The 1059028-nt window shown below is 39.4% G+C and overlaps 41 protein-coding genes, 10 long non-coding RNA genes, 1 other non-coding gene and 1 pseudogene across 83 annotated transcripts in view; 24 read left to right on the top strand and 29 right to left on the bottom strand.

The window, feature by feature from the left end:
• Nucleotides 1–21348, bottom strand: part of NetA (Netrin-A) — a 215628-nt gene extending 194280 nt beyond the window's left edge. For 2 of the 4 annotated variants that reach the window (XM_089730812.1, XM_089730810.1), the window contains exon 1: nt 20120–21344. In XM_089730812.1, coding sequence (XP_089586938.1) covers nt 20120–21143 — 1024 coding nt within the window. In that variant the 5' untranslated portion in view covers nt 21144–21344. Of the gene's footprint in view, nt 1–20119 lie in introns of all 4 variants that reach the window. The other 2 variants (XM_089730811.1, XM_089730813.1) reach the window with 2 other exon arrangements.
• LOC149501960 (uncharacterized) overlaps nt 1–156184 on the top strand; it is a 396223-nt gene extending 240039 nt beyond the window's left edge. The window contains exon 2 of the long non-coding RNA XR_016323750.1: nt 154417–156184. This is a non-coding gene — a long non-coding RNA (uncharacterized LOC149501960). The remainder of the gene's footprint in view (nt 1–154416) is intronic.
• On the top strand, nt 37341–40393 carry LOC149501975 (uncharacterized). Its single transcript, XM_089730800.1, has 2 exons — nt 37341–38251; nt 39317–40393. The coding sequence occupies exons 1-2, from the start codon at nt 38033–38035 to the stop codon at nt 39500–39502; spliced, it is 405 nt and encodes a 134-aa protein (XP_089586926.1). The 5' UTR covers nt 37341–38032; the 3' UTR covers nt 39503–40393.
• LOC149501974 (uncharacterized) lies at nt 80831–85583 on the bottom strand (annotated as a pseudogene). The gene is made up of 8 exons (XR_016323743.1): nt 85281–85583; nt 85018–85160; nt 84326–84484; nt 83603–83765; nt 82626–82831; nt 82146–82223; nt 81575–81742; nt 80831–81253 (listed from the first exon to the last, which is right to left on the bottom strand). The product of XR_016323743.1 is annotated as an uncharacterized LOC149501974 (transcript).
• mars (guanylate kinase-associated family member mars) lies at nt 85790–92675 on the bottom strand. Of its 2 annotated transcripts, none has more exons than XM_089730798.1 (10): nt 92545–92675; nt 92314–92399; nt 90910–91894; nt 90647–90789; nt 89954–90112; nt 89232–89394; nt 88255–88460; nt 87775–87852; nt 87204–87371; nt 85790–86882 (listed from the first exon to the last, which is right to left on the bottom strand). In XM_089730798.1, exons 1-10 carry the CDS (start codon nt 92546–92548, stop codon nt 86637–86639), a joined length of 2238 nt encoding a protein of 745 aa, XP_089586924.1. In that variant the 5' UTR covers nt 92549–92675; the 3' UTR covers nt 85790–86636. The 2 variants fall into 2 exon arrangements, with proteins under 2 accessions (XP_089586924.1, XP_089586925.1); XM_089730799.1 differs by having other exon boundaries at nt 87204–87368.
• Aps (diphosphoinositol polyphosphate phosphohydrolase 1 Aps) lies at nt 93045–96022 on the top strand. Its single transcript, XM_089730825.1, has 3 exons — nt 93045–93798; nt 93878–94033; nt 95228–96022. The coding sequence occupies exons 1-3, from the start codon at nt 93700–93702 to the stop codon at nt 95456–95458; spliced, it is 486 nt and encodes a 161-aa protein (XP_089586951.1). The 5' UTR covers nt 93045–93699; the 3' UTR covers nt 95459–96022.
• Nucleotides 95093–106507, bottom strand: Cc2d2a (Coiled-coil and C2 domain containing 2A). Of its 3 annotated transcripts, none has more exons than XM_089730823.1 (11): nt 105895–106507; nt 103527–105353; nt 103254–103441; nt 102081–102201; nt 101553–101721; nt 100496–101095; nt 99523–99837; nt 99186–99263; nt 98487–98647; nt 96966–97083; nt 95093–96269 (listed from the first exon to the last, which is right to left on the bottom strand). In XM_089730823.1, exons 1-11 carry the CDS (start codon nt 106284–106286, stop codon nt 96084–96086), a joined length of 4155 nt encoding a protein of 1384 aa, XP_089586949.1. In that variant the 5' UTR covers nt 106287–106507; the 3' UTR covers nt 95093–96083. The 3 variants fall into 3 exon arrangements, 1 of the variants encoding a protein (XP_089586949.1); XR_016323746.1 differs by lacking the exon at nt 95093–96269 and adding an exon at nt 97791–97893; XR_016323747.1 differs by lacking the exons at nt 95093–96269; nt 96966–97083; nt 98487–98647; nt 99186–99263 and having other exon boundaries at nt 99701–99837; nt 100312–101095.
• Nucleotides 106502–107272, top strand: LOC149501970 (uncharacterized). Its single transcript, XR_016323748.1, has 2 exons — nt 106502–106793; nt 107123–107272. It is a non-coding gene; the product is annotated as an uncharacterized LOC149501970 (long non-coding RNA).
• On the bottom strand, nt 107271–108214 carry LOC149501969 (uncharacterized). Its single transcript, XR_016323749.1, has 2 exons — nt 107960–108214; nt 107271–107778 (listed from the first exon to the last, which is right to left on the bottom strand). It is a non-coding gene; the product is annotated as an uncharacterized LOC149501969 (long non-coding RNA).
• Bulli (regulator of MON1-CCZ1 complex protein bulli) lies at nt 108956–123662 on the top strand. The gene is made up of 12 exons (XM_089730797.1): nt 108956–109177; nt 109360–109730; nt 110637–110758; nt 111334–111455; nt 112271–112390; nt 112965–113097; nt 114909–115009; nt 117800–117957; nt 118527–118677; nt 119963–120205; nt 122414–122618; nt 123370–123662. Exons 1-12 carry the CDS (start codon nt 109058–109060, stop codon nt 123423–123425), a joined length of 1902 nt encoding a protein of 633 aa, XP_089586923.1. The 5' UTR covers nt 108956–109057; the 3' UTR covers nt 123426–123662.
• LOC149501968 (uncharacterized) lies at nt 116322–116823 on the bottom strand. The gene is made up of 3 exons (XR_016323910.1): nt 116816–116823; nt 116599–116738; nt 116322–116519 (listed from the first exon to the last, which is right to left on the bottom strand). It is a non-coding gene; the product is annotated as an uncharacterized LOC149501968 (long non-coding RNA).
• Nucleotides 125673–127151, bottom strand: Fdh (alcohol dehydrogenase class-3 Fdh). Its single transcript, XM_089730796.1, has one exon. The coding sequence runs from the start codon at nt 126935–126937 to the stop codon at nt 125807–125809; it is 1131 nt and encodes a 376-aa protein (XP_089586922.1). The 5' UTR covers nt 126938–127151; the 3' UTR covers nt 125673–125806.
• LOC149501965 (nucleolar protein 11) lies at nt 130652–134291 on the top strand. The gene is made up of 4 exons (XM_089730794.1): nt 130652–131353; nt 131458–131622; nt 132100–132460; nt 132820–134291. The coding sequence occupies exons 1-4, from the start codon at nt 131222–131224 to the stop codon at nt 133893–133895; spliced, it is 1734 nt and encodes a 577-aa protein (XP_089586920.1). The 5' UTR covers nt 130652–131221; the 3' UTR covers nt 133896–134291.
• Nucleotides 134616–136223, bottom strand: LOC149501964 (RNA-binding region-containing protein 3). Its single transcript, XM_089730795.1, has one exon. It carries the CDS (start codon nt 136202–136204, stop codon nt 134858–134860), a length of 1347 nt encoding a protein of 448 aa, XP_089586921.1. The 5' UTR covers nt 136205–136223; the 3' UTR covers nt 134616–134857.
• On the top strand, nt 138344–140031 carry LOC149501963 (uncharacterized). The gene is made up of 2 exons (XR_016323742.1): nt 138344–138891; nt 139449–140031. It is a non-coding gene; the product is annotated as an uncharacterized LOC149501963 (long non-coding RNA).
• LOC149501962 (uncharacterized) lies at nt 140043–141722 on the bottom strand. The gene has a single exon (XM_089731533.1). The coding sequence runs from the start codon at nt 141546–141548 to the stop codon at nt 140043–140045; it is 1506 nt and encodes a 501-aa protein (XP_089587659.1). The 5' UTR covers nt 141549–141722.
• On the bottom strand, nt 143297–144373 carry LOC149501961 (uncharacterized). The gene is made up of 2 exons (XR_016323751.1): nt 143995–144373; nt 143297–143813 (listed from the first exon to the last, which is right to left on the bottom strand). It is a non-coding gene; the product is annotated as an uncharacterized LOC149501961 (long non-coding RNA).
• Nucleotides 144506–156184, top strand: Alg1 (ALG1, chitobiosyldiphosphodolichol beta-mannosyltransferase). Its single transcript, XM_089730824.1, has 6 exons — nt 144506–145437; nt 147272–147431; nt 150634–150742; nt 151796–151970; nt 152610–152720; nt 153769–156184. Exons 1-6 carry the CDS (start codon nt 144887–144889, stop codon nt 153980–153982), a joined length of 1320 nt encoding a protein of 439 aa, XP_089586950.1. The 5' UTR covers nt 144506–144886; the 3' UTR covers nt 153983–156184.
• A 501-nt stretch (nt 156185–156685) lies between these two features.
• On the bottom strand, nt 156686–157700 carry hoip (NHP2-like protein 1 hoip). Its single transcript, XM_028185821.2, has 2 exons — nt 157345–157700; nt 156686–157134 (listed from the first exon to the last, which is right to left on the bottom strand). Exons 1-2 carry the CDS (start codon nt 157345–157347, stop codon nt 156745–156747), a joined length of 393 nt encoding a protein of 130 aa, XP_028041622.1. The 5' UTR covers nt 157348–157700; the 3' UTR covers nt 156686–156744.
• Nucleotides 157701–160571: 2871 nt separating this feature from the next.
• Nucleotides 160572–163215, bottom strand: Clp (Cleavage and polyadenylation specificity factor subunit 4). Its single transcript, XM_028185141.2, has 4 exons — nt 163004–163215; nt 162645–162921; nt 161750–161990; nt 160572–160958 (listed from the first exon to the last, which is right to left on the bottom strand). The coding sequence occupies exons 1-4, from the start codon at nt 163104–163106 to the stop codon at nt 160713–160715; spliced, it is 867 nt and encodes a 288-aa protein (XP_028040942.1). The 5' UTR covers nt 163107–163215; the 3' UTR covers nt 160572–160712.
• A 6059-nt stretch (nt 163216–169274) lies between these two features.
• Nucleotides 169275–172918, top strand: LOC114251818 (integrator complex subunit 15). Its single transcript, XM_028186219.2, has 7 exons — nt 169275–169463; nt 169556–169857; nt 170404–170655; nt 170917–171067; nt 171591–171735; nt 171882–172023; nt 172303–172918. Exons 1-7 carry the CDS (start codon nt 169385–169387, stop codon nt 172453–172455), a joined length of 1224 nt encoding a protein of 407 aa, XP_028042020.2. The 5' UTR covers nt 169275–169384; the 3' UTR covers nt 172456–172918.
• LOC114251829 (ribosomal RNA-processing protein 7 homolog A) lies at nt 171718–173920 on the bottom strand. The gene is made up of 2 exons (XM_028186228.2): nt 173760–173920; nt 171718–173675 (listed from the first exon to the last, which is right to left on the bottom strand). The coding sequence occupies exons 1-2, from the start codon at nt 173791–173793 to the stop codon at nt 172921–172923; spliced, it is 789 nt and encodes a 262-aa protein (XP_028042029.2). The 5' UTR covers nt 173794–173920; the 3' UTR covers nt 171718–172920.
• Nucleotides 173921–174564: 644 nt separating this feature from the next.
• nonC (serine/threonine-protein kinase Smg1) lies at nt 174565–315686 on the top strand. 2 transcript variants are annotated; one of them, XM_089730818.1, is made up of 16 exons: nt 174565–181431; nt 301040–301257; nt 305168–306497; nt 307180–307419; nt 308438–308610; nt 308857–308984; nt 309069–309271; nt 309758–309885; nt 310041–310248; nt 310518–310616; nt 310717–310785; nt 311379–311507; nt 311816–311994; nt 312074–312153; nt 313443–313522; nt 314155–315686. In XM_089730818.1, exons 1-16 carry the CDS (start codon nt 174580–174582, stop codon nt 314230–314232), a joined length of 10194 nt encoding a protein of 3397 aa, XP_089586944.1. In that variant the 5' UTR covers nt 174565–174579; the 3' UTR covers nt 314233–315686. The 2 variants fall into 2 exon arrangements, with proteins under 2 accessions (XP_089586944.1, XP_089586943.1); XM_089730817.1 differs by having other exon boundaries at nt 307165–307419.
• mAChR-C (muscarinic Acetylcholine Receptor, C-type) lies at nt 185701–208564 on the bottom strand. Of its 2 annotated transcripts, none has more exons than XM_028185098.2 (5): nt 205818–208564; nt 188523–189103; nt 188192–188351; nt 186850–187020; nt 185701–186496 (listed from the first exon to the last, which is right to left on the bottom strand). In XM_028185098.2, the coding sequence occupies exons 2-5, from the start codon at nt 188894–188896 to the stop codon at nt 185984–185986; spliced, it is 1218 nt and encodes a 405-aa protein (XP_028040899.2). In that variant the 5' UTR covers nt 188897–189103; nt 205818–208564; the 3' UTR covers nt 185701–185983. The 2 variants fall into 2 exon arrangements, with proteins under 2 accessions (XP_028040899.2, XP_089586945.1); XM_089730819.1 differs by having other exon boundaries at nt 188719–189103.
• LOC149501959 (uncharacterized) lies at nt 195722–200036 on the top strand. Its single transcript, XM_089730793.1, has 2 exons — nt 195722–196850; nt 199926–200036. The coding sequence occupies exons 1-2, from the start codon at nt 195924–195926 to the stop codon at nt 200016–200018; spliced, it is 1020 nt and encodes a 339-aa protein (XP_089586919.1). The 5' UTR covers nt 195722–195923; the 3' UTR covers nt 200019–200036.
• Nucleotides 315687–316568: 882 nt separating the features above from the next.
• Tmf (TATA element modulatory factor) lies at nt 316569–324869 on the bottom strand. Its single transcript, XM_028178633.2, is given in 11 exon segments — nt 316569–317214; nt 317880–318062; nt 318355–318447; nt 318739–318883; nt 318992–319121; nt 319205–319414; nt 319908–320127; nt 320910–321051; nt 322370–322452; nt 322455–322589; nt 322842–324869. Coding segments are annotated over 11 exon segments (3366 nt in total). The 5' UTR covers nt 324711–324869; the 3' UTR covers nt 316569–317058.
• Nucleotides 324870–326323: 1454 nt separating this feature from the next.
• On the top strand, nt 326324–326417 carry TRNAI-UAU (transfer RNA isoleucine (anticodon UAU)). The gene is made up of 2 exons: nt 326324–326361; nt 326382–326417. It is a non-coding gene; the product is annotated as a tRNA-Ile (tRNA).
• Nucleotides 326418–327924: 1507 nt separating this feature from the next.
• LOC114253294 (putative Golgi apparatus membrane protein-like protein CG5021) lies at nt 327925–333098 on the bottom strand. 3 transcript variants are annotated; one of them, XM_028188127.2, is made up of 7 exons: nt 333014–333032; nt 332757–332911; nt 332004–332083; nt 331335–331489; nt 330661–330740; nt 330011–330124; nt 327925–328561 (listed from the first exon to the last, which is right to left on the bottom strand). In XM_028188127.2, exons 2-7 carry the CDS (start codon nt 332784–332786, stop codon nt 328370–328372), a joined length of 651 nt encoding a protein of 216 aa, XP_028043928.2. In that variant the 5' UTR covers nt 332787–332911; nt 333014–333032; the 3' UTR covers nt 327925–328369. The 3 variants fall into 3 exon arrangements, with proteins under 3 accessions (XP_028043928.2, XP_028043936.2, XP_028043918.2); XM_028188135.2 differs by having other exon boundaries at nt 332004–332068; nt 332757–333098; XM_028188117.2 differs by having other exon boundaries at nt 332757–333092.
• A 1700-nt stretch (nt 333099–334798) lies between these two features.
• LOC114247391 (E3 ubiquitin-protein ligase znrf2) lies at nt 334799–430972 on the top strand. 3 transcript variants are annotated; one of them, XM_028180347.2, is made up of 5 exons: nt 413747–413845; nt 418494–418728; nt 428025–428120; nt 429072–429177; nt 430475–430972. In XM_028180347.2, exons 2-5 carry the CDS (start codon nt 418620–418622, stop codon nt 430530–430532), a joined length of 369 nt encoding a protein of 122 aa, XP_028036148.1. In that variant the 5' UTR covers nt 413747–413845; nt 418494–418619; the 3' UTR covers nt 430533–430972. The 3 variants fall into 3 exon arrangements, with proteins under 3 accessions (XP_089586947.1, XP_089586948.1, XP_028036148.1); XM_089730821.1 differs by lacking the exons at nt 413747–413845; nt 418494–418728 and adding an exon at nt 334799–335399; XM_089730822.1 differs by lacking the exons at nt 413747–413845; nt 418494–418728 and adding an exon at nt 369129–369344.
• On the bottom strand, nt 420845–422727 carry LOC114247389 (uncharacterized). The gene is made up of 2 exons (XM_028180346.2): nt 422496–422727; nt 420845–421251 (listed from the first exon to the last, which is right to left on the bottom strand). The coding sequence occupies exons 1-2, from the start codon at nt 422725–422727 to the stop codon at nt 420845–420847; spliced, it is 639 nt and encodes a 212-aa protein (XP_028036147.2).
• Nucleotides 430973–432209: 1237 nt separating the features above from the next.
• Nucleotides 432210–434586, top strand: LOC149501958 (uncharacterized). Its single transcript, XM_089731551.1, has 3 exons — nt 432210–432365; nt 433698–433841; nt 434491–434586. The coding sequence occupies exons 1-3, from the start codon at nt 432210–432212 to the stop codon at nt 434584–434586; spliced, it is 396 nt and encodes a 131-aa protein (XP_089587677.1).
• Nucleotides 434587–435110: 524 nt separating this feature from the next.
• Nucleotides 435111–445945, bottom strand: vir (VIR_N domain-containing protein). Of its 2 annotated transcripts, none has more exons than XM_028180304.2 (9): nt 445764–445945; nt 445393–445684; nt 438953–443622; nt 438251–438502; nt 437503–437656; nt 436750–436891; nt 436402–436476; nt 435274–435347; nt 435111–435202 (listed from the first exon to the last, which is right to left on the bottom strand). In XM_028180304.2, the coding sequence occupies exons 1-9, from the start codon at nt 445824–445826 to the stop codon at nt 435150–435152; spliced, it is 5775 nt and encodes a 1924-aa protein (XP_028036105.2). In that variant the 5' UTR covers nt 445827–445945; the 3' UTR covers nt 435111–435149. The 2 variants fall into 2 exon arrangements, with proteins under 2 accessions (XP_028036105.2, XP_028036106.2); XM_028180305.2 differs by having other exon boundaries at nt 436402–436473.
• A 4550-nt stretch (nt 445946–450495) lies between these two features.
• On the top strand, nt 450496–652777 carry mgl (low-density lipoprotein receptor-related protein megalin). 2 transcript variants are annotated; one of them, XM_089730814.1, is made up of 29 exons: nt 450539–450757; nt 583813–583875; nt 607867–607986; nt 617675–617806; nt 623831–623933; nt 624691–624857; nt 625958–626212; nt 627232–627408; nt 628356–628582; nt 630396–630665; nt 631121–632726; nt 633428–633687; nt 634524–634676; nt 636323–636473; nt 636765–636951; nt 637036–637139; nt 637212–638402; nt 639174–639278; nt 640357–640702; nt 640781–644281; nt 644386–646821; nt 646894–647052; nt 647594–647820; nt 648308–648509; nt 648748–649589; nt 649794–649952; nt 650297–650543; nt 650799–651022; nt 651214–652777. In XM_089730814.1, the coding sequence occupies exons 1-29, from the start codon at nt 450676–450678 to the stop codon at nt 651393–651395; spliced, it is 13878 nt and encodes a 4625-aa protein (XP_089586940.1). In that variant the 5' UTR covers nt 450539–450675; the 3' UTR covers nt 651396–652777. The 2 variants fall into 2 exon arrangements, with proteins under 2 accessions (XP_089586941.1, XP_089586940.1); XM_089730815.1 differs by lacking the exon at nt 583813–583875 and having other exon boundaries at nt 450496–450757.
• LOC149501957 (uncharacterized) lies at nt 465155–467717 on the bottom strand. The gene is made up of 3 exons (XR_016323744.1): nt 467583–467717; nt 466706–466802; nt 465155–465305 (listed from the first exon to the last, which is right to left on the bottom strand). It is a non-coding gene; the product is annotated as an uncharacterized LOC149501957 (long non-coding RNA).
• Nucleotides 652778–654923: 2146 nt separating the features above from the next.
• On the top strand, nt 654924–674571 carry LOC114239581 (alanine aminotransferase 1). Its single transcript, XM_028169860.2, has 10 exons — nt 654924–655717; nt 661891–661980; nt 665764–665858; nt 667081–667271; nt 668058–668260; nt 669184–669312; nt 669390–669596; nt 670992–671135; nt 671882–671996; nt 672971–674571. The coding sequence occupies exons 1-10, from the start codon at nt 655493–655495 to the stop codon at nt 673120–673122; spliced, it is 1551 nt and encodes a 516-aa protein (XP_028025661.2). The 5' UTR covers nt 654924–655492; the 3' UTR covers nt 673123–674571.
• An 8987-nt stretch (nt 674572–683558) lies between these two features.
• On the top strand, nt 683559–699159 carry LOC114239582 (alanine aminotransferase 1). The gene is made up of 10 exons (XM_028169861.2): nt 683559–683803; nt 690099–690188; nt 692701–692798; nt 693750–693940; nt 694301–694503; nt 695329–695451; nt 696130–696336; nt 696795–696938; nt 697041–697155; nt 698024–699159. The coding sequence occupies exons 1-10, from the start codon at nt 683684–683686 to the stop codon at nt 698170–698172; spliced, it is 1440 nt and encodes a 479-aa protein (XP_028025662.2). The 5' UTR covers nt 683559–683683; the 3' UTR covers nt 698173–699159.
• An 11901-nt stretch (nt 699160–711060) lies between these two features.
• Nucleotides 711061–713585, bottom strand: LOC149501956 (uncharacterized). Its single transcript, XR_016323741.1, has 4 exons — nt 713483–713585; nt 713235–713306; nt 712658–712778; nt 711061–712566 (listed from the first exon to the last, which is right to left on the bottom strand). It is a non-coding gene; the product is annotated as an uncharacterized LOC149501956 (long non-coding RNA).
• Nucleotides 713586–855081: 141496 nt separating this feature from the next.
• On the bottom strand, nt 855082–869954 carry LOC114239595 (uncharacterized). 2 transcript variants are annotated; one of them, XM_089730792.1, is made up of 9 exons: nt 869803–869954; nt 862680–863464; nt 862464–862586; nt 862096–862383; nt 861532–861695; nt 858107–858891; nt 857431–857663; nt 856200–856370; nt 855082–856124 (listed from the first exon to the last, which is right to left on the bottom strand). In XM_089730792.1, exons 2-9 carry the CDS (start codon nt 863390–863392, stop codon nt 855623–855625), a joined length of 2979 nt encoding a protein of 992 aa, XP_089586918.1. In that variant the 5' UTR covers nt 863393–863464; nt 869803–869954; the 3' UTR covers nt 855082–855622. The 2 variants fall into 2 exon arrangements, with proteins under 2 accessions (XP_089586918.1, XP_028025677.2); XM_028169876.2 differs by having other exon boundaries at nt 857431–857654.
• Nucleotides 869955–894526: 24572 nt separating this feature from the next.
• On the bottom strand, nt 894527–897243 carry LOC149501955 (uncharacterized). Its single transcript, XM_089731529.1, has 3 exons — nt 897053–897243; nt 895971–896102; nt 894527–895585 (listed from the first exon to the last, which is right to left on the bottom strand). Exons 1-3 carry the CDS (start codon nt 897062–897064, stop codon nt 895424–895426), a joined length of 306 nt encoding a protein of 101 aa, XP_089587655.1. The 5' UTR covers nt 897065–897243; the 3' UTR covers nt 894527–895423.
• Nucleotides 897244–901441: 4198 nt separating this feature from the next.
• On the bottom strand, nt 901442–934298 carry LOC114239602 (Kv channel-interacting protein 4). 3 transcript variants are annotated; one of them, XM_089730783.1, is made up of 10 exons: nt 934130–934232; nt 930678–930708; nt 909100–909224; nt 908945–909014; nt 908071–908141; nt 905462–905546; nt 903847–903974; nt 903634–903764; nt 903061–903142; nt 901451–902303 (listed from the first exon to the last, which is right to left on the bottom strand). In XM_089730783.1, exons 2-8 carry the CDS (start codon nt 930679–930681, stop codon nt 903654–903656), a joined length of 594 nt encoding a protein of 197 aa, XP_089586909.1. In that variant the 5' UTR covers nt 930682–930708; nt 934130–934232; the 3' UTR covers nt 901451–902303; nt 903061–903142; nt 903634–903653. The 3 variants fall into 3 exon arrangements, with proteins under 3 accessions (XP_089586908.1, XP_089586909.1, XP_028025690.1); XM_028169889.2 differs by having other exon boundaries at nt 901452–902303; nt 930678–930716; nt 934130–934249; XM_089730782.1 differs by lacking the exon at nt 930678–930708 and having other exon boundaries at nt 901442–902303; nt 934130–934298.
• Nucleotides 915336–917173, top strand: LOC149501954 (uncharacterized). Its single transcript, XM_089730781.1, has 2 exons — nt 915336–916213; nt 916817–917173. Exons 1-2 carry the CDS (start codon nt 915595–915597, stop codon nt 916822–916824), a joined length of 627 nt encoding a protein of 208 aa, XP_089586907.1. The 5' UTR covers nt 915336–915594; the 3' UTR covers nt 916825–917173.
• Nucleotides 934299–955984: 21686 nt separating the features above from the next.
• LOC114248965 (uncharacterized) lies at nt 955985–958252 on the bottom strand. Its single transcript, XM_028182413.2, has 2 exons — nt 958054–958252; nt 955985–957938 (listed from the first exon to the last, which is right to left on the bottom strand). Exons 1-2 carry the CDS (start codon nt 958170–958172, stop codon nt 957755–957757), a joined length of 303 nt encoding a protein of 100 aa, XP_028038214.2. The 5' UTR covers nt 958173–958252; the 3' UTR covers nt 955985–957754.
• Nucleotides 958253–960086: 1834 nt separating this feature from the next.
• Aduk (unc-51 like kinase 3 homolog Aduk) lies at nt 960087–967148 on the top strand. Of its 2 annotated transcripts, none has more exons than XM_089730791.1 (13): nt 960087–960275; nt 961363–961520; nt 962420–962504; nt 962752–962806; nt 963560–963647; nt 964580–964695; nt 964797–964894; nt 964953–965123; nt 965580–965737; nt 965936–966054; nt 966299–966411; nt 966750–966866; nt 967062–967148. In XM_089730791.1, the coding sequence occupies exons 1-13, from the start codon at nt 960189–960191 to the stop codon at nt 967128–967130; spliced, it is 1434 nt and encodes a 477-aa protein (XP_089586917.1). In that variant the 5' UTR covers nt 960087–960188; the 3' UTR covers nt 967131–967148. The 2 variants fall into 2 exon arrangements, with proteins under 2 accessions (XP_089586917.1, XP_028025633.2); XM_028169832.2 differs by having other exon boundaries at nt 960088–960275; nt 964971–965123.
• Nucleotides 967149–969568: 2420 nt separating this feature from the next.
• LOC114239606 (uncharacterized) lies at nt 969569–978478 on the bottom strand. Of its 4 annotated transcripts, none has more exons than XR_016323737.1 (6): nt 978019–978444; nt 977530–977700; nt 976961–977144; nt 976264–976401; nt 972992–975199; nt 969569–971051 (listed from the first exon to the last, which is right to left on the bottom strand). XR_016323737.1 is itself a non-coding variant. In XM_028169896.2 (5 exons), exons 1-5 carry the CDS (start codon nt 978238–978240, stop codon nt 973860–973862), a joined length of 2055 nt encoding a protein of 684 aa, XP_028025697.2. In that variant the 5' UTR covers nt 978241–978478; the 3' UTR covers nt 972963–973859. The 4 variants fall into 4 exon arrangements, 1 of the variants encoding a protein (XP_028025697.2); XR_016323739.1 differs by having other exon boundaries at nt 973409–975199; XR_016323738.1 differs by lacking the exon at nt 969569–971051 and adding an exon at nt 972020–972270.
• Nucleotides 969717–971957, top strand: LOC149501953 (uncharacterized). The gene is made up of 3 exons (XR_016323740.1): nt 969717–969776; nt 970903–971075; nt 971610–971957. It is a non-coding gene; the product is annotated as an uncharacterized LOC149501953 (long non-coding RNA).
• A 255-nt stretch (nt 978479–978733) lies between the features above and the next one.
• LOC114243942 (pseudouridylate synthase RPUSD1) lies at nt 978734–982957 on the top strand. Its single transcript, XM_028175599.2, has 5 exons — nt 978734–979140; nt 979568–979805; nt 981095–981256; nt 981778–981895; nt 982739–982957. The coding sequence occupies exons 1-5, from the start codon at nt 978997–978999 to the stop codon at nt 982941–982943; spliced, it is 867 nt and encodes a 288-aa protein (XP_028031400.2). The 5' UTR covers nt 978734–978996; the 3' UTR covers nt 982944–982957.
• A 1914-nt stretch (nt 982958–984871) lies between these two features.
• On the top strand, nt 984872–994016 carry snRNP-U1-70K (small ribonucleoprotein particle U1 subunit 70K). Its single transcript, XM_028175547.2, has 9 exons — nt 984872–985223; nt 988344–988526; nt 988741–988803; nt 989155–989236; nt 991810–991911; nt 992448–992612; nt 992915–993008; nt 993094–993230; nt 993865–994016. The coding sequence occupies exons 1-9, from the start codon at nt 985080–985082 to the stop codon at nt 993951–993953; spliced, it is 1059 nt and encodes a 352-aa protein (XP_028031348.1). The 5' UTR covers nt 984872–985079; the 3' UTR covers nt 993954–994016.
• Nucleotides 994017–995091: 1075 nt separating this feature from the next.
• Nucleotides 995092–1002146, top strand: LOC114243945 (uncharacterized). 8 transcript variants are annotated; one of them, XM_028175605.2, is made up of 11 exons: nt 995092–995366; nt 995576–995704; nt 996872–997045; nt 997759–997998; nt 998682–998758; nt 999731–999827; nt 1000002–1000117; nt 1000379–1000490; nt 1001293–1001397; nt 1001780–1001911; nt 1001991–1002146. In XM_028175605.2, the coding sequence occupies exons 1-11, from the start codon at nt 995262–995264 to the stop codon at nt 1002075–1002077; spliced, it is 1374 nt and encodes a 457-aa protein (XP_028031406.2). In that variant the 5' UTR covers nt 995092–995261; the 3' UTR covers nt 1002078–1002146. The 8 variants fall into 8 exon arrangements, with proteins under 8 accessions (XP_028031406.2, XP_089586910.1, XP_028031405.2 ...); XM_089730784.1 differs by having other exon boundaries at nt 997759–998034; XM_028175604.2 differs by having other exon boundaries at nt 997759–998064.
• A 930-nt stretch (nt 1002147–1003076) lies between these two features.
• Nucleotides 1003077–1008283, bottom strand: LOC114243913 (mitochondrial ribosome-associated GTPase 2). Its single transcript, XM_028175562.2, has 6 exons — nt 1007079–1008283; nt 1006479–1006605; nt 1005892–1006019; nt 1004858–1005044; nt 1003931–1004017; nt 1003077–1003461 (listed from the first exon to the last, which is right to left on the bottom strand). Exons 1-6 carry the CDS (start codon nt 1007355–1007357, stop codon nt 1003154–1003156), a joined length of 1116 nt encoding a protein of 371 aa, XP_028031363.2. The 5' UTR covers nt 1007358–1008283; the 3' UTR covers nt 1003077–1003153.
• A 2197-nt stretch (nt 1008284–1010480) lies between these two features.
• On the bottom strand, nt 1010481–1022896 carry LOC114243929 (uncharacterized). The gene is made up of 14 exons (XM_028175583.2): nt 1022669–1022896; nt 1021436–1021549; nt 1019929–1020315; nt 1019407–1019524; nt 1019048–1019196; nt 1017838–1017966; nt 1017108–1017196; nt 1015467–1015589; nt 1015233–1015340; nt 1014210–1014330; nt 1013520–1013602; nt 1012381–1012498; nt 1011565–1011669; nt 1010481–1010797 (listed from the first exon to the last, which is right to left on the bottom strand). The coding sequence occupies exons 1-14, from the start codon at nt 1022792–1022794 to the stop codon at nt 1010654–1010656; spliced, it is 1914 nt and encodes a 637-aa protein (XP_028031384.2). The 5' UTR covers nt 1022795–1022896; the 3' UTR covers nt 1010481–1010653.
• Nucleotides 1017113–1017866, top strand: LOC149501952 (uncharacterized). The gene is made up of 3 exons (XR_016323736.1): nt 1017113–1017223; nt 1017626–1017652; nt 1017731–1017866. It is a non-coding gene; the product is annotated as an uncharacterized LOC149501952 (long non-coding RNA).
• Nucleotides 1022897–1026940: 4044 nt separating the features above from the next.
• On the bottom strand, nt 1026941–1032000 carry LOC114252393 (uncharacterized). The gene is made up of 2 exons (XM_089730780.1): nt 1029745–1032000; nt 1026941–1029381 (listed from the first exon to the last, which is right to left on the bottom strand). The coding sequence occupies exons 1-2, from the start codon at nt 1031663–1031665 to the stop codon at nt 1027241–1027243; spliced, it is 4062 nt and encodes a 1353-aa protein (XP_089586906.1). The 5' UTR covers nt 1031666–1032000; the 3' UTR covers nt 1026941–1027240.
• Nucleotides 1032001–1033060: 1060 nt separating this feature from the next.
• LOC114243902 (uncharacterized) lies at nt 1033061–1056358 on the bottom strand. Of its 3 annotated transcripts, none has more exons than XM_089730776.1 (5): nt 1056179–1056358; nt 1044529–1044546; nt 1038881–1038989; nt 1037652–1037750; nt 1033061–1036611 (listed from the first exon to the last, which is right to left on the bottom strand). In XM_089730776.1, exons 1-5 carry the CDS (start codon nt 1056179–1056181, stop codon nt 1033793–1033795), a joined length of 3048 nt encoding a protein of 1015 aa, XP_089586902.1. In that variant the 5' UTR covers nt 1056182–1056358; the 3' UTR covers nt 1033061–1033792. The 3 variants fall into 3 exon arrangements, with proteins under 3 accessions (XP_089586902.1, XP_089586903.1, XP_089586904.1); XM_089730777.1 differs by having other exon boundaries at nt 1033061–1036605; XM_089730778.1 differs by lacking the exon at nt 1056179–1056358 and adding an exon at nt 1049273–1049413.
• Nucleotides 1056359–1059028: the final 2670 nt, after the last annotated feature.

The raw sequence follows: 1059028 nt of genomic DNA, 5'->3' as shown, positions 1-1059028 counted from the left end.
ATTACGAAAACTAGAGTTCTGTTTACACTAGCCGTTCATAATCGAAGTATCGCGTGAGCAAACATATTATGAAGAGTGAAACATGTTTCCGTTCAAATCTTTAGACAAATACTTTGAGAAATAATGCAATTAAATTAATGCAAGATGCTTCGCAATCGTTCTCTATGCAGAAAAGGAGTTGATGTAACATCTGTAACCGGGTTCTGATCCCGGGCGGAGATCGGACGTCGAGTGAGAGAGTGCAAGGTGGAGTGATTTGGTGCGGTAGGGCCCTAAAAATATCCTTGGGCCCGCGGTCTGCTCCCAACATCTGCAGACCGTCAAGTCTTACATACCCTGCGTGTCCCCTTGGCGGATACCTTGTAGGGGGTTCGGACATGAATTGTCAGTAGAAACGAAAATTAAATTGCAAATAGAGCTCACAGCTCTTTAAGTTGTATGTGGCTACCGAATCCCGTACATAACACAGTATAACTTCAATCTGAATCGATTAACTGCTTCACACACACATACAACAACACAAGTAGAGGCGATGAATATACATATGTATATAATGTTTTCCTCTGTCATAACCATAATCAAGTCATAAACATAATTACAACTACTTTAATCGTTTCTTTTTTTTCTATTGCCCCTGTAGGCAGACGAGCGCACGGCCCACCTGATGGTGAGTGTTAACCATCGCCCATGGACTTCGGCAATGCCAAGGGCAGAGCCAAGCCGCTGCGTACCGCAATTCCATCTACAGTATTTGTTTTCGTCCGTGACCACGAAAACTGTTAAGTATTTGAAATGTGAAAAATATACTAAATGTAAAGACAATAAAAAACGTTAAATAGAACCGTAAAACTATTTTTCATTCGAAAGAATTTAATCATTAGATTTTTTTTATTGCCCTTGTAGGCAGACGAGCATACGGCCCACCTGATGGTGAGTGGTTACCGTCGCCCATGGACATCATCAATACCAGGGGCAGAGCCAAGCCGCTGCCTACCGCTTAATACTCTCCACAAGCCTCGTTTGAAGAAGGACATGTCATAGCGCTCGGGAAACACCGTGGAGGGGAGCTCATTCCATAGCCGGATGGTACGTGGCAAAAAAGACCTCTGGAAACGCACTGTGGATGACCGCAGTGGCTCTAGGTAGTATGGATGAACTCTACTCCGATGGCGGGCGGTGCGATGGTAAAAACGAGACTTAATAAAATCTGCACTTTTAATTATAATACACGATTCTATTACCTACCCGTGCGAGCCAACATTAGTAATGTTCAGATTAAATGATTCGTGACAACTTCATACGGCTATCTCAAAGTACGACACGAATTTATTATATTTTCTAATGGAAAATTTGACATTTCGTCGGATTAGACCAATTACATTTCGACACCGGGCCTATTATTTCTTGGGCAACAAACCCTTCAACAAAACTGTTCGTGAAAACTGAAGAAGCGAGAAGGATCCACCAAATGTCATCTAACTACAGTATCAACTGTATGAATTTGCTCTAAATTCTATTCCCCTAGGGGAATACTTACTCTACGTACATAATATAATTAATATTCTTCAGTTTTCAAAGACACATTAGCTTCGTTCTGAATTTATTAAAACCAAGCAATGGGAATTACAATGAAGCACAGCACTATAGATCAGCGTCTAACTATTTACTTAAAAATTGTTTTTAGAAACAAATATCTTGTTCGTTTCCAGTAACTGTCGCACATTGAACTAAGTTCAAGTAAAAGAAAATATTTGAGGAAATGGCAGATGAGATAATGTCTATGTGAGATGGGAATTGGGTAGTCAACTTTTCCTCTCTCAAGGGACGATCGATCATGAACCCAAATATAATCGATTTTTGTTTCACCCGAAATAAAATATTTACATTTTATGTCAATTTCGATGTACATATTTAGATTTTAAATCAAACTTTGACGCAGACTGTACTGGTCGAGTTTTCTTTATGATTTGACATGTTTACGTAACGAGGCAATAAAAAACATGGTTAGATTTAAGTCTGTGGTTAAATAAAGCCATTGAATGACAAATACATACATTAGTCTACTTTAAACTAGTTTGTCGGAAGATACTCTTCCATAACATATGCGAAAAAAACACAAAGGTAGATTGATTCCAATTGCAATTCTACAATTCAATTCTACCTTCCACCCAAGTGGTTTTTCATATCATATCTTATCTGAAAGGATTTAATTTCGAGACAAGCTCACGGACCAACTAGTGTTAAGCGTAAATTAAGACATTAGGTCAGTGCTTTGCAGGAGGCGGCGGAACGGGAGAGGGAGCGCTCTTCTTTCCTCTTCCCACCGTGTCGTCGACACCGAGTCGGGGATCGGAGGACGGAGTTCGTCCAACTACGGCCTCTGTGGGAACACTGCTCCAACCTGAGGAGGTCGTGGCTGCGCGGCATGCTACTGGCACTGAAGCGCGGCACCAAGAGGATGGAAGACGCGGCAGCAGCTGCGGTTCGCATTGCTGGCGGTGTATCGCATTCTGGCCCTGCAGGCTGGCTCTGATCCAGCGAGGTATCCAGAAACACCAGCGGCATTGCCAAGGCGCCGACGATCGCCTTGCCGACCCGTCGGTCAGACGTCCTAGGGATGACGCCGCGAGTTTAGTTGTAGTGCTCACCATGGGATCTCCCCTACTCTACCCGAGTACTGATCCGGCTGGAGATCCGACGTCGCGTGAGAGAGAGGGAAGTCGGTAAGCAGAACCCTAAGACATTCTTGGGTTCGCGCGCCCCTTAAACGCAGAAACTTCCATAAATGCGACCCTGCCCGAAACAAATGAGGTCAAATATTCATGTATTGTGTTGGCCCTGACTACCTGTTATTCCAATTGTCTTATACTATGTTGGACGGCCAGTGTGGTGTGTGGGAATAACCACTTCTATCAAGTGCGCCATAAGTGTGCTTATTGCGAGTTTTTTAACGTTCTCGATAGCGTAAAAGTTAGCTCAGATTTGTATGGAGTTCGAGCGTTTGCCTACGTTTGCCGCTAGGGGCGCTGCTCAAATTGCATACAAATCGAATAATTTTTACGTTATCGAGAACGTTAAAAAACTCGCACTAAGCACACTGCTCAGCAAAATATATCACAAAAGATGTGTCAAAATGTGACTTGATATATATATTACATACATACAACTTATACGTCAGTCTTGACAATCACAATAGTCTTTTGACGGCGAAGTGGGCGGTCTTTAGCATTCAAAACTATTGCCAAGAAACTTTCAGCTATATTGCACTGTAATAAGGCCGATATGTGTCAATATAGATACAGAAGGACAACCGATGGCTCTTTGTAACAAAATTTGGACAAATAAATTTATTTCCTCCGTGGGCCGTTTATTGTGTTAGCTAATTATTCTTTTGTTAAATAAGTAACGAGATTATTTATGTTTTGTTTATTGTTTGGTAAGGCGTGATTTATTTTGTAATAAGTGGAATAACAATATGAACGTTGTATTAATAAGTTGAAGTTACAGAAAAGATTAAGTCCATACATGTAACTACATATTTACTTTCTGATCAAAGACTTGATGACAATGAAGGAAGAAATTACGGTATTTACTTATATGTCTAGGTGGATAAAAACCTGTCCCCTTTTCCCAAACACTTGCAATCGAAATTATGGACACTTTAGGACATTAGGATAAATATTAGTTTATTTAAAACCGACAAATATCTGTAAAATTATACCACGTACGATTATTTTAGCAATAGTAGTAGTTTTAGTGAATATTAGTCCAAATTAGCCTTTATCTATATATATCACAGCCTATATCACAAATGTCTTCATGTTGACGGCTTATTAGGTTATCCCAATAAGCCTTTAACATGAAGACATTTGTGAATCAGCTGTGTATATTTTTAAATAGAAAAATTGGTACCGGTAAATTGTCACTATATCATTGAGATGATTGCAGAGGATAATTACTTTTTTAAGTTCAAATATGACCTCAAACACAACTGAACGTCTCTATGTCACATTTTTACTGGTGGTAGGACCTCTTGTGAGTCCGCACCGGTGGGTACCACCACCCTGCCTATTTCTGCCGTAAAGCAGTAATGCGTATCGGTTTGAAGGGCGTAGCAGCCGTTGTAACTATACTGAAACCTTAGAACTTATATCTCAAGGTGGGCGGCGCATTTACGTTGTAGATTTCTATGAGCTCCAGTAACCACTTAACACCAGGGGGGCTGTGAGCTCGTCCTCTAAGCAATAAAATAAAAATAAAAAATGTCAAAATGGGTGAATGAGTTTTTGTCAACTCCGATATACGTTTAATACCAGAAGAATCTCATAATGATCAATTCAACTGTCATCATCATGGGGGCAGTGGACAGGCTGAAATGAGCCTGTCCACTGCCCACTGCTGAACATAGGTTTCACCAACTGTTGTCCAATGCTCCAGTCCGTTTCCACTTGCATCCAACATGACCCAGCGATTCTCACTAGGTCGTCGGTCTATCTGTTAAATGGTCGTCCCACACTGCGCCTGCCAGTACGTGGTCTCCATTCGAGGATAATTCTCCTTTTCGCATTAAAAGTGTACAATTTCCAAAAATGTTCGAAATTCAGTTAATATGCGTAAAAATTTGGTATCACCGGTATTTTTCTCATTAATACTGTCAAAAGAACGTAATTTAGTTTTAATTTCCTTTTTTTTTAGTTTACCTATGTTTTGACTACTAATCGTACTTTAAAAGACAGATAATGTAACAGGTAAAAAATAAAAAATATATGTTGCAATTAAGATTAATATTAAAAATATTACATATTAAACCTTTAAAACACTCTTCTGTAAAATTAGTAAGTTTTGAGATTATACAGTTTTAATGCGAGAAGACGAATTGTGATAATTCAACTGTATCTACACAGTTTTAAAGCACAACACTCCCCATTTGTATAAGACTCCAACCCAATTAGTTTAGTAAACAAAAAACCAGCTCGGAACCAAAAAAAATATCAACCGCAAAATGTTCGAGTAAAAAATCTAAAAAAACTACCATTAAAGTCCCGACGTTACTAATGCAGTAGGACTGAGATAGGCGACGGTCGGTTGACATTGTGCCAACTGAACGCGATAACTACTAGACAACAGGGCTGTCAACTTCACGATCTTTATATTTGTCAAAGCCGATTTTAGATGACTTGACGATTGTTACAGCCCTGCTAGAACAGTGAAGTTTTCAAGGAGGCGCTAAATATCGAATTTAAAACGAGACCGGGAATAAAGTTTTATTTAAAAATATATACAGGTTTGGTTAGGGCTTTTGTGCATTTTTGAAACAAAATTCTGACAGTATCAACAGTTTTTTTGTTCCACATATTATTATTACGTATACTACATCATGTTACAGTACAATTGCTCTGTTTTTGGCTCACAAATGCATCGCTAATAAAATATTAAGTATCTTAATACTATTTGTCACTTTATATTTTAATTAGGGCTACCAACACGTTTAACTTTAAGAATATTCATAACAAGAATACAAAGAGCTTGAGGTATGTGTTAAAATGCTAGAGAATTTTCAGATATCCATTGGCATTGCTAGTGTTAATAAGTGACAGCAACCACGTACCATCCTATTGTAGTAATAAAAAAGATACTGATTGTACTTTTTACTCTTCAGAGGTTTTATCGTCCCAGTGGCAGCCCTGGGCCGCCATAAATACGAGCTTATCGTCCGTGTTTTGTTTTGTTTGCTTCCATTTCCAAATTAGTTGCATTATGTAAGTATTTGATCGGCGACTCAACTATACGTCAAGGAAACATGAACTTATTAATGGGATTCGTTTTAATAAGAGTAGTAGCGACGTATGACACTACACTATTATTTTGAACTAGTGGTCTCACAGTAGTCGAAATTCGACTATAATTAATTGAAATTATAAGTTTGAACATTATTATAGGTCTATTGTCAAAGACTATTTATTATACTTCTATAATCACAGATTTCACCAAGACTACACTTTAGACAAATATTAACAAAGACAAACAATATTTAATCTATCCTCAATTTGACTTTATGCAATAAGAAAAGTTTGACAATAAACAAATAGTATGCATGCGTGTGTTTGTCAATACATGGTAGTGTGTGTAATGTTTTCTTTATTGATTTAATGTATCTTTTATGTATTATTTTAAAAAAATATAAGCATTGTGCACTCCTTCTCTATATTCTCTATAAGTGTGGGAAATTTCATACTCCTCCGTAAGCGCAATTTTCGTAAAAAGGGGTACAATGTTTTTGCTTCACGTATTAATATATAGATAGTAACATTGTATTTAATAATAATAATAAAAACATTTATTTCCTTTCGCACAGATTTATATTATTACAGGTAGTAAAATAAATAATGATGCCGATTGATTTTCGTAATGAATTCAATGAATCTTCTTGACGTTTATATAGAATACAGGCTGATGTGCCTCGGGAAAAAGCGGACATTTTTAATGTTGGTAACGTTTAAAGGGTGACACAGTTGCTACCGATACGATTGAGACTTCGATCTAATGGCTATGGATTCTGGTAATTCACTTAATAAGATAATAGAGATAATTCTAAACTAATTTATGCAATAATAACATTTATTTTTTCTCGGTATATCGGGAATGCAGTCTTAATACTTGTGATAATTTTTCTTCATATAATAAGTTACTCATCATTCTCCTGTCCGTCTTCCGGTCACCTGGGGTCGGTGCAACATGTTTTCTACTTCCATACTTCCTAGATCATGTACCATTTCTTCGCTCACTCCCCTCTATATTAAGTCCTCCCACTACACATACAATTATAAGTTACTAGCAAAATGAATTATCCACTGAAATACTAATAATAACCCAGTCTTTTCCAGTTCGATTGAACACTGATGCGTTGTTAATGTAACTAGAGGTCCCGCAGTAGTCGAAATTCGACTATAATTAATTGGAATTGTAAGTTTGTACACTATTATGATTGTATTTTATACTTCTGTAATAACAAATTTCGCCAAAAGTACACTATAAAAAATATTAACAAAGACAAACAATATTCAAATTATTCTCAATTTGACAACAGACGTCAAGAACAAAAGTTTGACAATTATTTCTTTATTTATTTATTTAATGTAAGATACATTTATGCATTATTTTAAAAAAATATTAGCATTGTGCACTTCTTCTCTATATTCTCTATAAGTGTGGAAAATTTCATACTCCTCCGTCCGCGCAATTTTCATAAAAAGGGATTTTTTTTTTTTTGGTCAGGAGGAAATCGCCGGACTTCCGCCCTCCCCTGGGGATGAAGGGCGGGGCATGTCGGAGTCGAACTGACTAAAACCTCCTGTCGCTCAACAACCCGCGTCCGAACCTCGCATGAGACAGAACCCATGAAAAGGCAAAGGGGGGAAAGTGAAGCGTTTAGTGCGGAGCACATCTCTCCCATCACCCTCCCCCTCGGGACGCCGGACCGGTGGTCGTCGGCGCCACGACCACCAGCCCTCTCGGTCGGCAGGCTATCCGGAGCCCGCCTAGATGGCGCCGGTTAGAATGGGTTATCCTACGGAATACCCCGCTGGATCAAAACCAGCGTGGGTCGAGGATAGCCGGCCTTCCATCACCCGGATGCTCTTGCGTAAAACGCGTGCAGAGCAGCTTGCACGTCGTCTTCTTAGGCCCCCTTTGCCGGTCCCCAGACCGACGTGTAAAGGGGACCCGAAACACTTAGAGGGCCAGGGCTTGGGCGATATCCGCCTCCCTGGCCCCCGCTCGACGGCGGCGGGCTTGCGCGTCTCTCACGCGCCCCGCCGCCTCCTTCTGCGAGATGGTGCACTCGCAGAAGTCGAGCATCGCCTTCCACGACTCGTCGTCGCCGAGCATCGATGCCACAACACTCGGCAACGACAAGTCGTTTCCTATTTTTGCGACGAGGACACGGCGCCACCCCTCCCATGCGGGGCAGGCAACGAGCGTGTGCTCTGCCGTGTCCAAGTCGCAACCACAATGGTGGCACTCTGCCGTCGGCTCGGCTCTGATCCGGTGCAGGAACTCACCGAAGCAACCATGCCCAGTGAGCACCTGCGTGAGCCGGAAAGTGAGGCGTCCTCTGTCACGATTCGCCCAGTCCACAAGGACTGGGCGAATCGCCTCGACGGTCCTACGACCAGCCGAAGGATCGGCCAGCCGCCTGGACCATGATTCCAGCACGGACCGCCGAGATTGGGCCCTCCGCGCTCTGACCACACTGGGGCTGGGGCGCGCCACGCCCCGGGCACGAAAGTCAGCCCGCCACTGATAGTCAGCGGCGAGCGCCTCCGCTTCCAGAACCCAAGGCGGCGTCCCAGCCAGTACACACGCCGCCTCGAAGGAGATGGTGCGATAGCCGCGGATGACCCTGACCGCGATGGTGCGTTGCGGCCGTTGCAGCAACTTTGCTACCCCCACGGCCAGGGACTGGCCCCACACGGGCGCCCCGTATAGGGCCATTGACCGCACCACCCCTGTATAGAGACGGCGCGTCACCTGGTCAGGCCCCCCGACGTTGGGCAGAAGCCGGCTTAACGCGCCGGCCACCCCCAACAAACGAGGGACCAGATTCTGAAAGTGAGCACGGAAGGTCCAACGACTGTCTAGAATGAGGCCGAGGTACTTCAACTGCACCCCGACCCCAATACGGACGCCTCCAACCACGATTTGAGCATCGATAGGTGGCACTCTCCGGGGCCTGTGGAACCACATGGCCTCGGATTTACTGAGTGCCACGTCGAGGCCCAATCTCCTGATTTTGCCGACGACATGCGCCACCCCAACGGTAGCAAGACGGGCAGACTCAGCAAAACTCCCCCCCCGGGCCACGACCAACGTGTCGTCTGCGTAGCAGATTACACTCAGGCCCGGGAGGAGGGCACCTCTTAGCACCCAGTCATACCCGATATTCCACAGAAGAGGGCCGAGCACCGACCCCTGTGGAACACCGCGCACGACCGGGAATCGGTGCACGATCCCATCATGTCCGGTACACGTGACCGATCTGTCCTCTAAGTAGGAACCCACCAGCCGGCGAAGGTAGGGGGGCACTCCGTGTCTTTCCAGCGCCCCCCCTATCACGGACCAGGGGATACAAAGTTTTTGCTTCACGTAATATATAGATTACGTAAAATTAAACTTATCTCCTAAATTGCGATAATGAATCCGTTGCAAGCCGCCAAGTAGCATGACATCCGGATTCTTCGAACACAATATTTGTTGTACAAGAAATTTAGTTCTCACAAACACAATGACACATCATTTTCAATTTTCAAGATATTACGGACTCGTTGCTGTAAAGAATAAACAAAGATCGTATTCACTTAACGGATCGTCATTTTAAAATGAATTAATAAAGTCATTTAGTTTTACAGTCTTATTATTTCGAAGGCTTGATAATATTTATTAAAGAATAAACGTAATAAAAAAAAGCATACAATAGAAATGAGATGCCGTACGTCGCCTTTATCGTTTCCTTAACTCGTAAAATACTTCACCCCTTATTCGAAAATAAAGGTACTGTCTGTACACTAGCCAGTTGCTACTCGAAGCTATTGCCGGCAAGAATAAAAAAAAACTTTAATATTTTTTCTAATCAATATGTCACAATGAACAGCTATGATTTTGTTTGTGCTGTATGCGTTGCCGCGTCTAGAACCCTGTTAGATCTTGTATAATTTAAGATAGTCCTGATTTTTCTCTACCAATTCGCCGGTCTGATCTAGTAAAGACGCTCACTGGCCCTCAAAAAATCGAGGCTATAAAGACCACATAAGACAGGAAGACGTGGGGAAGCATTGGGCATCGAGTAGTAAACATTTCAAATTATACACGACCTTCCGCTATGAAGATTCAGGAGAGAGAGAGAGAGAGAGAGCCCTATCAACTACAAAAGCACTGAGAAGATCCGGCGAGAAACTCAGTGGGCTGAGTCTATGAGTTAGGATAGTTCTGTCAACATAAGGTAGGCAGTAAGGCAACAAACTGGTGTGAATTTACAACACTAAATACTTGCATATATTTTACTGTGTATTTGGTTACATATACTACATTTTAGAAAAATAAATACTAGTTTTCAATATTCTTAGTTCATTCTTTGTTCAAAGCCAAATTAAAATGGATATCTATAAATAAATAATCGGGAACAAATCAGATGCGATCATCTAACCCCGAACTATTCCCCAAACGATTCCCTCTTCTTTGGAAACCAGAGACATACATACCTACATACGGCTTTAATAGATATTAAACGTCCAACCAAAGAGCAAACAAACGTGTATATCATATGAGTGTGACTTGACGAACTTGGAATCCGCAACTCTTGAACTGTTAATATGATTTGGTAGATAATAACGCACTTCGTTTCGTATAAATTTTAGTCTTCTTTTAGTATTCAGGAAACAAAACATGAAGCTGTAGCTCTATCTTTTCTGTACAGCAGTACCTTTAGACAGTCGACGTTATCAATCGGAGATACAATGAGATAATAAAAATAAAGACCCGATATATCTTCACAATAGAAAATAGTTTAACACGGAGAATACGGTTACTAGGAAAAATGTCATAGCATTAGCGCATAAGAATTAAGGCGATTTTTACATACAATAACACTTCTTCTTGGGTACGTTCCGTCGTGTGGGATATTTTATTTTCAAATTTATGCCGTGAAGGAGTACTGTATTCCGTATACGAGATTCTTTCACGGCAAAATTAGCTGGTCTAGAGCACGCTCTAATTCTAAATAAAGTCCATTTCAGCTTCGGATTGAAATACCGACTGTAAGCATATTTTGTTAAGAAAACACAAACCGAATATGTAACTACGAACGACCTTCAAAATGACGGATTGATTCTATATTTTTTTTGTACCTAAACTAATAGTCTATAGAGACCATATCAGCGTAACCTTAAGTAGTAGGTGAGCTCGCGGGGCTCAACCCTGACGATGTTGCTAACACAAACCCTAGCAAGAGCCGTGCTTCGCTGAATCTACCAGTGGGTCACATGAAATACGGCTCGTTTTGCTGCCTATTATTTGGTTTGACTTAGATCCGATCATTTAAAATCACCCCTTAGGCAAATCTCTGAAGATTTTCTGAAACATTCATGGAAATCGATCCAGCCGTTTTGGAGTCTACAGAGCGTACATAGAGAACATACGCGTGTAATTACTTGCGGCCTGTATTGTAAGCATTGAAAGATCACTGTACTCTCTATATCTGCCACCTAATAGCGCATTTAAAAGATTTGTCATTATAACATACTTCTTGATTTTCAAATACTTTTGATTACTTCAGCGATTTTTTATCGTATATATAAAATTCTCGTGTCACAATGTTAGTTACCATACTCCTCTGAAACGGTTTGACCGATTTTTATGAAATTTTATATGCATGTTCAGTAGGTCTGAGAATCGGCTACTATCTATTTTAGCTTTTTTTTTTTTATTTTTTTTATAATGTGAGGCATTATGTGGTTGAATGAGGTTTTGTTATTTTTATATTCCCTCATCGCTCACAGCGCTACATACATACCTCTTTCACTCATTTACCACATCCTTACACACTTACAATAAGTTAGTTTTTTTTTTCTACACTAGGGATTCCCTAGAAATCTTATATATAGCAAAATAACGTTTGCCGGGTCAGCTAGTATTACATAATATAATAATTAATTTTACTTTGACCGAATGGTTACTAGTATTACATAATATAATAATTAATTTTACTTTGACCGAATGGTTAGTCGAGCAATTGCAGATATTGTACCAAGGGAACACGATTTAAATCTCGATCGGAATAATATTTGTTATATCTAATATTAGGAGTCGGAGTATAGTTGCTCATGTAATTCATAGGAAGAGAATAGCTTCATTTAGTGGGACGCTTAACTTTAACAGCTGGTTCATAAACCTCTTTTGGCTCGCGCGGCTACACAAAAATGAGGTTATGATAAATAAACTTTACAGTAACGAGGAAGTTGTTGAGAACTTCACACAACAAACTACTAGATAACATTATTTACGTTGTTTATCATCTTATTTATAAACTGATAATGGCAAGACGTAAGTATTTTATTAAAGAACACCGAAATTCAGTGTATTAAATTCATGTAGTATCTCTTTGGTATAATAGAGAACTTGCACAGCATGCTCAAACTCTTCCGATCACGTGTCTTTTATTGATCCGTAATTCGACAATAGATTACAAAAGTACTTTTTCTTCGTTTTCCGGTTTTAATCCAATGCGTAAACTTTTTTCCCGTCGCTTTTTTATATTCTCAGCAACAAACACATACACACACACATTCAAAAAGGATGAAAAGCAAAAAAAATGTTCTTTTTAGATATCTGAGGGGTGGGGTAGCCGCCCGCATCGTCCGGCACCTGACCGAGACGGGTCCCGATCTTTCGGCGGAGCAATACGGCTTCAGAGAGGGCCGCTCGACTATCGACGCAATTCTGCGCGTGCGGGCCCTCTCCGACGAAGCCGTATCCCGGGGCGGGGTGGCGATGGCGTTATCCTTAGATGTAAGGAACGCCTTCAACACCCTGCCCTGGTCGGTGATCGCGGGGGCGCTGGAGTATCACGGCGTCCCCGCATACCTCCGCCGACTGATCGGCTCCTATCTCGAGGGCAGGTCGATCCAATGCATCGGACACGGTGGGGCGATGTACCGCTTCCCCGTCGAGCGCGGTGTTCCGCAGGGGTCTGTCCTGGGCCCCCTGCTGTGGAACATCGGCTACGACTGGGTCCTGCGGGGCGTCATACGGGGTCCCCTCCCCGGGCTCAGCGTAATTTGTTACGCTGACGACACGTCGGTCGTAGCTCCGGGGAGGGACTACCGGGAGTCTGCCCGTCTGGCGTGCGCAGGCGTGGCACACGTCGTCACCAGGATCCGACGGTTGGGGCTCGAGGTGGCGCTCGACAAAACCCAGGCCCTGTTATTTCACGGGCCGGGACGAGCGCCGCCTCTGGGTGCCCACCTCGTGATCGGAGGCGTCCGCGTCGGGGTCGGGGTGACCGGTCTTCGGTACCTCGGCCTCGAACTGGACGGTCGGTGGAACTTCCGCGCTCACTTTGAGAAGTTGGGCCCTCGACTGATGGCGACGGCCGGCTCTTTGAGCCGGCTGCTTCCAAACGTCGGGGGTCCCGATCAGGTGGCGCGCCGCCTCTACATGGGGGTGGTGCGGTCGATGGCACTATACGGGGCTCCCGTATGGTGCCACGCCCTGACCCGCAAGAACGTCGCGGCGCTGCGACGTCCGCAGCGCGCGATTGCGGTCAGGGCGATCCGAGGATACCGCACCGTCTCATTCGAGGCGGCGTGCTTGCTCGCCGGGACGCCACCCTGGGACCTGGAGGCGGAGGCGCTCGCTGCCGATTACCGGTGGCGTAGCGACCTTCGCTCTAGGGGGGAAGGGCGCCCCGGCGAAGGAGTAGTTCGAGCGCGGAGGCTCCAATCTCGGCGGTCCGTGCTGGAGGCGTGGTCTCGCCGCTTGGCAGACCCGTCGGCCGGCCTCCGAACCGTCGAGGCGGTCCGCCCGGTTCTCGCGGACTGGGTGGGCCGCGACCGCGGATGCCTCACCTTCCGGCTAACGCAGATGCTTACCGGCCATGGTTGTTTCGGCCGGTACTTGCACAAGATAGCCGGAAGGGAACCGACGGCGCAGTGCCACCACTGCGCGGACCGCGACGAGGAAGACACAGCGGAACACACGCTGGCGCGTTGCTCTGGATTCGACGAGCAACACGCTGCCCTCGTCGCGGTCATTGGAGAGGACCTTTCGCTGCCGCGCGTCGTGGCTACGATGCTCGGCAGCGACGCGTCCTGGAAGGCGATGCTCGACTTCTGCGAGTCCACCATCTCGCAGAAGGAGGCGGCGGAGCGAGAGAGGGAGAGCTCTTCCCTTTCCGCACCGATCCGTCGCCGTCGAGCCGGGGGCCGGAGGCGGGAATACGCCCGTACGTCCCGGCCCCTGTAGGTGGCGGCCTCCCCCCGGTGAAGGTCAAGGGGCGACCTGAGGGGGTGAGGCCGCGCGGCGCGCTACCAGCACTCTAGCGCGCTGCCGTGGAGTGATTAGAGCGACCGGTCGACGGTGTATCGCGTCCCGACCTGGCAGGCTGGTTCTGGTCCAGCGGGGTATTCCGGGACACCAGCGGCACCGTCTGGGCGGCCCGACGGGCTGCCGTACCGAGACGGCCGACGTTTCAGAGCCTTCGATTCGCCTCGAAGGCTCCGTCGGCTGGGCGTCCTTGGGGTGAGCCGCGCCGTCTGGTTGTAGTGTTGACCGCGGTAGCCCCCCTACCTCATCCGGGTTCTGACCTCGGAGGGGATCGGACGTCGGGTGTAAGAGTGCAGGGGAGTCGTTTAGTGGGTGGGCTCTAAAATCCTTGGGCCCGCGGTCTGCTCACAACACCATGCAGATCGTTGAGTCTCACATACCCCGCGCGCCCCTTTTGCGCGGGGACCTCGTAGGAGGTTCGGCCTTCTACCCGAAAAAAAAAAAAAAAAAAAAAAAAAAAGGGGTGGGGTAGCCATTTTGCACTACACTTCGTCTATAACACACTTTGAAATGATAGCTGTTGTACATTACAATAGCAATTTGAACCTCGAACGTCTCAAAGCATTCGCGTCGTGATATCTGTGATCTACAGCAATCAACTCAACTCCGGCTAGCAAATGAGTTCTTACTCTTTTAACAGCAATAAACTCCTCAGACCTTAATCTTGCAATTCAGAATGTCTATGATCTCCAGCAATCACTCAACTCCGTCTAGCAAATAAGCTCCTTCCCTCTTTCACAGCAATAAACTCCTCAGACCTTAATCTTGTGAAATGCCGAAAAACAAACAAGAAGCCTTCGAGAGACATTAAAAATATATTAGTTCGGAAATTTATGACAGTACACGATGAGCGCGGTCACAAATCATAGCGGCGACGCGCGTGGGCGACCGCTTATTATCGTACGAGAGGGTTTGTTAGTCGTACATTGTGGTTCCGAGATGATACAGAATGTCAGTAGGAATTTCTAATATAACGTTGTGATTTTTTATGCCTTTGATGGCAAGTGAACGATCGCCAGTCTGTTAGTGAATCGTAATTGCGGCTCACGGGAATCAGCAATGCTTCAGATACAACCAAACTGTTGCCACTATCAGACAGTCGATACAGCGTGCAATTTGACCCCACAAAATTGTTTTTATTTTTTTATTGCTCAGATATATGAACGAGCTCAAGCCCGCCTAGTATTAAATGGTTACTGGAGCCTATAGATATTTACAACGTAAATGGCGCCACGCACCTTGATATATAAGTTCTAAGGTCTCCGATTTTACAGTACAACAGCTGCCCCACTCTTGAAACCGAAACGCATTACTGCTTCACGGCAGAAATAGACAAGGTGCCTACCCGTGCGGACTCACAAGACGCCCTCCCACTGGTATAGAATATATATACACTAGGTACACTATGAACATGTCGTCCATAGAATAGTAACCATAGTTTACTATGATATTTTTTACAAATATGAACTCTTGTATTTTCTTCGCGCGTCTCTATTCGATTCGCGTTTCTATATGGTAGACAGCGGCTTGGCTCTGCCCCTGGCATTGCTGAAGTCCATGGGCGACGGTAACCACTCACCATCAGGTGGGCCGTATGCCCGTCTGCCTACAAGGCCAATAAAAAAACAATAAAAATAATAATATTCGTAGACATATTGAACATTTATTTCTCGATTTAATCTCGCACTTAATATTGTAATTTTATTGTTTTGCGATCGTCACGACCGCGACAACTGTGAACTATACGAAACGTTGGAAACAATAACATAACAATAATAAAGAAGGAATTAAATCGTAGCACTGGTTGTAATAATAAATACGTTCTATTCATGACCAAGTAAGACAGCCACAACTTAACTAAAGGACTGTTGTTCAGATTCTGAACGTTTAAATGTCAGGCTGAAATAGCCTCTCAAGGCTATCAGCATAGGCAGGAAAAAAGACAGATCTCTATAGGATGATGTTGGTCGTAACCTGTCGTAACAAAATAACAACAAAAGAGCGACGTCCGCCATTACACTCTTTCTCTTTCAACGCATCAATTTTATATTTCTCTGATATTCAGTCTTTAAATTTGTTTGTTGTTTTTAAGGGTAAAATAAATATCTAAAAACAATAAATACAGTCCACGCTCAATCGCGACAACGCCACAATTGTACCTGTATATCCTTTTTGAATCCTTACATATTCAATACTTACATATTTTCTAGAATCACCCCTCATTATTCACTGTCTTTCCAAACCCATCTGCAGTTAAATGGAGTCCATAGACATCGACAACCTAAATCCTGCCACCCACCTTGAGGCTTGCGTTCGAAATGTCAATTTTACAGTACAACGGCTGCCTCACCCTTCAAACCGAAATGCATTACTCCATTACGGCAAAATTAGTTGCATTGAGATACCTTTATCGTAAGACGCCCTACCGTTAGCAAAAAAATCTAACACGTATTACTAAAGTCTAGAATGAAGCTTGAAAACTTTTGACTAGCACTTAGCAATACCGATGTCCATAAACAGCATTGATCACTCACAATCAGTTGATCATAAAAAAGATGTACAATCAAAAAGCTTTCGGAAGTTCTGCTCACGTCTTTGTGCGTCGCAAGCTGCACAAACATAATATTCGTACTGGAATTACTTCAGATTATTGAATACGGAACCGCTTGGTGCTTTCGAGCGACCATTGTTCTAGAGTTCCGGATTGTAATTCTAATCTATGTTTTGTTTAACATACTGTTCCTTCATTCATTTAAACAATACTTATCGTTATACTTATCGCACATAGTATATTTATTAATGTTACTGTAATAGAATAATGGGCAATAAAATTAACGCCTCTTGTGGCCTAACCTGCCCAAAGTGGTTACTTGAATTACACGCGTCAAAATAAATGCAATCACCCACATCGAAAGATGCGTTCAGAATCTATTGCTTCGCGTTAGAAATAGGCAAAACGGAGCGACCAGCGTCAATGCAAACTCACAGGCCGTAGGCAAAACACCATCCAAACCCAATAAATTGAGATAAAATTGAGAGGTAACACAAATAAGATTCGCACAGTGGTCGACGATTATTCCCAACATCTCAAGATGTATTTTGTTGAGTCTTAAATGTAGTTATGTGGTATGTTAGTAATGAGTTATGTATTACATTTTCTCTTTGTTTGATTATTGACTTATTTGCAGTTAAGACGAAAAAAAAACTGTTTCCATTTTTTTTACATAACAATAAACCACGTTGATGGCTTTAAAAAAAGCGGTCTACAATTATTTTTCTTTCGTTTTTGTAGCTAAATTAAGGCGTAATCATTATTACGTATCAATGAGCGAGGAAAAACATCAGAAGATAATCTTTTTTTTGCGATTCAAGTAAGAATTTAGACTGATTCGCGTGTCAAAGTCTACGTCAACATTCACTACATATTAGACTCAACTAACTAACCGCTTAACATCGGGCAAGACAAGTCTTGTCCACGCAACATTTTCAATAGATCTTTTGTGTCATAAATGAATCAGGCGGGAAAAGACTAAACATTTCGAGTCACTTTGTTTTTGACAATTGTAAATGACAAACTTATTGCCGTTAAATAACTTTAGAACAAAACGTTTTTTTTTTTTTTTTTATTGCTTAGGTGGGTGGTCGAGCTCACAGCCCACCGGATGTTAAGTGGTTACTGGAGCCCATGGACATCTACAACGTAAATGCGCCACCCACCTTGAGATATAAGTTCTAAGATCTCAGTATAGTTACAACGGCTGCCCCACCCTTCATACCGAAACGCATTACTGCTTCACGGCAGAAATAGGCAGGGTGCAGGCAACGTCCTCGCCCATCTTAACCTGTGTCTTCGCATTAAAGTTAGTGCAAAAATTTTTAAGGCCTTATTAAAACTATAATTGTTAACTTAGAACAGTTTCGGTTACACTAAACGTATAAGTCTTTCAATTTTAGATCGCAATAAATACAAAGCATATTAATAAATATTATTATTAACTGGGAACAAATCACGCGCGATTACCGGACCGCAAATTAGGATTCCTTGTGTTCCTTGTACCTGAGACTGACATATTTATATACGTTTAAAAAATAAATGTATAGATAACTAATAAACACCCAGACAAAGAGCAAACAAACATGTTCATCAAACGAACTTTTGCCCGATGTGGGAATCGAACCCACGACCCTGCCGTAACAGTCAGAAGCGATAACTACAGCTCCAGCGAGTCAGTTTATGGTCAGATTAAGGTACTACGACACATGTAGATAATAATTATTAATAAATCAGAATGCTGACTGACTGACTGATGACTAGTGGTAGGAGGTCTTGTGAGTCCGCGTGGGCAGGTACCACCACCTCGCCTATTTTTGCCGTGAAGCAGTAATGCGTTTAATGCGTTTCGGTTCGAAGGGCGGGGCAGCCGTTGTAACTATACTTGAGACCTCAGAGCTTATATCTCAAGGTGGGTGGCGCATTTACGTTGTAGATGTCTATGGGCTCCAGTAACCACTTAACACCAGGTGGGCTGTGAGCTCGTCCACCCATATAAGCAATATTTTTTTTTTAAATGCTATGCAAAACCACGACCAGAGAGCTCAGCCAGGAAAACGAATTAAAAATTCCCTTCCCAGATGTTAATGTTCATTAAACAAGAATGGCTCGATTGCAACACGAAACACAACTAAACGTATAAATAACTCTTTTATAGAACTATAAATCGTGAAAACGAGACACGTAAAATAACTGGTCAACGTAACTCATAAATATTGCAACGAAACTGCGAACAATACAACGGGCAAAAATCTCGCCAGTTGCGGTCGGAGGAGACGATACGTTTGATCTATTGTTGGAGTCCATAAATAATGTGTACCTAGAATCTAGTAGCGTGACTGACAAGCTACTCGTCAACCTAGAGATTCAATTCGGAGGAAACCTTCACAACCATAGAAGCTAATCACGGTGAAGGAATAACATCGTGTAATAAAAATCAAACCCGCAAAATTATAATTTGCGTAATTACTGGTGGTAGGACCTCTTGTGAGTCCGCACAGGTAGGTACCACCGCCCCTCCTGTTTCTGCCATGAAGCAGTAATGCGTTTCGGTTTGAAGGGTGGGGCAGCCGTTGTAACTATACTGAGACCTTAGAACTTATATCTCAAGGTGTGTGGCGCGTTTACGTTATAGATGTCTATGGGCTTCAGTAACCACTTAACACCAGGTGGGCTGTGAGCTCGTCCACACATCTAAGCAATAAAAATATATATATATATATATATATATATACGAGTAATATTATGATGAAACTTAAATATTACTTTTTAACTATTTACTTCGTTCATACGACGGTAAGGCAAGTTGTTAGCCCCCGCGGATAGCTAGGTTCTATAAGGTAATCCTATTTCTACTGCAAGGCATCCCTTCCGTTGATGCTTAAGCTGCGATCCAGTTTGAAGGGTGGTACAGTCGTTATTTAATTAAGATAGTTTTTTTTTATTGCTTAGAAGGGTGGACGAGCTCACAGCCCACCTGGTGTTAAGTGGTTACTGGAGCCCATAGACATCTACAACGTAAATGCGCCACCCACCTTGAGATATAAGTTCTAAGGTCTCAGTATAGTTACAACAGCTGCCCCACCCTTCAAACCGAAACGCATTACTGCTTCACGGCAGAAATAGCCGGGGTGGTGGTACCTAACCGCGCGGACTCACAAGAGGTCCTACCACCAGTAATTACGCAAATTGTAATTTTGCGGGTTTGATTTTTATTACACGATGTTATTATTCCTTCAACGTGGAAGTCAATCGTAAACATTTGTTGAGTGCGTATTTCATTAGAAAAATTGGTACCCGCCTGAGATTCGAACACCGGTGTAACGCTCAACACAAATGCACCGGACGTCTTTATCTTTTAAGCCACGACGACTAAGTTGTATTTGTCGCAGTATTTGTATTGTCATATCTTTGGTCTTCGATATCAAAATAACTACATTTTTGCGATTTCGTGATAAACATTAGACTGACCTTTACATTCGTTGGCATCTCGTGCGGTCGCGCGGCCCCAGGGTCTGTCGAAGTGGAACGGCTTGCATCTCTCGCAATCTCGACCGGCGGTGTTGTGCTTGCAGTCGCAGGCCAGTTGCACCACTCCACCAGCACTGGAGCCCTCTCCTTCCTTCATCGGGATGCAGCGCGACGCGTGCCCGTTGCACTTGCACCGACCTCCGACGGCGAAATCAGATACCGCGTAGTGCTGTGTGCCAGGAGCCGCCTGCTTCTTCAAATCTATCTCGTCGCCTTCGTTGACCATGTGCAAGCGATTAAACACGACTCTCACGTCTGTTGCGGTCACCCAGTCCTGAAGCACAGGGGAGAGGTCGAAGTTGGAAGCGCTGGGTCGACCCTCTAGGGTACTAAATGCAAGTCGCGCGCCTCCTGCACTGTCGCCGGCCAGACGGTGGGTATCGGAGCACCTCGCCTCCTGCTCGTTCGCGGCGGTCACCGTGGCCTTGTTGGGCCGGCCGTACACCCGCCGACACTGACTCGAGTAGAACTGGAAAGGTTGCCAGTTGAGCCCGTAATCTGCACTCTTGTAGATCGCCACTGAGTCTGGTCGGGCAGACTTCGGACAGAACTGTAGGCTGATGTACGTCAACTCATATTTCTTCCCGAGGGAGAGGGTCAGCGACACATTGTCGGGAGGTGAGTCGTATGAGGCTGGCATGAGCGCGGCCGAGCGCCAACACGTTATGTTATTGGGATTGTTGAGGTCTGTGAGATAAAGCGACGGGTGGCGGCGGTCAGGCCGAGCCGCGTCGCACACCCTGCAAGCCAGCTCCGGAGACTGGTCGAGTGGAGGGTCGCACAGGTTCTCGGGCCCGCGGCGGCCGCACGCTGAAGACGCGATCACGGGGGCACCGAAAGCAGCATTCACGAAATCGGGGATGCACCTCCGAGGGCGCGACTCCTCGTAGCAGGGGTCCGGTGGGGTGGCCACCGCGGCAGCCAGCATCACCGCCAGCAGCAGCGCCGACACCAGAGCTGCCATCGCTCACTTACACTTACACTCGCGACAAGTTCGCGGCACTCGCTACAGAGGGCGGCACGTGCGATCCGATCCACGTTCGCCGCACAACTGGCGGGGAGCGGAGCTTTCCGACCGGAGCTTTTGTACTCGCACTCCGGTGTGCGCTCCGACTTTTTTTACACGTTATTAGTGAAAGTTCCTCGTTTTAATAATAGCCCGCGATCGTATTAATATGTCCGTTGATTGTTCTATTTTATTAGTGTGAATTGACGTATGTGTATCAGTCGCGGCCCGTTGTCTCTCCCGACCGATCGACTACAAATTGTTGTGATTAGTTGCTTGTTTTTATCAAGACTCACATAAAACGTTACGACGGTTTAAATGTTGACGTTATGATAAAGATAATTAACATTCTTCAAACAAGACTGACGGGTTTGTGTTTTCAACTATAATTTGTGTTACATCAACACAGATTACACTTAACAAGCAACATCGATATGTTAAATTTACCTATATTTTTAACGTTATTTATTGATTCACCACAATGTGCTTCCCGGAAAATTCTCGCTTAATTTAAACACATAAGTCTAACAAAACGAAATTAATTTAATTACCGCAAACACAAACACAAAATTCCACAGCAACGATCCCCTTCGAACGAGAGCTCTACATAGAGTTGATTGTATAGATCGCCATACTTTACCTGCGTCTAATTCATGTTCTCTACCCATTGTACACGAGGGCATTTATCAAGATGTTTTATTAACAAAAACTCTATATTCACGACAGATTTTAAATTTTAGAGCTGGTAGAGCGCGATTTGTATGCGCAATATAATATATATATATTATGGCATAAGTTTATCGTTCCTTCATATAAAAAAAAACACTAAACACTCCAAAATATAACCTATTGTTACTTAACTTAACTAAGCGAGTCGTAGGTTAAAAGCTTTCAGAGTCAATATATTTATATACAATAGAGACTTAGACTTCAATGTTAGAGGAAGTCTGAAAGCGGCACCTGTAACAGAGAAGCTGAGGAGTGCACGTTTGAGATGGTATGGACATGTGATGAGACGAAATGAAAATGAGGTTGTTAAGAGAGTGTTAACTATGAATGTGGAAGGATTTAGAGGAAGAGGTAGACCTAAGAAGAAATGGATGGATTGTGTGAAAGACGATATGGGTAGGAGGGGAGTGAGCGAAGAAATGGTATATGATAGAAGAGTATGGAAGGAGAAAACATGTTGCGCCGACCCCAGGTGACTGGGAGAAGGGCAGGATAATGATGAATAATGATGATGAGAGACTTAGACTTCAAGATTTGTGACGGCATTCAAGTTATGATATCTTTGGTCTACGCTTATTTAACACAAGGAGGATAGTGAGCTGCCTATCTAAAAAAATGGGTTTGTAACAAACGAAGACACTGACGTCAAATTATAACGATCATTTTATTGACGGAACACTAAAATTGCCTATGCGAGTGTACGATAAAATAAAACTACAAACACAATAATTGGTCACCATAAATCACGAACGCTAATAAAATCAAGGGCACTTTACTAACCCTTCTCCCCGATGGCAAGCTTGGTCCAAGTCATGCTACACTAGAAGCGGCTCTCGATTTCACTTGTGTTATTTATTTTTTATTTTAAAACAATGACACACGTAGTCATACGATTTTTCAACAATATATATATATATATTATATACATAATACTAAATAGAAATTTGCGATGTTGATATACTTACTGATGTATTATTTGTAATATTTTTTTAAATTAAGGTAATGTACACTCATATAAAGGTAACCCACCTATAACACGGTATTTTAAAACACGGTTTCACTCTACCACGAAAAGAAAAATACCTGAAAACCCTCTTAAGACACGGTACTTTTACAAAACGATAACGAGATTTTTATTTAAAATTATTTAGAAAATTACATTATGCACTATGAACACACGATACATGAAAACCGAAATTTTACTGCTTATTTTTATACCTAAAATACATACAGGAAATTTTTTTTTATTGCTTAGATGGGTAGACGAACTCACAGCTCAACTAGTGTTAAGTGGTTACTGCAGCCCATAGACATTTACAACGTGAATGCGCCACCCACCTCGAGATATAAGTTCTAAGGTCTCACTATAATTACAACGGCTGCCCCACCCTTCAAACCGAAACGCATTACTGCTTCACGGCAGAAATAGGCGGGGTGGTGGTACCTACCCGTGCGGACAAGAGGTCCTATCACCAGTAATAAGGAAGATTACCTGTATTTGAAAGAGAACGAGCCATCAGTTTCACATCGTTCCATCTCATCAGTGACGGAACTAAATCTCGGCTCTTCATAAAATTATGACGTTTTAAAAGCACCCGTATAGTCCTACCTGGATAAAAAAATATTTTGATTTAGGGTCTTCGGTGACCATTTTGCTTCAGATGGAATGCACGGCAGTTTTCTCCATCATTAAATATAAGATTTTTCGAGCCACATATCCTGTTGATCGATTAATCCGCTGTGGCGGAACGATCAAATAAACAAACCTAATATTTAGATAATAATATCATATATTAATTTCTGAAGTCTTTGCATGTGATTTAAAACATTCTTAAAATGTTGACAAATTTATTTAAAAATTTTAATTCACTATATACATATACATATTGTTACGATTCCATTATTTATTAAGCACAGTGTGATAAATGAAGTGAATATGAAATGAAATTATAAAAGTGTTTTTTTAATAAATAATAATAGAGCCTCTATTGACAGACCCTGTGATCACATATGAGAACCGATGTCATGTGTCAACGTCATATACGAGCCATTTCGATATCAAACAAAGTAAAGATAAGTTTTGAATCAAAATTACATCGGGTCGAATTCGGATCTTGTCAATTTTCTGTAACGAAGGGTTACTGGGTACAGACAGCAATGGAAGTCTTAAATAATATTATTTGCAATTTATTTTCCTATTGCACGTAGAGCAAACGTCTTGTTCGTCAGACGGCTGAACAAGCTCCAGGCCAAATTGGTGTTAAGTGGTGAACGGCGATACATAATGCCGGTACCAACGCCCTGCCTACCTCCGGCATGAAATGCTTACCGTTTCAAAGAGTGAAGCAGTCGTTGTAAACCACTATTGAGATATCCACGACATGTCCAAACTCTTTAGTCTCAAGTCTTAAGCAGAACAGAACCTGTGAAATCTCACCCAACCTTAGTATAACCCTTCGCTAAATACGATAGACGAATATTTAATTTTAAAATAACAAGTTTCCCTTCGACTGTACAACGCGGAAGATGTAATTATACCCTTATCTGAACATCGGACATGGACGGTAATTAGTGTTCCGGGCCCTCAACCACACCGGTAGTAGCTGAAAGTAGGCAAATGACGAGAGAGGAATTTGTAAACAGGTGAGTATATCTAGTATTTTCTTGGACTAGTCGATATCGATATTGTATTAGATAGTATTTAAGATTTAAAAATAATTTTAATATATTTATGGGCGAGCTTTTACGGGTATAAAAAATACACAAATTAATACATTCCGAGCAGCTTACACGTGCCTATCATTTAAGAAATAAGTTGGTAACTGCACATATATTATAACAGTTTGATTGTCTGTACCTGTGGAATACACGCTAGTTTTACCGCGGGCCTTAAAATGGCAGATCGAAGTCTCATTGCACTAGAATAGGGGCTATCCTACTAATTCAGAACACGTAATTGCTTTGCTGCATAATTATGGAGTGCGGCTCTACCGACACTTATCACCTGTAATTACGCAAATTTATGTGTCTATGAATTTCGTAAGCACCTAACGTTAAATATTCTGGAAGCATTGCTTATTTAAAGCAAAACGGATGTTATAGGCCATTATTAAAATTCATTAGTTTTAACATATAGAATGACTCATTCAATAAAACATTTAAATCTAACCTCAAATTCAAATATTTCAAATTAAATTTATTCGCAACAGGTACGTTCCTAATATACCGAGTATAACAATTTTCGCGTAACAGTATCAAAGCAACCTGCTTGATAAGAGCACCCGAAATGGCCTGTGAAATTGTGTCAAATTTTATTAGGGTTTCCATTGTTCCTGGTAATTTAGGAACAACGAAATGTTGGCAGATGCATATCTTAGAATATGGTTGTTTCGTGGAGGAAATAGAACGGAATTATATAAACATAGCATTAGAATCACAAGATTGTTTAACGAAAACAATATTAAATACAGTTTTTCTAATGAAATACGTGTTGATACATGCTTACATATGACTGTCACGTTGAAGGGAAAACATCGTGTAATAAAAATTAAACCCGCAAGAAATATAACTAAAGGCAGGGCGTTTGGTGAGCTCGTATGGTTCGATACTACCACTCTCTACGTTTTTGCTGCTAAGCAGTTATGTATTTGGATTTTAAGAGTTGAGCAGCCGTTACACTAAGCAATTGAGACTTGGGTGGCTCCATTCACGTTGTGATTACTGTGAGCTTAGATAATCACTTAAATAAATGAGCCATAATCACAGGATTAAGAATATTTTTAATTAATACTACAAGAAAAAAGGGCATGAAACCAGAGACACCGAGCATTGTATAAACATATGACATTATCCTAATGTGTTACGTATTCTTGTACTCAAACGACATGTTCTCCAACTCACACGTAAACAGGTTAGCAGTCGTGAGCTTACTTCGCAACGTATCATCAGTGGGATTCCTTTACGATTGTTTCAATACACTCTACATTTACATAATCACATGTCTCGTGTATTGCGTTAGCACATTGCGATTGAAATCACTGCACAGAATAATGTCAAAAAGACTTTTTTTTTTATTGCTTAGAATGATGGACGAGCTCACAGCCCACCTGGTGTTAAGTGGTTACTGGAGCCCATAGACATTTACAACGTAAATGCGCCACCCACCTCGAGATATAAGTTCTAAGATCTCAGTACAGTTACAACGGCAACCCCACCCTTCGAACCGAAACGCATTACTGCTTCACGGCAGAAATAGGCGGGGTGGTGGTACCTACCCGTGCGGACTCACAAGAGGTCCTACCACCAGTGATTACGCAAATTATAATTTTGCGGGTTTGGTTTTTATTACACGATGTGGAACTTCCACGGTGGATTCACCGTGGAAGTCAATCGTGAACATTTGTTGAGTACGTATTTCATTAGAAAAATTGGTACCCGCCTGCGGGATTCGAACACCGGTGCATCGCTACATACGAATACACCGGACGTCTTATCCTTTAGGCCACGACGACTTCAAAAGACTGTCACTTGAAACTAAAACTAAAAATACTAGTGGCCCCGCAGTAGTCGAGATTCGACTGTAATTAATTGAAATTATAAGTTTAAACATTATTATGGTTCTATTGTCAAACACTATTATATTTCGATAATATAATCACAGTATTCACCAAAACTGCACTATAGATCAATAAATTTAAAGACAAACATTATTAATCTACATATTTTCAATTCGACCACAGACTTTAAACAATAACAAAAGTTTCCCAATTGACAGTAAACAAAGAGTATATTTTTATGTATGTGTTGTGTCAAATACATGGTAGTGTGTGTAATGTTTTCATTATTGATTTAAAGTACCCTTTATGCATTATTTAAAAAAAATATTAGCATTGTGCACACCTCTGTATTTTCTATAAGTGTGAGAAATTTCATACTCCTCCATCCGCGCAATTTTCGTAAAAAGGGGTACAAAGTTTTTGCTTCACGTATTAATATATAGATATTTAAGTTAATAAATAAAGTTAATAAATATTTATATATGTATATACTCGTATATATCGAGTGGTGAAAAGCTATTTGGTTTAAGCGACATTTGGCTTAATACGCCACATTTATCTTTGTAATTAAAAATCCGTTTTATTTGGTATTTAGCATTAATATTTCGATGTATATAATTGAACTTCAATTATGTTTACCCCATTCAAATAGCTGAAGAAGTTTTTTTTAACAGGATGTTTTTTTCCAAATTTTAAACTTTAAATGGCTCTCCTATAAATTCTTAAACAGAATGGGCAAATATATGTATATAGTATGTATATTATATGCTTACAATATTTTCTTCGGTTTTCGCGGGGCGAGATAAATAAAACTTAATTTAATGTCGTGTTTATTTTGGCGTATGCGACCTCGAAGACTGTGCAGTGTTCCGAAACTTTTAAAATGAAAATGATGAGGCATTGAGCCTTCCGATATGTGCTGCCTTATTCTATTCAATAAATAGGATATTTCATCTATATATGTGTTCACGCATCTGCAATGCTAACACTAGTTCAGTGCTTCGTAGAATCTACCACAGATTACGGATCTGTAAGTTAATGTAAAAATTTTCACCTCAATCTTAAATTTACAATCTCAGTCGGTGGCAAAGTCGTAATTTACTGTGCTGGATCTTTTTTCTTTCATTTTCAAAATAAACCTCATTTCTCATGGTCGCTACCCACTCCGTTAATGCTATATTATGTGTACGGTTTCCAATAATAAATTAACACGTAGATTGTGAGCTCATCTAATACAATATTTTTTTATTGCTTAGATGCGTGGACGAGGTCACAGCCCACCTGGTGTTAAGCGGTTACTGGAGCCCATAGACATCTACAACGTAAATGCGTCACCCACCTTGAGATATAAGTTCTAAGGTCTCAGTATAGTTACAATGGCTGCCCCGCCCTTCAATCCAAAATGCTTCACGGCAGAAATAGGCAGGGTGGTTATACCTACCCGTGCGGACTCACAAGAGGTCCTACCACCAGTAATAATAACATTTAATAATAATAAAATAATAACAATATCTCCATTTATACCGATAATTACGGACTCCGTTGTTGACAAGCAGCCATAAATCATTCGCCTCACAAAAACACCGCCATATCATAACATGACAAATATGAAGCGATCAATCCATAACATTGGAAAAACTGACGATTAACCAGTAATTATACATTCTCGGAATACACATATCTCGATATGGCGAGGACTTGGAGACCGCCGCCTTTTGTAGGCTTAGAAACATTGAAGTACTGGGAGTCAACTCGAGACAGGTTAAGCAAAACGCCCGGTCCATGTAGCTGTTGATCTCACTACGGTACGGTCTTGCTTTTTGTAAAGAACTAGAGAGATGCGGCTTCGCTGCACTGTGATTATTGCTAAAATTTGTTTTTGAAGTGAAACTTCTAATGCGACTTCCAACAAGGTTGCGTTAAACGTTTAACGCTCCTGGGGAGGGGGAATAGAAAGAGACAGAGCGAAAGTGAATGCGTGGCACTCGAACGTATGCGCGTAGTATACCTGTTACAGACCAGCGCGAGTGTTAGCAACGTGTAGCGTCCAATATTTTAATGAACCTATGAGTATTTAAAAAAATATATATATTTATTTTTCTAACTATAATTCGAAATATATATAATATAAATATTGAAGATGTCGCATCTCTTATGCACAGCATTCCCTATTACAAGAGCAATCTGATTTAAGGATGGAAAATGAAGAAAACCACAATACTACACATCGAAAAAGAAGTTTCACTTCATTCACGCGCACACTGTATTGTAGGATGGATTCACGAGCCAACCATTATTAAAGAGGTTACTGAATTCCATAGACAATAAATATTCCACACATCTTTTAAGATGAGGTCGTGTGAGACAATTTGTAATAACCTCAGCTATGGCACCAGTTGAAGGCACTCGCGCGCTATCGGTCGTGCGTGCGACAAACATTTTACGAAATAATAATGAAATCGTATTAATAAATACAAAATATTTCACTGCTGAGACTAAATTATAATTTAGACAATTATAGAACTCAGACTAGGTAAGCATTATTGATTGCGTCTGTATGTACCTATACAGAACCCAAAGAAGTTAATTTAACACGCTGTATTCGAGATGCCCAAATTACGATTGTCTACGATGAAATAAGTTTCCCAAAAATATTTACCAGGCGGGAAGCGGATCTGGAGTCCTTCTTATATTGGTCACTTACGGCTTCTCAAAAATTAATAACAGAATCACGGAACCAATCTAGGATACTTCTAAGTTGCATATTACGGTCTGTTTATTACCTGTAGTTCGCTCGGGCAGCTGTTAGCAAATCCCATCCCTTCTGGCTGAGCCTTTGCTCGCCCACCTGTCCTGGTGAGATTGAAAAGGCCTTCGAACCACGAGTATCTACCACCAGTAAACAAAAAATTTCTCCTACCTACGCCGAAAGTTCGGTTTTCGTCGCGCTGTACAGGGAAGAAAGTGTAACTTTTCCTCCCGTTGTACAGGGAAGAAAGTGTAACTTTTTCTCCCTGGGTACAAGTGCGCATGCGCGTTAGTGTCTACGTCAGCTCTCACGCACCTACCGCCCCCCCCTAGCCCCGGCCAAAGCTTCACCCCTGGACCCCGGCTCGGTACTCCATGAACTTTCGGCCTGGTAGGAGAAAAAATAGTATGTGCAGCGCGGGAGAAAAGTTGGACATTTCCTCCAGCGTGTTTGCCAACCTCGCCTTCGGCTCGGGTGGCAATTTTACACGTGGGAGAAAATGTCCAACTTTTTTCCCTTGGTGCACAATGAACTATATTGTATTTCACCCCAAAGCAACTGAAAAAAACTAAGTCTTAAAAAAAATGATAATTTAGCAAGTGTAATCGCATACCAGTACGCCGTCACATGCAAGATACAATCCGGAGAGATCGGGTCACAAAAACCCGGCTACTAATCGCAGCCATTACCCGCGTATGGACATCGGACAAACGACACAGCGTACTGCGGGTGTAGAGAACGCATATTCTTTACTGATCAATGGTATTATGGTTAAACGAGAACGTAGAATTCACCTCTTTCTTACAAGGCTGATATTTCGCAAACACACAGCTCCTAAACATCAAGCCCATAATCCGAAAAAAATACAGTCCAATTGGTTCAACAGCTTCTGAGATAAGCCAAGACAAAAATCAGACGAGTCCAAAAAGCCTTATTCGAGTTTTAGCGACTTGCAAACAACGTAATAAGCTGATATTTTTCTACATTTTAAAAAGATATTGAATATTTTTCGCGTAGATCTTCTGCGTTTCGTTTAATCTGTGTAAACGACAGTGCATTTATGGTCCCCAAGCCGAACTCATACAAAAACTGAGAACGCAGCCAGTTTAGTGGACAATTACTTATCGACGCCGACTCGACATGTCCATCTAGTCAGTCACAATTCTGAGGGTTTCGATATCGTTTGAACATATTGCGAAATTTAAATCTCACGGCAAACTTGGTATCAGGCGATCTGATTCATATAGACATTACAACGTGAATGTCATTTCCCATCTTAACACATGAGGTCAAAGTCTAAATTTTGTTGTACGACGACTTTACCATCCTATTTTCTACAGAATGCATTTTTTTTCTTCGGTGGGTGGACAAGCTCACGGCCCACCTGGTGTTAAGTGGTTACGAGGGTAAATATTTGTTAAGTATGTATTTCATTGGAAAAATTAATACTTGCCGGCAGGATTCTAACACCGATGCTTACGAATGCACTGTGCGTCTTATCCTTTAGGCCACAACGACATAATCGCTTTGTTACAGAAAGAGACAGCATAGTGGAGCCTATCCATGCGAACTTACAATACCACTTACCAAACCAGTAGATGATCGTAACTGTATTCTTTCAACAAAGTAGTTAACTTAGTAAGTACTGCTATTTTGCAATGTACGATGTCGTACGATGTCAATGTCGATAGGTAAAATCATCGAGGATAAGCCCCTAAGAGCATTTACCAAAAGTGACACACACGCACCGCGCGTATCTCCGGGACTTCGGGGAATGTGAGCAAAAACGTGATCCGGAAGACAGTGACGTCACAGCGTTTGGGCTGAAGCACTAAAAACGCAAGGCAAAAACAACATCCTTTGGATAAATCATTAAGATAGAGCATGTTTTCTTTGCATCAAAAGTTTAAATGATGTGTAAAAGAATTTATGGGATAATCATGATACAGATCAAACTGCTTACCTAAAGATTTACATCATTTCTGTGGCTTAATGACTAAGTCGTCGTGGCCTAAAGGATAAGAAAGTCATTCGTGCATTCGTGTTGAGAGATGCACCGGTGTTCGTTTCTAATGAAATACGTACTCAACAAATGTTCACGATTGACTTCCACGGTAAAGGAATAACATCGTGTAATAAAAATCAAACCCGCAAAATTATTTATTATCGCCGCGGTTAAATCAGAGCGAGTGTCCATTTTTTTTAAATAAACGTGATCAACTAGAAACTTGCAATTATAAATTTGGGTAATCAACCGCGAAAATGTACCAGCCTAAATAGATGCCACCATCATTGTTACTTCCTCAAAAGCGCTACTTTACAATCATAGAGCTACTATCGTCCTGCACAATCCTACGACGACGCAGTTACCCATTTCGGTTTAACGTAGTAGTATCTACTTAATACCAGATCAGAAATAAACCCATCTATCATTACGATAAAAAATCCCATTCACGACCCTGCAACCTATAGCAAGAACCGTCAAAAAGCACATGACGCCGCTAAGCCATTAGTGCGAAATGCTATTCTCAGTTTCCAAGTTGCGCATCACCTAAATGAATGCGGCATCAACTTCAGTAAAGACTCTTTGATGATTACGAAAGGTAAACGTCACTTGGAGTACTTCACTCAAAAGTCCTCAGCATGATACCTCTTCGACTTGCGCGTTAGATTAAACAGCTACACAAACTCCACACAGCCGATGCTGTAATACGTTTTGGCCAAACTCGGGGCAAACATTCCTGTTACAAACTATTCATTTGCGGTACCTAACTGTTTAGTTTAGTAAGCTATTGCATAGCTTTTATCGCGGGCTTTGAGCGTGGCGACCGAAACAAGAAATTCCGTAACGAAAATAAAACTTAACACCCCACTCCACCTACCATGTAGCTCGCGTTCAACACATTCACACGTTGCGCTTGTGTAGATTTTGTGATAAGCACGCGGCGTGACGCCGCACTGCATGCGCATCATGAAAAGTCTGCCCATCTCTCTCTCGCGCGGTCTAGCTTATGAGCGTGAAGGGGACAGTTAATGTTTTGCTTTTATTAATGTTTATAAATATACAGTGGTCTTATTTTATTATTGTTTTAATATTAAATTATTATTGTTTAATTATAATTGCATACGTGGATAAAAAATGCTATGCAATAGCTTTACCGTGGCAGTCCCCGAGTGCCACACGTGTTTTTTTAACGTATTTAATTATGTATGTCATATTTCTGTTTCCTATGTAATGCAGGACGTCTAGTTCAGAACCAGGTGACTGTGTGTGATTTTACTTCGATTATTTATTTATTTCAATTTAAAACTCACTCTGAGACTATGGTCTGCTAATCCCAAGTTTAATACTGTGTCTGGCCATTCCTAGTACCTGCTTTTAGACGAGAAGTAACAAAAAAATGGCAGTTTGTTAATGACAGTTAAAACACCTCATCTGAGTCGATTTTGATCAACGCTGGCCGATCCCATCCGCTTAGTGTGCGCGTAAGCTAGAAACCTCAATATCGTATAACAATGATTGATAATTGGATACCACTGTCTAAGATATGAAAGCACCGTTAAGTCTCGAACAAGTACGAGAGCTTTAAGGGCATGTGGGATTTAAACTTTTCTGACGAATTGTCGGCCCACGCTAATTTGTATTATTTGTTTACTCCATAAAATATTACATGAAAATACTTTGGAAAAAACGCATTGTTACTGTTTCCTAACACAATAAGGATCTTCTATGTAGCGATCAGTTCAATACTTATTTTATTATTATTATAGCAGCTTAATAAGCTGATGCGTCAGTACCTTAATTAATAGAAGAGTACAGTACAGTACAGTACTAATACTATATTCGAATGCGTTTCGGAGTATTTACGACCTTTCGAAATAATTTAAAATATGGGAAATAATAAAATGAATTAATAAACACGAGATCAAACAGTAGGAGTGTTTTTAAATATAAAATATGTAAAGTGCTTTTCGTAAACACATCGCATCAAAACGGCTGGACCACTGGCTCTGTTTTTCAATATAACTACTCTGAATGTAGGGATTAAGGGAAACAAATACTGGTAAAATTATTTGTAGAATCCCCAAATACACAAAACCACCGCAAACTTTGATGAAATTCATTAATCTGTTGGATGAGCTGGTGATTAATATTCATAACGACTGCTAATCCTAACTGCGCTCCGATGTAATAATTGGTAAATGGATAATTCATCCAACAAGTTTATTGAATTAATGAATAAGATTTTTTTAATACGTGGTGGTCGCTCGTTTATTATTATACCGTGTAATATTAGTACAAATTTTTAAGGCGTCACAAGACTTTCCACCACTTGCCTACGTATGATTTTCGAGTTTTTCGTGAGGGGCGACAATCTCGAAAAAGTACTCATCACCGGCAAAATCGAAGGAAGGAGACCAAATGGGCGTAGCCCCATGCGGTGATCCGATCAAATTAAGACGACATTAGACTCCGGCATCAATGTCGCTACCCACTGCTTAGAGGACGGTAAAGAATGGAGGAACATAGTTCCAACTAAAATGGTCCATAAAGCTCACGATCCTCAGCACTGAGGAACACGATGCAAGGCGGAGAACACAAACAAACAGGAGTATCAATTTTTTAGGCATTATACAAGAATAACAGTAATATGTCACGAGCAGTTATCAAATTATCGTCTATTAGTCGGCGTTGGCACCGCTCCAAGAACTAGGCACGATACGCAGAAATGCATTTATACTTTGAGACACTAATACTTGTACACTTTGTTTAGTAGTAGTCTACTGGTGAAACGTGTTGTAAGCACATGTACAGGTACCACCACGCTGCCTTTTTCTATTGCCTTCCGGTCTGTAGAGTGAAGCTTCGAAGTCAACCAGTCTCATTGGCAACCACTTAACAGTAGGCCGACTATGAGTTAGATCACCCTTCCTTACAAAATAAAACGAACGAGCATACTGGTCATCTGTTATTAAAGATGAAGTCTCAATTGATTCAGAATGACTCCTATTGCTAATCCCTGCCCTTCACACTGAACTTCATAATTTTATTTATTTATTTATAACTTTATATACTAGACAGTATAAAGGCGGACTTAATGCAATAGCATTCTCTGACAGTCTAACTTAGGGGAATGCAGAGATGAACCTTAGTAGGTGTAGTGTGATAGTGATATTACTTAAACATATGTGTATATATAACATACATAATATTTATAGATACAAATACTCGTACTTAAATAAATACATATACATATATAATTGCATCGCAGATAATAAGACAATACACATACGCGGATACGCTCGTGGTCCTTATGAGCTTATAACACTAACGGGCCTTAAACCAAACTGATCATCTCATACAAATTCAATATCTCGTAAAAGGAACAAGCGCATTTCGCCACATATCCATAGGCACCACTGACATGCCCTTTGAGCTCGTCAAAAAAAAAAGTGTCTTTAATTAAAACTTCAAAAATCGTGTTTACAATCATAAAGCTTCACAAATTGGATGTTATCTGATGTCGGGTCGTTAGCGCATCGTTTCATAAGAGAGGGGTAGACAGACTTGTGACGTCATTCATATCTATTTACAGACGAGACTGCGGTGAAAGCTGAATAGATTCTTTTGGCAGATGAATTATAGTGACGGGAATCATCTGTGAATGAGCGCGTTTAGTGGTTTATTTAATGTGGCAATGTGTCTTGAAATATCTGCTCGAAGTCTTTATGGAAACACTAATCATCCCATCTACTAATAGTATTGCTGATTACAGAATCAACGTTAAGCAGAGACCTAGTACCTTAAGAGGACCGTCTTTACTTCCTTTTTCAAAGGTTATCAAAGGAAGGCATACAAATCCAAATAGCACAGTCTTATAAGGAAGGCTGGGATAAGGAAGCGTTATAAAGAAGATAGTGCAAGGACTTGTCGTGGGCCAATTAACTATTCTACCTATTGCTACACCGCCCGTTGCAACCGTAGTTGGTGTACAAGCAAAAATGAGAACAAAGTGCAAAAGAATGAATGCCAAAATGATTAAAATTCCAGTTTTTAGAAGCAATATCCGTGACAGACATGCACAAAGGATTTCAAGGGGAGACACGCTCTGAAAATCACGTCTGAATATGTGTCCTCCGGTATGAGAAATTACCATTTGAGAACTTTAGGCGCTGTTTTAGATCGAATCCCGACTCGATCGAGCTATGGGCTTCAAAAAGAATTCTACAATTATTAAGAACTCGAATAAGACATTAATGTATATGTCGTGGATAACGACTTTAGTTGTCGTGGATAACGACTTTTAGTAATATTAAGACGGTGGTTTTGATTATTATTTTAAATGATGAAATGTTGTTTTGGTACATATCACAAAATGAAGGGTAGACTACGTAACGCCACAGTATAAAATGGCGGTACGTGGACAGAGTCGTGGCATTCCGTGTCAGACAGTCGTTCCGTCCGTCTCAATCAGTGAGTTTCTGTCTGTCAGTCAGTCAGTCAGTCGGTCTGTCGGTATGTGCAACGAAACTGTCGGTTTATCCTGTCATTGTGAAAGTTGTGTGTGTTGAGTTTCAATAATTATTATTCAAAAGGTTTTATTGACGTTTTATAAACTGAGTTCAATCGAATACGAGTGATGGCGGAAACTACCGCTCAGCCATCCCTGACGCGTGCCGACATCAGAAGTGAGATCAGGACTCTACTCTCACTGGCGTGACGTGTTTGAACATGTCCGAAGTACAGCAAAAAAAACATGATGCAGATCAGAATACTAGTAGTGGTACGCCACAAGAGCGTGAATGCAGCATACGTAAGTCGTGTAATAACGTATCTCAAATTCAAATTCAAATTCAAAATCATTTATTTCAACTTGGATGTCATCAAAAACACACTTGTTGAATGTCAAAATGTAAAAGAAAATGTTAACTCTACCACCGGTTCCAAAAAAAGCCACAGTCCTGAGAAGAACCGGCGAAACAAACTCAGCGGGCTTTTTTTTTTTTTTGTATTTTCTCAACTATTTTCTTTTTTTTTAAACAAGAAAACATATTTACAGTATACAAAAAAACAAGTCAAAAAAATACAATTCAAATAAATAATAATAATAATGAAAAATGAAAAGGCCAGGAGCGAACGCCTCATTCCCACGTAGTGCCATCTAGTAAAAAATCCTTAACTTTATAATATGCCTTGTTGCACAAACGTTCCTTGACAGTTTTCTTAAATCTATGAACAGGTAGTAGTTGAACGTTTTGTGGGATCTTGTTGAAAAGCTGTACACCCAGCCCCCTGAAAGAGTTGCTTATTTTCTTAATTCGAGCCGCCGGCAACGCAAGCCTATGTTTGTTCCTAGTGTTCACATTATGCAAATCGCAGACTCTGGGGAATTCTACAATGTTTTTACGCACGTACAATAAATTTTCAAAAATGTATTGGGACGCTAAAGTTAGAATTTTGATTTCCTTAAACTTGTCCCTCAAGGATTCCCTCGGGTGCATATTATAAATAGCACGAATAGCCCTCTTCTGCAGGATGAAAATCGTTTCGACATCGGCAGCATTGCCCCATAGCAAAATGCCATAGGACATAACACTATGAAAATAACTGAAATAAACTAGACGTGCCGTATCTTCATCAGTATACGTTCGTATTTTTTTTACCGCAAACGCTGCAGAACTAAGTCTATTCGCTAACTTGCATATGTGAGGACCCCACTGCAGCCTGGAATCAACTGTTATACCAAGAAAAACTGTCGAATCAACAAGCTCCAGTGTCTCTCCACTTACAATGATATTAGTGTCTACTTGTCTAACATTAGGTGTGGTAAATTTTATACATTTTGTTTTTTTGTTATTTAATAACAGATTATTATTAACACTAAACCAATGTACCACGCGCGAGATAGCATCATTCACATCGTCATAATCTTCCAATTGTCGTTTAATTTTAAACAATAAGGATGTATCATCAGCGAATAATACGACCTCGTGACGGGTTTCAATAAACTTTGGTAAATCATTGACATACACAAGAAATAAGAAGGGACCCAATATGGAACCCTGAGGAACACCCATATTAAGTAAGACACCGGAAGATCTCTTTCCTTTAACGTCTACCTTTTGGATTCTTCCGGATCTGTTACCTCGATGGAAGATCTGAGCCACGAAGAAATCGTCACATCTTACGTTCTGGCTCATGTTGCCCAGTTTGACTGTCGACTTCATCACATGGCATTTACTAGCGGAAATACAACACGTAACAAGCTATTGCAAGAAATTAAGGCAAGTGCAAATCTCAAGTGAAACTTCGATCGCAATAATGGATCTGTCATGACGAGTGGGTAGTTCCGACAAGAATTATTTTAAGCGGCTGACTTCTGCTAGAGTTACATGGCACTAGTGCAGTAAACCAGGACATGAGACTGTGAATTGTCGCTGAAATTTTAGAATCTACTAGATTCAATACCAATAACATTACACGTTCGATGACTTCGGGCTCCAGCAAGCAAGCAAACAAGAAAGCAAGCAAGTTTCCGTGGGGAAGAAAAATTGACACATCTGAAGTCGTCGTGACTTGTAAGATAAGACGTCCGGTGCGTTCGTGTCTGGCGATGCGGCGGTGTTCGGGTTCCGCTGGCGGATGCGGGTTTTTCCGGTGAAGTGCGTGCTTGTGCGTGCTTGACAAGTGTTCGCGGTTGGCTTCCTCAGTGTGGGAGTAACATCGTGTAGGAGAGGTGGAACCCGTAAAATTTTAGTTTGCGTGGTGGCTGGTAAGATTTGTTGCGGTAAGAAGTTTGCATGGTGGTAAAATGTCTTGTGAGTCTGCACAGGTAGCCGGAGGTGAGACTTCCGCGGTCGCGGCCCACCCAGTCCGCGAGAACCGGGCAGATCGCCTCGACGGTACGGAGGCCGGCCGACGGGTCCGCCAAACGACGAGACCACGCCTCCAGCACGGACTGCCGAGATTGGAGCCCCCGCGCTCCGGCTGCACTTGCGCTAAGGCGCGCCGCCTCGTAGGAGACTGTGAGGTATCCTTGAATGACTCTGACTGCGATCGCGCGCTGCCGGCGTCGCAGCGCGGCGACGTTCTCGTGGGTAAGGACGTGGCACCAGACGGGTGCTCCGTATAGTGCCGTCGACCGCACGGGTACCATCACCCTGCCTATTTCTGCCGTGAAGCAGTGGTGTATTTCGGTTTGAAGGGTGGGACAGCGGTTGTAACTGTACTGAGACCTTAGAACTTCTATCTCAGGGTGTGTGGTGCGTTTGCGCTGTGGATGTCTATGGGTTCCAGTAACCACTTAACACAAGGTGGGCTGTGAGCTCGTCCATACATTAAAACGAAGAGCATAATCAAACGAAATTAGATACAAAGTTTAAAGGGCCGTTTAAAGTAGTTGAAATATTGGATGGTGACCGTTACACATTGAAAGCTTTAAATTCAAAACGTACTTACAAATACCCACATGATAGGCTAAGAAAAATGCCAGCATGACACATACCAGTCGAGGTTGATGTAAATGATGATGATGATGAAGAGCAAGCTTAAATTGTGGTGAAAACTCGAGTAAGGATAGTCTATCGGCCGTATTGTGTTCGACCGTACCAGTAGCTATTACGTAGTCGTAGCCCGGTAGAAATCGGTGTCTCTTGAGGCAACTCAAGTAGTCCGTGGGTGCGCGGTGCGCGTTTGGCTCTGGCGGAGGTCGGGGTCTGTAAAGACCATCGTGTGTAGTCAGCGGGTGATGCACACGGGCGATCCACGCTGTGGATGCGCATCATGAGGGCAATTGCGATTGCTGGTCGGCTGGAGAGCCGTGGCGTTAGATATTTTTACTCGGAAGTTTTCTTTGATCTGAGTTCCTGTAAGCTATGCCTGATTTGTACAGAGTAAATTTGAAGTTTGATGAACGACTGTGGTACGTGCTCTGGCTGCTGAATAGTGAACTTTGTATACCCTATTGTTTGATTGGGTTAAAATGGTATTAAAACAGTTTAAAGCTTTGATGACTTTAAAGTTTCCGATAAGTCGTAAAGTGTAGTCAGGAGTGATCGAGCGGAACAAGTGTTCTCGTGGATGTTTTTGATTGTAGGTTAACCATCACACGAGGACATGTACAATCAGGAAGACCATGTCGCAATCAACACGTGATTGCTGCAGCCAATACGAGATATGGGACGCAAGCACAGTCTGTCGGCGCTCGATGGGTCAACTATTCACCGGCCGAGCGGAGCGACGTGCCGGTAGCTGCGTAATATCGGGCAATTTTGGTAAATAAGAACAATCTGGTGAGTCGTATTATTTTTATTTGGAATCGGGTGCCGAATGCTCTCTTGTCAAGAAATCTATTAGTAGTAGCTTCATAATTCAGCAATTTTATACGATGGTTCTCATAAAAGGTTTCTGTTGTTTTGACCCAAAACTGTACGGAACAAATCCTATGCGATGGTTTATTGCTTACCTATTGTATGTAATGTACTACCAGATAGTTGTTTTAATCGGTTCAGTGAGATTGAGCATTCAGCGAAATAGAACTCTTAAATCTAGTGTCCTTATTCGAAGCCCAGACTTGCGTTATTGATGACCAAGCTCGCGATGAGCTCATGGAATTGTTCTTGACAAGAAGTGCTAGAAGCCGTACACCTTTGAAGTGAAAACTTCTTTAGAATCGTTGTGATTTCAAACCGGATGCAACGAAAAAAAAAAAAAAACGACAGGTAACAGACACAAATACAAAAATGTGTAGGATGAAGCCAGCAAAGAATGAAACAGAAATATACAACATACTATTTAATACAGCGCCATCTGTGAGATTTTTAATACTAACGTGTGTATGAAAGCTCTTGTAGTGAATTTTAATTTAGGATTATACGTGAAATTAAAATATCAATTCACAGAGGGCGCTACCTTACAATTATTTACTAATGACAAAATTTTACATTTACTTAAGACGTTTAAGATAATTGTATTTTAATTTTGGAAGGTTTCACTTCTACCACGTGTGAATTGCACACATTTTGTTTTTTTTTTAATTGTTCTACCCAAAGAATAACAGAGGCGAGCCCCTTCGAATTCTTCATAGTTCGCGTGCCATATCCCTATAGGTTTTTACTTAAAATGATACTAAAAGTAAGAGATTAACTTTGACGAGACCAGAACATTGGAAAGTTAGTAAAATTTGATGTTGAATTTTGTTGAAATGAAGATAGATGGCTCTAACTGGTAATAGAACCCATGATTACATAAGGTTGCCTCTAAGTAGTGCTACTGACGAGACTGATCAGTGAGGTGAGAGTATCTCCATCGATTGGTACAGCGGAGACCTGGGTCTCAATGGAGACTATTGTTGTGTTGGTCTACTAATGACCTTGACTCTATATTGTGAAGTGATGTGTATTGGTTTTATCATTTGTTTTAATGATAATGTGGGTGGCAATGTCACTAGCTGCGCCGGCAGCCAGGCCAGGAGCGTTCTATACGATTTTGTTGACACTAGTGATGTAGAAGATGTAGGATCAAATGACCACGATACAACTGACTGATTAAAGTAAGGATTTTGTTGTCCTATTTTGTGTGATTAGTAAAGAACAGTATTCAGTGTTATTTATGACTGGTAATTGAACACCTCGCTCGATTTAGGTGATGTGTTCGTTTTATTGCCGGATGGAGGCATTGCGATGTGTTTTATGGTTGAAGTGGGTACTGGATGGAAGTTCCACTTGCGTGCCGGATGGAGGCATTAGTATTTTGTGTTGAAGTTGGGTACCGGATGGAGGTCCCACTTATTTGCCGGATGGAGGCAATAAGTAGTCAAGAGCTACTCGATGTAGGTGGCACTTGAATTGGGTTATCGTCACTCGATATAGGTGGCATGAGTTACTCTCACTAGATGGAAGTAATTGTAACGATAGTTTGTGGTTGATACATAATACTGATGAAATACTGCTCAGATTGAGTTGTTTTGTAATAACTCGGGTTTCTAATGCTTATTGAGCATTAATGAAATTTTTCAGTTGTATAGTGTATCACTAATAGTTGGGTAATTAAGTTATCTACTCACACAGGTTAACATAGATCTGTTAAAGATCTTGTTGAAAGCTAACGTTAAGGTTTGTAATGAAACGAATCCCAATCCTCAATCGTGAATGAATCAGGAGTGGCCGAGACGAAACCTGTTAGATATTGCAGAAGGTTGTTTTCCTTGCAGGAGCGTCACACAGGGACGTGTGACATGTCAGAATGGCCGTGTCGTGGATAACGACTTTAGTTGTCGTGGATAACGACTTTTAGTAATATTAAGACGGTGGTTTTGATTATTATTTTAAATGATGAAATGTTGTTTTGGTAAATATCACAAAATGAAGGGTAGACTACGTAACGCCACAGTATAAAATGGCGGTACGTGGACAGAGTCGTGGCATTCCGTGTCAGACAGTCGTTCCGTCCGTCTCAATCAGTGAGTCTCTGTCTGTCAGTCAGTCAGTCAGTCGGTCTGTCGGTATGTGCAACGAAACTGTCGGTTTATCCTGTCATTGTGAAAGTTGTGTGTGTTGAGTTTCAATAATTATTATTCAAAAGGTTTTATTGACTTTTTATAAACTGAGTTCAATCGAATACGAGTGATGGCGGAAACTACCGCTCAGCCATCCCTGACGCGTGCCGACATATACATTTTATCACGATAACGCACTCAGAATTGTAAAATGTTCAAATAAACATTAGAAATAAAAGTAAAAGTGACTTATGATAGATCCAAGATTGATTGTAGCGCAAAACCAAAGCTTATGAAGAAAAACAAACAAAATTGTTTCATCAAAGATCTTTAGTTTTCACTCAGTTAAGAATTTACTTGATAGATAACTATTATTTGATCATTGAAAAGTCTTTTTATGTTATTATTATGTTTTTTTAGGCTATGTGTTTTTTTTATTGCTTAAATGGTTTGACAAGCTCACGGCCACCTGGTGTTGAATGGTTACCGGAGCTCATAGACATCCACAGCGTAAATGCCGCCACCCACCTCGAGACATGAGGTCCAAGGTCTAAGATCTCAGCTTTTACAGTTTTATAGAAGGCTGCTTCACCCTTCACACCGGAACACATTACGTTGTTTATCGCTTAGAAATTATAGACTAACATGAGGTCGTTGTCTCAATAGCATCGTTAAGTCTTGAAGCCGGAACACAGGTCTGCGTTGAGCGATGACATTAGTTACCTGTGCGGGATAACTATACGCCCAATTAAAAATAATTACACGATATAATCCCTCATCGTGGTCGTTAGTAAGCACGTGCTGAGTAAGTATTCGAACGGGATCGAAACTGCCGCATGCTGGCATTGCTGATACGAGTATGCCGCGCGCCTTATCTTTTAAGCACAGTGACGTCATAACTTAGTAAAAAAAAAATAACTGTACCTCTTCAACCGAATTCAGTTTTGACTTGATAATTTCAAGGAATATCCCATTTAGTTTATGATGAATTTTATGAGGTAGCACAAACTACTTTAAACGAAAATTTAAAAAATGTGTACGTGTAACAAACACCTCAATGTCTACTTTAAACTATGTCAAACTTGAAGAACGTAAAATGTTTTTTTGTTTGTGTAGCCCAAAAAAATGTTTTATTTCTCGAAACTATTTTTTCCAAAGTCTTTATCTATACTAATATGTATATAAATTGTTCTGTTATAACTACTGAACCATGCATCCGATTGACTTGAAACTTGGTATCCATGTAGAAAATACATGTACTAGCGGGCGAGTACGGCTAGTATATTCTAACCTTTCAATTTTATTAATATAAATAAAGACGATAATTAAAATATTGCATAATATTTTTTCAGTTTACAACGTTGCTAAAGTGTAATAAAGATTTTAATATTAGATACAATACGTTTTACAACATAATAAATTTAGTATTTTACCGCTGTTTACTACGCATCAATTTACAGAGTCCGCGTGCGATGGTGATCGCTGACTACTGGACGGCCGTCGACTCTTTGACGTAGTATCCAGTAAGACTTCTTCGTCTTCTTTTTTTTCCTACCTAAGCTGATTGCCTTGAGAGGCTATTTCAGCGTAACCTTAACTAGTAGGTAAGCTCACGGGGCTCAAACCGGAGTGATGCTAAAACTGGCCCTACAAAAGCGGTGCTTCGCTGAATCTAACACCGGATCGGAAACGCGACCCACTGAGAAGATCCGGCTAAAAACTCAGGGGGCTGTGTCTGTGGGTTAATTCGCTCGTCGAGCCCTTTGTTGCAAGCGACGGGTTCGACGAGGACGGTGACCAGACGCCTTCTTCTTGCCCTTATCCCACTATGCGGGGTCGGCGCAGTATATGAGGACACTTTCCGTTCAGGACTATCATATCATTTCACCATTCACATCCTTCTCTCGCATATACTCTTTCACACGGTTCATCCAAGGACGCCCCCTCTTCACTTCTCTTTCTTCTTCACAGCCTGCAGTAAGACTAGGTTAATGTATAAAATGCTCATTTGTCTATGGGCGAATGAAAACTATTTGTCGATAAAATTGGCTTTTGTCGTCACTGGAAAAGTCTCATTGGATTTATAAGAGGCGATGTTTAATTTTATGGCATTAATTATGTAGTCAAGTGCACTTACTTGATAGATACTAGATACTAGATAGAAATATATTGGTAGAAAGTGAAATATAAGCTATTTAAAAAGAAAGTATGAAAATGAATGAGTTTTAAAATTAAGAACAGATTAAAATTAATTTGTAAAACGGTTTGTATGAGCGAACTCCGATCTTTCTTTATGGTAGCGATATCATATAGAAAACCTATAGTTGTTGTTGACACTTGAAGAGTTCAGGCTAACGTGCTATTACCGGCGGGGCTCATTAGTCAGTAATAAAGTTTCATTGACATCGCATCAAAATTTGTTTGTTAGTAACCGTGAACGTATTTATTCTCCTGGAAATCATCCGTGTCGGTGGCGAACAAGTTCAACAGGAAAGCAGGGATCAGCCGGGAATGCGTATCGTTTTGTCATGCCGTCTGTATACAGAAATAGCCCTCTAAATGGGACAATCAGACACCCGACATTATAGTAGTTTAATGTCCATAAGCTTCGGGCATTTGCCATCGAAAAACGCTCCAATATTTTTGGTATTTATACGGCCGTGAGTTCGTTTGTCTATATTCAGTGAATGTGTGGCGGGTAGCCATCATACAACACAAGATATTTGACTGATGCCTGAATGACGCTTACGACATTTTGAAGATAGGCTTGCATATATACAAGTTCTGAACAACAACATTCGAACCGTCGGTCTACCGAGCAATATCACTCGCTCGGTGGAAGATATTCCCTTCGTCATTTAAGCCTTCCACAAATGATTAGGATACAAAATCTCTTCAACGATCGACGTGGACAAATTATTATGAGCAAGCTGGTAGGAACAATGGACACCGGACTACACCCGACTGAACCACTTGACACATATGTGGATAGCACACGCTCCTGACCACGTGAAGAAACGCGGAATATCAAAACGGGGTCTATCTTCCACATCTTGATGCTTATATCAGTTCCCTAGCCATAGACGGAGTTTATTTATTTATTTTAATGCATAGATTGGTGGACGATCACACAGCACACCTAGTATTAAGTGGTTACCGGAGCCCATAGACATCTACAACGTAAATGCTGCCACTCACCTCGAGATATGAGTTCTAAGGTCTCAGTATAGTTACAACGGCTGCCCCACCCTTCAAACCGAAACGCATTACTACTTCACGGCAGAAATAGGCAGGGTGGTGGTACCTACCCGTACGGATTTATAAAAGGTCCTATTTAATTACAACTAATCATTTATTCTGAAGTCAGCAATGTAATTTTATACCTCTTGTTTGTTAATTCTAGCACAGCTGAGGTTACGTGGTCATCTTAGTTTGTAAACAATGGTGCTATTAGAAAAACGGTGAGTGGTCTACCCATTACTAGTTTTCTTCAGCGTTTTCAATAACTACCTTTTCTTGATCCAGTAAAACTTTAGCTAAGACTCAGGTCGTTCCTCCTCAAAGTGGCTGGGCAGTCTCTATACTCCATTAACTACCACCCACTGCCACTAGTACCAACTAGTTCGAGAAATTTAACTTTGGACTGAATTCACTTTAAATTCACTTAGAGTGATTCCTAATTGTAACTATAAGTATACTGAGACCTTAGAACTTATATCTCAAGGTTGGTGGCGCATTTACGGTGTAGATGTATATGGGCTCCAGTGACCATTTAACACCAGGTGCGCTGTAAGCTCGTCCACACACCAAAGCAATAAAAAAAAAAATTGTTTCATACAGTCGATTATCGAAAAAAAAAATGTAATTTATAGAACCAAACAAAGCGAAATTAGCTTCGGAACAATAAAATTAAAATACTACGTGTTGCTTATATTTATGTTACGATAAATTTTTAAACGTCGCGTACAAACGACCTGTATTCCTCTGTTTGTGATCGTGTAGTCGTCGTACCTTATCTGAAACTTGTAAATTTTATAGCCCTTAAAACAAACTCGTAATAAAGTGGTCGAATAAAACACATAACGGTGTGTGAAGCGGTTTTAGTCCACACGATAAATCGTGTTCATGCTAATCTACCTCAACTGCTGTTCACTATTTCGTGTTTGTCGTCCGTTCATGAGTTCTTTTTTTTCTGTTCGTGCCATTGGTACTAGTATTAAATAAAATAAAAAGGTGCGTGTATATTTACAAATCACTTTTACTCTTTGATTTGTCTTCTTTTCAAACAAAAAAGGAGTAATGAAGTAGCAATTTCTCACGATCCATTTGCAGATTGATGTTAAGAACTACGAATAATAATTAATTAAATTAATAATATTACTAAATGAATTAAAAGGGATTTAATAAACTAAAAAAATATTTTAAAATTTTACGAAAAAATAAGTTTACAAAAATCTTCAACGATAAAAGGTCTTAATTCGCGGCGTGTGATCTTTATCGCGTATTCGAGTATTTTCTTTAATTTTCAACAGTACTTTTTTGTCGTTTGTACTTTTTCATTAAAATATGATAAGATTTAAATATATATACATGGTTTTGCAGTCACAACATATCAAAACGACATCAAACATCCAATACCAAAACAAAATTTATTCAAAAAAATAGTTAAGAAAAGTCGTATCGTTGACAATAAAAGTCAGTCGTCCTACGACTTTCTAACCGATTCCCTGATTGAGTTTTTAGTGCATTCCGACATCATTCTTCTGTGATTATTTGTATGCGTTATCATAACCAATTACAAACAACACCCGGGACGATATCCCAAAGTAAACGGATCTTCTAAAACTAAACAGATTATGTACTACAGCCGCATCTTATGTTTTAAATTTAATTAAAGCTTTAAATGGATATCGACAGAAGAATTCAGGCTTCCTTATGAGACATTTGTATACTCTTCAGAGTGGAATACGTCAATTTTCTGTTCGACATTTTGTTTTTACATGAATTAAATAACAGTTATGATATTTGCGCGCTGCTTGGCTCACCCTCCTGCCCGGATTGGTTAGTTCGCGCAATGCGTACAAGGAGGTGGAAACATACGGCAAAAGAACATGGTGGAAAAAGAAGAAAGGGGTCGTCGTGCCCCCTTACAGGGGGACATAACGGGCCTCGGAGCGGACGCCGCTACCCGGACATGGGCTCCCTACCGTGAAAGGCATAGATTATACACTTAATATAGTGAAAGGCATACGCGAAGTGCATTCAAGTCAAAATAATACTGTTACACCAGTAAGAGTAACGCCATCTATCGCCGAATGGTGGAAACAAATATCAAAGGAACTACAACGCCATTTATTGTCAGATAGCGGAAACACACATCGATGCTACTTGACTTGCCCAGAATGTTCTCGATAAATCTAGGGATGTCGTATCGACTGTAAAAGCGTTGCAGAGATAGCACAAAGTCAGTTAGTAATCGGAACTACTCGAAGCGAAACAGCGAACGGATCACGTGAAGCGTATTGAGAATTTTAAAGTGTTCATTAAGTTTTTTAAGTGTTCTAAGTGTTAATACAGTGTTAATTTGTACTTCGGTAGATTTTTTATTTATCCCGAACTCCAGCTCGTAACAATACGTTTTAAACACGTATTAGATTAGAAAAATTAATACTTATTTGCGGAATTCGAACACAGGCTATGTTGCATCTCTCGAAGCAAATCCGAGCGTCTTATCTTATAGGCCATAGCGACTTTGTTTACCTGATCGATCAGTTCCTGCTTCTAGAAGTGTCTTAACTAGATACCGCAAAATGGTAGTCCAACACTTGTCGTATTAAAAGTTACCTTGCGGTAAATCGACGGTGTAGCATTGCTAAACACATATTAACAACAATGGTACAATTTACTGATGGTAGGACCTCTTCTGAGTCCGCACGGGCAGGTACCACCACCCTGCCTATTTCTGCCGTGAAGCAGTAATGCGTTTCGGTTTGAAAGGTGGGGCAGCCGTTGTAACTATACTTGAGACCTTAGAACTTATATCTCAAGGTGGGCTCCAGTAACCACTTAGCAGCAGGTGGGCTGTGAGCTCGTCCACCCATCTAAACAATAAAAACAAAAAAAGGCTTCAGTTTCCCCATTCAAAATACTACATTTTCGTAGATTTGTATTTAGATACGATAAGAGATAACAGTTTCAGTTTACTTTCCAGCCCAAAGATCAAACTGAGCAATAAAACTAAAGGGAAAGTTCATAATGTAAAAGCTCCGGAATTTACGATTCAATATCAAAATGAATCTTTATATCTTTAACGACACAAAGCTTAGTGGCGCTTCCGACTTAAAAAGCTATGGCGCAACGATTGTAAAATAATAAAAATCAACAATCTAACAAAATAACTAAATATAAATTTTTAATGATTATGAAAACTTGCTTTTACAATGTCCGATGTTTTAAATAATTACCTACTGATTTTGTATTAATATTGAAAATTTCATAAAATCGCATTGACTTATATAGTGATGTTCCGCTTACAGAAACAGAATTAGGATACCATTGAAGTGTGGTGTACAGAGGATTCGTGTAAACATTCTAGATGAGAGGAATTTCAAATAAATGTCTTGCAGATGGTAAGTAATAAAATGAAGGCTTTAACTATAAACTATACAAACTACAGAGTCCATATTAAGCGAAATACGTACTGCTCTGGCTGATAATGCAGGGGAAAGCCCAGAAGAAACGAACAACAGGAAGACTTGCATCGTTCCGCCTATCGTATCCAAAAGAAGGATAGTCAAGCTCCGACAGAAGATGACCTTTCAAGAAGATGGCTTACAGATATAACAGCCTTTCCCAAATGAGCGATAACACCCCCTTGTGGGCGCTGCAGGCCTAAAGGGGGGCGGTAAGAGACACAGAAAAAATATGGGGGCAATCTGTAGAAGCTTGGGAGGCGATTTGTAATTTTATCTAGGAGGACTCTTAGATACCGACTGACCTCTCGCTATAGTGGTCTTTAAGTAGGTGATGAAATGGAGGCGCTAAAAAATAATTTATTCTCAAAGGGTGCAGTAGACAAAATAAGTTTGGGAACCCCTGAAATATAACGACAAAGTCTGAAAAAAAAAACAGATTGGTGCACGTGAGACCTCTATAAACAGACGCACGTGATACAGCCATAATCTCTAAACTCGAATCCACGCTCATCAACTCCCGTCACGTGACCCTCCCCTACAGTTAATAAAGGTATTCAAAACATTTAATTAACAGAGAGCTGTGTGACCCTTCACGCCCTGCGCACCGCGCTCTCTCCCGTTACGAGTTATTCGATACTCTAGGACTATCCGATCCGATTAATAGTATGAGATACGACAATCACGCTCTTAAGCCCTGAAGAATTTGGCAAAAGAATGTGATCAAAATCAACGTAATTCAAATATTTAAATATTTAAATAGTGCTGTTTATTAGTGTTTATGACTACAGAGTATTAAACAATGTATGGATAGCAACCAGGAAATGTCACGTCTTAAAGTATCGGGCATAAATTTACTGGGTATTTAATATTGATATTTTTGCATTCCCTTATCTATTAAGAAGATTTCTTCCACAAATTGTGCATTATTGTTCACTAGAGAGAGATATCTTAACTTATTTATATATCAAAATCAACAGATGATTTTAAAGATTTTCAATATACACACGAAATCTATCCATATTTACACATCTTTTTCATCACAATGGGAAGGCCCTAAGCCGAATTCCAATCATTTTAGAGTAAGGCTTTTTAGTTTCGCGGTAGAAATAGGCATGTGACCTACAGCTACGAACTTGCAAAGTTCGTTAGAAACTAGGAGCTTACGACGTAAAGCTAAACTGCCACTATGCAAAGCTAGCAGGTAAGTAGAAGGTAAAGTAGGCGACAGTTATAATATTTCAAAAGCATAGAGAATAAACAAGGACAATTTTGAATCAGTACCGGTAAATACACGACATCTTAGTTTATTACCAGGTTCTTGATTAAGGTTTTGTATACGTTCACTAAAGACAAATGTTGTGAGTCATATGAATAATGCAAGCGGCTTTGAACAAAAGGCGGTAGCTATCAATGATCGATTGACACACAGACCGCCCACTTCACTAATAAAGGTATAGTAATGTATCTTTAATGTGCACTTTTAGTTGCTTTTTCCTTTTACATTAAAAGTTATTTTATCATCTTTTTTTATTGCTTAGATAGGTGGACGAGCTCACAGACCATCTGGTGTTAAGTGGTTACCGGAGCCTATAGACATCTACAAGGTAAAACAGCCTTCAACATAAAGTCAAGAATTCTACCGTCTCTTTAAGTTAATAGTACAAAAGCTGCCTCGCCCCTCAAACCGAAACGCATTACTGCTTCACGGCAGAAATAGGCAGGGTGGTGGTACCTACCCCGTGCGGACTTAAATGCAAATTTAAACGTTCATTTACTGTATTTAGTTTATTAATATGAAATCAAAAAATCAATTTATCAGTGGCAAAGTAATTGATGTACTCCTAGCGATAAATTAACTTGTAGCGAGTGTTACAGGATGGTTTATAGTTTTTGTAATTTTCTAAGGATTTTGAACTCAATAGTACTTCACTGCAACTAAAAATCAATTATATTTAGGAAATTTTATCGAAGTTAGTATTATGTACACGCACCAGTTATAATTTGAAATGCACAATTAGGAACTTTTAGGCTCTACATGTACATACATCTTTATACGACGAATGTGATAATAATTTTGTCATTTTATTTTCTTTGCTGTTCAAGATTCTTCTTCTTCTTCCTAGAGTTTTTCCGGTCTAATGTCGCTCGCTCGAGAAGTACAACACCATCTATTGTCAGATAGCGGAAACACAATACTCGAAATGTGTGGAATATTCTCGATAATTCTCGGGTTGTGGTATCGGCTATAAAAGCGTTGCAGAGATGGCACGCAGTCAGTTAGTAATCGAAACTACTCGAAGCGAAACAGCGAACGGATCACCTGAAGCGAAGCGGAAGAAGCGAATTGAGAATTTTAAAGTGTTTGTGAAGTGTTTTAACTGTTCTAGGTGTTGAATACAGTTTGTAGTTGTACTTCGGTAGAATTTTATTTATCCCGACCCCAGCACGTAACAATACGAAAACATTTCAATAAACCAAACTATGGATAAGTTTTGATTTAACGTAACAACATTCGTGAGGTGAAGATAATGAACGACTTCATTCGACATCGACTGTGGATGTTTACCGCAAACATCGCCGCATCGTTATTGCGAAAGACGTTTTGCGTTAACGTTTGCCTTTCGCTATTTTGCGATTGCGTTGTTATCCTTATCTAAACTGTCACCCTAAGATGGTGATATCGTGCGTCCAACGACACATCACATCACTAGTAATATTATGTAACTTTATAAAGTATACAGCTTTCATTTTACACGTAACCCTCCTATACATACATACAAAGTCCCGTCCTGTGCGAAACCTTGTTATAAATGAAACCGTGTTATATATTACTAGCCGTACTCGCCCGTTTCGCTGGGCATTTAAAATTAACATTTTTATTTATTGTCATTATTATTAGGGAGTCCAACACTCATATACATATTAACCTATCCATGAAGTACCTACATGTATTTTCTACATGGATACCATGTTTCAAGTCAATCAGATGCATGGTTCAGTAGTTATAACGGAACATCCGTAAAAACCACTGTTGATTTATATATTAGTACAGATTAGACAGTACAAAAAGGAGAGTATTTTTTCTGAATGAAACATCTCAACGATGCCTGTATGTATGTATTTGTTTACCTATTATACATAAAAAATAAGCAGTAAATTTTCGGTTATTCCTATATATTGTGTATCCATAGTGCATAATGGAATTTTCTAAATAATTTTAAACAAAAGTGGGGCTCACAAAAACTGGTGACTATCTTAATATTCAACAACAGGATCGTTATGTGATTTCAAGATTTCCGGTCGTCTTATTTATACTATCGACGGTGAAAAAAGCTTTGTCCTTTTTTCCAAATCACTAAGCTACCACACTGAGTAGACTAGTAAGTAAAGGTCTTATAAACCACCCCCTTATTCTTCCTGTGAACCATAACGGCGACTAACAAACTCACCAAAGAATGGGCAGCGTTTTCTGAGTATCACACCGGCGTACTAGGATCACAAACCGGCATTTATCGGAAGCATCGTCTGGCATAGGCAGATACTACAATGCTCTTGTTATTGTCGACGATCGTGGCTACGATGCTCTTCGATACGACTTCTGCGAGTCCACAATCATCCCTCTCCGCACCGACTGTTGCTACCGGGGGCCGAAAAAGTGGTTTTGCTGGGCTCCGGGCCTTGTAGGAGGCGGCCTACCCACCGATGGAGATTACGGAACAACTTGAAGGGGCTAGTTATGTCTATGCTCTTCTAGGATAAGTCGCACAAAATTAAGAAAAATGCTATTAATCAAGAGGAGACTCGAATATTTCTCGTTAACTGCACCGCCACACCTTTCTACTGGCGTAAAGCTAACATAAATAAATACTTGGGCAAAACTCGTAATATAAATAACGTTAGTAAAATAATAAAATACATTTCTAAGCACTGAATTCTCGAAACAATAACTTAAACTAAAATAGAATGTTAAACGAATTGCTTCGTACCTAATCTCCAATAACAAATTTAATGTATTGGCAATTATTTCGTGTTCATATATGGCTAACGTAGTACAATGTGCTTAAAATGAAATATTATAAATTTCTGTTTAGTTTTTCTATACTTCAAATTCAAATTCTGAATAAATATTCTTTTCTACCTTACAGTTTCTGTGATCATCGGCGTCTCTAGGCGAATTAAGCATGAGATTACAACCCTAAATCGTATTCACCCGCTTGTCTTAATTAAAACCTACAATTTTGTTGTTTTCATTGCTTAGATGGGTGGATGAGCTCAGAGCCCACCTGGTGTGAAGTGTTTACTGGAGCCCATAGGCATCTACAACGTCAATGCTGCCACACAACTTGAGACATGAGTTCTAAAGTCTCAGTACAGTACCACGGCTGCCCCGCTCTTCAAAGCGAAACGCATTACTGCTTCACGGCAGAAATAGGCAGGGCGGTGATACCTACCCGCGCGGAGTCACAAGGCGATGGTGAGTGGTTACCGTCGCTCATGGACGTCAGCATTGCCAGGGGCGGAGCCAAGCCGCTACCTACCGTAGCGTGAGTCCTTTCCTAATCTACATAAGGAGATATTCATAGGCAAAGAAGGTGGTGGTACCTACCCGTGCGGAGTCACAAGACGATGTTGAGTGGTTAGCGTCAGTCATGGACGTCAGCATTGCCAGGGGCAGAGCCAAGCCGCTACCTACGGTTACGTGGGTCCTTTCCTAATCTACACAAGGCGGTATTCATAGACAGGGTGGTGGTACCTACCCGCGCGGACTTACAAGACGATGGTGAGTGGTTACCGTTGCTCATGGACGTCAGCATTGCCAGGGGCAGAGCCAAGCCGCTGGCTTCCATCACGTGGGTCCTTTCCTGATCTACATAAGCACGTAAATTCACGTTGAGGTTCAACACCGATTGGCAGTGAGCTCGTCTCTCGAATAACAATTTTCTCCGTGCCTATTTACAACGTAGCATTCGTAACGCGGCTTGTCTCGCAGTCACAATATCAATAAATACGGTCTCCCTCCGAGTATTGGCGGAGTGCATTAGCTGAACGTGACCGGGATCGAGTCGTGTTCCAGCCTCATGAAACGCGTCTAGACATTCAGTTTTCAATACGATTTTGTATAAATCGCATTACGAACGTGACGTGAATCAGCGCGTTCGGAAGTGCTATTGAACATAGAGTATATTTTATTTATTTATTGCATAGATGGGTGGACGAGCTCACAGCCCACCTGGTGTGATTACCGGAGCCCATAGACTTCCACAACGTAAATGCCACCCACCTTGAGATATGAGTTCTAAGGTCTCAATATGGTTACAACGGCTGCTCCACCCTTCAAATCGAAACGCATTACTGCTTCACGGCAAAAATAGGCCAGGTGGTGGTACCTACCCGTACGGACTCACAAGTAATTGCGCAAACTATAATTTTGCGCGTCTTTTCAAGTAAGACTGTATTATGCTTCAATATTTTACATAAGAATCAGAGAATCCTACGCATAGCACGCGACGATCCAACTCTACCTACTATTACTAAATTCTCTTAATTCATCCGCAGTAGCTACATCCTTTCCTCGTTTAACGACTCCCTTTGAAATTGGTTTTGGCCCCTTGCTCCTAATTTCGCCCTCATTTTCGTGTCGCTGGGGGCAGAAAAATTCCGTACCGATGCACGCCACAATCTTACATATTTTTGCAAAGAATTTTTCATGTGTTCAATGTGCTTAGTGCGAGTTTTTTTAACGTTCTCGATAGCGTAAAAGTAAACCCAAATTGTATGGAGTTAGACCAGCGCCCCTAGCGGCAAATGTAGGTAAACCCTCGAACCCCATACAAATTTGAGTTAACTTTTACGCTATCGAGAACGATAAAAAACTCGCACTATGCACTCAAATATAGAGCAGTCGTATTACCATATCAATAAGACTCACTTCGTGAGGATAATGTCTCGATATTCACGTCACAGTTGAATAGTTCTGCTTAAGTTAAAATATATTATTATATACGAGTATACTATCGTGCTATTTTATAAATAGTTAATAATAATAATAATAATAATAATAAACCTTTATTGCTGTTTTACTAGCTTAATACATTACTTAATAATAAATTAAATTTAAGTGCAACTTATAATCAATATCAATTATTCCGTTCGGCGTTCGGTGTGGTTTTAAAAAACAGCTTGTCTCTCGACAAAGGCCTCCTCTAAAGATTGCCAATATTCTCGATTTTTGGCCATTCGACTCCAATGCGGGCCGGCGACACTCCTTATTTCATCTTCCCAACGTTTTGGCTGTCTTCCTTTTTTTCTACAGCCATCCCGTGGGTACCACTCTGTAATTATTTTGGTCCATTTCTCGTATTTCTCTCTTAAGATATGTCCTGTCCATCTCCACTTCAGCGTTCTACTTATTTGGATAGCGTTTTTAAATTTAGTAAGTCTTTTTATTTCCGATAATCTTACTTTGTCTCTTCTCTTGACACCAATGACACTTCTTTCTATGCTGTTCTGACATACCTGTATTTTATTTGTTAATTTTTCGGTTAACGCCCATGTCTGGCAACCGTACGTCAAACAGGGTAGGATGCACGAGTTAAAGATTTTTCTTTTATCTTTTATGGACATCTCTTTGTCCTTCATAACTTCACTAAGGGACCAATACCTCTTCCATGTGTTGGCAATTCTTCTATCAATTTCCTTTTGCATGTTGTCAGTGGTAGAGATCAACTGTCCTAAGTAGACATACTCGTCAACGTATTCTATGTGTTTAGAGTTTAATTTTACGTTGTATGCCTTTGAAGAATTTGTCATAAGCTTCGTTTTTGTGGGATTTATTGAGAGCCCGGCTTTGGCACTTTGATCTGATAATTGCTGTAGCATTTCCTCTAATCTTTTCGGGCACTCTGAAAATAGAATCAGGTCGTCAGCAAAGCGAAGGTGGTTTAAATTTTCCCCATTTATATTGAGTCCATTATTTGCATTCCATTCGAGATCCCTGAATATCATCTCCAGAACTGCTGAAAATAGCTTAGGTGATATGGGATCTCCTTGTCTAACGCCTCGTTCAATTGGGAATTCCTCACCAGTTCTTTCGAATCTAATTTGTGCGGTACTCCGGGAGTATACCTTTTTGAGAATACTTATATATTTTTCTTCTATTCCCTGACTGTGTAAAGCTCTCCATATATATTCATGTTCTAAATATGTTATAAATAGTTACAACATATTCAAAAGTTTTCTAACTATAATTTCCGCGCTAATAACGATTTAATGCACAGAGGGCGCTGTGAGCGACGGCCGGATATTGCGATCGGTTGCACTTCCGGCCGCCGGAGGCTTAACTTTGTAACGGTATTGTAGCTTTATTATTCACAAGCGGAAAGACTTAAAGGATTAATTGTAATGTCACATTTAGAAGCTGAAGAGCTGAAGTTTGGCCTTTCCACTATAAAATAGTCAACGCCGAATGTAGGGCGGCGGTTAATTTGCCAAACCCAAGGCATCAGCGACCTCGAAGAACTAAATCTCTTCCAAAAGCACCGCCGTGGAAGGACGCGGGACCCCACCCCACCTCAGCATTGAGGATTATTCACCTTCTCCTCCTCCTTGCGAGGATCCTCTGGTTCCATAATTATGTCCTGTGCGTCTACGAACAAACCTGATCATTTCAAGCTACCCCACACTTTCAGCTCGAGCAAGAAAAAATGTGCAAAAGCTGAAATCTTTAGACACCAACGTTGCATTCCCCATATTGCAATTACTCTAAGTACACATTAGCACTATTAGAGGCTCTTGAGATTGTTAATTATCCCTGCGACATGCTGCGAACAGGTAAAGTGCGGGTCGTATACAAAGCGACAATATAGTTTGTCACCGTGTTGTCTAATGTCAAATCTTTTCAGTTGCCGCCATAAGATATAATTGAGATTTCGTGTACGATTCACCTTAAAGACCCACTTTCAATTGTATTGTATAATGTACCATCTTTCAAATCAGACCGCATTCTACGCATTACAGTATTGTGAGTCCGCACGTGTAGTTACCAATAAATAAAAGTTGATGATCGTAATATGGCGGCATCATATTCAGAGAGCCTCTTACAACACCCACGAGATGAGATGGTATCTTTTAGGCTGACACTAGACAACCGAAAGCTCATCACCAATAACCAAAAAAAAAAAGTGGCCGGTAACCATCATACAACGCAAGATATTTGACAGATGCCTGAATCTCGCTTACGACATTTAAAAGATAAGTTGCATATATACAAGTTCCGAACAACAACAGTCATTTCGGATCTCGTCGAACCCGTCGCTTACGACGAAGGGCTGAAGGTCTCCACGAGTAAATTAACCCACAGACACAGCCCACTGAGTTTCTCGCCGGGTCTTCTCAGTGGGTTGCGTTTCCGATCCCGGTGGTAGATTCTGCGAAGCATGGCTCTTACTAGGGTTCGTGTTACTAGAATAGGTAGGAAAAAAAAAGAAAACATTCGGACAGTCTCTACCCAGCAATATCACCCGCTCGGTGGAAGATATTCCCTTTGTCGTATATCTACAACTATTTAAATATTTGTTAGTTGAGTGTTTAGCAGGAGCCTAACCCATCCGTAGCGGTTTGATTGTGTGGAGCCCCGGGGAGCGGTGTCGACAGTAACCGCTGGTAATGCGCGGCTCTACAGAACTTAGCCAGACTGCACGTCTCTCCGATACTAATGCCATTGCCCAGTGAATAAATACATATTTATTATATACATTTAAAAGGAATCTTTGCTCCCGAAAACAATTTAATTGAGATATTTTTCGACATTGTATGCAAACGGGCATACGGCCCATCTGATGGTGAGTGGGAACTGTCGCTAATAGACATCAGCAATGCCAGCCAAGACACTGCCTGCCAAAACTCGGTTGAAACAGGACTTCATGTTAGCTTGAGTTGCGTATCTCAAGAGTGGCATTTACGTGGTGATTTTATGACCCCTTAGTGCCAGATAAGCCACGAGCATAAAGGTTATCTGCGAACATAAAACCAGCCAACAACTCAATCGTCCAATTCACCCTCCGACATACATCATTTCTATAAAGGTTATTCAATAACAGATAAATCAGTCGGCAAACAGGTCGGCTTCGCAGTCAAATTGAAAACGTAAAAAGCTATAAACGTCTTCAAGTCGAGCTTACGTCGTAAATAGAAAGCTCTGGGCTTACTTGTTATTCGTTTTTTGGAATTGAGTGTCATTGGCGGTGTCTGCATTGTAGGCATTTTCGTATTTTCATGTCATAAATTTTGGTGAAACAAACTGTTCACAGAAAATGTTTTTCTGAATCGAGAGATAAATTCGAATCGAATTATTGAGGATAAGTTGCGACTTTCTTTCTTGAAGTTTTTGTTTATTAAAACGTGTGGGAATTTTAAAGAAATAGTTTTTGAAATTATACTTCTTTATAACTTCAAAAACTATTTCCTTAACTCATTACAATACGACCGACGTAATTTGGCGAGTCTGAATATAGCCACAGGTGAACTTTCCGAACCATACCGAGAATTACCAAATTTATACGATGTCAAGAAAAGGGATGTCCAATATACGTGTTTAAGGATGTTGTTTAATCGATATTTTTTCAAATTGATAATTTTTTAATTTAAAAAAAAGAAATAAATTTAATAAAAATAAAGTATAACTTCTTACGCGCGTACATAAGTAACGTGCATGTAAGTAACGGTGCGGTAACTTTACGAACAGTAATCATCAACTCCCTAGTCCAAGCATCGACTTAAAAGTTCTACCTGTTTTAAGAAAAATCTTTGGCCTTAATAAAAAATCAGTAATCATTTCTCGGCAACATTAAAATGTTACGTTTCGTGCCCAAACAGGAAACAACATCGAAACCTACACTTAAAGACGCTTACCCATTAGCTTACTTGTTACCAACATAAAACTTTTAAAAATAAAAACATTACGTTTATGTCCCGATCGCGTTACCTCACATGTAAATAAAAGCGGCAGTGTACTAATTCTGCCTACCCCTCGACGTATTTATGTTAGGATAATGTTACCTGAGAAGCCGCTGTGTGTCGTGGACGCTAACATTTATATGTTCGTGATGAGCTGAGCGAGCGAGGAAGCGTCTCCAAGCTTACATTTATAAACAACTAGTTGTACCCGTCCGCTTCGCTGGGCATTTCAAATTAACATTATTATATCTCACCCCCACAAAGATTCTCATCATTAACGTCCTTGCAATTGGTGTCCAACGCTCATATTAATATTAGCCTATCCATTAAGTACTTAGAACTTCGCACCAATATCTCCATTCTTCGAGAACTCAGCATTAAGCAGCGTCTTTCGACGCTCGTGCATGGACGCATACTATCATTTTTTGGACATGTCTCCCGACGAGGAAATGACTCCATAGAGCGCCTTGTCGTTCAGGGCAAAGTAGAAGGCACCAGACCGCGTGGAAGGGTGCCCATGCGATGGACCGACCAGATCAAGTCGGCAATTGGCGGCTGTTTGCATGAGTGCACCAGGCTCACCACAAACCGGGAGGAGTGGCGATTGCTCGTGAGGCGCATAACATCTGCCCACAACAATGATGCTGGATGATGACCACGACCACTCTGACAAGAGTTATACGACATAGGATCCATTAATACATGTATTTTCTACATGTATACCAAGTTTCAAGTCATTCAGATGCATGGTTCAGTAGTTATAACGGAACATCCGTAAAAATCACTGTAGATTTATATATTAGTATAGGTTACAAAATACTGGTGGTAGGGCCTCTTGTGAGTCCGCACGGGTAGGTACCACCATCCTACCTATTTCTGCCGTGAAGCAGTAATGCGTTTCGGTTTGAGGGTGGGGCAGCCGTTGCACTGTTAAAAGTGAGATCTTATAACTCATGTCTAAAGATGGGTGGCGGCATTTACGTTGTAGATGTCTATGGGCTCCGGTAACGGTAGGCAGAGGCTTGGCTCTGCCCCTGGCATTGCTGAAGTCCATTGTCGACGGTAATCACTCTCACCATCAGGTGGATCGTATGCTCGTCTGCCTATACGGGCAATAAAAAAAATACAACAATATTTATGTACGAATTTTACTAGTAATTTACATTTTTTCGAAGACTCAGTTCCATTGGCACTCACGGAAAGCGCAATGCTTCGCTTAACCAGACCGGTGGTAGCAATTTGCAATTTGCAACTTGAGGAGCCCGTGGACCTGATACTCGTGTCTTACGCAGGCACGTACATAAATATTATAACTTTTCTGTCTAGTTTTCGAAATTAATGTAAAAAGGCCATAACTAATTAATATTTGATAGATCCAGACAGGGCGATTTACAAGATGTATTTAATGTATGATCTTTCGTGTTTATTAACTTAACTATGTAATTTTCTCTCTCTCCGCTGTAATGAAACCCCAGCTTTATATTATTGTGTTAGCGGAGAATCGAGAGGGTTACTCTTATAATTTCTTTTGTTAAGGAATATCACGAACTAACATTGTATGTGTGAGTGAGTTACTTTAGCTTACTGTATTATACTTATCCAGGCTGTATTGCACTATCTCTGGTCGGTATAAAGTGATAACTCCATATTAGTAAATTAATATAATTTTTTTTTATTGCTTAGATGGGTGGACCAGCTCACAGCCCACTTGGTGTTAAGTGGTTACTGGAGCCCATAGACATCCACAACGTAAATGCGCCACCCACCTTGAAATAAGTTCTAAGGTTTCAGTATATGCATTACTGCTTCACGGTAGAAATAGGCAGGATGGTGATGCCTACCCTACCACCAACCCGTGCGGACTCACAAGAGGACTTACCACCCTTATTTAGATACTCCTCAGAGGGGTAGGACATACTTAATATCTCAAAAGTAGTCTCATCAAATCCCGTTAAATGCGTATATATATTTCTTACATTTAAAATTGAGTACTTTCTGCGGTTTACACGAGTCTTAATTAAGACTACTTTAAGGTTAAATATCGCGTCTTTTACTAACTTTGACTCTTTAACTAAAGAGATTTGTCCTAAAGAGATTGGTCCGGAGGCTGTTTTAGGATTCATAATTTTATTAAATCATCTTAGCAAATTCCTCGCAAAGTTTAATGGTAAGGGAAATCTTTAATAACTATTTTATGTTTGCCCTTTTCTGAGAAGGCGTGAAGTCGTAACGATTCCTCCGGTCATACGAAAAAGCGCAATTAACTTCTCATTGTTTCATTTTAATTGCGATCTGAATGCGTCAAATCATTGGCTGCGGTGCAAATAATAAGCGTAGACATTTTTTCATAAAAACTAGAATAATAATAATAATTATTATTATTAAATTTATTTATTTTAGATATAATTATCAATCCATATTATGTTTTTTTTTTTTCCTACCTAAGCTGATAGCCCTAGCGGCTATGTCAGCGTAACCCTAACTTTAGTAGGTGAGCTCACGGGGCTCAAACCTGGTGACGTTGCTAACACGAACCCTAGCAAGAGCCGTGCTTCGCAGAATCTACCACTGGATCGGAAACGCGACCCACTGAGAAGATCCGGCGAGAAACTCAGTGGGCTGTGTCTGAGAGTTATATTATGTAATGTTAGTAACAGTGACTTCTTAAAAATATGTTGGTATAACACAGTTAGAATAGTTTACCATTTCGAACAATTAATGGACCTTTCTACAATGATTGAGAAAAGCTCCCTCTAATTTCGAGAACACCATGGCCACGATGCTGTTGGAGCTAGACCCTACCCTGCGATTACGAAGAAAGCTCAAACGATAATTTTGATAATTTTCATAAGGACGATGATGATAAAGTGAAAGTTTGTTTGTTTGGGTGTTTGTTGCTGGTTCGAGCAGAAATGGCTTAAAGGATTTGCATTAATTTTAACGGATTAATACATTATTATAGTTTTATCATGGTAAATGACATGATCGAGCCAACATCGGATGTACATACATACCTACTATAACAAATACTACAATGCATTGGCTAGTTCGTGATTTTACATATCATCTTGAGTATGTTTTATTATAACATTAAATAAACGTAATACTCAAGTATGTTTACGAAGTTCAGTTATAATTTGCATTAAAGACACATATTTGAATATGGCACCTCGTCTCCTTCCTATCGCAAACATGTATTTTTTTTTCCAGTTCTTTGACAATAATAATTCCAAAGGCCGTACTAGACTATCAACTGTTGCCTACAGATCGCCTGTGAAACAACTATTAGCTAAAGTACCAACTAGTGGACCTAAAATAAGAATCCTTTTTGATAAATATCTATAAGGGGAATTCTTTTGAGGAAGTAAGAAATAAGAACATAATTCAAAAATGCTACAATGCTATAATGATATCTTAATTGTTGCATTCAATTTATTCGATGTAAGTCTATTGATTATAATCGATAAAATTGTATTTTCTTAGGTCGATCGTCATCCTTTCATCAATACAAGGATCTACAAATCGCGCGGTAGTTTATCGAAAAAAATGCAACGTTTTCCATTCTATGTTGCGTTACAAATCTTTTTGTAGTGATAACGCAGGGCGCGTCTAATGTATAAAATAAAACGTTAGAACATATTCGAAGACTTGGCATATGTCTTCTGTGTGATGTGCCAGAAACCCATACGAGACAAGACAATAAACACCCAGACTCCGAAGACCCAAATATTTTACACAATAGGTAATAGAGTTTCCTACCGAGAATCGAATCCGGATCCCAAGACACAGTACTAATTTAGTGGAGATCATTAACCACTTGGAAAACGAGGTAGCGATTGATATGATGCATGAGTATTCTACTTCTTCGCACGATTGTACAACGGCACAACAATAAACAGTGATCACTTAAGCTTCTAAATTAGACCACACAGAAATTACATTCAATGAACGGTCAAACGCATGTTCCGATAGAAATGAATTATACACAATGACATCCACACTCAGTGTTTTCTAATATTCTTGCAATTTATAAAAACATGATTAAAATTTAATCAAACCTTTGTAGTCACAATATTGTATGCGATACTATGACATGCAAACCCTAACTTGAAAGTGGATACAAATTAAATTATCCCGGAGGACTTTCACGTGAAGCAGTAGCATATTGTAATAAAAATTAAACCAGAATTTTTTTAAGCCCATTATGCTCTATGATAACGCGTGACCTCATACCGCACTGTAACCAAGAAACCGTTTTAACTCTACAGGAACTGCAATTAGAAATCATTCGTCACCTTCCCTATTCGCTAGACCTTGCTCCAACCGACCGACTACCATTTTTTTCGTGATTTAGACAATTTTCTACGTGATAAAAAGATTTTTCCCGTTAGTACAAAATACTTTTACAGTGTCTAGAATCTAGATCACAGGCATAAATGACCTTCCTATTTGATGGCGGCAATGTATAGATAATAATGGTAGATGTTTTGAATAAATAAATATATTAATTTAATTAAAAAATCGAATTTCAATTTTTCAGTACAAATCGGCAATTTTATACTTTAACCCCTAATATATTAGAAAAAACGTACATATATACATATAAACATGGTGATGACGATCTAGAATACAGTCCGTTGTCTGGCCGGGTGGCCAAAAATCGCCAAGTCACGCTGTTATTCGCTGGGCGCCTTCATTAAAATATGATTTCAAAACAAATTACTTTGTATTGTCCAAAGGAATCAGAAGCCCGCACTTCGTTTACGGAGTAAAAATAAAAATAGTTTCATCGCAACGGTTTTATTTGTGAAATAATAATTGTTCATAATGTGGCGATGTATGTCCCAAATACTACAATTTGAACAAAAAAGTATTGGGTCGTAATTTTTTTTGCAATAAGCTTTCACGGATTATTGAAGCCAAGTACCATGCATCTCTAGATGACACGTTATTACCTCAACGTCATGATAAGTCCTTCGTCAAACGAAAACCAAAACAACACAACAAAAGTTAAAATTGCAACTAAATCATCACAACCTACACACACAAAAGAAACATCATCTTTCTGCGCCTAATAAAACAGTGAAATACTTAACTCTAAATGGTTTAATTCCCACTGAAACCAAGATGATTCCGACTAACCCTCCAAACGCGAAGGGAGAATAATCCTTGAAAAGTATCTATCATATTTTATGTTGACGTTCGGTTGGTTGGTAGGGCGGAAAGAGTATTATGTTTATACGGGCTACACAGACTCACGAAAAAGCGTATTTAATATAATCAAATCCATGTCGAAAGATAAATTTCTTAGCTTTTGTAAAACGAAAGAGCGTGTTGAGTCCTTCATATGAGAACAACACGAAACAGCGATAGGCATTTCTTCCCTAGGTACAATTCTTCTGTTGCATGTCTACACTCATCTCCTTCCTTTTTAGATCAAATCTTAGATTAGATCGATTAGTAGTGTTACTTTGGATATTGGTTCTGGAAGGTTCTAGTACAGGAATACTTCAAAACTGAAACTGGTTCTAGTAAGAAGTTCAAAATAGCTCATGGTTCTTTTATATATTGTAGTGAGACTATTGATACATACTTTAAACTCATATATGAATTGATAATTATTTTTTTTATGCTTAGATGAGTGGACGAGCTCACAGCCCACCTGGTGTTAAGTGGTAACTGGAGCCCATAGACATCTACAACGTAAATGCGCCACGCACCTTAAGATATAAGTTCTAAGGTCTCAGTACAGTTACATCGGGCTGCCCCGCCCTTCAAACCGAAACGCATTACTGCTTCACGGCTGAAATAGGCAGTAAGATGGTACCTACCCGTGCGAACTCACAAGAGGTCCTACCACCAGTATAAATAGAAAGATGTGCTTATAAAGATACAGACGAGAATAAAGTACATCGATTTATAAGTGATTGTCGAAGCTTATAAATATTTCAACGTGAATTTCAAACTAATTATGAGATATGAACATATGAATTATGAGATGAAAATAAATGCTTTAGGACTGTCACTCCTTCAAAGCCTTAACGCAAAGCTTTGCCTCAGAAATAAGCAGGGCAGTAGTAATTGTCCGAGCGTGCTTACAATGCATAATACAAAATTACTTAAACATACTTGTATATATTTTTTACTGCACTAATTTATTCCTTCATCTTGGAAATTTTTCGTAAACACAACGCGACCTCTTGTCACAAGTTCGGTAGCACTTATCGTGATATGTGTACTGTCTCTGGTAATATTATACAACTAAGCCCACAGACAAAATCTACTGAGTTTCTCACCGGATCTACTAAGTGTCGCGATTCTATTTCGGTAGATTCAACGACGCACTGCTCTTCATGGAGTAGATATCAACAAGGTCTCTCGTGAGCTGTAAGCTGACCTACCAGTTAGTTTGAAGCCGGAATAACCCATTGAGGCTACGGGGCATTAGGTAAGGAAAAAGGCACTGGTAACGACATAAAACCATATGGACAGCGAATTTATTGTTTTGAATTTAGATATGTTTGGGACTGAGAAAAGGATAAGGTTTAGGACTCACTCTGTATTTCGTTGATGCACTATTCAATTTTCTCACTGACGAGAGTTCTATGTGCTGATTGATCACAATTTTATTGTTTTTGCACCGGCACCATGTTTTAGTTTTTTTTACACACTTCGCGCCATTTTCATACGCGCGTAGTTTTTCTTGTAGTGTCAACAGATGGCGTGGATAGGGGATTAAGGAAGGAATAAGGAAAAGGAAGTCCCAACATTTCCCCCCACTTGAAATCATTGGAGGATTTCAAAAGATTTTAATAAGATAATAAGCTGTGGTAACTAAGGTACCTAGTGAATTAGAGATAATAATATGCTAAGAATAAAGTAATAATTAAGATAAAAATAATAATTATGTGAATAAATAAACTATTATAAGTACTATTAAATTGGATAATAGTATAAAGTAAGTTATAAAGGTTACAAGTTTTCGTGAATTGGCAAAGGACATAACTTTGTAACTGGTCGGCGCAGCAGACCGTTAGCTGTTTGAACAGTGACAACCCGTACGACGCCATCAGACCCGGGATGAATTATGCTAATTCTGCCGATACGCCATTCCAACGGTGGAAGGTTTTGATCCACGATCATAACTATATCTCCCAGCTTAACGTTACCGTGTTGTTTAAACCATTTAGCGCGTTGCTGTAATGTATGAAGATAATCCAAATGCCAGACACGCCAAAAACTTTGAGTTAGCTTTTGTAGCATCTGCCATCTAGAACGAACTGACATTTGTATATCAGCAAGGAGAGGCTCGGGTAAGCTCACTAGAGGACTCCCTATCAAGAAATGCCCAGGTGTCAATACGTCTACCTCGTTGGGGTCAGAAGATACCGAAATTAATGGTCGTGAATTGAGAATAGCTTCGATTTTGGTAAGAATTGTTGTTAGCTCTTCAAAGGTCAATATTTGACTTCCGATTACCCGTTTCAGGTGATACTTCATCGATTTTACCTCACTTTCAAATATACCTCCAAAATGATTTCCGGTTGGCGGGTTTAGTTTCCATTGGATTCCCCGGTTTATCAAAATAGACTCAACTTCAAGATTCTTACTTAGCATTAATTGATGCATCTCGCTAAGATAGCGTTTAGCACCCAAGAAATTCGAACCACAGTCTGAAATAATAGTACTACATAAACCACGACGGGACACAAACCTATCTAGAGCAGCAATAGGCCGAGGTGGAGAGCTCAGTTACCAATTCAATGTGAATTGCCTTAACCGCTAGACAGACAAATATACAGGCATAAGTTTTATATGTTTTGGCATTTCGTCTGCGACTTTCTTTCACGATAAAAGGTCCAGCAAAGTCGACACCTATATTTTGAAAGCAACGAGCTGCTTGAACTCGGATAGAGGGAAAATCACCCATTACAGGTTGAAGGGGTATAGGATTTACTTTGAAACAGGTGACGCATTTTGAAAGCCGCGATCTAATAAGATTACGAATACCTAGGATCCAAAATTTTCTTTGAATTAAAGATTGTAACGCACGAGGTCCACAGTGTAGAAATAAACGATGGTAATAGTCAATAATGATCACAGAAAGATGGGAGGTTTTTGGCAACAATAACGAATTTATAGCTGATTGTGGCAAGTTTGCATTTTTTAATCGTCCCCCCACTCGTAACAAACCCCGTTGATCGAGAATTGGCGCTAACTTTATTATAGTGCGAGAACAAGATTTTCCACATTTAATTGCACTAATTTCGCTAGCGAATGTAAGAGATTGAACATGTTTTACAATGGTTAAGAGAGAGTCTTCTAGTTCTGTAAAAGTTAAAAAAGATTTGATACGTTTTTCTGGCGGACGAGTTGCGTTTGCAATAAAACGTCGACACCAGGCAAAGATGCGTTGTAGCCTCAACAATGAAGAGTACTTCTCAATTAACTGAGTTAGAATACTATTGTTAGAAGATTCCAAAAGAACATGGCACAAGAAGCTGGATTTTACTTCGGCTAATTCCTTTAGATAAGGTAATTTTTCAGACACCGGCCATGTAGAAGAATTCGAGACTATCCATTTGGGTCCTGTCCACCAAATGGAACAAGCCACAAGCTGAGAGCAGGTAAGACCACGACTGCAGTAATCTGCTGGATTATCATACGTTGGCACATGATACCAATTTTCGACAGACAAATTATCTAACAGCTTCACGACACGGTGTGCAACGAAAGTTTTAAGACGATGAGGTGCTGTTTGCAGCCATGATAGTACAGTCGAGCTATCAGTAAATGCCCATATCTTTGTTATGTTTGAGGTTTGAGTTTCATTTAGTAAATTACTAATATGCTTCAATATTTTTGCTAGCAATACAGCACTACATAGCTCCAATCGGTTGACAGTAAGAACTTTTAATGGAGCTACTTTAGGTTTTGCAATAAGCAAGTGAGATGTAATTTCAGTGTCGGTAGTGATACGTAAGTACACAGAACAATCACAGCCTTGGTAGATCCATCACAAAAACCGTATTTTGATTCGGCTTTCGTTCGTATGATTTTGAATGAAGAGGTACAATTAGTCGAGGAATTTTAATATCCTTCATATAGTTAAACTCGGATGTAAATAGATGCCACTGAGATAACATATCTGACGGTGCAGGTTCATCCCAGTCAAACTGAAGACGCCATAGTTCTTGTAAGGTAAGCTTCGCTATTAGAACCATTGGAGCCAACCATCCAAGTGGATCATAAATTCTGGCGACGTTTGATAGAATAGCACGTTTTGTATTCCCTGGAGCGAGTTCTGATAAAGCATAAGTGAAGTTATCATCAGCTGGATCCCATTGGACTCCAAGAATCTTGATACTTTGTTTTTGTTTTTCATCACAAAATGTTTTTGGAACTTGACAATGTTCCGTTGGTATCTGAGTGAGAAATTCGGGTGAGTTGCTACTCCATTTACGTAATTCGAACTTAGCACGCGCTAACATTTGTATTAACTCTTCTTTATGTCTCAGTGCTGTTTCAATAGATGTAGCACTAACGGTGATGTCATGCATGAAAGTATCATGACGAAGACTAGCAGCAGCTAAGAGCCACTCTTTTTCGTAGTCAGAAGCTAATTGATGCAGAGTACGTATTGCCAGATAAGGGGAACTCGTAACCCCGTAGGTTACCGTTTTCAGCTCATACTCAGTTACAGGATCAGAAGGAGAATCGCGCCAAAGTATATGCTGCCATTTTCGGTCTTCTGGCCTGAGTTCGATGTTTCGATACATCTTACTGACGTCGGCAGTAAAAACAAAAGCATGCAACCGAAATTTTGTAAGTATATCTCCTATATCGTTTTGAAGTTTTGGACCAGTATATACAAGACCGTTAAGATATTTGCCATTGGTAGTTTTGGCGCTAGCATCGAATACAACCCTAAGTTTAGTCATTGTACTTTCTGGGCGAATGACACAATGATGACGAATTATATACTGCCCGATTTTATTCGAGTCAGCGCTAGGCTCCATATGCCCTAACAACTTGTATTCGCGCATAAAGGCGGTGTACTCTTTTTTCAACTCTAAGTTTCGAACAAGGCGTCGTTCTAGGTCAACGAGCCGAGAGAATGATTGGTTGAAAGAATGGCCTAGTTGACTGATAAGTTCTTTGAGAAGCATAGGTACAACATACCTGCCGTCGGGATTACGATACGTCAGATTTGAGTACATTTGTTCACATTTAATATCTTCAGGGTTTAAGATAACCTGACTTGGAGATTCTTCGATCTCCCAGAATCGCTTGAGTCCCTCGTCTAGAGAACGTGTGGATGCTAAGAGAGAAGATATTGTTGGCGGACGTAAATGGTTTGTATCAAGTTTGCCGGTGATGACCCAACCAAATACGCTGTGTAAAGCTACCGGTAGATCATGACTGGGCTGAACGCGTTGACCGTCATAAATACTATGGAACAGTTCTGCGCCGAGTAGTAAATCTACATTAGATGGTTTATCAACATTTTCATCTGCGAGGACCAGATGTTTAAAAGATTCACGAAGATTAGTAGGTAAGTTTGTAGCAGGCATTTTACTCGTTATAGTATTTACTACGATAGGATTAATGTTGAAATGAGGATTTTCTGAAGTACGAGAAAGTACAGTGCAAGAAGTAACTCCAGTCACGTGATGTACAGCATTTTGACCTAGACCAACTACGGCTAATGGACAGCGACGTAATGGTAAGCCCAAACGTTGACAACATGACTTGGTAATGAAACAATCTTGAGCACCACTATCAATCAAAGCACGTACAAGAAATGATTTATTAGTACTGCGAGGATGACGAACGCGAACTACACAAGTAACCAAAAGAACCACCGAGCGACTGTAGCCCACATACGCATTAGTGGAGGCTGCAGTGCTAGACTCGAAGGTAGAATTACGTGTGATCTCGTCCGGGCGTACGTCAACTGTGACCATGCCACTCACAGCTGTATTGACCTCATGGAGAAGCGTATGATGTCGTTGTCCGCAAGTAGAACAATTTAATTTTGAATAACATTTGTTAATGTTATGATTTTGGCGTAAACAGTTTTTACATAAAGATTTTGATGTCACTAAATTAAGCCGGTCTTGTATGCCTAAAGCTTGAAATTTAGGACACTTATATAGATTATGTTGTTGTTCACAACAGCTACACGGTGCGCCGGTGTTGACACTTGAAGATATATTTGAATTAACGGGCAATGATGTTGATTTCAAATAAGGTTTTTTAGAAAAACATTCATTGCGAGGTGCACTCTTATAATTTGTGAGTTGTTTATTAGTTTGTTGTGAACAGATGACGAGCTTGGTTCACTAACCTCTAGTATCTTGACATAGTTTTGTAAATAAGTTAGTAAGTCGTTTATAGTAGGTAGGTTATTTGAATTTTCCTGTAACTGTGATTCAAATCTTTTACGAGTGTCACTGTCTAAAGTACGGGACGCCAAATAGAATAATATAAATTCACCAAGATTGGGAATGTTTATTGCCTTGAGGGCATTGACACTTTCGTATAATAAATTATTTAATATCAATAAATCATTAATGTTAGAACTTTTCAATTGCTGAAATTGTATAATTTTGTCTAAATAAGATGTAGCTAATAATCTTTTATTTTCAAATCGACCCACTAGTGCGTCGAAAACTATTTTATAATTATCAGATTTAACAGGTACCCCTTTGGCAATCGATAAAGCAGCACCCGATAGACACGATATTAAATACTGAAATTTCTCAATTGCTGTAATATTCTCATTCTCGTGTACAAGCGACGTAAATGTATCATAAAAAGTCCGCCATTGCTCAATTCTACCATCAAACTTGATTAAATTAATTTTTGGTAACCGCACTTGCTGACCAAACGGCTTGGGTGAGTTGTTGTAATGCGACGCGAGTGCGCCGGCGTCGCCGGGGTCGGCGTTGGACGCTTCCGATATCGCGTAATACAGTCGTCAAATGCCTTAACAACTTGCATATCGATTTTGTCTTTAGGATTAATTTCAAGTTTTATCGCATTTATTTGATTAGTTAGATGTAAATATTCTTGCCGTAAAACATCTAGACGTTTGTATCGAACATTGAATTGAGATAATTTTGACGAATCTGATGCAATTTGTTGTTAAATTATAAAGTATTTGTATGTCCTTAAAAACATATTCACGTTGACTTGTTAGGAAAAGTTTTAATTTGAGTTCTGACATTATAGAATACGTAAATTATAGTAACAATACAAATATAATTAGAATTTGAATACAAAAATTATGTCGCAAATGAATGCTATTTTTACAACTGAGAAATTTCTTGAACTATCTACGTCACTTGAGATTTATAAAAGTATATTGTTATTTTATGCTTTAAATAGTAAAATAATATTATAAAATAATAGTTATATTGTTATTAGGATAAGATTAAAGCGAAATGAAATGTATAACTAGAGTTTTCTAACGAATATGCCCCTAGTCACCATAGGTTATTCGCGCTCGAAACGGACCACTAAATATGTTTTGAATTTAGATATGTTTGGGACTGAGAAAAGGATAAGGTTTAGGACTCACTCTGTATTTCGCTGATGCACTATTCAATTTTCTCACTGACGAGAGTTCTATGTGCTGATTGATCAACAAATCACAATTTTATTGTTTTTGCACCGGCACCATGTTTTAGTTTTTTTTACACACTTCGCGCCATTTTCATACGCGTGTAGTTTTTCTTGTAGTGTCAACAGATGGCGTGGATAGGGGATTGAGGAAGGAATAAGGAAAAGGAAGTCCCAACATTTCTCTACATACCTATTTAGAGCAACAAAACAATGGTGGGCTTTAATACAAAATCTGAACCGAACTAAAAAGATTATGGTGTGAATGACCCCTCCCTTGGCGTAAGACAATAAAACATGTTGTACCTCGGAGTCGCGTGCCGTTTGCTGTACTTTTTAATAAAGTCTCAACCTCAGGCGGGTTAGGGATACCATCATATTGAAATGTGAAACGGATATTTCTTTTACAATCAATAAAATTCAACAGCGTCATTAGCATTATAAAAGTATAACTTTATTATTAGTTAGTATTTAACTATATATTTTTAAATGCTAGGGTATTTAAACTATTGTAATAAAATAAAGTTTTTTTTAAGTTACATTCTGTTTCAGTGTCCCGTGATCTAGTAGACGGCTAATTCTCGCATATGTCCTCTATCGTATTAGAAAATTATTATAACAGATTATTTTTTGTATTTGTTGCCAAATTGTTTCCTAAGCATTGTATTTATTATTAATACGGCTAAGTATTCAAAATTAATTACCATTTTTCTAGTATCTTTCATTTGTCTTGTGCTAATCAAAAGTGAAATATAAATAATAATAAGATAAGACAGTTTTTAACTAAATTTAACTAAATTAATAGGTACATTCTAAACATTAACACACATCGACCGTGCTGCTTGATTTGGTGGCCAAAGAATTATTGGTTTGCCGTCACGCGAAGTTATTTCCGTAAACGGAAATTATAATGAAGTGTTTACAGAATTTGACATATCTATATTTTGAAGTGTGTTTTTTGCAAGGTACAATCACACTGTTAATGCTATCAACAGAAACAAAATGATATTGTTTATTAAACATCAAGAAATGTCATTAAAAGGAGACGAGAGAGTATCCCGCTGAGATTTAAGATTCTCCAGACATCAAACAGCTTTATTCCGTATTCTCTGTTCGTCCATTGTACTCACATCACCTCATTATCGAACTTAAATCTTTCATATATACATATGTATATGTATTATACCGATTTTCCAAACTAAGGGCTAACTTCACCCAGGAGGACAGACCTTAGATTCGTGGCCGGCTCTCAAACTGGAGTCAAATCAAGTTACAACATACAGAGTAGGTACTTTATTATGGGAAACTGTTTGTAGTGCCTTTACCCTGTGATATTTTTTGGCTCCAGATACCAATTATCATCCAGTAAACCCTAAGCTCTCGGCTACCCATATAAAAACGAATGCATCTGTCTTTCTATCGGATTGTCCGTGGTTTCCAGCAATCATGGTGTCCGAAAAAATTCCCCCATCAAAATGAAAAGATGCTGTTTGCATTACTAGTGGATTACTCGCTCCCTTCTCGTGGGCGGAAAACTAACATTATTTTTTGTATATATACAGAATATTCGTTCTATTGGAACCGCATTGTAATTGAATGAACTGCATGTTTATTTAGCGATACGACATACGATCCCCATTTACTTTTAGATACAGTATGAGCAAAAGCAATTAGCGGGAGGAACAAAGGAAGTAAGGAGATAAGGAACGAATACTACCGACCGATTGGCACTAACCTCCGCTCCTATTTAGTAAATAAACTTAACGATATTTCCCGGTCGCCGCCAACCCAGCTAGCCTCATTCGCCGACGATACGACCGTTTACTACTCGAGTAGAAACAAGTCCCTAATCGCGAGGGAACTCCAGGGCGCAGCCCTTACCTTAGGACAGTTGTTCCAAAAAAGGAGCATAGACATCAACCCAGCGAAAAGCACAGCAGTGCTATTTCAAAGGGGAAACTCCACACGGATTTCTTCCCTGATTAGGTGAAGGAATCTCACACCCCATTACCCTCTTTGGGCAACCCATACCTTGGACCAGGAAAGTCCAGAACCTGGGAGTCACCCTGCATCGATGATATTCCGCCCGTATATAAAATCAGTCCGCGACCGCGCCGCGTTTATCCTCGGCAGACTCTAACCCCATAATCTGTAAGCGGAGTAAAATGTCACTTCGGGACAAGGAGACACTTTACAAAACTTGCATAAGGCCCGTCATGACTTACGCGAATGTGGTGTTCGCTCACGCTGCCCGCACACACATAGACACCCTCCAATCTCTACAATCTCGCTTTTGCAGGTTAGCTGTCGGGGCTCCGTGGTTCGTGACGAACGTTGACCTACACGACGACCTGGACCTCGAATCAATTCGGAAATACATGAAGTCAGCGTCGGAACGGTACTTCGATAAGGTTATGCGTCATGATAATCACCTTATCGTTGCCGCCGCCAGTCACCGTCGACGCCCTAGACACGTCCTTACGGATCCATCAGATCCAATAACCTTTGCATTAGACGCCTTCGGCTCTAATACTAGAAGCAGGCTTAGGGACCCCGGTAACCGTACTCGTCGAACTCGACAAAGAGGTCGACGTGCAACCTAACCTAAACGTCAGCCCGCTGAGTTTCTCACCAGATCTTCTCAGCGGGTCGCGATTCCGATCCGGTAGTAGACTTAATCGCGAAGCAGTTACTCTTGAATTGTAAGGTCTCCTTTCGAGGCGCTCGGATAGCTGTTAGCAAATCCCACCCCTCCTGGCTGAGCCTTTGCTCGCCCACCTGTCCTGGTGAAACTGGTAAGGTCTCCGAGCCACCGGTAATCCCTCAAACATAAAAAACAAAATGATGATATAAGACCCGCTGATCTAAAAATTACAGATTGCCTTAAATAGGTTTACCCTATTACTCAAACGCATGCGTGTTTCGAGGCAGTAATAGGGAGAATGGTGATAACTAGGCCAATACGCCTTACTACCAGTAACTACGCAATAGTGTGAGCTTGAATTTTATTACATAAGGGAAATTCCTTCTCACCTTTATCACCCTTCCGACCGCAGTCTCACCCTTCAAGCCGGAGCTTCTCAGTGGGTGTCGATTCCAATCCGGTGGTAGATTCAGCGAAGCACTGCTCGTGCTAGAGCTAGTATTAATTAATTCTCTCAAGTTGAGGCCGTTTGCTGAACTACCCATCAGCGCGTAGCCGAAATAGCCCCTTAGACTACCAGCGAATAAGTAGAGAACATTTTGTTGGTTCGTGGAAGAAATAAACACCTGTCCTGTGAAGGTAGAAAGGTCTCTGGGTCACCAGCAATCCCTCAAAAAATACTTCGGCATTGGCGGGGGTGTTAGAAGGTGATACAAGTATCCCGTGCGTCTTATCCTTTAGGCCACCAGAACCTTGACTTATTACCTTATACCATCATATTACATACCTATATTTTACCTTTAAAGATAAATTAGAAAAAAATTAAAGCTATAAACTTATATGTAATTGCAAATATAAAAAAAATATGTTCATATTAGTAACACGTGAAGCGGGCTGCGGCGATGTGATTCCGCGCATATAAAATGTACATTTCTCACGTTCTTAGATTAACGTCGATATATCTCCGAGTTTAGTGATGTTCATGAATTTAATCGATAGTACAGAAAAATTAATTTCGAAAAAATGTGTGGATGGGCAACTCACTTCTCTCGGGTCTCAAACGGTTAATGAACCTTTTAAATGACACAACATGATACACAACAGCATATAGACTGCTAACTTAAAATGCAAATCTCAGTTATGTTAGAACTACATTAAAATCTATACTAACATATAAATCTACAGTGGTTTTTACGGATGTTCCGTTATAACTACTGAACTATGCATCCGATTGACTTGAAACTTGGCATCCATGCAGAAAATACATGTACAACTTGATAGATAGGCTAATATTTATATGAGTGTTGGACTCCCTAATAATAATAACAATAAATAATAATGTTAATTTTAAATGCCCAACGAAGTGGGCGAGTACGGCTAGTAATGTATAAAAAGCTAAGTGTATGACAGTTTGTTATGGTTTTGAATCATTAAAGAATAGCATCGACTGCCTGTTTTTTCAACAGAATAAAAGTGAGCTTCCATCTGTTGCCGCTCTTACATCACCATCTAAATCAACTGTCTCCAGAAGTGGAACTCCCACTTTGTATCCTCATCCATCCTTAATTATTGAATATTAAAATACTTAGTAGAACTTGTTGGAGCTCTTGAGGTTAAATAATAATTAAATATAATAATAAATAAATAATAAATAAATATTTACTAACAATCACGCCACGTTAACTGGTCCCGTGATAAGTTCGTAAAGAACTTGTGTTACAGGTACCAGATAACGGAAATAAATGTAAGATTTTTATTATACACATACATATATTTAATATACATCCATAACCCTGGAAAAGACATTTATATTTATCATACAAATATCTCCCCTTGGCGGGATTCGAACCCGCGACCCCCTTGTGTAGTGACCATGTCACTTACCACTACACCAGACGGCCGTTAAAAAGGTTATAGCCACAGTATTACCCATTTTGCCGGAAAACAACTATTCGCTCCTTGGAAGATGGGATAACATCCCACATTGTCTTATGAAGACAAGTAGGTACATTAATGTTCTCATGTCATTGCCATCTGAAAATATTATAGGTAAGGTTAACAAATCGAACGATACTTTTAAGGCATTAAAACTTTATCGACAAATTGTAGTCGCATCCTTACAAATGAATTTATGTGGTAGCGCGCGGCTTCGTCCGTCGTCTACGTTTTATTTTATTCCGGTCTCTTCGCTGTCAATTTGCATTTACCGATACATGATCGTGCAATAAAATTACTCCTTCCTTCTTTACAAATCTTACCTTATTTACAAATTAAATACATAGAAGGTTCTTCATTTATTACAGCATATAAGAAAATAAATAGTGGAATATTTTCGTTTTTATTTTGCTTCAGTTTTACGGTTTTACTTTTTATCCGTACACACGTAGTTCTGTAAATTAGGTATCAGTGGTGTAAATTAGAAGTAACCTATTTTCTATGAAATTATTCTGACCGTTGCCAGATAAATGAAATGTGTATAAAATGGCAGAACACTTCGATGCTGGGTTTTCGTACTTTTAAGATTCTTAAAGCATTTCCTCTAGGTTCCTTAGGAACCTCTAGAATTAAAATAGTGCTGTATGCAGCGGCTTCACTATTATGTTCAAGCTTATATCCGAGAGCAATATCATCTTTCCAACTAATGGTGATGACTTTTTTCCACATTATACAAAGCCTGGCCGTAAATAATGCTGTCATTATCGTTTGAGTATTCATTGTTTTCTGATTTTCGCGACAAACCTTGTTAATTGAAATGGGGTTGGGTGATAAATAGATCCGGATTACTGTGTAAGAAATTAAAAAATTACGTATAAAGGCAATTGCAATCTTTATAACCCTTTATGCACTTTATCCCTTTATATGACTCGTATGTTTCTGTACTGGACTATTAATAAGTATAATCAAAAGTTATCTGTATGTGACAGAAAAAGTGTCATACATTGTTTTTTGTACTAAAAGACGATCAAAGCTATGAAGGAAATAATCCTAAGAAATCCTGTATGGAAGAGTAATTTTTTATCTAGGTAAATAAATATAGCATCCAGAACCATGTCGCGTATTTTGAAGGTAACTGAAAGCTTTCAGATTGTACGAGACGTATTGATCTGGTTTATTTTAATCTTAATCCGCACATATTTTACTGTTTCTTTAATTGCAAAAAAAAAGATTGACGTGATTGGTCGATTTCTTTATCCGGTCGAGAAAATGCGTGTTTTAATCGGGAACTAGCCACGTTTAAATATTTTATTTAGGTTAATTCGATCATTGTCAATGCTTGTCATTTTGAATGAGCTTCATAATAATAAGGTTCATAATTTATATAATAGAAACATAGCGGTATGTAGCTATTATAGAATAGAAGAAATATATCCAAAATAGCAATCACAATAATGAAATTTTCAAGATAAGCTTGAATATAAAAGATTATACCTACATATAAAAGTTCTAAACAACAATATTCCATCTACCGAACAATAAACCTCGGCTAGTGAACGATTCCTTTGTCCGATCACACTGGATCACATCGGGGTCAAGGAATCACGTTTTTCCAGTATTTATTCTATTCCATGATTTATGGCAAGCATTTTTAATACGGATGTACCGTGATGGCCTTCTACTTTCGTGATCAATGATAAAATCATCAGCCTCGGTCAATATCAGTCTTAGTACTTGCTCGGTTACCGCTTCTTCGCATCGACTTATTTCGGTAGCAATAGAAACATAATAGCTATATTATTTATACAAATTAAAATTTAATGTCTACTCTTAGCATTTCGAGGGTTGCCAACTCCGAAACGCGAAATTACCCGGTATCAGTGACTCGGGCGCCATTCCCCGGATACATTTGCATAGATTCACGTAATCTGACCGTGTTTTATCTCAATTCGAGTCAGAGACGAAAGCAGAGGTTTCAGAAATCGAAAGATATTGTGAAGTATAAATATGCAGTACGATATTATTATTTTTAAACAGTCATAATATACCTAGACATGTATAAAAAAGGCATTTCAAAACCCTTTTATTTGTCAGGCAAGTGACCTACGATGAAATCTAAGGAATTTATTACCCATTTCGAATTGTTATATCGTCGGCAAATATGGCAAATATATTAAATAATCGAAGTGAAAACTTTTTGTAGTCATTTGAAGCTTGATCTGAAGTGATACTTGAAAAGCGATACTAAAAAGGAAAAACATATGCATGTAGAGGATTTATTTAGCCTGCAATAGATTACATTGAAAAAACTCTGTCACTTCTACCGCGGGTACCTAAATTGCACACATTATAGAATATCTTTGATAGTTCACGGCCCATCTGAGCACCTTTACTGGAGCCTACGAACATTGCGATCGTTTTCCGTTATTCCTATGTTTTTTTCATTCTTACTGAAAATTTGTCCGACGACGATAAATAAAATCGTGACCCCTAATATCATTCTTAATTCCGTTCCCATCTCCATTCACTTAATTGTTATTATTATAGCAGTCCTGACTGCCATTTTTAATTGCCCTTTTAATTACGGACCTCTTGAACCGTCAGAAGTGGCGGGAAATCACGATGAATAAATTTCGTTACGCTTATAAAGTGTTTTTGTTTGCGGCGTGCGTTTTCTAAGCTTCAAATAATTACAGACATAATTTAGCTAACATGCGTCGTAAATTTAGTGAATTTAAATTTCAAGCATCGGGTTCGGTATATGTTATAGGGCAATGCATGTTGTTTTGACTGTTTTCATATTTAGTGATTTGTAGTGACACCACTGCGAATGTGACACAACAAGAGATATGGCTGAAGACGTTCCACCAAGCGGGTGTTTTTACTCGGCAGATCAACGATCCGAACGCCGTCATTCGGAAGTTCTCTATACTAATCTATACTTATACTTATACTTATAATATTATATAATATATAATATAATATTATAAAGAGGAAAGATTTGTTTGTTTGTTTGTATTGAATAGGCTCTGAAACTACTGAACCGATTTGAAAAATTCTTTCACTGTTTGCAAGCTACACTATTCCCGAGTGACATAGGCCATTATAATCTTTTTTGAAAAAAAATTGGGGATCCTTACTAAAACTCCAATAATTTAACCCAGGGTGTAAAAAAATTTGCTAAAATATTCTTTACATCGCGTGCCCTGCGAAAACTATTGAGGATAGAATAAAATAATGTACTACGACTTTGTAAAACACAATACATTATTATTTACAAAAAGTTTCGCGACAGCAAATGTCTAATTATTATAGTTATGCCACAATAAATGTTCTATTTTAAAAAATAAAACAATGTCAAATATCGTTGAAATTTTTGTTAAAGACCCGAGCGGAGCCGGAGCGGGCCGCTAGTGTTTAATAAGAAGCAAACTGAATCTGTGAAAATCGTTAGCGCGATTCAATTGTTTGCGGAATTTCTTCCATTCTAAGACAGAGTCATTCATGGAAATAATTATGTTATTTTGAATCATCAAATACCTAACCGATATGCTCGCAAAACAACCTTGGTTGCCCGTGTAAAGCATAACAATCAACATTTAAAGTGTAACTGAGTTTCTCATGAGGTTTCGTTTAACAATAAGTCGATAAGTCCTGTACGTTTCCTGCCTCTTGCCCACTGTTGCTAGTTGGACCATTGCGAAGTGCCCACCTCTGCCAAAAACGTATACACCAAGCCGGCAGTGACTGCATTAGGTAAGTGTTGCGACGCTCACAGCTGTAATTGGTAGACAATTTGGCATTGCGCTAAATGGGTCAGCCAAAGGATTATCTCAGAGTTAGTTGAGCCCGCGAGTTGGCTCCGCGCTCCACTCGTAACTCTCGTAACGCTCCTACGATTCAGATAAGATAGAAATTCATTCATGTAATAGGAGAATTAAATTATAAACATACAAGCGTGGAAATGCGTAAAGCATCTAAGGACGTATTGTCAATTAATAGGCCCCATGAACCCTGAGAAACGAATATATTCTTACGCGCTGGGGGTCGGGATAAATAAAAATTCTACCGAAGTACAAATTACAATAGTATTTAACGCTTAGAACACTTATAACACTTCACAAACACTTTAAAATTCTCAATTCACTTCTTCCGCTTCGCTTCAGGTGATCCGTTCGCTGTTTCGCTTCGAATAGTTCGATAGTAGGTAGTTCTTTTATACTCGATACGACATCCCTAGATTTATCGAGAACATTCTGGGCAATTTAAGTATCTGCGATGTGTGTTTCCGCTATCCGACAATAGATGGCGTTGTACTTCTCGAGCGTTCTCAACGCGACTAGTTTGTTTGATATTCGTTTCGGCTATTCAGCGATAGATGGAGTTACTCTTAACGGCGTAACAATATATATTGTATAGTAATCTGTACCGTTCGACTGGTTTGCCAGTCTAGGGAGAGGTTCCCCCTCCATTGTGCCCATACGCACTATGAGCAGTGGGCCATGGCTATCCAACATCCAATTGGACCCAAATGTATGTTCCCGACCGACATGTTCGATTGGACCCAGAAGTTAAAAAGGAAACCAAAGATGTAAATTATCATTTTATTTAAAATTAAAATAAGTCTCATACACACGATTTACCACACATTTCGAGGATTAACATTTTCAAAATACAACTAGTTATTACCAATATGCCATTATTCGAAAATAAAAAGGTATATTTGTGTAAACAACACAAGCCCGAACCAACGTTCACTTTTATTTATACAGTAAAAGCTCTTTATTCGCGCGTCCCTCATTAGTTTTCATTATTCGCGAATTACAAAAATGTGACCGAATTCCTGTTTTCGCGGCTAAATATTTTTTTATTCCCGGATCTAATCGGTACATCGGTACACATTGATAAAGAGGATTCGGTAGGTATCCAACCGAATGTCCTTTGTAGGCGTCATGAAAACGACTAAAAGTAAATTAGACCTTATTACAAGCTAACCTAAAGTATGTATGTTTTGTAAACCGCCTTCGCGTTTTTGAGAGTAAACAAACCAAATAAATCAAGCTTATTGCTCAGTGCATAAAGTATATTTTTAAATGGGGCCACATGTGACGTTCCATCCTTTGTTAAGAGCCGTATTACCATTCCATATTAACGGTTTCTGTATTCGCGGCATATTTACGAAACATAATAATATACCGCGAATAAAGAGCTTTTACTGTAACTTTTACTGTACTTTTTAAATAAAAGTAAACACAAAAGTATTCAATAGTCTTGGCGAGGACGTTCTCTTCCGATCGCATCTGTTTTACTAAAACATAAATATTTTCTAAACATTACAATATAAGGTATTATAATAAGACACATAATTTCAATAGTCTACATAGCTCAGTACACAATTGTTACGATTAGGAAATGTAAGCACAAGGTTGTTGTTGCATCACGCGGCGACGGTGACTCCGCTCTTCCTCCTTCTAGAAGACCGCACGGGAGTCTCTTTTGCGCTCGTGTTCTGTTCTACTTCTGTCAGCGCCTTCTTCTTGGACGAGTTCGTGGCGGCGTCGGAGCCCCGGCCCCCTGCAGGCTCTTCCGGCGGCTGCGCGTCATGACGGGGCTTCGCTCTTCTGTAGCGTCTTGTCGGATCAATTTTGATTTTCTTCTAGAATTTTCTTTGTTCTCATTTTCCTTTTGGAATGTAATAATTAATGTAGCATTACAAAGCCAACACTATTGCTACTTAGGAAACTATTGATTTAAATATAAGATAGTCAGTCATGCAACGTTCGGAAACTACAGAAGGCGTACAGCAGATTAGAGAAACCTCCACGATTTATCCCGAGCGCCTAGTGTCCTTCTTCAAACGAGGCTTATAGAGAGTACTTAACGGTAGGCAGCGGCTCGGCTCTCTCCTGGCATTGCTGAAGTCTACGGGCAACGGTAACCACTCACCATCAGATGGGCCATATGCTCGTCTGCCTACCAGGGCAATAAGTAAAAAAAAAGTACCTGGTGCAAATCGGGACTGTCTGTGTCCGAGGGGCAGTCCGGCTCTAGATCGGAGCGGTCGAACAGTACAACTTTGATGGATTTCTTGCTCGATCTTTCAGCTTGAGCCGACTTGAGGATGCTGCGGGCCGGCGTCGCGGATACGTTCACTGGGTTCAGCGGCGTCTGCTGTCATTACATACGTAATATTATTGCATAAATCAGTAACAGAGCGTCCCTAATGATAGATAGAGCGTCTTCTCGCATTAGAACTGTATAATTTCAAAACTTACTAATTTCACAGGAGAGTGTTTTAAAGGTTTAACATGTGATATTTTTATTATTAATCCATCTTTGCAACTTTAATTTTTTTACCAGTTACATTATCTGTATTATAAAATAAGATAAAATTATGTATTAATTTGCTTAATAGTAGTCAAAACTTTTGACAGTATTTATGAGAAAAATACTGGTAATACCACTGAAGTATATAGATGATACCAAATGTATAACACGCATATTAACTCAATTTCGAATATTTTTGGAAATTGTACACTTTTAATGCGAAAAGGCGATATATATATAGATATACCGGTAAGGGCGCGACTCCATCGCACTCGATGTTCTTGGCGAGTCCCGCGGCACGCAGCATGGCGAACGACGCGGCATTCTGACGACATTAGATCAACAGTTACTGTACGGAATCGCCACCTCCCCTGGCTACTCTCAGAGCCTCAGGTTTTAAATGCATCCATTTATTTTATATATAATGATTATGTAGAGTATTATTGCCAGTACATACACAAACTTGAATATAATACGTATTTTCTAGACTATTTTTTTGTTTTGTTTTGCTTTTTTCGGACAACATTTACACTTATTGCCAATTTCTGACACGTGCAGGGCGTTGTGAGCGGCCCAACAGTGGACCGTCACACAAGCGGCAGAAATTTCTCAAAAAATCTGACACATGTAAGTTTCAAGAAAACATTTTAAGCATGACAAGCGTGATCGACATCTCGCTGCAGCGGCGTGCGCTGGCCTCGTGCCATGTCTGAACTACACCACATACTTTAGCGGCAGAAACGGAAGCCTTCTTGGCTTCGCTGGACAGCACGGCCTTCAGCAAGGTGCAGCTGGTGGACGGCGTGGAGACCCGCGGGGAGCGGACCGGTGACTGCACGCAGAAGAAACCCGCTTCGAATGTCTTGCTGACCCCCAGCTCCGGCGGCTTCGGAGCCTCATAGCACTCTTGTTCCTTTTTAGCTTTTCTTGCCGCTGTAAATAACAAATGATTGCATGTTGTTTAAAGCAATATGTGATTCAGTGTGGCGGTAGCCATCATACAGCGCAAGACGTTTGACAGATGCCTGAATCTCACTTACGACATTCTTAACATAAGCTTGCATATATACAAGTTCCGAACAACAACATTCGGACCGTCGGTCTACCGAGCAATATCACTCGCTTGGTCGAAGATCTTCCCTTTGTCGTATACCTACCTACAATCAGTGCTATTTAACTGCTATAATACACTCCAATTGAAATGATATTTCTATTTGTTGGTTTGTAAAATAATTTAATAATAATTTCGAATGTAAAATTTAGCAGCACTCAAGTGTCAAGGCACATTAGTTGAGGAGCACTAGACACTTAGACAGTCTGATATGTAACTTGAACTTGTTACTGAGGAATGTCAGAAGAAAGTGAGAGGGAAATAGACTGCATTACTATGAACAAGCGAGAGAAAAATCAGTAGTACCACTGCTGTGTCGTAATATCCAAGTTATCAAGTAAGATACTTACTTATATACCTGCTAATTGTTTTATGCCGCCTCATGAGGCATATAGTATGTGACTCTAAATACTGTGCCTGTTCTGGGTTTGGGACCCTGTCAGATTCAATACTTTTGTGTAAACATTGTTGTAATTATTGGAGGTTTGGTCGTTATTATCACATAGCTTTCCAGCATCCATAAGACAGGAGAAAATTCTAACAGCAGGATGTATTTCGCCTTAAATACCACTAGTAAATTATGACTTCCATACCGGCAATCATATCCCTCAATCTACTGGTTCCACCCATAAGCTTTGAAGTCTTCTTTACATTATTCTTAGTAATTTTCTTCTTAACTTCAACAGGTTTGTCGTCAATCCACCCTCTTAGTCGAAGTTCTTCAAGCTTCTTGAAACGCATATCGACATTTTCAACCTGAAAATATAAGAGGACGACTAAACATTAGAGCAGTCAATCTAGAAGTAGTGCACAATGACAATGTAAGAATCTAAAATATCAAAGAAATTATACTGGATGTCCAATGTATATATATGTGGCAGCAAAAGCAGAAGAAGCAAAGAATGAAAAACCAAGGCAGCCTTCTTTGGTACAATTAGTAATAAAATATTTTTTTTAATATTGGTGGTCAGCATAATGCAACATCCTTTGTAAATAACATTTTACTCTTATTACTGTGCCTATCTGTACCTCACTTCTATAAGACACAAATGTGTGACTGTGTTATGTGCTAGTTATAGCCACCAATTTTTTTTAAGCAGTCTACATATATTTTAGTACTATACAATAGTGGTAGTATTGTAATGCTGTAAAATTTTATAATTAAAAATGTAAAGTATTGGAAAATAATTTAATGACAATAATGAATGTGAATTTAAACTGTAAAATGAGTTTTATTTTACTACATGTTTAATGGCATTTAACGAATAACTCTCCCCGGTGCGGCATGTCTCCTGCTAGGGTCTGTCAGTATGTACCTGCATGAACACCATGTCCCAGAAACCGTGCAGGTCGGCGGGCGTGACGAGCGCGGCGCCGGGCTCCGGACGGCCGCAGCGCTCCACCAGGGTTGAGAACTGCATCAGCTTCTGGGACATCAGCAGCCGAGCCTGGCCCACAGCAGATAAGACTCCCTCCTACAATTTCACATGATGGTTTTGTATTCAATTTTTGAAATTTCTTGTTTGAAAGGTCCTTGCCATCCAAACGCAAAACAGTTAGAGGTCTCTCTGCAGAAATAAGTATAGCAGTGATAGTAGTCCCTATGAGCCTACTAGACAACAACTACAAATTTAAGTAAGTAAGAAGTAGTGGTAACAACTACTGTAAAAGTAAAATTAGACCAAAACTTATTTATTTATTACTTAAATAAGTGGACATGTTCATGGCCCACCTGGTGTCAAGTGGTTACCAGAGCCTATAGACATCAACAATGCAAATACCACCACCACTTTGAGACATGATGATGATGATGATGATGATGATGATGATGATGAAATTCAACTTTACTGCAGCAACTTTAGTGCAATAGTGATGGAGAAGGTCCACGCTCGTGTGGGCTCACAAGATGCTCTACCAACAATAATGTCTTCTTTTTTTCTTCACATGCAGGAAGAGGTTCAAGGAGGCCCGAGATATATTTAATTATATTATGTGTAAATCACAACACCTGTATAGCATCAGGCAGAGGCGTCTGCTCAGAGATCTTCTCCCAGGTATCACATAATTCTGTCATGCGCTTCACTTCTGAAGCCAATTGCTTTCTAAAATGGTCCACGTTTTCAATGTCACATGTATCCTCATCAAGGAGACCTACGATATAGTAATAATATAGTATGTTATTTTTTTCCTGCTATTTATGCACTAGGTATGTTTTAAATAAATATTAGGAAGATAATTAAGCACTTTAAGACTGTAAGAGTGAAAACTCACCTTCTTCTAATTTCTTTTTCATTTCTTTCCGAGCATTAGCCTTCCCCCTCGACATTGTCACACATGGACTAATCTTTTTAGCCTCATCAGCTATCTGTTCAGGGGTCATCAACAAGTCACTAGTAGGGGACTTAGGAGATCGCAACTTTTCTTCTGACCTTGACTCACTCTTAGGTATATTATTCTTTGGTGTCCAATTTTGGACAACACCAATTGACTTGCGAGGAGTTTTATGGTATAATTGAGGAGAGTTCTGTGCTGGTAAAGATTTCCTTGATGAGTTCAATATTGGAGAGTGATTGATGTTTTGTATAGTAATCTGAATATATATTGTATAGTAATCTGTACCGTTCGACTGGTTTGCCAGTCTAGGGAGAGGTTCCCCCTCCATTGTGCCCATACGCACTATGAGCAGTGGGCCATGGCTATCCAACATCCAATTGGACCCAAATGTATGTTCCCGACCGACATGTTCGATTGGACCCAGAAGTTAAAAAGGAAACCAAAGATGTAAATTATCATTTTATTTAAAATTAAAATAAGTCTCATACACACGATTTACCACACATTTCGAGGATTAACATTTTCAAAATACAACTAGTTATTACCAATATGCCATTATTCGAAAATAAAAAGGTATATTTGTGTAAACAACACAAGCCCGAACCAACGTTCACTTTTATTTATACAGTAAAAGCTCTTTATTCGCGCGTCCCTCATTAGTTTTCATTATTCGCGAATTACAAAAATGTGACCGAATTCCTGTTTTCGCGGCTAAATATTTTTTTATTCCCGGATCTAATCGGTACATCGGTACACATTGATAAAGAGGATTCGGTAGGTATCCAACCGAATGTCCTTTGTAGGCGTCATGAAAACGACTAAAAGTAAATTAGACCTTATTACAAGCTAACCTAAAGTATGTATGTTTTGTAAACCGCCTTCGCGTTTTTGAGAGTAAACAAACCAAATAAATCAAGCTTATTGCTCAGTGCATAAAGTATATTTTTAAATGGGGCCACATGTGACGTTCCATCCTTTGTTAAGAGCCGTATTACCATTCCATATTAACGGTTTCTGTATTCGCGGCATATTTACGAAACATAATAATATACCGCGAATAAAGAGCTTTTACTGTAACTTTTACTGTACTTTTTAAATAAAAGTAAACACAAAAGTATTCAATAGTCTTGGCGAGGACGTTCTCTTCCGATCGCATCTGTTTTACTAAAACATAAATATTTTCTAAACATTACAATATAAGGTATTATAATAAGACACATAATTTCAATAGTCTACATAGCTCAGTACACAATTGTTACGATTAGGAAATGTAAGCACAAGGTTGTTGTTGCATCACGCGGCGACGGTGACTCCGCTCTTCCTCCTTCTAGAAGACCGCACGGGAGTCTCTTTTGCGCTCGTGTTCTGTTCTACTTCTGTCAGCGCCTTCTTCTTGGACGAGTTCGTGGCGGCGTCGGAGCCCCGGCCCCCCTGCAGGCTCTTCCGGCGGCTGCGCGTCATGACGGGGCTTCGCTCTTCTGTAGCGTCTTGTCGGATCAATTTTGATTTTCTTCTAGAATTTTCTTTGTTCTCATTTTCCTTTTGGAATGTAATAATTAATGTAGCATTACAAAGCCAACACTATTGCTACTTAGGAAACTATTGATTTAAATATAAGATAGTCAGTCATGCAACGTTCGGAAACTACAGAAGGCGTACAGCAGATTAGAGAAACCTCCACGATTTATCCCGAGCGCCTAGTGTCCTTCTTCAAACGAGGCTTATAGAGAGTACTTAACGGTAGGCAGCGGCTCGGCTCTCTCCTGGCATTGCTGAAGTCTACGGGCAACGGTAACCACTCACCATCAGATGGGCCATATGCTCGTCTGCCTACCAGGGCAATAAGTAAAAAAAAAGTACCTGGTGCAAATCGGGACTGTCTGTGTCCGAGGGGCAGTCCGGCTCTAGATCGGAGCGGTCGAACAGTACAACTTTGATGGATTTCTTGCTCGATCTTTCAGCTTGAGCCGACTTGAGGATGCTGCGGGCCGGCGTCGCGGATACGTTCACTGGGTTCAGCGGCGTCTGCTGTCATTACATACGTAATATTATTGCATAAATCAGTAACAGAGCGTCCCTAATGATAGATAGAGCGTCTTCTCGCATTAGAACTGTATAATTTCAAAACTTACTAATTTCACAGGAGAGTGTTTTAAAGGTTTAACATGTGATATTTTTATTATTAATCCATCTTTGCAACTTTAATTTTTTTACCAGTTACATTATCTGTATTATAAAATAAGATAAAATTATGTATTAATTTGCTTAATAGTAGTCAAAACTTTTGACAGTATTTATGAGAAAAATACTGGTAATACCACTGAAGTATATAGATGATACCAAATGTATAACACGCATATTAACTCAATTTCGAATATTTTTGGAAATTGTACACTTTTAATGCGAAAAGGCGATATATATATAGATATACCGGTAAGGGCGCGACTCCATCGCACTCGATGTTCTTGGCGAGTCCCGCGGCACGCAGCATGGCGAACGACGCGGCATTCTGACGACATTAGATCAACAGTTACTGTACGGAATCGCCACCTCCCCTGGCTACTCTCAGAGCCTCAGGTTTTAAATGCATCCATTTATTTTATATATAATGATTATGTAGAGTATTATTGCCAGTACATACACAAACTTGAATATAATACGTATTTTCTAGACTATTTTTTTGTTTTGTTTTGCTTTTTTCGGACAACATTTACACTTATTGCCAATTTCTGACACGTGCAGGGCGTTGTGAGCGGCCCAACAGTGGACCGTCACACAAGCGGCAGAAATTTCTCAAAAAATCTGACACATGTAAGTTTCAAGAAAACATTTTAAGCATGACAAGCGTGATCGACATCTCGCTGCAGCGGCGTGCGCTGGCCTCGTGCCATGTCTGAACTACACCACATACTTTAGCGGCAGAAACGGAAGCCTTCTTGGCTTCGCTGGACAGCACGGCCTTCAGCAAGGTGCAGCTGGTGGACGGCGTGGAGACCCGCGGGGAGCGGACCGGTGACTGCACGCAGAAGAAACCCGCTTCGAATGTCTTGCTGACCCCCAGCTCCGGCGGCTTCGGAGCCTCATAGCACTCTTGTTCCTTTTTAGCTTTTCTTGCCGCTGTAAATAACAAATGATTGCATGTTGTTTAAAGCAATATGTGATTCAGTGTGGCGGTAGCCATCATACAGCGCAAGACGTTTGACAGATGCCTGAATCTCACTTACGACATTCTTAACATAAGCTTGCATATATACAAGTTCCGAACAACAACATTCGGACCGTCGGTCTACCGAGCAATATCACTCGCTTGGTCGAAGATCTTCCCTTTGTCGTATACCTACCTACAATCAGTGCTATTTAACTGCTATAATACACTCCAATTGAAATGATATTTCTATTTGTTGGTTTGTAAAATAATTTAATAATAATTTCGAATGTAAAATTTAGCAGCACTCAAGTGTCAAGGCACATTAGTTGAGGAGCACTAGACACTTAGACAGTCTGATATGTAACTTGAACTTGTTACTGAGGAATGTCAGAAGAAAGTGAGAGGGAAATAGACTGCATTACTATGAACAAGCGAGAGAAAAATCAGTAGTACCACTGCTGTGTCGTAATATCCAAGTTATCAAGTAAGATACTTACTTATATACCTGCTAATTGTTTTATGCCGCCTCATGAGGCATATAGTATGTGACTCTAAATACTGTGCCTGTTCTGGGTTTGGGACCCTGTCAGATTCAATACTTTTGTGTAAACATTGTTGTAATTATTGGAGGTTTGGTCGTTATTATCACATAGCTTTCCAGCATCCATAAGACAGGAGAAAATTCTAACAGCAGGATGTATTTCGCCTTAAATACCACTAGTAAATTATGACTTCCATACCGGCAATCATATCCCTCAATCTACTGGTTCCACCCATAAGCTTTGAAGTCTTCTTTACATTATTCTTAGTAATTTTCTTCTTAACTTCAACAGGTTTGTCGTCAATCCACCCTCTTAGTCGAAGTTCTTCAAGCTTCTTGAAACGCATATCGACATTTTCAACCTGAAAATATAAGAGGACGACTAAACATTAGAGCAGTCAATCTAGAAGTAGTGCACAATGACAATGTAAGAATCTAAAATATCAAAGAAATTATACTGGATGTCCAATGTATATATATGTGGCAGCAAAAGCAGAAGAAGCAAAGAATGAAAAACCAAGGCAGCCTTCTTTGGTACAATTAGTAATAAAATATTTTTTTAATATTGGTGGTCAGCATAATGCAACATCCTTTGTAAATAACATTTTACTCTTATTACTGTGCCTATCTGTACCTCACTTCTATAAGACACAAATGTGTGACTGTGTTATGTGCTAGTTATAGCCACCAATTTTTTTTAAGCAGTCTACATATATTTTAGTACTATACAATAGTGGTAGTATTGTAATGCTGTAAAATTTTATAATTAAAAATGTAAAGTATTGGAAAATAATTTAATGACAATAATGAATGTGAATTTAAACTGTAAAATGAGTTTTATTTTACTACATGTTTAATGGCATTTAACGAATAACTCTCCCCGGTGCGGCATGTCTCCTGCTAGGGTCTGTCAGTATGTACCTGCATGAACACCATGTCCCAGAAACCGTGCAGGTCGGCGGGCGTGACGAGCGCGGCGCCGGGCTCCGGACGGCCGCAGCGCTCCACCAGGGTTGAGAACTGCATCAGCTTCTGGGACATCAGCAGCCGAGCCTGGCCCACAGCAGATAAGACTCCCTCCTACAATTTCACATGATGGTTTTGTATTCAATTTTTGAAATTTCTTGTTTGAAAGGTCCTTGCCATCCAAACGCAAAACAGTTAGAGGTCTCTCTGCAGAAATAAGTATAGCAGTGATAGTAGTCCCTATGAGCCTACTAGACAACAACTACAAATTTAAGTAAGTAAGAAGTAGTGGTAACAACTACTGTAAAAGTAAAATTAGACCAAAACTTATTTATTTATTACTTAAATAAGTGGACATGTTCATGGCCCACCTGGTGTCAAGTGGTTACCAGAGCCTATAGACATCAACAATGCAAATACCACCACCACTTTGAGACATGATGATGATGATGATGATGATGATGATGATGATGAAATTCAACTTTACTGCAGCAACTTTAGTGCAATAGTGATGGAGAAGGTCCACGCTCGTGTGGGCTCACAAGATGCTCTACCAACAATAATGTCTTCTTTTTTTTCTTCACATGCAGGAAGAGGTTCAAGGAGGCCCGAGATATATTTAATTATATTATGTGTAAATCACAACACCTGTATAGCATCAGGCAGAGGCGTCTGCTCAGAGATCTTCTCCCAGGTATCACATAATTCTGTCATGCGCTTCACTTCTGAAGCCAATTGCTTTCTAAAATGGTCCACGTTTTCAATGTCACATGTATCCTCATCAAGGAGACCTACGATATAGTAATAATATAGTATGTTATTTTTTTCCTGCTATTTATGCACTAGGTATGTTTTAAATAAATATTAGGAAGATAATTAAGCACTTTAAGACTGTAAGAGTGAAAACTCACCTTCTTCTAATTTCTTTTTCATTTCTTTCCGAGCATTAGCCTTCCCCCTCGACATTGTCACACATGGACTAATCTTTTTAGCCTCATCAGCTATCTGTTCAGGGGTCATCAACAAGTCACTAGTAGGGGACTTAGGAGATCGCAACTTTTCTTCTGACCTTGACTCACTCTTAGGTATATTATTCTTTGGTGTCCAATTTTGGACAACACCAATTGACTTGCGAGGAGTTTTATGGTATAATTGAGGAGAGTTCTGTGCTGGTAAAGATTTCCTTGATGAGTTCAATATTGGAGAGTGATTGATGTTTTCCTCTACTTCACTACTAGAAGATGTATAGATTATTTTCTTTGGAGAATTCTGCCTTTGGGTTGGCTTGGTAGCCTTTCCTTTAGTCATTTTAGCCTCTGTATTCTTGCTACATATCAAATTTGTCTCAACTTGTTTTTTAAGCTTACTAACTTTTACATTATCATTTACTTTGGTCATCAAGTTTTTAGGTATTACTGGATCAAATACAAAAATGGAATTGATATTTTTGGTGACTTTAGGTTTATTTTGAGTCAAATTTGGAAGTTTAACCAAATTCTGTGGAGGTTTGAATACAGCATTTTTTGGTGCAAATGACTGTGAAGCACACTTTCCACTATCAATCTTCTGACTTGCTCTGTTCTTGGCTGACTGTGATCGTGTGACCCTGCCGGATGTACTTGGCATTGGTTTTGGGGGTGGTGGTACTAATTTGGATGGCGCATGTGGAACTCCAGTTAAGAATGGTTTCTTCTTCAACGCTGCAGCCTCCTTCTTTCGCTTCTCCTTCTCTTCCTTCCATTTCTCTAATTGTTGCCTTCTCTTTTCTACTTTGAGTTGAGCTTTTGTGAGCTGTACAACAGGACTTTCACATTTTTCCAACTTTCTAATGCTATCGAAAATGCTAAGACGATTGCTTTTACGTTCTCTGATATTGTTTTGCAATCGCCTCTGAACCTGCAAGTAAATATTTTTTATTAATCATTTCAATACTTAGCAGAAACTCTAAAATCTAATCAATGCTCTGAAATCTAATAAAAGAGAAAAAAAATTATAATTTTTTATTACATAGATGGTACACATGCTGTTGAGTGATTTCCAGAACCCATAGACATCAACAACATAAATGCCACCACCCATCTTGAGACATGAGTTCTAGGTATCAATTACACTGTTCAATAGCTGGGTGTGGGTCAAAACATATTACTGCTTCATAAAATAAATAGGTGGAGTGGTAATATTTACATGTGAGCGGTCACAAGACACCCTACCACCAGTATAAAGCTTAATCTAATTTAAAATTTGACTTGACCGAAGCACACATTAAAATTAATAGAATCAATAAAATTAATAAAAAATTAAATATTATTTAGTACCCCAGCAGCAACACTAACGAACTGCATCGGTTTTCGTTTGTGCTTCTTCTCGTGTTTCTTTAATAGTGCCAGGAAGTCGAAACTCTCTGAAACATTTTTATCTAAATTCACTTCGCGTCTATGTTAAAAGTTAAAATTTTGCGTAATTACAGTTTTTAACATGAAAATTTACAATATGTTTATTCGTAATATTAATTCACCTTACTATTCAGTTATAATCAATTTTCTTACCCATTTAAACCTGAAAAAACCCAAAGAAGAACGTAAATGTTTTAAAACAACAGAACTGAATTTTAAATAAATAACTGTCCTGTTGTGTCTTTTTTTTATGTCATCTGTGTCCATAGATTTTATGATGGTTTGGTCATTTAGAAACGCAAAAGGAATCAATGCTAAAAAAATAAAAATGATAATGTAAATTCTTAAAATTTTATCTAATCCATATAAAATTCATATATCTAACGACGAGTGGTTGATGTGATAACCATTTGGAAATATATTTAATTTTAAATCAATTTTTTCTTTGTTACATTTTTGATTCGTTCATTTTAATTTTTTTTGGCTATTTTAGGCAATTTAAAGATATTTTGTCGGTACTTTTGGATTTGCAGGATCAAATAGAACGCAAATTATAAACTCGTCATCCGAACCCGATCCGGCAAATTTGCGACGTATGCCATAAGGTGTGAAATACCCTTTTTAAATTATAAATAAATAATTGCCCCCTCACAAAACTACACGAGAAATTCAAGGACCTCTTAATTTTTAACGTTTGAGTAATTTCAAAAACTTGCAATGTGCACTCGGACAACGTTAAAATAAGTAATAAGTATATAGATGCATAATTTTTTTAAATTTTCATCATCACGAGAATCTACAGAGCAATTTACAATTATTTCATACACAAATATTGAAAATTAGTAGATTGAACTAAAACGAAGTAAATAATGTGTTAATTTTGTTTATCGTAAATATTATATTTTTAAGGGCTTTACAGGCAACAAAACTACAACATGAAATCCAATTTCCGGCTGTCAGCTGATGAGTTCACTTCACACCGCTTTCCAATAGTTACCTTATTTTCGATTTTCGCGAAGAAAGAAAACGTCAGGCCATTCAACATGGGCTTGAAATATGCGATCAAAAGCTAGTTATAGCTAAAACATTGCTCTAATTGTAGTTTTATTGTTATTATAGTTTGATTTCTTATGTACGTTGTGTAACTTTATAGTCGAAAATGGATACGTTCTACAGAGGATACATCGGATATGGCGTTTGTTGATCATTAAAAAATTTTGTTCGTTTCATAGTTTTTCTTTTTAATTAATGTCTGTATTAATTTTGTGATCGTTCGTTTCGTTCGTGTTTACGTGTTTGCAAACAAAAATGGTAAAGGAGAAGCCTAATTCGATAAGGATATATGACGACGAGGGTTTTAGGCGACGGGCGGCATGTATTTGCGTGCGTTCAGATGCCGAAACAGAGGTTAGTCACGATTCTGTTCATTCTAAAAAGAGTTTCACTCCTCTGTAAGTGGTAATATTTAGCGCTGTGTTGTGTGTAGGTCCTGCTGGTGACGTCTTCGAGACGGCCCGACAACTGGATTGTGCCGGGTGGGGGAGTAGAGCCGGAAGAGGAGCCTTCTGTCACTGCGATGCGGGAGGTACTTGAGGAAGCCGGAGTGATCGGGAAACTAGGACGATGTCTTGGAGTATTCGAGGTTAGTTTGACTCGTAAATAAAACAATATGAATTAGTTTAGGAAACCTAAAAATTCGGTTCAATGAATCATCTGGTCGTAAAGATTCAACTTATTACTTGATTAACTTAGATCATAATACTAAAAATGATATCATTGAAACTTTTTAACAAAATTTACCTTCCTTTACAATTTAAATATCCAATTTATTTATTTTTCTGTTTAATTTCTTGACAAAGTGGCCTCATCGATGATCGTAAACAGTCAATATTTTACTAAAATTATGTTATTGGTAACTTTGTAGAATAATGATGTGCTTACCATGTAATAACTAAAGCAAGCGGGAAATTTTTGAAATAGTAAATAGGAACAACATTTAAATTTATAAAAGATTTTTTCTTTTTTTTTTGTGCAATTATGAGTGAATGAACTTATGGCCTAACACCTGGTAGGTACAGAAAATCCTTACGAAGTCTAATAAGACTTTACCAAGTAAATGCCGTCAACCACTTTGAGACGTGAGGTAGATTACTCAAGTTCTATATCTATATAGCTTTTCTACTGATTTTTCATACATTATAACTTTAATCCACAATTAATTTCAATAATTGAACTAGTTGTACTTGGTCAAGTGATATTTTACTGGCCAGATTGCAAATAGCCTTTATATGTTTGGTAATAAACCAATGTAAAGGAATTATCTGTAGAAAAAAATGAAAGTCCCAAAAACAGAGATAGGTGTCGATGATAATGAAATAGTGATGTAAGATTGATATCATATGCTAAGACTATGTAGTGATATCCCAAATATCCCCTTAGCAAAAGAATTGTTACCTGTTTTTTTTTTCAGTCACACCACAAGCTTTGTGCTTAAAATAGAAATAAAATTTAAATGTTCGCGGATTATTCTCATACCTCTTGTAGATTTTTAATTAATTTACCTGTTGCTGGTTTACCATGGAAACAGTTCAATCGTTCTAGATCTATTTTTATTCCCTATTACAAAATACGTTTATTTGCAGTAGGCAATGAAACTGATACGTCTTAAGATTTAATTTTTTTTTAATAAAAAACCTAATTCGAACAGTATGTTTATTATACAGAGATACAAAATTAATAAAATTTGATATAATACTGAAATAACAAAATTATCTTGAATTATATGAATATTTTTTTTTGTTCTTGTTTTGCTGATGTAAAATAATTGATTTTCCAGAACCGAGAACACAAACACCGAACAGAGGTTTATGTTATGACTGTGACCCAAGAACTACCCGAGTGGGAGGATTCAAGACTCATGGGACGTAAGAGGCAATGGTTCTCCATTGATGATGCCCTGGCTCAGCTCGCCCTTCACAAGCCAATCCAGCGTCACTACCTTCAACAACTGCGTCGTTCCAAACAGAACAAGCAAGATGACCAGACTACGTACAACCTTCCCAGTTAGTGATTTCAAAAGGTTGGAGGAGATTCACCTCCCCGTCTGCTAACATGGACATATTGCACTCTCGACTCCCGCGCTTAGGATAAGATAGCCCGGACTGAATCGCTAAGCGCTTGATGCGCTAGCAATTTGCGCTTAAAACTCTCGAAAAGCGTTATTGGGCTTCACGAACATAACGGCGATCGCTAAACACGTAACTCTAACAACTACCCTCCTTATTTTTATTTTATTTTTACGTATATTTTTATACTATGATGGAATAAATAATTAATTTAATTTTTGTTAGCATTAAAACGAAAAGACATACGCTCTATTATTTTTTCAATTGATTCGTTTCGGTGTTGTTCACGATTTGAAAATTATTGATCGATTTTGTAAAAAATATATTTGATAATGCTCATTTTTTACTTTGAACGATAATGGTCAACCCTCATGTTATGCTTGGACTTCAAGCAAAGAGTTTATACTTAAAAATAATTCTCTCCAATTAAATTCATATAAAGACTATTTTTGTATTAGCTTTGCAATTATTTAAACAATAAATTAAAATAAATAGGAAGATTCGAATTTCGATTTTTTATTTTTCTATTAATTGAAAGACATAGACACAGAGAAACATTCAATTTCCTTAAATTTTTGTAATGCTAACGAAATATACCCAAACACTTAGAATGTTATTGGGATAGCCGTATACTTCAACTGCTAAAGCAAATTCCACATGAGGGTCGTCATTGGCGTGCAGTTCTGTGGCTTTGATTCTCGATGTCACAGATTTGACACTCAGGAATGGCATGTTCAGAGGAAAACCAAAAACCTGAGAATAAACGGATCATCAATAGAAAAAATGTAGTATACGTGAAATTTTAACTGAGAAACTAATATACCATATGCTGCAGATTTTGTGATGCTCTTTAAATTATCAAAACCGTCAATGAATTTTGAAGATATTTATATATTTCTTTTCTAGTATGTACACTAAGCTGGTCCACTGGCCTCTGAAGCCCCAAATGCATTAGAATACCTACTGTCTTGTTTACAAACCGTATATACAATCACTTCGCCACGTTAACATGTATTTCAGTATATTATATATGATTTTGTGTATATAATATTACTGGTGGTAGGACCTATTGCGAGTCCGCGCGGGTAGGTACCACCGCTCTGCCTATTTCTGCCGTGAAGCAGTAATGCGTTTCGGTTTGAAGGGTGGGGCAGCCGTTGTAACTATACTTGAGACCTTAGAACTTATATCTCAAGGTGGGTGGCGCATTTACGTCGTAGATGTCTATGGGCTCCAGTAACCACTTAACACCAGGTGGACTGTGAGCTCGTCCACCCATGTAGCAATAAAAAAAAATACATCAGTTGGTGATTCCTATAGTGTGGGGCTAGTTGGTTGGGTGTGGTTATTCATTTGTATAAGGAAACCAACCCGTGAGAGTTCATAACGAAATAAACTCTAAAATTTACCGGATTACCCTAAATTTGAAGTAAAATAAACCAAACCAACCTTGTAAGTGAGCATGAATTGTCTGAGCTTTTGACTCGGGCCCGGCTTGTCGTCAGTGGGATTGAGCGCCCAATACTCCATATGAGGCAACACGTCGCGGAGAATACTGCTACAGTACCTTTCGAATTGACATTGAGTCTCAGGTGGACCAATATAATAATATATTGCAAGTCACGTGGTCCAAGAGCTGGCGACGCATGTCAAGATATGTTTTAAGAAAATAAAAAACGAAGTGTGTTATATGAAGAAAAAAAATTGGTAGCTCGGACTCAGAATATGTACCTTTCAGTCGCGTAGTTATGAAAACAACCGAACCCCGCGGTAGGGTTTTATCGAAAAAAAAGTTAAGCTCGTTGATTTTTCTCGAGTTAAGGTGTGATTCCGAACTCAGAAACAAGCAGCAGTGCTGTTACCGCAGTGCTGCTACTAAGGTGCTGCCCAGCAGTGCCGCGTCTGCCGCCGCAGCAAGAGTACCTACATGAATGTGTTGGTCTGTCGCGGCGGTAGGGCGACACTGACGCGCAGCAGTGATGCCGCTACATTGCTGAACAGATCGGAATGTAATCTCATTTATGCTTATAGAGATTGTATGGGGACCAGTAGTGCCGCGACAACACTGCTGCGTGCAGCGTAGTTCGGAATCATACCTTTAAAGAGTTGCTCGTGTGTCAGCCATATTGCGTTAGTTAATTTACGACAGTACATATATCAATATTCCAGACCGCGTGGAAGGTTGCATATAACAACTGCTCTGACAAGAGTGATACGACAAAGAAGATCAATATTCTATTACACATTGAACGCGCGACACGTAGAACTACATACTGTCAGTTGTCATGACTCATGTGTGTGCAGCGGCTCCCAACCGGTGTGTCGCTAATTTACAAATACGATATTTTTATTTAAGGTGACCCGGAGGAATTTGCCACTGGAATAAATAATATTGGTAAATATATAACTATTTACTAGATGTTTACTGTACAATTACATTTCATCCATTAATGACGTATAGTTTAATAAAAATAACTTCAATTTAATTAACAAAAAAATGTACATGTAATTTAGTAAAGGTGTAGCGAATTTTTAGAGTATGTTAGTGCGTAGTGGAAAAAAGTTGAGTCGCTGGACTAGTGCGTCTTATGTTTTTTATGATTCGGCGAACAAGAGCTCAGTCAGGAGGGGTGGGATTAGCTAACAGCTGCCCAAGCGCTTCTGAAGGTGATTTAACAACTCAAGAGCAGCTGCTTCGCGAATGAATATTCTACCGGATCGGAATCGCGACCCGCTGAGAATATCCGACGAGAAACTCGGCGGGCTGATGCATGGATTAGCTTGCACGTTGAGTTCTTTCCACTTGCTACGATCATCGGTCTGATGAAGGGCCTTAGGCGTTTTGAGGGCCGGACGCCTGGTCCGACCAACGTCTACATCTGTCATCATATAAGGTGCGCAACTTGTTCACTAGCCAGTACACCTTGACATTGCCAGTACAGACAGTCGAGCCTGGCGGGCCGCACTTACCGGTTCCAGATGGTCTTGGAATGCGATCTCCACTTTTGCACCTTTGCTTTGATTTTCGTTTCCAAAATATTAGTGATGTTGTCGACGTCGGGCGGCACTGTGTACAAGCACGAGTCGTTCCCTCTGGGTGAGGTTATTGGAAATGTGTTTTTGTCAAAAACCTACAAATTTTATAATAAATGCAAAGTATAAACAAAAGTTTTCCCTTCATACGGGATTAATTTATTAAGTTCGGTGATTTGATGCATCGTTTCTTTTTCTTTTTTTCCCTTCCTATTTGGTGTTAGGCTATTCCAGCTACGCCCCGACGGGTAGATGAGCTCACGGGCTCAACCTGAGTGAATTAGTTAACACTAGTTCTAGCAAGAGCAGTGCCTCGCAGAATCTATCACCGGATCGAAATCGCGACCTATTGAGAAGATCCGGTGATAAATTCAGTGAGCGGTATCTATGGGCTATATCTATACCGAATGTTTTTATCAATTATCCAAAAGTTTCTGTAGGTAACTCTGTAGTGAGTGAGCCAACAGAGCGCCCCGTCCCCCGGAGAACGGAAGGGTTAGTACAAATTGACGCCCTCTAATCAAACTTTGTGAAGCAACGACGTGGAACAAAAAATATTTGGTTTAAAATAATTGTTTCGGTCCCATATCTTCACTGTATCATTCCTAGATAGTTAATAAAAAAGACAAAGCTCACCGGTCGCCAGTCGGACGATTTAAAAAAATCAAAGGACACGTTCTCACAGTCCTGAGACGACTGAACGTTGACCCATATCTGTCAACACAAAAAGGTTTGAAATATGATTACCAAAGAAACTGAATGAAATCGATTAAAAATATAAATAAGATTGGCTAAGAACACGGTACATTATGTGTCGAGCTTGAGATTCACCCAAGTTAAGAGAGGCCCTTGAGTATTTCGTTTTGAAAATCTCGAGGGCCAAAAAGCGCCCTTTTTCTTTTTTTTACGTCTAGTACATCCGGAGGTGGTCCGTGTTCACCCCCACTCTGACCCTCGCCCTGACGTAACTTACGTTGCAATCGTCAAAGACGTATTGGACGGTCTTCATGGGACAGGCGTCGTCTCTGACGTCCCAGGCGTGTCCACAGGCGGCGTCACACGCGTACAGAACGTATTCGTTCTTAACAAAAAATCCACTTTTCAAAACGTCGTCCCTCTGAACTATTCTGTTGGTCTTTGCGTCATATTGAATTAAAACGTAGCTGCTCGAGCCTCTCGGGAGTCCAAAGCCGATCGCGACCCAATATTTTATGTTTAAGTGAAGAAAATAACTGGCCAACAGGATGGAGTGGTCAAGTTGGGTGCCGTATAGCATCTTTAGCAGTTCCTGAAAATGCAATAACTAAACTAAAACCATAAATAAATAGAGTAACTAAATCCAGTAATGCAACATTTCTGTTAGTCAATAATACTGCAATATTTTAAAACAGTGTGTTAGTGGCGCACCCGTGAACGTGCTGGTATGTCCTGGTACTCGTTACGAGACCCCCAACGTGTCAATCTGGGTTGTTGAGCTCAAGACCACTTATTTCTTTATCTTTCAGCCCACAAACGTCCACCGCTGGATATAGGCCTCCCCCAAGCCTCGCCGTAACGTCCGGTCCTCCGCAGCCTGCATCCAGGGGCCTTTCAACAGGTCGACTGTCCGCCTTATGAGAGGTTTACCCACGTTACGTCTACCGGTGCACAGTCACCACTTAATTATGAACTTTTCGACCACAGCGCACATTTACTCTACGAGCAGTGTGCCCTGCCTACTGCCACTTTAACGTCGTAATCCTTTAAGCTATGACCCGGTTACCATAGTCTTCCTGCGAATATCTTCATTTCTGATTTGATCTTACAGGGAAACTCGGAGCATAGTCCTCTCCATTGTAGTTTAGGTGACCTTAAGCCTTCTGATGAAGCCCACTGTGAGCGACCACGTCTCAGTGCCATGTATCCAACATCACGTTTACCACTTCATAATAAGTAACATTATTTACCGGTCCCGTCAGTGTGATAGCATGCGCTTCTGTGACGTCATAACATGGAATGAGCGACACAAATCTCATACAAACACAGACTAATTTTGTGACATCATTCACATTTCTCCAACTGGCTGCCCCGCTATACATAGAACCCTCTTCAACTTCTACTTCCTTCTTTCTCCCGCTACTCCTAGAAGAGCTTTGGGATAGGCCTGAAGACTTAGAAACGGCTGATTCGCAATTCTTTGGATTTTTAGGGAAACAATCTAGATCTGGCAGAGGGATGCTTCGTAAAAACTGCGTGCTGCAAATGTTGACACCCATACTGTTAATTAGTGTCAGTGACAAGTGACGTGAAGGGAAATCGTTACTGTAGTCTGTAACGAATTGGTTCAAATATTTGATCAAACGATCGGTGTCTGTGTTGGGCGTTGGTTGATTGTAGACATGTGAACCGCCCAAATGAAACAGACTGCTCGTAATGTTCAAAGTGATGAACGAAACTTCCTTTTTCAATAGTTGACTCAATGTTGACATTAACGACACCTCTTTTGTTTCCAAAGGTTCGTATCCGAATACCACGGGTGGCGTTGTTATTCTGAATGTACCTCGCAGCTGCAAAACGGACATACAGCTTATTACTGAAGCTCAAGTACGTGCGCGCTTTCTAGGGCAAACGTTGTCACGACGGGAAAACACAAGAGATGTGTGACTCTTCGCTGTAACAATTGCTTTACATTGTTTTATTTAATTACTCTTGTGACCAAGTTTCAACCTGGAATTACACATTTATTTTTACATAGGTCCATCCACAACGCAAAGATATCCATAAACAAAATGGACCTCATCGCATCAGTGGTAACGGTGACATTTTCAATATAACGGACCATCGCCGGCATTCAACACCAGCCAATATGATCCATAAAGGCAAAATATTTACTGCTAAATATAGGCATAATTAGATTTTTAAAGTAAGGTATTTTGGTGGTATTGTGTAAGTAAATTAAAGAGAAAAATCACATGAAAATAATATAGCATTTTGTGTAGTAACTACCACCAATCAAGTACTCACCGAGCCCATGGCCAACACGGCGTATAGGGGCACTTCCAAAGTTCCAAGCCACCTGTCGTGTATTCTGTAACGAACCGTTTTACCCACGTCCCCGGCTGATAGAGTGTCCGGCACATACGTTTTGTACTGGTCATAAATGTTGACATGCACACACGAGAGCGGAGACAGTCTGGAACGTGATGAAGTCGTTACTGTTGCAGACCTCGGAAAAAATATTAATATGTAGTGTCATGCACACACTTTTGTATACCCACATTTTTATTGCTCTAGTAGGATGCATTTTAGGGCTCATCCGGTGTCAACTGGTTACCGGGGTATTTACATTACATCACAACGTAAATGTCACCAGTCACCGCGAGACGTGAGGTCGCGATGTCAGTTACATACCACGGAGTGCAGGGACTCAGACCGTGACGAGAGTTCACTAAGATGGTAGGACGTACGCGGACGAGTTCAAACTAGGTCCAACCTCACTACCAAGCAATGATTCACTTCTCGGTAAGCCCGTGAGCCAAGTAATGTGCTTACTTAGTGTTGATCTTCAGAGTCTGGTTCCATGTGGGGTGACAGCCGATGGCGGTCGCGGTTTGAGCACAGGCACCGTGGTACTCTACCCGCACAAAAGGCCTTAGTGGTCTGACTTTTAACCCTGAAAAGAAATATTCGCTGACAAAAGCAATTGGAAATAAGACCACTATTTCCTTTTAGGTTCAACAGAAATTGGAGTTAAAATTTTTAAATCTTGTAGAGAAATTTGTTGCTTCCAAATTGATGATCTCGTGAATTATTTTAATTAAGAGTACATTCGTATACTTTTTTTAAGAGGAAGGGATTGCTGGTAGTGCTGAGGTCGTTCTAGCTTCACCAAGATAGGCAGGCGACCACGGGCTCAGCCAAGAGGGGTGGGGTTTGCTAACAGCTGCTCGAACGCCTCCGAAAGAGACCTAACAACTCAAGAGCAGCTGCTTCGCGACTGTATCTACTATCGTATCGGAATCGCGACCCACTGATAAGATCCGGCGAGAAACTCAAACTGGTGTATGTGTTAAGCTTCACGGATACTAGGGTGATTTATATGCTCTAGGCTGTACTCTGATCGAATTAGCTATCTCATGTAATCGGGGAAGCAAACGAGTGATTCTCTGTGTTGGATATCGAAAATAAATTCCTAAAATTGAATTGTCAGCAATTCCCTTCACAATTTTTGCAGTATGTGATCGATAACTAAAAATATAGTAAAATAATTTCACAAATGTTGACGATTGACTTCCACGGTGAAGTAACACATCGAGTAATAAAAAAAAACTCGCAAAATTTTAATTTGCGTAATTAGGTACTTACTGCATGTATGTATGCATACCTAATGCATGCATCTCCCTCGCTCGATTGAATCCTAGAATACTAACTATAACTGCAATTTGATTTATGATAATATCGAGAAATAAATACTAATGTTTGACTAAGACGGTCTCTGTTCTCTTGGTGTAAAGTTGCTATCATTTATTACATTTGGAAGCAGGAGAATATACGGCCCACCTAATAGTGAGTGGTGGTGGTCGCTCATGAATGCCAGGGACAAACTCTAATGCTATGTACCGGAGGATCGAAGGTAAAAAAGAAAACGGAATCATCTCAAACGATAACTGAGACATTCTTGCTGCAAATTTACTCTCAACATCAAATTGTAAATTTCTGCCTTACCAGCAATCCTATCCTCGCACTCGTTTTCCTCCAACATTTCGGGGCACCTGTCCAACAAGTTGTGAGCCTTCACGACGGTCACCAATATGTCCTGCTCTCGGCCTATAGACTCTCTGAGGAGCTGTTGCGTTGACGCAGTCCCAGAAGGAGGCAAAGAAGTCCATTGAGAATTGATTGAGAAGAAACTTCTGCCAAAATGAAAGCAGCATATGGTAAACTAGTATAAAGCAGATGAATATCAATAAGTAAAAGCTCAAAGAGTGTGGTGTTCACCTCCAGCCTCCGTAGCTGTAATCCCTAACCACATCCCTGTAAGTCTTCTTGAGCAAGCGCTCGTTCAATTCGCGGAGCATATCACTGTTAAGTCGTTCGATATACTTGACTCCCGTGTACCGTTTTAGTTCTATAGGATCCATATCAGGCCGCTTGCTTCTAAAATACTCTACGCCTAAATCATTAGTGTCGGAATTATTTAGGCATTCCAACTGTTCTGTGGTTATCTGACTGGCGTGCAAGGGGACCGCCATATCGCGCAGGGAGCCAGCGCCCCTTCCGTTACGCAAACGCAATAGCTTAAGTCTTGTATATTCTGCAGCGTCGAGGTCTACTCCAAAGTTATTATTTAAAGGCACCCTCTCTTTGCACAATTGCTTTAGTGTCATTATCATAGCTTCGTCTTGACCAATATCCTGTTCGTATACTTTATTTATCAAATCAAGTAACAAACTTAAATTCGGTTCGTCTATTCCGTGTAGCAATCTTTGTATTGGCCTTCCTGTGGCCATTGAAGATTTTATCACATCAGCTTCATTGTCAACGTTTGGATCTTTCGACGTTATTCTCAAGCCGACCGTGCATGTACTAACAACTTCTCTGTCGAATAAATGACCGCTTTTCAACCTCACATCATGAACTTTGGTTATTTCTTTGATGCTGTTTCCGTTCCCTATGTATCTGCTATTAGGTTTGATATCACCATCATATTTAAATTTAATTCTTGTTGATTCAGTAGCATAAGCTTTTATTTCATTCAAATTTAGTTTAAAAACTGAAAATCGTTCGTCGTTCTCTAGCAATATTATTTTTAAAGCCTGATTATGTTTTAAAATTTGTATGGTGAAAGATTCCTTAAAATCTACTGAAAAACTTTTCGTGTGATATTGTTCCGACTCACAAACGTATATATCGTCAATGTAAATTTCGAAAATATAAACGAGTTCAGTCCCCACCTCAGGTTTTTTATCTACTGATTTCATTCCTTTGCCCACAATGCCATTATCTATCACTAGAGTACAATCAAACCTTTTCCCTTCAATTGCATCATTGACAAAACCCTCTACCTCTGCCTTAATTAAATCTTCATCAATTTCCAATTTTGGCTTCCGAATTTCCACGCCATCCCCTGTACTCTTTGCTGTTTTATACTGAAGATATTTACCTACGTAATCAAATTCAATCTTATCTAAATAATCTGAGTATTCCTGATTGAAAACTTCCATCCATTTTTCTTTTAATTCATTTTCATTTTTCTCATTCAATACTAAAATTACAGGTGTTTTAATACGTTTCAATTTCGCCCGTATTGATTCAATATCGATCCACAAAGTTATTAGTTTATCAAACATCTCTTTTTCTAATAATAAAGTCTCTTTGTATTGTTTTTTAAACTGAAAAAACTTTTCTGTATATTTTCTAAGTGTCGGCTCAAATCTTACATTCATCTGATTGTTAGAGCTAGCTGATAATAAGTCTTTTTTGAGATTATCTTTCGTGTCCCTACTAATTTTTATCTCTCTATCCAAATTATACAATTTCTTTTTAATTATTTCGTAGCTCTCAAAAAGTTCAGTTATTTTCGTACTTAAAAGATTTTCAAGTGAGAAAAGATAATGATTTTCAAATTTAAGGTTTTCTAAAGTTATGTTTAGAAAAGTTTCAGTTACAATATCTTCGTGACCAGTATAACTTGATAGTAGATCATTAAACACAACAGGATTAACATAATGAGCGAGTGGTTCAGTTTTCGGTGGTGTAACGGCGTTCTCCAAGATTTTCGGAAACATCGGAGTAAATTTTAGTACTTCCGCTTTCTGGCCCCGTCTGTAGGGATTTTCAAAAGCTATATAAATGTAAAGACAAAAGGAAACAACTTGTGGTACAGCCCTTAGATAATTTTATTAAGCTGTCCTTTTGTAATGCAGTTGAAGACAGTGTGTTTAGTGCTAGTTTTTTAAATACTCGACGGCGTAAAAGTGAACTTAAGTTTGGATGGAGTTGGAACGGCTACCTACGTTTGACGCTAGGGGCGCTGTTCCAACTGCATACAAATTTGATTTAACTTTTACGCTATCGAGAACGTTAAGAAACTTGCACTAAGCACACAGGTGAGTGAACTATCTAAGTAAGTTTAAATAAGTCTAAGTAAGTGTAAGTTTAAGAAAATAGTTACTGATGCCAAACTAATGCCCAGAATACAGCCAGCGTCCTCACAGCTCACACAATATTCCTTAAGGCTCATTTGAACTTGATAAATCACTCATCGAATTTCTCGGATAAGAATTTATTAGAAAAAATTATTAGAATAACAATTCTTAAATCACAAGACTGACAGTACTCCTAATGCTCAATGTGAAGTACTCACACGTGCTCTGCATCAACAGTAAATCGTCTTAAAAATCTCCTAAAAAGAGGAGAACTTTTCTTAATTACTCTATTTAGCTGCATTTCATCAAAACTCACTATCTTTATAGTATTTTCAGTAACAGGAACAGTTAAGGATGCCATCTCCGCATTCACAACATCTAATATTTGAGGCTTATCATTTTTCTTTTTAGATTTTTTCTTTTTTACACCTTTGATGCTAATTTTCACAGTTTCGGTAAAAAAATCATATTCGTTTATAGTTAATTCTTTTTTAGAACTTTGCACTATGTTTTGAGTATCAACGACTGCATTGACCTCATGGTACTCTTCAATCTCATCCTGGCTCTCATAACAGGTTCGAAATGACTGCAGTTCAACATTTTCAGTCATTTCCAGTAAATCAGTTTAATAATATTTTAAAAATTTAAACCTCGATTGCTTTGAGTATATTAAGTGTATAATCTATGGCTTTGAGTAAAAATTGTCTCAAAGACTTTAAAAACAACTCACTTATTTGTTTCGCCGCCTACTGTTACTCATGGTTGCCATGGTAACTAAAGTTTGATCCGTTTTTTTTGTACTAATGTAGTAATGACTTAGAACAAAATCGCTTCAATGGGGTTGGCAACTGTCAAAGTGGCGCTGGTGTGCATTGTTCCCATAACATTCAATATTTGTATTGGAATTTTTGATTAAAAATTATTTTAAGCACAATGACGCGTTGTTTTGTACCAATATGCTCAGAAATTGGAGTACATCAATTCCCGAAGGACAAGAAAATTAGAAGACTGTGGTTAAAGGCCATTTGACGCGAAAAAAGTACTCCCACAAAAAGTTCGAGGTTATGTCGTAAACACTTTGTGGAATCTGACTATGAAAACATTAGTAAATACACAGGTATGCTTCTTTCTATCAAATATTTATAATGCATGACTAGGTGTAGCACACATCTTTGTTCTCTTATTAAAAAAATCCAATAATAATTAGTTAGGCATACTATTAGTTGCTAACAAATTTTGCAAGTAGATTTATGCTGTAAGGAACCTTTTAACAAACACAAAATCAGACTGGAGGAAACACATTCCTCATGAGCTATTGTTCATTATCAGCTGTTACTATTGAAAGTTCTATCTAAATCGCTGCATCCATTGCAATAACAAATATTTTGAAACTATGGTCAGGTTTCCTTGTGATAGTATATTTAAATGTTATTCTTTGTGTTGTAGGTGTCAAACATTAACATAAATATCTGAAGAAAGGTGCTGTACCATCTATATTTTCATGGAATATGAAACCAGTTTCTGAAGAAACAAAAAGTAGAGAAGTTACTTATGTAATATTAGAGAAGGAATTGTCAATAAAAATAATTAAAAATATTCCTGATTTTTTATTTCGACAAGTGTGTATAGTTATAATACAGATGTTTTTCATACAATGCTTCTTTGAAAATATTTTCATAAAAGATATCTAATTTATTTAACATATTATTTATAAAATTATTGTCTTTTTCAACATAAATCACTGATGTCCTTGTAGGTGTAAATGACCAAGTTGCACTATGTTTTGCCTGAGCAGTATAACTGTCCTTGGATTTGATAATAATATGGGTAGTTTTTTTTTTGAGACAATATCCCGTTACATTGTTCTAAGTAAGGCACCGTTGTTATATTTATTTCATGTTTTCTGCTAGCGTATGGACATTTCACTTCAATTATAGCTTCTTCGCCCAACACGCCATCAGGAGATGCAGCAAGATATGGGCGCTCTTGGCTATTGAAAATGCCACATGGTTCCACTAGCAAATCATATATATTAGCATATTTTGCTAGAGCATTTTTTTCATTTTGTTTCAAAATTAAAATTTTGGTCATGTAGCTCTAATCTGAAAAAAGCAAAATAATACATTAGTTGGTAGGTAATGTGTGTAATATGAGCAATTCTTTTTGCACATGCTACAAGGAATAAAGTTCCTAAGGTACACAATTTAATATTATTATTATAATAGCTACCGGAAACAGTTTGAGAGAAGTTTTCTAAGTTAAAATAAAACATCAACATTGTACCTTTCGACAAAATCCACTTTTTTTCTTCGTAAAGATGCAACACGTTTTCTCAACTCCTCCTTTAATTCTTTAACTATCCAGTTGGAATACATGTTGTAAAACTGTTTAGCACTACTTAGAAAGTAATAAGAACCGTATCAAAGTCACAAAATGCCGAAATATCACGAACGCAAAACACACAAAATGGCGGCTCTCTGTGACAAGGGAACAAGCTACGCTGGCGACATCTGAGAAAAGCTTTAACCGGCCAACCCCATTGCTGTCTATCGTTTGTCTAGTAAATATTTGTAAGCTTGTTTTTAGTTTTTTTCTACCAATTTTACCGGGCTGGGGGCCGGACAAAACGCAGCTCACCCGCCCGGAAGGATGCCCGGCGATGCGAGGCTCTAAAAAAACGTTAGCCGTCACGGTACGGCAGCCCGTCGGGCCACCAGGACGGCGCAGCGGCGCCGCACCGGTGTCCCTGAATAGCCCGCTGATTTTTTTAAACCAATATAAATATAAAAATTAAATTTTATTTTGTGTAATCTACAGTTTGCATTGAAATGTCACCTTGAGGGACTTTTTGCGGGAAGGCGAGGAGTAGAGTTGTGTGATTTGTTTTATTTTGTCTATTTAGTGTTTCCTCGGGTTTAAATGTGTTATAACGGTGGCTTATTAACTGTTTAATATCTGTGAAAGTACACAAATGTGGGAAAATGAAACAAAGCCACTGGACATAACTTCTCGGGATTTTCCAAAAAGTCCACTGAACAAATCTCAGTAAATGACCACCATTTTACTGAAATTATATTTCATCCCATATCGTCTCATCTGATCTCATTTCATTATATGCTGTGTTCCATATTAATCAACTTCATTTCATTTCACAATATCATTTTTCATTTAAATAATATAATTATACATCAAAGATTAGGCTGTATGATATGACACGTTTGCCTTTCCAGTTGAAAAAATAAAACTACTACTGTTACTACTGTCGTCTGTCATCTTGATAGGAGAATAATAGTGTCAACTGTCGAGGTCAAATTTCCAAAACAATGACAAATAGTTTATCATTTTATTTTAACTAATATTCTTAAATAAAAATATAAAAACATGGCCAGATTTAATTTGAAAGATAGTGATGAATATTACTTGGCTCTCACCGAACAGCCCAAACGTTTTGACCCGGACTGCCCTGTGACAAATGTATTTTTTGACGACACTAATGGACAGGTAAATAAATCATGTTTTCTTAATATAATGTAACAAATTTAAGCCAGAATTTTCGTGGAAAATTAAAAGATTAACCCCCGATTCGCTTATGTTAAGCTTGGTACAATATAAGGTACATTTAAGGACAGTATTATATATCATTTGAGTTCTACTGTATAATACAATATCTCAATTTTATTTAGGTATTCACAGTACGTTCGGGTGGAATCGGAGGCGTAACCGTAAACAGTATGGATGATAGAAAGTGTACATCTTTCCAAATGGAAGACAAAGGGCCCATAATATCAATTAAATTATCACCTGACCAGAAAATATTGGCGATACAACGTAATCATGAGAGTCAGAGTGCTGCAGTAGAATTCGTGAACTTCAAGGACATGTCACCTACTAATGTAGAGTACTCTCACAGCTGTAAATGGAAGAACGCAAAAATATTAGGCTTTGTTTGGCCTAAAGCAAATGAAATTGCGTTCATAACTGATCACGGTATTGAGCTGTTTCAAGTTTTACCTGAGAAAAAACAATTGAAAAGTTTGAAAAATACCACATTTAGGTAAAGCATTTTTCCTACTAAGGTGCCACTAATTATCTTCATTTGTAGGTTGAAAATTAAATTGTATAATAATATAAAGCTATTATATTCTTCATCACTACATTTCTAAAGATCCTTTTGCCTCAGCAGCTGACTTTAGAACGAACCTACAGTGTTTTCTGAGTGCCATGCTCTTCTGTAAAGCTTGAGGAGGGTCCCTAGCAGTAAGCAGAGGCTTGGTTCTGCCTAGACATCATTAACATCTACGGGAAATGATCACCATTTATCATCAGTTGGATCGTAATATACTTTGTATGTCTATAATGGTAATAAAAAAATCATAATGTCTCTAGGTAGAGAGCAGTAGACATGCATTTTTTTTTTTTTATTGCCCTTGTAGGCAGACGAGCATACGGCCCACCTGATGGTGAGTGGTTACCGTCGCCCATGGACTTCAGCAATCCCAGGGGCAGAGCCAAGCCACTGCCTACCAGATAAAGAGCTATATGAAATTTAATTGGCTCTTTAAACCAAAACAACATAACATCCGACTACAGTCACATATTCATGTTAAAGTATGCATTGTAACATGGGGGCAAACTGAAATGCATTAGCAGACTGTGACACAAATAATTGCATCCAGGAAACTACTTGTGTGGATTCACAATACACTATCTACAGTTGTATGTGCAACCCACAAAAACTACTGGGTAGATTTAAAATAAGATTTATTGAATTGCACCATAGTGCAACACAAAGTAGCAGGATAAACAATGAGCCGCGTTGTCCGCGCGAAAAAGAGTATCGTTTATATGTATTAACATTTTTTATTACAACACTTTCTAATAAAGATTCATTTGATTTTACAAAAATACAGAATCAGCATTGTACCCTGAAATTACAAAATTTCTCTCCGTTAAATTTCAGTGGTGCATGGTTTTCGTGGTGTCCACAAAGCAATATAGTATTGTTAGCTGGAAACAACGGAATCCTCTTGCAGCCATTTTACCTCAACAATTCTACTATAACAAAACTACAGAAGTTAGAGTGTAAGTCATGCCAACAATTAATTATTCTTTTATACCATAGATATGTGTGTGCGAAGGTGATACAAAAGGGTGGTCACGACCCTCAGCAATGAGGAATGCGACGCAAGGAGGAGGACCATAGATACAAACTTATAGTCTACCAATCACCCAAACCACAATGTTCAAGGTGTCACCCTCCTTGAGACATGAGGTCTAAGTCTCAATTGTATAGCTTAAAGGCTGATTTGAACATGTTGTAAGATTTTGACACACATATGACTCAAATAAGTGTAATATACCAAAGTCGTTGAGCCAAAAGAACAAGAGTACTCCCAGTGATCGAGTTGGGGGCGATGCTGTTCTTGAAGATCTGGAGGTAGTCGCCAATTTTCCTTACAATACACACACTTGTGTGATTTGTGTTAGGAAGACTTGTAATAGACGCATGTGGAGTTATTGCTGAGGCTGGTCGAAGTGAAGGTCGCGTCCCACCCCCCCTTGACCGACTGTCTCAACCAATTTAACGTTACAATTATCTCCAGATTTACTAATTATGAACACAAACGAAACTAATTGGAATACTAATAAAATTACAGTAGATTCAATGAGACCAGTGGTAGAAAGGGACGTCTTCCTGCTCTGCTTGTGCGACACGACATGGTGCGCTGTGTTCAGGCACGGCGTATCCGCTTCTGTTGCTGCCCCCGGGCCTACCGAGGTCAGCCTCGAAAATTTATATATTTATTTAAGCTGCATATACGGTCACTGAACACAACAATATGGAGGACTCAGGAGGAGTTACATTGGACCCGGTTACAGTCTCCGGCGTTGGCTACAAGTTCCGACATCAATTAATGCAAAAAGTCTGGGAAAACCACCAGAATGAATATACCAAAACTTATTTGGACAAATATGGCAACATTGTGTTTAGGCAAACGGGGTAAAGTAAAGCTGCTCATGTAATCTTGACCCTCCAGGTTTAGGATTACACATTGTCACCTCTGTGCCATGCTAACGACGCAAGCTGCGAACCGCATGCCCAACTCGTACATTACCAGAAAGGCAGGTCGGTTGTGCCTCCCGGCTATTTCTTGAAACGGGTGACGATGTCCGCATTGTGTAGTCTGTGGACTCCAGTAAACTATGCCTACTACTAACTAGCTATGACTGGTCCTTCTTCAAACGAAGCTTGTGGAGAGTATTAAGCGGTAGGCAGCCGCTTGGCTCTGCCCCTGGCATTGCTGAAGTCTATGGGCGACGGTAACCATTCACCACCAGGTGGGCCGTATGCTCGTCTACCTACAAGGGCAATAAAAAAAATCGCTTCACAACAGATAGACCGTGAGATCGTTCCATCTAACTAATAAAAAAAACGTCAGATCTCCTTGTGGATAGGATCGCTCGAATGCGGGATTTGTCAATGCAAACGAGGATACGGATGAGTTGGAGATCCGAAAGTGCAACGCGCCTGTAGTAGCTCCAGGAAGCTGCGTTGGCTTGCCGTAGACGAATAGTCCTGACCCTGTGTTGCAGGTCTGGTTGATGCCCATTACGGGCCCCAGCGGCTTCCACTACACCCACATCCTCAAGACTGGACTGGTCGGGAGATTCGCTGTCAATGTGGTCGATGACTTGGTCGTAGTGCACCACCAGGTACATTTCCAGAGTTTTCGTTCAGTTATTCTCAAGTTATGTTAAGAAATATGATTTGTCTAATTTCGCTCTATCAAAGCTGTGATAATCGTTCGATAATATATTATATATAACTTTGTTTTCTGTTAGCACAGATTGCAATTTTTATAAAAGCAGTAAACATATTAAAACATTTTTACTAATGGTAGCGTGACTTATGAGCCCGCACTGATAGGTAACACCACCCTGGTTATTTCTGCCGTGAAGCAGTTGTGTTTCAGTTTGAAGGGTGGGGCAACCGTTGTGCTATAAAACGATGACCTTAGAACTCATGTCTCAATATGGCAGCATTTAGGTTGTTGATGTCTATGGGCTCTGGTAACCACTTAACACCAGATTGGCTGTGCGCTCTAAGTAATAAAAAAACGCTACTATATTACGCCAAATGAATAATTTCAATAGAATATCCTATTTTATCTATTAACGTCAGCTACAGCTTGCCTAGGTCACCAAAATCTCTCTTCCTCCGTCGTACTGAACTTCTGAACTGAACTGTTTGTTAACATTTACCAAGTGGCCTCACGCTTCCTTGCAGTCGACACAAACCTCACAAGTGTTCGACATAATGGAAGAGTCGAAGGTGGAGAACAGTATCGCCGTCCACATCCCGCTGGTGGCAGGAGCCAGCATGCGACCGGCCCTCGTGGAGGGGCAGCCGTGTTCCATGTGTATCCTTTTACCAAATAATAAAACATAAAAAGCATAAAACAAACTCATATGGCAACAAGAAAACCTGACATAAAAATTAGCCCTCGGGCACGAAATTTAAATATACCTAACCGTCCCCTAATTTCCACTTCGTGTTAAATTTAATTTTATATGAAAACGACAAGAGAAAGATTCCACCGAGTGGGTGTCGCTTTCTATTGACCGACGGTCCTTATGTAGTTGTTCGGTACCTGCAAACTTGTAATAAATAACGTTAATGCCATTCAGTTTCTTCTCAGTTTTCTTCTGTTTTGTTATATTTACCGTTACGCGATCAAGATCATCGTTTAAATCTATAATACCTAGTCAGGTCATAAATTCTGTCACATGTTTAATGTAAAATAATTGAAACAAGTTTATTCATCATGTAACCATTCATATACCAAAATGAACTTAACAAAACATAGATTCTTATGACACTAAAGTTTATTCAAAATGACCTCCGTGATTTTGAATACAGGCCTTCAATCTGCGCGGCCAGTCGTCTATCGCAGCACGAACGAGGTCCATGTCAATATCGGCGGCTGCCTTAATCAAGGACGTCTTGAGTGACTCCAAATTGGGATGAGGCTTTGAGCACGCCTTTTCCTCCAAGTGTTGCCATATCTTGTAATCTAACGGATTCAAATCTGGACTGGAGGAGGGCCAGTCTTCGTGCCGGATGAAGTCGATTTCACGCGCTGCCAGCCAGTCTTGTGTGCTCTTCGCTCTATGAGCTCACGCCGAATCTTATTGGAATACCCAGTGCCTGTTATTGAACATGGTATGAGAAACAGGTTCCACAAGGTTCGTCAGGACTGTATTTTGATACACAACTGCATTCGTTTTTACACCTTTCTCACAAAAATGTACCTCTGCTAAGCCCCAATAAGAAACTCCCAACCATACCATGAGCGAGGATGGAAAATGACCTCGTTGGACACGCGGAATACGGTTGCTCGCTTCTTCACTACTGTGTGCGTACACCTTATCATTTTGTTTGTTGTAGCTCTCTTCTACGGTAAAAATTTTTTCATCCGAAAAAATAATTTCCCGATATTTTTTTCCCGCGTACCGCTTCAACAAAGCGCGGCATCTCTTCAGTCTCAGATCCATTAGACGAGCATTCCAACGATGTCCTGTTTTTCTTCGATATGCCCGAAGCCCTAAGTCTTCATTTAACACCCTTTTCACCGTGGTTCTGCTTAACCCCATCTGAAGGGCCAACAGTTTCTGCTTACGTTTGGGATTTCTTTGAATTCGCGCCTTCACAGCTTTTATCACTGCTGGAGTCCTAACAGACCGAGGGCGACCACTTCTTGACCTGTCATCTACACTAGAGTCTTCATTGTATCGTTTGATGGTACGATAAACGAATCTTTTGGTTATATTCAAATTTTTCAGTATGTTAAAAATTTGAATTGGCGCGTACCCGCAACGATGCAACGCAATAACTGCAACACGGTCTTCTTTAAGCGTCCACTCCATATTTAAAAATTAGTAAAAATTCTAAAAGTATACATTTTTATTTTCATGAACAATTCGAAATTCGAATTCAATAAACTTTTTTGTGGCCTTATGACCTGACTAGGTATATTCCTTATCTGTCAACTCTTGGCCCATCAGGTGCAAAGATAATAATTAATAGGCTATTTGAAATAAGTAGGGTATTTGGAAATTGTTCCCTCGTAGCTTCCAAATTAAAACGCTCTTTTTGGACACTGGTCCCTCAACTGGTATTGGGAGAGCCTCGGTACCGTCAGCACGTAAACTCCTTACACAGAGTGTTCAGATTCGGGCACGTGGGTGGTGTTCCAACCCGACTACATCATAGACGCCAGGCTCGGCTGTCTGTGGCAGGTCCAGCTGCTGCCAGCGGGGCTAGCGCACTCGGTGAGTCGCCAAACTCTTTATTACTTATACTCTTACTAGTGGTAGGACCTTTTGTGAGTCCGCACGGGTAGGTACCACCACCCCTCCTAGTTCTGCCGTGAAGCAGTAATGCGTTTCGATTTGAAGGGTGGCAACCGTTATAACTAGAGACCTTAGAACTTATATCTCAAGGTGGGTGGTGACGGCATTTACGCTGTAGATGTCTATGGGCTCCGTAACAGCTTAACACCAGGTGGGCCGTGAGCTCGTCCACCCACATAAGCAATAAAAAAATTAAATATTTCACTTGAACTTCACAAAATAAAAAGAACCATCGAAAATGTTCGAGAACTCTGTAAAATGCCTTGAAGATTTTTATATTGTACTAGCTGACCCGGCAGACTTCTTAGTGCCTCAATCGAATAAATAAAAGACCTAAACTTTTATATAAAATAAACTTAAAACAAACAAATGGAATCCATCCGACGGAGGACACATCAAAGGAAAAACCAAATTGTTATTTTTATTTAATTCCGAGAATGTTCATATTTATCTACCTTTTAAACCTTCTCTGGATTTCCACAAATAATTTAAGACCAAAATTAGCCAAATCGGTCCAGCCGTTCTCGAGTTTTAGCGAGACTAATGAACAGCAATTCATTTTTATATATATAGACTAAATATATTTCGAAAGTAATAGCCCAAGAGCCCGTGGGCTCTACCTGTATGTATTTGACCAGACCTGAATTTTCGTACATTGAGACCCCTATACCTACCATGCATGAGGTGGGGACTCACTAAGCTCAAAGTGGTCGACGCGCCGAGCGCTCAGGTAGGACAGGTACCGATTTTGACGGATTTTAAATCCATTTGACCACGTCTGCCGTTTTGAAATTTTGAAAATATATGATTATTATTATCGGAAAATAAAAATGGCAGACCATTATCGCGCATTTTACTTTGTGGCAGACCACTTTGAAAATGCTAAAAAAATAAAATTTTGAAAGTAATTGACCAGATCTGCCATTGATATAATAATATGTTGTTTATTATAGTCTTAAAAACTTATATTGATCACGGCAGACCTCTACATTGCGTACACACATCAACATATAATAAAATTATAGCTACTAGCCGGCCAGATGTATATTATGTTTTCCGTTCACTGTTTTAGAGGAATATAATTTACTTGCGATTTACTTTAGCAATGTATTTACCGAAATTAATATTTTTTTATATACTATATACTAAACTTCATTAGTTAGACAATAAAGAAGTGAATTTTTTATTGAATAATTATAAATAATACGGTATAATGCTGATCAAAAAATAATTCAATTCCTCATTTTTATTTCGTCAAGACAAAATTTAAAAGTGTTAAATCAGTTAAAAAAATATATCATGCATGCATTACATATTATATATATATATATATATATATATATATATATCAATCTTCATTCATCATCATCATCATCGGAGTCATCTTTATCGTTAGGTGACTCGTCTTCATCATCCATTGAATCGAATACTGCAAAAATAAAACATAAATTGTAAAATGAACATAAATTCATCTGAACATGTTCGAGAAAGAATTGTTATCAACTTACCAGGAACATTGGTGATTAAGTCACTCACAAAATATGGAAGTTGGTCACCTTCGAACCCTTTGAAGGCATATATGTTATCCTGCTCAATCCAACCATACTCCAATGGGTCTAAAGTTGTGGGTTGCTTTTTGTAAGCATTTCTCCAAATAGAAGAAATATAGTGGGCCCTCAAAAGTTGTTGATAAAGCTCACTCTTACGCGGTGGTATTGAGCTTGCCTCAACATTTTGAATTTTTTTTCTATAATTTTCATTGATGTCTGAATCTTTATAGTTGCTAACGAATACCTGGAACCTTCCATCATCTACATCTCTAGATTTTTTGGCATTGTATAGCTGGCAAGTTAAATGTTGAATGATAAAAATGAGGAATTGAATTATTTTTTGATCAGCATTATACCGTATTATTTATAATTATCCCATAAAAAATTCACTTCTTTATTGTCTAACTAATGAAGTTTAGTATATAGTATATAAAAAAATATTAATTTCGGTAAATACATTGCTAAAGTAAATCGCAAGTAAATTATATTCCTCTAAAACAGTGAACGGAAAACATAATATACATCTGGCCGGCTAGTAGCTATAATTTTATTATATGTTGATGTGTGTACGCAATGTAGAGGTCTGCCGTGATCAATATAAGTTTTTAAGACTATAATAAACAACATATTATTATATCAATGGCAGATCTGGTCAATTACTTTCAAAATTTTATTTTTTTAGCATTTTCAAAGTGGTCTGCCACAAAGTAAAATGCGCGATAATGGTCTGCCATTTTTATTTTCCGATAATAATAATCATATATTTTCAAAATTTCAAAACGGCAGACGTGGTCAAATGGATTTAAAATCCGTCAAAATCGGTACCTGTCCTACCTGAGCGCTCGGCGCGTCGACCACTTTGAGCTTAGTGAGTCCCCACCTCATGCATGGTAGGTATAGGGGTCTCAATGTACGAAAATTCAGGTCTGGTCAAATACATACAGGTAGAGCCCACGGGCTCTTGGGCTATAAGTTAAATCTTACGCCATGAGCGGGAAGCAGAGCTCGGGACATCTTATTTGGTCTTACATGACGGTGGGAGGAAAAAACCCCAAAACCTTCCTAACACAATTATTAAACGGCGTATTCTATCCTGTACGCCGGATGCTCAAGGTCTGCTGCTGCTCCTTCAAAAATCATTTGGAAAATAAAAAAACAGGTGCCAAAAGACGAGATATCGAAGATAGTGGCCGCGCTGCTCCGTCGAACAGACGGCAGGGACACCATCTACAGGATCCTCCACCAGCTGATCAGCGACGCGGGAGTCTACCTGGTGGAGCTGTCTAAGGTCTTTGACGAAATCAATTCCGTTTACAGGTGGGTAGTTTGAAATACTTCGATAAAACACAAGATTAAATTATCTAATGTTGTTTATTGAAATTTTTTTGGTACTTGAGGGCCGTAGCATCGTCTTGGCTAGTTATGCCGCCGAGCAATTACGCGTTCCCACCTGAAGGATGGGCCGGCTGACTCACAGGCCTCGGGATCTAGAACTGGGGGGGCACTCGTGTCGTGATGCTCATAGGCTCCGATAACCACTTAATATCTGCTGGGATGTGGGCTCGTCTGACTATCTAGAGCAGCCTTTCCCAAAGTGGGCGATAGCGCCTCCTTGTGGGCGCTGCAGGTCTAAAGGGGGGCGGTAAGAGACCCAGAAAAAAAAGAGTTTTCATCTAGCAGGACTCTTAGACACCAACTGAGCTCTCACTATAGTGGTTATATGTAGGTGAAAAAATGGCGGCGCAAAAAAATTATTTAACCCCCAAGTGGGCAGTAGACAAAATAAGTTTGGGAACCCCTGATATAGAGTAATCAAAAATCTAAGTTTAAATGCAAAATGAGTTACAGATCCAAAGAGACGTAAATGTGTCTGTCGCCCGGGACAGGAAGTGGGCGGACCTGGAGGCGGCGCGGCACACGGCGGGGCAGGTGGCGCCGCGCCCCCGCGCCCCCGCCCCCGCCCGCGTGCTCGTGTCGCAGGCTGACGTGTGCGAGCAGCTGCTGCCCGCGCACTCCGACGACCGCCATCTGGTGCAGGTCAATACCGGCCCTCACGGCACCTCACCTTTTTTTCCTACCTAAGCTGAGAGCCTTGAGAGGCTATTTCAGCGTAACCTTAACTAGTAGTTGAGCTCATGGGGCTCAAACCTGACGACGTTGCTAACACGAACCCTAGCAAGAGCCGTGCTTCGCAGAATCTACCATCGGATCGGAAACGCAACCCACTGAGAAGATCCGGCGAGAAACTCAGTGGACTGTGTCTGAGGGTTAATTTACTCGTCGAGCCCTTCCTCGCAAGCGACGGGTTCGACGAGAACGATGACCGGTGCTTGAGGTACCTAAAGGCACCGTTAGTGAAGCATCTCACCGCTGTTAACAACTAGATTATAAGCGCAATCATTCTTAATTTAAATTTAAAAATAATCTAAAATAATTTGTACTTAACGAAATTATAACGAAAATAACAATCATCTTGAATCGCACGTAAGCACTCGTCTCCTTAAACTATAATTAAATAATGTTTTAAATACATAGATTTTGGAAAATGACTACATTTTGTTGGGACAACTCGATAATATATGAATTTTTGAAAACAATTTGAATAATTTGTAAACATCGTTTTCTCCAATTAAAAAACGAATAAAAAAAAATGTAAATGAAAAACATGACAATTTGGGAGTATGGTGGGACATATATATAGAATACTAGTTGTACCCGTCCGTCTCACTTGGCATTTAAAATTAACATTATTATTTCTCACCCCCACAAAAATTCTCATCATTAACGCCCCCGCAACTGGTGTAGGGAGTCCAACACTCATATAAACATATAAACAGCCTATCCATTAAGTACATGTATTTTCTACATGGATAACAAGTTTCAAGTCAATCGGATGCATGGTTCAGTAGTTATAACGGAACATCCGTAAAAACCACTGTAGATTTATATATTAGTATAGATTATGGATTGTCATTAAATGTTAGTGTTAAGTTTTGAACCATTTGTGCAGTGGTGGTAGGATCTCTTGTGAGTCTGCACGGGTGGGTACCATCACCCTGCCTATTTCTACCGTGAAGCAGTAATGCGTTTCGGTTTGAAGGGTCGGGCAGCCGTTGCAACTATACTTGAGACCTTAGAACTTGTCTCGGGGTGGGTGACGCGTTTACGTTGTGGATGTCTATGGGCTTCAGTAACCACTTACCACCAGGTAGGCTGTGAGATCGTCCACCCATCTAAGCAAAAAAAATTTAAAAAAAAGTAGTGGTACATTTGAAGCACGAGGTGCGAGGTGCGATGTGCTAGGTGCGAGCTTGTCGCGCAGGTGGTGACGGCGTACCTGGCGTCGCTGAGCCGGCAGGAGCTGGTGGTGCAGGCGGGCACGAGCGCGGCGGGCGTGCGCGCGCTGGTGGCGCGGCGCGCGGGCGGGCGGCTGCGGGCGCTGGTGCGGCGCGCGGCGCTGGCCGACTCGCGCCCGCTCGCGTGCCAGCTGCTGTCCCTGCACCGCCTGCACGCCGCCGCCGCGCAGCTCGCGCTCGACATGCTGTGGAGGCTCAAGGGACACGAGGTCAGACACGACACTAATTCAATCTAGAACAATCTAGAAAAGATTCACCTTTGACGATTTCTCATCTGTTGCACTAAAAACCAACACCACAATTTATTTTTGAAGTGAAACTTCTTTAGAATCGTTGTGATTTCAAACTCGATGAAACGAAAAAATTAGTCCATAGAGACACAAACACATAAATGTTTAGGATTGAGCCGGCGAGAGAATAAGATAGAACACATTAGACGTTCGCGGTCTCCTCTTTGTGCGATTCTTCGTAGCATCCCCACTATCGTCTACTAAACATTGTCCATATGTATGCTCCTGTGTAGCAGGATAGTCAGTATATCTATATCTTATTTATAAGTTTCATTTCTACCGTATGTGACTTGCACACACACACACTTTTTTTCTAGATTTTATTTAAATCGAACGAGCTCATGACCCATCAAGTGTTCAGTTGATATCGAACTTCAGACACATCATCATGATGCCGTTGTCCATCTCGAGACATGAAGTCGAAGCCTCGATTATATCGTATAGCGGCCTTCAACCGGATCGCTGCTTCGTGGCAGAAATAGACAGTATGGTGGAACCTGCCTGGCGAGGTCACGATGCCTTTTAGTGACCACCGACTGGCTATCGCATATCTGTAGTATAACACTCTGAGACGTTGCTACTCATTCCCCGGTGGGTCACTCAATCGCCTCACGACTGTGTGGTCGGTGCTTGCTACCTAGGCCGATCCCATCGTCCGTAGCTAAATAACTATCGATCAGTCAACATAATAAATCTACAATCATTAATACTTATGACGTAATACGATAATTAAGAGCAATTACTAACCCAATTATAACGAAACTTTAACCTTAATTAAGAGTTGTTACAAAAAACTTTACAGATAAGTGTGTATTTTTTTGATCTTTGACGTTTGGTAAACTGATAACTTTTGTTTACCAAATGTTCAGACGGAACCGGTTTCGGATGTCGGTGCGACCGCACGACCACTGGCAAGGTTCTCGATTATGTTTCAGCGACAATGTTCATATTTATTTGAAAAATTAGCAAAATATTTCAATCTAATCTAGAAGAACCCTTTGCGTGTAATTAACAAACATACAACCATACAGCCATAGTTGCTTACAGACTTGGCCATCCTGCCAAAATGTCTAGAGAGAATACCCGCAGAGTAATAATTAAAATTTATATTTATAAGCAATACGAAGTCCTTTTTGAAGGATTAAATACTATTTACTTTTTTGTTTTACGTAATTAGTTTTGATAACATAAAATGGTTTCCCGCCATTTTTATATATATTTTCTGTAGGTACGCCAAAATGAATAAATCCCAAAGAAGAAAATCGTAATTTACAATGTTATTACGAAATTGCGATAAGATGCGAAAAACAATTTGTGACTTTTGTAGATTTAATAGCGCTGTTAGTAGAAGTAGGATTAAATTATTTCAAACATTTACAGTACGGGAATTTTGATATCAGGCATAAATCTTTGTCCGACCTGTTAAGTTTATATTTGTTAAGTATACCCATGAAGTTGATACCGTTTCCCAATAAGTTTGAGATCCGACAAATATTTTGTTAAAATCAGCATCAAATCTGTGTAACATCACCAATAGACGAATCCGACAGTGCTATCGACAGTTAATTGGAAAAATTAACAGTAAGGGTCGCCGCACACGGGCCACTGGCCACAACCACAAACCGCTGCCACCGGCATATTTTCTGTAATTTTCATACATTTTATATGGACTCGCAGCACACGGTTGACGCCGATGGCCGCCACACAAATCGTTGTTGCTACAAATACAAAACGCCGCCATACGCCACTCGCGCGATTCCCCATCCCTCTCTCTCTCTTACCTCAGTTAACCTGTTCAATTCGAAGAAAGGAGAAGGAACGCATTTAAACCTTCTTCGTCAGAGTCCATTATGATACTGCGTGCATGGGTCACAAAAAACAGCAGCCACCGACCGCAAGTGTCGACCACCGGCCATAAGTGGGTGTCGCGCGCTTCAGCTATTTTTGTAGCCACCTCTAGCTTCTCGTGGCGGCGTTTTGTGGTTGTAGCCGGTGGCCCGTGTGCGGCGACCCTAATATTAATGATGGGAGACGCATGTGCGGTCAGTATTCAAAGATGTCAGGAGCAGTCGTAACGCTGCGCATCTGTCGCATCAATGGATACCATAATTTCAAATCTTGTACCAGGAAGTGGTAGAAGTACTACTGAGTTGGGAGGAGCCTATCAGCGCTGTGGGGGCAGCTAAGCAGGCAGGCGGTAACGTTTGGAACAATCTACCAGCTAGGAAGCTCTTGGCAGGAGCCAAGAATGACCCTTCTGCCTTCGTGGCGGTTTACCACGCCTTGCTCAACAGAAACGACAGGCTGAGGGGATCGCCGCATTTCTTGAAAGGTATCGGAACGTTTGTTATATACAAACTCGAGCCGGGTGAATTGAACACAATACAATTGATATTTCGGCCTAGTGTCGGTTAGGTCTAGGTTAGATTATGTTCTCCGGTAGCCAAAATATTTTTTTACTTTTAAAAAGTATTCTTAAACACTATTTAAACTAAAGGTCTGATCACATGGACATAGTTCGCGATTAAGTAATAGGCAAGTCCCGACATTGTGCCCGGCACGATGTGTCCCCCCAGCCCTGTCCAGACCAGATCGCAGAGCGGGTCCACAAGGGGCTGGTACAATCGGCGACAGAATATATTCGTTTATTCGCGGACAGAAAATGTTTTCGTTCAGATGAGGCGTAACACATTGCGACACCGAGGTAAGTATGGCCTCAAAGGTCCGACGTTCTTATCGCGTCGTATGTACGTCGGCTTTATAATATTCGATTAATAAATACTAGTGTACAGATTTTACATTATTATTTTTTGTAATCATTTTGATTTTATTTATGTAAAGCAAACGATTGTTAGCTTTTTTTCTATTTTTATAATGATTTTTATAATGATCATACAATATAATCATAAAATATGGAGGTCATATCTCAAGGTGGATGACGACTGGGAACATTAACACTGTCATGTTCTTGGGCTGCGCTAGCTCCTTGATACCAGGCCGCGAGCAGTTTTGGTCAGATTGCTGCTTTAGTAAAGTCTATCCAGAAGATGGCAGTTACGAGGGTTCTGCTTGATTTGTTTCAGCTGAACAATGCGACATCTACGTTGAACACTATAAGAAATTGACTTCGGAACAATGATTTCGATTATTAATTTTAATAAATGGATAATGTATGTATTTAAAAATAACTTTTAATGGATCTGTGATGTTTGACGATTTTTTCTATAGTGTATGAGTTTACATAACTGTATTTAAAATGATGTGTAGTTAAAATTATATTTTGTTATGAATGTAATCTTGTAATAAATTGTTATTATCGGTTGTTTGTTCCGTAAAAATTATTCCAGATGATGAAATTAAATCAATATACAATCAATGCATTTTTGCTCGGTATCTCAATGTTATAGAATCAGAAACGATTAATTCCGTAGACAACTCCATGTCACACATAAAGCCAGTGGTGGATTCACACTAGGGGCAGTCGGGGCAAGTGCCTAGGGCGGCAAAATTTTGAAAGTGAAATTTTTTTTTACGCTTATCAAGATTGCTCAATATAATTAATTAATTCTATTAATTAATAATTTTGTCTAATTGATAATTCAATAAATTCAATTCACCCATTATTTGTGAATTATAATTTGGGTACTTTTGGTAAAAATTTATAATCAAAATGATTTAATCATTTTATTTCCTTGGACATTTAAAATAATAATCGATTTTTGTATTTTCTGGAATTAAAGAAATTTAATTAGTTTTTTTTTATGTAATATAATTATGAGTCACCCTTAGTGCAAAATTTATAATTATTAGAATAAAAACAAATATTTATTTATGTTTTTGGAATATATAACATATGATAACGTTTCTGCAATCAATTATAATACATAGTTTTTTTTTTTTTGAAATATAAAATATATAAACTATAAATTTATGTAAAATTCCAGTATTGGGGCGGATATTTTTTCGGTGCCCAGGAGCGGCATTAAGTTTAAATCCGGCCCTGCATATTGTAGCCTAAAAGGTTAGATTAGTTGAAGGGGCAATAAATGTTGACGATCAAGGCATAAAATAATGAAGACCATTCTACGCAAGTGCAGCAGGAGACAACACCTTCACAAGGCCCCTAATGATTTCATTATCTATTTACTGGTCAGGCCATAACTTACAAACCGACACGGATAAGTACCTACCTCACCAACATGCTCACTTTTCCCGCGAAGAAATGACACGTTAAGATTATTCTTGACCATTGTACCATGTTATTTCTTGCACGAAAGCGAGGAGTCCCAATTAAAGACGTTCGCAAAAAAAACAATTCAGTGTGCTTAGTGCGAGTTTTTTAACGTTCTTGATAGAGTAAAAGTTTGCTAATATTTGTATGGAATGGGATCGTTTGCGTACGTTTGCCGCTAGGGGCGCTGTTCCAACTGCATACAAAATTGGCTTAACTTTTACGCCATCGCCAACGTTAAGAAACTCGCACTTAACACACTGAGCTCCGTGTATCTGAGTCGCAGCGTGGCAGCTAAAAACCCTTAATGTAAACGCAAAGTAGTTAATGTGACGGTAAGCGACTGGTGGTAGGACCTCTTGTGAGTCCACACGGGTAGGTACCACCGCCCCGCCTATTTCTGCCGTGAAGCAGTAATGCGTTTCGAGCTGTTGTAACTATACTGAGACCTTAGAACTTATATCTCAAGGTGGGTGGCGCATTTACATTGTAGATGTCTATGGGCTCCAGTAACCACTTAACACCAGGTGGGCTGTGAGCTCGTCTACCCATCTAAGCAATAAAAAAAAAAAAGCGAAAAATCATTCCCGATCCTGCGTACCGAATGGTAAAAAGTCGACGTTGCCCAAAACACGTAATTTCGGCTTCTCCCGATCCATTAACGATGCTTTTAGGTACTTCAAGCACCGTTCGTCTTTCTCGGTTTTTCGTCTTTTTCGGTACGCAGGGGCTTGGCTCTGCCCCTGGCATTGCTGAAGTCCATGGGCGACGGCAACTACTCACCATCAGGTGGGCCGTATGCTCGTCTGCCTACAACGGCAATAAAAAAAAATCTTCAAACCCATTACGCAATTTAAAAAGTAGTTAATGGAGTGTGTTCTATGATGGACATTGTCTGAAACTACCTTTATAATATTAGAGATAATAAAATCATCATTACTATGCACACAATTAAATTGAAACATTACCCTTAAATATAATTTTACCAGACTGATCAATATTGGTGATTAATTTACTAATTCACAAAAGGTAAGATCTTATGTGGACTGCACTTGGAAAATAATCTCTGGCACTTATGGGGATCTTCATTGCAATGGTCTCAGTCTAACTCGTTACAGTATTAACTCGATTTTACAAAATAAATAAGAATAATTATTTTTCAGTTCTGCTATTGTTTTTATTGTGTAAACAAAATGCATGTGGTGTATCTTAATCATACTTGTAGTAAATGCTGAAGAAAAAAGGTTTAACAAGTGTACAAAAATAGTATAAATATTTTTCCTTAGAAATTACATGTCAACTACTGCACGGATAGATTTTCCAGCATGCATCAAATGGAATGCCTCATTGATCTCCTTCAGCGGCACATTGTGAGTGACAAATTCGTCTAAAGGCAGCTTCTTCTCCAAGTACTCATCAACAAGCTTTGGTACACTTTCTCTACTTTTGTAACCTCCAAAAGCTGTTCCCTTCCATGTGCGACCCGTAACAAGTTGGAATGGACGAGTGCTGATCTCTTCTCCAGCAGCAGCTACACCAATGATCACTGACACACCCCATCCCTTATGGCAAGCTTCTAGTGCAGCTCTCATGGTGCCTACATTTCCAATACATTCAAAAGTGTATTCTAGACCACCATCAGTCAAATCCACCAGTACTTGTTGAATTGGTTTATCATAATCCTTAGGGTTGACAAATTCATTGACTCCAAATTTCTTTGCTACCTCGAACTTGTCAGGGTTGATGTCAACACCAATAATGCGATTGGCACCTGCCGCTTTGCATCCAAGAGCAACAGCTAAACCAACAGCACCAAGACCAAAAATAGCGCAATTTGATCCTGGTTCAACTTTGGCAGTATTCAAGGCGGCTCCATAACCTGTAGGTACACCGCATCCCAGCAAACAAACTTTATCTAATGGAGCAGCCTCTGCAACTTTACAGAGAGAAATTTCTAGAACAACTGTGTACTGACTGAATGTTGAACAACCCATGAAATGGTAGAGTTCCTGTCCTTTACAGCGGAATCGCCTAGTGCCATCTGGCATCACACCTTGACCTTGAGTAGAACGAACCTTCTGGCACAAATTAGTTTTCGGATTCAAACAGAATTTACATGTGTTGCACTGTGGGACGTACAGAGGTACTACGTGGTCCCCGGGCTTGACTGAAGTGACTCCCTCACCGACACTCTCCACGATTCCGCCGCCTTCATGTCCCAGTACTACAGGAAACACTCCCTCAGGATCTTTTCCGGAGAGTGTATACGCGTCAGTATGGCAGACTCCGGTGGCCGTGATCTTAACGCGCACTTCGCCGGCTTTTGGCGGGTCCACCTCAATCTCCTCGATGGACAGCGGCTTGCCGGCTTCCCACGCGACTGCGGCCAAGCACTTAATCACTTTACCGACTGTTGACATGACTGCACTGGACAAATGCCAATCACAAAATGTTGGAATTATAGTCTAGCTATGAAGCGCTTACTCGATGATGTAACAAAATATCAGAATCCGATAAGACAAATTTAGTAAGTAGGTAATAATAACCTTGACCCTTGAGCTCATAGATTATAAACTTCATAATTGAGCTGTATTTCAAAACACAACCCACATCATAGATATGGCATAGATATTTTTTTTGGTACAGTTTTTCCCATAGAGCTAATTAAGAAAGGCAAGGGGATCTAAGCTCATACAGCCGTATCTGTTCTACTATGGCATAGATAACACATTTATTATTAGTAACGGAACCATAACCATTTCATTTTTATTTTGGTGGTAGATTCCAACGGGAATTGAGCCTATACAGCAAATATTTTGTTATAAAGGTCAAGGGCATTTTTATATGAATAGCAAAATGAAATCAAAGGATATGAGATGAGATATAGGACTTTTAAGCTCTTTCACTCATAATAGTAAAGACACTATTATTGCATGCTTAATCCCGAATAAATACTAAAATAACAAAATAAAGCTATAATAAACAAACCACAATTCATTAATAATAAACTAAACTGAATATTGGTTTTAACAGTCAGTCTAAAACGAGCAAGAATCAATAAGAAACAATAGAAAACTAAGATTTGAATTGATCACAAATAATAGATTAAAAATAAAACACAATATATGTGTGGTTTTGATATTAACAATGGTCAACTTTAACGTTATGGAAAATCGGCAACGTTGTTCATCTATATTCCACACGATGGCTAAAGAACAAGAAATCAATTATAAAAAATAGACACTCAATTAATTACTTCGTATAGTGTTACTAAATTAATAACATATATAAATATGTTCTTTTTACTTTTCAGGCATAAAAAATGGTTTTGGATCAAGTAGATAAACTTATGTAGGTACGTCGTTCTAAGCTATTCGTTATATAAAGTATTAACATATGCTGTATTGTTATCATCTATTACCATTTAGCATCAGATTCTGCTTAATTTCCTACCTAAAACCTACTTTTAAGCGTCTTTGTCGCATTCAAAGCTCTCCCACCAAACTACGCGTAGTTGAAAAAGCTCCATAGGCTACCAACGATTAGATAGGGAAAAAAGTCAAAGAGACCAATTCATGGGTAGAGTTTGTGATACATGATAATCTGTCATATTTCTCAGATATCTGCTGTACACTCTTGACAGAGTGGTCGTGGTCATCAGTTGGATCCTGCGACGACCTGCTCATGAATCTCGCGGGAAATCAGCCCACTGGTTCCCCATTGCTTTCTGCACCAGGATTTTTAGGGGGTATTTGAGCCCCAAGGTTTCTGACGCCTTTTCCGTGAAGGTTGCCCTGACGGGTGTGTATGGTTATATCGTCATTGCCCCGTTAGTTTTCTAGCAGGGAGCACCATGGCAACCTGTTGGTCACCGCCACCATCCGGCGCGTGCAGGTGGGGTTGACAATAGGGCCGGTGAAGGTAGCATTCTGATCTCCCCTTACTCCCCAATATATAGATACGATATATAGATACACTAATATATGTGGACTTTTTGGCGGGAACGCGAGGAGTGAAGTTGTGTGATTTGTTTTATTTTGTCTATTTAGTGTTTTTTCAGGTTTAAATGTGCAATGACGGTGGTTTATTAACTGTTCAGCATCTATGAAGGTGCACAAATGTGAACAAATAAAACAAAGCTGTTGGACATAACTTCTCAGTATTCTTCAAAAAGTCCACTGAAAGAGTCTCAGTAAATGACCACCATTTCACTGAGATTATATTTTATCCCATATCATCTCATCTCATTTCATTAAAACTTCACTTCATATTATCATTTTTCATATTAAAAAAATATATATAAAAGATTAGGCTGTATGATATGCCACTTGCCTTTCCAGTTGGAAAAATAAATATAATCTATGAAGCACACATGTCACTTACATCTATAAACCGGTAAAATGGGGCGATTAGGGATTGAGAGGCGAATCGGAAAAAAACCGGGAAAATCTTTCGACGCTCAATATAAGTTTTATATTCGTTGCAAAATCTTCCATTTTTTGTAGTTTAATAGTAGAATGTTGAAAGTTCACAAAACAACTCTGAATATGCATGATAATAGCTGCTAACTTATAAAAAATCGCGTTTCAAATTAACTTCCTGTGGTGGTAATTATTTTAGTGCTAGAAACTTTGCTCTCTTTTATTTATTTGATAATAATAGAAGACGACTATGATTTATATATAGTGTTTGAACCAGCATATATATTAAAGGTAAGTCTCAGTTGTTTTTGTTTTTAATGTATTTGATTAAATAAGAATACATGTAAAAATCTGTTGTTTTTGGGGATATTGGGGACGTCTTAGGTACAAATAACAACGAAAAAGGGGTCAATTGGGATGAGAATACGTGAAATGGAAACGACCTAAGTATAAATAGGTACAGGTTTGTAATGTTGTCTATGTAGTTATAACAATATTTTTTAAATTTGTTGGTAAAAATCTGGTTTATTCGAAGCGAAATTGGGAATAAGTCTTTAGTTGAAATAGATAAGCAATTTAATATAAGTAAGTCATATAGTAGTATAAGTAATATAAGTAAGACATGTAACAAGATCAATGAAATCTCAAGGTGGACAAAAATGTCTAAGTAATACATAATAAAATATTTAATATTTGTTCAGAGTGGGGGTATTCATCTGATTAATCCATAGAATAACGGACACACCTAATCTCTTAACCCAGATAGAAATATCAGCCCCTAAGTACTTACCAAGAACGGAGAAATATAAACCGTTTCTAAGAAATTCCACTATATATGTATAAATATATATATATGAGGGAGTAGGGACGTCCGTAATGTTTGTAGAAAGTGTGACGTCAGCCTTGCGACGTCACGGTCATTAATTTGTTGACGAATGACTCATGTTTGGGTTTCCGAAACATAACTTCACGAGAACTTCACGAGAACTTCGTATATTGCACGAGAAGCATAACAACGTTACAGAGATATCCGTACAGTACAACGGCTCGGACACGAATCAATCAGTGCTAGACAGCACGGCCGTATTTATGGGGCTTCGTACCCGTGAGCGTGTTGACACGTTTTAAACACGTGAGCGTGTTTACACGTTTTTCAAACACGTGAGCGGGTTTACACGTTTTTCAAACACGTTTTAAAGTATTGAAATTACAATAATAGGAACTGTTTAACATCAATTTCTTATCACAGAGTAATTAGTTGATGATCAGTAGGTAAATAGTCATATTTGCGCCGACATATATATATATATATTTATATTTTTTGTTGTTAATGCACTGTCGATTGCACCTATAATTGAGGTGATGTCTGCCATGTACTTTTGTCAGTTTTTCAATTTTTTTTATTGATGATCACTTTGTTGGTGCAACTAAATAAATAAATTAATTAAAACTATATATAAAAATAAAAGTAGTGCCAACCCTAGCAAATTTCTCATTTCGTCCCAATTAACCGCAATTTTCGGGTAAATAGGGATTACACCTATTTTTGCATTTTTTGCTTAAACTGGAATGCTAGTTGCATAATTTTAAATTAGACAACAAAGATGCCCCCAAGACTCAATCATTTTGATCCTGATATAGCATTATATACATCAACAACTACCTTAAAATTGCTCATAAAGTTGGAATTTGTCCCTAATCGCCCCATTTTACGGTACTTTTTGGCGGGAACGCGAGGAGTGAAGTTGTGTGATTTGTTTTATTTTGTCTATTTAGTGTTTCTTCAGGTTTAATGTGTAATAACGGTGGTTTATTAACTGTTTAATATCTGTGAAAGTGCACAAATATGGGAAAATGAAACAAAGCTGCTGGACGTAACTTCTCGGGATTTTCCAAAAAGTCCACTGAAAAAATCTTAGTAAATGACCACCATTTTACTAAGATTATATTTCATTCCATATCATCTCATTTCATTTAATTTCATCCCAGTTGATTAACGTCTCAAATTAATCATTTTCATTTAATTTCACTTCATATTATCATTTTTCATAAAAATAAGAATATAAATTAAAATAAGACATAACTTAAAGGTCTTAGTCACCAGGTCATAAAATCACAAAAAAAATATATATTTGAGAGATGCATGCGTTGTTGTCTACATTATTTTATTATTTTCCTTCAACATCGAAATAAGTACATACATAATTATGCATTTTAATAATTAAACAACATTTATGTGCATTATCTATGGTTGAACATTTTGATATTGAAACGTAAAGAACCATGGCAAAATTTCATAATTACTATGTTTTGTGTCCACTGATAGATCAAAAAAGTTTTCTTGGAGTTTCGAAAGATAAAGAGGATGCTAACGTTTTAGTAACTTTAGGTAGAAATGTTGTTAACAAATACAGAGTAAGTAATAGTTACAGCTATAAGGCTCTTTTACTTTCCTTTTAATATTCATTAAAAATAAATGTTTTTAGGTTATACTATTGTAAAATTAAAAAATAATTTAGCTTTCAGACCAGAAACAAGTCGGAGGTTGGACATCGAAGGATCATATAACTTCAGCTGTGATCTATGATGACACAAATGGTAATTACATAGGGGTCTTCAATAACAACATAATCAAAACATGGCAAGAAGATTCAGCTAATTTAGACAAATCAAAGAAGTTCAAGGTTAGATTAAACAATTTCACTATATTTTCGTTTTTCGAATAATTCGGATTAAGATCACCTTTCTCTTTTTTTTCTTTTCTTTGGACTTGATGTTGAAAATGTTACGATGCTTAAAATGTTATATGTATTACGTTAAAACCCCTGTTTTCGACAATTGTCTAATAAGTAACCCCTCAGAGCGTTCACTTGTCCCATGCAATGTTACAACTGTCTTCCACTGTCATAATGATGTTTAAATGTTTTAATTCAGTTCAAATTAAGAGCAGAATTAATCAATATTGGTATATAATGGTTACATACTTTGTTGTTAAATAAACAATGCAGTATGAATAATATGTACAGTTACAATATTATTCCTGAAATATAAACATTTAGAAATTAACGTAGTACTAAAATAATAAAATAATGCTATATTGTAAGATTTAAGTTTTTAACCTTATCAAAAATTCTAATTGTAAAATATGTTTTCTACTACAGTTTTCACTAAACATTCTGAAACTGCTGCCAAGGAAAAAGAGATCACCATTAATAATATTCTCTGATGGAAATTGTTCCTCACTGTCTTATGCAATTGAGAACCGTAAAAGTTTTGAAAACAAACCTGTTTTCAAAGAAACCGAAACCATTGTTGATATATCTTACTATGGAAAATATAGTGATTGCATATGCTACATAACGAAAAGTAATAAAGATACATTTGATATTGTAACCTGCCCACTCAGGGAAGAGCTCTGTGATCTAGAGAGAACAAAACTGAATCGGACAAAAATATTACGAGATGATGTAAACGTCGTAGGAAAAATAATTTGCATGGAAACCAATTGTGTCTATGTTATATGTAAGTTTTATAAAATAATTTATGTTCATAAAGTTTTTTTTCTCTTTAATATCTACAATCAGTATCATGTACTTTTTTATTAGATAAGTCGAAATTCATTACATAGTAAGAGCATCACTCCAGCACGCCATCTACTCGAAATTTAAAGATTTGTAAGTTATATTGATATTTGAATTACAGGCGCTACCCCATAGGGTTGTGTAATTCCATTCTGTGCAGCCAAACCGTTGTAAGGATAACTTTGTAGATTAAATGATTGTTGTCACTACTACACTACAAGTACTAAAGTTCATAAAGTGGTCTGAATAACTTTAAAAATAAAAAAGCAACATTCACATTAAAACTTCTATTGTTTACAGGGAGCGATTCAAAAATGTCAGAATATAACTTAGTACAGAAAAGCTGGAGAATAATAGGAACTGTTTCGTGGATATCAACTGCTTCAAGTATTTCTCTTGCTTGGATGGGCAAAAACCATCTCATCCTATTTGGCAGCAACATGGATCAAGATGGAGCCATAATAGTCGCTTACAATACTACTTTAGGAGTAGGATCCTGCAAGTACCCTATGAAAATGTACACAGAAAATGCTAGAATTTATTGTTTTGATAACAGGATTTGCCTAGAAGCTTCTAATCATATTGGTATGTTACCTTACATTTTGGAAACAAAAAGGAATCTGTCTAGCCTTCTTGGATCCCATGAAGTTATACTGGATGAGGAAACTGAAATAGCTAATTGGGGAACACCCACAATACCTTTGTTTCCAGTGGATGATCAAATAAAAGGTCTACTAAAACTAGGTCTAACAGAAAGGAGTATATGTGCTCAAATTATACCTAATTTACTGGAAAAAGGTGATTTTGTGAACATAATGTGTACTATTCGAAAATTCAGTGACATACCTGAATCTGTTTTAGTGTCAATACTAAAATATGCAGTCAAACTAGTACAAAGTGAAAATGTAGATATCACTAAGCCCGAGGAATTCCATGCCTACTGTAGCGAACACAGTGTGACAGAAAAAGAGAAGTTTAGATTCTTAAATGATGCCTTCACTATAACATTCAGTGATGCTCTTGTTATTCCACATCTGCGTAATGGTCTTACTTTAGAGGATACTTTGTTTCTGATTGCCTATATAACGTATTTGTTGGTTGATCCTGGAATTGACTTAAATCTTGAATATGAAAGCAAGCTGTATGATTGGTGTATGTTATTGTTGGATTCCTTTTATCAGCAATATTTACTGACAAGAGATGACACAGTAACCCACGTCTTGCAGAACATGTTGAATGTAATTATAGATTTGATCAAGCCATTAGAGAACATGAGTTTATTATTAGCTAAAATGCAAAACTTAGTTATGGGAAAGAATTTTGTTTTTAAAACCGAAAAACAATTGTCATACACAATTGAATCTATTATAATATAGAGCTCGAAACAATGCTTAATTTCTTTTTATCCCTGAAATTAACTAACATATCAATGCATCTATTTTGACCAGAGTTTGAACCAGGATTTTGTTTATTTTTGTACTTGAAATTAATTAACATATTGACACTTGAAAGGCAGTCCTTACCAATAAAAATACGAAAGTTAAATATATCATTCCTATCTGCAGATTGTCTGCATCCAGGGCTGATAATTCTACTATTTTTACTGTTGCGGATTCAGGACAGGAATTACTATTCCAGTATTAACTTGAATCTTGTGTTTACCAAGTGATAATAATAGGATTTAAAAAAACCTTATGAATATGAACTGAGTTGATTTATTATGTACCCTCATGTTTAATATCATCAAGCGTCAATATATTATAATTGCTTAATAGTGTTTTTTTCTATTCACATACTATGTAGATTGTATGCTATCTATTTTTTTACTAGTATACAATTTTATGAAAAATAGTCTAGGGTTTACATATGATTTCCAAACTAAAATTTATATTCAATACCATCAACATCATACTAATTTCATACAATGAATGAATGAAACAACAGCTTGCATAGATTTTTGAAGACATTATGTAAGATATTATTATTGGCCAATATCATCCATTATTTATAGTTAATATTATATATACATATATAATATACCTATTATACTTATACATTTTACATGGTTAATTTAAATATATAATATAAATAAAAAATATTAACATTATTTCATCTAATTTCTCCACTTTTCAATTAATTTGTGCAGTGAATAGGACATTTATGAAAGACAGGAACAAGAATATCCAAACCACAAAGTACAATAGGTAAGTACGCTAACCAATGAAAAAAAAAATGGCACAGTTATTAGATGCATTTTTGTTAATATACTTTCCAAGAAATCCTGTATGATAGTACACTTGGTGTGTTGTTAGACTAAATTTAAATATTCGTACCAAATTTATTCTATAGTTCGTTTATTGGCTGCTCTAGCAAACTGTACAATCATAGGTCTGTCTTTCAACATGAAACCATTTGTTTCTGTGAGTGCTTTTTGTGCAATCCTCTCCGATGGAAACGTGACAAATGCTTGACCTTTCATCCTTCCCTCTTGCATGACTCTCACATCAAAGCCTTGGCGCTCTTCCTCAGTGAGATCTACAACATATAGCCGATAAATCCTCTCCACATCTTCACTGGTCACATTTTTGGCTAAATTTTTAATGTACAGCCTCAACGATGGTTGACCCGGGTGGTAATTTTTAAATACTGGCAGAATCTTCATGTCATAATGAGATAGACGATTCTTTAACAATTCTTTTCTGGTTATTACGGGTTGTTCAGGTTCAGAAATACTCTCTTCAATGTTTTGAGGCTGTTCTTCTTTGTCATATTTTCCAATTTCACCGATGACTTCAGGTTCTTCTACTGGTTTCTGTAAACTGTCTTGAGACACCATAACGCATATTTTCTTAGGCTCCTGTACAGCTGTAATATCAAATACTTCTTCTTGATTTATAGGAATTCTTTTCATTTTTGCTTCTGGTGGCAAAGTAGCTGGAATTTTTCTTGAAGGTTTAGGCAATTTGTGTTTTCTTCTCACCATAACAGGGATCACAGGATGTTGATCAACAGCCATTATTTCATCACTAGACAGCTCTGATTCAGAGTCATTTTTATATGAATTTGCCATATCAAAAAGATATTCTCGGAAAATTTCTTTGAAAGTGTTTATTGCTATAATATTTGAATTAAATGGTGTATCAAGGCTCATTTTGTTCATGAGATGCAATACTTGAATGTAAAAAGGCTTATGTTTGAGAAGCATATGGACAATGTTAATAATTACTTCTGGATTTATGTCCGGATATTGATATTTCAAGTGAGGTGATGGGGGCTGATAAAAGTCTACGGATGGATTCCAAGCGTTAAGAGTACACAGGAATCGCTTAATCATGAGGGTAGCAGCAGAATCAAGTTTTTGTTTGTTTACTGTTGTAACAGGCACCTTTTCAGTAGAATATTCGACAACTAATCTTCTTCCAGCTAATTCGAGTTGATGTAGCCGCAGTAGAGAGTGTTTGGCACGCTCCATCGTTCCAAAAGATGCGAAAACATAATTACTTTTCTTGGAGCTCTCCCATACAGATTCAGCCCCGAAATGTTTCAAAAGTTGTTCCTTGTCACCTAATGAAAGGCCAGTTGGCAAATGCCTAATCATTAGTACTTTCGACATATTTACAGTATTCGAAACAAATTTTGAATTTCTACATTGAATTATGCAGGGTATTAAGTTTAAACGGTACATAGACTTCTTCTTCTTCTTCTTCTTAATTTTGGCTCGGCACCATTCGTGCATTTGGCCAGTGTCAAGTATTTTACATTTTGTCAACAAAGCGAGGGAAACGTATAACGCGAATTAAAATAATTAAATCGTACCGGGAATTATACAAAAACAAATCAGAATAATTTCATATCTAAAAAATATATATAAGAAAAGAAAACAAATAATATTAAACTACAATTTAATCTTGTTATTTATAATAAATTTATTTAATGCACTATATACACAGGGTCTATTATCTCTAAGAAGTAAGTAAATATTAGAAGGAAGAGGAATAGAGAGAGATATTAGAGATTCATATAGGAAAGAGTGGTCATATAAAGGACAGGAAAAGAAAACATGATTCATATCGCAGTAACTCTCACCATATTCACAGGCAGCACTAGATACTATGCCAAGTTTATGCAGATGTACCGGAAGGCAAATATGTCCAAGACGCATGCGGATTAAAGACGAAGTGGCAGTTTTATTAAAACATAGTTTGGCAAACCATGGTTTTCTTGGGATTAAAGGTTGTATAGCGTAGAGGAAGCGACCCTTGACCTGACTGCTCTCTCTCCAGCTCAAATCCCATGTATCACGGAGATATATGCTAGGTAAAGCATTCAGGTCGTGTCCGAAAATCGTGTATGGGTATAAATCGCCACTCACAGTTGCCTCGTTTGCCAAACTGTCAGCTCTCACATTTCCTATGATGCCACAGTGGCTAGGTATCCAGCAGAAAGTGACTGTGTAGTTGTTTAATTGGCAATGCAACAACTTTCTCTTACATTCAAATGTTATGTGGAAGAAAGGATTCAGTTTTAAGGAAAATTTTTCTAAGCTTTGTAAAGAACTAAGTGAATCTGTAAATATAACACTTTTATTGAGTTTAAAAATTATAACATATTCTATTGCTTTCAGAAGACCGAAGCATTCTCCCGTAAATATAGATGTTTCTGGTGGTAATTTTATTTTTTGGACTATATTATATTGGTTATGAAATACACCTACTCCAACACACCCTGTGGGATGTTTGGATGCATCAGTATATATGTAATGCCAATTTGGCCATTTATTATTTACAATATGGTTAAAAGTAGTGTTTACATTACAATCGGACCTATCTATGTTGAGAGAAAAACAAATAGTAGGAGAGAAAAGAAGAGAATCATATGAAGTTTTAAATAAAGGAAGGACTTTAAAGGAATGTGTAGGAGCTTGTAACGATTTATATTTCTGAAAACTTTTTACTAGGCATGGAAAGGGCTTATTAGTAGAAGACAATTTCTCTGACAATAATTCAAGTTTGGAAGGTAAAGGATGATTATAAAATTGAACAATTCGGAAAATAAATCTGTCAGAGAGATACTGGCGTCTAAATCTTAAAGGGGGATCGCAACATTCTATTTGAAGTGCATTAACGGGAGTGGATTTCATTGCACCTGTAATGAGTCTTAATGCCTTAGAATGAATCAGGGCCAATTTCTTAAAACCTGTCACATTCCCAGGATCTAAAAAGAAAGTACCAAAATCTAAAATACTTCTAATAGCGGCGTTATAAACCAACTTCATAGTAGCTGGATGAGCACCCCACCAGACACCACGTAGGCATCTGAGCATATTCAAATTCCGTTCACATTTTGAAACTACAAGCTCACAATGGGCTAGACCTGTTAGTTTTGCATCAAGTACAACCCCTAAAAACTTTACTTGATTTTTGCTTGGTAAAGGTGTATTATCATAAGTAATAATAGGTGTGGGAGGATTTCGAGATTTGGTAAAAATAACGCAGCTACTCTTTGACGGAGATAAATCTAGGCCATTAGTATCCATCCAAGTTTTTAAAGAAGATAAAGATGAAGAAATATGCTCACAAGCATTTGTCACAGATTCATCAGAGGCGTATATGACCAAGTCGTCCGCATACTGTAGGATACTAACATTGTCACCAACAGACCTTTCTAAGTCGTGTGTATATATGTTGTACAATAAAGGGCTTAGTACAGAACCTTGCGGCAACCCCTTCCAGACCAATCTACTTGGTGTATACGGTACTCCAACGTCCAGAATAATTTGTCTCTCGGAAAGAAGATTAAAAATAAAGTTAGTTAAAAGGTGTGGGACATTTAAATTATTCAGCTTTTGTTTAAGAATGGGGAGTAAAATGTTATCGTATGCAGAATTAATATCCAAGAAAGCAGCGACTGTGGATTTTTTGTCTAAAAATGCATTACGTATATCAGTAGTAAAAATCCCCAAGCTATCTGCCACACTTTTCCCCTTTCTAAAACCAAACTGTGTCTGAGAGAGATGCTCACTATTCTCAATGAACCATTCAAGACGATTTTTAATAACATGTTCAACTACTTTAGTAATTACCGATGATAAAACTATTGGGCGAAAAGACTCAACATTAGACTGTGTTTTATTTGGTTTCAAAAAGGGCAGCACTATTTGCCTTCGCCAAGATAAAGGAATGTCACCTGACAAAACTACTTTGTTTATTATATTTAAAAAGTGACCTAAGCCATTTTCACCAATGTGTGATAAAAAGGAATATGGTATCCCGTCTTCCCCAGGAGCACTGTCCTTTACGTGGTTTAACACTCCTTTCAGCTCGATCATAGTAATAGGAAGATTTAAAGAAGAAAAGCTATTGGTTTTAACGGGTAGGGAACGGATAATTAAATCTTGGTGTGGTACAGAAGCAGGAGCCAAACGGTCGAGGAATTGATCGGCTAATATAATAGGAAGGAGAAGCGCACTCGAAGGATTTATAGCGGTTCTAAATCTCTTGATGTTTCGCCAAAGAACTGACGAATGTGTTTCAGGAGACAAGGAACTGCAAAAATTCCTCCAACCCTCAAACTTCTTTTTCTTAAACAACTTCCTTGTCTCTTTCATTATCTCCAACAGTGCATCATAATTCTCCAATGACATGTTAATGCGATAGTTCCTCTCAGCAAGTCTCCGCCTAGATATAGCATTAGTGCATTCTTCATCCCACCATGGTGGTGATGACAATTTATTATGGCGCGGCTTTCGCTTAGGAAAAACAGTATCAGCAGCTTGTAATAAAACAGATTTAAAATAGTCCGTATCACAAGTATTTGTATCTTGAAGAAATGTTTCTTCTACTAATGTAGTATATTTGTCCCAATGAGAATCAATGATTTTATGTTTTAATCGCGGCTTTGATGTTAATGCTTCATTTTGTTTATTATAGGGAAAGGAAATAACAATGGGATAGTGATCACTATTGAATGTGGATGACAAAGTAGACCAAGTTAATAAAGACGCTAAATTAGAAGTACAAATAGACAGGTCTATAGCACTGATTGCTTCATCAGGCCTAGTGAGCCGGGTAGGGGATCCGGTATTTAAGATACACAGATCATATGAGTCTAAAATATCCAACAATTCATGTCCATAACAATTAGAAAAGGAACTACCCCAAGATGTGTGATGAGAGTTAAAATCACCCAAAATCATGAAAGGATGAGGAAGAAGTGAAATTATATTTCTAATTTCACTAAAGACTCTTAAAGAAGGATGTGGAATATAAACGGAAACATAACAAATATTATTAACAATAGCAGCAATGATAGAAAAATCATCACTGTGTGAAGGAAGAGGAAGAGGAGATATAAGATGAGAGTTTCTGACAAGAAGGCACACACCGCCATACCCATCAGCCCTGTCATTCCTTAAACAGGAATAGCCAGGGATTTTAAATGTATAATTCGGCTTAAGCCAGGTTTCAGATAAAGAAAGAATAAAAGGTTTAAAAGTATTTACAATATGTACAAGTTCATGTTTTTTACTTATGATACTTCTGCAGTTCCATTGAACTATCCTGTCCATTATGACTATTATTATTATTGTTAGGGTTGAATAAAGTAGCAGCGTTGGTCGGTATGGTTAAATTTGATTGAGATAACAATTTAATTAAAGTTGTAATTAAGTCTATTAAGTTCTGTTCACTCTGTTTGTCAGCATTGGGTGAGGTTTGTAATACACAACCATTAGAGGGTGTGGGCATGTTGTAATCCTTTACAATTGAATTGTGAGCTTCACTGTCATAACCTTTATTAGGTTTAGGTGGGGTTCGTGGTTTAGTAACAACAGTTTTTTTATACGATAATATGCGTGATGGGGGTGAGCCGGGTACAATAGTATTGTTTGTTTGTAAAGTTTTCTTTGGAATGGATGTTAAGACATCAGCATATGTTTTATTTATTATTGGGTGAAGTTTTGATGCTTCCATGTATGATAGGTTGTTTTCAGCCATGGTAGTTTTTATTTCTTTTTGCCTAAAATATTCTGGGCATTTTTTGCTTGACGCAAAATGTAGCCCAGAACATAAGCAGCAAGAGCCCTGATCTTCCTCAATATTACAGCTATCACCGGTGTGACCTTGTCCACATTTATAGCATCTTGGTTTGGACCTGCATTTTGTTTTTGTGTGGCCAAAATGACAACAGTTATAGCACTGTATAGTTGGGTAAGTATATAGTTGTACAGGTAAAGAGTTAAAACACATAAAAACACGTTTAGGTAATACTTGGCCGTCAAATGTCAATACAACTGTTTGAGAGGGTTTCCAAGTTGGTTCATTATTTACAATTACCTTATAATTTAAACGTCTGACTTTAATTATATCACCACATCCCATAGGCATATTAGTATTTTCCTTTATATCTTCGGGAGTCCACTCAGTTGGAACTCCCCTTACTAATCCCATTCTAGTAATATTAAAGGTGGGTATATATGCTTTCAACTTATTTTCAGATAAACAATTTGACTGGAGAAAGCTGTTGGCGTCTAAATAATTATGAAAAGAAAGAGACATTTTGTTTCTTCCTATCCTTTTCAAACTGCCATTTATAATTTTATTAAAAGAATTTTTTTTTAAAAACCTGCCGAACACAATAGGGTGAAGATTGGTGCCGTCGTCTTCCGCAGACTGTATTTTATGAACATGCACAATGTAAGGGCCACGATCATTGCAATCATAATTAGTCCTGCCTATTTGTGTGGGAGCGTGGGAAGGAGAATTTACGTTATCGGGAGTAGAAGATGGTAAATTATTCATGGGGACCTTTATAAACTCATCATTACAATGACAATCAGTGTTTTTTAATGCATCATTATTATGTTTCCTTTTCCTCTTATTACATTGCTTGCATATCCTATGAAGATAATTTCGTTTTAATTTTCGTTTGGATACCGACGAACAGTCGGAATCCATTCCAGATTCGTTTGAAATTGTAACAAATGCTCCCACAGGGGGCACTGTGCCCCCTGGGTCTGGCGGCTCGTTCATAAAAGTATTCAGAAAAAACTTACCCTACGTAGAAAAGATAAATAATAAATATAGGAATAACACTAATCTAAAATTCACAACTTAGAATTATTCTGATTACTAATTACAATAAATCTACAATTTAATTTGAAAAAAAATTTAAAAACCGCGCCCGCCAAGTTCGAACGTTTCCCGCGCTTTCTACATAGACTTATTTAATTTTTACATACTTATATTTTATTTCTAAGGGATTTTATTACCTGGTAACTAAGACCTTTAGGTCAAGTCTTATTTTAATTCTAATAAAAACTTTTTTATATTAAAAATGATATTATTAAATGAAATAATATGAGATGAGATGGATGTCTCAGTAAAATGGTGGTTATTTACTGAGACTTTTTCAGTGGACTTTTTGGATGATCCCGAGAAGTTACGTACATCAGCTTTGTTTCATTTTCCCACATTTGTGCACTTTCACGGATACTAAACAGTTCATAAATCACCGTTATTACACAATTAAACCTGAAGAAACACTAAATAGACAAAATAAAACAAATCACACAACTTCATTCCTCGGTTTCCCGCGAAAAAGTCATTTTTTAAGGGATTTTATGACCTGGTAACTAAAACTTTTAAGTCATGTCTTATTTTAATGGGGTTGGCAACTGTCAAAGTGGCGCTTGTGTGCATTGTTCCCATAACATTCAATATTTGTATTGGAATTTTTGATTAAAAATTATTTTAAGCACAATGACGCGTTGTTTTGTGCCAATATGCTCAGAAATTGGAGTACATCAATTCCGAAGGTCAAGAAAATTGGAAGACTGTGGTTAAAGGCCATTTGACGCGAAAAAAGTACTCCCACAAAAAGTTCGAGGTTATGTCGTAAACACTTTGTAGAATCTGACTATGAAAACATTAGTAAATACACAGGTATGTTTCTTTCTGTCAAATATTTATAATGCATGACTAGGTGTAGCACACATCTTTGTTCTCTTATTAAAAAAATCCAATAATAATTAGTTAGGCACACTATTCGTTGCTAACATATTTTGCAAGTAGATTTATGTTCTAAGGAACCTTTTAACAAACACAAAATCAGACTGGAGGAAACGCATTCCTCATGAGCTGTTGTTCATTATCAGCTGTTACTATTGAAAGTTCTATCTAAATCGCTGCATCCATTGTAATAACAAATATTTTGAACCATGGTCAGGTGTCCTTGTGATAGTATATTTAAATGTTTTTCTTTGTGTTGTAGGTGTCAAACATTAACATAAATATCTGAAGAAAGGTGCTGTACCATCTATATTTTCATGGAATATGAAACCAGTTTCTGAAGAAACAAAAAATAGAGAACAAAGGTTACAAACTCGTACCCTTTGAAGAACACAGCAATGTGCATTTTGATTCAAATGTCTCTCAAGAAATTCTAATAGAAAATAATAACTCTAGTATAGATGAAACAATTACAAGGCATCATATTACTATTGGAACTCAAACATCCAATATATTAAGATTGTTCTCTACAGAGCTATTACTTGCAGACGATGAGACAGTGCAATACTACACCGGGTTGGAAACAGCATCTAAGTTTTCATTAGTTTTAATCACACTTATGCCAATGTCATTGATATAAGGTATCGCTGGAGTAGAGTGGTCGGCATATCAATAGAAGATCAATTTTGAATGTTACTAATTAAGCTTATTATATATTTCATATGTGTAATGTTATGTAATTTTAGAGAAGGAATTGTCAATAAAAATAATTTAAAATATTCCTGATTATTTATTTCGACAAGTGTGTATAGTTATAATACAGATATTTTTCATACAATGCTTCTTTGAAAATATTTTCATAAAAGATATCTCATTTATTTATCATATTATTTATAAAATTATTGTCTTTTTCAACATAAATCACTTTGATGTCCTTGTAGGTGTAAATAACCAAGTTGCAGTATGTTTTGCCTGAGCAGTATAACTGCCCTTGGATTTGATAATAATATGTGCAGGTTTTTTTTAGAGACAATATCCCGTTACATTGTTCTAAGTAAGGCACCGTTGTTATATTTATTTCATGTTTTCTGCTAGCGTATGGACATTTCACTTCAATTATAGTTTCTTCGCCCGACACACCATCAGGAGATGCAGCAAGATATGGGCGCTCTTGGCTAATGAAAATGCCACATGGCTCCACTAGCAAATCATATATATTAGCATATTTTGCTAGAGCTATTTTTTAATTTTGTTTCAAAATTAAAATTTTGGTCATATGGCTCTAATCTGAAAAAAATAAAATAATACATTAGTTGGTAGGTAATGTGTGTAATGTGAGCAATTCTTTTTGCACATGCTACAAGGAATAAAGTTCTTAAGGTACACAATTTAATATTATTATAATAATATCTACCGGAAACAGTTTGAGAGAAGTTTTCTAAGTTAAAATAAAACATCAACATTGTACCTTTCGACAAAATCCACTTTTTTTCCTCGTAAAGATGCACCACGTTTTCTCAACTCCTCCTTTAATTCTTTAACTATCCAGTTGGAATACATGTTGTAAAACTGTTTAGCACTACTTAGAAAGTAAGAAGAACCGTATCAAAGTCACAAAATGCCGAAATATCACGAACGCAAAACACACAAAATGGCGGCTCTCTGTGACAAGGGAACAAGCTACGCTGGCGACATCTGAGAAAAGCTTTAACCGGCCAACCCCATTGAAATGTTCTTAATTTTATGAAAAATCGGATAGTTTAAGGTTGCGGTTTTTTGGTGGGAGTGTGAAGTGTCATTTTTGTACATTATTTTATTTTTTTCAATTAGTATGTGTCTAATAATGATGGATAATTAACCGTTTAGTAAGCGTGAAAGTGTGGGATAATGAAAGGAAATTTAGCGTGATTTCTAGAGTTCTGCCAAAAATTAATCAAATCTTCACTTTACCGACAGGTTGTTTGATATCATTCCACCCAACGTCTACGGTATTGTTATAATTTACTATATTTCATTGTATTTGCATTTATAATTAATAAAATATGAATTATTTTGAGATTCATTTCACTTTTAAAAAAAAGGTTTAATGTGGATGTTCCCTTTGCCTATCCACAATAACAATCGGTTAAGAAAATTGGTGAGCTATTGATCGTGTATGTTGTGAATTTGTTATTTATTTGTAGGTATCTATCTACCTACCTATCTATCGCGACGCTTAGTAGCTTCGGCCACTAAATAATATTCAGATTAAAATTTAAATAAAGCAAAATATATGGAATAATAAAAACGTTAAACAAACTACGAATGTGATCCTATACCATAAATCATTTCTTAGAAGTTCGGGCTTTAAAGAAGCTCTCATGATGTTGGGTAATGTGAGAAAAGTAGCTAAAGTTGTAGTACTGGGGGACATAGGGAGGAGCCCCCGTATGCAGTATCATGCATTATCTCTTGCTAACAACGGCTTAGATGTGAAAATTATTTCATACGTCGAGACCGACCCACTCCCTGAAGTCCTAAACAACCCGCATATTACCGTCATAAAACTTCATCCTTTCGAACTGAAATGGGGCCCTGTAGTACTCAAATACATTGCCAAAACTTTATGGCAGAGTGTAAGCTTAATGTTTACCCTATTCCTTACTGGGAGGTGCGACTATTTGTTGGGCCAGAACCCACCCGCCATACCATCCTTGCCAGTCTTTCGTCTGTATTGCATGGTTTCAAAGGCCCAGTTTGTGATCGATTGGCACAACTATGCATACTCAATAATGGCCATGACTCTTGAACCGGACCACATGCTTGTGAGAATGGCTAGAAGCACTGAAAGATTTTTCGGTCAATCTTCTCACTTCAATCTCTGTGTTACCTATGCCATGAAGGAAGATTTGCTGCAGAATTGGAACATCAAGTAAGTGTTGTTCATTTGTTTTGTGGAAGGGATATCAGTCACCCATTATATTTGCTCAAGCTACCACTACCCTATCTACTATTTAGAAATAAAATTGGTATTTTAATAATTAGATGACACAAATACAGTAGGTTAATAATACAAGTTTCAGGTGTCTTGTCAAAACCTTAAATATATGAATGTAAGTAAATACATTAATGAATGTAATGTTATTAATTTTATTAATTAATATCGATGCTTGAAAGGCAAAAGTGACTAAGTGTCAATAATTGCTTTGTACATAAATGATAAGCAATAACCATATTCGATGTGCAAAAAATATATATTTCTAGGTCTATTAAAATCATTTCAATCCTACAGCTAGATTCGTTAAAATAGAATTTTTTTCAGGTATTTCAACTTTAAATTACTCTACTGTAATGTTCACGCATTGTCGCTTAGTCACATTTGCCTTTCAAGCGTCGATATAATTTCTTAATAAAAAGTGTGGAGTGCATCTTAAGTGCTGACATGAAAATGTACTGATGTATCATTTTATTTCCAAAACAAAATATTGAACTTGTTAATAATTAATTAGCTATGTCTTAAATGCTAGATTGCTTAATGATTGAAAGCTGATTAAATTAATTGGTAACTCTAGATATATATTATATTGTATATTGTAAATAATAATATAATAACAAATAAAAATTACATACATACTCTCACAAATATATAATGAAATATTTCATTACCATTGTAAACAGCCAATACCTGACACCTGAAGGTAAGTATCCATATCACCCATGGCTATTAGTAATGACAGGGTTTCCATAGCGTTGTAGCTTAGCTTCTGTCTACTGCAAATATTGCAATGTAATTTATACTGAAAATAAATAAATTTTCAATGTTTTTAATGCCTAAGTGTTGTTACTAATTAAGCAAAAAAGAGCATCTGATAAACAGAGGAAATAGTTTTTAACTGATTTATGTTTGTATAATCATAATAACTGGGTTGCCAGTCGCAACCGCCATTCGAGCAGCTGAGGACCGGACGAGATGGAAACAGCTCACGAGACAGGCAACGGTCAAGTTTCAGGGACACGACCTTCAGCAATGAAGAAAGCGACGAAGAAGAAGAAGAAGAAGAATCATAATAATATAAAGACCAGCAAAACTTGATCAGGCACCATTGTCATTATGGTTAATTTAATCAAAAACGGTGATGTTTGGTGATTGTTTTCAAATAATGGAAGTACACAGGACTAGACCATTTTCTAATTTTAATTTTCTGCCCCGCTTTTGATACAGCTGTTGTATCAACAGTACTACTTATTGTTAAAGGAAAGAAGAGAACAGAAGAGAGACAAAGAACATGGGAATCCCCTGTTTTACATAAATTAAACAAGTTTATGGGCCAACTAGTATTAAGTGATTAAGCCCTTTGAGACGAATAAAGTGAATATCGGCCCACCATGAGACATGTGGCTGACTTGAGTCGAAGTGTCCATTGTCTTGTATTATTGCTGCCTGCCCCACTCTTGAAATCGGATCCCATTACTTCACGGTGTAAATAAGACTAGGACTAGACTGTATGTGCTCACACAACGTGGAGTACTCATCCCACTTCTGGGCCAGGGCTCCCAAATACGAACGATTTCCATTTGACTTCATATAGAAGAGGAATGTATGGACTGTCGATTATCCCATTCTCCCGGTTCTGAGGAGTGCTCTGAGGATTTTTTTGAGATGATCTGATCCATCTTGTTTTTACCTTTAGGGAGACATTGGTTCTCATAGCTGTCCATCTTACTACAATATTACTGTTTGAATTATAAGTGTCGTAAATTTTCAGTGCTGCTGTCCTTTACGACAGGCCACCCAAGATATTCAAGCCGCTGACGTTGTTGGAGAAGCACGACTGGTACGTCAAGATGGCTCAGAACTACCCCATGTTTGGAGCATCCAAACACGAGAAACCGAATGAAGCTTTCGAGAAAACTGCCTTTACTGAGGTAAGTAAGTTTAACTATTATTAATTTTACTATAATTAATATATTTATATACCCAGTCCAGCCATAAGTTCTGTTACAAATGAAAATCAATTTTTGTAATAAAGTAATGTAATATTATTAAAATTTATTAAAGTCTCAGCAAAAAATAAAAATAAATCCTATTCGGAATGGTCACCTTTGGCTTTTCTACAGGCCTTTAATCTGTTTGGCCACGAATCTATGGATTTACGCACTGTTTCTAAGGGAAATTTCGTCACTGCTTGCTCCAAAGATTTTTTGAGACTCAATGTCGCCGTGTCCTCTAAAACTGACCATAATTTGAAGTCTAAAGGGTTAAGGTCTGGGCTAGATGAGTGCCAGTCTTCAGCTCTTATAAAATCCGGAATGTTGGTTTCAAGCCAGGGTTGGTTAGTTCGTGCCTTGCAACCAGGTGCAGAGTCCTGCTGGAAAGTCCACGGAATATTTTTAAAAAGTATATTGCGGAAAGGTTTCACGACATGATCCAAGACTGTATCTTGATACACTTTGGCTGAAGTTTTCACTCCTTTTTCACAAAAATGTAGTTTTCTGATAAGAAAACCCCACCAAACCACGACTTGTCAGGATGATGACCACGTTGTACCTATCCGACCACTTGAGCAGTTTCTTTAGAACTGTAAGCGTACACTTTATCATTTTGCTTATTATAGTGTTCATCAATCGTGAAAAAATTTTCGTCGGTAAAATGATATTTCTATGCCTTTCACCTGCGTATCGCGACAGAAGACATGTTGATCGATCCACTCTGTTTAATTGTAAAGATTGATTTAGGGCATGTCCTGTATATCGACGATAAGCACCGCTTTAAGCTTCAGGTCTTGTGTTGGAATGTTCATTTCTCGCGATAAGATTTTTTGCTTCCTGATGGGGTTTCGACGAATTCTGGCTTTAACGGTGTTAACAGTATTAACAGCCCTTAAAGTTCTAGTAGCTATATAGCTGTATAGTTCTAAAAGTACGCTGCCGGCCCGATCTTTTCTGGTCTTCGACAGACGAAGTGTTGTTGTATCTGATACGAACGAACTACATACGAACATACGACTGATACCAACCTTTTGAAGTGTCTGAAATATGACCGACGGCTCCATACCCACTTTGTGCAAGGCGATCACTGCAATCCTATTTACTTTAACACCCCTTTCCATATTGTAATTTGATAATGAACAAAAAAAAATGTGAATGGCGCAAAATCGAAAGAAGTTTTTAAAATAATATACGTGTTCCAAGTTCAAAATAATTAAAAAGTTAAAAAAAAAAGAAAAGTTTTTATGTTGGTATACTATATAGGTATGTTGGTATACTAACTATATAGTTAAATTTTGTTATTGTATATTTATTAGGGTACGTTTTGAAGTAGTTTTGCAGTGGATTACTATTAAGGTAAAGGAAATGGTTTATTCTTTAAAACTTACGAATGATAAGTTTTACGGTCCTATTTGCGAAGATAGATCCCACACCTGGAGCCTAATTGGAGGAATGAAAATACTTATTTGTTGGTTTTTTGCGATATGATACATGATGCGCAAATATATATTTTATTGTTTAGACGAGTGAAGGCGTTCAAGAACCACCTGGTGTTAAGTTGTTTTCGGAGTTCATAGACAGCAACAACGTCCATTTCGCCACACATCCTGAGTCATGAGTTTTGAGTGTCAGTACTACAGTACAATGTCTGCCCCGCCCTTCACATCTAGAACGCATTACTGCTTCGCGTCAGAGATAGGCCGAGCGGTGGTACCTACCCGTACGGGCACACAATACGCCCTAATACCAGTAATAAAATGCTTTTTTCCCCAACTATTCGCTGGTAACCTAAGAGGCTATTCCCGCTGCATCTATACGGGGAGGTGAGCTCACGGGCTCAACCTGAGACAATTTGCTAACACTAGCCCTAGCAAAAGCAGTGCTTTGCAGAATCTACCACCGGATCGGAATTGCGACCCACTGAGAAGACGAGAATTTTCGGTGTTCTAATTTAGGGTTTTCGCCGCATTTCATTTTTAGTCAGAAATCAAAACCTAGTCTAGAATGTGCTTTAGTTTCTCAGTAGGCTAACCCTGCGATCCATAATACAGATGACGCGATGCGCGCGCAATTCCTTGCTTAACGATCAATCCGCAAGTTTACTGTCACTGCCCTTTAGAACTATAGTTTAGAGAGCAAACTATTTATTGTATTTATTTTATTACTTAACAGTAGGCAGCGTCTTGACTCTGCCCCTGACATTGCTGACTTCCATGAGCGACGGAAACCACTCACCACCAGGTGGGCTGTATGCTCGTCTGCCTATAAGGGCAATAAAAATATCGAACCGTTGATTTGGGCAACGAAGAGCGTATTATCTTTTATTTCCGAGAAAACAGATGACATCCTATTACCAGTACTGTTGCTAATTAGGTTCGGCATAAATAAATGAATCTGCCACATTGAACGCCCCTAAGCCAGACTGGGTATCGAACACAAGACCCGTTGCACGCTAATCCTGGACAGTAATGACTACAAACGAGGCGATGAATATTGATAATTTATTATTTACTATTATAGCCATTACATCATTTAATTGGGCATTAAGTTCGCCAATGTAGACAAATATATATTAAGTGTAATCATCATTCTCCCGACCTTCTCACAGTCACCTGGGGTCGGCGCAACATGTTTTCTCTTGCCATACTCCTCTATCATATACCATTCCTTCGCTCACTCCCTTCTTACACATATCGTCTTTCACGCAACCATCGATTTTTTCTTAGGTCTACCTCTTCCTCTAAATACATACATTTTAATAAATGAATAAAATATACGAGCCCTTTTAGGATCACTATGTTTTCAGTCTTTCTGTCTATTTTATCGAGTAGATGCGCGCTGCTGACATTTCGAGTGTTTGTATGTGTAACTATTGGTTGACAAGTTGGTCCAACATGCTGAGTGCAAAAAAATAGCATTGCTCCAAAGTGAAACGCATTGTCACAAGTGATCCTCCGTAACGGTGAATTCCGTGTGCTTAGTGCGAGCTTTTTAACGTTCTTCATAGCGTAAAAGTTAACGCAAATTTGTATGGAGTTGAAACGTTTGTCTACGTTTGCCGCACAAATTTGAGTTAGCTTTTACGCTATCGAGAACGTTAAATACTCGCACTAAGTACACTGTTCTCTTTCAACTGTAGTATGTGGACGGCGTTCTGAAACCACGTCCCGATAGACCCGGCATCATCTTCAGCAGCACCAGCTGGACTCCTGATGAAGATTTTACTCTCTTGATGGAAGCCTTACAAGGTATGAAGCTCACCATTTTACTGTATAACCTTTTTTTTACATTCTGACATGTTCGTCGTGGCCTAAAGGATAAGACGTCCGGTGCATTCGTATGTAGCGATGCACCGGTGTTCGAACCCCGCAGGCAGGTACCAAGTTTTCTAATGAAATACGTACTTAACAAATGTTCACCATTGACTTCCACGGTGAAGGAATAACATCGTGTAATAAAAAGTGGTAAAATCTCAAAGTAGGTGGCGGCATTTACGTTGTAGATGTCAATGGGCTCCGCTCCGGTAACCTCACATCAGGTGGGCCGTGAGATAGTCCACCCACCCAAGCAAAAAAAAACCGCTGTCTTTATATTACTATGCCATATTTTATGTCCAACTGTTGTTATTTGACAGACAGTTATTTAAAATAACGTTTTATATCTAAGTACATAATGTATAACAAAGCAATCTGTGTGGTTAAACCTGTCACAGGATTTATAAGGTCTTTTGCTCTCGTTAATAGAGAAGCAAGATGCTTAAAAGTATTTGGAATTTCATTGCAACGTAAAATAAATTTACACTAATAAAAAAGTATTCGGAATGGATATGTTAGAAGTCTGAAAGTGGCACCTGTGACAGAGAAGTTGAGAAGTGCGCGATTGAGATGGTATGGACATGTGATGAGACGAAATGAAAATGAGGTTGGTATGAGAGTGTTAATTATGAATGTAGAAGGGTATAGAGGAAGAGGTAGACCTAAGAAGACATTTGGATGGATTGCGTGAAAGATAACATCTGTAAGAGGGGAGTGAGCGAAGAAATTGTATATGATAGAGGAGTATGGAAGGTGAAAACATCCTGTTCCGATCTCATATGACTGGCAGAAGAACAGGAGAATCACGATGATGAAAAAAGTACATACGCTCGGAATTCGAAATATATCTATCAAAGATATGCAGTTCGTGTGGGAATCGAATCCCGAACTGTCTACCACCCACTAGAGCAACGTGCCGTTAAAAACCGTACCTGAGCAAGTAAAAAGTATAGAATAATTTAAATGAACAGCAGTAATAACTTTCAGTTTACGAAACAACGTACTCGTTAACCAAAGTTCTTCCGCGTCTGATCTGCGTGATCACCGGCAAGGGCCCCATGAGGGAGTACTACCGCCAGCTGGTGGACTCCAAGAAGTGGAAGAACGTGGATGTCGTCACACCCTGGCTCGACGCGGCCGACTACCCAAGAATGGTGGCTAGGTGAGATTGTCAGTGATGCCCCGGGGCCTTAGTGGGTAGGAATCTGTTTGCGAAAAGGTTTTCTTTCAAGAGTAATATTAAAGAGTTGGATATTTTTTTTTAATTTTTGTTTCTTCGCATATTTTAAACTTCGTAGTCCAAGGTTGAGCCACGTCCGGTTGGCCGTGAGCTGGTCTCTCCATCTCTGCTACATTATATCTTGATGTATCATGTCCTGGCTGTTTCTGTCGAATAGTAGAATAATCATTATTATTATTTTCTTCTACCTGTACTTGACATGAGCATTGTCAAGTACACAGTTAATCCGCTAAGATCTCTTCAAAACATTACAAAATGACAGAGTTGAATCACCGACCGCACTGGACTCGAGACCAGTGACAAACCGGTGTAACTTGGTAGGCAGCGGCTTGGCTCTGCCCCTGGGGTTGCTGACGTTCATGAGCGACGGTAACCACTTACTCTCAGGTGGGCCGTATGCAAGTCTGCCTGCATGGGCAATAAAAAAATTAAACATGAAATAAGTAGTGCCCTTGTACTCTATATCCTTATTGTCGTGTTTTTTCTGACAGCTGTGTGTACAAAATATATTAAATAAATAAATAAAATATCAGAAATTAAAAAAAAACTTAATTTGTCCAGTGCTGACCTCGGAGTGTGCCTGCACACCAGCTCCTCCGGGCTCGACCTCCCGATGAAAGTCGTGGACATGTTTGGAGCTGGTCTTCCTGTTTGCGCCTTCAACTTCCTGTGGTAAGAAAGCGTCCTTGGCCTAAGACTTGTATCGCTAACACGCCCGCACGTTATTTAAATTACAGCTACGTATACAAACTCTTCGGGAGGTCCAACATTTTCGGCTAAAATTGGATGTAATGTAACATTCTTGTCGAATGTATACCAATGCGACGAGGCAACGCAAAGCCGCTGTCGCCCGAAACATGTCTTATCGGATCCCCGGATTCACTCTAGGTGCTTTTAGGCCTCATGCACCGGTCACCGCTCTCCTCGACTACGACGAAGAGTTTGACGAGCGAACTAACCCACAGACACAGCCCACTGAGTTTCTCGCCGGATCTTCTCAGTGGGTCGCGTTTCCGATCCGGTGGTAGATTCCGCGAAGCACTGCTCTTGTTAGGGCCTGTATTAGAAAATTCTCACAAGTTGAGCCCTCCTACCAGTCCGGGCGTAGATGATATAGCCTCTTAGGCTACCAGCGGATAGGTAGGGGAAAAAATCAAATATCAATGTAAAGTGTACTATCACTTTGGCTTGAGAAAATATCGCCAAATTGACTTTGTGAAATGCATTTTTTATATTGCTGTTGATATATCATTTTATACGCAACAAGGAATGTAATACGAGCGCCTTCTCCGACAGCACGACCGCCACCGGCACGTGTCGAATACATTTATAAACTAACTAGTTGTACCCGTCCGCTTCGCTGGGCATTTAAAATTTACATTATTATTTCTCACCCTCACAAAAATTCTCATCATTAACGCCCCCGCAACTGGTGTAGAGAGTCCAATACTCATAATAAATATAAGCCTATCCATTAAGTACATGTATTTTCTACATGGATACCAAGTTTCAAGTCAATCGGATGCATGGTTCAGTAGTTATAACGGAACATCCGTCAAAACCACTAGATTTATATATTAGTATAGATACTTCATTTTTATAACACAACTTTTTGTACACTCGCGTCGTATAATCGCCTTAATTTCGCGGTGCGTTCAAGTGCAACACCTAGCTTGGTTCATCGGTCATATGTAGTGTTTCCGTCGTTGTGATGTTGCAGCCTGGACGAGCTGGTGGAGGACGGCGTCAACGGCTTCACGTTCAAGACCGGCGACGAGCTCGCCAAATTGGTCGTGAACTGGTTCACCGGCTTCCCCGACAACCCCGAGCAGATCGCGCTCGCCGACAGGATGCGCCGCGAGCTCGCCAAGTTCCGGGACTCGCGCTGGGAGGACAACTGGGACACGCGCGCCAAGAAGATCTTTGAAAACTGAAGCGGGGCCACGCCCTCGTGCGACTTCGATCTCTAGACTCATTCCGCAAATAAATTAAATCGCCTCAAATTGTTTATCTTAATATCCGCTACTAAGGTAGAAGAATGTTTTCTTGTTTCAGTCACTGAAGGTGGCCTAGAAATATCTTCAATAAAAAAATACAAAAAAAAAAGTTATTTAATCATATTTATAGTAGTCTGATGGTTCGGCGCTCACGTGGCGCGGAGACGTGCTCGGGGGCAGCGGGGCGGGGTTGGGGGGCGGACTGAGCACGTGCAGTGGACGAGGCCTCATAGTCTCGCAATATATAAATGTAATCAACAATTAGCTCGTTTACAATAGTAATTGTATTCTCAGTAATTAATCTTGGATATCTTGTAGGACAAGTAGTAGTCTGTTGTACTCTGTGTTTATGGAAATAGTTGACGTGCGAGCTTCGATCAATAATACTACTAGATTCGCGATTAGCGCTTCAAAAACGGCCCGAAAAATAAGACCACAAATAAATTTGTGGTCTTATTTCAAATTAGTATGGTCCAATCATAGCCAACACTAAGACGTCAAAACGCTGCAATGCGCGTTCAAAAACTGAGTAAAAAACCACCGTAACACCAAGGTTTTGAAAGGAATATCTTTTTTTGGTAAATTTATATTATTAAGTGTTTTTCATAAAATAATAAACACAATTATATTGTAAATAAAACACAATTTACGAATATTGTAATTGTTTGGCCAATGTTTGCAACAAGGCACCAACTATTGTAACAAACATCACCAATTCTTGAACAGGGAATGCATAGAGTAGTTTTGTTATTTTATAATGTTATTTTTGTTTGTAGATTTCCTAGTAGCCCCTTGTCGCTGTGCACAATGGATATATATTGTCGCGAAAGAAAGAGGAGAAGAAATATAGAACCCTTATAAAAATTCTAGAATTGTTCAATGGTGGTGGCAAATCAATGCAAAAAAGTATTAAAAAAACTTTATATGTATGTGTAAATATTTTAAGCGTATATGCTGAAAAGGATTTGTTTTCTGGGGGAAACGAACACAGCCATAAAATAAGCCTAAATTAAACTGATTATAGAAAAATTCATTGATATAAGATTACATTATATTTGTAAAAAAGAAACCGCTCATATAAAAATGACTTCTAAAAGACAGCTTTATAACAAACTGAATCTGTTTAAAGGTAATTAAACCTACATTATTGTTTTAATTACTTCTGTATAAAGAATACGTGGAAAACATGTATCGTGTTTCCTTTCATATTTTTTTTACATTATTCAATTTTATTTTTTATCACCTATTTGTTGTAATAGCGGCAATGTAAAATATTATCTACTACTTTTTTGAATCGGTCAAAAATAGTTGCGACCATACAAAACAAACCTAAAACAAATATGTATATTCTGCAACTCTATGTCTTTCAATACTTACTGTGTTCTGAGCATTGAAATGTAATACCAAGAACTACATCTAGTTCCACAATACAATAAGCACGAAATTTTAAACAAATATTTTTAACCTTATAAATTAGGCTTTAAGTATCATTTTAGAATAAATATTTTTGTACTGATGTCTTTTTATGTTCAAGTGACATTTTAAATTTATTCCATAATATTGTTTTTCTGACGAAAGGACCTAAATACATATATTTTGCAATGGTAATTAAACTTTATGTTTAAGTATTAAGGTTTAGAATAAACTGAAGTCGTTAACATTATTAAACTTTTTTCTAAGAAATGAAGATGTTTTCGTGTCTGCAAACGTGGCCACTGGAGCGTCTTATTTTTGTTCCTGATCTTTAATCTAGTACTATTATTGATCGAAGCGTGCGAGTTTAAATTTCAAGTTGGTGATGATATAAATTCCATTTCAATGTGTATAGACCGTCGCAGCCATGTTCAATTATACTGCAATGAAGTATCACTTTTTTGTTTTTCGTTTTTGTAATTGTTAACTTTCTTTTTTTTCCTGTAGTTTACAACGTGTATGTAAATGATGTGATGTGACGAATTTAATTAATGTTGATTAGGATTGTTTGAAATTATTTTAGGTTAAGTTTAAAGACATTTTTAGTAAATTTGTTTTTGCGAAATATAAAAATACAGTAATATATTCAGTGTTTAGATCTCGTAGAGCAGTTGTAGACGGAGCTCGCGCCTAGCATCTGCGGGTTAAATAAATATCATGGATTCATTGTTGGTTTTATTTAAGGCTTTATGTGATTTGCCATTAAGAATTTAACTTCAATAGAAAGCGGAAAAATCTATATCTTTGCTTGTTGACAAAGGCATGTGAACAAAAAAATTGCTACTGCTAAAGAATATTTGTATTTATATAGCGGAAACAAAGCAGACCTCCATTTTTTTATAAACAAATGTAGCTTCTTTTTAGATGACTTGTGCCTTATTTGTTCAGTTAACAGTGTATTTACACCACATAGTGATTGTCATCACCTATATCACGTGAAATTCTCAGTAGATAACATTGTAATTCGGCTGTCCTATACTTCAAATCGAACTGAAAAACCACTTCACTGTACTGTTTGAATAGACACAAGCACTTGTTGATGAAAAGATTATCAGGGAGGATGCCACAATTGTAAAAGTTCATAATTGTAAAGTTCTACTTTTTATGTTTAAATAGCAAAAGATCCTGGTCCTTTTTGTTCCTAAAAGCATCAATAAATAAAATACGTTATTTTATTAAAATATTGTATTCGACACAAAATAATTTCCTTACATTTCTATTTATACTTAAACTAATAGTCTTTCGATTTCTTGCTGAATAGTTTGGATCTGAGGCTTTAGTTGTGAGCCCTCGTTGATGGTTATCGAGCAAGATATGATGGGTCTGGAAACACCGCAAGCACGACCGAGTGCTTGCTTAGACCTAACAAACACATATGGCACATTCTTATCTTCGCACAGAATTGGAATGTGAAGAACAATTTCGAGAGGTTCGGCATCTGCTGCCATTATGATGAGCTCAGATAGACCACGGTTAAGGGTCTTTGTGGCCTCGTTCGCGCCTTTACGAAGTTGCTTGTAATTGGTAGCTTGTTGCACCAAGTTCAGGATTTTAGCGGTTAAGGCGGCATCCGCCAATGGGTACGCCTTGGGGTTCACTGCAGCTTCGGTTTCAGCCTGTGAAAGTAGATTATTAAAGTTATGAACAGTTTAGAGGTTCAAGGTAGTTAGAATGTAATCAATCTCAAGATAACCTCAAATATTCACATGAGTTCAAATTGCAACCGTATTTTGGATATCACATGATTGAAACTGATTAATGAAAAAACTGACTTATTATTTATAGGTAAATTAATACCAAGAAGATCGCTAACACGTGCAACTTACCATGTTTACAATGCCGCGGTGTTGAATTAATAAAACTCAACCTCTCGGCGATCTCTCGCTTCACTGAGGAAATAATCTTCACGTAAGGGAGAGAAAATTTAGGTATTTGCCACAATTCTACACTTAAATCACAAATATTTTGTGTATATATATTAACGATTCTGATAATGTTGTTTCAAAGACACGCGGGTTGTGGCTTCTTTGACATTTGTTTTTTGGTAATTTTTTTTTTTTCATTTTAATAATCAGAGGCAACATGAATTATACAGCTTTACATTTTAATTGGCGATATGGTAGTCATTTTTTATGTTAAATTAAATGTATGGTGCAGAACAATTTACCCAACGTTTGAAAAAAAAACAATATATTTATAACGACTTACTAAATAGTTCAATTTCGAGTTTTTTTTCAAATTTCAATTTTATGACTTTTCGTATAGGTACAGTAATGTAGTACTTAGTTTTGTTTCTCCCACTAAAAAGGCGAAGGTATCACATCCTACAGACTAATCTTTTGTAAATGCTGTATTTAAATGAAATTAGTTTAAAGAACAATAATATGGAGCGAAATAAAATGAAGTTGATTAATTTGACATTAATCACTTGGGAAGTAATTAAACGAAACGAGACTATATCGGATGAAATTTAGTCCTAGTAAAATAGTGGTTATTTACTGAGACTATTTCAGGGAACTTTCTGGAAGATCACGAGAAGCTACGTCCAACGGCTTTATTTCATTTTCTCACATTTTGTCTACTTTTACAGATATTAAACTGCTAATAAAGTACTGTTAATACACAATGAAACCTAAAGAAACACTAAATTAACAAAATAAAACAACTCACACAACTACACTCCTCGCGTTCCAAAAAGTTTGTTCGTATTTAACGAACTTTTTACTGCTAAGGGTTTGACTGGGTTTTTTTTAAGGCTTATATGGGTGGACGAGCTCACAGCCCACCTGGTATTAAATGGTTACCGGAGCCCATAGACATCTACAACGTAAATGCGCCTCCCACCTTGAGATATAAGTTTTAAGGTCTCAGAATAGTTACAACGGCTGCCCCACCCTTCAAACCGAAACGCATTACTGCTTCACAGCAAAAATAGGCAGGGTGATTGTACCTACCCTTGCGGACTCACAAGAGGTCCTACTACCAGTAGTGTTGATAAGCTGATACTCTTTGGGTTCACAATACGCGTTATCACCAAAACTGAAGTGTACACTGAAGAGATGACTAAAATGACTCAGAACTCACCTGTCTTTAGGTGGGCACCGAAGCCATAGAAGCTACCAGCGAATAGATAAAATACAATAGATAGAAATCACAATTTTAATGCCAACTTTAAACACGAAATAAAAGTCTATCATCAGTAGAGAGTTGGTGTCTAATCATCCATTTTTTCCAGAAGATTTTGAACAAGTCATCCATCACAAGAGATTCACCAAAAAACAGCACTTTAATGTATCTGATTTTTGAAATAACAAGAGTAATTGACCGAACTTGTTCGTGTTATAATTCTATAGCTATAATCTTAACAAAGTATTAAAAAGCCTTAATATTTTTTGCTGAGTAACTTATTATTTTATTTTATATATTTTATTACAAAGCCAGACTGTCCACTATATGCCTTCGTAGAGTGCTGGAATTCTTCGGACATATTGCTCGTAAAGAGGGTCACAATCTTGAACAGCTGATGGTGACAGGAAAGGTGGATGGCAAACGTCCCAGAGGACGCAGTCCCACGAGATGGTCGGACCAAGTACGATCTTCTCTGAGCATCAATTTCCATAATGCCCTTCATGAAGCAAAGGATCGCGGCAGATGGAGGGAAGTCGTATGGGAGAAACTGATGCAGCGGGGGAGTCTCGACCCTCAGTAATGAGGAAAACGACGCGAGGAGGAACTTATTATGACTTCTTTAAGGAAATGGCTAGAGAATCCTAGTCGAGGTTAGTCAAAGTAACTATTATCCCTTTGAGTGCGAACCGTCGATAGATCGACTCTATTAATGCGTTTAAACGCATAACGTCAGAATACCGACGTTACCGAATGTGTATCAACCAACGGACATATGCTTGTCTACCTAAAAGGGTTTTTAGCTTTTAGCCCTTTTAGGTAGACAAGCATATGTTCCACCGGATGATGAGTAGTTACAGTCATTATGGACGTCAGCAATGCTACAGCCAAGTCGTTCCCTACCGCTAAGTAATCTCAGCAAGCCCCGTTTTAAGCAGTTACCATAACACTCGGGAGACACCGTGGAGGAGTGTTCATTCCAGAGCCGGATGGTGTGTTGCAGAAAAGATCTCTGGAACAGCACTGTGTGCTTAGTGCGAGTTTTGTAACGTTCTCGATAGCGTAAAAGTTTACCCAATTTTGTATTCGGTTGGAACAGCGCCCCTAGCGGCAAACGTAGGCAAACGATCCCAATCCATACAAATATGAGCTAACTTTTACGCTATCGAGAAGGTTAAAGAACTCGCACTAAGCACACTGGATATGTACGTAACGGTTCTAGGCAGTATAGATTGACTGCTCCGGTGGCGGGCGGGGCTATGGTACGTCTATATTTACCACCAAATTAACCTGTGTACGTGTAAAAACTGCATCGTTAAAAAAACCGTTTAGTTATTCTGGAGATGTGCGCGAGTAGACCCACAAACAGACGAACGGTCTTTTGTTAGGTACCCTTCCTTTCCATTTTTACTACTTTACTTTACTGTAAGGATACACTCGAATCTACTGTTTAATTTAATGTATTGGTTTGAAATAAATGAACCTGAAAATACTTTGCTAGACAATAAAGTACTTTTTAAGTACTTTCAGTGGTAAGCCCGAGACCGATGACTTCTCTTAAATCTAGATTTTGGTTTACCTGAGTCTAGGTCAAGATTAGAAGCACTTGAAATGGAAACAAATGATCGGGATATGGTGGAATTATTTTCAAGCAGCTAAAATAGCTGCGTGCATAGCGTGCGTGTGCACCGGGCGTCTTAACCTTTAGGCCACGATGACTCTCTGATCTGCGGCCTGATCGATTTGGACTGTTGTCAGCACGCAAGCATCAGACGTGCACTGAGAAGAGAGGAGTGGCGCTGGGTTGCAAATCTCGTTACTCGTAATTCGTTTTCTCGCTTGCATTTTGTAGTTAAACAATTACCATTATCAAAGAAACGCAAGCAACTTGCCGGTGCTTGAAATTGGACAAAATCATAACAAAATATAGCAGTTACTCTTATTTATTTAACTTTAACACAATTTTATTTGTAAATAAATCTCATTCACAACAAAAGTAGGTACTAATATGTTTCCTTGTAAAGTCAGATCACAGGAAGCCTAATCAAACATAGGCTTCACACTAATACTAGTTTTGTTTTCTAAAGTTTGTTCCTCCCTGGTTTTGGCTGGAGAGAAAGGCAAGATGACCTTTGGGACATTTATTTGCATAGTGACCTTTTGCGCCACACTTAAAACAGGTTACTTCTTCTATGGGTTTGTGGACTATTTTTTGTAATCTTGGACCACTGTTGTCTTCTTGCTCGATTGCGGGTTTAACATAGCCCAGGGAACGGTATCTAGCTTCCTCTTGCTTCTGGGCTGCTTCTCTTTGCTATAATAAACATAGATGAATGTAATAACTGTATATTTGTTTTTTATTATTGTAAAATACCAACTGTACAACTTAAATATGGATATAAATGGATTTTAATCAGTTACTGGACTCCAAAACGGTACAATTCAAATACTGATGCCTATCTTATGATTATGTTGAAGAAGCTGCCAATAAACGATCCTTCAGTGAACTAGAATGTCTCATGGTCACATATTAACTAACTGCTAGATAGCACCATAGGTTCGAGTTCCAAATTTTTACTTTGAATCTTTACGGTAGGACTTGCCCTAGTCCAGTTTGATTCAATATCGTGCTTATTTCTGCCATGCCATTATTACTGCTTTTGCCATGCCTTTATTACTGGTGGTAGGACCTCTCTCCCCCTCTTGTGAGTCCGCGCGGGTTGGTACCACCGCCCTGCCTATTTCTGCCGTGAAGCAGTAATGCATTTCGGTTTGAAGGGTGGGGCAGCTATTGTACCTATACTTGAGACCTTAAATACACGATGACATTTAAGCAATTACTTTCTAATCAGTGCTTTTTTAGTTTCACATTGAGAAATGGCATTAATAAAAAAAAAAATTCAATCTCAATCAATATGTCAATGTGATTTGTGTGTGGCCTTTATGTGGAGGTAAAGTAAAAATCTGCAAGTCAGAGTCCTCATATCTGCTCTCGGGATCTGCAGAGAACCATTAATGGACAGTATGCTGGTCTGGGGAAGACTACTATATCTTGTGGAAATGGACCATGCAAATCCAACAACAACTTTATTAAGTTCGACTTACATCAGGTGGTATTTTTGGACATGACGAAGCTTTGTGTCCAACTTCCGAACAGCTGTGACAAACAGGAAGGCGTTTTGCATCTTTGGGTTGATCTGGTGGTGCTGGTAATTCAAAGCGTGGATGCATAAATTTGCACGAGGCTCCATCTGGGCAGAAACCGGCTAGGTAGTTTATGCAGAGCACACGTCGTACGTGCCTGTGACGACAGTGTGGTCCATGGCGGCAGAAGCCTCTGTCATACCTGTAATAAGGACAGTTTTTTTCATTGCTTGGATGGATTTATAAGCATCTCATGATCCTCTTGGTGCTAAGTGATTACCGGATTCCGTAAACATCACTTAAACGTAAATATCGCCACCAAATTTTCAAATAAAAGTCTATCTTGAGACATAGACTTTAATTGTAACCCACAAAAGTATGTTTAAGTTTAAGTAAAAGTACGTTAAGTACGTTTTTCAGCATAAAAAATTATATTTGCAGCATACAACAACATTATGGTGAGCACATTTCACGAATTAACTCAAAATATTAATCCCAAGTCTTGTATCAATATTCTATGGATATTCTTTTAATGAACAAAGAAACCTTTTTAGATTTGAATTGAACTAAATTCTAATTTATTTCAAACTCATGTTCAATTTACAGACTTCTCAACTTCAAATATTAGTTTTTTCATATCCCTTAAGGGATATACTTAGGCTATGTTTTCAGACAACAAACAAACACAATTAGCAAACAACATTTGTCACAAAGAATCTAAACTTTTAATAAGAAAAAATATATTACATTTACTCAATTCACTGTTAAAACTGCTTTTTCGCCCTTTTTATACTGGAACATTAGAATTCAAGTTCTATGATTTGTTCACAATATTCTAATCAACTTTAATACTCACCATGGGCAATCTTTTATTTTACTCTCAGGATCAATGTGTAGAAATGGGCATTCCTTGTTATGACATGCATTGAATCTGGCGTAGAAATAGCACTCTGGCATTTTAGACATGTCGTACTCGTGCAAGAACTCACATTGATCGCCTTTCTTGCAGAGTCCTCGAAGCCAGTGCTTGCAAACCACAGTACGATCGCCTCGAACATGTCTATAGGGGCATTGGGCTCCGTTACCACAGCCGCCAGGCTGAGAATAAAATTCACATACCGCTGCTGTAGATTCTGAAAAACGAGTTTTCGGATCGGTACTTCAAACAACATTTTTTTATTTCAATTTGTGTTATAGAAGAAATTCTATACTAACTGTCCATTCCTGGGAATGGTAGCGGTAGCGCCCCATATTGCTCTTCTAGAGCATAGTCAATAGCGAATTTTATATGCTCAACGTTAGCAACGATTACTTCCATTATTTAGGTTTTTTTAAACACGTTATTCATAAAATATGTATCTTTTAGATGTGTGCTTGTTTGTCAGGCATTTACATATTTTGTAAATTCGTTTCCGAGGTGACAGTGACAGTCAATCTGTACAGTAGTAGTTCAATTTTTCCAACTGGAAAGGCAAAAGTATGATAACTACGATCTTCCATAGGCTTAAGAAGTTAAATGACTTAAAGGATTTTACGGCGGGAACGCGAGGAGCGAAGTTGTGTGAATTGTTTTATTTTGTTTAATTAGTGTGTATTCAGGGCTGAATGTGTAATAAAAGTGGTTTATTAACCGTTTAGTACAGTCTTTCTCAAAGTGGGCGATAACGCCCCCTTGGGGGCGTTTGAAACCTAGAGGGGGGCGTTAAGGGGCCCAGGAAAAAATGGGGGGCGTTGATGTGGGTTAGGGGGCGCTGTAAAATTTTTAATTTCATTAACTTTATAGTATTTTAAATTTCACTAAAATTAAAACTCACCTACTACACAATAACGAATAATTAGTTTATATTTCTACCCTGTATGATGTTATAAAAACTTAAAATAATTAACATAGATTTCGTAGGATAGCCCACACACCGTACGCAATCAAGTTTCTGCGGAACATGATCGATGATAGTTAAAAAATTAGAGCAATTTTACCTTAATTACATTGCACCAGAAATTATTTTAAACATTAGAAAAAAAATTACCATGCAGAGTTTTAAAATATTACACATACGTAAATAAACACAAATTGAGGTTTTCTTTCCTTTCTTTCTTGTTTTTAACATAAGGGCATTTTACAGCATTTTCCTAGCATTTTATAAGAAATTACTGATGTAAGAATCATAATTTTTATATAAAATGGAAATGCGTATATAATTATTGTTCAAAAACTTGTCTTAGATTATTATTTTTTCCAATTTACCCATTACCGTCCAATGTCAAATAGTATAGTAAGCTTAAACAGCTCACTTATTGTAAACATTGTTTACTATTTTATTTCTATATAATAATAGGTTGGGGAAAAAGTTTCTTTGCATTTTTTAAGAAAATTCACATTTTTAATATAGTTTATTCACATATAACTAAAGTATGTCGGTACCATTTTTTTTGATAACTTTTTGCCATCTTGTAGGTAGGGACATGATCCCATTGCTATAAACATTTTTAGGCTTCTGATCAAAATACTGCGACAATTGATTTTGGCAGTCCTCTCGTGATGTTAACCTGACACTGCCTAAAGAATTCTGAAGAGACCGAAACAGGTAGAAATCTGAAGATGCAAGGTCAGGACTATACGGCGGATGCATTAACACCTTCCAGCCAAGCTCTCTTAATTTTTGCTGAGTGGCTAAAGATGTGTGAGGTCTAGCGATATCGTGATGAAAAACCACACCCCTTCTGTCGATCAATTCCGGCCGCTTTCTCTCAACTTCTTGCTTTAATCTCATCAGTTGTTCGCAGTAGAGTTCAGAATCGATGGTTCTGCCTGGTGGTAACAGCTCATAATGTATAATGCCCTTCCAATCCCACCACACACACAGCATCACCTTGTTGCGAGTTAACCCGGGTTTCGCCAGAGTCTGTGAAGCCTGACCGGCCTTTGACCACAACCTTTCTCGTACGTTCTTGTCTTACGTGATCCACTTTTTATCACCAGTTATCAGCTTCTTCAAAAATGGTTCGGTTTCATTACGTCGTAATAAAGAATCACAAATGAGTACACGGTTCATTAAATTTCTTTCAGTGAGCTTTTTTGTGTACCCAGTTTTTTCAAATGCGCCATAACTATTTTGTGGTCAATTCCTAGTTCTTCAGTTACGTCGTAACTACTGATATGCCGATCTTGCCCCACTTTTTCAAAAATGGTATCGGTTTTATCCGTAATAGGGCGAACAGAGCGACGTGCATTTTTGACATCAAAATTTCCGGATTGAAAACGCTTAAACCAAATTTGTGCTACTCTCACAGACACTGCACTAGGTCCGTAAACATCGGAATTTTTTTTCACGGCTTGCGTTGCTTTTTTACCTTTTTTGTAGTAAAATTTTAAAAATGTATCGAATATCTTCATTAGATTCAGTCATCTTGACAGTACGAAAAATAAATAAAAATCACACATCTTCCTAATTTTAATTTGGAATTATCTTCTTTCGAATTTAAACTTTTAATGATACCAAAACCAGCCAAATTCAAATAGTATAGCCAAAGAGATTTTATTACAAGTTCATACATTTTTAAGCTATTGCATAGCTTTTATCGCGGCCCTAGAGCGCGGCGACCGAATCATGAAATTCTGTAACGAAAAAAACCTAACATCCCTCACTCCGCCTACCTTGTAGCTCGCGTTCAACACATTCACACGGTGCGCTTGTGTAGTGTTTGTGAATAAGCGCGTGGCATGACGTCACACTGCATGCGCATCATGAAAAGTCTGCCCATCTCTCTCTCGCGCGGTTTAGCTTATGAGTGTGAAGGGGACAGTTAAGGTTTTGCCTTTATTAAGGTTTCATATAGCGTGGTTTTGTTTTATTATTGTCATTGTCTAATTATAATGTCATAAGTTGACAAAAAATGCTATGCAATAGCTTTACCGCCGCAGTTCCCGAGTGCCACACCTTTTTTTTTGTCTGGAGGAATCCGCAGACTTCCGCCCTTCACTGGGGATGGAGGGCGGGCATGTCGGAGTCGAACCGACCAAAACCTCCTGTCGCTCAACAACCAGCATCCAAACCTCGCATGAGACAGAGCTCATGAAAAGGCAAAGGGGGGAAAGTGAAGCGCTTAGTGCGGAGCACATCTCTCCCGTCACCCTCCCCATCGGGACGCTGGACTGACGGTCGTCGGCGCCACGACCACCAGCCCTCTCGGTCGGCAGACTGTCCGAAGCCCGCCTAGATGGCGCCGGTTAGAATGGTCTACCCTACGGAATACTCCGCTAGGTCAGAACCGGTGTGGGTCGAGGATAGCCAGCCTTCCATCACCCGGATGCTCATGCGTAAAACGTGTGCAGAGCAGCTTGCACGTCGTCTTCTTAGGCCCCCTTCTCCGGTCCCCAGGCCGACATGTGAGGGAGACAGTACAGGAACTCACCGAAGCAATCATGCCCAGTGAGTACCTGCGTGAGTCGGAAAGTGAGGCGTCCTCTGTCACGATTCACCCAATTCACAATAACCGGGCGAATCGCCTCGACGGTCCTACGACCAGCCGAAGGATCGGCCAGCCGCCTGGACCATGACTCCAGCACTGACTGTCGAGATTGGGCCCTCCGCGCTCTGACCACACTGGGGCTGGGACGCGCCACGCCCCAGGCACGAAGGTTAGCCCGCCACTGATAGCCAGCGGCGAGCGCCTCCGCCTCCAGGACCCAAGGCGGCGTCCCAGCCAGTACACACGCCGCCTCGAAAGAGATGGTGCGATAACCACGGATGATCCTGACCGCGATGGTGCGTTGCGGCCGTTGCAGCAACTTCGCTACCCCCACGGCCAGTGACTGGCCCCACACGGGTGCCTCGTATAAGGCCATTGACCGCACCACCCTCGTATAGAGATGGCGCGTCACCTGGTTAGGCCCCCCGATGTTAGGAAGCTTCTGAAAGTGAACACGGAAGGCCCAACGACTGTCCAGAATGAGGCCGAGGTACTTCAACTGCACCCCGACCCGATACGGACGCCTCCAACCACGATATGGGCATCGACAGGTGGCACTCTCCGGGGCCTGTGGGCACACAAAAGAGGGCCGAGCACCGACCCCTGTGGAACACCGCGCACGACCGGGAACCTGTGCACGATCCCACCGTGTCCAGTACACGTTACCGATCTGTCCTCCAAGTAGGAAGCCACCAGTCGGCGAAGGTGGGGGGGCACTCCGTGTCTTAGCAGGGGCATTTTTTAAAATAAAAGAACACTTATTGCGGCATAACTATAATAGTTAGACATATTATTATGCTGTCGCGACACTTTCTGCAAATAATAATGTTTTTTACAAAGTCGTAGTACATTATTTTATTCTATCATCAATAGTCTTCGTTGGGCACGCGACGTAAAGAATATTTTAAGTAATTTTTTTTACACCTGGGTTAAATTATTGGAGTTTTAGTAAGGATACCTATTTTTTTTTTTTTCAAAAAAGATATGTCACTCGGGAATAGTGAAGCTTCCAAACAGTGAAAGATTTTTTCAAATCGGTTTAGTAGTTTCGGAGCCTATTGAATACAAACAAACAAACAAATCTTTCCTCTTTATAATATAAGTATAGATATTAATTATTACAAATAATAAAAATGCTGACTTAGGCGGCGGTTTTTATTTGAACCAGTTCTAAATTATAAACTAAAATTCTATGAAAAATTACCCATATTTATCTATAATACGAAATGATATTAATTTATTTTTCGTAGTTTCCTTCCTTCTTGCGTCGATAATCCTCAGTGCTGAGGGCTGTGGCCTCCTCTAATAACTTTCTCCTGCATCATCTTGCGCCATTCCTACCTGTCCTCGGCTGTGTGGATAGCAACGTGGACTGAGGTATTGAGAGTGGAGCGTATATGGTCCGACCGTCATTTCCGACCGATCCCGAGCATTTTCCTCCAGCACCACATCTCAAACGCGTCGATGCATTGACGGTCGGCTTTCTTGAGGGTTCGAGTCTCTGGGCCGTAGATAAAATGGAAAATACGAGGAAGGTGACGAGCTGCTTTTTGGTATTTCTCGAGATGTTTCTGTCCGCCCAAAGACGGTCCATTTGGGACTCTTTGCCATACTGATTCGCCTTCTGAGGTCCTTTTCGGAGGATCCATTACTAGCTATGACGGAGCCCAGATAAATGAAATCCTCTACGACTTCCGGTTTAGCTTATTGGTAGTTTAATAAGTTATTATTGTTAGTAGTATTATTTACTAGTCGAAATATAAACTTTTAATTATCTTATGATGAGAATCTTTTATTAATGAGAAAGACATTCAACAAAAATAGTTTCGTTCTAATAAATTAGCATAGTAATAGTACAGTGAACTAGCAATTTATTTTGGTAAATCTGAATTTAAATTTTGAAGTCGTCGTGGCCTAAAAGATAAGACGTCCGGTGCATTCGTGTTGAAGCGATGCACCGGTGTTCGAATCCCGCAGGCGGGTACCAATTTTTTTTCTGATGAAATACGTACTCAACAAATGTTCACGATTGACTTCCACGGTGAAGGAATAACATCGTGTAATAAAAGTAAAACCCGCAAAATTACAATTTGCGTAATTACTGGTGGTAGGACCTGTTGTGAGTCCGCGCGGGTAGGTACCACCGCCCTGCCTATTTCTGCCGTGAAGCAGTAAAGCGTTTCGGTTTGAAGGGTGGGGCAGCCGTTGTAACTATACTGAGACCTTACAACTTATATCTCAAGGTGGGTGGCGCATTTACGTTGTAGATGTCTATGGGCTCCAGTAACCACTTAACACCAGGTGGGCTGTGAGCTCGTCCACACATCTAAGCAATAAAAAAAAAACAAACATATTGATGAGAAGAATTCATTTTTACTTTGCAAATTTGTAAATACACGCTCTGTAGCAATGTACGGACATATAATAATATGAAGAAACAATAATAGCATCTACAAATATATAAGTACTATGTGGTACTACATTTACTAAAATTAATACAACTTTTATTAATTAAATTAATGAAATAGCGGTTTTAAAGTTTTAGGGGTGTATATAAAATGGGGGGCACTGAAAAATAATTGATTTTCAAAGGGGGCGGTAAAAGAAATAAGTTTGATAATCACTGGTTTAGTATCTGTGAAAGTGCACAAATGTGGGAAAATGAAACAAAGCCGTTGGACGTAACTACTCGGGATCCTTCAAAAAGTCCCCTGAAAAAATCTCAGTAAATGACCACCATTTTACTGAGATTATATTTCATCTCATATCATCTCATCTCATTTTATTTAATTTCATCCCAGTTGATTAATGTCTCAAATATTTCATTTCACTCCATATTATCGTTTTTCATAAAAATATCCCATATCATCATCTCATCTCATCTCATTTCAATTTATTTCATTTCATGCCATGCTATGTTTTATATTAATCTGCTTTCATTTTCTCATTTCATTTCATAATATCATATTTCATAAAAATATATATAACAGATTAAGCTGTATGGTGTAATACTTTTGCCTTTCTATTTGGAAAAATAAAACTACTATTACTAAAACAATATTTTCAATGTGATGAAAATTTCATTTAATTATTTCCAATTCTGAAATTTCTCCAAAAAGCACTAAAATGTCCCTCTCAGATTTGAAACACTCCCTAAGGAAATATGAATTTCCAGTATGCGCTCAGGAAGCTCTCGTTAGAATAGGTAATTAACGTACTTACGTTACCCTTACAAAATACTATATGAAATTATTGATATAAAATCCAATACAATAAGTACTAATTTATTTATCACAGAACAATTATTAGCGGGTCGAACGGCACCTACGAGCAAGCAATTGGTTGTAGCGATGGAGATAATATCAGAGTTCATTTTCTGTGAGAGTGATCGTCGCGGAGACAGAGGACGGGGGGCAGGCCTTAGTTCATTGCAAGAACTACAACTCATAGATATTTTATGTGAATATTTGTCCTCTTGCAATAATGAGACTACAAAAAATACAATATTCTTGTCGCTGTTTGGTGGTATGGAAAGTCAGAGAAGATTGAAGGTACTGAGTATCCTGGCTAGCATGGCAGTGTCAGCCTCTAGCACTCCGGTAAGTAAAGATTCTAGAACTCTCATAGTTAACAACTTTATAGAGTTATCCACCCCACCTATTTCTGCCGTGAAGCAGTAATGCGTTTCGGTTTGAAGGGTGGGGCAGCCGTCGTAACTTTACTGAGACCTTAGAACTTATATCTCAAGGTGTGTGGCGCATTTACGTTGTAGATGTCTATGGGTTCCAGTAACCACTTAACAGCAGGTGGGCTGTGAGCTTGTCTACATACCTAGGCAATAAAAAAAAAAAAAAATATAAATATCATTTATTAAAAGCATCACAGTGAGCGTAATTGCTAATACTGAAAGTAATTTATTAAGGATCATTATGATGAAATTATATTGTTTGTAATGTATATAAGTGTGATTAACCTAAAAAGAATATAAGTTTCTTCTTTCATAGAGTCTACTAGATATTCCCATGCCTTAGTAAGAAGATTGAAAAGAGAAATTGACATAATTACTTCAGTACGCCATGTAGGACACCAGTAACCTACATGACAGTCCACACATTAATTACTCAATTGCTCAAATTACTTTTCAGGTGTTGCTTGCTGTAGGAGTTTGGCTCCAGCAGACAGGCTGCTCATCACCACAGTCTCTGCAACTAGCAGAGAATCTTATCCGTGATCACTTCTACCTTAATACAAAAAACCAGAAAGAACTCAGAATGCTGGCAAATACTGCTCCTCAATTTATTTCTAATTTCATTACTGCAGTAACAGAACTATATGTTCATGATTTATCAACAAAAAAAATGCCACCAAAGAATCTTCTAGAAGTCATCACTTCATGGGTTTGTTTAGTTTTTTCATTAGTAACTTATTTATTTCCTTAAATTTATCATTTGCTTTAATTGTGAACATCCATCCTGGATACAGAACTCTTGTTATAATTAAATGCTTCAATTATCCATTTAGAGGTGAAAGACTCCTACATAAGCTCTCATAGTTTCTCCTAATTCATTAACTGTTGTTGTGACTCCCATTAGTCAGATGTGCAATGTGACCAACTGAATTCCTTGACAAAGCAGAATTCAAATTAAATTATATTACAGGTGTATTCCAACCCATCACTGTGTATGTCCGCTCAGCTGAAGCCGGCGTCTTTACCGAGTGGCTCCATACCCATGGCGGCTGCCACTCCACTAGCTGGGCTCATACGGTGGTGTGCTCTTGCTCCTCTGTGTCTTCCTAGTAATGTAGAAGGTATCATATTAATTTATATACTGAATTAAGTTAATTTTTTTAGTAGCACATAGTAGTAAAAAGTAAAAAAAAAGATTCTTGTCTACTGTCTGTGTAAAATATTCTCTAGAAGAGATCACTCTTAACAATAAGTTTGATCATAGTACTATTACATTTTAATGTTTATAATGTTTTAATAATTTATTTGTTTGTTGGTCATCAATGGTAATTGATCAATGATTTTGGTGTACAATAAAGAATACTCTAATCCACTCTACTCTTCCCAAAACTAATCAAAATTAATAAAATTTCTGTATAATAATTGTATGACAACTTTTCAAAATTACTAATGTATGTATGTATGTACGAGTATGATTCAGGTTTGTGATACAAAACAATATATCTGCAGCACTATTGTCCTGACTATTTTTGCTACAGTGGAATTCTGCATTTCGATTTGAAGCTTAGGAATGAAGAAATTATCATGTCTACTTGTCCACCATATACAAGTATGTATATTATTTAATATATTGCTCTTTTTCAGATGTTGAGATGATGGAAATATCAATACCAATGAAAAAAATTAAACTAGAACGTGAAATTGATCGCTCCATAGTGACAACAGTGCAGCAGAAACAACTTTCAGAGGCTGAATTGTATATCAAACTGCATTTAGGAGTTTTACATAGGTAAAATTTATTGTGATATTTTTTGTGATTTTGATTGTGTATTTTTTCTGAGACTACTTTTTCTGGTCTCATATGTGTTCCAGTTCATCTGATCCAACACAGTAGCTATTAAATTTGTTGTGATTATTTATTTAATATGTTTTCAGTTTAAGATCCGGCAAACGAACCCAAGGCCCTCCGACTGCAGTTAACGCTCAACACCTCGCCGCGTTGGCGCCGATCGTGCAAACGTACGCGCATGACGTCCTCACACGAGGTCTTAAGCTGAGCAATGATGAGAAACTTCAGGTAAACGACACATGAATGGACACATAAATGTAATATTATACAAATAGTGATGGCACCGATGGAACTGTATTATGTTATTAGCCGTTTGGTGAGCTTTCAAGGATAGGTACCTACCAATTTTGGCCAATCATTGTTTTAGTGTAGGCATAAGTAAGTTGTCTATAGTTTGCCTTCCCTTATTTTGGATTTGGGTGAAAAAGTAAGACGAATTATTATAATTTCCATTAATGATTATTGTTAATTCAACTTAAAACTTCAATGTTCCATGTGTCACCTCAGGAATGTCTGAACCGACTTGGGCAAGCGGTTCAGGTATCCCTAGCCAACGGCTGCGTGTACGGCAACGTCAACAACCTCCTGGCCTCCCTGGATACACTGCCTGAGAATCGTCTCCTCCGCATAGTCATACGAACCCATCAGCAGAACATTTGACGAATGTTATGAGATTTTGTGACTGAATACAGGTCTTAGTCTTGGACTCATTGAGCCGTGTACAGAGGTGTGGTGTAATTATGTTTTGGTCTGTGATCAAATCCACTGTAAATAAATGTAAATTGAATACATTATAAGGTAAAAATTAGTTTTGTAATAAATAAATATTACTTAAACTTAACATGATTTCATTTTATGAATAGACTTTGAAACTAGATCTTATTTCAAGAAACATTTCTTGTCAACTCACTAATAAATAACATAATGATCAAAATCATGGATACAATTAAGAATATTTATATTTTTTACTTTTGATTCAATTTTTAATATGTTGTAAAATGTTATCATGAAACACAGATGGTTTTGTAAACTTAGATTACACTTTTATTTAAAAGTCTTACTTAATATAAATTAGGTTTTTAAATCTATGTAAACGAAATAAAGTTAAATTTTTTCTTTTATATTTTAAAATGGTTTAAATCGGCGGCTTTGTTTTATCTGTGCTATCTTTTTCTTGTCTTCTTCAAATTTTTGCCTGAGCATTACAATATGTTTCATTTTCGACTCTCGAATTTGAAAAGTATAGAAATTCTTCAGTTCTTTACGCTTTTTATTTTTTTCTTCTTTCTCTAAGATTTTGTTTTCTACTTTTTCTGTGCGAGCAAAACTTTGAATTTTGCCTCCCTTTGTGACTGTGACCCAACCTTCGTCATCTTCCTGTTCTAATTTTTTTTCTTTCTTTTTCTCTTTAGCAGTTTCGGAATCATATTTCTTCATAAATGTTTCAATATTTTCTTTCAATGTTTTTGGTTGTAAGATCTCTTTATTGAACTCTTCAATCCATTTTTGTATGCCAGTTTTTATTCTATAACTTTCACTGTTTAAGGGTTTTAATTCACTCAGCTGTAATGCTCTATCCAATGCTGACACCTTTTCAAAAACTAAATATGCAACCTGAAAGGACTTTTTCTGTTTTTCAGAAATAAATTTAGGAATATCATCTTCCATTGTGTTAGGCTTTATGCAAAGTTTTACTGAAGAAATGGGTCCCGCTTCGCTGAACGCGTTTGTAAGGCCTTTTTCGTCAGCATAAGGTGGAACGTTGACAATAAAAATTGTTCTACCAGCTGGTTTATCTTTCGTATGTTCTCTAACTGAGTGCTCTTTGAAATAAATGTAATGGGGACACGATGAATCATCATTCAATTTCAATGCAAGTGCTGTAAAAAAAATATAATTTTTATCATTATTTAATTTTGAGAAACACGGTACTCTAAGAGGTTATTTTTAATGTTTAGATTTACCCTTGAAATCGTGAGTACGTTTTGTGGCTTTCATTATGTTAATCTTGTTGGTTTATATAGATAAATCAAGCGTGGGGTTTATTTTTCTTAATTGTATTCCCGTCGATAGAATTTTTCAATTTCAGTATAAAAACACTACCCATAGATTTTTTTTTTTAATTAATTTTACTGGCTTGGAAACAAAGCCCATAGATAATATGCCTAAGTCGTCATACATAATACACTTTAATATTATGAGGTTTATTCATTTCTTTTATCTTTAAACCCATGATCATAGGGTAGTTTTTTATTTGATTATTACCGTAGGTACTGGAAAAAAATCTGTAAAAAAAGACGAAGCCACGTTATGTAAATATTTATGTATATGTAATATATTAATTCATAAAAAGTTACACTTTCATTTAAACCATGCCCATGCAAAAAACTGCTTACGCAGTTTGACTGCAGGTAACTCGCTTCATATAAACATAGCTTATAAATAATTATTAAATTAGGTTATATTAATACAATTTGTTTTTCGCAAAGTCAAACGAATAGATTGAAAAAGCTTGTGAATGGAACCCGCCGCGCCATGTCCCATCCAAGTACAACAATTCAGATAACTGATAACCTGCTATGAGCCCATTTTTGGATACGATTTTCACAAAATTATTTACTGAGCTATAACGAGAATTTCTCAGCAATAAAGAGAACTCGCAATTTTTTTTTAAATATTTTAACCAAAATATTCTTGCAAAGATTCCTTGGTGCTGCAGGGTTTGAGTTGTTTTGTTTTTGGTTTGACTTAATGTCAGTAATTGACACTTTGTTATTTTTGTCTATGACAAATCTGACAATAAGTTTTGTTGGCGAAGATCATCTGTTTTGGTCGAATTTTGTCGTAATTTTACGGCCATGTGTGGTTTTAAATACGTGTTTTATAAAAAATTTAGTGATGCTATCCGCAACAACAAGTAACAAAGTCAAAAACCTAAAAGGAACGGAAACTTCGATAACTTTAGAACGGGATGATAGTGCGCACGAAAACTCAACGGATGATAAGATCAGAGGTTATGTTAATGCCTACGATTCCCTGCCTGGTTTCGAGGGATCCTCCAGGGATGGACGTTTTCGACCCCGGGGCCGGGTTACTGAATTTCGGCCGTCACGTGGCGGTCGAGGCGGCAGTCGCGGTCGAGGCGGTTTCCCGCCCCGCGGCGAACGGGATCCCTTCGATAATTCCTATAAATATCACGAACCGTTAAATCAGCCAGTGGGTGACTCCTGGTCTCAAGGAAATAACGACAGCACGTTTTATGAGCGATCAGATTTAGTTTTGAATTTGCCAGAAGATCCACGCATCTCAAAACTGCTACGGCGTCTTTGTGCTGAAAGTGACGTCGAAAAGTCGCTCGCCATATGTAGAAAACTTCAAGACGCTGTGATGATGCCAGAAAACACTCGATACATACGAAGGTCTTACGAAATTTTGGTGGAATCACTGTTGGATGTGCTTTATGATGGCCCCGGTCCTGAAACAAAGGAAGGCGCTGCTGCAGTGCTCGGAAGAATAGGATATGTAATGGGTCCGGACTTTAGAAAACACCTTGATTGGATAGTAGCTACTTACTCTGTCCATAACAACTCAATCAAACACTTGTTGACATTGTCTTTAACCGAAACATACCAACTGGATTATCAAAATCATGACTTGTCTGAATTTGCAGAACAAACTCTTGACAGACTACAAGTAATAATCGAGGGAACAGACTCAGCTGATGTGTTCATGGCTGCCATTAATGCTATGTTAGTCATGTCTAATTCATATCCAGTGCAATTTGCCAATCACTTTGTAGACACTGTAGACATATTGGTTGGTTGGCATGTAGACAATGCCCAACCAAATAAAATTAAACAATTTGCTTTGCAGTCATTGTTTAAATTGAGTAGGCATTGGCAAGCTGATGTGGGATTCTCGGTCAATTTATTGAATCATTTTGTTGAAGATTTGACTGTTCACTCTCTTGATCTGGAGTCTGGAAAAAGTGAAGGAGATGACATACAAAAAATTACATCTTTTTTGAATGTTTTCAACACAGTCGTCAAGAGCTTAGGAAATCTTTTAAGCCCTACGGTCTCACATATGGTCACATGGGTGTTTTTAACAGAAACATTTACAAAAATACTAGAGGTTTTAAAGAAATCACTCAAGGATGATGTAGAATCTGATTTAATATTAGCTGGTAATGAATGCATTTCGTTGCTCCTGAAATATCTGCAGTCTAAATCAACATCTTGTGCTTTAGGTTTGTACCCCTTGATTTATATGGAGATGGAAAAATACCTGCAATTTGATGAGAATGTATGCCTCAGTGTAATTAATTTAGTGTCAACAACAATTAAGGAAATCGCATCTAACCTCCCCATAGAATTTATTGGACAAACAATAGGCCCAGGGTCACTACTGAGACCACTTCGTTACTCTGAGAGTATACTGATATTGAACAGCATTTTGTCAGTTTACAGTAATTTGTTAAACTTGAAGAATATTCCTCTACTGCAAGAGACCTACAAATTTGTGTTGACTGACATTCAGAATGCATATTCGGTCATTTTACCTGAAATATCAATTATAAAAGCAGAATATTTTGAAGAAATTAAAGAAGAACATGCAGAGAAAAATGTAATATTTTACCTTCAATGTTTGTCTGAGCTTGCAAATGCGAGTAATTCTATAATTGGTATGTGGGCACTCCAACCAAGCATCCTGGAACTGCTAGCCATAAAAATGTGCCCACATAGTGAAATATTAGGTGGCTACAAACCAGCTCTACAATATTCAATACTGTACCTTTTGTACTCACATTGCAAGAAAAATAATCACTTCATAGCTTCAAGCGATTTAATGAGCAATACCCAACAGAGAGCTAGTGATATATTTGGTTTAGCCAATCTGAGTTTAGGAGATGTTTCAAGCTCAAGCCCAACATCTGGTCACCTTGCTGTGATTTTGAATACAATCAGTACGATTCTGGTTGAAGATGTACCAAAAGAAACTTTGGTACTTGTATTGAGTTGGATATCTGATATTTTTTGCCAGCTGGACAAATATTTGCCAATTGTGAGCTTGTGTAATGGCTTTCTAGTTTTGGTAACAAACATGTTGACTTTAGTTCACTGCTTTGATGATGATGTTGTATTGCTAATCATGAATAATTGCCACCATTTACTGAAGAATAAAAGTTTGACTTGGAATCTCATTTTGTTAAAAAAAATAGCAGTATTATGTTTGCTGCATATTGACAATTTTAATAAGAACCTGGCTGATGTTTGCAAGCAAGTACTGTTTGATCTACCTTGGGATATCGTGCAATTGGAATTAGACAAGCAAGTAGTAAAAGTGTTCACAAGTCGTAAAATGAGTTTGAATATTTTGAATTGTGATACGAAATTCAACTCCTTCAAAGAGTACCTAATGAGAGGAACGTATTGTACATTGTCACAACAACACTTTCAACCGATCATGAACTCACTATTAGTATCTGTACCAGTGGAAAAAACCTTTATACTTGACTCATTTCTATCCACTTGGCCTTTACAAAATGGAGATACAGATGACAAAAACCAGCTCTTCTTCAGACAGTGTGCAATGACTTTTGATTCTGTTTGTGTTAGCTGGGCACTCTCTGAAGTCGCACAAACATGTGTCTCAGTAAAATTAAGAACAGTCCTGGGAAAGCCACAAGAGACCTTCATGAAAATAGAAGGTGCCTTAAAAACAATGGCAAGAGAAGTTTCATTAACGGACACAAAATACACAAGTAAAAATAGTCATGATTTAATATCCACCATAAAAATGGAGCAAATGAGGTCTTCATGGATTACTGAGTTTATGATATTCTTGGAGAAATATATTTACAATGCAGCTGAAGGTACAGCTACAGTATTGCCAGCAGTTAGCAAACCAGTGAAAACATTTTTTCACACCAATTGGTCTACTTGTAGAGAATGGTTAACAAGAGTGCGCCCTGCCGCACTGGCTGTAAGTCTGCATGCAGGACATTTTGGAGCTGCGATATATCACGCCTCTTTGATGTTACAAGCTGCAGCGAATTCTAAAACTAATATTGACATTGAAGCCATAACAATGACTGTTGCACGTGCCCTTATTAAAATTGAAGAACCGGAAGTTTTACATGGCTTTTATGTTTGGATTAAAAAGACGTTTGACAAGAAACTTGTGTGGCTAAAAGGTGCTGCAGAACAAGCCAACTCGAGACATGAATTAGCATTAGGTTTCTTCAAGAAATTAAAGAATATCAAGCCGAATGATGCTCAACAAGAGACTATGATCACCCCACTATACAATGACTCTAGATGTCTTAAATTCATAGATGAACAGATTATAGAAAGCTACAAGCATATTCAAAGCTGGGAAGAAATAGAAGAATGGAAGGATGTTGACCAACAAAATCCAAATTCACAATGGTACTGTTTATCTGCTCTAAAAATGTTCGAAGAGGAAGCGCAAATTCCTGAAAAACTCTGTAATTGGAATTTATTGGAACTCGAAAGCAATGAAATATCTAAAAACAGCTGTTCATACCAAGCATTGTTGAATAAAATAGAATCAACTCTCATTTGCACAGCAGCGAATGTTTATTACAATGATTACAATGAAAAATATGAAACTTTACTGAAAAATTGCCAAGAACTGTTAAATTCAGCCACAGAAGAGTTCACCAGAAGTAATTCCATACATTTTTTGAAGGAAATAGCTGTTCTACAACTAGCAAACCACGGATTGATGAATGTCGTTAAAAATGGGAAAGTTTTAACAAACCCTTTCAAACCATCTAGCGTGAAAGAACATAAATATGTGACTGAATTGAAAAACCTCAGCAGAGTGGTGTGGTGGAATCAATACTTTACAGATTTGAATGTGACGGAAGAAAATGTTTTCTTCACTGAAAGTCTTCGACTAGACCTTATTAAGAGTGCGAGAAAAAATGCTAACATTATGATGGCTAAAAGGGAACTTCTAAAACATTTTAAAAATAACTCTGCATTCCAGTTGTATCTGGGTGAAGTCGAGAATTTGGAAGAATTGAGTGAAGTTTTGCTTATGTCTACAAATTCATACAATTTAGATATTTGGACTCCTAATAATGCTTGTGCTTTGACCGAACTATGTAAATTGACGTATGCAAAAGAAGATACGAAAATGCCAGCAATTAATTTGTGTGCTAGTATTTCGTTTGGATTTTCTCAAAGACTAGCGATGGGTGAACAGAGTTACGAGCTTCGTGAGAGAGGCACTAGGATGCTCTTGACTCTTTCTAAATGGGTTCAGAGTGAAACAGAAAATGTTTTAGACGTTGATTCGCCATTATCAAAACTAGTATCAGCTTTGCCTGAAATTGGCCTAGTGGATAATAATGTTTCCGAGAATGTAATTCCACTAACGGACTCTGCTGTTGGTAAATTATTGCAATTTGGAGTCAATCAGTGCCCAGGATTGGCCAAAGCGTGGGCAAATTTTGCAGCTTGGTGCTTTAGATGGGGTAGGAAAATGGTCGAATTCAGTTCCAAAACGAGGGAACAATTGACTGAAAATGACAAACTGCAAATCGAAAGCGTTATGATTGGATGTTCTCCTGAAGATTTTGAAGCTGTTTGCGAGATTCTTTCTAAGACTAAAGCTACATGTGATGACGAAGACATTGATTGGAATGAGATTAACACATCGGAAATGATTGAAAGTCAGTTAAGGACCGTGCCGTCGCTCAGTAATGCTTTCCCCGAACATTTGGCGCTCCTAGTCGACATATGGCGACAAGCCCAGAAACGAGTGTTTTCGTACTTCGAATTATCGGCAGATGCATATTTCAAGTTCCTTCAATTGATATGCGCTTCTGACTACATAAACCACAGTGGGGAAAACGCTGTGGTCACTGCTACTTTGAGACTGCTACGTTTGATTGTGAAACATGCCATGGAATTGCAGACTGTTTTAGAATCTGGATTGGCCAATACACCTACACAACCGTGGAAAGTAATAATTCCACAACTATTTTCAAGACTAAATCACCCCGAGACATACGTAAGGAAGTGTGTTTCAGATTTGCTTTGTAGACTTGCGGAAGACACTCCTCATTTGATCACTTTTCCAGCCGTCGTTGGTGCAGTGGAAAACGAGCAATCTGAATTGCCTGAGTTGAATTTTGCTAGATCTTTACTCTCGAACGATGCCGAAAGCTGTGAAGATAATCTTGACCTGCATGATGCTGCTAGCGATAAAATGGTCAACAACGAGTTGAATTCATGCTTTCTAGACATGGTTGAGACTTTGGCGAATCAGGCTCCCACAACTATTCTCCAAGTAAAACTGCTTGTTAAAGAGTTGCAAAGAATCAACTTACTATGGGATGAACTCTGCTTAGGAACTCTGGTTCAACATCACTCCGATTTTACTAAGAGGCTAGCCCAGTTGGAAACTGAAGTAACAATAGTGAAGAATAACGAAAATCTATCTGCAGAAGACAAAGAAAAATTAATAAAAGAAAAACATCGCATTATATTCGAACCTATAGTTTTTGTTCTTGAACAACTTCAGCACGTGACGTCAGCGAAGCCTGAGACACCACACGAGGTTGCGTTCCAGGCAAAATTTCAGTCTCTAATTATTGATGTGATCGACAAGTTAAAGAATCCTACGAATCCTGAAAAACCACAAGAATCGTGGGCTCCGTTTAAGCAGTTACAAATCAAACTCCAACAGAAAGTTAATAAGAGAACTTCTTATATACTGAAGATGTCCGATATTAGTCCAGTCCTCGCTGAAATGAAAAACACGGTTATCACCATGCCCGGTGTACACACAAATCAAAGAACGGTCAGGGTGACTATACGATCTGTAGAAAATAACGTTGCTATTCTGCCAACCAAGACAAGGCCTAAAAAGTTAGTGTTTTACGGTTCCGATGGAAAATCTTACACGTACTTGTTCAAAGGTTTGGAAGATTTACATTTAGATGAGAGAATTATGCAACTGCTATCGATAACCAATACAATGTTGGCGCGCGATTCCGAAAACAACAACAATCAAACATACCGAGCGAGGCATTATTCCGTAATTCCTCTGGGACCAAGGTCTGGTCTCATTAGTTGGGTAGATAATGTAACACCACTTTTTGCCCTGTACAAACGTTGGCAGAATCGTGAAGCCGCCGTTATATCAACGAAAACGAACAAGACTGTCAACGTTTTGCGTCCATCAGAACTATTTTACAACAAACTGAATCCGTTGTTAAAAGAAGCGGGTATTTCTACCGACAACAGAAAGGAGTGGCCCGTGACGATACTGAAGCAAGTACTGCAGGAGTTAACCGCAGAAACTCCCCGTGATCTACTGTGGAGAGAGTTGTGGTGTGGTAGCGTGACGCCGGAACAGTGGTGGCAGATGACTCGCCGGTACAGTTACTCTGTTGCCGTGATGAGCACTATCGGATACATAATAGGGTTAGGTGATAGACATTTGGACAATGTGTTGGTGGACTTAACGTCCGGTGAAGTGGTGCATATAGACTATAACGTGTGCTTCGAGAAAGGCAAGACTCTCCGTGTCCCGGAGAAGGTACCCTTCCGGCTGACGCCCAACTTGGTCGCCGCTCTCGGAGTGACTGGAGTCGAGGTGAGTGTTTTGATTATATCGCATTTAAAAAAATTGCTTAGACCCGCTCAATTTTCATGTTTAAGTAATTGTTCTGTACTGTCTAAGGTACGAGAAATGTATCTAGGTACATGTCGAAGTGAGAAAGACTATTTGGTTTAAGCGACATTTTGCTTACTACGCGACTTTTATCTTTGTAATTAAAGGTCCGTTTTATTCAGTACTAGCTGTACCTGTCCGCTTCGCTGGGCATTTAAAATTAACGTTATTATTTCTCACCCTCACAAAGATTCTCATCATTAACACCCCCGCAAGTAGGGTGTAGGGAGTCCAACACTCATATAAGTATTAGCCTATCCATTAAGTACATGTATTTTCTACATGGATACCAAGTTTCAAGTCAATCGGATGCATGGTTCAGTAGTTATAACGGAACATCCGTAAAAACCACTGTAGATTTATATCTTATATATAAAATTCTCATGTCACAATGTTAGTTACCATACTCCTCTGAAACGGTTCGACCGATTTTTATGAAATTTTATATGCATGTTCAGTAGGTCTGAGAATCGGCTACTATCTATTTTTCATACCCCTAAGTGATAAGGGTTGGCCAAACTTAACATTTTTTTTTTTTTTGAATTTTTTTTTGTTGTAATGAGGCATTACCTAGTTATGTGGTTGAATGAGGTTTTGTTGTTTTTATACTCCCTAATCGTTCACAGCGCTACATGCCTCTTTCACTCATTTACCACATCCTTACACACTTACAATAAGTTACTTTTTTTGCTACACTAGAAATTCCCTAGAAATCTTATATATGGCAAAACAACGTTGGCCGGGTCAGCTTGTATTAGTATAGATATAGATTGGCATTAACAGTTCGATATTTTTAATCGATCTTCATTATGTTTACACCCTTGAAATAGCTGCGAGAAAGTTCTTTTGTTATGATATTTTTTCCAAATTTTAAACTTTGAATGGCTCTTCTGTAAAGTTTCAAAAATGTCGCTTAAACCAAATAGCCTTTAATTTCACTTTCCTCTGATATGTGTACAGTCAGCTGGCTTAAATATTTAAATTGAAAAAATATGTGCAAGTCGTCAAATAGTCATATTTAATGACAATCAATATATAAAAAAGGCGGTTATTGACATCGCTGCCGTTAGAACCGGTTTCCTTAACACGTTGAACGCCAAACTAGAAGCCATGCTTAGCCTAGTGGGCCGCGACGGACGCCGTGAGTTCAATATGACAATTCTCAGAAGATAATGAGTAGTCACTGCTTTGCACAATATTTGCGAAAAAAACACCTCAACGATTTTTGGACGATCTTGATATATTGGTATTGGTGCGGCCCTATCGGAAAGTATGCCGTGGACACATCTTTATTTATTGCATTTGTGGGCAGACGAGTATACGACCTACTTGATGGTAAGCGGCTACTGTCGCTCATGGACGTCAGCAATGCATTATGGCGTTCAAAGTGTTAAGAATTTTGAAATATGAGGCAGATACATGGCCACCAATACATGGCCTCCATGTATTGGTGAGGTGTTTGCTATCAATAGTCATAAAATAAGTATTAGTTGGAAACAAAACTGGGCCACTGCCGATATTCCATAACTAATAGCCAATCTCCTTAGTTCAATTTCATAATAATCACAAATCAAACAATAAAAATAAACAAGGCAAACGATAAGAAATCACAAAACAATCTAAAAGTCGTCAGGCATATCATTTAACATATTGTCCGAGCACTATTTTTATGAAACACTAGCTGACCCGGCAGACTTCGTAGTGCCTCAATCGATAAATAAAAGACAAAAGGAATCCGTCCGATGGGGGACACATCAAAGGACAAACAAAATTGTTATTTTTATTTAATTCCGAGAATTTTCATATATTTCATACCTTTTAAACCTTCTCTGGACTTCCACAAATAATTTAAGACCAAAATTAGCCAAATCGGTCCAGTCATATAGATATAGATTAAAGATTAATGATTGAAGCCCAATTGAAATCACTGAATAAAATATAATCATTTTAACATTATTTTATGACAACCTAAACTGCTTAAAAACATAACGTCATATTGTTATGTGACTAATTATTGAATGTTCGTTTAAGGTTAATGGTTCATCTATTTTGACCCTAAATGATGTCACACGTAAAGTTACCTCTCTATTACTTATACTTACGAAATTTAATGTACTTTGTGAGGCGAAATGTGTTCCTTTGAAGGATTCTCTTTGAGAAGGTTATCAATTATTTAACTTTATCAGCGCCTTTCAAATAGATAAAGAGATGTAGCGGCGGACACATCTATTGTCGAACAAAATAAGTGTCCCGGACACGATATACTACCAGTAAATTCACATATTTTGTGAGTTTGATATTCTTAAACAATTTATTCCTTCAATGTGGAAGAAGTTCGTTTGTCTACTAGATAGGTTATAACATAATTATTAATTTACCTACGAGAACTTACCTGTAAGGTCAGGGATGGCAGATAAACGATCTTACCTGATATTAAGCTCTTACCAGAAGTACATCTCGACAGCGCGTGCTACCTCTCGATTGAATATGAGAAACAATATCGGTACTACGGTAATACGGCGAACTAACGATTACCTGTTCGCCACAGAAATGTCTATGTAGGGCGCTGATATCACCGCGTACAGGCTTGACTCGGGTTACATTTTGTCACACGATGCTACTCCTTCGTTGTGATAGTTGTACGAACACACGCCTATGTAAAATTACTCAGACTATTTAGAATTTGCCTCAGGATACATCTACATCATTAGGACATGAGTGATTCATTTTCGTTTGTAAGAAACTGTGTTGTTGGCCTTAAAGACACCTGTTGATTCTTCCTGATCCACTAACGGTGCTTTTAGGTACCTCAAGCACCAGTCATCGTTCTCGTCGAACCCGTCGCTTGCGACGAAGGGCTCGACGAGTAAATTAACCCACAGACACAGCCCACTGAGTTTCTCGCCGGATCTTTTCAGTGGGTCACGTTTCCGATCTGGTGGTAGATTCTGCGAAGCACGGCTCTCGCTAGGGTTCGTGTTAGCAACGTCGTCAGGTTTGAGCCCCGTGAGCTCACTTACTAGTTAAGGTTACGCTAAAATAGCCTCTCAAGTCTATCAGCTTACGTAGGAAGAAAAAAAACCTGTTGATCTCCTCTCGTGCTGAATGGACAGCAGCGTTCTCTGAAAAGCGATCGCCAGTTGGCGTACTGGCTGTAAGCACTCACAGGTTGATCCCACAAGCATGCCTATTTCGGACAAAGAAGTCATGCACTCCGGTTAAATTATACTTATAACAGCAGTACCAGTCGGGCTGTTTTTACACAAATGGGACTTCGACCTCATGTGGCTAGCAGGGCGTCCGTATTTATATTGTGACCCATATTTGCAAATAGTTTAGGGAACTATAAAACGGGCTACGCTACTATACGGTTTTAAATGTTTCTTTTTTTCTACTCTATTCTATGAGCCCACAGACGTCCATTGTTGAACATAGGCCTCCCCAAATTTCCTTTATATGCGTAAATTTCAAAATATACACTTTCGCCTTGTACGTTTGCATTTTTTTTACTGTAATTCATGTAACACATATGGTACGAAAATGAACACGGTAACTAACGCAGTGGTGTAGTTAAAATAGAAAACACTGTACGCCCCTTTAGATTAAAAATTAATGATCTAAAAATTTCTCTGAACCTTGCACTCTAAGAATCAAATTCAACATGTTTTAAATTATAAACAACGAAATAATCGTTATTGATATTGAGATTGGCAATTTTGGCGATGACTCTGTAAGTAAGCTAGGTACTGAATACTTATTTAGTTGAATTTAATAAAATGTTATAACACTCATACATTTTAAATGACAGAAGTCAAATAGCAGAAATGCATGCATGAAATAACAGAAGGTGCCGGTAGTAAATCCATAAGAGTAATGTTTTAGTTTGATACTTAAAGGCTAGATGGCGCTACTGTTATCTTAAAATTAGGTTTGGATTTAATTTATTTCTAATTATTTTGATGTTGTTAAAATATATTAGATAGTTTAACTTTCATTGGATACATCATATTCGACCGATCATTTGTTTGACTTCTGAGACCCGGTTTTGCAATAGTTTATGTTTTGTCCAGTGCTGCAAGTGCAGTCAATAGAAGTATATTACACCGGACGTTCATGGCCTTCCACAGCCTGTAATAGTTTATTTTCTACACATTACATATATTTAATTAAGGATTAAATGACAGAGACCTATTTACATTTAACCATAATAATATATTTAATTTTTAATATTACATAGAACATCTTTTTAATTACATAATCTAAACACCATTTACAGAGAACCATTTAATTCAGGTAGGTAGGGGAACTAATCGTAATCTCTGAATAAAATTTCAACAATAAAGCTTTTGAAAAACTTGAGCGAGAGTAGATTTAAACAGGCACCTAAATGCGAAAACTGTACCCTAATGTCACTAATGATTTAACTAGAAGCGTTTTATTTTTCCCACTAAACGTCTTTTGTCATTTTATTGCACTACACTGCGTCCGGGGAGCAGTCCGCGGTCTTAATGTGGACGGGTGTCGGACCGTCGGGAGCGTAAGACGGGTTGGCATCACCCCTCTCCGAGTCAACGTACCCAGCGTTTTCAATGATGCGGCATCTAGATGTATCGGAATCCCGTTCGACATACAGCAGTCTTGCAGGACGTCCACCCATGCTGGATAGAGCGGCAGGAGCGCTAGATCGAGTGATAGAGCCTTCACGTAAAGCGACGGATCCCCTCTTCCTTTCCGGTGCCGGTGATCCTCTGTATTCTGATGTGTCAGGTCGCTTGCAACGTAGCAGTTTAGCGAAAGCCGCACGGAATCCGGCATTTTTCCAAGCGTAAATAAGAGGATTGATTCCTGAATTGGACATGGCCAGTGAAGAGGTTAGTCTGTAAGCGATGTGATTGTGTAACGGCATAATTGGTAAGGTCTGTGCGCAAGCCACTACCACGAACGGCATCCAGCATATGGAAAACGATCCAAGAACCAGCAGTACGACCTGAAAATTAAAAGACAAGAGTTATATTATGCTCAATGATATAATATGGTATAGGTTTGTATAATTCGAAGGTCAACATTGTAAATTTTCAGTTTTAACACCACATGTATTTATACATAAATAATATTTAAGGGAACGTTGAGGGTGATTTTACCAACCAACTTGTTTAAAGACAAGATATGACGTCCCAGCCTGAACCTGGGTTTTGCTCGGAAAAACCGTCCGAATTTTTTATTAACGAACCTAATATTTTTTAGCTCGATTTAGAAGTTTCTAGTCGTGACCAATAGATGTCGGTACATCGACTTAATTATTATTGTTCAATTAATTAGGAATTAGTAACTTCAGTCTACCTGTATACTCTTCCAGTCATTGGCTCCAGTAGGGCAACAAGTGTTGGCTCGCATCCGTCTTGCGTGGCAAGTTGCCTCGCGCCATATCCGCCAGTAAAGAATGAACATGACCATCCATATCAAAGAGAACATTGGCGCTAAGATGCTCGTCGTGTATGACTTCGGTACCACCTAGAATATTTTGTCAAAATCGGTCAATAAATCATGGAAAATATGAGGCAATCTTGACCTTTTTGTTGTCTCAGAAACATGAGCATACGATCCACCTGCTAAGTAGCGGTTACTACTTCTTATCGATGTTGACAAAGCAGAACTTGCTTCTGCTTTACCGTTAACTGGCATAATTATCTTTTTTAAATTTGTAGATACTTCATAAAAAGTTCTTAGTAAAAAACTTAATAATAGTGGTTCGCGCTCGGCCTCAAACAGGCAATGTTTTATTCTAAAGGACAATGATAATGCCGCTGTGTTGTAAGTTACACTCGTCTGTTTAGTATAGTAATCAATTGACTACAATTATTTTTAATTAGTAATTATCTTGAGATGAGTTTATCGTTTGACACTCGACTAGGTCAATTAATCTTGATAATCTTTAATATTACCACAATAGTAGTAGGGTATTTGTTAAAATATTAAAAGATTTAAAAATTTATACAAAGCATGGGTCATCAGCGTTCGTGTCGAAATAGCAATTCCTTGCGACGGTTTTGGAGATAATTCCGTATGCCAGTGTTATCAAGATTTTAAGGTATATTTGATGACGTATGGTTCTTCCGTTGTTGAATCATATGGGTTGCTTAAGAGCAGAATGGCCGTGAGCTTGTCCGCCCATCTATGCCAACAAAAAGCGAACCTTTACAACGATCAAAGGTTATAAAAACAACTAAGTAGAAGTGCAAATAAAGACGAGTTTAGAGCAACTGTTTACTTTATGATGTAATAAAACGAGTGATTAACGTTTTATTGAATCGTTACGTAGAACGCTTAGGTTCATTCCATAATTAAACGTGGATCGGTAAACCGTTCTAAAGACGTAATATTGAAAACATAGCAATCCAGCCCGATAGATATCTTGTAATAAAGTGGAAGGTACAGATACAGATAGACTTGTCTACTTGATGTAGGTACATATAGGGGATTTTCCTACTACGTCATTAGCGTTGTCAACGATGTGCCAATCACGAGAATTTGTGATACTGCTTGAACTTCGGTAGATGTAATTCAGGCGCATTCTCGTCCCAATGGACATATAGTTCAGTTGTAAAAAACATATTGTATAACATGTTAAGGACCTTGATCTTGCACAAATAAATGAACCGTTGTGTTTTCAAATCACACTCACCATGTTCATTTCGCATGCAATTCCGTCATGCCACTCGTTCCAGAATATCGGTATGCAGCTGATGCACACGGCCACAGACCACGTGGCGCTCATCAGCACTCTAGTCACCAGCTTTGTCATGTACCGGCTGTAGTGGAGCGGGTGCACTATCGCTATGTACCTGTAACACACGAACAACGAATTTAAATTTGTAATTCGTGATCGGATAGCGTGACAGTACGGCAGAAGGTAAAATTCTATTTTTATCAGACAATTCTCTGAATTACGACTGTCGAAGGGCAAAGAAATTCGTATGCTGACGTGAGCTTTATACTCACGGCACGCCACTCACCTGTCTACGGCTATAGCTATGATGTTGTAAATGGACGCCAAACATGCTAATATTATGAGAATGAATCTCATTAAGCACGTCCATTTGACCGTTCCGAATTCATCGTCCAGGTAGAAAACGAGGTGGTACGGCAGGGTGAGGCCGACCATTAGATCTGATATCGCCAGGTTTAGTACGAACTGGTTGGATACTAAACATGATAATTTTCTGCTCAGCGTGACGGCGAGGATGGTGAGAGTGTTCCCGCTCACGATCAACACCATGAGGGAACCGTCGACGATGCTCCAAGCCCAGTAGTTGTACAAGTTCGCATCCGTCCCCTCTTCGGTCGAATTCCATCCCCGGTCGCTTTCGTTCTCGAATGCACCGTCCATACCATCGCTGGGCGCGGTCGCCAGCGTCCCCCACTCGGAACCGTTCGACGTCGTGGTCGAACTTCACGCGGTCATCGCCTCAACCAGTCCTCACGACGTATCACTCATGTGTCACTCGCACTCTTATGGCGCACGAACTTGTCTTTGCACTATGGCACTGTTCGCACATTTTTCACAACTCGGGAATGTCGCGTTTTGTTTCGTACCCTGAAACAGAATGTTCGGATTAGTCGTCGCTAATGATAGATCGAGTGCCTTAGTTTAGGATTGGTAAATACGCCACAGAGCGTTTGGTACGGAGTGTTTTAGATTAATACTGATATAAGTCAGTTTTGTATATACCTAAATAAAAAGTTTCGTGAATTCGAAAGAAATAGAATATTGACGAAAAGTTTTATCAATACTAATAAATCGTGAGCGTGTTCACTCTTCTCGTTTACCGCTACATTGATGCGGGAGTATGCATTGTATGACAAGTATCGTACTTATTGCTTTCGCACAGCACCTTATGTTGCTGACACTAAGATCATGAATTCGTTCTTATCAGTCGAGATGATCTCTCGATGTAAATCACTCCTCATTATCTCACTCGACCTCGCTTGCTAAATCATAACTTTTTGAAGGAATAGGAAAAGGCTTTCGCTTCAATATTACTTACATTTACACATTACGCATGAAACATAAATAATTGATTTATGCTTCGAGATATAAGACGAACTGTCTCGTCTAAGTAATCGATTGCTTTACCGCTATAAATGAATTAAGTATTTCAGACGTCGAAGGTCACGGGTAGTTCATAAAAGTAGAAACGGCTGTGTTGTGTGAGGAATCGTGAACAACTCAAGGCGATGCCCTTGTCGGGTTTGCTTTTATTCCATTGCCTAACATTGAAACTAATGTTGTGGAAATTGAAAAAAAACCACAAAAATCAATACAAAAGCCTGCTAACTAACAAATAGAAGCAATTTCTATAACAAATATCAAACTATATTTATAAATATATAATTAACATAATTGCACATAGGTATAACTGTAAATTGACTATCAATTTGAAAGCGTTGTTTAAAATGCACTTTACTAAAATGATATTCGCAGAAATATGACTATTACCTTTTTTATGTTAAATAAACATCATAACTATTGGTCACATTACTGAATCTGGGTTAATTCCCGCTACATTTTGAAACGTTTTGAATGTTGATAAGTTATGCTGTTCATCAAGTCGAATGCACTATTTCTTTGCAGCAGAACTGAGTAACAAAGGTAGCAATAGAACATACATACGATTATTCACATAATATAATTCATTCTATGTAGATTCGTCATTCGTAAACGCGTTCTGATCTCGATCTATTTTCGGTGCTTTTGGACGCTATTGTTTCTTACGCTAGGAGCAACCCAAGTACATGTCACCGTACTCGTCGAAGAGTTCAACGTGACAGCCCTATAGCATCAATCCGCTAAGTTCCGCGACGTATCTTCTTAGCGGGTCGCGATTCCTATATTGTGGTAGATGCATTTTGGAAGCATCCTTCGGAGGCCGGGCGGTTGTTAGAAACCTTCTCTTTCTCTTTGCTGAACCCTCGAGCTCTCCCACTCCTTATTGGGAATCAAAAAACTTTCCGAGCTCCCGTAACTTATCCACAATGCCTTCGTGTCATAATAGAATCGCGAACGCATTGTAGAAAGCGATTATAATCAGGACAACGACCCGGCGAATTCAAATACACAATCTAAAATCGATTGTTTGCAAATAAAACGTCAGTAATCAATAGATGTAACGTTTCCTCGTACGATAACATTTACAATTTATCGTTTTCCAACTTTAATATTGTCTAAGCAAGCAGTTATATGTGTCAAAACTGTCATCGCCAATAGACTGCCGGCTTGAGTACGTACTTGTGATCATTTTTTACATTGCCTATACTTTCAGAAAAAATATGCGTACGTATTACATGTTACCTCTGCAGAATAGTAATAATACAGAATAATCGAAATGAGTATGTTCGATCTTCATAACGATATTAACTTCTTGGGTATAGGCCCACGACCTGCTACTCTGATACGGAATTTTGGAAGTACATAATTATGTAAACGAAACCTGAATGAGACGCGAATGAGGCACGAAGATGAAGTCTCAATCGACCACTATGGTACACCACAAACTTGTATGCGTAATTCCTTTGAAAGCCTGACGAATCTTCAATAATAAACGGAATGTGAACACAGCTTACGTACATATAACTCAGAAAAAAAGGCCAACGCTCTCATACCTACTCATCATGTACATAGTCTCGAGAAACAAAAACATAGAACGTGTCTTGTTACTGTTGACCGTTACATTAATAATGTCAACAAATTGCCAAAGTTCCCGGGTATGTTATATGCAGAAAATAATCTGGCATGCATTAATGGACTATCTGGTGCTTCGCAGCCATCGTAGCTCATAGATATCATAAAATGAAAATGGTGTAGTATTTGTTGGAATAAAATTATTTGCTTGTCGTTGCGAGTCGTAGAACAAAGTCACCGGCTGCTGAATTTTATAATTTTATGAACACTACGAATACACTGTATTAAATTTACTAAACGAATGATACGTCCTGTTTTATTATAAGTCAACCCAAACAACCAGTACTGATGTTTGGACCACTATTCGATTCCACAATTATAGTTGTTATTCCTTTGTGTGTTAACCGATGACGTTCGGAAAGTACATACATATGTAACTATAACGCTATGATGTTGAAGCTGGCTTATTGGATACGGTCATTCATTTTTGGGTACGTGCCATGATGATCTTGGTGCTCGGATTTTAGTATTCCGTAATAATATTGATATATCAGATATTTTCTTCTGTGCATTGTGATTTGAATTCTATTCGACGTGATTTTTTAATATGTCCCGTGCTCTGAGGGATTGTTTGAGATGATACCTTTATCTCCTTTTTACCATCGCACCGCCCGCCACCGGAGGAGAGTTCATCCATACTACCTGGAGCCACTGCGTGTTCATCCACAGTGCGTTTCCAGAGATCTTTTTTGCCACGTACCATCCGGCTTTGGAATGAGCTTCCCTCCACGGTGTTTCTCGATCGCTATGACATATCCTTCTTCCAACAAGGCTTGTGAAGAGTACTTAACGGTAGGCAGCGGCTTGGCTCTGCCCCTGGCATTGCTGAAGTCCATGGGCGACGGTAACCACTCACCATCAGGTGGGCCGTATGCTCGTCTGCCTACAAGGGCAATAAAAAAATAATTAAATGAAGCTTATATGACAGTGCATTGGTTAAATGATGACCAGTTCAGTCATTTAACTTTAAAATGACTTCGGCATGACTAAATGTGTGTAATAAGTAGTTTTTATAGTCCCACTATGAAGTCACTAGAAATTCTGATTAGGAGGGTAGCGTCATACGTTTAAATGTTCCTGAAATTCCATTTCCGACAGTGTGCGGACCAGGTAGGAATGTTTTGGTATCTTTACCATTAGTAAATATTTTTACAACTTAACTGAAGTAAAAACGGCGCATCCGTTCACATTCGTGAAAATGCAATTGATTCAGAATTCAAATATAATACATTATCAACGAAATGGTATTTAAATGAATTGAATTAAATCGGACTGTTATAAATGCGGAGCTGCAATCTGCAACCACAATGGTAACCTATTATTCAGATCACGATTTTGTCTGTTGAACGAGTATAAACACTAAATGCCCTTTAGCGTCCAATGACAGGGGCATTAGCATGCAGCCCGGTGGCCGATGTCAATACTGTTTGACATCTGATATGAGCCCACGCAAATAATGATTTGTGTAAACTTAATTATAATTATCAATTAAGCATCGGGAGTCTAATTGAACACTTCAGTTGCACTTGTACTAGTAAGTGGCTAATTAAAGCAGGCAAGCCTTTAACAAAGTCAACAATTTGACTCTATAGACGCATGTCCTATTATATACAAATGAAAACCGTATAAAATCGTTGCCATATTAAAAAATAATGGTTTAAAACTCAGTTTTGAAACAACTCAAAACTCAGTTGTTTTCAGGACTATTCACGATGAGCAGCTATTTATTTATGTTTTTAACTCCATGGGTGGCCGGGTCTAGACCGCTTGTCACCTATTTGCTACCATTAAATGAACTGATTCAAAGTTTGGCTTTCTCTCACCAACGTAACATTCAGTAAAATTTCCAAACAGGATTTATAGTTGCAATATCCTTAACGTCTCGTTTGATACAAAGTAGAGATAAATATAAATCTTCTAACAAAGCTCTATTGCCAGCATTGACATACTACTAAGGTCTTTCACTGAACTTAGCGATTCGCGTCGAACCTAGTTTATTGTTAATGCTAAATGGTTCTCAAAGTAGTCTGCAATTCGAACAAGACAGATGTCTTATTTTATTGCAAACTAACTGCAATTAAAATTTGTATAAGAATTTTTTACTAGTCTACGGAAACACTAAGCAAATTTTCAACTGCTTACGAACCATTAGGCAACAGACATAGATGCAATATACCACTATATGAATATTGATTTGATTGATATAGTAATCGTTTTGAATTAAGATACTCTTCGTATTCTTGTAAATAAAGTGTCATTTATTGCATCATAGCTGCGTATTGATACTGCTGCGTATATAGGGTAGTAAATCTACTTAGCAGTTAATAGTTGCGGATCATAAGAAATTATCGAAAACATCAACATGTTTTTAGTACATTCTTGAACTTCGGCCGTTTTAAGGATGTTTTTGTATTGCCAAACATTAACTTTGATTTATACGTATCTTGTATTCGATGATATCATACGGAAGTTTATTTGGGAAATTCGTTCAAGCTCGTGGCTTAGCAGTAATTAAGTGGAATTTGTGTCACTGGTTCGATTGTGAATGCCGCCATCCACTTCGAGCCAAGTTTGAGGCCTAGGAGTATAATAATTATACAAATTACAATTATCGAGAGTTTAATGCTTGTCACACGCTGTTATTCCTTCATTGTGTGTGTAAGCACGTTCTATTTATTAATTCTTGTAAATAATTTCTCAAAGTGCTAATAAAATTTGTCTCGCAAGAACTCTCAGCTGAAGTAGCATTGAACCTTAGGTATTTAACCCTGTTATTTGCTGTAGACCTTGCAGACGGTAATCGCTTTAGGGGGTGGAACACTGAAGAGGGTGGCTGCCGAAGGTCAACGTCCATGAAAACGTAACTTTCTATTTTTATCCTATTTTTTTCTCATCGTGTAACATCGATATACATCTGTCGTACATAATATGCCGCTGGTATTGAATTAAAAATATTTATAACGATTCTCTAAATGAGTATACATGAAGTAAATTTATTTATAAGTTACAAAAATGCCTGTATTAATTTATAGAGCTGATTTGGTATTTTTATTTTTTTTATTGCATTTATGGTTGGACTCGCTCACAGCCCACTTGGTTTTAAGTGTTACCAGAGCCCATAAACATGTACAACGCAAATGCTACCACACACCAAAGTAGAAGTTTGGAGATTTAAATTGTTACATAATTCCAAGTTGAATTTTGATTATATTAATTCACAATTCAAAAATCCCCCAGTTCCGGATAGATCGTGAACAATAGAGGAATTTTCATTTCAAGAGTTAGAGGAGAGAATGCTTTTGTTTTATTCCATTTTATAAAAGTTTGACATTTGAATTGTGAAATTTCTACAGTAAGTAGCATGTGATCCATCATTCTTTGAATGAAACTTTCAGGGTAACGAAAGAATGAATTTTAAATTGGCTACTGGGTTAATTGTCTTTTGTCCTGTCAGTCTTCAGTTAAGATAACAAATTGAGGCGTTCTTTTCAAACCAAACACTATAAAATAAACTGAGAATTATATAATATGTAATACTATTCTTCTGAAGTTCGTTAAGTCAAGTTACGAATCAAAAAAATCTACGGTTTCTGTTGTTTTTTTTTTTTTTTTTTTTTTTTCAATAATAGTCTGCGTTCCGAAAACTTCATAGCTATCAAGGGAACTCACCGAAAAACGGCAAGTCCTAAAAAAATAACTTTAAAAAATTAATCGCACAATGTGATCGGTCTCGGAATTGTTATCGTTACGAAGAAGATCTTTGTTACCGGTTCGGCCACATGATATTTCGAAGAGCCCTCTAAAACTATTATTCCTATTCAATTCTGGGTCTACACATACGCTGTTTCTCATACACTGAGCGCGCACGGACAGTTACGCTAAAGCTCCAGGCTTTCGTCGGATTACTATGCCACGTTTCAACTCTTGATCGCTTTGTGTTATATTCCAAAACGTTTGTCCGGAAAATACACAATACGAAATTCCAAAAGTGGTTCGGCAAGAGCAAAACACGTTAGATTTAACTATTGTGTAAGATTGGAAGCCCATCCGAATAACCTTGCTAACCATTTAATGGACAACCAAATGACTACAAGAAGACTCAGAAGAAGAGTGCCTCAAGATCTACTAGATCTACTGTAGATTAATTGATATGGACATGTCAATGGACATTGTGCATGTACAGCCGAAATTGTTTTTCTCAAAACTACGGTTGAATGTCTTACAACAGCTTACTGTATAGAAATATTAAAAAAAAAAAAAAGTTTAACTCCCGCCACAGAAATATTGGTGCAATACGCTCGAAGCTCTTGTCTGTTTCTCGAGTTTTGCCTCGTACATGAATTAGGTTATTGTCTGATAGTTTATTTTTAATCGAAATGACAGATTAATAGCCGCCAAAATAATTATGTAATGTTTCTTTTAATATAATCAGCAACGTCCAAACGTCCAATGTCATGTGAAGATACTTATTGGTATAAGCTGTGGTTGACATGTACGGGGGACGGCACTACAGAATAAACATGGCGCGTGTGAATACTTATGTGTTTCATTACAGTTGTCTTAATAACCTATTACTAACTAATTAAATACAGTTATTACATGGCGCTGAGGACTTAAAGAACTTATTGAGATAAATATAAAAACCTAAGTGGAAGTAAACCGTTGTAAACGGAAGATGGATTCGTTAAAACCACCGCCACCATTATGCCTCATGGGCGACTTGAAACAAAATTTTCAAAAATGGACACAGCAATATGATATTTATATGATTGCTAGCGGGACGGAAGGTGATGAAAAAATTAAAGATAAGCAGAAAAAGGCAATCTATTTGCACTGTCTAGGTGCAGAAGCACTAACCATATACAATGGTTTTAAGAACAAAGAAAAGTTATCTTATGTGGAAGTAAAACAGAAGTTTAATGAATATTGTTCGCCACCCGGAAATGAAACTTTTAGTAGACATGTCTTCTTCAGCAGAAAAAAGAGAGATGGAGAAAGTTTTGATGAATTTTTCTGTACGTTGAGAAAATTGGCGGGAGACTGTGGGTTTGCAGACCTAGAAGAAAGCTTAATAAGAGACCAAATCATATTAGGCTTAAATGATGCCAAATTAACAGAAAGATTGCTTAAGGAATCGACCTTAACATTGGATAGCTGCATGAAAATATGTAAAGTGGCTGAGAGTGCTGCAAAACAGGTTCAAGTCATGACAGAAAAGACAGTTGAAGCTGTTACAAGAAAACAAGAATCTCGAAGCAGAATGCCTAATCAGAATAAAACCAGTTTTAATAATAAACAACATCTAGGTAAGAGTGGAGAAGGATCAGTAAGGTTGAAGAATAATAATTGTGAAAGATGCGGAGGAGTGCATTCTCATCGATCCTGCCCAGCCTTTGGAAGGAGATGTGCTAAGTGTAATCGATATGGACATTACATGCAGATGTGCAGAACAGTTGGTGCTGTGTATGTCAGCGATGATGATAGTGATGACTCATTAGTAGTGGGGTCAGTAACTGTGGGCCAGGTTGATACAGAGGACTGGATCGTTGAGGCAAAAGTGAGAGGACAGAAGATGAAGTTCAAAGTGGATACAGGATCGCAGGTTAATATTTTGACTAGTGCTATAGTGAAAAAACTAGACTTAAAAATGACAGAAACTTGTACAAAATTAAAAAACTTTGATGGCTCAACTATAGAAACAGTAGGTATGACTAAAACTATAGTGAAATTCAATAAAAAAAAGTATGTACTTGACTTTTATGTGGTAAAATTTAAAACTACTAATGTGCTGAGCTATAAAGCTGCTGTGCAGTTGGGTTTAATAAACAAAGTTGAAAATATTTCAAAGGAATATGTAGTTCAGGACATTGGTGAATACAAAGATTTGTTTCATGGCTTAGGAAAATTGAACTATGTATACAAAATTAAATTAACAGACAATTGTGCACCTGTAGTGGAGCCACCAAGGAAAATTCCTTTTAAATTAGTAGATAAAGTAAAAAATGAGCTTGATCGATTGGAGCAACTTGATGTAATAAAGAAAGTGCAAGAACCAACTGAGTGGGTTAACTCTATGGTGATTGTAAAAAAAAGTCAAGATAAAATTAGATTGTGTTTAGATCCACAAAATATAAACAAATGTATCATTAGAGAACGTCATAAAATACCTACCTTTGAGGAACTTACTTCAGCCATGCCTGATGCCAAATATTACTCAGTGTTAGATGCAAACAAAGGATTTTATCAGATTTTGTTAGCAGAAGAAAGTCAACTGCTAACAACGTTCAATGCAGGTCAATTTGGAAGATATTGTTTTAAGCGGTTACCATTTGGCCTGAATTCTGCCCCTGAGGTATTTACTAAGTGTTATTCAGAAATTTTCAATGATATACAGGGTGTAGTAACTTATGTTGATGAAATATTAGTATGGGGAGATACGAGAAAAACACATGATGAAAGATTACTCCAAGTTTTAGAAAAGGCTCGGCAGGCTGGGGTCAAGTTTAATAAAGAGAAATGTGTCATAGGTGTAAAAGAGGTTAAATATGTGGGTCATATCCTATCTAGTGAGGGCCTTAAGCCAGACCCAGAAAAAGTGCGAGCTATTGTGGACATGAAAGAGCCAACAACAAAAAAGGAATTACAAACTGTCTTGGGTATTATAACATACATTTCTAAATTTATACCAAATACATCAGAATTGACAGAATCACTAAGACAATTGCTAAAAAAAAACGTAGAGTACATTTGGGGTGACAAACAAAAAGAAGATTTTAAAAAAATAAAACAATTTCTCACTAGTGCAACAGTGCTCAGATACTTTGATGTCAACAAACCAGTGACTCTTTCAGTCGACAGTAGCTCCACAGGGTTGGGAGCGGTACTCCTACAGGATAATTTACCAGTTGCTTATGGGTCAAAGACCTTGACAGAGTGCCAAAAGTCATGGGCACAAATTGAAAAAGAAATGTTGGCAATAGTATATGGATGTGAAAAGTTTCATCAATATATTTATGATAAACATGTAATAGTTGAATCTGATCATAGGCCTTTAGAATACATATTTAAAAAAACAATCAATGAAACTCCACTAAGACTACAAAGGCTTAGATTGAGAATTCAAGGGTATGACCTGGAAATAAGATATAAACCAGGAAAAGAATTATTTGTAGCTGACGCCTTGTCTAGGAATAGCTTACCAGACAAAATATGTAATAAAGATTTGGATCAGCATGTAGAATTGCATGTTTGCTTGATAACGGAAGGATTAAAATTCACAGAACAAAAATTAGAAGATTTTAAAAAAAAAACTGCAAATGATGAAGAATGTCAAAAAATTATAAAAAATATTGAAATGGGATGGCCAGATAAAGTAAAATTACCAACAGATTTAAAATATTATCATTCTATAAAAGAGGATTTGTATTATGCAAATGGGTTAATATTTAAAAATAATGCAGTTTTTGTACCAAAGTCACTGAGGAAAGAAATATTAAACTTAATTCACTACAACCACCTAGGATTAGAAAAATGCAAAAATAAGATAAGAGGATTGTTATATTGGCCATTTATGAATAAAGAGCTGGAAGACCACATCAGAAACTGTGAAGCATGTTTGAAATATCAAAAATCTCATTCATTTGAAACCCTAATTCTAAGGGACATACCGAAACAACCTTGGGATATAATAGGAGCTGATATGTTCTTCTATAAAAATAATATATACTTAATGGTTGTAGATTATTTAACTAAATATGTGGAAATTATAAATATGGTGGATCAATCCACGCAAAGTCACATATTAGCATTAAAGCAGATGTTCGCGAGATGGGGTATTCCAACAAAGCTATGTACAGATGATGCATCACAGTTTAATAGTTACGAATTTCAAGAATTTGTGAAAGAATGGGGATTTCAGTTAGTTAAATCTAGTCCATATTATGCGAGGTCCAACGGTATGGTTGAACGGCACATTCAGATTGTTAAAAAAATGTTTAAAAAATGTGATTTTGATCAGAAAGATATTTATATGGCCTTGATGGAATATCGCAACACACCTATAGATTCAGAAATTAACATGTCTCCTAATGAGTTACTCTTAGGAAGACAAACAGTAACTTTGTTACCTACCAGATCTTCTTTGCCAGGTAAAAATAAATTAAAGAAAGTTAGGAATAGTTTGCAGAAAAAGCAAATTAAATACAAATATTATCATGATAGAAGAAATAATCAAAAAGGAATTGAGTTTACAGAGGGTCAAAATGTGTTTATAAGGGATAGTAAAAATAAAAATCTTAGGGGGAAAATAATACAAAAAAACAAACATAGAGCATACAATATTCTAACAGAGCAAGGACAAGTGATTAAAAGAAATAGATACAATATTTACAAAGGCTCTTCTAATAGACAAAGAGACTATAACAGTAGTGATATAGAAGATTCAATTGGTAGTAGTGGCATTGGCAGTGACAATGACAATATTGAGAGTGACAATGACAATATACAGTCTAAGGACGCTACTAGCAATAGGAAGTCAGTAACTTTGGAAAATGTAAATACAGACATAAGGCAAACAAGGTCTGGAAGGCAGGTAAAACAACCAAGTTGGCTAAAGGGTCATGTCTTATATTAAGTTAGAATCTAAGTTAAATAAAACTTCAAATTGGTTACTTTGTAGGTTTATTTGAGTAAAGAAAGGGAGATGTCATGTGAAGATACTTATTGGTATAAGCTGTGGTTGACATGTACGGGGGACGGCACTACAGAATAAACATGGCGCGTGTGAATACTTATGTGTTTCATTACAGTTGTCTTAATAACCTATTACTAACTAATTAAATACAGTTATTACATCCAACGACCTAAACTTTTGTATATAATAAACTTAAAACAAACAAAAGGAATTCGTCCGACGGGGGACACATCAAAGGAAAAACGAAATTGTTATTTTTATTTAATTTATATCCGAGGATTTTCCTATTTATCTACCTTTTAAACCTTCTCTGGACTTTCACAATTAATTCAAGACCAAAATTAGCCAAATCGAAATCCAGCCGTTCTCGAGTTTTAGCGAGACTAACGAACAGCAATTTATTTTTAGAAATATATTGTGAGTCCGCAGAATACCATCTCGCTTCCATATAGATGGAACAATGGTATAGTGTTCAAGACGTGTGTTGGGGGACCCCAAACCCGCGAACCCACAACAAGCAGCGGTTATTTTACGAGTTACCGTCAATATCTGAGGGATGGATGTGTGAGAACCAATTTATTAACATTCAATCGTCGATCCGTGCGCTGAGCGCGGTGCGGTGTTTAATCTTAATTGCCTTCATTTGTTTCCACGAAATTAAACTCGTCGTAATTGTGAATACTATTTTATTAGGTCAATACTTAAGGTAATGTAGTCCATATGATCGATACGAAATTTAATTAAATTGTTTACACGCCGAGGAAACGAAATAGGAGTTTAGTGTAACGTGAGATTTGTTTTCATTATTTACTTAAATAGAGGGAGAAAGTAATTTAGACGTAAGAGCTTTCTATAAAGTAAGCAATGCTTTTGTACAGACATAGCCTGTTATGTAATATATACTTTTTATATTTTATTTATGTACATATATTATGTTATAATAATGATGTAAAATTTAATAGTTTAGGTAAATTGGTCTGAAAGGTTTCATTACAATTCACACACTTCATGGATACTTCGTTAAGTCCATAAAAGCTACATACAAACATTCGAAATGTTGCCACTAAAACAAACGTTGCAGTGTCTACAATGCTTGAAGCTCTCTGAAAATACTAAAACAACACTCTATATGTTATAAAAGTGTTTTATTCTGTCTGAATGGAAAACTTGATTGCATTTCGACATACAGCCCGTCCGGGAGCGATTTATATCGATTCGATACGAAGTCGCGTTACAATTACGAAAATTGAAAATTATACAATACTAGCTGACCTGACAGACTTCGTAGTGCCTCAATCGATAATTAAAATACCTAAACTTTTGTATAAAATAAACCTAAAACAAACAAAAGGAATCCGTCCGACGGGGGACACATCAAAGGAAAAACTAAATTATTATTTTTATTTAATTCCCAGCATTTTCATATTTTTCTACCTTTTAAACCTTCTCTGGACTTCCACAAATAATTCAAGACCAAAATTAGCCAAATCGGTCCAGCCATTCTCGAGTTTTAGCGAGACTAACGAACAGCAATTCATTTTTATGTATATAGATTACTAGGTAAAGTATAGTATACTATAGTATATAGTGTTAGTATATATAAAGTCGTCTATATCTAGAAAATTTTATAGCTAGTCGTAGGTATAAAATTATTTTTTAACTACTACATAAAAAAAAATGTACCATAAATTGAATTAGACCAGGCAAAAGGAGGCGCCCCGCCCCAGCTAACTGTCTGATTCGGCTAATATAATTCTTACTTAACTCATATTTCAACATTTCACTTAACTTAAAGTGGGCATTGCTGCTATTAACAAATAAGAAACGCGCTCCAATTGATTTGTTTATAAAATTTATGTATTTCTTTAATGAAATTTGTGGAATAAACTATTTTAGAACACCAATGGGTTTCTAGTAAAGCAGAGTTAAGCCACTATAGTGTCATATTTTCCCAACTTTATAAATAGGATATTGTTAGCGAGAAAGAAAAAAAACTCGCAACTACATTACAGTCCCTTCATCCAAGGGTTGTTTGTCGCGCGCGCACACATTCACATAATGAACCTTTTACAATAACATCAAACTATTTACTTTCATACCCATCGAAAAGGGCTTCGAACAGAGGTTTGTTCAGTCTTCCGAAATTTTTTTACTAGATTAGTGTAAAGATCACATACTTCGTAACGACCACTTTTGTAGATAGATCATTCATTGTTCGTTTACTAGACAAGTATTTCATTACAAAAATTGGTACCCGCCAGCGGGATTCGAACACCGGTGCATCGCTAAACACGAATGTACCGGACGTCTTATCCGTTAGGCCACGACGACTTCAAAAAAAAAAAAACAAATGTTCACGATTGATTTCCGCGGTGAAGGAATAACATCGTGTAATAAAAATGAAACCCGCAAAATTATAATTTGCGTAATTACTGGTGGTAGGACCTCTTGTGAGTCCGCACGGGTAGGTACCACCACCCTGCCTATTTCTGCCGTGAAGCAGTAATGCGTTTCGGTTTGAAGGGTGGGGCAGCCGTTGTAACTATAATTGAGACCTTAGAACTTATATCTCAAGGTGGGTGGCGCATTTACGTTGTAGATGTCTATGGGCTCCAGTAACCACTTAACACCAGGTGGGCTGTGAGCTCGTCCACTCATCTAAGCAATAAAAAAAAAAAAAAAAAATAGACAAGGAGTGGTAAAACCTTTTTTTCATCTTGGCAAATTGATTCCTAGATAACCTCAATATCTATGTGCGCGATGATTATTACGATAAATGTTTTTGATCGAATTTATTTAAATATTATCGATCACTAAACGATTTTTCAATACATATTTAATGGCCATCAAAGGTAGATAAGCGTGTCGCTCTTTCTTGTGGTAAGTGGACACCGGCAATGTCAATAGCTTGGTTAAACAGTTAATTTTGAAGACTTATTTCAGAATCTTAAAAATATAAGCTTTTAATGTATATTTGTAAGTAGTACATACTACGCAACACGATGGCACATTGCTTAACATTTTTAAAACTTTTACATTAAGATAGTGAACCTAATCCATAAGTGTGACCTCAATCGATCGAATGGTATTCTAGTTTAAAGGTGAAGCAGAGAATAGCTTTGATTTCACATTAAAGATTAGGTTTTTTTTATTTCTGTACACCAGCTTTTAGGTAGCGGCTTGGCTCTGCCCCTGGCATTGCTGATTTCAATGGGCGACGGTAACCACTCACCATCAGGTGGGCCGTATGCTCGTCTGCCTCCAAGGGCAATAAAAAAAAAAAGCTAACCAGAGCACGGTCTATTTCATTTTCACTGGTTGCTCATTACAACGGGTTCACTTTGAGACCTGCTCAGATTAAAGCTCCAATTGCAACGGAGTGATCAAATAACCAGTACCTTGGTACCGTCCCGCGCGTATTCACAGACCACCAGTTAAGTTTGTTTAATCACATCGTTCTAAGGTTTTGTTTATTTATCTCAGTCGATGTTATTGTTATTCTGTTTTCGCCAATTCGTAAATAGGTTCTAGGTTGTTTACGTTTACATATTATTATATGGTAATGAGTTGCTTAGAGCCCCTTCAGGCGCCGTTCGTTTCTTGTCTCGTGAACGACTCATTATCATAGAAAAAACAAATAGGTTTGCTATTCGCGTGAATGTTTTCGGCAAGTATTCTTTTGTTGTTTCGTTATAATTGCGAGTCCTCGTTGCGCGCAGATCAGTAATGTCTCACGTATTAAATAACAATTTCCCTACGATTCGACAGCTCTATATGTCTTCGGAGATACGAAAGGGCGGGGGATGGTTGGCAAGGGCGAAGTTGATATAGGATATCACGTCTAATGGAATCGATAATAATACGTTTTCTTATCGTGCCTAGACAAGTGACTGCTCAGAACCGAATTACTAGTTACTACAATGAAATCTTGGACTGTGGTGACATATCGTCTTCTCGCATTAAAACTGTATAATCTCAAAACAAAACTAATTTTACAGGAGAGTTTTTTTAAAGTTCAACATGTTATATTTTTAATATTAATCATATTTGCAACAATTTTTTTTATCAGTTACATTATCTGTCTTTTAAAGTAAGATACAATTATTTATTAATTTTGTTAATAGTAGTCAAAACATAAAAATATAAAGTAGCTAAAAAAAACTAAAACTAAACTACGCTCTTTTGACAGTATTTATGAGAAAAATTCTGGTGATACCAAATGTTTACTCATATTAACTCAATTTTGAATATTTTTTGGAAATTGTACACTTTTAATATGAAAAAGCGATATGGTGAAAAAAGAAATACGTATATCTGATCACCATCCTTCATATTATTTATTATAAAAGTTTTGGTTTGTTCATCGTGCGTGTAAAGTTCGTTGATTGTAGCGCCCATTGTGCCACCGATCTGTTTACATCTGGCACGAAGCAATCGTCAATTCCGTTTTCAGGGTACGATAGTCTTTATTCCAGTGCACGTACGTGTTCTGACTACGTTCGGATTTGATCTCCTCAAGTTGTTCACGTGAGCCCCTTTTTCGCTTGGCACTAGGTGGGCTCTGACCTTCGCCTACCCATATTTTAGATTTAAGAAAAAACCTTAAGCAGATTTAAAAGTTAATTAACGTTTAACAATAGCATGGTGTAGACATAAAACCTTCGTTCCCATCATAAATCCCTTAGTCTTTATATAAAAAATAAAAAACGACAGTGACGTACCGTGACAGTTTCAGTACCGAAATGTATCCAAATTAAATTCGTCTCACAGAAGTCATTCGCGGTGGGTGGGTGGTCGTAAAACTTGTAATGGTGACCAATGATAAGCGTGACCCATTTAAATTTACAGCTTCGGAGTCTATAAAATGTTTAGCAACGTAGCGCGTAGTGTACGATGTTCGAAATCGAGTATTGAATGTTAATTTCATAATGCCGTGTATCCATTAGGGGCTAATTCGAGCTTAGAGCGCCGGTATCTACATTGATAATTCTGTAGGAGTGCAATCAAGGGCACTGCATTAGGTTCCATTAGCTGATGTGCATAGACGCGCATTAATACATATCATTGATACTGAGTAATGCATCTACATTTTTAATGAAAAAATTCTAGAACCGTCTGTCTGTTTTCCAGAATCGAACTGATTCGCATGAAATTTTCAGAACCGTAATTGAATTTGAATTCAATAATTAATTCCGCGCTGTCTGACTGTGACATTTCGTTATTGAATCAGATATAATTGCGGGCTGTATTCACGTAGAGAAAGCAATAGGCCGCCACACTGAAACAAATCACTTTGGGAAACAAAAAATATAGATTGCCGCCTTAAAAACTGATCGAGTCATTTGATAATAATTGAAACGATGCTATCAAATAACTTCACACTCAAGATAGAAAAGGAGGCAGAGAGAGTGAGATAGGTCTTCTGCGATAACAATATCAGTGATCCCTAAATATTCTATAGGAAAGATAAAATTCAGTCCAATTCAGCCAGTTACATAAGCGAGGTTGGGGGAGAGCTTACGTAAGTTGGTCTGGAGCTTTGGCGACTAAGTTAGAATGTATACTTTAATACGTGAGCAGCAAAAGCTCCGTAGTCTGAGGCGGAACCCGAAAAGACTATTACAATATTTAAACGACCGCAAAACTTTTCAATCGTTGTTATTAGTCATTTTAACTTTTGCAATAATAATAATAAAGTATTCAAATTTTTAATGATGAACAATGAATGAAGGAACTATATAAATGTGTTTACTATCTCGTTGCTCTTGTTGTGTAAATATGCAAATCGCAACGAACGGTCGCGTTTGTACGTTGGGCAAATAGCGAACCGGCGGACGAGCCAACAGCATCGCAACCCCGACACTCGTAAATATTTACCTCCAATCCAATGTTGTCAACTCCGAAACACTGTATTTTTCGTTTTATTTCACTTTAATCAAACACAAATCCTGCATGGTACAACGACACTGCACATAAACTTTACGATATTATATTTGTGGAACGCTTGAATTAGTGGGTAAGACACGTACGTACACGGCGGTGTTCGACACGTTACTGACGACCGGCAGCCGGCACCGACTCCCAAACTCCCGTATTCGAGGTCTTCACGAGCATTAGTGACTGAAAACCAGTGGCAAAGGTCATGGTTATGCGACAAATATTTCGATTTCAATTGGATTCATAATACAATAGGTTGCTCAGTTTTTTTTTAATTGACACTGAGGCTTCGAGTTTTGACAGTCGAATTTTGTTTGTGGTAATCGCCCCCAGCTAGTACAGTCTAGGGAGAGTTTCACGATAAGTAGTTTCTATGCGGTATGCAAGGCTCGGATTATCATTGAATATTAATTAGGTTGGCCTTGTGCTCTTGAAGTAAAACACTGGCCGCAAAGTTTGGTTTCGCTACACCTTGTTGAGGGCGTGTTACCGTTTTCACATAAATTCCGCATCCAGCATGTTTTTAGCCTAATGTAAGCTTTTAAAAGCCCTAATGTTATTTTGAGATCCGGATTTAAGGCAAGCCGGTTGCGGGCACGTTTAAGCTTTCGGGTAATAAGCTTTTATTGGCAATATCTGGATCGGTTTTGTGTGCTTTTATCTTAATAATGTATTACGGTTAATGGTTACTTTGGCATATCTTTAGATGGCTCTGCGCGGTGTTATTCTTGAATTGACATTTTGGTTCACCTACTTACCATATTATAATGAACAGTTATAATGCATTTTCCACTGGTAGAACATTCAACGCACACAATTCAATGCGTTCTCGATGTAGCAATGCAACCTGGTTTTAGGTTTTTTAAAGACTTTTGGTTAGGACAACGTCTGCCTGACCCGCTGGGATACTATAGATATTTCTGCGACAGTTTCTAAGTAATTTCTTACAATATTTTTTCTAAAATGAATATTAGTCGAAACGTCAAGAAACATAAGACAGATACCGCCACGAATCTGGACAAATTCGATGCTTTTTCAAAAAGTACATTAGACCTTTTGCTTCTTGCGTTCTGTTATTTTTGTCACTATCGCGCATCAATCGTCTATTATCTACATAGTTATCGGCTTCCGTGTCTGCAAACATCTGGTACGACAAAACATTGTTCATCAGAACTGCATGTACTAGCGTTAGGCTTAGTGATGTCGCTTTTCTCATGCGAAACGTCGCGGGCTTGAGACTGGGAACCTATTTTCAATCTTTACAGAAGCTAAAAGCACTTCGATAACATGAGATGTGCTTACAATGGACATTATGTGATGTCCATTGTAAGCACATCACCACCTTAGATTAGACCTTAACAGGAAGAAGAAGAAGAAATTAATCTGGCTTATGTAAATACTGGCTACTCATAAATTTTTGTAGTGCAATATAAATTATTTTTTTCATACTCATTTAGAGGAAAATCCAGACCAGACATTTTCCCTTTTGCCTAAAATTCGACCTCACATCTGCCTCGCTCTGTTATTTATTTAGGACCTGACAGTTGAATTCGTTTTTAGGATTCTCTAAACGAACGTTGAAAAAATCCAAAGCATTTTCGTCTAGTCGTAGAATCTATATGGTTACACCTGTTTCATCTACAGCAACTGTTAGCACTATAGTATAGACAAAATTTGGAATGTAGTTGTATTCCATTAATCATTATAAAATGTTGTATCGACAATCATGTGGAAAATCACGTATAAATATTACGGCCAACATTCTATGAAGTTGACCGGTAAAAAAAATCGTTTGCACACGACATATCAGAAAAAATGATTTTTATTAATCTATACTAATACTATAAAGAGGAAAGATTTGTTTGTTTGTTTGTTTCGAATAGGCTCCGAAACTACTGGACCGATTTGAAAAATTCTTTTTCCATTAGAAGCCGACATTGTCCCTGATGAACATAGGCTACTTTTTTTATTATTTTTTTTATTTATTTTTTTTGGTTTTATGTGTGTTTTAATGTTTCCGAAGCGAAGCGAGGGCGGGTCGCTATTAAATATAAATACATATTTCATTTTAAGTTGATAGTTTAAGAAACCTTTCAAAACTGTTAATATTGTATTCTCCTACAAAACAAGACATGTGGTTCTGAGTAGAACCTTTCCGGTAACTCTGTTTAAGAGTTAATCCGTATTAAATTTAATACCTATCTACTTGAATTTCAAACGTGAACGTTCACATGATCTGCGGAACCCTCGTTGTGCGCGACCAATGTCCATTCGTACGGATTTTGTTTTTGTTACACGTCCCAACTTCATATTTAGTCCTTCCTTTGTTTGAGTGATTTGTTGTTACGAATGAAAAACTCATGGGCAGTATGGTGGTGATATGTTGTCAGCCCGATCGGATCAGTATCTCTGCTCCGTGTGTGTAGTTCTACCGCGAATCTTTAGCCTGTTTTTATTGTTTTAAATGAGTTACGTCGTGTTAAGTGCTAACAAGACCGATTACTTCAACAACGATATCAATACCTCCCACTGCGTAAACGAATCGAACTTAATTAAATTACTAGCGGCATGGCGTGTGTGTGTGCGTTACGTGTAGTTAATCACACGTGCAAGAGCACATGTCGGATTTTTTCATCCTGCCCACTTCTGCCGCGATAGTACAGTAGTCATGCCTGGTACCCACCCGTGCGGACATCGACCGCTACTGGTGACATCGAAAGTTTTACAAGTTTTAAGCTATTGCATAGATTTTATCGCGGGCCTTGAGCGCGGCTTGAGAGCGGAATCATGAAATTCCGTAACGAAAAAAACCTTCCACCCCTCACTACGCCTACTATGTAGCTCGCGTTCAACACATTCTCACGTTGCGCTTGTGTAGTGTTTAAAGTAAGAAATCTAAACACCGATTTATGTACTATCAAAATATGTGATATAATTTCGTGGGTAACACAACGATAGCGTGATTCAGCTTTTGCGTCATCTATAGCCGACAAACGGAATTGTAAAATAGAAAATTATATCACATTACAATGCGTTGGGCGTGCCATTTTCTATTGCTTAGTCGAAGAATTTTAATACTACTCCTACTACTCATTCAGTGATTGGAGTGGCATTGAAAATAAACTAGCTAAACCGTTGATTCTGGGCGAATGAGAGTTAGAAATAGCATCCAAAGGCGTGTCTCTATCCCATGTAGCGCCCTCTAGTGAGTGCGCGGTCAAAATGGGATACTCACAACGTAGCAGATTCATTGAAAGTTAGCCCACTGAGTTTCTCGCCGGATCTTATTTTATTGTTTTAATATTAAATTATTATTGTCGATTTATAATTGCATAAGTTGATAAAAAATGCTATGCAATAGCTTTACCGCGGCAGTCTCCGAGTGCCACACGTCTTTTTTTTATTATTGACGTATTACGGGTGGCCCGGAGGCCTTTCCAGTTTCACCAGGACAGGCGGGCGAGCAAGGGCTCAGCCAGGAAGGGGCAAACAAATTTTACTGGTTTCTTTTTGTTACGTGTTGCTATTTCTTCATTGTGGAAGGTATTCTTGTACTCAAGTTAGGTACATACTTGAAGCATTTTCCTTGTGCCGTTATACGCGACAATCTAAAATTTGAATGTGGCTGCTTTTGATGTTACACAAAGTATTTAAATGTTAACATAAAAGGTTTATTTACGTAAGCACTTTAGGGATTTCGTCTCTTTTTCGTTATTATGAAAACATGACGTCATTTTTATTGTTCAACGCCGGCAGTGACTTGTATATCTTGATGTTAGAATGATAATAACACAATAAAAGTCAGTACAAAAGCTAATTACGCAAAACGTAGATCCGGTGTATATTTCAAGTTTAGGTTAGTGCCTGTGGTCTTTTAGTTTCGAACACGGTATTGGAACTATTCCTGGCTGAGTCCTTAAGCCCACCCACGCATTCTGGCAAAGTTAATCGCCTGAAGTCAGGGAAATGCTATTACTGAAAAAAAAAAACATTCCGTATTTATAGTCATGCTAGGGTGTAAGTACCTTTCCATGTACTTTGTTTCGTAGGTGGGTAGTTCGATGATAGTTCCAAACAAATGACGGAACTTTTATTTTTTTTTATGCTTAGATGGGTGGACGAGCTCACAGCCCACCTGGTGTTAAGTGGTTACAGGAGCCCATAAACATTTACAAAGTAAATGCGCCACTCACCTTGAGATATAATTTCTAAGGTCTCAAGTATAGTTCCCCACCCTTCAAACCGAAACGCGTTACTGCTTCACGGCAGAAATGAGAAAAACACTCTAGCTTCATAGATACAAATCAAACTTCGACCTCATGTCTTGAGGCAGGTGATGAAGTTGATGTCGTGATATCTGGGTTCTGATTACCACTCAGGAGCGGGTAGGTCGAATAAAAAAGTAAATACGTTGGTCGAGTTTTCTCTGGACACTTTTAATCAGAACGTTGCGGTGACCGGTTTCGGCGAACTCCGGGTCCGGGACCATTAATCTCGTACATTCATTATTCAAGCTACTGTTTAGATTGGACGTACCGACCTCCCGTGAGACGGCATCCATCTTGAGGCGTTTGTTTCCGTCGCTACATAAATCGTTGTTCGTGAAAAAAACTTGTCTCGGAATTAAACCTGAATCCTCGGAATGAATCCTGTCACTAATCGTTGTTGCTCGATTCTTTGTTTTTTTAGTATTCTCTTTGGTCTTGAACTCAAATAAGACTTTTGAATCGTATATCTTTTTTTTTCACTTCGATTTATTCATTCGAGACAGGACATGTTATTTATTTTGGCATTGTCTACGTCTTAGCGATTTTCTGAATATCAAGAATATATGGCATTGCTGAAGTCCATGGGCGACGGTAACCACTAACCATCAGGTGGGCCGTATGCTCGTCTGCCTACAAGGGCAATAAAAAAAAGAGTAACATTTGCTAAAGGAGAAAAAATTATTATCTTTATATAAGCGGAAAATACCATTAATTTGTTAAAAGCCTTTTTTGACTTTGGCAAGTCCGAGACATAATTAGATGGAAATGGTTTTACAATATTTGATAAGTAGTTTTAATTATAAACACATATTTCTAATAAATTGATGTTTTGGGGAATACGCAATCGAAATTTAAGTTATTTTGTGCTTGTACTTTCTGTTACATTGCGCACGGGATAAAACATATTTAAAACTGTTTTCTCAAGGATCACCATTATGAACCACTTTTTTTGTTTTTGAGAATTCCCTTGCCCCGGTATCAAATTTTTTTAGAAGTGTAAATGAATGTGTATAAATGTGTATAAAAAACCACAATTAGTTTTCATAATTATTTGCAGTTTGTACATAGAGTATTCCCTGCATGGATGGCACTGAATGGCGTGAACTGCCGCCGTAAGCTAAAAATACTAGAAATATTGTTGATAGAAATATCTGTACGTTTTGCTTTCCTTAAATATGTAAATGTAGTGTAATCACAAGACTATGACGTAAGGCAAGATTGGGAGCAGTTGCCATGTCATTTCTGGGCATCCTGCCAACAGGCTCCGGCAATGTCAAGAGCATGGCCTTTAGTCCTCGTATGATAAATACCCTACGGCTTTAACGAACCTGATAGTCTGAGTTTTAGTTACATAGCTATATATTAATACGTGAAGCAAAAACTTTGTATCCCTTTTTACGAAAATTGCGCGGACGGAGGAGTATGAAATTTTCTACACTTATAGAGAATATAGAGAAGAAGTGCACAATACTTTTTTTTTTAAATATAAAAGATACCTTAAATCAATAAAGAAAACATTACACACACTACATACCATGTATTTGACGCACACACGCATGCATACTATTTATTGTCAAACTTTTGTTCTTGACGTCTGTGGTCAAATTGAGAATAGATTAAATATTGTTTGTCTTTGTTAATATTTTTATAGAGTAGTCTTGGCGAAATTTGTGATTATAGAAGTATAAAATACAATCATAATAGTGTACAAGCTTACAAATCCCAATTAATTATAGTCGAATTTCAACTACTGCGGGACCTCTAGTATATATTAAGTGACTAGTCAAGGAGAAGATAATCAAGGTTATGAATTTACTAGTTACAAAAACACTTCGATAAAATAACATTATCGTGCTTGAAAGGAGAGTTCTTTTTGTATTGGAGGAATTCGGTTGTAGAAAAATAATTCGACTCTCAAGATAAAATAAGCATCAATTTTAAGTCTTAGCATAGAAATTGTTTTAAATAGTGTCAAAAACATTTTATGTGATTCTCTACTGAACAAATAGACGAACCCAACAGATATAAAAACGGTAAATCAGGCAAATTTACGTTGGCATAATGTGACTGGTGACTGGTGAACACCAACTACTGGTGGTAGGACGTCTTGTGAATCCGCCCAGGTAGGTACCATCATCCTGCCTATTTGTGCGTGAAGCAGTAATGCGTTTCAGCTTGTAGGGCGGAACAGCCGTTGTACTGTAAAATGAGATTTAGAACTCATGTCTCAAGGTAGATGGCGGCATTTACGTTGTAGATGTCTATCATAGACCTATATAATAGGGACACGAAATATTGTTCTATACGTACAATTTCTTATATAAATAGCACTCATTTTGAAGGCACACACATAAACATATATCTATCACTTTCTTACTCAGCACTGTAACTCGCAGGAAAACAATATACCTAACAGTATTCAGTGCGTACATAAAATGAAACATGAATATACGTAAATGTCTAATGAGGCCGAAAATCCGTCATGTTTAGCGCACCAAATGTCATTGTCACGTCAGTTCAGCCGTCTGTTTTGGGTTGTACATTATTTATTGACTTTGATATCGATTTAATATGATTGCTTATATAAAATTTCTTATTTTATCATGCTACCCCGCTTAAAACATAAAAAAAAATTTAAAACATATTTTATAGGGTTTCAAGAAAGTCGATGCCCCAAAACCATTATCTATATATATTTAAATTCATTATGGAGCATCTTAATAAAATGTGTCGTCGAAACATATTTAGACATTCTGTTTAGATATTCCGGGAAAAAGGTTACCGACAAAATCTCTCTGCGGAACTATTTAAATAAAATAGTTTTATTCCGTAGCGAGTAAAACATTATTGTAAATTCGTTAAATTTTTAATAATTAAGTGATTTTAGAGATGAAGTCACAAAGAATGACGTTAAAGAATGACGTTTGTAATAAAATAAATGTTCTGTAGGTGTTTTTTTTATCACGCGATCCCTTGATGAGTTTAAAATTTGAATCACTCTCAAGTGAGAGTAATTCAAATGATGCGGCGCACCTACCTTGAGGTGCGTTGCGGTAGTGTGTTACGGACTTTAGAGTCAGCAACACAATTAAAATAGATTGTAATAGAGAGGTTATAAATTTATCAATCGAGAACTTTATAAAAAATCAACAAGAAAACTTTACATAAAAAGTGTGTGTGTCCGCTCCGACGCACGACTGGAGTTTACTGGATATAAAAAATTAAACGAAACAATACGAGAAATAGTTCTATATTACGACAACACGATACACTACAGATTATTAACAAATTAACGAGACACAAAACAAACGACTAACAAATATATGAAAATACAATAATGAGAGAAACGCGCGATCAGTACGAGGCTTTGTGGCGGACTGCCGGCGCAGCAGCCCGGCGTCACCTGCGATAACGCGGCCGCGCGTTGGCTCCTGATTGGCGCGCGCACGCATCACGCAATCAGGAGCCAATCAGGCGCATAACGCATTTCGTGTGACATGCTAGTACGATTTTGATTGGCGCGCGCACGCATCACGCAATCAGGAGCCAATCAGGCGCATAACGCATTTCGTGTGACATGCTAGTACGATTTTGATTGGCGCGCGCACGCATCACGCAATCAGGAGCCAATCAGGCGCATAACGCATTTCGTGTGACATGCTAGTACGATTTTGGTCCCCATAATTTTCATACCCCGGGCCTATATATGTAAATCGATTCTAAAGGAGTAAACTCCAAAAACTGAGTAAAATGAGTGAGGAAAACAAAGCGGTTTCAGTCCACTTGTGTGCGACTGCTTTCTTCATTAACTCGGAATGGCTTAACTTTGAAATACAAGCTACGAAATTTGCTGATATTTTATAAAATTAGATATATCAACTGTTTTTTGGAGTTTACTCCTTTAGAATCGATTTACATATATAGGCCCGGGGTATGAAAATTATGGGGACCAAAATCGTACTAGCATGTCACACGAAATGCGTTATGCGCCTAGCATGTCACACGAAATGCGTTATGCGCCTGATTGGCTCCTGATTGCGTGATGCGTGCGCGCGCCAATCAGGAGCCAACGCGCGGCCGCGTTATCGCAGGTGACGCCGGGCTGCTGCGCCGGCAGTCCGCCACAAAGCCTCGTACTGATCGCGCGTTTCTCTCATTATTGTATTTTCATATATTTGTTAGTCGTTTGTTTTGTGTCTCGTTAATTTGTTAATAATCTGTTGTGTATCGTGTTGTCGTAATATAGAACTATTTCTCGTATTGTTTCGTTTAATTTTTTATATCCAGTAAACTCCAGTCGTGCGTCGGAGCGGACACACACACTTTTTTTTTTGGAGTTTACTCCTTTAGAATCGATTTACATATATAGGCCCGGGGTATGAAAATTATGGGGACCAAAATCGTACTAGCATGTCACACGAAATGCGTTATGCGCCTGATTGGCTCCTGATTGCGTGATGCGTGCGCGCGCCAATCAAAATCTTACTAGCATGTCACACGAAATGCGTTATGCGCCTGATTGGCTCCTGATTGCGTGATGCGTGCGCGCGCCAATCAAAATCGTACTAGCATGTCACACGAAATGCGTTATGCGCCTGATTGGCTCCTGATTGCGTGATGCGTGCGCGCGCCAATCAGGAGCCAACGCGCGGCCGCGTTATCGCAGGTGACGCCGGGCTGCTGCGCCGGCAGTCCGCCACAAAGCCTCGTACTGATCGCGCGTTTCTCTCATTATTGTATTTTCATATATTTGTTAGTCGTTTGTTTTGTGTCTCGTTAATTTGTTAATAATCTGTAGTGTATCGTGTTGTCGTAATATAGAACTATTTCTCGTATTGTTTCGTTTAATTTTTTATATCCAGTAAACTCCAGTCGTGCGTCGGAGCGGACACACACACTTTTTTTTTACTAAGACTGGTGGATGAGCTAACGGCCCACCTGGTGTTAAGTGCTTTGCGGAACACATAGACAAATGTGATATATTACTGCAGAATATTTTAGATCGAATCATAAATGCGAGAGTGTGTTTGTTGATTTTACTTCTTTTCCTCAATAGCGGTGCGAACAACATGACTTTTGCTAAAAAGATTACTTACGAGCCGGAGATTAATATAGTTTATATCCAGAGAAAATAGCCGTGTTTTATTGCTTTATACACTGAAATTTAATGAGGGTGAATCTACGCCGTTCATTTAGTCTTCTATTATAATATTTAACGAATAAATCCTAATCTTTACTGAACCTGATATGACCGCGAATTCACGGCTGCTGCTTGCCTGGCCGATGGAAAAATGTCATTGAAATTTAATATATAAAAAAAAAGCGTTTGTGCCCAGTCCCGAACCCACGATTCATCAATATTAGCCGATCGATCGATCTAGCACCAGTGCCTCAAACTTAGTTCATAAAATACACAGGACCAAAAATAAAAAGCTTTCCGAATTCACTTTTCTGTTTATTATGCGGTATCGTAGCTTTTACTAGACGGGGTGTGAGGGGTAACGTTGGTCGGGGTGGTAGCTCGAGGCGGTGACCTCGCTATGGTGCTCCCTCGCCCTTGGCGCGATGCCAAATGTTACAACCAATGTCAATGGCATGGGCCGAATGTCATGTTCGTTTTCCATTTCGCGGGCTCCGATTCACCGGCTGCGGTCATTTGGCATTGGTTATATAAACAATATTATTGTTTCACGTACAAAATGGATTGCTTAATCTTTTGTACTGAAGTTAGGTCAGTAGATGGTAACGGAAGAAAACGGCTTGCTTACGTGTTGTTCCAGAAATTTTAATATTACATTATTTTGGAATTTCATAGTTGCTAACAATACTAAACTAAATGTTAAATACTTTTTTATTATATTGTAACAAAAAATTATGTACAAGATATTTGCTATATGATTTTATCTTTTTCAATGCAGATAGACTAGTTCATCTGACGGTAAAAGGTCATTGTATGTCATGTCACTGTCATGGACAGCAAAAACAGCAACTCCACTGGCTACGCGATGGCTAACCCCGTATTGTCTTACCAATGCTGTAGTATCTGGCAATACTAAGTTTTACGTTTTTCTGAAATTGTCACGTATTTTGTATAAATGAATTGTTTGTCAAGGGCTTCTGATTTTATTGGTTTGTGTGGAGCGTATGTTAAGAAACACAGAAAGAAAGGAAATTAATTTGAGCAGTTTTATTTTCGAAGTACTTTATAAAATAGCCACCGAGAAGAGCAAAACTTCATAGCTGTTACGTACAATCAAGAAAAACCATTTAATACCGACCGCCACGCTTGTCCAGTGTTTATAGATTCGGTCTATTGTTCGATTTCCCCAGGGTTCGATTCCCGGTTTCTGTATTCACCAAGGATGATGATGTAATGCTATTATAGGAGCAGCCGAGGTAGACAAACTTATTCGCGGGGTTCTCACGTACATGCATACATATTATGTATGTCGTCAACTTCAGGAAGGAACGCGAGTTGTTGCTACTTCATTGATATGACTATTATTTATTACGACAAATTTAAATATTCCTGTTAAAATTATAGAAAGTCTACTGTCATCTAAAATATATTCGGATTTGACATTTTGCGCATTTCCACGTCGCAGCCACAAAATATCTGAAGCGAGTCAAGAAATTTTCATTGCAAATTGACCAATCGCCAACGGAGCGATACTTCTGGAAAAATTCACCATATTTTCCTTGTATTTCTCGGATCTCAAAAGACCCTTTCAGGGGTTTTCGATTCTATAGCAAATATTGTTCAACTGCCAATCAATATAATACTTATGAAGCGATGGTAAAATAACCGTGACTAATGTGTAAAAACTGATATCCACCATGAGAAATGGTCGAATGTACGAAATAAACCAGAGATTAAACACTAGTTGACTGGTGGGAGGACCTCTTGTGTGTCCGCACGGGTAGGTACCACCACCCCGCCTATTTCTGCCGTGAAGCAGTAATGCGTTTCGGTTTGAAGGGCGGGGCAGCCGTTGTAACTATACTGAGATCTTAAAACTTATATCTCAAGGTGGGTGGCACATATACGTTGTAGATGTCTATGGACTCCAGTAACCACTTAACACCAGGTGGGATGTGAGCTCGTCCACCCATCTAAGCAATAAAAAAAAAGTTTATGGTCTTGAAAGCATTAAAACAATTTTTATTAAACGTATTTTCTTGCCATATTAAATTGTGGTACCCTTTAGTTGTTCTAATGTGAATCAAAACGAATAATGAAACCAATGTCTTAAAGTCAAAAGTCAATGCACATGACAGATAGTCGGTGAACGCACGAATAAAACGAATAAAATAATACATAAAGTTTGTACATCTCGAATGACTCATTTTACAACCACAGAGGATATGTACCACTTCAAAAACGTGCTATTATCGACTTTAAGTGCTAAGAAATTAAGATCAATTTCGTAATACCTGGTCTTAAATCGTTATGGTCTGCGTATTGGTTAAAATAAAAGGTATGGAAAGCGCTGAGTGCACTTTCCTTTAGTTGTTCTAATGTGAATCAAAACGAATAATGAAACCAATGTCTTAAAGTCAAAAGTCAATGCACATGACAGATAGTCGGTGAACGCACGAATAAAACGAATAAAATAATACATAAAGTTTGTACATCTCGAATGACTCATTTTACAACCACAGAGGATATGTACCACTTCAAAAACGTGCTATTATCGACTTTAAGTGTTAAGAAATTAAGATCAATTTCGTAATACCTGGTCTTAAATCGTTATGGTCTGCGTATTGGTTAAAATAAAAGGTATGGAAAGCGCTGAGTGCACTTTTCACAGCGATTGAATTTCCATTGCATTGAAAATGAACGTTCCATTTTCACGTTTAATTTTTTATTCACATTTTCATTCCAAATTTTGTTTGGATGTTCGATGTTGACAACCGGGATGTTCCGTATTTTTGACGGGTTCAATTATTCAAATATAGTAACAAATACAATTAAAGAAGGAAGAACGGTTCAGAATACAACCTACCAACAGCAACAAAATGTTTTAATTAAATAGTAAGTATAGAATTATAAGCGCCTTTCTCAAGGCGTAGTCTCCCGGTAGGAATTGGAAGAAGAGGAGGACTTTGGTCTTCCTCTTCTCTTTCCTCTTCTCCCCTGAGGTGCCGGAGTCTGATATAACCCGGTATGTTACCCCTGTCGACCGGGAATCCGTAAACCGATTTCCCAGCGTTAAAAAAAAAAAGGTATAGAATTATTATCAATGGGTGTTTGATATTAGTGACCACGATAAATTTTATGTGAAATATTCACAAATGAACATTTCAAATTTTTCCACTACTACAAAAGTCGCAAAATTTCGTTACTATCGATACAATTTATGAAAGCACATTGAAAACTGTTAAAAGCTCAAAGTTATAAAACAATACCAGAAACTTTCGTCTTTGATTCCAGGAATAATGTAACAGCATTATTTTAGAATTTCCATAAATTCTGTGTGTTTTAGGGTTGGCAAAGATCATTCGCGTGCAAAGTAATTTTGTACAATCATGCAAATAGTTTTGTTTATGCTATATTAACCGTCGCCTGCCCTAGTAACAATAAAAATAGACACATTACCTACAGGTTGCTAACCCAAAGCATTTGTGGACACTGGGCACACTTCATGTAGCGTACTTTTGACTTTTAGAAAACCTGTGCAAAATTCTGTCGCTTCGAACCGAGTAAAGAATTAATAAAGTCACGTTGGTAGGGCGTACGGTGTCTCCGTGGGGGTAGATTTTACACCGATTATACTAGATTATACTATACTAGATACTGGATTATATAGATATACTAGATTAGGTCATACTAGATTTGTTTTGGTAATTTTAAATATATTTCAATAATTCTATAAACACATATGGCCTTGTTTAATATTAAATTAATGAAATCAATAATTTTCATTTTCTACCATCAAACCTATTGCACATACAATTGATTGTCCTCAAGTCTTGCGAGCGGCAAATTTTGTTGAAACGTTAAGGAAATCGTAAATAATCTGCATCTACTTGCTTCCTACGAAAACATCCACTAGGTCACATATACATACGATCAAAAGTCGTGGACAACGGTTTACCTAAACTTTCTCTAAATATTTTCTACCTATTTTCCATACAAGGATTCCTACCAGTTAAAAGTTACATAGAAACTAAATTCATAGACAATAATAAAGGTTTAAACAAATCAACTATAATTTAATTCCATTACACAGTAAGTGCTCGTTCGCTTTAGTACAACTTGGGATGTTGAATATATTCCAGGATAATGGAGTAATAATATTCCAATTCAGTTAAATTAAAATTGTTCTTCTTGTAGCGACACTCCGTAAACGGAGATTGGTCGTTAATTTGAAATACTCTGTTCCATTTTGTGTCGCACGGGATAGTTGCTCTGCCACGATAACTCCAGTCTTATTTCGAATGTTCTTCAATGAATCCATTAAGGTTAAGTCGTAGACAGGGTCGAATATCCCGTAATTAATAGAAATAAATTAAAGAGTGGTAGGGAAATAGTTGAAGATTTTGCGGGCGGATAGTAGGGCGGTACTAACTATAAGTCGCAGCTACCGATATTTTCTGACCAATAGCAAGCCACACTCTTCTCATCGAGAGTGGGACCGTTCTGTGAGTGGGTATGTCTGATATACAAACAAACATCGTATCTATTAATGTTACAATAAAAACATTTCTCTATGGTTTCTCGATAACTTGTTATTGAGAATAAATAAGAAAATTATCAATTTTATTTTTGAAATAGATATTCGAGGAACATCTATTTAATTTGTAATGTGATGTAATGTTGAGACTGATTGCTACAAGAAAATATAAAAGATCACATTTTAGTACTATTTATATTTATATTTTTATTTAGTAACAGGTAAGTTGTGATAGATATACTCGTAGAAGATAATACAACCCACAGACACAACCCACTGAGTTTCTATCCGGATCTTGACTGTGGGTAGCGATTACGATCTCTTGGTAGATTCAGAGAAGAACTGCTCTGGTTAGGGCTGATATTAGCAAAGTCTCTCAGGCTGAACAACGTGAGCACGTCTACACAACCAGTGAAGACAGAATAGTTTATTGAGGCTACTGGTAGGTATAGGTAGACAAAAAAAACAAAAGAGAACGTATAAAGATGATTATTAACTTACAACAAGATTCGACGTCACATATGGAACTGAAGTTGGAAATGTGCCAAATAATATTTAGTTATTGCTTTCACGAGTGAATTTGTCGTAATTTTTTTTACCAAAAGGTTATGTGTCTAAATTAGCCGTGGACATGTTACAAAAAATCTGAAACCTGTGGACGAGTCGTGCAGGTCATTTGGTGGTCACTCCGGGTGGTGATTTGTCATTTGTGTTATAGATCGGGATTCTATTGTCTTTATTTGTGTCGTGTCGTGAAGTTGCATTTAGTTTGGAATAACGAACTCACAAGCTTAGATATGAGCACGTGAACTAATGACCTGGCCAATTTTTTCAGAGATCAGATTTGTATCAGATAGGTTGCAGCAATCCGTCCGGACTCACAACATGCCCTATAGCACACACACAACGGACATCAAAAGTTATATTATAACAAATTTAATAATCTGATAAGAAGATTGCATAAAAAGTCCCCAGTCTTTATTGTTCGGAGAGCTTAAGTATCACTAAAATGTAACCACAAAAAGCTTAAATGATTCTTTTACACAGACCATCGTTCCCTTAACGAATACTTTTGCTGTTAATTTAACCGTTTTTGTTGTTCAGTCCTCGGTTATTTGTATCTGACAATGTTGACCTTAAAGATATCACTGTAAATAATATAATGACAGATTCCTTTATTTGCTTTGATCGGGCTCTAGTTGTTCGAACTTTCCCTAAAGGTCATTCGTAGAGATCTTTTTCAATTTGATTTGATTTGATTTGATTTTTTTGTATTTTTTTAACAACTAAGTCTATGAAATTTGTAGAATTTTAATCTCTTAAACGTTTGAACCGGCAAAGATGAAGCCGGCTTCGGCCGGTTGTGTTCAGTGAAGACCGCGCGTCCGCTGCCTGACGAGAAAATTAAACGAATGCCAAATTCAATTTGCAGTACAAAAGGTATTTTCCGTTGCGTTTTCATATTTAATTTAAATTCATTCATTTTGAATATCCGTCACTAGAACGATTCATTTTGATGTATTTTGTCGTAAAATTTATTAAACTTGAAGAGAATTCTTAGCGGTAGGCATCGGTTTAGCTGTGCCCTGATACCTGCAGCTAAACTGAAAGCTAAAACAGTGCAGTGATTATAATCAATGTTTTTTTTTTACTCTCCCGAACTGTTTAACTAATATAATACAAATGACTTATAGAAAATTACTTACTCAAAATACTGTGTTGTGTGAACATGAAACTCGAAACGCAAATCCGGGGAATGTTTCTTAATAGTAAAATCAACATAAATCCTACAGTTCGCTTCGTACAGTCTCGTTGTCAACCACTTGGCCCCAGGGCCACAAGGGTGCTTGCAACGATTGCAAATGGTCATCGCGGCGTTTGTGGTAACCGCTCTATGAGGAATACAATCATGAAGTTTTAAAAGAACGTAATAAAAACCATTCGCCCAGATATTTTATACACATTTTTACTATCAAACCCGCATCTATAACCGTGGGTTGGTATAGACGCGAACTGGTAACATAAACGGGGTGTTATCAACTGTTTTATGGCATTCCTTTATCCCGTAATAAAGATATCGTGTCGTATAATAAAATAAAATAAAAAAATGTTTGTACAGCGGTGCGCCTCGCTGTCGTTCATTTGTGATGATTCGTTGTGAGCTCTTGTAGGCTGTGGTGAGGCTTCAAGGATTACAATAGCAAACAGAGCATGTACGTTTGTTTTATTTTGGACACCTCTATAAAATTCGCGTGTCCGTATAAGCATCTGTAGCGTCCGTGTTTTGGCATGGTGTCAATGTATTCGTATCCAAAGATGTGAATATGCCTGACTTGAAATACCAAGGTAAGTACCGACCGGTAATCGAACCTAAACCCTGAGGTACAGCAGCTGGGATCGCTAAACCCTTCGACCGCCGATCAAATATGATTACGGTGTCCGTATTTAAATAGTCTTTTAGTTTATTTCTCCATTAAAGCAATTTTTTTCATTTACAAATCTTCCTGATTGTATCATAGGTGTAATACGTGAAGAAAAACTTTTGTGCCCTTTGAAGCCCATTGTGCGCATCGACAGCTGTCAATTATGGCATAATTAAATATGAATGGTCTAGGTGGTGTAGGTACTTAATCTATTCTTTATCATAAAATATAAATCTTGAGAAACGTTCAAGTATGAAAAAAAAACAATGAAAAACCATCGAACTTCGGTAACTGGGTCATCACCTTTTATTATGAAGGAAGGTTTACTGGTGGCCCGAAGGCCCTTTTCAGTTTCACCAGGACAGGTGGGCGAGCAAAGGCTCAGTCAAGACGGATGGGATTTGCTGACATGACCACTTCTAGAGATTGGTTTATATTAAGAAAAGCCATTTATACTCCAAAGAATACAGTGAATAAATCACGGCCTTTAACCATTATCTTCTCGCATTTCAGCGCACTAGGTGCAGAATTTCGTTTACGCCGCCGTACTCGTTATTTCCGTTCGCCGGTTGGTTTTTTTTCTCGAATTTTCGGTCCGGATAATCGGTTGGCCATCGCGCACGGTCCGGTGTAGCGAGCTCAGTGCTTTTGTTTTTAGCTTGTTAGAATAGCGTTCGTCAGCGGCCGTTTTTTTACCTTGAATAATGTGCAGTGCCTAACTTTGTTTGTCGGTGAATGTAAAAACACTGGATGGATGTTTTAAATTCTGCGGCGAAGACCACATCATTTATGACCACATCAGTTATATACTCTTGTTTCAAATTATACAATGATAAGAGTAGGCACAACTGGTGGTAGGACCTCTCGTGAGTCCGCACGGGTAGGTAACACCACCTCGCCTATTTCTGCCGTGAAGTAGTTAATGCGTTTCGGTTTGAAGGGTGGGGTAGCCGTTGTAATTAACTATATTGAGACCTTAGCACTTAAATCTCAAGGTGGGTGGCGCATTTACGTCGTAGATGTCTATGGGTTCCAGTAACCACTTAACACCAGGTGGGCTGTGAGCTCGTCCACCCATTTAAGAAATAAATAAAAAAAATCAACCGATAAATGAATATGAAAAAAAGATGTAATTTGGGCACAATATAATACCGAGATATAGAGAACTTGATCTCAAGTTCATGAAACTCCAAATGAAGAGAGAACTCATTACATACCAAGGTTTGATCGTGAACTTGTTCTGAATGGTATAACAAAATATCCTCTCGCTTTCGGCAAGTTCAAGTTCAGTGTTCACGAGCGAGGGCCGAAACCGTCTGCCTTTCCCGAGTTCCAATGTAGCCCCTAATAAACGATAACGAGTTTCCGTGAAAACAAGCGCGCTCCCAGAGATGTTTTTCTTCCAAAATCGGAAATAAGCGGACCTGCTCTACGTTATGTAATATTCATTGAAACAAAAATAAGATACTATATGTATGAGATTCTGGCGTTGTCGACAGAAATAGTAACATATACGAAATTGGCTGCTAAATTACATAATAATAATAATTAAAATTAAAGATTTGGCCTGGATATGAAGCAGATACATTATGAGCTTAAGATTCAGCAATACCATGTATTTGCTTTGAGGGTGAGCGGTCAACGTCGATCATGGACCGTGGACGTGGCACGGCTCGGTGGTTTTCAAATTTCGGACCAAAAGCGAGCGTTATTTGATTTGATTCTTTAAATTGTCGTCCGTGTTGGCGTTATTAAATGTGTAAAATGAAAAATAAAAATGAATATTATATAATATTATCAATAAATGAGTGAATGACATGATTGTGATAAAGCATTTTTTATTCTGAACATGCCTAAATAGAAAAAAAAATGGAAAATTGGAGAAAGTTTTAATTCATGAAATCGTTACTTTTTAAAGCCCGCTGAGTTTGTTTCGACGGTTCTTCTCAGGACTGTGGCTTTTTTTGGAACCGGTGGTAGAGTTAACATTTTCTTTTACATTTTGACATTCAACAAGTGTGTTTTTGATGACATCCAAGTTGAAATAAATGATTTTGAATTTGAATTTGAATTTGTGGCCGCAAAATTAGAAACGACCCAGCTAAGCCGCTGCCTAACACTATTTTAGAGACTTTATGAAATGTTTGTAGTCAGTTTAGATTCCACCTATTGATATTGTCATTGTGTACATGCACATTAAGGTTGCTTATCGGCGGAACTTATGCGTGGCAAATCGACGATAACATTGCAGACATCACAACTGTCAAGAATAGTATCATCGCACTGAGGACGGCTAAGAGTGTCAGCCACAACATTGGCCTTACCAGGCGTGTATTCGTAGTGAATATCCAGGGCTTGCAATTTCATAGCCCATCTGATGAGACTTCCATTGGGCGTCTTGAGAGTTAAGAGCCACTTGATAGGCTGATTGTCACTTTTTACATAAACCGGATGTCCATCCAAATAACCACGGAACTTATCAGTTGCCCAAACAACTGCTAAAGCCTCCTTCTCGATTGTTGATTCCAGCTGAGAAAAATTATAATTAGTCTTTTGTTTCAGCTCCGTCATGTAGTATTTTATTTTATTTTATTTATTTATTGCCCCTGTAGGCAGATGAGCACACGGCCCACCTGATGGTGAGTTGTTACCGTCGCCCATGGACTTCAGCAATGCCTGGGGCAGAGCAGAGTCGCTGCCTACCGTTAATGAAATGAAATAAAAAATGAAAGCGTTACCCAATATTGGTGGCCGCGACATTTATACAATGACAGATTATTTCACTTATTTAAGACGCCGTTGTCGCTTATCTGATATCCTGCAAGCTATGTACATACACATTAGTCAGTTGTTAATAAACAACAAATTTATATCTAAACTAGCTGTACCCGTCCGCTTCGCTGGGCATTAAAATTATTATTATTAGTTCTGTAGGTACCCCCACAAAGATTCTCATCATTAACGTCACCACCGCAACTGGTGTAGGGAGTCCAACACTCATATAAATATTACCCTATCCATTAAGTACATGTATTTTCTACGTGGATACCAAGTATCAAGTCAGTCGGATGCATGGTTCAGTAGTTATAACGGAACATTCGTAAAAACTACTGTAGATTTATATATTAGTATATGTACATGTATCTATATTGAGACCTTAAAACTTATATCTAAAGGTGGGTGGCGCATTTACGTTGTAGATGTCTATGGGCTCCAGTAACCACTTAACACCAGGCGGGCTGTGATCTCGTCCACCCATCTAAGCAATAAAAAAAAAACAATTGCATTTATGAAAGAAATGCATATTACGAACCGACCACAAAGCGAATCGTTTTCATTAATATTCATGGCTGAAGCGAAGTTGTTTGCGATAGAAACGTGTATTATTTTAATCTCTGAAACTGACATAATAATGAAGTCGAGCTAACAATGGATGCTCGGTTCAACTCGAATTCGTCTGTAACGGATATATCCACTGTTCGCCTATTGTTACTCAGCAACAAAGCCGTCTGTGAGGTGTTAGTGGACATGCTTCTTGTTAATTTAATAATAAATTTTATAATAATTACCAAATTGAGTCCACAAATTACCCAATACGAATTAATCGTTAATAGTCCAACGGGATGTGCCTAACATCAGCGATAAGCAGCACCGTGTCCTGGTCGCAAAGATAGGACCTGACTTGTCGCTGCCTGGCGTTGTGGCATCGATGCTTGGCGGCGATGAGTCCTGTAAGGCTATGCTCGACTTCTGCGAGTGCACCATCTCGCAGAAGGAGGCGGCGGGGCGAGTGAGGCAAAGCTCTCCTCACTACGCAGAAACCCGCCGCCGCCGAGCAGGGGGTCGGGACCGGGGTCGTATCCGTGACCTGGCCCCCTAAGAGCTAGGGGTCCCACCCGTTTTGTGCGGGGAGAGACCCAGACGTGGGGTGGCGTGCTTTGCACGCTCACCCGCAGTAGGAAGCCGGGTGATGGTAGACCGCGTTCCCCCGACCGCTCTGGGGGAAGGTGTAACGCGGCGCCATCAAAGCGGGCTCTCGGCCCGCTGAACGAGGGAACCGGTGGTCGTGTCGCTGGCGGCCGCCGGTCCGGCGTCCGTGGGACGGTGGGATGGATGTAATGTGCTCTGCGTCAACCCTGTCCCGCCGTTTCAATAGCCCCGACTGGGCTCCGGCCCGGTCCGAGGTAGGGCGCCGGTTGTGAGCGGCAGGAGTTTTTAGTGAGGTTCAACTCCCACATACCCCACCTGGCGTGCGGGTGGGGATCCGGCGATTTTCTCCTGTGGAAAAAAAACAGTGATAAAATCTGGTCCAAACTGAGCGGTACGAGGTATAATATGTCGCCCGAGGGCTCATGTCTCAAGGTAGGCACTTATGTTGTTGACGTCTATCCGGAAACCACTTAACACCAGGTGGTCTGTGAGCTCTTTCACCCGTTTTCTGAGTAATAACTGAAAAGAGCAAATTTAAAGTCATCATTTTAAACACGTGTGTTTGGGCTTATAGTAAGCCAAAGTAAAAATAATTTGTAGCCTTTATGTATACGTAGTATTTATATTACGAATCCTAATATTGCCATTCAGTTTTATCGAAGTTTGACACGTGTAACGATATATTTAATATATTATACACGAAGAGAACTGAAGAGGAAATATATTTTTTCGTCTAACAAAACATGGCGGCGGCGACTTCAAATAAAAAGAAGAAACTTGAGATTCTCATTTCGGGGCGTATTTTTTTTCTTCACATTTATTAAACTTTAACGTATTTTTAGTTCTTATTAATATTTACCAAATTAAAAAAAATGTGCTTTGTGTTTGTCTTCAAGCTAATTTCCGCTATAATGATCAGCCAATGTCAGCAACAACGTGAAAAATATGAAAATAATTTAATCACCGACAACTTCCTTCACTCGTGCACGAGATATTTCGTGTGGTGAAATGGCTATACCAGCATTAATAAACATCATTAACTTTAATGTCACCAACCTTGAGACAGGAGGTCCTATTACAGTACAACGGTTGCCCCACCCTCCAAACTGGAATACATGGACTAAGCGGTAGTGGTACCTAACTATGCGGACTTCTAATTTAACCTACCTCCATTAAATGCTGGTTGGCGACTGCAGTACGGTATGATAATATTCCGAGAACGCTTCAGCCCATTCGTTGTTAAATCCGACACTATGTGAACAATATGACCTACCACCAGTAAATGCTAGTCACAATATCACCCAAGGAAAGAGATGGGTTGTGCTATTCTTGGTCACAGGGGTAGATATCACTGTCTGGCCTGTTCGAGACGCGTGCCAATCTTGCGTTTCGTTGAATGATGGTGCAGTCCTTGGATAATACTATTGAGACTTCGACGAGTGTGTCAATCAGGTTGTAATGTTTGCAACCTCGTAAAACCATTTAATAGTGAGCTCTTTCGGTTAAAAATTGAAAGCGAAGCAAGAATTTCGGACCGATATAACTTGTCACAAAACAGTTAAGAGCTATTAAACACAAGGATCTCGCTTGAAGTGTTTTTCTTGTATTAATTGCTAACCGCCATCGATAAGCGGCCGATAAACGGTTTATCTTATCGCCGCGTTTACTGTTTCGTTTCATGTATTATATTAGCAAATTCATATGTTTCTTCTATCATAATCACTACGTTTAATGGAAGGCTCAATTGTCTAGGAGGTCGCAATTCCTGTGCATTCCGTAATGTTGGAAATTGAAGGAATTCTAATAAATAACGTCCTGTTTGTTTATACCCAGTAGCAGCGGAGCTGTCTAGCGTTACGGTTTGAAGGGTCCTAGCCGTTATGGAATAAATCCAACATAATCTAAACCCTTCATCGTCAAAATACATTATTTCACATCATTTAATTACTGGTGGTTGGACGTCTTGTGAGTCCGCACGGTTAGGTATCACCACCCTACCTATTTCCGCCGTGAAGCAGTAATGCGTTTCGGTTTGAAGGGTGGGGCAGCCGTTGTATTGTAAAAACGGAGATCTTAGAACTCATATCTCAAGCTGGGTGGCGGCATTTACGTTGTAGATGTCTATGGGCTCCGGCGACCACTTAACATCAGGTGGGCTGTGAGCTCGTCCACCCATTTAAGAAATAAATAAAAAAAATCAACCGATAAATGAATATGAAAAAAAGATGTAATTTGGGCACAATATAATACCGAGATATAGAGAACTTGATCTCAAGTTCATGAAACTCCAAATGAAGAGAGAACTCATTACATACCAAGGTTTGATCGTGAACTTGTTCTGAAAGGTATAACAAAATATCCTCTCGCGTTCGGCAAGTTCAAGTTCAGTGTTCACGAGCGAGGGCCGAAACCGTCTGCCTTTCCCGAGTTCCAATGTAGCCCCTAATAAACGATAACGAGTTTCCGTGAAAACAAGCGCGCTCCCAGAGATGTTTTTCTTCCAAAATCGGAAATAAGCGGACCTGCTCTACGTTATGTAATATTCATTGAAACAAAAATAAGATACTATATGTATGAGATTCTGGCGTTGTCGACAGAAATAGTAACATATACGAAATTGGCTGCTAAATTACATAATAATAATAATTAAAATTAAAGATTTGGCCTGGATATGAAGCAGATACATTATGAGCTTAAGATTCAGCAATACCATGTATTTGCTTTGAGGGTGAGCGGTCAACGTCGATCATGGACCGTGGACGTGGCACGGCTCGGTGGTTTTCAAATTTCGGACCAAAAGCGAGCGTTATTTGATTTGATTCTTTAAATTGTCGTCCGTGTTGGCGTTATTAAATGTGTAAAATGAAAAATAAAAATGAATATTATATAATATTATCAATAAATGAGTGATTGACATGATTGTGATAAAGCATTTTTTATTCTGAACATGCCTAAATAGAAAAAAAAATGGAAAATTGGAGAAAGTTTTAATTCATGAAATCGTTACTTTTTAAAGCCCGCTGAGTTTGTTTCGACGGTTCTTCTCAGGACTGTGGCTTTTTTTGGAACCGGTGGTAGAGTTAACATTTTCTTTTACATTTTGACATTCAACAAGTGTGTTTTTGATGACATCCAAGTTGAAATAAATGATTTTGAATTTGAATTTGAATTTGTGGCCGCAAAATTAGAAACGACCCAGCTAAGCCGCTGCCTAACACTATTTTAGAGACTTTATGAAATGTTTGTAGTCAGTTTAGATTCCACCTATTGATATTGTCATTGTGTACATGCACATTAAGGTTGCTTATCGGCGGAACTTATGCGTGGCAAATCGACGATAACATTGCAGACATCACAACTGTCAAGAATAGTATCATCGCACTGAGGACGGCTAAGAGTGTCAGCCACAACATTGGCCTTACCAGGCGTGTATTCGTAGTGAATATCCAGGGCTTGCAATTTCATAGCCCATCTGATGAGACTTCCATTGGGCGTCTTGAGAGTTAAGAGCCACTTGATAGGCTGATTGTCACTTTTTACATAAACCGGATGTCCATCCAAATAACCACGGAACTTATCAGTTGCCCAAACAACTGCTAAAGCCTCCTTCTCGATTGTTGATTCCAGCTGAGAAAAATTATAATTAGTCTTTTGTTTCAGCTCCGTCATGTAGTATTTTATTTTATTTTATTTATTTATTGCCCCTGTAGGCAGATGAGCACACGGCCCATCTGATGGTGAGTTGTTACCGTCGCCCATGGACTTCAGCAATGCCTGGGGCAGAGCAGAGTCGCTGCCTACCGTTAATGAAATGAAATAAAAAATGAAAGCGTTACCCAATATTGGTGGCCGCGACATTTATACAATGACAGATTATTTCACTTATTTAAGACGCCGTTGTCGCTTATCTGATATCCTGCAAGCTATGTACATACACATTAGTCAGTTGTTAATAAACAACAAATTTATATCTAAACTAGCTGTACCCGTCCGCTTCGCTGGGCATTAAAATTATTATTATTAGTTCTGTAGGTACCCCCACAAAGATTCTCATCATTAACGTCACCACCGCAACTGGTGTAGGGAGTCCAACACTCATATAAATATTAGCCTATCCATTAAGTACATGTATTTTCTACGTGGATACCAAGTATCAAGTCAGTCGGATGCATGGTTCAGTAGTTATAACGGAACATTCGTAAAAACTACTGTAGATTTATATATTAGTATATGTACATGTATCTATATTGAGACCTTAAAACTTATATCTAAAGGTGGGTGGCGCATTTACGTTGTAGATGTCTATGGGCTCCAGTAACCACTTAACACCAGGCGGGCTGTGATCTCGTCCACCCATCTAAGCAATAAAAAAAAAACAATTGCATTTATGAAAGAAATGCATATTACGAACCGACCACAAAGCGAATCGTTTTCATTAATATTCATGGCTGAAGCGAAGTTGTTTGCGATAGAAACGTGTATTATTTTAATCTCTGAAACTGACATAATAATGAAGTCGAGCTAACAATGGATGCTCGGTTCAACTCGAATTCGTCTGTAACGGATATATCCACTGTTCGCCTATTGTTACTCAGCAACAAAGCCGTCTGTGAGGTGTTAGTGGACATGCTTCTTGTTAATTTAATAATAAATTTTATAATAATTACCAAATTGAGTCCACAAACTACCCAATACGAATTAATCGTTAATAGTCCAACGGGATGTGCCTAACATCAGCGATAAGCAGCACCGTGTCCTGGTCGCAAAGATAGGACCTGACTTGTCGCTGCCTGGCGTTGTGGCATCGATGCTTGGCGGCGATGAGTCCTGTAAGGCTATGCTCGACTTCTGCGAGTGCACCATCTCGCAGAAGGAGGCGGCGGGGCGAGTGAGGCAAAGCTCTCCTCACTACGCAGAAACCCGCCGCCGCCGAGCAGGGGGTCGGGACCGGGGTCGTATCCGTGACCTGGCCCCCTAAGAGCTAGGGGTCCCACCCGTTTTGTGCGGGGAGAGACCCAGACGTGGGGTGGCGTGCTTTGCACGCTCACCCGCAGTAGGAAGCCGGGTGATGGTAGACCGCGTTCCCCCGACCGCTCTGGGGGAAGGTGTAACGCGGCGCCATCAAAGCGGGCTCTCGGCCCGCTGAACGAGGGAACCGGTGGTCGTGTCGCTGGCGGCCGCCGGTCCGGCGTCCGTGGGACGGTGGGATGGATGTAATGTGCTCTGCGTCAACCCTGTCCCGCCGTTTCAATAGCCCCGACTGGGCTCCGGCCCGGTCCGAGGTAGGGCGCCGGTTGTGAGCGGCAGGAGTTTTTAGTGAGGTTCAACTCCCACATACCCCACCTGGCGTGCGGGTGGGGATCCGGCGATTTTCTCCTGTGGAAAAAAAAACAGTGATAAAATCTGGTCCAAACTGAGCGGTACGAGGTATAATATGTCGCCCGAGGGCTCATGTCTCAAGGTAGGCACTTATGTTGTTGACGTCTATCCGGAAACCACTTAACACCAGGTGGTCTGTGAGCTCTTTCACCCGTTTTCTGAGTAATAACTGAAAAGAGCAAATTTAAAGTCATCATTTTAAACACGTGTGTTTGGGCTTATAGTAAGCCAAAGTAAAAATAATTTGTAGCCTTTATGTATACGTAGTATTTATATTACGAATCCTAATATTGCCATTCAGTTTTATCGAAGTTTGACACGTGTAACGATATATTTAATATATTATACACGAAGAGAACTGAAGAGGAAATATATTTTTTCGTCTAACAAAACATGGCGGCGGCGACTTCAAATAAAAAGAAGAAACTTGAGATTCTCATTTCGGGGCGTATTTTTTTTCTTCACATTTATTAAACTTTAACGTATTTTTAGTTCTTATTAATATTTACCAAATTAAAAAAAATGTGCTTTGTGTTTGTCTTCAAGCTAATTTCCGCTATAATGATCAGCCAATGTCAGCAACAACGTGAAAAATATGAAAATAATTTAATCACCGACAACTTCCTTCACTCGTGCACGAGATATTTCGTGTGGTGAAATGGCTATACCAGCATTAATAAACATCATTAACTTTAATGTCACCAACCTTGAGACAGGAGGTCCTATTACAGTACAACGGTTGCCCCACCCTCCAAACTGGAATACATGGACTAAGCGGTAGTGGTACCTAACTATGCGGACTTCTAATTTAACCTACCTCCATTAAATGCTGGTTGGCGACTGCAGTACGGTATGATAATATTCCGAGAACGCTTCAGCCCATTCGTTGTTAAATCCGACACTATGTGAACAATATGACCTACCACCAGTAAATGCTAGTCACAATATCACCCAAGGAAAGAGATGGGTTGTGCTATTCTTGGTCACAGGGGTAGATATCACTGTCTGGCCTGTTCGAGACGCGTGCCAATCTTGCGTTTCGTTGAATGATGGTGCAGTCCTTGGATAATACTATTGAGACTTCGACGAGTGTGTCAATCAGGTTGTAATGTTTGCAACCTCGTAAAACCATTTAATAGTGAGCTCTTTCGGTTAAAAATTGAAAGCGAAGCAAGAATTTCGGACCGATATAACTTGTCACAAAACAGTTAAGAGCTATTAAACACAAGGATCTCGCTTGAAGTGTTTTTCTTGTATTAATTGCTAACCGCCATCGATAAGCGGCCGATAAACGGTTTATCTTATCGCCGCGTTTACTGTTTCGTTTCATGTATTATATTAGCAAATTCATATGTTTCTTCTATCATAATCACTACGTTTAATGGAAGGCTCAATTGTCTAGGAGGTCGCAATTCCTGTGCATTCCGTAATGTTGGAAATTGAAGGAATTCTAATAAATAACGTCCTGTTTGTTTATACCCAGTAGCAGCGGAGCTGTCTAGCGTTACGGTTTGAAGGGTCCTAGCCGTTATGGAATAAATCCAACATAATCTAAACCCTTCATCGTCAAAATACATTATTTCACATCATTTAATTACTGGTGGTTGGACGTCTTGTGAGTCCGCACGGTTAGGTATCACCACCCTACCTATTTCCGCCGTGAAGCAGTAATGCGTTTCGGTTTGAAGGGTGGGGCAGCCGTTGTATTGTAAAAACGGAGATCTTAGAACTCATATCTCAAGCTGGGTGGCGGCATTTACGTTGTAGATGTCTATGGGCTCCGGCGACCACTTAACATCAGGTGGGCCGTGAGCTCGTCCACTGAAATAACCAATGAAAAGAAAGAAAAAATCGCTTAAACCAATAGCCAAAAATCTTTCAATATGTATGTAACTAATGTAATTATTAAAAAATTAATACCAATACTGTCGATTCGCCATAGCTACCGATTGTTGTACGAACGCTGTGTGAGTTCTATTTGATTGATGACGATATCATAGTATTGTTAACGCTATCTATCGCCGAATAGTCGAACGAATATCGAAGGATCCAGAATGCTCGAGAATTACAACGCCATATATTGTCAGATAGCGGGAACTACGACTAGAGATGTGTGGAATATTCTCGATGGTTCTAGGGATGAGGTATCGGCTATAAAAGCGTTGTAGGGATGGCGCGCAGTTAGTCAGTAATCGGAACTCGAAGCGAAACAGCGAACGGATCACCTGAAGCGAAGCGGAACAGACGAATTGAGAGTTTTAAAGTGTTTGTTGAGTGTTTAATTGTTTTAAGTGTTGAATACAGTTTTTAAGTTGTACTTTTTTTTATTTAACCCGAACCCCAGCGCGTAACAGTATTTAAAGCAAATTCAAATGCTACCAAACGCGCCACCAAACGATAATCATATCCCGAGGAGAGCAAATCATCCTTCCACAGCGCCCTCCGCGACGAAATAAACAAACAGAGCCGGCACAAGAATTGCAAATAAACGGAGAAACGTTATTTACTGATCGCAAATACATCCGAGGGACTATTGTGAGGGGCGATCGCTCTCGTTGTAAAATGTAGGGGGGATCTATTCCACTGCTCGCGTGCGATTGTCAATCGAGACTTCGTTTGGTCTAGAGCCCTGAGGATGAGTCGGATGTGCTCTATGTGTTCCTGCAATAGCGGAGTTAAACAGAACCCGTAATTGTTTGTCGCCGAGCTTCAGAGATGAGGTTCCAGTTTCGATATAATTGGAAAATCGACTGTCCAACTTGAAAAACTAGTAATCAGGTTATTTCGGTGCATATATAGGATGTTGTCATTTTTATTGGAACGAAGTTCCTTACGGTAGGCTTGGAGGGGATAGGGATTTTGCTGCGCGACCGAACTGAATAAATGTGATAGTAAAACCGTAAGAAAAAATCCGTGGAAAAAAGTGCGTGGAATAAAACCGTTAAATGAGACGTGCGCAGGCGCGACAGTCGCATGCACAAGCGAGTAGTGTATAATACCTTTCTCTTTCTCCCTCTTTCTTTTCGTTCTCTCATCCATTCTCTTTCTTTATTTCTATTTTTCTATTTCTATGTAATTTTATGTTGTCAAACAAAAATAAAGAGACATATTTTGTTATTTTAGTTGATAATTTGAATTACGATGTTTTTTTATTTTAAGTAATTTATTATTTCCTAAAATACTGAATTTCCTAAATACTTTCTTGTACTTAAATAAAAACTAATCAGCAAAATTTTAGAGAAAAATCAAGAAAACCTACATAAAATTGAGCACGATTTTTTTTGCAATTTGTGTCGATTCTATATTAGCCGAAGGAACTTCGTTCCTACCTGGTGTCCCACGACACCACATAATTTTTATATAATTATCGTTCCGAATGCTCCGTGTTTACAGAGGACTCGAAATTGTAAACTTTTCGGAGTTATATTGTGTAAACAACGAGAATCACATAGAATTTATTTATTGCGTAGATGGGTGGACGAGCTCACAGCCCACCTGATGTCAAGTGGTTACTGGAGCCCTTAGACATCTACAACGTAAATGCGCCACCACCCACCTTGAGATATAAGTTCTAAGGTCTCTAGTTATAACGGCTGCCGCCCTTCAAATCGAAACGCATTATTGCTACACGGCAGAAATAGGCGGGGTTGTGGTACCTACCCTATTACCACCAGTAATAATAAGTGTTCACATATGCCTCTAACTGCTGTGTAAATGTTTAAGTATGTGTTGCTCATACACAGTCACACACACAAACGTGGTATATTAAAATATATTTATACGACTCTAATTTACGGCAGTAAATGTAATTAACAAAATTAGTTAACGAAACCTCTGGATGTTTCTCGAAGGAAACTTTAACTCCTCTCTCCTCTTTTATCATTCCGCCTGCGAACCCTGTCAGTAATACATTTCGGTTCGTTTATAAAGTATTTAAACTGTCCACAGTAATTATGGAGCTTTAAACAACGCGTAACTTTGCTTTTCCGATCCGGTATCGAGGTGCGTCTGGTTTTCGATTTTCGTTGGAACGATGCCTGGGAAAACGTTTTTAGCAGTTAACGTAAAAGATTGCCTTGTCTGGTTATTTTTTTTCTTGGCACCTGGCTGTCTTACTGGAACTTAATCATTTATTCAGTTAATTTTTTATTGCTCGAATGGTTTGACCAGCCAACCTGATACAACAACGTAATTAACGCCACCAACCTTGAGACAGTTCCATGTTTCGATTTTGCGAAGCACTGCTCTTGCTAAGGCCAGTGTTAACAACGTCCTCAGGTTAAAGCCCCGTGAGCTCACCTACTCGTCAGGTTACGCTGACATAACCCTCTAGGTTACCAACTTAGGTAGGATTTTTTTAATCTAAGTCTCAGTTTTATAGTATACTGGCTGCCCCCACCCTTCAAACCGAAACGCATTAATGCTTCACGGCAGAAATAGGCAGGGCGGTGTTACCCATCCGTGCACCGGCGTAGTAGACTTTCGATCAGTGTATATACACTGTACGTGGCTAATTAGCCTTTTTATTGCTGTAGTCGATTAATGGAGATCATGGCTCACCTGGTACTAAGTGATGCCCAGTGCATATAGACCTCGCAGCGCGGTATGTCCCCTCGCGGGGTCACAATGCGTGTCGGTTTTCGTTCACAGTACGCTGCTGCCTATGCTCTGGTAACTAACCCACTTACTTGCCTTTTTCGCACACACACACACACGCACACACACACACACACACACACACACACACGCACACACACACGCACACACACACACACACACACACACACACACACACACATACACACACATACACACACACTCACACACGCACGCACACACACACACACACACACACACACACACACACACACACATACACACACACTCACACACGCACACACACACACAACTTGTAGCCATACTTTCAGAAGAACTGTAAAAATATCACATATGAGTTTATTGTATTGCGTATATTTCGCCGAGTTGTAACGAGTACGTCGCGCTGTAAACACAATTTTATAGTCGCGACTTAGAAATTCTCTACGTTATTACGAAATTGCTTATTTTTCTTCAGACAATTCATCTTGATATGTCTTTGTCTCGTGAATAGTCTGTTTACTTTTACTTTAGTATACATTATATTTGCAAACGATCTGAATTTCAGATTATGTATTTCTCTTAAAAATGTGTCATTTATTTATTGCTTGACTAGATAATATTATAGGTATTTATATATAAATATATACTTCGCGTCCTCCCACATATATGTAGTAATAATAAAAGGACAGATTTTTAATCTCAGTATTAATTCTCCTAACTAAATTTTAATAAAAAATATCAAACAATCCAATGTTGTTAGCTTAAAACAAAGAATTCTCATTAAATTCCCTTTTATTTTTAACATTACTGAAACAAAGACTCGAGTTCCCAGCGTCGCGTAATGCAAATAACTAAAATACGGGCGTCGTAGCGGCCTCTACGCCGTAGCCCGCTCTTCCAGTAATGACGTGCTCACGAAATTTTCGTGCACAAGAAAATATGTAAACTGCGAATTGCAGCGTAGCTTTTCTTCTACGTGTTTTTCAACATTCTAAATGCCAACTACGATTCGTAGTCGACTACAACAGAATCATTGTAGGCTTATAATTTTATTTAACATAGTAGTTGTCTACGCAAGACGAAGCTCACAGTTGAAGTTGATGTTAAGGGATAACACACTGCAACGTGAGTGGCATAGCCTAACCTTCAAATATATGATTGGAGTATTTGTTTTTAAGGTAAGATTACTCAAACGCATGACTGCTACATGACAGAAATGGGCAAAGGTAGTAACTATCCGTGTGGGCTTAAAATGTGTTCTACCACCGGTCTATTCAGAATACGCTGCTGCGCATTCTCCCGTGAATTTCTTAGTCGCCTTTTAGGAAACTCACGGAAAGTGATAGGTGATGCTATTCCATAGTGGTGTAGCTATAGTGGTGTTTTAAACGAATAAGTACATAGGTAAGATTTTTTGTAAACAATCTTTGAGTGAATTCCATCGATTTATAACGCTATACGACTTATATGACATAAAAACATGTCGCGAGGTTTACTCGTTTAAAATTATTTATGAAATACATACTCATGTCAAGATCAAGTTAAATATTGTATTCTAGTTTATTTTACAATTTCATCTTTAATACGACGGGGGCTTCAATAGTTTACAGAGCCCAATATTGGGTGCTCGCCTAACTCAATTTTGTTTACAAGCACTCGAAACACAAACAGATCTTTCTCAACTTACGTATGTATTTTCAAATAAAGCAGTTTTCGAATTAAATATTTATGATTTGTCATCATAAATTCTAAAAGGATTGCCAGTTCGGAGCTAGTGTTTGGTTTCTGATGCTTACGAATATTCTAATCTAGATTTAGTATTCGAACTAGTCTGTTATTTGTTTTTTTATATTATTTTTTTAAACGCACAGGCGAGCTCTCAGTTACGTTAAGGGCGCCCATAGATATCACCACGTAAATAGCCAATTCCTCGAGATATTTTTAAATTGATAAATTTATTTTATTTAATTAAGGCTACATTGTAAATGTGTGTCCCTCTGTGCTCTACCATTATTAAAACTCTTATAAGATCCTATGACCTTACACGGTGGGGTCGTACATCGGTTCCCGGTCGTGCGCGGTGTTCCACAGGGGTCGGTACTCGGCCCTCTTTTGTGGAATATCGGGTATGACTGGGTGCTGAGGGGTGTCCTCCTCCCGGGCCTAAGCGTAATATGTTACGCAGACGACACGCTGGTCGTGGCCCGGGGAGGGAGCTTTGCTGAGTCTGCTCGTCTTGCCACCGCTGGGGTAGCGCATGTCGTCGGCAACAATCAACAACAGCAGATTGGGCCTCGACGTGGCGCTCAGTAAATCCGAGGCCATGTGGTTCCACAGGCCCCGGAGAGTGCCACCTGTCGATGCCCATATCGTGGTTGGAGGCGTCCGGATCGGGGTCGGGGTGCAGTTAAAGTACCTCGGCCTCATACTGGCTGGGACGCCGCCTTGGGTCCTGGAGGCGGAGGCGCTCGCCGCTGACTATCAGTGGCGGGCTAACCTTCGTGCCCGGGGCGTGGCGCGTCCCAGCCCCAGTGTGGTCAGAGCGCGGAGGGCCCAATCTCGGCGGTCCGTGCTGGAGTCATGGTCCAGGCGGCTGGCCGATCCTTCGGCTGGTCGTAGGACCGTCGAGGCGATTCGCCCGATTCTTGTGGATTGGGTGAATTGTGACAGAGGACGCCTCACTTTCCGGCTCACGCAGGTGCTCACTGGGCATGGTAGCTTCGGTGAGTTCCTGCACCGGATCGGAGCCGAGCCGACGGCAGAGTGTTACCATTGTGGTTGCGACTTGGACACGGCGGAGCACACGCTCGTTGCCTGCCCCGCATGGGAGGGGTGGCGCCGTGTCCTCGTCGCAAAAATAGGAAACGACTTGTCGTTGCCGAGTGTTGTGGCATCGATGCTCGGCAACGACGAGTCGTGGAAGGCGATGCTCGACTTCTGCGAGTGCACCATCTCGCAGAAGGAGGCGGCGGGGCGCGTGAGAGACGCACAAGCCCGCCGCCGTCGAGCGGGGGCCAGGGAGGCGGATCTCGCCCTAGCCCTGGCCCTCTAAGTGTTTCGGGTCCCCCTCATATGTCGGTCTGGGGCCCGGCGAAGGGGGCCTAAGAAGACGACGTGCAAGCTGCTCTGCACGCGTTTTACGCAAGAGCATCCGGGTTATGGAAGGCCGGCTATCCTCGACCCACGCTGGTTCTGACCCAGCGGGGTATTTCGTAGGATAACCTATTCAAACCGGCGCCATCTAGGCGGGCTTCGGACAGCCTGCCGACCGAGAGGGCTGGTGGTCGTGGCGCCGACGATCGCTGGCCCGGCGTCCCGAGGGGGAGGGTGATGGGAGAGATGTGCTCCGGACTAAACGCTTCACTCTCCTCCCCTTGCCTTTTCATGAGTTCTGTCTCATGCGAGGGTTGGACGTTGGTTGTTGAGCGACAGGAGGTTTTAGTCGGTTCGACTCCGACATGCCCCACCCTCCATCCCCAGCGGAGGGTGGGAGTCCGGCGATTTCCTCCTGACAAAAAAAATTATAAATTACCTTACTTTCGTCTCTTTTGTACTACTAATCGTTTATTGTTTGATAAACCATTTTCTAAATTTATAGACTTCAATGTTTTGTTTATTTTAATAATCGAGTAATATATAGAAGTTAATTCCAGCAATTAAAGCAGTTAAACTAAAATATTCAGCTTTCATTGGCTTCTTCGGTACTTTGTTAATAGTCATTAGCTGTCTGATTTTATGTTTTAACTCGAACGTTGGTAATAAAACGCATGCACGCCGCGTTATAAACGAGGAATATAAACTGCTTTTTGGGCAAACATTAAGTCTGTTAATGAACACATTGTTAAGAATGCTACCCGTTCATTTTTCGTTTGTGCATCTTGTCATCATTTTTTTAGTGATGTTTCGGAGTTATGTTTGTGCCACCAGTTTTTTTTTTTTTTTTTTTTTTATTGCCTTTGTAGGCAGACGAGCATACGGCCCACCTGATGGTAAGTGGTCACCATCGCTCATGGACGTCAGCAAGGCCAGGGGCAGAGCCAAGCCGCTGCCTACCAAGATGAGATGTTATCGCGGTGCGACTGTATGTTGAACAATTTTTGCTGTTGGAATGATATCAAATTAATTTAAATAAATTTGAATTAAAAATAGTGTAAGAAAAAATGATTTTGTTGTAAAAAAGCGTGGAGTGCTTTTCAGGATATTATCAAAATAATCCTTCTACTCATATCTGTTCATAATATATTTGATAACTACTGATACCATGCACCGCGCGCTTTTTTTTACAATAAAATAATGTTTTCTTACACTATTTTTAATTCAGATTGGATTTTCTATAAAAGCGTATTTTGTTAGTTTTTTTTAAACTATTATTTATTTTTCATTATTTAGTTGAATTTCAATTTTTTAAATATTTTTTTTGAATATTGAATTGTCATCGGTCCTTAATAAGTATACCAAATTTCGAGTTAATCCGACGTTTTCATGGGGGTCAAAATCATGTACAAAGATTCCGTTACATACTAACATACATACGTCTGAAGCTAATAAAAGCGTATTAAAAATTACGACCACCAAGACAAATCGCACACCATCATCTAGCCGCGAATAGGAGATTTTGTACTATGGAAAACGAATATACATAGCTGAATGTAACATGGATATTAAACACCAATACACAGTGCAAAAACCTTTATTACTTATGTATTTTTTTATTGCCCTTGCAAGCAGACGTGCATACAGCCCACCCGTGTGGTGCGGATTTGGTCGAACCACCTTGTCGGACTGCGCCCGCGCGGTCTCTTTCCCTCGATTTTCCCTGTCACGAATAGTCTCTCTAAGCTATCCGCTGTTTTCCGAGCAATATGACCGAAGTACTCGAGTGCGCGGCGAAGACCGAGCATGGTGTGTGGTAAGCAGCTGCCTACTGACCTGTTTCTACATTATGGAAATCACAGAACCCACGCTTCTTTGTCAAGGGTTCAGTAATGCTAAGTACTGTAAGACTGGGTCAGTAACAAAACTTGTTAAATAATTGCAAGTCTCAATAGTCTTGTTCAACCACTCGAGGGAGAAATAGGTGGGATATGGTAACAACGTAGGAGAATAAAGAATGGGGGTAGAAAGTATTTAGGAGGAATAAGAGAGATATCACTACTGTAGATGAGCTACAAGACTACAGTAGGCGCAGTTGAGCTGGTCCTGATGATGAACAGACTATGGTCAGTGTCAGATCGTCACACACGTGTGGATTTAGAGAGCAAGTGCATCTCACCATAATGGTCTTTATTAAAGAGTATGCGTCTTAGGAAAGCATTTTCAAATTAATTCCTCATTGTTGACGAAGGCGGCCTCCATCATATCCCACCACCGATACCTGGTATCGCAGAAGGTCGCCGATGTTATCGTTCGGGTGCAACTGTGTGCGTGTATCGATCCCTGATATCGTGTTTGTAGATGTTTATAATGCTATCGAATTATCGATAGGCCGGACGGTAACAGGTAATTAATTCGTCGTTTGTATGTATGTACAAGCTGTGTGTGTCTTTTTTTTTGTTGAACTTGAGTAATTTATGTTTATTTACGTTAGCACGCAACCAATATTTTAGTATTACGTTCAATTTTTAAAAAAAAATTTTTTTGCCTAGCTGTGTGGACGAGCTCACAGCCCACCTGGTGTTAAGTGGTTACCGGAACTGATAGACATCTATAAAGCAAATGCCGCCACCCACCTTGAGACAGGAGTTCTTAGATCTCAGTAAAGTTACAACGTCTGCCCCACCTTTCAAACCGAAACGCTTTACTGTTTCACGGCTGAAATAGGCAGGGTGGTGATACCTACCCGTGCGGACTCATAAGAGGTTCTACCACCAGGAATAATAGCACCAGTTTTTTTTTCTACCTGTGCTGATAGCATTGAGCGGCTATTTCAGCTTCTCCTTGGCGTGTAGGTGAGCTCACGGGGCTCAAACCGGGAGTGTTGCTAATACTGGACTTAGCAGGAGCAGTGCTTCGCAGAATCTACCACCGGATCGGAAACGCGACCCACTGAGAAGATCCGGCGAGAAACTCAGTGGGCTGTGTCTGTGGTTACATATATAACATATATGTATCATTACATGTATCATTGAACGTAAAATATACCGGAATTCCCCATCCTTATTGTTCAAACAATACACATCGCTGCTCTTACTAAGTATCTGTTTGTAAGAGTAACTTCTGATTACTTTCAATCTTGAGATTGGCACGCACATTGTTCGCGTGTTCTTTCGCTCCGAAATTCAAGCATTTCGAAGCCGATACAACAATGTGAAGCCGTTCCTCATTGCCGCTCGAAGCGCACCGTTTTAATATAGCCATGTCCGCATCGTTTTCCTATCGTTCCATTTACTTTCTATTTAGGATTCAACTTTTCTTTTCCAAAGCGAACCTTTATCGGGCTACGACGGCCTGTCAGTGTCGTCGATGTACTTTTTTATTTGTTTTTATTGCTTAGAAGGGTGGACGAGCTCACAGCCCACCTGGTGTTAAGTGGTTACTGGAGCCCATAGACATTTACAACGTAAACGCGCCACCCACCTTGAAATATAAGTTCTAAGGTCCCAGTATAGTTACAACGGCTGCCCCACCCTTCAAATCGAAATAGGTAGGGTCGTGGTAGCCACTAGCGCGGACTCACAAAAGGTCCTACCACCAGTAAAAAGAGTTCGTTTCGTACTTCGTTCGAAAATATGTTTTAAGCACTTAATTACTTTAAAAAGTCTAGTTATGTAACAGAGAAAGGAATCAGGCATGGTTGGAATACACCGGACATTATAAATATAAAAGCATTTATCTTCCTTGTGAGCTGTTATAATACCCTCTGGTTCCTAACTTTGCTTCCATCATCACCTTTCCCGAATAGCATCAGCACTTATGATTCGTTATTAGAGAACAATCACCTCTCTATCCAATCAGTCTTATTCCTAATTCCACACGGCACGGTTGCCGTCATTGTGGTCGTATTTTTATTTCATCAATAAAATCTTTATTAAAAAGATCATTCCGTATAACAGAGCGAAGATATGCCATCTCCACTGGTTTAGTGGTAAGTCGTTGTTACCATTGAGACACTTCGTAAAAGAAAGTAAAATGCCTAAATTTACCTACGACCAGAGTCGTCAAAATACATAATTGTGTTTATGTTTTATGAACGTAACTCGACAACAGCAATTATACCGTGATATTAGTGCAGGCCGCAGGCGGAGCGCGCTGCAATTAGTGAGGCTCTCGCAAATGAGTGCTCGTCGCGGCTAATTGGCAATCTGTACACGGCTGACCGGGTTTGATCCCTGACTGACCTGTTATGAACACCCTCCGTTTTTACTCAACAATTTTGAACGGTATCAGGCGTGCCAATAAATGTTGGGAAAGTCGCCACGTGAAAACGAACGAAATGAATGTCACGGACAGTAAACCGTATTTTATCCAGGTTTTAGATCATATATCAGAGTGGCGTTGAAAAACTTTAGAAAATAAACATTCTAGTATCATGGGCACATGTTTGAAAATGTCGTGGTGCATTTTATTCAGCATCGCGTCCCGCGCTTAGAGATTCAGAAACAGCTGTTTCTGGAGTACGCTTTTCCCACGTTCCATTTAAGATAGGAAGAGAGCACAGCTTAAACTGTGTAATTCTGCCGCTGAAACCTTTTGTCATGATTCTATTAAAGTACGTAACGTGTAAAGCCTCAACTTCTTCAAACCCAATTTAAAAAATTATCCGTATTATTTGGTAAATAACATCGTATCGTAAAAATACATTTGCCTTCATAATATAAATTTATTTCTTCATGATCATTTTACAACTAGGTAATTGCGTAAGAGTCTTGTAACATTTCTTCATCAAATATTTCCTGCACGTTATTGAAGCTTCATAGCTATAAAACGGGCTTGCGGAAACAGGTCGTTGTGGCCACGTGCTGGAGGACTCACGTCCTCTCGGCGCTGCAAGTACTGATCAACCTGTCGCCATTGAGCATGGTCGGTGGGGATACGTTTTCCAGTAGCTCAACAACAAGGACTACAGACAACCTATTTAAAATTACATGAAAACCTTTGTCTAATTCTAACCGTATATCAAGATCTTTTCTCATACAAGCTACAACACTACGAAAATTGTGTGAATATAAATTTCTTGAACACAAATAATTTGGGAAGCCTGCGAGGCCTAGGTCGTGATCCTGATTTATGTCTCGTAACTTTTGAGATATAGCCGACTAGTGTTATAGTCAAGCTCGTTCATAAATTTGTTATATGTTGGGATTTCTTGTTTATTTAGAATACCATACCATAATTAAAGAATTTTAACAGTTAATTTCGATTTTTTTAATAACACGCTTTCCTCAAAGGGAAGGCGATTAGTGTTTGTCCGGGCTTATATTATGGTCCTTATGTTTTCATCCACTTTAACAAGTCGCAGACTCTATTCTATTCTATAATCTAAAATGGTAAATGCGAGATTAAACCGTAGAAGTTAATTTAATTATATTAGTCTCTTTGATAAATTAATTTCTGTTCAGTTTTTCGTTACCGTGTAACATGATATTATTATATTTTATACAGATATAACACAAAACTATTAATTATACCCAATAGTGGTTTTTGTCATGATTCAAACTCCTTCAAAACTAATAACTATTACTATCTATACAAGTGGTTACTTGATTCCAAATCATCGTTTTTTTGGTTGCGTCATGTAAGCGGAGTTTCCGTTTCATTACATTCATGTTCGATTTTGCCACTTAAAATTATATCCACCTCCTCCACTCATGCTCCTCGTCCTCATCCTGTTATATCTGGGCTTCAGTACCGTAGATATGCAGACCCTACCGTATTCCTGCTGCATCAGCTTTGCCATATCCTTATTCCATACCATACCTCATTACCATTCCCACGCCACTCAATTAGTTCGTCTCCATCCTTCGCCACGTTCGCGCCTATCACTGTATCCATACAATACTAAATATTTTGTATTTCATTATTATTGAATAAGTTTTAATTCAATCCAGTGTAAATTAAAATTTTGTTTAAAAAAAAAAGGATTTATAGAATCCCGTATAACAGTTCGCACAATATTGTGCCATCCCATGATGCTGTATCCGGCTACTCGGAGAGCATCGTAGAAGATGGAGTCAAGGGTGGTGCGGATCTAGACGAAACAACGTATTGGCCTGTGTTCCCTTTTCCCATCCACTTTGACAGTAATTACCAGCTTTCCATTATATAAAATCACGTAAATTCCTTTTCAGAATCGTGTTGACAAGTGCACGCAGTTACCAGCTCGGAATTAATATCTTAAAACCGTTAAAGCTGCTTACAGACTACGCTATACTATAGTGCCATATAGTATAGCAGCGTTTACTTAGCCAATTATATATAGTACAGTACAGTGTGAACGTGTTCATAACAATGTATGAGGCGCGATTTTTTTTATTGCATTTGGAGGCAGACAAGCGTACGGCCCACCTGACGGTAAGTGGTCAACTTCTCTCATGGACGTCAGCAATGCCAGGGGCAGAGCCAAGCTGCTGCCTACCATTAAGTACTCTCCGCAAGCCTCGTTTGAAGAAGGACATGTCATAGCGCTCGGAAAACACCGTGGAGGGTAGTTCATTCCAAAGCCGGATGGTACGTGGCAAAAAATATCTTTGGAAACGCACTGTCGATGAACGCAGCGGTTCCAGATAATATGGATGAACTCTGCTCCGATGGCGGGAGGTGCGATGATAAAAAGTATTATAAAATGCTATATTTATTTATTTATTTATTATATTACAGCGTAGTCTGAAAGCAGCTTAAGCCGTCGACGTAAATCGATTAAAATCAGCTTGACACCGTATCACCATCTCAGAGAAACTTTTCCCAGTGTCTTTACGATTAAAATGCAAATGGTTCGTATTAAACGTGGTCCAAGAATTTTCGTGCCCCGGAATCAGCGGGCCGGCTAAGATCTTAGCTCGGCGGCACGAGCGCGATAATAACCGGCCTTCGGGTATTTCGATTATGTTTTTCATTTCTGTGAAATATCTCTTTCTCGAGCTACTTCACGTTTTACAAGAATGAAAATGCTGTTTGTGTTCATTGTTTTATACTCACTTATATAAAATACTCTTTATAATTTTATTAGTTCTTATTCGATAAAAGCAATTTGGTTTTTTATTATTTTTGTTTCTATTACTACCTTTCCAAATTTTGCTTAGGATTCAGAAAGGTATTGTTACTGAACACTTAAAAGAAAACACAATTAGTTATCAACAGTCATAGTTCGGTGTACTTATTCGTGTTTCGTCTATGCTTGTTTGTGTATTACCGGTACTCATAACACAAGAAAAAAAAGATGTATGGTGTCGCGGGACACCGGATAGGAACGAAGTTCCTTATTATAAAAATATTAATTTTAAGTTCTATTCGAAGTATAAAGAAAGTAAAACTGGAGGTTTCGCAATAACCCACGGTCATTCGGTAACGTGCGAACTTATTGTGGTACACTTCATTCACGGTTGTTTGCATAAGAGTTAGCGTATTGCGCAAACGAACGCTCTGAGATCGTGGTCAATGAATGATAAAAAGTATGTAATTTTTTGTACGTTATCACAAAGTTAAGTCGTACACTGTGTGCATTACTAATTTGTACGTTATTACAAAGTTAAGTCGTACACTGTGTGCATTACTAATAAAAATCTTACGTTACGGACGTTTTTTCCCGGTTAGGGTACCCCTCCGCAACGTCCCTTGAGGAACTTCGTTCCAAAAATCCTTACTTTGGGCTGTATAATTAATAATACGTAAATAAATCAGTATATAAAGTAAAATTCGACTAGAGGAAAAGTCACATAATTTTATCAAATGGCCATTTTTGCTGGACGCTTCCGCAGTAGAAACCTGCACTCGAGTTAGTGTCGCGATAAATTTACTGAACGACTCCCGAGGCGTGCGGCGGTACTTTACCAGCTGTCTACCCACTTACGATATTACTTGTACAAATCTTTTGAAATCGAAATACTTATTAAGCTGTATGCCTTTTTTTGTTGCTTAGATGGGTGAACTAGCTCCTGGTGTTAAATGGTTACTGGACCCCATAGACATCTTAATAGCGTCGATGAGTGAAAGAGCTCATAACTCAGTTGGTGTTCAATTTTACGGGACTCCATAGACACTGTAACGTAAATGCCGCCACTTACCTTGAGATATGAGCTGTCTCATGAGGTTTCAGTATCGTTACAACGGCTACCCAACCCTTCAAACCGAAAGGCATTACTGCCCGTCCGGACTCACAAGACCACCAGTAAGTAGTAGGTATGTAAATAGGTTGCGACAATTAGTCCAGTAGATCCCTATCTATCATATCTGTTATGAACTATAACAAATGGTGCGAGTTATTAGTATCATGGGTGGACACTTGGTCAGCAACCATCGCGATACGGTTTTGTATTGTCAGCAGCAAACAAGATTGTAATCCACTCGATGGGAAGTAATCAACGGCGCTCACGAAAATCGGCAAAACTTAAGTATCACTTCAATTCAGAAATAAAAGAGATAGCAACGTTTTGATTTTTTTAATCTTCATATGAAAACGCTTGAACGTAATATTAAACGTCAGCTGGGAGTTTTGGATTGGTGATGTCCATGAGTAGTAGAGAGCCGTAGTTACTCGTGTACGTAACAACAGGCTCAAACGCCATTCCATGACTAAACCACTCTTGTAGTGATATCTAAAACATTTCCTTATTTCTTCTTTGTCCCATTGTAGCGTCGACCTTCGTGTGGCGTTAGTTTGTCCCGTTGTTACAGGACCCCTGAAGGGCCAGACTAGAGTTATGAGGCTACGGCGCCAGGAAAGCCTTGAAACAGTCATCTCTGGTAACTAAAGTCTGCATAAAGTCTCTGATAAACTTAATATGATTGGTTTTCATAACCCAAATTCCTAAACCTTTATCTCGTAGAACTGTTTGCTTTCATTGGTGACAGTAAACAAATGTATAAATTATTATAATATTCGAATAAAAAAACTCTTTCTTATTACTGTTACTCCGTTTGCTAACTAAAATCGGATATGCTCTAAATAACCTGAATGAAAATCGTATTTATTAACTAAGTTTTATTAACATATGTTTTATTGTAAGTGTGAAAGTAGCCCCGATAATCAACAAATGAAAGAGCGGACGGTTAGCGTGGTTTGGACATGTGATGTGCAGAGAGAAGATGCACGTGACTAGGACATGTATGGAAATGGTAGTGCAAGGTAGAGAAGGAAGAAGTGGTCGACCGAAGAAGACATGGATGGAGTGCGTGAATGACGATATGAGATAAAGAGGAGTAAGTGTTGTGATGACGGCTGATAGAAGAGAATGGAAGAGAAAAATTAGCTGTGCCGACCCCACCTAGTGGGATAAGGTGGAGAAAAAGAACAAGATTTTATTTACGAGGTATGTATTTTAATGTATTCATACTACTTCCTTCGATTAGAAGAATCCTGTTCCAATTGCTGCGTTATTTGAATTGAAATTTTTAATCGTTATTATTTTAGTTTCTAAATTTCGGTGGCCATTTTATTAAACTTCTCAACCTATTCTTTAGATACCAGTGCGTTATTTCGTCCTGTACCAAGAGAACAGGAACAGTTTGCCGATGTTTCAAATTATTGTTACATATTGCTAAATAATAGCCCTGAGGAATCTAGGCGTGGGGCGGCGTGGTAGGTCGCGTTCCTCCGACCGCTCCGGGGGAAGGTGTAGCGCAGCGCTATCAATCGGGCTCTTGGCCCGTCGACCGAGGGAACCGGCGGTCGTGTTGCTGGCGGCCGCCGATCCGGCGTCTGGGGGACGGCGGGATGGATGTAATGTGCACTGCGTAAACCCTGTCCCGCCGTCTCAATAGCTCCGACTGGGTTCCCACCCGGTCCGGGGTAGGGCGCCGGCTGTGAGCGGCAGGAGTTTTTAGTGAGGTTCGGCTCCCACATACCCCACCTGCCGTGCGGGTGGGGATCCGGCGATTTTCTCCTGTGGAAAAAAAAAAAAAAATAGCCCTGTGTCAGCCGTACTTATTACTTACTCGCGAAATGTTCTGTTCAATCTACATAGTTGCACGTTTAAAATTGAAACCGTACTAAGTAGATATTTTAAGCAGTGCAAATGTACGTATGTATGTGTGTGTGCTAAAATGTTAATGCGCATATACGTAATGATCCTCCGCATGTACATTTATGAATAAATCAAAATTTTAGACGTAGCAGGGTTTTGGTTTTAGATTTTGTATCTGCATTAATTATGATTAGTATTTTAGTGTCTACTAATTGTCCCCCAGTAGTCGAAATTCGAATATAATTAATTGAAATTATAAGTTTGAAGATTATTATGGTTCTATTGTCAAATACTTCTACCTAGTCAGGTCATAAGTATTGTCACACAGTAAAAACTTTTCTTTTAGAATGCTGGCCACAAAAAAGTTTATTGAATTCGAATTTCGAATTGTTCATGAAAATAAAAATGTACACTTTTAGAATTTTACTCATTTTAAATATGGAGTGGACGCTTAAAGAAGACCGTGTTGCAGTTATTGCGTTGCATCGTTGCGGTTACGCGCCAATTCAAATTTTTAACATACTGAAAATTTTTAATATAACCAAAAGATTCGTTTATCGTACCATCAAACGATACAATGAAGACTCTAGTGTAGATGACAGGTCAAGAAGTGGTCGCCCTCGGTCTGTTAGGACTCCAGCAGTGATAAAAGCTGTGAAGGCGCGAATTCAAAGAAATCCCAAACGTAAGCAGAAACTATTGGGCCTTCAGATGGGGTTAAGCAGAACCACGATGAAAATGGTGTTAAATGAAGACTTAGGGCTTCGGGCATATCGAAGAAAAACAGGACATCGTTTGAATGCTCGTCTAATGGACCTGAGACTGAAGAGATGCCGCGCTTTGTTGAAGCGGTACGCGGGAAAAAAATATCGGGAAATTCTTTTTTCGGATGAAAAAATTTTTACCGTAGAAGAGAGCTACAACAAACAAAATGATAAGGTGTACGCACACAGTAGTGGAGAAGCGAGCAACCGTATTCCGCGTGTCCACCGAGGTCATTTTCCATCCTCGCCCATGGTATGGTTGGGAGTTTCTTATTGGGGCTTAACAGAGGTACATTTTTGTGAGAAAGGTGTAAAAACGAATGCAGTTGTGTATCAAAATACAGTCCTGACGAACCTTGTGGAACCTGTTTCTCATACCATGTTCAATAACAGGCACTGGGTATTCCAAAAAGATTCGGCGCCAGCTCATAGAGCAAAGAGCACACAAGACTGGCTGGCGGCGCGTGAAATCGACTTCATCCGGCACGAAGACTGGCCCTCCTCCAGTCCAGATTTGAATCCGTTAGATTACAAGATATGGCAACACTTGGAGGAAAAGGCGTGCTCAAAGCCTCATCCCAATTTGGAGTCACTCAAGACATCCTTGATTAAGGCAGCCACCGATATTGACATGGACCTCGTTCGTGCTGCGATAGACGACTGGCCGCGCAGATTGAAGGCCTGTATTCAAAATCACGGAGGTCATTTTGAATAAACTTTAGTGTCATAAGAATCTATGTTTTGTTAAGTTCATTTTGGTATATGAATGGTTACATAATGAATAAACCTGTGTCAATTATTTTACATTAAACATGTGACAGAATTTATGACCTGACTAGGTATAATCACAGATTTCGCCAAAAATACACTATAGACAAATAATATTAAATAATAATCTATTCTTAATTTGAACACAGACTTTACAATAAACAAAAGAGTATATATGCGTGTGTGTCAAATACATGGTAGTGTGTGTAATGTTTTATTTATTGATTTAATGCATATTAATGCACAATTAAAACAAAATCAATTTCTGCACTCCTATATATTCTCTATAACTGTGGGAAATTTCATACTCCTCCGTCAGCGTAATTTTCGCAAAAAGGGGTACAAAGTTTTTGCTTCACATATTAATATATAGAAAATTGGCAATTAAGCTCTGATTTGTACCAGCGACAAAAAAATCGGTTACCCTATCCAACTCAACCGGCTGATATCTTCAAAATCAATAGGCGAAAGTTTATCCAAGGACGACCTTTGGCCGGACGCCAAGCAGCCGCGGCCAAGGTCCGCCCAATATAGTGAGCAGCATAGTCAGCATTGTAGGTCAACTCCGAAATATCGTGAAGGACATAATAATATAATATGATGTTTTACTTTTATTTATAGTGTTCTTTGTTGTCAGTGACGTCACATCAGACTGAATAATTATAATTTATGACAGTAAAGCTGCACGTACATTTCCGCACGTGGACCTATATATGTATTTGTAACTCTTGGTTTGAATAGCTAAATCTTTTTCAGAATGTAGCCTACATAATGAGTCTGTTTGGATTGCATATCGTTTATCACCAAAAGGGCTTTTCTTCATGGAGGACCCCTCAGGTCCAACCTATCCCTAAGAATGGTGACCGACCGGACCCACAAGCAACAGGCCTATCGTAATAGCTTGATTGATTTTGAATGATGATGGATCAGGTTATAAACACGCAGCTCCTGAGATATCTTGAAAATGGCTAACTGATTACTGGTTGTCAATGTGGTGTCCGTTATCTTCGCTCAGCTGAATGCTACCTGTTGTACGTCACTTACTTGTGGGTTGAAATCTGTGAAAGCAAGGTCCATACCAACTATCAGCTTCTCTCGGAACATGTTGAATGAGAGGCAATTCAAACTTGTGATCTTAGATGAATCCGTCGTCCCGGTTTTACCATCTCACCCTACTTAGAACTTATAAAATGTCCTTCTTCAAATGTGGTTTGAAGAGAGTCCTCACCGGTAGGTAGTGCCACGACTTTGCCCCTGACGTATCTGTCATGACCAACGGTGACCACTTACTATCAAGAGTGTCGTATGCTCGTCTCGCCTCGGGTCGAACCCACAAGTAAATACCAAGGTCCTGCATTTTCTTCCGCGATACTGCAATGCATTTTGGTTGAAAGTTGTCCTCTAGTACTTAGAATTATTTATAAACATCATAATTCTTCCAACATAAAGGTAACCGACAGAAAATTGTAAAATAAACTATAGAAACGCGGGCTTCAAACCGTGCAGCTGTTTTATTCATGCTTACGACTCTACTATTAGGTTTAGTGGTCCTAAGCAAATATAAAAATGGATATTGTAAATGGAGATAGATGTGTTAGCCTTTGTTGAAGTAGGTACACTTGTACGTTGTCCCGCGTGAACCGAACAAAACTAGGCAACGCTTCTAATTGAATGTATAAAAGGCTATCGGTGAAACCGTTTTATCGCGTTATCGAAACTGGTTATGAAACGAATTTTTAAATTGGAACTCGGTGACCCGGTGCGCCGTGGGGAGGTCGCCGGGGGCGCACAGTGGGTCGATACTATGATTTTAGTGACTTAGGGACCAACTTTGTTTTTTAAGATTTTTCTTCACGTAGATAGATAGAGCTCGTTAATCTCAATAATAATTGTTTTGGGCAAAAATTACAAAAACTTTATAGTTTGGTCAGAAAAATGTGTTTTATGATTTTTTTGTATGGAGCGGGTCACATTAAATTAAATTCCTGCTAAGTACCGTGAGGTCCCGCTTTGAAACTTTATTTTTCTTACACCTTGTCTAGTCTACTATCATTTGGTGCTATGAACATGTGCATAAAGTTGCAACTCTGCCAAATAAATGGATCGAAAAAAATGAATAAATACATAGAATAAAAACCTTTATTTTTATTTTCGTAAGTGCTTTTAAGTTAAATTTGATATGGATTAGTAAGTACAAGCACGCAACAATACCCATAATTACATAATACCTAACAAAAATACATTTAGTAGGTCTCTAATTAATAAATCTCTGTAATTATTAGGATAGTTAACATTAGTTACTGAGGATAATTAGATAAGCAGCCATTACTGGGTAGTAGAAAATATAGTACACATTTGTGTCTCTCTGGAAGTATAAAGTGACCATATTTATTATATACTAACTAGTGTTCGTTTATTCGTACTACTACTAACATCTTGTGATTGTCGTCGTGATCTTCCTTTTTCCGTTATAATGGATAATTTTATTAACAATTTAGGATTATTTATGATTTTAAGAGAGCAACTACAGTCGCTGTCTGATAATAAAAAACTTTCAATTCCTACAAAATCAAATGAACGTGACCGAAGAGAAAAGTGTTGAGCCCCAAAAATTCTGTACGCACTTTTGTTCAAATATAAGTGCAATATGGAAACGAAGTAGTCGCATGTTAGCACAGTTTATAAGAAAAAAATGTGATTAGTTCGAATGTGCAATAAACTGGCCCGAAGGCATGATACCTGAAGATATCAACACTGTACACGAAAGGCTCGAGATTTCTAATACTGAAGATGTTGAAAATGTACCACGCTCTAATGTACTACAGAAGCCTCGACATCTACTTTTACACCTCGAAAACCTTTTGAAGAATTGGGATCCAGGCACATTGAACAAATTTACCAATCGCTTTCGTTAACCCCGGATTAAATGAAAGCTACTACAGTTGCTAGTTTGAGAAACACTGGAAATGAAGATGTAGGAGAAATAATGAACCATTTGTCAAATCACCCCGAAGATCTAGAAAAAGTTAAGGAGTGTTTAAGTACAAGTAAAGTGAAAAGTAGTACATATTCTCCCGATAAGGCACTATTAGTTTCACTTAAATTAAGTAAGTGGCAGTATATAAATCTAAGAGAAGCAGCAAATGAAAATGGGTCCGATTTATACCCTTCTTAATATAAAATTAAGCAAGAAAAGACCAAATGTTATCCAGGGAAAGACGAGGTAGTTATTAATGAAGAAAGAGCTGCTATTAAAATGCAAGCATTACTAAGCTTGGCGGTATATAGGCTTTTAGATGTGATTACTTCGGATTTCGACTCGGCAAGAGAGCTACTGCTTATAAGCAAATAGGCTTTGATAGAGCCCCAGGTCAAAGTAATTATAAACAAAAGACTGAAACAGAGTTTGATGATTCATCTATTTTCTTGACCAGTCTAGTTCCTATAAGGCTTCAGAAATTTGATGGAACAATTGTTTGGGAAAACGACCTACCCTCATCAACTTTTTGTTGCCGTCCAATAATGTTTAAATTTATAAAAGAAACGCAGTCAACAGTGGCAATTATAAAAGCTAGCATAACAGAAGAAATAGAAAGACTTCAGCCATCAAAAATCAAACAAGTTGAAGTTAAGCATCAATTGCACATGACGATGATAGACGGCAAAATAACCTCATATTTGTCAGAAACATTTTCTGCTGTCTGTGATATTTGCAAAGCAAAACCGTCAGACTTTTTTGGAGTCACTTGCTTATCCAAGAGAAAATAATGAAGGAATATTCCAGTATGGAATGCCATCTTTACATGCCTGGATAAGACGCATGGAGTGCTTACTTCAAATCGGTAAATATAATTTTATTACTTCACAATTTTTTCATCCTATGTAGTTTCCTGTGAGATTATTTTTTAAATGACATTTTTTTGTTTGCGTCTTTTCGTTTGGACTTCAAGAAATGGAGTTGCAAGGGGAGATGACTAAGAAAAAATATCAATCAGAAAGAGCGCTATACCTTAAGCGTTTAAAAAGGAATACGGTTTACTTATAGATGTTGTCAAGCAAGAAGCAGGAACATCCAATGATGGCAATACTGCCAGAAGATTTTTCAGGAATGCAGAAGGAACAGCCCGCATAACAGGAATACGTAAAGATTTAATAGAGAGGTTTCACGTGATTCTTCAGACTGTTGCATCTGGAGAGCGCGTGGACCTTTCCAATTTTTCCGAGTTTTGTAGATATACTGCAGAATTGTATATTAATTTATATCCCTAGTATTATATGCCTTCCAGTATCCATAAATTGTTGGCACATGGTAGTGATATACAATAATAAAAAGCTTTGCCTTTCGTGCCATTCCTATAGGTAAACTGTCGGAAGAGGCAGCGGAAGCTCGCAATAATGATTTTCGGAAATATACAGAGAGTTGTTATTTTAGAAAGATAAGTAGACTGCCGACTAATGAGGATATTTTACACAATCTTCTTTTGTCTTCTGATCTAAAGATCGAATGGTGAAACAAAATATATAATACTTAGAGAGATTGATTAATTAAGACCTACTAAATGTATTTTTGTTAGGTATTATGTAATTATGGGTATTGTTGCGTGCTTGTACTTACTAATCCATATCAAATTTAACTTAAAAGGACTTACGAAAATAAAAATAAAGGTTTTTACTCTATGTATTTTTTCATTTTTTTCGATCCATTTATTTGGCAGAGTTGCAACTTTATGCACATGTTCATAGCATCAAATGATAGTAGACTAGACAAGGTGTAAGAAAAATAAAGTTTCAAAGCGGGACCTCACGGTACTTAGCAGGAATTTAATTTAATGTGACCCGCTCCATACAAAAAAAACACCAAAACACATTTTTCTGACCAAACTATAAAGTTTTTGTAATTTTTGCCCAAAACAATTATTATTGAGATTAACGAGCTCTATCTATCTACGTAAAAATTTTTGTTAAAAAACAAAGTTGGTCCCTAAGTCACTCAAATCATAGTATCGACCCACTGTGGGGCGCGGGAAGCGAAAGTCAATAGTCGAGCTCGATCAGGCAATCGGGCCATTATCGAGAATGTTTGATGCGACGATGTCGAGTGCAAAATGCATTCCGAGATTTTCAACTAAAATTGTTTATTTTGTTATGCTGCAAATGTTGAGCTTTTGAATTCGATACTTTCATCTTCTCTATTATATAAATACATACATATATGTCGCAGAATGGGCCGACATCTTCATTATTTCTTGACATAGTGTCCGTATGGTGGGTAATCGTGCAAAAAGATTACGCAGCACGAAATGATGACAGCTCTGAGACACCTTCACTCTTCCTAAGTCAGGTAACGAATGTGTTTCGATTCCACTCGAGCGACGACACCTCAAATCTGTCGATACGCGCAACTCGAAGTGAGCCGATGTTTGATGAGTAGTTGCGGCTCACATCCACTAAGTGGCGCCCTCTAGCTTCGTTTGTCCAGATCCAGCTCTAGCTTCGTTTGTCCGTCCAGATGCGACATATCTATATATTAATACGTGAAGCAAAAACTTTGTACCCCTTTTTACGAAAATTGCGCGGACGGAGGAGTATGAAATTTCCCACACTTATAGAGAATATAGAGAAGGAGTGCACAATGCTAATATTTTTTTTAAATAATGCATAAAAGATACATTAAATCAATAAAGAAAATATTACACATATATTAAACACTACCATGTATTTGACACACACACACGCATGCATATTATTTGTTTATTGTCAAACTTTACTTATTGCATAAAGTCTATGGTCGAATTGAGAATAGATAAATACCTATTGTTTGTCTTTGTTAATATTTGTCTATAGTGTAGTTTTGGCGAAATCTATGATTATAGAAGTATAAGAAATAGTCTTTGATAACAGAACCATAATAATGTTCAAACTTATAATTTCAATTAATTATAGTCGAATTTCGACTACTGTGGGACCACTAGTATATATAATTAGATTAATTAGGGTAAAACAAAACATTTACCACATTCACTTCTGTTTTTCAATCGATTTCCATTTTTTTGTTTTATTTAGTAGCTTTTGACGAGCTTACTATGCTATCATTAAAAAAATAGCAAATCTCATTTTGTTTTTCGATTTGTTAACGAGAAATCAAAAGGGAAAACTTTTTTCATAAAATGTGCCTAAATTTTGAGGTGTCCAGTTATTACGGTCGATTTTTGATCATTAGGTGCACCTTAGTACTGATAGTTGTTGAAATCTTGAAATTGTGCGTTCTTATAAATAACCATGAACATTGTAAACCGAACCCCTGATTAGTTTCGTGGAAGGCTCTCTAGCTTTAAATTATACGCGAGAGTAACTTTATTGTGGCCTCAGACGGCTGGCAATTTTGTATATTTGTATTCATTAGAGCTGCGAACGGCTGCATATTAAAATGCAAATTGAGAACGCTTCTAGTAGCGGACACGCTGCAATGACGGATTTAATGGCTAGTAGCAGATATTTTGGTAGCTCATTCAGATATTGCTAGGGAATACGGTTAGGGAGAATAAGTAGGACGGTTGAAGGTCCCTTGTGTTAGATACGGAACCTTTCTTTTTTTATTGGATTGGATGCGTAGTCGTTTACCTTTTTACGTACCACCTGATGCTAAGCGGCTACCGAAGTAAGATAAAGTTGCTTTGTGTAGAAAAGGTCACAACGGGTTGTTTTTCAATTGTACAATACAATTACTGGTGGTGGTGGGTAGGTACCACCAATCTGTATATTTCTGAGATGAAGTAGCAATGCGCTTCGCTTTGACGGGTGGGACAGTCTTTACATTACAAACCCACTGAGTTTCTCGCCGGATCTTCTCAGTGGGTTGCGATTCCGATCCGATAGTAGATTCAACGAAGCACTGCTCTTGCTAAGGCTAGTGTTAGCAATTCTCTCAGGTTGAGCCCGTCAGCTGACCTACCGGTTCGCGCGAAGTTGGAATTGCCCTTTAGGCTACCAAAGATTAGGTAGGAAAAATACATTGTTGAATCCTGCCAATGACGTCGAGACCTCAAATTTCAAAGTGAAAGGTGGCTTCACCCCAAGGAGTCTTTTATGAATCTGTGGCGGTAGCCATCACAGAACACAAGATATTTGACAGATGCCTGAATCTCGCTTACGACATTTTCAAGATAAACTTGCATATATACAAGTTCCAAACAACATTCGGACCATCGGTCTACCGAGCAATTACACCTGCTCAATGGAAGGGAAGACCCTTTGTAGTATACCTACAAATCTTTAAATTTAAATTAACGACTCTTCCCCATTACTACGCCATGTCCGCCGCAAAGCTTGTTCAATGCTTATAATTCTCCTCAAGTTTGTAGTGAAATTAAATGAAAAGATTAGTTAATTTCCTTCGTGGAATTAGACGGGGCTTAGAATAGGGGCATCCAGCGTTTGAAGACTGGAGCCGAGATCGTTCACATTGTACGAAAGTGATAAGATAATATAATGAAAATTTACGGTACTCTGATTGTTCCCTTGAAATTAAAGTTTAGTTCGAAACGTTCAGTAAAGTTTTATTGTATCTACTAGATCTGTACCACAGGGCTTGCCGAAAATAAATCCCGGTTATTATAGTTATGTTTCAAATGAGAGCCGTTTTGACTTCGAACACACCATTGCTAGGTGATCTAAATATTTTTCACTAAACTTAAATAGATATTGTTTTAACATGTTCAAGTTTTGTGAACCCGCAATGTAGCGCAAACGCGGGAGCTTTTGAGGAACTTGATTAATGACGCAATAAATACTAATAAAGATTTCCAAGCATCACCACTTGAGAACGGCTCGACCGATATTCGTTTTGTCATGCTCATGATTTTCAAGATAATGTATGAAAGAAAGCCTTCGAAAAGTCGCTTGGAGATTTTTAAACAAATAGCTACAGCTGAGTGTAATTGTGGTATAATAGTAGTTAAATATAAATACCTAAATTTTCCCCATTTATTTTTAATCATAATGTAATTGTAGTGCGAATGCAAAGGAAAAAAATAGGCCCTCTGGAGACGTGGTTCCAGAGAAGAATATTCGAGTTTCGTATAGACATCTCGGTATCACAAGAACTCGGCATCAAACTGCATAGTACAGTTTCTGATGTTGGCTTTCCTCAGAAACGTTTCACGACGGATTAATCTCTCCATAAAACGTCTCATCGTGCGAGGTAGGAGTGGGCGGTACAAGTCCGCGCGGAAGGTCGCCGATCGAATCAGGTCTACAGTGGAAACTCCCCTAAATGAGCGCTGCAGGATGGCCTCCAGCATTCAGAGCAGGCGGGACATAAAACGCCTCAAGTCTGCCCACTCCAAAACTACAAGACCAACACGACCATTGCTCTGTCAAGAGCGAAACGATCGAGAAGAAATACTTCAACTTTGGAAAGCGGAAAATAATACTGAATACCGGATTAATTAAACGTATGTAAACGTGTCTACTCGGCACGTTTTCGATAACAATCCTGAAATCAGCTTTAAAGGATTGTCACGGATTTTTGTTCTATTTCTGGAATTCTCGTTTTCTCGATTTTTAGCTCCCGAGATATGTTTGACGTTGTAATCGAGTTGTATCATACGTTCGTTTCGATTTTGTCATTTTGTTAAAGAGGTCTTACGTATTACGATTGGGAACCAAAAATTATTAGTTGGGATGAAGAATCCTTCGCAATGTTTTCACTTCGCTTAAGACTCGGTTGATAATTATACCGCTCCTAATGAAGGTTAGGTAAACATTCTCAGCAGTAGATACTGACTTGGCTGTGCATCTTACATCGCTATGTCTATGAGCTACCGATGGGCGGCATGAAATAGTTTGCCTCTACTGCCGAATGTAGAGAGAATACACACATGTAAGGTTTTAATTAGTGAAAACAACACCGTCACAGTCTGCAAGTACGTATAACACAATATTAGATTGTTTAGCGAGTGTAATTCCACGTGAGAAGTAATTAGCGCGAGAGGCGGATGTCCGTTGCAATCGTGTTTCAGCTCTAATGGAAACAAACTGTTGGTAGAGTGCACTATTATTGCTACATGTGAGTTTTGAGAATATTTATCTCGTCTTTTATCATGAATATGAACAGGAATACGTGGTTTAATAGACCCCCGGTGTGCTTGTACCGAATGATGCGACTATTCGGGAGTTAAGGTCCTCTGACAGGCTTATTACTGGTGGTAGGACGTCCTGTGATCCGCACGGGTAGGCACCACCACTCTGCCTATTTCTGCCGTGAAGCAGTAATGCGTTTCGGTTTGAAGGGCATGGCAGCCGTTGTACTTGAAAATCTGAAACCTTAGAACTTATATCTCAAAGTTGGTGGCGCATTTACGTTGTAGATGTCTATGGGCACCTGTAACCACTTAACACCAGGTGGGCTGTGAGCTCGTCGACCCATCTAAGTAATAAAAAATCAAAATATTTTTTTTTATACGAATCGACATTAGATCCGAATGCGGTTTCACAGGAACAATCAACGAGGAGCACCAAGATTGCCCTCTTCCAAATATATGTACATGGTAATACACTAAATTCACAAAATATTTAAATCAATCCATATACAAATTAGATAGGGTCAACATTCCTGAGCATTGAAGGGACGCTATGAATTAATGTCAATCTATAATTTATACGACACGCTTCGATCGCAAGTCATAGAGCGGCAATCATCTTTGTGATTACTATGGGTTCCGGTAATCATTTACCACCAGAAGGCCTGCGAACTCGTCTCGATATCTAGTGCAAATAAAAAAGCCGTAAATTTAAATAAGATTAATAAATTTAATGAAATGGTCATCGATCATTATGTAACATCGATGTACGTAGAGTTGTGTGTCGCCGTAGCTCTGAACTACGCTCACTAATTGCACGATGTCGTGTTTAATTTATTCCTGTCATGGAATACCACTGGTGATACTGTTGTGGTTGGTTTATTTATGAATTCGGATGTTCAGCGATCGAAAGCTATTTTTGAGTGACATTATTTTTAGCTAATTGCTTTAAATAAGCAGAAGGACTTACGTCTCACTTGACGTTTAGTGGCTGTCCTACCTTTCAAAATGAAAGTCATTACAGCTGCGCGGCAGAAATAGGCGAGATGGTACCAACTGTCCGTAGGCACTTACACCACGTCCTAGAACCGATAAAAAGGTAACAAAAGAGGTAACTACCATCAGAAGACAAAAAGCCTAGCTTTTTTTTTCTACCTAAGTTGATGGTCTAGAGAGACCATATCAGCATCACCGAGCCAGTAGGTGAGCTCACGGGGCTCAAACCTGATGACATTGCTAACCCGAACCCTAGCAAGAGCCGTGCTTCGCAGAATCTATCACCGGATCGGAAACGCGACCCTCTGAGAAGATCCGGCGAGAAACTCAGTGGGCTGTGTCTGTGGGTTAATTTACTCGCGCAGCCCTTCGTCGCAAGTGACGGGTTCGACGAGAACGATGACGGATGCTTGGGGTACCTAAAAGCACCGTTAGTGGATCTGGAGGATCCGAAATGACGTGTTTTGGGCGTCGTCGACTGCTTAGCTGTTAATTAGTTATGTCTTCGCTATCAGTCCGAATGAGAGTCGGTCACGATGTCTTTCGCATATGTAACGGATGAAGATATTAATAAACGGTTTGATTGTATCGAAGACGACAGCAGGTAATCTCCGAGCAGGATTTTGGGGGAAGGATCCTCCAATTCTGCAGTTAGATCACTGATCCGCAGCAACATGTAAGCAAACATTTATATTTTCATTACAAGCCTCTACAACACGACAGATCCACTTCGCAATAAAATAATAATAATAATGAAACGCTTAATTACTAACGTCTTGTAGGATTATAGATCCGTCTTTATTTACACACATGCTTCGGTTGTAATACGCGAATTAAATGTAAATTACGAATTGTAGGCTATATTCAACCAAGCCTGATATTGGATTTGGTTTGAGTATAGTAAATTGTACCGAGAATTATTAGAGAAGGGAAATGGGTTTGGTTTTCGTAGAGTTTGATGTTTCTTGTTTAGTGACTGTAAAATTATGACCGACATCCACGAACCCTCTACAAAGCAGCGATTTTCCATTTTTTTCATCTTTCACAAACACCAAGACGTTCCTTGCTGAAAACAAGCATATTTTTAAGCTTTATTTTAATTTGTCTCCTAATCTTCGTTGCGCCGTCTGTTTTTAATTTTGTGGGCACACTACACTTATTGCGCCGTTTCAGGATATTTTTGGTTAAGATTGATTTTGTCAATTTCTTTGCAAGTCCGTTCCATTATCAGTGTGATCAACGATGTATGAGAACGCATGCGATGGACGGTTCTATTGAAGCACATGTGGAGTATTAAGACGTCGAATGATGGTTTATCGAAACATAATGTGCTGTAAGGGACGGTGTATATATTATATACTAGCTGACCCGGCAGACTTCGTAGTGCCCCAATCGATAAATAAAAGACCTAAACTTTTAAACGAAATCCGTCCGATGGGGGACACATCAAAGGGAAAACAAAATTGTTCTTTTTATTTAATTCCGAGCATTTTCATATTTATCTACCTTTTAAACTTTCTCTGGACTTCCACAAGTAATTCAAGACCAAAATTAGCCAAATCGGTCCAGCCGTTCTCGAGTTTTAGCGAGACTAACGAACAGCAATTCATTTTTATATATATAGATACTGTACACGTTATGTGGTATAATAAAATCAGTTTTGTTTTTACTTTGGTTCTTTATGTTTTTTCATCATCTCTTAAGATAGTGAAACCTGTGCCTTGCCACAAATCTCTCACGACTCAGTGAGTTCCGCTGTTCATATTCTAGATGCCTTGCTCCCTTAGGGAATAAGTTCTGCAGAATTTTCTATTCGTTTCCACTGTGCCACTTCAGTTGATTTGAGTTATTGGTCCCCGAATACTGCAAAGGTCGTTGGAGTATCGGACGCGTTTCGAATATCCAAGACGTTAATGTGAACGACATTTGAAATATTAAGTAGGTTGGGAATATGTGCTTGTTTTGTGAGAAATATATGTTTGTTCAGATGTAAACTGTCCCTGTGGGTGGCTGCCTCCCCCGGTGAAGGTCATGGGCTGACCTGAAGGGGTTGAGGCTGCGTGGCGCGCTATCAGCACTCTAGCGCGCTGCCATGAAGTAAAATCAACATTATGATAAAAGAGCAACCGATCGGCGGTGTATCGTGTCCCGACCCGGCAGGATGGTTCTGGTCTGGGCTGCCGTACCGAGCCTTCGATTCGTCTCGAAGGCTCCGTCGGCTGGGCGTCCTTGGTGTGAGCTGCGCCGTCTGGTTGTAGTGTTGACCGCGGTAAATCCCTTATCTCATCCGGCTTCTGACCTCGGAGGGCATCGGACGCTTGAGTGAATATTGCAGCGGAGTCGTTTAGTAGGTAGGGTCCTAAAATCATCCTTGGGCCCGCGGCTTGCAGTCACGGACCAGTCCCACATACCCCGCGCGCCCCCTAGGCGTGGGATCCTCGTAGGAGGCTCGGCGCCTGGCCCGGAGAAAAAAAGTATACATACTGTGACTTAGGGATGAACTGGTAATCGGTAGACGTAGCTCAAATATACCTCCAACACCGCCGGATACCACAATCACGCCGCCCGCTTTGTATCGAATTCTCATTGAATGATAATTATAATCATATATCAGCTAAATCAGTCAACTAATTATAAATTATTGCAAAGAGCTGCGACGTGTACTTATGTTCTATACTATTCTGGATTTTCGTTACAATTTTTCTTCCATTTCTTGCCATCATCCCATTACGTGAGGTGCACGGCAAGTCCCAACTGTTTCATTTAAGTCTATCAAACGTCATGTCTGCACTCACACCCTTCTCTTGCATATCCTCTTTCATACAGGTTTTCGTTACAATAATAAAATAAATAAATAAAAAGCCTTTTATTTCTTGCATTTTAAAAAAAGTGACATTACGAAAATTATATAAATTGTTGATAATACATTAATAATAATAGATACTAATTATGATAGAATTCTTAATAAATTGTGTATAATATTAGTCGGATCAATATAAAAGATATAAAAAGGTTATATGAATTTAGCATGCAGGCATGCAAGAACCCCTCTTATGTGAGGGTGAAGGCCTCCTCCAGACTTTTCCATTTGTCTTTATTTTTGGCAATTGTCTTCCAGTCTTTACCAGCGATTTTTATTATATCGTTGTCCCAACGCGTTACCGGTCTTCCTTTCCTTCTAATACCTGCAGGCCCCCGCCATAGCGTGAGTCTACAGGTCCAGCGGTCATCGCTCATCCTGGCTACATGGCCTGCCCAGCGCCACTTTAACTTTTGTGAGAAATCTAGTGCATCTATAACTTTAGTCTTTTCCCGTATGACATTATGTGGGATTTTTTGTATTTTTCTCACATTCGTAATGCTTCTCTCCATACTTCGTTGACAAGACCTGATTTTGTTCTTTACGCGTAGCGTGTATTTCCACGTTTGGCAGCCGTAGGTAATAGAGGGGAGCAGGCATGTGTCCATTAGTTTCTTTTTTAAGTTAATAGGCATCGTTCCCTTTAGTATGTCTTTTAGACTCCAGAATTTTTTCCATGCGCCTGAAATCCTTCGTTCAACTTCTAATTCATTGTTTTGTTTTCCAAAGGAAATTTGTTTGCCTAAGTATATGTAGCTATCTACGTATTCTAATGGTTTTTCGTCGAGATATATGGGATGTTTTATACTGTTCGACATAATTTTTGTTTTATCTAAATTCATTTCCAAACCCACTTCATAGCTCATAGTTTTTAGCGAGTGTATCATTGATTCCATCTCTTTAGCACTTTCAGATAATAGAATAATATCGTCCGCAAATCTTAGATGGTTGATGAAATTGCCGTTAATATTCAGCCCTTTTCTTTCCCAATTTAGTTTGCTGAATCTCCAGTACCGCTATGAAATTTTTCGGAGATAGTGGGTCGCCTTGCCTCACACCTCGCCTTATGGGTATCGGTGGTCCTGTCGTCTCAAGTTTGACTCTACTTGTGCAGTTGTTATACAAATACTTTATTATTTCTATATATTTGTGTTCAACGCGTTGTGAGATTAGGGCGGTCCATATAGAAGAGTGTCGGATTGTGTCGAAGGCTTTCCGATACTCGATAAACACAACATAGAGTGGTTTCTGATGTTCATTATATTTTTCGACAATTTGTTCGATTGCGTGGATATGGTCTATTGTAGAATATCCACGTCTGAAACCAGCTTGCTCTATTGGTTGGTGTTCCTCTATTCTCTTACTAATCCTCTTTTCGATTATTGATGAAAAAAGTTTGTAGAGTGTGGGTAGCAGACTGATAGGACGATAATTGCCTATATCAGTGGGATCGCCCTTTTTGTAGAGTAGAATCATGTTCGACTCTGACCATTGAAAAGGTGTGGTGCCTGAATCTAATATAGAGTTAAAGAGCTGTGTCAGAGGATGTGCAAGATATTTAGAACCTATTTTTATTGCCTCGTTAGTGATTTCATCGGGCCCTGGACATTTTTCAACTTTAAGTTTTTTTATTCCTTCTATAACTTCTAAATCATCTCTTTTTTATCTGTGAGACTTCTTCCGCTGGTGATTGTATGCTGGTGATGACAAATATATTTGTAAAGTTTTGGACTTGACAATCATACAGTTTTTTGTAGAAATTGGTTGCGGTTTTCATAATATCAGTCCTATTATGTGATAGTTTATCTGACTCTTTTAGTTGTTTAATCCAAGGCTTGTAGGTAATTAGCTCCTTGTACGCCTTTTTAATGCTCCCAGTAGTACTTATATGTTTTTCAAATGTTTTTGATCGATGGAGCATGTAGTCTCTCCTTATGTTCTTACTTATGAGTTTATATAAAGCTTTTAGTTCATTTTTCAATGCTCTTGTTTTTGATTTGGTTACATGTAGTTGCTGTCTCCGATCCATGAGTTTCCTAGTATAGGCTGAGATTACACTAGGTTTAGTAGTGTGTTGTTGGGTGTTTTGTGCGCTACGTAGACTTTTTTCTATGCCTCGAATTATATTATCGTAGTTTTCTTGTATAGTAGCATCCTCTTTATTTTGCAGTTGCTCTTCTTGCTTTTCTAAACATAGTTTGTATGATGATATTTCCATCTCGGTTTTCAATGTTTTTCCTAAACAGTTTGTGTATTTTGCACGGCTTTTCGTAATTTTTTGTAGTATAAAAGTTGCCCTTACAAGTCTATGGTCGGTGGGAAAGTTCACATTTAAGACTTGCACATTTAGAACATTTTTATCCAGATTTGTTAATATGTAATCGATTTCATTCTTCGTATTTCCATCTGGAGATCTCCAGGTCCATCTTAGATTTTTTGGTTTTTTGAAGAAGGTGTTTGTAATGCTCAGTTTATTTTCGTATGCAAAATCAATCAGGCGCTCACCTCTATTATTTCTCACCCCATATCCATGGTTTTTCATTATCAGGCTCTCTTCTGGTCTAGGATTCCCAATTTTAGAGTTAAAGTCGCCCATAACTATTATGTTCGTACCTGTCTTTCTTAAAGTTTCATTGATAGTATCATAGAACCGTTCCACCTCGTCTTCATTCGAAGCTTCTGTGGGTGCATAGACTTGTAGTATATTTAGTTGATATCCATTTATGTTTAGTTTTAGAAGAGCTACTCGCTCTGATATTCCATTAAAACTGACGATGTTTCTTTTGAGATATTTCTTTACAATAAAGCCAACACCATAATAATATAATCCTCGTGTTTCCCCCTTATAACAAAATATGAAATCGTCGTACTCCCTGACCGATGTTCCGACACGTCGGACCTCAGAGAGGCCGACTACGTCATATGTTGTGTTTTTCAAAGAGTCAATCAGTTCTATTAATCGGTGATTTGTTGATAAGGTTCTCACATTATATGTTGCCACTTGGAATAAATCGTTTTTAGTGTGTTTTGTCCTGGTAGGGTTTTCTGGAGGGTTTTGGTCGATCTCTCCCGCGGTGACCGGCCGTGGTGGGAGATGAGGTGTCGGAGGGGCCTTTTTTAATTGTTATTCTTTGTTGTTGTTAATTTGTGTTCCATTTTTTTGTTTGTTTTCAGGCTGATCGTGAGAGGTTTCAGTGGGAATATAGTTGAACTTTGGTTTTTGTATGAAAAATCCTTCATGTTTGATGTCTTTTTCGTTACAATGCAGCAGCTAAATTCATTATTCAGTGAAAATGTTTAAAGTACCCATTTGAACTTTAATGGAGCTTTAAGAGTAGTTAATAAACTATTTTCGTCTAGTTATATCAATATAGTTTTCACCCGACTATAACAAAGCAACAGGGCTTAAATCTAAGAAGTCTGAAGAAGTCCATAGGTATGTTTTTTTGTGTCAGTGTCAATATACACAAGGTGGCTGCCCGCTCTGGGATGACTTTGACGCAAGCTCGAACTCTAAATTGCATTGTAGAAAAGGCTTAAAGTGGAATGTGTCGAATCATCTAGGCTCCCATAAATAAGCCTTTTTTACCGCCAGTAAACGAAGTTTGTGATAAAGTTTATGACGTCTCTCATTGATTCCCCAATAAAATTACTTTTCTTTGACATACCACTCTTGTCAAAGCGGTCGTAGTCGTCATTCAGTATCATTGCTGTGGGCAGATGTTATGCACCTCATGAGCAATCGCCAATTCTCCCGGTTTGTGGTGAGCTTGGTACACTCATGCAAACAACCGCCAACTGACGACTTTACTTGGTCGGTCCATCGCATAGGAAATCTTCCACGCGGTCTAGGAATATTTTATTATTGCTCTAGACGGGAAGAGCGAGCTCACGGGCCAGCTGGTTTTTATAGTTTAAATGCCGTGAATGCCGCCAGCCACCTTGAGATATGAGGTCGAAAGCCCAATGTATTTGCATAACGGGTGGAATAGGAACGCATGACTTCTTTGCAGTAGTGTGCCCTAGGTTGGCCATGAGCTCGTTCACCCGTCTATGTAATGGAAAAAAAATGACCTATACTGTTTTTATAATACACTAGCGGCCCGCTCAGGTTCCGCTCGGGTCTTTAACAAAAAAAATCAACGATATTTGACGTTATAAAAGAATACATAACGACACATTGTGACATAATTATAATAGTTAGACATATACTGTCACAATTTTTTTTATAAATAATAATGTGTTCTACAAAGTCGTAGTACATTATTTTATTTAATCATCAATAATTTTCGCAGGGCACGCGATGTAAAGAATATTTTAAGTTATTTTTTTACACCTTGGATTACATTATTGGAGTTTTAGTAAGGATCCCTAATTTTTTCCAAAAAAGATTTTACCCTATGTCACTCGGGAATAGCTAGTGTAGTGTAGCTAGTGTAGCTTCCAAACAGTGAAAGAATTTTTCAAATCGCTTCGATAGTTTCGGAGCCTATTCAATACAAACAAACCGACAAATCTTTCCTCTTTATAATATTAGTATATGTAGATATTTTCCGCAACATGTTTGCACGAACATAAATACGAATTGATTGGACGTTCGTTTGAACAAGAACTTAGCTGTTGATCGACCTCAAACTTTTGACCGCGATCGACTGACTCGAGTGCCGGCGCGAAAGTGTTTATGTAAGTAGCAAGCACGAGTCTCAGTCGGAATACGGGTATGTGTAAATAAATGTATCGCTCAAAGATCATGAAGCATAATAACTCAACAAATCTGTATAAATATTTGTCGTGGCAAATTAATACTAACATTGTTTTGATTGTTTTTTATATGATAAGATGTTGTTTTGATAAATATCAGAAAATGACGTGACGTCGTAACGTCAGAGCATAAAAAAGGGTAGGTACGTGACAGAGTCGGGCGAGTCAAAACGAAACTGTCGGATTACCCTGCATTGTGAGAATTATTTGTTGAGATTTTCAATAATTATTATTCAAAAGGTTTAGACTTTTATTGCAATAAATTGAGTTCCATCGAATACGAATGATGACGGAACTGCCGCTCAGCCATTCCTGGCCCCGTCATCAATGGGCCTTACCATTTTACTGATTGTGTTGAAACTCGATACAGTTGATGTTACCACTCGAATAGTAGTATCAACGTACGATAGATAGCGCGCGGGTAGTTTCAAGAAAGTAATTATTTTCATACAATGAGCGGTAGTAGCACCTAAGCGTGACAGGGATTCATTAATTCTGATATAATTGTACAAAGAACAAAGATTAAAAATAACCCCAAATAATACACGCATCTGTATAGTTGATAAAATTCGATTAATTCGAAATGTGATAAAACAAGATCTAGGAGACCAAATCTTTGAGTGTGAGGTAGAGTACTTCTGAAGGCCTCAGGACCCTAATTCGACTTCGAGTTTGGATTTGTCGCGAACGCCTTCGCACATCCGCAGAACTCTTAATTGTATTAGGATTACGTCTATCTTGCTTTTAAATCGTAATGTGTGGTAGCAGAAATAACTATAAACATTACGTCACTACAGCAACTCAAAGAAGCGATTCCAAATGCATTTCGTGTGATCAATAGTAGCACAGACAATTCAATAACCTACGATATAATAATTAGGGTAATTATAACGACTAGTAAAGGCACTACAATGTGTACATATATTGTTTTATTTTATATTGTAGGTGATAGTAAAATTCGGCTTAGAGGTTCTCGATATGTAACATCTGTGGCGCATAAAGTGATTTTTAAACTGTCGTGACTCACCCAAAAAACTCGGGAAAAAGAAACCCGAATGTTTGTTTTTGTCACTAAAATACGTAATTTAGTATTGATGGTTCAGTTGTTAATCGGGTCGTAGTATCAAGATGGCGCGGTATTTTTTAAAACTACGTTATCATTACTGGTTATTACTGGTGATAGGACCTCTTGTGAGTCCGCACGGGTAGGTACCACCGCCTTCTCTATTTCTGCCGTGAAGCAGTAATGCGTTTCGGTTTGAAGGGTGGGTCAGCCGTTGTAACTATACTGAGACCTTAGAACTTATATTTCAAGGTGGGTGGCGCATTTACATCATAGATGTCTATGGGCTCCAGTAACCACTTAACATCAGATGAGCTGTGAGCTCGTCCTCCCACCTAAGCAAAAAAAAAACATTAATTGTGACATCGACAATACCAGAGGCACAACTAGCCAGCGGCCTAGCGAAAAGTGTGTTAAATGTTGTCGGTAGATGAACAATGGATTTTGATATGCTTTTGATAACTAAATGAAACACTACAGCAATGCTGTTTTGTGTTAAGGAAAATAGACGGTTATTCTTATTAATAAGGTGTCAATTCGCACCATATATTTTTTATTATTATTAATATATGTATAGGTGGCAAAGTGGGAGTACATTTTTGATGTAGGAGGAGGATATAAGTGGGCTATAGTTCGTCTGACGTAAATATATTATCAAGCGAGATTGTGTTTCTAATTGAGTTTCGTTTGTCCACAGGTAAGTCACTCACAGCAACTGGTCAACTATTATAATATTGGTAAGCCATTAGAACACAGACTAGCTTCGACGTTTTAAAGATATTTGGTCTGGTCGTAACAGTTTTCTTCCCGTATGTATTTTTTGAGCTCGTTAAATAACAGGAGGCAGTCGAAATTCAGGGTTGACGAACAACTATAATTACTGATTCCTATTTCAAGAGAATTCGATCATGCAGACCAGCGGTCGGGGAACTTTTTTAATTATAACCCCAAAATATTTTTGTGTAAGTTGATATTACCCCATAGCGAAGAACAAAAAAAAACGAAATTTAGCATCTTTCATATTATAGCCCCCAATAAAATACCTGGGTCAATCACGTGAACTTTGTGTTTCCAAATAATGTGTTCTATTTTATTCTCTCGCCGGCTGAATCCTATACATTTATGTTTTTGTGTCTCTATGGACTTATTTTTTCGTTTCGTTTCATCGAGTTTGAAATCACAAAGATTCTAAGGAAGTTTCACTTCAATATATACTTTTTACTCACAAAAGTTTCATTTTTACCCCCCAAAATTTTATTTTACCCCATTTGGGGTAATTTACCCCGGTTCCCCGACCGCTGATGTAGACTAAACGATAAATACATAGTTTGCATAGGACGCTGGTTCGTAACACAATTCAAGCTACACGACACAGCTATTGTATTCATGTGTTCGTCGTTCACATCAAATGTTATGTGTAAAGGGTGTGTGTGTAGGCAATTGAACATCGGAACATTAGACTAGACTCAATCCAGGGTTCTGTCTAGTGCTGTCGCGTGGCGCGTAATGGTGCGTCCCTGTTTGAATGGTAGCCATTATTTTATCATTGGCGATTACGACTTCCCGTCTCTGTAACTGTTCTAACACCGGTGTTAAGTGGACCGTTAAATATTCTACTCGTATACAAGTACATCGTAGGCATAAAGTCGGATATGACCTAACCGGATATATACATAACTGGTAGCGGATATGTAGTTGAATTATTCAATTGAACATTTGGTTTTGGACTTTTTGTACACGATTCGTTAGATTTTTGAAGTGAAGCTTCTTTTGGATAGCTTGAGTCAACAGATGAGAGTAAATTTAGAGCGCCGATGTAGCAGATAAATTCATATATTTATAAGGACTAGTGGTCCCGCAGTAGTCGAAATTCGACTATAATTAATTGGAATTGTAAGTTTCTACACTATTATGATTGTATTTCATACTTCTATAATCACAAATTTCGCCAAGACTACACTATAAAAAATATTAGTAAAGACAAACAATATTTAATCTATTCCCAATTTGACAACAGACGTCAAGAACAAAAGTATGCATGCGTGTGTGCGTCAATATGATATGTAGTGTGTGTAATGTTTTCTTTATTGATTTAATGTATCTTTTATGCATTATTTAAAAAGATATTAGCATTGTGCAATTCTCTATATTCTCTATAAGTGTGAAAAATTTCATACTCTTCCGACCGCGCAATTTTCGTAAAAAGGGATACAAAGTTTTTGCTTCACGTATTAATATATAGATTATATTTATTATACTATTAGGAATTAAGGCTATCTTTATGGAAGAATTATTAATGACTAAAATTTATTATAAATATTTTAATTTTGTAAATGTTGAAGTTCCAAATAATTCAATCACGCCAATGAAATATAATTTTTCAACGTGCGCACGTTAATGCAAACACCACAAATCGTAAACTGATAACGTGGAGGTCGAGAACCTAAGAGGAGTGTGACTTGACACGAAGAGATGATCGCTACAAAATGTTTTTTTTGCGATAACTTAATCGCACCTTGAAAACCTGTTCCGAAACACTTAATTAAATCAATCGAGTACACGTGTATGTACTGAAATAAAAACGTCGTGCGTGAAGAATTTAAACACGTCAGCGCAACGCAACAATTAAAAAATATACATACGTTTTGTATCGACTTACATACGTTTATAAATAATTCATAGAGCTTAGGGAAGCTCCGCGCTTACCTCGTGCCTCTGTGCCGCGAGTGGGCTTGTTGTATACTTGTTGTTGTAATTGGAATTAAAAAGTGACGAGTTCAACGACCTCCCTAATACCGTAAACGTCGCCATCAACGGTGAAACATGAATTTAAGTCGTATAGTAATGTGCTGCTTAGCGGCAGAGATAGACAGGTGGCGGTACTTACAAATGCCAGCTCATATTACGTTCTGTCACCAGTATTAACGATAGATATAAACTTTACGGGTTTATATTTGTATTGCTCAACGTTATTCTTTCATCGTGAAAGTTACTGGTGGTAGGAACTCTTGTGAGTCCGCGCGGGTGGGTACCACCACCCTCTGTCTATTTCTGCCGTGAAGCAGTAATGCGTTTCGGTTTGAAGGGTGGGGCAGCCGTTGTAACTATACTTATTAACTTAGAACTTATATCTCAAGGTGGGTGGTGCATTTACGTTGTGGATGTCTATGGGCTCCAGTAACCACTTAACACCAGGTGGGCTTTGAGCTCCTATTTAAGTAATAAAAAATAAAAAAAAGTTAAGGTGTAGTGAGACCGTTACCGATTTTTTACACGTTCAAAATTTACTAATGATTTGTTGCAGTCAATGTAATACAATTAAATCATCTGACGGGCGGGGTCAATGACCTCGAAGGAGCGCGGTTTGCGTTTGCCTTTTCGTTTCATTTCCGCTTCACGAAAAATTAATGTCGCTTTGGTGACAAGTATTTATTATTAGTAAATTAATATTCTTTCATATTCGCGTTAGGGCACGAATTCATTCTCGTTTTGGCACAGGGAACGATCTCTTTTATGTATTCATGAGTTTGTATAAAGCGAAGCACCGAGATTCGGAATTATGTTAATTCATTATTAATATCATAATGTTTAATAATGGAAGAGTGTTTTTGTTTTATAAATAATATATTCGTTTTTATATTAGCTAATTATGTTTACTCTGATACAGATTACTCTTGGGGAATAGCTTAAAAAATGTAAGCCATATTCTTAGTATGAAACGTTAATCAGGAGTTGTTTATTTATGATTAAAAGTTATGCTGTGTCTACCAGTGGGGCCGTAAGCTCATTAATCTAATGCAAAACAAAAATCTTTGATCACGCACGTGTATGTGCATTGATAGCATCCACGGAAAACGGGCGACTATATCATGTGGCCAGTGGATATCATGGTAGTAAGTACCCGGTAGAATCCTCCTTGCTCTGTTGGCTACCATCCCAAAGCTTTTGCAGCGAGCTGTGAGATCAGCTGATGTTTTATGCCGTCCACCCACATGTTTGTAAGTTGACTTCTGCTAACACTCATTCTATTCCATCATGCTTGCTTGACAACGTCGTTATTCAATTTTGACTAACCACTGTCGATCGCGCTGAGATAACAATGCAACAAAATTTGACAGGGAACAATGGAAGGTATTGAACATGTTGTAAAAATTCCAATGTTTCGCCATGTAATGATTCCGCTGAAGATCCGCGTGGGAATTTTATCGTTTAAAAATTTCTCTCACGAATTCGGAACGCGGTTGTTCATCTCCAAACAACTCTCAAGTTTTATATGCTATGCTAGGCGCAGTCAAGACGTACATATTATGATTATTTCGCGGAATCAATAAGCCGTATTGTGTTACAAATCACGCGATCTCGCTCCATTCCTTATCACTAATGACTAATTACGTTTTCAAAGTCAAACATTTTTCGACTTTACTGCCTAACAGTTGATTTCATTTTAAGGTCCCGCTTCGAGAATTTAAACGGCACTAAAGCCGAACGTTATCAACAAGGCTTTTCATTGAAACAGGATAATATACTTTATCACATAACACTTAAACATCAAAGTATATTGTATTTTACTGTCACGCCTCATTTAGGATCTAGTTGGGTGAATTCTGTTATGAAGCTGTCTACTAATTGAAATGAATTAAAAAATAAATAATATCATGGAAACAAATCATAAATGTCATTGATATTCACTGAAACGGAAACTCGATAAAAATCACATGGAGTCACACGTACGTTGGTGTGGTGGCAGTTTAATTTAGCCGCTTGTACGACCCGAGACCTTGGACGCCTCAACCACTATTACTGGCGTTCCCCAGGCGCCTCGGCTCGACCTATTTCTGTAGGCTTAACTTTAGTAGTTGGCTGGATATCTTTTAGGAACTCCGAAAATAATAAAAAGAAGAAGAGCGCAACGTTATATTTTTCACTATTTGCCTTTTCATGAGTTCTGTCTCATGCGAGGTTCGAATGTGGGTTGTTAAGTGACAAGAGGCTTTAGTCGGTTCGACTCCGACACACCCCGCCCGCCATCCCCCGTTGAGGGTGGGAGTCCGGCGATTTCCTCCTGACCAAAAAAAGGTAGTTTAATACATGTCCTTCTTTAAAAGAGGCTTGTGGAGAGTATTAAGCGGTAGGCAGCGGCTTAGCTCTGCCCCTGGCATTGCTGAAGTCCATGGGCGACGGTAACCATTCACCATCAAGTGGGCCGTATGCTCGTCTGCCTACAAGGGCAATAAAAAAAAAATTAAAACCCACAGACACCGCCCACTGAATTTCTCGCCGGATCTTCTCAGCGGGTCGCGTTTCCGATCCGGTGATAGATTCTGTGAAGTACTGCTCTTGCTAGGGTAACGCTGATATTGCCTCTCAAGGCTACCAGCATAGGTAGGAGATTTAAAACGTTTGAACAATTTAAGCTTGTACCGCTTCACAGTAAAACTACGCAGGAATGATATGGTCCCATGTACGCTCACAACTTGGCCCACTATCGGACCACGTATAATGTTGTGATAACGCAGAGCGCTCGCCGAACGAAATGAACACATCAATATTTCATGATCACATTTGCATCGCTTATTGGCGCCCAACGTGATACTTTGTTTCATAATTCTCTCAGTCGGCGAAGGGCCGGGATTTTTGTATTGCTCGTTATATCAAATTGGATGTTTCAGCTGTATGCTGTGTCGATGACGAGAACTTCCGAAGAACTGATAGCTGGTATTTGTTTATTAAAATAGTTACGTATATTGTTGATATATTTCATTGGTGCAGCTGTAATATATATTTATATAAGTAAAACTTCAAAAATTGGCTACAGCTACACAGTACTATAAAGTTTAATAGAAATTTGGACTATTATATTTAAACATCTTCTTGGTTTTCCTATATGTTAGTATTTCTAGGGCCATTGATTACTGAGATCTTAGACCTATATTATAATTACATCAAAATCTTCCCTAACTTTTTGCATGTTGGCTTGTCTATGGGCAAATGCGAAACAATGGCCACAGCCAGGGTACTACATGTCGTTCTTTTATGTACACTCTGAAATGACTGAATCATTTTGAATTTTGGTTTTCAGTGACGATGATGATAAGCGTAACGTTTAGTGTTTTTGGTAAAAAAAAATTAACATAACAATAAACATGAAAAGGATTTATTATTATTTTTACTTTTACTACCCATTTTTATTCCTTTACCGTGGAAGCTAATCATGAACAACTGTTAAGTACGTATTTCATTAGAAAAATTGGTACCCGCCTGCGGGATTCGAACACCGTTACATCGCTATATACGATTGCACCGGACGTCTTATCCCACGACGACAATATATAAATATTTCAAGCCAAATGTTCCAAATGATAATTTAGTTTGAAATTACATAAAATTCCACTCGAACAGACATACACAAAATAATCAGAAAAGGCGTAGGAATCAAAATGAAAGCATGTGTAATTTTGACAGTCTACTAGCGCCTGAAGACAATTATTGACATGTCAATAGTATTGTTATATTTCGACTTAACATCCGTCGAACGGCACGTGTGACCTCGACCTCTCTGTAATCAGGTCAACAGTTGTTTCTGGATTCAACCTAACTATCCTCGTCATGTTGAATTTAAATATGCAATTAAACTACTGATTAAAGCTTATTTACAAAGACCGTTTGCCTCCACATTAGAGGCGTATCATCGGATCTTAAGCAGACGGGCCACTACGCAAACCTTTTGAAATTTGATGTAAAAACAAAAAGTTAAAATTCCAAATTACATAATAAAGTGGACGAGCGTAAATAAATCATAGTCTTAACTCTATTAAGATCCATTTTATATTTACAGTATGGAAATACCACCCCTATACAGATGCTGGGGACTTGACGGCCGGCCCCCTCTGTGGCTCGGAGGGGTTGTAGATTTGAATAATATCGCTGATTTGGCTCCGACACTCTGGAATGCAGTTAATTTCGCCTCCGGCTTGCCTTCGAAGCTTGAGAAATGTCGGTTTACTGTCTGACTTCAAAATAAAGGGTGGCACTCGCCCCGTTTGTATCTCTAAAAGCATGAATTCATATGATCTTGTTAAACTATATAGGCGTCAGTTGAAGCTGCAATTTTGAAGCGTCACGCTACGAATCTATATATTAATACGTGAAGCAAAAACTTTGTATCCCTTTTTACGAAAATTGCGCGGACGGAGGAGTATGAAATTTTCCACACTTATAGAGAATGTAGAGAAGAAGTGCACAATGCTAATATTTTTTTTAAATAAAGCATAAAAGATACATTAAATCAATAAAGAAAACATTACACACACTACATACCATGTATTTGACGCACACACGCATGCATACTATTTATTGTCAATCTTTTGTTCTTGACGTCTGTTGTCAAATTGAGAATAGATTACATATTGTTTGTCTTTGTTAATATTTTTTATAGTGTAGTCTTGGCAATATTTGTGATTAAAGAAGTATAAAATGCAATCATAATAGTGTACAAATTTACAATTCCAATTAATTATAGTCGAATTTCGACTACTGCAGGACCTCTAGTTGGACGTTATAACTCTAGTTTAGTAGTTTGAGTTCACGATCCTACTTAAGACTTTTTATTCATTTAATCCCCTTTCAATTTAGACGCGGAAACTTTATTCGTGCTCAGAAAAAAGAGCGGTCAGAATAATCCAAGAAATCGATGATTCTACGATTTCCTCCCGTTTTGTTTTGCGGGATTTGTTTCTACTTCCCTATAATTCGGAGATACCACCGTCCTTCCTATTAACCAGAGTATTCCGTTTTGATGTAGCACAGTTACAAGTGTGATGAATTGGCTTCGGTGACTCCGGCATTTGAGCCGGCTAGACAACTCGTCCGCATATTTACCACTGTGAAAAAATTAAAGTTCATCTATTTCCTCTTGGTAATACTTTGTTCCGATTAGGATAGGACAACAAATTTAATTGAAATCCAATCCAATGCAATTGAAACTCGTTGTGCGACACTTGATTCGTTGTTGTGATGAATATTGACTCTGAAGACCACGTAGCATATATAGCGCCGTGAGTACTATATATACATATGTCGCAAAATGGCCGGTATCTTCCTTATCTTTCGACATACATAGGTGGGAGTATAGTAAGGTAGTTCGCAATGGAACTCTGTTTCAATCACAAACGTAAATTTGTGTAGCTGAAAAGAAAAAAAAAATATATAATTTTATATGGAACATTCGTAAACGAACTATATTTATCAGGATAAAATGGACACGTCAGGGTCCAGCAATCCCTCGGGAAATTTAGATCACACTCCTTATAATAAGTTTTCTCATATTACCATCTAAACATACGTCTAAAATAACAGTTTTATAGAAATACAAGTAATTTCTGAAGTGTTCATAGTTTTTTTTAACGCTGGGGAATCCATTTACGGATACCCGGTTGAGGGAGGTAACGGAGCGGCCTATGTCGGACTCCTCCAGAAAGGAAGAGGGAGACGAAGAGGGCAAAGGTCTTCCACCTCCCCCAATTCCTCGCAGGAGACTACGCCTTGAAAAAGGTGCGCGATACCCGTCCTGATGATACGACGGGAATATATCGAAGGAGGTCATCTCTGGAGACACACATGGGCGCCGCACAGGAGCCACCTTGCACTGCCTCACCACCGGACCGACAGTCGAGTCCCGGGGGCCCCGGGACTCGACACCAACAGCCCCTACGGGGGCTGAGCAGTAGCGTCACGCCGGCGCCGCCCACTCCGCCTTCTGCGCTGAGGAGCCGAAGAGGGATTGAGCCCGATGTACAAAAGGTCCGGCCTACTCGTATCGGAGGATGCGACCGTGTCCCGGTCCTTCTTCTTTCAGTTACACTCTTCTTAAAATAAATACATATTCACAAGCGACTTCCACGATGAAATAATAAAAACGGTGTGAAAATTACAAACGGAATATGCCGGTACCGCGGAATTCCAATGAAGTTTAACTCATATTCACGAATATCTTCGATAGTACCAGCAGAGTTATATTTTACGTAAGTACTGGTGGTAAGGCGTCTTGTGAGTGCGCACTGGTCGGTACCACCACACTGTCTATTCTGTCGCAAAAGCTATCGGTTCAAAAAATGAGACAGCCTTATTACAATTGAGGCTTCGAGCTCGTGTGGGTGGTCAAGTTGGATGCCGACACACACGTTGGGCAGTTAACATCAGGTGGGTCGTGAAATCGTCTGTCAAATTGAGAGAAATAAAAAATGCTACAATTGCTAGCAAGAGTGCATGCTGTTTGTTTACGGACCTTATCGCAATTGTCAATGGATTATGCTTAGTAGTAAATAAATAAAATAACTAATAAGCCTTCACGAATGAACCTTATATCGGGTCGAAATGGTTCTCTAGTGCGGATTAATGTTTGCAATTAATAATAGAATTAAACAATAACATTGAAGTTAATCAAATTGGTCTCACTTACCAACGTGAAAGAGGAGTTTTGTATCATTGTACTTAAAGAAACTGAAAAAAATGTAATGTCTAAAAAGCTTCCCATATTATACAGCGGAACGTGACCGAAAGAACTCCGTTGGGTGTCGGTGTAACGCCAATCTTTTCAGTTAAGTCTCTTGGGACCTCTAACACGAAAAGATTTCGTGAGTTCATTTAAAATGCAACAGGTCAAAAGGTAAATGGCAGACATGTTCAATCTCTAATATTCTTTTAAACTTTTCAATTTTCACAGTATCTTTCTCCGATACCGAAACTGCTTATGAAGTTCATAACCCACCCAATACGCCCAACAAGAATTCTTAAACAGAATTCACTGGAATTTCTTAACGCCGCTTCAAATGTTACAGCATGCTCATGCAAAGCAGCATGCAAAAAATGTCTTGATATTTAACCGACCCAACGCAATGTGACACGCGCGGCAACAGAAGCCTTGTAGTTTAAATTCCTGACTTAATCGTGAAGAAAGAACCGCCGTGCCTTTGAAACTTTTAAATTCCTCATGAAAAAATCTTTTGCGACATTTTTCATCCATTCAAGATGGCCGACGGCATATCAATTTGCATGATTACGTCTTATTGGATGATGGAGATTATGGAATATTCCGTGAGGATTTGTTACCTCTCGTTCCTTTTTTAACTGTGTGATACGTTTTTGTCTACCTACTGAAAATTGGAGATGTGTTGTCGAAGCGGTGTCTTTTTGGTAATCATTAGTCTTACATGTATTCTTGGGAATTTTTTCAAGTTATACGAAAATATATGGGACATTGCAGTAATATTTTAACCCTAGTTACCAAACTCGATTATGTATATCGATAAATAAAGAATGGTATGCACACAAACGCTCAAGTTACATAGATAGTAAAATGTCAACATGTCAGTTTCCATAAAACAAAGCATTAGGATTTGATGTATCGTACGCATAGATGATGCATTGCTTACTTTATGTTCTGTACATACAATAACCTTTTCTAATGTTTAAGAAATACTGGCTCATGCCTAGTCTTAAAACTGCTCTTTCGTGAAGCGTACCCTGATTACAGGTGTGATGCTGTGTCCGTTGTGTATGTACCTATGTGTGCGTCTTGTTTCGTAATTAATAGTATTCTAGGAGAATTTTGATAAATGCTATATTATTTTCGAATCGCGCACAAATTGAATCATGATAAAATAATATTATTTTACTACCCTATATTGTTGCAATTTCCGGTTTCCACCTCGTCGGTTACGTTAAATATTAATTAAATGGTCACAAAGGGTTTGTTCTTTGAAGGAACGAGATTATCCGGAAGAGAACCAAAATTTATATAGTTCAATTAAAAGCGAGAAGGAGAAGCCCTGTGAACTCGTACTGACTATGTGAGAGCAAATCACAAAACGATAGTCTTTGTGCACGAGTTTGAGCCTGCATACCCCACAACTTCGTTTCTCCGATCACTACATTACGGATTGGCTGTGTTACCACATACCTTACCTTGTGGTAGGCAGCGGCTTGGCTCTGCCCCTGGCATTGCTGAAGTCCATGGGCGACGGTAACCACTCACCATCAGGTGGACCGTATGCTCGTCTGCCTACAAAGGCAATAAAAAAAATAAAAAAAAACCCTAGACAACCTTAAACAGCATCGTGTTATTTCTTACTGTGCTTGTAGTCAAAATTGAATAAGAGAATCGCCGAAGAGTGGACAAGGCCGTTATTTATCTTAAGTACAGTATATAGGTATGTGCGTAATAAAGTACGTATTTGTAGTATATTATTTATATAAATACATATATAAGTATCTAGTACTATCTAGGGTGTATGTCGTCGTGACCTAAAAGATAAGACGTCCGGTGAATTCGTGTTCGAATTCCGTAGGCGGGTACCAATTTTTCTAATGAAATACGTAATTGTCAAATGTTCATGATTGACTTCCACGGTGAAGTAATAACGTCATATGACATATGATATAACATCGTGTAGTAAAAATCAAACCCACAAAATTATAATTTGCGTAATAACTGGTGGTAGGACCTCTTGTGAGTACGCACGGGTAGGTAGCACCACCCTGCCTATTTCTGCCGTGAAGCAGTAATGCGTTTCGGTTTGAAGGGTGGGGCAGCCGTTTTAACTATACTGAGACCTTAGAACTCATGTCTCAAAGTGGCGGAATTTACGTTGTAGATGTCTATGGGCTCCAGTAACCACTTAACACCAGGGCCGTGAGCTCGTCCACCAACTTAATCAATAAAATAAAAAATAAAACTCTATTATAAGCGGCTTCTATTTTTATATTTTTTTTTTCATTACCAGAAAAAACGAATGAATTTAATTCTCTTCGTCCTGAGCTAATTTTATAAAAGTCAAGTTCAAAGCGCTCCTCCACTCGAAGTTTCAGACCAAGTATAAAGTTTGTATCTGACCTTGAATCCGACTGTACGAATCCAATAACGTTGGAACTCGTGCGAGCAACATGTTTGATGGCTGGCGATGTGCCAACTTGCAAGATCAAAACTTGTATAAACGCCATTTTCGATGTTCCTAAAAAAAACTTTTACTAAATACCGAAGGAAAAAAAATGTTAAGATGAAAATGTGATTTTATTTTAATCTTATTTTAAATGGGACACGAGCCTACGGCCGGCTGGTGCTAAGTTACAGCATTAATTGAACTGTGCAACTTGTCTTATGACATTTTATTCATTTACTCCCGTCGAAGTATTTTTTTTATTGCCCTTGTAGACAGACGAGCATACGGCCCACCTGATGGTAAGTGGTTACCGTCGCCCATGGACTTCGGCAATGCCAGGGGCAGAGCCAAGCCGCTGCCTACCGTTAAGTACCAACCACCAGCCTCGTTTGAAGAAGGACATATCATAGCGCTCGGGAAACACAGTGGAGGGGAGCTCATTCCAAAGCCGGATGGTACGTGGCAAAAAAGATCTCTGGAAACGCAATATCTCCAGGTAGTATGGATGAACTCTACTCCGGTGGCGGGGGTGCGATGGCAAAAACGAGAGTATGGAATAATCTCAAAAGAGTATAAGGAATTGAAATATTTTAAGAAATTAAAATATTTTTATCAAATAATGGTTTGAATTTTTATTAAATAACGTTATTGCTCTATTCTGGAAGACGTGGATACCTTGGGATTTAAACGCCGACACAGTAAAACACTAGAAACACGCGCACCCAGCCTCAAACTTCAAGTTCATGACACCTTCGCATGACGCTTGTAGCTGAAATAGACGGAGTGATGCTATCAGCGGTGCGAGCGTACAGCCTCATGGTGTGATCATCGAGCCTAGCTACTGTGGATCGGTCGAAATATTTCGAAAGCATAGACTGAAAAACAATGATAAAAATAAATCTATTATTTTTATTTACGGCTTTACAAAATATTGACAAAACGCATATGTAGAATAGGGATCGCAGCGCATAAATTAAAACTTCCACTATTCGAAAATCTTCTTTTATAATATTTATTAATAATTAACACTTTTATTACGTCTTGCTCATTTTTCAACCGTCTTCGCCATCTTCCTATTCTCTGTCATTCTGTCTGTCATTCTCTTCTCTCTTTGTTTCCTTTTTCTCTCACTCACATCTTAACGCTCCGTTCCACACTCTTTTCATACGTTCCGTTCTTACCAATCCTACACATATATACATGCCTGATCAACAATATTTTGTACCAAATGAATGTCGTTTTTTTATTGCACTACACGGCTACACGAGGTCACGACCTACTTGCTTAAGTTGCCATCTCGGACAAATCAAAACGGGAATGCCGCTTCAATTACATTTATATAACGGCCGTCCAATCCTTTCAAACGAGATTCAAGATTGCTTCGTTGTCGAAATAGCTAGAGTAGTGATTTGTGATTGTGACCCGCAGAGGTACGTACTTATGCGAGTCACAATATGTCCAACCCTCAGTAACTAAGCAACGCAAAAAATATATATTATAAAGCTGATTTGATTTTTATCACAAGATAATTATTCCCTGGTTATAGCCTTGGCGGAGCGACCCAAACTAAATCTTGGCCTCCGATTATAAATTATTAGGGGCAACCAAGGCATCCCGTCGTTGGGAAGTCCAGGTGGAGGAGAACTTCCTGAAATTCTGATACCTAATGACAGGAAACAGTACAAGGCCGCAAGGAATGGTGCTCATGGTATCTAAAATTACCCTACTTTTAATAAATAAGATTATTCATATAAATATTGGCCTATCCATTAAGTACATGTATTTTCTACATGGATATCAAGTTTCAAGTCAATCGGATGCATGGTTCAGTAGTTATAACGGAACATCCGTAAAAACCACTGTAGATTTATATATTAGTATAGATGATGTGAAAACGAATCCATTATTATTTTTTGTTTCTTCATACAAAATCCGTATCTAATAATATTCCAAGACTAATTTATGGTATGTTGTACGTAATCTCAATTCTGTATTAATTGGTTCGATGCCGATAACTCCGACGTTCTTCCAGAAACACTCGATTGTTTCCGTTAATTAACCGCTTGTCCGTAATACACCCGCGGGCCGTGCTCGTCGTCAAATAGAATAAATATTGAAATACGGAACATTACGCGCTAGCACTATTCCATTCTGAGACTTTACTCGTCATAATTACAAAAACTTTGTCCTAAACTCGACGGCTCTAAACGAGGGTGTTTCTGTTTCTTCGTGGACGTTATCAACTCTGATACGTGTAATATACTAGCAAATCTAACGCGCTTTGCTGGCCGATCTTTGATTCCAGGCCTCTCAGGAAAAGGCCTAATCCAAAGACCTTGTCTATTTGTTGCTGATCCTACCCACTTTTGACGTGACAACGTCTTATAATTCGATGGTGCCGACTGCACGCACGAAAAAACATGATTCATGCGGCGTTACCTCGCTCTGAGGTGTTCCATTTAAGGCTTGAACTGCAAGCGAGAGCGCGCAACAAGCGACAAAGAGGCACAATCGGCCTCCGAGTTCAGCAGCGTTCGACATCTGTCTCTCTCCTACTTGAGTGCGCGATGCATCCGCGTGGACAGCTGCTATACAGTAATACATTTACATGTTTTCGTCAAGTATGAAGTTCAGTGAAAAGTGAATGTGGTGTCAATTGTTTATAGCAACGTTAATTGCGATAATTGAAAAACGAAACCATTCCATCAGTATTTTCTTATGACGTTGTCACGTTCAACTATCGTCAGTAAACCGACTTTACAGACAACCGATTTTTTGTTATAATCTACGATGATTTTTCACTTATATGTTTAGTGGTCAGAACCACTAAGTCTTTAATCTGTTGTAACATATTCAAAGAAGCACCTCTAGTAACAAGATTATGTCCGCTGAAGACATTTTAGTCGTTCGTTAGTAGTTCGTGATACGTTTTCTTTTCTATCCTCGCGCTTACATCGTTATGTCCGAAACGTCTGCGAGAGGTACGAACGCTGTCTTTTATTTTATAAATAAAACTTTACAACGCGTATCCGCTGCACTTAAGTACCGCTTTAACGTTTGTCTGGTCGAGTCTAGTCGGTTTACAAATTATTTGTTAGCTGCTGTGCTTGACAGGAGCCGAGGACAAGGGATTAGATCTTTTAAGTGATAAAAGAATACTTTCCTTTTTAATTTTGACGTAATTGCCTTAATAAATCGTAAACGTCATCCACGCTTCGCTATAACTGGGCAAATAACTGGTAGCGCTCTGTCAGAAGCAGTCCTGCGTTCCGGTTCGCATAGTGGGACAGCCTTTATAGAATACAATTAAGATCTTGTGTCGTGACATGGGTGCCTGTGGGATTTGAATGCCGGTACAGATGCGCTAGAGGCTCTGTTTGAGACCAGTACACCAGGCGTCTTATTATTTAGGCCACGCCGACTCAAACGTAACGATATTGTCAGAGCAGCGACGTAGATGTATTTTTTTCTAATCATGACACCATTAATATCGAGCCCTACACCTTGACTTGATTCTGGGATAGATAATATTTTTATTAATATTAACAATAAGATTACATACATATATACTTAATAACAAGTTCACGATAGATTTCCACGATGAAGAATAACGATAGTAAAACAAAAACAAATCAAACTTTATTATAAAATTTAATTAGTAGCTGCAGCTTATCGCTCCGAGTGGCGCTTAACAAGGGGCTGTTGACCTTGTCGCCTTCGCATTCAGTACAGCTGTATAGCTTATACTACATAAATATTCACTGTCACCAATTAATTATTTTAATTAGACTATTATTCGAATACATGGATTCTAAATGAAGTGAATCGTGTACCAGCGGATTCCGCGTGACCACGTTCAATGTAATTCGGTTAATGCGTCGAGATAAGTATTCAACAAAGTTTGAATACTTTGGATATATAGCATATATTTTCAAAATATCATCTTAAATCAATTCCGGGCGTTTTTGGAACGAAGTCCCTTATGGGACGATGCGGAGGGGTACCCTAACCGGGAAAAACGTCCGTAACGTAATATTTTTATTAGTAATGCACACAGTGTACGACTTATCTTTGTAATAAAGTACAAAGGCGAAACCTCCAGTTTTATTTTATTTATACCTCGAATAGAACTTTAAATTAATATTTTTATAATAAGGAACTTCGTTCCTATCCGGTGTCCCACGACACCACACACCTTTTTTACCAAATAAACTCTTTACGTGTACTCGGCAATCTCAACAACACGACCATGTTTATGAAACATTCATCAAGGCCCTGTTGCGACCGTGTTACCGTGTCTACTAACATGACAACCATTTTAATTTGCTTTGACCACGTAGGAAGTAATAAAAAATATACTTACTTCACTTCACTACTCGTTGAACATGTTTATTAAATTATTTTAAAGATTATGCATTAGTTGAAGTGCAATCATTTCAAGGATCATAGTATTAATCAAAAGTATTCTAAATACGAACTGTGAACTTGTGTTAATAATGTATGAAGAAGACACGCTTCATGAAATCCACTTGGCCAGGATCCGCAGTAATCAAAGATACATCGAAAAACACTTTATCTGTAACAAATTGACTGCTAAAAGTTCGTCCGACAAACACAGTTTGAAGGAATTAACGAAACACCTAAAAGTTTTAATTACAAGCGCCGCTTTCATCAATAATAAAAGACTATCTCCTTCGCAGGTCGAATGACCGAAGACGTACCGTCCAATCAACAAACGGGGGCAGTACAGGGCTATTTTTAGAAAACGTGTCTTTATTTTCACTTCGCTTAAGTAGATTTTATAAAGCCCGTTGTCGACTAGTATTCGTATCTAAGCAAAAACTGTAAACTCTACAGTAAGATTATTAATTGACCGGGCGTACTGTAAGCCTGCACGTGTAGGTATTGGTGTTGTCCTGCTTATTTGTGCCCCAAAGCTATCCCACGCTCCGTTATGGTGGGTGGGATAACCGTTATTTTAATGCAACTGAGTCTTCGTCTTCGCTCATTTGGGTTAAAATATCACCCGTTAGATTGTTTCCTCTAAAAATAATTCTGGCTGCAACAGCTTACGCTTCTATCTGATAGTCTTTTCTTAGTCTTATATCTCAATATTCTCCTCTAGTTTGGAAATGTTTTATAATGAAAAATATTCATGGGAGGCGAAATCATTTGCCATTTAAACATTACTTAATATATAATTTTGCAATTTTAATGAATTCGTATATTGCCATTTAATAAACCACAAAAGGAGCGATCTCATTTCTTTCCGTGACCCTTTTTTCATCTTCACAAAGGCCATTACATTTTATAATTGAATCCTTTGATCAAATAGCTGTATCTGTGGTGAGATATATATATTATTATTATACATAATATTATTATTATACATAATTATTATACATAATTATTATACATAATATTATTATTAATGTAATTTTTTTTCACATAAAAAAGATCAAATTGTTTTTTTTGCTTAATTTTATTTTAGTTCAGTGAATAGTAAATTTCTGATATTATTTTGAAAGATTCTGTGACTAAAGACATTATTGCCGAGGGGCAAATGTATAATACAAAAATTACGAATAGAAACATCTCCAAATCTCACAAAAACCACGAATATTCTTGTGAGCTGTGTGGTAAATTATTATTAGGTTATATTTTTCGTTGTGCTTCTATTTTTCGATTCTATTCGTGAGCACTGACTTAGTGAGATATTATCATGGAGCCTTCCAACTGGCAGCTTGAATACAGCCTTTGTGGAGACACAAAGAACCCGTTCAACTTGCCTTCGCGACCTTGATGGATATCTTAATAAGAACCTTTGACGGATTAGTTTTACACCGACGAATGAACAAGAGGTCTTGAGCATAATATAGCAAAACACATGTGCATTACACCCTGTACGTGAAATGGGGGGGGGGGTGATTCTCAATTGTTTTCTCAATTGCATTAACTGGTTATCGACGTGCCGTTTTACAACATTTGCTCATCCCATCATCATCATAATCGGTTACTCTTGCCAGAGCACTCGTGGTCGTCTAGAATTCTTGTTTGTTAAAGTCTTGACAGAAAATAATAATACTAATAATAACTACAGAAAATTAATTGTTCGAACCCCAATTTATACCATGACTTTCCTCCTCCTACTCTTCGATTATAAATACTGGCAATGCCGGGGGCCTATGTCAGTCTCTGCCTATCGATAGGGACTTTTTTCAATTGTTTGAAGGACATGTTATAGCGCTCGTGGAACGGTGGAGAGGAGTTTATTCGAGACCCGGATACCCGGGACGTGCCAAGAATTTATCTTGAAACATCTACCTATCAGACCATGGACTGACTCGTTTATGCTGTTTTATTAAATAGCAAACTGCTAATTTTGTATATGACGTCATAACATGTAGAAACATGTGGAATAGTACATTTCATAACAAATTTGCTACAATATTTTATAAGGTAAGCAAATATACATGGTTTAAAAATTGATAATGACCCCTCTTTAACCGAACTAAAGATTTACATACATAATTATAATGCTCATTGTTATCCCGTTGATCGTAGTCAAAATAATAAGGTTTTGTAGTGACCTTCATACTTTTTTTACAAACTTTAAAGTTAAACAGACTTTTTGAATTTGATGAAAATTAACTTGAAAGATTCCATACAGAGTTACATAGAAACAAATCGAGCTAATAAAATGTACAATGACAAAATATGTAGCTCGCTGTAGTCGTCGTAGTCAGTTTGTGGGCCTCGTAGAGCGCTACGAATTTCGTAGCACTGTCGACTCGTTCGCTAAAAATCAATCGAACTAAAAGTAAAGAAGTTTTTAACTTTGACTGTCTCATCTGCGTGCTTCTTTGGACAAACATCACACGTTTCTTACACATTAATGTGTTTTTAAAACCAATTTATAAACGCACATTTACGATGAGGCATTGATGTATAAAAATAATAAATGAATGTATCGTGAACCCGGACTGTAAGACTGTTTATACTGAAATAGGCCGGGTGATAATAGCATACTTCGGACCAGTCTAGGGTTCTCGTTCGAAGGATGGAACGGAAAATACTTATCGCAATATAATTAAATCTAAAGTCGATTATGTCTCGAGGAAGGCGGCGGCGTCACGTTGTGATGTCCATGAGCTCGAGCAACCTAACAACAGGTCGTGAGCTCATGCACCCTTCTAGTGTAGGGAATAAACACACACACACACACACACAGACACCCGCGCACACACACACACACACACACACGCGCGCGCGCGCACCCACACACACGCGCATACACACACACACACACGCACGCACGCACGCACGCAGGCACGCACACAGAGACGAAATGATCGGAGACATTCTTACAATTTATCGGTTTATTTTTTTCGTGGAAAATTTATTGACTGTTTCCCTATTCTATTATTCAAATATTTTCGTACACGTTGTGAATACATAATGCGGTACAAGCGCTAGATCGGTACGCGCTTTAACTTTGCGCTTTATGCGAGAACGGCGGCTCGATACAGAACACACGACCGATTCTAGACTGAGAATGTATGTACATAAATTAGGTTTTTCTGAGAACGTTATCTACGCGATTTGGTCTTTGCTTACATGCGTTGTTTCCAGCCTGTTAAGCTCAGATTTTCTATAAAGAAACAAGCATTAGATAGTGTCGAGTTACGTCACTAAACATTTCTAGAACTGAAGATGCCATGCTGTTGGGCGCTTAATTTTTCGTCGCGATGCGGACAACCTTACGTTTATACGTATGTATGTATTGTTACGCCGGTAAGGGTAAAGCCATCTATCGCCGAATAGACGAACTAATATCGAAGTATCCAGTAGCATCTAGAACGCTCGAGAACTACAACGCCATCTATTTTCAGATAGCGGAAACACAATACTCGGAATGTGTGGAATATTCTCGATAATTCTAGGATGTGATATCGGCTGTAAAAGCGTTGCAGAGGTGGCACGCAGTCAGTTAATAATCGGAACTACTCGAAGCGAAACAGCGAACGAACCACCTGAAGCGAAGCGGAAGAAGCGAATTGAGAGTTTTAAAGTGTTTGTTGAGTGTTTTAAGTGTTCTAAGTGTTGAATACAGATTTTAGTTGTACTTTGGTGGAACATTTATTTATCCCGAACCTCAGCGCGTAACAGTATAAAAGTCATGTAACGTTATTTTTCATATAATCGGTTAATCGGCTCCGCACGAGTTGTTGCCGGTGACAGCTGACAAATCACAGTGGATCCAAGATACGCGACGCGGCGGCGCCAATATCTAGTATTTATTTATTTTTTCTGATGCTGCTGACTTCTTCGCGCTTAGGAGTTTTTGTTATATATTTTTATGTTGCGTCACTATTAAGTAAGCTTGTAACAGCTAACGAGGCCTGAACATGAGGCGCTTTGATCGAGGTAACGACTTAGGAATTAATGCTGACATTGACGTGTCAATGAGAAAATTTACTTTAGACTATAGTCTAAGATCCCGATATAAAACGACCTTCACCGAGATGTTTATTTGATGAAACGTATTTTATATTCTTATATCTTATATTTCTTTCAATAAAAAAAAGTTTATGTTTAAGTTGATTATCGATAAAGTTGATTATTGAAAACACGAATAAAACAACATTTTCTGAAATAAATCGTAGCTAGATCGATTTATCGCCCCCGAAATCCCCTGTATACTAAATTTTATGAAAATCGTTGGAGCCGTTTCCGAGATTCTGATTATAACTAGTCAGGTCATAAGTATTGTCACACAGTAAAAACTTTTCTTTTGGAATGCTGGCCACAAAAAAGTTTATTGAATTCGAATTTCGAATTGTTCATGAGAATAAAAACGTATACTTTTAGAATTTTACTCATTTTTAAATATGGAGTCGACGCTTAAAGAAGACCGTGTTGCAGTTATTGCGTTGCATCGTTGCGGTTACGCGCCAATTCAAATTTTTAACATACTGAAAAATTTGAATATAACCAAAAGATTCGTTTATCGTACCATCAAACGATACAATGAAGACTCTAGTGTAGATGACAGGTCAAGAAGTGGTCGCCCGCGGTCTGTTAGGACTCCAGCAGTGATAAAAGCTGTGAAGGCGCGAATTCAAAGAAATCCCAAACGTAAGCAGAAACTGTTGGCCCTTCAGATGGGGTTAAGCAGAACCACGGTGAAAAGGGTGTTAAATGAAGACTTAGGGCTTCGGGCATATCGAATAAAAACAGGACATCGTTTGAATGCTCGTCTAATGGACCTGAGACTGAAAAGATGCCGCGCTTTGTTGAAGCGGTACGCGGGAAAAAACTATCGGGAAATTCTTTTTTCGGATGAAAAATTTTTTACCGTAGAAGAGAGCTACAACAAACAAAATGATAAGGTGTACGCACACAGTAGTGAAGAAGCGAGCAACCGTATTCCGCGTGTCCAACGAGGTCATTTTCCATCCTCGCTCATGGTATGGTTGGGAGTTTCTTATTGGGGCTTAACAGAGGTACATTTTTGTGAGAAAGGTGTAAAAACGAATGCAGTTGTGTATCAAAATACAATCCTGACGAACCTTGTGGAACCTTTTTCTCATACCATGTTCAATAACAGGCACTGGGTATTGCAACAAGATTCGGCGCCAGCTCATAGAGCGAAGAGCACACAAGACTGGCTGGCGGCGAGTGAAATCGACTTCATCTGGCACGAAGACTGGCCCTCCTCCAGTCCAGATTTGAATCCGTTAGATTACAAGATATGGCAACACTTGGAGGAAAAGGCGTGCTCAAAGCCTCATCCCAATTTGGAGTCACTCAAGACATCCTCGATTAAGGCAGCCGCCGATATTGACATGGATCTCGTTCGTGCTGCGTTAGACGACTGGCCGCGCAGATTGAAGGCCTGTATTCAAAATCACGGAGGTCATTTTGAATAAACTTTAGTGTCATAAGAATCTATGTTTTGTTAAGTTCATTTTGGTATATGAATGGTTACATAATGAATAAAATTGTTTCAATTATTTTACATTAAACATGTGACAGAATTTATGACCTGACTAGGTATATATATTTATATACAAGAATTGCTCGTTTAAAGATATAAGATTAAAGAAACTGCATGCTGTTCTATCTTCGAATATAAAGAAAATATACGGAAGTTATTAGCGTGTATAATCGAGTTTTCCAGTTGCAATACGTATGGATGTATTTCGTATAATGTTCCAGTAAACTTTCTCATGTTGAATGTTCTACGTTATTTTTCAATTCGATTATCTAACTTCATCTACCCGCTGTGATCTCGAGTGCTATTCCCGTTAATCTTGTTTGCTGACCTGTGCTGGATGCTCTATTGGTGACACTACATATTATGTATTGGCCGTATGTTTCTGTGAGGGATGGGGGGATTGGTTTTTTTTTTAATTGCTTAAATGGGTGGACGATCTCCCAACTCACCTGGTGTTAAGTGGTTACTGGAGCCCATAGACATCAACAACGTAAATGCGCCACCTACCTTGAGATCTAAGTTCTATCACCCATCCACCCACATATGCGAAATATATATATATCTCTCTTTTGGCAAGCCGTCATGAGTTCCGTAACAAATACAATTGTAGCTTCGACCTCGTGTCTAATAAGGCTGATGTAATGTCTACATGCTCCGATGAGGTTCTGCAGCCGGTTCTCCTCTGTCTAACCGTAGCAATAAATTCAAAACATAGCTATTATTGACTTACCACTAAAGATGTCCGTCCTAAGCCGATTAGAAATCTGCATGATATATTCATTGATAAACCTATAGGTGCGTACATATACGTATGCGTATTTTAACAAGAAACCTTTTTAAGCTATTGCATAGATTTTATCGCGGGCCTTGAGCGCGGCTTGAGGGCGGAATCGTGAAATTCCGTAACGAAAAAAACCTTCCACCCCTCACTACGCCCACTATGTAGCTCGCGTTCAACACATTCACTCGTTGCGCTTGTGTAGTGCTTGAAGTAAGAAGTCTAAACACCGATTTACAATACGATGTACTATCAAAATATGTGATATAATTTCGTGGGTAACATAACGATAGCGCGATTCAGCTTTTGCGTCAAGCGCCATCTATCGGCGACGAACGGAATTGTAAAATAGAAAATTATATCACATTACAATGCGTTGGGCGTGCCATTTTCTATCGCTTAGTCGAAGAATTTTATTACTACTCCTACTACTCATTCAGTGATTGGAGTGGCATTAAAAATAAACTAGCTAAACCGTTGATTCGAGGGGAATGAGAGTTAGAACTAGCATCGAAAGGCGTGTCTCTATCCCATGTAGCGCCCTCTAGTGAGTGCGCGGTCAAAATGGAATACTCACAATGTAGGAAGCAGATTCATTGAAAGTTAGCCCACTAAGTTTCTCGCCGGATCTTATTTTATTGTTGTTTTAATATTAAATTATTATTGTCGATTTATAATTGCATAAGTTGATAAAAAATGCTATGCAATAGCTTTACCGCGGCAGTCTCCGAGTGCCACACGTCTTTTTTTTATATTACGATGACATACCCATCAATTATTGTACAGAATGATACAATACGATTCATATTTTTTAACTTAATACACACACCTCTATAATATGTTATTACTAAAACACGAATTACTTTTATTATACATTAATATAGCTAACAAATATAATAATAAAAAACCAAAGCATATATCGACAGGTAAAAGGCTAGGAAAGCTATTTAATGTTTAAAATTTGGAAAAAATATCAAAACAAAAAAAAAACAGCAGCTATCGTATAGAGTAAACTTAATTGAAGTTCAATTCAAAAAAATCGGACTGTTGACGCTAATACTAAGTAAAACGTATCTTTAATTACACAGATAAATGTCGCGTATTAAGCAAAATCAATTACTGGTGGTAGGACGTCTTGTTAGTCCGCACGGATAGGTACCACCGCCCTGCCTATTTCTGCCGTGAAGCAGTAATGTGTTTCGGTTTGAAGGGTAGGGCAGCCGTTGTAACTATATTGAGACCTTAGAACTTATATCTCTAGGTGGGTGGCAGATTTACGTTGTAGATGTCTATGGGCTCCAGTAACCACTTAACACCAGGTGGGCTGTGAGCTCGTCCATTCATTTACGCAATAATAATAAAAAATATAGCGAGAAAGGCTGTTTGGTATAAGTGACTTTTTGACATTTGTGTATGCGCCACCGATCTTGAGATACCAGTTCCAAGGTCTCAGTATAGTTACAACGGCTACCCCACCCTTCAAACCGAAACGCATTATTGCTTCACGGCAGAAATAGGCAGGGTGGTGGTACCTACCCGTGCGGACTCACAAGAGGTCCTACCACCATTCATTACGCAATTTATAATTTTGCGGGTTTGATTTTTATTACACGATGTTATTCCGTTCACCGTGGAAGTCAATCATGAACATTTGTTATCATATGTTTACGATGCGTACTTAAGCAAGAGTACCGAAGCAAACAACATCAGTTTTGTTGTTGAAGCATCTCATGTAGACCTCCCAGCTGCCGAGCGAGCCCCGGGCTCCTTGCTCGGGCTTGAACTGAAGTTAGAAGCAGGCGACAGTTCATTAAAACTTTCCGTCGCTGACGACAAATCACGTAGTACATTTCTTCTCGGTACCGAACTGGGATTTTAATTCTCTTTCCTAGAATGTTGGGTCGAATATACTTAATATTATTTTGAATTTGAAAACGACTTTTTTCAAATTCAACTGAACTGAAGCTTACTGTATGAATTCCGACACGTATTTTAATATACTAGTGTCAATTTCATTGAAATAACGGCCCGCGGAATCTTCAAACCCGAACTCATGAATATATTGCTGCAGAAATATGTTAAAGGCTGATACCAATCCGTACGGGTTCACAGCCTGTCATCCACCACTACTGAGATGTTGAAATGCATAGTAATATGTCAAAGTTGCCGTTCTGTGAAGCCATCGTAACAAAATATGATAGTGCCGAATGTTTATTTCGTAAAGTAGACGACGAGCGTCCGGATTCGCATGAATAAAACATGTATCTCGCCGGAGCTAAGCCTTTGAGCGGTAATTAGACCTTCGTAATTATACAAAACAGAGCTCCCTCTGAGAACAGAGAAATATACTTACGTAACGCTTACGTGAACGCCTTGCTCGTAGTGTTTCGTAATTTTCGGCGATGTGGTTTGAATTTAAACCAAAACCACTAAAGTATTTTCTTTGGCTTTCCAAAGTCATACAAAATACTTTTGAATATTTTAATATTATGTAAAAAAATTTGGAACGAAGTTCCTTATGGGACGATGCGGAGGGGTATCTTAACCGGGAAAAAACGTCCGTAACGTAAGATTTTTATTATTTATGTATATTCTTAGTATGATGGCTATACAGTGTCTAATGTATAGTCTACGTGATGACGGTTATTATTATTATTCATATAAATAGCTGTTTCGTTGTATATTATTATTAATATTTGTAAAGTAGTTTTTTATTATTTTTATCAATAAAAAAATCATAATAAAAAAAGTATACCTGAATAATTATTTTCTTTATACCTCGAATAGAACTTAAAATTAATATTTTTATAATAAGGAACTTCGTTCCTATCCGGTGTCCCACGACACCACATGCCGAAGAATAAGCCGTCCTCTACGACGTGAAACGAAATTTGAAGTCATCTAGATGAACAAACAGACATACATAGAGATGAACATCTGTAGCGGTATGATATACGTGTTATTGTACTGTTTTTGTAGTCACAGAATGCCCCTCCACGTCACACGCAGAACTCGTTCGTTCCTACCTGACTGAGTTTTGTCTAGTGTTTAATGTTCTAACTTCATGTTTATCCTTTCATCATACGAACCGTTGTAGCTAAACTTTGTATGTGTTTATTCGTCTGTTAATTGTTGGTAATTAATGTTTGGTTTCATTGCGTATAATAATGTTAGTCATTAGTTGAAATATGAATGGTGTAACTATTAGTAGATAGTAGTAATTGAAACAGTAAATTGGCTCAAAAGTTACATTCTTTGTCTTTCGTAGGGCATGTTTAGTTCAGCCGAATTACTATCACCACTCTGCGTGCTTATGCCGCGAAGTAGTTATGCCCTTCGTCAGCCCAACATATGGGCCGAAGACCACTTCTGGTTCACAGTGAACAAACCGCGGCTACTTTAGTTAGGTTTTCTTTTGTTTGTGTATTAGAAACAAATGAAGACACATCCAGACTCCATCAATACTGACTTCGGTCGGGATTTGTGCCGAGACCCGGGTATAGGCGGCAAGGTCCCCAAAAGCCGGTCAAAGATGGCGGTAGATAATGTAAATGCCGCCCACGTGACTTCGATGTCTCCATTGCAGTACATCAACTAGATATCCTCTCTATCAAACGAGGACAGAACACCGTCAAATTGAAAATATATATTTAGCTAAAGTAATATGCCTTTTGTTTCGCAATGGATTTTTACATGAACCGTACTCTTCGCTGTTTCAAAAAAAAAAAAAAACAGACACATTAACACACACCGCATTATCCCTTCAGGGTATAAAGTTACACACAACTCGTTACCTCGGACAGGTCTCGTTAAATGAAAACAAAAGCTCGCGTATAATAGAAAAGCTCCACAATGAACGAGGAGACTTCGCGCTACTGATAATTCTTTGAACTTTACGTATTGTATGAATCTCAATTAATTAATAAACTTTTAAAGATTGAAACTTCGATCGTGTTATTTAAAGCCTTGCACAAAGGTTATTCTTGTTTAAGTCTTTTTCCCCGATCGGCCAAGAACTATCGGTACTATTATCGTTAGGACAATGAACCAAAGGATCCCAGTACGATACTAGGCTGGAGTTCTTGTCTCGTATGTGTTTACGATACCACGACTTAAAATCAAATCTTCTAACACGAGGTCGCTGAACCTTGAACCCTACATAAGCTCCTGACCACGAAAATTATGAATGACCCCTAAAATTTTAATATGTCTTAATTGTAGAATAAACACGATATTAAGTCTTGAAAGTCTTTTTTCAAATCGTGATTAATGTTCATGTAATAATGATGAATATTTGTAGTTTGTCGAATTGCAATGTAGTCTAGTGAATACTAAGGGCATATTATTACACAATCCTTGATTGGTTCCTTACCGTTTAAAATTCTTCATTTAAACATTATATTTAATGAACATTATGTTACCTCCCTTTTGATGTGCCTTTTTAATTTTCGTAATAATGATTCTTAAAATAAAATACAGTGAGACTTTAATTTCATTGTTCTATTCTACGTTTTATGTAATGAACAAAAATGAAGATGTGTCGTCGACTAACTTAGTAGCAGAGTTAGCCGATCGATCCGAAAATATAAGCCCGCTCATCTTCTGCATTCCATCTCAATTATCTGGTAATAACGTAACGTAATATAACGTTATTCCCAACAATTTTATTTTCTTTTCGAGTCATATGACGTTGCACAATCACTACATGGTATAAAACAAAGTCGCTTTCTCTGTCCCTATATCCCTACGTATGTTTAAATCTTTAAAACTACGCAACGGATTTTGATGCGGTTTTTTTAATAGATAGAGTGATTGAAGAGGAAGGTTTATATGTATAATAACATCCATTAAATAGTGGAGAAATCAATAATAAATTACAGTTTCCGAAGCGAAACGAGGGCGGGTAGCTAGTATGACATAAATTCAATTCGTTTACGTAACTACGACGTAGCTTCTCTCGTAGCTCTCGGCTACGATGCTACGGTACTAGGAATATCCACGTAGCATGAAATTGTTGATTTAATGTATTTTGTTTATTAACTTTCTTAAGATTGGGCGAATTTTTTTTTCTATTAAACTAAATTGAAAAGGAAATTTTTAACGATATTTGTTTTACATTACTCCCTTTGAAGGCTTTCGAGTTTACTTACTACATTGTCAGTATCAGAAACGGTTTTTCTCATATAACTGACAAGGTAACCATGAAAAGTTAATCATGCTCTCGTAGCCTAAAGCTCAGTTCGATATTCACTAGCTCGGTCGCTCGTTCACAATGGTCTCTACTGTTAACAATTCATAAACGAACACCGACTGCCTCTGTTTGCCTCCCTCGAGAACTAACGCTGCGGAAAATGCATCGCCTTTGTGAAATACAAACCGGGAACTAGATGGCGACATTCCAGTGCAGATCCGATTCACTGGAAGACTTTAATGACCCTTTGTTTTATGGTGGGGTATTGTAGAATAACATTTTAAAACAAATGCCGCCATCCACCTTGAGATATAAGTTCTAAGGTCTCAATAAAGTGACAACGGCTGCCCCACTCTACAAACCGAAACGTATTACTGCTTCACAGCTGAAATAGGCAGGGTGGTGGTACCTACCCGCGCGGACTCACAAGACGTCCGTTCACCAGTAATTACGCAAATTATAATTTTGCAGGTTTGATTTTTATTACACGATGTTATTCCTTCACCGTGGAAGTCAATCGTGAACATTTGTTAAGTACGTATTTTATTGGAAAAATTAATACCTGCCGGCGAGATTCGAACACCGGTGCTATCACTAAAGTACGAATGCAGTGGACGTCTTTTAGGCCACGACGATTTCATAATTAAGGCTCGAAGGCTCTGTTTGATCACTGTGTGCTCATAGTCTCACGACTGTGCAATACCAGGAACCTGTGTTGTTATATGTCTGCGTTCATATCACACGCTCCCACACAACTTGCACCCGTCATAGTTAGAGCTGCCGCAATCAAATCTTGCTTAGATGAGTTCTTTGCCTATACTAGGCTGGACTAAAAGTATCGGGAATGGAATATTTCCACTGTTCCTGTCATATTAAAATATTTTAATTGAAAACTCCTTGGTTTTAAAAATCGAATACCATTTATTTATTTAAAAAAAGATTCTCGGTCTTGTCACGAGGTTTTGTCAAACTTGTTTAGTCGTTGAGAAAATGGAATTAACTCGAGAAAATTCAAGAGCGATGATTTATTACGACTTTCGAAGTGGTTTAACACAAAAACAGTGTGTTGACCGGATGATTTCTGCATTTGGTGATGAAGCCCCATCCAAAACCACAATTTATCGCTGGTTTGCTGAGTTTCAACGTGGACGTGTCAAGCTCAGTGATGATCCCCGTCAAGGTCGTCCAAAAACTGCAGTCACCCAAGAAAACGTTGATGCTGTGCGTAAGCTGATTGAGGAAGATCGACATGTGACATACCGCGAAATTCAGGCAACTTTAGACATTGGCATGAGTCAAATACAAATAATCTTGCATGAACAATTAGGCGTAAAAAAGTTGTTTTCCCGATGAATACCGCATTCGCTCTGTGAAGAGCAAAAAGCGGCTCGCGTTACTTGGTGCGTCAGAACTCTCGAAAGATTCCACGCAGGATCCTCAAATGCTGTATACAACATTGTATCAGGTGACGAATCCTGGATATACGCGTACGAACCCGAAACAAAAAACCAGTCACGAGTTTGGGTGTTCGAAAATGAGTTAAAGCCAACAAAAATTGTTCGTTCACGGAGTGTTGCAAAAAAAAATGGTGGCCACGTTTGTCTCCAAAACCGGCCATGTTATGACTATTCCTCTTGAGGGACAAAGAACGGTTAATGCAGAATGGTATGCTAGTATTTGTTTGCCACAGGTCGTTTCTGAACTCCGTAAAAAGAACTGTAACCGCCGCATCATCCTCCATCACGACAATGCGAGTTCTCACACCGCGCACAGAACAAAAGAGTTTTTAGAGCAAGAAAACATAGAATTATTAGACCATCCGCCGTACAGCCCCGACCTAAGCCCTAATGATTTCTATACTTTCCCTAAAATAAAGAATAAATTGCGTGGACAGAGATTTTCATCACCTGAAGAAGCTGTGGACGCCTACAAAACGGGCATTTTGGAGACCGCAACTTCCGAATGGAATGGTTGCTGCAATGATTGGTTCCATCGTATGGAAAAATGTGTCAAATTTCGCGGAGAATACTTCGAAAAGCAATAAATACATTTTTAAATAGTAATGTTGTGTCACTTCGTTAATTCCCGAAATTTTCAGTGCCCCCTCGTATGGGACTAACGGATTACAGAAGTCCATTGACATGACAAAACTACAATTAAGACTCAAGTTGTATGTTGCTAAATATCAAGTAGCCGTGAGCGCTTCCTCCCGTACTCGTGAAAAACAAACAACTACGTTGGATTTTTTGGCAGCTTTGTAATTACTTTATGTAGATTTTATTCATTCGTTTCTCGTTGTACACGTATGTATAATGCCTTGTATACAATATCGAAGGAAGTCGCTCGTGATCAAACATTTACAGCACGGATATAGCTTGTAAAGCGACACGCGCATTCCTACTTGGGAGTAAATTGGGACTTTTTGAAATGTTCGAACTTAAATTTTGTTGTTTTCGTTTTGTTGTTTTGAATTGAAGTTTGATATTGAAACTTTTATCGTTGATAAAAAGTTATATAATTGCTTTACAACTATGTAGTAGACAGCGGCTTGGCTCTGTCCCTGGCATTGCTAAAGTCCGTGGGCGACGGTAACCACTCACCATCAGGTGTTCGCAGTATGCTCGTCTGCCTACAAGGGCAATAAAAAAATTTAAAAAATGCGCTGAAGATATCGGTTGTATTTTATTTGTAGGTAATTTAAAATGAAAACTATAATTATTTTGTTCCAATTATCCGGTAATGTATCTCGCCGTCTCGAAATACTTTTAAAAACCTTTCAAGCATATTGTTAAATTATCGATCAAGTGCCTTTTAAGTTGATAAGTCAATGAACAATGTAGTTTTTTCAGTAGATTCATTTGCAATTTGAATAAACTTGGGCTCAATGAGCTTTCTTTAACAGCCAAGCTACGCAGCTTTTGTGACACAAATAGGAAATTTGGTGGTTCTGATCAAGGTGGATTTGCGACGTGATTTACTGCTAGTCCAGTAGTCATTTGGATTCTTCCAATTAGTCCAACTAGAAGTCATGTAAACTGTACCCTAGCAGCTTGATTTTTAACTTCGGAATTCAAATTCCTATGTCTCCTATTGCCCTTTAAATCGCTCTGAATCTCTGAATCTGATCTTGCTATATCACATTTTGATTAAGTTCGTAGCGGGCTCCAGAACAAATTACCTCAGGAACCACATCGTTCCAGAGCTTCTTCCTATGGTCCACACTGTGAATTCTATGAACATACATTTTTACTGGTGGTAGGACCTCTTGTGAGTCCGCACGGGTAGGTACCACCACCCTGCCTATTTCTGCCGTGAAGCAGTAATGCGTTTCGGTTTGAAGGGTGGGGCAGCCGTTATAACTATACTTGAGACCTTACAACTTATATCTCAAGGTGGGTGGCGCATTTAGTTTAGGTGGCGTTGTAGATGTCTATGGGCTCCAGTAACCACTTAACATCAGGTGGGCTGTGAGCTCTTCCACTCACCTTAGCAATAAAAAAAAAAATACGCGGTGGTCTATCGTCTAACCGGTGTTGATCACTTGACATAATCAAATCTATTTCTGTTTCAGGGCATATTCCGTCTGGCCTGCGAGCACGTGTTGCGCACGATGCGTCGTGGCCGCGAAACCCTATTGACGTTGTTGGAAGCGTTCGTGTACGACCCGCTGGTCGAATGGGGCGGCAGCAGCGGAGGGAAGCGACGCCGCACGCAGAGAGACGTTAAATCGGCTTTGGACATGATGGCGGTGAGAGCACAAGAATTGCAACATAGTCTGGCCCAAGTCACGTGAGTATTGTTTAAAAGTATCTTGCTTGCCAGTTGAGACACGTCTGGGCGCCTGATACGATATCCAGTCATTCGAAGTAGACTATATCTTGGTTCGTTCGTAGGTTCGTTCGTTCGTTATTACTGGTGGTAGGACCGCTTGTGAGTCCGCACGGGTAGGTACCACCACCTCGCCTATTTCTGCCGTGAAGCAGTAATGCGTTTCGGTTTGAAGGGTGGGACAGCCGTTGTAACTATACTTGAGACCTTAGAACTTATATCTCAAGGTGGGTGGCGCATTTACGTTGTAGATGTCTATGGGCTCCAGTAACCACTTAACACCGGGTTGGCTGTGAGATCGTCCACCAATCTAAGCAATTAAAAAAAAAGGTGACATTTCTTTCCGTAATAATTTTGTATTCATCGATGTTCATGAATGACTTTAAGGATCCATAATATAGTGTATAGTGTAAATAAAACCCGCATAACTTATTTACATATTTGCATAATTGACTTGAGAACGCGTTGCGAGCTCGCACGATACGTTCGGTACCATAATTCTGTTCTTTTTTGGCGCGTGTAGTTCATTTTTACACGCTTTATATTAGCTTCACTTGTATGTATGTTTATAATTGACTCCTTTAAACGCGATTTTGACCCACTTTAAACGGCCAGATTTTATTCAAACTTTGTAGATTTATCGAGGACCGATGACAATATACTAATTTGATAAGATTATTCCATTATTAAATTTGCAAAAAAAAAGCTAAAAAATGAAAAATAAATAATAGTTTAAAAAAACTAAAAAACACGCTTTATATAAAATTCAACTAAAAAATAGAAAATAAATTTTAATAAATTTAAATTGAAAATAGTGTAAAAATACATATTTTATTTTAAAACAAGCGTGGGGTGCATGGTGTTATTAGTTATGAATATTTTTCTGACAGATATGAGTAGAAGAATTATTATTTCAATAATATCTTAAAAAGCTATTATTTATTTTTCTTTTATTTTTAAGTAGATGAGCTGTCGGTACAATCCACTCAATGGTGAGTGGTTACCGTTACTCATAGACGTAAAATATGCCAGGGGTAAAGTTAAGACGCACCCTGTAATATTATTTGACCTCACATTGGAGGTGTGTGGCTGCACTCCCAATATGTTATATTATATTTATGGGGTTTGGTAATCATCACTTAGTACTAGTTAGACAATGAGTTTCCAGGCATAAAAAGTATGAAAATATGCGATAATCTATATATATAAAAATGAATTGCTATTCGTTAGTCTCGCTAAAACTCGAGAACGGCTGAACCGATTTGGCTAATTTTGGTCTTGAATTATTTGTGGAGGTCCAGAGAAGGTTTAAAACTAGATAAATATGAAAATTCTCCCCCACTGCTGGGGTGCTCTCCCCCACGCATTTCATACTGCATATCAATGACATGCTATCTATTGATGGCATGCATTGCTATGCGGATGATGGCACGGGGGATGCGCGATATATCGGCCATCAGAGTCTCTCTCGAAGCGTTGTACACGAGAGGCGATTAAAACTTGTGTCTGAAGTGGAGAACTCTCTGGGGCGGGTCTCCAAGTGGGGTGAACTGAATTCAGTTCAGTTCAACCCATTGAAGACACAGGTTTGCGCGTTCACTGCGAAGAAGGACCCTTTTGTCATGGCGCCGGAATTTCAAGGAGTATCCCTGCAGCTTTCCGCGAGTATAGGGATTCTGGGGGTCGATATTTCGAGGGATGTCCAGTTTCGAAGTCATTTGGAAGGTAAAGCCAAATTGGCCTCTAAAATGTTGGGAGTTCTCAACAGAGCGAAGCGGTTTTTCACGCCTGGACGGAGACTTGCGCTTTATAAAGCGCAGGTCCGACCTCGCGTGGAGTACTGCTCTCACCTCTGGGCCGGGGCTCCCAAATACCAGCTACTTCCATTTGACTCCATACAGAAACGGGCTGTTCGGATGGTCGATAATCCTGCTCTCGCGGATCGCTTGGAACCTCTGGGTCTACGGAGGGACTTCGGTTCTCTCTGTGTTTTATACCGTATCGTCCATGGGGAATGCTCTGAGGAATTATTCGAGATGATTCCCTCATCTCCTTTTTATCATCGCAACTCCCGCCATCGGAGTAGAGTTCATCAATATTATCTGGAACCGCTGCGTTCATCGACAGTGCGTTTCCAAAGATCTTTTTTGCCACGTACCATCCGGCTTTGGAATGAACTCCCCTCCACGGTGTTTTCCGAGCGCTATGACATGTCCTTCTTCAAACGAGGCTTGCGGAGAGTACTTTATGGTAGGCAGCGGCTTGGCTCTGCCCCTGGCATTGCTGACGTCCATGAGCGACGGTGACCACTTACCATCAGGTGGGCCGTATGCTCGTCTGCCTACAAAGGCAATAAAAAAAAAACCTTTTGTATGTTTTAAATTTATATAATACAACATTTTGGGTCTTTTATTTATCGATTTAGGCACTACGAAGTCTGCAGGGTCAGCTAGTTTGTTAATAAATATTCCCCGAACAATTTTCTAGATATATGTGTATTTACACGCTTGGTTACAACGAACTCGTAAAGATAACGTACACGGATTTATTGGCACCGTGTTAAACTATACGACACTGAAAAGTGTGTTCGTTTAATTTTATTATCTAGTCTACGATTCGTGCAGTATATTAGACAAAGGAAATCCCCGTTCTTTTTTTTTTTGAGAATTATTTTGAGCATTTTTCTAATGCTAAAGCATGTTAAGTTTAGGAACTCGTGGGTTGGCACTGAATCAATGGTCGAATAGGCGCTATCAATACATATAATCAGCATCAATATACGGTATATTCGTGTCTCTACATTGAAGAAAATAATAATAATTATAAAAGGTAACTAAATAAATATACATAATAGAACGTCAATCGCGTATTTTTTTATCTATTTGTCTGTTTGTTTTCCTGAACAAATCTCCGGAACTATAATAGGGATTACAGGTATATTAGAGATGAATTCGGACCAGAACATACGCTACGTTTCACTAAAATCGGATGACACAAAAAAGCTATCATCATTTAAGATTGTTAGAATTTACTTTCAAAGTGTTTGACGTTAGAAGTAGAAAAATATGATTATGTACGAGAGTAACTCGGTTTGTCTGTTATGTTTTCACTTCCAAGTCACCAGCTTTGACGAAATTCGTTCTAAAAATAATTTGAATCCTTGGGAAGAACATAAGCTACCTAGCGTTCCACTTCTGAGCACGTATTTCCACTCGTTAGCTATAAAGTGCAGTCTGTGCAAGCAAAACTGTGGGCATCCACATCGAAGTGCTTCATTAGTTTTAATAAACATTTAACAATATGCTTCACTGGTCTACCTGTTTGACAAAAAAATGAACTGGTCATCTTTTGTTGAGTGCCTGCCAAACTCGTTAAGAACACTTTGAACATTGTTTGCAGAGTTCTATGTTTGAAGATCCTAAATTTAAGATTACATTGTGATATTAAAATTTGTACTTAATTATAAAAATATATATTTAAATATTGCTATCACTTTTCTAATTGCTATTGATTGGCAAAATAATCTATAGTCCAGATGCCCGAGCTTATAGACAGCTTAACTGAACATATGAAGTCCAAGTCTAAGTCAGTTGCATTGACGGCTGTCCTACCCTTCAAACGACTCACTATTTTTCATTCGAAATAATACACCAGCCATGCTTCGCATTCGTGTAATTGTAAATAATTAATGACACATGACACTAACAAATAATTGTCAGACACGAAATCGATTCTATCGCTCCATTCATTCAATAGAATATACAATTTAATGATTATGATCATGAAAATAAATAATTGACTAAGGGAATTATGGATTTTAGTAAATCTAAGTACATATAATTTCTATAGTTCTAAAATTGTATTGTTGCAGAGAACAATTTCTGGCCATCCTGCCTGGTATCATTGAAAGCGCTGACAAGTGGCAAAAAGAACATGAAGAACTGGTTGAAGTCGAGGCGAGACTCCAAGATTGCCACCAACAAATGGCACTAATCAAAGAAATAGAAGCATATGGACCTAATCTGAACAACCATCCATTGCACGCAATCTCGCAAAAGTACTCTTCATACAAACAAGCTAAGAATGCTGTTGAAGATTCCAAAAAAGCGTTAGTCAAAATACTGAATGATTTTGACACACAGATCGAAAGTTTCTCAGCGACTTCCGAACTTCTTAATGGTCCACAATTGATGGCTTGGGTGCAAGAGTTTTCTGCTCCGAACGAAGAAGAAGACACGCCGATCTTTGAACACATTAAAGATTTTCTAACAAATGCAGGTCAAAGCTCCATGATCACTCAATGCGAACAAGCCGAAAAAGAATTTTATCAATCTTTAAAACAGACCCAGTGCATCATTAGAGCTTGTCTGGAACTTTTGTCACAATACGTAGCTGTCTCTCAATATTTTCCACAGAGCCAAACGGAATACCATCGCATAGTTATGTTCCGGAAGTTCCTTGCTGCTGCTCTAGACAGCAAATCGCCCGAGGTTTGCCGAGAGGTTGCCAGTCAAGTCAACGCCATCATCAATGCGGAGAACAACAAAGGCGATCCGCAACAAATTATTGCCTATAATTATCGCTTGGAAACCATCAGTGCTAAAGCGAACGCAAACTTGGCTAAGTGTGTTGAGAAGTTGCAACTAGAAGGTGGACCAGAAGCCATGGCTGTTGCCCAAGAAGCTTACAGAGAGGCAAAGGCGAGCATCGGCAACTGGGTCAGGTCTGAAGAAGGAGCCGCAACCGCTTTAGAATGTGCTGTTATCAGCATGCTGTGTCATTTAAATCGAAGATATCTGATGCTTGAGAGCGGTGCCCAAAGTGCTGGTGATTGTCTCGTGGACTTAACGTCGAGAGAAGGAGAGTGGTTCCTAGATGATATGAGCGCTTTGTCGACCCAAGCTGTGGAGCTTTTATCGCTGCTGCCGTTGCAGTCTGCTTCAGTAGAAGACGCTGCTTTACCAGTGGCAGTGGAGTGTGTACGGAATGTGAATTACCTGCTAGCTGATTTGGTCCAACTAAATTACAATTTCAGCACGATCATACTTCCTGAAGCGTTAAAGAAGATACATTCTGAAGAACCGTCTGTCCTACTAATGATAAATGAACTGAATGTGGTCATAATGAATTCTACTGTGCCTTTGAACGAGTTATTGGCCCAGCTTGAAGTGCATCTTAGATACTTGGTCATGGATATGGAGGTAATAATACAATACAAACGGTTTTATCGGTTCACGAATTAATTCCACTATGTAGGAATAATGTTGTGTCATAATAATCAAAAAATAAAACATATCATTGGGTTAATTACTGATAGTAGGGGTCTTATTTTTTTTTTCCATGGATGTGTGGACGAGCTCACAGCTCACCTGGTATTAAGTGGTTACCGGAGCTCATAGACATGTACAACGTAAATGCCGCCCACCACCTAGAGATATGAGTTCTAAGGTCTCAGTATAGTTACAACGGCTGTCCCACCCTTCAAACCGAAACGCATTACGGCTTCACGGCAGAAATAGGTAGGGTGGTGGTACCTACCCGTGCGCACTCACAAGAGGTCCTACCACCAGTATTACTATGAGCTCGCAAGGGTTGGTTCTACTGCCTATTTCTTCCGCGAATCAGTCCTATATTCCAGTTTGACGGATATGACAGCCGTTGTAATATAAAGACCTCGAATTCACTACGTAAAGTGAAAAATTTGCACACATACTAGGGTCTTTGTAGACTCCGAAATCCGTTCAATATAAAGTGAGTTAAAAATGTAAAACATTCACATGTCTCCAACGTCAGTTGCAGGTTTTTCATTGCTGCACATAGGCGTGACCCCCAGTGTCACCATAACACAGCATTAGAGGTAATTCTTAGTACATTGTTTTGCAGTCTCCAGCAAGCAGCGCTCAAGTTGTAGCGGCAGAACTGCGTGCTCGTTATGAAGCACTGCTTTCTGCCCCGACTTCTGATGTGGAGGGACAGTCTTCAGGACGAATGCTGCTTATGGGTTTCAACGGTCTATTCGCTGCTGTAGAATTGAGAGGAAGGGAACTGGCCGACCACTTGGCAATACCTATACCTCCAGCTTGGAGGAAGATTGATCATATCAGCGAATCTATGCACATGTCTGTAAGTGTAGTTTGTTTGTTTGTTTATTTATATTTCTGGGCCATCAATGTTAAATAAAGGGTTTTTCATTAAAAAATTATTAAGATTTAGTTCTCGAACTTTACACCATACAAACGCCACATTTATTTATTTTAAAGGGTATTCGATGACATTATGTATGAAATATATAAATTTTTCCAAATGGCTGCCGCGAGTCCGCTGTAGGTAATGTAATTTTGTATGATATCTTCGCGTAAATGAAGCTAAATTTCACGAAGAGCACGAGCTATGTTGGCTTTCAGGGTGCTTTGTGGTGCTGTATAGACTAGAGCTTTAACGTAGCCCAGACGTAAAACGTTCCCGTACAGAAAGTAGTTAAGCGGTGTTGAGTCACCCGACCTCAGTGGCCAGTTGATGTCGCCACCATCCGAGATGACGAAGCCTTCGAATTCCAATAAATTTTATGTTTCCCGTGCTGTATGGCAAGGGGCACCATATTAGGAACCAACCATCCTGTTGGAACCACATGCTTGTGAGATCCATACCATCTATCCTAGGCCACAAAAAGTATCTTATCATCGTCCGATATCGGTCGCCATTGACAGTGAGCGCGGCCCCTTGCGCGTCTTCGAAGAAATAAGGGCCGATCATACCGCTGGACAAGCGTGTAGCGTTCCATGCTGAAATTTCACGATTAAATATGTGTTCATGCCAAATTTGACAGCTATTGCTTTACCAAGATGGGCGCTATGAGCTGTCAACGTTCGAGCATCCCTAATGAAAAACCCTATATATTAAGAATTAGGAATTGTTTTATAGTTTCGCTGCTATTTACCCAGTAAAAGTAAAAATCGTGGAAAGAACCCGTCTAATATTATTGTTTATAGGAAATTATGATTACAGCACGTTTATGTGATCTACATAGCTCCTAAATTGCCAAATTGTTTTTTCATAAATAATATTTCATCCGATGCATGTACTCTATACATGTTCTGTATCTCACAACAAAGACCTCAAATACATTTATTTGTCCCTGTAGGCGACCCTCCAAAGCCCCGTGATGCGGTCGGTCTTGGAGGACATATTCCTGGTGCGCCGCATCCAGACCATCGCGGAAGTGTTCGCCATGTGCACGCAGATGGCGTGCGCCTTCAAGGGCACCGGACCCTTGAGTGTTTATGATGACGCAGCGCTGTGCAAGCCCGTCAGACGGTGAGACTCAACTATTTGGAATTGATTAATTCGTGTAATTACCGGTGGAAGGGCGTTGATCTGCGCAACTCGATATACCCTGAAAAAAGAGCAGAAACAGTCGCTGTAAATAAATTATATTTTAAATACGCCTTGTATCTAAAGCGAAATATATTTGTTCGTATTGTAGTGTCTATGTGCTCTGCAACCATGTGTCGTGGCTCCTGTGCCAACTCGCACCCACAAAGTAACCCTCGAACTTTCCAGCTTCACAGCGGAGTACGTATCGCGCTGTACGCTGGGCGTGGGCTCACGAGCTCTGGCGGCCGCGCTCTGTCTCCTGCTGCATCGGCACGGAGTCGACATTGCTGCCGAAGTGGAACAGAAGGAAATTGGTAAGTTTTCTTCGTTCTGAAACGGGGTCTGCTATACAAATGCTCTAGACAACAGAAGCAGTAAGCGCGGGTGTGTCGCCGCAGGTGCGTCGTGGAGCGTGTCGCTGGAGTCGTTGTGCGAGAAGGCGACGGGCGGGGAGCGCGGGGCGGCGCTCGTGCGCGACGTGCAGGCCGCTCGTGCCGCGCTCTGTGCCGCCGCCGCCGTGCTGCGCGCGCACGCACGGGCGCTCACCACCTCGCACCACGCGGCCCGCGCGCACCTTGCGCACCTGCATTTACACCACGAGGTGACCACAGCATTCATCTTATATACTTTAACGTAACAGAAAATAAACTTAATCTGCTAATTCGTAACATAATTTCAAGAATCTAACACTTTTTAATCGGCATTGTAAAGCGTACAAAAGTTGCTGAAGCAGTTTAATTCGAAATGTGCTAAGTATGCTGTTCTATGCCCGCAAGTTTATTCCCTTTACTCGTTCACACCACCTTTCTATTCATGGCGGCTGCAATATTTTACATTACAGATTACTAAGAAATATCAAATTACCAAAACTATATAATTAAAACAACTTTTACGGATTAATCCCGTTTTTTATGAATCATATTCAGTTGGCACAATGACAGTCTAATATAACACTGCTCACGAACATCAGAGAAAAATACCACAACGATATTTGGATCAGTCAATGAAGATTACTTTCCGGTGATGTCGATTCCATCGTCGGTGACTACTGTCATAAGATTGTAATGATGAGACGACGCTCGCGCAGACCGTCGGCGGGCACCGCGACCTGTGCGCGCTGCTGGCGCGGCGCTCGCGGGAGCTGTCCGCGGGCCTCGAGCGGCTCACCGCCGCCGCCGCCAAGATGAAGTCTCTGCTAAACTCGGCACACCAGAGGTACGCTACATCACCCATACTCCTATTATATGTTAAATTATTGATTAGTAATAAACGAAAACAAATAAAATATGTAGTATCAAAACAATTGCCAAATATAACAATATGTTCATCGCCTGAAAAAAGTTTAAAGTTTTAATAAATAACCGGATTAGAGTAAAATGGGGCGCCGGCGCCAACCCGTCGCTGTCGAGCATCGTGTCGCGGCTGGAGCAGGCCGGCGCCGCCGCAGACACACGGGCCGCGCGAGCCCTATCCGCCGCCGCCGCGCTCACCGCGCCCGCCCGCTGCGCCGCTCGCGCCCGCCTGCGACCGCCGCGACACGCGCGCACCCTCGCCGCCGCCCTGCACCACTGGGAGAAGGTACACCCCCCGCCCCGCCCCCGCCTGTACCAGACAATAAACAAGACTGAGTAAAATATAATAATATTCAAGTCAATTGCATACGTGGTTATTTCAAATCCAGCTCGAAGGATCAAAAATTAGAGCACTATCACTAAGCGTCGATAAATTAACAATGCGTTTAACTCTAGTAACTGAATTATTTGGTAGACGTATTGAATGAACGACCACTAAGCATGACGTCAACACGATAACTCACCGTTATAACCGTGTCCGTTTGCCTTCACCAGGCGTGCACCCTAGCGCAGAAGTACGCCCTGGATGTGTCGCCGGTGGAAGAGGCCCTCATGGAGATGTTGCACCCTGAAGGGAATATAGATACACAATGGGTACGGTAGTTAATTCGTTTTGTACATTATTTGAGTGCATTTGTCAAAAAATTGGTCTCATAAACAAACGATCTAAATACTTTAAAAATACAATCCTCAGGTCGAGAACGTGTCGGCGCTGCTCCGCGAGATGATAGCGCAGCTGGTGGCAGATGTCGCCGCCCGCCAGGTGAGGAGGGAGAGGTGTTCTAAAAGTATTTCAACTAGGTCCGGGACTCGCGAAAACTTAAGCAGTACTACGCACCGGGCTCACTACATTATGCCACGGCCGTTTCGTAAATACGGTTACAGATCGATTTGCCATTAATTGCTTGTACGGGCTTAGTACGTTTTTGTTTCATTATTCCACTAAATAGCGTTTTAGGAAATTAATTTAACTTAAAAATCGTGAACTAAGATTAGTCACGAACTCATCATCATCAATTTTTCATTCCTTTCATTTTCATCTCTCAATTTTTGATACTTAAAACTAAGATATTTACAGCAATAAAAAAATTATGCGAGTATTTTTATATCCTTTAAATTTTGAGGTTTGTCTACATACGGAATAAGTTATCGTATAGGTTATATTATGTTCTATAATAGATTTTATTGGCTATGCATTGTTGTCTAAAAGTTACCGTCAGGCTTTGTAGCTAGAGTGTTACGTGTTTCCGAAGTCGAAATAATAATTAGTTATTAACAATTCGCAAATGGAAAACAATATCCATTGGTTAAGTTAAGAATGAATATTGATTAATAATTACAACATGCGCGTCGCAGGAGCGCGCGGCGAGCGCGGGTACCAGCGTGCGGGAGAGCGTGCGGGGTGCGGGCTCGGCGGGCGCGGCCTGGCGTGACGTCACGGCCGCCGCGGCGCCGCATCTGCTGGTGCTGCAGCCGGCGCTGCAGGTGCGCTATTTCTTCTAATGTTATTCCAAAATAAATTATTTCATTTTTATATTCTTAAATATTTAACTATAATTTTAATGTTAACATTCTTGTGGATGACAGGTCGTTTCCGCTGGTATTATAATATAAGTGGTTACTTTCGCTCTCTGACACGATGTCAGAATCAAAACCGATCGCTGCAAGCCACCAAGAAATATTTCCAATCTTTAATTTTTTCTTTTTAATTTGTTATATTCTAATATATGATACTTTGACAAGCCAGAGAAGGTACAGGCATGGTTTAGATAGTGACGTCACCCCGTCCCCAGGGCAACAACCCCGCGCAGGAGTACCTGAGCATGGAGCGCGAGTTGGCGCGCGAACTGACGGCGCTGACGGCGGGTGCGGCGGGGAGCGGTGCGGCGGGGGGCGCGGCGGCGGGTGACGTGTCCCGCGGCGCGCGGCGCGTGCGCGAGCTGCTGCCGGCGCTGGCGCACACGCTACTGCAGTAGGCGCCGCTCGTTAGCTCGGTGACGTAGCATCGCGGCCCGAGCCGGTCCACACTAAGCCCGTGTCGTTGTCCGCAGTGTCCACGAGAACTGGCCGACGGAGCAGGGCGGCCGCAAGCTGACGAGACAGGCCGCCATCACCTCCAACAACAAGCACGGTCAGTTCATATACTATACACACCCCCTGTCTTGCTCTCTAATATTACGATCGGTTATTTAAAGCAGAACTATAGTAGAATTATTTTGTCCGTGCAGTTTGGGTCATAAAACATAGCCCGGGTAGGCTAGGCGGTGAGCATGTTGCGCGGGCGCAACGCCATTATCGATAAAAACAAATGAGTCATCGAAGGCAGGTACACGGCGCGGCGGGGTGGTATACGAAGGGCGGTGAGACATTGTTATGTTATGAGTCATTTGTACTTACCTGCAAATTATAGTACATTATGTCGAAGAGAAATGTGATTTTATGCATTCGTTCTCTGAATTTCTTTAGTGACACAATGGCTACTCCTTTGTTTTGTATCAAAACGGCAGAATTTATTCAAAATAATATTTGCACGTGTTATTATCAACAATGTGTTAAAAAATGTCACTGAAATAAGAATAGATCCCGAAAAGTTACAAAGTGTTAATTTCTGCCGTTCTCGTTGACTTGCTGCGGCGATATGTGGTGTAAGTGTTCGATTAGTGATTTTTTCTTTCATTTTTATCACTAACCCACAAAATAACAAAACTAAATACACTATCGATAACGCTTATCGACAACAATAATGCGCATTACTGCCCGTCCATAAGGCTCGTGAGTGGAAGAGAGCGGAATTCTCGCTTCACCGCTCCGATTTTTTATGACCCAAACTGCCCGGACAAAATAATTCTACTATAGTGATTGCTCTCCCGTGATACTTTTATTAGAACTTAAAGCTACAAACATTCGGATATAGTTACGTCAGGCGAGCGCATCACTGGGAAGTTTTCAATTGTTCGAAAGTTCGGTCTTAGTCACTCCGGGTCGCCATATCAAACAGCATCTTTTGTCGTTACAACAAAAGCGAAATTTAATAACATTCGCCGTAATAAAGTTGATAATTAGTAGAACTTTTTCAGCCTTATGTAGTAAGTACCTGGTAAGATTGTTGCATTTTTGTCGTATTCATAATTTGAAATGAATTAATTGAACGAATTCACTATTGTCTATCTCGTCCTGTCACGTTGAATTCAATGAACGACCTAACGGTACTTTTGTTGTGTAAACTCAGGGTTGTCATTGAACAATTAAAACACTTTTATTGCCTTAGCAGGCAGACGAGCATACGGCCCACCTGATGTTGAATGGTTACCGTCGCCCACGGACTTCAGCAATGCCACGGGCATAGCCGAGCCGCTGCCTACCGTTAATAAATTAGTTTTTGAATGTAACTCCGTGTTGCAACCCTGCGTGTGCCCGCAGCGTGCGAGAGCGCGGTGGGCGCCAGCGTGTGGCGCCGGGTGCGTCTCAAGCTGGAGGGGAGGCCGCAGCCGCACGAGCTGGTGAGGACACACGCCAACGGACGTTCTACTCTACTCTTTATTATCACTGATTTTGGCAATCTTAATCTAAATATCTTTTTACATTATGTAGATTCCCATTAATTCAATACAAACCTAAAAACTAATATTCTCTCAAGGTTCCATCAAATATCATAAAGACCATTCAAGTGAGCATGGCAGCCGGTCAAGATGTGTTTAACTCATCATCATTATCCTGCCCTTCTCTCAGTCACCTGGGGTCGGCGCAACATGTTTTCTCCTTCCATACTCTTCTATCATATGCCATTTCTTCGCTCACTCCCCTCTTACCCATATCGTCTTTCACGCAATCCATCCATTTCTTCTTAGGTCTACTTCTTCCTCTATATCCTTCCACATTCATAGTTAACATTTTCTTACTAACCTCATTTTCATTTCGTCTCATCACATGTCCATACCATCCCAAATGCGCACTTCTCAGCTTCTCTGTCACAGGTGCCACTTTCAGACTTCCTCTAACATATTCATTCCGTATTCTATCCATTCTCGTTACTCCACACATCCATCGCAACATTCGCATCTCTGCTGCATGCAATCGCCTTTCATCCTTTCATCAAGATGTGTTTAACTAAGACTATATATTTAAACCGCAGGTGGACCACCTGATATCTGAGGCCACCAGCGCGGAAAACCTGTGCCTGATGTACGAAGGCTGGATGGCCTGGGTGTGATCCGCAGACGACTGGCTCTCGCACTGAGCACACTCCTGGTCCCGCTTCTGGGCGCGCCCCCCCGCCCGCAGTGGGGGGCGCAGGGGGGCGCTTGGCGACCTAGCCTTCAATCATTACTTGTACTCGGACGGCTCCGGACGGCCGCGAGCCGACTCGCGACTAATGGAAATAAACAAAACGTTCGACGTCGGGTCGATGATACGGCCGATGTCGTCACTCGGAGAATGACAAGCGCCGGACGCGCTGCGGACCCCGGGCCCTCGTGCCGCACGGGACTCGGGCCCGGCACGGTCTTGGGATATCGACTTCACATATGCGAACTTTCTTCAGTAATATTAAATATACACGCAAACGTAACCTGGCGCATGACGTCATATGTGGGTGCACAAAGCGACGAAATACTTACGTCGACGTCACTCGCCGACCCCGCCAGACGCCGCCGAGTTTCTTGCTGGTTCTTCTCGGCGAGCCTCGTTCCGAACCAGCGGTAGTGTCCTCGCGTCTGCGGCCTGTTCGATCGTCGAGCTCAATTAAATAAAAAGCTTGAAGTTCGTAAAGTAGGAGCAGGCCGCATCGTCTACCATTACTCGTGTAGGTATCATTAGTGTAGTCCAGCTCAGTCCTGGTCCCCCGAGCGCGTCGCTACAGTAGTTGTTCAATACAATCGGTATCGGGGAACGGGTCTAAGTGTAGTATATGTTATAATACGTTATCACAATATGTATGGCTTGCTGTCCTCCCTCCAGCGGGGGCGCGTAATGTTTGTGATGACGAATGCATTTCTAACGTCCAGCCCCTAATGCTGTGCCCGTAATATTCCTTTGTTAACATTTCTCGTTCCTAGTGAGCTACGTTACGACCACATCCCACAAACTTTACCACTTCACACATAAAGTACAATGCTGATCTTAAAATGTAACGGAAAACAAATTCTGTGATAAAATGTTTAATGTTAATTTTCCGAAAATGGAATTAACGCGCAACCTGTAATTTCGATCGAATAGTCACGTAATCCTTATTGCTGTTTTTTTTTAATAAAGTTATTTTTATTTTGTTAATTTATTACTCTCGCAATAAAATCTGTCTGTGTACAATATGTCCGCTAACAACGTACGCTGTAGAGTGTTCTCTCTCATACATGCTGTACAACCTCCGTTTCTTATTGTATTTGTAATTTATATGGGAACTGATAAGATTATTGGTAACTATGTGATATCTACAATCAGAATGTAATTTCAGAAACCCTTCTACTAAAACATCACAATTTTTTTATTTTCAGAAACAATCTTTAATGCTACTATAACTGTCAATGTTTTAATATTTCCAAATGATTCAAGATTTATATTTTTTAAACAAATTATTTTTATGAAAAGTTAGTCTAAATGCATTCGTCTGCTATGTGAATGAATGTGTCGCTTAATTATATAATATTATTAAACGGTGTACGCTATGTATTTATGGTTGTTTTATTTAAACAAATATGGGGATTTCCTTCCTTCCTTAACCCTTTGCAGTTCTAAGACTAATGTAGGACTAAAGTATAATTATGTCCAATACATGTACGTGTAAAGTATCCAATACATGTAAAGTACATGTTGTGGACACTGTACCTCAAATATTTCATCTTTTATCTCATCTGTTGAGGCTCCAAGTGCGAGTACGTGTGCCTCAACAAAAAAAAACCGAATTCAAAAATGGCGGTAAAAACCTAAAACATGGTGCCGCTGCTAATAACGAAAATTTGTGATTATTGTTGATAAAGCTGCGTAGATAAGTAAATTTTGAATGTGAAAAATCAAAAGTGCATCAATGAGCTTCGGAGTGAGTCAAAACAACAAGTACCTAAATGATATAATATTTTCAACTTCGGAATTAGGTTACCTAAACTTGGTATCGGAAAAGGTTTTTTTTGAAATCGGGACAGTATTTTCAATGAGTACCAAAGATAATAAAGTAAATTGTGAATCTCCGGTTTAATTCTGCTGAGCAATATGAATGTGGTGCAACTGTGCCACTACAGATCTAAGCACGTCTGACCATTCAGGATGAACAATATACAAGAACACGGACTGCCTTGTGGGTAAAACTAATACATATTATCAAGTTATTTGTAATGAAAATTAATGAAGAATCGTTGTAGTTTGGATCATTGGTCTGAATGCTAAGTACTTGTCAATTGCTTATGTATGCTCAAAGGAACCAAGTATAGATATAGCGAGAAAAGATTTTTCTTCGTAATTTTTCGAAAAAGTTCGTTTTTATCGTACTCTCTCAAATAGCTTCAGTACCCATCCTAGAGCTGTAGGGTTAAGTCAAATTGAATAAAAACCACAATAATCTTTTAAAATGTTTATTTACAAAGCCGCCCGATAAAATATCAAGTATTTTAACAGATTCATAAATAATAAGTGATCCTGTAAAATTTACACAATTCAATAATAATGATGCCGAATTAAGATTACATCTAAAAGGCATAACACTTGAATTCAATTTTTATGTACATGATAAATTTACAATCGAATGGCAAAGCTACAGAACGGCACCGATCGAGGATCATTTAGAGATTTAAGTCAATATAATGTAACTTATTCTACGACACGCGCCGTCACTGGGACACTAACTGAATTAGAAATGAGAAAGTGAATCGTCTGACAATATTACGAATGTGACTTTGAAACCGTGCAAGGAAAATGTTTTTGTATCATTGCGAAAACAGTAAAAATAATATATTATAGGAAAAAGTTTTTTTTTTTTTCGTTTTCTTTTATGTCAGATTAAAAGAAGTTAAGAAGTAGTCAGCAAATCACGGGCCGCGGACTGTGCGCGCTATCGCTTGGCGAGCGCCTGCTTCAGCGCCACAAGCTCGTCCAGCTGCTGCTTGTACAGCGCCGTGACGTCCTGCAGGTCTAGCCTCAGCTCCGCCAGCTCCTCTTCCTTCTCGCCGTACATCTGCAGCAGGGCGTCGTACTGCTCCTGCAGGCTCTGCCGACAACACATACTGTAGGCGCGTCCGTGAGGGGGCGAGGCACGTATAGTACTCGTCAAACTTTATGGCCGCTCCGAACCTAGCCGCATTGCGCTGCGTAGGACACAAAATCAGGTATCTGCGGGGGACGTACGCGGGGCGTGGAGGCAGGGCACCCCCGCGCGCGTTTTCTTCCACCCGCTAATGTCCTTGCCTTCCGCGCGTTAGTGTGAGTGCTACGTTCGTACACCAATGACATACTCGCTGAGGTCTGACGGTATCATTGCGTTCAGAATAGTTTCATATTGTTACTTCTTTGTTATTTGTTTCTCGATTCTATCGTTATTACTGGTGGTAGGACCTCTTGTGAATCCGCGCGGGTATGTACCACCGCCCTGCCTATTTCTGCCGTGAAGCAGTAATGCATTTCGGTTTGAAGGGTGGGGCAGCCGTTGTAACTATACTGAGATCTTAAACTTATATCTCAAGGTGGGTGGCGCATTTACGTTGTAGATGTCCATGGGCTCTAGTAACCACTTAACACCAGGTGGGCTGTGAGCACGTCTACCCATCTAAGCAATAAAAAAAAATGAATTGCAACAAAAAAATCTTGATTATGAAATGTCCAGCCGACTGTACCGGCTACATTTAGAGCGGCCATAAAGATTGGCGAGTAGTATACCTGCAGGTCGTCGAGCGCGTGCTGCAGCACGGCCACGCGCTGCTGCAGGGCGGCGCGCTGGGCTAGCAGGCCGCGCTGCTGCTCGCGCCGGGACTGCAGCTCCGCGTCGCGCCGGGATAGCTCCGACAGCACCTGCTGCAGACACAGCGCGGCGCCGCCCGGCGGCGTGGAGCGGCCCTCCTCCTGCGGACACACGCCATCGCTCGACATACAAATTGTTAAATCTTTAAGAAGTTGTAAGCTGACTGTTGGTTCTCCGTGTAATAAATAGATAGGCAGCGGCTTGGCTCTGCCCCTGGCATTGCTGACGTCCATGAGCGACGGTGACCACTTACCGTCAGGTGGGCCGCATGCTCGTCTGCCTACAACGGCAATAAAAAAAAATGAATAAATTTGTATCACGAAACCCTTGTCTGACCTCGGCAACAGTTCAACGTATATATTTCCTCGTGGGAATGAGCACGCGGACACTCACGGCTTGCCACAGCGAGCTGGATAAGGAGTCCGAGGCGGAGGCGGGGGAGACGTCGCCGCGGCTCGGCGGCTCCGGCTCCGGCTGCTGCTGCCCCTGGACACATTAGGATGCAATGTCATCAATGCTGTTATAAATTGAGCACTGCTTTTTTTTACTGATAAACTAAATTACAGCTCATTCGACGTTAGCTGTTACCGGTGCCCAGAGTCATCTATTCAATATCGTTGTTTTGAGTAATGAGGTGAAAATCTAGTTGTGTCTAAATAACAACTTCACTCTACAGACCGAAGCGCGTGCTGGCGACGAGCTCTACACGTGTACGACGAAATTTCTCTAACGCAGTTTCTGAACAAGAATAAGAAAAGAACAAAGCCTCGTCCGTACCTGCAGCGCCTCGTACTGCGCCTGCTGGTGTTGGAGCGCCTCGCGGGCCTGCTGCAGGGCGCTCTCGACGGAGGCGAGGTGACTCTTCAGTTCAGATACCTGCGCCTCGTGTTCCGTTTTCAGAGTCTCCACTTCGCCGCTCTTACTGAAACAGGGCGTCTTGTTGGTCACAGGTCGCCGTTGTGGGGACGACTGAGGGAGAATGGGTCAGCCACGTCCCCGTCGCGCGCCACCGCCGCCTCACCTCGCTCACCTGTCCAGTAATCCCTGCAGATACGCGCACCTGCTGTCGAGGTCTCGCAGCCTGCTGTCCCGAACTGCGCACTCGTCGCGAGAGAGTCGCTCGCGTTCCTCGGCCTTCGCCACCCGGCGCTCTAATTCCGCTGTATACAATATATTTACATCAAATTTACTCATATGTTCAGCTTACCCTTTTTATAAATATAAATACAAATATACGTAATACCGATTTGTTTGTCCTTGGCTCGGATGGCATTAAGGTGCGTGTTGTCCCTCTCCAGTGCTGCCCTCTGCAGCTGCGCGAGTTGCTCCAGCACGGCCCCCGCGGCGCCCTGCCCCCCCACCGGCCCCTGTCCCCCCGCCTCCAGCGCGGCCTCACGCGCCTCCCGCACTTCTACACGGAGGGACTCTTCTCGTGACACCCAGCGCTTCTCCTCTGAAATGACAAAAATATTTTATCTTATGTACCCAAAGCAAAGCTAAAATATGCTCAATCGCACATGTCTGGAAGAGTTCATTTTGTGCTGGACAACATTAACTATTGTATTTCCTGCACTGTTGAATTTACAGTATTATAGAGTTAAAATAAATTTAGTAGTAAGGTTCTTTAATTTTTTTAAGATTTTTAAATTTATTAATGTAGTGAGCCCAGGCCCGCTGCGGAGACTTCCTGTATATTCCCCACGGAACCAGTCGCCATGTGGTCGTTAATATATACCTTCCCGACGCGGACCATTCATCGATTCTCATTGAACCAAGATATGACTTCCCACGGAAATAAAATTGTGAGCATTCGGAGACGTGTTCTTAGCTCAAATTCAAACTGAAATTGTTAATTATTACTTTCACCAAAGAAGGCATAGCGTTATAAGCACAGCAGTATCCAGTCTCCTATCGCAACCGTTCTGAGCACCGCTGTATTTGCCTACCATTGACCATGTCAATCCTCAGCCTCTGCACCTCATCCCTGAGCCGCTCGCACTCCCCCTGCAGCATGTTCCTCTCATCTTCCAGCTTGGTCTGCAAGGCGCGCCTCCGCTGCAACTCTGCGCTGTTCCGCTGCAAGTCGTTGAGCTCCCTCCTGGCCGCGTCCAGCGACGTCCTGGTGCTTTCGAGCCGCTGGGTCGTGTCGTCCAGAGCGCTCTTCGTCTGCGAAGCAAACATCGGTCACACCGTAATCCCCGCCACAAAGGGAGATTCACGACTGTATGAGTATGTGCGGAAATGTTGGCTTATACCTCAATTATATTGGAATAAAGGCAATCTTAGTCTTCATATGGGACGCATAATTGTTCATGGCACGCTCTGCCTAGAGTAAAACTATACTCAAATTGATAATAGCCTAAGAGACAAGTCCCAATTCTCGCTATCGACTATCTGACAAAATTCAGTTATTTAATTAGCACAGATACTTCTGTCTTCACGATCCGGAGTAGATCTCAGACGGTACAACAACAACAATAATTTACGGTGAAGTAAATTATAATTGAAATGCGCAGTAATAGCCATTTAAACAGTTTCACAACAGTATGTTTGTTTTAAATTAACATTGATAACAATCTCTATGTTGATAACGAGAGTACAATCTTTGCTTTACTACATATTTTTTCAGGAGCTATAGAAAGTAATTACAATGTCAAGCCATTTCGAGCCATTACAGCGTCTACTTTAACCTTTCCCAAAAACAGAGACATAATTAATAATGACGAACTGAAATTTGAACTTTTTGGCAGACAATGGAACATAATTAAATGAACCAAAATATGGGGTCAAAACCCTTCAGAGATTTCGGAGCTACATTTTGGGCTAATATGTACTTACTAAAATCAGGAGTATTCATAATTAAAGAAAGGGGGCGAAATCTTTATAACAAATCTTAGAAAGTTCTTGATAACGTTATTACGATTTATTTAAGATTGATATCTCCTTACCTCATCTAATTCGATCTCAAGTTTCTTATTGTTCGTTGTGAGCCTATAAACAGCTTCTATTTGGCTCACTTCAAGTTCCTCTTTGGAGGCCATTGCTCGTTTTATCCTATCAATTTCTGCTGTTTGCTCTGCGATTTTATCTCTGAAAAAGTGGAATGGTACAAAATCATTATTGTATCATCTTTAAAACTTCTACAACTGGTAATAGAATTAGCCAGGTTCAAATTGTGACCCAAAAAAATGGCAGGCTTTTAACAATTGCAGTGCTTCTAACTTTATGAAAACATTAAATTTATTATGATCAAAAAATTGTGTTTACTAATGTTGTTATTTTGAACTGCAAGAAATATAAGACTGTTAAAAGTCAGCCAATGCAGAGATAATTCAAATAAATGTGTGGATGTGTGTCTCCCAACTATATAAACTTTTCTTTGCTGCTTTGATAAAAATTTACAAAAAAACAATGATATGTGTTTATTTAAGTAATAAACAACCTAACACCACTTAAAAACTAAAAATAATAGTAAGTTGCAATTAAATTAAAACAACCATTAAGTAATACACTATTTAAAAAAACCTATTTTAAATTATAGAATTTTAACAATCCTTTTGTCATGCTATAGAAGTATAGACCAATCATATTGCAATATCTATGTTTTTGAAGTTATACTTCTTTAGGCGCGTTATGAAAAATTTATGAAATTTTACGATGCGCGCGCACCGTGACACAAAATTAACAGAGTGAAGTTGCCCACTAAATCGCTCATTACAATACGACCGACGTAACTTGGCGAGTCTGAATATAGCCGCAGGTGAACTTTCCGAACCGTACCGAGAATTACCGAATTTATACGTTGTCAAGAAAAGGGATTGCCAATATGCGTGTTTTGAGGACGTTGTTTAATCGTTTTTTTTTTCAAATTGATTAAAATTTAAATAAAAAATAAAAATAAAGTATAACTTCTTACTCGCGTACATAAGTACACGCACCCTTTTTTTTAATTGCTTAGTTGGGTGGCTGAGCAGGTTTGATTTATATTATATGATGTTATTCCTGCACTGTGGAAATTATACGTGAACATTTGATAAGTACATATTTCATTAGAAATATTGATACCTGCCTGTGCTATTTAAACACCAGCAGAGTCGATACAAATGCACCAGGAGTCTTGTCCTTTAGGCCACGATGATTTCTTGGATTGATGTATATTATTGTAGAGCTAACTGCTAAATTGTTTTGTTGGTTAGCTTGTTGTATATAATACCCACTCATAGTACGAGATTATTGAAATTTCAAATGAAATGATAAGATAAAGGATTTAATTAACTAGTTTATAATCTATTGAATAAATAATATGCAATCAGTATTAGTTTAAAGATAAACCATTGATTACATAGCAAGTTGGGACCTACCTATGCCAATGGGATTTTTAAGAAGCTTTTCAACTTTAAGAACTCACCGAAGAGCCTTAATAACTTGTTCATTGTCTTTTTCTTTAACCCTCAGCTTTTTAATGATATTGGAATGCTGTAATTTTTTTTTTTGCATAGCTTTTCGCCTTCCTCCTGCAGCTGGGCTATCACATCATCTTTCTCTTTTATTATGTTTTCAAATTCTGATGAGTTCTTCCTAGATATACATTCAGACTTGAGGTTGTCTAATTGCTTTCTTAATTGGTCCTGAGAGAAAAGTGACTACTTGTAGATTAGTTGTACAAAGGCTATGATTTAAATTTTCATAATATTCAGAAAATGTAAGTTTTTGACATTTCAGACCTGGGTTTGTAATGAAAATTTAATGGTAACCAGAATATGCGAAGCACAGGTATATTCCAACCCATTTTTTTCTTATATCCATGGGAAAATCTATCACAGACATATAGCTATTTTTTTATTATGTTTCTCAATAAGACAATTATTTAAATAGAGTACCTTCTCTCTAATGGCCTGTTGGAATTTCTTCTCTAAAGCAGACATTCGTTGTGTATATTCTTCTGTTATACTATTAATATCTCCACCCTCATGCTTAGCTATTAAAGACTCAACTTGTGTCTTTAAATCTGCATTAGACTCTGCCAGTTCCGCATTATTTCTGCTCACTTCCATCAGTCTGTTTTCTCTGGCTTCCAATATCTCAGTCATTTCACACAGCCTCCTCATCAACCTTTCATTTTCAGAATTTTGACTGTCATCACTATTGTTACTTTGCACAGATGCCTCAGACAGTTCCCTGTTGTGGCCCCTTATTTTTGTGGCTAAAGACTTGCCTAGCACCAAGTCAACCAAATTAGGAGAAATACTTCCATCAAATTTGAATGGTTTGAGTCCATACTTAGCAGGGCTATTTCTAAAGCTATTTCCATCACCATTTGGACTTGGTATAATTTCTATGTCTGAAGAAGTAGTTGTTTCTAAGTCGTCTCCTGAAGTGTGACCTGAAGTTCTGTCTGAACCAACTTTGACTAGATCACTTTTGCTGTCAGAACTGACTGGAGATGTTCTTTCTTTCATGGAGACATCTTTCTGTGAACTACTGCTCTGGGATGCACTACAATTTTGTTGCTCAATATTAATGAAACTACCAGATCTTGTCATGTCACTGGTGACATTGACATTGTAGAATGAGGAGGAATCACTAAGTTTCTCAATCAAAACATCATCATGATCATCTTTCTTTGACTCTTCAATATTTTCTAGGTTGATACTGTCATTGTCTGCATTCAAGGTTCTGTCAGAACATGAGCCATCATTAGAAGAGTTTTCACAAACTTGAATCTTCTGCTGCAGAGTTACATGATCAACATTTAGAAATTCTTTTTCTACTAGCTTCCTTGTGTCTTTCTTTTGAAACGGACTGATTGGTTTATCATCCGTGTCAAGTACAGTGGGCGCTGTGCATTCAGAGATGGAATTATAGGATATTGTGTCTTCGTCGTCATCAGCAACTAGACTTACACTATCTGCTGTCTCTGGCTTTTCTGTTACATCTCCTAGCGCTGACTTTTTGTCATTGACATCAGGTGATGGATTTGATGATAAACTGCTATTTTTATCACTTGAATAACTATCAAATCCAAGACATTCTATGGAACTTGGGCTCATCAAACTATCTGGTAGAATCTCCACTGATTCAGAATTCTGTTTTTGACCTGTACTACTACTTGACATCGACTGTTCAGATGCTTCTGAATCTGGTGTAGTTTTTAGGCTATGTGATAGTACTTCGACAGAATCAGAACTTTCATTTCGACTAGACATAAATGACAATGCATTAGATCGTGAAGAGCCCCTTCTGTCTTCAACTTTAGGCTCCTCAGGCTTAGGTTTAGTCTCCACACCATCAGTGTCAGACATAACAAGTTGACTTTTTGAAAACAAGTCATCCTGACTTCCAAATTTGGTATCAGGTATAATGTTCAAAGATTTAGCTTTGGGAGGTTTAATTATGGTGACTGCACTATCACCTTTAGTCTGAGTTTCGAAAAAAGAACCGGCGAAGGAACCCCACAAACTCTGCGAGTTCAATTTCGAAGGACTTTCAGTAACGACGGGCTGGATATTTATTGTTTCTTCGTTACTAGCGCTCATCCCTAGTCCCCAAGACGTGAAAAAATCACCTTCATTTTGCAGACTTTGTGTCTTACCTGATGATCGTTCGCTCTCGTTGTTAGTTGGTGATGGCTGATCTTCCTCATTTTCACTATCATCCTGTATGTCCAAAGCCTTATCAATAGTCTTCTGAGCACCTTTGAGCGCAGTCTTAGCGAGGCTCGTAATACCTGACGTATCAAACCAGTTCATGTTCAGGCGTCATCAGACACAACATTAAGATTTTAGGAATAATCAGAACGACATTTTATTTTGAATGAGGTCATTCGAAGAAATTTGTTGTTAGAAAACTTCGTCAACATTGATCAACAATTCAACATAGTCCAGTGACGTTTCCATTTTGTTATTATTTATGTATTGACCTGGATTATAGCCTTTTAAGCCAAATGTTATTTTTTATAAAGTCTTGGATTCTTTATCGAAAAAGTAAAATAGAACGAATTAAATGAAGTAAATTCTAAAATTAATTGTGGAAATAAGCTCTCAATATTAAATAAAAAGAGCACGAACTTTCTGTGAATTCAATGAACTGTTTGAAAATATCCGAAAAACCAAAGAGTATATAATTCGAGAAACCACCTGAACGGGCCCATCCGGTCACCGTGCTCGTCGAACCCGTCGCTTGCGACGAAGGGCTCGACGAGTAAATTAACTCTCAGACACAGCCCACTGAGTTTCTCGCCGGATCTTCTCAGTGGGTCGCGTTTCCGATCCGGTGGTAGATTCTGCGAAGCACGAATCTTGCTAGGGTTCGTGTTAACATCGTCGTCAGGTTTGAGCCCCGTGAGCTCACCTACTAGTTAAGGTTCCGCTGGAATAGCCTCTCTAGGCTACCAGCTTAGGTAGGAAAAGAAAAAAAAAAGAACGGGCCCTTTCTTTAGGTTGTTTGGTGGCTTACATTTAGGAAAGAGGTCCGGAACGAGCGGAAGAGTATTTTTATATTTTTTCTTTCCATAAAGCTTTTCAAAATCTATTTCCAAGATATTATTGTCTGTAATTGCAATCTTTGAGTTGATGAAATAATCGGTTTGAATGATTGAATAAATTATAATTATAATAGACTATAATCTAATAGTACGGTACATAACTTTTATTGAAAATAAATTTTAAACTATTTGTCGTCGATTTTTGTCTGTATCTATGAGAGTACCTCCCATTATATTTGAAAGATCAATTAATGAAGATATCTCTGATTTTTTACTAAATTTTTCTCATTAAATGACTAAATTATGATAATGATAATGACATAAACCTTTTTTAATTTATGCAAACAAAACAACGGCGAACTGAATTCTGTAAAACTTTATTTAGCTTTTAACCTAATGATTCATCATGGTACCAATTTGAGTATTCCATACTTAAATTAGCATGTCCATTTAATACAAATAAAATTCCACACCTGTTAAGGGGAGCATGGTTTAAGAATGGATCAGCTGATATTGCTGATACACCGGAGTGTGACTTTGTTAGTAATTGATTAAAATTATTATTTGCATTTTAAAATATATACTTTTTTATTTCAATGTTACGAATATGTTTATGCATCTCTAATAAACCCCCACAATTTATAAAATTAAATCAGTACCTAAGTGACTTACTACTTGTCGATTAAATATTACACGTTTAAATCACATTAAATAAAGATTTAACAAATATTAATATTTGTTTATATTAATTTCGAGGAATCTTTCAGCTTAAATATGTTAATTATGTATTTAGTTTTTGTTTGTACGTAATAAAAAGTATTGAATTTGTTTGACATAGTCTATTATTAAGTAATATATATTTTCGACCATGTTCTCATCGCTCCAGTGGCGCAATTGGTTAGCGCACGGTACTTATAAGACAGTGTACGTGTGAGTAATGCCGGGGTTGTGAGTTCGAGCCTCACCTGGAGCATATTTTTTATTCATTGTTGTCCATTTTTGATTATTTTATACTTCTAAAATAAAATATTTTGGACTACATTGTTTAGTATTATTAGTTAATTATGATACTATTACTTTTATTATTTTAAATTTTAATGAACTATACCTCAGAAATAATGACATCTCCCATCAGATTAGGCAAATATACAATTACTGACCTGCCCTCGCTTCGCTTAGGGAACTGTAATTTATTATTGATAACAGTATTTCTCCACTATTTAATGGATGTTATTATATATAAACCTTCCGCTTCAATAAAAATCCATTACGTGGTTTTAGAGATTTAAGCATACATAGGGATATAGGGACAGAGAAAGCGACTTTGTTTTATACTATGTACTGATAAATACGTTATTACTTTTAATTTATACTTCTAATGTAAAACAGGAGATAAAGCTGAAAAGGATCTGTCTGTGGTTTTGTTGCTAAATATGATTGTTTTCATTTGTGTTTCTATGGCGAATTACTCTATTAAGTTCGTTCAATATTACAATCATTTACTGTAATCTACTGAAAACGACGATTGAGAACGACAACGTAGCCGTGATTATTTTAGTGCAGTCAAGCGGCTCACCTGCTGAGAAGTGGTTACCGCATCCCATGGACATAGACAATAGCAGGTCAAGTGAGCTGCCCCCCCGAAACGTATGCCTGCTTCGCGGCCGATAAAGGTAATATGGTAGAATTACCAGTGCGGGCTTACATTAGACCCTATCACAGATCATTACCGAATTTTATAAATTTTGCTATTTTGATTTTTGTTAGACGTTGTTACTCGTTCATCTAGGCCAGTGGTTGGCTTTCGGCGCGCACTATGCGGTACCGTGGGTTTCGTGGAGTCGGAATGGTGGAGCGCGTAGCGCCTTTCTCAAGACTTAGTCTCCCGTTAGGAATTGGAAGAAGAGGAGGACCGCGGTCTTCCTCACCTCTGGAGGCGCCGGAGTCCAACATAACCCGTCCTATTACTCCCTCGACCGGGCATTCGTAAGCGGATTCCCCAGCGTGAAAAAAAACGGCCAGAGGTCGGCAACCTTGTCAACCAAGTGCCAAATAAAGATAACACAGAATTGAATGTTATTCAAAGAGTAATTTTTTTAACATATATTATTACATATTTTTATAGCCTTGCGTTACAAAAATCTTTCCTTTTCTGTTAAAAGACAAGGAAGTAAGTAATATTCCGTGCCTGAAGTAATCATTTCGCGGAAAAAGCCGTAATGGAGGAGATACAGAGTCGCAGGTTGCCAAGCACTGATCTAGGACTACATTTGAGAGCACGTGTGAAGTACATAAGTACCTACATATTTCTTTAGAGTACCTAATGGTATTTTGCCGCCGGCTTTAGGTTATGATTATCGCACGAAGGTGCTCATGGGACGTTGAAGTCATTTTAGTATGTAATAAATGTTATATTTTATATTTTCATATTTTCAATAAATATTAATTCTAGTCAACTATTTATTAAGTCAAACACTGTATCGACACTTTCTTGTATATTTTATTTCACTAAGCCAAGCCAAGCTCAAATCAGAACTTGATAGGTACTTACTGCATTTTATAATCTATATTTTTAGTTTTTATAGTAAATAAATACTTACAAAATATAAACTAAATACCAGTTAAGAAGGATAATTTAGAAAATGAATACAATTGTTTGCTTTTTATTTGACATTTGAAGTTGTATTTGTAAATGTTTTTTTTATTTTTTTTATTAATATCTTAATTGAAATCTTGAATATATTTGAAACTACAATATTCTAAGTATACATACAATAGTATTCTAAGTCACACTAACTTTATACATAAATAGTAATAACGAAATGAAGGACTGAAATAAAACATAGGGAATGTGAAAATTGAGAAAACAATACAATTTTTATTATTTAAATATCATTCCTAAATATGCATCCTCGTTAATCTTGTTCAAACGACACCAGTGTTGCCAGCGTTGGGCGGCGTGGGTTGCGAGAACATAAAGGCAGGTGCGTTTTGGAATATCTGCTGCTTCATGAACTCTGTGGTCGCTGACTTGAGGCTCTCTTTCGCTCCGAACTTACACTTTATGTAACCGTAGAGATTAGCGCCTGTTAGAGTCAAGGCGATCAATACTAGGAGCTGGAAATAATGTATGAGGTATTAACTTCTATAACTCGCGGAGTAGCTTTTGTGCTATGTGGGATTCTGATATGAATTATGTTTCATTGGCAGCCGGTGGGCAATGTTGCTACTACCTGCTTGATGACATGAACGGTTGTGACCACTTCCCATCGCCCACGTGGCTACTTTATGCTGCTCTGTCTATTGAGGTGCGTTCTTTATTCCCATTAAAGCAATATTAGACCTATATATGGAATTCTAATGTATTATAATAAAGCTTTTATATCGTGACATAAAAACTTGCAATTAAACTACGTTATCATCTAAAAATCAATCTTATCTTATCTAATCAGATTAATCTGTTTTGTTGATTTTTCAAATCGATAATTACCTACGTGTATTATTTAAGTTTGTAGACTATTTGCAAGTTAAGATTACATTACATTTATCGACAAAATCAATAACTATAGCATTATAATGACTTTATGTATTTCATTTCCTCTGTGCTGTGTACTTCATTTAACATAGGGCCTGTATTCGCTAGATCCAAATGTGGCTCGTGAAGCTAGCCTTAGATACAAAACCCGTAGTCCACAACAAATATTTAATATGTCGTAATGGTAGTTCCAGCATATCAATATATGTACTTCTTTCTCGCTTAGCTGGTCTCAATTATTGTCTGGAGGAGATCGTTTTTGATGATAATACCTTTGTATGTTTGTGGTGTAACTTTGGTCGGAATTTATGATTTACTTGGCGTGGAAGAATATATTAATTCCCAATTTAGAGTTGTTTTATGTGTTATGGTTTTTTTTTTATACTTAAGCTGATAGCCTTAAGAGGCTATGCCAGCGTAACCCTAAGATGTAGGTGAGCTCTCGGGGCTCAAACCGGAGGTATTGCTAACACTGGCCCTAGTAAGAGCAGAATCTACCACCGGATCGGAAACGCGACCCAATGACAAGATCCGGCGAGAAACTCAGTGGGCTGTGTCTGTGGGTTAATTTACTCGCCGAGTCCTTCATCGCTAGCGACGGGTTCGACGATCGGGTATTGTTATAGGTACCAGAGACTGACGAACTTATCTACGTTTAAATATATACAGATATAGATAAAAGACATCTAGACAAAGAGCAAAATAAACCTGTTCTTCAAAAGAATGTTTACCGGACTCGGGAATCAAACCCCTGATCCTCGACCCATTCACGGTCGCTAACCGTGCTAGAGTCAGTCGACTTGAGGTATCTTATACTCTAAGCTCACGATTTCAAGAAAACAACATTCGTTTGATAACAACTGACCAATATTGGATGATTTCGTGAGTCTGTTGTCCATGGCGTCTCTAATAGCCACGTGACTCCAACAAGGCGAGCAAATTTTTATTATTAATTGACAAACGCCCATTATTCTACTTCGGTTCTGTCTGTGAGAACTGCGCCCGGCACGGACGGGGTGGGGGCAACTTACCATCCACTTGAACTTGAGTCCGAAAAGGCAGAATATAAAGAAAGTGGACCAGATCAAGGGGCACAGCGTCAGGCCCATCCAGAACAGGCGGCTCTCGTTCCTGTTGACCCGACTCTGGAAGCGCCAACATGTCAAGGTTATGGTCAAAACCACTTTTACAATTTTAACCGACGTTTATTTCTGCGGACGTATCGAATACTTTTCAATCTTCGTAACGGACGACCGGGGCGAGGGATTCCCGGGGACAGTTGGCAGCATACAACTTGCGAAGATACTATCTCATCTGGATGGTTTGGGATCACTCTCTTTTACATTCCTTTGAGAGCTATATTCTAGCAATTTTTTGAGTATTCCACTACATACTGCCGGAATCTCCTTGACCTTTCGACTGTCATGTAGGTCACTAATGCCCTGCGTGGCGCACTGAAGTAATTATGTCGTCTTCTGTAACTAAGCGCCTGGATTGCCTAACATCGCTTCTCTCACTATCTTCGAATTCGTTTTTGCCCACAGTCTACCAGACATTCCGGCGCCTTAGTAACAGAAATCGACATAATTACTTCAGTGCGCCGCGTAGGGTACCGGTGACCTACACGGCAGTTAAACTAGGCACGTGCGGTGAGGATTAATAATTACAATAAAATAAAGACCTGACGGGCCTCGAACACCCAGTGCGACTTGCCGTTGTCGTCTACATAGTTCCACCACCTCAGTCCAACTAGTAACCGACCTGAAATTGAGTTTGATGTTTTTAAAATTGAATTTGAAGTAAAAAAACCAAAACCTATATTTGTACTTATTCGACCATGTTATAAGCGTTAAGGTATAGTATCATCGTCATACTACAGATGACGCGGGACTGATTTTAATAAATGCGCATAGTTCTTGTACTTATTATTAATAACAGTTAAGTGGATTTGAATTTGTAATTCGTTTAATGAAAATTGTCATTAGCCTAAGATTCAGATTCGATACCTAGTCATTAATTGTGTATATTATGTATGTCATACACATACAAAATAGGACATAAAAAGAAAGGTATTAGCTAAAACAGCATCAGAATTGTAAAATGTAGAGAAGTAACATATGGTTTCACAAGTAGGAAAGTACCATTATCAGATGTATTTCTCTTGCAATGCAGTCGTGCATTCCAATTTGCCAGGTGTGATGGCAGTTATAAAATTAGATGTCATGTACCAAGTGGGTCACACACTCACAGCACTCATGTATATGAGATACTAAATTTATACCAGATATGCTGTGAGCATGATTGCCCATGTATATTAAAATCTAAAATATATAAAATAGAACAATTTTTGTTTACCACTAATATTCTTGACAGTCCAGAAGTCTGCAGACAGCAGTAGAATGACTAATACGAAGCTTGCAATGAATGAGTCGGAGAACCACCCACACAGGATGTACACAATTATCGCAGAGCATCGGAACACCAGGTGGAAGAACACTATGTAGGGATGGCTAAACATTCAATTTATAAGTTAGACAGCAACATTGGGTTGCCAAAATGATTACGTCAAATGATTCTCAAATTTGGTTTACATTTAGGATGATCTTAATCGGTCTCAGAATGAGCAAGCTTTGTTCATAATTCATACAGAGATATGAAATGAAGTTGTTTGGCAAAATATATGTTATTGTAATTAGGTGGTAAGTCTGACTAGATACCACTTTATTTGTAATTTTACTTTATTATTAATTTATTGAATTAGTGTCTCTCAACAAACACTTAGACTGAAGTGTAAATATAGATGACTATGGTGTCTATAAGAAACTGTAGCAACCAACACCAGGCCGAACACTAGACACATTTGTTTTTTTTGTTAAAAATCAATAGACAAATGAAACTGATGGTATTTGGGTTCATAATATTTAAATTTACAAGTATTTAGCTTTAGCTTAGTTACTTTTTTTACTCCACAGACAAGAATTGAATATGTTTGCTTATAAGATTACAACTTTATAAAATACTCACACAAACTGTTTATTAGCATTATCCTCTTCACCAAATGCGATGGTATCATCATCAAGCAGCGGGACCTGTGGCACAGCTGGCTGTAAGTAGTGTAGTAACACAACTAAATCAGCTCAAGCCGTGCAAAGCTATTTTCATTGAATTCTATGCACATGGATCATTCATGCAATATTTTTTTTTTATAAAAACGTTTTCTTTGCAAGCTTTATAAATTATTTAGCAGAAGACTCTTACGGATACAAAAAATCATTAAAAGATTAAATATGATACAAGGAAAAACTCATCTGGTGCTTACGCAGAATAAACTAGCGCAATTAGGGGCTATTATGAATTTATATCAGTTAACAACAGGTCATGGAGAACAGTTAATAAGGTTCCAAGCATTGAAAGGGATAATGGTTCAAATCTTAATTAGGCTGTATGAAGACACAAATGCCTGATTACTTTAAAAGCCATTATATCTATTTAAAATACTAAGTAAGCAATTGCATACATATAACAGGTTCACTTAAAGCACTAGCCAAAATTTATTATTATTCTCTATTTTAGTGAAATATTACTTGTTTAAGCATTGGCTAATGATAAAATGTCAACATTTTCTATCTTAAGTAATATGTAGGAATAAATTACAAAAATAAATTAAAAACTCAGATCTAATATTTTAGAAAAGATGTAAAAAATTAGATATGATGCTTTTGTTACTTATATTCTTTATCTATTCATATAACATAATAACCTTTATTTTCAACTTACCGTTGCCGAATTCATAGCTGGATGGTTCATTAATAATCGATACTATTTATTTCACAAATTTATTTTAAATGAGTGTCAGGATAGGTAGATAGGTACTGATGAATAATTTCAACAGCAGTTAAACATATTGAAATAAATAGGAATAGTAGGTAATCCTGAAAATTTGAAAGGTCACACACAATCCAAATCACTCTCAAATATTAAGTGTATTATCTATGTAAATCACTGAATTAAACTTATTATAGCTTTAATATTACTATTCGTTTAGTTAAGCAGTAATTTATTAAAACTTTATTTGTCAACAGTTAATCTTTCATCCATGCATACGCAATGACAGTGACAATTATTGACATATTATTATTTGTTGACTGTTCCATTGAACAGGCATAAGAAACATAGCTCATAGAGTCAAATCCCTGCTAAGAAATCTAAAGCCATATGTTTTTATAAGGCCTTTGTAGTAGACGAGCAGACGCCCACCTGATGATGAATGGTTACCGTCGCTCTTAGGAGTCGCTAACTACCGCTAAGTACTCTCCGTAGCCTCGTTTAATGTTATGGCGTTCGAGAAACTTCCTGGAGGGGAGTTCATTCCAAATCCGCATGGTATGTGCCAAGAAAGATTTCCGGAAACGCAATGTCGATGAACACAAATCACGTAAGTTCTCACCTCACGTTTTCCTTTAAAAGACTAATTAATTAATTATACCTCAATTAATTACTGAAATTATCCAAATTGTAAGTGCTGTTCTGTCATTGTAATGATTATTATTTTTTTATTGGACGGTAGATGTCGATCTTCTTAAATTCATGGTAATAGTAGCTAGTCATCGTTCTCGTCGGGTCTTCTCAGTGAGTCGCGTTTCCGATCCGGTGGTAGATTTTGCGAAGTACGGCTCTCGCTAGGGTTCGTGTTAGCAACATCATCAGGTTTGAGCCCCGTAAGCTTACCTACTGACGCTGATATGGTCTCTCTAAGCCATCAGCTTTGGTAGGAAAAAAATCAAATCAATCAAATCTACTTTTTAATAGTGAATTTAACATAGGTGTACATTATAATATTAAACTAAGGTAAATGTGATTAGTTCAGTGATTATATATTAAGGCCGGTAATTATACATAATCATCATAAAATTTAGTAAATACGACTTTTTTATTTTTTATTTATTAAATTAACCTGTTAGTTTGGATAATTGCCAACTCATAATGGTAAATGTGATATAAGTTCCAAAAATAAAAAGAAATCATTTAGTTTGCGCAATTACTTGGTTTATTTCAACACATGTTGGTCACCAAATCACAAAGAAAGGTATCGTTCATGAACCGTAGTTAAAATATTCCATTTAATCTAACCCGTTCATTCGATTGATAGAATTCGCGCAAATAGAAACGAATATTTTTTTACCCAAATTGCATTTTACCCCCAAAATGAGATCACTATGGTTGTGGTTTCAAATGCTTGTAGATCAGTCTGCATCAGCTCAAGCGTTACGCTATTTTAGCGCCCCGATCGTTTTCCAATCCGTGAACGTAGCCGAGCGAGTGCGATATCGTGCTCTTAATAAAAATCAGTTTTAAACATTATTATGTGTCTAATTTTGTGTGGCCTTTTCACTATATATCTGTATATGAGGTCTAGTTCGCAGTTATATAGTAAAATGGCTATGCCACACCCTTCCAACTACACTAGCAATTTACTAGATTTTCAGAATTCTACTTTTGTTTTATTGCCTTCATAGATGAACGAATTCATATAGTGTTACGGGAATATCGTAATTCGTAGATACTGCAGAGTGAAAACGCGCCGTCGAAGTTTTATTTTTGTAATATTTCACCTGGACTACCGTTCAAATTGAAATACATGATTTGCAGCAGATATGAGAACTAGTGGTACACGTATGGGTGCCAAATTATCATTGTTATTTAAATATTCTGGATATCTAATTAATTGTAACCTGGGAACTTTTAATTAATTTTGTCTAAAAAGACTGTATTCCAGAGTGTTGTTTAGGCGCAAGCTCGTCTCATATGTCTTAAGACAATCTGTCAAAATTTTGCAGAAGTGTAGAGCCTGTTTACAATCCTGCGACGTTTCTGCAAAGAGTAAAGTGATATCGTTTTGTCGTAGGTATTTCAAGTGCTAATTTAATTAATCGCGCAATTGTTTCCGTGCTTCGTACGATGCGTTCGGCCGGTGCGTCGGCCGAATCGCGCGAGTTCTCGTGATCTTCAGTTTCAGTGCATGACATATTCGAGATTTGCGTAACGGAGTCGTTATGGGTGCAAAGGCGAGCACTGCGAACGGGGGGCAGAGTCCTCGCGCAAGGACATTCTCGACTAGCTCCGGGTCGGACGTGGTGTCGGGCGCGGCAGGGTTTAGCTTGCTGCGAGCCATCCCAGGGATTCAGGTGTCGAATGACCGGCAGCGCGCTCGGTCTCTGTCTTCAGTGCCGGACCTGCACGCTTCTCACGAAGCAATAGCCATACCCCCGAACTCGCAGAGCTATGAGGCTTCTGCAGCTGCGAGCCCCGACACAGATTCTAGTTCAAATGAGGAAACTGGTGCCGGACCGGCGGCGTCGCTGGCTCTGGGCCGTGTTTACGCAGCGCACTCCTTGCCTTCACATATTTGGTCAATAAATGGTGAGTTTTTATTTTTATTTGTGCCAAAACATGCTTGATGAATGTATGTAAACAAAGACAGGGTGAGTTGTTTGTTTTGTTTTGAAACTTGATGTTGGTTTTATAATTAACTGTGATAGTTACATAATTATCTTTTCATCATAGTGGCAAGGTTTGTTGATTTGTTAATTAAATTTCCTTCAAAGTATTTGACTGAGATTTGATAACAATAATAGCTATGATAATAACAAAAATTTAGAAATTGTACAGAATGTAGTACTTAAGTTAGTAATTTAGTAATGGTATCAAATCCTGTTAATCATTGCTGATATAATACATCTATGTTACAAATTCCAAATTATTACAAGTGCACCAAGAGTTTAGATATTGTTAAACAAGTCATTGTGGCCTTAAGAATAACGAAAAAGATAATTTATAGTTACATATGGATAGAATACAGGTTAATGGCAATGCTGGTGTTCAAATCCCAGTGACTGATTTTTAATTCACGAAACAAACATGCAAATCAAATTGACTAATGTTCACAAATGACTGTCACAATAGAGATATAACACAGTATAACAAAACCACACTGTGAATTTTTTGAATTTGATTCATTTCTGACAGTAGGATATATCGTAAGATATCCTGACTATTTCAGATTATGAGTTCTGGTTTGGAAGGTGGGACGGTCATTTTACAATTGAAACTTCAACATGTTTGAAGATAGTTAGTCGTATTCAAATGATATTACAGTGGGACTCTAACAACCACTTACTACCAGGGGGACCGCGAGTTCGTCTATCCATTAACACATTATGGGAATATAATTTGCTATACTACTTCTACTTTTTGTCACCTACTATCAGTAAAATGAATCTGACTCTTATTACTTGTGTTACCAATATTCTTTCATCAATACAGGTTTTAAAAGCTTAGCAGCAGCTGCACATGTCTGTGACCATAGCAATAATAACATGTGTGTTTAAATATTAAACAGCTGCTAGAAATAAGCTAATAACTTATAATTAGTTTGACGAATCTGTGTTTTACATATTTATTGTTTCCACTCTTTCAAACCACTAACATTTAATGGAATCAATTAAACAAAATGTAAAATAAATGAAATTGATCAGCGCTAAATTAAAACTTTAATTAAATAAATCAGACACATCTGTTTAGGGGAAGTTTGGTTTGAAATTTATTCTCAGATTGTAGACTGTCATACTGTTTATAAATCTCAAGTGTTACACTCATTGCTGGAATTGTAAGCTTACACTAACTGTTGCTGGTGCAATGTAAAATACTAAATTATCTGTAAAGTTTGTTCTCATTTTAGTAGAGGATCTAAGCATCGTAATTATCGTGATATCGTACTTATTTCTGCTGTGTAGTAGTCATACGCTTTAGTATTAAGGGTAGGCCATTATTTCAATAAAATGCAGATCAATTGGAAATTTACTGTATCAAAGTAAACCTGTTGCTCACCTGCTATTCGAGAGTCACACAACCAAGCATTGCAGTGAAAATACAAAAGAAAAATAGGTATTTCATATCGCTCACATATCTCTGGCGATTGCTACAATTTTCTAGTTATAATATTACATTGAAATTTTATTTTGTTCATTACCATTTAATGCTTTTCATATTTGCAATTTTCAACTTTGACAACTGAACAATAAAGACGAGATTAAACCCTTAAAGTGTTTTAAATTGATTTAATAACGGACGCTTACGACTACGTTTATCAGTTTCCTCAAAACGTTACATACAAGCATGCTAAAGATAACGAGTGCTCACGGTTGGCAGGTGAACAATGTCAATCGCACGGGCGACGGTATCGTGTTGTGGCTCGCTTTGTATCTTCGCCATCGCTTCGTAAGATAGAATGTTGATCGGCCCACGTCACCCGATCCGACCGTTGTCCCAACATCGCGTCTCCCGTCTACGATCGGCTCTATAATAAATCTCGAAAGATTTTTTCCGGGTTGTCCGCGTCGCCTACGCAGACCCAGATTTCAGTTGCGCCTCGATCGTTCGGTTACACAAACGCGTCTCGCTATGTATCGTCGCCGCTATCGCACCACCCTGGGCCTGGGACTCGGCTCCTCATTGTCTTCCACGTTTTCCACCACTTTGTCGATTAGGACGACCACGACGACGAGGTCAGTGGACAGTGTAAGATCTGACGCTCGTGCTACGGCAGCCAAACTGAAATCTAAGTATGAAAATGCCGGTACAGCTCAAGGTAGGATGTTCTTCAATTTATTTGTTTATTGAAACTTAACAAATGAGTACGGTATACAAAGGATCTATTTCAGGTATAGTTTTAATACAGATATTGTGCGCTAAAAATATTCCAGAGTAAAAATCAAAATATTTTGAAAAGTGTTTCTTAGTGATCTTTCATGAAACCGTGTACTAAGTTTTAATTCTGTACTTCTGAGGGACTATTTTGTTTGTAAACACATTTTTAAATTTAAGAAATATCGATTTACTAACGTTATTAATAATCTTTCGAACATTACGCTCCAGCCACATGATAGTGTTCCAGTTTATTAATGACACACAGACTTACTTATTTTTGTATGCGATTTGAACTTGCACGCAATATTATTATTACACTACCATAAATATTAATTTCTTAGCTTTCAATGATGAGAACGGTGCTTAGTTATATTTTTAGTTGTAATTATTCATTTACCTAATTTTCTTTAAACTTGTTTAATGTTGTGTATGTATTATTATTACAAATTATTTATATTTTTGTGTGGTTTTAGTTTTTTGAATCTAATGTGTGTGGTATGAGGCGTTATAGATTCCTATTGAATTGTTATAGATATGAATTTCTATAGTATTGTCGTCAACGGAACTTTATAGGTTCGTTGAGGTAAGCAAATAATATTGTTTCATTAATTTTCTTAAATTGAACCATACGTCTAATAATTGACACTAGAGGTCCCGCAGTAGTCGAAATTCGACTATAATTAATTAGAATTGTAAGTTTGTACACTATTATGATTGTACTTTCTACTTCTATAATCACAAATTTCGCCAAGACTACACTATAAAAAATATTAACAAAGACAAACCATATTTAATCTATTCTCAATTTGACAACAGACGTCAAGAACAAAAGTTTGACAATAAATAGTATGCATGCGTGCATACAAATACATGGTATGTAGTGTGTGTAATGTTTTCTTTATTGATTTAATGTATCTCTTATGCATTCTCTTAAAAAAATATTAGCACTGTGCACTTCTTCTCTATATTCTCTATAAGTATGGAAAATTTCATACTCCTCCGTCCGCGCAATTTTCGTAAAAAGGGGTACAAAGTTTTTGCTTCACCGGATCTAGTGACATCTAAAGTTTTAGATTCAGAATTTTTGTCTATTATATTACACTAGCGACGCGCCCTCCCTTCGCTTCGAGGTCTAAAATTAATTATTGATTTTATTGAATTTTCTTTTATACAAATCTGATATTTGCAGCACACATTCCGTCTATATTATTGTCAAACGCCATAAGGTTACATTACAAAATTAAATATGGTGGTTAAGTTTTCTTAAATTGTACAAATTTTTCGCACAATTTTCTTTTTTTTTCATTAGAACCATTTCCTGACTATAACAGACGCAACAAGAAATGCATTATCCAATTTGTTGCCGGCGTACATACATTACGCAGATTCATTTTTATATGTATAGATTATCGCCTTTGTTTTGTTATTGACAGAGCTGATAAAATGATCGTTTCCAAATAGTTTTATTGATAAAAAACATTAAATACAAAACAAAAAAGACGATCGGTTAATAAGCACGGAGGAAAAGGTAGGTACTAAACAATTTCATATTTTTCCAAAAATAGATCTATATCCAAGTTTTTTAATAATTACGCTAAAGGTCGTCAATAGCTACTAAAGAAAACAAAAAGGATATTTGTTGGCAAACAACAGATTTCTCTTTGTCTCCGAATATATTATTATAATACCTTTATGTCTCTATATACATGTCGCGTATTCACGTTCTTGTCTATGGGATTCTATGGGCGTCTATGGGATTCACTGACCAGTTAAGATGAAGTGAAACAGCTATCGAGATAAATTTTCCATGAACTTACACTTTGGTACGCAGCTGCTGGCTCTGCCCTTGCTGAAGTCCATAGGCAACGGTAGCAACTCACTACCAGGTGGGCCGTATGCTCGTAAGCCAAGAAGGGCAATGAAAAAAACAAAAACAAACCGCTGACTTTAAAGATACTATTTTCTGCCTGTCATGCTTCGTATTAATGATCCACTCGATTAATTTCGATTTATATTGTTCGCTTGTTTATTTCACACCTACTCAGCTAATTTCAAATCACACAGCTGTGTAGTTTCAGTTATCGTAAGCTCTAACAATGTTTAGAGTTGAACACTTTCGCCTCGATATGCGAAAACAGGAAAATAATTCGGTGTATCCGTTTTATTTAACATTTAAAGTAGGTCTTTTCGAGACGATTGAGTCTTTAACTTGAAATACGTATAGCTAGCTAGCGTTAACATATAATAGTATATTGTCATTACGGAATATGCATCTTGGTAATCGCTTAAAAATATAAACGACTAGCCATACTTGCCCGCTTCGCTGGGGTTTTAAAATTAATATTATTATTTATTGTCATTATTATTAGGGAGTCCAACACTCATATAAATATTAGCCTATCCATTAAGTACATGTATTTTCTATATGGATACCAAGTTTCAAGTCAATCGGATGCATGGTTCAGTAATGGTCATGGTTCATGACGGAACATCCGTAAAAACCACTGTAGATTTATATATTAGTATAGATAAAACACCACTATTACATCGAAATAGAAACGTTTCTATACTCTAGATTTTTTAGCGTGTTTTGCATAGATCGATAATGACCCACGTGATGATAATGGTTACTAGAGCCCATAGACCACAACACGATTGTCGCCGAAATTGTATTGTAATAACAGCATCAAAGCTACGTGATCCACAAGCGAGATGTTAGTACCTAACAGCGCACCCACCCACCGCATGCCTTGCCATCAAACGAAATGAATATTTTAAATGCCAGATTGCTACTTCGTGGAATCTGTTCGTAAATGGGAATTTGGCGTTTGTTTTTATAAAACATGGTAGCAGATTCAGTATTTATCTCGGGTATAATCGTTCAAGTAGGTACGCGTCTGCCAAATACGATGTCTGTTAATGTATACGGAGCTTTATTTTTCATACGACTCTTCCATTATAGAGGCTGACATTTCGCATTTAGTTCATTCACACGCAGAGAAAATGAAAAACTAAAATCGTATCTCGATTCGTCTATACAAGTATGTGTTTTATTGAGGAGGTCAAAAGGTTTGCTCGTGTTTTTGGCTGCTGATTGCGTTCTGAATAATAATTAATCTGAAGTATATTTTATTCATGTACATGAATATACATTCGAGCCTAAATGAAATCCTGAGGAGGATTTTCGGAGTCATGCAGCCGAAATAACTAAAAGGGATTTCAATAGCGCTCATTTTTACTAGCTAAACTGGGTGTGTGAGCTCACAGACCAGTGTTAAGTGGTTATCGGAGCTCATAGACCCCAGAAATGTCGGTGCTGCTGTCCAGCTTAAAACAAAATATTGATGCACATAACCGCATCTGCACAAAAGCTGCTCTACCGTTCATGCCAAATGGGTCCAATAAACGCGGTGACATCATTAAAAGCGCAATTTGCTCAGTACTGCGGGTGGCCTATCACACAATTCTCTTCGTTCCTCGTGGTATTCATTTATGAGCACATGCTTAGTTATCTGTAGGTATTTACTTAGAGAAATTTGAACCCTGCCATAGTCGCATCACTTGATACGTATCTACGGACTTTACTTAGACTAAGGTGATTTTAGGGTTAATTTAGCCTAAAGTGAAGCGCTTTGGCCAAAATAGATCATACTGGCGAAGCGCGTGGGCGCCCTCTGTTCAAGCCAGAAGATTTAGGACTCAAAGCTTTACTAATAACCTATATTTACATTGTGAAAACCACTTCGTTTCTAGTTCAAGCATTATAGACTCTTACAACAACCATCTAGATACAATTTCTCAATAAAATACAAAGTTACTTTACGGGAACCTATAAAGCTTTTAAAAGAGCTTTTAAAAGCTTATGTACTACGAAACCATGAATTGCACATAAAGTGTACAGTTTTAAGACTTTGATCTCATTAATTTTGCAATTTGCGGATATTGTTAATAGTGTATTGTGCGTGTTTAAGTTTTGACAGGGCAGATCTGGACACAAACCGTGCTAGTCGTTTTCCTGTGTGCTTAGTGTGAGATTTTTAACTGCTCGATCGCGTAAAAGTTAACTCAAATTTGTATGGAGTTGGAACAGCTTTCCTTGGTTTGCCGCCAGGGACGCTGTGCTAACTCCATACAAATTTGAGTTTACTTTTACGCGGTCGAGGAGTTCAAAAACTCACATTAAGCCCACTGAAGGTCACGTCATTACGCTCGTAGCGGTTTCCGGTGTCGTGCAGGTTGTTACCGGTGATTCTACCTGCCGCATGCCCTCGTGCTAGCATCACTTAATAAATACTCAACAGTTTGTGTTTTGTTTATAAAAATTGTTGCTAGTCAAAGGTAAAATTAATGGTGGTAAGTCCTGTCGTTAGTCCCCTAAGGTAGGTATCACTTTTCTGTCTGTTTCTGTCGCGGAGCAGTTATACGAATGGATACGGTTCCCAAATGACCCGAACCTCGTCTGATCAGTGAAAATCACGTTAGGTACACTATTGGACTGCCTGTGATCCTATAATCCTCTTCCGAGTTGTGCTCAAAGAGCTTTGAAGGGTTCTATCTGATGCTCACAAGATGGTCATTTAACTGGTTCAGGGCTGTGACTGTTTTGTTATCACTAATTAAGAAGATTAAGTTGAAAATAAGAACAAAATCATTATGATGTAACGTCATTTGTGGCGATCTTGTAACTCCAAATGTAAGCAGACATTAAAAATAGTGAAGTAGTACATACACATATATCAACTGTAGCGTATAAATTTTGAACGGTTACCAACGTTTTGATCTGCGATCGTAAACTTTAATGTTTGATATTGCGTCATTCTGCTGACGAAGTGAAATTAATTTTGATATATTTATTATTTTGTGTAATTAATATACACGCAGAAACACCCTACGCATTCTAGAAGTTTCTTAAGAATAAATAACGACGTTCGAACAGGAGCATTCATACGAATTCGAGCAGGGCCGATCCCGCATTGTCTATACGCAAGAGTTTTCAGTTGAAATATTATGTAGTGGCCGGTGATAGGACGTCTTGTGGTTGACTTCTACGATGAAGGAATAACATCGTGTGTAGTAAAAATAAAACCCGCAAAACTATAATTTGCGTAATTAGTGGTGGTAGGACGTCTTGTGAGTCCGCACGGGTAGGTACTACGACCCTGTCTATTTCTGCTGCGAAGCAGTAATGCGTTTCGTTTTTAAGGGCAGGGCAGCCGTTGTAACTATAAAACTGAGACTTAGAATTCACTGCTCAAGGTGGGTGACTTATGTTGTTGATCTGTATGGCTCCGGTAGCCACTTAATACCAGGTGGTCTCTGTGCTCGTCGAACGTTTCGTCTGTTGCTTAGGGTCACCGGGGCATTATTTGAGTTTACCCTTTCATCTTCCATTTCAGCTTCTATGCTTTGTTACGGAATTTTTGAACGTGATTGTTACTTCCTTCTAAACGCCGTGAATCAATCAAAACTTGGTACATTTCTCAAGGGTCGATGACGATACGTGAATTTAAAATTGTTTGATTATCCTGATCAGGATATTCAGGATTAACGCTGAAAACGCTGTAGTGTCTTGTGGCATGTTCTATGATGTGTAAGACGCCTGCTCCCTTCTTTAATATGATAGCCGATACGTAAGAGATAATCGATAAATTTCTTTTCTTAGGGATTTTAATTCCGAATTGTTAAGTTTACGATAAACTATTTTATGTAACAACAAAAAAAAAATAGCTTCACGCCACGCAAATAAACCACGAATATTAGCTGAACTACTCTTGGGCAATATTCCTATTCGAAGACCGTTCGTGAAGCTTGCCGCCACAAACCCACGCGAGTCTGAAATCGTTACAGAACGCGCATCTAACTGCAGATGATGTCGCTGCAGGAATATTTACCTAGCGATTGACATATCTCCGTTCGTACGGGGTATGGGGGTTGAGAATTCCTATTCGTACGACAACGATACGAGCCGTTCGCTGTTTTCGGCAGAGCCAAGCTGCTGTCTACCGTCAAAATCAATTAGAAACTTCTGCGTCCGTGCCTCATTTCCCACATCCAAATGTATTAGAAATCATTAACAAGTTAACCAACTCGATACACACGAACGTAAATTGGCATTCAAATGAAAAGGAAACAAGTCATCAATTCAATGATTAATTATCACTTTTCGCAATAACAGCCTGTTGTAATTAGTGAGTCGTTTATCAAATCATTTAATATAAAGCTAATTAAGCTTCCGAAACTTGTGAGAGAGTAATTAACTATTGATTGGTGCATGAATCACAGAAGTAGCTTCTGTGATTACCAGCTATCCCCTAGGGAGTCTGGTTGTAGATCGTAACTCTTAGGATGATAGGAGCACTAAAGTCATTGCCGACGGCTGGTGCCTTAATTCAGTGACCATTAACGCTGGTTTTCATCTAGGCTTTGTATTCTCCTACACGCTTTTCAATCTACATACCCGTGATATGTATCACCATCGATAACATGCATAACTATACGGTTGATAGCGTAGGAGATATGCGATATACTAGTCATCAGATTACTTTTTTTTCGGGCGATGTTTGAAAAAATATGGTGAAGTTGCTTTAATGCATATATTCTGTTTAGATATGGCTAATCTAATTATCTTAAATACTTAAGTTCTTAGTAACCTATATTCATGCTACGTAATTTTTTAAGTTGATGACAACTGGACGTAATGCACTATGGTCATAAGTGATATCTGATAAAGTATATTGTTGTATTTGAATGAAAAACATAATGCTTAATTTTTTAGAGTTTTCCGGAATGTTCGATTTTAGTAACCATTTAAGTACCGGGGGCTTAAATAAAATCGATTATTCCGGGCAAATTGTAAAAAATTCAAAGCGAAACAAGACGCTATTTTTTTCATTACAATATTCATTTACCACGTTATAAAGTTTAAAAAGCTGATTTTGATCCCAGAATACGTGTTAATAATAGGCAAATCGGCAAACGTTCCTGCTCGTATTTAGTGATACAATGACATATGTATGTTCTGGTACCGCGTACCAAATTTTCCAAGTATAAGCCACAAGATTTAACTAGAGTCGAGCTAAATTCTGACGAAACGGCAAGCCTATAATTCAAAGAGACGATAGAAGCGAGTGTGTTTTGCAATTAATTAGTAATCGGTTACGGTGTCGCTAATTACCTCTGTAATGTGACTGATGTGAAGTTTGCGTTACGTTACTAAAATAGACGCCGGTTGCCGGCTGACACCTGGCTAGTATTACGCGCCGATAAGGGGCAGTTTCACACTGACAATTGTTATTAAATATTTGTCGGAGAAACCGCATTATTAAGACCATCATCAGACATCATCGAGTTAAGAGAAATATTGAGTACACAAAACCCTTTTGATGCCTTCGAACAATTTTTTTCTTTATTGCTTAGATGGGTGGACGAGCTCACAGCCCACTTGATGTTAAGTGGTTACTGGAGCCCATAGACATCTGCAACGTAAATGCGCCATCCACCTTGAGATATAAGTTCTAAGGTCTCAGTATAGTTACAACAGCTGCCCCGCCCTTCAAACCGAAACGCATTACTGCTTCACGGCAGAATTAGGCGGGGTGGTGGTACCTACCAATGCGGACTCACGAGAGGTCCTACCATCAGTAAAAATCTTCTCTTTAAGTTAGCAAACGAAATAGAATGACAGTTCTTAGGACGGAGGCACCACTCTTCAAGAAGGCTGGTTGGGTAGTTAGTGCTCCTCCATCGGCTAGGCTCTGTCGTAGCACGAAGTTAACCGAGCTCTGACGACATCGCGGTCGTGTTGTCACCTCTCGTGAATCGTGCTGCGCTTCGTTTTGCTACCAAACTAAACGACCGTCTCCGACGTATATATGTTTTGAACTGATAACTTCGCCATTTATTTTCTACATTGTATACTGATCAACAGCAAATAGACGATAATCAAATTAGGAATCAGATTTATGAATCTATGTGGGCTGTTTTATCAAACGACGATACGATCATAATCAGTGGCTGCCTGGTTGTGTTTGGTTTAATTCACACTTTAATTACGTTTTCAGGTTTTGATTAAATATTAATTATTATCACCACTCTTATCAGTTACTGAGCGCTTACTGTTTATACCCGACCCGCATAGATGCGAAAGACGTTGCAAGTATCTTGTCAGTCACTATATCTATTTGTATAATATAATAGTAAAATACGGCCTTACTTTTCTATTGCTAATAATAAATATGCCGTGAAATTAAAAAATATTTCTTTTACCAAACTTATCCTGATGATCACGAACGAAAAGAACATAGAGAATCAGCTATGGAGACGCCCTGAAGTGACGCACCGTCATAGACAGTTATTTATTTTGTCCTCCGCGCTATTAGACATATCCGAACTTAATTAAACAGATTTGCAATGTGCAATACGAACTTAATGATGGGATGATCAAGTGGTCCCAGGTCAGCAGGGGTCGACTGCTCGTTTCGAACTCAAAATCTTGGTTCCGAATGAAACGCACGAGCGCTTCCCATTAACAGTGTACATGCGTCCCGCTGTAACGACCCACTGACTTGCCCCACATTCGGTTTTAAATAGTGGCCGCGTGCTAGCTCGCCTCATTGGCAAGATCTCGATAGGATCGTTCCGTCAAACGGATTGTTCGGAAATTAGGGAAATGGTTTCTGGCTTATGTAATGAAAGTATCGTGTTTAAAAAATATGTATTTACGTTTTATGACTCCATTTGAAGCTTCTGATTCGTTCTAACCGTGTAGCTCATGATCCAGCAGTGTTATGAGTGTCTTATGGTCAAGAAATGCTTATTTGAAATTGTGCTACTGGTCAGTTTTCAAAACTGCAGCATATTTAGACCTGGCTCCTGTAGAAATGGCTTGCTCTGTCAGTATTAAATTGTTTTCAAGTACATGAAACCCGTAAATTATAATAGCCGCAAATTCAAGCAATTAACAGCGACTGATTCACATAATTCACTCATTTAGTTAACAACCAGGTGAAAACTCTGTATTTGAAGATTCTTTTTGCCATTAGAAGCCTCATTATCTCTTTTAGCTTTGTTTGTGTTCAGGGTCTTTGTAAACTTTATGCGAAACTTCATTTTACCCCTGAAACAAATTGAGATTGAGACAAAGCTTCAAGTTCGCAGTTTTTAACCTGATTATTAAAATGTTATTATTATAATCCACGGCAAACTTTTGTGTTATTTCTTTCGAAGTAGGTATGCGTCTTTGCGTATTTCTAGAATTTCCAATAATCGCCTAACATCCGGGAGACCATGTATTTATCTGTCTATTAAAGCCAGTAAAAAGTACAACATAATCCAGCAAAGGTAGGACCAGAGAGCGTAGGTTGCTCAAACCAGTCACTCTGGTAAGCTATAGGTGAGGCTTATATACATTCGTTTGCGGCTGATTGCCGATTTAAAATGTATTGAAAAACTTGTTTTTCTTGAAAACAAATGCAGTAATCAATTCACGTTTGGAGTCCCGCCAGTGTTCTTGTTTACCGAGACCCGATTAAAATCCTATTGTCGGTCTCTGAACCCCCGTCGGTAAATGCACTCGAATCTTGGCAGGGGCAATGAAAGTTTTCATTTAGAAAGTCACGTGGCTTTGCGAAGATCGACGTCCAGTTCATCGGTCGCTGAACTCCTTGAGGTTGAATTAAAATATTAATCTTGCCTATTTCATAGGTACTTAATTTGGTAATGAAATATTTATTGTCATCAACCACTTTTTTTCCCTACCTAAGCTGATAGCCTTGAGACGCTATTTCAGCGTAACCTTAACTAGTAGGTGAGCTCACGGGGCTCAAACCGGAGTGATGCTAACACTGACCCTAGCAAGAGCAGTGCTTCGCAGAATCTACCACCGGATTGGAAACGCGACCCACTGAAAAGATCCGGCGAGAAACTCAGTGGGCTGTGCCTATGGGTTAATTCGCTCGTCGAGCTCTTCGTCGTGAGCGACGGGTTCGACGAAGACAGTAACTGGTGCTTGTGGTACCGTTAATGAATCGGGAGGATCCGTAATGACGTGTTTTGGGTGACGTCGACTCTTTACCATTCGGTCTACAGGATCGGGTATGTAATTTCCAGCGGCCACGACAAGAGGGTTCTCATGTCGTGCCGCCTTTTCAAAGTGGACATCAACCACGATGTTCATGATGTGGAGGCAATATAAACAGACCATCGAACCAAGGTGTGTTTTTACTGTTATTGCACATCGCGACTTCATCAGGGCTATTCCTTCGATTTGCTGATCGTCTGGTGCGGACCGTTGCGGTGTCATACTATAAAATTCAGAGAACACGTTGCGTGCAAACGTACTAGGATTTCGGTTACTAACTTTTTTTAGGGCTCGAGCGGTCTTAACAAAGATTACAGTAAAATTATTCTTTTTGTCCTATTGCAGATTGTTTTCGTTGCACATTCAATTTCACGCATCGTCAGATTGTAAGAGAAACATTTTGCTTAGGATTTAATGCAACAACAAAAACGTTTTGAAATTCGGGAGTCGTGAAGTGTTCTGTAGTCTATTTACTCTATTTACTCTATCTACTCTATGTAGTCTATTCTATTAGCCGTCATCCTCAACGCTCACTCCTATCTCTCTCTCATATCGTCATTCACACACTCCATCCATATCTTCTTTGGTCGACCTCTTTTCCCCCTCTTCCTTGCACTACCATTTCCATACATCTCCTAGTCACATGCATCTTCTCTCTGCGCATCACATGTCCATACCACGCTAACCGTCCGCTCTTTAATTTGTTGATTACCGAGGCTACTTTCATACTTCCTCTGATATACTCATTCTTTATCTTGTCCATTCTTGTCACTCCACACATCTATCTCAACATTCGCATCTTTGCGCATGCACTCCTCTTTCATGCTTTACTTTCGTCGCCCAACATTCAGATCCATATTTTTAGCTACTTCTAATTTATGAAATTAAAATATAGTAGGTATATATTGTTTTCTTGACAGACTTTTTACAGTTAATATCACCTAACATTAAATTTAACAATGAATTTGAAATTCAAATAAATAAGAATTCGACAAACATTAAACTGTTATTGGTATTTACAAGACGTCCCATTTCTTGGTATTCGTTTATCTCATTCTCATTATTGTTGTTATTTCATTCTTCTATCTAAAGTATTGCCTCGGATACCAATGCGCAACCTTTATCGTTATTGGCAATTCCGTATCAACCTATGTATAACCAATTTGAAAATTCACTGCTAATTATTATGTGCGACTCTTGTTCTACGACCAATGTTGTCACTTCTTACTCCATCGTTTTTCCTAAGCCCTAGCATATTTCACACAATTCAATATTCATCCAGCTAACTTTTCTTAGTAATTTAGTGAAAAACCACATACATAACTGTGTGCTATACTTGGGAAAATGAACGTATGATTAACCTTGCACCTAATAGGTAATGGGAATTTTTTATTCTTCATAATATACTTGAGTGCTTAGTATTTCTTCTATACGTGCGTCATCCTTTGCTTTATTCCTCAATAGGTATTTGGTCACAGTTGTATTGGAGTGTTGTAGGTGAAATAAAAGAGAACTGTTCAAGTCGACAATTCGTGTAATACTCTTATAATTTAGTGTGTGCAGTTACAAATATAAGGTTAGGCGAGCTGCACACTACACAGTAATGAAATTATGACTTGCCCTTTATCTGCCATAATCCGCCACAACTACATCAGTGACATTAACTTCTTTTTCTCACTTTCTTCACTAATTGACAACATTTAAAAAAGAGCTTTTTAAGACTTAACGTAAAATATAAGGATTTCTATATAATCTCTTTTGTACCCTATTGTTTTCATTGCAGTTGGTATAAAGCAGTGAATGTTATTTTAGATCCACACATATTATTTTAATATAAACAAATACAAATCTGTTAAGTATGGTGTGTGAGAGCGATTGATATATATTTGGGCGGAATAAAGTTTTTCCTTGGCAATGACCCGGCTACGTTGTTAGTGTCGTAAATGTCACAGGCGATTTAGTTCTTAATCATTTATTGTACACGGAAATAAACTACATGAAAACATGTCATCACAGTCTATTTACGTAGTATATAAAGCTTTTACGAGTTCAATTCGAAAAGCTTTTTTCTAATCTGTTCGGTAATGGCCTAGATTTTGAGGGCCTCATATAACGTTATCTAAGCCTTGACGTTGTTAAAGATTTATTTCCTGAATGAGAGACAGGGTTGGGGTACAAGGGAAGCAAAATGAATGAAGCAATACAAATGGAACATAAAACAACGTAAATAGACAACAGCTAAATAATGTTGCTGGATGTCTGGTGGATTGGGAGTCTTTACGTGCTCTAGAAGAATATAACCAAAATTTCCTGTAGCCCTCCTAATCAGTTGGTAGGCCAGAGAGAGAACCCAGGCTTTTGAAATTAACGGAGCTGGCTCAAAAATGTCGATCCTATTTTCCAATCATTCCATAATAAGGTTCTGGGAATTGTATTTTGTCACTTCCTCACTCAAAGGCTATTTATTATATAAAATTTGATTAAAACATACATTGTTTTTAAAAAAATAATTGAAACATATTTTTTTCTCCATGAAATTTCCACATACTTTTAGATTATTATTATATTTATATTTTTTTAAAACAAATCTTATCTAAAATATGTGACCAAGTGCGATAAAGCAATTCTTAGTAACACTAAAGTAGTCTTATTTCGTCTCGACTTTAGATCATTTATTCAGAGGTCGACACTAAGCTTTGAGTGTAGATGAAAATCTAAAGATCTCTGAAGAAATAAATATACTGGGTACATCTATTAGAACTACATATTATGAAATACAAATATGTTGAATGCAGCATGTGTTGTATTTTCGAGAATATCGGGACACGTGAACACCACGAGTGTTGTACTCAGAATAAACTTTTACGGCTAAACTTCAAGGTAATTAACATAATATGTTTTTGTCAGCGCGTAACTGAAAAAATAGCTGATCTCAATATTAACGGCTTTTGGAAATCCCCGGCTCGGTCCAGCGGCAGACTAAAATATCATTAATCAACCGTGAAAGCGTATTTTTTATCCAATTCAAAACTAAAGTAGCGTTTTACGTCATTGAATAAATTGCAAATTGGCTTCGGACCAGAACATAGTGTAAGTGATCTATCCTCATGCACTGTTATTGGTTTTATATGATGCTTTTATAGAGAAATATGATGTCATAAATCCGTTAATGTCGTTCGTATTACGGATATCCTGACTACGCGACTTTTAGTTCGGTTTTATGTTGTTTGTTTTTCGTTGAAGATTTTTGTGTGTGCGTGTGTTTATTTCAGTGTTGATGGCTCTTTGGAAACGCCGTGATTGCGATTTATATTCAGATACATTTATGATAGAGTTAAGGAGCACAGTGCGGACGTCAACAATAACCGGGTACCCAAGTCTATACGATGTGAACATGTTTTGAACAGTGGTCCTAATCGATCTATAAGATTTTGCAAAATTTAGATACTCGCTAAATAAACTAAACCTTAACCTATGGCACTGCAGGTCATTGAAATAAAAAGTACTCAAACTTTAATAGAAAACATGGTTGGGAGGTTATCTATCACCTGAGATCATCTTATCGTCAAGATCAAAACTCAACTCAAACAAACTACCTACCAGTCCCCATGAGTATCGGCTGATTTTAACTATGTGTATGGCATCGTAAACGTAAAAATTTTTAAAGAAAATTAGACGGTAGTTACCATAATAGAAAATGTCAATGTGTAGCAAACGCTGTTAAAATGTTATTTAGTCGTCTGTGACCACGAAAACTGTAAAACATTCCAAATTTCGGAAGTAATAAACACGAGATTAAATCTTAAAAGTAGTCTACTCGTAATTCGTGAAAACCGAAGGAAATGCAACACACATCTTTATTTCTTGTTGAATGCGGTTCGATTGACGAAGTATCGAAATTTTCTTTGATGTATCTCAACTTTATCGGTAGAGCGGGTCGAACTTAATATAGTGATTAATGAACCGATAGCAGTGAAATATTCAACCAATCCGGGCAAGAAGATATTATCAATTTTTAGTGAATTTATAGAATTAGTGTATGATGTTACATTTATGTTCGATTCATTTGCGTCAGTCATTCGAGATACCGAAGTCATTGTGACAAGGCCATTCTCGACATTGTTTGTGGCTTTGCTCGGAAGTTAATTGAAAACACATATTGTAACGTACAAAAATCCCAGAATCAAGTCAATGAATCTTTATCTATACTCGTAAGACCACGAATGCTTATTACCGTTCCACTAAAGGCAGACTTTTTTTCATAATTCTTGACTATTGACACTTTTTATTACCAATTATTTCCGTAGCTAGACTTGTTAATAGTTCCGCTGAAAACTAATAATCTGGTTTGTAAATAATAAACGTGTTGTAACAATTCCCAAATTTAGCCGTTTTGTCTTTTTTGTTCATCTTTGAACGTAATTACGTGGGGAAGTCTAGTGCATCAACATTTCAAACTAGACACGACCTTCAGCAATGAAGAGACCGACTCAGAACACCAAGAACGCGTAATTTGACTAGATTATATTTATAGTAAAACAATTTTGACCTAATGACAATAGGCACAATAATATACAAGGTGTAGGTGTAGGTGGTATGACAATAACAACTGGTGGTAGGATGTCTTGTGACTTCGCACGGGTAGATACCACCGCCTCGCCTATTTCTGCCGTGAAGCAGTAATCCGTTTCGGTTTGAAGGGTGAGGCAGCTGTTGTACCGTTGAAACTGAGACCTTACAACTCATCTCGATGTGAGTGGCAGCATTTACGTTGTAGATGTCTAAGGGTTCCGGTAACCACTTAACGCCAGGTGCGTCGTGAGCTCGTCCACCCATCTAAGCTATAAAAATGTTTATGTAGTGACATTGAGGTCCAAAAAAGAAACCATATTGCATATGAACTGGTAGTAAGTTTTTTGAATCTAAACTTGACATTTATTTGTCAGTGTATCATGACCTACCCTACAAGCTTCTTTGCTTCTCACTGATACACAATTGTAATTAGGTGTTAACAGTAGAAGTAGAATAGAGATTGCGTAGAACATTATTTGCGCCGAGCTATTAATAGCTGGCTGTAACAGGTGCAGAGGGAGGGCAAAGCCCTTTCAACTTTATTAATAGAAATTTGAGTGACAATCAAGGCGAATGGAATTGTGTACGATTTCTATATTGGCAAGTTTATGGTTTTGTGTAAGTTTATTGTCTGCAGTCCTTTCGAACGGGGCGTTAAGCTGTTTATTAGTATTCTTTAGTTTTATAAACAAACACAGTTAGTTTACGTATCAAAATTTATCTAGAGTGGCCTTTTCGTTAGTAAATAAAGTGCCAGAGTAACCGTATAACTCTGGAGGGTGTGATATATGGCTGTCGATAAAGAGCAGGCCTGTAAACTATGCGGTAAGTAGTAAATTTAAAACGGAAATGTGGCGATATTCGTGAATAGAAAATTAGATTATTATTTTGAATCTTCTAAACCAATAAAATTCGCATTAATCACAAGCAAGATATTATATTTTCGTTGAATTGCCATCTCAGACTAGGTTCCATATAGTAGAAGGTGGCTTAGTCGTGTTGTCATCTAGCACTAGGTGCTCTTGTCAAGCGCCGTTTTAATCTAGAGTCCTGGCAATTAGATTCATACTTGTAGGCTCCCAAACTTATGTGGCAACAATTCTGGCCCAGTACTAAAATAAATCAAGGATCAGTTCTTTAGTGCACTCAGGAACAATATGGTGCATCAAAAATAGTCGGTTAGCCCAATTCTCGCAAGGCCGCATGTTGCACGATTTATTTTCGTTGCTAACCCGACGTTGCTGTTCAAAATCCGTGAAAATATTCCGCGGAAAGTCAAACCGAGACGTATCAAAGGAACTTAATTATTACGTATTTAACGGAATGTACTCGACTGAACCTGTTTCTCCAATGATGTGATAAAGTTGGCGTTTTATATGAAAGAGACAGACGTTGATGTGTGCAATTTTTGTAATGGTTGTCACTGGCAGATGATCAAATTATGCTGTCAGACATACATCTAATTATGTCAATACCTACACTACACACACACACTACTCGTAGATGGGTGGATGAGATCACGGCCCATCTGGTGTTAGTGGTTACCAGAACCCACAGATACTTACGACGAAAATGCCGCCACCCACCTTGAGACATACGTTATATAAATATAAGTTCTAAAGTCTCAAGTATAGTTACAACGGCTGCTCCGCCCTTCAAACGGGAACGCATTACTGTTTTACGGTAGAAATAGGCATGGCGGTACCTACTCGTGCGAACTCACACGACATGTACCACCAGTAATTAGGCTAATTTTAATTATGTGGATTTGATTGTATTACATGATATTATTCCTTCACCGTAGAATTTAATAGTGAACATTTGGCAAATACGTATTTCATTAGGAAAATTGGTACCCACCTGCGGGATTCGAACACCGGCGCCGTCGCATCGCTTGAGATGAATGCACCGGGCGTCTCATCCTTCAGGCCACGTCGACTAAAGGTACCATCGTCCTGCCTATGTCTGCCAGAAAGCACTCATGCGTCCTGATGTAAAGTTGGGCCGCTATTTATAATATAATTTAGAATTCGACCTCTTTAAGGTGGGTGGTAGCATTCACGTTGATTTTTAAAGGCTCTCAGAACTTCTGAGCGCTGCGTCGGGCCGACAGTGACAGAAACAGACTCGTTTACTCATTTTTTGCAAAATTTTATCAATGAAATTATTGACCGTTGTGTTGTCTGCCTATGTATGTAAGTATTATCTAATTATCGCCCACGTAGTCTAGTAATTACTGAGGCTGACAATTGCACCAAGATTGTACTGATTCAATGGTTCGATTTCAGGTCGGAGCCTTTGTATTTGCAAAAAAACATTTAGTTGTCGATATAGTTGTTCTTTTCCCTTACATGCGAGGTTTCAAATCCATAACGTATAAGAAAATCACAAATACTGGCCTCGTTATGTCAAGATTAATATTGAATTTGAAACAAGTATTTTCAGCGTAACCACCCTCCGCTCAAATAATATCCATTTTCGCAGTTTTAATCCACAGGCCGACCCCATTAAATAGTTTGGACAGCGCAGAACAGCTAGGTCGTTAAAGAGAGTGTTTGTTGGCTTATGAATATTTCGGCCCAAACCATAATTTTGACCTGTTTAACGGCGTGAACATTCTTCTCAAATTATTCATTTCAATTTGATTTAGCGATCTAAATTTTGAGAAAGCGACAGTGAAGGTTTATCCGCTGGTAGGCGGCTTAAAGAGAGGATCTCTAAGCTGTAGCAATGCTTAACATATAGCATAGTAGCTGCCGATCCTACTCTTAAAAAAAATCGTATAAAGGGTGTAATGTTTTTGTAGAAATTGTAATTAAGTAGCCAATATCGAAACTGCGCTCTATTGAGAGTCGTGCATGCTCCGAGTTCAGAGGTATTTTCCCTGTGATTAAAGTAGTTGATAGATCTTCATTTGAAGTTCGTGTTGTATGAAGACTCATTTTTAGTGACTTGTACGGATCAAGTTAAAAGAAATCGACACATGATTCTTATGATTAATCGTAAAGTGTATAAAAATATTATTATAGCAAATACACACTTATATACTCGGGATTGTCGTAATAAGTTTTTGAACGCCTGCACTGGTGATGGGATTCATTGCGCCTATGGGTTTCTATGGGACACTAGAGATCCTATTCCACGACGCCCTTTATGCGGCCAATGATTGGAGGCGCTGGCGGGACATTACAAGGTGTAAAATCCTGTCGAAATATAATGGTCACGACCCTCAGCAGTGAGGAAACGACGCGAGGAGGGGACGGGTTTCTTTCTTATGGAACTGCGAAAAGTGTTTTAGGTAATTCTCTGCTTCTGTTTGTGTTTGATTTGTGTGTTTTTTTTTTTTTTTTTTTTTTTTTTTTATTGCCTTTGTAGGCAGACGGGCATACGGCCCACCTGATGGTGTGTGTCTGTGCATATCTGCTATTGGACGAGCCCAAACGTGGAGACCAATTGGCGTATTGATTCGTGAAATTGTAGAATTACATAATATGTATATTCAAAACTCAGCCGCGAAGACGCTAGTGTTACGCTAATTCCGAATTTAAAAGGAATAGCGTATTATCAAATTTAGCTAGTTTCCCTCGAAAGTAATGTAAATCTACGAACAGCTTTTTTAATTAATTACTTATTTTAAAAAATTCAAGTTTTATATAAACAGTGATTCGTCTTAGTTATGGTTAAAAAGAATGATTCTGTATAACTAATGAAAACGATGATAAGTCGGATCGCGATAGTCTCACAAGCATAGTTACTTTTTATTTCAACCTATTCCTGGTGACCCCGAGTGACCTCGAGGGGTCATGTCTTGAAGTCGTCGTGGCCCAAAGGATAAGACGTCCGGTGCATTCGTATCTAGCGGTGCACCGGTGTTCGAATCCCGCAGGCGGGTACCAATTTTTCTAATGAAGTACGTACTTAACAAATGTTCACGATTGACTTCCACGGTGATGGAATAACATCGTGTAATAAAAATCAAACCCGCAAAATTATAATTTGCGTAATTACTGGTGGTAGGACCTCTTGTGAGTCCGCACGGGTAGGTACCACCGCCCTGCCTGTTTCTGCCGTGAAGAAGTAATGCGTTTCGGTTTGAAGGGTGGGGCAGCCGTTGTAACTATACTGAGACCTTAGAATTTATATCTCAAGGTGGGTGGCGCATTTACGTTGTAGATGTCTATGGGCTCCAGTAACCACTTAACACCAGGTGGGCTGTGAGCTCGTCCACCCATCTAAGCAATAAAAAAATAAAATAAAAGAATCACCGATCAAGTAGGTGAGCTCACGGGGCTCTAACCTGGGACGTTGCTAACACTAGCCCTAGCCAGAGCAGTGCTTCGCATAATCTACTACCGGAGCACCACAGTTACGTTAACGTTTCTATAATCCACAATACTCACACGTGCTTCCATACGAAAAGCTATTGCTCTAACGTTCCAAAACGGCACGTACCAAAAATTTACATCGTAAAAACGTTAAAGTTGGGTTTTACTTACAATAGCGCTGTTGTTGGCTTCTTAAGGCTACGTAGATGTATTGTAATGATAAATGTTTTGTGACCTTGTCGTGGCGCTACGCAAATATTACAATTGCTATGAGTCGATGCTGTTTGTATGTATATTTGTTTGATAAGTATATATTCAAGATAAAAAGGACAAAGAATTGAAACTGAACTGAAGCTATTGTCGTATTGTCTATACAGGATCTTTTAAGGAAACAGTTTCTTCAGATTATTTTTTTTATTGCTTAGGTGGGTGGACAAGCTCACAGCATACTTAGTGTTAAGTGGTTACCAGAACCCATAGATATCTACAACGTAAATACACCTGAAGATATTAGTTCTTAGGTCGTTATAGTTACAACGGCTGCCCCACCCTTCAAATCGAAACTTATTACTGTTCCACGGCAGAAATAGGCAGGGTGGTGGTACTTACCCGTGCGGACTCACAAGAGATCCTACCGCCAGTACTCACAAGAGGTCCTACCACCAATAGGTGGTGCTAAAACATAATTGCTTTTAATTGCTTTTATTGGACCGAATCCTCGGTTGTAAGTTTCGTGACCTGGACTACTGTTCTAGGGGACCCGGATTCAATACCTCATCGATTTTCTTTGTTAGATGCCATTCGCGGTCTACCACCATATTCGATGAGAGTATGCAAACCTGATGCTCTGAAGCCACTGCTCTCATATTCATCTTTATCAGTCGTCCGCAATATCCGTCCTCGACCTAACTTCAACTAATCCAAACTAAGAATTAAAAATTTTAAATGGCTGTGGTATTTTTCTTAATACAGTTCATTTATCATACTTAATAGAAATAAAAATGTATTTGGCAAACGCGAAACAGTTTTTGATCTCCATTAAGAATAACGTGGAAGCGTATAATTAATTATGTTCCATCTCTTTCTGGCGGGTATTTTCGTTTCGTTTAGTTTTCTGTTTCAACGACCTTGAGTATTGATATAAAAGAAATACGTAGGTATATCGTATATTATAGTTATATAGGAATTGAGATTAATGGTATCAGTGTAGCACTGTACCTATTTTTATAGAGTTTGAATATAATCCAATATATATTCTAATTCAGCTTTTTCCAACGTGACGTGTTGACGTGCTTCAGTGGTGGGTGTCAATACAAAATAAATTGGGAAAATTAGGGAGATTTTCTAGTTGCGATTATATGGGTATTTGGTTGGCAACACTGCCTCTGTCTTTATTTTATGGATCGCTGCATTATATGCACACTTGTGACGTCATTAGTGGGAAGAGCAACGAATTCATGTTTCTTTACTTAACAGGATAGTCTTGTATTATTTTTTCATAACATACATACAATTGATTGTAAGCACTCTACAGTTCCTAATACGCTTTTTGGTCAGTAACACTTTGACAGTTGATTTTTACTCTAACTGTAATATGACATACGATAATTAAAAAAGGGAGTAATAAAAAAGTAGTAATAATAATAAAAGGAGTAATAATAATAAAAGGAGTAATAATATCATCTCAGGTCATCTACTTTAGCATAAAATTATAAGCAAGTGAAAAAGTCAGACCCGTCGAACTTAAATATTTAATGAGAGTAGTCCGTAAATAGTTAAACATCTGTAGCCGGATCCGTGGCATCCCTAATTGCGAGACACAACCAGCTACGATGAATAGTGACGAGCCTAGAAATCGAAGCAAAATGTCGATGAAAATTTCACCGTTGCGCAAGTACATATTATTTTGGACCTTCAATATTTTGTCTCTGATGTTTAAAGCGATCTGGAAATGCAACGTTTCCATGATTCAGCCCTTTCAAGGTCTGATGTCAATGTCCCCGACGACGGCAATGACACAGTTTGCAGCTCCCAAGCTATTTTCGGAGATCCACTCCTGAAAGCCGATAAGACTCGTAAGTCGTTTGTTCAAAAACGTACGCATTCAATTGTTTGTATATTATAAATTGTTAAACAAGTTTTCGGTTCTTGATAGACTTAGATGATGTCAGCGTAGCAGCGGGTATTCCGGGTGTAGCGTGCTTGTCAGGCACCAACGAAAGTCGAGTCACGGAATTACCTTGTACAATGAAATGCTATCTTGTAGAATTCATAAATTTTTATGATTGTGAGTGGTTAAAGTGTGTGTTCCTAGTTCCTGTTATACATACATACCTATATAAAAAAGATGTGTGGTGTCGTAGGACTCCGGATAGGAACGAAGTTCCTTATTATAAAATAATAATTACACTTCATATATTTGGTGATTTACATAACAGATATGTAAAAATGTGGTGTCGTGGGACACTAGGTAGGAACGAAGTTCCTTCGGCTAATGTAGAATCGACACAATTAGCAAAAAAAAAATCGTGCTCAATTTTATGTTGGTTTTCTTGATTTTTCTCTTAAATTTTGCTGATTAGTTTTTATTTAAGTACAGGAAAGTATTTAGGAAATTCAGTATTTTAGGAAATAATAAATTACGTAAAATAAAAATAAAATCGTTTAATCAAATTATCAATTAAAATAACAAAATATGTCTTTATTTTTGTTTGACAACATAAAATTACATAGAAATAGAAATAATTACAAAATAGAGAGAGAAGGGATGAGAGAACGAAAAGAAAGAGGAAGAAAGAGAAAGGTATTATACACTACTCGCTTGTGCATGCGACTGTCGCGCCTGCGCACGTCTCATTTAACGGTTTTATTCCACGCACTTTTTTCCACGGATTTTTTCTTACGGTTTTACTATCACATTTTTTCAGTTCGGTCGCGCAGCAAAATCCCTATCCCCTCCAAGCCTGCCGTAAGGAACTTCGTTCCAAAAATATTAATTTAAAGTTCTATTCGAGGTATAAAAAAATAATATTCGGGTATATATTTATTATTATAATTTTTTTATTGATAAAAAAAAACTAATTACAAAGTTATCAACTTTATTTTATTCACAATGATTTATAAAAAATATATATAATAATAATATACAAAGAAACAGCTATTTATATGAATAATAATAATAACCATCATCACGTAGACTATACATTAGACACTGTATAGCCATCATACTAAGACTATACAAAAATAATAAAAATCTTACGTTACGGACGTTTACGTTTTTTCCCAGCTAGGGTACCCCTCCGCATCGTCCCATAAGGAACTTGATCCCAAAAACTATCACAGATTATGAAACAAAAGGTCGTCCGTAAAGTGTGACACACAGCAATCATATGATTTCGTTGTTATTGAACAAAGAACTTGGAGCGCAAACGTCTGCCTTCCAGAATTCCACCGGCGGCGGCGACAATAACACAGCCCTGTCTATTTTGGGACGCTCTTTGTCTTTCCAAACAATTAATCAAGTCGAGCATCTTTGTTTGTCTTCTAGTCGGTCAGAAGTGTTTGTAATACCAAATTCTACTGTTCTGAGGTGTTATGTGTGTCATAACATAAATGAATCATAAAATATCGAGTATATAAATATATCAAGATTTTCTCATACTACTTAAAAATAGGCAGCGGTTTGGCTGAAGGCTTGGTATTGCCGATGTCCGTGAGTTACAGCAACCACTCACCATCAGTTGGGCCTTTTGCTCGTCTGCCTACAATGGCAATTAATTATAAAAAACCTCGATATAAGTAGAACATTTCACAGCGTATCTAACACACAGGGGTTATTCTTTTTATCTTGTAAATGAAACTTGAATGTGAATAAAATTAACATGTTAGTGCTTTAATTAGGTCTTAGTAGTTGAGTGAAATAAAAAAATAAAAAAGTGTGTGTGTCCGCTCCGACGCACGACTGGAGTTTACTGGATATAAAAAATTAAACGAAACAATACGAGAAATAGTTCTATATTACGACAACACGATACACTACAGATTATTAACAAATTAACGAGACACAAAACAAACGACTAACAAATATATGAAAATACAAAATGAGAGAAACGCGCGATCAGTACGAGGCTTTGTGGCGGACTGCCGGCGCAGCAGCCCGGCGCGCATTTCGTGTGACATGCGCATAACGCATTTCGTGTGACATGCTAGTACGATTTTGGTCCCCATAATTTTCATACCCCGGGCCTATATATGTAAATCGATTCTAAAGGAGTAAACTCCAAAAACTAAATAAACATTTCAAACGTCCTTGACTTTAGATTATCAATTCAATTTATTCTTTTTTTTTAAAACACAAATGCCTAAACGACTCGGGTCTACGCGTCCTGATGAATTTCAATCACGTAACCAGTTTTCGTTGTCGTGTCGTTCAAATTTTACGAAGCTATTAACGGACAATTCGGTACTAGTGTTTGTTTTGAGGTCTACAGATAAGAGCCCAGTCTACGCAAAATGACGATCCGTCATATTGTATCGTGGAGTCTTCGCTTGAAAATAAGTTTAGTTGAAATAAATAAATAATAATAAATAAATAAAAAAAAGTGTGTGTGTCCGCTCCGACGCACGACTGGAGTTTACTGGATATAAAAAATTAAACGAAACAATACGAGAAATAGTTCTATATTACGACAACACGATACACTACAGATTATTAACAAATTAACGAGACACAAAACAAACGACTAACAAATATATGAAAATAAAATAATGAGAGAAACGCGCGATCAGTACGAGGCTTTGTGGCGGACTGCCGGCGCATGTACTAGCATGTCACACGAAATGCGCATAACGCATTTCGTGTGACATGCTAGTACGATTTTGGTCCCCATAATTTTCATACCCCGGGCCTATATATGTAAATCGATTCTAAAGGAGTAAACTCCAAAAACAGCAAATCAATAAAAGAATTTGGTTATATTTTAAAACATGTTTTTAATGGACCATTAGCTGTGAAATAAACTACTAAACAGGTTAATACAAAAAATATATTAGTACGTCGACATCGTAGTAATTAAGCTTGTAATTACCTTTTTTTTCCTACCTAAGCTGGTTTGAGTTTGAGCTCACGGGGCTCAAACCGGAGTGATTCTAACACTGGCCCTAGCAAGAGCAGTGCTTCGCAGAACCTACCACCGAATCGGAAACGCGACCCCCACTAAGAAGATCCGGCGAGAAATTCAGTGGGCTGTGTCTGTGGGGGTGTGTTTACCTATACACTAAACATATTATTGGAGTTTACTCCTTTAGAATCGATTTACATATATAGGCCCGGGGTATGAAAATTATGGGGACCAAAATCGTACTAGCATGTCACACGAAATGCGTTATGCGCATTTCGTGTGACATGCTAGTACATGCGCCGGCAGTCCGCCACAAAGCCTCGTACTGATCGCGCGTTTCTCTCATTATTGTATTTTCATATATTTGTTAGTCGTTTGTTTTGTGTCTCGTTAATTTGTTAATAATCTGTAGTGTATCGTGTTGTCGTAATATAGAACTATTTCTCGTATTGTTTCGTTTAATTTTTTATATCCAGTAAACTCCAGTCGTGCGTCGGAGCGGACACACACACTTTTTGGAGTTTACTCCTTTAGAATCGATTTACATATATAGGCCCGGGGTATGAAAATTATGGGGACCAAAATCGTACTAGCATGTCACACGAAATGCGTTATGCGCATTTCGTGTGACATGCTAGTACATGCGCCGGCAGTCCGCCACAAAGCCTCGTACTGATCGCGCGTTTCTCTCATTATTGTATTTTCATATATTTGTTAGTCGTTTGTTTTGTGTCTCGTTAATTTGTTAATAATCTGTAGTGTATCGTGTTGTCGTAATATAGAACTATTTCTCGTATTGTTTCGTTTAATTTTTTATATCCAGTAAACTCCAGTCGTGCGTCGGAGCGGACACACACACTTTTTTTATTTGTTTTCTCGGACTATCTTCCATGTTTTTCGACAAATATTTTGTGACGTTGATCTAAGAAATCTAAAATACTATATAGTATATATACTATATAAAATACTATATAGTATATATACTATATAAAATACTATATAGTCTATATACTATATAAAATACTATATACTATTAGAAGTCGTCGTGGCCTAAAGGTTAAGACGTCCGGTGCATTCGTATGTAGCGATGCATTGGTGTTCGGATCCCGCCGGCGGGTACCAATTTTTCTAATGAAATATTTACATAACAAATGTTCACGATTGACGTGAGTGAAGGAATAACAATAAAAATCAAACCTGCAGCATTATAATTTGCGTAATTACTTAATTTAATAAATAATTTGTACAATTTATTGCCATACTTTGAGCTCAGAGGGCTTTATATAAGGTCAACGTACAGACGGTTCTTTGTCCTCGTGTGTTAATAAAATAATTTGTGATACTGTCTTATTGATTGATGAAACAAGATTAATGCATCCTTTTAAATCTGTGACTCGTCGACGGCAAAGGAAATATTGATAAACAAAGAATAATTGTTACTATGATGGACAGATAATATACGTCATAGAACTATCAAATCGGGCGTAAAATATTCGGTCGTTTTTGTCAATAATAATGACATCGGTGACGTAGTCTCCTGTTATAACTAAATACTATTGGTACCGCAGTAGTGGAATTCGACTATAATTGGAGTTTACTCCTTTAGAATCGATTTACATATATAGGCCCGGGGTATGAAAATTATGGGGACCAAAATCGTACTAGCATGTCACACGAAATGCGTTATGCGCCTGATTGGCTCCTGATTGCGTGATGCGTGCGCGCGCCAATCAAAATCGTACTAGCATGTCACACGAAATGCGTTATGCGCCTGATTGGCTCCTGATTGCGTGATGCGTGCGCGCGCCAATCAAAATCGTACTAGCATGTCACACGAAATGCGTTATGCGCCTGATTGGCTCCTGATTGCGTGATGCGTGCGCGCGCCAATCAGGAGCCAACGCGCGGCCGCGTTATCGCAGGTGACGCCGGGCTGCTGCGCCGGCAGTCCGCCACAAAGCCTCGTACTGATCGCGCGTTTCTCTCATTATTGTATTTTCATATATTTGTTAGTCGTTTGTTTTGTGTCTCGTTAATTTGTTAATAATCTGTAGTGTATCGTGTTGTCGTAATATAGAACTATTTCTCGTATTGTTTCGTTTAATTTTTTATATCCAGTAAACTCCAGTCGTGCGTCGGAGCGGACACACACACTTTTTTTTATTGAAATTATAAGTTTGAGCATTATTATAAGACTATATATACTTTTATAATCACAGATTTCGCCAAGACTACACTATAGACAAATATCAATTAAGATAAACAATATTAACATATTCTCAATTTGACCACAGACTTTAAACAATAAGAAAAGTATGACAATAAACACATAGATGTATGCGTGTGTATGTCAAAAACATGGTAGTGTGTGTAGTATTTTTTTTATTGATTTAATGCATAATTAAAAAAAATTACATTATGCATTCCTTCTCTATATTCTCAATAAGTGTGGGAAATTTCATACTCCTGCGTCCGCGCAATTTTCGTAATAAGGTACAAGGGGTACAAAGTTTTTGCTTCACGTATTAATATATAGATTATTAAAGTCCGATTTTGTCATAGCGAAATAATTGATCTGTATATAAAAGTCGCTTGTCCTTGGAACCGCGGCGTTTAACGGTGAGTGTCAACAGATCTTCCCATCCACGGTGATTCCGAGGCGCTATAACATGTTCGTCTTGTAAGGTTTGGAACGGAAATATAACAAAAACTTATTCAAACGCAATTCACAATTGATGAAGAGTGATTTCTTAACATCACAAACTAACATTTAAAATGCTTTGTCAAGAAATTTCTTTATTTGCAATATATTTAAATGAATGCGATAGACATCCTTATCCATGTCGGTATACAATACATTACAATCTGCCAGCCCACTGAGTTTCTCGTCGCGTGACGTGGGTCGCGTTTCCGATCCGGTGGTAGATTCTGCGAAGCACTGCTCTTGTTAGGGTTCGCGTTAGCAACACCGGTTTGAGCCCCGTGAGCTCATCTACACGTTAGGGCGAAGCTGATATAGCCTCTCAAGACTATCAGCGTAGAGAGGGGGAAAAAACAATCTGTTCTGTGATGTCCTTCGCAGGACTGGCTCCGGATTCAATCGGCCACTTTTAATCGGGACAGCAAAAAAGTCACTATAATTTATACTTTACATATTATTTGCAAACGATTTGTAATATTAATAAACATACAAAAAACGTATTAAATAAAATAATTTACATGAGAATTTCACAGAAAACCAAACCATCGAATTTTATGAGTTCATTGAACCGTTCGGGTCGGCGTCTTGTGTATGATACGCCTACAACAAACTTCTTAGCAGACTCATGTGTATTTAAATATTGCTTTTCCATTTCAATAGGAGCTTCGTTAAAATTTCGTAAAATGAATAATTTGAGGAAACTCATTCAGTCTCTAACCTCATGTGACGATTGTTTACTAAATTAGTTTATAACGGTCTTTATTTTTATCCTTAACTTTGTAACTCAATACGAAATACTTAGTTGTAATTGTGGAAGATTCCTCCTCTTCAGTTCTGAGTATTGTGGCGAACTTGTCTTAATCAGTATGAGTAAATATTTAAACAATTAATAATTACGAGTATGTATGTAAAGTGAAAATTATTTTACATTAAATGTACCTACCCAGTTTTGTTCTATCAGTACTACTAGCTTTTTTTTATGACGAGCCATTAAACTAATTGTCTAATATATGAAATTTTTGTTTCAGGTAAGTTGGAAGCTATTGGATGTTTGTGGGTTGTATACAAGGTAAAGTAATACCGATTAATTTGTGTATTCAATTTTGAGAAGTCGATTCTGAGTATAACGCCCTGTTTTTCCTGAATACTGATAAAACTTGACTGACAGACAAACGTACTGCCTAATCCGGGATACTTTAAAGGGAGTATTATAGCACTATAGAGTACTATAGAGATACTATAGAGTATATAGTATATAGTAGGCTTGGTCGTATCTTGGGGTCGACGCAGAGACTTTGTCTTCTTCTGTGCTTTGAACCATGTGTCATGAGAAATGCTCTAAGGAATTATTGGACCCCGACCGGGCTGCGGCTTCCGAGGTAGGACGCCGGCTGTGAGTAGCAGTAGCTTTTGGTAAGGTTCAACCCCCACATACGGGATCCGGTGATTTACTGGTGGTAGGACCTCTTGTGAGTCCGCACTGGTAGGTACCACCGCACCGCCTATTTCTGCCGTGAAGCGGTAATGCGTTTCGGTTTGAAAGGTAGGGCAGCCGTTCTAACTATACTGAGACCCTAGAATTTATATCTCAAGATGGGTGGCACATTTACGTTGTAGATGTCTATGGCCTCCTGTAACCACTTAACACCAGGTGGGCTGTGAGCTCGTCTACCCAATTAAGCAATAAAAAAAATATATCTAAAAACAAAAGGAATTATCAGAAAGGATTTCGTAATCTCCTACCATCGCACGTCCCGCCACCGGAGCAGAGTCCAGAGCTCTTATCAACTTATCTATAGTGCATCTCCAGCGATAAAGTATACCTCGTTTTTTTTTATTGCCTTTGTAGGCTGACGTGCATACGGTCCACCTGATGGTAAGTGGTCACCGTCACTCATGAACGTCAGCAATGCCAGGGGCAGAGCCAAGCCGCTGCAGTGTCTACCATCCTACTCGAGAGTGTACTCTTCGCTTTTTCATGAGCGTGTGACTTTCTGCATACGAAGTTTGAGAAGTGCGATCCGCGGGAGGCAGCAGCCTGCTATAGATAATGCGCCAGTAGCTGAAGTGTGTATTGAATTATCGAAGTATGACCGAGTTTCACAGGTAGATAATGCGTTTCATAATATTTTACACGACGCAAAATGAATTAGACAACAAAGAATACAGCGATGTAAGCTTTTCGCGCGTTATCTGATATGAGCCGGGGCTTGATAAGGGCGACCGCAAACCAGCCCTTCACCGACCAGACGGGCGTCCAACCGCAACTCTTTGAACCCGTCGGTCAACATGTAGGTTATCGATCACTTTGTTGATAAATTAGAACAGAAATAGAATAAGACTACAAATAGATTCTGAAATAAAATCATAATAAGTAGTGTTATCGCTAAAAGCAATCTCCTCTAGACGTGCTGACGTGCAGACCGACACGAATTGTAGAAAAATAATAGCTGTTAGTTTTTTGCTGAAATGTAGTTGTATGTATTACATACAAAAACTTTGCCCATGCGAAGTGTTGAAACGCTTCGGGTTCAACCTTTTGGACCACCGAATCTAACCTTACATCTTGGTGCATTGCATTGCATTGATTGTGTAATAGATATTTTTTGTTTATCGCCAGCAAAACCAAATAAAATACGGCCAACCCGATGAAAAGTGGTTATCGTCGATAAATCAGGATATCAGCAATGCCTGCCAAATGCATAATCCAACCACCGATGTTTCAAATTCTGTTTGAAGAAAGAAATCTGGTAGCGCTCAAGAAATACTCAATATAGTTTGGTTCTGAGTTCAGCACGTGGCACGACTGCCTGCTGGAGACGCACCCTGGATGATCAGGTCCATAGTAGCAGTTCTCTGCTCTTGGCGGGGGTTGATAGATATCATCACTTCTGCTTGTATGAACAAGCCCGTCCGATTTGTTATATCATTTAGGTGCGTTTACGTATTGAAACTAATTAAAAAACCGGTCTCGCCTTTTGGTCGATTTGTTTGGTTTTTTATTTTGTATTTTATACGGCGAATAAACTTAACCTTTGGGTTGATTTGAATCTTGTTTGTTGTTTTTTTTCTTTGAATATAAATTAGAGAACGGCTTATTTATTTAGTTTTTTAATTTAGCTCTTAGATTAGGCATTATACCGTATGGAAATCCATTTGGCTTAGGTTGGCAAATTGTTGAGTTGTTTGACCTCCGTAATCCAGGCGAGCCACACCCCGGCCTTAGCGACAATAAGACGCAGATGACTTAGGCTCGGCGGATCATACTGAAATCGTTACAGGCCGTAGATGCCATTGATCCCTCTGGATAGAAGGGCCAGTGCTGTGGCGTCGTCGCACAAATAGGCTTCGAGCTGTCAAGTACAGTAGCTACTGATTATGGAAGGCGATGCTCGATTTTTGCGAGTCCATATTTCGAATAAAAGGCGGTGGAGCATGAAACAGAGTTCACTCACATCGGTCTGCTAGCCAGGGGCCAGAATTTGTATTGTTGTGGCGTTAAGTCGCCCAAGGCAGCGATACGCGATCCGGATGGAGGGTGATAGAGCGACTGGGTTCTTTAGCTTGGTCCAATGGCAAGTTCTCACCTCCAACCTCCAGCATCTAGGCAGTTTTGTTATTATTTTACTTCCTACCTATGCTGATAAGTGGCTATATCAGCGTTACCCTAGCGTGTAGATGAGCTCTCGGGGCTCAAACTAAGAGGTGTTGCTAATACTGGCCCTAGCAAGGGCAGTGCTTCACAGAATCTTTCACCGGATCGGAAACGCGACCCACTGAGAAGATCCGGCGAGAAACTCAATCGGCTAGCTAGGCAGTGAGCGATTAGGCACTTGCACTCAAAAAAGGCTCAGTAAATTTAATAGGTTTTTTTCAAATTTAAATATAATATATACGAGTAGATAGAATTCAAAGAAAACTCTGTTACTTCTATCTATTTATTTAAAAATGTATGTTTATCCCAGTGTGTATTGTGCTTATCTTCCATGCGAGATTTTCGAGGTACGAGAGTGACCATGAACAGCTCTGTATCTAGTAGGTAGTACGTGTCCAATTTTCTAAAGGTAGTTTTTACGATTGGCAGCCAGCAACAGTTGGTTGGTAAAAAGTGTAGTCTTTTAAAAATCATTGTAAGGTTTTCATTTATTATTATTTATTTTTTTATTGTATATATGGGTGGACGAGCTCACAGGCCGCCTGGTGCTAAGTGGTTACTGAAGCCCATAGAAATCTACTACGTAAATGCCGCTACCCACCATGAGATATGAGTTCTAAGGTCTCAGTATAGTTACAACCGCTGCCCATCGTTCAAAACGGAAACTCATTACTGCTTCACGGCTGAAATAGGCGGGATGGTGATACCTACCCGTGCGGACTCACAACAGGTCCTACCACCAGTGAAGAATATTAGAAAATATTGCTTAGGATCAGTCTATCACTTGCCGAGTTTATTATAATACAGAAGTTGAACTATTATTACATTAATCCTTAGCATCCATTAGCACCAGTCATAGCTAGTGGTTTCCTGGTGCATCCACTGCATCCGACGAAACAGAGCGCGACATACGATTATCTCTTTCCGACACCAGCGTTATGTAGGTCATCGAGGTTGTTATCGGTCACAGTACTCGCGGCTCCTCTAGAAGCCGGCGGACCTCGCTCAGTCGGCGTTCGACCTCCGCGCGGAGTGAACGTGTGAAATGAACGCATAAAGAGTTTTGTTTTTGAAGTGTGATCAATTTTGTTTTTGTAACACTTATTATTTCGTGATCTCAGTGCTGTGATATTGTTTTGAGATGGGTCAAGCGTTCGGTACGACGAATTCGCATAACGGCGAAAGGAATTATGCTAGGAAGGAAATCGGTGAGTCGTACATAATATAAACAGTTTTTTTTTAATTGCCAGTTAATGTTTTTGTTTTGAGCACTGTTAGTTAGGGTTGTATTGCCATAGTAAAATGGTTTTGTTAGGGCTGCGATTTTAGTAATACAAGTATATATTTCGTGTTTCATCCATGTCTATAGTTCTCGAGCTGTTTATTGTATCGGCAAATAGGTTATTTTTAGAACTCAATACAAAGCTGTGCCTATCGACCGATGACTGACAAACTTAAAAATTAACGTTCTTTAAAGGAATATTTTATTGTGTATAAATGTATTTTATATTGTCTATTTAATAAGCGGTTTTTTAAATTCCGTTAAAGACACGGTTATTTCAATGTTGAACAATCATTAAATTAATCATAAATAATTAAAAATACGGTGGGAAACTAAGGGATGGTTTTAAAATAAACGATAGAAATAAACTTGAGTAACGTCTGGTGATTGAGCGTATTGTCAATCAGAACAGATAGCTGACACCATTCTGATGATATGATAGGTGACATAATATCACAAGGTACGCATGTGCATTTGTGTTGTAGCGCTCACTTAACACCAGGAGGACCGGGTACTCATCGGCTTATAATTAACTGCAAAAGAAAACGTCAGCATATTATTATCATGCCACTTACAACTAGGATTTTATATTTAAATGCCATACTGCCGGCTGTCCGTCAATATAATAACGTTCGTGTGTTTACGTGTACTATTAATTTATATAATATAATAAATATATTATTTATTTATTAAATAAAATATTAGCGGTGAGGCCGTCCGTTGTTAATGTTAGAAAATTTATGTAGTTTTTATTTATATATTTGCGAACAATAAAACATAATACTTGTTGGAGTTTACTCCTTTAGAATCGATTTACATATATAGGCCCGGGGTATGAAAATTATGGGGACCAAAATCGTACTAGCATGTCACACGAAATGCGTTATGCGCATTTCGTGTGACATGCTAGTACATGCGCCGGCAGTCCGCCACAAAGCCTCGTACTGATCGCGCGTTTCTCTCATTATTGTATTTTCATATATTTGTTAGTCGTTTGTTTTGTGTCTCGTTAATTTGTTAATAATCTGTAGTGTATCGTGTTGTCGTAATATAGAACTATTTCTCGTATTGTTTCGTTTAATTTTTTATATCCAGTAAACTCCAGTCGTGCGTCGGAGCGGACACACACACTTTTTTTGTTGTAGTAAATTTGTTTCGATCTAAACGAAAGTCAGTCATGTTTAACCGCGGTTTTTTGCGTTCGGCGCGTCTCCTGCCTTCTCTCGAATACTCTGTCGAAGATCGTGGCTGAAATGCCGACTTTACGCTTTATTCGTGATCTCCATGAGCACGCGACTTATTGTCTTCAATACCGTACTCCAATATCGATGTGCGCTCGTGCACAATTCACTGTACTGAGGCGGTAATTTATTTATTTATAACTTTATATACTTTACAGTATAAAGGCGGACTTAATGCCATAGGCATTCTCTGACAGTCTACCTTAGGGGAGTGCAGAGATGAGCCTTAGTACGTGTGGTGTTATAGTGATATTAGGTACTTAAACATATCGTGTTATAAAAGTGAAACCCGCAAAATTATAATTTGCGTAATTACTGGTGGTAGGACCTCTTGTGAGTCCGCGCGGGTAGGTAGTGTAGGTACCACCACCCTGCCCATTTCTGCCGTGAAGCAGTAATGCGTTTCGCTTTGAAGGGTAGGGCAGCAGTTGTAACTATACTTGATACCTTAGAACTTATATCTCAAGATGGGTGGTGCATTTACGTTATGGATGTTTATGGGCTCCAGTAACCACTTAACACCAGGTGGGCTGTGAGCTCGTCCACCCATCTAAGCATAAAAAAAAGTATATAATAAATAACATTTATAATATTTAGAAATACAAATACTCATCCTTAAATAAATACATAAATATATACATAAATGTATATATAAAAAATAGATATATAAATAAATATCAATTAGGTGACTCTGCTAACTCTCTGTGGAAAGAGTTGTCGAACCCTCGTCTTAAACGCTTCACGTGTAGGTAGGTAGTGGCCGAATCATTTTGTAAAAACGATATTTAACACGCCGGTGTCTTGATTATTAATTACTATTTTATATTGTTATTTTTTACACACGTCGTGCTAGTTTCACACGTTTATGTATCTATTAAAATTTTTCAACCTTGTTTAATTGTTCTTACCAACGCAACGCCTCACCATTCATCTCTATTGAGAGCAACCATTGTGCTGAGTGAGTTTCCAGATGTATATTTTTTTATTTTGTATCTCTCTATCAAGCTCCCATCTACGGTTTTTCCCGAGGGCTAAGTAAGTTTGAGTAAAGAGAGAGATAAAGGAACAGTGAAGTTTATTTGTCAATTTATTTTCTTTTGGTGATAAAGCTTAGTGTTTTTTTTTATTGCTTAGATGGGTTAACGAGCTCACAGCCCACCTGGTTGTTAAGTGGCTACTGGAGCCCTGAAGGATTACTGCTTCACGGCAGAAATAAGCGGGGTGGTGGTACTTACCCGTGCGGACTCACAAGAGGTCCTACCACCATGTCGAATGTGTATGTTAGAGGATATCCAATTTGAAAGAAGCGATTTTGTATTTCTGAGGCACGCGCGAAACCGTTATTCCTTCAGCGCATCCCTGGGCCCAATTGTCACCGTAAACCGTTTTCGTAACAACATGAATAGTCGAGAACAATCAACGACTAATGCTATCAACGGTGCGACAGCGGCTATCGTAATCTTTATAGAGGATATACATAGCGCTAGCAGCTCAAATTTATTGTTTTACTTGTGTTACGTTTGTGTGAGGCGAGGGTTCTCATGGAAATCCATTGTGTATGTGTGAAGTGGCTTTTAGCGATAGCACCGAACATAGTCTTTTCGTTAGCTTAAACTTATACAAGCTTCAACTCGGCCTTTGATATTATCAGCGTCAAAACATTGCCATGAATTTAGGTGGTGAAACTGTGATATTTCGTCAGAGAAGAAACCAGGAGGGAGGGGACGGACAACTTGTAATCTTTCAAGGTTTTATAAAATGAACTGTAAATAGATTATCAGTATCCGATTAATGAATCTGTGTCTGTATGCTATTATGTTATTTTTAAACTGAATCCGTGTCTTCTTTTAATTGCTTACGAAGAAGAAGACGAGTAGACCTTTATGTGATAATTAATGGTTAATGTTGCCCATGGACATGGACACTGTCAGGGGCACAGCCAAGCCGTTGTCTACTCTTTACGATAATTTTGATGGTTTCATAGCGTCACGAAAGTTTATTCAGACGTCTTAGGAACATCAGCCTTTTCTCTATTTACGCTAGGATTCTCATACGCAACATTTTTAATGGTAAATGTTTCTTAATAATAATATGTCACTTGAGTGTTTAATTATAAAATGTATGTATGTACATGCATGATATGCGCGCCATGTTAACTTGACCTGTGTCAAATAAATCAACGTAATGAAATATTCATTTTGAATAATAAAGTCCTTCCCACTATGTACACTACTTGCGATAATTATCATACACGAATGTGACTTCGAATGCGCATCAGTACCATCGCAGCCCGTGCGATATATATATTTATCTATATATTAATACGTGAAGCAAAAACTTTGTACCCCTTTTTACGAAAATTGCGCGGACGGAGGAGTATGAAATTTCCCACACTTATAGAGAACTAGCTGACCCGGCAAACATTGTTTTGCCATATATAAGATTTCTAGGGAATTTCTAGTGTAGAAAAAAAAACTAACTTATTGTAAGTGTGTAAGGATGTGGTAAATGAGTGAAAGAGGTATGTAGTGCTGTGAACGACGAGGGAATATATAATAAAAATAACAAAACCTCATTTAACCACATAATACCTCATTATAACAAAAAAAAAATGTCCAAATAAAAAAAATATGTTAGGGGTGGACAACCCTAATCACTTAGGGGTATGAAAAATAGATAGTAGCCGATTCTCAGGCTTAAGTACTGAATATGCATAAAAAATTTCATGAGAATCGGTCAAGCGGTTGCGGAGGAGTATGGGAACGAACATTGTGACACGAGAATTTTATATATTAGATATAGCGTTAAAAAAAACGTTACACACCCTACCATGTATTTGACACACACGCATATGAATACTCTGTGTTTATTGTCAAACTTTTGTTACTCTGTTAGTCTGTGATCAAATTGAGAATAGGTTAATATTGTTTATTTGTCTATAGTGTAGTCTTGGCGAAATCTGTGATTATATTATAGAAGTATCTTTGACAATAGAACCATAATAACGTTCAAACTTATAATTTCAACAAGCGACCCGCCCTCGCTTCGCTTCGGAAACATTAAAACAAACATGAAACCAAAAAAATAAATAAAAATAAATAAAAAAAAAGTAGCCTATGTTCATCAGGGACAATGTCGGCTTCTAATGGAAAAAGAATTTTTCAAATCGGTCCAGTAGTTTCGGAGCCTATTCGAAACAAACAAACAAACAAATCTTTCCTCTTTATAATATTAGTATAGATAATATTAGTATAGATGAATTATAGTCGTATTTCGACTACTGCGGGATCACTAGTACCAGTAAATTATCAAAAACGTTAAGCTTTTATTAAAGCGTAAAGCTATTATTTTTGTATTACTCAAACGATTTCGTAAGTAACGGCTGATAACCTTATGACATGCAGGCAATCGCCTATATTCAGATAATAATGTGTTTATTATGGCCTATTTCATTATGATCAGTTTAAAATACATAGTATTGAGAGTACATATAGGGAATCTCAAGTTTTTTTATTTTTTATTGCTTAGATGAGTGGACGAGCTCACAGCCCACCTGATGTTAGGTGGTTACTGGAGCCCATAGACATCTACAACGTAAATGCGCCACCCACCTTGAGACATAAGTTCTAAGATCTCAGTTACAACGGCTGCCCCACCCTTCAAACCGAAACGCATTACTGCTTCACGGCAGAAAGGGGCAGGGCGGTGGTACCTACCCGCGCGGACTCTAAAGAGGTTCTACCACCAGTAAATAAACTGGCAGTAGTCTTGTGGATTTCTTAGGTCGACCGTGGGACTTGGGTTCTCTAGATCCTCTCAGTGTTTCGTACCGCAAGTTCAACGGTGAGTGCTCTGAGGAATCGTTTTGAGATGTTTTGATCACTTCCATTTTACCACAACACTACTCGTCTTCGGATTACTTTTGCCACGCACTATCTGGTTCCTCAATGTATTTCTCTCTGTGGTATTTCTCAAGCGCTATGACATATCGTTCTTCCAACGAGGCGCTGATGCTTGTGAGCATTAGTTACCACTCACCATCAGGTGGGCCTTATTCTCGTCTCTATATAAAGGCAACAAAAAAGGCCAACTTTTGGTCAAAATATAGGTTTTAGGTATGCATTTGGGATGTAGAAATAATGTACTCCCTCATTAAAACAATGTTTAGATGATAATAATATTATGTTACCTTAAGAAATTATATTTTATTGTCATTTCATTTCTGCTGCAGGTACGACATGTTTCTGTCATCTCCTTTAAATGTATGAATTTGCCAAAGCGATGGCGGGTTATAAATTTGAGATAAAAATATTAGAACACACAGTGCCTTTGTGCCACCTGGATCACGATCCATTTAATCAGCAGACCGCCGTGGTATTCACATTTTTATTTACTTAATTGTAAGGCATTGTAATTTGCAGTCGCTGTTTCTAGTTGCTCTTTAGGTGATAACTCATTACTAGATGAGAGCTCTCTTGTTGAAATAATCTTAACAATGTGATTATAACATGCATAGCCAAACAATGTTCGATCGTTTGTTGTATTTTGCTAGGTTATATATTTCTTATGTGTTTGTACTGTAAATATAGTAGATAATATGTGGGGTGCAAGTGTACTTGATAACAATGTAGTGTCGAAGATATTATCGTAATGCAGTAAATTTATAGAAAGAAGAAAATATTATAATTGACGGTATAAGTTTACGGAATATTGGACGTAAATAGTTCTAAATAGTAGTAATCAAATTATATTATAGGTCGCAGAAATAGGACGGCGATCAAACCTAAATGAACTTAAAACTGATTATTTGATCGAAAAAAAAAGACAAAAACACAAAAAAACAACAAAAAACACAATTTACCAGTGATCGAAGTGCATCCCGAGGGCACTATCGACAAACAAATGTGCTTCAAATGTTTGTACATACATCTGTTTGTGATCTCACACGCAGCGTCATTGCTGACACCGAATTTATTATACTTTAATTTTAGAGACCCAGAAGAAGATTAGATTCGTTTATGGAATTGTGTATTTATGTTACCTCACGCTGACAGTTGATTTTTTTTACTTCATTAAAGTTTAGCGACCCCAGCTTTTTATGTATACTAAATATGTATGTATGGAGAATTATACGGACAAACTCATTAAGCCAAGGCTTTTTTGTTTATCTATATATTAATACGTGAAGCAAAAACTTTGTATCCCTTTTTACGAAAATTGCGCGGACGGAGGAGTATGAAATTTTCCACACTTATAGAGAATATAGAGAGAAGTGCACAATGCTAATATTTTTTTTAAATAATGCATAAAAGATGCATTAAATCCATAAAGAAAACATTACACACACTACATACCATATATTTGACGCACACACGCATGCATACTATTTATTGTCAAACTTTTGTTCTTGACGTCTGTTGTCAAATTGAGAATAGATTAAATGTTGTCTTTGTTAATATTTTTTATAGCATAGTCTTCGCGAACTTTGTGATTATGGAAGTATAAAATACAATCATAATAGTGTACAAACTTACAATTCCAATTAATTATAGTCGAATTTCGACTACTGCGGGACCTCTAGTTAGTTGAAATGCGTAAATGATCTCAGCTGATATTAAGTAAGTCACAGGGCCTCTAATACGTGAAGAACTAATTGGCTCGTATACCACGTCCAAAACGCCTTGGACTCAAACATATCTTTCTGCAGAGTATTTGTATTGGTCAATCTCTTCATGTAGGTGTCATAACTGTCTGTTTGTGTATTCATTGCGTTAAGCGAGTGGTAATTGACAAAAATGTTTCTCATTTAAGACGACAACTATTTCAACATTCTAAATTATAGACAAATTAAGCAATTTGACATTTCAAATTTAAGTATCAATCACAGTATTCTCGATATATGAAATTCTCAATTCGAATTCCGGATGATTTTAACATTTTTAATAGGTTTAGCGCCACATATCTTTAATAATATTAATACGTGAAGCAAAAACTTTGTATCCCTTTCTACGAAAATTGCGCGGACGGAGGAGTATGAAATTTTCCACACTAATAGAGAATATAATTTCTACACTAATATTTTTTTTAAATAATGCATAAAAGATACATTAAATCAATAAAGAAAACATTACACACACTACATACCATGTATTTGACGCACACACGCATGCATACTATTTATTGTCAAACTTTTGTTCTTGACGTCTGTTGTCAAATTGAGAATAGATTAAATATTGTTTGTCTTTGTTAATATTTTTATAGTGTAGTCTTGGCGAAATTTGTGATTATAGAAGTATAAAATACAATCATAATAGTGTACAAACTTACAATTCCAATTAATTATAGTCGAATTTCGACTACTGCGGGACCTCTAGTCTTTAATAATATGGAAGCAGTAGCTTAATATGCCGTTAGAAAAGCGTACCAACATAACTGACTGCCATTAAGCCGTAAGTGCAAAGTACAATAATAACAATAATCTAAATGTCCATTATTTACATGACGATTCATTATATCTAATGATAGTTATGCATACAATATTGTGTTTACTGTGTAGTTTGGACGAAATTTTTGTTAATGATAAGAAATGTCATTGTTGAATATAAACCCACTTAGTTTCTCGCCGGATCATCTTCGTGGGTCGCGTTTCCAATCCGGTGATAGATTCTGCGAAGCACTGCTCTTGTTAGGGCTAGTGCTAGCAACACTTAGGGTTTGAGCCTCGCGAGCTCATCTACACGCGCGAAGCTGAAATAGTCTCTCAAGGCTATCAGCATAGGTAGGAAGAAAAAAAGTTGAATATAAAATAATATAGTTGATGTTTGATGTTAAATAACATTGTAGTTTGATGATAAATAACATTATGTCAAAGGAAGTAAGCAAATATTTATCGGAACATCCTTTCATTTTGATTGAAATGAGACATTGGCTTCGCAAAGTTTGCACCTTTTGCCGAAAACTGACACGTCTTTGGTCCTTTTTGTCATTTCCACGGGCTCCGATGAACGCTTATACCAAGGTGAACCGTAAATACGTTTGTCTTTCAACGTTCATAAACGTTAAAAGACAAATAAATAATCTCGACATTTGTAGTTAGTTGTATACACGGATAAAATGTATATGAGTGTTAACGAATTATTTTAAAAATAACAAGACCCGGAATTTCATCGTCAAAAGAGAAAAAAAACATAAGAGCACGTATGTATACGATACGTGCTTGTGAGTCAAAGGCACAGGTAAAACGCCTTAAATAAAATCAATACATTTGTGTGTACAATTTTCAATAAATAACTTATTTCGACCGAAAGGCTTTGTTTATTTAGCAGCTGAGTTCAAACGAGAATGCAACTCGAAAACAAAGAACCGGTTATCCGAGTCAGTTTCTTAAGGTGAGTCCAGTCCGAGTGTCTGTAACGCTGGTACTCTTTTGAGACACTTTAGGGCCGTGTCCTGACTGGTTTTTGAAGGTCTCATGCTTAAGACAAAAACTGCTTATAACTGTGCAAGATATCTGTAATACGTTGTATGGAATATCGACCTTTTCAGTGAAAGTTGTATTTCTGTAAAAGACAATATATCAGAAGAATGTCTTCCGGCTTGCAATGCTAACCACAATTACTAACACATTGGCAAGTAAATATATTTGCCTTGAACCTTGGCTCTAAGGCAAAAGCAGATAACAGCTGGATACGGTCCGCGAATTAGATACAATAATGAAGATAGGTATACATTACAAGATCTAAAAGTTTTTGAAGTGTATCGGACTGATGTCTATGAATATGTCTCTACTGGTGGTAGGACGTCTTGTGAGTCCGCACGGGTAGGCACCACCACCCTTCTGCTTCACGGCAGAAATAGGCAGAATGCGTGTCGGTTTGAAGGTTGGGGCAGCCGTTGTACTGTAAAAACGGAGACCTTAGAACTTCTAATATCAGGGTAGGTGGCGGCATTTACGTTGTAGATGTCTATGCACTCCGGTTACCACTTAAAATCAGGTGGGCCGTGAGCTCGTCCACCCACCTAAGCAATAATAAAAAAAATGTTTTTACCATTAGATCTGGTGTTTTTTTGGTACGGAAGTGAGTTATTTACGGCACATGAACGTATTTTCAGTTCTTCTGAAATTTATTTGTATGTACCGTGTTTTTGAATTCTCTAATTGATATTGTTTAAGTCACGTATATCGCCGCTTGCCGCTTGTTACGGCTAGTGTAATAAGCGAACAAAAGGCAAAATATGCCATGAACAGATCAACATATCAAATTTTTCTGGTTTGATATTCGTATTCCGTCGGAAGATTCGTACAAGAAAAACCCAAGTAATCACCAGATCTTTGGTCGTAATAATTTCTTTAACTCGTAAACGCATGAATCACGCGTCGTTCTGTTGATAAAAAGCTTTAATTTTTACAGCTTCTTCGTTGTTTCATTCCTGGAATCGGATCTTGGCAAACAATTCGGTTTATTTTTGCTTCATATGTGAAATTCAATTTAGATTTATGTAGAAATGAGTGTTCGAGTGAGGCCTGCATCCAGTGTAGGTATATTTCTTTTTTATTGGTGCAGATGATCAGAAGAGCTTATCGTTCTTCTAATGGCAACTTGTTGTCGGAGTCCCGCAGACAACAAAAAGTGACAACACAATATGAATGAATTAGTTCACTCTGAGACGAAAAGAGTCAAGTGGTATTTCTATTTATTTATTTACTAGCGACCCGCCCTCGCTTCGCTTCGGAAACATTAAAACACACATGAAACCAAAAAAAATTAAAAAAAAGTAGCCTATGTTCATCAGGGACAATGTCGGCTTCTAATGGAAAAAGAATTTTTCAAATCGGTCCAGTAGTTTCGGAGCCTATTCGAAACAAACAAACAAACAAATCTTTCCTCTTTATAATATTAGTATAGATTTTATTTATTTATTTATGTACACACAGAAAAAAAAGACATAGTACAGAGTAATAGGAAAATTATGTACAAAGACACTGCTTATTTCTTTAAGAAATCTCTTCCAGCAGACCTGCGAGAGGATAATGAGAATAATAATTAAAAGTGATGAGTGTGTGTAGAACAAATAACACATAACTAAAATTACAAATACAACATGAGAATTATAGTAATGCACATAAACATACCAAATATTTATATAATAAAATTTTATATTATAAAATTTCTCTCAGTGATAGGCTTAATTGAGCACTTTTTTCTTGAGCCAATATGATTTCAGTACGTAATATACAACGTGAAAGTGTATCATTACCAACGAATATACTTGACAATGTACACGGACGCAGAGTAAAATAGCAGAAGCAATATTTACAAATAAAGACTAGTTTTAGACGTGCACAAATCAAGGTCAAGATATTTTGTCGTAGAAAAGCATGGGAATAAACAAAATTGGAATCTAACATAGCCTAATACTAATTGTTCTATTTTTAAATGAGAATATGAAATTTTTATTCTTCTAGTTTTTTAACTTTAATTTTAAACCATATATTTTGTTTTCATTTTGTACGAGTCGCGTATACTTAATTAGATTCAAGAAGTAAGAAAGAAATATATGTATAAAACCGATTTATAACAACATTAAATTGAAGCCAATGGTGAACAAGACAAGTGACTGTTTTCTTTTTATGTTAATAATGCAAAATATTAACACATTCCTAACACCCATTTTGTTTTCATAATGTACAATTTTTATCTATTATTTTTATTTTTAATGACAATTTGTTAATTTTAGATGTAGGTAGTTCGTCACTTCGCCTGTAAAAGACATTACAAACAGATGCTCTTTCTCATTACACTTTGTAACATATTCAGGTGCAGAGGCTCTGTCGGTATAACTCAGTACGATTCGTATGCTTTAATTTATACTTCATTTGTTCCCTATGTTTGGTGCTTTTGAGTTATTTGAAAGGGTGATTAGAAAGTGAAATCTTTGTGAGCCAATTGCTGGATATGCCGGGTGCTAGGAGACCGCTTTCGAAAACGAAGAGAGACGATAGTACTAATGACACCTTTGATGATGGGACGGAAAAAAAGTTGATCCTGATTAAAAAAAAGCATATGTTTAAAACGTTTTATTAGCATTATTTACGCTCGTTCGTTTGTTCGTTTGTCACGGACAATTGAGGCGACAAGATGGATAAGGCCTAATGGGAAAAGAAGGAAAGGACGACCTATGAAACGGTGATGATATCATAGTCACCGCTGGAAAAGAATGGATGAAACAAGCTAAGAACAAAGAAAATTGGATTAAGCTAGAGGAGGCCTATACACAAATAGGGGTTCCTATCGAAGAAAAATAAACAACAATAAAAATTAAATCAAAATGTAAAAATCATATATATTTAAGAATATTTAATACATGTAATACTTAGGTGATGGGAAATAAAAGGCTTTATTAGTATTATTATTTACGCTCCATCATGTAAGTACAGTATTTGATGATTTTTAGGTTAATATTGTACTTGTGATTCTAACATAATATAAAAACGATATACAAATATAGATTAGGCTTAGATCTTAGTACCTTTTATGAAAGTAAAGCTACCACAAACCTTAAATACTCTCAACACAGCTGCACTGTTCGAGCTATCGTCAAACCAGTCCGACCGGTGCACTTTATGAATGTAATTGTATATGTTGCGAATTCACTGTGATTTCACTTTCTTCTTTATAGCCTCTCGTCGTTGTGGCAATTTGTATTAATATTTGAGGATTGCTTTGGAGGAATTTGCTACTAGCGTGTTCCTTGAAATCTATTTGTTGACAGGGAGATGTTCTTAAAACATCGTCTTTACTACTTTATTATACTAGTGGCAACTATTGTCAGTCACTCTGATGTTTACGAGGACAGCAACTGAACAATAACTTTTTTCAAAGATGCAATCTTTTAAAACAAAATGTTTTGTTACACTTTACTGTTTTTTTTTTTTCATGTTTGAAGTTATTTGTTATAGTTTTAAAATTTCGAATTTGATTGATGTGGTGCTTAAGATGTTTCATCTTTGGGTGATTGATTTGTGGAACATTGACAGTGCTGATCAAAGCCTTACTATAGTTTCTAAATTTGTCCGTACTCCAATAAATAGAAGTAAACGCCCGTAGCTACAAGTTGAAACATGGCGTTAAAAGTTATTATTTACTTTACATAATATTGTATTTTGAAATACGCTTTCACAGGTTAGACTTAAAATTCAAGATTCCCTGTATGCATTGGCATGCATATAATATAGCTTCCCTATCCGAAACAATGGTGAGGGGAGAACTATGAAATTATTCCAGTAATATACATAAGCTAATTAACGTATGAATGACAGAAGGAGGTGCAACTGTCACTTGGAGGAGGAACTGTCACTTGTTACCGTTACAGTCTCGCGTGTGATATCATAATTCAGGCGTTTCGATTTGATTTCATTACACTAGAATGATCGTGTAATTCCTTTGTCTGTCATTGCTGTTATCGTATTGATTGACACTAGTCTGGTCCCACTCGACAGCGATAAGTGGCTCCGTAAATCAACAGTAAATATTGATTTGTTTAATGGACTTTACCGTTATGATCATACGTTTTTGATTGGCTGAGGACTTTTTAGTGTAGATAGTGGCCAAGGTAAAATCTGTTCAAAATGAGTTAATAGATTATGAAAACGAATCGCATCGGTATAACGTCACAATCACTGAAAGTATAATACTTAATCCCAAGGGTAACGTGAAGCGAATAATTCGAGTTTTCCCAGTAACCAACAGACATGCTAAATATGTTTTACTAAAAAGCATTTCCAAAATCAATTAAATGTTACCGTGAAGGTCGTGCATATTTGTGTACAGAGCAATTGTTATTGTTCTAACTGTACTAGAGGTCCCGCAGTAGTGGAAACTCGACTATAATTAATTGGAATTGTAAGCTTGTACACTATTATGATTGTATTTTATACTTCTATAATCACAAATTTCGCCAAGGCTACTCTATAAAAAATATTAATAAAGACAAACAATATTTAATCTATTCTCAATTTGACAACAGACGTCAAGAACAAAAGTTTGACAATAAATAGTATGCATGCGTGTGTGCGTCAAATACATGGTGTGTAATGTTTTCTTTATTGATTTAATGTATCTTTTGTGCATTATTTTAAATAAATATTAGCATTGTGCACTTCTTCTCTATATTCTCTATAAGTGTGGAAAATTTTATACTCCTCCGTCCGCGCAATTTTCGTAAAAAGGGATACAAAGTTTTTGCTTCACGTATTAATATATAGATTGCCGGCGCTTGTGGTACTTATATATTTTTTTCTAAGTTTAAACCTTTCTTCCTATATAGTTGTATAGTTCGCAAAGAGACAGGTACTCTTGACTCGTGTTGAACAATTCAAAACATGCGCTATTTAAATTTGTTATTGAGGAAACTATTGTTTTGTTCTATACACGACGTCGGAATGCGGTAGTGTGCATTTGATAAAATTCATTTGGACCAACATTAGTTAAGCGCGTCTGTAATTAAATGAGACGTTAGGATTGGATGAAAGTGGAAATTTTTATAGGAAAGGATTTTTTTTAGTTAGATTAGGTTTTAGAAGGTAATTGATTCTTATGCTCACGGAATTCTTCGCTCATCTTGATGCCTGTGAGAACACTCGCAATTGTATTGGAATGTTTATTCTACCGTTCGATCTAAAATTGTTGTTTCACGGCTGTTACTATTTTTGGTTAGTTTGATTTAAAATATAAAATATTAAACGTTGAAGTCGTAAAGCAAGTTTAATTGAAGAAATGGTTACACGCCCGGATTCCCTCGTCATCGAACTCTTCGATTACCACGAGCGACTTAACCTAATGCATAGGCGCAACCCACTGAGCTTATCGCCGGATTTTCTCAGTGGGCCGCTATACCAGTCTTGTGGTGGATTTTGCGAAGCACTGCTATTGTCAAGGCCAGTGTTACTCTCTCAGGTTGAGCCCGTGAGCTCATTTACCCGTCCGCGCGTAACTGCAATAGTCTCTTTGGCTACCATGGAATATGTAGGGGAAAAAATGTTACACATATCTAGATTATCACAGATCTTAATTGTAGAAATTCTTTGTACGTAATTAATTCATCACGAAATAGACAAACGAATACGACCGTATGCTTCGTGTATACATGTGTATGGATGTGTTTGCGCAGTTGTCGTCGGCGCATCATGATCCTCAAGGTCGTCTCATAACAAACAATGTTAGTCCGGACTTGATAGAAAGGTTTTGTTTTATTATGTTTACAAGAGTTTTTTGTTTTTCCGGAAACCTAGCTTATTGTTTTTCCGAATTGTCATAATTTTCTTATCACACATTAAGATCTTTCATCTCGTTGTATTTAAATTAAACAAATATAATAGTGTTGTCTGAAATATTAGATTTTCGTTAAAATAATACTCGATTTGTATGAGGGTTTTTATACATGGTTCATTCATATTCAATCGCTAGTTCGAGACTGGACATAGCGTATTGACCGATTGATTTATTAACTTCGAACGATTTTTTTTGAAACTCAGTGGGCTGTGTCTGTCGGTTAATTTGCTCGTCGAGCCCTTCGTAGAAATACGTTAGGTTTTTAAGTTACTAACATAGGTTATAAGTAGCACTTACTAACAAAATGTATGGTTTCTTTACTGAAATAAAGATTTAATAATAATAACAATACAATAATTACGTATTTCGTCATTTGTAATCTGTTTTCTTTACAGTTTTGAGGTGCGCTAGTGACACGACAGACATACATCCAAATAACTAGTTTTATAGTTTCCATGAACTTTCAGTCAGTTCAATTGAATCTGCGTTGCAATGACTACAGCTGGTAGCGTTTTGTCGGCACAGTGTGAGAGGCTCGCCTTGAGACGGTCGACTACGGTATGACCTCACCGCGTTCACGCTCGACTACCCAAGACCCTTCCATAATGTTCCTTATTGAACTACAATTTGGCTGAATTGTCTCAAATTTAAAGTAGATTGAGGCGTTTAATATCCCCGACAACCATTTTTTTGTCTGCTTTAAACCATTGAAATTAGGAATTGAAGACATAATCACGAAAGCGTTTTTTTATTGGTTTTGAAGACAGATGAACTGGAACATCAGGATAATTAATGACACAGCTGAGCCGCTGCTTTACCCCTTACGACTATTTTCAGTCCTTGTTTTTGCAGGTCATGTCATAGCACTCAAGAAAGGCAGAAGTTCATCTAAGGGCTAACGACACCTAACAGGGTTAACGTAAAAATGAGTTTTACGTCTTTAATTTTCCTGAATGTAGGTATATGCAATTGTTCTTGTATGTATAATACTAATATTACATGTTGATTACTCAACATGTGATCACGAATAACACTCACGATGACGGAATAATATCGTGTAGTCAATTCAGTCGCAATATGTTCGGTCAGAAATAAGTTAATTGCCGATGAGACCTGGTTGTCTAGTTGCTTGCCTGTGACCGTGATACGGCTTCAGAAGTCAAGGTGAAGGTGACTGAATATCGATAATGCGACGTATGTATGAAGAGAATTGGAATTATATTTTAAACTTCCCGATTTCTTGTGAAGTACTAGTGAATTCGTTATTTTATATCTTTTTTTTGCTTAGTTTGGTGGACGAGGTCACATTCCACCTGGTGTTAAGTGGTTACCGGAGCTCATAGACATCTACAATGTAAATGCAGCCACCTACCTTGAGATATGAGTTCTAAGGTCTCAGTTTTTACATTATAACGACTGCTCCACCCTTGAAGCCGAAATGCATTACTGCTTCACGCAGAAATAGGCAGGGTTTTGGTACCTACCCGTGCGGACTACTTACAAGACGTCCTACCACGAATAAACCTTTAGCTTTCCCGAAGTAAGTTTTTATGAGGTGGGTGGCGCTATTCAATTTGATATGTCTATGGGCTCCGGTAATCCCGGGTAAGCCGGTATCTTTACCCGGTGATCTGTGTGCTAGTTCATTATACTGGTTGATTCTCTAAACTGACTGTCAGGTCAACACTTTTGTAGATAATATTAAATAAACAAATGAAACACTAGTACAAATTTCCGTGGTTGCGTATAATAATGAAACTTTTAATTAATGCCGTTAATGGTTACTTATGTAAAACGGTAAAAGGCTTCGTGAGTAGGCCTACTGCGAGATAAGCGACCTGAGGAGTAGGATAGCCATCGATCTATTGTTATCTCACGACTCACGTCCGCAACTGCAGGGCGGGTGACTGTGTTTACACTGACTTTGGGCTCTTTCTTGTAATCACTAGGCACTATGTGAACCAAAAAAAATTAATAAAAAGTATTCAAGATCATATCGCTTCCATTTCATATTATTTTCATCTCTCTTTTCCCCAACTTAACAGCTAATAATAGTCTCCTTAAACTTATCTTCTTTTTCGACGCCGTATCGATGATGTGATCAATCATAGTCAATCAGATGTAAGTAGTGTTTTCATTGACTATTCCGAAAGATAAAAGGTCCTCAATTGATTTATGACTGTCGACGTCACCAGTTTGACACACTACTCGTAGTCTCGTTCTAAGCATGTTTTACGGATACGTTAAAATTTTCTAACGATACCTGTACCAAGTTCACGTGTCTTCATCTATCTGTCACCATGATGTTTTTGCACCAGTCCGGACCAAGCGAAAAGTTTATTGGTCAGAGCCATTTTATACAGCAGTGTCAAGGGCCATGAAATGTCAAGTTTTTGTGCAGAATGCTCGAGTGGCCTTCAAGTGACCGTACAGACCGAACTTGATCGTTTTGGTGTGAGGGAAATCCATATTTGGCCTCCTTTGAAGGCGATGATTGGGTGTCAATGAGAAAATCCTTTTGATAAGGTTATGTGAGGACCGACCGGCAAATGAACTTTTAACATTTTGTTTCAAGGAATTATCGAAAATCTTGACATTCCATGTACGCATTGAATATTTGCAAATGCGATTGATCAGGTGAAAATTTGAAGAAATGATACAGCTCATATTTCGTTGTATCAATCATTGCACATCTGCCCACAGCAATGGTACTGAGTGACGACCACGACCGCTCTGACAAGAGTGACATCACAAAGGAATAGAAAACAAATTGTAAAGGTCTTTGATTCGTATAGAATACCCGATGTTGTTGTGTAGATTTCTCCGATAAAGATAAATTACAGTGTAATTTCTTGAATATTTCATGTACATATTTGTTGCAATACCAATATTTATTTTGAAAAATTGAAATTGCTCAACATTTGTCTGAAAGTCATATTTCATTACATATCGTCAAAGGTGACAATGACCTATCTCAATCATCGAGAGTCCTTAATCTTTAAAAACGTATTCGCTAAAGTATCTACCTAAAGTTCAATAGCATTTATACGGCACAATAACATTATTATTTTTATAGAAAATTATCAAGACCGCGATAGTTTATCTCTTGTGAATGTTTTTTTATGATTCGTCATCAGATCGCGTCATACCTACGTCGTAACTCCGTTTCCTTATTGTGACGAAACGAGAGATTTCTTGGTGATTTAAATAGTGTTTTAATTGGCTAAAGGACTGTGTCGCGTCGTAATGGAAATAATTTAGATAAACGTGCTTTTTATTCCTGGACTTATATGATATATGCATACTTTATTATGAGCGTACTAGTGCCCTCAAAATAAAGTGCGTCTTGGACCAAGCATCTATATATTATCTATACGCGAAGTAAAAACGTTGTATCCCTTTTTACGAAAATGGCGCGGACGGAGGGGTATGAAATTTTTCACACTTATAGAGAATATAGAGAAGAAGTGCACAATGCTAATATATTTTTTAAATAATGCATTACAGATATATTAAATCAATAAAGAAAACATTACACACACTACCATGTATTTGACGCTCACACGCATGCATACTATTTATTTATTGTCAAACTTTTGTTTTTGACGTCTGTTGTCAAATTGAGGATAGATTAAATATTGTTTGTTTTTAATAATATTTGTCTATAGTGTAGTCATATTATATTTATATATATCATATTTATATTGACGAAATTTGTGATTTATGAAATAGTCTTTGAAAATAGAATCATAATAGTGTACAACCTTACAATTTCAATTAAATATAGTCGAATTTCGACTACTGCGGGACCACTAGTATTGAAGAGTTACGTCACTGAGTCAATTCAAACAATTAAGAATAGTTCTTTAATGTCGCTATACTCTAAATATTTTCTAAACGTTTGTCAAAAACTACTCATCGTGTTGTTCGAATAATTATTTGTTGAAGATTTATCAACTGCTATAATTATGAGATAAGGAAATATTTAACTTTACGATTAGAGCAATTATTGTCAAACAAATTATGACAGGACGTAATTATAATAAGCGTTTTTGCATTTTGGCTACGGAATTCTAAAAGGTGGTAGTGTTTAAATGTTTGTTCTAGTCTGGGTACCGACGTACTTAGTCTAAGGCGAACGCGTGTGCAATGACATTGTTACCACGTGATTTATGATCATACGTTTTGTGTTGATAACGCGCGGCTTCAATAACTCAATAAGTCATTTTTATTGTTGGTCTTAGATATTTAGGACTGAGCATGCGACCATGAGTATTATATGGACAATCTAGAACATTACTGTACTCAGTGCAAAATACTTGCCAATTACTCAAAGCTAAATTTCATATTTTTCATTCAAAACTGTGCGTGCAACATATTTACGATGTGATGTGAAAAACTCCTAGTGGTGATATATTCAGATATATATTTTATAAATCTTTTGTTTTATTGCTTAGATGGGTGGACGAGCTCACAGTCCACCTGGTGTTCAGTGGTTACTAGGGCCCATAGACATCTACAACGTAAATGCGCCACCTTCCTAGAGATATAAGTTCTAAGGTCTCAAGTATGGCTATACAACGGCTGCCTCACCCTTCAAACCGAAACGCGTTACTGCTTCACGGCAGAAATAGGCAGGGTCGTGGTACCTACACGTGCAAACTCATAAGAGGTCCTACCATCAGTTTTTCGAAATAGTAATAAAAATTCTATAAACGATAGATTAAACGTATAGAGCGCGGCAAGATAAAGATTGTAGACTTATAAACTTTCATAGTCTTATATTAGGGGTTTCCTCTGGCTGATATGTACGGGGAAGAAGTAACATGAGACTAAAGTCCAGAACCCGTATCTTGAATAGCCGAACGGATTATTACTACATAAGATCCTCTGGATGTCTGCCTGTCTCTACTTTAATAATTAAATCAACATTAATTACGATAAACTCTATTACCGGTTGTCGAGTGAAGAGCATACAAGGTGAAATAAAACAAACAGACGTTTTGCTTTTTATAAATATACTTCAAAATGTTCTATGGGAATGATCATTTATTTTCTAGAAAGGCATTCTCTCCTAGTTTCGACTCATCCAAAACCATTGTTTGTTCAAATTAAGTGTGACTGTTACAATTTTACAACGTTCACTGTTATTGTCCAAAATCCGGGGCGGTCAACGATCTTCCGTGCTGTTTCTATTTTGGAAGAATGCGACGTCATAACCGGAAGCTACATCTACTGATGTAAATTTCAGCGCGATTGTTTGTTTTAAGTTTTCTTGGCGCCGTTATTTTTCTTTCGTGTCAATGGCATAGCCTAAATTTTCGCAACTATCATCTATCTGTATATGGGAGGTAGGAATGTCAGTGAGGTACAGAGCTTTGGTGAAGACTTGGGTTGTTTTGATGGAATTTGTAAAAATAGATTTTCTATCTTCAAGTGCATTTTTCTTTTGTTCTGAAATGTTTCATCGTGACTCTGTATAATTTTCATTAACCAAGTACCGGCTAGGTGGTGCGATGATTTCCGGCCGGGGCCAGCAAGAGGTGGACGAGGGGATCCGAAGACCGGGCTCAGTGGTGAGGATTGGAAGAGTTCTATGGCCAGCAGTGGTTGTCTGTGGGCTGATGATGATGATGAAATACCGGGATTTAATTGCTTAATTCATTGTATTCCAATATTTCCTTTTTGGCGCTGATATAAATTTTCCGTAATGGCATATTCTACAGCGCTTGTGACGTTGGTGACTTAGGAAACAATTAGCCCTGATACGAGAAAGTTCTAAAAAAAAACAATTTTTTTTTACTAACAATCACGCCACGTTAACTGGTCCCGTGCTAAGTTCGTAAAGAACTTGTGTTTCAGGTACCAGATAACGGAAATAAATGTAAGATTTTTATTATACACATACATACATTTAATATACATCCATAACCCTGGAAAAGACATTTTTATATTTATCATACAAATATCTTCCCTTGGCGGGATTCGAACCCGCGACCCCCTTGTGTAGTGACTATGTCACTTACCACTACACCAGACGGCCGTTTGTTCTGATTTCAGAAATGAATGTACGTAATGTGTATTTATATACCTGTCTTCTCATATCTCCTAGTAATGATTTATAGTATTTTGAAATTAAGTGTCATTAACATTATGAGTCAACACTGTGTGACAAACGGTGTTCAGTTTACACTAAAGATACTGTCTACGACTTTTAAATAAAATCTAATTAGTAATAGAATAAATACACATTAGCCCGCTCAAATAAGGTCCGTCAGAGGAACTAGTAACGATTAGAATTTTCTATTTAATATCTTCTATGAACTATTATTTTCCATTGGTTCAACGTCCTTTGAATTTGAATATCCGGCAATCATATTATCGTTTTAGTGTGATAGTAAAAAATAGTGTATTTTAAAAGTCATCGATCGATAAAGTAGGACGAGATGTTAACAATGTCACCAATAACTGGTGACCCCGATGTCACTTGAACGTGAAGATTTTCGCAACAATTCTAGTATACTTTGTGGGATCATATCCTAGAGAAGAATAATTTGATTTACTCTTACAAGCTGAAATACTTCTTTACCTGATCGTTTTTAAAGTTTAAAAATATAAACAGCGAAAGTAACTATACTATTTCAAATTATTGGAAAGTACCCTCTCTAGATCTGATTTTCGCTAAATCAGATTCGTTTTACGGACCCCTTTCTGTTTTATGTGTTAAGAAGCTAAACCTTCCGTTTTTGACCGATCGTTTGACAGTTAAATCAAGCAAGCCCTTGCAAATCGGTAGGCTCTGCATAAACAGATGCGGTTCCCGGAAAAAAAAAGATATTTACGACCCAATACTACTAGGCCTCACTAGACGTGGTTCACTTTTGCATCCTCTAATTTTATTTCGTGCCATCCGTTTTTTAATTACTTTGACATGTCAGTCTTTTAATGACCTCCATTGCGACGATCGATCATTTGAATGATTGAAATAAACTTTCTTTTCTTTAAAGTAAAAAAAACCTTTATTAAATTAATTGATTCAACAATTAGTTCACTCTCACGTAACGCTATCAGAAACACGTCATCATGTTGTGCAACGCATGATACATATGTCGTGCACGCTGCAATTCTAAATACAATGCAAGTGCGTTATATTATAAATCTAGTCTTCTCAAAACTATGTACGCTTAATACGTATACATGACTAAATCTATATATATAAAAATGAATTGCTGTTCGTTAGTGTCGCTAAAACTCGAGAACGGCTGGACTGATTTGGCTAATTTTAGTCTTAAATTGTTTGTGGAAGTCCAGAGAAGGTTTAAAAGGTAGATAAATATGAAAATGCTCAGAATTAAATAAAAATAACAATTTTGTTTTTCCTTTAATGTGTCCCCCGTCAGACGGATTCCTTTTGTTTGTTTTAAGTTTATTTTATACAAAAGCTTAGGTCTTTTATTTGTCGATTGAGGTACTACGAAGTCTGCCAAGTCAGCTAGTAATTAAATAAACACAATTTTTTTATGTGACCCACGCGAACTGTTCGTAGTTCAAATATAAGTCCATAATCCACTGAACAATATTTTGAAGCCTCTACGGACTTCATCGTGTCTGCGCTAATGAAATAAGCCTTAAACGGATTAGTCAGCGCGTGTTTCTGACTAATGAAGGACTTTCAGTCTAGATTCTGGACTTGGAGCGGGGGCTCTTTGTCATTGTAAGTCTATAGACTAGTGTATGGTGACTCATTATTAGGTTTATTATTACGATGTAGATTAATTTAGATCGTATATATAAAAAAGTTAGATAAAGTATACGCCAATGGACACGGTTAATGCCCATCTATGCCAAAACTTAATCATATATAAATCTTGCATAACTGTTATTATAACCCCATCGGGGGCTATTCTGAATGCTTAGGGAGGGTGTGCTGTGACGGATGAGTCATAATGAATCGCGGTTTTACCCATTTACGTTTATTAATAACTTATCTTTATAATTCATCATTAAAACCTTTTGAAGTCGCGAACATTCTAATCAATTAAATCAATAATATCAGTATAAAAGAACGCTAAGCTGACGAGCAGGATGTTTTAGTCCTAATTATAATAGTTTCCGTTTATTAATTAATATAGCTAATGCATTGAGTTTTGTGCCTTTAATATTCATGAGAGTTTTTAATAGCTACATAAATACAATAGCCATCGGCATGGACGCGGTGACCGGTGCTTGAGGTACCTAAAAGCAGCGTTAATGGATCGGGAGGAACCGTAATGACGTGTTTAGGGCGTCCGAATGCTGTTGTTCGGAACTTGTATATATGTAAGCTTATCTTGAAAATGTCGTAATCGAGATTCAGGCATCTGTCAAATATCTTGCGTTGTATGATGGCTACCGGCTACATATATATGGCCGTTTTCCAATTACAGCACAAGAGCGCAAAACTCCAATTACAGAGCATAATGCGACTCGTGACGCACAATGCCGAATTATGCTTAAGCTTAGTTGAGCATTATGCCGCATAATGCACTCTTGTGCTGTAATTGGAAAACGGCCTATGTAAACATTCGTCACCCCTGAACTAAGTTGCCGACATGGCGATAGGTTGAACGTTTCGAGTGTTCCTAGTTCATAATTATCTTCTAACTCTATAAGTGGAGGATTGTTTATGTGGAGAGAGGTGTTGAACGTTTAAGTGATTTAGAGATAGAGAGATACTTCAATTAGCAGTTATTCTAGCTATGGATTTAGTTATTACTACATAATAATATCTTGTTTTGTCTGATTCTAAGATGGTGTTCTGGTTTGAATATTTAATCATAAAAATCTATAGAGTAGCTATTCGTTAACTGACTAATCTTATTTCCTTCACGTATGTTTTTATTGAGAACAACTCCACGTTCCAATTATTGAAATAATTTATTTAAATAAACCTTTCCCGAAAAGTCCACAATTGTATCGAATTTCACCAAAGTCGGATGAATGGTTATTGGTAAATAAAATAATTTATTTAAATAATTGGAACGTAAAGTGGAGTTATTTTCAAGTGTCCTAGAAAAACATTGCCTGTCAAATAGCGCTAAATGCTCAATGACGTCACTGAATCGCTCTCTGTATGTAATGTCCACGAAAACTCGGCTTCCTAACGACTGCTTTTAACTCAGTTTGTTGACACCGTGGCGTCGCTACTCCCTGTAAAAGGTTGTTATGCGCTTTTATACAGCTTCAGCCCTAGAAATTGTCCTTTGGCAGCAAAGGCGAATTAATTTTAATAACTTTTGCGGTCAACAGTGGCCGAATAAATTATATTTTCAGTAGAAATCGGTTATTGTACCGATTTTTTGTTATTAGTGTCTCTCGGTCATGAGAAATCGTAACGGTCATATATAGATAGTATCCCATTATATTATTACAGACTGACTCGGTAGCGCAGTGGTTAATGTTTTAGACAGTTTTGATAGTTCGTGATATCCGATGTTCATAAAAATATTAATCCCAGGATCAAAGCGAAGTTGTTGCTTAGTGCTTAGGACTTGTTTAGGCACAATCAGCTGGAGGAAGGTCTGTCTGCCGCGAAGAGTTACGTGTAGGGTTGTAGCAAGAAATCAGTGTTTTTAGAATATGACGATACAACATGTAAATTCATTACTGTTTTTTTTTTTTCGGAAAGCAATCCGCGTTTAGAGGTGGTGTTAAAATAATACTATAGAGACGTCCACATCTACTACCATCAGGTGGGCCGGGAAATTATTCAGACAAAATAAAATAGACATTTGAGTTTAAAAAATTTTTTTTTCGTTTTATACAATACAATTACCTACAGTACAGTTTGTACAATGTCAATTGTATTTCGGTAATGAGCTACTATTGGAATTTGTACATCGAATTTAGGACACGAGGTTACAACCCATTTTAATGTCTTAATTCGACACAATAAAAAACGATTATTGTGTTTGGTTTAAAAGTGATTAAGTAAATTGTCGTCCGTGGACGAATTTTTTTGATTGCACCAGATAAGCGGGTGAGTTGTCGCGTTAAGAGCGTAAGTTTATTGGGTCCTATTGGAGCTCATGGGCACCACCGCTAACATGAATAGCACCACCCCCCTTGTGACATGCGGTCCAAATCTTAATAGTCATCTATTACTGACTACCCACCCCATCCATCCAATCATTGGAACTGGGACGCATGATACTTTTAGGTACTTTTTGTTTATCACACAGTTTTTTTTCTGTCGCGATGCAAATTAGTAGCAACTGAGACGATACCTGATCGCCAGCATTCGCTTGGTCGCGGTATCCGCTTCACATCAGACGGATCTTCACTTTATTTGACTATCCATCTCTTGGAAATAGTTTAGGTATAGATGGTCTCTATCTCTTATTTTTAAGTTTGTCCTTGACGAGCGTACGGCCCGCTTGATGGTGAATGATTACAGTCGCCCATACACTTCAGCAATTCCAGCGGCAGAGCCAAGCCGCCGCCTACCGTTAAGTACTCTCCACAAGTCACAAGCCTCTACTCCGATTGCGGGCGGTGCGATGGTAAAAACGTGATGATAGAATTATCTTAAACAATTCCTCAGAGCACTCTGTCTTCTGCGCGTTCTAACCTTAAACCATTTATCCGAATTTGATGAAATTCGATACAGTTGTTGTGGCCACTCCGGGAAAGGTTTACATCATAATAACATTATCGCTTGAATTGTTTCAAGAAATCAATGTTTTCGATAATAATAAATATGGTTACACAAACACTTTTAATACTTTAAATGGCAAGGTCGTCAACTGAGTTGGATATTTTTACTTGTAGGTTAGTGACGTTTATAAAAACTAGAGGTCTCGCAGTAGTCGAAAATCGACTATAATTGATTGGAATTGTAAGTTTGTACACTATTATGATTGTATTTTATACAAATTTCGCCAAGACTACACTATAAAAAATATGAATAAAGACAAACAATATTTAATCTATTCTCAATTTGACCACAGACTCCAAGAACAAAAGTTAGACAATAAATAGTATGCGTATGCGCGCAATTTTCGTAAAAAGGGATACAAAGTTTTTGCTTCACGTATTAATATATAGATGATCAAGGGCATCCTCCACGTTAGTAATAGGTTAGTAATGTAATTGTTTAATTAGCCTAATAAATAAATAAATCGGGTTTAAATATCTGCAATCTTCAGTATAATCGTTGTAAATAATGTAGTACATGGCGCGTTACATTCGCGCAGCGCTGATGTTGGCATGGAGCAACGGGACCTGCTCGCGAGCCGCTTCATTTATAACTGTTTATGGTTTCGCCCCGGCGTCGTAAAGCTCGGTGATATTATGAAATATCATAACGAGCTCGGTGTGCTTAGTGCGAGTTTTTTAACGTTCTCGATAGCGTAAAAGTTAGCTCGTATTTGTATGGAATGGGATCGTTTGCGTACGTACGGTAGGCAGCGGCTTGGCTCTGCCACTGGCATTGCTGAAGTCCATGGGCGACGGTAACCACTCACCATCAGGTGGGCCGTATGCTCGTCTGCCTACAAGGGCAATAAAAAAAAAAGTTTGCCGGTAGGGGCGCTGTTCAACTGCATACGAAATTGTGTTAACTTTTACGCTGTCGAGAACGTTAAAAATCTCTCACTAAGCACACTGAAACGGCTTGATACAGGCGTTCGTCACTCTTTATTTGAGTGCTAAAGTAAGAGGGTAATACTTTTGAACCGCTAGTAATCCTGACTGATTAAGTAGACGGGCGTGAATTTGATTCCCCTTCGAAATCAATGTCTCTACCTTTATACACCGGGTTTCAATTATGAGAGAGCTGTTTTTTTTTGCTTAAATGGGTGGACGAGCTCACAGCCCACCTGGTGTTAAGTGGTTACTGGAGCCCATAGACATCTACAACGTAAATGCGCCACCCACCTTGAGATATAAGTTCTAATATCTCAGTATGGCTACAACGGCTACCCCACCCTTCAAACCGAAACGCATTACTACTTCACGGTAGAAATAAGCGGAGTGGTGGTACCTACCCGTGCGGACTCACAAGAGGTCCTACCACCAGTAAAGAATTACAAGAATACACATGAAACTTGAACCTCATATGTCAAGGTGAGTGGTGACTGACATTCACGTTGTGGTATCCAGCTTCCTATTCTTGTCTTATATGAGGCTCTTGACTGCACTCAACACCGACGGAAATCTCAACTCAGGACCTTTCAACGTGGATGTATTTGTACAATATATTATATTCGTCTCGATATATGCGGCGTGTTGTAACATACATACAATTAAAGTGATTCTCGCGACGTAGACATAATAAAACAAATTTACGACTATAACTTTATCGCTCACTTCGAGAGCGAAGCAGTTGTTCCGGAATCATTAAATAATATTTAATCAATCAATTAATGCAACGTGTCGTTGAGTACTAATTAAATTACTATTTTTACATAAGCATTTCAAAATATTTGAACGTAAGATTATTTTGTGTTAATTAAATTATTATTTGTTTCCAGGTACGTACACTTTCGTATATTTATGGTAAGTTTGTATGAGAATAGAAAAGAGGCTTCAAATACTAAAGGAAACCTGGGTGTAAAACCGTCTCCCCGAAGAGGCGGTGGTGGTGACAAGATAATCGAAACGAAAACCGTGAACTGCACGCAATGTAAGCTCGCAGGCGATGCTCGAGGTCAACGAACTACCGGTACACAGGAATCCATGTATAAATAAGCAATAACAAAACAGTCGCATACTTCTTTTTCCTCCCTTCGTCAATTTTCTTCTTTTTAGGGTTCCCGGATTTGAAGGAAAAAATCGCAAATCATTTAAGATCTCTCTCTCTGCCTCATTTAAGACCGTTTCTGTTGGGAACGGGATTTACATGAGAGTACGAGAGTATGAGAGTCTTTGTTGCACCTCGCCCACTGAGTTTCTCGCCGGATCTTCTCAATGGATCGCGTTTCCGATCCGTTGGTAGATTCTGCGAAGCACGGCTCTTGCTAGGACCGGTGTTAGCCATACTGAACTGAAATAGCCTCTCAAGGCTATCAGCATAGGTAGGGAAAAAAAATTGCACCAGTTCACGATGGTGGACTGCAAAGATACCTGAAGTGGGGCGGCAACAAAGATACACCAGACTAGATATGTTCACTAGATAGATATAGCTGTGTCACGAAATTATATGTTTATAATTCACATCGACTTCGATAAAATTGTTTCTAGGTAAATGGAAGTAAATCAACGTAAAGCTTATACAGGGCTCTTCAGGTCGGCGGAATTTGTCTAGTTTCCTTTTGCTTTCTGTCGATTGACGCATTCTAGTACCATTCGGAAACAGTTATATTCCTTTCGGATCTTTACAAGAACGCTTGTCTATACAAGTTGAATAATGGCAGTTCTATCAATAATGAACTTCTTAGAGCGATAAAGCGTTTCAGCTAAGTTTATCTTATTGACATTGTTTTCTTTTTAATGTTATTTCAAATATATTATTACCACGTGTCTTATCACTAGACTATTAGAGCGAGTAGATATTAATTAATTTATTTGTTTCTACTTCAAGTTATCAAATGTATTTTGTAATACTAATTCCTTCTCCTCATTCTTTAGTGCCATTATTCATGCGCAGTATTTTTACGTAAATTCGAATGTAGGTATGAGCAAGCCCTAAGTTTCTTGTCAATTCTATTCAGTGGTGAAACTGTATTCAGTATCGGCCGTTAAGTCATGAGATTTAAAAGTGCCTGAATAGAGCTACATACTTACACACATGTTGATCTTGATACTGGCAAAATAGGTACATTTACAACACAAAATAAGAATCTAGTATTAAGAATTTTTTTTAGTATGGCTTTAGATTTATTCCTTCCAAACCAAAGTTTTACTTTAAGTGATTGATAGTTAGTAGTAGCAATTGTTGGTGCTCATTTAATTACAGTAAACAAAACATTATCTTTAAACGAAAATGTCGTAATTATTAAATCAAATCATAGATACGAAGATGCCCATCGCGTCGTGCAACGTTTGACAGATCGTCTGCTGAAAATAATGTGAAATCAATATGAAGTCTAAAGTAATAGTGTCTTTATTTGGCTCACGCTTAGCTAAAAATGCATTAAGTCCGCTAATGTAGCCACGTGCACAAAATATAATATATCCTATATCTTTGAACGAGAAATTCTTGTATATAAATATGTATATGCATAATGTGAATCTCGGAAACGGCTCCAACGATTTTCCTAAAATTTAGCATTATACATATATAATAGTAGGGGATTTCGGGGGCGATAAATCGATCTAGCTACGATTTATTTTTAGGAAATGTTGTTTAATTCGTGTTTTCAATAATCAACTTTATCGATAATTATAATCAAATTAAACATAAATACTTTTTTTTATTGGAAGAAAATCACAAATAATATAATATCAATATGTAATTCGCATTTCAATATAATTTCTGATAATAAACCACAATTTATCAAAAAAAAAAAACTAGTCATCCTCTATCTAGTAAGTATAATGTATAATATAACAAAATGTTTCTTCATTATCACAATAGGCTTAAGATCTTTTCATTAGATTAGTCATACGTAATCCTCTCTTCGAAGATCAGACGTTCGAATTCAGATCGTAGCTAATTAAATATGCATTATTAAAGATAACGCAAAAACAGTCAGATCTTGATAACATTTAAACAGAATCACACTAGAACAGCTTCCAAATAAATAAAAATAAAATCATCAAAGTCGATTCATCTAGAATGCAGTTCTTAGATAAAACACATTAAGAAAATGCAGTCGAATAGATACTCTTTTTTTGAAGTATGTTAAAAATTCTTTTTTTTTTACTGCTTAGATGAGTGGACGAGCTCACAGCCCACCTGATGTTAAGTGGTTACTGGAGCCCATAGACATCCACAACGTAAATGCGTCACCCACCTTGAGATATAAGTTCTAAGGTCTCAGGTTTAGTTACAACGGCTGCCCCACCCTTCAAACCGAAACGCATTACTGCTTCACGGCAGAAATAGGCAGGGTGGTGGTACCCACCCGCGCGGACTCACAAGAGGTCCTACCACCAGTAAAAAAATTCAAAGTGAACGTGGCCAATTACAGCGACGAATTAAATTTCATATGTGTTTGATAAGTTTAAATGTAAATGGGCTGACTGGTTCTAATTATCAAAACCTTGACCTTGTAGTTAACATTGATGTGTAAATAAATAAAATTTACTTAAAACTACGCGTGCGAATCGCTCCATCATTATTATAATTGTTTTCTAGAATAAATTCACAACCTACCTTACTTACAACAATTTGCTCTTTTAAATGCAAAGCATATGAAACGGCTTAGTAAATTATTTAGAGCTAGATTTTCTTCTGTTTTACAGAAGCCATACTCTCAATAGCAGTAGTCCGGAAGCTTTCTTCATTATATTGTAAGGGCTTATGTTGATACACATCCATATAATAAACTAGCGGCCCGCTCCGGCTCCGCTCTGGTCTTTAACAAAAATTTCAACGATATTTGCCTTTTTTTTTAATAAAGGAACACTTACTGCATAGTTAGACATGTACTGTCACGACACTTTTTGTAAATAATAATGTGTTCTACAAAGTCGTAGTATTTTTTTTACACCTTGGGTTACATTATTGGAGTTTTAGTATGGATACCAAAGATTATAATAGCCTAAGTCACTCGGGAATAGTGTAGCTTCCAAACAGTGAAATATTTTTTCAAATGGATTCAGTAGTTTCGGAGCCTATTCAATACAAACAAACAAACAAATCTTTCCTCTTTATAATAATAGTATACATGTGTGTGTTTCCCCACAGTCACAATGCCGAGACGGCGTCACTTACTGTATCGATGCGCGTAACTAGGTACCTACAAGAATTTTTGTAAGTAAGGTGTCAATAAACGGTATTGTAGTCTTGTGACCTGTGATTTGTCATGATGTTCTCTAAATGAACTGTAAGATATAACTGTTATCGAAATCACGCTTTCAATTCCAGATGCCCATAACTGTCTATAGGTATGTGTGTGTGTTGTTCTAAAATTCGATAAGGTTTGTGATTCCTTTCATAGTCTAGTAGGACAAATGGTTTGAAACTAAATATTCCGGGACAAAGGACATCTTAGTTTGATTACATCTTAGATTGTTTCTTGACAAACGAACTATCCTCTAATGCTAATGAAATATCCATTAAAATCGAGTGACCCGTTTCATTAGTAACCGCATAAAAAATACACGTTAATGCAAACTTTTATTTCAAAATCACAAACACAAGAGTTTCCTCTTTAGACTTGTTTGCGAATTGAAACGCTAAATTGCGTCCATCATCCTGTTTTCTTAAATTACAAGCGCGCTCTGGTGTCCGATCTCCGAGAGTTTGCCAACGCGTTCCAGTTCGAACTGCATTGTGAATCACGCAAGTATTTATTCAATAAAAGATGGATGTCGCGACGTGAGGGTGTCAGTCATTGTGCAACGCGAATATTGGTACTTATTTGATTTAGTTAAATTGGTTCTTTAATAACGTCCGTTGATGGCTTGGAATCGTCCGAGAGACGTTAGATCTCTGGGTTTACGCGGGGACTTTGTTTTACTCTGTGATAAACGGAGAGTGTTATGAGAAATTGTTTGAGATGAACTGTCATCACCCGTCATCGGATTAGAGTTTAACCCTAATGCCTCCTGCAAAAATATTTATAAGATCTGCATCAATGAGTTGATAGAATTCAAATGCTTGCTGGTATCAACACTATACGTGTATTATAATATTTTATACGATGCTGCAGTAAACTTTTATCCCTACATAACCAAAATTAATAAGTTCCACCAAAACTGAATAAGCAGTATACCGACCCTCATCAAATATAAGTTATTATATTTACTTTTATGTGTTCCTCCTGCAGTTTTAGATTCAATTTGTCCTTTTTAAAGAATATATTTTTACGGAGATCCCTAAAATAATTTTTTTTTTTTTTTTTTTTTTTTTTTTTTTTTTTTTTTTTTTTTTTTTTTTTTTTTTTTTTTTTTCCTACCTAAGCTGATAGCCCTAGCGGCTATGTCAGCGTAACCCTAACTTTAGTAGGTGAGCTCACGGGGCTCAAACCTGATGACGTTGCTAACACGAACCCTAGCAAGAGTCGTGCTTCGCAGAATCTACCACCGGATCGGAAACGCGACCCACTGAGAAGATCCGGCGAGAAACTTAGTGGGCTGTGTCTGAGAGTTAATTTACTCGTCGAGCCCTTCGTCGCAAGCGACGGGTTCGACGAGAACGGTGACCGGTGCTTGAATTACCTAAAAGCACCGTTAGTGGATCGGGCGGATTAAAATATAAAGGGAAATTATGCCTTTATATACTTTACCGACCGCCTAAATCCTGCTTGCGCAATTGCTTCAGCCGTTTCAAATTTTTCCCATTGATCATCTTATGCCTTCATTTCGAAAACACTGACAATCATTTCGTTTTTTTTTCCTTTTCTTTTCATAAACATCTAAAGTTATAAATTATGAGTTTAGTTGTTAAGGGGCAGGGCCCGCCGGCGGCCACTTCCGGCGTCGCGACGTATCGATCGGCGTCGACGCCAGGTGGGACGGTGAGTGGCTCGCTGCAACCGCAATTATAATAAACAAGCGGCCCGCTTCGGCTCCGCTCGGGTCTTTAACAAAAATTTCAACGATACTTGACGTTGTTTTATTATTTTTAAATAAAAAAACACTTATTGCGGCATCACTATAATAGTAACTATATGTCGTAGTACATTATTTTATTCTATCATCAATAGTTTTCGCAGGGCACGCGAGTTAAAGAATATTTTAGGTAATTTTTTTACACCTTGGGTTACATTATTGGAGTTTTAGTAAGGATCCCTAATTTTTTCAAAAAAGATTATAGCCTATGTCACTCGGGAATAGTGTAGTTCCAAACAGTGAAATAATTTTTCAAATCGGTTCAGTAGTTTCGGAGCCTATTCAATACAAATAAACAAACAAATCTTTCCTCTTGATAATATTAGTATAGACAATAAACGCTTCATTGTCGAACGTTCATTGAACGTCTACAGGCTGGATGTTGTGTTGCTTAGTGCCGGTAATGAGAACAAGCGTAGTTAAGTACAATTAGACCGCAAATGGCAGACATCAAAGACAATCGATGAGATATTAAATCCGGGTCCTCTAGAACGCTAATCCAAGTCACGAAACCTACAACCAAGGCTTCGGTCCAATATAAGCAATTTGGTTTAGCACCACCTACTGGTGGTAGCACCTCTTGTGCGCCCACACGGGTAGGTACCACCACCCGGCCTATTTCTGCCGTGAAGCAGTAATGCGTTTCGGATTGAAGGGTGGGGCAGCCGTTGTAACTATACTGAGACCTTAGAACTCATATCTCAAGGTGGGTGGCGCATTTACGTTGTAGATGTCTATGGACTCCGGTAACCACTTAACACCAGGTGGGCTGTGAGCTCGTCCACCCATCTATGCAATAAATTAAAAAAAAAACAAATCGGTACGCCAATACAAAAGAGAAATCCTTATGGTTTCTCTAATGATCCAATAATTACATCATGGTTGCCATCGGTGATTAAGGTTTATGATGGCACAAAAGCACCAACCGTAATCCTGCATATTATACTATGAAGCAACCTAGTGCTTAGTCTTCAAGATTTTAAGAGTTATCGAAGCCTATAGACAGCTCATTGTAAACGCTCATCCGCTCATCTAGAGACACCAGATATAACTCCTCCTTGCATCAACAACTGCAACACAGTTGCTGTTATACCCGTCAAAAGGAAACGCGTTTTATTTACAAGTAAATTGGATAGTTAATACCACCCGGCCGGTCTTAAGACACATTCGGGTTTCGCACATCTGCATGTCTCTAAAGAAAGGAAAGAATTCAATGAACAAACAAGAAACCAGGTTTTCAGTTCAGCTGAGTTTATATTTCATTTGAAAGGATTAATGACATGTTTATTCAAAGATATGAGAACGAGTTTAATGATTGGAATGGGTATGGCTCGTGCATGTACCACGATGCGTGCTGCATACAAGAAGCTATAAAGTATTGGAGCGTCGATGGTTAATTATGAAAATCATTAGTAATATAGTTTTGTTGCGTGTGTGAGTTGTCGGAAGCTTGTAAATAAATATATTTCGGAAACCAAGACTAGTTTGCGACTTGATATGTTTGATGTATTGCACGCAATGGAGGCGCCTGCTATGTTTGTTATACATTGCGGGCTCATTAAATATGAACTTAGCATAGGATAGAATTAGCATAGGAAAGGTATTGTTTTGTGTGTGTATTGCCTTGTGTGGGGTCAGTAGGTCAGTACCGGCGTGGGAATGCTTCACCAGCATTCAATCTTAAAATCTCGATCGATCTCATTTACGTTTTAAATACTTCTCGTCGCTAGCGTCATAGAATCAATGTAGTAGGCACGAAATGATCTACATTTATAATATGTACTAACTGACCCGGCAGACTTCGTAGTGCCTCAATCGATAAATAAAATACCTAAACTTTTGTATAGAATAAACTTAAAATAAACAAAAGGAATCCGTCCGACGCGACGGGGGGGACATCAAAGGAAAAACAAAATTGTTATTTTTATTTCATTCCGAGCATTTTCATATTTATCTACTTTTAAACTTTTAAACGTTTTAAACCTTCTCTGGACTTCACAAATAATTCAAAACCAAAATTAGCCAAATCGGTCCAGCCGTTCTCGAGTTTTAGCGAGACTAACGAACAGCAATTCATTTTTATATGTGTAAGATATACTTATTTATTGTTTTCGTTTGCGGGTAATTAATGTAAGAAAATACAATGATCTGTCTCGAGGTTACGAACACTTAATTAATAATTTCTCGGTTAAATTTACCTGTTTTTCATTAAACGACTCCGTCCATTACGTACACTTCAAGGTCTCGTGTTGCAAAAATAACATTGTACCGTTCTAAAGTTTAGCCTCATTGTAGTAAATTAGAATATCTATATATTAATACGTGAAGCAAAAACTTTGTATCCCTTTTTACGAAAATTGCGCGGACGGAGCAGTATGAAATTTTCCACACTTATAGAGAGAGAATATAGAGAAGAAGTGCACAATGCTAATATTTTTTTAAAATAATGCATAAAAGATACATTAAATCAATAAAAAAAACATTACACACACTACATACCCACGCATGCATACTATTTATTGTCAAACTTTTGTTCTTGACGTCTGTTGTCAAATTGAGAATAGATTAAATATTGTTTGCCTTTGTTAATATTTTTTAAAGTGTAGTCTTGGCGAAATTTGTGATTATAGAAGTATAAAATACAATCATAATACATAGTGTACAAACTTACAATTCCAATTAATTATAGTCGAATTTCGACTACTGCAGGACCTCTAGTTATGTTTTTAAAAGGTATTTTTAGAGAGACGTGAGTACGGCTTGTTGATGGTGAGGGGTCGCTGTCGCTCATTAGACACGTCCAAGCTGCTGCTTACGGTTGAGGACGTGATGGCATCTGAATGGCTCTCTTCCGTATGGAGTCAAATGAAAGTAGCTGGTGTTTGAGAGTCCCGATCCAGAGAGGGAAGCAGTCTTCACTTGAGGCCGAACCTGTACTTTTTAAAGCACGATCCCGATCACGGGTCGCGATTCCGATCCGGCGGTAGACTCTGCGAAGCACTGCTCTTGCTAGGGCTAGTGTTAAAAAAAAGGTCTAGTGTTAGCATATTCTCTCAGGTTGAGCCCGTAAACTCACCTACCTGTCCAGGCGTAGCTTTTCGTGATTTAAATGTATATGTTAAGATTAGTGGACACTGTCTAGTTTTATGTGCCTCTGTTTTATGCGGGACTAAATTGTTGGACAATTTCTTTTTTCATCCGAGCTCAGCTCCGACGTAATTACTTTAAAAGGCTCGGGATCTCCGAAGCGTGTAATAATGAGCCTAGTTACAAAAATGTGGCTGAGATATTATTTTTCGTTTCGCTCATAAACTACTTAGTTCTTAATGTGAACTATTTGAATTTATAATATCTGTTAAATTTTTCATTACCGCTTCAGGGAAAGTTGTAAAAGCGTATAATTTTGCAAGTTTTAAATAACATTTTCGTTTCCTGCAAAACGCAAGCCACCAACGATCGTGTACTGCAATTCTGTCTATATTTATAATTGACGTCATCGTTCACAAATGTACGGCGTTCGCACACAGACCCGGTAATGGCTGGGAGAGAAACGCACTAAACTGCACTAAACCGTCACATCGTCTTTTCGCATTAAAAGTGTATAATATACGAAATCGAGTTAATATGCAGAATCATTTGGTATCGCCAGTATTTTTCTCATAAATACTGTCAAAAGAGCGTAGTTTAGTTTTTTTTTTTTTTTTAGTTTACCTATGTTTTGTATACTATTAACAAAATTAATACATAATTTGATATTACTTTAAAAGACAGATAATGTAACTAGTAAAATATAAAAAATAAATGTTGCAAATTTGATTAATATTAAAAATATCACATGTCGAACCTTTAAAACACTCTCCTGTAAAATTAGTAAGTTTTGAAATTGTACAGTTTTATTGCGAGAAGACGACACATGTATGAATGTGTTGACGACATCAGATTCACTTGTAAATGTATTACAGTTTTTAATTCATTATCCCGTTCCCAATATATCAGTGTTCCATTAGAAATTATCCAAATTCAAGATTAACGATTGATTTTAATTTTATTTCAAAGTCTCGTGTTATCTATGTTTCTGTATCTTCGTGGATGTTATGTCGGCAACAGCATACTTGTTTAATGACACTGTTTTGATTAATGGAGATCTTTTGAATTAGTTTAATAATGAAATGGAAATAGAAATAACTAGCTGTACCCGTCCGCTTCGCTGGGCATTTAAAATTAACATTATTATTTCTCACCCCCACAAAGATTCTCATCATTAACGCCCCCGCAACTGGTGTAGGGAGTCTAACACTCATATAAATATTAGCCTATCCATTATGTACATGTATTTTCTACATGGATACCAAGTTTCAAGTCGATCGGATGCATGGTTCAGTAGTTATCGTATCCGTAACATCCATAAAAAATAAACATCCGTAAAAGCCAGTGTAGATTTATTTATTAGTATAGACCGGTCTTTGTGGCGAGGCTTGGGGGAGGCCTATGTCCAGCAGTGGACATGGGCTGATAAGAAGGTAGATGAAATAATGAAATGGACCTAATCACCAATATAGGACGCATTGTCTTTGTATTAAGTATTACTGAAAATAACTCTTGAATCTTGGCACATTTCGCTGTGACTATCGCGCAATGTATGACAAATAAAACTGTTCAAGCGATACCTGTCGTGCATTGATGGTATTACGTCTATTAATTCATCTGTTGTTTTCACGTACATATGTCTCGAGGCGGATCAGGGCTTGCAAACCGCTAATGTTAATAAGTTTAGTCTGGGTGTTCGTTTTAAACTAGAATTCCCCAAACATTACCGAACAAAAATAGACTTGCGTAATAGCAGTATAATATCTGTAACTATACAGGTGACGTATTGTGCAATATTAGTGCTGTGTATATATATCTTTACAAGTAAAATTGAATGCAAATAGTATAAAATGATTGTATATTAATTATTATTTCCATTTAATTGTATTTATATTTTGTTATGATCAAGTATAGCCCTTAATTTATTTAAATAATAAATAATCCATATAAACATGTACATATATAATTGTTACTCGAAGTGTCAATAGATGTTAAAACCAAAATGATATTGTTATTTTTAATTTCAACATGAAATTTCAAATTTTAATACTAATATTCTAAGTTATAAGTTTTCACTTCTATTGGTAGTTCCTATGACTGCCAATTTTTTTTACTCATTGATGTATGGTGTGGACATGTGATGAGACGAAATGAAAATGAGGTTGGTAAGAGAGTGTTAACTATGAATGTGGAAGGATATAGAGGAAGAGGTAGACCTAAGAAGAAATGGATGGATTGTGTGAAAGACGATATGGGTAAGAGGGGAGTGAGCGAAGAAATGGTATATGATAGAAGAGTATGGAAGAAGAAAACATGTTGCGCCGACCCCAGGTGAGTGGGAGAAGGGCAGGATAATGATGATGATGAAATGATGATTGAATTTGATATTATTATGTTTTCATAGTCAGTGCGTGCACACACATACTCGGCTATCTCTGTCTTCTCTGCTCGTATAGCGACCGCGGACGTGACAGAATACATTAAATTTGAATCAAAATTATCTCACGTCATTAAAACCAATAAAACCAAATCGGTTCAGTCGTTTAAATGTTTAGAGCGCACATACGTACAAGCAAAACGTCTGTTTTAGCTATAATCAGATAAATACTATAAGTATAGGCATGAGATCGTTTTGTCCTTCTGTTGAGCGAGTGTAATTTTCTGCAAGCGACCGCGACCAGTTGCAGTCGTATTGTTAGTGCGTCGCGCGAGTCCGTCACATGCAATCGTGTGCAGGCCGCGACGCCGGTGCACAATAAGGCTAGCTATTTTTTTTTTCCTACCTATGCTGATAGCCTTGAGAGGCTATTTCAGCTTCGCCCTAACGTGTGTAGGTGAACTCACGGGGCTTAAACCGGAGTGTTGCTAACACTGACCCTAGCAAGAGCAGTGCTTCGCAGAATCTACCACCGGATCGGAATCGCGACCCGCTGAGAAGATCCGGCGAGAAAATCAGTGGGCTGTGTCTATGGGCCTAAGCTGTGGATGTAGTCAACCGGCCTATTAGACCAGCTCGCTTTATATTTAACTCCTTTTGATCTTTCTTACTCATTTTAGAAGTATTTGGGCAGAAGCGGGCTATTTAATCTGGCATTGATAGCAGTAAACATTGAAATAATGAACTATAACGTAGATACAATCACACTATTATGTAGGTACCTATAATTAATGTAATTATTTTATAAGTGTGAAAAACCTATAGATTATTGCAAAAAAATGCCAACTACACATTACACAGATAAAACAAACCACATAGTTAACCCAGCTCATAATATAGTAAATACAATACTCAATAATAAGTGAATAAAACACAAAATTTATTTTATTTGGTTTTAACAGACAAACCTGGTTTCTACTTATTATTAGAACACAAATACAAATACGGTAGAGAGGCCATTTCAGCGTAGTCTTAACTAGTAGGTGAGCTCACGGGGCTCAAACCTGACGTCTTAGCTAATAGCCTCTCAACTATATTTTATAACACGCCGTCGTGGTTGTGCTGGTATAAAACTGTCTCTTTGGCCGCAAAAGGAAGGGATAAGACGGTCAGCTTGATAAAGGCATTGACGTCATTCCATGTCTAATATTACAACAATCAATATTTTCCATTTAAAGTTCATTTTACAGAGCACCGTCGATATTAGACTTCGTTGTGGCCACTAAGTTTTGTCCCCTAATATCTGAATCCAATAAAGTGTTTTTTTAAAACGAGTCTCCCTAACATGGCCTGTGGTAGCATTTCAATGATACGTCACGTAAGTACGTAACGTCCGACAGACGGCGCACGAGTGATTTAAAGAAAAATAAAAGATGTGTGGTTTCGTGGGACACCGGATAGGAACGGAGCTCCTTATTATAAAAATATTAATTTTAAGTTCTATTCGATGTATAAAGAAAATAAAACTGGAGGTTTCCCAACAACCCACGGTCATTCGGTAACGTGCGAACTTATTGTGGTACACTTCATTCACGGTTGTTTGCATAAGAGTTAATGTATAGCGCAAACGAACGCTCTGAGATCGTGGTAAATGAATGATAAAAAAATATGTTATTTTTTGTACGTTATTACAAAGTTAACTCGTACACTGTGTGCATTACTAATAAAAATCTTACGTTATGGACGTTTTTTCCCGGTTAGAGTACCCCTCCGCATCGTCCCATAAGGAACTTCGTTCCAAAAACAATGTCTTTCATAAGACCAGCGATAGTGACATTAACGCGAATTTCATTTTATAAATCACAATTTTGAAATCTAATTAATTGTATTCAATCTTCTTTGTCCATTAAAATACGCAAGAACAGTAAGTATTAACCCGTGTGGGATCACAGCTAGCCCCGGTAATAATATAAGCACAATGCTTCGTGCACTTTAAAGATTATGTCATAACCTGAACATTTGTTTTTAAAGAGTGCATTGTCGAAAATCGTGAGGTTATCGAACTTGGCAGAGGACGTCGGCTTGGCGTGATGCCTAACCGCCCTGCCAGACTCCTCGACAGCCTAGCCGAGAGCCGGACCCACTTTAGCATAATAAAAGCTACATTCAGTTTGCAGTTCACTCGAACGGTAATGATGTTTACATGGGGATACTTACTATTATATAAATATGTCGGGGCGTCGCGAAGGGCCGGATTGTCGCATGTGATTATTGACTCGTGAGCTCGACAATAAGCAGTCCATGGCGGCCGACGAACTTCGGGAAACTTCAAATATGTACTCTGTACCGTTGAGTCTTTACTATTTTTAACATACAAACGATTGAATTACTAAAACGATCAAGTATTATAAGAGTATAATGAGTTTTTTATTTATTTATTTATTCATTGCTTAGATGGGTGGACGAGCTCACAGCCCTATATTTGAGACCTTAGAACTTATATCTCAAGGTGGGTGGCGCATTTACATTGTGGATTTCTATGGTCTCCAGTAACCACTTAACACCAGGTGGGCTGTGAGATCGACCACCCATCTAAGCAATAAAAAAAAATATTGACATTCGCCGGTCATTACAAGCGCAATATTATTCGCTGCTACCCGCTCTTAATTAAAATTACCATTTACCATTAATAGTGTGAACTCTATTGGATGGGTAGGTAACACTAGTCTGGAAGCACGTATTCTGGCTTAAGGGTTCGACTTCAACCTCATGGTTCAAGATGGGTGGCGACACTCGCGTTGTGGTATCTCAACCAGTGGGCCGTGACTTTCTACAATCATCTATAGCAGAAAGAAAACATAAACGATAAGTCAATCAGCCATCAACATCAATAGGCAACATTTACTTATTACTGGTGGTAGGACCTCTTGTGAGCCCGCACGGGTAGGTACCACCTCCCTGCCTATTTTTGCCGTAAAGCAGTAATGCGTTTTGGTTTGAAGGGCGGGGCCGCCGTTGTAACTATTCTGAGACCTTGGAACTTGTATCTCAAAGTGGGTGGCGGCATTTACGTTGTAGATGTTTATGGGCTCCAGTAACCACTTAACACCAGGTGGGCTGTGAGTTCGTCCACACGTCAAAGCAATAAAAAAAAACGATTTTATCCTTCACCAAAACATTTAGATTCGCATCCCCTGTACCTCACAGATGATACCCCATTATTCTTTCAAGTTTCCGTTCTTTGTCTTTTGTCCAGAAAGATTAATGTACGAAGTCAGTCATTCGGAAAACGGTAAATACGAAGTTCTGTCAGTTCACGGGACGAAACTCGATTCGTATTATTAAAAAAGTTTTTTTTTTTTTTTGAAACTACCTACGAGTCTTGTCAGTATGGTTCGTTCTTATTATTATATCAGCTAATAAATAATACATTTACTATATTATAATCATTGGTCTGGGACTTTCTGTAGAACATGAACCTGATTTTGATTCCTGTTGCATTACTTGGAATAGGAGTCGAGATCATCCATACACCATTGTCATAATCAGCGCAGTTCATTTAAAATGATGATATTGTCATTTGGCAGTGGGCTGAATTCTCTTCTAGTGTGAAATAAGGTTTGTACCGTCTGTATACTTTATTTTATGTATTTATTTATTACACTTCATGTAAAATTTACATTGACGGAATTAATGCCTAAGGTATTCTCTACCAGTCAACCAAAAGTAGAGCAAATAGTGGTAGGTGTAATGAAACGTAGCGTTAGCGTGAACTCCCGATTGCCGATGTCCATCAACAGTAGTTCCCACAAACGATTACGTGTGTCGCAAGCTCCTCTGCTTTCGATAGCAATAAAGTAACATGGTCAAACTTTACATACCTACTGCAGTAAACATCCTTATAAGATTATACACACTAAGCATCTACAGAACCCGCAAATATAAAACTGTGTCTATGCTTCCAACGTATTTGCTGGTTCGTGTCTTTAAAAAGTTTACGGAGTCACTCGATACTCAGCGAAACAGTTTGGTTGTTTAGTAATCGGGACCTTCAGAAAGTGAAAACTGTTTATTTGTGTTTTGAGATTACATCATGTAATTCCCTGTTGATCTAAGTAGATCTCAGCTGGTCATAGAGCGTATACGAAGGGGTACTTCTGTACCGAAGCAACAATTCGTTATGGTTTCAAGCATAGTACAGGTGCTACGCAATAATAATGTATAAGCATTATTTTATAGTCACATATATGTAAATACTACCCGCATCTAGAATAAGTCCAATCAGCAATGAGGGTCGGAATCTGAGCGTCGTTTGTTAACGAATTGTTCGGTGTTTTTTTCTGTATAGGGACGATCTCATGCCATAAGGTGACAAAATGTGCTTACCCCTTTTTTACATTGTATTTTACACCTTTTGTTGTTGTTACTAAGACATATTATGTAGACATAAGTATGGTAAGCTGTGGTATACGGTCGATGTCAACAAAGCGCTGAATTAATTTCTGTAATTACTATCTTGACCGGTGGGTGGTAAGGCGTAATACATAATATAAGACCGCATTTGCAGTTACCGTTATCTTTCCTATTTCTGCCGCAAAGCAGTCTAGCGTACCGATTTAAGGGTGACACAGCCGTTATGTAGGGTTATATAGGTACAATGAAGGGTTCAACTTGACGTCTCAAAGTGAGTGACGGTATTCACATTTTGAGCGACATCACAGTAATCAGAAAATTGAATCTAGCTATTAACTATGTACAGTTTTTGAACATAAATCGATAATGCTCTTTGTCCAATGATACTCACTGACTCGAAACTCTGGGGAAAATAATTTTTCTACGCATGACTAAGAACAAGATTTCCATGTTATTTGTTTTACAATAATTCGGCATAGATCCGTCCAAAGATATGACGTCACACGCAGATGTCTGCCTCTGGTCTAGGAATAGAAGCCGCTACTCGCACCGCATCAACATCGTCATTAATTCAATAAGGGTAAACAAATAACGTTTTTAGGCGTTTATAAATAAAGCTGTTTTTCCCGTGAAGTACGTTTTTAATTTTTGTTGAACGCGAACTATGATAATGAGGTGAAAATACGGTCTCGCTGGGAAGTGGCAACGATAACCAGCTAGGGCTACGTCAAAGACAGTATCAACTTTAAAGACTTTCTAATTGTCTCACAGCTTATAGGAAAAATTTGTCGCGTATCATTTTCCAATCTATCTATATATATAAAAATGAAACCCGTTTTCCGTTGTCACGACATAACATGAAAACGGCTTGACCGATTTGGCTAATTTTGGTTTTGAATTATTTGTGGAAGTCCAGAGAAGGTTTAAAAGGTAAATAAATATGAAAATAATCGGAATTAAATAAAAATAACAATTTTGTTTTTCCTTTGATGTGTCCCCCGTCGGATGAATTCCTTTTGTTTGTCTTTTATTTATCGACTAGCGACCCGCCCTCGCTTCACTTCGGAAACATTAAAACACACAGGAAACAAAAAAAAAAAAAATTAAAAAAGTAGCCTATGTTCATCAGGTACAATGTCGGCTTCTAATGGAAGAATTTTTCAAATCGGTCCAGTAGTTTCGGAGCCTATTCGAAACAAACAAACAAACAAATCTTTCCTCTTTATAATATTAGTATAGATTGAGGCACTACGAAGTCTGCCGGGTCAGCTAGTATATTATATAAAAGAAAGTCGTGTTAGTTACACTATTTATAACTCAAGAACGGCTGAACTGATTTGGCTGAAAATTGGTGAGGAGGTAGCTTAGAACCAGGAGAATGACATAGGATACTTTTTATCACGTTCCCATTGGGACGTCTCATAAAACGTGATATAACAACACGCAACTGATATGTACCTAATAACAAAACGCAACTGACAGCTAAACGTAATATATTTTATGGTTATTTATAGTAGAATTTTGAAGTTGACCAGTTGATGTGTTTGAAACAAACCGTGTTTTGATGACTTTGTTTATTTATTCACGCGTGTAGTTTCCCTACCTTTTACTTGAAACTGGCATAAAGCTAAAACTATTGCCATAAAGAAGAAAAAAAAAACAAACCGTGTGGCGGAACAAAGTTCGCCGGGTCCACTAGTTAAATATAAATTTATCTTAAGCAATTAATCAAATGTAAACTTATAATTGTGGTGACATCTGCCATGAACTTTTGTCAGTTTGTCAATGATTTGTATTGATGATCACTTTATTGGTGCAACTTAATAAATAAATACAGACAAGATACAAGACGTGAGTGGCACGGCTCATTTTGAGTCGTGGAGTGAGATTTCATTTGCATCGGTACAATGGCGTACGTGCGTATTTTCGTTTGGAACCAGAAAACAAGTTTACTTCGAGTCTGATACAAGTAAGCTTGCAATATGACCTAGCAAAATAGGACCTGTATAACTCCATAATTTATAACCTTAATTAAGTAGGAGAATAGGTGCTGTTACTGCTGATGAGGAAGTAACAGTAGTAGCAGCGCGAGGGAGCTTTTTATTAAGAGCTTTGTAATGTTTTCCGTGTCTGAAGCTTTGCGTCGCGTCAGTCGATGTCGGTCGTCCGAATCGAGCGGCCGTGTGCTCGACTCCGACTACTACGCGGAAGTTAATTTACTTTAGTTGTTCTAAACATTCAAAATCGGAAGACATTTTCAAGAGCCAATAGATTTCTGGTCTCAATCTAAATGAATATTAATTACTACGTACCCTGAAAGAATAGTGATAAAGTTTAAATTAATTGTATATTTTTTGCATTAGAGCTATTTTGTTGTTCCTTACAATATTGTATTTGTTATGAGCATAATTTTAATCGGTGATGAGCACGAACTGATACCACAAGTGTGTAGCCTCTTGTTGACAAGCCACGACTTACGTTGTTATCTGACATTTTTAAAAAATACCACCTTTTTGTAATATTTTGTGGTGACAGTATCGTTTATATTAAATATCGATCGTCCTGCTCATTCCTAATTTGAAAGGTGGGATAGCCGTTATCACATAGTTGTTATACCGGCCGTATAGCCGTTATACAATTGAGACTTGAATCCCAATATGTCCAAAAGATTTTTGGCTTGTCCCAGCGAAACTTAAAAAAAACAAATACACTCTACCGCACACACACATGCACACAAAATAGTCACTTATATATGACACTCACACACACAATCTCACAAAGAATACGTGCAATTTTCAGAGGGGGTCGTCGCCCGAAGGTGTCCTACGGGCGTCCCTTTATTTCCGTTTCCGTTATAGTTAGGCGGGCGGGCCACTTCCGCTGGCGTATCGCTTCCTGTGCTATTCTGTATTATTGCGAATTCACAAACGTGATTGGTACAGTTTTTTTGTGACTAAACGGTAGAATAAAGTCGATTCTGGCACAAACATTGGCATTAAATCCTGTAAGCAGTAGCCGTTGACAGTAATGGACTCGGTAATATCTTTGTAATCACAATTAAACAAAGATACTTAATCTGACCTAGAATCGAATCGATATTACATCAACGAGGGGCTTTGTTTGCTCCCTTAAGATTAAACTGACCTGGACATTAAATCTTTTCTTTGGTCCAGTAGTGTAGTTATCCTTTCCGACTACTGTGAAACCCATTTGGGTATAACTAACCGGTTGGGATCATTTAAATAGAATCTTTAAGATGTTCGGTATAGAAGCGATATCCGCGTGCTACCTGTGCTCGTCTCGTATGTGATGTTCCCGGCGCATATAACAAACACAGTCTGCTTAGGTTTTAATAAAGCTCACATGACCTAACTAGGCCCGTATTGTAATTAATGTCACCAAAAGGCTGTACAAATAAAGCGCGCACGGTATCGATATTAAAAATCGTTATCGGACCGATAGCAGTGGTACTCCATCGATCACTCGACCTGCTAGCTAGTCGATATGTCTGTAATCATATGATTCTCGTTCAACTATGATGTTTTTGGCTAATCACTCGCATGAGTAGATCAGTTCAGTCAACGGCTTTTCTTTCGCCCTCACGATTCACTTCAAGTAGCTATATGTGACAATGTTGTGATTTCTTGGTCCTCGGTAACCACATACCACCGGTGGGTACCGTAAACGTCTTTCCATGTGGAACAAAAAAATACCCTTTTTCATTGTGCTAGATGAATGAACGAGCTCACGATTAACCTACTTTTAAATGGTTATTGGAGCCTATAGACCTGACAATATGAATGCCGCTACGCATTTTGAGATATGTGGTCAAAGTCTTAATAAGGCTGAAAATTATCTAGTGAATATTATGTCCAGTCTAGAACCTGCGAGTTTTTGATTTAGAGGCACTCGCGTATGCGTTCAGATTAACGTGTAGCCTACGTTTATATGGAAATTGGGGCAAAGCTTTTGTTTGGTGCCCCGCCAGACATGGTCGGACGACGGCTCCCTTTGTCTGGTTCAGTGCATCCGAATGGAATCGATTTTATTAAGCCTTCGTAACGTTGATTGGATCTCGTTAAAAATTGAATAAATTGCACATTTAAGATACATTTGGACAAAAGTGTGTCTAACCAAAGCGATGTCAAAAGATTACCGTCTTTATTCCTACCTAAGCTGATAGCCTTGAGAGGCTATTTCAGCGTAACCTTAACTAGTAGGTGAGGTCACAGGTCTCCAACCTGACGACGTTGCTAACACGAACCCTAGGAAGAGCCGTGCTTCGCAGAATCTACCACCGGATCGGAAACGCGACCCACTGAGAAGATCCGGCGAGAAACTTAGTGGGCTGTGTCTGTGGGTTAATTTACTCGTCGAGCCCTTCGTCACAAGCGCGACGGGTTCGACGAGAACGATGACCGGAAATATTACCGATTAACATTGGCTGCAACAATCCAGAGAACAGTCACACTGATATTTACAGAATAAATGTCTTTAAATTTAAGTTGAAAAAAAATATACCAAATCGTGGTTGGCAGTCTGATCACTTATTTTTACCTAACTCTAAGTACTGGTTGTGAGGAGCTATGCAAGCCCGGACGGGCACCGCCCACTTAACTTGTTGTTTCTGCTGCGAAGCAACCATGCATTACGGTTTTGAAGGCTGGACTAGTTGTATGTAATTACTTCGATCTTCTGTAAGTGGACAGCAGCATTTATTTTATTAAAAAGACAAACCTGCTTAGATAATAAAAATCTATGTTTTGCTTCTACTTTGACCATTACAGTCACAATCTTAGTACAACTAATGATGGTCCCAAGAGATGTAATCACGAGCACTCGTTTATATTACATTCATTGCTCTACGTTTGATGTTGCTACGCGAGGATTTTCCTTATCTTTATGGTAGATAATTATTTTGGACTAGTTTATGTTTTCCAAAGATGACGATTGCATACTTATTGTATATTTGGTGTTATTAAAACTAATTGATGCACATTAAACTGTCGCAAGCTCCAATTTTCGTGTCGTGTGGTGTATGCTGAAATAAACGTATATGAGACGCGAACCCACGTCCTGTCTCTACCTACGTCCGGTCTCTGAATACTGTATAATAACTCGGGACACTTTGTTGTGGTTCCTAATGACTAGACCAATGAAACTAGATAAACTACAACTTTTATATAGCTCACTCAAAGTGTACAAGTTAAAACTCTGTTCTTGCTTTTGATCTGACCAAATTCGGCAAATCTTGTCCTATATTTTAGTTTGGTTTGGCTTGAATGTTGTACGAGAGGCCAGTCTCCTTCGCAAGATTGACGTGGTTTCTAATAGGTAGTCAGGACAGAAACCAGTAGTGATTAAGTTACAAAGTGATTTGGCGATATTACTATGGACGGACGATGAGGTGTCTGTATGTAGTCCGAGCCGCTCACCCGTATCTCTGGGTAAATAGTTGGTCAGACAATGACCATGTAAAATTTCCTGACCTAATCCAGATGTCACCGACCACGGAAATAAAGCCAACCAATAATAACTTGAAGAATTTGGTGATTACGGAATATTCCAGTCTTCAATTCAGTGACGTCTAATTCTACGTAAAGCCTTAAATTATTCGGAGTGGAAACACTGATTACAAACACGCAACAATTCTCGGCTTTCAGTGGCTCGCCGTCAGTTCATTTGATTTGCCTTCACACTCCGGCTGCCGGTACAGAGCAGCGCAATCTGGTTAGACCGTAGATTCGTTTCTAGAAGCTTGTATTTTTTTTTATTTCGCTATATTCGCAAAAGTGATTTTGATTATCGAATTTTTGGCTCTTGATGGGTAGAATGAGTAAATAATGATATTCACGGCATCGCATCTATGGGTTCTGGTAACCGTTTACTGTCAGACATTGCAGCGCATTCGTGGACACACGTGCTCCGCATCTCAAGAATCTTGGTTCATATTCATATTTTTTTGTTTAAGTCACGTTCACTTTCATGTCGCGTCGCGACTGATGATAGAACGTGTCAAAGACAAGCTAATCATATTCATAAACCGAAAAATGATGTATGAAGCTAAAACATATACGGATTTCTGGAAATAATTAAATTTGGTTACGTGCCGCGTGAACTAAGCCGCTTGAGGGATGAGACGCACGTGCTAGTTAGCACTATAGTTATATGTTTTTTGACAGGATTTAAAATAGGTACAATAGGATACGACTAGTAGGGAATATCGTGAGGCAGCTCGGGTTGATACCGCCCTACTGTCTGTGCTAATCGCAAAGCAATCATGCGTGGCGCTTTTACGGGTTGAGTTACTCTAATGTGGGTACATCGAAATTTCAAGCTCCTGTTTCCAAAATGAGAGATTTCGTTTTCGTCTTAACGGAGGCCTGGGAATATTCAGTGTGTATTCTACACCAGTTAACCTCGAGTGTTGGTTCCGCAAGGACGGAAGTCCTCGTGAACAGAGGCTCGACTCGATGACGTCACCAGGCGACTGCCATTGACGTCGATAGTCATTAGCCTAATAAACACTAATGGCATTAGTAGAACGATGTATCAAATTCGATTAGTTTAAGCGCCACGGCCGCAGTATTTGTAGAACTAGAAAAATGTTCACAAATAAACGGTTTTCGCACGTATAATAAAGCCGTTGCCCTTCCAATGGGCCACTTGACGCGATCGTACACCGTCTGTGACGTCAGACGTAACGTGCCCATTGTCGTAAGAATACACCATCACGGCTGCCGAGTGCCGACCGTCTGCGGCTGACCAGTCATAATCCGACTATTCTAACGAAGCCACGTGTAAGAAAACACTGGAAACTTAAATAGTTTATAAATTGAAAAAAAAAAAAATTCAATTTCAATTTCGAATCGATAGTAATTTGTTTATGAGCGACAGTAATTTAAATCCGTTATAATTCTCCGTAGGCTTTCCAACAATACAAATAAATATTTAAAATTTTGAAGTGAGCGTTTCTAAGTGAACAACGCAATGTCGGTTAGTTTAACGACACGGTGATATTGTTATGGTGTATCTGTGCTCAGTGGAGTGTAATGGTGGTGACTATGGGTATCATAATAGGAACGTGTGTGCCTGACGCTGAACAGGACGCGGTGGCTTACGGCGCGCAGACGAGGAGACCACCCAGAAGGATATTGTATGGTAAAACATATTATATATACATATTTATTTATACATAGACCACGTACCGGTAAGCGCAGCGTTGGGTGTCCCCCAGCCCGTTGGACCGATGTCTTGCGGCGATATGCTGGGAAAGATTGGTTCGAAAGGCGGAGGATCGTTCATTGTGGCGGATCATGGGAGAGGCCTACATCCAGCAGTGGAGAGATACAGGCTGATGATGATACATATTTATTGCTTAAGTGGGGGGACGAGCTCACGACTCGAGCTAGAAATCTACAACGTAAATGCCGTCTCCTACCTTAAGACATGAGTCGTAAGGTCTCACTTTTAACAGCTGCCTCGTCCTTCAAAACGAAACGCGACTTTACGACAGAAATAGGCTGGGTGGTGGTACTTTCCCGTGCGGACTCACAAGACGTTCTACCACCAGTAAAAGTATATTACCCAAAACAAAGGGCTGGTAATCTATTTAAATTAATTAAATTATTAGACTAAATAAAATAAGAGTTGTTTTCGATCGTACTAATTGATTACTGATTAATTTGATTGCCTGGAAGAGGTCGCTTCAGGCGATATGATCGTCAAGTATGTTGGTAATATTATTTTTTATTGGTGTGATTACATTTGACTTAACTTTTAATTATATAAACCGGGGGAACAGGCATTGAGATTGAGATATAAACAGGCATTGCAAACCCTTTTAGGGCAATATAGCTAAACATCAGATGAGTTGAAAACTCTCCCAATCGATAGTATTAAAACGGTCTCCACAAACAGGAAGTAATTCATATAGACTTACCATTTGAGAATCCGTTCTGTTTTCGAGCTTAAAAATGCAACAATAAATAAACAATAAACTCGGAACAAAAGGTATAACGTTTATAAATTCAGTTCTCGTTCTTCAGTTTGCTATTCGAATACCGATAACGACTTCGTGTAGATGTAGTACCGGCCCGCGGAGACATTCATAATTCTGTATTGTGTTTTTGTATTAAAAATTCGTATACCGGCTGTGACGATTTCAATAACACTAGTGGTCCCGCAGTAGTCGAAATTCGACTATAATTAATTGAAATTATAAGTTTAAACATTATTATGGTTCTATTGTCAAACACTATTTTAATTCGATAATATAATCACAGTATTCGCCAAAACTGCACTATAGATCAACAATATTAATCTGTTTTCAATTCGACCACAGACTTTGAACAATAACAAAAGTTTCCCAATTGACAGTAAACAAAGAGTATGTTTTTATGATGTGTTGTGTCAAATACATGGTAGTGTGTGTAATGTTTTCTTTATTGATTTAAAGTATCTTTTATGCATTATTTTAAAAAAATATTAGAATTGTGCACTCCTTCTCTATATTCTCTATAAGTGTGGAAAATTTCATACTCCTCCGTCCGCGCAATTTTCGTAAAAAGGGATACAAAGTTTTTCCTTCACGTATTAATATATAGATGCCAATTAGATTTGTTGAGACATCGGATTCGAGTTGGTGTAGTTACCAAGTTATATTCGTTTCTTGTCACTAGTATGTATGTGTATGTTTGCTAGCTTGAGAGCGTTGAATGTAAAACATTTGATGTGTTTTAATTTAACGTTGAAGTTAATGTTTTGGTAAGATACAAGTATCACTATACGAAGCAGAAAATTAACATATTATGATAAATAATTCGTAAATGATTTGCTCTGTTTGTTCCGTTATTTGTTTGGTTTTTACGCCAAAACTAATCATAGCGTAGCGGTCTTATGATGGGGTTATTTAACGCGATATTCATGTCTCTAAGTATACGAGGACACAAGCTTCGAGTTAAATGGTCGCCGCTGACGGACCTAAGGAAATTCCAAAGGTTTCATTATCTGTCACCTGACTACGGAGCTCTAGAAACAGTTTTATCGCAATATTTATTTGAATTGTTGAATTTGAACCGCTCTTACTTCAGATAATAATGAAAATTTAGTCTTGTAGTCTAATGTGTCTCTGTTAATTGTCTTAAAATGTTAGATCGATGATAAATACCGGGGAATCCTTACTACTTGCGTGTATATTAGCGCTGCGAATGGCGGCAATGCTTTATTACAAATAGTTATACTCGTAGTAGTACCACATAACATAAGTTAAATGTGTTCATCCTCTCCAAACATCTTTTGGTACGCCGACGAATACGTCAATGAACTTTTTTGAAGTCGTAGGAATAGTCCAAGTATGTTCCCTCGTAAACGTAGCTGGCGATGAAGGTGCCTGCTGGAGTCCAGGACAAGGGCACCCCGGATACATCGCAGGGTACGGCATACACATGCAAGGCTGGACCACGGGCATCATGGGGGCATAGTACGGCATTATCGATTTTAGTTTCTTTTTCTTGCAGGGAGCGAAGGTGGGGCATGGTGCTTTGGTGGTTGTCGTTGTCGTAGTGGTCGTGGTTGTGGTTGTGGTGGTCATGGTCACAGTGAGGGCTACCGGAATGTCTTCTTCGGAATCAGAGCACGGCGGGGGGGTGGGACACGCGGTGGTGGTATACTCAGATGCGCTATCTGGGAAATTACAATATGAAATATTATTAAATCATTATTAACAGGTTGACCGGTTCTGGAACCAAATTTTAGTGTGAGCTTGCAACGTCTTAGGGTTTTAGGTTTTTTTTTCTTTTACTACCTATGCTAGTATCCATGAGAGGCTATTTCAGCTTCTGCCTTACGTGTAGGGGAGCTCACGGGGTTCGAACCGGGAGTGTTGCTAACACTGGCCCTATTAAGAGCAGTGCTTCGCAGAATCTACCACCGGACCGGAAACTCAGTGGGCTTGTGTTTGGTTGGTGAACAGTATGCTTTATATAGTTTTTCATGGTTGAACCTAGCTAGGGGCGATATTTAAATGTCATCCTATCTTGAGCTCCTCAATAAACTGGCTATGTTATTTTAATCAAATCTAATGTTAAAAATTATATTTACATAAGACTTTCAATGGTTTTTTTTCAAATCAAACGAACCCATTACTTAAATAATAATAATCATAGCAGCACGTTACGTGTCATGATCGTTAAAAAGACCAATCGAGTGAATAGCGTCATTCCGAGTCACTTAAGTATGAACTAGAAGTACGAAGGTCATTTTGTTGAGTCATTGTATAATATTTGAGCATTTGAGAATGCAAGAGACTAATGTTTATAGACAGACGGTCATCCAGGTGGTGGTAGACGTAAACCGTGAATAGCTTAGCCCAGTACGAACCGATAGCGAGAAGTTGTGATGTCATTATCTGACAACAAAACTGCTGTTACAACCACGTCTGCGTGCGGTGTTGCATTGGACAAAAAAACACCTTTTTTTTCGGGTTTTGCTCTCGAAAACCTTCTACTTTTACTGTCTGCGTGATGATTATTATTATTATTGATGATGTCGTTGGCCTATTGAAATATCGGTCATAATATCTGGCTTTGACTAGTGATGTTGAAAGTGCTATAAGATCTGAAAACCAAAAAAGTTTTCCATTGTTTTTCTTTTTTTGTTTTTCCTTCATGCTACCTAAACTGATAGCCTTGAGAGGCTATGTCAGTGTAACCCGACAAGTAGATGAGCTCACGGGGCTCAAACCTGACAACTTTGATAACACTAACCCTAGCAAGAGCAATGCTTCGCAGATACTCTTTGTCATAAACATTCAAAGTGTTCAAAGTTCGGTAGGTAGGGGCTTGGCTCTGCTTTGCTGAAGTCCATGAGCGACGGTAACCACTCATCATCAGGTGGGGACAGTAAAAAAAAGTTCCAAAATTACTCACAAGGCATCAGAGTAATGATTGGCGCATCGTGAGACCTCGGAACGGCGGGGCTTTGGTTTTTCTGTTCAAGTCGCTCCCGTCTCCTATCCTTGCACTCCTGGCACATGGCGCAGTGAACTTCTAACAGGTTTTGATGCTCTTTGGCCTCCCGACAAGTCCTGCACGCGGTCCTGCAGTCTACTAACGCAGAGATTGACGGCAACATTATTATTGTCAAGAATATTGGTTTCATTACCTGAAAATAACTAAAACGATTTCATACTCATAAACGCAAACCTACACTTTCACTTGAATCTTTTCATTAACAGAAATGACATTTTTAAGCTATTGCATAGATTTTATCGCGGGCTTTGAGCGCGGCGACTGAATCCGCCGAATTCCGTAACGAAAATAATCTGACACCCCCACTACGCCTATTATGTAGCTCGCGTTCAGCACATTCGCACGTTGCACTTGTGTAGTGTTTGTGAATAAGCGCGCGGCGTGATGTCGCACTGCATGCGCATCATGAAAAATCTGCCCATCTCTACCTCTCGCGGTCTAGCTTATGAGTGTGAAGGGGACAGTTAATGTTTTGCTTTTATTAATGTTTAATATAGCGTGGTCTTGTTTTATTATTGTTTTAATATTAAATTATCATTGTCTAATTATAATTGCATAAGTTGATAAAAATGCTATGCAATACCTTACCGCGGCAGTTCCCGAGTGCCACTCGTTTTTTTTTTATTGTTTAGATGGGTGGACTAAGTGGTTACTAAAATAAACAAGTTTTACCTTCTTTTTTTCTTTACAACTCCTGTGTGCTGTATTTTAATATATTTGTGTTTTTTTTTCAAAGAAACGTCTTTATGGGCAGCGAATTAAACATAAAACTAGTTTTTATTGCTCAAGTCATAAAAATACATGTTGTGTATTTATGAAGTGTGTTCACGTTTTGGAAATTATCCATATTGTAATACATTTCATACAAACACTGCAAAAACAAATAAATTTGACAATAAAATTGCAATGAGTTGTTTTATCGCTAATTCAGATTTTTTTTATTAATGTTAGTGGATCGGAGTAGCTCAGGGCGCATCGTCGTCCAGCGGTAATTGAACACGGTAGACAGGTAGATCACGTAAATCACACACCAGCCCACTGAATTCCTCGCCGGATCTTCTCAGTGGGTCGCGTTTCCGATCCGGTGGTTAGATTCTGCAAAGTACGGCTCTTGCTAGGGTTCGTGTTAGCAACGTCTTCAGGTTTGAGCTCCGTGAGCTCACCTACTAGTCAAGGTTACGTTGAAATAGCCTCTCAACGCTCTCATCTAGGTAGTAAAAAAAAAGTAAATCTGACTAGAAATGTCCATATTGAGATTAAAGTTCCTATTGCGACTGTCCCACCCGTAAACACAAATACATGACTACAGCATGAAAGAAAGGGCTTCCCTACCACTCATGATAGGAATTATGAGAAAAGTTTTTTTTTAATTTATTTTATTTTTATTGCTTAGATGGGTGGACGAGCTCACAGCCCACCTGGTGTTAAGTGGTTACTGGAGCCCATAGACATCTACAACGTAAATGCGCCGCCCACCTTGAGATATAAGTTCTAAGGTCTCAGTATAGTTACAACGGCTGCTCTGTCCTTCAAACCGAAACGCATTACTGCTTCACGGCAGAAAAGTAGGTACGGAAGGAAAATAAAGTACGGCCTACCGTATCCATTATGTACTAGCAGCTAAAGTCAACTGTTTTCGTCTACGTACCATAAATCAAATCCATCAACTGAGATGTAAGCAGCATCGAAATAAATTGAATATGCAATTTCGCAAAGGGCACATCTCTGAAAGTGTAAAATGTTCAGGAAATGAAAAAAAACTGATTATTTTCTAAAGCAGTGTAAAATTTAGAATATGAACTTTTGAGACATATTTTAGTGTTTATAAGCAATCGAAAATTACTGGAATTATTATAAAATGGGTGTAGGTAAGCCTCAAAACGACATGTATATATGAAAAAACGTATTTGACAAAATATGCGACATGTGCCCTTTTCGAAATTGCATATTCAATTAGACTTTGAAGTTATGTTTTTCATAGGCTCCTATTACCGCTTATCAAACAGTTAAACACCATCGAAACGAATACCATCACACCACATCGATCGACGCCCGACTTTATGTTATTGATTACTTCAACGCGTACGTCAAAGGTAATTGCATGTCAACAGTAGATCAACCTTTGGTCATGTATATATTTGTTAGGTTCACTCGTTTGTGAATAGTTTGGATGTAGTTATTGGTGGTAGAACCTCTTGTGAGTCCGCACGGGTAGGTACCACCTCCCTGCCTGTTTTCAGCCGTGAGGCAGTATTGCGTTTCGGTTGGGGGGGGGGGGGTGGGGCAGCCGTTGTAACTGTACTGAGACCTTAGAACTTATATCTCAAGGTGCGTGGCACATTTACGTTGTAGATGTCTATGGGCTCCAGTAACTACTTAACACCAGGTGGGCTGTGAGCTCGTCCAATCATCTAAGCAATAAAAAAAAAAATACATTTTATTCGTCAAAATCCCGATAAACCGATCGGAGTTATGTAGGAAAGTTGAGTAAATATACTCAAATACGTAAGTAAACTGATAAATTGAACCCTTCTTTGATTTTGGCGTAGTCTAATGATCATTTGCTATCCTTATAAAACGTAGAGGTCTTTATAAAGCCCATGCTTGGTACGCTTATTCGAATGTAAATTAAGTTGTTTTAAAGAAATTTGGGTGTGCGATTGCTAGCGCAGATTTGTTGATACAGAACTCATTGTGTAGTGCAACACTTTCACAGAGTAAGGAATATTCGGTTTTATAACAGACACATACACATTTCATCTTATAACTACGAGTATTATGTTCCCCTTGCCTTCTTTTGTTTCAATTTTGAGTCGGTTGGGCCTAAACATAATATTTTAATCCTTATATAAGTAACAGTTATCCATTAAATAAAGTATAATTATATAACCCGACTGAAATAAAAGAAAACTAGTTCCCTTTGTAGAGTGTGAACTGGATGCATTAAGTTTTTTAATTGTTAATGTTTAGTTATTAAACAATAAAAAACTTTGATTTGATATTTGGAAAATCAGCTCACGAAGAATCCGTGGTCGGTACACTAGGCTGGGTTAGTCATGTGACCGTGCTGTGGATTAATTCTGGGATTGGTAGAGATTCGACTCTGCATCTATAGTTTAGTGATGTTTCTTCCATTTAAATCTACGAGATAGAACGTTTTAAAAACATAATGAAACTGGTCTAAACAAGTATAATAATGTCAATAAAACAACAAGAATGCTTAATTATTGTTAAAGCTGCAGTCTGAGGATTGATCTTTTAAAACAGGATTTTCTCGACTGAAAATAATGAATTGTGGACGAGCGTAGCTGTGGCGGTAATAGATTGGACGGCAGTGAGGATTGCAGGCATAGATCTGACTACCCACTTGCTAGATTGTACGATCGCTTCGAAGAAAATACTGCGCTAATTTTCATGTAATTTTGGTGTTGATCTTTCTGGATCAGACTTAGAAAGTAGGATTGTGTTTGTTTGATCTTGTTGCACTGATGCCGGGGCGGGAGCCAGAGATATGGATAACAATAAAAAACTTTCACAAGCAAGGCCGAGTAACCAATGTAAGATGAGCTTCCATTTCAAGCACATTCACGTAATTTATTCGAAAAACTCGCGTGGAATCGCGAATCGTAATTTATAAAAGTGATTTATTGGTGTTTACGTTGATCTGTATGCATGAGAATGTATGTTTCTTAAGGTCTGCCGCTTCGTTCGTTCTATAAGAAGTCCTAGTAGAATTGCGTTGTTTATTCGTCTTTCTATTTATATAAAAACTAGCGACCCGCCCTTGCTTCGCTTCGGAAACTGTAATTTATTATTGATTTCTCCAATATTTAATGGATGACATATAAACCTTCCTCTTCAATCACTCTATCTATTAAAAAAAACCGGATCAAAATCCGTTGCGTAGTTTTAAAGATTTAAGCATACATAGGGACAGACAGATATAGGGACAGAGAAAGCGACTTTGTTTTATACTATGTAGTGATGAATTGCTGTTCGTTAGTCTCGCTAAAACTCTAGAACGACTGGACCTATTTGGCTAATTTTGGTCTTGAATTATTTGTGGAAGTCCAGAGAAGGTTTAAAAGGTAGATAAATATGAAAATGCTCGGAATGAAATAAAAATAACAATTTTCTTTTTCTTTTGATGTTTCCTCCGTCGGGCGGATTCCTTTTGTTTGTTTTAAGTTTATTTTATACAAAAGCTTAGGTATTTTATTTATCGATTGAGGCACTACGAAGTCTGCCTGGTCAGCTAGTTGGTAATACAAACGTTAACGAGAAAACCTCATATTTCTTTTCATGATATGCACTAAGAAGTTATGTTTTAATGCACTATTGAATATTAACTGAAGCGACGCGGGCGCGACCTTGACTAGCACACGTATTCGTTTTTTACATCGGACACTCAAAGTAACGCTAAATTACTGACTTCAGCGCAGGTGATGTGGAAGCGTCAGTTGTTGACGTTTACGTGTCGATGTTACAGAAAAATATACTGCGCATCTTTCTTGGGATAATGTGGGAAGAAAAAATAAATTCGAGCGAATATTATAACATCGAGATGTGGCGCATCTGTTCGCGGGATGTTCACGCCACGAGACCCGGAAACTTTGTTGTATAAATTTACATACACAAGACCGACATGGAACGGTTCCTTGTCTCGCAACTGATGTGTGCTTTTGTTTGTTAAACTCCCTCAGGATCTACTGGTATTATTGTGATCCTGTAGTATCGATCTTGTTCTGGTGATAGGACCTCTTGTGAGTCTGCGCGGGTAGGTACCACTCGTCGAGCTCGTCCACCCATCTAAGCAATAAAAAAAAAGATTACCAGTAGAAATATGTAACAAGCGTGACCTAATGTAAACTTCATCTTCCGAACAGCTCAACTGTCGCCAGTTCTTGTTTATTATCGTGATTATACGTATCTGTGCACATGACAATACAGTCCCTGCATTCGAAAAACTAAACAGCCAGCAGTATAAGGAGCATTAAGCAAAGCCCATAGCGTAAATGCCATCGCCTTTGTCAAGACATGAGGTCATAGTTGTATGTACTACAAGCACCGTCCTCGTCGAACCCGTCGCTTGCGATGAAGGGCTCGACGAGCGAATTAACCCACAGACACAACTCAGTGAGTTTCTCGCCGGATCTTCTCAGTGGGTCGCGTTTCCGATCCGGTAGTAGATTCTGCGAAGCACTGCTCTTGCTGAGACCAGTGTTAGCGACACTCCGGTTTGAGCCCCGTGAGCTCACCTACACGTTAGGGCGAAGCTGAAATAGCCTCTCAAGACTATCAGCATAGGTAGGAAAAAAGTCTAAATAAAGACTAACCTTCGTACCTGAAAGTATGATGGTTCAGTTACAGAAACAGTCAGGACGGCGGTCTCATGCCAGTACTAAGCTTGTTTTGTCTTTATTCCAGGTATAAAATGTCCGGTGTGCAGCAAGTTCGTTTTACCGGACGACATCGAGTGCCATCTCGTAATGTGCCTGACGAGGCCACGTCTATCTTATAATGGTGAGTTTTATTTACATACGATATACGACAGCTTTAACGCAGTAAGCCCCTAAATGTATATTCCAGCATTGGATCTGGTGTCGTTTATTATTCAGGTCTTGTGGAGACTGACGTTGACTTCGTGTATTTCAGACGTTTGGGCCACAATTATTACTGGTGCCATAAGTTTTTTTTTATTGCCCGTGTAGGCAGACGAGCATTCGGCCCACTTGGTGATGAGTAGTTACCGTCGCCCATGGATTTCAGCAATGCCAGGGGCAGAGGGGAACTAATATATATTTCTGAATGATCCGCGGTGCACGGGAGTCCAGCTTCTCTCGGCTGGAACTTTTCCTAGTTTCTGGTTACGTGGCAGTTCAGATTTTATGGTCTCCATTTTCGCTTATTAAAGTTTGGGATCGAAGACAAATCAGCTTTTCTTAGACTTGCCCGAACGCTATGATTCAGTCTTGCAGTGTGGTCGCCGCCTTGACTCTTGGATTTGTACATATGTGTTAGTGGTGGGAGTGAGTGGGAGACCCGGAAACCTCTGTCAAAATGGCGAATGAAGACTATTTATTTATAATCTATTATTTGCGTTTATTTCTCTGGCGTCTATTTATTTAGGTTACAATTTCCGACGTTTGGAATATTATGACTGTGGTAGTAATCATTGGTGGATTGAAAATTTAAATTGAATAATAGCATTATTTACTACAAATATTTTATTATAGTTTTTTTAATTACCTAATACTCTTGCGTATATAAAAATGCGAATTGTTCAAACATTCTTATAAATTGTTTTTTTGTTAGACAATAATTTTGATTGTGCCGCTCTGCTAAAAAAATTGATTCGGTAATTAGCACATTCGTTTTTTGACTACCCACGTTCGCTATGCCTCATGGAAATTGCAGAAAACAAAAAAATACAACAAGTCATATTATTATAAGTAATGTGTTTTATGTTTTCAGAGGATGTTCTGAGCGACTCAAAAGGCGAATGTGTAATATGCCTCGAGGAGCTGTCCGCGGGCGACACTATCGCCCGCCTGCCGTGCCTCTGCATCTATCATAAAGGGTACGTTTCCTATTGTTCAAACTCAATTTAAATTTGAATTTATGAAAGGAATTGATGTAGAAGTAACTTCGTGGTAGCTCAGATAATGCTGATGCATTTGAACCACGGTGATTAACACTAATCATACCAACGCTTACTGGTACCTATTTCTACTATAGATTACAGTATACGACAAGTATAACTCAAAATAAACAAAACAAAACAACAACAAAAAGTTTAATAACGTAAGAAAAATGGTCATGATGTCAAGTGTGCAAAAGCAATAAGATGATACGTGCAAACAAAAGTTCCAAATGGGTCATTTGACTCGTTATGGTATGTTTAGTGTGAATTCGCTGGTAATCAAACATTCTGTGTGCTAGCGGCAAACGTAGCGGTGCTGTTCCCATTCCATACAAATTTGAGTTAACTTTTACGCTATCGAGAACGTTAAAAAACTCGCACCAAGCACACTGTTCAAAAGCAGCTCTACAGGTGGCAGTCTCAATTGTGTAGCAGTTTCGCCGCTAAGATCGGAACGTGGGATTACTTCGGGGCAGAAGTAGACAAGACGGTGGTACTACTAACCCGTGCATCTAAAAACTATTAAATTTATTGTGCTTATTTGATCCAGTCCCCTGTACCCATACAAAATTATCAATAATTGAAAATGTAAAATGAAAAAAGGACAAGATCCTTTTTATTGCTTATACAGTTGGATCAGCTTATCGTCCACCTGATGTTAGTGCTTAAACTCATAGACATTAGCAAGGTAAATTCCGCCACCCACTTTAAGACATGAGTTCTTAGAATCTCAGTTTTAACAGTACAACGGCTGCCCCAGCCTTCAAACCGAAACGCATAACTGCTTCGCGGCACCAATATTAAAATTTGAGGTGTTATTTTGATTAAATAACTTAGAGGTATGATAGTTTTTTTTACTAGCCGTGTATATAGTTCTTGACACTGCACAGTGTGTGCAGACCGTCGTCCTCACGCTGAGTCAGGCTAATGGCGTTAAGGAAGCAACTCGTTTCGATTAGTATTTTTTTTTTTATTGCTTAAATGGGTGGACGAGCTCACAACTCACTTGGTGTTAAGTGGTTACTGGAGCCCATAGACATCCACAACGTAAATGCGCCACCCACCTTGAGATATAAGTTCTAAGGTCTCAAGTATAGTTACAACGGCTGCCCCACCCTTCAAACCGAAACGCATTACTGCTTCACGGCAGAAATAGGCAGGGTGGTGGTACCCACCCGCGCGGACTCACAAGAGGTCCTACCACCAGTAATGTTTCGTTCTCTCTTGATTCCAGGTGCATAGATCAATGGTTCGAAGTGAACAGGTCGTGTCCGGAGCACCCCGGCGACTAGTGCGCCGTCTAGTGCGCTCAAACAGACTGTGACGCCAGAGGGCATTGTAAATATTAATAAAAAAAACAAAAGAAAACTTATGCTAGTGAGACGTTTACCATTTAATGAATTTAAACAATAACAAAATAATAATAATGATAATGATAATAATAAAAATTATTAACAAAGACAATTATAGGAAACAAAAATTAATATTAAAAAAAATGAAAAAAAAAGTTGGGAAATTCTCGGTGGATTATTTATAATTTAGTAATATTGTCGTTTTAGTTGAGTAACTCGTGCACTCCGAGCCGTGCGTGTGGTAGTGACGTCACCGGGTCGCGCGAAACGACCCGCTTCGGTTTACATATCTCTGCCTGTAAGCTTATCGTTTATATATTGTATGATTTCATCTTTTTCATCTTCATAAATAAAACTTTATTTGTTTCTAAATTTTACAACGATTGTTTTATTTCGTACCCTTACAAACGTGGCTCGGAGAATATGCAACCGTATTACAATTGAATTCGTTCCCGAATGTTCTCCGTGCGGTGAGCAGACGACAATACGTCGATCGCGGCCGCTCGTGTGTTGTACCTCTGTTGTTACTCTGATTATAGTGCTGTTCACGTTTATTTACCTTGGACTATGTAAAATATGGACGTGTACATTCTAGAATATCAAGTAAAATGTAATTAAGTAAAATCTGTCCCTTAAGGCCCTTGAAAATTTGTTTAATTCCGTCATACTCGATGAGAATGTGCCCCTGACATGGGCCAGAAGTGTGGTGGTACTGTTTGTTCTTCTCAGACCTGCCTCATTCCTGAATAATGTGTAGGGTAAGTCCGGGGTAGATGGCCATATGGGAGAGATGGCCTATCGAAATATTTCAAGGTACCGTTCATTAAATGCCACTGGTTAACGTTTAGTTTTCTGCGCGTCGTGCGTGAGGGCAACAGTGCGATAAAATGTTTGACGAAAAAGCATAAAAAGTAAGTAAATCCTTTGTTTTTTGTTTCCACTTTTGTAAATATTTATTTGATGTTTTATGTTTTACACAATTGTGGTATCAGTTTATTTAAATTATGGTGATATTTGTATTTGATGCAAAGTATACAAACAGTGCTACTTTAAAATCTCAAAATGGTTTGTTTCGTGTCATGGCTTGTTTTAGTTTTTGTTGTGGTCATCTCTCCCGGAAAAAAAGGAGAGATGGCCAAGTGCAGTCGGTATATGATGGCCATGGTGCAATGTTACAGACTTGATGTTTTTTGCAAAGTATTAATGTATTTTCTTATTTGTTTTAGATGCCTAATAATCATGTTTACAAAATCCTGCGTTAAAACTGCCTCGATGTCTAATGTTTCACACTCGAGTGCTTCGAAAGAGGCTTCGTTCAGAAAGGATCCAAATTACACTGCCATCTCGAATTCTACAGGATATATCACCTAGTCCACAAAAACTGATTCAAGTGCGTAAATGAGCAAAGCAAGTTGAAACACCTTCGACTTCGAAAGAACACATCTAAACTAGAAAAATGCTGCAGAAAAAAAGTATAAAAAAGAAAGTAATAAAATGTGTCAAAACAAAGAAGGAAAAAAGACAAGAAAAGGACTGTTCAATGTATAGAAAGAAAAGCCATTCGAAGACTATCTTAGAATAGTGACGATATTCCATTAAAAATACTGTCAGATAAGAATGAGAAAAGAAAGAGACTCGAAAAGGATAATTGTCTTGGGCGTGGTGGTGAAAATTACTACGAAACACTTCTCATCGAAGAGTGGCTTCAATGTACAGTGTGTCAGTATTGAGTTCACGAACACTACACTGAATTTAAAACGACGTGCTCCAGATGTAACGAAGAGGAGAAAACAAGACTTAAAAGTAGAAAATAAGACCAAAAAGTAATTATAAGTCTAGAATTAAGCTATGGCCATTTTACCTCTAATACTATGGCCATCACACCCGGATACCTCGGGAGAGATGGCCAATTGTGATTTATGAAAAACTTCAATTAATAAGGTGATCTCCTTAGAAATTGTTACTTTTTTGTTTAAAATATCAAAGTCGATTCTTCAAAGTTTAATGAAAAATAAATATAATTAAAAAAACATAAGTTTTTGATTTTTGACAGAGCTTAGAAAAAACTATGGCCAACTACCCCGGACTTACCCTATATGTTGCTCTCGACTGTTAGAGGACGACCATTAATTACGTGACAAGTTCTAGGGTTTTTTATGCTATTTTTATTGCATTAATGAATAGACGAGCTCACGGCTTACCTGGTGTTAAGTGGTTACCGGAGCCGATAAACATTTTAAAAGTAAATGCCGCCACTAACCTTTAGATTTGAATATGAGTTCTAAGGTCTCAGTATAATTATAACGGTTGCCCCACTCTTCTCCCCAAAACGCATTAGTGTTTCACGGCAGAAATAGGTAGGGTGGTGGTGCTTGCCTGTGCGGACTCACAAGAGGTCCTACCACTATTAATGAATGAGTAATGGTGGGGAGGGGGGAGGGATCAAGTTAAATCTTTCCAAAACTTACTTAGGAGGGAAGGGGCGGTTCTTAAATAATAAATAATTACGTGAGTAATTCGCAAAAAGTCGCAGACATTCGACATGCCGCACATCATGCACGTACTGGGCAAACGCGCAAATTGTGACCCTCGCGGTTTGTCACACGACGATCTACTGAGCTTCTGTGCGCAAGCGATAACGGCTGGAAGCGGCTAATTTCAGAGCGAATTTTAAGGAACAGATGATTTTATTGAAAATCACTTGGATGGACTCCATGGGCTGAATAAGAATAAATCTTTTCAAAACTTTTGTTTAATATTATTTGATTTTATAATTGTGATTTTAAATTACGGTAATATTCACAAATACTGGTCTTTGCTATTCTTCAATAAAAGTAATAGAATAAATTAGGTTTTGGTCTTTTTTTCTTAATAATCTAACGTTTACAGCTAAAACCATAAATTTTGGAGAATTGTGTGAGATTAGGGGAAGGAGGACGTAGTTGAGAAAAATCTTACGAAATCTCACGAAGGGAGAGGGGCGAATTTTTTTCGAAAATGTCTCACATTATTTAATGGATGTCCCCTTATTACGAACCGTCTTGCGCGCAGGTTTGATGATTTCCAGCCACTGGTATCATAGACAGCGTTCATACGCTGCGGCAGGTTTTACAAAAATCCGAGGAATATAACCTGCCGCTATGCTTAGCATTTGTGAACTACGAGAAAGCCTTTGATTCGATTGAGATCTGGACCATGATGCAGTCTCTCCAACGATGTCAAACTGATTGCCGGTACATCAAAGTGTTTGTATGATAACAATCCATACTATCTAGAATCACTGCGTTCATTCACAGTGCATTTCCAGAGATCTTTTTGCAACGCATCATCCGGTTTTAGAATGAGCTCCCCTCTACGGTATTTCCCGAGCGCCATGACATGTCCTTCTTCAAACGAGGCTTATGGAGAGTACTTAATGGTGGCTTGGCTTTTCCCCTGGCATTGCTGAAGTCCATGGGCGACGGTAACCACTCACCAGCAGGTAGGCCGTATGTTCGCCTGTCTACAAGGCCAATAAAAAAATCCAACTCAGATGGCTAGCGTTTGGAAAGCTACGCAGAATCTTCTCATCACAAATGTCACAGTGTCTCAAGACGAGTCTTCGATCAGTGTGTGTCGCCAGTGATAACAAATGCCACTGAGACGCGGTCGCTCACAATGGGCTTTATCAGAGGGCTCAAGATCACTCAAACAGCAATTTTACTGGTGGTAGGACCTCTTGCGAGTCCGCACGCGTAGGTAGCACCACCCCACCTATTTCTGCCGTGAAGCAGTAATGCATTTCAGTTTGAAGGGTGGGGCAGCCGTTGTAACTATACTGAGACCTTAGAACTTATATCTCAAGTTGGATGGTGGGTCCCGAAATCTGCCCGTGTAAAATTGTTAATTCCACTCTTAGGATAAGCTCCATGAGCTGGTTCCACCAGGCCGGTGCAACCAGAATAGCTCCTCGAGGGTACTGGCAGGACGTACACCGAAAAGGAAAGCCAAATGAATTATTGTTTTATCCTGGACTACAAGGTATAGGCGACACAAGTTTGTTGGATCGCCGCGCGCGCCCGCAGCCGTACAATGATAACTTAAGCTTGTGATGTACTTAATGCTTGGCTTTTAATTTTATCTAATTCTTTGTACTAGATATCCCTATTGTCTCAATAAAGGCAACATTATACATAGTCGGTGAGCACTCATGGTCATTACGTGTTAATCGTGACGTCACAACGATGAGTGCACGTCACCATGTTCAGTGTGCTTAGTGCGAGTTTTTTAACGTTTTTGATAGCGTAAAAGTTAGCTCATATTTGTATGGAATGGTATCGTTTGCATACGTTTGCCGCTAGGGGTGCTGTTCTAACTGCATACAAAATTGGGTTAACTTTTACGCTATCCAGAACGTTAACAAACTCGTACTAAGCACACTGACAATGTTAGGTCGTAGTAGGACGGAGGGAGGAAGGACGCGGAGCTGCGAGTCTCCGGTCCGCGGGGAGGGTTACGCAAATAAATAAAACACAAAACGAGTTTCTACAAGTGTATATCGCGTCCAGTGCGGTCCCCTCAGCGTATGAAGGAGCGGTGCCTCGGGCCGCGCGGTCCCCGGCACGCGCCACCTGCGAACAGTCGGCGGGTGAGTGTGGTGCGGCCCTCGGGCCCTGGGCGGGCGGCGTGTCGGCGCACTCACCCAGCATGTACTGCGGCGCCGGCGGGTAGTGCCCAAAGTGCGGCGCGCCCGCCTCCCACGCGCCGCGCCCGCGCCTGCCGACACATGCACACAGTCAACGCGCACGTCAGCGGCGCCGCCACGACAACGCGTACGTGCAGTGTACAAAAAACAATGCACGTGCATTTTCATTATTAAATCAGATTGATCTTATAATAGAGAATGTTGTGTGTAAGAGATGCGACATCTTCAATATTTATATTATACTAGCTGATCCGGCAAACGTTGTTTTGCTCTATATAAGATTTCTAGGGAATTTCTAGTGTAGAAAAAAAAAAAGTAACTTATTGTAAGTGTGTAAGGATGTGGTAAATGAGTGAAAGAGGCATGTAGCGCTGTGAACGATGAGGGAATATAAAAATAACAAAACCTCATTCAACCACATACCTAATGCCTCGATACAAGAAAAATAGATAGTAGCCGATTCTCAGACCTACTGAGCATGCATATAAAATTTCATAAAAATCGGTCAAACCGTTTCAGAGGAGTATGGTAACTAACACTGTGACACGAGAATTTTATATATAAGATATTTAAATACTTCATTAAAATATAGGACGCTACTCGTTGCTAACGCTCGCGCTGGCCTGTAACAGGTATACCAAGCGCATGCGTTCGAGTGCCACGCATTCACTCTCGCTCTGTCTCTTTCTATTCCCCCTCCCCAGGAGCGTTAAACGTTTAACGCAACCTTGATGGAAGTCGCATTAGAAGTTTCACTTCAACAACAGCAATATAGACGCTCGGTCCCGCCCTAGCGACGGTGTCCCTGCTGTACTAACGTGTACTTTATAAACACCTGTGTGCTTAGTGCGAGTTTTTTAACGTTCTCGATAGCGTAAAAGTTAGCTCATATTTGTAAGGAATGGGATTGTTTGCCTACGTTTGCCGCTAGGGGCGCTGTTCCAACTGCATACAAAATTGGGCTAACTTTTACGCTATCGAGAACGTTAAAAAACTCGCACTAAGCAAACTGAACATTAATTAGAAATATGTATATTGCGAGCTCACGAATGTGTGGAACTTAAAATGATAGTTCTATTAGCAAATCTGTTGTCGTTGGCTCCTGCGGCTGGGGCCGGCACTCACGTGTGTCGGTAATGCGCGTGCACCGGCGCCGCCGACGCGAAGCGCCCGCGGTCCGCACCACGCCGCGCGCCCCTGCTGCAACAGCCGAAGTTACACTACGCACGCACACTGCGTTGTAGTAGCATTTCTATCTATTTGTTCTTTACGTTCTGTCCGTGAGACAACTAGGAATTTACATTTCTTCGAAGCGTCAATGTAGCACGCGCGATGCTGCGTGGGGTCAACGCACTCAGTGGTGCACAACTAGCAGTATATGAGGCTTTTAAAACAATAAGCTTTTATTTTCTACCCAGCAAACTAAAATTGATCCTCGTTTAGTAAATATTCGTTCTAGAAGTCTGAGCGTACCTGCTGAGGTTGGTGTAGGTGTGGTGCAGCGCGGTGAAGTCGTCCACGTGCAGGCTGGGGGGGCGGGAGGTGTTGGGGGGGCGGCAGCGGAATGCGTCCGGCGCCTCCCCCCGCCCCCGCGACACCCGCACTCCCCGTTCCACTGTCACACGACGCACAACTCAACGAGACTGTACTTAACTTCTCGTGGGGACAACACACAGTTTGTTCACACGAGGACTACATATATTCGATTTATCTTTAGCACAACACTGTCTTGTAAAGAGATACACAACTATTTATCCCTATATGTGTATGTATATGTAAGTGGGAAGATCGGTGCTTTTTGGTCATTTCACACTGGCATACTAATTTTATATTAAAATAAGAAAATATAAACGACAGTCATCAATAAAATTTATATGACGATGTTATGAATAGCATTTTTTTTAAAAAAATAAAAGGTTTTGATGTTAAACTAAATCCCCACTAGATTTCGCCATACCATCCCACATATATGTCAATACAATAAAGTACCTCAGTAAGGTAACCTCTTTGAATGACTTGACGAGCATGTAACCGGATGAGGTGGGACGTAGGTCTTCTGTTTACTCGATCCTTTGAGACTAATTCCAAATGCTCTGGCTGGCTGGCTGGTAGCGTTAAGGATTTGAATACTTGACCAGCATGTGTGACCGGATGAGGTGGGTCTTGTAAGGACTAATTCCCAGTCCTGAGGGTGGGCTCGCGGCCCCCAGAGGGCGTGAAGGTTACCTGCGGGCCTCTTGTCGTCGCAGGAGCGGGGCTCGGTCCTGGTGTCGAGGCAGCCGGCCAGCCTCCGCACGGCGCTGGCGACTGCCTCCCCCCCGCACGACGCGCCGCCCACGGACAGGTAGCTGTTCGCCACTTCCATGATGTCGCACGGTACCTGCCGCCCCCACCGACACTTACATCAACGACCCTATTTGATATGTTCGTTTCCGCAGAAAAATAAAGAACATTACATGAAAAATACTGCTGAAATTCCAAAACTCAGTTACATTTTTGAAGTGAAACTTCTTTATCGACGTAGGGAGGAAAAAACTTATGTAACGTTTTTCGGTTACGCGCCATCTTAATTTCTTCCGTTACATGCCATATTTATTTTATTTCTATTTAGTTTGTTATCAACAGATGTCGCTGCACGTAAATTCAACAATTCCTGAATCGGGGTGATGAGATGTTACACAGTTGATCGACGATACCGTGATCATGCAGGCGGTTCCCCCGGGGTGCGGCTACTTCATTGCACTGCGGGGTGGTTGACCCTTGCGATTATTTTTATATTTTATAAGTTCCACTTCTACCGTGTGTGACTTACACACACACACATTTTTTTTTGTTGCTTAGATGGGTGGACGATCTCACAGCCCACCTGGTGGTACCTACCTTACAAGAGATCCTAACACCAGTAAAAGGATTGTGGGCCTGCACATACCAGTGCATTCGGTAGGCACCGGGTACTGCGCCCCCCCACACTTACTAATTCATGATCGTGAACATAGTCCTCTCCGCTGGCCGAGGGGATGTTCAACCAGTAGCCGGTGGTGAGTCTCTCGTCGGCGGGCTCCCCCGGGCTGTGCACGGTGCGCGTGGCGAACTGGGCCACCAGGCTGTCGGGCGCCGCGGGCACGGCCTCCGGACCCTCGGGGGGTGGGGAGCCGCGCTCGGTTAACTTCTGAAGGTGGCCAACAAGGAATTTGACTGCTGTGGCATCTTCCTCTGCGTTGCGATCCTGAACAATAAAATTTCACTATTTGTTGGCATTGATAAAAAAAATACTGTGATTTAATTTTGTACTATTTAAACATAAGTTTTCTGTAATCAGCTAGCTTACTTTTTGATACAAAAGATCAATGCCCATGAAATCATCAGAGATTGGCATGTTTGAATATTATTATTGATTAATTAATATTATTGAATATAATTGTGAAAAAGTGACTGAATATATTTTGTCAATTTTTTATCTCAGATGATTAAACTATATATTCCCAGGGTGAATAATATTTAAGTTATTTACTATGGTGTATTTCTTGAATTGAGTTATGATTTATTTCTTCACATTTGCAATAAACAACCAGAACTAAACATTCTATAATGTGCTTACCGAGTGGGAAGCACATTATAGACGTCATTTGAAGTTTAAACATGATCATGAGTTATGAGCGTTAAAACCATAACGTACCTTCAAAATCTTCTCCAAGCTCATAACCGGATGATCGTCAGCTCCCACAGAGTACCCCAGCATGTCCGCCATTTCGGCTACAGTCAACACGGACTTCCTGACCACCGGGCCACCCTCGCCTTCTTCTCCTTTCAATATCCTGATGAGATCTAAGTATAGGCTCAAGCATTCCGCCCTATCCTCACCGGGTCCGTCCACGGCCCATTTGAAAAATGTCCCCAGAGCTTCACGTTTTTTTGTCACAAATTTCCTGAACTGTTGAAAACCGTATTCGTGGTCAGTCAGTACGAAATACGCTCGCAGTATCGACTGCGCCACGGAGCAAGTTTTTGTGCTAGACTCCAGACAATCTGCCGAGGCATCGAGGAAAGCTGCCAGCGCTTCCTTGTTTGGTAACGAATTTGCGAGTAAATTATCCGGGAGGGAGGAGACCGGGGTGAGCGTGATGTCCACGTCGCAGAGCGCGGCGAGGATGTGCGCGGCGAACTCTTGCGCGGTGGAATGGTCGCCCGCAGCGTTCGGCAGACTGAGCACTCCGCACAGAGCTGACTGAATCTCTGTCGCTTTGGGTCCGCCGGTGTTTAGGGCGTGGAGGACGGCACACTTCAGAGGCGCGTGTGACACAAGACATGTCAAAAATCCTAGAACCCTGGCCGAGCTCGCGGTGGCGGGTTCTCCCGGCTTGACTTCCCTGGCGACGGCGCCCACTGCGGCGTGCGCGACCGTGGCGGCAGTGTTCGGAGCTAGGTCGGCTATCTGCACGCACACTCGCCTCAGCATGTGGACGACCGGCCGATACGTGGACATGCATATGATCTGGATCATGTCGGTGAGATCGTTCGACAGCGCGTGCAAATGTGCCGACCACAGCCTTCTCTCGTTGCAAGCGTCCTCCAGCTCCCGCGGAGTCGGTGGCGTCTTCGCCTGCATCGGTAACGGTAGCGGCAGCAACTCGGAAAACACCAACAATCCTGGCACGAATGTGTAGGGGGCGGTCATGGTGTACTGGATGACTTCGGAGCACAGGGACGTCCACGGCCCTCGTCGGATCGAGTCCCCGTCGTTCGCATCATCCGCTATCGGCTGGGCGTAGGTCAGCAACGCTTTGACGGCGGCTTCTGCAGCCTTGGCCGCCGTCCTGTAGCCGACGCAGCCGACCGGGAAGGACTTGGCGATGCCGTACGTCTTCAGCAGCACAGGAGCCGCCGTCAGGTCTCTGAATCGCGGTCCCCGGCAACGAACGACTCTCGCCAACATCTCGTCCAACAACCTCAAGCATGGAACCAATATTTGGGCGAGCTGTAATCCTTTGACTGAGGCGAAGAATGCGGTGTGCATGCTCGGTTGCTCGAAGCGCGTGGACAGCCTGCTCAGCACGCCGCCCAGGTGCGCCACGCCGTCCAGGGAGTACAGCTGCAGCACGTTATACTTGTATTTGAGCTCGACGTACTCCTGCGCGGCCGCCTCGTTGGCAATGGCGACGTTGGTATCGCGGTCGGAGACACAGAAGTGCCTCAGGACTCGAAGACAAGTTGTGAGTTCACCGGGCAAGTCGGCCGAATGCTCCGAGTTGGCCTTTAGGATCTCCACGCATTCTGCCAGGTCGTCCCCGTTCAAGAGGCTCATATTTTCAACCGGTTTCAGATATGGTATCACTTCTTGAAGAACGCTGGAGACGCTCGGCTCAAATCTGTCGTGATCTTTTGAGACGTTAATGAGTCTTTGTCCATATTTCTTTAAAAACGTCACATTGGCTGAAAACCGCACTGCCGATACGATCAATTCTATGGCATATCCTTTTGCTGGGGACTTTTGTTTAGAAGGTGAATCACTTTTATTTTTTCTCGAGTCATTTTCGAAGACTTCCATCAGGCAATCCGCATGGTCGCCCATCACGACGACGTCGGACACCGCAGTCCTGCCGATGCAGCCGAAGCTGAGGCAGTATAAGGACTGCAAGCGATCGATCAGTTCATTTTCGTCGCCTTGACCAGCTTGCAAGTCGCAAATCGATTGCAAATAATATAAAGCTCTTAATTTATAAGCCATCTCCAGCCCAAGAATTTGCAAATCGGAATAATTGCTCAAGTCGTGAGGATACAGAAACTCTTCCACAGTCTGTTGGCTGTAAGGTTGCATTAGGGTCTTGAAGAGAAGCTCGCTCAGCTCCATGTTCCTGTACAAGAAGTTCAAGCCGCTCACTGAATTGACCAACTCGTAAATCAAGTCGTGCACGGGGCTGGCGACCACCAGGTTGTTGCAAGTTTTAGGGCCAGTCAAGAGACACAGACAGACTTCCAGAACGCTGTGGATCCTAAAGAACTCGAGCAAAGTGTCGTTGCTACACTCCTTGTTGATCTCGAACTGAGCAGACACGGGCAGGAACCGCTTCGGCTGCGACAGATGGAAGCACTGAGATCGGTACATGTCAATGACTATTTCAAAACAGTTTACTATAAACTCAGTGTCAGCTTCGTTGGTTTCTGCATCCGGCTTCTTGTTGAGATCTGCTACCAAATCGTGAAGTTTTCCCAGCACTTCATATATATTCAGCTTTTTAATGAGGGCGCTTATTGAAAACTTTAGTCTGGCTAGTGGATCGGCTTGCATCATGGATATGAGAGCTCGGTACCCATTTTTGGGTTTTCTCTCCATTTCATTCTTGTCGAATTTGGGGAATAGCTTTTCTTTCATGAAATTATCTATTGAGATTTTTGATGACAAGCACGCGTCTAGCGCCTTGAGGACCATGAGTCGTATACTCAGTGCCATGTACTCCTCAGCGTACAACTGCAGCAGCAACATGGGCAGGTCTATGTCCGCTGCCAGCAGCTCTCTCGTTACGAGCTCGTTATGTCTGTGAGCCACCAGGGCCTCGGCCAGGCGGATGCCGCATTTCATGTGCCTTATCTTGTAAGTGGGCTGCTGTTGAGACAGGGCGTAACCGAAATTCAGACCAATCTTACAAAAAGCAATCAGTGTTTTGTTAATTTCACCGAATTCGTCGGAAGGAGTTGGATCTTGGAAGATTCTAACTACAATATCGGTACTTCTGCAGAGGTTCGTCATTGCGACGTACATCTGTTCGCACTGGTGCACCCACTCCTCTCTCATCGTATTATCAATGTCTTTGAACGAATCCGTAAAATATTTCTGGTCAGTTTTCTTTGATATTTCTAAAACTTTGAAGAGGTCAGGACTGACATCACACAAGTCATCGAATTTGGCTGATAGCACGTCTTTTACATCTTCACGTTTGGGCCCTAGATATTGTATTTTGTTAATATATTCATATTTGCACCACTCCGCTTTGAACGGATTGAAATATTTTATTATGTCATCGACACCGACATATTCGTTTACGTCATAATCCACCTCCATGTACGAGGTACTTTCAAGGTCGTCACAAATATCCTCGTCAGACAGAATCGGTTCAAATTGTTCAGCATCGATAGACTTGACTTCGTCAGTGTTGCCGCTCGGGGTTTCTGGTTTTGGAGGATTATCGACTATCGGGACAGTGACAAGGCTTGAATGAGTCTCCACGAAAGGAGCAGCGTGTTCTTGAGAAGGGCTCCTTATAGGAGGCTTGTGACGGTAGCTCTGATGGTAGAAGTCTACTCTGGGTATTTGCTTTCCACTTCTCTCATAATCGTCTTCAGATCTGACGGAATGTATGGGACTAGTTGTTTCTCCATCTCGTGGTGAGAGTGGTCGACGACTTTCTCCCGGTGGAGTCCTAGGCCGTTTCCTTGGGTCATCGCGACTCGGCGATCTACTTCCGTAGCTAGAACTTCTAATTCGACCATAAGGAGACAATCGCTTACGTTCGTAAGGTGGCTGCTTTTCGTAAGACGGTGCTCGTCTTTCATAGGAAGCGCCACGCTTGTACGGCGATGATCTTTTATCATAACCTATCTTTCTCTCGTATGACGGTGCTCGTTTGTCGTATGGAGATCGACGTTCATAAGACCCGGCTTCTTTATCATAAGAAGTCCTCTCGTACGACGGTTCGCGGTGGCGCCTGTATTCATCCTTCTTATACGAGGCCCTGTCCCAGTCGCGCTCAGTGGAGTGAGGCCGCACCCTGTCTGCGCTGCGTGATCTGGAGCGACTGCGAGTGCGATACTCGCCCTGCACGATATACTCTCGTTCCCGACTTCTGGTTCTCGACCGATGTCGTTCCATTCTATCATCTCTGTGCCTTGACGAGTCTCGACTGCGCCGGTCCATTGACCTTCTTCGACCGTGCCCTTGCCTATCCCTATCGCGCTCCATGGACCTTGAACTACGTCGCAATCTATCGCCTTCACCATCACAGTTGATATCTCTATTCTTTTCCCAATCACCTTCCACATGATAAGTCCTAGGATCTTTCGGAGGCTCGTTTTCATAATATTCATTTCGATAAATTGGATTTTCATAATTTTCTGGATAGGTATTAGGAGTATAGACATCGGGGTTGGTGCTGGCGACATTACCAGTGTATGATGGTATTGGATTGGTTGGCTCTGGATTCCAGTCAGGTGGTTGTGTCACATTTGCTGGTGGCGCATCTCGGTTGACTGCGGGTCTTTGAATAGTGGGAGGGGGATTGATACCAACTGGTGTTTCTGGTAATATCTGGGTGAGCGTCCCGTAAACAGCAAGAGTGATGGTAGTGTAACATCCTGAAATGATGTATTTTTTGTTAATGAGTGTAAAAGGTAGAAATTGACAATGTTATAAATAATATAAAATATAAAAATAGGTAAGGGTATTACTTCAATTGTAGGTTAGTTCATCACCAGCTTATGAAATTTAAAAGAATAACAAAAGTAGTTTGAATGCCATTATTTTAGAATTGATATTATTGAAACAGCAAATGGATCACCCGAAATGAAGCGGAAGAAGTATATCACGAATTGTAAAGTGTTCTAAGTGTTAAATAGAGTTTTAATTTGTACTTCGGTGGAAGTTTTATTTATCTTGAACCAGCCTGTAACGATATTAAGAGTCAAGGATCACTTGTAAGGATTACATTAAGTGGCACACACAAAGTGCACAGCCATGTCTAGATATGTAATTGTAAGGTGTTTTTTCACATTCCCATTTTAATTACAATAATAATATTTATAGGGCAGTCTAGTTTTTACTTTAATTTACACTTCCATTTAATTTTTTTACACTTTTAAATTATTTAGATCTGTCAAAGATGTTAAAATGAATTTTTTTTTATATTTCCTTCTGAATATGTATTTTACTTTATTAAAATACTATTGAATGTATTGAAATTATGAATTTAAGCATATTTTTGTATTGTTGTTGAGTAAAATCACGATTAGGCATTGATGGTGTAATAAAAAATTACTGTTCTGGACAGTCTACATCAAACTTCATGAAGATTTTTGATTGCACATTACACAGTGCCTGAAAATAAGGGTTCAACCAGAGAGTTTAACTGGATATGACTCACGGACTCAAACTGTGAATACCCACAGTGCTGTAATCCATCAGTTCAAGGTTGCACAGCAAGCTATGGAAAGAGCTATGCTTGGAATTTCTCTAAAGGATAAAATCAGTTGAATTACCTCATTATTTAACAGAGAATAAAGTCAATGACACAACTTTAAGCTGCAGTAGCAGTGAACTGGAGAAGAAGGGCTTTTGAGTGGATGGTATGCAATAGCAAATGTAATGTGGGGTACCACACAGCTAGGTGGTGAGATTAACTTCAAAGGATGGCCAATTAAAGGTAGATGGGAAAAAAAAACAAAGACTGGGCTCGGTGATGTAGATTAGGAGAGGTGTTTGTCCATCAGTGGGCAGCTGTGGGCTGTTGATGATAACAGTGTGCCTTTTAAGTAGTTAAAAGTAGTTAAAGAAGTACCTTTGATTTTTCAAGAAATGTGTAGTATTTCTCTGATGTAATTAATTTTGCAAACTAGGTCTATTATTAAGATAATGGGTAGCTATAGCACAGACCATTTCTTTATACAACAAATGGTTTATCATGACTTCATTAAAAACCAATATGAAAATAGGCTTAAATTAAACATAAAAAATAATTCTTCTTACAGCTCCACATCAGCTATCTCTGAATAATAGGCTATCCTTTATTTAAGATAGACCCTGTATATATTGTTTTGGAAATTTTAATTATTGTGCAACTGGACATGAAACCAAAAATGCATATTGCTCCACAATTGAGACTTTAAATCCATGTGTACAAAAACCCTTTCAACCAAATAAGCTCACTTTGTTCATCTATGGTAATATAATGAAAATCACTAATCATATATTTTTACATTTCTGGTGCCAGGTATCAAACCATAAGGAAAATAAAACTGCCTGTTTTCTTACCTTTATGTTTACTTACTTTTATCTACATAATTAAATGAACACATTGTTTCGTCAGTCAAGAAGAATTCAGTCCAAATGAACAGGTTATAATTACTGACCTCTTAATACAAGGCCATCAGTAGGGATCCTAGGATGGTCACCATCAGCTCCACACTCCATATGAATCTGTCCATTTTGACAGTAGTCCAAACTACCCAAAGCTTCGAAAGTGGAAGCTCCAGGCTTACTCAGGTCATTCACGAAAAAGTCGATATGAAACTTCGTAGGGTTTGTGGCGCCTAAGCGAACTCGACCGGGGAAGTCTCCTTCAACTCGGGCACCCAATGGAATAACACGTATTTCTCTTACATAGACAGACTTTGGAAACTGTACTAAATCCAGATTCAATTCCTGTAATAACAAAGCGAAGAATGGTTTTGAAAAACAAGCAAAACATTAAGTCGATTTGATTGATAAATATACTATTTACCTCGCTTGTGTCGTGTGAGAACGTATCAAAGAATAATAGATCGGGTTTCTCCGAGTTCGACATTGTATTGTTTAATTTATATTAGTAATTTCTATTCACATGAATTTACTAATATTTTAGAATTAGAAGCATAGATTCTATAATCTACAGTATCAGTACAGTAGTTTTATTTTTCCAAATGGAAAGGCAAAGGTACCATACCATACAGCCTAATCTTTTATAATATATATAATATATTTTTATGAAATATTATATTATGAAATAAAATGAAGTTGATTAATAATAATTAAAATAAATAAATAAATTTGAAAATGGCATGAAATGAAATGAAATGAAATGAGATGACATGGTATGTTAAGGGATATTTTTATGAAAAATGATAATATGGAGTGAAATGATGATGATTAATTTGAGATATTAATCAACTGGGATGAAATTAAAAGAAATAAGATGAGATGATTTGGGACGAAATATTATCTCAGTAAAATGGTGGTCATTTTCGGTCATTTTCGGTTTTCATTGGTCGAATTGTAAGTATCTATCCAAATAAATTAAAATCGGTTATTTTCTCTCATGATATAGATGTATAAGGTGGTTCGGTCATAGACCTTTATTACTTCAATGGGTTATTATTAGTTAACACCGTCAAATTCTGTCAAAGGTTCTTTTTTATTAAAATTATGTATTATCTGAAAAGATATAAAGATATATAGACAAATAAAATCGTGTTACGATTATTTTTGTAACTAATGCTCGTTGAAAAATAAAAGTTTCATTTCTTATCATGACATCAATCTTATATATTTATGACAAATTAAAAAAGAAAAAGCGGGTAATTTTTGACAAATAACTTTTTAACCTTTATATGGATTTCATCCATAGACCTATATAGATTTCATCAGGTTTCATGAGTATGTATTTTGTATTCTTTAGCGATGTTTAAATATCTTTACATGTGTGCATACTTACCTCAAATCAAAACCTAAATGTTTCTATGTTCTAGGTACTTTTCATTAATAGAGGATCTCAGAAAGGCCTTTGTCTTCGCCACTTTGTCTGTTGAAGTTTGGGTATTTTTATTTCAGTGGCTCACGTGCCACTATGTGGAATGATTTTTTTTTGTTTTAGCGAGTAGTTTTTTGGATTTGTTCAAAGCTTATCCTCAATATACATACCTGTTATGTATGAGATTGGCATAGTTAGAGCAGAGTTGTGCACACGAACGACCGAAATATTATCCATAACCCCTTTAACCAATACTACAAGCTGTAGTCCAATTTGAAGGCACCTAGATGTAACATAGATCTGTAACATTCGATATTAGATATCCACTAGATAGATGCACGCTTACATAATGTGTAGCCAATCTTGTATGTCGGGACACACCCTTGGCATACGACATAAACACAAGATTAAATGTCTACGGAACCGCTGTACCACTTCACTGTACTTGTCTGCCACAAGTTTGCTCTATTATTAATATAGTTGTCATTACGGATCCTCCCGATCCATTGTGCTTTTAGGTACCACAAGCACTCGTCACCGTCCTCATCGAACCCGTCGCTTGCAACGAAGGGCTCGACGAGCGAATTAACCCATAGACACAGCCCACTGAGTTTCTCGCCGGATCTTCTCGGTGGGTCGCGTTTCCGATCTGGTGGTAGATTCTGTGAAGCACTGCTCTTGCTAGGGTCAGTGTTAGCATCACTCCGGCTTGAGCCCCGTGAGCTCACCTACTAGTTAAGGTTACGCTGAAATAGCCTCTCAAGGCTATCAGCTTAGGTAGGAAAAAATAATAGAATCATTGCTGCATTGCAGATAAGTTTTTATTAAAACCGTACCGAAGTAATTTGGTCTTTGTGTTTGTAAGAGATTGGGTATTTTAACAACTTTCAATAACGCAGTATGCTTGAAGCACAAGTGACTATTAATAGTTATTATTATCTTTCAAAAAAATTAAAGATGAATTTGATTGCGATCTATAGATTGATGATAATTAAACATTTTGGAAATACCAGATTAACAAAGTTTCAGAATTAGCAATACGATACAAGGAAATAACAGCCTTATAAGGAAACTCGGTTTTAGCATAAAAACGAGATGTTTTCCTTCATATCTGCAGTGATCACGCTCGCAAATGTCTATAAATTTTCGACTTCAATGTCGTGTACGACTGCACTACCGGCATAAGCCAAAGTCCAATAGTGGTCAAGGTTTTATAATTGACAGCTCAGCGATAGCGTGGGGCCACCATCTTGACTGTATCTATCGTAATGTGATCTTGCCTTCCGGGGTAAAGAATACGACCAGATGATAACAATCAGTCAGTTCTCACTCGGTGACAACTGGCTCCCCTCAATAGGACCATCATTATCGCTTTATTGTCCTGCCTATCTGTTTCTTAAGTATTGGTGATAGTTATTAAGAGCCCGAAGCGCGAAGTTGTAATGCCTGGCGTGATAGCCGTTGTTCCAATACACTTCTATGGTTCGTCGAGTATTTGACCGTAATTTCAAGGTATGTGGTGACATTAACGTTGTGGTATTTTATGGTACCAATAACCACTTCATATCAGGTGAACCTTGGTCTCCTTTGTCTCTTTATGAAGCTAATAAAACAACTTTCAGTGTTCGCCAATGCAGCGGCTAAATTTTTTTTCCTGGTCGAGAAATCTGTGTCGTGGTGCAGAAGATGGCTAGTGTGCTTACATCAACGGGAATATGTCAGCTTTCAAATGCAGCGACAGTGCTACCGTCGATCATTGACCGTATGTATTTTTCAAAACAGATATGGTTTAATCGAATTGAATGAATAATTCTTTCTAGAAATATTCTTCGCAATATCTATTCCTGCCATCAACGACAATGCGAATGAATACCGCATATCGCTTAAGTATCGTAACGGTAGGCGGAGGTTTAGCTCAGCCCCTGTGATTGCTGATGTCCATGGGCGACGGTAACCACTCGCCAACAAGTGGGTAGTATGCTTGTTCGCCTAGAAAGCGTAATAAAAAAAATATTACAAGTAATACCGTATTCGTATGATGAGGTTTAAATTCAAGATCACCTTTTCTATAAGTCAAGTTTTCGATCGATTTATACAACAAACCCCCCTCCTGGCTGAGCCTTTGCTCGCCCACCTGCCCTGGTAAAACTGGAAAGGCCTTCGGGCCAAGTAAATTCTCAAACATAAAAAAAAAACAACAAACAATAAAGCCCACAAAACTTACAAGTTGTATATCTGTTGAGGGCAGGTCATATTCAGAGCCCGTAACGGTAGATACTAGCACTTTTTTTAATGCAGCCAAGGTGTAGATTTACAATTTAACCGCATGCATAAAGGTCCCAGCATCACCGATGGCATGGTGCCTATGGGCTCTGGTAATCACTTAACATCGCCATGAGATCGACTGCTGGTTTAAATTATTAAAACAAAAGTTCGTTTCTCATCCACTTAAGTAATAACTAGATAATAACCGAGCTTTGCTAGGAATTTTTTTTGGATAAAAAACAATTGTTTTTGAGAAAATATATTTTTTAAATACGAATTACATATTGATAAAATAATGAAATATGAATATTTTTCGATCTTACCGACAGAATAATAAAACAATATGAACTGGTTATTTAAAGAAAAAATCAAAATTATCGATAAAGTTGATTATTGAAATCACGAATATAACAACATTTTCTGAAAATAAATCGTAGCTAGATCGATTTATCGCCCCCCGAATTCCCTGTATGCCAAATTTTATGAAAATCGTTGAGCCGTTTCCGAGATTCAGATTATATACATTATACTTATTTGTATACACGAATTATTGCTCATATAAAGATATAAGATATGAATAGACAGGAATGGGAGTCAGTAACAATAATGTTAAATTCATACCAATCCATCCATAATCACATTTAGTTAAACAGATGATTAACGAAGTTAAGATGATGTCAGTTTTTTAAATTTTGTTCGTTTGTTACCTGCGCATTTGCTTTTGCCGCCATGCGGGACCACCTGTGTGAGTCGCGGGGTTGCCGGAGCAAAGCAAACTCCTAGTAATATGCTCTTTGAAAAGCCGGATTATATTTGTAGGCTTGCGAACACAAAAGCAAAAACACAGAACCCAACGCCTTTAAGTTTATTTGCGAATTCTTGATTCAGTGACTAGAAAATAGTTAAATCCTGATTAACCATTTCTTAATATTAACGCTTTTTTTAAAATTCTCGATGTCAAAATTTACGTAGACAATGACTGATTAAATGAAATATGATGCTAATGTCAAATATTATATACGAGTATGTGTGTTTCATGGTTATGATAACGCGAAATGGCTGGTTAAACTTAACCGAGTTCGGCTCGAGAGAAGATCAAGGACGAGAACAGCCTTATCAGGCTATATTGTGAATGCTCTCAATCTTTTTGTGTGGGTATCCTAAGGTATCCTTAGCCGGTGCCGTACTAATTCTATCTGTCTCGAGTCTGATTCGAAACTCTGTACTGAGGTTTTCACATACAATTTAATATTGTCTATGGTATTTTAAAACTATAACTGCTTGGCGGGAATAGTTGATAGAATTGTTGAAGAAACTGATAGGGACCTAAAACAGACTTTAACCTTTTACTTTCCGATGTCGAGATAAATTGAAATCTTTCTGGAATTTTCCGGCGAATTGTTATTAGACGAGTCCGCAACCCAAGTCACCGGCCGGCCGCGTCGAGCGCGCGCGACCCGCCAGTCTCTCGCTCGACTGAATGTAAGCTGTTTGTCTCGCGCTACTGCAGTGCTCGCGACACGTCACCAAAACTTTCTCATTACAACTTTCGAACTTCGTGTGCTGGAAGACAATATAGAAATATTAATCGATCACTTCTTGTGTATGTGTTGTGTTGATGTGGATTGAAGTGTTATAAAACATGCGGAGCGCCAGGGAGGCGTTCTGCCTCCTCTTGCTGGCTGCGGCGGCGGCAGCACAGGCCGACACGAGACACCTATCAGGTAAACTGCACACGACATCACAAAAAAAAAAAAACGAATTGGATATTTTTTGGCCGTATTATTTGAAAACATACGCCTTAAAAGTTGTAAATATCAAAATATAGATACCCGGTTTTTTTATTTGTTTTTCGCTACTTTTACGAGGGTTTTATTGGCGTTGGAGTTTGAAAGTTCACAAAGAAATAAGTAATAACTACTTTTATTGTTGTTAGTAGTTGAGGATTGTGTTTCATTTACTTTGACTTAGAAGGTTCTATTCGTTTAACCGTTTTAAAATAAGTAGATACCTTCAAAAATAACTTATTTTTCTGCGACAGTGGTCTAACGATCTATAATATGTGCTTACGAAGTATCTACATAAAATTTTTTTAATACGATTAGTTAACTACATTTTCTTTTAGGATTGAGAAAAAGTAAAATATCTGTAAATGACTGAATTAAAAACGAATTATATGAGCACTTCGCCCCGTCGACATCCCGTTCACACCATTCATTATAAAACAATAAAAGTGTTTCGTTGTATGTACGTTGCAATAAAGAAAAGCCAGTACGTACTGACATGTCCATTGTTGGTTCTAAATTCTAAACTCTATAGATAATAGAAAATCATTTGTCATTCTACAGACATGTATCGACAGTCCGCATGTCTCCGGGTTATTTGCACAGTTATTTAACCTACGTCTGAGTCTGACTTAAAACACGTAGGAGAAATCATTTTATAATAATATTTTCGTGAAAATATTTTCATACTTTTTCCTAATAAGTATGTAATCGATTTGTTTGACTGAACGAATGCTTGCGCTCGTTGAAATCTTTTTAAAAGCGTACATTTGTACTGGTGGTAGGACCACTTGTGAGTCTGCGCGGGTAGGTACCACCGCCCTGCCTATTTCTGCCGTGAAGCATTAATGCGTTTCGGTTTGAAGGGTGGGGCAGCCGTTGTAACTATACTGAGACTTTAGAACTTGTATCTCAAGGTGGGTGGCGCGTCTACGTTGTAGATGTCTATGGGCTCCAGTAACCACTTAACACCAGGTGGGCTGTGAGCTCGTCCACCCATCTAAGCAATATTACATAAAATACGTGGGTATGTGATAAAAACTCGTACACATTACATTCTACAGAAAGAATACATGTAACATATATTATGATGGATAAACACAAAATTTGCATAGGTATGTGTGAAATGTTAATTAGTACATATTGTTTATAATTGTTTACACATAAAAAATCAAAAAATCAAAATTAAATTAATTATAACATATAATAAAATATGCTCAATGTAGTCTTAGTTTCGATTTTTGATGATTAAGTTCAAAGTCGTCAATTGCTGAACTTAGTTCCTTCCCCGTAACTATTGATGAGCTTGAGATTGACAGATTGATTGAGATATGATGTTGGCTGGATGGGAGCCGCCATTAGTATATTTTACTGAAAGCTCATAAAAGCGTATTTGTATAAGGTAAAGCTTATTAATGTTGTACTCGAGTTCACGGCGCGCTGTGTCAATAAATCTACATGATATTTCCCGTTATCGAATTCTTGAAAACTTATGTTCAATCACTGACGGTTAAAAGTTAAAGTTTCAAAATTCAATTCCTATTATTATTTTGGGCCTTCGACAAAGGAGAATTCTTCCATCGAAAAGGTGGAGAAACTGAGTAGACCAACGGACCAAATGCTATTAATCGGAACATGTATAATATGCAAACTTATCCTGAAAACGTCGTTAGCGATTTCAGGCATTTGTCAAGTAGCTTCTGTTTGCTTAGTGCGAGCTTTTTAACGTTCTCGATGGCGTAAAAGTTAACTCAAATTTGTATGGAGTTGGAACGTTTGCATACGTTTGCTGCTAGGAGCGCTGAGATCGAGGAGTCCTTTCCACGTTCACATGAAGGAGGACTTTCACGGTAAAGTCGTAGATTGTGAGTTCCTCCAGAGTACGCTGTTGAAGGTTCCGATGGTGGTCCACATACCTTATATACGGTTATACTTCCGAAGACGCGCTCAGTGCTTCATAGACTCTGCTTGGTGCATTCCCCCTGTCGTGCGTCGTAAATCTAGATAGGCACGAGGACTTACGAACGGGTAGGTGATCTGGATATAGTAGTAGTTGTTAATAGTAAGTACATTTAGCATTAAATATTCCAACAGTCAATACAAGATGAAAACGACACTGGCCTCCGGAAGTTGTGTCGTCTCGACGTGTTTGACCGTTCAATAAGTTGCTTCCGTTTTGGTCTTTTGCAACTTTGCTATAAGAAAGTGAACATTAAACCAACGGTATAAGAATAAAAATAGCTTAGAGCTCTTTTTCGAAATTCACTCTACTGAAATTTGAAATGTATTTTTGCGATAAGCAATCGTAACGTTTTAGAAATAAGGTGCTATTTTCATTGTGTGTGTGAGTGACCGCAATGTTTCCTTTCTGGGTTAGTTGACTGTATATGGTTGTAATTGATTTTATGGTTGAACTGTTCAGTTGGTGATCGATTTTATTCGTAATTAATTTGTTGTGAACTAAGTGCCTACAGTATTTTGTTATCCGAGCACAAACGAAGCCATGGGTAGGTTTCTTACTGACTTCGATGGACAAACAGGTTTAGGCTTTTCTGTCATCTACCAATTCCCATAGAATTACAATATGAAGTTACCGCCTACGTTGAGTCATGTTCCTTTGAGACAGAAACAACCAATGTGCTTGGTGCGAGTTTTTTAACGTTCTCGATAGCGTAAAAGTTAACTCAAATTTGTATGGAGTTTGAACGTTTGCCTACGTTTGCCGCTAGGGGCGCTGTTCCAATAGTGATCCACATACAAATTTCAGGTAAAAATTAACTGAAATTTGTATGCAGTGTACACTATCGAGAACGTTAAAAAACTCGTACTAGTCACACAGAACAACAGCGGTACCGATTCGCTGGGCTCATAATGTACTTTACCATCAGGTGAAATGGGGAATATTGCTTTAAATTTGAGTAGTAAAATTTCTATAGTCAAAATGTACTATTTGACAGATTAGGTGATATTCACGCGTCACAACACTACGCCTGTCATGCCATCTTAATTTTTTATTTATTCTTTCTTTCTTTTTCTCATTTATTATTTATTTGCAGCATCATCATTTTTGAGGCAAATTCTCATTATTGAACGGAACCTTAACTGCTTCGAAGTTAGATTGAATCGACAAGTACTTAACCTGTTCTCAAAATAATTAACATAGATGTTAATACGCGTGAATTTTAATGAAAGGGTTGTAAGTTCAAAACAACAAATTCTACGGATGACAGTTTAACGCGGAAAGTAAGTTGTTCGTTTGGGGAAGGGGATTCGTGAGTACTCTTGTACTAAGACAGGTCGTATTGTGAGCTCTCTGGGATTGCTACCACCATCTTGCTTATCCCTGCCGCAAAGCAATCGCGCGTTGTTTTAAAGGACAGGGTGTAATTGAAAACTGACTGATCGATTGATTGAGGCTAGTAACGTGTAAGGAAATTCAAATATCTGCTGTCGGTATTTTGTCACTGAATGGTTCTTACGCTACCAGATCATATTTTGGTTTCCTCAGTAATATCTAGATTAGTTCCTTTCCAATTGTCAGATCACTCAGGGCACTCGTCAGGACTGGACATCGAGTTAACTGTCCACGTTTTTGGTTGCAACTCTTTCAATTTTTTTAATGCTTAGAAGAGTGAACGATTTCAAGGTCTACCTGGTGTGGATATCGAGGCCCAAAAAAAGATAAAAACTCGAATGTCTCCGTCCAACTTGAGACTTGAGATCTATGTCCCAATTGTATAATAACCACGAAAACTAAAATTCAACCCCTTGACTCCCCCGTGAGACATGAAGTCGAAAATCCGACATTATTGTTTAACTGCAATTTCTTACAATGGGATACTATGACTGCTTCGCGACAGAAAAAGGCAGTATGGTGGTTCCTATCCACCCCCACTTACAATATACACCTTTCTACCAGTAATGACCCGAATTTAAGTACGTTGAGATTTTGGTTTTTATTACATTCAGTTATTAAATTGTGTCAAGTGTGCCAAGTTTTTCAGTAAGCAGAGTTACAAACTTTCGCATTGCACATAATGTACATCTTACAAACTTTATATAGGTTAAAAGCTCGAAGTAAATGAAAATCACAACATTGAAATACCTTTAATATAAATCTAATTAATTCGGTGCCAAAAAGAAAAACAAAAAAAATATATAGCCTGACAGCCCTGTTTATATCGAAGTTACTGGTAATACAAGTTCAAGGCGACAAGTTGCGACTCGCGAAACGGGTTTAACGACCCTCTTTATCACTCTTTAAGAGTGGGAGGAAGATAGATACACAGTTAGATTCTATAAAGTGACAGGCTGTTTAAAACGATGACTATTCGATTCAAAATGGCGACGTCGCTTTGTATCGTCACATGTAACGTGAAGCGCGTTCACGAGTGCTCACGGCTGGCTGCTTGTCTACAATGTTAATGGCAGTTAGTGTCTCTGCTGGAGCAATCTGGTGATTAGATTTAGTTTAAGTAGGCGCCCGAGAAATGATTGCTGCTATAGTTTCCTTAGTTATAGTAAGGTTGTAGGGATGTATCTTTTTCAGGGTTCATGCGGGTTATATTTGTTATTCCACTATTACTTTCAAAAGCCTGAACAGATTTCAATGTATGGAGTGTCGTTGGAATTCTAACATCTTCTCGAGTGACAGTAACTATAAATACTTTTTTTTTTATAGAGCAGTCGTGTTTTTCTTACAGTATTTAAATTATAATATTTTTACCAAATCTCGTTTCGTGGTACACACCGATAATTATTTTAAGAATCTCTGATTTTGTCCACATTAGTAAATGGAACTGTTACTGAAAAAATATGTCTTTGAAATTAGCTGTTTGAGCTACAACTTCAAATATCACAATGTACACGCCTCCTTGCGATGTAAGATTGAAGTTTCAATCACATTGGAATGACGCTCATTGCTGAGACGGGAATGCATTGTCACAGACACGGGCGAAATTAAACCAACCACCGTCTTGTATACATATTGGACGATTACTTCATCAAATTCTTAGAGGAGGTTTGTAACTGCACAAATTGTGTCGTTGGAGGCGTACGCTAAGGCATAACCCACATACATTTGATAACAAAACACAAGTAAAAAAGCCTTTAAAATGCTGCCATGTAACGCTAAATGTATTATAGTTACTATGGAGCGGTGGCAGTTACAAAAATAGGAATAACCGTAAACGGCAAATGTAATCAAATAAAACAATCCGTCTGTACAGTGGACGGTGAAAGTCTCGATCCCACCATTATGAATGCTTATCGTTTCGAGCTGCGCAATTTTCATAAAAAACACTAAAACTCGAGTAAAACTTTCACCTACTTTGTTTTTATCGACATCAAAAAGACTCGATTGAATTTCTTTGTGGATATTTCTCCGTATGTCCGTTACGTGAACTTATTTTCTATCTATTCTTTGAAGTTATCTATCGACCAGCTATTCGGAACAGAACCATCTATTGTTCTATCTTCTTTTTCGTCTTGTCTTTGTACCACATTGTGTGTGGTCGGCTTAGCAAGTCCTCTTACCATGCTGCAGAGGGATTTGTCATGAGTTTTCCGACTGGCCGCCTGCCTGACGTCAACCCTCCTTGGGTTATATCTCCAGTAATCAATCGATCCACGTGCCATAAGGAAGAAGGAACTTTTCTATTTCTTCTTTTGGTGTTTCTTTTACTTTATTCATTGGTTATTCTATAATTTACATTTTATTTATAATATAAACATGTTCATTAAAATTTAGATTTTCCAATACCAATACTAAATATGACGTTTTATTCGTTTTTCTGTATTTTCATAATATCTTCTATTCGATCTTTGGGATTTACTCTGGTATTACGGCCGGACGATTCACTTGCTGTTCAATCACTTATCGCGGAGTAATTGAGATTTTGTTATTGTATTCAATGTGAATGTTTAATGAATCCATTGATGTTGAATTTGTATGTGAACTAAGCTTTGACACGCATGCACCAAAGATTAGGTTAGGTCCCGCCATGGGTTTCGGGCGGAGATCGGACGTCGGGTGAGAAAGTGCAAGAATCTTTTGGTACGGAGGGGCCTAAAAATATTCTTGGGCCCGCGGTTTGCTCAAAACGTCTGCAGACCGTTAAGTCCCACATACTCCGCGTACCCGCTAGGAGTGGATACCGCGTAAAAGGTTCGGCCCCTGCCCGAAAATAAGGTCCCGCCATCGGTAAGTTCCTGTTCCATTGTTTTCAGTTTTTATGAAATATGAATGTACGTACTGGTATGTTCAGACGTGGTCGATTTATTTGAAAACTGCCAGAGTACTTGGTATTTAACGCTCATGATTAGGCATTGCGAAGTTTAAGACTGATCACTCACACCCATTGATGGCGACAATAGCTCAGTAGCGCCACAGCTGGCGGAAAGCACTACAAAAAAAAAGGGGGCGCGTACTTATGTACACGCGTAAGAAGTTATACTTTATTTCTATTAAATTTATTTCTTTTTTTTTAATATTAAATAATTAATAATAAACATTTAACGTTAATAACTTAATAATATTTAGTATGAATTATATTAAGTAATAATTTTGTCATTTATATTACTAAAAAATTAATGTTAATAACACTTTTTTTTACGAGTGTACTTGCGCGAAATTTCACCTGCGGCTATATTCAGACAAGCCAAGTTACGTCGGTCGTATTGTAATGAGCGATTTAGTGGGCAACTTCATTCTGTTAATTTTGTGTCACGGTGCGCGCGCATCGTAAAATTTCACTCTCATAAATTTTTCGTAACGCGCCTAAAGAAGTATAACTTCAAGAATTTTAGGAAACAGCACGGAATCAATTTAGTATCATTTTAATTTGTTATTCTTACGTGAATTTACATAACGCCGGAAGTTTGATATAGGTTGCTAAACGAAAAAGTGCAATCGTCTGAATCGCGCACGGATCGCGTGCTCAGTTCGATTCCTAATCTCGGTGTAACGTTTTTGGTTGTCGCTTCCGGATGTATCGAAGTGAAAACTTTTTCAATCAGATAATTGTTACCCCGCTTTCTTAAGAGATAATTGACGGTGCCTCATCAATAATAGTTCTGCCTTAATTACTTACACAAATAAGTTTCATGACACGACGAAGGTCCTTCATGGCGGAAGTCGTTTGTGTTCACATGTTAAGTAGATTGGTATCGATGGCCACGGCCGCTTCACGCTGTGGAAAACCGGTTATTCTTCTATAAAATTCCAGATAAGTCTATTAAATACAATTACCAAATTTTTCTAATGGTCAATACCTATAATTTTCCGAATATGTTTGCCACAGCCCACCTGGTGTTAAGTGGTTACCGGAGCCCAGAGACATCTACAACGTAAATGCCACCACCCACTTTGAGATATGAGCTCTAAGGTCTCAAGTATAGTTACAATGGCTGCCCCGCCCTTCAAACCGAAACGCATTACTGCTTGACGACAGAAATAGGCCGGGCGGTGGTACCTACCCGTACCGTGCGGACTTCCAAGAGGTCCTACCACCAGTATAAATAGTCAGTCAGTCTCGAGTCTCTCAAAAATAAATCCAGCGATTGATCGGACCCCTGGCGTGTCAGTAGGAAAGTAGTCAAAGAAATGTTGTTACATTTAAAACGAAAGTGTTGCCAATCTGCGAGAGGTCAACGACTCCATAATATCGTGGCTGTGCGAGATCGTAGCCATGGAAACGGGACCTACATAACGCGTACATGTTGGTCACCGATTCAGATAAGAAAGGAAATGGATTTTATTAAGAACACATTAGATCGATCGCAAAGATTTACTTTGAGAATAAGCAGTTTCACTAGAGATTTCTTTGCCTTTCTCTAATAAATTAAATTTGTTGTTTATTTGTATGACGTGAATTTAAAGAAACTAGTGGTTCCGCAGTAGTCGAAATTCGGCTATAATTAAATGAAATTTTATTTATAAGCATTATTATGGTTCTATTGTCAAACACTATTATTTGTAGACTTCTTTAATATAATCACAGATTTCGCCAAAACCACACTATAGATAAATTATATTTAAGACAAACAATATTTAATCTATTCTCAATTTGACAACAAAAAGAACAAAAGTTTGACAATAAATAGTATGCATGCGTGTGTGCGTCAAATACATGGTATGTAGTGTGTGTAATATTTTCTTTATCGATTTATTGTATCTTTTATGCATTATTTTAAAAAAATATTAGCATTGTGCACTTCTTCTGTATATTCTCTATAAGTGTGGAAAATTTCATACTCCTCCGTCCGCGCAATTTTCGTAAAAAGGGATACAAAGTTTTTGCTTTACGTATTAATATATAGATTATATCAGCTAATAAATAATACATTTACTACATTATAACCATTGGTCTGGGACTTTCTGTGGAACATGAACCTGATTTTGATTCCTATTGCATTACTTGAAATAGGAGTCGAGATCATCCATGCACCTTTGTCATCATCAGTGCGGTTCATTTAAAATGATAATTTTGCACTTCTCTATATTCTTTATAAGTGTGGAAATTTTCATACTCCTCCGTCCGCGCAATTTTCGTAAAAAGGTGTACAAAGCTTTTGCTTCACGTATTAACATATAGATATTTAAAGAAATATCCACATTCTGTTTCTGTTAACGTCCGATTTTTTACTGGGACCACTTGACTTTAATTTTGATGGTTAACTCGATCAGCTAGGGATATTGCCCTATTGTCTCAATGGTGATGTGCTACTTCCAAACTTACGTCTATTTCGCTGCCGATGGCTACTGTTGCTTGAATATCATTGACCTTTGGATCTTTCACCTTTCATCAGAGACATCTTTGGAACCGTAGGCTTATGCAGGGACACGCACAGAGAACAGCTAGCGTAATGGGTACTTACTACGGGCCGGGTGCGATACAGAGTGGCTTGTTTGACTAGCCGATGCCTACGCGCGCATTGCTGTTAGCGTGGACCTATATTATTTATGACGACGCTTGCAGCTGAAAGTAAGTATTGTACTTTTTGACGAAGCATGTTGCTGATAACTCCATTTCTGTAATCTGACGAAGCATGTTGCGGATAAAAACATGTACTTTTAGGTTAGGAATATTATGTTCTTTTTTTTTTATAATAGAGAACATTGTACTTAAGTTTTACAATGTCAATAACATGACACCGTCCGAGCCCTTCTCGATCGAAGTGGGTCGCGGCGACTTGCGACTTTCTCCAAGCAGCCGGCCGCAACTACTAATTCAATTACGGACGGTCATTTAAAAAAAAGAAAAAAGAAATTCGAATGAAAGTTGTAAATAATAAGAGACAGATATGTCTGTACCGAGCTGGTCGCGGCGGCGCGTCTCTTTCGTCAAGTAGGTAATTAGTAATTCTAGATACAGTTTTAAAGGTTTTGTTATTAAGTACGTACGACAATATTTTTTTTTTAAACTCGTCGTGCTGATGCATGGGCTAGGTTGCACTTTTTTTTTTTTTTTTATTGCTTAGGTGGGTGGACGAGCTCACAGCCCACCTGGTGTTAAGTGGTTACTGGAGCCCATAGACATCTACAACGTAAATCCGCTACCCATCTTGAGATATAAGTTCTAAGGTCTCAGTATAGTTACAGCGGCTACCCCACCCTTCAAACCGAAACGCATTACTGCTTCACGGCAGAAATAGGCAGGGCGGTGGTACCTACCCGTGCGGACTCAAGAGGTCCTACCACCAGTAAAAATTAGTACCTGGCAAGTGTAACAGACAGTCCAGCTCACGGGTCACTCAGGATTAAGCAGTTGCTGAGGCTCACGTCTCATAATGTGGAAGTCTCGAACGACTTGTGATTGCAATTATCGTACTCTTCAAAACACATATGTAATTAATTCGCTCATACAAAAACACTCTAGTAATTACGCATTTTTGCTTGTTTCATTTTCTTTACGAAATAATTTATTTCTCTTAGCGTGAAAATAGTTCGTGAACACGCGTAGACAGGACAAAATAAAAACAGTTAAAACTTTTATCGATGTAGGGAGCGAGTTAATTAAACTTTTCCCGCCTCGACTGACATGTGGCGGTGTTGCCCCATCACTCAATGTCTTATCCTCTCCACGTTATTGAGGAAAATTTGTTTTATGGTAGTTTTCTCTGGGAAATTCGGAGGCTATGAAATAAGTGGTTACATGTGTTTTATGAAATTTAATCGAAATCAAAAGTAAAACGACTCCCATCCAGTATTGCGGTAATTGCAGGGTAGTCATTTTGTTATATTTCACTTGATTTGCATTGTGTCGTTCAGAAAAATGTTCATTAAGGAGAGCGCAATGGAATCTTTGGACGTCATTTCCACAAACAACACGTTCGACTAATTTGAGTATTTCACTGCATGTGCATCAAGAATATGGATGGCATGGCATGATGGCAATACGATAATTTTCCGAGAAGGTTATCAGCATACTTTACCTCTAGTAATTATAATAGATATATAGAAGAAAGATACAGTAGTAACAGAATGCGAGATAGATTGATACCTTAAATACTTTATTCTATTGAAATAAAATCTCCCTTGACCTTTCTCGTCATAAGAAACTCAAATAAGTACAGCAAAAAACGTTTTATCCTCACGATTTCGATAAAACAAGAAACTTTCCAATTGTTTCCTATTCTTATTGCGGTCGGTCATTTATCCAAAACTGTCATTATTCTAACTGCCCATTGAATCGTAGTGCGGTTGTTCTCAACACGAAATGGCGGGTTCCGCACGCGACTCCTCTTTTACTGGTGGTAGGACCTCGCGTGAGTCCGCACGGGTAGGTACCACCACCCCGCCTATTTCTGCCGTGAAGCAGTAGGTAATGGGTTTCGGTTTTAAGGGTGGGGCAGCCGTTGTAACTATACTGAGACCTTAGAACTCATGTGTCAAGGCGGGTAGTGGCATTTACGTTGTAGATGTCTATGGGCTCCAGTAACCACTAAACACCAGGTGGCTGTGAGCTCGTCAAGCCATCTAAGTAATAAAAAAAATGAAAAAAAAAACCCTTGTAGCCCTTTAAATTAAATTAACGATAAAAGCTTATGTCTTAGTAAATTTGGACATGTTACATATTTTTCCTGAGGAAGACATCCAGCTTATATTCTGGTTAACGGCTTATACTTCAAGATAACAAGACTTCAGCAGCCGTGGAACTACAAAGAACCGAAAATGAAATATTAGAGTTTGAATAAATTACAAAAGAAATAGATGTGAACTTCTAATGAATAACTTAACGCTAAAAACGTATCGTCTATGTATCTATAAATGTTAAAGTTACCGTTAAAGCGACATACACTAACAGCTCGTGTGACTACGTAGTTCGTGCATTAGGTCATTTCGCATCGAGACTTGAATAACGATTGGAACAAAACGAGCCGTTAATCAGACGCGAACTATTTTATTGTCTTTTGTGTCTCAGTCCTTCTTTCTTTTGTTTTATTCCACTTTGTAGTCAGACGAATATATGGCTCACCTGACGGTGAGTGGTTACCGTCACTCATGGACGCCAACAATGCCAGGAGTAGAGCTAAGTCGGTGCCTAATGTTCAGTATTCTCCACAAGCCTCGTTTGAAAAGCCGCGCTCTGGAAACACCGTAGGGGGGAGCTCATTCCAAAGCCGGATGGTACGTGGCAAAAAAGATCTCTGGAAACGCACTGTGGATGACCGGAGTGGTTCTAGGTAGTATGGATGAACTTTACTCCAGTGGTGGGCTTTCCGATGGTAAAAACAAGATAATGGAATCCTCTCAAACAATTCTACCAAGCTTTGCCAATTGGACAATACCGTCGAGAAGTTGTCCAAAGTTTGTAAAAAGTAGAAGTCTGTCGGTGCAAGCTTTGGTGAGTATGGTGAATGACGCAATACTTTCAACCTAGCCATTGGAGCTTAGAAACCTTGCGTTTTGCCGTGTGAGGTCCAGCGTTATCATGTAGGACCAGTTAGGACGAGCTATTAACCATGGCTGGCCGCAGCTTCGCGATTTCCTCTATTGTTAAAGATCTACATATTATGTAATACATAGCGTGAAACGAAACGCAAAATGATGTTTGATATTTGATGTTTATGAACAATTTCACAATATCGGTGCATTCCATCACTCACCAAACACTTTGGCGCCTTTTATAACTTTCTATAATTTCTACAAAATTATTTTTTGTCGGACTAAAAATAAATAAAACATTAATTCCTCAAACCGACTTATTATACGTGCTGAGCGTGTACATCCATCATGTTTCCAGTTCCAGTACGTAGTAATGCTGTTGCCATTTGGTAAAGGGCTGTAATCAATTATACCGGCATTAGACCACCAACAGTGACCATTAATTTTTAGGGGTAAGTAAGGGGTAGTAATTGTAATATAAATGTAAAATACAATTAAACCCTTTTTTTAAGTGTGTTTAGGTTTGTAAGGGTGAGACGGGGCTCCCTTCGTATTTTACGAATACTTCAGGAAAACAGAGCGACCGAAAATCAACGCCTTATCATTTTCTTGAATTTCTTGGTCCTTCGGTTGAGTAGTTACAATAAAACGTGAAAGCGTGACAAACAAACAAACTCGCTTTCGTATTTGTGTTAGTATGGATTTCTTTATAAATCATTACGGGCTACTACTCTATTACGACTCATTGGAAGCAGCGCAATCCATCAAAGTCATTTCGAATAGTTCGTACAATCATCTGAGCGCTGACAGTAATCTTGTGATAATCCAGTCACGGCATAAAATCATTATGACGATACAAAACTTACATACGCGGCTTTGACGTTACACATTGTGCTCAGTAGGTTGTCATGGCGGTATAAAAAAAAGATGTGCGGTGTCGTGGGACACTGGATAGAAATGAAGTTCCTTTTTATAAAGATACTAGCTTTTGCCCACGACTTCGTCCGCGTGGAATAGTTCACAAATAAATATGCAAAATTAAATGTATATTTTTCAATATTTCTGAGAGATTTTCTTAATATTTGTTTCCGTAAGAACCTTGTACAGAGTATTAGAAAACTACAAAAAAAAATAAGCCAAATCGGTCAAGCCGTTTTCATGTTATGTCGTGACAACGGAAAACGGGTTTCATTTTTATATATATAGATTAATTTTAAGTTCTATTCGAGGTATAAAGAAAATAATTGTTCGGGTATACATTTTTTATTATGATTTTTTTATTGATTAAAAAAAACTACTTTACAAAGTTATCAACTTTATTTTATTCACAATGATTATAAAAAAATATATAATGTACAAAGAAAGAGCTATTTATATGAGTAATAATAACAACCGTCATCAGGTAGACTATACGATAAACACTGTATAGCTATCGTACCAAGACTGTATATAAATAATAAAAATCTTACGTTACGGACGTTTTTTCCCGGTTAAGGTACCCCTCCGCATCGTCCCATAAGGAACTTCGTTCCAAAAACAGTAAGCAATCATTACGCTGTTATCACGGGCTGAAGGCTTCGCTGGTAGGCAGCAGCTTAACTCTTCGCCCTGGCACTTCATGTGCAACAGTGACTATTTCCCACCTGGTGGCTAGTCTGCCCTTGATAACAAGCTTGGCATTAGTACTGAATGTATTAAGGCGAGTGAGAATGTACTAGAAGGTCGTCTCAGGTAGCCTGAATAAGTTAAGTAGAGAAACAAAACCGAAACCTTTTTACATTTGTAACAAGAACGAACAAGAAGATAAACGCTTCGATTAAACGTCCTGCGAATTGATTCGGTGGGAAATAATAATGTTTTTGCAGTTTTCCAAGAATGCATCGGGGTTTAAACGTAAAATGAACCGACAGGGTTGGCAATTATACCAAAAATATCAAATTATATCAAAAATCTTAAATATTTAAAACGTGCACTTGAAAATTTAATAATCATTAATGAAATAAGTAAGCGAAATATATTTATTTCGGTCGAACAGTCAGTACAGAAATACGGAAGACCAGAAAAAATCTATAAATTTAATTTAATTTTTACATTAAATTTTTTTGTACTCGTACTACCGGTTGATAGAATTGAGATTTCCAGATCATCTTCAGGAAGGCGACGCCATTCGTAATCTCTATAATATAACGTTCGTTATTAAACGTGAGCTTCTCAACTCACTCATTTCTGTACAAAAGAATAAAAAAAAGGATTACTATCATGTCTACAACCTCGGTTAGCTGCAAGTAACTCCAAGGAAGGATTCTGTTCTTCCTAGCAGGGTCGCCATGAAGGGAGTTTCTAGTTCGAATGAAAAGAACTGTCTTGTCAGAGTGTTGGTTTAATACTACTTTATTATTACAAATTACATGACTTATATGTACTACACTACAATGCGTATTCATGACCAAGATAATATGCTATAAAATAATTATAAGAAATTCGTTTGGGTAGCCCTGCGCGCGCGCCTGGCACGGCTTGACACAGTAACCGGTTGCAGTGTGACGTCACTAGTCCTTCAATACGCCGAGGTAGTCGTGTGTTATTTGACTGGTAATTGACCTTGAACCACAATAAAAAAAAAACGTTTTTGACATTGAATTCCGAAAATCGGACAATGTATTTGGGAAGTTTTTGGTTAAAATTTCTTATTTAAAAGTTTTTGACAAAGGCATGATCGGATCTGGCCTAGCCCTCCTGGCTGAGCTGCATACCTTCCCCTTGTGACCCTTGAGACTTTGAGTCACCCAGCCGTCCTGGAGAAACTTCCAACCCAAAAAATCTCGTCTAAGATTTGTCTAATTCGCGTGTTCCAGTGTCTGCTTTTCATGGTCATGCAACTTTGGAAATTGTTAATTTACTGGTGGTAGGTACCAACCACCCTGCCTATTTTTGCCGTGAAGCAGTAGTGCGTTTCGGTTCAAAGGATTGAGCAGCCGTTGTACTGTAGAAACTGAGACCTTAGAACTCATATCCCGAGGTGGGTGGCGGCATTTACGTTGTAGATGTCTGGGCTCCGGTGACCACTTAACATCAACTGGGTCGTGAGCTCGTCCACCCATCTAAGCAATAAAAAAATGCTTAAACTAAAACTATCTACATACCTATATAAAAATGAAGTTTTAGCGAGACTAACGAACAGCTCGTTAGTCTTGCTAAAACTCGAGAACGGCTGAACCGATTTGGCTAATTTTGGTCTTGAATTATTTGTGAAAGTCCAGAGGAGGTTTAAAAGGTAGATCAATATGAAAATGCTCGAAATTAAATAAAATTAACATTTTGTTTTTCCTTTGATGTGTCCCTCGTCGGACGGATTCCTTTTGTTTGTTTTAAGTTTATTTTATACCAAGTTTAGTACTTTTATTTATCGATTGAGGCACTATGAAGTCTGCCGTGTCAGCTAGTTGCTTATAAAAGTCAACTACTGTTTAAAATCCGTTCTCTTTGTTATTTAATCCACGAAACATGCAAAAACTGCATTCTCGCGTGTTCTCGACCTACTAAATGTACACATATTTAATTCAATATATAAAATTGTCAGCTGTTCTAATATTATTAAAATAATTGTGCAAAATCAGGGACTTTTTTATGATTAAAAAAAAACTTATCGATACTGCACAGCTTTGAAGGAAGCTCAGTGTCTGTGGTGGCTACTAGCAGTAGGTAGACAAAATAAAAAGCTATAAGATATCTCGTCTCGCTTGATGCTTGCTATATGATGATATCTGGAGATACGAGATTAAATTTTCAGTTTTGTCGCATACACTGTTTCACTTTACAAATCCAAATACAGGAAAATTTTTGGGACAGGAAATTTTTCGCGACAGGAATATCCAGGATGGTGACACCCAGCCGCGCGGGGGATCAAAATTACGCCCCATACCAAAAAGGCTGGGTTTAAATCTATTACAAAAGCCGACCGAAGCTAATCTACAAATTTGTCACATAAAGCGTTGATTTACCAAAAATAAGTAGCAGTGTTGTGTCAAATTGACTTCTGGAAACTCTAAAGTATGTCTCTGACGCCTGAGCCTCTAATCCGTGAAGTTTCTGCTGATTCTGAAAACAATCAGGTCTATTTAGAATGTAAGGTTGTGTTTACATTGAGATTTATTCAGAATTATTGTAATATTAACATCATATTTAGATGCTGAATTAAGCGAAAAAACGATATATGTAAAAAATATATCAAAACAGTTTATGTGTTGAGCAGCTATGGGTTAAGCTAATCTTAATGATCTTAACTGATCATGTTTGTATTTGATCACACCTAACGTATATTCCACCTGCCATCACCCTCCATTTAATGTGTTACGATTTTATAATTCTTTTTGGAACGAGGTTCCTTATGGGACGAGCTGAGGGGTACCCTAACCGGGATAAAACGTCCGTAACGTAAGATTTTTATTATTTATGTATGGTCTTAGTATGATGGCTATACAGTGTCTAATGTATAGTCTACGTGATGACGGTTATTATTATTATTCATATAAATAGCTGTTTCTTTGTATATTATTATTATATATTTTTTATAAATCACTGTGAATAAAATAAAGTTGATAACTTTGTAAAGTAGTTTTTTTTTTATCAATAAAAAAATCATATTAGAAAATGTATATCCGAATAATTATTTTCTTTATACCTCGAATAGAACTTAAAATTAATATTTTAATAATAAGGAACTTCGTTCCTATCCGGTGTCCCACGACACGACACATTTTTTTATTATTATTTTGAAATCTTCATTTTAAAAGCCTCTTCTTGAGGTCTATTAATAAGATAATATAGAACTGTGGAATACTAATATAATGCAAAACTGAAACATTATTGCGATAGTACTTTCAGTAAATTGGAAACGGCGAGGGAAAAAGTCATTTTCATCTTGATGCCTTCTATGCTTGTGAACTGCGTCCTTTCCGCCGAATAATGTCCCATTGAGAGCCGGTGTGCCCTCAGCTTTACGGGCCAGCTGCCGAAAATGTATCCGTTATCTTCAAGCGACAGTCTCCCATTGTCTCCATGTTTATATAATTAACGTTCTGACCGTTTGTTGTTCATTCATTTGAATGTGAAACAATATGCTGCGTTATGCGGTGTGCGTGACAGACGCTTTTGATTTATTTATTTTTTACTAGCTGACCCGGCAGACTTCGTAGTGCCTCAATCGATAAATAAAATACCTAAACTTTTGTATAAAATCTATATATTAATACGTGAAGCAAAAGCTTTGTATCCCTTTTTACGAAAATTACGCAGACGGAGGAGTATGAAATTTTCCACACTTATAGAGAATATAGAGAAGAAGTGCACAATGCTAATATTTTTTTAAAATAATGCGTAAAAGATACATTAAATCGATAAAGAAAACATTACACACACTACACACCATGTATTTGACGCACAAACGCATGCATACTATTTATTGTCAAACTTTTGTTCTTGACGTCTGTTGTCAAATTGAGAATAGATTAAATATTTTTTGTCTTTGTTAATATTTTTTGTAGTGTAATCTTGGCGAAATTTGTGATTATAGAACTATAAAATACAATCATAATAGTGTACAAACTTACAATTCCAATTAATTATAGTCGAATTTCGATTACTGCGGGACCTCTAGTAAACCTAAAACAGACAAAAGGATTCCATCCGACGGGGGAGAGATCAATGGGAAAACAAAATTGTTATGTTTATTTAATTCCGAGCATTTTCATATTTATCTACCTTTTAAACCTTCTTTGGACTTCCATAAATAATTTAAGACCAAAATTAGCCAAATCGGTCCAGCCGTTCTCGAGTTTTAGCGAGACTAACGAACAGCAATTCATTTTTATATATTTTTTATTTATATACAAAGCTGAGGTCCTCGGACCGTTGAAACTGAGCCTCGTATCGAAGTAGATCTGTAGGAGGAGATTGGATAAAGAGTTCGCCCGATTTCACTACGGTACACGATACCACCAATATTATTGGAATAACAGATATCTTACTCTTTTTAACTGTACCATATGATTAAATAAGGGCGAGGAATCAGGTTGGACCTCGTATCTCTAGGTATTTGGTGGTTTTTACGTTATGATGTCCGTAAGCTCTCGTAATCAATTAATATTACATTACGTGATAAAAAGTTATACAAGACCAAGGAACTAATGAGTGTGAGGTGCCCGTGTTCTCCCACCAACGACGATGGTTAGCCTTATCATATCAACTGTACTTACTATTTAAAGCAAGTTAAGTTGGCTGTTAACTCTAGCAATACAATATCGGATGCTAATCGTGAACACGTAAATACAAAAGATTTATTTTTACGTACTTATCACTCACAGAAATGAATGAGTCAGCTCTTACAATGTTATTCGACCTTCTGCGACATTTTAAATAGATCCTCTTACATATTGAAACAGGTGCAAACGTTTATATATTAACAATAACACCACACTAAATAACAATGAAATTGTATATTAATGCAGGAATATTAATTGCTAGTGTTTTTTTCTGTCTTTATCAGTTTCTTTTTTGTATTGAAATGTTTTCTTGTAATTCAACGGTGAACAACGGTGAAAATTGAACTTGAATTATTCAATTTATAAAGTTAAGTTATCATAGATTTAAATTATAAATGAAATGGCGCATTTCACTGCCCATATTAAGATATATTCGTGATTTTAATAATATTTATTACTTGTTGTTACGTGAAATTAAAAATCCACGCGGAAGGCTAAGTGTAGCTTAAGAGTTGTAGGCATTAGTAAGTTACTCCCACATTATGTAGTTTAATGCTCAAATCCATAGGAACAAGAATACTAACTTTTATAGCCTACCTTCACTATCAGAATAATAATATATTTTTTTATTGCTTAGATAGGTGGACGGGCTCACGGTCTACCTGGTCTTAAGTGGTTACCGAAAGGTATATGTCGCCACCCACCTTGAGACATGAGCTCTAAGGTCTCACTTTTAAAACTACAACGGCTGCCCCGCCTTTTAAACCGAAACGCAAACAGGCAGGGTGGTGGTACCTCCCGCGGTCTGCTCCCAACACCTTGCAGATCGTCAAGTCCCACATATCCCGCGCGCCCCCTAGGCGCGGCGACCTCGTAGGGGTTCGGCTCCCGGCCCGAAAAAAAAGGGTGGTTGGTACCTACGCGTGCGGACTCGCAAGACGTCCTACCGCCAGTAAATAATTTTGCAATCTTAAAACTGGACCGCATCACTGTTGCGCGGGGCAAAGAAGCAGGAAGCAGGTATCTACTGTTGCGAACTACCCTACCTGCCCGGCACACGCTACCTGCAATATTACCACAAGTTTATAATCCAAGTTACTTTTACAGTTTTATCTCGCGTGGTGGTCATTTATATTTTTTCTGACGTTTCCCTAAACACCCTATTTTAATCGAGCATATGGTTGGTGCTTATCTAACACATGGGATCCTCTTAGCGTGAAAATGAAAACCCAAATCCAACTAATTGCCAGGCCTCAAGTTTTTGTTAGTTCGTTCAACGTGAAATGAGACGTAAAATTCTAGAAATAGTTTTCATAGAAAAATAGAGGGTAGATATAATAGCACAAAATTAAAAAATTGAATGACGAATAATCCTTAATCTCTCTCCAAGTACTACAAGCTCATTAAATTTGCGTATTTACTTCGTTATCAAATGTTACGTTTTTATCGTTAAAATTAATTAAGAATTCGCACATATTTACAAAGATGGAATTCCATCTTAGTCTTGCTATTGTGGATGATTAATTTTTAAACTTATTTTATCACAAAGTTGGAACGATGTAAACACCGCTATCAGTAGTATGTAGTATTAGGTAGTTCATGCATACGTGCCGCCGAGGTAGTCGGCGAACGCTATTTACAAAACAATAGCTTTGTTTAGATAATAAATACGCGAAACCTTGAGCTGACAAAGAAAGGCTTGATGTTTTTGTCGATAAAACCAGAATCACAGATTTACAAGGCTACTTACTGCCTATTTCTCGTGAATGATAATACAGCTATTGATGCAACATAAAAAATGTTTTGATCTCATATTTCAAAAGGGGTGATTTACATTATGATCTATAGAGTTTCGACGTCTAAGGCATCACTTAGCACTAGTCGAACCGTCGCCAGTCTATCCAAAAAAATTTTTATCATTGAAGGACTACCGGTGGCTCGGAGGCCTTTCCAGTTTCACCAGGACAGGTGGGCGAGCAAAGGCTCAGCCAGGAGGGGTGGGATTTGCCAACAGTTGCCCGAATGCCTCCGAAGGAGACTTAACACCTCAGAGTAGTTGCTTCGCGAATGAATCTACTACCGGATCCGAATCGCGACCCGCAGAGAAGATCCGGCGAGAAACTCAACGGGCTGATGCATGGGTTAGGTTGCACGTTGACCTCTTTGACGAGTTCGACGAGTACGGTTACCGGGATCCTTAAGCCTGCTCCTAGTGTTAGAGCTGAAAGCGTCTAATGCAAAGGTTATTGGATCTGATGGATCCGTAAGGACGTGTCTAGGGCGACGACGGTGACTGGCTCCTCCGTAATCTATTTTCGTCTATAACAATGAGAACGTGTACAGTTATTTGATGACTGCGAAATACAATGGTTTTAAAAACATCATTTGTATGCGTATCATGGGTGCATGTACGCGGAGGAAGTTAATACTTCCGTGACGTACTTCCGGTGGCGCCGATCATCCACAACTGTTCTGTTCACCGGAAATAAATCTTCCTCTTCAAGTGCCATTATTAAGACACATAATAAATGGTATTTGATATTTATTGAGACAAAATACTTCGGTAATAAATAAAATAATAGTTTAAGAGCTACGAGGAAATTGAACGGTGAGCTATTCGACCTCACGTTTCAAGGTGGCTGGCGGTATTAACGTCCCGATATCTACGGACTACGGACATCAGTTAGGTCTAAACTCTCTCCGTTTCGATCAACTATTTCAATAAAAGCTATGCATGTCACATACTTTACATAACTTTAGCTTTGTCGTACTCAAATACATTCAAGGTACATAAGTAGATAATGTCACAGTACTACTTGCCAAAACGTATATATCACCGCAAACTATTTATAAATACGTGCTCCCTGTTTAACGGACTGTGAGTAAATCTCCGAATATCTCCAAAAATCACTTTGAAATCTAACAAAGGAATTTTTCATACCATCCCCTGCGGGACTGACCCTTCTATATTAAAGAAAGGTAATCCCAAATTAATATGAAAACCTTCCACCGTTGAGTTTGGTCTTTGAACTTTCAATTACGCTTCCAGACAAGCTCAGATACGGCTAGAGCCCGCGCTGTGACCACAATGCTCACTTTCAATATCCCCCAGTAAGTATTTAGATCTGATACCGTTCTATTCACTATAGAATACGGATTTATTCAATGTTATGGTGAAAAATTGATGCAGACATTATTCACAAAAAACTAAATTTGCCACCAATGTAATTTCAAGATACTGTTCTAATGAAGGGTGCTTCTAGGTACCTCAAGCACCGGTCATCGTCCTCGTCGAACCCGTCGCTTGCGACGAAGGGCTCGAGGAGTAAATTAACCCTCAGACACAGCCCACTGAGTTTCTCGCCGGATCTTCTCAGTGGGTCGCGTTTCCGATCCGGTGGTAGATTCTGCGAAGGACGACTCTTGCTAGGGTTCGTGTTAGCAACGTCATCAGGTTTGAGCCCCGTGAGCTCACCTACTAGTTAAGGCGACGCTGATATAGCCTCTCAAGGCTATCAGCTTAGGTAGGAAAAAAAAATCTAATGAATTGTAAAAAGCTTGTAAACTATTTTATTTAAATTTCTATCAAATCGAATTGCTAAAATCTCCTTTGATTTGACCGACTCACCTTATAAGTACGAGTCTTAGAAATATATAACTAATTGATATTGATATCATAAAGTTTTATGTTTGAATCGTTAAAGTTTTTGCTCAGTTGTTAGTAGTCGGGGCTAAATGTATGTATCTACCTGACTATGATATTATACTACGTGAACACGCATCACGTTATGCACATGCGACCTTGAAAATGTCTTTAATATATCAATAAAGAATAATAAAAGGAAAGAATACAGAAAATCCGTATATTTGTGCAGCGCTATATACTGACTAAGCCAGACGTTTAAAAATAAGTACAAAAGTTTTTGTTTTTTTTTTTTTTTTTTATTGTTTAGATGTGTGGACGAGCTCACGGCTCACCTGGTGTTAAGTGGTTACTGGAGCCCATAGACGTCTACAACATAAATGCGCCACCCACTTTGAGATATAAGTTCTAAGGTCTCAGTATAGTTACAACGGCTGCCCCACCCTTCAAACCGAAACGCATTACTGCTTTACGGCAGTAATAGGCAGGGCGGTGGTACTCGTTTAGTATTTATATGTTACTGAACAAATTACTAATATCTATGTACTTCTTCTAAGGGCATTTTAAGGGCACAAGGTTTGATTTAATTTTGTTCTTCTTTGCTTCTTGTTCTTGCTTGCTTGCCTTGCTATACCTTCATTAAAATATTTTGTCTGTTTGCAGTGAATACTTATAATGCTAGAATCAAAGTACTTTATAAGCGTCCTGAAGAACGACCTTTAACGCTACCAAGTTCATGACATCCATACTGATTTATATACCAATATACATGAGATATTGGTATATAAATCAGTGAGCTATATATTTCATATTATATGTAAACTGTATATATTTTCTGTAATAATGTATTACTTGTAGTGCACCGCAACATACCTGCTATATTTTTATATTTTCCAGAATTTCTGTAAATTAAACGGTTGTCTGGAAGATATCGCTTTTAGCGATAAGATCGCCTATTGTACAAATGTATCTGCTTTTTTGATTGTTTTTTTGAATGTAAATTGTGTTTTGGTGTGCAAGAAAGTGTATTCTCTCTCTTTCTCTCTCTTTCTCACTACGAACTTAGCGTGTGTCATTAGACTAAGTTGTCGTTCATGATCTTACACGTATATCTGTAATAAGAATCGGTACAGGCACGAGCATGGCCGTGGTCGTTTAGAAACCCACAGGATGACATTGTAGATATGGTTACGGACGTCAGTATAAGCCAATCAAATGCACCACGAACTCATCTACTAAACGTATTCCCGGGGATTTTTTGTGTTGTCCACTCGTGTGAAATCGAAGACGTAAGTAAATTACTTTTCAACGTAAATGCCTATGGTTAAATATTCTTAATATGGAAAGTTTTATTGTAAAGCGGACAGAACAAAAATTACATTGACCAAGGTTTTTTCGAACGAAGTTCCTTATGGGACAATGCGGAGGGGTACCTTAACAGGGAAAAAACGTCCGTAGTGTAAGATTTTTTCTATTTAGTTTGTTATCAACAGATGTCTCTGCGCGTAAATTCAACAATGCCTGAATCGCGGTGACGAGATGTTACACAGTAGATAGACGTTCTCGTATTTCTCTTGCTAAATCGTACTTATCTGGCGTAGGGGATACCGTGATCATGCAGGCGGTTCCGTCAGGGCGAGGCTGCTCCATTGACCCCTGCGATTATTTTTATCAATAAAAAAAATCATAATAATAAATGTATACCCGAATAATCATTTTCTTTATACCTCGAATAGAACTTAAAATTAATAATTTTATAATAAGGAACTTCGTTCCTATCCGGTGTCCCACGACACCAACATATCTTTTTTTTTATGTGAATGAAGAATAAACTGACTTCAGGTGAAGGTTATGTTGGCTGGCCACTGAAACCTGCCGGCGCTGTCAGGTTTGACGTCTTAATATTCATTAGGTGAAGTGTTAGCCCAATAGTTTTCATATTCCTCCGTGGATCCAGTATCAGCCCAGCGTGATAATACATCTCACATTAAGATTACAATTCACGACTCGTCTCGAGTGACCGCCCTGAAACAATGACTCTGGTATTAGCATACGAATGTCAATGACCTGTGGTATTTAGTCTGATGATTTACAGTCTGCCCGTTCTACTGAATGTGTGGGCGTGTAACGCAAGAGATTTTAAGACAAGAGATGTTAAGAGGTCTTATTTTAGGTTATTAAAATATTTTAATTACGCTAAATAGAATGTTCGAGAGAAGGATTGTTTTCAGTTGTGTTGTGTGTGTGTGTGTGTGTGTGTCAGTTCAGTTCGTCAAGTAAACTAATGTTTACCAGTGTTCACGATTGATATGTTAGTATTATCTATGAAATACAAATTACTGATACGTGAAAATTTGTAAAAAATAAATGTATGTGGAACATTAATTCCATATTTAATATTAAAATTTAAAAATAATTAGATGAGTAAATAAATCTTATAAATTTAACACATTGATAACCAAATTCGTTTTACTGTTTCTGTTTTGTAATTGCCACATTAAAGATGAAATAGTAATTATATAAATAAGTATTAAAGTACACCGCGCGTGGTTCGTTTCCAAATGATTCTTGTCCACCTGATGGTTGTCTGGAAGAGATCGCTCTTAGCGACAAGACCGCCAATTGTACTTTTTTTGTTTTTAATGTATCGCACTGTTTATTTGTTTTTTGATGTACAATAAAGAATACTCTCTCTCTCTCTCTTTCAAATTTTAAACGTTTTAAAAATCATATTAGAAGACTGTGCGAGTATTTTTAAAATTATCCGATCTGTCACTCTTGTAGTATAAGAACTTCATTTGTTTTATATGTAGCCGAAGATAACTAAAGCGGTGTCTCATAGGTTTCTTTTTGCGGGTCGGTGGCCGAAGTTTCATTAATGTACTGTACTACAAATCATACAAATACGTATCTAGCACGTGTCTACCTTTATGCTCTTCTATAACTAACTATAGTCCGTTAATTATACAGACTTGAGTATTAGGAGCGGATATATCAAAGGCTAGATTATTACTGTTTTGACTGGTGGTAGGACATCTTGTGAGTCCGCGCGGGTAGGTACCACCGCCCTGCCTATTTCTGACGTGAAGCAGCAATGCGTTTCGGTTTGAGGGGCGGGATGGCGTTGTGCTGTTAAAAAACGGAGACCTCATGTCTCGAGGTGGATGCATTTACGTTGTAGATGTCTTTGGGCTCTGGATACCACTTAACACCAGGTGCTATAAAAGCTATAAAAATATGATTACAAATTAAAGCAAAAATTTACTTTATATTATACCTAAGAACAATTCTACGTCAAAACATTTTCCAATAAGATGCTGCAGCTCATTACGTGATTAACACGTACGGACGTCTTACTTATTGGTCCAAGGATGTGTACATGAACAATAAATAAACTTTGCTTTTAGATTATAGAACGGGATTTACATACATGCGTGGAAAACTCTAATAGGTAGATGGTTATACCGTCACTCACAAAGTTCGTATCATTGTGATGATTAGCACATACGTGTTGATTTTCCGACCGTCGTAAACACAGTTCAATGTTCTATAAGGCTTGTGTACAGAGCGACAGTCGCCCGGCTGAGTACAAAGAACTTGGATTAAATTGAGCTAATAAACTTGTTTGTTCATTTTACTATTTATTATGTATGTATGTATGTATGTGTTTATTTCAATATATTTTGATATTAGGGCATAGACATGGTAATTTAAGTCTGTGATAAATAATATTTATTGCGTGAAGTTAATAAATATATGTGTTTTTTTTAATACGCTTTTATTAGCTTCAGACGTATGTAACGGAATCTTTGAACATGATTTTGAACCCCTTCAAAACGTCAGATTAACTCGACATTTGGTATATTTATTAAGGACCGATGACAAATCAACATTTAAAAAAAATTAAAGAAAAAAAAATTTAAAAAATTTTAGTTCAACTAAAAAATGAAAAATAAATAATAGTTAAAAAAAATTAACAAACTCACTTTTCAGGATATTATCAAAATAACCCTTCTACTCATATCTGTTCATAAAATATTTATAACTACTTATGCCATGCACCGAACGCTTTTTTACAATAAAATCATTTTTTCTTACACTATTTTTAATTCAAATATATTAAAATTCATTGCGAATTCAGTCTTTATTCACTGCGAAGAAGGACCCTTTGTCATGGCGCCGCAATTCCAAGGATTATCCCTGCAATCTTCCGAGAGTGTCGGGATACTTGGGGTCGACATTTCGAGCGATGTCCAGTTTTGGAGTCATTTGGAAGGCAAAGCCAAGTTGGCGTCCAAAATGCTGGGAGTCCTCAACAGAGCGTAGCGGTACTTCACGCCTGGACAAAGGCTTTTGCTTTACAAAGCACCAGTCCAGCCTCGCTTGGAGTACTGCTCCCATCTCTGGGCCGGGGCTCCCAAATACCAGCTTCTTCCATTTGACTCCATACAGAGAAGGGCCGTTCGGATTGTCGATAATCCCATTCTCACGGATCGGTTGGAACCTCTGGGTCTGCAGAGGGACTTTGGTTCCCTCTGTATTTTGTACCGTATGTTCCATGGGGAGTGCTCTGAGGAATTGTTCGAGATGATACCGGCATCTCGTTTTTACCATCGCGCCGCCCGCCACCGGAGTAGAGTTCGTCCATACTACCTGGAGCCACGGCGGTCATCCACAGTGCGTTTCCAGAGGTCTTTTTTGCCACATACCATCCAGCTATGGAATGAGCTCCCCTCCACAGTGTTTCCCGAGCGCTATGACATGTCCTTATTCAAACGAGGTTTGTGGAGAGTGTTAAGCGCTAGGCAGCGGCTTGGCTCTGCCCCTGGCATTGCTGAAGTCCATGGGCGACGGTAACCACTTACCATCAGTATGCCGTATGCTCGTCTGCATACAAGGGCAATAAAAAAAAATCTGTATTTTAGTTGGATTTTCCATAAAAGCGTATTTTGTTAGTTTTTTTAAACTATTATTTATTTTCGGTTCGGTTTACCGATCTACTTTTGAAATTTAACCTTTTATTCATGTAGAAGAATCATTTAGAATTATTTTGAGATTAAATGCGAAGCTTGACGCACATATTTTATATAAAATGAAAATTTGTGAAAATATATTGAGGTTCGCGGCACACGTTTTTGTTATACATATTATTATGTATATTCTATTTGTTACGCAAGTACTACTTATCTTAAAAGGATTTGTTATTAGGATGAACCGGGAAAATTAGAAATGGCAATATTTGTATAATATTATAACTATGCTACGTATCACATTACGATGTTTGTAATGGACACGAGCATCTTATGGAGGGCGTCTTCCGGACAAAACAGACAAAAATAGTCTCTAATATATAAAGATGGATGATTTGCAAACAATAATCAACAAAACTAAAAGAATTAGAGGAGACATATAAATTTAATTATTTTTATTGGCAGGGCGTGTTCTGAGCCCACGCGGGTGGGTACCATAACCCTGTCCATTTCTGAAGTTTGAGGAGTGGGCCAACTGTTATGCTTTACAAATTGAAACTTAGTCCTCATGTCTCAAAGTGGGTGGCGTATACGCATTGCGTTGTCCACGGGCTTTCGTAACCACTCAAAGTCAGTTACGGGTTTATTGTATTCATTGGCTATTTAACACTTTGAACGCTATATGAAAAATCGAGTAATTTTCATTCAAAGTTCACTGGTGAGCCTTATCGTATTGAACCGTTATGGCTATGAGAGTCACCCGTGAGCAGCGTAAAGCTTCCAACGTAAACGCTTCCTACAAGCCATAGATTTCAGCTATTAAACAAAATGCGAATGGAAGTGAGACGTGTGGCCCTTTAGGCGGCCCAAACGGCGTGGTTTTCAAATCCAATAGAAACTCGTAGTTCTTATCAAGATTTGTAGACTTTTAAAATATCTTAAAAATTAGACGGTAAAAGTCGCTAATTTTAATCTACAGTGCAAATTATCGCATTTTATAAATTTTAGAATGATAATTTCTAGTTGATCAAAATTACTGATTCCCTGATTTTGGCCTGGTCCAAATACTATATATAGTACGCTAGTCCACCGATGCTTCGAAAAGCGTTCAGCGTGTTAAACTCCAAAGCATTTGCGAGATCAGCACCAATTAAACCATTCAGTATTGTGTACGATGTATTGTTAGGGTCACAACTAGATTATCTGGTCTTTCAACCAGCTTAGCACATCTTGCATCACATGCAGAACTTTTCCACAGTCTATCGTTACCTCCATTCCATAAAATGTACCACTTGACTGTCTGTTGACCACTTACCGGAGGTAAACACTTACGTAAGCACCACACTCAAACGAACCTGGTCCTAGTGAAGACTGTGGTCTGAGTATACGTTAAGCCACACCTCTCGAATGCCTACAAATATGTTCCGTCTTCCAAACACGTGGTGAACGACTATTGTATGCGTGCGGTCGACAGGGGTGTACTTAGTAATTTTATGCTGGGGGGTCGATCTAATTGGGGAATAACTGATAGGCTTGTCATTCTACCGGTACTATGAATTTTTAGGAAAATTAACATGGCAATAATGTACAGGTACTTGTCAATGGCTATTGAAAGATTTGGTTATCAACCTCAAGCTATTACTAGTACTACTCTTTGTAAGCCATAGCTTTGATATTCTCACCCTATTTGTGCTATTTATATCTGATTTCTTATCTTGAACAACGTAGGTATGTTGGGAACTGTCGTGGGCTAATCGTTAGTTTTACTAATTATACACTGCTGAAACTTCGCTCTAGTGGCCATGATTTCAACTCCCGCAGACCATCCCGTAAACTCGATGCGCGGGGTAATGATCTCTCGATTTCAACTACTAGCCCAAAAGTGTTTTTAGCACCTCGATAAATATATTTCTTTGATTTTTCTGTATGTGCTGTCTATATTAATATATAAATCTACAGTGGTTTTTACGGATGTTCCGTTATAACTACTGAACCTTGCACCCGATTTACTTGAAACTTGGTATCCATGTAGAAAATACATGTACTTAATGGATAGGCCAATATTTATATGAGTGTTGGTCTTCCTACACCAGTTGCGGGTGCGTTAGTGATGAGAATCTTTGTGGGGGTGAGAAATAATAATGTAAATTTTAAATTCTCAGCGAAGCGGACGGGTACAGCTAGTATTTAATAATGCTGTTCAATACTCCCCTGGTAAAATAGCTGGCCAGTAGCCAATACAAGGTGGCGAGCGCCGCTTGCATTATACTGGTTTATTGCTATTAGGGTACTGCTGCATGTTACGGTAAACTTCTAGGCTCCTAAACGAGCAGTATTCTCGCACATTGATAATAATTTTAGACATGATGAATTTTCTATGATTTTAACACTATCATGGCGACTTCAGTTAAGTAAGATCGCTATTCCCATTTCTCGATATCTTTTTTATTTTTTTTATCGCCGATAGCATCGAGGAGCTTTTCCAGCTTTATATTGGCTTGTCATCGCTTTTTAGCGATTACTTCATCCATTGAAATTTTTCCCTTTGTAATAGGAAAATCTCAATGTTTCCCCCATAACATGATTTCTCGTCAAAGTGGCAGTACTATGATATAAACCAAACCCATCCATGCGAGATATAAACATTATATTTCTCTCTGAAAGAATCCCGAATAACTTTTACTTACGAAATTTAATATAATTTCGAATCCTGAGTACCATCAGTCTAATTGCTTTGCAAATAATAATAAAATGTTTTTGTATTACTTTAGCTGACATTTTTAGAGCAGAATTCATAGTCAGTATTTAACGTTAAAAATGAATTTTTTTTTTATGTTTGTTTTTATTGTTTTTGGTCCAGCGGCGTCTTGGGTGTCTCTTTGGTCGCAGATTTGAGACGGAAAACATAACATTCTATGTTTATTCTTTATTTTGAAATACATGACGTAGATACAAACCACGTAAAGTAATTGCGAGCGCGTAGGTTGTGTTAATGTTGTTCCTCCACCTAACAGGTAAAAAATTAAATATCATGCTAACAGAAAAAAGTAAATTGTAATCATACTGAATCTAGAAATGAAACAATAAGATGTTTAGTTTTGTGTATGTAGTTTTTTTTTTTTTTTTTATTGCTTAGATTGGTGGACGAGCTCACAGGCCACCTTGTGTTAAGTGGTTACTGGATCTCATAGACATCTACAGCGTAAAAGTGCCACCCACCTTGAGATATAAGTTCTAAGGTCTCAAGTATAGTTACAACGGCTGCCCTCCCCTTCAAACCGGATCGCATTACTGCTTCACGGCAGAAATAGGCAGGCAGAAACAGGCATCTACTGTATATGCAAAGTTTTGCCTTCAAGTTAAAAGATTCCGAATGCAAGACTATACATTAAGTCTTTCGTACGATATCACTTTAGTTCTCAACAGCTATTGTGTCAGCTATTGTGCTCATTCTCAATTTATTACTGTCATTTTCCTTTGGACTTTGGATTTCTCTCGTCAGCCAGGAGCTACTGTTTTAATCCTTGATGTCCTACTTGCATTGTCCCCACGTTAGCAATCAGATTGAAGTGGCGTGATATCCTGGTTCTGTTCAAGCGAAAAAAGGACGTTTAGTTTCCTGGTGACGAGACACATGTAGGAGTATTTGACGTGGCCATTGTCATCCTGCAGTTCGCAAAAAAGAGCCTCCGGTGACTTTCTCTGGACGATTAAGAAAATCAATTTTTAATATGTAACATATTTTTATGTAAAATTATAATTTGCGTAATCACTGGTGGTAGGACCTCTTGTGAGTCCGCACGGGTAGGTACCACCACCCCGCCTATTTCCGCCGTGAAGCAGTAATGCGTTTCGGTTCGAAGGGTGGGGATAGCCGTTGTAACTATACTGAGACCTTTAGAACTTATATCTCAAGGTGGGTGGCGTATTTACGTTGTAGATGTCTATGGGCTCCAGTAACCACTTAAGACCAGGTGAGCGCTCGTCCACCCATCTAAGCAATAAAAAAGAAACTCGTGTTGAATACATATGGTTGGTCTATGCTGTTAACAGTCGGTAGCCAACCGTGAACGACTTTGAGCAAAATACGTGGCTTAATTTAGTATTTTGATTTTAACAAATAGTTAAAAACTGCTTATTTCGAACGTACGTCCTCTTGCATAAACGGCAAGTACAACAAACTGAATCTGCTTTTAAAGGTTTTCATTGATTCACATGAATTAACATAGAATTTAACTTTAAATTTTTTAATTTCCCAAACCAACTAAAATAATATACTTTACCGACTGGCTCTCCGCCAACTGCTCTAAAATGCATCAAACAAATTATAATAATATTATTGTAGCAGACTGTTTGAATTGAGTCGCGAATTGAAAATGTTGAGATAAAACTAATGTTTTATTTCATTAGCTTCGTCGACGGAGTCTTTATTTACATTAATAAGGTAAAAAATATATTAGTTCAAGAGAAATATGAAAGAAGTAGATAGACTCAACTGAATGGAACATCCCTCATCTGGATACAATGTTAATTACCTACTTGATAATATTCACTATCTGCTGGTGTGTTTTGTAAGTTGTTAGTTAGTTATTTATTGTTTGTACTTATGCTTAACAAATTATGGAAATACTGATTGTTTCTTAAATAAGGAACATATATCACCGTACGAGTTCATAAATATTATTTTTGAAACTCCTACACAGATCTGTTCCATCCTGCCTATTTCTCTACTCCAGGACTGTTTAAGATTCAGATTGATTTCCGGTAGCCAGTCAACAGTTAGTCCAAGTCCGGCTCGACTGACAACCTAATAAAGTTAAAATGTCGATAAAAAAAGATGCGTGGTGTCGTGGGACACTGGATAGGAACGAAGTTCCTTATTATAAAAATATTAATTTTAAGTTCTATTCAAGGTATAAAGAAAATAATTGTTCGGGTATACATTTTTTATTATGATTTTTTTATTGATAAAAAAAAAAACTACAAAGTTATCAACTTTATTTTATAAAAAAATTATATTAATAATATACAAAGAAACAGCTATTTATATGAATAATAATAATAATAGCCATCATCACGTAGACTATATATTAGACACTGTATAGCCATCATACTAAGACTATACATAAATAGTAAAAATCTTACTTAATAAAGTCCCATAAGGAACTTTGTTCCAAAAAATTTAAATAGATTCAAAAATTTGAGTCTGATTCCGTGCCACGGTGACACACTCAAAATGTCATCAACCAAATCTAACCCAAATGCATGTCGACCCACGAAGCACGATTTAATTCAATAACTCACGCTGTGCTTACAGACCGGCCGCCGTCTCCCATTGTCACTGTACAACTTTTGTCTCCTTTCAATTAGTTTTGTGATAGCGAGAGTGAAAAGGATAGTGGATAGAGGTGCAGTGAATCACGGAGATGCTCGCACGCCGTGGACCGTTACTTGTGACTGACTTTGGTTTAAATCAAAAGTGATCACGAGAATTTTATTTGAGAACTAACTTTTATACGGAACTAAACTGAAAATTATGAAAAGTGCAAATACTGAAAATAGTAAGTCGTAAATTTGTTTTTAGTACGTTCAATTATAAAATACTAGCTGACCCGGCAAACATTGTTTTGCTTTAAATAAGATTTCTAGGGAATTTCTAGTGTAGAAAAAAAAACTAACTTATTATAAGTGTGTAAGGATGTGGTAAATGAGTGAAAAAGGCATGTAGTGCTGTGAACAATGAGGGAATATATAATAAAAATAACAAAACCTCATTCAACCACATAATACCTCATTATAACAAAAAAAAAGTCCAAATAAAAAAAAAAATGTTAGAGGTGGACAACCCTAATCACTTAGGGGTATGAAAAATAGATAGTAGCCGATTCTCAGGCTTACTGAATATGCATAAAAAATTTAATGAGAATCGGTCAAGCGGTTTCGGAGGAGTATGGGAACGAACATTGTGACACGAGAATTTTATATATTAGATAAAATCGTCATTTTCAATATTTGGCAGCAATGAGCGGTTTCTTGGGATATTAACTAAGTATCAAGTGTGTGCGCGAGCGTGCGCATTATTGAATCTTATTACTGATTATAAAATAAAGTCGTGTTTAAAATCGTACATATTCGGCTATCAGGTGTGTGAATCAGAATCCAAAACAATAAATAAAGAAATCGCTATCCGCTCTTAAATTGGACACCCTGTTTGATACCGTTACAACGTGTTTCGTTGGTGTCGCTTTTCTTTATTTGTTCGACAAGCAGGTCAATTCCGTGGCCTCGATCTCGGCTCCACGAAATGTCACCGAAGAATCGTTTAGATTTACCTACTGTCCACGATTATTGGGAGTCTGAGGTGCATGAATAGAGGTTGAAGTTGAATCTGAGGTTGCATGAATAGATCAGCGCGTGCTACACAGCCGCCTGATGTGTGCTGTTTTATAAAACCGTAGGGCTGTTACTGTGGGAATAATTAATATATTTGTTGACCTCAAAGTTTAACGTCACCTTATATGTATAAGTCAAATTATACAAGTAAGCGGCCTAGATCATTTCGAGCCACCGTATTAGTGTATCTTATTATACTACAAAAAAATAAAACAGCACAAATATTTGTGCAAAAAAATACTTGAGTACTAGGTTTAATTAGTAGACCATCGAATTCAAGAAAAAATTATTACGTTAAAACTCCCGGTACTATTATAGATTATGCGGATCTGTTTCTCCCATATCTTGTCATAGTTCATCTTGATTTTAAAAGAGGAGAGCCAGCCCTGAGTTCTCTGACATATATAAAAGTGCTTTTTGATCTAAAATGTCGAAATACTTATTCCGCTATCGACGGCAGGAGTCTAATATATTCTTATCAAGAATAAAATAATGGTCATAAGCTTTATAGACGAGACCGTCGTCTTTCCATTAGCTCTGGTGGCGTGATACAGGTCGTCTGTCATTCTGTCCTCGGAGGCCACCAATCTTCATACGAGTTCTATGTCTCAATAATGTCACCACGATATTGTAATGGATTCCTTCGTGAACGCGGCGAAGTTTCCAAGAACCGAATAGACAGTATTTTACAACGTTATCGTGAATGGAAAACGATATTTGTCGTTTTGGTGAGGTTATATGTCGTGATAGCTTTGGTCGGCAATAAAAAAAATAGTATTGGATGTGGTCAATGAACCCGCAAGATTAAAGTCACCAGAAAAACTAAACTATAGATGATGTGATCAGGTCAGATTGGGAAGAGCTACACTGTTTCTTTTATTATAATTACGAGTATTTTTAAGGTCTAAACTCGCGGTTATTATATTCCGAAGTATCGATTACTTTTACGCGGTTTTACTCATAGATATTTGATTTTTGCACTAACTACCGTCTAATTTTTTATAAGAAAATTTTGATTGATATCAGCGTTTTTATTATGTTTATGACTCGTGTGAACTCGCAATACTTCAGTAAAAATATATCCTTTACGCCCTTGTCCTAACTACTTACAAAATTGAAATACTATCTCGGATAACTACGAAATACCAATCGGTATTATACTTAATTCAATCATCATTAGCAATATTGATAGCAGACCACTAGTGAACCCTCGACGGTAACCATTTTCTAATCATGAAATTATTTGAAATAAATCGATAACTTCCAAATTAACCTGTTTAATAGCACAATTGGTACTCAATGCAAATGTCCCCGAGCGCATTACCGGTAAACCGGGTCGTATCCGGTCGTTACCGGTTAACGATAATCGCCGGCTATTGACGCCCACTTCGCCCGGATAATCGGATTACCGACGACTCGAAGTTAATGAAAAAATGTTTGACTCTTGTATATCTGTTGCTTTATTGATTTATTGTGTTTGTATTTTTATTAGTATAGATGCGACGATATAGCTTACGGCTCACCTGGGGATAATGCGTTATCTAATCACAAATGTAGTAAATATACTGAGTGATTGAAGTTGCTCAGATCTACGTTACGCTGTGAGTGCTCCCGTTCAATCAGCTCAAAGATATTTTATCTTAAAATCTCTAGAGTAGTTTAAAAAAAAATAAACTTGCATTTTTCTAACGAATTGTATTCTGCTTTCAGGTAATTACACATTTGCATACGGAAAGGGACGTGAGTAAACTTCATGTTGCTTATAGTTCTTGCTTTGTTGTTGTCCAGAGACCAAGTGGCAATTTGATTGCTTCTAAATCCAATAGATTTCGCCCAAATATTGGTTCTATAATGTGTGTGAATTTTAACATTAACACACTAAATAAAGCATACTACCCGACGACTAACGTTTTAAAAATTTTACTGAGTGTTGTTACATCGAGCTCACGACTGCGCAAGCCGAGAGTCTATTCGTTATGTCAGTCATGCGGCTGATACCAGTATACCAGTGATACTGACAACTCGCCCGCGTGCTGTGTTGCCAGTGCCAAATTAATTTCAAATTAAAAATAACATTTTTTCTCATAAAATTTTACGAATCCAATTATTTAGTATTAAATATTTTTGGTTGACACTTGGTTGCGGGACTCAAATCGGTCGATATGAATGTACCGGGCGTCTTATTCATTAGGCCACGACGACATCAAATTTATGTTTGCTGATCGTGAGGTGGTGATAATAACAATTTGACCAGCTTCTGAAATCCTGAATATGGCTTCAGGAGTTATTTTGGTAGTGGTCAATAATGGTTCAGGGCGTTATCGGAAGTGAGATAATTAAATAGCACAACTGGTTAATCGGAGCGTTTATTCGCGGCTGAACTTAAAAAGTAAAAAGCAACGGAGCTTTCGGGCGCAGCCGCATGTTATGACTACGAACAATTTGGTTTACATAACAAACTGTGTCCCTACATGTTTCTTGAAATGACAGTGCACAATGACATAAATATAATTGGTAACGCGTGTCTGATCTTAAAGTGTTTTAATGGAATTTATGACTGATCCCGCACCGTCATACAATGTAAAACACATGTCGAAAGTAGAATTTCTCCAACGTACATTAATTATGTAGGTGACTTACAGTCGGTTATTAGATATGATCTAGATTCTAAATGAATAGCTACTGCGTTAATAATTTCAGAATTCAGACTTTATTTTTTGTAATTGACCATTTAAATCTGTAAATGATCTCGTCAAAAACATTACAAAATTTGTATTTACGAATGTATTTAATTTAAGACGCCTTTACGACTTGGATTTTTTTTGTTTCTTTCATTGATATTGTAAGCCTTTAACGGTGGTAGGACCTCTTTACTGGTGGTAGGACCTCTTGTGAGTCAGCACGGGTAGGTACCACCGCCCCGCCTATTTCTGCCGTGAAGCAGTAATGTGTTTCGGTTTGAAGGGTGGGGCAGCCGTTGTAACTATACTGAGACCTTAGAACTTATATCTCAAGGTTTGTGGCGCATTTACGCTGTAGATGTCTATGGGCTCCAGTAACCACTTAACACCAGGTGGGCTGTGAGCTCGTCCATACATCTAAGCAATAAAAAAAAAAAAAGGCAGCGATATAGGTACCGTACTGCCTTGTTCTACCGCGATAACAATCTTTCTTGCGCGCCAGAAGGTTGCACCCCTGTCATACAAAACGATTAAGACCTCACCGGATTTCGGTGATCACTTAACACCGCGTAGCCCTTGATCGCGTCTGTTCATCTAATCGCAAGTAAATCGAGCGATACTAGTACTCGTAAAATATTCATCTATACTAATATTATAAAGCTGAAGAGTTTGTTTGTTTGAACGCGCTAATCTCAGGAACTACTGGTCGGATTTGAAAAATTCTTTCAGTGATAGTTAGTCCATTTATCTATATAACATCTTGCTAAGATCAATACAAGTCGGTTAAAAAGCGTGATTTTGGTACCTTAAATAACTCCTTAACATTCTGCGTTATTCAAAAATATTTTCACTTTCTACGTAAATGAAGAGGTGGGTAAAATTTAGCGTTATAAATAATCAAATTGTTATATAAACAGCTTAATACTGGTATTTCTTAATTTAATTAACCTTGAGTTTGTTTAGAAAATTCATTAATTTAATAGAAATGAATGAAGTAATTAAGGGGAAGCTTTATAAAATAATATCATTTTGTTAACGAGTAAAGCTCGGGGATTAGCTTTTGTCTTCGTAGTTGGTTAACTGGAGATTTAAGATGAAAGACGGTGTCGCGCATCGATACATCTATCTAGTCCAAACATACAAGTGATGTCTTATATCATTTTCTGACTTCAACTTAGACATTTAGAGCCGGATATATTTAAAAACATAAGCTGGTATCGCGCCCGGTTCTCCCACGGAACAATAGGGTGTTGTGCTGAGAGCATCTTTTTTTTTTACCTGACTTAGACTTTACCTGAACAAATTAAGCTTGAACAATGTGTTCGGACATTTATTGTAATTTATTAATTAGACACGTGGACCGGCTCACCGCTAATTTGCTGCTAAGTGGTTACTGAAACCCATAGACATCACCAGTATGAGTAGAATTCCGTAATAATCGAATCTCAATTGTATTTTAGAGAACGCAAATGTAGAGATTTTATTTTGCGATCCCAAGAAACGCAACGGCATTTAATTTTATACTGTTGTTGTCCACGGACTCGAACAACTCAACACCGGGCGGGACCTGAGCTACTCCGACTGTATAAAAATTCTACATGGAATAATATACAATATCACATTTTATGTATATTTCGAGAACAATATTTTGTGGGTCGGCCGCCATATGTCATGTAGTAAGCTGATTTGACGTGCTCCTGATATTAGGCAGGGTGTACACCTGCGACTGTCACAGACCATGTTTACATGCAAGTTTAGTTCGATTATAATTTGACTGCCAAGTCCGTCGCTAATTTATCTAATCTGCAGACTTGTTTGGACGGGCTTTAGAACGCGATGTGATAGGTGGTTTGTGGATTGCATACACGGTAACCATACTCATCGAACTCGGCAAAGAGGTCGAATAAACTAACCTAACCTAAACATTAGCCCGCTGAGTTTCTCGTCGGATCTTCTCAGCGGGTCGCGATTCCGATCCTGTAGTAGATTCATTGGTGAAGCACCTACTCTTGAGTTGTTAGGTCTTCTTTGGAGGCGATCGGGTAGCTGTTAGCAAATCCCACCCCTACTGGCTGAGCTTTGGCTCGCGCACCTGTCCTGGTGAAACTGGAAAGGCTTCCGGGTCACCTTTTTTTTTTTATTGCTTAGATGGGTGGACGAGCTCACAGCCCACCTAGTGTTAAGTGGTTGTTGAAGCCCATAGACATCTACAACGTAAATGCGCCACCTACCTTGAGATACAAGCTCTAAGGTCTCAAGTATAGCTACAACGGCTGCCCCACCCTTCAAACCGAAACGCATTACTGCTTCACGGAAGAAATAGGCAATCTTTCAACCATTAAAAAAGATTGAATACAGGGACGCGTCTTAGCTGCATTTTTTATTACTGACAGTGACAGATCGGTCACCGCTTGATGGTAAGTAATTACCGTAGCTCATAGACATTAGCACTGCTATCTACCACCGAGGTCTCCCTTTCAAATTTCCTTTGAATAAGGACAAGCTACAGTAGTCAGGGAATACTTAAGAGGGGTGTTTATTCCAGAGTAGGACGGTACCAGGAAAAATAACGCACTCTCAGTGAATTCTATCGCAGTGGTGGGTGATGCAATGGTATAGAGTAAATGGTCGGATTATCTTAAACGATTCCTCACTGCACTTTTCATGTTGATTTAAATTATCAATTTTGTTGGTCTATAAGCGCAGGTCTACAGATAGCCTTTACAACAGTGAAGCGCTGAGTCTGCACTCCGCGTTTTATTACGAAAACTAGACGTTTCAGTTTTGCAGACTATCCGATACACACAAAGTGCTTGCTCCTTATTTATTTACAGTTTTGTTTCGTTAGACATTCCACATTCAACGCTTCCAAGTGTTCCTACTGATTTGCAAGCATCGAGAATCGACACGCGAGACAAGGGTAATTACATCCATAAGGTGGTTTTAACTCCGGTTGGAAGTCTTGTTTAGAGGAAGCATTATAAACTCGTACGGTTTGGTATTATTTGGTATCATTGTACCTATTTCTGCAGTTATATGTTCCAGTTTGAAGGATGGCTGTTATACAGTTGGGGTTTGAGGTCAAAAGGCTTTGTTTCAAGGCGGGTGGGGGTGCCCACGTGAACTCAATGGGTCGTGAGTTTGTACGCCATATCTGAGCAATAAATTAAATTTATTTTATAATCGCGGCTATGAGTAAAATAAAGGCATAAGAAAATACTATGCTTCTCATAAACAATGTTTTACTAAAATAGTTATGCTCGTAAAAAAATGGTGCGCTTGCGACTTGGTGCATGTGAAAGAAGTGAAACTTCTTTTGCGGTGTGTAATATTGTGGTTTTCTTGATTTTTCATCCTTAAATCAAATTTCGCTTTTTTATTTTTTTATTGCATAGCTGTGTGGACGAGCTCACAGCCCACCTGATGTTAAGTGGTTACTGGAGCCCATAGACATCTACAACGTAAATGCGCCACACACCTTGAGATATAGTTCTAAGGTCTCAGTATAGTCACAACGGCTGCCCCACCCTTCAAACCGAAACGCATTACTGCTTCACGGCAGAAATAGGCGGGGCGGTGGTACCTACCCACGCGGACTCACAAGAGGTCCTACCACCAGTAATTACGCAAATTATAATTTTGCGGGTTTCATTTTTATTACACGATGTTATTCCTTCACCGTGGAAGTCAATCGTGAACATTTGTTGAGTACGTATTTCATTAGAAAAATTGGTACCCGCCTGCGGGATTCGAACACCGGTGCATCGCTTCAACACGAATGCACCGGACGTCTTATCCGTTAGGCCACGACGATCACAATAATATAAGCTTGTAATAAGGAGTACTGTGTATAAAAGAAACGAACTAGCCCGCTTTGTCCTTTCCCTCTCTCCACGGTCGAATGGTTGGCGAGACGCTCTGTCTATTTTCTCACTCTCGCTCTTCCTAAATTGTATCTTTTCTCTCTAGCCGTAACGAATTCACCGTGAGTTAAATTTTACTCTCAACGCTCCTAAAGAAGACTCACTTCAACAAAAAAATTACGTACTAAAATTTATTCCCCAAAATGAGAGATCCGCTTCTACATTACACCTCGTCGCACACTGAAAAACACACCTTCAAAAAAGTTAGAAGTTTTTCTCCGGTATCTGAAGTTTAGTTATAAACTCGGCATCTTACGTGGCTTTGATGTGAGGGATCACAGAGCTCGAGATTGGGTTGGACAATCTATACATATAAATAAAATTGGTGTGTCTGTTTGTAATATTGAAATAGCCGCATTTTACTACATGCATATGAATATATATACGGTACATACACCAAAATAACATTTTTTACAATTTTTGTCTGTCCGTCTGTCTGTTTGTTCCGGCTAATCTCTGGAATGATATAAGGAGTAACTTAGGCTTAGGCTTTTTTTAGACTAGCTTCGCCTCGCGGCGTCACCCGCGATACGATAATAACCACGACTTACATCGCGGGACTCAGCTATCAATAATAAAATTGCATGTTTCCGAAGCGAAGCGAGGGCGGCTCGCTAGTCAATCATAAAATTTAATGTTTCCAAAGCGAAGCTAGGGCGGGTCGCTAGTCAATAATAAAATTTAATGTTTCCGAAGTGAAGCGAGGGCAGGTCGCTAGTTTATAATATAATTTACTAACAAGTACTCACACAGTAACAGGTTTGTATAGCTGTATCAGTGACGGCAGAGAGAACACTCACTAATTAATGGCGTTGATAATTCTTGTGTACAAGAATTATTACCAGCCACATTCAAGGTTCTTTTATTGAATTGAAGAAAAAACATTAACGATTCAAATTAGAAAAGGAACCCTACTTAATCAATAGAATAATTAATTGGCAACACAACAGTTTGCTGTTCACTTTGCCCACTCAATTACAACGCAGCCCTACCGCTTATTTATTAACGTTTTACTGAAATTTCAATTTGCACCCACAATCAGAGAATCCGGCCGGTTTTGAGCCTGTTACGTTACGGACGGCGCTTATGTTATATTTATTATATTAGCTCTGTTCTATGCCGGGTACATAGTGCATTTTCTTTGAGTACTTCAGTTCAAAACACCCCAGCTCCTTCACTACTACAATTATTATTTTTTATTGCCACTGTAGGCAGATGTGCTTACGATCAACCTGATGAACGACAAAGTCGAGATACGTTTTTAGAATTCATTTTCATTTATGTACACAATAATTATCGCTATTAAATAGGTATAAAGATATATTTTCCACATTAAAATTTCTCATTTCGAAATTCGTGTATTACGAATAGAAGAATACGAACGAAAGACATCTCGTGTCAAAATTGGTGCAGTGTGAGTGATGTGTGAGTGAACCTAGCCCTGCTGGTGATGCCAAATATGATTCACTAGCAGCTGTGAAGCTAAGAACGGATTTGATATCGTCCTCAATGTTTCCCATTAAATCCACTAATGCTTTTATTTCTTTCGTTTCCTACCGTTGTAAAATGGCACGATTAAATAACAGACCTTAAACTGTTATCAATAAGGTAATAGGACACTTACATCAATACCGTTTCAATGTACATCGCGATATATGTGAGTAATTCGGTTATAATTCGGAATTGACTATGTTTATACTGAACGCCACAGTCGGTGGTGGCCTTTCCTAGCGACTGTATGCTTTTGATAATATTGTAGCCTATAAAAATATTTTTGTTTAATTAAATTTGGCACTACTTATACATATAATGATAGGAGCAGTGTTCCCAGTTTTGTTTAGTAGTTCCCACGGACTCAACACCACAATTTGAGGTCGAAAATCGCAGTTTGAGGCCGGAGTAACGTATGACACAAAGTGGAAGTCACAGTCTGGACATTAGTCATTAAGTACTTTACTGTCTTTACGCGACTGGTTGAATCAACGAAGCTAAATTAGACATCATGTTTAATTTTGACTGATTAAAGTATTTAATGTAATTTGTAAGTATGGTTTAACTCAAGATGAGATCGCACCCACTAGTGTGCTCAGTGCGGGTTTTTTAACGTTCTCGATAGCGAAAAAGTTAACTCAAACTTGTATGCAGTTGGAAAAGTGCCCCTAGCGTTAACTATAACGCTAGCGCTAACTTTTGCCTACGATTGCTGTTTTTATGACGTTCCCCAGCTTGGATCGTGGGGCGAAAGTTTCAACTACAATATTGCGCTTGTTATTAGAATATTTTTCAAAAAAAAGCGCATCATTGCTTCGAAGAAGAAATAGATATTCTTGCTCATGCTTTTTGATTGCGTGGCGTACCCTAGCGCTGTACCAAAAGAGCGTGGTAAAACAGTGGCCATCACAGCTCCCAGCAACCGCAGTAACGACTACTGTTTAAACACGCAGCCCACATATACAAAGGAAAATGTACTTTATTTCTAAAATACAATAAGGCACGTATTGTGTCATCGAATCGCGATTGTTTGCGCACGCTATCTGAAAGTTATAAACTTAAGTTTGTAAACATGAAGTTGTGTACTGATTTAGTGTTAGGTACAGCGAATATTTTAAGCGAAAAATTAAATGCTTGTTGACTATTTTCTGCGGAGCTGGTCCTTACAAATATTTGTCGAAGCTTACGAGGGTAGTTCGCAAACCGCTGACTTAAACCGTAGGGCATTGTCCCACACATTTTTCCACAGAAATCTTGAAACGCTCAGTGAAATAGCTTGTAGGGTATATTGTACGGCCGTCTGGTGTAGTGGTAGTGACATGGTCACTACACAAGGGGGTCGCGGGTTCGAATCCCGCCAAGGGAAGATATTTGTATGATAAATATAAATGTCTTTTCCAGGGTTATGAATGTATATTAAATATATGTATGTGTATAATAAAAATCTTACATTTATATCCGTTATCTGGTACCTGTAACACAAGTTCTTTACGAACTTATCACGGGACCAGTTAACGTGGCGTGATTGTTAGTAAATATTTATTTATTTCTTATTGTGAGCATTACCAAAGAAATAGAACAGCATGTGGCTCCGGATAGGCTGGATTTCCAGATAGCAAATAAGTGGTTTTTTTCTGTAGAGTAATGCTTGTATAATTTTAATTAGATTAGAATTTCATGATTGAATTTAAACAAAAAGCAATACAATTAAAACTTCGAACCTGTGTCTCAAGGAGGGTGTGAACATTCTGTGGTTTCGTCCTTGGGCTCTTATAATAGTTTCAGTTAAAAAACTTAGTAATACAAGCTTCAATGTTAAATGTAGTCTTTAGCCCATGTGCATAAAAAAATAACGGATTATTTTAGATTTGGTGGTATTAGTAGCAGTAGTTTTTAAGCAACTTTTTGAATTTGAGGGTATTTAAAAATCTTAAGATCGTGTTATAACTAAGAATTTAGAAATTCTCTCGATGTTGTCATAAACTTAACTTCGATTGAGTGATGCCCGGGTAGATTCTAGGTAGCGTATCGTAATATAAGTGCATTTTTTTTTAATAAACCACATATAACCGACTCTGCAAAGCAAAATAAGTGATTTGTTTGTTTGTGATACCAGTCCTTGGGGGCGTGGCTTGCGTGTGTGTACTATCCACTGGATCCCATGAACTGTGGCCTCAAAGGCTTTACAGGCGCTAAACATATCCAGAATATCCTATGTTAGCTGCATTCTGTGTATTAACAGTTTCTGAAAACCTATTTATATTGAACGAATAGGTTTAGCGGAGAGAAACACGAGAGAAACACACACAGAGCCTCCCAAAATATAGAATTATTCTGTAAATACGCACAAGTGTGTAGGAAATTGGAACATTAGTCATTTTTTGGGGAAGAACAATAATTATTTTTGCTGTTGTTGTAATTTTAATGTTTTTAAAGTTATTTCTTAGATTCACATTGTTAATAGTACTTACGAATAGCCAGCACTCACAGAAATAAATATTTTGGGCTTTTTCATGCCGAAAGTTACATGATACGACATCTTATATTTTATGATATCTTCCAATAAATACTTACAATAGCATACCCTATACCTATTTATGGAAGCATCACTGATCGATAAAAATGTTAAAATACATAATATAAATATTAAATTTTGTGTCTCCGATGCAGGCGAAGCAATTTCGACTTGCACGGTTTTGTTAGCTGAGTGAATAAATTTGAATGAATTTAAAGAATACGCTTCAACCCTACAGTTTTTCACCAACCTAATTGGTAGCAGCATTTAGCTGGAGCGTCTCAAGCCTTGTCTGCTATTTCAGTCTGCGGTCGAGTGCTTCTGGATTAATGCAGTTTTGCTCTAAAGCGTTGCCTGCAAAAAGAAACTGAAATATGCAGTAAAAAATTTTTTGTGGACTCATTAAGGCATATTAGATTTTTATTACACTTTAACTGCGGAAGGATAATAAGGAAGGAGGCCATTTTTCGAGGAACCTGTGCCTAGAAAACGTTATAATAAATTGTTTTAATAAGCTATTGCATAAATTTTATCGCGGGCTTTAAGCGCGGTGACTGAATCAAGAAATTCCGTAACGAAAATAACCTGACGCCCCCAATACGCCTACTATGTAGCTCGTGTTCAACACATTTACACGTTGCCAGGCCAGGTTGCTTGTGTAGTGTTTGTGAATAAGCGCGTGGCGTGATGTCACACTGCATGCGCATCATGAAAAGTCTGCCCATCTCTCTCTCGCGCGTTCTAGCTTATGAGTGTGAAGGGGACAGTTAATCTTTTGCTTTTATTAATGCTTAATATAGCGTGGTCTTGTTTTATTATTGTTTTAATATTAAATTATCATTGTCTAATTATAATTGCATAAGTTGATAAAAAATGCTATGCAATAGTTTTACCGCGGCAGTTCCCGAGTGCCACACGTTTTTTTTCTTAAAATTGTTATTCTTTACAAATTTTTTTATAGGAGTAATATATTTAATGAGGGCTTTTGCAAGTTAAACAAATACAATTACAAACCTACGTCAACGATAAAATATCACACAGTATAATAGAGTCAGTTTGTAGTCATTTTAATTGTACGGAACCTGTTTCAGGTAATAGAAACAAACATTGACCTTACGACTAATGGTCTTAAAGTACGTTTTACTTTGTCACTGTAACAATAAGTCGACGACCGAAAACTTCATTTAGAGCTGGGTTATAATTAAACCCTTTTCGAATAAAGGACACGGCCTAATGGAAGATGGAAGCTATGATGAAATTTTACTCGATGGGTAGCTCAGGGATGACATCAAAAAAGTATCGAATTGGTTCGCCATTGACGCGACAATATTTTTTCCTTTTTTAATTCATAAAGTCCTCAAGTCATCTTGTGCCCTGTGTGCTGTATTGCATAATAATATTTTGTTAGTGGCAGTAATATTCGTGGCAGGGTGTAGTGCGAGCGAAACAGTGATACGTTCTACTTTGGTACTCTATGATACGACTTGTGATTTCTGTGAGTTCCGTAACCACATAACAACAACTTTAACGCGAGTTCCTTCACGGAAGAATGCTTTAAATAAATAATTTAAAACAAAAAAAGGAAATAGAACCTTGATCTTCATAAAAAATACAGATGCTCATTTTAGAAAAAATCGAAAAATTTAATTCATCAAACATAAATAAATGCTTACAGGATTATATTTGAAACGAAATATTAACTAAAAACTGAATGATTGTTTATTCAGTTCATTCAGTATGCTATCATCGCAAAAGCCATCAACGCAAAAGTGGCCCTAACTTACCATAGTTAGTATGCAGATAATGAAGTTTGAATTTACTTTTACACTGCTTTATAGGCAAAAACAATACGCGTAAAAACAATGATTATAAAGCCATAATAAAATGTAATCTATGGGTGAAATTAGGGATTAGTATAGGGTTTTGTTTCAAAATTTATTATGTTTTAAATAAATTGCAATATATAAGTACGGATATGAATAATTGTGGGTTAAACCACTTTTGCGCTCACGGCCTTATATCTTCGTCTGCGACATCACCCTGGCAACTTTCATACTTAAGATAACTTTTTGTCGGCTTCCCGTCCACTCGACATCGGCTCTCCAACTCTTGGCTGGTCTTCCGACGATCGAGTGTTTTTGTCTAAACCCCAAACTTACGAGTTCACTCGAAAAGGTAAGTAGTTTTTCTTTGTATCGGTTTTGTACAAAGTTTATCTTAGTACAAGATCAAAGCGCTTGTAGCTCCCCGTCAAGTCAGTGTCTATGTAGTTAAGTATTCGGTGAAGTCTATAGAGGCAGCGCTGTAAAAAACCACTTTGCACTTTCATTTATTACTTTAATTATTACGTTAACTCCTAAATCTATAATATTATATAACAAAAAAAAACGCAGTAAAACAAAAACTTTCCTTTGATTCATTTGGTTTTTTGCATATTGCCGAAAACCAAACACGTTTTTAAATTATCCGATTTAATCTCTGAAGTGATTATTCTACTCTATCTACTCTAATTTACCTCTACTTTATTGAATTTTCCTATTTTATCCTACTTTATTGAATTATATTTATCCTACGTTATTGAATTTTCAGAGACAAGCTATTATTTATTTTATTACATTAATAACTAGTGTTTTGTACAATTTAAGGCAGAAATTGCACAACTGAGCTTTTACTGCTGGTTAAACAGACGAGTAAGCTAATATTCCATACCTGTCATTGCCAATCATTGTAATCTGAACCAAATACTTTTAAAGTTTTCCACCGTCGTCACATATACCAGTCATTTCGCCATAGAATTGTTTCTTTAGTCAATACTTAGCGTTGCTAAATAAGCGGATATATTAGTTTGATTTATAAGCGCTGATTCGAGTTGACGAAGCATCATCATCATATTGAATATGCACGAATCAGTCAGGTAATCATGTGTTACAGATAAGGGTAAGGGAAATCTCACTAATACACGCAAAACGTTGCGTTTATCTCTCGTGATAGGCCCGGTCTATGTCACATCGTTGTCTATCTTTGCTATTCCTATAGTTAAGATAGGAATGCATTTCTTTACAAAATTAAATCACAAAAATCTTCGTCGAAAATCTATAAAAGTCGTACATCATATTTAATTGGGAACTGAAACCAAACACTTTTCGCTGGAAGCTTTTGAAGTTACGGTGTCAATAATTGCCGTTTTACTAAAGAAAATGTTATTATATGTAACATTTTGTTAGACCCGTTGTATTATGCCAGTTGTTTACTTTGCCTTTTACTGGTTGGATATTTTTGTTAGCTTTTACGTATATGAAGTTAAGAACTTCTAAATCCATACCACCAAAACATTAGATTAGACCAATGGTAAAAGTCCCTAATACAGACCCCTCAACTAATTCCACCCCGAACCCTAATGGCCCAACTAGCATTAATTTCGGCCAAACTTCGCATCAACTCAACGAGCCGACCCAGGGAAAGGCCGAAACTTAATTACTCCGCAGTCAGCTGGCCAAGAAAGTGGTCATTCTACCGTAATCAAAGAGTTGCGATGTGGCCAGTTTCGGAAGCGCCAGGTGTCTATAACTCAGTGGGAACTTGGTCGAGGGACGACCCCTTTCTGCCCGTTTTAGGTTGGACGTTGACCAGGAAATTTAGGATCGTTCCATTTACTTTTGAATTTAAATTGGTTGAACATGACCATTAAGGTTGCAGCGATTGTTTACAATTACTGTTTAATTGAGAGTTCCCGGAGTTTATGAACCATGACGTGAATACGGCTGTCTATAATGAGAAACAAACCTGAAATTCCAATTGCATTGATACAACGGTTGTGTGGCCCTGGAAATCAGAGTACATGATTGCTTTATGTCATTGAGACAACACGGTGGGATCTGTGATAGTGTCGATTTGCAACATGCCTTACCCCATATTATTATTTATAGCATAGAAGTCATCAGACAACCGGTTATCAAAGTGTTTTAGTTGATGTTGGCTTTAAACTTTGTAAAATTAGCAAATAAAAGAAAATCAGTCGTGACATTAATTGTCGAATGTATTTCTCAGCACTATCTGACCTCAGATCTGTAATCGGACGAGTGATTGCGAAGTTGTTTTGTATCGGTTAATGGCTGCCCATAGTTTTGAAACTTTTCTCCGACTAATCACTTATTTATGGGATTCGAACGGGTGCTTTATACTCTGGAGAAACTCTGCGGATTTTATTATTGATATTTTAGCTTTGTTCGATTAAATGAAGCGGTTGTTGTCAAATAGATTAGGTATATCCAGCCAGGTCTTGAGAAAGTTACCGATTTTGCTTCATAATTCTGCACCTAACATCTCACGATTATGGAATTATAGCTTGTATTGAAATCACATCATCATAATTATGAAATGGAATTTCGCAAGCCCACACAGGTGAATCACGTCATTCTGCCTGTCTCCACCGCAAAGCAACCGTGAGCTGCCATTTAAAGGATAGGACATCCGCCGTAATTAAACATTCCACATTGAAGCCGGGATAATCTCCTGTGTTGGGTGTCTATTACACAGAGGAGACAAGACGCCTAATATTTTAATTAAAATAAAATCTGTATGTCCTCTGTACATTTCTAACGATAAGCTAAGTAGACGAGAAATCTCTGGTTTAAAATACAATTAACGTAAGTAATAGCGAAGTGTGACTGGGTTTGACTATTAATAAACATATTTATCGAAGAGAATGACTTCGACAGGGATGGAAGTCTGGATCCCATGGTACAGCTGGTCAAAGTTACTAGCCACCTGATTGATATGACGTTCCGATCGAAGTGACCGGCTAGTTGGATCAGGATAGATTGAAGTCACTAGGAATGTGTTACCTAATAGCTGCCATGGGCACAGCCTTCTCATTGAGATATTCTGACTTAAAAATCAACACTAAACAAAGTTTATGTTTTTATTTAGATCTAGATCTAAACAGAAACTTAAGATTTTCTAGATTTTCAATAAACTCAACGATGATTGATTTTACCTAGCACATAACACGTCACAGAGTTGGAGGAATGGAGGAAGGAGGGAGGAAGATAGGTTTCTCAAACAAACATTTTTGTTTTTTATGATTGCTTAGGTTTGTGAACGAGCTCACGGCCTACCTGGTGTTGAGGTCTTACCGGAGCCCATAGACATCTAAAACGTTTATGCGCCACCCACCTTGAGATATAAGTTCTAAGGTCTCAGTATAGTTACAACGGCTGCCCCACCCTTCAAACTAAAACCCATTACTGCTTGACGGCAGAAATAGAAATAGGCACATATACGATAAAAATAAACTTGGTTTTAATTTAAGACGTATTGGAGAGTAGATGCAACGCAAGCTCAAATGAATCATTCGAATTAAACTTAGTCATGGAGCTTGTCTGAAAAGTTTTCTCTAACTCGAAACATAAAAGCTCCATACGTAATCCGCTCCGGATTCACTTTAACATCTTGTAAAACGAATCGATTGAACCTCAGTGCGGCCGGCGCTATTAAATTTACTCGCCTGAATACTGCACAAGCGAACGAAGTACTTATGCTAGGCGATATGAAGTTTATATTATTTTAGTTCCATTTTTGGAACGAATTTCCTTATGGGACGATGCGGAGGGATACCCTAAGCGGGAAAAAAACGTCCGTAACGTAAGATTTTTATAAGTAATGCACACAGTGTACGACCATAACTTTGTAATAACGTACAAAAAATCAGATATCTTTATTATATATTTTTTATAAATCATTGTGAATAAAATAAAGTTGATAACTTTGTAAAGTAGTTTTTTTTTTATCAATAATTAAATCATAATAAAAAATGTATACCCGAATAATTATTTTCTTTATACCTCGAATAGAACTTAACATTAATATTTTTATAATAAGGAACTTCGTTCCTATCCGATGTCCCACGACACCACACATCTTTTTTAAATATACGGTTACGTATAAGGGTAGATACTTTTGCTACACTTTTTAAACTGATGTATATATGTGGTTTGTAGTACTTTGTAGTGTCTAGTCACGGGGTGGTGAAATGGCACTTAAGGTGAAAATGTCCCATTGCCTGAAAGAAATTAACACGACTACTTATTCAGGTGCTGCTCCTAGGTCCGTAAAAGAATAGAAAAACTAAGCCCTGGTTGGTTATTCTCAGGATTAACTCGGGTCTTGTGACATGATGACGCACTATCGTATTAACTTTTTTATTTATTTATTGCTTAGATGGGTGGATGAGCTCACAGCTCACCTGGTGTTAAGTGGTTATTGGAGCCCATAGACATCTACAAAGTAAATGCGCCACCCACCTTGAGATATAAGTTGTAAGGTCTCAAGTATAGTTACAACGGCTGCCCCACCCTTCAAACCGAAACGCATGACTGCTTCACGGCAGAAATAGGCAAATAACTAACTTAAAATATTCCTTTTCAATAATTGGTGGTAATTCCTTTTAATACAATTTTGCATCAAATTTATATTCGGAAAGCTAGCGTCAGAATGCGGTTTGCGCCGTTGGCTCGGATCCGACATGAGACAGGCTCACGTCAAGCACCGCTCCCACGAATTAGGGTTGCTTTATTTTAAAATTTATGAATTTCGGGTTTTATTAAATTTATACTTTGGTAACACTTACTTTACTGGTGGTAGGACCTGTTGTGAGTCCGCGCGGATGGGTACCACCGCCCTGCCTATTTCTGCCGTGAAGCAGTAATGCGTTTCGGTTTGAAGGGTGGGGCAGCCGTTGTAACTATACTGAGACCTTACAACTTATATCTCAAGGTGGGTGGCGCATTTACGTTGTAGATGTCTATGGGCTCCAGTAACCACTTAACACCAGGTGGGCTGTGAGCTCGTCCACCAATCTAAGCAATAAAAAAAAAAAACACTGACAGACGAGTAAGCGATTGAAACTTAATTATTTACACCATTACCATCACGATTTGGTTATTTGTCTGCCAAAGCACTCGTGGACAAATTTCAAGCGATAATTAATTACCTGTAATCACGAGTTGAGTGTGTCCCTAGCATTGCTGATAGTTTTGAGCGACAGTGATTACTTACCATGAGATAGGCATACTCATCTGCCTGCAATATCATGAAAAAAACTCACATACAATAGATACAAATGCCTATCTCTAGATGTCCAGTCTCAACTTGAAATTTTTTGCAAGGCGTAAACGCGATAGTTACGTTTTAATTTAATTTTTTTCATTTACTTCGGATCTTGCAACCATATTACATTCATTAACAATAACATTACACATAGAACACAAAAATAAAATATAAAACAATAATAACAATATTGGAATAAAAATATATATTAATAAAACAAAAAATAACAAAAATAATGACAAAACTACCTTAATCTAAACTCTGGTTTGGTTTATTAATGGTTTTTTATGGTTTATTAATTAGGTTTCATTAAGTGGTTGAGCAGAATTACTAATTGTGTATTTTTGTTTTGTCAAAACTTGACAACTACTGCCCGTCGGAAATTAGATGACGCTATACGTAATTTCAGAGACGGGCAATCGAATGATGCATTTTTATATTTTCACATAGGTATGTGAGTAGTATTTGGGTAGACGATGACTTGAGATACATACATACCCGACCCTGTAGACGAATGGAAACAGTCGACGTCGCCCAAAGCACGTCATTACGGATCCTCCCGATCCATTAACGGTGCTTTTAGGCACCACAAGCACCGGTCAGCGTCCTCGTCGAACCCGTCGCTTACGACGAAGGGCTCGACGAGTGAATTAGCCCACAGACACAGCCCACTGAGTTTCTCACCGGATCTTCTCAGTGGGTCGCGTTTCCGATCCGGTGGTAGATTATGCGAAGCATTGTTCTTGTTAGGGTCAGTGTTAGCAACACTCCAGTTTGAGCCCCGTGAGCTCACCTGCACACGTTAGGGCGAAGCTGAAATAGCCTCTCAAGGCTATCAGCATAGGTAGGAAAAAAAAAGAGATACATACATAAAATATATACGTGGTAAAATATTTTGTTGTCTTGAAATGTCATACGGCAATAGACGTGACATCTCTATTCCCTAAAAGTTATTTAAGAGATGCTGTCTTCTTCTCAATCGTGTCATTGATGGTCGTGTATCGTCATGTAGTATTTATTGGAGGGGCAGTCCTGACGAGGGTCCCGATGTTCCTCCATTTCTCCTTGCTCGAGGTAATCTTACTGCACTGCACTAAGACGTATTCTAACCGGCCGTAATTATTTTTAAAAGTTTTGTTACACTTGTGATTAAATTTAACTCTTAAAAATTTGTAAACATTGTAACTTTGGAAATTCCAAGAATTTCTCAAATGGGGACAACCTCGCGAATATCAGAATACAGGATTAACCGTTCGCTGGAAATTCAATTAGCCGCTAAACATAATTCGGTACAAGTTAATATGCATTAACATCAATTAAGCGCTCACGTTGACTCTCGTGATCAGTTTACGAATATTAAATTACCAGGAGGGGTGTTTGGCAGACATAGGCTGTAAGGGAGTCCATTTTAAGAACTAAATGAAGCATGTACTTTTTTTAACTAGCATAGCTGCCGTCTAAAAGTGATTTAGCAAAAAGGCGGTCACCCTGTTAAGTATATGACCACTATAATTATCCTCTGTAATGCAAGAAATCACTAGCTGCTAAGACTTTGATATCGTTCCTGCGGATGCGGTATGCATTTAATGGTGTTCAGTGGTCACTGGACCAGAGATATCACAATGAGAATGCCTGAGACCCTTTAAACCGGAACGCATGACTGTTTTGTGGCAGGAATAGGTTAGGTGTTGTGACCTACCCGTGCGGGATTAAAAATTTTCAATTAAATCACGGGTTCATCTACCCTAGGGGCTGGCGTTTGAGTGTAAGAAAGTTGTAAATATACTGACGGTTCTTGATAAATTGAAGCAGTCTTTAAATTTTCAATAAAATTCATCCATGAATCAGTTGAATCTAAAAAAATTCTCATAGTAAACGAAAGCCGAAAACAAAAACTCCAGCATTCTCTGAAAAAGCAAAGTGACAAAAAAGAGTACCTCTTAAAAACGTTGTCATCAACGTGCGACGTAGTTTTCAATTAGCCGGCTTATACCTCTACTTTTCAATTCTATTTACCAGTTCGTTAGGAGTTCGAGAAAAGGTTTTTTAGAACAGTTCTAGCCTCCAAACGATCGCAAATGAAGTATTTAAATTCTGCAATTTGTGTTGATTGATGATGGGTTTATTGAAGATTTTGACTTTCGGAAACTTTCCTACAAACATTTTTGTCCCATTGTGGTTGTGGAGTACGTAGTTTTGTTCCCGGATGAGATCGCCTCATATTGGAAATATAAAGATTTCAGGCTTAATGTTCATACAAGCCACAAATTTAGATAATAAAATGACCACTGGTTAGACCCCCATGAGGGAGAGTCTCTGATGCATTGACTATTCACTATACACAACGGATCATCATACCAGAGATGAGGGGCCCGTTTGTTTGCTGCCTATCATATAATTATTTTATGTAAATCTCTTGACTTATATATGTACGTGTAGATGTGATTGATTAAATATACTTTTTTTGTGGTATCTCACGTATCTTTACCAACGTCCTGTCTATGAATTCGGGCAAAACATTATTTTTTGCTGTACAAATAGTCAGATTGGTGGAATCTATCAGTGCGGGCTTTACCCTTCGTTACACTTTTCAATTAACTTCACAAACCGCGTTCCAAAGACAATTAAAAGCGCAAAAAAAACAATTACTCAAACTCGAAACCGGCACCACCCGGTTTTATCCGGTTAGAACCGATCGGATCTAGAACGTGATCGACAGGAATCCCATTACGGGACGATTTAATTTATTGCTCAATTCAATCTGGTGTTAGCGCCCGGGTTTTTCGTCGGAAACCGGTCGAGGAAGGTTCTAGTAACCAGTTCTGTACAATCAATCTGGTCGAATTTAGATAGACGTATACTTTTATATATGGGTTCATTAAAGTTGTCATAAGTTACGATAGATCAAATTGTTTCCGCAGAGTACCTTTGGGCATTAACTATATTTAAATGTTACTAATGTACAGACCGCAGACATGACATTAAGCTCACGAGCGAAGCTGGAGGATGATTTGTAGTGAACTTGTTTATGAGGAGATCAGCAAATGTACAATGTTTGTTACAAGTTTAGTGTAAGAAACGCCGTTTAAAAAATAAATTTAGTTTTTAATTCTTTCATTACAATTTTATTATTACACATATTTTCTAATCTCAGAAGTTTCAAATTCTTTAAATATCGTTAGCCATGAAAGACGAAGGTGTCATTTGTCAAGTTGCTTAGATTTCTTGATGTCTACAATATACAGAGACAAAAATGCGAAACAACCTGCATTTCAAATAATAGAAAACTATAAATTATTTACTTTTTCTAGAACATAGCATGCTTTTTGTTGACACAGCTGAAGCCTGAGAGTAAGCGGTGGAAGAGAAATAAAACCTTGTCGTAGAACGCTTCAGCTTCACCGAGGACATCAAACTCGCATTAGACACGAAACTAGAAATGCATTCTTCATGTTACACCCCCTGGCTACCTTGTGTCTGACATTCGGGAATAGATGAAAAATGTTTTTGTTTCGTAACAAGAAGAGTTTTAAATTTAAATTCGACTGACTGTATGGAGAATATTGTTGCATTACAGTTTCTTATATAAATTTTTACTTTCATATTGTAGTTTCCGTATATTTCGGCGCTGTTGCAACCAACATAATTTCGGGTGAGCTGTGTGTTGTGGGATGTTAGAAACAGACAATTCTGTTTACCTTCTTTCTATTCCATTTTTGAGTGTTACCACTGGAACTAGTGGACTCACCTCGACAGTATATCTGACAACGGCTTAAAAATCCTCTATTGAAATAAAAACGGCGAAAATTTAAAGTAATTCACAATTCTGTGAATATTTACCCCATTTTATTTACTGTTGGTTTAGTAATTTTGTTTGTTTCAGGTACGTGAGAACTAATGGAGTGATACTATTACTGGTATGGAATACGGGTAGCACTATATTGTTGCATCACAGAGCAGGCTTCCGTGGAAAAGATTAGTAAGGATTGCGTTCAAGATTGTTTGTTGCTTTGGCCGTAATCTGTAGAAAACCAGGATTTTAGTGTACGGGGCTTGAGTGAGTATCCTTGGCTTTCCTTTTTTCACGAAATTAACATGACTTCTCACAAATATAGGATCTGCCTCCAAGCGGATATCATCCTGACAATGTCTTATCTGAGAAATATTCGCATCGTTACGAATTTGGTTTTTGAGAATTACTGCCTAAATATGAAGTTTTATTGAAACTATTGTTAGACGTAATTTTCAGTTATGGCGGACACATGTCAGTCAGCATACACTCTTTAAATAGCGGTCTACTAAACGTATTTAAGACGTGGAAAATCTTAATAAAACCCAACTTGAGAACGAAGCTAACATAAAACGGATATTATTCTGAAATGAACAATAAAATATTTTACGAGCGACTGAGTGTTGTAAAAATGTAATACTGAAAATGTGTCAATGTAAAACGTTCTTGAATGTAAAAAAAAACACGTGTGGCACTCGGGGACTGCTGCATAGAATTTTTTATCAACTTACGCAATTATAATTAGACAATAATAATTTGATATTAAATCAATAATAAAATAAGACCACGCTATATTTATAAACATTAACAAAAGCAAAACATTAACTGTCCCCTTCACATTCATAAGCTAGACCGCGAGAGATAGAGATGGGCAGATTTTTCATGATGCGCATGCAGTGCGACATCACGCCGCGCCCTTATTCACAAACACTACACAAGTGCAACATGCGAATGTGCTGAACGCGAGCTACATGGTAGGTGGAGTGGGGGGTGTTAGATTTTATTTTCGTTACGGAATTTCTTGATTCAGTCGCCGCGCTCAAAGCCCGCGATAAAAGCTATGCAATAGCTTAAAAGGTTTATGGTTGAGATTCAACAGAGAGGGTGCATCAATGGCGTTGTCTCTCAAGCTTATATCTAGATGTAGATTGATAGCGAATCCACCAATGGTGGAAAGCTAACAGGATACAATTTATAAGCTAATAGAGAAGAATATGGTGTACGTATTCCAAGCTGTAGAGATAACGAAAAGGTATGCCATATTTGCAGTGACTTTGCAGAATTTTACAGGTTTTTTGTTATGATAGATGTGTTTCTACCGTCACTTAATTATCAACTAGTAACCTCGAAGGGCTATTCTAGATTCGCCGAACTATTAGATGAGCTCACGGGGCTCAAACCAGGAGTGTGACTAAGACTGGTCCTAGCAAGAGCAGTGCTTCGCAGAATCTACCAACGGATCGGAAACGCGACCCACTGAGAAGATCCGGCGAGAAACTCAGTAGGCTGTGTCTATGGATTAATTTACTCGTTGAGCTCTTCGTCACAAGCGACGGGTTCGGTGAGGACGGTAATCAGTGCTTGAGGTACCTAAAAGCACCGTTAATGGATCGGGAGGATCCGTAATGACGTGTTTATGGCGACGTCAACTGTTTACCATTCGGTCCACCGGATCGGGTAAGTAGTTTTCAGTGAGGATGGATCGCTCACTATCTTAAGGATGAATCTGACTATAAGCGTCAATGAATTTTACAACAGTGTTGCTTTTCTTAACATCAAAACTCGGACACACGGTTCCCCAATAGGTGCATGAATGCCGGCTATGCATGATATTCCATAATACAAATGAACATTCCGACAACAATGTACCAATTAAAACGACACACGTCTGTGGGAGCTATTCGGGCGCGCTGTTCAATGAAGCGGTTAGCGCTGCTCTGACTTCAGAAGAGTTCAATCCAGCATATGAACGTTGAATTCAATCAAAGATATTTGTGTTGTGAGTATGTGTGTCGTTTGCCTGGTATTTATTTGAAGCCATACATTTTCGTGAAATTCATTATGAAAATTAAGTCGCAATATTTTTAATCTTCACCCAAATTCACTCTTTGTCCTCGTGCTTCCTACTGTGTATGTCACTAAATATACTTTCACTAATTTACTTTATTCCTTACCTAGTACTTCTTATCCGAAGTACTAAACAGGTGCTCAACAATACCTTACCTATTTCTGACATGCAACAACAATGCGGTTTGGCTTAAAGGCCATAACCGCCGCTGTAGTGATTTAATGAATACTACAATCCTACATCCGAAGACGGCTAGCGGAGCTCACATGGTGTCCATGGACTTCGGTAACCGCTTAGCAGCAGATCAGTCGTATTCCCTTCAACTGATGTTGTAGTACACAAAAGTTGTGACTCTGGCCTCCAAAAGTTTTATTCCTGAAAACCTTTTCTTGGCCAAGATTCCAGGGTCATGAAGCACGACTAATTAACACTAATTAATAATAAAATAAAAAGTGGAAACGAATGATAATTACGTTAAGTGCCAATTCCAGCACGTTCCGCCATTCAATATTTAATTTCCGAGTGCAGGCGAGAGCTTTTCAAAAGCATCACTGTTCTGGGGATTTTCCATTCGGCGATTCCTATCGGCCAATTATTGGGATCGCGTTATGCCGAATATGAAATCATTTTGCATTTGATTGCACTGTGCAATCGGAGGCTGGATTCGTCACATTGTAGGCCTTTGAGTTCGCAATAACAGTTTTGCAGCCTAGATTGGAGTATATTGTTATACTTTTTTGCGTACTGGAATTGACTAGGGTTTTGTCTTAAAATCTAGGTGAGCTCTGAGTTAAATATAAAACAGAGTCTAGGGAAAGCTCACTGTTTCATCCGAATTTCTTCAGAGACTTCACGTGAATAAATAGATATGACTTACTTCAATTCATTTGTAATAATCTGGATTATTTAGATCGTAGTGCTTCATATCATAAAAGTAGAACTATGGCAAAATCAAAACACTTCCAATCTACATCAGATATATTACAGGTTTGATTCTTGAAGATGTGTAATTTGAGCAACCGTTTCTTAATGATTATGTGAAAACCCGCTATTGTTCTGCACACACAATATCTTATTATGAAATGGATGCGCACGAATTAAGGTGTACACGACAAAATGCACATTATTTATTTGAGATGGGTTATTAAACCAGCAGGTCAAGAGGCTCACTCCTGAACATATTTGGCGTTACACATGATTTGCATGCACACTTTTACTGATGTAAGGATTTCTGTGCCGGTACACGGATAAGGACTGTTGTCACTTAGTTTTGAAAAAGATAAATTATGAATTTGATGACCTCCACTGATACTGGTCACAACATGTCGGCCGTGAGGTATTAACCTACGGTCTGCGGTAGTCGTTTGACAATAGATAGCTTGTGAGCTCTTCTGCTCATCATTCACCTCCGTGGTTTTGTGAAGAGCCAATGCTCTTAATTCAGTAGCACTGAATCCATACACGACTTGTGTTAATATATTAGATACACTGTACAGTCATCTTTGTTACAGATACTTCTCTAAATGCGTTTCTAGTATATGTAAAATGAGAAAACCCTAGCTGGGCGCAGCTAAGTGTTTAAAGTTATTTTATGGTTAATGCCAGTAAATATAATCGACAGGTAGACGCCGCTGATACAATGGTAGATGTTCTAATGTCGCTCTCCGCTGTTCCTGTACAATCGGGCGCACCGCGTAACGCCTTCGAACCGGCGAGGGCCGTGGGAACACTTTCACTCTTCCACAATCGAGAACATGGTGCTTACGAACGCGCCACCACAAAAACGAAGCTCGCATCGATCGCGCATTAATGCCATAATATTTTGTGGTTTTTGTTATTGGCATATGAGCTACCCGAGTTCATAGACACGCACATTGAGATGAGATGTCGAAATATCAATTGTATGCCATGTAGCCCATTCATCAAACCGGAAGGCGTTGCTTTAGATATTGTTATTAAGGTTGCTTACTTTAAAACATGCGGACCGATTCTTAACAAATCTGTTTAAGATGATGCTATTTCGCTTTACTCCTTTCGCGGACACGCTTTACGCAGAACTGAATATAATCTCTTTATTTAACACCCTAGGAACCAATTATGATGGTTATCTTATTGGTCCGCCTCTAATATATCAATAAGAATTTTTACATAATTATTTTTACTTCGATAAACTGGCAGGTATCTTATTGATATTGACTCTGGGTGTTCTCCCTCAGATTCATAATTTATTTGATGATCATGAACACTAATTCTCAGTTGTAGAGTATTAATAATATTTTTTTGTTGCTGTACGTAGTGGAGCCTGTAGACATTACGTGAATATAGCCATCCACATTATTGAGATATATGGTCAAACTCTGAATAGCATTATATACTGATTTTATTTTTATTTTGGAGCGTTTAAAAAAAAAATGTAATTGGTGGGACTAACTCACGGTCCACCTACAATATGCATACCTCCCTCTACCTTGAGATATGATGCAACGGCTTCCCCACCCTTCAAACCGAGACGCATTACAGCTTCACGGCAAAAATAGGCAGAGTGGTGCTACCTACCCGTGCGGACTCACAAGACGTCCTACCACCAGTAATCATCATGATATTGTTTCGTAGTGGGAGTTATTCCAGAAGACACATAGATCCTCGAATAAACAGGTCAGTTTACAATTTGCTAGAACCTTGTTTGAACTAACCTAGAAATTTGTTTGAACTAGGCACAAGGAATAGACACCGGGTGACTTATCTGATACACTTTTCAAAGCTATCTACTTCAATAAGATTGTATCTGTCCCGTTAAATGTTGGATTATATTCTACGATTCTTTTTTTATAGGTAATTTCAATAAAATGTCTAAAAACTGTAAAAATAAAGCCAAAGTAACGGTGAGGCTAAACAAGTAGTATGGTCTTAGTTGCGAACGGCGACCGGTTGCCGAAGCGACCGACAGATGTGCCGGCTCCGGACATTGACCCTCGCTAAATGCCATGAGAACTGTATTGCCAAACACTTGATTCACGAATTCTACTAGTCAATACGTAACAGCATAAAGAACTGATGTAGAAATACTCTCGGCTGAAGAGGTACAATGCATTGTTAACGTGACCATACGTCCCGCTTTGAGCGGGATTGTCCCGCTTTTAGGCTGTCCGTCCCGCTGTCCCCAACGAGAACAAAAATGTCCCGCTTTCATTTATCTTTTCTTTTCTTTTTTTGTTTTTATTGCCTAGTTATGTGGACGAGCTGGTGTTAAGTGGTTACTGGAACCCATAGAATCTACAACGTAAATGCGCCACACACCTTGAGATATAAGTTCTAAGGTCTCAGTATAGTTACGACGGCTGCCCCACCCACTGTGCGGACTCACAAGAGGTCCTCCCACCAGTGAATCTGTCGTACATGTGTTTATTAGAAACTTACCGAATACTTACTCATCCCAAATCTTTATTGTATTACAAAATACATACTAAGGTAACTCTAATTTTGCTGTAGAAAAGTAGTTTTTTGTTAAGAAATTATTTATAAATATTATTTTAAGGACAAGTTGGTGTAAGAATTAAGATGTCAGTGAGGGTAAGATACCATAATAAATTATTTCAAGTCATTTTTTTAACCATATTTTTTGTTTTGCACTTAAATATTACATCTTACCCCGACGTACTCTATATATGTATTTATTTATATACAAAATTCCGTAGGCGTAAATATGGTCACGTTATGCATTGTTGGTCCTGCGCTCAGTATTCCCATGTGAGACATTGTGTAGTTTTGACTAGCCAAATGATCTTAAACGTTTTACTGATGGTAGGCCACTATGTATCAACCGGTCTATCTATTTCTGCCCTGAGGCAAATCTGCAAGTATCGTGTGTGCTAATGAGAAAGATAAAATAGCAGATGTTGCAATTGTAAATTCGAGTTAATGTCGGACGTTAGCAGAGATCTTCAAGATGTAGTAACTTCAGAAATTGTTTTTTCATATAGTAATATAGTAATGAGCATTAGTAGTGTGAGTAAATAAAGATACAAGTTTGACAATCCAGCTATCGGGCAGGGCTCAGAACGAAAAGGACAGATTTTGAAACGTTTATGCGGTAATTTTGGTCTAGTAGCTGTGGCGTGGGAGTAAAGTCACATCACAAATGGCTCATTACTATGTACTTACTGGAGGCTGTAGGTCGAAATCGCGATGCAATTATATTGTAAAATGATTGCACACTACCGGTTCATTATATTACACAATGTGACCGGTCAGCACTAGCAGAGTTTGCTCATTACTTAAACAACTCCGTAGAATTTAAACAACAAATTGAGCTGAGGTTTCCTTCAAATTATTTTTGAGGTCTTTCATTTTCGGCGCATCGTAATAAGGGTCTGTTTAAAAATACTATATTACGAGACGGTACACAGTCGGCACATTTTTTATTAGACTCTGGTAGCTAATTAAGGATACTAGAGGTCCCGCAGTAGTCGAAATTCGACTATAATTGGAATTGTAAGTTTGTACACTTTTATGATTGTATTTTATACTTCTATAATCACAAACTTCGCCAAGACTACACTATAAAAAATATTAACATATTCTATTCTCAATTTGACAACAGACGTCAAGAACAAAAGTTTGACAATAAATAGTATGCATGCATGGTGTGCGTCAAATACATGGTATGTAGTGTGTGTAATGTTTTCTTTATTGATTTAATGTATCTTTTATACATTATTTTAAAAAACTATTAGCATTGTGCACTTCTTCTCTATATTCTCTATAAGTGTGGAAAATTTCATCCTCCTCCGTCCGCGCAATTTTCTTAAAAAGGGATACAAAGTTTTTGCTTCACGTATTAATATAAAGATAAAAAGTAAATTGAACACATAATGTCCGATTGGATTTAAGTTGGTCATCTTGTGTTAGAGGGGTGACATCTCGATATGCCGTATTTATTTTGCAAAGGTACTGCCAGCTTTGCAATTACAACACAAATATAGGACGTGCAACATAAATATCGTTCATAAACACGGCTAAGCTGGCTGCCCTCAGTTGTGCTCCTTACATAAATCAAAGTTTTAGCAAACTCGTAATTTCTGAACGAATCCTCCTCTCGCGTCTTATCGGCACGTTGTAAATATTGACGCGTGTTAACTTATTGCGTGCTTATTTAATGTTATTCCCGAAGTTGGCTCCATATTTGTGCAATGCTTCACCGACGCCCGTGGCTGCCGTCTCCAGTCGAGCGATAGGTCGTCAGGGCTGACAGCGCTGGGAGAATTTTAGTTGCTACCGTCCCCCGCCCTGGTTTTTTTTTCCTACCCAAGCTGATGGTCTAGAGAGACACATCAGCGTATCCTTAACTAGTAGGTGAGCTCACGGGGCTCATATTTGATGATGTTGCTAACACTATCGGATCAAATCGGACCGGATCGGAAACGCGACCCACTGAGAAGATCCGGCGAGAAACTCAGTGGGCTGTGTCTGTGGGTTAATCCGGCGAGTAAGAACTCGTCGGTCTCTGGTAAGAACTCGTTAAATAATAGTAATATATAAAAAAGTGCACAGCCGCGATAGTTTAAAAAATTCACTACTTCTGGTCGAAGTTCGACCGTAATTACTCGTATCTCAAGATTGAGGTTCATTTTTTGTATAGCATTTTTTTCTTTTGACCTTTTTTATTGTGAAAGCGAGAAAAAGGAACGAATACCAATGAACAAACAAAAAAAAAGTTGATTTAAACAGTGTTGATAAAAGGTACCTACTGAACTTTGGTTCTCTGCTTGTTTATTTTTAGATTTCCAGTTTTTCCACGGTAGCCGCCCGTCTATTTGTGGATATTAATACGGACTGTAGCTTCATACATGCAAATATTGGATAGCTCTTATTGGTTGCACTCGACTGTGATGAAACCCAGTTCGGCAATCGCAGGTAAAGTTGATACCAGTTTCAGTCTGGTTATTGGCACTCATCGTAAGAGTTTCATCCTGTTTTTCTTAAATGTTCAATGTTTCGTGATAGTTAATGTAAAAATGCTCAATTATTCTTTAGCCGTTTATTCATTACTAGCGGCCCGCTCCGGCTCCACTCGGTTCTATAATAAAAATTTCAACGATATTTGACATTGTTTTATTTTTTAAAATAAAAGAACACTTATTGTGACATAATTATAATAGTTAGACATATGCCATCGCGACACTTTTTGTAATTAATAATGTGTTCTACAAAGTCGTAGTATATTATTTTATTCTATCATCAATAGTTTTCGCAGGGCACGCGATGTAAAGAATATTTTAGGTAATTTTTTTACACCTTGGGTTATATTATTGGAGTTTTAGTAAAGATCCCTAATTTTTTTAAAAAAAATATGAAATATGAATATAGCCTATGTCAATCGGGAATAGTGAAGCTTCCAAACAGTGAAAGAATTTTTCAAATCATTTCAGTAGTTTCGGAGCCTATTCAATACAAACAAACAAATATTTCCTCTTTATAATATTAGTAAAGATATCATGACTAAACAAATACAACTTGCAAGTACAAAGAAATAATAATCGTTAAAAGTTTTAATATGAATTATAATCCTCCTATCATTGTAAAAGTTAATGTATTCAAAAAGCCATTTAAATTATATTTATTTTTGTTAATACTACAGTTTTTTTTTAATTACCATCCGATGGTGAGTGGTTACCGTCGCTCAGGGCCATTACTATATACCAGGAGCACGGTAAAGTCACTGTCTAGAATTCTATGACTGAAATACCATTTAAAACCAACATAAAAAGCTTATTAAAAAAAAAAACAGACGATCTTTATAAGTATTGATCGCATGATAATTATTATTTCTTGTTAATTTACCGCCACTTGTGTTTGGACTTCTGCTTACCTGACATAATGACGAAGATAATGTATGAAACAGTAGGGCACCTTTAAATCATAAAAAAATGATCAAATTAAAACTATGTAATTAAAAGAAAAGGTTTAAAATTAAAATTGAATGCAATATTTTTACTATAATAAACATTTAACTTTGATTTAACATAATTTTTAAGTATGTAAAAGTTATGTTTATAAAAAAAACTTGTTTATTTAACATAAGTTTTAATAATGTAAAACTCATGTTCATTCAAACGTAGTCGACAAATTGAGGTCTAACGAATATTAGAGATTCAAAACGTGTTTCTATATCACAGCCAAATATCACAAACACAAAATTCATCACAAAATCATCATCCTAGATTTTTAAGTTCCTTCGTTAACTATTTTTAAGTTTCACTTCTAAGTGTATTAGCATACTGTTCACTGCTTGTATCGCACGACAACACTGCGGTGCCAGCTGGTGCCTAGTACCACAGTGAGCCGCGTCGCCAAACACAACGGCCTTCGTGCATACGTTTTTTTCCTTTTAACTATTATAAACAACATAACACTTATTAGAAACAAGTTATTCTAAGATAACTTCAGATTAATCAGTAATTAATAAACCCAAGAGATGGATAACGAAAGTCGAGGAATATCGTGAAGTATGAAATCAAGTTGACGTTTGTTTGTTGTTTGTTCGAGGAGTTTGCGAAGTGACTTCAACGAGTTCACTTGTTTAACAGTTTGATTTCAGAAACAAAGGGTTTTCGGGTTTTGATTGATAAAACAAGAAATTAAATGTTATTGGGAGTTTCATTAGCGCTATGACGTCATGTTTTTCTTTAAGTTAGGTTGAGGAAAGCAGATTGCAGGTAACACTAACACTGGTGGGACTCTATATCAAACTCTAAGGGAATCTAGCAAGGTTTCCATTGCCAACAAATCTTCACTGTTATACCTCGCAGTGGATCATACTTGGGTCGTGCTTTAAATTAAGTTAGAGTGGAGTTCTTAGCGGTAGGCAAAGACTTGCCGTGTCCTCATTAGTGACGTCAGCATTCTCCGGCCGGCAGACCATAACCGCGGTACGATCTTAATTCATTACTAACTAAATAATTAAATTTGTTTACCTGAAAAAGTCCCGCAGGTATCTACCGTGCCTACGGGCTGATCATATAAAGGTTTGTTTTTTCCTGTAAAACGAGGGAGTGCAAATAAAAGGACAGCGGTCATGGATACGCAACTTCAAAGGGTTTCGTCGCACCGCAATTAGCATGTTAGTGCCGGGGACAAACTGTAAGAGGTAGCGGGCGGTATAACCATAAAGAATCCATTTTTCACATGTCACAATTCTATCCAACATTCTTTCATTTCTGTATCGATCCAACAAGGCAACACGAGTTTCAACACGCGTTTCTTTACGCAGATCATTCAAGTCACGAGGCACCCATTTTTCATATATTTTATTTTATTTATTTGACGCAAATGAGTCAATATTGTTCGTAAGGTAACGTTTAACTATGCCGCTAATTCTTGGGTAGTTTGGCTCGGATCGGCTTCCACTATCCCTTTCAATTCATTGTTATTTACATGTCTTCCACGTGGTTCTTTCGTTAAATCAAAATTTACACCACGAAAGCGTTTATACCAAAATCGCACGGTGCATTTATTAGCATTCCTCTCTCCAAGCGCAACAATGATATTGCGAGCTGTTTCTGCAGCGTTAGTTCCGCGTCGGAACTCTTATTCAAAAATCACTCGAATTTACGAAGTATCCATCTTTCTTGTCTAAGCTGAATAAAAAACAATTGAAAGTCGATAATCGAATGTTAGGTACCACTACTACTCATAGGTACCATTTGAAAAAAGTTTCACTCAAAGATCTCTATCTCTCTGACCATGAAGGTTCTATGTCAATTCGAAGTACCTATTTATTACAATAAAACGACAAATTCATACTTTAACCCCTATTATTAAAGAGTGAGAGAGATACTAAGAACAGTTTTTTATTAGGAGGACTTTACAGGAAAAGCCGACGCGTGTTTTTAGACTTTTTGAAAGTTGTAACACGAAATTTAGTCCCCAGTATCGAGTGCAACTGCAATGCATTGTTGACAGTTGACATTTAAATATTAATCTCTGGTTACCGAATCGCGATCAGAGTTCTCATAGGCTGTACAAAATCTTTCTCACGCTACCCGTATTTGCACGGTCTACACTGACACCCCGCCCCACCGAGCTGACTCGCTGTAAGAAGCACCACACTCACAACGAACACGAGACAAATATTTGATTTGTGTTCAGTGAATATTTTGAACATTCTAATTCGTTTGTGCTTCACGGTTAACTAGGATTGTAAAAGGCTTCTGTAATCTATATAGGTATATAAAAATGAATTGCTGTTCGTTAATCTCGCCAAAACTTGAGAACGGCTGGACCGATTTGGCTAATTTTTATCTTAAATTATTTGTGGAAGTCCAGAGAAGATTTAAAAGGTAGATAACTATGAAAATGCTCGGAATGAAATAAAAATTACAATTTTGTTTTTCCTTTGATGTGTCCTCCGTCGGGCGGATTCCTTTTGTTTGTTTTAAGTTTATTTTATACAAAAGCTTAGGTCTTTTATTTATCGATTGAGGCACTACGAAGTCTGCCGGGTCAGCTAGTTCGTAATAAATAATACTTTAATTTGATTTGTATTTTTAATCAACGCAGTCGAGAGTTCACCGCTTAGAATACACGACCTTTTCGTATGTGTCGTAACGTAAATCAAAAGGTGACAATAACAGCGTTAATGTACGCAGATGTGCAGGGGACACTTCCTGCTTTTCACAAAAGTCATGCTGGTTATTAATTATTCATAGACATGTTGGATTTCTCCGGAGAAAAATGACTATGTAATTTATAAAGGAGTTTGAAAAAAAGAAATATTATTTAAGGATGAACGGCGCAGAGGAGACTCTGGTCAGATATGGGAAATCCTCAAACCGCCAATTCGAACAGAAACAAAATGTATTTTCGCCACGTCATTTCACAACTCTCAAAACGAAGGTCAACAAATGCGGTTGAGGAATGGCTTACAGCGTCCTATTCATCGGTTAATGGAACTATTTTATTAGAAAAATATCTTAAGAGGATACGTCATTGATGTGTCGTTAAAAACGAGGTATGAATAGCGTACCTTACTGGGGCAGCGATGTACATATACTAGTGACCATAAACATTTGGCACTTTTGTACTCTTCTATGTATACATATGCGACTTCGAATAAGTTACGCTCTTGATATTAATGATGTATAGAATACCAACTTTCCGAAAATACTTTTTAGAGGAATCTCGCGAAACCTTTTTCTGTTTTAGCAAACAAAACGATTTTGATTACACAGAAACAATTCTTTTGTTAAATTACTTGCTAGTGATTTGATATCGCCATCCTACTAATTACTCCCGCGAGGCAGAGAGTAATTGAAATTTCGACCTTATGGCGCGACGTTGATGACTAAATATGCTGTTGTATGTCCGCTTACGATCGATTGAGACCAGAGTTCGTCTGTCTAACTCAGTCATAAAATGCCTTCAACAAAAGCCGATTACTAAAGCAACAAAACGATTCTTCTTTGAAGCTTATTTTTAGACGTATTGTAGATACGAGGTCTTAACTTATTATCATTTTCGTTTTGATGACATTTAAGATATTCTTATTTGAAATATACGATTTATATTTGCCGACGTAGGATACACAAGGATCCAGATTTTGCATAAATCGCTTCGAGAGCGTGTTTACGTTGCTAAAGTAAGTTGTTCGAGCTACTAAGTTATAAAAACTCAAAATTAAATTCAGGTTTAGGTGCATTGACACCACAATACAATTAGGCGTGAACATCAGAGATACTATTTAACCGAAGCGACGTATCTTTGATAAAACAAATAAATAAAAATAAACTTCATATTCATTGGTTTAAATATGTAGCGAAAACAGAAAATGAATAGCTGTTTCATTGACCATGATATCGTTTATGACAAAAATGCTTTGAATCTTTGAAAGTTTTAAAAGAAAGTTATCTTAATAGCGAAGGATTTTAATACAACCAGCGACTGAGTGAATAATGGAACCGCGAGGGCTCCAAATTATGCTCCCCACAGTCACATCAGGATTTGGTGAGCGGATCTTTTATCAGTTTTCGGTGACGTAGACCTAGTTCTCCCAGATTTGTTCATATTAAAAGGCAGCTATCCAAAGAAAATAAATCAATTCAAGGTGAATGACCAAGAATGTATGCGACTTGATTCAAATATCCGCCACTAACTTGATTGAGGTGCTCGTGAAAACAAATTCTAACTTCTAAATACTTATTAATATATACATAAGTAAGGCTGGAAGCTGATTGGCCGAAGATTGAACGCTTAGTTCGATTAGTACGAATGTACCGAGATTTGGCCCGTGTGATAAAAATCCCAAAATTGTTGTTTTTCAATGAGTGTTTTGCACGATGAAGTCCTCATATGTATCTATCATTAACATCGCGGCTGAGGTCACGGAAACAAAACGTCAACTAATGAATCATTATATTAATTGTGTTCATAATAAAAATAAAATTACATAAGCCGTATAATCAAATCAATCTTCAAACACTCAGAAGTTGAGAAAGTACTCCAAAAATAATGACGCACTCCGAGCTTAGGGACCGAATATTTTTTTCGCCAACTGAAAAGCGAAATAATTAAGCAAGTTAAAAACGATTTCCTTGAATCTGAACTTAAAAATATAATTATGTTTATAAAGATTTGGGAAGCGATTTGATTCCTTTTAATGTTTTCGTCATCAAAGGTAGATTACGGATGATGAATATAAAATATAAATTTTAGTACTAATGCAATAATAACACATAATACTCGTACATCAGATAAACGTCATCGTTTTCTCCATCTGTGTATTTTTCATAGCTGTTTTTTTTGTCTGGAAGAGAGAGACGTTCTGACCGTATCGTGGCCTAGAATAACACGACCTTATCTCTTCCAGTGGGTGTCATATAAGGTGACTAATGGCATTTTTATTTATTTTTAATTTTTTATTGCTTGGATGGGTGGACGAACTCACACCCCACCTGATGTTAAGTGGTTACTGGAGCCCATAGACATCTATAACGTAAATGCGCCACCCACCTTGAGATATAAGTTCTAAGGTCTCAGTATAGTTACAACGGCTACTCTACCCTTCAAACCGAACCGCATTACTGCTTCACGGCAGAAATAGGCAGGGTGGTGGTACCTACCCGTCCGGACTCACAAGCGGTCCTACCGCCTGTAATTGTGCGCTATTATGTGTACCATTGTGTGAAACTGAAAACTTAATATAGCGGCATGCGTGCGCTTTCAAAGCTGGGGCAGCGCCTCCTCGCATGAGAACCATGCGCGACTCTTAACTACAACTAACATTCAACAATTGTCATTGAACCAATCGGTAGTTCCCGACACAGGAAACGAAGTGTGGACCAATTGAATTGATTAGACATCCGGCAGGCCGTGGGGACTGCTCTTCACACCGTCTACTTACAAAATTGATATGTAATTTATGTAAAATAATACATCCTTCAGTATGGAATTTATAAGATCATAATATCTATATAGGCCGGTAGACGTTATATGAAGGTATATTAGTGTAAAGAAATTAAACAAACTATTATATTTTTAATGGCAGAAACTAGAGTGCAGTGCAAAGGCAAAAACGCTCACATTACTAATATATAATATATGGCTGAAAACACTTTGTTCAATCCGAATACAGCCCCCTCGTGGTAGCCTAGAGCTCCAGAAACCAGCATGAGGGGCCTGTCGAACAGATGCTGCGATCGCGCGGCGCCATGACGTATTTTCATAATAGATTATTAGCTTATCACTCACCACGAACCGATGACCTCGTCGTAGGATAGGAGGTTTCAGAGTGAGGAAGTGGTAGGGAAAGTAGGTGATGATGAAATATACCGTGGTAGCGCGGCCGACTCGCGAATCTATCTTTGCCGACCGAGAATTGACAGATGTCAAGTCACGAATTCCCCGTCCGTCAATTCGCGTCCAGTGTTGCCGTGGTAAAAAACTCAAACCCACAGATTGGTTTCGAACAACACGCTTTATGATAGATGAACGAATTTACAACTGACTTTTGAACGCATAATTGACAATCCGTACTAATGTTAAAAAGGTATTTGTTTGTTTGTTGTGCGTTTAGTTTGTCCTTCTTTCACGTCGAAACGAAGAAGTGAATTGACCTATTTTTTAAAGAGACAGTTTTAGGTTAGAAGTGTGACATAGGCTACTTACTATTTATCCCGAAAATATCTCTAAAAAATCTCATTCCCTACATGAAATGTTTAATTTTCTTTGAAGACGCGGTCGAAGCTACGGGTAACAGCTAATTATCTATCCACTCTAATACGTATATGTTCATATTACCCGTGTCACGCGGAGTGTGTCCACATCGGTATTGATCCTCAGATAGGTTGCGAGCCCGCAATTCCACTGAACAGTTACGAATGTAATTGCAAGTCCGACCTCAAGCCTCAAGGTGGCGGCAGCATATTCACGTTGCGTTAAGCGTGACCACCGGAATCCACTGGTTGGTAGAGGCTTTTCTCAATTTTCGCCGGGAAAAAGAACTTCGAAAATGGAAAACGAGCGTGAAAAATGACACCTAATATCATGACGACATAATTTAATTTACGAAATTACCCGTCAAAGATTACTCTCACAGAAGCTTGATGATACATTACACATACTAGGAAACCTTATACCGTATGTAAGGAGTTTTAAAGCTCATATTTCTTGAGCATTTCCACAAAATAATATCGTAATGCTGTACCTACTTAAAAAAAACGACAAAATGTGATTTACTGGATTCAATTATATAGTTATGTATGCTCTAGGTCTTGCAATTTAATATCGTTAGATACCTCTATTTAAATCAAATATCATGTACTCCGATACCAACCCTATTTCTTTGTTATAGCATACAAACACTAAACCAATTGAATACAATACGAGTACATAGGTAAGAATAGGTTATAGAGAAGAATAGTCGCAGCGGTCTAGAGGCATATGTCATCGTAATTGCGTTTATTTTGTGAGTTCTGGGTTTTTATACAGCGTGGAGCACAGCGGAGCGATTTTGCGAGCGTCTTCGATAGTCGGTGTTTTTTTGATATTATAGTAAAAGAGACCAAAGCCATATCGGCGTGCTTAGTGCGAGTTTTTGCAGTTGAAAAAGCGCACCTACCGGCAAACGTAGGCAAACGTTTTAAGTCGATACAAATTTGAGTTAACTTTTACGCTTTCGAGAGCGTCAAGAAATTCGCACTAAGCACACTGATACCGACACACATACTAAGTAAAAAAGATCACATATCACGGTGTCCTGCTATTAAGTTGTTCTCGATGCCTTTAAATGACACAACGTAAATACAAGTGGAATTGAAAATGTGGGTTAGAAAAGAAAAGAAAAAGGGTGTCGACAAATCATATTATTTCCTATTGTTCGTGTACCACAAACATATGCATATGTAGATATGTAACAATTACGGTTATAACTGCAATAGGATACTTTTCAGCTATTTCAAATTGTAATTGGTCAGCGTAAATGAATTAGGCGTTTTCTTTCGAGCTTAAGCAAGTACGTTCAAAATTGAGATAATATTTCAAGTTATTAAACAGATTTTAGTGTTGGTGAGGCACTAGCATGTATTAGACTAAGCCGTTTACAAGTTCCAACTGAAAACCGGATTCAGTTCTGTTAAGCCGTGTCGAAGATTAGCCCCGATAAACAAATTGAGGAACATAGAAAGTATTTTTTTTACTATCGTTGGTGAAATTTGTTACTGTATTGTTTTTTCGTATTTTATACTTTAGTTGTAAATCGATAAAGTAAAGAAAAATTTTACACTAATAACTACCACAAGGTAGAGGCCTGACACGTTGGACTAACCAGATCCGCACTACTCTCGAAACCACAGCTCATGATGCTCTACACTCGGCGGCAGATAGCAGCAAGTGACGTGGAATGATCCGGAATTAACTCTTGTTGCGAGGAGATGGTCACGACATTCAGTATTGAGTAAACCGAAGCGAAAAAAAGAGGAAGAAGAACTCCCGATCCACGCTGTTGTGAAGCCCAGTACTTACAGAGACTAACATTGTACCGCCGTAACAATTATGTATATCACAGCTGTATGATAAATTAGAGTAAGATACCAAATGTTCGTAATTATGTTTAGTCTTTATTACACATCTTGAGAGGTACAAATGTAGCTTGCTGATTTTGACTGTATAATTAACGTGATTAATTAGAGACTCTGAACATAATTACAGCGAGTTTACATTCGCTACTCAGCGGCAACATGCATGTCGTGCGGGGCAGATTTGAAACTGGCCACTTATATTTATTTAAGTGGTTACTGGAGCCCATAGACATCTACAACGTAAATGCGCCACCCTTCAAACTGAAACGCATTACTGCTTCACGGCAGAAATAGGCGGGGTGGTGGTACTTACCTGTGCGAACTCACAAGAGGTCCTACCACCAGTAATTACGCAAATTATAATTTTGCGGGTTTGATTTTTATTACACGATGTTATCCCTTCACCGTGGAAGTCAATCGTGAACATTTCTTGAGTACGTATTTCATTAAAAAAATTGGTACCCGCCAGAGATTCGAACACCGGTGCATTTATATTGTAACATGAACTCGAGAACTGTGATATGTAGCCTAATAATAAGTTTTAAGCAAGGGCGACAATTGTTTTTCAGCCAATTGCTATTCTCACAACAGATAAAAAATCAGACCATCCCTATTCCTATATATTAATAAACATCCATAACTTTCCAATCTTGCCTAGGTATTGCACGAAATGTAATTTGATTAGGCCAACAGTATTGATTATTATTGACCAATTTCTATTATCTCTCCCGCCTAACAGTGTTTCCAAGAAATAATACTAGATTGCGGAATTAAAACAAGAATGAATAGAATGGTTAACTTAAGTTAGAAACATGGTAAAGCCACTGTGACTAGCAGCTCGAGTCGACCAGTCGTTACAACTACCACGAAAATTCATTTTGTAACCAGCAGATTTGGTTTAACAAAGCAACCAATCAAAACCATACGAATACATCAATTAACTAAGTTTACGTCATTTACAATTAATTAGGGGGGTAATTGATTAGGTACGGTACTGATTGATGGCGTTTTCAAATTATAACAATAGCTCATGGCTGTCGTAGTCCATTGGTGGTAAACGTGACTGCGGATGATGGCAAATTAGAAAATAAGAATATAATTATCCGGTTTTTAGGTTGTATAAAGATTGTACGCAATAGATTTTATCCATACGTAACTAATCATAATTATTCATCTTTTAGAACTAGAATGGAATTAGGGACTTCAGTTATTATGTCTGTCGCACCGCGTCCCAATCTTATCTAAGAAAAACGTTCTTTATAATTGTCGATGTCATGTGATATGACCGGCCTAGCATTAAGCGCTTATTGATCTCTGTAGATAGATTGAGACATTGGCTTAATTCCATTCAAATAACGGTTGTACTAAACACATGATTATTTGGTGTTATAGTGGTTGGTCCTGATAGCTACTTAAGCGGTGCAGGGAGAAAATATTCTCTTGATAGGCATTATTGTTGAGCTCTACGTATTCAAGTAGCAGGTATGATCTCTGGTAATAAGCAATTCACTGAATCTTCTCAAACGATACCCCAGGGTATTCCCAATGGAAGATTTGCTGTATGGAATCTTTCTACGTATATGCGTGAAGACCTGTTTTACCATAAACAGAATGTGCAGTCAATGTTCAGAAATACTGCCTTTCCACTGTAGACTAGCCGTCACAAGGCTATAGTTACCATTAATCGTCTGATTGAACACGTAGTGTGATGTAAACAAGTTCACGGCCCACCGGGTGTTGAAGAGTTACTGAAGCACGTAGACATCATAACGTAGTGCCTGCATAGCTCACAATTGTTTTTATAACGGTAGACAGTGGTTTGGTTGTGACCCTAGCACTACCGACGTCTATAAGCGACGGTAACCAAATATAAAGACAATTAAAAATAATGAAAGTCTTATCCTCCAAATCGGAATGCTTGACTGCTTCACTAGTCAAATGTAATATAGAGCTTAAAGCATTTTTTTCAATTGAAAATTTAGACAGTCCGAGAATTGCGATGATGTAAGGAATAAGTAATTTCACAAACATACAAAGTTCAAACATTGACTGACAGCAATACTAACTAATTACATCCTAGTAGTTTCAAAACAAAAACAAAAACTCTGCCAGTAGTACGGTCTGCACAAAAACTTAATGGCGCGCCGAACTGTCGTTTCCCACAGTTTGGACCTTGTCTTTTTGCTGACCGTACTCTGTTCAACCCGATGTTTAATTCGCTACCGAATTTAAGAGGTGTGGTTTTTGCATTTGTTGTGGTTCGACTGAAATAATTACCAGATTTCGATTCCGCGGGCTAATCTATTTTTTCGCAACGCAATCGAGCATTAATCGCAAGGTTCAACTTCGAAACTTCAAACTACCTTCCTTAATCCACATATTGATGCGGTTTCTCCAGATTTTTGATCTTCTCTACTTATTTCTATACTTTTTGTCACTTCTTCATGACAGAAGTTTCTTACTACTCCATTGTCCTGGCCGACCCAATTCAGATGACATTGCTCGCCTGATAGTATCTACTTATCCTGGCTATATTCATCCTGTTAGAAGCCCTTTCTAATCGTATCAGATTGCCATCGGAAAAAAATTTTTACTACCACTTCCCCCGGGGTAAGACTTTCCTTCTCCAAACACGGTTTGAAAACGGCCCTTTGCGACAGTCATGCTGTTGACTAAATCCCGGGCTTTACCAATCCGATTAACGAGAACCCTTTACCATCAGAAAGGCTATATGCTCATGGCATCGTAAATGCTAATAAAAACGTATGTCAAACATTTTCAGTCCGCAAAATGCAAATAGTCTTTTCGATTACATTTTATCAACCCTATCTCCGCCTTACTCCGGTCACTCGCGAATAGTTTTAAATTGCAAATGTAATTATTCCTTCAAGCTCCGAGTTAATTAATGGCTGAAGGAATTGACAGTGGATCCCTGATTACAAAAGGTGACATGTGGAATTATCAAGCAGAACAGTATGGTTTAAGCAATAGATATAAAGTGATTATTCCCTAACGAATATTACGCATTCGATTTCTTGTAAAGGTAGGTAAGTAGTGGAACCATTTTGTTCAAAGGAATACTGATTTGCTAATAAGGAGACATATTCAAGACTAGACCGATACCACTTAACATATTTGTAAATATGCAAAAACCAGACGAGGATTTTTAGATGGCGGAGGTGAACTCGTTGCTAACTAGTGGTAGGACCTATCACTGGTGGTAGGACCTCTTGTGAGTCCGCACGGGTAGGTACCATCGCCCTGCTAATTTCTGCCGTGAAGCAGTAATGCGTTTCGGTTTGAACGGTGGGGTAGCCGTTGTAACTATACTGAGACCTTAGAACTTATATCTCAAGGTAGGTGGCGCATTTACGTTGTAGATGTCTATGGGCTCCAGTTACCACTTAACACCAGGTGGGCTGTGAGCTCGTCCAGCCATCTATGCAAGAAAAAAAAAAAAAAAACTAAGATTAAATAATCTAATCTGATATTATGATGGATAGTTAGTTAGTTGTTGATGTGGTCAGTGTACCCCATAGAAATCTTTATGTTTTTGAATCCCTCGAAAATCCAGTAGATTTAAAAAGTAAAAATAATTTTCGTATACAAACGTGTGAAGCTAGATTCGCATAAATTTCTCTTAATGTTTTATAGTGTGCCGCAGCTTTCTAGAAAATCATTATTACCGTCAGTAATTACCGGCCATTACCACCGCGGCAGGCATAAAGACAACATGACGCTTGCAGCTGCTCCCGTTGCATTACCCCTCGATGACGATAGAGTATTCCGTAACGAGGTAATATTATCTTGTATGTAATATTTTTCGAGGATATCATGAAAGATAATACTTTGTTTCAAATATCTAAGGCGCTTTCCAACTAATCTACATACCATAAGGCGGTAATATACGAACCATCATATTATTAAGATTTATTTAACTTTATTGATTATAATTTCTATGTGTTTAGCAGCCCACGGTCATAAAGAGTTCGAAGATAATACATGTACCTTATCTAAAAGTCCTAAACACATTGGTGTTCAGCAAATATAAACGCCTCTAAAATCAGAGACTTTAAAAAAAAAAACGTTTGTTTTTAATAGTGTTATTATTCCCTTATCGCGGAATTTATTTTGTAAGCAGTGTAAATTAGCACACCTACGTATAACAACATAGTAAAGTAAAGGCTATGGTATAATCGTATCATAACGAATTGTACGAGAATTTATTGTTTAACACAATACTCCACAGTTTGTGACGAATGGCTACAATTTTTTTTTTTTTTTTTTTTTATTGCTTAGATGAGTGGACGAGCTCACAGCCCACCTGGTGTTAAGTGGTTACTGGGGCCCATCTATCTATCTATCAGCCCATGGACGTCCACTGCTGGACATAGGCCTCCCCCAAGCCTCGCCACAAAGACCGGTCCTGCGCAGCCTGCATCCAGCGGATCCCCGCGAACCTTAATAGGTCGTCGGTCCACCTTGTGGGAGGCCTACCCACGCTACGTCTCCCAGTACGCGGTCGCCACTCAAGAACCTTCTGGCCCCAACGGCCATCTGTTAAATGGGCCTTATGAGAAGGCTCAAGGTCACCCAAAGAGCAATGGAGAGGGCTATGCTCGGAGTTTCCCTGCGAGACCAAATCAGAAATGAGGAGATTCGCAGGAAAACCATGGTAACCGACATAGCCCAAAGGATTGCGACACTGAAGTGGCAGTGGGCAGGACACATTGCTCGCGGAACAGATGGCCGTTGGGGCCAGAAGGTTCTTGGGGCCCATAGACATCTACAACGTAAATGCGCCACCCACCTTGAGATTATAAGTTCTAAGGTCTCAATTATAGTTACAACGGCTGCCCCACCCTTCAAACCGAAACGCATTACTGCTTCACGGCAGAAATAGGCAGGGTGGTGGTACCTACCCGTGCGGACTCACAAGAGGTCCTACCACCAGTAAAAAGTACAGTACAGTAAAGTATTAAACTCAAGAATATAAGTGTTTTAATCAGAACAATTTCCTTGAATAAATTTTTATCTTTTGACAGTCCGCTTTGTCGAAGTGTGCTTATAGATAACGCTGTATATAGACTGTAAGCTTGAAGCTGACGAGAAAAGCACGGACATCGAAAATCCTGGTTTACTTTGGGCTGAACTCGGTTGCAAGCCGTTATAATATTTACGTCATCGACTCTCATGAAATAAGAATAAATTAAAACAATACAAAATCGGAAGTTAATTTTAAAGACTTATTAGAGCTAGAGTAGATCCCACCATTTCGCTTATTTCAATTTGCGAGCGATCATGTGTCATAAAGTTTAATGGAAACTTCGATTTCATACTCCACGATAGGTCTGGGTACATTCACGTTGTGCTCATGTATTGCATCATCAGGAGACTGGTTGTGTTCCTGGCACTGCTGATATCCATCAGCTCCGGCGTACCATCAAGTAGGTTGTCAGTTTGTCTGTTTTCAACAACAACAATCTACGCTATTTTACGGTAGGCAGCGGCTTGGCTCTGCCCCTGGCATTGCTGAAGTCCATGGGCGACGGTAACCACTCACCATCAGGTGAGCCGTATGCTCGGCTGCCTACAAGGGCAATAAATATATATAATATATATATATATACATATATACTTAGTATTTTTATTATATATATATACAAAAGAGTAATAGTCTTTAAAGTCTGAACGAGAGGGGAAAACGAAACAGTGCGGTGCGCCCTGAGCTTTAGCAGTTGCCTGAGCTGTTTACAGGAACTTTCTTATAGTGGGATATATTAACAACCCATTTCATATAAATACAGGTCCATGCTTACCCTTAACTGAACCTCGTTAATTATTAACATCCAAACACAATTTATCACTATCGACAATAGTTTTATCTTTAACACCGCATTACGTATTATACAAAATAACATTAAGAAGGCAACACCAGAACTGTTTTTGCGAGCCATTACCTACATTTTCTTGAAGGCTTCCCTTTTGAAAGGTTGAGGTCCTTTTCAAATTCAAACGAGATTATTACGAGTGTCAATGGAGCCGAAACATAATTTATTTTCCTCTGCTGTGCTGCGACGTCGCAACCAAAGGGGCTGGAAAGGGAACGCCAAGATGTGGTACAAGCCCTAAGATATATCGTCGTTGTCAAACCAAAATCTGCTATGGGCACTTTTTGAGATTTTGACTTTTTGACCTTTTCGTATAGTTCACAGCCCTATCTACCGTATAAAAAAAAACTGTTATGTCGTCTATAGCTTTAATATTTATCTTTAGCTTTCATTTGATATAGTTCATAAAAATTCACTTTTATTAGCTCAAAATAGAGTTTTTGCACATAGCAGATTTTGGTTTGACAGCGACGCTATTCTTTTTAGCTCATTTGTCTATTAGCTCATTTAGCTATTGTCATAACTATACTATATGAGACCTTAGAACATATCTCAAGGTGGGTGGCGCTTTTACGTTGTAGATGTCTATGGGCTCCAGCAACCACTTAACACCAGGTGGGCTGTGAGCTCGGTCACCCATCTAAGCAATAAATAAAAAATATTTTGAGATAATACGTGTGCGTCTTCAGAGCCAACTCGTTTTGGACATTATGAAACATATTGCAAGGTATTTGGTACGTTCGAGGCTAGGCTCGTGTATGAATAATTGTTAATATTTTAATTATTTAGTTGTGTGTTCAAAATCTGTGAATAATTATTAGCTTGCCTCTAGCTTAAGTATTCAAAGATGTTTGAATGCTCGGCTAAGCGGTTGATGAGAGACAATTTCGATCTGATAAGTTAAGGCAGACATCAGATGCAGTGGACTGTTGTGCTAGTACCAAAGCATCTCAACATTAAGTCGCAATGGCACTATATTATGGCCAAAAAATGTTTGCATATCTATGCACACAGATTCAGTCATAGAACCTCTCAAGTTTTACTATATTTTGATAAATATTACACAAGTTGCTCTAGCTTGTAGGATGTGCCACAACTTCAAGTGCTCCCAGAATAAAAGTCCCATTGAGTGAAGGCTTTCTGTCATTCAATGAGACGGTGCATATAAATATAGTTTGAATAATATTCATAAATACTTATTTTTTGGTGATTTTCTTCTTGAAAGGTTTTGCCTTATGTTCATGTGATATGTTAGTCTCACGATCAAACTAATTCCTAGGTGGGATGGCTGGATTATGTTCATTCGCGGTGCCACTGATGAAAGTAACCTTATGTGAATCGTCACTGGCCTAATGCGAAGGTCGATGAACTCGTATCGGGTGTTGCGACCCTGATTCAAATATGAAGGTGAGAATGTTTCAAACAGTACGTCGTGTCACAAGTACGTAACTAGCCATTATTACTCTTACATATCATAGTTGCTTTTTTGGCATATTGCATAATATTTATTAGTTTCGGTTTAATTGTAGTCGTCAGACCAGTATAGCTGAGACTTCACAATCGAGAGGAGCAACACTATTCGGCGGCGGAGTCTTTGTCTCCGTAACTAAGGCCACGCATTCACATTTCATTCTCTCATACTAACCGTAATTCGTCATAATGATCGCCTTATCGTTGCCGCCGCTGACTACTCCCCGAATCCTGATCAAGCAGGAGCCAGTCACCGTCGACGCCCTAGACACGTCCTTACGGATCCATCAGATCCAATAATATTTGCATTAGACGCCTTCAGCTCTAACACTAGGAGCAGGGTTAGAGATCCCGGTAACCGTACTCGTCGAACTCGACAAACAGTTCGACGGTCAAACTAACCCATGTATCAGCCCGCTGAGTTTCTCGCCGGATCTTCTCAGCGGGTCGCCATTCAGTTTCGGTAATAGATTCATTCGTGAAGCAACTGCTTTTGAGTTGTTAGGTCTCCTTCGGAGGCGCACGGGCAGCTGTTAGCAAATCCCACCCCTCCTGCCTAAGCCCTTGCTTGCCCATCTGTCCTGGTGAAACTGGAAAGACCTTAGGGCCACCAGTAATCCTTCAATCATAAAAAAAAAAAACTAACCATGATATAATTAATTATAAAACGAATTAAAACACCAGATTCAAAAACATTGACAAATAAAACTTAAGTTCCTTCACTCCTGACATTTTGAACAATAAGTGACTGACAAACTACATACAGTCTACAAACACCTTTAAACCGAATAGATGAAGTACAAAATTCTATAACAAGGGAATGTACCGTTGGCAGGTAGTGGCGGGGTCAATGACACGCGCGTATACGCACGGGACAAGCTTTGCATATTGTAGGAAAGTATTTTCGACGCGACTCTGTTTGATTAGTCGTAGTGATTGCGTCGGTCGCGCAGTAGCGAGCACCCCCGGCTGCTATATCGAGAGCCACGGCTTCAATCCTCACTCCGGACAAACATACGCGTAGCAAACTGATCTTTTGCTCTAAATCTGGGTGGTTATATGTTTCTTGAAATGTAGTACACGTATATACATCTAAGAGCTCCGCATTAAGAGTCGTCTATTTGCTATATTACAATCTCGGATTGTAGCTTCCATTGGATATGTCTCCCAACGAGATAACAAGTCTATGCCTCGTCGTGGCCTCGTCGTGTAGAGACGGGTGAACGGCTCAAGAACGTGAAGGAGGTGTCTCTCTGAAAACAGCGTTAGAACATTTCTTAAAAAAAAGCGGTGCGACACGATAAGCCTCTTATCGTGGACGCCTCTAATTACATACTCGATCCAGATGACGGGACAAACGCACAGCCGCCGGCACCCTAAGGGTGACTTATTGAATCCTCCCGATCAACTCTCGGTTCTTTTAGGCGTTGCCAATATCGGTCACCGCTCTTACTCTTGTCAAATATAGCGAAGAGTTCGACGCGCAGCTTGACTTACAGATACAACCCACTGAGGTTCGCAGTGGATCGCTATTCCGATCCAGTGGTAGATACAACGAAGCACTGCTTTTGCTAGAGTAAGTATCAATTTTCTCAGGCTGAGCCCCGTGAACTCGCCCCGAACCAACGAGGCCGGAATAGCCCCTTGAGGCTACAATCGATTAGATTTTTTTTTGTCACTTACATGGGTGGGCGAGCTCACAGCCCACCTAGTGTTAAGTGATTACTGGAGCCCATAGACATCTATAACGTAAATGCGCCACACACCTTGAGATATGAGTTTTAAGGTCTCAAGTATAGCTACGACGGCTGCCCCGCCCTTCAAACCGAAACGCATTACCGCTTCACGGCAGAAATAGGCAGGGTGGTGGTAACTACTCGCGCGGACTCACAAGAGGTCCTACCACTAGTAATAGGAATAGATAGGAAACAATTCATGCGATTAACCGACTAAATCAAGTCTGTCGCGGCAGTTCCTTTGAACGAGTGCCTGTATGGCTTTTAGCAGGGAGAGATATCGGGACATCGTGAGGCGTATCACATCTACCCTCTCCAACGATCTTAATCAACCTCTTGACGATCACGACAACTCTATCAGGAGCGTGACGTCAAAAAGAAATTTCTTTAAGAAACAATCGGGAATAAGTCGTCACTTTTTTTTTTTTTTGTGATTGAAAGTTTACTGGTGGCCCGAAGGCCTTTCCAGTTTCACCAGGACAGGTGGGCGAGCAAAGGCTCAGCCAAGAGGGGTGGGATTTGCTAACAACTGCCCGAGCGCCTCCGAAGGAGACCTAACAACTCAAGAGCAATTGTTTCGCGAATGAATCTACTACCGGATCGGAATCGCGACCCGCTGAGAAGATCCGGCGAGAAACTCAGCGGGCTGATGCATGGGTTAGGTTGCACGTCGACCTCTTTGTCGAGTTCGACGAGTACGGTTACCGGGGTCCCTAAGCCTGCCCCTAGTATTAGAGCTGAAGGCATCTAATGCAAAGGTTATTGGATCTGATGGATCCGTAAGGACGTGTCTAGGGCGTCGACGGTGACTGGCTCCTGCATGATCAGGATTCGGGGAGTAGTCAGCGGCGGCAACGATAAGGCGATTATCATGACGCATAGCCTTATCGAAGTATCGTTCCGACGCTGACTTCATGTATTTCCGAATTGATTCGAGGCCCAGGTCGTCGTGTAGGTCAAGGTTCCTCACGAACCACGGAGCCCCGACAGCTAACCTGCAAAAGCGGGATTGTAGGGATTGGAGGGTGTCTATGTGTGTGCGGGCCGCGTGAGCGAACACCACACTCGCGTAAGTCATGACGGGCCTTATGCAAGTTTTGTAAAGTGTCACCTTGTTCCGAAGGGACATTTTACTCCGCTTACAGATCATGGGGTAGAGTCTACCGAGAATAAACGCGGCACGGTCACGGACTGATTTTATATGCGGGCGGAATGTCATCGATGCATCCAGGGTAACGCCCAGGTACTTAACCTTCCTGGCCCAGGGTATGGGTTGTCTAAAGAGAGTAATCGGGGGTGTGAGATTCCTCCTCCTAATCCGGGAGGAAATCCGTGTGGAGCTTCCCCTCTGAAATAGCACCGCAGTACTTTTCGCTGGGTTGATGTCTATAAGTCGTCACTGTCACCTGGCCTCAAACTAGGATTACTTAGATACACACTTAAGCACGTATAGTATTGAAATCAAAAAGATTTCAGCCAACCGAGTGTTTGTTTATGTTCCGTACAGGTCAGAGCACGGATAATCCTGTGTCAGGCTCATCGGACGACACCCGGTCCAATTGAATTCTACACGAGTCCGCTCACTGCCAGAAACATTTCTCCTGTTGTAGTGTACCTCGGTAACACAATGAAAGAGGCACCTAATATTGTGTGAACGTGTTCCAACAATGCGTACAGCGGATTTGCATATGAATTAATATTATATGATACTGTCGTATTTATTAGTCTCGCTTTGTTTTATTAATACCACGTGAATGTATGAAAATAATTTGTTACATTTTTTTAAATTTCACCTTGAACAATAATTATTTATTTACTGCTTATTATTAACTTATTATTATATTAACTTATTATTTATTTATTTTTTACAAAAAATCATTTTTTCTTACACTATTTTTAATTCAAATTTATTAAAATTTATTTTCTATTTTTTAGTTGGATTTTCTATAAAAGCGTATTTTGTTAGTTTTTTTAAAGTATTATTTATTTTTCATTTTTTAGTTGAATTTCAATTGTTTTTACTTTTTTTCCATTTTTTTGTTTTTGTTATTGAATTGTCATCGGTCATAAGTATACCAAATTTCGAGTTAATCCAACGTTTTGAAGGGGGTCAAAATCATGTTCAAAGATTCTGTTACATACTAACATACATACGTCTGAAGCTAATAAATGCGTGTTAATATTCTATGATGCTTCGATATGATATCGCACGTGGCTTAGTAGCAGTGTTCGTGTTTCACGCTCAGTCCGCTGGTACTGGACACATTTTTTTAAACTGTAGGTCATTATGACCCAGTGTGATCCCAAGTATCGGCAATATCATTGTGTTAGTTACAGGTACTAGTTATCATAGTACCAGAATCATCTGTCACTTTCAAACTGTAAAAAACTTTGCAGGGTAGACATTGTCAAATGCTTAGATGGATGGAGGATCTAACAGTCGACCTGTTGTTAAGTGGTTACCAGAGCGTACGGATTTAGTACGTATTTTAGGACCAGCTGTTGGGTACACAGCACGTCACACGTGTCGATGAAGCGAGTGACGTCTACCCGGGTTGGACGGGTTTATTAAACTTACAAGATTTCTTGACAATCTTACAAGACGCCGGATATCCGTCTCGTGGCGATTACTCGTGCCGATCCGAAGCAGTCAATGTAGGGTCTTAAGACGTACAATATCGTACAAGCTCACTCGAAATTAAAATCAAAACTTCGCTACTGAACGTGTATATAATCAAAGCGTATTATATTAGAAAAATTAGAATCTGTCTGCGGGATTTGAACATCGGCATAGTTATATCGCTTCCTACGAACGCATCGGGCGTCTTATTCTCAAGATGACTTCAAACTTGTCCATACGGACATTACAATTGGCCCTGTTTTAATTATACCTCGTGAAAATCCTTCATTCCTTCTTTTATTAATAATAAGTTTGTGAGCTTAACTTTATCAAACCTAGAAACTTATGTGTGAATGAAAATCAGAGTAAGGACCTTTAGAACACAAAATCTGTCATCAAACATAGGTATGTCCATTACAACGTAAATAATTATAATTGTCGGCGCACAGGTATGAACGAAACACATCCTTTACGAATTAGCTAATCGAAAGCCAGCCTTATGCGCACCGAGTAAAGCTCTACAATTTTTAACCAGATAAGTAAGTCTGCGTGTATCGCATTTTAAAATCCGAACGACCTTATATCGTTTTCATAGAATTCAAATTGGAAGTTACAGTTGTACCTTACCTGTTGTGGTTGGTTACAGATTATCAACAAGGGATTTTCAGCATTATTTCTTTTGAGATTAGTGCTATAATCGTGTATGATAGATCGCATTCAGCCGTACCATTCCGTACCAGTCTTGGCAAGAATGCGCCCGAGTACAGTTAGCTAATGTTTGTTGAATGGCCGATTCTTTGAAAAGCGTTGGATTTGCCTAAGACATTATTTAGTTACAATATTGTGTACAAGGTGATATAATTATTATTAATTATCAATAACACTGCCACGTATTTTACTTGTTATTAGTAGGTATACCGAGATTCTGCCTAGTTCTAATGCACATTTATTTTGCTTTAATAGGTATAGAACGACTATTTTTCATAAAGCCTTGAAAGTCCTACCTCAAGCTCCAATATGGGCCCGGCAGAAAATAACGCATTCTAGGTTTAAAAAATATATTGTTCGCTAGGTACATGTTATTGTGAAAATTGGCTATAAGTAGGTAAAGGTATCTGGCTTCTGTTTTAATCATTAGGTCTATATATTATAATCCTAATCACTTAGGGGTATGAAAAATAGATAGTAGCCGATTCTCAGGCTTACTGAATATGCATAAAAAATTTCATGAGAATCGGTCAAGCGGTTTCGGAGGAGTATGGGAACGAACATTGTGACACGAGAATTTTATATATTAGATAATCACAAATTTCGCCAAGGCTACACTATAAAAAATATTAATAAAGACATACAATATTTAATCTATTCACAATTTGACCACAGACGTCAAGAACAAAAGTTTGACAATAAATAGTATGCATGCGTGTGTGCGTAAAATACATGGTATGTAGTGTGTGAATGTTTTCTTTATTGATTTAATGCATACAAGTATCTTTTATGCATTATTTAAAAAAAATATTAGCATTGTGCGCTTCTTCTTTATATTCTCTATAAGTGTGCAAAATTTCATACTCCTCCGTCAGCGCAATTTTCACAAAAAGGGATACAAAGTTTTTGCTTCACGTATTAATATATAGATATCTTGGTTCGAATTTTCAAACTCGATACTGTTTTAGAAAATACGCTCTAAATATAAATTGTCATATGATTTTGTTTTCATATCCATTTAATGAGCTACGTGGAATGAAGCAAAAACAAATTATAATTGATTTCGCGCGGAAATTTAAAATTCGAATGTTGTTCATTTGTAAAAAAACCGATACAATTGTTTGATTCAATATTTTATACTTAATACACTGAATAATTTAGATTTTCACTAATAATATTTTTGCTACTTGTCGAAACATTCATATTCAGAATCTTAATGCCGAATTTATTCATTACAAACAGCCGAAATCATCTTTATTCTTCAGTGTCAGAAGGGCGGTTTTTCTTTACATATCCGACACGTATTTTTTGTTTAATATTGTTTTACGTGTTCCTATAGAAGATTCATGTTAATTTCAACTGGTTTTATTTATTTACGTCATTCAGTATCTATTACATTTTTTAATCAAAAACAAGTTTTTTTACACATGTGAATTAACTAAAATCTTATTACATATAAATTGGTCTTCATGGTAGAATGTAATCGACTATTAAACTCGGCCTTGGAGTCAATGGGCTTAATCTTTGACCGGACATTATTTCTTCTGGAAAAGAATAGTTTTGATCAGGATATCGAGGTTCATTACCATCTCTATCAAACTTAGTACGTATAAAGTACTTGCAGTCTAGTAAAGATACCTTGATCCAATCTTGTTCCAGGTAGCAAATTTTCTAATTTAAATGTATGTTGCCTTATTGACTTTTATGTTATATCGTGTTTTGAAAATAAATAATATATGTAACGCAGCGTGTTTGTTAGGTATTATAGTCCTCCTGTTTTATGTTTTACTTGTCGTCGTCGTGGCCTAAAGGATAAGACGTCCGGTGCATACGTATTGAGCGATGCTACGGTGTTCGAATCTCAGTCGGGTACCAATTTTTCTAATGAAATACGTACCCAACAAATGTTCACGATTGACTTCCACTGTAAAGGAATAACATCGTGTAAAAAAATCAAACCCGCAAAATTATAATTTGCGTAATTAATGGTGGTAGAACCTCTTGTGAGTCCGCGCGGGTAGGTACCACCACCCTGCCTATTTCTGCCGTGAAGCAGTAATGCGTTTGGGTTTGAAGGGCGGGGCAGCCGTTGTAACTATACTTGAGACCTTAGAATTGATATCTCAAGGTGGGTGGCGCATTTACGTTGTAGATGTCTATGGGCTCCAGGAACCACTTAACACCAGGTGGGCTGTGAGCTCGTCCACCCACCTATGTAATAAAAATATTAAAAAAAAACCGAAGCTTACTCAAATCAACAATACAAAAATATACACTTAAGGTTGTCGTAAAACTAAAAAAAGAGCTACTTGATTTCAGAATCTGCAAACTACGCGAATGAGAGGCACGTTTATGCGGCTAGCTCTACTAGAACGTAATCTTCTAATGTATTTTTAATCAAATTCTACTTTTAAGTTAACTATACCGGCAAATTGAGAAGTGAAAGTGAACGGACGTGGTGCCTGGTGTCTCGGATAACTTACGTACGACAACGCTTATTGTAGGTATATACTTTAATCCTCACTTCAGGTTTCATTATGATTATTTTATTTTCGTTTACTTCATTTATTGAAGTGAAAACTTCTTTCGAATCGTTGTGATTTCAAACCGTATGCAACGGAAAAAACGACAGGTAAGAGACACAAATACAAAAATGTGTAGGATGAAGCCAGCAAAGAATGAGACAGAAATATACATACTATTTAATACAGCGCCATCTGTGAGATTTTTTAATACTAAGTGTATGAAAGCTCTTGTAGTGAATTTTAATTTAGGATTATACGTGAAATTAAAATATCAATTCACAGAGGGCGCTACCTTACAATTATTTACTAATGACAAAATTTTACATATACTTAAGACGTTTAGGATAATTGTATTTTAATTTTGGAAGGTTTCACTTCTACCACGTGTGAATTGCACACATGTATTTTTTTTATTAATTGGGGAACGTCTTAGTTTTTATGGAAACGTATTGATGAAGCTTCTCCATTCTAATCGAAGAGCCTTTGCCGGATTGATATTTTACCGAAGGCAATATCAGGCCAAATGTGTTGTCTGAATTTTCATCTATTCGTGGTTGGGGCATTAGGTTAAACTTTCAATATATAAGATCACAACCTTCCAATCGTAGCACACAGGATTAGACAGAACGGTGGCAGCAAACTGTCTGGCGTAAAACGTACCTTTACAAATATCATAGGTTTAATTTTAGACTTCCACAGTGTCCCTTAATCAAGTAGCTAAGTTCATGAAAATAGCTATATACTAATATTATAAAGCCGAAGAGTTTGTTTGAACGCGCTAGTCTCAGGACCTACTGGTCCGATTTGAAAAATTCTTTCAGTGTTAGATAGACCATTTATTGAGGAAGACTATAGCTTAAATAACATCATGTTAAGACGAATGCAAGCGGAGCACCAATAAAGAATGTTTCAGAATCGGGTTTTTCCCCTTTTGAGAGCATCCGCTGCGTGCGCTGCAGAAACGTTGAAGTTTCGCTAAAATAATGTATGACAGAATTGTTCCTCTTTAAAGGATTTAAAAAAAGTCCGCGACAGCATACGTCTATATGTTAAGGTTGGCTCACTATAACGTTTTTTATGCTAACCAAAATGTTCTAAAATAAAGCATTATTTTTGAACTATTGCACGCGGACGGAGGCGCGGGCAAAAGCTAGTTTTGCAGCTTAGAGGCAGTAGCTATTATTTAGAAAAATACCTCTGCCAGGATCGAACCTTGGCAAACTGGCACGAATACGACACCACACTTCTTGAGTCTATTGTAGTTCAAACATCTGAATGGATGAAGTTGCACTGATCAAAAGATTTGGCTATCAAATGTACTATCACTTATTGTCTGAACCGAGAGTGATAGTGCCCGCTCTGTTTGTTACGATCTCACAAATTTCCGGGCATAATGAAGTAACATTATAAGGTTTTCTCCACAATAGAACAGATCCCAGCACCCGTAGGAGCATTGTATTATCTTACAAAGAACCACTAATTTGAGGGATCTCCACTAATCGTGGGTTATTAAATTTTGGTTTAAGGAAATATTTAACCGCTTACTCAAATATCATGAAAATATTAGAAATCCAATTATCGGTTTGTTGTTATTACTGTTTTGTGTGTGTGTGTGTGTGCGCGCATTGTTATATTAATTGATGTTAGCTTTCTATGGACTTTTTTTATATTGATGAGCGTCATAAAGTATAGGGTCTAATGACCTTTATCAACACAAACAAACCTACGACCCGTCTATTCCTTTTCGATGAAATAAGAGTAGCGGCTATCATAATCTCGGCTCAGCTTCGGAAGCTGCAATTGCTTGATGGCAATAGTTTGATGCCTATTCGTAGGATTTACGATATTATCATATTTTTTTTGCTTAGATGGTTGGACGAGCTCACAGTCCACCCGGTGTTAAGTGGTTACTGGAGTCCATATACATCTACAACGTAAATGTCACCATCCACCTTGAGATATGAGCTTTAGACCTTAGTCTTAGTAGAGTTACGACGGCTGCCCCACTGTACAAACCAAAACGCATTACTGTTTCACGGCAGGCATAATCGGGATGGTGGTACCTACCCGCGCGAAGTCACAAGAGGTCCTACCACCAGTAAAACAGTATCACCTTTACCAGGAACATAGTGTGGATTGATTTAAGTTCTGTCAGTAATATTACACGTCAATAAGTTCCAATTTTATTTCTCAAACCGTTTTTCTTCAATAATCTGTAACATTGTACCGTAATTATTCTAAGCCGCGACAGTTTTCCATTAACCTAATTCGACAATACTTCAACTTTACACCGAAGTATTAACGTAAAGATAATCCGATCAGAATTCAAATTGCCCCAACCAAAAGTCCTGTTTGACGTATCGGCGTCCCTCCGGATTCAGAGGGGTGCGAATAAATTATCTTTGCCGGGTGTTAATCAATTTCACTGTATAACTGATTGCTGTGTTCATAATAAGTAATATTGGCGCCTCTAGATTAGCACAATGCTATGGACACTTAGATGGCATACTAAGCGCGTGTTCTGGTACATCTATATATTAATACGTGAAGCAAAAACTTTGTATCCCTTTTTAAGAAAATTGCGCGGACGGAGGAGTATGAAATTTTCCACACTTAGAGAATATAGAGAAGAAGTGCACAAAGCTACAGTACAAAAAAAAATTTTTTTTTTTAATAATGCTTAAAAGATGCATTATATCAATAAAGAAAACATTACACACACTACATACCATGTATTTGACGCACACACGCGTGCATACTATTTATTGTGAAACTTTTGTTCTTGACGTCTGTTGTCAAATTGAGAATAGATTAAATATTCTTTCTTAATATTTATTTATAGTGTAGTCTTGGCGAAATTTGTGATTATAGAAGTATAAAATACAATCATAATAGTGTACAAACTTACAATTCCAATTAATTATAGTCGAATTTCGACAACTGCGGGATCTCTAGTTTATATTACTTGGTATAAGTTTAAGTACGGAATATCTTCGTTTGCGAAAAGGATGTTTCAGTAGATTATTAGTAATATAACATATATACGAATATATTAGTAGTAATATAACGATATAATTTATCATTTTGATAGAACCAGCGAATAAATCATTGGCGGAAACTTTTTATTTTATCACTTAGGTGCGTGGACGAGCTCACAGCCCACCTGGTGTTAAGTGGTTACTGGAGCCTAAGAGATATAAGTTCTAAGGTCTCAGTATAGTTACCACCCTTTAAACCGCATTAGTGCTTCACGACAGAAATAGGCTGGGCGGTGGTACCTACCCGTGCGGACTCACAAGAGACCCTGCTGCCACCAGTAATTACGCAAATTATAATTTTGCGGGTTTGAATTTTATTCCTTACTCGTAGAAGTCAATCGTGAACTTCTGTTAAGTACGTATTTCATTAGAAAAATTGGTACCCGCTTGAGGAATTCGAACACCGTTGTATCGCTCGATACGAATGCACCGGACGTCTTATCCTTTAGGCCACGACTTCATCTTCCATTCCATCCCTTCTAAACTCCAACATTAACGTGAACGTATATCACGCTGGTGTAATCGTACAAGCAAAAGTCTATCACATTGAAATTCTTCATCACATTATTAATTCAGTTCCAAAAATAATAAGTTCCGTAAAAATAATAATTCACCGAAAATACATTAAAATTCCGAACTTTTAGCCGGGGAATTTAATTAAGGCAACGCCGTAAGGTATTCTCTAATTACGTCTCCGGAGGTGACAAGAAGGTCGATCTGACATAGTTCTAACGTTAAGTGCTCATAAGAGTGTGTAGTAGGAGGACCCTGTTTTAATTTTCGAGAAGAATTCTTAAGCTTCAAATAAAAAATTAATGAATAGCGTTACGACGCGACGTTTCTGATTTTTTTTGCAAAAACATAAATCAACTTTAGTTATTACTATCGTTACGAACATTTGAAGCAACATTTCCTGAGCGAACACATTCATACATACAACATACATATTCTAATAAGAATTACTCTTAACAACCTATTCTAATGGAATCAAGTTAGATTGTTTTTTTTTACATTAGGGACGTTTTCACCGGATTTGGTACGAAGCAGGCAGAAACCTCACTATTTTATGATGAAAACCTTATTATTTCAATGACTAATACACGATTCAAATATCGACGAATAATACTCTGGCCGTCCGACACCACGTGAACTATAAGATATAAGAAAAGTCGGAAGGAATGTAGTGACAACAACAAATGCGAGATTAAGCCGTGAAAGTAATATAGTTTAAATTTTGTCTACGTATCAGAATAATCGAACGAAATGTGAATTTATAAATTACGTTAAGGAGAATCACAACAAGTTTCCAATGAGAACAATAGTCTTGATGGCCTTTAGAATAATACAGAATCGAGAAAAAACTTTCCACTGTTTCTAATTACCTATTTTATTGCCTCTGTCCGTAAAGTGTCATAAAATGTAATCTATACACATAAAAATGAATTGCTGTTCGATAGTCTCGCTAAAACTCGAGAACGGCTGGACCGATTTGGCTAATTTTGGTCCTGAATTATTTGTGGAAGTCCAGAGAAGGTTTAAAAGGTAGATAAATATGAAAATGCTTGAAATAAAAAATTACAACTTTGTTTTCCCTTTGATGTGTCCCTCGTCGGACGGATTCCTTTTGTTTGTTTTAAGTTTATTTTACACAAAAGTTTAGGTCTTTTATTTATCGATTGAGGCACTAGGCACTACGAAGTCTGCCGGGTCATTTAGTTTATTAATAAAAATGAATTTCAGGGAATTTTGTTGCTGTAACCATCGCTAAGAGTATAATTTTTAATAATGAAATGAAGAAAATGACGTCAGCGTATGAAATCAATGTATAAAGTCGTTGTGACCTAAAAAATAAGACAATGTTCGACAGTGACGTGTTTTGGGAGGCGATGCTCAATTTCTGCAAGTCCACCATCACGCAGTAGGAGATTGAGAGAGAGAGAGAAAGAGCTCCTCTCTCTCTCTCCGCAAACATATGTCACAGTCACGTCGTTCTGGGGATTCCACCCGACTCCGGTCACTGTAGGAGGAGAACCTCCCCGTTGAAGGTGCAACCAGCAGCACCGCCTGGCTGGTCTGATGCACCGCTGACCGGGGCTATGGACATAGAATTTTTTTATTAAAACATGAATTAACTAACATAATATGTAAATTAAATTGTTAGATATAAATAATTTCAATTCCTTCTGCAATAAATTAACCGGTATTATTAATTTGTTACAGGTATACTACAATATACTAAGTATTGTATCACCTAGGAGAGCTTATTGTAGGCTGAGAGACTGGGAAATGATTTGTAAGTTATACGCATAATACAGATTTGTTTTAACGGTTTTTTTATTTGCTTTATTTATAGTCTATGAGTCTACTATACCATTCAAGAGGCCGCAGCCACTAGCATTCGTCACAATATTTCTAAATATTTTGTGAACCTATTAGTAGTAAGCTGTGTGATTTAAATTAGCAGTAACATTCCTTTCTGCCGTAAATCGGTAGGAGAGCTCAGAGCCCATCTAGTGTATGACCTTTAGACATATAGAATACCGCCGTTATCTTGATAAATATGGTTGAAGTTACGGTTGTTTATTAAAATTATCACGTTTTAGAACTTAGAACTTATCTCAAGGTATGTGGCGGCATTTACCTTGTAGATGTCTATAGGCTCCGGTAACCGCCTAACACCAAGTGGGCCGTGAGCTCGTCTACACACTTAAGCAATAAAAAACATTATAAAAAATATAAAGAAAAAAAATCAATAGAGAAATTATTGGCATTTATTCAATCAATTCCCAGAACTTTTTGCTCTGAGATCGAATAAAAAAAATCTAGTAGATTGGGCTTTAATTAAATCTAAGCACGTTGTTGGCTGGTGAATTCCTTTAGGGACTGTGGTTGCTTAATTTCACGGTCAGCTGTGCGTCAAGGTTGATCAATTTTTCAAGCTCAAGGGCATTCCAGAAACGGTACTCATTGTTATTGTTTTTTTTTAAAAGCTTGTATTTTCTTTGGAACATGTTCATATCTCAGTTTCACTTTTCGTCAACCATTATTATGTAAAAAAATCGATCTTATTTCTCTATGTATGCAGTGGAGCGGTCCATCTCCTATTAAGTAGTTACCAGAGCCCAAAGTAACCGCACTGTCGACAAATCAAGTCGAAATATTAATTGAATTAAAATCCTGTCCTTATTTACAATATGCTATGTACTATGCGGCCAATTCCCAGGGAGGTGTTGCCAACACGTGCATGTTTACAGAATGCCTGTACATCAGCAATAAGTTGCACTATTAATGGGTCACACAAAATTCTGGATCCTTCTAGAAACGTTATTCTATTCGATATGTCAATTTGAATGGCAAACGTACAGTACAACAGTGGCCTTGCACTTGACAATGGCTGCTGGAAATAATAGGTTTGAATGCGCATAATAACTCTTGTCTCGTGATAATACTGACTCATTACACATTTGAAACTTTTACATTATTTTTGCCATTCAGGAAAAATACATTAGTATCATTGCCTCCAAACCTCTGCTTTTTGTGTGGTCTGGAAGTGGAAATATTTCATTAATAGTAAGTTTTTGAAGTTTTACCAAAGCGGTGGGGCTGTAATGTGATGATTAATTTTATATTTCGTAAATTATTTTACTGAATAAAATTGAAAAGATTGAAGATATGTTTTGTTCTTGCGTGTTATTTGGGACTTCTCATAGTATTTTTTACTTAAGGTCAAATTTATAAACTAAATAGGTGTTTATTTCAATCCTATGCACATTTCGTGAGACTAAGAGACATCATTAAAGCGCTCTACAATATCCAGATATGGTTTACTGTTAATCACCAGGTACTAGGTAGGGCTTCTGCTTTAACATGAGTCCACAGATGATGCTACAATATTAGTCTTGTCATCGCCATAGTTTATCAACACAAAAAATTGTTATATTACATGACGAAGATAGCTGATTCCATGGTGTTTTTAAAATCATAACGTTAGTGTTGCTGACGCCATTCTCTTAAACATTATCATTGCCTTCCATAGTGAATGCAATTAAAACTCACTTTTCCAATGAATTCCATTTATTCCATTTTAAGTGTACAACGATACCAACAGAGAGCTCCGCCTGGGTCGGCTGCTCGAGTCTGAATGTTTTGTGCGACAATAATCACTCGTATTTAAATTAGAAAGTCGGGGTAGCTTAATCATGAATTCTCCTGAATACAGTCTTAAACAGTTGTTGACATGCGTAACATTATGGAAACAGATAAATAACTTTAACTATTTTTAGTTAACTAAATAGTGAAGTTGCGCTGACATAATATAATAAGTGACTTACAGAAATCGGTATTGACCCCACAATTCATTGGCACACAACAACACCGCACTTATTCTTACGACTCTATTTTATGTCTCAATATCGGCAATGCTATTCGTTTGGCCAATGTCCCATCTGAAATCTAAATTTTCCCCAAATATCCGACCTTCGAATAATAAAAGTTTCATTTATCCTCGACAATCTGAGTTACTGGTTCTAATTTGTGATCGTGACCTGACCGACCGTGTTTCCACAAGCCTCATCCTGGGTAATGATAGTGATAAGTCACAAGCGGTATGAACCATTTCATTCAAGGAATACGAGGATTTTATTTAGGCTAAGACGATATTATTTGTTTATTTTATCCTTAGGGTTGTCAATAAGATTACGGCAATGTTGTAATTATTTATAAAAATGATTATCAAATTTTGGCGAGAGAAAATACTGTTATAGTCTTATCTTGTTTGATTGCTTGGAGGACTGGTCATTTTGGGAATTTTTGTCTCGTCTTCCAGAGATTGGAATCCACTCTACATTTTCGAATATCAATTTCATGAGTTTCAAATTGGCGTTATAGAAGTCTACATAGTTTTTAGTTACACCCACAGATTATTTGATGTATAATATTATTTTTACCACAAAAGATTTAACTAAACTGTTTATCTCTCTCAAACGTTCTAAGATCGGTTTATAAAAATTTAATCATATTGTTTGTAAGCCAAACATTGATTTCATTACTTATTGGTTTAATTGAGGTTACAGCTAGCGCGTCTTGTGTCAAACTTATTGGGGCACATAGATAACATAACAGTCCTATCCTTTACACTCAACTGATATACTTTACGGAGAAAATGGATGGGACTGAGGCATAAGGGCTTAAAATAAATCCTGTCACCGCGATGCGTGGGTTGGTTTTAGTAGTAAGCAGCTTTGGATTACTCGGAGTACATTACAATCGAAACAAAAGATGTACGCTGTATCAATGATATTACTGACAAAGGTTTTATTGCAGCTGAACGGAAGTGACAGTGACCGTCCGGTTCGCTCTATTGACACTCGCGGTCTATAGGAGTAATAGATCTGAGAGTACCATGCAACTTATGAATCCAAGACTCGATATTTGTTCGTTGAAATTTTTATCTACGGTTAGACTCCTTCTACACAACGTAGTCGCTGTAGTTAATATACTTTTATTAGCTTCAGACGTATGTATGTTAGTATGTAACGGAATCTTTGAACATGATTTTGACCCCCTTCAAAACGTCGGATTACCTCGAAATTTGGTATACTTATTAACGACCGATTCAGTATTAAAAAAAATATTGAAAAAATTGAAATTCAACTAAAAATGAAAAATCAATAATAGTTTAAAAAAACTAAAAAAATACGCTTTTATAGAAAATCCAACTAAAAATATAAAATAAATTTTAATAAATTTGAATTAAAAATAGGGTAAAAAAAAATGATTTTATTGTAATAAAAGCGTGGGTGCATGGTACAGTAGCTTTAAATATTTTATGAACAGATATCAGTGGAAGGGTTATTTTCATAATATCCTGAAAAGCACCCAATGTTTTATTGTTTTTTTTTTAAACTATTATTTATTTTTGACTCGAGCAACAAAGATTACTGATCCACCGATCTTATTAAGCTGTGTTTCAAAATAAATACATGTAATACAAATTTCTCGTGATTTTGAGGCAGTAAAAACGTTGCATTAGTTAGTTGCGTCACGAATAAAACATTAACAGAGGAAAGGATTTTTACAAAACATTCAAACAGAATATATAATTAAATCTCGTCTCTTTGAATAAGAATAAGACAAAGGAAGTTTTTTGGTTCGAAGACCTAATCAAGTTGGAGAGCGTTTGAAGAAAACTTCCAAATTTTTGATTGTTTATATAAGGTTATTGATATAAGATGTTTATAAGATTCCCTAAGATATACGTACCAGTTTGAATAAAAATTATCGTTCAAATGTTTCGACGGCTAGAGATCATCACCGTTACTACAGCCAAGGATACACATAATAAGTAGATAGATAGTTCATATTAAAAGTAGACGCACCCTATTCCATAAGCCCTTTAATTATATTTTATTGCTCTTGTAGGCAGGCGAGCATACGGCCCACCTTATGGTTAGTGGTTACCGTCGCCCACGGACTTTAGCAATGCCAGGGTAGAGCCAAGCCGCTGCCTACCGTGAGCACTTGGTTATTTCGTGGAAGAAATGAGCGTGGAGTGGTTTTTAAATCCTGCAAGCTTCAGATAATAATATTACTAACCAATGTTTTCAAAATAGAAATTCGAGAGGGATGTATTCAATAAATAAGGGCAATTAGATGACGATACTATTAATTGATGAGAAAACATATGTATTACTTAGATAGGTGGACGAGCTCACAGCCCACCTGGTGTTAAGTGGTTACTGGAGCCTATAGACATCTACAACGTAAAAGCGCCACCCACCTTGGGATATAAGTTCTAAGGTCTCAGTATAGTTACAACGGCTGCCACACCCTTCAAACCGAAACGCATTACTGCTTCACGGCAGAAATAGGCATAGTGGTGGTACCTACCCGCGCGGGCACACAAGAGGTCCTACCACCAGTAATTACGCAAATTATAATTTGATTTTGCTGGTTTGATTTTGACGTGACGTGTGTGCTGATCAGTTTTATTCCCGTAGTATGATGTACGATCATCTGGCCGTGTTTCTTTATTGGAACAAGAAAGAAACGACAAAAGCTTAGTGCAGCGCAGATGCGACACAGTCGACTGCTGCAGCGCATACTGATAACCTGCAACCTAGATTTTACGTAACCTGCCTATACCAGCCATTTGAAGTACAATATTTTTAGATCTATGAGAAGACGAGTCACGGTCAGCTGAGATTGGCTGAACGGTGAGTGCTAACGAAAAGTTCCTTTTAGAATTATCTAAACGTGAGAATGAACAATAAAATGATGGTATTGTTACATAGATTGCGAAGTCGTAGTGGTAGCGTGCCCTGAGGAGAGACCAACTCGGTGATATAATATAAATCTTTTTTTTGGCTTATATTTATTTGTAGTCACTGGAGCCCGTAAGTTTCACAACATAAATACTGGACAATAGGATTGATTGTTATTGTTAGGGGCGTATTGTAAGCCTGCATGGGTAGGGTACTGCCACCCTGACCATTCGCGCTGCGATCTCGCGTTCCGGTTTGAACGGCAGGTCAGTTATAGCATGTATAATTGAGGTAGTGACATTCACTTTGTGATGGCTAATTGCTCCAATAAACACCTAACATTGGCCAGTGAATTCGTTCACCCAATTAAATGAATAGGAGGCGGAACACTCAATGATTTCCATCAGAGTAACGGGTGTCCTACTCTTGAGACACCATGCGTAGAAGAGAAGAGAAGTGAGAGAGAAGAGAGAGAGAAGAACTCCGTGATATCCAAATGCAGAAAGCCCCATGTCTGCGATCCGTACTGTAGGCATTGGTGGTGTAAAATATAGTAAATATTCCTCCCAAACACCAATGCCCAATAGCACGGGAAATAGTTGGTAAAACTAATCTCATTACCCAAAATACATCGGTCAATAAACTTGAACTTAGCAATTCGTATTCAAGCTTCGGCGTCTATATTATATAATAACAAAGACTACATCGATTGCATGTGCGCTCGATTTATAGATTATATTAACTCGTAAACATTGCACGTGGTGCATTTTGTTTACGGAGAATATTGTAATACGTACCTGTTCAAGATATCGGATAATCTCAGGTATACGTTCTGTAATAACAGCAGTGTGTTTGTATATATCTACATAATATATATAGGTAGATATACTTATATCATAGAGTATTTCGGTGTGTTTGATCCAAAAAATCTCCGATGTTCTCTATAAATCTATTTTTAATTTGTCTATTTATTCACTCACATTACACATTAGTAAAGTATTGAACTCAAAAAATTTGAAGTACTCGTTTTCAATATTAAGAATAATAATTGATTTCCAAGGGATGTTAATTACCTGAAAAACGAATCCCCTGAATTTAGTTTGTTTTGGGAGATTTGCCATGTCGTCAGGATGTCTTAGCTAGCTCTTCAGTTTCAATCGCTGCAATACAATCATTTGAGAGCTCCACATGTGAGATAATTCATCTCATCAATATATAGTGCACTCTCATTAATCACTTAATCTCTAAACCAATTCTCGACAACTCTTTACAACTTCAATAACCATTAGCGGAGTATGAATTTGATGTCACAAGATATTCGGTTAAGCGGCAATTTTCGAAATTGCTCGTCGCGAAAGCTTCTTGGCGTATAGCTTTTAATATTCGTTCCTTGTTATCAGACAGGGGACGCGGTGGGGAGAAACGAGCGGAAAATTAAATCGCTGTCAGTTGACGGGTGACTTATGACGCGAACGAGAACTTGAGACGTTTTCGGAGTTTTAAAATCATCGGAACAGTTCAAGGGGCGTTTGCTTAGAAAAACCAGAAGATGAGTAAGAATTTTGGTGGATTTCGGAAGCGGTTACACCATAAACCACCGGGTTCTGAAATTCAAGCGATAATCGTGTACAAAATCAACATTTGCACAGATAAATAGACAAATTCACTAACGATTCACCTGATTAAGTCGTCGTGGCCAAAATAATAAGACGCCAGGTGTACTTGTATCCAGCGATGCGACTCTGCCGGTTTTATAATTTCGTAGGCAGGTGTTATGTTTTTTCTAATGAAATACATACTTGTCATATATTCACGCTGGCAATTATAAATTGAACTTAAAGTTTCAAGATGGTTGACGGTTTGTAGGTAGCGGCTTGGCTCTGCCCCTGGCATTGCTGAAGTCCATGGGCGACGGTAACCACTTACCATCAGGTGGGCCGTATGCCCGTCTTCCTACAAAGGCAATAAATAAAAAAAAAACAAGTGGCTGTCTGCAGCGTCTGTATGTCGTGTTATCTGTAACAAAAAGCAGCCGTGTTTAAATAAATAGAAAACTTCTTGAATACCTTAAAGCTATAAACTGCAAAATTTGATAAGAGGTCCTCATTTCCTTTAAAATAGGATGACGAATTCAGAAACACATTTTTTTTTAATACGCTTTTATTAGCTTCAGACGAATGTATGTTAGTATGTAACGGAATCTTTGAACATGATTTTGACCCCCTTCACAACGTCGGATTAACTCGAAATTTGGCACCTTAAATTAAGGACCTATGACAATTCAATATTTAAAAAAATATATGGAAGAAATTTAAATTCAACTAAAAAATGAAAAATAAATAATAGTTTGAAAAAACTAAAAAAATACGTTTTTATCGATAATTCAACTATATATATATATATATATAACTATATAATTTTAACAACTATATAATTTTAACAACTATATAATTTTAATAATTTTGAATTAATTATAGTCTAAGAAGAAATGATTTTATTGTAAAAAAAGCGTGGGGTGCATGGTATTATAAAAAAATTATGAACAGATATGAGTAGAATGGTTATTTTGATAAATCCTTAAAGTTTAGTTTTATATTTTTTAGTTGGATTTTCTATAAAACCACATGTTTTTTTAAACTATTATTTATTTTAGATTGGCCACGAAAGATCAGCCGCTGCGCTCGTCAATATTTCAACGTCCATTTCCATTCGCATTACTATGCAAAGCTATAGATATTGTGACGGTGCAGACATCAGCGTATACTGGATTCTTTTGTGTTGTCACATTAGAACGGCGCATCACTGAATATGTAATGAGCATTCTTTTCATACGTGTGTCATGTTCCTTTATAATTATGCTTTAATTAGCGCTAATTACTGAGGTTTTGTCGTGTCGATAGACAAAAGATATAACGACTGTCTGGTGGTAAGCGGGTAGTTTGGTTGAATTCTTGTGATTTGGGTACCTACTGATAACGAACTTTTGCACAAGGCTCGGATTTCACCGATTTCCCGTATTATTTAAATCTCGCTTGTAATTAAATAAATACATTTTTAAGGAATACAAACGAAACACGTGTTCACTAACATCGTGAAATACAGGAAAGCCGACAAAGTGAAATAGTTTGCGCAATTACTAGTGGTAGAACGTATTGTGAATTAGCGCGGGTAGGCATTACCATATTGCGTATTGTTGGTTGTTGTACAACCTATACACGCTGGGATTGACACTAAACTTGTGACTTAATGTGGATAGTGGTATGTGTATGGGCGGCAGTTACCCGTTAATATCGGCGGAGGAGGGTGAAATTGTCTACATAATAATAATATGTTCAGGGATGCTCACAGTCGATAATCTATTAAAATGCGTCGTTTAATTATATTTGTACTCGCAGTATTTATATCAGAAACACTATTACGGCTATTGAGAAGGAAACGTGTCCGGTGTTATGAAAAATTATCAATATTAATAACATCCGGCACGCGATTCTCATTTCCTGTTTTCATAATAATTTTCACGGAAACAGAAGCATAAGGTTGGTTGTCTCGGACGACAAAGAGTGGTCTATCGCCCGTGGCTCGTTGGCGTCGACAGCGGTAAGCCATTACTTACATTCGTTTGAAACTAGGTACGCGTCATTTTGTCATTTATTATCTTCTGTCCACGTTGCTATCCCCACAGGCGAGGATAGGCAGGAGTGGCGCAGGATAATCCAGGAGAAATTTATTAGAGGAGCCCATGACCCTCTGTGTTGAGGATTATCGTCGCAAGGCGGAGCATGTTCTAAGTGTTCCAGTATCCTCTAGAATTCTGGGCAATATTGCACAACGCAAACATTCATGAGCACTGGTCAACAAGTCTCATATAGAGCACGACTCCTTGAAAACTGCACACAATGTGAGCAGATGACCTTATATCCTGACTTATAGCTTTGCTACTTTTAAAGAAAACTGTAAAATATGTTATGTTAAAGTTGTTAGCAAAAAGCTACTTTTGTTATCCTGTCGAGAATCACCTCTTCTATAACCTATCTTTGTTTTCACAATTGATTCCAATAAACCGTGTATCTAGAATACAGAATATGACTCAGTCTAGAGTTACTTCTGCCACTTCTTGATCATCTGTCCGTTGTAGCAAAATGCGCAGCTGTTGGACTTGTCGTGGTCTGTGCGATACGTGGCCCGGTGCACCCGCACGAATTACCGCTAAGCCAAGAGATTAATTCCAAAATGGATAATTATTTCCGGCTCCTATTTAAGCTGATCCATCCCTAATTAAAACTCAAGTCAGTCGTCGTGAAGGTTAAACTGTGACGGTCGGCGTGACTCGCGCGGCTGTTGTCTCAACGTGACAACGTGACGCAAGATTATTGTTGGTTAATCGCCGTTTAATTACTAATATTTGCGTTCATTTTCTTAAACATAGCTTAAGACTTACTTCCGATATCATTGCGCTTGATACAGAAGAAGGTTTTTTGATTTATTTCTTGCTTTATACAGTCAAGTGGTTTAATGACCACTCTATGTAGTAGCAACTGAGTCTACACACAGATCACATGTCAGTTACTGGTGATAGAACGTGTTGTGCCAAGACGGGTCAGCGCTATCTATCCGTCTTCGCTGATGCTGCCGAAAAATATTATCTCGTAGTCCAAATTGAATTTAAGTATCTATACAATATCCAACGCAATTGAGAATTGAGAGATGAATATCTTTGAAAGTGAGTTCTATTTTACGTCGATATGGGTTTATGCTAATGTTTTTTTTGGTATTATCACAGAGCCCTCACCTAACAATGAGCCTTAGTTGTATGGAGAGGCTCTTTTTGAGTTAAGGCCCAATTCGCTTATCCTACTGACCTTATTTATATGTAGACGTGCTGTAAGTATGAACTCCCCTAAGCACATTCAGCTTTCATAGCAGACGAGAAATTATCCGTGAAACGACATGCTAATACGTTCATTTGGAATCGAGTTTACCGCATTGCTTGCGCGGAACGTTCAATCAATCATCCGAGGAATCTTATTTCGCGAATTATTTACGCGTCTCGGGGGAGCGTTAACATTCACATTTGCACGTCCGTTTTTTTTTGGGATGTGCTAATGTTTTGAGCAGGGTACCCGGCGAACATCTATCAATATTTAATATCTGCTCCAGAGGCTAAGTTTTTGGAACGAAGTTCCTTATGGGACGATGCGGAGGGGTACCCTAACTGGGAAAAAACGTCCGTGACGTAAGATTTTTATTATTTATGCATAGTCTTAGTATGATGGCTATACAGTGTCTAATGTATAGTCAACGTGATGACGGTTATTTCTTGCCACTTGGATGGCTGTTGAGTATTTCGGCCAGTCTAAGTTCTAGTCTAAGTGCCATGTTTACTTGTGAACCCATTAAAACGTAATTATCGCTTATCGGTGCCAGATAATCGTGCGTCGCTGGACCGGAAATGACGTCCGCGCGGTCCTGGCTCATTTCCGGTGGCGCTTCATCCCCTCACATCGTAGGGTTAACACTCGATACAACTAATGTGATCATAAGAAACGTCCAATCAAAAAGAAAAAAACATTCTATTGTCGTTATTGGGAGTTTGGATAGTTTGGTCATTGGCTTTCATACTATGATATTGTTTTTTGAATTTATCATGATAGGTAAGTAGAATTGCTTAGCTGATATTTCATTCCTCAAACCAGTTCGAAAGTAGATACGTTTTATTATGTAATGGGAATAATAAAACCCGTTTACAAACTACTTAGCTGGATGAATAGATGACCTGCGAAATCCTATTCTATATTGTCTATAATTATTTGACAAGAGTGAGATTTGTGGAGGCTTGAGGGACATGCGATCGTTGAATGTAATACATATACGTCTTCGACCTTATGATTAAAGACGAAGCGCAGTAATCGAGCAGAGCTATACCTATCTGAGACTAGCTGTACCCGTTCGCTTCGCTGGGCATTTAAAATTAACAATATTATTTCTCACCCCCACAAAGATTCTCATCATTAACGCCCTCGAAACTGGTGTAGGGTGTCCAACACTTATATAAATATTAGCTTATTCATTAAGTACATGTATTTTCTATATGGATACCAAGTTTCAAGTTAATTGGATACATGGTTCAGTAGTTATAACGGAACAGCCGTAAAAACCACTGTAGATTTATATATTAGTATAAATTCAATAATCTGATATAAAGTAGGTCGTTACTTTGCTTGACCATCTGCATCAAACAGTAGAGGCATCTTTTTTTAGCCCTACCTATTCTCTGGTAGCCTAAGAGGCTATTCCAGCTACGCCTGTATGGGTACGTGAGCTCACGGGCTCAACCTGAGATAATTTTGAATAATGGCCCTAGCAAGAGCAGCGCTTCGCAGAGTCTACCATCGCATCGGAATCGCGAGCTACTGAGAAAATCCGGCGAGAAACTCAGTAGGCTCAAGAGACATCCCTAAAACGGAGTCATTACACTCACTTGATTTACACAATGCAGCTACTCGAGCCTTCCCCTCTACCCCAACTGGCGTTAATTTACAGGGAGAGAGAATTTAACTGATAAACTATACCATTGTTAATTAAATTCAACGTTATAATCCACTGAAATACTTGTAGAAATGGCATTATATTGTTGTAAGTGGCATTACGTTGCTAAGTGGCAGTAGGTTGTGCTACAAAACAAATACATTCTGACAATGTGACCTTAAGGTCGTTTAGTATTAGCTAGGAGGCTTATTTTCTTGTCAAAACTCCGAGGTGATTGTCTGCCGTCTACTATACCTGAATTTTTAAATAAGTTTAGTGCAAGAAATTTAAAAAAAAACTTTTATTTCTGCTCCGTTACACGAACGGTATTTAGGTGAGACGTGGTCCTCTTACTATTTGTTAAGCATTCCCGATCCTGCGGACAGAATGGAAAGCAGTCGACGTCGCCCAAAACACGTCATCTCGGATCCTCCCGATCCACTAACGGTGCTTCTAGGTACTTCAAGCACCGGTCACCGTTCTCGTCGAACCCGTCGCTTGCGACGAAGGGCTCGACGAGTAAATTAACTCTCAGACACAGCCCACTGAGTTTCTCGCCGGATCTTCTCAGTGGGTCGCGTTTCCGATCCGGTGGTAGATTCTGCGAAACACGGCTCTTGCTAGGGTTCGTGTTAGCATTGTCGTCAGGTTTGAGCCTCGTGAGGTCACCTACTAGTTACGGTTACGCTGGAATAGCCGCTCCAGGCTACCAGCCTAGGTAGGAAAAAAAAGAAAAAACTTAACGGCCCTAAAGACGAATGGAATTGATTTAATCATACGACCTTTTTTTTTAGACACCGTTCTTAGACACCGGGTTTCCGCATCCAGACTAATAAATAACTCGCTATTTTAGGCTTACTAGTCTGTTCAGGAACATTCTATAACTGAAGTGATAATGTTTTTATAAGTGAACATCCACCTTGCAACCTAAGTCCTTTGAACAAACCCTAAACATATAAAACTATAACTCCAGGTCACTACAGAAACTTAAATAATGAAACTAGATGAAAAAATAAATAGAAGACCTAACACAAATACACAGTAACAGTTTTGTATGAAGTTACAATTTCACGTCGTCGGGTAGTGGGTGTATTATTACACTGCTGAATTGGAAACAGGGCCAGACCTGGCAAGTCTCATGGGGGTCATTCCATTTAATAACGAGGGATTGTGGTCGTGCCCTTATTATTGAAACGGCGCGAGATCGAGATAGTACATGAGCTGCTTACTTAAAGTCTATTTCAAACAGAATGCATTACTGTTTCGTGAGAGAAATAAGCAGGAAGGAGTAGTAGAGTTAGGAGTAGGGACCACCTTCCTGCTTCTACAATACGGATGTTTTCAGTAGTTACAAATATTTATGAATTTCAGCGGTGTTCGGTGAAGTAGTTGCATGACCCTCATAATTAATATTTGAGTCCGTCCACCCGTGCCGCCGCCCCCCGCACCAAAACGGACGACAGTTATAAACTTTGCCGACAACAACACCTTACTCTCCACTGACAAATGTATTTCACTTGTTGCTTACTGTTTATTTTGCTATATACTTTTCTCGCAAACTGTACAATATTTTTAAAAGACAGACATGTATTCAGTTATTAAAAACATAATAATTTGTGTTACAATTTTGTACTGCTCATTTTAAGCCTAAATAAAACTACTTACGAACACTTAAAAATAGTAATAGGAAATTTAATAGGGAATATTTTCAGTCTACAGACACACTTTTCTTAGAGTTTACAGTTGTAGATAAGCTTTAGCAAAGCTTTCTCGGTACGAAAGTTAAGTTAAAACAAGGATGAGGTTAGAATCGTTTTCCCGGAGACCCGTAAAACAATTAGATTTAATTCGCGTCAATGACCTCTCGGAGGTTGAATCGAGGTTTCGCTTCTAGGGGTGTAACCATTTATATTGGTTTTATGTTTTTGTTAGAGCTTTAAATTTCTGATATCATATTCTGTTTACAATTAATTATGATTTAAGGCTTTAAGAACCTTCCCCGACCGGAGGACTTTCGTCCTTTGGGTCACGGATAGTGTTATTTCACCCATCGAACCCATGTTGGCTTTACAAGAGACACGATCTACTAACATTACTGACATCCTTGAACGATGCTGACTTCTCATCATAAGGTATGTTTTAAATATTTATGATGTATAAAAAAACATCATTCTTGTAAATTACTTTTAATAACTGATTCAGATGTTTTTAAAGTTGCTATTTTCTGTTATCACCACAATTCGTTATAACACATTTCTGATGTCCACTAACGTCAGCTTTAATTAAAGAGCGGACAGTTAACGTGATATGGACATGTGATAAAAATATAAAAATGGTAGTGCAAGGTAGAGGGGAAGAGGTAGACCGAAGAAAACATGGATGGAGTGTGTGAATGACGATATGAGAGAGAGAGAGGAGTGAGTGTTGCAGTGACGGCTAAAGAAGAGAATGGAATAGAAAAATTCACTGTGCCCACCTAGTGGGATAAGGTGGAGACAAAGAATTAGACTAACGTCGGCTTAGCATAGGTCGTTGGGCGTCCTGTGCTGGTGAAAGCCTGCCTATACTAACTACCTCTACTAATCCGGTCGTGATTTTTACCATTTTAAATTTTCGTCGCAAAACCAATGTGATTTGATTTAAATACGAAGATAGCATATTCAGGTCGTTTGTCTCCATCGCCAAAAACAAAAATGCGGTTATATGTGTGATGTCGACATGAGAAATATTTTCAAATTGTTTTGCTAGCCCTAGCGCTCCGAGTGCCTTGAAAAGGCAGTGGAGTTTCAGTTTACGATCCGTTATATTGCAATCTCGATTACGGCGCTGACAACTGCAGGCCTATCACACAAAATAATACTTCTGTCAACCCACATTGTGCAATATACGTCGACGTGACTGAAGCGAAATATTATTTTAGCTGAGCAAGCTGTTTTATCTAAAACACCTAGATAATTGAATAGAAATTGTTTTAATTTGCCTTAGTTCCGTAGACTCCATCGTCTACGTCAGATCTGTCGGGAAGTAACCGCCTCCAGGTTAAAATTACGACTATTATTGCAACATAATTAAGATTTAAACCTCATGACATCATTACAGCGAGGTTCTTAACATTAATTGCTATGTTTATTGGGGGTCAATAACCTTTTGATAATGCGTTGTTAGTGACTTCTTAAACTCATGTGACCATTACTAAAGGCCCAGAGATTATTCAAATTAACGGCTAGCACTGAATCCGTCATTGTTACGATCAATCAAAGACTAGTAAGCTACCTTCATTTGGAACTATATCTTTTTTTTTATTGCTTAGATGGATGGACGAGCTCACAGCCCACCTGGTGTTAAGTGGTTACTGGAGCCCATAGACATCTTTAACTCAAATGCGCCACCCACCTTGAGATATAAGTTGCAAGGTATAGTTACAACGGCTGCTCCACCCTCCAAACCAAAACGCATTACTGCTTTACGGCAGAAATAGGCAGGGTAGTGGTACCTAGCCGTGCGGACTCACAAGAGGTCCTACCACCGGTAAAATATATATTGTGCCTGATGTTACCACCGTGCTCTGTTGCTCAGTGTTTTAATTCAGGCGCTAGTAAAACAACAATCTTAATACGTTCACAGTACCTGCGTTGAAACGGATTTCAAATAGCAGCCTCATAAATTCATATTCAAACAAGACAGCGGTTTCGCACAGATGACGAAAAATTTCTAGCACTCTTTTCTTTACACGAGATGGCTCTCCGCTCGCTAAATCTACGTACCTAACAAATTGCCTCTTCGTGTGCCGTAGGTACTTTTTGTCTAATTCGCACACACATGCGTCATGTCCGTAGTCTAACTAATCACTAGATTTACAAGACGATTAATCCAATTTGAACAGTAAAATATAGTATTATACTGTTTCAGACTAGAAAATATTTTGTTAACTAAATGCATTCTACAAAAACTATTATTAAATCATTGCGTTTTAATAATCAATTTATTAACATTAGAATAACATACCGGATATATGTTATTCTTTAAGTTCTTCTAGAGACTTTAGTTTGTTTTTAAGAAACTTTATTGAACTACCAACTCTTATGATTTGACTTTTTTCAACCTAGATGACCGTTTAGTTTCCAGCATACACGGATCGTACCCAAGACCATCAATAAGCTATTTAAATTAGTTGTTCTCGGATTCTGTCTTTCAAAAGGCTCGTTTCTTTCCTACAAATTTACCCTCGTCACCATACAATATTCCGGATTCGATTCTGAGTTTAGTGATTATTGATTTATTTATTTGATTAAAGATTTCATGAAATTCGGATTTTAATGTATTTTGTTTTATTCTTCTCGTATCGTAATTTAAGTCATTGAGTATGGATTGGTTTCATATTATTCATCCTGCAATGAACAGTAAGATCTAACTCTGTCTTCCCAAGTTGCGGGAGTGCAAGTCGAGAAAGCGAGCAGCACAAACAGAGCGGTGCCAAAACTCAATATTGACTGAAGCCGACTTAATGAATATGAATTGCATTTAGAGAATATTGCGTCTACATTGGTCGTTCGACGGCGACGAGACTCTCTCTAATGAATTCATAGTAGTGGTATAGTAGCAGCAACGGAAATTAATAGCTCTTCGGTTTGGAGCAGTCCGAGGAAAGCTGGTCCCAGAAAACTTTTTACGAAAACATGTTAAGCTATTGCATAGCTTTTATCGCGGGCTTTGAGCGCAGCGACCGAATTAAGAAATTCCGTAACGAAAATAAAACCTAACACTCCCACTCCGCCTACCATGTAGCTCGCGTTCAACACATTCACACGTTGCGCTTGTTTAGTGTTTGTGAATAAGCGCGCGGCGCGACGTCGCACTGTATGCGCATCATGAAAAGTCTGCCCATCTCTCTCTCTCGCGCGGATAATGTTTTTTAAAATACGTTACCTAATACTATAAAGACTTCAATCCGAGAAACCTATATCTTTCTGAGTGCGAACAATTAACAGGAGACGTGTGGGAGGAGCAGTCTTACTTCACGAACGTTCGTGAATTCTGTATGTGTCAAATTGAAATTTTACACTAAATCAACTAATTAGAAGAAAATAAAAAAAAAACAAAATGTGTGCAATTCACACATGGTAGAAGTGAAACCTTCCAAAATTAAAATACAATTATCCTAAACGTCTTAAGTATATGTAAAATTTTGTCATTAGTAAATAATTGTAAGGTAGCGCCCTCTGCGAATTGATATTTTAATTTCACGTATAATCCTAAATTAAAATTCACTATAAGTGCTTTTATACACACGTTAGTATTAAAAAAAACTCACAGATGGCGCTGTATTAAATAGTATGTATATTTCTGTCTCATTCTTTGCTGGCTTCATCCTACACATTTTTGTATTTGTGTCTCTTACCTGTCGTTTTTTCCGTTGCATCCGGTTTGAAATCACAACGATTCTAAAGAAGTTTTCACTTCAAAAAATCTCACAGATGGCGCTGTATTAAATAGTATGTATATTTCTGTCTCATTCTTTGCTGGCTTCATCCTACACATTTTTGTATTTGTGTCTCTTACCTGTCGTTTTTTCCGTTGCATCCGGTTTCAAATCACAACGATTCTAAAGAAGTTTTCACTTCAAAAATTAAAAAACTAATTAGTATTCAACTTCATGTTTTAAGGTGAGCGGCGGCATTCATCACTGATGATCCGTGAGAACTCCTGATCGTCTAAAGCAAAAGCTGTTATTTCAACAGACAGCCGTAACAATTTCTCAAACAAGTAGCTCTGACGTACATGTGTGTGCGTTGCATGAATCTGCCTCGTCCCTTGAAACCTTCTCTTTTCTATGATCCCTACTTTTATACCATAAAAATCGCTTCGATTTAACTTCAAATCTTATTAAATCGGAGAGATCGATGTCCTTGTGTTGCGAAATAAACGAGTGACAGTGCTAATTTGATCCTTTTAGTAGTAGCAGTATTATGTAGAAAACTACATATTTTTAAAGGTCATTTAGCTCGAAGGATCGTTACGTGAGGATTGTGTCCATGCCGAGTACCTAACGGTTGGTGCTTGGCGCGTGAACACCTCGTCGCGCAAGTTATACGCCGCTCCAATTTTATCCAATTTAAAGTTTGGCTAAGCTCGTGCCCCACACCCTCCTAAGTACATTACGATAAGATGGAGGGATGGAAAGAAGCTGAATTATAATTGGGTACAGTACGAGTATATTGTTACGCGCTAGGGTTCGGGATAAATAAAAAATGATACCGAATTACAAGTTAACACTGTATTAGCACTTAAAACACTTAAAACGCTTTAAAATTCTCAATTCGCTTCTTCCGCTTCGCTTCAGGTGATCCGTTCGATGTTTCGCTTCGAGTAGTTCCGATTACTGGCTGACTGCTTGCCATCTCTGCAATATCAGCTTTTGTTGCGTCTTAATAATATGTAAAGAATTAAATAAAAGTTAAAATTAAATTAAATTATCTAAAACTTAATTTGAAGTCAATCAGGAAAAGTGAAGCTTACTTTATTGATACATTTAATAGTAAATGAGAAAAATTTCTTCTTCTCAATCGTGTCACTTAACAGAGTGGTCGTGATCGTCATGTAGTGTTGGAGAGGGCAGACTTGATGCGTCTCACCAAGTCCTGCAATCTCTCCCTGCTCGAGACGATTCTACTGCACTCATTTAGGGGAAGAAGCAGAAGAGAAGAATTTACTCACCGGATATTTTGTTTTATTCTAGCCTCATTAGATTCGCCACGAGTGAACATTTAGAAATTAAAGCAGTTCCGCGAGAAGTTAGACAGAACTTGAAAAAACTCCGTTAAAATTAACTTAATTATGAGCGTAAAGCCTTTGAACAATTTTCACAAAGAGTGCAAAAACCGTTTAATCCTGATGCAGCCTCTACTCGCAGTGTTTCCATTCAAGCGACGGGCTTACCACAAAATTATGGGCTTTCCTTTTTAAGCTTTTGTTTTACAGCGAATTTTTAATAACAGGCTGACTTGCTTAGTCGTTTAAGCTATGCTCGGTGAAAGCTTAAGAGAAGCTGTGGCAAAGCCGCTTTATAGGAAAATCAAGGTAAAAAGTATTAGATGATATTCCACTAGGTCAGCTTTTTTGAATGAAATCCTAATGTAGAGCTCCAAAATTGTGATGCGTGTTCTATAATTCTTTTTTTGTAGAATAAATATTAATGGAAAATATTAATATGGTCGAAACTAATCTTAGTCGGTAGACAAGCTTACTGTAAGTCTACAGTCTAAAGATGTAATTGCATTAGAATTTTGATGTCCTATCTTTTTAATCGTTGCGTTACGTTGAACCTACAGCACTATCTTATATAATACATAAATGTAATGTATGTATTAATGTATATGTAGAAAGACACACATGGAATTAAAAATGTCCACCCAGACTCTAACTTTGACCGAGAATCGAACACGGACCCCGCTCACACTCGACCAACGCCACCATCTAGGCTAAATATGTCAATAAAAACGAAAACCACATTCTTTGGTTCGGTATAGGTTGTTACTCCTTCAGGATGGAATTCGTTCGTGAGCATTATGTACCCACACAAATTCGTTATCTAAAACAGATTTCCTTTGAAATTTCGAACCTTCTAGCAGCAGCTGCTTCTAGCTATTACAGCATTACACGGCAAATATTTTATAAAAACATTCTTCCCGTAGATTGTAGAGGTCTTTGAAATTTTACGATCGAACCGCAAGTGTTGGGTCACCGGAGGAAGCACTAAAAGCTTACCTTCAGTAGTCGTCGTTGTAAGGAGCTGTTGGGCACACGCGTAACGGGAAGACATCGTGCGCGAAACAAACGGCTTTGGCTATTGTTTACTTACGACTAAAATCCAGCATTTTTCAGTTATTGGTAATACCACGAAGGCTGTAACTTCAATAGCTCCTTTTACTATATCACATCTACAGAGTAGTTGATTCAAATTTCTGTTTCCTTATCCAAACAATACAGACCGATCAGCAAAACAAATTAAAAATAATATAGAACATATGATAGTTCTAGAGAGAGAGAGAGAGAGAGAGAGACGGACGGAATTTTTAAATCAATCAAACAAATAGATTGCGTCACTAAAAGTAGGTATTCCTTTTATACATAAACTAGCGACCCGCCCTCGCTTCGCTTCGGAAACATTAAAACACACATGAAACCAAAAAAAAAATATAAAAATAAAATAAAAAAAGTAGCCTATGTTCATCAGGGACAATGTCGGCTTCTAATGGAAAAAGAATTTTTCAAATCGGTCCAGTAGTTTCGGAGCCTATTCGAAACAAACAAACAAACAAATCTTTCCTCTTTATAATATTAGTATAGAAATCTAAATTTGGGTCATGTAAACTGGAGAAATATTTAGGTGTTTGAATCTGTAATCAATCAGCGGATTAGATTTACCATTGAATCAATTGCGTGCAGCAGCGAATGGATTAACACGTACTGTGATGACAAAGTATTTAACAAAATAGACAAGTACTCTATTGTGGTTCAATGTTCGGGACATAGACATTGTCAGCGATATAGTTGAATCGCCGCCGACCTTGGATCCTTTCCAACACTCGCTTGTGTAATTAACAATAAATGTTACAAATCCGCGAGCTAATATTACCGTTATATTTATTTCATTCGTAACGCAGTCATTCTCAATGATTCCGGTTTGAAAAGTAGAATTTTCTTTGTTTCAGAAAAGCTAAATGAGAGTTCATATGCGCTCTGTAATATCTTTAGTAATTGGAGACATATTTTTCAATACCGGAAGGCTAGATCTTTTGAAGTGTACCCACTATAAAATATAAAAGAACGATACTGCCATTACAAATAAATTCCAACTCAAAGTGAGTTGCAACTGTCGTCTCGGTTAAATAATTTACAAACAAACATACAAATTGTAACATTAACAATTTGCGAGATGCCCAAACAATTCTCAACACACATCCCTCGCGCGACGTGTGCATGTGACAGTTAAGGGGCATCCACGCTTTGACGTACGGGATACCTGTCCTTTGTACCCGTTCGTACTTTGTCCGGGAATGTGTCAATTGCATAAACACCCTGATCAGCCAGGCAGCAGTTAAATTTTGACTTTTCTATACTATATAATATTGTAAAGAGAAAAGATTTGTTTGTTTGTTTGTATTGAATAGGCTCCGAAACTACTGAACCAATTTGAAAAATTATTTCATTGTTTGGAACCTACACTATTCCCGAGTGACATAGCCTATAATCTTTTTAGAAATAATTAGGGATTCTTACTAAAACTCCAATAATGTAATCCAAGGTGTAAAAAAAATTACCTAAAATATTCTTTAAATCGCGTGCCCTGCGAAAACTATTGATAATAGAATAAAATAATGTACTACGGCTTTGTAGAACACATTATTATTTACAAAAAGTGTTGCGACAGCATAATAATATGTCTAACTATTATAGTTATCCATCGTGTTGCTGGATGAGGTGGGCAAGCTGCTGGAACGCATTCTGGCGGCCCGCATCATCCAGCATCTGGTCAGGGTGGGACCCGATCTGTCGGCGGAGCAGTATGGCTTCTGAGAGGGCCACTCAACGGTAGACGCGATCCTTCGCGTGCGGGCCCTCTCGGAGGAGGCCGTCTCCAGGGGTGGGGTGGCTTTGGCGGTGTCTCTCGACATCGCCAATGCGTTTAACACCCTGCCCTGGTCCGTGATAGGGGGGGCGCTGGAACGACACGGAGTGCCCCCCTACCTTCGCCGGCTGGTGGGTTCCTACTTGGAGGACAGATCGGTCACGTGTACCGGACACGGTGGGATCGTGCACCGGTTCCCGGTCGTGCGCGGTGTTCCACAGGGGTCGGTGCTCGGCCCCCTTTTGTGGAATATCGGGTATGACTGGGTACTGAGGGGTGCCCTCCTCCCGGGCCTAAGCGTAATCTGTTACGCAGACGATACGTTGGTCGTGGCCCGGGGGGGGGGGAGTTTTGCTGAGTCTGCCCGTCTTGCTACCGCTGGGGTGGCGCATGTCGTCGGCAAAATCAGGAGATTGGGCCTCGACGTGGCGCTCAGTAAATCCGAGGCCATGTGGTTCCACAGGCCCCGGAGAGTGCCACCTGTCGATGCCCATATCGTGGTTGGAGGCGTCCGGATTGGGGTCGGGGTGCAGTTGAAGTACCTCGGCCTCATTCTGGACAGTCGTTGGACCTTCCGTGCTCACTTTCAGCACCTGGTCCCTCGTTTGTTGGGGGTGGCCGGTGCGTTAAGCCGGCTTCTGCCCAACGTCGGGGGGCCTGACCAGGTGACGCGCCGTCTCTACACGGGGGTGGTGCGATCAATGGCCCTATACGGGGCGCCTGTGTGGGGCCAGTCCCTGGCCGCGGGGGTGGCGAAGCTGCTGCAACGGCCGCAACGCACCATCGCGGTCAGGGTCATCCGTGGTTATCGCACCATCTCCTTTGAGACGGCGTGTGTACTGGCTGGGACGCCGCCTTGGGTTCTGGAAGCGGAGGCGCTCGCCGCTGACTATCAGTGGCGGGCTGACCTTCGCGCCCGGGGCGTGGCGCGTCCCAGCCACAGTGTGGTCAGAGCGCGGAGGGCCCAATCTCGGCGGTCCGTGCTGGAGTCATGGTCCAGACGGCTGGCTGATCCTTCGGCTGGTCGTAGGACCGTCGAGGCGATTCGCCCGGTCCTTGTGGATTGGGTGAATCGTGACAGAGGACGCCTCACTTTCCGGCTCACGCAGGTGCTCACTGGGCATGGTTGCTTCGGTGAGTTCCTGCACCGGATCAGAGCCGAGCCGACGGTAGAGTGCCACCATTGTGATTGCGACTTGGACACGGCAGAGCATACGCTCGTCGCCTGCCCCGCATGGGAGGGGTGGCGCCGTGTCCTCGTCGCAAAAGTAGGAAACGACTTGTCGTTGCCGAGTGTTGTGGCATCGATGCTCGGCGACGACGAGTCGTGGAAGGCGATGCTCGACTTCTGCGAGTGCACCATCTCGCAGAAGGAGGCGGCGGGGCGCGTGAGAGACGCACAATCCCGCCGCCGTCGAGCGGGGGCCAGGGAGGCGGATCTCGCCCAAGCCCTGGTCCTCTAAGTGTTTCGGGTCCCCCCTCATATGTCGGTCTGGGGACCGGCGAGGGGGGCCTAAGAAGACGACGTGCAAGCTGCTCTGCACGCGTTTTACGCAAGAGCATCCGGGTGATGGAAGGCTGGCTATCCTCGACCCACGCTGGTTCTGGTCCAGCGGTAGCCTGCTGACCGAGAGGGCTGGTGGTCGTGGCGCCGACGACCGCCGGTCCGGCGTCCCGAGGGGGAGGATGATGGGAGAGATGTGCTCCGCACTAAACGCTTCACTTTCCCCCCTTTGCCTCTTCATGAGTTCTGTCTCATGCGAGGTTTGGACGTTGGTTGTTGAGCGACAGGAGGTTTTAGTCAGTTCGACTCTGACATGCTCCGCCCTCTATCCCCAGTGGAGGGCGGAAGTCCGGCGATTTCCTCCTGACCAAAAAAAAAAAAAAAACTATTATAGTTATGCCGCAATAAGTGTTCTTTTATTTAAAAAAACTAGCGACCCGCCCTCGCTTCGCTTCGGAAACATTAAAACACACATGAAACCAAAAAAATAAAATAAAAAAAATTTAAAAAAAGTAGCCTATGTTCATCAGGGACAATGTCGGCTTCTAATGGAAAAAGAATTTTTCAAATCGGTCCAGTAGTTTGGGAGCCTATTCGAAACAAACAAACAAACAAACAAATCTTTCCCCTTTATAATATTAGTATAGATAAAACAACGTCGAATATCGTTCAAATTTTTGTTAAAGGCCCGAGCGAAGCCGCTAGTCGTTTATATGTTTATTGGTTTTGTAACGATGGTCTCTCAGTAATCGTAAAACAACTCATTATCTGACGAACAATCTCACCATCTATGTGACCAGGAGTTATCGACATCGACTGTTTACGGTAATGGTTACGTTGAACACATAAGTACAAAATTAAAATTAAAAAATCAATTATATTATATTTTATAATTTCTGTATAAAACGTATATTAATTGATATCAGAATCTGTTTGAGGGATATTAAAAGGGGCACATTCGCATCGTTTGAGACGAATTCACCGGGCGTCTTGGCGGTCAGACCACGATGCCCGATCTTTAGAGGGCTTAGCGAAGAATTTCTTCAGTTTCGGTAGTACTGATACTGGCAACGCTAGGCTCACAGCCTTTCCGCTGCTTCAAAATTAATTCATTCTGTTTGTACACTTAGGTTCATTTGAAAATTTAAGTCTAACGTCTTATTTATAGGTCTAATATTAAATGTTTGGAGTATTTAGACAAATAGGATTAATGTTTAAACTAGAAATGACTTAGTAAAGTTTGAAGCTGTCTTGTTTATTGTTGTAGCGAGCGTTGTATTTATTGTTAGATACAGCTATGCTCAGGCTCTGTTTAAGTTTTCAAAGTTTGATCTTAATTTTATGCTTATTAGAGTAGGGCTTAGTGATGAATATTTTAATTTTCATTTTGAAATTGCCAATGAATTTGTTGGATTTATTCTTCATTTATATTGTTGATTTCAGCAGTTAGTTTCATTGAAAAATGTTTTGATGCCTCAGCCAATTACTTTGTTTCGAATCCTGAAATTATTGATTCCTACAAACTCCTATAAACATTTTTTTGTTGGTCAGAACATCCTTTAAAAATTTGAGAAGCGTGTTTTTATTGTTTCATCACAACGAATTCTACAAGAAGCATACATTTAACTTTTATTTATTGCTTTATATGAACAGGCGAGCTCACGACACGCCTAGTTTTAAGTGTTCACAGAAATTGACGTCGTAATGTAAATCTTGCTGCTACTCACCTTGAGACATGAGGTCTGAGTTTCAGTCGTGCGACTGTTTTACTTCAAATCCGATTGCTTCGCGGCAGAAATGCTCAGGTTGGTGAGGTCCATCTATGCGGGCTTGCCACCTTTGTAGAAGGTTCTGGAGTACAATCTACAACGTGAATGCACGCTGAAGCTACGTACCGAACCGTTCGAATAGGTTTATACAACAAATTTACAATTTTTTGTGTGTCTGTCTGTTCGAGCGTCACAAAAACTACCAGGATGCTAATTAATTTTTTACTCTTAAAACTTAATGACTAGATTTTTAAACTCGTATTCATACATGTACATATATTATATACTAAGCACGTGTGTTAGATAACACATGCTAAAGGGACCATGATACATAATATATGCTAAAAGGAACGACGGCCATTAGACTATTAAAATAAAAAACAAATTTCACGACTAAGTTCTTTATTCATTTGCGTAGAGAGACAGAGAGAGAGAGAGAGAGAGAGAAAGAGAGAGACCTGGTCCTTAGTACTTGTTTAATTAAACAATAATAATAGTAAGATGCTCGTTACTCCAACATTACGAATGCGGCGTGTGTACTTACATCGGCTAAAATATTCCATCTGCAAGTCAGGAAAATCCATGAGGTTGACAAAAACATCCCTAGACTTTTATTAAATGCAAATGCGGCGCAGCCTCCGCGCTCGGGCAGGTGCAGATGAAATTGCAATTCCTCTCTCGTCTGCTACCAATTGTTGATGAGCCAATGTGTAGTTAGACACTAGATGCTTAATATTGGTGTTTAGTAAGACCGCTTTTTATTATTTTATTCTTCCTACCTAAGCTGATAGCCTTGAGAGGCTATTTCAGCGTAACCTTAACTAGTAGGTGAGCTCACGGGGCTCAAACCTGATGACGTTGCTAACACAAACCCTAGCCAGAGCCGTGCTTCGCAGATTCTACCACCGGGTCGAGAAACTCAGTGGGCTGTGTCTGTGGGTTAATTTACTCATAGAGCTCTTCGTCGCATGCGACGGTTTCGACGAGAACGATGACCGGGAAATGGTTAATGGATTTGACGGAAGTTTGCTTAATTGTTACGTGAAGCCATCATGCATTTCAGCTTTGATGTGTCTACGGACTTCCGTAACCACGGACTACTGCCACATTAACGATCTTGATACTTTTCAGTACGGACCTGGTATCCATTGAGACAGCAATGCGTGTTGTTTCCGTAGTAGTACCATCAGCAAAGCTTTTTTGCACAACGATGATCCCAACATAAAAATACGTATCTTAATGCACTATTTTTTAACCCAAATATTGTACGATGTCGCACTAAACCCAATCACTCATTTACAAGGAACTACTCAATAGGACTAATAAAACCAAGCAAATCTAATCTCTCAAAGTGTTGTGGGTACTGCTGTAGCGTCACCGAACTTAGAGGAGATAGTTAATTGAGCTGACGTGCGCAGAACCGATTTGCATGCACTAATGAATTATTTATAACGATTTACGTGAAAATTGAATTTCAAACGAAATGTAAATGTTGACTGATGCTGTACTCGCCTGTAATAGTTCGAGCCATTATATCAACATTGCGGGATTAGGTTTTTAAAGTTTACACTGACGACTTAGATTTTTCATCAATAAAACAAATATCCGACATCAGAAAAATAAAATAGGAATACATATGATCAATGTCAATGAAATACTCGTCGAAGTCAAATAGAAATGTATTATTAAAGATATCGCTAAAACTCGTGTCTACTCGACTAGTGAAATCTTGATAAAAATTAAATTAAGAAAGGCGGTAACATTGTGTAAAAATTTTTTTATCAAAATCAGTTCCCCTGGCAAACAATTTTAAGTGTGTTTTTAGCTGTTGTATATTGCGCGTATCGTTAATTAGTTAGATTCAATTAATCATTTCCAGTAGTTACATAATATAACAAAAACTTTAAAAAAAAAATTCACTTGCTACCACGGTCCACCTGGTATCATGTAACGAGAAATAGTTGCGATGTTTCATGAATTTCACAACTGATTCGAACTAATTTCGTGCGGTTCGTGCCACTTCTAACTGGAAACAACCGGTTCGAACAACTGACAGTCCTATGCCATTAGAATTTCAATTGTTACTTTAGTCTCAGCAGGAATTTTGAGAAGCTTTGTGTTATTTATTCCATTAAGTGCGCTTTTCAGATTACAAATGTTTGCAGTATTGTGACACAATTAATGAGTCAAAAAAGTAAATCAATCTGTGTGCCCCTCCATTGTTGATGTGCATGAGTAACTCTAAGTCATCACGAGCACAGGGGATGCGATCGATGCTTTGATAGCAAAAAAAAAGGATTGTGTGGTTTCATGAAACCGCGGGAAAAGTGAAACTTTTTCACATTATAGACATTTAACTCTGACAAACAACATTTACAATAAACACTGACAAAAACAAACAAAATAGCGTGGAGAACTGGCACAAATGAGTAATAGTCTATACACTACACGGTCAGCTGCTGCGAACTATCGGCGCCGCCATATTGGCCTTGGCTGCTCTGATGAGCGCCTTTCACTCTATCCCGATTCCACGGCCGACCGTCACGCGACATGCAACACACAGACGAAAAAGTTTGAAACGATGTAATAAAAGTTTTGCATTTTCAATGCGAGTCCTATTATTGGACCGGGCGCACGTGTCCCGCCTCCCACACTCATCATACAAATTAGTCCCTGTGTCATTTGAACAGATTTATCAAAGCGTACATTTCAAGCATGACGCGTTTATATCGGCGCGTAACGAGTCCCGCGGCGGCAGTTAACGCTTCTCCCCGCTCCACAACCAGAATTTAACTGAATGTCATTAATGTTTTATGTAATAATTCATGTTATTTATTTGTTGCAGGTAATTCATAACGTGCAGACGATCTAGCGGTAGGAAGAGCTTAGAAGGTAGAAACAAATCGATTAGTGATTCCGATCTTGATGTGTTGTTCCACGTTAAGTTGCGTGTATTTAAGGACAAAATAAAAAAATAAAGAAAAAACGCACCTTAACTTTATTTAATCGTTAATCATTTCTTGTTTTATAACTGACTTGTTGTTACTTGATATTATATTGACATTTGTTCTTTTCTTTTTGATATGACTTGACATTTATTAGACATTCATATTAATGTTTCAACCTATGGTTTCAACAATGATTACTGTATTACTTGTTAAATTTGAATTTCAAAGTATGTTTTCATTAGGTAAAAAAAAGTATTCTTTTTTTGTTTATTATTGTATTCCATCTTCGAGCCGATGAATTGCCAATGTTATGGCATTATTGTAACATGCATCAGGCCATAAATTAAAGTTATTTTCAATGTTAAATGATTGTGATGTGGCAGTACTTTTTTTTAAATAAATAAGTGTTGTCGGTAGCGATTAATGGAACCTTCGACCGATGCACTGGATATCTGAGGAGAGGGTCGGCTAGTCTAATCGTCCAATCAGTTGGTCGCAGTAAGCCGTTAATTGTGTAGAGGAGAGCTTCCGAGGCGATCAAACTATAGGTTTCAAACCTCAGGTATTTGATCAAGCCCCTTGTCGGCTTGAGAACCGACTCATCGATATTTGCTTAATGTTATCGGGCTTGCTCGGAGCACCAAACACAATTTAAATTTCATCTAGGTTTTATGATCCAGAATTTAATATATTACACCAACATTATTATTTGGAAATTTAAATTTAAAGAAGGACCTTTGTTTGTAAGTCTTTAAAAGGATTGCGTCTGTTGGTTTTTAAATTTATTATACATGTTATTTATTTTCACTTTTTGCATACTAACCGTTATTTACTAATCACGCATGTGGATACTCCACGTGCTACGCCAACGTACCACGTAATCGAATTTGATTTGATTTGATTTGAAAATAAACTTTTATTTCGACAACTTTATTGATTAAAATTGGTAGACGTGTTGTGTTAGTTTATATACCTGTTTCACTGCCGCCACGCCGTGAACTCTCCATAATAATAATTGGTACAACAAGAGACCCTAAATGAGCGAGCGAATTACGTGGGAAAATAAGGCGGCAAAACTTATATTATGCAAGATCCTCTGATCCAGATAAATCAGGAAAGTGTAGGCGTGAGCTTCAAATCTGTTGCTACTGATCAACAACTGAATGTAAACAAACAAATCTCAAATTGATGTAACAGAAATTGTAGATTTTATTCAAAATTCCGTTTTGCCTATAAAAACGTTGTAATGCTGAACACTTATTCATAGTCTGGTGTTCATGACTCACTCACTCATGCTAAATATTCTTCAGAATATAGTTTCATTAGTAAAATTTCTCTAATAATACAAAGCATTTTACTGCCAGACACAACGTTGCAACAAACAAAACAAAATCAAAAGTACTAATCACACTTAAATATCTTTTCTTAAAGTATTAATAATAGATGAACACGTATCGTGGATTAATTAAACAAAGATAGATTAATCAAATTTTGTTAAACATTAAGAACTACAATTTGATCTAAAATGTCAGCCATTACGAAGATTTTAAGCTTATGTTTCCTATGAGCTCGTCTGCTCACTAAAACAAATAAAACCTTTACTAGGCCTGTTTGAGAAGACCAGTACTTCTAAAGATGGTTTTTCTACAGGACAACTCTATTGATGGGGTCATAAAAGGATATTGTCTTGAAATATGAAGTAAAGCCTCGACTACAGATGCTGTTGATAACCAAAACGATCTACAAAATGGCGAACCGATTGTAGGCGCACTTTGAGCAATTTGCGGAGCGCCGGAACCACGGCTCAAAGGCTTCGGTCGCGGTATCAAATTGACACAGTAATGACCCCAGATACCTTCGGGATTCTAGACCCCGAGCTTGGAATACTGTTGTCCTAGCTGTGAATTTCTAAATACATATTATCTGCAATTCGATTCATCACCGTCTACTCTTCGTTGAACCACTAAGCGTTCCAATGAGCTTCCATTACGAATGATATGTCCAAATATATTATTAGGATTCGCAATTACACAATCGACGAAAGCCTTTGTTCGATTTGGAGCTCTTTGAGGATGGATACATTGGTGCGGTGAGCAGTCAATTTATAGTATATAAGGGAATAGTATATAAGTAGTATATAAGGAATTCAACAGATTTATTCGTTTCGTGTCCCTATTTTATTTGATAGATGCCGTGATAATTATCATCTAGAGTTAATTGACCCGTTGACGTCTCCTGTGGAAAACGGGATAAATATAGCGATATAAATTCAATAAAACTTTGAGTGTACAGCGATAGTTGGGAGTGGAATCCACATCATCGACAGTAAACACGGTTGGATGACCGAGACATAACGACTGGCGGCCGGCTGCAGCGCGGCGTATTGCACTTTACGACACTTTACACCAGCTATCTGTATGGCTGGCTTCGTTCATTCATAACTACTAGTGGTCGCCCGGTAGTCGATTATAATTATTAATTTAAATAATAAGTTTGAACATCATTATGGTTCTATTGTCAAAAACTTTACTTATATAATCACAGATTTCGCTAAGGCTACACTAAAGTCAAATAATATTAGAAAAAAAAAATTAATCTATTTTCAACTTGACCACAGACTAACAATAAACAAAATATAATATAGTATATATGCGTGTGTGTGTGTCAAATACATGATAGTGTGTGTAATATTTTCTTTATTGGTTTAATGTATTTTTTAAGCATTATTTTAAAAAAAAAATAGCATTGTGCATTCCTTCTCTATGTTCTCTATAAGTATGGGAAATTTCATACTCCTCCGTTCGCGCAATTTTCGTAAAAAGGGATACAAAGTTTTTGCTTCACGTATTAATATATAAATACGTATTAGTGGTCACCCGGTAGCCGCAATTCGATTATAATTATCAGTATTCATTTATCTTTACATATAAAAATGAATTGCCGTTCGTTAGTCTCGCTAAAACTCGAGAATGGCAGTACCGATTTGGCTAATTTTGGTCTTAAATTATTTGTGGAGGTTAGAGAAGGCTTAAAAGGTAGATAAATATGAAAATGCTCGAAATTAAATAAAAATAACAATTTTGTTTTCTCTTTGATGTCCCCCCGCCGGACAGATTCCTTTTTGTTTTGAATTTATTTTATGCAAAAGTTTAGGTCTTTTATTTATCGATGGAGGCACTACAAAGTCTGCCGGATTAGCTAGTTTAAATTATAAGTTTGAACATTATTATGGTTCTATTAATCTATTCTCAACTTAACCACATACTTTAACAATAAACAAAATAGTATATATATGCGTGTGTGTCAAATACATGTTAGTGTGTGTAATGTTTTCTTTATTGGTTTAATGTATTTTTTATGCATAATTTAAAAAAATATTCACATTCTGCACTCCTTCTCTATATTCTTCATAAGTGTGGAAAATTTCATACTCCTCCATCCACGCAATTTCCGTAAAAAGGGGTACAAAGTTTTTGCTTCACGTATTAATATATAGATAAAATCAATTGCACGTTTCGGCTTAGTGTAGCATAGAAAAGTTGAATCGAGGTATTATTGAAGTGAAACTTCTATAGGCGCATGAGGGTAAAATTTTTACAGATGTAACGTCACTCAGGTATGCAACGGAAGTGTCTTAAGTACTTGTCAAATGTCAGTAGTAGTAGTTGTTGTATTTTTACAACTGGAAAGGCAAATGTATCATACCATACGGCCTAATATTTTATAATTTTTTTGTGAAAAATGTTAATAGGAATTGAAATGAAATGAAAAGAATTTGGAACATTAATCAAATAGCATGAAATTAAATTAGTCAATTCAATTGGCAAAATATTAGTCATTTACAATTTAGAAATCTAAACATAATTTGACTGTCAACACTGAGGTTTGAGATTGACATTTGACAGACTTTTGGCGGGAACATAATATCTTCCTTTTTCCCTTCCTCTAAGTTTCGGAAATCTAAAGTTTTAGATTTGTATAAATATAAGCAAGACTTATAAATTAGTTCGCCAAAGAAGTTTCACTTCTGACATGTGTACTTTGTACGCACGCACTTTATTTATTTATTTATTTATTAAGTTGCACCAACAAAGTGATCATCGATACAAAACATGATGAATATCTTCTACGCAACAGCCTCTTGCGATCCCCCGTGAGCTTCAAGGATAATAAAGGCTTATTCAACGAGCCAGTGCGGCAGAGCACCGCGTCGTCGTGTGACGACAAGCCATCGACATTAAACACGGTTGGACGGTGCGACCAACTGCCGCTCGTAAAGCTACATGTTGCATTTTATGTCGCTTGCACTCTGAATTGGATGGCTCCTTACTTTAAGGGGATCATTTTAATGTTTCTATACTATAATAATAATAATAATAATATTATAAAGAGGAAAGCTTTGTTTGTTTGTTTGTGGTGAATAGGGTCCGAAACTACTGAACCGATTTGAATAATTCTTTCACTGTTTGGAAGCTACACTATTCCCGAGTGCCATAGGCTATAAAAAAATTTGGGATCCTTACTAAAACTCCAATAATGTAACCCAAGGTGTAAAAAAATTACCTAACATATTCTTTACATTGCGTGTGCTGCGAAAACTATTGATGATAGAGTAAAATGATGTACTACGACTTTGTAGAACATATTAGTATTTACAAAAAGTGTCACGACAGCATATGTCTAACTATTATAGTTATGCCGCAATAAGTGTTCTTTTATTTAAAAAAATAAAACAACCGTATTGGAATCCGCAGCATATTCTCATCACTAGACCTACCCTTACCCTAGCCTTATTAACCGCATACGCTATAATCACATTGAGTTTTTTTTAATCATCCAAGAGATGGTTTCTTCTCAATTCATACTCAATTGTAACTGTGAGAATATAAAAAATAATACTATTATATTTTAATGATAGTACAATTTCTCATAGACCATACGGACATGTTATATAGTAAAACACCGTGGAGGGGAGTGCGTTTCATAGCCGGATACGAGATTCCAAAAACTATTTCTGGTAATTCAATCTGGATGAACCCAGTGGTTTTTGATGGTATGAATGAGCCTTGCTCCCATGGCCGATGATTCCGTCGTAGAGGGGAAGAGAATTTAACACAAGGTGGGCTGTAAGCCCGTCCACCCATCTAAGCAATAATTTTTTTTTTAAATCCATATCATTTTCTTTGTATTTGATCTGAATGTCAGACACTCTGTGACTTTCCAGAAATAAAGTTCACTCCTCTACCAGGTAACCGACGAATGATGACGGAATCCCTAATCCCCTAGCATAGCTTTAATATGTAAAAATAAATTTCTTACCCTCAATAAAATCCTTTGCAACGCTAAACTCTATTAAGTTACCTTTAAGTAACCTTAAGTAAAGACTGAATTTTTTTGTTCAAAGTTTATCTGCGGTTACTTCGCCCATTAAGCACTCTGATTAAGTTCTAAGTAGTTCAGTTCTTGAAACATGAAAACTTTGATTGTGTTTACTTACAATATACTTAACCTTAATTTAGGAGTCTGTTATATGTTTTGGGGTATTAAAACCAATTTTAAGTCGATGAAAATACAGTTTTCCGAGGATTACACTATCAGTACTATCTTTGAATTCATGGTCTATGGGTATCGGTAACGACTTATCGTTAGGTGGCTGGCGTAAGCTAAACCGACTATCTGAACTCACCTCCAATGTCTCCATATTAAACGAGCATTACACAATAAATCTACTTCAAGTTTCCGTGAAATAGAGTAGACTTCAGATGACCCTGAATCATCAGGTCATCGACAGCAGAGAACCCTTTGTTTTCCAAAAAAATTAAGCAGGATAAGTAATCAGTTGTGTTGTATTGAGCTATTAACAGTGCCTTTAGTCTACAAGCAGTGATGCTTCAAACCTATGACGATGTTTTTCGCGTTGATGTATATTAAAATTCGCCATTCAAGCGTATAACGATTCAAATATGGTTAATAGTTTCTAAAACTATTTATGTAAATGCAGACGAAGTTGCTATTTAGCTATGTAGTATATTTAGCTGCAAAATTATAATTTGCGTAATTACTGGTGGTAGGACCTCTTGTGAGTCCGCACGGGTAGGCACCACCGCCCTGCCTATTTCTGCCGTGAAGCAGTAATGCGTTTCAATTTGAAGGGTGGGGCAGCCGGTGTAACTATACTGAGATTTTAGAACTTATAACTCAAGGTGGGTGGCGCATTTACGTTGTAGATGTCTATGGGCTCCAGTGACCACTTAACACCAGGTTGACTGAGAGCTTGTCCACCCATCTAAGCAATAAATAAAAAAGTAGCTATTCATGACCAGTATACTTCGGTAAAGAGTGCCGCGTGCAGTTCTGTACGATAGCTGGTGTAAATCTATGCGCAACTGCCATTAGATCCACGAGCTGTGGAATGTTTACACGGAGCACAGTGCTCCAAATAGCTCGGCGCGGCCGCGTTCAGACACGGCTACTCCCAGTGGAACGTTCATGATCATTCCATGTTATCATGTGTACTGAGGTGATCTCAAAGTCAGCCGTAAAAGTAATTGACATTTGACGACGGTCATTGTTTCTTTAACCCTTTGACTGCCGTGCAGGTCACGGGTGCTCTACGTGGCGCAATGACGTAGATATGTCGTTTTTTTTCTTACCTATGCTGATAGCCTTGAGAGGCTATATCAGCTTCGCCCTAACGTGTAGGTGAGCTCGCGGGGCTCAAGTCGGAGTGTTGCTAACACTTGCTCTAGCCAGAGCAGTGCTTCGCGGAATCTACCACTGGATCGGAAACGCTACCCACTGAGAAGATCCGGCGAGAAACTCAGTGGGCTAAATTTCTGTTACTAAGCGCCTGGATTGCCTAACTTTGACTTCTTTTGTTTTTGTTGTAAGTTTTAGTCTTTTAGAATAGATTCACTCTCAGTATCTTCGGATTCGTCTTTCCCAGACTCTACTAGATATTCCGGGGCCTTAGTAACAGAGATCGGCATAATTACTTCAGTGCGCCATGCGCCACGTAGGGGACCTAGTAACAGAAATCGGCATAATTACTTCAGTGCGCCATGGCCACGTAGGGTAGCCGGTGACCCTCGTGGAAGTTAAAGGTTTAATTTAGTCGAAAACACCCAAACAAATGTAACGTTTGTTTGTGCTAACAGCCGCGAACATGGCTACGTTATTGTCGTCGATATAACGAATACTACTTGACATCAGGTAGCTAGTTTGTTCTTCGTTGGCTATTCTTGACCAAGATTTAATATAAACTAGTGGTCACCCAGTAGTCGAAATTTGACTATAATTAATTGAAATTATAAGTTTGTACACTGTTATGATTATATTTTTAAAGACCATTATACTTTTTTAATCACAGATTTCGCCAAGACCACACTTTAGGCAAATATTGATAAAGACAAACAATATGAATCGATTTTCAATTCAGACTATAAGCAATAAGAAAAGTTTATGCATGTGTGTGTGTCAAATACATGGTAGTGTGTATAATGTATTTTTTATGGATTTAATGTATTTTTTTAAGTTTAATTTAAAAAAAATATTAACCTGCACTCCTTCTTAATATTATCTATAAGTGTGGGAAATTTCATACTCCTCCGTCCGCGCAATTTTCGTAAAAAGGGGTCCAAAGTTTTTGCTTCACGTATTAATTTAAAGATTCTGAACTTGATCAAGTATATGTAGAGCTAGTTAACAGCAGCAATGGAATCACAATTGGAAATTCAATGAACTAGCATTCGGCAGTAACCGTATCGCGCCACTCGATGCTGAATCCTAATGAACGCTCGTCAGTTTATCGCGTTATCAAGGATCGGGAGACGTGGGTTGCGGTTCGGGCACTGTGTAGCTCCACTGAGTAATTTACTACCGGTGGCTGTTGTAGCACTACTGTTTAATACGCTTTTATTAGCTTCAGACGTATGTATGTTAGTATGTATGTTTGTAACGGAATCTTTGAACAAGATTTTGACCCCCTTGAAAACGTCGGATTAACTCGAAATTTGGTATACTTATTAAGGACCGATGACAATACAATATTTAAAAAAATATTGGAAAAAATAATAATTGTAAAAATTTAAATTCAACTAAAAAAGGAAAAACAAATAATTGTTTCAGAAACTAACAAAATACGCTTTTATAGAAAATCCAAGTAAAACATAGAAAATAAATTTTAATGAATAATTAAAAATAGTGTAAGAAAAAATTATATTATTGTAAAAAAAGCGTGGGGTAAATGGTATCAGTAGCTATAAATATTTTATGAACAGATATGAGTAGAAGGGTTATTGTTACAATAAAATCATTTTTTCTTACACTATTTTAATTCAAATTTATTAAAATTTTATTAGAAGTGTTTGATGATCCACTCGTGGCCCGACAGTAAACACGTTATAGTTGATATTTTGCTTTTATACGCTTCGATCATAGGCAAGCCGCATGTAACTAAAACCAGACTCGAAATTACTAGGCCAATATATTATTATACCTATATATTACAGATATAATATGTATGTTGTTGAAAACATTTTACGACGAATAAAATGAAATCAATCTGTAGTACTTTTGAGGAAAATATTACGAAAAAACTTTCCGCTCAGAGTAATCCGCCATTCCCTCAGGAAACATCTCGGAAATTACTCGCATTAAGTTTTAGAGGTAACAATAGAAAATGAGTGCGAAATATGAAAGGTAACTAAAAAAAAATACGCAGTCGATTCGGCTTTTTATCAAACGCTGCTTGCGGGAAATACTAGGATTTTTCTGGCCTCAGAAGATCTTCAACGAACGTCTGTGGGAGGCGTGTCGGAAAATATTGATCGCAAATGGACCTCCAGGAGAGAGCCCAGACGCATCCTGAGGCAAGCCATGGAGTGGGCCCTCCAAGCAAGTGCAAAATAGGCCGTTTCTAACTGATGTAGCGGCGCACTGTGGCAGCGGAGATCAGGTTAATCTTAGGATCTTAAATGTGAAATACTATTTTATACGCGAATCGGCTCGCGTATTCTTTTACTGTCAATGTTTATACATTTTAATCAACTTGTGGGTAGATGTCTTATTGATCTAGGAGGCTGCAATTAAATAGTAAATCATTTAGTTACCACGAATAAGTTGTTTTGCAGAAAACCAAGAGCTCGTGGGACTACTACCGTATAATGCTTCGCAGTCTGGGTGAAATTTCGTCATCTAATTTTAAAATAACTGAAATATCCTGTACCTGAGAATTACCCAATGTATTAATATAGTTTTTAAATAATACATTTTTTTGTTCAAGGTTCATAAAGTTCATAAAGTCAATAGTTAGTGAGATATGTTTCAAGAGTTCTAAAAATTTTCCATCGAACTTTTAAGTTATCCGCAGCAATATGAAAAAAAAATAAAGTTAAAGAACTTACTCAAAGGGAACTTTCAACCAAAATTTGTTTGGACAAGATATGTAAATGTTTCTGATACATGCGGGCTTTAGGTTACTTGTTATTTAAAGTTAACACACATCCTCCGACGATCGTAAATATACACGGAATGATATTAGAAAAACCAAAATGATTCTTATGTCTTTTTGGATTCGCTTAGAAAATAAGAATTTTTTGATACTGAATTTTGTGCAGACTTGAAATGGGAATAGTCATCGTTTTCAAAGCAGACTTCAATCTACAAAATAAACGCAATAAAGCAACGTACAGACATTGTAATATCCGTTACACATCGTTCGTACACATTGTTTTTGGAAGCTAGTAAGTAACATTGGATCTGGGGCTCATAAAGCAAAATGAAAATGTTGTAAATTCTTGATACATTTCAAACTTTCCTTTAAATATTCCTATAAATAGCATTGTGTTATTTTTTTCTAAAAACAAATCATATTTTACAATTACATTGTTTAAAATAAATGTTGTTTTTGATAATAGCCTTATGACATCGAAAAATTTCACTAACAATTTTTACATAAACTGCATAGACCAATTTATATTCTTATTCCGTAATGTTAAAGTTCATTTTGCTGTCTGAAAAAAAATACGGTTTTCTTTATTCATTGTCTAGAACTGAATTAAGCTTGTTGCAGTCTCATAAAAATGTAAATGAGAAATGATAGAAAGGGACGCAAAACACTTTTTAATTATGAAAAAATAATAAATGTTGGTTCTTTTGGTTGTGTGCCTGATTAGTTATGTTATCTAAAATGTATACAGACCACCATACCTAAACATACAGAAACCAAACTCCGACTTGTTGTTTGCGCTCGTAGGTATACAGATTCACGGCTCACCTGAATTTAAGTGGTTAGCGGAGCTTTGCACCTTAAAGTATGCTTCTCTTCTTCCCTTCCAAGCCGAGCCAGAGGACAGAGGAGGAAGTTCATTCAGCCTTGGCCCCTATGAGAAGGCAGTCACCTCGAATGCATTTCGTGCAATGGAATTATCTTAATCTGCTGTCTTATCTTTTTTTTTATTGCTTAGACGGGTGGTCGAGCTCACAGCCCACCTGGTATTAAGTGGTTACTGGACCCCATAGACATCTACGACATAGATGCGCCACCCACCTTGAGACTTAAGTTTTAAGGACTCGAGTATAGTTACAACGGCTGCCCCACCCTTGAGACCGAAACGCATTACTGCTTCACGGCAGAAATAGGCAGGGTGGTGGTACCTATCCGCGCGGACTCGCAAGTGGTCCTACCACCAGTAAGAGAGGTCCTACCACCAATAAAGAGGTCCTACCACCAGTATATGATTATGCTGCAGTAACGCATTCCTGGAGCAGGCAACATTTTTTATAGATAGTTATTTGTTTAACATGTGTGAATGTTATTTTGTTTGCTCCAATAATCACACAACGTGGAACAGACTGAAAGCTCGTTTTCTAGTCTAGGTCAATACATGTAAAACAACTAACAGTTATTCTTGGCAAAACAAATATTACTTTCAATGTAAGCCGTTATTAAGTTGATTTGCAAAATATACATTCAAAACTGGGTTAATATTGTTACCGGCATATATATGCACATATATCGCGTGGCCTACGAATTAATTAAGAAAGGTAGCCCCGTTGTGTACGTATCCACATTTAATTATTGTGTGTGTTCATCCTGTACACATCCTAGATGTACATGTGGACCTACCGAGTTTCACCTAAAACATTTTTGAATGTCTTTGATTTATGAGATTGCTTATGCAATTTTAAATGCAAATTTTCATTACTGAGAACTGCTATTCTCCAGATCATATTTCTTTAGTCGAGGAATACATTTTTACCTTTCATTGTGATGATTTCACAAATCGATTATTATCAACACCAATATTCTTTACTGGTGGACCTCTTGTGAGTCCCCGCGGGTAGGTACCACCACCCCGCCTATCTCTGCCGTGAAGCAGTACTGCGTTTCGGTTTGAAGGGTGGGGCAGCCGTTGTAACTATACTGAGACCTTAGAACTCATATCTCAAGGTGGGTGGCGGCATTTACATTATAGATGTCTATGGGCTCCCAGGTAGACTGGTGAGCTCGTCCACCCATCTAAGCAAAAAAAAAAAAAAAAATATATTCAACTCTTCAAAAAAGAATTGCTGTTTTTTAATGGCCTTTCTAGGTCGACGAGTTACGGTCCTACTGATGTTGATCGGTCACCGTCGCCCATGGACGTCAGCAAAGCGAGTCAGCGATGCCGCTGCTTACCGTCAATAATAACTCACAATAACATGGCAGATAGAATACAATTAGCATAATTACGTTCACGATACGCTTAGATTTCTGTCGTCTGCTAATGTCCCGACTGAGGCAAGCCGGCGTCGTAGATTAGATGTACTTAAGAGCAAAGATGTGGCTAATTTCCCTTGTCTTCGTGTACTATAAGAGCACTACAGAAGGTATGCTACCTAAGTCAGGCTCGCTTACCGAGTTCGTGGTATCTACTGGTGGTAGGACCTCTTGTGAGTCTGCACGGGTAGGTACCACCATCCTGTCTATTTCTGCCGTGAAGCAGTAATGCGTTTCGGTTGGAAGGGTGGGGCAGCCGTTGTAACTATACTGAGATCTTAGAACTTATATCTCAAGTGGGTGGCGCATTTACGTTGTAGATGTCTATGGGCTCCGTTAACCACTTAACACAATGTGGGCCGTGAGCTCGTCCACCCATCCAAGCAATAAAATAAAGTACACATTAAGGTGCTTGTTCAATTTGAAACTAACAAATAGATCTCATAATACGCTCATAATACATATTATCAACATGCCAATAAATCATTAGGTGGCGAAATGATGGGCGTAGCGATCGTGTTTGTGAAACTTTAACAAATTAAACCTTAATCATCTACCACAAGAACACTGCAGCCCTTAATACGTTGGATAGTTTAAGTTAAAGACTAAAATTAATTGAATAGAGTTATAGTGTTCGAGAAATTTTAAAAAAACTGTAACCTTCTGTAATATCTTCGCTGTGTCAGATCTGCGTTTAAATATTGAAGGGAATAATACGATCTCCAAGTTGGATTTGAATGTTAAGTTATTTGCTTATTAATTAAACAGAAGCTTCGAGAAATGAATTCTCTAAGTTAATCTTGGTGAAAGCCTCTTTTGTATTTCATTTTCGTTTTTATTACTTTGTATTTTAACGGTTTTATAACATTTTGCTGTGACACTGAACCGCTTGTGGCCTAATATAATTACGTGTCCAATTGGTACAGGCCTCGTAGAAAAGTAACAAAATTCACTAATAGCTCGTAAAACACTAAATTATATTGTATAATTGGCACAAAGTAATAAAGTAAAACAGAAGCTAATCTTTCAAAAGCAGGCTTTGTGAAGAGATTCACGTAAATTGTTCGCAAGGCATTCATTAAAATTAACGTCAACAAAAATACTCTTTGGATGCCTTTTACTGGAGAGATTGTTTAGGAAATTTAATGTAATTGCATTAATTCTTGCCTCGTCACCAGACGAGTTTTTGTCGCTTGACATAAAGTGCTTTGAGGTCTTATAAATATTAATTAATAGCGATGGATCACTTGCTGCTCTTTAAGAACCGAAACCTTTGTTAGGAAAGATTCTTAATTAATGAAATGAGGCCATTTTTGCTTTGAAATATTCTGTCATTTTGAAGATCTATTATTGTTGTGATCTACCGCGTTGATAGTGCTAGCAGTTTGTTAAAGCTAATAGAAACCGAGACGAGAATTATACTCGTCTTTTAAGATGACATAAGATTTTAGGTAATATTTTCTCTAAAGGCCAGAGCGGGGCTGAAATAAGGTATGGTGTTCTTGATTGTGATTCTCAGACTGTATCTCCTTTGTGCTTTTAGATGGTTTTCGGCTTCTGCCGTTAAATTACGAAATACAATGAAATTAATCTTAGGTTTTTAATGTGAAAGTAATATTGTATTATATGTATACATATTGCACGTCTTGTAGCTTTGAGTCCCGTTGAGAAGTGAAGGTGGTTGTGGAAAGAGGAGTTGATGCGTAAACATCTGGGAAGAGAGGGGAGAGGAGGGGAAGACTCCAAGCACCACTAGGGAATACTGAGTCATATAGATTGAACAATTTATAAATATTATTGTATGTTTTCAGGACGCCCGGGGCGAATGAAGCCTCGTCAGTCAAAGCTATACCTTAACAAGTTAAAGTTCAAAGGTATGTGGTGGTGTGTCTATGTGTTGATGCTTGGTGTACAGACATGTGTGCAATAGTGGCGCGTGGCGGGCGCCATCCGCAACGTATTCGTATGTAGCTATGTACAAACCCTTAACATGTATACATAAATATATATACATTATGTGTACAAGAACCCTTACAAGCAGTTTTCCTAAACTATGCTTAAAATTCGACAAACTGTTTATGGGAATTTTCTAGCTAGAGCTAATTTTCTCCGATATGTCTTCATGACACTTTAATATCTTCGTTTGGAAAAGTATATTAATAAATACGCTTCCGAAAAATGAGTTCGCTACCAAACAAGCACCTTTCGATACTCCGCACACTCTGCAAATGTATTTTATTTCGGCTCCTTTGACTATCTTGTTATAAACTTTACTTAAATGTCTTTCTTCTTAATACTCCTAATACACAAAATGTTTATGAGCAATTTTTAAAACAGAAACGGGTATCAATTTTAAGCATCAAATTATTCTTTTGATACCATTATCTTGTTTTTATCATCGCACCGCCCGCCACCGGAGTAGAGTTCATGCATACTACCTGGAGCCACTGTGTTCATCCACAGTGCGCTTCCAGAGATCTTTTTTGCCACGTACCATCCGGCTTTGGAATGAGCTCCCCTCCACGGTGTTTCCGGAGCGCTATGACATGTCCTTCTTCAAACGAGGCTGGTGGAGAGTACTTAACGGTAGGCAGCGGCTTGGCTCTGCGCCTGGCATTGCTTAAGTCCGTTGGCTACAGTAACCACTCACCATACGGGCCATATGTTCGTCTGCCTACACGGGCAATATTTAAAAAAACTGTGTTCCGATGCTGCATGATTTCGGCTCTATGATTTTTTATTAAGTTCGTTGTAGGAGACTGATGGAGGAGCTTTCTGTCGAGTTATCTGAACTCTATCGTTAACTGTTGAAGTCGTACGGTAAATACTGTGGATCCTGGCTACAAATGAGTTCGAGTGGTGGGAGCGAATTATGGACATAACTCGAAGCAAATTTATTTTAAAACGGAAAACCTTATTCCTTTGCTAAGCCGAGTGCGAGATGACGCGAATATAGCCGACAGCCGACAGCACCCCGCGCTGGCCTGATTGTACATTCCGCGCGTCACTTGACTTTTTAATTGCCGACGTCGCTCGAGGGCTCACCCGTCTTTCCTGATGAAAGTAAAAAGGCGTACAGGCCACCAGAAATAGATTCATTCCAAACACTAATAATTATGTTACATTCTGGAACCATTAACCGGAGCCCATAAACATCTACAAAGTAAATGCCGCCACCTACCTTGCGATATGAGTTCTAAGGTCTCAGTATAGTCACAATGGCTGCCCCATCCTTCAAATCGAAACGCATTACTGCTTCACGGCAGAAATAGGTCGGATGTTGTTACCAACCCGTACGGATATCCTCATAAGAGGTCCTACCACCAGTAAAATATAGATGTCGTGTCTTTGGGTTCCAACTCATTCCGTGAGCTATGAAAATCAAACCGCTGTTTCTCTATTCTCTTATACACTAAATGCAGTAAAATCTGTGTGTACATGTTTTAATCTCAAATTAATCTTGTATTCAGTTTGAAGGTAGGATTGCCATAATGTCAGTGCAATTGTGATTTCGACCCCAAGCTTTCATGTGAGTTATGTTAAACTAGAGATTGGAACTATGTTAACTTCTCATCTTATTATTTACAACTAGATCTTCTCAAGTGATCACCTAAGAAAGATTTAAGACTCATTTCATACCACTTTAGCTTGGACCAATATCGTCATATTTCTGATTAGCAGCTATTTAAAATCGTATTGCTATGTGTTAATCTTGAATGATGTTTGTGTGTTACCAAGCTGCCAGTATTACATAGTTAGCTAGCAAAAAGTTAAGTAAAATATTAATATGAATACACATATGTCTGTGCGCGCAAGTTGTTACAATAGACTGGAGTTTTTCGTGTGTGTTTGTTTTTGGTATTTTATACAATAGTATTTTTTATTGTAGTTTTTGATAGACTGGGTTTTCCTCTTGTGTGATTTTTTATGTGTAGTTTGGTTAATTATCTATAGCGTTCACAGTTTTGTGTTTGTATTTACTGTAAAACGTTGTATATAATCTAAGAAATATACTATAAATATTTGTTCTTGTATGATTCTTGAAATCTTACATTTGGTTTCCTTCTTTCCTTCCGTGTTGTAGCAGTGAGACTTAAATGAAGAAACATCCAGAGGTGGATGATAATCACCGCGCCTTTCGATGAAGACGTCACGAGACCGCACATGATATTAATTCAGTTATCAGTTTTTTCAAATCTTGTGAGGCTGTGGCACGTATTAGAATCACAAGTGCTCACAGCTAAGTAAGTATTTGCGTGACTGCGTATTGAGAGTGCGCAAGGGTCATTATTAGTCACCATCCTTGTATTTCTGCTACGAAGTAGTAACATGTTTCGCATTAATTTTTTTTCTACCTATTCGCTGGTAGTCTAAGAAGCTATCCTAGCTACACCCGGACGAGTAGGTGAGCTCACCTCAACCTGAAAGAATTTGCTAACACTAGCTGTAGCAAGAGTAGTGTTTCGCAGAGTCTACCACCGGATCGTAATCGCGACCCACCGAGAAGATCCGGCGAGAAACTCAGTGAGGTTAAGGTTTTTTTTTATTGCCCTTGTATGCATACGAGCATACAGCCCACCTGATGGTGAGTGGATACCGTCGCCCATGGACTTCAGCAATGCCAGGGGCAGAGCCGAGCCGCTGCCTACCGCTTAATACTCTCCACAAGTCTCTTTTAAAGAAGAACATGTCATAGCGCTCGGGAAAAACCGTGGAGGGAAGCTCATTCTATAGCCAGATGGTACGTGGCAAAAAATACCTCTGGAAACGCACTGTCGATGAACGCAGCGGTTCCGGAAGATATAGATGAACTCTGCTCCGATGGCGGGAGGTGCGATGATAAAAAGGAGATGTGGGGATCATCTCAAATAATTCCTCAGAGCACTTAGAGTGTTCACTAAAGAGCACTAACTAGAGTTTGGCTTACAAAAGGCCTTTTCACGAGGCCCATTAGTTTATACGTGTGGATTCAGTAACTATTGAACTCCCGGTGAGTGAATTCACAAATAAACAGCAAAATACGTAGCGTTTACGTTTGTTCGCTTGGCACTGAGATCCAATAAAAATCCAATTCTTTGACCAAACCTAACACATAAACAAGTCGTAAAGAGCTTAAGAAAAGCTCGTAGATGAGACATAGTCCGGCCCAATAACTCATCCGGATGCTTTAATATAATATCCTCACAAAATACCATGGATTTATAGCTTTGAGCGAACGGATAATTTATGCTGACCGTACTTAGTTGCGCCTTTTGGGTATAGGGTATACGCTTGTTAAACGGTATCTAGAGGTTAGGGAAGTATGAAATCAAAAATAAATAAAAAGATAAAAATAGTTCGGATAGCTCTTATTCCAAATATTATATAAATCGACCCCACATCACAATATGCCCAACGGTTACACCGTGATGCATTTGTAGTAAACACTTAATAGCTCGGTGAGTTTGTAATTGTCTACATGTCCACACCCATTGCATTATAGAAGGCAGATTTGGTTAATGCTGAAGGATTGCGAATTTAACGGGTAGGAACAAAATCGACTATATTCGATACGAGATCACCCGCGACCACCTTCTGACTCGAAATAAACTCAAGTGTCCCTCCTTGTCCGGAAATGCGCTCATCAAGGAGGTTCCATGTCACAGATCAAAAAGTATTCTTATCACCTAACAAAAGACATCATTTTTTCTTTTAAAACGTTATTTATACAATACAACGACTTGAAAGAGACGGATTTGGTTGAGAGCCTACAAAATAAACATTAACATTAAATAAATCATTGAGAATTCAATTTTGACCGCTACATTTGCATATACGCTTGGAGCGCTGACCTATTGCGCTGAAAATTGTATTCACATCGGAAAATTCACTTTGATTACGTTAAAAATTAAGGACTGAATTGTTCAGCATACCATTGGATAACAATGATTTTTAATGGATATTCTCTAAGGATATCGCGTCAGTTTTACAGGTTCAGACGGACTCACTACGTCCGACCCTTTGCTTACATAGAGCCCAACCGTTCTTGTAATGAAAACCTCGGACCAATGTATGGGAAGCATTTATTCATTCCCTGCGCCACGATTGCCACAAGATTTGGAGAGGGTTGCCTTTTGAAGGTAATTTGTAATAATAAACAGACGGAGCTATTCATAAAACAAACATTTGAAATGTTCCGAAGCCTCTGGTCCAATCGCTCAAGCTACACGTACGTATGTACCTATTATACATCTGTTTCGAACCTGTGAATAAGTAACACTGGGATCACTAGTTTATTTGACCGATAGCTTGGACGTAAACTAGCCTTGTTGCAAATTGAATTTAGATTGGCTGATCGAAATGTAGTATGTAGATTATTAAAATTTATTACCTTTGGTCGTCTGTCGATCCGTTAGTTGACTTAAAAACAAATCTGAATGTAACTACATATACAGGTAGTAAAAAGTCTTACTAATGTAGATAAATCTCGACCATCCAATTTGCCCCAAAAACCTTTCGAGGCAAACCTAAACAAGCAGGGTAGTTGAAATAAATGTATGTCATCAATTCCATTACCTCCCATCATCTGCCCATAAATCTTCTAACCTACATAAACGCGGTATTATGCCTCATTCACACACGGCGATCGACTTAAATCTAATAACAATGCTTATTGAATAAATTTAGTATGATTTTAGATACGCTTGGAGTCCCGTGGGCTTATTCAACATGTTAAGAGTCAAATAAAAGTTATACACCGGTTAAACATATGTAAAAAAATAATTCATACATCAGCGTTGCAAATTTGAAATCTCCTTTGTGTTTAATTGTAGTCTTCGAGAAAATCTAATAAAACTAACTCCTGAGGGAAAAAAATGCAAGTATTTTTTTCCTATCGGTTATAATTAAAGTAATAATCAATTATAAAGTAGTGCTATAGATTTTATAATAAATCAATATATCAATTAGCATACATTAATAAACTTTATTATAATTTTGTACATAGGAGATTTTAATTGAAAATTTTTGTCACATAAGAGGCTTTATAACGTATCAGTGAAAATAAAACTATGGTATTATTTTTTATGTTATTAAAATAGAATACAAATAAAAACAAAATGTTGAATAATAGAGACCGAAATAGCAATAATATATTTTTAAGTGCCTGGGTTTCATTGATTCATAAAACAGGTGATAATCCTTATCAATAACACTTTTTAATTTTCGTGTTTATACTTACTCTCTGCCATTTTAAGTGGAAGCTGGTACAATGGTTTTTCATAATATATGAAAACATAATTTTGGACCAAAATGTCACATAGGAGATTTTTAATTTGCTACGACGACATGCTATGTAACTAAATAAAATGTATTCAGCAAATAATTGAGGTCGCCGTGGCCTAAAGGATAAGACGCCCGGCGCGTTCGCAGCGAGCGATGCGACTGGGTCGGTGTTCGGGTCCAGGCAGGTAAGTACTAATTTTTCTAATGAGATACGTAGTTGACAAATGTTTACGAATGACTTCTGTTATGAAGGAATAACATTGTGTGATAAAAAACGAAATCCTAAAAAATATAATTTACATGATTATTTGTGTTAGGATGTCTTATGAGCCGCATGAGGAGGTACTATTACGGGGTGGATCCAAGAGCTCTTTTAAGAAAAGGAAACTGTGACAGACACAGCTTATTTTATAAAAGGAATAGTACAAACAATGTGTGTTTCCGCTACTCAAGCCAAATCTGTTCTGCTGCGCTTTAGCAATAAATCGTCTTTATGTAGAAACGATGCATTCAAGAATGCCTTAGTCTGCCCTATTGTTTATATTGCGTCATTATTGAAGAGCATATGTAACAGCACTAACAGAGACTAACGAACAGCAATTCATTTTTATATATATAGATTTTATGGTAAGGAATAATAACAACGTTATTTAATATAGTGGGCAGCACCTAGCTTATTATTGAAATAGTATGACCTATTTATTTCTGAATTGTTTTTAATTTTGTTTATGTACATATTAAGGAATATTAGTGGACTTGCGAATTGTGGTTAATATTTTGTAGGCAACAGTACACACATGAGGTCACGTACAGTCGCGCACAACTTTGTTAATAAACCGACGATCGTTCGCGCGTGATGTGTCGCAATAATTTAAGCACACATATTATGTACTTACCCACTTAATTTAGCATTAACTTTGAGCTTCTTTTTTGTTTTGTTTTTGAAGGGACATTGCGTGAGGACCTGACCTATTCTGTATTTGGGATTCAGTGTAGCTATTTGTTGTTGTCTCGGATGTATATTTCCGCCAAACGTAAGAGGAGTGGTGAATGCAATTTAAAGTTATATTAATGAAATCAGTTGACGCGCTATAGTCATATCAGAGCACGGTCGGTTTTCGCTAGTTATAATATAATAGAACAAATGAGGCTTGATGATATTCCTGAAACGCATAAATGAGTATTTCTTTCACGTTTTAAAACTCATGAGAACTTAATAAGCTAAAGGAATCTCCGGACCTCACAAATATGATGAGTCATAGCGGGTTACCCATTCCACGGGGAGGGGTGGGTGACTCGCTGAAATTGATGCTGCACCATATTAAACCTAGACTTGGCAAGCAATTGCTGAAGTCAACTACAGAGAAGTCCGTGTGGTTGTGGCATCGCTGAGGATGACTAATACTAGCACTTACCATAAAGCTTACAATAAGCCGCATCAGTAATGTCTGCCTGTATACTCTTAAAAAAATCTTCGCTCATGTCTACAATATTCCAACCTGCAACAAAGACTCCACTATCCCTGTTACACTTCATACAAAACGTACATCTCTCTCTCTATCTAAGTACAGTCAGCATACAAAGTCGCGTAACGAAATTCAAAAACAATCCTCCGAGGGGGTCGACAATTTATTTTGTTCTGTGCGAGATTGTTTCAGCTCTTTGTTAGACTACACTTACATTACTGAACAGTTAGCGATTTTTAGCTATTGTATATCATTCCGTTGGATTCATCATCATCATTAAATAAAACACTTTTGGTCACATTTTCCATTACTTCAATATGTCTGGACTGAATCAAAATCAATTTAAGAGAGTTGTTATGTTGTTGTTGACATTAAATTTGTTTAAATTTATCATATCATAATTATATCATTGTTTGTAAGCTGACGTAACTATCACCTATGCAACTAAGAATATTAAGATATTGCTAATACTAATACATCCAGCAATAGTTTTTTTTAAATCACAATTTATTTTTAAATTAAAAACTGAAAATTTTGTGATTCGGGATTAGTCTCAGACTGGGACTGTTTGCACGTGAGTCACGCGACTAAGCTGACTTAAATTTATCTGCATCTATATTCCATAAGTGGTAGACCAAAGCATACACGCCCGCTGCGACTAACACTGTATTTTAGCCTTAGAGGCTTGCTACAACGAAATCATAGCTCGATGTTGGAGCGGATTGAAAACTGAGACTAGCAGCCTAGTTTTTGCTTCTATAGAACGTAGATATTAGGGTTATGATTCGACAATAGATAGACGACGACAATGGATAATAGTGCGATTAGGGGGACCAGCTTTATGTAGAGGGGTTATCGAAGTCCAAAGAAACTGTGAGTGCCGCCCTCCACCTCTTCGAAGTTTCGAGCATTCGAATAATAAATTAGAATACCATAAATCTATCTTTCAACCAAAAATCAATTAAGTGAAGTGGTCAGGGCAGAATCAGTGAAGGGCATATTTAAAGTGATTGTAATTATTTGTTTCCTAGTGACATTGCTAACGAAGATGATTGGATACATAAAAAATGTATTAAACAAGATGAATAAGATGAAATATTTACATTACATAAACCTTTACCCCTGTTACTGGTAACGAGTGCAAGCCGGAAGTGCGTCGGTACGGATGCTGGTAACGCTTCCCGCGTTTCGAGCGCTTCCGGTGTCGTGGGGCGGGCGCGGGTCAGTCTTGCGCGAACAACCGTTCTGAGCGGACGTATTGCGCGTAAATTATGACTATATATTATCCTGTTTCACGTATAAAATTGTTGTTATGCTGTATTAAAATGTTTTGTTTTAGTTCAGTGGCAACTGTTATGATGTCTTGCCAGTTTGTTTTAGATTTAACGCCAAAAAAGCAGTGTAGCTACGATGGACCCAAGCACACATATTGGCTTCGCTCCAGGGTTGAATTTCCTTCTTTGTTGGCTCAACCTGAGCTATGGTCATACAGTACAACAAGTGTACTCAAATCACGGATACCAAATTAAAAAATTATACTCACTATGGCATTTGACTCGGAGGCCATAGTGCAGGTAACTCACCTACGCGTGCGGTTGTAGCTGGAATAGGCTAGCTAGGGATAGGCGCTTAGGTTACCAGCGAAAAGGGAAAAAAGCAGGTAACCCTCCTATAAAACTTTAATTTACAATACGGTCCATTCTGACACGAAAAGAAAAAAAACCCTCGAGAGAAAAGAAAAAAGCCTTCCTATAACACGGTACACGTTTACGAGATTTTTGTTTAAAAATTATTATGAAAATTACATTATACAATATGAACACACAATAATATATGGGAATAACAGAAACATTACTGCTTATTTTTTATATACGAGTGTAATAGGTAAAATTATACATACAGGCTTAATTGGGATCTTTCATTCAGAAAGATTACTCTCCTTTTTGTAGTGGCTTCTAGTCTCATATAACACGGTTTTACACAATACGCGACATTGTAGGAATGTAATCTATCGTGTTATAGGGGGTTAACGTCAGAACATCCCGCCAATCTTATTCAAGACTAAATTATCTCTAACTCTGACAGCCGAATCTCCTCTAAGACTTAAATACAACAGCCGAGTCTATGCTTCTGCCGCATTCTCACTAGGCGGAGTGTAACGTGTATCCATAGGTATTCTAATTTGACTTTGGTGACGACTTTACGATCTGGAGCGTGCCTCGCTAAGTCCTCCTTGGGGATAATTGGACCTTAGGTTGTCGAGTGCAATAAAAGACGAGCACAGGATTGTGTTTAAGACCATATTTAGACAAACAGAATATGATAGTGCCACGATTCTTGAAGGGTTGATTCGGAGGCCTTAACCAGGGATTTTTGTCATAACTCATTAGTTATCGACAGATTTTTCTCAAGTACAGTTTCATCATCATAATCGGTTGCTCTTGGCAGAGCAGTCGTGGTTATGTGGAATTCTTGCTTATTAAAGCCTTGACAGATGTTTTTCATAGTTTGCGAACCGAGGCTCGGCGCACACACTCGTTAAGTGGGGTTTCAGTAAGGTCTTTCACCTGATCGGTCCAACGCATGGGGTTTCTTCCACGAGATCTCTTACCATTGACCCTACCCTGAACAACAAGTTTCTCGATAGACTCTGCTGGCCGTCACGATACGCGTCCAAAATATCGAAGAATCCTGGATTGCACTGTTGACGATAGCCTATGAGAGATATTTAGTTTTTTTTTTTTGTAAAGTTTAGGAAAACTTTTTATTTCACCGCTCTCACAACATCTTGGTTAATTGTTTGGAAATTTCTGTAAAAAAGCCGGTAATTCATAAATAACAAATTATGTATTTCCCCTTCAGAGTCTCGTTTTTACGCATTTAATTATTCACGCGAAGACGACAGCTTTTATTGTTCGGTTAACTTGAGTTCCATATTTCTTGCAAAGCTTTGAAAAATATTTCATAAAGTAATGTTCTTTTTTGAATCATAATATTATTATTATTGTTACATTTTATGTCTTATTGAAACATTGACGTAGCGTGGTTTTTTGTATCGTTTGGATTATAGATATACATACATATGTATCTGTTAACAGTAATAAGCATTATATTTTTAATCAACTTGTGAGCCCTCGTGAGTGACTACGGATATTATTACGGATAACAAGATGCATTCGATATACAATTTTTTTTATTTAGTTCAAATAAAACGGAGCACATTATTTTTTAAATTGCATAACCAACACAGTCCGACCAACATTACAAAATGTGTCTGTATTAAAAGTTTACTAGCTTTTGGGGATATATACGACAAAGGGAAGATCTCCCACCGAGCGGATGATATTGCTCGGTAGACCGACGGTCCGAATGTTGTTGTTCGGAACTTGTATATATGCGCTTTATCTTGAAAATGTCGTAAGCGAGATTCAGGCATCTGTCAATTATCTTGCGTTGTATGATGGCTACCCGCCACATCACTCCCCTCCGAGACTGGAGGTCGTGTCATTTTTAGTTAGCGTTGTCCGTGCTGAGATTAGCTTGCAAGGGCCAGTGCTGCTCGAAGCCTGCGGTGAGTCGAGGCTGAGCTTGAATGCTGCGTGCGTGTCGCCAGTGCTGCTCGAAGTCTGCGGTGAGTCGAGACTGAGCTTGAATGCTGCGTGCGTGTCGCCAGTAGTCCATGTGTGCAGAGCTGCCACGCCGGAGATGTGTGACCCCAAGCGTTGATGATCCGGTCGTGGGCTGCGATGAACTGTAGCGGCGTGATGAGGCAGTGAAGTTGCGTGCCGTAGGACCAGGAAGCGCGGTGAGTCGGCTGCGATGGTCCTATTGAGGCTGCCGTGCTGGCTTGCTGTGGGACGACTATCGATGACTTGCTTTTATCTGCGAGAATGCGGGGGATTGTGGTAGCCGAAGTTCTTGATGCGCTAATGATGAATCAGAAGGTTGCGCGTGTTCACATCTCGTCGCAGGTCACCAGTTTGGTGCTGATTAACGACAAAGGGAAGATCTTCCACCGAGCGGATGATATTGCTCGGTAGACCGACGGTCTGAATGTTGTTGTTCGGAACTTGTATATATGCGCTTTATCTTGAAAATGTCGTAAGCGAGATTCAGGCATCTGTCAATTATCTTGCGTTGTATGATGGCTACCCGCCACAAGCTCTTTAAGGTATTGGAAATTATATTTCGTACACTTGAATTTTTTTTTATCACCGTTATTCCCAGGTATCGTTATAGTCCGTTGGTACCGTCTACTACTTCCCGCTGCCTACTATTTTCTTTAGTTTGGATTAGTAGCTAGCGCGTTGGTTGCACTCTGGTAAAGACAATTTTCATAAGCAACGGTGACCACTAATAACCAGAAGGGTCGTAAACTCATCTGCCTATTATTGCAATTGCAATAATATTCTCCAAACTCCGGTCTGTAAGTGCATTGGTTCAGGCTTCGGTCTGTTGTGTGTCGTCTAGTGGACTTCGACAACACTGCCTATAAGTAATATACTAGTGGTCCCACAAAAGTCGAAATTCGACTAGACTTATTGATTTAAATTATAAGTTTGGACATTGTTATGGTTCTATGGTCAAAAATTTTACTTCTATAATGACATTTTTCGCCAAGGCAACACTATAGGCAATTAATACTAAAGACCAACAATACTAATCTATCCCGATTAGACCACAGACTAACAATAAACAAAAGAGTATATATATGTGTGTGTGTGCGTGTGTGTGTTTGTCAAATAGATGGTAGTGTGTGTAATGTTTTATATATTGATTTTTGATTTTTGAATGTATTTTTTATGCATCATTTTAAAAAGATATTAGCATTATGCATTCCTTCTATAAGTTCTCTATAAGTGTGGGAAGTTTTATAGTCTTCCATCCGCGCAATTTTAGTACAAAGTTCATATATTAATATATAGATACAATTACTTTAATCTGTAATTAAGTATAGCGATGACTTCCATATCAAACATCAACTTATCTAATTTAAATGATAGCAATTTTAATAACGCCACCGGCAGCGATAAAATGAAGCCTCGACATTCTAATATTCAACATTGAATGCTAGAAACTTGATGCTATTTAATTTAAAATAGTGTTTGAGTTTATACGTATAGTGAGGAGCTGGGACTCCGATGTGCTTGCGTGCTGGAGTAGTGTGGTCGGTCTTTTATGTGATTAATAAACTGAGCAGTAGTTAGATATTGAGTTTTATATTTAATCTAGGTAGATCAACAGTCGAGAATGTCGGTAGGAATTATCTCAGGAGCTACTTGCGTTTGTGAAGAGAAATACCGAACGGAGTTACCATACTGAAGAGTATCTTTTAGGTGAATAAATACTCTTAAAATTATTAATCTATATATCTATCTATATATATAAAAATGAATTGCTGTTCGTTAGTCTCGCTAAAACTCGAGAACGGCTGGACCGATTTGGCTAATTTTAGTCTTGAATTATTTGTAGAAGTCTAGAGAAGGTTTAAAAGGTAAATATAAATATGAAAGTGCTCGGAATTAAATAAAAATAACAATTTTGTTTTTCCTTCCCCCGTCGGACGGATTCCTTTTGTTTGTTTTAAGTTTATTTTTTACAAAAGTTTAGGTCTTTTATTTCTCGATTGAGGCACTACGAAGTCTGCCGGGTCAGCTAGCATAAATATAGAGTAGCAAATTAGCGCGGCCTGTTCCTCCCGTTTTTGATAAATAAAGTCTTCGTTGTCAGTGCTGTGATGTGAAAAATGATGACCAGGAGCCTGACCAGGAGCTGCTTCGGTTCCAGAAACTTGCCTAGATTGTTAAATTGTATTCACAGGGAGTGCAGATGAGTTGAAGTTCAGTAAAAAGCAACACTTAAAGAGTAATTGGTGTAACTGTAAGTGGTGGTAGGACCTCTTGTGGGTCCGGGTGTGCGCGGGTGGGTACCACCACCCTGCCTACTTCTGCTGTGAAGCAGTAATGCGTTTCGGTTTGAAGGGTGGGGCAGCCGTTGTAACTATACTTGGGACTTTAGAACTTATATCTCAAGGTGGGTAACGCATTTACGTTCTAGATATCCATGGGCCCCAGTAACTTTTTAACACTAGGTGGGCTGTGAGCTCGTGCACCCATCTAAGCAATTAAAAAAATTTAACATTTAATACAAAAATAAAGAAATGTGCACGAAAAAATCAATATTACAGAAAATAAAACACATCCCTTCTTTGTTAAGAAAAACTATATATTCGCGATATATCAAAGATACTTGAAACTAAATTCAAACATTTCCTTCCTCTTTGCAAATGTACCTACTAAAAAATACACGTTATTTATATTTCACGGACTAAAAGCTATCCTTATATCCGTCGGAATCCGTAACTCATCAGCTAAAAGTACCGTAAAGTTAAGAAAACATTAGACCTTGAAAATGGCACGACAGGTATCAGCCGCGGGGAATGCTTGAACGCAGACTTTCATCGCTTAAATATTGCGGGTTTTACACGTTCCGAGACCAGGGCGTAAATATAATATTGGCATTAAACAGGTCTCAAGGGAGTAGGGCGTGCCGATAAGTTCTTAGAACCTCGCCTCCGTATTTTGTACCGTATGTTCCATGGGGAGTGCTCTGAGGAATTGTTTAAGATGATACTATCATCTCGTTCTTACTATCGCATCTTCCGCCACCGGAGTGAGTTCAATCATACTACTTGGGACTACAACGTTCATCCACAGTGCGGTTCCGAGATCTTATTAGCCACGTACCTTCAGGCTTTGGAAGGAATACTCCTCCACGGTGTTTCCAGAGCGCTATGACATGTCCTTCTTCAACCGAGGCTTGTTGTATTAAACGGTAGGCAATGACTTGGATCTGCCCGTGGCATTGCTGACGTCCATAAGTAATGGTAACCACTTACCATCAGGTCGGCCGTAAGCTCGTCTGCCTATACGGCAAAAAAAACAACCATAGTAACATCAGAACAGCCGAGTTTCATTGAGCTAGCGTTCATTTACAAGGCTAAACATAATTAAATCTTTACCATCCTCGCAAGTTCCTATTATTTCGTAAACCCATACACATGACTTTAGTTCTGCTACTACTAAGCTCTAAAAATTTTCAATTGTGTCTCACATGGAAGCTCGGTAAGCCATCTGCTACATTGAATGTAGCTTAGCTTACCTTAGCAGAACGATGCGGAGTGGATGTGATAACCGCTGTTTAGGTCGTGTCGTGCTCGGGAGAACGCTCGCGTTCCGAATCTTGCAGATAATATGCAGTATTCTTTACTAAATTCAAAATAAAACTAGAATGCTTTTATGCTAGAAACTCCGCATACAGGTAACAGTATTTGCAAACAAATAAGTACTTAACAATGAGATCGAGGATAAAGGAATAACATGTAATAAAAATCAAACCCGCAAAAATTATAAATTAGATAATTACTGGTGGGAAGGCGTCTTGTGCGTGTCTGATAGGTACCACCATCCACCATCCGGCTTATTTCTACCGAGCAGAAGTGATGCGTTACTGTTTTAACTCATGTCTTTTTTTTTTTTATTGCTTAGATGTGTGGACGAGCTCACAGCCCACCTGGTGTTAAGTGGTTACTGGAGCCCATAGACATCTACAACGTAAATGCGCCACACACCTTGAGATATAGTTCTAAGATCTCAGTATAGTCACAACGGCTGCCCCACCCTTCAAACCGAAACGCATTACTGCTTCACGGCAGAAATAGGCGGGGCGGTGGTACCTACCCGTACGGACTCACAAGAGGTCCTACCACCAGTAATTACGCAAATTATAATTTTGCGGGATTGATTTTTACTGCACGATGTTATTCCTTCACCGTGGAAGTCAATCGTGAACATTTGTTGAGTACGTATTTCATTAGAAAAATTGGTACCCGCCAGCGAGATTCGAACACCGGTGCATCGCTCGATACGAATGCACCGGACGTCTTATCCTTTAGGCCACGACGACTCACGTCTCAATATGAGTGGCGGCAATTTACGTTGTTGAGGTCTATGGACTCCGGTGACCACTTAACACCAGGTGGGCCGTGAGATCGCTCACCAATCTAAGCATTAAATAAATACGAGCTCGACAAACTCCTAACAGAATATGTTAGGAGCTTATATTATAATTATTAAAATGAATAATTAAAAGCTTCTGTAGCCAAAACAAATGACACGGGCCTGTAAAATATGGGCGACTTTTATTGGTGTTTTTTTCCTCTTTTTAAACATATTATTCAATTGAGTTGTTTAATAAATAATAAATAGAAGTAGAGTCGAACTCAGCTTAGACTGACATTTTTCAGCTGATTCCAAAACCACTGAAATTATGTTATATCAGATATTAGCCCTTTAACTGACCCTTTTCTCGACCAGAAATTCTTCCCCTTAAGTTTTCAATTAAATTTTTGTCTACCCACACATTCAGTATTCCTTAAAATGCTTATGAAGGTTCTGGGCACTCCTTGTTGTTTTAAATTTCTATCGTGTATAAAATTTCAAAGTTTAATTTCGTGTAAAAAAATTGAAGCACATAGAGAGAATATTTTTTTATAAACCAAATTTAAAATGTTTTAATTAAAACAAGCTACCTATGGCAAGGTAGGTATATCAGTAGGACGACAATACAATCGTTCAATTGGTGGTGAAATTGAAAGCGTTTAAATTGCACTAGACAATGACTGAGCTTTGCTCGGTTTTTTTTTTGATAGCGCCATCTTGTTGTCTTTAAAGCGGTTAGTTGCCTTCAATTAAGAAAAATAGTATTATTATTCGCCAATAGATGTCGGGAAGAGTTGGTTATTGAAAACACGAATAAAACAACATTTTCTGAAAATAAATCTTAGCTAGATCGATTTATCGCCCCCGAAATCCCCTGTATACTAAATTTTATGAAAATCGTTGTAGACGTTTCCGAGATTCAGATTATTTATATATTAATAATATACAAGAATTGCTCGTTTAAAGGTATAAGATAAGATTATTGCATAAAAACATTTTTGTTTCTTTACTTTAAATATCTTATTTACATAACATCTTTTTCTTTATAATTTGAACTAAGTCCATGCGGTTTGGTTACGATTTGATCCTACGATTATTTCAATTAAAAATCTATTTAAGAGCTGCGATTTATTTCCATTCATCTAAAAATAATTGGAAATAACTTTGTCTATAAATTTAATTGAAAATATTACCTACCAAGTCTCACCCCGTTGACATATGCGAGATATTCAAGAGCAATTCTAAAAGTGTGCGGAGTGCTGTGAGGCACGTGTAGTGTGACGTCAGGCCGGGGCTGCATACCGTAATGGCTCGTGTCGGATACCGACATGCACTTTCATCCTAGAGACACGCGAATTCTTGTTTGACTTAAGCTTTAATATTTAGAGAACAGACGATAAAAATACGTACGGTTTTAAGTGTTCATTTTTTCTGTTATTAACGTATCTTTGTTCGGAGTTCACCACTCAAGGTTTTGTAGGCAGCGGCTTGGCTTTGCCCCTGGCATTGCTGAAGTCCATGGGCGACAGTAACCACTTACCATCAGGTGGGCCGTGTGCTCATCTGCTTACAAGGGCAATAAAAAAAAACCGAAGTAATCTAATTATAGCTAGCTATACATACTATATATATATATATATATATAAAAATGAATTGCTGTTCGTTAGTCTCGCTAAAACTCGAGAACGGCTGGACCGATTTGGCTAATTTTGGTCTTGAATTATTTGTGAAAGTCCAGAGAAGGTTTAAAAGGTAGATAAATATGAAAATGCACGGAATTAAATAAAAATAGCAATTTTGTTTTTCCTTTGATGTGTCCCGCGTCGGATGGATTAATTTTTTTTTTGTTTTAAGTTTATTTTATACAAAAGCTTAGATCTTTAATTTTTCGATTGATGCATAACGAAGTCTGCCGGGTCAGCTAGTACCTACAATAAATCTTTTGTCATTTCGTTTTATGTTTGACAAAGAACATCTGGAATAAGTTTATTTTGGTATGCCTATCTCAAACATCGAATGAAAGAACAACCCACTAATCCACAAAATTAATACGTTTTATTATTGACTATGGTATTCTTTGTTTGATTACGTTATATTTGTTTGAAAATTTGTATTAATACTGTTTTCTGTTTCATCATAAATTTCAAATCAACTTTGCAATGCACTCCCCAGAAAAGGAAAACGAATCACAATTGTTTGCTATTTATTTGACAATCGGCTAAATAAAAAAATAAATGACGCAGTGCCATTTTATTTTTTTAATTATGAATAAAGAGTCGCGAAAGTTAATTAGTCTTGTGAGAAACTCGAATTTTCTATCAAGTGATTGTATTTCTTGCCCTGCCTTGCCGGAATACGATCCTAGTACTAAATCACTTATTTTAACTTCAAAGAGTTGTGTAAATATTCCAAAATCATTCGTGTCACCCGTCAGCGATCCATTGGCTTGTTAACTATTATATTTGAGTTATATATATTTTAATACGTGAAGCAAAAACTCTGTATCCCTTTTTACGAAAATTGCGCGGACGGAGGAGTATGAAATTTTCTACACTTATAGAGAATATAGAGAAGAAGCACACATTGCAAATATTTTTTTTAAATAATGTATAAAAGATACATTCAATAAATAAAGAAAACATTACACTACATACCATGTATTTGACGCACACACGCATGCATACTATTTATTGTCAAACTTTTGTTTTTGACGTCTGTTGTCAAATTGAGAATAGATTATTGTTTGTCTTTTTTAATAAGTTATTATCTGACACTGTAAATTTATCGTAATTGGCTATTGTAAGCTATTTGCGTTTAAAGTATGTGTGGTGTACACCTATCCACCTATCCAAGCAATTTCGTCTGAAAAAGATCGCTTTTAGCGATAAGGGTGCCCCTTGTTACATCCATATTTATTGTACCGTTCTATTTTTACATTTAGAACGTTTTTTATTGTGAAATTCCCTTGTAGATCAATTCTAGCAGAGCACAAGCCAAATTAGGCTAATATTAAAAAAATACTGATCAGGTATTTTGGAACGAAGTTCCTTACGGGACGATGCGGAGGGGTACCCTAACCGGAAAAAAACGTCCGTAACGTAAGATTTTTATAAGCAATGCACACAGTGTACGACTTAACTTTGTAATAACGTACAAATTAGTAATGCACACAGTGTACGACTTAACTTTGTAATAGCGTACAAAAAATATTTTTTTTTTATCATTAATTGACCACGATCTCAGAGCGTTCGTTTGCGCAATACACTAATTCTTATGCAAACAACCGTGAATGAAGTGTACCACAATAAGTTCGCACGTTACCGAATGACCGTGGGTTGTTGCGAAACCTCCAGTTTTATTTTCTTCATACCTCGAATAGAACTTAAAATTAACATTTTTATAATAAGGAACTTCGTTCCTATCCGGTGTCCCACGACACCACACATTTTTTTTTTATTTCGCACCGTTGCGTGCACTTTTAACGAACTGGTATGTCTCTGGAATTAGAACATCTTAAACGCCATTGTCATGAAAACAGGATCAACGTATCCATTACAACAATAATCCCGGGATCCTTTTCAATTCAGACAGCGATTCCAGTCTGCGATCCCGCATTCAAGCGTTGTCCACTAAACTGCATCACGTATCTCATTCGGCGGCAGCTCACGGAACACAACTGTAACTAATACATTTTCCTGTTATTGCTCATAAAAAACCTTCACGAGTCCTGCCCATTTCTCTTCCTTTCCAACCGAAACGTGAACCAACCAGGAAACGATATAAACAGCTAATAAAATTTGATGTCCCGACAGTAAACCGGCCCATTAATACGATGAGAATTTCTTAAGTTCTGTCGCGCTATTATTGTGCTTCGTTAAGATGTTCACGAATCAAGATAACGTCAGATAAAGTGGAAATTATTGCGGTCGTAATGGCGCTCGAACGTGTTACTCTCGCCTCTCCACGGTGCCCGCCAAAATAATGTGTTTCGGAATTAATTAGTATTACGTATTGTGCAAAATTATTTATGTATCTTTGCTTCGTCCTTCATTAGTCTTCCCTGCTTCTCACCGGCCCTCCCTGACTACGGCATAGCATATAATATTTCTGAAATTCATCTAATAAAAATCCCATCCGTGTATATCTGTGTATACATTTTTGTAATGAAATACGTACTCAACAAATGTTCACGATTGACTTCCACGGTGAAGGAATAACATCGTGTAATAAAAATCAAACCCAAAATATTACAATTTGCGTAATTACTGATGGTAGGAACTCTTGTGAGTCTGCGCGGGTGGGTACCACCACCCTGCCTATTTCTGCCGTGAAGCAGTAATTGCGTTTCGGTTTGAAGGGTGGGGCAGCCGTTGTAACTATACTGAGATCTTAGAACTTATATCTCAAGGTGGGTGGCGCATTTACGTTGTAGATGTCTATGGGCTCCAGTAACCACTTAACACCAGGTGGGTTGTGAGCTCGTCCACCCAAATAAGCTACAAAAAAAAAACAGTCTTTCGAGTAAATCTGCTAATATATAAACATGAGTCAATATACATTTCTTTATTACAAATGATCATCATGGTTATTCATGAGTAGGTATATTCGCAGGGATCTTTTTTTCTTGTCTATATAAAATGAAGATCTCTTTTGATGAGGTTGTGATCAAACGGTATCAAAATCGTTTATTGATGACGGTTCCCGATATGAGACTGGGTAACGCATTCGTTTCTATAAAATGAAGTACGGTTACTACCAGCTGGTTCCTCCAGTACAACTGATGATATCAGCGGATCTATGTAGGGATCCATATCTTTAAATTGTTCGACATATTTTGTTTAAGGTGTCCTTCGATACCCAGCACACGCGGTATTTACGCTGCTTCATCCTACCAGTCCTTACACTCCCGTGTTTTAAGTTTTACTGGTGGTAGGACCTCTTATGAGTCCGCACGGGTAGGTACCACCGCCCCACCTATTTCTACCGCGAAGCAGCAATGCGTTTCAGTTTGCAGGGTGGGGTAGCCGTTGTAACTATACTGAGACCTTAGAACTTATATCTCAAGGTGGGTGGCGCATTTACGTTGTAGATGTCTATGGGCTCCAGTAACCACTTAACATCAGGTGGGCTGTTAGCTCGTCCACCCATCTAAGCAATAAAAAAAATATTACGACCAGAATAAACTATTACATATTATGATGGTGATTACATTTAAAATAGACGTTTAAAACACTATTGCAATATGTAGATAGTTCCCATCAAGACCTCATAGTTCGCATACCAATGTGTGGTCAGTTCCGCGTTATATATAGGCGACACACATATATATATCTGCGTTAGCATTTTCGTACCAAAAAACAGTTTATCGTCATAACCGTTCGTCTAATTTCAAGTAATCCCCGACTCCGACGAGGTATTAACTTCAAACACCCAATTAAGGCAGCGATCGTATTTCTCGTCCAACCCTATTACTTGGTCGTGCGGCTCCTGTAATTGGCCCCATACTTGTTCTTCATTCATGATTTTGCAAGTTCTAGACCAGAGATACTTTTATATTTCGTCTTCTCGCATTAAAACTGTATAATCTCTCAAAACTTACTAATTTTACAGGAGAGTGTTATAAAGATTTAACATGTGATATTTTTAATATTAATCAATCATCTTTACAACATTTATTTTTTACCAATTACATTATTTGTCTTTTAAAGTAAGATAAAATTATGTATTAATTTTGTTAATAGTATTCAAAACATAGGTAAACTAAAACTAAACTACGCTCTTTTGACAGTATTTATGAGAATAATACTGGTGATACCAAATGATCCCGCATAGTAACTCAATTTCGTATATTTTTGAAAATTGTACACTTTTAATGCGAAAAGACGATTTATATTTTTAAAAAACGTACTAGCAGAGAGGGAAGATATATCTTCTATGTCTTTAAACATATAGGTATAATAATCTCGCGCTGTTACGGGTAATATGCAGCTTAGATACATAATTTCGGTAGACATAAACTTAAGACCATTTCGATTTAAAGCTTTTTTACTATATGTCACCGCAGCATCGGACATAGGCTTGTTGTAACAGTTCAAAGAGAGCTGCTTCATGGGTCCATCTGCTCGCAGATCAGAATGGCGACACACTGAGAAAATCCGGCCAGAAGCGGGCTTAGGTTATGAGTTGTTTCCCACTAGGGTACGCAACTCACGTCGGCTCGTGGAAGCAATATAGCTGCTGAAAGACTTGATTATGACGCATTGTGACTGGTAGGCTACCTTTACGGTTATAAGCCAGTTGTAGCATTGTAATGGCGGTCGGATAATGAGAAAAGTTTGTGTTATTTTATTCACGTCCAAATTTAATATGGCTTTTCTTTAAAGGTGACCATATTAGAAAGTGAATTCTTAAAAATGTATTTTATCAACAAGTGTTTTCATTTGGAAGTCATTGAAAGCAGATCTCAGGAGCTACACGCACGAACCACTCACCCTCAATCACATTGATCGAATCTCACTTATGTTGTTTAGGCCTCATACCCTCGAAACCGGAATGCGTAATTGCGGCAGAAATATTATAAATAAGATGTTGGTGTCGGTCCGCGCGGGCCCAAAACACTGACTGAGATAAATCGCAGTAATACTAGTAAGAAAAAACACACACACAAAAAATCTGTTTATCTTGAAATTTCCATCTATAAAAGATAAGATGGAAAATTGTAGTAAATCAATTGTTTGTGATACTGCTCTTTGAAATCCCAGCTTTAAGGGAACACGGTATCGTATTTAAGTAACTTAACAATCTTGATACTGATACCTCCTCTTTGTATAATACTTGGTGCTTTTTGTGCGATGTCTCCGAGGCTCTAGGACGACACGACTTTGCTAGGCGCAATCTACTCGTGGACACAAACATCTCATTCTATTCTTTTTTTTTATTTAATTTTTTATTGCTTAGATGTGTGGACGAGCTCACAGCCCATCTGGTGTTAAGTGGTTACTGGAGCCCATAGACATCTACAATGTAAATACGCCACAGACCTTGAGATATAAGTTCTAAGATCTCAGTATAGTTACAACGGCTGCCCCACCCTTCAAACCGAAACGCATTACTGCTTCACGGCAGAAATAGGCAGGGTGGTGGTACCTACCCGCGCGGACTCACAAGAGGTCCTACCACCAGTTCGTCGCGCAGATGATTTATTTCAAGCAACATTATGATCACTTTCAGAGAATTTGCATGAATACCACAGGGCCACAGTGTGACCACAGAGAGGCATGTCTTCGAATGCTCTCGATCAGACCGTATTGTATAATCCGATTATCAGTCATTTTTTATAAACTCAAAACGATAAAGCAAACATTCGATAAAGAATTTTTAATTCTCGTGACGTGATCGACCATGGAATCAGTAAACGTAAGACGCAACCTTCAACTTTGTTATCGTTATCTCAATTTATATTTTCCCGTTAAACCTAATTTTAATCTTCTTACTTTATTTTATTATGTTACTTTGACGGTAAATTTCCCGTATATTTCATAAATACAGTACTTATTTCTTATATTTTATTGATCTGAGTTTGGTGTTGTCCTACGTTTAAAAATTTCACTTGTTTTTACTAATTATTTTAATTATGTACTTATAGCAAAAATATTTAATTTTACTATAATACTAATCCAGCTTCTGAAACATTTACATTGTAATGACTATGGGCTTCGTTAACAATTTAATATCAGCTTAAACCATGAGCTTAGAAATATCTAAAAGAGAATTAATCATTTTCCGCATCAACTAAATAACTCTTGTTTTGTTTGTAAATCAGTCCACATTTATCTCGAGGATTCTTAAATCGTACTGAATAAAATTTCATCTCACTTAACGATAAGCGGTCCCTCATCAGGCGGATTTATCGGAAACAAACACTTCGCCGATAGTTGTGGCAGTCAAGAGTTGGATCAATAAAGTGTAATAATGGCTCTTTAAGCGAAGTTCTATTTGTTTTGATGTTAAATTTATTAAGTGATTGTTTACTTTTATCGCGCATTTGTTATAAGTAAAGTCTTTAAGCGAACGGAATTTATTGTAGATGTGAACACATAAATATACTTTCAGCTGATTGTTATATAGGTCTATATTGATATATAAATCTACAGTGGTTTTTACGGATGTTCCGTTATAATTACTGAACCATGCATCCGATTGACTTGAAACTTAGTATCCATGTAGAAATTACATGTACTTAATGGATAGGCCAATATTTATATGAGTGTTGGATTCCCTACACCAGTTGCGGGGGCTTTAATGATGAGAATCTTTGTGGGGGCGAGAAATAATAATGTTAAATTCAAATACAAAGCGAAGCGGACGGATACAGCAAGTAAATAATATGATTGTTATAATAGTAAAGTTCTTTCACGTCATTGTCAGCCTGCCATGTCCCGCGGGGCAATCGTTTCGGTGTCAGGGAATGTTGGTCAACTGTCGTACATTTTGGCTTAAAATTACGTTACTCGTAATGAGGCGAACTTCGCAAAACGATGCGCAACAATTTTCAGTAGATCTCTTTTCCCATTCCTGAGCCGACTGAGCTGACAGATGTCGTGTTACATACAATAAAATAACACGGTGGGCGCCCAATGATCGGAATATGTAATCACTCACACCTCAAGATTTAAATGAATTTCATGTATTTGTTGTTGTTTATTATTTAAATATTATTTCATTTGAAATTTACTGGTGGTAGGACCACTTGTGAGTCCGCGCGGATAGGTACCTGCCTATTTCTGCCGTGAAGCAGAAAAGCGTTTCAGTTTGAAGGGTAGGACAGCCGTTGTAACTATACTTGAGACCTTGGAACTTATATCTCAAGATGGGTGGTACATTTACGTTGTAGATGTCTATGTGCTCCAGTAACCACTTAACACCAGGTAAGCTGTGAGCTCGTCCACCCACCTAAACAATAAAAAATAAAAAAATTGATAAAAGCTAGGTACTAAGGTACTAAGACTATACTTGTACCTGCATTCTGTACAAATAAATGAATTATTATTATTATTATTATTATAAGCCTTTTTATTATGTTGGTTGTTGTTGTTTGTTGATTGCGATCTAATCTTGACTTTCTTTTCGTTCGCAGGCGACACAGTATGCCCGAGTAGCATGTTCCGGTGTCCAGAGGGTAAATGCATCCCTTCGCTGTGGGTGTGCAACTACCAGAAGGACTGCGATAAGGGCGAGGACGAATTCCAGTCTTGTCGTAAGTTCCATTGTTTTTAACTATTCGTGTAAATTCCTAGAAAAATACATAAAAAATATGAAATTAATTTAAAAGTTTTTAGAGGGTAGTTTCATCTGGAATTAATTCAGTGTGTCTTGATGGTTTTGGCGGGTGCCTCTATGATACCGAAGCAAGCGTGCTTCACGACGGAACACAAAGCTCCTGATACAGGAATATAATAACACGAATGAGATGATGGTTGAGAATTAACGCTCTATTGTTTGTTAATTGACTATGATACATTATTATCCTATTACATATTTTAATCCCTAGATGGCGTTAGTATGAATTAAACTATTATTATTTTGATATTAATAAACATATTATTCAAACAAAACAATCTCATGTTGCCGTCATATATGTGGACGGATATGCTGACAGATTTGTAACTGAAAAATTTTTAGCACACTGAAAAGTACTTTAAAATAATTATATGTCGCATCCGGGTCAATAGTTCGGAATATCAACGATACACAAACGTCAAAGTGATAGAATGGCCGTGTCGTGGTTGACGACTTTTAGTAATATTAAGACGGTGGTTTTGATTATTATTTTAAATTATGAAATGTTGTTTTGATAAATATCACAAAATGAAGGGTAGACTCCGTAACGCCACAGTTATAAAATGGCGATACGTGGACAGAGTCGTGGCATTCCGTGTCAGACAGTCATTCAGTCCGTATCAGACGGTCCGTCCGTCTCAGTCAGTGAGTCTCTGGCAGTCAGTCTGTCGGTATGTGCAACGAAACTGTCGGTTTATCCTGTCATTGTGAAAGTTGTGTGTGTTGAGTTTCAATAATTATTATTGAAAAGTTTTATTGACTAAACTGAGTTCAATCGAATACGAGTGATGACGAAACTACCGCTCAGCCATCCCCGCCGCCGCCGCCGCCGACATCAGAAGTGGGATCAGGACTCTACTCTCACTAGCGTGACGTGTTTGACTATGTTCGAAGTACAGCAAAAACATGATGCAGATCAGAATACTAGTAGTGGTACGCCACAAGAGCGTGAATGCAGCATACGTAAGTCGTGTAATAACGTCTCTGTTACCTAGATGGAAGATCTGAGCCACGAAGAAATCGTCACATCTTACGTTCTGGCTCATGTTGCCCAGTTTGACTGTCGACTTCATCACATGGCATTTACTAGCGGAAATACGACACGTAACAAGCTATTGCAAGAAATTAAGGCAAGTGCAAGTCTCAAGTGAAACTTTGATCGCAATAATGGATCTGTCATGACGAGTGGGTAGTTCCGACACGAATCGTTTTTCAGCCAATGACTACTGCTAGAGTTACATGGCACTAGTGCAGTAAACCAGGACATGAGACTGTGAATTGTCGCTGAAATTTTAGAATCTACTAGATTCAATACCAATAATATTACACGTTCGATGACTTCGGGCTCCAGTAAGCAAGCAAACAAGAAAGCAAGCAAGTTTCCGTGGGGAAGAAAAATTGACACATCTGAAGTCGTCGTGACCTGTAAGATAAGACGTCCGGTGCGTTCGTGTCTGGCGACGCGGCGGTGTTCGGATCCCGCTGGCGGATGCAAGTTTTTCTTGTGCGTGCTTGACAAGTGTTTGCGGTTGGCTTCCGCAGTGTGGGAGTAACATCGTGTAGGAGAGGTGGAACCCGCAAAATTGTAGTTTGCGTGGTGGCTGGTAAGATTTGCTGTGGTAAAAAGTTTGCGTGGTGGTAAAATGTCTTGTGAGTCTGCACAGGTAGCCGGAGGTGAGTCTTCCGCGGTCGCGGCCTACCCAGTTTGCGAGAACCGGGCAGATCGCCTCAACGGTACGGAGGCCGGCCGACGGGACCGCCAAACGACGAGACCACGCCTCCAGCACGGACTGCCGAGATTGGAGCCCCCGCGCTCCAGCTACACTTGCGCTAGGGCGCGCCGCCTCGTAGGAGACTGTGAGGTTAACCACCACACGAGGACGTGTACAGTCAGGAAGACCGTGTCGCAATCAACACGTGATTGCTGCAGCCAATACGAGATATGGGACGCAAGCGCCGTCTGTCGGCGCTCGATGGGTCAACTATTCACCGGCCGAGCGGAGCGACATGCCGGTAGCTGTGTAATATCGAGTATTTTTGGTAAATGAGAACAATCTGGTGAGTCGTATTATTTTTATTTGGATTTTGGTGCCGAATGTTCTATTGTCGAGAAATCTATATGCGATGGTTCTCATAAAAGGTCTGTTGATTAGAGTCACAGGGATGACTGTTGATTAGAGTCACAGGGATGACTGTTGATTAGAGTCACAGGGATGACTGTTGATTAGAGTCACAGGGATGACTGTTGATTAGAGTCACAGGGATGACTGTAGATTAGAGTCACAGGGATGACTGTAGATTAGAGTCACAGGGATGACTGTAGATTAGAGTCACAGGGATGACTGTAGATTAGAGTCACAGGGATGACTGTAGATTAGAGTCACAGGGATGACTGTAGATTAGAGTCACAGGGATGACTGTAGATTAGAGTCACAGGGATGACTGTAGATTAGAGTCACAGGGATGACTGTAGATTAGAGTCACAGGGATGACTGTAGATTAGAGTCACAGGGATGACTGTAGATTAGAGTCACAGGGATGACTGTAGATTAGAGTCACAGGGATGACTGTAGATTAGAGTCACAGGGATGACTGTAGATTAGAGTCACAGGGATGACTGTAGATTAGAGTCACAGGGATGACTGTAGATTAGAGTCACAGGGATGACTGTAGATTAGAGTCACAGGGATGACTGTAGATTAGAGTCACAGGGATGACTGTAGATTGTAGTCACAGGGATGACTATCATTGAACACTTGTAGTCACAGGGATGACTATCATTGAACACTTGTAGTCACAGGGATGACTATCATTGAACACTTGTAGTCACAGGGATGACTATCATTGAACACTTGTAGTCACAGGGATGACTATCATTGAACACTTGTAGTCACAGGGATGACTATCATTGAACACTTGTAGTCACAGGGATGACTATCATTGAACACTTGTAGTCACAGGGATGACTATCATTGAACACTTGTAGTCACAGGGATGACTATCATTGAACACTTGTAGTCACAGGGATGACTCATGAACATTTAGTACAGGATATCATTGAACACTTGTAGTCACAGGGATGACTATCATTGAACACTTGTAGTCACAGGGATGACTATCATTGAACACTTGTAGTCACAGGGATGACTATCATTGAACACTTGTAGTCACAGGGATGACTTAGTTACTGTGTACATGAATTGTACGGGGAGAACTTGCAGCAGTAGTAAATCACTTATTTTCGTTTGTGTAATCTTTCAATGTCGTTATAGAATTTGTGATGACACAAGACTTTTATTTTAGTAGAGTGGTCAGATATGGCCGAGCGTGAATGATACTGTGCGGTATTGGCTTTTGTTTCAGATTAACACACGAGGACGTGTGTAACACAGGATGGCCGTGTCGCATCCGGGTCAATAGTTCGGAATATCAACGATACACAAACGTCAAAGTGACAGAATGGCCGTGTCGTGGTTGACGACTTTTAGTAATATTAAGACGGTGGTTTTGATTATTATTTTAAATGATGAAATGTTGTTTTGATAAATATCACAAAATGAAGGGTAGACTCCGTAACGCCACAGTTATAAAATGGCGATACGTGGACAGAGTCGTGGCATTCCGTGTCAGACAGTCATTCAGTCCGTATCAGACGGTCCGTCCGTCTCAGTCAGTGAGTCTCTGGCAGTCAGTCTGTCGGTATGTGCAACGAAACTGTCGGTTTATCCTGTCATTGTGAAAGTTGTGTGTGTTGAGTTTCAATAATTATTGTTGAAAAGTTTTATTGACTAAACTGAGTTCAATCGAATACGAGTGATGACGAAACTACCGCTCAGCCATCCCCGCCGCCGCCGCCGCCGACATATATATAAACAAATTACAATGGTAACGTTAAAGTGTAAAGCTGTCCAATATTGCGTCTTAAATACGTTTTGTTTCTATAAACTTTTCGTATTAAGATTCTCTTATATAGTCCCACATATAAATAAATCTCATTAAAGTTATACGTAACTTAGATAAGTCGAACGGCGATTGCGTATCAGTGCGTGAGGGATCTCGATTCACTATTTATATTACCATATATATTATATTACCATATAAATAGTGTTCGTAACGAGTTGCCAACTTATAATCGATTGGATCGAATTGGCAGTTATAATGTTTTTGGTGTTAATTAGTCGGATTGACTTTACGGAATATATTGGGTCCGACATTCGACACCCGACAATCCACCGGTGATAGTGAACACGTAGCGTAGTATCGTCGTGTACCATTTATAACGTAAAAACTAACATTATTCAACGTATCGTAGCTTCTAGTGTCCAGCTTCCAACAGGCGAAAATACCCCGTGCTTTGTTTTCATACGTTTTTTTTTTTTTATCTTTGCCCTGACAATATTTGTTTTCGGATGTAGGATCCGTTGTTTGTTACGTCTGATGAAAACCGGGGTGTATAGCAAAAATAAAGATGTGTAATCTTTACCTTTCCCGAAAAATAATGTTAAATTACTGGACTAAATAAACTACTGATTTTGTTTATTATTTTTACAAGTCGCTGTCTGTCGCTCTATGTATGTCGAGAGCTAAAAAGCTATTTGGTTTAAGCGATTTTTCGTTTAATAAGCGACATTTATTAATATTAGCATTAACAGTTCGATGTTTTTAATTGAACTTCAATTATGTTGCCACATTAAAACAGCCGAAGATGTTTTTTTATAGTGCTATTTTTTCTAAATTTTAAATTTAAATGGCTCTTTTGTGAAGTTGTAAAAATTCGGTAGGCAGCGGCTTGGCTCTGCCCCTGGCATTGCTGAAGTCCATGGGCGACGGTAACCACTCACCATCAGGTGGGCCGTATGCTCGTCTGCCTACAAGGGCAATAAAAATAAAAAATAAAATGTCGCTTAAGCCACATAGCATTTCACCCCTCGATATTATCTTGGGTATCTTGTATGTGACTGTCGTGTGTTTCCTTGAGTTGCTACGATTGTAAGACATGATTAAAACCATCATATGGCTTTATATATTTATTAAAAAAATGTGATGTAGTTTGTTCCGTGAAGTCTATCGAAGTCTATAGTAACCTGATGAGGATAGAGTGAGTTGAGAAATTCTATTCTATTAGCCCGCACACGTTCATTGCTGGACATAGGCCTCCCCCAAGCCTCGCCACAATCTTGAGGAACACATTGCCCTAATGGTAACGTTACTTCAGTGGAATTTCACTAAAAATGCTGAATAAAACTCATTAAGTAAGATACGGGGAGTACGACCCGTGGCCGCCTTTAAGTACATTCCCGATCCTGCGGACAGAATGGAAAGCAGTCGACGTCGCCCTAAACACGTCATTTCGGATCCTCCCGATCCACTAACGGTGCTTTTAGGTACCTCAAGCACTGGTCATCGTTCCCATCGAACCCGTCGCTTGCGACGAAGGGCTCGACGAGCGAATTAACCCATAGACACAGCCCACTGAGTTTCTCGCCGGATTTTCTCAGTGGGTCGCGTTTCCGATCCGGTAGTAGATTCTGCGAAGCACGACTCTTGCTAGAGTTCGTGTTAGCAACGTCGTCAGGTTTGAGCCCCGTGAGCTCACCTACTAGTTAAGGTTACGCTGATATAGCCTCTCAAAGCTATCAGCTTAGGTAGGGACCGTGTAATAGTCCGACTATCGTTTTATTGTTGCTTAGTTTCTTCTTTCACAGGGAATGACCACTTCCCAAATTTGCGACCATTGACGGTTAATTAACATTAAGCTCAACAGCAAATACTTGTACGTACGCAATGACACAAAGACAATGACGTGCAAATATGTTCAGCTTAGTATATGTAGTTTGATTGGGAGGTCGCCGTTAAATCAATCGATGTTTGTTTAGGATCCGGTCACTGGTATTGCTGGCTCAACACGACTATATGAACAACGTGACTCTGGTCGTGTACATAAGCACAAGATTTTTAAAGACAAATTGTATCACATCAATTCATTTACGTTTAAAAACAGAATTGTTTCAAGTTTATGTTTTTGGAGTTTACTCCTTTAGAATCGATTTACATATATAGGCCCGGGGTATGAAAATTATGGGGACCAAAATCGTACTAGCATGTCACACGAAATGCGTTATGCGCCTGATTGGCTCCTGATTGCGTGATGCGTGCGCGCGCCAATCAAAATCGTACTAGCATGTCACACGAAATGCGTTATGCGCCTGATTGGCTCCTGATTGCGTGATGCGTGCGCGCGCCAATCAAAATCGTACTAGCATGTCACACGAAATGCGTTATGCGCCTGATTGGCTCCTGATTGCGTGATGCGTGCGCGCGCCAATCAGGAGCCAACGCGCGGCCGCGTTATCGCAGGTGACGCCGGGCTGCTGCGCCGGCAGTCCGCCACAAAGCCTCGTACTGATCGCGCGTTTCTCTCATTATTTTATTTGGATATTGACGACCATGGAATAGCACGAATATTTTTTATAATCGTTCTTGAGGAGTAAACTCCAGTCGTGCGTCGGAGCGGACACACACACTTTTTTTTTTATGGCTTAGATGTGTGGACGAGCTCTCAGCCCACCTGGTGTTAAGGGGTTACTGGAGCCCATAGACATCTACAGCGTAAATGCGCCACCCACCTTGAGACATAAGTTCTAAGGTCTCAGGTATAGTTATAACGGCTGCCCTACCCTTCAAACCGAAACGCATTACTGCTTCACGGCAGAAATAAGCAGTGAGGTGGTACCTACCCGCGCGGACTCTCAAGAGGTCCTACCACCAGTAAGTCCAGTTGTTAAGTATGTTCCAATATGGTCTGCAGAAATCACTTCATGGTGACTCTGGATTCCACTGTGTTATCCGAAGAGCAACGCAGTGTATATCTCATTGTGAAAGTCGTCTCCACCTGTGGCCATGAAGAACGAAACCGCTATTATTTCGATAATAAAATAGCGAACCAGTTGTATTACAAAACGATATAATTGATTATTGTGTAAACGCGTGTGTTTCCATTCCGCTGAATTAGGCGCTCAAACCAAGCAATCAAACCATTTGACTGGTCGCGCGTGAACTATCGCACCTGAATGCACACAGACACTGGACTGAAGTCCCTCCGCTTTGTTCAATGAGACAAAGAAATCATTATTATTATTTGTATCTCGAATGTCATGTCCTAATGAGCCCTAACCACTTTTGAGGTAGAACATATTGTCAGTCCATAAGGCTCGGTACCACAATCTTTTCTATCTCTGCTCTCCGCCGCGAATAGCTCATGCGTTCTAGTTTGTACGATGGGACAACCATAATAAAATTGAGGTTTCGACTTTATGTATACCAGGTATGTATACCAGGTATGGTATCGTGGGGATGCGAACTCTGCCAAACCAGAGACAGTGATAATGACTAGAGCGATGGCTGTCTTCAAACTGGTCTTTAACGTATCATTGTAGGCTATTAAAGAAACGACTGGTAGCATGTAATAGAGTTACGCGTCTTTGAGGACTTAATCATCAAGCCGTTTAAATAGGCGTATAATTACCCTTGTGCTCCAATTGGATAAGTCCAATACTCTGATAACAATAAACGGTACAAAAGCCGCTGAGTTTCTCGCCGGATCCGGTAGTAGATTTATTCGCGAAGCAACTGCTCTTGAGTTGTTAGGTCTCCTTTGGGCAGCTGTTAGCAAAACCCACCCCTCCTGGCTGAGCCTTTGCTCGCCCACTTATCCTGGTGAAACTGGAAAAGCCTCGGGGCCACCAGTAATCCTTCGATCCTATAAAAATATATATAAACGGTACAAAATAGTGTGTGAATACTACTTTTAGTCAGTGTACCTGGTAGAATTATTACTCCGCACTAGTTCGGTCGAACTGTCCTCAGTTATGCTGTCAAGCTGTGAAGTGCTCCAGTGTCCGTGAGTGCGTTGATTGATGACCTTAGATTACAGGTCGGCGCGTTCGAACAGACCCTTTGTCCTAATGATCGTCGACTCGATTAGTTCCCCGGGTTCGCACGATTCAACAGTAGATTCAATTTGGACTCCGATTCTGTACGCCATTTTGAAATAATTGCTTGTTCGTTCTTGAAGCTAGCAAAGTTAGTGCGGTGATTCGTGACTGCCGAGTGAGTGCCGATTGCAAATGTATTTGAAATAGATGTAAAAATAATGTATAAATCTCAGTGACATTGGTACAATTGGTAAAATTTTGCAGAAGAAATAGCCAAAACATTAGTAGCCTCCTCTGCGGGCATTTAAAGTAAACTTATAGCGTACCTCGTCTTCTTTGGAGTGCCAAAAACTAGTGCATAGTTACACAATTCATGTTTGTGATTCGATGAAACGGGATAATGGAAAAACACGAACCAACAAACTAGGGTGAAGTTGTCATGCCCTGGAGGATAAGACGCCCGGTGTACTCATATCAAGCAATGCCTCACTCATGTTTGTGCATGACTTCCACAGTGAAGAAATAGCATAGTGTAATAAAAACTGCCTAAATTTTTAATTTGCGTAATTACTTAATGATAGAGACATTTGTATATCCCAAGGCTCAAAGTGGGTGGCGGCATCCGTCTTGTGATATCTATGAACTAGTTACAACATTTACAGCGTAAAGGTACACAGTGAGCTTGTTAACCAAAAAAAAAAAAAGCGCACTTAGAAATATTTATTTTGATAAAATTATTCTTACCGAAAAATATTAATATTACGATACAAATTATATTTTCAACACTACTTAACTTTTCATTGATTCATAAAAAACAAATTTTAGACAAAATTTGATGGTTGTATTTTGATGCTTGTTTGTTACACATAAAATAAAATCAACCCAAATTCCGGAAGAAAAACATCTATTCCAAATTATGTTTCTCTTTTAAAAGTGGATTGAATAGCGCTACCCACAATTCAGCTAAAAATGTTTCAAATCCGACGGTTTCCCTTCCTTGCGCCATTTCAGAGGGCATCAGTGACTTTTTTCGCGTTTAATAAACTTCGTAAACCGTGTTTCTAGATAGCAAAACACTGAATTACTTCAAAGTAGATCGCGATAATGAAATAAGAGGAAGTTTGTGAATCGCGGCGAGACTGAAGATTACTATGACGATGACGATGAAAAAACTTTTCTAGCGCACTTATCCCTTTTAAAACGACTACAAAGCAACGAGATCGCGAAGATTCTTAATTCAGAATCTTTATCTGTTTCGTCTGAGAAAATCAGATTGAGCTTATCAACTATCACGTTTTTTTTTAATTGTTTTTAAGGGCGGACGAGCTCACAGCCCACCTGGTGTTAAGTGGTTATTGGAGCCCATATACATCTACGACGTAAATGCGCCACCCACCTTGAGATAAAAGTTCTAAGGTCTCGGCATAGTTACAACGGCTGCCCCACCCTTCAAACCGAAACGCATTACTGCTTCACGGCAGAAATAGGTAGGGCGGTGGTACCTACCCGCGCGGACTCACAAGAGGTCCTACCACTAGTAAAAACTTATTAATATCAGCTGGAGCATGAGCTCAAACGCTGAAGTACCTACCACCATTAAAAAACTTATATTACCCACTCCTCTTCACCTGTCCCCCTGAACAATATAATTCATTTCGTTAATTGTTTCAGCTCCTCCGGAGTGCGACGCAGGGCAGTTGTCTTGCAATCAGTACGTGTGGAACAAGACGTATTGCATCCCCCCGCACTACCGCTGCGACATGCACGTGGATTGCGTGGACGGCTCCGACGAGGCTGACTGCAGTAAGTGCTATACAGGCTTATTTATGTAGATGGCAAAGCCTTATTTTTTTAAGGGATTTTATGACCTGGTAACTAAGATTTTTAAGTCATATCTTATTTTAATTTATATTCTTAATTTTGTGAAAAATGATAATATAGAGTGAAATGAAATGAAATGAAAATGATTAATTTGAGACATTAATCAATTGGGAAGAAATTAAATGACATTATCAAACGGCTCTTATGTGTCTCACGCTACTTCATCTGCTACGAAACCTCATGTGTTCCTGTTTGAAGGCTGGGACAGTCGTCATACAACATTTCATTAGTTCGACACTGCGACCAGCATGCGTGGTAGCGAGCGACTAACAACTTATGCTCAGGCAGACCGTAACCTCACCTGCTCTGTTAGCATTTAAACCTGTGGCGGGTAGAAGATTGCGTGTTCAAATCACGTCGGGGTCACCAGTTTAGGAGGCTTAACGACGGAAGGGAAGATCTTCCACCGAGAGGGTGATATTTGCTCGGTAGACCGACGGTCCGTATGTTGTTGTTCGGAACTTGTATATATGCAAGCTTTTCTTGAAAATGTCGTAAGCGAGATTCAGGCATCTGTCAATTATCTTGCGTTGTATGATAGCTACCCGCCACAAACCCAACGATTGGAATAAGAAAAGTTTCAAAGTCACATCACATGTAAGATCAGTATTAGTTAAGCGATTCCCTGTAGCTCTAAACTTCCAGAGCTTTCGGGGAGTGTAAGCTATTCGCGAACTTTTAATATGGTTCAGGTCGATGGGGACCGGGATTGATTCGCTTTTGGTAACGACCTTTTTTAACAAGCTCCATCTTTAAGAATTTAAAGTTTGCGCGAATGCAACTTTAAGTTCAAATAAGAAAAGTTCGGAGTCAAATCTGAATTTAAACTTTTTTAGTTTTTATTACTGTAATTTTCATTGAAGCTTAAAGTTATTAAGCTATATTTTCTTAGGTCTTCTATATCCCCCAGTCACACGAAAAGATAGTTTTGCGATTACATCTCGCGCTTATTTAATTTCATTGTTACAGACGCTTAGATCTGCACGTTAAGTCATAATGCTAAGTCATAGTTAGCGTTCGTCGATTTCTGAAGTCAGTTTTAGCACAACGCATAACAAACTGACTGTGTTTGTCAGAGCTGTGTTTAATGACCCTCTAGTGTCGTCTCTCATTTGCTTTATTTGTCTCCCTTAATGGCGACCGATACACGCGACTTGTATAAGTCTTCAAAAACTTCTGCTATCGATGTTCACGATATAAAATAATGACGACTTGTAGTCAGAGGGCAATATGCAACGTTGGAGAATCTTTGTTACCATGCCAACTAAAACTCTAGTGTACTAATGGCGGCCAAGTCTCACAGCGAGCTCCGCATCGCTACTAAAATTATTAATACGTTCTCGGACCAAATATTACTGTTTAGTTATTTCGTATATAACCTACTTTGGATATTCGCAGATTCAAAAATATTTTCAACATAACAATGAACCAAAACAATTGAGCTCCTTAGTTTCAGTATCCGACCGAAATTCCAAGGCATTTTGAACTTGTGCTCTACTTACCCCATCTCAACACAAATTGGTGTTAAAAGTGCTGCCAAGTTTTAATTCAAATTGAAATAATCGTAAAATAACAAAAGCTTTCTGAAATCCTTTTGTGCTTTTATTTAGCATAAGCACACAAGCAAGTTTGATGTAAGTGTTATGTTAATATTAATGTTTATGTCCTAATACGCCTTCATTAATGGTAATATTTTTATATTATGACTGCTCCAAAAGTTGGTTTTACTGTATTGTTGTATTAACCGGTGCTCTGGTATGCTACGTCTTTAATCTTAATCCCAGTATTAGTTACTCCACTCTGCAATGGAGTTACGCTTCTGGATTAAGACATAAAATAAGTTTTAAGTGAAATGAAGAGAGCCTTCAAAGGGCATTTTGCTACTGCGACTTAGATAACACAAACGGTTTTTTATATTGGTAATCTGCTTCTTCCTCCTAAATTTCTGATATCATTTGTTAAATGGACCTGATTATTTTGAGTTTAGAACTTAACTAATTACAACTTAAAAATTAGACTCAGGAATATCGACACCATCTGAACGAAACAAATCAGTTTCACATTTAGATCAAAGGCGTGTACTGTAAGGTCAATATTATTTGGTCCTTAGTTTAAAAATTATATTATTATCTTCCATCCATAAAACTTCGAATATTTGTGTATTAAAAATAGTTCTGGAAATTTTCAATATTTTTTGAATACAACAACCCCGCGTCTGTGAGGAAAGTCCCGAGAAGTGTGCAACTTTTAATGGTGTGGAAATTGCGTTTTTGTTTGGTCTCTCGTTATCTGAGATGTTCTGGTTTCCATGTAAATCTGTTGTCTTTGAATATTTCACGTCGTCTCATTCTGTATACGCAAGACGAAACTTTCAAGAAGTTATTCAAATATTATTCTCCCTCATTTACATACAATTATTTTGTGTGTGAAAATTGAGTGGTTGTTAATGTTTTGCAGAAAACAAAATTACTACTTTCAGAGATCTTTGTAGCAGAAGTAATGACAAATTCTTATCATTTCGTTTCGCGTCTTTTGTATAATTTTTAGAAGACGGAATCTGTTTTCCTTGGTGAGGTGTGAATGAGAACCATCGAAACCGGAGTCCAGAGCTGGTCGAAGGCAAAAATCCATTAGACAGACGTGCCAATATGAGCGTACACCCGTGAAATAATCTAACTGGATAGTTTGATAAGTATGAAACACATTGAAACATTTTTTACTGGTGGTAGGACCTCTTGTGAGTCCGCACGGGTAGATACCACCACCCTGCCTATTTCTGCCGTGAAGCAGTAATGCGTTTCAGTTTGAAGAGCGAGGCAGTCGTTGTAACTATACTTGAGACCTTAGAACTTATATCTCAAGGTGGGTGGCGCATTTAAGTTATAGATGTCTATGGGCTCCAGTAACCACTTAACACCAGGTGGGCTGTGAGCTCGTCCACTCATCTAAGCACAAAAAAACTTACATAGCAGTAAACGAGTCCCCTCGTGACATCATCATCACAACCTGCAACATCTGTCTTCAACGTCTTACGGCACTCTTCCACTAAAAATAAACACGACAAAAGCAGTATAATAATATCGAAGCAGAAATAGATAGAGCAGTAGTATTATCCGATACAGGTTCATAAAACAGCATACGTACTTGGAACAAGGCAACTTAGTTGTAAATAGGCGAATAGAAAAAGCTCACCAAGATCCTTGAGACCAAAGCTTGTAATTGCACGCCGTAGTGTACAGAATTCCCAAATTGGTTAAAATAAACAAGATATGAAAGAGTGATCTAGTAAGTAGCGCGAAAACCGCAGGAAACTACATAAATTTTGTTATATACATACGAATACGTATTAGTGAAATCGCTCGTGTCCAAGCTAGTCCGGTCATTCAATAGTGGATTTATTCCGCTGATATTATTTACGAGGGTCGACCGGTCGGATTTAATCCGGTTATATCGGCACATCCCTAAAGATTCCATGAATGTGCCCTTTGCCATATTTGCGGCATCGGCAAGAATCCCCGGTCAGGGAATTATTTTTTTGGCGGAATAACCGGGATCGGTGATAATTATCACCTGGGTTATTAACAATAATTTCAAACTTCCGTTTTGTGGAACCCGATGACACATTATGTTTTAAAGTTAAACAGTTTATTCATCCCACTTAAATGATACCACGGTGTGACTTTGGTTAGGTAGTAGGTAATAGTACTTTCAGAGATAGAATTAATAGGGTTTCTCATCTTTTTGTAATGGGCGTACTCACAACAGATATACCCACGTAAATTCAGAGCGTGAAGCCTTCAAGTTTGGCGAGACTGACTGAAATATTGTTAACAGTCTTGACATCCGTTAAGTGTTATTTGACTCTAAACGATATATATTTCTTGGTTATTATCATCACACTAGCAACCACAAGAAGTACTTGACAGGCTTGTATATTGTCGATTGAATGTTTTGATATTTGATGTACTCACAAGAAGGTAATTAAAATTCTAAATGTTCATATTTTTCCGCTTAAATAATTGATTGATTTATTAGTAAACCTTTAGTGAGGTACTAGTCGTCGTCGAATTATAATTTGTTTTTGTCGAAAAAGTGTATTTTGTAGTCTTGTACTTGTCGTTACTCATCTGATGTCTTCGGTATTCAAAATGCGGGAGTGTATCCTAGCTAGGGACGGTCGAATAGGAATTGCTATTTGTTGTCAAAATAAAATTTCCTGGTTCTTAAGCTACTTTCAGACTACGCTATACTATAGTGCCATATAGTATAGCAGCGTGTACTTAACTAATATTATATAGTACAGTACAGTGTGAACTTGTCCATAATAATGTATGGTGCGCGATATTGTTGTGCTATGAGCTATTCTTCTTCTCCATCGCTCCCTCATTACTGAGGATCGTGACTCCGTTTCAGCTTGTCGACTGCTATATTATAGCTATGAGCTATATGCTTTTCTATTATAGCGTAGGCTAAAAGTCAGCTTTGCCCAAATTAAAAGAAGGCAAATCCAGTGGACATATTTAGTATCTTTATATAGATACAAAAAGAATGAAGACGGATCGAAAGATACCACCGCAGATCTTCAGTTTACATTAGGAAACGCGAACAACACATTTCCTACACGTAATATGTATGAGCACCGCGTTATCTCGACTCAGGAAGTTTCCTGAAAAGATTGTGGGTTTTACTTTTCATTATGTATACAACGGGGAGATTGCAAGCTTCTCAGAGCGATAATGTAAGGTGTGGAATTACCTGAATATTTCCATAATAAAGGTATATTTCGAAAGAATAAAACTGGAGCTTTTAGAGCAGACGTTCTTATCTGATAATAGGCTGTTCGGCTATTAAATAGTTGATACTACTTGATTACTTCTAATCTTATCTGAGGTACTGATATGGGTTGGGCTGCATTGCATGAACTTCGATTGAAAATTAAGACATTATTTATTTCTATTGAACTTGATCTTCCAGATTCAGACTTGAACCTCAACTATTGTGCGTACGAGACGTACATTAAAAGGTGCAACAGTTAGCACAGCACAACAAAAACCCTCACAACTACACGACAAAATTAACTATGATTCCTTAATCATTTCAAACCACTTTCTTAAGCCTTGAAGTGATTAATACTTTAATTATACCAAAGCGTAATTCAGTTTCGAAATCTGGATAAAAAAACAGTCTTATTAGTCGAACACTTCTCAGTGTCGTGCTTGCGCTGACAATGTACACGTGCTCTACCTAGAAGCAATAATTAGGTCCCCGATGTTTTCGAGGAAAAAAACAGTAAGGACTTGTAAATAAAAAGCTCCTTTGAAGCCATTGAATAAACAAAACTCTTTCTAGATGAAAAAACTTTTGGCAGGAAGACTAAATGCTTTTTTTTAATATTAAAATGCAAAATGCCACTAGCAGCTTTGAGATATGAGGTCGCAGCCTCAATATTTTGTAACGACTGTTTTTGAGCCGGAACGTACATATAACGTGTTTCGTGGCAAAAATAGGCAGAATCGTCGTGTCTATCCGTGTGTAAAGTTCGCCCTTTCAATTATTATTAATATCATTAATAAGTCACCGGTTGGCCATCGCAGCACAATTTTATAATGTTTTGAGAACGTTGCGGCGTATTCTGTGATGAATTCTTAAGTGAAATTTTACGACACCTCCGTGTAAGATGAGGTGGGCTATTTATTCTAAGCTATAAATTATACACAATGAGGAAGAAAATGTTCAATCAACACTTTTAGGCTTTCTTTGGAGAGCAAACACCACAGCATTCATCACTTGTCCACTGCATGCAGCAGGGAAATCAATAGTAGTTAATATGTTTTAAGAAAGACAAAAGTCGGAATTATTCTACTAGAGTAAAATCGTTTCAATCTATTTAATTTGTAGTTTTTTCATTATGACTACTGTTCAAATAAATCTATTTCTATTCATCAGCGTACCGAAAATGCCAAGCTGATGATTTTCAGTGCGGCATGGAGGGCACAGGGAAGGTGTCGTCACAAGGACCTTGTGTAACAAAGGAGAAGAAGTGTGATGGGTATGTTGTTTTGACTTTTACAGTTTCATATAGATATCAAAAATCTCAGGTCAACAGACGGGGGAGACATATAGATGCATCCATTGACAGTTCTACCACCGAGTTCGAAGTTCAAAATTTTCAATTTGTTGTATGTCAATTGTCAATATGAAATATAGATTATCCTGCGGCCCACTTGATCTTAAGTGGTGGCCTTTAGTGATCTTTACGCACAATTGATAATTGGCGGTTTGTAGCAGAGGAAAGGATGAATGTGCCACAATCGTGGTAATGTACCGAGAGGAATATAAGGAGTAATCTTAAACAATTCCTCAGACGCCATGTATAAATAATATACAGGCTTGGATAATGAATAATTGCGTTTATTATAATTTTAATAATTTAAATTACAACTTGCCATGCACGGGGCTATAAGGCTGGAACGGAAGAGAGGGTTGCCAAGCGCAAATTATATAATTATCAACTTAGAACTTAGAACTTAGGTGTTACCATTACATATTACAATATAATTCTAATGTTCATATTTTGATTGAACATAATACTCCCCAGGAGGCTAACTGGATAAAACAAAGACTCGTTGTAGAAACAAAAGACCAGAAACATAATGCTCAATAAATGGATGAGTGCTCACTGCCGGCAGATCCTGAGCGGTGTAACGTCATTGCGATGCGTTCAGCGATGTTTGGATTTAATTAGATACTCAGCCTGTCAGCGTATAGTAATATAACTCACCACTAACAGACTGGTATCTTCTCAGGTATTTAGATTGTAGAACCGGTAAAGATGAGCAAGATTGTCCGGGGCAGAGCATCGCGTGTCGCCTCGATCAGTTCAGGTGCGCTTCTGGCAACAAATGTGTCGATGCATCAGCTAAATGTGACCACAAGGACGACTGCGGAGATAATTCTGATGAGGCGCATTGCAGTACGTATAAAAAAACATTACGCATATATAAATGACTAGCCGTACTCGCCCGCTTCGCTGGGCATTTAAAATTAACATTATTATTTATCGTCATTATTATTAGGGAGTCCAACACTCATATAACTATTAGCCTATCCATTAAGTACATGTATTTTCTACATGGATGTTTCAAGTCAGTCGGATGCATGGTTCAGTAGTTATAACGGAACATCCGTAAAAACCACTGTAGATTTATATCTATATATATAAAAATGAAACCCGTTTTCCGTTGTCACGACATAACATGAAAACGGCTTGACTGATTTGGCTAATTTTGGTCTTGAATTATTTGTGGAAGTCCAGAGAAGGTTTAAAAGGTATAAAAATATGAAAATTCTCGGAATTAAATAAAAATAACAATTTTGTTTTCCCTTTGACGTGTCCCCCGTCGGACGGATTCCTTTTGTTAAGTTTATTCTATATAAAAGTTTAGGTCTTTTATTTATCGATTGAGGCACTACGAAGTCTGCCGGGTCAGCTAGTATTAGTATATATTTATATCTGAAGTTGCTGGTTTGCGAAAAAAACCTATTTAAATACGCTTGGTCTTTCCTATGTTTTTTGTAACTCAAGTTTATTTTAATTCAATTAAGCATGTTTAATGGTTGGATTAATTAATTTATCGGCGCCATTCAAGTCGGAATGTCGATGGACTCCGAATCCACTTAACATAGGTTTTTTACGGTTTCATAGGGCCAATTAGAACAGTACGGTCAATCAAAGTTAACATTTTTTTTTATAGCTTAGATGGATGGACGCACTCACAGCCCACCTGGTGTTAAGTGGTTACTGGAGCCCATAGACGACGTAAATGCGCCATCCACCTTGAGATATCAGTTCTAAGGTCTCAGTATGATTACAACGGCTGCTCCGCCCGTCAAACCGAAACGCATTACTGCTTCACGGCAGAAATAGGCAGGGTGGTGGTACCTACCCGTGCGGACTCACAAGAACTCCTACCACCAGTAATTACGTAAATTATAATTTTGCGGGTTCGATTTTTATTAGGGTTCGATGTTATTCCTTCACCGTGGAAGTTAATCGTGAATATAACATTACAGGTTTCCCACCGTGTCACATTGGACAATTCCGATGCAGCAACGCCCTTTGCATCCCCGCGACCTATCACTGTGACGGCTACAATGACTGCGCCGACGGCTCCGACGAAGCAAACTGCACTGCCATAGCCTGCCCGGATAATCAGTACCTATGTCCCAAGGGAGGCCCAGGTGGAGTGCACAAGTGCATAGCTAGATCACAACTCTGTGACGGAAAGAAGGATTGTGAAGATAAGGCTGATGAAGAAGATGCATGCTGTGAGTTAAGCAATTGGTATTTTCTAGAACTATGAGGCACCGTCATACAAAAATATATTTTTTTACCAAACACATCCCGTTTCATATTAAGTACATACCTGGATGACCGAGCTTTACTCGATTTTTTTTTTGGATAAATTGTCTTTTTTAGAAATCTTATCATATTCGTGTTTTCAATAATCAACTTTATCGATAATCAACTTAAGCATAAACTTACTTTTTTTTCGAAAGAAAATACCAAAAAGATGGCGTTTGGGTAGCCCAATATTGCCACGTAAACAGAAAAATATGACTCCTCCCGACATCTATTGGCGAATAATAATACTATTTTTCTTAATTGAGAGCAACTAACTGCTTTAAAGACACAATAACCATAAAGCTACTTCAGCAGATGACGTTGTTAAGCAACCCGAAGCCAATGAGTGTTTGGTTTAATGTTAGACCAAGAAAACAACATTTATGAAAATAAATCGTACCTAGATCGATTTGTCGCCCCCGAAATCCCCTGTATACTAAATTTTATGAAAATCGTTGGAGCCGTTTCCGAGATTCAGATTATATATTATAATATATATTTACTAGCGACTCGCCCTTGCTTCGCTTCGTACTGTAATTTATTTTTGATTTCTCCACTATTTAATGGATGTTATTATACATATAAACCTTCCTCTTCAATCACTCTATCTACTAAAAAACCGCATCAAAATCCGATGCGTAGTTTTAAAGATTTAAGCATACGTAGGGATATAGGGACAGAGAAAGCGACTTTCCTTTATACTATGTAGTGATATACAAGAATTGCTCGTTTAAAGATATAAGATATTATCCCGACTATAACTTGGAATATGATGATCGAAAAGCGCTAGGTACTGGCTCTGATTGGGTACCGCTGTTATGTTTAACTTAGAGCCATCAGTAGCTAGAGGAAGAGCAGGGAGGGAGGTAGCAGGGGCGGTGTTCGTGAGTCCTCGTAACATTAACTTAGTATCTTTAATTCATAATTAACTTTTCTCCAACAGCCATATTATCATGCCCAGCGTTGGGCTGCGAGTACAAATGCGTGGCGTCGTTAGCGGGGGGTGCGTGTTCTTGCGCGGCGGGACTAATGCTGTCCGCAGACAATAGGACCTGTGTGGACCGCGACGAATGCAAGGAGTGGGGCTACTGTCACCAGCTTTGTGTCAATACTTTAGGATGTGAGTTATTGATCCATATGTACAAGTCCTCGTCGTGTACAGAGCGTTTTCCAGGAAAGCCAATGTAAAGGGATTCATTCGCTTCTTTGGCCAGAACCAATGTCTGACTTTTCTAGAAAATCTGAGTGTTGCACTTTTTGTAACTCATCTCATTCGAGATGTAATTGCTGTGAGCTTGATGAACTGTTTAGGCAATAAATAAAAATATTGGCCTTGAGTTTATTTTATTTAGACACACCAACAGCAATACACACAAAACAATCAAGCTTAAAATTAACAAGTATAAATTAAGTATTGGTATGTAAGCCAGTTACAGGCATGTATAGCAATCAATCTCTTATAACACACTATGGCATGTTACAGCAATTTTACAAACAACGGAAAGATAGGTTAAATTTAAATGTTAACAGTACGACATAAGATTTGTGAGTGGCGCATTTACGTTGTAGATGTCTATGGGCTCCAGTACCCACTTAACACCAGGTGGGCTGTGAGAGCTCGTCCACCCATCTAAGCAATAATATATATGAGTCAACTGTAAGAGAGAGATAGAGAGACAGAGAAGTCAATATATCCTAATACATGTCTCACTCAGCCTCATGCACGTGGATAATGGCCTTGCGCTCTTACCCACAAAGCATATTAAATTGAATTTAGGGGATGATTGGCCCCTTAGATCGGTCTGTCTTTTTCTAAGGGGTTTTAAAATAGTTGTCTGCCTATGCTTATAATAATAATAATAATAATAATAATAAAACATTTATTTCAGAAAAAAATCCATAAAATAATAATAATACAATAGTCAGCACACAAACAGTTCAACAATGCAAATAGAAAATGAACAATATACTAATTCAATTAATTTATTAATAATATAGACATTTTTGGAAATTTTCGTATCAAATTGTCTAATCTCGTTAATGATCGTGAATGTGGGCTGGTTGCAGCATACAAATGCCAGTGTGCGCCGGGGTACTCGTTGGTGGACGGCAAGCGGTGCTCGGCGGGCGTGGCTGCTTCGCCTTGGCTGGTGCTGGCGCACGCGGGCGCCGTGCTGCGTATGGACCTACACGGCCGCGCGCCCCAGACACTCGCCAACGCCACCGCCGCTGCTGGGCTCGACTACCACTACCGCAGGAACTTGCTGTTCTGGTCCGATCTAAAAACTAGAAAGGTTTGTGTCCCTGTTTTCTTATGCCAATCCTAAGCTTTCAACTATCAGAACCAAATAACGTAGACATTTAATTTTATTTAGCTTTATTACTATTGTTACGCGCTGGGATTCGGGATAAATAAAATTTCATCAAAGTACAACTAAAAACTGTATTCAACACTTAGAACACTTAAAACACTTCACAAACACTTTAAAACTCTCAATTCGCTTCTTCCGATTCGCTTCAGGTGATCCGTTCGCCGTTTTGCTTCGAGTAGTTCCGATTACTGACTGTCTGCGTGCCATCCCTGTAACGCTTTTATAGTCGATACCACATCCCTAGAATTATCTAGACTATTCCCCACATCCATTGTGCTTCCGCTATCTGACAATAGATGGCGTTATACTTCTCGAGTGTTCTAGGTGCTACTAGGTCCTTCGATATTCGTTGGACTATTCGGCGATAGATGGCGTTATAGTAAGCGGCACGTAACTTGGCAAGGTTTTGGCGTAGTGGGGGTAAAGTCGCGCATAGTGCACATTGCAACAAAAAAATGGTCACTTTTATTGCCCGCATATAATTTAATTTTATTTTATTTAATTTTTTATTTGGCATAATTTATTTTTAACCATGTGTGTTTAGAATAATGTTAAAGAAAAGAGAGGAATTCGTGAAGTGTATTAGGTGTTATAAATAATATACAATTAAAAGTTAAGAAGTTTATTTAAAAAAAATTTATTAATATTAAATATTATGTGTCGCCGTCGTCACTATCATTATCTAATAGTGCTACCCCTTGCATTAAATTTATGGTAGCACCTGAGCTGGTGGAAGGAGTTGGCTCCTCATCCTCGACATAACTCTCGTCGCTGGAAGAGTCGCTGTCGTCACTGGCGTAAATAATGAAACGCTCAGTGACTAAATCGACTATATGGTCACTTTGGATGTAGTCAGCCTCAATTTTTTTTACCTTCCCGCATAATTGCGACCATTCATCGGCGCCCATCAATGAGACCTTCTCCTTTCCTAAGCCCATCACACTGGTTGCATTCCATGTAATGTTCTTGCTGGCTACATATCCTTTGATTGCCGCCCATGCCATTTCTATAGGATTTAAGTCCGGATGGTAGGGTGGCAATCGCAAGACGCTATGGTTATGTTCTGCAAGTATCTGGTCAATACTATATTTTGTTGTGTTGTTCTTTATACAGTCCAATCAATTTGTGTAGCTGAGGTTTGAGCATACTCTCTTCGTATGGTATGTCCTTTTCCGTCAACCACCTCTGCATGTCCGCTTTCTCCAGCGTGCACTATCACAATCCTTTGTCCTTTCGAAATTGGTTTTTTAAGCCCCTTTGATGATCCATCTGACCACGCCTTAGAACCTGTAATAAGAGATATAATGATTAATTTTCGTAAGTGTGTCTCTTTCAACGTCCAAACTATTTCACAGGACACAAATATGCGGGAACAAAGTATGGTAATTGTTACATACCTGAATGAGATGAATCAACATACGACTCATCTGTGTAAATAATAGATTTTCCTTCTTGCCTATATTTAAGAAGTGTTTAAGGAACTCAATCCTTAGCAACGTAATGTTAATTTTTTCTATTAAAATTTTTCTATTGTTTTCGGCTTTTTTCCACCTGAAGCCTAAATTATTCAGGATCTCTAAATTATTCAGACTCTTGCCAAGTTACGTGCCGGGGACTATACTCTTACCAGCGTATCACTATATTTGTGAAATCCTAATTTTGGATTTTTTTTAAAACCAGGCAAACGAGGTATCTACATATTTCGAAGGACGTTAGAAAGTTCTTGTTATTTCAGATCCACTCTCAACAACTAAGCGCTCCGGCAGGGCTGGGTAGGTTCGGCGGCGCAGAGATCTCCGTGGCGGGGTCTTGGGCGCCGGTAGCGCTGGCCGTGGACTGGGTGGGTGACAAGCTTTACGTGGCCGACTCGCTCGGACAGAAGGTCGACGTGTTCGAGCTGGACGGCCGCTGGCACGCCGTGGTGCTCGGGTCCAACCTCACCAGCCCGGCCGATCTAGCACTCGATCCTACTTTGGGACTCATGTTCGTTGCTGATAGCAGTCAGGTTAGTATGATGTCCATAAATGTTATTATCTAGGCTCAAGTAATCGTTTTTACTTGCAGTTTCATACATTTAACTTTTGGTTGTCTTTCTTACATGAATATAGTTATTGCACAGAATCCCTTCATAAACTAGTGCCAATAAACAACTACACTGAGGTGTGTGCTGTTTAATCATACCTATGTAGTCAATTGTCAATTTTTTTAACTAAAAAATATTTTAATACAAATCAAAGCTTGTGGCATTAGATAATTTTCGGTTCGATGATTAATGCCGAGAAGAATTTCCGCATCAATTTATTATGCTCCGCATACAGTTTGACTGCGCCATGTCGTTAGTCACTGGATCGCCATAAATCTGTTATACTATCTTCATTTACAATTTTTGTTACAAATACCTAAGTTATAAAACTAATTGTAAATGTAAATAAGTAGCATAACACTTTCGATTGATTTTAGATAATACGAGCAAACATGGACGGCACTCACATGAAGGCCATTGTTTCCGAAGCTGCGTACAAAGCGTCAGGAATAGCAGTGGATATAATCGCACGCAGGGTGTTCTGGTGCGACTCGCTACTGGACTACATCGAGACCGTCGACTACGACGGAAACCACAGGTTCCTCGTCCTCAGAGGTCAACAGGTGCCCAGTCCGTCTAGACTGGCACTCTTCGAAGACAGAGTGTACTGGTCGGACAGCACCAAACAGGGTATAAGCTCCGTCAATAAGTACGGCGGGGCGTCCAGTATTCAAGCCATATACAAAATGAAAGACATCAGGGACCCCAAAGCTATCACTGTGATACATTCTCTGAAGCAGACCTCGGTCAACAACCCTTGCGGAACCAACAACGGGGGGTGTTCGCAGATGTGTATAGTCACTGCGCTTCAAAATGGAGGATTAGGATACAGATGCGCTTGCAACATCGGATACAGGCTCGAGACTGATCTGCGCAACTGTGACATCGTTAACGAATTCCTTATGTATTCTCAACAAAGATTTATCAAAGGAAAGGTATTGAATCCTGTGATAGAGGGTTTCAGTGACGCCATACTGCCAGTTGTGTCCAGGAGAGCGAGATTCGTCGGTTTGGATTTCGACGCGAGGGACGAACACATCTACTACTCTGACGTGTTACAGGATGTCATTTACAGAGTTCACAGGAATGGAACTACCAGGGAAATCGTGTTAGCATCGCAAAACGAAGGGGTCGAAGGACTGGCGGTGGACTGGGCTTCCAAAAACTTGTATTACATTGACTCCAGAAAAGGAACTTTAAATGTACTATCGACTAGGAATATTGCTTATAAAAGAACATTATTGAAAGATCTGAAAAGACCAAGAGCAATCGTCGTCCACCCTAACAAAGGGTTCATTTTCTTCTCGGAGTGGGATCGTCCTGCCAACATCAGTAGATCTAATACAGACGGTACTGGTCTTCTAGTCTTCGAGAATGTAACCCTCGGCTGGCCAAACGGACTGTCCATAGACTTCGACACGGATCGACTGTACTGGTGCGACGCGCTATTGGATCACGTACAGCATTCCAAGCTGGACGGAACTGACGTCAAGACTGTCAGTTCACGATTGATCAGGCATCCATTCTCGATTGTTATCCATAAAGAATTCATGTACATCACCGACTGGAGACTTGACGCAATCGTGAGGTTACACAAGTTGACTGGCGAACAGGAAGACATCATGGTAAGGGAGCCACAGACAAACAGGCTATACGGCGTTAAAGTTTACAGTGAAAAAATCCAGAAGATAGACCCGATGCAACCTTGTGCGAGAAATAACGGAAACTGCCAGAAACTATGTTTCGCTATACCTAGAAACAATACAGAGTTTTTGACGGTCAAATGCGGTTGTCCGTATGGTGAAAAGTTGGCGGCGGACGGTCAGACCTGTGAATCTGATCCGAATTCGGAGCCTCCGGTGCAGGCCTGTCCGCAGTCCTGGGATTTCACGTGTAACAACCAGCGGTGCATTCCGAAGAGTTGGGTCTGCGATGGCGACGACGACTGCCTCGACAACAGCGATGAAGAACAGAACTGCACCAGTAAGTAGCTTTACTTCAAATTTGTTTTTTTTCGCGGAAGCCAAGTTAAAACAATAATTCACCTATAGTAGGAATACAAATCAAAGAACATGCAGATTTTTTAGTTAAAATGCATGAAGTTAAAAAATCTTCAATAAAATGGTTTATATTTTTTTTCAAACTGTGAAAAGTCAGCGCCATTTATAAATTTAGATACTAGAGAGCCTAAAAAGTAATTAAAAATACCGTACCATATCATCATGTTACGAGTGCAACAATTCAATGGTTTCTACTATGTTTTACTCTTTGTCTTTGTCTTACCCTAGCTAAATTTTGTTTACATTTTAGCCGACAGCTCTCGTACATTTAGGGAATGGAGATTAAAATGTTGGAAATGTTGTATAGAGGTTTAGAGGAGCTCATTTTAGAGTGATGGTTAAGTGGCAAAGAAGATTTCTGAAAATGCGTTGTTAATAAACGCCATGGTTCTAAGCGTTACAAATGAACTCTGCTTCAGTGGCGAGTAGTGTGATGGTAAAATGAAAGGAGAGGTCACATTTCATTATCAGCAAACATTATATGAGAGCACTTCTTATACGATATAAAAACCAGAGACAATCAAAGTCCTTCTGGGGAACCAAAAGTGTCAAGCTGTTTGTTTTTTGATTGTAGATTGCATATATGTTTTTGACGCGATAATAATGGTAATTCGCAATGAACAGAGGCTACGTGTGGCCCCAGAGAGTTCATGTGCAAGTCTGGGCGGTGCATCTCCGACATGTTCCGCTGCGACTCCGAGAACGACTGCGGAGACTTCTCCGACGAGACCGGCTGCGTCAACGTGACCTGCAGCAGCGCTCAGTTCCAGTGCGACAATGGACGCTGCGTGCCCTCCACCTGGAAATGCGACTCCGAGAACGACTGCGGAGACGGCTCGGACGAAGGGCCACACTGTGCCGAGAAAACTTGCGCATATTTCCAGGTTACATTTACAGTCTCAAAATTTTTCGTCTGTGTTGCATGTCGCGTGACGGTCGGCCGCGGAGTAGGGATAAAGTGAAAGGCGCTCATCAGAGCAGCCAAGGCCAATATGGCGGCGCCGATAGTTCGCAGCAGCTGACCGTGTAGTGTATAGACTATTACTCATTTGTGCCAGTGCTCCACACTACGCGTATTTTGTTTGTTTTTGTCAATGTTTAATGTAAATGTTGTTTGTCAGAGTTAAATGTCTATAATGTGAAAAAAAGTTTCACTTTTACCGTGGTTTCATAAAACTGCACAATCCTTTTTTCTGATTAAATATATTTTTAGTGTTCAACCCCCGCTACTAACGAATGCTACCTTACCTTTCAAACACAACGCGTAATTATTACACGGCACCGAACGAATGCCGAGAGATGAAGAGGAAGCAGTGCAGTGTACCCGTAGCCATCGTGGTCGCAAAGCTATTACAATTTAGGCTTCTGTATCGATCTACCATAAATTACTAGCAGTTTTTTTTTATTGCTTAGATGGGATGACGAGCTAGCTATAGGTTACTGGGGCCCATAGACATCTACAACGTAAATGCGCCACCCACCTTGAGATATAAGTTCTAAGGTTTCAAGTATAGTTACAACGGCTGCCCCACCCTCCAAATCGAAACGCATTACTGCATCACGGCAGAAATAGGCAGGGTGCTGGTACCTTCTCGCGCGGACTCACAAGAGGTCCTACCACCAGTAATTACGCAAATTATAACGGACTGAAAAAAGTCATATGATTGAGAGCGGTGGCATTTGTGGTTGATCACGACATCACGCTATGCTACATTTCCAGTATACGTGTCCTCGGACTGGGCATTGCATCCCGGCCTCGTGGGTGTGCGACGGTGACGACGACTGCTTCGACAAGCAGGACGAGGCGGACTGCCCTCCGGTCTCGTGCCTCCCCAACCAGTTCAAGTGCGCCGATCTCAAGCAGTGCGTGCTGGTAAGAATAAGACACGAGAATTTTCGTACCAATACTATACCAATGTTGTTGAGATAGGGGTAAAAAATGTGATCGTTTTAAGTGTGCACTTATGTTATTTACTGAGGTATAGTAACCGGCAAACATCGTGAGCAAATGACCTTGACTGCGCAGAACCGAATTTTAGATCACTTTGGTGGTGAGGGTGAGGCGCGACGGCAGGGGAAATCGTATCGAGCGCGTTATTGGTAGATCAGTCGAACCTTGCGTCCCGCACCGCATTCCGCATTCCGCTTGCTCCCAAAAGTACGCTTGCGTACAGTGAAAAGTCTATCGTTATTAATCGTTAAGTTATATTTTGTTATAATTGCTTGTTGACTTTGTTGCCATTGCTATTTGTTGAGTGTTTGTTGATTTTTTATAAAAAATACACTATGCCGCGACAAACTGGTGTAGGATTCAAAAGAAAGGGTAGAAAAATTGTGTAGGACGTATATTGCTTCATTATAAAACAGGGGAAGAATGATATTATGGAAAAAGTAAAACAGACTTCGGAAGCAACAAAAACATCAGTGAGTACTGTTAGGTGCATTATTAACGAAGCTAAAGGCTCTGGCTTGCTCATCGTGCTTGGGACTCCGTCTTCAAAAAATAATTAATTATAGACAAAAAAGAAGATCGAACCGACCGAGTCGTAAACTACACCGATGAGCCCTATGTCGACTTATCACGATGATGGCGACTCGGGTGATGAAAACAGTGATGATGATAATGGTCAAGATTATGATAACGAAAAAAAATTACAAATACCAGCTTCGCTTCAACTGAATGAAGACCTGGCAACAGCTCTAGTTTTGACTTAATAGAAGGAATATCTATTTTACCCCAAGATTAAATTATTATAATTATTAACCTATATTTTTTGTTGATGTTCTAATAAGTATATAAATAAATACATATGTTGATTTTAATAATTTAATAGCATTATGACGCAGAGTAAATAATGTTTTTGCACGTGAGTGTACCATGCGCAAACTTACCCCCACTACGTCAACAAATGCTCAAGAAGTTTGCCGGCTATTATAACTGTGTTAGGTTTTGAACCTAAAGGTTTTCAAGCTGTAACAAAACCAATATCATTACACTTTTTATATTAAGTTCTGGAGTTTTAACAAGGCAGACAAGGGAGTGCTCTGAGGAATTGTTCGAGATAATACCATCATCTCGTTTTTACCATCGCACCGCCTGCCACCGGAATAGAGTTCATCCTTACTACCTGGAGCCACTGCGGTCATCCACAGGGCATTTCCAGAGGTCTTTTTTCCCATACGTACCTTCCGGCTATGGAATGAGCTCCCCTCCACTGTGTTTCCCGAGCGCTATGACACGTCCTTCTTAAAACGAGGCTCGTGGAGAGTATTAAGCAGTAGGCAGCGGCTTAGCTCTACCCCTGGCATTGCTGAAGCCATGGGCGACGGTAACCACTCACCATCAGGTAGGCCATACGCTCGTCTGCCTACAAAGGCAATAAAAAAGGCAGCTTATTTGGGGCATATTTGTCCCGGGATTATAGTTCTTGTGATGGTCGTGAGCTCCGGTAAGCTTTTACGCTTGGTGGATCACAAGTCGATCTGCGCGTTGTGCATCGCTGTTGTAACGGGTTGCAGGAGGTGTACAAGTGCGACGGCATCCCCGACTGCAACGACGGCAGCGACGAGCTGGGCTGCCCGTCGCTGGCGCCGCACCAGTGCCAGCCCGGGAAACAGTTCCAGTGCCGCTCCTCTGGGATCTGCATACCCTCCACTTGGCATTGTGACGGTAATCAAATATAACATACGTGCACTTTTATATATTGTACCTATTGAATCTTGACGATATGAAACAAAATTCATATCTCAAGGTAGGTGACGGTATTTACGTTTTAGATGTCTATGGGCTCCGGTGACCACATTACATCAGGTGGGCCCTGAGTTCGTCCACCCATTTAAGCTATAAAAAAATCTCCTTACCGTAACTTTTCTTACTTGTTCGAAGACTAGTTTCTTACCACGGTTTTTAATGATTTATGTGTTTTTTTTAAGTGGAGAATGATTTTAAAATGGTTATTAGGTACGCCGGACTGCGAGGACCTCTCCGACGAGCCGGCCTCCTGCGGCACGGTGGAGTGCGCCCCCAACTACTTCCGCTGCGACAACGGACGATGCATCTTCAAGACGTACGTCTGCGACGGAAATGATGATTGCCAGGATGGGTCTGATGAAGGACTCCAACATGCTTGCAAAGCGCCGCCTTTCCGGTAAAAACTTTAATTTGTAATGATGAATTATATTTGGTTCATTTGTTAAGAATATCTGTTAGTCTACATTTCTTTTGTTTTCAGCTGTCCATCCGATCAATGGGAATGTCCTCAAGCGTCAGGCCGCTGCATAAATTTCACTCAAGTGTGCGATGACAAATTGGATTGTCCGGGTGGCACCGATGAAGGTATGAGTTAATTAGCTTTCTTCTCGTTAGCACTTTTAGGTGACATTAAGTAACCATATCTCATTTGCTCAGGTCCGGTGTGCTCGGAGAAGCAATGCTCGTGGCGCGGGGCCCAGTGCTCGCACGGGTGCCACGAGACGCCGGGCGGCGCGCAGTGCGTGTGTCCGCGCGGCCTGCAGCTGACCCCGGGCGAGCCCGACGCCGCCACGTGCTCCGACCTGAACGAGTGCGAGCCGCCCGGCGTCTGCTCGCAGCTGTGCACCAACACGAAGGGCTCGTACGCGTGCGGCTGCGTGGCCGGCTACCGACTGGCACTCGACGCGCACTCTTGCAAGGCGGACAACCATTCCGGCGCCTTCCTGATAATCTCCAACCGCCACTCGATCCTGGTGGCCGACCTCGACGAGCAAGGCCTCGAGCGGGTGCCCATCGACGTTGAAAACGTGGTCGCCACCGCCTCCGACATGCACACGGGTACCATTTTCTGGTCCGACATGAAGCTGAAAAAGATCTCCCGTCTGGACCGCGGCGGCGAGCCGAAAGTTATCGTCTCAACGGGACTTGATCTAGTCGAGGGACTCGCGTACGATTGGGTCGGCGGCAACGTGTACTGGCTGGACAGCAAACTGAACACCATCGAGGTTGCGAAAGAGGACGGAGCGGCTCGGACGACTCTGCTGAGCGGTAACATCACGCAGCCGAGAGGGATGTGTCTCGACCCGGCTCCGGACGCGAGGTGGCTGTTCTGGACCGACTGGGGCGAGCATCCCAGAGTCGAACGGATCGGCATGGACGGGACGCGACGAATGGCGATCATTACTACTAAGATATACTGGCCAAACGGCCTCACGCTCGACACGGCCACGAAGAGGGTCTACTTCGCAGATTCCAAATTAGACTTCATAGATTTCTGCAACTACGACGGTACGGGTCGCCAGCAAGTGCTGTCGGGCAGCCACTACCTGCTGCATCCCCACTCGCTCACGCTCTTCGAGGACACGCTGTACTGGACCGACCGTCAGTTGAACCGAGTGCTGTCGGCGCACAAGTTCAAGGGCTCGAACCAGACGGTCGTGTCGCACCTCATCTCGCAGCCGCTGTCCATCCACGTGCACCACCCCTCGCTGCAGCAGCAGTACACGTCGCCCTGCAAGCGCGACACGTGCCAGCATCTGTGTCTCCTGAGTCCCAACCAGACGGTCGGCTACACGTGTATGTGTCAACCGGGGTATAAGCTCTTGCAGGATGGAAAATGTGCAGACGGTAAGTTGTCACCGATTTCATATTTATCATCATCATCATAATTAATGAATAATACGTAGATAAACTATACATTATTGGATTTTTTACTGCTATGGTCGCTACCCTTCTTGAAACCTTTATTTATTATTTATTTCATGAAGATACCATCAATATTCACAGTTGATTGAATATGTAATATATTAGGTATTTATATAGGTGTTTGTATTGAATTTGTTTACAATATATTTTGATTACTTTTCCAATCTTCATAATCCTGCTTCTTTCTGCCGCAAAGCAGTTACGCATTCCGGCTTAAACAGTGGCCTGACTTCCACAATACCATTGAGACTTGAATCTAATGTCTGGAGGTGGCTGGCGAGCCTCACGTTGTGATGTCTGTGAGACTCCATCAACCACCTAACGGCAGCTGGGTGGCGACAATTTCACGCGCACACAACAACTATGGGGCGCATGTCTGGGCTAGCCTAGTTAGTTAGTTATAAGCCGACGAAATGAGGTTAAAATCTCAATTGTGTTGTAATAGCGGCAGTGCTTTTTCCTTCGCGGTAGTAACACAAAAGACTACAGGACGGGAACCTGCCAGGCCGGTTATGTACCTGCTCGTGTGGACGTCTCATTATTTCTTTCACTGGTAGAATTGTGCAAATTTATGTCACCTGCGAGAATGATTTACAATTGGTTAGTGTTTATTTAGAAGAAATAGTACCTGCTCCAGAATTCGACCGGCTTGGCGCGTTATCCATTAAATTATCGCTTTCATTTCTTTTGCAGAAGAAACAGCCTATTTGATGGTACTGAAGGGCACTCAAGTCATCGACCTCTCCACTGACGGCTCAGGAAGAGCTGGACAACTGTCGCCGGTGGTCGGTATACAAGGTAAATGAATTTCATTGTTTATAGTACCTATAAGCCGCGTCAATAAAGAAACGAATCTAAAATGGCGGCGGCGATCATGCGCTCTCACTCTAAACTATTGCTGTCTTTAGTCGCACACGGCGCGTCCTGCATGCAAAAAAATTATCAGTTCTGACTTTGTTGTTGAGTAGGAGTTTTTTCACTTACGAGTTGTGCGACTTAGATGATTGGCAGCAAAAGTGTCTACCCCAGATGAGACACCTCCCTCTCTGCCAGGGCATAAAGTAAAGTAAAGTAAAGTACATTCTCATTTTGTTTTTTTTTAATTTTTTTTTACAACAAACAACATTTTCTTTCTATCTTTCTTTTTATTTGTTGACCCTACCATCTGTCAGTGCAGGTACATAGACGCCATTTTCGATTCGTTTCTTTATTGCTACCAGCTATGTGTTTGTTTGTACGACACGCAAAATCGTTTTTCTCAAGAGAGTTCACGATGACCTAGCCTCCTGAATTTTGACATGAGCCAAGAGAAAGAAAACTCTAAAAATAGTGTAGTCTTTGAACCTCTTTGACGTATCAACCGTTAAGAGAAAGTACATTTTGTTTTTCTTTGTGACATCAAAAAAGGGAATGCTCAAGTCGCTTATGATCAATATGAATTGCGCAATAGGTATTGATACAGTAGGAAAAGGTACGGGACTATCATTTATGCGCTCTTAATTAGGTACCTACCTATATGCAAATATTTTAAAACGATGCATCCGTTGGAGATAGCGTAAATAATTACATTCTCTTAAAAATACAATTTGTACATTGATTTGAAAACTAAATATATCATGATAATCACGACAAATGAATAGAATTAAGTCTATTTTGATTATTAAGGGTTTCTTTGACATGCACAAAATGGTGGACTTTTAAGTGTAAAACTATAAGGAAATCCAACTAGATTCCAGAAAACCCGACAAGACTTCCCTACACCCTTTCCAAAGAGCCCGTGTCATTTTATTAAATTTATTAGGTGACACACCCAGACACACACGCACAATACATGAAGAGCTAATCGTATTAATAATTTCGACTGATTGTGGCACAGGTGGTATCCAATTGGACTACGACCGTCAAGGACACACGCTGTACTGGCTCCAGTCCATCTCAGGAGATAGTGAGGATGATGAAAACTGCACCATATACACTATGCCATACGGTGGTGGCAATAAGGCTGAATTTTTAGGCCGAGATACCGGCATTGTTGGTGCACCATCTTCGATTGCTTTCGACTGGATTGGAAGGAACTTATACATTGCAAATAGAGTTGCCAGTAATATCGAGTTAATCAAAGTAGACGGCAAAGTTAAGTACAGAACCATCGTGATGGCAAACGATGGTGGTAAGATGTCCGTGGCAAAACCCAGAGCTTTGGCACTTGATCCTACAGAAGGGTAAGTTAGAACTTATAAACTGCTTATCATATTAATAATTCATTTGACATAGAGTAAAATTTAATTTTTTCTTTTCAGTAAAATGTACTGGTCTGATGAAGGTGGTTACGGAGTTCCCCCAAAAATTGGGAAAGCAAACATGGACGGCACCAATTCTATCATTTTGGTAGATACTATTGAAAGACCGGACGCCATCACCATCGACATTGAGAGAAAGATTGTCTATTTCAGCACTCAGTACCCCGCCACCGTCATCAGTGTAAACACAGATGGAAATGACAGAAAAACTATACTCGACGAATCAAATGATATCTCGTATCCAAAAGTGATCGCTGTACTTGACTTGAGGCTGTACATACTTGATCCGAGACACGAGAAGATCATCCAAGCCGATCTCCCCAACGGAGACAATATCAAAACGATTATTGACAATGAAAGTGATTTGAAATCTTTTACAATTTTCCAAAAAAGGAAGATGATTCATCATCCTTGTTCTCAGAGCAACGGAGGTTGCGAACAGATCTGTATTCCAGGTGATGACAGCGTGTCTCGGGTGTGTGCTTGTTCTATCGGCTACAGAAAAGAGAACGAGATTCATTGTGTTCCTTATAAGACGTTCGCAGTAGTCTCTCAGCTAGATTTAATCCGGGGGTACAGCCTCGATACTAGCGCAGAAGCGATGGTACCCATTACCGGTTCTGGACATCATATCCTACACGTAGACGTTCATTTCGCCGAAAATTATATTTACTGGGTCGAGTTCAACAGAGGTCAGTGGAACGGAGTTTTCAGGATACGTCCAAATGGTACAGAACTGCAACACATCATTAAGGATGGAATCGGAAGCAATGGCATTAGAGGCTTAGCCGTCGATTGGGTTGCAGGTAATCTATACTTCACAAATGTATTTCCGCACGAAAGCTACGTGGAAATGTGCTGGTTGGACGGTTCCAACAGAAAAGTCCTCGTGAAAACAACAATGGACGCCCCAAGGGAATTAGCCGTTAACCCGATATACCGGTTTTTGTACTGGATCGATTACGGGCAATACCCTCGCATTGGCCGAGCGTATCTCGATGGGAGTCAATGGAATACATTAGTCAGTTCCGGGATATCGAATCCTCGAGATTTGACCATCGACATGTTGACTCATGATGTGTACTGGGTAGATTCTAAATTAGACCAAATTCAAAAGATTTCGTACAGCGGCGGCAACAGGCAGGTGATCAGATCAAATTTACCCAACCCGATGGGCATAGCGGTCCACACAGGTAGCGTCTACTGGGTCGACAGAAACTTACAAACTATTTACAAATCGTCTAAACTGCCCGGAAATATGTCGATGCCAGAAAAAGTTCGAACCAACTTAGGAAAGTTACGTGATATAGTAATATTTGATGTCAACAACCAACCGACCGATGAGAGCAATCCCTGCAGAAAGTTTGGAAACGGTGGCTGCGAACAACTATGCTTCAGCTTCCCGCCAGACAACGGCGTCACAATGCGATGTGACTGTGCCACGGGACAGGTATCAGCCACAAATCCGACTAAATGTGATGTTGTAGATGAATACCTAGTCTTTACGACTAGAACGGAAATTCGAGCTGTCAACCTTGATCCGAAGTCTACCGGCGTACCGTTCAAACCCGTAGTCAATTTGACCAACGTCGTCGGAGTCGAGTTCGACTACGCTGACAACAAATTATTTTTTACACAAATCAGACCGTGGGCGAGAATCGGTTGGATGTCTGCTAATAATCCAAGTTCTGCTGCCATCCAGAATATTATAAACAAAGGTATCAATCCTGAAGGCATCTCGTATGATTGGACTCAGCGGAAAGTTTACTGGACCGACAGCTCTAATAACTCCATCTATGCCATGAACTTGGATGGTTCCGAACTAGTTATGATAGCCCGAGTTGAAAGACCTAGAGCCATCGTGGTCGACCCATGTAATGGCACGTTATATTACACGGATTGGGGAAGATTTGGAACTTCAGGTAAAATATACCGAACGACAATGGCAGGCTCATTGAAGAAAGCTATTATCGACAAAGATTTATCACAACCCAGCGGCTTAACTATCGACTTCGATGAAAACATATTGTATTGGACTGATGCAGTACGAGAAAAAATTGAAAGATCGAAACTTGACGGCAGCGACAGAGAAGTACTAATCTCGGCAACGATCTATCCATTCGCCATTACCGTCTTCGGTAATTATATTTACTGGACCGACCTTCAACTGCGAGGAGTTTATCGTGCCGAGAAACATACGGGAGCCAACATGATCGAGATGGTAAAACGACTAGAGGACTCCCCACGAGACATTCACGTCTACAGCCCGAAAAGACAGAAGTGTCAAGTGAATCTCTGCAAGATCAGCAACGGAGGCTGCGCCCATAGTTGTCATCCAGCACCCAATAATACGGTCGAATGCAGATGTGACGAAAACACAAAATTAGTGAATGAAGGTCGCATGTGCGTGGCTAAGAACATCACCTGTGACTCGTACAAATTTTTCTGTGGTAACGGAAAGTGCATCAGTAGGATGTGGTCTTGCGACGGGGATGATGACTGCGGTGACAACTCTGACGAAGATAAGAACTACTGCGCATACCATTCTTGTTCACCAAATGAGTTCCGCTGTAATAACGGACGTTGCATATTTAAATCTTGGAAATGCGATCACGAAAATGACTGTAAGGACGGCTCTGACGAAGAAGGTTGCGTCTTCCCGCCGTGCGCTGATGGCGAATTTACTTGCCTCAATTCTCGCTGTATTCCCATGTCACAAGTCTGTAACGGCATCAACGACTGCAAGGATAATGTGACCAGCGACGAGACGCAAGAGCGCTGTCCTACGAACACAACATGTCCCACTAACCACTTGAAGTGCGAGAAGACAAACATCTGCGTCGAACCGTACTGGCTGTGTGATGGAGACAATGACTGCGGTGACAACTCTGACGAGGATCCACTCCACTGCGCGCAAAGAACTTGTCCGTCCAACAGCTTCCGCTGTCCGAACCATCGGTGCATCCCTGCTACTTGGTACTGCGACGGTGATGACGATTGTGGTGACGGTGCCGATGAACCACCCGAGTACTGCCGCTCGGAAGGCCGGACCTGCTTCGGGGACCTTTTCACCTGTGACAATGGAAACTGCATTCCCCGGATCTACATCTGTGACGGTGACAACGATTGCCTTGACAACAGTGACGAAGACGACCGCCATCAGTGCAACGAACGTAAGTGCGATGCGGAAACCGAGTACACCTGCGAAGAGAACAAGGCCTGGGGAAGGGCGCAGTGTATACCCAAGAAGTGGCTGTGTGATGGTGATCCGGACTGTATTGATGGCGCTGATGAAAACTCTACCATCCACCACTGCTCCACTCCAACGCCGTGCTCCGACGATCAATTCCAGTGCAACAACGGCCGCTGTATCAACCGAGGCTGGGTCTGCGATCACGACAATGACTGCGGAGATGGCTCCGATGAAGGAAAACATTGCAATACGCAATACAAACAGTGTACGGACCAGGAATTCAAGTGTCAAAATTTTAAATGCGTTAGGTAAATACGAATATGCATTATATTTCATTTATTACTTGTGTACTCATTTATACTACGTATTTTTTGTAATTAAATATATATAACATAAATCGATATTATTGCAGGAACCACTTCAGATGCGATGGCGAAGACGACTGCGGTGATCACTCAGACGAGGTCGGCTGCGTCAAACAAAATAAAACGTGTCCGACTGGACAGTTCAAGTGTAACAACGACCAGTGCATCGATTACAGCCTCGTTTGCAATAAGGTGTCAGACTGCAGCGATGACTCCGACGAGCCGGCCCACTGCAACGTCGACGAGTGTGCTAAGCTGGAGATTAACCAGTGCGGGCATAAGTGCATCGACACTCTCACCAGCTACTACTGCGACTGCAACCAGGGCTACAAACTCCTCACTGACGGCAAAGCATGTGCAGATATCGACGAGTGTATAGAGACTCCAGGCGTCTGCTCCCAGTACTGCTCTAACACTCCTGGCTCTTATTATTGCAAGTGTAATGATCAATACTATGAGAGAGAGGCTGACGAACACACCTGCAAGAGAAGAGATAAGATACCGCCATGGGTCATATTCACAAATAAGTACTACGTGAGAAACATGTCTACGGACGCATCTCTGTACAATCTGGTTCATCAGGACCTAATGAACGTTGTCGCCATAGACTTCGATATAAAAGAAGAACAGATGTACTTTGCTGACGTTTCCGCCAAGACCATATACAGATCTAACTACACCGACCCCAATCCCACAAAGGAAGTCGTGATTAGGCATGACTCTCATGGACTGGAAGGTATCGCGGTTGATTGGATCGGAAGAAAGTTGTACTGGCTTGACAGACACTCTAAGAACTTGGACGTCTCCGAATTAGACGGAACGAGACGGAAGACGCTTAAAACCGGAATCGCCGATCCCAGAGCTATAGTTGTCCATCCAGGAACTGGCTATCTATACTTTACGTCTTGGCATCTGCAAGCGTACATTGGAAAGATGGGCATGGACGGATCAAACTTCACTATGATTTTGAACTGGGACGATGACATCGCCTGGCCTAATGCGCTGACGATCGATTACTTCACAGACAGGATTTATTGGGCCGACGCTCACTTGGACTATATCGGGTCAGCCGATTTAGAGGGTAGACACAGACACGTGGTGCTCTCTGGAAAGTCCGTACCTCATGTTTTTGCTCTCAGCTTGTTCGATGACGATATTTATTGGACTGACTGGAATTTGAAAGCTATAAGAAAAGCTAACAAGCATTCCGGCGAGAACTTGACGGTTTTAAGAAATACCACCCACAGACCATACGATATCCACGTAGTGCACCCTCTGCGACAACTGCCTTATCCTAATCCTTGCGGCGATAACAATGGAGGCTGCTCTCATCTCTGTCTGATCGCCCCTCCGCACGAGTCGAGTTATCTAAATATTGAAGGTTATGGCGAGGAAGGTGCCACCACATACAAATGCGACTGTCCGAATCAGTTCTACTTAGCTAGAGACATGAAGACTTGCATAGTCAATTGCACCGATGGACAACACAGGTGTAACGGTCGCGACGAAAAATGTATCCCATGGTTCTGGAAATGTGATGGAGAAAAAGATTGCAAAGACGGTTCCGACGAACCCGACACCTGCCCGGTGAGACACTGCAGAGCTGGCTCCTTCCAGTGCAAGAATACTAACTGTACCCCTGCGGCCACTATTTGTGACGGGACGGACGACTGCGGTGACGGCAGCGACGAAGCAGAATGCGCACACAATTGTCCGTCTCTCGAGTTTAAGTGCAAACATAGTGGCAGGTGCATATTGGACAGTTGGAAGTGTGACGGAGACACCGACTGCAAGGATAACAGTGACGAGGACCCGGCGATGTGTCACAATAGAACTTGTAATCCCGACACTGAATTTTCGTGCAAGAATGGTCGCTGCATTCCGAAACTGTGGATGTGCGACTTCGATAACGACTGCGGCGACGACTCCGATGAGCCCGCCTACATGTGCCGACAGAAGAACTGCACCACCGGATGGCGCCGGTGTCCCGGACAGTCCAACTACAGGTGTATTCCTAAGTGGTTGTTCTGCGATGGAAAAGACGATTGCAGAGATGGTTCAGACGAACTAGCCGAAAACTGTCCAACTTGCGCTGCCGAGACTGACTTCACGTGCGACAACAAAAGATGCATACCGAAACAATGGCTCTGTGACTTTACCGACGACTGCGGCGACGGCAGCGATGAAACCGAAGCTCTCTGTCAGAGCAAATACAGAGAGTGCTCCGAGTCCGAGTTCAAGTGTGGCAGTGGCAAGTGCATATCCTCGAGATGGAGATGCGACCACGAGGATGACTGCGGCGATAACTCGGACGAGACGGACTGCGGGGGCTTCCAGTGTAAGAACGGAACGTTCCAGTGCCGCTCCGGCCATTGCATCGCGGCGCACTTCCGCTGCGACGGCGACCGAGACTGTCGGGACCTCTCCGACGAGATTGGCTGTCCACCTAAGTTTCCCGGCGGCAGATATTGTCCCGAAAATAAGTAATTAAAAAATCATTTTATTTTCGTTTAATAGTGCGTACACTGACTAACATTGCGATGTTTAATCAACAGATTCCAATGCGGCAATACCCTGTGCGTGTCGCAGTCGGACCTGTGCGACGGCACGGACGACTGTGGGGACGGCTCGGACGAGACGCCCGACATCTGCAACAACTTCAACTGCGACACCCTTCGCCGCTTCCACTGCGACAACCACCGCTGCGTACCCAGGTACTCCCACTCTAGCCTTGCCAAAGCTTCTCGTCGACTGCTGTCTTAGTGCAGTACATAATATGCTTTCAGCGGAGTAAGTAAGGTATATAAATGGCCAAAAAAATATCGATATGTAGTTAAAGAACATTGATTTTGGTATTATGTAGTTAGTGTAAAATAACAACAGCTTATGTTTGACGGCGGTGAGAAAATTACAATTGGGATGGGTGTCTATTCAGCGCGACGTGCCGGCGCAAAAGTCCGCTTCGTCTAGCTACACCTACTGTATTCTCTTAACTCATTCGCAGTTAAGGTATTCTCGCGTCAATCAAGTTTTTTAGCGTTATTTTCAGAGTCCCTAATTTCTGTCTAATTATTCTGGTGCGGAGGCATATTGTAAGTTCGCACGGGCATTTGCAGGCATCTACGGAAATCCGTTGCGAGGCGTTTTAGTTCCAGTTCCTTAAAGTTAGGACAACCGTATTACAATAGTATTGAGACAACTATTCCCAATCTAAATGCGACTCACTGAACAGAGCGCCGCCCCACCCCTGCGCAGGTACCAGGTGTGCGACGGCGTGGACAACTGCGGCGACGGCTCGGACGAGAACAACATGACGCTGTGCGCCAGCCGCGCGCGCCCCTGCGAGCCGCTCACGCAGTTCCAGTGCGCCAACAAGCAGTGCGTGGAGCGGCGCCGCCTGTGCGACCTGGGCGACGACTGCGGGGACGGCTCGGACGAGCTGGGCTGCCATCACGAGCGCTCCTGCTCGCATCTAGATAAAGGTTTCATTTCTCTAAATTAATTTCGCTCACAAAAGCCATTCTTGGAACCATTTTATGATCTTGATTGTTTAAATCAGTTAGGCATTTACCACTTTTTTATATTGTCGGCACGGACCCGGCAGTCTTCGTAGTACCTCAGTCGATAAATAAAAGACTTAAACTTTTGTATAAAATGAACTTAAAACAAACAAAAGGAATCCGTCCGACGGGGAACACATAAAAGGGAAAACAAAATTGTTATTTTTTTTTATGTGATTCCGAGCATTTTCATATTTATCTACCTTTTAAACTTTCCCTGAACTTCCACAAATATTTTAAGACCAAAATTAGCCAAATCGGTTCAGCCGTTCTCGAGTTTTAGCGAGACTAACGAACATCAATTCATTTTTATATATATAAATATAAAAACGGCAATCTTATTTCACCAATTGAAAAGAGATTCGATTGATTATTAGAATAGAGATATAATTTCTGACTTTATGGACAGGTGGGTGCGAGCAGTTCTGCACGAACTTGACGTCCAGCAACGGCGGGTACATCTGCACGTGCTTCCAGGGCTGGATCATTTCGTCCGCCGACCCCAAGCGCTGCGTGGATCTGGACGAGTGCTCTGCTGGCCTCCACCACTGCTCTCATCTCTGTACCAACCTCAACGGAAGTTTTAGCTGTTCTTGTCGAGAAGGGTTCCAGTACGTTACTATAATAGTGTTAATTGTTCTATTTGTGTATTTTTCTAACATTGAAGGCAACATAGCAACTGCAAACCTGTTGTTTTTAAATTCCATAAAAAGCAGAGGCTCACGTACCTACAGCAGCCTTACGCCTTATGTTAAAGAATATTAAATCTTGTTATCAAAAGTAGAGTACACATTTGTTGCATCGACATAGAAAGTGTACCGCATTTTTAAAAACAAATATCTTCCGCAGACTCGCCGACAGTCTGTCTGGAGTGTGCAAGGCGACGAAGGACGACGTCGTCCTGCTATACTCGAACGGCCCAGAGATCCGAGCCTTTGCACAGAGCAAGAATGAGCAGTTCGACGTGATCACCTCCGAGAAGAGGATCGAAGCCATCGACTACGACCCGGTTAACGAAATGATATTTTGGGCGGACAGCTACGACAAGACGATCAAGCGATCCTACATGGTGAACGCGATGAACGGCGCCGTCAAAATTGGATTCGCGCAGGATTTGAACATGAAGGGTAACTCTAAGCCGACCGCCCTCGCCGTGGACTACGTGGGAGACAACCTCTACTGGACGGAGGTGGAGCGACTCGGGTCCAAGCCCCGAGGTCGCGTGCTGGTGGCGCGGACGGACGGGCGGTACCGCCGCGTGCTGGTGGCAGCAGGGCTGGAGTCCCCCACGGCGCTGGCGCTCGACGCGAGAGCCGGACGCATCCTGTGGGCAGACGCCGGAACCGCACCCAAAATAGAGATCGCCTGGATGGATGGCTCCAAGCGGCGGCCGCTCGTCACCGAGAACATCCGCCATCCCACAGGCCTCGTCATCGACCACGCCATGGACCGCGCTGTCTACTGGGCAGACACTAAGCTGAACACTATTGAGATGATGCGTCACGACGGCTCCCAGCGTCGGGTCATCCTCAAGGGAGATCTGCTGCGGCATCCGCTGTCACTGGACGTGTTCGAGTCCTCGTTGTATTGGGTCACCAGGGACACCGGGGAGCTGCTGCGACAGGACAAGTTCGGTCGAGGCGTCGCTTTTGTTATATCTCGAGATCTCGTGAACCCGTCTGGTGTCAAAGGTGAGGAAACTAAAAACATACCTAGAGTAAAAATACCTCAAATTTTAAATATCTGTAAGAGAGATACTGATTTCGATCAGGAATCTAACTTGGATCTCGTGGCTCAGAAATCAGGGTCAGTAATCCATTTTATCGTGACGATAATTAATATTGGTCGTCCATTAAAAGACGGAGATAGGTAAATAACAAGGTGATTCTTTGCAGTATACCACCCCCTCCGGTACAACGTGTCGGCGCTGACGGCGTGCTCGCGCGCGGCGTGCTCGCACCTGTGCCTCGTGGTGCCGGGCGGGCGCCGCTGCACGTGCCCCGACCAGCAGCCGCCGCCCAAGCGGGCCACGCAGGAGCTGGCCTGCGACGCACGTATGTACCTACTAAATAAACAGCGCATAACATTTATTCAACAAATCACTGAAGCGTCTGTCTTCTTTTAAGCCTTTTAATATTATTATTTTTATTGCCCAAGCTTTCTTCTCACGCTCTCTCTCTCATTTATCCCACATGGTGGTGGGGTCAGCTTTCCTCACTTTACTCCTCAACTTCGCTCTGTCTTCGACATCCTCGTCAGCAACATTGCATTCTTTTTTGTCCTTCAGCACTACGTCCTTCCACCTTGTCTTGGGTCTAGCTCTAGGTCTTTCTTCTATTAAATTTAAATGAATCACGCAATCAATAATAGTATGGTGATATTGTTTTGGATGAAACAGCGATAGAAGTCCCCCGTCCTTTACCCCGCATCTGCGAGTGCGAGAACGGCGGCACGTGCGTGGAGCGCGCCGACGGAGGCCTGGAGTGCCGCTGCGGAGAGGCGGGGGCGGGCCCGCAGTGCGCGTCCCCCGCCGCCGTGCGGGCCGGCGCAGGGACCGGCGCGGCCGTGCTGGTGCCGGTGCTGCTGGTGCTGCTGCTCGGAGTAGCTGCCGGAGCCGCCTGGTTCGTCGTCAGGAAAAGACCCTTGTGAGTATTCTAAATTCTAATTTAACTTTTATGTTAGGAGGAAGGTAAATCTTTTTGCTTCATATTCAATTTTCCTTCAATCATTTTCATTGCGTTTTCTTTTCGTACTTAATTATTTAAAACAATCAATTAAAAAATATGTGTAAAAAGTAAAGTTTCTATGTCAACTAAAATAACAATCCTGTTGTGTTCTAATTTTTTCTAAATAGTAAAGCGCTGTAATACAAGAGAAATCATACTATTTTGGTATAACAGTGGTAAAGGCGGCCTGAGCAGTCTAGCGTCATCCCAGAGCGTCTCGTTCCGTCAGGGCTCCAACGTGGAGTTCGGCGGCGTATCAGAACCCGCCTACACGCTCGAAGAGACAGCGGCTGCAGCAGCCGCCGCCGCGGCCGCTAGAAAAGGGAGAGATTTCTCCAACCCTATGTATGATGCGGTCACGCGGGCTGTTGCCGCGGGTGAGCCTGAACCGCCGTTACGTAAGTGTCTTTTTGCTTCTCCAATATCTTTCTTCTTTATTATTTGCAAATTCCTGTTTAGTTACTTTATATAGCGCGTACAAAATAATTTTAACTATAGTTTTAAAAATAACAAACTTATAGTTATATATATAAATGGTCAAGCTGATACTAAACGAGAGTCAGTCGAAATGTAGAAAATATTATTTCAGCCGGCATTTACGAAGTACCAGACGAGTTAAAAGATAAGGTAGCATCCGCCGTGATCTCCCCTTCATCAAGTGAGACGCGTCATGCCGCAGCGTTAGGCGCCGGCGCGGTGCGGGCTCTGGAGCCAGCCGCTGACACCGGCGCCGACACGCAGGGCCTTGTGCGCGAGGACAAGCATTGCTAGCACGCAGCCCCGCGCAGACCCGGGCGACGGGTCGCGCCGCTCCTGCTCACGCCGAGAGCATTCTTCTACAAACATAAATCGTCCGACCACAGGAACAATGTAAAGCTCTACTCTGTACTTCAACATCACTAGAGCAATTTGGAAGAGAGTGTCATAATTAATGACAATGACGAAGACAACTTCAATGTCAACGTCAGTCGCCTCGATGAGGCCAAATAAAGACTTTGAAGTACATATGTCAGATTTCAAATCATTTCAACAAATCGAAGATGCAATTTGTAATTTAATGTGACATTAAAATATTAATTAAAAAAATACGTACATACAGTTATTTGTTAAAGTTTGCGTGTAAGTAAAAATAAACAAAATGGATCTTTAAAAAATTGATGTTATCATTATTATTTTATAACTACAAAATGTGAATTATAAGAGACGAAAATTAATTTCGTTTGGTTTTTCCAATGTCTTTCCGTCCTTTCTAGATTTAAATATTAATTTCTTCCCAAAAAGTTTATTGTTTTTAGTTTATTTAATCTGATTCTGTTTCGAACGTACTTAGATTATACCTCGTTTTGTTTTATGCTCAATCGTTATGTACATGCATAAATACCATATCATCTCGTGATAAATAAATGTTAAATATCAATCAGTAATACATTTCTACATAGTAGCTATATACATTCCAAGCTTGACTTATGTTATTTCCTTTATTTGTTGAACCCTTTGATATAAACAAAATATAAACATATATTATGTCATAAATTAAAAATATTATGTATTATAAATTAAAGCAATGTGTAAAAATAGACTAAAGGGTAAACAGTAAAGGCCAAAGTGACTGTTACATTCCTAAACATATTATCTTATGGAGTTAAGTTAGACTAGTACATAAATGTAATTTAGGAATTGTTCGGCTTTCCCGCCATTAAACTGGGACTTGTTTCTTCTTATAGACATTTAAATTTATTTTGACAATAAGCAGTAAGGATTATTTATTTATTTCGATTTTAGGATTATATAAAGATGAAAATTAAATGTTATAAAATATTAAATAATCTTTTTTTGTGGAACTAAAGTATTGCCATAAAAGTATGAGCTGTTTTTTGTTAATTTTGACTATAATAAAAAATACATGTTTTTTGTTTTGTAAATAATTATGTGCATTCTAGTACATAAAATAAGAATTATAAATATTACTGTTACATAGAACCTACATCACATTTTAAAAATGATGTTAAAAGTCTTATTATGTCAATATACCTAATATGGATAAGGAGATGAAAATATTTTTATATCGGGATTATTATAGTTATAGACTATCTTTCTGACTTAAGTTGATAAATATTGTGACAAAAAAAGAATATAAAACCAATTATTGTGTATGTTTCGTGTGTTTTTATTTATTTATTACAATTAAGTTACAATTAAGTTGCACTAATTTAATAGGGGTTGCATAGCTAAATGGTAAACATCTTGCGCACTTCAGCTTACACAAGTACTGAAATTCTGTGTAAATAAACGTTTTATATTGAGATTATATACACAGAAGGGGAGAAGAGTAAGAAGATGGAAATAGAGAAACAAAATTATTCACAAATTATAGAAAACATTCAAAATAAATTATGAAGTGAAAACAAAATAAATCCCACAACAGAATTCAAATCTGATGGTGTGGGACCTAAGTTGTCAATTGTAAGTTAGTTTTGCTTCTTGGCTTCTCTCATTTTTCAAACTATGATTAAGTTAATATAATTAGAAATCAGAGTGTATCAAATCTGAAATTCATTAGAGACTACCACATTTATTGCAATATAAAATACTGGTTCCTTACATAAGAAAATGAAACCTATTGAAAGACCCTATATATATATACATTATTAGTGATGTCATCTGTTCTACAAGTAACATGCTCTATTCACTGCCACTTCCAGCATAGTTCTACAAATTTCCATGTTTACTAAATCGAACGCGCAGGGTAGCTTCGACCATAGCTCTCTGCATTGCTGTTTGGGTGACTTAATCTTCAGTGTTCTTAGAAAGACTTTTTAACTACTAAATGTGTAAGTTAATTACAATATCTTAACGCTCTTATCGTGGCCGCTGCAAGTTAAACCCTCGACCCGTGACGACGTAGCGAACAGCTGTCGTCGCCCTTAACATATCATTTAAAATCCTCTCGATACACTCGATGATTTTAGGTATTTCAAGCACCGGTGCGGTACCTAATTGTCCTTGTCGAATGCGACGAAAAGTATTTTTTTTTAATTCCCTTGTAGGCAGACGCGCCTTCGGCCCTCTTAATGGTGAGTAGTTACCTCATTCATGGACGTCAGCAATGTTAGGGGTATAGCCAAGCTGCTGCCTACCACTAAGTATACTCCGTAAGCCCAGTTTGAAGAAGGACATGTCATAGCGCTCTGCAAACACCAGAGGTGGAAACAATATTCCACCCGAGGCCGAATTTATGCGATGTAAAGCAAAAATCTTTGTCTAGACGTGAAGTACCGCTTCACTCTGTTGAGGACACTCAGCATTTTTGACACCAGTTTGGGTTTGCTTAGGAAATAGCTCCGCCAATCCCGGAGCTATTTGCATAGCTCGAATATGTTCGAATATGTATGAATATATACATAGTTCGAATCGTCAACTACAATTATCCTACTACTCGTGGAAGGTTGCAGGGATACTTATTGGAATTGCGGCTCCATCATAAAAGGGTCCTTCTTTGCATTGAATGTGCAAAACTGTGTCTTCAACAGGTTGATTTGAACTAATTTTACCCACACGGAGGCACAAGTGACACACACACAATATTTCAGAAACAAGTGTTGATCGTCTCTCCTGTACCACGTTCCGAGAGAGACTTTGATGGCCAATATATTGCGCATCCCCCGTGCTGTCATCCGCATAGCAATGCATACTATCATTAGATATCATTAGTTATGCCGCATGAAAAGCATGGGGGAGAGAATACCAGTGTTAATGATTATGGTATCGAAGAAGCAGTCGTCTACGACGACTGTGATGATCCGCTCATCCAAAATCCTACTTGCAGAGTTCCCCGGGCATTCCGTAAGCTGATAACTTAGATATAAGTGCCGTATGTCAGACGCTATCGAAGGTTTTCGCGATATCTAGGCTTACAGCGAGAGTCTGAGCCTCTGCCGACTGACCCGCTCCCTCACAGAAGTGGAGTTAACGAACCCACAAAAAAAAAAACCTTTTTCTTACCTTTGACAAATGTCGCTTGCTCAATACCGTTATTTTGGGGTTCATAAAAGCTTGCAGTCTCGTATTAATGACATGACATTTTCCATGATCTAAGCTATTTCATAGATGCTAAAGGGTTCATGAGCATAAATAGGTTTCATACTTCAGTGTTCATAAGCTACTGTTGCACGTTTAAACCCGATGAAACAGTAATTTTTTTAAAAAAAGGTCACATGACTTCACAGCTTGTGTTTCCACCATGTTTCCACCCAAAAACGACAACTAACCAAAAGTCTTCGTCTTTTTGACATTCTCTTCAGACAGATATGACATTTCACAGTCAAAAAACCAAAAGTGAAATTATACAATAATTTAGCAATTTTTAGTTATATAATTTACATAAGACAAGAATCTAGAATGAAGTTACCTTTGATTTAATTAACTATTTATTAGCAAATTTTATTTTCACTGAATCTGATGCAAACAAACGAACATTTCAAGTGTTATATTTCTTAAAAACAGTTTATCGTACAACATTTGATAGCATTTTATCAGTAACCTTGTGGGAGGTCATTTACATTAAAATAAATAGTAATTACAAAATAAAATTATCAGTTGTACTTGCATTTTCGTTATCATAGTTAAGCAAATATCGAATATGAGATTTATTTACGTCTCTCAGTGCGGATGAATCGATCGCGTAGAGAGGCCGCACCTCATTTTACTCCTCGTCATCTCCAATCGTCAATGTTTGCATGTACATAAAAAATAAGATTATTTCGAGTCACACGTGGTATTTTTTTTTTTAAATTATCAGTGATTTACCACCTGCACACTGCCTACAATAGTAGTCCGACGTATTATAAGTAGTTCGATTGATTACGAACATGTCACAGTTAAAGTTGATAAGCCGCGTTAGTCGCGTTTTATCCAGTGCGGTGAAACGTTCAGAGTTATTCCAAATTAACAAAGTAAACACGAACAACGCAAGAACGATGGCATCCAAAGGCTTGACTGTGGAAAACATGAATCCCAACATTGTCAAGTTGGAATACGCTGTGCGCGGGCCCCTTGTCATTCGCGCTGGCGAGATTGAAAAAGAACTTGAGAAGGTACTTTTGAATTTCTAAAAACTATTATTAGGGCTACTTTCAGAATTATTGCATGACAAATAGCTTTTTACATAAGGCAAGAAATTTTCAAATGAACATAACTTTTTCAAATATTTAAAATTTGAATGTTGCACCTGTTTCAAATATACAATTGTAACATATTGTTATAATGTATAATATCATTGAGAGCTTTGAGGCCCCCTATGATTGTTTTACCAGTGTGAAACTACAATTTTCATTCATTTCACAATTCTATTACAAATATGTTAATTGAGGGGCAGGACGTATTGAGTGAAACAGGATGTATCCTAATGAACAAATAGAAACATAGATAGAAGATGAAAATACCTAGATATTATTGTTTTTAAGTCAAAGTTTAAAGTGGCAAAGATTGAATCAATTTTGTAGACATGTTATTACAACAGTTACTGGTTTGTACCACTATACTGCTTACTTCAGCTATGATTCAAAGGAGAATAAGAATATGTATCATTAAAAAATGTATTTAAGTCTTACTAATGTAAAATAAGTATTACCAATTCAAGAAGTAATTTTTACATGTAACTACTGAGCAAGAACTCTGGAAATCATAGCTACGTCAACACCATGACTGAAAATTAATACAAAAATACGAGTCACTTATGTAATAGATTAAGAATTTCTTTTATGGCAGGTGATGATTGCATCATGATAGATTTTTCATTATCATCATTTATGTGTTGTTAGATAAACAAATATTAACATTTTAAACAAACATCCAATTCAGTATATTGTTTTATTATTTACAAAGACACATAAATACAGTGTGCTTGTTAATAAATGGATATGAATATTGACTTGGCATTGTTAATATGCGGTCCATATGGTACATATGCTGAAAAGTAATTCTGAAAACTCACGACCCTTCGCCAATTTAATGGAAAAGTTGGATTGTGCTATAGACTCATCTGCCTACTGGCTATGCTAATAAGTGTTTTATATTAGAGAGAAATTAAGTGAGCCATGATAGTTTTGGACATTTTATTATTGTTGTTGATATTATTAAAATGTGGGTATTTGTGTATTTGCAAATATGGTGCTGTTCATAAAACATTGAAATTAAACTTAAGGTTCATGTAGATTATTAAGACAAATACAAGATTAACCCATAAGTGTCCCCAAACATAATAATTTATTAATGCCGTATAGATAGGAATATAAATATAAATAATATTTGTTTTGTTCTTATATTTTGCACCTATTTATTATCGTTCTATCTTTTTAATTTTTTATTTATGCTATTTAAGTATTATATTTATATATTTAAGTATTATTTCCTATATTAATAGAAATTTATAAATTCTATATCTAAATAGGAATTGGTTCCGACTGTAATAACATGCATAGATAACAGAAGAACTAAATAATTTTCATTCTTAGCCATTACAGACACCCTATCCACCATAGGGATGTATAAAGCTTAAAATCTCTACGTAAATTCTTTAAATTATTTAATGTCATAAAAACCCTGAAAAAAGGAAATCTAAAGAATATTAACAACAGGTCCTTCTGGTTTGTTACCAGAAGTACATATATGGCTTGCCTCTGAATTTCATAATTATATCTGCGATTGCATTTTGGTTGGAAGTGTAGTTCAGCCGCTGTAGTATAAAATTAGACTTAGAACTCATGTCTCAAGGTGGGTGGCAGCATTCATGTTGTTGAAGTTTATGGGTGCCGGTGACCACTTAACACAAGATGTGTCACGGCACTACTGAATCTACCGAAATAATAAAAAATACAAGGAAAATTCTCTGCATCAAAGAACTTAACCCACTCAGAGAACTTTATCCATATCGTCTAAATTTGACACGTTGTACACACAAACTAATTTTGTCTCAAATGTGAACATAGTGCTTATGTTTATTCACACTTTTAACAAAAGCAAACAAATGTGCAAGCCTCAAAGTAAACGACATTGGTTAACTTGTATAGAGAGATGTAACTGTATCAGCGTTCAAATCCTAAGGATACCAATTGTTCTAAAGAAATGCGTATTTATCACTTGTATAATAAAAATATAATCCAGAGAAATGTATAATTTTACATTTTTACTGTTGGTAGGCTGTGTTGCCGTAGCTGTGATGAAGTCGTCGTGGCCTAAAGGATAAGACGTCCGGTGCATTCGTGTTGAGCGATGCACCGGTGTTCAAATCCCGCAGGCGGGTATCAATTTTTCTGATGAAATACGTACTTAACAAATGTTCTCGATTGACTTTCACGGTGAAGGAATAACATCGTGTAATAAAAATCAAACCCGCAAAATTATAATTTGCGTAATTACTGGTGGTAGGACTTTTTGCGAGTCCGCGCGGGTAGGTACCACCACTCTACCTATTTCTGCTGCGAAGCAGTAATGGGTTTCGGTTTGAAGGGCGGAGCAGCCGTTGTAACTATACTGAGACCTTAAAACTTATATCTCTAGGTGGGTGGCGTATTTACGTTGTAGATGTCTATGGGCTCCAGTAACCACTTAACACTAGGTGGGCTGTGAGCTCGTCCACCCATCTAAGCAATAAAAAAAGCCTACTTAAGTAGGTAACTTTATTTACCCATTTCTACCACGAAGCTGTCATGCGTTCCGATTTGAAGCATAGGGCAGCTCCAATACACAATACAATTGAGAATTGGACCTCAGTGTGCTTAGGGCCAGTTTTTTAACGTTCTCGATAGCGTAAAAGTTAGCTTATATTTGTATGGAATGGCATCGTTTGCCTACGTTTGCCGCTATAGGGCGTTGTTCCAACTGCATACAAAGTTGGGTTAACTTTTACGCTATCGAGAACGTTAAAAAACTCGCACTAACCACACTGGTCTCATGAAGTGTTGCTTAGTTCATATTATGTATAGTTATGTGCATAGAAACAGGTGTGACATTTTTTTAATAAAAAAATGATTGGTTGCCAGTAGAGTAGGTATATCGTGAATTCACATCACTCGATCTATTATTTGATCACGAATTTGACATTTTGACTTCGGTTGAGAGCGCCTACAATAAATAAATAAAAACAATTCTACCACTTCAAACCTTTTCCATTGATAAAAAGTTTATAAGATTCCACTCCATCGATTAATAGATATTATCAGAACGTAAACAGATTATCTTGGCAACTTCCATTATCATAACGAAATATTAAACCAACGTTGATTACGTAATATGATTGTTACATGTTTGCACATGCGTTACTGAGATATGTAGTTCATTGCAAGTAGTGTTTAAGATTTGGTCGGAGAAAGGAAATTTTAGTAATTATAAAGACCAGATTTACTTGAAAAAGGCATATAGGATATCTCGTTAACTTTTTGATCGATTTGATTCACCTTTTTACCTGATCAAGGACACGTTCGGCTTTGGTTAGTGACGATATCAAAGAGTGTCTCAAAGAACTACGTGAAGGTATCAAAAAAATGTTGACTCAAAGACACACCAGGAAAGAACGAACGTTTATCTAAGTAATCTTCATGTCGCTAATTTTGATTGTAAATAATAATAATAATAATAATAGATTTGGCACCGCTTCGATCCGTGATTAATGCCAATGTCGTCTGAATTGGGATGTAGATAAGACAGTATTTGGCTGATTTATTGTGAATTAAAAGAGAATGAAATCTCGAGTGGAGACCGCGCAGCGGAAGACGTAACGTGGGACGCCCCTTGGTTAGGTGGTGCGATGACCTCCGCACGGTGGCCGGCAAGAAGTGGATGAGGAGAGCCGCAGACCGGGCTCAGTGGTGTGGGTTGGGAGAGGCCTATGTCCAGCAGTGGACGACTGTGGGCTGTTGATGATGATGATGATGAAAAGAGAATGTACACGGTGTCTCCATCCTGCTTCTGTCGCAAGTGTGAGCTCCGAAGTGTGGGATATTCGCTGTTATGACTGATGTAGACAAGAACCTCTCTGACAATGTAAACAATATAAGTATGTATATTGCAGGAACTCCGTATGAATATTATAGACGTCCGTGCTATTATTTAGCGTAAAACCTCATTAACATTAACCGTTGACGCGAATGGTTGTATAAACATATAATTATATATGTATGTGTGTGTAATGACTGCGATGCTCATATACAAGCGTCGCCGGCTTATTTAGTATCTTATTTACTAAAATTTAAACGAACACATGGAGGTTTTTGACATTTGAATGATACACGCTTGTATTGTCACAAATTTTACTATTCATCATTATAACAATATACATATTTTGTCAAGAAGAATAGAATTAGTTCTCCTTGGTAGGTGATTATGTAAGACCGATCGCGTGTGTACGGATATTACCTTAAATAAACAAATATAAAGTGTGACGCAATGCAGTTCACATAATTTTACTTCACTGTCACTGAGCAGGTTTTGCGGAAAAGAAAATAGGTATTCTTAACTATCAAGTAAATTTAGAACTGGGGCGCAATCGGAACCATTTATATGTGGTGAGCCGTAGGCTTGTCTATCAACATTGATTGTAAGATGCACCTCGTAATCATAAATTTGAATAGGTACCCCGGTTTGAGTGTACGAAGACTTGGGAGGAACGTACGAACCTTTAATAATGATTGTTATAACACTGAATACAGGTGTCAAAGTTCTGACTGTAAGTCATCGTTTCGGAAAATTTCCCATAGCTGCCATAGCATCAGTGTGTGATCAAATATTCGAAAGGTACGGTCTCTACGTTAACTTTAACGTTCTCGATAACGTAAAAGTTAGCTCATATTTATGGAATGGGATCGTATGCCTACGTTTGCCGCTAGGGGCGCTGTTCCAACTGCATACAAAATTGGGTTAACTTTTACGCTATCGAGAACGTTAAAAAACTCGCACTAACCACACTGTGCTCTCTGTTTTGTTTGTTTGGTTACCTTGCGTTATTTCGTCATCACTGTTTTCTATGTTAATTAAAAGTATTTGGTAAAAGATAAGATTGGATGTATCTGCTTATGTAAACTAAGAGCTTAAGAACAAAAACAATAAATTAGTAAAGTGTTTACATAATTTAAAATTTTAAACTGTATTTGTTACGGCTTTAGCGTAAGTCTGTGAGAGAATAAGAAAAGTATCTCTTCAGTCTGAAAGAGATTAGTACACTGTTTGATTACGTGTAAAAATATATAAGTATATGTCGTGGTTAACGACTTTTAGTAATATTAAGACGTTTTGACTATTATTTTAAATGTTGAAATGTTGTTTTGATAAATATCACAAAATGTAGGGTAGACTCCGTAACGCCACAGTATAAAATGGCGGTACGGGGACAGAGTCGTGGCATTCCGTGTCAGATAGTCGTTCAGTCCGTATCGGACGGTCCGTCCGTCTCAGTCAGTGAGTCTCTGGCAGTCAGTCAGTCAGTCGGTCTGTCGGTATGTGGAACGAAACTGTCGGTTTACCCTGTCATTGTGAAAGTTGTGTGTGTTGAGTTTCAATAATTATTATTCAATACACACACACACACAATACACCTTGAAGGTTAAATACTGCGAATTACAGAGACTCTCATTGAACCGTAGACTTAAAAAACCATCAGTTAAACCAACCTGGCCACAAAAATGCGGGCGGGCAGATCTCGATACTCATAGCGCTCCGGATACAGGGACCGTCGATATGCGTTTACTGGTGGTAGGGTGTATGAACAACCACCACAGACAGCTGAACCAAGTTTACTCCTTGAAATTACGGCACTAGGACAAAAAAGGTCCTTATTCGCCTCATATGGAACTGAACAAAATTCAGTAAAAAAACTAGCGATCCACTTTGTTAGAAGTGCCCGATTGTGGGACACCTTGTGTATACAGGTACACACATATAGGTATATATATATATAGTAGGTATATACTAATATATAAATCTACAGTGGTTTTTACGGATGTTTCGTTATAACTACTGAGCCATGCATCCGATTGACTTGAAACTTGGTATTCATGTAGAAAATACATGTACTTAATGGATAGGCTAATATTTATATGAGTGTTGGACTCCTTACACCAGTTGCGGGGGCTTTAATAATGACGATGAGAGTGAATGAGATGAGATGAATGAGAATCTTTGTGGGGGTGAGAAATAATAATGTTAATTTTAAATGACCAGCGAAGCGGACGGGTACAGTTAGTAAAATATAAAATTGGTGATACAATTGTTTCAGGGCGCACAGAAACCTTTCAAGCGAGTGATCAAGGCGAATATCGGAGATGCTCATGCCATGGGACAGAAGCCCATCACTTTCATCAGACAGGTCAGTGGGATAGTTTTTGCAATATGTTATCTTTAATCGTACCGTCATAGCAGTTATCATTTTTTAAGAATTTACTTGAATCTTACGGTCTAGCTATAAAAGCAAAAGCTATATTGTGTATCCCGGTATGTCCCGGTTATCACTTACAGCAGGTGTGAGATCGTCCCGCCAAAAGTTAACACAAACTGCTCCGTACCACATGGTAACGGCAACAAGTATGATAACGTTTTACGATAAGAATACGAACAGTCTTATCAGTGTATTGAATTGTTTTGTGAACGAGCCACCGCAGCAAGCTCATCTAAATGAGGCGGTGCGCACATGTTGCCGTGTTGCTGTCAATGTCGAACCTAGAGATCATGTAATTAATAATCCACTTAATTGGAAAATAAATCCCATGTGTACGACTACAAACACACATAATCACTACATAGTATAAAACAAAGTCGCTTTCTCTGTCCCTATATCTGTCTGTCTCTATGTATGCTTAAATCTTTAAAACTACGCAACGGATTTTGATGCCGATTTTTTTAATAGATAGACTGATTGAAGAGGAAGGTTTATATGTATAATAACATCCATTAAATAGTGGAGAAATCAATAATAAATTACAGTTTCTGAAGCGAAGCGAGGGCGGGTCGTTAGTGAAAACATAAATGACACAGCACAGCAGTGACGTAGCGAGGGTTGGAGGGGGCAAGGAGGGGTATTATGCCCCGGGCGCTAATCGTAGAGGGGCGCCAAAAGGTGCCACAAAACAAAAAAAAAATTGGATAATTTTTATTTTTATTATAATTGATTTCTGGAAAATATTACGTGCCCCGAGCGCGACTTAAGATTGCTGCAACACTACAGCACGGGCTTTTAAAGTATTAGACGGTACTTAACACATAACGACGGGTGAAAGGCTATCTGGTTTAAACGACATTTTTGTAACTTTACAGGAGGGCAACTTAATGTTAAAAATATCTTAGCAAAAAACTTGTTCAAAACTATGTGAATGGAGTAAACTTAGTTGAAGTTCATTTAAATATATCGAACTTTATGATGCTAAAACCAAATAAAACGCAACTTTAATTAATTACAAAGATAAATATCACGTATCAAACGTAATGTCGCTTAAACCAAATGCCTTTCACCCCTCGATGTTATGATTAAATGTCGACGAATGACCTCGTATTTATTTCGAATGACCACGATAGTTTTTGTTCCGACACTGCCGCAAATCATAAATTGAAATTAATGAGCGTGCTGTAAAACAAGTATGAGTAGGTACACAACAAACATAGTTTGAATTATGTCCGCGACGCGCGCTAATTGAACAATATAAAGGCTTCGTCAAACAGAACGCGTACTTAACGCGCGAAAGAGCGCTAAACTGTCGGCGCGTTATGACGCCGAGATGTGTTGTACTACTATGGTAATATACCGTCAAACAGAGCGCCAGCCAACGCTAGCAGAACGCAATGCTTTGTCGCGGCGTTAGGACGATTCGACATCAGGCGTTGTAATCTTTTACAAATTTTATTTTAGCGTCCAAGTAAATTTGAATTAAAATACTAGATAGTGGTAGATGTGGCATTGTATAATACAATGCCACATCTGAATCACTCAACATCTTAATACTTTTAAATTTTCACACTGCTGTCGAAAGGCACTATTGTTTGGCAAATGTTACGTTGCGTCGAGGAGCGTTAGGCTCATCTAATCAATTTATGTGACATGAAAAGAGCGCGACATTAAAACGCAGCGCTAGGTACGCGTTCTGTTTGACGAAGCCTTAAGTTCATGAGCTCTAGAGCGCGCGTCAGTACGTGACGTCAAAGCTTATGTCTTACAAAAATCAATACTTTTGCTTGTGTTGTCTATCGGTATTCTCTAGTGATAAAGCTTACAAGTTTTATACTGTAATTGTTTCTGCATACAAAGAAGCTATAGTATCTACTAGTGGGTGGGTTATCACCCTGTCTATTTCTGCCGTGAAGCAGTAATGCGTTTCGGTTTGAAGGGAGAGGCAACCGTTGTACTGTACTGTACTATTCTGAGACTTATAATAGAATTTATGTCTCTAGATGGGCGGCGATGTGGTTGATGTCTATGGGCTCCGGTGACCACTTAACACCAGGTGGACCGTGAGCTCTTCCACCCATCGTAGCAGTAAAAAAAAGTATTTTCAAAAGCTTGGTTTTCTTTTGCTTCATAGAGAATATGCAGACAAGCTACACTTAGACCCTATTTCAAATATATTTAACTCTGACCTTGTAATCTCCGCTCAACCAACAAGACAAACTGTATATACATAGTTTTTTACATATAATCATTCAATTGCTACTTGGACTTTAAACGATCAATAAATTTATTGAAATTGATAGTTAAGAACTCATGCAAGGCTACCTCGAATCAAATATGTATGTATTATGATAGTTGTCCATGACGCTACTGACAGGAGTAGGAGCTGTGGTATAGTTATAAATAGTCTAGAAACCCGTGAGTGCTTAGCTTTTTTTCATGGTCTCAATGGAGGAAGTCGTAAAGGCTAAGACGGGGTGCATTCGTCTCGAGCGACTGTACCGGGGTTCTTGAATCCCGCAGGCAGCTACCATATTTAGGAATGAAAAACGAATATGTATGCTTTTACGGTGAAGGAATAACATCGTGAATAACAACGTGGTAGGTCGTGTTGTGAGTACGTACTGGTGGAAACCACCACCCTGCCTATTTCTACTGAATTCATGTCTCAAGGTGGCTGACGGCATTTACATGGTTGATGTCTATGGGTTCCGAGGACCACTTAACACCAGGTGGGCCGTGAGCTCCTTCAACTAATCTTTCTTTTCTTTAAAAAAAATTAGTAAGGAATGTCATAAAGAAGAGTTTTATGAGTTTCTTCTGCGGTAGGTTAGGTTGCTCTTACAGTTTAGTACTTATTTTAAAATTGATACCTCAACTTAGAAAAACGCTCCTAAGTGTCATACAGACAGACAGACGAACAACAAATACAATAAAGAAGAGATTTTATAAGTTTTTTCTGCCGTAGGTTAGGTTGGTCTTAGGGCTTAGTACTTATTTTAAAATTGATGTGTCAACTTAGAAAAACGCTCCTAAGTATCATACAGATAGGCAGATAGTCAGCTGAACAACAAAGTGATTTTATAAGGTTGTTTGGTTTCCTTTTGAGGCAATTGAATTTGTCGCCGGTTACCAGTTTTCACTTGGCAGCTGTGCTCGTTCATCTGTTCAACACAGCTTGTCATTGTCATGATAATCGCCTTATCGTTGCCGACGCTGATTACTCCCCGAATCCTGATCACGCAGCAGCAAGTCACCGTCGTCGCCCTAGACACGCCTGTACGGATCCATCAGATCCAATAACTTGCATTAGATACCTTCAGCTCTAACACTAGGAGCAGGCTTAGGGATCCCGGTAACCGTACTCGTCGAATTCGGCAAAGAGTTCGACGTGCAACCTAACCCACGCATCAGCCCGCTGAGTTTCTCGCCGGATCTCTCAGCGGGTCGCGATTCCGATTCGGTAGTAGATTCATTCGCGAAGCAGTTACTCTTGAGTTGTTAGGTCTTCTTCGGAGGTGCTCGGGCAGTTGTTAGCAAATCCTACCCCTCCTGGCTGAACCCTTGCTCACCCACCTGTCCTGGTGAAACTGGAAAAGCTTTCGAGCCACCAGTAATACTTCAATCATAAAAAAAAGAACTTGTTGTTTGAAATAAGATCGGGCAGAACATGTGACCTGAATGGACACTAACATGAAATTAACTGTATTTCAGGTGATGGCGTGCCTGGCCCTCCCCGACCTCATCGAGAAGGGAACCTTTCCAGAGGATGTGAAACAGAGAGCCCGAGAGATTTTGGGTGCTTGTGGGTGAGTTCCCAGGGAACTAACTATGTAATGATAACAATACAGTTCGATTTGGAATACGCTTCATGTATCTGTTTTTATTGGTGGTAGGACCTCTTGTGAGTCCGCGCGGGTAGGTACCACCACCCTGCCAATCATTCTAGAAAATGAAAGAAATGAACTTTTCATGACAAGTTCAAATTTCTGACTAGTGTATATTATAAAACCTTTTTATTATAAAGGTTAGTATAAGGCATGCCACACCGTAATAACACTAAATAAAATTGAATTGTGAAGAGTAAATTGAATTGAAAAAATATTGAAATGTATTATGTGTGAATGTACTGAACTTTTTAAACATAAACTAAATAATATTATGTTTAATTTTTATTATTAGCAATTTTATATATTAGCTTAATAAATATAAATATAATAATAAAAATAATATTAGCATCATATAATAGCATAAAATAATATCGCAGGATCCGACTGATGCATGACCACGACCACTCTGTCAAGAGTGTACGAATAGGAAGAAGAAATAATATTGCAAACAACCTCATATCATTATTTTCATAATAATTTTATTACTTAGCGAACATTTTTTGCTTTTATCAACAGAAATTATCCAATAAACTACGTTTCAAAATATCGATGTCAAAGAATCGATAGCCCCCAAATATTAATTTATCGAATCCGTCAAATTGGTTTTCACATCATTTTGAGTATTTGAACATTATGCATGTTATTTGGAGTGGGCAATAACGCTTTTGCCGCGTATCAAATCGAAACCATATACTGATTTCGAATATCTGATTTACAAACCATATATTTTCTGAAACCATATATTTTTGAATTCATATATTGACTGATATCCTAGCCGTTCATTTGGTCATTCTATGATTTCCCGACACTATAAATTGTCTTTGGTTACTTGTCGGCCATTGTTGTTTACTACATTAATCTACTAATCTTAACAGAATGTTTTATTCACAAGGATTTATAAAAAATGTTATTTTTTGTACGTTATTACAAAGTTAAGTCGTACACTGTGTGCATTACTAATAAAAATCTTACGTTACGGACGTTTTTTCCCGGTTAGGGTACCCCTCCTCATCGTCCCATAAGGAACTTCATTCCAAAACAAACATACATATACGCGATGCTGAATGTACAGAGTGAAAACTAATTCAAAAGTTTTACAAGATGAATAGACACGGTAACAGTTAAGTGCGGATGTGTCCAGGGGCGGCTCCGTGGGCTCGTACACGGCGTCGCACGGCATCGAGCTGGTGCGGCGCCGCGTAGCCGACTACATCCAGCGCCGGGACGGACACCCCGCGCACTGGGAGGACATCTTCCTCTCCTCCGGGGCCTCCACCGCCATCAAGAACTGCCTGCAGCTGTTCTGCAACGATCTGGGAGGGAAAACTTCAGGTTTCTTTACGATCGATCTCATTGATTATAAATTCGTGGGAGATACGACATAGACCCGGGCGCCGCGCCGACGTCATTTCGGATCCTCCCGATCCACTAACGATGCTATTAGGTACCTCAAGCACCGGTCATCGTTCTTGTCGAACCCGTCGCTTGCGACGAAGGGCTCTACAAGTAAATTAACCCACAGCCCACTGAGTTTCTCGCCGCATCTTCTCAGTGAGTCGCGTTTCCGATCCAGTGGTAGATTCTGCGAAGCACGGCTCTTGCCGACGTCGTCAGGTTTGAGCCCCGTGAGCTCACCTACTAGGTAAAGTTACGCTGAAAAAGCTTCTCAAGGCTATCAGCTTAAGTAGGCAAAAAAAAAGCGCCGCGCCGCCAGCCCACACAAGCTCGCTGTGTCTCGTAGGGCGAGGGGGGTCGCCCCACGGCACTACACGCGGACGTCGCTCCCGGGACTGTGCCGTGTCACATTGTTTGTTTCGTGATTTTGAACTTTTAAAAATCCATTTATCGTGTACATTATTTTGTTGGTTTGGATAAACGAGCTTCCAATGTCGCCGAGCCTACCCAACGTTGAATGGTTACCCGGGACGTCGGGTAACCGGGGAAGACGGCGGGTCTTCAAAACGCGATCAAACTTTGAATTGCATTACCACAATTGTTCTTTTATTTATCAAACCGGAATAAATGATTTGTCTCGTGGCAGAAATATCTAGAACTTTGAAATATGTAAAACGTGTGTCCCGCTGGCGGAGAGTTGACGCGCACTTGGTGTCGCTGCAGGAGTTATGATCCCCATCCCTCAGTACCCGCTGTACTCGGCCTCGCTGGCGGAGTACGGCCTGGCGCAGGTCGGCTACTACCTCGACGAGGAGCACCACTGGGGGCTGGACCTCCGCGAGCTGGAGAGGTCCCTCGCCGAGGCCAGCGCCACTTGCAACGTCAGGGCCCTGGTCGTCATCAACCCCGGGAACCCGACAGGACAGGTCAGCGCTCTTAGTGAAGTCAGGCGTAATCTGTATATTAATACGTGAAGCAAAAACTTTGTACCCCTTTTTACGAAAATAGCGCGGACGGATGAGTATGAAATTTCCCACATTTTTTTTTAAATTATGCATAAAAATAAATTAAATCAATAAAAAACAACATTACACATACTACCATGTATTTGACACACATATGCATACTATTTGCTTACTGTCAAACTTCTTATTGCATAGTCTGTGGTCAAATTGAGAATAGGTTCAATACTGTTTGTCTTTATAGTCTAAAGTGTAGTCTTGGAAATCTGTGATTATAGAAGTATAATAATAGTCTTTGACAATAGAAACATGATAAATAAATAAATAATAAATAAATAAATAATAATAAATAAATATTTTACTAACAATCACGCCACGTTAACTGGTCCCGTGATAAGTTCGTAAAGAACTTGTGTTACAGGTACCAGATAACGGATATAAATGTAAGATTTTTATTATACACATACATATATTTAATATACATCCATAACCCTGGAAAAGACATTTATATTTATCATACAAATATCTTCCCTTGGCGGGATTCGAACCCGCGACCCCCTAGTGTAGTGACCATGTCACTTACCACTACACCAGACGGACGTGATAGTGTACAAAGTTATAATTTCAATTAATTATAGTCGAATTTCGACTACCGGGAGACCACTAGTGAGAACTAATAGGTATACATACCATGCGAAAGAGACATTCTTATAATGTCTTAATGTTTAAAGTCCAACTACTAGATATTGAGCAAATTAATATGCTCTTCATACAAATGCTGCCTTAAAAAGTGTGAATCGAACCCACGACTTGCGGTCCAGCATTCACGGCCGCCTAACTACTGCGCCATCCGATTTCCGATAATATTGAATTTCGCGTTGCCGCAGGTGCTGACCCGAGACAACATCGAGTCGATCATAAAGTTCGCGAAGAAGCACGGTCTGTTCTTGTTCGCGGACGAGGTGTACCAGGACAACGTGTACGCCGCCGGGAGCAAGTTCCACTCGTTTAAGAAGGTTCGCCCCCCTCCCCAACCCCCGCTTCTGTCCCCCCCCGCCGGCCAGTTGCCCTAACGGAGCCGGTTGTTGCGCAGGTGCTGGTGGAGCTTGGCGACGACTACAAGGACGTGGAGCTGGCGTCGTTCATGTCGGTCAGCAAGGGGTACATGGGCGAGTGCGGCGCGCGCGGCGGCTGGGCGGAGCTGCGCGGCGTGAACGCGGCCGTGCGGGCGCAGCTCTACAAGTGCATCAGCGCCATGCTGTGCCCCAACGTGCTGGGACAGGCCGCCATCGACTGCGTGGTCAGTCAACACTCGATACTGTACTGTAACTATACTGAGAGTTTAGAAATTATATCTCAAGGTGGGTGGCACATTTACGTTGTAGATGTCTATGGGCTCGTCCACCCATCTAAGCAATAAATAAAAAAACTACCGTCGGTCTACCGAGCAATATCATCCGCTCGGTGGAAGATCTTCTCTACGCCGTATACCTACAATACCATAGGTCAAACGTTTCCACTTTCAATCCAGTGCCGACTATTAGAATATTTACTCAACCCGGACACACTAAAGCATAATGTCAGTACTTAACAACTCCGTCTGTTAAAAACTGATATAACTCATAAATAGCCCATCAAACAAATAAATGGCAATAAAAACATTTTGAATATAAATAAACATAACTGTTGTTAAGGGTGACCGCACGTATACAATTTCAAGTTGGCCGACTAAATCGCAGAGTGTACTTATAGACATAGAAACTTATGATAGCCCGCACATATTATTCAACTAAATTGTCTGTAATCAGAATCGAAATGCCCTTCCGATTAAAGGACGATTAAAAAGTTGACCAACTATTGGCCAATCAGTTATTAGCACGAAGTCCGTGTGTAAACCCGCGGACTATGCAAATTGGTCAATCGCACGGAAAAATGCAATCGAGCCACACGCGTGCGCGAGATTCCCCCCTTTGCCAGTGGCTTTTTTTGCTGGTCCAATAACATATGAAAGCTAATAAAAAAAAGAAATACTCATTCTGTAGTATGAAAAAATTTATCTGGGTAACAACATCTCAGTTTAGAATGTATGATGTTTTTTTTTCTTATATTTTATTGCCTTTGTAGGCAGACGAGCATACGGTCCACCTGATGGTGAGTGGTTACCGTCGCCCATGGACTTCAGCAATGCCAGGGGCAGAGCCAAGCCGCTGCCTACAATTCTTACAGTTGCCCATGTTCTAATCTGTCACTTAATATAGAATGCACCCAAAATGTTCTCTTCTATTTTCGTCTTCTTTTCATTAATATAGCAAGGAGTGCGTTATTTTTCACGCATTTTATCGCAGACGTCACCGCGATAGCAACACTGTCACCAACTAAGTCAGTAAAGGTCATCTCATTTCATTTAATTTCATCCCAGTTGATTTATGTCTCAAATAATCATCTTCATTTCATTTCATTTCATTTCATTTTACTCCATATTATCATTTTTCATAAAAATAAGAATATAATTTAAAATAAGACATGACTTAAAAGTCTTAGTTACCAGGTCATAAAATCCCTTAAAAAAGTCAGTAAAGGTCCGCGGCCGGTAACCAATTATGTAAAGGCCCACGATTTAGTTGCTCGATAGTCGGCCAACTTGAAATTGTATCTGCGGCCGCCCTAACGAGACGTGGTGTGTGCGCGGTCACAGGCGCGGCCCCCGCAGCCCGGCGAGCCCTCCTACGAGCTGTACATCAAGGAGAAGACGGACGTGCTGGACTCGCTGAAGAAACGCGCCGAGATGATAGTGGACGCCTTCAACCAGATGCAGGGCTTCAAGTGTAACGTCGTGCAGGTACGGAGCCCCGGGGGTGGGGCAACTGCTCTACTGACTAACTGTAACTGTAACTATACTTGAGACCTTAGAACTTATATCTCAGGGTGGGTGGCGCTTTTACGTCGTAGATGTCTATGGGCTCCAGTAACCATTTAACACCAGGTGGGCTGTGAGCTCGTCCACCCATCTAAGCAATAAAAATAAATAAAAACTGAGACTTAGAACTCATATTTGTGGGTGGGTGGCAGCGTTTATATTGTTAATTTCTATGAGCTCTGGTGACTGTCAAGCACTAGGTGAACTGTAATATCGTTCGCCTATCTAAACATTAAATAAATAATAGTTTTAAAAAACAAAAAATACGCTTTTTTTACAATAAAATCATTTTTTCTTACTTATTTTTAATTCTAATTTATTAAAATTATTTTCTATTTTTTAGCTGGATTGTTAAAAGCCTATTTTGTTAGTTTTTAAAACTATTATTTATTTTTAATTTTTTTGTTGAATTTCAATTTTTTCAATATTTTTTTTTTTAATATTGAATTGTCATCGGTCCTTAATAAGTATACCAAATATCGAGTTAATCCGACGTTTTGAAGGGTGTCAGAATCATGTTCAAAGATTCCGTTACATACTAACATACATACGTCTGAACTTAATAAAAGCGTATTAAAAAAAACGGACATTTTGAAATTATGATATCTCGTTTCACAACATTGGATTGTGTTGAATGTCGAGCGACACTGTGCACTGCTGGTTCGCAGGGCGCGATGTACGCCTTCCCGCGCTTCGAGCTGCCCCCCCGCGCCGTGGCCGCCGCCGCCGCCGCCGGCATCCCCCCCGACACCTTCTACGCCTTCAGGCTGCTCGAGGAAACCGGTGAGTGGGCGGACCGGAGGAGCTCCAGATCTGAGATTTACGTTTATAGTTTTAAGGGATTTTATGACCTGGTAACTAAGATCTTTAGGTCATTTTAATTTTAATGAAAACTTTTTTATATGGAAAATGATATTATGAAATGAAATGAAGTTATTATGAAACATGACACGAAATGAAATGAGATGAGATGAGATGATATGGGATGAAATACAATCTCAGTAGAATGGTGGCCATTTGGTGAGACTTTTTCAGTGGACTTTTTGGAGGATCCCAAGAAGTTACGTCCAGCGGCTGTTTCATTTTCTCACATTTGTACACTTCCACAGATATTAAACAGTTAATAAACCACCTTTATTACACATTTAGACCTGAAGAAACACTAAATAGACAAAATAAAACCAATCACACGACTTCACTCCTCGCGTTCCCGCCAAAAAGTCCCTGAGTTTTACGTTGAAAGTTCTGAAATTACCAGATTGCTTAAACGACATGTATTTCCGAATCCGGCCCTATCACAGTGGCGCACAATTTAAGCTCTTGGAGCTCTGAGCGGCCTTGAGGTCCTAAAGGAGTACAGGAACTAAAGTGTCGAATGGCCTGGGCCGTGTCAACGTCGAACGCAGTCCAGAGTGGATTTTGTGGTTTTATGAAACCACAGTAAAAGTGAAACTTTTTTTCGCATTATAGACATTTAACTCTGACAAACAACATTTACAATAAACACTGACAAAAACAAACAAAATAGCGTGGAAAACTGGCACAAATGAGTAATAGTCTATACACTACACGGTCAGCTGCTGCGAACTATCGGCGCCGCCATATTGGCCTTGGCTGCTCTGCCGAGCGCCTTTCACTTTATCCCTACTCCGCGGCCGACCGTCACGCGACATGCAACACACAGACGAATAAGTTTGAGACGATGTAATAATAAAAGTTTCACTTTAAGTATTTTGGTGTATCGTGTCTGCGGCCAGGTATCTGCATAGTGCCGGGCAGCGGGTTCGGGCAGCGGCCGGGCACCTACCACTTCAGGACCACCATTCTGCCGCAGCCGGAACTGCTGCGAGAGATGCTGGACATCTTCAAGAAGTTCCACCAGAAGTTCACGGCCGAGTACGCGGGCTAGTCTGCCGACGCCCCCCGCCCCTCTACCGCCGCCGCCGCTGCGCCCGCTCGCGGTACCTATCTTGGAACACAAGCTTCAAAATGTAAACTGTTGTAACTATACTGAGACCTTAGAACTTATATCTCAAGGTGGATGGAGCATTTACGTTGTAGATATCTATGGGCTCTAGTAACCACTTGACACCAGGTGGGTTGTGAGCTCATCCTATCAGCAAAGCAATAAAAAAGATTGCAGCGGCGGCTGTCGTGCAATAGTAGATATTAACTAAACCCCAAATCGTACTAATCACATTTACAAAGTTAGCCTGTGGGGCCGCGCGCCCGCCTCCTCGGGGACCGTCCCCCCTGGGGACCGCCCGGGAGCTACCCCCCCGGGTCCGCCCCCGCGCCCGCCCCCTCGGGGCCGCGTGGCGCCACACAGAGCCGCTTGCTTCAAACATAACGCCGCGTGTCGTTTTATAATATTTATTAACTTACTAACGAGACAATATTTGTAATTATGATTTTAAACACTCGTGGAGAATTGTACATTTCTGTTGGTGCGGGCGCCACCGCACTTTCAACACTTTATAGAAGAGAAATATAACGAACACATTTTGTTTACGTCGCGATATTCAAATAATAATACTACACATTGTTTCAGTTGTGTTATCCGTAATGTATTGAATTATATCCATATTTAAATAGTATTTGAATATTAAAAAACCACGGTAAAAGTGAAATTATTTTTCACATTATAGACATTGAACTCTGACAAACAACATGTACATTAAACACTGACAAAAACAAACAAAATAGCGTGGAGCACTGGCACAAATGAGTAATAGTCTATACACTACACGGTCAGCTGCTGCGAACTATAGGCGCCGCCATATTGGCCTTGGCTGCTCTGACGAGCGCCTTTCACTTTATCCCTACTCCGCGGCCGACCGTCACGCGACATGCAACACACAGACGAAAAAGTTTAAGACGATGTAATAAAAAAGTTTGAGACGATGTAATAAAAAGTTTCACTTTAAAAAAGAATTGATCATAGTAAATATGACATATTGTAACATTGAAAGATAATTTTCATCGTATCCCCCAGTGTAATCAATTCGTAGAGATAGTAATTTATTATTTAATAGGCTTTTTTAGCGTTTCTGAATTGTCTTGAGTTCGGGATGCGACTGAGTAGCTCGCATCAAATTGTATTGTTCCGAGATGAATTATATAATATATTTTTTAATTAATTTATAGATATTTATTGTTTTGATCTGCCTTCGTTGAACTAAAATAACTTGTTACGTGAATCAGTGAAACGCTGCTTTATTAAAATAATAATTATATTAAGTATGATATTAATCTGGTAACATTCCTGTTAGGAAAGATGTTTTAAAACAAAACTAAATTTGTTTATTTGAGCACGTTGTTAATAAAATGAAACAAAATATAGTGTCTTGTGTTTTTATGTAGTTGTTTTGTTTTTTCCACTTACCTACTTCTGTTGGTCCCCCCCCCCCCTCTCTATTACTTTTATCCATCAACAATTGAGGCCGTCAGCGCAAAAGTGGCCTAACTCACAATTCATGTTCGTGCTCATGTAAAGCAATTTATTTAAAAAATAATAAATTTTGATGCAAATCGGCCTTAGTTTCATCCATAGATAACACAGATGACTTCGTAAACTTTAGCGCGTATTTTTTTACCTACGAACTATTGTAAAGGTAACTTCGAACCTCATTATCTCTATACTAACTATGGTAAACTTAGGCCACTTTTGCGCTGACGGCCTCATTTTATTGTTCGGCTTCAGAGATGTCAATTTATTATAGTCCGTGCCTACAAAAATCAGAGACATCTATTATTTATAGATAACCTCAAATCATAAAGCATACCTAAACTTAAATATCTTTTTTTTGTGACTTTCTAATAAAAAAAATATTTCTGATTAAGCTTAAGCTATGTTATTCCTATCGTTTTAACTTTTTTTTTTATTTCAAGACGCCTCAAATAGATATCAGGTAAAATGTTGTATAGAAAGCTACCATTGTTCTTTATCTCGCCTTTAAAGATCCCTTTTATGATCGAGGAAGCGGCGAGTTTGATAATATCGACCTCTGACACATAAAATTAATCATCATAATTCCAAGGATTGGTTTGGGAACTCCCCGGCACGTGACGGTGTAGGCAAACGAACACGTGCAATATTAATTATTAAAGGTAATTAACTTGTGTTATCGATAGCACTTCAGTTAAGTTTTAAGTAGAGCAAATTATGTACATGTTGTCTTTATCAACGCACTTATAAAAACATTAGGTATTTGTGATGGACTACTCACTGATCAGCCGCATGACGACTGCACATTTCAGAGACTCAAATTATTCGGTTTTACTAGTGGTAGGACCTCTTGTGAGTCCGCATGGGTAGGTACCACCACCCCGCTTATTTCTGCCGTGAAACAGTAATGTGTTTCGGTTTGAAGGGTGGGGCAACCACTGTACTGTTAAAATTGAGACTTAGAACTCATGTCTCAAGATTGATGGCGGCATTTACGTTGTAGATGTCTATGGGCTCCGGTAACCACATAACACCTGGTGGGCCATGAGATCGTCCACCCATCGAAGCAATATAAAAAAAATCGGATAAAGAGATTCTGCTCGTAGCAGTGACCCAAAAATTACAAGAGTTTTTCAACAATCGATCATGTACATACTCTAGGACAAATAATGGAAAAATACCAAGAGAAACAACGCTCTACATTGCATATATTGATTATAAAAAGCTTTTGATACCGTGTCACATTCAAGTATATGGACCGCCCTGCAAGCTCAAAAAGTTGAACAAGAGTGTATAGATATAATCAGAAACATTTACAAAAGTAGGTAGCACAGCAAAAATAAAACTAGGATTCACTGGTCACGTTCTCCATCGGAAGAGGCGTGAAACAAGGCGACCCGCTATCTCCAAAATTATTTATGTCTATCCTAGAGTCAATAATAAAAATATTTAACTGGGAAAAGATAGGATTAAACATCAATGGCAAGTATTTATCCCACCTACGCTTCGCAGGTGACCTAGTTCTGCTGTCAGAATCTTGCACACGATTACAAAATATGATCGATTCACTAAACAGCTAGTAAGCAGGTAGGACTAGAAATTAATATTTAGAAAACAATTTTTTTTTCTTATTGGTTGAACTAGCTCACAGCCTACCTGGTGTTAAGTGGTTACTGGAGCCCATAGACATCCACAGCGTAAATGCGCCACCCACCTTGAGATATAAGTTCTAAGGTCTCAAGTTTAGTTACAACGACTGCCCCACCCTTCAAACCGAAACCCATTATTGCTTCACGGCAGAAATATGCAGGGTGGTGGTACACACCCGCGCGGCCTCACAAGAGGTCCTGCCACCAGTAATTACGCAAATTATAATTTTGCGGGTTTCGTTTTTATTACACGACTAGCTGACCCGGCAGACTTCGTAGTGCCTCAATCGATAAATAAAAGACCTAAACTTTTGTATAAAATAAACTTAAAAAAAACAAAAGGAATCCGTCCGACGGGGAACACATCCAAGGAAAAACAAAATTGTTATTTTTATTTAATTCCGATGTAATTTCATATTTATCTACTTTTAAACCTTTTCTGGACTTCCACAAATAATTCAAGACCAAAATTAGCCAAATCGGTCCACCCGTTTTCGCGTTTTAGCGAGACTAACGAACAGCAATTCATTTTTATATATACTTATAGATGATAATCCTTCACCGTGGAAGTCGGTCGTGAACATTTGTTTAGTACGTATTTCATTAGAAAAATTGGTATATACCCGCCTGAGATTTGAACACCGGTGCATCGCTTAACACGAATGCACTGGACGTCTTATCCGTTAGGCCACGACGACTTCAAATATACGATACGACGACGATAGTTTACAGAGAAGAATATCAGTGGACAATGAAACTGAAATATACAGAGAAATACATCTAACTTGGAAAAAAAATGGCTTCAACAGAAAACAAAATGAACTAGAAGTAAAACGAAGAGTAAAAAATACTTGGAACAAGTACCTACTGGTCCTTAAAATAGATATTCAAAAGTAACACGCCAACAAATATCTAAACAAAAGTCATGATGCAATACCTTGTCTAACCTACGCATGTCAAACGTGGAAATTTTGCATCCATTTAAAAAGCAAAATTACTGCCTGCCAACGCGGAATACAACGAAGCATGCTCAATATTAAAAAGATGCAAAAAAAACTCGTCACACAAAAATTAGAGAAGCCACCAAAGTGACGGATGCTCTAACCTACGCTAAGAAACTAAAATGGAAGTGGGCTGGGCACGTAGCGAGGCTAAAGGACGAGAGATGAACCAACAGGGTAACAACGTGGAAGGGTCCAATCGGAAAAACGCCGGAAAGGCAGACTCCACATGAGATGGGCAGACTAGCTGATAAGAATAGCTGGTACCCGCTAGCAAATAGCCCAAGATAGAGACACATGGCATTATTTAGAGGAGGCCTTCACGTTCACTTGAGGAGGATTCATGCAAACAAACTTCTAAGAAGAATTATCTACATTTATATTTTTTAATGGAAAAGGAAGGAAGTGAAAAAAAAAGTGAAATACGTGTTAATAGCATCACAATTTTTTTTCTTTTCTTCTTTATACCTGAAATATGTATGTACTATTTGCATGGAATGAAAGGCTTATTATTATACATGTCTTCTCATTAAAATAGCCAGTCAACCCGTCGCTTGCGACGAAGGGCTCGGCGAGTAAATTAACCCACAGAGTTTCTCGCCGAATCTTCTCAGTTTGTCGCGGTTCCGATCCGGCGGTAGATTCTGCGAAGCATGACTCTTGTTAGCAACATCGTCAGGTTTGAGCACCGTGAGCTCACCTACTATCCCGGTGACGCACGCTGACATGGACTCTCTAGACCATCAGCTTAGATAGGGAAAAAATATTAAAATAGTCCATTATACTGGTAATGTAGATAGTGTGTGACGAGCCGAATGCCCGCCTGGTGCTAAGCGCGACTGACAACATGTATGTCCGTTTTGAGAGATAACGATTGTCATGCCTTGCAACTCACTGCATGTAATTGTGTTACGACGGAAAAGTGCAGATTTTGGTATTTACCTGAGCCGACCCGCGTCACACACACCCCGACGGATTCTGAGAACTGTTTAAGTAAGGGCGTGGAACGTTATCTCAGATTGATACGCGTACAGCGATCCTATCGCTAGTGTCGGTACTTTCCTTAGTATGGAAGTAATATTTGTGACAGCTCATGTATTTTTAGATGTGTACTCGAATGAACATCAGGGTATTTCCCAGATGCAAATAACAAAATTCTCCTTAGCAATCTTGTAACTTAGCAATCTTGCTTGTAAACTCTGGTGCTGTTGATTGCATTGACTACACTCTCCTAGGTACCTGGCTGCCTCAACAAAGTAAGCAACGGTGCCAGAGGTTGCAAGGCTGTTATAGATGTGAAGTTGTTGAAAGAGTTTAGGCAGCGGCTTGGCTCTGCTTCTGGCATTGGTGAAGTCCATTGGCGACGATAACCACTCACCATCAGGTGGACCGTATACTCGTCTGCCTACAAGGGCAATAAAAAAAATAGTGTTTCAATTTACTGGTGGTTTTTACTGGTGGTAGGACCTCTTGTGAGTCCGCACGGGTAGGTACCACCGCCCTGCCTATTTCTGCCGTGAAGCAGTAATGCGTTTCGGTTTGAAGGGTAGGGCAGCCGTTGTAACTATACTGAGATCTCAGAACTTATATCTCAAGGTGGGTGGCGCATTTACGTTGTAAATGTCTATGGGCTCCAGTAACCACTTAACACCAGGTGGGCTGTGAGCTCGTCCACATAATATACATATTCAAAAATTACCTCATTATTTAGATACGTGATTATTATTATATCTAACTAAATACATAAATATATACCAGTGTAAACTTTGGTAATGATTAATGCGCGAATAGAAACTTCAGACTCGATTTGTTTCCAAAATGATTAAACACTTCACATAAATCCTAGAGAAAAACCACGTTAGGTTTATTACCACGTATGGTGCGCAAGGTCATTGAAACAACAAAATACCCTAATTTTGATAGAGAAATGGTAAACTCTTATCTAACACCTGGGATCCTCCTATCGTGAAGATGAAATATTCAACAAACTGCCAGACATCAAAATACTGTTAGTTCTTTCTGTGTGAAAAGAAACGATAATGTTATAAAAGAGTTGAATAGAAAATTTAACGGTCGTTAATAAAATATTCAAATGTTGACGTATGTACATATGTACTTATTTAACCTCAGTCAGCCGTGACGACAGAGACTGTAAAGTATTAGAACCGTTGTAAATAATATAATGACAGTAAAAAAGGCAAAATTAAATCGTAAAAGTTGTTTAATTATTGAATTTGGCCTTAACGGGTGAAAGATATCACGGTCCACTTGATGTTTAGTGGTTACCGAGGCCATATACAACAACATGGCAAATGCCAACACTCAAGACACACACGCACACAACCTTGAGACGTGCGTTCTAAGTCTCAGTTCTATACTACGATTGTCCCATCCTTCAAACGGGACCACATTACAGCTACGTGGTAACAATAGGCAGGGCGATGGAACCTTCCCATGTGGGCTCACAAAACCCCCTACCATCAGCAACTACGCAAATTAGATTCGTGAACTTGTGTTAAATACACATTTATTTAGAAAATATTGTACATAGACTCCTGCGGGATAATAAGACCGTCACAGTCGTATCGCTAGAGTTGAGTACACCGGGCATCTTAAACTAGGCCGCGACGACTTCAGTTTAATTTTACAATTAATCAGTATATTCTTTGATTTTTGGGAGTCCGGCTTAGTCCGACATTTCAAAGAATCGTAGATGTTAAAATGAGTTGTAGCAGCCTAGTTGTAGTAAACAATTACCTAGTCTAGTGCTTATAAGTTTTAACAACTGTCTGTAAAACTTATCTGTAATATATAATAATAATATAATATAATAATAATATAATATAATAATAATCTGCAATACTTAGTCCTGAATAATCGATTACACATTATGGTATGTAGTGGAGTTGTAATTAATCGTTTATTATTTAAAAAAAAGAACATAATATTCCTAACCTAAGAGTACATGTTATTATCCGCAACATGCTTCGACAGATATATAAGTTGTGTTGAAATATGAAACTAAAATATGATTTCCGTATTTTGCGAACATTATGTCGGGAATCACTTCGACGTGCAAACCGCTCTTCATCCCTTGCGAAAGAACACCTACGCTGGTTTCAGCCCAGCAGAGTGTCCTGAGGGTACCAATTTGCGGCGCCGTCTAGGCGAGCTTCAGACAGCCCACCGACCGAGACGGCCAGACCGCCGAGACACCGCCATTAAGGTGCCTTTTTTTTTAACTGCTTAGATGGGTGGACGAGCTCACCGCTCACCTGGTGTTAAGTGGTCACTGGAGCCCATAGACATCTACAACGTAAATGCGCCACCCACCTTGAGATATAAGTTCTAAGGTCTCAAGTATAGTTACAATGGCTGCCCCACCCTTCTAACCGAAACGCATTACTGCTTCACGGCAGAAATAGGCAGGGCGGTGGTACCTACCCGTGCGGACTGACAAGAGGTCCTACCACCAGTAATTACGCAAATTATAATTTTACGGGTTTGATTTTTATTAGGTACACGATGTTATTCCTTCATCGTGGAAGTCAAGTGAACAATTTTGTTAAGTATCTACGTATTTAATTGGAAAAATTGGTACCTTCCGGCGAGATTTTATCCTTTAGGCCACGACTACTTTAAAACCGCCGTACCGCGGGAACCCCTCTACTCTGCCTGGGTTCTGACCCCGGGTGGAGATCGGACGCCGGGTGAGAGAGTGCAAGGTGGATTCGTTTAGTGATTAGGGTCCTGAAAACATCCTTGGGCCCGCGGTCCGCAGTGGCGGACAAATAAAAGTTAAATTGTCTTCATAAAGTTTGCGCATACAAATATTTGACAATAAAAAATAACATAACATAAATTTTGACATAAAAAAAACATTTGTATAATATTGCTCTAACATTAACAATAATCAGTACAAACCATAGTGATGATGAAACTAATAACATTTTCTCAATATAGGAACGTTCAATATTGTGAAATGTTATTTTACTGTTTCTATTTCCAAATTGTTTTTAAGAGAACAATTGTTTAAAAATATTTTTTTTTTTTTTTATTGCCTTTGTAGGCAGACGAGCGTACGGCCCACCTGATGGTAAGTGTTTACCATCGCCCATGGACTTCAGCAATGCCAGGAGCAGAGCCGAGCCGCTGCCTACCGCTTAATACTCTCCACAAGCCTCGTTTGAAGAAGGACATGTCATAGCGCTGGGGAAACACCGTGGAGGGGAGCTCATTCCATAGCCGGATGGTACGTGGCAAAAAAGACCTCTGGAAACGCACTGTGGATAACCGCAGTGGCTCCAGGTAGTATGGATGAACTCTACTCCGGTGGCGGGCGGTGCGATGGTAGGTTTGAGGGGAGTGTAACGCCATCGATTTAGTTTGTTCGGACAACAGTAACTAATATATTACAATTGTTTCGATCGATAGTGATCTTGGCATGCTAAATCTATATTAATATATAAATCTACAATGGTTTTTACGGATGTTCCGTTATAACTACTGAACCGTGCATCCGATTGACTTGAAACATCCATGTAGAAAATACATGTACTTAATGGATAGGCTAATATTTATATGAGTGTTGGACTCCCTAATAATAATGAAAATAAATAATAATGTTAATTTTAAATGCTCAGCGAAGCGGTCGAGTACGGCTAGTATATAAATAAAATAACAGCAAATGTTATTACAATTCAAGTAATTTGAGTTGAGAATTTTATCACATTAGTTCATGGATTTCTGTGAAACTGTATGAAGCTCGTAGACCCAATTTTATTGAGCCAAGGATCGCGCTGTGGGCCGGAACTATGTGGGACTCCACTCACACAAGCGACTCATTGAACTCTCCTGCACTTTCTAGGCTGAGCATCCGAGTCTCACTCGGGACAGTGTCTTGTAGAAGCAGGAGGGGCGACCGCATTTAATAAGATGCCACATCATAAGCGCACCAACTTGTGTCACGATTATCATTATGATCTACTGATGATACTTCAATCACATTTCAGTAACACCTGTGATACCAACTGAAAAGGCACAAAGAGAATATTCTTTGGGAACATCTTTTGCTTTATATTTGCAGATGACGAGCTAACGGCACTCCTCCTCCTCCTATCAGCCCATGCTGCTGGACATAGGCCTCCCCCAAGCCTCGCCACAAAGACCGGTCCTGCGCTGCCTGCATCCAGCGGATCCCCGCGAACCTCAATAGGTCGTCTAACTAACGGCACAAATGGCATTAATTCGGAGCCAGTTCACATCACTACGGGATCGACTTTGAGGCATGAGGTCGAAGCCTCTTGAGACGTAGCCGCAACGAACAGAAACAGATGATTTAAGCGTCCGTATCGGCCGAAGGATTGGGGTCCCTGCGTAATCTTTTCATAAGGATCGATGGCGTCTTACTTGTCTGACTAAGGATGGTGTCGTGTATGACGTGTCAGGAGTGCTCGGGTTGGGACGGCACCTACCTCGCGAATGCATTCGAGACGTTGCTAGTTCACCATCCACCATATGACTTAAGCAGGGCCGGATTTAAACTTAATGCCGTTCGTGGGCGCTGGAAAAAAATCCGCCCCTATACTGGAATTTTACCTAAACTTATAGTTTACATATTTTATTTTTCAAAATAAACTATAACTAATTTATTGCGGAAACGTTATCATATTATGTCATATATTCCAAAAACATAAATGAATAATTTTTTTTTTCTAATAATTATAAATTTTGCACTAAGGGTAACTCATAATTATATTACATAAAATAATAATAATTAAAGTTTTAATTACAGAAATTAGAAAAATCGATTATCAATTAAATCATTTTGATTATTAATTTTTATCAAAGGTGTCAAAACTATAATTCACAAATAATGGATGAATTGAATCTCTTGAATTATCAATTAAAAAGAAAATTATTAATTAATTATATTGAGCAATCTTGATACGACTAAAAACCAAAAATTTTTACTTTCAAAATTTTGCCGCCCTAAAAAATATGCCGCCCTGGGCACTAGCCCCGACTGCCCCTAGTGTGAATCCACCACTGGACTTAAGAAAACATGACTCTGCGGTGCATGCGTTTATTTGCAAAGTTGACCCCTTCAAGGGGGCTAACCTGTGTTCACGACTCGTCCTCGCTCGATCGCGTGGCGGCCGCTGGTGCCAACGTACTGCGTTTCCATTGCGTCACCCGCCACTAGCTTGTAGACCACTTGCTTATAAACTGAGAAGAGTTTAAAGCCGATATCACTGCGTTTACGCATTCCCCTCCGGTGTGCCTTTCAAACGCAACACAGTACTTAATAAATTATTTTTCTAAAAATAAAATAATTACACACTGTTTTTTTTTTATAATTAATATTTTAAAATGAAGTTAGAAAAGTGTTTAACTGAAGAGAACATTAATCAGAATTTACTGAATATCCAGTATGCGGTCCGTGGACCTATCTTGCAGAGGGCTTTGCAGATCGAAAGAGAGTTAGTCAAGGTGAGTTCAGTTTATTTAATTATTTACATCATCAGCAACATCTATGGAAATACAATATGTTGTGATTTTAACGATCAGCTTGTGCTAACGATAGAACCTGTCTGTATGAATTAAACCTTTATTCATGTCATTATCTATGACACTAGAGTTAACAGGCAACCGCCTATATGTACAAGTGAAGTTTGACTTACCCACTGTTGACTAGACGGACGGTGCTTATAGCCAGCCCTATGCTAAGTTGTCACTGAGGCCCTAAAGGACCACAACGTGGATAACCCACCCGTCTTGGAAAGTAGGCGATCTTGTGGTATCTACTCGAGTGGACTCTCATTATCCCTCGCCACCGACAGGACCAGTAGTAAGGGTTTCTTAAGTCGGTAGAGAGCTACCCCCACATTAATCATTCCTACTATAAATATGATGGGCAAGGAGCCAGGGCCGCACACACTTGTCGTCTGATCATACTAACTGCCCATTATGACCGGAACATTAACCTTTGCGATCTTAAGAGTAATGTAAGACTAAATTATATGTTCAATACGTGTGTACTCCGGGCCTCAAAGTTTTAAGGCTCTTCTGGCTTCATGATTTTCAGTAAAACTGAAAACATAATGTCACTTGTCTCGACCCTGTGAGTGTGTGTGTGTGAGACGCAGTGGAGCCAGCACTACGCAACGAACATCTTTAATACATGAGCAATGCTTGTCATTGTAACATGTGCAAATGAGATTGGCACACGTGGTGTTAGGCAGCTACTGGAGCCCGCAGATCGCTGCTGTCCATCTTGAGACATGAGGCAGACCGTCTCGACTACAACACTTGAGTTAATCTTATCCGATACCCAAATCAATCTATTGATGTAATGTAAAGGATATGTGATGTAAAGGAATCTATGCATTGTTATCTAACTGCATGTCTCCGACAGAAGATTTATATGTTGTTCAAAAAGTTACAGGTTTTTAGTTAGAAGTAGTGAAGTGGTTTTGGAATCAAAGGTATATGGTATACAATTATGGTAATAATAATATTATATTACAATACAATACAATAATATTATGTTACAATATAATTGAGAGAGAGATATATATATATTTGTTGCTTAGATGGATGGACGAGCTCACGGTCCAACTGGTGTTAAGTGGTTACGTGAACCCATAGACATCTATAACGTAAATGCCGCCACTCACCTTGAAACATGAGTTCTAAGGTCTCAGTATAGTTACAACGGCTGCCCCACCCTTCAAACCGAAACGCATTACTGCTTCACGGCAGAAATAGGCGGGGTGGTGGTACCTACCCGTGCGGACTCATAAGTGGTCCTACCACCAGTAGTAAGAGGTCCTAACATTTGGCCTGCGCGCAATACCTTTTTTACCGTTTTACAATAATTTTACCGATGATAAATATACGAAAGTCTGGCAACAAATTCGGCGCAAGTCTCACGGTGCTCCTACAGAGATATTCGTTTTTATGAAATAACATGAGCAACCCGTTCACACAACAGCCTTTACAAGGGCGAGCACCAACAAACATGCACGTAAATCACTTCTATTGCGTCTGTTTTTATGAAAACATTCATTAGTGATTTTTTAGATAAGCTACCTTATGGCAGTCGAAAATCTAGAATAAATCTATATATATAAAAATTAATTGCTGTTCGTTAGTCTCGCTAAAACTCGAGAATGGCTGGATCGATTTGGCTAATTTTGGTCTTGAATTATTTGGGGAAGTCCAGAGAAGGTTTAAAAGGTAGATAAATATGAAAATGCTGGGAATTAAATAAAAATAACAATTTTGTTTTTCCTTTGATGTGTCCCCCATCGGACGGATTCCTTTTGTTTGTTTTAAATTTATTTTATACAAAAGTTTAGGTCTTTTATTTATCGATTGAGGCACTACGAAGTCTGCTGGGTCAGCTAGTTTCCAATAAAATAATAAAGTTAAATGCAAATTCTCCCCATAATATAATACTAAAATATATTTTAGTGGGAACAAAATTTTTATTCACCAAGTCTCTCAGGACTCATCTGAAACTTTAACAGAAAAGCACATTTAAATTTGTTTAAATGTAATGATTTTATAATTACGTACTTTTACCAAAACCAAACCAGAAAATTAAATGTCCACGTCAGCTTTTTACCGTATAACTTCTTTACCATATCCTCACCATTAATTCATTTGTATGGTAATCACTGGTGAATGTATAACTCCTATATAACTTCATAATGACATGTTAGTAGCGGCTTCAATGTGCTTTTCTGCGATTTTGTGAAGTTCACGTACCGTATCCTAGTTGTTCTAGATTCTGTGTTGGTGCAGACATCCAAGCGCGCAAGTATCCATCCGTTGCTGAGGGCGGAGAACGAAATATGTTTTTATTGCCTCTCCTCACTATTATATTACGATCGTTCCGCGGATTTACGAGATCAGACGATGACAGCCAAGTTTTTTATTGTTTATTGTTTGAGCCTCATTGGATTGTGATCTCGCCCGAGTCACAATACTAGTGATTTTTTACGAGTTGACTTTAAAGCATTGTTTGTTGTTTGCTGATTTTATTTTACCGGAATAATAAGTGCCACCCTCACTGAATATTGGATAGTGTGGTGGGGGCTCTGAGGAACAATTTTAAAGGATTCACTTTTTTCTGACGACGCTTGTCACGGGAGTACTACGGCTACCGTTGTGTTCATTTGGGTTTCGCAAGATCGTTCTTGTTTACTGCTCAGCATTAATCAGGTGCATCGTCTGCCTTCTTAGGCACTCAATTCAAATAGATTTAGTCTGTAGACTTAGGGCTCATATCTTAGAAGTACATCATAATACCGCAGCCTTCCTTAAGGGTGACTAATACAAATTTATCAAGCCAATAAAAGTGTCAAAGCTCTACTAATAAATATTATTATACTTCCAGCCATTATGATTAACACACTCGATTAAGGTTTTTATTTGATTTAATTTTCACAAAAGTAAATACGGTTTAATATGTAGGTTCATAACTAAATTGAATATACTATGTGTCTCTTGGTAGGGTACGTTTCTATTCATAAAGTAAATAATATTATAGTTCAAAGAGATAGCAGTAGAAGCAGTAAATCCCACTTATCATTGCATCTGATGTAATTAATTGTAATTTAGCTTTGAACTGTGATCTGCAGATAATTGATTGATGGTTGTTTTCCTATAATGATATTTACAGCAGACGAGGAAAACGCTAAACAAGTATAGATAATTCTGCGTTAATTATATTAATACCGAAGCAAAGATAACATCTTTATAAAATCCGTTATACTACACCATGTTTGTTGCGATGTCAGACAAGATTTACTGATGATAAGGCGTAACGTGCCATGCGGCCTGCCTCTTTCTGTTGCGTTTTGATGTCTATGGACTTCAGTATCTGTTTAACACCTGAGCTTACGATTATCTGCCCATCTATAGAAAATTAAACTCTACTGTTTTTTTTCTTTTTTTTTCTTGCTCTAGCTGGTAGTCTTTAGAGGCTATGCCTGCGTAACCGAGTGAGTAGGTGAGCTTACGGGGCTCTAACCTGAGGAACTGTACTGATGGTACAGCGAATTGTTAGGCCGCATGGTAGCACCATGTTTATTTCTGCCAAGGTTAGCAGGGCGGATAGATACCGGCTTGAGAGTACCGCAGTCTTTGAGCTAATGCAAAAGGGACTCTCACCTAGTGTCGTAAGGTAATTAGCGACGCTTATGTTGCTGTGTTACTAGCGAACATTCAGTGGCCCATGAGTTGGTTTGCTAATCGTAGCTAATAAGAAAATATCTACATTCGTGCACGGATTTGGTGCAATATAATCTTTCCAACTACACATTTTACACTTGTTCAGTTTGAAATTCCACGCCCGAGTACAATAAAATGTAAATGCAAACAAAACGTTTGGAGGAGGCAAAAATCTCCGACTACAACATCCTCCAGGAGAGGAGAGGCGAAATGCAGGTTTTCCTGTGTGCTTTAGGGGTTGCAAGGTTTTCGAAGTTGTTTTTAACCTACCAAAAAATTTTATTTTTTCCTGATGTTTTTTTTATTGCCTTTGTAGGCAGACGAGCATATGGCCCACCTGATGATATGTTACCGTCGCTCATGGACATCAGCAATGCCAGGGGCAGAGCTGAGCCGCTGCCTATCGCTTAATACTCTTCACAAGCCTCGTTTAAAGAAGGACATGTCATAGCGAGAAGTTTTTTTTTAAAATAGGTGACCTCAGGACATAATATTTCTCTCTTCAGATATTATGTTGTTTTTGGAAATCTTACATCTTGTATACACGCCGCATTCTCAAACATCGTGTGGATGCGGCTGTGTACTCGACAAAGACGCATGGTAGAAAGGGGGCGGACCACATGCCTGTAGCTACTGACTCATAGCTAAAAAAGAAAGAAATAAAGAAAAAAAAAGAAAGAAAGAAAGAAATCATTTATTCGCTAAGCATAGTGAAAATGTATTACAGAAGCTATAAGCAGCGTTTATGCTTTGTCATTATTTGACATGCGATTTTAATGCAGTGCAAGATATTATGATATATAATTTACCATTCATTCACCATAATTCAACTAATAATAATAAATCCATATATTTTCAATGTCGTCCCTAAGAAAATCATTTATGTGATAATAATTTTCACAAATAAGATATTTTAGTTTTTTCTTAAAATGAAAATCGTCTAGCTCTCTTAATTTCTTTGGTAGTTTATCAAATATCCTAACGCTCATACCTAGTATACTATTAGTCTTTAATGGTCTTGGGACAAGTTTTAACAAAACATGCAACCTCGTAATAGTATTCAAACAGATCTGTCATTTGTTTTTCACAGGGCGATATTTTTCTGTAGTTATCACTCTGGAAGTTGGCAATTCCTAGTTGATGCGGTTCCGCCGTTGCCGCCGTCGTCTGGGCTGCGACGTCTCGCCCCACAATTTTATAAGTTCATCGAGCACGTAGCTTCAATCTCGGTAGATTTGCTTTTTCCAGAAAATGTCGTTCTATTTTCATATCTTTGCCGACGTTTTAGATTTTTTGGGCCATTTATTAGAAATTTTACAGCAATGTCTTAGGTTTTGTGAGCCATAAATATAATGGAAAGCCGTTTTCGGGGTTACTCTCGTGTTTTTTTTTGTTTTTTTTTTAAATAATAATAAATGGTGTTTCCTTGTAATGATTTGTAACATTTTCGGCAGTAATTCTATTTTTGTGTACGTATTAGTTATATCTACGTCCCGCTGTTATTTGTTCCTATATAAAAACAAAAGAAAGTCGTTGAAACTTTATAGACCTCACAGCAGTAGGCGTCGCTCTACACATTTAGTATCTTTGCAAACAACAACACGTCACGAACATAGCAGAAGGGCAACAGAGCGCGTCTTATCTCTTGATATTTGCAGTAAACATTACTTACTTTAAGTCGCCCGTGACCACGGAAATCGTAGAGCACTTGTAAATATGTTTATTATTTTATAGTATGTTGATTTTAAATTATACTGAGTATATCACTATATTTTATTTAATATACCTATATAATTGTAAATAAATATATGTGTTACTAGCTGTACCCGACCGCTTCGCTGGACATTTAAAATTAACATTATTATTTTTCACCCCCACAAACATTCTCATCATTAACGCCCCCGCAACTGGTGTAGGGAGTCCAACACTCATATAAATATTAGCCTATCCATTAAGTACATGTATTTTCTACATGGATACCAAGTTTCAAGTCAATCGGATGCATGGTTCAGTAGTTATAACGGAACATCCGTAAAAACCACTGTAGATTTATATATTAGTATGGATATGCCAGGAATAGCTTCAGAGTTTTAGAGGTTTTTTTTTTCTTTTTACCTATTCGACGGTAGTCTAAGAAGCTATTGATATAATATGTCAGAGATATTATTACCCATAGTAATATTATTTGTTTGTTCCACAATACTTTTTTATCAAACCTGCAAACACTATAATGTTAATACTGGGCCGCATGGGTAGAAGATACCTTAATCCTTTTATTGCTCCTGCAAATCATTATGCGTTTTGGTTCGAGGAGTCAGACGTTTGTTGTTCTACACATTTGAGGTAGCCTCATGACCTTTGTGCCCTGAGATAGGATATGGTCTTCACATCATGATGATTATGAACTCCAGAATCAGTTAATATCAAGGTGCTATGAGCTCGTTTATCCATCTACGTAATAAGATTTAAAATGCCGCATTGATCTATTGCATTACCTGCTCATTATAACCATACAAAACATATTGTATATTTTATATTGTTTCAGGGGGTTCCAAAGCGCTTCGAGCGTGTGGTGAGAGCTAACTGCGGCGACTGTCACGCTCTCGGACAGAAACCCATCACATTCATAAGACAGGTTCGTAGTTATTTGTTTTTGCGTGTTTTGGAGTTAGAAAAATTGCGATCCTTCCGTTTATGGAGTAAGTCGAAGTTTACACTACCAAAATCTCTTCCTGCTTAACAACCTGCTTCCGAGTCACGAATCAGGTGGAATCGAGGCAGGCAGAAGCAGTAATGCGTTTCGGTTTGAAGGGTGGGCAACTATACTGAGATCTTAGAACTTATATCTCAAGGTGGGTGGCGCATTTACGTTGTAGATGTCTATGGGCTCCAGTAACCATTTAACACCAGGTGGGCTGTGAGCTCGTCCACACATCTAAGTAATATGGAGACTAAATGCCAATTAGGTAATGTGCGACAGATATAGCGCTCTACGAAGCAAAAATTAACCGTCTCTTTCCCAGAGTCGATGTGCAATATTTACCGCCGTATACTGTACTAGGATTAATCACTAACATATTTTATTGGCCTGAAATATGGTTTTGTCGATTCTGGTGTACCATAACAATAGCATCCTGTCCCTAACCATGAGTTGTCCTTGAGTTGATAGGTGGTCCGTGGGTGAAGTGCCTTGTGCAAAAAATGATCATCCTTGATAAGGCGCGTACTGCAACTTCTCAGTCTTCTTGCATCCTCTGTGGATTTTCAGTCTGAAGCCCGCTTCTTCTGTCTGTCTTCGTCTGAATTAAGACATCTATTTTTGGACAGTTTTTAATTACAGTATAATTTATAATATTTTATGTGTATTTAAATATTGTAATTAATAAGGTTTTAATAAATCACTACATAGTATAAAACAAAGTAGCTTTCTCTGTCCCTATATTCCTATGTATGCTTAAATCTTTAAAACTACGCAACGGATTTTGATGCGGTTTTTTTTAGTAGATAAAGTGATTGAAGAGGCAGGTTTACATGTATAATAACATCCATTAAATATAGTGGAGAAATCAATAATAAATTACTGTTTCCGAAGCGAAGCGAGGGCGGGTCGCTAGTATAATATTATAAATAACTAGCTGACCCGCCAGATTTCGTAGTACCTCAATCGATAAATAAAAGACCTAAACTTTTCCATAAAATAAACTTAAAACAAACAAAAGGAATCCGTCCGATGGGGGACACATCAAAGGAAAAACAAAATTGTTATTTTTATTTATTTCCGGGCATTTTCATATTTATCTACCTTTTAAACCTTCTCTGGACTTCCACGAATAATTCAAGACCAAAATTAGCCAAATCGGTCCAGCCATTCTCGAGTTTTAGCGAGACTAACGAACAGCAAATCATTTTATATAATAACTAGCGACCCGCCCTCGCTTCGCTTCGGAAAGATTAAAACACACATGAAACAAAAAAAAAAAAAAAAAAAAGTAGCCTATGTTCATCAGGGACAATGTCGGCTTCTAATGGAAAAAGAATTTTTCAAATCGGTCCAGTAGTTTCGGAGCCTATTCGAAACAAACAAACAAACAAATCTTTCCTCTTTATAATATTAGTATAGATATATAGATAAGATACAAGATTAGATAAACAAAAAAGTATCAGCGTAACTTAAAATATTCCATCAACATTTCGCAATGAAATGTTTATATGCGAAGGGCTGGTTACGTAAGCTCGCTCCCAGTTCGCTCTCTCCAATAACTCACTTTGAAATTTACGAAACGATTTTAATGCTCAAACAAAAATTTATTCGAGATATTCTTTCAAAATTTAAATGCATAATGAATATTTAATGTTTTTATTACTGTGTTTTATCAATTTTTGCTTATTAATGAGTGATTATAGATTGTGTCCAAGTCCAATGTGTATTGTCATAAGTTAGAAATTAGCCAACGGTAGGTATTTGAAATCAGAGTTGCAATTAAGAGGGCAACAATTCGATTTATTTTTTCCTACCTATGCCGATAGCCTTGAGAGGCTATATCAGCTTCGCCCTAACGTGTGTATGTGAGCTCACGGGGCTCAAGCCGGAGTGTTGCTAACACTGACCCTAGCAAGAGCAGTGCTTCGCAGAATCTACCACCGGAGCGGAAACGCGACCCACTGAGAAGATCCGGCGAGAAACTCAGTGGGCTGTCTGTGTCTATGGGGTAATTCGCTCGTCGAGCCCTTCGTCGCAAGCGACGGGTTCGACAAGGATGGTGACCGGCGATTTTTATAGCCATTAAAACACATACTTATAAAGCACGTGTTCACGAACGCCTACCGTGATGAAGGAATCCTATTGTGTAATAAAATCAAACTCATGTCATTAAAGTTGACCGAGTACGTATGTAAGTAAGTCCGCCCAGAGCGATACCACAAACCTGTCTTTTTTCTATGAAGCTGTGAGGCTTTCAGTCCTGTACAAGTTTAATTGAACCTCCGGCCTCATGTCTCATGGCGGCTGTTAGTTTTCACATTGTAATAGCTATGGGATCTGTGACCCACTTAACATCAAATGGGTTGTAAACTCGTTCAGTTCTCTCTCCAAAAAAAGGCTGATTAGCTGAGTTCTTCACAAAAAATGAACTCACATGATGTTCCAGGTATTAGCCCTAGTGTCATTCCCGGAACTGATCTCGTCTCGTCTTGATATCCCTCAAGACGTGAAGGACAGAGCCAAAGAGCTACTCGACGACTGCACGTAAGTTCTGTAAACCTACCATCACTTTATTTGATGCCAATGTTTCACTGATGCCATATTGATGACGTCACCATGTCACTACCAGCCCGTGAGGTAGTCCCGCAGGTTGCTGTTGAAAGTTGTAGAAAAGAAACCATTTACTCAAGAACTATCGTATTTCGCACCCATACATTTTGTTGCAATTCACGTCTTTCAAAATGTCTATTATCTGTGTACTTATTTTATTAATTTCATCTATTTATAATTTATTCTACAACCACCTTGAGATATAAGCTCTAAGGTCTCAAGTATAGTTAAAACGGCTGCCCCACCCTTCAAACTGAAATGCATTACTGCTTCACGGCAGAAATAGGCGGGATGGTGGTACCTACCCGTGCGAACTCACAAGAGGTCCTAATACCCGTAATTATGTACGCAAATTTTTGCGGGTTTGATTTTTATTACACGATGTTATTCCTTTACATTGGAAGTCAATCGTGAACACTTGTTGAGTACGTATTCCATTAGAAAAATTGGTACCCGCCTGTGATTCGAACACCGGTGCATCGTTCAACACGAAAGCACCGGACGTCTTATCCCTTAGGCCACGACAACTTCACAATTGTATTGACCAATATTATTTTGATGCTAACGTTAGGAGCTGCTGTTGTTTCAGCGGTGGATTGAGTATCGTCAACTTCCGCTATCGCCTTAATTTCGTTGTTGTTGTCTATAGTTTTCGGGCAACAACATGGTTAATTATTTAAATAAAAAAAATAAAAACCAGTACATACATCTGTGAATTTTTTAAATTTTTTGTAAAGGCACACGTAACATAAGCTTTGTTCATCGATGCACATAATAATATTGGGTTAAATATGGTCAGAGAAACTCACGTACGGTAGCCTGCTAGCAATGTTTTTAGAATGAAACATTGCACTAAAAAGTTAAGCTCTTTTTATAATATTTTAGGAAAGGTTCAGTGGGATCGTATTCTCCATCCAACGGTCTCAACCTGGTGCGATCTCGTGTCGCACAGTACATCACGAACAGAGACGGTGTGCCCTCCAACCCTGACGATATTTACCTGGGATCTGGTGCCTCTGATGTTATTAAATCAGTCCTAACTCTGTTTGTTGAGGATGTGGGAGGAAAGCCCCCTGGTAAGTATGAAGCGACTCTTCGCCCCCTGTTTATTCAAGGTACAAAGAAGTTCCTTCGTTCTGCATTTTTAGCTTGACAAGTTATTCCATCCTCAGACTCATCATAATCGGTTGCTCTTGGCAGAGCAGTCTTGGTCATGTGGGAATTCTTGCTTATTAAAGCCTTGACAGATGTTTTCCATAATTTGCGAACCGAGGCCCGGCACACACACTCGTTAAGTGGGGTTTCAGTAAGGTCTTTCATCCAACGATCAGTCCAACGCATGGGAATCGTCCACGAGATAATTATTGACTGCATTATTGCAAAATAACGACTGTCCTTCCAAAAAAAAACCTTTAATTAAAAAAACCTAATTTCAGCTGTGATGGTGCCGATCCCTCAGTACCCACTGTTTTCGGGCACTCTCTCAGAGCTAGGGGTTCGACAGGTCGACTATTACCTTGATGAGGAACACGACTGGGCTCTCCAGATCTCAGAGCTAGAAAGGAGCTGGCGAGAGGCCAGTATTGAGAGCAATGTGCGGGCTCTTGTTGTGATCAACCCTGGAAATCCTACAGGACAGGTCAGTCTGCCTTTCGAATTTTATATTAATTGCACAGATAGTTGGATAAGTTTACAAATCATCTGATGTTAAGTGGTTAATGTTGTTTATGGACATCACAAGATCCGAAATCGTCGTGGCCTAAAAGGTAAGTCGCGGTGGGATCTTTATCGAGCGATGCGCCTCTTCTGGTGTTCCAATTCCGCAGGTAGATAATTTTTTTTCTGATATTATAATATATCAACGTCCTTAACAAATTTTTACGAAAAACTTCTACGAGAAAGAAAGGTCAGCACAACGGCTGAGACTGAAAATACTGAGACTTAGAACTCATGTCTCAAGGTGGATGATAGCATTTATGTTGTTGATATCTACGGGCTCCGGTCAGCACTTAATACAAGGTGGGCCGTGAGCTCGTCCACCCAACTAAGCAACAAAAGAACTTGAATGCTGCATCCTACATGGTGTTGTGAGATTTAAGTCTCAACCCTACTTTATTTCTGCTGTGCCTAATGCAAATCGGAACGTATGATTGTTTCGTGCCAAAAATAAGCAGGATTGTGGTGGAAGTTACTCTTCGGGTGTACTGGGCGCTCTACAACTACTACTTTCGCAAATTTATATTTTTTGCGGGTTTGGCTGTTATTTTTGTTATTCCTTCATCATCCAAGTTGTTCATGAATACGTCATAGGTATCTATGACTTTACAAGAATTGGTACCTGTCGAAGACACGTGCACATCCGGCATATTATACTTTAGATCACTAATATTTCAAAGTGAACGTTAAAAATGAGCGATATCAACGAAAATAGAAGATATTTGATGTTTACGTTTCGTCGTTTTAGGTGTTAACCCGTGCGAATATTGAACAAATCATCAAATTTGCTTACGAGCGTAACTTGTTCATTCTGGCTGACGAAGTATACCAGGAGAACATCGTGAGCAAGCCGTTTCATTCCTTTAAAAAGGTATGTTGTTAGACAATTTCTCAAATGCAAAGACTTAATTCAATCTATTTTTGGTCTGAGGCTACAGTATCCTTAATCCGTGCTCACTTTGTGATACTTTGGCAGCCCTATAAAGCCCCATGCAGAGAGCATAAAATGATTTGGGCCGAGTAATCGCGTGCTGCTCGGTGGACCGTCCCAGATACATATCGGCTTTGTGAATTCCAAGCCAATAAAACGGAAAAAGGTCATGTTGAATTGCGCAGTTTTAGTGCTTTCAGTTCAGAGATCGTTAGTTGTTTATTTCAGACCCATCTACTCATAAAGCTTGAACCATCTACTCATAAAGCTTGATCCGAGTACTCAGCAGTAGTGTAGTGGTGACGGATTTCCTAAAACCGTGAAGGTTCCATAACGCCGTTGTGAACCCAAAATCTGCTATGTACACTTTTTGAGATTTTTACTCTTTGACCTTTTCGTATAGTTCACAGCCCTGTCTATCGTATAAAAAAACCTGTTATGTGTCTATAGCTTTAATATTTATCTATATAGCTTCAGTTCTTAAAAAATCACCTTCATATAAAATTTTATGCGAAAATGTTTTTACTCGTTAATTCAAAATAGAGTTTTTGCACATAGCAGATTTTGGTTTGACAGCGACGATAGTCTTTTTGACATTTATAAAACCATTAAACTTAGGTAATGTTCGAAATGGGTGCACCATACTCCCGCATGGAATTGGCTAGTTTCTTGACGACTTCAAAAGGCTGGGCAGCTGAGTGTGGGTTGAGGTCGGGGTACGTGGAGTTACTGCATCTCCAGCCTTCAGTGCAGAAAACGTTCAATACAATGAGGTCTGTCATGCAGTGCCCCTCGGTTTTGGGACAGTGCATTTTGGATTGCGTGGTGAGTAGCAACACAAATAGTCAAGTACAATAGTATATTCATATTTTTTATATTCCTGGGGTATTTTATACAAATTGACTAAAAATATAGCTTAAGATATTCCTGATGGTAAACGTCGAAAGAACTACAACATGGCGCCCTACCAGCAGTCAACTGTGCCTGATAATTATTGCGAAAAATAAAGAAAATTTAATTAAAAAAAAAAAAAACTAAAAAAATTAAAAAATCTTACGTTACGGACTTTTTTCCCGGTTAGGGTACCCCTCCGCATCGTCCCGTAAGAAACTTCGTTCCAAATAAATTTTATTGCGTTCTCATTTGTTCAGTTTGAGCTTAAAAAGCCCGATGATAACAAGAGTCCTCTGTATTTTCATTCTACCTATTGTACCTTGCAAAGTTCACGGCAACATCTACATTTCTCCTGCTTTCTCTTTTAAAAACTTATTTGTAACTTACAGATGAAGCCTCCGTCTCCCGGAAAACCCTCACACAATCAGTTCATCAATGAGATTAGAGACATTCACCAAGTATTAAACGAACGCACTGCAACCGCTTACAAAACCTTCAACTCAATACCGGGATACTTCTGCAATCCAATCGACGTAGGTATTGCTACAAAAATCAACGAATTCAGAGCTTAGCTTGTAGAACTGCATCCACCGTTCTGCCTCTAGATGAATATTAAGCTTACTTTAAAATTTCAGGGTTCAATGTTCGCATATCCTCGTATCGAAATTCCAGTAAAGGCCCAATTAGAAGCAAAGAAACTGAACATGAGTCCTGATGAGTTCTACTGCCTTAGACTGTTGGAGGAAACTGGTAATTTCATTTCTGAATTCAAAATATAATTTTTAACATCTCACTAGCATAGTACTGCATCTTACTGGTGGTAGGACCTCTTGTGAGTCCGCGCGGGTAGGTACCACCGCCTTACCTATTTCTTCCGTGAAGCAGTGATGTGTTCTGAAGAGTAACGCAGCGGTTGTAACTATACTGAAATCTTAGAGCTTATAATCCAAGGTGGGTGGCGCATTTACGTCGTAGATGTCTCTGGGCTCCAGTAACTATTTAACACCAGGTGGGTTGTGAGCTCGTCCACCCATCAAAGCAATAAAAAAAAACCTATTGTTGACTTACTTACTACATAAATAGCATTTGAATGAACGTCTCAAGCCTCACTAGAAGATTCTTATCAAATTTGGCTAGACGGGAGAGGAATGTGGAGAATGGAGGTGAGCTTAACGCGCATTGATAAGGGCCCGTCAAACCAACATAAGGGTCGAAAGTCCGCTGTTATTCTTCGTATAAGTTCCTCTCTCTGCAACACGATGAACGAGCCGATTTCTAAGATTTTTGTCTCAAAAAATTTATCTGGTTAAATAATAAAAAAATCTTCCCTTGTTGAACAGTGGACCGAGACTTTGAAAAGTAAAACTAGTCACTTTTAAAAGCTAAGATGAACGATTAAATGTGATCACATATATAGGTATATAAAGATATACCGTGTATGTGTTTGTATATGTATGAAGTATTATCAGTTTGGTTATTTTCACATTAAGTCCGCCATTGTACTTCTGTGCATTAAGTTAAATAAATAAATAAATCATAAGTAAATATTAATGATGATTAAGTCCTGAAATTATTGGTCTGCAGAAACTTTCTTAATTAAATGTAACGTCTTTCACAGGAGTGTGTGTGATCCCGGGTACGGGATTTGGGCAGCTTCCAGGATCATTCCATTTCAGAACTACGATACTCCACCCCAAGGACGAATTCCAGTACATGATGGACTCTATAAGACGTTTCCACTTGAACTTCATGCAGTTATATTCTTAGAAAAAGTATTTAGATATAGCATTGAACGAATGTAGATCTTTGATGGTGCTCGTGACTTTGACATCTCGTGCTTGATGAGACTCTCGTGACGTACTTGATTTTTCTTAACTTTAAAGGTCAAGGTGAAATGGGTTAACTACAATATCGAAGCTGTCAAACCAAAATCTCCTATATGCAAAAACTCAATTTTGAATTAACGAGTAAAAAATTTTTCGTATAAAATTTTATATGTTGGTGAATTTTTAAGAACTATATCAAATGAAAGCTATAGATATATATTAAAGCTATAGACACATAACAGTTTCTTCAGAAGCTCGGTGGATACGACGCCTGCTCATCCATGCTAGTCGAATTAAACATATCTTAATTACATATAGTAAATTGTAACTATACTTGAGACCTTAGAACTTATATCTCAAGGTGGGAGGCGCATTTACGTTGTAGATGTCTATGGGCTCCAGTAACCACTTAACGCCAGGTTGGCTGTGAGCTCGTCCAACCATCTAAGCAATAAAAAAAAATGTAGGACAAGAAACAAAAACATTTATAGAACAACATTAAAATGGTATTGTTTAGATCGTAATCTAGTAACGTAATAACGTAGTATCTAATTTACAGTAGTAGTATAGTAGTATTTAGTATTTTAGTATTAGTAGTTGTAATCTCCTATGTACGAATTAATTCTGGTGTCCTTAATCTGAAAAAGAAATTAGTTAATTATTAGTAGTTTTAGTTTGAGTGTCATCGGTTAAAAGTAAGTTCGCGATAATTAACTCCGCCGCTCCACGGGGCGCCGGGCGTGCTGTCGGCGTATTGTCGGCGTATTGTCGGCGTATTGTCGGCGTAGTGTCGGCGTAGTGTCGGCGTAGAGCAAAGTCAAATGCCTTTGTATAACATCGGAACATTTCATTACTGTGTTTTGAATACTCCACTTTCATGTTAATAATTTTTATAACGTTAATAATAAAAAAGCTATAAACTAAAAAATTGAGTTTTACTTTAGCTTGAGGTCTTCTTTATATTGACTAATGAATACAAACATACATACATATATTGTGATGCTTCGGTGTATCAGCCCACTGAGTTTCTCGCCGGATCTTCTCAGTGGGTCGTGTTTCCGATCCGGTGATAGATTCTGGGAAGCACAGCTCTTGCTAGGGTCAGTGTTAACATCACTCCGGTTTGAGCACCGTGAGCTCACCTACTAGTTAAGGTTACGATGAAATAGCCTCTCAAGGCTATCAGCTTAGGCAGAAAAAAAAATCGGTTGTCTGTAAAGTCGGTTTACTGACGATAGTTAAACGTGACAACGTCACAAGAAAATACTGATGGAATGGTTTCATTTTTCAATTATCGCAATTATCGTTGCTATAAACAATTGACACCACATTCACTTTTCACTGAACTTTATACTTGACGAAAACATGTAAATGTATTATTGCATAGCAGCTGTCCACGCGGATGCATCGCTCACTCAAACAGGAGAGAGACAGATGTCGAATGCTGCCGAGGCCGATTGTGCCTTTTTGTCGCTCGTTGCGCGCTCTCGCTTGCACTTCAAGCCTTAAATGGAATGCCTCGGAGCGAGGTAACGCCGCATGAGTCATGTTTTTCATCCGGCTCCATCGAATTATAAGACGTTGTCACGTCAAAAATCGGTGTATTTGTGTAATGATGCGTTTTGGACGGAGAGTACCGCCATACCGGTCGAGCTGGCCCAGAAACTGGAGCCTCAATAACGGACCCCTCCTCTAATAAAGCATCGAACACAACATGCTCACACAATGAATTTATCTACTACTAGCATTCTCGGGCAGTTACGTGTCCCGGAGTTCCCCCAACACAGCGCTGGGAAGTAATGGCAGGGTGTTTTATCTCCTCATATAATTTTAACAACTTTCGTGACGTTATTAGAAATTTTCCTTGAATCCTCAAAGATTTACGATTCAGAGTTGAAGTGTACTTGTATAGTTTTGGTGATAAATTTTAATGCTTCGGAATCGTCTTGTTTACGGCCACAGTCTCGGAGTTGAGTAACAATGTGGCATTATCACTGTCTGCGACAGAACTAATCAAGTACATACTCAGTTCTGTGTGTTTCATTTGAGCTATCGACCGAGTTGGGGGACTGGAAATCTCAAACTACACCTAGTTAAGGACGTACCTACTTATTTATTTATTTATTTCAATGTTTTTTTTAAAACCATTATATTTTGTTAGTAAGAACCAATGATTTTTTATACAACAGATATGTTATCTTCATAGTAACTGACTCTTCAAATCTGATCGCGCCATATATATCTACATACCTACCGATATAGTGCACACACATGTTGACAAGTAGCATTAATGAAAAGTACAAAAGATGGGATAAGCGCGTGAGTAAAAAAGATAGCTATAATTGGAACTATTGCATTTGTCTAGACGCGACTAAAGACGAATCGTCCTAATTGGCCTGTTTTCGAGTCTTCACTTGACGTACGCTTGAAACATATCTGCTTCTTTTTACATATAAAATATCATTGGTAAGAACTACTTATAATCTATGTTAGTAACTTAAAAAATCTAACACATAAATATCATTACATACATTTTATATCATTACATTTTTTTATTGTATTTTTTTTCCTTCCAAGTGCCTGCTCTGAAGGCTATTAATCAGCAGTCCCTCGATCTTGCTCGATATGATGTTCAGAAGACTGTTGTCACTGTCTCTGACTCGACGCAATAACTAGGCACTTCTCTTCCGCATTATTGCAAAGAAGTCATCGGTGTGAGATGTCGCAAACATTGTGGAAGTACTATAAATGCATGCACTTCTACTTATTATAGAAATGAAGTAAAGTGCTTCGACCACTCTAAATAGATAAAGGGCATCTTGACTGACGCCACCGTTCTTGAAAGAAATGGCATTTTGTTGGTTGTCTTTTTTTCGAAATTATACATAATATCTTGTATCACATGTTACACAGATACTCCTTAATTTTAACCTTGACAAGTGGCTAAGGGACTTCGATTAACCACAAGTACAAAATATTATCATTTCATATCTAAATATTAATATTTAGGTCTTTAACAGTGGGGCTTATTTGATCAGCCGTGCGGAGAAAAAGCGGTCCAAGACGTAATATTTTCAATGGGACTAGAGATCATTGGAACGGACCAAATTATTTATTTATTGATTTATTTATAAATTTACATTGGTGGACTTAATGCCTAAGGCATTCTCTACCAGTCAACCAAAGGTAGTGCAGAGTAAATAGTGGTACGTGCAATGAAATTTATATGAAGTTACAAATACATACACATATATATATACAATATATATATACACATACACATACACACACATACATACATACATACATACAATAGTTTATACAGTATTAAAAGTATACAAATTATCAGATACATAATGGTTAAATGTCTTTAATACCGTGATGTTTTCACGTTCTAAAATGTCTACCCTCGGGAATATTGATGGCGGACCGTCAGACACAATAGCTGATGTTTCAATGCATACTTCGACTTCGTGGTGAACGAATTCTGCTAACTGCTTAAAATCAGGTGAGTCTTAAGAGGGCTGTCCTTATGTATGAAGACAAGACAGCAGCACCAGCTTGTTTTCGTTTTTTGTTTTTATTGCTTAGATGGGTGGACGAGCTCACAGCCCACCTGATGTTAAGTGATTATTGGAGCCCATAGACATCTACGACGTAAATGCGTCACCCACCTTGAGATATAAGTTCTAAGGTCTCAAGTATAGTTACAACGGCTGTCCCCGCCCTTAAAACCGAAACGCATTACTGCTTCACGGCAGAAATAGGCAGGGTGGTGGTACCTACCCGCGCGGACTCACAAGAGGTCCTGCCACCAGTATAAAAAAAGATAAGACCGCAGCACCAACTCGTGATCATCTTCTAGCGGTTCCAGTATTGCCTGAAGCTCTCATCGGACGTACACTCTTTATCTTGCTAACACAATTTAATTTCTGGGTTGATTCTTTCATTGTATACATTTTATAATCTCCGACTTTTCGAATAGTTATGAATTTCTATTATCGCTCAAATTTTAAATTGTACTGCCAACGGCTTCAACTTCACAGTGCTTAAAGCTCTTGCTCCGAGTTTACGTCTAGTCTATCCCGAGGCGATCCGAGGTGCTGGCGCCCTGGGATTCGATTTGTGTCGCCTGAGCGCAAATTGTATCATATTTCGTTCTTGCTGACTATTTTTTTATCGAGTTTGTATTCCCTTTACTTATTTTCTCTGAGCAGAGAGCTTATCTGCTCGTAAATGATTTCGTGTGCCGAAGGATAATATAAGCTCATGTTCACTGTTCCCCTAATTCGGCTGGAGTGTTTTTTATTATCTAGAAGCCATTGTCCTCTATGTGACTAGTGAGTCTGGCGTCCGTTCGCCAGTGTAAACTAAGAGACCAGTATTTAAATTTTATTGAACAGCGAATGTTTGATCTCTGTGCGACACGCACGAGGCCTTCAGAGCCAACGTAGATGATAATAAAATTTAGACCTGACTCGTGCCGGCTCTACACTTATATATTACTACAAGTTTTATGGACTTTTATATTCTTAATAGATCATAAAATGGGCCCTCAGAATTCTTTTAGTACGTGAGAATGCTCTTTGCAGAAATGTTCGTGATTGTCCACGCTGTGGTATCCTTACGTAAGCGATTCGAAGTTTTTGATACATCCCGTTCTTGTTTTTTTTGTGGTCAGGGTGAACATGACTTCCCCTTGTACATTGGTGGTAGACGCATGTCGGCGTTACACTGACTCCGGCCTCCTGCAGATCACTAGCCTGCATCTGTACTTCGGGTGAGGTCTATCGAGACGAGGCACGCAGGGGTCGGTATACCGCTCGGTGCCACGCCGCCACGTCGCCGATTGTCGGCGTCTCGATTACCAAGCTCCTCGGTCAACAGGCTATGCGAAATTCGACCAACCAGCGCCGTCAAGGTGTACTCTCAGACTTTGTTGCCGCTACAGATCTCTTTTTTTAATTGCCCTTGTAGACAGACGAGCATATGGCTAACCGAATGGTGTTTAATTACCGTCGCCCATGGACTTCAGCAATGCCAGGGGCAGAGCCCAGCCGCTGCCTACCGTTAAGTACTCTCCACAAGCCTCGTTTGATGAAGGACGTGTCATAGCGCTCGGGAAACACCGTGGACCACCTCATTACATAGCCGGATAGTACGTGGCAAAAAAGATCTCTGGAAATGCACTGTGGATGAACATAGTGGCCCCAGGTAGTATGAATGAACTCTACTCCGCTGGCGGGCCGTATGATGGTAAAACGAGATGATGGAATCATCTCAAACAATTCCTCAGAGCACTCCCCATGGAACATACGGTACAAAATACAGAGGGAACTGAAGTCCCATCGCAGACCCAGAGGTTCCGAACGATCCGTGAGAATGGGATTATCGACAATCCGAACGGCCCTCTTCTGTATGGAGTCAAATGGAAGAAGCTAGTATTCATCTCGATATACATTTTACACGTCTACTATTATATAAAAACCGAATTGAATAACTGAGAACCGTTTGCAAGTTTGAAATAACTCTTTGAGCTCTGAACTCAATTCGAACTAAAGTTACTGGTTTACATATTGTGCATTTCCAACCGTTTTATTCACTTGCAGACTGCGGTTTTATCGTAGCGTGTTTTATTGTAATATTTAAGGACTTTTTTTAAGGAATCGTTCTTAATAAGGCTAAATAAAAGTTAGTCGACGGTAGGACGGCGAACAGAAAGCAGAGTTCAGTCAATATGACAACCTGCGACCTCTGCAAGTATTTATTAGAACTAGTAGCCGAAATTTGACTATAATTAATTGAAATTATAAGTTTGAACATTAATATGGTTCCATTGTCAAAGACTTACTTCTATAATCACAAATTCCGCCAAGACTATACTATAGACAAATAATATTAAAGATAAACAATATTAACCTATTCTCAATTTGACCACAGACTTTAAGCAATAAAAAAAGGTTGACAGTAAACAAAGAGTATTTAAATATGTGTGTGTGTGTGTGTGTGTCAAATACATGGTAGTGTGTGTAATATTTTTTTTATTGATTTAATGTATTATTAATACATAATTTAAAAAAAAATTAGTATTCTGCATTCCTTTTCTATATTCTCTATAAGTGTGGGAAATTTCATTTTTCTCCGTCCGCGCAATTTTCGTAAAAAGGGGTGCAAAGTTTTTGCTTCACGTATTAATATATCCGAACAAAAACAGTTTCACTGTAAAAAATTGCGCCAAGTCCACGTTTATAAAACTCATCTCAATAACATTTGCACTTTACAAAAAAAAGAAGACTTCAATAGCTTTCATTCTCTACAAAAATATGTGAAATACAAAAAAATACCAAGAAACCGTCATAAAGATGAAAAAATTAAAAAAAAATTGTTGAAAATTTAAAAATAAAAAAATAAAATTTTTATCGTACTTGGCGCGCGTCATTGAGTACCCCAAATTTTTCAGGATAAATGAACATCCTTTCAATGTTTAGAAATTTATAAGTAGGTCAACCTATGAAATGCATAAATGTAATTAATGAATTATTATTTCATAATAAGTTTTACAAAAGTTAAGTAAAATCGACATCTCATACGTATGTTATTTGAATTTTTTTCATTTCCCACTCATCTTTTATGATTTGAACTTAACACCCTCTCGTGTTCGCTTATACAAATACAAGCTACTTACGAGTCGATACGTATGTATACGTTGGCTTCAAAACATTTGAAAAAATTCTCAAAGATGTTTTTCAAAGGGTAGAAAAGAATAACAAAGTTTCAGCTGAATCTAAAGGGGTCGAACGCAAAAGTGGTCGATTTGGCATATAATAGCCCATAGGTATATAGTGAGAGCTGTTGAAAATTACCGTAGTTCTGTCTCAATTTCTCATAAAACGCTAACAAGAGCGAAAAAGACAACCTGGGTAACTTTTTCAGCTTTCACTGTATATTAAAGCAAAATGGTTTTTTTCTCGGGTTGAAATTCTTCCGAAAAATTTTGGGGTATAGTAACCGGCAAACTTCTTGAGCAAATGACCTTGACTGCGCAGAACAGAATTTTAGATCACTTTGGTGGTGAGGGTGAGGCGCGACGGCAGGGGAAATCGTATCGAGCGCGTTATTGGTAGATCAGTCGAACCTTGCGTCCCGCACCGCGCCCTCATTCCGCTTGCTCCCAAAAGTACGCTTGCGTACAGTGGAAAGTCTATCGTTATTCTCGTTAAGTTATTTGTTATAATTGCTTGTTGACTTTGTTGCCATTGCTATATGTTGAGTGTTTGTTGATTTTTTATAAAAAATACACTATGCCGCGACAAAATGGTGTAGTATTCAAAAGAAAGGGTAGAAAAATTGTGTACGACGTATATTGCTTCATTATAAAACAGGGGAAGAATGATATGGAAAAAGTAAAACAGACCTCGGAAGCAAGAAAAATATCAGTGAGTACTGTTAGGTGCATTATTAACGAAGCTAAAGGCTCTAGCTGGCTCGCCGTGTTTCGGCCTCCGGGTAAGAAAAGATCAGGGAAGACGAAAGTTACCAAAATGGATAGTTTCGTTCAATCTGTAATAAAAAGATGTAATCATAATAACTACTTATCAAGCAGCGAAACTCCGTATCGTAGAAAGGCTTCGAAAAATCTAAAGAAGATATAAATTTTAATGGCTCGGAATGAAGCTTACGACGAATTATGAAAGAGCTAGGCTTCAGATGGAAAAAAAACCAGAAAGTAATCGGAAGCTGGTAATTGAAAAAAGTAACATTCGATTACTACGAATCGAATATCTCCAAAAAATCATTAATTATAGACAAAAAAGAAGACCGAACCGACCGAGTTGTAAACTACACCAATGAGCCCTATGTCGACTCATCACGATGATAGCGACTCGGGTGATGAAAACAGTGATGATGATGATGGTCAAGATTAGGATAACGAAAAAAAAAATACAAATACCAGCTTCGCTTCAACTGAACCAAGACCTGGCAACAGCTCTAGTTTTGACTTAATAGAAGGAATATCTATTTTACCCCAAGATTAAATTATTACAATTATTAACCTATATTTTTTGTTGATGTTCTAATAAATATATAAATAAATACATAATATGTTGATTTTCATAATTTAATAGCATTATGACGCAGAGTAAATAATGTTTTTGCACGTGAGTGTACCATGCGCGAACTTACCCCCACTACGTCGACAAATGCTCAAGAAGTTTGCCGGCTATTATACTCAATGACGCGCGCCAAGTACGATAAAATTTTTATTTTTTTATTTTTAAATTTTCAACAATTTTTTTTTAATTTTTCATCTTTATGACGGTTTCTTGGTATTTTTTTGTATTTCACATATTTTTGTAGAGAATGAAAGCTATTGAAGTCTTCTTTTTTTGTAAAGTGCAAATGTTATTGAGATGAGTTTTATATACGTGGACTTGGCGCAATTTTTTACAGTGAAACTGTTTTTGTTCGGATTTCATATCTTTTTGTTAAGTATTATTTTTTGCTCATTTATTACTTAATAAAAATAAATTATAAATAGTCACTCAGCTTAAAAGCTAATGAAACGCTCAATTAATTAGTGTTTTAATGTTAGGTGCCCGACTGGCATGAGACTCTCGGGTTGTCAGTTCCGGTATCGACCGGGGACGCGTGTATTCCGCTTCAAAGTCTGGCGCGCACTAATTGGGGGTGCGAATGATGCAACAGATGCGCGGGCGCGGGTAGCGCGGGGTGGGTCGTCGCGGCACGGACCTGAGTCACATTCTCTTTGGCTGCTGTTGCCCCGCGAAACGGAACGTTGCGTTACATACTCCCCCTCCAAGTTGGGAACGCGTCCCGAGTCCAACTTGGGACTGTTAGTCTGAAGACGCGGCCTTCCTCTCTGCCTCTTTGGCATAATTGGATCCGTACTTGAATTTGACGGAGAGTGGGTTAAATCCGCGGTGTGATACTTGCCGATGACATTGTTTGACAAGTCTGCTATGAAGTACGTTGTAGGACTAACTATTTTTACTACGCGATACGGGCCATCCCGTCGTGGCATGAACTTACGTGTTACACCCCTAGACGCATAAGCAAGCCATAACGAAGGAAATACTCTTCCAGTAGGACTCGGGAGCAAGCCACGGCGGTGGCATCAACAAGTGCGTAGAGTTCTACCCATCTTGTAGCTACATCCTCTACCAGGAGTACCCATCGCTCCCCCTGCTCTCCTTCTGGCAGTGGCCCGAACAAATCGATTGCGAGAACCTCTCCTCGCTGTTGAAGCACAGGAGTGAGCCTATACGGCGGTACCGATATAGGCGGATGATCACCGGTATCAATGTGGTGCTCGGCGTAAAGGGTTGGGGCTCCCCCCACCCTAAAGATGTCTCCATTCTGCTGCAATAAATGTGATAGCTGCTGCCGTTCATCGGCGCCAAGCATAGAACCCTTATCATCACGCAGGAAGTCAGCAGTAGAAGCAAACATGCATGGCTTAGGGCACTCATATTCAATTGGATAGGTAACCCGTTTTCCCGAAAAATGCCAAGTGGATGAAGCAAAGTCAAGCACAATACCTGCCGCCACCAAAAAATCCATGCCAAGCAAAGTTTCATTATTTTGAGCATCTGGAAAAACAGTAAATTCAAGGGTTACTGACCTTTCGGGACTTATCCTTATTTCTAGAGTAGTGAGCAAAACTCGGCGGGTGCGCGCGGAACCGTCTGCAAGCCTCACCCGACGCCTGGTTTCCTCACACGGATGGTTATGCTTTAACAGCAATTCATAAAGCAACGCACCGGCAACGCTACTCTTAGCTCCCGTATCCAACAAAGCATTACCTCGTATACCTAAAATTTGAACACTTAAAATTGGTCTTAACCTAACCTGGTGCTCAGTAGAGTTACTCTGGGCAACACTTTTCAGTTCACTGAACTTGACAGCTGTGTATTTACTTTACCAATAGGTAAATCGGATGTGACTGATCGGGTCCGTGCAGCGTCGACGGCGTAATAACTTGCGTTACACTTTGTACACTGAGACCGAGTAACACCTTTGGTACCACACCCGTAACACGAGGATACAGCTTGCGTATTTTCGTTGTCGAATTTCGTTTTTGACGCTAATTTTAAACACTCATCACGAATATGTCCGTACTTTTTGCAATAAACACAGAAGTCTTTTAACAATCGACGTAGATGATACATTATCAGTGTTCGTGTAGCGAGGCGCGGGGACTCGAACGGTGCTCGGCGCAGCGCTGTCGTCGCGTGGGGGGCCGCCAGCGGCGCCCGAGTTGAATATTTTCCGCGGCGTCATCCGCGCGTATGTATGCTGCGAAGTCGAAGTACCGGCGGGAACTTCGCCTACGGTACTACCCGATGAACGTGGCGTCGCTCGCTAAGGATGATGAATAAATTCAGGCGGACTGGTCTCGTAGATGGAGTCCTCGATATGGCGCGTTTTCTTTAATAACGTGTCGTATGAAGTTATTTCGTCTCTTCTTAATCTTTTACGAACACGACGGTGTAGAAGGCCGTAAAGCATATCAATTTGAACTTTCTCACTAAGGTCACCAGGTGGGAGTCGAGCTAGTAGGGCTCGTGCTCTGGCAACGAAGATCTCCGTCTTCTCTCTTTGTCCTTGCGACATTTTGAAGAGCTCTAAGTAGACTCGATGGGGCGGTCTGCAATCACCGAAAGCGCTTCGTAACGATGATAAAGCGTCGTCCCAGGAAGTGATGCTAGCTTTAACGCCTTGCCACCACACGGCTGCATTTCCGGTTAGTAACATTGAGAGTCCTCGTAACGCGATGGCGTGTCCTACGTCAGCACAATCTTTGTATGATTCGACCGCGTCAAGGAAACCGTCGAGTGAGTCGCCGGGCGCTCCGCTGAACCGCGCCGTGCATGACGCGAAGTTCCCAGAATGGTGAGCGGGCGTCGAGGAAGGCGGCGATGTCGGCTCCGACGTCGGTGTTGCTGATGATTCGAGTTGAGTTTTATGCTCAAAAACTCGGTCGAGTAGGCGTTCGAATGCTGCCATTTGACTTTCTTGTAATGACGCCATGTTGTTTGCGGTAAATGTTGGCGTCGGTCCCGCGGTTGAACCAATTTCTTCTTCAACGTCTTGAAAATCGGATTGACGCCGTGACTGACGACGAGTACGTGTCGTAATTACGTAGATTCACTCCGAAATACTAGTTAAAGGGCCCGCGCTTGGGCTGCCAGTTTAATGTTAGGTGCCCGACTGGCATGAGACTCTCGGGTTGTCAGTTCCGGTATCGACCGGGGACGCGTGTATTCCGCTTCAAAGTCTGGCGCATAGATTATACACTTAATATATGTCTGGCGCGCACTAATTGGGGGTGCGAATGATGCAACAGATGCGCGGGCGCGGGTAGCGCGGGGTGGGTCGTCGCGGCACGGACCTGAGTCACATTCCCTTTGGCTGCTGTTGCCCCGCGAAACGGAACGCTGCGTTACAGTGTAATAATAATCAACATCAACTTTTACAAATTTAAACCGAATTAAATTTTGTTTCAAATGTGAAGGGTAGATGACGCTGTTCTTAATTATTTCAGAATTTAAAATTAAAATCTGAAAGCCTTGAAACATCAATCCGCATAAATGTAATTTAAAAACTACAGTAAGAGGCTTAAATAAAAAGCTGAACTTAACTCAGCCTTAATTAGAATTTTCTTCGGAATTCAATAGTAAAGTTCAAGTTATTTTGATGAAATCAAAACCGAAATATTCATAGCATCTTAAACAATCACCTACGAATAAATATTAGTTATTATATTATTTATTATTCGTAGACAATCACAACGGTTTTATAGTTTTGGGAAGGGATTTTTTGTAACGCCATCTCGTAAAGTATTTCGGTATTACATTACAAAACAAAATTGTTTCTCCAACAGTAACAACAGTACTTGCTTCGGCAGTACTTAAACTAAAATACTAACAGTAACAACATTAACGTTATTTAATGTATAAACCGTTCAATAAGAACTGCAAACTATCCCCTTGAAGCTACAGTTTATGTAGGAATAATGACTTTTTGGCGGGAACGCGAGGTGTGAAGTTGTGTGATTTGTTTTAATTTGTCTATTTAGTGTTTCTTCGGGTTTCAATGTGTAATAATAGTGGTTTATTAACTGTTTAATATCTGTGAAAGTGCACAAATGTGGGAAAATTAAACAAAGCCGCTGTACGTAACTTCTCGGTTTCCTCCAAAAAGTCCACTGAGATCTTAGTAAATGACCACCACCATTTTACTGAGATTATATTTCATTCCATATCATGTCATATAATTTCATTTCATCCCATTTGATTAATGTCTCAAATTAATCATCTTCATTTCATTTCACTCCATAATATCACATTTCATTTCACTCCATAATATCATTTTTCATAAAAATATGAATATAAATTAAAATAAGACATGACTTAAAGGTCTCAGTTACCAGGTCATAAAATCCATTACAAATAGGAATAATTCCAGCGCACCCTGGCGGCCGTAGATTACCATAGATTATACACTTAATATATTTGAGATAGATGCGCAACTCTCATTTTTATTTTTGCTTTAGTTAGAGCCCAGGACAGCAGGCGTCGCTGCTGTCGATTATTAATCTCCCTACCCCCCACCAGGTGGCTTTTTTAGTAATTTTAATATTTTTTATAATTAACTCTCTTTATGAAAAAATCTTATCGTTTAGAATCGCTGAAATTCCCGGTAGTACTTATGAAATATTAAAGAACGTTTGATTGTGTTCAGCATTCTAATCGATAAGACCTTTTCATACAGAGAGAAAACAGTTTTTTTAAATAAAAAGCTGTAATTCTCTGTAAGCTATTTAATTTCCCTATATTACAAACAATTTACTGTTAAAAGATAGTATGAACGTACAATTGTATAAAATTTCGAATAACAATAACTCCTCTAGATTAATCCTACTAGAGTACTTATTAACATTAAATCGAAAGTTATCTAAAAGTTAATTAAGTCTAGATAATCAAATCATTCAATGTCACTTAAGTCATTTGTGCGAAATATAAACATGTCAGCTTTCCATTACAAACATAGTAGACAATTTGAATTAAATTTAATAAATTTGTTTCTTAACTATAGCAGTTCTTGCTTAAAGTTGATCGTGACAGATCATGACCTTGTATGAAAATATTACATCTATAAACACTACCTATGCTTCGTCATACAATAATTGTCATTTATACTAGCATTGTAGAGATAATACACACACTAAAGTGAATACTAAATTATTCTTAGCATTCTTATAAACATTTAGAAATTTAAGAAACGATTAACCCACAATCATGTTCATAACATGTGACATTTTGTTCTGCACAAACGTTTTATTACATGATTTGAAAAACAAAAAATGTTTAAAAAATGTAATGATGATTTAAAGTACTCTTAAATATTGATAGTTTGTACTTAATGACGCTTATAGTAATCTTAGACATGATTACATTAGTTATACTTTTATTCCCTATCTAAATTATTTCTATTCTGACGTTTCTGATGCTTTAGCTTTGGTAATACTAGATGAAACAAACAGCAGATTGAAAGAAAATCATCTTAAAGTTAATTACATTCATTACAAACCATTAGTTTACATTTTGTTAAAAAAGAAACTGGTGTTCGTTACATGCAAATGAATTATAAACATACACATGCAAACATAAAATGTAAATTTATCTTTTAATCCAAATTAAATGTACACTAATATTACATCTAAATAATAGAAAGGGTTTCGAAAATTTTTATTGCACTCAACAGCAGACGAGCACGCAACCCGGCCCGTGATAAGTGGTCACCAGTGCTTATAAACTTCAGCAGTGCCATAGGGGTTGCTGTCTATCACTTAAGTTTTAATAAATTATTAATATACTCAGTCACAAGCATATTGATTTCACATAATGAAAATGTAAGAAACATAATCATGTTTGGGCATTTTCATTTATATCTGCTCATACAGAAAACACAACTTAGCAAATATATTCCACAGTAAATCTAAATAATTGCAAATAATGCTTTTAAAGACCGTTGACTTTTGATCATTAATTAAAATCATCTTCTCGTAGAATTTACAAAAGGTTATTTACAAAAATTTATATCAGTATTTCATATATTACTAACTTACTAATTACAACTATTCAAACGTAATACTATAACTATAAGAACTAAACAACCTATTTTAAAACAAAATTGGCATCAATTTAGTTCTTATGAACTATTTCAATTATTAATTTATCAATTATAAACATATTTAAAAAAAATTAAGATCCCTTGAGAGTTCACATTCCTTGCTGAATCAGTTTCTCTTCTGAAACGGAGAAACAAAGTATCTTAAGTATGTAACAAATATTGAAAAAATACGACCATGAAAAATTTAGTGTTAATGTAATCTTACTTACAAATTAATATATTACATAACACGTTCTGGTTCAAATATAGTGCATCAATATTCTCATGTTTCAGACATTTTAGTGCTCCTTATAATTTTTCCATAAAATTTTGTCATTATCAAACCTTTGTCTACAAAAATAAAAACATTATTTTATATTGGGTAGAAGGATGAACGTGGTCACAGGCCACTTGGTGTAACTTAGTTATCAAACACCAGGAAACAAAACGTGAATGCCATCATCTAACTTTGGATGTGAGATCAATTGTGCTGTATTTTATTTAAACAGGAAAGCATGACTGATTGATCATTCCAAAAAACTAGTTCGGGCCCACTTGACAATAAGCATATAATACGCTGAGTTGCAAAACATAAATACTTCCACCCACTCGAGACAATTTTATTATCTGAGGTGTGTGTGTGATAGTACGAGACTTAATACCGACTGTTTTGATCAAAACTTAACATATATGATAGCTAGGCAGCAGAAATAGGAAGGACCATTAGTTGGTGCTAATTCATTTAATTATATTATGAATAATAATTATGTTAGCAAATAATATACCGGGAAAATAGTGTCAACTCACCGTTATCAAGGCATCCGAAATAGCATTTCATTTTCGATCTTCGAGGCATGCTGATTTTTAATAATAAACATTCTGTAAGAAATGAAAATAGTTACACAGGCTTACGAAACGCTAACGAAGAAAAAAGTATTGGAGCCAAGTTATGTCTAAAGAGAATTCAAAACAGAGTTTCTCAATGTCTAATCGTCTAATATTCTCATAAAGCTAAAAGTTGCTCTAAATTAATACTACAACGTAAAATAACTCACACCAAGACCAAAAAAAAACGATTTAAAAAATTAAATCGTTACGACATTTTGAAAACTTTTTTTTTTTTTTTGAGATTGTTTTACGGCCCTGGAATTTTGAAAACTTCAAAGCAGTGTTTCCACTTACGTTTTTTTTAACACATTTTACCCTAGTTTCTTTTGAATTTACCCTAAAATTTCCTAGACAACTTTCATAAATCCTTTATATGAGTCGACTATTATCAAAGCCGGCAATCTGACTTTTGGACAATGATTGGTAAATCAGAAAAACGAATTATTGACTTTATATTCCATTGGCAGTCACAAAACTCTTCGGAACGACATCTTAGATAAATAACAGGTTAACTATTAACCTTTATTTAATGCAGGTTTTGAACCGTATTCTTTGAAGGAGACGATTATATTCAAATAAATCTGTATTGACATATCAATAAATTTTTTTTGTCCAAATGCACAGATTGCCACCTTTGATAATAGACGACTCATATAGAAAGCGTAAATAAAATACAGAAAATAAACCACAGCATATTATTTAATGTAGGTATATATAATATAAACGCCCCCAGAAGATCATAGATCTATAGGATTAGAATTTTCAAGGAAGTCGACGCATTGCTTTTATATTCTTTTGCTGCACAACCTAACACTGTTCGGTTCTAAAATTGAGCAATTGTTTGCTGGCAAAGTTGGGAACTTTCTATGAAGCAAGCCGTTCAGGGTTTCATTAGAAAGCCTGTTTCTTTTGTCAGTTTTTAAATTTGAGAACACTGAATAATCTTTCCACCTCAGTCTTTGAAGAAGGAACTGCTAGCAAAAGTGAAATGACAATTACAAGGTTTTCGTAAATGAAATTACCATGATAATCTTTCATGGTACATGAAGTACCTGTATATTACAATACAAGTAAGTTCTGGTGACATCAACGAAAATAGGTAAATAAAAATTTGGCGGATTATACTTATTGGGATTCTGGGGAATCCCTAAGAAAAAGCAGTGGCTTAATCTATGATTTACTTTACTAGAGGGTTACTGTTGAATCAAACCTTTATAGTTTTTATACACAACTCTGTTTTATTCTTTTACTTGTCAACTCGACTTAATGTCATTCTCTCTCCATAAAATAAAATGTTCATTGTTTTACTTTAATTATCGTTTATTTTAAAATTCACAACAGTTACTAGTATAGGCTTTGCTTTTTACCCCGAAATATCCTAAATCCTGGTATTTTTTAAATTGTCTTTATCATCCAAAATATCAGCTATTTTTCCCTAAAAAAGGGAGAATTCCCTAAAAGTGGAAGCACTGCTTCAAAGTACGCTACATTTTTTATTGAGTCAGAACTCATATCTGCCATCTAGTGAGTTTATTAGATCATTAATGCCTAAAAGTTACAAAAATGACGTCGCCACAGGAGTAAGATGACGCTAGTTGTATGTTATTTTCCTTTGTATGGGAGTTGAGGTGAATGAAGTTAGCCCCTCAAAAAATTTTTTTTTCCTATTTTATACTTATTTTCTATTAATTCGTTTGTTCATCATTTGTTCATGATTGTTCACTGTTAATAATTGTTTGTTCTGCATTTATTTATTTAAAAAAAATATTTAAAAATATACCTACAAGTTAGCCCCTCTAATGCAATTTTTAATACTTTTTCATCCTTAATGACTCGTAAATATTCATTTTCGATTGTTCTTATATAAAACATGTTTGTTCTCTTTCGAAATTACTCGTTTTTTGTTTAATTTACTATTTTTATTAGTTGAATAAATGTATGCAAAATATGTGTACTGCGCATGCGTCAACTATAATGCCTAAACTTTCTACACGGTTTTAATCGTGAAAAAAAAAACAAATATAAATCCTGAAAGAGCAATTAATTGGTATACAGTTTAATTAAAAAAAATTAAAAATAAATAAATGAAGTAATGTGCATTGGCGTTAAGTTAGACCAAATACATTTTTTCCATCCTCCTACTTATCGTTATGAAGGTATAAAAAAGATAGGGAGTTCACATAGGTAATATAAACAAATAAGTAAATATGTTCATTATTTATCTTTCAAGAGATAATATAGGTATACATTATAATAACTTTTTTACACAGTCGAAATTATATTCCTAACATTAGTAAAATAACATTTTAATACGATAGGAAAAAATGTATTTGGTCTAACTTAACGCCAATGCACATTACTTCATTTATTTATTTTTTTATTTTTTTAATTAAACTGTATACCAATTAATTGCTCCTTCAGGATTTATATTTGTTTTTTTTTTCACGATTAAAACCGTGTAGAAAGTTTAGGCATTATAGTTGACGCATGCGCAGTACACATATTTTGCATACATTTATTCAACTAATAAAAATAGTAAATTAAACAAAAAACGAGTAATTTCGAAAGAGAACAAACATGTTTTATATAAGAACAATCGAAAATGAATATTTACGAGTCATAAAGGATGAAAAAGTATTAAAAATTGCATTAGAGGGGCTAACTTGTAGGTATATTTTTAAATATATTTTTTAAATAAATAAATGCAGAACAAACAATTATTAACAGTGAACAATCATGAACAAATGATGAACAAACGAATTAATAGAGAATAAGTATAAAATAGGAAAAAAAAAATTTTTTGAGGGGCTAACTTCATTCACCTTGGGAGTTGCACCCCCCTGTAGATTACCATTCTCGAATATTTATAGTCTGTGGCATGTCACTTTTTACATCGAAAAAAGTCAGGATCGAAATTTTTGAGCGAGCCATAGTTTGTGGTGATAAAATTAATAATTTCAAGTAGATTGATTGTTGTAATTGATATAACTAGTTAATATCAGTAAAATAAAGTTGTGAGTGATTGATATAATATACAATTTAGGAACCAGAAGTACCGTAGAATTAAATAAAATTTCGCAACCTCAAAAAACTGTTCTGCTCACAGTAAACACAGTCGGTAGTCTGGCGCTCCGTTTACAACGTCAACGGGATTTTTGAACGGAACTTGGCGCCAGATTCTACCGAATCTGTGGATAGGTATTGGTGGATGGGGTTTAGATTTGTGGAGAGCTATGGGGTTGCGAAATCCAAATATTGTGATGAAATCCCGATAAACAGAGCTACAAAATTGCTCTTGAGCTTGAAACACTGTTCTTTCTCAACCTAACTCTTTATTGGCTTAGAATTTTCAAAAAAATATTGAGAGGCGCGTCAATACCTACTAAGCAAAGAAAAGTATTATTTAAAAAAATGTATTATTTAAACGCTCTGACGAAGCCTCGGGCTTAGCCCACGAACTGCTCCAGAGGTTTCAACTGAAATAGAAACAAAGGTGTACACTTCAAAGCGCATGTGTCTGATTACTCTCCAACACACGTCACAGCTTTGAGCTTCCATTATAAGATCTAAAAGTTTAGTAAATTAGTACAAAATTAATTAAAAACGGTATAATTTTAGTTTTGATGGAAATTGAGATACAGTTTCTCAGATTACATTAATTTTATATATTATGAGTGCAAATAACCTTGGTAGCGTAAGGTGTCTTACACTCAGATCAATTGAGGCGGCTTCTCAACACGTACCCAGTCGTTTTGGGCTACTTTGGCTAATAATACGAAGTTCGCGAATAGATCGGCGTTATTCCGAACCCAAAAATATTAGTTTCAATATGCTTACTATGTTCAAACTGACAAAATTGTTCATCGTGTGTTCTTCATCATCACGTGCACAGACATCTAAGACACATATCCCAGAGGAGAGGAGCTTAAAAAATAAAAATAAACCATAACTCTAGACAATCATGATATTTTTATTATACACGTTCTTGGTTTGCTAGGTAGAAATAACCAGCGGTATTTGTCTTACACTACGCCCGTACAATTATGCTCTTCAACCATAGTTGTTTGACTATCGCAGTGCACAGGTATAATATTTAGGAAACGCTGCTATTCACTCTCCGGTTGATCCTTTAGTCGCCTCTTACGAAGGCTGGGGGAAGAGATGGTGTGGTACTGTTCCATGTCGATACCACACAGCTTATATATTCGTTCATTTACGGTCAATGAGGTTCCGTCACCAAAATAAGAATTTTGAAGTCGTCGTGGCCTAAAGGATAAGACGTCCGGTGCATTCCGTGTCTAGTGATGCACCGGTGTTCGAATCCCGCAGGCGGGTACCAATTTTTCTAATGAAATACGTACTTAACAAATGTTCACGATTGACTTCTACGGTGAAGGAATAACATCGTGTAATAAAAATCAAACCCGCAAAATTAGAATTTGCGTAATTACTGGTGGTAGGACCTCTTGTGAGTCCGCACGGGTAGGTACCACCACCCCGCCTATTTCTGCCGTGAAGCAGTAATTAATACGTTTTGGTTTGAAGGGTGGGGCAGCCGTTGTAACCATACTGAGACCTTAGAACTTATATCTCAAGGTGTGTGGCGCATTTACGTTGTATAATCACTGAGTTCCATCTAAAGATTTAGCAGTAGCAGATTATCGAAAATATGGTCCCTATCGTCAACCCACTAAAAATCCAGAATCCAAGTCAACCGTCCTCTCAAATCAATTACTTACAGTGTACATACCTCAGTAGCGTCTCCAAGTGTCGTAAATCTATCGCCAATAGCTGTTAGGTCGGGTCCCGCAGCGTACACTCGCCGTAACCACTCGCCTGGATGCAGGTCAACCGTGTTATTTATTGGAGATCTACTTTTGTTTATTGAATTTTGTTCAGGAAAGAATAAAGGTATATTTTACATTCATACGTAGTATCTCGTATTATTTCGCGGAACGTTTACGAAAGTAATTGTTTCTTGATCAAGTTGATATGTCATCAAGCGCATGTTCCCAATGCAAACTAGAAGATACGCAAGTCGTGCGCTTCTTAACGGGTTGACTAGTGGTAGGACCTCTTGTGAGTCCGCGCGGGTAGGTACCACCGCCCTGCCTATTTCTGCTGTGAAGCAGTAATACGTCTCGGTTTGAAGGGCGGGGCAGCCGTTGTGACTATACTGAGACCTTAGAACTTATGTCTCAAGGTGGGTGGTGTATTTACGTTGTAGATGTCTATGGGCTCCTGAAACCACTTAACACCAGGTGGGCTGTGAGCTCGCCCACCCACCTAAGAAATAATAAAAAAAAGAGTAATGAGGCTTAAAAAGCCCCATGCGCGATTGTCCTCTGATGCGGCAGTCATACCCGCGTTCTTTCGCTTAAAACAGGAGGCGACTATGACCAGATTTCCATGGGCATGAGTCATTTTCAAAAACGGTCCTTTATGGGGCTTATCATGTCTCATACGCACTGTAAAGAATTCCAATCTTGCCTCGAAAAGACCTTATACACACTAGCTGAAAGTCCTAAAAAAATGGTCCCTAATCAACGGGCTAATGTTGCGTTGTTCTATGATAACATTTCACCGTTTTCATCGCCGTCGAACCGGGACCCGGGATGGGAAACCTTTTTGAATCGTGGCCTTCTAATGTTTTCGGGTCTCCCCCGTATTCTTATTTGGGAACTGGCGAGGGGACCAAGAAAATGATGTACAGCTTTACACGTATCTTCGAAAGGGCCAATGACGGATGACGGATGATCGCATTCTCCGATCTTTACGGGATCGTGTTGTGGGCTGTGTGGAACTATGGTAAAGACAGGGATTTGTCGACCAATTATGGAAATTATTTAACTAATGAGCAATTCAAGCTAAAACACGTCATCGTTTGTTGCTAATTCTGCTCCATTCGATATCTTACCACAGAGTGTCAAATAAAATGTCAGTGCATTATTAATCCAAGCGAACCATTTGTTCATGTTCATATCTACTAATTACCTTCGGCAAACGCATTTATTTTTACGCATTTACTTCTTTCTGAGTTTTATTATTCCCTTGTCATACGGAGAGAATCAACCCTTTCAATTATGTCATAGCCTCTACATTTACTTACGGAACCCGTCCGATTCTATTCTATTTGTTCTATTCAAACGATTGTGTTTGCACTGAACGCGATGACTACATAAGGCACAGGACAAGAATATACCGCACCCACGACTGACTTTTTCAATTGAAATTGAAATGATACGATACTAGTATTTTTAACGTGATAGTTTGTATGTTTGTTACTCAATCACGCAAGAATGGTTGAATGGAATTGAAAGAAATGTTGCGGATTTTTTTTAATTTATAACCGGAAGTCGTCGTGGCCCAAAGTATAAGACGTCTGATACATTCCGTATGTGGCGATGCACCGGTGTTCGAATCCTACAGGCGGGTACCGATTTTTCTAATGATATACGTACTGATTTCACGATTGACTTACACGGTGAAGGAATAACATCGTGTAATAAAAATCAAACTCGCAAAATCATAATTTGCGTACTTACCGGTGGTAGGACCTCTTTGAGTCCGCGCGGGTAGCTACCACCGCCCTGACTATTTCTGTCGTGAAGCAGTAACGCGTTTCGGTTTGAAGGGTGGGGTAGCCATTGTAACTATGCTGAGACCTTAGTACTTATATCTCAAGGTGGGTGGCGCATTTACGTTATAAATGTCTATGGGCTCCAGTGACCACTTAACACCAGGTGGGCTCGTCCACCCATCTAAGCAATAAAAAAAAGAAAAGAATAGATTTAGAATACTTTACATTACCTTAGAAATATCTGTTACCTCCGTATAATAAGTACGTACAATAGCGTATTCGCTGGTGTGTTATTGTACGTCCCAACAAATCTACGAAGCGACTGCTAGTTTGTGAACCAAGTTACTCTCTATTCCGGTAAAAGTTAATGTGTTTCGTTATTTTTTTCTTAAAAAATTCAACGCGAATGATGGGATCACGTCTAGTGCTCATTTAATCTTGTCTAGTCAAAGTTTCGGATTCAAATGAGAAAAGGAAACATGAAAAAACTTATATATCAAGGTGTTTCTAGTTTTATATAGTTCTGTGGCGTATACGAATTGGCAGTGCGTCACTCTCCTCAACCGCGTGAGCGGAAGCTCCACGATTTCCCTCCGACGCTAAAAAGGGTTTACCGGTAATAAATAAAACAGAATAAAAAAGTTATCAATAAACGTCGTTAAGTTTTCTATCAACTGAGATAGTTCGTAGAAGACAACACAGAACAGATTACTCATGTCGGTTGCTCCTTACAAGATGCTTCGTAAGGAGCCTACGATACAGATAACTAAGCTGATCTATATTTTCTGTATATTGATGGACGAGATCACTTGGGGATCGTTTGGGTTGTCAATACACCGGTAATACCACACTTCAAACAGAAACGTCTATGCACAGCGGCAGAAGTAATGAGCGTGGACCCGGAGTGCCCCGGTGCCACCTTAACTTGATATCTATATCTTTATTCTATACTAATATTATAAAGAGGAGATATTTGTTTGTTTGTTTCTATTGAATAGGCTCCGAAACTACTGAATCGATTTGAAAAATTCTTTCCGAGTGAAATAGGCTATAATCTTTTTTGAAAAAAAATTGGGATCCTTACTAAAACTCCAATAATGTAACCCAAGGTGTAATATAATTACCTAAAATATTCTTTACATCCCGTGCCCTGCGAAAACTATTGATGATAGAATAATCTACTACGTATTTGTAGAGCACATTATTATTTACAAAAAGTATCGCGACAGCATGTCTAACTATTATAGTTGTGTGTAATAAGTGTTATTTTATTTAAAAAAATAAAACAACGTCAAATATCGTTGAAATGTCTGTTAAAGACCCGAGCGGAGCCGGAGCGTGCCGCTAGTTCACTATGAGCGCATATATAACACCGAGTTAGCTGTTCTAGTGACAATGTCAAAAAAATGCAAGCAGGTCAACTCATGAGCTCATGGCTTACGTGGGTATGTAATCGGCAATGACAGTCAGACGAGCTCACGGCGCACATAATGGTAAGGAGTCGCTACTGCTAATGGACATCAGCAATCCCAGGGGCTCAGTCAAGTTGCAGTGCTAATATTGCCACCCGACTTCAGACGTTTGATTTCTCGATTGCATTGTTATAATGGTTCCGTGAAGCATTAATGCGTTTCGGTTTGAAGGGCGGGGCAGCCGTTGTAACTATACTGAGACTTTAGAACTCATGTCTTAAGGTAGGTGGCAGCATTTACATTGTAGATGTCTATGGGCTCCGGTAACCACTCAATATCAGGTGGGCCGTGAGCTCGTCTACACATCTAAGCAATAAAAAAAATACAATGTATATGCCCATTTGGAAGCAGGACCTTCTCTAACGAAGGCCAGCCGATGCACCGATGGTCGTGAATACTATAAATCTACATTGCTGTGTCCGTCCAACCAAACATTAATAATTCATATACACTCGCGTGCTCCACGAACTGAAAGCTTTTGATATACGAAGCTTCAGAGCTTTTCGAGACTCGATATACGCGTGAAAAAGTTGTTATTTTTTATTCTCAAAATAAACGGTATTTATTTTTCATTTTAGTGTTGCTTAGATTTTTTTTTATTGCATAAATCGGTGGACGAGCTCACAGCCCACCTGGTGTTAAGTGGTTACTGGAGCCCATAGACATCTACGACGTAAATGCGCCACCCACCTTGAGCTATAACTTCTAAGGTCTCAAGTATAGTTACAACGGCTGCCCCACCTTTCAAACCGAAACGCATTACTGCTTCACGGCAGAAATAGGCAGAGTGATGGTACCCACTCGCGCGGACTCACAAGAGCTCTTACCACCAGTAAATTATTTTCGGACGATAATTGGCTGGCCCTGCATTGTAACGTGATGTCTTCCAGCTGTAACAACCAAGCAGTCCGTGTCCCCACCCTTCGTTTTCCGTTTCTTTTTCTTAATTCTTCAGGGTTAGGCAGCGGATACTTGGACTTCCCTGGTCAGAAATAGAATTAATGTTCCTCGATGTCAACCAAAAATCTTTAAGCCCATTTTATCAAGACATGCCACTTGGACAATCTCCAGGAAAATTTATAATATAAGATGACAACTTCGACAGAAATACCTTATGTCAGACATTGGGGAGTGCTCTGAGGAATTGTCTGAGATGATACCATCATCTCGTTTTTACCATCGCACCGCCCGCCACCGGTATAGAGTTCATCCATATTACCTGAAGCCACTACGGTCATCTAGTGCGCTTCCAGAGATCTTTTCCGCTACGTACCATCCGGCTTTGGAATGAGCTCCCCTCCACGGTATTTCCTGAGCTCTATGACATGTCCTTCTTCAAACGAGGCTTGTGGAGAGTATTAAACGTCAGGCAGCGGCTTGGATCTGCCCCTGGCATTGCTGACGTCCATGAGCGACGGTAACAACTTATCATCAATTGGGCCGTATACTCGTCTGCCTACACAAGCAGTAAAAAAATAAAAAGACAAATCCTAGTCTTTTGGGACATGGAGGCTCACAATGAGCCTTGCTCTCAAAGATGTAAGACCCATTGACTTACTGAGCCATACACAACGATCCTCCGGGTACTCCAGCAGCCGGGTCCTGATAATCTATAATGTATAGAGAACCTTTTTCAAAATTGATATGATAATTTAAAAAGGAAAGGAAGTTATTTCCAACGGCATCGAACCTATCTCCTCGCGTCGCAGGGTGGGCGCCTACGGGCTCTACGAGTTCTGTGTGCTTAGCGCGAGTTGCTTAACGTTCTCGATAGCGTAAAAGTTAGCTCATATTTGTATGGAATGGGATTTATTGCCTACGCTAGGGGCGCTGTGCTAATTGGGCTAACCTTTACTCTATCGAGAACGTTAAAAAAACACGTGTGGCACTCGGGAACTGCCGCGGTAAAACGGTATTGCAAAGCATTTTTTATCAACTTATGCAATTATAATTAGACAATAATAATTTAATATTAAAACAATAATAAAATAAGACCACGCAATATTTATAAATATTAACAAAAGCAAAACATTTACTGTCCCCTTCACACTCATAAGCTAGACCGCGCGAGAGAGAGATGGGCAGACTTTTCATGATGTGCATGCAGTGCGACGTCACGCCGCGCGCTTATTCACAAACACTACACAAGCACAACGTGTGAATGTGTTGAACCCGAGCTACATGGTAGGCGGAGTGGGGTGTAAGGTTTTTTTCGTTACGGAATTTCTTGATTCGGTCGCCGCGCTCAAGGCCCGCGATAGAAGCTATGCAATAGCTTAAAAACTCGCACTAAGCACACTGGTACCCGAGTGAACAAACTGAAGTCACTACTCGTAACCGAGTATTTGAATACAAAAATAGCGTGACATCGTCTCTCGTTGTACCTAACGTTTGATATATTTTCTCTTTGCTTGATGGATCAGTTTTACGAGTAATAAATCGTTCATTTATTAGACTATTAAATAACTTTATGTACGTTTCATAGCACTGTTAGCATTGTAGCTAAATTATAAACGTTATGTTCGTTATTATTATGTTACGACATTTATTTTCGACGTCAATGCTTTCTTCAGTCAATGTGAAGAAATTTAACATAGACGCAATAAAGCAACGATTTCTTGAGCAAAAGGGTTAGTTAGACTTATTATAAAATAGTCGAGGCTAAATCGTAGGAAACGACATTGTGTATGAAGAACAAAGGGAAGACCTTCCGCTGGGCGTCTTTGTCACTTTTCATTCGTTTAGATGATTCATTACGACTCGTTCGCTTCAAGCTGTGAGTGCCTCCCTCCATTGTAGTTACTGAGTCGATGTCTTAACGGCATTTGGATCATGGCTGCCCTACCCCTTGGCAATCTTGACTTCTAGTTAAAGGCATTATAATTAAGCACCAAACACCATACAATAAAGTTAGTAAAATTTTCACAAAAGCGTACGCGCCATTTTTGTTAGTACGAGCCAGAAGAAAAGGTTGGGCAGACAGATATATTAAGAGGTAGGTCTCTGGGTATTATTTAATAAAACTATGGGTTAGTAACCAATATCAAATGTCTAATTCTAGTCTTTAGTCACCCCTAAAACGAGATGGAATGTTGTTGGTTTGGTATAGCCTAGTTAATTAAAGAAAAGATGTATGGTGTCGTGGGACACCGGATAGGAACGAAGTACCTTATTATAAAAATATTAAGTTTAAGTTCTATTCGAGGTGTAAAGAAAATAATTATTCGGGTATACATTTTTTAATATGTTTTTTTTATTGATAAAAATAATCGGAAGGATCAACCACTCCGCAGGGAACCGCCTGCATGCCTGATCACGGTATCCCCTACGCCAGGTAAGTATAATTTAGCATGAGAAATACGAGAACATCTATCAACTGTGTAACATCTCATCACCGCGATTCAGGAATTGTTGAATTTACGTGCAGCGACATCTGCTGATAACAAACTAAATAGAAAAAATCTTACGTTACGGACGTTTTTTCCCGGTTAGGTTACCCCTCCGCATCGTCCCATAAGGAACTTCGTTTCAAAATCGTATGAATTAAACAAGTGTTACTTTCGACCTGCATATACTCGAATTTAAGAACCGAAGGCAGTGATCGACTGCACTGAATTCCAGCCCACTAGAAACTGGGTCAATCCTTTTATTTCCTTTCGTATTTGATGTGTTCCCAAACGCGCCAGTGAGGAATGTATTCAGCTTTCATTTTAAAGGAAAGACTAGTTCGAAGTATTTTAGGTAATCTTTTCCACTAGTTCTTTGGATACACGCCGATTGATCTGTATACGATTCATATTATGTTGAAGCAGTGGACGTTTGTGTTACTCTCGTAAAGTCGATAGAATTCTGCGATTTATCTATCCGATGAATACTGATTGTGGGTGAACTTGTGAGTCGTATACCTGTTGTATATTATCCCGCCGAGTTATCGTGAGATTCGGTAGGAGTGATACGATTACTTCTCTTCTAAATACTTTAGTCGCTCAGTGTGCTTAGTGCGAGTTTTTTAACGGTCTCGATAGCGTAAATGTTAGCTCATATTTGTATGGAATGGGATCGTTTGCCGCTAGGGGCGCTGTTCCAACTGCATACAAAATTCGATTAACTTTTACGTTATCGAGAACGTTAAGAAACTCGAACGAAGCACACTGATTCAATTAATAGTACTCTTGCCATTTGAAGAAAACTCATGATTTAATAAAATATAGTAAATAAAAATTTCAGATGTTTTGACATTCTACAAGAATATGTTGGTGGCATTATAGATGGATAGTTCGATTTTGAAAAAAAACCATTACGAAATCGATTCACTTCCACCAATAATGAATACTTATTTAAAGTCCATATTTGTCTAATTACCGGTAGGAGCCGGTTAGACTCTTCGCTGTGACGGCGTCAAGCTAGTTTCCTGATTTCTCTTACTCAAACAATTATTGATGGAAGTTTTATAACAAAATAATATTATTTTAACAAATTTATAGACAGGATAAAACAAAGAAATAATATTACTGGTTTAGCTAAGTATATAACAGATGAGACTAGAATCAAAATACAACGAAAAAACCCTTAATCCCCGAAAATCTTCCATCATCATCTGACTCCGAGCCAGTAAAGGACGTTGTTTACGATCTCGTCCGGCCCTGGATCAAAATACACAATATGCCACGTAAATACAGAGAACCTTAGGGCTGGTTATAAAGTGGAAAGATTCTGGCTTCCTTCACGGTCGACTTGTTTGCGTTACGAAGGTTTTATTTCTTGGGCCTTAATAAGAAAATACAGGGCTTAAGATAGATGGCTTGTGTCTTTATCTGTGTGTATTTTACAGTGTAGAATTATTTCTATGGTTACGGTGTAGATTTGAACGCGGATCAGTCCCAAGACGCGAGTAGGTACACTGGGCTTCCATTGCTTTGGATCACATGCTCTGCACAAATATAAGTTTTTAGCTCGTAGAAAATTTTAGAACTAACGGCGAACGCTAAGTTATGTAAATTACGGTTGGCTGGCAGATCGGCACGTAACCGCAGTTTTATAATGTCTCCGAATAATTCATGGTGCGCCGCCCGGCACCAATATGTAAAGCGTTTACTGACTCCCGCTCGACCCGGCCACGGCGCCCTTACAAAATATACTCAGTCTAGTATAGCTTAGTCTTGCAGTCTACTTAATGTGGAATAAAATAAAATTATATCATAATGAGGCATTTTTGGACTCGTCCTTAATTAAAGAAATGTATAGAAGAAGTATGTACATAAGATTAAAATGAAATGTTTTTCTAATCAAACTACCATTTGCGTCAATATCAGAAAGTACTGAAAATATAATTAGTATGTTAGCTCTTATTGTACATTTATACATTTGATATATTTTTTCTTTTTATTGCTTAGATAAGTGGACGAGCTCAGAGCCCACCTGGTGTTGGGTGGTTACTGGAGCCCATAGACATCTACAACGTAACTGCGCCACCCACCTTGAGATATGAGTTCTGAGGTCTCAAGTATAGTTACAACGGCTGCCCCACCTTTCAAACCGAAACGCATTACTGCTTCACGACAGAAATAGGCAGGGTGGTGGTACCTACCCGCGCGGACTCACATGAGGTCCTACCACTAGTGCTGTTACGAGTATATATTTAATAACACATTACATAATTTAGATAACATTAAACAGCTTTGTGAATGGTAGTCGTTAAACAGCATGCTGTGACACGCTGTATGTATGTACGTGTGTGAAGAAAAACCTTTAGTATTTAAAACGTTTAAAACTCTTTAGTTTTAAAAAAGTAAAAGGAAATTACTTAAACGAATTCACTGGCCTGTCTGTCATTCATTGAGAGAATATATTAATTTAAATAGGATTTTAAAGGCTTTAAATTTAGTTTTTTTTTAAATATATTACAGAAAACGCAATTAACTCCTTTATTGTTCAATCATTCTAGAATATTCCATATCATTATAACAACTTGTTTTCAGAAAGTTGAAACATGTGATTATATTTCGAGCTGACAGCTGCGATGCTTGAAGCTCGCGTGTGTCGGCTCCCAATTGCTGAATGAGAGTAATATGCGCCTTCCGATTTGTTAAGAGGAAATATTATGAGGATTTAAAGGAATAAAGAAGGACAAAGGTAAAAGATCGTACAACATAAAATTGATTAGGCACTAAACCTCCGGGTTACACTTGTGATTTGAAATGTTAATGTAATGCGGTAGTTAGGCGACGGGAAGGAAGGTGGGCAGGAAGGTGGGCAGGAGGTCCTTCACGAGCTCCGCTCGTTAAATTCTTTATATCGCATCCGACTACCTGCCACAAACCCATACGCGGTGCTGCCTTTGTGTAGGTACATTTACTTGTACTAGTAACTAATCATTTTCTAATTATCTAAATATATATTAATACGTGAAGTAAAAACTTTGTGCCCCTTTTTACGAAAATTGCGCGGACGGAGGAGTATGAAATTTTCCACACTTATAGAGAATATAGAGAAGGAGTGCAGAATGCAAATATTTTCTTCAATTATGTATTAATAATACATTAAATCAATAAAAAAAACATTACTCACACTACCATGTATTTGATACAACACATATACACACACATATAGTGTTTATTTTGAAAGTCTGTGGTCAAATTGAGAGTAGATTAATATTGTTTGTCTTTAATATTATTTGTCCATAGGGTAGTCTTGGCGAAATATGTGATTATAGAAGTATAATAGAGATAATAGAAATATAATAGAACCGTAATAATGTCCAAACTTATAATTTTAATTAATTATAATCGAATTTCGACTACAGTGGATCCACTAGTATGTATTCTTACGAATTAACTGCATTGAGTTCAGTTGTTTTCCATGAAGGATAGAGTCATTTAAATGTCATCGGGTGATTGATCTGCTCAGGACGAGGGTAGTGTTGTTACCGTGTTACACAGTAAGCACTGTGTCACTGTAGGCTATGCCTTCGACTATCCATTTTCCTATACAACTATCCTATATTTTTTAATGTTTTTGAAAGAAAAATTACTGTACAACCCACAGTATGTATGTAACCCACAATACTAGAGACAGCGCCAAGCTGCTGCCTACCACTTTTCTTCTTTCGGGTTTTTATAACAACTCTTACAGTCATAACCAGTCTTTTGGCCGTGTAATATCTGTGGCCTAGGACAGTACTACCTCAGCTCTTTCTGTGGATGTCGCAAAAAATTAGTAAGGGAGTCGGCAAAGAATGGACAGAAGCGTTTTTAGAGTATTCTATGGGATAAACTAGCGTACTTTCTTCGCTAATCGGCGATTACTGATCTTTGTGGATAGGGCAGAACCCGCTCGTATAGGTGTCACCATCCAGGTGTTTAGACTTAGACCTCAAGGTTAGTGAGCTTTATGGGTTCCGGTAACCACTATACACCAGTTAGGCCGTAAGTTTGTTCACCTTATAGCATGTGGTGGTAGCGATCATAGAACCCAAGGTATTTGGCAGATGCATGAATCTTATTAATGTCGTTTCAAGACAGGCTTGCAAATGTACAAGAACCGAACTACCACATTCGGAACGTCTCGTCGGTCTAACGAACATTTTCACCCTCTCGGTGGAAGATCTCTGTATGTCGTTATCTTTCCCGAGCGCTATGACATGTCCTTCTTCAAACGAGGCTTGTGGAGAGTATTAAGCGGTAGGCAGCGGCTTGGCTCTGCCCCTGGCATTGCTGAAGTCCCTGGGCGACGGTAACCACTCGCCATTAGGTGGGCCGTATGCTCGTCTGTCTACAAGGGCAACAAAAAAAAATACTTTAAAAAAATATTTTTAGTCATTATTACATTTTTCATTTTTACAATATACATTTTTTGCTCATTTGTTCATACGCCTACTTATCATATTATTGAAAATAATTTGGTAAATTATGAAGCTGCAATAAAATCGGTGTCTGTTGGTATCGGTAATGGGCTTAAATTTAATTAATTTTCTAGTAAAATAAAAATATGAGTTCGTCAGTTTTCTAAGCAGTGGACATAGAGACACACGCTTTAACAATACGCAATTCCTTTATTTTATTTTACGAGGTGTATTAGCACTAAAGTCAGTTGAGAAATGTAAACGCGCATTTGTGTCGGCGAGTGGAGCTTAACGAACTGGAGTTGTACGCACAGGTACACGCCGCGACAAGCCCTACATCCCGATCGAATATTTACATTTATCTATATTTATGAATAGCTAAGGAATTATAAGGTTTCCTGAATTACATCATCACCATCATCAACAGCACAGTCGTCCACTGCTGGATATAGGCCTCTCCCAATCTACACCACTCAGCCCGGTCTGCGGCTCTCCTCATCCACTTCTTGCCGGCCACCGTTCGAAGGTCATCGCACCACCTAGCCAGGGGGCGTCCCACGTTACGTCTTCCGCTAAAGTTCTAAAAAGTTAGTTAACGTTCTAAAGTCATCGACATAGCTCAAAGAGCCAGCAAGCTGAAGTGGCAGTGAACTGGCCATATATGCCGTAGGACTGACGATCGCTGGAGCAGACGGGTTCCTGAATTACGACAAAGAATAATTCGAATGGAACAACGACTCTAGTTCAGTTTGCTTAGTGCGAGTTTTTTAACGTTCTCGATAGCGTAAAAATTAGCTCATATTTATATGGAATGGGATCGTTTGCCTACGTTTGCCGCTAGGGGCGCTGTTCCAACTGCATACAAAATTGAGTTAACTTTTACGCAATCGAGAACGTTAAAAAACTCGCACTAAGCAAACTGCTTATCAGTTGATTTTGTTAATATCTCAGTTGAAGCTCTGTTTGCATGAATCGATTAATACTATCGATCCACATATCGATGCGAGTGTGGCTAATTACCGGGTGGCTACTTACAGACGCTAAGCTTACTTGAGGCTTATTACTTCAGGAAGTACACACTTACAATAAGTTAGTTTTTTTTTCTACACTAGAAATTCCCTAGAAATCTTACATATGGCAAAACAACGTTTGCCGGGTCAGCTAGTATTCTATAGAAAATTTTAAGACATGATAATTATTTTGAAATCCCCGGCGTTCCTACGGGAATGGTGCTAAGTTGAATTATACATACTTATTATTAGTTTAAGGTCACGAATGCGGTGGACCGACCAAATTACAACTGCAATGGGAGTTCCCTAAATGAGTGCGGTGGAATCGTCTCGAGCAGGGAAAGCTGGCGGGACTACGTGCGTCACATCAAGTCTGCCCCCAAACACTACGTGACGATCACGACCACTCTGTCAAGAGTGACGCGATTGAGAAGAGGACGAAGAATTATTACTTTGCTTTGTATCAAATAATATTTAATGTATCAAATAATATATTTTTATCAAATAATATATAATTACAATATTTTGTATCAAATAATATATAATTACAATAATTTTTGCTTGGTATCAAAATCAAGTATTTAATTATTCTAAGAAGGACTAATAAAGGCCATGTTTTCATTTAATACTAGCTGACCCGGTGTTGTTTTCCCTACCTATGCTGATAGCCTTGAGAGGCTATTTCAGCTTCGCCCTAACGTTAGTAGGTGAGCTCGCGGGGCTCAACCGGAGAGTTGCTAACACTGACCCTAGCAAGAGCAGTGCTTCGCAGAATCTACCACCGGATCGGAAACGCGACCCACTGAGAAGATCCGGCGAGAAACTCAGTGGGCTGTGTCTATGGGTTAGTTCACTCGTCGAACCCTTCGTCGCAAGCGACGGGTTCGACGAGGACGGTGACCGGTGCTTGTGGTGCCTAAAAGCACCGTTAATGGATCAGGAGGATCCGTAATGACGTGCTTTGGGCGACGTCGACGGTTTACCATTCGGTCTACTGGGTCGGGTATGTAATTTCCAGCGGCTACGATGAGAGGGTTCTCATGTCGTGCCGCCTTCTCAAAATGGCGCAGCGATGCCGACTGTAGATACTTACTAAGGGAGTCGAGCTCCAGGTCGTCGTGGAGATCCACATTCCTAAGGAACCAAGGCGCTCCGACGGCTATCCTGCAGAATCGTGATTGAATAACCTGAAGGGATTTCAAGTTGGTGCGGGCTGCGTGAGCGAACACTACGCTTGCATACGTCATGACGGGGCGTATACAAGTTTTGTAGAGAGTTACCTTATTACGGAGGGACAGTTTGCTTCGACTACAAAGCATTGGATAGAGTCGTCCTAGAATAAACGCGGCGCGGTCGCGTACCGTTTTTATATGGGGACGGAATGTCATCCCTCTGTCGAGGGTGACGCCTAGATATTTGACCTTCGAGACCCACGGAATGGGCTGGCCAAAGAGAGTGATGGGACTAACGGCGGAGGTGTTTGCGCGCCTACTACGGAGTGGGATGCTCGAAGTGATGTTCGGAGGGCGACCCCTTTTGAAGAGCACCGCTGCGCTTTTCGTGGGGTTGATGTCTATACTGACCCGGTAAACATTGTTTTGCCATATATAAGATTTCTAGGGAATTTCTAGTGTAGAAAAAAAAAAAAAAACTAACTTATTGTAAGTGTGTAAAGATGTGGTAAATGAGTGAAAGAGGTATGTAGTGCTGTGAAAGATGAGGGAATATATAATAAAAATAACAAAACCTCATTCAACCACATACCTGATTATAACAAAAAAATGTCCAAATAAAAAAAAAAATGTTAGTGGTGGACAACCTTAATCACTTAGGGGTATGAAAAATAGATAGTAGCCAATTCTCAGGCTTACTGAATATGCATAAAAAATTTCATGAGAATCGGTCAAGCGGTTTCGGAGGAGTATGGGAACGAACATTGTGACACGAGAATTTTATATATTAGATGATACTTACCAACATTTTATGGGTCTGCACAATTCATAGCTCTCTTTTAACTTTGCTGCACTCATGCTATAGTATTTATAATATATGATAAGACAAAACTAAACACCCGCTAAAGTTTCTTTATTCATATACGTAGCTCTAACTAGAGCTGACAAAGGAGATAAAGTTTTCAACGTGGGTAACTTTGATTACAGCGCACGCCTACGCAAGGTTCATAATTTACTGGTAAGCATTTGAACATAAATAAAAGGCAAATTCAAAGAGTACGTCGAGAGCTTCACACGTTTGATGGGGAGCTTTCAAGGAACCTTATATAAGAGCACCCGACGCTTTCGTGTTATGCTAAAATTCACATTAAAAATTCACAAATGCTGCCTTCATTTGGAACTAGTAAACACATCTGACTTATCTTGTTGAAGATTTAATTTGAATATACTATTTAAGCGGTTGATGTGTGAACACACAGTCACACACTTGTCCACTTTGTGAATTCTGAAGAAGAAGACGAGACATATTATGTAAGTCTGTGCACTGCGACTTTTTTTTTCTTGGCAGGTGTCCGAACCTCCTACGAAGTCCCCGCGCCTAGGGGGTGCGCGGTGTATGTGGGACTGGTCCGCGACTGCGAACCGCGGGCCTAACGATGTTTTAAGGAGCCTATAACCAGCACTATAACCAGACAGCGCAGCTCACCCCAAGGACGTTCTGAAACGTCGGCCATCTCGGTACGGCAGCCCGTCGCGCCGTCCAGATGATGCCGCTGGTGCCCCGGAATACTCCGCTGGACCAGAACCAGCCTGCCGGATTGGGACGCGATATACCGCCAACTGGTTACCTTCACTGGGGGGAAGCGGCCATCTACAGGGGCCGGGACGTACCCTTGTACTGTCTCCTCCGGACCCCGACTCGACGGTGACAGATCGGTGCGGGAAGGTTGTGTTGTTGTAGGAATAGTAAACTGTGAAGAGCTCTCCCTCTCTCGTTCCAACGCCTCCTTCTGCGATATGGTGGACTCGCAGAGGTTAAGCAACACCTTCCAGGACGCGCGGCAGCGAGAGTTCCTCTCCTATGACTGCGACGAGGGCGGCGCGTTGCTCGTCGAATCCAAAGTATCGCGCCGGTGCGCTGAGACTGTATTCGAATTTTTTTTGTAGATTCGTCCAGTGGACTTATTATGACCTTTTGCGACTGTGGTTAGAAGTTGTCGTGGCCTAAAGGATAAGACGTCCGGTAGATTCGTATTGAGCGATGCGACTGTGTCGGTGTTCGAATCCCACCGGTAGGTACCACTTTTCCTAATGAACTAAGTACAAACCAATGTTCACGACTGACTTCCGTGATGAAGGAATAACATCGTGTAATAAAAACGAAACCCGCAAAAATATAATTTGCGTAATTACTGTGGTAAAACTTCTTGTGCGTCTGCACGGGTAGGTACCACTACCCTGCCTATTTCTGCCGTGAAGCAGTAATGCGTTTCGGTTTGAAAGGTGGGGTAGCCGTTGTAATTATACTGAGACCTTAGAACTTATCTCAAGGTGGGTGGCGCATTTCCGATGTAGATGTCTATGGGCTCCAGTAACCATTTAACACCAGTGGGCTGTGAGCTCGTCCACCCATCTAAGTAATAAAATAAAAATGTTTCGTAGACTCGTTGAGACGCTAATAATTATTATATACTCTTAGTACGGAAATAAATTCAAAATGAATGAGACGCAGACTTCCTCCTAACTTGTAAGCTCTCACACGCTAACTTGAATTCAAATGAAAGCTTCGAGACGGTTCGCGGAATTTTCCTTTGATTGGCAAATTCATTAAAAGTTTTCGGAAAGCTCTCTACTTGTGGATAAACAATGGTGTGATAGCTGTTTGAAAATTCAATTGGATATTACGTATAGGTTGGCAGTAATTGTGCTTTACAAATAATAATATTACAATATTTATCAAGTTTTAATAGCATGGTTTTATTTCAGTGAGACCTATATGTCTGATATTTCGTGTTTCGTTCCAAGCGCCTTTGTCGCGATGAGACTGCAAACTGCAGGATGTTAGGAGTACATAAAAATCTGTCTACATTTTGTTTAAGCCGTTTTTGGTGGTTACTGTGAGTCCGCGCGGGTAGGCATCACCACCCCGCCTATTTCTGCCGTGTAGCAGCAATGCGTTTCGGTTTTTAGGGTGGGGCAGCCGTTCTAACCGTACTTGAGCCCTTAGTACTTAAATCTCAAGGTGGGTGGCGCATTTACGTCGTAGGTGTCTATGGGCTCTAGTGGCAATTAACACCAGGTGGGCTGTGAGGTCCTCCACCCATCTACGCAATAAAAAAATTACTACTAGTTCTGGATGATTCTCTTCGTCACAACATGTTAGGTTTTGACATTTGGCCATTTCACTTGTTTGTTTGAGCAGTCTCAGTGAATAGTGGCGTTCAGTTAACAACACCTGAGGCTTACGAACTCGACTTGGCATTATTTCTGAGCTCCAGACAGTTGTTAGCAATGGAACGTTTATGCGTTATGTTTTTTTTAATGACCCATTGGTCTTTGTTTATCCGAGGTGAGAGGACATGCTTAGATTGACCCATCTAAAGCTCGCCACAGCCGTATTCTGTTTTGTAAATAACGGTGTGCTTGAGAATGAAGCTATATTCTTCGGTGAACGAAGACTCTGTTCAATTTTAATGGAGATGGGAAAAAAAATTGAGGCGATGGAACCTTTTAATTTTGTCTATTAATATCGTACTAGTGTTCCCGCAGTAGTCGAAATTCGACTATAATTAATTGAAATTGTAAGTTTGTACACTATTATGATTTTATTTTCAAAGATACTTCTATAATCACAAATTTCGCCAAGACTACACTGTAGAAAAATATTAATAAAAACAAACATAATTTAATCTATTCTCAATTTGACCACAGACGCCAAGAACAAAAGTTTGACAATGAATAAATAGTATGCATGCGTGTGTGCGTCAAATACATGGTATGTAGTGTGTGTAATGTTTTCTTTATTGATTTATTGTATCTGTTATGCATTATTTAAAAAAAATATTAACATTCGGCACTCCTTCTCTATATTCTCTATAAGTGTGGGAAATTAAATACTCCTCCGTCTGCGCAATTTTCGTAAAAAGGGATACAAAGCTTTTCCTTCACGCATTAATATACCGTCTAATATCTAGATGTTTTTTTGCGTTTCGAACATAATTTTAGACATTTCTCCACTTTTGCTAATAAACACGTATGTATGTTTGGAACTATCATGGTGTTTTGAACTAACCTAATGATAGCATTCATTAGTGTCACAAGTAAAAATATATTTATGTCATTTACAATTAAAAAAGATATCTCTCGAGTGACAAGTATACGAGTATCATTTCATTCATATATAAATATACATCACTCATTGCTGCCCTAATGCCACTGGACGGACTATGGCTCAAAACCTTCCACACCGAAACACACTTTCACATTGTAAAACGGACCTAAACAACAACAACTTAAAAACCAAATTTCAGTGTACGTTTTTATCTCAGAATCTAAATGCTGCATAACTCTTACAGGGCAATGAATTTTGCAGCCTACGACTTGGGTATACATTCTAAATTCGATTGCACGAAATATCCAGGTCGTACTATCTGGGAACTCATCCATAATGGAGCAGCGCTATTGCCGGGGTTCGGTCGGGAATTCGAAAACCGGCTCAATCTTAAGCGAGGAATATTTATTTAAAACAGACTCCGACGACTCTACCGGTTCGATTGTGGAAGGAAATTTGTGAACAAACAGTTTGATGAATGAAGCGCGCAATTTTCCTTGTGTTGCTGTGATTTAGATTTAGATAAATTGGAGACGGGACCAGTCGCCGGTACATCGCAACGGCCACCACCACCTTTTTTTTCCCTACCTAACTAAAGCTGAGAGCCTTGAGAGGCTATTTCAGCGTAACCTTAACTAGTAGGTGAGCTCACGGGGCTCAACCCTGACGACGTTGCTAACACGAGCCCGAGCAAGAGCCATGCTTTGCAGAATCTACCACCGGATCGGAAACGCGACCCATTGAGAAGATCCGGCGAGAAACTCAGTGGGCTGTGTTTGAGGGTTAACCACCACCTCAGAGACTCACCACCATTCTGAGTTGCTCAAGGGTTAATATTGCAGAATAGTTTATCTTTATTGTACTTACAAGTGATTTCACTAAAGAATGTATGGAAATCTTTACGTTTTATTAATATAAGACATTTGCGAGAGTTACACAGAGCTCTATCGTAAGTATTCTGTGTAAGATTCCCTATCGACTGAAGATTTCTATTTATAAGAAAATGTACTCAAAAGGGGTACTTCACAATCATTTTATCCAAGTACGACCTCAAGGAAGGATACTAAAGACCGAAGATTTTCAGTACATCGATCGTTCGACTCTTTTGAGTCTTCTAATCGGATTTGGGTGCAAGAACATGCGTATTGGTCAACGAGTTTGGGTGAGCTGTCGAACAATCCTTATAGTGGGGGAGTATTATTTAATTTCGTTCATTATGGTTGGTATTTCCAAGTACTAGTGAATTTCCAAATTTCTGGTATACCAAGGAGCCGATGAGAGTACTATCTATATCTAATATATGTAGTTTAATAACTATTTTGAGCTCTGTCTGGTTACTTCATTAGGGTCATTGCTACAACTGAGGCCAGCTACATAATCAGCAAAGGTCGTTACAGCTGTTTCTGATGACCGGCGTAAGTCACAAGTAAATATGTTATAAAAGATGGGACCAAGTACGGAGCTTTGGGCTACTTCGGCTTTACAGTCAAAAGAGAAGATCTTTCGTCACAGAGTATGACTTGAAACTTTCTGTCACTGAGATAAGACACCAATAGCAGAAACTAGGAAACCGGAATGTGATTTTCAATTTTGCAGAGCAGTCTTTTATGCCAAACCCGGTCAAAGGCTTGTTGTACGTCAAGAAAAGCAGGCCAACAGTACCTTTTCCTATCCAGACATTGTCTTATTTTGCAATACACTCTGTGTACTTGCACTATAGTCGATGCTTGTGGAAGTCAAATTGGTGATCGGATATTATTATATAATCCATATCTAGGCACAGCATAATCCTATTAAGATAGAGCTTTCTCTCAATTTCGACGACCCCAGTGTCAGGCTAACAGGGCGATAAGATGAGACTTTCTCAAAATTGGCTTACCAGGGATACGAGTCGTTTGGGATCTTTTCCGAGTGCAAGAGGGACATTTTCGGTCAAACAGATAATACACTTCCCAGAGACTCCTTTCAATAATAGCCTAGTGGTAATCAGATAAAATCCAGGTGCTTCATTACGGTCCTTTTTGGCTATTGCTCTAGCCATCTCTCTTGATGTGGTAAAGATCGTTTGCTCTTGTTACTAATGTGATTTTCTTAAACTCCTCGGCATTTTTGACGATCATGTGGAGTAGATTGCTATTGATTAGTTTGAATTGAAAATCTTCTTTATTGGTCACGGTTTGAGGTAGCTTCGATAGCTCAGTAACGCCCCGGGCTCATCCAGCCATTGAGGACGATAGATGGAGGTTTGCCGGGTTTAGGACAGTCGCTAGTGCACGGTTCATCCGTTGCATCTAAATGTGTTGTGTTGAAGTGGTATTTCGCGAGGTACTCTGGGCCTCTGATAGATCATGGGCCAGGTCCATCGAAGTTGGTGCTAGAAACTGAATTCCCCCATTCATTAATCCCATGAGCGCGGTTCCCACTTTAGGATTGGGGTAATTTTGTATAAAGGTTATCTTCCTCTTAGCCTAAACAATTTTGCCCAGGCCGTTCACTTTGTCGAACAACTTTGTCCCCCTGTATATATTGTAAATAAAATTTTGTCTGTTTGTGCGTTTACATGTACTCATCTTCAGCGAATATCCGAACAGCTGAGCCAATTTTAATACAGTGTCGTCTAAAATAATCTTAGGTAGCTTAATGTCTTATCCTTTAAAAACCTCCATTATGAAAATCACAATTTCGAATCCAGTATGTACAACCCTCTATCCTTCAATACGCAGCTGCAACCCGTAACGAGGACTACGTGACCGGCGCGTACCCGACACGGCTCCGGACCGTAATTCATTCAGTGCAGCCGAGAGTATTCCCTAATGTGATTGGCTACCGATTCCGTTAATGCTGCAATTGTTTGAACTGATTGTTTGCTACGAGCTTTTAAGCTTACGTGATAGTTGAGGTTCGGAGAAAAACAGTGGAAATAAGCTTTTAGAATTTAGAGATCGATTTTGGTTCGTGGGACCTTTCACGATTTTGTGCCGGCTATTAATTGGAGTGTATGAGTGTCGTAAACTCATGTATCAAGTATGTTTTATGAGTAAAGTATACTCAAGAACGCTCACGGATGTCAGTTTACTAAGAAAATCGCTGTTCATGCTCCTGTTTAAATTTTATATATTGTTACCTAATAACGCAACACAAATGTACATATGTTGTAGTTTATATGTGGACCGGGTGTGTTCGATTGGGTTAGTTTTTATTGATAACATTGTTGTCACCGTGCTTGTGTTGTACGACGTCTCCGGGAGAGGGCCGAGGTGCGGGGAGGGGGAGACTGTACACACGACAGCGAGCACCAGTAAAGGAACTGAGAATTTATTACTAATTATATTATTTTTAATTATTTTACAAATATAGAATTGACATGCGCGCCCATCTTTTTCTTCATGTAATTTTTTTTTTAAATTTTGACAATTGTTGCCACTATCTATCGCGTTCCCTGTTTTTTTTTATTGCTATATGCGTGGACGAGCTCACAGCCCACCTGGTGTTAAGTGGTTACTGGAACCCATAGACATCTACAACGTAAATGCGCCACCCACCTTGAGATATAAGTTCTAAGGTCTCAAGTATAGTTACAACGGCTGCCCCATCCTTCAAGCCGAAACGCCATTACTGCTTCACGGCAGAAATAGGCAGGGTGGTGGTACGTACCCGCGCGGACTCACAAGAGGTCCTACCTTCAGAAGATTTGTTATTGGTTCGTGCGATATTACGTCATCGTTGGCCAATCACAGCCATCAATGTATGACGTGACGTTGATTCGTTAACAGCCTGCTTTTAACTGCTATTTAAGACAAGTGAGCTTGCGATCCACGTGATTAGTGTCGATCATCAGAAATGCCCGGAATATAATCGAGTCGCTGTTCGTCGCTGAGGTCGCTACACAAACTTACTTTTCGACAAATACCGCCCGACTCTTTTTTATTTTTTTTATTTTTTATTGCTTGGATGGGTGGATGAGCTCACAGCCCACCTAGCGTTAACTGGTTACTGGAGCTCATAGACATCTACGACGTAAATGCGCCACCCACCTTAAGATATAGTTCAAAGGTCTCAAGTATAGTTATAACGGCTGCCCCACCCTTCAAACTGAAACGCATTACTGCTTCACGGCAGAAATAGGCAGGGTGGTGATACAAACCCGGACTCACAAGAGGTCCTGCCACCAGTAAAAAATGCGGCAAAAATGATACGTCGAAATGCTACACTCTGGAACAACACCCACCAGTTTGTAAACATCTCATAAATTTTATGTTTGCGAATAACAATTAAGTCTGTAGAATCGCATTTGGATAAATATCTATTTTTATTTGACTGAATTTGACTCGTTGACTTTCAATCACCAACATTTGTTACCGATTCTCCCTCTATGAGAGTAGAATCGTCACATCAGAGTTATTACGGTCACGTACCTAAGTTTGTAAGGGCGCCGGTGTACGGGGGGTAACTAAAGGTTTACTTAGACCCTCCAGCCACCTTCTAGCTCCCCTAGTCTTCAAGATCGAACAAAGATATGATAATCGATATTTTAGTTGAACCTCAAATAAATAGAAAATTGTAGATATATATAGACTATAATAGACTATTGTAGATATCTCACAACATACTTTAACTTTAACTGGTGGTAGGACCTCTTGTGAGTCCGCGCGGGCGGGTACCACCACCCTGCCTATTTCTGCCGTGAAGCAGTAATGCGTTTCGGTTTGAAGGGGGGGCAGCCGTTGTAACTATACTTGAGACCTTAGAACATATCTCACGCATTTTCGTTGTGCATCCATCTATGGGCTCCAGTAACCACTTAACACCAAGTGGGCAGTGAGCTCGTCTACCCATCTAAGCAATAAAAAAGATGTGTGGTGTCGTGGGACACCGAATAGGAACGAAGTTCCTTATTATAAAATATTAATTTTAATTTCTATTCGAGGTATAAAGAAAATAAAACTGGAGGTTTCGCAACAACCTACGGTCATTCGGTAACGTGCGAGCTTTTTGTGGTACACTTCATTCACGGTTTTTTGCATAAGAGTTAGTGTATTACACAAACTAACGCTCTGAGATCGTGGTCAATGAATAATAAAAAATATGTTATTTTGTGTACGATATTACAAAGTTAAGTCGTACACTGTGTGCATTACTAATTTGTACGTTATTATAAAGTTAAGTCGTACACTGTGTGCATTACAAATAAAAATCTTACGTTACGGACGTTTTTTCCCGGTTAGGGTACCCCTTCGCATCGTCCCATAAGGAACTTCGTTTCAAAAAAAAGAAAGACATGAACATATAACGGTAGATGTCCATGATCCAACTCGCGAAACATTTTGAAGCTTCAGCCTTCGACCAGTACATTAGTGCACAATGCGTGGTGCACAATGGTGCGGTTCTGTCGGAGGCATTCCCCATTGTAATGTGTAGAAGCAAGCGTATTCTTCTGAAATGGAAAAGCACTCACAAAATTGTTCGGTAGCGGGTGAGAGAAAAATCTTATGTTGACTTGCTACGGTGACTTGTGTAGTGTTTTAAAATTTGCAAGTACAATTCATTACATACACATACAGGCTAAAAAAAGTCGGTATATGTGATATTCTTTATTTGAAGAGGGAAACGTTAATTGATATTTGAGTCTGGATAAGAATCGAAAAGTGTAGAATGACTTTTACGACGGAATAACATCGCGAAGGATTATGAGAATTTTTTTATTGCTTTAATGGGTGGACGAGCTGACAGCCCACCTGGTGTTAAGTGGTTACTGGAACCCATAGACATCCACAACGTAAATGCGCCACCCATCTTGAGATATAAGTTCTAAGATCTCAAGTATAGTTACAACGGCTGCCCCACCCTTCAAACCGAAACACAGGTGCAGGTTTTGAAGCAAAACTTCCAAATATCCATTGGAATCATTGAATTTTTACCATTTGGTAAATTTTATCTCCTCTAGTCCCCATCTAACTTTTCCTGAAAGCGTAATTATAAGAATCACATAGATAAGGAATCAGAGATTATTTTACACCTTCATCAACCCTTCTTAGTCAGCTGTAAAAGTTACCTACCGCCTTAGCTGATCATTATCTGTTGGATGTAATAGCGTGGTCCCGGCAAATAGCTTTTTATTCTTTTATCTGAACTAAGATACGGATAATTACGGACGCGTCATTCGGTAAATTGACTGGAGCGGCTCCGGTCGTCAAACGGTTGTGACTGGTAAGCCCTCTTAATATGATTGTATATAACTCAAATATACAAAACGGTCGATACTTGTTTATCTAACCAATCATTATACAATAAGTATGTAAAACTATGTAATTGGACTACCTTTGGCAGTCGGCTATAATTAGCACAATTACAGGTGGCAGGCTATGTTTACGAAACCGGACGGGTAGGTACCACCACCCTGCCTAAATCCGCCATGAAGCAAAATTACGTTTAGGTTTGAAGGGTAGGATAGCCGTTGTACTGTAAAAACTGAGATCTTATAACTCATGTATCAAGGTGGGTGACAGCATTTATATTGTTGGTATCTACGGGCTTCTGTGAGTACTTAACAACAGTTGGACTGTTACTTGATATGTTGACAGATCAATAGTCTAATAGTTTCTGAATGCTTTTTTTTCCTACCTTAGCTGATATCCTTGAGAGGCTATATCAGCGTCGCCTTAACTAGTAGGTGAGCTCACGGGGCTCAAACCTGATGACGTTGCTAACACGAACCCTAGCAAGAGCCGTGCTTCGCAGAATCTACCACCGGATCGGAAACGCGACCCACTGAGAAGATCCCGCGAGAAACCCAGTGGGCTGTGTCTATGGGTTAATTTACTCGTCGAGCTCTTCGTCGCAAGCGATGGGTTCGACGAGAATGATGACCGGTGCTTAGGTACCTAAAAGCACCGTTACTGGAACGGAGGATCCGAAATGACGTGTTTGGAGCGACGTCGACTGCTTTCCATTCTGTTCGCAAGAACGGGAATGTAGTTACCGGCGGCCACGATAAGAGGGTTCTCGTGTCGTACCGCTTTGTCGAAGTGGGGAATGCTACAGAATCGAATGTGGCTTTATAATATGTACTAGTTGTGATACTGTGTCCATCGCGTCCAGTAGGAGAGGTAACAACGAGACTAAGGAATTAAAAAAAATATATAAAAACATAATACAATAGCTAACTACTGGCGTTTTAAGTACAGGCGATGTTAACACTCAACTAAACAAACGGTTTCAATGTGAATCAGCGCACAGCTGTGTCGCGTGTGTCAGTACGCGCATTACAAGCTGACAGTCAACATACCAACACGCCACCGAACACACGACCACCTCGTTAGCTATACATAATTAATTACTAAACTAACATCACTAACTCATAATTAATTCTACGTACGTAGCGTTTGAGAGCGCTACGTAATGAGGCACGCCGTAGACCTGTGCTACGAACGACCTCGTAGCGCCATTGCTACGAAATATTTGCGATATTTTACAGATTATGTGAGTATTCGATATTGTAAATTCAAAGTAATTTTGTTCTATTTGAGTCAAACTGTAAAGACGCATCGTATTAATAAATATGCAAAAGTATAAGAGACGTAGTCAGATGCTCTTACGTAATATGATTATAGTTTCAGGCTGCATGTTGTGTACATGCAGGGAAATCAGAGCTCGTAGAAGCTGTAAGGTACCTGATTGATGTATCAACAAAGAGAGAGAGAGAAAGAGAGAGGGAGAGAGAGGGAGAGAGAGAGAGTATTCTTTATTGTACACCAAAAAAGAAACAAACAGTGCGATCGATACATTAGTCATTAGTTACACCGGCCGACAAATGAAAATTTTTTGAAAGTTGTTTGTATTTGAGCCACAAATATCACCAATTTATACTATTTTAAACACAAAAACACCTACATATTTTCCCTATCACATCAGATTTTTTTAAAAGAAGGAAAAAGCATTTTTTTTCAAAATTTAAAGAAAAAATCAATAATCATATTACAAAAACATATATTTGAACATTTACAAAGAAAACATTGAGTCTAAACAATGCTACAGGACTATTTAGAGTGACATCTTTTACGTTTCGCGACAAAATTATGTCTGGGTGTAGTTTTTTTGTGAGTATCTTCAGTAATATCACGTGTCAGTGACCAGCAGTAATCAGCCATCATATTCACATTCCATCGACCTTGGTACCTTGTCTCCATAGTTTTTATGTCCTGATGAAACCTTTCTCCCTGCTCTTCACTGTAATCACCAATATTATCAGGAAAAAAGTCCACATGTGAATGTAGAAAGTGGAGTTTTATGCCCATATCACACCCCAATTTTTGATACTTATCCAATAAGTTTGCAACCTTATTTTTATAGTCGGGATGTTTATTATTTCCTAGAAAATTGTTGACAACATCTTTGAACGCCGGCCAAGCATCTCAGTGTTATTCATTGTGGCATCAAATTTTTCATCAACCATCAAAGATCTGATTTGCGGTCGGTCCATCGAACACCCCTTCTTTAATTTTTGCATCAGATAATCTTGGAATTTTTTTACACAGGTATTCAAAACTAGCATTATTTTTATCCAATGCTTTAACGAACTGTTTCATCATACCGAGTTTGATATGAAAAGGAGGTAGTAAAATTTTTTCAGGACTAATTAAATTTTTTCGTATAACGTTTTTTCCTCCTACTTTGAGATTTTTACGAGGATTCCATTGTTTTTGTACGTAGTGCTTGTCTCGTGCTCTACTGTCCCACTCGCACAAGAAGCAGGGAAATTTTGTATATCCTGACTGCTGGCCTAATATTATGGTTATAATTTTTAGATATCCACAAAGCTGCCAACCGTGTTTTTCATATCCAATTTTATCTAACAATGTTTCTAAATTTTCATGAGTCTCTTTCAAATGAACAGAATGAGCGACTGGAACAGAAGCATACTGATTAGTGTTGCGTAAAAGAACACCTTTTAGACTCCGCTTCGAAGAATCTATAAGAAGTCTCCAATCTCCAGAATTATATTTTGCTCCTAACTTTTCAATAAGATCCTGATGATCCTAATAAAAACCTGATGTGATACGATAAAATGAGGTATAATTTCGTGATCAGCACTACCAAATTAGTGGAAAAAAATAATCAGAACTTGAACAAGGAAAATGATGTCGGCCGGTGTTATTTAATGTATCGCACTATTTGTTTCTTTAAATATCTAAATATACTTACATACACACATACATACATATATCCGTAAATGTACATACAATTAATATACAATGTAATAAAATAATAATTATTAAAATGTTTGTTTCTTTACACATAAATAAGAATAAGCAATTTATGTATAAAAGATACTTAAAATACACACATATAAACATAGTTTGCTAAAATCGCAAGCTTCAATGTTGCAGTAGTCTGTCAGAAAGCAATACCATTCGGAGCTATGAAATTCACTGGTATTCGTTCAAAAGGTAAACTGTTCGTATATCAAAATCCCCTCCGTGCACGGGAATAATCCGGCTGGCTGCAAACGATCGTTTAGTGCTTTAAAACTAGTGCACTCAGAGTCCAACATCATTGAACAGGATTGTAATACCTAAACACGGATTTGCAATGTTGATAGTGAAGTTGGAATATTGCAGTCCCATTTGGAAGTATTTGTCGGGGTAGTGGTTGTTAACGAAATATAATGTAGTAGAAGTGAATATTTTTGTATTTAGTGATTATTTATTGCTTTTTTTCGTGTTCTAATGCAAATCGAATCGAAACAAATCTATTAACCGATTGAGTAGGATTTTTTTCGTATTGTTACGGACCATATCCATATTAATTTTGGATCTTTCTTAAGAAGACCTATTTTCCGCCAGTATCAGTCTGGAGAAGGCAAAAAAAGGAAAAAAAAGGATTGTGTGGTTTTATGACACCACGGTAAAAGTGAGACTTTTTTTCACATTATAGGCATTTAACTCTGACAAAAGCAAAAACAAAATAGCGTGGAGCACTGGCACAAATGAGTAATAGTCTATACACTACACGGTCAGCTGCTGCGAACTATAGGCGCCGCCATATTGGCCTCGGCTGCTCTGACGAGCGCCTTTCGCTTTATCCCTACTCCGCGGGCGACCGTCACGCGACATGCAACATACAGACGAAAAAGTTTGAGAAGTTGTAAATCAATAGTCTAAAAATACTTTTGCGTGGTCAGCGAGACCATCAATAAAATGCGATCGATATAAATTGAAATGTACGTTTTGCTTTCTTGTCAATAAGAGATTGCAGCGAAGCGGCCCTTGTGAATGGTTCAGCGCGGAATCGAGAAGCGGCACAAACAGCCGGCGCCTCCCCGCTGTAAGTAATAGTGTTAATCCGGGCCGGAGCGCGGACAAACTCACTTACACAACAAATAACATGTTTAGTGCTCGTCCATTAAGGCGGGGTTTCACTAACGGACAGTTTAGTTTTGTAGAAGCTTTGTGGTACTACGCCTTTGACGTAACGAGACAGAGAGTTAATTTAACCTGGTTTTGGGCAGTTGTCGGAGCCGTAGCCGTCCGTAGATGCAAAGTAAAACCGCTCTTCTGGAAATATGTGAAAGTTTTGGTTTCATCGGAATGATAATTCTCTTCACTGCACTCACTCTGAATAGCACGGTAGCTTCCTAATATAAAAATGGCCACGACTACATAATTTTTTTAAGGGATTTTATGACCCGGTAACTAAGACCTTTAAGTCACGTCTTATTTTAATTTATATTCTTATTTTTATGAAAAATGATAAAATGAAATGAAATGTGATGATATGGGATGAAATATAATCTCAGTAAAGTAGTGGTTATTTACTGAGATTTTTTCAGTTGACTTTTTGGAGGATCCCGAGAAGTTACGTCCAGCGGCTTTGTTTCATTTTCCCACATTTGTGCACTTTCACAGATATTAAACAGTTAATAAACCACCGTTATGACACATTTTAAACCTGAAGAAACACTAAATAGACAAAATAAAATAAATCACACAACTTCAGTCCTCGCGCTCCCGCCAAAAAGTCACGACTACATAATATAATATTATTACAGTCTACCCTCATCATGGAATTAGTTAGTGAAGTGTAGTGGCGTGCATCGATAGGTTTGTCGCCTTGTAAGGAGCGACAGGAAACGTAATGTTGCGTCCGCGAATTGCGCACAGCTCTCTTCCAGAACAGCGATGGGCTCGGGCAGATGGCTGCGTTTTTCGTCCGCGTGGGATCTTATCCAGTGGGGTTCCGACGACCACCCGTCCGGCGTCCCGAGGGGGAGGGTGATTAGAGAGTTGTGCTCCGCACTAAACGCTTCACTTTCCCCCCTTTGCCGTTTCATGAGTTCTCTCTCATACGAGGTTTGGACGTTGGTTGTTGACCGACTGGAGGTTTTAATCGGTTCGACTTCGACATGCTTCGCCCGCCATTCCCAGTGGAGGGTGGGAGTCCAGTGATTTCCTCCTAACCAAAAAAAATAATAATCCAGTGGGGTATACTCGGGTGGTATACACAGACGTGGCGAAACATAAAAAAGAAGGGCCTTCGTCTTTTAGACTTTGTTGTCTTTTCCATGTTCTGCCCAGTCGATGATCTGAAGCTTGGGCTTCGGTTGCGGGTTTTTAGTAAAATTCCTCGCGACTCAAATAAGGTAACGGCATTCATAGTGTCAAAATGTCTATAGAATTTCAAGTATTCAAAAGTATTAGAGTCAATACAAAGATTAGTTTATTAAAAAAATTAATGAAATCGCACCTTTACCCGACCTCGGTGACGTTTTATAGAAACTTAAACAATGACGTTTAATTCCCGGTCGTTCCCGGATAATTCGTCGTCCGGTACCACCCCTAGTGAACAATGTACCGCCATGATAAGCTTCGTAATTAAATACTGGAAAGTACAGAAGTGGTAGCAAAAAGGTAAAAGAACTTCATATTATATTTTAAATTTTTTTTAAAGCTTTGGGTTTTTGAACGATGTTCCTCGTGCGGAGGGGTACCCTAACCGGGAGAAAGCGTCCGTAACGTAAGATTTTTATTAGTAATGCACACAGTGTACGACCTAACTTTCTAATAACGTACAAAAAATAAAATATTTTTTTATCATTAATTGACCACGTTCTCAGAGCGTTCGTTTGCGCAATACACTAACTCTTATGCAAACAAGCGTGAATGAAGTTCGCACGCTACCGAATTACCGTGGGTTGTTGCGAAAACTCCAGTTTTATTTTCTTTAAAACTCGAATAGAACTTAAAATTAATATTTTTATAATAAGGAACTTCGTGTCCTATTCGGTGTCCCACGACACCACACACCTTTTTTTTTAAATCGATAGCGGGAGAGTTACTCTGACGGTAACTACGAGTATCAACTATAACTTTGTTAGCACGTGTATTGTTCAGTTACTTCTGACTTCAATAAATGAATAAAGCTGACAACAGCGTGTACACCCCACGCAGGTGAGCGCGGTTAGTTACTCGAGACAAATCAACTACAATGTAAAGCTGCCGACGCCCACCTCTATACTTGTAGTACAGAGTTCGCACTGCAATGGCGGTCTGTACGCCAGTAACATAATCATAGGTTGTTAGATATTGACCCATTTTATTTCTCTATCACAAGGGAGAGACGTCGTCTTAGTGCCCGATTTTTCCTGGGTGATGACGAGATAGGGGGTGCGGTGATGTGTAGCACACTGATTTTTATTAATTTGTGACATTTATATATAAGTGTATTCTGCTGTATTCCTCCTTTGCTTATGTTGTTTCTTGCTTGCTGATTGTTTTTAATTTCTTTGTTTCTATGTTTTTGTTTCTCTAGTGTTTTAATTTGTTTTTATTGGTGAGGACCTTTAATTGGCTTTCTGTTTCTATTATTTGTTATATTATTATATTTTGTTAGTTGGCTGTTGGTTCTCCTTATAGTAAATAAATAAATAAATAAATATACCGCGGTATTGAGTAGTAATTACCGACCATACAGCAACAGTACTCGTCGAACTCGGCAAAGAGTTCGACGTACAACTTAACCTAACCCTTCGCCCGCTGAGTTTCTCACCGAATCTTCTCAGTGGGTCACGATCCCGAAAAATTAAATCTCAAAATGATAAATAATGCCATCATACAGGTGGCGCGTTACTAGTTCCGATTTTGAAATACGCTTCTTATGTTAAATGTTAACAGGCAATATTTTTATTAGTAGCTATTGGGGAGTTTTAGTGTGATCAACATACTATTTCGAAAATTTTCAGTTTATTTTCAAATGCCAATGAGATAACGAAAATGAAAATGCTATTACATAAAATGAATCTAAATCTTGAGACGTAAGCAATTATCGACGCCACATTGTTAGTTCTTCTGCTCGTTCAAAAGAAACTTATAAATCTCTGTATCCCTTAGTGTAGGGCAAGGTTTTTCCTCTGTCTGCGCATATTTCCCCGAGGATCGACCGCACATTACTACAAGGTTTGCGCTAACCAAATGAAGTGATTATCTCTTTATGGCTCTGGGCGCTACTTTACGGTGCCTTCACGCTTAGTGCACAAGGATGTTTGTTTGTTATGCCAGATAATGGATGAAGAGCTTAACAACCGTGTGCGCTGGCCGGGCCGGGACATATCCAAGGAGCGGTCCTCGCATCTCCTTCGATGGTGTTTTAGGGCGTTAGGTTATTTTGAGCTCACTGCGAATAGTAACTTTATTATGATAATTGTCATGGCGAATCAGTCACACAGTAGTTTTTAAGCTGATAAGGAGTTTAAAAAAAAGATGTGTGGTGTCGTGGGACACTGGATAGGAACGAAGTTCCTTATTATAAAAATATTAATTTTAAGTTCTATTCGAGGTATAAAGAAACTAAAACTGGAGGTTTCGCAACAGCCCACGGTCATTCGGTAACGCGCGAACTTATTGTGGTACACTTCATTCACGGTTGTTTGCATAAGAGTTAGTGTATTGCGCAAACGAACGCTCTGAGATCGTGGTCAATGAATGATAAAAAAATATGTTATTTTTTGTACGTTATTACAAAGTTAAGTCGTACACTGTGTACATTACTAATAAAAATCTTACGTTACGGACATTTTTTCCCGGTTAGGGTACCCCTCTGCATCGTCTCATAAGGAACTTCGTTCCAAAATACGCCTCTTTACGCTTTACCTCTAATCGCGGATCTATCTATAATATTTACTTTGAAAGGCTCAATGACAAAGGCAAGGTCTTCCACCGAGCGGGTCATCACATTTGAATCACACAGAATTCCTTCTGCATCTCTTCTCGTAACGGAGATTAAATAATACATAATAGTATGTAGTAGACATTAATCATAATAATATACGACTATGTTTGTTCCCATACTACCATTACTACCAAATTAACGTTTAGGTTAAAAATAAAAAAATAAAATATATTTTCCATATTCTGGCGTCCGTCCAGGACGAGGACACGACGACGCGGAAAAAATACTAAAAAGCGGAAAACCGAATTACGTTGAAATGAATTGAGCCAAATTAAATTGTGAGAGAAATTGTGTAAGAGAGAAAAAAAAAAGTTATGAAAGATGAAGTGAGAATCGTAATGAACGAGGTATTATTGTACAATGGAAGTGTCTCCGAATGCGTGCGCTGCGGGTATCGTGACAGGCGGAGCGATAAGCGATTACGGTCGTTACAAACCAACTTCTCTATCGTAGACTGTCAATCAATTAATCAATCAGTCAATCAATTTAACGGCCGTCTGGTGTAGTGGTAAGTCACATGGTCACTACATAAGGGGGTCGCGGGTTCGAATCCCACCAAGGGAAGATATCTGTATGATAAATATAAATGTCTTTTCCAGGGTTATGGATGTATTTTAATTATATGTATGTGTATAATAAAAATCTTACATTCATTTCCGTTATCTGGTACCTGTAAGACAAGTTCTTTACGAACGTTAACGTGGCGTGATTGTTAGCAAAAAAAAAAAAAAAAATTGGTGTTCCTTTAAAAAATATGGTGCAAATTTTTATTATAGACCATTTCTAACTGTGTCCTTGTTAGAGCTCGTCATTTGTGAACTCCGAGAGGTGCAAGATTTCTTGTGCCGGGAGCAAAGGTGTGGTTCGGATTACTTAAGTCACCTCTTAAAGTTACATATATAGTAATAATTGTATTTTCCAAGTCATCCATATTTTCCAAGTAACACCTTAAAAGTAGTAGGCTCAAAAATTATATTTTATTAGTTGAGAAAAGCAAACAAGCTCACCGTTCATCCGCTTTAAGCGTTTATTGAGGCCCCTGTACACTACAGCACAAATGGTACCACGCTGTCAACTTTGAGACGTGAGACTGAGCTCTCAATGACAGGCAGGGGACAGAGTGAAATATAATAATGACCAATTTCTCAAAAATCCGCTGCCGCTATCTTGCGTCACTAAGTTACATCCTTACCGTCAAGGTCTGAGTAGTAGATGTCAACAGAACCATCTATCAAGGAACAGTCGCAGCCAACGATGAAGGTCTCACCGCTCACTTTACTGACTACTGTGGATGAGATAATATTATAACCTTTAATACTCAAGTAGTTCAGCCCTATGAAACTACTGGGAATTTTTAAGAAAACCTAAGTCGGCAGTATCACAGTATTCATTGGGTTCTACTAGTTAGCGTGAACTGTTTTTAGTAGTTAATATAAAATATAATATTAATTAAGTATATGTATGTGTATATATATAGTGTGTGTGTGTGTATGTTTATATATTGTTTTGTATCTTGTAATATGTATATATTATTAAATGTAACGTTTACTGTATGCACTAGGTTTATGTTCCTAATTCTTCTTTCCTTTTGCGGGCCTACTGGAAGAGATTTCAATATGAAATAAGTAGTGCCTTTGTACTCTGTATCCTTACTGTCGTGTTTCTTCTAACAGCTGTGTGTGCAAAAAATATTAAATAAACTAGCTGACCCGGCAGACTTCGTAGTGCATCAATCGATAAATAAAAGACCTACACTTTTGTATAAAATAAACTTAAAACAAACAAAAGAAATCCGTCCGACGGGGGACACATCAAAGGTAAAACAAAATTGTTATTTTTTTATTTAATTCCGAGCATTTTCTTATTTATCTACCTTTTAAATAACCTTTTAAACCTTGGACTTCCACAAATGATTCAAGACCAAAATTAGCCAAATCGGTCCAGCCGTTCTTGAGTTTTAGCGAGACTAACGAACAGCAATTAATTTATATATATATATATATAAATAAATAAATACAATATAAGCACTCCTAATCCTAATCTTGAACTGAACTTGAGATGGTGTCGCTCGGTGCAAAGGAAAAAAGCTACACAGAGAGGCGCTTGTAATAACTCTAGACCGAATGTTCTCTGTATCAATGAGCACCGAGAGTTGAAACGCATTAAACAAACGTAACGAGAGAGCCGAGACCGAATTATTGAAAATATTGTTCAATTCTTAAGCGAGGGACGACCTGGATTTTAATTGAACTTGTTGTTTGTTACGTGTGACGTGAAGCGGTGAGGACAATGAAGAGCAGAGGAACGAACTCAGGTGGAAGTTGTAGGTCTTAGTTAGCACATACGGATGTTGACACATGTTGATGATGATGATGAGGATGATGACACATGTTGATTTGACTGATGATTCTAGACAGAGAAAGACGAGTACCGTGAGACCGCCTGAGAGAGAGATGGGCAGACTTTTCATGATGCTCATGCAGTGCGACGTCACGCCACGTGCTTATTCACAAACACTACACCAGCGCAACGTGTGAATGTGTTGAACGCGAGCTACATAGTAGGCGTAGTGGGGGTATCAGGTTATTTTCGTTACGGAATTTCTTGATTCAGTCGCCGCGCTCAAGGCCCGCGATAGAAGCTATGCAATAGCTTAAAAAAATAATCTTCTCTCTGAATATATCTAATTATTGAAGCGACCTGTACAAAGTACAGTCCACGCTCTACACAAGTTTAACATACCAGTGCACTAAGTGCGTCCCCCGTGTGCACAATGTGTGTCCGCAAGCAACATTCGCGACAAGCCGCCTCCGATACGTCCATCAGTCGTCTAATGAATCACTGGATATTTGACCCCTACCTCGAATTAGTGCTGTCCTCTGCTTTAGTTACTCAAAAATAATATGTAATTATCAGCCGATACTGATTTTATAAGCTTACGTCTGAAAGCTAATATTATAAATACTTTACTGATTTATCACCTACGTGTCAATTAAGATAGCTACTGTCGACCGTTAAGAACTTTTCTCAATTTTCGCTTAGATCTTGGATTATAAGCCAGAAATAATCTCTGCTAGCGCACTGTGAATAAGAGGCGGTCATTCCAGTTTCTGGGAATAAACTCTAATTTTGTGTCTGGGAATTAACTCTGTTTTGTGAAACTTTTATTACATCGTCTGAAACTTTTTCGTCGGTGTGTTGCATGTCGCGTGACGGTCGGCCGCGGAGTAGGGATAAAGTGAAAGGCACTCGTCAGAGCAGCCAAGGCCAATATGGCGGCGCCTATAGTTCGCAGCAGCTGACCGTGTAGTATATAGATTATTATTCATTTGTTCCAGTGCTGCATGCTATTTTTTTTGTTTTTGTCAGTGTAAATGTTGTTTATCAGAGTTAAATGTCTATAATGTGAAAAAAAGTTTCACTTTTACCGTGGTTTCATAAAACCACACAATCCTTTTTATAATTGAAGGATTACTGGTGGCCCTGAGGCTTTTCCAGTTTCACGAGGACAGGTGGACGAGCAAAGGCTCAGCCAGGAGGGGAGACCTAACAACTCGAGAGCAGCTGCTTCGCAGATGAATCTACTACCGCATCGGAATCGCAGCCCGGTGAGAAGATCCGGTGAGAAATTCGGCGTACTGATGCATGGGTTAAGCTGCACGACGAACAGATTGCCGAGTTAGACGAGTATGGTTACCGAGGTCCCTATGCTGGCTCCTAGTGTTAGAGCTGAAATAAACTTTGTTCCGTTGGTGCCAGAGTGAAAAAGAGACAATGATAATTGTCTCACACAATCTGTCAGAGTATTTCAATGTCAGAAGCTAGTAAATATCCGCGCACTATTATTATATTGCGGGACATCAGAGTTATCACAGTCCCAGCTGCTAATATGCGAAACTAATGACATCAAAACAGTGTCAAACCAACCAGCCTTACCAAGAGTTCTCATCACAGTCGCGAGTCGATTGCGCGGCAAAACAAATGGTCTGAAGGGGAAGTTACAGTAACACCTGCGTCTCACCCCCACAGCCCTCCACCACCCCTTATTGCCCCGACGTTTGTACTAACACGCTTCCCACTAATGTCCGCGGTGCTCTAATGAAAATCGTTATCTAATGGTTTGATGAAACTTTCTAGAAAAATGGAACAAGAAAAACTATTCGAAAAGTTAAAAATATTTAAAACTCAAGTTACAAGTGTCTGAATCATTTGATATCTTCTTCCAAGTATCAACCTAACCTTTCTTGAAATTATAAACTGGGTCAAGTCGTTTCTTTTTGCTTTGCGTTGCGACCGCTTCTCGAATAGATATCTTATAGATATCTTGTATAGATAGCTTATATAGAAAACTGTTGGTAGGACCTCTTGTCAGTCCGCGCGGGTAGGTACCACCGTCCTGAGAGTAGCCATTTAGAAAGTTAACAATATATTTTCAAATATTGCTTCGCTAGTATTTAAAACGATAACGATTTAAAAATCGTTTTATTTGCTCTACGTCAGCGCTACGAAGCTACGGGCTTACGGGGCTACGAGCCTTCAAAACGTCTACGATGCAATTTTCACTATGAAGATGCATAGATCTAATATTATTTAGTTGCCAGAGTTTTTTTCACTGTGTACTCAGAAAATCTTATTGATAGAGGGTGAGAGATCAACATATTAATGTAACACGGTAATTTTAGGACCTATTGTGGGTCCGCGTGGGTAGGTACCAACACCCTGCCTATATCTGCCGTAAAGTAGTAATGCGTTTCGGTTTGAAGGTTGTAACTATACTGAGATCTTAGAACTTATATCTCAAGGTGGGTCGCGCATTTACGTCGTAGATGGCTATGGGCTCCAGCAACCACTTAACATCAGGTGGGCTGTAAGCTCGTCCACCCATCGAGAGTAAATCGAGATCGAGTAAACCGCACCGAACTTATTAAGGTGTAGTTGAAGCTTAGTTTATCAGGTTTTACTCTATAATTCGACACCACAAAAGAGTCGTTTGAGGCACGAATGCGGGTGGTGCAGTGGAGCGCGTGTAACTGTATCCATTAGAGGGAATTACTTAGTGTACATTCTGTTGGCGGTAACGAGGTATCTGCCAACCGGGTAACTACACTGTCAGCTTAACCCACATCATTAGTTCGGAGCGCTTCCCAGATGTTATTTTCCGAGAGTTTTAATTGTTTTTTGTTATTACACGAACTGCCCCTTTTGTTTTTGTACTCTGCCTAACTACGTAGTCCACGCTATATAAATGCGACAAAGGCCTTTATGAGATTACTAGCGACCCGCCCTCGCTTCGCTTCGGAAACTGTAATTTATTATTGATTTCTCCACTATTTAATGGATGTTATTATACATATAAACGTTCCTCTTCAATCACTCTATCTATTAAAAAAAAACCGCATCAAAATCCGTTGCGTAGTTTTAAAGATTTAAGCATACATAGGGATATAGGGACAGGAAAGCGACTTTGTTTTATACTATGTAGTGATGAATCACACAAGTGGGCTTGCATCTCATTTCATGTGATATCCGGAAAACAAATAGAATGACCGTCTAGACCAATACGAGAGCAGTGGAGGCATCAGCCGACAGGACAGTATGTCAGTATTATCACAAATGAAACTAACACCGGGTCAGTGAGCTTCTCCACTGATATAATGCAATGAAAATGTAATAGGAAAATCCAAAAAGTAAATAATCATAAAGGCACCGCACGAGAAGGGAGGTCGGTTGTTATCTCCGTATTCGAGAGTGAAGCGTCACGCCGCGCCAGGGATTGTGCTACTCGTATCTCTGCGATGTGCCAGTCATCTTACATAGAATATACGAACATAGAGGGAGTGGCAAGTGGCGTCATCCATATGGACCGATTTAGGACTGTGAGCACATTCTGCGACCATACCATCATATTCTTATTCGAAGTTGTCTTCGCCTAACAAACCAGAAGTCAATTTGTGTTATGAAAATATGTGCTTAATGTTTAAAAGAACCAAGTCGAAAATTCCATGTCTATTAAGATTTGTCGTTGTCCTCAACAGTCGCAGCGTAGTATTATCAGATTTAAATCCGTAGCCGTAATACAAACAGTAAACGGTCAAAGAAGCATCCGCGCATTGTTAAACCGTTTCATTATAGTCGTAGTTACACAAATCTATCTTCGAATCTGTGTTGCAAACTTTTGAGTCAGCTCGATGGACGATCAGCAATGAGGGATTGGCTACTTACTGGGTACTGTGTAGGGAGATTCGTTTCGAAGATTAGTTTTCGTTGTCGCAAAAACGGCTGCGTTCCGTTCTCCATAAAATGGACACCAAACTCCTCCTTCTCAAAGTCGTCGTGGCCTAATGGATAAGAAACCTGGTGTCCTGATATCAAGCGATGCGACTATGTCGAAGGTTTGTTTTTAAGCTATTGCATAGCCTCTATAGCGGGCTTTGAGCGCGGCGACCGAATCAAGAAATTCCGTAACGAAAATAAAACCTAACACCCCCACTCCACCTACCGTATAGCTCGCGTTCAATATTCACACGTTGCGCTTGTGTAATGTTTGTGAATAAGCGCGCGGCGTGACGTCGCACTGCATGCGTATCATGAAAAGTCTGCCCATCTCTTTCTCGCGCGGTCTAGCTTATGAGTGTGAAGGGGGCAGTTAATGTTTTGCTTTTGTTAATGTTTATAAATATAGCGTGGTCTTATTTTTTATTGTTTTAGTATTGAATTATTATTGTCTAATTAAAATATAATTTCATCAGTTGATAAAAAATGCTGTGCAATAGCTTTACCGCGGCAGTCCCCGAGTGCCACGCATGTTTTTTTAAACTACCCATACATTTTAAGAAAATACCCAATTCAATTAAAACGAAAATAAATAAATAACTTTATGTATCAAAATCCAACCGACAAAATGTGTAAGATTGCACAATTGCTATTGGCATCGCTTGTTGCAAGCATATGTACATAGCACTTGATATTGAGTGGTCACTGTCACTCATGGACATCAAAATTAACAGGGAAACAGCCAAGTTGCTGACTAGCGCCATTCCCACAATTGACTGCTCAGTGACACGCAGAGATTATGTTGCATCCACGCAAAACAAGACCACGCTATATTAAATATTAATAAAAGCAAAACTTAACTATCCCCTTCATACTCATAAGCTAGACCGCGTGAGAGAGAGATGGGCAGACTTTTCATGATGCGCATGTAGTGTGACGTCACGCTACGCGCTTATTCACAAACACTACACAAGCGCAACGTGTGAATGTGTTGAACGTGAGCTACATGGTAAGCGGAGTGAGGGGTGTTAGGTTTTTTCGTTACGGAATTTCATGATTCGGTCGCCGCGCTCAAGACCCGCAATAAAAGCTATGCAATAGTTTAGAAAACAAATCAAAAAAATAACAAAACTTTTCTAGATTAATCTTTGACAACTCCACGTCAGTCGGCGGCTTCTTCACAAAACCCCGAGTTACGAGGGTCGCCGTCACGTGGACGTCCACTGAATTTGCTCTGCTTGCTCACTCGTCGGTTTATCTCAGTGAATAGTTTCAGCCATTGTCTGCGTTTTAATAAAACTGTGAATAAGATGATTTTTTGTTTGAAATAATGCGTAGTTGTGATATCTGTGCTATTTTTAATACGCTTTTATTTGCTTCAGACGTATGTATGTTAGTATGTAACGGAATCTTTGAACATGATTTTGACCCCCTTCAAAACGTCGGATTAACTCGAAATTTGGTATACTTAATAAGGTTCGATGACAATTCAATATAAAAAATAAAACAAGAAAAAAATGATTAAAAAATTGAAATTCAACTAATAAATGAAAAATATTAATAACTAGTTTATAAAAACTAACAAAATACGCTTTTATAGAAAATCTAACTAAAAAATTGAAAATAAATTGCAAATTCATGGTATCAGCAGTTATAAATATTTCATGAACGTAGAAGGGTTATTTTGATAATATCCCGAAAAGCAACCCCCGCTTTTTTTACAATAAAATGATTTTTTCTTACACTATTTTTAATACTAATACTTTAATACTATTTTTTACAAATTTATATTCTATTTTTTAGTTAGATTCTCTATAAAAGCGTGTTTTGTTAGTTTTTTTAAGCTATTATTTATTTTTTCAATATTGATCGGCACTGTGGGAATCTTCAGTGATGTGTTATGTGTCGCGGGGGTTCCCTTGCGAACTGAGCAGCTTCGGATTAGGCTGTGACGTTTCGGTATATGTACATCGTTTCTAAGCTTAAGATCTAACTAAGTGTATGTTCAAAGTTACGTTGTTCAAGGACATACAAACTAATATTTATTGCTTCTCCCGCAAACAGTATTTACCGAATATTTTTCTCGAGAGGTAACTGTGATTTGTGGATGTTTCTCTGGGTTCGCTACAAATACGATTTCTTCTCATTTTACTTTGATTTATAGATAATATTTTACAAACTAGTTCTTTATGTCTCGTTATGCCTGATATATAGTAATATATTCAGCCTATGTACCTATTTCTAAATATGGTAGATTCCATCGAACAAAAACCTTAGTTTTAATTTGACATTTCTTTCACTGCATCAAATAGATTTGAATATATATCATTGCAGTGAAAGATTTCCTTAAAAATTATACCTTACGCTTGAAGGATATATTTTATATTTATTTCGAAGGATATTGGGTTACAGCGGCCACAGGGTGGCTACTGTCGGTGTCACACGTCGAGCGGGATCGACGCGACTTGAATATCTATAAATGTCGATGTTATCCGACTGGACAGATCCAGAGATGTCGGGGTTACATCTGTACTTTTATCGCAATGTAAGGGCATAATGAAATGGAAATGGTGAAATAAAATAATGAAACATAATACCGTAACACTTCACAATTTGGTCTAAGATTTCCCAATTACGAACTTTACATTTACTTATGGGCAAAATTAACAAAGAAATCAAAAAACAAATCTATTAGCACTAAAATTATGCCAAGAGTGCCGGCCACGGTGGCTCCCGCAGTGATCCCCCCGGGGTGGTCCCCCACGAGGGTTCGTCCGGTACATAGCCGATCGCTTAACAATGTGACTGTTTGTCGCAAAAACTATTATTATGATTGATTTTTTATATCTGTATTAGTTTAATAACAAGTAACAATAAACCGAAAAAACTGACTTGTATTGTGGATTACATGCCGATACCAATGTGAAGGACAATATAGATAAGATAGAGCGAAATTAAGCGTAACGCCCAAAATAATAAATCTTATTTTTGCACAACGGAAAAATAATCAAGAACGTGCAAAAAGGAATATTCTTGGAAATCAATAAGTAGCATGTCTCTTCAAAAACCGAGAACACAACTTAATCGGAGAATATATTATCCCTCGGTTCCCAAGTGTGTGGAAGATGGCATGTAAGACGCCGGATTAGGATAGGTATCCGACTAGTAGCCGACCCAGCCGTTTGAGGTCATTCCGCATTCGGTCGCGTTATTGTATTCAGGCTATTTCCTGTCGTGTCCTCAGGACGGAATCTCATTTGGCAGATGCTGTTGTTGACAATAAGAAAAACATTCTTGTGTTGGGTACGTGTTTGTTTTGTGCGTTTGATTCATACCAGGTTCTACTATCACGCATAAGAATTTCGGAAGTATTTTTTTTATTTTTTATTGCCTTCGTAGGCAGACAATCATACCGTTACCGTCGCTCATGGTCAGCAATGTCAAGGGCAGAGTCAAGCCGCTGCCTACTCTCTAGTACTCTCCACAAGCCTCGTTTGAAGAAGGACATAATAATATCATAGCGCTCGGAAAACACCGTGGAGGAGAGCTTATTCCAAAGCTAAAAGTTAAATAAACTAACGAAGAGAATCACACAATCAGAGAATAATAAACAAGAAATACAAATGTGAGCCGCAGTAGACTTTAAATTAAAAAAGGTAAATAACTTTTTTACTAAATAAATACGAAAGACCATCACAAACATTTCCATGATGACTTGGAACTTGACTCAGTCAGTAAGTAAGTATCTACAGACGGCATCAGTACGCCACTTTGAGAAGGCGGCGTGACATGAGAACCTTCTTGTCGTGGCCGCTGGAAACTACATACCCAATCCTGTAGACCGAATGGTAAACAGTCGACGTCGCCCAAGACACGTCAATACGGATCCTCCCGATCCATGTACGGTGCTTTTAGGTACCACAAGCACCGGTCACCGTCCTCGTCGAACCCGTCGATTGCGACGAAGGGCTCGACGAGCGAATTAACCCATAGACACAGCCCACTGAGTTTCTCGCCGGATCTTCACAGTGGGTCGCGTTTCCGATCCGGTGGTAGATTCTGCGAAGCACTGCTCTTGCTAGAGCCAGTGTTGTTAGCAACACTTCCGGTTTAAGCCCCGTGAGCTCACCTACATGTTAGGGTGAAGCTGAAATAGCCTCACAAGGCTATCAGCATAGGTAGAAAAAAAAATCCCAGACTTGATGGTGCGTGGTCATCACAAAAATGCTTATTATTATAATGTAACTAGTGAACGACTCTAGGCTAGGATTCTTTACAATCCAATATCAGTGATACGATCAGTGAAAAGCAGACACAAGACATGACGTCACATCTCAGATACTGCGATCCAGTCGATATTTATTAACAGTTTCCATTTAACTATACTTGAGACCTTAGAACTTGTATCTCAAGGTGGGTGGCGCATTTACGTTGTGGATGTCTATGGGCTCCAGTAACCACTTAACACCAGGTGGGCTGTGAGCTCGTCCACCCATCTAAGAAATAAAAAAAATTCCATTTAAAGAATTATTCAGAATGATTTCATGAATAAATTTCATTTGCTTTCAACGACATTTTTATACCTAAAAATAGCCTCTAAAGTTGTAATTAATTTTTGAACTCGAAAGGATGATCGCGTAAAACAAAACGTTCAAAACTAAACTCCTAGTGGGTTTGTAAGTTTTATCTTCGTGGCTGTATCCTCGCGGGCGGAGGGTAGCGCCTGCGTGCGGGAGGGTCATCATATTCACTTGTTTACACGTAGTAGAGGGAGGGAGATGAGCGACCCGGAAACAGAGGCCAACAGAAAAAATATTATTCAATAACATTTTCGTACTTTTTTTTTGGAACGAAGTTCCTTATGGTACGATGCGGAGGGGCACCCTAACCGAGAAAAAACGTCCGTAACGTAAGATTTTTATTATTTCTTCGTCAATGTTTAACAATAATGGACTCAGTAATAAGTAGAAGGTTCGATTTACAAGCTGTGCAACACGTTCGCGCCGAACAGTCTCGTGCTAACCTAACCGTTCGATATCTGATATCACGTGGTCCTACCGCTCCTGTCCCAGTCTCTATGTTAACAACATCCCCCAACCGGCAACCCGACCCAGTCCACTTCCTTTAGCGATGACGTGGACGTTTACTGCTCCAGTGAGACGAGTTCTTCGCGGCAAAGAATCCAACCTAAAAACGTCATTAGTTCTGCAAGTGGTGCATCGAAGTTAATTCTGTCGAAAGCGCAGCGGTGCTCCTCCCCAGGGAGAGCTCGACATCTATCTCCTCCATTTAAGACACAGGAGATGCAGTTCTAGAAGGTCATGTATCTATATATTAATACGTGAAGCAAAAACTTTGTACGCATTTTTACGAAAATTGCGCGGTCGGAGGAGTATGAAATTTCCGACACTTATAGAGAATATAGAGAAGGAGTGCAGAATGCTATTTTTTTTAATTATTAAATCATTAATTAAAAAAAACATAACACACACTACCATATATTTGACACGCACACGCATCCGTACTATTTGTTTATTGTCAAACTTTTCTTATTGCTTATAGTCTGTGGGCAAATTGAGAATAGATTGAATATTGTTTGTCTTTATTAATATTTGGCTACAGTGTAGTCTTGGCGAAATCTGTGATTATAGAAGTATGTGTTTGACAATAGAATCATGATAGTGTACAAACTTATAGTTTCAATTAATTATAGTCGAATTTCGACCGCCAGGGACCACTAGCTTGGGAATAATCTGGGCCAATTATATGACATTCGGATTTGATGTAAAGCCTGCCCGTTATAGGCATTGATTCGTTGACGAAGTGGCTGCCCGCGCTGTTAGCCGCGTATCGGTGAAACAACACTTAGCTTTTGATCGAGTCCCTAATCCCCGCTCGCGATACTAACTCCGTACACAACTATAGTGTTGAATTTTGTAATTAACGTTTACAATGCGTAGAACATACTATTTTAAGTATGTGGATTGTTGCATTGTAATCATTATAAACTTAAGTGGTCAAGTCAGTTCGGCTTAGAGATTACTTAAATAACGTTAAGTTTTCTTCAAAGTGCTAACTGCAAAGTGCTAAAGTCTGCCCGCGCGTCTGTGTGTGTGTGTGTATAGTTGTTCGACTGACGTCATCAGCGTGACGCAACGTCGTGTAATTTGATTGGCGGTCGGTAAACAAGATAATTAGGGTTCGGTGAGTTTGTGCTGCGACATTGTGGTCCATGTTTTGAGGGGAGTATAAATGAATAATCCAAATCAACTGTTTTGTAGAGTGAGTTGAACAATTTAATCATTGCTTCGGCTCGAGTTGCTTTAGCTGACAATTATGTTTGAAGAGCTGTTTATTAAAAAGAAAACTAGTAGGCCGTCTCTATATCGTTATGCCGGTAAGAGTAACGCCATCTATCGCCGAATAGTCGAACGAATATCGAAGGATCTAGTAACACCTAAAACGCTCGAGATGTACAACGCCATCTATTATTAGATAGCGAACTGGAATACTGGACTTTTGTGGAATATTCTCGACGATTCTAGGGATTTCGTCTCGACTATAAAAGTGTTGCAGAGATAGTACGCAGTCAGTTAGTAATCAGAACTACTCGAAGCGAAACAGCGAACGGACCACCCGAAGCGAAGCGGAAGAATCGAATCGAGAATTTTAAAGTGTTTGTGAAGTGTTTTAAGTGTTCTAAGTGTTGAATAGTTTTCAGTTGTACTTAGGTGGAATTTTATTTATCTCGAACCCCAGCGCGTAACAATATGCTATGTAGATGTCGCTGTCTGGCTTGCTTCTAGGTATGAATGAAGTCTGGCCCGAAGGCAGGTTGTGTGATAATCTCAAACGGCTCCCGAGAGCACTCCCCATGGAGTACTCAATACAACTAGAACCGAAGTCCCTTCGTAAGCCCATAGGTTACCGTTGATTCGTGAGAACAAGCATTTGGGAGTCTCGGCCCAGGGGATGGGTCAGTCCACGCGAGTCCAGAATTGTGCTTTGTATAAGTCTTTGTTTGATTCGATTCTATGCGGTCAGCTTTTAAATTAGGTTTTAGTTGTCTGTTAAAGGTTCTCAGACGTGAACAAACGTTTCCGAACATAAATGAGAACTTCTGTTGCCAAGGACATTAAATACTACAGTCATATGCGAAATAATATTTGTTTGAGTAGCTTAGATCACGAACCCTAATTATGAGTATATCAGAGGAAGTGTGAAAGTGGCCCCGGTAAACAACAAATTAAGGAGCGGACGGTTAGCGTGGTATGGACATGTGATGCGTAGAGAGAAGATGCATGTGACTAGGAGATGTATGGAAATGGTAGTGCAAGGTAGAGGGGGAAGAGGTCGACTGAAGAAGACATTGATGGAGTGTGTGAATGACGATATGAGAGAGAGAGGAGTGAGTGTTGAGATGACGGCTGATAGAAGAGAATGGAAGAGAAAAATTAGCTATGCCGACCCCACCTAGTGGGATAAGGTGGAGAAAAAGAAGAAGAGCTTAGATCACGAACTGTATTACACACAACTGGCTTCAAATAATCCCCGAAATCTGTGCCGGCCACAGATATTAATAATTCACAAACCGGCGCGCTTACCACAGCTCACGCCCAATGCGCAGGGGATTGCAATTGCAATATTTAACTGTTTATTTATAAAGACACGTATGTCTCGCGTAATGTTGCGGTCGCCTGCGCTTGATGTTACAATTAAAATTGAAATAACCACACACACACACATACACATGTACCTATTACGTTCATACGCAGACACGAGGGGCAGGGGGCATCTGTCTAAATGTCAATTCACGACTCGAGCACGCGACCCCCTCCTCCGGGCTACCACTGTTGTAGTCTGACAGTTGTATAGATGTGTAAAGGAGGTCCTTTCGTTGAGCGGCCTGTGATAGTCGCCGCGCACTTTTGTCGCCCGTCTCAAGGTCGAATGAACCCGTCAAAGTCTCAGCTACTGTTTTATTGAGACGATTTCAAGGTAGAGCAGCAGCTTTATGATATCGCACCTCATGATGAGCGGCAGTATCCGCGTGCTGCTGTAAGGATGGTAAGGGATCCAGCAAGTGGTGGTGGCGGGAAAAGTAGTATGCTTTCAATTGTAAGGCCATGGGAATTCAGTGACAGTAATGACCCCTTTCATAGTTGCGTTGAAGACATGTGCTTGTATTTGTAATAGATATAATAAAATTACTACAATTGATGATTTTTCTTCTTCTTCTTCTTATCAGCCCACAGACGTCCACTGCTGGACATAGGCCTCCCCAAGCCTCGCCACAAAGACCGGTCCTGCGCTGCCCGCATCCAACGATTGTTCGTGTGGTGTCAGCCACGAAAAAGAATAACACCTACCCTTCTCCTCCCGTGGATGTCGTAAGAGGCGACTAAGAAATTATACAGAGAATAGGCAGCAGCGTTCTCCGAGTATCATAACAGGCACTGCGATCGCCAACTCGCATGCCAAGCATGGCGATTATGGCAACCCCCATCAAATGGTGACAAAAAATATTTTTCTAATAGATAGCAATGTTAAATTATTGTAGGCCTATTATTGTAGGCGGTGTTCCGTGTGGTGCGGTACCGAGGAAGTTAGTAGGCGCGACCGCCGGATGTGCGCGGAGTCGACGCCGCGGTGAGAACAATGTTAGCTGCGCGCTAAATAACTTTAACTAGTCACAGTCGTGCTTATTTCGATGAGAACAATATTATTATCCTCGCCAGAAATTTTCAAGTTTAGGTTAAAATCGCACTACCTTGCCCAATAATTATCTCTCACGATATAACTGGATAACTTGCTACTTATTTTGTATTTACTTGCATATTTATTTGTATTTAATCGTATGTAAGTTTATCTTATATTGTATTTATTTTTCACATGTAATAGGTACAGTGTAATAGGTATAGTACAGTAATATATAGTACAGTACAGTTCACATGTAAGTATATATTTTTATGTAAGTTTATTAAGATATAGCACCGTCCATGCATTGCTTATTCCTCTCATTCCAAGGTTGCCTGGAAGAGATCGCTTTCAGCGATAAGGCCGCCAATTTATGTCACCGTCTATTATTTGTTTTATATGGTGTCGAATAAAGAGTTATATTATTATTATTCTCTACAAATTTTTGATTGTTAAAAATGATATTATGTTATCCCAAACAAGCATTTTTAAATTCTAAAAAGTGAATATTTTGCGCTGAAAACCTATTTAACTAAATAGTTTCTCCATATAAAGCAAGGAACATCTGATATAATAAATACGTGAACAAATCGTAACGATGGTTATAATTGCACACGTGTCTTCTTAGGGTGGTTTTATTATAATAATATTTTGAGGGACCGCATCGAATAGCCAAATATTTTCTTAGCGCACATAGCTGGGTTCGAGAGACCGCTCCGAGTGATAAAGCTGTCTGCTGTCACACAAATGTTTACCATTCATAAGCTTCCTTTTGTCCATTTGTTCGTAGCTTTTTAGTATAGAATGTTAAGAGTTAAAGTAAATGTTAACTGCAAAATCATTCTGTTTCGTTTGCGAAGGAATTTAAGTTCCACCTTCGCTCTCTCCTAGACCTAGAATATTTTCCCCTGAAAAGTAAAATGTATAGGTTCAAGAGCTTTGACTGTGTTTTGTCTCCCAGTCGTTGAAAGCATCTCTTTACCCAGTCAAAAGCTTGCATGGTATACTCGTCTTTTTTTATTATTTATATGGGTGGACGAGCTCACAGCCCACCTGGTGTTAAGTGGTTACTGGAGCCCATAGACGTAAGACAACGTAAATACGCCACCCACCTTCAGATATAAGTTCTAAGGTCTCAGTATAGTCACAACGGCTGCCCCACCCTTAAAACCGAAACGTATTACTGCTTCACGGCAGAAATAGGCGGGGCGGTGGTACCTACCCGTGCGGACTCACAAGAGGTCCTACCACCAGTAATTACGCAAATTATAATTTTGCGGGTTTGATTTTTATTGCACGATGTTATTCCTTCACCGTGGAAGTCAATCGTGAACATTTGTTGAGTACGTATTTCATTAGAAAAATTTGTACCCGCCAGCGAGATTCGAACACCGGTGCATCGCTCGATACGAATGCACCGGACGTCTTATCCTTTAGGCCACGACGACTTCAAAATAGGTTCAAGAGCTTTGGCTGTGTCTTGTCTCCCATTTAATCAGAGCACCCCTTTACCCAATTAAAAGTTTGCATGGTATACTCGTCTTTTTTAATTGCTTTGATGGGTGAACGAGCTCACAGCCCACCTGGTGTTAAGTGGTTACTGGAGCCCATAGACATCTACAACGTAAATGCGCCACCCACCTTCAGATATAAGTTCTAAGGCCTCATTATAGTTACAACGGCTACCCCACCCTTCAAACCGAAACGCATTACTACTTCACGGCAGAAATAGGCGGAGTGGTGGTGCGGACACATAAGAGGTCCTAACAGCAGTCGTTTCCTCACAAATTTACCAACTGAAGCCGACACGTAGTCACTGAGTGCAGGTGAGTCAGAATCACAGGACGTGTTATTGTGTTTTAGTTCGCACACGAGGCACCGTTCATTTCCTGCCCTACTTACTAACGTCATGATCACGTGCTCTGTTTGTACGTAGAAAACGTAGGGTGACCACAGTTATATTTGTGTGACTTCATTATGAGTTGTACTATTATGGCGTTACAAGCAATACTCGCAGAACACTCAAGACTTTAAGGAGACGCAATCCGAGGGGAATTAAGTCTTCGGCATCACGAGTCGAAGTGGATATTATCACTCATTCTAATTCATTACCTATGAATTATTATATGTCTAAATTCAGTACTGGTTTCATATAATTAAAATCAATTTTACCGTTTAATCACGCGTTTATTGCTTAAGAAGTTTCGAGTACTGTACAGTTTACGTGGTGACCGGACGACCGTGGTTACACTACAAATATAAACACCAAGAACTCTGACTCTTTCAGAGTCGTTGTTTCCGCTTCGCTAAGACATATTTTATCGGATATTTAATTTTAATGAACAGATTTATTTAAACAATTTTACAATCAATCATAACCAAAATTTACTATGACAATCTCGGCCGCAAAATAATAAAATTTATGAATGAATGATTGAATGAATGAATGAATTGCTGAATGAATGAATGAAAATTCTTTATTGCACAAAAATATTTTACAAAGGCAAACATAACGCCATGCAGGCATTCTCTTCCAGTTAACCCTCGTTGATGAAGTGAAAGAATGAATTAAATTTGAAGTTAAATAATTATTATTTACCACAAAAATTCATCCACACTCGAGTTGAGGGCTCCTCGGGGGCGCGCTGCACACCATCACCCATCTTGAGAACTTACCCTAATCTAGAAATGTTACTGGTTTAATTTTTGTTAAATGTATGTAGTACATGACGTTATTTCTTGTTCGTGGAAGTTGTTCTTAGTATATAATCAATTGGCTATTTTTCATGATCTGCAACGTAGGTAATCAATAGCTGCGTATCTTTATAGTGAGATAAATTTCGATTCCGGCCTCACATTGAGTCACATCCTCTGAAGGCTCTGGCTCTAAATGCCAAGCGGGCCTTGAATTCATCAACAACTCTATAGCATTTTTTAAACATTTAACTCTCCATTTTCAATTTTCCGCGAGTGCTAAGACACATTCTTCCTCAAAAGAAGTTCAAAAAGAGGCCTTAAGGGTGGGCTGAGGACTCATCTATTTTCAATAAACAAGTCATTAGAGTTACCGAAAAATATTGGTTATTGTGTTTGTTAAATATTTTAAATTAAAATAATAATATTATTTAGAAGCACTAGCAGCCCTATCCCCGCCAAGTCGTGACATCCACGTGCTGTGCGTCGTGTGGACACATCGGTAGCTGCACAGGTAGCGCTAATATTGTACACGTGGCGATGTTCAAAAGCGCGCTCATCACACTCATACTATGTACCATATATGTACCTGTATGTCATTTTAGAAGAATAGGACACAATCACGTGCGATGCATATACGTTTTTGAACATAGAAATAGACCATTTCGGATGTAATGTAGACTAGAATTGTTACTCGAATTATTTGAGATCTGTGATTAAGTTAATCGAGTTTTCTAATGAAATACGTACTCAACAAATGTTCACGATTGACTTCCACGGTGAAGGAATAACATCGTGTAAAAAAAAATCAAACCCGCAAAATTATAATTTGCGTAATTACTGACGGTAGGTCCTCTTGTGTACCCACGTGGTGCGCCCCGGTCATTCCCCAGGTGGGCACTGAAGCGCCTGAATAAGGCGCTACTGATGGAAGCCTCTACGGTGGCGGCGTGGGCGCCCATGCGTCCACATCCGGTTGAGGTCGAGGGCGAAGCGGGGTGGTTCCGGGAAACGATGCGTCGCATCTGCGACGTATCGATGCCCCGGATCAGCCCTCGGTCTCCCAATCGCCAGGCGTACTGGTGGACGCCCGAAATCGCGCAACTCCGCGTGGAGTGCGTTCAGGCGAGGCGCGAGTGCGCTAGGCATCGCCACCGTCGCCTGCCGCGTCGCAACGATCCGGTTGCATTCGCGCTGGTGGAGGCCCGGCTGTACGGCGCATTTCGCGTCGCGCAGAGGGCTTTGCAGCTGGCCATCAGAAGAGCCAAGGATCAACACATGGAGGGTCTCTTGGAGACGCTCGATGGGGATCCGTGGGGGCGACCCTATCATATGGTGCGCAATAAAATGCGCCCATGGGCCCCCCCAATCACGGAGCGTCTCCAGCCTCAGCAGCTGCGGGAAATCGTCTCGGCGCTGTTTCCGCAGGAGCGGGAGGGATTTGTCGCTCCCGCTATGGACCCCATATAACGGGGGCGGAGCTCCATGTGGCCGTGCGTAAAATGTGCGCGAAGGACACTGCACCCGGCCCGGACGGCGTCCATGGCCGGGTTTGGGCCTTGGCTCTTGGTGCCCTGGGGGACCGACTCTTGAGGCTTTACAACTCCTGCCTCGAGTCGGGACGGTTTCCTTCATCGTGGAGGACGGGCAGACTCGTGCTGTTGAGAAAGGAGGGGCGCCCGGCGGATACTGCCGCTGGGTACCGCCCCATCGTGTTGCTGGATGAGGTGGGCAAGCTGCTGGAACGCATTCTGGCAGCCCGCATCATCCAGCATCTGGTCATGGTGGGACCCGATCTGTCGGCGGAGCAGTATGGCTTCCGAGAGGGCCGCTCAACGGTAGACGCGATCCTTCGCGTGCGGGCCCTCTCGGATGAGGCCGTCTCCGGGGGTGGGGTGGCTTTGGCGGTGTCACTCGATATCGCCAATGCGTTCAACACCCTGCCCTGGTCCGTGATAGGGGGGGCGCTGGAACGACACGGAGTGCCCCCCTACCTTCGCCGGCTGGTGGGTTCCTACTTGGAAGACAGATCGGTCACGTGTACCGGACACGGTGGGATCGTGCACCGGTTCCCGGTCGTGCGCGGTGTTCCACAGAGGTCGGTGCTCGGCCCTCTTTTGTGGAATATCGGGTATGACTGGGTGCTGAGGGGTGCCCTCCTCCCGGGCCTGAGTGTAATCTGTTACGCAGACGACACGTTGGTCGTGGCCCGGGGGGGGGAGTTTTGCTGAATCTGCCCGTCTTGCTACGGCTGGGGTGGCGCATGTCGTCGGCAAAATCAGGAGATTGGGCCTCGACGTGGCGCTCAGTAAATCCGAGGCCATGTGGTTCCACAGGCCCCGGAGAGTGCCACCTGTCGATGCCCATATCGTGGTTGGAGGCGTCCGTATTGGGGTCGGGGTGCAGTTGAAGTACCTCGGCCTCATTCTGGACAGTCGTTGGACCTTCCGTGCTCACTTTCAGAATCTGGTCCCTCGTTTTTGGGGGTGGCCGGCGCGTTAAGCCGGCTCCTTCCCAATGTCGGGGGGCCTGACCAGGTGACGCGCCGTCTCTATACAGGGGTGGTGCGATCAATGGCCCTATACGGGGCGCCCGTGTGGGGCCAGTCCCTGGCCGTGAGGGTAGCGAAGCTGCTGCAACGGCCGCAACGCACCATCGCGGTCAGGGTCATCCGTGGTTATCGCACCATCTCTTTCGAGGCGGCGTGTGTACTGGCTGGGACGCCGCCTTGGGTCCTGGAGGCGGAGGCGCTCGCTGCTGACTATCAGTGGCGGGCTGACCCTCGTATCCGGGGCGTGGCACGTCCCAGCCCCAGTGTGGTCAGAGCGCGGAGGGCCCAATCTCGGCGGTCCGTGCTGGAGGCATGGTCCAGACGGCTGGCCGATCCTTCGGCAGGTCGTAGGACCGTCGAGGCGATTCGCCCGGTTCTTGTGAATTGGGTGAATCGTGACAGAGGACGCCTCACTTTCCGGCTCACGCAGGTGCTCACTGGGCATGGTTGCTTCGGTGAGTTCCTGCACCGGATCGGAGCCGAGCCGACGGCAGAGTGCCACCATTGTGGTTGCGACTTGGACACGGCGGAGCACACGCTCGTCGCCTGCCCCGCATGGGAGGGGTGGCGCCGTGTCCTCGTCGCAAAAATAGGAAACGACTTGTCGTTGCCGAGTGTTGTGGCATCGATGCTCGGCGACGACGAGTCGTGGAAGGCGATGCTCGACTTCTGCGAGTGCACCATCTCGCAGAAGGAAGCGGCGGGGCGCGTGAGAGACACGCAAGCCCGCCGCCGTCGAGCGGGGGCCAGGGAGGTGGATCTCGCCCAAGCCCTGGCCCTCTAAGTGTTTCGGGTCCCCTTCATATGTCTGGGGACAGGCGAAGGGGGCCTAAGAAGACGACGTGCAAGCTGCTCTGCACGCGTTTTACGCAAGAGCATCCGGGTGATGGAAGGCCGGCTATCCTCGACCCACGCTGGTTCTGACCCAGCGGGGTATTCCGTAGGATAGACCATTCTAACCGGCGCCATCTAGGCGGGCTCCGGATAGCCTGCCGACCGAGAGGGCTGGTGGTCGTGGCGCCGACGACCGCCGGTCCGGCGTCCCGAGGGGGAGGGTGATGGGAGAGATGTGCTCCGCACTAAACGCTTCACTTTCCCCCCTTTGCCTTTTCATGGGTTCTGTCTCATGCGAGGTTCGGACGCGGGTTGTTGAGCGACAGGAGGTTTTAGTCAGTTCGACTCCGACATGCCCCGCCTTCCATCCCCAGGGGAGGGCAGAAGTCCGGCGATTTCCTCCTGACCTGAGTATACAATTATGTTCAATATATCAGTGGATATTGCTCATACAATAAAAATCTTTTTGTAAGAAGCATAACAACATAATATCGTACATGGAAAGGTGTTACAATGGACCATTTTATCCGAATTTCCATCTTGTGCTTTTGTTCGTTACGGTGACCGAGCAGGGATGCCCTCGGGGATCGCCCTCCTTGGGAGTCGAAAGTCTTAGACTGACTTATAAATATTATGATTAGTCGGAAGTTAAGTAACAAAATAATAATAGCGTTACGCGCTGGGGTTCGGGATAAATAAAATTCCTACAAAGTTTAACTGAAAACTGTATTCAACACTTAGAACACTTAAAACACTTCACTAATACTTTAAAATTCTCGATTTGCTTCTTCCGCTCCGCTCCGAGTAGTTCCGATTACAAACTGACTGCGTGCCATCTCTGCAACGCTTTTATAGCCGATACGACATCCCTAGAATTATCGAAAATATTCCACACATTTCTAGTATTGTTTTTCCGCTGTCTGACAATAGATGGCGTTGTACTTCTCGAGCGTTCTAGGTGCTACTAGATCCTTCGATATTCGTTCGGCTATTCGGCGATAGATGGCGTTACTTTAACCGGCGTAACAATAGTAAGTTCAACTGTAATGTTCAATGAGATTGCGCGATGTCTACTGACTATAAACAAGTTCAGACCCGTAGCCGTTACTGCTAAGAAAATGAAGTGGGTTTTTTATTTTATCATCATCACCGTTAACAGCCTACTGTAGTCCACCGTTGGATATAGACCTCTTCCAGGACACACTCCGCGACCCAAACCCGGGCCCCTCGTCTCCGTCCACAGCCCGCCATTCTGACGCTATTGATCTCTTCACGCTTTTTACTGGTGGTAGAACCTCATGCTAGTCCGCACGAGTAGGTACCACCACCCCGTCTATTTCTGCCGTGAAGCAGTAATGCGTTTCTTCTTGAAGGGTGGGGCAGCCGTTGTAACTATACTGAGACCTTAGAACTTATATCTCAAGGTGGGTGGCGCATTTACGTTGTATATGTCTAGGAGCTCCAGTAACCACTTAACACCAGGTGGGCTGTGAGCTCGTCCACCCACCTAAGCAATAAAAACAAAAAAAACGGTCCCAATTTGGTGAGACAAATACAAACACATAATATTTATTTTAAAATTACTAGTTACAAATCTAGTTACACCCTCGACGCGTTGCCAACCTGATATATTATTTTCACAAAACAATCAATTAAGTTCCCTAACATAACGACCGTACCGCGAAATTATTATCAATTTTACACTAATAATATTTATGAAGGCTCTATTCCCTCTACGTAAGTTTCAAAGTCACTTGTACCGCTCAACGCCTAGGTACAAGTAAGAACAAACAACGAAGAGCAAGTTTTAATTAATCCGCCAGGAGTGATGACTGGTAAGAACTGTACGAGGGAAAGAGACACAAGATATTTTGCCGTACAAGTCTGAGCAGTCCAGACAATGGTAGAGCAATTTAATGCAGGGAAATTATATGCAACAAAATCGTTCGAATTATTTTAGAGTACGTAGTGAGGTTTGTTTGTACTCGTAGTAGAGGCGCGTTGCGACACACACTTAAAGTATTGATAGTTATGGATCGCCTTTTGTTGGTTGGTGTGTGTACACTATCTAATGGAACTGGACTGATTTGAAAGGTCACTAACTAAATAAATTGTTGGTGTTCCCAGAAATACACAGATATAAGGCGTATTAATCGGAAGAAATTTTACTTCTTTACCGAGTGCTCAGATTATTTATACTAAAATCATTCTATCAGATAGACACCATTGTTGAAGTTTTGTCGTGTACTTCGATCAACTGGACCAAACGAATGCACAGCTTCCTTTATATCTATCTATATATATAAAAATGAATTGCTGTTCGTTAGTCTCGCTAAAACTCGAGAACGGCTTGACCGCTTTGGCTAATTTTCGTCTTGAGTTATTTGTTGAACTCCAGTGAAGATTTAAGAGATTAGATAAATATGAAAATACTCGGAATTAAATAAAAATAGCAATTTTGTTTTCCCTTTGATGTGTCCTCCGTCGGACGGATTCCTTTTGTTTGTTTTAAGTTTATTTTATACAAAAGTTTAGGTCTTTTATTTATCGATTGAGAAACTACGAAGTCTGCCAGGTCAGCTAGTTATGAATAAATAAATAAGAGCATAAGGTCGTTCTGTAGACAGGTTAGTCTTCGCAGCGTAGAAGCATGTCATTGGCGAACCAGACAATTATCTCGGCAAACACGATTCCCGTCCCTCACATCTCACTGCGGACGCGGCGAAGGACGATAACTACATTCTCACAGATTTTGGAATAAATAATCAAAGTGAGTTTCTTTAAAAAACAGTCACGATTTAAAATACAACGGCTGCGAGGGTCCTTGCGGGAGTCGTAGTTACGAGAAGTAGTGTTTTTGCTTTTATTTTGACAAATGCAAATTTGACAAACATTGTATCATCTATACTAATCTATACTAATACCTAGTCAGGTCATAAATTCTGTCACATGTTTAATGTAAAATAATTGAAACAAGTTTATTCATTATGTAACCATTCATATACCAAAATAAACTTAACAAAACATAGATTCTTATGACACTAAAGTTTATTCAAAATGACCTCCGCGATTTTGAATATAGGCCTTCAATCTGCGCGGCCAGTCGTCTATCGCAGCACGAACGAGGTCCATGTCAATATCGGGGGCTGCCTTAATCAACGATGTCTTGAGTGACTCCAAATTGGGATGAGGCTTTGAGCACGCCTTTTCCTCCAAGTGTTGCCATATCTTGTTATCTAACGGATTCAAATCTGGACTGGAGGAGGGCCAGTCTTCGTGCCGGATGAAGTCGATTTCACGCGCCGCCAGCCAGTCTTGTGTGCTCTTCGCTCTATGAGCTGGCGCCGAATCTTGTTGGAATACCAAGTGCCTGTTATTGAACATGGTATGAGAAACAGGTTCCACAAGGTTCATCAGGACTGTATTTTGATACACAACTGCATTCTTTTTTACACCTTTCTCACAAAAATGTACCTCTGTTAAGCCCCAATAAGAAACTCCCAACCATACCATGAGCGAGGATGGAAAATGACCTCGTTGGACACGCGGAATACGGTTGCTCGCTTCTTCACTACTGTGTGCGTACACCTTATCATTTTGTTTGTTGTAGCTCTCTTCTACGGTAAAAATTTTTTCATCCGAAAAAAGAATTTCCCGATATTTTTTTCCCGCGTACCGCTTCAACAAAGCGCGGCATCTCTTCAGTCTCAGGTCCATTAGACGAGCATTCAAACGATGTCCTGTTTTTCTTCGATATGCCCGAAGCCCTAAGTTTTCATTTAACACCCTTTTCACCGTGGTTCTGCTTAACCCCATCTGAAGGGCCAACAGTTTCTGCTTACGTTTGGGATTTCTTTGAATTCGCGCCTTCACAGCTTTTATCACTGCTGGAGTCCTAACAGACCGAGGGCGACCACTTCTTGACCTGTCATCTACACTAGAGTCTTCATTGTATCGTTTGATGGTACGATAAACGAATCTTTTAGTTATATTCAAATTTTTCAGTATGTTAAAAATTTAAATTGGCGCGTAACCGCAACGATGCAACGCAATAACTGCAACACGGTCTTCTTTAAGCGTCCACTCCATATTTAAAAATGAGTAAAATTCTAAAAGTATACATTTTTATTTTCATGAAAAATTCGAAATTCGAATTCAATAAACTTTTTTGTGGCCAGCATTCTAGAAGAAAAATTTTTACTGTGTGACAATACTTATGACCTGACTAGTTATATAAATCTACAGTGGTTTTTACGGATGTTCCATTATAACTACTGAACCATGCGTCTGATTGACTTGAAACTTGGTATTCATGTAGAAAATACATGTACTTAATGGATAGGCTAATAATAAGTTGGGGAAAAAGTCTTTTCGAATTATAGTATGTATGAAATTGTATTTATCTAAAACTGATTTACAATGGTATTCTTTCTACCGATCGATTTATAGTTATTTTTACTAGTTCAGCGGGTGAAGTCACAATCTTATGTTGAACGGTTGCCCCAGCCCACATATACCACTAAGTGAATGTAGCTCAGCACGAGACACAAGAGTCGAGCGCATGCGTATAACCAAGTATCTTCGTACATAGCTTTTTAAACAGAGAACACATGCTACTACTGTGAACAGGCTACGTGGAAATCACAGCAGTGGTTCAAGGGAACCTCCATTTACACCCGGTCTCTGTTTCTTATCAATGAGCAGACAGATTATCACATAGCAAATCGTCCATTTTACTTTAAATTCCTTTTGAATTTTAACATAATATTAATGTGAAATATATATAGTCTTATAGAAACATTATCAGTATTAGGATTAGTCCTCGAGTGTCAACAGCTGAGTCTCATTCAATGTATGCTACCTGTACACACATTTAAGGTACAAAATCATAAAACCTTAATCAAACATTAGATTTATGATTTTTTTTTCCAAAGGTACGACATTTGTCCGCAAGCCACCTATGTATAATTCATTCCCCGGCTAGCGGCCGAGTTCCAACTGACGCGTGTTTGCTCGAGGCAAACTGGCACTGCCAATCGCGATGCTGCGTCCTGGTCAATACGGAGCCTCAACAATGAGGTCACCGGGACTTGGGTTAAATTCGAACCGTCAATTAGTCTGTAGAATCTTAATAATCACAGTGGTACTTACACTAAATAAGAACATATGCTAACTTCAAATTAAAGCACACACTAATAAGCAGTACAGAGATGAGACTTATCGATTATGATGTCGAGAGAGCACACAGCGCACGACCACCGCACGCAACTTATTATATAGGTATGTACTTTCAATTATATAAGAGGAGGGATACTGAAAGTAGTTAACGCGACACGGCTGTATTGTCAGATTTTAGAAATTGCGAGTTATCTATATATTAATACGTGATGCAGAAACTTTGTATTCCTTTTCACGAAAATTGCGCGGACGGAAGAGTATGAAATTTCCCACACTTATAGAGAATACAGAGAAGTAGTGCAGAATGTTAATATATTTTTGAATTATACATAAAAACAACATTACATCAATAAAAAAAAACATTACACTATTACACTATTTGACACTGACACACATATATACTCTTTGTTTATTATCAAACTTTTTTATTGCTTATAGTCTGCGATCAAATTGAGAATAGATTAAATATTGTTTGTCTTTATTAATACTTGTATTTTTAATATTGGAAAGTAAAACTTAAATGTACTTGTAACTTTTATTTATTTATTGTTATTCAAATAAACTTCAATTCAATTAAATTAACTTCATTGAAATATAGCTGAAGAAGATTTTTTAATAAAAAATTTCTTAATTAATACGCTTTTTATTATGCTTTTATTAGATTCAGACGTATGTATGTTAGTATGTAACGGAATCTTTGAACATGATTTTTACCCCCTTCAAAACGTCGGATTAACTCGAAATTAGGTATACTTATTAAGGACCGATGACAATTCAATATTTAAAAAAAAATAGAAAATATTTTTTTATATTTTTGAACTAAAAGTAGTGTAAGAAAAAATTATTTTATAATTAAAAAAAAGCGTGGGGTGCATTGTATCAGTAGTTATAAACATTTTCTGAACAGATATGAGTAGAAGGGTTATTTTGATAATATCCTGAAAAGCACCCCACGCTTTTTTATAATAAAATCATTTTTTCGTACACTCATTTAATTCAAATTTATTAACATGTATTTAAAAGTTTAAATAGCTCTCTTGTAATGTGCAACAATATTGTTTAAGCCAAATAACCTTTCACCGTTCGATATGATCTGGATCGGAAGGAGACTCGACCCTGCGTGAAGAGTAGGCGTAGCGGCGGTGTCTCGTGTCACACACCGCCGAACTAAGCACTGATCTGTCCAACCAGACAAAAGTTGATCTCTACGTCTATTTGTTTTAGTACATTTTCCATATGAGAATTCCCCAGATGTGTATTAGTATGAGGGTGATGGGTCGTCTATAAACGAACCGCTCTATTTACTGGTAACCTACATTCCTCCCCGAGCCGCTACAGGTCAACTACTTGCGTCACTATTTATTAATAAATTATCTATACTTCTATACTAATATTATAAAGAGGAAAGATTTGTTTGTTTGTTTGTATTGAATAGGCTCCGAAACTACTGAACCGATTTGAAAAATTCTTTCACTGTTTGGAAGCTAAACTATTCCCGAGTGACGTAGGCTATAAATCTTTTTTGAAAAAAATAGGGATCCTTACTAAAACTCCAATAGTGTAACCCAAGGTGTAAAAAAATTACCTAAAATATTCTTTATAACGCATGCCCTGCGAAAACTATTGACGATAGAATAAATAAATGTACTACGACTTTGTAGAACACATTATTATTTACATAAAGTGTCGCAACAGCATATGTCTAACTATCATAGTTATGCCGGGATAAGTGTTCTTTTATTTAACAAAATAAAACAACGTCAAATATCGTTGATATTTTTGTTAAAAACCAGAGCGGAGCCGCAGCGGGCCGCTAGTTTCGTTATAAAACTGATATCGCGGGTATGTTATTTAAGAACACATTTGTGCAGGCGCGGTAGATTAGCTCTTATTGATTTCGACGACGATATGTCGATTGAAGTGTTAGCATCGGCGGCAAGTAATTTTCTTTTATTGCGTAGATGGATGGACGAGCTCTCAGCTCACCTGGTGTTAAGTGTTTACTGAAGCCCATGGACATCTACAACGTAAATGCGCCACCCACCTTGAGATATAAGTTCTAAAGTCTCACAGTTACAACGGCTGCCCCACCCTTTAAGCCGAAACGCATCACTGCTTCACGGCAGAAATAGGCAGGGCGGTGGTACCTACCCGTGCGGACTCACAAGTGGTCATACCACCAGTAAGCCGCGTTTGTTAGCAGCAGCCGGGTTGGACATGGAGGCGGAGTATTGCCTTATTGTCGCACTGGTGTCAACACCGCGCTCTTCTGCGCCTTGCATTAAACAACACTCCTTCTATATAAATTTAAGGAGACTGAAACAGGTCGAAATCCGAGAGTACAACGTCCGGGTTGTAGGGCGCATTAACACCTATCAACCAAGCTGTGGCTTAGTAGAAAGTAAATGAATTCCATTTATTTTAGGGTTTTTCGAAACATTAGTTTTCTTATAATTAGGTGGAGGGGGCACGTCGCACCAACGTGTCGATCCTCCAAGAAATCCAGATAAAGACGAGGCTTTCTACCATCTGCCTACGTAGAGTTCTCGAATACTTTGGCCACATTGCAAGAAAGGATAACGGCAGCTTGGAGAAGCTAATGGTGACTGGCAAAGTAGACGGAAGAAGACCATGAGATAGAGGCCCGACATGTTGGACTGACCAGATCCGCACTACCCTCGACACCACATTTCACGATGCTCTACACTCGGCGGCAGATAGAAGCAAATGGCATGGAATGATCCGGAATAAACTCTTGTTGCGAGGAGGTGGTCACGACCCTCAGTATTGAGGAAACCGAAGCAAGAAGAAGAAGAAGGTGGAGGGGCCCCTATAGAATGTATTGTGATCCTGAAGGAGTACTGCGTCCGTGGGCTCCGGCCAGCAGTTAGTACTAGGTCAGCTGTAAGTTCAAGCAGTGGAACTGGAAGTTTCAGATGTATTCTATCTCATTCTCTCCCGGGCTAAATCCTATAGATTTCAATGTTTGTCTTTTTTTCGTTTAGTCAATCGAATTTCTAATCATAGCGGTTTGAAAGAAGTTTTACCCTCAATAGCAATTGTAATGTGAGACTATACGGTAATTAGATCTTGAGGCATGTTCAAATTTTGACCGATTATTTATCGAACAAGTTTCCAAATGTTCTGACTTAATTTAAGTCTTTTTATAGCGAGCAGAGCTCACGGCTCGGCCACCGCGATGTGAGCCCCATCGCAGACGACTCAGTTGAAATAATGGCTCACTCATAAATGGCGGACCTGAAACCAGAGCACATGACTGCTTTATGGTTCAACTAGACGCGGAAACGGCACCAACTTGCACGGATCGATAACACACCCCACCATCAATGAGATGGGGAGTAATCGGGTTTTGAGCAATCGGGACAGAGAATCTCAAACATGTAACAGTATGCTAAGATTGACTCGAATAACATCAGGTAATAGCGAGGAGACCTCGTGCGCCGGCTGCAGACTACCGCATGCACGTCCCGGGGAGCCCGGCCAAGCAGAACCGTACTCAGGACACGGAAATGGGAAAACGATGCACTAAATTATATGCGATACTGAAGTAAGCCTGGTACGTAAGTCTACGCCACCTTTGATAATCTATACTCGTACTAATATTATAAAGCTGAAGAGTTTGTTTGTTTGAACGCGCTAATCTCAGGAACTACTAGTCCGATTTGAAAATTTCTTTCAGTGTTAGATAGCCCCCTTATCGAGGAAGGCTATAGGCTACATCACGCTAAGACCAATGAGAGTTGGTTAAAAAGCGTGACAATGTGTGATCAATATTTCCACCTAAAGCCATAGCCCATATAGAAGTTTTCTTTGATATATCAAGGGTAAGAAAACTGTTCTCGTAAATGAAGACAGATGATAAGGCTTGGTCCTTTTTTATTAAAAATTCACATGTTTTTATTTATTTATTTTAAACAAATAAACGACCACATTCAACGACTTAAGACATCTCTGGTGCTCTGAGAGCAGGAAACAAGTAAGACATGAGTAGATATATCGGGTGTCGACCATTGAATATCTGTAAAAAATATACTATCTCCAACCGGGAATGAAATCCGAACGCGTGGTACAATAAGTCACTGCTCACCACCAGTGCTCACTATGTAATGAGCAGGAGTCTGATGACCCTACGCATTCACATCGCGAGTACATCCCCGTGTGCTGGCAGATTGCGGCTTCTAATCCCGCAGCTTAATCTCGTCGTTATCAATAAGTCCGCCGCAGACTCCACCTCTATACCGCTGCGGATTTTCCATTTCGCAAATTTTCATAAAAAAAAACAGGAACGGATTTATCGTGTTTTCTGGCTTAAAGGCTAGGTTTAATGGGGAATGTTTCATAAGTAATGTTAATGATCACAACTGAGTCCAAAAGAAAACATTATTAAATTGCACTACGTTGCCTACATTAGTACAGCTACAACGGCTACCCCACCCTTCAAACCGAAACGCATTACTGCTTCACAGCAGAAATAGGCAGGGTGCTGGTACCCATCCGCGTGGACTCACAAGAGGTCTTACCACCAGTAAAAAATATTCTTTCTTCTATATATCTTTACAATGACCGTTCACCGCTCTTATCGAAGAGTTCGACGTGCAATCTAGCTCATAGACACAGTTCATTGAGCTTCTAGCCGGATCGTCACTTCAATGGGTCGCAATTTCTTCAATATAGTGGTAGATTTCTGATAGAACCTATCCGGTGAAGTTAGAGTAGTCTCTTAGGCTCCAGGACGGCGGTGTATCGCGTTCCGACCCGGCAGGCTGCTTCTGGTCCAGCGGGGTATCCCAGAACACCAGCGGCATCGCCCGGGTGGCCTGGTAGGGCCGCCGTACCGTGAAGACCGACGTCGTTGGTCGTCGACTATCGCTTCGACGACCCGTCGGTCGGGTGTCCTCGGAGTGGCGCCGCGTGTCTGGTTGTAGTGTTAACCGCGGGAACCCCCCTACTCTGACCAGGTTTTGACCCCCCCGGGGATCGGACGTCGGATGTAAGAGTGTAGGGGAGTCCTTTAATGAGTGGGCCCTAAAAATCCTTGGGCCCGCGGTCTGCTCCCAACACCTTGCAGATCGCAAGTCCCACATACCCCGCGCCCCTCTAGGCGCGGGGACCTCGTAGGAGGATCGGCCTCCAACACAGAAAAAAAAAACTCTTAGGCTAGCAACGATTAGGTGAGTAAAAAAAAGATTGGTAGTTCAAGGCCCGCAGGTTCTACTGTCTGTTACACTTTATGAGATAAAATGATACTGCGGACAGTAAAGTCAAGATATAAATTAATATAATATGTATAAACGAAAGATTTAGCACCTTTTCAAATTACAAAATATTTAGTCACGCATATTCTGTGTACATAATATCCCAAAGCCAACACATCGTTACAGATATAATTTAATTTTATCTAGACACGTATATTTATAATGTCTGGGGTCGACTGAAACGTCTCGACCTTCACCGGGTCGTTGCACAGACCTCAAGTGCGGTTTTTGAACTTAGAGTTCTAGCAGGAGTGAAGCTTTGGGCGGATCACTTTCTTTTTGTAGATGAAAACATTTCCGATTTGGATGGAAGCCCAGTGTAGCGACACATTAACTGGAAGCTGGATCGTGCAACAATATCATGTGGTAACAAAATATCTATCCAGCAAATCCTCAATGAGAACAAGTACATATTATCATTATGTTATGATGACGTTTAAGTTTAAATAAATGACTGGTATTTGAATTTGAAACACCCTTTGGGTAGAACTACACACGAGTGATCGCGACCCGTAGCCTGGCATGAAATTAGTAATGCATACTGTTACGCGCTGGAGTTCGGGATAAATGTTCTACCAAAGTACAACTAAAAACTGTATTCAACACTTAGAACACTTAAAACACTCAACAAACACTTTAAAATTATCAATTCACTTCTTCCGATTCGCTTCAGGTGATCCGTTCGCTATTTCGCTTTGAGTAGTTCCGTTTACTGACTGACTGCGTGCCATCTCTGTAACGCTTTTATAGTCGATACGACATCCCTAGGATCGTCGAGAACATTTCTCAGAAGTCGAGTATCTTCGATGTGTTTCCGCTGTCAGACAATAGATGGCGTTGTACTACTTGAGCGCTCTAGATGTTAATAGATCATTCGATATTCGTTCAGCTATTCGTCGATAGATGGAGTTACTCTTACTGGTGTAACAATAATAATATTAAATTTAAAATTATTATTTTTAAATTATTCTCTTAATTATTCTTATTGCGTCGCCGCGTGTCTGTAGATGCTATAACTTTATTAAAAATTATAAAACTTAGCAGAACTGCTAGTGACTGATTAGATAGATTAGATTTATTTTAGATTTTACTTTAGATTTATTTTCTTCTTACCAAAGAACCTAAAATGGCTGGTGAGCAAATTACTTCAATACACTTTTTGCACATGTCATTAGCAATGAATCATTACCAACGATCAACTGTGAGCATTCAAACTTAAAAAAACTTCTTCGTAAGCTTTTTTGCATCCAAATCCATTAAAAACGTTTTAAAATGACATTTGATTTCCATGCATACAAATGCGGTATTTCACGCCTGGGCAGAGACTTTATAAAGCACAAGTCTGGCCTCGCATGGACTACTGATTGTACCTCTGGCCGGGGCTCCCAAATACCAACTACCCTTTGACTCCATACAGAAACGGGCAGTTCGGATGGTCGATAGTCCCGTTCTCGCGGATCGCTTGGAACCTCTTGGTCTACGGAAGGACTTCGATTCTCTGAGGAATTATTCGAGATGATCCCTCATTTCCTTTTATCATCGCACCTCCCGCCATCGGAGCAGAGCTCATCCATATTATCTGGAACCGCTGCGTTCATCGACAGTGCATTTCCAAAGACCTTTTTTGCGACGTACCATCCGGCTTTGGAATGAACTCCCCTCCACGGTGTTTTCCAAGCGCTATGACATGTCCTTCTTCAAACGAGGCTTGTGGAGAATACTTAACGGTAGGCAGCGGCTTGGCTCTGACCTTGGCATTGCTGAAGTCCATGGGCGACGGTAACCACTTACCATCAGATGGGCCGTATGCTTGTCTGCCTACAAAGGCAATAAAAAAAGTCCTTCAACAGTCGGTGGTCGGTTAGGATTATTCTAAAGTAGTCTTAATTTGAAATCTCTAAATAAACATTATTATCAAATCAATCGAACGATACCACACACAGGTTTGCTTATTGGACGCGTGGCGTGGCGACCTCTTCTCTAGGGGTGATCGGTGCTCTGGCGAGGAGGGATTTGAGTGCGAAGGCTCCAATCTCGCTCCCTAGGTGCAAGAACCTCGCAGAAGGTTCGGCCTCCGGGCATAAAAAAAGGTTTGATTGCTGAAAGTATAACACTTGAAGGGAGAGAAAAAGTGTGGCGCTGTTTCACCATTGGACCAAATTACCAGCGTTCCGTTCTTGTTCGTCACAGTACCCTCTTAGAGTGATTAGCCTACCTATTTTATATAATTTTATTAGATTTATTAGATGAATGCGCAGTTTGGCAGACGCACTCAAGTCGCCCACTACCACTAAGGTAAGTAGATCACGGAATCTATAAATACTTCACAATCAATACGACTTCAATTGATGATACGAATCAAAACGGGCAGATAATCTCACAGTACCAGCATTATCAGCTTCAGAGCGTAACAAAATGTCACCACCCATTTTGAGTTTCAAATTTCAATCAGTTTCAATATTTTAATGACATTCTACGTGTGCGCCTAGTCACGAGGGCGGCACTGAAATTTTCGGGAATTAATGAAGTGACACAACATTACTATTTAAAAATGTATTTATTGCTCTTCGAAGTATTCTCCGCGAAATTTGACACATTTTTCCATACGATGGAACCAATCATTGAAGCAACCATTCCATTCGGAAGTTGGGGTCTCCAAAATTGCCGTTTTGTAGGCGTCCACAGCTTCTTCAGGTGATGAAAATATCTGTCCACGCAATTTATTCTTTATTTTAGGGAAAGTATAGAAATCATTAGAGCTTAGGTCGGGGCTGTACGGCGGATGGTCTAATAATTCTATGTTTTCTTGCTCTAAAAACTCTTTTGTTCTGTGCGCGGTGTGAGAACTCGCATTGTCGTGATGGAGGATGATGTGGCGGTTGCAGTTCTCTTTACGGAGTTCAGAAACGACCTGTGGCAAACAAATGCTAGCATACCATTCTGCATTAACCGTTCTTTGTCCCTCAAGAGGAATAGTCGTAACATGGCCGGTTTTGGAGACAAACGTGGCCACCATTTTTTTTACAACACTCCGTGAACGAACAATTTTGTTGGCTTTAACTCATTTTCGAACACCCAAACTCGTGACTGGTTTTTTGTTTCGGGTTCGTACGCGTATATCCAGGATCCGTCACCTGATACGATGTTGTATACAGCATTTGAGGATCCTGTGTGGAATCTTTCGAGAGTTCTGACGCACCAAGTAACGCGAGCCGCTTTTTGCTCTTCACAGAGCGAATGCGGTATCCATCGGGAAAACAACTTTTTTACACCTAATTGTTCATGCAAGATTATTTGTATTTGACTCATGCCAATGTCTAAAGTTGCCTGAATTTCGCGGTATGTCACATGTCGATCTTCCTCAATCAGCTTACGCACAGCATCAACGTTTTCTTGGGTGACTGCAGTTTTTGGACGACCTTGACGGGGATCATCACTGAGCTTGACACGTCCACGTTGAAACTCAGCAAACCAGCAATAAATTGTGGTTTTGGATGGGGCTTCATCACCAAATGCAGAAATCATCCGGTCAACACACTGTTTTTGTGTTAAACCACTTCGAAAGTCATAATAAATCATCGCTCTTGAATTTTCTCGAGTCAATTCCATTTTCTCAACGACTAAACAAGTTTGACAAAACCTCGTGACAAGACCGAGAATCTTTTTTTAAATAAATAAATGGTATTCGATTTTTAAAACCAGGGAGTTCTCAATTAAAAAGATTTTAATATGACAGGAACAGTAGAAATATTCCATTCCCGATACTTTTAGTGCAGCCTAGTACACGGGTACTTTAAAATACACAATGTCACGATCTAATTCAAGCGTCTCTCATACGAGGATTTTGTGTTCTATGATAGCTACTTTTTGTGCACTGACTGTGAATAAAATACAGAAAGATCTTGTGAAACAACGAAAGTCGAAGGACAAGTATATCTGAGTCTGGTGTATTATATGTACATAATATATTGGTTTGACATCAGATATTGATTCGATAAAAAGGAGATTACGTTTTAGTTAGTGGAGCCACTAGCTCCGCTGGCTACTCGTCTTGGATATATTCTTTGAAAACGTGACGTAATGAGACGAAACATAAACAACTTAGTACAGAATGTTTACTATAGTTTTTAATTACTTTTCTCTGGCAAATGAGCAGAGCGTACTAACTCAATTATCGTCAAAATTTCAAACGAACTTGGTGAGGATGCTGAGTGACAAGCTTTTCTGAGTAGGCACAGAAAAATCTAGCAAATCATATGAGATCAGACTTGTTTGAATCTAATTTATAGATATACATTTATTTTATTGATTGTAAAGGCTTACTTAGTCTGCCTCCCTTCCTCTCCCTTTAAAGACTTGCAATGTCGTGAACGACATGATTCGTTCAGTGTTCACAGTGTTCGATCTTGTAGAATGAAATTTAATAATTAAAATGAATCCTGTTCTTGTGTCCTTTATAATAAATATATAAATATTGTAAGATTCGGTAAATAAATTCCCGTTTTGATTCTATCTCATTTACAATATGCTGGTATGAAATTGGAAATTAATTCAAAATCAGGACCACTTTTCTCTTTCCCTCCTATGCTGAGAGCCTTGAGAGGCTATTTCGGCTTCTCCTTGACGTGTAGGTGAGTTTACGGGGCTCAATCCGGGAGTGTTGCTAACATTGACTCTAGCAAGAGCAGTGCTTCGAATGTGCAGTGCAAAATCTACCATCGGATCGGAAACGCGACCCACTGAGAAGATCCGTCGAGAAACTCAGTGGGCTGTGTCTATGAGTTAATTTACTCGTCGAGCCCTGCGTTGCAAGCGACGGGTTCGGCGAGGAAAGTGATCGGTGCTTGAAGTACTTAAAAGCACAGCTAATGAATCGGGAGGATCCGTAATGACGTCCTTAGGGTGGCATGGAATGTTTACCATTCGGTCCGCAGGATCGGGAATGAGGACCAGTTCAAAAGTAGGTAATTGCATAAACAAACACGTTAGCTCAAAATCATTTTTAACTGCCTTGTATTCTGTTAGTGCTGTGTAAGCAGAATATTTCAAAAGCTAAATTTATCCTCATTAATCCCTTTGCCTATCGTATTTTTAATGTAAATTGCACTTAATGAGTGAATTTAGTCTCTCGTCGGAGTTTACACGCACCAGTTTTTTTCCTGATTATATTACAATTTACTCGAATCGCACTGAATAATAATACAATTATAAATCGAAGTAGACATTTATATTCGTTTTTGTAGTATCCAGAGTATATTCACAATTAGACCCTCTGTTTTGAATAAGCGCTGTGTACATGGAGAGCACCGTAACGCCGCGTCGGGGCGTGGTTCCGCGGACCCGGGATCGATAGCGGGCGCTACATCACCCCGCCGGGGACTGAATAGTGAGCCCTTCAGGCTGCCACTACGCTTAAATAGTTCGTGTTTCAAGCTAATTGCAGTATCAATAACAATTCAAAATATTCATATTAACAAATATTTATTGGTGTTCGTCATTCGTCTTAATACATACGAACCAGAAGGGGGACTAAAATCTAAATTGTCCAAACACCGCAGGAGGTACGCAGATGCCCGTCCTCAAGTGATCACCATAACTCGGTAACCGCGTGAGTGGAGCCCATAACGACGCGTGAAAGTACGCCGACACGTCGCCATGCCGCCACAACAATATTGCCCTTTTATTCAACTTTGTAGTTTGGAATTTATCAATTGCATCCCATCATGTACTTAATTTGCTGAGTTTCACTTACTTCGTTTATTTAAATACGATCTCGAGAACACCGCGAACCTGCACACAGCGCGGTCATATTTCTCTATGGCTGGAATGGTGCGCGCACTAGACTTCCTGGAATTTGTATAGCAACCAACGGTTTGTTCTAAATTTCTTGGAAACGCGATAATTATTGCGAGCGCCACCTTCCGCTTCGTTGTAAGTGATTAATTACATTTTAAAAAATCGGTTTTCTGTAAAGTCGGTTCACTGACGATAGTTGAACGTGACAACGTCATAAGAAAATACTGATGGAATGGTTTCATTTTTCAATTATCGCAATTATCGTTGCTATAAATAATTGACACCACATTCACTTTTCACTGAACTTCATACTTGACGAAAAATGTAAATGTATTATTGTATAGCAGCTGTCCACGTGGATGCATCGCTCACTCAAGTAGGAGAGAGACAGATGTCGAACGCTGCCGAACGCGGAGGCCGATTGTGCATCTTTGTCGCTCGTTGCGCGCTCTCGCTTGCACTTCAAGCCTTAAATGGAACGCCTCAGAGCGAGGTAACGCCGCATGAGTCATGTTTTTTCATCCGGCTCCATCGAATTATAAGACGTTGCCACGTTAAAAACGGAACCAGCGCACGTGAAATATTACATTGATGCGTTGTCGTAATAATAAAAAGGGAATTTATTCAAAAACCTCTCAAATTATTCTAATTTATTTCAATGTAATTTTAGTTTCTAGATCGACATACATACATGCATATGTATGTTTGCTCCATGTTTGATGTAACGTGTGCTCTATATAACGTTAGGCAGCGGCTTGGCTCTCCCATGGTATTACTCAAGTCCGTAGGCGACGGTAACCACATGCCAATAGGGTGGGCCGTATGCTCGTATGCCTACAAGGGTAATAAAAAAATGATGCTAAGGGCTAGCACTGTTTCGAAAGGCCAGATATAAAATAATTTGTTCCACAGCACTGGAATACGCATTAGAGCACCGATTGTTTTATTTTTCTTTTGTTTGATTACAAGAGTTGGAAATAAATTATTTTATCATTGTAAACTATAGCACTATGGTAACTTTTATTTATTTATTAATTAGGTGGACGAGCTCACAGACCACCTGATGTTAAGTGGTTACTGGAGCCCATAGACATCTACGACGTAAATGCGCCACCCACCTTGAGATATCAGTTCTAAGATCTCAGTATAGCTACAAGGGCTGCCCCGCCCTTCAAACCAAAACGCATTACTGCTTCACGGCAGAAACAGGCAGGGTGGTGGTACCTACCCGCGCGGACTCACAAGAGGTCCTAACAACAGTAATTAAAAGGGTCGTTGAAAATTACTGTATTACATTAATATGTTGATCTCTCTCCCTCTATCAACAAGGTTTTCTGAGTACACAGTCAAAAAACTCAGACAACTACATAATATTAGACCTATGCATCCATCTATCTTCATAGTGAAAATTGCATCGTAGACGTTTTGAAGGCTCGTAGTCCCGTAGCCTCGTAGCTTCGTAGCGCTGACGTAGAACAAACAAAATTATTTTTAAATCGTTATCGTTTTAAATATTAGCGGAGCAATATTTGAAAATATATTGTTAAATTTCTACATGGCTAATTAAGGATAATGCAGATCGATGCGGTGAGCCGCGGGACCACGCAGCTGCGCCAAATGAATTTCAAAGGTGTCGTTGGATATGTTTTCCGATCATCATATCATATTTAACCAATATAATAACATGGGATACTGCTTGCAATGTATATGATAACTGTAATGATATTAATTCTACTATAATATTTTCTCCTTCTTCTGCCGCTTATCTTCTTTCGGATATCATCGGATTACAAATACAAAAAATAACAGACATGTGGTATAACTGTGGGAAATGTCTGTTAAATTATTGTTCGAGGAAACTGGGATGAGGTGAAGGAGGCTGTCACGCGATTTGAAGATTATCATGTCTTCATATTTTTTGCTTCCATGATAATTTTCTTAGGACATAATGCACTACAATTTGATGCGTCTGCTATCCTCTTAGAGCCACGCAAATCGTAAGGAACATCTCTGGAGATGGTTAATCGTAGATGTGTCGAACTGTTTCATGGTAAGCTCCGAAAGTAGTATTTGACATTTGTTCTCGAACACCTTTAGTGTTGAGGGAATAACATCGTCTAATATTTAAAAAAAATGACGTGTGGTGTCGTGGGACACCGGATAGGAACGAAGTTCCTTATTATAAAAATATTAATTTTAAGTTCTATTCGAGGTATAAAGAAAATAATTTTTCGGGTATACATTTTTATTATGATTTTTTTATAGATAAAAAAAAGAAACTTTACAAAGTGATCAACTTTATTTTATTCACAATGGTTTATAAAAATATATAATAACAATATACAACGAAAAAGCTATTTATATGAATAATAATAATAATCGTCATCACGTAGATTATACATAAGACACTGTGTAGCCATCATACTAAGACTATACATAAATAATAAAAATCTTACGTTACGGATGTTTTTTTACGGTTAGGGTACCCCTCCGCATCGTCCCATAAGGAACTTCGTTCCAAAAAAACATACAGAATTTAGACAGTTACGTAATGAGTCGAGACGTAGCGGGGTAGGTGCTGGACACCGTACATCCCCCAGCCTCAGTCCAATCTGATAATCGGCCGCTCAAACTACAAACTTCAGTGGCGCTCCATTGGCATTTGGATCGGCTTGTTAGAGCATACGGAGTAAACTAAAACAACAAAATATTTACATCTACTTTTTTAGAATCCATCACCTATTAAACTGTTAAGAGCATGAGTTATTCAAAATGCAAGGTGGCTTAATAACCTAAAAGTACACATTATTATCCGCAACACGCTTCGTCAGATTATAGAAACAGAGTTATCAGCAACATGCTTCGTCAAAAAGTACAATACTTACTTGCAGCTACAAGCGTCATCATAAGTAACCTATAGGTCCACGTAAGCAGCAACGCACGCATAGGCATCGGCTAGTTTTTTTTTTTATTGCTTTGATTGGTGGACGAGCTCACAGCCCACCTGGTGTTAAGTGGTTACTGGAGCCCATAGACATCTACAACGTTAATGCGCCACCCACCTTGAGATATAAGTTCTAAGGTCTCAAGTATAGTTACAACGGCTGCCCCACCCTTCAAACCGAAACGCATTACTGCTTCACGGCAGAAATAAGCAGGGCGGTGATACTTACCCGCGCGGACTCACAAGAGGTCCTACCACCGGTAAATGTAGTAATCACCAGTAGTCAAACAATATTGTCAAAAGTGGTTCCTTCCAGACGGTCAATAATGAAACAGCCTCAATTCTTCCGAACACCAGATAATCTGACCAACCATTTCATCGAAATTGACGTAGATAAATTAATTGGTTAGTCGGCGGGCGCAGGGACAAGTTGTTCCGCACACGTTATCCCTGGTCCGGCCCCGTTGGCTCGGCAGCGAAATGAATAAAGTTGGGTCGCCCGCCGCGGGAGTTCATTAATAAAAAATCGCCTTCACAAGTTATAACGAGGAAGAAAAATATAATTTGTGAAATCTCTTAACACCCTGGCGGCCGGATTATGGAATGAGCCCGGGACGAACGCGCCGCTTTCGTCATGATTAGACTTGGTCTTCCCCTTGAAGATTTCATGAAGCTCTCATTAAGCATTGCAAGGCATTAACAGACCGTTATGACTGTCGGTGCTTGAACCAATAATGTACCATGGTTCACTTGCGGACTAAATAATAATAATAATAAAAAACATGTGTGCAATTCACATGTGGTAGAAGTGAAACCTTCAAAAATTAAAATATAATTATCCTAAATGTAGGACATCCTAGGTATATGTAAAATGTTGTAATTAGTAAATAATTGTAAATCATCTTTTATAGTATGAGGTAGCGCCCTCTGTGAATTGATATTTTAACTTCAAGTATAATGTGTTCTATCTCATTCTCTCGCCGGCTGAATCCTAAACATTTATGTGTTTGTGTCTCTATGGACTTATTTTTTCGTTTCATCGACTTTGAAATCACAACGATTCTAAAGAAGTTTCACCTTAATAATGGTTGGTTCGAAGTAAGTATCAGTTGAATGGAATATTTTAAACGTATTCAACTGATAATAACTTTAAAAAAAAGGAACATTTTTATTTCATTGGTTTTGTTAATTTTAAGTATGTGTCAATGATATTGTGTACACATATGGACTTACTGTTGTTGTCTGAAATAAAATAAATCATTCATCATTCATTCATTATACTTTTGTTGAAGGCTTATTCAGGCTTCCAGAGACTTATTTTGTGTACAGATTTATATTTCTCCGGAAGCAAAGGTTGTGGTAGCCCATTATGGCTTAATCATCGTGGTTCAAGACAATAAATCAGTGAATTCGGTTTATTTGGGTAATCCACGACCTACTTACTGTCGTTACCCTCAACCAATATTGCATGCTTCCCACACCAGTGTGTGCAGTTCAACAGCATTCATCAGATGAATAATCATGACTATGCTGATGCATTCATCTATCTATACTAATATTATAAAATGTAAAGATTTGTTTGTTTGTTTGTATTGAATAGGCTCCGAAACTACTGAACCAATTTGAATATTTTTTTTCACTGTTTGAAAGCTACACTATTCCCGAGTGACATAGGCTAAAATCTTTTTTGAAAAAAATTAGGGATACTTACTAAAACTCTAATGTAACCCAAGGTGTAAAAAAATTACCTAAAATATTCTTTACATCGCGTGCCCTGCGAAAACTATTCATGATAGAATAAAATAATCTATATATTAATACGTGATGGAAAAACTTTGTATCCCTTTTTACGAAAATTGCCCGGACGTAGGAGTATGAAATTTCCCACACTTATAGAGAATATAGAGAAGAAGTGCACAATGCTAATATTTTTTTAAAAATAATGCATAAAAGATACATTAAATCAATAAAGAAAACATTACACACACTATATACCATGTATTTGACGCACACACGCATGCATACTATTTATTGTCAAACTTTTGTTCTTGACGTCTGTCTGTCATCAAATTGAGAATAGATTAAAATTAAATATTGTTTGTCTTTATTAATATTTTTCTATAGTGTAGTCTTGGCGAAATTTGTGATTATAGAAGTATAATATTGTCTTTGAAAATAGAATCATAATAGTGTACAAACTTACAATTTCAATTAATTATGGTCGAATTTCGACTACTGCGGGACCATTAGTATAAAATAAAATTTAAAATATATAAATAAAATTAATTTCACAAATTATTCTCGCTTATTTAAACATGTAGTGAGATTTCTTAAGAGCCGTGGGATGAAGGGTTCGTTCTCTCGTTCGTTCGTCCTCCGCGGATCTGTAGGCCTCAAACGAGAATGTTTACTTAACGTGATTGATTCCTTATTCATTCGCTTTGAGTCCCTCATTTGAATCTTCTTTGAAAAATATTTCTTTTGAATTTATTAAAGCCCCGAAACATTTTATTGAATTTCATAATAATTATCTGAAATACTTGAAAATTGAGTAGGTATTTAGCAGTTTCGGCGTTACGATAAGTATTTTTTTATTTTTATTTTTAGAGATTATCTAACGAACTCACATTGGACAAGTAGCAACAATCCAAACAATAACATTGGTAACAATTACCGAAGCCAACGAGCAAAACATCCTGAATGTATTATATTATGTATTGTATGGTAAGCTGGTATAATAATCTATACTAGTATTATAAAGCTGAAGAGTTTGTTTGTTTGAACGCGCTAATCTCAGGAACTACAGGTTCAATTTGAAAAATTATTTCAGTGTAGATAGCCCATTTATTGAGGAAGGCTATATGCTATATTACATCACGCTAAGACCAATACAAGTGGAGCACAAATAAATAATGTTCCAAAATAGGGGCTTAAATAGCTCCTTAACATTCTTTAATTCAAAAACATTTTCACTTTCTACGTAAATGAAGTGGGGGGTAAAATTTAGCGTTATGCCAAAGTAACTATTCTACGCGGACGGAGTCGCGGGCAAAAGCTAGTTTCATAATAATTATCTGAAATACTTGAAAATTGAGTGTTTAGCAGTTTCGGCGTTACGATAAGTAATTTTTTTTATTTATTTTTAGAGATTAACTAACGAACTCACATTGTACAAGTAACAACAATCCAAATAATAACATTGGTAACAATTACCGAAGCCAACGGGCAAAACATCGTGGATGTATTGTATGGTAAGACGGTATAATATTCATGGAACACTGCTGACCATTCTACAGTAAATCTCTTAGTTGCCTGTGATAAAACCCACGAGATGAGATGAGGTAGTGCTGTTCTAAACTTTCTTTTTTATCGCCTTGGTAAATAAGGCAGTATATGACAAGCAAAGTATACGAGCACACCGTTCAATTGGTGATGAGTGGTCACCGCTGTTCATGGATATTAGCTCTGTCAGGGGTACAACTGAGCCGCTGGCGGCTTCACAAAGTGATCGATGGAGTTTAGTCAGTAGTCATCCTGTAGTCCGACATGGCCCGGCTTGCTCTACCATCGACCGAGTATCCGTAAATTGGATTCCCCAAAGTAAAAAGGCTACAATTACTCGATGAGCTAACTGTCACGTTTGACTTCTTGTACTCTTTGTTTGTTTGACCGCGCTCACGGTCCACCTAGCGTTAAGCGGCGGTGTTCACAGGTAAATTGAAGTTAGGTTTTAGTCACCACTTAGCAACAGGACGGTCGTGAGCTCGTTCACCAATCTAAGCATAAAAAAATGATTCATGATATCGGTACAACGTGCCCGGGCTAGTACTCCGGATTTATTGTTTCCGCTATCTATCGCCGAATAGTCGAATGAATACTGAAGGACCTAGTAGCACCTAGAACGCTAGAGAAGTACAACACCATCTATTGTCATATAGTGGAAACTACTAATAGAGATGTGTGGAATATTTTCGATAATTCTAGGGATGAGGTATCGGCTATTAAAGCATTACAGGGATGGCACGCAGTCAGTCAGTAATCGGAACTACTCGAAGTGAAACAGCGAACGGATCACCTGAAGCGAAGCGGAAGAAGCAATATGAGAATTTTAAAGTGTTTGTGAAGTGTTCTAAGTGCAAATACAGTTTTAATTTGTACTTTGGCGGAACAGTTATTTATCCCGAACCCCAGCGCATAACAATATAAATGTTTTGTAAGCTCGCACGGAGGTTAAACATTTAGTGCAATTACTTGTGGTATATCCAGATTAACATAGTATGAAGAGCGCATGGGTAAGTACCACCACCCTGCCTATACCTGCCGTGAACCAACAATGCGGTCTGGCTCGAAGGGTAGGGCAGCCGTTGTACTGTAGAACTGAGACCTAGGACTCATCTTTCATGATGTAGTAAATTACACAACGCGCTCTGCTACCTCAAGCTACAGGAAGCGTAGTATAATCAGTTGAGTATGAAGATAAAATGAGGAACAATCACTACTCTTCACGTACTATCTTGATGAGTTCGACGATAAGTTCTGTGTATGTAAGGACAAAATAAAAAAAGAAAGAAAAGCGCACCTTAATTTTAATCGTTAATCATTTGTTGTTTTATAAATGAATTGTTGCTACTTGATATTATATTCACATTTCTTCTTTTTTTTTTTTTTGATATGACATGACGTTTATTAGACATTGATGGTAATATTTCAACAATTATTACTGAATTACTTGTTAAATTTCAAAGTTCATTAGGTATTCTTTTTTTCTTTAATTATTGTATTCCATCTTCAAGCCAATGAATTGCCAATGTTATGTACGCGATTATTGTTACATGCATCAGGCCATAAATTAAATAGTCAAGTTATTTTCAATGTTAACTGTTTGTGATGTGGCAGTACTTTTTTAAATAAATCTATCTTCTATCTCTATATATAAAAATGAATTGCTGTTCGTTAGTCTCGCTAAAACTCGAGAACGGCTGGAACGATTTGGCTAATTTTGATCTTGAATTATTCGTGGAAGTCCAGAAAAGGTTTAAAAGGTAGATAAATATGAAAATGCTCGGAATTAAATAAGAATAACAATTTTGTTTTTCCTTTGATGTGTCCCCCGTCGGACGGATTCCCTTTGTTTGTTTAAAGTTCATTTTATAGAAAATTTTAGGTCTATTATTTATCGATTGAGGCACTACGAAGTCTGCCGGGTCAGCTAGTATATAAATAAATGAATACTATTCAGATTTGGAACGAATTCTCCTCCTCTTCCTTCTCTACTCTCCGTGCTACAGTAACTTCATTGTACCCCTGGTATTGCAGATTTCCACGAGCTAATGCAACTACACACAATAAGTTACATTGTCTAGAAAATAAACAAAATTTAAATACACATAATATTACATAGATTTAAATGAGGTTGTATGTAGATGACATAGCCTCTTCAGGGGTAGACTGTGACCGGTTGTAATATCTTGTATAATTATTGTATTAAGGGATCCGAGGGTTAGTAGGATGATGTTATTAATACTGTGAAGGGACGAGCTCAATAGCGTACGGTGACCTTTTGACCTCCTCGGGAGTAGGAGTGGGTGATATAAATCGTATCTAGATTCAATATCTATATATCGCAGCAATATCGTTGAATCCGATATCGCCCCGCACGAAATCTATATATCGATATCAGCCGATACACGATATTGCTCGATGTGATGCGCATCGGCATATCGTACCGATTCGTGAATCGAAATCTATGTATCGATATCAGCCGATACACGATATTGCTCGATGTGATGCGCATCGGCATATCGTACCGATTCGTGAATATCAGCAATATTCGTTTGGTTCGTATCGAATCGGCCAGAGTGAGTGAGCGCACGATAGGGATATCATGTGATGAATGAAACAGAAACAGGCATTATCCATACAATTGTAAACCTTATATTTAAGTCCATATGTCTGTAGATTATTCTTAGCGTATCAGCAGGATACAATTTAGGAAAGAAGTTTCAACTTTCGACCCTAACTTGAATGCAGTATAGCCTATTTGCATCGTTGAATTTAATTTCACGCGCTTTGACCTTGAACTAGAATTTTTGGACAAGTGTTTATAAATACTTAAAAGTTTTTGTGTTTGATTTTTAAAGTACACATTTTTCTATTTTTAGTTGAATCCAAATAATTGAGTTTATTTCTTGTGTTTGTATTAAACTTTTGAAATCTGCACTCTTTTGGTATATTTTGTAATTTTAAATTAAGACACAAAATACTAAAAACTGAAAATAATGTAGCCAGTCCTAAGCCTGATAAAAGCATGAAGGAAAGTTTTTTTGATATTTTTATTTTCATGTTCTTTTTATTACTTTAAAATCATATTATAAATTGATATCAGAAAACCAACCGTATAACGTTGACTTAAATCTATATCTACTACGATATTATATCAGCGTATCGTTTCAAATCTCAAATATCATGAAACGAGAAAATCTACTAGCATCCATCAATATATAGATTCAGAAAATATATAGATTCAATATCCGATATTGATACTCCATATATAGATACGATTCGATACGCGGCAAAACCGATATTACCCACTCCTACTCGGGAGTTTAACGATTAGGTACATTCTAGTTAGTAGATAAGGCTTAAAGTTCATTGTCAAGGTAATGAAAAGGGCCTTTGTATAAAGAAAAATATGTTTGATAGTAAATATCATAGCTAAAAATATATTTTTCAAAAGAAATGAAATAGCCAAGTTTCATTACTTATGAATTTGAAGGTTAGTGGAGCCGTGGCATATTCCTAGTCTATGAATAAAAATACACGTAAAAGGGACGATAATCGGTCGCCGAACTGTGAGACGCGCTCACATAGTAAAATAACATATTCATAGGCGACCTTTTGCGAACCTTACATGATAGCTCTTGGTGCCAGCGGCAAAACCGCTAGGCGCAAGACGTTCTTCAAAAGTGATTTGCTAAGAGTTCTCATCGGCGGCGGCGGGCAGAAAAAAATATTGAAAAAATTTAAATTCAACTAAAAAATGAAAAATAAATAATAGTTTTCAAAAACTAGCAAAATAGGCTTTTATAGAAAAAAAAATACAATGAAATCATTTTTTCTTACTCTATTTTTAATTCAAATTTATTAAAATTTATTTTCTATATTTTAGTTGGATTTTCTATAAAAGCGTATTTTGTTAGTTTTTTTTAAACTATTATTTATTGGCTTACCCTGAGAGGGAATCAAACGGCTAGCCCAGGGACCGCGGCATCTCTTACCGCATGCAGAGTGTAAGTACATACACGTGTACGTCATACACACACACGCGAGGCACACGAAATCAAACTCTCCCAATGATGTGAATAGCATTAGCGTTCATAGCCCGCCGCTGGCTAGCAGTGTGGCCGCGTCCGCGCACTCTCTTCAAACTTTAAACGTATTTGTTTCGGATCCAATGAGTTTAAATAAAGCATGAGACAACGAAGTGGTCGATATCAGACTGTTGTTATGGAACATTCTAGCCGCGGGTGAGCCGACGCCCGGACCGAGCTCCACCGTCAGGCGGACTCAGGGACCCTTGGAAGCTAAATTTTCAAATAGCCCCATTTTTTAATACGCTTTTATTAGCTTCAGACGTATGTATGCTAGTATGTAACGGAATCTTTGAACATGATATAGACCCCCTTCAAAACGTCGGATTAATTCGAAATTCGGTATACTTAATAAGGACCGATGATAATTCAATATTAAAAAAAATATTGAAAAAAAAAGTATTGAAAAAATTTAAATTCTACAAAAAAATTAGAAATAAATAGTAGTTTAAAAAAACTAACAAAATACGCTTTTATAGGAAATCCAACTAAAAAATAGAAAATAAATTTTAACAAATTTGAATTAAAAATAGTCTAAGAAAAAATTATTTTATTGTAAAAAAGCGTGGGGTGCTTTTCAGGATATTATCAAAATAATAGAAGGATTAAGATTTGCTTTTTTTATTTTTTAGTTGGATTTTCTATAAGAGCGTATTTTGTTAGTTTTTTAAACCATTATTTATTTCTAGAAAGCTAGACACCATGTTTGTTTTATTAAAATGTGTAGAAAATCTTTAGAATAAAATTATGTTTGTCAGTGTGTACGTACTACGTGACCCTGGTTCGCTTGTTAGTGGCTGTTTGTCGGTATGGTATGTTGCTTTCGATGTAAATAACATTGTTCGTTCGAACATTATAAATAATAATAAATAATAAATAACTAAATATTTACTAACAATCACGCCACGTTAACTGGTCCCGTGATAAGTTCGTGAAGAACTTGTGTTACAGGTACCAGATAACGGAAATAAATGTAAGATTTTTATTATACACATACATATATTTAATATACATCCATAACTATGGAAAAGACTTTTATATTTATCATACAAATATCTTCCCTTGGCGGGATTCGAACCCGCAACCCCCTTGTGTAGTGACCGTGTCACTTACCACTACACCAGACGGCCGTTAAGAGATAGCATTATAGAAATGCTACTATCTCTTTTTGTATTTAAAAGGTATTCATTCATAAAGTCCATTTATAATATTTATTCAACATTAAATAAGGCAGCTGAGAGAGAAAGAGAGAGTCGTAACACTCGGTGAATGTCTTTAATGTAAGAAACATTACTATGAAACCCGCAAAGCTTGGTTAATTTCATATTTTGATAATGACAAAGACACATCCTTTAAATAATCAATCTAATGCGTGCGGACCACTGGGCAATAGTTAAACATAAGTTTTCAAACACGATAGATAAGCCCGTGCAGAGTTCGTCCCGTGCTTTCTCGAGTGTTTAAAGGTCAAAGGTCAGGTATAGGTTACACTTGTGAGGCAGGTCACAGTCGGAGCGTGCACTGGCTCTTCACTTCAACGCGACGACGTTATTACACGGCCCACTGAACAAATAAAAAATATATACCTATATACTTTTTGTTTATTGTCAAAGTTTAGTTTGTCAAAAACTATGGTCAAATTGAAAATAGGTTGATATTGTTTATCTTTATTATTATTGGTCTATAGTGTAGTCTTGGCGAAATCTGTGATTATCTAATATATAAAATTCTCGTGTTACGGGGTGCGTGATTGAACTCCTCCATTACGGCTTGACCGATTATCGTGAATCTTAGCGTGCATATCCGTCAGGGTTGAGAATCGAACAACATCTATTTTCATCCCCCTAAATGTTAAGGGTGGTCTACCCCTACATTTTATTGTTTATATTTTCGACAATTTTTTTTGTTTTTTTTTAAGATTCAGCATACAAAAATACATACAACCCTAAATTTTCACCCCTCTTCGGTCAACCCTTATTTTTTATTTAGTAATTAAAAACTAAATGTTTTTGCGAGATTTTTTTTTTATTTTGTCATGACTTAAAATAAAAAAATTCATATTACTCTCAATTTTCACTCTTATACGATCAACCCCTATTTTTTCATCCCGATTTTTTTTTATTCTATGCACAGATCCGCAATAAGGTTGCAAGATGGCAATCAAATATTATAATTGTAGTACGATAAATTCTTATTCAGAGTTTATAATTTCAAGTTCCTTTAATAATGATTTTTTTTTAAATTCAATTTGATCTCCCGCCTTCGCCGGTCGACTACTGTTCAACTATCAATCGATCAGTTATCCCCGCCAGGTGTCACCACTCATCCAGCAAACATCACGTAGTAGGGATGAGGACGAAGCCGATCTTCTGTCTTACTTACTCACTATACATCATAGATTATACACTTAATATATTTGAGAGCTATAATACTATACATTTTTGAGCCATGTTTTTTTGCTTTTGTTTGTGTATCAATTGTGTGTCTGAGAATCGGCTACTATCTATTTTTCATACCCCTAAGTGATAAGGGTTGTCCACCCCAAATATTTCTTTTATATTTTTATTTTTTGGATTTTTTTTTTTGGTTGTAATGAGGTATTATGTGGTTAAATTAGGTTTTTTTTTCTACAATAGAATTGCCCTGGAAATCTTGTTTAAGGCAACACAACGTTTGCCGGGTCAGCTAGTGGAAGTATAATAGTCTTTGACAATATAACCATTATATGTTCAAACTTATAATTTCAATTAATAATAGTCGAATTTCTATTAGCCTATCCATTGAGTACATGAATTTTTACATAGTTTGTAAGTAGTTAGGTAGTTCAACCTAATCCATTAAGCGCTACTCATCGTAACGTCGTTTGCGGAGCAGATAAAGCGACGCTCACGTTTAGCGCTGATGAGTTTTGTTTGAGTTTCAGTAACGTGATTGTCGTCTAAATGTATGTAATTTGAGCTACAGTGCTACGATCTTGTTCTTACTGTCGCCACAGATCAATAAATCGTTTTGCTTCCATTTCACTTTCACTGTACTATTGCACTGAATTACTACTAAATGTCGATGACCGGAGGTACTCTTTATAATAAATTTGTATGACAATCTAAGTATATATTAAATTCATAGCCAATCGTCACTGTTTATGTAGGCACAACCTCGTCCCAAATATCCACTTGCACTGTCTCGTCATCCAATGACCTGGTACTCCCGAGTCATCGCTATTAATTTAAATTACTATATAATCGCATATTATATAGCGTTAACAAACATAATATATCTCACTTTACCCGGCAATCATGCCAGTCAATAGTTGTGCCCGTGACGGATTACAATATTCATCGCCGTGACAGGAGCGGATGACGGCGTCCCGGTTATAATGAGTGTAATCCACCGGGGTAAGAACAGGTATAAAATAAATCGTAACGATATTTACCGTTGTAAATGTCGTAACGACTTTTGAAACTCATTACGTGCGTACGTATTTTTTTGTATGTTGCGTTGCATCAATTTATTACATATGTATGTACATACGATTGTATGGATATATAAGTATAGGCACAGTTTATGATAACTAATATTTTCTTTTTTTTTATCTAGTTGTCCCTGTCATGAATAATGTCATTGCATTGTGCATTTAATGCTCACACTTAGTGTCATCTATACTAATATTATAAAGAGGAAAGATTTGTTTGTTTGTTTGTTTCGAATAGGCTCCGAAACTACTGGACCGATTTGAAAAATTCTTTTTCCATTAGAAGCCGACATTGTCCCTGATGAACATAGGCTACTTTTTTTTTTTTTTTTTTTTTTCAGTTTTTTCGGTTTCATGTGTGTTTTAATGTTTCCAAAGCGAAGCGAGGGCGGGTCGCTAGTGGGTCATATAAAGAGACACTATACTCATGGCTTCCTATTCGTTATCGCTGGAATGTTCATATATTGTCTCTTCTTTACACTGTCCTTTTTTAATTCCTCGTCCCCGAGCTACCTTCAGAAACGTTTTGATTTCCTCAGTATGTAGGAGTAAGCTCCCACTCACTTAGGTCATCGGAGAATTTAATGCTGAAGTTTCCGGCTCACGGGACGACATTTTATAACCATTCCTTTGCGGTTCAAGGAGTCCGTTTATGGAATGCACTACCCTTAAGCATCAAACAATCGTCCTCGTCGGAAATTTTCAAGTTCAGATTAAATTCGCACTACCTTGCACAATAACATGGCTCCTACGATATAACTGTATAACTTGCTACTTATTTTGTATTTACTTGCATATTTTTAGTATTTATTTGTATTTAATTGTATGTAAGTTTATCTTATATTGTATTTATTTTTCACATGTGTATATAAGTATATATTTTTATGTAAGTTTATTAAGATGCACCGTCCATGCTAGTTTGCTTATTCCTCTCCCTGCAAGGTTGCCTGGAAGAGATCGCTTTCAGCGATAAGGCCGCCAATTTATATCACCGTATATTATTTGTGTTATATGCTTACTCTGTACATGTGGTGTCTAATAAAGTTACTATTATACTCAAGGTTCAACGTAGCTCCAAATCCGTCACATAATCTCACAGTTTCCTAGATGCAGTTATTGTACCACGAGTACTCGGAGTGTGAGCCCTCAACACGAGAGAGCGTGGAGTTGGGACCAGGTTGCGGTTCGAACGTGCCGTCGTGCCGTCGTACACAAATACATGTCATAATATCGGCTCCTAATGGACAACTAAAGTGGCGGATGAAAGGCGATTGCATGCAGCAGAGAAGCGAATGTTGCGATGGATGTGTGGAGTAACGAGAATGGATAGAATACGGAATGAATATGTTAGAGGAAGTCTGAAAGTGGCACCTGTGACAGAGAAGCTGAGAAGTGCGTGTTTCGGATGGTATGGACATGTGATGCGACGAAATGAAAATGAGGTAAGAGGGTAAGAGAATGTTAACTATGAATGTGGAAGGATATAGAGGAAGAGGCAGAGAATGAAATGGATAGATTGCGTGAAAGACGGTTTGGGTAAGAGGAGAGTGAGCGAAGAAATAGTATATGATATAAGAGTACGGAAGGAGAAAACATGTTGCGCCGACCCCAGATGACTAGAAGAAGGGCAGGAGAATGATGAACCGGACCGCTATCAGCAGTAGTCCCCTGACGGCAGTTCTGTGCACCTCGCCCGGGACCGATAGGGCACGGACATTTCCTGGACAGTGTAGTTGTGTTTCTACGTACAATATTCTGTTGATTCAAAGTTTATAAGAACATCTTTCCTCCCATATTTTTTGCATGTACATTTTACACATTAAAATGACCCTTAGTATATTTCAAGAGGGCCGGCAATAACTCCCTAAAAATATAGGTGAAAAATATAAGCGGTCCCGGCGCCGGACGATATTTCAACGGTGCCTTACACGGAGCAAGCGTAGAGGGGTCACACGTCTCGATGGGTAAGGCGCCGCCGCGCTCGTATTGAATTACTCCTACAAGGCACCTTGCCAACACGGGACCGCGGACCACTTCAACGACCAAGAAGTAGCAATGTGTATCAGAAAGATGCCACATTCTGCATTATAATATCACTAAATAAATCTTTCAATAAAGTTATCACCAACTTTACAATATTACATCAAGCATACTACGATTAGATGGATGATGAAAGTGAATTACTCGTAAACTGTGAAAGTGAATTACTGTAAGTAAATTTATCGAGTACTAGCTGACCCAGCAGACTTCGTAGTGCCTTAATCGATAAATAAAATACCTAAACTTTTGTATAAAATAAACTTAAAACAAACAAAAGGAATCCATCCGACGGGAACACATCAAAGGGAAAACAAAATTATTATTTTTATTTAATTCCGAGCATTTTTATATTTATCTACCTTTCAAACCTTCTCTGGACTTCCACAAATAATTCTAAACCAAAATTAGCCAAATCGGTCCAGCCGTTCTCGAGTTTTAGCGAGACTAACCAACAGCAATTCATTTTTATATATAGGTATATAGAAGATAGTTGGGGTTTTTCGACATTTCGGTGCGTAATACTGACGAATTAAAATTTATTACATACTTATTTTAAAGTCTGTCGCGTCTGTGATGGATGCTCTGTGCGTGTAGCCATGGAGCGGGGGTCAAGATATTAGGTCATGTTCACATCACGGGCGAGTGGGGCGATGGGGCAACCCATTCGCACTGAGTACTGTATGTATACTCGGTAGCTTTCTGACTACCTTCTAGCCGAATGAAGATTTATGTTAATTCACTTTTAGTAACAACATAAAGTACCTTCGTGGAGCTAACAGAACTGGTGTACGATGGTTGTTTAGAGTTTAAATGTTATTGTAACCTCCGTTTATATCGTCTGTTTCTGCTGTTTCATAAGTCTGTATGACTCACAAATATCAGCCGTTACAAAGAAAGTCCTCCCTATTTTATGAAATCTATATATTAATACGTGAAGCAAAAACTTTGTATCCCTTTTTACGAAAATTGCGCGGACGGAGGAGTATCAAATTTTCCACACTTATAGAGAATATAGAGAAGAAGTGCACAATGCTATTTATTTTTTTAAATAATGCATAAAAGATACATTAAATCAATAAAGAAAACATTACACACACTACATACCATGTATTTGACGCACACACGCATGCATACTATTTATTGTCAAACTTTTGTTCTTGACGTCTGTTGTCAAATTGAGAATAGATTAAATATTGTTTGTCTTTGTTAATATTTTTTATAGTGTAGTCTTGGCGAAATTTGTGATTATAGAAGTATAAAATACAATCATAATAGTGTACAAACTTACAATTCCAATTAATTATAGTCGAATTTCGACTACTGCGGGACCTCTAGTATTTATTATTAATCAGTGCTTATTTATCTCCAGTCGCGTACTTTCTAAGCAGTTGCTTTGACTTGACGCCCTATTCATATTTAAATTAAAGACGACGTAATGACCAGTACGTCTCTTATCAACTGCAACCCAGGAACGCGACGCGCTTCTGGGCGCTACATTCATTGCGCTCGACAAAATATTTTGGTTTTGGCAAGATTTCTACGAACTCTTTCCTGCAGCAGTGAACTTATTTGATCGCATTTTTTAAGGAGGAATACTACGTGCGGAGAAAGTCTTGTGAGGACTCAAGCAACGACGAGCGGATGGTGGGTTTCAAAAATTCCATTTGGCTCCAAACCCACTTCTGTTAACTTTGTCGCGCCAGTACGTTTTATTATGACAAGAACATGTATCCAATATTAATGAGAAAACACGGAAAGACAATGAACATTAATTACTGGAGTACAGGTCAAACCTTCGATGTCAATCATTCATCACAGCACGCACACAGCGCATTCTTATGTGAGTCTCTTGTTTTGAAGCCAGCGAATTCTGAGGTGAGGCTTAGCGAAGGCTTTCTCCAAATTTTGGCGTATTTTATTATCCAACAGGCTCAATCAATGACAATCTCAGGAGAAGGGTCGTTCCTCGTCGTGGATAAGTTGATCTGGGCAATTTTACGCACTTGCGCCCAATACCTGAATATGACACTCGAAGACAAAGTATGAATGGATGATAAGTGCTACGCTGGATCCTGGTGATATACCGGCCAGCTTCTTTGCCGCTGAGGATGATGCAAGCTTGAGACTAAAACCCTAATATTTTTATAGCTGTCCAGCTGTAAGATTCGCGTCCATAATAAATAATAAAATTCAATCTAGACCTAGATCAACTACGTACGAATGCATTAAAAATATTTTCTTAATTCTATTAGAAATCGTTTTATCGACCACATCAATATTGAAAGTATCGTGACTTGTCTCAATACCCAGGGTGGGTAGGTATAATATGTACACAATAAAACCAGTACACGTCATCTGTACATGCGGCGTCACGGGCGTGGGTTCGGTCGCGTGTCAAATTTAAAGCGTCCGCGCGGACGAATTCACGAATAACGATGCCTATAAAAAAGGACACAAATGGGTCCCCACTCCCCCTACACCCCACCCTCGCAGAGATACGAGCAAACAAACAATAGTGGAACCACTCCAGGTTCATATTAATCAGGGTTCCACAGCGCCTATTCATCACACTGTATTACCTGAAGCTTCATGCGAAATTTAGTACATTGCGTGTTTTCATTAGTAAATTACATGTGGCAATCATAGAAAATCGGCAATGTATCGTTCATAAGGGGATAGCGTAGTCGACTTGGCGACGCCGGCTTTAGGTCGGAACAGGGCGGGCAAATTAGTTGCCGTAAAATTTACTCTTTTCAGTATGTTACCAGCGGCGCGTTACGTGCATAACATATTAAGTCTGACACTATATTCAGTTTTCTCACACACATAATGTTTATTCCCCCTCTTGTGATTTTGTTGCAATTATTAAATTATAATTTGGGTCAAAATTATAATTTGCGTAATAACTGGTTGTAGGACCTCTTGTGAGTCCGCACGGGTAGGTACCACCGCCCCGCCTATTTCTGCCGTGAAGCAGTAATGCGTTTCGGTTTGAAGGGTGGGGCAGCCGTTGTGACTATACTGACACCTTAGAACTTATATCTCAAGGTGTGTGGCAAATTTACGTTGTAGATGTCTATGGGCTCCAGTAACCACTTGACACCAGGTGGGCTGTGAGCTCGTCCAGACATCTAAACAATAAAAAAAAATGTGTGACTTGAACGTGTGACTTGTAGCAAGATGCATGTGCATTATCTGCGCACCTACGAGTAATACTGGACTCAGCTTAATTCACAAATTCGTTTTACAGTGAGTTGTGTAGTAATATTACAGCTTCTGTTACTCTCAGTTTACCATTAACATTTCTTACTGTTTTTTCAAACACCAGTAGTTGTTGCTAGCAACAGCCGTTTATGATGTAGAACTACTCAGTGCTCAGTGCTCAATGCTCAGTACTCATTACTCAGCAGTAGCATTCTAGACCTGAACGAGCTTTGGGTTAAGTGCTTTAGTTATAGTGTTGCTCTCAGTCTTAAAACAATCGTTTGTATTAAAAATAACTAAAATACACACGCCGTTAGCTTAGATCCTATTTGTAATTTGAAAACATTGATCAATACTAGTACCTACACTTGCGATGATCTTAACAATAATGCCAAGTCATTGTCATGGCGTTGTTGACGTGTTCATCAGTTCTTGATTAACGATATGCAGCAGCTTGACTTTGTACGTGGCATTGTTGATGTCCATGATGACCACTCACCACTAATTACTTCATATGATCGTCTGCGATCTTTTTAATTGATTGCAGAATTTCCTTTATTGCTCTAGGTGGGATACGTAGCTCATGATCTATCTGTTGTTGAGTTTATCGCAACAACTTTGCGGCAGAAATATGTAGGCCGGTGGTTTTGACACGCGCGGGCTCACAATGCGCCTAAACAATTAGATACGTAAGTTTGTAATTTTAGCAAATATTTGTTTTAATACACTTTTTTTTATTGCTCTGGTGGGTTGTCGAGCTCACAGCCCACCTAGTGTTAAATGGTTACTGGAGCCCATGGGCATCTACAACGTAAATGCGCCACCCACCTTGAGATATAAGTTCTAAGATCAGTATAGTTACGACGGCTGCTCCACTCTTCAAACCAAAACGCATTACTGCTTCACGGCAGAAATAGGCAGGGCGGTGGTACCTTCCCGCGCGGACTCACAAGAGGCCCTACCACCAGTAAAAAGATTTATACATATTGTTACGCGCTGGGGTTCGGGATAAATAAATGTTCCACCAAAGTACAAATTAAAAACTATATTCAACACTTAAAACACTCAACAAACACCTTAAAAATCTCAATTCGCTTTTTTCGCTTCGCTTCAGGTGATCCGTTCGCTGTTTCGCTTTGAGTACTTCCGATTACTGACTGACTGCAACGCTTTTATAGCCGATACCACATCCCTAGAATTAACGAGAATATTCCACACAAGTCGAGTATTCTGTTTCCACTATCTGACAATAGATGGTGTTGTACTTCTCGAGCGTTCTAGATGCTACTAGATCCTTCGATATTCGTACGACTATTCGGCGATAGACGGCGTTACTCTTACCGACGTAACAATATTTGTCGTTACGTACGTAGCGTGGGTGAGCTCGGAACTAGCTACTGCAATGACGCCAAAACGTACAATGAAGCAAATTTCTTTTAGGCGTGATGAAACCCAAGACAACATTAATTGATATTTTACACTGAATATTATCTCAAAATATGTTTAATAGAGCAGCATCGTGTGTTCTCTTGGTCTTGGCACCCAAACCCAACCCAGGTCATAGCCACAAAATAAATAAACTGAAAAGCCTAAAGATCACGAGACTTCAAACTTTCATAATTTGAGCTTCATTTTTTGCTTTCGCTTTGACTCCTACTGTTGATTGTCGACTTTTGTGAATGATCTTCAAATCTTGATAGCCGGCACCTCTAATATTTAAATATTTTCGACCCTAACAAGCGGCGCTTAAAGTCAAGATTTGCTCGGAGTCCGGTCCGAAAGCAAGGCCCGTGTATTTCGGGATGAAACGAGCGAAGAATTAATTATGTATTGTGGAGCGGAACAGGTACAGTCTGCAGAGCAAGTTTTAATTTTGCGGGACGCTTGTTAACAGCGGACCCTTGTTCCCGGCCTCTGAGCGGGGCGACTCACGGGCGTCGTTGTGTGGCGATTCATAGTCGGACCACAGGTGATACAGATCTAAAATATTCGTAGGTACCGATATTTCTTTAATGAGGTTAAGCGACGTTTATCGAGTGTTTATTGAGAGCTCCGTGTGTGGACACGCAAGAAATCAGGTCGACACTTTATTTGTACTGTTGTCCTGTTCAATCTATACTTCTATACTAATATATAAATCTACAGTGGTTTTTACGGATGTTCCGTTATAACTACTGAACCATGCATCCGATTGACTTGAAACTTGGTATCCATGTAGAAAATACATGTACTTAAGAGAGGGGTGAGAAATTATAATAATGTTAATTTTAAATGCCCAGCGAAGCGGACGAATACAGCTAGTTGATTAATACAACACATCGTGCTTAATGGCGTAGACATGTACAGTACGGTGCCGGCCAAAAAGGACGAATATTGTACCCTAACTGACTAACTGTAAACCAACCTAACCGACAATATTATTCTATGTACGTACGTATTATTCACAAATTAGCATAACATAAAGCCACGTATCATTCGTAACAGTTGAACAATAGTTTAAACAGCCATTCGCAACACAACGAACAAGTTGTCGGGGAGCTGCGGCCTGCGAGTGTACTTGTCCGGGTGCGGGGTGCGGGGTGGGGGGTAGGGGTTCCGGGGGTGCGTCTGTACCCTCCACGCTTGTACTGTATCGCCTATAATATAATAAAAAGATGTGTGGTATCGTGGGACACCGGATAGGAACGAAGTTTCATATTATAAAAATATTAATTTTAAGTGCTATTCGAGGTATAAAGAAAATAATTATTCGGGTATACATTTTGTATTATTATGATTATTTTATTGGTAAAAATAAATAAAAAACTTCTTTACAAAGTTATCAACTTTATTTTATTCACAATGATTTATAAAAAAATATATCATAATAATAATACAAAGAAACAGCTATTTATATGAATAATAATAATAACCGGTCATCACTACTATACATTAGACACTGTATAGCCATCATACTAAGACTATACATAAATAATAAAAATCTTACGTTACGGACGTTTTTTCCCGGTTAGGGTACCCGCATCGTCCCATAAAGAACTTCGTTCCAATAATATTTTCATATTAACCTACGACTGGCAGGCGGTGAACGGCGACTAAGCGCAATATTTTTTTCTATTGCCATAGTAGACAGACGAGCATACGGTCCATCTGATGGTGAGTGGTTACTGCCGCTCATGGGCGTCAGCAATGTCAGGGGCAGAGCCAAATAGCTGCCTAACGCTAAAAACTGTCCACAAGCCTCGTTTGATGAAAGACATGTCATAGCGCTCGGAAAACACCATGGAGGGTAGCTTATTCCAAAGTCGGATGGTACGTGGCAAAACCTCTCTGGAAATGCACTGTGGATGAACGCAGTGACTCCAAGTAGTATAGATGAACTCTACTCTACATTTGAATGAAATTGCATGTAATGATACGGCTCAGACAACGATTACCTGTAACTGAAACGGGTTTACCCTAACTACATTTGGAAATCAAAAGTATTGGAACACTGAAGCTGCTATTTCTGTCGATTACTATAGGTATTGACAAAGGTTTTATCTAACAATTGCTACGGAGGAACCACTCCTGCAGCCACTACCGAGACCACACCCATACCGGCAGTCTGCAGTCTAGGTGCTCGCTCATAATCAGATGAGCCGGTGCCTCAAAAGAAAAAAAAACTGTATAGAATGGAATTAGAAAAAAATTACGATCTTTGGAACATTTTCTTAAAAAATCTCGGTTTTGGAAATGCTATATATAAATATCATAGTTTGTGCAAAGAAATCGAGTCTCTGAGCGAGGCCGAGTAATGGCCGTCAGAAGATAAACTTCGCTTCCTAATGACGCCTCTGAATATTTAACGACCGGGTTAAGGCGACGCTTCCTCGCGACACACGTACGACACTGAATATCTGTGTGCATTAGTGCACTATGATAGTTTGTTCAATGAGTAGATCAAGTCGTGCGGAGTAGTCAAGTGCTATGCTAAAAAGGGTGAGACAGGCGGCATGAGCGCATGTGCAGTATGAGGTATCTGCGAGCTCCAGCAGGCACTTAGAACCAGGTGATTCATGAATTTTTTTTTTATTGCTTAGGTGGGTGAACGAGCTCACAGCCCCCTGGTGTTAAGTGGTTACTGGAGCCCATAGACACGGCTGCCCCATCCTTCAAACCGAAACGCATTACTGCTTCACGGCAGAAATGGGCAGGGTGGTGGTACCTACCCGCGCGGACTCACAAGAGGTCCTACCACCAGTAGTTACGCAAATTTTAATTTTGCGGATTTGATTTTTATTACACGATGTTATTCCTTCATCGTGGAAGTCAATCATGAACATTTGTTGATTACGTACATTTCATGAGAAAAATTCGTACGTCGTCTTATCCTTTAGGAGACGACGACTTTCTACACATCCACAATGAAATAATAGTTCTAACTATAATAAGTAAAACACAAGGTGACGAATCATGACCTAGTATTGGGTACATCATGTCGATGGCGTCGCAAACATGAGAGTCAATCAAACGTAACACGACGTAACGTATCCGATAACATTTCGTAACATGCCGACAACAGACTGGTCCTTAACGAAGCGCCCGGAGACAATCCGACATTGATTAGAATTCTAAGTATCCGCGAGACAAAGAGAACATTTATATTGTTCCGAGAGACGCGGCCGCGCTCCTCTTTACTTTATCCTTCGCAGTCGCCGCCAGCTCACTGATGCTACAATTGTTACTCGTATAAAGGTGCCTCTGACATTCACATTGTGAATATAATAATATAAGCGTTTTGAAGTATGCCACTGAATACACGCTTGTATCAATTGTACGCTTAGACAGTAAGTCGTCGTGGCCTAAAAGATAAAAACGTCCGGTGCATTCGTGTTGAGCGATGCACCGGTGTTCGAATCTCAGGCGGGTACCAATTTTTCTAATGAAATACGTACTCAACAAATGTTCACGATTGACTTCCACGGTGAAGGAATAACATCGTGTAAAAAATCAAACTCGCAAAATTATAATTTGCGTAATTACTGATGGTAGGACCTCTTGTGGGTCCGCACAGGTAGGTACCACCACCCTGCCTATTTCTGCCGTGAAGCAGTAATGCGTTTCGATTTGAAGGGCGGGAAATATATTGAGACCTTAGAACTGATATCTCAAGGTGGGTGGCGCATTTACGTCGTAGATGTCTATGGGCTCGTGAGTGAGAACGTGATCATAACGTTAGTAAGTAGTGCAGGAAATGAATGGTGCCTCGTGTGCGAACTAAAACACAATAACACGTCCTGTGATTCTGACTCACCTGCACTCAGTGACTACGTGTCGGCTTCAGTTGGTAAATTTGTGAGGAGACGACTGGTGGTAGGACCTCTTATGAGTCCGCACGGGTAGGTACCACCACCCCGCTTTTTTCTGCTGTGAAGTAGTAATACGTTTCGGTTTGAAGGGTAGGCTATCCGTTTTAATTATGCTGAGACCTTAGAACTTATATCTCAAGGTGGGTGGCGCATTTACGTTGTAGATGTCTATGGGCTCCAATAACCACTTAACACCAGGTGGGCTATGGTGAGCTCATCCACCCTTCCCAGCCACAAATCCTCAAATTGTGATTCCCAATCAGTTTTACTTACGACGTCAAATGACTTCTTGACCGCGATCAAAACCTATGCATCATCTTTTTTGGTTCTATAGGAGAAAATAGAGTATCTATCTCTGCGAAATACATTACAACAATGGTCATACAAATCGTAGTTAAATACACTATTACAATCCTTGCATTAGACGCCTTTAGCTCTAACACTAGAAACAGGGACTTCGGTAACCGTAATCGTCGAACTCGGCAAAGAGTTCGACGTGCAACCTAACCTAAACATCAACCCGCTGAGTTTCTCGCCGGATCTTTTCAGCGGGTCGCGATTCCGAGCCGGTAGTAGATTCATTCGCGAAGCACTTACTCTTGAGCTGTTAGGTCTCCTTTAGAGGCGCTCGAGGAGCTATTACGAAATCCCACCCCTCCTGGCTGAGCCCTTGCTCGCCCACCAGTCCTGGTAAAACTGGAAAGTACTCCGGGCCACCAGTAATGTCTTAAACAAAAATAATAATAATTATATAATAACATAATAATAATAATACAATAATAATCATAATATAATAACCAGAATATAAATAGAATCCCAAAATATTTATATTCATAGCGAACATTGATATCACAAATTAAAATCAGAATTATAATCACGAAACGATACTTCTGAAGAGATAATAAATGGCCGTTCCAACTAATTCTTTCTCGTAGAGACGCGGAAGCTGCGCCCGACACGCGGATATTACCATCTCTAATCTCGTGCCGACGCGGATGTGGGAATAATAATCATCTACCAACCGATTCTCGACCTTCACGCCGTAAGAAACCGTTGATAATAGCTTGTGGAAGTGATGTGCCTGTTCACAGAGAAACGAAAACGCTTTTGTATGTGCAGTTAAACGGTTTCCCTGTATTATCAGTTGATAAGACCTTACTCGCCTCACTAGTCGCACGCTAGGAGCTTGTCTACTGACTTATTTTTCTTTTTAATACGCTTTTATTAGCTTCAGACGTATGTATGTTAGTATGTAACGGAATCTTTGAACATGATTTTGACCACCTTCAAAACGAAATTTGGTATCTATATATTAATACGTGAAGCAAAAACTTTGTATCCCTTTTTACGAAAATTGCACGGACGGAGCAGTATGAAATTTTCCACACTTATAGAGAATATAGAGAAGAGGTGCACAATGCTAATATTTTTTTTAAATAATGCATAAAAGATACGTTAAATCAATAAAGAAAACATTACACACACTACATACCATGTATTTGACGCACACACGCATGCAATCTATTTATTGTCAAACTTTTGTTCTTGGCGTCTGTTGTCAAATTGAGAATAGATTAAATATTGTTTGCCTTTGTAAATATTTTTTAAAGAAGTATAAAATACAATCATAATAGTGTACAAGCTTACAATTCCAATTAATTATAGTCGAATTTCGACTACTGCGGGACCTCTAGTACTTATTAAGGACCGATGACAAATGCATATTTAAAAAAATTTGAAATAAACTTTTTTTTTATATTGAAATTCACCTAAAAAATGAAAAATAAATAATAGTTTAAAATAAATACGCTTTTATAAAAAATCCAATGAAAAAAAACGTGTGGCACTCGGGAACTGCCGCGGTAAAGCTATTGCATAGCATTTATTATCAACTTATGTAATTTTAATTAGACAATGATAATTTAATATTAAAACAATAATAAAACAAAGACCACGCTATATTAAACAGTAATAAAAGCAAAACCTTTGACTGTCCCCTTCACACTCATAAGCTAGACCGCGCAAGAGAGAGATGGGCAGACTTTTCATGATGCGCATGCAGTGTAACGTCACGCCACGCGCTTATTCACAAACACTACACAAGCGCAACGTGTGAATGTGTTGAACACGAGCTACATGGTAGGCGGAGTGAGGGGTGTTAGGTTTTTTTTCGTTAGGGAATTTCATGATTCGGTCAACGCGCTCAAGGCCCGCGATAAAAGCTATGCAATAGCTTAAAAATAGAAAATAAATTTTAATAAATTTGAATTAAAAATAGTGTAAGAAGAAATGATTTTATTGTAAAACTGATGAAAATACTGATGCGTTACGCTAAAACGCATAGCTTCTTTTACCGACTTTTACTTTACCAACAGCATAGGAGTGATGAATTTTGAAAAGACAATTTTTATCAAAAATCGATGGGGCCGCTCTCTCCGAAGTGGAGCATCGTTACAATTAATTAGATTACGTCTCTGAGGGAAGTGGGTTCGCTTCCGAACATTTAAATTTATAATAATAACATTCAATTGAGTTATCGAGGGCCAACGGTTCCAATCTAGAGGTGTGAAATAATTTTGAGATACTTTTTACTGAAATTTGTTTGTGTGAAGCAATTATCGACGGAAAGCAAGATATGGATATGCACATTTATAAATGTACTCCGGGACAAATAACTTCACCCACCCGCAAAGGCACTCAAAAGTATCATTTACGGAATCGCGTTATAAGAAGTAGTAGGAGCCGTCAGGACGAGCCTAGTGGACCCAATGGACTGGCTGATTTACAACGACTCAAAGACCCCTTTATAGTTGTGAGATCTATCCACTAGATGGAATTACATTATTATATCGAAATCAGACGTTGACAAAATATTTAAACTCCTTCCATTTCATTAGTTACAACAGCTCACATACACACTTCACTTCACAACAGCTCCCACACACTCATTCCACCCAAAGCAAGCACTTAAACCAATAAAACAATAAAACAAAACAAAATAATTTATAATTATTGAACGGTCAGAGACACGGTGCATCGTGTTTGTGACATTACTGGTGGTAGGACGTCTTGTAAGTCCACGCGGGTGGGTACCACCATCATGCCTATTTCTACCGTGAAACAGTAAAGCGTTTCGCTTTAAAGGGTGGGGTAGCCATTGTACTGTAAAAACTGAAACTTTAGAATTCATATCATAAGGCAGGTGGTGATATTTACGTTGTAGATGTCTGTCGGCTACGGTAACCATTTAACATCAGGTGGGCCATGAGCTCGTCTCGTCTGTTTGAGCGTCTGAAAACACCCCCGATGCGCTACACCACTGCGGCACCCCATCAGTGCCTTGAATTGAAGGCTTTATTATACTGCATGCGGAGAGTGTTCTATGCTTGACCCACAAGCGGCACGTGAATAAAGACTGGGAATATGCTCTGAAGAGTATCGCCTGACAGCATAGCAGCCCTGGCTGACAACGCCCTGCGCTCTGTTTCCATATCAACGTCATCTGCATGTCTCTGGGATCTAATAAATTAAGTACGTTAAAATTTACGCTCAGCCGTGATTAGTTTATTTGCTTTTATAATAATATTTCTCGAACCTTATACCTTTAATTAATTTACTCGGGCCGGTGCTGCCAGCAATTTAATATTTAAATTAACTATTTATTCAATTTCGTTCTGTTTGCAGGAGTTCATGAATAATAAATTATAATATACATACATATTACATAGGCTCGCATTCGGCATCGCTTGTGTCGAAGCGTCATTTATTTGCTGGAATACCGATTCTATGGCGAAATGTCGACGGATTCGAGTTCAAAACCGTTAGTGTGCAGAACTCAGACAGTTCGTCCCTGAACATCGACGCGGACACTGGTGAGCATTAAGCAAACGTCACCGGTATCTACAAACATGTCCAGTGTTATAGGTTTTCATATAAATACAGTGATACTGCAAGAAAAACAACATTTGTGAGACATAGAGGCGGCGGAAGTGAACATAAACCAAAGAAATAACAGTTGCTGAGTAGCATAAGACGCTTGATACATTTCAATATTCAGTCGCGCTAGAATCACTTGATGTATTAAATTTATTTGTTGATGGAATTTTTTTATCCAAGAGCGTTATGTAAAGATATGAAATACAGCCTAGTATTTTTTTTTGGTTCATCATCCGACTGATTTCGGCCATGGCGACCACTTTGACTCCTATCCGTTCATTTGACGCTCGTGCGCTCGAAGATGGCTTATATAGCCTATCTTCGCGGCAAAACTCCTTGCGCATTGAGGGCACGTAAGCACGTCGTTCTTATAATTATAGGTTATGGCAGCAGGAGGACGGGCCTTCAACTGGTCGCGTTTGTAATCAAGGTCAGCCTAGTAAACATCTGTTATTAAATGTAGCAGGGTCGCATCTTCGTTTTGATTAAAATGAAATAAAAAAAGACCAGTTAAAATTGTGATTTATTACTTTTATTTTATTTATTTATTATTTATTGTGAAATTATATTTGCGTAATTACTGGTGGTAGGACCTCTTGTGAGTCCGCGCGGGTGGGTACCACCACCCTGCCTATTTCTGCCGTGAAGCAGTAATGCATTTCGGTTTGAAGGGTGGGGCAGCCGTTGTAACTATACTTGAGACCTTAGAAATTATATCTCAAGGTGGATGGCGCATTTACGTTGTAGTTGTCTATGGGCTCCAGTAACCACTTAACACCAGGTGGGCTGTGAGCTCGTCCACACATATATCAATAAATAAAAAAAATTATACAAACAAAATCTGAGACGCGTAACACTTCATTTTGAATCCTCTCTACTCCACATTCCATTGACTGAAACATTTGAAACACTAGATTTGGTTTTATAGTTTAAGAAAGCCGCAGATGCAATTCACCCGCCCTAGAAGTGAAACCTTCAAAAGTATTTTTTCGCATTCTCTCGCAGGCTAAATCTTACAGATATACATTTTTATCTCTTCTTAATGGGGCTTTCTCATTCCATTGAGCTTTAAATCAAAACAGCGTTAAAGAAACTTTTACTTCAAATTCATGCATCGTTCTCCTCTGCGTGATTCAGTATGCGGTATTATAAAGGTGTGCAGTATGTACTGTATGTAGTAAAGTGTAAAGTGTAAAGCTTGGATCCTAAATATTTGTAAAAGGATAGTTAAAGTGCTATATTTGTAAGGGAGAGGCAGATACCCGCCGATCGTGTCTCTGTCAAATCTTCTAGTCGTCCATCTCGGACTGGTGAGTTGTATAGCGACACCATTTTGACTCTCAACTGTCAACTAGTGTCACTGTCACTAGTGTACTTTTTGACGAAGCATGTTGCTGATAACTCTGTTTCTATAATCTGACGAAGTGTGTTGCGGATAATAGTATGTTTAAAAAAGTGTTAAATCATTACCTATTGCGAAAAATAAGCATCATTTTACATTCACTAGTGTCAACATTCGCAACAGTCATATGCCATAGTTTGTCTGGGGACACATCACATAGGATCGTTAACAGTCTATAAAACGTACGTCCGGCATGTCGTGACGTCATAAAACCACCATCAACATAATGTTGAAGCTATTTTAGACTCAGTCATACCATACTTGTGGCGAGTTCTCGTGACGATTGGTACCCCATGATCTGTAAGCGGAGTAAAATGTCCCTTCGGAACAAGGTGACACTTTACAAAACTTGCATAAGGCCCGTCATGACTTACGCGAGTGTGGTGTTCGCTCACGCGGCCCGCACACACATAGACACCCTCCAATCCCTACAATCCCGCTTTTGCAGGTTAGCTGTCGGGGCTCCGTGGTTCGTGAGGAACGTTGACCTACACGACGACCTGGGCCTCGAATCAATTCGGAAATACATGAAGTCAGCGTCGGAACGATACTTCGATAAGGCTATGCGTCATGATAATCGCCTTATCGTTGCCGCCGCTGACTACTCCCCGAATCCTGATCATGCAGGAGCCAGTCACCGTCGACGCCCTAGACACGTCCTTACGGATCCATCAGATCCAATAACCTTTGCATTAGATGCCTTCAGCTCTAATACTAGGGGTAGGCTTAGGGACCCCGGTAACCGTACTCGTCGAACTCGACAAAGAGGTCGACGTGCAACCTAACCCATGCATCAGCCCGCTGAGTTTCTCGCCGGATCTTCTCAGCGGGTCGCGATTCCGATCCGGTAGTAGATTCATTCGCGAAGCAGTTGCTCTTGAGTTGTTGGGTCTCCTTCGGAGGCGCTCGGGCAGTTGTTAGCAAATCCCACCCCTCTTGGCTGAGCCTTTGCTCGCCCACCTGTCCTGGTGAAACTGGAAAGGCCTTCGGGCCACCAGTAAAGTTTCAATCATAAAAAAAAAAAAAAAAAAAAAAAAAAAAAAGTGACGATTGGCACGCCACCCCACCTCAGCACCCGCTTGCATGCAACTCTTGGTCCCTCAGAGCACCACCACGTACTATACTAGGACTTTCGTTTCTCATTGAACGCTAACTTCAGTGACCCTCCCATCACATAACAATAAATAAAAATACTCATTACAAAGTATTTACCATGACAATGATTCACAGGAATTTATGAGAAACTGATGACCTTACTGCTGACAGTGCCTGGATAAATACTTGGGCGGCTTTTTTTTACAATAAAATCCTTTTTTCTTACACTATTTTTAATTTAAATTTATTAAAATTTATTTTCGCTTTTTTTATCGGATTTTTTATAAAAGCGTATTTTTTTTTGTTTTTTTAAACAATTATTTATTTTTAATGTTTTTTTAATATTCAATTGTCATCGGTCCTTAATAAGTATACCAAATTTCGAGTTAATCCGACGTCTTGAAGGGGGTCAAAATCATGTTCAAAGATTCCGTTACATACTAACAACATACATACGTCTGAAGCTAATAAAAGCGTATTAAAAAAAATATACGGAGTTTAAAAAAAGAATCCTCTCCTACTTTAAAGTCAGTTAAAGTCGTAATCCGATCATGAACCCACGACTTCCATAGTCGAGGCGCACAATGCACCGGAGCTTATGTCCCTTTTATCTACATTCTGATTCGTCTCGTATCAATAAACATGCGATTTGGTATTGAAAGATTTAGGTCAGTGACGTCATACTGTCCGACTCCGTGCTACCGAACCACTCGACGCAAGGACCTTAATCAGTTACGCTATCTCTGGTTCAGTATCCAAAAAGTACATACCGGTTTCATATTATTAGAAACAGATGTTAAACGAGTGAGCGCTCGTGAGCTCACAGACCTACAGACTTATGCCTTAGCAAATTGTTTAGATTATTTAAGAGTCTTTGATTTCACTAGCTTAATATTGTACAACAGAGAGAGACGATCTGTTAACTACCTCAGCAGGACATCAACTAATCTAATCAATGACAATATCCACCAACACCCGGTTCCCTCCTCCCCCGCATCGCTCCCGAAGGTTTTAACTCGTAAATTTCATAACGCGTGACTGTAGGTTTACCTATCGAGGGGTTGTGCGAGCGAAGCCGCGGGCTCCGCCTTGTGCACCACGCATTCATAACGGCAGCCGCTCTCAAAAGGTTAAAATTAATTAAACTTGCAAAATAAATTATAAGGCTGGCTCAGGGCGTAGGGAGCGGGGCACAGGGCGCAGGGCTGGGCCACTCCACGACTTTATTATAATGCAAATTACATGCTTTCACATCATGTTGTACCTTCGTATTGAGGGTTCGCTAGGATGATATCTAAGGCTATTAGTGTTATGAGTTATAATAGAAAATGAAAGGCCTAGAGCTGTATGAAGTCTTACACATAGTTCGTAGTCTTTTTTATCGGTTAGATGGATGAACGAGCACACGGCCCAGCTGGTGTTAATTGGTCATCGGAGCCCATAGACATGAACAACGTAAATGCCACGGCTCACCTTGAGGCACGATTTCAAAGTTTCAGTGCAACAGCCGGCCCCAGCCTTCAAACAAAAATTATTCGTGCACAATTTTAATTAAAATCCGCAGTATGGGTCGTCTTTCATAACAATATCCGCGGTTAACATCGCAGGACTCAGCTATCATCAATAATAAAATTTAATCTTCCGAAGCGAAGCGAAGGCTGGTCGCTAGTTAGAAATAAATGTAGAAATGTATCGGATATTTTACTCCTGAGATGATGAATTCAGGGTGGTCTATCGGCGAAAAGCGAGTCGCAACTAAACGTACCAATGTAAGCGCCAGCCCTAGGAACTTGTGGAGCTCAGGATTATTGTTGAGCGACAAATTTGATTACATCTGATAGTTCAGTAATTGGTTGGTGAAAAGTTGGCGCGCCTCGAGCCGGCGGGCCCGCGGCTGGCTCGAGCCGACGGCCCGCACGTGTCACGTATATCTCCCTACCTGCTCCACACGGGCACGCGTGCATGATAATCCCTTCATTATGTTCTGTTCTCAGCCACACGCGGCACGGAGAGACCGGGGGCATTACTCGCATTATTCAGAGGTCGCTTTCCACTCCTCGAGTTTTATTGAGTATCAACTGGTAGCTCTACTAACAAACTAATATTGCGGCTGCCCCACCCTTCAAACCGAAACGCATTACTGCTTCACTACAGAAATAGGCAGGGTGGTAGTACCTACCCGCGCGGACTCACAAGAGGTCCTTCCTACCAGAGGTAAGATCCACCAGGTTTTTCGAACAGGGTGTTCCAGGTTTCAGATTATGCAGAACCACACTTCAAAAGTGGTAAAACTTGCGTAGTAGGGTACGATATACATACATAGTACCGAAATGCCGTTATTCCCTAGTCAAGTGGCAAAATTGTCCTCCCAATCGGTGGTAAAGTGATGAGGAATTTAAAATATCTGTAACAGCAAACGTGAAAGAAAATCATAATTTTTTTTATACATAAAACATTGCTTGCAGTACCTTAATAGTTCATTTCAGTTCCGAATTAATGATTTTAATACAACCTGATGCCTTGAAGGCTGGAGCCCACCTTAAGCCGGACATTCCAATCTCGGGCCAAAAGCGCGGTCTCATCAAAGTGAAAACACGATTGAAGTCGGTTCGTAATCAGTGGCAGTTTACCTCCCCTCCCCTCCCCCGTTGTAATAGACCCCGCCGTCCCCGTCGGGAATGGATCGTCTCGCGTTAACGTAAAACATAAAAACTTTGTTCTGACTACGAGGCTCCAGGTTTATGAACAGCTAATAACGTTAGTCGAATTATTAGCCTACTTCGGAACGTTCGCATTGTTGTTGTACTCCCATTCGCTCCACGCGCGGACCCACACGAGCACTCGCACGTTGAACTGGGATAGCTGTCTTCGAGGAGAACTATTTTAATACGCTTTTATTAGCTTCAGACGTATGTATGTTAGTGTGTAACGGAATCTTTGAACATGATTTTGACCCCCTTTAAAACGTCGGATAAACTCGAAATTTGGTATACTTATTAAGAACGGATGACAATTCAATAATTAAAAAAAAAACTGAAAAAATATATTGAAATTCAACTAAAAAATTAAAAATAAATAATGGTATCAGTAGTTGTAAATATTTGGTGAACAGATATGAGTAGAAGGGTTATTTTGATAATATCCTGAAAAGCACCCCACGCTTATTTTACAATACAATCATTGAATATTTTTAATTCAAATTTATTTCATTTTTAGTTGGATTTTCTATAAAAGCGTATTTTTACTATAGTTTTTAGTTTTAAACTATTATTTCTTTCAATTTGAACACGCTTAACTAAAATCTTCACCTTTCTATCTCTGTATCGCAACAATAGTCACTCGCGGGTCGTGCGGGAATACTAACACATCACCACTGTCACGTGGTGCTGCTTCGACCTTATCTGTTCCACAACTGGAATATGGTAGACAGCGGCTTGGCTCTGCCCCTGGCATTGCTGACGTCCATGAGCGACGTTTACCACTAACCATCAGGTGGACTGTATGCTCGTCTGCCTACAAAGGCAATAAAAAAAAAAGTTGTTTATATCCGTTGCCTATGAATCGGAGGGTCCGCTTTTTTTACTTCGAGCTGGGGCACTGGTGGTAGTGTTCATGGACGCCACTAGAAACTATGAAAGTCTCGCCGATAATGAGTAACTAGTAACGAGCTAGGATTGAACAATGAATAAATAAGTCTTTAGTTTGATAATAAATCAAACGGCGAGTAGCAAGAGTGACGTCGACCGCCGCGGCTGGCAACGGTTCGATTCCTTCCTAATGCCATAAAACACATTGTACAAAAGATGTTCCGGCTGACCCAGTTCTGCTCCGCTACAAATAATCCGGTCCGGATCCGGCTCCGTTTTCAGTTAGTTGCAGATATTCGTGATGTGCGATAGCATCTCTCCAAGAAACGTATCTGCTTACTAATGTATGGCGCGCTGTGAACACGGGCTGTTCGCGTATTAATCATGTTTGTTTTTGTTCCACTACTCCCATAAAGATTACAGTGAAAGACCTTGTATCTTAGTATTATTGATACTTTATATTAACATTCACTTCATGTTTAACCAACTAGAATATGAGTATAACATTATGAATTGAAATTAAAAACATCGATAAAATATTTTTGGAACGAAGTTCCTTAAGGGACGATGCGGAGGGGTACCCTAACCGGGAAAAAACGTCCGTAACGTAAGATTTTTATAAGTAATGCACACAGTGTACGACTCAACTTTGTAATAACGTACAAAAAATAGCATATTTTTTTATCATTCATTAACCACGATCTCAGAGCATTCGTTTGCGCAATATACTAACTCTTATGCAAACAACCGTGAATGAAGTGTACCACAATAAGTTCGCACGTTACAGTATGACCGTGGGTTGTTGCGAAACCTCCAGTTTTATTTTCTTTATACCTCGAATAGAACATAAAATTAATATTTTTATAATAAGGAACTTCGTTCCTATCCGGTGTCCCACGACACCACACATCTTTTTTTCACCTTCTTAGGTGATGATATTATGTTTACATAACTACGATTTTGTTTCACAGACTTCCTATTACGCAACCAATGAGCCACTGACTGTCTGAGCTACTGAGTCGTAGAACGATAAGGTATTTCCACCTTAATAGTTGCTTAAGCAGACATTTAGAAACCGTACTTACTTTGTAAATTAGCACCGCGTTCAGGCATCTGTTAAATTTTGATAATGTCAACAACAGATACAAGACAATACGAAGTCATAAAATTAATTAAAAAAATATCGGTTCTTAAATAAGTTGGCTTCTGGGAATAATTACGTCGCTTACTTAACCGCTTTTTAACCTTTTTTGAAATTGATAGTGATAATGGGTAAAGATTAACAAGTAAACCCGTCTTCTCTGTTCATTTGGTGTACTTTAAGCTTGCCTTTAGTGATACTTACTGGTGGTAGGACCTCTTATGAGTCTGCACGGGTAAGTACCACCACTCTGCCTATTTCTGCCGTGAAGCAGTAATGCGTTTCGGTTTGAAGGGTGGGGCAGCCATTGTAACTATACTGAGAACTTAGAACTCATATCTCTAGGTGGGTGGCGACATTTACGTTGTAGATGTCTATGGGCTCCGGGTAACCACTTAACGCCAGGTGGGCTGTGAGTTCGTCCATCCATCTACGCAATAAAAACAAAAAAAAAACTTAACGATTTTAAGGAGAATGGTTACACGATCGACTCCTACAGAGAAGGTTCTGCAAACTCATGTGTTGGCGGCGCGATGGTCAGATCGTTGCCAAATTGCAACCTCCCGAAGTATTGACGTTTGGCAGCCTGTATACACACACACGTACACACACACGCACACACACACACACACACGCGTTCTCTAAATGAAGACACCGACACCAGCTATTCAGTAGTCGACAAATGAATGAGACACCCCAACTGTCGTGTGTATATATCCTGTGTGCGAGTGTATCAGCAGTTCGTACAGAATGAGCGTAGTCGTTACTCGTCAGCTCATTATTAATAACATGGTTTGAACGAAAAGTCATTTTCTTGAAGCATGCGGTGAGTAAACCGCTACTGAACCGTCTTTTGTTTCACCATAATCACTTCCCGCCCGAGGGGGGGCTCTACGTCGACTCTACCGTCTCTAGACACAGTTGACTTTCACAAACATTGTACGATAAAAGTTAAAGAACATGCAAAGAGATTCATGATAAATCTATATTAATACTATAAAACTGAAGAGTTTGTTTGTTTGAAGGCGCTAATCTCAAGAAGTGCTGGTCCGATTTGAAAAATTCTTTCAGTGTTAGATAGCTCATTTATTGAGGAAGGCTATAAGGTATATAGCATCACGGTAAGACCGGAACGGTAAGTGGAACACCAATAAAGGATGTTTCAAAATAGGGGTTTAAATACCTCCTTAACATTCTATAATTCAAAAATATTTTCACTTTCTACGCAACTGAAGTGGGGGTAAAATTTTGCGTTATGCCAAAGTAACTATTCCACTCGGACGGAATCGCGGGCAAAAGCTAGTATTTAATATGCTTTAATACCTTTTATATTGTACACTATTCCCCTCTTATACATCGTATTTCTCTCTGCTAATGGTTTGCTAGAAGAAAACCCACGAATGAGTTAAGCTCGCCTTTGTACATAGTATTTAGACATTCTTTAAATCTGTTTTTATTGTATTTTCTTTTTGTGTACAATAAGTACAAAAAAAAAATACAGATTAGAACATATTTGCTTATACTCTTTAGTTCCTCAAACACAATTTGCTATGATGCACTCGGCTGTGCTTGAGTGGCAGATTGGAACAAACCTATAAAGCTATTTTTTTTTTCTACAATAGCATTGTGCGAGCACAGAGCGAGGACACACTAGTTGTTTATTATAATGATAACTCCGGGTTTTACTAACTCACTTTAATACACACAATCACGTACAAATGTTATTGTTATACGTTATAGTTAATGTTATCTATCTATATATATAAAAATGAATTGCTGTTCGTTAGTCGCGCTAAAACTCCAGAATGGCTGAACCGATTTGGTAATTTTTGGTCTTGAATTATTTGTGGAAGTCCAGAGAAAGTTTAGAAGGTACATAAATGTGAAAATGCTCGGAATTAAATAAAAATAACAGTTTTGTTTTCCCTTTGATGTGTCCCCCGTCGGACGGATTCCTTTTGTTTGTTTTAAGTTTATTTTATACAAAAGCTTAGGTATTTTATTTATCGTTTGAGGCACTACGAAGTCTGCCGGGTCAGCTACTAATTAATAAATGTTCCGAATGAACCAGACTTCCGCGGAACCAGGTTGTTGTACGACTGTTGCTACTGCTCAACTGCGACTTTAAATAAACGTGCAGTGTGGCGTTATTGCTTGCTAAGATGTCGGGCGTATTACACCGAACATATAAAACAGCTTTAAATCTTTTAATACGAGTAAGCATCGGTTCGACTGCGTCCCGGACTATGCCGATGTCGATGAGCGATGGTGACTACTCTTCATCAGGTCTCGTATCCTATAGTTAAAATAAAATATACCAAACTCATGATATACAGTGGGCACACCCTACACTATCGCCAACCTCCGCCTCTCCTTCTCCTCAATATGGCTGCCCCCCTCTAAGAGTTCTCTTTTCACTCGAAGCTTGCGCTTATAAATCTAATTCTGTGTGTGTGGACTTTTTAGCCGCGTCTCTGCCTATTGTGAGAATAAATAAGATTGCGCCTCTATTATGTAGCAGCTATAGTGAGCTCAAAGCAGAGGTGTGACGTCACGACCACTTTGTTGGTTGAGCATATCGATTTAGGAACCCGCAGTCATAGCAATGGAAGCATTTTAAGCGTTGAGCTACCGACGAATCCATGAGTCCGGGTTTCTTTCCAAAGCAAACAATCTCTGGAGCCGCTGGACCGCTGCACTAAAAACTTTTCCTTCGTATAACAGTATTTATTGTTCTTAAGTAAATGTACCTGAATTCACTTGCTTTCAACATTAAATTTGAAAGTAGTTTCTATCAGACATTTTATTATTTCGTTTGGAAAGAAAATGTTTTTTTATTATTTATTGCTTAGAAGGGTGGACGAGCTCACAGCCTATCTGGTGTTAAGTGGTTACTGGAGCCCATGGACATCTATAGCGTAAATGCACCACCCACCTTGAGATATAAGTTCTAAGTAATGCGTTTCGCATTACTGTTTCACGACAGAAATAGGCTGGGCGGTGGTACCTACCCGTGCGGACTCACAAGAGGTTCTACCACCAGTAATTACGCAAATTATAATTTTTGCGGGTTTGATTTTTATTACACGATGTTATTCCTTTACCGTGGAAGTCAGTCGTGAACATTTGTTAAGAACGTATTTCATTAGAAAAATTGGTACCCGCCTGCGGGATTCGAACACCGTTGCATAGCTACATACGAATGCACCGGACGTCTTATAATTTAGGCCACGACGACTTCATTGCACTCTTCTTATTAATATCGTGACTAAAACGAGGATTTCAATCTGCGGATTTATTTTAGGAACATTTGTGTACGTTCTATAAACATTGAGATAGACAAGGCGCCTCACACGTGCTACTGGTAATCATTATGAAATTTCTATCTTAAAACACATTTTGCGACATGCCAATACTCTGATATGTATGTCTTTAAAGACTTCTTACCGACAGACAACAGCGCGACGCACAGACGGCGGCACTTACGATAACGCGGGCCGTAAACTTATCTGCACTTTATTGGTAAACAATAACACATATTTATATTGAAAAGACTCTTATTATTAAGAGTTTGAAAAGTTATTAAATAAATTTCACACTGAACAATACAAGTATTTTATGTTCAGACGTACATATAATAAATAATAGTTTAAAAAAAATAACCCTTCTACTCATATCTGTTCATAAAATATTTATAGCTACTGGTACCAAAAACCCCACGCTTTTTTACAATAAAGTAATTTTTTCTTACACTATTTTTTATTCAAATTTATTAAAATTTATTTTCTATTTTTTAGTTGGATTTTCTATAAAAATGTATTTTTTTTGTTTTTTTAAACTATTATTTATTTTTCATTTTTTAGTTTACTTTCAATTTTTTCATATTTTCTTTTAATATTGAATTGTCATCGGTCCTGAATAACTATACCAAATTTCGAGTTAATCTGACGTTTTGAAGGGGGTCAAAATCATGTTCAAAGATTCCGTTACATACTAACATACATACGTCTGAAGCTAATAAAAGCGTATTAAAAAGACAAAATAAATCCCAATCTTCATCCTGAATCTCTGGCAATATTCAAACCACGGGAATGTCAGAGTCGTTCCCTGGAGCCGCCTAGAGGTGCCGCTCATAAAATAAAAACATTCCCCCTCTCCCCGCGCCCCCACACCTTTCACGGGGCCACTTGACAAATGGGGCCGCTGATTTTAAGCGCGTACCTGACCTGCGATTCAGTTACCCTAAAGAAATAGCCGTTATTAATAACGTTGACTCCAAAATATATAAGCTGCTTTTTCACGATTTGATAAATTGTCAGCTAGAGGGCAAGGGCTTGTCGGTGATATCTCCCTGCAGGCCAGCCCCACGCCGCGACCCCACGCTATGACCCCACGCTATGACTCCACGATGTAACCTCACGCTGCGGCCCCACGCTGCGGCTCTACGATGCAGCAGTCTCATATTTCCACGACCTTCCAATACATACTTTAATCCGACTAAATCTTTTTTACAATAAAATCATTTTATCTTACACTATTTTTAATTAAAATTTATTAAAATTTATTTTCTATTTTTATTTGGATTTTCTATAAAAGCCTATTTTGTTAGTTTTTTTAAACTATTATTTATTTTTCATTTTTTAGTGGAATTTCAGTTTTTTCAATTATTTTTTTAATTTTTTTTAATGATGAATTGTCATCGGTCCTTAATAAGTATACCAAATTTCGAATTAATCCGACGTTTTGAAGGGGGTCAACATCATGTTCAAAGATTCCATTACATACATACGTCTGAAGCTAATAAAAGCGTATTAATAAGTCGTCTCAGGTCATGTATAACTGTAACATGATTCAAAATGACTGGCTCGGTTACACTGAGTGAACACAATGATCTTGTAGTTACTGGTGTTAAAATGCAAGACGTTACGCTCACTCCCCACTCCGCAACGCGTGTAGTATCGCGTTGCAAGGCATGGCAGTATCACACTCGACCATCCAGTTTAAGATCATCTGCAAACATTAGATACCTGAAACTCTTAATGTGGACAACATTTCAACCAAGAACTACACATGACATATTTGTGTGAGATCTTAGTGCGTTGTATGCTCTTTTTTAAGCTCCATGATGTGTTGAGGTGTCTTTCTATGGGTTGTCTTCGATGGTCTTTATAGTCTTGTCGTATAAGCTTGCTTATTGTAGAGGGCACTTAATTCTTTTTTTATTTCAAATTTTTATTGATTTTTATTGACGGCTCTATCACCTAGGAACAAAAATCGCAGTGCTATATCTGAACGTACAAGAAGATTAATAATAACACGTAGAAAAGACCTTCAAAAGACGAAACCTAAACACATGACATTTAGGAAACATTAATAATGAGTCTTTGACGCGGTGCGACCTCTACATGTGCATACATGTGTGTGTGAGCTAGGCAGCCATTGCAGACGCTCGCTGTGAGGATCTCAGTCGATGAAAGAACGTAATTAAAATAGTTAATTAATGCACGAGGAGCACGTAATTACACTTGTCGTGTACTCGACATGTTTCTACTTCGCATTCTGCTCAAGTCTCGACAGGTTATTTATGTTTTTATTTCGGAGTGCTTGTTTTATGTGAGAAGCTATAGACTAGTACTTTTAGTAGTTGATAACGCCATCTAGTTTTGACATTACAAAAGGCTCTACCTATAACTCATCATTTGAGACCGCCGCCGCATCTATAAAATCTGTGACACGAATAAAGTTACTGCAAAAAGAGAAAGAAACGAAAAAAAAGTAACCTCATATAGTGTAACCGCATAAAACCGCAGTTTCAAACAAAGGAAATTAAGCCGGTCATACTGTTACGCGCTGGGGTTCGAGATAAATAAAAAATCTACCGAATTACAAGTTAACACTGTATATAACACTTAGAACACTTAAAACACTCAAAAAACACTTTCAAACTCTCAATTTGCTTCTTCCGCTTCGCTTCAAGTGATCCGTTCGCTGTTTCGCTTCGAGTAGTTCCGATTACTGACTGACTCCGTGCCATCTCCACAACGCTTTTATGGCCGATACCACACCCCTAGAATCATCGAGAATATTCCACACATCTCTAGTATTGTGTTTCCGCTATCTGACAATAGATGGCGTTGTACTTCTTGAACTTCTAAGTGCTACTAGATCCTTCGATATTCGTTCGACTATTCAGCGATAGATGGCGTTACTCTTACCGGCGTAACAATACAAAAGTTGTAGTATGGCGAGTTCCAAAGCGAGCGACCAGTTTATCGCCATCCGCAGCAGTGGTTCGCGGTCACCTACGACACCGAGAGCTGTCAGGTGGTGGAGGGTCCATGTGGCGTCTCTCTGTGGTCCACTTTAAAATGAAAGGCGCGGCGTGGACTCGCATAACCAGATTTTTTTTTCTCCTACCTAAGCTGAAGCCTTGAGAGGCTATTTCAGCGTAACCTTAACTAGTAGGTGAGCTCACAGGGCTCAAGCCTGACGACATTGCTAACACGAACCCTAGCAAGAGCCGTGCTTCGCAGAATCTACCGCCGGATCGAAAATGCTACCCACTGAGAAGATCCGGCGAGAAACTCAGTGTGTCTGTGGGTTCATTTACTCGTCGAACCTTTGCGAATCAGTAGTGCTTTTACATTTACACTTATTACGCGTGGTCAACTGATTAATTTGGCAAAATTATATTATCTATAGGGATTTCCGACTTTGCATCTCCACTAGAATGGAATACGTCCCTAGTGGCATCAATTCCACTAACGGCGTGCCCCGCACAGTGAGCGCTCGCTGGTGGCTGCTGCCTGGTGCGACGCCGAGGACGCTAACACCTCTTTAAAAATGCCTTAATAGCATTTTTGACGCCACGCGGAGGGTAGCATGGCTGGAAAATGTCTAGAGAGCTGCGTCCCTGGCTATTAAAAGATACAAACATTATAATCTATAACCATGTACACACATGTTACAACACGCCCTACCCCAAGTGGATAAGTAATACCCCAAGATTTCAATGTGGAATGTTAAATTTAGATACTTTCGTAAATTTTATTATTATAAAAGCTATGTTTATTATTTTTATAAAAGTTAAACTTCACGTTCAAGCTAGACACATAGACAAAATAATCACAATGCCATGTCAAAGTTCTCCTGGCTAATATTAGAATTTATTTGTTTGTTTCTTTTTATTCAGTTCTGTAGAATCGAGGAGGAATGAACGCATTTTTTCCTTTTCAATTTTTTATTTCATCACGCAGCCACTACTGAACTGAACTGACTTTGATGTAACTTTACTTTGCTTATATATTTAGTTACAACCCACGACGGAGTGAACTCTCGTTGGTAGATTGAGAGACCACGCCGCTGAACACTACCTAAGTAAACTTCTTAAGTAAACTAGAACCTACAGTGTTTTGATTACGAGCTAAATATTCGAACATGTTAATAAAAATCTGTATATCTAAAATGAATTGCTATTCGTTAGTCTCGCTAAAAGTCGAGAATGGCTGGACCGATTTGGCTAATTTTGATCTTGAATTATTTGTGGAAGTCCAGAGAAGGTTTATAAAGTAAATAAATATGAAAATACTTGGAATTAAATAAAAACAACAATTTTGTTTTTTTTATGTGTCCCCCGTCGGACGGATTCCTTTTGTTTGTTTTAAGTTTATTTTATACAAAAGTTTAGGTCTTTTATTTATCAATTGAGGCACTACGAAGTCTGCCGGGTTAGCTAGTCTATATCTATACTAATATTATAAAGAGGAAAGATTTGTTTGTTTGTTTGTTTCGAATAGGCTCCGAAACTACTGGACCGATTTGAAAAATTATTTTTCCATTAGAAACCGACATTGTCCCTGATGAACATAGGCTATTTTTTTTTTTTTTTTTTATTTTTTTTTTTGGTTTCATGTGTGTTTTAATGTTTCCGAAGCGAAGCGAGGGCGGGTCGCTAGTATGTGATATAAAATTTAATATCTAAATTTTAATAACTTTCCACACAGGCTCCGCACGTCACTGACAACAGAAGCAAGCCAGTATGTTGCGGCTCCATTACTTTGTTACCAAAACAATTTAAAATAGGTAATGTTATAGTTTAACCTTTTTAAAAATTATCGTTATATTCACATCAATTTATGTTGTATGATATTGATTGATAGTTAGGGTGGTGCAGGGATGCAGGAGTGAAGGCAATGAGTCAGTAACCTGACCTAACAGGATAATCCAGTTAACAGAGCGAAGTGGCCGTCGCACCGTGTCTACCAGACGATGTTCTATAGCGGAGAACAGTAAGGCGACTTCACGGACTACATCTGATATTTGCCTACACACTGCTGTGGTACTTCTTAAAATAAAAAAATAACACAAACCTTTAATAGAAATTTAACATGGTCATTATTTCCCTTATTCACGTTTTCATATACACGACGGAGTGACTGGTTCTATGAAGTTTTTAAAATGATGACGCCAGCGTCGCATCTTGCGATGAAAAATGGATTCTTTTGTTATAATCTTAAGCGGTCATCATGTTTGTTAGACCCTGGTTAAGCACCTAGACAATGTCCCAAATGAAAACTTACCCCTAAAATTAAATAATCCAATGATGTTATAATTCAACACAGTTTGGTCGACACAGTTCACACAGGAACTGAATACAGTGACTGGTGAATCTCCGGCCAGACTTGGTTAACCACTTATCCCCGTTACTCCTACTCGGTATGGGTAGCTCTGTCATTCTAGCGGGCGATTTAAAACGAATATCGAAGGACCTAGTAGCACCCAGAACGCTCGAGAAGAACAACGCCATCTATTGGTAGATAGCGGAAACGACTACTAGAGATGTGTGGAATATTCTCGATAATTCTAGGAATGAGGTATCGGCTATAAAATCGTTGTAGAGATGGCACGCAGTCAGTCAGTAATCGGAACTAGTCGAAGCGAAACAGCGAACGAATCACTGAAGCGAAGCGAAAGAAGCGAATTGAGAATTTTAAAGTGTAGTAAAGTGTTTAAACTGTTCTAAGTATTGAATACAATGTTAACTTGTAATTCGGTAGATTTTTTATTTATCCCGAGCCCCAGCGCGTAACAGTATTAAAAATATCGCTGTACTCGGACAAGATATAAAACATTCAAATTAGTCGAATGAGCAGTGTCTTACTGTCGTCCCTCTGTGCGTCATGAGGATTCATGAATGCAAGGAGGCCTCGACTCAACTGAAGTGGACTAATTAATGACGGACATTAAGTGCAGGTGACCCTATCCCTAGCTCCCGCTCAGCCTCCACCTCCGAGAGCGTCCCGGCTTTGTGGCCGACTCGCCTCATTTAATCTCACAAAAGTAATCGTTTTTTTTAAGTTAATGGCCAATTGTAATCGGTAAAGGTCTGCTGTTGATCAACGACAAGAAAATCATTTTTCGATTACATTCAATCTATATATATAAAAATGAATTGCTGTTCGTTAGTCTCGCTAAAACTCGAGAACGGCTGTACCGATTTGGCTAATTTTAGTCGTGAATTATTTGTGGAAGTCCAGAGAAGGTTTAAAAGGTAGATAAATATGAAAATTCTCGGAATTAAATTTAATAAAAATAACAATTTTGTTTTTCCTTTGATGTGTCCCCCGTCGGACGGATTCCTTTTTTTTGTTTAAAGTTTAGTTTTTATAAAAGTTTAGGTCTTTTATTTATTGATTGGGGCACTACGAAGTCTGCCGGGTCAGCTAGTTACTACAATAGATCTTCGAGCGTTGATTTGGTACTGACGACTAATTTTGCTCTAAAGCGAGCATGCACCTAACGATATGACGTTTGATAGTACTTAGACTCGGGTGAGTGTTCGGACGTACATACATTCAGATGAACGTGTCGATTTCACTTCCGTGTTTAGGCGTATTTATGTACGAACGGGTCAACGAACTTACGGTCTACTCCGTGGTTAGTGAGAACCTGAGTTTTTTTTTCCTACGTAGCTGATAGATAGCCTTGAGAGACTATTTCAGCTTAACCTTAACTAGTAGGTGAGCTCACGGGGCTCAAACCGGAGTGATCCTAACACTGACCCTAGCAAGAGCAGTGCTTCGCAGAATCTACCAGCGGATCGGAAACGCGACCCACTGAGAAGATCCGGCGAGAAACTCAGTGGACTGTGTCTATGGGTTAAGTCGCTCGTCGAGCCCTTCGCTGCAAGAGACGGGTTCGACGAGGACGGTTACCGGGTGATTTTTTAGACACCACAGCGTCCAATAATATTTGTCGTAACGTTCAACGTAACTAGAGTTTCGTAGCGAGCATGGCCGATCTCTCCCCAGTGAAACAAGCAGATTAATGCGTTTAAGATTTAGAAATCGTTGTGTTATTTCGTGTCGGCAGGTCGTTTCATGGAAAGGAGTAGGTATCTGTCAGATACACACAAAAACACAGCCAAGCCGCTGCCTGCTATACTACTTTACTTTGGCTCGAACACGCCATTTGTTCCCGTTCAAAACGTAAAGTAGTCCCGAAATTTATTTACAACTACATACTGTTTCCCCGATTATTAATAAGTCTCTAACAACACTGATATACTCGAGTACAGGATCAAGTGCTTGTGTAGTGAAGTGTATTTAATAAAAACTAGAGGTCCCGCAGTAGTCGAAATTCGACTATAATTAATTGGAATTGTAAGTTTGTACACTATTATGATTGTATTTTATACTTCTATAATCACAAATTTCGCCAAGGCTACACCATTAATAAATATTTATAAAGACAAACAATATTTAATCTATTCTCAATTTGACCACAGACGTCAAGAACAAAAGTTTGACAATAAATAGTATGTATGCGTGTGTGCGTCAAATACATGGTGTGTAGTGTGTGTAATGTTTTCTTTATTGATTTAATGTATCTTTATGCATTATTTAAAAAAATATTAGCATTCCGCACTCCTTCTCTATATTCTCTATAAGTGTGGAAAATTTCATACTCCTCCGTCCGCGCAATTTTCGTAAAAAGGGATACAAAGTTTTATCTTCACGTATTAATATATAGATTCAATACGTCTTACGGAAAATAGTGGTTCCGTATTCGGAAGCAAATACAACGAATGAAACAGTAATACTTGCGATCAGTGAACCCGCTAGGTATATTGTCTCTAAAGCTACAAGCCGAATTTATATTCAGCAAAACAATGTAGTCTCGCACGAGATACGCACACGTTGCACCCTGGATTGCTCTACTGTTGTCATTGCAACTGCGATCAATATCGGCACCCCGACTCTGATTCTAGTGCTAATCGCGAGAAGCCCCGGGCGGAGATTGGACGTCGGGTGAGAAAATGCAAGGGGAGTTGTTTGGTGGGTAGTGCCCTAAAACATCCTTAGGCCCGCGGTCTGCTCTCAACATCTGCACACCGTTAAGGCCCATATTATACACTACGGGCCGCATGACCCCTAGGCGTGGACACCTCGTAGGCCCGAAAATGATGATGAATGATGAGTATGTCAACCATGAACAGTGAACACACAAAACTGTCGCCATAAAACTTAAAAGTGTACCAGTTTTATTTCCGTGATGTGATCTCCTAACTAACTAACTAAGGTAGACATACAATTTTGATTAAAGAAACACTGAATTTAATTACGAGGACCCCAAGCACACAAACAGTGTCCGGCGTTCGTCAAAAACTTACGATTCGTTTACGGTAAGTTTGGATTAGAAGTCGGGGCAGTACGTACTACCGGGGTTCATCTTTGCGACCTCCGGACCGATTTATACAAATTGCGTTAATTAGGGATACCCGCGACCGGACAACTCTCAACTAGCTCTGATTCGGTTTTATTCGTGAACTTTACAGTTTACTTCAAGTTTGGGTACCTCTTTATCGAATGATAAACGCATTTATTAAAATTATTTTAGAGTAAGTAATCTAAATTGATTTATTTTTAAGAAAATACGCTTTTCTCCAACTAAAAAATAGAAAATAAATTTTAATAAATAAAATAAAAAGTTTTTATTTAAAAAAAGGGTGGAGTGCTTTTCAGGATATTATCAAAATAACCCTTCTACTCATATCTGTTCATAAAATATTTATAACTACTGATACCATGCACCCCGCGCTTTATTTTAGAATAAAATCATTTTTGCTTACACTATTTTTAATTCAAATTTACTAAAATTATTTTTTTATTTTTTAGTTGGATTTTCTATAAAACCGCTTTTTTTTAAGTTTTTTAAAAATATTTTTCATTTTCATTTCTTAGTTAAATTTTTAAAATTTTAGTTTTTTTTAATATTGAATTGTCATCGGTCTTTAATAAGTACTAGAGGTCCCGCAGTAGTCGAAATTCGACTATAATTAATTGGAATTGTAAGTTTGTACACTATTATGATTGTATTTTATACTTCTATAATCACAAATTTCGCCCACTATAAAAAATATTAACAAAGACAAACCATATTCTATTCTCAAATTGACAACAGACGTCAAGAACAAAAGTTTGATAATAAATAGTATGCATGCGTGTGTGCGTCTAATACATGGTATTTAGTGTGTGTAATGTTTTCTTTATTGGTTTAATGTATCTTTTATGCATTATTTTAAAAAAATATTAGCATTGTGCACTTCTTCTCTATATTCTCTATAAGTGCGGAAAATTTCATACCCCTCCGTCCGCGCAATTTTCGTAAAAAAGGATACAAAGTTTTTGCTTCACGTAATAATATATAGATACCAAATTTCGAATTAATCCGATGTTTTGAAAGGGGTCTAAATCATGTTCAAAGATTCCATTACATACAAACATACATACGTCTGAAGCTAATAAAAACGTATTAAAAAGTAATAATATCTTGACTTTAATCTAGTGATATTACGCTTGACAATTCCATTATTTAATTAAAATCAACATTTTCGATATAATATCGATCCGTTTAACCAGAGAGCTACGTCGTAGCACAAGTCTACGAAACTCATACATAACATCGCTTCAATTCGTCACGTCTAGTTCGGGAGGGGTTCGACAGAGCGCGGCCGTCTCTAGATACTCTATCAATCTTCCTCGATAAAGCCGCCATTCACTGGGCTACCGTTATCTAAGGATCCTAGATGTTTTTTATGATCTCTTTTCAGGACATAAATAGGTTACGCACAAAGAATACTCAGCGACCGTGCCCGAAGCTTAAGTAATCTTTTGTGAAGCTTTTAGATTCTATAACAACACTAGTAAACAAAACTAGTTACTTACATTCAGGAGAAGTCGTCCGGTGCATTCCCGCAGGCGGGTACCAATTTCCCTAATGAAAATACTTAACAAATGTTCACAATTGACTTTCACGGTGAAGGAACAACATCCTTTAATAAAAATCAAATCCACAAAATTATAATTTGCGTAATTACTGGTGGTAGGACCTTTTGTGAGTTTGCACGGATAGGTACCACCACCCTGCCTATTTCTGCTGTGAAGCAGTAATGCGTTTCGGTTTGAAGGGCGGGGCAGCCGTTGTAACTATACTGAGACCTTAGAACTGATATCTCAAGGTGGGTGGCTTATTTACGTTGTAGATGTCTGTGGGCTCCACTAACCACTTAACATCAGATGGGCTGTGAGCTCGTCCACCCATGTAACCACCCATGTATTAAAAAAAGTTACTGTTGTATTGAAGGATTTATTCGTGGCTTTCACTGTTGTTCTTGCGCTGAAAAGGCTTGTAGTGGCGTTAGATCGAACCGTAGCACGAGGGACAGAGCGCCAATAAATCCCGCGGGGATCTTCCGCAGTTACTATCACTAAATGTGGGAACATATCTAATCTATTATTGAACAAATAATGCGGCATCTACAACTCTGTAAAGTTTTGACTCAATCGCAGAAAATATGAACGAACTTGAACAAACAGACTAAGACATTAATATTTAAGTTAACTTCCTAAATTCCAAGTTTTTTTCATATAGGTACTAAATGATTAACACTAGTATAAGAACAAATTTTAATAATGTAGATAAAAAGTACAATACGAGTATTCGTAAATTATATCCTGTATATTGCTATAAAAATATAAGGTATAGCGGCCCGGTCGGGCTCTGATAGTAAATAAATATATATTATTAAATTACTAGCGGCCCGCTCCGGCTCCGCTCGGGTCTTTTACTAAAATATTCAACGACGTTGTTTTATTTTTTAAAATAAAAGAACACTTATTGCGGCATAACTATAATAGCTAGACATATGCTGCCCCGACACTTTTTGTAAATAATAATGTGCTCCACAAAGTCGTAGTACATTATTTTATTCTATCACAAATATTTTTCGCAGGGCACGCGATGTAAAGAATATTTTAGGTAGTTTTTTTACACCTTGGGTTATATTATTGGAGTTTTAGTAAGGCTCCCTATTTTTTTTTCAAAAAATATTGTAGCCCATGTCCCTCGGGAATAGTGTAGCTTCCAAACAGTGAAAGAATTTTTCAAATCGGTTCTGTAGTTTCGGAGCCTATTCAATACAAACAAACAAACAAATCTTTCCTCTTTATACTATTAGTATAGAAAAGTGACCGAGACTGAACTGTGGACAGAAACACAACAGGGCCCCGAGCTACCCAAGGATCCGAATCCTGTGAGTAGTACACTAAAAGTATCGGGAATGGAATATTTCCACTGTTCCTGTCATATTAAAATCTTTTTAATTGAAAACTCCTTGGTTTTAAAAATCGAATACCATTTATTTATTTAAAAAAATATTCTCGGTCTTGTCACGAGGTTTTGTCAAACTTGTTTAGTCGTTGAGAAAATGGAATTGACTCGAGAAAATTCAAGAGCGATGATTTATTATGACTTTCGAAGTGGCTTAACACAAAAACAGTGTGTTGACCGGATGATTTCTGCATTTGGTGATGAAGCCCCATCCAAAACCAGAATTTATCGCTGGTTTGCTGAGTTTCAACGTGGACGTGTCAAGCTCAGTGATGATCCCCGTCAAGGTCGTCCAAAAACTGTAGTCACCCAAGAAAACGTTAATGCTGTGCGTAAGCTGATTGAGGAAGATCGACATGTGACATACCGCGAAATTCAGGCAACTTTAGACATTGGCAAGAGTCAAATATAAATAATCTTGCATGAACAATTAGGTGTAAAAAAGTTGTTTTCCCGATGGATACCGCATTCGCTCTGCGAAGAGCAAAAAGCGGCTCGCGTTACTTGGTGCGTCAGAACTCTCGAAAGATTCCACGCAGGATCCTCGAATGCTGTATACAACATTGTATCAGGTGACGAATCCTGGATATACGCGTACGAACCCGAAACAAAAAACCAGTCACGAGTTTGGGTGTTCGAAAATGAGTTAAAGCCAACAAAAATTGTTCGTTCACGGAGTGTTGCAAAAAAAATTGTGGCCACGTTTGTCTCCAAAACCGGCCATGTTACGACTATTCATCTTGAGGGACAAAGAACGGTTAATGCAGAATGGTATGCTAGCATTTGTTTGCCACAGGTTGTTTCTGAACTCCGTAAAGAGAACTGCAACCGCCGCATCATCCTCCATCACGACAATGCGAGTTCTCACACCGCGCACGGAACAAAAGAGTTTCTAGAGCAAGAAAACATAGAATTATTAGAACATCTGCCGTACAGCCCCGACCTAAGGCCTAATGATTTCTATACTTTCCCTAAAATAAAGAATAAATTGCGTGGACAGAGATTTTCATCACCTGAAGAAGCTGTGGTAGCCTACAAAACGGCCATTTTGGAGACCCCAACTTCCGAATGGAATGGTTGCTTCAATGATTGGTTCCATCGTATGGAAAAATGTGTCAAATTTCGCGGAGAATACTTCGAAAAGCAATAAATACATTTTTAAATAGTAATGTTGTGTCACTTCGTTAATTCCCCAAATTTTCAGTGCCGCCTAGGTATCACTAGTCCCTCGATCTGTATATGGAAGAAGCGAAGGGTGCCATCATGGGTAGCGGAATAGACCGCTACCGCCATCACAACACCGATTTTATTATAATAATACGAGTCCACCCGACACGCCGTCAAATATGTGTTCGATTTTAGTTTCATTTACAAAAAACTCAAAAACAATTCAATCACCATAGAGAGTATAGTCGGTAGTCGTAGAGGCGATGGTCTGGCTACAGAAGAGATTGGAGTCTGCATTGTGCTATAGTAATGTCGGTGCTACACATTACGGTAGTGTTTATTGCTTTTGTAGGCAGACGAGCATACGGCCCACCTTATGGTAAGTGGTCACCGTCGCTCATGGACGTCAGCAATGCCAGGGGCAGAGCCAAGCCACTGCCTACCATTAAGTACTCTCCACAAGCCTCGTTTGAAGCAGGACATGTCATAGCGCTTGGAAAACACCGTGGAGGGAAGTTCATTCCAAAGCCGGATGGTACGTGGCAAAAAAGATCTTTGGAAATGCACTGTCGATGAGCGCAGCGGTTCCAGATAATATGGATGAACTCTCATCTGTCCATGCAAATTTCATTTTATTTACATAAAATAGTTGCATTTCCTTGTCGTGGGTAGGAGACCTGGACAATATTATTGTTCTGTAAGTGTGTCAGTTGTTTACAAATTAGCACAGTCAATTTCGTTTCCGAAATGCACTTTAGATCCTTCAAAACGTGACGTCAAAACAAAATAACAGCTCCAATAAACTTTTGAAACTTTAATATCGCAAAGCTCTCTTTAATGAATTTTTTTAGTTGATACTTTAAAAGTATGTCAGTTGTTTACAAATTGGCACAGTCAATTTCGTTTCCGAAGTGCACTTTGAATCGTTCAAAACGTGACGTCAGAACAAAATAAAAGCTCCAATAAACTTTTGTAACTTTAATATCGCAAAGCTGTCTTTAATGAAGATTTTTAGTTGATACTTTAAAAGTATATCAGTTGTTTACAAATTAGCACAGTCAATTTAGTTTGCGAAGTGCACGTTTAATCGTTCAAAACGTGACGTCAAAACAAAATAAAAGCTCCAATAAACTTTTGAAACTTTAATATCGCAAAGCTCTCTTCAATGAAGATTTTTAGTTGATACTTTAACAGCGTAGAATTAGTCTCGTCTATACGTTGTGTTGAATTACTGATGAGAGTAGACCGCCACATTGTGTGTGAAATCACAAACACACACATACTAACATTTATGTATGTATATGTCGGCGCAAATATGACTATTTACCTACTTATTATAAAAATAATAATGATTTAATGTAATAATCGGACCATCTGATCATCAACTAATTACTCTGTGTTTGTTAGGATGAGAAATTGATGTTAAACAGACCCTTTTATTGTAATTTCCAATACTTTAAAAACGTGTAAGCATGCTCACGTATACCAAGCCCTATAAATACGGCCGTACTGTCTAGCGCGAACCCGTCGCCGTTACGCTGGCATAGCCTCTCAAGGCTACCAGCTTAGGTAGGGAAAAAAAAAGCGCTTGGTCATTCGTGTCCGAGCCGTAGTACAGTACGGATCTCTGCAACGTTGATATGCTTCCCGTGAAATATACGCAGGTCACCAAGTTCTCGTGAAGTTTTGTTTCGGAAGCCCAAATATGAGTCATCGTCGAGAACTTAATAACTGTGACGTCGGCAATGCTGTGACGTCATACTTTTTAAAAACATTCCGTCAGCGATTCTCCACCGTCATATATTTGTTTCCACATATTTTTTTATTGATGGTAGGACCTCTTGTAAGTCTGCGCGGATAGGTACCACCACCCTGCTTATTTCTGCCGCGAAGCAGTTCGGTTTGAAGGGTTGGGCAGCCGTTGTAAATATACTGAGACCTTAAAAATTATATCTCAAGGTACCCACCTTTTACGTTGTAGAGTACGCGCATTTACGTTGTAGACGTCTATGGGCTCCAGTAACCACTTAACACAAGGTAGGTTGTGAGCTCGTCCATCCATCTAAGCAATAAAAACAAAAAAATATAGTTGTTCGAAATCTTTATCGGTGATGAAGTAGACCAGCCCAGAGACTCGACATCATTATTCCATGAGTGTAGTGTGAGTGTCTTTTATCTAACGGTCTCTGAAGCAAACAGAACGAGGCACTAAAATAATAATTAAAGTAATTCGCCGTTTATGCGTGTCGTGTGACATCGCAACATCTCACGCAAGCATTCCGTGACGTGCGTACTGATCTCGGCTATGGGGTTCGTTACGGTCCTTCGCTCCAACACTGAGCGTCGAGACAGAGAGAATACTTGCTTCTATATTTATTTTTTTATTGCCCTTGTAGGCAGACGAGCATACGGCCTACCTGATGGTGAGTGGTTATCGTCGCCCATGGACTTCAGCAATGCCAGAGGCAGGGCCAAGCCGCTGCCTAATGCCAGGGGCAGAGCCAAGCCGCTGCCTAATGCCTATATGTATTTGCTAGTGCTTATATGTATTTCAACGACGCGAGTGTAAGTTGTACCTCCATTTCTGTTTGTCTATGTCTCTGTTTTAAGCGCAAGCCGACCGCCAATAGTCTTGTCATTTAGCATACTCTAATCACATTGGACCTGTTGTAGCCTTTACAACACTTTATCGTCATAAAATCGAAACAAGAATTTTTATTATTGCCCTTGTAGGCAGACGAGCGTACAGCCCACCTGATGGTGATTAGTTACCGTCGCCCATGGACTTCAGCAATGCTAGGGGCAGAGTCAAGCCGCTGCCTACCGCTTAATACTCTCCACAAGCATCGTTTGAAGAAGGACATGTCATAGCGCTCGGGAAACACCGTGGAGGGGAGCTCATTCCATAGCCGGATGGTACGTGGCAAAAAAGACCTCTGGAAACACACTGTGGATGACCGCAGTGGCTCCAGGTAGTATAGATGAATTCTACTCCGGTGGCGGGCGGTGCGATGGTAAAAACGAGATGCCGTTATCATCTCGAACAATTCCCCAGAGCATTTCCCATGGAACATACAACATGTAAAGAAAAGTAGTTCATTGAAATTGTTGATGTCAGTAACCTTCAACAAACAACGGTCTCAACTTATTAAATAGACCTCACTGAACAGTTCACTTACTGTTAGCGAAAATCTGCGCAATTCTGTTTAATTTGTTCTAATCTGGCAACACCACAAACTCCCGACGAACAAAGCAAATTATGAAAGCTTGGTAATTACTTGTAATGCATGCCGTAATAATTAACGAAAGATAATTAAGCCTCTTATATCTTTGTATGCGAGGTGGAACATCCCATAGCGCGCTGCTACGTTTATATTTTAAGTAAATTTTAATGATCTGTCTTAAATTTAGATGAGGCTCCTACTTTACATTACTTACATTACGTGCTTACTTTGTTCCCAGAGCGCTATGATAAAAATACTTTATACTTAATAAAGCTTCATACTTTTTTGATCACTGCTCTTATTGTAACAAAATAATGCATTTTATTGTTCAATTTCAATTCAATGTCAATTTTATATCTAAGGCAAGACGGTCACGCCGAGAGACCTGAGAACTAGTATACTAGTAGAGACTCCTTGTTAGATCGATTAGAAACAGAATAAGTATCGCAAATGTGACAGTAGGACATCGTGCGTATGGCTGTCGTTGAGGTCGTCTCATACGAATGATCAAGTCAGGTTGGGGTCGCGTGCTCCATCAAACCGAACCTAAACACATCTCAGTTCTTTTCTTTCGTGTAAAAAATCGTAGTGTACGTCGTCCCCGGCGACAGAGTGCCCGCGTCGTGATTGATAAACCTTTTTACTTACAAGAAAATAAAAATGAAAGTCCGTCGAAATCTTATCTGGACGGCGACGCGTGGACCTACGTTACCGGCTTCAATCACACTTTGACGAATGATGATGATGATTTGTCACGCAGGCCTGCAGCGTCGGCATTGACACTATCGCGATGACGCAATCAAATCATCCATGCCTTCTGACGTTCAAGCCACGCAACGGAATTTCAAAGATAATCGCGCAGTTGAAGGACGCGGATTGATTCTCCTCCTATTTTGAATTCTTTTTTTACTGCTTAGGTGGGTGGACGAGCTCACAGCCCACCTGATGTTAAGCAGTAATTCTGCCGTGAAGCAGTAATACGTTTCGGTTTGAAGGGGGGGCAGCCGTTGTAACTATACTTGAGACCTTAAAACTTATATCTCAAGGTGGGTGGCACATTTACGTTGTAGATGTCTATGGGCTCCAGTAACCACTTAACACCAGGTGGGCTGTGAGCTCGTCCACCCATCTAAGCAATAAAAAAAACGGTTTTCTGTAAAGTCTGTTTACTTACGATAGTTGAACGTGACAACGTCATAAGAAAATATTGATGGAATGGTTTCATTTTTCAAAATTTTTTAATTTTTGTTCGCGGAGGCGAGGTTTAACGCGGAGGCTGATTGTGCCTCTTTGTCGTTCGTTGCACGCTCTCGCTTGCACTTCAAGCCTTAAATGGAACGCCTCAGAGCGAGGTAACGCCGCACGAGTCATGTTTTTTCGTGCGTGCAGCCGACTCCATCGAATTATAAGACGTTGTCAAGTCAAAATTAAAAAAAGATGAATTTGAGCGAGGTATGGCGGCGGCGGCGGTGAGCCAGGAAGCCGATCGTAGCGCCGAAACAATGATGTATTCTGCGAGTGTTGCCGATGACATCACCCGCCCCGTGTTCAAGACGCGTCCTTAAATATTACGGTTACAACTTCTCGTAAAACATTTATAGCATTGTCAAGCGATTTGATGGGCCGCCTCGACTCCCATGTTATTATGCTCTCGATTACAGTCGATACATGCGGCCCTCGTCAAATAATTTATGTACGGAACGGGGAAGACTGTTTCCGTTTTTACGGGTCTCATAAATACGTCTAAATGTTAACTTAATTTATTAATACTAGAGGTCCCGCAGTAGTCGAAATTCGACTACAATTAATTGGAATTGTAAGTTTGTACACTATTATGATTGTATTTTATACAAATTTCGCCAAGACTACACTATAAAAAATATTAACAAAGACAAACAATATTTAATCTATTCTCAATTTGACAACAGACGTCAAGAACAAAAGTTTGACAATAAATAGTATGCATGTGTGTGCGCGTCAAATACATGGTATGTTTTGTGTGTAATGTTTTCTTTATTGATTTAATGTATCTTTTATGCATTATTTAAAAAAAATATTAGCATTGTGCACTTTTTCTCTATATTCTCTATAAGTGTGGAAAATTTCATACTCCTCCGTCCGCTCAATTTTCGTAAAAAGGGATACAAAGTTTTTGCCTCACGTAATTATATATAGATTTATATATAATTCTTCAAAAATGTATCATACTTCAACACCTCATGACGTAAGACATAGAGAAACCAATCACCTGGCAACATCACACATCGCTACGTAAGCGTTCTTTTGACACTTATCCATCCATCCACGTAATAATACGTAACATAAATCGTAATTTTAAAATTGACACACTCGTTTAATGATTAAGAAAAAAATTTTGTAAGAAGACAGCTTACACAAAATTAGATGTTAATTTACAAAAAGACAGATGAGCAGACTCGTTCGGTGTCACGTCACGCCGGGCGGTCGGGAGAGACCGACGGACACCGCCCTGACATATCGACCGGACGTCTGTTAAAAGCTTGTTATATTAATTGGCTCACATTTCGGGTTAGTGCCTCCTCGTGGACCACAAAGATAGCCATTACTCGGCGCCGGGAGTAGCCTGTCGGGTGTCAGCACGTTATTGACGCGCTAGATGTCACCTCCACGACTGCCCATGTAATAATTTCGCCCACCAGTGGTCCACTCCACAAAGTAAACATTGTGGTCTGACCTCCGAAGAGACTTTGAATCTGATTACAAACACTTCACGGCCAAGTCTTGTACAGGCGTGTTTTATTCACTGATTATTTTTTCGATTTCGAATGGGTTTTATAACGACAACTATTTACTAACATTAATTCATTTCCAATGATTTTTTCATTATTTTTTCAACTTCGAATGGGTTTTATATCGACAACTATTTACTAACATTAATTCATTACCAATGACCTTTTTAGGCAAGCATTGACTAAAAATACAACAAAAGTCACAAATATTTATTTAAAATTTTATTAACCTACTGTTTTTCTCGCCGGATCTTTTCAACGGGTCGTGATTCCGATCTGGTGGTAGATTCTGCGAAGCACTGCTCTTGCTAGGGTTAGTGTTAGAAAATTCTCTCAGGTCAAGCCACGTGAGCTTTGTCGGTTATTCGGTGAGCCAGCATAGCCCCTCAAGGTCACTAGCGGCAGGTATGCGTAATAAAAACGTTCCCGTGGGACATGACATAAAACGTGGTATAACAAAACGCAACTGATATGAATTAACAAAACGCAACTGACAGCTAAACTTAATATTGACTATATGGTTAAGTTAGTTTAGTTAGTAGAATTTTTAAGTTGTTGTGTTTGTTTCGAGTTTCTATTGGCTTATTATGCCAATATAATCATTATGAAAGCCATGCCGCGACCAACACGATCAAATCTTTCCCGACGAAGCCGTAATGCAACTAGGATTCGAATCATTGCGAGTGAAAGGACTGAAAAACAACCACAAATAAAAATATAATAATAACAACTAAAATACATGGCCAATAAAGAATACTTGCTTTTCCAATTTACATTAATGTGTATAATTAATTATCCAAACAAAAAATTGATCTTGATAAAATAAAAAGTCTGCTCATTTATTGCCCCTAAGGTGGAACAAAGTTCGCTATCTATATATTAATACGTGAAGCAAAAACTTTGTATCCCTTTTTACGTAAATTGCGCGGACGGAGGAGTATGAAATTTTCCACACTTATTGAGAATATAGAGAAGAAGTGCACAATGCTATTTTTTTTTTAAATAATGCATAAAAGATACGTTAAATTAATAAAGAAAACATTACACACACTACATACTATGTATTTGAGGCACACACGCATGCATACTATTTATTGTCAAACTTTTGTTCTTGACCTCTGTGGTCAAATTGAGAATAGATTAAATATTGTTTGTCTTTATTAATATTTTTTATAGTGTAGTCTTAGCGAAATTTGTTATTATAGAAGTATAAAATACAATAATAATAGTGTACAAACTTACAATTCCAATTAATTATAGTCGAATTTCGACTACTGCGGGACCTCTAGTATTAGATAAAGATGAAATTTATATCACAGTGTCTATACACACGCACATCGTGCGCGAACGAACACGATCAAGTTACTATAAGTAAACTATCAGATAACTCGAAACGAGACGTTGCATACTGTAGTGAATACATTCAAATTGTCGAGGTACCCGAGGAACCTTTTCGCGCAGTCGACGCGCCCGCTCAGTAGGCACAGTATAGACACGTGTAGGTAGGTGCACTGTCTACAACTGCACGTGTATACAACATTACAACACGATACTGAAATGTAGACTAAGACGGCATTACTACTCATACATTAATACGTGGACACGTTCTCTTCAATGTAGAGAGCTTCATCTCAGCAAAAAAAACACACCCAGCCAATCTATGAAAATCTTTTATGAAAAGCATTAGGGACCCTTACTAAAACTCCAATAATGTAACCCAAGGTGTAAAAAAAATTCCTAAAATATTCTTTACATCGCGTGCCCTGCGAAAACTATTGATGATAGATTTTCTTCTTTTTTTTTATTGCCCTTGTAGGCAGACGAGCATACGGCCCACCTGTTGGTGAGTGGTTACCGTCGCTCATGGACTTCAGCAATGCCAGGGGCAGAGCCAAGCCGCTGCCTACCGCTTAATACTCTCCATAAGCCTCGTTTGAAGAAGGACATGTCATAGCGCTCGGGAAACACCGTGGAGGGGAGCTCATTCCATAGCCGGATGGTGCGTGGCAAAAAAGATCTCTGGAAGCGCACTGTGGATGACCGCAGTGGCTCCAGGTAGTATGGATGAACTCTACTCCGAATAAAATAATGTACTACGAATTTGTAGAACACACTATTTACAAAAATTGTTGCAACAACATATGTCTATATATTATAGTTATGCCGCAAGAAGTGTTTTTTTATTAAAAAAAATAAAACAACGTCAAAATCGTTGAAATCTTTGTTAAAGACCCGAGCGGAGCCGGAGCGGGCAGCTAGTTTGATAAGTTGATAACATTTTTATGATTTAATGAACTTTAAAAACTTTTTTCAACTTATTGTCCAATTGGTTGGGTGTTTTTTTTGCTGAAGAGAAGGGAACGTGTGAAGGGAACGTGTCCACGTATTTATGTACCAGTACTAATGCCGTCTGAGTCTACATTTTAGTATCGTGTTGTAATGTTGTATGCACGTGCAGTTGTAGGCAGTAAGTAATAAATAAATAAGTAACTGAAGCGTATTTTCGGTACCTGAGCCTAAACATCACAAAGTTATTGCAGCTTCCCACCTTGAGATTTGAATCAGATGAGGTCTAAGTTTCAATTATACTGTTTAACTGCCGCCGCAGTCCTGCAGGTTGGAGTCACGATGCACGCCTGGTGGGTAGCTGCCCTCGCGAGGATCAAGCCCCCACAAAATCCCCCCCCTTCCCCATCCATTAGATCGACGTATGCCGTCGAGTCTTCATATTATAATCAATGCTGCCTACTTTAGACTTCCTTTGTATTTGTTTAATATCAAAACGAGTACTTTATGTTCACACATCGCATGCGTGCGCTTCTACGCGATCGACGTATTTACTCAGCCGTTCGTCGTAGCGTTTTCGCCCTTACTGCACTAGAAACTGGGGACATTTCATCATATTGATCACGAGCAGCTCGTCATAGCTGACAAATTCAATCAGACCATCGGATTTCCCATTTTGCGCTGTTTGAGGTTGTGATAAGGTCGTGTGTTGTGGCAGCAGTCCAATGACGTCGCGAGTCTCGCTGATTGCTAATACGATGAGTCAACGTGGCGCCTCTCCTCGTCCCGAGACTGTCCACAACAAGGCGTCTGCAGTTTCCTGTTTCAGTATAATACTTCAATTTTATTTATCAGAGTCTGAATTCGAGCAAATTTTATGTATAGTTTTGCTTAATGTTTAAAACAGCCAGGCAGTGGGAAGGAACAGTTCAGACGGTGAGCCAAAACTGCGTCACATAAACAACAATCAACAATAAACACACATCATTTAGACGGAGAAGAAGAACGCTCTCACCGTCCCGGATCTCACTGGAGTACGAGTAACCATAGAGTACTTCCTTCCTCCACAACTGGCTTCTAAGAAATTTAAGAATAACCCTTCTACTCATATCTGTTCATAAAATATTTATAACTACTGATACCATGCACGCCACGCTTTTTTTTTACAATAAAATAATTTTTTCTTACACTATTTTTATTCAAATTTATTAAATTTTCTTTTCTATTTTTTTATCAGATTTTCTATAAAAGCGTCTTTGTTAATTTGTTTTAACCTACTATTTATTTTTAATTTTTTGGTTGAATTTAATTTTTTCAATATTTTTTTTATACTGAATTGTTGGACGGACGAGCTCACAGCCCACCTGGTGTTAAGTGGTCACTGGAGCCCATAGACATCCACAACGTAAATGCGCCACCCACCTCGAGATATAAGTTCTAAGGTCTCAAGTATAGTTACAACGGCTGCCCCGCCCTTCAAACCGAAACGCATTACTGCTTCACGGCAGAAATAGGCAAGGTGGTGGTACCCACCCGCGCGGACTCACAAGAGGTCCTACCACCAGTGAATGATGTACCTATATAAAATCCTTTAAAATGTAGATATGTCTTAGAGACTAGGTTTTTCACATACAATATAGCAACGTTCAAGGCGACGATAACTGCCATTAATAAAGTGCTTTTTAAAAAGACGTACATACGATATTGAGTAAATTTGAGGCATGAAATTAATGCTCAAACTTATATTTTCCACTTTACGCTTTTAATCCTGACAATGATACATATGAGAATAAACAAACCTAACAAAGTGTGTGAGGTAAATAAGCAGTTAATTGCGTTCACTTAACGCAATGTATAATGTAATTATTATTCAGTTAAGTAATGACTAGCTTTTGCCCGCGACTTCGTCCGCGTGGAATGGTTCACAAATAATGCTTTATTTTAGAACAAATTTGGTTAGCATAACAAACCTTATAGTGAGCCAATCTTAAAATATAGATATATGCTGTCGCGGACTTTTTTTTCGATCTTTTAAAGGGGAACAATTCTGTCATACATTATTTTAGCGAAACTTTAACCATTTCTGCAACGCACGCAGCGGAAGCTCTCAAAAGGGAAAAAAAACCTGATTTTGAAAGATTCTTTATTAGTGCTCTGCTTGCATTGGTCTTAGCGTGATGTTATATAGCCTATAGCCTTCCTCAATAAATGGGCTATCTAACACTGAAAGATTTTTCAAATCGGATCATTATTTCCTCTGATTAGCGCGTTCAAACAAACAAACTCTTCAGCTTTATAATATTATTATAGATATGGACATGGAAAACAGTTGCAGAGAGTCTCTAAAATAGGACCCCGTGGTAAGACAACAAAAATAACGCGCTGGAACCCTCTAAGAACGGACCGCCGTACCGGCAACCACCTCTCGCTGCCTCTCATCGCTCGGAGCCGGCGGAGTGAAGGGTTCAATCCGCCACGCTTCGTTAGATGCGTTAACTCAAAGCCCACCCGGTGGTGGGCCGCCTCACCCCCTCTCCTCTCCTCTCCTCGTACCCCCTACCACATTTATTTATTACTGTTTTTTTTTTAAATAAATTCTTCGTTGAATAATCTTAATCTTCGGATGGGCAACACATATGGGTAAGAATGTTAAAATCTTAATTGCATTTATATAACAGTTTACCTAGCCTTAAAACCAAACTGCATGATCGCATTGGCGGAAACTGGCAGGGTTGTGGTACCGGTTCGTGTGAGCTTACAATATTGCCACCAAAAAACAAAACATATATTATATCTATATATTAATACGTGAAGCAAAAACTTTGTATCCCTTTTTACGAAAATTGTGCGGACGGAGGAGTATGAAATTTTCCACACTTATAGAGAATATAGAGAAGAAGTGCACAATGCTAAAAAATTTTTTAAATAATGCATAAAAGATACATCAAATCAATAAAGAAAACATTACACACACTACATAACATGTATTTGAGGCACACATGCATGCATACTATTTATTGTCAAACTTTTGTTCTTGACGTCTGTGGTCAAATTGAGAATAGATTAAATATTGTTTGTCTTTATTAATATTTTTTTATAGTGTAGCCTTGGCGAAATTTGTGATTATAGAAGTATAAAATACAATTATAATAGTGTACAAACTTACAATTCCAATTAATTATAGTCAAATTTCGACTACTGCGGGACCTCTAGTTTTTATTAATCTCCACAGTCCACGCTCGTTATCATGATCTTAATACGCGAATCAAGGCTCTTCCTTTGGATTCCGGGGAGGCTAGTTACCTACATCTTACTCCTCAGTAACGAGCCTAACAACTAAATATATAAGCTTCCCCTCCGGATCTATTCCCGGTCCACTCTCTAAGCCTCTTAACAAAATGAAAATCCTCTCGTAGAGTGTGTCGCGCGATACTTCCTCGTCTCAAATGAGCTTGTGGAGCGATTGACATTGTTGGTGTTATTGAACCAACAATCGGGTTGTGTAAAGCGTTACTCAGATCACGGGTTAGCTTGCAGCTAGTGGAGACACTAGTCGTCGAGCGTTCATGGCTTGGATACACGCACAGTCCGTGCACAGCTCCCAGTGCTTCAGCAATTAGACTATTCTGAGCTGAGAATTGTTACTGCATATAAGGCGGTCGTTATTTTGGAACGAAGTTCCTTATGGGACGATGCGGAGGGGTACCCTAACCGGGAAAAAACCGTTCGTAACGTAAGATTTTTATTAGTAATGTACACAGTGTATGACTTAACTTTGTAATCTATATATTAATACGTGAAGCAAAAACTTTGTACCCCTTTTTACGAAAATTTCGCTGACGGAGGAGTATGAAATTTCCCACACTTATAGAGAATATAGCGAAGGAGTGCCGAATGGTAATAATTTTTTAAATTATGCATTAATAATACATTAAATCAATAAAAAAAAACGTTACACACACTACCATGTATTTGACACACACGCATATGAATACTTCTATGTTTATTGTCAAACTTTTGTTAGTCTATGATCAAATTGAGAATAGGTTAATATTGTTTATTTGTCTACAGTGTAGTCTTGGCGAAATCTGTAATTATAGAAGTATAATAGTCTTTAACAATAGAACCATAATAACATTCAAACTTATAATTTCAATTAATTATAGTCGAATTTCGACTACTGCGGAACCACTAGTAACGTATAAATTAGTAATGCACACAGTGTACGACTTAACTTTGTAATAACTGTTGTTGATTCTATTGATTTGACGCAAATGAGTCAATATTGTTGGTAAGATAACGTTAAACCAATACATTGTTATTCAATCATCTTTCAATTCATTGTTATTCACCATGTGTGGGCGGCCTTCCACGTGGTTCGTTCTTCAAATCAAAATTTCCATTACGAAAGCGGTAAAACAAAATCACACGGTGCGTTCATTAGTAGTCCCCTCTCCAAGAGCAACACTGATATTACGAGCTGTTTCTGCAGCCTTAGTTCCGCGTCGGAACTCTTATTCAAAAATCCCTCGAATTTTTGAAGTATGCATCTTTCTTGTCTAAGCTGAATAAAAAAAAGGGTGCGTGTACTTATGTACGCGCGTAAGAAGTTATACTTTATTTTTATTAAATTAATTTCTTTTTTTTTATTTAAATTTTAATCATTTTGAAAAAAAATCGATTAAACAACATCCTCAAACACGCATATTGGACATCCCTTTTCTTGACATCGTATTAAATTCGGTAATTCTCGGTACGGTTCGGAAAGTTCACCTGCGGCTATATTCAGATTCGCCAAGTTACGTCGGTCGTATTGTAATGAGCGATTTAGTGGGCAACTTCACTCTGTTAATTTTGTGTCACGGTGCGCGCGCATCGTAAAATTTCACTCATAAATTTTTCATAACGCGCCTAAAGAAGTATAACTTCAAAAACAACTGAAAGTCTATAACGGAATGCTGCAAATTTTTTAAAGAAAACCTTCATAAGTACCATTTGAAAAAAGTTTCACTCAAAAATCTTAAGCCATGAAGGTTCTTCGTCAATTCGAAGTACCTATTACAATAAAACGGCAATTTTATACTTTAACCCCTATTAATAACTCTTATTGTTTTGTATAAATACACTACATAGTTCTAAGTGCTATTTCATTCCTTATTCATTTTTCATTATCTTCCATTTATTTCTTCCGGACGGGAATTCTGGGATTCGTTCCTGTAACTACGAACTCTATTGATCGATGTTTTTTTAATAGTACGAATGCTATACGTGGACTGTCTGATCTGTTCCTGTCTCAAACAAAGGACCTTGTATGATGACCGATCAATAGCCCGCTACGGATGGATTGCATTTGGCTCCACCACCCACCACCCAACTACTACTGCCCACTTTCCGTAGTGTTGTTACGGCATTCCGGCTCACTTTATCGCCCCGCTCCGTTCTAATATCATAAGAATATTTATTAACTTTTTTTTTATTGCTTAGTTGGGTGGACGAGCTCACAGCCCACCTGGTGTTAAGTGGTTACTGGAGCCCATAGACAACTACAACGTAAATGCGCCACCGGCCTAGAGATATAAGTTCTAAGGTCTCAAGTATAGTTACAACGGCTGCCCCACCCTTCAAACCGAAACGCATTACTGCTTCACGGCAGGAATAGGCAGGGTGGTGGTACCTACCCGCGCGGATTCACAATAGGCCCCACCACCAGTAACTACCACCAATAACTACCAGAGCGAGAAAGAGCTTTAATCAAAGAACTGTGCCAGCACACGCACGGTCAGCCTGTGCGTTCGTGTGTCATTGTGTGTCATTCAATCTCACAGGTGATGACGGCGCGCGGGTGCGTGGGGTCGACTACTGGGGCTAGGACGAGATAAGCGATAATTAAACTGGATGAAAGTAGGTTGGTAGCCACGAGCGATGATCCTTGCCACACATTCTACTTAACATGCTGGTCGTGGCCGGTGTGGAAACTTCATATTTTTAACAACCTAATTGCGACAGTGACCATAAAGCGATCGAGGGCGGAGGTTGCGGGCACAGGGAGGGGCGGTGCGGGGTGCGGGGGTGTGGTTGTGGTGGATTCAGTGCGAGCGCGGCCGCGGATAATTAGCATATTACGAGCACTCTGTCCACGCGACTCACCGCATACGGAGAAACAGTATGACAACGAGCATGCCGAATATGGAATAATAGGAACAATGCTTTCAGTGCTACCTTCGTTATTCCCGAAGAAAATCTTTTCGATTATTATATTATAATATTATTTTTCTACTTTGAGAATTAAAGTTTTTATTTATTTCAATAACACAAGTGAAGTTGATTATAATTAAACTAGTGAAACTTAGTCAAGGTCGGGCGTGGTTATTGTTGATAGTAGATAAAACATCGATTGCATGAAGCATAGAAGTATGACAGAAAAATTTCTTTCAGTGCCAACCACGACTGTACCAAGGTCCATCACAAACACACGCTTTGAAGCCAAACATACAAACCGTCATTCGTTATCTGACGAAAGACTGAAAGAGCTCTGCTCTTTTGCGTTCGAATACAATAAAAAAATATACAGGTGTTTATAGGCTGGTTGTTTTAGTAATTTAAGTGTCTGTATGATTAAAATACTAGAGTCAACGGTAGAGGGCACATATTTGAACGTTTCCTGAAGTTCGTCAGCCGCCATGGGCTGCTGTTGTCGAGCTCACGAGTCAACAATAACATGTACAGCGCCACTCTCGAACTGATTATTCTAGTAGAACGATATCTACAGTTTTCAGTTTGATGTGCCCTAGGTTTACAAATGTATAATTATCGAATAAAAAAATGTCTTTCATTTGCGAACATATCTAAAGCACCGTAATTCACTGATAATTTCATTAAACTGTCTAAATTCAAGCAACGATGTCCGAGTCGCTCACACGAGAAACTGCCGTACTGATCACTACCTCACTATGTGCATCCTGAATCCACTGTAACGTTCAATGACATGGAACACCCACAATCATAAGGGGATACCATGTGTTGTAACATTGTTCCGTGTGTTGGAACAATAAAGAATTTAAGTTGTACTGTAATAGTATGTACTTACAGTACGAGCGTTGTTTACAAGAATTCTGTTGGTGCTTTATATTAATATACATATGTCTGACGGCGCGTTGCCTTATACAGTGACAGCGGGAATTTGTCAATGTCGTGTGGGGCAACGCAACACCGAGTGAGTGCAGCGGCGGGGGACAGCGGCGGGGGACGGCGGTGGGGGATGGCGACGGGGGACAGTGGCGGGGGACGGCGGCGGGGGACGGCGGTGGGGGATGGCGGCGGGAGACAGCGGCGGGGGACAGCCACCAACGGCCATTACATGAAAAAAACGACAAAAGGTTGACATCGCAAACTTGTACTGCGGGTTGTATCGACAGATCTAGCTGTGATTAACTGTTGTATAATATGCTCCAGCGCTTGTTTTGTCTCAGTTCAGTAGTAACTAGAAATTATAGCGCAAAACCTACTGTAATGCTTTGCTATTCTCTTCGCCGGATGACCCGCGCCAGCCTGCGATCAATGCGATGCGATGAAAAAGGAAACTCCTCTGTCCTTCTCTTCATATCTATATTTATTTGAAAGATATGATTAAAACTAAAGTACATGTAATGAGTTTACGTCTGTATTATGATAGAATTATAGCCAAGCACGCAGCTAATTGTTTCTTAATGATTTGTTGCATGGGACAAGTCTGAGGGGCGCATAGTGTAGCTCTGTACCGCGCCTCTGTGAACGACTCTGTCCTTTGGAACTATATTTTGTGAGAAACCCCTATTCTACATATATTTATATTACAAGCCATTCAAGTCGTGGCCTAAAGGATAAGACGTCCGGTGCGTTCGTGTTGAGCGATGCACCGCTGTTCGAATCTCAGGCGGGTACCAATTTTTCTAATGAAATACGTACTCAACTAATGTTCACGATTTACTTCCACGGTGAAGCAATAACATCGTGTAATAAAAATAAAACCCGCAAAATATTAATTTGCGTAATTACTGGTGAAAAGACCTCTTGAGTCCGCGCGTAGGTACCACCACTCTGCCTATTTCTGCCGTGAAGCAGTAATGCGTTTCGGTTTGAAGGGTGAGGCCGTTGTAACTATACTGAGACCTTAGAATTTATATCTCAAGGTGGGTGGCGCATTTACGTTGTAGGTGTCTATGGGCTCCAGTAACCACTTAATACCAGGTGGGCTGTGAGCTTGTCCACCCATCTAAGCAATAAAAAAAAGCTTACTTTTGTTAAAGTCTGGTAATGAAGTGCCTCATGATATTGTTTGGGAATGCGAGTCAAGAAGCTCTTAGTGGCGAAGGACGATACAGCTGCCATACAATATCGGCAGCATTCGTGGTCAATGAAACAAGGTGTATGTGGTAATCAGTTCATAGAACTAGGTGTTTATTGTAGAGTTTAACTGAAATGGAACAAGGGACGGGACAGATCGTCAATGGTACTAATATACAATCAAATGTACACACACATACATATGTACATACGACATCACGGCGAGGAGACACGGGGGACGCTTCCACGGTCGGGGCCGTGCACTGGCTAACTACTGTGTATTTACACAACCAAATATATATAAAGTGGAGAATACGATATCGTACGAATAGGGCCCCGCGCCGACCGAGTCCGCCTGTGATCTCCGCGCCACTAAGTCATCGGGAGGACGTCCTTTCGCGCGATCCGATTCACAACGAAACGAAATAAAAAGAAAATAAATTACACTAGTCGATTTCACTGAGCACTTCACGCGAATATCATGCGAACATCACACAATCACCGACCGACTCAAGACAGTCCGACGACAACGCTACGAGCAGTCGACGCGAGAAAGGACAAGGCGCTCCGTCACACCGTGGTCTCGCGGTCCACGTGGATGTACTCGACGGAGCGCTCGCGCCGTCAGGAGGATGCGGTCGACGAGGCTCGCGACGCGTCGTACAACAGCTCCTCCGTGAGGCGTCTTCCTGCCGCCAGCGCACCCAACAGCCGCTTGTCCGATACGGCGCGTCGTCGTCGGCGCACTAGCAGCGCTGCCAGCAAGAGCAGCGCGCCCCCTGCCGCACCCGCTGCGCCCGTCGCGCCGCTTGCGCCCAGCGCCGCCAGCAGCCGCGCTCCCGCCCCGCACGCACCCCGCTCGTCCGCACCACCCGGGCAGTCCTCCGCACCGTCGCACCAGAGTGCGCCCGGCATGCATGCGCCCAGCGGTCCGCACGCGTGCGCACACGAGCTGGCGTTCTGTCCGGCGCGCCATACCTCCATCCAGGCCAGCCGCGCGCTGCCAGCCTCGCGCGCCGCCCACACTACCAGCAACGCTGCCGACCGTCCGCCGCGACCCCACCACTCCTCGGTGAACACCTGCACTGCCGCGCCCGACCCGCCCGGACAGATCACGCGCACCAACCTGTCACAGATCGCTACCTGTACTAGTCATCTGCACGATCGGACCGATAAGACGAGTAAAGATGTTTCTACTCACTTGGAGGTGTGCGCGTCGTACACGAACACTCGGTTGGTGGTCGCACAGGGCGGAGGTTCGGTCCCTGGAGCGGATGGCGTCATCTCCTCGCCCCACACGCGCAGGAACACCGACCTGTTCCCGCGCGCCTCCATCAAGAATGGAGTCTCTCCGCATTCTGATATCCTATTGCTGGGGTAAAAAAATTGAACAGTTTTACAGGCGCCATTTTTTTTTTATTGCCATTGTAGGCAGACGTGCATACGGCCCACCTGATGGTAAGTGGTCACCGTCGCTCATGGACGCCAGCAATGCCAGGGGCAGAGCCAAACCGCTGCTATGCTCTAGCTATTCTAATTTTCATATCAGCACACATAGTTTCATTCCAGTAGAGAGCGTCAAGCTGGGGTCCTCGGTTTTTTTTTTATTGCTTAGATGAGTGGACTAGCTGACAGCCCACCTGGTGTTAAGTTGTTACTGGAGCCCATAGACATCTACAACGTAAATGCGCCACCCACCTTGAGATATAAGTTCTAAGGTCTCAATTATAATTACAACGGCTGCCCCACCCTTCAAACCGAAACGCATTACTGCTTCACGGCAGAAATAGGCAGGGTGGTGGTACGCGCGGACTCACAAGAGGTCCTACCACCAGTAATTACGCAAATTATAATTTTGCGGGTTACATTTTTATTACACGATGTTATTACTTCACCGTGGAAATCGATCATGAACATTGGTTGAGTACGTATTTCATTAGAAAAATTGGTACCTGCCTGCGGGATTCGAACACCGGTGCATCGCTCAACACGAATGCACCGGACGTCTTATCCGTTAGACCACGACGACTAAGGCGCAGGCTTGAGATGTGTCCATGATGATAATCCAAAGAGGCCGGCCCCCAATCCGTATTCTTTTTTAATTAGTCGCGGAACAAACTACCTAATTTTATTAATAAGGTCCTGTGCTCCTAAAAAAAAAGGAAAGTGTGGTTTTATGAAAACACCATAAAAGTGCAACTTTTTTTCACAATAAAGACATTTAACAAATCTGACAAACAACATTTACATTAAACACTGACAAAAACAAACAAAATAGCGTGGAGCACTGGCACTGGCTGCGAACTATAGGCGCCGCCATATTGGCCTTGGCTGTACTGACGAGCGCCTTTCACTATATCCCTACTCCGCGGCCGACCGTCACGCGACATGCAACACACAGACGAAAAAGTTTGAAATTAAACAATCCAAACCTATAAGGAAAGGCGAGCCGGAAATGCGTTCCGGGGGGAGCGAGGCGGCGCCTGGCCGCACAGAGGCGCGGCTGCTCGCGCGACCACGAGCCCCGGAAGTGCACGTGGCGGTGGTCCTCGGCCGCCCGCAGCGAGCGGGACACCAGCTCCAGCTCCAGCGCGCCGCCGCTCGCCTCGAACCGGAGCGGCGCGCTGCTGTTGTCACATATGCACCCGACCGGCACCTGCCGATACTTCCTTCTATTACTTCACACTCTAGCCGAGCAGATACATTGTGGATGTCGACGGGCGATGGTCACCATATTTTCCAAACGTACCATTTGACACAAGCTTATCAGCAACCGGTGAAATAAAAGAGACCATTAGAGATTTTAATTGAGATGTTTATTGATAATTCATAAGTTCAAATTTTATTAACTGACTTTAATATACACAATCCGTACAAATATTCTATACAAAAATTTTAAAGGTGAATATTAAATATTAATTACTAAATGTTAATGTTACATATTGCGGTCGAGAGGACCGCACCCGACTTTCGGAAATAGGTTCTTGAACGACTATTATTGTTTTTATTCAAGTACAGTTTTAAACAAATGCGCTGTATGCATTATTGCTTACTAAGATGTTCGGTCTAATAAGACTAAAATATTTGATAAGATAACTTCCAACTTACTCTGTAACCGGGCCACGGGGATTCAAATATACGCAGATGTGGAACACGCAAAGGCACATCCTCGTCCCCGTCGAAATCAGTGGGCCCTCCGTCCTCCGCCTCGGTCTCCCCATCATGGGATTCTATCTGGTCCGGCACGCAGTTCGGTCGACCGGTGACCGGATCAGGCCGCGTCGCGCATCGAGGCTCTCGACCGAATGTGGCCGCCTGCAAGTCGAGCACCACACGAGAACCCTCCCCATCGAATCTATACACGCAACGCAAGCGTCGCGCTCCACCACGACCGAACCAAAGTGCGTTCCGCGGAGAGGAAAACGATCCCGGCGCGGTCAACCTCCTCGCGCATTCCTCCGGGGCGGGCCGGGCTCGTCTGCCGTCGTCCGGCAGCGGGAGACCCTCGAGACGCGCGTCCACGAACTCATAGTGGAGAGAGAAGGTGAGCGGGTGCGTGGCCGTGCCGGGGCGCGAGGTGAGCGCCAGCGCCAGCAGCGAGGCGGCGGACACGTAGCCGTCGGGCGGCGCGCAGGGGCGAGGGGCGCGGGTGGCGTTGGCGAGCGAGGCGCGCGCGCACAGCGAGGGCGGCGCGTCGCAGTAGTGGCCCAGGGAGCGCGCGCCCGCCTCGCCCTCGCCGCCGCCGTCCCACACGCGCAGCTCCACGGCGCACGCGGCACGCAGCGCCACCGCACTCGTGCTGCTCTCCTCTTCGCGCTCGTTGCTCTCGACGCGTCGCGCCTCCACCAGCGAATACTGCGTGAAACTCGAGAAATAGATCCAAACGAGATCACCTGTGTAACAAAAATTAATTCGTACATAACCCTCGTGTGTTTCTTTTTCGCAGCGTGTAGATAATTCGACGTTCGAAAGGCAAAACTGACTAAGCGACAATGCGTGAACTTTAAAGTAGACTAATTTAAAGTTGAAATACCTGAAAAAAGTTATATTTTAACGAATCTAGCTGTAGGATTGAAATGATTTTAATAGACCTAGAAATATATTTTTTTGGGCATCGAATATGGTTGCCTATCATTTATGTATAAATAAGTTGTTGTCGCTTAGTCACGTTTGCCTTTCAAGCGTCGATATGTATCAGTGGTGTGTGACAAGCTCTATATTTATACTACATTTATTCAGAAGAGTATCAGGAATGGATGATTTGTTTATAGTTCCAAATTCTTTTTTGTTGTTGTTGTTGTTGTTGTTGTTAGATTGATATCTTTGTTTTCCATTTTTGGGCGGAGTTTGCGTCTGTTATTTAGATTCAATACAGTGCTGTTTTTTTTTTAGTTATATCATATGTAAACGAAGCTCTCTTGGCCCTTCATTACATTTAAATTTCCCGCGCACTAGCTTCGACTATCATAATAGTATTTATTATCTATGGTGGAAGTAGAAATAAGTTAATATAATAATAGTAAAATAAATAACTCCTTGCAAAGCACAACTTTGTTTTTTTGTTTCATTAAACAACACATTACACATATCTAATTTGTATTGCGAATTTCGTAATTTACAAAAACATCGAACAAAAGTTTGTTTTATTAAATTTTGGATCGCCATTAGAATTTTATATTTGGAGTCACTGAAACTTTTTTACTGGTGGTAGGACCACTTGTGAGTCCGCACGGGTAGGTACCACCACCCTGCCTATTTCTGCCGTGAAGCAGTAATGCGTTTCGGTTTGAAGGTTGGGGCAGCCGTCGTAACTATACTGAGACTTTAGAACTTGTATCTCAAGGTGGGTGGTGCGTCTACGTTGTAGATGTCTGTGGGCTCCAGTAACCACTTAACACCAGGTGGACTGTGAGCTCGCCCACCCATCTAAGCAAAAAAAAAAATAAAAAAATAATAATTACATGTAGTTGAAGTTAGCATCCCAAAAGTGAAGGGAAATAGTAACTGAAAATCCTCATTCGGGGTTGAGGAGATAGCCGCCGATCTTTCTGTGTCTCAGCAGTCGATCCGTATCATTTTAAAAAATCATTTGGATATGAAACATATTGCCACTCGGCTAATCTCAAAAGACCTGTATTTTCTGCAATTCAAAAACATAATCGCATAAGAGTCGTTGAGGACATTCTAGAACGAGTCCATTCCGACCCAACATTCGTGAAACGTATTTTTATTGGACGCGAGACGTAAGTCGATCAAACGTCACAGTCATACTGATATCTTTCTTTGACAGTTGCCGTGCTGTGCACACGCACCCATTGCCGAAAGGTCATAGTATAAAACAAAGTCGCTTTCTCTGTCCCTATTCTTTATTGTACACACAGTTAATATTACAGTAATTGCGATGAGATATAAAAATGGCGAGCTTAACTCAACAATTGAGTTTTCTAACAGCTAACCGTTCTTAACGAAGGAAAGCATTACATGAGTGGGTAGAAGAATACAATCTAATCAATTTACGTATTGATACAATACACAATAACAACTATATCCCTATGTATGCTTAAATCTTTAAAACTACGCAACGGATTTTGATGCGGTTTTTTTTAATAGATAGAGTGATTAAAGAAGAAGGTTTATATGTATAATAACATCCATTAAATAGTGGAGAAATCAATAATAAATCACAGTTTCCGAAGCGAAGCGAGGGCGGGTCGCTAGTAGTAAATATAGCATATTAATTGAGTGTTATGCGGCGTTTATGAGAGCAAATTCGACAAAAAGGAAATAAATATTCTTGTATTTTGCATCACGATAACGCGCCTTCGTACAAGGCCATCATTATGAATATAGTGTTTGACCAAAACTCAACAATTGCCATCGAACAACCACCCTATTCACCAGATATGGATCCAGTCTCATTTTTTTTTTTTTTCTAAACTCATATTACTACTTTATGTCACATGTATTCATTCGGTAGAAGACATAAAGGCGAATTTGCGACGAGAAGTGAACTCGATACCGAAAAAAAGCCTCTAAAATTGTTTTGATGATTAACTAGATTATTCATTAACATATTAATAAGTGTGTTGTTTCTGAAGGAGCAACTATAGGTACGGTTTGTACATACCTAACTCAATACGTTGACGCGCCGTGCATCGTCTTTGTGGTGTCAAATTATTTTATTTTATTCTTGTATAGTAGTGCACTTAGCAACACGTACTCGTTAACACGCTACCATTTGTACTTAGGTAGGCAGCGGCTTGGCTCTGCCCCTGACATTGCTGAAGTCCATGGGCGACGGTAACCACTCACCATCAAGTGGGCCGTATGCTCGTCTGCCTACAAGGGCAATAAAAAAATAAAAAAACTTAACTAACATATGTAGTAAAGGTGCTCAAATAACATACTCTTTTGGAACTGTACAATTTTCCCCTTGGAGCCAACACTATGTATGAATGTGATAAAATAAATTTGGATGGATAACAAACTATTCGTGTCTTATTGACTTTGTTGATACAGCAGTAAGAACTGACCTGGTCGCCCGTGAAAAGTCCAAGTACACGTGGTATTCGGCGGTAGGGTGTGTGCAGGGGCCCGCAGTCGGCCGCGGCGGCCACGCCCCCCCGGACCTGCCGTCGAATTCGTTTCTTCCTCCGAAGAGGAAGCTTTCACGTGAAATTCACAACGTCTGGACTCCCTAAATTTTGAACATTCCCATTTAATTACCTTATTGCGGTTACCTATTGCGGTTTGAAACATAATGAAACGACGCGACGATAGACAATAATGTATACTAGAGACAAATAAACAATATTAACCTATTCTCAATTTGACCACAGACTAACAGAGTAACAAAAGTTTGACAATAAACATAGAGTATTCATATGTGTGTGTGTCAAATACGTTTTTTTATTGATTTAATGTATTATTAATGCATTATTTAAAATAAATTTACCATTCTGCACTTCTTCGCTATATTCTCTATAAGTGTGGGAAATTTCAAACTCTTGCGTCCGCGCAATTTTCGTAAAAAGGGGTACAAAGTTTTTGCTTTACGTATTAATATATAGATACTATATTATTATTATTTTTCTCACCTGGCGTAGTCGAGTGAATCAGAATCGGCAAATACGACGTCTACGTCCAGTTCGAATCCTCTGAGTGGGGCGGCCGGGGCGGCGGGTCGCAGTGGAGCGCTGAACGGGGACGAGTGGAAAGCGACCAGCATCTCTGGACCCCGCGAGGTGACACGCGGCAACCAGTCCCCGCCGCAGTACTCCACCAGCACGGGGTCGTCCGTAGTAGCGCCGTCGTAGAAGATGAGTCTGTCCCGCTCCCCGGTACATTCACGCCACGCCCTCACCGCTCGGCCGGTCTTGTTGAGACTGTCACAAGGTTAGTTCTTTGTTAATAATATGAGTGAGTCCGCGGGACCGGACGTTCGTCCTGAATGAGCTTCACCCACCTCGCCATCGATATCGACCGTTTGATTTGCATTTTGTGGGAGTACTCCTGTCGAACAGAAATCATCGCGTGTTTGCACGTTGGGATGTCTTTTTGTCGGAGGCTCCAGTAGCAGGTAACGTTTCTGATGGTTGCAAGATTTTACAGATTATATTATAATTTTATATGTTGCCAGGTATAGAAACATTTTAAAAAAAGAAGATTATTATATATGTACCTGGGATACATGCCAGGATAGTTAGGACTTTGTAGTCGGCACGCCTTGCGGTGACACTCCTCGTAGGTGCGCGTGCAGTACGTTCCTGGAGATACGGCACCGCGCTCCAGTGGAGCTTCCAGAGCACCGAACCGAACCACCGCCTCGCGCTGCGCTAAGAACTTGTACCGCAACCGAAAGCCGAACGCCTCGCCGAGCCGCACCCGGAACAACTTGACAGAGACAGTGACCGTCGCCGTCTCGCTGTAGTAGAGGGCGGCGCCGTCCGCCTCGCCGCACCACGAGCCGCCGGTGAAGGGGCGGCCGAGCTCCGACACCTGCATGTAGCCGTCGGGGCAGCCGTCCAGCGCGGCCGGCTCGTAGCGCCCGACGCGGAATTCGTCGAAAGCCAGCTGCACGAGGTCGCCGTGTGCTCCGCCGCCCGCCGTGAACGTGAGGTGGCACAGGAAGGGAGCGCGCGGGGGCCCTCGGACGGCCAGCGAGTACGCGACGCCGGCGCGACCGTAGTAGGTGCGGTTGCAGGGTGTACAGTGCGGTGGCTCGTCGCTGCCGTCCGCGCACTGCGGCTCGCCGTCGCAGTACGCGTCCAGACGGACGCAGGGGCCGGCGCGGCAAGCGTACTCCGCCACGCCGCAGCCGCCCGCGGCGCCGCGCCACCCGGCCGCAGCCCAGAGCCCGCCCGCCCACACGCACACCCACCACGCCGCTGCCATGCTTCCACTGCGCGCCGCACCTCACGAACCGCTCCTCATCGTGCCGTCCGTGGACCCGACACCTCCGCAGCGCTAGCACAAGTACCATTTCCAGATTACTAAATCATAAAATTGTGATGCACAAAGCTTAAGTTTGTAGGCAATTTGAACTTGCACTGGTACTCGGAGTTTGTGAATCCCTGCCCAAGATCTTTATATTTTTAAGTAAAATCCTTAAGAATTTATTTAGTAGCGCATAAGATGCCACGTTTGTCAAACGAAGAAGATATTTAAATACCAGATCGTCAAAGCTTTGTTATTAAAACGATATCAGCATGTGCAATATGAAAATTATTAAAATGTAATTTGGAATCCCTGTTATTCTTGGTTGACGCTTGGTGTACTGTCTTATCTCATGTTTGATAATTTTATTTTATAATTAGTCCTATCGTTTTGAATACTTTACAATTTAATCTTGTAGTTTGAAATCCGGTAATAATTTCACACCGTTATTTTATGAATGATACGACCTAAACAATAAAATATGTTGAACTCATACTGCAGCAAACAAACTGCTAGCCTATCATTGGTTACCAAAGTCCATAGCGAGAGCTATGATTGGCTACCATCACCTACTGTCACGTGCGCTGTCCGACTGTCCACCTAAACGACCTAAAATCAACAACAGTATGTATAAAGGGTGTCTCAAAAAAGCGCAATATTTGAAATATAAAACACAGTTGTTAGTCTTTTCAGTTAGTTTTTACTAAATCATAAACTACATAGGGTTATTCATGGAATAGCATATCAGGCAAATTACCTCCACGGCTTAGCACGCTCATACGCACTCGTTTGTCCAAATTTACCCGACCATTTTGCATAAGTGTGGCTGAATGTCGTTGATGCAGCGCTGAGTCTCCTCCTTTAATGCACATATTGGCCACATCTATATCATCCAATTTCGGCAGAAAGCAGTGTGTTATCATGTCGCTATATCGAGCACCAGTAACTGTCAGTGCTAGACGAGCCTCGTTTTCCGTAAAGTATGGTCCAATTATGCCTCCAGCCCAAAATCCACACCAAGGAGTGACACGTTGTGGATTCATTTGTTTTTCGACAATCACATGTGGGTTCTCAGATTCCCAAAAGTGGCAATTTGGGTATTAACAAAGTCGTCGTGGTAAAAATGTGCTTCACCGCTTAGGGTGATTTTTCTCGAAAAATCAGCATCTATTTATGATGTTAAATATTTCACTACACAACTTCTCTTCGCTGTACCTGGTCATTACGCTTCAGTTACTATGTTAATTGAATTTTTGTAAGCATGGAGGCCCAGGTCTTTAGTGAGTATACGCTGTAGAGGGCTCCTTGAAATCTGCAAACGTTGTCCACGGCACCGAGTTGAGGTTTCTGGATTGTGACCGCCACGCTCACGCACTTTTCTATATTGACATTTAAAATGCTTGTTTCGGGACGACCAGTGTGGTGTTGGCGTCTCCAACGAATCCAGTCTCCCTCCATCTTAGTTTCAATTAATCGCTTCACAGTTGACGAAGTTAAAACACTATTCCGACCATATTTTGTATGAAATTTTCGAATGGCTGCCGCCAAGCTTTTATTATTTAGAAATATTGTTCAATAATCAAGACACGTATTCTACAGTGTAAGGTAAAAGCTCCTAATACGGCGGTATTTAAAATCGCTTCCTATTACGGTGGTATTTCTATTTTCCAGTTTTATTCTTGTTTTATTCAGCTTAAGCTCACCAAAATGGAAACTATTTATTCTAAATCTATGTTTGCAAGTATAGCATATAGACAACACAACAAGATCTGTGTTACGGCATCAACGTGAGAAGGGTTTCCATACAACAAAAGTAAGTACCTACACTAATATTTGGAAACTAAGTTTTTGTATTAATAAGCCGTTCAAGTTTGTTAATGTGTTATTTATAGCATTTTCCTACTATTATACCTACTATTTATATAGCTTGTATCATATTTGTAATTAATTTTTTACCCAAAAAATAAGAAACAAAATACCGCTGTAACACGGTACGAATTTTATAGATTAATCCTAACTAGATGATGCCCGAGCTTTGTTCGGTATTTTTTTTTTTGATGAATTATATTTTTTAAAAATTATATTTAAATTCGAATAACATATATTATTGATAAAATGATGAAATATTCCAAGATCGTTTAGGCATTTTTAAGTCAACAGGTAAGTTAAAAAGACACAAACAATATAAATAAGCAATTCATTTTCTTAGTCTAACCTTAAACCAAACACTCATTGGCTTCGGGTGGCTTAACAACGCCACCTGCTGAAATAGCTTTAGTGTTATTGTGTCTTTACAGCAGTTAGTTGCTCTCAATTATGAAAAATAGTATATTATTCGCTAATCGATATGGGGAAAAGCCATAAAGTTGGTTATCGATAAAGTTGATTATTGAAAACACGAATAAAACAACATTTTCTGAAAATAAATCGTAGCTAGATAGACTTATCGCTCCCGAAATTCCCTGTCCCGAAATTTTATAAAAATCGTTGGAGCCGTTCCCGAGATTCAGATTATATATATACAAGAATTTCTCGTTTAAAGGTATAATATAAGATACGGTGGTATAACTCCGAAATAGGAAAAATACTGGGCATATCGTTATGTAATCGTTTATAACTTTCAATTTATTAACTTATTGAATAGTTCTAAGTTTAGTTGGAATAATTATTCATCATTAATCTCGTAAATTAGAAACCATATTCTGCGGTATGGGTTATTCATTAGGAATGTAGTTAATAATGAAAACTACTGAGTGCAAAATGTTAGTTTCTTAGAAGGGGTAAAAATAGGAAGGTGTATTTTAATTTATAACAAATCATTTATTTTGGATAGCTGTTGACTTGAGTTTCACACATCTGAGCCAAAAAACTGTTATCGTTTGATTAAGTATTAACATTTATAATTTATCGAAAATTTGATGGGTCTGAATTAGGATTAGAAAAACTCGAGTAGTTTTCCTATTACGATGGTAGGTAACTCTGTGTTAGGTTCTATGATCTCTTATTACTTAATGCTCCATTTTTACTAAAGCTGTCAGCTATCGAATTGTTTTTTTAGGCATGCTAACACTTTACTGCACAAATGGCGACAAATTTAAATCTTGCGTTAACTTTAGGACACCCTTTATAAAGTCGTGCGGATTGGATCGTTAGTTAAGTATTTAATGCGTAGAAAATTTGGCACCCCCCAGAAGCTTTCTCTGTCCCTATATCCCTATGTATGCTTAAATCTTTAAAACTACGCAACGGATTTTGATGCGTTTTTTTTAATAGATACTGATTGAAGAGTAAGGGTTGTATTTATAATAACATCCATTAAATAGTGAAGAAATCAATAATAAATACAGTTTCCGAAGCGAAGCGAGGGCGGGTCGCTTGTGATAATTTATAAAGCTGAAGAGTTTGTTTGTTTGAACTCGTTAATCTCAGGAACTACTGGTCCGATTTGAAAAATTATTTCAGTGTTAGATAGCCCATTTAGTGAGAAAGGCTGTAGGCTATATAACATCACGGTAAGGTCAATACAAATGGAGCACCAATAAATAATGTTTTTTTTTTCTTTTTGAGATTTTTCGCTACGTCCGCTGCGGAAACGGTTAAAGTTGCGCTAAAATAATGTATGACAGAATTGTTCCCCTTTAAAAGATCTAAAAAAAGTATGTGACAGCATATGTCTATATGTTAAGGTTGGCTCACTATAACGTTTTTTATGCTAACCAAATTTGTTCTAAAATAAAGCATTATTTGTAAAGGTGTTTCTATAAAGATGATATCCTTATCCAAATACAACATTGAAACACCCAAATCACTTCAAAATAGGCTTTGACAATTATAGATTTTTCTGGATTTCGCCAGGATCCCATCATCAGATGATTACAGGGCCATCTGGGAAGTCTACCCTTTCGAACAAAAAAAAAAGAAAAAAGAATTATCAGAATCGGTCCAAGCATTCTCGAGAAATCGGTGAATATACATAGATAAAAACTTTTGGTCGAATTGATAGCTTCCGAACTAAAATCGATAATTCATAAATGAAGAGACGGGTAAAATTTAGCGTTACGCCAAAGTAACTATTCCACGCAGACGAAGTTGCGGGAAAAAGCTTTTTTTCTTTTAGTAAGATTAATAAAGAAGGAGACTAAGAAAATAATAGCAGTGGAGTGCGCAAATTCTCGAAAGAACATGTGCAAGCAATTAGAAACCAACGAAGGTTTTTTTTATTTTTTTTATTGCGTAGATGGGTGGACGAGCTCACAGCCCACCTGGTGTTAAGTGGTTACTGGAGCCCATAGACATCCACAACGTGAATGCGTCACCCACCTTGAGATATAAGTTCTAAGGTCTCAAGTATAGTTACAACGGCTGCCCTACCCTTCAAACCGAAACGCATTACTGCTTCACGGTAGAAGTAGGCAGGGTGGTAGTACCTACCCGCGCGGACTCACAAGAGGTTCTACCACCAGTAAAAGATGGTTCAGTACTGGGTCCCTTCCTGCCATGCTCGGACTCACTGAAGTGGCGCAGTCCTCAGCCTCGCGAACTTTCATTTAGGCAGACGACATCGCTATCTGCACCGAGAGCTGCACAGAGCTACCAGAACTACTTCTACTACGTTTGGAAACAGCAGCTACAGGCCGCCGGCCAAGTATCGAGTGTTGCTAACACCCAGTGCATGTTATTCAAGGAGCCAGACCCGGGTGACAACGGTCCGATTTCCGTTGACGATCAACTTGTAATTACATGTGATGTGATACGCAGATCTGGGAACTTAAAATTCAGTATTCAACACAGAATAACCGTAGCGTGGCTAAAGTGGCGAGAAGTAAGTGGTTACCATTCAAATTGCTGAAATGTTGAAATTGTTCATAGATGACCTCAAATAATTTATTCCCAATAGCTTGATGACAATACTTAAAAAAAAACAACATTTGTAGTAAAACCATTGGGATGAAATTTAAGGTTGATAAATGTCCGTAGAAAGCTAAAGTTGTAAACCCAAATTACTTACAACTTAATGATGGCGTTGTGCTCAAATCTCTTTCTGAATCGGAGACCTATAGATACGGAACAATCGTTTAGAGATCAGTACTTCTTATGAAGGTTTTAAAAAGCCATTTATCACGCGGAAACAAGATCCGACCGCTTATTGGGTATGTCACGCCTATGTTTTTAGCATATTCCTTTAACATATTAAGGTGGACACAATCAGAGTCGGACGCACTGGACAGAAAAGTCAGGCGATTGTTAACGGCATACAGATTGCGACATCTGCGTTCATCTGTGATGAGGTTGTATATTCCTCGTAAATGTGGGAGTCGTGGTATGTTGAATGCCAGGGATCTACGTTACCGAGTGATATACAACCTTAGGGAATATTTCCTTAAGGTAAACGCGAATATGCATCGGGATGTAATTGCAGTCGATAAAGAACTCGATCCACTATCCTCGGCTAACGGGAATCAGAAGAGGCCGAAGGTGATGAGTATTTAGAATTCATGTAGAATTAATAGACAGTGAGGTCAAACGCAGAACCTCCTTTCCACCCTAGTACGCGTAACCAACCGTCACCCCGATGGAAGTTAAAGATCTGATCAAAGACCTACGTCCTCGTAAGGCTCCGGGTCCCGACGGTACAGCTAACCGCGTTATTAAGCTTCTTTCTACCTGCCCAACTGATCGTGTTGTTGGTATCTATTTTCAATGCCGCTATGACATGGAACTATATCTTTCCCGCGGTGTGGAAGGAAACGGAAGGTTTCGGCATACATAAACCCTGTAAACCCATTATTCTACCGACGAGCTACCGCCTGATTAGTCTCCTTGTGTCTCTAGACAAACTATACGAGCGTCTGCTCTACAAACGCCTGAGAGACTTTGTCTCATCCAGGGTGATTCTCATCGATGAACAATTCAGATTTGGCGCAAATCACCTATGCGTACATTATTAGGTTGCACCGCCTCACTTCTACAGGAAATTCAAACTAAATGATAGGAGCCCTAACCACTGGCGGTCTACAACACCTGCCACCAACGGCAGTCTTGTGTATCGTATTTTAACAAAGATAGCAAAGGTTGAGAATAAATTGTATATTGCACTAAGTAGTACACATTGTACATTCAAAATAAAAATATCTGGCTTTTTTTTGACCCGAATGATTCTAACAATTTTGTAAGCATCAGGACGGGCATTGTTCTTATATAAAAATAAATTCTACAGGACAATAAGTCAATCAATACATAGTTATTGGTATTGTCATACCGTAGATATCAGCTTGCGAGAATTGTGTTTTCTGTTAGAAGCATTGGCAATTAATGACAGCAACCTCGAAGCGCAGCCATATGTTTAGGCTGGTTGTACCGGGACTTACCTGATCACGATGTGAGAGGTCGGCGTGGAGACAGCTCGGTACTTGTCCATGTGGCCGTCAGAGCGGTGCGGCTCGAGAACACATCACGTGGCGAGACACTCCACGACACTCAACGAGCAGCGAACAGCACGCGGCGGGCGACGCGACACACTGCGGCGCGTTGCGACCTGAGACCTGTCGTCCACCGCGCCGCCCTCGGCCCCGTCACCCGCGCCTGCGCCGTCCTCCTCCCCGGGTGACGAAGTAAACTAGCACTCTGAATGCTCACAGTAACACGTTATCAACGCACGTCAAAATGAACGACCTGCACTGAAAAATCTACTTCATGTTGGCCCTAAATAGAATAGATTAGATCAAAACGTTAAATGTGCGTTGCACTAGTACTTTCATTACGGATCCTCCCGATTCATTAACGGTGCTTTTAGGTACCACAAGCACCGGTCACCGTCTTCGTCGAACCCGTCGCTTGCGACGAAGGGCTTGAGCCCTCACTCGTTGACGTGTGGATTAACCCATAGACACAGCCCACTACTAAGTTTCTCGCCGGATCTTCTCAGATGGTCGCGTTTCCGATCCGGTGGTAGATTCTGCGAAGCACTGCTCTTACTAGGGACAGTGCTAGCAACACTCCCGGCTTGAGCCCTGTGAGCTCACCTACACGTCAAGGAGAAGCTGAAACAGTTTCTCAAGGTTATCAGCACAGGTAGGGAAAAAACTGGTGTTATAAGTTTTATACGGTTAGGTTTAGGTTAGAAGTCGTTTAGTGGGTGGGTCCTAAAATCCTTGGGCCCGCGGTCTGCTCACAACACCATGCAGACCGTTGAGTCTCACATACCCCGCGCGCCCCTTTTGCGCGGGGACCTCGTAGGAGGTTCGGCCCTCAACCCGAAAAAAAAAAAAAAAAAAAATTGGTTTAGGTTAGGTTTTCACTCCCAGGGGTATCGCTCCTTCTCTCTCGTCGTGTCACGGCGGGAGAGATTGAGCGACGCGGACCAAAACCAGCAGGGGGTTCTGGGCTCTCCACGCCTTTCACTGGCTAAAGGGTGTTTCTTCTGGGAACGCCTGGGCCTCCTCGCTTTCCTTTTCTTCTTCCCCTTTATGTTGTTTTGTTTTGTCTGTTTTGTTTTGCCTTCTTTTGTTGTAATTGTTTTATTGGTTATATTTTCTCTTTTGTTTCTTCTTTTGATTTGAAGCCACGTCCGAACAATTTTCGGCGTGATCCACCGGAGGTGGCGGGCCTCTCTTGGCCTGCCTTTCTTCGTTGAGAAAGTGAGTCGGCGTTGTTTGCGCTCCTTCCCACCGCTGGTCGCCATGTCTCCGGCTGCACAGCTACAAGGGAACGCCCTCCAGAGGGGGATACCGGTATACCGGCGTGGCTTTGTGAATTGTTGCTCACTCGAGCGTCGGGCGGTCTGTCGTTTTGCTTTGCACTCGGCGAGCCGCCGGCCAACCCGTAATCCTCACCGCGTGGGGGACGGGGCCGCTGCTGCGAGGCACGGGGCCACGAGGACATAAACCTCTCTAAAAAATACCCCAATCTTAAGCTCTGGCACCCGACGAAGAGATGAATGGCTGGTGGGAGACCAGTCGCGAGGGCGTCCGAGGGGACCGCACCCCTGGTTAATAAAAACAGGAAATCAAAAATCAAGAATTATCAGTTATAAAGAGAATTTACCCCAGGAGGGTACCTCCCGCTCCGCGGGGGGAGAACCCCTCCGTGCGGTCGAGCGATCGGGCGCAAGCTGCCCCACCGTTTCTTGGGGGGCAATAACCGCTCGACGAGCTCCGAGAAGGACAGAGGTAGGGTGTGCAACATTTAATACTTTATAGTTATTTTTTCGTTTATCTTTTAGAATAGATATCTAACTCGACCCATGTTTGCATTCTGAAGTCTTTATATGGTAAGCCAGCGCTACTACGGTTACTCACGAAACATGGTAACATGGTATGTAAATTTATAATTAAATTTTAGTAAGGTATGGAAAATGAATTAATAGAATGCTTAGAACAAATTAGAAATATTTGATTAAGAAAGGCAAATCAAGATTTTTGGGTAAGGTAACCAAAAATAAATTATTTTTTGAAAAACCTGTATGATGTTAATTTAAGAATATCGAAATCTTGCTAAAATACAAACAAACAAAAAATACAAACAAAAACAAACATTTCAAACAAAACGGAGTATCGCTCTATGACAGCCGCTGGATGGAAGGAAGAAGGAAGTACGAATACGAAATAATAATAATAATAATAAACGAATAATACGAAGCACGCACGGGTTACCACCATCCTAACTATTTCTACTGCAATGCGTTAATGATATCCGGTTTGAATAGTCAAACATGTCATTGTGCTTTAGAAAACGTTAATGCGGCGTTTTGTAATACTAAAGGGAAGATCTTCCTTCCATCCAAAAATAAATTGTCTGAATGAGATATAATATTTAAGAGAAGTGAACAGATTATTCGATTATTTAGTGAACAAAAGGGTATAAATACTCAAGTGTTGGAATCTGTAAATTCTAATTGGGAGAATATTAATTCTATTTATAAGGATATTTTAGATTTATGTACCGATTTTAAAAAAGAGAGTAGTGATAGTGATCTATCGCTATAATTTAGTGAAAAACCAAATTTGAAAATGGAGTTTGATTTAAAAACAGCGTGTAATTTGATCCCTTGTGATGGACAATAATGAAAAAACCATTAAAAGCATAATTGACTCTGTGGAAATGTATTCGGAAATGCTACCTTATCCTGGTAACAACTTACTTATTAAATTTGTTTTAAAAAGTAGGCTTTCAGAAAATGCAGAGTTACATATGGCTTCGAACTATGTCTCTGTTAATGATCTTATCCAAGACTTAAGAAAAACACTTTTAACGAAAAAATCGTTTACTGCTATACAACAACGCTTACAAACAATTTCTCAAGGTTGGCGAACTATCGACCAGTACGGTACCAAAATTGAAAATTTCTTTTCAAATTTAACAATATCTCAGGCCGACGCTAATTCTCAGAATTACGCAGTTTTAAAACCTTCAAATGAAAAGTTGGCGGTAAGACGGTTTTCAGATGGACCTGGCGATTCGCGACTAAGTACCATCATTGCAGCGCGTAACTACGAGTATCTGAAGGACGTGATACAAGCGAAAGATGAAGAAATGTCTACTGGTTCCGGACCACATGGTGAGAGTATCGTGCAATTTTCTCGTCGAGGTAGAGGTAAGTTTCAACTTAATTTTCAATCACGACAAAGCATCAGAGAACGTGGATATCGAGGGTATCATCATCAATATGTAAGTAATTTCAGAGAAGGTAACAATAACAATTATAAACAGAACAATCGTGCAACATACAATAATTTAAATCGTGGTAGAGGAATGCAATCCGAAACAGAAAAAGAAAATTAAAACTATATTGACATTAGGTGGCAGCACTTTAGAAGACGCCATTTTAAATTCAGTGTTCTTGCTGTGTGTGTATTTGTGTAACTGAAGATAATAAATAAGTCTGTACTACTTTAAATTGAATTTGTTTTTCAACAAAAAACCAATAACGCAATAGGAATGGTAATCGTATGAATGAGAATCGAATGAGTTTTAACAATGGTAGGAAAAATGGCTATCGACAACATATTACAACAACATTAACCAATATAATCAAGGTAAGAATCAAATGGCTTCAACCTATAGTAAGGGTAATGGTAATCAACGTGTGTATTATGCTGAGCAAGTAAAGCAAGACGTACCTGAGACATCAACGGTATAGGAGGTCAAATTCAGTCACCAGGTTTTGTTATGTTAAACATGATTCATCGTAATGCTAATACTGACATCGAATTTAATAACAAGTGTTATGTTTTCGACAACGTTCCTTTAAAGGCTGATGGAATTCTAGGTTTAGACTTTCGGTGCAAGTATGCATCGAATATCATTTTGAAAGTGAATATTTTAACATTGAATAAATACTATTTAGAATATTTATTACTGGTGGTAGGACCTCTTGTGAGTCCGCGCGAGTGGGTACCACCACCCTGCCTATTTCTGCCGTGAAGCAGTAATGCGTTTCGGTTTGAAGGGTGGGGCAGCCGTTGTAACTTACCTGAGACCTTAGAACTTATATCTCAAGGTGGGTGGCGCATTTACGTTGTGTATGTCTATGGGCTCCAGTAACCACTTAACACCAGGTGGGCTGTGAGCTCGTCCACCCATCTAAGCAATAAAAAAAAATAAAAAATATTTTGTGCCACTTTATGATAACATAAATTATTCAAACGAAGTTTTAAATATTCCAGCGCGTAGTGATAGATTCATTATATATTTTTGTCCGTAAATGAAAGAAAGTATGGTCGCTAACGCTTTATCAAGAATTTGTGTAATCTGTAATGGAACAGGTAGGTATGTAAATTGCTAGGAATAGAAAAAAATGAATGAATGTCAATGAATGATAAAAAAATATGTTTTTGTACGTTATTACAGACTTAAGTCGAACACTGTGTGCATTACTAATGTGTACGTTATTACAAAGTTAAGTCGTACACTGTGTGCATTACTAACAAAAATCTTACGTTACGGACGTTTTTTCCTGGTTAGAGTACCCTCGCCACATCGTCCCATAAGGAACTTCGTTCCAAAATTTACTTCAACTGCGTATCCCATCATCGCTCTATAGGAGTATTAGAAAATTCTCATAGAAACTTAGTGCATTTCTAAGAATATATTGCAGTAGTAGAAAAGAAAGATGGAGTCAATGGCTACCATTTTGGTGTTACAATTTTAATAATACTGTTCACACAGAAACAAAATACACACCGTTTGAACTAGTGTTCGGTAAATCCAGTACAATTCCATGTAGAGTAAGTGAATGTATTGAACCCTTGTATAATGCGGATTACTATCCATTAGAATTTATATATCGTTTACAAGTAGCACAAGCAACAAGGATGCACATAATAATCAAATTTTATGTAAGGAAAAGCGTAAATGTGTTTATGATAAGAATATTAATCATGTAAATTATGTTAAAGGTGACTTTATATTAGTAAAGAACGAATCAGCAAAGAAATTAGATACTCAGTTTAATGGCCCATTTATTGTTTTAGAAGACATGGGTGTTGATTAGGATATGGCCTAGGTCTGACGACTTACCGTGAATCGTCCCGCATCCACGTCCGAAGGTCCTAGTCGTGGATGAGTATTGCCGACAGAATCAGTTCATCTATCCTTCACATGTAGAAAGTCATAGGTCACTGTCACTATCTTCCAGTTTTTTATATGAAAGGGAAGACTTTACACATTATTTAAATTTTATGTGCATGCCGACGCGGCGACATCGGCTTCGCGTGACAAACTCTGTTTCTGTTGTTTTGCCGCACTAACAGCAGGCGGTGGCGCTAATGTCGCGCCGAAGAACCATTTCCCACGGAAATGGTGCATTCCGATACACACAATATGTCGCAGACCCAGTACAAGAAAAACAAGAAATGAATAATACATATAAACCAAATTGCGTCGCGTTACGTACTCAGAGAACAAAAAATAAGAAAAGAAATTATTCACAATAAAGAATAATAATAATATAAATATGTATTTTAGAACAAACTGTTACGGGACGGAACATGCCGCTCACGTTAAAAGCACGTAGTTTCTTTTAATATTCAAAAGTTAAAACTAATATCGAAACGACGTAAAGCTTCAAATCTTAATCAACTAATAAATTCCTAATGATTTCAACTACTCCAAGGGAAGAGGACATATTTTAACCACGGGTCGTTTATAAAGGGAATTTCCCATTTTAATAGTTACAACTCGTGTGACACGTAACATTTTATTATTTTTGGAGTTTACTCCTTTAGAATCGATTTACATATATAGGCCCGGGGTATGAAAATTATGGGGACCAAAATCGTACTAGCATGTCACACGAAATGCGTTATGCGCCTAGCATGTCACACGAAATGCTTTATGCGCCTGATTGGCTCCTGATTGCGTGATGCGTGCGCGCGCCAATCAGGAGCCAACGCGCGGCCGCGTTATCGCAGGTGACGCCGGGCTGCTGCGCCGGCAGTCCGCCACAAAGCCTCGTACTGATCGCGCGTTTCTCTCATTATTGTATTTTCATATATTTGTTAGTCGTTTGTTTTGTGTCTCGTTAATTTGTTAATAATCTGTTGTGTATCGTGTTGTCGTAATATAGAACTATTTCTCGTATTGTTTCGTTTAATTTTTTATATCCAGTAAACTCCAGTCGTGCGTCGGAGCGGACACACACACTTTTTTTTCATTACGCACTTTATTGGTGCGCACGTAAAATGGACCAGCAAAATCTACCGCGATCTGCGCACTGCTGGGAGTGGTCCCATGCGCGGTTGATTGTCCGTCGGGCGAGCGCGGAAGCACTGCACACAGCGATGTATGCGCTGCCGCACGATGTTACGGCTTAATAAAATCCAATAGCGTTGTAAAAGCGCGTAGCGAATGGACCGCGGTCCGGCAAATTACATAAGTGTGCATCGTCAATAATAAGATTAGTTAGAGGGTGTTTTTTAGGTAAAATTAATTGTTGAAAAACCGAAAGATGAGTGCGGTGACGCGAACAAATTTTCGAAAATCGCGTAATGAAATCAACATCCTGTATAGGCGGTGCCGTTGACGCGCTGGAGCACACCGATACATTGCGTTTTTCTTCGCACGTGTCTCTTACGGGATTTTGAATCGGCCAGGAGTTCTGACCAAAATGTAGCCATGAAAGTCCGTGGTACCATAAGTCATGCTGTACGAGCGCGGCGGGCAACAGGCCACGAGACGCAGCGTCGGCGGAATTATCGGCCGACGGGATGTGGCGCCAGCGGTCGGCGGCTACGCGGCGCAAAGTCTCACTGACACGGTTCGAAACGAAGGTTTTCCATTCGTGCAGATATGAGTGTAGCCATGTGAGCACGATGGATGCGTCGGACTAAGCGTAGACCTGGTCGAAGCGAACACGACCACTGTAAGTGAGCATTACCTTTTCAATTAATTTAGATAAGAGGACTGCCGCCGTGACAATGAAAGTAGTGGTTTTTCAACGACGATCGCGCGAAACGATCTCCCACTTATGCTACACCTCTCATGTCTCCTTACAATGCCAAACTAGAGTCAAGCTCAACAGGGTCTTCTTTCCCCGCTGATTCTCCCAAGCCCGTTCCCTTGGCTGTGGTTTCGCTAGATAGTAGATAGGGACAGTAGGAATCTCGTTAATCCATTCATGCGCGTCACTAATTAAATGACGAGGCATTTGGCTACTTTCATCGCCGGTATCATCATGCCATCGTCTTAAGTGACTGTAATCGTAATCATCATCCCACCCTCCCGATCGAGGCCGTACGCCGGCGAAATTGGATCAGTAGATGTTTAATGTCTGTTTCAGATGTTGAATATAAGGGAAGCCAAGGGAGCGAGCTCCGGGGGAGAAACAGACGGGCCTGATCTACACCCTTACCGCTGGTTTACTGTGCGGAGCTCAACCGACGTCGCCCCCCACGACCGACGTCATCTGATTGAACCTGGTCCAGTTAATATGCGATCCCCTCAACGCTAAAATTGGAACGATTTGTAATGTTGGTTCCTGAAGCCCGATTATGGTCAACTCCTTAAAAGAAGTCAGGCTCCATACTCCCCTCCAAGTTTTCGAAGTCCTAGTCTACCTGCGACCAACTCGACCAGCTCCTCGTGATTCCCGTATTTATTACGTTTCTCACGGTGGAGCTCGTCCAGCGATCGCTGGCCCGAGACCACCTGCACGTCCACGATCACTCCGACACCATCCCGGAGGCAACAATATCAGGCTTGCGGAGACCAACCGATGTTCTAGGCTCCAGCTCAACCGTCCACTTGTTCTCTTCTATAGCTTTCGTCACGAAAGAGACAATCTTGTTATGCCGTAGAATCCGGCCGCCGCGTGTTCTGTGACACTGTTGTAGGATGTGAGCCGTCGTCTCCCTAACCCTGCAACCAGCACGGCAGGTCAACGCTGACTCACCTTCACCTCTACGCCCTCTCGATCCGCGAATGCGGGATGGGAGGGCGTTGATATGTGTGTGCACGAACTGCACGAAGTCCCGGCCGGTTATATGCGCGCATCGCTCCCTAATATACTTTGTGGACGCTGGGGTACGTGTCAATTCGCGAAGTTTTTTTTTTATGGCTTAGATGGGTGGACGAGCTCACAGCCCACCTGGTGTTAAGTGGTTACTGGAGCCCATGGACATCTACAACGTAAATGCGCCACCCACCTTGAGATATAAGTTCTAAGATCTCAGTATAGCTACAACGGCTGCCCCACCGTTCAAACCGAAACGCATTACTGCTTCACGGGAGAAATAGGCAGGGCGGTGGTACCTACCCGCGCGGACTCACAAGAGGTCCTACCACCAGTAAACGTCCGATGGAAGTTCGCGTCCATCGACCGATGCGTGCAGAGATTCACGCTAAAACAAGCGCACAGATGGTCTTTGCGATGTGGAGTCAACACGGCTATGCTTGCGGAGCTGTTTCCAAGCCCACTAGACCAGGGTCGAAGCCTTTAAAAATAATGAAAAGTGAAAGAAAATAATAGTAGGATGAAAAAAGGAGGACAATATTATAAAAATGGAAGGAAAAATAATTTACGGGCGATCTGAGGTCGGGAAGGGGTTGGGGGGGGGGTAGGTTTAGGGTAAAAACGGTTTTTCTCGATTTCCGGCAAAACTAAAAGTCCTATGGAAAAAAGTCAAATGGCAAAGTTGTAGGTAATAAAAAGATCTAAAACTTTTGTATTTACACTTTTTTCACATAACCTCAAAATTTATGTAAAAAATTAAAAAAACCAAGTTTTTGGTTTTTTATTTTTATCTTTTAAAAAAAAAATCTTTTTTCACGAAATTTGCTGAAAACTTACCTTTTTATGTCCCAAATACGCTTTAATTTATTTGATTAGAAATATTTATTTTTTCACCTTATTTTGAATTAATATCGAAAAAGGACCCTAATTTTCAATCGAAAATTCATCCGTCAAAATATCAGGTTTTTTCAAAAAATTTGTATGTTTTCTGCTCGTTGAAATCTTGCTATGAAATCGTGCTAAAATTTTTCGTAGGTCACTCAGGTATATAAGTTATCTAAAAATAGTTATAAATAGGCATCTACGCATATAATTTAAAGAAGATTCGACAACTTCTCCAAATATTGTAGATGTCTTAATAAATATGAATTTTATTAACTTATTTGTTTGTTAATTATAGTATTATATTTTGATTTGCAATTTTTTTCTATCAATGTAACATGTGATCTTATGTTTTTCGAGTAATTAAAGTGTAAATTTTAAAATAAAAATTTGTATATAATAATTAATAAAATATATTCGAATTCGAGTTTTTTTTCGATTTTTTGCATTTTCTGAGAAGATTTACTATAGTAACATATATATTTTTTTTCACCATCGGAAAAAAGAGATTTCAACGAACAGAAAACATACAAATTTTTTGAAAAAAGCTGATATTTTGACGGGTGTATTTTCGATTGAAAATTAGGGTCCTTTTTCGATATTAATTCAAAATAAGGTGAAAAAATAAATATTTTTAATCAAATAAATTACAGCGTATTTGGGACATAAAAAGGTAAGTTTTCAGCAAATTTCGTGAAAAAATAATTTTTTTTGAAAAAGATAAAAATAAAAAACCAAAAACTTTATTTTTTACATAAATTTTGAGGTTATGTGAAAAAAGTGTAAATACAAAAGTTTTAGATCTTTTTATTACCTACAACTTTGCCATTTGACTTTTTTCCATAGGACTTTTAGTTTTGCCGGAAATCGAGAAAACCCGTTTTTACCCTAAACCTACCCACCCCCCAACCCCTTCCCGACCTCAGATCGCCCGTAAATTATTTTTCCTTTCATTTTTATAATATTCCCCTCCTTTTGTAATGGGTTTCATCCTACTATTATTTTTTTTGGTTTTAAAAATTATCGACACTGGTCTACACCGCAGTTTCTTCCGAATCTTATCAGGTTTGGCGGCGGCTCTAGCCACTGACCATGGTGACGAGTCGAGCACCCCGAAACGCCTCACAATGAGGTCCGGAATGATCGCTCGCACCGATGGGATCGCCAAGCCGCCGTCCTGAACTGCGGCGTGAAAGTATGCCTTGGGAACATCCGCCGGTAGCCTAAGCCTAAATATAAAAAAAAGCCACTGTCGACTGCTTTCCGGATTTTTTTTTTTTATTGCTTAGATGGGTGGACGAGCGCACAGCCCACCTGGTGTTAAGTGGTTACTGGAGCCCATAGACATCCACAACGTAAATGCGCCACCCACCTTGAGATACAAGTTCTAAGGTCTCAAGTAAGTTACAACGGCTACCTCACCCTTCAAACCGAAACGCATTACTGCTTCACGGCAGAAATAGGCGGGGTGGTGGTACCTACCCGCGCGGACTCACAAGAGGTCCTACCACCACTAATTGGATTTGGACGTCGAGCATTCTCAACCTGTCATCCGAGATATTTGCAAACACGAAACCGTGTTGGAATCTCGGGATCAGGTGAGCTCTCAAGATATCCAACCTCTGTTGGGGCTTGAGAGGTGCCTTTGTGATGTTATTCAAGACACTACTGATATTATGCTCTAACGTCACGCATCCAGAGGCCTCAAAGTCAACACCAGTATATCGCCTCCGCTCGACACAACACACCTGCCTGAGCGGCTTACCTCCAATGTTGAAGGTGCGCTTAGTCAGGTAATAGTGCTTCTTACGGTGGCCATTTGGTATCATTGACAGGACCGCGCCTTTCCTGCTGTTCAGGCGAAGGCCCATCTGACAACCAACACAGTCCACAGCAGAGATGGACTTCTGCATCCCTACCTTTGACCCCGCAAGCAGGACTAGGTCGTCAGCATAAGCCAAAGCGGACACAAGTTCCATCTCCAACCTATACCCGACCCTCTCCGGCAGGGAAGCTAGGATGAGGTCCATCACCACGTTGAACAGTATTGGCGACAGAGGGTCCCCTTGACGAACCCCTCGTCCCACTTTCACAGGGTTGCTCATCACATTATTAACGGCTAAGGTGGTGGACGCCGTATCGTACAGATGAGCAATATAGCCGCAGAACTGTTCGGGCATGCCCCTCGACCTCAGCAATCCCACAAGTGCTTCGTGAGACACAGTGTCGAATACCTTGGCGAAGTCTAGCACCGCCACGTGACATTCCCGCAGCTTCCTCCTGCTATCCCCAAGCACTGCGTCCAGTACTGCGGAATTTTCCAAAGTACCGTCGGCGCAGATAAATCCACGCTGTCGTGCATTAGGGGGGCAGCAAGCCAACAACCTCTGGGCCAAGATGGAGTGAAAGTGTCTCAAGGGAATCGACGCGATCGAAATCGGTCGATATTCCCCCGGTCCACCTGGTCTCTCCACCTTAGGCACAAAGACGATTCGGTACTGCCGTAGAATTTCAGGTATTTCGCCTTGTGCCATCCAAGCATTGAACATTTCCGCCTTCAGGTGCACAGGAACTGCACGCCACTGACCCTGACGTATACCATACGGGCCCGGTGAAATCCGCCAGTCAAAGCGGGAAGCCTTGATCTCTTCCACTGAGATCGGCTTCCACAGCTGGGTGTAGTCGCAATTGCCCCCGTGGTGCTCCGCACGCCATAAGGCGTGAAGAGCTTCCGGTGTAGGCCCAGGTGCGTCGGGCACCCTCTCGAGCATAGGTCGCCAGTAGGCTTCCATCTCCTCAAGTGAGTGTTCGACACCCCTACACGCACCATCAATCACCTCAGCTGCTGCTCTGCTGGGACACTTCTTGTACAGCTCCTGCACAGGCGCGTACGCTTCTATCTATTAGATTTACGGGCACTAGCAGCCAGACCATCGTTTAAATCGTTTCGACGCCCTGCAGTCCGGAGTCTCATAGCCCTGCACGCTCGTCTTCTCTCCGGACCCTCAAGGAGCTCGGAGAGAACCCGAGCGGCATCGGGCGACATCTGACCGACTGCGGATGGATCATAGGCCGCGGCGTCTTCGGCGCATCGTTCCAAGCCCGCTACCTCAGCTCCAGAAGCCCGCTGGAAGTCAGGCTCGGCCGAGCACCCATCTGACGAGGGACCCGGCTGGGAGCCAAACCGGGCAAGGTGCGCTTGCACCAATGCCCTATAAGGCCCCCTCCGCCGTTGTCCCTTAATCGCATCCAGGGTTCTTCCAAACCCTGGAAGCGCGCCAAAAAGGTCTCCACCCGAGCACTGACCCCGCTCAGCGAGCAACCTGGCCTCGGTGCGAGCGAGGAGGTCGATTTCCTCGCCATGCCACCACAGCTTCACCATCATCGAAGCGGCATCCATATTAGTCTCAACAGGGCTCTACGCTGGTGGACATACAAGCCCCTGTTGGTCGAGAAGGAACGACCACAAAACTGGCAGGTCCAACCAGGCGCATCCTGACCCACAAGGTCTGCGCCGGCGGAACCCCGCACAGCCGGGTCATCACCCGTCCTCTCTGGCTCTAGCGGGAGGCCAGAGACTTCAGGTTTATTTCTTTATCTTTAAACTTTTTTGCAACGGGTTTAACTCACCGCGGTCGGGCTGCAAACCCGACCACAGGGCTCGCCAGGGATTTCGCCAGGCCCCACCCGAAGGAACCCGCTAGGCTTAACAGTCTTCACGGACCGTCCATCGGAGCTGCTATGAAACATAGCCATCCGGGTAACATTGCCCCTAAAAGGGACAGCCGAAGACGCCGCAGCCTATGATCCATCCGCAGTCGGTCAGATGTCGCCCGATGCCGCTCGGGTTGTTTCCGAACTCCTTGAGAGTTCGAGAGAGAAGACGAGCGTGCAGGGCGGTGAAACGATTTTAACGGTGATCTGGCTGCTAGTGCCCATATATCGAAAAGGCAAAAGCGCAGAGCAGAGTACACGCGTGTGCAGGAGCTGTACAAGAAGTGTCGCAGCAGAGCAGCAGCTGCGGTGATTGATGGTGCGTGTAGGGGTGTCGAACACTCACTTGAGGAGATGGAGGCCTACTGGCGACCTATCCTCGAGAGGGTGTCCGACGCACCTGGGCCTACACTGCAAGCTCTTCACGCCTTATGGCGTGCGGAGCACCACGGGGGCAACTGCGACTACACCCAGCTGTGGAAGCCGATCTCAGTGGAAGAGATCAAGGCTTCCCGCTTTGACTGGCGGACATCACCGGGCCCGTATGGTATAAGTCAGGGTCAGTGGCGTGCAGTTCCTGTGCACCTGAAGGCGGAAATGTTCAATGCTTGGATGGCACAAGGCGAAATACCTGAAATTCTACGGCAGTGCCGAATCGTCTTTGTGCCTAAGGTGGAGAGACCAGGTGGACCGGGGGAATATCGACCGATTTCGATCGCGTCTATACCCCTGACCCCTGAGACACTTTCACTCCATCTTGGCCCAGAGGTTGTCGGCTTGTTGCCGCCCTGATGCACGACAGCGTGGATTCCGCAGTACTGGACGCGGTGCTTGGGGATAGCAGGAGGAAGCTGCGGGAATGTCATGTGGTGGCGCTAGACTTCGCCAAGGCGTTCGACACTGTCTCACGAGGCACTTGTCGGATTGCTAAGGTCGAGCGGCATGCCCGGACAATTCTGCAGCTATCTTGCTCATCTGTACGATACGGCGTCCACCACCTTAGCCGTAAATAATGTGATGAGCAGCCCTGTAAAAGTGGGACGAGGGGTTCGTCAAGATGACCCTCTGTCGCCAATACTTTTCAACGTGGTGATGGACCTTATCCTAGCCTCCCTCCATGCTGGAGAGGGTCGGGTATAGGTTGGAGATGGAACTTGTGTCCGCTCTGGCTTATGCTGATGACCTAGTCCTGCTTGCGGGGTCAAAGGTGGGAATGCAGGAGTCCATCTCTGCTGTGCAATGATACCGTATGGCCACCGTAAGAAGCACTATTACCTGACTAAGCGAACCTTCAACATTGGAGGTAAGCCGCTCAGGCAGGTGAGTTGTGTTGAGCGGTGGCGGTATCTTGGTGTTGACTTTGAGGCCTCTGGATGCGTGACGTTAAAGCATAATATCAGTAGTGCCTTGAATAACATCACAAGGGCACCTCTCAAGCCCCAACAGAGGTTGGAGATCTTGACGGACTTGAACACGGTTTCGTGTTTGCAAATATCTCGGATGACAGGTTGAGAATGCTCGACGTCCAAATCCAATTAGTGGTGGTAGGACCTCTTGTGAGTCCGCGCGGGTAGGTACCACCACCCCGCCTATTTCTGCCGTGAAGCAGTAATGCGTTTCGGTTTGAAGGGTGAGGTAGCCGTTGTAACTTACTTGAGACCTTAGAACTTATATCTCAAGGTGGGTGGCGCATTTACGTTGTGGATGTCTATGGGCTCCAGTAACCACTTAACACCAGGTGGGCTGTGCGCTCGTCCACCCATCTAAGCAATAAAAAAAAAAACCGGAAAGCAGTCAGACAGTGGCTTTTTTTTATATTTAGGCTTAGGCTACCGGCGGATGTTCCCAAAGCATACTTTCACGCCGCAGTTCAGGACGGCGGCTTGGCGATCCCATCGGTGCGAGCGATCATTCCGGACCTCATTGTGAAGCGTTTCGGGGGGCTCGACTCGTCACCATGGTCAGCGGCTAGAGCCGCCGCTAAATCTGATAAGATTTGAAAGAAACTGCGGTGGGCCTGGAAACAGCTCCGCAAGTTTAGCCGTGATGACTCCACGTCGCAAAGACCATCTGTGCGCTTGTTTTGGCGTGAATCTCTGCATGCGTCGGTGGATGGACGCGAACTTCGCGCGTCGACACGTACTTCTGCCTCCACAAAGTAAATAAGGAAGCGATGCGCGCAGATAACCAGCCGGGACTTCGTGCTGTTCGTGTACACGCACTTCAATGCCCTCCCATCCCGCATTCGCGGATAGAGAGGGCGTAGAAGTGGGGGTGAGTCCGCGTTGATCTGCCGTGCTGGTTGCAAGGTCAGGGAGACGACGGCTCACATCCTACAGCAGTGTCACAGAACACACGGCGGCCGGATTCTATGGCATAACAAGATTGTTTCTTTCGTGGCGAAAGCTATGGAAGAGAACAAGTAGACGGTTGAGCTGGAGCCTAGGCTACGGAGATCGCTTGGTCTCTGTAAGCCTGATATTGTCACCTCCAGGGATGGTGTCGGAGTGATCGTGGACGTGCAGGTGGTCTTGGGCCAGCGATCGTTTGACGAGCTCCACCTTGAGAAACGTAATAAATACGGGAATCACGGGGAGCTGGTTGAGTTGGTCGCTGGTAGACTAGGACTTCTGAAAGCTGAGTGCGTGCGAGCCACTTCGTGCACGGTATTCTGGAGGGGAGTATGGAGCCTGGCTTCACTTAAGGAGTTGAGGACCATAATCGGGCTTCGAGAACCAACATTGCTAATCGTTCCAGTACTGGCGTTGAGGGGATCGCATACGAACTGGACCAGGTTCAATCAGATGACATTCGTCATGAGGGGCGACGTCGGTTGAGCTCCGCGCAGTAAACCAGCGGTAAGGGTGTAGTTCAGGCCCGTCTGTTTCTCCCCCGGAGCTCGCTCCCTTGACTTCCCTTATATTTAACATCTGAAACAGACATTAAACATCTACTGATCCAATTTCGCCGGAGTACGGTCTTGATTGGGAGTAGGAATCTTGTGGGGGTCTTCCGATCCGATCCATGATACGTGGCGTCACTAAAGACGATGGCATAATGACCGGCGATGAAAATTGCTTTCTAACCGATACTCTAGCTAGCGCAATGGACCGCGACTCGCCGAGAGACGGTGCGTCGGGCTTAAACGGGAGGGCGACCATGTATCGCCCGTCTGCATTACGAGTGTGCGTCTTTTGAAAAAAGGATTCACATAACACCTCATCTTGAGTGTAACTCCGTTTCTCTGGTATTGATTCCAACTCCCAAAATCTCTGATGGTTGTCGTTGTCAAACGAGCTAAAACGCACTTGGAATGAAGTTGGAACAGAAGAATCAAAATCTAATTTGCCTAAAAGTAAATAACCAAACACACTATTCATAGCGATCGGCGTGCCCGGCGGGCATACGATAGTGTTGCGTAGTAACACGTGGGACAGTATATCCGCTCCTAGTAACATTTCAACAGCCTGGTCCTGTCCGTATGAAAGTTTGGATCAGCTAATTCCAGATTTTTGGCATTTTTGGCATCAATTCGGGCAAAATTAACGCATTTACCGGAATGACAGGTTGTTGTTGACCTTTAGGCGCAATGGAACACGAAACTAAACCTTTTGGATGCACGGGTCCGGTGTCACCAACACCGAACACCGGCACGTTGCTATGCCGACGCGCTAGACCAAGCGCTGCATACAAGCTTCGGTAATAAATTATGCTTGGCTTTCCGTGTCTACCATGCATTTAACAGTGAAAATCTTCATATTATTACCTATGACAACATCCACTAGTGCCGTCGATAACAACACTGTTCCAGTGCGAGCGATCGGAATCGGCTTCTCCTGCATAGGAGTGAGCGGAACAACAATAGGTTGCTTGGTTTCGCTTGCAACCGATAGCGCTTGAGCCGGTTGATTCGTAAAATGTAATAAACTATGATGTTGTTTATGACACGCTCTACCATAGAGTAAGTATTGTAACTGGAGTGCTTACTTTGTTTGAAATAAAAACTAAAAATAAACTTTGTCTCTATGGTTTAAAGCTTATTTTTAAATATCAAAAGATGTAAGGAAAAACGGTCTGAAAAGAGAATGATTATAAAGTGGTGGTGTCCCTCTCGCACATATTACAAACAAAAAGCAGTACTGCTAGCTTAGTGGATTTTCCACAAAATCTTGTATATTGGACCCCTGTCTTAGTTATCAAAAATGGCTTTTAGTGGTTAGTGGATTTTCTAGTAGCTTGGGAGTTGTTGAAAATTATCGAAAAGATTAAAATCAATCCAATTTTGATTCCGATACATAATTGTTATTTGTTTAGTTTTACAGGATTTCCAACTTTTTATGACAATAATATATTATTATCTAAATACGTATTATTTTAACGGCTATCTTATGAATATGATGTGACTTAGGCTTAACCAGAAAATGCTGCGACAATTTAGAATTTCCATCAACGTCAAAAATGAAATAGGTTCAAAAGAAACATACATAAGTAAAAAAATGATGGTGAAATGATTTTTCTGATGATGACAATTTATTAAAACTAGAGGTCCCGCAGTAGTCGAAATTCGACTATAATTAATTGGAATTGTAAGTTTGTACACGATTATGATTGTCTATACTTCTATACTCTATACTAATATTATAAAGAGGAAAGATTTGTTTGTTTGTTTGTTTCGAATAGGCTCCGAAACTACTGGACTGATTTGAAAAATTATTTTTCCATTAGAAGGCGACATTGTCCCTGATGAACATAGGCTACTTTATTTTATTTTATTTTTTTGGTTTCATGTGTGTTTTAATGTTTCCGAAGCGAAGCGAGGGCGGGTCGCTAGTATTTTATACTTCTTCTAGCGTACCCGGCAAACGTTATGTTGCCTTAAATAATATTTCTAGGGAAATTCTAGTGTAGAAAAAACAACCTCATTCAACCCCATAATACCTCATTATAACAAAAAAAATATCCAAAAAATGTAAATAAAAAAATAAATGTTTGGGGTGGACAACCCTTATCACTTAGGGGTATGAAAAATAGATAGGAGCAGATTCTCAGATCTACTGAACATACTATTGATATACAAATAAAACCAAAAAAACATGGCTGGCAAGCTACGATTGATACACAAATAAAACCAAAAAAACGGGTGAAAAATGTATAGTGAGTAAGACAGGAGACCGGCTTCGTCCTCATCCCTACTATGTGATGTTTGCTGATGAGTGGTGACACCTGGCGGGGATAACTGATCGATTGATAATTATTGATCAGTAGTCGACCGGCGAGGGCGGGAGATCAAATTGAATTTAAAAAAAAAACATAATTAAAGGAACTTGAAATTATATTAGAATAGGATTAATTAAAATTTATCGCACTACAATTATAATATTTGATTGCCATCTTGCAACCTTATTGCGGATCTGTGCATAAAATAAAAAAAATAAAAATCGGGATGGAAAAATAGGGGTTGATCGTATAAGAGTGAAAATTGAGAGTAATATGATTTTTTTATTTTAAGTCATGACAAAATAAAAATAAAAATGAAAATCTTGCCAAAAAAATTAAAGTTTATAATTAACAAATAAAAAATTGGGGTTGATCATAGAGGGATGAAAAATTGAAAGTGACATCAGATTTTTTATTTTAATTCATGACTAAATAAAAATAAAAATGAAAATCTTGCCAAAAAAATTAAAGTTTATAATTAACAAATAAAAAATAGGGGTTGATCGTAGAGGGGTGAAAAATTCAGAGTAATATGATTTTTTTATTCTAAGTCATGACAAAATAAAAACAAAATTCTTGCGTAAAAAGTTAAGGTTTTTAAGTTTAGGTATTTTTGTATGCTGTATCATAAAAAAATAAAAACCACCACGTGGTATTTTTTTCACTTTTTTTTATTGTATTGAATAGCGTCGCACGCAAGCATGTACATGCATCATTTGCATGTACATGCATGTATGATGTAGTTGCATGCATCATTTGCCTGACGTTAAGCGAACGAGGAGGATCTTCTAGTAAATATGACATTGGAATTTCTGGAAAAATGTAAAGGTCAAACAAGAGGAATCAAGTACTCAAACGCAAGAAATAAAAATACCCCGAGAAAAGCAAAATTACAACAAGATGTTAAGGTTTTGAAACAAAAACTTAAAAGGAGCGAAATAAAGATTGTAAAAATAAAGTCGATTTTAGATTTATTAAAGAAAAAATGCATAATTTTAATGATACTCAAGGTCCACTTAGTTATTAATTAAAATAAATGATGTATTTCGATGAAAAAAAAAAAAAAAATTACCATAAAATAGAAGAAATGTTATATACTATAAGACTACCGAAAAATAACAAATTAATAAAATAATATAACCAATATTTTGTAAATAGAGATCAAGTACTATGTGTATTGTGGTATGTGTATTGTTGACTTGTCATTTAAGAGTTATTTAATTGTCTACTTACAACATATAAACGAATTTCAATTCATTTCATTTTATTACCCATTGTGTTTTATTTCGTAAGTGTGTCATGAAAATATACAGAAGTAAAAATACAAGCAATTTTAAATTGAACATCTGAATGTAGGAAATGAGCATTGAGCACCCGATACACGTAGACCATGTATTTTTTTTATTGCTTAGATGTGTGGACGAGCTCACAGCCCACCTGGTGTTAAGTGGTTACTGGAGCCCATAGACATCTACAACGTAAATGCGCCACACACCTTGAGATATAGTTCTAAGGTCTCAGTATAGTTACAACGGCTGTCCCACCCTTCAAACCGAAACGCATTACTGCTTCACGGCAGAAATAGGCGGGGCAGTGGTACCTACCCGTGCGGACTCACAAGAAGTCCTACTACCAGTGTGTTGCAGTGTCTCACACAGTGTGTTAAATATTAATTTGATTTTAACTGTGCACTTAGCCAGTACATTTAAGTGAGATTTGCTTAGTTAAGTGCATCATAATTTTTAAGTTGCGTTTGACTGTTCGGACGTTAGACATGAGTTTGAGGAAGTTTAAGTAATAGAACTGAGGTAATGACGTTTGTAACAAAACTCAGTGCTAGATTTTCGACAACGAAGTAATTCCCGAAAAAACCGTCTTGCCTACGAAGCAATGTTTGGAATTGAATTTACATAAATAAACTGTCGCAAGCACATGTTTTGTATTTACATAAGTCTGTCTACACAGCAATACTTGAGGTAAAATTCAAAATTGATGTACATCTGTATAATTTTGTCCTATAAATAAATTTTATATGGTTACCACATTAGACAAGGACACCGCGACCAAAAAGTTTTCTCTTTCGAGACCGGTTTCTCGGCATTAGACAGCACTCCAGTTGTAGGTACTTATTAACTCCATGCGTTCTATACACAAAATTTGAATTGCATTTTTTTACGTCGTGACCAACATTCAAACAATTATAACAAACACTTGTTTTGTACAAGGGAATACCTATCCTGCGGGGAAAGATTTAAAAACTCTGCACATTTTGTCAAAATGTGTAACCGTTACACATCTAACAAGTTCGAACCTTATAACCATGGACCGGAGGTCGAGTTTGGTCTGATGACACGTTCGCAGCAAACGATCGCTTTACCGGCGCAAAACTGTTCGGACTTACATCGTAGCTACGCGGCTGTAATTGCAGCGGATTACCTACCCGCGATATCTGTTTGTTAGCGTGCTGTGCGGAGGTACTTGATGAGCTAGGAGATACCATTTCTTCCGCGGCGACTTCTGGAATATCGGATGGCTTGGCCAATGAACGTTCGAATCCCTTTCTCATACTACTCGGAATTTTACGTAGTAAAATTTGTAAGACAACAAAACTCCACTCATGAGTCGGAAAGTCCATGACCTCTAACGCCTTCATGTTTTCCTGGTAGACATTTAACAATTTACGTACATTATACGGAGATCTATCTGAAAACGATTCTATGTCTAAAATTCGATCTAGATCTTTCGACGCAATTACCCTTTTATTTTCGTGGCGGATTAACAAAATTTCTAACGCAATCGGGTAGTTATCTTCCGTGATATATTCCGTTATACGGTTCGTTTTTAACTGCAAGTAGGAAATATCTGCTTTGGAGTAGGCATTGTTGCTATGCACTAGCGATTTGAATAAATCATAAAATGATGGCCAATCCGTAGAATCGCCTTTGAATTCTGGTAAAGGTAAAGTAGTAGGTAAATTTCTTTTATCGTTACCTATCGCATCAAATGAACAATTACTTGCCCGATTGAAACGGCGCTGACGCTCATCCATCGACTTTAACGAGTTTAAGTGACCGACAATTTCGTAGTACAAGTCATTAAAATCATTACGAATCTTTATGTTATCATCTTTGTTAAATGATTTGGATCTGATGAGCAACTTTTAAATTTTAGTCTGAACCTTTGTAAACTTTATTTGGTGAGCCGCTAGGTCTATAGTACGCGAGCGAAATAGTTGTTCGTTCGTCTTCGCTTGTTGAATAATACGTTTGAGTTCATCAAGAATTAAATCCCTTTCGAAAATATCTTGTTCACACGGCGATAATAATTCTTCATCTTCCGACATTTTGCGAAACAAAAGATGGCGGGGGACGCTAAGAATCGAACGCGTGATTTTACAATTTGAAAATGAGTACGTTAACACGACACAAACTGGAAAATATGTATCCGGTTCGAATAGACCAAATTTATGATTAGGATATGGCCTAGGTCTGACGACTTACCGTGAATCGTCCCGCAACCACGTCCGAAGGTCCTGGGCCGAAGATGAGTATTGCCCACAGAATCAGTTCATCTATCCTTCACATGTAGAAAGTCACTATTTTCCAGTTTTTTATATGAAAGGGAAAACTTTACACACTATTTAAATTTTATGTGCATGCCGACGCGGCGACATCGGCTTCGCGGACAAACTCTGTTTCTGTTGCTTTGCCGCACTAACAGCAGGTGGTGGCGCTAGTGTCGCGCCGAAGAACCATTTCCCACGGAAATGGTGCATTCCGATACACACAATATGTCGCAGACCCAGTACAAGAAAAACAAGAAATGAATAATACACATAAACCAAATTGTGTCGCGTTACGTACTCAGAGAACAAAAAATAAGAAAAGAAATTATTCACAATAAAAAATAATAATAATATAAATATGTATTTTTGAACAAACCGTTACGGGACGGAACAGGTGTAAATGTTAAAATTTCTAAAAATAACAATGAACAAGTTTTACATAAAAATAGAACAAAACCATATATATTCTAATAGTTTCTTAATAATCAATTATAATGTATGCTCTATATTAGATTCCTTATTATTATTAATGTATAAGTTTTACTAACTATAGTTTTTTTTAAACTGTTTTAGTACTTAACTACATATAATATTATAATACAAAAAACTTTTAATATAAAAAAAATGTTAACCTTTTTCGTTTATTAATTTTTTCACCCCCGAGGTGTAGTGTAGTACATATATAAGTCATGTAATCTATATAAATATAAAAATGAATTTCTGTTCGTTAGTCTCGCTAAAACTCGAGAACGGCTGGACCGATTTGGCTAATTTTGGTCTTGAATTATTTGTGAAAGTCCAGGGAAGGTTTAAAAGGTAGATAAATATGAAAATGTTCGAAATTAAATAAAAATAACAATTTTGTTTTTCCTTTGATGTGTCCCCCGTTCGGACGGATTCCTTTTGTTTGTTTTAAGTTTAGGTCTTTTAGTTATCGATTGAGGCACTACGAAGTCTGCCGGGTCAGCTAGTTGGTAATAATAAAGGAGTATTAAACCAACACTCGGACAAGACAGTTGTTTTCATTCGAACTAGAAGCTCCCTTCACCGCAAGTCCTCCTCTTGGTTGATTGCGTTGGTGAGTTCCGGGTTCTGTCTGCTGATTATGCTCACTAGATCTTCAGAGGGAACGTCTTTGGAGACTCCCTTGAGAATGAGCATAGACAGCAATCTGCGAGCGGGTTCGGCGTGGATTGTCTTTTTTTTTATTGCCCTTGTAGGCAGACGAGCATACGGCCCACCTGATGGTGAGTGGTTACCGTCGCCCATGGACTTCAGCGATGCCAGGGGCAGAGCCAAGCCGCTGCCTACCGTGAAATTAATCTGGGTGTTATTGATGCGAGTGAGGGTATCGTTCCTTTGTTCTATTCTATCGAACTCGATTCTCAATTTGTTGTTTGATACGCCTTGAACTCTGCTAGGGGCAAAGCGGGAATTTTTAAAACTAATATTGTGCAGGACGAAACCAGTTTTAAATAGTTTTATCAAACAAATAGAATTAATATAGTTGATAAGTGTTTACGTAAAGCCCTTATGCACAGCCTGAACAGACGGGCCACTACTCGCAGCCCGTACAAAACAGACCCACACAGAATGTGCACATAGTCAGTGAGAAGCCATCAACACCGAACACACCACAACAGACTGCTACTTATGTAACGTGTGCGCTTTAATGCACGAAGCGTAGCTACGGCGTCGGTCACCTTACTGGAGTTATACAAATCGTCTTCTCGCATTAAAACTGTATAATCTCAAAACTTACTAATTTTACATGAGAGTGCTTAAAAGGTTGAACATATGATATTTTTAATATTAATCATCTTTGCAACATTTATTTTTTATTTTTTACCAGTTACATTATGTGTGTTTTTAAGTAAGATAAAATTATGTATTAATTTTGTTAATAGTAGTCAAAATATAGGTAAACTAAAAAAACTAAAACTAAACTACGCTCTTTTGACAGTATTTATGAGAAAAATACTGGTGGTACCAAATGATTCCGCATATTAACTCAATTTCGAATATTTTAGGAAATTGTACATCTTTAATGCGAAAAGACGAAATGTCTCTTGGTGTTTCTGTTAGTCGTGGCAGAGCTCGTAGCGTGTCTAACTCCGTTATGGCTATCGTTTCCGGTCTTCCGAATCGCGCTTCTAGGCTTCTTATGACGTCGGACGGATCAGCGTTCGTAATAAGTAATCCGTCGACGGCTACCTTTGCCTTTCCTTACAGATTCCTGCTGAGTCTGTTTATATTTTCAGTTTTTGTAAAGAAATTCGCTGTCTCGTGATAGGCTGCGCTAAAGGATAACCAGTCTTGGTGATTGCCGTTAAAGAATGGCAATTCTGTGTATTTTGGTTCGCGGGCGGCTTTGACGGCGAGTGTTATTGTTGCGGTTAGATCTGAGAAGTCTTGTTTGTTACAGGCTCCGGCTGGTTTTTCCTTATGCTGGTCGTCATTTTCTGTTTTTGTAGGTTGGGTTTCCAACCATGTGCCCATTTTTTCGTCGAGTTCTGACTTACTGTATTCTGATTCGCTGTTTTCGTCATCAGATTCGGCTTCGAGCGTGGCCAGCCGGGCGGCTGCTAATTCCACCTGTAGGCGGGCGAGCTCCTTTCTAGCTTTGGCTATCTTTTGTTCTTTTCTGTTTCGCGACCGGTGAGTTTTGACTGTACCGGCGCGCTGTTTTGTTGGTACGTCTTTCTGTTTGGCTATATACTGTTTGACGGCCTCTGTTCTTGATTTCCCAGGTTTCTTTCCGACTTTCATCCTGGCTTCCATGTTGGCTGTGGCGCACGATGATTCTGTTGTGGGGCTATCAGACTCATGGCGGTATTCGCGGTTGTTTTTGTCCACATGCTTTGTGTTGTAGCTGTGGTTTCTGAGGGCGGCGATCGTTCAGTTTCGATCCGTCCTCTTCCTGTTGACCGCGTTATCGGCATTGTTCCTGGTTTTCTTTTTCAAAATGTATCCTCTACCCGGCTCGAAAGAATAATGAAATGTATCCTCTACCCGGCTCGAAAGAATAATGAAATGTATCCTCTACCCGGCTCGAAAGAATAATGAAATGCGTCCTCTACCCGGCTCGAATGGACCATGAAATGTGTCCTTTATCCGGCTCGAATGGACTATGAAATGTACACGACCCGGTGTGTATGGTTGTTTCCGAGTCGTGTAGTAAATCTTTCTGCTGTCTGTTTTTGCGCTGGTAGAAGACAGCTCTTTATAGATAGGTTTCTCTAGCTTCTCTAACTAGCTTCAGCTAACTGCTTCAGTAGTAAGCAGTTCACTGGTAACTGGTAGCTGTTTGTATCTTGGTAACTGTTTCTATTGGAAGTCCGCTGATAGCTGACTTTTTCTATGTTGAGATCCGCTGGTAACTGACTGTTTCTATGTTGGAGATCCGCTGGTAACCGACTGTTTCTATGTTCGAGATCCGCTAGTAACTGTTTCTGTCGAAGATCTGCTGATAACTTTATTTATTTTGTAATCAAAATGCAAGGTAGTTTAATAACCTAAAAACTGCTGATAACTGTATTGTTTCTTTTCGACTGTTGAGGCCTCTGAGCGTGAGGTTAACTCTTCTTGACCGTGTTTCCGTTGATTTTATGTTGTTAATCACCGTTACACATACACGCATCGATTGGTCCTGTTATTCCAGTCTTCTTGCAGATGATTGCGTCTATGAGTGTCACCGTCGAACAGCGCGTATGTATCAACCGTGCCTATTGTTCCTTGTACTTGGACTGCGATTATTTTTAAATAGGACTGCATCTGTTTTCCCGTCCAAGCAGAATTAATGTTCTCTGTTGTTTTCTTGTCACTGTTGTCTGTTTTTTCTATTTTTTCTGTCGAAGTGTAGCATCTTGTTGTGAGTATATTTGCAATCATTAATGCCACACGTCTTCGGTTTACAGTTGTGGGTTTTATTCCTATACTTGAGATATCAGAAACACAAGTGTTTATTCTTAACGATGTCCCATCTTGTGTTTGAGTATGCCTTCTTGAATATGTAGCAGTCTGTTGTGGTGTGTTCGGTGTTGCTATATACCGGGCATTTAGCTCGTGATGGCTTCTCACTGATTATGTGCACTTTCTGTGTGCGACTGTTTCGTTGTGCGGGCTGCGAGTAGTGGCTCGTCTGTTCAGACCGTGACCGAATTTAATCAGATCCGGGCCCTCCTTCGGTTGTATCGCGGTGAAGACGTAGTATCGGTAGCGTAGTGTCGGTGTGAGTTTTTCGCATAGTGTCGCATGTGATGCGACGCTCCCAGCGGCACGCCCGCCTTCCCTCAAGACCGACCCTCCTTGGTAGTCGACAGATCTAGAATTAAAAAAAAAAGAGGTCAGAACAAAAAAAAGACGAATCAGATTTGCGTCCCCGCGGAGGCGGGAATATGTAGTTAAGGTCATTAATCATCAAGGTAGAAAGGTCATTGAAAAAAGGAGTACCAGAAGGTTGCGCTGGCATCTCCTCTTAACGCTCAGTCCGTGTCAATACGGCTTTATGCCACAGCGATATACCGAGGACTCCCTCTATGATCTGTTGAACCACCTACGGGTTGAGCTGGGAGCAAAGAAAATATGCGTCCTGGTTTCGCTCGACATAGAGGGGGCATTCGACAACGCATGGTGGCCGGCCGTGAGGGCGCAACTTCTTGGGAGGGGGTGCCCGTCAAATCTCTACAGGGTAATTGATGGAAAGTTACCTGAATGACAGGGAAGTGGTCGTGAGATGGGCTGGCGAGTGCTGGCAGAAGAGGACCACCTGCGGCTGCGTACAGGGCTCTGTAGCCGGGCCGACTCTGTGGAACCTGATACTGGACCCGCTCCTCGCCGCGCTGGAAACAGGCAAAATTTACCATCAGGTCTTTGCCGACAATATTGTACTGGCATTCAGTGGGGATTACATAGATAAGCTCGAAACAATAGCGAACGAGACTCTGGGCCGTGTGCACCGCTGGGGTGTATTAAACAAATTAAAGTTCGCCCCCCACAAAACCCAAGTCCTATTTATTAATCACAAAAAGGCTAGGGGTAAGAGGCCCAGCTCTACGGATGAACGGGACAGCGCTTACCCTGTCTAAGCAAATCAAATTACTGAGGGTAACGATAGACAATAGATTGAGTTTTGGACCCCATGTGGCAGAGGTGTGCCGCAAAACAGTTGGAATCTATAAGCGGATAGCAACAGCGGCAAAAGTTATATGGGGTCTAAATAGCGATATATTAAAAATGATTTATATAACTTTAGTCGAGCCCATTGTACTGTATGGGGCGGGCGTAGTTGCGCGTGATAGGCTCAGAGCACTTGAAAGGCAATCTATCTTCTATCTATATATATAAAATGAATTGCTGTTTGTTAGTCTTTAGTAGTTCGTTTGTTTTAAGTTTATTTTATACAAAAGTTTAGGTCTTTTATTTCTCGATTGAGGCACTACGAAGTCTGCCGGGTCAACTAGTTTGCAATAAAAATATCACCGGCATATCGCACAGTCTCGTTGGCGGCAGCCCTAACAATAGCGGGCTTGCTGCCTATCGATCTCAGATTACAGGAGGCAAAGCTGTATTACGAGATCAAGAGAGGCAGACCACTGACCCAGGAACCAGAGGCTGAATTGGAAACCCAAGTCCCTTATTACAATACAGACCATCCAGCCAAACAAACACCTGTATACTACGAGACAAACACGGACGCCGGGGCTGGGGCACTGCAGGAGCGTGGAATAATAGGGCCATGCGTCTACACCGACGGCAGTAAGATAGAAGGTAAGGTTGGAGCAGCACTCACCGTGTGGGTCATCAGAGCAGAAACCACCTACAGGACCTTCAAACTGGAAACCTTCTGCTCCGTTTACCAGGCGGAGATGCTGGGCTATTCTGAAAGCAACAGAAGTGATAGATAGGCTTAAAGTAGCAAAGGCAAACATCATGAGTGACTCGAAATCATCTTTGGAAACAATTTTTTTTTTACTGCTTAGATTGGTGGACGAGCTCACAGCCCACCTGGTGTTAAGTGGTTACTGGAGCCCATAGACATCCACAACGTAAATGCGCCACCCACCTTGACATATAAGTTCTAAGGTCTGTCGTATAGTTACAACGGCAGCCCCATCCTTCAAACCGAAACGCATTACTGCTTCACGGCAGAAATAGGCAGGGTGGTGGTACCCACCCGCGCGGACTCACAAGAGGTCCTACCACCATACCATACATACAATGAAAGACCTCACCTCTCTCCACCCTGTCGCTTTCAGAATCAGAGCGAACATAGTGCGACTTAGGGCCGTCGGTGGTCATCAAACTATTCTGGCTGAGGGCTCACGTGAGCACTGCAGGCATCGAACGTGCGGATAAACTGGCAAAGACCGCTGCCCTGCACAAAAAAAACTAAAACTGATTACAACTACTTTCCGTGCTCGTATGCTAGGAGGGTTACCAGGGAGGAAACAGTAACAAAATGGCAAAAGAATACAAACAGCTGATTAATAACAAGTCTATACAAACTTTCCTCCCTGATGTCCCTCTTACATACATACGCAACAAAGTCGTCGTGGCCTAACGGATACGACGTCCGGTGCAGTCGTGCTGAGTGATGCACCGGTGTTCGAATCTCAGGCGGGTACCAATTTTTCTAATGAAATACGTACTTAACAATTGTACACGATTGACTTCCACGGTGAAGGAATAACATCGTGTAATAAAAATGAAAACCGCAAAATTATAATTTGCGTAATTACTGGTGATAGGACCTCTTGTGAGTCCGCGCGGGTGGGTAGCACCACCCTGCCTATTTTTGCCGTGAAGCAGTAATGCGTTTCGGTTTGAAGGGTGGGGTAGCCGTTGTAACTATACTCGAGACCTTACAACTTATATCTCAAGGTGGGTGGCGCATTTACGTTGTGGATGTCTATGGGCTCCAATAACCACTTAACACCAGATGGGCTGTGAGCTCGTCCACCTATCTAAGCAATAAAATAATAATAATAATACACCTAACAGCATAAAAACACAAATCTAACGGGGCACGGAGGCTTTGGCCAATACTTACACCACTTCAAGCTGCGTGAGAACCCGTGGTGCCCGTGTGAGCCTGGGGTAGTCGAAAAGTCCTGCATGTGCTCCTGGAATGCCCCACGCTGCCCGACGGTAGTTCGAGGCTGCAATCAACGAGTCTCTGACGAGAGATCGCATAAGTGGAATCATCACCTGTAAAGACAATAACAAACACTTCACCAAATTTGCTATACCACTGAATCACCACTATATCGGCAGTGAACTCAACAAGTGGCGTATACATCCTCCGTCTCGACAAGTGGCGTGATTGACTTGAAATTTGGTATCCATGTAGAATATACATGTATTTAATGGATAGGCTAATATTTATATGAGTGTTGGATCCCCTACATCAGTTGCGGGGGCGTTAATAATGAGAATATTTGTGGGGATGAGAAATAATACTCGTAATGTTAATAAAATTTTAAATGCCCAACGAAGCGGATGGGTACAGTCGACAAAGAGAAGACGCGACAGTGCTACGCCAAACGAGCACAACACCGGCGTAGAACACTCCGTAGGCAAGCGTCGTAGCCGCGTTACAGCCGACGTAGCGCAGCCGCCGGTCGCCGCGAGGAGTCACTGCGTGGAAGATCATGACAAGCGACCACTCGAGGCTCGTTGGACAGAGCTTGCTAAAATTAGAATAGATATTTTATTTATTTTTATTTTATTTTATTTTATTTTTATTTTTTTAAATCCATTCGTGTCACATGTCAGAAGCGAAATAGCGATAGACAACCGTAGATAGAACACAATATTCGTAATAATGAGTATAAAAAATTCATCTGGTTAAGCTCAGACAAACTTGCGACCAATAGAACGGCAAAATTAGAAAATATTTAGATTATTGACCCAAAAGTAAGATAAAAATTGTCATTAGAAAAATCAGTAATAAGAAAACCTACCTTGTTATATAACGTTAGAATATTAAAAAGTTTACATGTCATGACATCATAGAAAACAAGTACTAAGTTTAATGTTATTCTAAAAAAACCTAGAAAACAAGAATGTATATAGTAAGTGTCAAAGTAGATAACGATTAATATAAGCGCCCATTGTAAACATAAAAAGCGTTGATCTTATTTGAAATAAAACTAAACCTAAAAGTTATTCCCTGCAAATCGAACCAAGCTAAGGCAAATTAGCGGGAATTCCGGTACAGAATACAAGATGATGAATTAATGCATAACGTTTGCGGCTTAAAAGTGCGAGAGGTATAAATGCGAGAACTAGAATGAATGTGGTATTTAGAATAGTAAGGAACCGGTGAATTATGAACGGGGAAAAGCAGAAAAAAAAACCTAACCTAACCTAAACCTAACCTAATAGATTCAACATCTGGCTACTATCAGATTCGAATAGACGACGATCGTGTTACGAAACGAAATATAGTTTATTTGGATGATAGCTTATTCTTTGGAATGTTATATGATTACGAATGATAATATCAGATTAATTGAATGGATTCCTGAGCCATGTTCCGTCTAGTGTGCCGCGTATAATGATGTCTCTATTCCATTTCTAATTTCACCTCCTTATTAAACTTCCGTGGGCAAGTTATTCGTTGTCGCCAAAGCCATATAGGTCATGGTATTCTCACCATTCTCAGTTTACACGAATTGTTCCATGTGTCGGGTAATCCCTGTTTTGATTTGGGTTGTGTCTTTGGTTACGGTTGGAAAATGTTGCCATCACATCCTACATTATCTACAGGATACGCTATGGTTTTTTTTTCTTTTTAGTGAGGCATTATCAAACCTGCCCTCTACAATTACTTATTCAAGAGTGAAACAAGTAAGTATAACATCTACTCCTTCACTAGATGTATCCACTGCCAAAAGAGTTTAACTCGTTTTGTATTAGAATTCGGGGAAAATAAATAAAACCACGATTTCAGGAATTCGGAGACTTTAATTCAATCTAATTATAATTATTGCATTAAATATATTAATATAAAGGTATTAATAATTAATTTAAAGTCAATAAGTATTGCTTAGAAAATTCACATTAAGACGTATAAATGAAAGGAAACTTAATTTATTTAATGAATTGCATTAACAAAGAATGTGCAGACAAACAGACAAATTGTAAAACATTCCATCTTGGAATAAAAACTACATTTTAAGTTTAAGGCAAGAATAGTTTTTAAATTCTTATTATTTTATATTAGTTATATTAATTAAATATTTATATTTAATGAGCGAAGTACCTGAGCTTCATTCATAGCATTACGCGGCATGTCAGAATACAATATTACTAATTGCGCACCAGTTGCGAAAATTTTCTTTTCAAATACTACATTGACTGTAGCTTTGGGCTGTTATGTTTCACTTTATAATTTTCTTTCCTATCTTCTTGGCTCTGTAGCGTTCAGTGCTACGCACATTAGTGAGCTGTGTGTAGTGTTCGTAATTTATAACTGGGTATTACTATAGTCCAGTGATTAATCTGCACTTCTAACCTAATCTGGTAGATTTTTCCATTTTAGCATTTCCAACTTGTGCTAATTTGACACTAGTAGTATAGAAGAGATAAATATGTAATGAATGTTAAATTTATAAAGAGCTATGATTAGCTAAGTATGAGAAAGCACACAAATGTAATTGAATGAACAGTCGTCGAACAGGACTGTGTACGTCTCGCGGCAATAACTTGTCACTCTCTGTCCATGAGTCTCGCGTGTATCCTAAGGTTATTGTTCGTTTTCACTTATAATTATGAATTAGTTCAGTAATTTAGCTATTGCATAGCTTTTATCGCGGGCTTTGAGCGCATCAAGAAATTCCGTAACGAAAATAAACCTAACACCCCCACTCCGCACTACCATGTAGCTCGTGTTCAAAACATTCACACGTTGCGCTTGTGTAGTGTTTATGAATAAGCGCGCGGCGTGACGTCGCACTGTATGCGCATCATGAAAAGTCTGCCCATCTCTCTCTCGCGCGGTGTAGCTTATGAGTGTGAAGGGGACAGTTAAGGTTTTGCTTTTATTAATGTTTAATATAGCGTGGTCTTGTTTTATTATTGTTTTAATATTAAATTATCATTGTCTAATTAAAATTGCATAAGTTGATAAAAAACGCTATGCAATAGCTTTACCGCGGCAGTCCTCAAGTGCCACACGTTTTTTTTAATAGTTTGTGCTTCAAAGCGACTGAGTGAGAGCCGCAACTCCGGCCAATCTTTGATCATTAATGCTTCAACAATTATACAACTTATTACATTTTTTTGTGGCGTCATCACTTCGATATTTTTGCGGATGTTAATTAGCTGTAATGTTGTTCCTTAAATTATTAAAATCGTGTAATAGAATCACTAAGTTATAGCTATTCGAAAAATAGAATCCTTAAATCTATTTTATAGACTAATAAATATAAATTTTTAAAGTTAGACTTTATTGAAGGCTTCCATCAAGTGCAAATAGGAAACGTGAGTCAAACAACGAAAATTGCACGTTAATGTATAGTCAGTGCTTGTAGAATTATAATAAATAATGGAAGATCAAATTTATTTCAATACTATTTGTCACTTTATTATAAAGCATAGAACAATACTCCATGTTAAAGTTTCTTTGTCAATTTATCTAGATGACACATGGTTTACGCGCTCAAAGGTTTCGTGCAGAAATTAGTAATAAATGTTTGCTTCAACAGCTTGAACAGCTATTGACAAAGACATCGTCACGTGCCAATTTTAAATCTATTCGAAAAATTGGTCTGCCTTACACGTGCGAGTTCCCAACTCAGCTCGTTGGAAGCAATTAAATACTGAGCAACGATAGGCTCGTGTTTAATAAATACTTATATAATATCATTAAGTACTTTAGACGACACATGGTCATAATTTCAAAGATTTATTATATACGTTATTGTGAGATCACATTCAGTTTGTTAAGAATTTTTAATGAAAGTAATTGTTCACCGGCGCGTGCTGGAGCGTCGGTTCCGACGTTTTACTTTCTTCAGAGATGCTTCTTCTGTTATCTGCAAATAAAAAAAAAGGAAATCAGATTGTATGAGAAAAGAATACAAAATTTTATATGTTGTGAAAAAATGTCAATCAATTCAGAGGTTAGTCAAATTCAAATTCAAATTCAAATTCAAAATTATTTATTTCAACTTAGATGTCAGTATGACACACTTGTTGAATGTCAAAATACAAATAACAATGTTAACTCTACCACCGGTTCCAAAAAAAGCCACAGTCCTGAGAAGAACCGGCGAAACAAACTCAGCGGGCTTTTTTTTCTTTTTGTTTTTTCTCAAATATATTCTTTTTTTAAATAAATAGAAATATTCACAATAAAAGAAAAAACAAGTCTAAAAAAATAATAATAATAATGAAAAATGAAAAGGCCAGGAGCGAGCGCCTCATTCCCACGTAGTGCCATCTAGTAAATAATCCTTAACTTTATAATATGCCTTGTTGCACAAACGTTCCTTAACAGTTTTCTTAAATCTATGAACAGGTAGTAGTTGAACGTTTAGTGGGATCTTGTTGAAAAGCTGTACACCCAGCCCCCTAAAAGAGTTGCTTATTTTCTTAATTCGAGCCGCCGGCAACGCAAGCCTATGTTTGTTCCTAGTGTTCACATTGTGCAAATCGCAGACTCTGGGGAATTCTTCAATGTTTTTACGCACGTACAATAAATTTTCAAAGTGGTACAGTTTTCCTCATACGAGGAGGTAGAGGAGGAGGAGGCTGAGGAGGACATTATGGAACTACAGGTGTGGTACTCACGACGGCGGTGACTCTGGTGGGCGTCGCGCCGGGCACGTCGGCTTCCTTTGAACTGGAAGGTATCGCTTCACCTTCACAACAACTGGAATGTATAACACGAAAAAATGGAATCTCTGTGTGTGCGAGGCGAAAGCATATCCAAGATATTGTATCATACAAATTTTTACTTAATTTTTTATATGACGATACAGCATCTCCAAGGTAAGTAGTAACCGGAACTGCATCGCCTAGTAATACGCTTAGACACGACAGTGGTGCTGCAGCGTTCGGGTTCAAATAGAACAGGGACTACATATATATGTGTTCTATGCCTATTTCAGCCGTAAAGCAGTAATGCGTTTCGGTTTGAAGGGTGGGGCAGCCGTTATAACTATACTTAAGACCTTAGAACTTATATCTCGAGGTGGGTGGCGCATTTACGTTGTAGATGTCTATGGGCTCCAGTAACCACTTAACACCATGTGGAATGTAAGCTCGTCCACCCATCTAAGCAACAAAAAAAATATGTAGTGAGTACCGCCAGCTGATAGTCAGCTGGGTAGACATGTGCGCGTCTAGTTCTACGCGGTGTACCTGTGAGGTGCGGGCGCGGATCACAACACGGTGTCCAGGGTGTCCAGGGACCGCAGCAGCGCGGGGTCCCGGCTGCACCAGCGCGCCAGCTCGTCCGGAGTCACTACGCCGTCTGCGTTCGTGTCGATCAACTGGAAAACATATCAATACTAAGTGAGCGCTGCGCTGTTAGATATGTCATCTCCTGGAGTCTCCTGCGAGTGGAGCACATACATGGAAGATTCTGTCGACGTGGTCCTTGGCGGCAGTGGGATGCGCCGGGGGGGCCACGGCTCGTCCCAGCAGCTCGTATATAGCTTGCACCACGGACAGCATCTCGGCGCGGGAGATGCGGCCGTCCCCTACCAAATGTACACAGGCATTTGAATGACAAAAAAAAATCTCAATAACACTTAATATTAAAACCAATACCACTAGCAACATAATCTAGCAATAGGACATGAGCAATGGATCGAGATTTAAGAGGAATATTCGAGAAGGTTCGACTGCATTTTAAAGCCATAGGATGGACCGATTCTAAATGGAAACAATCGTGGCAACACCGGAGCTGAACTGCACAACGCCAGCGGGCTGGAGATACAACGAAGAGAAAAGCGAAACAAAGTAAAAAAATGACAGTCACAGGGACTGCCGATAGACAGCGGGGTATTCCGGGACAACAGCGGCACCGTCTGGGCGGCCTGACGGGCTGCCGTACCGAGACGGCCGACGTTTTAGAGCCTTCGATTCGCCTCGAAGACTCCGTCGGCCGGGCGTCCTTGGGGTGAGCTGCGTCGTCTGGTGTTGACCGTGTTGACCGCGGTAACCCCCTTACCTCATCCGGGCTCTGACCTCGGAGTAAATCGAACGCTTGGGCGAAAAGTGCAGGGGAGTCGTTTGGTGGGTAGGGCCCTGAAAACATCTTTGGGCGCGCGGTCTCGCAGTCGCGGACCAGTCCCACATACCCTGCACGCCCCCTAGGCGCAGGGACCTCGTAGGAGGTTCAGCAAAAAAAGAGGGACTGCCGATAGAATTTTAGTATTAAAATTTGAAATTTTATAATGTTCACATTAAAATTATCGATATCAATTTGGTTTTCACATCTAATGACACAAGTTTTTCATCTATCAACAAGTTCTCAACGCGGCTAAAGTTTTCACTTCAATATCTGAGAACTGTTTGAATTTTATCAGCTTATTCATTGTTAAAGTTTATGAATGTTCACCTTTGGGGGAAGCATTTTCTTTCCACAGTATTTTATACAATTTTTCGTTGACTGTTTCATTAGTATTTTAGTGAATACTTCGTCGAAAGCTGTTTTTTTTTTCGTGTCACAAACTGAAGTCATTTCATTACTGGTGGTAGGACCTCATGTGATTCCGCACGGGTAGGTACCACCACCCCGCCTATTTCTGCCGTGAAGTAGTAATGCGTTTCGGCTTGAAGGGTGGGGCAGCCGTTATAACTATACTGAGACCTTAGAACTTATATCTCAAGGTGGGTGGCGCAGTTACGTTGTAAATGTCTATGGGTTCCAGTAACCACTTAACACCAGGTGGACTGTGAGCTAGTCCAACCATCTAAGCAATAAAAAAAAAAGAGGACCACTAGTCGGATACTCGGCTAGACGCGACAGTTACAAATATATCATATTATTTGGTGTGACGCCATCATGATCACGTTCATTTCAAAGCCGCTTGAGAAAACAAAAAGGCAAGGGAGTATACCGATCCACCTGAAGCCATTCCTCAGAACTTCTTGAACTTTCTTTCACTTCCCATTGAACGTCAGAGCACGACCGCTTATAATATCCTTTATTCTATAAGCAGTAAGGTGTACTATCGCTTACCGTCGACGTCGTACAGCGCGAACACCCAGGACAGCTTCTCTTGCACGGAGCCGCGCGCCACTCGGGACAGGATGCCCAGGAACTCCTGCGAGCACAACACGACCACTAGACGGACGTACCGCCCAGACACTACCCCTGCCCTCAGTCTGTCCCCTCTATCTACCCGCGCTTCTCCCTTCCACTTGTAACAAACACGTGCCAAGTAAAATAAAATGAACCGAATTAAGAGCCACCTAAATTGATCTAGAACAAGGCTAACACGTGAACCCCAGCGTGTACAACACACAACGACAATGCTGATGTCCATGGGCGACGATGTCCTTAAACTTGAGTGGGATGCCGTATGCTCCCCTCTCTGCAGAGGCTGTAGATATGAACACAAGTGTGCAGTCGACCCCAGGAGCCGAGCTACATCCAGACGAGAGTGATGCAGAAGCGGCTCAGAGCGGGGTCGCGTGACGTCACACAGGCGGGGCGTCGCACTGGAGCTGTGCACACGCGACGGGGTCTCTGCGAGCTCGCGACAAATATGTAGAACACCGCCATATAGAATACTGGAAATGCTTAAAATTTAACAGAAAAATCAATTTCTAGAACTATAAATTATAGTACGATACATCCGGCTCACGCTGATGGCCATGGTTGGCGACACAATAAAAAATAATTATGTTTTAAAAGTCACCACTAGATGGCGCTAGTTGAACCCTATCGAAGCTTTCTACCCGACCTGATTAAGGTTGCTTGATAAATAAAATAAAAGTCAATAACAGCTCTTATTAATGCAACCATAGTCGGTTACGTGTGCTTAAAGTTATCGATCAAACTAATTATATATTACATCATTATAACGATATTACATGCCAATTCTCATTGTGAACAGTCGCTATTGTGTTAAACAAAACAATAGTCTAAGAACACAATCGGTATGTATTAATTTCAAATCATTTAATAATTAACATCTCACCTTTATACGTCATTATTAGCAGTATACTCAAAGGTGCTTGTTAAAATGTGTGGTTTCCTCTATTCTCCACTAGATGTCACTAGTAATCGTAAGTGCACTTTCTAAAGTCCCCAATTTAACTAACTCGAATTTATAAGCAGTTTGATCTCTTCGCCGCCAGATGTCACAAGTTATAAATGTAGTCGCTTTCTTCAATTCACGATCAACATATATATTTTTAATATTTAATTAATTAACGCGCGAGAGGGCGCTCCAGTGCGAGCGTGCATACCCTTCCTGTTGTGTACGCCATTGTGAGTAATTTACTGAAGTATCACTTATGGCACAATGGAGCGGGCACACAATAGATGTTGTGGGTGAATAGATGATAAGCAGGTAGTTGAGGCTATGCGAATGTTTCATACAATTGTTGTAATTGATCGAGTTCACTATCCACTTGGAGACACTATCGGAGACCGTGGGCCACCACACGGATTGGGACTCGACCTTGGAGCATGAAGTCGAGGTCTCAAAGACGATGAGCTCACACCGACACGCTATTGGTCTGTGATGTGTGCTGTAGAATACGTAGCGCGCTCGGGAAAAGAGACCACGCGCTGTGTGCTTAGTGAGAGTTTTTAACATTCTCGATCGCGTAAAAGTTAACTCAAATTTGTATGCAGTTGGTACAGCGCTCCTAGAGGCAAACGTAGGCAAACGTTCCAACTCCAAACAAATATTAGTGAGTGCGGGCGGCACTGTCAATAACCGTGTCCATGGCTACACCGGAATTGCTTATTTGATGCTTATGTATGATGTCCCATCACAAGTCGGACTGTGGACTACTTTATTCAACAGAATAAAAAATAAAAAAAACTACATCAAACACTCGCAAGTCTTACATGCAAATTGAATGTTTTCCTTCAAAAGACATTCGCAAACAAAAGTCGTTTAAGTGTAACGCGAAGGAAATGTACAGTCGCGTGCAGAGGGTCCCGGCGCCGGGCGGTCTAGAGCCGTCTCGCTCGCACCTAACGCACAAATAAACTTTTCTCGCTCTCGCAATAAGACTCATCAGACTATTTGGTCGAGGGAACGTTTTGGGCCAATTTATGTAACTGGATCTGGACCGTGCTGCCCGCCGGGACCGGCGAGGAATATGGTGAGTTTTATTTGAACATCGCCAATAGATGACGCTAGTTGTAACATTCAATTGTGCCATCGATGTCTATATAGTTCCAAAGCGAACACACTGGAACTGATATTTTTAGTGGCGACTCTTGTTTAGCGCGGCAGAACACAGTGTGCACATCGATAATTCACTTTAATTTAGAAACAGTGCGACGGTAATAAAATATTTGGACGGGAGCTGACACCGTGGTGAGTTGAAGGTTAAAGGCGATACTTCGGGAATGTTCGGACGCGTTCGGCACCGGCCGGGGCGCGGAGGGGGGCAATGAGACAGAATATATATGTTTTAGCGGAATTATATTATAAATTTGTAAATGCAGACAGTTTCAACTACTTCTATAACCATTAACTCATTATCATACTGTCGGACCAGGAAGCCCGTCAAGTTCTCGCCGTCCTCTTGTCCTCGTTCGCAGGAGGACAGAGCAACTTGGCTGATGTACAGGTTCAGCTACATCTCGTCTCCGGCACTCACCTCGAAGTTGACCCTCCCGCTCTGCTTGTGCTTGATCGTGTTGAAGACGTAGTGCGCGTACTGCGTGGCGTCTGTCGACAAGGCACAGGCGGCTGCGTGAGGTGGCGCAGCACTCACGGCCTGCGACCGGCGCGCTGCGCTAGTATGCGGCGACGGTAACCACCCTCCATCGAGCTCTCCGTATTATAAGTCTTCGTTCTGTTATGGGGTCCCTCTCCGAGGTCGTTTTAAAAAAGAAATTGTATTTAATTAAAATGAAGTTTATTGTGTTATTTATATATTATTATTATTATATATTACAAAGAGGAGGGGACCCTTAAGCAACCGATCGACGTGAGTGCTGAGAATAGACTAAGTGAATCGCGAGCTATTTGTGACCTTACTCATGAAACTGCTGACAACACATAGATACCGAAATGTATGACCGAGGGCTTTGTCATCCACTTAGAGTTCAGTACACGGTTATAACAGTTCGTCACTACATAAGACCTCGTGTGCTCTGGTTCTTCTTATTTCTCAAGACAAGTGGCGGTATTGGTGGCGGCTATAAAATCTTGTGACCACTTAGCACTAAGTGGGTTGATAACGCTCGGTCCCAATAATGTAAGTCATATAGGAGGCTAGCTCCTAAACTTGGCCAATTAAGAGATAGATTTTACGATATTCTTTATTTTTTAACTTTTTTTTATTGCTTAGATGGGTGCCCCGCCCTTCAAACCAAAACGCATTACTGCTTCACGGCAGAAATAGGCAGGGTGGTGATACCTACCCGGGCGGACTCACAAGAGGTCCTACCACCAGTAACTTAAACGACTTCAAATAATAAAGATATACTTAATGAGTAAAAATATAATTTGCATGAAACAGAACTCACCGCCGAGCGGGAAGAACTGACAGAATATGTTCTTGAAGGCTTCCTCGTCCACCGCCCCCGACGGACACTCCTGCAACCAACCGAGCAAACACTCACACATACACACAGCCAACGTGAACACAGTGTGAGCACACTGGTATGGCGGCAGCAGAGACCTGTTTGAACCCTCGATACATGAGCTTGATCTCGTGCGTGGTGAAGCGGCTGGACCGCGCGAGAGCGCTGAGAGCCTCCGGCCGGTGGCGGGTCGGCAGCGCGGCCTCCGGGTACTCCTCCTCCGCTGAAGACAAACGAACGAACTCGTATTGAAAACGGCAACGTAACGCAATCATAAAAAGATGTGTGGTGGGACACCGGGTAGGAACGAAGTTCCTTATTACAAAAATATTAATTTTAAGTTCTATTCGAGGTATAAAGAAAATAAAACTGGAGGTTTCGCAACAACCTACGGTCATTCGGTAATGTGCGTACTTATTGTGGTACACTTCATTCACGGTTGTTTGCATAAGAGTTAGTGTATTGTGCAAACGAACGCTCTGAGATCGTGGTCAATGAATGATAAAAAATATGTTTTTTTTTACGTTATTACAAAGTTAAGCCGTACACTGTGTGCATTACTAATAAAAATCTTACGTTACGGACATTTTTTCCCGGTTAGGGTACCCCTCCGCATCATCCCATAAGGAACTTTGTTCCAATACGCAGTCTGAAGGCTCTTCCTATGCATCATCAGACCGGCGGGACGGAGCACGTCATAAACAAGTTAGATGGTGACCCGGTAAGTAGAATCCGGGTAAATGATAACATCAAAACGTGGTAGACCTTAATCAAACTGGTGCGATCATTCAATAGGTATCTTTGTGAGAAAAAAAATTATGGATCAGCTCCGACGCGAGACTAGAAGGACTCTTTAACTGAGAGTGCTATTTAATACGAAACAAACAAAGGGAGTAAATGAACGAAAGCATTTTACACTCATAGCACAGCTATTTAAATTGATTTTATATTATCTGATTACAAATACGTGCTGCCATCTATTGACAGGTACGTATGTATTTACGAAAAATATTTTATGTTTAAAAAATTCTGCTTCTGATACCAGAAAACAAGTCGTGTTAATGCAAAAAAATCTAAATTAATAAATTGTTCTACGCTTCGGCACACACCGCTGTCTTTGAACAACGCCCGGGCCCACACAAAAAATTATATGATGGCGCGAAGATAGTGGGGCCATCTATCGAACTGGGGATGCAAAACTACTAGTGTAGTTGTGGACAAGCACGTCATGAGGCGCACGTGGCTAAACGTCACTCGTCGCTGACGTCTCGGTGCGGAATCAGTTCAATCGACCGCTTGAAAACTCACTTATCGTTAATAGTGTGAATACAGAAAGAAAGAGATTAGATCTAGTGCTATTTGCCTGCAAACCTACCCAAGCAGGAGAATGTCCGGTCATACACGACTTTTTGTTTAGCTGAACTAAGACGAAGCGAACTCTAATTAAGAGCGTGCGCTGTGAGTAGACCCGGCGCCGAGTGTCGGCTGAGTGTCGAGTCACTCGCGCGACACTCGCTTTGATCTGTTCTGACACAGTGACGCGTCTGTATAGCACAGAGACTGCACAGATAATATCAAACAAACTGTTATCTTATACCTTTACACGAGCAATTCTTGTATATATATAATCTGAATCTCGGAAACGGCCACAACGATTTTTATAAAATTTAGTATACAGTGGATTTCGGGGGCGATAAATCGATTTAGCTACGATTTATTTTCAGAAAATGTTATGTGTCAGAAAATGTATTCGTGTTTTCAATAATCAACTTTATTGATAATCAACTTTATGACCCTTCCCGACATCTATTGGCGAATAACAGTACTATTTTTCAACTAACAACACAAAACACAATTTATCAACAACAAAAAAACAGGTCATCGTCTAGTATATCATAAAACGTCACAAAGAACTTCGGCCGCCGTCGGTCGGTACGATGTGAATCAAACCTCATTCCTCATCATACCTCAATAGAACCCAAGGTCCAGTGTCGAGTTAACATCGGGGAGGTGGGGTGGGGCGGGGCTGGGACGGCGGGTGTGAATGTAATTGGCACCAAATGTAAAGCTACATTAATCTCTGTCGTCTGAGAATCACTTGAAAGTGTTAACGAAACTATATAACACTAGCGGCCCGCTCCGACTCCGCTCGGGACTTTAGCAAAAATTACAACGATATTTGACGTTGATTTATTTTTTTAAATAAAAGAGAACTTATTGCGGCAAAACTATAATAGTTAGACATATGCGGTTGCGACACTTTTTGTAAATAATAATGTGTTTTACAAAGTCGTAGTACATTATTTTATTCTATCATCAATAGTTTCCGCAGTGCACGCGGTGTAAAGAATATTTTAAGTAATTTTTTTACACCTTGGGTTACATTACTGGAGTTTTAGTAAGGATCCCTATTTAAAAAAAAAAAAGATTATAGCCTATGTCACTCGGGAATAGTGTAGCTTCCAAACAGTAAAATAATTTTTCAAATCCGTTCAGTAGTTTCGGAGCTTATTCAATACAAACAAACAAACAAAACTTTCCTCTTTATAATATTAGTATAGAAGTAAAGACTAGTATAGATATCGAGGGCTATTTGGCTTAAGCAAAATTTTTGCAACTTTACAGGGGAACCATTTAAAGTTTAAACATTTAGAAGAAATATCATAACAAAAAAAAACTTCTTCAGATATTTGAATGAGTTAAACTTAATTGAAGTTCATTTAAAACATCGAACTGTTGATGCTGATACCAAATAAAACGGACCTTTAATTACAAAGATAAAAGTCGCTGAAACCGGATAACCTTTCATTCCCAGATATTTACTTAATGTACAGTTCGTTTTCCGTCTGCAGGTCGAGATGAGCGTGACATCCGTGTATAGGACACATTCATTTATAGGAGACATTCGTAAGCAGTTTGCTTAGTGCGAGTCTTTTAACGTTCTCGATAGCGTAAAAGTTACCTCATATTTTTGTATGGGATGGGATCGTTTGCGTACGTTTGCCGCTAGGGGTGCTGTTCTAACTGCATACAAAATTGCGTTAACTTTTACGCTATCGAGAACGTTAAGATACTCGCACTAAGCACACTGAGCTCCGTGTCGCGTGACCGGCGCGTCATGCGGTCAACTCAGGGCTCCTCAGTGGACCGACACGTTTATAGCCAGTGGCGTAAGTGTAACGGACACGCATTATCTGAGATGTTCTTTTTCCGGCTAGCTCGTTAAAGCTAAAACAAATTCCCGGCATTTTAACGAAAAAACTGTACTTTTTCTTTTTGGAACGAAGTTCCTTATGGGACGATGCGGAGGGGTGCAGTAACCGGGAAAAAACGTCCGTAACGTAAGATTTTTATTATTTATGTATAGCCTTAGTATGATAGCTATACAGTGTCTTATGTATAGTCTACGTGAAGACGGTTATTATTATTAATCATATAAATAGCTGTTTCTTTGTATATTATTATTATATATTTTTTATAAATCATTGTGAATAAAATAAAGTTGATAACTTTGTAAAGTAGTTTTATTTTTATCAATAAAAAATCATAAAAACTAAAGCAGTTGCTATAGCCAGGTCTGACGCTCAGAAACGGTTGTATGCCGCTTTAGATGGACCTCGTGGACAAAAGGAACTTTACCGTATTACAAGAGCTAGAGAAGAAAGAGCGAAAGATATTAAGCATGTCAGATGTATGAAAAATGAGACAGGTAAAGTTTTAATGAGAGATGACGAAATAAAAGAGCGCTGGAAGATATATTTTGAAAAATTAATGAATGAGGAGAACGACTGGAATAGAGTGATTAATAGGAAGCCAGAGAACGTCGGACTTGTGAATGAGATTAGTATGTATGAAGTTAGAGAAGCAGTGAGAAGTATGAAAAATGGAAAATCGGAAGGACCAGACGGTATACCAGTGGAAGTATGGAAGATACTGGGAGAAGACGGATATAAGTGGCTGACTTTATTCTTCAATAAGCTGCTGCAAGAAGAAGTGATCCCTACGGAATGGAGCATCAGTACGCTGGTGCCCATATACAAAAATAAAGGGGATGTGCAAGACTGTGGCAGCTATCGGGGAATAAAGCTTATGTCTCATAGTATGAAAGTTTGGGAGAAAGTGATAGAAAAGCGATTGCGAGATGAAAGTGAGATCACCCAAAACCAGTTCGGGTTCATGCCTGGTCGCGGGACAACGGACGCCATATTTGCACTCCGCCAAGTGTGCGAAAAACATCGCGACGTGCACAGGAATCTGCATATGGTGTTCGTTGATCTAGAGAAAGCGTACGACCGAGTACCTAGAGCAGTTTTGTGGTGGGCATTGAATGAGAAAGGTATACCTGGTAAGTATGTGAGGTTAATCTGTGCCATGTACAGTCGAGCCAGGACGTATGTACGAACCGCCGCGGGGAATTCCGACGAGTTCAATGTGGCAGTGGGCTTACACCAAGGGTCTGCACTAAGTCCCTATCTCTTCCTGCTTGTGATGGATGCCTTGACATCGGAGATACAGGAAGAGCCCCTTGGTGTATGCTGTTTGCCGATGACATAGTGCTCGTCGGAGAAAACGGGCTCGAGGTCCAAAACATACTGGAGAAATGGCGATGCAAGTTGGAGAGTGTTGGCCTAAAAATCAGCAGATCGAAAACCGAACATCTGTTCTGTGATTTTGGCGGTCTCTCCAATTTTGCACCCATTTCCCTCGACGGAACACCTTTGCCAGTATGTCAAGACTTCCGCTACCTAGGGTCTGTTATCCAAAGCGACGGTGAACTGGATCGTACTGTCAGGCACAGAATTGACGCAGGATGGATGAAATGGCGGCAGGTCACGGGCACCATATGTGACTCGCACATCCCTCTTCCCCTAAAAGGGAAGATATATAAGACCTTAATAAGGCCTGCCGTCTTGTATGGATCAGCGTGTTGGACAACGAAAGTGACGGATGAAAGGCGATTGCATGCAGCAGAGATGCGAATGTTGCGATGGATGTGTGGAGTAACGAGAATGGATAGAATACGGAATGAATATGTTAGAGGAAGTCTGAAAGTGGCACCTGTGACAGAGAAGCTGAGGAGTGCACGTTTGGGATGGTATGGACATGTGATGAGACGGAATGAAAATGAGGTTGTTAAGAGAGTGTTAACTATGAATGTGGAAGGATTTAGAGGAAGAGGTAGACCTAAGAAGAAATGGATGGATTGTGTGAAAGACGATATGGGTAGGAGGGGAGTGAGCGAAGAAATGGTATATGATAGAAGAGTATGGAAGGAGAAAACATGTTGCGCCGACCCCAGGTGACTGGGAGAAGGGCAGGATAATGATGATGATGAAAAAATCATAATAAAAAAATGTATACCCGAATAATTATTTTCTTTATACCTCGAATAGAACGGAAAATTAATATTTTTATAATCAGGAACTTCGTTTCTATCCGGTGTCCCACGATACTACACATCTTTTTGTAAATATTACAATCGACGACGTCTTTATTATAAAATACATAAATGTTCTGTTATATGACAAACGAAGAGGAATGAGATGAAGTTTGTGTCCGCTTCAGTGAACCGAGACGAGATGACATGGAATGAAGTGTATCAGTTGAACAGTGAGAATTTGGTCAGACTTCGGTTGACTTGTTGGAAGAACCCGAGCAGCCACGTCCAGTGGCGGCGCTCACAGATGCTAAGCGGCTCAAAATAAAAACGTAATATAGAAAAATGATTTGAGAAAACTTTTAAGTAAAACTCCAGTCGGAAGACATCGAGACTTGAATAGAAACTGTGACGAGAACGTTCCTTCAACATTCTGGTTGTGTTCTAGAATGTCCGGGGCACGGAGCATCGTTACGGCAGACGGTGATCCGACCTCATGCTGTGAGGTGTGTTGTTAGACTCACAGTGAGCAAGCGCGGAGATGTGAGCACACGGACGGCTGCTGCTGTCCAGAGTCATCATACTTTTACGTCTGTTCGCCTCGTGGGTGGCGGACAGGGTGCTCTTTGTGACGTTTGGAACACTAGTCCCCGCGGTCACGGGGGACCGGCGTCTCTGATCAGACCCCCGTTACCAGCGACTCAGAGGAAAAGGACACATGCTCTTTACACTACTTTTTAGTTCCTTGATTTCAAATAACCCAAATATAATAAAATTCTACATTTTACACTTATACTATTATATAAAGGGGTGAAAAGATATTTGGCTTAAGCGAAATTTATCTTTGTAATTAAAGGTCAGTTTTATTTGGTATCAGCATCAGCAGCTCAACGTTTTTAATTGAACTTCGATTGAGTTTACCCCATCTAAATAACTGAAGAAGTTATTTTGCTAGTGTAGCGAGTCTGAGTGCGGCCCTGCGCTGAGTACGGCCCTGCGCTGGAGCATCGCACTTTATATAATATTCGTCGGTACTCGCAAAATGTTTTCAATCGGTTGAGTTTGAGACAAAACATACACTGGTGCTTCGCTATTAACATTTGTATTATTTGATCGCTATTTAATTAAATATAAAATTGTAATTAGTGGTATCATTTCACTGCAACAAAACCATAGTTGGTACCACAATTGGTGACGCCGAATACGAATACGGAACATGGAGCCACAACAAAGAAAGCACCCAGCAGCGACGCCGGACGAATTTTTGGACACGGAGGGTACCTCATATGCTGCCTCGCTAGAAACGTCGAGAATCGGTTTCCGTCCACCCCCGTTTTGGCCAGAGGAACCAGAGCTATGGTTCGCGCAGGTGGAAGGCCAATTCGTGTTGGCAAATATCAAAACGGACTCTACAAAGTTTTATTCCGTCATCGCCGTTTTGGAGCACAGACACATATCGGAGGTAAAAGATATTATAACCAACCCTCCAACCGAAGAAAAATATAACAAACTGAAAACGGAATTAATTAAACGGTTATCTGCATCTCAAGAACGGAAGGTAAAACAATTATTAATGCATGAAGAGTTAGGGGACCGCAAACCGTCTCAGTTTTTGAGACATTTGAGTAACCTGGCAGGACCTTCAGTGCCGGACGATTTCGTGAAAACGTTGTGGTCGAGTCGATTGCCAAGTAATATACAGACTATTGTAGCTTCCCAGTCGGATCTTCCACTCGATAAGTTAGCTGACCTGGCGGATAAAATACACGAACTTGCACCCTCTGCACCATACCAGGTAGCGAGTACAGCCCACTCCGCGCCTACTTCAGCTCAAGGTATGCCCACAACAATTATTGAGACTATGGCCAACCAGATTAGTGAATTAACAAAGCAGGTAGCATTGCTCACTACAAACATGAACCGTGGTTATCATCATGCACGCCAACGGTCACGGAGTAGGCAGAAAAGGGATAGGTCTAGGTCGCGGTCACGATTACGTCAGCCACCTGAAAACCACCCTCATTGTTGGTACCATTTTAATTTCTCTGGTCGAGCAACAAAATGCCGGAAGCCATGTCAATGGCAGTCGGAAAACTCCATGGACAGCCGGAAGTAGCGGCCTATGACTGTCCAACTAATTCAGGCCGACTTTTCATATCTGACCGACATTCTAAAATACAATTTTTGGTTGATACAGGGTCGGACCTGTGTGTGTATCCTAGATCAGCTATGAGAACACCCTGTACGCAAGCCAAGTATAGCTTAACTGCCGCAAATGGTTCAGTAATACATACCTATGGACAGATACATATAACATTAGATTTGGGACTGCGCCGTGCTTTCTCTTGGAAATTTACCATTGCAGACATTGCAAAGCCAATTATTGGTATTGATTTTTTAAATTTTTACAACCTGCTAATTGACTGCCGTAATCACAGAATTATAGATGGGACTACTTCACTAGCTGTGCCAGCATCACATCAGAAAGTTCCGGATAGCGTGGCATCGGTCAAGACAATTTCCGGTGATTCAATATTTGACCAGCTTCTACGTGAGTTCCCAGAAGTTACACGACCTGCGGGTACTGTAAGTACACCTAAGCATAACACTATGCACTTTATTAAAACTACGTCTGGCCCACCAGTTACGAGTAGACCTAGACGGTTGGATCCCGAACGCTTGCGACACGCCAAGAAAGAATTTGACGACATGCTAGCATGTGGCACGGCAAGGCGTTCGTCAAGCCCATGGTCCTCACCGCTGCACTTGGTCAGAAAGAAGGATGATGGCTGGAGACCCTGTGGTGATTACCGTGCACTAAATGCTCGTACCGTGCCCGATCAATACCCTGTACGCCACATTCAGGACTTTAGTCAGCAGCTTTCTGGATGTACTATCTTTTCAAAAATTGATCTTATTAAAGCTTATAATCAGATTCCCGTAAATCCCTCTGACATACCCAAGATAGCGATCACCACACCCTTTGGCATGTTTGAGTTCCCGTACATGACATTTGGTCTAAGAAACGCAGCTCAAACTTTTCAGTGGTTTATTGATGAAGTGCTCACAGGTTTAAATGATTTCTGCTATGGGTTCATGGACGATCTGTTAATTTTTTCCGAGTCACGTGATCTTCACATGACCCATGTGCGACAGGTACTTGCCAGACTTAAGGAATATGGCGTTCTAATCAACCCAGCCAAATGTTCTTGGGGTAGAAATGAAGTCAGTTTCCTCGGATATCATGTTTCTGCTGAAGGTACACGTCCTCTGCAAGAGAAAGTCCATGTTATCCAGGAATTTCCTGTACCACGAACAGTGAAGGAGCTCCGAAGGTTTCTCGGTATGTTGAATTTCTATAGAAGGTTCATTCCTGATGCAGCGACTATTGAAGCACCTCTACACAGTATGTTGGCAGGAGAGAAGGTAAAAGGGTCACAGCCTGTCCACATGACCCCACTACAGCTGGAAGCCTTCGAAGAATGCAAAAGAGCATTATCCAAGGCTACACTTCTGGTACATCCCAATATGCAAGCTGAGTTGTCTATAGTTACTGACGCATCTGACGTATCTATTGGAGCGACTTTGCAACAGCGTGTACAAGACCAATGGGAACCACTCGGGATCTTCTCCAAAAAATTAAGTCCGAGTCAGAGGAAGTACAGTCCATATGACAGGGAGTTACTAGCGATATACGAAGCAATTAAATATTTTAGGCATATGGTAGAAGCTAGAAACTTTAGTATATACACCGACCACCGACCACTCGTTTACGCTTTCTCTAGGTCAAAAGATAATTGTTCTCCAAGACAGTACAGGTATTTTGATTTTATCGCACAGTTCACCACTGATATAAGGTACATACCTGGTACGCAGAATATTGTGGCAGACACGTTGTCACGTATAGAGGAGGTACAAGCCATCGACTTCCATCAGTTAGCCCTCTCACAGGAATCAGATCCCGAACTACAAAACCTACTCAGCAAGGGATCGTCACTAAAGCTACGGAAGATAGCTCCAGCTGGATCACACACGGAACTGTACTGTGACATGTCAGTGCAACCGCCAAGACCCTACGTCACACCTGATTTTCGGAAGCAAGTTTTCGACTCACTGCACTGTCTTAGCCATCCAGGTGGTGCTGCTACAGTCCGACTTGTGACCGAACGATTTGTATGGCCTGGAATACGTCGTGACTGCAGAGATTGGTCAAGGAATTGCTTGCACTGCCAGCGATGCAAAGTTACCCGTCACACAACAGCCCCACTTTCCCGTTTTCCTTTGACCACGTCGAGATTCTCCTGTATCCATCTCGACATTGTAGGACCACTAACCCCTTCTGCTAATTACAGATATTGCCTTACCGTCATCGACCGCTTTACGCGATGGCCTGAGGCAATACCGATGATGGAGATCACTGCTGAAGCTTGCGCAACTGCTCTCGTATCAGGATGGATATCCAGGTTCGGCTGTCCCACTCAAGTTACCACCGACCAGGGTCGACAGTTCGAATCAGCTCTCTTCAAGTCCATCACGTCCATGGTGGGAGCCAGGCATTTCCGTACGACATCTTACCATCCAAGCTCTAACGGGAAGATTGAGAGACTCCATCGCCAGCTGAAGGCAGCAATAATGTGCCACAGTACTAGCCAATGGACCGAAGCTTTACCACTGGTGCTGCTCGGCATCCGTACTTCTTGGAAGGAAGACATTCAATCTTCTGCTGCCGAGCTGGTGTATGGGGAACCTTTACGCTTACCTGGGCAATTTCTATTTCCATACGAAGATCACACTACCAGTGATGTCACTTCCTTCGCGGTACGTCTAGCTAAACAGATGTCTAGCCTTACACCTACACCAGCGGCATGGCATAGAAAAGGACCATTTTACGTACCAAGAGATCTGCAAACTTCTACCCATGTCTTCGTGAGACAGGACCATGTTCGCAGACCCCTTGAAGCGCCCTATTCTGGTCCACACAAAGTGTTGAAGCGTCACGAAAAATTTTTTAAGGTTGAAGTCCACGGTAGAAAGGTCAATGTTTCATTAGATCGGCTGAAGCCAGCTTTTATAACTCGAGAAGCTATAAATGTTGCAGATACACCTCCTACTCCATCCCCAGCAGCCACTTTGTCACCTGCACCAGAGTCCGAGAAGAAGACAAGAAGTGGAAGACGAGTGCGATTCCCGGACTACTACCAGGGTTAGCTAGAGCAGAACTTCGATCGCCGTAGCGATCTCGGAGGGGAGTGCTGTAGCGAGTCTGAGTGCGGCCCTGCGCTGAGTACGGCCCTGCGCTGGAGCATCGCACTTTATATAATATTCGTCGGTATAGTAACCGGCAAACTTCGTGAGCAAATGACCTTGACTGCGCAGAACCGAATTTTAGATCACTTTGGTGGTGAGGGTGAGGCGCGACGGGAGGGAAAATCGTATCGAGCGCGTTATTGGTAGATCAGTCGAACCTTGCGCCCCGCACCGCGCCCTCGTTCCGCTTGCTCCCAAAAGTACGCTTGCGTACAGTAAAAAGTCTATCGTTATTAATCGTTAAGTTATTTGTTATAATTGCTTGTTGACTTTGTTGCCATTGCTATATGTTGAGTGTTTGTTGATTTTTTATAAAAAATACACTATGGCGTAGTATTCAAAAGAAAGGGTAGAAAATTTGTGTACGACGTATATTGCTTCATTATAAAACAGGAGAAGAATGATATGGAAAAAGTAAAACAGACTTCGGAAGCAAGAAAAACATCAGTGAGTACTGCTAGGTGCATTATTAACGAAGCTAAAGACTCTGGCTTGCTCGCCGTATTTTGGACTCCGGGTAAGAAAAGATCAGGGAAGAAGAAAGTTACCAGAATGGATAGTTTCGTTCAATCTGTAATAAAAAGATGTAATCATAATAACTACATAACAAGCAGCGAAACTCCGTATCGTAGAAAGGCTTCGAAAAATTTAAAGAAGATATAAATTTTAATGGCTCGGAATGAAGAATGATGGAAAAAAAAACCAGAAAGTAATCGGAAGCTGGTAATTGAAAAAAGTTACATTCGATTACTACGAATCGAATATCTTCAAAAAATAATTAATTATAGACAAAAAAGAAGACCGAACCGACCGAGTTGTAAACTACACCGATGAGCCCTATGTCGACTCATCACGATGATAGCGACTCGGGTGATGAAAACATTGATGATGATGCTGGTCAAGATTATGATAACGAAAAAAAAATACAAATACCAGCCTCGCTTCAACTGAACCAAGACCTGGCAACAGCTCTAGTTTTGACTTAATAGAAGGAATATCTATTTTACCCCAAGATTAAATTATTACAATTATTAACCTATAATAAATAAAATATGTTGATTTTAATAATTTAATAGCATTATGAAGCAGAGTAAATATTGTTTTTGCACGTGAGTGTACCATGCGCGAACTTACCCCCACTACGTCGACAAATGCTCCAGAAGTTTGCCGGCTATTATACTCGCAAAATGTTTTCAATCGGTTGAGTTCGAGACAAAACATACACTGGTGCTTCGCTATTAACATTTGTATTATTTGATCGCTATTTAATTAAATATAAAATTGTAATTAGTGGTATCATTTCACTGCAACAAAACCAGAGTTGGTACCACACTAGCATGTTTTTTTCCAAATGCTTAAAGCTTTAAATAGCTCTCCTTCCTGCAAAGTTGTAAAAAAGTCGCTTAATCCCCAAACATTTTTTAATCCCTCACTATTACATTAAGATAGTTACAAAAACAGAATCCAACTGTAGAGAGATGGCTGGCATCCCACCACGAACTGTACTGTACAATAGTAAAAACAATAGTTGTCCCGGTATTAAGCTCTCCGCCCCGAAACTTACAATCGATAAAGCTCGAAGCTTTGATGTCAAACTTTGTGTATAAATCAAAACCGTAACACTGCGAACTAGTCTGTTGTACAGCCCGAACTAATATATACTGAATCTCTAAACACTGGCGTGACACGCGACTTTTCCTTATATATAGACCTCATAATGGAGTCGTCGACCTCAACGAATTTACTCACGGCTCAGTGAGCGGGCCACGGGCCAATGAAACACCGTACTGGAAATTTCAATGAGATTTCTGGAAGCCCTTTGAACTGAGTGAAGTGTGCCCTGGTAGTATCAGTACAGTACAGCAAAGCAGGCTTGACGCGGTGATGTCTATGGGCTCGTTATCAATAAACAAACTCGATGTACAAACTATAGACGTGTATTAAAGTTCGCCGAGAAAGGTCGCCGCTCGGACATTCTTGGTGCGGACCACGGACCGACTCCAACTATTCGGAAGTTAGTAGTTAGGCGAGTTGTGGGTAATGGCGAATAGCTCGCGCAATACTTGCTTGATGAGGAATTTCTTCTTGAAATTTTATTCTCGAAACGTACAGGGTCGTTTTACTGGTGGTAGGACCTCTTGTGAGTCCGCGCGGGTAGGTACCACCACCCTGCCTATTTCTGCCGTGAAGCAGTAATGCGTTTCGGTTTTAAGGGTGGCGCAGCCGTTGTAACTATACTTGAGACCTTAGAACTTATATCTCAAGGTGGGTGGCGCATTTACGTTGTAGATGTCTATGGACTCCAGTAACCACTTAACACAAGGTGGGCTGTGAGGCTCGTCCACCCATCTAAGCAATAAAAAATAAAAAGGGTTGCTTTGCTAAAGATTCCTGATAAAATTAACGTTAATCATAAATATTTCCACAAATCAGATAAAACATATTTGCTACAATAAATAACAAGCCACTTCGTAGAGAACAGCGACGGGTGGGATCATTAAAAATAATATCTAACAGTATCATCATTATACTTTACGAAGATCACTTCTTGGAGAATAAATAATAGTTTAAAAAAACTAACAAAATACGCTTTTATAGAAAATCCAACTAAAAAATAGAAAATAAATTTTAATATAAATTTGAATTAAAAATAGTGTAAGAAAAAATGATTTTATTGTGAAAAAAGTGAGGGGTGCTTTTCAGGATATTATGAAAATAACCCTTCTACTCATATCTGTTCATAAAATATTTAGAACTACTGATACCATACACCCCATAAAATCGTATTTTGTTAGTTTTTTAAACTATTATTAATTTTTGATTTTTTTAGTTGAATGTCATTTTTTTTAATAACTATTAATAACCTTAATAAGTATACCAAATTTACTGATACCATACATCCCATAAAATCGTATTTTGTTAGTTTTTTTAAACTATTATTTATTTTTCCATTTTTAGTTGAATGTCATTTTTTTTAATAACTATTAATAACCTTAATAAGTATACCAAATTTCGAGTTAATTCGACGTTTTGAAGGGGGTCAAAATCATGTTCAAAGATTCCGTTACATACTAACATACATACGTCTGAAGCTAATAAAAGCGTATTAAAAAAATGCAGCATCCAGAGAGGAGACTCTTACACTGGTAAATGTTCCCAGACAACGTGACGTGGCCTCACGGGGCACAGGACCAGCTCTGTTGCAGACAACTGAACCTCTTACTAATCCGCCTCCACCATCTACCATGATAAATGTCGCGGGTATGTTGGCTAAGCATCCTTAGAGATTAGATTAGATTAGAAACATCTAGACGTTCTTGAACCGTCTACGGCCTGAAGGGTGCGGCACCCCTCATCTTTGTTTTTGTTTCATAGAAGCTAATGTTCAGTTTGTTTGAATAGGTCGCAAAGATCACAAGATGGTTTTGATGTGTAATTCGAGATGTTTGTTCGGAGCAAGTTTACTTAGACGATATATGTGTGCCAGCAGGCGATCTTATCCACATTGTTACTGAGACGATATCATGTGTGCCCTGCTGATTCTCTCGGAGCCACTTTCATTACCCTGGCAACAGGGTATTGAGCAAAAAAATTTAAGTTTACTAGATTCCATCCGGCTTTAGAATAAAATCCCCTCCACATGTGGAGGGGATGTGTTACATGTGGAGAGTTCTTAACGACAGGCAGCGGCTCGGCTCTGCTCCTAGCGTTGCTGACGTCCAGGGGCGACGGTAACCACTCACCATCAGGTGGGCCGTACGCCCGTCTGCCTACCAGAGCAACAAATATAAAAGAATCATTAGCTTTTTTAGCTTTTTGTGATTTCTGATAATACATATACATATACAGGGTACATGCAATCGTTGATGGAAATTGAGAACTAATACAGGCTGTGGTCCTTATCTACATATTATCAAGATCGAGGAACTGCTAGTTATGCTAGCCTTTGCAGCAGTCACATAGGAAATATTCATAAAAAATAATAATAATTAGAGTCAGCTATTAATTATTACAATTACTACTTATTAACTATTAACTATTTTAAATTACTAACAAAATGTATGTTTTTTACAGAAATAAAGAATTATGAAAAAAAAGAACAGTCGCCTGCTCTTCGCTTACAATGTGGTTCATGATATTTGTAATTATCTAAATTAAGCCTCAAACCTGACGACGTTGCTAACACGAAGCCCAGCAAAAGCCGTGCTTCGCAGAATCTACCACCGGATCGGAAACGCGACCCACTGAGAAGATCCGGCGAGAAACTCAGTGGGCTAGGGCAGCAAGCGGATAAACAACAACTTAGCTATTTCAATTTGCGTCCTCATAATTCAACAAATACCAATTAATCACAGTAAATAATACTATTTTTTTTTTATAATATCATGTTTTTTATTGTTTTTATAATATCTAATCTTGTTTCAGCGTACGGTTGTCAAAAAAACAAATGTTTTTCATACTTTTGTTCGTCAATGACAAATTGTTATGATTCAAGAAACCTAACGTTCTTGTACACAGAGTATTTGCAGCGGTAAGTACACTCACTTTTATTATTATTGCGTATATGTGTGGAAGAGCTCACAGTCCCCATGGTGTTAAGTGGTTACAGCATCAGACAACCCACAGACATCTACAACGTAAATGCCACCACCCACCTTGAGATATGAGTTCTAAGGTCTCAGTATAGTTACAACGGCTGCGCCACCCTTCAAACCGAAACGCATTACTGCTTCACTACTGGTGGTGGTACCTACCCCCACGGACTCACAAGACATTCTACCATCAGTAATTATGGAAATCAAAAATTTCTGGGTTTGATTTGTATTATACTAAGGATAATCCCTTCACGGTGTAAGTCAATCGTGAATATTTGTCAAGTACGTATTCCATTAAGACCAGGGTACCCGCCTTTTGTGTGGCTCTGTCTATGTCAACGACATAAAATCCCGCTACGACAATTTGTTGCGCACTTAAAATATATACTATTTAATTTTTTTTCATAACATAATTTTAATTAATAATAATATAATAATTAATAATAATTAATAATAATATTTAATAATTTTCCTATTACTCTGTACTGTGTCTTGTTTTCTGTGTGTACATAAATAAATAAATAAAATAAATAAATAAATAAATAATTGGACCTAACACTTCAACGCTATATGTGTTGTGTTCAGTTATTTCGGCCCAAGTCCCCTCATCTACTTTTTTTTATTTTATTGCTTAGGTGGGTGGACGAGCTCACAGCCCACCTGGTGTTAAGTAGTTACTGGAACCTATAGACATCTACAACGTAAATGCGCCACCCACCTTGAGATATAAGGTGTAAGGTATCAAGTATAGTTACTACGGCTACCCCACCCTTCAAACCGAAACGTATTACTGCTTCACGGCAGAAATAGGCAGGGTGGTGGTACCTACCCACGCGGACTCTCAAGTAGTTTAGTCTATATTCTACTCGACATTACTCTTTTGGCACAGATAGCATTGATTTAATAGACAACCTGAATAATAAGATATAACCATTACATATTTAAGATTTTTAATTAACTCTGTTAGCGAGATATCAAAACGTTTTAAAATTAAATAACTTTACTTAACATAAGCATCTGATAATAGATGACAAAATATACGTGTTATTATTATACATGCTTTAAATAGTATGAGATAAGCGTTTATTTACATCCTTAACTTATTATATCGAGGGGTGAAAGGCTTTGTTTTAGCGACATTTATTTTTGTAATTATAGGTTCGTTTGATTTGGTATTACTATGAACAATTCGATGTTTTAATTGAACTTCAATTAAGTTACTACTACTCCATTCAAATACCTGAAGAAGTTTTTTGGTTATGATATTTCTTCCAAAACGTTACCTTTGAATGGCTGCTCTGTAAAGTTCTAAAAATGTCGATCAAACCAAATAGCATTGCACTCCTCGATAGGTTCATAAACAATCGTACTTGAAGAGTAAACTCCAGTTGCACGTTGGACCTTACCCGCACACCCAGCAGATTAGCAAATGAGTTCACAAAAGCGAGCTATGAAGGGCTTGTCGTACTGATCAGAGCGGAACCTACGAGCGCTTCATTCAGTAGACCCTCAGACATGCCCTGTCACCGCCCAGGTCGTGTTTTGTTCAGCGTTAATAAAATAAACCGCCCAGATGTCACGCGAACTCGCGTCTCCGAGACATTCAATTTGTTTAAGATTAGCTTTTATACCGAAACTACATGACATTGATCGACTGTGTGTAATAAACTGTGGCTCAAGTCTGCGGGTAAATAAATCGTAAGTTCGCGGGAATTTAATACGACTCCGGCCGCCATCTTGCGACACCGAGTGACGCGGGCGGGCGGGAGGCGGTGGTGCGGGGCCCGGGGGGGTCGTTTTGTGTTTGTTATTGTCCCTAGTTGATAGACAAGGTATATTAATTATCGGTAGATATATGAATATTGGATTGGTAAGAACGGAAAGTATTAAAAGAGCGTTAAGATGTGTGTGAGAGGAAACGGTAAGAAAGGGAAAAGAGAATGACAGAGAAAAGGAAGATAGCGAAGACGGATAAGTGAGAAAAGCGTAAAAAATTGTGAATTAATTTTTAATTATCATATTATGGAAGATTTTAGAAAAAAATATATGCTGATTAGATACATTATATAAGATGATTAGATACATTAAATCATTAAAAAAACATTACACACACTAACATGTATTTGACATACCTACACACACATATAATCTTTTATTGTCAAACTTTTGTTATTGTTTAAAGTCTGTGGTCAAATTGAGAATATGTAGATTAATATTATTTCTCTTTAATATTATTTGTCTAAAGTGTAGTGTTGGCGAAATCTGTGACTATAGAACAATGATTATAATGGATATCAAATGTGAAAATAGAACCATAACAATGTTCAAACTTATAATTTCAATCAATTATGGTCGAATTTCGACCAAAAGGCGATCACTAATTTATTGAAAGAGAGGCATTTTTTAACGTATATTTTTATAGCCCTGTTTCAAAAACGCTTACTCGTCTTACCTCATCAAGGCAAGTTAATAAATATTATTCTTATACTAATGTTTGGACTAAGCATTTCGCGGCAGAGCCGTCTGTAGTCGGGATGCCAAAGAACCGTGAAACGCCGACCACTGGCCCACTACATTTTGTTTCTAGAACTCAAATCAATAATTATTATTATTTAACCAGCAGGGGGTGCGGTTGCGAGGGGTGGGGAACGCGTGTCCCGGCACAGAGAGGCACTCGGTCAGCGGTCGGGGGGCCACTGTACCTCTCATTTATACAGCTACGTTTGCCGTGATTGATTTCCAAAACACTATAAACAAATTCCATTAAATTTTGAATATTGTGGACCTCACGCAATCTAACTTCCATCGGATTACAGTTTGTGTTAGAGCGCAGACCTAAAATCTTTCTTGTTGCACTTTTACTCATATTTTCACTCACTCTTAAGATGTATTATATACTAGTTGACCCGGCAGACTTCGTAGTGCCTCAATCGATAAATAAAAGATCTAAACTTTTGTCTAGAATAAACTTAAAACAAACAAAACGAATCCGTCCGACGGGGGACACATCAAAGGGAAAACAGAATTGTTGTTGTGTATTTATCTACCTTTTAAACCTTCCCTGAACTTCCACATATAATTCAAAACCAAAATTAGCCAAATCGGTCCAGCCGTTCTCGAGTTTTAGCGAGACTAACGAACAGCAATTCATTTTTATTTCGTAGATATTCGTGTTAATTCTAATCATGATAAATCCATCCTTCTATGACGCTTACTTTAGAAAGATATAGTAAGCAAAGGCGCGCAATTATCGCGTGGTTCTGAGATATTTTAGAATTGCCGACTATTTGAAGATAGCTCAGGTGATCCTTGTCACTACCCCGCGGGCTCCTCCGCACGAGACCACACACACACACACAACGACTAGTTAGACACCGAGCACACTGCTGCTGAACGACGCAAGCTTCCTTGAGACCTTGAGACATCAAAGTCTCAAATATATTTTCATACTAGTTGTGGGATCCTTCAACAAACCTCAATTACTTTGTTACCGCATTTAACCATGAATTATTAATTTAATTTTCCAAATTCAGTGTGCCTAGTTCGAATTTTTTAAAGTTCTCAATCGCGTGAAAAGTTATCTAAAATTTGTATGGAGTTGGAACTTTTGCCTACGTTTGCCGCTAGGGGCGCTGTTCCAGCTGCATACAAATTTGAGTTAACTTTTACGCGATCGAGAACGTTAAAAACTCACACTGAGTTCACAGAGCAGATGGGGGCACGCGTGCTCGGCGGGACGCTCCGAGTGCGTCCCTGTGCTTACAGTACAGTCGGTAATAAAACAGATTTCAAACAATGAACTGGGTTACATTAGGCTTCATTGTGTCCCTTTGTTTTTTAATTTAGAAATTTCGAATAAAGACAAATTCGTTTAGCTCCTTGTACGGACTTGTTACCATTTGGAATTGAGTTGTGAGGACAGCTGGACTCTCCATGTAACTCTGTTTCATCGACTAAGAATTAAAAAGGGGACGGTTCTCGATTTGTACTTGTGTAGTCTTCATTAGTGTTCAAATTGTATTAGTGCACAGACTGTAAATGGATAGAACTACTTGTGCTAAACAGGAATACATAATTTAAAAAAAGGAATTTTTAATTAAATTTGTTTTGACAACAAATGGTAAGGAATATTTTATAATACAAAGTGCATTTTGCAAATGCAACGAATTTTTTTTCCTACTTAAGCTGATGGTCTTGAGAAACCATTTCACGAGGCTCAAACCTGACGACGTTGCTAACACTGACCTTAACAAGAGCAGTGCCTCGCAGAATCTATCACCGGATCGGAAACGCGACCCACTGAGAAGATCCGGCGAGAAACTCAGTGGGCTGTGTCTGTGGGTTAATTTACTCGCCGAGCCCTTGACGAGAATATAAATGCTACGAGTATCTTATCTGTCTGTGTGTTACACCAGGTCCACCACTAATCTCTGTGTCCTGGTCCGATCCTCCCACCCCCGCCATATCTACTGGATACACGGAACATCGCTCGGTTGGTCGCATCTATATCGAAACAAATATTTAGTCTATAAATAATTCACACATAAAATACGTCCGTATTTTTGTGTACACTTTGCGTGACAAATCCTTAAATAATACAACGGTAACGCTCACGGGACATCACCGGGAGAACGCAGGGCTGCCCGGATATCCGATGTGAAGGAAATAATCTGGTCTGATAGGTCCTGACTCCCATCCTGCGCGTGCTGTCTTGTAACGTAGTCAGCATATCAAGAACTGGTTTAATTGAACTCTCTTAAATTGATTAATTAAACACTCTTCTTTCTCTCAATATGGCAATTGTTTTCTCGTCAGGCCGTTATTGTCAGTATCAAGATTATAAAAATCTTCAGGTTTTAGTTAAACACATGTATATACTCTGTTATATGAAAACGGGGACTGTAATTTATTATTGATTTTATTAAATTTTCTTTCATACATTTGTTTTAAACATTATTCAGTTTTTTTATCGTCCTCTTTTACGATATTTGCAGCACGCATTCTCTCAATGTTATGTTAAACGCCATATTAAGGTTACATTAGAAATTCATTAGAAATTTTAGTAGGGTGGTTATTTATTCTTAAAATTTCTAATTTTGCGCGCGCAATTTTCTTAATTTTTCTTTCTTAAAAACATTCTCCTGACAATAATAAACACAACAAAATAAGAATTATCCAATTTGTTGCCGGCGTAAAAAAATTTATCGTAAAATTGTAATCAATCGAAATGAAATATCGATCCAGTGAAATCTTAGGAGCTTACTGAGAGCACCATTAGCTGTACTCCTCGGCAGCAACCCTGCGCCGCCAGAGCTGATTTACGACGAGCCGAGAGGGTAGTTTCACCCCCACCCCGAGCGACTGACGCGGGCCACATACTGTCACACGCCGCCTTAATAACGCACGTAAATATCTTAAGGAAATCGGTCATGGATTACCCGACTGTTCCAGTGGGGGGGTTTATCAGTTCTACCTCGTTGAACTGCGCTTCTGCGTACAACCCGTCTAGTAATAAGCGGTTATGTCGTATCAAATAACGGTCGTCGAAGCCGAACCCAGTGGGGCGGCGCCCTCTGCCCCGGGGGGTCACGAACGCCCAGAGCCGTCCTAAAGCACTACTTCGATCCAATTTTGAACGTCCCGGTCCTTTAACATCGGGTGACCAGATAACGAGGAACGCAGTAACAGATGAGAGCGCTCACAGCCCACCTGATGTTAAGTGGTTACCGGAGCTCATAGACATCTACAACGTAAACGCGCCACCCACCTTGAGATGTAAGTTCTAAGATCTCAGTATAGTTACAACGGCTGCCCCACCGTTCAAACCGAAACGCATTACTGCTTCACGGCAGAAATAGGCAGGGCGGTGGTACCTACCCGTGCGGACTTATAAGAGGTCCACCAGTAAAATTATTAGTACGAGTGTGTTACTAGACTCAGCAGTTCTGGTCTGCGAGTTAAATCAAATTAATTCAAAAGTCGGTTATACTCCGGAGACTAGTTCTTGTAATTTGCGAAAAGTTTGGGGAAATTGTAAAATAAAAGTCTTACTGTGTGTTGATTTCAATGAAACGAGTCCCTTAGCAGCGCGCAATGTAACGCATATAGCTAACGGGGTCAACGACAATGCACCAGATTTGTCTTTTTACATTGCGGGCAAACTGTAAAGTATTCGGAATGTCGGATGTAATGACAATAATAACACTAATGATACTAATGACACTAATAAGTAATAACGTAAGAATAGTTTTAATGACATGTACGGTGTTTGTCGCCATAGCGACAAATCGCGTGAGGAGTCATTGACGGTTCCCTCGCAATTTTAATTGATTGTCCTCTAAAAACAAATATGTATAAGAAAAACGATTATATATATACGTATTTATATAGTACGTACCCATGTATTTCCAAGGGAGCCCTCCAGGCGCCTGTCACACTTTCAGAATAATTCGTTATTTTAATTGAACAATAAACCCACACACACACCCACACATACACACACTATCACGCGCGTATTTATGGCAGAAGATCCTCAGCCAATCAGCCCAAACGCTACCCCAGACTATCACCCTCTAACTACATCTCCTTCCCAAGCCTTCATCCTTCCTTCCTGATTGCAGCCCAACTATTCGGGTGTTCTACGTGTACCAGTCCACGCGTTTCCTCCGAGAGTACACCGCGCTGCATGGCTATAGTCTGGACCGTCTCAATCCCACCAGACCCATCTCACGTCTGAAGGCAGGCTGAGATATTATTTCGCAACGTGGACAGACCCGGGTATACGCTGAGCAGGCTCATTAACTGGTACCTTCTTTACAATAACATGAGGAACGGTTGCCCTATCGACCTATAGGACTACCCAGATGACCAGTTCGGTTGACCTCTAGCTAGTATACCGTGTGTGCAAGTCAGTGGTCACCTGACGCGGAGGTCGATGTGGTCTCGCCACTTACTCCTTGAAGCTTTTGCATCAATTTCGTTATCTTGTTTCGTGCCGTGCGACACACTATGGAACTGCAGCTGTCCATTGTCAACAGGACCGCGGGAAGAACTTCCTTTGACTGTTACCGGAAAATCTATTTAGATCCCATTTCCTAAGGGGGTCTGCTAACAAATATTACTAATGTGGCGGGTAGCCATCCTTGAACACAAGACATTCGACAGATGCCTGAATCTCGCTAACGACATCAACAAGATGAGCTTGCATATATACAAGCTCCGAACATCCACATACGGACCGTCGGTCTACCGAGCAATATCAGCCGCTCGGTGGAAGATCTTTCCTTTAGTCTAACTCACACACTGGCACGCTTCTATTAGCTTGCTGTGTGTTTGTTTTTATGGAATGTCAACGTCGAAGGAAGTTTCCACACACTCTAAAACGTCCAATCAAGTAGACAGTCCGCCCGCGCGGCATCCAAAGGATACAAAAAGGCAAAAGAGAAAAAAATTTTCGACAAACTAAAATGAGTATATCATAAATATAGTCGAAGCGAATTAAACGTGCATTATTAAAGATAGTCCAAAAACGACTGGTCCGATATAGAAACGATTTAAATGGGGCTACACGAAAACTACCGACTTCGGAATAATAAAATACCCTCAAAATAGATTCATCAAGACAAAAGTTTTGAGATAAATACAGTCGAACCCGGAAACACTATCGGTGCTTTTAGGCTCTTCAAGCACCAGTCACCGTCTTGACTGTCGAGTCAACTTGTCGACTCCGACGACCAAACTAGCGCATAGACACAGCCCACTGAGTTTCTCGCCGGATCATCTCAGCGGGTCGCGATTTCGATCCGGTAGTAGATTCTCCGAAGCACTGCCCTTTCTAGGGCCAGTGTTAGCAAATTCTCTCAGGTTGAGCCCATGAGCTCACTTACCGGTCCGCGTGAAGTTGGAATAGCCCATTAGGCTACCAACGATAAGGTAAGGAAAAAAAACAATCGTATTGACAGCCTCTTCCTTTTTTGGGTCAGTTAAAAAAATTAAATTGATTTGGTGGTTCCGTACGCTGTTTAATCGTCTTTTAACTCCTACAGTGTTGGGAGGCTTAGCAGAGCGAAGTGCGGCTTCACGCCCGGACAGAGACCAGTACTGCGCGGTGTCCGGGGGGTCCGCTGAGTATAGTACCGTACAATGATCTTACTACCACAGTCTTTGAACAGTTCTGCTGCGACGAGCCACGCTGTTGGACAATAGAGCCACCGTTGTTTTATAGAATTGACACCGCGACCTCATCCTATGACGTCCATGGACTCTACTAACTACTATGACGTGTGATGTCTGTGATCTCTGTGATCTCTGTGTTCGATCTAGATGTAATCATAGCTACGTGCCCGCAGCCGTCACTGGACATCGTTGCAGTCGATATAAACCATCGACAATCGACCTCACATCCCTACACGATATAGACTATGAATAATATTTAGAGAGGAGGGCGGGGTAGCATCGATCATTGATAAAAATACAGGCCAGGTCGCGACCAGGTGCGAACTATCTATATATTAATAGGTGAAGCAAAAACTTTGTACCACTTTTTACGAAAATTGCGCGGACGGAGGAATTTGAAATTTCCCACACCTATAAAGAATATAGAGAAGGAGTTTTTTTAATTATGCATGTAAAATATATTAAATCAATAAAAATAAAAACATTACACGCACTACCATGTAATAGACACACACACGCATATAATAATATGTATACTACTTTGTTTATTGTTAAAGTCTGTGGTCAAATTGAGAATAGATTAATATTGTTTGTCTTTAATATTATTTGTCTATAGTGTTGTAGTCTTAGAGAAATCTGTGATAGTAAAAGTATTGTTCTTGAAAATAGAACCTAATAATATTCAAACGTATAATTTCAATTAATTATAGTCGAATTTCGACTACTGCGGGACCACTAGTACGTGTTATTGCGTCACTGGTATTATTAGGTGATTATACTTCAACAACTACAAATCTCCATTATGTTTGATAGATATTATTGTTAACTCGTAAAACTATCCATAATCGAAACCGTCATGGAATAAAAGAAATCTGATAATAACTAGAAACGCGCTAATGACATTTCTAGAAGATAAATTTTCCGAATTTCAAATATATATTTCATAACCGAAATATTATACGGTTTACAGGGTTTTTTTTCGTACCTATTCTAGTAACCTCGAGGGGACATACTAGATTCGCCGAGCGAAGAGGTGGCCTCACGGGGATCTACCTTGAGGACGTTGCTAATACTGACCCCAGCAAGAGCAGTGCTTCGCAGAATCTACCACCGGATGGGAAACGCGACCCACTGAGAAGATCCGGCGAGAAACTCAGTGGGTTGTACATTCTGTATATCTATATATAACGACGAGTTGTGTTCTCATTAAAAACTATTTTGTAAATCTGTTTTGGAGTCACGAACCTCCTATCCGCTACGAGTGGTCAACCAGCGCGCCTCCAACACTGGGGCTCACAGCTCCCTGAATTTAAAATATATAAATAAAACCTCGTCCCACCACCATAATGGTAATGCCAGTTGATCTAAGTGTAGCATGTGTGCTGCTACCTACTCCTTCTTCGCGGAAGCCATTCGGACACATGCGTTGGAACAGTGTGTGCCGGTGCTGTACTGCCGGCTGACGGTGGGGACGTAGCTGGAAGTGGCTGGGACTGATCGCAGCTTAGGATTTAGAGTACTATCATAGACTTTCTCTAGCCTTATTCATTTTCCCCCTATAAGAACGGGTCGCGCAATTTTTTCACAACAAAAAGATTGGAGCATTGGAGACTAGTTTTGTCGTGAAATAATATCTTCCATACAAAACCTTTCATGCTTTATGTGAAAACTTACAAAATAAGAATGTTTTAAGTCGTATTTTTATATTCGAACAGGTGGTTGATAGAACGCGGTCAGCAAATACAAGACACGCACAACCCCCGCGAGTGCTCGCGAGCAACTGACGGACGCGGCCGCGCGGAGCTGCAGCGCGCACGCGTTCTACCATTTCAAATGATCATAGAATCAAAAGTTCAAAATAGACGTGTCATATTTTAGCCACAGCCGAGCTGCTCTTTACCGGTAACACTTATTTGAAGAAAGAAATTTTCATAGCAATGAAGCGTCTTTTGCGAGTATGTTGAAATTTTTGACAATAACAACAAGCCAATGTTTACTGTTATTGAGGCAAACCGTCAAGTCAAAAAAAGTAAATATAAAAGTAAACAAAGGTATGTAAAGAAAATCCTATATCATTTAAAACCTTTAAAAACTCTTTAATTTTAATAAAAGATTTTTCTTAGACGGAATTACTCATCTGTCTGTCATTTAACGAAAAGAGAGTAGTTTTGTTTAGTATAACAATACATTTTAAAATATAAATTTTTATTATATCACAGAAAACGCAATTAGTCTTTTATTTTTTATTCATTCTGAAGTATTTCATATAATTATGTATATGTATTTAAAATAAATAGCGTTATGTAGTTACTGAAGCCAGCATGTTCAAGCACACTTGACAAAAAGATAAGATATTGACAACTTAACAAACTCTAAGGAATTAACGATGGACTAAGTTTAAAACTCAGTGAATCGTACGTTGGGTTTTTCTTTTTCTAAAAGAAGTGAACAAAGTGCACATTTTTTGCTGCGCATTGACATTTTACCGAAATTTCATAATTTGTTTTGGTATTTTTTTTTTAGACTGTATTTTTATTCTAAAATATAGACGAGTATACAACCAACCCGATGCTTTTTTTTTTCTACCTATGCTGATAGCCTTGAGAGGCTATTTCAGCTTCACCCTAACGTTTGTAGGTGAGCTCACGGGGCTCAAACCGGAGAGTTGCTAACACTGACCCTAGTAAGTGCAGTGCTTCGCAAAATCTACCACCGGATCGGAAATGCGACCCAGTGAGAAGATCCGGCGAGAAACTCAGTGGACTGTGTCTATGGGTTAATTCGCTCGTCGAGCCTTTCGTCGCAAGCGATGGGTTCGACGAGGACGTTGACCGGTGCTTGTGGTGCCTAAAAACACCGTTAACGAATCAGGAGGATCTACGATACACATGGACGTTAGCTCGTGAAATGGTAACATATCGTAAAATTAAGCATCTCAGAGACATCAGATTATTAGGCATTATAAAATCTCCACTTTACTGTCTACAAATCCCAGGATCTTTGAGAAAGCCGCAATATATATTATTATATATTTTTATTATACGTTGAAAATTAGCGTCGTATCGATAGGTAATAGTGATTTCAGTTAATACAAGACGCGACCGGGGTTCTGCCCGCACCCACCGCGCTCCGAATAAAAAAATTCACACAGAGACACATCAGTTTTACTTATTTTCTATAATATATGTAAAAAGTATTTTGTATGAACTCACGCCTTCTAACAAAGTGAAAAGAAATGAACAATAAACATTTACTATTTTCAAAACAATATACTGTAAATATGTTTTCTTATTTAAAAAAAAAAGAAAATATTTTAGAAAAAAAAAAATAGCCCGCTGAGTTTGTTTCGCCGGTTCTTCTCAGGACTGTGGCTTTTTTTTGGAACCGGTGGTAGAGTTAACATTTTCTTTTACATTTTGACATTCAACAAGTGTGTTTTTGATGACATCCAAGTTGAAATAAATGATTTTGAATTTGAATTTGAATATAAGATGTGAGAATTTAAACGGCATTGTATTGGTTCGCTCTCGCACAATCCATTCAAAATATATTTGCTCGGATGGCAGATGAGACCGCCCGTCTCCACCGGAGCCGTTAGCTATATATTTCCACTTCTCTACTTCTTCCACAATATTGTGTCTTAGATAGCTTTATTTGTGATGCAAATTTCAATGCGAAATAAGTCTCCTTTAAACACAATATACTTTTTTTGGTGAATATGGGTTTACTGTCCTTTTCAGTTTCACCAGGACAGGTGGGCGAGCAAGGGCTCAGTCAGGAGGGGTGGGATTTGCTAACAGCTGCCCGAGCGCCTCCGAAGGAAACCTAACAACTCAAGTGCAACTGCTTCGCGAATGAATCTACTACCAGATCGGAATCGCGACCCGCTGAGAAGACCCGGCGAGAGCACAATAATATCGAGGAGCCAATAGACATCAACACGCGAGGCGCGAGGGAACAGGACGGGGGTCGCGGGGGGCGTGAGGCGGACGCGCCACTACCGAATCGATGATTGAATTTATAATTCATAAAATCCATTAAAGTAATGGAGTGAAATTAATTGTAAACAAAAAAAGTGAAAAAAATGAAACTTCTTTTGCGGTGTTTTGGTCTTAAATCCAATTTCTCTTGTATTAGGGAATGCTTTGTATAAGATAAACGACCTCTTCAACATTTATATAGTTTAAATTATATAGAGAAAATAAATATTTCTTTTTTTAAATCCTAAATTAAAAATAAAATATAAGGTAGTTAATCTGTTACTATCATCTACAGGAGCAGTGAGAAACTAATAACAAGCCATCTAGTGGCCGACGCCCGTAAACAGAATGTGTATAAGAGAAACGACCTAGCTCTCCACGGTCGTGCGGTTCGCGAGACGCTCTATCTATTTTCTCACTCTCGTTCGTCCTAAATTGTATCTTTTCTCTCTAGCCGTAACGAATCTGTCGCAAGTTAAATTTTAAGCTCAGCGCGCCTAAAAAAGCTTCACTTCATAAACATTAAAGAGACTCAAAGTGTATGTTCAAACGGCATGTTTGCGACCCAAAAGACATCTTACACCACCACTCCACCTCGTCCCGTGAACCAGCAATGTGTTCCAGCTTGGAGGGGAAGGGCATTAAAGCTGCTCATCATGTTCCACATCAATAACCCGTTCGCAATCATATTACTACGCTAAAACACAACATACCAAGTTTGTGTAACATGACCGCGTTATTAGCGGGCGTGTAAGGCCGCCCGAAGCACAAAGCTCGCGGTTTGAACTTGGAAGTTGCCGATCATCCCCCGTTAAGCTGACTCATGGTAGCGTTGCGACGGTTTAATGTAAACTGAATATCGGACGCGCCGTCGATTAGGACGACGTGTGTAGAGGAGTCTCCTGACTCAGGGTAGACCGTAGTTCAGAGATCAGAGATTGTTTCAGGAGTTGCAGTAATTGATGACGATGGCTCCATGTCCAGCTACAAAGACGATTTCGGTTTAGATTTTTATGGTCGCCCGCCGCGCAGACATACTGGAAAATTATCTTTTTTAAGATTAGCGTAATACACTAGACCAGCGGTCGGGGAACCGGGGTAAATTACCCCAAATGAGGTAAAATGCAATTTCGGGGGGTAAAAATGAAACTTTTGTGAGTAAAAAGTATATATTGAAGTGAAACTTCTTTAGAATCGTTAAATTATCATGGGGGCTATAATATGAAACATACTACAAAAAAAGCGATTTCGTTTTTTTTGTTTTTCGCCATAGGGCAATATCAACTTACACAAAAATAATTTGAGGTAATAATTAAAAACCTTCCCCGACCGCAGCACTAGACGAATAGACAGACTCACGAGAGAGTAGACAGATGAAGGAAGAGAAGCAAGATGGAAGAAGATACACAACACACGTACCAGCACCGTATCACTCTTTTTATTTTACTTTATTTTTATTGCTTAGATGGGTGGACGAGTTCACGGCCGGTTAAGTGGTTTATGAAGCCCAGAGACATCTACAACGAAAATGCCGCCACACACCTTGAGACATTAGTTCTAAGGTCTCAGTATAATTACAACAGCTGCTCTACCCTTCAAACCAAAACGCTTTACTGCTTCACGGCAGAAATAGGCGGGGTGGTGGTACCTACCCGTTCGAACTCACAAGACGTCCTAGCACAAGTAATCTGAGAGAAGGGGGGGGGGTGCACTCATGGCGAAACACACACACAGACATATGACATTCCGTTTATTGAGATTAATATTTCGAATATTCCTAATCAGGCAACACTGCAGATTAAAATGCTTGCGTAAGTGTTGCCACGTTGCCAGCGCCGCAGTAATTAACGCGATACGCTCGGAGCACTGATTTATTAGATTTTAACTGAGTTTTTACACGTCTCACTGGCCTTTGATTAGATATATACTTGTCGTGGATAACGACTTTTAGTAATATTAAGACGGTGGTTTTGATTATTATTTTAAATGATGAAATGTTGTTTTGATAAATATCACAAAATGAAGGGTAGACTCCGTAACGCCACAGTATAAAATGGCGGTACGTTGACAGAGTCGTGGCATTCGTGTCAGACAGTGATTCCGTCCGTCTCAGCAGTGAGTCTCTGACAGTCAGTCAGTCAGTCAGTCGGTCTGTCGGTATGTGCAACGAAACTGTCGGCTTATCCTGTCATTGTGAAAGTTGTGTGTGTTGAGTTTCAATAATTATTATTCAAAAGGTTTTATTGACTTTTTATAAACTGTGTTCAACCAAATACGAGTGATGACGGAACCTACCGCTCAGCCATCCGTAACCCGTGCCAACATACTTATAGTTAGACGGGCCGTGAGTTTGTCCGACCATTTTGATGACTACACACCGCTCGTTCTATAGAGAAAGCAAGGTTTATCGAATTAAATGGTATCTCCGTCGCCTTCTGGGTAGAAAGACAAATCGTGGTCACGTAAATATCATGAGCGGTCAACCCTGGAAGCCGACGGCAAGAGGATTGATGTCGGGGGTGAGGAAGGGCTCGGCCGGGCCGTTGACGATGTCGTCCGGCGTCCCATAATATGTACAAATAAAATATTTTGACCGAAACGTGAACGAGAGTCCTGTAGTGGTGGATGTGGCATTTCAGCTTGGACAAGTTTTGCAATATTTGGATGTGCGATGGATACAATTCTATATTCTATAATAAATTTCTTTTATATTTTTACGAGCTAGGTCTCAGGATAAATAAAACACTTCACAATTCGCAATTCGATTCTTCTACCTCGCCTTAGATGATCTTTTCGCTTCGAGTAGACCTGAGTACTGCCCTCATGTCATCTCTACAATTCTGATCCACTAACGGTGCTTTTAGGTACCCCAAGCATCGGTCATCGTTCTTGTCGAGGGCTCGACCAGTAAATTAACCCCTAGACACAGCCCACTGAGTGGGTCGCATTTCCGATCCGGTAGTAGATTCTGCGAAGCGCTGCTCTTGATAGGATTAGTGTTAGCAACGACGTCAGGTTTGAGCCTCGTGAGCTCACCTACTAACTAAGGCTACGCTGAAATGGCTGAATGGACCATCATCTTAGGTAGGAAAAAAAAACTTTGCAATTCATTTATAGTCGACACGACAAGTCTACAACTATCGGGAACATTTCCGATAGTTGTTTTGATATTCGTTCGTTACTGTCTTGAATGGCTCCCTCGCTTCCCCTACGATATTCATACACTTATTATAATAAAAACTAAGTTTACACTTCAATGGTAACAACACCTTCATACTAGTCTTAATAGTTAAACATAAAGTTCAATGCCACATCCAAACCTTAGTCGCTGAATGTCAGAGCGATGGCGCGGTAAGATGGCGGCCAACACGACTCCGATGTGATTTTACTGCTTATTTTATTTACTCTGATGGATTACACTTGCGTTATTACTGTCGGAATAATATCAGACCACAGCCGAGTCCAGGTCGAGAATACCCACTGATATTAATTGTCGCAGAGAATCACCATAAACCCATTAATGAGTAACGTAATTACTGATGTTGGGTGTTGATTATTATGCCCGTAATCCACCGGAGATGAGACCGCGAGTCAAATGGCTGCTTCTCGTTTCATAACCGAACCTTCTGTTGTATGTATACTGTGTGCTGTAAGCTCGGGAGTGAATTAAAAAAAAAAGCGTCTCAAACTAAGCTCTCAACGTAATTATACCAAAGCTTTAGTGGATTTATTTCATATGAAAACGGCTCATAGATACGAAGCAGACATTTATTACACATTTATGATGCTCTCCTCGAAACTTTCTCGACTCGATCAAGGATACTCTTGTATGAGTTCCTCGACGATCACCTCCAAGAACCCTCGAGATTGCTAATCTCAAATGTAACCATGAGTATAATTAGTATTTTCTTGGCGATTTTCGACTTGAAATAATGTTGAAAATCAATTAAAATATGTTCAACAAACTAAAAATACTTCAATAATCAGATATTTTAATAAATGTACCTAGACAAAATGAAATTGAACAAGACATGTATCAAATTAACCAGTCCTTGAATTGGGTCGAGTGGAGTGGAGGTAGTGTCGAGGTGAGTTCTTAGAGTACGCGCTGCATCTGTAATGAAGTATTCTGCATCGCTTTAAGCCGGGCTCTTGAGACGAAACAAAAATTTCCATTTAATTTCCATGTTTCTCGCAAAAATCGACATAAAAACGATTTATTTGAAACTCGAAGCGGGCAGAGCTGAGTTTCCGCAAACTACACGTTTAATTAAAAAAAGTTTAAAACAACTGACGCGAGTGCGGAGAGCGCATGAGGCTGTTTGAGGTCGCGCGCTGTTTGCTCTCCACTTGACCCGCTGCGAATGAATGAAACAGGTAACGCAGACTTCCGAACTCAACCACGACTATTTCATTTGTAAAGTACAATTTTTTTTTATTCCCTAGATGGATAGACGAGCTGACGGCCCACCTGTGTATAATTGGTCACTGCAGTCACCAACAACGAATTTCCCAATAATTATGCAAATCATAATTTATTGTCGTAAATAACATTAATAAAACGTTAATCAAGAGAAGCCTTGTTCTGAGCACTGGTGATCACGAGACTCACAGAACGTCGTCCTGTTACTGAAGCAATAAACGCCCGGTGGATGTGTCGTGAGTTTATCTGTGGAGGCCGCGGACATCGTGTATATGTATGATCTATGACCGGACTTTTTGGCAGGTAGGATTCAACAACTGTGAATTGTTTTAATGTATTGATTTAGTGAGCCTTCAGGATCAAAAGTGTAACAATTGTGATAAATTATATATTTTGCACACGCGAAAGAGATTACCACACTAAAAAAAAGAGAAAAAAAGAATTTCTCACTACGAGATTCGAAATGGGCGCTTTTTTTTTATTGTCCTTGTAGGCAGATGAGCATACGGCCCAGCTGATGGTGAGTGGTTACCGTCGCTCATGGACTTCAGCAATGCCAGGGTCAGATACAAGCCGCTGCCTACAGCTTAATACTCTCCACAAGCCTCGTTTGAAGAAGGACATGTCATAGCGCTCGGGAAACACCGTGGAGTGGAACTCATTCCATAGCCGGATGGTACGTGGCAAAAAAGACCTCTGGAAACGCACTGTGGATGACCGCAGTGGTGAATAGACTCTACTCCGGTGGCGGGCAGTGCGATGGTAAAAACGAGATGACGGTATCATCTCGAACAATTCCTCAGAGCACTCCCCATGGAACATACAAAGTCGCTTTGCTTGAAGCGGCACTTCAATCTTTATATTATGAAACTTATATTTATGTATTACTACATTATTATACCCGGAAGTGCATTGGATTGGTCATATATTGAGAAAGCCCGATACTCACCTATCAAAGAGAGCAAGGGTCTAGCAAAAGAAAAAGAGGCCGTCCCAGAACAACTTGGCGTCGCTCGGTGGAGCAGGAGCTAGGTTTTTTTTTATTGCTTAGATGGGCTCCACAGCCCACCTGATGTTAAGTGGTTACTGGAGCCCATAAACATCTACAACGTAAATGCGCCACCCACCTTGAGAAAAGTTCTAAGGTCTCAGTATAGTTACAACGGCTGCCCCACCCTGCAAACCGAAACGCATTACTGCTTCACGGCAGAAATAGGCAGGGTGGTGGTGCCTACCCGCACGGACTCACAAGAGGTCCTACCACCAGTAAGAAGGTATCTTGGGCATGACGTGGGAGGAACTAGAACAGACTGCTCGAGACTGATGGAAACAGAAGGATTTGATTCGAGCCCTACACCTCAGCAGTGAGTAATAAGAAAGAATGATGATGATGACATAAATATACGTGATCTCATTTATTTTCTCGCATTAAAATCGCAATCTGTAGATTTGAAACGACATCACTGCACTGCAGTCGATAGTGATGGCACAGACCCGTGCATTTCGACGCGCCAACAGAATTAATTTGCACGCCGCTTTCATCGACATTGATCATTTGAATTATTTGTTTTAAGTGCCGTGAACAACATGGCGAATGGCGTGGCTTGTACAGGCAAATTGCAAAACTGCAAATAATCGTGGAAGAACGCCATCTATACTAATATATAAATCTACAGTGGTTTTTACAGATGTTCCGTTATAACTACTGAACCATGCATCCGATTGACTTGAAACTTGGTAATTGGTATCCGTATAGGAAATACATGTACTTAATGGATAGGCTAATATTTATATGAGTGTTGGACTCCCTACACCAGTTGCGGGGGCTTTAATGATGAGAATTTTTGGGGGGGTGAGAAATAATAATGTTAATTTTAAATGCCCGGCGAAGCGGACGGGTACAGCTAGTAAAGTATAAAATAATTATATCCGGGCAACATAACAGTCCACTAGGTGCTAAGTCAAATCAAATCAAATCAAAAAAATTTTATTCAACAAAAATGAAAGTACATACTTGTTGAACGTCAAAAGAACTACCGCCAATTCACAAGAACTAGCCTCCGAATTGGCAAGAAACTCAGCGACAGTTGTATATGTTAAAACATTACAATTAACTGACTTCAACTCCATATTTGTTAATGCTATCGCAGGTAGGGGTATATTACAAATGACTTTTTAAACTTATTGAAATATCTTTCACTCATTAACGACCAAGCCTTAGATGTGTCTATTGAAATAATTGAAATTGAAGAACAAAGTTAGCCCTTAGCGCTCGGGGTGGGGGAAAAACCGTGATAATAAGTTATTGTTATCATTGCACATTATGACCGTCGCTAGCGCCATCTGTCGTCCAGTACTAACACCAATATCGTTAACTTTGAAAAGGAAGTTTATTTATTACACTTATATTGATGAAATCTCATTGCAGTGAGAATGATCGGGTCATTTCAATAATGCCTTTATACCCAAACATTGTATCTGGCCTCAAAGTGGACTATTTAATAAGACTAGAGGTCCCGCAGTAGCCGAAATTCGACTATAATTAATTTGACCACAGACGTCAAGAACAAAAGTTTGACAATAAATAGTATGCATGCGTGTGTGCGTCAAATACATGGTATGTAGTGTGTGTAATGTTTTCTTTAATGATTTAATGTATCTTTTATGCATTATTTTAAAAAAATATTAGCATTGTGCACCTCTTCTCTATATTCTCTATAAGTGTGGAAAATGTCATACTCCTCCGTCCGCGCAATTATCGTAAAAAGGGATACAAAGTTTTTGCTTCAAGTATTAATATATATAAGATTATCTATTATCTTTCTTCTTAAAACAAAAACACTATGTGATTCATCTAAAACAGAGTTTTATTTATTAAATACAGTTAAACTTTTACTTAACAAATATCAAATAATGAAATAACTGTGTACTAACCTAAAACAGAGAATCGACAATTAAATGTTCATGCTTTACTGTTCTTATATTCAAATTTGAATCGTCCTTTTTACTTTTATAATTAAGCTAATTCACAAGGAGTTTTATTAAAAATAGTTGAATGTTTTTCTGATACCTACCTACATACCCAAATATTAATGGTTCTGTCAACGTCAACGTCAACACAAAGCTTACATATATATAAGTAGATACTTGTTTGATTAAAATCTTTAACCTTGTAATTCTTGTAAACATACTTGTTGTAATATCACAGGCGCCATCTATCGTTCGTCGATCGAAGTACAAATCAAAACTTTATTTAACACTAAGAACACTTATGGAACACTACAATTCGCAATTCACTTTTTCCGCTTCGCTTCAGGTGATTCGTTCGCTGTGTTCCCCTTCGAGTAGATTCGATTACTAACTGCCTTCAAGTTTTTTTTTTCCTACTCCTCCTCCTTGAGAGGCTATTTCAGCTTCACTTCACTTCAGCCTAAAATGTAGGTGAGCTCACGAGGCTCAAATCGGAAGTGTTGCTAACACTGGCCCTAGGAAGAGCAGTGCTTCGCAGAATCTACCATCGGATCGGAAACGCGACCCACTGAGAAGATCCGGCGAGAAATTCAGTGGGCTGTGTCTGTGGGTTAATTCACTCGTCCAGCCCTTCGTCATAAACGACGGGTTCGAGAGTACCGGTGCTTGAGGTACCTAAAAGCACCGTTAGTGGATCGGGAGGATCCGTAATGACGTGTTTAGGGCGACGTCGACTGTTTACCATTCAGTCCACAAGATCGGGTATGTAAGTAATTACCGGCGACCACGACAAGACGGTTTTCATGTCGTGCCGCCTTCTCGAAGTGGCGCAATAATGTCAAGCTCCAGGTCATCATGGAGATCCACGTTCCTTAGTAACCATGGTGCTCCGACGGCTATCCTGCAAAAACGGGATTACGTTACGTTAAATTTCACGGTGGTCCATTCACGGTGTGAGATTTAATATTTACTAACAATCACGCCACGTTAACTGGTCCCGTGGTAAGTTCGTAAAGAACTTGTGTTACAGGTACCAGATAACGGAAATAAATGTAAGATTTTTTATTATACACATACACATATTTAATATACATCCATAACCCTGGAAAAGACATTTATATTTATCATACAAATATCCTCCCTTGGCGGGATTCGAACCCGCAACCCCCTTGTGTAGTGACCATGTCACTTACCACTACACCAGACGGCCGTTAATTGGACGGGACGGGATTGAATAACTTGAAGGGGTTTAAAGTTAGTGCGGGCCGCGTGAGCGAACACTACACTTGCATAGGTCATGACGGGGCGTATGCAAGTTTTTAGAGTGTTATCTTATTTCGAAGAGACAATTTACTTCGCTTGCAAATCATGGAGTAGAGACGTCCTAATATGAAGACGGCATGGCTGCGTACCGTTTTGATGTGGAGACGGAATGTCACCCCTCTGTCGAGGGTGATGCCTAGATATTTGACCTTCGAGGTCCACGGTATGGGCTGGCCAAAGCGAGTGCATTAGCCCCATGCTAATGGCGGAGGTGTTAACGCGCCTATTAGGGAGTGGGCTGCTCGAAGTGGTATTTGGAGGGCGACCCCTTTTGAAGAGCACCGCTGTGCATTTCGTGGGGGGCCTCGTGTCATCCCTACAAACGCTTTATAATCAACATGACAAGTCTACAATTATCGAGAATCTTTCCGGTAGTACTAGTCGTTGTCTTGCCGCTATTTGACAATAGATCGCGTTACACTTCTTCGGCGTTCTCTATATTACTAGTTTGGATTTCGTTTCTGCTATTTGATGACAGATGACGTTATTGTTACCGGCGTACCGTTATTTATATATCCCTACCTAATCGTTGGTAGCCCCGTGGGTTCTTCCAGCTCACGGACTCACGGACTGGGGCATATTATAGTTAACGCGTCAAATCCCAATGAAACATCGACCTCAAAAATATCTGCGGACTCTTTAAAGTCGATTGAAATAAAAAACAAATTCCCCGCCCCTACGATCTCTTCACGGGGATGAATGTGAAACACGACTTAATGGAAGCTCGCTGAATACGGAACTTTATGAAAAGCTCGCGGTTTTAATTACGCGCCCGGGACTCGAGTGCTGCCCCGGCGGACTCTCTAAGTCGCCATGGAAGCTACTACCACAAACCCTCGGAGTTTCTCGCCGGATCTTCTCTGTGGGTATCCCGGAGTTTCTCGCTATTTCCATTCTGTGGTAGATCCAGCTGAGCATTGCTTTTGCTAGGACAGATGTTAGCAAAATCTCTCAGGCTGAGCACCGTAAGCTCGCATATCCATTCGGAAAACCAGAGCAGCTTCTCCAAGTTACAGAAGAAAGGCCTCCGAGTCAGGCTGGGAGAACAAAGCAGTCGATACGAGAGGAGTTTTAGAAAAATCTTTATTTGAGGCAAGCGTCGAATGTTGAGATAGTAATGGTTTTATACAACAGATGTTGTATAAAAGCTGTTGACAGTTTTAGACTAGAAGTCTACAACCTTGCTCAATGAGCTTTTTCAATTAAGTGATAGCGTATTTGGTAGTAAATGTGTAATAATGTAGGTCTTCATGCAATGTTATATATAGTTGTTTTTTTTATACAACGAACCGCTTTTTTTTCAATGCATGCAGTCGGTACCTGTAATTGTGGTAGCTTTTAGTGTGAAAACAATGTATACAATACCTGTAATGCTCTGTGCTGATGTGTAACATGTTGGTACCCAAATAAATAAGTAATCTAACTATTTATTATCAATTAACATTAGTTCGCCGTTTGTGTCAGAGGAGGGATGCTTGCTGACAAAACCAATTGTGTTAGTGAAATTCTTAACGAGCACCCCCCACCCTGAGCACTAAGGGATAACTTTGTTCTATAATTCCGAGTATTTCTTTAGATACACATCTAAGGCTTGGTCTCTAACAAATCAGGGATATTTCAACAAGTAGAAAAAGTTATTTGGTAATACGACAACACGGACAAATATAGAGTTAATTGTAATATTTTTAAATTTACGCCTGTCGCTTCTAGTGGGAGGAGCTCACATGTCTCCCGGAGGACGCGGGAGGACCAGGATTCTAGGACATCCATATCTCGGTCTCCAGCTGGACGGCGGTGAGATAAACGCTCTCTCACAGATAATGTACCTTCTTAGTTCTGGCGCAAATTAAACATGCGTTTTGGTTTGAAAAGACCTGCCTTACGACTCCGATAAGCTAATCAGCAACAAAGGTTTACCAACTTTAAATTGAATAGCTATTGCATAGCTTTTATCGCGGGCTTTCAGCGCGGCGACCGAATCGAGAAATTCTGTAACGAAAATAAAACCAAACACCCCCACTCCGTCTACCATGTAGCTCGCTTTCAACCTACGATCAACAATAGTAACCGTTCAACGAATTCACACGTTGCCCTTGTGTAGTGTTTGTGAATAAGCGCACGGCGTGACGTCGCACTGCATGCGCATCGTGAAAAGGCTGCCCATCTCTCTCTCGCGTGGTCTAGCTTATGAGTGTGACGGGGACAGTTAATGTTTTACTTTTGTTAATGTTTATAAATATAGCGTAGTCTTATTGGAGTTTACTCCTTTAGAATCGATTTACATATATAGGCCCGGGGTATGAAAATTATGGGGACCAAAATCGTACTAGCATGTCACACGAAATGCGTTATGCGCATGTCACACGAAATGCGCGCCGGGCTGCTGCGCCGGCAGTCCGCCACAAAGCCTCGTACTGATCGCGCGTTTCTCTCATTATTGTATTTTCATATATTTGTTAGTCGTTTGTTTTGTGTCTCGTTAATTTGTTAATAATCTGTAGTGTATCGTGTTGTCGTAATATAGAACTATTTCTCGTATTGTTTCGTTTAATTTTTTATATCCAGTAAACTCCAGTCGTGCGTCGGAGCGGACACACACACTTTTTATTTTATTATTGTTTTAATATTAAATTATTATTGTCTAATTATAATGCATAAGTTGACAAAAATGCCATGCAATAGCTTTACTGCGGCAGTCCTCGAGTGCCACACTTGTTTTTTTGGAATAAACCAATATGTCAGTCTTGCCAGCATCTGTTTCGAAGTATTAATATGAGCCGGACACGCGGTGAGGTAATCAATTGCGAACAAAACAAACGGTATGAGGATAATAAATAATGTTGTTTCCACACGATGAACTCTGATTTCCGAAGTCTGGAGGCAATGGCGCGTTGTGACGTCATTTCCGTGTTTGTACCGGACGCGTGTAATCAATGGCGACTGATGCGGTGTTTGTTTCTTCAGAAATATCGAAATATAGGATAATATTTGTATGAGCGAAAAACAGACCACGATTAATCTGAACATGCTGTGTTTAAAATACTCCTTATGGAGTCGTAATAATCTATCTCTATAATATGTATAAATATAATATGCATATATTATGCAATGCATATAGAAATGGATTGCTGTTCGTTAGTCTCGCTAAAACTCGAGAACGGCTCGACCGATTTGGCTAATTTTGGTCTTGAATTATTTGTGGAAGTCCAGAGAAGGTTTAAAAGGTGGATAAGTATGAAAATGCGCGGAATTAAATAAAAATAACAATTTTGTGTTCCCTTTGATGTGTCCCCCGTCGGACGGATTCCTTTTGTTTGTTTTAAGTTTATTTTAGATCTTATTTATCGATTGAGGCACTAAGAAGTCTGCCGGGTCAGCTAGTAAGAGAGAATACACTTTATTGCACACCAAAACACAATTTACATTCAAAAAAACAATCAAAAAAACAGATAAATTTGTACAATAGGCGGTCTTATCGCTAAAAGCGATCTCTTCCAGACAACCGTATAATTTATAGAAATTCTGGAAAATATAAAAAAATATAGCAGGTATGTTGCGGTGTACTATAGATAATACGTTATAGAAAATATATACATACAATAAACAAAATATATACCGTTTACATATAATATGAAATATATACTTATTATTATATACCAATATACATACTTACATACAATACATACTAATATACTTACATACACATAATACATCAACAGTATGGAAATAATAAATGAAGATGCAAACAAACAGCACTAAGAAGATAAGTAGTGTTCCTTCACCATTATTTTAAAACAGTTTAAAGTTTGAGCACTTCTCACTGCATCCAGCAGAGCATTCCACAATCGAACCGCCTGGACGGTGAATGAATGATCAAAGAATGATGATGAATGCGCCGGCATTTTCAGTCTCAGGCTATCCGATGATCTCAGGGAAAAATTATGCGTATCACGTAGGAACTCGAAACGTTCTTTGAGATATATGGGGGCATGGGGGTTAAAGAGAGTACAGTATAGTAATGAAAGGACATGAGTATTGCGGCGAAGGCGAATTGGTAACCACTTGAGTTTAGTGCGAAATTCAGATACATGATCATATTTCCGTAAACCAAATATGAATCTTATGCAGAAATTTTGTAGCCGCTCAAGTTTATCAAGTTGTGTTTCAGTTAAATCAGTATAGCTGGCATCGGCGTAGTCAAGAATTGGAAGAAGGAGAGTAAGTAATAAATTAGTAGTAAGCAATAAATTAAAAAATTTAAAAGCGAAAGAAAAATTTAGTTTTTGAATTTCATAACACAATAAAATCATATTAGAATATCCTGTCCATAGATAATACACATAAAATAGTTATAGATAAGCAACTCAAGCACTCAACAATAATGTTTACGGGCGTCGGCCACTAGATGGCTGCACTTCGATTAGTTTCTCATTGCTCCTGTAGAAGCCACAAATTGATAAAATTTAATCAATTTGTCTATAACAAATAAAGACTTGTATGATTTATAATTTTTTAGTTATACAATAATTAAATTCCTTAACTTTAACAATATATATATTTAATAATATCCGCTGTGAGATGTTGCTAGTTTCTATACAAAAAAATATTTGTCTTAAAGTATCGCAGATTCAGGGCCCTGATTCTGCCATATTATTACCTTACCGAAGAATAGTTAAGCAACAATGTACCTCCATCTATCGGTGTTTACAAAACGTAATTCAACAATTGTGACTCCGATAGTTAGTTTACAGGTTTTAGTTTCCGTTGCTACTAATAGATGGTGCTGTTTTAAATTTTATACATAACCCTATCAAATACTCGCCTGGTGCAGTACTGAAGCGTGTCTTCATAAACTGCAAGATTTTCTCAGCGAAGCCGCGCGTCTTTGTCGTGCCATTATCTTCAACCGGCTGCAACAAAACAATCATGTGCCTGCACAAATGCTGTGTTATCTTAGTCTAGAGACCTAATTCAAAGCGCTTTCACAATTTTGTGTTCTTCTATGAGATATTTCCATTTTTCGTTACACACAGAACGACCTAATAGTGTCTTATATGTATAGCTAATGACAAAAAAAATGCGAGCTTAAGCAGTAAAAACAGTCTTAGCGAATGTTTAAGTGGACGCAGGGACGACTTGTGGTGTCGTATAAATTTTTTGGAACGAGTTCCATAAGGGACGATGCGGAGGCGTACTCTAACCGGGAAAAAACGTCCGTAACGTAAGATTTTAGTTAGTAATGCACACAGTGTACGACTTAACTTTGTAATAACGTACAAATTAGTAATGCACACAGTGTACGAGTTAACTTTGTAATAGCGTACAAAAAATATTTTTTTTTTATCATTCATTGACCACGATCTCAGAGCGTTCATTTGCGCAATACACTAACTCTTATGCAAACAACCGTGAATGAAGTGTACCACAAAAAGTTCGCACGTTACTGAATGAACGTGGGTTGTTGCAAAACCTCCAGTTTTATTTTCTTTATACCTCGAATAGAACTTAAAATGAATATTTTTATAATAAGGAACTTCGTTCCTATACGGTGTCCCACGACACCACACATCTTTTTTTTAATTGTTTAGATGGGTGGACGAAATCACAGCCCACCTGGTTTTAAGTGGTTAGAGGAGCCCATAGACATCTACAACGTAAATGCGCCAACCACCTTGAGATAATATAAGTTCTATAGTTACAACGGCTACCCCGCCCTTCATATCAAAACGCTTTACTGCTCCACAGGGGAAATAGGCAGGGCGGTGTTACCTACCCGTGCGGACTCACAAGACGTCCTACCATCAGTAAAAAATTTTTACTTATAGAAGTGGTACAATTAATTATATTTTTGTAAATTTTAAGTAATTAATATCCGTTGTTCACGAAAGTGCTAAGTTACTGTCTTCATTATACTATGCGGATGTCAGTATGTAGGTACTTAGGACGTTTTTCTCTTTTCGTTTTCTGTAAGCTTTATTTAATATAACCTTACAGCCTAGTCAGCTAGTACAAGCTACGAATAAATCCGATATTTATGCATAACTTATGAATTTTACAAACTAATTCAGGAAACTTTATATTAAATGGTCCACCAAACAGCGTTCCACTACTCGACGAGAGATGGCGCGTTTCTCATTACGAACTTGCTGGTTACAAAGTACCGTGGGGTGTCGTAAATACAGAACGAGCCGTTAATAATTAAACGAATCTCTGAAGACGTGGCACACTGGATCCGTAACTTATAATAATACCTACGTGATTTTGTGGCAACGGGCTTCCGAGAAGGCTCGCTCGAATGGAACTCTGAAAGATTAGGTTGTTTAAAAATTTAATTCAAATTGGTGGAAATTTACTGAGAGTTCAATGTTCAATGAGTTTTCTGTGAAAACAATTCAAACAATCAACCAATCCAACGATTTCACTTCGAATTCGCGCGCTTGTGTGTTCCCGACAAAAAAATAGTCTCTCCATAGACAAATACAAGATGACACGCTCCCGTCGCATTATTAATAAATAATTACATTTTTAGGTCCGAACCACTGAGCTGATTTGAACGATATTTAATATGAAAATCGCTTTCAATCGTGGGAAAGAATATGTACCACATTTTATTTCACAGCTAAGCACTAGATTTGAAATGAGGCCCGCGCAGTCATATCTGCGAGTGGGAGCTAGTTAATACACAATTTTTACAAAGAACAAAAAAAAACATGGTCTCGTCACCGAAAATTGACAGTGACGACAACAGTCTCTTTCTAACATGTTCATTTCGTATACATCTGTCTGTTTCATTATTCCCAATGTTAATTGAAGGAATAGTTCCCTGGAGAGGTCGCCCCGGCAACGCCATCTTTTTTTAAAATGAAAAATTCGACAATTATAATAACATTGAAAATATTATTAATTAAAACTATTTTTACAGTTCAATAACGTATTTATGTCATTATGTTATTTTGCGCGTTTAAATACGTTGTGTGCGCGTGTTGTCTATACACTCCAAAATGGCGGGGCCGATTTCCATGACATTTTCAGGAATTTCACATTGGTTCAACGAGTGATTATGTGGAGTTTGGTGGCGATCGGATCGAAACTAAACTAAACTGCAGCGAAAGAACTAACGGCGTGCTTAGTGCGAGTTTTTTTTAACTTCTCGACCGCGTAAAAGTTAACTCAAAATTTGTATGCAATTGGAATAGCGCCCCTAGCGGCAAACATGGGCAAACATTCCAACTTAATACAAATTTGAGTCAACTTTTAGGGCCTGTGCACACCACGTTTTTTAAACGCGCTGTCGACGCGCGTTTGTAGCGATACAGACGCGATACGCACGCAAGTCAGACGCAGCCTGTAGACCTTTGCACACCTGTATACATTCAAATACGCGTTTGAATCGACAATCGACAATTTGAATCGACGTTACAAACGACAACAAACCACTCTGTACGATAAAAGGGCGCCGTCGACCGCGCGATTAAAAAACGTGGTGTGCACAGGCCCTTACGTGATCGAGAAGTTAAAAAACACGCACTGAACACACAATATCTTGAGGCCGGAAAATCTCAAAGTGACGGATGATAGGTACCGAAAAAACTTTTTATCCTGTATAAAGTCCTTGGTACGAACCTAGGACCAATCTGTTCCAATGCTTAAATGTTAATTGTGTTATATTGGCAGAAAAAACCAGTGGCGTAATGCTAAGGGTTCTTGTCCGCAGTATTTCCCGCATCCGACATCTCTTAGATACTTTAATTTAATTTGAATTATATCAAAATCATTCAAAAGCCTAATAAAATATAATAATTGTAACATTGTCACTTAATCACAATTGTGGAGGTAGCTGTTCTCTATTTAATCCAGGTATCTATATTCTTTAGTAATATTAACCACAAATGACGTCACACGTAACAATGTCTGCACGGGTAGGTACAACAAACCTGCTATTTCTATCGGGCAGCAACAACGGCTTAGGATTTAAATGGCGAACAGTCCTTGTGGGATACAGTTGGGATTTCGACCTCATATCTCCAAATGGTGGGATAGCGAGCTATCATCAAACGGGCCGTATGCACGTCCGCACAATTATAATTTAAAAAAAATCCAACACCCACTCACCTGTCGCTCCTTGAGTTGAGGCGATTTCTCTCTTCCAGTTTGGTTCTGTCCAACGACCACTCCATACATTTTTATGTCAATCTAGATACAGGTTGAACACAATGGGGCCTTTATTCAATTCGTAATTATCGGGAAGGGATTCTTGGACCGGAACTCGTGGCACGCAAGACGACTGTGCCAACCAGTCTTGACTTCCAAGTACCCGCCAGAATAGGTACCGCCGCGACCAGCTTATTTATGCCGCAAAGGCTGATAGTCACCTCTATTCAAGGGATTGAAAAATCGGCGATGTCCATGAGCTCTGTTGACAACTTAACACCAGATGAGATTTACTTAAAATTCGCCTCAAGGAAACTTCATTAAATGTAACTGCATTAGTGGTTAAAACACCCGACAGCTAGCTAAGAGATTAGCCACAGATGTCGTCACGTGTTTCGATTGCTTTTATGTAATGATTATAATATTAATCATAGAAGCAGCAGTCAATGATCGTTATAATTTAATTAAAATTCCTCATTAACGCCAATAATTCCAGCGCAGACTAGAGTGAGGGTCACGCAGACCTGGACACCAATTTATTTCGAAGCGGTACGGAGTGCCTTTGTAGCTCGGACTACTGGCCCATGGACTACGGCACGGATGCAAATTCTAATCTAAATGTATCAGAAACCCGAAATTTTTATGAACTAAATTAAGATTATTTGAAACATTCTTTGATTTAGAGTATTTTGTGAATATGTTTTTTGAACTAAGTTCTATTTCGCTATGTAACTAGAATATAAATAAAATGATGCATAGTAACAACTACAAAATATCTCCCGAAAAAATTGAGAAAATAATTCATCGACAACACTAATGAATTTTCGTATTGAAGTTCATAAGGTAAGTCGAGTAAAGAGTGGAGTTGCCGCGCGCTTCTACCGCACCGCTAACCGCTGTTGTCGCGCGCTCCTCACACACTGAAATGTACGCGCCTATAGAGCAATGCAGCATCCTCAGGCAGGGTTGCCGTCTCGCAGTAAACCACTGAAATATATGTAAATCGTGCGATATTCCTGACAGAACAAACGCATGTCATATTTTTTAAGTGATAACTTCTTATGGGAGGGTAAGCCGCTTCGTGACGTAGCTCCATTAACGGCGCTTTCAGGCACTACAAGCACCGGTTACTGTCTTCGTCGAACCCGTCGCTTGCGACGAAGGGCTCGACGAGCGAATTAACCCACAGACACAGCCCACTGAGTTTCTCGCCAGATCTTCTCAGTGGGTCGCGTTTCCGATCTGGTGGTAGATTCTGCGAAGCACTGCTCTTGCTAGGGTCAGTGTTAGCAACTCTCCGGTTTGAGCCCCGTGAGCTCACCTACACACGCTAGGGTAAGCTGACGTAGCCTCTCAAGGCTATCAACAAAAAAAAAAGTTACGTAACGCATTACGGCGCCAGTCTGTCTGGCGTCCCTTTCTCTTACGCACACGGCAGCGCTGATGAGAACGTATAAAACTCCTAACTATTTAGATATATTTTTCAATTTATGTTACAAATTTCATTGTCATGTTAAGATTTTGCAATTGAAAAAGATAATTTTCGTTGAGGTAAGCAGAAATCGTCATAGCCTAATGTATAAGACGTTTGCTTTATTCGTATCGAGAGATGAGACTGGCTCCAATTGTTCGCCTTGAAGGCTCCTCCAGTCGAGCGTCCTTGGAATGGGCTTGAACCCGGTGACCCCCTCACTAACCCCCGGGTGTTAACCTCGGGGAGAATCGGTCACTCGGGTGAGAGCGCAGGGAAGTATTTTGTTGTAATAATTTGAAAACGACGCTCCACGGTCGGAGACCGGCTCTAGTCGTTTCGGATCAAAACACGTAAAGTTTTATTTTACAAATGGCCACCCTTTAGTCGGCTGACTTAAAATATCGAGTGGAACCGCGATCTTGAACTTTATTATTGAAGGAAACGCTCGATCTGTATTGTTTGAGACCGCAAAACAAACTTGGGCAGGATAATGTGCGACATATCTGTGCACATTGCAGTGCCGATGCGTGTCCCGGGTTTTTTCCACCCTACCTAAGCCTTGAGAGGCTATATCAGTGTAACCCTAGTGAGCTCTCGGGGCTCAAACCAGAGGTGATGCTAACACTCATCCTAGCGAGAGCAGTGCTTCGCAGATTCTAGAAGTCTTTCGGCTACAAATTAGGATTCCCTGTGTTATAGGCACCAGAGATTGACATATGTACATATATAGATAATAAAAACCCAGACGAAGAGAAAACAAAAGTATTCATCACACGACTGCTTGCCCGACGCGGGAGTCGAACCCACGACCCTGGGCGCAACATTTCGGCCTAAAGACTGCACTAGTATGCAGTCAGCCTTGCTTTTATTACTATAATTCACAAAGGAGACTGAAACGATTACATACATTTTTGGGCCCGAATGTAACGTGATGAAACTAGTATGAATTAATAGATTGAGATTTATCAGTACTTTGCTGAAAATTTTAAAAGTTTTCTCAATCTGGGAGCCGAGTTATTAAAGATTTAGTAAAAGTTAGGTTATGTTACAATCTCTATAAAAGAGCTGATTAATAACTTATTTAAGCATAGGTAAATGTGTATTATATCCATTGGATAATCTTTAAATGTCATATTATAAATGAATATCAATGATATATATCAGGTATGGATTTACTTAAAAGGTGTCGAGAAAAATAAAACACAATGTATTGTATACCTAGTTTATTCACCTTCAATTATTAATAAAGTGTCGTCCAGGAAGAGTGCGGGAGGAACAATATTATCTTGGTACCAAGCCCAGCTAAGGCACCATATAATAGTCATAACATGAGCGCAGCAGCCTACAGTTCGTCTGCCTACAATACAATTACAATAATTGATGATAATAGCTTCCCTTCCTATACGAGAGCTGTCGACTAAAATATAAACGAAATAAGTTTTCCGACTTATGTGTCGGGATTGTATGCGACCCCTAACCAGGTAAGACGTATTAGAAGCCGACAGCTCTCGAAGAAGGCTGCTGCTGACCTCCTTGCACACTTCTATATTAAAATCGTTATTTACTCTAATATGTTCACCATAGTAGGAGCGTGCCTGCTTTATTTGGTATGTGCCCAAAGAAATTAATATTAATTCACTGTCGGAGAGCTGGGGAAAATCATTTAAATTATCATTCTGCACTGTAATGCCTTCAAAATTAGCTCGACGCTTATTATAATTATTTCTTATAATAAAATCAGCTAATTCATTTTCTGTATTCATGTACCTATTTATTTGTAGTATTATTTCCCCAGCGTCTGCACGATCAACTATAGGAGGGTGAAACTTATTTAAAAGTGAAGCCGCCACCTCAAAATCTTTCATGAAACTTGTACTGGCAACATTAAAATAATTTTGTCGTAATAACTTGAAATCACGTTTGAATCTACCATTAACAGCTTCAACCACCCAACGGCATATAGTGACTGCCCTGGATTTATTAGCCTCACTAGTTGATAGCTGTGTTTCACCCTCCTCTAAACTCTAAAGAAGCAGGCACATATGTCCTATACCCACATTGGTGCAACAAAGGTAGTGAGTCACGAAAGCCTCTATCTAATATAAAGGCATCACCTGGATGGAAATATTCTTTTAAAGGTCTTCCATTGACAAATTCTTTTTTCATGATCTCAGCATCAGAAGCTGTGGCTGGGTATGGGCCCAAAACATCGATAATATACCCATCAGTACAAACAATTAAAAATGGTTTTACCAGATTTCTGTATTTGTGCAGGCTATATGTTTTTTTCTGGTACAAATAATTTGAGCTCTTCTCAACATAACAATAAGTTCCATCAAATATAGCTATTGGTCTGTCAACACCTTCAAAGCTTCCAAACAATGTGTTTGGTATCGCAAGATTCCGTTCTATAATTTGTTGTCTATTTAAATTATTCAAACCTAGATTTCTTGGTACAAAATACTCTGTGAGTAATTCTCTCACTTGACTTAACCAATTTTCTAAAGTTGACCTAGATACTTTTAATAAAGTTGCCAACCTTTCATTGGAGTCCCCTGTTCTGATTTTCATCAGATAAGCGGCCAGAGCTAAGGTTGCGTTTGGCATTTCCAACAACTCAGGAACTTCAGTGAACATCTGATTGAACTGTGCTTTATTTAATCCAGTCCACGTGTGTACGACATGCTCTTCCATGTTATTTATATTTTCAAAATGAAGTAATCCATCATCTACAACTTCTTTTAAGGACAACATGTCCTGAATATATTTTGCAGTAAAATTTTGAACATAATGAGATCTTAAACTGTCTAGGAAATCCCATGCCTCAATAACCAAATGTTCGTCACAAAGACGGTTATTTTCAGGTATGTAATATTTATATTTATTAAGTAACATTTTTCTAGTAGATAATGGGACTCTGTATCTTTCTGTTCTCCTGCATCCTTCGATGAAGCACCTACTTTCAGATTCAGAAGCTCTCATATATTCTGGCAAAACAATAGTAGGTTCCGGTTGGTTGTTTCTAACTTCCTCATTGAGAGACACATCTTGTTCTTGAGATCTGTTTTGTTGGGATGAAGTCGACGGGCCCGAGACCATATGGACTGCAGCTCTGTCTGCAGCCACCCAACAAGTATGGCATATGTGACTTCCTGCTTGTATCTACAACAGACATACATAATCAGACCTGGAATTTATTAAGATAATGAACTTGTGGTTAGCACCTATTATGAAAAGTGCAGTAAACAATATTTTAAACTATAAGTTAAATACTTACAGTTTGGGGAATAATCCACTCTTGTATAACATTATAAATTCTTGATTCACGGGTTGAGTTGATATGAAGAAGATGATTGGCACGTGATGCAAGAGAGCGCCCACAGCGGAGGCAGACATTACGGTGTCCAAGTTGTCTTATTTGTCTATCAATATGTGGACTTTGAGCCAAGTCCCAGCATGCTTGACAAACATAGTCACTGCTGCACATTCCAAGTTATTACATTTTTGGCCCACGATTATCCGTCTCCTTTACGACCCATCTGACGTGAAGCGGTTACCCGGCTCGCTCGCTCTACGTAATAGATAATATCTAATTTAGTTATCCTCTCGATACCACTTGGGATATTAGAGCGAAGTTATAACGTTATTGTGTCTACATCGGTCCTTGACGCGAGTGAAAAATGTCAAGTTGATTGAAAGTCTTGGAGTTAGTGGGGGTGATAAGATCCCTTTAAATGCATATTATCCTCAGGCCCTTGGAGGAATAAGTCTTGGACCGTAGGACCCTTCCTACTATAACTTAAGAATCATTATCACAACACGTATAATATAACAATCGGTGTTTCTGCCTACCTATCTAACAGCTGCCTCGAGGGAAACACATTCTAAAAAATTATCCGCGAAATACGCTACGAGGGCTGCACTAAAAGTATCGGGAATGGAATATTTCCACTGTTCCTGTCATATTAAATTTTTTTTTAATTGAAAACTCCTTGGTTTTAAAAATCGAATACCATTTATTTATTTCAAAAAATATTCTCGGTCTTGTCACGAGGTTTTGTTAAACTTGTTTAGTCGTTGAGAAAATGGAATTGACTCGAGAAAATTCAAGAGCGATGATTTATTATGACTTTCGAAGTGGTTTAACACAAAAACAGTGTGTTGACCGGATGATTTCTGCATTTGGTGATGAAGCCCCATCCAAAACCACAATTTATCGCTGGTTTGCTGAGTTTCAACGTGGACGTGTCAAGCTCAGTGATGATCCCCGTCAAGGTCGTCCAAAAACTGCAGTCACCCAAGAAAACGTTGATGCTGTGCGTAAGCTGATTGAGGAAGATCGACATGTGACATACCGCGAAATTCAGGCAACTTTAGACATTGGCATGAGTCAAATACAAATAACCTTGCATGAACAATTAGGTGTAAAAAAGTTGTTTTCCCGATGGATACCGCATTCGCTCTGTGAAGAGCAAAAAGCGGCTCGCGTTACTTGGTGCGTCAGAACTCTGGAAAGATTCCACGCAGGATCCTCAAATGCTGTATACAACATTGTATCAGGTGACGAATCCTGGATATACGCGTACGAACCCGTAACAAAAAACCAGTCACGAGTTTGGGTGTTCGAAAATGAGTTAAAGCCAACAAAAATTGTTCGTTCACGGAGTGTTGCAAAAAAAATGGTGGCCACGTTTGTCTCCAAAACCGGCCATGTTACGACTATTCCTCTTGAGGGACAAAGAACGGTTAATGCAGAATGGTATGCTAGCATTTATTTGCCACAGGTCGTTTCTGAACTCCGTAAAGAGAACTGCAACCGCCGCATCATCCTCCATCACGACAATGCGAGTTCTCACACCGCGCACAGAACAAAAGAGTTTTTAGAGCAAGAAAACATAGAATTATTAGACCATCCGCCGTACAGCCCCGACCTAAGCCCTAATGATTTCTATACTTTCCCTAAAATAAAGAATAAATTGCATGGACAGAGATTTTCATCACCTGAAGAAGCTGTGGACGCCTACAAAACGGCCATTTTGGAGACCCCAACTTCCGAATGGAATGGTTGCTTCAATGATTGGTTCCATCGTATGGAAAAATGTGTCAAATTTCGCGGAGAATACTTCGAAAAGCAATAAATACATTTTTAAATAGTAATGTTGTGTCACTTCGTTAATTCCCGAAATTTTGAGTGCCGCCTAGGTATATAGTTCACTCTTGTTCAAGAGACAAATGACTTCGGTCCTCTTTTCAAAAACTATCATTGAATAGACTATGTTCCCTGTGCCTTCCGTTGTTAATGAAAAAACAAAGAAAAGTCATAACAAAAATGACATTACTTTATCAGCACAAAAGAGAAAATTGTGAAAATTGTTACAAAATGTGAATCCTATACGATTATTATAAGTGAAAATGGCTTTTCCGAAGATAGACGGCTACATAGTAACGGAAAAATTAGGATCAGGAAGCTATTCCACCGTTTTCAAAGCACATACAAAGGTATTGCAAGTAATCAACTTATTTTGATTTTTTTCCAATTAGGTACTTAGACATTAATAATTTGAATTTTACTAACAATTTACATGTAGTTATTACTATTTAAATGACTTTAGTAAAATAAAAAACAGAAATACTAGTTGGAAATAATTAAATTTACAACTTTGCAAAGAATACTATTGCAACCACAAAAAGTTTTTGTTTGTCGAAGGCATAATTATTGCTGAGCACAGACAAATGTTTGTATTAATTATTACGTCAGTTTAGTTCAATGTAAATAGAATGTGATAGTGGTAAAGTGTTGTATAATGTTCCAGTTGTAGAAATTACATGTCGCTGTTATAAAATAGATTAAATTTTTTATTTCAGAAATTCTTATTGGATTTTGTAAAATTTAAATCTTTAGAATAATCCTTACAAGTGCTTAAGTAGATGTACTACACTCGAGTGTAAGAGATCAGTTGGGATTCCCATTATTTCATTTTTATCATCACACGGCACTGCAGATTTCATCCTTATGAGTACAACTAAAATGACTTCTTTGGGATATACCATATGGATTTGGGATTAATTTTCATCCACAATGTGTATGTCCCATGAATTGGTCATGCAATGCTAACCACTCAAAATCAAATGAGCCCTAGGCTCACCTGTTTATCAAAACAATAAAATACTAACATAAACATTAGCTAAATCACATAAAGTCTGTTTTAATCTTCAGTACCAGAGCTCTTATTATATTGCACCTTTAGAAATGAAGTGGCTTAGTCCAAAATTCTTGTTTTTTTGGTAAACACCAAAAATGAAATAATAAAAAATGTAATGTCAATTTCAAGTTCAGTTTCAATTTTAATGCTTTATGCCTTTAATGCATTCTTTAAAGTTTAAAGTATGGGCTTGATTTAAAAGAGACGGAAAGTGTACTTTGTCCTTATGTGGGCTTAAATTTAAATTTAATTCTGAAATTATTAATTTTGAAAACTGATTCAATACCAGTTTAAAAGTCGTTCAAAGTATAAAACTCATTTTCTTAAAATGTTTCATCAAGCCAGTTGAATTCTAAAGGTGCGATATGTGGCATCAATTTCAGGTGGGTGCCCGTTCGACAGTGGCCATAAAATGCGTTGACAAGTCTCGCATAAAAAATTCGGGTTCAGCCATTGACAATCTCATTACGGAGATACGTCTACTGAAAACCCTCACGCATCCACACATTGTGCACATGAAGAGCTTTACATGGGACGATAAGTAAGTCACCATCCAATTCTAGATATTTTAAATGCATTCTGTTCTAGACAATATTCAGTGTTTTTATTTCAATTTATAAATTTAACTTTACAATAATAAAAAAGGAAAGGAAAATACAATTCACACATATGTACATCCATGTCTGTTACATGAGTATATTATATCGACGCTTGAAAGGCAAACGTGACTAAGCGACAATGCGTGAACTTTACAGTAGACTAATTTAAAGTTGAAATACCTGAAAACAAAATTTATTTTAACGAATCTAGCTGTAGTAGAATCTAGCTAGTAGCTGTAGGATTGAAATGATTTTAATAGACCTAAAAATATATTTTTTTTGCGCATCGAATATGGTTATTGCCTATCATTTATGTACAAAGCAGTTATTGTCGCTTAGTCATGTTTGCCTTTCAAGCGTCAATATATTTTAAAATTTAATAATACACATCGAACCTAACTCGCCTTAAAAAATCATGTATTACATATAATATTATACCAAGCTTATTGTAAGACTATCTTATATAATCAGTCATCCAATAAACACAGTATCAATAGCACGTTTCGTTATTGATCTATTCCTCCCTAGTAACAATAAGATTATGAGTTGCCCACACACGCACCCGCACGCACCCATACACCTACATATACACACTCACACGAACCCACACACGCACGCACCACACACACCCACACACACCCACACACTCACACACGCACCCCCACACACACACACGCACCCTCACACACACACACGCACCCCCCCACACACACACACACACACACACCCACCCACACGCACACACAAACAAACACACCCGGGCTCGCACAAACATTAATTAATTTGATATGACCCAATTGTATATGTCGTCTAATTCAGTTACCATCTAATATTGTTACAGAAATATTTACATAATCATGGAGTACTGCTGCGGCGGAGACCTTTCCAAGTACATACAGAAATACGGACGCGTTCCAGAACAAAGAGTAATGTACATTTCATTTGCTAACGCACGCGCAGTGCAGGTCATACCAGTGATAGAGGGTATTGTGAACCCGCCCGGGTGCGACGTACCCGTCCGCTGGTCTTGCCACGAATGAGTCATTGAGGCTACAATATTATGTCTCATGCAGCATCCACTTGAGACGTCTATGGGTTCAAAGCGCAAAAAATACTTTTGTTTGTAAATTTCTTTGTCAACTACCGTATTTAAAAATCAAATCTATTTTTTAGGTATTATATTTCCTGCAGCACTTGGCATCGGCGCTTAAATTCCTGAGGGAACAATGTAAGTTACCGACACCTCCCCTGTACAAACGACGGACTCCGAAGGCAATGTATGCGTTCCGTTTAAGAATACCACAATGTGGCCCCAGGCATCTGGTCGGGTGTTGGGTCCATAGATTTAGCGAAAAAACCAGCAACGTACTGCGAAGTCGTTGAAAGAGATTACGTTACATTGTGTGCTATATGAAACATTAACTTTTGAACAGAATTTCACAATTCGTTTTTTGTGTTTATACTTCGTTACAATGTTCAATTATCTTTATATATCAATCTGTCGTAGAACGTATAAAGTGCACACTACAAACTACAAACTACAAACTACAAACTGAGCAAAGTGTGGTAGTTTATGGCGCTGTTTTTAAAATCTTTCCCTTTGCTACTGTGGCGCCATCTTAACTGGCTCCCTTTCAACGGACACTTTACAATACATTGAGATGGTGCTCCTAACTTCTACCCCCCTTAAAGGGTAGGCTATAGAAAAATATTAATTGTACTACTCAAAGTAATAGTTCTATTTTTCCAACTGGCAAGGCTAAGGTATTAATAATAATAATACAACCAAACTTTTATTTTTATTTCATAAAAATTTTTAATTCAAAAGAAATGAAGTTAAGGCATAGGCTACCCTATTATGCAGAGTATTGCGTCGCGGTAACCGATATCGTACTGGTATTGTCGTTGGTATTAGGTTGCGTATTAAAATATTTTTTAATCGTGGTCTATTGTGAAAATAGTTAAATTTACTGCACTCCAGCCGTGGTCCACATGGACCTGAAGCCGCACAACCTGCTGCTGCACAAGGACTCCAACGGGAAGTACATACTGAAGGTGGCCGATTTTGGGTGAGTCCATTGCCGACAGATACAGGGTGTTTTTTCAAATATTCAATTTTTTTTTCTTTAAAAAGAAAAGCTTGGAATGTGTTCGTATTGGCGTATTTTTTATTGAAGTATATTTCACTTAATACGCGACATTTATCTTTGTAATTAAAGGTCCGGTTTATTTGGTATCAGCATCAACAGTTCGATGTTTATAATTGAACTTCAATTAAGTTTACTCCATTCAAATAACTGAAGACGTTTTGTTTGTTATGCTATTTTTCTACATTTGAAACTTTAAATGGCTCTCTTGTAAAGTTGCGAAATGTTGCTTAAATCAGATAGCCTTTCACCTCTCGACTAGTTAGCAACACGCCTGGCTGACAATCGGAAGAGGACGTGTACGGCACCACGACTCGCTCAGCGTTAAGTTGTTTATCGGCTCAAGGACAATATTACTGGTAGGACGTCTTGTGAGTCCGCACGGGTAGATACCACCACCCTAACTATTTCTGCCGTGAAACAGTAATGCATTTCGGTCTGAAGGGTGGGGCAGCCGTTGTAACTATACTGAGACCTTATAACTAATATCTCGAAGTTGTTGGCAGTGTTTACGTTAATGACGTCATTGCCTTTATGAGCACGTGCGAGAGGGAGACAGCGAATGATTTTCTATTCACCTTTAATACATTAATTGCCAGACGTAGGTAGGCAATGACTTGTTGTGGACATCTGCCAGCGACGGTCACCGTTTACGTGCTCGTGCTAATTACAACGGTGACTTTGCTAAGATTATTTGTACTGTCAGTCTGCTTAGAGTCAGGGTCAACCTAGATGCGCTTGTGTACAGATACAGAGGAAACTCGAGCTGGGGACCGTTGAAGAGTGACGTCTAGATGAGGAGGATATGGATAGGATTGTCTCACTGATGAAAAATGGGACGGTTTATTGTGCAGGTTCGCGCAATACATGAGCGAGGAGGGCGGGGGCTCGGTGCGGGGCTCGCCGCTGTACATGGCGCCCGAGGTGCTGCGGGGGGCGCACGACGCCCGCGCCGACCTCTGGAGTGTCGGTAAGTCGCCCCCCCAGCACGCGCGCGCTGTCCGGAGGGTGGGAGCGGGGGTACGGGGGGCGCACACCATCGTACCGCTTTTGTATATCTATGTTTTGCAGGTGTAATTCTGTACGAATGCCTATTCGGCAGGGCTCCGTACTCGTCCAATACCTTCAAGGAACTGATCGACAAGATAGAGAGGAGGGCTCCCATCGAGGTGGGCACTCTATCTCACTGTAAACCTCCTCTGTAATAATGATGACTCATAATATCAGATCCTATCTCTCATTCAGATACCACGTAATTCTTCGATATCGGAAGGCTGCAAGGATTTGCTGTTACGGCTCCTGCAGCACGACCCTGACGACCGGATCTCGTACGAAGAGTTCTTTAGCCACGAGTACCTCGACCTGGAGCATATGCCCAATAAAGAGAACTATGAACGAGTAAGTCTCTTACAACGATGGTCGAGAGTCTACAGCTGGGGGGTCCAGGTGGGGGCGGCCGGTAGGACAAGCGCCGCCATCCTCTCTGTACTTGAAGGATTGTCGACCTTCCGTCTCAAGATTGACGACTGTATTAAAGTTTTTTATACTTAATTACATACATAAACATCCTATAATACCTGTATGTACATAAAAATACACAGCATAGAGTAACCTTGATATAGAATAGAGTTTGAATATCAATGCGTATTGACACTATCGGCAGTATCACGCGACTCCTCACCGTCTCCCGGTGCTGTTGGAGGCCACTAGCCCACAGCAGCAGGCCGCTGGTAGACGCGCTCATGACGCAACTGCCCTGTAATGTTAGGCGTCCACCAAACCCTCGTGGCTCAACCGTGGCACCACCATGGTGACCGTCCGCTGACCCGCGTGACGGCCCCCGTGCTTTCCCAGGCGGTGTCCCTCATTAAGCGCGCCGTGGAGCTAGACGGCGCGGGTCGGCTGCAGGAAGCGTTCGAGGCCTACAGGGACAGCTTACGGTTCCTAGTGCCCGTCGTCCACTCCGAGACGGACGCGGTCCGCAGGGGCGCGCTCACAGCCAAACTGACCAGGTGCTTGGTATTCACATAAAAAATCGATAAAATATGTGTATAAAACAACTTGGATATCAGCTGACGGGGTCAACGACCTGTAGATTGTGTCAGCTGATTTTGATTCAACGTTGTTTTAGTTCAGAAACTTAGAGGGACGCGTGATAGCACCGTCTCGCTCTCTCTCTCTCTCTAAAGGCTGTTGTTACGTTGCTGTAGATACATGGAGCGCGCCGAAGAGCTGAAGTCAATGTTGCGCGGCGACAGCAGAGCGAACGCCGCGCGCGCCGCCGACGTGACGTCACACTGCTGCGGCGCCGCGCGACACGTGCAGCGAGGTGCGTGCGCCCGCGGGCACGGTGCGAGCGCGACTGGATCCAACGGGATGTCAATTCTAAATATTGAAATTATTTTGTGTAATTGGAAAGAGAGAGAGTAACCAAATAAAGTTGAGTGCGAGCGAGACAGTGAGAGTGCTAACGAGATGTAGATAGTATATACGATACACGTCATTTTGACACGTTCCATGAAGTCTTCGATCTTGCTTTTGAAGAAGGACATTAATTATCCGAACGATTGTAGGTGCGCCACTGCTTGCTAACGGCCCGGGGACGGACGCGGCGCCGGTGAGGGAGCTCCCGGGGGCGGGCGCGGAACCGGCGGAAGAGCCCCCGGAGGCAAGCGTCCCTTGTGAGGTGCGACCGAGTTAATGATACATCCAATGCGGTCCCGGGGGGCTGACCGCCGCGCACATTGAAGCTTCGTTTGGAGTAACACGCGGCCGCCAAGCGGGGACCGGGGGGACCGCAGGGGGACGCGACGGCCACAGATGGTAAACGCCACCACCAATAATCTTCCTATTTCTGCAGCGAAATAATTTTCTCCTGATTGGCCGTGGGGGAACCGTCCTACCTTCAGTACTTACAGTTTTCATGTCCATGGACTCTCGCATATCATTAATATACCATTACAAAGAATTACGTGTTAACAAAAGTGCCGCGGTCTCCGGTGATCACACGAGTACAATGCACAGGGCGGCCGCGACCCGGTGACGTCACCGACTGCGCGCCCGGCCGCGGGCTCCAGACTGCGGAGGCTGCTCACTTGGCAGGCCACTCCGCCGCTCCTGGACAATAACGACTCCAGCATTGTAAGAGATATGATTATCAGCGGTACATTAGATTGCGTTACATTACGTTACATTACATTACGTTACGTTACGTGACGTGACGTTACATTACATTAATTGGATACAAATCATTAGTTGATCCTATTGGAGCTGTACTGTGGTAGTTATTGCGCAGACTCTGAGCTTCAATGAGCTCCAGTGAATTCTTCTCCACAGACGGACGGCGATAAAAAGCACAAAGGGAAGCCAAACGACAACCCCACGGACGCGTGTAAAATTACTTAAATAAATAAAATAATTATATTCGTTTGTTTCATTTACATTTGTGTCTCTGATTAGCTCCAGTGGAGCATGCATGTGTGTGCACACAATTACGCAAATTATGATTTTGCGGGTTTGATTTTTATTGCACGATGTTATTCCTTCACCGTGGAAGTCAATCGTGAACATTTGTTGAGTACGTATTTCATTAGAACAAATGGTACCCGTCTGAGATTCGAACACCGGTGCATCGCTAAACACGAATGCACTGGACATTTTATCCCTTAGGCCTAATTTCTTAGGCGGAGCATGCACAATTTCCATTGACATGTCAATATCAATTAATATACAGTAGATCTTGAGGCACTCTTCTTCTGAGTCTTCTTGTAGTCATTTCGTATTAAATGCTTAGCTCATTTGTTATGGGCTTCCAATCTTACAGATTAGGCTTTAGCTCTATAGATTACTTTGATTTTTCATAAGAATAATGCATTATTTTCTTCGTACAAACGACATGTTTATAACGACAAACCCACAATTGGGCACTGTTGATTTTTTTTCTGGTGGCCCGTAGGCCTTTCCAGCTTCACCAGGACAGGTGGGCGAGCAAAGGCTCAGCCAGGAGGGGTGGGATTTGGTAACAACTGCCCGAGCGCCTCCGAAAGAGACCTAATAACTCAAGAGCAATTGCTTCGCGAATTAATCTACTACCGGATCGGAATCGCGACCCACTGAGAAGATCCGCCGAGAAACTCAGCGGGCTGATGCATGGGTTAAGTTGCACGTCGACCACTTTGTCGAGTTCGACGAATACGGTTACCGGGGTTCCTCAGCCTGCTCCTAGTGTTAGAGCTGAAGGTATCTAATGCAAGAGTTATTGGATCTGATGGATCCGTAAGGACGTGTCTAGGGCGACGACGGTGACTTGCTCCTGCGGCACTGTTGTCTGATGACTCGCGGCTACCGAAAACAATGAAACGTACGTAATGAAATGAGAATTTCATTTATTTCATTCATTTCCTATATTTGTATGGAACATTGTGTGCTTGGCAGTTGGCACATTTTTCTTGATTAGTCGTGCGCACATGGATATGTTACAAGCCAGATTTTTTACTTATAGTGCCTTTTTTTTAGCTTGTTATGTGCATTGTATGCCTAATGAAAAAATAATTTAAAAATATGTTTGACCGTTAGAAACTGTGTCGGGTCGGAGAAGCGTTTTAAGATCTCACCTCAAAACTGACTAGATTCGTTCTTACTTCGCTGAAGGATAGAGATAAGGAGCACTATTTTGTATAGGAGACGAGTAACGAGCCTGTAAACAAGCTATTGTTAGAAGACTCACCGAAATAGCGCTAGAATAATAATTTTTGCGCGGCATTTTTTTGTTTATAATTCTTTTTTTTTATTAAGCCCTGGCAAACGTTGATGATGTTAAAATAAAAATTTGACCAAAATTACCATTAGAATTTATTGCTAGAATTTTGAAGTCGCATTGCTTTTAAAATGTTCAGTTAATATCAGGGTCTTGCCGGCTGCAGCGGTTCTGCTCAGAAGGTCGCGCATAAGCAGATATGAAGAGAAGCTTATATTAAGTACATCGTAACTTGGCAGACTATATTTTTGTATTTATACTGATTATCGTAATAAAAATACAATGCAGTTTTGAACTTTATTTTATAAAAGTAATCAAATCAAAACTTTAAATCATAAAATAGTATATTTTAAATACAACCTCTTCTAAAATCAGCGCGTAAATTCTAGATCTGGCATGCAATAGATATTGCCGTCATCATGTTATTCTCCTTGATGTGAATTGCTTAAAATTAATTAAGCTTGTCTGAGCTTGTCTGTCAACTTTGAATGATTGGTTTTTGTGTGTTTTTTTTCTAGTAAAGGACTAGTAAAGTTGAATGAAAAATGAAAATGCAACGACATCAATTATAAAGTGAGTACAAAATAGTTTGTGAGTTCATTAAACAACTAATTCTTTGGAGGTTTTTTTATTTCGCTTGCCTCCATATCGGTATTGAAGTCAGTAGACATTCGGTCCTGTAATGTGTAAAATCAAAAATAAAAATAAAGATAAACAACATTTAAAAAATAAACAGCCTTCCGTCTAAAGGGATTTTTGCTTAAAGTTGTTATGAACATTTTTTGCGTGTATAGACAAACTAGTGAGCTAGTATATACAACGTGACCTGGAATTAAGGGGATATCGGAGCCCATAGGCACAATACGTCAGTACCTCCACCCATTTTGAGGCCTGCAATCTGTTGCCCACTGAGTTTCTCACCGGATCTTCTCAGTGGGTCCGGTGGTAGATTCTCCGAAGCAATGCTCTTGCTAGAACCAGTGTTAGCAACACTCCCGGTTTGAGCCCCGTGAGCACCTCACCTACACGTCAAGGAGAAGCTGAAATAGCCTGTCAAGGCTATCAGCATAGGTAGGAACAAAAAGGCATGTAATCTCCGTTATGCTTTAATAACTGCTCTACAGACCGGAACACATGCAACAAAATGAACAACATGGCGCTACTGACCAGTGCAGGGCCACAAAAGTACAAAACTTATTTTAAAACCGATTAGGTGCTGGAAAGCAAAGAAAAATTAATGCCACAGTTCGATTATTTCAGAGCCGCTCCTACCGTTCCCACAGCCACTGTTGATAGTAAGTAAATTAATTTTGACAACTTTCTACTAAATTGGTAGAATATAATCGATGCAACCTTATATAAAACTAAACATCTAAAATAAATTTAGAACTAATCTTGCCGTTCCTACGAAACTTCTAGAATAAAGTTTCATTCTTGGTGCTGCTTGGTGCTGCTGCAGGTTTCAGCAGCGTAAGTCGAGTAGCGTCTTTTCGAAGGCAAATATGCATAACGGCACTGCTGCCCACGCACGTCGACCGCGCCAAGTGTCAAATCTCTGAGGCTTTGAAACCATAATACACCGCACAGGGAAGTCGATGACAGTCAGATCGGAGGGTGGCCAGAATGATCCTGGAGCCGCACTAGTAGTGCAAGTTTTTTAACGTTCTTGATAGCGTAGAAGTTAACTCAAATTTGTATTGAGGTGGAGCGTTTGCTTACGTTTGCCGCTAGGGGCGCTGTTCCAACTGCATACTTTTACGCTGTCGAGAACGTTAAAAAACTCGCACGAAGCACACATTTTTAGATCTATTTTTAATGTCTATTAATTTGATAATATTGTATAGTTTTTATTAGTAAAAAACGTGTTTCGTGTTATACAGAAAAGTGAGTTTTATATTTTAGTTTTACATGAATTCATCCTAGATGTCAGCACTAGGCACCATTGTAGATTTCTTACAACAGTTTTATCTAGCAGTACGCATACCGCTACCGATGTTAAGCATTACACATCGATCTCTGTAAACATTTGAACAACGACCGACAAAGGTTACATAATAATATGTAGGCGGTGTGCCACAGAGACGACGCTCTACGAAGCCGAAATTAACCGACTGTCTCTTTCTTGAAGTCGATGTGCCACATTTATCGCCGGGCACTGTACCTATAGTGGAATAGTGCAAGCCCCTGAGCCCAAGCCCTGAGGCTCGTGCTGATTGTTCAGAGCTTTCATACCACGTTCCGAATCCTTGATAAAGCTATGACGATTAGAAAGTGCCTAATAAAAATTCAGTTGCGTGCTATGTGAATAGGGATTGCGTCCTCTTCCTGAAATTACCCGCTAATACAAAGTACTAAGTTAAACGCTCTTCCTTAATGATACGCAAACGGAAATAATAAGTCAGTTTGATATTCGGCGCGCAGGTCATCGACCCGACACGTCTGTATTGCGTCGGCGATCGCTTTGCAACTTTGACCTCCGTTCTTGCGGCGCCGGCGGAGCGCTCCGCGTGCTCGGCGCTGTGGCGGCAGTCGGCACTCTGACAGCTGTCATTGTTGTCACCGTGACGTTTCTGAAAGTGGAATACGTATCGAAGGTTTGTTTATCTATGGTTAGCTTAATTGAAAATTGACCGATTGAACGTGTCCGGGGTCTTCGAGTAGTGGCGCACCATCAAATGGTCACATTTAGAACATGTAATTGCGAAATTAACCCTCGCACTTGATTCACTGATCCTGAACTTACAATTGCAGTGTAGGGCGTGACTGACTAGCGGATTATAAAGCGGTAAGCCGAAACAATTACACCGCTACAGCATTACTTGAAACAAAGTCGTGGTTTTGTAAATTGGTAACATCATACGGAATGAATGCATTTATTTGAGTTTTCGTGTCAATCGTTAGTAAGTTTGCATTAGGGTCTGTTCTAACTCTTTCCATGGTAATACCGCAGACGAATTGAAGATACCACCGTGTGTAATTAACCAAGTAATTTTACATTCTGGTTTCAAAGACCTTGAATCTACACCATATTGTGACTAGTATCAATTGAGATCCATTGACTGTGATGAGAAAAAAGACCACTAGCGGCTATTTGACACATGACGTTTAATTTGACATTGTTTTTCTAGTGAAAATATGCAAGCAAGCAAATCAACGAGACAGAGTTCTCCCAGGGAACAGAACGAACGCATTTACGGCGAAAACACTTGTGTTGGAAGAAATCTCACCACAGTAGTGCTGTTGAGCATCAGCCTGGCGCTTATTATACTGATCGTCATACTCTCGCTGCTCATCATGAGCAAAGAGTATCGTTGGAGATCGGCATGATTTTATTTATAATTTCAATGTTGTGATAAAAAATTTTTTACGAAGCTTGTATTACTATTGTGAATGATGAAATTAAAAAATGTGTTGTTTGAGTTTGCTATTTAATAAAATAAAAAAAGATGGGTGGTGTCGTGGGACACCGGATAGGAACGCACGATCCGTATTATAAAAATATTAATTTTAAGTTCTATTCGAGGTATAAAGAAAATAATTATTCGGGTATACATTTTTTATTGTGATTATTTTATTGATAAAAATAAAAATAATCGCAAGGGTCAACCACTCCGCAGCGCAATGGAGCAGCCTCGCCCTGAGGGAACCGCCTGCATGATCACGGTATCCTCTATGCCAGGTAAGTATGATTTGGCAAGAGAAATACGAGAACGTCTATCTACTGTGTAACATCTCATCACCGCGATTCAGGATTACGCGGTATGATAGGATAGGATACCTTCGCCTTCCCTGTTGGAAAGTGTTGGTATTAAGACTAATAAACGACATTAATAGCGCTAGGAACCATAGATAACACACGGCTCACTGAATTTGGCGATGGTTTGCTTATTAGATATAAAATAATTAATAATTGGTAATTTAATTGTTTTTATGATCGAACAATCACCAATAGTCATCGAACAAACGATAATTGATCAAAATTAATTAATCTGAGCGATAAAAATAAAGATATCTAGTAAGGGAGGTCAACTTAAGGGTGATTATTTGTTTAATTAATTATAAATAAATAAAAGACGAACAAACAATTTTTACATTCGAGCATTAACGAACAAACGACGAACAAATAATTAAAATAAAATAAATAAATAAATCCGAAAATCAAAAAAAGGGGTGCCAAATTCAGTAAGCCATAATACACTTAAGGCGCGACAATCTGATCAAAGAGTATAATCACTACGTTTTTAAAACTGATATGAGCCCTACAGACGCCCACTGAATTTCTCGTCAGATCTTTTCAATGGGTCGCGATGGATCCGATGGTAGACTCAATGAAGCGCTGCTCTTTTTAGGATCAGTGTCACCAACTCTTTCAGGTTGAGCCCGTGAGCTGACCTACCGGTCCGGGCGTAGTTGGAATAGCCACTTAAGCTACCAACGATTAGTTAGAGGAAAAAAGGGCTTTTGATTCCCAATGAATGAAATTTCTGTTAAAAACATTTAATTTACTTACACTATTACATTTAAATGATTCCTTAATGTTAACAATGTAATTATATACAGGATAATTACATTCCTCAGTGAACATCTTCCTTCTTCATAACTCAGACTCTGAACATGTGAGCAGCAGTGCATCTCCCTCCCTTGCTCAGGTAACATCCTTAATGCACTAGAATCACTAGATGAGTGAATGAACTCACAGCCCTTAATTTTCATCATTATTATTGAGTCTTTTATAGTCCACCGTTGGACTGCGTAGGGCTGTAGAACTCCAAGGCAGGCCATGTGACCTGTTCCTACACTTCTCGTCTCGTTAAATGAAGTTGCCAACAGACATCAACATTAACAGTGTTTTTTTAAGATGCTATTCATTGGCCGTTGAAATGATTTAAGAATTATAAATTACATAGTTTACAACAAAAATATATACCTTGATGAGTGTATTTCGTATGTCGTATCACTCTTGTCAGAGGGGTCGTGGTCGTCATCCAGCATTATTGCTGTGGGCAGATATTATGCGCCTCACGAGCAATCGCCACTCCTCCTGGTTTGTGGTGAGCCTGGTACACTCATGCAAAGAGCCGCCAACTGCCGACTTGATCTGGTGGGTCCATCGCATCGGCACCCTTCCACTTGTGTACACTTCAGTGTACATATATACAAATTCAGAACAACACAGGTACTGTCGGTATGCACAGCAATTGCCCCCGTTCTGTGAAGGATCTTCCTTGTGTCGATACCTCTAAACAATTAATGTCCTATTTGCATGTCTGTATTAACATTCCACCGTCATATTACTAAACAACTACACATACAACAGCGCACCAAGTAATACACATCAAGTTAGCTTCAAAATTATAACTCAGACACAGCCCTATCGATCACACATCTTTCTTCTTTTTCTTCTTACTGACCCGTGTCATGTCATTGTATTTCAGAAGCTTTTTGTACATCTTCAATAGGACTTTAGCATCTTTCTTCATGTTGGCGGTAACCACAACATTATCTAAGGTCTCAGAGCTGAACTTGCCTGCAGTACTCTCTAGGTTATTGTATTGCTCGAGTGTTCCGTCTTCAATTTTGTTTTCAACTACTACATCTTCGGAGGGCTTGTCACACTCCTGTATTTTCTTCTTCAAATCAATATTCTTTTTCCTCAATGCGTTAAATATATTTGACATGGTCAAAACTTTTTTAACTTTAGCACTCTCTACGTATCTGTCTTTCCAAGACATTAGGAGTTGTTCTGATGCATCATTGTCCACATCGTTTTGATCCATTTCATCTATTCTAGCAGACAAAGCAGCTATTTCCTGGGCTGTCGGCTCCTTTGACAGCAAGCTGACTTCGCTGCAAGAATCATCAGACAGTTCTACTTCATCTATAATTTGTATTACATCGTTTGTGCTTTCATCGTCTGATATACAGACAGTTTCGTCTATAATTTTTTCAGAATCTTGTGTTTGTTTAACAACTTCAGTATTAGTGGATAATGAGTCTGTTTTCTCAGGGCTCCCGTAAACTAGATTGGGTTTCTCATTGAGCTGGGTACGTTCTGAATGTTGTTGATTCAAATCCACAATCTCAGGATTATTTTGGGTCACAGGTAAATCGTTAACTTCTATTACTCTGTCACCAGCAACATTTTCTACCGATTCACAAATTTCTGTATCATCCTTACAATTGTCAGTGACGATCTCACCGTCTTCTATTGATCCTTCTCCCTTGTCAGAAGATTCTGTGTCTGCATTCACGACACACTCACTTGTATTTACTAAAGCGTCCTCAGTAACTTTATCATTTTGTAATGCCGTGCCGTTGTTGGCTTCTTTGGTCATATCCTCCGAACTGTCACTATCAGTTTCACTGGCAACGCCGTGTTTCTTCTCTAGGTCCTGTAACAAGTCCATCTTCTCTGAATCCGACAGTTGCAATGTAATTTCATCATTGTCAATGTTATACGTTTGCTTGTCGCGTTTCTTCTTTTTCTTCTTCCGTTTCTCGGTTGTGGCAACACTTGTGCTCGCTGTACTGGCAACACTTTCGCTCTGAACAGAAGCCGTAATTTTGTTTCGTTTTAATTTGATTTTTCTCGTGTGCGTCTTCTGGGGTACTTTTATAATGAGGTCGTTGCATCGCTTCGTGACTACTGCTGACTCCTGGGGCGCGGGCGATTCGCCTATCGCCTCGACTGCTTCTTCTGGAGTGTTCTTTGCGAGTTCTGAAACAATAAATGGATTTAGAAAAGAAAGAAATGTATTTTTTACAAATGTAGTGAAATTTTGTATCTGTCTATAGTTCAGCGTGTGTTTTGCAGGAAAGGTACATGAGTGGCGGTAGGAGCATGTGTTTGAAGTGGTACCATGAAATGAAGCGTGGGGATTGGCTGCTCATAAGGCGATCCATTCAATTGCATTTCCTCGTACTAGAAGTCATGCTTAGATTCCAAACAACACCTTCTAATTTGAGGAGGTCCTAAGCCCTTGTTCACTTTAAATAATCACCTTCCTTATAGCACAATTACTAAACAGAAAATGTTATAAATGGAATAGTTATCAATGTTATCAAACTACTGGAAATATTTTATTGTGTGGCATTTAGAGTACAGCTTTGTAGAATTATGATGCACATTCTGTATTCTTAACAATTTTTTGTTTTATTGTGGTTTAGGTTTGAAGTTGTGCTTGACTCTGCATTACTACGGACAGATCTGTGGCCAGTACTCGATAACTCAGACATGGTTCTTTTAGTGCTAGACATTTTTATTGTATGTAATCTGTATATAATAATTCTACTGTACAGTATATCTCACTGAACTCCTAAACGGCTGGACCGATTTGATTTAATTTTTTGTATGCGTTTGGGTGGCGCCCTGGATGGTTTAGATTCACAAATAAGCCCGGGAGAGGTATCAAGGTTATTTATCTATACTGCAACTAAATGGCTAGATCAACTTTATTGAATTTTTGTGTATGCATTCATTGATTAATTTCATTCATTTTGTATATGCAGGACAACGTCTGTCAGGTCCGCTAGTGTTTAAATATACTTTGTTTCTTTGTTTCAAATAGAATTGAATTTCTTGCACATTGCTCTCAGTGGTAAAACTACATTCTGAATCGGTGTTGAGTAATTTTTTTTTGTTTACTCTTTTTACCTATTTATTTTTATATATTTATACCTATTCGCTGTTAGTCTAAGGGGCTATTCTAGCTTCTTGCGGATGGGAGCCAAAACCCATTTAAACACCAACCAGAATAAAACAATGTGATTTTTTAATTGAACCTGGATGTTTCTGTAGCTCTTGGATATCCGGCTTCTCATCCTCGCTACTGATGACTAACACTTCTGGAGGCTCCTCTTTAATTTCGACTTCGTTGTCTGATGAGTTGCACACCGTTTGAGATGTTTCCACATGTTCCACTGGAAAATATATTTGAAACATTGAATTATTGTGGCCCGTATAAAAACTTTTAATAATGGTCAAAGTAAAAACAAAAGAATGTTGTATGAGTAAATAGTTAACAAAATTAACTGAAGTTATTTAGTTAAATTTACAAAAGGGTAATAAGTTAAAGACAGCACAAACTAGGTGGTACGATGATTCCCAAGCAGTGGCTGGCAAGAGATGGATGAGGAGAGCCGAAGACCGGGTTCAGTGGTGTGGATTTGGAGAGGCCTATGTCCAACACTGGAATATCGAGGGACGAAAAGCTATTTGGTTTAAGCAACATTTCCCTTAATATGTGACATTTATCTTTGTAATTAAAGGTGCATTTAATTAAGATTACTCCATTCCAATAACTGAAGTTTTTTTTTTGGTTTTGATATTTTTATCACATTTAAACTTCAAGTGGCTCTCCTGTAATGTTGCAAAAATATTGCTTAAACCAAACAGGCTTTTACCCCTCGATATGATATCCAACCCCCATGCCATGTTATTCAATAGGGTAGTTGAAGTAAGAGCAATTAAAGTACTGACTTGTCTCCCGTTCTTGCTGCAGCTGCGCCCGGATAGCCCTGGCTCGCGCCTGTAACTCCAGCAGCTCCAACACAGTGAGTCCCGCTCTAGAGGCTGCAGACTGCTCCACATCCTCACTCTTCTTACCTTTATGTTTCTTTCTATCTTTCAACCTCAATTTTGAATTCTTTCTATGATGTTTGTGCTTAAAAGAAAACCAAACACTACATCAGTACAATATATTTGAGGGAGAAGAAAGCAGAAAAAAAAATTGGTGTACATTTTTTTTGAATTTTTTTTTTTTACTTTAGTCATGGCAGCCTACGGAATCCCATAGACAGATACAAATGATCTTAATGAGATGTGTGATGTAAAAGACTTAAAATATTTTCAGAAATTACTAGCACAGTGAAGGATAACATCTTGTAATCAAAATCAACCACTTTTATAATTTGAGTAATAACTGGTAGTAAGGTCTTGTTATCCTCCAAGGGTAGGTTCCTTACCACCCTGCTGCTGTAAACTAGTCTTGCATTTCGGTTTGAATGGTGGGGCAGCCTTTGTATTGCAAAACAGCATATTTAAATTACCTTTTTTTTCTTATGTTGATCTTCATTCAGTATCTCCTCATCTGAAGATATGCTGTCCAGAGATATGGTCTCAAGCTGTGGTGATGGAGACCTGCTGGAGGACTCCGTATCGGATGGAGGCTCTGCTCCATCCAAGATGGCTAATAGGCGTTTCGAACTGATTCCTAAAAGCTGTAAATATATTTTAAAATTGGCAAATATGGGCACAAAATTCATTTTAGCCAAGCGCGACTAGGCAATCCTGCATCTGAACCAGTGGATTGCATAAAACACTGTTTAAAAAAATTGAAGGATAATTTATTCTATAAAATTTCTGACTTTGCGCCACAATTAAGGTGGCATTTACGCAGTGATATCCAACGAGCCTCATGAGAGCTTGCCACCAGAAGTTGGGTTCGCATGCCCAAGTAACGACAAGTAACGACGACCCAATAAATACCAACTATTTACAAGTTCTAACATTAAGCAAAGTGCTAGTCACAATGGTACCTCCTCAGTGCAGAGCTCCTGTAAATCGTCAATAGATACGTTTCTGACACAATCCGGAGCCATTGCCTTTAATTCTTTCGGTTTTAAGACGCTGAAAATCTGATGCATCAGTTCCACTCTATCGTGAATATAATACGCCAAGTCGTGTTCTTGTTGTATTCGAGTGGACGTGGAGGGCTCGGGATCTTCCGTTTTTATGTTACGTTTCCTCATTCTACTCATTTTAACTTATTGTTTGTTGTTTTTATTTGTCGCTCTTAAAAAAAGATTTAGTCAACTGAAGATACTAATTTGATTATATTGTTATAATTTTAAAATGCAAAGGCGCCTATTGAGCTAAGTGTATAATCTATGCCTATTGAGTACTAAAAATAGCTTAAAAATACGGTTTACTTATATTTGGTCGAGTTAGAGCATGAAGTGTCAAAATATGACATATTTTAAAGTGCGTTCGTCTCATAGACCTAGGTTTCCAATGAAATAGGAGGTCTATGTAGGTTTCATACTTCAGTGGTTCGTCTCATCTTGTAAATTCATTTCAAAATGTGCATAAACGGTATAGTATTTGTGTGTAAATTAACAGTACATAGTAGGAGTACGTAAATGTATTTTTCATAGGTTTTATACATTTTAACAACTAAAACTCTTTTTACCACCAAATAGTATTTTGAGCAAAGTGACGTAAACAAATTCTTTTGTTCCTTCTGTCAGTTGGTGTCTTAAATTTTGATGTGTACTTTTATTATGTGAATAAAAATAATAAAAATACGATATCCAGTGGACAAAATGCCATTGGAGGAAGTGATCTGCGTTTATTTGGACCGTGCTTTGCAGACCACAATTCAATTATTCCTATCGCATTATTGTCCACGGATATCCAACTATTTACTTCAAGTGCCGTCTCTAAGAAAATTAAATACAATAAAACTCAGATGTTTTTCGCTTCTGGATAAATAAATTAGAGAAAAATCATCAAAAATGAACGCACCTAATTTCAATTTTCGCGGGTTCAGAATGTCAACAAAGAACATGGCTGTAGAAATTCTATTTGAAAACTCTGATTATTTAATCGTGAACAAGCCTTATGACATGTATATCAATTCTGATGACGAAAACGAAAAGGTAAATTTGTTATTAATCTAATTCTGTTATGAATTTAAGTAATACTAAAAGTTTGGTTATGATAAAGATGCTTAGCCATAATTGCCTAAAAACAATAGGATGTCATCTCATACAGCCAAGCCAATGGCTACTTTAATCTCTAATAATAATTTCTAATAAATAATCTTAATCTTTAATCTTATAACATAAATCAATTTTTTTTTCCAGTTAGACACCGAAATAGATAAAAAAGTCATTAATCAGCATCCAAGTCTGAGTGCCTTGTCCTTTCGTATCAATGGTATATATATAATTGATAATTGTATGCATTCAACACTGACAATATATACACTTACTGACATATAATATGACATAGTTTATGCCGCCCATATTCATTGATAAACTAATTATTTTCTTTAAAGTTAAGAGAAACGAGTTGGTATTTCAGAACACAGTGGCTTACCAAATAGCGCGTTGCGATTCTCATCTGTCAACGTCATCGCAACCTTTACATTTCGTCCAACGATTGGACTACGCCACGAGCGGCGTGCTCTGCATGGCCAAGAGTCGGCCAGCTGCGGCCAGCGCTGGCAAAGCGTTCGAAAAGAGATTGACCAGGAAATACTACCTGGCGATCGTCCGCGGACATGTTGGCTTTGAGCTGGCCGATGTTGATTATGGCGTTGGTAAGTTTATGGTGTTTTTAGCGACCATTAAATATTCTTCAAGTCACATTTTGTTAGTACTGGGCCAATCTTGCGTCATGTAACATAATATTGTAGTTTCGTTGCAGTGAAAATTAAATGATACCACCAATTAACTACAATTTTATATTTAATGAAACAGCGATCAAATACAGATGTTAATAGTGGAAGACCCTAGCGTATGTCTGTCTCGAACTCAACCGAATGAAAGCATTTTGCGAGTACTGTCGAATATTATAGTACGATGCTCCAGCGCAGGGCCGCACTCGGGCTCGCCACAATATGAGAAATCATTAGATTGAAATTGACAAAAAATTGCATTTAAAAATAACATGATGGATCATGGGAGTCCCGTTTGGAAAGAGCTGTCTTTTTATCAAAAGGATATCCTTGTTAAAAAACTTCCATTAAACATGATAGGAAAGCCGCGGGTATCAGTTAGTGAATATTAAATTATATAAAAAAAAATGTTATTGTTAAATAAACCCAATAAAAGCATCAAGGCACCCCTGCTTTTACTTAGTTTGCTTAGTTTAGAGATGGGCAGTTAATGATCTCATGATCGACCAGGTGTTAAGTGGTTATTGGACGTCACAACTCAAACGCCGCCACCCACCTTGAGACTTGCTGTCTCAAACGTCTAGTACGAGTAGATACGAGGAGATACCCATAGATACTCCCGATGCCATGATATTTTGGATGGTGACACTTTCAATTATTATTTATTATTGCAGTGTAGCTAATAATAATTTTACTCGTTAAAAAGATTCTTACGACTCCAAAGTCTATGTTTAATAAACTAACTATGTTCCGCTTAAGATCCATACAAGGGTATGATCACTCACCTTCCAGATTCATCATCAGACTATATTATTGTTTTATTGGCGTGATAACGTCTTATAACTCGATGAACACCGGCTGCACGCACATAAAAATGTCACGTTCCGCCTGAGCCTGAGTGTGCCAGCGAGAGCGCCAAGCGTTGACTTGTGACACATTTATCTCTCTGCTCGCGTGACGTAAGAGGTAGCAGTTCGAATAGTTCTGCTACTGACGTTATCACGTAACACTATCGTCCGTAATCCGGCTATACAGACAACGAATAATTTTTTTAATCCACTTATCGTGAAAATGAAAACCCAAGTTAAACAAGCTGCAAGACCACAAGATACTTCCGTTTTTTCTCTGGGCAAAGAAACGTATCAATCGTTTTTTTTTTTTTTATAAAGGATGCATACCTATTTTCATCATAAAAATTATCGCATTGACAGGCGCAGACCCTGAAACCCTGCACTCGAATCACAAGATGCTGGCGCGAACATCTTCATCTCAGACGATACAAGTTCGCAGCGCTCAGACCAGGATGCTACTCTTGGAGACGGGCTGGTACCAGCGGAGTCCTGTGTCTGTACTCCTACTGAAGCCTATAACTGGTTTGTCTCTGGGGTCTCTCAAAAAGCTGGGTAAACTAGTCGCAATGGCTATAAGAAGTTCGTCTATGTGAATTTTACATTTACCCAGTCCCCTAGCCATTGGAGTAGAGTTCATCCGTACTACCTCGAGCCACTGCGTTCATCTACAGTGCGTTTCCAGATATGTTTTTGCCACCTACCATCCGGCTTTTAAATTAATTTCCTGGTATACACAATGGTAAGCAGCGGCTTGGCTCTACCCCTGGCATTGCTGATGTCAATGAGCGACGGCAACTACTCACCTTTGGGTAGTATGCTCGTCTGCCTACAGGATATTGCTTAACATTACAGTATTGTGCCTCCGACCGTAGTAGTATGTATCAACACAGCAGAGTACGGCTTGGTGTTGACTATGCCATCAACCCTAAAATGAAATTCCTAATCCTCTTCATAAACTTCATATAGTGATTGACTTGTATGACAAGCTATACCTACATTATGGGATTTCGCGCTAATTTCCACTGTTTGGTGTTTGTGGAAAGGTCGTCGCCATCAGCTGAGGGTCCACTGTAACGCAATAGGCCACACTATACTGGGCGATTACACTTACAGCGACAGGTCGGACTGTTCTCCACACCGCATGTTTCTCCACGCTTCCAGGTAATCCCACAAGACATGATTCTTGGAAGAGCTTAGCATTTTTTTAGTGTAAGGTTCCAAGAAGAGGAAACTTGGTAAAATTGTTCTGGCCGCATAATAATGGTTGGAGTCCGGTCAAATTCTGTTGGGGCAACATATTTGGTATAGTGGCTCTGCGGTCCGGGTAGCATTTTTGTCTCCACCACGAGGAATCTCAATTCGTCCCCTTACTCCATTACTACATGACTTCGAGATCTTTTTAACATAATTTCGCTAGTGATGTATCGGCCAAAATTAATAGACGTATTCTGAGCCCCGCAGGGTCATCTTTCATCCTTTTGTAGTGTGCAACACTGACACACCAAGTCGCACTCGGGCGTCATCGGGCGCGATCGGGATTCCCGAAGGCGCAAGTGTCACCTGACGTCACAGTAACAATATATTCGCGTGCCGATTTAAGTACAACATAAAATCGAAATTTTAGTATAATTTGTATCGTCTAGTCACAGTCTAGTGCCTAGCATCGTTTTCTCCTTTTTGTTTATATTTAATATTGTACTTATACACCTAAAACATTATGCGGTCGTCGTCCTCATCGAACCTGTCGCTTGCGACGAAGGGCTCGACTCAAACCGGAGGTGTTGCTAACACTAGCCCTAGCAAGAGCAGTGCTTCGCAGAATCTACTACCGGATCCGGAAACGCGATCCACTGAGAATATCCTGCGAGAAACTCAATGGGCTGTGTCTGTGGGTTAAACGCTTGTCAAAAAAGTCAGTTATTGATGAAAGAAATACTGTTTAGAGATGAAACATAGAATAAGGTTTCGGTTGACGCCTATTTACTAGTCCGTATTGCCTTGCAGGCTAGTTTTACCGGTCGACAAGGAAGTTATCGACGTTCAAACGAAAACCCCTTACTTTTCCGATGAAGGCTTCCTCCAGCACTGGAGGTCTGATCGTGTAGCGTACCCTTACAAAACCAAAGGCGACTTCAATGATGTATGTGACGTGATCGATAAGTCATATGTGCTGGGCGTCAACTATAAAATGTATAATTGCACCAATTAAATTATTTCTATCTTTGATGTTTCTCATTTACGATTCTGAGGCCTCCATAAGAAATCTACCGGTACTGAATTTAGATCGTTGTGGAGGTCAACATTCCTGACGTACCACGGTGCTCCGACGGCTATCCTGCAGAAACGGGATTGGGTTACCTGGAGAGAGTTAATGTGTGTACTGGCCGCGTGAGCGAACACTACACTTGCATAGATCATGACGGAACATATGCAAGTTTTGTAGAGTGCCACCTTGTTATTAAGGGACAATTTACTTCGCTTGCAGATCATAGGGTAGAGTCGACATTTTTTTTCCTACTTATTCTGATAGCCTTGAGATGCTATAAAGCCTCGTACGGCGTTCCAAAGAATGCATTCCCAAGCTACGCGTATAAAAAGGTACGCGTACCCGTTTATAAAGCGTCACGAGTCAACTACGCGTACAGTAGTACAACAGTGCGAACCGAAAGAACCCAGTGCACGTGCGACCCTTGTGTAATGCTGACGAAGAGAATGGCTACGGCGTTTGCCGCGTTTTTAAAGAAAAAGAAGAAACCGCGATACTTCATTTTTGTTGAAATATTTCTCCATGCATCTTTACGTAATGATGTATTTCTTTAATCAAACGATTTCGTATTCTATAATAATGATTTTGATTCATATAACTGAATTGTTTTATAGAGATTTCATTATTGAAACACGGGAACGCATATCTTGCCATTGTGCCGTCCAAATAAAGCATGACAGCTTCTTTGACTCGCGACTAAATACCGACTGCGAATGGATTGCCGCGAGCCTGGCTCGCGGGGTACGCTTACAGGGAATGTACACGCATAGCAACACGTCCGGATTGTGCGTTCCAGGATATGCGTAACCAAGCTACGCGTACCCTGGAACGCAAAGTCCGTACGAGGCTTTACAGCTGTAGCTTGTAGGTGAGCTCACGGGGCTTTCAGTGGGCTGTGTCTATGAGTTAATTTACTCATCGAGCCCTTCGTTGCAATCGACGGGTCCGGCGAGGGCGGTGACAGGTGCTTGAAGTACCCAGAAGCACCATTAATGGATCGGGAGGATCCGTAATGACGTGTTTAGAGCGACGTTGACTGTTTACTATTCGGTCCACAAGATCGGGTATGTAATTTCCGGCGGCCACGACAAGAGGATTTTCATGTCGTACCGCTTTTTCAAAGTGGCGCAATGATGCCGTCTGTAAATATTTACTGAGCAGTCGGCCGAGTAGGAACGCGGCTCGATCACGTACTGACTTAATGTGGATCTGAATGTCATCCCCTTGTCGAGAGTGATGCCTAAATACTTAGCCTTCGAAGCCCACGGTATGGGCTTGTCAAAGATTTATAAGGGAGGAATGTGTTGGACGGTTAAATTTGAGGGGATTGGGTTCTGTAGGTGATGAGGGACTATTTAAAAACACACTGCTTCATTATAATTATATTGCATATAGCTTGAACACTTTTACACCATTTTAAAATTATGATCTTTATATTGTTTATAAAACTATTACATGTTTCTCTTGCCGTGTCTAGATGAGAAGTTCTGACTTTTTCTTAGGAGAATACAATCATCTGTTTTTTAAACATTTAAAATAATTCTAATATTCGAAATCTGTAATCATGTGTCAAGTGTTGCCTGCCATTATATTTATATTCAAAGTCCAACAGAATGCCAAATTTTCCTAGATCCAGCAGTGAACGTTTGTGGACTGAAAAATAGATGATTTGGTTACCGTGCCTAACACGACGCTAGAGAGAATCCAATCAATCAAGTCAATAAATTAAATCAATTCATTCTCCGAAGGCCGTTAAAAGTTGATCATGAGTCCCAGAAAATCAATATCTAAAAAAATGGTTACAGATCTCAAATGTATTTCGTGGAAATGTAACTTTTTAGATTGGCTTAAAAGACTAGAATCCAAGCCATTACATTTATTAAAAAAATTGATTTGCAAATGGCGTTGGCGTTCATTCTTGGGTGTGATTTATTATAATTAATGTGATTTATCAGAAATATTTTACAATATATATATGTATAAATAGGCTTTATCTTCTTAGTTAGTGATTGCTAATGCAAAGACGTTTATAAATAGATTATACTGTGATTATATGATGTGTGATTTGTGAGTGTTAAAATGACGCAGTTTTTGCCACCAAATTTATTGGCTTTATTTGCCGCCCGGGACCCCATTCCGTATCTGCCACCGGCCGCGAAGCTTCCGCACGAAAAAAAACAAAAAGGATACGATGGAGTCGGCGCTTTCCTTAGCTGCTTTGAGGTTAGACACCATTTTAGTAATATTTTCCTTTGTCAAAAAAAATCGTATACAAAAATAATCAATATGCCGAGGCCTCTATAAAATTCTAACGCTGATAGTTTACGGTCTGTGTTACTTTATTCCAACCAAAGAAATTTGTAATAAAATGATGACGACCAGACATCAGTGTAGAATGTACTAGAATATTAGTGAGCGTGGTGGTTCCTTAATATCATCATTAAATTAAATTTGGAAATGCGGTTCGTCATAGATTCAAAATTTTCTTTATTGTTGAAGATATTTGTTTGTATTAAGTGATGTCTTGTACTAATCATTCACCGTCGACGCTCTAGACTTGTTCATACGAATAGGCACAGCCATTCTCACAGTTGTGGGACGCTATTGGTACCAGCTACTATAGCACAATTCCCCGAATTAGCCAGAATTCAGTGTAAAACTTCGCAGTTGGTCGTGATTCCTCTCCGAAGGTAGATGCACTCACAAAGCAGCTGTCTTTAATTCATTTGAGTTTCCCTTAGGTTAACTCTTAGTTTGGTCAAGCTCTTGAGTGTGCCTATCCATCCTACTGAACATCTGTTCTATAGAATGGTTGCAATTGTTTCATTCCAAAAAAATATCTTCCTCTTTCTTTCCTATTACCTTCTGCTGGGGTTTAGGGCTCGAATCAAATCCTTCCATTTACATCAGCCTTGGGCAGTCTATTTTAACTCCTCTCACATCATTCCTAAGACGTCCAGCTCCTGCTTCACTGAGCGACGCCAATTTATTCTGGGATGGCCTCTCTTCCTTTTGCCAGATGCTTTCCAGGTCAGTGCTCTCTTGGATAGGTGGGTATCAGGCTTTCTTAATATGTGAACAATCTAATACCACTTCCGCGTAAGGATCTCCTTCTTCATTGGTGTCTACTTGGTGATCCGCCACAGCTCTTTGTTCATGATCAGCTCAGGCAAAAAGATACTGTACTTACAGACCAGACTGTACTCTACTATACTTACAATGACAAGTATTGCTATACACACCTCATCTCTATTCCTGGTTATTACAATGATTTATAAATGACAATATTGTTTTCATTGATTGATTGTTTTTTTTTTCCTACCTATGCTGATAGCCTTGAGAAGCTATTTCAGCTTCACCCTAACGTGTAGTTAAGCCCACAGGTCTCAAACTGTGAATGTTGTTAACACTGGCCCTGGCAAGAGCAATGCTTCGCAGAATCTACCACCGGATCGGAAACGCGACCCACTGAGAAGATCCGTAGAGAAACTCAGTGGGCTATTGATTGATAAAGAAGAGTATACTAGTGGTAGGACCTCTTGTACGCATGGGTAGGTACCTCCACCTCGCCTATTTCTGCCGTGAAGCAGTAAGTAATCTGTTTCGGTTTGAGTGGTGGGGCAGTCGTTGTAAATAAAAGTCGCTCAAGAAAATAAATTATGACAGGGTAGGCTTTTCAATCTTCGCGGAAGCTTCAATCTCGGCGTGCCGTGCTCGAGGCGTGGTCTCGCCGCCTGGCGGACCCCGCCTACGGGCGACGGACCGTCGAGGTGATCCGACCGGTCCTCTCGGACTGGGTGAATCGCGACCGAGGACGTCTCACTTTCCGAGCGACGCAGGTGCTCACCGCGTCGCCCGGAGGGAGCCGACGCCAAAGTGCCACCACTGCAGTGACTGCAACGAGGACACGGCGGAGCACACGCTCGCGTACTGCCCCGCTTTCGCGGAGCAGCGCCGCGTCCTCGTTGCAAAAATAGGACCGGACTTGTCGCTTCCCACCGTCGTGGCTACGATGCTCGGTATCGACGAGTCCTGGCTGGCGATGCTCGACTTCTGCAAGTCCAACATCTCGCAGAAAGAGGCGGTGGAACGGGAAAGGGAGAACTCTTCCTCCCTCTCGGCGCCGTGCCGCCGCCGCCGAGCCGGTGGTCGGCGTTTGTCCAGCTCTGGCCCCTATGAAGAGGCAGTCTCTTCCCGGTGATGGTCACGGGGCGACCTAAGGGGTTGAGGCTGCGCCGCACTCTACCGTCACTAGCGTGCTGGCACCGGGAGGACGGGACGACGCGTCGCTGTCGTCGACGAAATTCGGATGTCGGGTGTAAGAGTGCAGGGGGGTCGCTTAGTGGGTGGGGCCCTAAAATTCCTTGGGACCGCGGTCTGCTCCGAACATCTTGCAGAACGTCAAGTCTGAGTCAAGTCAAGAGGGCTGGTGGTCGTGGCGCCAATGACCGCCGGTTCGGCGTCCCGAGGGGGAGGGTGATGGGAGAGATGTGCTCCGCACTAAACGCTTCACTCTCCCCCTTTGCCTTTTCTTGAGTTCTGTCTCATGCGAGGTTCGGATGGGTTGTTGAGCGAGAGGAGGTTTTAGTCGGTTCGACTCCGACATACCCCACCCGCCATCCACAGTGGAGGGTGGGAGTCCGGCGATTTCCTCCTGACCAAAAAAAAGCATTTACTATGAATCATATTTTGAGTGTGAATCCTATATCTTGGGTGTTCCTCATCAGGGTACCACATTTTTTATGTGTTCAGAATGTCTAATAAAATTTCATTTAACAATCTTAATATTTTATTCATATTAAAGAGATCATTGTCTCTCTTTCCATTAAATATAAAATGTTGCAAATTATTCAAATGGTTGGTGTATTTCTTCTTTAAAAGAAGCATAAATGAGATAGATAGAACATAAAAATCCTATCCTACAAAAATACTTTTCACTCCCTGCTAATTTGCTAGGATATGATGATGCGATTTAATGATGATCTATTGATGGCATAAGTACTTTGATGCCTCAAAAACTTATACATCCTGATACACTTCTACATTCTCCCAGCATATGAAATTAGTGCCAAAAATTAATTGGGTAAATTCCTGTTTGTATTCAATTGTACTGTTTATACCAATACATACACATTAATTTAAGAAATATACAAAATATAAACTTATTGCTAATTCTCTTGTACTGCCTAAACTTTAACAGTCTTGAAGCTATGTAGCATTGTGTATTCTTTTTTGTTCTTATCAACCTTTGCTGTGAACCGCATATGTCTATAAGATGACTAGTTGATAATAATTGTAATAAAAATTATCCATATTCCTCATTTAGTACTCAAAATTTTACAGCATCCCTCGGAAACTCCTCCACCAACGAGAGTGGAGACGAGAGAAGAACGCATTGAGAGGAGAAGAAGAGAGAAAGCAGAGCAGATTGCTTATAAACTAGAGCAGGAGATTGCATTGTGGGATCCTTCTAGTAATCCGAAAGTTACAGCAGATCCATTCAAAACTCTTTTTGTTGCACGAGTGGTAAGATTATATATTTTCAAATAATTGCAAACCCCTATGCAAATAAATGAAATTAAAGTCAAAATGTAAAGCCTGTAAGCTTTTATTAAAAAAATTGGTGTACTTTATTTTAAACTTGCCAAAAAACAACTATTATTTGCGACATTATTCACTGAGCCCCTAATTAAAGTATTTTGTGATGTGCTCGTAAAACAATGAATCTTTCTGTTTACAGAACTATGATACTTCTGAATCTAAACTCAGAAGAGAATTCGAAGGATATGGAGCTATCAAAAAGGTTTGTGAAACTCAATAATTATGATATCATTAACACAGTGGTTAGGAACTTTTAATTCCACTACTTAAATTTCTGTTAGTTGGTATTGTATTGCTCTAGATAGGTTACATGATCATCGCTCAATTTCCATTTGGCATCAGTTACAGGAGACCATTGACTGAACACTGGTACTGACCTTACACATGAGAACTATTTGGATATTTATAAACATAGGCTGTACATATATAAATACATCCTGTATAAATTTCATTGGAGTGATAGAGCCCTTGATTGCATACTCGACATGTCTGTTGTTGTTATGGGATTCAGAAGTAGTGGGATGCTTAAGCTTACAGCTGTTGTTCTTTACAGATCCATATGGTCTATGACAAGGAAAATGGGAAACCGAGAGGTTATGCTTTCATTGAATATGAACACGAACGGGACATGCATTGTGAGTATATCGAGATGTTATGATATATTGAACATAATATTCTATAATATATCTATATATGATATGTGTGTGCATTGAAACCTCTTTAAATTTAGGTATATTTTCATTATATGTTCAATGTGCACGCAATAAATCATTGTTATAGTAACGGAAGTAAAATGAAAAAAAGGCGAAAATGATCATATAATTTTATAACAATGATGGTCTCTTATAAAACCTTTTCGGAGAGTTTTTTTTTAACTTCTTGAGCGTTTTAACTTTATTTAATATGGCATAGATGGATTCCTCCGTTCTGCCTATATCTACCGCGAATCAACAGATGTTGCAACAAAGCATTGGCTTCATACTTATGTCTGTAGTTTTTACATTATGGTGTCTAATGACTCCAACCACTATACCAAGTACTGTTTACTGGTGGTAGGACCTCTTGTGAGTCCGCGCGGGTGGGTACCACCACCCTGCCTATTTCTGCCGTGAAGCAGTAATGCGTTTCGGTTTGAAGGGTGGGGCAGCCGTTGTAACTATACTTGAGACCTTAGAACTTATATCTCAAGGTGGGTGGCGCATTTACGTTGTGGATATCTATGGGCTCCAGTAACCACTTAACACTAGGTGGGCTGTGAGCTCGTCCACCCATCTAAGCAATAAAAAAAGTACTGCCTCGGGAGGTTTGTGAGGCCCTCGCTTTGTTATGATATTTAACATAATGTACTCCGCGGTAACGTAATTACATTTACATTCCTCTAAGACTGTATTGGTTCATTTTTTCTATTTTTGTAACTAAACCTCCGAAAAGGTACCCTTGGTCGTCACATAAATTAAAAAAAAGTTTACCTGAAAAATCCGCGCTCGTCGAATCATAAACAAATGAATTACATTATTTTTTTTGTTTTACATTCACCAGAGTCTGCCGATTAAAACTACCCCCAACTGACAATGGCATACATCTAGCATAGGTTTGTATGTGGTAAGGACTACATACATTTAAAAAAAAAGCTATAAAAATAAATATACTATTAAAAAAAATTGATTTCAGTACAATTTTTAATGACAAAACCCTTTTGAAGGGGGATTGTTCTTGAAAATTGTTTATCTGGATTCTTTTTTTTTTTAACGGCTAAAGGTGCTTAGGGTTATTCAAATGAAAATATGTAGTCTATGCATCTCGGATATAACCTTTGAGGTAAAATACTTTTATTAATTAAAGTTTTTTTTTTTTTTTTTAAACGTCTCGGGTAGCGGAATTTCATAATGAAATTATTTGAATTCAATTAACATCAAATGAAATTAATTAATAACTCGCTGGAAGTGTTTATTTATTTAGAAAAATAATTTTCTATGGTTTTGTTTTTTATTATTATTGAAACAACATGTAGAGTAAAATCGATTTGATTTAAAAAAAGCTGCTCGCTTGCTACCCTCCAAAATGAACAATCAAAAATAACGGTAGGTATAAAAATGGTGGGTATATTGAATGATTTTCATAAAACATAATATATTTATGTAATGTATATAAATATACGTAAATTATATATATATAAATATATTTATTCGACGGTCGGCTCTGTTATCGGTAGGTGGGTATTCAAAGCGTAGGTATGCCAGTTGTTCATTATTATTATTTATGTAAAATATTTAGCTGTTGAAAATACAGTTGCAAAGTTTTTCTTTCAGGGAAAAGATAATAGAACTACTTATTGCGTTATATTTGTGTACGGATTTTCACCTGTACACACTGAGATTCTTAAAAGTTTGACAGGTTTTTTTTTTCTTCCAAAACCGTCAATAATGTTTATTTTGGTTGGTTTTGACAAAAAATTGAAAACTGAAACTTATGTTTGGCAGTAAACATATTATAGTTTATATCTTCACCAGACGCGCACGCAGGGTGATGTATTTCCAATAAAAAATAAGAAAAAAATATAGATAAATACTGTGACACTAAAGGGGCCAACTAAAGTCAAAATCAAACTTCCGATTATTTTTTCTGTGTCTGGGGAGAGTGTATCGTGAGCCCTGCCTGTTTCCGCTGCGAAATCAATTAACGGTGCCCCGAGCGGGCCGAGAGCAATAAAGAGAAGAGTCAGTGTCAAAATGGCAGCGGTCAATTTTGACATCTGTCATTAATTAAGTGACGTTTCCATTGTACACATGTCGTTTTAATATTAGTTTTGGACTAAATACGAAACTAATGAACGAATAAAGTGTGTGAAAGTTGAATTCGACCTCATGTCTCACGTTTGAGATATCTAACAGTTCATCGACAAATGTTAATTCGTCTGCCCTAATTGATGTTTTAGTTTCAATTTTATTTGTAGTGTCTCAATGTCGTTACGTGATATTTATTTTATTAGAATTAAATTATTATTATTATTTAAAACAAAACGAACGATTTGACCAGGGATCGGTAAGTTTTGTCTGTCTCAAAGTATAAAATGGTAAGCTGGAAATAGTCGGGAGAAGAAAGTATAAAAATTGAACTGATTTAATTAAAGGCATTGTCATTAAGGTAAGACGTGGAATGAGGCGTCCGATCGCTTTATTTGTAATTATCTTTCCGTGGTGTATTTCAGCGGCATACAAGCACGCGGACGGTAAGAAGATTGACGGTAAGCGGGTATTGGTGGACGTGGAGCGCGCCAGGACGGTCAAGGGATGGTTACCACGTCGGCTCGGTACGTATCTGCAACCGGACGCAACGCCGCTCGCCCGGTCCCCGTCCGACGCTCGCTCAGAACTAAAGGGGGGCCGCGGAGTGGGAGGGGGCCGCTGCGTGGAAGGGGAACCGCAGAGGGATGGGGGCCGCGGAGTGAGTGGGGGACCGTAGGACTCCTCGGCCCGGACCAACGTTGATTCCAATAAAGACATGTAGGGTTGTGCAGTTTGTACGAGACCTCACATCGCCGCGTCCTAGGAGTGGTCATTGCTTTCATAATGTGCTCATGGAGTATCGCAGCTAAGTTACTTTTGATAGCAACTTGATTTCTAGTTTGTTGCTTGAGATACAACAAATATCATCCAAAAAAAGACAAGGCAATGGCAATATTAATCTGCAAGTGAGGGATAATTAAAAAAAAAAATTATAAAAATAAAAATTCAATATCATCAATTTTTAGATTATAAATTCCTGACCTAAAATAGTACACTTACTATTTTAGGCCAGGAATTTATAATCTAAAAATATCATTATAAGTAATGTTGTATCTCACAGGTGGGGGACTGGGGGGGACGCGTCGCGGGGGGGCTGACGTCAACATCAAACACTCCGGAAGAGAGGACAACGAGAGGGAAAGGGAACGGTACAGGGCCGAACAACGACACCTCCGGGAACACGGGGAGGACAGGGGGAGACAGGGCGGCACGCCCAGGGAACACGGTGAGTACACGCGGGGAATCACGGGTAAGCGGGCCGGTTAGACTCTGTATCTTGTTTGAGACAGGGCATAGGTATAGGGTATTGAAGTGCATACCCCACAAATGTTTACGGATGACTTCATTGATGAAGGAATAACACTTATAAAAATCTATATTTACGCAATTACTGGCGATAGGGCGACTTGTGGGTCCGCACGGGTAGGGACCACCGCCCTACTGGTTTCTCTCGCGAAACAGAGCTCTCGGCGGCCAGAGTTTCGTGACGGCGCACGTGGCTGACGGATCTCGTTTGTTTGGTTCCAGGAGCGAGTCGGCGCCGCTCCCGCTCCCGCTCGCGGCGGCGCTCATCCTCCCGCTCGCGCAGGCCCAAGACGCGCGACGAGGAAGAACCAGAGTCGTAAGTGCACACTTAATGCGAAAAGAAACTAGTATATATGTATGTGATCAGCAAGGCACCCTGTACGCCCCCCGCGTGTCCACAGACGCCGCCGCCGCCGGTCCCGCTCGCGCTCGGAGCGGCGCCGCTCTCGAAGGGACAAGAAGCGCTCACGCCGCTCCCGGGACAAGGAACACAAGCTCAAGCCCGACGACATACACATCAAACAGGAGCCGCTCGACGGTACGTACACGCACACACAGACACATACACAATGAGTAGAAATAAATGAGGGAAACTATGGCAACACCGAGCTAGTGTTGAGAAATTTATTGTATGTGTAATTGAATATGCAATTTCGAAAAGGGCACATGTTGCATATTTTGTCAAATACGTTTTTTCATATACAAGTAGTTTTGAGGCTTACCTACCCTACTTTTATAATAATTCCAGTAGGTTTCAAGTGCTAATTAACACTACAATATATCACAAAAGTTAATATTTTAAATTTTACACTGCTTTAGAAAATGATCAGTTTTTTTCATTTCTTGAACATTTTACATTTTCAGAGATGTGCCCTTTTCGAAATTGCATATTCAATTATATATGTAATTTCAGAACACTTAGTACCTCCTTCAAGTATCTAAGAACATGTTGAGTTTCGTATATTATTTTAATATTCCGCACGAATATACTTTATTTTATTACTATATATACTTTCAAACCTGATGAGATAATTAGTTGAAGAAACCAAAAGGATTTGTATAACTTCACAATTCAGACTCAAAACAAATGACCATAGAGTTATTCATTTAATATTGATACATTGGTACTATAGTGGTGTGAAAGAATAAAATTTTGTTTTTTCCCTGAACAGACTACTCGATGGAACAGCACGAAGGGCTGATGATCAAGCAAGAACCTCCGGATGAGACCAAGTACAACCCGGATCTGTCCATGTATTGACCCCCATACACCCAGAGAAATGTACATGTACAGCATTTGATTCCCAATAAAATTAAGAATAAACCTATTTCTTTTATTTCAACTTTAACAACAACCTTTGATACAAGACGAAAATTGACAATTATAGCAAAAATATGTAGGACAATTTGATTTTTTATCGAAATCAGTTCTCACGAGGTTTTGAAGTCTGTAAATACCAATCTTTATAGTTAGATAGTTTTTAAAGCGAATAGTATGATCTAATTCCGTTTGCCTGCTCATATCACTAAAAAAATATTCTGCATCACAAACAAATAATACACTAACCACATTCATCAATCTCTATCATTAGTCATTACCCTTATTTATAACAAAATTTAATTCTAGCTCCGGATATAAGATATGATATAGGTAAGCTTTGGATATGCTCTCAAAGAAATTACACCATTATCTTTGCATGGATTCCAAGTCACTGTGGGATTAAAGAAAATGAGAAAGACGATCAGTTTGCCAAAGAAGCTATTAAGGTTGGAGACAGTCCCATACATGAATTATTGGCATGATTCGGCCCAAAACCCATCTTTGAGAGTCATGGAATGATATTTGGTTGAGAAGCAGCCAGTTCAAATGCAAACTTTATGCTGAAATTCAACCCAGGATCCCCAGTAAAACATGGTTCTTTAAAGTTAAAAGTTCTAAAATTGTCACTTCTATCATTTTTAGATTGCGTGTAGGACAGGTATGTGCACCTCATCATTAAGCAAGGCCTCGTATTGTTGATAGCAATATTTGTGAGTGCGGAGAAGATATTTGTGACTTCGACCATATTTTCTTTTCTTGTTCCCAATATGACCGCACCACCTTTATGGATCCTAACAATTACTACATGTTCCGTTTCCGACTAAAATCTGCCTTTTGCTTTATCCTTTATTGTATTATAATGTATTGTCTTCTTTCATAATCAATAATAATATTAAGATTTAATATGTTTACGTTATTTTTATTAGTTTACGTTTATATTTTGTTTTTAGCTAGCTTATCCCTTTGTTTCCTATAAATGACTTTGTTTATTTTTTCTCGCGTGTAGTTTTTGTACCCTTTACTTGAAACTGGCATAAAGTTAAAACTATGCCATAAAGAAAAAAATTACACTATTGTCACAAACGTCAATTTGACAAAAGCGAAATGACGCCTTCATGAGGCGAAGCTCCGTTCATAATATTGTCAAATGTTTACAAATGAAACAATTAAAAATCGTTGTTTTTTAAATGAAAACTTTGATGTAGCTTTATTAAACAAACACAGAAAGATTCAAATTTAAATAAGAAAATGAATAACGTGTGCTCTGCATGCCTGAGCAATGGCCGCGTATTGCATTCTATTGAAAATACGATTTATAGTAAATTTTACATTCAATTTGTATACGAAAGCTCTGTAAGTTTTACTTTTATGAACGAAGAGAAGTAACGTTGTCGCGACCACGTAAACAGCAATACTTAAAGATCGTACGAAGTTATTGATCCCAACAAACAGTTCTACTTATTAGATTTGTTAAAATGCGTGTTTGTTTTGCTTTAATACATATTTGATTTAAAAAATTATTATGGTCGTCAACAAAGTGTCCAAATATATGTTATTTACAGAGCGTCAATGCGTCAGAGATCTGCCTCCGAATCTGCTGGGAGTGTAAAGCTTTATTACGCAAATTTGAAATATTCAAACAGAAAGCTCAAAGTGCTTTTAAATTTCTAACTGAAGGATTGGACTCGTTGGTAAGTAATCAAGCTGATCAGTTGATCAATCAACCAGTTGATAATATTAAAATGACAACAATATAGTTCTGTTTGTGCATGGTTTGGTAGTAAATAGTTTTGATCAACACCCTAAGAACCTTTAGTTGTACAGCTAAGGTCCCGAGTCGGCCACCAGCGATAATCTATTTTGTATGAAGTATTTTCTTTAAACATTTTTTGTTTTCAATTTTTTTTTCAATAAAATTTTCCTTTGCTTATGATGATCTCTAGATGTTGACAGTAGAAGATCTGAGTGTCAAAGAGAAAAATCATGATTGTGTGTGTGTAAAATGTATTTTACTGAACATTGGAAGAGTATTTCTTGAGAGGGAGTGTTGTAAATGTCAAAACAAACCTTTTATATATACATCTCTGATTGAGTACCGAAGCTCTCAAGAGCAAGCTCTATCATTTTAAAATATTTTTAACTGCCTTAGACTAGCTGATGAACTTCTGATTCATTTGAGGAGTCGGTATAAATCACAGTATCAATATGGTCTGCATGGGGGATGTGATAACAAAATTCTAAATGTTAAAATAATTATTAAAATACTCAGCATTTTTTCACAGATGTATTTGATATGTTTGTATCATTGCTCAAGTTTTGTAAATGTATCTGGCTTAATTTCGAGAACTACTTAAGTCTATAGAATTGTATGTCATAATTACTCATGCTTGCATAACCCCTAGGCTATAGGCTTAGGTAGGAAAAATGAAATACTATAACAATAATCTTAATAATAACTGAGAAAAAATTGTAATCATCATCCAGCCCTTCATTAGGATTCTCTGTGCGATAGGTACCAGAGACTGACATACAGACTTAAGTACAAAAAAAATGCTATACAAATTTTAGATAATTACATAATTACAATAAGGATTCACAAAAACTACCTACCAAATTATAAATCTAAGAGTAATCCACATTAAAAGTATCATGTAACTAAAAAATTCCCACTGTATGGCTCTGTGGTGCAGTGCTGTTAGAACCCCTACTTACATTGGGACCTAAGGTTTCAATCTTGATTCCAATTATTAATTAAAAATTATCAATATCAATACTAAAGATCTACTCTATTCATCACAATATTTGTACAGATTTCATATATGGCAGCATCTGATGGAAATTGTTCATGTCGATTTCAGAACATAAACCCGTTTTTGCTGCAATCACAGTTGCAAATCTATCATCTACACAACTACGACTACTCTGATGATGTGAAGCACGAAGACATCATCCAGGAGGCGGACTTAGAAGTCAAAATAGAGCCTGTTGAACATGACGAACCAGAGACCTTTGTCAATGACTTTGTAGTTGATGTGAGTAAACCTATATTTGTTCCCGCAGTCGATGTGGTACTATACTGACTTCGAAACTTTGTTGTTGTAATAATAAATTATTGTCTTTGGGATATATGTTCTGTTTAAGACTTAAATTGGACTTAACACATAAAAGTATGTATGTAAATATAGCTGTATAAAAAACATTTAAATACTTCCATGTTAATGTTTTTTTTAAGGGATTTTATGACCTGGTAACTAAGACCTTTAGGTCATGTCTTATTTTAATTTATATTCTTATTTTTATGAAAATTGATAATATGTAGTGAAATAAGATGAGATGATATAGGATGAAATATAATCTCAGTAAAATGGTGGTCATTTACTGAGATTTTTCAGTGGACTTTTTGGAGGATCCTGAGGAGCTACCTCCAGTGACTTTGTTTCATTTTCCCACATTTGTGCACTTTCACAGATATTAAACAGGTAATAAACCACCGTTATTACACATTTAAACCCAAGGAAACAATAAATAGACCAAATAAAACAAATCACACAGCTTCACTCCTCGCATTCCCGCCAAAAGTCCCTTCCACGTTCATGTTTTCGAGTAAACTATATTAAATAATGAAGTTTGTGTTACTTTCATATATAATATGTGTACGTTTTTATAAGGATTGGTCCAGGATGTGTCCTTAGAGGAGGCTGCACCAGTGCACTAACAACTTCACTAACATCTTCAAACATTGCAGGAGGACGCGCGCCCGGCGGAACTGAAGACCAAAAAGAAAATTAAAGAGAAAAAAAACAAAGTTCGTAAAAAGAAGACGAAACTGAAACGTAAGAGGCCCAGGTCGCCGTCAGTCAACACTGACAGCGTGGACTGTCAGGTCGGGCTGACGGACGCCGGGAGCGATGGTGAACCCTTGGTCGCCAACAACGAAGACTCTAACAAAGAGACCGCCGCCCGCAGCGCCGCGGGGCAGGGACAGGTGCGGGGGCCGGGGGGCGCCGCGGGTCAGGGACAGGTGCGGAGGCCAGAGGGGCGCCGCGGACCGGTCTGCTCATTAGTAAATTTGGTTTTCATTGTACGGTAGAATTGCGACCACGACCCGATATTGCTAAAATAGGTGGACGAGCGGACCATCTGGTGTTAAGTGGTCACCCTAGTCCACAGACTTCAACAACGTGATTGCCACCACTCTCCTTAAGATATGACGGCTAACACGAAAGAACCTACGAGCAATAATTACGCAAATTATAATTTCGATGGCTCCAATGAACACTACTCTAACTAAAATTTTGAAATTTTCGTTTTTCACGCAAATGGCTTCACTATTTTAAAAGTATTACAAATTATTATTGATGGGATTCGAAGCAAGAGTAAATCAGCTAGTTACACAATAAAAAACCATAAATATATCTGCAATAACAAAGATTTTATCAACTTTTTTCATTTAAACGCTCCTCCTGTAAACCTACGAATTTGGAGTTAGCGTAGTGTTCATTGGAGGCATCGATTTTATGTCGCGGTGGTCGCCCCAGAGTATTTGTCTAGTTTATCTCATAAGTGCAGTGTGTGTCCGTGTGTGGGAGCGCCTGGGGGCAATCCCGTGGCGCGACCCCGGCGGCGACGGTAGCGTAATGTTTGATGACGCCCGCGGTGACCTCGCAGGGGGCCGGCGACAGGCCGCAGTGCGCCGAGTGCGGGAAGATGTTCAGCACGGCCAAGACGCACCGCCGCCACATCGAGTGAGTTCTGCCAGCACTGCGCCGAGAGGACCCACCAGGGAACGCCGGGGACGAATGCTAGCCGCGGACTCCCCGGCGCCCCCTGGAGGACACGAAGTGCGGTCGCATTAATTAAAAATGGTTTTGTTTGTTTACTATCTAGGACGGAAATACGACCTCATGTCTCTGACGCCGAGTACCACCTTGTTCGCCAGTACCTGTGGGTACAACATAACGCGGGGACCTTTCATGCAGCGCCATCTATTATACACTCGCCGAACTCTGTCAACCGACATGTCGATAAGCTAACTGCCATCTGTCAGAAACTCAGAGCTCACTGACAGACAATAGAATTGTTATCAAACAAATAACTTGCATTAAAATATATGTTGTGAATATAAACTGAGATCAAAACTGTTCCATCTCTCAAGTCGGATCAAACTACAGAATGTGAAAAAAAAAAGAGTTAAAATCCGTTGGTAAGTTTCGGAGTTGATCGCGGACAAACATCAGTAGGATTGGTAAGAACGGAATGTATGAAAAGAGCGTGAAACGGAGCGTTAAAGTGTGAGCGAGAGAGAACTATGAGAAAGAGAATGACAGAGAAAAGGAAAATGGCGAAGACAGTTAAGTGAACAGGCTTAAAAAAAAAGTTAATTTTTAATTATTATTATAGAAAAGATTTTGGAAAAGATTTTTTTTATTTATTCCTTATATGTGTGGACAAGCTCACATCCCACCTGGTGTTAAGTGGTTACTGGAGCCCATAGACATCTACAACGTAAATGTCGCCATCCACCTTGAGATATAGTTGTAAGGTCTCAGTATAGTTACAACGGCTGCCCCGCCCTTCAAACCGAAACGCATTACTGCTTCACGGCAGAAATGGCGGGTGGTGGTACCTTCCCGCGCGGACTCTCATGAGGTCCTACCACCAGTAAAAAACAGTACAACAGAGTAACAGTCGAATAATTTTATTTTGCGGCGACGCAGCGTGGTGCACCGGGGCCACAACAAGTTCCCGTGCCCGCACTGCGAGCGCGTCTACCGGTGGAACTCCAACCTGCACCGCCACATCCGGAGCCACAAGGTGAGGGGACCTCAGCAGCGTTGGCACTGTTGATGTCCATAATCGACAGTGACAATTCACCATGTATATCGATGGGTCTTTGGGCAATTCCGGCTGTTCCACCACGCTGACCCCGCACTGTCCCCCGCCCCGCTGCTGTATGTGGTGGGTGGGGGACAGCGGCGCCGCCCGCAGGCCCGGGAAGCGGACGAGCTGTACTGCGTGACCTGCGACAAGCGATACTCCTCCATAGCCACCTTCAGGCAGCACCTCACCGGCTCCAAGATGCACGTCCCCGTCGAACAGTTCATGTGAGTACTGCCTCAACGTTGAGGTCGCCACCGCCTTCATGATAAATGTTCTTTAAACACATTAAGACATTATTGAATGTTTCAATTTACTTGTTTCCCGAATTGCGGGTAGATGTAAAGTATGTGTGGGGTCCCCCATCCCGCGACACGTCCCCCGCCCCCCGGGGGTCAGAGTGCGGGCGCGGGTGAACGTGTCGTTGTTTGTCGCTTTTAAATTCCCCCCTCCCCCGCTGTGTAACATCCGCCTGAGCGCCGGCGCAGGTTCGTCTGCGGCGAGTGCGGCAAGAGGTTCGTGAGCAAGACGAATCTCAAGGACCACATCGACTGGGAGCATCTAAAGCGCGTCAAGTTCCGCTGCAAGGTCTGCGACAAGGTGAGCGCCGTCTACAGTGCGACCGGTGCAGCGTAACCCCTGGCCCGGACGTCCCGTTATCGAGGCCTTGGGTCACGCTGCGCCGGTCGCGCTGTGGCAGACTTCCTTAGCAGTTATGCGCCCCTGGTACTTCGTTGCTCAACTTGCTCAAGTTGGATAAACGAGTGCACAGCCCACCTGGTGTTGATTCGTTTTTATGGATCATCAAATCCTTATCTTAAGGCATGAGTTTGAAGTCTCAAATGCCTACTTTGAAGCATGAGGTCAAAGTCTCAGGTGTCTACATTGAGCATCAGGTAGAAGTCTCAAATGCCTACATTGAGGAATGAAGTCGAAGTCTCAAGTGCCTGTATTGAGGCTTGAAGATGAGGTCTCAAATTACTACATTCAAGCTTGAAGTTGAAGTCTCAAATAACTACGTTGAAGCTTGAGGTCGAAGTCTCAAATGCCTACATTGAGACTTGAGGTCGAAGTCTTAGAATCCACTGTGTACCATTAGGTCGAAGTTTCATTACTATACGACTGACTGTAAATAGGATGCACGGTGGTGTAATTTGAGGTATTCGAGTTTATTGAGGCGATATTTGGGACGATAAATAAATTTGATTTATGAAATACATCGCCCGCAATGTAAGGCGAGCAGGCCGGGCCGCGCGCTGTACACTACCGGCTCGCAAACTATGGATCAATTCGCCGCCTGCTTACATTGATTGGTCTTTAAAGTCAAACAAGTCTACTTGTTGTGTACATTGTGCCACGTGCCGAACGTCGACCTCACGACCTCACGTCTCATGCCCGACAGCCGTTCAAGACGCACACGTCGCTCTACCTACACATGCAGAACGTCCACACGCACGAGAGCAGAAAGAAGTCTAACCTGTGCCACGTCTGCGGGAAGAGATACCAGGTAGGAGCCGCGCGTGTAGATTCGGTTCGGAGTTGAAGGTACATTCCATCTCACAGTTGAACTAGAGTCTTCGCACACGCGGCGGCGCTGGTTCGGTACTAAATTAATCAAGGTATATTCATGTTTCGATTTGGCAAGGGTCGTTGAAGGTTTTAAGAACGGAGGGAAGATCTTCCATCGAGCGGCTGGATATAGCTCGGTAGACCGACGGTCCGTATGTTGTTGTTCGGAGCTTGTATATATGCAAGCTCGTCTTGTTGATGTCGTAAGCGAGATTCAGGCATCTGTCGAATATCTGGTGTTGTATGATGGCTGCCCGCCACAGGGTCATCGAACCCAGATAACCGGTTCAGCAAGCGACGTGGAAATCAATGTGTTTCAGAATTCAGCCAAGTTGAAGTCTCACATAACGGCGCTGCACACCAGCCACACGCCTTACCGCTGCGGGAAATGCAGCGCCGCCTTCTCCTGGCACTCCAGCCTCTACCGGCACCTCAAGGAGATACACCACAAGGTCGGTGCGCAACGCGCAATGTAATGTGAATAAACATTGTAATTTGAGAGGTTGACCCCCCCTCCCCCTCCTTTCGCAGATAAAGGCGCCGTACGGCGTGAAAAAGACCAAGAAGTCGCCGCAAGTGTTGCCCGCCCCGCCCTCCGCGCCCGCCGCCGACACGTGACGCGCCCTGTACTTAACGAATTGTGATGTTTCTTAATATATATATATATATATTTTTTATCAAAGCAAACGTCTTGTTTTCTTTATAATAATAATGTATAATCTTAATATATATGTGTCCTGATCTGTGTGCGGGTAGGCACTGCTCGAGCAACGCGCCGCACTCGTCGCGGTCATAGGAGAGGACCTCTCGCTGCCGCGCGTCGTGGCTACGATGCTTGGTAGCGACGAGTCCTGGAAGGCGATGCTCGACTTCTGCGAGTCCACCATCTCGCAGAAGAAGGCGGCGGAACGAGAGAGGGAGAGCTCTTCCCTTTCCGCACCGATCCGTCGCCATCGATCCGGGGGCTGGAGGCGGGAATACGCCCGTACGTCTCGGCCCCTGTAGGTAGCGGCCTCCCCCGAAAGTCAAGGGGCGACCTGAGGGGGTAGAAACCGCGCGGCGCGCTACCAGCACTCTAGCGTGCTGCCGAGGAGTAAATAGAGCGACCGGTTGGCGGTGTATCGCGTCCCGACCCAGCAGGCTGGTTCTGGTCCAGCGGGGTATACCGGGACACCAGCGGCACCGTCTGGACGGCCTGACGGGCTGCCGTACCGAGACGGCCGACGTTCCAGATTCGATTTGCCTCGAAGGCTCCGTCGGCTGGGCGTCTTTGGGGTGAGCCGCGCCGTCTGGTTGTAGTGTTGACCGCGGTAACCCCCCTACCTCATCCGGGTTCTGGCCTCGGAGGGGATCGGACGTCGGGTGTAAGAGTGCAGGGGAGTCGTTTAGTGGGTGGAACCTAAAATTCTTGGGCCCGCGGTCTGCTCACAACACCATGCAGATCGTTGAGTCTCACATACCCCGTGCGCCAACTATGCGCAGAGACCTCGTAGGTGGATACGCCACCGGCCCGAAAAAAAAAAAGGCCCTGCTCTGTGGGTCGATAATTCACGTGCTGATGTCCAAGTGCCCCGTGACTCAGACCACTCATATTGGCCAACAAAACAGTAGACAGGCTTCAGTTTTGTAAACATTTTATTTGATTAAACTTCATCTACCCACAAAACAGACAAAAACAATTTCAACAAAACCATTTATTCACGAAAATCATTCTCATCGTATATCGCCCTGATGGCGGCCAGCAGTTGCTGCAGATTGACCCCGTACTTGGCCGACACGCCGATGACATTGTCGTAGTCATTCCTCATGAGCTCGTAGTTGCGTTTCGCTTCGGGCAAGTCTATCTTGTTGACGACGAGCAGGGCCGGTCGGCGCGCCAGTGCGGCGCTGTACCCCCGCAGCTCACGGCGCAGCACGCGGAGCTGGTCCCCGGGCGAGGAGCTGCCGTCCAGCAGGAAAACCAGCCCTCGGCACCTCTCCACGTGCTGCAGGAACTGTATACCTGGATTCAAACATATTAGTGACGCGTGAGGTCGAGACACGCTCCGCAACGGAAAAATCTGTAGTGTTCATTAATACACAAAATTTTAAGGGATTTTATGACCTGGTAACTAAGACCTTTAGGTCAAATCTTACTTTAATTTTAATGAAAACTTTTTTATATGAAAAATGATATTATGAAATGAAGTGAAATGAAATGAGATGATATGATATGATATGAAATGAAATATAATCTCAGTAAAATGATGGTCATTTATTGAGACTTTTAAGTGGACTTTTTGGAAGATCCCGATCAGCGGGTTTGTTTAATTTTCCCACATTTGTGCACTTTCACAGATATTAAACAGTTAATAAACCATCGTTATTACACATTTAAACCTGAACAAACACTAAACAGACAAAATAAAACAAATCACGCAACTTCATTCCTCGCGTTTCCGCCAAAAAGTCCTAAACCAGCGTCAACTCACCCAGGCCGTAGTTCATGTGTGAGCCAGGGATCAGCCCCGGGAGGTCGGCCACCGCCACCTGCTCGTAGTCGTCGTACAGTATCGTGCCTGCAACGTTACACCAATGACAAACAAACAAACGATCCGCGTTCGACTTCAACCAAGAATCGAACTGCGCACTCGCGGTGTACCGTCCCTAACTGTTATTCAAACGAGAGTCGAAGATGATTGTTTTATAAGCAGCTCTTTACTAATTTTACAGGATGCTCGGTGTTGTCCACGGACAGCACCACTGCTATTATTTGGATACGAAGGCGATACAGACAGAATAGGAGGGTGAGACACTGCACGCCCTCCCAGCAGTTCAAGGAAATTATTATCATTATTTATTATTTCAACAAAAGACGCAAATTAAGCCGTATTTGAACAAGCTTAACCGAGACGCGAACCGTCTTCCAGTTAACCAAAGACAGTCAACTCTAGGAGAAAAGATAAGGATAGGATAAGAACACATTGGGAAATTATTCGTCGAAATCATAATTACTAGTGGAAATACAGAATGACATTTGTTAATAAGCCGTATCGAGGGGTGAAAGACTTTAGTTTAAGGCTTAAACTTTAAGCGACGTTTGTACAAATTTACAATAGAGCCATTTAAAGTTTAATATTTATCATAACCTCAAAATAATCTTCAGCTATTTGAACGAAGTAAACTTAATTGAAGTACAATTAAAAAACATTCAACTGTTGATGCTGATACCAAATATTAAAACGGACCTTTAATTACAAAGATAAATGTCGCTTAAAATAATTAGCCTTTCATATTGGCGCAGGCGGAACGAGCCGCTCCGAGTCAGGAGCTCAAGGTAGGAACTCCGACCTCACCATGCACTTCCCTCTACAATTGACAGCTGTCATTTCTGACACATGTCAAATGAGAGCGCTCACCGATGTGCGGCTTCAGCGTCGTGAAGGGATACGGTGCGACGTTGGGCCGCGCGCGCGATATGGCTCTCAGCACGGTGCTCTTCCCGGCATTCGGGAACCCCAGCAACCCGACGTGGGCCAGCGAGCGTACCTCCAGATGGTAAATGTTTGTTTCGCCTGCAGCCCCGAACTCTGCTATGTCCGGAGCCTAAAAATCGTTCAATGCGTTCAAAAGGACCTCCAACAGAAGAGCACATTTCGCGCAAAGCACTGTTGATATCATTGTTCATTTATTTGGAGTCCGTTGGGGCTGACGGCGCCCCTCCACATAGAGGTCTAAAACGGTATTCAACACCAAGTGGATTGTTCAGTGATATCAGATACAGCTGCGAACGAACGGAGAGTTAAGTCTGCAATACAACATAATCCAGTCAACAGCCCATGGTCGTACCAGGCTTAGTCAGAGCAGTTGTACCTAGATCCCTTTCCCTACATACTCGCTGGTAGCCTAAGAGGCTATTTCAATTACGCCAGGACTGGTAGATGAGCTCATGGGCTCAAACAGAGAATTTGCTCACATTAGCCATAGCAAGAGCAGTGTTTCACAGAATGTATAGCCGGATCGGCACTACGACCCACTGAGAAGATCCCGCGAGGAACACAGCGGGCAGTGTCTACGGGTTAGTTTGCTCGTCGAACTCTTCATCTTAATCTAGGAGTTCGAGTATCAAGGAGTTCGGCGACCAGTGATTGAGGGGCTTCAAAATCGCGAAAGGGGATCCAGGGAGCCACCATTTTCAACCACAAAGTTAACAAAACAAAACAAAACAAAATCTTATTTTAATTTGCGGTCAAATTGTAATTAGTTTATTGTTTAGTGTGGCTGGTACCCATATCCCACGACACATCCCATGCTGTTTCAACAATTCCTAGACTGGTTGACCACAGTACCACTGGTCAAGGCTGCCACTATCACTTTCAATGTGTACTGAATGTGGTTAATGTTTATAATTTTAGTCTTTTATTAATTTTGCCATTAACATAGATATTGTTACCTGTTCTGTGTCCGTGAGGAAAAATTTGTTTCCTCTACCTCCCGCCCCACCCCGCGCCGCAACAAACATCAACCCCTCCCTGTCCAAATCCCCAATCACTTGACCATTTTGGTTTTTTATTATTGTACCTAAAAATGCAAAGGTTATTGGATATCTTGTACAACAGTTTTGTATAGTGAAACATGGCATCATCGCTTAGAATCTCCAATATATATTATTAATTCAGTGGAGGGGGTCCCATTCCAGAGTCTAGTGGTTATATGGCAGGAAAGATAACTGGAAACTCAAAGTGATTGAGATGAACCCAGTAGCTCATGGTAGTAAGGATTAACTCTTCTTTGGTGGCAGGCAGGGCGACGGCAGTAAAGTATATGAAGAAAAGTGGGTTTTATGAAGATTTCAGTTTTGTTTAATTTATCAATCAAATAACATCCCTCTTGGGATATCGGGTCGTAACTGCATTTGTAAACCACCGTTGGCAACATATTATATAATTAACTAATAACATTAGTTTGTGCCTGAGGATGTAATACTCACAATACCTTATATTTTATTGAATGTTATTCAAAAATGTTTAGTAGACTTACCTATTGGTACATTCACAATGACGTGTCCAGCATTTTTGCCGTTGCAGTCTTTGTTGAATCCTTTCTCTCCGGGCTTCGCTTGTATGACTGCTTTACAATGATTTAAACTTCGTACAGAATTTGTTGCCTAAAACATTCGACTAATTATAACTTTTTTTTTATTGCTTAGAGGGGTGGACGAGCTCACAGCCCACCTGGTGTTATATAGTTACTGGAGCCCATAGACATCTACAACGTAAATGCGCCACCCACCTTGAGATATAAGTTCTAAGATTTCAATATAGTTACAGCGGCTGCCCAGCCCTTCAAACCGAAACACATTACTGCTTCAAGGCAGAAATAGCTAGGGCGGTGGTACTTACCCGTGCGGACTCTCAAGAGGTCCTACCACCATGATTAAATTCTTTTACATTTTAATATATAATGATAATAAACAAGATAAATTTAAAATATAATTGTCACATAAAAAGTCTACATTCGTAAAATGCAGCTCTATATTAATTTTAGTGCTTTCACTTTTGTTTTTAATCAGGCTTTAATATACCCGAAGGATAATTGTTATTTAATTTGAAATTCACAAGGAGTGATCCAGTTTCTAACCTTAAATATAACATGACCTCCATTTCCACCATCGCCACCGTCCGGACCGGCGTGATCTTTACACCATACACTTAGGAAGGATATGCAGCCGTCACCTCCATTTCCTCCGACAGTCCTAACGCGAAAGGAATCTACATAATGCTGAACTGTATCTCTAGTAGACTTGGGTTTCAAGCTACGGAGCGGCTTAGGCACGTTATCACAGTAAGGTCGTTTCGACAATATGTTTGGCGTTTTTATAGTGACCTTTAATCTTTGTAATAGTCTAATCAATCGCATTTTTTAAAAAGGACTCTCAAGAATTTTGATCGCAAAGAATCATAATATTTACTTTGTGTTCCGTGATCCGAAGTTTAAGCTAACGATATTTTTAGCATTATCAAATGTCAAAGAAAGTTAAAAATACTTTGGCATAATAATTTTATTTATATGTTGATTTTTTGTGTGTATTGCGTTTTATTTTACGACATATAATTTTAATAGAGTACGAGAGTTAAACTATTTAATGTTGTTAAATATGTTCGATTCTCAGGGTATTATTTTAATAAATTTAACGTGTACACTATTTTTCTATTTGGGTAGGTATGTTTCATGCCTGTATCTACTCTCTGTGCTCTGGAACGCAATAGGACCCACTGTTATGCCAGCCACTCACATAGACGCAAACATTCGTACCTACAATGTACGAAGGGCCGTCAAACATTCATTCGCAAACTTAGCGGCTGTGCAAATGGGTTCGGTACTCAATTTGCGAACCCGTTTGCGCTTCCTCCTACACTTGTTTACGAATGTCTCACGAATTTCTCCTCCTTTTTAATTCGTCAATAGAACATTGAAGAGAAAAAGAGTCTTGAATTCTTTCCCAGACATCATTAACAGCCATGTTGTTGTTTTTTTATTTTTTTATTGCTTAGATGGGTGGACGATTTCACAGCCCACCTGGTGCTAAGTGGTTACTGGAGCCCATAGACATCCACAACGTAAATGCGCCACCCACCTTGAGATACAAGTTCTAAGGTCTCAAGTATAGTTACAACGGCTGCCCCACCCTTCAAACCGAAACGCATTACTGCTTCACGGCAGAAAATAGGCAGGGTAGTGGTACCCACCCGCGCGGACTCACAAGAGGTCCTACCACCAGTAATTACGCAAATTATAATTTTGCGGGTTTCATTTTTATTACACGATGTTATTCCTTCACCGTGGAAGTCAATCGTGAACATTTGTTGAGTACGTATTTCATTAGAAAAATTGGTACCCGCCTGCGGGATTCGAACAGCGGTGCATCGCTTCAACACGAATGCACCGGACGTCTTATCCGTTAGGCCACGACGACTACACTGGGACGACGACTACTATGGGATTTATTTTGATGAAGATACGCTACACAGTAGACGTCACGATCTATGAAAATAGCGAAACGTCCGTTGCCTTCGCAATCCTAGGTGCTACTGGTCACATGAATGTGTGGGAGACTACGCGAAGGATCGCGGTTCGCGCGCTTTGATGTTTGTTAAAAAACCGACACAGCTTGGAAAACCGCGAATGCAGCGAAAACTTCGCATAATCATTCGCAAATGTCGTCCTACACTTGCGGGTTTGCGTATTCGTGCGAATATAATTTGGTAGGCTGCGGCTTGGCTCTGCCCCTGGCATTGCTGAAGTCCATGGGCGACGGTAACCACTCACCATCAGGTGGGCCGTATGCTAGTCTGCCTACATGGGCAATAAAAAAAAAAAAAAAATGTGAGTGACCGGTATTAGAATCGGTGACTTTTTGGCGTGAACGCGAGGAGTGAAGTTGTGTGATTTGTTTTATTTTGTCCATTTAGTGTTTCTTCAGGTTTATCCCGATCCTGCGGACAGAATGGAAAGCAGTCGACGTCGCCCAAAACACGTCATCTCGGATCCTCCCGATCCACTAACGGTGCTTCTAGGTACTTCAAGCACCGGTCACCGTTCTCGTCGAACCCGTCGCTTGCGACGAAGGGCTCGACGAGTAAATTAACTCTCAGACACAGCCCACTGAGTTTCTCGCCGGATCTTCTCAGTGGGTCGCGTTTCCGATCCGGTGGTAGATTCTGCGAAGTACGGCTCTTGCTAGGGTTCGTGTTAGCATCGTCATCAGGTTTGAGCCCCGTGAGCTCACCTACTAGCCACGGTTACGCTGAAATAGCCTCTCAAGGCTATCAGCTTAGGTAGGATAAAAAAAAAAAAATATATATATATATATATATATATATATATATATATATATTCAGGTTTAAATGTATAATAACGGTGGTTTATTAACTGTTTAATATATGGGAATGCACAAATGTGGAAAAATGAAACAAAGTCGCTGGACATAGCTTCTCGTGATCCTCCAAAAAGCCTACTGAAAAAGTCTCAGTACATAACCGCGATTTTAATGGGATTATATTTCATCCTATATCATCTCATGTCATTTCATTTAATTTCATCCCAGTTGATTAATGTCTCAAATTAATCATCTTCATTTCATTTCACTCCATATTATCATTTTTCATAAAAATAAGAATATAAATTAAAATAAGACTTGACCTAAAGATCTTAGTTACCAGGTCATTCCTAAAAAAAAAAGACGCGAGGAGTGAAGTTGTGATTTGCTTTATTTTGTCTATTTAGTGTTTCTTCAGGTTTAAATCTATACTAATATTATAAAGAGGAAAGATTTGTTTGTTTGTTTGTTTCGAATAGGCTCCGAAACTACTGGACCGATTTGAAAAATTCTTTTTCCATTAGAAGCCGACATTGTCCCTGATGAACGTAGGCTACTTTTTTTAAATTTTTATTTATTTTATTTTTTTGGTTTCATGTGTGTTTTAATGTTTCCGAAGCGAAGCGAGGGCGGGTCGCTAGTGTGTACATAAAACTGTTTTCTGAGTTAAAAGTTGTTAATTAAATGTTTTTCTCGCTAAGCTAAACAGGTAATCCGTGACGTCATATGTGGCCAATAGTTTTGTGTCGCATGATCTATGGTTAGCTCCTTTGTATTGTCCCTGAGTGACGTCAAATGTTATGAATTACGTTCAGCCGTGTCCTGTGCTGTGGCCGCTGAGCTGATAGCGGGTCTGCGTGTATAAATACTGCGACTGAATAAATACACTACCTTTATATTATATTAGAACGTCGGAGCGCAACAGCTAGCATCGCGCTCGCTCGATGACCGTTTCCGACAACAACAGTGGAACGGTGTCGACTGTGTGTCTACACAGGGAGGGGGGAGGGTCGACCGGGACATCTTCACATGGGGGTCGCGACTGGGGTATCTAAGGAGGGAGGAGTCCCCATCTGTGTGTTGCTTGTTCCGATAGAACCGGAACCAATGTTTCTTCAAACGAACTCAAAAATATCTGGTGAGATATAACAAAGAAAAAAAACTTTCTTCAATATGTCTGTTCTTCACGCAACCAGGCGAAAAACAAGCAATTTATTTTTGTAATTACAAAATTTATAACGACTGATCAATTCACAATGCCTATAAGTAGAGATCGAGCGTTGCCGTGACATTAGCTCCGGTGTCAGCACCGTCGGGATGGAGGCACCTGGAGTCGCTACGTCTTCTGCCGCGCCGCGTGCACCAGCTTGTTGTGGTTGTACAGGGCCGCTTCGTATCTGAAGGTCGAGGGGCAGCGCGTGCACGCGAAGGGCCTCTCGCCGGTGTGCGACCTCACGTGACCCTCCAGAGTCTTCTTCGTCTGCAACGGGCCAAGATCATTGTCGGCTTCTTCATACCAGGTACGAAAGAATCCTCGGCAGCAGCTTATCTGCGCTAGCTTTCTGGCATTGCTGATGTCCATGAGCGATGGTGAGCACTTAGCGATATTTAGTAGAGCTTCTGTCGTACCATAGCGGGGGTCGACTATTATTCAGCTGCAAGTAATTACGTACTGAACACTCACGAACCACTTCCATGACATCTCAAAACTCATACAATAACAGCTTCAACAGTATCACTGGTGCAAGCGGTGGTCTTGTGAGTCCACATGGGTAGCTACCACCGCCCCGCTTATTTCAGCCGCGAAGCAGTAATGCGTTTTGGTTTGAAGTGTGGGGTGTCCGCTATACTGTTAAAACTGCAACTTCGAACTCTGATCACAAGGTGGATAATGGTTAATGTCCATGAGCTCCGGTATCCACTCAACATCATGTGATCCGCGAATTCGTTCACACGACGAAGCAATGAATAAAAAAGCCCTTTGCTTGAAGCGTTCCAGTTTGTGGAGGAGGGCGACATGCATCAGCACACCAGAACCTTTCAATTGACACGCAGACCCCACACGAGCACTTCGCAGTGTATTTGAGTGGAGTACCTGAGCGCCCTTCGCTTATAAGACAAAACTAGAGAAGGCATCTTTTCTCTAGTTTTGTCTTATATCAATTTTTATGAAACGAAAAGGTGACACTAAAAAGAGATAGCGATATACATGTGCAAGGTTTGATCTACGAGGGACCCATGACTGACCGTGTAGGCCTTCCCGCAGGCGTGGCACACGTGGTTCCGCAGCGCGCGTGCGAGGCGGTGCGTGCGGCGCGTGTGCGTGCGCAGCGCCGCGCGGGACGGACACGCCTGTCGGAGCACCCCACCGCACACCGTTAGACAATGTACATTTCTCGAAGCACGAAGCTGTTGTAGGTCCATGGGCAGTTCAGTGAAGACAGCCGTACGAGCTTCATCCGGGTTACGGAGTGGGAAAGCGGTAACCACTAACCACTGTATAAAGCGAACCGAATCTTTCTATATGATACCGACGCCCGGGCAGAGTGGGTTGCTCCGAAGCCCAGTCCACGTCCCCGTAGGGAGCTAGTAGTGAGAGCCTCCTACTTCTGTTTCATTACACGATTGCCCTTTCCCAAGGTTCACAATTAATTCCAGACCTAATTACGTCAAAATCGGTTCAGCGGTTGGCACGTGACCACAAACAAGGTGGTAGGACCTCTTCTGAGTCCGCACGGGTAGGTACCACCACCCTGCCTATTTCTGGTTTGAAGGGTGGGGCAGCCGTTGTAACTATACTGAGACCTTAGAACTCATATCTCAAGGTGAGTGGCGGCATTTACGCTGTAGATGTCTATGGTCTCCGGTAACCACTTAACACCAGGTGGGCCGTGAGCTCGTCTACCCACTTAAGCTCTGCCCCGACCGGGGACTGATTAAGACACCGACCTCACGTCTCAAAGCAGGTGCCGACTCACACGTGTTAATTATATCTTGTACGGAACAACCTCTAGTTGCGATGCTAAAACTGGCCCATGCAGTTCTTTAAACGAAACGACTTACGAACTCGCAGCCGCTCACGGAGCACCTGATGGGCGCTATCTTCAGGTGCACCGCCATGTTGTGCTCCTCCAGCCGCGCCGCCTTCACGAACTTCTTGTCGCAAAGCTCGCACGCGTACCTGTTTGTTTGTTGAGGCTCTATTTGTCGGGGGGCGGTCGGAGCATGCCCCCCCCCAGCCCCTGCCCCCCCCCAGCCCCTGCCCCCCGGTCAGAGCGACACCAGTACGCTATGTAGAAATGGAGTATACATCGACCGACATAGATACAAACAACAAAAGTAAGGGCTCCTTATATAATTTAATTATAAATAAAATATTATTTATTGTGTTCTGATAACGATTTTGTAGTGATTTCTTCCAAAAACCTATCATTTATGTTTCTTAGGTGATCAAATCAATTTTTTAATGTTAAAAATTATGTGGAGAGGGGAAACGTAAAATTTTAGAAACGTCACAGTGGGGCATGGCACAAAAAAGGTTGGGAAGCACTGCTCTAAAGCCTTCCAAATTCATATTTATAACTCTCTTACCTTCGTCGTCAAATGGACTAATGAAAATGTAAAATAGACCTTATCACAAGTACGCCTAAAGTGTGGATTCGAGTTTAGAAAGATTGAGTTGTGTTGCCAGCTGAGTCTGAAGACGGTTGTTAAATACAGTAAAAAAAAAAGATCACAATCTGACAGCCCCACGCATTCCAGGTCGATGGAGTTTTAACAAACGGCATTTATGGCATGATCAAATTCAAGAACCATATTTAAGTACTGAATGAGTTTGTTTTCAAATACTATTGTTTATGGCGAGCCATGGGAGCTGCGGGCATCCGTGGGGGTCTTTGGGCTGATGATGACTGAGACGAATAGATCGATAAACTCCTCAGTACGGTAAGTGATTATTATGGAATTTGTTTCATTGACAGAATAATCAAAATCAAATGTCACAATGACATTGACACATACCTGCAGTATGACGTTAATTTTTTTTAATGTCTCAACGAATCCATACCCGTTTCAAAGGGGCTAGTGGTAGGGCGTATTGCGAGTCGGCACTGGTGACCGCACCCATACAGCCTAGTTAATGTTTAGCTTAACGGATTATTAGTGTTGTGTAGCATCTTATATAATATGTCAGACATACTCACTTCAACTTGGCCGGGTCCACGTGCTTTAAGTTGTACTTCATGTGTTGATAGTAGGACATCTCATTCTTGAAGTTCATGTCGCACTGGAAACATAGATATCTCTAGTTGGGCAGACAGGCTCGCGGCCCAGCCGACACTAAGCGTTCACCGTGCTCTTTGATAACGCAACACGAGTACCGTTTCAATTCTATATCTGTTTTACTCTTCAGAACGGAATGTATGATAGCTTCGTGGGAAAATCGAGCAGATTGGTGTAATTTGATTAACATTGACCCGCATAGTCTGGAAAAGTTTCTCATTCATGCTCAAGTGGAGGGGAATCGTGCCAAAGTTCGTTCACCAATGAAATGTTAAGAGGATAGTTGGAAGTAGCATTCGTCAGGCTTCTCAGGATCTTCGTGGAAAGGCTTACGTACAGGAACGACTTTTTTCTTCTACCTATGCTGATAGCCTTGAGAGGCTATTTCAGCTTCTCCTTGACGTGTAGGTGAACTCACGGGCCTCAAGCCGGAAGTGTTGCTAACACTGGCCCTAGCAAGAGCAGTGCTTCGCAGAATCTACCACCGGATCGGAAACGCGACCCACTGAGAAGACCCGGCGAGAAAGTCTATGGGGAGGAACGACGAAGAACAAGTTCAACAGAATTGATATGAGTTCCATTAGTGACCGATCGGCTAGGGGCTCACTCACGTGATGGCAGTACAGCAGCGAGGACGCGTTGTGGGTGATCATGTGGATCTCCATCGCTTTCTTGAACACGAACCGCTTCCCGCACTTGTTGCATTCGAAGTCCTTCTCGCCTTTATGGATACTTTAAAAAAATACAGAAATTAAAAATACTGGTGGTAGGAAGGACGTCTTGTGAGTCCATGCGGGTAGGTACCACCGCCTTTCCTATTTCTGCCGTGAAGCAGTAATACGTTTCGGTTGGAAGGGTGGGGCAGCCGTTGTAACTATACTGAGACCTTAGAACTTATATCTCAAGGTGGGTGGCGCATTTAGGTTGTAGATGTCTATGGACTCCAGTAACCACTTAACACTAGGTGGGCTCTGAGCTCCTCCACCCTTCTATGCAATAAATGAATAAAATTAACACCCTTTATTTGTAGTAATATTGTGGTATTAATAATGAAACGCCCTATGTATGTGTATTGTGGTATTAATAATGAAACGCCCTAAGTATGTGACTACATTAGTATTGATAATAAAATACCCGCTATGGCGAGGTTGAGGTTGTTAAGGGAGTGTTAATTATGAATGTGGAAGGATATAGAGGAAGAGGTAAATTCAAGAAGAAATGGATGGATTGCGTGAAAGACGATATGTGTAAGAGGGAAGTGAGGGGAGAGATGGTATATGATAGAGGAGCGTGGAAGAAGATGACATGTTGCGCCGACCCCAGGTGACTGGAAGAAGGGTAGAGGAATGCTAAAACCATATTTTTTATGATGCAGCACCCTGTATGTATATATGTAAGTGTGTGTGTGTGTGTGTGTGTGTGCGTGTGCGTGTGTGTGTGTGTGTGCGTGTGTGTGTGCGCGTGTGTGTGTGTGTGTGTGTAATTATTGAAAGTCTAGCATCCTGTATGCACGGGATTGGTTCACAGATATCTACTATTTAGATTAGCAATTTTAGTTTTTTTTTATATTGCGCATGAGCTACGGTAATCTTTATTTGTGGCCTCAAGTGACGTGACGTGACCTCTGCACTTACAAGAGATGCGTCCTCAGCGAGGTCTTGTCCCGGAAGGTCTTCCCGCACAGCTCGCAGCGCTGCCGCTCGGCGTGCTCCTGCACGTGGCTGCGCAGTCGGCCCAGCGACCTGCAAGCGGAGGCGCACGGGCGTGAGGCGGGAGCGCTGACGAGATCGCGAGGTATATGCGCGCTACTCAGATATCTCGGAGGCCCGGTCGCCGGGCGGTGCTCACGGGTGCTCACGGACACTCACGTCTCGGTGCGTCCGCAGACGCGGCAGGTGTGCGTGGGGGGCGGGGCCCCGTGCGCCCTCGCGCAGTGGTCGGCCCCCACGGCGGCGCGGGACCACGCCGACAGACACGCCCGGCAGCGCCATCTGCCGACATCATGCGACATCACTCACCTCCCAAACTATTTTGTAAAAGAGTGGAAAGAGACTCCTTTTCGAAATGAATCGATACCTCAGATTGTGGGGGACAGGCGAATTATTTATAAAAATCCCATCCCTAGTTTTATTCCTATGAATACAATATTTTAGATTTTGGTATTCTAATTTAAAAAAAAGTAATTCCATTCGACATTCCAAATGTGCAAGAAGTAAGGATCACCATCTTGTATAGGGGACAGGTTGATAAAGTGCTGTTACTGTTGAAAGACTCACCGAAATAGTGCTAGTGTAGGAAACATAGCAATTTTAAACAGAGTAAAGTGTGTTGAATTAAGAAGCTTCTTTGTGACTTGTACAGTTAAGAAGCATGCAAGTATTTAAAATCTCAACTATTTATATATCCTATGGGTCCCACAGTAGTCGAAATTCGACTATAATTAATGTAAATTATAAGTTTGAACATTAATAAGGTTCTACTTCTATAATGACAGATTTCGCCAAGACTACACTATAGACAAATAATATAGAAGACAAACAATATTCATCTATTCTCAATTTGACCACAGATTTTACACAATAAACAAAAGGAGTACATATTTAATGTGTGTGTCAAATACATGTTGTGTGTAATGTTTTTGTTATTGATTTTATGTATTATTAATGCATAAAATAAAATAAAATATTAGCATTCTACAATCCTTCTCTATATTCTCTATAAATGTGGGAAATTTCATTCTCTTTCGTCCGCATAATTTTCGTAAAATGGGATACAAAGTTTTTGCTTCACGCATATAGATTACTATTCACGTAGCAAGTGTTTCATTCCTTCTTAATTTAGTTTCCTACTCTAATAGTTTATGGCGCTGTTTTTTAAATCTTTCCATTTGCTACTGTGGCGCCATCTTAATTGGCTCACTTTCAGCCTTGAGTCATGTAATACATTGGTAGTTTTCCAATTACAGAGCATAATGCGACTCAGTGACGCACAATGCCGAATTATGCTGAAGCTTAATTGGAACGCGAGTTAGTTTGCAAATGCATCAGCAGAGTGAAGGTTTAAAAGTAATTTGGATTTTGATTATTACATTAACTTTTTTTTACATTTTGAGTAATTTTTTTAATGAGTTCTAAGAAAATTATATACTTTTATTGAATCATCTTATCCAGATGATAGTGATGACGATGATTTATCGAGTGCTCCGAGTTTAAATCAATCAATTATTTCATTATCCAGTGATATAATTATTGAAAATATATATGATAATGGTATTTGAGCCATTAATAAAATATCTGATGACAGGCAAGTACTCTTGAGAGTGCTCGATTGTGGGAAGCGTTGCTGTAGTTGGAACATTCAACGTTGAGCATTATGCCGCATAATGCGCTCTAGTGCTGTTATTGGAAAACTACCACTGTGTAGTGCTTTATAGTATGTGACGTTTGTGAGACCTGACAGTTGATACTAGTTGACAGTGACAGTTGACAGCTGTCAATTGTTAGACGCACCTGACGCGGTGTCGGCGGCGGTGCGCCGAGTATGCGTTGTTGTCTTTGCAGCGGACTTTGCAAATATCGCACACCAGGCTGCCCGAGGACTGGGAACAAAACCAAAAAAATAACAAGTATTAAAATCAATTTTACTGGTATCAATCAGTATTACTGGTGGCAGGACGTCTTGTGAGTCCGCACGGGTAGGTACCACCGCCCTGCAAATTTCTGCCGTGAAGCAGTAATGCGTTTCGGTTTAAAGGGTGGGGCAGCCGTTGTAACTATAATGAGACCTTAGAACTTATATCTCAAGGTGGGAAGGTGGGTGGCGCATTTACGTTGTAGATGTCTATGGGCTCCGGTAACCACTTAACACCAGGTGGGCTGTGAGCTCGTCCACCCATCTAAGCAACAAATAAGCAATAAAACAAGCATTAAAATCCACTATTTTACATTTACATGGACACATAAAAATTTGTCAGCGCACATCTACGTATGTTATATTACCATCTTACATACCATTTGTATATTACCAGCAGCTTCATCCACGTGGTCAATAAAAGGTATCAATTTCTCTAAAGACATTAAAAAATGGTTTCCTGCGACAGTGTGGATGTATTTTCAAGGTAAAGGTTTTTTAGGATATCATGACAGTCCGTTGCTTCAGTTCAACGTGAAAGAGAGGAAGAAACCAACACATCTTCACATCTGCAACATTAGTATGGATGATCTGACGTGTGCCTCTCACCGGGTCGTGCTTCTTCATGTGGTTGAGCAGCTTGGACTTGTGGTTGAAACCGACGATGCAGTCGGCGCAGCGGTAGTCGTGCCTCGTGAACGCGGCGCTGTCCAGGGCCACTCGCCGCTCCTGCGCCACCTGCGGACACGGACCAGTCACTTCTCCACCTGGCAGGCCCCTGGAAGGCAGCACTGGTGCTCACGGACAACACTGACTAACTCAACCCGTTATTTGAAGTGATCAAAATCCAACTAATTAATGTTTTAAGTGCTGAATCTAATTTAAAATAAACAATAATATTCATTTGAGATAATATAATATACGGATGTGTGGAGTAACGAGAATGGATAGAATACGGAATGAATATGTTAGAGGAAGTCTGAAAGTGGCACCTGTGACAGAGAAGCTGAGGAGGGCGCGTTTGGGATGGTATGAACATGTGATGAGACGAAATGAAGGTGAGGTTGGTAAGAGAGTGTTAACTATGAATGTGGAAGGATATAGGGGAAGGATAGAGGTAGACCTAAGAAGAAATGGATTGGATGGATGGATTGTGTGAAAGACGATATGGGTAAGAGGGGAGTGAGCGAAGAAATGGTATATGATAGAAGAGTATGGAAGGAGAAAACATGTTGCGCCGACCCCAGGTGACTGGGAGAAGGACAGGATAATGATGATGATGATGATTCATTTGAAGAGTACGGTGAACTGAAAAATTATTATTTTTTCCACGTAGGCAGATGAGCATATAGTTATCCTACTGCCTACCCTCGTACTTGTCAAGACTCTATTGAAGAGGGACATGTTTTAGAGCTAAAAAATCATTGTAGAAAGGAATCCATTCCAGAGGCAGTGGGTATGTGACAAAGATCTCTGGAACTGAACTCTGCATATGATATTGATGCGTGTGTGAACTCTCAAGCCGATCAGATGTCTTGAAGATTTTGTTATTGCATAGATGGGTGGACGAGCTCACGGCCCACCTGGTGTTAAGTGGTTACTGGAGCTCATAGACATCTACAACGTAAATGCTGCCACCCGCCTTGAGATATAAGTTCTAAGGTCTCCATATAGTTACAACCACTGCCCTACCCTTCAAACCGAAACGCATTACTGCTTCACGGCAGAAATAGGCAGGGCGGTGGTACCTATCGGCACGGACTCACAAGACGTCCCACCACCAGTAGCAGTAGCAGTAAGAGATAGGCCTACAGCTGACCTCCTCCCAGGACAGCACGACCATCTCCAGCAGGTCGGCGCGGACGTTGAGCTGCTCCAGCTTCCTCCTCACGCGGCTGTTGTCGACAACACCCGGCGGCTTCTCGCGCTTCGGGCCCGGGTTCTTTTTCCGGTCCAATTTCGGTGCCACTAAAACATTTAAACCAATACGCCTCAGGTCAATCCTTTTTTTTAAATAAAAAAAATATAATATATATATATCTTCCTACCAAAGTAGACGAGCATACGGCCCACCTGATTGTGAGTGGTTACTGTAACCCATGGACATCAGCAATGACAAGAGCAGAGCCAGGCTGCCGCCTGCCAGGAGAACTTGAAACACAACTTTAAAAAGCTCACCCGTATCTGTTTTTGAACGACTCTTCTTAGTGAGGGGCTCATCATCAGACTCATCAAACTCATCTGCTGTCCTGTTGCGTCTCTTTGATCTGACCTTGTTACATTTCCCTTCTGTTACCTGGGAGAATATACAATTTGACGGACAATACTGAGACTGACTTATCATCACTGCAATATAATTATCGCTAACACATACATATTGATAGATAATATGGGAACATATGTATTCTCTACACTCAGAACCATATTTTAACAGGTACTTTAATACCTCATTGCTGTTTCAGCCGCAATTTCTTTTAATGATTGCAAATATTTTCCCCATAGACTCTGAAACGACTGGTCCAGATGTTTATTTGTATAATACATAAGGAACGTCGACCTCATTCCCCAATGTGGCGAATGTACACACATGACGTGCTCACCGACATTCAGGAATATCAAAAATGCTACAACCAGGTATTGCCTAGCACTGACAAAAATCCTTAAACCAGATCTAAAAGACACTATTAAACTTTATCTTACCGCATTAGCACCATCATTCTTCAAGCCTTCATCGACAAATTCATCCAATATATTTTCACTATCCGAATATTCTACTTTGATAAAAGCAAGCGGTTTCGTTTCATTACCCTCATCATCATCACTGTGAACAGTTACTTTTGAATTTGTACTGTCATCTCCGTCATGACAGTCAAATGTATTAATTTCCAAAAAATTTGAATCGGCATTGACAGATCCAAAAGCTGACGTGATATCTGGTCTGTTGTGATGTGACAGAGCTCTTTTCTTATTTACTATCAATTTATTATCCTTTGAAATTAATTTATTGTTGTGTTTAATTGCCAATACATCTATGTTGTCTGTTTTACTGAATTTCAACTTTGATAAAGTGAACAATGGCTGGCTGTCCTAAAATAAAAATATTGACATGTAAAATATAAAAAACTCAGCTGTTGCTTAGAGATATGCAACCCTGCTAGAAACAAGACAGAGGTTTGGGGAAAAGTGGAGAACGCCAATAAATCTACTGAATAGCTAAGTTTGCTACATAGATGTTAGCATAATTCAAGTTTTCGCTGATGTAGCTATAATACCAAAGGGAAGATTTTCCATCATGTGAGTGATACTGCTCAGGAGACTGACGGTTCGAATGTTTTTTTTTTCTTTTCCTACCTATGCTGATAGACTGGAGAGGCTATTTGAGCTTCTCCTTGACGTGTGGGTGAGCTCACGGGGCTCAAACTAGAGTGTTGCTAACCCTGGCATTAGCAAGAGCAGTACTTCGCAGAATCTACCACCGGATCGTAAACGCGACCCACTGAGAAGATTCGACGAGAAACTCAGTGGGCCGTGTCTATGGGTTAATTCACTCGTCGAGCCCTTCGTCGCAAGCGGCGGGTTCGACGAGGATGGTGACCGGTGCTTGTGATACCTAAAATCACCGTTAATGGGTCGGGAGGATCCGTAATGAAGTGTTTAGGGCGACGTCGACTGTTTACCATTCGGTCCACAGGATCGGGTATGTACTTCTCAGCGGTAACGACAAGAGAGTTTCCATCTCGTGCCGCTTTTTCGAAGTGGCGCAATGATGCCGACTGTAGAAAGTTACTGAATGAGTCAAGCTCCAGGTCATCATGGAGATCCACGTTCCTTAGGAACCATGGTGCTCCGGCAGCTATCCTGCAAAAACGGGATTGAGTAACTTGAAGGGGTTTCAAGATGGTGCGGGCGCGTGAGCGAACACTACACTTGCATAAGTCATGACTGAATGTTGTTGTTTGAAACTTGTATTTAAATAAATTTATCTTGAAAATGTTGTAAGCGAGATTCAGATCTGTCAAATATCTTGTGTTGTATGGTGGCTACCAGCCACACTGGGTTTCGCCAATTATATGATAACTCCGAGAGTTTTTTGATTTAATGATTTTGGAATACGTAGTGAGGATATGTTCTCTGTAAACGTAATCTGTGGTTGCTAATGGTCACCCATAGTACTCGACAAACACCGTTCAATATATTTTTTAGTTACCTTAACTAATTGGAGTAGCTGATCCTGTGCTTTCCTTGCTTGTCCTTTGAAATCTCGAATATTTTTTAGTTTCTTAATACATTCCCAACATAGGCTAGTGTGCGCACTCTGATTCTGTCAACACCAAACATTGCCATAGATTAATTGTTTAGGACCACTTAGTGCTTGAACAACTCCTCATATATCTAAGATACTTTCCTTCGATTTTCAAGATTTCTAGCGAAATACAACCTGGTCGTAGTGTGTCCTGTGAGCCCATATAAGGAGCTATTACCACTTTGCTTACTTCTGCCGCAGAGCAATAGGATATACCGGTTTGAAAGGAAAGTCAATCGTCAAACTATATATAGCTCATTCACCTGTCTGTGTAATAAAAAACATATTTTTCTCCAAAAAAGACTGAAAAGAGTTGTTTTCTTCTAATATGCTAACAGACACTGTTAAAGGAAGCGCTGTAGTTTAATTAAGTACCTTCTAGAAGCTTGGGACTTGTATACCAGAGAATACCGCATCTGTCTTCATCGGATATAATCTTAATTTTATAATGGGATGGCTCTATTATTTATTAAGTACAGTTTGTGTTGTTACGATAAATAAACAGTAGCGTGAGGAAGGGGCATCCTGAAAAGACTGAAGCACAGTGTGAAGGATTTGTGTGAGTAATGTGTGAATGCAGATATGTCTTGTGATAGACTTGAATTGAAAAGAGGACATGTTATGCCACCTCCACATGGTGGGATAAGAGCAGGAAGAAGTTTGTATGGTTACTGAACATTTTAGTTACTTATATACATTTAGACACAAAAGATACAGTTGAAAACTTACATTCAACCAAGGGTGGTATAGGGAATGCTGTGGCGGGTGCATGGTTTTAATGAAAATAAATTATTTTATGCATAAACAAAACTCACCCGGTATAAATTAAAAACAGTGCCATAAAAATTGAAATATCATTCCATTATATACAATTTATGTATACTTAATAAGTATATACAAAAATACACATTTATGTATTGCCTATACAGAATAAAATAAGTATTAGAGCATAGATTTTTATTTAATAATTCGAAGTGAGGTCGTTTGCCTTAGTTAATGAATTGAAAAATCAGTACGTTTCGCAACTGGCTAGATTTACGGTAATGATTGCACAACAAGGGGCTACACACGCTAGCGTCCTCAATAAATATTTCAATTAATCCATATGATTAATGTTACATTAAAAAAAACACTCACTGTGGATCCGACGAGTTCACCAAATAAATGTTTGTATTCGTAATTGGTTTCTGATAATTTCCTATCTGAACTCAAACAGCCTCCGCATAATGACCGCCGTAGGTTATTAAAGGAATCCAATGCCATTTTTATGTTTCTAAATGAATTCGTTTGAACAAAACATTATTTTGTAATTACGACAGCAAACATAGTTTCACTTCCACTTCGATTGATATTGTTTGTCAACAACTAATGTCATACAATTGCTTATTTGTCCAAGGGATAGGCAAAGGGAAACTTAAACCAAAACGACTACAACACTGTAGCCACATCTGTTTTACGAAAAGTGAAAAGGAACCAAATGGATTGTGAAATTAAACATAATTAAATGAGATAAATTATGACCACACCGTAAGCGTTGGATGAGATTGTGACGGCTATCATTTAGAACATTAACACTTACATTTACAGTAGAACATTTTTATCTAATTGGCAGAAGTTGGTTACAGAAGTATATGATAGATAGAAGATAGAAGAATTATAAGACAGTGACAGATGAGGGAAATAAATACATGTATTCTTTTGTATAAATATATTTAGATAGTCGTATACAATGTAGATTAACTACGTAAGTATGTTAAATGTAATAATATGTACTAACATATTAAAATAAAAGAATTCACCTGATTCAACCATAGACCTATATAGTAGGGACACGACATATTGTTCTATACGTACAATTGCTTATATAAATAGCACCCATTTTGAAGGCACATACATAAATATATATCTATCTCGTTCTTACTCAGCACTTTAACTCGCAGGAAAACAATATAACAGTATTTCAGTGCGTACATAAAATGAAACATGAATATACGTAAATGTCTCCGTCTCCGTCTAATGAGGCCGAAAATCCGCCATGTTTAGCGCGCCAAATGTCATTGTCACGTCAGTTCGGCCGTCTGTTTTGGGTTGTACATTATTTATTGACTTTGATATCGATTTAATATGATTGCTTATATAAAATTTCTTATTTTATCATACTTAAAACATACCAAAATAATAATTAAAACATATTTTATAGGATCTCAAGAAAGTCGATGCCCAAAAACTATTATCTATATATATTTAAATTCATTATGGAGCCCTCATCCGAAAGGTCGGACACCATTTTTCGGTCGAAAGCTATTGATCATGACACTAATCATAAATTCCTCTTTAAAATATGTCATCAAAACATATTTAGACATTCTGTTTAGATATTTCGGGAAAAAGGCTACCGACAAAATCTCTTCGGAACTATTTAAATAAAATAGTTTTATTCCGCAGTGAGTAAAACACTATTGTAAATTCGTTAAATATTTAATAATTAAGTGATTTTAGAGAGGAAGTCACAAGGAATTTTGGAGGAAACGTTTGTAATTTTATTAACGAATAAATGTTCTGTAGGTGTTTTTTTTTATCAGGTGGTCCCTTGATAAGTTTAAAATTTGAATCACTCTCAAGTGAGAGTGATTCAAATGGTGCGGCGCACCTTCCTTGAGGTGCGCTGCGATAGTGTGTTACGGACTTTAGAGTCAGCAAAACAATTAAAAGAGATTGTAATAGTCTAAGAAAAACACGTACTCAAAATACGATAACATTCAGCCTGCTAGAAATGGGCAGATGGCACTGTACTACGCCATATCTTTATGTTTTGCGGCAAACGACAACTTTATAAAATCAGTGTAGCAACTTTTAAAAATCATCATATCGTTTACTTGGCAAATTCGAAGGACGAACTTGTCTTAGATTTCACACATCTAAATCATATCATATTTGCACATAACAATATGCCTACTTACTTCCCATTAAAGTATAAATTCTACAAATAAATAATACTCAACAATATTTAAAATAAAATGAGCCAAGAACGTTTATCGATAAAACCTACTAACATTAAAATCTTCTGGGCAGCACTAAAACCGCCATGTTTTGTGGCCAAATGACGTCACAGTGGCACGAATTTTTTGTTGACGTTTCATTTCCATAGGTTTCCTTTTTTTTTTTTAAGAGATTTTATGACCTGGTAACTAAGACCTTTAAGTCATGTCTTATTTTACTTTATATTCTTAATTTTATGAAAAATGATAATATGGAGTGAAATGAAATGCAGATGATTAATTTGAAACATTAATCAACTGGGATGAAATATGATCGCAGTAAAATGGTGGTCTTTTACTGAGATTTTTTCAGTGGACTTTTTGGAGGAACCCGAGAAGTTACGTCCAGCAGCTTTGTTTCATTTTCCCACATTTGTGCACTTTCACAGATATTAAACAGTTAATAAACCACCATTATTACACATCTAAACCTGAAGAAACACTAAATAGACAAAATAAAACAAATCACACAACTTCACTCCTCGCGTTCCCGCCAAAAAGTCCCCATAGGTTTCCTCTTCAGTGGATTCAACAGATTCCGTTCCCGCCAAAAAGTCTGTCACTGTCAATTGTGAGTGAACAGTTCTATTTTTACAACTGGAAAGGCAAAGGTATTGGTACGTTGGTAAGAGCAACACCATCTATCATCGAATAGCAGGAACGAATATCAAAAGAACCAGTGAAATCTAGAACGCTCGAGAAGTACAACGCCATCTATTGTCAAATGACGGAAACGCATATCGAAAATACTCGATTTGTGAGGAATGTTCGCGATAATTCTAGGGATGCTGTATCGACTATAAAATCGTTGCAGGGATGGCACGAAGTCAGTTAGCGATTCTACTCGAAGAAAAACAGCTAATGGATCAACTGAAGCGAAGCGGAAGAAGTGAATTGAGAATATTAAAGAGTTTAAAGCTGCGAATAATAAAACTAGTTTTAAGGGTTAATACAGTGTTAATTTGTACTACGGTAGAATTTTTATTTGTCCTGAACCCCAGCACGTAGCAGTATCATAACCATACAACTTTATCTTTTGTATATTTTGTTTTGATTTTTATTGTGTTTTAAAAGACAGCCAAGCTTCCAAGAGAGAGATAATTGCTGTTTTCCATTTTTATGTCTGCCGTTCAGAAGTGTCATAGCACAATGAACTCAGGCAGCAGTCATAGACTTAGGACCTAGTGAGACTTAGTAGTTATGAGACGTTTTTTCCTTTTTAGTTCTGTCGCGAAATTGAGTGAATTGTTTTATTATTTGTTTTTCAGGTTCACACGTTTGTACACTAGACTTGGAGACTACAAAGACTGGACGTGGCTTCTCGGGCTCTTCCAGAAAAAAAAAAATTAGTACATAAAGGACAATGCCCAAAAGTGGGCCAACTTTATGTCAAAACTATTTGTACTTGAAAAACTATCCCTTATTTTTTTACGTTGTTTAGTTTATGTATCAACATTTCTTTCGCCCTGGCATTGTTTTACAAAAAAATAAATTACTAATTTGATAACATCACAAAACTTAGTGCCATAGTTTTTAAATTCGCCAATAGGCAAAGGGCTTAGCCCATACAGCCTTATAGTAAACCTATATGCTGCCAAACGAAAGAGTTGTCTGTGACTTGAACAACAAATAAAAAAATAAAAAAAAAGGTTATAATTAACAGACTTTTTAGTTTATTTTTGTTCAGTTCAATATTTATATATAATAATAATAATTATTACTTAAAACCATGAGTTATTTTATTTATTATTTTTAGATATTAATGATTCCATTAGTAAAAATCTCAATGGCATACCATTACTATATACTTATTATATATGATCAGAGAGTTTTGGCAGCAACCCGAGTGAAGCGTCACTTGAAGTTTTATTTTAATGTTTTTTTAATAGTTTATTGTGATGTATAATATATAAATTGGGCGTTGTTTTGTGTATTAAACGATTATTGAGGCATTGGAATAAAACTGTGGCTAACATAGCAGTGACTGTTTTTTTTTTCAAGATAAAAGGTCTGCGGAAATTCATGCTCACTCAATGAGCTATTCATCGAGTTGACGTCAAAACTCCCAAAAAGCAATAAAAAGAGATACACCGGCTTTTTATTGACATAAAAAAATATAACTACGACAAACTAGGCTGTATAGGCTACGCTCTTTGCCTGCTTATTGGCGAATTTAAAAACAACAACAACAATATCGTTGTCGGCTTTCGGATTTTCATTTCATTTTATTATTATTATGAGGATATAATAATAATAAAATGTACGTAAGGGCTTATTTCTAGCAACATTAACCACAATTAACTTATTTAATACTGTAAATAATGATGAAAGCGATTATTGATTTCGAAAAAAAACAATTAACACCTTTAATGTTAATCATTTATTTAATCGTTACAACTTAAGGTATAACAAGGTAAGATAGTTTTAAATTAATAATTTTGTGCAGCGACCGGCGCATGCGCGTTATTCAAATTTTTCGAAACTCACTGACTGCCTTTTTACGAATCTTGCGCAGGTGTCGGTCGCGCGGCGTTGGTCAACACTTTAGGGTTCCGCTTAGCGTGCGAGGATCTTTTTATTATATTTCAGTTCCGCACGTTACACACTCCCCCTTTTGACCTGGCGAGAAATCCTTGACTGGTCAAACAAACAACGCGGAATGAGACCCAGTCTACTCCACCACCCTACGCGGTCGACCCCGGCGGCGCTTGGGAATCACAGGCTCGGGACATACATCCTCCCTCGCATGATAAGGTCGCAAATCCGAGACATGATACTTACCAAAAACTTCCCCCGACGACTCGTATGCTAGAAGGTAGGAAGTAGGACTCACTTTTTTTGAAATCACATATGGCCCATCCCGCTTAGGATTAAACTTCGACGTAATACCCTTACTAGCATTACTAAGTACGTGGGTCTTCATCAATACGAGATCCCCTTCTGCAAACTGGTAAGGTTCAGAGCGCCTTAGATCAGCGCGCGTCTTTTGAATATCTTGGTGATGTTCAATATTCTCCTTAGCGGTCGAGATGGTCTCGGCAAGCTTGGACAAGTATGGGCTTATCTGGGGGACAAAGTTCTCGGACTCTACGACGGCGCGAAGATCAAGCTGAGCGGATATTGGAGATCGGAGCTCACGACCAAAGGTAAGATAAGCTGGCGTTTGCTCGGTTGACGTGCAGACGGAACTATTAAAAGCGAATCGGACGAACGACAGCACCTCAGGCCACTGCTGGTGACGGCCTTCAAGCAATATGGCAAGATGAGCCTTTAAGTCCCGATTCTTCCGCTCAACCGGATTGGCTTCGGGATGATAAAGAGGAATGAGATTTTGTTTTACCCCTAAAACAAACATAGCCTTTTGCATGACATCGGCCACAAATTGAACTCCGTTGTCGGAAATCATCCGGCGAGGCACTCCGAATCTCATAAAGACTTCATTAACGAGGGTTTTTGCACATACCTCGGCAGTGGCATCAATGAGAGCGAACAGCTCAACCCACTTAGAAGCGGTGTCTTCGACTATCAGGATCCACCTCTCACCGCAGGGTCCTTTGGGTAAAGGCCCGAAAAGGTCCACTGCAATAACTTCAAACCGCTGAGCTGGAACTGGAGTCTGGAGTAGTCCCGCTGGCTTAAAGTTAGACGGCTTGTACCGCTGGCACTCTATACACGTTTTCAAATACTCAGTAACATAGCGTCTCAAACCTGGAAAATAGAATCGTTGGGAGATACGATGAATGGTCCTTTGAATCCCCCCGTGAGCGGCTGTGGGCGAGTCATGACACTCGAACATGACCTTGCCACGCAAGCTCTCTGGTACGACTAGCTGAGGTTCCTCGGACTCAGAATCTTCGGCGTAGCGGTATAGAACGCCTTGAGTTAGTAGATAGCCTCGTTCAGACCATCTATTAACAGATAATTCATCGGTCCCTTCCAAATCAGTGATGATCTTGGAAATTTCCGGATCAGCCATCTGAGCGTCCCGGGTCGAAGCGGCATCCCAGTGGGGCACGTCGACGATAACGGGACAGATTCCACAGTCCGGTGGCGAGTTGAGCTCGGTCACTGGGCGGCTAAGCGTGTCGGCTATCACATTAACTTTTCCTGGGGTGTACTCAATTTGCAAATCGTAAGCTTGAAGCTTCATAGCCCAGCGAACTAACCTGCCGCTCGGTGACTTTACTGAAAACAACCATTTCAGGGGCTGATGGTCACTACGAACGTGCACCAGATGTCCATCGATGTAGCCTCGGAATCGCTCCACAGCCCAGACGACAGTGAGCGCCTCCCGTTCGGTCGTCGAATAGTTGCGCTCCGCCGATGTCAGAAGACGACTGGCGTACTCAATGGGACGCTCATCATTGGATGACTCCCCCTGGAGCAAACATGCACCTAAAGCATAATCACTCGCGTCAGTCCTAAGGATGAAAGGCTTAGTATAGTCTGCCTGTATCAAAATCGGAGATGTCGTCAGTAGCCTCTTAAGAGATTTGAAGGCATCATCCTGCTCCAGGCCCCAAATCCAAGGCTGACTCTTTTTGGTCAATCGTGTGAGTGGTTCGGCTATCTTCGCAAAGTTCGGGATGAACTTACGAAACCACGAGCACGTCTGGAGAAAAGTACGAAGTTGTCGGAGACATGTAGGTTCCTCCATATCCAACACAGCGCTTACCTTGTCTCTGTCCGGAGATATACCTGACCTCGAGATCACGTGACCAAGGTATTTGACTTGCTCCCGGGCAAAAGCGCATTTGTCCCTATTGGCTCGCAGCTTGAACAGGCGGAGCCGGTCAAACACCGCACGGAGATCTGAAAAATGCTTATCAATATTTTCTGATATCACTAAAATATCGTCGAGATACGCCAGGATAGCTACCTCCTGGAGAGAAGAGCCCGATCGAAACCGATCAATCAGTCTCTGAAAGGTTGCCGGTGCGTTCTTCAAGCCGAAAGGCATACGCTTAAAACGAAAGGTACCAAAGGGTGTACTAAAAGCAGTTTTATCTCTGTCCAGGGTTTGAACCTGCCAGTACCCGCTCCGAAGATCCAACGAGCTCATAACGCAACCTCCATTGGTAGACTGAAGAAGTTCATCAATTCGAGGCATGGGATAGGAATCGGTCTTGGTGACCGCATTCAGTTTCCTATAATCAACACAAAACCTATACGTACCGTTAGGTTTCGGCACCAAGACACACGGCGCGGACCACGCAGACTCACATTCCTCGATCACATCCTCTGCTAGCATCTTGTCGAGCTCGGCGCGCATGACCTCTTTCCTCGCCGGCGTGACACGATACGGAGGTACAGCGATAGGAGGGTGGTCGCCGGTGTCGATCCGATGCTCTGAAAAAGGAGTCGGCTCACCGACTTCCTTGAAAACATCAGTATATTCACCTAGTAAATCCACCAGACGCCCCTTTTCCGACTCCGATAAGAATTTGCCTTCATCCTCGCGCAACAAGTTTATAGAAGCCCAACTTATGGGGTCACGTGAATTTTCACATGACAAAGGGTGAATGTCCCGGGGCTGATCAGCCGAGCGCCAAGTCATAGAAGAAAAATCAATTATTAATCGTGCCTTCAAAATAAAATCTATTCCTAACAAGGTTTCATTATTCTGAGAATCGGGGAATATAATAAACTCAATAGGTATACGTACTGAACTTAATTCAACGTCTGCATGTGTTAATAATATCTTGGTGTTCCGAGTGGTACCATCCGCGAGTCTCACCGACATATTTTCAGTGCGAAACTTCATACCTAAACGTTGAAAAAGCGCGTATAGTGTGTAACCCGCGATACTACGCCGTGCGGCGGTATCTAACAAAGCAGTCCCATTATAACCCTGTATACCTATATGCAATATAGGTCGACTTACAGAATGTTTATCATTACAATGTGAATCTGAGAAAGTGTTTACATTTACAGAATAGAATACATTGTCCTTAACGTGCGAGTTTCTATTAATAACATTACTCTGAATATTGCTAGGAATATTGTTACATTTTGGACAGTTACTTTTAATAAAACCTTTTTCACCACAACCATAACAAGATACAGATTTGTTTTCACTAATTTTGTTACAAGAACCACGGACATGTCCACGCGATTTGCAATACACACAAAATAGCTTTTTAACCAATGTTTCGCTTTTCACACTACGCGGGGATGGGGACGGTTGAGGTAGCGACGACGGTGCAACAGCAACGGAGGAGCGCACTAGCGCAGCGGCAGCGCTGGCAGGTCTCGGCGATCTCACACTTGTCACGTCAGGCGCGGAGCTGCGTTCGCCGAACACCGTAGGTAACGACTTGTGTGGCTGCGGCGGAATGTTGAGGGCAGCTGCGCACTCCACAAGTGACTCCTCCACCATGCGCGACTTCTCTATGAGTGTTTCTATGTCGCTCACACCATCTCTCGGTAGTCTTTTCCTTATCCGTTTATGAAGTAGACCGTAGATTATGTCTAACCTGGCTTCCTCTGGTAGCTGGTACGGCAATCTGGACAGCATAGCACGTATCCTCACTATGAAACTGTCAGCAAGCTCATCACCTTGCTCAGACGAAAACACGTCACGAAAAACTTTATGTGCAGGGCGTGGCACACCATACATAGCTCGTAACCTTTTAAGAGCGTCGGGCCACGAGGACACTTCGTTCCGGAGCCCTCTCCACCATATGGCTGCTTCGCCTTCCATGAGCATTGGTAGTCCACGCAATGCGATATCGTCGGAGACGCACGCACACTCCTTGTACACCTCCACAGAGTCGATAAACGCTTCAACGGCCTCCGGATCGCGAGCGACGCCATCAAAACGCGCGGTGCATTTAGCCATGTTACTTGTTGGCGTCGGGGACGGTGACACTATCGGGGTGGTGAACTTCGATCCACTTCCCAAACCATGCGATGCCCACAGGGACTCGACGAGTTGTCGGTTCGCCTCGGCCTGCGACTTTGAGAAGGCGGCCAGGAGCGAGGACAGCTGATCCCCGGACATGAGCACTGGTGCTGGCGAGGGCACTGCGTCCACCTTTTCATCACCAGAATCACTATTGTCATCCGTCTGTTGGCGTATTTTTCGCGGCGGCATTTTTCAGGTACTTCTCGAAATTTCTAGTGGGTAAGTATTTATGTACGCGTCGACTTAAATACGATGACGGCCACTAGTTAGGCGCCAATTTAATGTTAATCATTTATTTAATCGTTACAACTTAAGGTACAACAAGGTATAACAAGATAGTTTTAAATTAATAATTTTGTGCAGCGACCGGCGCATGCGCGTTATTCAAATTTTTCGAAACTCACTGACTGCCTTTTTACGAATCTTGCGCAGGTGTCGGTCGCGCGGCGTTGGTCAACACTTTAGGGTTCCGCTTAGCGTGCGAGGATCTTTTTATTATATTTCAGTTCCGCACGTTACACACCTTAATTTTAGCTGCAGAAAAAAACAGATTTCTCTTAAACCTGGGTGAGAGAATATAAAAATAGTTTTCTGAATATGAATCGATATTTCTTTGTCTATCAAATTAAGTTAAAACCATCATGACAGGACAACTTTTTTAGGGGCCCAAACGCCCATAGAAAATGGGCATTGTCCTTTCTACTATTATATTGCGAATTTATTTTACTTCATCTCATCTCATCTCGTTTCGTTCTATTTTTTAACCGACTTCAAAAAAGGAGGCGGTTCTCAATTCGCTCAATTTTGACCGGGTGAATCGATTTTGATGATTCTTTTTTTATTAGAAAGCTAACGCTTCCCGTGTGGTCCCATTTCAATTTAGTCCAGTTTTGATAATGGTATCCACGAGAAAACCATTTAAGTCTTAATTAAGTACGTGCGCGACAAATAGATGAATAACTCACAACTCAATATCACGCCATCCGATTTCGATGATCATTGTTTTTAGTGTATATTAATTTGTTTTGGAATATCTTTTTTTTCTATTTGAAGTCGGTTTTTGTTAAAGCAAGTCTATTTACATTTATTTCATTTTCCTTCCAACGTACAATCACAATTTCAAATAAATCAACTTCACTTCATTCTATGCTTCATTAACAGCATTTATTTAATGAAGACTTTCACAAACCCGACACTGGCAACAATAGTCGTGAATATTCGCCCGACAATGACATTCGTCTTACTCTCAAAATAATCGTACAATACTTTTTACTGATGTTAGGACCTCTTGTGAGTCCGCGCGGGTGGGTACCACCACTCTGCCTATTTCTGCCGTGAAGCAGTAATGCGTTTCGGTTTGAAGGGTGGGGCAGCCGTTCTAACTATACTTGAGACCTTAGAACTTGTATCTCGGGGTGGGTGGCGCATTTGCGTTGTGGATGTCTATGGGCTCCAGTAACCACTTAGCACCAGGTGGGCTGTGAGCTCGTCCACCCATCAAAGCCATAAAAAAAAAAAATAATAAAAAAAACTTTTTAGATGATAGTCGCAGAAAACATCTTGGTTGAAAATAAAAGCTGTCAGTATTTTATATGTATTTTTATTTGTAAACAATTACAAAACTATTTGTACTAAAATACACATTAACATTCAAACCTCATGAATAAATACGAGCACGACACCACAAATACTGTGTTAACTTAGAACTATTATTTATAAATTACAAATAAATTGTGAACAATGCTTAACCCTTGATCGCTGTGATGTATATTATTGAATTATTTATTTTTAGATTTTATTGCGTGTCGATTAAAAGACAAATTACAAGCAATAGTCTCACGGTAACATAGGTAACAGAATCTTTGAATATTGCAAATTGAAGCTAACTCGAGTGGAAACATTAGGTAATCGATTTTATTAAATAAGGGTTAATTGATTACTGTAATAAACACAATATAAATTTGTAATTTGGAACGCATCCAGAATGATCCGTCCAGTTTTTTTTTTAAATCAATGGATGAGTTCCAAATTAAATTATGAGTAGAGTACCTACCTACGTTTACAATCTATAAAGGTATAATATATAGTTTTTTTAAATGGCGTTTTGATTAAATATTTTTTTTTATATCCAAAAATGGCACCGATTAGATGACAATTTTTACCAACGAAATTTATATGTATGCAATTTTATGATATAAAATAAAAGTGTATAAAAGTTTTATTGTTGCCACGAAAACATGAACTTCCATTGATATATTTCAATTTTAATAAAACCCACCGGCCATTAGACTAGAATCTACCCTGAAATTAATCGCTTTACGCCTCTTTGATCTTCTCACCGAACTGACGAGTTTTACCGCCATTTTCATCTGAGTCTTCACTAATACTGGTCGCTACGGATATTTCTGTAACTGGCTCGTTGTTTTTCGGTTTTTCATCGAAAAATATTGCGACATCATTATCGTTTACTTCCTCCACCGGTTTGACTTTTTCTAATGGCGCCGGAACTACTACTTCGTGGTTCACGGATCCATCGGCTTTCAATTCGCAATCGGGAACATCGCCCCTAGTCACTATTTCGCTGTGCAAGATCTGTTTAATGTCCCTATTTGAGCTTTGTATTTCTTTGGTCCTGTCCACTGGCTCGTAACCGACTGGCAACACCAGGCCGTCGTCAGTGTTGCTAGGTTGTTGACGAATTTGCACAGACTGCTGTTTCGGATCTCGGGGCTGCTCTATGGCTTGAAGTATACTCTGTAACAGCCCTTCATTCAGCAGCTGTTCGTGCGGTATGCTCGGATCCTTGCCTTTGCCACCCACAGAGGATTGTATTTGAACAGCATAAGTAGCTTGATTACCAGTGAAATCGTTCGAGAACTGCGTGGCTTGACTTGAAAATTGTCCCTGGTTCAAATTCTGATTGTTATGAACGATCTGCTGTTGCAAGATCTTCGCCTCCTCGTTCAGGGACTTTATTTTGTCCGATGTCTTTTGAATTTGATCGGAAACGAACTGTAAATTCTGTCCTTTGTGACTCTGTTTCTGAATTTCTCTCAAAGATTTTCCTTTGACTTTGTCGTCGTGACGGACGTTGTTCGGCAGTACAGAGTGGACGGCCGTGTGCGCTGACCCTAACTGATCCCGGGAACTGTGAACGGCTTCTGAATTCTGATAGCTCGTGAACTGATTCTTGGAGAGCGTGCTGCCCAGGGACTTCAGACTGGCCATGTACTTCGTGGCTAGTTCGACAGGGATTTTCTCTCCGTATTGTGCTGCTTTTAAAATAGCTTCGTGATAGGGGCAGTGCTTTAGAATCGCTGCAGCCTCCAAATTGGAGAGGTTTGCTAGAAGCGCGCCGTCTATGGTCGTTGTGACCGCGTTAGTGTTGGATCCGGACGCTGTATGATCTGCTACAGTCAAGAACGGAGCTGAGTAAGAGTCGATGGGGGACCCGTAGAGGTTACTGGGTTGTGGGGCCTGAAAGTTGAGGGGATTTCCCGCGTGAGGAAGGCTGTATAAATCCGTTGGTTCTATAGATAGATTTATGCCGAATGATGTGTGATGATTGACCTCTTTGGCGTCTCTGATGGGCGGCGGTAGGTACGCCGGTCCCTGGGTAAGATTGTCGATCGTCAGGGTGTCCTTGCCGTGTGTAGTCTGACCCACGTGCTCTAGTAAGCCTGCAGGAACGGAATCTCTGAACTTAATGGGCTTTTTAGGAGTATTCAAGCCGGTGTGGATGGAATGACCACCTCCTGAGTAGCTGCCGTACGGGATGGGCAAATTGGATGGTGGCGGTTTCGGTGGAGCACCATATTGACTGCCCGGTGGCACGCCGTACACTCCTGAAGGCGGGATCAGGCCTTTGGCTCCTTGTTGCCTTACAGACGGAGGGTAGGGTCCACCAGAGAGCGAGTCCAATGGCGGAGCGCCGTAAGAATCAAACGGTCTCTGACTGGGTATGGACGATTGGATGAAAGCTAAGTCGGCCTGTGGATCATGGTTCTCGGTATAGTGAGCTTCGAACACTGTCTTCGACTGGTCGATGTGGTTCGAATCTCCACCAACAAGCGAATTGAGGTCGACGTTAGAGAGCGCGTCTTGATGTACGCTGGAGTAGCCAGTCGAGATCTGATGCGCGAAGTGAGGACCTTGGTCGAGGACGGGTAGTTGCTGCTCGTCCAGGTTCACGTGTATCTCGTGCACGGGGGGCGGCGGGGGGCCGTAATGATCGCTGACACCGACGTTTTGGAAGATAGTCTCTTCGACGTGTCCAACTGGTTTAGATACTCCAGGTATTGGCTTCCAGCCGTCGTAGAGGACGTGCGGGGGCGTCGGTGGAGCGGGGATGCCTGGGTGTGGGGGTCGCGGGTTTGGGTCGGGTTGCGGCGGCCCGTAGTGTCCGACGTCCGCTATGTCTTGTACCACGACCTGGTCGTTAGGTCCGATTGGGCCGAGCGCGTGGCCCGGCGGTCCGTACGTCTCTGACGGGAAGTGGTTTTCGTTGCCAACATCCAAAGGTAGCGACACGATTGGAGTGCCGTATATAGGAGCGGGTAGATTCAAGTCTAAATTCAGACTGGAGTCGCCAAATGTGCCAAAGTTGGCGCCAACGTCTACAGCGTGGCTTGATCCAAAGCCCCCCAGGCCAATAGTGGTTTCAACTGTGGTGATAGTGGGTTGAGGAAGAGGCGGGGCTTCTAATGGTACACTTGGTAATGGGGGACCGTAAGTTGATCTTATTGGCTTTGGCGGGCCGTACACTGGTTTTGGTGGACCGTATACTGGCTTTGGGTACGGTTTGGACAGCACTTTGGGCGCTTTGAAAGGTGTACCATAAGAAGGCTTAGGGAGCCCTTGCTTAGGGGGTCCGTATAACTTCTTCGGAGGTCCGTAGTACGACTTGGGGGGCCCGTAGCTTAGTTTCGGGGGACCAAAGTTCTTGGGCGGTCCATGGAACTTGGGGGGTCCGTATATTGGCTTCGGTTTGGAAATCGGTGGCGGGGGTCCTTCGTAGTGTTGGCTCGGGAACACGACGGGGGACGGGGGCCCGTACGCTCCGGGCGGTGTTTCTTGCAGGAAGTCGTTTTGCTGAGGGACGCCGTACACGGGAACCGGCAGCTGGAGATCTGAAACTGAAAATATTGTACAAGATCTTTGAAGAGGATATTATACCAGAACGCTCTTGTTTTTTCAAGGTTTGTAAGGTCTCTCTGATTGTCACCTGGAGACAAACGTGTAACCATCCCAATGTCATATTAATAACCGGACTAATAATAATAATTACTAAATAAAATCCTTTGATCCATTTCGGAGGGAACAGACGTAAATGTCTCTGTGACACTAAAAAAATTTAAAGATGGATGATTTTGTTGGCGGGAACGCGATCAGCGAAGTTGCGTGAATCATTTTATTTTGTTCATTTAGTGTAATGTTAAGTGTATTATCTATGTTTAGTGTGTTTAGTATGTCTTTATGTTTAAGCGCGTAATACGGGAAGATTCTTTTCTCTTGATGCTATTTCCAAGGAGCTCACTAAAATCTCAACAAATCGCTACAGCGCTAGTGTAGGAAGTAGAAATATAGCAGTTTTAAACCGAGTCAAGTGTGCTGGGTTAAAATGTTTAATATTTTTCTAGAGTTGTGTAGTTGAAATAGGAAGGATTAAAAATCTCATTAAAAATCTCTCTTTACTGGTGGTAGGACCTCTCGTGAGTCCACGAAGCTAGGTACCACCGCCCTGCCTATTTCTGCCGTGAAGCAGTAATGCGTTTCGGTTTCAAGGGTAGGGCAGCCGTTGTAACTATACTGAGATCTTAGAACTTATATCTCAAGGTGGGTGGCGCATTTACGTTCTAGATGTCTATGGACTCCAGTAATCACTTAACACCAGGTGGGCTGTGAGCTCGTCCACCCATCTAAGCAATAAAAAATAAATAAATAAAATCTCAACTGTTTATTTTTATTACTATTTACGTAGGAATATTGATTGCGTGATTTTTTATCTTTCCACTTGCGACTATGGCGCCATCTACATTAACTCATTTTTAGCGGACACTTTGTAATACACTGACACGGCCTTACTTCTATACTCCATAATATATACCTACCAATCACAAAAGCCGAACACCAAGCTCCCGCTGATACTCAGATAAATAGTCAAAAATCAACTCACTCAGGTCGGACGTATCTCTCGGAGGTCCGTACGCGTCCGGCGGGAGGGGCTCCCCGTAGGAGTTCGACAGACCAGCCTCCCTCTTCTGGGCTTGAGCACCTGTAAGTTGATATAGTTTTGGTTGTTTGGCGCTGACCGTTACGGTCAAGGTTCGTGGGTTCGATTCCCACATTGAGCAAACATTGTGTGATGAACAAGTTTGCTTGCTCTCCGTCTGGGTGTTTATAATCTATATATGTATATATTTAAGCGTACATAAGTATGTATGTCAGTCTCTGGTGTCCATAACACAGGGAATCCTAATTTTGGGGCCCGACGAACATGCGTGATTTGTTCGCAATTCTTCTTCTTTGTCTCCCTCTTATCCCACTAGGTGAGGTCGGCACGGCGAATTTTTTTATTCCATTCTCCTCTATCAGCCGTCATATCTACAGCCATTCTAATTTCTCTCATATCGTCTTAATTATTTGTCATTGTTTATTATAGAATTTTAAAAAAAATTGTTAATGTCGGTAATATTGCGATTCTGATGACGCGTCAGACACAAACCTCACGTATACTTTCAGTTGTTTTATGTATAAGAGCTTAAAATTAGGTTGTGTGACATTTGAGGCTTAAATTTTTTTTATTGCTTAGGTGGGTGGACTATCTCATGGCCCACCTAATGTTAAGTGGTTACCGGAGCCCATATACATCTACAACGTAAATGGCGCCACCCACCTCGAGACATCAGTTCTAAGTTCTCAGTTTTTACAGTACAACACCTGCCCTTCAAACCGAAATGCATTACTGCTTCACGGCAGAAATTGCCAGGGTGGTGGTACCTCCCCGGGCAGACTCACAAGACGTCCTACCACCAGTAATTATACGCAAATTATAATTTTGCGGGTATGTTTTGTTTTACACGGTGTTATTCCTTCACCGTGGAAGTCAATCGTGAACATTTGTTAAGTATGTATTTCATCAGAAAAATTGGTACCCGCCTGCGGGATTCGAACACCGGTGCATCGCAAGATACGAATGCACCGGACGTTTTATCCTTTAGGCCACAACGACTATTAGGCCACGATTTTTCGCAGCCCTAACTAAGAAAAACAGGGAAACCGTGAAAATTCGGCTTCTAGTAAACGTGGCACACGAAATACAATGTTCAATTAATGCAGTTCTACCTTCACCCAAGCACAGACGTGTGAAGTGAATCTCAATAAATGCTATTAAAAAGTACTAACCGGAATGTGTCGCTTCAGCTATTAAATCGTGCTCCGTGTCCTTGGAGACCAGCCCCAAAGGCTGCTCCTCCGCCGAGACAAACGTTAACAGCAGGCACCAGAACATCATCTGAAAACAAAGGTTGACACATTAATAATGCAGCTAAAAGCTTTGATGCGGTTTGATTACTGCGCTAAATGTTGCAAAACACTGCGTGGTGACCAGATTCTTTGCACTGAGAAGATCAAAAGTATTTGTTCAAGGATTAATCAAGGTTAAGTGGTATTTGGATCAGCATAGCCCATAGACATTAAGACCGTAAATACCGCCACCACGCCCTTGAGGTATGAGGTATGAGGTTTTTTTCCATAGAGCAACTTCTACCCAGAACGCATGAGGAAATATGCAAGGTGGTGGTACCCGGCGGGCTCACAAGACGCCCTACCACCAGTAAGCGAGAGTTGCGGTGGCTGGGACTTATGCTGGAAATTGTCATACAAAGCTTTTACAAAAATAGTGAGAGCGCAGAGGTGGTGAGAAGAGATGACGGTTAGCGTGATATAAACATGTGCTGTGTACAGAGGAGATGCATGTGACTAGGAGATGTATGGAAATGGTAGTGCTAGGTAGAGGGGGAAGAGGTCGACCGAAGAAGACATGGATGGAGTGCGTGAATGACGATATGAAAAAGAGAGGAGTGAGTGTTGAGATGACGGCTGATAGAAGAGAATGGAATAGAAAAGTTCGCTGTGCCGACCCCACCTAGTGGGACAAGGTGGGGACAAAAAAGAAGAAGTGAAAGCGCAGAGGCAAGTAAGACATGTGATAGATATGACGCTTGATGTACTGGTATCGAAATATGCAATTCTAAACTAGAGTTGACGGCTCCAAAGATCTCGAGGATTGAAGTGTCGAGAGATTGTTTAGCTTTTCGAAAAAAATGTTTAGCTAAATCCAAGATGTTAAAGAACGCAGCCGATTATTTTTAAGTAAAACATTTACAATGAGTGATCAGCGATGCTTACAACAAAAAATATACTCACCATAAAATAGCGATAAAAAACACACTTGTTGCATTTTAGATACATGTATCTCTGTCTGTCCTAAATTCTCCTAAGTATGTCGTGTCTTCGCGTCGTTATTCTAATTAAACAATTAAATAATCAGAACTTTCGCACGCCATCGATGTCGCGGCTAACAAGATATTGTCTGGTGCAGCAGCACACGACCTTTACAAATTCACGTGGCATTTGGGTACATGCGAAAATTTCACACAATTGAAGGGAAGATAGGCGTTGATCAATATTAAATTTTGGTATTAAGTGCTTACCGGAGACTATAGACATCAACAACGCGAATACCGCCAGCCGCTTTGAGATTTGAAATCTATGTCTGAATCGTTTAGTAATTAATTATGCAGATTTGCAACTTTCTTCGAATTTTATCGCACGATGTTCGTTATTCCTTCCTCGTGGTAGTAATTCGTTAGCATCTGTTTGGTATTTCATTAGAATATCTGGCACCTGCCTGCGGGATTCGAACGCCGACACATTCGTGTCGCTTCAACGAATGCACCGGGCGGCTTATCTTTTAGGTCACGACGACTTATGGGCACGCTTATTAAAATATGCGTCAAGATATGCAATAATGCTTATTAAAGATGGCAAGCGAAGCGGTAGAGAGTGGGAGACTACGCTCATAGCTTATGTTCGCTCAGCCATAAAGTCGCTGACATAAAAGCCAGAATGGACGGTCTACAGTTGGAAGTCTTCAGATCAACACGAAGAAGACCAATCAGATACAGAATCGATACAAAGAGAGCAACAGAACTGTCGTTTAGCAAACTGGAAGTATAGAAACGGACACGGTTTCTAGAATATCCAAATTACTGCCTTCGCATAACTCCAACGAGTGCCTGTGGGAAGTGTATCAGGAGATGACAACTGATAAGCAGTTCATATGTCGCAAATGGACATGGTCAGGTCGCAGGAGAGAACCCACACACATCTCGAGGCAAGCCCTGGAGTGGACCCCTTAAGGCAAGTGGAAAGTAGGGCGCCCCAAGCAGAGCTATCGGCGCACTGTGGCAGCTGAGCTGTAGACAATCGGGCTAACCTGGCCCGAAGTAAAGCGAATCCATCGAAAGCCCGAGACCGAGCGCGAAGGTGAAATACAGCTGTAGTTTTCAAGTTTACAAAGGTACCATGGCACAATGGCTCATTAGAGAATTCTCGGTTCTCTGTCATCCTGTGTTGTGCCTTCATCCTGATCCGTGAACACATCATAGAACCGTCCAGTAAATGCCGTGAAAATTTGACCGGACCCACATCGGACCCCTCGCGGTCCTATTAACACAAAACAAGATCCGCTGAACTGGAATCCAATCTCGATTTCTAAATGTTTAATTATTTATTTATACGCACGTTCGTTTGGATACATCAGAAAGCTAAATCATCGGTTAATGATACTCATTTAAATAAACCTTAATCTAGAATCCGTATTCTAATCAACACGATGTCACACAACGCGAGACGCGTGCAAACAAAGCGTCGGTATAATAATATATTAGTAATCATGACGTATCCAGTTAAAATCGCTTTTAAGGGCTTATTCTCGCTCGTACAGTCGCAAGCTTCGGCGATCGCGAATACTGTGACGTTTTAACTCTTTTTTTGTAAGGAGTTGCATCTGGAGGCGACAAATGAAGCGAAAGCGCGGCATCTAGTGGACGTGGGACGCAACTACTCGTGAAACATCGACTCACTTCGGGAGGTGCTTAGGCAGAGTCGAGGTGTCATCGCTCGGGTTGAATCGAGCATCGTTCTAATGAAATAGGTACGAACTTCACAAATGTTCACGATTGACTTCCACGGTGAAGGAATAACATCGTGTAATAAAAATCAAACCCGCAAAATTATAACTTGCGTAATTACTGGTGGTAGAACCTCTTGTGAGTCCACACGGGTAGGTACGACCGCACTGCCTATTTCTGCCGTGAAGCAGTAATGTATTTCGGATCAAAGGGCGGGGCAGCGGTTGTAGCTATAATGAGACCTTAGAACTTGTATCTCAAGGTGGGTGGCGCATTTACGTCGTAGATGTTTATGGGCTCCAGTAACTACTTAACACCAGGTGGGCCGTGAGCTTGTCCACCCACCTAAGCTCTGCCGTGACCGGGGATCTAAGCAATAAAAAAAATAAAATAAAAAAGTCCGATTTACATCAGTAGACGTAGTCGAGAAGAGACAATCCTTCCTAATTCCTAGTTCTGTCGTGAAATAGCAAACGATTTTAGCCGTCTTCGATCATTTAACTCAAGTGACCATACTCGTTGAAGCGTCAATGTGATCAGTGAGTTTAGTTCGAGTTGTTTAACGTTCTCGATAGCGTAAAAGTTAACTCAAATTTGTAGGGAGTTGGAACGTTTGCCTTCGTTTGCCGCTAGGGGCGCTGTTCTAACTGCACAGTTAACTTCGATAGACATTTAATGCATTTAAAAACGTCATAAACAGATACAATTTACGTAGTTTAATTAAAAGCACACTAATTACATCGCAAATAGAGGATTTCCTCTCGTCGTGAACACTCGAATGAACTTTCCCTCGATCTCAAGGAAATAATTAAACATAATTATGTATCGACAAAACTATATTATATTTTTATCTATACTTTCCTGTCACTATTTGAGCCGTTTCACTGTCTTGTTCTAACGCATACAAAATTCAGCTGGTGAGTGAGATAGAACATCATCTACACAATTGAGCACGCTATCTCGCTCGTGCACGATTTAATACGAATATGTGTGAGCGAGAAAGTTGCAATCAATGTTTTACCCACGACTATTTATCTATAATTTGTGAGAAATAGGAATATATTTTTTTACACGGATATGCGAACTTCATATACGTAAGCTCCGCTAATAAAATTGGTTAGGTATTGAGACCAAGATCGGAAATCCGAACTATAAAATATATAACGTAGCATCATTACGTGTGACGTCATTTGAGGCTAAAATAAACTACGAGCGTATGTAGACGGATTTTTTTTATTGCTTAAATTGGTGGACGAGCTGACACCCCACCTAGTGTTAAGTGGTTACTGGTGCCCATACATATCTACAACGTAAATGCCGCCACCCACCTTGAGATATAAGTTCTAAGGTCTCAATATAGTTACAACGGCTACCGCACCCTTCAAACCGAAACGCATTACTGCTTCACGGCAGAAATAGGCAGGGGTGTTGTACCACCCGTATGGACTCACAAGAGGTCCTACCACCATGATGTTGCTCATGCGATGGACCGACCTAGTCAACTCGGCACTTGGCGGCTGTTTGCGTGAGTGCACCAGACTCATCACAAGCCGGGAGAAGTGGCGATTGCTCGTGAGGCCCATAGCATCTGCCCACAGCAATGATACTGAATAACGACCACGACCGCTCTGACAAGAGTGATACGACAAAAGAAATACAGATGGAAATTTGAACCAAGATGACCTACTTTCGGTGATGCTGTATACTGATACGATTGAACCACAGTAATGTAGCGGTCAGCACTTTATGCGCGCGGAGGAGTTTCGAGTTTTTTGAACACATTGCCAGAAAAAGAGGTGACAATTTAGAGAAGCTGGTGTACCAAGCAAGGCATGAAGGCCCAGAGGCAGAAGTCCACTGCTGGTCGGACCAGATACGCTCCACTCTCAAAACTTCAGTCCACGTTGCTATCCACACAGCCGAGGATAGACAGGAGTGACGCAGGATAACCCAGGAGAAAGTTATTAGAGGAAGCCACGATCCTCAGTATCAAGGATTATCGACGCGAGGAGGAATGCAGCGGTATGCAACGACTTGGCTCTTGGCTTGGCTGTAAGCAATAAAAAAAGCTACCAAACAGTGACTATGACTTTTCTATTGGTAAGTTTTCGTTTGAGGCATTGTCTAAATGCTGAACTAGGGTCTGACCAACATGACTTTACTGGTGGTAGGGCGTGCTGTGAGTCCGCACAGGTAGGTACCACCACCCTGCGTATTACTGCCGCGAAGCAGTCATGCGTTTATATGCAAAAATAGGCAGGGTGGTGGTACCTACCGACGCGACCCGAAAAGATTCTACATAAGATGACCATGGACGAGCAAGTTCCATTACTGAAACGTCTCTGTCGGTTTTCAAAGTCAATGGCCATTACAAAAGACCTTTCACAACAATGCTTAGGTTAATGTCCGAAATTCAGTTCCTCTGTAGACTTAGTGGATCTAAACTATCTTAAAACAAGATTATTGACCTATTTAACGACCTTCCTCTGTGTGGCGTCATATGGTGATTTACCTCCGTCGGTAAATAATGAACAATAAACTACTGCACAATTTGAGCAGCAAAAACAGATAATTGCGTGGGAGTTAAATAAAATGTTTTATTGCTTCATGATTACAGACAATTAATATAAAGAAGAAGCTCACTTTGAATCGTTTCGTTTTGTATTTTTATTAATTTGATGTATTTAACTTCGTGTTCGTTTATAAATAGAAACGAAAATTGTTTCACTGCCGTGTTAAAAAGTACTAAAAATGGCGCGCGTCAATTTGTATTTAAGCTGGTTATAAAAAATAATTCAGCATGGAGCATGGTTTTTTCTTATTAGTAAATAAGTAGTTATGCAAATAAGAACGCACCTTTCTCCATCTCGGTATCTGAAACGATAGAAATAAATAAATTAGTGAATTTAAAAATGTTTAGTCAGCCATAATTTTTTTTCAATACCTTCTGTCAGAGTCGAATTATCGATACTAATAAATATTACAAAGAGGAAATTTTTTATTGTTTGTTTGCAATGAATAGGCTCTGAAACTACTAAACCGATTTGAAAAATTCTTTCGCTGTTGCGAAGCTACACTATCGCCGGATGACATAGGTTATATTATTATTTCAAAAGATTAGGGATCCTTACTGAAACTCCAATAATGTAACCCAAGGTGTAAAAAATTACCTAAAATATTCTTTACATCGCGCCCGTTGCAAAACTATTGATGATAGAATAAAATAATGTACTATGACTTTGTGGAAAACATTATTATTTACAAAAACTATCGTTTTTTTTTCTTCTACCTATGCTGATAGCCTTGAGAGGCTATTTCAGCTTCACCCTAACGTGTGTAGCTCTCGGGGCTCAAACCGGAGTGTTGCTAACACCGGATCGGAAACGCGACCCGTTGAGAAGATCCGGCGAGAAACTCAGTGGGCTGTGTCTATGGGTTAATTCGCTCGTCGAGCAATTCGTCGCAAGCGACGGGTTCGACGACGACGGTGACCGGTGCTTGTAGTTACTAAAAGCACCGTTAATGGATTGGAAGGATCCGTAATGACGTGCTTTGGGCGACGTCGACGGTTTACCATTCGGTCTACAGGATCGGGTATGTAGTTTCCAGCGGCCACGACAAGAGGATTCTCATGTCGTGCCGCCTTCTCGAAGTGAACTATCGTGACAGCTTAAGTATGTCTAACTATTAAACATAGTCATGCTACAATAAGAGACTTTTATTTAAAAAATAAAACAACGTCAAACATCCTTTACAGAGAGAAGGTCTCTGACTCAACCATAGACCTATATAGTACTTCAGTGGACTCAACAAATTCAACAGCTTTTGCTTTGTATGTATGACATTTTTGCGAAAATTTCAAAAAAGTATTAATTAAATGCTTATCAAAAATAACAAAAAAGATATAAAAAAAAAACATTAAAAAAAGCAAAAGCTCATTAAAATAATAATATTCAAACTTTCTTTAAAATTTTCTTTTTTCAATGACCTGGCGCAAATAGAAGTGTTTATGTGTGTGTATGATAATATTTAATTTCGAAGTCTTTGTTAAATACCCTAACAAAGCCGGGGTGGACCATTAGTTATATAATATTTCTATTACTTTGGTGATACTATGTACCCTTTTTACGAAAATTGCGCTGACGAAGTGAGTATGAATTTTCCCACACTTATAGAGAATATAGAGAAGGAGTGCACAATGCTAATAAAATTTTTAATTATACATAAAAAAATATATTAAATCAATACAAAACATCACACACACTACCATGTATTTAACACAACACATATTGAATATACTCGTATATAATAATATACTCTTTGTTATTGTCAAACTTTTGTTATTGCTTAAAGTCTTTGGTTAAATTGAGAATAGATTAATATTGTTTGTCTTTTATATTATTGTCTATAGTGTAGTCTTGGCGAATCTGTGATTATAGAAGTATAATAATAGTCTTTGACAATAGAACCATAATAATGTTCAAACTTATAATTTCAATTAATCATAGTCGAATTTCGACTACTGCGGGAACACTAGTACCTAATAACAAAACGACAAAGCTTTTTGAGACTGACCTCAGGCCTCAAAGTGGGCGGACGCATTAGCGTTCAGCAAGAAAATATACATAATACGTCCAGTTTTTCAACTACCAAATATCGAAGATGCTCCCTCGATTCCACTCGACATTTTCCTTCAGTCGAGGTGATATAGCAACTGTCAAACTCAAAAAGGAAAATTACTTCATTGTTTTTTTTCCACCAAGCTGTTGATTACTATAGCAGTATTTTCTGATTTTTAATTCATTATCCTGTGATGTAGAAGATCATCGAGAAGACAAGACAGACTTCTAATGAATACCGCGAATTCCTTGAGCTACCGTTTCCTCAATCGAGGCGAGGTCGAGGAACTTTCGAGGCGGCGTCTGAGAAAACCGCGTATTTCTTACACCTACCGAATATAGTTTTTACAATCGTACAAACGATTATAAAAAAGCGGATCATCGAACTTTGGACTTTACGTTCATTCACACGTGGCTTTCACGAGCTTTTCAAAGTAAAACTAGTTTTGGAGCGACATAGAGTAATAAATTAACGTAGACGCATCAATTAAATTTTTTAGATTTCATTACTTTCTATTATTATTTGATAAATTTTAGCTAACGGCTAACTGTTGGTCCGTATTATTAAGCTATAGCATAGCTTTTATCACGGGCTTTGAGCGCGGCGACCGAATCAAAAAAATCAGGTAACGAAAATAAAACCTAACACTACCACTCCGCCTACCATGTAGCTCGCGTTCAACACATTCACACGTTGCGCTTGTGTAGTGTTTGTGAATGAGCGCGCGGCGTGACGTCGCACTGCATGCGCATCATGAAAAGTCTGCCCATCTTTCTCTCTCGCGCGGTCTAGCTTATGAGTGTGAAGGGGACAGTTAATGTTTTGCTTTTGTCAATGTTTATAAATATAGCGTGGTCTTATTTTATTATTGATTTTATATTAAATTATTATTGTCTAATTATAATTGCATAAGTTGATAAAAAATGCTATGCAATAGCTTTATCGCGGCAGTTCCCGAATGCCACACGTGTTTTCTTTAGTGTAATTCTAGTCATACAAGACAGTATCACGAGCGACCGTGAAGTGTCACTTAACACACTGCAGGCAGTAAAATCTTTTGCCTGGCACACGAAAAAATATGCATTTGTGTTAGCGGGTTAGAGCGAAAGTTTGTCGCCTCTGCTTGAGACGTTACTCTGTGTTCGGGTCATCTCTTTCATACTTTCACCTTTCGTTACTTTCTACATAACTCTATAACATTACATCAGCTTTACGCATTCACGATTCCATTACTTAGACTCAAATATTATCGTCGTACTAAAAAGCCACAAAGCGATATATTCTTTGACGTTTAACATAAATGTCACACGTCAATAATAGTAATTGACAATGACAGTTCCTTCAGAACAGAATTCGAAGCAAGCGGTAAAATAAAATAAAAATAAAAAATGGAAACACCATGGGTTTCCAAATTGGGCTCCAAATTATTGAATTAAAGTTAACTGATTATTAAATTTGTGCTTATTTATCCATCACTTAATCATTTTAGTGCTGAGCTTATTTTCACATATTCTGCACAAATCTCTAAAGGATTCTTGGAAAAAAAAACTTGTAAAAACCTTTAATTTAACAAAAACATACAAAGTCAATGCTGCAATTCACACTAAAATATTTTTATATGGTTACTAGCTGTCCCGGCAAACATTGTTTTACCATATATAAGATTTCTAGGGAATTTCTAGTGTAGAAAAAAAACTAACTTATTGTAAGTGTGTAAGGATGTGGTAAATGAGTGAAAAAGGCATGTAGTGCTGTGAACGATGAGGGATGAATACATAATAAAAATAACAAAACCTCATTCAACCACATAATACCTCATTATAACAAACAAAAAAGTCCAAATAAAAAAAAATATGTTAGGGTTGGACAACCCTAATCACTTAGGGGTATGAAAAATAGATAGTAGCCGATTCTCAGGCTTACTGAATATGCATAAAAAATTTCATGAGAATCGGTCAAGCGGTTTCGGAGGAGTATGGGAACGAACATTGTGACACGAGAATTTTATATATTAGATTAACTTATTAAAAATGTTATAAGTGCGCGCGTTATGACACATCTGTACATATCAATACCTAATACCATTAATCGAACTGAGCAATAGTAGATATTCCGACGCTCCGCACTTTGTACGCATTAATAGAGAGTCGATCTATCGACGCGCTCAAAGGGTTAATAAGGGTCCCGCGATAAAAACAGTTTGAGAGCCAACGCAATAAACCCATAACAGAAGGCCGCCTTGTCCTTGTATTAGTATCAACAATTGGATGTTCTTAATATTCAAATAGCTAAAAAAAGTTGTTGTTAAGATATTTTTTCCAAAATGTCGTTTGAACAAAATATCCTTTCACTTCTCGATATTATAATTATTATGTACGTGTTTCAATAACGCAATTATTAGACAAATTGTATTAATCGTAAAAATACAATTTTTTATGTATTAGAAATTTAATTTTACTCGTTTTGATTTTGGCGGGCTTTCAGTCTACACCACAGACTGTTAATGTTTTTTTTTTATTGCTTAGAGGGTGGACAAGCTCACAGCCCACCTGATGTTCAGTGGTTACTGGAGCCCATTGACATCTATAACGTAAATGCGCCACCCACCTTCAGATATAAGTTCTAAGGTCTCAGTATAGTTACAACGGCTGCCCCACCTTCAAACCGAAACACATTACTGCTTCACGGCAGAAATAGGTAGGGCGGTGGTACCTACCCGCGCGAACTCACAAGAGGTTATTACCACCAGTAATTACGCAAATTATAATTTTGCGGATTTTTTATTTTTATTACACGATCTTATGCCTTCACCGTGGAAGTCAATCGTGAACATTTGTTACGTATTTCATCAGAAAAATTGGTACCCGCCTGCGGGATTCGAACACCGCTGCATCGCTAGATACGACTGAACCGGACGTCTTATCCTTTAGGCCACGACGACTTCATGTGTGACCAGGTCCTTGCTAGCGGCTGTAGGTACCTGACGATTCGCCACACAACGTTCGCTTTAACGAGCTTTCGATTTTGGGTATCAAGGAATAATACCCCGTGCTTCTCAACACGCCGGGCAAAAAAGATGACCGGTCCTTATAGTGTTACGTGCGCAAACAGACGCGTTATTTGCGTGACGCGTCTATAGTTAGCGGCGAGTCGAGGCGCATGTCTCCACGAAAGTTCGTGAACCGGTTCTCGGCTTATTACGCAACTGAAGCTTTCGTACGGGAGCCGTGAACTTTCTAAATTAGCTCGAATGAAAATCTGTTGAGGGATTGCAGCTTATAATCAGTCCTCCAGGGATCCCTCCCTAGAAAATTTCTAAGCCCTATTTCCGTGGGTAAAGGTGCTGATAAAGATCACGCCATTGCCCACATTAAAAGGCTACATGGAGCTGAGCATCGACAGAAGCCTTAAGGGTGTTTTGTTATTTTTATGCTTAGGTGGATGGATGAGGTCACAGCCCACCTGCTGTTAAGTGGTTACGGGAACCCATAGACGATCTATGGCGTAAATACCGCCACCCACCTTGAGATATGAGCTCTAAGGTCTCAGTATAGTTACAACGGCTGCCGCACCCTTCAAACCGTAACGTATTACTGCTTCACGGAAGAAATAGGCAGGATGGTGACACCTACCTGTGCGGACTCATAAGACTAAGACATGTTAGGACTACCACCAGTAAAAAATAAGGTGCGAACTTCCCTTAACAGTTTTAAAACTATTTAATGTTCTGTGAGATCTAAAATCACCTTTATAACAATAACTTAATTCCAAGCGCATGCGAATGCGCAATGGAACGCGCTAATATAAAAGTAATCAAGAGGTCAACGCTCCCTTATTTTCCTCCTTTTTTTTTAGAATGTCAATCCATGGGAGCTACTGAATGTATGTTCGGCCTTTTTTTGTTATTTGCGAAATACGAGTCCGTGGTCTTATCTGCTATTCAACCCTACTACCGTTTGAGACAAAGCTTCAAATAGTCCTTATAAGGGTCAATGACGTTTGGTTTTAATTTCCGAGTGACTTTTGAGAAATTGTGGACGCAATTTAATATGCAATTAATTAATTAACAACTACAAAATCAAAATACCAGCGTTAATTAATGTTAGAGAAGCATGCCTACTTCGATTTACTGTTTATACATTGCTTGTAAGATTTTTTCAATAAATACACATAACCTTCTAAAAATACGTAACTCAATCCTTATCGGTTACTGCGTGGAAAGGAACGTAAATATCAAGAAATCTATACTATATAGTATTATAAAGAGGAAAGATTTGTTTGTTTGTTTGTATTGAGTAGGCTCCGAAACTTCTGAACCGATTTGAAAAATTTGTTCACAGTTTGGACTGTTATTGCCGAGTGACATAGTGACATCTATTTTGAAAAAAAATAGGGATCCATACTAAAACTCTAATAATGTAACCCAAGGTGTAAAAAATTACCTAAAATATTCTTTACATCGCGTGCCCTGCGAAAACTATTGATGATAGAATATAATAATGTACTACGACTTTGTAGAACATATTATTAATTAAAAAAAGTGTCGCGACAGCATATTATTATGTCTAACTGTTATAGTTATGCCGCAGTATGTGTTCTTTTATTTAAAAAAATAAAACAACGTCAAATATTGTTGAAATGTTTGTTAAAGACCCAAGCGGAGCCGGAGCGGGCCGCTTGTATTTTATAAAAACAATAAAATTTAACAAAAATAAAAACCGACTTCAAACAGAAAAAAAAGATATTCCAAAACAAATTAATATACACCAAATACAATAATCATCGAAATCGGTTGGCGTGATATTGAGTTAGTCAGTTATTCATCTATTTGTCGCGCACCTGATTAATGCAAATTTAAGACTTATATGGTTTTCTCATGGATACCATTATCAGAACTGGACTAAAATGGGACCACACGAGAAGCGTCAGCTTTCTACTAAAAAAAGAATCATCAAAATCGATTCACCCAGTCAAAAGTTATGAGGTAACAAACATAAAAAAAAAACATCCTCCTTTTTTGAAGCCGGTTAACAATAAAACAGGCGCTAAGCTGTTAGCATAATATATAAATATCTCAATATATCGCGACATTGAAATCATTGTGGCCTAAAAAATAGACTTTGTGGGTGTTTGAATCCCGCAGGCAGCTACCAATTGTTCTAATGAAATACGTAGTTAACAAAATATTCACGAATTACTTCCACGATGAAGGAATAACATCGCGTGATAAAATTCAAAGCCGCAAATTTATAATTTGCGTAATTACTGGTACTGTAGGTACTGGTACGGTAGGACCTCTTGTGGGCCCACGTTTGAAGGTCAAAGCAGCCGTTGTACTGTAAAAACTCAACTTAGAACTCATGTATCAAAATATTGCGACTGCATTCACGTTCTTGATGTCTATGGACTCCGGTGACCACTTAATACCAGGTGGACCGTGAGCTCGTCCACACGTCATATCTGAGCCACAAATTAAAAAAACTTATCTCCAAATGCAATTAATCGCTTCTTAAACTTCGATCTGATTACGTTGATAGCTTTAGTTTTAGTATTTTCGGAGGTTTGTCTAAGGATATCGAAGATAGAGCGAAGTAGATTAAGGAAAGCTGACCGTACCAGCATGTGGGATACATAGCTCGGAAGATAGAGAGAGAAGAGACTTGACTAAAGAAAGTATAAAGTAAAGGATAAAGAGAGAGCAGAGCCTTAACTAAAGAAAGTACAAAGTAAAGATCACGCCTCCTCATTATCCTACATTCGACATGCACTTGTAGTCTGTAAGTAAAAACTTGTGTTCTTTAATTAAAGACGTGTTTTAAAAGTCGCCTTACGCTGATCGACAACCCGCGGCTCACAAGGGTCCTCTGCTACGGACTCTTCCGCGAAATGCTTAGTTCAAACACGGATTATTACTTAACATCCCGGTCACCGTTCTCGTCGAGCCCTTCGTCGCAAGCGACGGGTTCGACGAGAAATTAAATTAACCCTCAGACACAGCCTACTGAGTTTCTCGCCGGATCTTCTCAGTGGGTCGCGTTTCCGATTCGGTGGTAAATTCTGCGAAGCACGGCTCTTCCTAGGGTTCGTGTTAGCAACGTCGTCAGGTTGAGCCCCGTGAGCTCACCTACTAATTAAGGTTACGCTGATATAACCTCTCAAGGCTATCTATCAGCTTAGGTAGGGAAAAAAAAAAACTTTACATCTTACCTCGTAAGAGAAAAATGTACAATTAAGATCGTCGAGCTTAAAATATAACTATTCCACCTTTATTTTTCTATTCCAAATTCTTCTTCTAATATATAAAATTCTCGTGTCACAATGTTCGTTCCCATACTCCTCCGAAACCGCTTGACCGATTCTCATTAAATTTTTTATGCATATTCAGTAAGCCTGAGAATCGGCTACTATCTATTTTTCATACCCCTAAGTGATTAGGGTTGTCCAACCCTAACATATTTTTTTTTATTTGGACTTTTTTGTTTGTTATAATGAGGTATTATGTGGTTGAATGAGGTTTTGTTATTTTTAATATGTATTCATCCCTCATCGTTCACAGCACTACATACCTCTTTCCCTCATTTACCACATCCTTACACACTTACAATAAGTTAGTTTTTTTTTCTACACTAGTAATTCCCTTTTTTTTACGGGGCGCGCGGGGTATGTGAGACTCAACGATCTGCAGGTGTTGAGAGCAGATCGCGGGCCCAAGGATTTTAGGACCCACCCACTAAACGACTCCCCTGCACTCTTACACCCGACGTCCGATCCTCTCCGAGGTCAGAACCCGGATGAGGTAGGGGGGTTACCGCGGTCAACACTACAACCAGACGGCGCGGCTCACCCCAAGGACGCCCAGCCGACGGAGCCTTCGAGGCGAATCGAAGGCTCCACTAGTAATTCCCTAGAAATCTTATATATGGCAAAACAATTTTTGCCGGGTCAGCTAGTATCTATTTAAATTAATGCGTGAAGCAAAAACTTTGTACCCCTTTTTACGAAAATTGCACGGACGGAGGAGCATGAGATTTCCCACACTTATAAAAAGATATTAACATTTATTACCACTTACAAGGAGTTGTAAATGTTAATATCTTTTTAAAATTAAACATAAAATGGATTACACACACTACCATGTATTTAACACACACACGCATTTATACTCTTTTATTGTTTAAAGTCTGTGGTCAAATTGAGAATAGATTAATATGGTTTGTCTTTAATATTATTTTTCTATAGTGTAGTCTTGGCGAAATCTGTCATAATAGAAGTTTAATAGTCTTCGAAAATAGAACCATAATAATGTTCAAACTTATAATTTACATTAATAATTATAGTCGAATTTAAACCACTGCGGGACCGCTAGTAAGAATTAAAAATCAACTGACACATTTTTACGCCTTGCTCATTCAATCATCATCGCCATCTTTCTTTTCTCTGTCATTCCTTTTCCATTTCTTACCTTTCTATCTCAGTCACATCTTAAAGCTACGGTAAATATTTTTGAAACCCAAGCCTATAAAAATATTTGTCAAAAAATGATACATAAAATAATCTAATATAATAAATAAATAAACTAAACTAACTTTTTTTGTTTTTTTTTATTGCTTAGATGGGCGGACGAGTCTACGGCCCACCTGGAGTTAAGTGGTTACCGAAGCCCATATGCCCCGGTCATCGTCCTCGTCGAACCCGTCGCTTGCGACGAAGGACTCGACGAGTGAATTAACCCATAGACACAGCCCACAGAGTCTCGCCGGATCTTCTAAGTGGGTCACGTTTCCGATCCGGTGCTAGATTCTGCGAACCACGGCTCTTGCTAGGGCCAGTGTTAGCAACACTCCCGATTTGAGCCCCGTGAGCTCACCTACTAGTTCGGTGAATTTAGAATAACCCCTCGAGGCTACAAGAATAGGTAGAACAAAAAAAATCTTATGTTACGGACGTTTTTTCCCGGTTAGGGTACCCCTCCCCATAGACGAATAAGGAACTTCGTTCCAAAAAAAAAATACGCGGCCTTCACTCGAGAATCTCCCTACTCTATCCACCATATTTTCGGATAGTTAATTCTGAGTAATGACCAATGAAACGCAAAAGGCATCCGTGATTTTTTCAATTACGATTCAAATTTATGTTAAACACATAGAAAGCGGGCCCGAGCCGTAGTTATAAGCTTTTACGAAATATTTTCACATTTCCAATATTTGTTTGTTTAGCATAGGCACGTAATGACAACGTTACAAAAGATGTTTGTGGAAGGCGGACAAACAAAAATCTTCATTACGTATTATGTTAATTGCGACCATTGATGACTGAATCCGTGGTTTAGTAGTTAGCTGACCTGATTGTGGCGCCAAGGGTCGTGGATTCGTTTCTCACATCGGACGAACATTCGTGTGATGAACAGAATTATTTGAAAATATCATAAAAAAACTTCGCCTTTAATTGCGTAGATGAATGTCGCTCAATACGCGACGTTTATCTTATTATTATTTTTTATTAGAGACATACACTTATTAGGTTAAGGCGGCTATAAAAGTTCTGTTTTATTATATTTGGTATCATCATCAACGGTTCAATATTTTTAATTAACCTTTAATTAAGTTTACTCCATTCACATAGCTGAAGTTTTTTTTGAATTGTGATACTGATTTTTGTTTTTTATTTATTTATTTTTATTATGTGGTTACTGGATCCCATAGACATTTACAACGCAAATGCGCCACCCACCTTGAAATATAAGTTCTAAGGTCTCAGTATAGTTACAACGGCTGCCCCACCCTTCAAGCCGAAACGCATTACTGCTGGACGGCAGAAATAGGCGGGGTGGTGGTACCTACCCGGGCGGACTCACATGAGGTCCTACCACTAGTAATAAATTTTCCAAATGTTTAAACTTTAAATGGCTCTCCTGTGAAGTTACAAAAATATCGCTTAGACCAAAAAGTTTTTATTCTTCGAAACTATGATTGAACATGTTTATTTTGTTATAAAAAGATTAAAATATGAAACTTATGTTGTGTTTTAAAATGTGTGTTTAATATGTTTATATTACTGTTTGTTTTAACCCTGAAATATTACACAAAAAAAAAGCTATGCGTAATTGGTAATGCACCGTCTCATCTTGACCTATTTAAATAATTTAGATTCCTTAGTTCGCTAATCTCTTTATTTTGACAGCGGCTTGTCTATGTCCCTGGTAATGTAGACGTCGACGAGTGACTCACTTACAATCAGATGGGCTGTGTGCTGACTACTACCTCAAATATGACCAAATTCAGTCGTGTTTTTTTTTTCATTTACCCGCCAATTTGGTTCCTTGCCGAATTCTCTATCAAAACGGTAGTAGTCAGATAGTAAATAGAAACTAATATTATTTTACCGAAATTTCGTGCGGGCCCTCGCGAGAACGTTGACCCCGCGCGTCAATGGATTATCAATTGTGATACATTGCGTGTTATGCAAAAGCGTTATTGAAGTAGGTATTAAATTTATTTGTATACAGAATATTTTGAATATTCTGTTATATTTAAAAATTAAAAAAAATATTCTGTAATACATACTGTAATACAATTATAGTATATCTGTAATACAATTATGTCACACTTTAATTTCAATTATAGTTGCGATATTTATTCTCAATTGAAACTCGTCATACTGATTCTTATTTTTTTTTAAAATATTTATTTTATTGCTTAACTCGATGTCCACTTCCGGATCGGATCAGAACAAAATAAAATGATAAAATTAATTGTTAATTCGGCTTGCTAATTAGGCCGTTTTTTTGTACACTTCACGCTACATTAAAATTAACTACATGAACCTGAATTAATTTAAAAAGGGGTAATCAAACTAGCTGAAAAAAAGTAATTAAAAATACACCTACCATTTTGGTTGTCGAAACGAAAAAAAAAAAAACAACAGTCTTGAAAATCCACCAAAATAGAAAACACCGTTTAAATATATCTCAGTTCGTTACCGGAAACGTTCACTTTCCTTCGCACTGCACTAACTAGACTTTGACAGCTGTCAGTTTGACATCTTTCACCGACCGCGTCCTCTCGCGGCTCGCCTTGGACTGAACTCGGAGCATCACGAAGAAAGTATCTTAGGCATCGCGGTTCGAGCAACCTGTTTCGGAAATTGCGCAACCGATTATGCCCCTTATTTGCGGAGGCGCTACAGAACAAACTCCCCCGAAGCGGTCGCGCGTATGTGATGCGAAGATTTTGAGGTCAAACATACTGCTTCCGCAGACATTCAACGTTAACGACACGAGAATAGAGATTAAATTATCTTAAACTAATCACTTTACACTCGTGTGAATGAATTAATACGCCGTTTTTCAATTGATTCTTATTTTAATGGTCATACGATCCAAACTGCCTTGTGTTTTAGTTTTGTCAAAACAGGATTCTTCAAGCCATTTCTCTTTTGTTTTGTCACTTAAAGTACGCGCTGTAGTTAATGATGTAATCACTGAGCGATAATTTTCAGGTTCTTGCTACCTCAGCTCTGATAATTCCACTACACAATAGGAGTTTTCCTTAAAGTTTTTATTATGATATCTTGGAATATTGTGAGTCCGCACGGGTAGGTACCATCACCCTGCCTATTTCAGCCGTGAAGCAGTAACGCGTTTCGGTTTGAAGGACGGGGCAGCCGTGGTAATGTTAGTCCGTTGTAAAATGTATAGACCTTAGAACTCATGGCAGCATTTACGTTGTAGATGTCTATGGGCTCCGGTAACCACTTAAGACTAGATGAACCGTGAGCTTGTCCACCCATCTATGCAATTAAAATATTTTTCGTGGTCCACCCGGGATAGACGCGGATGTCGACAAAAATCACAACGGCAATACCATCATCTTACATATCCTCCGTCCCATCCTTCAAAGCAAAACGATGCCTCCCGACACAAATAGGCAGACTGATAATGCCTATTTGTGCCGGTCCGATGCCTCCTAAAGCCACTAATTTAACTCTAATATCATCATCAACAATCTTCGAACACGGCTTGATAAGAGCGACCTCTTACTATTTTCATGTCAATCGCACACGCTTCAAGAACCTCACAATGATTATACTAGCTTGAGTAGCTTGACCTAATTTCCAGACCATATGAATAGCAGCATATATAAGATCAGCAGGATATAAGAAAAATAACCTAACTTCTACCTCGGTTTACCAATAAAGCGTGTTCCAAGCTATACTTTTGCGGGTCTAGTGACCAGCTTGTAGTGTGTCTCGACCCGGACGAGGCGTGGCGGATGCTAAAATAAAATATTTCTGCATAATAACGACATTTGCATAATATTTACACACTTACGAAACGAAAAGGAAATCTGTGGCGTGTTTTCTTTGTGTTGTTCACTTTTAAATGAACATTTTTAGGGTATAATCGGGTGGTCTCCGGCCCGAGGACAGATGCATTTGGAAAGCAGCTGCCTTCGTTAGGTCTCCTTTGAGAAAAGAGGAGGGTTGAGTTGGCATTCGACCTTTCCACCGTAAATCAGTCAGCGCCGAAGGTTGGGCGGCGGTTAATTAGTCCAAATAAGGCTTTAGTGGCCTCTAAGAACTAAATATCTTCCAAAAGCACTGCCGTGGAAGGACGCAAGGCCCCACCATTTGTATTTTGCCCAAGAAAGTCTCACGAGGCCACGACCCTTGGCATTGAGGCTTATCAACGCAAGGAGGAGAGGATCAAACGATTAAAATACCAGATGCGGTTGGGATGTCAAGAGTAGCGTAGCTTTAAATAATCTTCTTCTTAACTATTCTTCTTGTCGAACCTTGACAAGCTTTGACCCGTATATTAAGTAGATATGAGATGGAGTCTTTGATCGACATTTTCAAAGACTCAATACTGGTAATAGGACCTCTTGTGAGTCCGCACGGGTAGGTACCACCACCCCGCCTATTTATGCCGTGAAGCAGTAATGCGTTTGGGTTTGAAGGGTGGGGCAACCGTTGTACTTATACTGAGATCTTAGAACTTATATCTCACGGTGGGTGGCACATTTACGTTGTAGATATCTATGGGCTCCAGTAACCACTTAACACCAGGTGGGCTTTGAGCTCTTCCAACCATCTAAGCAATAAAATAATAATAATAAAAAACTTGAGGAATGAGGTCACTTTTACGCTATCGAGAGTGTTAAATAACTCGCACTAAGCACACTAATGCTTTGAGCGAAGGAGACCTAATTTCTCAAGGGCATTAGAACCTTCGAATTTGACTTAGAGGATCCGGTGAGACACTCAGCAGGCTGGTGCTATGAGCTGGGTCAGGCGTAGGGTGCCCTGGTCCTCGCTACTAGTGCTGGAGGGGTCAATTCCTGGACGCCGATATTCTTTGGTATCTTCAAACTTCAACGACCCTTCAGTAGACGATAGACAACACGACATTTAGGAAACGGAACTAAATTAATACAATCTAAACTAAAACTAGATAAATAAAATTTCATTAATACGGTCTATAATATATCTATAAAATTTCTTATTAAATTAAGACGAAAGTTTGTCAACTTTCTACTGGTTTTAGCGAAAATACTCGTCAAATGGAATGGGCGTCGCATATTTTAAGGAGAGAGACGCTAAATGTGAGGCGACTCGGCTTGTGGTCCGTGGACATGACCGCCGTGTGACGGACCCCGAGTCCGATTCCCGATGGAGGGACAGAATTTGTTTGTAAGCTAAATTGATTAGTTCGTGGATGAATTTGTTCGTAAATATG

This window comes from Bombyx mandarina, chromosome 11 (genome assembly GCF_030267445.1).
Source record: "Bombyx mandarina strain Sakado chromosome 11, ASM3026744v2".
NCBI lineage: Eukaryota > Metazoa > Arthropoda > Insecta > Lepidoptera > Bombycidae > Bombyx > Bombyx mandarina.
Note: the sequence above shows the minus strand (reverse complement) of the source record. Positions and strands in the feature narration are given on the sequence as shown.

Bases quoted from the DNA above. Each gene is read 5' to 3' on its own strand.
- LOC114239581 (XM_028169860.2), top strand. From the start codon at position 655,493: ATGTCACAGTTAAAGTTGATAAGCCGCGTTAGTCGCGTTTTATCCAGT. The intron at 668,261-669,183 runs GTCAGCGCTCTT...GCGTTGCCGCAG, and splicing joins CCGGGAACCCGACAGGACAG to GTGCTGACCCGAGACAACAT. The intron at 671,136-671,881 runs GTACGGAGCCCC...GCTGGTTCGCAG, and splicing joins TCAAGTGTAACGTCGTGCAG to GGCGCGATGTACGCCTTCCC.
- LOC149501965 (XM_089730794.1), top strand. From the start codon at position 131,222: ATGGCAAAATTTCATAATTACTATGTTTTGTGTCCACTGATAGATCAA. The intron at 131,623-132,099 runs GTTAGATTAAAC...TTTCTACTACAG, and splicing joins ACAAATCAAAGAAGTTCAAG to TTTTCACTAAACATTCTGAA. The intron at 132,461-132,819 runs GTAAGTTTTATA...TATTGTTTACAG, and splicing joins CAATTGTGTCTATGTTATAT to GGAGCGATTCAAAAATGTCA.
- LOC149501964 (XM_089730795.1), bottom strand. From the start codon at position 136,204: ATGTACCGTTTAAACTTAATACCCTGCATAATTCAATGTAGAAATTCA.
- Bulli (XM_089730797.1), top strand. From the start codon at position 109,058: ATGGCCAGATTTAATTTGAAAGATAGTGATGAATATTACTTGGCTCTC. The intron at 110,759-111,333 runs GTAAGTCATGCC...ATAAAATTACAG, and splicing joins AAAACTACAGAAGTTAGAGT to TAGATTCAATGAGACCAGTG. The intron at 111,456-112,270 runs GTCAGCCTCGAA...CCTGTGTTGCAG, and splicing joins CTGCCCCCGGGCCTACCGAG to GTCTGGTTGATGCCCATTAC.
- LOC114248965 (XM_028182413.2), bottom strand. From the start codon at position 958,172: ATGTCTGCCTCCGCTGTGGGCGCTCTCTTGCATCACGTGCCAATCATC. The intron at 957,939-958,053 runs GTAAGTATTTAA...TGTCTGTTGTAG, and splicing joins AGTGGATTATTCCCCAAACT to ATACAAGCAGGAAGTCACAT.
- LOC114247389 (XM_028180346.2), bottom strand. From the start codon at position 422,727: ATGAAACCAATATTCTTGACAATAATAATGTTGCCGTCAATCTCTGCG. The intron at 421,252-422,495 runs GTGAGTAATTTT...GTAATTTCCCAG, and splicing joins AATCATTACTCTGATGCCTT to ATAGCGCATCTGAGTATACC.
- LOC149501962 (XM_089731533.1), bottom strand. From the start codon at position 141,548: ATGAACGAGCCGCCAGACCCAGGGGGCACAGTGCCCCCTGTGGGAGCA.
- LOC114239602 (XM_089730782.1), bottom strand. From the start codon at position 934,283: ATGGTAGAACGCGTGCGCGCTGCAGCTCCGCGCGGCCGCGTCCGTCAG. The intron at 905,547-908,070 runs GTGAGTGCCGGA...TTGTGCTCGCAG, and splicing joins GCGGGAGGGTCAACTTCGAG to GAGTTCCTGGGCATCCTGTC. The intron at 903,765-903,846 runs GTATGTGCTCCA...TATGTTTTCCAG, and splicing joins ACGTCGACAGAATCTTCCAT to TTGATCGACACGAACGCAGA.
- mAChR-C (XM_028185098.2), bottom strand. From the start codon at position 188,896: ATGGACGGTGCATTCGAGAACGAAAGCGACCGGGGATGGAATTCGACC. The intron at 188,352-188,522 runs GTGAGTGGCGTG...CGTGTGTTACAG, and splicing joins ATAGCTATAGCCGTAGACAG to GTACATAGCGATAGTGCACC. The intron at 187,021-188,191 runs GTGAGTGTGATT...AAAATATTCTAG, and splicing joins TTGCATGCGAAATGAACATG to GTGGTACCGAAGTCATACAC.
- mgl (XM_089730814.1), top strand. From the start codon at position 450,676: ATGCGGAGCGCCAGGGAGGCGTTCTGCCTCCTCTTGCTGGCTGCGGCG. The intron at 640,703-640,780 runs GTAAGTTAGAAC...TTTTCTTTTCAG, and splicing joins GCACTTGATCCTACAGAAGG to TAAAATGTACTGGTCTGATG. The intron at 647,053-647,593 runs GTACTCCCACTC...ACCCCTGCGCAG, and splicing joins AACCACCGCTGCGTACCCAG to GTACCAGGTGTGCGACGGCG.
- LOC114239582 (XM_028169861.2), top strand. From the start codon at position 683,684: ATGAAGTTAGAAAAGTGTTTAACTGAAGAGAACATTAATCAGAATTTA. The intron at 694,504-695,328 runs GTCAGTCTGCCT...TCGTCGTTTTAG, and splicing joins CTGGAAATCCTACAGGACAG to GTGTTAACCCGTGCGAATAT. The intron at 696,939-697,040 runs GTAGGTATTGCT...TTAAAATTTCAG, and splicing joins ACTTCTGCAATCCAATCGAC to GGTTCAATGTTCGCATATCC.
- mars (XM_089730798.1), bottom strand. The intron at 90,790-90,909 runs GTGAGTTTTCAC...ACTATATCGTAG, and splicing joins GAAAAAGAAATTAGAAGAAG to GTCTCCTTGATGAGGATACA. The intron at 86,883-87,203 runs GTACTTTTTTTT...ACATTCCAAAAG, and splicing joins ACAGTCCCGATTTGCACCAG to GAAAATGAGAACAAAGAAAA.
- LOC114247391 (XM_089730821.1), top strand. From the start codon at position 335,033: ATGGGTGCAAAGGCGAGCACTGCGAACGGGGGGCAGAGTCCTCGCGCA. The intron at 335,400-428,024 runs GTGAGTTTTTAT...TCTTTATTCCAG, and splicing joins ACATATTTGGTCAATAAATG to GTATAAAATGTCCGGTGTGC. The intron at 429,178-430,474 runs GTACGTTTCCTA...TCTTGATTCCAG, and splicing joins CTCTGCATCTATCATAAAGG to GTGCATAGATCAATGGTTCG.
- LOC149501958 (XM_089731551.1), top strand. From the start codon at position 432,210: ATGAGAAAAGAAAGAGACTCGAAAAGGATAATTGTCTTGGGCGTGGTG. The intron at 432,366-433,697 runs GTAACGAAGAGG...ACGCTGCGGCAG, and splicing joins TAAAACGACGTGCTCCAGAT to GTTTTACAAAAATCCGAGGA. The intron at 433,842-434,490 runs GTATGATAACAA...TTCCACTCTTAG, and splicing joins GCCGGTACATCAAAGTGTTT to GATAAGCTCCATGAGCTGGT.
- LOC114251818 (XM_028186219.2), top strand. From the start codon at position 169,385: ATGTCCCTCTCAGATTTGAAACACTCCCTAAGGAAATATGAATTTCCA. The intron at 171,068-171,590 runs GTATCATATTAA...GCTCTTTTTCAG, and splicing joins TCTTCCTAGTAATGTAGAAG to ATGTTGAGATGATGGAAATA. The intron at 171,736-171,881 runs GTAAAATTTATT...ATATGTTTTCAG, and splicing joins CATTTAGGAGTTTTACATAG to TTTAAGATCCGGCAAACGAA.
- Alg1 (XM_089730824.1), top strand. From the start codon at position 144,887: ATGATGTTGGGTAATGTGAGAAAAGTAGCTAAAGTTGTAGTACTGGGG. The intron at 147,432-150,633 runs GTAAGTAAGTTT...TTTCAACTGTAG, and splicing joins AGAAAACTGCCTTTACTGAG to TATGTGGACGGCGTTCTGAA. The intron at 151,971-152,609 runs GTGAGATTGTCA...TAATTTGTCCAG, and splicing joins TACCCAAGAATGGTGGCTAG to TGCTGACCTCGGAGTGTGCC.
- Aps (XM_089730825.1), top strand. From the start codon at position 93,700: ATGGTAAAGGAGAAGCCTAATTCGATAAGGATATATGACGACGAGGGT. The intron at 93,799-93,877 runs GTTAGTCACGAT...TGTTGTGTGTAG, and splicing joins GTTCAGATGCCGAAACAGAG to GTCCTGCTGGTGACGTCTTC. The intron at 94,034-95,227 runs GTTAGTTTGACT...TTGATTTTCCAG, and splicing joins GATGTCTTGGAGTATTCGAG to AACCGAGAACACAAACACCG.
- LOC114243942 (XM_028175599.2), top strand. From the start codon at position 978,997: ATGAACGCACCTAATTTCAATTTTCGCGGGTTCAGAATGTCAACAAAG. The intron at 979,806-981,094 runs GTAAGTTTATGG...TCGCATTGACAG, and splicing joins CGATGTTGATTATGGCGTTG to GCGCAGACCCTGAAACCCTG. The intron at 981,896-982,738 runs GTAATCCCACAA...ATTGCCTTGCAG, and splicing joins ATGTTTCTCCACGCTTCCAG to GCTAGTTTTACCGGTCGACA.
- LOC149501954 (XM_089730781.1), top strand. From the start codon at position 915,595: ATGGAGCCACAACAAAGAAAGCACCCAGCAGCGACGCCGGACGAATTT.
- LOC149501975 (XM_089730800.1), top strand. From the start codon at position 38,033: ATGTCTTGTGAGTCTGCACAGGTAGCCGGAGGTGAGACTTCCGCGGTC. The intron at 38,252-39,316 runs GTATCCTTGAAT...TTTTGATTGTAG, and splicing joins GCCTCGTAGGAGACTGTGAG to GTTAACCATCACACGAGGAC.
- Fdh (XM_089730796.1), bottom strand. From the start codon at position 126,937: ATGTCAACAGTCGGTAAAGTGATTAAGTGCTTGGCCGCAGTCGCGTGG.
- LOC114243913 (XM_028175562.2), bottom strand. From the start codon at position 1,007,357: ATGCGATTGATTAGACTATTACAAAGATTAAAGGTCACTATAAAAACG. The intron at 1,004,018-1,004,857 runs GTGAGCGCTCTC...GTAACGTTGCAG, and splicing joins GACGCTGAAGCCGCACATCG to GCACGATACTGTACGACGAC. The intron at 1,003,462-1,003,930 runs GTGAGTTGACGC...GTTTGAATCCAG, and splicing joins ACACATGAACTACGGCCTGG to GTATACAGTTCCTGCAGCAC.
- LOC114239606 (XM_028169896.2), bottom strand. From the start codon at position 978,240: ATGAGTAGAATGAGGAAACGTAACATAAAAACGGAAGATCCCGAGCCC. The intron at 977,701-978,018 runs GTACCATTGTGA...ATATATTTACAG, and splicing joins AGGAGCTCTGCACTGAGGAG to CTTTTAGGAATCAGTTCGAA. The intron at 977,145-977,529 runs GTAATTTAAATA...TTTTCTTTTAAG, and splicing joins ATCAACATAAGAAAAAAAAG to CACAAACATCATAGAAAGAA.
- Clp (XM_028185141.2), bottom strand. From the start codon at position 163,106: ATGGAAGTAATCGTTGCTAACGTTGAGCATATAAAATTCGCTATTGAC. The intron at 162,922-163,003 runs GTTAGTATAGAA...CTCGTTTTTCAG, and splicing joins ACCATTCCCAGGAATGGACA to AATCTACAGCAGCGGTATGT. The intron at 161,991-162,644 runs GTGAGTATTAAA...TCCTTATTACAG, and splicing joins AAAATAAAAGATTGCCCATG to GTATGACAGAGGCTTCTGCC.
- LOC114243929 (XM_028175583.2), bottom strand. From the start codon at position 1,022,794: ATGGCATTGGATTCCTTTAATAACCTACGGCGGTCATTATGCGGAGGC. The intron at 1,017,197-1,017,837 runs GTGAGAGGCACA...TTTTGTTCCCAG, and splicing joins ACATGAAGAAGCACGACCCG to TCCTCGGGCAGCCTGGTGTG. The intron at 1,010,798-1,011,564 runs GTCAGTCATGGG...GGCCCGTTGCAG, and splicing joins CCTGCGGGAAGGCCTACACG to ACGAAGAAGACTCTGGAGGG.
- LOC114239595 (XM_089730792.1), bottom strand. From the start codon at position 863,392: ATGGCAGCGGCGTGGTGGGTGTGCGTGTGGGCGGGCGGGCTCTGGGCT. The intron at 862,384-862,463 runs GTGGGTGAAGCT...ACCTTGTGACAG, and splicing joins CGGTCGATATCGATGGCGAG to TCTCAACAAGACCGGCCGAG. The intron at 861,696-862,095 runs GTGAGAAAAATA...TTCAAAATTTAG, and splicing joins GATTCACTCGACTACGCCAG to GGAGTCCAGACGTTGTGAAT.
- LOC114243902 (XM_089730776.1), bottom strand. The intron at 1,037,751-1,038,880 runs GTTAGTACTTTT...ATCAACTTACAG, and splicing joins AGCTGAAGCGACACATTCCG to GTGCTCAAGCCCAGAAGAGG. The intron at 1,036,612-1,037,651 runs GTGAGTTGATTT...CAATATTTTCAG, and splicing joins GAGAGATACGTCCGACCTGA to TTTCAGATCTCCAGCTGCCG.
- vir (XM_028180304.2), bottom strand. From the start codon at position 445,826: ATGTCGAACTCGGAGAAACCCGATCTATTATTCTTTGATACGTTCTCA. The intron at 436,477-436,749 runs GTACGCTCAGAC...CGGCTGTTGCAG, and splicing joins ACCTACACCAACCTCAGCAG to CAGGGGCGCGCGGCGTGGTG. The intron at 435,348-436,401 runs GTGAGTGCCGGC...ATGTGTCGGCAG, and splicing joins CACGCGCATTACCGACACAC to GCGCGGGCGCGGCGCGTGGG.
- LOC114253294 (XM_028188117.2), bottom strand. From the start codon at position 332,786: ATGAACCATCCAGCTATGAATTCGGCAACG. The intron at 332,084-332,756 runs GTAAGTTGAAAA...CACTACTTACAG, and splicing joins CAGCTATGAATTCGGCAACG to CCAGCTGTGCCACAGGTCCC. The intron at 328,562-330,010 runs GTAAGTTGCCCC...CATTATTTCCAG, and splicing joins GACTCAAGTTCAAGTGGATG to CTCCTAGTATTGATCGCCTT.
- Aduk (XM_089730791.1), top strand. From the start codon at position 960,189: ATGGCTTTTCCGAAGATAGACGGCTACATAGTAACGGAAAAATTAGGA. The intron at 964,696-964,796 runs GTAAGTCGCCCC...TATGTTTTGCAG, and splicing joins CGCCGACCTCTGGAGTGTCG to GTGTAATTCTGTACGAATGC. The intron at 966,867-967,061 runs GTAAGAGATATG...TCTTCTCCACAG, and splicing joins ACAATAACGACTCCAGCATT to ACGGACGGCGATAAAAAGCA.
- LOC149501959 (XM_089730793.1), top strand. From the start codon at position 195,924: ATGGATTCGTTAAAACCACCGCCACCATTATGCCTCATGGGCGACTTG. The intron at 196,851-199,925 runs GTTAATATTTTG...GTTACTTTGTAG, and splicing joins AAGTGGATACAGGATCGCAG to GTTTATTTGAGTAAAGAAAG.
- Cc2d2a (XM_089730823.1), bottom strand. From the start codon at position 106,286: ATGACTGAAAATGTTGAACTGCAGTCATTTCGAACCTGTTATGAGAGC. The intron at 101,722-102,080 runs GTAAGCACATTA...ATCACGTTCCAG, and splicing joins ACTCTGAAGATCAACACTAA to ACTGTCTCCGCTCTCGTGTG. The intron at 99,264-99,522 runs GTAAGTTACGTC...TTGTGTTGACAG, and splicing joins ACGTCTTTGACGATTGCAAC to ATATGGGTCAACGTTCAGTC.
- nonC (XM_089730817.1), top strand. From the start codon at position 174,580: ATGACAAATCTGACAATAAGTTTTGTTGGCGAAGATCATCTGTTTTGG. The intron at 181,432-301,039 runs GTGAGTGTTTTG...TTTCTGTTTCAG, and splicing joins TCGGAGTGACTGGAGTCGAG to GGCATATTCCGTCTGGCCTG. The intron at 307,420-308,437 runs GTAAGTGTAGTT...TTGTCCCTGTAG, and splicing joins GCGAATCTATGCACATGTCT to GCGACCCTCCAAAGCCCCGT.
- LOC114252393 (XM_089730780.1), bottom strand. From the start codon at position 1,031,665: ATGCCGCCGCGAAAAATACGCCAACAGACGGATGACAATAGTGATTCT. The intron at 1,029,382-1,029,744 runs GTACGTATAGGT...AGCATTTTTCAG, and splicing joins CTTGGTGCCGAAACCTAACG to ATCTCCGTGCGGTGTTTGAC.
- LOC149501955 (XM_089731529.1), bottom strand. The intron at 895,586-895,970 runs GTAACTTTCCAT...TTTTAATTCTAG, and splicing joins ACCACTTCCCTGTCATTCAG to ATCTGTCGACTACCAAGGAG.
- LOC114243945 (XM_028175603.2), top strand. From the start codon at position 995,262: ATGAATAACGTGTGCTCTGCATGCCTGAGCAATGGCCGCGTATTGCAT. The intron at 995,705-996,871 runs GTAAGTAATCAA...TGTCGATTTCAG, and splicing joins CTGAAGGATTGGACTCGTTG to AACATAAACCCGTTTTTGCT. The intron at 1,000,118-1,000,378 runs GTGAGTACTGCC...GCGCCGGCGCAG, and splicing joins GTCCCCGTCGAACAGTTCAT to GTTCGTCTGCGGCGAGTGCG.
- snRNP-U1-70K (XM_028175547.2), top strand. From the start codon at position 985,080: ATGACGCAGTTTTTGCCACCAAATTTATTGGCTTTATTTGCCGCCCGG. The intron at 985,224-988,343 runs GTTAGACACCAT...AAAATTTTACAG, and splicing joins CTTTCCTTAGCTGCTTTGAG to CATCCCTCGGAAACTCCTCC. The intron at 991,912-992,447 runs GTACGTATCTGC...TGTATCTCACAG, and splicing joins ATGGTTACCACGTCGGCTCG to GTGGGGGACTGGGGGGGACG.
- LOC114251829 (XM_028186228.2), bottom strand. From the start codon at position 173,793: ATGAAAGCCACAAAACGTACTCACGATTTCAAGG. The intron at 173,676-173,759 runs GTAAATCTAAAC...TTTTTTTTACAG, and splicing joins ACGTACTCACGATTTCAAGG to CACTTGCATTGAAATTGAAT.